Below are 994,276 nucleotides of genomic sequence, written 5' to 3'. Positions count from 1 at the left end.
CTTGAAACAGTCTGCAGGACTCTTGGGCAAGAGGCTAGACGGAAGCCTTGGGATTTTCAGATGTAAGCCCTCCTTGTATGGAGGAAATGGAAGGCCAGAGGGCAGGAAGCTTGGATGAGAAGTTGGGGTTCTGGAAAAGGAACTAAATGGACAGATGAAAGATGAGTTTGAATCTAGACCCAGGCCAAACAAGCAAGCAGACAAGGCTCCTCCTCACCAGCTTTAGTTCACTTTACCCACAACCCCCTGGCTATTCTAATAGCCAGGACTTGAGAGTGTATCAATTCAGACCATGTATAGACAAAAGGCAGCAGAGAGCAGCTCTCCCTCCTGGGGCAGGCCCTCCCTAGGAAAGGTGAAGAGAGGCTTCTGAACACAGGGCCCCTTCTTGACTGAGCCACTGAGGGAGAGCTGGCTCACATCCTTCCATCTGTCCTTGGAACCATTGCTTCTTGTGCCCATCAGGACCATGACCTCCATAGTACAAGTACCGTGCATCCTGAAGCACAATCTCCAAGTCATAACACCTTGGTTCCCTAGGACCCATCCAATGCCAGCCCATTGCCTTGTTGAACTTCAAAGCTACCCCTGACTCAGTTTCCCCATCCATTTAGTAAATTAAGAACAATGCACTCCTCCATGGGCTGCTGTGACAGCTGAAGGAGCTGGCACAAGTGAAGTGCTTGGGACAGAGGCTGGCACTGGGGAGATGTGCTCCATAGGCACTGGCTGTCATCACCCAAAGGTCAAGATCAGATCCATCACTTTAAGAGGGAAGATCACTTAAGAGAAAAAGAGACTAACCCTGGTTCCAGGACTCCCTCTGCTATTTAGTGGTACCCAGAAGCAGCCAGCTTTGATTTCTTCACATGGAAAACAGAGATGGTGTTCTCCTGAACAGACTGTTTGTGAGCAATGTGTTAGCTGTTAGGGTAAAAATTGTTTTAATATGTGATTTTTTTAAAAATCTCATGCAGATTTTTATTGCCAGTACCAAAAACAACAACAACAAAAAACCCAGCAGAAGAAGAAAGTGTGTAGCACTGAGTACTTTTCATTCAAAGGACAGAAAGTCAGTCGTGTCTAGACATAAACATATGGGGAGTCAGGCAATGCCATGCTGCTCAAGTTATGACACTTACTGGTTTGCTCAGAGTTCTGTTCTTCTGGGAATCCCCACCTTCCCCCCTCAACCCACTCATACCGACCAATGAAGCTGGCCTGCCTTGCAGCAACGCCTTGTCTCTAACTTCATTGACTGGCATAGGGTTGGATAGCTAGCTCAAATGGGGCCAATCAGATTCTGTCCTTGTTATGCTTTGAATGTTTGTGTGCCCCCAAAATTCACATGCTGAAGCCATAACCCCCATGTGGTTGTATTTGGAGATGGGGCCTTCAAGAGGTAACTGGGGATAAATTAGATCATGAGGATGGGGCTCTTCTGATAGGATTAGTGACTTACGAGAAGAGAAACAGGGGCCTCCTCTTACCTCCCACAGAGGAGCACAGCAGAAAGACCTGTGAGGACAAAATAAGAAGACAGCCACCTGCAAACCAAGAAGAGTTATTACTGAAGTCCAATCGTACTGGCTCCCTGATCTTAGATGTCCAGCCTTCAAAACTGTGAGAAATACTCACCAACTATTTAAGTTTGTGTTTCATTATGGCAGCCCAAACTGACTAAGACAATTTCAGAGAACTTTGATACTGAGTGCCAGTTCAGTGGCCTAGGGGTGGGCAATCCACATGAGGCCAGTCCAAGTCTATCCTGGACATCGTTGGCCCTACAACCACACAGGCGTGGGTGGCTGGTGCCATGATATGGGGCACTTTGCACACTTCTGGTGCAGACAGCAGCTGTCACAGAGAGGCTGAGGCTAGAGATAAGCATATCCAGGTTGTTCTGGAGCCCTGGCTCCTTCTGTCTGTGGGTTTGACAAGAGACTCCAGTATCTTTCTCCCTTAGATATGAGCTATTTGATTTGGGTTTCTGCTACTTGCAATGAGCAGAGTTTAATTAATCTTTGAAACTCCATTCATTTATTAAACAGATGCAAAAACAGTTCTGTGTCAGGCACTCTACCAGGTAGTAAAGGTGTAGGAGCAAAATGTGCACCCCATGCACATGGGAGTTCATGTTTAGCAGTTGCACCGAAGAGCTCTTGACACACAGTTACTCTTCCTACAATGAGGGCCTCCTAGGGTTGGTACCACAGAGATAAGATCTCAAAAGAACACTCACAAAAGAATGGGCATGGAATGGAGTCTAGAAGGATAACTGGCTTGTGACTGAATCCTACCATTAGCATTCCATGCACAAAAGCCAACTGTGGGACATTGCTCCTTACTCTGCCTCCTACAGAGAATTCACAGCATTGACGGAAGCCATACTTGTTGCTTGTTGTTCGTTTCTTAAAGCAAATGACTCAGTCAACTATAAAAGTTAGACCTCTGGCCTTGCTAATGTCCTGCAGAAGATCCTACTTAAGTTTCCTAAATTCGTCCCTGGGGTGACTAACTGAAACCATGACATTGTCAGTGATGGCTATCTCGGGACACCAAATCCACACCCATGAGCCTTGAATGCATTTATTATTGAGATATGTGGGAAATTGATCTCTTGCTCCCCCTTGCCCCGGATACAATGTGCAGGGCTGTAGGACATGCATTGAAGTATTTAAATAATGAATTATTCAAAAAGAAAAGGAACTGAGGGTACCTGATGCCAGAAATTCATGCCTGTGAATTCTTAATCTGTTCTCCGATGGGATTAGCATTTACGACTATGAAAGCTGTCCTAATTATGCAGTTTCAGTGTTGATTTTCTGCAGGGTCTGTGCAGATCTAAAAAGCATTAGGCAACAATAAAAACAGATGACTATGAATTTCTGAATTCATAATTTAGTTTCCCTTTCAGGGAGAAATGACATTTTTATTTATGGTCGCTTCACTCATCAGGTGGGTTCTGAAGTTTTCCTCCTTTCTCCCAGGCACAAGCTTACTGCCAGTGCATCTAATCATCCTTAAAAAACAAAACGCAAACAAAAAAAATAGACATGCAAGAGCCACAGGGCTGATGGGATATCCTTCTGCTCCTACTAGTACCTACCCAGTGGGGTACAAGAATAAGACAGAAGAACTGAGAATAACAAGGCCCTGGGCCTTAACCAAGTGAGGAAAAGAATGTGAGTTTGCTTGATGATTCCATCAGGTGCCAAATATTTCAGCCTTGATGTGAGGGAAAAGGGGGGACTCTTGCAGCCATCAAGTATAGGTGCTCCACAAATACTGGTTCAGTGGGTGAAGAAAAGTAAAAGGAATCTATTATAAGACATCCTTTTGTCTTCCATAAGCAGAAAACTTTTTCTACTTCCTTTACAATGTTTGGAAGTCATGATAATTTGATGCTTGGAAAGTGGCAAACACAGGAGGAAACTATAGCAGGACACGAGCAGGATCACATTCATCCATAATATTCACTTTCTTCCCCTTTTGCAAACAATAAATAATCATTTATTTAGGACCCACTGGGTGTTCAACTGTATGACAACTACTCTGATTAAATATTCACTGCCACTTCTAAAGCCACCAAAAACCAAAGTAATGCAAAGTTAGTGAAAAATCATGTATCTCTCTTTCAGACTCACTGGGAGTATTGAAATATTTGAAGACAAAAAATGGCATTTTCCTATTCCCCCTCCAATGTTTCCAATATATTTTGAATAAATAAAACCAATGACTTTGTTAGCAACTTGGTTTGATTTTAAAGAGTAGATCTTGATAAACAGGAGGTGAGGAGTAAGGATTAAAGTTGAACTTTTAGAGAAACATAAAACTTAATTTCCATCCTGGAGCAATTTAACCCGAAAGGGAAATCTGGAGTACCTGTTACCCACCTCTGCCCTCCAAGAAGGATGGCCGTGCCTTCTCCCATTGATGTACACAGGGGAGCTGTTTTGTTGCAGGCCAGGCTGTGAGAGTGAAGAACAGAGACCTATTTCTGTGACCTGAGAGTGGACTTGACACTTTTTCCATACTGACTTCACACAGACTCATTTACTGACATTCTTGGCCAGATTTTCTTCTGTGGGTGAATTAATTTTTCAATGATTTGTGCTAAACGAATTCCTGAAATGCAGTATTTGTCATCAAAAAACCCAGGAGAAACAGCAGGTCTAGCCCAGCAACTAGTACAGCCACTGCCAGCCTCCCGTACCCTCTCCCTCCATGGGACAGTAAGTGGGGACTGCTTGGGTGGTAGGCAGATCCTCACTTGCAGTGTAGGGTAGTAGGCACCTGGAAGATGAAGAAGACTCATTCCCAGGCTACTCTGGACATTCTCCTGGAGCCCACTGGAGGAAGGAGTTTTTCCCACCCCACCACTTCCCAGGCCAGGTGGTTCTGACTTTGCTGGGGGGTTGGGGGGCCAGTCCCTTGAGGTCCCAAAAGATCCAGTCTTTAGGCATCAAGGTGATAACCCCAAGATTTTCTTCAGCACATGTGGCTCATACACCATGGCCAACAATTGATATGAACAGAATCCTGATTTCCCAAACCTTGTTGTAAAAACTAGTTCCCTGTAGAAGACTTTGTATCCTTAAGTGAGAAAGTAGATTTTTTTTTAAAGGATACAAAAATCAGTAGCTTTCCTGTATACTAACAATGAATATGCTGAGAAAGAAATCAGGAAACCAATTACATTCACAATAGTGAAAAAAAGGAAGGAAGGGAGGAAGGCAGGGAAGGGAGGAAAGAAAGAATGAGGAAGAGAGAGGGAAAGAAAGAAACTAAAGAAGTAAAAGAGCTCTACAATGAAAACTATAAAACCTTAAAGAAAGAAATTGGACAAGACACTAGTCCATGGAAAAACCTCCCATGTTCATGGATTCTCAGAATTAATGCTATGAAAATTATGGCCCAGGAAGGTAGGTCATGGATTCTAGGAACTATGGCTCACAGAACAGTGGGAGAGTTCCTGTACGCCTTCATTAAGTAAGTAGTGCTAAGCACTGGGCACCACTTTAAGCAAAGCAATGGCCAACAATACAGCATGGACCCTGCCTTTGGAAGGGGTGAATTTTTATTTGCAATGGTGCAATTGGGACTTGCCACTCATTCCCCCACTGGCCTCTTCCCTGTCTATCTGCTTGGCTCTGGTTCCAGAGAAGACATATTTTCTCAAAAGGACTTTTCCTACTCAATCCCTCCTGATTCCCTTACCCTGCTTGGGCAACCTTCATGTTACTTCTTACCCTGTATTGATCACTGTTTTCTATAGCCTCTCCCTGTTCCCTAGAATGTGACTTCCAAGAGAACAGGGCATGGGCTTACTCATAGTGGTTTCCATACTTGTTCCTTCTCCCTCCTGCTCTTACTTCACTCCCACACCCCTCCTTTCCTTCTTTTCATTGCCTGAAACATGAATGAAGGACAGGGTTCTACTAGAGTGTCAAGAATATAGGTACTGAAAGAAGGAATTGCAGGGATGAGACACTGTCGGCAACATTTGGACATGAATGGGTTTGTGCCTCATGTACATTCCTCAGTTATTCAGGGAGCCCTTGGGTGCAATATGGGATGGCTCCTGTGTAACTGCCCAATCTCAACTTCATCTCTTGCTTATCTTGTGCGGAGCCACCTTGACCATTGGAAGATGGAGTTTGATGGCTCCCAGAAGAGTTCTGAGACATACTTCATAATGCTCCTTAGAAGGGCCTGTAGATGGAACACTAGTGATCCCTGGGGTGACCAGCCCACAGTGCTCCCTGCTTTGGCCTTTCTCTTGTTTGGCTTCAGACCCCTGGTTGCTGACCCCCTCCCACTACAGTACTTCTTCAAGGGCATTCTCAGACTCTGCTCTCAGAAGAACCAGATGAGCCCAATTCCAACTCATCCATTACATCCTGCCACTACCTTGCCCCACTGAATGGAATGTCCCACCCTTTACCTTGAACTCTCGTCCCCCAGCACTTTGGTGGTACCCTTCTGTTCTCCACCAGGTACGCCCAAATAGCTAGCAGTGGCCCATCCAAAACAGAGCCCCAATAAATGTTCCTAACATGACAGAACAGTGACACATATGAGTGTGGAACAGTTCCCATGAGCAAAGATGCTGCCAGCCCCCCATATCAGCTCTCATAACAGAACAATTAAGAGTGCCTGGTGTGACTCAGTGGCCTAGGAAGGCCCACAATGAGGCCTATTTCAGCATCTTCCCCCTCCAGAAGGCCTGCAGTGAGTGACCATCCAGCTTCTAGCACAGAGCAGCTCAGAGAGAAGCTGAGTACAGTTCTGTAGGTGTTTTTCTGATTGCTAAGGAAATATCACCAAGGTGTGATTCTTACATACCTGTCAAGAATGTCTGAAGCTATCTTTTGTGGTATTCAACAGGAAAAGTCACTGGATAAATGCAGACATCGCTGCTTCAACACAAACCAAAGGAGCTGGTGCTTCACATGGGCTCCTCTCCTGCTGCTTCTCTGAAGCTTGCAAGCTGTGCACATTGAGCCTTTGCCAGAGCCCTATCCTGCCATAAGGCAGGACATAGCAGTATTGCTGGAATGGCTAACCATTCCCCATTGGAGGATTGTGTTGGCCAGTTTCCATCACTGTGACAAAATACCAGAGAAGCAACTTAAAGGAGGAATGGTGGATTTGGCTCACAGTTTTGGAGGTTTCAGCCCAAGGCTGGCTGGCTGACTCCATTACTCTGGGCCTTATATGGCACTGAATCATGGCAGTAAGAGTGTGGGACAAAGTGAGATGTTCCCCTCATGACAGACGGGAAGCAAAAAAGGACAGACAGGAAGGGACTAGGGCCAAGATATGCCCTTCAAAGACCCACCCCTCGACTCACTTCCTCCAATTAGGTCCCACCATCCACAGTTCCACTACTTCCCAGTAGTCTACTCAAAGTTTTGGGTTAATCCATTCATGAAATCAAAGCGCTCATAAACCAATCACTTCCCCAAAGCCCCAGCTCTGCATACTGCTTGCATTGGGGACCAAACCTTGAATTAGTGAGCCTTTTAGGGTATAGTCCATACCTAAATCACAGTAAGGTTCCTCCCTTGTTATGGGGTCAGTAGGGTTCTGTTTTATAGGTTTGAATGTAACTCAACAAAGCACACAATTCTACCAAGCAAATTCCACGTTTGTGCTGCATTTGAGCTGATCTCATACCCACAAATGCACTGCAGCCCAATTGCTGAGCAGTGGGAAGGCAAAACCAGCTTGGATCTATGTCAAGTGCACACTATCTCTTTCCCACTTCCTGTGCCCAGGCACTCAGGCTTCGGCAAGTCCACCTCACTGTGTGGCTGGTTCTCTCCCCTCTCATGTGTCCTCTGGGGTCTCAGCCCTATAGCCCTTCATTCTCAGCTGCACTGTCTGGCCTATGTTCCCAGCCAACCCTGTCGCTGAGGGGAAGTGGGCCTCAGATTCAGTTTCTCCTCCCTGCCTGTTGATCACAAAACACTCCCTTCTTGGGTTTCCAGTGTGCTTTCTGCTGCACAGCTCTGGTTTCCCTGATCCGAGTCTGCGCTGGCTGCAGGTTTCTCTGTTCCTTGCCTTGCAATTAAAATTCAAATCGGATGACGGCCCTATTTTCAAGTGAAGAAAACAGCCCTCTACTGAGAACTAAAATGAATTGAGGAATCTAAGGCCAGGCAAGTGTCCGGTTCAAAAGGACAAAAACACAAGTCCAGGATTTTTTGTTTGTTTGTTTAATGGGGAGTCCATATTATCAGCCACCTGAAAGAGCTAAAATAGTTTTAGAAGTTAGAGTCAAGTCCTCCAAAGAAGGAGGTGCAGAGTTTGGGGTATCATAGCTAGAAAAAGCATTAGAGTCCTGTTGTCTGCACAGCCCTCGTGGAGCTTCCCACTAACCATCACCCCCAGGCTCCAACCCCTGCCTCATGCCAGGAATTTCAAACAAAATGTCAGTGAGCTTGAGTTTCCTCTTCATTCTCACACTCACACCAGGAACATTTTCTGACATCCTCCCCGACCATGCCAGAGACAGGGATGAGCACCAGGGATGCAAACTTAAATAACATTGTTTTCAGTGTGGAATGGGACGACACATTGCCTCCTATCCCCCTTCTCTTACAGAAGCCAATGCTTTCTGTCCTGAGTTGAATTTTTTGGTATCTCTTGCAAGTGGAGTTGTTTTCTTTCTTTTTGGTTGTTAGTGTGTAAGATAGTACAGATCCATGATACAGCAACTGCCTGGTGTGCAAGAGGCCCTGCTTTCTATTCCCAGCACTGTCTTTATCGTGCTACAATCTGTTCATTCTATACCTAATATATTGAGAATTCTCATCATGAAGTGCTGTTCAATTTTTTCAAGTGTTTTTTGCATCTATTCAGATGAGCATGTGGCCTTTGGGCTTCATTCTGCTGACGTGGTGTCTCGCATTGTCTGATTTGCATACATTGAACCGTCGTTGCACCCCAAGGGTGAATCCCACTTGATCATGGTGAATGTTCTTTTAAAGTGAACTCACGTTGCTAGTATTTTTTTGAGGATTTTTACAGTTATGTTCACCAGGGATATTGACCTGTAGTTTTCTTTTCTTGTAGCATCCTTGTCTGGCTTTGGTATCACAGTAATGCTAGCCTTGTGAAATGAATTGGGAATTACTCCCTCTTGTTCAACTTTCCTTGGAAGAGCTTGAGAACGATTGGTGTTAGTTGTTTAAATGTTTGGTATAATCCAGCAGTGAAGCCTTCAGGTCCTACACTTTCCTTTGATGGGTGACTTCTTGTTAATTAGTGAATTTCCTTTCTCACCATTGGTCTGTTCAGATTTTCTATTTCTTCATGATTCAATCTGGGTAGATTATGTTTCTGTGAATTTATCTGTTTCTTCCAGATAATTTAATTTTAGTATATTATTGTTCATTGTAGTCTCTTACAGTCCTCTGTAACCCTGGGGAATCAGGCATTCATTTTTGGCTTTAAGTCTTGTTTATTTTCTTGGTCTAGCTAAAGGTTTGTCAGTTTCATCTTTTGAAAAACTGAATTCAATTTGATTTTTTTTCTATTATTTTACTAGTCTCTATTTCATTTATCTCTACTCTGGTTTTTATTAGTTTGTTCCTTTTAGTAACTTGGCCTTAGTTTGTTTCATTTTTTTCTACTTCTGTTAACTTGTTTATTAGGGATCTTTCATCTTTTTTGACTTTATCTATTTATAGCATTTATTGCTGCAAACTCCTGTCTTAGAATTGCTTTTGCTGCACCTCATACATTGTGGCATACTGTGTTTTCACTTTTGTTTGTTTCAAGAGATTTTTTTAATTCCCCTTTAATTTCTTCTTTGACCAATTGGTTATTCACAAGTATGTCATTTAATATCCACATAGTTTCAAATTTTCCAAAATTCCTGTTATTGATTTGTAGTTTCATACTATTGGCTGGAAGAAATACTTGATATGGTTTCAGTCTTCTTAAGTTTGTTAAGAGCTGGTTTTGGACTAACATATGGTCCATTCTGGAAAGTGTTCTGTATGTTCTTAAGGAGAAGAAGTACACTGACGCTGTTGGATGGAAAATTCTGCATATGTCCATCAGGTTCTTTTGGCCCAATGTGTGGTTCAAATCCAGTATTCCCTTAGTGAAAACATTCTTTTTCTTTTTGTATGATCTGTTCCTTGTTGAAAGTGGGATGCTGAACTCCCTTATGTTACTGTGTTGCAGTCTCTCTCCCATCCCTTCTATTAAAATTTGCTTTCTATATTTAGGTGCTTTAATATACCGTCTTGGTATATTGACCCCTTTATCATTATGTAATTGCCTTTGTCTCTTTTTATAGCTTTTCACTGAAGTCTATTTTACCTAATATTCCTTGATCTATTTTAATTCCCATTTGCCTGGGATATCTTTTTCTTTCTCTTCACTATCAAGCATGTCTATCCTTAAGTTAAAGTGAGTCCCTTGTAGGCAGCATATAGTGGGATCTTGTTTTCTTTATCCACTTAGTCCCTCTGTGTCACTACTGGAAATTCAATCTGTTGCTATTCAAGGTAATTATTGGTAGTTAAAGATTGATTGCTGCAATTTCATGCATTGTTTTCTGGTTGTCTTATAGATCCTTTGCTCCTTTCCTCCTCTCATGATGTCCTTTGGGATTAAATGAGTGGCATGTTTTAAATCCTTTTTTTAAATCTTTTATGTATTTAGTATAAGTTTTTTCTCTGTGGTTGCCATAAGGACTACATAAAATATACTTAATACTCAAGTCAGTGTTCCTCCTCTGGTTCCAACACCACTTTTGTCTACATTAACACAAAACTAGCCACAAGAGACAGATAATAGGAAGAACAGAGAAAATTGTGCATATAGATAAATAGATAGATAGATAGATTTATATAACTGGAGCAACATAGAGAACCAAGCACCCTGAGTTCAAGCTTCTCTATGCTCTCACTCAGTTTCCAATAGTTGCCTCATTTTCTTCATATCTCTCCTGTCTCTTTATTAGTAGACACGTGGACATTTTTATGTTTTCTTGTATCCCAGCCATTGTGTTCACAGGATACTTCCTACACTATGATCTTTAATCTGATTAATAGGCTTAAGACCCATTTTTGCCCTCTTGTCTTGTCCTGATTTTGCCCTATCAATCAAGTCACTATGTACAAAGTAACAAAACTAACATGGGTTTATTCTTCACCAACTCATATATCCTGCTTCCATTGATCTTACTGTTGCTCTTGTACCTTATTTCTTTTAAGGATTACATGAACATTCACATGTGTTAAATTAGAAAAATATGCAACCTTGTAAGAGCTAGCTTACACTTTCTTAAACTACTACCACCTGACAGCCTTGTAAGACAGACAGGGCTTACATGTGAGGTCCAAGGCTGCCTTGCCACACACAGCAGATGTCTTACTGGAATATTCACTCTGTCTCAGGGATATTATCATTTGGGTCATATGTTAAACAAACAAAAGGACATTTTTTAAAATAAACTTAATGCTAAGTTATTTCCTACAGTCAAAAACTCTTAGGTAAATAGGAATTGCTTGTGCAGGTAGTTCCAAGTTGAAGTTATTGCTAGGTCTTCTAAAACAATTTCTAGTTGGTAGTTTCTCTCTTCATAATAGTGAACCTTAAATCACATGACCCTGATTACTACAAGGTGATTGGACAAGGCGTAGAGTTTTGATTCAAGCTTGCTCAAATTCTGTCAAAGAAACTTTGTAATGAAATACAAAGAGATGGAGTCAATTCATTCTGAGAGACCAATCAGCAAGGAGATGTAGACTGAGGTCTGTCATGTGGGGCCAAGGAAGACAAAACTATGCGCATAGAGGATAATAAGAGAAAAGAGATAGAGAGAGGGAAGAAGGAAGGAAGGGAGGGAGGGAGAGAGAGAGAGAGAGATGCCAGAGCATCTTAGCCGAAGTCCCCCATACTTACTATATTTAGGATCCAAGGACTACAATTATTCTAACAATAAGTTAGACACTACTTGCACTTGCGCAAGTCAACTGCTGTACCTTGTAGTCAGGCAGTTGCCCTAGCGAGGAGGCATTGGATGATGCTCTAGACATTTCAACATAAACATCCAGCAGCCTCTCATCTACCTACCTCTCTCAACACCACAGGCTTCTCCCAAGCAGTCAGCTTCAACTAGCTTTTCCTCCTTTTTGTCTTTCTTTCTCATTTACCAGCTGTTTCTTTTTTTTTTTTTTTGGCAGGACTCTTCTTTTTATTTTCTTTTTCCTTTTATTATCCATATGTGCATAAGAGGCTTGGGTCATATCTCCCCCCTGCCCCCACCCCCTCCCTTACCACCCACCCCACCCCCTCCCTCTCCCCCCCACCCCCTCAATACCCAGCAGAAACTATTTTGCCCTTATTTCTAATTTTGTTGAAGAGAGAGTATAAGCAATAATAGGAAGGAACAAGGGTTTTTGCTGGTTGAGATAAGGATAGCTATACAGGGCATTGACTCACATTGATTTCCTGTGTGTGGGTGTTACCTTCTAGGTTAATTCTTTTTGATCTAACCTTTTCTCTAGTTCCTGGTCCCCTTTTCCTATTGGCCTCAGTTGCTTTAAGGTATCTGCTTTAGTTTCTCTGCGTTAAGGGAAACAAATGCTAGCTAGTTTTTTAGGTGTCTTAGCTATCCTCACCCTTCCCTTGTGTGCTCTCGCTTTTATCATGTGCTCAAAGTCCAATCCCCTTGTTGTGTTTGCCCTTGATCTAATGTCCACATATGAGGGAGAACATACAATTTTTGGTCTTTTGGGCCAGGCTAACCTCACTCAGAATGATGTTCTCCAATTCCATCCATTTACCAGCAAATGATAACATTTCGTTCTTCTTCATGGCTGCATAAAATTCCATTGTGTATAGATACCACATTTTCTTAATCCATTCGTCAGTGGTGGGGCATCTTGGCTGTTTCCATAACTTGGCTATTGTGAATAGTGCTGCAATAAACATGGGTGTGCAGGTGCCTCTGGAGTAACCTGTGTCACAGTCTTTTGGGTATATCCCCAAGAGTGGTATTGCTGGATCAAATGGGAGATCAATGTTTAGCTTTTTAAGTAGCCTCCAAATTTTTTTCCAGAGTGGTTGTACTAGTCTACATTCCCACCAACAGTGTAAGAGGGCTCCTTTTTCCCCGCATCCTCGCCAACACCTGTTGTTGGTGGTGTTGCTGATGATGGCTATTCTAACAGGGGTGAGGTGGAATCTTAGTGTACCAGCTGTTTCTGAATGGCCTCTGGAGAAGGTTTCAGGGACACACTACCAATTATCTTCTGAGAAGAAGCCTGAGTCCTCATGGTGAGAATTTTCAAGGCTTAGTGCACTCATGCTTCAGTTATAACTAACAGAAATTACAAGTTCAAAGAAACTTTATACTGAAGAACCATATGGCCCAAGATAATTGTCATCAAATATTCCATTTAATTTGAAACAAATCTAATCTTATATTTGTTTCATAAAATATTCCCCTTCCTTCTGCTGGGAATCAGAGGATGAGTATAGACCCAAGAAATAATCTCAAAGAGTTTATAGTCTAGTAGAAAATTAAATAAGTACACATGTTAGTCAGAATGCTTGGGGTTATACATGACAGAAATCCACCTACACTAGACTGGACAAAGAAGGGAACCCACAGGCTCAAGGAATCCAAGAATGGATTAAAGAATCAGACTGCCAGAATGATCAGGATCCATGGGGAACCAAGACCAGCTGGATTCTCATCTAGGGATCTCCATCTCTCCATGCAACTGAAGTTTAATTATTGGCAATAAAGTAGGAGACTGATGTCCACTCTAGAGAGTTGGGATAAAGATCAAATTTTAAATAGTTCAGGAAAGTGTGGAGAATGGTGCAAGGTAGAAACTCAATAAATTGCTCTGTTACTCTTTGTCCTTGTAGAATTCTGAGGACCAAAATGCAAGAGAGCCCAAGAACATGCGATTTGTTACCTGACGTGCTTTTGGAGGGGTGAAATGGAAAATGCAAGACTGAGGGGAAAGGGGAAAAAGTAAAGGTAAAGAAAATTTCAATTGATTAGGAAGAATGTCCCAGGCATTTTTCAGTTTAACAAAGATACTCTTTCCTCATAAAACCAGAGAGGTATATTCAACCTCTCTCCCTCTCAGGACAAATACAGGGAATTATCTTAAGAAACAGTTGTCAGAAAGGAAACAATATCTCCTGAATTTCCAACAATTGCAGGATATGTAAAAAATTTTAAATGGAATGTCTAGAGCTTGAAAAACAGGAAAGTATTCATAATGCCCATAGATAGGAGGCAGAAATTTTCTGCAGATTCACAAATGACTTTGAAATTACTCAGAGACACTGACAACTCCCTGGAATTAGCATCTAAAATAAGTAAGCATTCTGAAGTCAAGTGACACAGAACTGAAGCTGATTAGTAGATTTATAAAATCCAAAGAGACAAAGAGGATACAAAAGTACACAGATCAAAACTGCCATCACCATCCCTAGCTAAGGAGTCACAAGCATCCTGATGAAGACAGAGCTGAAGGAAACAATCTGAAGTGAAGAAAAAGACTATTTTAATATCAAATGTATTGTGTATAATTTAAACAACAGCTGAAGTGTCTATGAAAAAGAAGGAAATTATAAATTATGTGGCATAAATGAATATACACTCAGAAAGCTACACGAAGAAAAATGTTAAAGTATTAATGATGGTTCATTGCATGGGGCACTAAGCCATCTTGCTTTTACTGGTTTTCTTTTTTTGCAATGAATATGCATTACTATTCATTAAAAAGAATTTTAGGATTTTTTTTAAATGGCTCCTGTCATTGCTCAGAGAGTGCCTGGAAGGTCAGCCTGGAGCTCAGATGGGATGGCACAATGTTGGGGCATGGCTGACACTTTCTGGGCATTCTGGGGCACTGAGCACTTAGCAGAGAGCTTTATATAGAATAATTGCTGTGTGATCTTCATAGCAACCCCAGGGTGCCCCTTATTCTATTCAAGGGTGAAGTGAAACATAGAAAATGAGCGATATGCTCAGTGTCACTCACCCTGATAAAGGCACAGTCGGGAGGTGGACTCCAGTCTGTCTGACTCTGAGCCCACCCTCTAAATCTTCAGGGGAGCAGCTCCATACGTCCAAGCCCATCCATTCAAATAGGCCCACTAAAACTGTCACGAAAATTACTCCCTCAGTTCTCAGACAGTTCTTGAGCTAGGTGCAGAAACCAAGTGTCAAAGAACTCAGGTAGCTAGACCACTGTCACAGAGCAGATAAAGCAGAGCACAAAGACACTATGGTCACACCCCTCATCACCAGGAGGGCTGGAAACCTAATTTAGTTCTTACCATCTCCAGCCAAAGGTTTTTCCAGGAAAGTCAATAGCACATTCAACATCTGTTCATGAAGCATCACCCAGATGCTAAACACCAGGGAACTAAAGACAGAGACAATGGTAGTGATGTCAGGGAATGCAGTTCTGCTGGGCTATGCATGCTTACCATCATAAGGGAATATGACAGTGGAGAATGACTATAGGGTTTGTCTTTTTTTAATTTTTATTTTATTCACATGTGCATACAATGTTTGGGTCATTTCTCCCCCCTTCTCCCTGCCCCCTCCCTTTCTCCCCATCTTCTTCCCTCTCCCCCCACCCCCTTGCTACCCAGCAGAAACTATTTTGCCCTTATCTCTAATTTTGTTGAAGAGAGAGTATAAGCAATAGTAGGAAGGACCAAGGGTTTTTGCTAGTTGAGATAACTATAGGATTTGAAAGTCTTTCATGGAAGACCCAGGAGGATACGCAAGGGTTTGGCAATGAGAAAAGAAGTCTGTAAAGAACAAGCAAATGAAAATCTATTTGCCTATTGAACCAATGCATCAAGTCTGTGACCAGAGCACAGGCAAAAGACTCAGTTTCACATGGAGTCCAGGGGTACATCCTGCCTTGTTTTACCTTCTGTCCTCTCCGGCAACTGGTTAGCATCTGTTTGAATTTCTCACCTCAGTAAGTGTGACATGGTCTCCGTGTCATGTATAATACTAAGCAGTGGCACAGGCATGAGAACCAAGGTTCCTCCTGGATCCAGACGCTTGGTCCTTGACACACATCCTAGAAGGACCTACTGGGGGTGTCACTCCGTGGCATTAGTTCAGCATTATTGACAGCCCATGGTGACCTGATACAGATGGACAGAGAGGAATGAGGGACAGTGAGAATGTAAAGTGAGTCCTTGACTTCCATCATCAGTAACAGGGTTTTATCTCCACTTTCATTTAACTTCTTTTCAAAAGTCAGGGAGTGGTCTTGACGATTAGACTCACTGAATGTTATAACTGGAATTCACCTTTGAGCTTGCTGCCTCCTATTCTGAACACAAAGGAAACCCAAAGCATAACAGAGTCAAACACATTGAGAGGCCATGCAGCCCCTCAATGCCCCTTCTGTTTATGCTAAGTAGACATTGGTTGGGGATTACTCCCAGGCACAGAATCAGAAATGGTCAGAAGGGGAGCCAGGCTCTACCAGAAGCTTGGGAATGTCTCGGAGGGTCACAGAGACCACCAAGCACCCTTCTGCTCTTCTGCCCTCCTCTCTCGTCTCCTCTCATGATTGATCCCTCTGCCCTATACATAGATATCTCCAGTGGATTTTCCTGGCCACTAGAGTAAATCCAAGTAAGGAAATGCAAATGTCTGTCTTGAAAGGATAGGGTAGAATGGACAGTCTGCAAGGCCATAAGGGACCCTGCCAACCAGAAGGCAGGGCTCTGGGGCTCTTGTTCCAGCATTGTGGTTTGCTCTGTAGAGCTGAACCATGGGAGTGTCCATTTCTTTCTCTGTAAATGGGGGCAATATTTGTCTTATACACCTAAGAGAATAGCCTGTTAAAGTAAAAGGCAATCTGACATTCGATAAACCCATAAGGAAGACTTTATTCAAGATTCCAGCAATAGGGTTGACACAGGGGAGACAATGAGCTCAGCTTCAAACACAACAAGGTCAAGGGGAATTAATGGCCGTGAGGGAGGGTGAGAAGAATCAGTGCCTGGGAAATCACTAGAACAAGCACCAAAGGTCAGGGCCTCTTGTTAAATAAACCCAACGGGATCCACGTTAAAGGCAGAACAAGGACTCCAACATTAAAGGTGGGAGCCAAAGAACTTGACCAGGTATCAAAGGTAGAGAGATGCTTGCTAAGACTTCACTGAACAGGTCACAGATAGGACAGAGGCTACGCTCAAGGCAGGTCAGAAAGCAGGCTGAGAGGAGCGTGACTAAAGTTGGGCTGAGAAGAGTGTCAAGCCCCAAGAATCAAACAAAACACTCTAAAGCGTATGTTAGAAAACTGTGGAAGCCATCTATCTCCTGTAATCATTTGCTATGAGGATTACTGATGGTTTGTGTTTAATAGCTGGCAAAAATTACAGTTTACGTTTCAAGTCCAATCAATCCGAACATACAATCTTTAGGCCCTGAGAAGCAGAGGGTTCCACAGACAATAATGCTATGAACATCTGGTTAATCGATTTTACCCGTGGTCACAGCTAACTGCCAAGTAGTCAGTACACCAGCAGGGGCTGGTCTTATCCAGGCATCTGAGCGATGGCCTGGCCAGTTGCCTGTGGAACTCTTGGATGGTTCCCACGTCCCAGTCAAGTAAGAGGCTCAGACTTCCACCCACGGAGGGCTGAGCCAACCAATCCTGTGCCTCCATCCTGAGGGAGATCAAAAGTAAAAATAGAACTTTCTCACTGTACATCAAGGGTTCCTGATCACTTTAAAGACTGCTGTTTAAAGACTGCTAGGCTGGCTCTGCAATGCTACATTTCCATGTGGTTATCCAACAGGAAGCTTGGGTGTGTTCCCAGAAATGCAGCATCTGATGAACTTACAAGATACAGAACTCAGGACCAGAGGCACCCGTTCAATCTCAGTAAGGGCAGGCTTTGGCCAGGGGTAGGAACTAAGTACGCCCAAGGGTCCTCAATTCAATGCAAGATGACACAGAACCTGAGGACATGAGGCAACTGAGTCCTTTTCACCTGGTACTGGGTGGGAGGGGGGGTCAAGATATGCCCAATATACCAAGTGCAAACTTCCCTTGATGGCTTCTAGCTTCCGATTTCTCAAATGTTATAAAAACATGAACTGGTACAGACAGAGCTGTCTGCTGCTAAATTATCAAGTAATTCAAAATCATTGCAGACTTTGGATGTGCTAACACCCTTCACAGACCACCCTTACAAAAATAGGAGGGGTCTTCTGAATGAAGCCTCCCATGATTCTTCAAATTCAACACATACTTGCTCCCAACTCAAGCCTCCAACATTCTGTAAGTCATCTTATGAGCACTTTTTATTGGTTTCATCTGCTGACTATTTTCTGTGTTGGTCTCACCCATCCTACTCCATCACTTTCCTTTGAGAACCCATTGTGGGTCAATCATGGCATAGGTTCAACTGACTGTGGATGCTGCCCCACCATCTTCAATTATTTTCCCAGGAAGTCAGTCCCCATGGGCTATAACTAGCATCAGAAAAAAAAACTGACTCTTACATCCATAGGAATAGTAGCAAAGCCAGTTTCTTACCTTGGTTTTTATCCCTGGTGCCAGAGGAGGTGGTTCTAATCCTATCAATTTGTCTGCTTCTGCCAGAGGTTCTCACCTACATTCAAACAAAATAAGAAGCCAAATCCTCTTACCAAAAGCAAATGGAACCTGGAAATGCCCTAATTTGAGTCCTAATCTTTCTGAGAAGAGAGAATATAAACAGATATTGAGGAGAAACCCAGCTTCTTCCCCCTTGTCATATGTGCTCCCTGCATGACAAGAGGGGCTGCTCTCTGCAAAGGGAGGGGACGTGGTGTCAGCCAGTCACTCCAATATGCCAGATTCTTTGGAGACCTCTGTTTCTGCACAGATCCAGATGCAGGCTGTGGGGATGTTTCTCGTTCTTAGGGACAAAGCCTCCACAGCACTTGATGCTCAGCCCAACTTACTGCCATGAGGACAAAGGGCTGGGGGGACATCCTGGACCATATCATGGCTGGGAATGCCCACTAGGAAATGGCTTTTTCCTTCTGAGTATGAAACAGCTAAAAGAGAAAAAGTGATCCTCCCTTAATGGGCATCAATGAAATACTATACACAGGCCACTGAAGGACACCTGCTCAGTGCTGAATTTAGTGGTGAGGCCAGCAGCCATTCATCTAATGGAATCACAGTAGCCTGGAGGGTAAAGACCTGGACAAAGGAGGATATGCTTTTGGAGTACTTAGATTTGATTCCATTAACCCGCTGAGCCTAATAAAGGGAAACTCTCTTCAAAGAGGCGACACGAATATTTATATGAAGGGGGAAATGCATCCCTCAGGAACCAGACAGAAAACACGTGTAAAAATGTGATAAGGGGACATAAAAATTGCTGCCCTGCACTCTGCTAGTTTCCATGACTTTAGTACAATAGACACAAGAATAAATCCCCAGATCTGAGGGCATTTTCCCCATGCCCCCACTCACAGGGTGCTTGTGTCCCCTAAGTTCTCAGTAGCTGTGTTGGGGGTTGGGGGGGCAGGAACCAGAGAGTCAAGTTCACCTCTAGACTGTGGACACCATCAGGCTGCCCTTCTCTTGAGATGGCCTGGCTCCAGTGGTTTCCCCAAGGCAAAATGCCCGGGAGTTGATGACCCTGAGGCCAGCAATGAAGTGGCACAGGAAGGGGTGCCCAGTGTGGAGTGAGAGCACGCTGGGAGAGCAGAACCTGGGGCCACTACAGGGCAGAGCCAGTATGGAGAGTGTGGCACAGGCCAGAAAAGCAGGGCTACTGTCCCTGCTGGGGTGGGATTTGGTTATGGTGGGATCTTTCCAGAAGGCTTTCTCTATTCCCCACCTCACCCTCAGATCTACCTCTTCTGATCTTAAAGACACCAGAATCCTGCAGGGCCCCACACAAGGGAGGACACTTCTTCTCCACACTGAGCAGGCATAGGGTGACCCCACAGCCAACCCAGACTCCTAAAGACCCAAGTCCTCTCATGTAGGCTAAGAGGATAACATTGGTACAACTGCAACTTCTGTCACCTAAGTCCAATGACTAACACTGGGGATGATTTTTCACCCATTCTCCCTGCCTCCCAGGAACATTTGACAATGGGGTTATCACAAGTGGGGTCAGAAGCCAAGGATACAACTAAACATCCTAATTCATGGGACAGCTCCCACCACAAAGAACACCCACCCCAAATGTCTCCAGTGCTGAGGTTGAGAGGGTCTAAGACAACTTGTCCCTGCAAGTTTAAATGGAAAATGGTGCTACACTTGCCCATGAATGGCTTATTCTGGAAGCCTCCACCTTCAAGAATTCTTAGAAACCCAGACCTAGTCCTTACTACTCAGGAGACTGAGGCAGGAAGCATCACCTGAGCTCAATACCCACCTATGAAGCATAGAAAAACCATCTCAGAAAAAAGAAAGGAAAGAATTCCAGATCTATGTTAAGCTGTGCAAATACCCCAATTCACAATTGCACCAGGAACGAAGTAACCTGAAGTTCAGACAGCTGCCTCATCTTACCCACCAGTCTGTTTCCGTGGAAATTTCCTATGTAGAGGGAAGATACCCTGAAGAAAACCAATTTAGGACAGATGAATTGCTCCCTTCCCCTTGCAATGAAACGAGAAAGCTACCACTTGACTAAACAGGGGTCATTACCCTTTGAAAGATGTCTTCCCTTTTGTCTGATTCAAACTAGCCATTTTTCATGTAAAATACAAGCTAACTGGGAAATTACATTTCTACTCTTTTATAATACAGACTAGAGAGATGAAGAAAAATCTGCCATAAACAATAGAAAAAGCCATTATTCAGATGAAGAGCAGCCAGCCTGCAGGAGGCCAGTTTGCTTGAGATACAAACTCTAAAAGCTACCTGTGGCTCCAGAGCCAAAATTCTCAGTCTTTGCTGTACAGGAGAATCACCTAGGACTCATAAAAACCTCCCAGTGCTCTGGTCACACCCCATATGGGCACCTCTAAGATAGTGCGTGGTCCCCAAGAACTGCATCAGAGTCCCCTGGAAAACTGGTCAAAATTGGCCGGTGGCCCCACCCAAACAGTGTCCAAACTGTAGTGGGGATGGAACCTACCAGTTTGTATTTCTCTAAGCTCCCTCCTGCCGCTGAGAACTATACTTGAGTTTCATTGCTGTCAGGCAGGAACCAGGCCTCCCCCAGCATGCAGGGCATCCAATGTGGAGAACCGTGGTTCTGCAGAGGGAGAAGTAAATGAGGTGTGGTCCTAAGCCTCTCTGTTTTATATGTAATCAATACAATCCTAAAAATGAGATTCTTTAACAAATTGCATATGAAAAGGAAAAAATGGTAATTGTCGAATAGAAAATCCTGGGAGATCCCACAGCCACCTAGTATCAAGGCTGACATCAGCAGTAACCAATCATTGTCTGATTGTGTGTTCCCTTGTATGACATGAAAAAGGGCACAGGGTCTCTGCAGTATTCTTCTTCCAAATCTCCATCTCCAGTCTAATAATGAGAAGAAATCAGGGAAACTCAAAACGAGACATTCTACAACATGACTGCTCATATACTTCAAGTATTAAGGTCACAAATGACAAGGGAAGACAAAGGAGTGCCAAAGATTGGAGGAGACCAGGGGCCTGGGGGACTATTTGCCATGGGATCCTGGATTTAATCCTGGAATCAAAAAAGAGCATCATTAGAAAATCTAGAGGCAGCCAAATTAGTTGACTGCTTCATCAGTAGCATTGTGTCAATGCTAGTTTCATACTTTTGATAAATACACCATGATTACCCAAGATGTACACACTAGTAGAAACCAGGCATACAGGAAGTCTACTGTCTTCACAACTGGTCTGTAAATAACATTTATAATCATTTTTAAATAGAAAAGATAAAATATAAGAATCTTGACACTAAGATTTTTCTAAACTCATTCCATAATTTGGAAGTAATAAAGAAGTCAGATATTTACAGAAACCTTATCCATCTCAGGAATGTCTCATTGGTTTACGGGCTATGAGAAAAGTAGTATCAGATACAAGTAAGGATGAGGAGGATTGAAAGCAGTATGAGCAAATGCTTTAATTTCAGTAGCAAGGTGCTTGTTTATTAAGAACAATGATGACAGATATATGGCTATGAATATATTGAGAAGTTATAAAATGGCACAATTTGTGAAGCAGATATAATGCAAAGAATTATGGACTCCTTGCTGGGTGCCAGTGGCTCATGTCTACAAGCCTAGCTACTTAGGAGGCTGAGATTAGGAAAATCAGTTTGAGTCCAGCTCAGGCAAAAAATTAATGAGACCCCCATCTCAACCAATAGTTGGGAGAGTGGTGAGCAACTGTCAGACAAGCTATGTAGGAAGCTCACATTGGGAGGATCATAGTTTCAGGCCAGCCTGGGGGGAAAAAATTTGGGTGACTATCTTAATGGGGAAAGGCTGGGTGTGGTGGTATACACCTGTCATTCTGGCTATGTAGGAAGTATAAATAGGAGGCTCTCAGTCCAGGCCAGCCTGGGCAAAAAGCAAGACCCTATATCCAAAATAACCAGAGTAGAAAAGGGCTGGAAGCATGGTTCAAGTGGTAGAGCACCTGCCTAGCAGGCATGAAGCCCTGAGTTCAAGTCCCAGTACCACCAAAAACAAAGAAAAGAATTATGCATTCCTGAATAGATGCACATGGCAATCCTCCATTTCCCCAACCTCATAATTTGGGACTGAGACAAAATACCCTCAAAATCCTTGTTCAACTCTCATGTTCAACAATTCATGTTTATTCTGAAGTTTTTTAATAATTGGCTCCTTTTTTTTAGAACAAGTTATACTTGTCATAAACACACAGAAATTTTAAGATATATTAGTATTAATATTTAAATATTACTAATGATTTAAGGTTCTGCTTTAGACTTTCACATTATTTTAACAAATTTTGCAACAAGTTCCATGTATTGGTCTCTATTTTATAAATCAGAAAAAATTGAAACAAACATACAAACACATCAGTATTCAAAATACACAGAAAAGAAATCACATGAGAAGGCCACAGATGATCTGGAGTGTTAATGAAGCTCTCTGAATGATATCTCAAATTGATAAAATGTGTAAATATGATGCCTGAAGCCTAAACAAGAAACCAAGAGAAATCTGTTATCTGTTTTCTACAACACAGAACTGGTTGTCTCTTCCCTTGAAGTCTCAAATTATGATGCTTCAAATGCATTCAACCAACACGTTTGCCAGGCTGTGCATGTGACTGAGTTAAAACACACTACATTTTGAATACTGTCTCAGGTATTAAATAAAAACTACCTGGAGTCTTCCATGTCAGCCATGATAGAGCAACTAGTGTCAGATTTAGTTTCTCACCATAAACAGGTACTATGGACTGAATGTTTGAACCCACCTCTAAGTTCCTATGTTGAAGCCCTAAAGTTCAATGTGATAATATTTGGAGTTGGGAATCTTTGGAAGGTACTTGGGTTGAGATGAAGTCATGAGGGTGGTACCCTACAGTGGGATTAGTGCCCTTATAAGAATAATCATCAGACAGCTTCCTCGCCCACTCACCAAAACAGGTCACATGAGCAATATGGCGCCCACCTACAAGCCAGAAGAACAAGCTGCAGAATGAACTCTACCTTCCTGGCACTTTGATCTTAGACTTCCCAGTTTCCAAAGTTGGAAGTCATAAGTTTCTGTTGCTTAAGCCATGTAGTCTACACTTTGTTAAGGGAGTATGGGCAGACTAAAACAACAGCTGTATATGAAATGAAACTAAATGCACATGACAACTGTCTTGAGGCACTGGGCCACAGTGCAGAAGAGTAACTCCTGAGAGAAGGAACACCCACCAGGTAGGCTGGACATTGGCTGGGAGCAATTTCCAGAGCCCAGTGTGAGAGTTAAAGAGGTGAGGAGTTGGGAACTGACAAGGTACTGAAATTTGTGAGGGAATGTGCAGGCTTGTGTCTCCTGCCAGAGCCAAAAGGAGGAGACACGAGAGCTTTAATCACCTTGCCCTGATGGGGGGAGTGAGGGAAGGAGGGGTAAGGTTCAGAAGCTATCAGAAGTCAGATACCAGAGTGTTTTTGGGTTTTAGCGGCACTGGGGTTTGAACTCAGGACCTCGCACTTGCTTGGCAGGTGCTATACCTCTTGAGCCAATCCACCAGCGCTAGAAGTCAGATATCAAAGAATGGAGACAGACTCACCATTTGAATTGCACATAAGTGTCTTTTGGTCAGCTTTAACTGAGGACCAAACAGGATCAGAGAAAGAACGTAACTCGAGCTTAGCCAAGTTGTGGCCCCCTGAACTGAAATCAATTACTGGAGGACAGAAAAAATAGAATGAGGGGAACTGTTCTTCTGCCTAGCTCTTGAAACACACAGCATTTCCTCCAGTCTGCAATAAACATGACACGTGCCCTGCCCACAAAGCCAGCTTTGACATCTCTCTTCTCGAATCTTTATAAGAACACCGTCCTCAGCAGGTGATGTTTATGAGAACTGCTGGAAAGAGACACGGTTGGAATATCGAAAAGGGTGCGCGTCCATTCCTCGAGTTTTTCCAATCTTATCCCTGGACTAAGCCGGCATATAGGGGTTGGCACCCTGGCTGGTTTGGACTAAAGATGGCCACCTATTCTTCACTGATTCTCCCTTCAAGAGGTGGACTCACTTTCCCATTCCCTGGATGCTGGGGTAGCCTGTGATCTGTTTTGACCAACAGAATGACGTGGAAGTGATGTATAATTCTGAGGCTGGGCCTTAAGATATATATCTCCACTGTCCATTCACTCTTGGCAGGGTTCCCTGGAAGCCCAGCTGCTGTGTTATTAGAATGCAGGCAGTTTACATCCCTGACACCACACCCCCAAGTCATTTGAGGGATCAGGTTGAATGCCTTGGACCTAGCAGAGCCCACAGGTGACCCTAGTCCCAGTGGACCTGACAGAGCCCAATCAATCCACAGAGTTTTGAAAGATAGTACATTGGGGTGGTTGTGTTGAGTCACTAAATTTGAGGGGTCTCAACACAACCCTAGATAGCCAAGTACCCTCTCCTGCTCTCCACCCTGGAGTGGGATCATCTGCTTGCCTTGAGGAACACTGTAAAAAGCTGGCTTTTTACGCAAAGGTCATGACTGTCTCCACTGTGGCCACTTCCAGTACCAGAGTTTGCTCTCTATGCTTTGTGAGGCTCCTTAGCAGAAATTCTTCTCAGGGTTTGGTCATAGAAAAGACTGGGTGTCTCCCAGACTCATGTGCATCATACAGCCACTAGTATGAACTCTGCAGCACTAGGGCTTGAACTCAGGGCCTCACGCTTGCTAGGCAGGTGCTCTCCCACTTGAGCCACTCTGCCAGCCCAACAGGTGTGAATTCTGTAACTAGTCCTGTTTCCTCCTACCTTGGGAGCTGGAAACTGGGCATAACTCCATAGACCTCTCACTTCTCAGTGAACTAACTGCTGAGCCTCACTTTCTTCCTACTTAAGACTGTTTTTCTCATCTCCCTCCACTATCTGTTCCAGCATCTTACATTACAAGGCATTTTTGGAAGTTACATCAAATTTTTTATGGACAGAAGCAAGACAAAATAAAATGTGGAGAAAGCATCACAATGCAAACCGCTAAATTTTCCATTCTACTGTTTTCTGTCAATGTCATAAAGTAAGACTAAAACAAAAATATGAATTATGTCTTATCCACAATGAGGGGAAGAAAAAGAATTCCATGATCCTCTTGGTGAACCTGCTGCCCTGGTGATCTTTCTCAAACTCTGGTCTAACTGTGTTACTTCACAGCTTAAAAACCTACCATGCATCAGGAATGTTTTGGGCAGAAAAAATCCCAAAGTTGCTCACATCCTCATCCCCTAAACCTACAAAGATTCTGTGTTGCATGACAAAGGGGAATTAAGGTTGCAGACAGAGTGAATGTTCCTAACCAATGGATCATAAAATAGGGAATTTATCCTGGATTACTTGGTGGGCATGATGGAATCTCAAGAGTCCTGAAAAGTGGAAGAGAGAGCCAGAGACATGCAGCATGACAAGGACCCAGTGGCTCTGCTGGAGGGTGAAGAATGGCCATTAGCGAAGGCATGCAGCAGCCTCCGAAGCTGGAAAGGGCAAGAAAACAATTCCACTATGGAGTCCACAGAAGGAACACTGCCCTGCAGGCACCTCACATTCAGTCCCATGAAACACATTCCAGACTTCAGACATTCTGAGCTGTAAGCTCATAAAAATGTGTCACTAAGCCACTAAGTGGTGGGACTCTGCCACAGCAATGATAGAAAACTAACATATAGGCTAATAAACATCACATAGGAATGCAGGACCTGTATCACCTGGCCTAACCTTGTCGTCTCATCTCTAGCCAGTCCTCCATCTCTGACCCATCCCCCCATTTCTCTTCTTCCTATTCTGGTTCAATGCCTATTGCACCACTTGGCCTGTCTACTCTGTCCTTCCTCCACTCCTCTCCAATGTGGGCATTGGTGATCTCCTACCCACCCATCAAGCCCCAGCTCAATGGTCTCCTCTACCCTGGAGGCCTCCCTGATTTCATTCCTATCCTTCCCACTGTTCCAGGCTAAGAGTACTCACATGTTACATTTTTCCAACAGCATTATGGGCTGTTTTCTACAACCCTCCCTGGAACTAACACTATAAAGTCAAATTCAGTGTCATGGTCATCATCAATTCCCCAGTGCCTGGCTCTTTGATATCTTATAAATGCTGTCCTAACAGAGCACAGTGGCACAAAACCAAAACCTGAACACAATCACATTACCCATGCTGGCAGACTTCCCACCATCTGTAAATATCATGTGTCAACAAATTGGAGGTGGCATGGGGTCAAGAGGCTAGCTCTGCCTCCAAGTTGCCTGGATGCCTTCCCAGTTCTACTCCTATCAGCTGTGTGCCCATAGGCAAATTCTGGATGTCTCTGTGCCTCTGTTTGTGATTTACAATACTGAGCTCCCAGGATAAAATGCAAGGATTGAGTGCTCAATAAATACTATATATTATTATTTGCTACCTGTTAAAAGAGGCCCCCATTTTTTACCAAAGCCCAAAACTGACATCAGTTTCAGCTTTTACCAATGGAAGGAAATGTTCTCATGGCCCTGGAGGCCTGCCCTACTGCTTACAGAAGTACCTCCACCCTTTTTAGTCTCTCTTCTTCCATCACGCCCTCCAGTCTTGCACATGCCTGTCTCTGGATGCAATTTGTTTATGTGTGGAGATTCCTGGAATGCAATATCCAGGGAGCCAGGGAGCAGTCAGTGCATTGATCTTGAATTTGAGAAGCTTGAAGGGCAAGCGGGGGCCAACGCTATGTTTACAGGCAGGCCACTGAGGGGATGAGCTAAAATCCAGGTTTTGAGCCCTGGATTCTGTGGGGTGGGAGTCAGAGATCTGCACTTCCGAGCTCTTCCATGAGATTCTGAGGCTCCATCCCCAGAGCACAAGGGGAGACACACTGGCTCTGTCCCTCTCATGGCTTCATGGCTCTGAACTCTCGTGAGTTCTACCTAGAACTCATCCAGGAAGCCAATCCATCGAGGGATTCCTGAGTCCACCTAGAGCCTCCCAAGGACAGCCACTGAATTGCCAGCCCTCCTCCACATCCCCTCCTGCAGCAGCAGCCACACTTGGCCTTCAGGACTTACCCCTCCAACAGGGGACACTAGGGAAGGGTAGGGTTGTGAGTCATGGTTCCATTTTGCCTAGCCACCTGGCGTGGCTCCATCTTGAAGAGGCTTCTGGCAGAGGCCACCCCTTCACTCCTGCCTCCAGTTCAGCAGAGCAGCTCCTGAAGGCTTCACCCTCCAGCTTTCCTTCCCTCTGTGAGCTGACCCCCACATTCCAGGTGCGTTAGCTGATGTCACCTCTGTTGCTTGCAAACGAACAACTAAGCTGACCTGGCATGACTCAGTTTCTGTGGCCTGGCCCCAGCCGAGCCACACAGGCAGGACGCCTCCCACATAGGAATGAATATCACACACCCAAAAAGCTATGTTGTGTTTTAGGTTTCTACAATAACAGCTATCAATATTCAAGCTGCTTTCAGATGACTTCACACAAAAGAGCAGCCCTCGAGGCAGTGACCTGCCTCTTGTGCACAACATTTGAAGAGGATGAAAAGCACCCAGAATACCAGAGTGACAACAAGCGGCAACACGGGGAGTGTGGGGAGAACAGAAGGCAGGAAGCAGCCTCTGTGCCACTGTGGATGAGCTTTTTCTGGGGCTGCACACATCCTAGAGACCAGGGAGACTCTCCAGCTGGGTTTAGATTTCATGTGGAGCAGTTGGACACAAGATGGAGGGGATGCCTAGGATGTACACCCCAAAAGAGCTGTCCCTGCTCTTTTGTGGGCACTGGGGTGGGCTTCAACAACCTGGGGGTGGGGAGAGGAAGAAGGATAGAAGAGAATGACGCCCCCCACCTCAAAGCCTCCTACAGAAACTCAGCCAGTGTGATGGAGCAGACAGTGGCCTTTCTTGGAGCAAGGGAGGGGAACAGTGACTCAGTCCACAGCACCTCCTTCCTGAGCTCCACTGCCTGTCAGACACTTTCCTGGGACCTGGGAATACAAGTGTGAAGGAAATGTATCCCACCTGCCAGCTCACACCCACTAGTGTGGCTACAATGGAAAAAAAAAACAGAAGGAACGTACAAGTGTTTGGAGAGCTTGGGGTCTTCCAACAGTGCTGGTAAGAATGGAGAATGTTGCAGCTGTTGGAAAAGCAGCATAAAGTCTGTAAACCCCACAGAATTGAAAAGCAGCATGACTCACAATAGCCAGAAGATAGAAACTACCAGATCCTTGTCTACAAGAGCCTGAAAAAATGTGCTTTACCCCCACCATGGGTATTATCCAGCCATAAACAAAGGATGAAGGACTGGTACATACTGCAACATAGATGACCTTGATAGTGTGCCAAGTGTAAGAAGCCAGACACAAAGAGCTATGTATCGTATGATTCCATTTATATAGGATTGCCAGAAAAAAATCCATTAAAAACAAGAAGTAGATTAGTGGTTGTCTGGGGCTGCAGAGAAGGAGCTAGGGAATGCTAACGGGATGAAGCCAGTGTTCTACAATGAGACAGATGTGGTGGTTGTGCAACACCATCAAGGTTTAAATGCTACAGAATTGTTAAAGTGGTAAAGATTAGGTTAATGTACTTTACCACAATTTTTTTAAAAAAACAATCCAACCAGCCAGAGCTTAGAGTTTAAAGGAAGAAACAAAAAAGAAGCTTAATGGTGGGGAAGACCGGACACCATGGGCCATGAAAAGGGGCCCAGAACTTGGATGTGGTAAGGATGTCAACAAGGAAGATGTCTGGAAGTGGCAGCATCTCAGCTGGAAAGGAAATGGTGGAGTTGGCTGGGCCCAAACATAGGGACTCAGGAGGAGGTTGAAGAAGGCTGTGGCGGGGAGGTTGGGGAGACCCAACAGATGCAGAGGCCTGGAACCTGTGAGCTGCAACATGCACATCTCCCAAGTTGATTAGGAGGTGCAAAGTGTGAGGCATCAAGGAGCGAGGGAGCTCTGGGCACCCCTTCTCACTACATAGGAGGTCTACTCATTCCCACTGTCCGAGCAGACCTTGGAGCAGAGGAGACCAAAGTATCTCCAGCCATGACCTTGGGAAAAACCTCCCGGGAGGACTGTGGAAGGCAGGAGAAGTGCCAATCTTCCCAGCATCTCTATGGCTCCCAGGGACCCTTTTTTCAGGGGACAGAGCAAAAACAGGAGGCAGGGAGCCCTCTAAAGAAACAAATGATACTGGGACCCAAACTCTGATGGGTCCCAGTCTGGCTGACGTTCACGCCAGACACTGAGCCCATTCTGTAGATGGGGACACTGAGGTTCATGTTTTTAAATGCTTTCTCAGTAGTGGAGCAGGGACTAAATCCCAGATAGCCTGAGCCTGGTTTCCTGCGCCAATGTACTGGGCCAACTGGGAGAATGAGTGCAAGAGGGAACAGCGGCATAGACCCTTCCCTTTGGCTCTACCCTCCAGAAGGCAGTCCTGACCCCTAACAGCCCTTGAATCTCAAGTGCCCAATAATGCTTTGCCTTCTCCTCCTCCACCTCCACTGCTCTGGCTCCCTCTCCCAGACAACTTTCACCTGCCATTTAGAGCTCAACCCTGGGCCTGTCGCTTGCCCTTAGGGACACCCCTTCTCTGCCAGTCCCAGCCCCTGAACCAGTTGGCGGGTGACTTCCTCAAGGTGGTACACATACCCATTAGGACTCCAGAGAGCCCAAATCAAGACACCTTTCTCAAAGACTGGGAGGTAATTTCACAGGGTCTCCTGGGCTTCTTGCTGCCCTGGCCACCATCCAGCTGATCAAACAGAATTACCAGCTTTGGAAGCAGCCCTCGGGAGCTCTGAAACAGGACAAGGTAAGCAGTGCTCCCAGGCACTCGGGGCCAGTGGTCTCAAAGTGTCCATAGGGCTTTCTAAGGTCACAGGCCTCAACTTCAGAATTATTCCTGTGTTTCCTCACAAAGAGATGTTCTCTGTAAAGGGCAGAAAAATCATCTTTATTAAAGATGAAGTTGTTATGAATCTGTAAAGTCTTGAACTGTGTTAAAATAATGAAACAGCAATAAGGCTGTCATTTATTAGGGGAAGAAATGAAAGATAAGATGCTTTATCTAAGATTGCAGAACACAAGTGAGAAATGCATCCTGAATATTAGGTACCTTGTAGCTCATGCTCAAGCCAGGGGCTCAAGCTACCCTTCTCACTGCTCCTGTAACAAAGCAAGTTTCTGTGCCCTGTGCACTGTCCCCTCCTGCTAATTCTCCATGTTCCACCCATCCCCACATCCACATCCAGCCAGGAAAATTCTCAACTATGGAGGCCCAGTCAAACAGCCTTCCTCTGGGAAGCCTGCCTTGGCTCTCTCTGACTGAACTGTTGACTCCCTCAGGACCACGAACGGGCCCTGTTGCAGTGTATACTAAGCCATCTTATGAGCTCCTTGTGAGAGGAAGCCCTTTGAGATAGAGACTGGCTCATCTTTTTTTTTTTTTCATTTTTCTTTTATTATTCATATGTGCATACAAGGCTTGGTTCATTTCTCCCCACTGCCCCCACCCCCTCCCTTACCACCCACTCCGCCCCCTCCCTCTCTCCCCCCCAATACCCAGCAGAAACTATTTTGCCCTTATCTCTAATTTTGTTGTAGAGAGAGTATAAGCAATAATAGGAAGGAACAAGGGGTTTTGCTGGTTGAGATAAGGATAGCTATACAGGGCATTGACTCACATTGATTTCCTGTGCGTGGGTGTTACCTTCTAGGTTAATTCTTTTTGATCTAACCTTTTCTCTAGTTCCTGGTCCCCTTTTCCCATTGGCCTCAGTTGCTTTAAGGTATCTGCTTTAGTTTCTCTGTGTTAAGGGCAGCAAATGCTAGCTAATTTTTTAGGTGTCTTACCTATCCTCACCCCTCCCTGTGTGCTCTCGCGTTTATCATGTGCTCAAAGTCCAATCCCCTTGTTGTGTTTGCCCTTGATCTAATGTCCACATATGAGGGAGAACATACGATTTTTGGTTTTTTGAGCCAGGCTAACCTCACTCAGAATGATGTTCTCCAATTCCATCCATTTACCAGCGAATGATAACATTTCGTTCTTCTTCATGGCTGCATAAAATTCCATTGTGTATAGATACCACATTTTCTTAATCCATTCGTCAGTGCTGGGGCATCTTGGCTGTTTCCATAACTTGGCTATTGTGAATAGTGCCGCAATAAACATGGATGTGCAGGTGCCTCTGGAGTCACAGTCTTTTGGGTATATCCCCAAGAGTGGTATTGCTGGATCAAATGGTGGATCGATATCCAGCTTTTTAAGTAGCCTCCAAATTTTTTTCCAGAGTGGTTGTACTAGTCTACATTCCCACCAACAGTGTAAGAGGGTTCCTTTTTCCCCGCATCCTCGCCAACACCTGTTGTTGGTGGTGTTGCTGATGATGGCTATTCTAACAGGGGTGAGGTGGAATCTTAGCGTGGTTTTAATTTGCATTTCCTTTATTGCTAGAGATGGTGAGCATTTTTTCATGTGTTTTCTGGCCATTTGAATTTCTTCTTTCGAGAAAGTTCTGTTTAGTTCACTTGCCCATTTCTTTATTGGTTCATTAGTTTTGGGAGAATTTAGTTTTTTAAGCTCCCTGTATATTCTGGTTATCAGTCCTTTGTCTGATGTATAGTTGGCAAATATTTTCTCCCACTCTGTGGGTGTTCTCTTCAGTTTAGAGACCATTTCTTTTGATGAACAGAAGCTTTTTAGTTTTATGAGGTCCCATTTATCTATGCTATCTCTTAGTTGCTGGGCTGCTGGGGTTTCATTGAGAAAGTTCTTACCTATACCTACTAACTCCAGAGTATTTCCTACTCTTTCTTGTATCAACTTAAGAGTTTGGGGTCTGATATTAAGATCCTTGATCCATTTTGAGTTAATGTTGGTATAGGGTGATATACATGGATCTAGTTTCAGTTTTTTGCAGACTGCTAACCAGTTTTCCCCACAGTTTTTGTTGAAGAGGCTGCTATTTCTCCATCGTATATTTTTAGCTCCTTTGTCAAAGATAAGTTGCTTATAGTTGTGTGGCTTCATATCTGGATCCTCTATTCTGTTCCACTGGTCTTCATGTCTGTTTTTTTGCCATTACCATGCTGTTTTTATCGTTATTGCTTTGTAATATAGTTTGAAGTCAGGTATTGTGATACCTCCTGCATAGTTCTTTTGACTGAGTATTGCCTTGGCTATTCGTGGCCTCTTGTGTTTCCATATAAATTTAACAGTAGATTTTTCAATCTCTTTAATGAATGTCATTGGAATTTTGATGGGAATTGCATTAAACATGTAGATTACTTTTGGGAGTATCGACATTTTTACTATGTTGATTCTACCAATCCATGAGCATGGGAGATCTCTCCACTTTCTATAGTCTTCCTCAATCTCTTTCTTCAGAAGTTTATAGTTTTCCTTGTAGAGGTCGTTCACATCTTTTGTTAGGTTTACACCTAGGTATTTGATTTTTTTTGAGGCTATTGTAAATGGAATTGTTTTCATATATTCTTTTTCAGTTTGTTCATTATTAGTGTATAGAAATGCTAATGATTTTTCTATGTTGATTTTATATCCTGCTATCTTGCTATAGCTATTGATGATGTCTAGAAGCTTCTGGGTAGAGTTTTTTGGGAGACTGGCTCATCTTAAGCCTGGTGAAGAGCAGGCACTTGGGAAGCGGAAGCAGGAGGATCACAAGTTCTAGGCCAGTCTGAGCTGCATAGCAAGACCCCGTCTCAAAAATAAATAAATACATATACAAACATACATACATACGCACGTAGTGACTCATCTTAGTTTACCAATCTGCTCAGGGAAGGAAAGGGACACTCAACAAGGCCCTTGTCAAAGTCCCACCAGGGTCTAATTCTGAGGTTCTCCCTCTGAATTTCCCCAGCCAAAGAGCAAGGAAGGTTTTTTATCCAAGAGCAAGAAAAATAGGCTTTTTAGGTCTTCTTCTAAATCTTATTTATCTTGTTTCAACTTTGAAATTAAAGGTGAAATTTGACACTCTTCATTTCTTTTGCATTTTGGTTAAACTAACTTTACTAACAATACTTTGAAAGCAACAAGTTTAAGAAAAGTACAAAAATACTGGGAAAAGAAAATAGATTAACCATTCAAAATATTATTGAGATACTGGCTTCCAAATGGGCTGAGGTAACAGGTGGCTAGCCAGTTCTTCCATTAGAACAGGTGCTCTAGCTGATAAAATTCAGAAATAATCTATGTTAATCGAGGTCCTCCAAGAAGTGAACAGGATGAGATTGTACTTGTAATGACCCTATTGGGGAAAATGACACATGAGCGAAAGCCAAGAGGAAGCCTAGAAAAGGGGACCATCATCAGACCATGATGCAAAAAACGGGAACAGTGAGGGAGAAGTCCCAGCTGTTGTGCAGTCTAAGAAAGTTCAGACAAAGCCATCAGGCAGCCCTTGAGCCAAAATCAGCTGGTAGAGGAGTCCTGCGTCTCCCAGGAATGGGCCTGCCTTATATCCTTGAGATTCTCAGGCATTGTCTGGCAGCAGGCCATGCAAGGAGTAGCCTCAGAATAAGGACAGTTGCAGATTTCAGAGCTCAGTAACTAGAGATCTTGGTCAATTTTGCTCCCAGCGATTGAAAGTGTATGATGTTTGTTCTCAGGCCCATCATGGTACACATTCTGTGTGGAAGCAGTAGAGAGCTGGCAAGGCAATGAGAAGTAGCAGTGTTAAGAGTCTGGAAAAGAAAGAATTTGAAGAGAAAGACTGGCTGCCTCTGGATGCTGTTACTCTGAGGGCATTTTCAAATTCCAATTTGGAAAGGAGGTTGAAAATCTTGCGCAAAGCTTAGTGCAAAGCTATGCAGACTGCCACTGCAGAAGGACCAAAACAGCACAGTTCAGGAGGACATTTTAGAGTCCTCAAGAACATGGACCTGTTTCTTCTCATTATTAACTGAATCCTGGGGCTTCACAGAACATAAGCTAAAAATAGTGGTGGAAACTTCTGAAAAGCACAGTCTCATGAGGGAAAGAATACAGTCATTGATTTCCAAGTAAACACACCTTGCAGAATACACTTGGAGCTCAGTTTTTTTAAAAAATCCTGGCATGTCCAAGATTAGTCAGAGTAGATCGAGGCTTACTGAGGCTGCAACCCATCAACCCATCACAGACCTTGATTGCATTGAAGTAATCAGCCACTGCTCTGTTTCTATCAGGGAAGAGGATTAAATCCTGTCTAAAAAATAACAAAACTATCTGGAGCCTCTAAGTTTAAAAATTACTAGGCATACTAAAGGAAAGAACAAAGAGAAAAAAGTGAAACAATAAAAATGTACCTACACAACTATGACATATTGTAAGAACTTTTGTAAATGTCACAATGTACCCCCAGTAAAACAATAAAAAAATCAATTAATTAAAAACTCAAAAAATGTGCCTATAGAATCCAGATATTAAAATTAACTAACAAACTCTATAAAGTAAATATGTTTAACAAGTTTATGATGTTACAAAAATGGGTAATATATATAATAATATGGATGATTTTAACATAAAATCATAATCTATGAAAAATTAAATGGATGTTCTCCAATTAAAAAGATAATGTTTGAAATTAGAAACCCATTAGTTGAAGTTTTCTTGTAGAGAATAAGATTATTGACCTTCACTGGAAGGTATTTCTATAGAAAATATCCAAAGGGAAGTATGGAAAGGAAAAACAATGAGACAAATTAAGGAACATTTAAGTATGTTAAGACAGGGGTTGGGGATTTTGTTTGGTGTTAGAGCACTTGGCTAGCAAGCATGAGGCCCTGGGTTCAATCCTCAGCACCAAAATTAATTAAATAAATAAATAATCTGAGTGTATGGGACATAGTAAAAAAAGTCTCTAATACTTGTATAATTCATGGTTTATAAAGAGAGGAGGAAAAAGAACAGGACAGAGCAAATTTTAATACATAATGGCAGAGAACTTTCTGAAATGGATGAAAGGCATCAATACACATATTCAAGACTGTATATGTGTGTATGTATACCTATCTTCACATATACATGAAGAAAACCATTAAAAAAATCATAGTAACACTAATGAAAATCAAAGATATAGAGAAAATCTTACAACCAGTGAAGGAGAGTGCCATAGCTTGGATCTAGACTGTCCCCAAAGGCTCATGTGTGGAAATCTTGATCACCCATGGGTGCTACTATTAGGAGGTGGTAGAAACTTAGGAGATGAAGCCTAGTTGGAGGAAGTAGGTCATTGTAGGTGTACCTTTGAAGGATATATTGTGATCCCCCTCTCCTAGCCATCATGAGGTGAACAACTTTCCTCCACCATGCCTTTCTACCATGATGCACTGTCTCACCACAGACCAGTACAACAATGGAGGCAGTGAACGTGACTGAAACCATGTAAATTCTTTCCTCTGTTAAGTTGATTTTCTCAAGTATTTCGTCATGGTGCTGAAAAGCTAACTAACACACAGGGGAAACAAAGTTTCTTCAAAAGGCCAACAGAAAAACCAACAGCTGACTTGTCTGCAGAAACCATGATTGCTAGAGCCAATGGGAAAAATAATTTTCTGCAAGAAAACACTGCCAATCTGAAATTTCACAGGCAGGGAAAAAGTTCTTCAAAGATAAAGGTGAACTAAAAACTGCTTCAGGGAAATAAAACCTAGGAAAATTAGTTGCAAAACTTCACTTAAAGAAAAGGTACAAAGGTATTTTATTAGCCCCAAATAAGATAAGAAAAGTAAGAAGAGGAACATTAAAAAGGTGGGCTATATTTATGATATCATAAATACAAGATAATATACATCCAAATATATCCATAATTAAATTCAATATAAATGAATAAAGTATTTCAGGTAAAAGACCAAAATCATCAGATTCAGTTTTTAAAAAAATAACTGCTTACATGAGTCACACCCATGGAGTTTGAACTCAGGGTTTACACCTCAAGCCACTCCACCAGCCCTTTTTTGTGTTGGGTGTTTTCAGGATAGGGTCTCACAGACTGTTTGCCCATCCTGGCTTCAAACCACGATCCTCCTGATCTCTGCCTCCTGAATAGCTAGGATTACAGGTGTGAGCCACTGGCACCCAGCCAGACATTATATTTAATGGTGAATTATTAAACTTTTTCCCTTGAGATTGGAGACAGTATATCTACTCATGCTGCTTAATTAACTTTGTACTAGGGTCTCTGGCAGGTGGAATAAGGCAAGAAAAGGAGACAAAATGCATAAAGGCTAGAAATTAAGAAATATATATATGGAGAATAAACAAATGAATCTACAGGCAAACTATTAGGATTGATGAGTGTTTTTAGTAAGGTTATTAGATATAAGGTAAATATACAAAAATCAATTTATTTCTATATGTGACAAATGTAATAATAGAAATATTTTAAATATAATTTGTAATAGCATCACAAAACTTCAAATGATGTATTTTTAGTTGTGGAAAAACCTCTGAAAATTTTAAAACCATACTGAGCTAGATTACTAAGTGTATCTTAAAAGTTGAAAGATTCAATCACATAGATGGCAGTGATCTCAAATTGATTTACATATTTAATGTAGTCTCAGTTGAAATCTAGCAAGATTATTGTGAATGCTGACAAACTGAATGTAAAATGTATTTGGAAATACAAAAGGCAAAGAATCCTAAAGGCAAACACAAAGGTGGTGGAATTCACACTCCCAGATACTAAGTTGTTATATAGTGATAGTAATTAAGAGAGTCATGAAAACAGACAATTAAGATCTCTACAAGGAGAATTACAAACCCCTGAAGAAAGAGATCGAGGAAGACTACAGAAGATGGAAAGATCTCCCATGCTCATGGATTAGAAGAATCAACATAGTAAAAATGGCTATACTACCAAAAACAATCTACATGTTCAATGCAATTCCCATCAAAATCCCAATGACTTTCATCACAGAGATTGAAAAATCTACCCTAATGTTCATTTGGAAACACAAGAGACCACAAAGAGCCAAGACAATACTCAGCAAAAAGAACAATGCTGGCGGTATCACAACACCTGACTTCAAACTATATTACAAAGCAATAACAATAAAAACAACATGGTACTGGCACAAAAACAGACATGAAGACCAGTGAAACAGAATAGAGGACCCAGATATAAATCCACACAACTATACCCACCTTGTTTTTGACAAAGGTGCCAAAAATATATGGTGGAGAAAAGACAGCCTCTTCAATAAATGCTGCTGGGAAAAGTGGTTATCCATCTGCAAGAAACTAAAACTAGACCCATGTCTATCACCCCATGCTAGTATCAACTCAAAATGGATCAAGGACCTTAATATCAGACCCGAAACTCTGAAGTTAGTACAGGAAGGAGCAGGAAACCCTCTGGAATTAATAGGTATAGGCAAGGACTTCCTCAATAGAACCCCAGCAGCCCAGCAACTAAGAGAAAGAAAGGACAAATGGGACTTCGTAAAATTAAAAAGCTTCTGCAACAAAAAAGAAATGGCCTTTAAACCAAAGAGACCACCCACAGAGTGGAAGAAAATATTTGCTAGCTATACATCAGACAAAGGACTGATGAACAGAATATACAGTGAACTTAAGAAACTAAACTCTCCTAAAATCAATGAACCAATTAAGAAACGGGCAGCTGAACTAAACAGAACTTTCTCTAAAGAAGAAATTCAAATGGCCAAAAAACACATGAAAAAATGCTCACCATCTCTAGTCATAAAGGAAATTCAGATCAAAATCACACTAAGATTCCACCTCACCCCTGTTAGAACAGCCATCATCAAAAACACCACCAACAGGTGTTGGCGAGGATGTGGGGAAAAAGGAACCCTCTTACACTGCTGGTGGGAATGTAAACTAGTACAACCACTCTGGAAAAAAATTTGGAGGCTTCTTAAAAATCTAAACATAGATCTGCCATATGATCCAGCAATCCCACTCTTGGGGATATATCCAAAAGACTGTGACACAGGTTACTCCAGAGGCACCTGCACACCCATGTTTATTGCGGCACTATTCACAATAGCCAAGTTATGGAAACAGCCAAGATGCCCCACTACTGACAAATGGATCAAGAAAATGTGGTATCTATACACAATGGAATTTTATGCAGCCATGAAGAAGAATGAAATGTTATCATTCGCTGGTAAATGGATGGGATTGGAGAACATCATTCTGAGAAAGGTTAGCCTGGCCCAAAAGACCAAAACTCATATGTTCTCCCTCATATGCGGTCTTTAGATCTAGGGCAAATACAGCAAAGTTGTAGGACTTGGGTTACATGACAAGGGGAGAACATATATGGGAGATATGGGGTTAGACAGAAAACCTAAAACATGAAAACGTTTGCTGTCCCCACTCCAGATGAATTAATACAGAAACCTTAAAGCAACAGAGATCAACATGAGAAGGGGATCAGGAACAAGTGTAAAGATCAGTTAGAGATTAATCAACTTGGGTTGTAACACATTTGTACATGAAAGCAATGCTAGGAATCTCTCTGTATTGCTATCCCTAACTCAACTAGCAAAAATGCTGTATCTTTCTTATTATTGCTTATTTCTACTATTCAATGGAACTGGAGAAAAGCGCAGAACAGGTTCTGCCTGGAAGTAGGGGGGGAAGGGAGAGGAGGCAGGGGCAGGAGGAAAAAATGACCCAAACAATGTAAATAAATGAATAATAATTTTTAAAAAGACAGACAATTAAGACTGAGAGTGTGGCTCAAGTGGTAGAATGCTTGCCTGGCAAGTGTAAGGCCCTGAGTTCAACTCCCCACTACTGTCCTCCAAAAAAATGTTAACAAATATATCAATAGAATAGAACAGAATTTAAAACAAGATCCACATGTATAGAGACACCTCATTTCTGACACTGTTTTGCAATGGGTAAAGAATGTCTTTTCAAAAACTGGTACAGGGTTAATTAGATATCTATATGAATTAAAATTTAAAGCTTCTGTTAATTCAATAGATGATACAAATGGACCTGAGTCAAAAAAACAGATGAAAAGACAGCTAGAGTAGAAGAAGATATATGTTTCATGCAATATCCATATCTGTCCAAAGACTCATTTCCAAAATACATCAAGAATGCATACAAAACAATAAGAAAAGGATAATCTAGCCAGGCACTGGTGGCTCATGCCTGTAATCCCAGGTAATTAGGAGGCAGAGATCAGGAGAAACTCAGTTCAAAGCCAGCTCAGATAAATAGTTCACAAGACTCTATCTCGAAAAACCCATCACAAAAAAAAAAATAGGGCTGATGGAGTGGCTCAAGGTATAGGAACAGTTCAAAGCCCAGTACCACAAAAGATTAAAAAAAAAAAAAAGGACAATATAATTGAAAAATAGGCAAATTGCTTGAACAGGCACTTCACAAAAAATGAATATCCAAATAATAAAGAAGCTATTCAAAGGTCCTTGATTTCACCAGTCATCTGGAAACAGCAAATTAACACAAGAGTCTAGCAACACACATCCACTAAAATGATTAAAATGCAAGTCAACCTGACAGAGTTGAGGTGGTTTGCTATGCACCAGCAGAGAGCTAAGTCGGGGCTCCGTTTGGCTCACAGGGTTCTGGTTATCTTCCTCTTCTTAATCTGGGTGTATTTGTTTCATGAAAATACACAGAGCTATGCACTTATGCACTTTTAACTTTCATATATCAGTTTAAAAAATTACCCCCCAAAGCTATCTAGCAACCTACTTAACTATTTGCCCATTCATTCACTTATTTATTAATTTAGAATCCTTGCAAACAAGTGTTCAAAATCCTATAAGTCTCACTACTCTGAGAACAGAGCAATGGGTTAAAAGAGGACAGGAAAGAAGTGAGATTTATACTGGAGGCCAGAGGTCAAGCAGGACTTTGTTGGATGAAGGGAAAAATGGGACGTTCCATGTGGGGTGAACACCATATAGATGGAAGAGATGAAATTCTATTTGAGGCACCCGAAAAGGCCTGCATGTATAGAAAGGGCAGGAAGGTGACTTGTGGTGTAGGTGACTTCCCAGTTTGCCCAGGGCTGCTCCAGTTTTAGCAATGAAAGTCCCATGTCCTGGGAACACACTCGTCTTTATCAGCAGAGCCCCTGGTCTCTGCGGAGGCTGGAGGTACAGACAGAGGCTCCGAACATGCTGGGTGTGCCAGGCCTTGGGAAGGACGTTGTTCTTTTTCTACCTGCTATGGATTTAAGCAGACAGTGGGATAATGATATAATTTCTGCCTTCAAAAATTATGGCTGCTTAGTCAATTGGATTAATTAAATGCAGACTTGATACTCTTCCACTCACCTCTGTGCTAATTGGTGACAAACACAGAATCACACTCAGCAGTGTCTGTAGTCACAATTGCATAATAGGGATAGAATGATACCTACTGCCCACTCCTCGCGCTCACCTGCTCCAGACAACTACACCTGCTCTCCTTTAGCTCTCCCACCTACCTTTCTAACTAAGAGATTCCCTTAGTTGCTACCAGTGCCAGTGACAAGCCTCGGGGCCCATTCCAACCGCTCCTCACTGATGGAAAGTAAAGTCTTGTTTTAGAACATCATCTTATAAGTATGAATCTTTCTAAAAATCTCTTTTTTCAAGAAACTCAAGCAAAACCAAGCAAGCCAAGAATGAACTGAGACCAACATGGTGTTAGAAAAGCCATGCATTTTGAGTTCTATAGCACAATGTTCTATGGAGTGCAGGGTATGTACCCTTGAAATCTGTATAGCCTTGACTTCGTGACTTCGTCAATAAAATGGAGAGACTATTCATGACAGCTGCCCCACTGCCACCACACAGAGATACTGGCAAGAAGGAAAAAGACAGGCTCTATGACGTAACTGCCTGACTGAAAATCACAAGAACACTTGTGCTCTGGCCGGCCATAAAATAGGAAAAGCAGTATTTCTGACATTAGCTTACTACCTGGTTTCTCCCATACTTTATGGTGAGTGCTGCTGGGGAACACAGGGTGTGTGGGTTAGCACAAGCTCCTGTCCTCATGGAGCTTACATTCTAGCGGGGAAGGACACTTCATTCCAAGCAGGACAAAGAGATAATTAGTCATGGGTAAAGAACACAGTGGGCTGTACATAGGGATGGTAAATGCAAGGTCCCTATGGCAGGAATAGAAGGAAGGCAAACAGGACTAGGGTGTGTGCTCAAGGCCCAGGAGCTCCTGCCAGACCCTGCAGGTCCTCCTAAACCATCCTGAGGGGTTCACGTACAATTCTGAGTTATGTTGTGAATGTGCCAGGGCAGGGAGGAGGTGAACAGGGTGAACGCAATTAGACCTCTGTATTTGAAGAAGGAGTTTGGCTGCTGTGGGATGAATTAGCGTGAACAAGAGAGGGGCGGTAAGGAAAGCAGATCGGGTCATGGCAGAAGTCTCAGCAAAAGATGAAGACAGCAGTGGTAGGGCCATGCGAAGGGACCCGAAGGGGAAGGTGCTGTGAAGGTGGAGCTGATGGGACATGCTGGTGGATTGGGTGAGGACCTTGGGGTAAGAGGGAAGTCACACAGAGTCTCTCCATATGCTGATATTTATATAGAATAATGCTCAAGAAGCACTCACCCAGTGGCTGGCATGGGCATCCTTAATGTGCTGTTACTGTGGCCGCTGTAATTATTATTTCTTTTTATCATGATCAGGCTGTGGACTAATTATGCATTCCTGGAGGACCTCAATCCCAGCTTCTTAGCAAACCCCATTTCCTGCCCCAGCAGGAGCCCCCAGACTCTCAGCCTGCAGGAAGATGGGCTCTGCAGGAGATGGAGACTCAAGAAGTGGTACATCTGGAGGGTGCCGTCCTTGTTACCTGTGACAACTGCCACTGCTCTTCATATGTGGTCAGGCTTCCTGACCTCGAGATGCAAAGCCCAGCCTTTCCCCTGCTTCAGAGTCTGCCCCGGCCACCTCTGCTTGCACCTAGGAGAGACTCTGTGGCCCACCTGTGCCAGAGCAAGGTATGGGGCTGTCACAGCTCAGTGCTTTCCATCCCAGCTCCACTGAGAACACACAAAGCCCCTGCCAGGGTCATTTCTGGGGGGTGGAGTCTCGATATCCATGTTTTAGATGAAAGCTTTTGCAGGTGTTTCTGAAGAACAACTGGACACCTGCACATGGCTTTGTTTCTAAGATGCTGAGGCTCTCTGAAAAATTCCTGCCAGAGGACGTGTTCATGAGGGTCTTGAAGTAGAGATCCTCATTCAACATGGCATCTAGCAATGGCGGTTTGAGTGATGGGGACAAAAGGTAAAGAATTGGATTTCTATGGAACACTTAGTAGATTCAGCTAAACTACAAAGATGATGAAGGCAGCACAAAAATGGGAGGTTATCAAATTGTCATTGAGGACATCCAGACTGGAATTCTCAGTGCATAATAGGTACTCAAGAAGCAAGTGAGACTGAAGGCATTTCACATTCCCTCCCAGGCACATAAATCTTCTATGAAAGCTTTAGAAGTTTGGTCACGCATGGTGGCACTTGCCTATAATCCCAGCACTCAGGAAGCTGAGGCAGGAAGATTGTGAGTTTAAGGGCAGTTTGGGCTACATAGCAAATTCCAGGCCAGCTTAGACCACTTAGCAACATCTTGTCACAAAAAAAGACGAAAAAAAGTTTTAGAATTTCTGTGACCTTTGAAGTCAAGATCTCCAGGCTTATGGGTCCCAGGCAGAAAACTGTGGCTTCTAGAAGGTAGGAGCCTATTCTTCAAAACCCACAAAACAGGAACAGGTACATGCTAGGCTTAATGGATGCTGGGAATTCCAAAAGAGCCACTCACGTGACCCCTTGGCAAGCGATTCCAACATCCACAGTTGCCACGCCAACTCTGCTGGAGTCTGGCTGTTTTTCCAAGGGAACTGGGCAGAAATAAGCCGTATTCTAGATGAGCTGGTCAGGTGGGGAATGTGGTCCATTGAGCTCACTCTGTGCTCTCACAGACCTAACAGCTTCTGCACTGGTGAGCCGGTTCACATCTGGGAAACATCTGTACTCCGATTTCCCAGTTGGGGAATGGAGGGCCTCCTTCCTCTCCGTGGGTAATGCAGCCAGAGCCTTCTCCACAGTTCAAGAAAGGAACAAGGAAAGCTGGCTTCTTGGCACAATAAACTCTTCATGGAAAGTTTCTTATGTTTTCTGACAAGCCATCACTTGACCACCCTTTAATCTATAAGTCTCAGTGGCAGTGGTGACCATGGAGTGAGCAGTGAGGTCCTGATAGAATGCTTCTCTCTGAAGGTGCTGGAGATGGAAGTCCAGGCTCCCTCAGTACTGTCTAATGTTCTGTTGGGTGTATCTTTTTTTTCTTTTTTTGGTAGTACTGAGGTTTGAACTCAGGGCCTCACACTTGCTGGGCAGGTGCCCTACCGCTTGAGCCACACCATCAGCCCTATTTTTGCATTTTTTTTTTTTTTGAAATAGGGCCTCACAGACTATTTCCCAGGGCTGGCTTCGAACCACAATCCTCTTGATCTCTGCCTCCTGAGTAGATAGGATTATAGGCGTGAGTCACTGCACCCTGCCAGGACATATCTTTTAATGCTTTATAAAAAGCCTTGAGGATGTCTGAAACCAGGTATGTACTTTAAAAAAGTCACTCTGGAAGCATGAGTGATGGTTAGAGTAGCAAAAAGTAGAGCTGTTATAAATTCTTTGTATACATGTTGCAACACTCCCTCCATCCAAGAACCAGGGGTTCCTCAGTGCTGCCACCATTCCTAGAAACAGCAATAATACAGAGGGAATTTCCCTGAAACCCCTCCTCCTGTTTTCCTTCCCAGATGCGATCACTGCTGACTTGTGCTGCACGTCTTTTCCTTAAGCATTTACAGACATCTGCCTCTACACACAGAAATGCGTGAGGCTTCCTAATTGCACACTTGCTTTTCTTTTTTTCTATTTTCTGGAACACCTTCCCACATTAGCCTGCATAGGGTAAGTGCTAAGAACTACAGTTGCATGGTCAAAGGTTACACACATTTTGGTTCTAAAAGACAGTGTCAAATTGACCTCCAGAAAGTCCCAGAGGGCTGAAGTAACAGCTTGGTAGAATAGTACACGGCCCTGAGAAGCCATGTAGTCACTCTGTGCCTCAGTTTCCTGACTTGTAACTTGATGATTAGTAACCCACCTCCTGCCTACGTCCCAGGGTGGTTGTGCAAAGCAGCTCCATCCCAGCATGTAGCCACACCATGAAATGTGCAACATGCAGTACAAATGCTGGGGATTACTCAACAAGAGACTTCAAAGGCAGCTGGCGGCCTCACAGATGGGCTGGGAAGGCCTGAGCTGCCCACTCCTGTCACTGGCGTTTAGACATTACACTGCTTCTTTGTCCCCAGCATTATCTAACAAGCACCAATCCTCCTCAATTGTGGGGAACAAGCAGGGGCTCAGCCAGGCATACAGATCACCGGGCTTCCTTAATCTATTCAGAGCATGTGCTCCTGGCATTAATTTAAAATCATTCATTGCTCTTCTTATCAGGGTAAAGGACATTGGTGCATTTTACAGCTATCTTGAAGTTAATTTAAGGCTTTAAATATTTAGTGTTTGATAACTTGTAGTCTGCAAGCATGAAACATTGAGCACATTGCATATTGTATTTATTTATCTCCAGATTAGATACAGGAAGCTCTTCCCCTTTCCCCAACCAAAACTGACTTTTAAAGAAGTCCTTTGAAAATTCATTTTCAGGGTATTGATTTTTCAAAATGAAGATGCTCAATCTAAGAGGCAAAGAAATTTCTTCTGAATAGCTTCCAATACTGTGGAGTATGTGTGGAGGCATGGACACTGCTCCACACAAGCTGCGAGGATGTTGGTTGTGACACGAGCTATTAGCATCTTAGAACCAGCTCTGTGGCCTCTGCAATACACTTTGGCAGAGCCCTCACCCCACCACAGCAGCAAAGTGAGCCAGGGAGCAGCTGCTTCTGCTAAAAGGCACGTGCTTTGTGCTGCTTCCTAGGAAGAGTGATGGCTTTTGTGAAACACTGCTCATTTTCCAGCCAGGTACCCCTTGTACAACATTCATTCATTCAGGAGGTCTGTCACTGGCAGTTGACAGTAACATCTAGTGAAATAAAGTTTGCCCATTCATGCTCCACCCCAGCTCTCCCCTCTGCAGCTCATCAAATGTTTGACCTTGGTCAAGGAGCTCCTCTACTTAAAGCGAAATAGGGATTTTTTAGAACCACCTAATTCAGACACCAGTTGAGGACTGATTGCATAACACACAAGAGCACAGAGCACAGCACCAGGCACAGGGAAGTGTGCAGTGATGCTATGCCCTGACATATTCAGTTGTGTGCAGGTTGTGTGCCAGGCCCCAGGGGTACAAATCTATGCCTACAGCTTGGGGCCCAGATGACATGTGCAATACAATAAGGCCACAGTGCATGCAGAGAAAGTTTCAGAATGTAGAGTTGAGATGCGACCTTTGGAGACTCCAGTGCTCAAGGAGTGTGGAAAGAAACATCAAAAATGGAGATCCTGAAGACACATCTGATCTGAGAGCCTTCACAGGAACAGAAAAACCTCAGGGCAGCTGGAGTTTTGGGTGTGGGTCAGAGATTTGTGGAAGGAAATTCATGTTTTTGAAATATGAACAGGCAATGTTGGGGCACTTTCACAAACACTGCCCCATTCCATGGAAAAGATAGACTAGCACCAGATAGAGTGGCACCACAAATGTTGACCAAGGTTTCAGACTTGGTTTTGTTGGAAGTGAGGTCACCAATTACCTTCAAAAGCAAAACAGAGCAGTGATACAATCTGAGCTGGGCTCTAGAAAGGGTCATAGGAAAGCAGTATGGAGAACAGCTAAGAAGAAAATTCTAGAAGCAGGAGAACAGATGGAATCTCGTAGGGATGCTCACTGATGCCTCATTAGAATGGGGTTGGTTAAATAAATAATGATGTGTTGCTTCTCTGTCTACAGTATTACTCCCAGAAGCCTTCAAACATGCTGTAATTTTCAGTCTTGAAGTGGAGTGGGAGTAAGGCCTCTGGGCTCGCAGGAAAAAACTCTACAAAGATCAATTAGACAACAAGCAAATGAAAAATGCAGAAATGTGCCTTTCTACTGGGACAACTAACATCGACGATTCCATTTCAGAAAAACAACCTCATCTGCTATAATGCTGCTGTGGTTTGAATTTTATTGCTACTGTAATCTTGTTTGTATTGAATTAATCACCTGATTTGGTTTTAGAGTTGTGTAAGAGCTGGCAACATAAGAATGCTAACTTCTTTGTACATATGGAACATTCATCAATGCCGAGGATGCTCACATTTATAGCTCTAGTCAAGACATTGGCCCAGTTGGGATTTCCAACTGCCTGTTCATCCTCTGAACCTGCATGTACATTGGACATCCAAACTCAATATATCCAAACCTGAACTCCTGATTTTCTCCCCCTAATCTGTTCCTATTGCAAAGTTCACAACCCTATGAAATGGCAATGCATCCTTCCCATTGCTGGAGCAGACAGCTTGGAGTCACCCCTGCTCTTCTCTTTGTCTCCCAACCCATGCCGTCAATGAGCAGATTCTCCCCCTCCACAGCTCATTCATGATCCACTCACTGCTCACCATCTCCATCACTGACACCCACATGTCTCTCCCAGGCTGTTATAATAGCTGCCTACTAGCTTCCTTGCCTCTGTCCTTCCCCTATTGTGGTTTGAATATGGTTTAAATGTGTCTCCTAAGGGTTCAAGTTCTGGGAACTTGGTCCTCAGTGTGACTATGCTGAGAGATGGGACCTTTAGGAGGTGGAGCCTAGTGAGAGGTCTTTAGGTCATTGGGGGTATGCTCTCAGAGGGGATTTATGTGGTTCTCAAGGGACTCCAGTTAGTCCCTGGTGTCCCAATTAGCTTCCTGTCTACCATGTGATCTCTCCCTCTCATACACACTACTGTCCAATACCATTTACCATGGGGTCCTCACCAGAACTGAACTGATACCAATGTGATATCCTTGAGCCTCCAGAGCTATAAGCTTAAAAAACCTTTTTATAAGGTGCCTATTCTCTGGCATTTTATTTTAGTATGAAAAATAGCTTGATCTACCTCCAATAGTCTCATCTCAATACTTGCAAATGTGAATCAGATCAAGAGATCAAGTCACTGTCACCTAAAGCCTTCCAAAGTCTTTCCATTTTACATGAAGGAAAAACCAAAGTTCTTCCATGGGCCTATAAGGTTCTACATGACCTGGCCCTGGGTTGCATTTCCTTTTTGTTTTAATTGCATTTCTAACAATGCATAACATAAAGTTTACCATCTTAACGTTTTAAGAGCACAGTTCAGTAGGGTTGAGGATATTCATGCTATGAAACAGATCTCCAAAAAGTTTTCAACTTACAAATCTGAAACTCTGTTCAGCCCCTGGCAACCATCATTTTACTACTGTCTCTGTGAAGTTCACTACCTTATGAACCCCATATATGTGGAATCATATACTTGTCCTTTTGAGACTGGCTTGTTTCACTTAGCCCCAGGCTGCCTTTATAAAGTCACGTATTTCTGTCCAGCTTGCTTAGTTGGCTCCAGCCACATGGCCTTTCTGGCTATTGCTGAACCACATCACACATACCCCCTGTCCTGGTGGTGTGCTGGAGTTATCTTGCACCCCTCCATCTGGCTCACAGAAGACTTCAAACATCATTCCCGGCTGCGCATTCCATGATCTTGCAGTGGGTGGTTGGAAATCAGCCATGGTAAGTGTATTAACACTATGGGAATCAGCAAATGTTGCAAATAAGGGTTTTTCCTTTTATCCTCAGAGTGCTGAATATTAAATCAAAGGCCAGCACACTACTGCTTTTCCTGGGACAGTCTTCCCTGATTTGTCCACTTACTTCTCTGATCAAATGGACCTTCACCAGTAGGGTCCTCCCTACCATACTATATGAGGTAGTAACCTTGCAGCCTCCCCTATCCCCTTCCCCTACACTCGTTCTCTCCTTGACCTACTGTGTATTTAACAGTGTCTCTTCTGTTACTCTCCCTTCTAGAATGTCAACTCCATAAAGCCATGAATTTGTTTTGTGCTAGTGCTTGGTATGTTGAAGTCACTCAATAAATATTTGTTGAATTTGTGATAAATGTATTTCAGTGTACCATTCTGTACATGTATTGATTGTTTTCAGTAATTACATAATACACTGAAATGTTGCCTAGCAAAAGAAAGAGTCAAATAGGCAGGTCTATATGTACTGACATGAAAAGATATCTAAGATTTAAAGAGCAAGTTGCTAAGCATCATAAAATAATATAAAATATGCATACATATACATGTATTTACAAAAGTGTCTAAAAGACTCTAGAAGGCCTTTCACATTTTAATTTTATATTCTTTAGCACATGATTATTACAGCAATGAATATACATCACTTTGGTTTCAAAGCATTCAAGTCTATAAAGCCAAAAATAAAAACTTAGCAGCATGTGAGCTCCATGAAGAGAAATCACTCATATTGAGCTGGACTTCTTTAGGGTCTAGAAACTTCCTGCTAAAACAGTAGGTGTTCAAAGATGCAACGGAGTGGATGAGTTCAAGTGAGAGCCAACAGAAGCTTGAACTCAGCAGGAATGGAGAACAATGGAGCAGGATCTAAGGTGGGGCATGGAATGGCCTGCACCCCAAGTAAGTGAGGGAACACAGGGCTTGAGGACAAGGAAAAAGCAACGGCAGAGACTCAACCATTTATGAGCAGAGATTGGACACTGCCTGAGTAATGACCTCATACCTGGCGCCATGCTGGTTTCTGGGAACAAAGAGCTAAACAGGCAGCAGTGCCATGAGCTGAAGAGCAAGACAAAAAAGGAGTTGTGGACTTGGGGAAAAAAGCAAGCTGCTTCCTTTGAGAAGGGTCATGCTGACAGAGTAGACTCAAGCTACATCCTGGGAGGTGACCAGCACTCAACAGGGAGCCTGTGTGCTTGACTCAGGCATCCTCCTCACCATTGAACTCCCTCACATGACTCACTGCTTATTCTTAACATTGACAAAATAACTGCCATATTGAATCCCAATTCAGGGTACAAGACCATTAGCTTTGAAATGCCTAGGTAAGTTTACAGCATGAGAAATGGGCAAAATTATATAACAACAATGATGCTCTTCTTCTTGGAGAATCAAACTGTTTATTCTTGTCCTGGGTCCTTGACGGTACCCTATTACACACACCATTATCTATACATTCCACTAGGAGAAATTTGTCTTCTATTTTAGGGATTCATAGCAACTAATTATGGAAAAGAAAAAAAAATTGGCACAATTCATTAGATGTTTTCCCTCAATTAGGTAGAGACCTCAGAGGATTAATGTTTAAGAAGAGAGAAGTCTTTCTTCTGACCTGGATTCACATTGATTTTTCTCAATATTAGGCAGCAGATATTGAGATAAAAATCAATCACACATGGTGAAAAAACAAGTATGCATCACTACTTTTCCAAGTTTCCCAAGTCAATTGCTTAAGTCATAATAACTTGATGAAAATAAAAAACTTTCTTTCTACTGTTTTCAATGATTTTCTGCCTAGAAATGTTATGGATATGACAGTAAAAGCCTTAAAATTAGTGTAACAAGGCTGATTCTGCAACAGACTAATGGAGCGACTTAAAGCAAGTCATGTGACCTCTCTACTTCTCATTTCTTCATCTGTAAAAATAGAATAATAATTACCTTACAGGCTATCATGAAAGTTAATAGTGTTCTTATAAAATCATTATGACAAATTCCAACCACAGCAATTATAGCTTGTGTTATTTGTTAAATAAGAGTTTTAGTTGTATCAATATCGTATTTAAAATAATTGTGTCTTAAGCTTTTTGTAACTACCATTACCTACATTTTCATGCAACTTATGCTAAAAATCTTTTTTTTAAAAAAAAGCTAACATGTGAATCATATTTACTTTCCCAAATGGCCTCAGTCAACCATTACCTCATCTGCTTCTCATGTTTGCTTTGTAAGTTCGCACTTCCATGGTAGGAAGATTTTTTACATGACCCTAGTATTTACCACATGCATGGTCAATTTTCAGGTATTTGATTTTCTTCAGGGAAAAGAATACATAACTAAAATGGAAAGGCAAGAATCTATCAAGCGAAAGCACAGAAGTCTATTTATAAGCCTGAAGTCCCTGGGTTATTTGGTGGCTAATTGAATGTGTAAAAGCTGGCTTATGAGGTTAGATTTTCTCTCCCATCCTGAGCAAAGGATTTCCATTCATCCAATTCTGTTCTAAAGCAGAGTAGCCCAGCACTGGCAATGTCAACAGAAAAGTGGAATGAAGACACTATAGGAGGAATCTTGTCACCAGGAGACAGGAGAGTGAAAGACTTTGGTCATTTTGTCAACATGTTTTGGAGGAATGAGAACTGTATCTCACACAAGCACTGACCTCTTTTTCTCCCCCGTGAACCTCTCTTATTTTCTTTCTTTGCATCTCTTATCTTCCCCTTCCAAAGATTTACCTTCCAAAACCCCAGGGGTTCCGAGGACAGGGAGAGAGACATGGGAGAAACGGCACAAGAACAAATATTGTAGAATCTCCAACTGTTCCCACCACCCTGACATCCTTACTTTATTATCTCAGTTAGCTTCGGATTTGATCTATTTTCCCACTTAGGTCTCAGCAGGCACTTGAGTTTCTCTTCTGAAAGTTTGCAGTGTGTTTGTGTATGAAGATATTTGAATTATCTACACTTTAGCTAAATGTTCATCTTTAAAAGTGACCCTCTTTGTCCTTGTCCTTCACACTAAATGAAGATGAGGATTAAAATTCAACTATTTCCACCAGTGCTTTCTTAATGAGAAAAACAAAATTGGGCTTGAAGTAGATTAAATAACTCATTTGATGTCACTTGAGGTGAAATCAAAAAGAGGCATTCACTAGAAGCAAATACAAGTGTTTAGTCATCTAAATGGCCTGAAGGTTCAAGTCTTTTAGCAGTTAGTGACATGATGACCCCTGGGGCTCTCAATCAGACTGGAAGCATCTGAATGCCTCAGACTTGCTGTTGCTTCTTGAATCTTTCTCACAATATACAGGATCGCAGAATTCAAGACCTTAGGAAATATCCACATATTCCCAAACCTTAACATGCATGAGAATCACCTAGGGGTTGCTCTGAATAGATTCCCAGACTTCTCCTCCAGAGAGCTTCCTTGTTAGGTCCAGGCTAGGCAGGGAACATCAATTCTATATGGTGATCAGGTCTTGCACCTGGCCCATGGAAAACACTGGAAGACAGGGTTTTCCTATTAGGGATGCTCTTCATCCAAGTTGCAGCCTCTGATGGCACTGGGTCTTAGAAACATTCCACACTTCTGTTCAATTTACAAAGAAAACAAACCCAACAGGAAAAAGAATTCCACAATACAAGTTCTTCCCAAATTTTCTATGTCCTTGTCATTTCTTTTACCACTTACACCATTATACATGACTTGACATATTAGGTTAATATCATACCCATGTATTCATCTCAAATCCATGCTTCAGAGCAGAACTACAATAATTTTAATAAATCGACATAACTTCACTCAGTTTTGCTTCCAAGTCTGGCATCCCTCTGTTGATCTGGGATGTTTGAGTAGGTCTGAGAGAGGGCAACTCCCAAACACATTCCAGGTAGGGCTGAACTTTGGAAGGAACCACTGTTACAACCCTCCAGGGTCATACACAAAAGTAGGGAACCCTCTTTCTTAGGGCCAAAAAACTTTCCCACGTGGATATGATCAGTAATTACCACAAACATTGAACCAATGACACAAGTTATAATTGCAGAAAAGTTCTCTTGAAATATATTGAGTTTAACAAACTCTTTGACTGGCTTTGTTTACCATTTGGTTGAATTTCGTGAGCTTCCACTGTGCCAGGAAAGGACCACAAATGCATGATGTTGATGGATGCATTTCCATCAGGGACCCTGAGGGACTGGCATGCCAATCTTTGCTTGTCACAGGCTCACTGTTGGGACAGCCTTGGCTGTGGATTCCAGTCATCAGAATATAGATTTCTTTCCCACTGTGGCGCCTGGATTTGACACTTCCTAAAATGAAAAGTGCCCATGTGGGATGGTTGGTTACAATACCATTATTAAAGGAAGAGCATACAATTTTGAAAAGTCCATTAGCTTCCCCTTGTCTGTAATTTTCCTGGTGTTCTTGACAAAACAGCTGAAAGGCAGAGAAGTTAGCACGCTGGCTCCTACCTTGCTAACATCTCAAGATGGAGAATCGCAGACACCAAACCAGCTTCCTGACAGCTGCTCTTTTATGCATACTATACTGGCTCTCAACAAGAAGGAATCCCTACTGTTCTTTTTGAATGTAGGACCACCTTGATTTAGGGCTTCATGAGTCCTTATTTCTCTGAAGGGAATAACAATCATCCCTTAAACAACATACCAATAGATCACAGATCTGTGCCAGACTTCACTGAAATCAGAGTATGACTCCTGGGGCATGAAATATACTTTTCATAATTCCTACTGACAATGCTCTAACTATATGACACCGTCCTTGCCACTTTGCTGGATTTGCTATAGGAGAAGCTCCTGGAAGCAGAATAGAGGGGCCATATGCAATCTGCTCAGTGGAGACAACCCTATTAACGGTATCAGGTTTGAAAGCATTTGCCTGCAAATCGAGCCTCACAAAGTGGGATTTTACAAAATCAATGTTAATCCCATTTACGTAATCCACTACTTGGGGCTTTCTAAAGACCATATGATTTACCAAGAAGCTGCTCTGGGGTGTTAAAAGGGACTTCCATAAAGGTAACAGTTGGCACCTAAGAGCCTGTTCCCACAGCTAATGAATCTGCCATAGGACAGCTCTTAGACATGTTGACAGATGAGAAGGAGTCAGAGGTGCTTCATTCAGCTGCAGGCCACACATTCATATGCCGGTATGGAACAGAGGTGAAGGAAATGAGTGAGCTGGCCTGTTTGGGACACTGGCAAACTTGGTAGTGTGCTCCATCCAGAAGGATCAGCAGCTATGGCAATACCTAATGCTACTAATGCAAGATGGCAGCCTGGGACAATTTTCTAGTTTTTTTTTTTTTTTTAAAGCAAAAGCAGAAATTTTGTTTTTAGGTGAAAGCCACTATATTTTTCTTAATCAATTTAATGTAAGCATGTAGTTTAAAAATCAAGGTTTATAATAACAATAGTCCTCATCTCATTCTTCTCCAAACACCATCCCCATTCTTGGTAACTTACACTTTCAACTCTTTTGTTTTACTTCTTTTGGTATTTTTAGCTAGATTACTAAAAATCATACTTATATCTTAGCTTAGTTATTCTAACCATTGTCGATCCATTCCCTGCATTCATAGAGGTGGTTTTGCAGTTGGGGGATTGAGTGTGGGCTTTTAGCTTTCATCATACCTAACCTTCCCAGCACAGTCACATCCCCAACCTGGGTGAGATCATAGCCGCTCATGCTCTCCAGCCCTGCTGTTGCCAGCTGTCACCTCAGGGCTTCCCTATACCTTTATCCTGACCAGGTGCCCTGTTTTCTGGATTCTGTTTTTGTCTGTTGTCATTTTGTTGGAATCTATCTTTGGTAACTTTTTTTTAAAAAAAGCTGTTTCGGAGGTAAATTTTTGAGGCCTTATATATCTGACATGTCTTTATTCTACTCTCTCACTTGATTGGGATTGGGCTGGTACAGATTTCTACATTGTAAATCATGGTCCTACAGAATTTCAAAGGCATCTTTCAGTTTCTGATACTGTCTGACTTGTGCTCCTTTCTATGTGCCCTGTTTTGTCTCCACAAACTTTAGAATAGTCTTCTTTTCTCCTTCTTCTCCCTCTTCTTCCTCTTCTTCCCCTCCCCCTCCTCCTTCCTTTTTCTATCTCTTCACTCTTCTGCTTCCTTTTCATTCTTCTTCTTCTTCTTCTTCTCTTCTTACTTACCCTTCTCTTCCTCTTCTTCCCCTTTGCTTCTTCTTTCCTCTTCCCCTTCTCCTTCCCCATCTCCTGTCCCTTCCCCTCCCTCTCCCCCTCCCCCTCCTCCTCTCTTCTTTTGAGTTTTGAACCCAAGGTCTTGAACTTTGTAAGAAGGTGACCTGCCACTTGAGATACATCCTCAGCCCTTTTTGATTTTAGTTTATTTTTAGGTAGGGTGTCAGGCTTTATCCCCAAGCTGGCCTCAGACTGTGATCCTCCTAATTCTGCCTAGGATTACAGGCATGCTCCACAAGGCCCAGTTCTTGTTTTGGTAATATTTTGGTTTGAACTCAGGTCTTTGCTCTTGCTAGGCAAGTGCTCTACTGCTTGAGTCATTCGTAGCCCTAGGGTAGTCTGGTATTCCATGGTGACATAGAGAAATGTCAGTCAGACTAACTGAGTCTAAAGCCTGGCAATGCCACTTCTGGCCATGTGGTCTCAAACATATAACCTGACCTCCCTGTGCTTCTATAAATGGGGATGAGGGAGCCCTCCTGCAGAAGAGGAGACAACACAGCACAGCCCTGGAACAGCAGTTGGCATATAGTCAATCATCAAGAAACAAACATTGGGCTTATGACCACAGAAAATACCATCATCATTCTTTGTTGTAGCTGGGCCTTTTATTAAACTGGTTTATGTCTTTCAGTTCTGCCTCTCTCTTTATATCTTTGATAACTTCCTCCCTCCATTTTCTCCCTTCTTTTCTCTTAGAATTCCTCTTAGACAGGTACCGGACTTCTTGTTCCCATGCTTTCATATTTTTAATTTCTCTTTATTATTTTTCTTTTCTTGATATTTTTCCTGGATCTTTATTTTCTTCTTCTTTGAGACAGAACCCAGAGTGTGGTGGGGTAGTGACTGCCAGCCCAGCGCCCAGCACAAGTAGAGTAGGAAGCAAGTTGGAAACGGTGCGGCATCAGTGATGTTGGTCACGTGGGTCAGTGGAGAGTGACCTTTGAGTTGCCTGGGGCCTAGGTAACATGGAAGTCATCACAGGTAGAGTGGAGAGTGGAGCTGGAGTCCACACCAGTAAAGGTGAGAGCCTACAGCAAACTGGGAGGTCAGGGGTCATAGTCCCAAGAGCCAGGAGGGGCACTTGCAAACAACAACATCTTCTGTTTACCTGCTGTGCTAGAGCCCTGGCTCAAATTTTCACATGCTGGGGGAATAGTTTGCCACTACGCTAAATCCCAAACCAGAAAACTCCCTCTGACCAAACCTGTTCAGACGTAAAATAAAAAACAGCTGCTGGTGGCTCATGCCTGTAATACTACCTATTTAGGATGCTGAGATGAAGAATATCACAGTTAGAGGCCAGCCTGGGCAAATACTTTGTGAGATTCCCACTTCCAAAATAACCAGAACAAAATGGACTGGAGTCATGGCTTAAATGATAGAGTGCCTGCTTTGCAAAAGTAAAGTTCTGAATTCAAAAAACAGAAAAACAAAAACTGTGGAGTGGAGCCACTCTCCTCCTCAACAATGAAGACATGTTGACATTGTCTCTTTCTTGCTTTCTTCTCTTTTTTCTTTTTGCAGTCTTTATTATTGTTGTGTCATTGTGATTGCTTTGTCTTTCTTTGTATGTATTTTACTGTATTCTCTTCCACAATTATTTCTAACACCTTCACGACATATACTTTTCCCCTCATCCACATCTTGCTTCTTTTCTTTCATTTACTCACTCAACCTTCTTTTTATTATTTAGTTCTGCTGTGTTCTGCTTTGTTTGGCTTAGTTGTCAATGCCTATACACTAAACACCTGGATTATCCTATAAGCACTCTAGTTCCTTTCCTTTCTAACCTCATTGGGGGAGTGGTTGATGTTTACAATTGTTTTTCACCACATTTAAATATCTGGTTTGGTTTTGAATTGTAGATTTTGTTATTACTATCTGCTTCCTCTCCTCCGAGTGGTAGTAAATTAGATATCCAACTTAACAGATGTATAAATCATAACATATAAGTAATATGAAAAGGCAAAGCAATATGCCTTCTCCCAGAGTTCATAACACCTCAATAAATAAATCCAAAGGTACTGAAATACCAAAGAACTTAAATGTTTACTTTTAAAAATGATCAATGACAAAAAGAAGATTCAAATAAACAGATAAACGAAGTAAGAAAACCAATTCAAGATCTAGACAGGAAAATCAGCAATATGGATGAGAAATTCAGCAAGAAAATTAAGATTCTGAAAAAACGGAAATGTTACAAATGAAAAGTTCAATAAATAGAATGAAATACAGCAAAAGGAATCATTATACAAGGTCAACCAGGAGAAAAATATCAGGGCTTTAAGATAAACATCAGGATAGATTACACTCAGACAGCTATAAAGAAAAAAGAATACAACCTTCAAAAACTCCAGAACACAATTAAGGAACCAAACCTAAGAACCCATGGGGTAGAATAAGGAGCTGTGGTACAAACAAAAGGTTTACAAATCATATTTAATTAAATTATAGCAGAAATCCTCCCAAATACTGGAAAAGGTATGGATACTCAAGTACAAAAGGCACTTAGAACAGCAAATAGACCAGAAAAGAACCTCTTATATCACATTATAGTTAAAATTTCAAGACTAAAGAACAAAGAAAGGATACTGAAAATTGCAAGAGAAAAACACCAACTTACTAACAAAGGCAAACACATCAGAATTACCTCAGACCTCTCAAAAGAGACCCTAAAAGCCAGGAAAGCATAGAATGACATATTTTAACCTCTGAAAGTAAATAACTGCCAACCAAGATTACTATCCAACAAAGTTATCATTCAAAATTGATGGAGAAATGAAGGCCTTCCAAAATCAGCATCAGCTAAAGTAATTCATGACTACTAAGCCAAATTTGCAGAAGATAATTAAAGGAATACTTCACACAGAGGAAGAGAAAGAGAGTTACAAAAAAATGAATAAACTTTAAGAATAGATGAACACATGAGAATTAGCAAAGAATCACAACTCACAAACCAGCAATAAGAGGGGAAAAATATTCAAATCAATCAATAAAATGACTGACAACATCACAGGAATCAGTAGGTACCTCTCAGTAATAACCCTGAGTGTAAATTGTCTTAACTCTAATCAAAAAGCAAAGACTGGCTGATTGGATTAAAAACAAGACCCAACATTTTGTTGCCTACAAGAAACATGCCTTATGGGCTAAGACACACAGAGACCAAAAATGAAAGGGTGGAAAATGATTTACCAAGAAGTTCGAGTCAAAAACATAGAAGAGTAGTAATGCTCATATCTGACAAAGCAGACCTCAAGCCAAACTAGTCAGAAGAGATAAAGACGGCCACTGCACATTAATAAAAGAACAATCCATCAAGAAGATACAATGATTCTGAATATTTATGCACTAAAAGTCAGTGTACCCAATTTCACAAAACAAACACTACTGGACATAAAGGGACAGATAGAGCAAGATACAATAATAATGAATGACTTCAACACCTCTCTCTCTCTCTCTCTCTCTCTCACACACACACACACACACACACACACACACACACACACACATCCCAACAAGGATGCCTCATAGTTAAACATCTACAAAGTATTCCATTCACCAGCTGTGCAATACACATTCTTAGCAGCCCATGTAGTTTTCTCCAAAACAAATCACATCTTTTTAAGACATACAGAAAGTCTTTACAAATACAAACAAGTCAAAATAATTTCCAATATTTTAACAGGTCATAATGGAAAAAAATTATAAATTAATACCAAGAGAAACTATACAAACCCCTGGATAATGAAAAAAATACTTTTGAGTAACCAGTGGGTCATTGAAAAAAACCAGAAGGAAAATTTTAAATTCCTAGAATCAAATGAAAATGAAAACACAACTTATCAGAATTTTTGTGGCACAGGAAAAACAATGGTAAGGAGAAATTTTATAGCTGTGGGTAGCTGCATTAAAAAATCACAGTGATCCCAAATAAATAATTTAGTGATGCACCTCAAGCTCTTAGAAAAATGAGAACAAGCCTAATCCAAAATCAGTATATATAAAGAAATTATTTAAAAGAGTAAAATTAATGAAATAAAGACTAAAACAGCAATACAAAGAATCAATGAAACAGAGTTAGTTCTTTGAAAACATAAACAAGATTGATTGACAAACTCTAATCAAACGACCAAAAGAGAGAGAAGAACCAAGTCAATAAAATTAGAGATGAAAACAGAGTTATTACAAGACATACCAATGAAAATTCAGAGAATAATCAGGTAATATTTTGAAAACTTCTATTTCAATAAACTGGAAAATCTAAAAGCAATGGATAACTTTATAGATTCACACAACTTACCAAAATTGGACCGAGACCTATAATGATGAGAAAGAACCAATAATAAAAAGTCTCCCAACAAAGAAAAGTCCTGGACCAGACAGATTCACAGGTGAATTCTACCAGACATTTAAATCACTAATCCCAATGCTCCTCAAGCTATTCAATAAAATTAAAAGGGAAGGAATATTACCAAACTCATTTTATAAAGCCAGTAGTACCCTGACACCAAAACCAGTTAAGAGTACAACAATAAAAAAATTTATACCTTGATTAACATAGATGCAAAATTTCTCAATAAAATACTTGCAGACAAAATTCAACACCACATTGACAAGACCATATGCCATGATTAAATTGGTTTCATTCCATGAGTACAAGGATAGTTCAGTGTACACAAATTGATAAACAAATTGATAATGCAGCACATAAACAGAATAAGTGGAAAAATCACATGATCATCTCAATAGATAAAGTAAAAGCCTTTGACAAAATTCAACATCCCTTCATAATAAAAGCTCTGAACAAAGTAGGAGTAAAAGGATGTACTTCAACATAATAAAGGCTACATATGACAAATGCATAACTAACATTGTACTAAACAGGAAAAACTGAAAGCATTTCCTATGAAGTCAGGAATGAGATGTGAGTATTCACTCTTAACTCTTATTCAATATCATATTTGAATTCTTAGCCAGAGGAATAAGGCAAGAGAAATAAATAAAAAGGATACAAACAGGAAAAAGTCAAATTATCCCTATTTGCAGATGATATGATCCTATACTTAAAAGACTCTAAAGACTCCACCAAAAAATCTTCGCTCTGATAAGTGTTTTCACCAAAATAGCAGGATACAAAATAGACATGAAAATCAGTAATTTTTCTATCTACCAATAATGAAAATGCTAGGAAATAAATCAGGAAAACAATCCCATTCATAACTGCCTCAAAAAAAAACAAAAACAAACAAACTAGGAATAAGCTTAACTAAGGAGATGGAAAACCTCTATAATGAAAACTATAAAATGCTGAAGAAAGAAGACACTAGAAGATGGAAAGACCTCCCATATGCATAGATATCCAGAATTAATATAGTGAAAATGACTGTCCTATTGATGCAATTCCCTTCAAAAATCCAATGACATATTCACAGAAACAGGAAAATCAATCCTAAAATTCATATGGATGCACAAAAATAGCGTAGTATTGAAAAATAAACAGGTGTGTAGTCCAACATAATAGAAGGCCCAGAAATAAGTCCACACCACTACAGCCCCAAAGCCGTGTGCTGGAGAAAAGACAGCCTCTTCAACAAACAGCACTGAGTAAACTGGATTTCCACATGTAGAAGACTGAAACTAGACCCATATCTCTCACCCTGCACAAAAATCCATTCAGAAGGGACCAAAGACCTTAATGTAAGACCTGAAATTTTGAAATTACTACTGGAAAACATAAGGGAAAAACTTCAAGATATAGGAATAAGCAACAGCTTTCTGAAGAAGACTCTAAAAGCTCAGGAAGTAAGACCAAGAGTTTTATCCAGTCTTAGGATTGGATAAAATTAAATGGCTTCTGCACAGCAAGGGAAACAATTACCAGAGTGAAAAGACAGCCAAGAAAATATAGGACAATCTTTGCCAGCTCTTCATCTGATAAAGGCTTAATAGCTAGAATATATAAAGGGCTCAAAAAATCAAACACAAAGGGAACAATCTAATTAATAAGTGAGCAAATAAATTGAGCAGAATTCTCAAAAGAAGTACAAATGACCAACAAATACATGAAGAAATGTTCGACATCCTGATCCACAAAGGAAATAAAAATCAAAACTACAGGGAGATTTTATCATCCAGTCAGAATGGCTATCATAAAGAAAACAATAATAAATGCTGGTGAGGTTACCATGGAATAGGTTACTGTTGGTGGGAATGTAAATTAATGCAGTCACTACAGAAATAAGTATAGAGGGTCATCAAAAAACTAAAAATAGACCTGCCATATGATCCTGCTATACCACTCCTGTGCTTGTATTCAAATGAGTATATGTCAGCATACAATAGAGACACCTGCACACCCATGTTCATATCAGCACTATTCACAATAGACAAGTCATGGAATCAACCTTCCATCAATTGATGGATGGATAAGGAAAATGGGTATATAAACACAACAGTGTATTATTCAGCCATGAAGAATGAAATTATGTTTTTTTGGAGGGAAATGGTTAGAACTGGAGGTCATCACTTTAAGCAAAATAAGCCAGACTCAGAAAGACAACTATTGCATGTTTTCTCTCACATACTGAATCTAGACACATAGAAATAAATATAAATATTATATATATTAGGTCTAGATACATATGATATATATTATGAATAAATATTTATAATATGTATTAGTTCTATACACATATATAGTTTTAAATGGGTGTAAAATGGGGATTGCTTAGGGGAGGGAACAAGGGAGGGGTAACTGGAGATGAACATGGTCAAAGTACATTCTATTAATTATGAAGATCGCATAACAAAACCCATTTTTTTAATGGGGAGGTAGGAGGAGGGATAAGAGAACAACAGAGGGCATGAATATGACCGAAGGGCATTGCATGCATGCAGGCTATACCAGAACGAAACCCCCTTGTGCAATTAATATGTGCTAGTAAGAAAAAGAGAAAAAGAAGTGTCATGGCTAATTTGAAATATTAGAACGTGTGTGCGTGTGTGTGTGTGTGTGTGTGTGTGTGTGTGTGTGTGTGTGGTGTCCACCTAAGCAACTGCATCAAGGAAGGAGACAGAAATAACATCCACCTAGATGAACTAAGTTCTCTTCTCCAATGTGGGGAGGGAGTCTTACTCCCTCTGCTGTCACTTCCTTGTCTAAAATCTGAGATCTGTCCACAGTTAGGGATGCTGTTGAATCTTTCAATCCATGACTAGCACTATGAGTCTCTGGGTATATAAGGTTTTCTTCATAAATAAAAGGAACATATCTCTTATTCCCCTACACACACACAGTTGGACCAGACACCCTCCCTCTAGGACTGCCAGGCTGAGGGCAGCTGCACGCCTCCCGTGCATGGCCCAGGTGCTCTGTGACCCCAATCTTTTCATACCACAGTCATTTTTCTCCACATTAAGTCCTTTACTTCTTTGAAATTTCCCTACTAAAACTAAACTGGGACCCTTTTGTTAATAGCAGATAATGGTTAAATGCACACACCCTTCCATCCAGGAACTTCATGTACACAAGGGTATTTGTGAGAAGATTTCCACCATAGTCTTGTGGGCAATGGCAAGTTTCTTACCAACAAAAATTTCTCAGTGAGTTATGATTCTGTCACGTTGTTGAACTTTGTGCAGTTGTCAAAGTAAGCCAGGTAAAGATCTGTTTTCCCATGGAAAGATATCCAGGCAGTATTGTTGGGGAAAACCACTATAGATAGCATATGAACAACTCTTTAAAAAGTTAAAAGAAACTGGGTATGTGGCTCATGCCTGTAATCTTAGCTACTCAGGAGGCTGAAATTCAGAGGATTATAGTTCAATGCCAGCCCAGGCAAAAAGTTTATAAGACCCCATCTCAACCAATACCTGGGCACAGTACTGTGCACCTGTCATCTCAGCTACATCAAGGAGGATTGTGGTCCCAAGCCAGTCCCAGCAACATCTCAATGGAAAAAACTAGGTGTGTGATTCACACCTACCATCCCAGCTATGGCAGAAAGTATAAAATAGGAGGGTCACAGTTCAGGATAGCCCAGGCAAAAAGCAAGACCCAGTCTCCAGAATAACCAAAGCAAAAAAGGCTAGAATTGTGGCTCAACTGGTAAATTGCCTGCCTAGTAAGCAAGGGCCCTGAGTTCAATCCACAATACCACCAAAAAAAAAAATTTAAAAGAGCATGGTGCTGGAAGTATGGTTCAAGTGGTGGGTCACCTGCCTAGCAAGCATGAGGCCTTGAGTTCAAACCCCAGTACCATAAAAAAAAATTTTAAAGAGCATGCATTAATAAATATTAGATGTATGTCAGTTTCTAGGCATGGAAAAAGTCATAAAAGGATGCAGAGAAAATAAAGGAAATGCAAATTAAAACCACGCTAAGATTCCACCTCACCCCTGTTAGAATAGCCATCATCAGCAACACCACCACCAACAGGTGTTGGTGAGGATGTGGGGAAAAAGGAACCCTCTTATACTGTTGGTGGGAATGTAAACCAATACAACCACTCTGGAAAAAAATTTGGAGGCTACTTAAAAAGCTAAACATCGATCTACCATTTGATCCAGCAATCCCACTCTTGGGGATATACCCAAAAGACTGTGACACAGGTTACTCCAGAGGCACCTGCACACCCATGTTTATTGCGGCACTATTCACAATAGCCAAGTTATGGAAACAGCCAAGATGCCCCACCACTGACGAATGGATTAAGAAAATGTGGTATCTATACACAATGGAATTTTATGCAGCCATGAAGAAGAATGAAATGTTATCATTCTCTGGTAAATGGATGGAATTGGAGAACATCATTCTGAGTGAGGTTAGCCTGGCCCAAAAGACCAAAAACCGTATGTTCTCCCTCATATGCGGACATTAGATCAAGGGCAAACACAACAAGGGGATTGGACTATGAGCACATGATAAAAGCAAGAGCACACAAGGGAAGGGTGAGGATAGGTAAGACACCTAAAAAATTAGCTAGCATTTGTTGCCCTTAACGCAGAGAAACTAAAGCAGATACCTTAAAAGCAACTGAGGCCAATAGGAAAAGGGGACCAGGAACTAGAGAAAAGGTTAGATCAAAAAGAATTAACCTAGAAGGTAACACCCACGCACAGGAAATTAATGTGAGTCAATGCCCTGTATAGCTATCCTTATCTCAACCAGCAAAAACCCTTGTCCCTTCCTGTTATTGCTTATACTCTCTCTACAACAAAATTAGAAATAAGGGCAAAATAGTTTCTGCTGGGTATTGAGGGGGTGGGGGGGAGAGGGAGGGGGCGGAGTGGGTGGTAAGGAAGGGGGTGGGGGCAGGGGGGAGAAATGACCCAAGCCTTGAATGCACATATGAATAATAAAAGAAAAAGGAAAAAAAAAAAAAAAAGGATGCAGAGAGATTAACCCAGACAGTGTCTTTGACAGAAAGAGAGATGACTGAAAAGGAGACCTTCATTTTTTATTAGAATGGGCTAATATGATTTTATAAAAATCCTCAATCCTCTATGAGAGTTGGAGCACTATAGAAGGGGTCATTCCACAGTGCGTGCAGTAGCCTGGCTGAAGCCTGGGGGAGCCATGAAAGGGAGCATTTATTATCTGCCCTTCTAAGAACTGGCCCCAGGACTGAGAACAGCCTGCAGAGGAAGGCCCAGACTGCAAGGGCTCAGCTCCAGCCTTTCAGAGGAGGAAACTGTGGCCAGAAAGGACTAGCACAGGAAAGGGATGGCAGAATCCACATAGTAAGGATGCATTGCCCAGGAACATCCCCTCTTTTGCTTCCAGAGCACAGAATACCTCAAACAACACCATTTGAGGAGTGCTGCCTGGCACCCTTGCCTCCTGGCTTGGATGGACCATGATACCCCCCTGACTAGCTTCAGTCATTCACACCTTACCTCTGCCCTAGGCTTATTTCCCAAAAGATGCTGTCCATCCGAAGTATGAAAGCCTATGAACTAAACTGCAAACAAACTGGCCCATGCTCAGCTTGTGTTCTCCATTCCATGATGCTCAAATCACTTTCTATTTTTCAACATCAGTCTCTACTTGGTCAGAAGAATTTCAAGTCAGTTACATTCAGGCAGCTTGATACTAGAGACAAAAGTAGTTTCCTTTACCTAATGAAGTCTTCTATTTTCCCCATCCTGAGCCATAGCTCCCCTTCTATTGATCGAGCTACTGACTGGCACATGAACACTGCATTTAACTAAAATGAACAGGAGCCAGGAGGCATAGGATTATTCTTACAATTCCAAGCAATCCACTGACCCTTCTCTGACATCACTTATTATATTTTAGTGTCAGAATCAATTGAGTGGTGGGTTCTAAAGCGGACAAGTGAATATATTTGTGCTTTGGGAAAAAGCAGCCTCAGCCATCCTCATCCATCACTGTTAGGTAGAAGGGGGAAATGCCTTAAAGTGGTTCATTTTCTTTCAACTGCAATGTGCCAGCAGAGCACATAAGGATTCCATAACACGCAGCAACCACTGTGATTTATCCTTATAAGCCAGTGTCTGAGCCAAAAGAGAATGTACATCTCAGCAAAAACACCTTTCTCTGTTGGGAAGTGGACGGGGCCATTTGTCTCCAGGTACCAACCACATAAGGGTTACAGTGCCCCCTAGTGGTGGATGCTTTTTTCTACACGACACAATGGCTGGCTTCCAGTTGCCCTATGGAAGACCAAGGCAATCCCCTTCAAGTCACCCCACAGCCTGGGTGAACAGGAAGATCCACAAAACTATCTGAGAAGAAAGGCTGAAACTGAAAATGAAGCAATCAACATTTTAAAAGAATGGCAGAACTGACTAACAGGTGCAGGTCTACCCTTGTGTGTCATACTGAGAACTAGAACTTGGCAGATGAGGCAAGAGGCTGTACAAAGTTCTGGTGGCCTCTTCTGCAGATCTTCTGAGAAAACATGGTGAAATGGCCAGCCAAGAAAAGCCCCACTGTTAGTGGAAGAAAAAGTATTGGGGGTAAAAGATGGACATGGGACCTGACTCAGCCACTTGCTGGTTGAGTGACATAGGACAAGTCACTTAGATTGTACTGACTGCAATCAATCTGCTCATCTGGGTAATGGGGTTGGGGAAATCCTTCTTCATGAGGTCAATATCCAAGCGAACATGACCAGTTGCATAATGGGCTCATGGCAGGGTCTGGCGGCAACAAGCAGTCACTAAGCCGAAACTGGTTTTTATTAACAGTGGGCTGCAATCCTGTGCACTGTTTTAGATTCTTTGTCTCTTGATGAGATGGGAAATAATGAACATTTTAAAATCACAGATGTGTATTAAAAAGCCATGCCCTCTTTGTTCTAAAGATGAGATATAAAAATATGAAGAATCTGATATGAGCAATCTTATACATTCTTTATTTTTCCTTTCCCAAATTCCTCACTGTTTCTTTCAGCTCGTTGTAAAGTTAACAGACTTCTACAGCTGTTTTAGAAATCCCTCACAAAGAATTCCCAGGCAGAGAATTCCTGTTTTAGACAATTCTACTTACTCAAGATGATACAAAGTACCAAGGAATCAAGATCATCAACCATGTGCCCACCAATCTTATTTTAAAGTGCAAACAGTCAGTGTTTTATATGACCCATCTATTTGAACACTGAGCTTCTGTACATAAAATTTATTGTACTGTCACATAAAACACACCAGTGGTCTGTATCTTCATTGGATTGGTAGTCACACCAATCTACCCATTCATCAGTGGTACAGACACACACACACACACATGTAAAACTGAGTAAGTTCTGGAGATTGCATCAACAGCAACTCCCTAGTTTTAATATTTCACTGAAGTTATACAAGATGTTACCTTTGGGGAAAACGAGGACTTCCCTGTACATTTTTTTTTTTTTTGCAATTAACAATGAACCCAACCCGGGTTTGGTGGCTCAAACCTATAATCCCCGCTACATGGGAGGCTGAGACGGGGAGATGGTGGTCCTAGGCCATTCTGGCAAAAGAGTTTGCAAGATTCCATCTCAACAGAAAAACTGGGCATGGTGGTACTTGCTTGTTACTTAAGCTACACAGAAAGCATAAATATAAAGATGGTAGTCCAGGCCAGCCTGAACAAAAAGGGAGACCCTATCTCAAAAATAACTGGAGCAAAAAGGGCTGGGGGTATGGCTCAAGCAGTGGAGTGCCTGCCTAGTAAGCACAAAGCTCTGAGTTCAAACCCCAGTACTGCCAAAAAAATAAAAATAAAGAACCTTTAATTTTATTGAAATAAAAAGTTCAAATAATAACATACCAATAAGACTGCTCAAAGCCACAACTACTGATAGGTATAATTACTATGTTTTGAAGTAATAAAACATTAAGAGCAAGCTGTGAACATAAATTACAATAATTTACATTACTTTCTACAATCAAATACAATGCTTTCTTTCATCGTCTTTAATGTCAAGCTTCAGCATTTTTTAGTTTAATCTCCTTGATATCAAGATGAGTCAGACGATGGATAGCAGGTCATGTTTAATTAGCTGCATTTTTTTTTTCCTTTCTTATTGGTAGTGACTGAAATTCTCTCCTTGACCAAGCTCTGGCCAGGCTCCTCTGAGCCCTCTCCTCAACTTGGCCCCTTTCTTGGTCCAGTCTTTACGACTAAACTAACTTAATAGTTTCTAAACTGCTCAGGACACCCCTAAAATGGCCCTGGCCGCCTTCAAGTGCCTTCCTGAGAAAGTTCTGCAGAAAGAATTAACTATTAATTCAACTAGCACGTGTGGCTTGGTTTGTGGAGGGCAGAATACTAACTGAGATGGCCAGCCATCAGACACAGTGGGGCTGAGGCATGCCCACTGACTGTCCTTCATAATCTTTGCTTCCTGGGCTTTCCTAAGCTCCCACTCGCCCTCCCCCATTCCCTCCTTCTCTCCTTAAAATGTGCAATCCTCTCTACACAAATTGAGGGTTGATCTCACTTCATACCGTACTCTCCACACTGCAGTAGTTCTTACTAACATCTGTCTTTACCACCTTGGTGTATTGGTTTACCATTAATGGTGCACAACACGATGATGCATCATCAACACAACTGATGGCATCCTCAATCGGTGACTTAATGAATGTGACTGTCTTTAGCAATGTTTACTCTGTTTTGACTGCTCTCCTCTGGGACTCAGGCAGAGTTGTACATAGCTTTCCATTTGGAGGCTCAGGGTGGATATGGGAATGACTTTGTCCAACAAAATACCAGCAGAAATTATGCCCCTTGCAGAAGAACCCTGCTAATTGCCCATGAGCTACATGACCTTCTGCTGCCACTACAGGCATCGATGCTCCAGGCACTGGAGCCCATGTCTCAGAGAGAAGAAAACGTACAGAAGAATCTCGAGTACCCTTGATGAACGTGAAGCATGAGACACTAAGTGTAATGGCATGTCATTACTGCCGCTCAACTTGGCCTCTCCTACCTCATGCAGGGATGGTCAGTATGAGTGGCTCTTCCTTAGACAGTTCACACTCATTACTCATGGCTGTGAACACTGAATTAGTGAACACTGAATCGATGTTCCTAAAGAAAATACAAAGTTCATTTCCTGCAAGCCTCTGATGACATTTTCATCAACTGATCAACACATTATTTGCCTTATATGTGTTTTTGTTTAAAGACATTTTATTTGATAAACATTGGTGATCTGTTAACATGAACCTCAGCCATTAACACTACAAGTCAGGCTTGAATCAAGCTTATCTAACAAGCGTATCTCTCTATAAGACACACCAGAGGCTTCTTGTGCTTAGGAATATAGACAGCACTTCAATGCTAGGCGTGGGGCCACACAGCAGAATCACCAACAAAAAGCACAGAAAAGTGAAAACCCTGGCCCTGAATAAACCATAAAGTGCACTTGTTTACATGATGAGAGCTGGAACAAGAAGGATGAGCCCTGCCTGTTCAACCTCAGCTGGCACATTGGATAACCCAGTGCTAAGGCACGTGCGCCTCTGTGAATGCCCATAGGAGCACAGAAGTATCGACGTGAGGGTTACAGATAAATACTAGTAAGGAGGTGAATTTGCAAACAGTGAACCTGTGAGGAATGAGGCTACCAAGCAGATCTGTGGACCCCGTGGATGCTGAGACTCCCAGGGACTCTGTAAAATCAAAATAATTTTCTTGGGCTGGGGCATAGCTTAGTGGCAGAGCACACACCTAGCATGGGCAAGGCCCCAGGTTCCATCCCAGCACCTCAAAGGAAAAAAATGTTTTCGTAGTCCCATCATCAGTGTTTTTCTCAGTGTTGACATTTGCATTGAGAGTGAAAAACAGCAGTGAGTCAAATTCGTGGTTCCTAGTGGCCAATGAAGGCCCAGTGTCCCCTGTACTGGTCATTCTGTGCTCCTCACCACATGTGCTTGTACAAACACAAATAAGCCAGTTTCACTCAAGAATGTTCTTCATTCCAGCAATACCACTCTTGGGGATCTACCCAAAAGACTGTGACACAGGTTACTCCAGAGGCACCTGCACACCCATGTTTATTACGGCACTATTCACAATAGCCAAGTATGGAAACAGCCAAGATGCCCCAGCACTGATGAATGGATTAAGAAAATGTGGTATCTATACACAATGGAATTTTATGCAGCCATGAAGAAGAATGAAATGTTATCATTCGCTGGTAAATGAATGGAATTGGAGAACATCATTCTGAGTGAGGTTAGCCTGGCCCAAAAGACCAAAAATCGTATGTTCTCCCTCATATGTGGACATTAGATCAAGGGCAAACACAACAAGGGGATTGGACTTTGAGCACATGATAAAGCGGGAACACACAAGGGAGGGGTGAAGATAGGTAAGACACCTAAAAAACTAGCTAGCATTTGTTGCCCTTAACACAGAGAAACTAAAGCAGATACCTTAAAAGCAACTGAGGCCAATAGGAAAAGGGGACCAGGAACTAGAGAAAAGTTTAGATCAAAAAGAATTAACCTAGAAGGTAACACACGCACAGGAAATTAATGTGAGTCAACTCCCTGTATAGCTATCCTTATCTCAACCAGCAAAACCCCTTGTTCCTTCCTATTATTGCTTATACTCTCTCTACAACAAAATTAGAGATAAGGGCAAAATAGTTTCTGCCGGGTAGAGAGGGGCAAAGGAGAGTAAGGGGGAGGTAAAAGAGGGGGTGGGGGGAAGGGGGAAGAAATGACCCAAACATTGTATGCACAAGTGAATAAAATAAAAATTTTAAAAAAATTTTTTTTAAATAAAATAAAATAGGGAAAAAAAAGAATGTTCATGAAACAGTCAAAATTAATGCTATTTTATCTCTACCAAGAGAACACATATTTTAATATCCTTCATGACAATGTTGAGAACTGCTGTGTACTATAACATGATAGTTGTCATGAATAAAAGATGTTGTGCAATTATTTGAGTTGTACCCTGAACTCGCCATTTTTCTGTGGAGCATTGTTTCCACTTGAAAGAAGCTCTGACAAACTATAGTTATTCAGACTTCAGTAATTGGCAGGCATTTTCTCAGGAGTGAACGAGGTGAGCCTGTCACTTCAAGAAAAACAATTGATATTATTTGTTGCCAAAGATAGAATTCAAGCTTTCAAGTGAAAATTAGATTTTGGAAAACATGTATAAACCACCATGAGCTGGACAGCCTTCCGATACTTAAATATTTTCTGATGTGATTGGTGCTGATATTAACAAATATTTTTGGTAGTGTCTAATGAAATGTGTCAACATTTATAAGAGCTGTTTAGCTTAGAAAGCAAATATTTTCCAAGTGACTAGTGCGGTGTGTTACCAAAATCACGCATGGGTAAAATAGAAGACAGAAAAATGGATTTTTGTACATAACAAAGATGGAAAATTCATTGACATCATTTCATATTTCACATTGTAACTAACTTTTGGGAGATTACAACTGCCCAGTTTTGATAGTTTAAAAGAATTATTAGAATAGTTACCCCTTTTCTGCTACCTACCGGAGGCACCCATTGCATGAAGAAGCACTGTTTTCTGTTAAACCAGAAATGTAAATCAATGAGGCTCTTCTCACTACCTTTGTCTTTGAACGTGGAGCTCAATTAATGTTTTGTGTTAATATTAATGGCTTTGTTGTTACTTTTAATTACTAAGTGCTTTTAATGTCTCATGAGCTCTAACATGGTGCATCTCAACAGGTGTAGTTAACATTAACAAAAGTTCTTTGGGGTTCTCATTAATTTTTAAGTGTTTGAGAATTGCCAGTCATGCCATAGCCTGCTTAATCAACACTACTGTCACCCCCTCTACACACACACACACACACACACACACACACACACACACACACACACACACTGTCCTTAGATAGGTTACAGAGGAAGTTTCTGGATCTCACTACCCAGAAAGGTGGAGAAAAGAGGGCAGGAAGAAGCTGTGGCTGGCAGAACTGGAAGGCTTTAAGACACAGTCTCAGTCCTGCATGTCTCATGATTAATGAGACTCCCTTATCTGAGTCAGTGCTGAACACTAGAGTTACGCCCTGAAGTGCTTTGAGCACTCTGTGGAGAGAACTAAGGTCTTCTCAAAGCTACAGCCTCTGAAAAGCCCTTGACATTGGTCCTCGAAGTCAAGGGATAGAGGACTCCGCTGCCATACCCACACCCTGAGCTGCCACCTCACCTCATGGACCTCCAAGCAGAATAGTCTCCAGCAGAATTTTGCTAACACAGAACTGTGGCCTGTCAAATCTCCAGCCTGTTATCCAAAGAAAGATGCAGCAGAAAGCAAGGCCAACATCAATGCAAAACCCACGGAGGTCGTTAGTGAAGACTCCCAAGTAGCACGGCACTGCCCACAAAGCCAAGTTCCTTCACAGTCCCACTCTTCAGGGCAGCCTCACCATCCCTAATCTTTCCCTCTTCTAGGACTTTTCCTGGGCATCCCCCTCCCTCCCTCCTGCAGAAACTTCCATCTATCTTGACTTTATTGAGCCACCTTTTCTCCACAAGCTCTTCTGCATTTCCTTAAAAGACTCAGGCCAGCTCTCTTCCCTGTTCTTCTTCACTCATTACACAACTCAGCACATCACAAGCTCCAAACAAAAGACCAGAATCCCAAACCCCGCCCCCCAGAAGAAGAATAAGAGGCTGAAAAACTTAAATGCAAATAATTTTTATGCAAATCACTTCCTTTCCTAACAGACAAATGGCAAGCATTGCCAGCATCTTTTATTTTTATAAGACTAAGAGTTACCTACAAATGTGTTTCTAAATTTGGAGTATTCTTAAACAGAAACCAAGCCAGTATTAGAATTTACTGAGGGCTTGACAGGATCTCTCCTACTTCCTGTGTAAATCAACATTGGAATTTTTAGGGACAATGCTTTGTCATCACAGCACCCTCAGCGTGGCCTTGAGCGGCTGTGGTTTGAGCTTGCTGCTATTATTCCATTTTAATTGGAAGTCTTTATTAGTTTGACTTCATCATTATCACTTTAATTTCTTGCAAGCTGTTTGGTTTGTTATATAATGAGATGTCTATTAACATCCATAGCATTTTTTGGCCCATAATTTTCCAGTGCCTAGATTTAGCACAATGTGTGATGGTACAAATAGGAACCCTTCAGAATCCTACTGCTAAGATTTGTGAGGCATTCTTACAGTGATATAATAAGCACGTCATACATATTATTTTGTTGTTATATAAATAACCTCTCAGAATGTCTTTGGACAGTGCAGTTCTGTGGTTGTTAAAAGTACATCTTCAACTGAGAAGCTGATGCACCTCTGCAATCCTGGCACTCAGAAGGCTGAGGTCGGAAGATGGCAAGTTCAAGGTCATCTAATCTGCAGTGAGTCTCTGTCTCAAAAATAAAATAAAACTGAGAAGATGGGCAGTTTAGAGCCACAAATAACTAATACCAAAAGCACTTAAGATAGAGTGTAGCATATGCTACAAATGAATGTACCTTAAGCAATTGTATCTTAAAGTAAATTGACATCCCTAGCCCATATTTTTCCTAAGCTCTGGTCCTATGTGCCCAGCCATGTCCACAAACTAACTCCATTTCCAAAATGGAAACCATCCTCCCTCTTCCATGCCATACTGGCTCCTGGTAGCTCTTTCCGTCCCAGGAAATGGCATCTCCCATCTACAAGCCCATATCCTGCCTCTTCACCAGTCTAGTTTCTCAGTCCCACCCATTCTTCCTCCTAGACATCCCATTAGCCATCCTTTGTACTCATCCCCATGCTACCAACCCAACTCATGTATCACTGCTCTTTTCTCAGTCTCCAGCCTCCATCCTGGCACACAGCAGGTGCTCATGCAGGATCTGTCTCAGTTGTCCCTCCAGACCCACCCTCATCCTGTGCTCCAGGCCCAGGAGGCCTGGACCATATCAGCAGAGTGTCTTGCCTTTGGCTTTTCAGAAGAGCTGCTCAATAGAAACAAAATGCAACCCTTATTTGCATATGTGTAATTAAAAAGTTCTCGTAGTCACATTTTTAAAAAGTAAAAAGAAATAGGTGAAGTTAATTTTAACAACCTATTTTATTTAACCCAATATATCTAAAATATTACATATCAACTTGTAATCAATATTTTAAAAGTACTTAATTAGTGAAATATTTTATTGTCTTTTTGCACATAAATCTAGCTAATCCAGCATGTCGTTTGCACTTTACAGCACATCTCTGTTTGGATTAGCTACATGTCAAATGCACTGTGGCTACATGAGACAGGTGGCCATGGTGCTGAGCAGCTCAGATCAGGACCTCAGAAGAAGAGACGTAGTAAAATCAGAGAATTCACATCTCTGAACCCCAGCCCACAGGGTCATCACAGGCTGCCAAGATCACAGCACTTCTCCAGCAGTCTTTCACCTCCTTGTCCAGTGCCCTGGTCCCCCAGAGCTGCCATAAAAAAAGCATCAAGCTGGCTTAAAATGACAGCTATGCATTCTTTCACCGTTCTGGATGCTGGCAAGCTGAAATCAACCAGCAATGCTGGGCCATGCTTGCTCTGAAGTTTTTAGGAGAGAATCTGGTCTAGAGGCATGACTCAAGCAGTAGAGCACCTGCCCAGCAAGTGCAGGAAGCCCTCAGTTCAAACACCAGTACCACCAAAAAATAAATTTAGAAGGTTCTAGAAGAGAAACTGTGCCATGCCCTCTCCAGCTACTGGTGTTGCCAGCAGTCCTTAGCACTCCTTGGCTCGTTAACACATCACTCCCATCTCTGCCTCCATCACCATGTGGCCTTCTCACTGTGTGCCTCTGTGTCTTTACTTCCTACTAGAACACCAATCATGTTAGGTGAAGGGGCCTTCCTAGCCCTAGTCCCACCTCATCCAATCTAATTACATCTGCTACAACCTTACTTCCAAATAAGATTGTGTTATGTTCCAAGGATCCAAGAAGATCAGGAATTTGGGGTAACACTGTCCAACCCAGTGTACCCAGTAACAGCTATGTCCTCTGTCCAAAGGATGAGCAAGTCCCTGATGTTTCCATACTAGTTTGAGATCTAGTCCTAAGCAAGTCTATACTAAATTTCTATATGCAGTTGGGTCTCTTCCCAAACTTTTCTATTTTGTTGCATTGGTCAGCCTGTCCACACATGCACAAATTTCACACTATTTTACAGATGGGAGATTAATGGTATGCATTAATGTTTTAATTTTGGAGATTTATAGTGTATTTAACCTCTGCTCTCCACACTTATGGCTCACGTTCTCCTACTAGTCTTTCTCAGTTGTTCTAAATAAATTTCATATGCTAATTGTCTAGCTCCAGATAAAACAATAATTAATGGTATTTTTCTCTGAGTTAATGGGGACAGAGAATTCTATCTGTGTTATTTATGTTCCTTGAAATTCATTGAGATCTCCTTTGGGGATAAGATTTGGTCTACTTCTTTAATATCACATGTGTACTCTTTAAAAAGGTATCTTGTATTATTTACATCTCAGTATATATAGCTAAGATTTACCTTACTTAGTTATATTGTTCAGGTCTTATGTATTCCCACTAACCCGTCCACATGGTACTCCTTCAATTGAAGGAGGTGGATTAAGATTAATGTTATTAAATTTGATGGCTTCTGCTTGAATCTTTTATTGATTCTACTGTATGAAAATTGATGCGTGCTGCTGGATGACTAAATGTTAATCACTATGATTTGCTCCATTGTGAATTGTAGACCTTGACATTATAAATTGTCTTCTTTGTCTCCTACAATGCTTTCTCATCTGAATTCTCTTGCCATATACCAAGCTTTCTTCATGTTTTTTCTTTTTATTTTTAGTTTATTCACATATGATTCTGCATACAGTAAGTTCATCTATTCTTTAATTGCTAACCTCTCTTAATCTCTTTATAAGAAAATGTTTCTACTGTTCTGGGTCTAATCCACCTGTTTAGGTAAAAAGGAGATTTTCCATCAATTGGAAAAACTTCGCTTCCTCACTGTGTCTCAGGATAATTGAAGATTATATGGGGTATAGTATATATAAAAACCTTTTCTTCACATTTATTATAACTGATCTGTTTTATCTTATTTATGGCATTTGTGTATATATATCCCTATGCACATATACAAATGTATTGAAGCATATATAATAGATAGCTTTTCAGTATTTGGTCTTTTGGTTAATTATGGAATTTAAGACATATTTGGGGTTTTTATTTTTTGTTGTTATTGTTTTGTGATAGGACTGGGACCTCACACTTGCTCAGCAAGCTCTACCATTTAAGCCATGCCCCTAGTCTTAGAAGGTTTGCATTTCCTTGTTTCTAAACACATTTATACTTATGCCACTTTATAATACTCCACTCTGTCCTCATGGACTTCTATCTCTTGATTTACTACCATAAAAATGTTAAAAATCAGCTAGCATCTCTTCTTTGCACCCCCGTTCTTCTCCCTAGCTCCTGATTTGGAAAAGGAATGTCATACTCTCAGGCAGAGCCAATGAGGCAGTCAGTATCGTGTTGCTCCGTCACAAACTCTCCCCATGTTTGAGAGCTGTGCAGTATCAGCTTGGTGATGGCAGTTGGGCCCTGTGTTTCCCATCACAACCATCACTTATCTACTTACACTCACCAGCAGTCCTTCTGCCCATGTCTCTCCTGCTATTTTTGTGGCCTGGAACTCCTTCACCATCAGCTCAAGGTCTCAGAGTAACTATAGTCAAGGTCCTGCGTATTTGTGACAGTTTACCTGTGGTTTCATCCTCAAAGACATGCTTGACTGGTAACAGCAGTGTTATTAATGATACGCTTCCCATTGGGGCTGATTTTAAATGGCCCTAAATGTGTCCATGCTCTCAGACAAGGTAGCTGGGCCCCTTGTAAAGTGGGCAAAAGTACCCAGGACTCTTATCTTGGTTTCTGGCACATAATAGGTACTCTGTGGATATTTCTGAATGAGTGAATGAGCAGAGAGAGATTCTACACACAGCCATCTAGCTTTCTGGTTGTATATGAAAGTCCACAGGACATTTCCCTCTGTTTTATGAGCTATAAGAAAAGGTTCCTACTGTTCTGGGTCTAATCCCCCTGTTTAGGTAGGTAAAAAGGATTTTCCATAAATTGGAAAAACTTTGCTTCCTCAATGCGTCTCAGGATAATTGAAGATTCATGCACGACTAATGGATTCTTTGTAAAAGGAACGGATGCATGAAGGGAGCCTGATGTCACTGCACAGTGACTAGAGCAGCAGTTATTTATCAGAAAAATAAATTTGATCTGCTGGGCTCTTGACACTGCCCCTATTAGGATGCTAAGTACACACTGGAACCACATATCTCCTTCTCCCGGCCTCCCTGGCTTTGTCCATCCTCCTGTGCTGGGTCTTCCTACATCAAGTGGCCAAATTGCATGGACCCACGTGTAAGTACAATGATGGGCTTGGTTCTCATACGACCACCTGACACCTCGAGGATGTAATGCCTCAGAAAGCAAAACTCCCACTCTTTAGGAAGGAACACACTCAATTGGCTGCTACAGGCCTGACCAAGTTCAATTCCATATAGGAGGCCTTGCCTCTGACTGCTCTCCCAAGAAGGTGCTGTCAGGGTGACAAGGGGAAACCTTGCCTCATGTTGTGGAAAGACAACTACATCCAGAGTTCAAAGAGCCCATTTCTGCTCCCAAAGCAGGCCCTGACTGGCTCTGGTAGATCATTCAGAATCCCAGGGTCGGGGAATTAGATACAAATATTAAGCACCCTAACATCTTCAGGTAGCAATCACGAGTTGAAGATCAAATGTGTGTGAAAAGACTTAAAAGTAAAACAGTTTCCAATACTCCAAAATTATCAATAGATGCTAAGGCTGTCAATATAAGTACACAAGGTGGCAGAGCAAAAAGAAGGTAGCATGGATCAAGGAAATTCAGTGCAATCTCCAGGCAGAATGGAATGTCTGGTCTCCCCACTGGTGTTGGCCCCCCCCACTGAGCCCCTTGCTGAAGCATTACTGGGAAGAAGTCTGGCTATCAGATTTGGCTAGCAAGTATGCAGTCTTACCATTTCAGCAGACATCAATTCAACCACATCTCCAAGAGATAACATCCCTGGAATCTGTTGATGTTTGGAACAGCAGAGAGAGGGGCATCTGTTGAAATGGTCTTGTGGTAGCTTCATTTCTCTCGCCATCTAGGACGATGTGGCCATTGTGTGCTGGGTTCCACAAATGAGACAGCCAGTCCTAATCTGTGGCCTTTGATGTCACAAGAACAAAAGCCAAAGTAACATGACACCAGTGATCCATCAGTGAGCTGCCACATGTCTAACGGCACTTGATTGTCATGGAGAGTGACTCGCTCTACTGGAAAAAGTCACATACTTGCCAGGAAAAATGATTCAAGTGACTACTTTTCTCTTTCACAGGCAGCCTCTGAAGACATTTTAGGGTACTTTTTCTCGTCTGGCAGAGGGAAGAGGAGCATTTCCCTTTGACTAAAGGTTTCCACGTGGAGTCACTAGACCAATTAAAAATTATAATATGCAAATGTCTCTGGCATTTATGCTCATAAATATGTTTACAAATACTCTAGGGTGGCATGTCTTGACTGCAAATTAGGCAGCTGCTAGTCTTCTGAAGTATTTCTCAGAATCCTCTTAGAAAATGACATTACATGACCATAAATAGTTCACATGCAATAGTTTACATGATTTGCAAGTTTTCCTAAGTGGAATATCTTGGTGGGGAATCCCGTTTCTCTCACACCTGAGAAAGCCTTCCTCTGCTAATTAGAAGAACTAAAAAACCTATATTTTGTAGGCGAGTGCTACACTGGAGGAGCTAGAGAGTTGAACTACAATATTTGTCTTGTGACTCATTTTGGCTTTGACAGTTTGACTATAATAATTACCACTTCCTTAGGAAATGCTTAATGAAGATAATAAGATAATCCAGTGCACGACTGCACTTTCTTATTGAATCTTTTTAATCCATTATATTAATAAGAGGAAAAAGTGAAGCTGTTCTTAAACTAACTTGAGGCTGACTCTTCACATCTGTTGCACGCAGTGTAGCTCCTGATATACCATTTTTTAAAGTGCAGGTGTGCTGTACCGACTTGTGTAGTGGGAATGCCTCCATGAGCTGCCTGTGGGTGTAAGGAAAGAACCTCCCACACAGGCTGACTCAGGACAAGTTAACAAAAGCTGAGATTGAGCTGCTCTGGGTTTAAGGGTGAAGGAGGGAGAAGGAGCTAGAAGCAGACGGCCCCTGAAGCACAGAAGAGCTAACGTTCCTCTTTAAGTTGCAATCATTTCCACCTCCCCCTTCCTTTGGGCCTACTGCTCCACAGAGGCCCCACATGTGGAAATCAAGGGAAGGGACAGAGTTGTCACTCAGGTCAGCCTGTAGCACAGAGACCAGGGTCCTGCAGAAGCAGAAACCTAAGGCAGCTGGTGGAGAGGGGAGGCTGGGCCACAGGGCTGCCCTGTCTTTTCTCTTTCAACATGACCACCACCTTTCTAAAAGAAAATACTTCTTACTAGAAAACCTGCCCCTGTGGTATTTTTCTTGTGATTTGTGAGGTCTACTAAGACTTCACCTCAGTGCTTCCAAAAAAATACCTCCCCATGAGCAAGGCACTAAGGATTAAAGAGGAAATGGGACCCCTCTCAATGAGTGCTCTCTCTCTTATATTAGGACTACAAGCTGATCAGATGTCCTGTACTCCCAAATCCAATGGAAAACCGTGCCCAAGCCTAGGATGACAACAGCAGCCACCATCTTCATCCCTCAGGCTCAAGTCCTCCGGGTTCTGTCTCCCTTTTCCCTTCTTCCCTAACAACATCTAGAACTCATACATGTGCTTACTTAGGGGCCTCCTCCTCAGTTTCCCTATCAACCATTATCTATTTAAAATGTGTTTTCTGGGTGAAACCCCATAAGAAGGGGACTAAAGTAGAAAAGAGAAAAATAGACGATATGAACTTATTTGATGGAAATGTCACAAGGAAACTCCATGTATAGCTATCTTAAACAAAAAATCATTTTTTTTCTTTTACAAAATTGGAGAACAGAGGGCAGAACAGGTTCTATCTAGGGGGTTGGTACTAGTTGGGGAAGGGGGTGGAGGATGTGAAGGGGTTGTAGGAGAGTAATATGGTACACATACCGTGTACACCATGTGTGCAAATGGAAAAATAGAAGCTGTTGAAACTATTCCAGGAATGGGGGAAGTGGAGAAAAAGGAGAATGGTGGAGGGGTGAATTCAAGTATGATACATTTGATATATTGTAAGAATTTTTGTAAATTCCACAATGTACCCCCAGCACAACAATAAAGAAGAAAAAATAAATAAAAATAAAATGTCTGAGGCTAAGGCTTATGACTCCTTGCCTACTTATAATTCCAAATCTAGGGTTCTAGATGGTTCCTCACTCTAGTGCCTAGGAGAAAACCAAGTGTATTTCACTCCAGAGCACATAGCAGGGTGGCCTAGTGAGATGGGTTGCTACAGCATTTCTGAACCTAGATGAAGAGAAATTCTTCTCCAGGTGAGAACAGTTTTCTTGCTGAGCAGGAGGTACTTCCTTTGCTTTTCAGTGGAACATCCTAGTTCTGGAGAAACCAGCCCAAGGTTCTTAGAGATCTTCAAAGCAAAATGCTACTGGAAAGAAGGGGGTTGAGAAAACGTGTTTTGGGGACACCAAGCATCTTGGCATGGTCATCCCAGACATTGTGATTCTTGTGGGTGGAGATGCCAACTTTGCTAGTGACTAACTGGGTGACAGGAAAGTGGTCATCTGCTGAGTGAGGAGTGAGCCTGCCCTTTGTGCATTCAGTTGTCCCTTGGTATCATGGGGGAGTTTTAATTCATCTCTAGATTACTTATAATACCTATAAGTAATACCTATTGTGTTACTTATAATACAATGACATGTGAATAGCTGTTTTACTATACTGTTTAAAGAATGATGAGACAGGCACAATTTCTTAAAATTATTTTCTGAGGTTGGTTGAATACATGCATACAGAACCTGTGATACAGAGGACAGACTGTATTTATTGTGTGTTCTACAGAACTGTGTGTGTTCTCAGAGCAGTTGCTGGGCAATGAGATTGGAATGTCAAGTCTACAGGGAGGACACACAGGCCGTTTGTTACCTGTGCTCAGCTTGGACAAATGTCCTCATGTCTGATGGACAGTGGCAGGCAAACCAATGATCCTATGGAGATGAAACCAGGATGGACTTTTTACTAGGACACAGGAGGAGGAAGAATGTCCTTCTAAGCTTGGGGTCTGGGACCAGTTTTTCTTGGGAGTGGACCCAGGTCAGAGGGGCCTAAGAGAAGACCTTGAGCAGTGGTCATGTGTGATTGTGCCCATCACTCATGGTCATGCATCACTCACCAATGTTTTCAAATGAGCTGGAATCTGACTTTTGCTATGCAATAGTGTTATCAGACCAATTCTCTTCACTTGCTGCTTGAAGAGGGGCACAAATTGTTGAAGCAAGGAAACTTATATTCAGTTAGCCAGCAAACTGAGAAGAGGGTGGACTAGCATCCTAAAAAAAATCTTCACTCAGGACAACTTTTAAGCTCCTTTTATCTTTAGGTGAGGGGAAAAACAGGCTCAGGTTATCAAAGGATGAATGGCAAAGACAAGTAGATGCTCTTCTAGTGGTCTGAAATGGAATGTTGCAAAACCAGGGGGTTGGTGATGTGTGCACCATGGTGTCCTACAAACCCTGAAAATAATCTAGTTATGTTCACATTGGTGTCATCAGCCTTGAAGGGGAGGAGAGGGATCAGGAAGCTTCAGATGAATGGTGTGCTGCTAGATTTGGACAGACATTCCTAAATAACCAATATATCTAGTGCAGAGTTGACCAGAAACAATGGGCCCCAAAGACTGAGGTAGCAAACGGGACAGATGAAGGCGGAAATATTGAGCTTTTCCATCCTGTTTTAGTCACTCATTGAACTCCCACACAAGCCAAGTGAGGAGTCAGTGCTTTCAATAAAAATGGTCTTCAAGTCCTTGAAAGGTAACCTAGGCAACCATGGTCATCATTACCCACACACCAAAGGTGTCATCCATGGCAAAGCTAGGGGAGACTAATAATATATTGTTCAGCAGTGTGGCCTCCAGTATTACTGATTTTTAAAGTCAACGTCAAGCAAATAACTAAAGTCAAGTGAAGTTTTTATTTATATTTGGGCTTTTCCTCAAGGGGAACCAAAGTATGTTCCTGCCGCTCCTATAACAAATCACCATGGACTTTGTGGCTTCAAAGTCCATGGAGATTTTGATTTTATTTCTAACATTCTGTATTTCAGAAGTCCAAAATGGGATTTAGGAGGCCAAAGTCGGAGCTTTAATTTCTTCCTGACGTATCAGGAAAGGATTTTCCATCTCCTAGAGCCCTCCTGCATTCCTCAGCTGGCTGGAGGCTGCATTGCTCCAACCTCCACTTCTTTCTCCACACCTCTGACCCTAGCCTGCAGGCCTTCCTCTAATACATTGAACCCACTCAGATAATCCAGGAGAACCTTCCAGAGGCAAGATTCTTAATTTCCATTTGCCATGTACAATAACTGTTTCAAATGAACAATCAGTGATATCAGCAGAAGACAACACAAATATTGCATGGGGCATACTATGCTAAAAGTATTTCTTATTTATCTGATATTCTAATTTAACTGGGTGTCCTTTATATTTCTTTGCAAAACCTGGAAACCTGAGGAGCTAGCAGAAATAGTTTGGAAGCATCTGGGACAGAAGCTACTCTGAGGGAGTCCATGTCCTTCAATTAAGCCACTAGAGGGTTTTGCTATTACAATTTACATTCCGTCTAGGATTCATCAGTTTTATAAATTACAGTCATAGTGTCCTTAACACTTTATTATTTCCACATTAATTGTCTTCTGATCCTAATTTTAATTGCCTTCTCTAACTTAGGCTTTTCCACATTTTTTTGGAACTTGTCCAATTTCACCCAGACACTAAATATGTATTTTAGAAATATGACTCCAACCGGCATATCTGAGTTTTTTATTTTCATAAAGCAAAGACACTACCTGTTGCCTTCAATAACCAGATGTGTGGCTCATACAAACTCATGAGTGCCTCACTTGGTATTAGAGTCCTTCCTAGACATCAAGAGGACAGAACTCCTGCTAATACCCAGTTATATTCCTTGTACATCAGAAAATTCTCAGAGGTCTTTTATAAGATGCTGTAACTCTTCAAGTTGCATTATAGGTAGGAATACTGAAAAACACTTTCCAGTAAATTGGTATATCATGTAGCCTTTGCTAGGCAACGGATAAACAGAAGTATGCACAAGACCAGAGGTGATTTGGCTTTTTTATTTTTTTGAAGAAATGTGTATTCACAATAACCTGAACTGTCTAGACCAACCCTGCCCAACAGAAGTTAAAAAGTTTGAAAGTTAGAAAGACTGACTCAGGTGACATTAACTTTAAGACATTTTATTTTACTCAATATATCCAAAGTATTCTTATCCTTATAACAGGTAATCAACATCGATAATATTAATGAAATTGTTTACATTTTCTTTTTTTCTACAGTCTTTGACCTGCAAGCTGTATTTCGTACATACAGTGCATTTGCAGTGCTCAGTAGCCACATGTAGCTGCTGGACTCTGAACTGTTTAGGCAGCCCTAAACTGTACCAAACACCACCCAACACAGCAACCTCTCCTAATCTAGAACCCCAAAAAGTCAGAGACTGTCTGGTACTGATGGGCACCACTAGAGTATTTCTGAAACTTCCCAATCACCTGGGAGTATTTTTTAAATCCAAAATAGTCACCCCATTTGTTTCATTGTCATTCCTTCAAACATAAAAGATGAGTGCTCAGACACACAAAGGCAATTAAGTGGAATCAAGCAATTAGGAGATAACTGTATGTCACATTTATTTCTTCATACCTATAGAAGAGAAAAGCAATAAATTTAACAACCAAAAGCTCAGGACCAAAAAAGTCAGCCGTTATAAAAAAGAGTGTTTCCAGTCTCCCTTCTATGTGAAATGACTCTTGATCCTATGAAGAAGAGCTGTGGCAGTTTAAGACTTTGGGACAAAATGATGTCAAGGGTCCCAGGAACCATGATCTCCAGAGAAGGGCTTAGATGAACCCTTGACCTTTCCGGACACTGTATCTGGAAATAACAGTGTCCAGGCGATGGGGGAGCAAAAGTAGCTTAGAGACACTGGGGCTGGTCCTCCCAGGAATGAGGCCCTCACCACAGACAAGTGGGAGTCTCAGGGATGCAGCTGGAAGGGGGAGGATGACAGCAAATCATTCTGGAGACCTATGGAAACTCCTTTATCACAGAAAAACAGTTGTGCTGGTCGGCCTCACACCTGGAACTACCATAGACTCTGTGTCTGGCCCCTACCAGACAGGATGCTGGTACCAAGCTGAAATAAATGTTTACTTTTGCTTCTGTGTGTGAGTTTATGTAAGAACTTACTGAAGTGTCAAGAGAATGCCCTCATGTGTACACTTCACATAGTCTACTTTTTGAGGTTAATAAAACATACCTTAGGAGGTGTAATTGTTTGCTTTGAGCCCAAGCTCTTAAGGCACGAAGGTTTTCACCATTTACAAGATCACTGTGAACAGACAACATTGTAGCTGTCAAAATGTGCCTACAATGACAACAGGGGCAAAACTCCCATGGTACGTGTTGGAGGGAACAGCCATGCTCTGTAGGACAGAAATGGGTCCAATGTTCCCCCTTGCAGTTTAAATGACAATGACTTGTGCCCCCGAGCTGAGTTCCTATTACCAGTGCACATGACATTTGGCCTTGTTTTCCTTGTTTCTAACCAAAAATCAATTAAAACTGACTGAGCCACCAACAATATTCTGAATATTGTTTTCATAGCAGCAATTGTGGGAGGGGAGCACAGATCTCCAGTACTGTCGCTACTGGTCAGCATTCTGCTCTGCAAGCGGTAAAGGTGGCAAATCCTAATGGTAGGAGCTCTGTTACACCTAAATTATAACACAAATACGAACATCTCAGACAGAGGGTTCTTCAGGACACGATATCATCTCTGCCTGTCCCAGGTAAAGGGGCTGATAGCAAACCATGAAGTTAATAAGTTGAGGTGTACATACTCATTTCGGAAGATTTCTCTTGAGGAAAATTTTTGGCAAAGGAAGTAGAGACTCATATACTACTTCCAGTCCTCCTTTCATAGCAATACAGCCTCTGATGTTGGAGGAGCCATGAATGTCCCTGTGCTGCTTTGAGAGCCTAGAAAGAATAACAGTCTCACACATGTCCTCCCTGCCCTTACACCACCCTAATCCTGGGGAGACATGTGGTCAACTGGGAGACTGTGGTCAACTAGTTGTGAATTGATTCAGTCCCCATTCAGGGGCTAATAGCCACTGACACTTGTGGTTGTAGCAGCTCCCCAGAAGCTGGGAGAAAAATTAATGGCCCTGCCTGCTGCCACTGTGACCAGAGTGCCATGGAAGAGTCTGGTGGCCTTCGCACGGAACTGCTGCTTTTCCCAGAAAGCCATCCAACTCTAATAGGACCAAGTCCAAGTCAGAGAATGAGCTATTTTTGGTGAGATCAGGACCTGTAGCATCAGTATCGGCCACAGGGCCTCAGCTTCCAACTAGACCAGAGGGTCCCTACCCTGATGCTCACTGTGTCTGCAAAGTGATGTGCTAGGGACATATGACAGACTGCCACCTCTGTTTACATCTGCCCAATATCTCCTATTCATTAAAGTCATTCATCCAAATATAATCAGCTACCCCTCCCCAAGAAAATAAAACAGATGTTTCATCATATATACTGATTCAAACCTTAGTGGCAAGCCCTACACATCAGGCTATGCCAAGCAGAGCCCACCCTGCTCATTCCCAGCGATGACAGCACACAGCATTGTGAATGTTTTAGTGACACTGAAGGATGACTTAAAAACTGCTAAAATAGAAACAATTATAAGGAAAACAGAACACAGTCCAGTCTACAGAGAAAAAGAATCAGAATCAGACTTAGATAGAACACAGATTTGGATGATCAGACAGGAAATGTAAACTTCCTATAATTTGTGGCAGATTCTAATGGAAAAGACAGAGAACATGCAGGCAGAGAAACAGAAAGGCTAAGGGAAAAAATCAAAAGGAAATGTAAGAAATGAAAAAGAAAACACTAACAGAAATGAAGGTTGTTTTGGATGAGTCCATCAGAAGATAGGGTATGGTCAAGGTGAGCTTAAAAATAAGTCAATAGAGATTTCCAAACTGATATAAGGAATGAAAAAATCCAAAACAGAATATCTTGCAATGATGGGAAATTTTCAAAAGATATAACAAACACTCAACTTAAATGCCAGAAGGAAGAGACAGAGAATAGAGTAGAAGAAATGTCTGAAGTAACAGTGGCCAAGAACATTCTAAAATTAATGACAGACACACAGCCACAAATACAAATTTTCATAGCACGTCAATCAGAATAAACAGCAAAAAAACCGTATCCAGACATATCATATCATCCAGACTGCACAAACCCAAAGACAAAGAAAAAATCTTGAAAGAAACCACGGGGAGGGAAGAAGTTCCCTTACCTATAGAGGAACAAGAATAATAATTATAAATAGTATACACTTATCAGAGACCATGCAAGCAAAAGAAAATGGAATGAAAACTTTTCTGTTCAAAGGGGGGGAAAAAAAAGCCAGGCATGATGGCATACATCTGTAATCCCAGCTACTCAGGAGGAGTGCAGCTCAAGGCCAGCCTGGACAAAGATGCAAGACCCTAGCTGAGAAAAACAAACTAAAACAAAAAGGCCTAGAGGCATGGCTCAAGTTTATAGAGCACTCTCCTAGGAAGCACAAGGCCCTGAGTTCAATCCCTGGTAACCTCCCCAAAAGTGGGGAGGGGACGAATAATTTAAAATTGTATATCCAGAGATATTATCCTGAAAGAGGAATATTTTTCACACAAATATAGACAGTAAAATTATCACTAGCAAACCTATCCTGAAAGAAATGTGAAAGGATTATTTTCAGTAGAAGAAAAGGTTATAAATCAAAAACGTGAATCTATAACGAGAAAAGAAGAAATGGAGGTAAGGTGAAATCTCTTCTCTTCCTTAATCTTAATTGATCTGCAAGATCTATTTTATGTGAATAGTAACAGTGTACTGGGTGGTTCTAGCAGGTGAATGAATGAAAGCAATGTCACAGGATGGGAGAGAAACATCAGGGATCCTTTGCAGTGAGACATCCTCATAGGACATAAAGCAAAGTGTTTTATTTGAGGCTAGATTAGACTGTAACTCTTACAGAATTCACGACTTGTTTTACAAAGAAGTATAACTGATACCCTAAGAGAGTAGATTAATGGAAGCATTTAAATTCTTACATAAAATCAGAGAAGGTCAAGCAGAGTCCCTACGATGAGCAGAAAACAGCTACAAATATGGCAGATGTGACTGCCAACTCATATATAACAATAACACTAGTTAGAATTATCTAAATATTATACTTCAAAAACAGAGGTGGTCAAAGGAAAGTCAAAGACCCAAATATATATTGTCCTCATGAAACTACATGACTTTAAAATAAAGTTCAATATAAAAGATAGATCGTGCTAATACTACTCTAAAAAGAAGCTGGCTACACCAATTCCAGACAAAGAAGATTTTAAAACAAGGACAGTTAGCAGGGACACACCATAATGGTAACAGACTGATTCTCTAAGAAGACATTACAGTTCTAAATGTGTATATAACTTAGCAACACAGCACCAAAGTACCTGAGGCAAAAGTCAGTAAAATGAAAGAGTATCAATCAAATGGTGCCATAGATGAACTTTTCTGAACACTTGAAGAAGAAATACCAGTTCTCCATGATATCTTCCAGAAAATAAAAGCAGTAAGATCATTTTGTAATTCATTCTGAGGCCATTATGACCTTAGTAATAAAATCACAGAGAGACATTCCAAGAAAGGAAAATTATAGAATCTCTCCTGGACATAGACTCAAAGATTCTCTAAAAATATTAGCAAATCCAACAACTTGTAGGAGAATTCTATCCTACCACAAAGTGTGACTGATTGTAGGTATGCAAGACTTGTTCAATATTTCAGAATCAATCACTATAATCCATCACATCCACAGACTAAAGAAAATAACCATATAATCATGTCAACTCACACAGAAAAAAAATTGGCAAAATCCAATATCCGTTCATGGAAGAAAAAAAAAATCTCAGCAAGCCAGCAATAGAAAGGCATCTCTTCGATTCATCAGAGTATATCTACAAAATCCTGCAGAAAACAGCACACTTAATGGTGACAAAGTGAACACTTCCTCTCTAACCAAGAACAGCATAATACAGATACAGATATTCAGGAATAAAATATCTTCAGCTATAGATACACGCATTGGTCCACATGTACATATATATTTACTGCTTTTCAGCTGAGAGGGCCTAAAAGAAATGACGTCCTGGTGGTCACACACACAGCTAGTGACCTATTTTGGCTTCTACTACCTTTCTCCAGTGAAAGGAATTGGGAGCTCCTTAAGAATGGATGAAGGATAGAAAACAGAAAATGCAAGAAACAAAGGAAGTTAAAGGGGTGGGGACATGGCTCAAGTAGTAGATCACCTGCCTCACAAGCACAGAGGCCCTGAGTTGAAACCCCAGCACTGCCAAAAAAAGAAACCAAGCAAGAGCTGAAAGCAAACCACCACCACCAATGATGGATTTATCAAAGGGGCACAGGAGCCAACTGAAAGACTACCTAGGGGCCACACTGCAAAAAATTTGAACCAAAAGTAAATAACATCAGGTAGTATTGAATTAGAAACCAACGTGTAAAATTAATATTAGAACACACTAATGTAAAAAAAGTGGTTAAATGAGTTGGAAAAATAGACAAATCTTCCCTTCAGAAGAACTGCAAGTAATGTATGCATATACCCTGCCCTTTAAGAGGGGGAAAATGAGAACTTTCTCCTTCAGTGTGGACTGCATATGGAGACTTCCTTCCAAAGAGTAAGGTAGGGGAAGGCAGGGACACCTCCAGCATGGTGCCAGAGCAAAGTCAGCAGTGTGAGGTTACCTTGACAGTGTGTGTACTTGACACTACAAGAATCTTAAGAGGTTAATAGCTGGGGGACCTAAAGGCAGGGTACAAAAACTCTCTGTGCCATCTTTGTAATAATTCTGCAAATCTAAATAGTTCTTTTAAAAATCTTACTTAAAAAAATAAAAAATACTGAAAGAACAGAAGTCAAAGTTGAAAGAACTCACAGAATGCTGAAATTCAGGCAATGCATATGCAAAAATCAAAAAAAAATAAAAGTCTATCATCTTAACAGAGCGTGACAGAGGTCTAACACCATGTACCCTCCTAACGATACCACCGCTTAACTTGAATCTGAGCTGGGCGGAGTCATTACATCCAGTCAGAGACAAGGCAGAGATACCCATCCTGCTATTCAAGAACTGGGTGGAGTAGAGGATAATATGTTAATAAAACGAGTAGTTTGTTCTTTAAAATGCCAGTCAGAACATGAAAACCCAGATGCATCATGGTCAAACACACACAGAGCTGGGCAAGTAGAATCGCAAACATTTTGCTGCTAATTTGTAGCAATCTTATAATGAAATTGAGCAGTTTGATGAACATCAGGAAAGAAAGATAATAAAAATGAACCTAAGAATAAAGATTACAGACAGAGCCAGAAAATAACAAAATGAGATTCCAGCTGGATAAATGCTGACTAAAGCATCGGGGCGGGGGTGGGGGAGTGGGGTGGGGGGACAACCCAAATGCAGATAAAGTCTGGGAAACAAAATATTTAAAGCACCAAATGAACTCAAGCAGGAGAGTACACTAGACAGGCACTCAGAGAGCAATACAGTGGGGATGAGTCACAGTGTGGTGGGCAGAAGGGTCAACCAAGGCAAGAATGCAGCCCACTAGCCTCTTGCTGGGGCAGGCCAAATCTCTGTCCTCCAGGAAGCTGGGGACAGTGAGTGTGGCACCAGCTTGTCCCAGAGAACAGGCACTTAGTATTCTCACTGAACACGAGGCCACTCTTGTCCCCTGTGAGTCTTCAGAACTGAGCTGAGTCAAAACAAGCCAGAAAATGTGAGAGTCGGAGAGGACAGCTGAAACCCACAGTCTACAAATTGCATGACTCACACAAACGCTGGCAAGTGATCTCTGCTCTCTAAGAAGTAGGTCATGTAAGTCAGCTCCAGTCCTGTGTGTGGGCAGGAGGCTGGGGACATCCAGGCTACAGGGAAAGGTGCCCTGTATAGCTACACACCTGGGCCTGCCTCTTACCTGCCTTTTATCATCAGGAACACTAGTGAGCCAGTTTCCACTTGCCCAACTCTTCCTACCCCTCTCTCCCTTTCTCTCAGTCAGATTACGGGGTTGGTCCTTAGGAGCCTCTGCAACCTCTACACTTGACATTGCTCACCCAAGTGACATTACAGCCCTCCCCATTAGCTGCTTTCTGCTCCAGAATAGTGCTAAGACCTATGGATTGTCACCCTTCAGAGGACATTTCAAATATGTGGCAGTAAATATATGGTACCAACCAGACTCCAGCCCAACTCATCTTTCTTGGGCATCAGTCCCTGCTCTCAGAATCCCTGGGACCTTCACTGGAGAATGTTCACCTGAAGTGAGAAGCTTCCATGTCACTCTGGAAACATAGACTAAACACCTACTCTAGGCCAGGTGCTGATCTGACTCAGGTGCTGTGCAGAAAGTGATATATCATGCTTACCTTAAGAAAGCCATCAGGCAGAGGCCACGGTCATGTCAACACATGACTGCTGGAGGCTGCCTTGGGAGCAGGGGGCCGCCTCACTGAGTATTTCATGTCTGTGTGCTATGGGGATTAACACAAAGCCAAAGCTCCACTAAGAATAAGAGAAAACGGGAGGCAAGGACACAGGTGAACAAGAGAAAAGGAAGGAAAGGAAAAACAAGAGGCCATGTGAGCTTGATCGAAATGCGAAGGGCTCCTTTGGGCTTTGACAGCACCTGAGATTTAAGTAATAAGCGGCCTGATGGTGTCCCAAAGGGCAATGTGGGAGAGGGCAGGTCAGCCCAACCCAGCTCACAGTACATGAGGAGAGCTGAGAGAAATAGGGCCGAGCCTTACATTTCTGCTCTAGGGACCTTCACCAGGTGTGTGAGGAGCCAAGATGAAGCAGAACTCTCAGGTCACTCCTAGAAACGCTAATACGTTCCTCCCCAGGCCTCCAGAAATCCAATTCAAAGGTCAGAACAAACCAATTCCAGAAGAGACATATACTTTAGAGATCATTCTTCCAAATCCTGAATCCAGCTGGAGGGGGCTAAAAGCCATCTGAGCATTCCTCTATTGTTGCAGAAGGGACAAATGTTCATGAGGGAGTCGTGCAATGTGACAAAGAGCCCAGTCTCAAGTCTGGCTCCTCTGCCCTTAGGCCTGTTGCCTACAGTGCCTGGTATTTGCAGGGATGCTGGGTATGTAATAGGGAACAAAGCCAACAAAAATCCACCCCCAACCCTTGCTTATACTTCAGAGAGATTGCTAAACTACAGGTGCCACTCATGCAGAATGATGATAAAGTTAAAATCATGGAAATTTCACAATGTTCCATGGTGAAAGAAAAAGATCAATACTGAGCCTGATCCCTGCAGCTGGGACCCAATATATGCAGGACTGGGGGTTAGACCCCAGTGCATATCACAACCACCAGCCACCATCTCCCAGATCTTCTCCACAGCCCTCTGAAATGTTCTAAGGGCCCAACATCCACCTTCTCAGCCTGCTTGTATCAAAGGAACCCCAGAAATAGTCCTTTATCTACTGCAAGAAAGGAGCCTGGGGTTTTGCCCCTTACTTGTGAATTTTTTTAGTAGCCTTCCTTTACAGATGCTTCCATTTGTATCCTGTAGATTTTAAAAAAAGACAATTAAATGACTCTTTCCAGGCAAAGACCTACTGGTGTGATAGAAATTATAGTTAGCACAAGCTTCTAATTGAAATATGCAACTTACCAAATAGACCAGGCACTTGCTGCCAGCACCAATCCCACCAATGCCAGGAGCTGCCAGTTCAACTTTCCCCATTAAATGTGGTAGCTAAATAGTTGAAGGGCCCTGAGGGAGCCCAGAAGATGGCCTCATTGAACAGCACGTCCAGGACTCCTCAGTTCCAAGTGTCTGTCACCTCAATGCAATGTAGCCTCCTTGTCTGGGCAAATCGCCATCCCAAAGGCCCAGCCAGGAGTTTGTTTGTGAAGGTGACCCCTTAGGCAGTCACATGATTCTCCAGCTTCACCTTCCTGCTTTGTTCTTCCACAATGCCCAGCTTCTCTTGCAGAGAAGAGCTTCTGCAAGTGAAGCCCAGACATCAAAAGCTGTATGTGCAAGTGAGCATGACAAGGACACTGACAAGGCCACAACACCTGAGCTTCCTTCTTGTCTGTTAACATCGGCAGCCCAAGCCTAACCTACAGCTCAACCTCCCTCCTGAGCTCCACTGTTGTCTGCTGCCATTCCCTAACTGTTCCCACCTGCTCCTGATGACCTTGGTGCACTTTACCTGAGCCCACAGCCAGGGCAACCCATCATGCCCCGCCTGCCCGATAGGTTCTGAGAAGCAGCTCACAGCAGGACTTCCATAAGACTCACAGTGCCCCCTTGTTTACCTATGACAAAGCATGGCTCAGACCCCCAAATTCTCACTCTGCATTTCATCAATAACTAGCTCACCTGTGTGTCACCACTGGCCAATCTGGACAAAATGCCAACCACTTAGTCCAAACTCCTGTCCAGCTGCTCTTCCAGGGGCCTGAAGTGTGGTTCATCTGTGAGCACAGGAACCATGATAGACTCTACTGCACAGCCCCTGATGAGAATCAGCTGCTCACAGAGAAAAGCATTTTTGGGTTGACTGTCATCAGTTGTCCTGCTCCCCCACACCCAATGCAATGGAGCCCTGCCTACTTGTCCCCATAAAGGAAAACCATTCAGTGGCCTGGCCTTGGGAGCTTGCTGATCTCATGGAAAGAGTAAAAGCCCCACTCCATGTTGCAGGGATCCCTGTCCAGTCTGTTTGCACTGCTGTAACAAAAAACCACAAACTGGGTGGCTTATAAACAGCAGAGATGTATTTCTCTCAGTTCTGGAAGCTGGAAGTACAGATCAAGGTACAGGCAGATTCACTGTGGAAAGGGCTATTTCCCAATTCACAGCTGTGTCCTCACGTGGCAGGAGTAAGGTTGCTCTGAGGGCTCTCTTTTATCAGGGCAATAATTTCATTCTTGAAAGCCTAAGGACATCCCACCTCCTAATACCATCACTGGGAGGGGAGGATTTCAACATATGAGTTTAGGGAGACACAAACATTCTGGCCAGAGCAGTCCCTTTTCTGTTGTTGGAATAATCACTTTAGGTAGAGCCCCTCCTGACTAAGTTGGGATTCACCTTTTATCTGGTGCTGCCAACTCCAATCTTTCAGATGCACTTTCAGTTGCCCCCTTTCTCCCTGATGACCTAGAAAAATCCAGTACGCCTTTCCTGACTTTGCCCCACTCCTCCCTACAGCCCTTCTTACCCCCATCCATACTTACTCCGGTGGAGAGTAGATGATTCATACCTAGCTTAGGAGTCTGACCAGCCAGGGTTCAGACTTGAATTTTTATAACTACCACACAATCCACATGAGTAGCTCTTCCCGGAAACGCTGTGGAATGTTTTTACCCAGGGCGGACCAGTAAGCCAAGACCACAGCCTAAATGCCACAGCCTCCTCTGCAGTACCCAGGACAAGAATGGCCAGGGGCCCATGTGCCCGTTCTGCTGTGGAAAGGCCAGAACAAAGCCATTTTCAAGAGCCCGGCCACTGCCAAAGGAAAAGAAATCTAGTCAGCTCTGAGAAGCTGAGCTTCAAAATCCTGGCTAGTGGATCCCCACATAGTCTAAAAGGTAATAATAGGGTCTCTTGTCTGTTTCCTGTGCACTTACCAGAGCGAAGTCTGCATACGCTCATCAAAACATTCACTGTTAGAATTGTTTGTTTGGCCCCTGACAACCCAATATGGTAGCACTGACTATTCATTGCTGCTTAATAAGTGCACTGTGGATACAAAGTCTTTCCCAGCATGAGAACCAAGGGGAGGAAAGATGTCCAAAATGGACAAAGGTGACCCCTCATCTTATGCTGAAGCCCAGAGAAGTGGGGAGGGGGGAGTGGACCTTGCCAAATTTGCATTATAATAACCAGGGTCACAGATTCACTTCAAGCCAAGTGTTATTTGGCCGGCACATGAATCTTGTTTTTGTGTGTTTTCTTATAAATTTGGATTTGAATAATCCACCACAGTGGACACACAATTCTTCCTTGTCCCACAGGAAAACCAATATCCGCCCACCCCCCAACACCGTGGTGGGCACCTGTGGAAGTCAGGTCTCTTGCCTCCTCAACCAGTGACCCGTCCTTGAGGTGCAGTGTCCCTGGCCGCTGGGAATCCCTCCTCCATGTCTCAGGGAAACTCTGCTCCAATTCTATGTCCCAAGCACAGAGAATCCCATCAAGTGCTCAGAAAGTCAGCCCAAGACACAAAACCTCACTTATTTAACTTTAAAAGCACAATTTTCCTCTCTGACCTAGCTTTCTACTTCTAGAAACATAACCTAAGGAAATACAGTCCAAAAATGCATATATAATGGTGCTCATCAGAGAACTGATGGAAACCAAAGAATTGCAAACAATTTAAATGTGTAGCACTGTAGCACTGACACATAAGTCATCATAATGATATGCTACATAGCCATCAAACACATTTACATATGACATCATCAGATGTATGTGTAATAACATACTAACGCATATAGTTAAGTGGGGAAAATATTGTGTGGGTCCAATTTGTATGGCTCCCCCACCTTGGGGCCTTGGCTGCTCACTTAGCAAGAGTCACAGCTACAACCCTAGTTTCCTCCTGCCACCTGCTGCCTGAGCTTCCCCAGGCAAGGACTAAGCTTGGGCTGGGGTCCCATTGCACCTGCAGCCAGGTAAACAACAATCCACACAGGTCATGGCACCTCCCAACACCTGGGAACCCAGAGGAAGACTGAGCCTCAGAATGGGAGCTGGCTTCTCCAGTGGACATCCACAGTTACTGAAACAAAGCATAGGACTTCCAGGAGCTGATGTCCTATCAGGCAGAATTAGATCAATAAGAGACAAGAGACCAGAAACGTCTTCAGCTAAGAGTCTCTCCTACCTTCTTACCAACTATTCTTGGACATGGTGGTCCCACACAGCCTACTGGATCTTATGAATTTCTCTCTAGTTCAGTAAGGCACCACCTCATATTTGGGTTCTGACCTCGCCTGCCTCCTGCCTCCTTCCCTTCTCCCTCACTGTTGCTGCCCTGGGAGTGTACTTTCCAGGAAAGCCTTGGCAAATAAACTAGGTACCCAGGCTCAAAGAAAAAAATCTAGCCAGACCTGGTGGTACACATCTGTAATCCAAGCACCAGGGAAGTAGAGGCATCAGGATTGCAAGTTCTAAGTTAGCCTAGGCTACATAGAGGGGCCTGTCTCAAAAACATTTTTTCTTAATTTTAATACTATCCAACTCCAAAGCTATAGAGAGCAGACTACAAGACTGCACTGTGTCCAGTGCCAAGTGTACATGCGGGAGATCCCAAAATCCCACAGAAGAACTCACAGAACCTCACTGTTATGCTCAGGATTGCCATTTATTTCAGAGGAAGGAGACACACTAAAGCCAGCCTAGGACAGAGGCTCCAGGGTGGAGACCAGGAAAAGGACCCAATGTGGACTTCCATTGTCTTCTTTCCATGGAGTGTCAGACAGGGTAACTCTCCCAGCATCAATGTGTGACAGTGTGCACCAGGGCTGCCCACCCAAGTCTCCACCTCCAGAGGGTTTTTTTTTTCTGGTGGGGAGCAATAGTCCTGGGGTTTTGAACTCAGGGCTCCACCACTAAGTCATGCCCCAGGTCCTTGTGCTTTAGTTATTTTTAGATAAGGTCTCATGCTTTTTGCCCAGGCTAACTTTGGATCAAGATCCTCCTACCTCTGCCTCCTACATAGCTGAACCATCATGCCTGACCCTCCACCTCTGGAGTTTTTATACTGGAGCTCCATCACATAGAAATGACTGATTGTTCACAAAGCTGATCTTGGTCTCCAGCCCCTCAAAGGTCGACACCAAACAACAGACACTGTGTGCAGGCAAGGGCATCCCAAATGTTTAGAGTTGACTGTCAGGAGGCAAAACCCAGATCTGTCCTGGACAAGGTTAAATTCCACACTTCAGAACTCCTGTAGATTCATCCATGGTCCCATTGCCTGCCTCCCTTTCAAATCTTCACCATCTTCTCTAAGAGTTGGCTGGTGGGAAAGAAGAGAATCCTGTTGTTTGCAGCAAAATGGACTTAATTTCTCTTGAGTGAAATAAGCCAGACACAGAAAGACAATTACCACATGATCTCTCTCACATATGGAAGCCAACCAATGTGGAACTGCAGGCAGAATAGTGAGCACTGCAGACTGGGAGGGATGTGGGAGGGACGTGGGAGGGATGAAAATGGGAGAAGGGATTTGGTCAGAGCACACGATATGCATGTGTGGAAATACCAGACTGGACCTTTAATATGTATGATTAATAATTGTTACTAAAAAAGTTTTTAAAAGAAAAGGACCTGACTGCTGCTTGTCCCTCCAGTTGCTCCTTCCCTCAGATGGTCCCATCTCTGCTCCGGTCACAGTGGGCAGTGAGTTCCTGTCGTCTCCAGTCTGCATTCTGTGCCTGGCTACTCCCAACTCCTGCTTTGCCTCCTCCCACCCCCACCAGGGGCTGCAGGCCAGTCGGGAGCCTTGTGTGTATAGCTCTCTCTCTCGCAGGCTCTCTCGAGCAGCAGCAGCCTTCATGAAGTGATGATTTTTTAATATTATTTCTATGGGGAAAATAATACAAGAAATAACATCAGTAGTGCTTGTGGAAGTAACGCATCTAAAAAAATGACTGCTTTTGGCCAAAAAAATGGAACTTTGGGGTGGATTAAAAGTGAAGTAATAAAATTGTCAGTGCTTCAGATCTGTGCATGTTGTGATCTTATTTCTCCCCTAGAAAAACAATTCCTGAGTTGACTCAACAAGATTTCCTACTGCTGCAAAATTACACAGTGAGTTAGAGATAAAACTTTAGTGCTATTTGAAAAAACAGTTCACTTGTGAAATGCAGTATGTACAGAAAACATATCTCTTAGCCAACTTATTTACTTAAAAAGCCTTCTTTTTGCTTCATTTATACATTTTACTTATTTATGTTCTTGACTGACACAATCTTGTACATGTCAGTAAGTTACAATGTGACGTTTTGACTCATGTATATATTGGGTAATGATAAAGTCAGGGTGATCATTCCATCTGTCACCTTAAACTGTTTTCATTCCTTTGTAGTGAATACATTCAAAATTCTTCCTCCTATTTTCCTGTGTGCAATGCATTATTAACTACCTTCACCCTACTTTGCACTCCATCTAGCTGTAGCATTGTACCTGATGGCCAGTTTGCCCTCCCCTCCTCCGTCCTCTCCGCAGCCTGGGGTAACCACTACTCCTCTCTTACCTTTCGTACGATTAGCAGTCTCACTTCTACACGTGAGACCGAGAGGTGTTTGTCTTTCTGCAACTGCCTTATTTCTTTAACATCATATTGTCACAAATGACAGGATTTCATGCTTTTTTATGGCTGAATAATCGTGTATATCCACCACATTTTCTTTGTTCACCTGTTGGTGAGCATCGGGTTGAACCCCTATCCTGGCTATCGTGAACACTGCTGTAACGAGCATGGGGCAGGTGTCTCTTCGACATGCTGTTTCCTTAGGATATATACCCATACAGTAGTTCTATTTTTAGTTGTTTTGAGGAAACTCCATACTGTTTTCCATAATGGCTATATGAATTTACATTCACAGATTCATTAGGTTACATTTAATCTTCTAATAGCCGATTAAAGTTCCCCTTTCTCTGCATCTCAACAGTACTTAATCCTTTTTGTCTTTTTGATAATAGCCATTCTAACCACGATGAGTTACTATTTCATTGTAATTTTGATTTGCATTTCACTGTGGCTAGTGCTATACTTTGGATCTGGAGTGTCCTCAAAGGCCCACGTGTTAAAGGTTTGGTGGCCAGCCTGGGGCACCCTTCCGAAAGAATGAAACCTCTTAGAAGGTGGGGCCTAATGGAAGGAAGTTAGGTCACTGGGAGATGTGGCCTTAAAGAGGATATTGGGGACCCAGCCCCACCCTCTTCCACTCTTTGCTTCCCAGGCCTCATCAAGATGAACAGGCCTCCTCTGACCCACGCACCCACTGTGATGAACAATCCGTCACAGACCCAAAGCAACAGGGCAAGCCACCATGGACCAAAGTCTCTGAAACTGTAAGTCAGTTTCCTCCTTATATGTTGTTTATCTCAGGTATTTTGTCACAGCAACAGAGAGGTGACTAACACAGATAGTGACGTTGAGCATTTTTTCATTTATCTGTTGGCCATTTGTATATCTTCTTCAGGTCCTTAGCCCATTTTAGCTAGATTATTTGGTTGCTTACTAACTTAAAAATCCACTGTGTATTAAGTACTTCCCCAAGCCCTTTCCAAAACACTTCCCAAATAACTTATTTATTTCTCCTAAGGATCTTTGAGGTTAGCTTCATAGATGTCTTCCATTTACATATGTGGAAACTGACACCCAGAAAGGCTCAGCAGCTTGCCCAGGGTCACACAGCTGTGAGAGGCGAAGCAGGGTGGCATCCAAGTTCTGCTTCTTCAGCGGTGTGATACACTGAAGTGGAAATACAAGACACCAGGAGGGGAAGTTAATTCGTTCACTGCTGTATTCCGTTATTAGCACAATACCTGATAGCTAATAGATATTCAACAAAGGTTGATCGTTAATAAGTTAAGCAGATTCAATAGTTTTGAATGCCCATCAATTGATAATTAATCACACAGAGGGTCTAATGTGTGAAACAGTTAATAGACATTGAAAGAGAGTAAATTGTTTGCCCAGGCAAAAGTGTTCTATAACTCAGAAAAAGTTTTGTGGGACGCATTGAGTTAAGAGACACAGGGAAAGAAAAGTTTGAGAGCCCTCACTTCCAGCAAATAAGAGATGGCAGATGACTTTCTGTGGGGGCATATAGTTAAGGTACAATTAAATAAATTTCTTGTTGAATTCTTGAGTGCACTGTCAGGTTTGTTAATCAGTGCCCGTAAGACTTAAGTTGAGAGAATCAGAGAATTTCAAAGATGGAAGTGACCTTGGAGGTCATTAGGTTTAACTTCCTCATTTTGCCCATGATTTTCATAAAAAGAAACCAAGACCTAGAGAGTCTAAGAGCTGGCTTGTGGCTACTGCCCTGCTTTGCCTCCTTCACCTCCTCAGGATGTCCTGGTCTAATATATCCCACAAGACACACCAGCAGGCTTTCTGGAAGCCCTGAAGCTATCAGAAGTATTTTTACCTCCTTCTGACTCCAAAACACATAGTTTATAATACTCCTTACTAATTTGTCTTTTTTTTTTCAGCAGCTGAGTATTATTCCTTTTTCCCAGATGACCTCAACAATTATTTTCTGAGCGACTGGCTCCCCTCTCCATGCTTGGGATACTGTAGTGTTCAGGTAGCTTCAGGACCCATGACCCACCAGCTCATGGACTTGCCAGGGCTGGGGCTCAGAATGGCTGTGTGCTCACTTTCTCTTGTCCTGTGGGAACAGGCAGGAAATGGTGGCGAAGATCATAACTTCTCCAGTGCCCAGTCTGGGCTCACAGCCTTCCCCAACTCCAACTAGCTGCCATGTAGGCAGTTACTTCACTTCATTGCCTCTCTTGTCTGCAAAGAGGGCCTAATAACAGTACCTGTCTCGTGAGATTTTCATGAGGATTAAATTGATCATGTTATATAAACAACCTAGAACCACTTGCACATAGCAGGTGCTTAGTAAATGCTAGCAAATACAATTATTGATTTATCATTAATTGTATCATAATACAATCATTAATTGTATTATCATTGTGTCTAGAAGAAAGCCTGGTGGATCATGAGGGCACAACAAAGTAACTTCTATTAGTTCCCTGAAATGTTGTCACTGCACTTCAGGATAAAGAGCTTCCAATTTTCAGAAGGATGAAGAATTCAGAATAGGCTGTTGAAACTGCTCCTCAGACAATCGTCAAGATAGCCGGGGAAGTTGGGAAAAGGCTATCTGTGAGGGAAGAAATGTAGATAACTACTAGACTCTTAAAAATTCCATAAAGTTGCATGAGCAATTAAAACACATTAGGGACCAATTCCATATTTGCTCCCAGAACTAAAGAGTATAATTGTGTCGCTGTACTAATGTCATCATTTCCATTTAGCGGAAAGAGTTCTCGGGTCATAAACACAATGACTTTTCATTCTAGCACAGCCAACTGTGATGAGCATTATAGAGCCCTAATGGCCTAGCCAGCTTAATCAAAGCAAGGAATCTTTTTTCCAGAAGCTTCTGTCATGTAAATTGTATGATCCAAACTTGAACTTATGCCACAGCCAAACACAAAGCAATGTTCATTCACATTTGCAAAGCTCTTGGCTCTAAAGATTTAAAATCTACTGAGCCAACTACTTTGAACTCAGGAAAACAAGTTTCCTCAGAGTGAGCCATGGGGCGATGTCATTATAACTGTCCTGCCCTGTAACCACATTTCACAGATGATGAAGAACGATTTTGCTTTTCCACCTCATTATCAGTGTCTTTCCTCTAATTTTAAATATTAGTCTCAGGCTCATGTGACCTTTGGTAAAATGACAAGTTCCCAAATTTTATCAGGTTGTTTCTTAATCATTTTTATATTTTTCCACATGTTGGAAAACAGTCTAAATACCCAGCCTTGTCAACAGCAGTCAGGGGCCTATGAGATCTAACAGGTTGCATCTCCTCCCTTTGCTTTGATAAAACAGCTAAATTTGTGGCATTATCTTAAACAAACAAAAATGTCAATTTTTTTCTTTCTTTTACAAAATGGGAGAACAGGAGGGTGGAACAGTCTTGGCTGGGGGGTTGGTGCCAGTGGTGGGGGGAGATGTGGGGAAAGGCGGTTGGAAGGTGAATATGGTGCAAGTACTGTGTGCACATGCATGAATATGGAAAAATGAGACCTGTTGAAACTATTCCAGGAATGAGGGAGCCAGGATAAAGAAGGATGGAGGGGTGAATTCAACCACAATATATTTGATATACTGTAAGAACTTTTGTAAATTTCACAATGTGCCCCCAGCACAACAATAAAAAAATTAAAAATTAAAAATAAATAAGGAGGTCCCTGTGTCCAAGTTTGCTGGTCTGTTGACAGGTGAGCTGCACTTGCAGCCAGAAGATAGAAACAGAAGTCCTTGTCAGAAGGAGCTTCTTCCCCAGGACGATTTTCTGGGACTGTTTAATTCTATTACTAAGCTATACCATAAGAGGCACTGCCTTCTGACTTGGGGGAAGGAAGTTCACTACAAGCGGTGTTCTGGGTGTATTTCTGTCTGAGTGTTATTTCGTGGTCATTCTCTTGCACTTTGTCAGCCTTCTTTCTCTGCCTCAAAGGAAAAAGTAGCCGTGCATATGATGCTGTTCTTGCTAAAGAGGAGGGATGTCGTGTCTGCTTTGGAGTACCCCAGGGACCTGAGCTATCTGTTCGTTAAGATAATTAATTGCCAGAGGGACACCAGAAGAGCACATGCACTGAGAGGTCCTAAGGGTGCATCGGCCTCAGGTGGTTAAGTCAAATGTGGCATTCACACAACGAAATACCACAAAGTCACGTAAAAGGAGGTGGTCCTTGCACTGGTATGCACTGTTTCCCAGTCCACATGACTAAGTGAAAGAAGCGAGGACACAAACAGTGAGCATAGTGCACTGAAATTTTGAATGTGTTTTGCAAAGGAGCTCTAAATTGTTATTCTTATATAAGCATAGAACTTCACTGAGAGAACCCACTAGAAACTGATAGTAATGACTGGCTTTGGGGAGGAACCAGGGATCTAGTGCACTGTAGTAGAAGGGACCCTTGCTCTCTTTTACTGTATACTCTGTATACATTTGTGCATACATATATATCTATATCTATAGATATATATATATCTATATATATATATAATATATATATAGATATATATATATTAGTGGTTCTAGGGATAGAACCCAGGGCCTTGCACAGGCTAGCTGAGTTCTCCACTACTGAGCTACATCTCTGTATATTTTTACTGAGCCATAATATTTTATTAAAAGAAAGAGTTACAGTTTTTAAAATGAAAGATAATTCTACAAATGAACAATTGTAATTCACATGTAAGAAATATATTGAATCTTGAGGTATATAAAGATTGACTCAAGCCAGGTCCCAGTGGCTCACTCCTATAATCCTAGCTACTTGGGAGGCTAAGATCAGAAGTATAGTGGTTCGAGGCCAGCCTGAGCAGAAATTTCGTGAGACTCCTTCATCTCAGTCAACATGCCTGTCATCCCAAGCTAGGCAGGACGCTGAAGGGAGGAAGGCAGTTCCAGGGCAGCCTAGGCAAAAAAAGTTTGCAAGACTGAATCTCAACTGAGAAAAAGCTGGACATGGTGGTACACACCTGTCTTTCCAACAATGGCAGAAGCTTTAAAGAAATAATAATAATAGGCCAATTGTGGTCTGGCAAAAAGCAAGATCCTGTCTGCAAATAACCAGAGCCAAAAGGGCTGGCTTCCCATTTAAAGAGGTAAAGCACCTGCCTCACAAGCACAAAGCTCTGAGTTCAAACCCCAGTACTACCAAAAAAAAAAAAAGACTAATTCAAAATTAATCAAATATCTAAATGTAAAATGTAAAACTAAAAATCACATAGGAAAGATTTAGAGGAAAACCATCAAGACCTGGGGTAGAGCCAGGTGTGATCGCACACGCCTTACTTGGGAGGTAGGAGGAGATCCATGAGAATTCAAGCACAAAGCCACCCTAGGCAAAAAGTCAGCAAAACCCTATCTAAACCAGTAAGCTGGGTGAGGTGGCAAACACCTGTTGTCCTAGACACAGGTAGGAGGCTGGCCCCAGGCAAAAATGTGAGACCCGACTTGAAAAATAACTAAAGCAAAGAATGACTGGGGGTGTGGCTCAAATGGGAGAGCATCTGCCTAGCAAGCATGAGGCCCTGAGTTCAAACCCCAATATTGCCAAAAAATAAAATAACAAATTTTGTTGAGAATATAGAGAAACAGGAACTCTTTTGGTTCCTATACACTGTTGGTGGTTCTTGTGCACTGTAAATTAATACAGTTTCTGTGGAAAACAGTATAGAGATAACTCAAAAAACTAAAAATAGAATTCCTGCACAATCCAACTGTGCCACTCCTGGTTATATTTCCAAAGTTGATGAATCAGTACTCAAAAGAGATACCTGAACAACAATGTTTATTGTGGCACTACTCACAATAGCTAAGATACAGAATAAGCCCAGATGCCTGTCAGCAGATAAATGGATAAAGAGAATATGATATAATATACACACACACACACACACACACACACACATACGATGGAGTATTATCCAGCCATAAAGAAGAATGAAATCCTATCGTTTGTGAAAAAAAAAAAATGAATGGAACCAGAGGACATTACATTAAGTGAAATAAGCCAAACACAGAAAGACAAGTATTGAAGATTCTCTGTCATATGTGGAAACTAAACAACAAAAAATGACCTGAAAGTAGAAGGATTGTGAGGGATAGACAGGAGTGTGGGGAAGGGAGGAGCAAGGATAGAAGACTTGTGTGGATGGATGTGATCAACACACACCATAGCATGTATGGAAACATAGTGGAGGTCATTAATTTGTTCAATTAATATGTGTTAACAATTATACTAAAAATAATAACTTTAAAACACACTGCTTTTATTTTTTAATTCTTTAAACTCAACAGTAACAAAATAAACTACCCAACTTTTTTAAAACAATGGGAAAAAGATACTTTACTAAAGTCTAAAGAAGGATGGTAAATAAATACACAAAAATGTGAAACATTAGGGAAATTAAATGAAAAGTCTTGATGACTTATTACTCATGCCTATCTTAATAATTAAAAAATACATATAAAATACCAAGGGCATGAAATACTGGGAAGGATGGTGCACTGATGGTAGATGTACAGAATATACCACAGCTGGGCAGTTTCTTATAACACTTAACACACAGCTGCCAAATGATGCAATAATCCCATTCCCAGACATTTGCCCAAGAAAAAAATGAAAACATACATCCATGTAAAAACTCACACACAAACACTCACTGTAATATTGTAATGGTCACAAACAGGAAAACAGTCTAAATGTCCCTTCCTAGACAGAATGATAAAAGTGTGACACATCCATAAAACCTACTGTTGCTCTTCAGTCACAACAAATTACTGATCTGTAAATAGCTTCAATGAATTGCAGTCATTCTGCTTAGAGAGAAGTAGGTCCCAAAATGTCACATATTGTGTGAGTCAATTTTCTTGAAATTCTCAGACAGACAGTTATGGAAATCAGAGCAGTGGTTGCTGGAAATGAAGAGTGAAGGGAAGCATAAAATGGAGGAAAAGGACAGGGATATACTGACAATGGAGCCTTTCTGTATCTTGTTTGTTTTTGTGGTACTGGGGTTTGAGCTCAGGGCCTTGTGTTAAGGCAAGCACCCTACCACTTAAGCCACGCTTCTAGCCATATTCTGTATTTTGATTATGAACTGGCTACATAAAGATACATGTGTTAAAATTCATAGAACTGCACACCAATATAAATATAGTACATTTTACTATGTGATAATTTTTTAATTAAATTAAATTGAAGAAAAAGAAGGATGAGTTCCACCTTCCAGACGTGGTGGGCTAGGTTAATAGAACTAAGTTACTATTGTAATGTTCCCATATTACTTTTAAAATAGTAAAACTTTAAGTCTAAATTGATTGTGATAAGATAAAGACACATAATATAATCCCTATAGGAACCACTATATTAAAATAAACATAGCAACAACCAGAAGAAACATAGTAATCCAAGAGCAGGAAAGAAGGGAGAAACAGAGGAATGAAAGGCTAACAAGATGGATAGAAAATAGTAAAATTGTGTACCTAATCCATCTGTATTAACCATTACATTAAATGTAAATGGACTAAAAACTAAAAATAAATGCTATAGCTTTTCAGACTGGATAAAAGCTAAGACCCAGGTATATACTGTCTACAAAGGACACACTTTCTTTAATACAAAGACATAAATAGGATGAAGGCAAAAGATGAAAATTAAGTACAATTGGCAAACACTGATCATAACAAAACTGGAGTGAATGCATTATCCAACAAAATAGATTTCAAAACCAGGTGGGAGTTCTGGGGAAGGGAAAGGGGTGTGAAGGGGTAGATGAAAGCTTTAATTTAGAAAGAAAAATTCAAGTAAAGGAAATTATTTTGATTAAATATTATATTTTATTTGATCTGGGTATTTTTGGAGCACATTATTAATTAATTGCTAAGCTGCAGTTGAGTTGTTCAGGTGAGAGTGTTGATAAGCCATGTGTGAGCGCGTCGTGAGTCACTTGCCAGTTGTACTTTATGGAGCTTGTTTTATGATTTAAAATACTGTACTGTACATAGGAGGCATGTTACCTTCTCCTTATTTGTGTGTTTACCATATACTTTGATATTTGAAATGTTATGTACTGGAAAGGCCACTTATATTTCTAGAACAGATTGGATTTTATGCAACCTTTTTCCTTGAATTAACAGCAATAAAAAAAATGAAAAACAACAACAACAAAAAAAAAAAAAACCAGAAGCATCACCAAAGATAAAAATGAGCACTTAGAATGGCTTTTTGAAGACAACATTTCAGGAAAGAGGAAAATACTACTATTGTGTGTCTAATAATAGAACTTCTCAGTACTGGAGGAAAGTTGATAGAAATAAGGACAGAAATAGACAAAGCCACCACCATAAGTTTGGAGCTACTAACACTTGTCTTTAAGTAATTTATGGAGGACTGAAGATGTGACTCAAGCAGTAGAGTTCCTGCTTGGCAAGTGTGAAAACCTGAGTTCAAACCCCAGTCCCACAAAAAAACTTTATGGAATGATTAGGAAAAAATTTTACCAATATAGAAGATTTGACCTAACCTAACCTAAGCTAATTGACATCACCAAACACTATGGTTAATAGCTATAAAATGTGCACATTTTCTCAAATCCACATGGGATATTCATGAATTCTAAAAAAATGGACCCTTTAGCTCACATAGCTCATGGATTAACCTCAGCTTGCACTTAGCTTTTGGAAACAACAAAAATATACCAAGAGTAAGAAACACTTTTAATGTGCTTCTTTTGATCCTTAAAGAAACATTTAAAAAGTCTAGACACAGTGGCTGAGACCTGTAATCCTAGATATTCAGGAGGCAGAGATTGGGAGAATCGTGTTTTGAGGCCAGTCCAGGTGAAAAGTTAGTGAGATCCCATCTCAACAAGTAGCTGGACATAATGGCACATGCCTGTCATCCCCTGCTATGTGTGGAAGCACAAATAGGAGGATCATGGTCCAGGCTTACCTGAGCTAAAAGCAAGATCCTATCCCAAAATGACTAGAGCAAAAAGGACTGGGGGTGTGTCTTAAGTGGCAAAGTGCTTGCCTAGTAAGCACAATGCCCTGAGTACAAATCCCAGAATGAAAGAGAAAGAATAAAATGCATCACCATTTTCATTTTTAAAAATTTCTGGATTGTTTTGAGTAGACAGTCCTCATTTTGTATGATACTATGTAATTGGAATTTGTGCATTTTAGGACCACACAAAAACAAAGACTCCCTTACCCTTATTTCATAATTTGTGACCACTTAAAACTGGGAGCAAGAAGAATGGTTAATTAAAGAAGGAAGAGTAAAGCTACTTCTCTCACCCTTCAAAGCACCCCTACACAGCCCAAAAAATAAAAATGGAGGGAAGGTATCATCTTAAAAGGAAGGGGGAAAGAGCCACAACTCCAAAGCACAACATAGTGCATACCTGAAAAGTACCTTAAGATACAGTCTAAAAGAGGAAGACCCATGAGATGTAATCCACATCGTAAAGCTTACCATAAATGTACACAAAAGCTAGTGCTATGATCACAGAGGCTGCACAACTCATCAACCTTTGATGAACCCAGAATGAATGCATCAGACCTGCAAGTAGGGTAGGGCAAAAGAGAAAAAAATCATGATCCATGGTCAGAAGAAATCAATGGAAAGGAGATACCACCTTAACTAGAGTTGATACATGCATCTCAACTGTGGGAGATTGCCAGGGAACAGAGGAAGGGGAGGCAGCCATTATTAGATTATAGAAGAGAGAGGTGAAGACCAAGGGCTTTAGAAAAGCACCGCATACTTTTTTTGTTGCTGAAAACTGGAAGATTATTTCTTCATCTCAAAGATACTACCGGCAACCAGATACTCTAATAAAGAGATCAAAGAAAAGGTAGAAAGATTCAAAATAATGTTAGGCATGAGAAGAAGATAAGTTGAAAGATCTAGGGAAAAAACATGGAAGAGAAAGATAAAATATTTAATAATTCAAAGCCATATTGGAAGCAACCAAACTTGCATTCAGAAATAGAGCAGGGACAAAACAAAATGCAAGGAATAAAGCTATGAATGGATTCAACTGCTGTTGTCTGGTTATCCAGAGAGTTGCTCGTGTCACATTGACTTTCAGGTTTGTTACAGTAATTGTAAATGCTAGATAAAATCTTTTTTTTTAATATTTGGAAGCACTGGAAAATAACCAACATTAGGCAGGAAATGAAGGAAACCCAAGCCTTGGAAGAAAGGACTCACTGGGTGTAATCGTGTTTACACGGCTTTTCCTTCCAGATCACTTGCACTCTCTGTGGTGAGTGTCAGGTAAATCTTAGGCAGAAGCCACAAGCCTGTTGGATACAAGAGCCACAGGAGAAATTTGCAGTTGCCAGAGTGATTAAAAACTAAGGAGGAAATTGAATGAAGGTGGCACAAAAAGAGAACCCCAGTGTCCAGAAATAATCTTCCCTCCAAGTCACTGGCTGGCCCTGCAATGCACTGACAGAATTGAGACTCTGGGAAGCAGAGGGGACCAGAGAAGGCCAAGGATCTGGGCAGGGGTTTCAGCATTGCCTGTCCAGGGAAAGAGTCTGGAATACGGGTTTTCACCAAGTTAGGACTTCTCAGAGTCTATACTGAAGCCTTAGAAAGGTCACACATTAAAAGTCAAGCTCCTATACCAGATTAAGAGTGTTTTCTAAGACTAAAGACCAGAAATGAAATGAGCCACTCTAAAAAAGGGGGTGGTGTAGAGTGGCCAAAATAAGTCTGTGGGATAAGTTCAAACTGACTGGTCAGTAGTGATCTAATTGCTTGCAGTAAGAACAGCCAGCACTCTTCAGAGAAAGATAGCAGAATCCAGACTCTACGAAACCACAATGACTAATATGAACAAAAATTTAGTACACATATGAAGAAATGAGAAATGTGACTCATAATCAAAAGGAAAAGTCAGTAAAGAGAAACAGACACACACAAAAAAGCAGAAAAAGACTTAAAATAACTATGATAGATATGTTAAAGAATCTAGCAGGACTTCTCAATCTTGCACTGTTGAAATTTGGGGCTGAATAACTCTTAATTGGCCTGTGCCTTCAAAAGTGTTCATCAACATCCCTGGCCTCTACCCCTGGAAAACATCCTCTCATTTGTGCCAACTGAAGAAGTCCGTAGACATCGCTAAGTGTTCCTTAGGGGGAAATTGTCCCTGAACAAATGCCACCATATATTAGAGAAAAATGAACATCATGGATGACGAGACAGGGGATTTCAGCAATGATATGGAATCTCTACAAAAAGAAATTCTGGAACCGGAAAACATAATATAAAATTTTTACATTTGTCTTCACAGTACAAGTATTGAACCCATGGCTTTGCACATGCTAGTCAAGTGCTCTACCACTGAGCTATACCCCTAACCCAAATATCTACATTTTTAAACAGTTAATATTACCAAGTATAAGTATATTGGCTTCAATACAAAAAAAATTATCAATGAACTTAAAGTGGTCCAATAAAATTCATTTAACCTGAAGCTTAAAGAGGGAACAAAATTGTAGGCCATAACCAGAGGCAGCAATGGGTTCAGTACCATGTCATCTAACATATCTGACCAAGAGGAAGCAGAGCAATGGCAGAAGACTACTTTCAGAGAAATATTTACTGAAACTTTTCCAGATTTGATTTTTTAAAAATTGTAATTTACCAATCCTGGAAGTTGTGAACTCCAAATAGGATGAAAACAGAGAAAACTATACTTGGTCAAGTTGCTGAAAATTATAAGCATTTTTTTTAATCTTAAAAGAAGCCAAATGAAGGGGGGAGCAGGGAAGGTGGCCCAAACAATATATACAAATGTAAAAATGATAAATTTTTTTTTAATTTAAAAAGAAGCCAAATGAAAAAAGACTAATTACACACAGAGAAGCAATAAGAATGACAGCTGAGTTTTTATCAGCAATAATAGAGACCAGAACACATTGGAATGACATCTTCAAAGTGCTAAGGAGAAAATAAAATTCTCAAACTAGAATTCTATCTGATGGAAATAGTGTTCTAAAATGAAGGTGAAATGAAGACTTTTTCAGAGGAATGAAAAATTAGAAAACTTGTCAATTGCATATATCCAAAGCAAAAAATACTAACGGAAGTATCTCAGGCTGAAGGGAAATGAAATGAGGTAGAAGTTCAGGAGGCATGCAGTCTACAGAGAGTGACCCCTGTGTGGACAAATATGCAAGACTCTGGGGCTGGGATGGAGTTCGGTGGTAGAGCCCATACTTAGCATGTGCAAAGCCCCGGGTTCAATGCCAAGCACTTGAAAAAAAAAATAACACTCTTTCTTATTTTTCTTAAATTACTTGAAATTCAGTTTATTGTTTATAAAAATTTAAATATGGTGGGATAAAACAGAGGTAAAGGAGTCAGGTAAGCTGGAGAAAAACATAGAAAATTGTAAAATATATGACCTTACTATTACAAAATATATGGAATCACATCATTTTAAGTTTCTTGGATTCTGTTGCATATGGTATCCAGAGATATTTCTAGATAGAACTCACCAAAAAATCAGTAGAGAGGATAGAATGGAATGCTAAAAAAAAAAAAACTCAAAACAAAAAAAATAGGAAAAAGAAAGTACAGAGAACAGTCAACAATCATGAAGTAAAGGTGGAAGAATTAAACTCAACCATATCATTGAATACACTAAACATAAATGAACTAAATAGCCTAATAAAAAGGCAGGGATTGTCACACTGGATTGCAAAGCAAGACTCAACAATATGCTATTCATAAGTGGCCAACTTTAAATATAAAGACATGTACTTATTGAAAGTCAAATATAGGGAAAAATGTCAGACTAAGTAGACTTCAAAACAAGAAGGATAAGTTGAGACAACCTTACCAAAAATGGTAAAGGTTGTCAGTTAATAGAGAAGACAAAGCAATCCTAAAAAAACTGGACATACAGGGAGAGAGACATTCTCCTTTTCCAGCCTGCCATCTTCATAACCCACATCCTACAATAAGCAATGCAGAATTGCATGAAGAGCTTTCCTTGCTCTCTGTGTACCCTCTTCCTTACTGAAGGGCTCTGGGGCAGTAGTCCTGTCCTACCATCTAACAATTTTTACAATACTGCTCAGTTCTGTTAACATGTTAATTTGCTTACAGATTTATTGGCTAAACACCATGAGGTTATCCAACAATGATGTTCACCTATGTGGATATCTTAACTCCCCTTTTAGTATAGGAGTCAAGATTTGTGAGAACAAATACCTGTTTCCCCCAAATTATTCATCTTTTTGGGGATGGTGCTGGGCTTTTGAACTCAGGGCCTTGCACTTGCTAAGTAGGCACTCTATTACTTGAAGTAAGCTCCCAGCACTGTTTTGCTTTAGCTATTTTCTGGATGGAATGTCACACTTTTTCCTGGAGGCTGACCTCAAACTGCAATCCTCCTACCCTACGTGTCCTGAGTAGCTGAGGTTGCAGATGTGTACCACAGCACATAATTTGTATGTTGAGATAAGGTCTTTCTAACTTTTTACTCAGGCTGACCTCAAACCAATCTCTACCTCCAGAGTAGCTAGGATTACAGACATGCACCACCATGCCTAGTCAATTATTTGTTCAGCTTTTATCCATTGCAGAGTTCAATGAACCATCTGGAACATACTGGGCCATCCAGGATGTCTGATTCACTATTGAGCCTTCTACCAGTCTCCAGGAAATAATCTAATTACAGGGGCCTCATTAGCTTTGGGGTAATAAATTATCACTCACTCACCTGGGCCTGGCCACAGGAATGGATACTGTACATGGCAGTGGATGACAGGGTATCTTTGGTGATACAGGATGGGAAAGGAGTGGGAAGGGTGTGTGTACACCAGACTGGGCTGGGCAGGAGACAAAGAAGGGGCATAAATGGATGGAGAGGACGTTCTTGACGTGGACTTCCACCATCCCTCCCCTCCCTCTCATTGCAGTGTGTGTATGTTTATGTGTGTGCTGGGTATCGAGACCAGAGCCTCCCACATCCTAGACACGTGCTCTGCCACTGAGCTACACCCTCAGCCTCATTGCCCAGCTTTTATGGAGCTCTACTAAGAAATAAGCAGTGGATGACCTTTGAGTTACTACAACAAAAATCTGAGGCAGCTAGATTACAAAGAGTAAAGGTGTATGTAACTGACCTTTTCAGAGGCTCAAAGTCCAAGACCAGGAGGCCTGTTTTCCCTCTGGTGGGGGTGGTGGATGGTAACACGTGGTGAAAGGGGTGTGTAGAAACAAATGGTTCCATCTCCAGAACAGAGAGAAAGAGGATTGGCAGGGCCAGCTTGCTCCTTCTCTAGCAGTTCCTTCATGAGAACTCAAGGAGCCACTCCCACACTAGCTCCTGCCCTCAGTGACCCGAAGACCTTCCACTAGGCTCCACCTCCCAGAGGTTCCACCAGCTCCAGCAACTCCTTGGCAGGGAAGGGTAGGGGGACAAAACCTTACAGTCACAATGAACCCTTGGAGGGGTTTGTACCAAACCCAAACCATAGTAAAAGGGTACATGGAGCACAGGTCAAGCCCCCAGGGGATATCAGTGAGGACAGACAGTCTGAGTGCCATCAACTCCATCACCCCTTAACCCTCCCTGCTGAAATGCCAACAGTTAAAAAAGTGACTGAGAACATTCACTGAAGCACTGAGTAATCATGACAAAGCTAAAAGCAACTTCAATTCCTAGCAATAGAAGAATAATTCAATAAACTGACTACTATACACCCATGAATAGAATAAATGTCTGAAATGAAAAAATCCCCAAAAGATACCAGTAACTGAAAAAAGCAAAATAAAGGTCAGTTTTAAAATTTGGTCATCTTTAAAGAGAATTAAAGGGTATACATGTATAAAATTAAAATATAAATTTCAAAATCTATAAAAAGCCATAATTTAAAAACATTCTGGGATGTATATATGTGCATATATATTATAAAGACATACATACATAAATACATAAATATCATGTATTCCAGAAGGACATACAGTTAAGCATATACATTACAAAAGGGCAGGCCCAGGGATGTAGCTCAGTGGTAGAACACATACCTACCATGCACAAGGCTCTTGGTTCAATCCCCAATACTGAAAAATTTAAAAATAAATTTTAAAAATCCACACAAAATGGTTGCTTTGACATTGAAGAATGGGACTGGGGTCAAGGGTAAAATGAAGATTCACTTCTCACAAGGTCCTTTTCATTGTTTAATTTTTGACTTAATTTATGTGCTATTTTAATTTTTTTTTTAATTCAGCAACTTCTCTTCCAAGAAGTATAGCTGGAAGTCCTTCTAGAAAATTCCAGCACAAATCTACTGATTTAAGGTAAAAGTCTGGCACAGCTGGAAGATTCAGATTCAACTCAGGGAGTAACATTTGTCCTGGGGGCAGTTGGAGCTGAGTCAGGTGAGGAGCGCATGTTTCTTGCTTCACTACCCCACATTTCAACCTTTAAATAGCCATATAACCTGCCAGCCTACTGCTCCGGAGGTCAACATTTATTAACTGTATACACAGTCTGTGGAGATTTCTTTTAAAAAAAATTTTTGGTTTCCTGTAAAATGGAAAATGTCTGGCAGCTTAAACAGCCATCCAGGATCTAGCACAAGGTCCAGGAATTCCAACTGTAGTATACACCAAAGAGAAATGAAAACATGTCTTCTGCACAAAAATGTATAAAAGAATAACAATAACAGCCCAAAATAAAAACAACCCAGCTTTCCATCGTATCTGGCAATAAAAAGGAAATGCAGCTCTGATGCATGGCTCCGTGTGGATGGACCCTGAAATCATCCTGCTGGTGAAAGAATGAGACACAGGGGCACCTGCTCTGTGACTCTGTTTATATGAAATGCCCGGGATAGTCAGGAGGCCTAGAGCTTGGGGAAGGAGGGAGATAGTAGGGTGTTGAGTTTCTTTTTGAAGTGATAGAAATACCCTACAATTGATGGTGGTGATGGTCACACGACTCACAAATACACTTGGGTAGAATTGTGTGATTAGGAATTCCACTTCCACTGGCTGTTAAAAATCTTGGTTCTCAGTGGAAGTGGGGGGAGAGAAAAGAGCAGTGACAGACAGGTTAATATGATCATAGTATGTTACACGCATGTTTGAAAAGATCATAATGAAACTAACTTAAAGAATTGTAAAAAATAGAGATAAGGGCAAAATAGTTTCTGCTGGGTATTGAGGGGGGGAGCGGGAGGGGGTGGAGTGGGTGGTAAGGGAGGGGGTGGGGGCAGGGGGGAGAAATGAACCAAGCCTTGTATGCACATATGAATAATAAAAGAAAAATGAAAAAAAAAAAAAAAGAATTGTAAAAAAAATGGAGAGGGTTAAGAAAAAGTAATGGAGGAGGTTCTCAGAGTACATTATAAGCAAGTATGGAACTATCACAATGTGACCCCTTTGTACAATTAATTATGCTCAAGTTAAAGTTTTAAAAACTTAGTTCTACAACTTCTGTAGGCCTGGGAGAAGGGCTAGAAAGGGAGCTCTTCCAGGAAAGAGAGACTGGCTCCCCAAGAACAGGATGAGCAGCCCGTACCACCCTTCTTGTCCTAGGAGATGGGAAAGGGAGAGCCAGAGAGGAGTGGTGGGAAATGGCCCTGAGAAGACCAGGTGACCGCACAGGGAAGCTGGAGAGTGGGGGCTCCAGATGCAGCTACAAGTGTCAAAGGGCAAGACCATGAGTAGGCCAGAAGATAGGCACGCAGCCTGGATCCCTGAGAGACTCCCTGGCCTGGGCCTGTGTCACAGGAGGGTCTGTAGGGACCTGTGAATCTCCACATCACTAGGACCTTCCTTCTCCCCATATGTGGTCTTCATATCTCTCCTCTTCCAATGAGACCCCATCTCCTGCCTCACCCCCCCCCACCCAGTGACAAGTCCTCAAATGCAGTCTGAACCCTTGACAAGGCAGAGCATCTTTATAATATGTGGGCAAGTGCAAAGGGCAACATTTGACTGTGACATGTGCAAGTCCAAGAAGTGACAAATGGAGGTACATACTGGGTCATCTCTCCATTTTCTTTCCCATTAGATCCCCACCAATCAAGGATCTTCCCATGGATTCATGGATTTCATACTCTGTTGAAAGCATTCCTTTCTGCCTTGAGTGCAAGAACACAAAGACATTTTGGAGCTTCCTAAAATCCAACACATCTAAAGACTTTATAATATAGCTATGTGGTTTCTCTTTTAAGAGTCAGAAAATTACATTTTTTAGATACTCTTCACTCATTAATTCGAAAGTCTGTGCTCTATTTATAAGCAGTTGGTTCAAAATGCATACAAGACAAATACCTCCTGGACACAGCTGTGTGATCTTGACTTGCTCTGCGCCCCACTTCTTCTTTAAAACAGGAATGATATGCTTGTTCATGTGTTTGACACACAGAATAGATGGGGCATTTAGCCCGCACTATCTATCAACAATAGATAGCTGTCATCTCAGTTTGCCTTCAGAGAGGGCCAGTAGGGAAAGAGCAAGGACTTGAACCCAGGGCAGCCTGACTCTGGCCTTCTTCCCCTGACCTTTGTTGCACTTGCTGTGGAAAACACAGAGCCTTAGAACAATGGTTAACAGTTGGGAAACTCTTAGTAAACCACAGCAACTGGGGTCCTGGATGTGACGCTACTCTAGGCAGGGATTTACAGCTGTGCAAAAATAAAGGTGCTGGTGTATAAAGGTCCCAAAACAACAAAATTTGCTTAAGAATGATGAATCATGACCCTCTTCTTCCCGTTTTCCCCTAATTTTATGACATTAAACTCTTGAGAGGAAAAAAAACCAGTCACAGTGTTTGCTGGTCATCATTGTGTAAGGACATTCCAGGGGACGTGACAGTTCTTAAAGACAGGAACAGAACTGTGAAATCTACAGCCATCATGACTAACATGACAGTCCTCTTTAGATAAAATATGCAGAGAAATTAAATAAAATAAACTCAGCAGTTTCTGTGTGCTCTGTTTGAAAGGTTTCTGCCTTCTGATTTAATGATAGCAATAATTATAACAAGTGACGTCATTGATCATTTTTTCTCAAAGGCCATGAACACAAATGAAACCTTGTAAGAAAAAGAATGAGCTAATAATTTTTTAAAGAGAAATTTAGCTCTTGAGTGTATTAGTGCAGTGCCACTGCCCCTACCCACTCTGGGTTCCCTCAGCCCAGCTGCATCCAGCCCTGTTCCCTGGAGGATGTTCATATACAAAGTTCATTTGAGAAGCTCTGCTCTGAGGGCAAGAAGAATCCAAAAGGAATACGCAGACCAGTCTCCATGATTAAAAAAAAAAAAAAAAAAACACCCAAAGCTCAGAGTTGAGGCCTGGACAAAAAAGAAATACCAGAAACAAATTCATTTCCAAACTGAGGATGTCTTACCTTTGTCAGTGTCATTCCACCCATGAGGGCCACTATGGGTTGGCTATACCAGGGCCACCACGAAGAAGATTGCTTTTACACATTGCCTTCTGGGATGAAAGTGTGAATGCTCTGTAAATCTCCTGCCCCTGAGGTGGGGATTCCCACATTACAGAGAGAGAGAGAGAAATGGAGCCCCTTTCTTGATCTCTACCTTCTTCATGCAAACCATCTCCCTTTAGGATCTGCACTTCATTTCCATGCTTTCTCTCCAGACCCTCTTAGCAGGAAGGGTCTGCTAAGTGGACATGATCTCTTATGCCTCTCCTCTCCTTTCTTCCCCTTTCTTTACCCTCCTATCCTACTCTGCTTTACACTTCTTAGTGGTCAATCTCTGTCACATCCAGCCCTTGTTTGGTTTCTGTGTCCTTTCTAACGGCCCAAGGGGCTCAGAACCCCAACAATCCTTTCCTTTCTCTGCCTTCCTTTCTGGCAGTAGGTGGGAGGGAGTGAAATTGTGAGGGGAAGGTAGGAGGCACAACAATAAAGAGGAAACCACCAATCTAAACTGAAAAAAAAAAATTAGTTCTCTCAGGGGTCGAAACTCAGTGGTTCCAGAGACCTAAGAACTCAGTAATAACGTCCTTTCCTGTCTCCAAACCCCTAAATGTCCCTCTGACTTGACAAGGGTCTGGACCACATGGCTATTGTTTGCTGAGCACCTATAGTGCCCACCCCACACACACATATCAGAGGGCTCCCTTTCCAGCTTTCAGTAACCTGCAGTCAGCTGCAGCCCGAAAATGAGTGCAGGACAAAAAGATATCTTGAGAGAGAGAACATTTATAAAACATTTATTGTAGTATATTCTTATAATTGTTCATTATTATGATTAATCTCTTACATGCCTAAAAAATTAGAAATTAAACTCTATCATAGGCTTGTATGTCTAGGAAAAACACAGCATGGATAGAATGTGGTACTACTCAAGGTTTCAGACACCAGCAGGACATCCTGGAACACGTCCCTCTGGATAAGAGGGACAGTACGCTGTGTTCTAAGTGCTCTCCTGACATGGCCCAGCCACAGCACCAACTAAAGTCAGAGCAGGACTCAGACTCACACTGGCCAGATTTCCACTCAGGTGTCATCAAACCCACCCCACCCACACACACCTTTCTGTTGTGCCTCAGCTCCTGCTGTAAGCACTGGAGCACTTCTTGGCAGAAACTTTTCGTTTCTGTTGTTCTCTCTGTAAAAATGCCACCTGACACTGAGTCTGCTCTAAGCCAATCTTCTCCAACAGCATCTCCAGAGCCACAGGTCCCTCCATAGAGACATCCCAGTCTCCTGTGTCCACACCTGCTTTTCTACAGCCACTAACACCCTTCAGGAAACCAGAGGGTGTGTGGAGGCTGCTGGTGTCCTGGGGAAGCCCCAGGTCCTTCTTACTGGAGTTTGCATTCTGGTTCCTTTGTGCTGACTCCATGAACCCACTGTTCCTGAGGCTTTCATCTGTAGGCAGAGGCAGCTGTTCCTATATGGGCGGACTCCCACAGGGCTTAGCAGAATTTCAGATGATGCATTCCATCTTCCTCCCCCCCATCTGCCTCTCCTACAGGAGGTGGGGTTTCCCTTGGGGCTGACTTTGGTTGCCTGAGATGCACAGGTGAACCCAATTACTGGTCATTGTATGCAACCCAATGCATAGTAGGGCTCCATCCATTATCACCCAAACCAGAACAGGGAACAAACATTCCTATGTACACTGTCTCTTCAGTCTGGCTCTCCCAATACATTTGAATACAATAAAAATTATTCAGACTTATTAACTTTTAGAAACAGACTTTGCAAAGAACTGCCAAATCTTTAACTGTGTTTACACAGATATTAATTGAGTTTAAGGCTTTCAGCGCACATCGTAAACAACACTTCCAGGCATAGCTCCTGCCGTTGATCAAAGAAAACTATTTCATTTTTCATATTCTGTTCTTAGTTAACAAGAACATATCACCCTGCCCTGATAGCCCTGAGCTACCAGCATAGGGAAGCCAAGTGGAGAAAGACCAGGTATAGTGGTGGATCCCTGTTGGCTCAGTTACCCAGAAAGCTGAGAGAAGAGGATCACTTGAGCCCAGGAGTTCAAGGCCAGCCTGGGCAACATAGACCTGTCTCAAAAAAAAAAAAAAAAAGAAGGAAGGGAAGGAGGGAGTAAGGAAGGATATCTAAGCTGGGTGTGGTGTTGTACCCTTGTAATCCCAGCACCCCAGAGGCTGAGGTTTGAGAATTGTAAATTAGAAACCAGCCTGGGCTACATAGTGAGACTTGTTTCAAATAAGCAGAAACCCAAGAGAAAAATGATGAGAGGAGGATGCTCAGATCCTTGGTCAGTCATCACTCATCAGCAGTGGAATCACTTCAACGGATTCATCAAAGCCTTCATTTCCTACCTGTGAAACAGGAATAATAACAGTGTTGCCCTGCTGTCAGCAATGCTGTAAGAATTCCAGCTGGCATGGTGGCTTCCCCCTGTAATCCTAGCTACTTGGGAGGTAGAGATCAGAAGGACTGAGGTAGATCACAGTTCAGATCATGGTGTGAGGTCAGCCTGGGCAAACAGCCAGACCCCATGTCCACCAATAAAAAAGCTAGGCATGGCAGTATACACCTGTCACCCCAGTTTGTGTGGGGTGACATAAACCAGGCCGGCCTGGGCATAAAAACAACACCATATTTGAAAAAATAGCTAAAGCAAAAGGGGCTGGGGGCATGCCTCAAGTAGTAGAGTGCCTGCCTAGCAAGTGCAAAAATACCTTGACTTCAAACCTCAGTACCACAACAAAATATTTTTTTTTAAAAAAGCATTCAATTAGAAACTGAACACAAGTGTTCGTTGACATGTAGAAAATAATTCCTGGCACTGCAGTATGATAGCTGTTTACCAAGCGTAGCTCTGAGCTTCCTGGGCACCTCCTCATGAGGGAAAAAGGGAGCGCCACAGTTCTTCAGGAAAGGAATGTTAACACCACATGCTCGGAGGAATTTGCCCTGTGGATACACACGGGAGACAAGGCAATTTCCACTAAACGGTGTGCTTGGGGCCATTCTGCAGGTACAAAGTCGTCCTTCCTCGGAAGGCTCCTCACTCTGCACCTGATCAAAGGTGAAGGTGTCGAGCTGGTCTGCCATTCCACGAAGAGGTTCCTGGCAGCGGACTCTGCTCCTTACAAGGCCCTTCTTCAGTCTTCAGAGTCTCCATCTCTGAGACTGGCTTTATTAGATGTGTATACAACCTCCAAATGGAGAAAGAAAGAGAGAGAGAGAGAGAGAGAGAGAGAGAGAGGTTAAACATCCTTCTCCAGCTGTCAGAGAATCAAGGATCCACAATTTCCCACAACTGTCATATTTGACAAGCTAGAAAGAAATTAAATTCTTTGCTAGAATATATACAGAAAAAAATCCCTAACCAAAGATTTTTCACCAAGAGAAAAATCTCAAACTAAAATATGTCCTTGCTCCAAAGTAAACTGTTATGCATGATTTACATCAGTGAGTACAATTCTCATTTGCCTAATAGTCAAATGCAACAAATATCCATAAACATCTACTGTAGGCCTAAGCAATATTATTTTTTATAAAAAGCGTATAATAAAAATAATAGCAAGCATGCATGGAGTGCTTTTTATGAGCCAATGAACAATTCTGGATACTTATGAGCTTAAAAACATACGGGCAAAGGAGCTGGGGGTGTAGCTCAGTGGTAGAGCTCTTGCCTAGCATGCTCAAGAACATGAATTCAATTCCTCAGCACCATTAAAAACCCTCTGGCAAGATGCACATGTGGGTGTATATGTTGAAGGCTTTCTAAGCTGAGGAACCCATACAGGACCAGGAACAGCCTCTTCTCTGAGCACACTGCAAGCAGAGGCTTTCTCTGGGATTGCAAGTGACTGGTCCTTTCTCCTTGCCACCATCTCTGCCATGTTTTGAGGCAGCACCAAAGTAGACTCAGTATCCCTTCCTCCCAGAATGGAAAAACTTTTCCATCACCCAAACACAGTGACTTTAGACCAAGAATCCAAATCAGGAAGCAGCTTCCCAAGAGGTCCTGGTGCCATGCTAAGCTCAGCCACCAGTAGGCCCTCAGAGGATTTTACTCATCTGGACACTCACACAAGTCCAGATCTCTCCAAGGCCTGGAGGAAGGATAGGCCAACTGGTGGGGCCACCACCCTGGACAAGCAGAGGACTTTCCTCTCCTTCCATCAGGCCTTGGAGGGCAGAGTCAGGGAGTCCGCCCTTAGAGAGGGAGCATGGACAGCCCTGAGACTGGCAAGACAACCTTGGGAGGATGGAAGTATGTCTTGCAGCTCAAAGGAGGTATGTCCAGTCTGCACCATCCTAATCATCACAGGACCGGACACATTCAGGGGGAAAAGCAGAAGATTTGCGTGTGTTGGGAAAGTAGGGGTTCCAGTTTCGGTCCCACATTGCTGGGAAGACAAGACTGCACTGGAGTATCTCGTTCCAGTTAAATATTGCAAACACGGCATACATACCTGGAATCTGAGTCTCTCTGAACTGCCTCCTGCTCCCATCCCCATTGAACCCCTCGCCCTCTCTCTTCTGGACAGTGGTGTAAACACTGTTTCCTAATCCAGCCCTGCCCCATCCATCCACAGCAGCAGGAAGGAAAATTCTAGATTGCAAGCCTGGTTTCATTCCTTCCCCACTTGAAGTAAACCTGCAGATATTCCCAGGTGTCCTGAGGTAGAGGCAGACTCTCAAAGGACTGAAAAGCGCCTGATCTGTTCCCACCCACCTCCCCAGGCTCTGCTTCCAGGGTTCTGCCTGCCATCCACAGCCCCACTCAACCCTTGTGATTCTCTTCTGGACTCTCACTTCCCATCCTGGCAGAGCCTCATCCACTGCCTCCCCCTTTGCCCAGCTTATGCTTCTTCTTTCCTGTGAGTTCCCACCTACAGAGAATCTCCCCCTCCCCTTGGGACCCACGGGGCACCATAAACCCAACACAAGGACTGTCCCTGTCCACAGATGCCTATGGCTGCCTGATGATGGTCCTGTGTGAACTCTTAGAGGATGCTCAGGAATGTCGTGGAATGAACATCCAAAAGAAGGCAGCTCCTGACTGAATCTCAACCCACACAAGAGGCAGTAGAAGGGCTATCCATCGAGCAAGTGGCCATCCAGATCAACCAGTTCCTCACGTCTGCTTGGGGCCAAGTCAACCAAAGGCTCAGCTTCTGAGAGTGCAGGGTGGGAGGGGTGCCCAGTCTTCCCCGTGCCTCTGTGACCGCGGCTAGCACCGGCCTCACCCTGCTCCTCCCTTGCAACTGTATTAACAGACAGGGGCAGTGTCCGCTCCTGGCTGTCATTCCTGTGATGTTAGAGATAGCCATCTGCAGAACGATATAGAATATTCTAGTCCCCTCAGGGTTTGGGGCTTGGGAATCGGGACCCACTTTTCTGAACTAGAATCATTTTTCCTCCATTGACATAGAGCTCAGGACAATCCTTCATTGAGGTCTCAAAATATTGATGTCTCAGTATTTGAATGTTGAGGATGCACTGTAGTAAAAACAGTCGAGAGACCCCAGATTTGGCTGCATCCATTGGACCCCCTTCCCCACACGAGCCACTCATTCCATCTGACACCTCCACAACAGCACCCAATGCTGAGCTTGGCCAGTCTGGTGATGCTCACTGAGAAGCCCAAGGAAATGGACCTGCTCCCACTCTGAAAAGGACCAAAAGAACCTCAGTAGAAAAGACCAACAAAGCTTTGTTTCCACACAAAGCTCAGCCCCTTGGGAAATTACACTTCGATGATTTATGGAATGTGGGTCTTTAGTCGTATTACACTTTGTGGTGCCGACAAAGACAACAATAATGTATAATTGATTCCACTTGGATCTCAGTGAGTCAATAACGAACTTTGTTTATACATAATTTTGTTGGGCAAATCTCCCAGATGGTACTGAAATGTTGCATTTTTAAGATGCTGAGTTTGGTCCAGGAGGATCATAAATTAGAAAGATAATGTGTCTTTTGTATCGTTACAGTCATCTAATTGTAATCACAATTATAGTCACTGTGAAATCTTACTACATTCTATTTCGGTATTACTCTCAACATTTTTAAAGCTCCATTTATTTAAGAGCCAAAAGTCAAAATAAGGGCTTCAGAATCCCAACACTCCACCTGCTATGCAAGGGCAATTTTACAAATTAAAACCTATCATGAAAATAAAAATTTAATATTCTTCTAATAGGAATCAGCAGTACAAATATAAACTCTTCAATAGGTTTTGCGTTAACTTCTCACTCTGCAGCAAGCATCTTTGTCTAAGTCCCTAGGAAACTAACACTTTATCTCTGCAATAATTTTCTACTATGTAAAACATGTAATTTATGCTTCTGTTAAAGATAAAATTATGTTTTTCTTATTGTTACATCACAAAAAAATGCTTGCATAGATTAGCACAAAATTGGAAGGGTAGGTTTGGGACAGCATGACTTAAAATATAACCCCATGCTTACAAAATGTCTCTGTGGGCCCCTGATGGGCGACCTCCCAGGCAGAGAGAAGCCTGCATCCTAGTGCAGCTGAGACCATATCTTGGCATGGCCCACGTGACTCCCTCCCAAGGGAGTGACAGGGCCTGCATACTAAGACACTGAGGACAGAAGAAGCAAACAGCAGTTTCCAAAAATGAGCCCCAATGGAAAATCACCCAGACCAGGGCTCCAGATTGCAGGCTTGCACTTGAAATTGAGCTGCTTCTCCCTAGGGTAACCCCCTTCACCTGCCCCAGGTGAGTGCCCTCAGAGATTTAAGTTTCAAGGAATGGCGAGAAGCCCATGTGGTTTGGGAACAGACTGGGGGAGGTTGGGGCAGGGGAAAAAGCTGTGAAAGAATGAAGGCAGGGGTTGTCAAACTTGACCTTGTGTCCACCCACTTGCAGGGCTGCACCCACAGGTCTGTGGTAGGGCCTGAGTATCTGCATTTCTAATAAGTCCCCAGAGACTGCTAGCCTAGAAGCCACACATAGAGAAATCCACAGCAGGAGAGCCTCCTTACTCCGTGGGTGATCCTTGGACCAAAGACATCAGCATCCCCTGGGGCTTTTTGGGAACAGCCCAATCTCAGGCCTACTACAGATCTACAGACACATAATCCATGTGAACAAGTCTATTCAAGAAGTCTGTGTGTGCATGCACAGCAAAGTTTGAGGAGCACCATGCTACATGACATATGCATTCAGCCTCCGGACTCAACTAATTGCAGGGCCAGATGGCTCCTGATGTGTGTGTGTGTGCACTAACATAAAGTTGCATGTTTTGCAAACACAAAGTGTGCAGATGAGCATTGGGCTGGCTCACCAGCCAACAGTTGCTGCCTGAGCCTGTGCCTGAAAGCCAGGTGGCCTCTGTCTTGACACCTTGGTCTTGCTACAGTATGGTCTAGTCCAAGACCCAATGAATGCTTATGAGTTGATTGAAGAGCTGCTGGCTGAGGATACATGGTGAGATATGCCATCTGTGCTCATGCTGTCATACACCAGGCTCTCCAGCCCTACTTGCAGTGTCTTCACTGCAACTCCCCTCACCCCAGCGCCTACTCTGAGCACAGCTCAGAGCACCCAGGCTCAGCCAGCTCCAAGCTCCTTCCAGAAAGGCCTCTGGTGCTATTAAGCCTTGGGAACCTGGGTGTTGGGTGCCTCAACTGTCTAGAGCACGGATGGGCAGCTTTTACCACAAAGAGCCAAATGGTCGCTATCTCAGCCTTGGCATGCCACAGAATCTCAGTGGCACAAGTTCTCAACTCAGCCAATGTGGCTCAGAATTATCCAACAACGAGATGAAAGCAAATAGGTGTGGCTATGTCCCAATAAAACTTTGTGGTCACTGTCTTTTACTCTCACATAATTTTCATGTGTTATGAAATATTACCTTTTTTTCAACCATAGAAAAATATAAAAGGACCAGGCGCCGGTGACTCATGCCTGTAATCCTAGCTACTCAGGAGGCAGAAATCGGGAGGATCGTGGTTCAAAGCCAGCCCAGACAAAATAGTTCACAAGACCCTATCTCAAAAAAACCCTTCACAAAAAAGGGCTAGTGGAGTGGCTCAAGATGTAGGCCCTGAGTTCAAAACTCCAGTACCACACAAAAAAAATACCCATCACAAAAAAGAACTGGCAGAGTGGCTCAAACAGTAAGAGTGCCTGCCCAGCAGCATAAGGTCTTGAGTTCAAACCCCAGTACTGCCTATGTGTGTGTGTGTGTGTGTGTGTGTGTGTGTGTGCACAAAATATGGCTTTCTTTTGGTACCACCTAAAAGATATATGCTTTTTTTTTACAGCATATACCTTTTAGGTGGTACCAAAAAAAAGCCAGATTTGGCCTTTGGGTTAAGTAATCCGTCCTCATCCAGAGGCCAAGTGCAAGGTAAAGGTCGGCTCTTGGCTCGGTCTCTGACTAACCTGCATCACAGCTGCTTACCATCTTCCTGGTGCTGCTGTCAAGGTCACATGAGAGGATACTTAAAAGGTGTGTGGCCTGAAGCAAGTGCCCAGTAAATAGTGATGGTGCTGACCGTGGTAGAATGAGCCAATAGAAACAGATTAGGAAAAGACTAAGACGTTCCAGTGAGGACTCAGGTACCCTGTCGATGAACACCAATGGCAATATGGACTCTTCGGGAAGGGCAGATGGAAGCAGCTTTGTGGACGGCAAGTGCTTACCTGAACAGTGATCAGCAGCAAACTGCCAAGAAAATGTTTAGCAGCTAAACAGAAAAACCAGCACAGCAACCAGTCTGCGGGTAGGAGGAGCCACAGCAAACTCACCCCAACCTTGACCTGGAAGCGAGAGCATCAAGAAGACCTAAGGAGGGATGTGCTTTCCTACTTAAAAACCATCTCTCTCTCTCTCTCACACACACACACACACAAACACACAATGTTGTAAAATCCCTTCTATCTGCTAGGTACATACTGTTTTAGGTATCATAAGCACAAATTAACAGGTATTTTTATTTCTTTTGGCAGTACTGGGGTTTGAACCAGGGCCTTTCACTTACTAGGCAGGTGCTTTACTACTTGAGCCATACCCCAGTCGTATAACACAGTTGTTTTTTTTTAAAGATAGATTATCTAGAAGGAGCAGATAAATAAGATAGATAATAGATAAAATGGATAGATGATAGGTAGACAGATATAAAGATAGATAGATAGATATAAGGAAGGACAGATGATGGATAGATAAATAGTAATTAGTGATGGATTGACAAATGTATAGATGATAGACAGACAGACAGACAGACACTGGCAGTGGTCATAACCTTCTGTCTTTGCTCAGGAGAACACTCATATTAGTCTACTGGACTGTGTGAGCTGAGGCCTGAATACCACAGGGCTAGCATGCAGAAGGAATTCTCCAGCTGTCAGGTGGCAGGGTGGCAGAACCCTGGCGGAGTGGACGGAAGGACACATGCAGGAAGGAACCCTATGTTGCCAACTTACCCAAGTTTCAAAAGAAACTAGAATTCCAGATTTTCATGTGCAGAGCACATAATGTTAAATATTGCCTTCTATTTCAAAAATGCTTAAATGCTACAGGCCAAACAAAGACTACCTGTGAGCTGCACCTACCTTGCCCGTAGGCCATCAGTTTGTGTGATCACTTATTAGAGACTGTAACACAAAAAAATTGCTAACCCATGCTGCACAAGAAAAAATGGAAGAAAGAGCAGAAGAGGGCAGACGGCAGAGGCAGGAGAGCCAGGAGAAGAGCCGGGCTGGTGGCTAGTGGGGTGCATCTAGGTCACCATAACCAGTGGGCCCTGAAAGACAAAGATGGCTTCTGTCCACACCGCATCATTACTGCTGAGATATCAGCTCCCTCATCCCTGGCCAGACCTTGGGTAGATCTGCCTTGTGTGAGTCCCAGAAACCAAGCTCAGTACAAACCCTGAAGCAGGGGTGTCGTGGAAAAGGGAAGGAGGAGGCCACGGGCAGGTACGAAGTCTGACCCAATTCTCAAGGAGTCTGTGGAGAGAGACAGACAACAAAAATGTCACTGACCTTGCAAGATCCAACATGCTGACTTATAAATAAGTAAACATGCTACCAAGGAGCTGTTACTTGCCAGCCATCGTACTTCAGGACCATCATCCCTTGGGCACCACAACTAGAGGGTACTACTCTGCTTATCTATGAAGACAGTGAGGGGCAGATGCCAGGACAGTGTGACTAGCAAAGAGCAGACTCAGGAATGCTAGCAGGTCTCTGTGATACTGAAGTCTACATTGCGATTTGCATGAGAAGGATTGTCGTTGTGTTGTGTTACTGCCCCCATTCAACTTTATGTAACTCTCTCCAGCCCTGTCCAACCCTGTCTAACCCTGTCACGGGCAAAGCGCACCTACACATTGAAAGAGACAGTGCATACCTGCTTCCTGAGAGAGCACCTCCCAAGGTCTTCAGTCCCTTTCCCGTTGTCTGTTGGCTGGATGAACCCTGGTGGAGGCTGAGACCAATACTGCTGGAGTCTGAGGTTGTGAGGGTGAGGCCCAGTATTCTACTTTCACCCACTGGGTGACCTCAAACATGCCTTTTAACCTCCCTGCACCTCAGTCTATGACATAGAAATGATGTTAACAGTCCCTGTCTTGAAAGGTTATTTTGTGGAAAAATAGCATATAAAAGAGAACATGAGACCAGGAGTGGTGGGTTGCACTTGTAATCCCAGCCACTCAGGAGGCAGAGATCAGGATTGCAATTCAAGGCCGAAGCATAGGTAGGAGGCTCGTAGTCTGAGACTGGCCCCTAGGCAAAAACATAAGACCCTACTTGAAAAATAACTAAAGTAAAAAAGGGATGTGTCTCAAGTGGTAGAGCACTTGCTTTCTAGCAAGTGCAAGGCTCTGAGTTCAAAATCCAGTACTGGAATGAGAGAGAGAGAGAAAAAGAGAGAGAGATGCCTGTGTTGGGATTTGTCATAGCTGTTTGTGGTGAGGTGTGTGTGGTCCCCATGCATCTCCGGCATCTGAGAAGCTCTGAGTTGTCTGTGGTCACAAACCAATCCTGAGACTAAGGTATCACCTGTCATCACACCACAAGTCTCCTCGCTAGCCCTTGGAGAGAATTGCCACTGGCTTTTCAGATCCACCCACAAAGAGTCTGGGACGATGGCCCACCAAGGGCTGAGGGTTCTTGGGGTCCAAGAGAGCTGGAGCAACTTCAGGACCTGGCAGCCTCCTCTGATGTTTGGCAGATGCAGTGTTCCTACTTCTGCTGGCCTCTGCCTCTTTTCCCACCTGACTCCAGGGTGGCCCCACTCTCTGGGGCCCCTGTACATTTAGACTTTCTCTATGACACTCACCTGTCCCCCATTCCAGTCTGCCAGACCTGTTGCAGCACAAGTGTGGCTCCTGTCGTATGTCTCCAGCAGGCACATCTAGTTCACCTGGGTAGGACTCAGATGTCTTCATTCAAACAATATCCAATGCTGGCCCAGAAGACCAAAACTGGAGGGAGGGGGGACTCATTCTTTGTGTGGGCTTTAATTTGGAGCAGGTGGGCCGCATCCAACTCCAGGTAGACCACCCACCCATAGATACTGTCTCACCATGGCAATTTCGCCTGCACGGATGCACACCGTCTGATTCTTCGTTTGTTTTGCATAGGTGCATTCCTGGCCTGTACTTCATGGTGCATATGGCTGCGTCCTGGAATGGAGGGTGTTCTGCACAGCAGCACACCATGGCCAACACAGCACCTGTCTTGCTGGGAATTTCTACCAAGCTCCAAAACTGAGCATCCAGGCATCCAGAGGCTGCAGAAAACACGGACACCTGGGCCACATCGGGCCATCCAGCCACCCGCATACAGGTGCTATGACCGTTAATCCAAAAATAAAAGGCACTTATCCTCACAATCCCTTACTGTATATGCAACACACTTGGGAGGTACCTGCCTACGCTAAAGAATATATAATTCACCAGTTGTACTTCTTCTTTCACTAATTCTGTAATTTAATTTTTTAAAATAATCAACTATGCTTGATACAATCCATCCTTTATATACCTAAGGGATAGGCATTACTGCCTTAAAATAAGTATAATTTTGAGATGAACCACCTGGATACCACCATCCCCTAGGCTCTTTAAACTATATTCTCTGGGAATGACATTTTAGCTGAACACAAGTTTTTTGGGTTTTTTTTTTAACTGTAAATGAGCATTTTATGCCTTCCAAAAATCAAAATGCTATTTTTACTGTTATGATTTTATTATGCTTCTTTATAGGGCTGTTTGCTTTTGTGAAGTTAAAGAGGGCAGTGGAGTGGAAACTCATAACAAATAGGGCATTTGAATTGGCTGCGCAGTTTCAATTTTCCATTCATTTAATTGGGGAGAAAAGTGTGTGTTTGTTTGGATATCTAATTATTGGGGAAAGAGAGGTTCATTTGTCTAAGTTAATATCCCTTAACCAAGTTAAAAATTAGCATACATTTCTTTAATTACACCTTCGAGTGACAGCAGCATGCATCAGCCCCTCCATGGATCCATTTACCACGGCCCCCATCCCCCGACTGCTGGAACCAGGATGGAAGGCAGGCCCTGGCCACCTGCTGCCCACACACTATCCTCTTGTTGGAGGGGCATTGGGGGCCCAAGGAACTTCTGGCCTGCCCTGCCCTCTCCACATCCTTGTGGCCCTGTGTGGCCAGTAACCCTCAATGAACTCAGCCTCTTTGGTTTCTAGTGACCTCAGGAAGCCCAGCTCCCCAGGCAGGGCCTGCACCTCTGTTCCACCTCATCCCCAGCCTGAATCCTCACCCTCACCTCACGTTAATGACACAATGAATGACGACTAGGTCATCGACTCCCTGAAGGTAAGGGCCTTGCCTTTCTTATCCCACTAATTCACACTGCATCCTCATTACAAATATTTCTCATAGGACATTGATGTGCTCAGTAATTGTGTACTGAGTGAAAGAAGGAACAAACAGACGAATGAATGAATGGCAACTTAAGAATGCATGTGAGCTCTCCCATGTGGCCTCCCAGGACACTTGGACTAGCATTTGATCTCAGAACCAAGCTATAATTGGCCACAGGGAAACCATGGTGATCCTGTATGTGACCACCTGGAGGCCAGGGAGGGAACAGGTCTAGGGTCTTTCCTGGTTAATTTCTAAGCATGTCATTGGGAGGTCCCATTCATTCACTTGGTTCTTATTTTTGCCCCAAATGACCTGTAGCTTAAATTCCAACATTGGAGAAGTAATTGAGGGACTAATAGAGTTGCAATGCACTACATTGCTGTTTAAAATGATGTTTATACAGAACTTAAAATAACAGGAGAAATTGCTTATAATATTAACAGGAAACAAAATGGTCTGTGCTATTCAAGGTGATGTGAAAAACATGATGGCAAATGCATTTTTTTTTTTAAAGGGACAGAGAACCTGATACAATGCCAGAAGAAAACAGCAAGAATGCTGATTGTCACTGGGTGGTGACCTCAGGATGTTTGTTGTCTGCTGCACCCTCCACAGTTAGCATATCTGTGGTGAGCATTTATTACTTTTGCAATATAAAGAAATCATCATCTTGGGGTCTACCTCCATGGCGGAGTGCTTATGAAGCATGCTGCAGGCCCTGGGTTTGATTCCCTGAGAGGAACTACAGTCATCTCTACTACCACAGCTGGCTTACAATTGCTATTGCCTTTGTCATGACTAGGGAGCTTGGTGCATTGCAACCTGGAGGTGATCCCATTCCTGGGGGCTGTGGGTCTGAGCTACAGAGGAGGCCCAGCCAGTACCGCAGGCTGGCTGAGGCCTGTGCCCCACGGAGGCCACCACTTTCCAACCTGTGCAAATGTCTAAGTGTGGGGATTGTCAGTCCCAGATAACCAGGGGCAGTGGAGAATGCTGGAGATATCTACCTACCCCCAACCTTCCTGTTAATTATTCAGACCCCCCCACAGTGCTATGGTCCAGGTTACACTTCCAAGTTTGGAAATCAATAACTAATTTATACACAGCCCTCTTAGAAATGAGTGTTATTTTCCATCTCATTAAAATGCAACTTGAACTTCAGCCATGAATGACTCTGAGATTCAACTGTGGTAAGGGCCCCTGGCCTGGAATGTCCAACAGAAGACAGTGGGGTGGGAAGAGGAAGCTGTTGGCAGAAAGTCTTCCATGCTCCTCCTTCCAGAGATAGCAAAGCCAACACTCTGAGCCCAGCACGGTGGCTCTCGACTGGAAATTCTTCAGTGTCTCACAGTATGGATCTCTCTCAGGAATTCTAGTAACCTGTAGTGATTGTATTTGTGAGTCAGTATGCTGGAAGGGTCCTGTACAATCTTTTTGGTGGCCATTCCATAGCAGAAACACCCAACGATATGTAATTATTATCACTAATACAGGCATAGACTGGAAGCCCAAAGAATTCCTATATTTTTATATTTTCTTCAGTGTTTCATTTTTTTAAAAAAATCTTTAAGGTTTGCTGGGTTTTATTTAACAGCACATGAAACATTGCTGTCAGGAGGACAAACCTCCTTTTTAAATTGTTTATTGAAACATTAGTCAACTGACTTCACACAGATAGGATAAAAATTTTATCGAAATACGGTCTCATTTGCAAAGCACTGGAACACATATCTCCCAAAACTCCAGGCACACATTCCCTTTGATTTGTTGGTGTTTCTGAATTCCAACAACTAAACTCTGTTCGACAAGTAGCCAGGCAAACAGTGCTGTGACCTAGTCCCAGCCTATCTCTGGGCCCCTCACGGCCAGCACACTGGCTGCAGCGTGTCCCCTCCACGTGACACGGGGAGTCAGGGGCTTTCTTTTCAAACCTCTTTGTTCCCACCTTTGTCTCTAGCCCTCTGCTTCTCCCGAGGGACACTATGTGGGCCACACCATCACTTCTTGTGCTAGTATTGCAGGATCAGGAATTGCTTATCCTCAGAGGCCACACTTCTGGAAAGAGAAAAAGGGAGGAGGAATCAATGCTCAAGAAATAAAGAAACCATCAGATCGGGTCATACCAGGAAAGAAGGAGTGTGAGGTCGCTCCAGGACGTCATTGCAGAACTGCAAGTTCACTTTTGAGGGCCCTTGAATGCAATGCAAAGGCATCGTACATTTGTGGTGATAGGGAGCTATTGATGGTCTCCAAGCAGAACAGTGAGGTGATAACCACTTTGACCTTGGAAGATCCTGCAATAGATTAGACCCTCAAAACACCACCCCACCCCTCCAGCCGGAAGTCAGGACCCCTCTTCCTCTTTTCCACTCTCTTTCTGCTTATGAAGCCCTCTTCTCCCTAGTGGCATGTTTTCTCTGTCCTAATAAATCTCACATTCCCACCAGTCCGGCAGCCCCTTGCAGCGGAGTTTGTGCTGGAAGCCTTATTTTAAACCTGCCTCACTCATTTCGAAAACGATTGAGGCACGTGCTAGTGGCGGAGAAATTAGATGGCTACGTGGATAAATGGACAAATGAAGGAATGAAGGAGCACTTGTCCCAGAGGCCTCTGCATCTCCAGTAGCCCAGAGGGTCGAGCTGGCTGGGCCCCTAGAAGCCTCCAGGGAGAGAAAGGGCGTCGGCGGGTAGTAAAGAAGTCTGCTGGGACGGAGGGTTCCATTCGCCACTGGATGCCAGTAAGCTTGCCTCATACCCTACATGGCGGCGTTCTTATTATTCCCTGAAGACCTTCTTCCTCCCCCATCCCCCTCTTTCCTTAAGGATAGAGACGCTTCTCTAATACCAGCGTGCGCAAAGGTCATCAGAGCCAAACAAATACACCCTCCATGACAGCACTCTGAGATCCACGCCCCTACAAAAACGTGGAGCTCCAGCTCAGGGGGGCTCAGCCAGGGCCTTGTGCACTGCACTGGCTCCTCCCAGCCTCCCCTTCCCAGCTGGCCCCTCCCAGCCACGCCCCCCAGGGCTGGTACCTCCTAGCCACGCCCCTCAGCGCAGGCTCCTCCCAGCCTCCCCTTCCCAGCTGGCCCCTCCCAGCCACGCCCCCCAGGGCTGGTACCTCCTAGCCACGCCCCTCAGCGCACAACTCCCGCATCCACTACTGACCTCTGCTCATTGTGCGTGTTGCAGATGAACTGAACCTTGGGTGAAAGAACATTTTTAAAACTTCCACCTCCATACAAATACTTGTGAAGAAGCTGGACTGAGAAGAAATATGAGGCGTATTAGAAAGATAAGTAGGGACTGGTTCTCCAAGTTACATATATTCTTACAAATAGCCTGTATCCGAGGATCTTTATTTATGCTACTGAAAAGCCAACTGTTTGGAGAGCTGCAATAACCATAACTACAGCATAAATGGAAGGTGATGGGCACCGGGATTCGTCTGGCATTATGTTATTTGTACTGTAGAGATTCAAAATTTCAGAATCAGATGTTTTATAGTAAATCACAATTCTGAAAATGTGACTGAACTTTTCCTAACTATATCAAAAATGGAACAGCTTAGGAGCATACATAATTGAAAACAAACTTTATGAGGTAGTAATAGATGTCTCCCAACAGCAAGAGAAATTTAACAGAACTGTGTCAACATTTGGATTTTGTATATTACATTCAGGAAGAAACTCCACAGCACATATCTGCTGATCTACAGTGGTTGGCGCTGAGCCAGATGAGTCCACAGGAGGATCTCTGGGGCTAGAGGCTGATGGGGCATAGGTGCAGCCTTCTCAGGTTGTGCACTGAACTGCAAGGGGCTCCTTTTTCATACAGAATAATGTGGAAAGGGGCCTGCTAGAGTTACATGGTGTGCAAACTACACAGCCTTAGAGGTCATGAGCTATCATCATGGGTTCCCCTGTGTGACCCCAAAGAACAGCCAAGAAGTAAACAAATGTCAACAGTTGCAGAGAATCACTAAGGCTGGGGTGCAGCTCAGTAGTAAAGCACTTACCTGTCATGCCCCAAGGCCCTGGGTTCAGTCCCCAACATAATAACCAAAACCACCACCAATTTCTTCCTTTGCTCCTTTGTTCTTTGTTTACCTCTTAAAGTAGTTGGTTCTCCCACAGAACCTCCCAGGTACTGCCAAAGGGTCCCTGTACCCATGCAAGAACATGGCTCTTGGTCTGCTGTTGCTAGAATCTCACCAGCCAGGCATAGTTCTCATCCCACATTCTTGCTCTTGGGCACATCTTTCTTTGACTCTAGGGCTTGTGGGTTGAAACCCATGCTACCCCCAACAGCCAGGATGGTAGGGGTTTTTTGTTTTGTTTTGTTTTGGGGTTGTTTTTGTTTTGGGGAGGGGGTTGTCAGTTTGGGATTTGAGGCTGTGAAGAGCTCTAGCTCTTCCTCCCATGTCAGAAGCAATGGGTTCCTCATGCCAACTGGCACAACTAGAAATGGTTTCTTAAGAGCTGCCTGTGTTCATAGCATCTTAACAATTGCTTGAAATGTGCTCCTATTTTCAGCTAAGCAAAAACAATTCAACTCCAACAAATGATTTGGAACTGATTTTTAAAAGTGTTGCAAATAGAATAGAAATGAATAGGCAATGACTTGACACCTGTTATTGCTTTTTTTTAATTCTTGGCAAAATTTATTTTTCTTTTTGATTTACACTTAATAATTGTACATATTTTTGGGGTGCAGCACAATGATTCTATACGTGCACGCAATGTTCAACAATCAAATCAGGTGGATAGCGCTTATATCTCATCATTTTGTGTTCAGAGCCTATGAACTCCTGTTACTGCTTTTGAGGATGTCAGTTGAGAAGGGGAAAACCCTGTGCTACCAACTTCCTTCATAGGGCAAAGAGTGTCTCCATGGAGTCCCATGGAGCCAGGTTCACAGAGTAACGGAAATTTCTTTACCCATTCCTGTCTTTCTAAGTAGTATTTAAGTACTGCCACACACATCAATGTATATTGAACAACTGCAAGACCTTACGTCTCTTCCACAGAAAAGAATTCAGGCAATTTAGGAATTAAAAGGCAAGACCTAAGAGAAAAAAAAATCAGCCAACTTAGGACTATCTAACCCAGAGAAGAAAAAGACTGCCTGACAGCCCACTAATTCCAGAAAGTTCATTAACAGCTACTTTACAAAGGATGCTGACCATCTGGTCTCCCTTTCCTGAGTGCAGAGAGGAAATGATTTTCAATTGCATCAGGAAGGATTTTGGTTGGAGAATAGGGAAGACTTTCCAGATGCTGAAGGTTGTAAGAGGCTGACTGCTCAGAAAGGTTACTTTCTGGAAATGACTCAGGACTGGAACTATGCATCTGTCCTTCTGTTTTGGGAATAGTCTGAGTGGGAAGAAGGATGAAGGACACTGTCTGAAATGCAGCCCAGCTCTGTTTGCTGTACCACAGAGCCTCTTGTGGGACGCATTGCCTCTAGCTCTCCAGACATCCGTACTGTCTCTCTGTTAAGGGTTGGATATGAAATATCCCCCACAGGTTCATGTATTGAACCTTTGGTTCCCAGCTGGTGCTGCTATTTTAGAATGGTTTGGAAACTTTAAGTGAGGCCCAGTTGGAGAAGGTAGATCACTGGGGGCAGCTCCTTGGGAATATCTTGTCCCTGGCCCCTTCCTATCCCTATATCTGCTTCCCACCTGCCAAGAGGTAAACAGCCTCCTCTCTCACATTCTCCTGCACTATAATGCTCTCTCCAAACACAAGGAGCCAAGTGACCATGGACTACACCCTCTGAGACTATGAGCCAAAATAAATCCATCCTCCTTTAAGCTGTCTCTCAGGTATTTTTGGTCACAGTGAGGTAACTAATACACAACACAGAAGTAATTAATACTAAAAAGAGAAGTGGAAAAGATTCAAACTTCCATACAGAGGTCTGGCTTTGTTTGGCCTTACTTCCCTCTAGGGACACTCATGGTACCCACCACCTGTCATCTCTGAGCCCCTGTTTCATGTCTGGAGCCAGTGGTATAAGGAGGCAAACAGTGCTAAGCTGCTTGTTGTGTACACACCGACTTTCACTTCTCCAGTCCCCCCAACCCCTTCACATGGATGTGGAATCTGCTTCCCTAATTATAGGGGAAGCTCTGGGCCCAGGTTAGACAAGTCTGATACCCTGGTCTGCCACTATTGTTCCAGGGGTGGGTGTGCACTTCAAAGCCAGCCAATCAGAGGCCTTTCCAAACAGTTTGACACCTGAAGTCCTTGGGGAAAGATCTTTGTTTCCTCTCTGGGGGCAAGTTGGCCAGGCTGGGAATGTATGGCTGCCTGAAGCCATGTCTGTCCCTGGAGAAAACAGTGTACACAGAAATCCAAGAACCCTTGTGGGGTCAATTGCCTAAACACATTGAAGAGCTCTGAAGCCCTGAGTGAACCCTCAGGCGGGAACTGTCCCTGCTATCGCATATCCTTAGGTTTTATGAGAACAGTCCTTTCCCCCTTAATCTGAGTTGGGGTTTTATCCTTTGCAATCAAAAGATAGGAATGAGGTCCCAAGGATGCAGCTGCTAGCAAGAAGCAAGGCCTAGAAGCACTGGGCTGAGCTGTGAAGCAATGGCTATTTAGCTATGAGAAAGGAGAGAGAGAGAGAGAAGAGAGGAGAAAGGAGAGAAGAGAGAAAGAAGCTGGGAAGATGGAGGAAGGCAAGGAATTGCCTAACAAAGGGTCCAAGAGGCCTCCTAGATCAGAAACACACAAGGTGGATTTTTAGAGTGCTCCCTGCAGTGTGCAGTGATATTTCTGGGACCTGCAAATGTGCAGAAAAGCTCTGCTCAATAGAAACAGCTTATATCCCTGGAAGATGGAAGTTGGGGGATGAATCTAGAAGGGGCAGAGGAGACTTGGTTGGGCTTTCTGCAGAGTAGAGATTAGGAACCACCATGAGAAGCAGACTATTTTGAGAAGAGGATTCTGGCCCAACTTCCTCATGAGAAGGGAAACCACACACCATTTGCTGAACTCTCCTTTAACAGTACCTAACAGGCCTGGGATGAGAATCGAGGTACTATTAGCTAGATATCCTGAGACCTGAAGATCTCTGAAGATAACTGGGTTACAAAGGAATAGTCTCAAATGAGACATTAAAATGAACCAGATAACCTCTCTGGTGTTATGATTCATTCTGTGCTAAGAAAGGTCTTCGTAGGCAAGTCACTAAAATATTTTCCTCTGATGAAAGAATATTGCACAGTGACATAGGATCTGAACAGGAGTAGCTATTCACAGTAGTGATGCCAGGTCTTTCCCATTTTGCATGGGGCATTCTATAACCTGGGCACATGTAGGATGAGGGGGAGGCATTTACTCACATCTGTTGGGAGGCAGGCAGGAGCCAGCATGAACAGGAATCATGGACAGGAGAGCATCAGTAAAGCAAACACAATTATTGCACCTGAACTGTGGAACAGAAGGAAGCCACTTCAGGGTGAAATTGACCTGGAGTAGAATTATTTAAGGAACAAGCTACCCTTTTAACATACCAAGCTTTTTTTGAAAATACTTCACCATTACATTTTAACAAAGAAGATTTAATGTGACAGAAGTTAAACGTTCATCAAATCTTTCAAATGCCTGCAATTCATATTTACTAATAACGATGATTTCCAAAGACTCATTCTTGCCAATAAGAGCAGGTAGCTCAATGGGCAGAATGTTGTACACAGAGCAGTCCCCAGGAATAACTGCCTGTCATCTGGCCCCTTGAAGTGACACAGCAAGCTACAAGACGATGCTTCAGTCAACTGTCCAACTTGAAGACGGAAGGCAGAACACGAGGTTTGAGGAAAGTGCTTGCAGACTTTGACCATTACAGCAAATTTAGGTATCTCAAACCCTATAGAGAAGCTGAGATGGATCGATGGATGCCCTGAAAATTGCACCAAATTTTTTTATACATCTGTATTAAGTGCCTTTTTTTCTGGGAAGAGGACCCATACAGGGCATAACATCCCCAAACATCTAAGAACCATGGAATAAATGTGCTTTCACTAGCACTGTTCCACAGAATTTATGCAAAGATGCAAATATTCCATAGTTGCATGAACCAAAACGGTAGCCATTGGCTTCATTTGAATATTGAGCATGTGAAATGTGACTAGGGCAACTGTTGAAGTGACTTATTTTATTTATTAGTTAAAATTAAATTTACGAAAGGCAAAATATGAGGAATAAAGAACAGCTCAGTAGCTTCCAGGGTTTAAGGAATTGAAAAAAAAGTTGATGACAAAGGAAGAGCCCAGGGGAATATTTTGGGTTGGTGGCACTTCTGTGTATCTTAATTGTGGAGGCCATTACTGCACTCTATACATTTTCAAAGCTCCTGGAAACATACACAAAAAGAGTGAACCTTGTCATACACACATTGAAAACTAAATTTGAAAAGATGTAATGGACTACATGTGGCTAGTGGGTGCCATATTGGATATGTAGCTGTACACTGTTGTTTAAAACACCTCCGTGTACAGTGATTCAACTGCACTTTCCTGACCATCAGATTCCGAAACTCAGACATTGTTCCCCAACCATCAACAGAATCAAGAGCATCCCTGCCTCACTGATAACGGTGTCAGTCTAAGTGCATGCTGAGTCCCTTTCCTATTCTTTTCATTCCCACTGAGAAAGGCTAGCCCTCCTTGGCAGGCAGAGAATTCTTCTAATGTCAGTCTTGAGACTGAGCTCCTGCCTTTGCTCTGTCCAAAGATCCCTCCAGGCTGTGGAACAAGCAAGGTGACCTAAATGTGCACCCCCAACATTAGCAGTCTTGCCCAGAAGCAATCCCAAGCTGCCAGGCTCCCATGAACTCTTCCAAATACAAGTCCAACCCTCTCTTTTTGGACACTTTACCAGTTTCCTAGGGTTCCCCCCCTACCACAGTTCTGCAAACTGGGTGGCTTAACACAGCAGGGATGTGTACTCTGTGGTTCTGGAGGTCTGAAGTTTGAAATCCAGGAGGCAAAAGGGTTGATACCTTTTTGGAGACTCAGAGGGAAAAATCAGCTCCATATCTCCCTTCTGCCTTCTGGTGCTCCCTTGGCATTCCTTGACTTGTGGCAGCCTCACTCCAACGTCTGCCTCCATCTCTACAGGCATTCTTCTCTGTCTGTCTGTCTGTCTGTCTGAGTCTCTATATCCAAATCTTAGAAGGACTCCATCAATCCATTAGGATCTACCTTAACCCAAGATGACCCCATCTTCACTTTGATTATATCTCCAAGGATCCTATTTCAAAATAAGGTTATGTTCCCAGGTACCAGGGGTTGGGACTTGAACATATCTTTTGGAGGGACACAATTCAACCCATAAGAGATCACAACAATTACTGGAACAGAATACCTTCTCCCCAGGATGGAACATATCAGACCAGGTGCAGCTTCACCTCTGACAACTTTTAATTTCGTGTGTGTGTGTGTGTGTGTGTGTGTGCTTGTGTTTTCCATTGCAGTGTTTTTACCATGAGTGTCCTATTCTTGGCAAAGTGAATGCCACCTGACCAGTGTCCACTGTCGCTGAGCCCTTAACATCCATGACAGTCTTTCCATCATGCACCACAAGCCAGGCTCTCAAGGTAGGAGTGTGGTGTCTCCTATCTCTGTTGTCCCCGAGGTTTTCATGGTGCACACTGGACACACAGGAAGATGCAGTAGTGTAGACTGTGATAGAGGGGATTTGATTCCAAACGTGTCTCTGATTTCAGGTAACATCGAACAAGTTCGTGGTTTTTTTTTTGTGGGGGGAGGATCTTAATTTCCTCATTAATAACTTATGAATGAAATGTTTCCTTCAAAGAGTCATTTTGATCATTAAATAAACCACAAGTGGAGCACTTAGCATCTAACTGGTAAATGTTACTTTCCAAATCCTTACCTTTTTGACTATTTTTCCTTTCATATTTCCACACACAATGGCCTTATGATGTAATAACTTGTACTAATATAAAAATACAAGCAAGTAAGAAGCGTAAATTAAAATATCTATAACTCTCACTCAAAGATAATTATTTAAATTTCAGTGTATTTCCGTAGTCTTTTTAAATGCATATATTTACACACAGCATTTCTACAAAATTGGTTTCATCCTGCACATGTTTTGTAACCTCTTTCACTTAACAAGATAGTACATTTTCATATTTAATTAAATGGTCTTCTAAAATAGCTGCAGAGTAATCCATCATGGATACAACATAATTTCTTTAGTTAGTATTTTCTTGTCTGCCTTTTGGGCTGTTTCCAATTTTTCACTATTTTAAACAATACTGTGGGAAACATTTTACAAACTAAACTTTGTGCACATTGGTGTTTATTCCTTTGGGAAAGGTTATAGAAAATAGAATTACCTAAATCCTCCCTCTAATTCCTTCTTCTTCTCTGCTTCCTTCTCCCTCTTCATCGCAGCTGATAACCCTTCCTCTTTATTTCATGGAGAGAACAGATGCTATGAGAAAATCTTGTCATCTTCATCTTCCTGTGACTGACTAGCTCTTCATCCTCTCCACCATTATGTTTTCTTCTTTACTAGATCTGGGTCATCCCCAACCCCGTGCAAACGTGTGATGTGACCTCCTGTGTTAGTTTCCTATCACTGCTATGACAAACAACCACAAACCTAGAGGCTAAAAACAAACAACATTTATTGTCATACAGTTCTGGAAGTCATACAATTCTGGAGGAGAAATCAGTGTGTCAGCAGGGGTGTGTCCTTTCTGGAGCCTCTAGGGAAAAACCCACTTCCTGGCCATTTCTGAGTCTTGCACACTGCCCACATTCCAATAGCTTCTGTGTGTCTCTTGGCTCCATCCAAAGCCAGCAATGGATTATCCTCCAGTCTGGCTTTGACAGCTTCCTGCTTCATCTACTGTTATAGTTGGGCATAACTGGGCCTGCCTGGATAGCATCCCATCACGAGATCCTGAACTTAATCTCATCTGCAGTTGTCCCCTTCTACTATGTTAGGTGACATGTTCACAGGCTCTGGGGATTCAGATCTGGACAACTTAGGGGTAGCAGGTATTATCCTGCTGATCACCCTCTTCTTTCTCTCTGAACCCACTCCAGCTGGGCCTTTACCCACCTTTGTCTTGTTGCTGTCATGTTCACCATTGATGTCCACTATGAACATCCAACAGTCAGTTCTCAGACCTGCTGTTAGATCTGCTTTAGTGGGTCAGCTGATCATTATTTCCTTCATGAAACTCTTCCTCCAGATTTTGGGATGCCAGAAGTCCCTTGTTTCCCCCTTACTTCAGTTTTATTGATTATTCCTTCTCTATCTCTCTTACTACATCCCTCCCCATGTTCTTGACCATTGACTGTGGCCCTCAGGATTCACCTTATCTGCATGACTCCCTGGGTGACCCCATTTGGCCCTGGAGCATTAAATACTTACCAAAGACATCCAAGTTTTCATTTCCAGCCCCAACCTCTCCACTGAGCTGCCAGGCTTATTGGTTAAATTGCCCACTTGCCACCTTCACTTGGATTCCAGTAGGTTTTCCAATTTGACATATCTAAAGGGCAATCAGGGTTTCCTCCTCCTCTGCCACCTGTGCAATGTGCTACCCTCATTGCTAAAGAGCACAGTGCGCCCAGATGCACCCATATGCCTGAGCTGACTTTTCCACTCTATACTCCTCCTCACCCCGTTCTCCCTTTCCTGGACTACTGCAGGTCCTCTTAGATACCTGCACTGCTTGCCGGCCTGCTTCTTGTCATGCTCCACAGTCCACTTCCCATGCAGAAACTGGGAAGACCTTGATCATCTGAAATCACATCATGTCATTCCTATGCTCAAACCTCTCCAACACAAGTACACGCAAGGCTGGGACAGTGGCCCATGGGTCTCAGGCAACCCATAGTATGAAAAGACCTTGTCGATGAACAATAAACACAAAGAAGACTCTGCACCATCAGTCCTGCTGGGGTGTTGTAAGGAGTAAGAAAACAGGTGATGCCAGATGAAGAATGAGATCTAGAAACTCAGCAGTGGGCCCAGGCAGCACCCAAGCCCTGGCTATGCCTTAGCAGCAGCTCCAGGGAGTTCTGACAACTCCAATGCCTGTGTCCACCCTAGATTGTGCAAACCAGAATCTCTGGGCATCAGGCCATTTTAAAGGCTCTCAGATGATTCAACGGCAAGAACATGGAGGTTTTGTGGATGAAACAAGAAGGAAAAGGCAGCTAGACATGAGAAGATGAAGCAGCTGAGAGGGCAAGACCTCAGACAGTTGTTCATGTAGCACTACAGAGCAGGAAATCCAGCTCTAACTACAGATGCTTTCTTGGACTCATTGCTGATGCGTTGGTGGGTGGCACCTGGGAGTGTGGTCCTACAAGGGCATGGGGGTCTCCAGGGTCTCCCTCAAGTCCTTCTGTGGATAGTGCTGTGGCCAGGAGTGGGGCAATCTAGCTAGAACCTCTCTGGGCTCTGAGGCCTTCTATATCTCTATAGGAAGAATAATGTTCCCTCCTTGTCTGAGGCTGTCTACATCCTAATCCCCAGATCCCTGAATATGTTAAGTTGTATGACTGGGGGAGAAGGTCATAGATCAGCTGACATTAAAAATAGATTTTTAGGTGTGGCGGTGCATGTCTGTAAGTCACAGCTACTCAGGAGATAGAGATAGGAAAGATTGTGGTTCAAGGCCACCTGGGCAAAAAGTTAGTGAGACTGTGTCTCAAAGAACAAGCTGGGTGTGGTGGTGCAGGCCCACACTCCTGCAATGCGGGGGCAGAGGGAGGAGACTCACAGTCCCAGGCCTGCCCCAGGCAAAAGCCTGAAATCCTATCTGAAAAATTACTAAATCAAATTAGGGCAAGGAGTGTGGCTTAAATGGTAGAGCACCTACAACTTGAGGCCCTGAGTTCAAACCACAATACTGCCAAAAAAAAAAAAGGGGAGAGAGATTACTTCAGACTATCAAAGTCGGCCCAATGTAATCACAACTGTGCTGAGTTGAATAGTGTCCCCAAAGTGCATGTCCATACAACCTAGGAATGTGACCTTTATGTGAAAATAGGGTCTTTGCCGATGTCATTAATTAAATTAAGAGCATGTGAAATAGGGTGGGTCCTAATTCAATGACTACTGTCCTGATGAAACAAGAAACAGAAGGGAACACTAGGTAACAATAGACAGAGTATGGGTTGTGTTGCCATAGGCCAAGGGCTTCTGGGGATTTTTGGCAGCCATCAGAAGCCAGGAGAGGGGCAGGCAACACACAGCCTCCCTCACAGCCAACCCTGCCAACATCTAAATTTTACAATTCTAGCATCTAAAACCATGAGGGAATGGATTTATTTTGAGTCATTTGTTATGGCTGCCCAAGGGACCTTGTATCTGGAAGAGTCACTGTCACAAGGATATGATGTGAGCTCTCAGCTGGCTATTACTGGCCCCAAAGTTGAAGGGAGGAGTCATAATCCAAGAAAGCAGGCAGCCACCAGAGCCAGAAACCTGGAGAAGGCAGAAAAGCACATTCTCTCCTGAAGCTTCAAGAAGGAATATGTTCTTCTGACACCTGATTTTAGCCTACCAAGAACCATTTTGAACTTCCATCTTCCAAATTATAAGGAAGTAAATCTGTGTTATTTTAAGGTACTGTATTTGTGGTATTTTGTTACAGCAGCAACAGGAAACTAATACAATACAAAAAAAGAACATGCACCTTTTCTATCAGTCCTTAAGATTACTTTGTCTGTGTTATAATACACAGTAATTAGTTTTTCACAAAGACAACTCTCTTACAATTCCTGTATGTTTATATTCTTAGCCTATGGTGCTCACAGATCCTTTCTATGGAAATTAGATAAACACTCCCTGTATGTTCCTATTTTTTTAATTGATTTTTAGTTTTACATTAGATTTTACAATCCAGTGGTTCTTAACATTCATTTCTGGTTGCAGAGACTTTGAGAATCTAATAAAAGCTGCACATACGTCACCTAAAGAACATAGACACACACATGTAATAATTTACCTATTGATTTTTTTTGGGGGGGGGAGGTAATGCAAATCTTGAGTGGATCTCACTCAATGGAGGGAGTAAATGTTCTTCCTGGGTGATTAGGCATGACCTTGTTCAGCTGGGTGAGGGTAGGGCATTTGGTGGTGTGTTGGCGTTTTGCCACTGTGGTCAAAATATATAAGAAAACAGAGAGGAAAGACTTATTTTTAGCTCACAATTTCAGAGGTTACAGACCATGGTCAGCAGGATGCATTGCTCTGGGCCTATGGTAAGTCAGAATATCGTGACAGAAGAGCATGGTGAGGCAAGGATGTTCTCCTCAAAAAAGCCAGGAAGCAGAGAAGCCGAATGCCTGCGCTAGAGGGCTTCCTCCTTCTTCCCATGGATAAAAGGCTTCCTCCGTTTATCCATCTGGGACCCCAGCCTATAGGATGGTACACCCACATTCGGAGTGGGTTTCCCCCCTTAGTTATTAGTCTCTGGAAATGCTCTCGTGGTCACCGAGAGGTGTGCTTTGCTAATCTCCTGGGTGTCTCTCAATCCATTCAAGCTGACAATCAAGATTAACTATCACAGGTGGGAACCTTGAAGAAGAGAAGGACTTCTGGCAGCTACACACAGGAAGGCATTTCCCTAAAAGGAAAAGAGCTAAGATGAAAAGGCAGAAAGGGTGTGCTATGTCCCAAAGATGGCCAGGGTGTGTGAAAGGAAGTTGCAGAGGCAAAGGACCAAGTTACCCACCTGTCTCTGATCTGACTTTGGTGCAGGCTGACAATTGGATGAGTCAGGAAGGCATTACTTTACACATCAGTCAAAGAAGACATTAGGGCCTGAGGAAGGTAGGGAACTCTAGAAACAAGTGCTTGGGGAGATTCTGTGCATCAGGCGTAAACGTCTGAGAGCTAGAGAGAGGTGGTTTTGAGAGAGAGAGACTGGAAGGAACAGGAACGACTTGCTCTGAATGCTTTCTTGTACAAGTCCCACATAGATAGTGTGGTAACCTGCTGGGGAAACTTAATGCTATTATTCTAACCATCTTTGCAAAAATGATGACTCAGACTGAGGCACCAAGAGAGGTTAAGCAATTTGTCCAAGGCCATTGATCTGTAGAATTATATTTCCACAGGGCAAAAGGGGAGAACAGCATATTTAACACAAATTTTGATAGAATTTGTGAGAGCATAGACTTTGGGGAGTCTAAGGATTCTTTAAAGTGACCCATATCATTTTCATTTAACAGATAAAGCCTGTGAGATTCAGGGGTCTTAAGTAACTCCACAATCACTGAGTTATTAGAACTCAACTCAGTCCTAAGAATCCTCAGTACTGTGAAAGACACAATGCCCTGAGCAGTGACAGCAAAGCTTTGCCAGCCTCACAATAGGATTCAGTGCTGAATCCTGCTTTGGGTTCACACCATCCTTTATAAGCAGCCCAGCAGAAAATATACCTGGCTTGGGGACAGGTGACAGGTGTGCTCAATTGAAATCCAGGAGAATTTCAATGTGTTTTACTCCAGAGAAACCCAGCATCTAATCATAACCTCTTCATATGCTACCTTGTGGCTTGTGGTCTTTCTGTGACACTTGTGTTCCTGACTCAGTCTGCTGTGCAGCCTTGCCTCCCTTTCTTTGCATCATGAGAGTCTGAGACCCAAGACCAGAGAATCCTATGCCATCCCCAAGCTCACTGTGTCACCATGGTCCAGGGCCTTAGTTCATGCTCTTCAAATATTCCTAGGCCCTGCTTTCCCCTGGCTCTGCCAGGAAATTTCTGCTTTATCAGGACTCATCTTTTAAATGCCCATCTTCTGTACTTACGTTTGTAGCAACATCATACACAATACCAAAGAGGTAGAAACAACCTAACGTCTGTCCGTGAATGAATGGTTAAGTAAAATGTGCTCAACCCATACAGAGGAATACTATTTAGCTTTAAAAAGGAAGGAAATGTTAATACATGTTATAACAAGAACAAGCCTTGAGGACCTTATGCTAGGTGAAGTAAGCCAGTCACAACGAGGCAAGATAGATTAGAGAAAATGAAGCACTGGAAACAGGAGCCAGGAATTAAGAGATCAACATTGTACTGATTAAAAACACAGAGGCACTAATATTTTTTCTTTTTTTACTTTAAGCTTCACACTCAGTCACTAAGCTGCAACATTTAGTACAAAAAGAAGAAAAAAGGAAGGAATGAGGGAAGGAAAGAGAAAGGAAGGAAGCAGCTCTTTCCCTCCAACATTGCCCAAATGACTACTGCACTCTGGGAAATGAGCAAGAATATCTTAGAGTACTCACTTCGGCAGCACATATACTAAAACTGGAACAATACAGAGAAGATTGGCATGGCCCCTGTGCAAGGATGACATGAAAATTTGTGAAGCGTTCCATATTTTTAATACAGTAATGTTGTTGGACTTGGGTCACATGACAAGGGGAGAGCACATATGGGAGATATGGGGATAGGTAGAAAACCCAAAACATGAAAGCATTTGATGTCCCCACTCCAGAGGAACTAATACAGAAACCTTAAGGCGATAGAGGTCAACACGAGAAGGGGATCAGGAACCAGTGTAAAGGTCAGGTAGAGATGAATCAGCTTGGGTTGTAACACATTTGTACATGAAAGCAATGCTAGGAATCTCTCTGTATAGCTGTCTTTATCTCAACTAGCAAAAACGCTTTGTCTTTCTTATTATACTTATGTTTTTCTCTTCAACAAAATTAGAGATAAAGGCAGAACAGGCTGTACCTGGAAGCTAGGGGAGGTGGGGGGGACAGGGTGGGGGCAGTGGGCTGGGGGAGAAATGACCCAAACAATGTATGCACATGTGAATAAATGAATAAAAAAAGAATATCGTTAAGAAAAACACTTATCCTAGGAAAAAAAAATTGGTAAAATAACTCCTCTGGGCACAGAGGTATTTGCAAGGAAGGAAAAAGTATGTTAAGGTAGGACACCTGTCTTGAAGAGAGCATCTGGAAAAACCATCCTTTGTTTAAAGGGATATTCAGATATCTGTGTCATAATGTCCTAATATGTAGTAAACTGACCAGACTTGATATCTCTGGGTCCAAGTGATAATGTCAAACAGTGTAACTACAAAAATGATTGAATATAGCAGATGTCCTATATCTCCATCCTAAGGCAACTTTAAGATAACTCCCAACCCACTTTTTTTTTACCATAAATATCCCTGACATCCGAGTACTCACTGTGCCTGTTATCATATGTGCCTGAACCCAGGTCTAGGTTGTACTATCCTTTCTTTGTTTTTCTTTACTCATAAACTTTCTTGTTCTCTACCTTGATGGATCCTAAAATTCTTTTTTTGTGCCAACATCATAAAGCTGTTACCCAAGGTCCAAGTAGAGGCCTCCTCCCTTTTGGAGACCTCCTCCCTGGAAACTACCAGTTCTAGTAACAATAAACACTATGTTACAAACTCTTATATGGACCCAGAACATCCGAATTCACAGGCAGAAAGTAGACTGGTGGTTGCCAGAGGCTGGGGAAGGAGAATGGTGTTTGGTGGACAGAGTTGGAGTCCTGTAATATGAAAGCTCTTGAGACCCCACAATAATGTGAATATAGTTAACACTGAGACCCATCAGAGGGACCCACCTCTCCTAAGGATATTTGGCTAGGAGTTAAGCATTGCTAAATAATGTGAAGAATGAAGTTATTAATGAGAGGTCTTTACTGTAAGCACTCTTCAAAAAGTTAAGCTGTTGGGGGCTGGCAATTTGATTTGTTGACTGACAGCTGCCAGACCCTTCAATTGTGCCCAGTTGCCTTGAGCGGGCAGCTGTCAACCAAGCAGCCTGTCTTTTGACAACTGGCAGACAGTCATCATGGCATCTAGGTTGCTTTGAACACTCCATGACAACTTGAAGAAACTCCTGTTTCAGGAGGCCTTGCGCTAGTCATGATGGCTCCAGGCAACTTGTGTGGCTTTGGAAGACTTCACTCTGGACAAGACAAGCTTTGATGAACTGTAGAGGCCTCTGCCATCTTCCAGCCACTTTCAGCACCACCCCATTGACTCAGCAAAAAAGCCTGTGACTGGTTCAATGAAAGGCTTGTGATTGGTCCTTAGGTAAATCTTGTGATTGGTGGAGTTACAATCCACACACAAGCCTGTCACGCCCCTTTGCCAGCCTTAAAAGCTGGCTGTTTTTCTGTCTTGTGAGGTTAGTCTAGAAGACATCTCCCATGTACCTGTATTAGGAGAGACATTAGCTCCTAATTAAGGCTTCTCTCAAATGATATTTTGCCTACTGGGTTCTTTATCATAGGTAGAGTGAGCTGGTTTCATGAAAAGCACAAAAAACCCTGGAGCTTCCCATCCTGGCAGTGGCAGCAGCAAAAGCAGCAGCAGTGAGGAGGTAGCAGAAGAGTTCCAGTGAGACACACTGAGAGCTAAGAGCCCCGATTACCCAAAGCTCTGAGCCGTAACAGTAGAAAGCAGCTTACAAGTTCCAGTAAGTGACCAAGGGCAGAAGCCACAAGCAACGATGAAGGATGGCAGAAGTATTAAAAAGGGAAGAGATGGAGGTGAACCTGGGGCTACGGAAGAAACGAGGCTGTGAAGAGTTGAAGGCAGGAGCTGCGAGCATGCAGACTGAAGCCCTGTTTTCTAGAAGAGTTAGAGCTGCCAATGATTAGAGCCAAGTGTCCCACCACCAGGAACTCCAGCTGCCAGGCGGTGGTACTGTAAGCTCGGAGCAATACGCAAGACACCTCTAGCTCTGAAAGCTTGGAGCCCTATGTCTCCAGCCTCAGGGCTTAGAGCAACAGCCTCTGGGTTATCAACACAAAGAAGCCAGCTGCCAATGGCCTATCTGTGGTTCATATCATGGAAAGCACCCCGCCAGCCATTTGTCACAACACTACTGAACATTTAAGAAGGGTTAAATGATAACTTCTATGTGTATTTTGCATAACTTTTAAACAAAACGTTTTAAGGAAACAAACCTATCCTCTGAAAGTCTTCCTTGAGTCCCCACAGCAAGTGACCCACAGTCCGCTCTGGTTCCCAACCACATCCCTCAGGACACACTGTCATGGTTGCACTGATCACCAGGTAATTATTTACCTAGGTCCTCCCTTCCAGCAAACAGGGTTTGGGGATAGGGTGGGGTGAGTGAGGGGAGCATAGTCTGTCTCTTACTGGTCTTTGCAGCCACATGCCCTGGCGCTGTCCCTGGGATGTAGCCAGCACTCAACACACCTTTGCCTATCAATTAGGCCTCTAAGGATGTTATGAAGTCTTCTCAAGCTCGTTGGTGTAGTCATAGGTCCATGGAGACACACCCGATGCTGTTACAACTCACACCTTGAAAAATGGAGATGAATACGAAAATATTGAGCATCCTGAAGCAATGGCATGATTTACGGAGATACTGACGAGAGCCGAACCTGCATTATTGGCGTCTGATTCCCCTCCTAGCCTTCCTCCCCTTATCAGGATCTGCAATCCACAAGCCTATAAATATTGCGGTAGCATGTGACCAGGGGTGTCAGGCATGTCAGCTGTGGTGATAAAAGTGTCTGTCTAAGGAGCTAGAGGGCATGTCACAGTGAGGGATGGACTGCAGATGGCACAGTGGGTGTTCATTACAGGGCTGGTTTGGGATGCAGAGGCAAGGATGGCCTTGAAAGGCGAGAGGAAGGATTAGCCTGGAGAGTTACTGAGGCCAGGGCATCCCGGGCCCTTCCTTCTCCTGAGCACTTGGTGGTGTTTTCTGTCCTGTTGCTTGGGCTTTGGGCCTGGTTTTGAGGATATCACTGAGGGCACCCCAAGTCCCAGCACATTTACATAGTTCCTCAGCTCTTCTGTCACCTCCCAATGCCACTGTCAGCCATCTGGACCTGGCCTGGGATGGCAAGTGTCCCAAAAAGAGATGGGTAGTGTGAAGAGAGGGGCAGTCAGTGGGGACCAGGGGAAGCACTTGGAGTTGATTGTGAGCTAAGGACACTCAGATGGCCCAGCAGGACTCACACAAAACCTCCAACAGGATGAGACTTTAAAAGCAGTCCAAAAGCAAGCAGCAACATAACTAAATGGTTCCACTGACAATGACAACAATCAGAACTTACATTGTTGAGCACTTGCGGTAACCCTGTGCTGAGCTTTTATTGTAAAGGACCATCTCATTTAATTCTCCAAAGACTCTATACAGTAGACTCCATTATCTTCATTAATGCAGTGAGAGGTCAGTTAACCTGCTCAAGGACCTGTGCACATCCTGATAAGGACAAGCTGGAGGAAACATCCAACAGGAGGTAACCATCAGAAATGGAGATAAAAAACTGCAACCCTGGCTCTGGGTCACGTGGAAACATGCCAGTCACCAGGAAGGGGTGACATTTGTCATCAGCGCCACTAGACAGATGGCCTGAAGCTGGAACCAAGGTGTTGTCTGCTATGAAGTATTTCTGGTACCTTGATAAACGGGTTAAGAGGAAGTGGGAGTCAAATGGGCAGGCTGCTCTTGCCCTACTTTGAGGTAGCAGGTTCCAGGCTACTGTATGCAAGATACCCATGTGACACTGACCTGCCACTAGGGAAGACTGACTTTTACTCAAGGGTGTAAGCCCACACCCAGCAGCAAAATGATGGCCAGGTGCTGGGAGCCTGTGTAGAACATACACTTCTGGGTTGCACTGTAGAGGGTGAGGGAGCTGGAGATTTGCACGCCAACTCTCAGGAGCTATCACAGAACTGCCTCCCAAAGAACTTTGACTCCCTGGCACTTCTCACCTGCCACACAGGTGACAGCAGGCTGACAGGCAGAGGTCCTCAGGAGAAAAAGAAAACATCCATACAGACACTGGGAGGCTGGCCAGTGTGCGCTGCCCAAGGTTCATGCGCCTCCCAGGAGGTATTTTTAAGGGGTTCATCTTGCCTCTCAATCTAGACATAAACCCGGCCAAGGACAAAGACCACTCCTGTACCTCTTAGCATCCTGTCACACACTATTGCCACATGATTTGGTCAAGTGTCACATCAGGAGGTTTACATGCATGAGATCATCAACTCTCTTCTATAGAGAAGGAAACAGATCCATTGAATCAGACCTCCTGTACATGACTCATGGGTGTTGCACACAGCACACCCATGGGAGGTGCTGTTTCTGTTCATGTAGACGTGTCTGAATGGAGCCTCGTAGGGTGTGCAGTGTAGTCTGAGCATCCTGTGTGAGGAAGGTTGTTGCGCTTGCCAAACATCCCCCCAATTAGGAAGCAGCAGAACAGAGCCCTCACCCATCTCCTCCAAAGCCTCTTGGCCTCCTTGCCACCATAGCCAGGGGGAGGCACTTCATAAACACTTTATAATACCAATGTGCTCTGAAAAAAAAAACACATCTTAACTCTTTCAGCCCCTGCAGAAGCTCTGAGTCACAGAGCTTCATGACTTAAAGGATTTGCGCATGTAACCCAGAAGAAATCAAGCCAGTCATAGGGCAGCATGAGTCATGACAGGCAAAAAGGAAAGCAACAAGAAAGAATCTGAGACAGGGAAGTGGGTGGAGAAATGAACACAGTTCTTTGAAGGACAGGAGGCAGGAAGCCCTTTGAAGGCAAATGGATGTAGAAAGTGAGGGAGACTTAGGAATCCTGCTGCATTCCCAAGGAGCATGGAGATCCTTGCTGACAAAGGGGCTCCTTTGACTCTGGCTCCCAGAATTCTAGGGTCATCCCTAGGAGTGAGGAACCTGCCACATTCCATGTTAATTGGTCTGGCAAGAACTTCAGGCAGAATCCAGCCTGAGGACTGTGGCTGGTGGGTCAGTGAGCACCAATGCCTACAGCTGTTGTCTACACAGGCACCATAACTAAGGACAGAGGATCTAGCTCTTGCCACTTCCGTACCCCCAGGGCTCCCCCAATTCAATGAGCTCCCCAGTGTCCAGACCCACTCATCTCAAAGTCTGGGATCCTACACTTTCCTCTCCCTTCTGTTTCATCAGTGTCTTCCCTAATGGCAGACAAACCTGCACTTTTGAGAAACAGCTCTGCTGTGGGACTCCATCCTGACCTCACTGCAATCAAGCCTCCAGCTGTCCCACTCTGAGGAGATCCCTCTTACCAAGGCATGCCTGAGCTCTCTGTGGCCAAGTTGGTGGTTCCCAGCCCCACCCTCAATGCTCATCTGATCTTCTCAGCATCCTTTACCACAGTGGTCACTCTGCCCTGCTAAAACCCCTTCTCAGCTTTCAGGACCCCAGGACCCCACCAATCCAGGCTTCTCCTGCCCAGCCCCTGTGCTGGCTCCTCCCCTTGTTCTGACACCAGCTCCACTGGCCCTCTCCTTCTCTCTGTGAAGGCCCAGGAATCCCATCCTGGTTCCAGGCTCCATCTATCATTTGGCTGGACTCTCCATCCCTCTCTTCTGTCCCCAACTCCTCCCAAAATTATAAACTCCTATAACCTATTGACAGGGCTCCTTAAATCATCTCAGACTTGCAGGGAATACAGAGTTTTTCCACTACCCTCCCTTACCCACATCTTGGGAACTCTTCAATCTCAATATCTCCCCCCATCACCATCAGCTTTTCATACCCAAACTCTCAAGGAGTCCCACTATGGCCAGCTCCTCCCTTTTGGCCCATTGGTGAATCCTGTCACATCTGTCTGTCAACATGGGCTACACCATTCTAATTCCCAGAGATCTCCAGCTTTCAGGATTCCTGCCTCAACTCCTAGGCCATCTTCAGTAGACTCAAATAGAGAAGTTCAAGGAGTTTTCTTTCTTTCCTTCTTTTTTTTTTTTAATGATTTAAGGCTGATTACTACATTTAGGACAAACCCATCCTTTATCAGAGCTCTTTGCACCCTCTGATTCTTGCCCATCTCCCAACTCTGATGTGTTCCTTGTCACATCTAGCTGTTTCTGTTCCTTCAAACACTGAGTGAGGGTACCAGTGGCTCACACCTATAATCCTAGCTACCCAAGAGGCAGAGATGAGGAGGGTCATGGTTCAAGGCCAGCCCAGGCAAAAAGTTCACCAGACTCTATCTCAAAAATACCCAAAACAAAAAAGGGCTGGCAGAGTGGCTCAAGTGGTAGAGCACCTGCCTAGCAAGTGTGAGGCCCTGAGTTCAAACCCCAGTGCCATCTCCCCCTGCCAAAAAAAAAACCACTTGAGTGTATACCTCATATTGGGTCTGGGCCCTCCCCAGTCTCTCTCCTCATAATTTACTCCCCCTACCTTATCTTAAATACCCTTTCCCACTCTATACCTTCTATTGACTTCCTATTTAATTCTCTGAAGAGCGCTTAATGCTATCTGTTTGGTTTTCCCTCATCTTTGCCCGTCTTCCCACTGTCCTTGAAGCAGTGGCTGAGCATGGTGGCTGCTAAGTGCCTGAGAATTAGGATGAAAGAATGTTTGAACTGACCCAAACATAAGAGAATTAGGTCTTGACATTTCTTTCAAAGACAGTCATCCCCAAGAGTCTTCTGAGACCTAAACTGCCTACAAGAACAAAGAGCTCAAAATCCTATCTCCACAGACCAGTGAGGAAATGAACGTCATGCCCAGAAGTCCAGTCAAGGGCCATTCCTTCTAATTCCCCCTTGAAGTTCAACTTGTCATTGCAATTTGAACATTTTACCACGCAGCATCGACCACCAGCACCAGGAATAGAACAGCAGAATAAACGGGCCCATTTTATCCTCACCGGACTCAAACTTCAAAGAAACATTCATCTCCACCTTCGCCTGTAGCTCTTGAAGCTGGCACCCAATGCCCTATAATGAGTAATAGCTTTATAATTGTGCCATTGATCACCTGCCTCGGGTTTCTTTCATCAGGATTTGGATTTTGATCAGTCATTTTTCCATAATTTTATGTCAGAATTATATTGCAGTAAGAAAACCAATTTGAAGCCCAAAGTGTAGGTCTTCAATTTAGACATATTTTAAAAATGCACCAACACAAGAAGGGTTTGTAGACCTCCATCAGGTAGTAATCCAGAGGTCAGAGTGGCCCAGAACTGAACAAAGTGAAATCTAGGGCTATTGTTTAAATGGACCGTCTCTTTGTGAGTGGTAAAAGCATGACATGATAAGGAAAATGTGCTGAGATTATCAAGTAGAAAAATGAAGGTTTTCCCCTCCCCCCAGAGAAAGTTTTGCCCCTTGCCATCCATTAGTACTCTCAGCTGTGTGTACACTGTTACTGTAGACAGTCTCAAAATTCTAACTTTAAAATCCGAAGTCAACTTAGATTTTGTCTTAAAGTCTGACGGACTGACTCTCGTGGCTAGCTCGTACTCATCAATACCTTCTTCCTACCGCTGTATTCCCGGTGAGGGTTCTGTGACTTAGGATGCAGGCTCTGATCCAGCCGCCCAATTTCTCCAGGCGCTGAAGAATAAGACAATCCCTTGTTGCCAATACCTAGAGTCCTGTTAGGAGGGCTCTGAGCTCGTCTGCCATCTGTATGGTGTCTCCCACCTGCTCTAGCATCTCCCATCCTTCCTTGCTGTCCTAGGTCAGGTCCTCATCATGTCCTCCAGGTGGAAATTGCCTGCTTTGCTGCCCAGACACCTCACCTTCCAGACCGATGTCTCCCAAGCAGCCTTGCCATGCAGCCAGCACCTCTATCCAATCACCTGTCCCTCACTCAGCCTGGATGGGCTCTCAAGGCCACCATGGCCTCCCCACCCTTCCTTCTCACTCCCCTGCTACTGAGTGCTCCAGACCACAGGCGCGTTCCGTCTTCTCACTTTACTCACGCTCATGTTCTCTCTTCCCGAAGGTGCCCAGTTCCCTTCCCCACAACCTCACAGCAGGCTTCACCTCCTCAGAGAGTCTTCCTGGACCTCAGGCTTTGCTCTAGGCTGCTCCCCACTGGTTCAAGTTTATCCCTCAAGGCACTTAGTCTCCAAGTCACTTCCAAATTGCACCCTTGTGCACCTGGACTTGCCTTAAGATGCCAAAGGAGGGCCTTAGACTGCAGGCTGAGGCGTCATCTGGGGTCTGGAGGTGTCAACAGGTGCAGAGGAATTCCCACCAGCTGCAGAATCAGCCCGAGCTGGGAACCCTCGGAGCACTCCACTCACTACCATTTACAGTCAGCTCCATTGCTCTAAAATAGCTGATATCTTTACTCCCATGAAGAGTAATCTCCCAACAAGCTCTGTTCAAGACCCAGGCTCAAAAGCCCATTGCAGTCTACCAAAGTTCTCAATTCCAAGAATAAAAATAATAGTCAACAAAAAGACTGTTCTTCTTTCCAGACTGTTTGTATTCACCGTGGAATATAAATGACTCACAGCCTGATTTTCCCCACCTGTCATAAATTTGAATTTTCAGTTCACTTTAACGATTAATTTTTAAATTTAAGTCAGTCCGTAGGTAGTAGAATATTTAAAATAATCTTTCAGTTCATGTCTATTTTAATACAGAGATTAACAGACCTAAATATCTTATAATTAATTATTTATTAATATTAATAAAACTAAAAATTATTAATTATACCTAAATTACAATCAAGTCAAAAATTTCCAAATTAATGTGTGATACTAAAACAGACATTTACCGCTACTTTCAGCTCAGAATATAATTACAGAGACAGGAAACCTGCTATTTATCTAGAATATTCATTCAAGCATATCATGAACACCAATTTTTAAGGGATGTTCAGTTGCCAGACACTGTTGGTTTCTGCATAAACAGCTAAGATATATACTTTGCCCTTTGATCCACTGTAATAGCAAATGACAGTGACAAAATTTCTGACGTATGCTGCCTTTGACTGGAGTGCAATTATGGAAGGGCTAGACCATCTCTTGAAGCAAGCAAAAAGCAAAAGTCTAGGGGAATTCTGAGGACAGCCAGTGCAGTTGGGAAGGTTTTGGCCTCTTTCAACAGCTGGGGACCACAGGGCCCATGGAAGGAGCACCCAGGGAACAGCCCAAGCCCTGTGATATCTCAAAACTGCCCTTCCAGAGCCTCTTCTCAGACAGGGCTTGCACAGAGGATCAAAATTGATAGGGCCTGGGATGGTAGAGACAAAGAGAAGAGATGACCCAGAACATGGTGAGGGTGGGTAAGGGAGCTGGGAGGCTCAGTAAACAAGCTGCCATATTTGTTAGCAGTATAGGAAACAACAGAGGAGGGAGCTCGGTGCTGGCAGAAAAGTTTTTCTGAAATCCTCTAATTGGAAATTTCAGGAAAATGAATTTCACTTACAAAATTTTATTTAAAAGTGACAACAGACAAATGTCAAGACCAAATCCCAGCCAAGCATGGTGGCACATACCTTTAATCCTAGCTACACGAGAGGCAGAGATGGGATGGATTGCAATTTGAGGCCAACACTGTGGAAAAGGCCCATGAGACCCCATCTCAACAAATGAGCCAGGTGTGGTGGCAAACGTCTGTAATTCTAGCTACATGGGAGGCCATACTAGGAGAATCACAGTCCCAGGCCAGCCTGAACAAGATGTGAGATCTTATCTCAGAAATACCTGAAAAGCAAAAAAAAGGCTGGGGGCTTGCCTCAATTGGTAGAACACCTGCCTAGCAAGCACAAGGCCCTGAATTCAAACCTTGATACTGCCCCCAAACAAAAAACCAGGACAAAACAACAAAACAACACAACAACAACAAACCCAAAACAAAATATCCCATGCAAAGATACAAAGGGATCACTTGTAAGAAAAAGGGAGTGTAAAGAAGAATAAACATCCCCACAGGCAAAGCATGAAGAATGATATGAGCACAAAACATAAAATTAACATACTATTTCAAAATGAGCTAAAAAACAGTTAGGAAAACTGAAAAATGAGACTGCAGAACTGGTGGACAAGAAATCAAAGAAAGGTTTGTATCAAAATCACAGACTAAATTAGAAGGAATGTGAGGGTGAATAAGCAAAAGAAGATGTCTGAAAAGAGACAGCAGATTTTTAAAAAAAGAAAATAATTTTAAATTTAAAAATACCAAAAAAGATTTCAGAAAAGCAACAAATATTGGAAATAGGCAAAGCTTAAACATGCAGATAAAAGGAGTCCCTTAAGAAGATAAAACAGAGAGAGAAAACAAATATTAAAAACATAATTCAAAGAAAATTCCCTGAAATTAACCAAAAGAAATGTGAAACTGCTTATTGAAAAAGCACACTGTACATCTGAGACTTCTGCCTCAGAATGACCCCCAGCATGACACAGTCTAGTCAAATTACTGAGTTTAAAAGTGAAAAACAAACACTTGGGACAAAAAAAAAATTTACAACTTCAGAGTTTTTACCTGCAGTACTTCCTGCCTGAAGAAGATGGAAAACATACACAAGAATCTTGGGGAAAGGAATGGTAAGCCATGGATTTTATATCCAGCAAAACTGGCTGTTGAATCACACACATAGTGAAGAGTGTTCCCCTGAGCTCTTCCTGGGGGAACAACTAGAGAGTGAGTCTCAGACCCTAAACTGCTCAGAGTCATCAGCACAAAGACTGGCTGTGAGTCATTCCATTACCTTTGGAAGCAAGATGAATGAGCACCAAGAGGAAGAGGTCTTGGGAAGCACTGGGGTGTGCTCTGCCAACTTAGGTAGAGGCTACTCTACTTTAAAATGGGGGGCATATGCCCCCAAACAGTTTCAAATACATTCATGGCAGTATTAGTGCTAGTTTTCTGAGACTGCTGTGTGTTCAACTTGTGTAATTAAAGGGTATATTAATTCTACCATCCCCTGTGTCCTGGAGAACCACTGGTCTGGGTATGGAAAAAGGAGGTACAAATATAACAAAAAAGGAACTGGAAAAGAGGTTATTTAAAACTTTGTAGTCTTGAATGTTAACTGGAAGATCAGTATGAATGTAGGAAAATTATTCTCCTCACTCTAATTACTGGAAAGGTCCAGAAACAACTAGCCCAAGACAGATGTAGCTCAGTGGAAGGGCGCTTGCCTAGTACATGAGGCTCTAAATTCAATCCTAGCACTGCAAAAATTAGTCCAATAACAAAAATGGTCATCTTGAGATAGTTTCTCACTGAAATAAACTTCTCCCTGAAAGGGCTTCTTGGAGAAACGATTGACTCCAGTTCTGGGCAGAAAACATGCAGATGCTGAAATAGCAAAGACTATCAATGACCATGGTGGCCATTGTGAAATACCTCTCACTGTCCAAAGATGGGATGATGGGCTAAAATAATCACCATCACTGCCAAGGACCAAAATCCACCCAGTATGTGCAAATCCACAGTGTCACAACATCACCACAGAAAAGGATCCCATCTGGAGCGTGACAGAAGAAATTCCTCATGTAGAGGACTAGAAGTTGGAGAGGAAGAATCACACCATCCCGCCTTTCTTAAATGCATTGTCCCACTGGGGAACCAAATAGATGAAGGGGGCATCGCCTTTAAAATGCATTCCTGTTACCACATGCAAAAGAAATGGTAGAACTAAAACATCACACTGATTTGACAGATGAAGGCATTAAGAGTCACATCCTGCCAGCCTCACAACATGGCCAAGCCAAAGAAAAGGGGCCGAGGTGGGAGATGGTCTCATGTTACAACAATGCTCTGTCACTTCACGGCCACTGATCCAGGTGCCCCATGATCTAGTCAACTCCCACTAGGTCTCACCTCCACGGACACATGGGGGACCCAGCTTCCAGAACATGAAACTTGGGGGAATAAGCCACATCCGAACCACAGCAGATGCACACTTGGGTGGCAAAATACATTTAAAAGCCCAAGAAACTTCTTATTAAGGTCAGGATAATAGTTCTTAATGGACCAAAGATGGGATTGTGACTGGGGCCAGCTCATGGGAAAGCCTTCTTCTGGGGTGGCTGGCAGAGGTGTATTTCTGAACTTGACAGTGTTTGCCTTGTAATAATTCACAAAAACAGCCATGTGATTTGTGACACTTTCTATATTTGTGATTTATTTTGTAGTAAAAAGATTTCAAACAAAACCAAAAAAGGACAATTTTCTTTTTGAAAGCCAAAGCCTGCTCTGTCTTACGTTTTTTTCCCCTATACTTTATAAAATAACTGTTCCTATAAAACAAGGAAGTAAACAAAACCTGTGGGAACTTGGATCGCATTTCAGAATGAACACAGATTTATCTTCTTGCTTAGTTTCACGAGCGCTGTGTGACTTTTCCAGTCTGCAGAATGAGAAGCACACACGTGGCTCCTGCCTGAGGACGTGGTTCAGCGTGTTTATTCAACAGAACACAAACTTCTCTATTATCTGCTCCACACAATTAGAAAGACCGGCTGGGCTCTCTGGCTCCCTCATAGTGGAAGAACCCAGGTTCCCCTCCAGCGCCCTGGCCTGCAGAGACCTTAGGTGTGATAAGACACACAGGAGATAACCGCGTCACCTATTGCAAGCGTACACTGTGTGCTTACGTAAGTAACTGACAATGTCAAAGTTTCTGTCCTGGGGTGGGAGTGGGTGTAGTTGGCTCACACACAGAGAACCGCTACAGTCTTTAAAGCCGAGCCGCCTTCTGTGTTTCCTGCCTACCTGCCATCTCCTGTCACTCTCAACACCCCAGTGCCCCTCTTTTTGACCCCAGAATCTGCCGGGCTCATCCTGCCTCCAAGTCTTTTACTTGCTGTGCCTTCAGTTCTGCCCCAAGGTGCATGCAAGTCTCTTTCCACCATTCAGGTCTCAGCTCAGATGTCACTTCCCAGAGGCTCTTCTGAACAACCCCATCTAAAGTGTGCACATAGGGCTGGGGTGTAATTCTGTGTAGTGTGCAAAACATAAGTGAAATATGCACTCACCTGCACACCGCTTACCACACACCTATGCACTCTCTGAGGCTGAATTTCTCCTTGCACTCCTTACCTGTCCTCCCTCTACAGCCTGTTTCCTGCCCCCCATGGAGGATAAATTATTGTCATATCCTGAGTCTCTGGACCCAAACTCTAAGAGGTGACCAGAAGTTGAGGGGTAGTCCCTGATTATCCCCTGTCACCCGCTTCCACCTCCTCATCTCCTGCAAGTTAAAGGGTCTCCACTCCAGTGGGTCCATTCTTACAACTCCGTGAAGATCAGAGGTGGGGTTCCTACTTGCCCAGGTCCTCTTCCCAGTCAGGGGTCCCCTTCTTTCCCAACCTCACAAACACCTTCACTTTCCACCTCCTCCCAGTACATGGGACTTTGTCTTTATAAGTGTCTTTGGCAGCTTCTCTAGTAGAGCGTGAGGTGAGAAATACTGCTTGGGGTACCTCTAGAGTCAGGCTGGGCTCAGGAAAGGTAGAGAGGCAGTGATAAGGAAAACAGGAAATAAAGTCGTGTCACTGAAGACCAGCTTCACCTGGTTCTGTCAGATCTCGGAGCAGGAATGTCTGCAGAGCTGTCTTACCTACAGGCAGGAGTCTTTGGTCTCCTTCTCTGCCTGGGGTGGAGTGCAGCACCCTAAGCTCCCACTCACCAGGACAAAATCTCCCAGGGGCCACTGACACTCACTGCAGCCAGGGGTGACTGCACTGGCAGGTAAGTTGCCTGTGCTGGGCAATACTGGTATCTACTTTGATGAGTTTAGGTGAGTACAAACGTCTACAGGGTTGTTGACATCCAGCATCCCCTGTGACTACCCTGTCTGTGGGGTCCCTGCTGGGAACAAAGACTGAGGGAATGGCCTGTGCCCAGCCCCACAGGAGAAGGAGAAACACACAGGGAACAACCCTGTTGTTGGTATCTCAGCTCTCATGCCGTGACAGCAAGTGCTGGGTAAATATTAGTTCTTAGCTGTGGGTGCTCTAGCTGTCTGTTGAATGGGAATATAGAGGCTGGCTTCCTTCCTGCTCACCCAAAGATCCCTCCCCAGCAGTCCAAGCCAGCAGTTTACCTGGCTCAGCTCAAAGGACAGGACTGAGGTTTCCCCTTCCTCAGCAATGCCCACCCGCTCAGCTCCTCAACCTCTGCCAGCACAGGAGAGCCCAGGGCTATAGCTTCCACAGCCCTAGGAAATTCCATTTAAGAGGAGCTGTTCTTGCAGCTTTCCTCCAGTTCTATTTTCACTTGTCAAAAGAAAAGCAGAAAATCAAGGATTCCTCAAATACACCAGGAACACCTGTTTCTTAAAGCTGCTTTATTCCCCTGATTAAAAAAAAAAAAAAGGAACTTCAGAAAATGAAGATCTCCTTAAAGCTATTCATCCAGAATAGGACTTCTATGCAGATCGCAATTATTGTACATTTGAAACAGGCTGAGATTTTAATTTTATAACAATATCAAAGTTGGGGGGGTCATAGGTCTGCCTTGGTAGACGTTCACTCATCCACCTGGAGAGGGGTGGTCTTTGCTTCTCAGAGTTCAAGTGAGTGTGGAACATGCAGAAAGAACTCCCAACCTCATTCTCCAGAAGGGAACCTGACCCTGGAGTGTGGGCGGAGGGGGGAGTGAGGCGGTAAGCGTGGTCTCTCACCTGCAGACCCAATAGAGAGGGAGACTTTCAAACTCACTTCTTACTAGGCATGCCACTTCCTTCTGGAAACTCTCTGCCTGTTCTTAACACAGAAATCAGGTGGCTTAGCTTGACTCCAGTGGTGCTTCAGAGAGCAAGCTTCTACCCCCACCCTGTGAATGGCCCCTGCTAGGGATGTGGGACTGCAGGGACCTGTAGTGAACACACACACCTGTGCACGCACGTATACATGCACGCACACATGTTGGTACACACAAAAGCATGCACACACAGCCTCCCAGTCTGTATCTTTCTTAGTCCATGGTCTGTGCTCCCACACAATGCCAGGAGCCAGCAGGGCGTCTCTTGAGGGCCTCCTGCTGCATCATAACATGGGAGAAGGCACTCCATGGTGAGAGAGTAAAGGACTAGTCAGACTTCGCTCCCTCTTCTGACCCCACCCTCGTGATCTCTTCCATCCTAACTGCCTCCTAAAGTCCCTACTTCTAAATCCCACTAACATATAGATTCAGGGATTGTTTATTTATTTATTTATTTATTGCAGTACTGGGGTTTGAACTCAGGGCTTACACCGTGAGCCACTCCACCGGCCCCCTTTTTTGTGATAGGGTTTTTCAAGATACGGTCCCATGAACTATTTGCCTGGGCTGGCTTCGAACCACAATCCTCCTGATCTCTGCTCCTGAGTAGCTAGGATTATAGGAGTAAGCCACCAGTGCCTGGCTGAGGGGACACATTTAAACCATCAGAGGCTGTGTATTCTTTGCTGGCAGAGCCTGTGCCTCCTCCTACAGGTGCCCTTCTCTCTCCACCTCACTCTTCATCCCCACCTCACTCATTCATCCTCACCTCATCCACTCATTCCCTATGTAGCCCAGTGCCATTACTGCTATTGGACCATGACCCTTTCCTCCAAACCTCTCTTTCCTCTGGAAATTCCCTCCCTGTCACCTCTCTGAGCCTCAGTCCTGAACATCTCTTGGCCATCACTGTGTCCCTAAGGTATGAACAATGCCCAGCACACAATACACCACAAACAGTGACCATCCTAATCTGGGACCCATGTGCTCGGGGCCTTCCCTCTGGCTTGGCCCCAAAGTGACTTCCTCCATTGCCTGTTGTCCTGATCCTTGAATGACGGCCAAACCAGAACAGCATCCCTTCCTGCCTGCATCTTGCTGCCTTCCCTGACCCCATAGGCTGAGTTTGGCTTCGCAGGTGGCTCTCAGACCCCATTTCAGGCCAAGGCAGAGAAATTGGGGAAGACAGCTCAGCAACAGGCTGAGGTATCTTATGGCCTCAGGCTGGTCCTCTTGTGGGAAAGGGTCCAGGAGTGGGCCTCCTATGATGCCTAGCCTCAGGTGGCTGGTGCAGCTTTAGAAAAGGTACCATTTGGGATTGGAACCCAACATCTGCTGTCACTCAGCTTCACCCTTTCATAGGCCAGATCACCGGGTCCACAGGGCAGGGGGCATGAGCCTGTACGATGCTGACTGTCTATGCTATGTACAGCTCCCATGACACCAGAAAGGAGGCTTAGCGGCTCAAATCACCTCTTGCATTCACTTGCTTGCTCATATATTCATTCAGCAAACACCTACGGAGCTCCTGCTCTGTCTATGGCAACAGGAGCTAACCTTTATTGCATACTCATTATCCTCCAGACAGAGCATGAAACACTTTCCTCCCAGTTACCTGCAAATGGGCATGGAGGCTGGAATTAAATGAGATAATAATAGCGCAATAAGGGTTGCCTAAATTGTCATTGCTCCCCTCTCACTCAGGCTGTGCAGGTAAAATGTAGGGACTCCCTCCTAGCCCCTGGGGCAGTTATGTAATTACAGGACACAGGTGAAGGACTAACTTCCTAGAGGAAGGAAAATTTCACCTGGCTGGCAAGGTGAGAAAGGCTGGCTGGAGGAGAAATGTGGATAGGCCCCAGTGGCCTAGGAAGGGCACCAGCAATTTTGCCTTTGCCCAATAGGACTGGAGTGTGCTGTTGGTGGGTGATGACCGGTGAAGTGCAGGAGGTAGATTCTGAGTCTGGTTCTGGGGATGGTTCCCAGCAAGGAGCAGGGCCCAGTGTACCCCTGCTTATCCTGCTGACCAGTTGGGGTTTTTTTTCTGTTATGTTTGTTTTTTGGTTTTTGGTAGGCCTGGGGTTTGAATTCAGGGCATTACACTTGCAAAACAGTGCTCTACTGCTTGAGCCACTCCTCCAGTCTATTTTGTTCTGGTTATTTTGGACATAGGGTTTCACAAACTATTTCTCCAACTCAGCTTCCCAAGTAGCTAGGCGCCTGGCTCTGTTGTGGATTTTGAACACTGACTATTCGAATTTTACTCTAAAGACACAAACTTCTGAGGACTACTGCCCCACTCCCCCAACAAGGAGGAGTATCCACACAGCTTAGGCTGAGGTGTGCTGTAACCCAGCCTTTTTTTTTTTTTTTGTGGTACTGGGTTCTGAGCACAAGGCTTTGCACTTGTTAGGCAGACACTCTACCACTTGAGCCACTCCATCAGCCCTCCAATGCAATCTTGATGACAAATTCCATGAGCCAGGCCCCAGGTGTGCCCTGGGCTGTGTGACCGGCTGTGTGACCCTGGGGGCAGTTGTGTATCTCTGAGGGCCGGAAGTCTGGAGGCCTGGGATGCAGCCCAGTCACCCTGCCACCTGCCTTCTCTGTAAGGTGGACACTTGAAAGCACTTGTCAAATCCACCCTTACTTTTTCTGTCATGGTGAAAAAGTCACTTCTGTCAAGGGCAAATTCTCATGGTAAAAAGCCTGCAGCCTGAGGTGAGAGTGACTAGGTGCTGTCTTGATTCTTCTACTTTCTGGCATGAACCCAGGGTGAGTTAACTGGTCTTTAGGGACATTGTTTTCCAACCCTGTCACATGCAGACAACGTTAGCTCCTAGCTCATGGACACTGTGAGGGAGAAGATAAATGGGGTGAAGCACCAAAGCACTCAGTGAGTGCATCAGTGAATATTTGAAGTCTTTGCAGGGAATTTGCTATTACCATGTGTGTCTCTTTTGTGAGTGTCAAAACTCTAAAGTATTTCCCAAACTCACCCCTCCTCTTTCCTCTTAACTCCTGTCCTATATTCATGTCTCTCCTCTGCAGTCCATTTTCCCCACTCCACCAGGAAGCTCCCTAAAGCACAGATTTGAATCACGCAGGCCTCCGTGGATATGGCATCTCAGCCTTCACTCTCTGGCCCCACATCCTGCTCTCCCTTTCCACCTAGCTCTTCTCCAGCTGGGGTGCTGAACACCTTGCCAGCCTGGACCATTTCTCATGCCTCCTCTCTGCCTGAAATGTCACCATCATACCCCACCTTCATCCTCAGCTGTCACCTCTTTATCCACTGTCTCTGGCTTCTCTGGCAGGGATAACTTCCTCTTTCTCCTGGAAAGTCTCGGGTCATGTTTAGAGTGGGTTTGTGACTTGGAGCCCCTTGGTTGTCATCCCTGAGCCTGTCCAAGTAGACTTTCCTGTTGATCTGTCCACAGTGGTCTTTCCTACCTGTTGGCTAGTCCACTGTGCAGCAAGAGCAGGTCTTATGCACAGCTGGGCTTCCTACAGAGTAACAGTTTTAAAAAGGAAGAGTGAAGTCACACCTGGCCAAGTAGCCTCCCCAAAGGATCTCATTAATGACTTTGAGGCTGTTTATAGAGGTGACTTCACCCCAGACAAGGTAGCTGCTGTGGCAGCAAGTTGAATGTCAAATGGGAAAAGCAAGGCCTTGGGGGCAGGGTCAGCCCCCAGTGCTGCCCTCCACATCCTGGCCTCCGCCTCTGGGGAGGCACTGGGTGAGGAGTGACAGGGAGGCCTATGCAGCTCCTGTGCAGGAGCCTGATGGAAGCTAGCAAAGCAAGGAGCAACACCAGCCCTGTAAGCTCAGCACACACTATGTGCCAGGAGCAATTTCTTGAATCTTTCTGACTAGTTTACAAAACCCCATGGTTCAAGATTAGAAATGGAGGTGGAGCCAGGCTCAGCCACTCATTCAAGGAGTCATGAGTAGGTGGTGGCTGAACCTGGAGCCCTGGCCACATCTGTTTGACCCAAGTCCTGCGATCTCACATAATCACTTTTTCTGTCTTCAGCACATAAACCCAGTTCAAACTGCTGTAAAAGAAAAGGTCATCTGTGGTTCATATGACTGAAAAGCATAGGAGAGAAGGTGTCTCTTTCAGATTCAATAAAAACTCTGAATTGAGGTTAGCAGAGGGATCTCTGAATTCTGTGCTGGGACTTCCACTGATTGGTTGGATCTGAGCCATGTGAGCATCCCTGAAGGTGGTGGATGGGGTCACCCCTTAGCTTTACAGACTAGGACTAGAGAGGCCATAAGAGAGTACCACAGACTGCAAGGATTGATCAACAGACATCAATTTTCTCAGCTCAGAACGCTGGTGTCCACAGAGGCACAGCTCTCATCTTGTTGTGTCCTTTCTTGGTCTTTTTCTGTGCCTGTGGCTCCAATGTCTCTTTGGGTGTCCAAATTTCCTTTTATAAGGACACCAATCAGACTGGATTAGGACTCACACTAAGGACTCATTTTTACCTTATTTACCTCTTTTAAGGCTCTATCTCCAAATAGTCACATTATGAGGTACAGGGGATTAGGACTTTAATCGATGAACTGGGGGAAGGGACACAATTTAACCCATAACAGTGGGCCCCCAAAGGACAATCAAGATGGTGTTGCCCAAAGAAAGAAGAGTATGGGACAAACAAAACCAATCCCCAATAGATATGCACTATAATTCCTGATCACCCTTTCCCATGGCTGAATGCAGTAACAGTGAGACAGGACAGATGTCTTCTGACTCAGTTTAAACAGAAGAAGCTGAGAAAACACCAGAGTATGCAGCCAGAATAAAGCCTTAGGATCGTCTACCACAATCCCATGGTAATTACAGCTTCCATTTATGAGCAGGAACTCTGACTTCTGTGGCTTCCATTTCTTTCCTCATTACGTTCCTGATCTGATTTCCTCTTTTTGGGCACATGAAGCAAATTCGTAACACTGTTTTAATGTCTTGTCTGCTGATCCCATGATCCATCTCTTTTTGCATCTGTTTCTGACTGATACCTCTGCCCAGCCCTCCGTTTGAGGGCCATATTTTCCTGCCTCTTTCCATGATGGGTAAATTTTTTATTGGATGCTGGACATTGTGCTGGATTTCACTGTGTTCTTTAAAATAGCCTTGGACTTTGTCCCAGCATACAGTTAAATTGCTCAAGCTCAGCTTCAGTTTCATGAGCTTGCTTTGAAGTTTCATTGTTCACCAGAGCTCCCTTGGTTTAGGACTGAGTTAACCTGTCTATGAAGATGTCGTCCTTCTGAGGACTGTGCCTGACATTGTTTCCACTGTGGAAAGTGCCTTTCCACATTGGCTACAGCAAGCACAGCCTCAAGAACCAGGCCTGGTCCTCTCTGGTTTTATTTATGCTGCCAGCCTCCCAAGTTTCCCTCCATACCCTCTAGGTCAGTACTCAGCCAGTCGCAGGGTGGCTCTTTTGCAGATCTCTGGTCTTCGTTCTCTTTCTGTGGGCAGCTCACTCCTCCTTGGGGTCTGACCTGCAAATCCTAACAGCCTTGGTTTCTCTGAATGATAAAATCTGTCTCCATTCAGTGAGACCTGGGGCTCAGCTGAGTTTCCTGTCATGGGCTGCAACCCAGAAACCACTTCCACCAAGTGAGGGGGCAGCTGCAGGTGTACCTCATGTATTTCCTCTTTCCAGGGACCATGGTTCTATACCTCCTGCTGTCCAATGTGGAAAAACCACTGTTTCAACTGTTGTTCTTCCTTTGTTGAGCTCTGCTACCATGATTTCATGAAATTTTCACAATATACTAGAAGTCAGATGTTTTTAAATAAGAGTGGCCAGGTAACTTTCTAAGAGTTGGACAGTTGGACAGCTACCAAGGTGTCGGTCACATGTCTGACTGATTCTGTGACACCCAGCACAGTCAAAGACCCTGAGGCCCAGAGAGAGTGGGGGCTGAGTGCATCACTCAGGCTCCAGGGGCGAGGACTTGCAACCTAGATCCAGGTTCCCTCAATTCCAGGCCGTGCCTCCACAGCCTCCAGCTCCAGAGCTCATTGCTTTGCACGCATAGCATGGAAGGACTGCTTGGTCTGCGTTTCTAGTTGTTGTCACATTTGCCCAGAGGGCACAGTGGCACAGCACAGAGCATCCTCTACTTAACAGCATATTTGCTTGACAGAGCTGGTTGAACTTTTATGCCCAGGGTCTGCCTTACTAATCTTGGAGAATGCTGAGCAGTGCACCTGTGGTGAGGAGGCTGAGCCAGGGCCAGAAGCGTGAGGCCACCTAAGGTGACTGTTTCTCACACTGGATTTGCAGTCTTGTGCCTGCCTTCTCCCATTTTGATCTTACTTTTTTGGAGGGTGCAGGGGGTGCAGTAACGGGGGTTGAACTCATGGCAGGTACTCTACCACTTGAGCCATGCTCTGGTTATTTTTGAGATAGGGTCTTGAGTTTTTGCCAAGGCTTGCTTAGACTGTGATCCTCTTATTTATGCTTTCCACAGTAGCTGGGATGATAGGTATGTACCACCACATCCAACTATTAGCGATAGCTTGAGGTGAGGTCTCCTGAACTTTTTTTGCTGGCTGGCTTCAGACAGCAATCCTCCCAAACTCCACCTCCTGAGTAGATAGGATTACAGGTGTGAGCCACCAGCACCCAGCTTGACCTTACTTTTATAAAGGTTTCGAACGTACAGAAAAAGCAGAGCTGGAGGTATGGTTCAGGCAGTAAGAACATCTGCCTAGCAAATGCAAAGTCTTGAGTTCAAATCACAGTACGGGCAAACAAAAAAAAAAAAGGAAAAAGAAAGAAAAAGCAGAGATGAAACACTTACAGACCTATCACCTAGTTAAACAATTTTGTCTCAGTTTTTATTTTAAAGTAAATGACAAACACAATGACAGTTCACTCTCAATATTCTGTCATGGACCTCTAAAATTTATGAATAGCATTTTCTTACCTAATCATAATAATACAATAATTACACCTAGCAAAATAAATCATAGTGTAATATCAAGTAAACTGGTGAAGTAAACTGTGGCAAGGTGTGGTTGGGCACACCTGTAATTCCAGTCCACTGGAGACTGAGGCAGAAGGATGGAGAGTTCAAGGCCAGCCTTGGATACACATTGAGACCCTGTCCCAAAAAAAACAAAAAACAAGAACAAATCCCTTCCTGTCCTCAGCATCTTTTAGAATTGGATTGTTAGAAGCAACATAGTCACTTTTTTTTTTTTTTTTTTTTTTTTAGTGCTGGGGACCCAATCCAGGAACTTGTGCATGCTAGGAAGTCCTGTACCACTGAGTTACATCCCACACCCAGAGCATCTGACTTGTCTTTTAAAGTCTTGAGCAGTTTTTCCCCATCCACCCTGCATTCAGTAATTCTGGCTTAAGGGTGAGAGCAGGCCAGTGTCCTGCCTGCTAGCTTAGTCTGACTGCATTTTTTGTGGCATCTTCTAACTTGTTTTTTTGGGTGATACTGGGGTTTGAATTCAGGGTCTCATGCATGCTAGGCAGACACTCCACCACTTAAGCCATTCCACCAGTCCCTAACTTATTTCTTAATCTCTTCTGCTTCTGTAGATGGGACGTTTGGTCTACAGTTAGAATGACTCATGTTGGTGATGTGTGACGGTGTGCATTGTCACACTTTCCTGCTCATCTGATGCCCAGTTCTGCCACTGAAATAAAGGGGTAGCAATCAGGTGTCCCATTGTAAGGACATGCGCCTCCCCTTTCAACTGGCAAGCAATCTGTGGCGAAGGCCCTTTGTGTCCACAGACTCTTCATACCCCTACCCCATTCTCATCTGCTCCCCTCCGAATATGGCCCCATACACTCACAGTACCTTCCAGGATCTCCTTCAGGCAAGATTTTGCTGAATTTACCTCTATTTTTTTGGCAGTAGTGGGATTGAACTCAGGGGCCTGATGCCTGAAGCACTCTGCCATTGGAGCCAACCTCCAGTCCTTTTGCTTTTCCTTCGCCTTTCAGATATGGTCTTGTGCTTTTGCCAAGCCTTGTTTCTGTCTCTTGAATACCTGGAATTACAAGTGTAATTTTGAATGGTGGATGTGTGCAAAATTTTCAAGTCAAAAGATTAAAATTGTCAAGGTTTAAAATTGTAATAATGATTATTAATTTTGTTATATGTAGGTGGGGCCATACATAGGCCTGTGGTCATAACTGGGGATACCGCAAGTCTGAACTCCATTGATGCCTGGGACTGGGCCATGGGAGCCCCAGTCTTCTTGGGTGGTCCACAGCTTTGGCTCATTGCCCTGTGGTGGCAGAAGGCCAGTACTGACTGGTTCCATCACTAACTCCAGAATCCCTGGGGGGGGTATAGACAGTTGGCATAGTGTGTGGCAGGTATAGATGAGACCTGTGGCCCAACCATGGAGACTCAGGAGTTCAAACTGCCAACTGCCACAACCCCCAGGACTCCTAGAATGGGAGAGGGGGCCAGTGCACAGTGTTGACCTTGTACAGCCACAGGGAAGGACCCAGCAGTACAGGCTCAATTTAGAACTGCAAGATGAGACCACTGCCTGACCCAGCTAAGGGACAGTGACCAACCTCCTCAGAGCTTCAAGGACTGTGGCCACACATATAACTTCTCGATTAAGCATGGTCCACATTGTAATAATGGGATCCAAACCACATTGCCTCAAACACACAGCCCATGCTCCACTTGGAGTTTTAAAATTCTGATTTATAAATTTATTTCTATGACAGTCTTACAAATTATACAAATCCGGTACCAGCCATTCGTGTACATTTCTGTATGAGTGAAAATGTGAACCATGAGGTTATTGAAGAATCTGGAAGGACATTCAGACAGCAGGGGGGGACAGACCAACCACAGGTGGTACACTGTCTTACATGCATATCTGTATCTTCCCCAGGGATCCATAGGACAACCTGTGAGTTGGTATTACTACCCCTAGTTTGTATGTCAAAATATAAGAACCTTAAGGTTTAGAACCAGGAGGATGGTCAGAAAGAGCAGAACAGTCATACAGCCCAGGACCAAGCGATCCTCAAGCCCCTGTTCCTTCTCTACAAGCCTTCTCCCATAATGTGTAACCTCATACAGAACTGAAATGGGGCATGAAAGAAAATGTTAAGGGTCATTGAAATCTGTTTCCCTGGTCTTTGTTTTTTTTTTTTTTTTTTGTAGAATTCCAAATTCCTCGCAAGGCTTGGAAGGCCCTTGTGCCCTGCAGCCTCACCGTGTGTTATTTCCCCGTTCCCCATGTTTTAGTCATTCTGGCCTTTGAGTTTCTTGAAGGATGAGTGTTCCTTACTCTGCACATGTGGTTCCTCCTTCAGTTCTCCTTGCTGGTTTCTGCTTATTCTCGAAGTCTGAGCTTATGATGATTTCTCAAGGAAGCCCGTTCTGACCTAGAGCAAGTCAGGTCACTATATCATTTCTCTTTTAGCACCCCACTTCTCCTGGTTGGCACCTTCACAGTTGCTTCTCCTTCAAGGAGTCTGAGTCACCAGACCAAGCGCACAGGGCCTGAGCCCTGACGTTTCTGATTTCCACAGATCTGCATGCGTGGTGAGTGTGTGGGAGGTGAGCCCAAGGTGCTTCCCTCTGCGGATTTAGGTTCCTTATCAGTAAAATGACACCTGTGACTTTCTATGAATCTGTGGTTGCATGATTAGAGCTTTCCTTACAAAATGTCCTCTTGAACGTAACAGGTTCCTTTTCACCTAAAAAGTGAACATCTCTAAAATGTTCATTTAAGTTGCATTGTAGATGGGATGCCAAGACTGCCCTGACTCAGGGTGGCCCCAGGGCCAGGTGACAGGCCTTCCGTACAGCAGAAGATGGCCTACCTGGTCTTTCCAGGCCCTCTTGCTGGCCCAGTCAACTCCCTATGATGGCCTCTCCCCTGCCCAGCCATCCAGAACCTAGCCCACTTTTTCAATCTTTCAGCCTGCCAGGATATGTAGTTGTTGTTGCTTGGGAGCATGAGAGAGAGGACAGACACCCAGTGAATTGTCATGAAACCACATTTACTTCATCTAAAAGGGCCGCTTTCATTTTGAGGTCACATCCCTCCTCCCTTGCTTTGTTTTAACCTCTTCTCCAGTTACAGTAAATGGGTGTGTGTGTTGTTAACTTTTTCCTTGAAGAAATAAATGTGAAGCCCTGCACTTTCACTGGCATGGGCGCCCTCTCTCAGAGTGGAGATGAAGTCCCTGCGGGCCCTGGGCCCGGCCTGGGCGTCTTTCCTGCCTGCACCTCTGCCCACTTCCTCTCTCGCCCACTTCAACAGGCTGCAGTCCACCATCTAGCAGAAGTTCCCGCACGCCAGGGGCCTGAGGTCTCCGGCTCGGCTGCCTCTTCCTCCTGGCCTCTCTCTGTAGCTCCGCTCGCTGGGCACTGAAGCCAGAGCTCGGCTATGGGGTCGGATCTCTTCCCAGCCCGGGAGGGCTTCGCCTCCAGAACAGAGAGCCAGCCTTGGGGATGGGGGCGCGCTGCTGCGTTGTGTAATGGCCCGCGCGGTGGGCGCTCTGCACATCACCTCTGCCAGTACCACTTTCCCCGTCCCCAGGTGGCCCGCCGGGCGCGCCTAGCACACTGGCACTGGGAAAGTAGGCTCTCCCTTCAGGTTGGTCGAATGAATGAACGAACCACGTGCTTGGGAAGGCCTCTCCCACCGGGCAGAAACCTGACTTGGGGTCATGACATCAAACCGCACGCGGCATAAATCTCACAGAACCCCTCCCCACTACTCCCGAGGACGCACCCCTCTGGTGGTCTGAGATCCCGTCCTGGAGGGCTGCGAACTCGGGGAGAGCCGCGGATAAAGACGGGAGGACGCGCGGCGAGGTGGCCCGGGCGGCCGTCCCGCCTCCCGCCGGCGCTCCCGGCCTTTCCCATCCGGCCCGCGACGCTCCGCCCGCCCCGTCCCACATGACACCGCCTCCGCCGCAAACTTTTTCCTCCCCATCCTGTCGCGGCTCGAAAGGAATGGAAAATGGCGGCCTAGGCGCGGACTTCCCGGCCGGACCAGCGGCGGCGGCGGCTCTCGGCGGCGCCGGCCCCGCGCCGCACCATGACGCGCTGGGTGCCCACCAAGAGGGAGGAGAAGTACGGCGTGGGTGAGCAGCGCGCCCGCCCCTGTCCGCCACCGCCCGCCACTTGCACAACTTCCCCGGGCCGCGGCCGGCCGGGGCGCGGGGCGGCGCGGAGCCTGTTGCTGTCGCGCGCGGGGCGGGCGGGATGCGGGGTCCACGGCCGGCCAGAGGCATCGCCACCCGCGCGCCTCCTCCCCCGCACCTCCCCGGCCGCAGTGCCGCTCACCCCCGGCGCGCGGGAACTAGCAGGGCTGGGGGGCGGGCGTGCCACTCCGGAGGGTGTCCCCATGTCCCGGCACCTCGGTTGCGGAGCTCTCTGGCCCGCCATCAGCTTTGCTGGGCCCGCGCAGGGCAGCCCGCCGGCATTGTTTGAGTGCTTTTTTTTTTTTTTTTTTTTGCTTCTTGGGTGAACTTGAGTTGTGTGTCTGGGGCTCCGGATGGACACTTTCATGTTGCAATGATCAGAAGTACAAAGGTGGGAAGGGGCTTGCGCGACCCGGCTGGCGGATGGCCCTTTCCCGCTCTGTGGAGGTCCTGCCCTGTCTGGTGGGGGCATCGGCGCGCTCCGGTGGTCCCCAGGCCTGGAGATCAGCCCTGCGCCGCTCCTCTTTGTCGTTTCCTGGCAAGGGGTGGGGGGTGGCGGCGGCGGCGGTGGTGGTGCGGGGCATCGGATTTCAAGTTTACGTTTCTACCGGAGGATACGTTCTGGAGAGCGAGGTTTTCCTTAACGGCAGAACAAACGGACCCCTCATCATCCAGGCGGCATCTTGGCTTGCCAAGGCCTGCGGTTGCCTCCTCCCAACCTGTCTCCTGTTCAGTGTCTGGCTTCGCAGCTTTTTGGGATCTTCAGTCTTCTTAGTTGGTTTCCAGCCTCCACAATGGAAAGGAGTCCTTGACTGTCCCCTCACTCCAGGCTAGACGCTGCCTGACTGGTGAGGCCTTTTGTGAGCTTGTGACCCTCAGCCCCAGGTGTCACCTCCCGGGCACCTTCTCACCTGCCCCTCTTCTCCAGGGATGTAGCACCTACCCCTTTGCAGGTCTGCTTTCAGTCCCTTGACGTTTGCAGCATCCTGGTGACTGTCATCCTCAAACTGTCCTTTCTGTGAACCCCAGTTACTTATCTCTGCTTGGTGTCAGTGATGGTGGCCATGGAAACAGTCCTGGGAAGGCCCACACTCAGCTTATTCTGCATTTGGGGTTGAAGGGGGCATTGTGGGTGGGCTTTCCCCCACTTTGCAGATGAGGGAATGGAGGCACAGACATTCTGGAAGGTCCTCTGCAGAGGTGGGCTTTCTGACGGGAGGGAGTGTGTAGCTTGCATGCTGTGCATTTCTGACGGTCAGCACGTGCTAATCAAAGAGCCCTGGAAGTCTTCATCTAACCAAGGAGGTGTGGGGTGGAGATTCCAACTGAGAGGGATGCAATTGTGGCAGCATTCGGGGTCCCTGCTCTCTGTGTGTGTGTGTTTGCGCGCCTGCGCTCAGGAGAGCCGAGAGATGGATGGAGTAGCTGGAGCAAGCAGAGAGACAGGCTCCCCCAGAGGAGCACAGTCCCACCCTTGATCCTATAAGGAAGCAGCGAGCAACTCCAGCTCCCGCTGGCAAGAGCTTACTCACCCCCATCCTGTACAGTGGGGCTGGTGGGGGCCTGCTCACCTGAGCCTGTATTGTGGAGTTGGCCAGGACCTGCTCACCTGTAGGATGGCAGGGGAGATAAATTGCTTGTCTGTGCTTATGTCACTAGTAGTGGTTGTGGATGAGAGAGCTCTGACTGCTGAGGGTTCACACTCACTCCTGTGCTCTAGCTGCCCCCGGGTACTACGGTTATTGGTGGTGGTGGGGAGGGCTTCTCTTTGGGACCCCACATTTTGAAAGAGACCTTGGTATCCTCTGTGGGTTCCTGGAGTGAGCTGGATGGTGTTGGTGAGCACTGTGTAGTGTGGCTTGATGGTGTGGAGAAGATCAAAGGGAGTGTTCCCAGGTACAGCAAGCAGGGGAAAGGGCTTCCCTGCTGAGGAGGCAGGTCTGGGATCTGCCATGGGTCAGTATGGCTTAACTGTGACTTCCCAGGTAAGTCACACACCTTCCAAAAGCTTCGCCAACACTCTCTGTTGTAATTTCTACCAGCACATCTTTTGCTAATTCTAAAGTTTCCAAAGCAGAAATGGATATGGGATGGTTTTGCTGGTAAATTCTAGCAAAGATGTGAATGACTGGTGGAGGAGAGGATGGGCTTGTGTTTCCATCCACCAGGTGGAGATGAGACAGCTGAGCTGGGTGGAAGTAACAAGGAGGTACATTAGCATGGGGGAAGATGGGGTGCTGACCCATGGAGGTCATCCCAGGCTCCCTGGGTGTCTGGGAATTTGCCCTGTGAGGATGTTAGTGGCTCCCTGAATAGCTATTGATTGGGAAGATTGTAGGTGCTGTGATGCTGGGATCTATTCTCAGTAGGTGATGGGCTGTTTCCTACTTAGGGAAAATTACTGCAGGCCCCCCTTACCAACCTCAGTTTTTTTGGGGGAGCCTAACAACAGGGCTGTGTTTCTCCCCTAGGACTCTGGTGGGTGGGCCATGGATCTGGCCAACTGGCCCATGAATGAATCACGAGGGGAAAGAAAATGATAAAACTCCATCTCATTTGGAAACATGAATCACAGCTCATTGTTTGGGAATACTTGGGATCTGTTAGAAGCATTGTTTGTAAATGAGACACTTGAGTTATTTATTTTGTAAAATCAAGAAAAGAGTAAACAGCTGATTTGTAGATCCCTCTCCAAAGGCAGGAAGGGCGGGTTCCGGTGATTCATTCCACTGGGGGCTGCCTGTGACACTTGCCAGCTGCTTCTTTCAGCCCCCCCTCTCCCCCCCACCTTGGGCTTGGTTTGGTGGATCACGTTTAGACTTCTGGCTTATTCACACAGGCCTAAACTTGACTTAGCTGTCATATTGAGGGCCAGATGATTTTTTTCATTATTCCACAGCTGGAGAGGGTCATCAGTTTTAAAATCAGCGATGAAGTTGCTATGGATCTTGTTCCTAAAGATTAAGTTAAAAGATACAGCATGTTCTAGAGGCATACCTGGGTCAGGCTGCTTTCATTTCAGTGATGGTGTGGAAAGCAGAGTAAGGGGCCCCAGGGATGTCCACAGCTTAATCCCTAGGCTCTGGGAGTGTGGTATGTTATGCAGAAAAGGGACCTTGCAGATGTGTTAAGGTTATGAAGCCTGGGATGGGAGATGATCGTCCACGTGGGCCCTGGGGAACTGTGGCTGGTTTTGGAAGAAGGAAGGGGGAGAGAGATGCTGCAGAAGGAGAAATCAGGTACCAAGCCTGGGAAGGACTCGATGGGCAGTTGCTTGCCCTGAGATGTAGGGGCTTACTAGCGAGGACCGGAGTGAGGCTCCACGGAGCTGACACCAGTCAGGAAACAGGACCTCAGTCTTTCAGTCACACAGAATTGGATTCTGTCAACATCTTGAACAAACTTGGAGACAGATTTCTCTCAGCGCCTCCTCATAGGGACCCAAGGCCTACATGTTGGACCCTGAGCCACTGGGCATCAGACCTGCAAGAAATGTGAGGTACTGCATCTCTGTGTGCTTAAACTGCTGAGAGGGGTGGCCGTTATGGCAGCAGTAGAAAAACAGTGTGTACAGGGTGGAGGGGAGGGGGTGGGGGCGGGGGCGTAGGACCCGGCTATCACTCTTGAGCTCTTTCTAGGTTGATGGGTTATGAACTCAGTGTCCGTCACTGGGCCTCCAACAGGGGATGAGGCATTGGCACTACAGACATGTTTACTTCCTGGCTCCTATTATGGAATGACGACTACCCCTCACCCCCCCAGCAAATGTCTCCTGCTTTCTTAGCCTTGGTTTTCTTATTTGTAAAGTGGAGCTAAGCCTGCTTACTGCAGAGACTTGCAGGGATTCAGTGAGATGATAGTGGGAGAGCACATGTTTAGGATGCGCCAACCACTCAGATACTTTCATTAATTTTTTATTTATTTAACAAAGCACAGAGTTTAGAAATGATTGATAAGTGACTTTTTGTGTAGATTTAACAAACAGTTTCTGGGAAAATGATTTCCTTCAAAAGCTGATTTCTAGACTGGGGGTGTAGCTCAAGTGGTAGAGCACTTTCCAAGCATGTGTGAGGTCCTGGGTTCAATTCCCGGTGCAAAAAAAAGAAAATAGTGATTTTTGAAAAGTGTATTTGCCCCATGGTTGGAGAGGGAGGCGGGGAGTCTCATTTCCTCAGTGCGGAGAGCACGGGGAGCCTGTGTTCACATTGGCTGTGAGTGCTGATTTTCTTGCAATAGGGTAATATCCAAGCAAGTCTGGGAGTGGAGAAGTACAGGAGATCGTCTTTGTTATCTAGAGTAGCAAGCCAGCTGCCACTTTGGGGAAGAGAAATTAGATTTGATCATAAGTAAATAGTAATGTAGACATTTTCATTCACTAACATTGCAGAAAAACCAAATTAGGGCATATTATATTTTTACTTTGGAAACATAAACAATTTAAATTTGTTGTTGTACCAGTGCTTTCCTAGAACATCAGCCATCAGGTCAGGAGGTCTTGGGTGTGTATTCTTTCTCTGTTCACTTGGCCCACCTGTGGATGCAGGTAGTGAAAGCAGAAACTGGCAGTGCTGAGTCCTTTGCTGGGTGTGGTGGAGGCACCAAGATCCAGTGCCTGTGCCTGTGTCCTAGCAATGGAGTTCACCCTCCTTCCCTCCCTCCCTCTCTTCTTCCTTTTCTTTCAATAAAGTTTATATTTTCAGACAAGTACAGCCACATACATTTGTAAGAAGTAGTAGATACCCTGTGTACCCATTACCAGTTTCCTCAACTTTGTGTCCTGCAAAACTATAGGACTGTATCCTGAACCAGGATACCAACATCAATAGTCAAGAGACAACATTCTGGACCACAGGGACCCCTCATGCTGTCACTTCACAGCCACCCCCACCTCCCTACACCCGCTGACCCAAATCCTGGCCCCATCCCTCTGTTCTCTGTTTCTGTACCTCAGCCATTTCCAGGAATGCTACATAAATGGAATCACACAGTGTGTAACATTTTGGGAGTGGCTTTTCCCCGTGACTGAGTGATCTCTGGAGAGCTAGCAGTTGTGCAGGTTTTCCTTTTCATTGCTGGGTACTATGCTTTCATTGCTGGATAGTCACACAGAGCGTTTGACTATCGAAGACCATCTGGGTCTTGACTATTACAAATAAAGCTGCCTTGCCATTCAAGTACAGATTTTTGTATGAACTAAGTTCTCACTTTTTGGAATAAATGCCCAGGAATGCAATTGCTAAGTTGTGTGGTAGTTGGATATTTAACTTTTTAAGAAACTGCCAGACTTTTCCAGAGTGGATACACCAGCTAACATTCTCACAGCCACTAGTGCGTGTGATCCAGCTCTTTTGTGTTTGTCTGTTAGCCAGTCTGATAGGAGTAGTACTGTGCTTTGTGCTTGCCTCTCCCCAACTGCAGACCTACCTAGAAGGATGTCTGGGTTTTATTTGGAACTTGAGCCGACATGCAGGTGCTCCAGCTGTGTGCAGAGGCAGGCAGGAGGTAGGGCTTGAGGGGGGGACCAGGGAGAGGGGGACCAGGGAGCTGGGCTAGTGAGCTGTGAAATTGTCAAGTGCTCAGGGAAGGGCTCTGAGTCCAAGTTGAAGAGACATTGGGGGAGGGGGAGGGGGAGTAGCAGGGCTAGGGGTCTGAGGATCCTCAGCACCATACAGCGTGCTGAGGAGGTCCTAAGGGAGCGAGGCTGTGACAGGGAATCAGAGTTTAGGGGTCAGCCCTGACAGAGCCACTTTTCCTTCATGTGACCTGGCAAGTCTTTGAACCTTCCCCAACCTGGTTTCCATCTCTTACACAAGGGAGAGTAACGGTTGGCTTCTCCATGAATTTGAGCTGATGTACCTTAAGGCAGTGTGTAGACATTGTAATGCAAATGACAATGACATTGTTCTTTGCTTTTATTAATATGGTAGGAAGCCCTTCAGGTGGTGTCATTCTGTCACTGAAGTCCTTGTGCAAAGAAGGCATGTGAGTTTGCTGGGGCTGCTATAACAAAATGCCATGACTGGGATGGTTTCAACAGTGGAACTTAATTTTCTCCGAGGTTCTGGAGACTGGACTTCTTCGTTGGGGTTAATTTCTTCTGAGCCTTCTCTGCTTGGCTTACCGGTATTATCTTCACCCTGTCTTCTGTATCTGTGTCCTCATTTCCTCTCCTTAAAAGACACCAGTCTTATTGGTTAGAACCTGGATTTGGGGACACACAACCCCGTCCGTAACGGTATGATCATGATAGTATAAAACTTCATCTGTAATTTCCGTGATGGCCTTTGGGGTGTGTTTTTCCCAGTAAGGTTGTAGGTGTGGGTGCTGCAGGACCCATGAAAGCTGAGAGGTGGGGTTAAGCAGGCTAAACCTCTCCTTCTCTTGAACTCCGATTTGTTTTGTGTTCAGACCTGGAAATTCCTTGTAATCAAGCTAATGACAGAACAATATGGTCAGGTAGCTTGAGACCTGAACGGGAACCCGAGTGGCTCTTTAGTGTGGGTGCTTGTGGACACTGTGAGAACAATTCCTGCCTGGGTTTCAGCTGCATTGAGTTTGGGCAGTGACACACCCTGCTTGTACTTATTTCTGGTTTCTTGGCATGTGTGTCTAGTTCCAGACTCCGAGTTGGACACTTAAGGCAGGGATGGCCTTTGGTGCTGGCATGGCACATTTTCTGCTACACAGGGCTTGCAAAACACTCTGTAGTCCTGAAGGCTGACTTCTTTTGTCCCCAGTCACACCAGGCGCAACCCTCAGTGGCCTTTAATTTTCGGAGCCAGTGATTCAGGTGAGGGAGCCTGAATTGTGACAAGTGAGAAGTGATGCTGGCCACGTTTGATGGTTTAGATGTGGCCCTGGCTTGGCACTCATCAAGTAAGTCAATCAGTTACTTGCACGTAGGTGAGAAGCTGGGTACACACAAGCTCTCCCTGCATCTATAGGCAGATGCTGCATCCCAGACTGGTGTTTGTCAGCTTGCTAAATTTTCATTTGCGTGCCTTGGGGGACAAAACGGTGCTTTCTCTTAGTATAGGTGTATGCCATCAAAGGGCCTCAGGTTTGGGCTTATAGAGACTCATGTTTAAATTCCAGGTTCATCTCTTGGTAAGTTACTCACCTTCAGCCACAGTATCTCCTTCATAAATCGGTGACAATACCAACCGGATAAAGAGAGAACACGGCATAAACATGGTCCCCCGTCTCTGTACAATGAGTGCTCGTTTCTTTCAGTCTAACATTGATTATTTTAGAAGAAGTAGGAGCCTGTTGTCTCTTCAGCCCCTGCTTCTTGCAAGAAGAGGGCCAGAGGCCGAGCAGCAGTACTTGATGGCCTCCCTAGAGTTCTGAATGTTAGCTGGGAGGCCAGGTCTGGGAGGCAGTTCTCATTGATCCCCAAGGATCCCTGACCAGGTGAAGGCAGAGCTTTGCAGTCTCCCTGGATGAATCACTCCTCAGAAGTGTTACTCAGCCTCTGTCCTGGTACAGTTGCTATTTAGAGCTTGATTTGTTGCTGTTTCCTTAGGCATGTGGTGCAAAATTTATGTGCCACCTTGAATGACTTATTTAAGAGGGTCAATTAGGTAAACTTTTATATACAAATTTAGCTATCATGATTTCCTTTCTGAATTAGGGTTGCTAGCTGCTGTAACAAACAGTTCCACTATTTTGCTGGCTTCCTACAGTTGCTTTTCATGGTGTCACTGATGAAGAGGGGTGGGAAGGGTGGGTGAAGGGCTGGGCTCTGCTCTGCCAGGCAGTTCAGGGTCTGGCTCCTTCCATCCTCTGCACATAGAAGATTTTCTTCCTGAGTGGGGATGAGGTGGGGCTTGTTTCCTTCTGCTTGCCTTCCTGTGCCCTGGCTTCAGTCCCTGTCCAGACCTATAGCAGGTGGGGAGGTGGGAGATGAGGACATAGCCCAGCTTGTGCTGGGCAGGAAGAGGAAAATCTGGATGTGGGTGGTCTCCTCTACCTGTTCCTGTTGGTACTCTCTTTTCATCAGGAAGCATGTTGGGATGGGCCCTTTGGCATTATAGGCATTGAGCACAGAGTGGACGTCCTCCCACCTTTTCGTCTCCAAAAGTCACTTTCAAAACACATGTTCCCATGTCACATGTGTCTTGCAGGTTTCAAGATGTCTTTCAGGGTACTGAGCCCAGGATTCGAGCTCTTTTAAGTCTTTTTCCGTAATGTCCTGGCTGTTCCTGATCTCGCCACCCAAAAGTGTATACACATCCGAGTCCCCTTTCCTGCGGCCATTGAATTCTTTTGACCTAAGAAGACAGCCGTGCATGAGACTTGCATCTTTGTTTCTAAGTGTTTCGTCTCTTACAGAATAGGATCTTTATATTCTGAAATAACCCTTGTCTTTGTGACTAAGCAGGCATTCGAATAGGCGGTGGAGTTAATGAGTGAGAACTGAGATGGTGTGGAGGGTGGGGAGTCCCCATCCGGGAATCCTGGCTGGTACATGTCCCTGCCTTGTCTGCTCCTGGAGCCTCAGGCACCTCACCTGGAGACATCTGTGTCCATCTCGCCTGTGCCCATAAGCTGGCAAGCTATAACTTTAAAGAACTGCTTGATGTGTGTGGTTCCTGCTAAACTGTCGTGTTGTCAGTCTTCTCTTCTTCCAGAGAGCATAGTCCTGTGTGATGATTATTTTAAATCGGAAAGGGTGTTGGGAGTGTCACGTCCTCTAATGTTTTCTGATGTTCATTTTATTTACTGCCAGTCAAGGTGTCTAATAACTGATTACTGTTCTGAGTGGTGAGGATTCTGCATGTACAACTAACCTGTGCAGCTGAACCTAGTGCAGAAACAGTGGTGATGGACATAGGAAGTCTCATTCTCAGCTGTAACCTGGATAGCTCTAAGCCACAGAGAAATAAAAGAACTCTGTGTTTAAATGTCTCCCTCCATTCTTCCCTTCCTCCCCCCACCTTCCCTCACTTCCTGTTTGTGGCCAGTGCTGCTAGACACTGGCAGTCCAGCTGCCCTCATGGGGCTTGTATTCTGGGCGTAGTCCACAATCTTTTGTCTGAAATCCTTGATGCCAGTGTTGTTTCAGAATTCCAGGTCGTCACAGTGTTGGGGAGCAGGTGCTAGCCGTGCCTGTGGCTCATGTGCCAGCCTGCCCTGGTCAAAACGCAGATGCCATGGTGTGAGGTGTGAACTTGCACGCTGTGGTCCACCATTGGCCTGCTCTGTGCTCAGGCCATGGGGGATGTCGGGGTTTGGAGAATGAATTGTGGATCCATTGTGGTTTCATGGCTAAACCGACACAGGTTTTCATCTTAGCATCCATAGTCCACTCCTGGCTCTCGGTTCTCTGATCAGAGGTTCTCAGACCCTGGGTGACTGCTGCCAACCTGTCACTACCACGAAATGCCCTTTGTGGGCTTCCCAGCCTCCTCCCCACCCGTTTCTTTCCACCCAGTTGGGTGCTTGCTGGTCCTGGGTCACAACCTGCCACATCCCACTGTCCTGCCTGAGGCTGATGCCTCCCCATGTTGGCCTTTTGACCCTCCTAGAAGAGACTATGGGGACAGCTTGAGGGAGGGCTGAAAGCCCAGTGAGAATGGTCCTGAGTCCCCAGACCTGGAGTCCTGAGAAGAGGAAGGAGTGAAGAGGAGAGTGGGGAGAGTGTGGAGTGTCTGGAGGCCTTCCCTTAAGGGAGCTGTGGTTTTCCTTCATTTCCTTCACCAGAATCCCCTCAGGCAGATTCTGGGGAGATGGAGTTCTGTGGCCGGGGGATGCACCCTCCCCAGTAGGGCATAATTGGTAGGAGTGGGGAGCTGCCCTGGATGTGGATGGGAGGCACATCCAGCCTCATTCATCTGTGCCCAGCAGTAGCTATGCTGTCTGCAGAATGAGAAAGTGTCACCAGTACAAAGAGTGGACTTCCAGGTCATGCCACCAGGGCGCTATGGGGACTGCTGCTGACCCATGGCCTGGGCTCCTCTCCCCCTCCCTTTGCCTCTGGTGCACCACCTAATCCTCTCTGTGACCCAGTCGTGCTCATGTGGAGTGTGCATAACAGAACTTTTTACCTCACAGTTGCTCCAGGGTTCCGTGAGCTACTTCTTGTCAAGCAGCATTCTCAGCCTCGGCTCTGTTGGCATTCTGGCTAGAAGACTTTGTCCTGGCCTCACTGGATGCTCACCTGTACCCAGCCAACCAGTGCATCCCAGTAACAGTCTCGCCCTCCAGTTGGGACAACTCAAAATGTCTCAGACATTGCCAAATGCTCATGGGGAGCAAGGTGGCCTAACTCTTTGGTGACCACTCAGTTGTGGCTCACCAGCTTAGTGCTGTTATGGGCAGCAGAGTCTCAGTCGTGTACAGATTGGTGCTTGCCTCGTGAGGGGGAGACTCCTGATCAACCCATCATCAGTTGATTACACCACTAGGCCACAAGGCCTAACAATCCCAGCTCAGCAGCATAGCCCTCCATGGAATCTGTGGCTCCCCTTGACTGCAGGACTCACTGGAGTCTGGACTTTGCTGATGCCTGGCAAACTGGGAGGATCAGACCATATATTGTTAGCCCTAGGAAAAGATCCAAATTCAAAGTACAGTTTCTGTTGGATGTGTATTGCTTTAGCATCATTGTGAATTTAAAAAGTCCTGAGTAAAACCATCCTGAGTTAGGGACCATCTGTATTTTGGAAGAAAAGTTAGATGCTTGAATGACTTTGATCCTTGAAGGGTGTGTAGGGGGTAGAGGATTTAGAGGGGGAGGACGGGAAACCAAGAAATTTGGGGGCCCTTTGGCCCAGCTCCTTGGTTGTCTAAGGGCTTCCTGTGAGCTGGTGATGTATTTCCCTTCCTGAGAGGCAGCTGTGAGTTTTCTAGAGGTCAGGCAGGCCCTAGAACTTGACCTAGGTCATCATGTGTGGATGACCAAGGGAGTTTCTGACCATGCCAACACTTCCTGTCATAAGAAACACCATTCAGGCCTCCTGGAGACTTTCCTAAGAACTGGAAACGCCCACTCTCGTAGTTTTATTTGCAAGAACAAAGACACCGATCAAACCTCTTTTTTATTTTCCTAAAATATTAACTTATTTTTTTGAACATAATTGACTTTACCAGGGGCAAATAATGATTTAGCAGGATGGAAATGTGATTATTTTTCTTCCAAATTGCTGCACTTCTATTAACTTCACCAGATTTATTTCATGTCTTCTAACATCACGTGTTCAGCTGCCCATTTTTCAAAGGCAAGCTCATCTCAGCTCCTTCAGGCACCACAGCTGGCCTCCATGTTTATGATCCTTTTTGGGGGATGTTGCTTTGAGGCCCAGCCTGGTGAAGCCAAGGGAAGAGAGAGAGGAAGTGGGAGTCATGTCAGGGACCCCTGAGGAGATGACCCTGGTGATGTCCTCTGATATTTCCACACCTAGGCTCTGTGGCCACCAACCCACGTGGCTCTGAGGGGCCCAATGTCATGCATTCTGGTAGGCCACAGTGCATTTGCAAATGGTTTTCTGGCTGCTAGGAAATGCTCTTTATTTTCACCTATCTTGCTTTTCCAGGTTTAGGTCTGCTTTTCCCACCCAGGTGGGGACATGTTGCTCTTTGTACTTCTACAATGAGCGCTACTGCAGTCCCCTGGGAGCAGGTGGTAGCTCTGTTTCTGTGTCTCCAGGGCTGAGTGGTATCCTTTTCTACATTCCTGGACGTGGTGTGGTTCCTGCATACCTTGTGCAATGCAGGTGAAGAGATAGATTTCAACTCCGTGAAATGTACTAAGCAGCCCTGGGACCTGTGAGTCTCCTGTTGGTGAGGTTGCAGCCTGGGGTGGGTTGCCACTCTGACTGTGGTGGAGTCAGCTGAGGAGCAATTTGGGGGGGTGATTGGTCAGTGGCCTCAAAGCACCCCCACAGTGGCTCTGTCCAGTAGGCTTCCTCAGTTTCTTGGTGACCTTGCTGGGTAAATATTTGGTGACACTGGTGAGCCTGGTGGTTCAACACAACTCAGGTATTCTCCAGATAACTTGGGGCTGTCACAGCATTTTAATGACTTTATTGGCCCTAGGATTTCCCCCTAAGTTTTCTCCCCTCTTAGCATTGATTCAAGGCCACTTTCAATCCCCCTTTTCAGATGAAAACAGTTTTTTAGTCCAGCTGCTGGTCTCTTTGACTGCGGTGACTTCTCAGAAGTTGCACAGAAGGAAAACCAGGTTTGCAAAGGGAGGTGGTGGGTGAGGCATGGCTCTGGCTCTTAGCAGCCGTGAGACCCCAATGAGGCTCTGAAGAGCTTTGAGGGTCTGTCAAAGAAAGGTTTGCCACCAGCCTTTCCTGCCCCCAAAAATGTGATGAAAAGCTAAAGAAATCAAATAAGATAATATATACTAAAGCGCTTTGTAACTGCAAAGCATTCAACAGCTGAAAGGAACAATCAAGAATTTCTGTTCAGAACAGAGGTTGGCATATTGTTTCTGTAGAGGCCATAAATACTTTAGGCTTTCTGGGCCAAGAGGCAAATTGAGGATACTATATAGATGTCCACAGAACTATTTAAAGAATGATACCATTTAAAAATGTAAAAACCAGGGCTGGTGATGTAGCTCAGTGGTACAGCATCTGCCTAGAAAGCACAAGGCCCTGGATTCAATCCCCACCCTTGAAAAACAAAAAAGAAAAGAAAAGAAAAAGTAAAAACCAGAAAACAGTTTAGTAGATTATCAAAACTTAAACGTAAGACCCAATGATGCCTTTTGTAGGCACATCCTTGAAAGAGTTAACAATAGCTCAGATGCATAGCTGTACCCAAATGTTTGTAGCAGCACAGGTTCATAGTCTTACAAAGGTGGTGACAACCCAGATGTCCACCAGCTGATGAATGGATAAACAATATGGAATATTAATGGGATCGAATATTATTCAGCCTTAAAAAGGAATGAAGCACTGATTCATGCTGCAACATCAACGAACCCTGTACACATGCTGAGGGAAGGAAGCCAGTTACAAACACACACATATTCTATGATTCTGTTGTATGAAATGTCCAGAGCAGGCAAATCCATAGTCACAGGGAACATATTAGTGCTTGCCAGGGGGCGAGGATGGGGTGTGGCTGCTTAGTGAGTAGCGGGTTTCCTTCTGAGCTGAAGAAGATGTTTTAGAACTAGGTGGAGGTAACATTGTAAATATTCTAAATACTTTAAAATGACTGTGAAGGTGTGACCTCACTCAGGTGGATGCCATTCTTACCTTCCACCAGCATAGAGCCAAGCTCCAGGCCAGCTTTGGCCTGCAGGCCATGGCTTGATGACCTTTGGTTGAGAAGTCTTTTCATTTTAGAATAATGACTGTTAATTTTTGTGATAATATGTGCTAGCTGTTAAAAGAGGGCAAACAGTATGAAAAGTATAAAGATACAAAGAAGAAAACTCTCTCAAACGGATCCCAAACAGTCTAGCCTTACAGATAACCGCCACTGCACGTGCTCAGCAGTCTGTGTGCCATGTGTGGACGTCCTCCCAAATTCAGATGCTGACGCCTAGACATGACGATGGTGGAATCGGGAGCTGGTATGAGGGATTAGTGCCTTTGTGGAGAAGCCCTGAGCGTTGTTGTCTTTTTTGTTTGTTTTTGGTTTCTTCAGATAGGGTCTTGTTATAAATAGCCAGGCCCTACTGGCCTTGAATTTTTGGTCTTCCTGCCTCAGCCTCTCTGTTGCTGGGATTACGGGCATGCACCACCCTGCTTGGTTTAGAGAACTGTCTTATTTCTCCTACCACATGAGGAGGCAGCAAAAATGTGTGATGTATCAACCAGGAAGCATGTTTTCACCAGACACTGACTCTGCCAGAGCCTTGATCTTGGACTTCCAGCATCCACAAAAGTGAGAAGTGATTTCTGTTGCTTTTAAGGCATCAGTTTGTGATACACACAGCAGCCAATACCAACTACAACACCGAGTGTAGGAAGAAGTGGGTAGGGAAGCAGGAGGTGGACTTATACAGCTGAAGGGGGCTCACCCTAGGGTTGTGTAGGTGGAGCTCTGAGTGGTGCAGCTGAGCTGGGCGCCCCCCACCCGGGGATCCTATCCAGACCCCTAAGGAAGGCAAGAGGCCCTTGCAGAGCTGGAGTAGGGGTGGGTGGTAAAGGTTGAGTGAAAGGTTAAAAAAAAAAAAAGCGACTATACAGAAAAACATCCCTTTAGAATCTCCACCTCTTCAAACGTAGTCTCCAGATGAACAGGAAGGAAAAAAAATCTCCCTTTGGCAGTTTTGGCCTGAGAGGCAGTTACTGGTGTGGACCAGCCTGGTCAAGGGCTCGAAGACATTTGTTTGCAGCTCCCCCCTTTGATCTCTGTGATTTATGGGCCAGCACTTAAAGTGGGATTAACGTGGAATGAGCCTTCAGAGTGAAGAATAAAGTCCCTGAAATGAAGGATTGGAGGGAAGTGCTTCTTAAGGACGAAGTCAGAGTAATGGAGGCATGGGGTCTAGCTCAGCACCTCTGTTTGGGCGCAGGTCGGTTTGCTATTTATCTGCCAGTTTGCTGCTTACCTGTAATGTGGGCAGTGGCTTCACACATTCTCTTTAGATGTGTCAGCCTACATTTTTTTTTTTTTAACCAGCTTATAAAACGTTCACTGGGTTTCCTGCCTTTGATGGTGACTTAATAGTGATGCATCACTATGGCCGCAAATGTATCCCTAGCCCCGAGAAATGGAACAGAGGTGTTGAGTCTTGTTCCTCATTTTCATTGACATTTCTTGTTTGATATGCAACCTGTCTTACTGGGTAGTAGGCCTAATGTACCACAGGCTTGTTCTAAGGTACTTTTTTTTTGGTGGTACTGGGGTTTGAACTCAGGGCCTTATACTTGCTAGGTAAATGCTCTGTTTCCAGCCCTTTTTGATTTAGTTATTTTCAGATAGGGTCTTATATTTTTGTTCTAGGCCAGCCTCTAACTGTAATCTTCCTACCTATGCTTCCCATGTAACTGATTGTAGGTGTGCACCTACAATCATACATAGCTTGTTTGTTGAGATGGCAGGTCTTACTAACTTTTTGCCTGGCCTGACCTTGAGCTGTGATCTCTGCTTCCTGAACAGCTGGTATCATAGGCATGAGTCACTGTACCTGACCCTAAAATACTTTTATTCACACACACACACACACACACACACACACACACACACGCACGTGACAGAACTTTGGAATCCTGGCAGTTCCCAGTCCTTCCTCTTCCTTGTGTTGGTCAGATACCTTGATGCCCTGTGCAACCTGGGGTGTCAGTGGATATTTTTCCTCATCACATACACATTTGCAGAACAGTGTCTTCCCTTTACCAGGGTCTTGTCTTTTGTGGTTTTAGTTACCTGTGTCCACCTGAGGTCTGAAAATACTAAATGGGAAATTCCAGAAATAAATAATTCATAAGTTTTAAATAATGTATTATAGCCTGGTGCTATAATTGTTCTGCTATTATTAGTTATTGTTGTTGCTCTCTTACTGTGCCTCATCAGTAAGTTAAATTGTATCATAGAAACTTGTATGTAGAAGAAACATAGTCTGTGTAGGGACTGGTGCTATCTGTGGTTTTGCATCCATCCTGGGGCTCATGGCCCCCACAAATAAGTGCGGTCTCCTTTGTGCCCAAGAGGGTGGTGCCTCGTACAAATGAACCTTGAACCCCCAAGGTGCAGCTGAGATCTGGATGGAGTCACATTGTTAGGCCTTTCTGTGATACTTGTAAGGTTTGGAGCTCCTCATCTCCTTTCTTGTGAGGATGAGAGGGAGTACGGAAGGTGTCAACTGCTGATGACTCTTCACCAAGAGATGCAAGATTCCCTTAGCCACACTGGTGAGTGAGGTGAAACTCCTCCTCCTCACAGAAAGTGAATGAGAGCCAGGGAAATTTTCTGGGTGACCATGGACTGGTGGCTGACTCCTTCAGAGGAGGCTGTCTGCTGCATCCCAGGGGGCCTAGACTTGGGATGAAATGCCAGTGTTATGAAGTCATTGGTTCCAGCCAGCCTGCCGTGGGCTGTGAATGACTCCTGGGTAACTGAGGTCATTGCCACTCTGATTTGGGCCTAGAAGTGAGTGAGGCCAGGGCGGTGACATCTTGGGGAGGTGAGGGGTATAAGAGCCTGTTGTTGATGGGGCAGGGAAGGGAGGGAATATCTTTGGGGGGTGGCCATCTTAAGTGTGGTGTGACTTGCAGTGGTCCTACTGTGTGTGATGGGTGGGTCTGGGGGCTGGACCATGAAATAGGGAGAATCTTCCAGCCTTGATTCTGAAGCTGGGCCCGTGGAGGAGGCATTGGCTGGGTTCAGACCCCTGAGTTCAGCTTGACTTTGGGCTGATGAGCGAACTTCTCTGAACTTGATTTATGCATCTATCTCTCCTCCCTGTGTGGAGCAGACGAGCCATGGGACGTGGGTAAGATGGTCTACTTCATGCTTGGCCCTTGGTAACCACCTGGTACCTGGAGCACTTCAGTACGAGGGAAGCCAAAAAAATTGGTACCCCATAGCAGAGCCACCTATGTTTTCTATCTTTGTAAAAAATAAAAAAAAAAATATACTAGAGAGCTGTTAAGTAGAATCATCAGATTTTCATCCAAATTACTGAGTCTTTTCTCAGTTCAAAGCTACTTACACATTTCAATCTGAATTGAGATTTCCAGGAAAAGAGACAAAAGGAAAAAAAAGCATTAAACTTTAAAACCATTCTCCTATCAGTATTTGCATATATTTGCATATCAATTTTAGGGAGAACACAGTTACTTAGGCCTGCAATTGCATGACTGTATCATTAATAAACAGTCTGTGATGGAAGACAGCAGGTGTTGAGTTAAATTGTGTCCCCCCCCTCAAAAGAAAGAGATGGAAGTCTGAACTCTTGAGTGTCCCAGAAAGTGACCTTATTTGGCAGTAGGGTGGATGTAAGGGGCTAAGATGAGGACACACTGGAGTACAGTGGGTCCTTTTAGTGTGACTGTCCTTGTAAGAGGCGCAAATGCCTGAGAAGACAGCTGCGTGAGGATGATGCAGAAAGTGGGGTTCCACTGCCCACTGAGGAGGTCAAGGAGCAGCCCCTGGAGGTCTTCCCCTGGAGCCTTCGAGGAAGCATGGCGCACTGCCCCCTGGATTGGGGCCTCTAGCCTCCAAAGCTGTGAGAGAATGCATTTCTGTTGTTGTAAACCACCAAGTTTGTGGCACTTTGTGATGGTAGCACCAGGAGTTAAGTATGGAGGATTAGGGTGCAAGTGTAGTTGAGAAACAGGTAAGAAGGTGGCTGTCTTGGAAGGTTCCCTTCCTCCCATGTCTTGTCCCCTGTATCTGATTGATGAGGAAACTGAGGCACAGAAGCCTGTGTGCCATCTGTCTTGCGTCATGTTTTTCGAAGAGGTGTCTAGAGCGAGGTGTTCACTCTCAGGCCAAGTGTGTGATAATGTTAGCAGATTACATTTGGGGTTCTTTTTAGTGTAGGATAGAAGATGTGTTCCTCCCCTCAACAACATCTGCGAGCTACTTCATTTGCTCCTTCATGCATTCATTCAGCTGACACTGAGTCAGAGCTGCCCACGTGGTGACACTCTTGCCAGTGGCAAGCCACCTTACTGTCTAGTAGGAGTGACAAACGAGCAGGGAAAGCACCTGTCCTGGATGGGATGCAGCACAAGCGAATAGCTTATGGGAGGGGCAGACAGCTAGACCCTGGGGAAGGAGCTAAGTGGGGATGCCCAGCGCTTGTTGGAGAAGTTGAAGAAATAAAACATGAACAGAGTGAAGAAATCCTCAGATACAGAATAAAGCCTGAGCGAGAGGAAGGGATGGAGCCTCCCTGGGAGGATGGAAGGCTGGAGGGGAGTGTGAGCCGAGGGACCCATTTTCCCAGAGTTGTGCTGTGTGCCAGGCCGCCCCTGGGTTTCAGTGTGATTGATTGCTGAGAGCTGTGCCCGGGGCTGGTGGCTGGCTCTGCCCCCAGGGGCCTCATACAGTCCGACTTGTAAACTTGCTCAGCATTGTTAAGTCTTCAGCTCTCCATTTACCAGAAAAGAAGGAGAAACTTGCTTCTCTGCTTCCATTTCTAAGCATTATTTTGCACAACTGCTGCACTGCCTGTGTAGCCCTAGCCAGGGCCTGATCTATTGAGTCTGGATGGGTATTAGAGGTATACATTCAGTCAGGTCACCCCAGAGGCCTGGCCTTGGAGTTCTCATCTCCAGAGACATTCTCACTTGTCTTGGGTGAAGTAGGGCTGTCACGGTATTCAGGGAGCATGGGGAAGAACACGTGCTAAACCTCAGGCTGATCTTGTCTGGCGGAAGGAGCCAGGCTCCAGCCCTGTGCAGATGAAATTCCAGGAAGCTGATCTGCACTGGAATTGACTGAGTCCTGTTGTGGTCTGGGTGGTTACTGGAATGACCTGGAATTGCAGAGGACTCAGATTGTGTGCAGGTGGGCTGATGAATTCTGACTGCATTCCATGCTGGTTGTGTGGTTTCTGGAATTTACTGCACCCTCCACACTTCAGTCCCTCACCTGTTGCCTGGAATGACAGGGCTCTCCCTTTGTGTTGCCACGAGGATTAGATGCTCACAGCAGGAGACATGAGGATTTACTGAACTGTCCCTAGTACACAGCCTACTAGGGAAATGGACTATGTGGGAAATGGACTATTTGGGGACAAAAGGTATTTGCTCTTGGCCCACAAAAGGGGCCAAGGGTTCAGTATGGGTGGTGGGCCACGGGGAAGGCTTCCTGAGGAATCTGGTGAACCTTGCAGGACAATGAGGGAGCAGAGGTGGGTAAAGACAGCAAGGAGTGCATGGGGCCTGCTGCCTGGGGAGGATGGGCAGGGCTGAGAGCGCCAGGCCAGGGTAGCGGTGGGCAGGGGAGGCAGGCATGCTGTGTGGCAGCTGTACTTTTATGAATCAGTTGTATTTTCTTAATTATTGAGGTGAGATTCCTATAACTCTTACAGTTAACCACCATAAAGTCAACAGTGGCATTTACCATGCTTACGGTGTTGTGCAACGCCTGCCTGGATCCAGTTCCTGCACATTTCTGGCTCTTTAAAGTAAATCCTTTACCCATTAAGCAGTGGCTTCCTGTTCCTTCTTCCAGCTCCTGGCAGCCACCAAACTGTGTTCTGTTTCTGTGGATTGATCTATTCTGGATATTCCCTGCAGATGCAGATTACGCGTGTCTTTTGTCATCTGTCTGCTTTTGTGTGGCTTATTTTTGAGGTTCACCCACACTGCAGTATGTGGCAGTACTTCATTCCTTTTCAGGGCTGAATAACATTCCATTCTCTGGGTTGACCACATTTATCTATACATCTGTCATTTCGGGTTGTTTCTGTCTTTGGCTGCTGTGACTAGTTTTGCCTTGAACATTTGTGTGTTGGTACTGGTTTAAACAAGTTTTCAGTTCTTTTGGGGGTAGACCTGGGAGTTGCATTGTGTGAGTTCTTGTTTTTCTTTTCTTTTTTTGTTTTTGGTGGTGCTAGAGTCTTGAACTCAGTGCCTTATACTTGCTAAGCAGGCACTCTACTACTTGAGCCATGCCCCGTCCCTTTTCCTTCGGTTATTTTTGGGATAGGATCTTGTGTTTATGCCTGGGCTGGCCTGGATGGTTGACCTCCTATTTATGCTTCCCACAGGTGTGCACCACCACACCTAGCTTTTTTTGTCGTTGTTTTTAAATGGGCTAGGGCCTTCTAACCTTTTGCTGGGGCTGGCCTCGAACCATGATCCTCTCAATCTCTGCCTTCTGAGTAGCTGGGGTTGTAGGCATGAGCCACGGCACCCTGCCAGTTTTGGGCTTCTTGGAGTCAAACAGTGAACTCCCCTGCGCCCGCCCTCCCCCCCAGCTCGCAGTTCACCTTGTCCACACCGTGCTTCAGCCCTCTCCCTCCTGGTCTTCCGCAAGCCCTGGGACAGAGCAGGAGCTCTCTCTGACCCGTCTCCCCTGCCACTCCCTTTGTCCACTTTCCATAGTGGTCTTGGATATGGTGAAGAGCCATATCCAAGGGTCCGCAGGGCAGTGAGGACTGGCTTTGGGCAGGTAGAATAGCAGAACACCAGGGGTTCCCCCAGAGGAGACTCCCCAAAGCTGCCCAATGTGGCTGAACTCTTCCCGTGGGCAGTACCAAGCAGCAGAGATGGTCCTGTCTGTCATTAAGGATGTCACTCTTGCCATTGTCAGGGATAAGGAGGAGGGGGCCCTGCTCTGTGAACACCTTTGTGCTTCTTGGTCTGTATACATGGCATCTGCTCATGGCTTCCAGTCCTGGTGCTGGCCTGGGGGAGGAGAGGAGGTTGAAGTGATGGAGGAGGCGCAGCCTTGTGTTTGGGGTGCTGTATATCAGTGTTGGGGAGCAGGAGGACATAAATGCAGGGCAAGTGGATTTTATGCAACTATAAATGATGGATTTGCTTACTCGCCACCTTCCCTGTGAGGTATCAGTGGTAGGAGGCAGCAGACATTTCTGGAAATTGTGGTTCTTCAGCAACCTTGTCATTTGTGAATTTGAAGCTACTTTATTTACTCTTACAGTTATGGCGTTCCTTACCTGTAAGCCCAGATCTTACATAATGCATTTCCATTGTCTTTAATCTAAAATAGGATCTGGAATTTTTATTTCCAAAACAAGACAGGCCAGCCCGTCCCTGCCTTGTCATCAGTGCTTCTGGAAAAGAGGCACTGTGGAGGTTGCCTGTGAGAGCGGTGCACGTACACCTGACCAGTGCAGGTCTTAGGCATGGTCTTGAGTGTGACAGTCACATGCCATGGACCTGGTCCAGTCACACCATGGTGGCTCTGTTGCTGACTTCCACCTTTGGAGAGGGGCACCCACCATTTGATTCAGCTGAGTTTTCGTTTTATCCTAAAGAATCACTAACACCTGACGGGGAGCAGGAACTTGGGAGAGCACGGGGGGCACTGCTTTAAGTCTACCTTGCAGGATTTTGGTTTTTATGCTGTTGAAAAGATGAATGTCAACTTATCTCTGTTCCCACCTGCTGTGAGTCCAGCTTTGTACGTGGCTCGGTGGCACGGCATGTCACTTAGAGTGCTTATTTTTTTAGTTTTGTCTTCGCGATGGAGCCAGTATGATCACAGGGTGTCAATAAGGATTTTGAGAAATTTGAAGCTTCTTTTTGAAATGTAGGGGAATGCATCCTAACCACCTGACGAGCCTCATTGGGGCTGTTGTTGACTTTTCATCTAGAAGTTTCTATTAATGGAGGTTTCGAGAGCATTGTAAGTGTCACTGGTTTCTGGTTGGTGATTGTGGGTTTTATTGACGAAGTGTTCCCTGCTGCCTGGAGTAGGGCAGGATATGGGGGTCATAGTAGCTGACTCCCAAATCTGGACTGGTGCCCCAGAGAGGTTCTGGTTTGCATCCAGGTGCAGAGGCCTAAGGAACATAGGCTCTTTACAAGGCTCTCTGTGGTCTGTGGGCTGGGCCCAAGCCTGAGCTGTCACCTGAGGTGTCCAGGGCTCTCAACCCTGCACACACTTTCCTCCCTTCCTCTCTCTTTTCCTCCCACTCCTTTTTCTCCCTTCTACTCCTAACTTCTCCCTGACCCTGGCTCACCTTCGGCCGACTCAGGTGTCCCTGTGTCATCCCATGCCTCTGACTGCACTGTCTGCCTGCCACCAATCGTGAAACTCCACGAGGACGAGAATGGTATCTGCCCAGCCTGTGTTTGTGTCCCTGGCATCTTCTGATGTCTGGCCTGGGTCCGGTGCTTAGTAAATATTTGTTCAATGAAGGAGGCTGAAGTGTGAAAATTCTGGAAGCCTCCGAAGATTCAGGAGAGCAGTGTTGGAGAACGTTGGAAATTGAGGCTGTTGTAGAAAAGACTTGGCCAGCTCTTTCTGCTGACAGCCAGAAAGTAAGTATTGTAGGCATTGTGGACTGCGCGCCTCTCAGCTGTGCCCAGTAGTGCAAAAGCAGCCCCAGACAAAGCATCAGTGCGTGGCCTTGGCCGTGTCCCAATAAAACTTTTTTTAAAGACACTGAAATTTTAACTCTTGTAATTTTTCCACATCACGAGCTAGTCTTACCTTCCTCAACTGTTCAAAAGTGTAAAAACCATTCTCAGCTCACAGCAGTACAACACTATGTTTATTTTTATATTTAATTTAAGACAGGTTCCCATTAAGTCACTAACGTAATGAGACTGGCCTCAAACTCAGGGTCCTCCTGACTCAGTCTCGAGTGCCGGCATTATAGGTGTGTACCACCTCACGGCCTTGAGATTAGGACATGCTGAGTTCTTTAGCATTTGTCTTTCAATGATTGTTTGGCTTTTCAGGATCCTCTGAGGTTTCCTATCAATTTTGTGATAGATTTTTCAACTTTTGCACAAAACTAATTTTGTTGTATTTCCTGGCTGCTGATTGAAGGGTCACCAGTGTTTTTAATTTTTATCTTTTAATTTTTCTCTCATTGGCAATGACTTGAATACATGTAGTGATCATCCATCCTTAACTTACCAGACTAGACTAGTACTCTGGTACTTTTTTTTTTTTTTGTGGTACTGGGGTTTGAACTCAGGGACTACACCTGAGCCACTCCACCAGCCCTTTTTCTGTGAAGTGTTTTTTTTGAGATAAGGTCTCATGAACTATTTGCCCGGGCTGGCTTTGAACTACAGTCCTCCTGATTGCTGCCTCCTGAGTAGCTAGGATTACAGGACGAGCAACCAGTGCCCAGCCTGACTAGTATTCGTGTTACTGGAGTTAGGGCAAGAGCCCTGGCCAGAGAGTCCCTGTGGGCTAGCTTTGAACACCCATCTGGGAGAGACAATCAGACAGAGGAGCATGGTGAGGTAGGAAAAGAGCAATTGTCAGCGTGGCCACACTGGGAAGCGCAGAAGGCTGATGACCTGAGAGCTGTCTCAGTGTTGTGCAGAAAAGAGAAACAGAGGCAAGGGTTGGGGTTTCCCTGGTTGTGGTCTGGTTGATCATTACCTTGGAGCCTCACCTCACGGTCTCCCACATAGAGCTTTGTTGGTGCTAAGGAGGTACTGTGGTTTTCGGGGTGATTTCTGCCCTTTTTCTTAAGGTGCTCATCAATTAAGCCTGGTGTACCTGATCTAAGGTAAGTGCAGGGGAGACAGACACAGGGGAACTCAGAAGAAAGGAGATCAAACAAGATAGAGTCAGAAACAAAATGGAGTTAGTTATGCCACCAGTGACCTACCCTCCTTGATTGACTCTACTTGAGAGAACGGGGTTCAGTGGAGCTGCTTTCATTCTTCTTGGCCGCCTTGGTTTGTTGTTTGATCATGCCAGAAACCAGATCATCAGGCCTTTCTGTACTGGGATCCTTCTCCCAACTGCCATAAGTGTGATGTATATGGGTCCCCGTAGAGGAGGGCAGTGCCCAGAGGCTGGCCTAGTGATACACTTGCCACGAATTAGTGCTGAGGTTGGGTGTGGGACTAGGAAAGACAGATTTGGGGGAAAAGCGAGAAAGAAATGAAGGTATATACCTCATGTTGCTTCCCAGACACCTTTCTTGTCTTTGTCAGTTGTACCCAAATGATGGTTTTTTTCTCGACTGGTGTCGGTTTCTTTATATTAAGTTTACTATGTGAATTAAGCGTGATTCATAGGAATGATGGCAGACTGGGTATTTGGGATTACTCTCAGTGACTTACCTTACTTCAGAATTTTGGTTTAGTTTGATGAGAATTGGTTGTAATTTTGAGCAAAACAGTTCTAGGAGGAGGAGTGCCATGTAGCCAGTTTTCTTACTCTTTCAAACCAAGGTGGTTTCCCAAATTAGGTGACAAATGAAATCTGGGACATTTCATAGTCAATATTAATTATCAGGGTACTTATGTCAGTAAACAACTCTTTAGTCTAAATAAATTAGAGTGTCTGCTTCTGTAGTTTTCCAGGGTGTGAAATTAGTTTATTAGGTAAGTCTGACTTGTGTTGACGAGGACTGGAGTTGTGATGGTATGCAGTAAAGGCTAACTGTCTTATCAGAGAAATCAAAAGTGCCTACTAAGGTACAGTGACTCTGTTATGTTGCTATGACTTCACCAAGATAATTCTTTGGAGGGAGATTAGATGTAACCATGAATCCATATGTATGAGAAAGCCAACAGATGGATGAATGACCGAAGTCATTATCAGCTGTACATCTTCGTTTTCTCTTCACAGCATTTCAGAGATCTGCTCCAGGGTATCTGTTTGGCCATTGTCTGGGAGGGTGATGTTCTTCATAAACTTTGATGGGTCAGTTCCCTGGGCCTGGCACTCTTCCCAGGGGGCATCTCAGTTGTTTTCACTCCCAGAAACTCTGTAGAGCCTCCGGTTCTGTTGTTATCTGGTGGGCAGAGAGAATGAGAGTTTGGTGGTATGTGTTCTGCACTTTTGAAAAGGAGATACTTTCTTGTTCTGTCTTGCGTTACCGGAACAGAGTACAACAGGCTGGGTACCTTCTAAAGAAAAGTTACTTCTCACAGTTCTGGAGGTTGGGGAGTCCAAGATCGAGGTGCTACATGCAATAAAGGCCTTCTTGTTGCATCCTAACCAGGAAGAGGACATCGTATGGAGAGGGGAAGGAGTGCATGTGCTCAGGTCTCTCTTCTAAAGCCAATAATGCTGTCTAGGGGCCCCCTCCTCCCTCTCCCTCATGACTTCATGTAACCCAGTTGCCTCCCAAAAACCTCCCCTCCCAATGTCATCAGCAGAAGAATTTAGAGATTAGGTTCTTAACTCATGAGCTGGGAGCACACTTAAAGCAGACAGATGCTGGACTGCAGAAAGAAGCCCCCAAAAGAAACAGAAAAAGAGGTGCTGTTTTGTGGATGGAGGGCACCTACTAACTAAGCCCCAGTGAAACATTTCACTTCCTGGTACCTGTTTGACTGTAATCTCTTAAAAACACAAAAATAAAAGAAAATCAGCAGAGTAACCCAACCATAACAAAAAAGCATAAAAGCAAAGCCTCCATCAGAGGCATTTGTGGATTTTACCTTTCTGAGTGACGGACAATCGCTTTTCTGAAAGCTGGTCTCCTTTCCAAAGCCCTATGTAAAGGTGACTGCGGGTATTCTCGGCTTCAGTCTTTGAAGCTGCTTTTTGGCGAGGGTTCTGAGGAGGGGTCTGGGAGGTTCTGTGCTGTCACTCTGCTGATGGTCATTCTCCTGGCTCTAGATGGGCTCAGCCTTTCTCCTGTGTTTGGGTCCAGCTGGGAGAAGTTGACTTCTCATCCCAGGTTGCTGCTAGGCACTGGGTTCCCTGGGGAGTTGGTTATGTGATGACACAGCAGGGTCACTCTCAAAGTCCTATAAGCATTAGCACAGGCCAGGGCTGCTGCTTGTCTCTTCCACAGGAAGTTCTCCTAATGGAATGAGCTGGGCCCCAGGGATAGGCCGCCTGGGAACCCAGGGCTGTGTTGAAGCAGGGAAACCTGCTTTATTTTTACTGTAAATACATGCAGCATTACAAAAATTCATTAGGAGATAACTACGATCTCTCCTTTTGGGAAGCTTCTAATGGAAGATAAGGGGATTGCTGACAACCGCAGCGCCTGGACTTTCAGTCACGTGGTATTTCTTTCCAGAAAGCACTTAAATAGATTATGTGTTTCACAATCACTATATAGACTGTTTTAGTTTTCCTGAGCACTTGTAATTTTAATTACTATTGTAAAAAATACCTTTTTTTTTTTTATTCATCTAGAAATGATCGCGAAAAACCAACAAGTAAAAGGTCAAAGCCTTTCTTTGAACCTGGCTGCCTCAGTTTCTTTGGAGGGCTAATTTTTGAGTGGTCAAGAGCGTAGACACCTGAGCCAGAATGCCTGGGGTCAGATCCCAGCTCCACCAGGGGAACTTCTGCCTGCTTCAGTTTATTTCCCTATAAAGTGGAGCAATAATAGGGGCTGTGGCATAGGGTTGGGACAGTGATTACTGGGTTAGTGTAAGTAAGCATCTGCTAGGTATTATTTAGGGTTATAGTCATTTAATAGATTTTCACTAAATGCATCCATTCAGTAGATATTTACCAAGTGCCATCAAAGTGCCAGGAATGTGCCAGGGCCGCCAAGATAGATACTGGAGAACAGTGAGTGAGTGGGCAGATACCATATAGAGTGCTGAATGATACGGGGGAGATAGCACTCCCACAGAAGGCTTCCTGGATGAAGTGACATTTTGTGGGTGCTTTGGAGAATAGGTGTGAGTTTGTGAGATGAAGCATCATAGTGGGAGTGTCCTCTGTATATCTGAAGCCCTAAGGTAGAAGTGTGCAAAGGATCCCGTCGCACATTTGGGGTGAGTGGAGAGGGAGAGATTGCTGCTCCGAGTGAGGCTAGGGAGCTAGGCAGGTCTCTCACAGCTGTCCAAGGAATCTGGACTTAATCTCAGAGCAGTGGGTAGGTATAAGAGTTTGGAGGTGCAGAGTGAGTGGCTTGAGGAGTGGGAAGGGGAAAGGAGGGGCAGACTGGGATCTGGGGTAGCAACCAGGGTTTGCAGCAGGGCCTGGGTCAGGTGGGTACAGTGGGAACAGCTGGAGCGGCTGGTGCTGAGCGTGATCCATGGAGGATGAGCAACACCATCGGGACAGCCTGACTGGGGGAAGGCAGGAGGGGTCCAGGCCTAGGCTCGGGGCTGGTCTCTGGGAGGCCCTTCCTGGAGAGGGGCGGCCCCCATTCCCCAGCACAGGAACATGCCTTAGTACATTGTTAGTGTAAAACCTGGAGGGTCCCCGCGTCCTCTGCACGGACATGTGCTGTGAAGGTTTCTCTGGCAGGCAGGGATGCCCTGGTGTGCGCTGGGCTGTTTTTAACAGTGTATTACCATGTTAGTCACGTATCATGCAGTTCAAAGAATTTGGTATTTTGCGTTATTAATTTTAAAATTTGTGGCTAAATATACATAAAACCCAGAACGTCCCTCCTTCAGTGTTTCTGAGCGTGCAGGTCAGGGGTGTTACGTGTATCTGCGTCCATCACCACTCTGAGCTCAGGACTTTTTGCCACCTTAGACCAGAACTGTCCTCATTATAGGCTGACTCTTCCTTCCCCTGCCCCTCAGTCCCTGGCAACTCCAATCCACGTTCTGTTTCTGGGTTTCTCTACTGGGCTTGTGACAGACACTGGCTTATTTCACTCAGCGTGGAGCCCTCCAGGTTCACTCACGGTTCTGAATGATGTCCACTCTGTGGACACCCGCATTTTGTTTAGTTTATTCCTCTGCTGATGGCGAGAATGAGGGTCCAAGCCTGCTCCCCATCCCTGCCCATGCTGAGGACAGAGGTGGCCATCTCAGTTTGCTTACAGCTGAGACAAGAGGACTGGTACTCAGTGGAGCCTGTGGTACAGTGAGGCCAGGGGCATCACCCTGCAGAAGGTCCCCAGAGCTCCAAGTGGGAAGGAACAATCCCTGTGGGTAGACAGGTTGTTTTGTGCTGCTGCAATGGAATAGCATGGGTTGTGTAATTACGAGAGTAAAGCTGTGACATCCCAGCATGGAATGGTGGAAGGTGGGAGGACAGAAGAGCAGGGGAGTGAGCAGAGGAGAGAGAGAGAGAGGGAGGGAGGGAGGGAGAGAGAGAGAGAAAGAGAGAGAGAGAGAAGAGGAAGAGAGGAACTGAGAGCATCATTTTGTCAGGACCCATTCTCCTGATAAGTAACCCACTTCCTTAGTAACAGCATTAATCCATTCCTTATGACCTTATGACTCGATCACCTCTTTTTCTAAAATCGGCTTATATTCAATTGTGCATAGTGAGGGATTTCACCACGACCCCTGCATACATGCAGTAATGTACTTTGACGATGTTCACTCCCTCTATTGTCCTTTCTATGCTTCTCTTCCCTCCCTCTTTTCTGTTCCGTTTCCCTACCAGCCCCTATTACTTTTATGACCTTGGTTATTTCGTTTTGTTTCCTTGTAGCTTCCACAAGGGAGAGAAAACATGCAATAATTGTCTTTGTGGAATCAGCTTCTGACCACCTCTTACAGGTCCCAGGTCTCGATCCAATAGCACTGAGGATGAAGTTTCCAGTGTGTGAACTTTGGGGGACACACTCAGAGCGCAGTGGAGGGTCAGGTACCCTGAATCAGAGGCTCTTTTACCCACTGAATAAAGCACTGTCCGGGCATGTAGCTCTCAGGCTTCCTGTTCCTGGAGGCGCGTCTGAGCTCCTGTGACCCTTTGGGCTGCATCTTCTCCCCAAAGAAACCTGTCCTTGTCCCAAGTTGTGGGATATGTGTGGACACAGGTGACCCCACCTGGTCCTCTGTACCATCAGGGCAGTGTTGGAGCCTGTGTGTTTGGCCAGCAAGTCAGGCATTCAGTATGTCTTCTTGTGCCTGGACCTTCCTCTTGCCCTGGACCCTGTTCCCTGCTATAACTGAGCAATGACCTTGGCAGTAAGTTCTCTGGTTCTCCACTGAGTCCTGGCCCTTGCTTTCTGGCAAGGTCCTACTGAGGGAGGTGGACTTGGCTTCTGCTCCTTACCTGGCACTCGGGGTGTCTCTCTGCCCATGCTTGCTGACCTGTCTCAGCTGGGTCCTGATGTTCACTGCATGTACACTGTGGGCTGGGCCCTGGGGACCAGGGGACCAGCTTCTGCCTTGCAGCCTTCTCTCTGGACCACCTACAACCCATGGAGTGCCTTTGTGGATTGCAGGATGGCGTCATATGGGGTGGGCTTGCTGTCTGGAAGCACAGCTGGAACCAGGTTTCAGCTCCTACTTGCCCCTTCAGCTCTGAGCCTTTGTGCAGTGAACAACCTAGCAGCTGTGCTCAGCAGTCCTTAGTAGGTAGGTGGGGAAGCGGTGCTCCTATGATGGGATCTGACTCTGTAAACCCCTCCTTCCAGGGCATCGGTGGCTCCCTGGCTTTATTTCAGAGAGCAAGGGCAGAGCTTGGACACAATGGATCTCTGTGTGTCGAGAGCGTGGCGTGTTGAATGTCCTTCCTGCGCTATAACTATAAATTCTTGGTAGACAGGAACGTGCGGCAGGTTGACTGATGCTGGAGGGATCTGGAGGGGAAAGTATTACTGGAAAATATTTCACCTAAAAAGGACTTTGTGACAAGGTTTGCTTGTGACAGCCCTTGTGTGATGTTAGATGATATTTTGTGTGACTTTTGTTTTGACATCTCTGGCTGGTTTTATGAGAGCGGTTCGGGAAGCACCAGAGGAGAGTGGCTGATGAGGGAAAGTGTGTCCAGCTGCCAGTGGGAGCTACGGTTCTGTAGCGTGGGCCGGGTTCTGGGCAACCACACATGCAGCATGCTGGGGACACTTGGTGGCAGAGGAGTCAGGCTCCAACACTTGACTTTTCCCACCTTCTAGACCTGTGACTTTGAGCAACAGCTTTGTCTTCTCTTCCTCAGTTTTTCATCTGTGAAATGGGAGTGATAATTCTAACCCCTTCCTTGTGAATTTTAGTGATAGTGAACTTGGATACCTTGAGTTAGATGCCTCTTGAGGAGCCACCAATTGATGACTGTCCTGTGGTAAGGGTTTCATAGTTCTTAGTATGGTTTTTACTGAGTGTCTCACTGGAGACCTGGTTTCTAGTTAGTCTTCTCTGGATTGGCCTTGTCTCTTGTATTAGTTTGTCAGGTTGTGAGCTCCTTTGGGCATGGGAATCCTTGTGTTTAATTTCTTGTGCTGTGTAGGTCCCTGACATGGGACCTGGGGTCTGTTGGACTGAATTGATACAGCAGTTAGAGTTCTGTGATGTGCTTGGCCACAGGGTGAGCGTAGCATAGAGATGACATGAGGAAGGCATTCTGTCCTCTGGGCTGGCTTCTTCTCCTGGGATTAGTGGAACTGGCATTTCATCCTGTCCTAAGGTCTTTCTGAGTGAGACGTGGGGCCTTTAGCACTGTGCACTTTGACATTGTCACTGCCCCTTTGCAACAGAGGGAAGGTGGCTGCAGAGGGGCTCCTGACACCTGTGTTGTGAGGGCAGCTGGAGGGTCCCTCTTTGTCCCACCTGTGCAGGGAGGGCATTCCCAGAACACGAGGCCTCCAGGCTGGGTGGCAACACACTCTCCTGCCTTCTGTTCTTCGTCTTGGGATCTTTGTGTGCAGAAATGGAGATGCTACAGGACTCACTTTTAGGGTTGCCTGCATTAAATGAGCAATACCAAGTACAAAATGAAGCTTATGACTATTTCTATGATGCTGTTTGGTAACAGTGTTGGTGATGATGGAGGTAGTAGCGTTGTTTGTAGTAGCTGTGCTGTTGGTGTGTTAGCAATGGTGGTGATGGGGGTGATGGGGGTGATGGTGATGATGGTGATGGTGATGATGGTGATGGGGGTGATGGTGATGGGGGTGATGATAGTGGTGCTGGTGATGAGGTGCTGGTGGTGGTGGTGACGTTGTGGGTGCTGTGGTGTTGATGGGAATGATGGTGGTGGTGGTGATGGTGGTGATGGTGGTGGTGGTGATGGTGGTGATGGTGGTGATGGTGATGATGGTGATGGTGGTGATGGGGGTGATGGTGGTGATGGTGGTGGTGGTGATGAGGTGCTGGTGGTGGTGGTGATGATGATGGTGATGGTGGTGATGGGGGTGATGGGGGTGATGGTGGTGATGGTGATGGTGGTGATGGGGGTGATGGTGGTGATGGTGATGATGGTGATGATGGTGATGGTGGTGATGGTGATGAGGTGCTGGTGGTGATGGTGATGATGGTGATGGGGGTGATGGTGGTGATGGTGATGAGGTGCTGGTGGTGGTGGTGACGTTGTGGGTGCTGTGGTGTTGATGTTTGTGTTATGATGGTGATGGGAATGATGGTGGTGGTGGTGATGGTGGTGATGGTGATGGTGATGGTGGTGATGGGGGTGATGGTGGTGATGGTGGTGGTGGTGATGAGGTGCTGGTGGTGGTGGTGATGGTGATGATGGTGATGATGGTGATGGTGGTGATGGTGATGAGGTGCTGGTGGTGATGGTGGTGATGGTGATGAGGTGCTGGTGGTGGTGGTGATGGTGGTGATGGGGGTGATGGGGTGATGGTGATGATGATGATGGTGCTGGTGATGAGGTGCTGGTGGTGGTGGTGACGTTGTGGGTGCTGTGGTGTTGATGTTTGTGTTATGATGGTGATGGGAATGATGGTGGTGGTGGTGATGGTGGTGATGGTGGTGGTGGTGATACACCGCTGTTGGAGCCTTGTTGGGGTCTGGGCCTCAAGGGAGCTAGGATGCATGGTATAGTTCTCATTTGAGGTTGGGAATCTTCCTGGGACACTGTGTGGTGGAGAAGCTTTGTCTCTGAGTGTTGGGGTTGGAAGGTCTTGTGGCCCTTAGAAGTCAGAACTTGCTGTACATGGGTCAGATGGAGCAACAGGGAATTGCAGGGAAATGAGTGTTTCCTGGTGTCAGATCTGATGAAGCTTTAGAAGTTTAAATGAGTCAGAAAGAGTGGAGATGTTCATTTTTCTGCTCAATCCATTTTTAAAATCCCTGAGTGATCCTGTCTGTGTGGTAGGCACACTATTGTGTACATTCGGGCGGGGCTGGGTTCTCTCCTGCCCTCTCTTTATCCTGTCCTGCTTTTGTCCTGTTCAGCAGCAAGTCCATAAGCAAGCAAATAGGGTTTTATAGCTTCCTGCTAAGTATTTCTCATCTCTTGCTAAGTATTTCTACCATGGTGCAGAAGCAGTTTTATTATGTGGTGCTGTATTTTTATAGTCAATTGAAACGACTATTAAAATATAACATTGCTTCTCAGGCTCAGAGCGGCTCTGCTGGGGAGGTCCTGCCCTTGTACACTAGGCCTCTGAGTCCTTGAAAGAGAGGCCTCGGGAACTGGAGCTCACAGCCTGGGCTGGACGTGGGTCCCACTCCCAAAGACCCCGTGCCTATTTCAATGCTCTGCTGTCATATCTTGAACTCTTTCTCTTATTTTGTTTATTGTGATAAATTATACATAAGAGAAGATTTCCTCTTTTAACCATGCCTGTTTCCTGTGAGGTTTACAGTTCAGTGGAATTAAGTGCAATCAGGTTTAGCCCCCTGTCGCCACCACCCACTCAGGACTTTCTCATCTTACCCAAACAGAAACTCTGTGCCCAGGAAACAGTAACTCCTTTTTTCTTCCTCCCCAGTTTCTGGCAACCACCACTCCACTGTGTGACTACTCTAGGGACCTCATGTAAGTGAAGTTTGGGTCTGGCTTACTTGATGCCACACAGTGTCTTAAAGGTTTATTCATGTTGAATCACGTCTCAGAATTTCCTTCTTTTTAAAAGTTGAGTAATATTCCATTATATGGAGAAACCACATTTGCTGTTCATCTCTGTAGAGTGCAGACATCTGAGTTGTTTCCACTTCTTGCCTATGGTGAATAGTGTTGCAAATGTAAACACTGGCACACACACATCTGTACAAGTCCATGCTTTTAGTTCTTTTTGGGATATTTCCTAGAAGTGAGGGCTGGAGGAGGGGCTCAAGCAGTAGAGGATCTGCCTAGCAGGCGCGAAGCACTGAGTTCAAATCCCAGTCCCACCTGACCCCCCTCACAAATGGACATTCTCCACAAGTGGGATTGTTGGATCATGCGGTGTTTCTGTGCTTCCTTTTTGGAGAAAGTGTTTCCCACAGCTGCTGCAACATTAGACAGTCCTGTCATCAATGCCTAAACTGTTCGTGTCTTCAAATCCATACCAATGCTTGTTATTATTTTAAAATAACACATCCTAATAATGATTATAAATGTCTTGGCATGTATAATGATTTTTGAATGAGGGACTTTGCACTTTTCTTTTGCTTTGGTTCCTGAAAATTCAGTAGCTAGTCCTCCTGGGAGCAGACACTACTGTGGGCTGGTAGGCTGTTCTGTGGAGACCACTCCACATTCAAGAGCAGGCAGTTCGGCCCAGAATGGGCTTAACAGACGGATGAAGAAGACAGACACCTGTGCTGTCTGGATCTAAAGGCGTTTCCTGGCAGGTCTGAGTCTGGGTCCCAGTGGCTTTTTGTTTTGTTTTGTTTTTTGAGACAAGGTCCTTTTCTCTAGCCCAGGCTAGCCTCAAACTTGTGATCCTTCTGCTCTGCCTCCCTCGTGCTGGAGTTACAGTTTGTGCCACCACACCTGGCTCCCCAGGGGCTTTATGAGCAGTGAACTGCAAACAGGGCCCACTGAGTTATTTAATGCCTCTCTCTGAATCTGTCCTTATGCCTGGGAGTCCCTGTTACGTAAGACTTGTGGGCATTTCTTTGCCTTCTAGTGCCAGCTGCCCCCTGCAAACACTTCTCTCAATTACCACATTTTGTCTTTTCGTGTTTTGGGACAGTATCCAGGGAAGGCAAATTTATCAAGCGATTAACTAAGGAAAGATTTGTCTTGTGTCCTCCAGGAACTCTTGGGGCACACTAGCTAGCTGCGACAGCGGGGCTGGAGGCAGGTGTTGGATCTGCCTGGTAAAGTAGACAAGGAAGGCAGATGCCCAGGTCTGGACAAGTTGAGACCTCAGCTCCCTCCCCAGAGACTGGGCTCTCCCTGCCATTGCTGCCTTCCCCTGAAGTATGGATGGTCCTTTTTCTCCCCAGCAGTGCATCTGGCCTCTCTTCCAGTGCCCAGGGTTGATTCTCCTGCCTAGTAACAAGAGTTCAGTGTCTGGACTGCAGTTAGCACCCCAGTGTGCAAACACAGCCGGGCAGCTTTCTCTGCCCTGCAGCCCTCCTTTGGGATTTTGGGAATCCTCTGGTGGATGTGTGATGGCCCTGACCTTTAAGCTTTGAGAGTGACCTTGGACCTTCTCAGGCTGAGGCCCTGCAGCATACCAGCATCTTCTCTGCTCGCTCGGAATTGAATGTACCTGGTTCTGATCCAGCTGAGTGAGTGACAGGAAAGAAGTGCTGGGGTGAGGCAGGGAGCAGGAGGAGGGCCAGCTAAGATGCCCCAGGGGAGGATGGCAAGATGTCCAAAATGTTGCCACCCATGTGCATCAAGTCTGAATGAAAGCGGGTCTTCACCGCACCCTTTCTTCACCATCTTTAAATGTCAGCTGTGTTTATTGTGCACAGGCTCAGGTAGCCCGGGGCTGGGAGAGACCTCATATGCATTATCTCATCCCACAGAGAATTACTGCCTTCCCTCATCACCCATTTCACAGTGCTGGAAACTGAGCTGTTTTTACTAAGAGGCTAAGTGCTGGATTTCTAGGGAGTACCCTGTCTCAAGGACAGCCTGTCTTGCCGTTCTCCCGGTGTTCAGTGGGCCAGTGTGCAGAGAGGTCTTGCTCTCAGAGTGTCAGAGGAAGTTTAGGTCAACAGGCAGGGAGGAGGCAAGTGTTCTGTGACGATGGAGAGGAGGGCTGCAGGGAGGGCTTCCTCCAGGAGCCTGAGCCAGTTCCTTCATTAGCCTCTCACATGTGTGTGGCTTTATTGTTTTTCTCAAAGAGGGCTGGATTGTTTTTTAATCTTCATCTTTATTTTTTATCAAAGCTAAGAAATGTAACACCACAGAGGGGGAATTTCAACAAGCTACAAAGAAACCAAATGTTTCCTTGATAATAAGCAAGTCCTGCCCAGTGGCTGCCTATGGCTGCCTGGTCCTCTGACTTGCAGCTGGGGTGGGGGACTACCCTCTGACCTTGGGGGGCCTGCTGCTTAAAGATGCCTTCTCAATGGGTAGCTTTTCAAAACAGGTGCACACCCCGATCAAGGCTGAATTCCCACTGGTCAAAAATGTGATCACAAAAAGGTTCAAGGAGGAAGGTTCATTGCAGCCTTACTTATTTAATTTAATTAATTAATTTACTTTTGTGGCACTGGGGTTTAAACTCAGGGCCTTGTGCTTGCTAGGCACGCACTCTACCATTTGAGCCATGTCCACAGTCCTTGCAGCTGTATTTGTAAAAGTTCCAAACTGGAAATAAATACCCCAAATATTCATCAGCAGGGGAACGGGTAAACACATTGTGCTGTGTTGATACATTGGAATTGTACACCAGAATTAAAAAGAACACACGTGTGAATCTCAAAATGGCAAGACAAAGAAGGCAGACATAAGATACATGTAATTCCACGTATATGAATTCTAGGAGTTGACAAAACTCGTCTCTGAAAACAGAATAGAGAATGATGATGCTGTGGGACAAAGTTTCCCTGGCAGGGGTTGTGAGAGTGGAACTCATCTTTTCTAGGTGTATGTAGCATCTATAATTATTAGAATTATCCACAACCTATGGAGTTGCTCATTTAAGATAGTGCATTTGACTATATCCATTAAAAAGCCTGTGGGTGTACGTGTGCAGATGTAGGTGAGTACATTCCTATTTGTGTATGTTCTCGTTTGCTGTATGACTCACTGCATGTAGTTAGAATTATTGGATTGTCTGTTCACCTTCTCTCCGGAAACGTTGCTTCTTTTACTCAGTATTTTCTTTTTGCAGTACTGGGGATTGAATCCAGGGCCTCGCACTTGCTAGGCAAGCACTCTACCACTTGAGCTATGCCCCCAGCCCTAACCAGTTGTTTTTAACCCATGGCATTTGTTGGGGCTTCATTTGGGCAGGAAGAACCTGCTCCTGGGGACCACAGCATATTTAGGCATCGTGTGCCTGCCCATATCTGTACAGAAGCTGATCATGGATAATGAAGGTGTCTTGACATAGAAGACAGGCAGATGGGGAGTTCATAGCCAGTGGGGGAGATTCAAGGCCCTGCTGGATAAAGCTGCATGGTTTGCTTTAGAAGACTGTCTTTTTGGTACCAGAGTGTTAGTGTGCCGTAGTATTGTAGCACAGGGCTCCAACGGTCCTGATTCCAGGGGTTTGGGAGTTTTTTTTCAAGGTTGATACTGTTTATGTTTAGCCCTTGCTGTTTTTGTCTGCCAGAGGTTTTATCAGGGAAGGGCACAGGTGGGTGTTGATGATGTTAGAAATGAGACCCCTGAAGACCACTGGGGTCACAATTGAAGACACAGAAACAGGATTGTCTCAGCAAGTAAATTTTCTGCAAAATTTACTTCTGCAGAAGGGGCACAGCACGCACAAAGGGATGGACCATAGGTCTGCATTTTTATCCCTGACGCAGTGGGGCCCTGCACTCTACTCCAGTTGATCGAGTTTGGGTGCACGATCTGCCTGCGATTGGCTAATGTTACACTTGGAATTTGGGGTAGGGTAGGTAGTAATTTCAGCGTGAAAATGGAGCTCAGTGAACAAGAACCCGGAACTTCAAGAGGCCCCACTTTGTTAGAAAAGACTGCTTTCTTCCCAGTCCCCCCCCCTTTTTATTTTCCATTCTATTCTTCAAACTTATTTAACATTATCTGACTCTCAGCTGTACTCAACAGTAATCGGTATGATATGGGGTTTGTTTAGTTAGGGTGGTTTCTGTGAGTCTAAGAATTAGTCCCTGTATACAGGGCATAACACAAGCCATTGTCCCAGAGACAACAGGAAGGGATGTTAAGATTGAGGTCATCACTCCCTTCCATGTCCCAAACCACTGCTCTAGCCAGTTGGTAAGGGGGTTGTTTATCCCTGAGTTCTTAGCCAGTTCATTTGACAGGGCTGTCAGGCCTTGGAGAACCTTGGTTATGGTCCCATCTGGAGCTGTGTTGTTGGGGATGAATGTATAGCATTTGCCCTCAGTCAGGACACATTACTCCTCCCTCCCCTCTTTTCTGCCAGAATTATGTTTAGATTCTGGAGCCATCCGGAAAACCAGAGCCATCCAGTCTTCCCATGCCATCTTACTGGTGTGACGTAGTCCTGCAATTCCCCTCACTGAATCCCTAGTGTAATTGACAAATGTCTGCTGGTTATAATAAATACAGCTAATCCAGTCCACATTTTTATTAATAGTGGACCACTAGAATAGTGCTGACTCGAATTCTGCTGCTATCTGGTTCCTTGCTTTGAATTCATCAGGGAGCCCTCTTGGGACCCCAATGGCATCCATGTAGACGAGGGAGTCAAATGACATCCAGGGGAAACAAGATCTCGTTTCTGTCTTTCCTTGGTTAGGGAAGGTTTTGGTTTCTGGAATGCCAGGGTGAAAGGGATAGCCAGTTGGACTAGAGTGCACACCCCACTCCATTTGCCCGGAAGAGTCTCAAGTTAAGGGTCCACCGAAATACCACCAGACATCTACTCTGGTGACAGCGAGAGCAGACTTACTGCTCATCTCTTCAAAGGATTGGCCTTTGCTACACCCGGATGTGTTTCCCAGGAGCTCTAATTCCTCCCCTCACCCTGAGAGGCACGAAGTGTAGTTAGAGTCTAATCGACCGGGATGGCTTTTGCCCCCCAGAATCTTTCACCATGGGAAACAGTAGTGACAAGATCATACAAGACTTATTGCCCCAGGCTGTCCTTTTGTGGAAGAATGTTATTATATATTTCATTTTAGCAGAGTCTGAGGTCCATCCCAAAGGGAAAGGGACAACTTGAGGCTCTGGCCTTCCTGTCACACATGAGTAACTTCGCTTTTGTTTAAGGCGTGGACAGAGTATTTAATCCATTTCAATCAGGCATTAGTTTCCCCAAAATCAGTTTTAATAGTGATGGTCTGTTTTTAAATATCTTTAACTTCTACTACAGTTACCTGGGCTTGGTCACTATTTAGGTTTGATGGGTGGTGTCAGAGGTAGGGGCCTATCATTGGGAGTCGATGTAATTGTAGTGTTTTTAACTAATCTCAAAAGGAAGGTACCTATGGGGTCTCTTCTGGAGACATCGCCTCCCAGTTCTTACTGCCTCAAGATGGACGGCTCTGTGGTCATGGTATGTGGGTCGTCTATGACCAACAAAAGGGCGTCGCATTGGAAGAGTTGGTAATTGGGGAGAGAGAGCTTTACTAATTTGGATCTTACTTTGTAATTGTTTCCACTCTTCCTTCCCTTGGCTGATGAGGTCCAACCCTCATACTGAGTAGTCCACCCCACGTCTGACCAGCCCTCACATGGCCTAAGTTTTTATCAAAATGATCATGGAAGTCCTTAGTCCGGAGTTGATGTTATCCCTGGGGATCACCACAGGGAAGTACAAGGTATGCATCAAACTTAACAGTCAAAGGAGGAGAAGTTTGGGTGACATCAATGGTAAACACAGTTTCCCAAGTGCAAAAGGGAAAATAGTACCTCTATAGTCTTTTTAAAGTTACTTTGGTGTTGCCAGGCTCTGAAGACACAGCCCATTGTTCCTCTTTGGGAGCTCGTTTTATTCAGGTGTAGTGGGTCCCTCTCTGCTCAGTGGTCTGTACTGCTGTCTCAGTAGTAACACCTGATAAGGTCCCTCCACTCCAAGTCCTTATCAGGCTGCAGGAAGTAATCTCCCAGTACGGATGTACTGGAAATTTGAGTGGTGGAGTCTGGGCCAGCAGTGTCTGTTGCCTAAGGGGTGATAGAAGTGAAGAGAGACTGAGCTCATGATTTCAGAGAAACTGATCCATAAGCAAAGGTTATATTCCAAAAAGTTACAGTACTAGCCTCACAATCAAGTATAAAGAAACTTCCACCTTTATTGTAAGCAAATGGTGTTTCTTGAACCATGGCTCTGTTAAATACTTTTTCTCACAGCTGGGATAAACTTATGGGCCTTTAGAGGAAGAGGAATGCCTCCACAGTCCCAAGTGCCTTTTACCCTAAAATAAGTTACATTTGCTACCCCATAGTAAGCAATAGGCTGCATTAGTTTTTTTTAATCTTATTAGGGCTGTTAATTTAAATTTTTACCTTTAGAGTAGGATTTAGCAAAGCTTGTAGACCTCTTACAAGCTTAAGGAGACAGTGTCAGTATCCCCAAATAGAATTTGATTTTTTTTTTTAAATTATTGAGCAGGTGTTGGTCTCTTTAAATTTTTTATAACTTTAACCCCATAAACTTTTGCATAGCATTTAAATGAATTTTAGACATCCAGCCCACACATTTTTAGCAATAATAAATGTATTAAAATCACTGAAAAGACATGTAGTTAGGACTCTGTTTCCTAAAGAGTCAAAACCCTGATGAGTTTCCAAGCAATATTTTGACTTAGGAAATCCCTTAGATAACTCTTAAATTACAGTCAACTTAATTACACACATAAACTTTTATAAACTCCATGTATCATACACTTTTAAGACTTACTCAGGACCTTTATACGACATTCTGAACCTTCTGATGGCTTGCCCATATTCCTCTTTATTTGGAACAATCTTTAGGACAAACCTTTCTTTACAATATTCTTTCTTATCCAAAAGCACTGTTTCTCTCTTTAACTTTTTTTCAAACACGTACTGAGTGCCTTTTTATAACCTTTCTACTTGTTGACTTTGTAACTTGTATTTTAAAATAACTTTTATAAGAATTTTAAATTTAAATAAAATTGTCTTTTCAAGTAGCCCAATTTTTATAGACCATGAAGAAAGGGAATTTTAAACTGTTTGTCTATACAAGTAACTTAAAGACGCATTCAGTTATGAAAGAGTTGAGTATAAGACAGGATGAAACAGATCAAGATTACTGTCCATAAAATAATGCTGTATTTTAGTTAGACCTGGTTGAAATAAAAACTTGAAAACCTGTTTTTTCTAAAAAGTAGTAGCAGAAGAGGTGAGGGAGAAAACAGAATCAGCAATTTCTTTATATTGGCTTTATAATGAGAATCATTTCAAAGTTGCTTAGACACACACATATGCAAAAACAAGTTTTAAATTAGGCATGCCATAAATGTCAATTTAAGCGTGCATAGATGACCTGGGATGCCAGAACAATCATAAATGCAAGACTAATAGACATACACTCAGAAACACATAAAAACAACTAGAGTGTACTCAGAGAAAAACCTTTTAAACCACGTGTAAGTTAGAATTTTCCTGAGGGCAGCAACAAGTTAAACTCAGGGCCTTTAATTTTTATGCAAATCACAACAGATTTCTTTAACCCTCATGTTTTAATATGTACCATCCCTTCCCTGCTAAAGACCAAAATAGAATCTGAATTCCCCTGTTCGACAAACTGTAGAAACTCACAATCAGTTTAAAAGTAACACAAATGGCTCAAAATACCAAAGTTGCAATTGGAGTCTTTTAAGGGCCAATTCTGAGGTGTCTTAATGTTAGATTTGGTCATATATTATTATTTTTTTTAATTTTCTTTTTAAGATTTTACCTATTTAGTAGTACCCTTAGTGTAGTCAGCAACACTCATAAAATCCTAGGGGAGAATTGTCAGGACTGAGTTTTCTCCCGTCCTGTCTCAGTTTGTGCCTGGAGAAGAAAGACAGAAGGAAGAAAAGACAGAAATGGAGCCGTGCATACCTGCATCTGTTCCCTTCATTCAGAACAATTAATCTGTACCCTTAAGGACGATTGTCTCCTTACATTTAACGATCATGATTAATTAAACCTGCAATGGTTTTTATAGTATTGTCCCTTTTTCATCATTGCACCTCCCCAGTCCTTATTACTGGGACCCTGGATTTCCCCATCTTCTAGGAGGTCCTCTTACTAGGCATTTGAGACACACAGCTAGGATCCAAGAGCCAAAGAGCGGGATCTTAACTTAAAATGGTCTCTTTTAAGACTTCAGATTTACCCCTACAGGGTGCTTTTTAAACAACCTTTCACTACAGTAACTTTGTTATTAGTCAAACCTTTTAAAGAAAATTTAGGGAGCCTAGTTTTGGGTGGAAAGCTGGCATCCTATATCCTCTGGAAAAAGGATACAGGATGCACGAGTCCAGCCTCTTAATTTACATCAAGAATTAGTTTTGTTTTGTTTTTTTTTTTTCCCCTTTAAAATCAGAATCTCATGTCAGGCAAGGAAAAAAGGATCACATTTCCAATGAGACTGGTGATGTCTGGCCATCTGGTAAGCATGGAAAAGGTAGAATGAGAGCCTGTTAAGAGTTAATTTCAGAGAAGGAGTCCCTTATAATCATTAAAAAAAAAACCCAAAAAGCAAAAACCCAAATGTCTTATTGAATCCATAACAGAACCCAATAAGGGGGCTGTCTTGTTGCCTTTTAGCTGATGTAACAACCTGGAGTACTAAGGTCCCCATTTTAAACACATGGGCATTTGTAGGAGATAAAGAAAAGCTTAGTCAGGAAATTGAAATTCCTTGTCTGGTCCCTCCAGCCTGTGTGCACATGAGGTGGAGGGCGTGGGTCCATAGTCCCGACTGCGTGGTGTCATGGCCAGGAGAGTGAACGGGCCAGCCCATGGTTGCCACCTGCAGCAACCTGGACATTCCCTCTCTTGGTCCTGACATGTCTGTGATGGGAAAAGTGTCCCATCTTGAAAGCAAGACTTAAGGGGTTAGCCGTTAGTAGAGAGTTTGGACAGATTTAGAGACTTACAATTAGTGGAAAACAATCCAGGAGAGAAGCAGCTCCAAACCTCAGTCACATGTCATTTAGATTTGTGTCAACTTCCTTAGAGCTCTTTTTACTTGCGGTGTTCCCCATCCCGGTCTACCTGGTTGGTGAGAATGCCCCGTAGATGCTCAACCTCCCTAACTTCCTGGAGGTGTCTCACACACTACCCCACGCGCTTTGTCCCTGTCCCACCAATTCCCTCACAGACATAGCCAATTGGTATCTCTCCTTGGCAATAAGCAGGTGGCTCTCAGTCCCCCTACTAGGTCTGAATGGACTGCTGTTAAGCCATATGTCGTTGCCTGGGTATCACTGGGAATCGTGGATTGGAACTCCAATCCATGAGGACTCACCTCATGTCTCAGACATGTTTTATTTGCTCTCACACAACCTCCGAGATCCTCTCTGACCACCAAGGAATACGTTGCCAGTCACTGGCATTTCTTACCTTCCTTGGTCTGTGCACAGAATTTCTTGGTCGTCACGGTGCTTACCCAGGCCCTTTTACCCCGTGCTGCCAAGATAATTCAGGTGTGGAATGGATTTCCATTCCAAGAGCGCTGGTGGCCCAGTATCCCAAGGCCACCACAAGGAGGTGGAGGGACATCTATCTCTCTTGGGGGAAGGAACTTCTGAGCACCTCTTCCCAATGGAATTATCCTGGATGAGCACCCAAACTGTTAGAAATAAGATCCCCGAAGACCACTGGGGTCACAATTGAAGACCCAGAAACAGAATTGTCTCGGCAAGGCAAAATTTACTTCTGCAGAAGGGTGTGCGGGCACAGCGTGCACCAAGGGGTGGACCACAGGTCTGCACTTTTATCCCTGATGCCTTTAGGAAGCTTGATCAAGTGCAGGTGCACGATCTGCTCACGACTGGCTAATGCTACACTTGGAATTTGGGGGTGGGGTGGGGTAGGGAAAGGCATGAAAACGGAGCTCAGGGAACAAGAACCCGGAACGGCAAGCAGCTAAGATAGTGACACACTTCGCTAGAAAAGACTGTTCCCCTCACAATGGAGAGGGAGGCCACTGACTGGGTTGCTCAGGCCCAGAGGAGGCTGCCGGGCAACTTTTTCATCAGGCAGAACCTCCATCAGAACCAGCTGTGACCTGCTTGGTCTTTGTGGTCCCTTGTTGCTAATGAGTTGTGTGAGCTGTGTCCTGGGGCGGTCTGGGCACCACTTGTCCAAGTGAAAGAAAGTGTCAGGTATTTCCTTGTGTGGGGCTGGACTTGTAGGACATGCATGGCTGGTGAGACATTGGGAGTTGTCTCTGCTGCCCAGGCTTGGAATTTAGCTTTTAATATGAGGCAAAGGCAGACGAAACCAAAGTGTTTTCTAGTGGGTTTAGGATTCAGGTGATTGTTTTGCCATCTTAAATTTCCCCATTGACTTATTAATAAACTTGTGTTACTTTGGGTGCTGGCTATAAAGAAGGGATTTGGAGAAGGGGAGGGCACAGGGCAGCTGGACTGGCTTCACTGCCCTGACAGAAGCTGTTCCTGGAGTGGGGCATGGAGGAAGGCCCTTTTGCACTGGGTGCTCATTGGCACCTGTTCTATATGTGCCCAGCAGTAGTGAAGGGGCAACATCTGGCAGTGCTTCAGCAGGGTGTTCAGGGGTGCTTCTGAGAGCACATGTGCCTCACTGCAGCAGGGCAGTGTTGCTTCCGAGTGATGGGTGGCCCAGATGGCCAGGCACAAGTGAGCCCTGGAGGAGCACCTGAGGCAGGATGGTGTGTGGGTGCCTTCCTTGTTCAGGCTGTGGACCACCTCTTCACACAGTGACAAAGACTTCGCCCAGATTGATTGCTGGCTTTGTTTGTGAATTTGATACACTTTTTTTTGTGTGTGTGTGTGTGTGCTGTACATCGCCTTTACCATTAAGAAACACCAGTTAGTATTTTGGAGTGTTCCTTTGTCCTTCCATTTCTTGGTTGGTTGCCATTATCAGACTTGACCCTGACAGACGGGAGAGGAGAGTGGCCTCATGTTTTGCAGAACAAAGCATTTGAGAATTTTCTCAGAACCCCGAAAGAGAAGTTGTGGGTTGTGACAAAGTAACCGTATCGCCTAGTTTCTCAAATATATGAATCTAAACTCTGTTTTTCTATTCCTTCTTTCTGTTTTTTTCCTTGTGTCCCCCATGGTGGATCCCCAGTTTCCGTTGGCCAGGTGAGGTCCTCAGGTCTGTTTGTGTTTTCACTGTGCCCTTGACGTAGAACCTGTTTGACAGGTGGAAGAAAGTGCAGGTCTTGGCCAGGTTTATAGCAGAGTAAGTAGAGCAGCCCTTAAGCCTGCAGGAGCTCCTGGTTGCCCCTGGTGCCCAATGGGAACCTCACTGTGGTCCAGCCTAGGCAGTGGAGCCCACTGGTCCCCCTGCACTGCTGATTTGCAGGGAGCCCCAGTGGTCAGTTGGACTGGTGAGGTTACTATAAAGTTCTGATTTCACTAGTGTATATTTTCCTATGTTGCAATAACCTTTCTGTCTTGGAGAAGGATGAGTAAAGAGATTTAGATCTCCCCTTATCTTGTCCCTGCATCTCTTTGCCACCGAGCAAAAGTCAATGTAACAGTAGATAATTTTCTGGTCAGCCCAGTCTTTTCTGATTTGAGGATGGATTTGTGAAAACCCATCGATAAGAGGCCAGAAGCTTTCTATTCTAGAGCTGACTTTATGAAAGCTGAAAAATGTAGAAAAGTGGAATCTTACTTTTCCCGCATGGAAAAGCAATAAAGCCAACACTCTTCCTCATCAGTGTACCTCCTATAAACCTGTGTGTTTCGCACCATGACCTTTTGGACTAGATAGAAGTCAGATAGTTGCTGGCTGCTTGTGGATAAGGCATATGGTGATATTTTATTCTGAAGGAAGATATGAAAATGTCTTTGAATTGCGTCTATCAGTTCAATTAGAATTTAAGAAAAGGTTCTTTTATATTTTTCTTTTCAGTCTTATCTCCACCATCCCTCCCACCTGGTTCCAACCAAAGGCAAAAAGAAATATTGAATAAAAAATGACATTTCTTTATCCTGTCTTGCCCCTACTCCATTTCTTTAGTTATTTAGATGAGTTCCTTGATTCTAATATCCAAACAGTGCATGAAATAGGGCTGCAGGGGATTTTATTGGCAGGCACACAATCTCTGTATTCCTATGTTAAGGAAGAAAGATAGGAGCCTGAGTGCCTAAGTCTGAAAGTGGTAATGCACCCTGCAGAAGTAACATGCTGACTTTGAAAGTGCTTTCCTTTGTCATTGAATCTGGGGCATCCCATCAGCTCAGGGAAATGCAGGTAGGGACGTGCTTTGACCTGGAGTTTGTCTTCCCTGATTTCTTCTGGTGTGTCTTTCCTGTTTGAACCTGGGTAGGGGAGGCTGCTAAACCCCCTGGGGGGAGTTCTTTTTACCTTCACCTCAGCAGTCTTTACTTTTACTCATTGCCTCTTTTTCTCAAATTGTGACAAAATATACATTATACAAAATTTGCCATTTTGGTCATTTGAAAGCATACAGTTTAGTATCATTAAGCACATCTGTGTTGCTGGGACAACCCTCACCACCATCCAGCTCCAGAACTTTCTCATCTTCCCTGTGAGACTCTCCATTAAATGCTAACTCCCAACCCCTGGTAACTGCCATTCTACTTTCTCTTTCTGCATTTGATTATTTGAAGAACCTCATGTGACTGGGTTATTTCACTCCCTGTAATGTCCATGATATAAAATATGTCAAAATGTTTTTCCTTGTAAGACCAAATCATATCGCTTTGCATGCATCTGTCACATTGTGTTTATTCATTTGTCTGTGGATGGACAGGTTGCTAGGGTGGCTCCACCCTTTGGTTGTTGTGGATAGTGCAGACATGACAGGGGTGTGCAAACACCTGTTCAACTCCCTGCCTTTGCTTCTTCGGAGTGTAAATTAAGTGCAGAATTGCTGGATTACATAATTCACTGTATACCACAGCAGTTGCACCATTTTACAGTCCTGCTATACATAAAGGCTTGCAATTTCTTTATATCCTCATGAGACTATTTTGTAGGGGCGGAGAGGATACCCCTTCTAACAGGTGTGAAGTGATAACTCTTGTTGTTTTAATGACTGTTGATGTTGAGCATTGCTTCATAAGCTTGTTGGCTATTTTTATGTCTTCTTTGGAGAAATGTCTATTTAAATCTCCTGTCCATTTTAAAATCCGTGTTGTTGTTGTAGAAATTATTTATGCTTGGCGTCAGTGGCTCACACTTGCAATCCTAGCTTCTCAGGAGGCAGAGAGCAGGAGAATTGGGGTTTAAAGCCAGCCTGGACAAATACTTTTCCAGACCCTATCTCAAAAATACGCAACACGAAAAAGGACTGGTGGAGTGGCTGAAGATGTAGGCTCTGAGTTCACACCCAAGTACTGTAAAAAAAGAAAAAAAATTATTTATATATTCTGGGTACCAATCGGTTACCAAATATAAACTTGAATTATTTTCTCCCATTCTGTGGATTGCCTTTTCACTCTGAAATAGTGTCTTCCCGTGCACCAATGATCTGAATTCCGATGGAGTCCCACTTAGTTATTTTGTCTTTTGTTGCCTGGACTTTCAGTATTATGTTGAAGAAGTCACTGTCAAGTCCCTAGTCACGTTTTCCCTTAAGACTTTTATACTTTTCACTTTTAGGTTTAATTCTTTCATCTGTTATGAGTTACTTTTGTGAATGAAGCGAGGGTACATCTTTTATGTTTTTTTTTTTTTTTCCAAATGAATATCCAGTTGTTCCTAGCACCATGGCTTTGGCACCTTGTTGAAGTTATTTGACCTTAAATGTAAGGGTTTATTTCTGGGCTTTGTTCTGTTCCTCTGGTCTGTGTGCTGTCTCTAAGCCAGTACCATACTTTTCATCACTGTAGTTTTATGGTAAGCATTGGAATCAAAAAACAAGAGGCCTCTGACTTTGTTCTTGTATTGTTTAGGCTATTCTGGGATCCTTGAGATAGATTTTTCCATTTCTTTAATGAACAGTGTTATAATTTTGATAGGAATTATGTTGAATCTATGGATTGTTTTGGATGGTATTGACATTTGACGATATTGTCTTCTACTCCAAGAACGTGAAGTGAATGCCTTTCCATTTGTTTGTGTCTTTCAATTTCTTTCTGCATTGTCTTGTAGTTTTCAGTGCACAAGTCTTTTGCTTCCTTGTTGACTTTATGCCTAAGTATATTCATTATTTTTATTAATTTTATCTTTAAAACATTAGATACAACGCTAGAACCAGGCTCTCTAAGAAGCAACCCTCCTTCCTTCCTTCCTTCCTTCCTTCCTTCCTCCCTCCCTCCCGCTCTCCCTCACTCTCCTTTCTCTCTCCCTCCCTCTCTCTCTCTCCCTCTCCCCCAGCCTCCCCCTCTCCTCCCTCCACCCATCATGCAGTATTAGAAGACCTGCTGTGTACCTGGTGTTGTTAGAAGCTTGTAGAAAATAAGACTCAGTCGATGCTCTTGAGGAGCTCATGGTTAGGGAAGGAGATGCAAGTGAGGAAAAGGTTGTATGTGATGTTCTGGGTGCTCTGATTCAGCCTGACCATTGCTCTGGAGGCTATAGCCGCATCTAAAGCGTTTGCGCTGTAGGCTGCTGGTTCTGCCAGTCTGATGTGGAGCAAATGCCTGGCAGCAGTGTAGTTGCCAGTTCCCTTGTGAAGATACAGTTTAGGAAACCCAGCCTCTGGCTTCAAATGGGTAATGGGTGCTACTTTATGCGGCCTAATGCATTTGTCTTTTTTTTTTTTTTTTTTTTTTCACTAGCACCAAATTTCCAGGAGGCTGTTGGTAGTTTTGGCTGATGGACCATTCACAACAGTACAGTTGACTCTGTTCTTCAGTTTCACCAAGCCCTGTGGCTAGGGGTTTGGTCTCTTCCCTTAGTCAAATTCAAAAAACGTGTGTAATGCTCTGTTCTTAATGCTCAGTATTTCCTGAATGACCCAGTATGGAAAAAGGTTGGTCTTTAGAGACCAGGTGGTGGGGCCCCCTTTGCTCCCTGGGGCTATATCTAGCTCAGCTCTGCTCTGCAGCCCCAGCCTCAGTGTGAGCAACAGTAGGGCAGATGGAGGTTTGGGAAGTGCTGGGTGTATGTTTCTGGCACAGACTAGGTAAACACATAGGGTTTGTGAACCCAAGGACAGGCCTGGAAGAACATGTCCCTGCAGAGGCACAGAGAGCTTAAGGGTGTGGTCTGCATTTTCCCCAGCCTCTCATGAGTGGCCTTCAACATCCTTTCCAACTGATGACAAGACAAACAATGAGATCGCAAACCAAGCAACCAGTGTTCACAAATTGACTTTTCAAAAGAATTTAATTAAATATAAAAGTTTCTACTTGAAACCTCAAAGTCGTGTTTCAAGGGTGTGTGAGATCAGAGGAGCCATGCATGTGGCCACACCCAAGCTTTCACCTTGGATGCTTTGCACCTGATGCCCCTTATCTTGTCAGATTGAGAACACCCAAAACACAGCCAAGAAAGCTGATAGTGTGTCTGTTGTATTGATTGACTAAGTAGTTCCTGCATCTTTCTGCAGAGGGCAAGAACAAGAAATAAAAAGAGGTTTGCTATTGTAAACTTGGTGATCCGGTTAAATTCAGTGGGCTTTTGCTGAGTGCCTGCAAGGCTTGTGCTAGCTGCTGTGAGAAAGTCTGTGATTTAATAAGTGTTTACTTCCTTTAAGGAGTTGTGGTCGATAGGAGAGACCGTCGTATATAGACAGGCAACTCTGCAAGGTTGTACGTTGGCACAGAGTTCATAAGAGAGTTCAGGAGCAGGTGTGCACAGAAATTTTTGGTGGTGGGAGCAAGACAGAATTAGGTTAGGAGCTGGAGGAGGATGCAGAATTCAAGGTGTGACAAGTGGGACGGTCAGTGTGGAGGGAGGAAGGAGGTTTCCAGTGCCAGGAACAGATAGTGGTGTCTGCCAGGGAGGGATGGCAGGGCTTGAGGAGTGTGAGTCAGGTGCAGGGAGTCTGCAGGGTGGGTTGAAGTTAGATCGTACAGGGCATTGTGGATGCTGTACTGGAGAATGTTACTGTTTTCAGAACACCAAGGGCGGTGAGCAGTGCTGAAGAGCAAGGCTTCAGGAGCCTAACTGGGGGTGGCAGGAAGAGAAGGGGTTGTGTGTCTCACAGAGAGGTGGTGGTGGGTGGGTCAGCCAGGGTGTGTGTGGAGATGGTCTGGAAGGGAAGACACAGGTCCCTTGTGTTTTCAGTAGTTTGCTGTGCCATCCAGAACTCTGTGGATTCCATCTGTGAAGTGGGCTGGTGGACTGTAGTGGTTTTTCTCGTGAAAGGATAGTGAAGTAGGCTTTTTGCTTTTTCCTGAAAGGAAGTTAGATTGCATTGGATGCTTTTTCTGCAGTGTGATGGTCATACTTTTTTTTTTTTTTAACCTTTTATTCTGAATTTGATGAAATATGTGGATTGGTTTTGGATGGTAAGTCAGCCTTTTGTTTCTGGAATTTTTCCTATAAGAAGTGAGAAACCCGTCAGTAGGATGCTTTAGACGAGGGTGGTCCTTAGGAACGTGCGTTGGATACACTGCATATCTTCTTGACAGAGCTCCAAACTGGGTGTTGCGATTTTCAGGGGAGCTGTCAGGAGGGCTAGCTGAGGCCCTGAAACAGCTGTCCTGACCCTTTATCCAGTCTGGATTCTGGCCTGTACAACTTCTCCAGGGGGTACCTAGAGATGAGTGGACTGAGCTTCTGTAATCTGGGTTAAGGAATATGGGAAAAAGTCTATCTCCTTCATTGGACTGTTGTGATGGGCAAATTAATGTGAATATGGGAAGCTCCTTGCTCACTGCCTGATCCATGGAATATGCTTAGTACATGTCAGCCAGTACTGTTATGTAGTCATTGTCATTGATGCCACCATCGTCACTGTCATCATCACCATTTCATCATCCCCATCCCCATCATTGCTATCATCACCACCACCATCACCACAGTCACTTTCACCATCACCACCACCATCACCGCCATCACCACCATTACATTCACCATCAGCATCACTGTCTTTGCCATCATCACCACCACCATTGTCGTTGTCATCACCACCATCATAGCAGCAGCAGCTGTGGCACTGTCAGCATCAGCATGGTTGGCGTTATTGGTGCAGAGGAAGCTTTTCTGTCTCCTATATGGTCTTAGGTGTCACTGATCTTTTCTGACCTCACTAGCAGCTTTGGAAGGTGATCAGGAGATTGAGCAGAGGTGGGCTTTGCCTTTCCAAGTCTCTTATGCACATAAGGTATATGAGGCACAGATTAGAGTGTTCATTTTTTAGCTTGGGTAAAAGGCCCATGTGTTTACTCACTCTGGGCTTCTTCCAAGCTTTTATGGAAAAAAGTGAGAATTAAAAATGCCAGCAGCCAGGAAGCGAGATTTATGCGGTAGATCCCTGTACTTTTCCCATCTAACTTGCCCATCAGCAACATGCCAAGCTTCTGTTGGACTCTGCAGTCCAGCATGGAGAAGTCCATGTGGACATGCATTGGTACTGGGTGGCACCCATCTATACCTCGGCCATTGTGAAAAGCAAACGGGCTCAAGAAGGAGGAGTGTGTTAGGCATACGGGCACCGCCTAGAGGGAGGCTATGGCCACACTTTCCTGGATGTGAATGAGACACAATGACCATGCTCTCCAGTGCAGGGATCCCCAGGACTCAGCAGATGAGAAAAGTAAGGAGATGGTAGGAAGGTTGCCATCGCTGTGCGACAGCATCACGTGAAGACATTTAATGCCCAGATGGCATTTCCTACCACCATGCTTCTAAGAAGACTCTTCTACTCTTTCTCACCCCGCCCTTATCCTCACCCGCGCCTCTCACGAGAGGCAACTTTGAAAGGTTGAACATCAAAATATGGCATAGTCTTAAATTGAATACTTGGGTGTTTTGATTTGTTTTTTCAAATCCTTGCGTTGTCCTCATTTTCCTCACATCACCAACCTGTGTCCAGGTTCCTACAGTGGAGACCCTGTTCCAGCTGCCTAAAGGAGTGAATTAATTAACCACAGGGTCCACTTTTAAATACCTCCTACATACCTGTTGACATACCTCCTTGCACAAGTCTCCTGTTGTTGCTATAACACATTACCATACACGCTGACCTTAAAACAACTCACACCAGCATCGCCTGGTTCTGCAGATCCAAAGTCCTAAAATCCAGGTGTCCACAGGGCTGTGGAAAATGTGCCTCTGCCTTCTCCTGCATCTATAGGCTGCTGTCTTTCTGTGCTAGTGTTTTCTCCTTTCTTGAGACCCTGGGACCTCATCTCTGCTCTGCCTTCTGTCCCTCCTGCCTCCTTTCGGAAGAACCTTTGAGATTGCACTGGGCCCACTGAAGAGACCCAGGATTCACTTCTCCATCTCAACACCTGAATTCAGTCACACCTGCAGTGCCTCATGAGGGACACTTTTGTCCCTCATGGAAACATTTTGGAGAGCCCTTATTCTATCTGCCACCCTTGCCTTGTCAAACGCTGTTATATTGTCAAGTTCTTTAATCGATTTTTATGTCTGGGTTATTTACTTATTAATACCAGTTTGAAGACAGTGCCAGGGCTGGGTAGCCTATGTGGTGGTCCTAACTATGTGATTTGGGGATCATGTGCACACCCAAGTCATAGATGTTCAGGTTCATTTCCTGAGACGCTCACCCCGACTTTTCAGATATTATGTCAAGAACAGGGTGTAATGGGGTTCTGAGAGGTAAGGCACAGAGGAAAGAATTGCAAGTATGTGTGTTACAGATTCACACATGCCTGGATGTGTTTACATAAGATGGGCTCACTTTATTACATTTTTCTTATTTTTGTCATCTGCTTATGTTTTGTATCTTTTAAAATTAGCCTATAATAAATGGGGGTTATTGTACATTTCCACACGTGCTTATAATGCACTGTGATCCTGTTCTCTCCCTCTGTTGGTCTGTAATATATATATGCAAGCCTCATGAATTTGCTGAAGTGAGCACTGCGTGTGTACAATGAACGGACTGTTAATAGAGGTGATGAATTTGCTGAAATGAGCACCGTGTGTGTACAATGAACGGACTGTTAATAGAGGTGATGAATTTGCTGAAGTGAGCACCGCGTGTGTACAATGAACGGACTGTTAATAGAGGTGATGAATTTGCTGAAGTGAGCACCGCGTGTGTACAATGAACGGACTGTTAATAGAGGTGATGAATTTGCTGAAGTGAGCACCGCGTGTGTACAATGAACGGACTGTTAATAGAGGTGATGAATTTGCTGGAGTGAGCACTGCGTGTGTACAATGAACGGAGCACTGCGTGTGTACAATGAACGAACTGTTAATAGAGGTGATGAATTTGCTGGAGTGAGCACCGCGTGTGTACAATGAACGGACTGTTAATAGAGGTGATGAATTTGCTGGAGTGAGCACTGCGTGTGTACAATGAACGGACTGTTAATAGAGGCGTTGAGAAGAGAGAGAAGTGCTCCTGTGGCCCTGAAAGATTTAGGAATATGGTCGTGCCTGATGGGAAGTTCTGCAGATGCTCTGGGCTTCCTTTGCCTGTGCAGTTAAAGACTCACTGTAAAATGCTAAATAAACTTAACAGCTGCTACTCACCATCTTTGTCAGTTGAGGACACTCACGTTTTATGAGTTTGGGGAGAAATACCTGAGAAAATGGAACTTTTTTCACATGGTTTTTGACACTTTAGAATTTGTGTGGTTGTTTGAACATGCCTTCACTTTGAATTTTTAAGAAAGGATTCTAGAAGCTGTGTAGTCAGAGAAGAAAAAACAAAATACCTACCACCTTAAGAGCACTAGCTCAGTGCTCACTATGGGCCCCATTGTGCCAAATCCGTCAGCAGCTTTAAAATCTGTAAGACACAGCGTGCACACATGAGTCTATGTGCTGGTATCCTTAGGTGACAGATTGAGAAACTGAAGATGGGGAGTATGTCATGTGCTTGTGGCCACTTAGGTGTTCAGGAATAGAGGTATTCTTTTGCTCGCTTGTGTGTCTCTAGGGACCGAGGACATGGACCCATAGGGCTGCCTGGGCTGAAATTCTAGTCTGCCTTTGCATCCCAGGGCATCTTGGGGTCACTCCTTAAACCATCCTTGTAGTGGAGGCACACAGGTGAAAGGTATGTGACTTTTATTTAGTGGGGACATCTCAATACACAGTCTGCAATGGGCTTGGCTCACACAGAGTGAGATAGAAAAGGCATGAATTGTGGTGCAGAGCCAGAAGTGTCTGGAGGGTGGAGAGGAAATACTTTCTCACTTTGCGCATTCTAAAGGTGCACCAGCAGGGAGTCGACTGGGAAAGGGGTTCGGGTTGGTGCCCTATCTGTGAGACGATTGGCTTTTCCTTTTGGGAAGAAACTCAGGATAAGGGTTGGAGGAAGGTAAGGCAAGGTGTCCAGAGGTGGAGGGACTTATGGGAGGAGTCTGCACACATTGAGGTGAAGGAGAACTTTAGAGATACTGCCTGATGGCAGTGATGCTTCAGGATAGCCTGGTGTGGTTGGGATGTTTGGGATGGATGGGCGAGAAGTTTGATCAGGATTTTGAATTTTACATTGAATGGTACAATGATTTGTGTAGGAAGAACATCGTTCTAAGTGTGTGTGCACTAGCATGTGTGTGCATACATGTATGTTTTCTTTTACATAAATCAAGAGCAAACGATTTGAATACTTTCTGAGTCTAAGACACTTTGTAACGTCCTTTACATGTGTGAGAGTTGCCTTTCTCCCATGATACTTGAGGACAAGTGTGGTTAAATTTAATAATTCGATTGTTTAGGAGCTTAGGTAAGAGCAATACAACTTTCTTTTTGCAAAATAGGAGCAGCTGTATATTAGGACAAATATTTGGGATGTCAGGCATTTTGTGAATATCATTGTCATCTTGAAGGATTTGTTCTTTTTTTTTTTTTTTGTGGTGCTTGGTATCAAATCCAGGGCCTCGAGCATGCTAGGCAAATCTGCTACCAGTGAGCTCTACTCCCAGTTCTTAGGGATTTCTTATTAATGTTGGATGTATTTTTGTCTACTGTGATTGAAATGTGACCTGTTGGCTTAATATCAACATTGGTTATAGGACAATTGTGCCAGTTCAGTTTCCAAGAAATATTTAGTCTGAGTGCAACTGATTCATAGTTAGAAAAAAATTGAAAATTCTATTAATGGAAATAAAGATAGCATATGAAATGACAGTGAAAATGCTTCTAACCACGTCCTCGGTTTTCTTCCTGCTATAAACATTCGGTAATGTGGAATATTGTTCAGGTTGGTACATCGTGTAACACAGACCAAGTGAGGAGTGAGGAGTTGGTGCTTGGTGGGTACAGGGTTTCTGTTTGGAGTGATGGAAGCATTTTTGGAAATAGATAGGAGTGATGGTTGCAGAACACTGTGAGTTTAATTAATGGCACTGAGTTGTACATGTTCATGTGGCAGGATTGTCTGGGGTGCTGGGACCTGTGTATTTCTCTGACTTTGTGTCTGGAAGAAAAGGCTGCTTTTGATGACATGGCAAAGACTGAATGCATTTCAACATTAAAAACAAGCAAAAAACAGTTCAGCACAGTCATGTCTACCTCTGTTAATATATCTTCGCTCCTTTTTTTTTTTTTTTCTCAACAGCCTTTTATAACTATGATGCCAGGGGAGTGGATGAGCTTTCTTTACAAATCGGAGACACTGTGCACATCCTAGAGACATATGAAGGTACGTGTTATCACATGTCTCCTTTCCTGCTGTTTTGGGCGGGTGGGATACTCTTTTAGTGCCGGTTACACAAACACACGTCGTCATGTACAATTCTCACAATTCTTTTCTTACAGAGGGATCCCATTTTAGGTAATTTCTTCTATTTGTTATTTAAATGAGACTTCATTAAGATCAACTTACAACTAAAAATTCCTATTTTTAGTCTCTTAAAAAACCTTCATTGGCCCTTTTGTTTTTGCAAGAGTATGTAAATCTTGATGGCTAATAACCATTTGATGAAGAAATAGATTTAAGATGTTTTAGTTTTCATTAGTTGGTTTGCTGTGTTGATGCGAATTGTGACATATGTTTAAAATGCCCTTACTTTGACTTGTTAACAGCAAGTCACGATTGGCACTTAATTTTCCCTCTTCCGTTTGTTGTCTGTGACCCCGTTTTCTTAGGGGTGAGTAGATTGTCACAGTCATGTGGGATGCAGTCCAGTGAAGTAGTTGGAACTGTTATCTGGTAAACGTGGTGGTTACAATGGATTTCAGGTATCCTTGGTTTTTTCAGGCAGCTGGTTTTCATATTTTTTTATTCAGTGTTTTGTATATTATTTGAGTGACCACTTTTCACTTTATTCTGAGGTTATTATTGCACAGAAGGAAAGCAATAATTGAGTTTTTTTTTTTTTTTTTTTTTTTTTAGCATTGCTCCAAACTGGAGGTTTTGTTAAGATTTTTTTTCTAGTTTTTGGCTTGGGTGGGGGGGGTGGAGATCCCCAGCTAGGACGTGAATAAAAAGAACTGATTAATGAAAATTTAAATAACCAAATTGCTTTTAGACCAGGTTTAGCTAAGCCTTTCCAAATGGAGGAGGATATTGTAGATACCCCAGAGCAATCAACAATTCAAACTTTCAGAAAGGTCCATTTGCACAGGAACTAGCCACACTTAGCTTTTGTGGGCCAGTCTAGTTGTGGCTGACTCTGGTGTCCCTTGGAGACTGCTCTGAGAAGCACACACCTATTAAAGTACCCTTGGTTTTGGCTCTCGTTTCTCCACCCGATGGGTGCTGACTTAGAACTCCTCTGTTTTCACTTTTTACCCTAAAAATTCCTATCTGAAAAAAAATCCCCTTTGGTGGCATCTGCCTGGACACAGCTGTTGCTCTGTGAAACAGATCCAGTCCTCACTCCAGTGAGTAGCTGTGGTGGGCGTCTGCTGGTTTTTGATTTTGACAGCTGACAGTTGGATTTCCTAATCTACTCTCAAGTACATATTGCCAGTGGCTTGGAGGAAACAGAAATTAAGTAGAGGTTAAGGATCAAACTTCTCATCACAGATGCTTTTCTGATCTGAAGGGAAATGCTCTGGTATCATTTATATTTTTGCCACCGGTCAGCTGAACTTGGAGTCTTGGGTAGTAAACACTGGGTAGTGAGATCATTGCTGAATGGTTAATGATTTCCTGTGGTGCCTGGGTGTATGGAGACTACAGTGTCTTGTCCTTGCTCCATGAGGGGGATATACCCTTTAAACAGTGCCATCAGTGGTCCTCGTTACACATTAACTTCTAAAAACTCTGATGGCAGCATTTGACTTTCAGGCTGACATCGTGATAAGGAGTCTTGTGCACCTTCCTAGATTTTGTCAACTTTCCTAGCGTCTGATTAAAACATTTCAATCTTTGTAGCTCTTTAGTGGAAAATGAATTTCCTTTCTTTGACAGCTAACTTATTGGTTTTAATCAGATTCTGTTCAGAGAAAAGCATTTAGGGAACTCATTTCACCTTCAGGAAACTTGGTGACTTTATCATCATTGAATGAAAACAAAATAATATACTTGCATTTGTTTTCCTGCATCTTCCTCATCATCTCTGTGCATTTCATGGTTTATCTTTGAGTTTGACTTTTTCTCCTTTCTTTTCCCCTCCTCACTTTTCCTCTAAGAAAATAATTCCTGTTTGTCAGCCTTCATTTTCTTTTTTGCTGTGATCCTTTCAGGATATTACCCAGCTTGCTGCAAAGGGTGTCATTTCTAGATGATCATCCCCCTTCCCCACATAGCTTTTTTCCTCCCTCCCCACCCCCCCACCCCTGCTCCCCCTTTCTTTGTTAAATACATCAAAGACATGCCAATCCTACTGCCTGCTCATTTGCTTAAGGTCTCCCAGGGCTGGCTACTGGACCTAAAGGAAGCTGCCACCATTGCACAAAGGTCAGGAAGTTATCCTTTTGATGCAGCTGTGACATTTGAACATGATTAATTTAAATTTTTAAGAGTGATAATGATAGATTTTCTTCCAAAATGACCGCCATCTTCCTGTGCTGGTCTGTGGCCTCCCCGGGCTCAGGGCTATGTTTTGCCCATGTTTCCCAGTCTCTAAAGTGTTGGGTTGACTAGGTACAGGCCACTAGCCTGGGAGAAGTTAACCCACCTGTTATTTCCACTGACTGAGGCTCTCTCTACCCCCAGCCTTGTCTCCTCTTTGGAACCATATTTCAAACTGAGCCCTCTGTCTTGCAGTGTAGCTGGTCTTAACCCCACACCCCTGTGCCCCCAGTTACAAGCTCTTGGAGAGCAGACATTGGGTTCAATCTGGGTCTGTACTTATGTACCCAAAAAGGTTCTGGCCCATAGTATGTGGGCTCAGTTAGATGAAGACACAATGCATGCAGAATATCTGGGGAAGGCAACCATAGGTTTGCATTTTGCTTAGAAAGCATATTATAAAAGAAGTTTAAGTAAAAGGATGGATGCTCCTCTCCCACCATCCCCATAGCTCACTTCCTCTAAAAACAAAACATGAAACAAAACTTCTGCCCTATTTGAAGTGGACTTTTGTTTACCTATGTTCTTGCCCTGTTTTGGGTGCACATGTTTTTATTATAGATAAATATGGCTGTAGCTCTCTGTGTCTCACGGGGCTCTACTTTAGGAAGTGCCTTTGTTGTCTGTTTCAGTCCATAGGTCTAACTGCTTTGTGTGCACGTCCCAGGTTTTGCAGCCCCCCAGCCCCCAGTTACAGCAGTTCAGACTATCTCTGCTTCAGCCACCTGGACTATGCTGCTATACACATATTGTATATGACCCACGGTGTACAGGCACCGCTATGTTCCCAGGAAGGCTTGGTGGTTCCCAGTGTGGGGTTCACACTTTGGGTGAGCGGGACCTGTTACATTCTCCACAGCAGCTGTAGTCCACACACCCCTCTCAGTGCCTGGGGCAGCCTTCCAGTTTCAAGCACTCTAAATTACCGTTCAGCAGTTTTAAGTTTTCATTCCTCTGATTCTTTCATTAAGTTTGAGCATTCCTTCATACACGTGTAAGTCTTTTGTGTTTCTTTAATACATTGTTTATTCAGTTTGCTTCTATTTCTTACTTGGTTGTTGCCTTTTTCTTGTCTCTGATTTTTTTTTTTTTATATATTCTGGGACATTAATCCTTTGTCAGTTTCAGAGAAGAAAAGACATATTAGTGCCAAAAATGTGGGAAGGGCATAAGACAGGATAAAGGACAGTTCTTTAATTGAGTAAATGCACATTTCGAATAACTCATTAGATTTGCCCTCCCTGTTTCCATTTTACTGTCTGTGAGCACGTATGACAGGTGGCCACTGACTCAGGACTAACATCTCTGAAACCTCACACTTGACCATGTGGCTGTCAGAGATAGTCTTTTGGAAGCCTGTCACCTGACATTTAGAACCTGCAGTGCCCCCTTTTTATAGTCTGTGGGTTCAGCTGGTCCTAACTGGGTTTTAGCAAATCCTTTGCAAGTGTCCTGGGAATTCTGAGTGCTAAAAAGAGCAGTGATTAATAATCTCCTGAGGATTTTGTTTGCACTGGCACCATTGCTTCCTGGCTCATCGTCATCTTCTTTACCCTTGGTTGTTGATTACTACTTTTTGCTGGGCACTGGTGGCTCATGCCTGTAATCCTAGCTACTCATGGGACAGAGATCAAGAGGATCGAGGTTCGAAGCCAGCCCCAGGCAAATAGTTCATGAGCCCCTATCTGGAAAAAAACCCATCACAAAAAAGGGCTGACGGAGTGGCTCAAGTGGTAGAATGCCTGCCTGCCTAGCAAGCATGAGGCCCTGAATTCGAACCCTAGTACCACAAAAAAAAAAAAATTACTACTTTTTGAGAGGACCCAGGACATTGTCACCCATTTGCCCGTTTCTGTTTCCATCTGAGCTTGTTCTTTGATGTGTCTTTGGATTCTGGGGTTTGGCTTTTTGAGAACTCACCCAGCTTACATTTTCTAAGTGCTGTCTGCTACCCTGCAACAGGGTCCTTTTATTCCTGTGGGGTGGAGTTGGGATTTGTCCCTGAGCTTTTGATTTTCTTTCTGGAAGTGAAGCGGCCTGGAGTGACTTCAGAATGTTTGGGGTAAGAAAACAGCCATCTGACTTCATGCCATGATGGACTAGTGGGGAGACTGGTTCCGGACAAGTTTTTCCACTCAGCCTGTTGGGAGGTGCCAAGGGTGGGGTCAGATCTGGTGTGCTGTTGAGGTGGATAGTTCTTCAGAGACTCTCCCACTTTTCCTTCTCTCACCACATGGAGGGAATGGGAAATTGGATCCAAGCCAACTCTGAAGTGGATGGGGATTGGGGGGGTGCTGAGTCTGTCCCTGGCACTTCCTGCTGAGGGCTGAGTCTGCCATAGAAGTACTTTGTGAGATCATGGATGCCCCAGGGCAAAGCTCCTCTGCATTGAAGAAGGAGGAAGTGAGTACTCAATGGGTTTTCTGTCTGGTGCAGCTCGGGATGATCTGAGGATGCTGCTTTGTACACTTGAAGAAGCCCTGGTCTAAGTCAGGCAGAGGGAGAGATAGGAAAATGTAGACACATGGAGCCTAATCAGGGACACTGGTTAAAAGGACCAGCCCTTCTGTAGGGGTGAGGCTTCTTCAGATCGCTGCTTTGGGGCCAGGTGGGGCAGGCAGAGATGAAGGCATGAAGGTCAGAAGGATGGAGACACAAGATGCCCTTCCCAGGCCTTAGGGTTGTTGCCTTCACTGGCTCTGTGGAGCAGTGAGCTTGCACACCACGGAGGGATTGCTAAGACCTGCTTTGTCTTCTTGTACTAACTCTTTCAACTTTGTGTTTGTTTAGGGTGGTACAGAGGATACACCTTAAGGAAAAAGTCTAAGAAGGTAAGTCCTTTTCATTAAGCACAATGCATGTTCCTTCATAAATCAAACCGTGACAGGAAATCAATTCCATCTCATTTGTGTCTTAGAGTTTTACTTATGTATCTCTTTCTCTGAATTTAAGAAATGAATTGGTTAAAATGTGAATGACCTTGAACTGTTTGTTTCTGAATAATACCTGTACATAGAAATCTCAGCTACTTCCTGTGAGTGAATTGCTGGATTGTGATGTGGTGTTGGCCTGTGTTCATAAAGGGGGCATCCTTTTTGTCCTAATAGAATATTTCATCCTTCTGGGGCGCTGTGCGTCTAAGAGGGTGAGTTGAGCATAATGACTTCAAGATAATGCTGTGAACATCTTCCAATCTTATATTGTCCTTGTTGAATTAACAAATGTGCAGAACTCATGCATGCTCATTTCCCTCTTGCTTAAGACAATTTTCAGAGTGCTCAAGTCAAGTCCCAAAAAAACCCACTTTTTGCTATCCTTTGAATGTGTGCATGGTCCTTTGAGTATCTGTAACGAAAACATGTAATTACACTTCAGAGCACTGTGGTGGACACTCCCCCACAGTTCTGGGTGGCTTCGACATTCTTAGCTTTGCAGAACCTAATTACGGTTCTTCTTTTTTATTCTGTGATGTGATTTTGAAGTAACAGCCATTCTGAGCTGTGGTTAGGCTCTCCATGTTACCTTGTACATTTTAATGTCTGATTATGCTTGACAGATGATTCATTTTACTTCTTAAAGTTGGCCACTCTGTCTCCATATTGGGCTGGACTCTCCATTGTGGTCCTGAGTCTGTAGTGAGGTTATGGAAGTGCAGAGGCTCCAGTGCCAGGGCCTTCTTGCTCTGCTCTCCCCAGAGGCCTGAGCCAAGCTGTGCCAACCTGGTTGGAGCTCTGTGAGGGCTGTGAAGCTGCCCCGTCCTCTCATGGCAGTCACATGGGATGGTCCAGGCTGGTCCCCAGGGCAGCTGTCCTCTGCCTCATGGTTCAGGTTGGAGAATTGCCCTTATGATGGTGGTTAGCCAGACCCAAGGATTGGAGCAAGGACCTCCCACCTCAGCCTGGCTGAGTTCAGACTGAACTGCACATCTCTGACATTCAGTGACCTGCAGCTGTGGAGTTTGGATAGGATTGATTTCAACCAGGTGGAAGGTGACTCCTCCAAGGAAAGTTCTCATTTCACATTGATTTCTTCTTCTATAATCAAAGGTATATTTCTGCAGGGGAAACCCTGTTTCTTCTGGGAGAGCTACAGTTGAGGACTTTAATAATAAAGAGATTAGGGTTTTGAACTAACTCCCCCCTCCTTTCCTGTACTCCTACCCAGCACCACACAGGTAATTCATGCCTCAGGCGAGCTGTTTACTTTCCTTTGGTGCTTGTTTGGAATTTGGTCTCTGGTATTGCCTTCCTCAATCTGGGATCTCTCCTACTCCCCCAGGGCCTCCTGAACCGTACATAGTATTTCCTGCCCTGCACCAGGGTGCCTAGGCTTTGCATCTCACTGACACCACAGAGCTGGGAAGGAGTGTGGTTGTTTTCTACCTAGATCCTCATTGACAGATGAGTATAATAACTTAAGAAAACTAAAATACTGCTGACAGTTTCTAATCTTATATTGTTCTTGATAAATTAAATCAACTTTTGATGACATTCTTACCACTTTATAAGAGGGAAATGGTCAGGGACCATCATCAAAGAAAATGAAGCTTCCCAGGCAGTAGCAGAGGACACTCTTAAGTGCTCTCTGAGCATCCTCTGTATGAACATTTACAAATGTGCACATGATCTGGGCTGGTCCCTCGTGCCCTAGCTGAAGTTGTTCATTTCAGAACTCCAGGTGTGTTCAGTCTGTGCAGCCTCTTTCCCTCCTCTGCCTGATGACTCTGAGTGGGCTTGCTGCGGGGAGGGGATCTCTTCCTGTGGACCTGGAAGGGCTGGAAAGGCTTGATTGTTTTTCTAACCCCATCCATGCACATACCCACTGGCATCATGGAAAGATGTCCCCTGCTTGCCTGCAGGTCATCCTGCAATTTGGACTTGTCTGGGATACTTGGGACCTGAATGGAGTAACCGTGTGTTGAGTCTCTTGGGTCTTCTTTATTATTGCTCAGTCTCTGACTTCCTGCCAGACCCCTTTCCTCCCTGTGATCATATTTGTATACATGCAAAGCAGCCACTTCTTGGTAGGTAGGAGGAACAGGGATCTCTGGGGCCCACTAGCTCTTGAGTCTTCTCTGAGCCTCATGACCTTGCAGGCATGAGTAGCAGTCTGGTGTCTGGATCTCCTGTGCGGTTCCTTCAAGGCAGATACCTGGGGAACCCAGTCAGGAGCTTCTCTTCCCACAACCAGTGCTTCAGAACCACAGGGCTCTTACTGGATTTCTGCTGCATGCATTAGATCTCATGCATGACGTGGTTGGTGGTTTGTGCTGACCAAGACTCCAGCCAGGAGCTCACTCTGTGCTCACCTATGTTTCACTCCTGTGAGGACATCCCATTGCATGACTCAATAAAAGTCTTCCTGGCACTTCACAGACTATGTTTGATGTTGAGCATCCTGTTGAGGAACTTTGTCTTCCTTGGACATGGTTCATTTGGGACATGCGGGGCACTCTATATCCTTAAGGCAGTTCTTCGCCCTCCAGTATTACTGATTGAGTGAAATTCATCCCACCTTTCTGGATCTTACCATGGCCCCTGTGTGGAGCACAGTGCAGTCATCAGTGGACAAATGATTGTTAAACCAACTTTTGATGACAGTCCTACCATTTTGCAAGGGAGAAACCATCATCAAAATTCTGTTTTTGGCATCAGATATCCTTTGATGTGCCTGTGCCAAGGTCGACAGTGGAACCGAAGGTGGCCTATGGAGAAGATGAGGAGTTTCCTGTGTCTTTGTGGAATTGTTCTTTTCAAGCATGTCTCTGTTTTCTTCTAAGACATCTGCAGAGTCTGAAATACAAGCTGATTGTGTTGTCTTTAATACTTTGTGTTTTCTTTGCTGTGTTCATATGAGGCTTTAACATAAGCCTTATAAAAATTAGTGTTGTTCCAGCCACCCCTGTCCCCATCTTTGTGGGGTGATTGTTTGATTTTCCATTAGTATTCATATTGATAATAAAAATTATCTTTTTTTTCCCCCTAAGGGTATATTTCCTGCTTCATATATTCATCTTAAAGAAGCGATAGTTGAAGGCAAAGGGTGAGTCTGGTCTTGATGTTTACTTGAAGAATTGCAATGACTATACTTTCTGTGGCTTCCAAAGTAAGGTAGGGCAATATTGGGGGTTAAGATTATAGGTGTGATTGACCATGTGGTTCAGGACCTTTGGGAAAGGAAAAGGGAATTGTAATTCAGAGTTGTGTATGACATGGCTTTGATCCTTTAAAGAGTCTGAGGTCAGCACTATAATTGTAGTCATTCTCCTTGAACTTGAGGTCAGTTTTGGAAAGTGTTGGTCTTAGTGCTCTACTTGCTTTGTGAGCTACTCCATTTGGTAGATAACTCACAGACCACCCCCTCCCCCAGCTCCAAGTCCATTTTTTTGGAAGACTTGTCATGCTGTGATACAAATAGAGGTTGGGGGAAGTAACAGTTGTTAAATTGGGGCACATGTGAGTTTACATCTGATCTAATTGTGGTGTATACTTCCTTGAGGTCATCAGACTGATGTAGAAGATCATTAAAAGGACATTTGTAGAACTGGAACCCTTTAGGCAGAATGGCAGATGAATAGCCAGGTGTGAACTTGGGAGAAGGGACATTAAAGTGCTTTCTTTTTTGGTCTCTGCTCCATCTTCACACTCAGTTAAATATGTAAATTGTAAAATTACTAGTCGTATGATTACTGCATAATGACATCTCTTTGGCTGATTACAAAATTGCCTTTCCAAGCACTGTACTTTTAACCTATGAAAAGGACTGTTGGGTTCTGGAGTTCCATGATGCATAATTAAGATGAGGAAAATAATTTAGAGACATTGGTGGTGATGACCTGCGTGATGGTGATTTTTTTTCAGACAGATACAATGTTTTGTATGCACAGTTCTAAGTGGAAGAAAAAGAAAGGGAGGTTTTGAAAGTTTTGCCCCTTTACAGAAATAACTGAATAAAGTGTGCATTTGAGGTACTTAGTATGTCTGGGTCAGAATCCTTATTCAAGTCAGCTTGCCTATGACTATTATTTTTTCAAAAGCATTTATATATACATATATAATATATACGTATAGAATATATGTGTAATGTATTAATGAAGCCTAATAATAAAGTGAACACAAATTACCTTGATTCTTAGTAAGTAGAGCCACAGGCAGGTGGGAGGGGCACATTTGCTTCTTGCTCCTGGGTCTTTAGGTATAAGGTCCCTGGTGTAGGTGAGTGAGCAGATCCAGGGTGAAGGGAGCAGTGTAGGAACAGTTGCCATGCTGATGCTCTGGGCTCACAGCTATTGCTCCCCGTGTATCTGACCTAGCCCTGAGGACTGCTCCCACCCAACCTGGCTGCCCACAGCTTCTGCCTCTAAAGGGTCTCCTGCCCTTGGACCCGACAGGTGACCTCACCTTCCTTTTCTCCAGATGCTGTGGACGTCCACTTTCTTTCTTGGTCTTTCCTCCTGTCTAGTGCCTGCATGGCCACTCTTTTGCCCCACCCCCATTGCCTCAGTTCTCTAGGGTCATTATCCCGTCCCTCTTGCAGGCTCTCTCTCTCTCTTGCTTTCTCATGATCTTTATAGGTTCCATGTTCTCTTTCTTACATGAGCTTTCTCCTCTGTGTTCTTCCTCTTACATGATACCATCTCTGTCCTCCCTCAGGGCACTGCCATCTTGCAGAGATCCCCAGTGACTGTTGCATGTCGTTGAATACAGATTGTGTGCCTTTTCTCCCACACAACAGTACTTCCCATTTTGTCCTCTCTGCTGTCCTGACAGGTGACCCAAGCTTCCTCATGTCCAGGCGTAGCAGTGTTGCCTGCAGTATTGGACATTGCTCACCCCCTCTTCACATGAAGCCCCTTGTTAGCACTGGGGCTGTCACATCCTCTTGCTGCTGTTAGTGACCCACTGCCAGCTGCTTCACCCTCCTTTTTACCTGTTCAGTGCTGTCAGGTGCTGCCCTTTGCCTTCTCTGATTTCTCTGCTGCCTCTCCCTTGGGACTTGGCCTCTCTGCTCCCACAGCTTGTGCTTGTTCCCTTCCATGGGAAGCATACCAGTCAGGATCTTCAGCCTTGACCTATTTCTGGGTGTTTCCTACAATTGTGTAGGAACATGTGACTGTTAACAACCACTGTTATTGACTGAGCATCTGCTCTGCCCTCAAAGTCATTCCTTTTTTTTTTTTAAAGCTGTATTTTTTAAATTGGTAAATAAAAATTGTGTACACTTATGGTGTACAATGAGATGTTTTCAAAGATGTCTACCTTGTGGAATGGCTAAGTCAATCTAATTAACATAGTCACTACCTCATAGTCTTATTTATTTGTGGTGAGGACATTTAAAATCTACTTTTTTAACCATTTTCAAGTGTTCAGTACATTGTTACCAACTGTAGTTACCATGTTGTGCAAGAGAGCCCTTGAACTTATTCCTTCTGTCTAACAGAAAGTTTGTATCCTTTCACCGGCACCCTATCCCTACCATGTCCCATTCATTCCTACAGATGTTTTGTTTTGCCATGGCTGTCTTTCCTTTAGTGTTACCCATAGCCTATGAGGTAGACATTGTCAGGGTTATATATTACTGATCCCTGGCAGGTAAAGCAGAATTACATTGGTACCAATGTTTGTCCTAGGGGTCCCATCCTGCCAATGTTGCGGGGTGGGGGGGAGGTGAACAGGCATCAGAACTGAGATCAGGACAGGGCATAGGAATTGAAGCCCTGCTCACCTGGGTGAAGTGCATTCTAATTGAGCTCCATGCTTCCGTAGCCAGTGAGAAATGTCTTCCCCATTCAGCATGACCTTCGGGGTCATGGAGGGGTCTCCCTGGGAGGGGAGAGCATTCTCCCCAGCTGCTGATGAGTGGTCACGCTGCCTTGTAAGGTGACCAGACCCCAACGAACCACATCTGTGGCTACATACTTACCCAGAAACCTGGTAGCAGGGGACTTTTCAGCAGTCACCTTTCCCAGAGGGAGGTGTGTATCATAGTGGGGAAATGTAGCATAGTGGGGACTTGTAATAAACAGTTTTCCTTAGATGTTGAGTATTACCTTCATGACAGCATTCCTTCTCCATTGTCTCTTGTTTGGGGAACTCCCACCATCAGTAAGTCACCGCAAGCCTGAATCCCAACTATGAGCCCAAGTCGGGGGTTCCTCCCATAGGTAACCCAGGCCCCAGGTAGGGTGACCTATTGCAATGACTCTGGACCTACCACTCTGGCTGGGCTTCTGGTCTGTTCAGGACACACAGAGAGGACCCCTGAGGCCAGGTGGCCTAATGACACAAGCCAGAGATTCAGTCTCACAGATAGAGACTCAGTCTGATTGGAGCAGTGCCTGAGACGAGCATTGACCCCCACCAAACAATGACTGATTTGATTTATAAGCATGCATATATAGATAAAGAGTTCAAAACAATACAGGGGTTAAATCTTTTGGAGTTTATGGAAAGAAGAAGAGGGTGTTCAGTGTTGGGGCTGGCTAGAGGACCCATGGACACTATAAAGCTGTAACTTGTCTCCTGTTTCAGCAAGGATAACTCCTTCCTGCATTATCATAAAATGAGTTTTATGCATGATGGAAATACAAAAATAACCTTAACCCAAACCTGCATTTTAATGCCACGCAGACTGGGTGAAATTTATGGCATCTCTAAGATAGATGGGTGCACGCATTGTGAATATACTTCCTCCTTCCCATATCTTAATGTTCCCAAGTCTTTTAATGACTATTATCTGACATCATGTTACCTTGATGGATGGGGTGGATGACTTACATGCAGGATAATGTATGAACACTCTCAAGATGTGTACAAATGTCGCTTGTCATTCTTAGACATGTATGTTTATGCGTGTGAACACAGCTATGTTTGTATATTTTCTTTCCATTTACTTAACTGTTGGACTTGATGGCCTGGGTGGGGAATTTATCACGTGCAGCAAACAGTGGTTACAGAAGCCATGGAATCAACAGCTCTCTCTTGCTTTCTTCCCAGGCAACATGAAACTGTCATCCCCGGTGACCTCCCACTCATACAGGAAGTCACCACCACACTCCGAGAGTGGTCCACCATCTGGAGGCAGCTCTATGTGGTAAGAAAACGGGATGTTCAATCAAAGCTTAAAAATAGAGCCATGTTTCTGGACCTTGCTTTTCCTTCCCTGGGGAACTCTGACAGGAGAGCTTCAGGGATGGGGTCTGGCACAGAGAGCAACATGGCCCTCAGTCTGGCTACTGTTGGGGGCTGTCTGCCCTTTGACCAGCATTGTGCTGGAATGCAGCTTGCTCACTGTAAGAAAGTGAGCGTTAGAGGAGAGGGCCTGTGTTGGAAAGGGGCATATGGTTGCTTTCAGGCTCCTAGATGACAGGATCAAGCAAGAGGTGTTGATGTCACTTCAGAGTTTATATTTTGAGCGTGAAAAGTAAAATCTACTTTTAAACAGAAGTAGGTACTTATTTATGGATGTAGTAGAGTGGTCATTTTTTGCCATTAATTGACTGTAGATAATACCTCTTATGGTTTGAGAAGAACTTCTAGCTGTGCTAGCGGTAGTTCAGGGAGTATTTTACATTCTGACGTGGTGTGCAATTGTCCGGGGCTTTTGGTCTTGGAAGAAGTCTTATTAATGCTGAGATGTTGGAGCTCTGACATCTTCCATTTCAGATTCCCTCAGGGCATTTCTTTGCTCATAAATTCATATTTGCAGAAGATTACCTTTTGTTAAGCCTGTATTTCTATTCAGAGTGTTGTTTCTCATATGCTAATGTTACAATAACCAAGCAAGGGCTGTGGAAGGAAGTGAGTGCGTTAATTTCTCGGGAGCAGACAACTTCCTAAAGCCCCACAGCTGCTCGTTGGGCAGGCTTGTTACTTTTGATTTTACTGTGGTTTCCCATAAATGCACAGTAATAAGCAGTTGCAGTAATTGTTCATCAAACGTACTCAAAATCCTAAAAGCATAAAGTTAGCCATGAATGTTTTGTGTAAATCTGAGCAAATTCATAGTCGCTATTTCATGTTCAACTTAGCAATTTTTAAACAAAAATATGGCAACAAAACAAACAGGAGTTGGTACTGACTACTATGTGAGTGGACATAGTTTTAGTCCTCCTGTCCTTCGGTGGGAGTTCCTAGCTATACCTGTTTTCCTCCTACAAACCCTAAGTTTGCCTCTGACAGACTTACATTGCATAAAGCCAAGCCAGAGGTGGTTATAATGGCCTTACATGCATTCTTTGCTTGCTGTGTGGTTGTAGTCAAGTCAACAAAATACTAAGGGTTTCAGATATTTTACATGGCTTTCGGAAAATAAACACAGAAAATTAGTAAGAGGAAAAGGAACATGATTTTGCAATACATCATTAATTTTAACTGCTTAATTTTTATTTAAGAAATTGAAATTAGGGTACTCTTATAAATAGCCCTTGGCCTGTAAACTAACTCATCAGGGTGCTATGGGATGTGTTGAAGGAGCTCTTAGAAACTCCCAGACAGAGGCATCTCTAATAGTGGTTCAGATCTGTGGATCAGAAAGCATTTTAAAAAACAGCAATGGCTATCCTTAAATTTTTAAAAGGGTCTGTGGTGATTAAAGTATTACCAAATTAAGTTCCACTTAGATTTTTTTTTTTTTTTTTGGGCAGTGCTGGGGATTGAATTTAGAGTCTCGAGTGGTACCCTTTAAGCCACAACCCAGTCCTTTTAGTTTGTTTTTCAGATAGGGCCTTGAGCTGCCCTGGGCAACTGCTGACCTCTTACCCCGCCTTCCTGTAGGTGAGATTACAGGTGTGCACCATCCTGTCTGTCTGGCCCCCACCTAGATTTCTTTCTGTGGGAGGAACTGCAGGTAGCTAGTCTCTAATCTCTTTGATGAACCCTGCTCCTTCAGTTGCAAAACTGTTGCTTTTCTTTGTACCAGGAATCCTGTCAGAATATATAGAAGGTGGTAAGAAGTGAGAATTTTGTGTCTTTGTTGCATTTCTCTTTTGGCATAAAAGTGTAAGTTCCTGTAGACTGTGACTTGGTATCTTGCAAATTTCTGTGTGTGCTGTGGATGGCCTTCTGTATGGTCAGCCAGAGGGTACAGTCTCTCAGGGTGTTCTGAAGACTGTTGACAAGTGAGCAGGCAGGCAGGACTTTCAGTTGAGACTAATTCAAAGGGCGTTTTAAGCCTTGCATGCTAGAAACTCAAGGTCAGGCTTGAGGCTCAAAGTTTGCCTTCTGCTGTGCTCAACTTCTCAATTCAGTGCTTGGGAACAGTCACACACTTGGGAATGTTGGATGCATTCTTGGGTCTGTGCATTACTTCTTAGTCTTTTAGTGTCTCGTAGGAACGAAATTCTATGTAATGTGCTCTATTGTATGCTAAAATTAGGTTTTAATTTGACATTAACCAAATCCCATGGTATAGTGTGTACTCCACATGTGTATTAGAAGAAAAATCCATTCAATATGATCTCCACATGCTATTTCATTAGCAAAACTTTACAATCACCATTTCTTTCCTGTGTAGCAAGATAACAGGGATATGTTTCGAAGTGTACGACACATGATCTATGACCTTATTGAGTGGCGCTCACAGATTCTGTCTGGAACTCTGCCCCAGGATGAGCTCAAAGAACTGAAGAAGAAGGTCACAGCCAAAATTGATTATGGAAACAGGTTTGTTTATTTAAAAGATGATTTCATGCTTAAATTACCCAATATAATAACATAGCCGTAAGCCTGGAGAACATTGCAATTACATTTTATCATAAAATCAAATTTCTAACATCAAAACAATGGCACAGTTTTCATTTCCAAAAGGATGAGGTATTTTCTAGTGGATTCTGAAAATCAGGATCAGGGGTTTACTGAGTCATCCATGACACCTGTTCTCAGGGTGGTTGAGGTCAAGAGTGGAAGGCAAGACAGCCTGTCATTTTCACTGTTTCCAGTGGACCCACAGTGATCAAACCCTAAAGAACTTGTACCTTTTACTCACTGCGTTTGACTTTGAGTCCAGATGTGCAGTAACCAGCAGTAGGTTTCTTTCCATGACTCCCTCAGTTCTGAGAGCTAAATGCATGTCACAGGTCACCATAAAACTTGTTCCCTGGGTAGGTATGCCAGGCTTTACAAACAGAAACACAGCCCTAACTAAGTTTAAATTTACAGACTTGTAAGTAAGTCTCTTGCAAACGTTGTTCCTATCCTCAGCAGGCTTATCATCCCTTCCCCTCTCCTTCCCGCTCTGCTTGCACGCCTTTAGCTTGTTCTCTACTCGTCCTAGTATTAGCAAGCGCCTTTGGATGCTGCCAGGTAAAGAGTCGCTCAACCTTAATTCTGCCAGGTCTGTAACCAGAACAAGGTCCTTTCCCACCTGGTCGCTGGGTGTTCTTATGATTTCAGTATCAGAGCTGCAAGAAGGGTTAAAAACAGTCTGGTCACGTGGGTCCCAAAGGCTTTTCTACATCAGACTCACTTGGAGAGGTTTTAAAATACAGAATCCTGGGACCCGCTCCTTAAGACTGTAACAGAATTCTAATATAATTTTGTTTTATGGTAATCCCTATTTTCACACTTGAGTGTGAAAAGTTCCTTAAAGTCACATCATAAGCAGAATGTAGGCTTTGGGTTTAGAATGTGGTAGAAGGTTATTGTTGTTTTTCCCCAAAAGGCAGAGATTTTTGTGTGTAGGATACTAGATATTGTTGCAGTAAGACCCATTAGAAGACCATGTTTTAGAGCTCTGTTTTTCTTTTTTTTTTTTCTATTGGAGCATTGTATTTTTAACTTCTGTTCAGAGAGCGCCTGCTTAATTTGGCTGCTAGAAGCTACCTAAGTACATTATGTAATGGAACAATCTAGTTAAGAAAGAGTTTCCAAATTTTAGTTACTACTTTGATAGGAAATATAATCCTTAATAAGAAACTTTTTTTTTTATGCTTGAGGACCTCAAGGCTGCTGCTTTATTTCTCTAAAGCCCAATGCTCTGTGTATATCTTCCTAATTCCTCATTTAGAAAATGAAGTACAAAATAAAATCACAGTGTTGACCGTTTGATTTAAGATGGGTGAGTTTAATAAGGACTGGGTGCACTGTATCTTTTTCATTCATCATGTAGGTGTTTTTACCTTTATTTGTTGACCTGGTGGAGAGTTGGCTTGGGGAGTCATTTGAGAATGTGGTGAAGGTCAAAATGGTGTCTTTGAAAAGATGCTCCCATACAATACACACACAGCTGCAGGCACAGACACACATAGAAGTGCACATATGCATACAGATGCACCCAGAGCCACAGGTACGCAAGGGAACACACACAACACAGCATTTCAGGAGGGTTCCAGCCCCTTCCTCATAGACCTTTAGCCTTCCCTGGGATCAGATCACCTTGCTGTGTGAGATCCTTCCCACCAGAAACTCACTCCGGATTCAGAACCAGCGGTGCACTGATTACTGAGAGCAGGGTGTAGTATGGTTGGTGCAACAAGCCACCTTATGTGATGTGACAGCTTTTAGTTGGCATTCTGAGAAAAGCAAGGGTCTGACACCAAGTCCAGGCTCTGGCTTCTCTAAGTGTTTACTGCTGGACAAGGTAAATAATTTTACTGAACTAGGTTTCCCCTTGTGAAGTGGGTCTGAGCAGGTCTCCTGGCAGTATTGAGGTGATGATTCCCTGGCAGAATGTACATGCAGGCTGGCAGAGGGCCTCATATCTTTCTCGAGAGGGTCTGATTCTGTGTGACCTACAGGACCTTGTGATTGAGCCTCTAGGAGACAGATGCTTTGTGGCAGGATTCACACCAGAGCTGACGCCTTTGAAACAATACTGACCCTATCCACACAGCACTGACCCACCCACACCAATGCTGACCCCATCCACACAATACTGACTCTGCCCATATAGCACTGACCTGTCCATACCTGAAATGGCCCCACCCACACAGTACCTACCTGACCATATAACATTGACCACACTTATACACTACTGACCCCTCACACCAATGCTGACCCCACCCATACAGTACAGACTCTGCCTCTGTCCATATCAGAACTGGCCCCACCCACTCAGCACCTACCTGCCCACACAACAATGACCACACTCACATATTATATTACTGACCCACCAATACCAATGTTGACCCCAACCACACAGCACTGACTCACCCATACACTGACCAACGCCCACAACATTGACCCCTCACCTATATAGTTCTGGCTACAAGATGCAGAGTGAGGGCTGAGATGAGGGACAAGCTATGGCTTATTAATGAAACATGTAACAAAGACAACTAATGAGATTTCCAGGTATTTTTATAAAATGTCTCTGTTCCTCTGAGGCACCCCATAAACGTTGAAACTACTGAGGTTGATTTCATGCCATGCTAAAGCCTCTATTTGTTAAAATGCCTATTTACCCTCATGCTGATGGCAGGCCAGGTTGGTCCTGTCTCATCATCAGTAGACATAAAGAGAAAAATGAGGCTTTTGCAGTTGCATTCCAAATGGTGTCACGGCCTAGCCTAACACTAAAAAGCAAACACATCTGGCCTGTCTTGAGTCTCACCTCTAGCTTTAAGGCAGGTGACCTAAGAGAAACCTGTTAGCTTGTCTGATGGAGTATTTATTGGTGATTCAGCTTTCCGCTTAAACTGGTAACTGTTAAAAATGATCTTGGTCTGCAATTTAGTCTTTCTAAAGAGTTTCTTTTCTGTGTCATATGATTTTGAAAAAAGGGCTTGTTCCTATAGACTTGTTAATAGCAAGAATATAATCCCAGTGGCAGGGCAGGGTCTGAGGCAGCTAGGGTTAATTTCATGTCCTAAGACCTGTGTGTTACATTACAAAGACAACCAGAGCACACTGGCATACCACAACTCTTGATATCCTTCATTCTATTTAATTCCCTTTGTTTGTTGTTTAAAATAAGAAAATTCAGTAAAAATCACATAATGGTTTTATTGGATTCAGAGAATCAGAGCGAGTTTTGTCAAAGGATATTTCAAGAAGTAGAGTGGACAGATTTATTTGCCAGATGTTGTCTGTATTTTAGGTTGAGGTTGGCCACTACAGTTAGCCATCTGGCCAGGAAGTTGTTTAGTGTTATTGTGGATAGCATCCATATGTTCTGCGTTCAAACACAATAGAACATCTTCATTGCAAGTCTTTGGCGGTGGCTTAATGTAGGGATTAGTACTGACTCTAGGCAGAAGGGAAGTCATCCTGGGGATCCTGCCAGAGCCCAGAGAGTGAATAGGGTGGTAGGCATATCTCTGCTCCAGTTCTCTCTCCTCCTCTGCCTCTGCCATCCAATGATGCTCTCACAGCCGCCGTTTTTAATGTGTTTGGGCACGTGATATACATGTGATGGCAGGTGTAGATGGACATGTACATGCGCATGTCATACATATGTGCAATAGTGAGCTTTGGCTGTACTTTCCATAGCAATTAGCCATGTGCATTTCACTTGTAGACCTGTAAACTTTCTCATTGTAAGACAAAGTCATTATTGCAATGGAAGTAAAAATTGAGGAATTTGTTTTTTTAATTTCCCCAAGGTGACACATTTTGAGTTAAAGAAAGTGACCTCACAGGATTCTGTCTCTGGTATTTGTGGATGAGCCAATGTTCTGTGATGTTTTCTTCTGCTAAGTGGCGGGGCTGAAGTTGTGCTGGGGGAATTCAAATCCCTGGGTTTGTGTCCCTGAAGCTCTGAGTTCTCATTGTTCTAGAATTCTTGATTTGGACCTGGTGGTGAGAGATGAAGATGGGAACATTTTGGATCCAGAGCTAACTAGTACAATTAGTCTCTTCCGAGCTCATGAAATAGCTTCTAAACAAGTGGAAGAAAGATTACAAGAAGAAAAAGTAAGTCCCCTCTGTAATCGGCTTTCACATGTGGACTGCCTTTCTCAGTGACCACTTTCAACATTAGTAAAATATCAAGGGACTCCAGAATTTGCACTGAAGAAGAACCTGAGAAGTTACAAGCTCACAGTGTGTTTCGGACACTGATGGGTGGGCTGGAGTCTGGTGGCAAAGCCTGCTGCTGATGGCATGAGAGAATTTCATCCCCCAGGGGAGCATGCAGCACAGGTCTTCGTGGTAGAAGACACGATCTTGATGACCTTCCCTGTGTTCTCATCGGTCAAATGGGAGACAATGGTTGATTCTGCATTTCCTCTCCCAGTAGAAGGGGTGACATAGTCTAAGGTTGATGGGGCAGAAAATACAGGACTGATCTTTTCCTCTATGTCCTGCTAGCGGTATCGTGTATAGTAGACATTCAGAAGTCCACGATTTGATTGAGCCATCTTTTAATTCAGCAAGTATTAATTGGATATCTTCTATGAGTACTGAGGATATAATGAAGAATGAGACAAAGATGTCCTTGAAGGATTTATTCTAATGAGGGAACCAAAAATTAAAATAAGAAACTACCCCTACAATCATTGTTTCAATCTGTTGATGGGAAGCCTGCAAGTTCTGTGTCTCTGAAATACTCAGCCTAAGCTGATTCAGGATGGTGACTACTGCTTAGGGCACCGTGTTTTCAATGAGGTGGATGTGTGAGAATGTGTAGCGGGGCCAGGGGAATGACAGCAGAAATGGCATTGTTCAGTTAAGCCAACTAGTTGTGCATCTTCTTCTGTTCTCTTGGGGATAAAAACAGGCGAGGGTGATCAATGAGTATTGCTAATGTTGATTTTTTTGCTCTGCTCCATCCCCTCTTCCCCATTTAGTCTCAAAAGCAGAACATGGATATTAACAGGCAGGCTAAGTTTGCTGCCACCCCTTCTCTGGCCTTGTTTGTCAACCTCAAAAATGTGGTTTGCAAAATCGGAGAGGATGCTGAAGTGCTCATGTCTCTTTACGACCCTGCAGAGTCCAAGTTCATCAGGTAGGCTTCTTCCTTGGCTCCTTGGTTAGGCTTACGCAAATGGCGCCAGAACTACCCACATGTCCACCCTTCTGAGGGCCCTGGGGAAGGCTGGGCTGTCAGACACCAGCCGGAGTGGCACTGCCAGGTGCTGTCTGCACTGTGGGGGGCAGACCTTGGGCTCTAGGTGTGATGAATGAGTTTTCTTCCAAGCATATACTGTTTGCTTATAGATTTACAGTAGTTACAGGAACACCCAGATGAAGGTTGAAGAAATACATTGTTTCTAGACCCCCTCCAAATGTCACCTTTTCCCTTTTTAAACTTTTGGTTTTTGAGTGTCATTGCTATAACTTATTTCCTATTGTTGTTTCTCCAAGTTGATTGCTGGACTATAGTGTCTGCCACATACAGACTCATAATTAATATCCATTGAATGGAAATATTGTAAATCCATTGTCTGGGTTTAGCATTCAATGTAAATTATGACTTAACTGTATGTGAAGTATGTGTGTTTCTCCTGTGTGCTAAAACTTCAATCTCTTCACTGGTACTATTCAAAATTGAAAAACTTAGTGTATGACTGAAGCAGAATAAATGGGTGAATTTATTCTCACTTTGGATAAGGACTTTATTTCCTTTTGACCTAGGATCAGTTCATATTTGGCTTTATGCTCTGAATTAAACATACATTGTGTTGAATCTTACGCTGTTGTTTATCTAAATTGACGAGGCTTTTCAAATTATAAACTTTGAAATATCATTGGCAACTGTTCCATTACAATTATAGCCAAAGATGTCTCAAGTGAAAACCTGCTAAACTGTGTGTGTGTATGTATGTTTGTGAGTGTATGTGTATATATGTGTGCATGTATGTGCATGTGTGTGCATGTGTGTGCCTGTGTGTGAGAGTGGTGTGTATGTATGTATGTGTGTGTATGTGTGTGACTGTATTATGTATGTTATGTGTATGTGTGTATGTTTATGTGCACATGTGTGTATGTGTGTATGTGTATATGTGTGTGTGTGTGCATGTGTGTATATATGTGTATGTATATATATATGTGTGTGACCATGTATTATTTATGTTATGTGTATGTGTATGTGTGCATGTGTGTGTATGTGTGTGCATGTATATGTGTGACCATGTATTATGTATGTTATGTGTACGTGTGTATGTATATGTGTGTGAGTGTATGTGTGCATGTGTGTGTATGTGCATACAGCACACAGTCGTGGGTGAGGTACTGTAATTCATATTGTTGATATTTTTAGGCACGTAGTTTATAAACTTGTGGTAGTATACCCCATAGTATTAATTACCAGACCACGTGGATGCACATTTTGGCACCCTGTTGTATTTGGAAAATTAATTTGCTTTTATTTCTTTTTTTTTCAAGTGAAAACTACCTGGTTCGCTGGTCAAGTTCAGGATTACCTAAAGATATAGACAGATTACATAATCTGCGAGCTGTTTTTACTGTAAGTGCACCCACAGATGTTCAGTTGTGCTACTCACTTGCTCTAACAGCCTTTTTAGTGACTTTCCTTCCGCACCAGTTTATGGGGCCCTGGGATGTCTGCAATAAGTTATTGTAGGAAGCATGTAGTGCCTTCCAGAAATCTGAGTCTCTAGCTTCCTGTAAAACTCACTGTGACAAAGATTTACCCTTAAGCTTGTATCTTAAGTTCACGTAACTGACTGTTGTTATGCAGTTCCCTGTTGTCATGGGAATAACATTAAACGCTATAACCTTGTTTGAGGAAGAATCTCAATCCGTGTTTTTCACTGTCATTTTGTATTATACTTGCATTGAAAATTGGTTCTGTACAATAATTTATGGAAATTAATCTTTCTAGGACCTTGGAAGCAAAGACCTGAAAAGGGACAAAATCAGTTTTGTCTGTCAGATTGTCCGAGTAGGTCGCATGGAGCTGAGGGACAGCAACACAAGGAAACTGACCTCGGGCTTGCGGCGACCTTTTGGCGTGGCTGGTAATCCATTTCCTTCCTTTTCCTTGAGAGTTTCAGAGCATCACCTTGACTTTGAATAAGAGCTGCTGTTGAATATTGGACAGTGGGCAACTTTGATTTATAAGCTTTTCTGGTGGAGAGAAAAAAATGTATTAGTTCTTTTCTGTGTAGTTCCAAGTGAACCTGCTAAGCTGAGGATGCCTTGGTCCACAAGCTTCAGATGTAAATCATACATTAGGTTTGAAAGCATATCACATCTTTTCCCAGGAGAGACCTTGACCCATTTCTCAGCCTGGAGGAAGCCAGACATTGGAGGGTTTCAGGCTCACTGGATTTGGCTGTTGATTTAGGAGTGAATGGGCACAGAATGGTGAGGAAGAAGAGAGAGAGCAGAGGGAAGTAAAGAGGACATAGCTGATCATGGGCTTTTTTATCCTTCATATCTCTGCTTGGTTATTTTTGGTGACAGCACAAGAAAAGTGAGAGTCTAGTTATCTCTGTGCAAGAAAGAAAAGTGTCCACAGGAAGTTCGGATTAGTTGACCACTCTCACTGTCACTTTCTTTCTTAGTAATTTTGGCATAGGGTTTTCTGACCATTTGTGGTTGCTGTGAAATTTTGTCACTCAGTTCTCTAATTCTTGTCCTTTCTATGATTTTTGCAATTTTTTTTTTTTTTTTTTTTTGGCTGTTGTAGGGATTGAACTCAGGGCCTTGTGTTTGCTAGGCAGATGTCCTACCACTCTGCCTGTTGAGGAAAATTCTTGATTCTTCATACCTAACTGAATTTCTTGTATGAACAGTGGTGGAGGACCTTGGCTACCAGGAAGCTTAGAACTTAGGTTTTCCTCCCACTTTTAAATAGGCTTTATTTTTAGAGAAGTTTTAGATTCAGGCAGAACTTGGAAGTAAATACAATTGGTTTTCATACTCCTCTGTGCCCTAGACCTGGACATGTTAACTAGCAGTAGTTGTAGCTTATTGCTGTCTTCACTCATGCCTACCAGGTGTTTGCCTACAGGGCTCCTTAGCACTCCTGGACGGTGAAGTCCCTTTCAGCCCTGGGTCCCGGCACTGAGCCTACATGGTTATTATCCATGGCTCAGTTTTCCAAGACTTGCCTCGCTGAAGACTATGTAAGGATCTAAACATTTTGCTCATCTACTTTCCAGTTTCTGTCTGGAAATTGCCTTGAGACAGGAGGGGAATCACCTGAGGAAGGGGGATTTTGCTAAGTAGATTTTTCACATAGTGTGTGCTGCCACCAAACTACCCTGTCCCCCCCCTGTTTTGCCTAGGCATTCAGCACATTCAGGGGCACATTCTCCTTCTGTAGCACTGGCTTCTACCTGACATGGCACATCCTCCAGCACAGGTTCCCCTTCTTGTGAGGGACAGAACTTCACACTCTTGAGAAGGGTGATGAACATTTTAGTAATCGGATTCTGCCTATTTGTATGCAGCTCCAATTTCCACATGCAAATTTAATTTTGAAGCTTTCTTTGGAATGAGTCCTGCTCTTCTGGGTCAACAGAGTCCAGTTCCTTAAATGAGAAAAGTATTCATGGACCTTTAAGCCTATTGGTTTTAGTCTTTTATTAAAAATAATATGGCATATTCATTCCTTTCTTTTAAGCCTTTTGATAATGGAAAAAGTGAAAGACAGCTGTGAAAAATCATGGAGATTTTATGGAAAAGAAAGATAATTACACAAGTCATTCATAATTCTACAGACCCACAGTAGTACCTCCTGAGTACTGTGGAATACTGTTTTCTAATTATTTTTCCTGTGTTTGTGGTACATAATTTTAAAAAATGATATCAGATCATACCAGGACTGCATTGCTTTTGGCTTGATGTACAGTATCTCAAGAAACAAAGCAATAAAGGATCATACAGTGTACTTTTTGTGTGTTTCTTGATTTTTTTTAACATGTTTCTTTGGGTCTCTTTTTTTTTTACCAGCTTGAACATTGTTAGGTATACAGTTTAGTAGTGCTCAGTGTATTCACTTTTTCTAAAGACTTACTATCACGGGCATTTCATTTTACCAAGTATTATTAAGAAGTTAGGGTTTTGGGGGGCTGCTTTCTATAGCTGTGCCATCACTTCAGCAGTCCTTTACTTTGAGGCTCAGGGTGTTCTGCTTTGTGGTGTAGGAGGTATGTGATAAGGATGCTTGGACCCGAGTCATCCCCCTGCCTGCCTGCTGAGGAACTTCCCATGGTGGGATGGCTATGCCAGTGGGCATGTGGTCCTCTCCAGCTCCAGCTCCACACCCAGATGCCCTGAGCAAGGTGCATCCCATCATGGGATGAAGCTTTGCCCTATAGTGTGTTTCTCCCATCTCGCTTTTGCTTTTCCTTCCATTTCTGTTCCTGGTCCTCCTTCGCTGTTGTCCTGATACCACTGCCAGCTTTCCTTCCTCCCCTGTACATCTCTACCTCACACCATGCCATCTGTCCATTGCTCCTGCACAATCATGCTGACTGCAGGTAGACTTGACACTTTCCTAAGACTGACCCATTACCTGTCAGTTAGGAGATGGTTCCCTATGAGTTTTTCATGCCCTCTGGCAACAGAGAGGTCTTGTCCAGGCCACAGGCTTGGGAAGGGTGGGCTTGGAGTGTTGTCTTTAGTGAGCAGCAGGAAGAAAGCTGTTTGGTGTGTTAGTGCTGGGACTGAGGCTGTGTTTCTTGTTTGTTTGCTGCTTTTCTGCAAATGGTTACTGAGTCCAGGTGTGTTCCAGGGCTGCACACTGGGGATTTGGCAAGGAACCAGGATGATTGGGAACACCCACAATCAGCTGGTGAGATGAGTCCTGTGACAGAAGAGAGGGCACTACAGACACACAGAAAGGCCGTCCCTGTGGCCTTTGTTCTGTGGATGGTCTGCTTGGTTCAGACCAACTTTGCCCTGGCCATGGCCAGCTAGTTGAATGGGCTGGTGCTAAAGTGAACTCTATTTCATGGTTCCGAACTGGTGGTGAAAATGTAGGCTTGGGTACATGGGTAACTTAACAACATGTGAGTGTGGATTTGGTACTAGTCACCCCTATGGGTGCTCAAAGCTGGGAAAGTCTACCAGGTGACAACCGGAGTTGTGCCCACTCGTTTTCTGAGCAGCCATTACCTGACGTTCTAATTTCTTTGGGATTCTTTGATCTGGATCTCTGACCGTGTCTGTAGGCTCTTTGGTCAATATTCCCATTGGCTCAGTGTAGCATGTGTGTGTGTGTGTGTGAGAGAGAGAGAGAGAGAGAGACAGACAGAGAGAGAGAGAGACAGAGAGAGAGAAGACAGTGGACAGTTTTCCCTTGGGATAAACCATGTAGTCTCTTGGCCTTTACCACACCAAGCAGGGGATAGGTGTGTTGCTTTTCTTGCCCTATAGACTCTGTACCCTTTTGAGGGTCAAGATGTAGAAATGAAACTTGTTTACATTTTCAGTATATGATGCTCATCACTAGGGAAGAGCTCTTACCTTTAGCTAGGTGTGGTGTTCCAGGAAAGACAGAGGTGAAGAGACACTGGATATGTCCAGCACCCTCTAGGGTTATTTTTGGGTTTTCTTTCTCTGCTTGTTACGATCAAGGGCAAAAGGATTTTTTTGCTGGGAAGTTAGAAAATAAGTCTGGGTGAGCTCCTGAATACTACCAGGGGATATCTTTTCTTTATAGAGATGGTACAGAGTTTATTAGCCTTCCTGGGATGTTGTGAGCCTGGACCACTCAGGGAATGCACATGAGGCAGTTTAATGAAGCAGACAGAGCCTGGGCACTGGAGGCATTCCAGCTCGGTGACTTTGATGTGCTTTCATTCCTGTCTATGAACCTCAGTCTTCTCAGCTGCACAGCAAGTGACTGAGGCTTTGCTTTTGGTCTGTCAAACCAGCATCTACAGACACCAGCATGTTGGGGGGGCTTGGTAAATTGTAGGCATAATTGTTTATTATGTTATTATTGGGGTATTGTGTTATTTTGAGTAGGGTAGCCACTTGCTGTATGTGGCTATTTAAATTAAAATGAATGAAATCAGCAAAAAAATTCATTTCCTCTGTCACATGTGTCCCAGGTCAGGTGTCCACAGTTAGAGAATATTTCCTTTATCACAGGACAGAACTTACTGTTGGGTATTGCAGCTCCAGAGTGATAACTGGGTGATAGGTACAGGAAAAAAGTTTGGTGGGACTCTGCCATTTGAGCCCCAACTCCATGGGGCAGCATTTTCAGATGACTTCATTTGTCTTTCAAATGTGGAATAATTTAGACTTGAGAAAATTAAGAAAGTAAGAAAATTCTGCTTACCCTCCAACTCATGCTGGCATTCTGTAATTGCAACATTTAAGCAAAAACAATCTCTTTTCTTTTTCTTATCCCCAGTGATGGATGTAACAGATATAATAAATGGAAAAGTAGATGACGAAGATAAGCAGCATTTCATTCCCTTTCAGCCGTAAGTATTAAGCAATTCAAGTGCCATGGGAATGCTATATGTATAATAATTTCTTTAAAATTAAGTTTATGCATTAAGCCCAAGATTATTATTGTAAAATAATCTTTTTAGTCACTGCCATAGCACAAGGAATTTTTTGGTAGCTGTAGTAATCCTGGGTTAAAGTTTGTTTATGGTTCTGGGAGTCGATTTTACTGTGCTCACCTTATCAGGAGAAGAATTACAATTCTGCCCTGAGTGTGACTGTTTCTTTACATAATTGATTTATCCTGTAGCAATTCACATTTTCAAAACACAACACTTTTAAATTCATCTTAAGAAGTTGCTCCTTTTGAAACAGAAAGCCAACAAAATAATGATGAATGCTTTTGTGAAAGTGAGACATAATACTTTAAAGCATATAGTCACACTGCTGGTTTCTCTGTCTCCGTTTTACTCAGAGTAGACTACATACGTGCTTCTCATTTTTAGACCCTGTCTACCTCTGACCTGATATCTTTACAGAGGGACAGGAGACATGGGGAAGCAGTTGGGGGAAGATTTGTTAAATTGATTCTCTGATTTGAAGCTAGACCCCATGGAAACAGCTGGACAGAATTGCTGTTTATTTTCCTGGTCACTGAAGCAAGAGGGTGTCTAGATCATGGTCTTTGGCTACTTCAGGGACACTCTTCCCTCAAAAAGGAGGAATTAGAATTGCAATGCTTCAGGTTAGTTATAAGAGACAGCCTCCTTGCAGGGGTGTGAAATCTTAGAAGAATAAATGTATGAGTTAGAGTGACCTGTCACGGTGCTTTGCGTTTCCCTTCTGTCTTTGTTTTTTTATTTTTATTCTTATTTTTATTTGAGGGAGTTTGGCTTGAAATAAATTTTTATTTTATTAAGTTTACATTGTTTTTGACTGTGGCTGAGGAGGCTGGTGTCTGCAGCAGCCCTGTTCCTGTGGGTCAGGAGACATGACATCGTCTTCCCTTTGTGCCATGTGTCCTTCTTGATGAACCACCTCTTCTGTCCCCTCCCCCTCCAATATGTCAGTCACTCCTTTATGATGGGCGCAATGTAGCTTTCTTGCAGGGCAGGTGACCCAGTTAGGCAGCAGCCAAAGGCTTTTTGTGTGGCTTGGTAGAAGATTTTGTAATTTTCTTGACAAGAAGATAGCATAAAACCCTGCGTTATCTAGCTTGAAGTCAGGGTCAAGTTACATATATTTTATTTTACCATGCACAACTGGAAGCAGAGGTCTTTTGTGGCTTACATACTTTCAATTTGCTTTTTTTGTCTAGTATGGCAACCTCTAGCCTGTGTGGCCATTTAAATTGATTAAATTTAAATTAATTAAATTTAAGTAGGGCTGAAAAATTAGCTTCTCAATCCCATTAGTCCCATTTTAAGTGATCAGTACCACATGGGCTGGTGGCTACCATATTGGGCAGTACACAGCTAGCACAGTTTCATCACTGAAGAAAGTTATGGTGGGTAATACTGCCTTGGAATCCCGCCCAGTGAAGAAGTTGATAAAGGGAGTGCATTTCTACAGAATCCAGAAGCTTCTTCCTGACAAGGAGAACATGGTCTTGGAACATGGACAGACGATGAGTTGATAAGTAAAATATACTTTTGCAAAATTGCAATACTAAGTTGTTTCATGTCCACGAGAAATGATGTGGTCCCTACTATTCCTAGGGCTAGATTATATATTAAACATTGGGATTTCTGAATGCCTGAATGTACTACTAAGTTGAAATTACCTATTGCTTCTTAGAGTCCTCTGTGAAAAGTCAAGAGAAAAAAAACCAAAAAATGCTTTTTGGTTGGTTACCAATTTTAAATTCATGGTTTTCCCAGGATTTGTGATAAGTACATGGAATGTGTGCTTTGCCACCATCTTTTTGTATCTTGTAGTGAATGTCCACTTAAAAAATATATTAGTACACACTTATCTCTTATGTAATTTGTGACTCTTGTTCCATTAAAGGAAGACTAATATGCAGATTAATATTTGCAGGGTTAGCAACAAAAGAGCAGCACGATTTTAATAGCAAAATAAGCAATGAAACCAGTTCTTTGGGAAATGTCGCGCTAATGAAACTGTTTTTTGCTCCATTAAAACTGATTTATTATCTCGCAGGGTTTGTTTTAGGGAAGGAAGTTCAGTGTACATCTCTCTCTCTCTCAGTGAAGTAAATTAAAACAGCCCTCAGCTCCCTTGAGTTTGTGGCTCAATTGATGGGTACATTATCCTTTTTTCCACAACTGATTTTAAATGTTTTGTACACGATGTATATTTTCTTCCTCATCTTCCATTGTGCTCATGGTGTTGCCTGGTTGGATTCTTTCTCTTGTACAGCACAGCATCTGAGAAGGCTCCTGGTTTATGGGCCCTGAAAACCCTGGTGGTTTGCATTCCTAATGGTGTCTGGACATGGTGACCCTTAGTTCTGTTCTCCACATTTAGTCTTTCCCACATGTAGTCATCTGAGGTCCTGTTGAGCATACAGTGTGAAGGGGCAGAATGCAAAGCTTCCCCAAACCATTAGGTTGGAGGGATCTTTTCTGGGGGAGGGGGTTGGGTTCCTAATTTTGCTTTTCCCTTCATAAACTGCCTCTTGACCTAGGCTATTTCTGGGCTATTGAAATTGAAGAAGTGGTCATAAGCTTGCTTTCATATAAGAGGCCTTTCAGCCACCATACTTTCAGACCAGTCCCTTTCAGTTGTCCAGTAGAAGTGGAGTGGAGGCCGGGTGTACATGTTTCCTGGGGAGTGGGGGTGCCCTCATTTGCCTGACTTCTCTCTCGTGGTACAGCATTTTCCTGATCGATGCTTTTCCCTGTTTCTCTTGTCACCTATCCTGCCCTCTGTCGTGCGTTGACTCATGATGACTCTCTCGCACTTGGTGATGATGCTTTCTTGTGTTCCCCTGTTACCGTGACCCATGGGTCTTTGTGCCCCTTTGTCTCCTGTGGTCTTGGTCGTCCCGTGCCCTCCAGGCTCACGTTGGACGACGCCATTCGACACAAGCCGCTGAACATGTCATCCCGTTTTTCACCCAGGGTGGCAGGGGAGAATGACTTCCTTCAGACTGTTATTAACAAAGTCATCGCTGCCAAAGAAGTCAACCACAAGGGGCAGGGTATGTATTTATAGTTTTGTTTCTGTAAATGTGCAATGTGTGTTTATGTGAACTTGGGGTGGTGCTGTCTCAGTTTGCATTTCAGTTAGATGTGGATGGTGACAACAGGGTTGAGAATATTAACGCTTGTCCCCACTATGGACAGCATGCATGGGTTTTCTTGCTGATTGCCTTTGTAAGTGTTGCTGAGAGCTGACCTCCAGATGAGAGTGGAAGACTGAGTGAGACCCAGCTGGATGTCGGGGAAGAGCCCAGAGCTGATTAGCCTCAAAGTAGCTGTTGCCTTTGCCTGTTTGGCCTCTCCAGCCCTTTCCTCTTCTCACCTCACCTTTTAAAATGTACTCGAATACAGCCCCTGCCTACCAACTGTTTAGAGAAACAATGAGACATTCAAAAACGCCCCCTCCCTGAAACATGTGTTCTTGTTCCTGTTTGTCCTCACCCAGGGCCTGTGCCAGTCACTGTTATGTTGTCCTTTGGAGTTGCCCCTCTGTTCTTTTGGGAAAGTGGCTTCATTTGTGTGGCCTTGCTTCCCTGCCACTGTGTCATGGAAGTGACTTCTCCTTCCTCACTCCCATATTGTATGCATAAATTTTAATCCTATGCCTACATGTCAGAACAGCTGACCTGCTGGCAGAGCTAATGAATCAATCACCTTAGGCTAGTGACAGTTGGCACTAGGTTGGTTGCAAGTTGGCCAAAAGGGCAGCCAGAAAACAACTGTTTATGAAGGCCTGCTCCTGCCTGACCAAAGGGAGTCACCTTCAGAGCCTCAGTGCTCCAGCCCTGCTTTTAACATGTAGGCAAACTCTGAACCAGTCCTCAATCCGAGGAGATACACTGTGAGTTCAGTGGAGCTCAGATGGATAGCTGCCTTCAGTTACCAAGCTTTAAAAAAAAAAAAAAAAAAATCTCCATTCATTTTCCATTGTTCTCAGGAGAGTGTTAATGAGTCAGAAGAATATTCTGGAGAAAAAACTCTTCTAGGACTCTGCAGGGACCCTCAACTGGTATGAACCATCCTCCTCCTTGGCTAACGATAGCAGAACAAAACTGCATCCTCAAGGAACATGGCCTCTGCACAGGGAGCAAGTTTAAGCTGACCCAGGCCCTATCCCCTTGTAAATTAAAGTTCCCATTCAAACTTTAATTGACAGCTTTGGGGAGATGCAGTCCCAGCTGTTTAGACTAGAACCACCCCCAGGCTGGGAGCCAGTTGCTTCAGGCTCTGGCTGATCCTTCAGCCCTGGAGCAGGGCCCCCTTGGATTTCCAATTTCTTTTGCAGCTTTTTTGAGTCCGGTTGAGCATTTGTTTGCAGAGTCACAAGGAGAAGTGGGAATTGTGTCAGGCCAGCAGGAAACTACTCAAAAAGAGGCCCGGAAGCCTGCCTCTGCCAGGCTCAGGAATGTCAGAGCCAAAAATCTGTGAGCTAGAAAATGATGGCACTGATGCCTGGCTTCGTGCCGTGAGGTACTGGGATGGGGTGAGGGTGGTTTCAGGTCACAGTGAGAACTGAGAGCTAGGAAGAGTGATAGTATTATCAAGGGGACCACAAACATCACTAGACCTTTCTACTTGGCCTTGGACCTTTCTCCAGGGCTCACTCTGAAGCGAAATCCAGGTCATTCCAGGGAAAGTTGAGGGAGATTTATCCAGGGAGTTTGAGACAGAATTGCTGTGGGGCTTTTTTGGGCTTTGTCTGGGGACTCTGCTTTTTCGTCAGCAGTGGCCAGGCTCACACTGACTCCCGCTCTTCCATTGAGACATAGTCCAGGAACCCAGGATGGGGGAGAGAGAGGAAACACTGCACCCCTCCATGTGTTCCTCTGTTTTGTATGAGCTCACCCCTGACCTTGGCCTATACTAGGTTTCTTCCAACAAATTTCCTTGTCATAAGTCAAAGTCTTTACATATGTATTTTTGGTGCTGGGTGTTGAATCCAGGACCTCATGGAAAAGCTAGGAAAGCACTCCACCATCGAGCTACATTTTATATTTAGCTCAAATTATTCTGATCCTTGAGCCAGAGGTGCTGGGTGTTTATGGGAACAGTGAATCCTCAGCCCCACGGATAGCTGCTTCCATTATGGTGACATCATGAATGCCCAATCTTTCTGTTTTTAGTTCTTCTGGTTAAGCAGATGTCAACTGGAAACACACTTCTACTTTGGTGAAAATTGGCTTCATTTTCCCCTGTGAGGAAAGTGTTTTAAACTCATTGTAATCACGAAAATTTAATCTCCTTATTTAAATTGCATTGTAAGGAATTGAATCGTGTCACTAATATTCCAGGTTGTGAAAACAGATATTTGAACAAGGTGGTATTTCTAAGGAAGGAAATGTGTCTACAGGGCAAGAATTCTTCTGATGTTAATGCTGTTAAATTTTGTTTGCTCACTGCATGACAGAGCCAGGGTTGAGTGAGAAGTGCTCAGTCCATCAAGGGTCTGTTTGCTTTCCTCTTCGGCAGGTTCAGAGCTGCTGCTAGATTGGGGTACTTTGTATAAACTAGGTAAAGGGGCCCCAGTGTCTGGGCCATATGGCATGGTGAGAAAATGTAGGTTCTTATTCACTTTTCTTTGTCAGTACCTTGGTCCATCCTGAGCATGGAAAATGTACCCCTGTCTGGTGCCATCCCCTGATAATCTTAAGGGACTTTGTTGAATATGCTTCTCTCCTTCATACTGGAGATTCTGTATCTTGGAAAGAAAGGAAAGGGAAAAAAAAAAAAGGAAAGGAAAGGAAACACCCCAAAGTAATCCTGCCCCAAACACTGTGTGTCTCTGCATGCTGACTATGTGCCATCTTCTCATTTCAGCTCTCTGGAGTCCTCCTTTCCTCTTTGTTCTGCTCTCAGCTGTGTCTTTCTTCTCCACCTTCTATTAGGATGGTTCTTGCTGAGGTCCTCAGAGGTGTCCTGGCTGCTCAGTTCCTCACACACTCCCTTCCAATGGGTGGGTTTAGCACTTTGGTATTCCTAGTGTTTCCTGTTCTCTCTGGGTTCTTCCAGTGTGAGCTCTGAATGGGCCTGATCCCCCACACATACTTCAGCACACTCTTCTTCATCGCCCTGCTCTTGATCGCCTTAAGAACTTCCCCAGGAGCAGGCTTTCCTGCTCCAGAAGTGGCCATGCCTGAAGCAGACACTCTCGGAGAGCTGCCCTTTTTCCCACTCCAGTTACTACAATTCTGCCATTTTGACCTCCACACTGGTCTCTTTACCTGCACTCCCCATAGTTGAGTTCAAGTCCCACCAGCGTTCCCCTGGGCTCCTGCAGGGATCTTCCTGCTGGGTACTTTCCTATTAACTCTCACCTACCCATTCCCATACAGCCACCAGGGTATCATCAGTCACACCCTGGACTCACTTCAGAGAAACTCCTCTGGGCCTCCCCAATGTCCCTCAGATGGACTTAAGGCCGGCCTTCCTGATGCAGTCCGATGGGCTGGGCAGAGGCCTGCAATTCCTTCTCTGTTTGCAGATCTCAGCCCCAATTTTTCTTCCTTGGAGGAGCCACTGCAACCCCTGGAATATGGGTCAGGGATGTGCTTTGCCCAGTTCATCTCCTCCTACGTGCACTATGTGTCTCCGAGGAGCCCTGGAGTTAGTGGTGACCCTTGCAGTAAACTTCAGTCACTGGCAGGGCAATAGTTCCTGTGTGCCAGGGAGTGTCTAGCACATAGTAGATGCTCATTACATACTTGTGAATAAGTAGAAGATTCACTAGATAGCAGGACATGGGGAGTCACTGGCTAACAAAGGACAAAATGTTGTCAGTGACTTTTGGCTTTCTCAACCACAAGTGATGTCCATCTTTGTGAGTGGAAAGGATGTCTCCAGGGCAGCTGTTAAAGGGTAGGACAAGGGGTAGGAGGTGAAGCAAGCAGAGCTAGCTGAAAGTGGCACTCTTTGTGTGTACCAGTGGAACATCTTCCAGTGCTACATAGAATGCAACTTGCTTATGGACAAGGCCTGTGATTTTTTTCATTTTTCTTCTACTGAATGCAGGATCCTGAGATAGGCATTGATGGATGACTGGCTCCAGCTCTTTGGATGTGTCCAGAGAGGGAACAGCTGCACATATTTGCGCAGAGACACAAACACATCTATACACAGATGCAAAATACACACACAGAGATGCAGCTGGACATACAGATGCACATATGTTCATACCTAAAGACACACATGCAGAGACACACAGACACACAGACGTAGGCAGAGGCCAACACACTGATGGATACAAGGCTCCTCACAGAGCTGAGTGGCTGGGGAGCAGCAGGCCAGGTCCTATGGCTTCAGGGATGGAGTGCCCCATGTGGTAGCTGACAGTGATGCTCCCTTCCCACATGAGGATAGGTGCTGTCCTTGCAAACACCTGGTGGAGCCAGGGGCCTGCTTTGTCTCCTGCCTTTGATGTGTTGCATGTGTCTGCTTTCCCCTCTCATTCTGCTGCCTGCGTGTAAGTGGTGCTCAGGGACAGTGATCCATTCAGCAATCCATCAGCTCCATGGCGGGAGACTCAGGCCCCACAGGTCACCAAGCTTGTTCCAGGAAGTACTTTGCATCTGGGTTTAGTGGGCTGGGAAGTCTGCCTTTTCCTCGTGGGGAGGGGAGAACTGGATGGCAGCGGAGCATTAGCTCCTCTTGTGTTGTGAAAGTGTCACAGAGGACTGGCTCTGTGAGGTGTACTGTCCCAGGTTGTATGGGGCTGGCCACTCGCACCCCACAACCTCACTGCTCACACGGGCAGCATGAGAGTTTCCTGGATTCTCAAAGCTGTACATTCATTGTCTGAGTTCTCCCTGATGTTATCCTCCCAGGAGGCTGGAAAACGACAGCCTTTTCAGTTCACTCCCATATAAATGCCACCTTCTGAGTTATCCTGAATGTATATCAGTTCAAAAGGGCCATTGGTCCTAGGTGCATCTGCTGTTTGTGTGGATTCACCTGTCCTTTCTTTACTCCTAGAGAAGATCTGTATCCTGGCTTACTGGATGCAGCTTGCACCCCTTTGCCAATCACCTTTTGCCTGGACATCTGACTCTGTGTTTCTTCTAACATGTTGAACTGTGAATTAAAAGTTGCTCACTCACAGAAATTGCTTTTGTGAAAACTTCTAAAAATGTCTAAGATAAAAGGTGACTTAGGCATCTTTTGTTTTTCCAGGTTTGTGGGTAACACTGAAATTACTTCCTGGAGATATCCATCAGATTCGAAAAGAGTTTCCTCATTTGGTGGACAGGACCACAGCTGTGGCTCGAAAAACAGGGTTTCCGGAAATTATCATGCCTGGTAAGGATTGACTTGTTCAGAACTTCTGAGCACAATGTAGATATAGCCAGCCACAAAGAACAATGTGTGCAAGAACTGGCAAGGACAGAGCACGGAGTGGGAGGCTGGTGACGTTTAAGCCCCAGGATGATTAAGGATTAACCTGGTGGTGGGGGACTGCAACCAGACTGGTGGGGATGCACATTGGTCACTTGGACCCCTGTAGGATTTGCTTACCCCATAGTAGCAAGGGTCATGTGTGGGATGCATGAACACCCAACAAATGTCTGAGTAATCTGATCAAAAGAAGGAAGGAGGATCAGATAGGGAGTCGCCTATCTGATCAGCATGAAGCCACCATGGGACAATGGCAGGGTTAGGACTATGACAGTGCATAGACACACTTGGTCAGCGAGTGTCTGTTATCTTACTGGCCCAGGCATGTGTTTTAACTGCATGCATTGGTGTTGGTATTCTGTTAAAATGCATCTCTTACATTTAATGATACTGTCCAGTTTCCACATAACAGTCATGTTAGCAATTTGTTTTGATTGCCAGATCTTGAAAGCATGTTATTTATCCTTTGTACCCAAGTGTTACTTTTTGTTTTGTGAATAATGATTACATTAATAATCTAAGTTGATCCATGTAAGGTTTTTGGGAGTCTGCAAATTGGTGTTGAACTAATTCCTATCAAAATTAAAACAGAGCCTCATGTTGCATGGTCAGTGAATAGTGGATATGTGTTCAACAGTCACATGTGGCCTCCTTTTGTAGTCCTTTGCTGTACACTGGCAGAAAGAATGGCTATTCCGTGTGTGCTGGAAGTCATCGGTGTTCTTATTTTCTTGTAACCCATGGGGTGTGTGCTTTACTTTCAGGGCTCTTGTGGGTTATTGAATACCTTGTCAGGTAAATCTACATGACAACCATCTAAAATCTGTTAGACTGGATAACACTGAGGATCACCTCTGTAGGGAAAGTATGACAGTTAGCCCACTGTGACACTGTGGGGCATGTATTGCTTCTGTATGTTGGGTCTCTAATCATCAGATCAACTCAGATTTGTTAATGGAAGTAGACTAGTTCGTGTACTTGTTGTTTGCACTTGGACTTTGTGCTTGAATTTGATCTTGTACATTTATCTGGGTGCCTTAGGATGCTTTCATATTCAAAGGGAAACCCAGTAAACTTCGGTTCACGTTGGTGCGTTTCTCTTACAATTGATCTCTCTTCAGTTATACCATGAATAGTTCTTGGGGAACCCATACAGCTGACCAGTGTTGTGGAACGTTCAGTGTACTAATGGGTCTCCCAGAGAGGGATTCTAGCTGGAGCAAGTCATCCCTAGTCTCTGTTAGGTGAGTAGTCACTGGCCAGGCTGTGGGCACAAGAAACATGAGGAACACTTTTTAGTCAGAGCTCCTGCATTAGTCCAGCAGATCCTGTGCAATGCCTCTTTTGCCGTCTGTCTTGTGGAGACAGGCATTTTCTTTGCACAATGGAGGAGCTTGTCATGTCACCCCTGTGCTGGCTCTTCTACCTTCTCATGACCCACTGTCATTCTGGAGCCCTTCTGAAAGATCCAGGTAGAGGAAGCGAGGAAGCTGTGTTTTCTTTTGAGCTGAAAAGGTGGCTGGTGTCCACCTTCAGTCATTTCTAGTTCCTTCCTCCCAGAATGAGAGCCCTGTAACCAGAGGAGGCATTTGCTAAAGGCCTTCTGTGATATCCATCTGTAGGGGTTATGTACTGTAAATGTGCTCTTACTTCTGGGACAGACCCAGAAAGCCATTTGCTAGGTGAACATGGGAGTGAGGCCATGGGGTTTAATCCCCTCATTGCCCTGAGCCCCTATTATATCTCTGGCTGATGAGGTCTTTAGGAAGGTGCTGTAGCCCCTGAGTATAGGACCATGATTTTTGTGCTTTGTAAGAATTTTCAGGCTGAGAGATCATGTAGCCTCACCAATGAGGCTGGTTAGTGGTGGGTGGCCATGGGGGTCAAGGGATGTGTGTGTCCTAGGTCACACAGCTGATTGGTGGTGGGCTTGGACAAGTTGTCTTGCCTCCTGCCCCCTGTCCCTTGCTCCATTCTTCCTAGTTTCTCTTGTGGGCAGTATCTGCGATTGCAGCCAAGCTTTCTTTCCCTAGCAGCCACTGTGACTGTGGGAGCAACCCACTGGGACTATTATAATAATGACTTTTAAATGAAAGCTTAATTTTATAGTTGGATACATTAAAAGCCAAACTAGAACAGTTAAGAAAAAGTCAAAGAAAAAACCAAGCAAACAAGAGAAGGCATGTTTTCCTTAAGGAGTCTTATCCTTTAGCCAGAGTGGGCCCCTTGCTGGTCCTGACAGACGGTTGCTAATCTCCCAGGCAGATCCGGGTCTGGCATGGAAGGGGGCCAGGCAGGAGGCAGAGGAGCAGTCACCAGGCAGTGATGCTTCCTCTAAATCATGTTGCTAACGAAGCCTGTGAAGTTTTCCCAAACGCACCATTACCAGGGGCCTCCTATGTTCTCAGTAGGAAGAAGTGTTGAGTTCATTTGCTGTTAATTTTTTTTCCCCACAATTAAAGGTCCATCTTATTTTAAAATGTGCTGGTCTGCTTTGCTCTCCATCTTCTCTCAGTGGTCCCCATTCGGGATCCTAACAGCTGTTTGCTAGAGTTGAAGAGCTGTGCAGAAAGTTTCTCTTGTGGCTTATCCTTTGTCCCTGCTCCTAGGTGTGTAGTTCTAATTCTTAATCAGCTTTTAGTTCAATTGCTGGAATTGTGCCTGTAGGAGAATGCAGAGGAGGCTGATGCTGCCTATTCTTTTCTTGGCTTGTACCAGTTGACTTGTGATGTTCCTTGGCTGCTGAGGACTTAGGTGACTGCACCCGGCAGTGTGGGTCACCCACTGTGGATAGGGGCTGGGGCCTTCTAGCCTCATCAGCAGCACTGTGCCCACTGTGGGCACTGGCTAGTCACAGAGGTACAGAGAAGAGACTCCTCTGCCTGGGTGAGGAACCAGAAGGATGATTCCAGCCTTTGAAATGTTGCTTCTTTCCAGCAAGTGGTAGGATGATGATGCAAATTGCCTTTTGTCATGCCTTTAAATGCTGAGAGTGTTTCATAGCCAGTATTTCTAATTATCTAATACGGTATTTATAACATTCTGCCGACGTAGGTGGCGCCTTAGTTTTGCAAATTCATGGTTACATTGTGAATAATGGACTGATATTAAAGGTATTATTTTTCCCCCTAGGTGATGTTCGGAATGATATCTATGTAACATTAGTGCAAGGAGATTTTGATAAAGGCAGCAAAACAACGGCAAAGAACGTCGAGGTGACAGTGTCTGTCTATGACGAAGATGGGAAACGATTGGAGGTATTTCTTGTTGCCAAGTCTAATCTGGGAGGGTTCAAGTTTTACTTTGCAAGTGTCTCCCTTGGTTCTGCTGTAGAACCCAAGGTACCTTCGATGGACCGTGTCATTCTGTTTCCTAGATAAGCATTGGCTCTGCCCTCCCTTTCTCCAGTTGCCTTCCTGTCCTCTGGGTCCTGGCCACCAGCCTGTCCCAGGCAATCACAGTGTATTTCGACCATGTTTTGTGCCCAGCCTTATCAGGGAGTCTCATTTTCTGGCATAATAATTCCAAGGCCCAAAGTTCTAGCAGTGACTCCGGAAGTACAGACACCGTTATTATAATCATTTGAGATGAGGGAAAGGAGACTTTGAGGTCAGACTCAAAGGTGGACTTGGGGTTGGAATCTGAGCCTCTGACCACTGCAGCCTGAGCTGTGACCTTGTGTCTCCCTTTCCCCAGTGGTGACCATATTTCTGTGGCTGTGGCAGCCAGCAGGGTGCTCTGTGGCCTGTGATGATCACAGCAGGTACTTCTGCGGACTCAGGCTGGAGAGCAGTGGCCTGGGATCTGGCCTGGGACTTAGCTGTGTAGAGCAGGTGTACAGCACCATTTTTTCCTGGATGTCCTTGTCTAGTGTCAGTGTCCATCTGTCTCTCTTGAAGCATGAGGTGCTGCCCTTAACTCCAGGGCTTTACCAGTATGGCTTCAGCTAGAAGGATTGGAGGGAGGTTTGCCACCCCTGTTTGGTAGACAGCCCTTTATTCTAGGCCTACTGAATGAATTAAATCTGCAGATCCTAATGTTAAAGTGACTGGGTGAGAGGAGGAAGGGTGGAGCACAAGCGTCATTCCCATTCTCAAACTGTTAGGATCATCGTGTCTGAGACCAAGGTCTAGGCTTGTTGCTGACATTAGGTGGACCTGTCCCTCCTTTTCTGGGAACACCGTCCATGTGCGATGGTTCATTGACACTCTTGGGATTGTTTCTTCTCCTTCTGACAAGTGTAGCAGGGGTGTATACTGGGACATGGTGAATCTTCTGCAGTCTTATGCGAACTCTTTATGCATTCTTTTCAAGCACGTGATTTTCCCGGGTGCTGGTGACGAGGCAATCTCAGAGTACAAATCTGTGATTTACTACCAAGTGAAGCAGCCACGCTGGTTTGAGACTGTTAAGGTATTTCCATGGTTACTTTGTCACCAGGGGTTGATGATGAAATGTTCATCATATCCCATGGAAACCATACCTCCCACCTAGCCCCCAGGGTCTCTTGCTGATGCCTCAAGTGAGCTAGGTTGTCTCCAACAAAGTCATTCAGGGTTGCTAAGGAACTATGCTGGCATTTCTTGGAATATTTTACCCTCATCTTCTTTTTGGATGTAAAAATAAGACTTTCAGGAAGAAGAATGATGGAGTCTTTTAAAGATTGCTGTTGTCTTTCTCTCTCCTTGGGTCTGTTTTATGTGTGGCCTGCTGCCTTGACCCCAAATGGGAAGAAGCAAGGATGCCAGTCTGTGGAGGTGATTGCTGGTGATCTGGTACCTGTGTCATTCACACTGAGTGTTTTCCTCATGTAACACTCACAGCTCCACAGTAGTCCATGGTAGTAACCACCCCCTACCACCAAGTGCTTGCATCTTTGAAAACCAGGCCAAGGGTCAGCTCTGGAACACAGATGTTAGATATGCGAGTTAGGGAGTCCTTGCTTACAGGCAGCATGCATAAGGTCTTTTCCTTTCATCGTAATGTGTCAGCAAGAAAGCTTTCTTACAGTAGCCACAGAAAGAATATAGACATCTTCGTGTTGGGCTCACAACCAAGACAGTAACTTTCAAAAATGGGATCTTTACAGTAAGGATTCAAAGTTTAAAAAAAAAAAAAATCCAGGTGGGCACCAATTTGCTTGGCATCCTTTACAATATTATCTTGTTTTAAGTTTTCAAAAGACATTTTGCCTTTGAAAAAGTTATATCAGGGTTTAGATATTTGGTATTTTCACCACTGCAGTGTTAAAATGTTTGCAGTTGGACCCAGTTACCTCAGCTGAATAAAGCCGTTTGTGCTAGAAGATGTTGGGAGAGGAGCTCACACTTCCCTTTTTCATTCTTCAAGGTGGCTATCCCCATTGAGGATGTTAACCGGAGTCACCTTCGATTTACCTTCCGCCACAGATCGTCACAGGACTGTGAGTAAAAGACCATGGTTTTTCTGGCAGAAGCTCAGAGGGTTTTACCTGTTCTGGAATGCTCTAGGATTTGGTTGTCACACACTCTGAGGTCTCAACTCCTTCGCTCATTTCCACCTGAATCTGTTGCTGGGCAGTGTTAGCCAGCAGGTCTCAGGGGAGCTTCATTTTTTTCTTGCCCTCCCTTGGCTCTATGGGGCGGGTGGTTTCTCCTCACTCCTCATTTGGTTTCTTTTCTTCCTTTTGGACTTGTACTGTTGCATCACTCGAATAGTTAGTGAAGAGTTTTGGTTCAGACTCAGCCTTGTATTTCTCTTCTAGGGAGTGGCAAGGTCACTTCCTTTACCTGGGCTAAGTGTAACACCTCTTGTATACACAACAGGGAGGCAAGAGGTTAGTTTACAAGGAACAACTAGGGAAGGGCAGCCCAGGACATTGATGTTAGATAGCAGAGGTGTGCAGACTGACTTTGGTGAAAGGGGAGACTCTGGGCGTAAGTGTGTTCTTAGCCAAGAAGTGGAGGGCTGACTCTCAGGGGCCACGGAGGAATAGGGTGGGGACCGAGTTCTAGATTCCACACAGCACTATGTCAAAATCACACACTATCTTTCTAACAAGGTCACTTTCCATAATTAACAAATTATGCTGGGGCAGCATAGGATGTCTTCTCTAGCATTTTAATTTTCAAAATCCTTGTTTTTCTTGTTAGTTTTAAGTGCTCATTAAAGCCAAGATGCTATCACCCAACACAGGAACAGCATTTGTATAATTAATGAAGTCTCCAAGGTCACAGCCTGGGGGGGTTTCTGGAGACAGGTGAGCCTAGAAAGTGTTATGCTGATGAGATCCTGGGATATTAGCTGCAGAGGGTGACCTGAGGACCTCTCCTGGGTCAGAGGAAGGATTGAGGCCATGTTGGCCTCCATTGGCCCAAAACAAGCCACCTGTCACCCTAGAGCAGAAGCTAGCCAAGGGAAGAAGGGATGGGATTTCTCAACTGATCCCTCTGTGGCAGAGTCTTCTTGTGGGTGAATGAATGGGGTCCGTTTCTATCTTTTGATTGAACTTGACATCCATCCGTACAATTTTGTAATTGTTTTCATAAAGGTATCCCTTTGTAGCACTTTATAATATCATTTTGTCACAGCCATAGTTAGAGATGATTATTGTTTTTTATTGCAGCTAAGGATAAATCTGAGAAAATATTTGCACTAGCATTTGTGAAGCTGATGCGATACGATGGGACCACTCTCCGCGATGGGGAGCATGACCTTATCGTCTACAAGGTATGTCACGTCACTCTACGCTATCATGGGCCATTTCAGTCCTCTTTGGGCAGCCTGAGCTGAGCTGACACATCTACCTGCATTTCGTTATGTGCCTGAATATTTGTGATGACCAGCCCTTTTGCTGTTTGTAATGAGAGACGGTGGTGCTTTACAAAACGGTTGTGGACATGAATTAATCTACAGAAATAAGGGAAGTTATGCAACCCAGTATTAAAAAATACAGATATCATGATGGTGAAAAGGGTTAAGGATACCAATGCATAGAAAAAATGGCGTGTTGCTGTTTGACATCCTGCCTAACCAAACCCACAGGCTGAAGCCAAGAAGCTGGAAGACGCAGCGACGTACCTGAGTCTGCCTTCCACGAAAGCAGAGTTGGAGGAGAAGGGTCACTCAGCCACAGGCAAGAGCATGCAGAGTCTTGGGAGCTGCACCATCAGTAAAGATTCCTTCCAGATCTCCACACTGGTGTGCTCCACCAAACTGACCCAGAATGGTGAGCCTGGGAATAGGAACACACTCACCCTGGAAATCCTTTCCCTCAACCCCATCGTTTTTAGCTGCTTGTCCAGTGGATGAGTTTTGTGTTAGGATGTATAGTATGTATTGTTTGTTCTGTCCTTGGTAATGACCCGTGTGGATGTCCATGGGCTAGGAAAGAGGCACTGACGTCTATCATAATTTCAGTTCACACACGAATTTTGGTTGAAGGGTTAGGGACACAAAGCAATCAGCTTCCTCCCAAGGAAAGGAGCACAACATAAGGGAAAATGCATGATTTTTTAGCCAGACCAGATACCTGGGATTAAACTCTGGTCCTGTGTTAACCCTGGGAAAGACCTTGACCCCTGAACGTGTACATGTGAGCATAATGCCTGCCTTCAGGGCTTTTAAGGGTAGGATGAAAGGGACCCACCCTCTTTGTGTCTTCCCCTGTCTTAGCTACTCCTTGAGATAATTACCAGTTATCTTTCCTTTGAAAAGTTTGTGTGCCTGACATTTTCTTGTCCCCTTGTGGTGGGAGATAAGTGCCCTTGCTGATTCATGCACACAAAGCTCAGCCTAATGTGGCAGGTCACTCATCAGCTGGCGCCTAGTGTCCCTGGGCTGCATAAGTTCATTTGCTACTGCTTGTAGCCTCTCCAGGGACATTGCCATCCAGCTATGGTATTTCTTATTCAGAGCACATGGGCATTCTTGCTGTCACTTGTCTGGAGGAGGTAGAAGCTCTTCTGCACAAATCCTTCATTTAAACATTGCATCCCCCTAATGTGACCGCATCACAGCTGTGCAGAGTGACTTTATGCTCTCTTGAAACTGAGCTTGAAAATCCAATTTTTTCCTCTTAACTGGCCGATATGGATTGTGATTATTAATGTCTGTTGCTGTCAGGAATTGCATCTTAGAGAGTTGTCTGTCAATCATGGCAGGAGTTTTGGATTTGCCAAGGGCCACGCATCCTTTGGGCTTTAGTAGAATAAATGCAGGACAAAAGTAAACCCATCTTTTGGAAGCCTTGGCATTTTAGAGTAGGTGCTAGTGTTCCACGGGTTTGGGCATGCTGACTCTGGGCCAGATGCTTTTCAAACTTTTCCGCCTGACTTTCTCTGCTGTCTTGTTTTCAGATATACAAGGCAATGTGTCCTCCCACCCCTGGCTTATGAGTCAACTACTTAGTGTGTGGGTCAGTAAGTCACTGAAACACTTTAGGCCTATTTGTATATACCCTGACATGAACTCTTGGCCATTTGGATGCAGTTGGGTAGAAATGCTTTTAGGCCATTTGGCTGTGTTTCACTAATGTTCCTGCTTCATCATGTTTTGCCTGAATCTTCTCTAAAGTGTCCTAGTTTGTGGCCAGGCAGTAACGCCCACGACCACATGGAAAGCTTGCCTTGGGCTTTGGATGTGTATAAGCAGGAGGAGAAGGGTAGAGGATGCAAGGACCTGGTAAGCTTGGTGCCCATGGAATACATGATCAGCAGTGTGGGCCCCAGCTTGGGTCTGGGTTATCAAAAGGATGCTCTCAAATAACAAATGTTGCTTTCTGGATGTGACTCCGATAGTTCCCATAAGCTTGACCTCATGGCATCTTTTTAGCCAGGGCAAAAATGAGATGTCTGGGTAGATCGTCATCCCATAGGTGTGGCACTTGAGTTTTTCAGTAGGTGCTAGAGGAATGAGAGCTGTTACACTTTGCTATTTTTACTATGTAGGAGGTCACCATCTTACATGTGGGTCAGGCTCCAGAAGTAAATCTAGACATTGTTATTTAGAACTCAGAATATATTTTCCCCTTCAAAACACTGTTCTGAATAGCAGTTAGGTTCTCAGGTTCTCCAGACATTCAGAATCCTTGTGAACCCACGTATCCCTGGAAAGAGAACTGGAACCAGGAAGTCAGCCTAGGGCACAGTGTGGATCCCTCCTTTTTCCTTTAAGCTCCTTGAATCTCACCAGTTGCAGGGTGATTCCCTCACTGGTACCCAGGGAGAGAGCCCTGGTCTCAGCAGCAGCTGTTGCTGGGCAACAAGGAAATTCTGATATGATGCTGCTCACCCAAGCAGAGGGGGAAATCTGTGGCTTTCATTTCATACCAGCGATGATGCTCCTTTTTGGGATGGTAGCACGTCAGGCATGTACAAGATGAACCTGCCCCAGTTGGCATCTAAGCACTGAGATTCTTATTTGAAGGAGTTTTTTTTTTTCTGAGACTGTAATTTGTTGCTGTGAAGTTCCATCATTTAGGGAAAAATGGTAGCTGAATTATTCATTGAGGTTTGTATTAAACATTCCTGTCCTAGGCATTATGCTGGATGCCACGGGGGATATGAAGAAGCATAAGATGTGATTCCTGTCCTAAGCTTACTGTGTAATTAGAGGGAGATGAGTCATGAAACAAAGAGTGATTGTGGGCCCACCTGTGATGATTCCCCAAGAGTAAGAGCACGGGGAAAGGAGAGCTTTGTCAGACTGGGTTACCCTGAGGGAACTGGATAAAGCTCTGTTCTTTTCTAACACACCCCTTCCTCCAAGGTGATCTGTTATTCATTTGCTTAGTCGTACTGTCTCTCAAATTTTCAACAAGATGTAAATCTGAGCTCAGTGATATCCCATGTGCTATCAGCTTTGAAGGAATGGGGTTTAGCTATTAGTTGGTTGTCATTAAAGAAACACTAGTCACTTGTGAGATGGAAATCTCCCTTAACCCTAAGTCTGGGAGTATGTAGATGGAATATAGCCTTTCTCATTATTTCACTTTCAGTTAGAATTTAGCAACATAATAAATGGATAAAATTTCCAGTTGCAGAACGTCTCTTGGAATGTTGGAGCTGTATACCTTTTGTGTGGTTTGATCCTAAAAGTATAATGGATGTCCTCATGGAAATCCTACCTATCACTCAAATTGTATTTTTCCTTTCAATATTAACTAGGATCTTGTCATTTTTTTTTTTCTTTCTAATGGTTGTATTTTCTGTAGCTGAAGTTGGTTCCTGATGAGCATAAATGGTAAATTAGATACACTTTGGTAATTGGATTTTTCAAGTGATATGATATTAATGTAACTTCAAGTGAAAATGTGTAGGCACATGTACTTTTCTAGAGAGGGTTTGAATTCTGTTTTCCCACCTTAAAGAACATCTTTATACCTTAAGCAAAGTCCTTCAAATTTTATAATACCCTTTAACCCTCTAAAACCCAGTATATTCAATCCTTGATTTCTCCATTAAAGAGAAAACAAACCCAAACACAGCCTTCAGACCCACAAACAGGTCTGTCAGTCTAGCTGGAAGCTCAGTGGAGGAGCGGTCTCAGCTCTTCAGTGTTATTATAACTCTGAAGACTGTAACGTTGCAGCTTCAGTTTGAATTTGTATTCATTATTTTATGTTATTTTATCTAAAAAATCTAGACTTTTTTTCTCCAACAGGAAGAGCCACTTGGGAAAAGATGCCAGGCTGGAACTTTCTGGGTGGGCAGCTTCTTCTTGGCCTTGTGGCGTTCCACAGCTGCCTCTTCTAGGCTGGAGAAGCCGGTCCTCTTTTAGGTTTTTAAATGCATCTTTAAAGCTTTAACATGGAAATCATTCCATGGTAAATGTAGCTGAAAATAATGAATTCAATTGCACTAGGTGTTACGTGTGTTGCTACAAAGTAATGAAATATTTAGCAGGCAAACCTTTCGAAATAGGGTTGATTTTTCTTTTCAAAAAGCTTTGTAGAGAACCTCATGTAACACATGACTGAGAGAGGCAGGGTTCTTGTGGGGGATGCTGAGCTTTGCTTTCTGTTTGCAGTGGACCTCCTAGGGCTCCTCAAATGGCGCTCCAACACCAACCTGCTGCAGCAGAACCTCCGGCAGCTGATGAAAGTCGACGGCGGGGAAGTGGTGAAGGTAACGCAGCCCCACGCAGAGGGCTTTTCTTGTTTTCTGTATATTCATAGATGTTCGCATCAACTCCAAAGTTAGCTTAGGATTCTGGTTATAATCCCTTTAACCAATAGTGATGCACACCTCTATGTGGGCAGCTTGCTACTGGGGTCTGGTTGGGAGGGCTGTCTGGGTTAGTTGGCAAGGGGTTTTCTTTGGGATCCACCTCGTCTTGGGTTCTATCTCTTCTTCTGATGGATTGGCACTACAGCTTCTGTAAGCCTTGCTCCCACCTACCAGGAGTAAGAGATACCATCATGGCCTCCTTCACTTTGTTTTGAGGTACAGTGGGACACAGTAGCCTGTGTCTGGTAGGTGAGAGATGCACTGTGCCTGCTAGGCTGTTGCATTCTTATTGTGATATTGTTAGTTCCTTCATCATTATCATTAACCCTGGCTCATGACTCCCCAAACTGACTTGGAGAGTTTGTGGTGTGGTAGAAAGGTCACGGCACTGAGTGTTGTTGTGGTCATTTCTTTCCTGTGTGATCTTAGACTCATTTCTTAGTTTCACGTCTCAGCTCTGGAGAAGTGTTAGGTGCTGTATTTATTCAAGCCCTAATAGCTCAATAGGGCAGTCAGAGCAGGGCCGTCTGAAATCCCTTTGAACACTTAAATTCTGTAATTCTTCATCTTGTAATTGTTTCCTTCAGTGTTGGGCCCTTCTTTTCTCAAATGTCCCACCCAATGTGCTTGGTTGACCTTTCCTTGCATATGTGGAAGAGTATTATCGTTTTCAGTGTGTTCCTTTGAGCTAGGGGTTGCTAACCTGGTGACTGATATGTGTTGTTTCATAAGCAAGGTCTCTATTGCCTGGTCTGCACATCACTGCTTCAGTTCTTCACCCTCTGTGAGAGGAGCTTGTGGAAGGAGACCGCCTTATCGCTATAAAATTAATTACTTAAAATGGCCTTAATTAACCAGCAATGTGCTTAACTTCAGCATGAATTAATTTGGTTGCACAGCTTTTCTATATTCGTTGTGTAACCATTCAAACATATCCTCGCTAATCTTAAAATTTTAATCATCTTTTCAGTCCTGATTTTCTACCAATGGCTTGGACAATATTAATTGCATTTCAAACTTTCCTGGGTCTTATAAATCCCCAGTTTAGATGGAAGATGGAAACTGGGTGAATAAGGGAACATACTTTAGAAGACACACAGTTAATGTAATAAAATTTCATTAACTCTTTTATTTTTAAGTCCTTGCATTGCATCAGGAACTCATTGTACTTCCATTGACCTGTTGTCGTACTTACTAGGAGAATTCTAGATTCATCTTGCTATATTCTCCATTCCCCACATCTGTTATGTTATTACATCCTATGGTTCATCCCTGGAAATGGTTTTCCCATCTGTCCCTTGTTCCTGTGCACAGTGATACTCCCTGGGATGACCTTCTCCCCTGACCTTATGTGCTGGACTTCCCTATCATGGTCTGCCCATGCTTGTGCCTACAGAGGCAAACTGACTTGTCTAAGCTACATGACTCTTCATAACCAGCCAGGATTTGAGGACTCTCTAGGCTGTATGGGCTCCTTTTACTTTATTTAGGGACTTTGCTAAATTGTGCATTTCATTCCATTTTTTCTAGGCTTCTCTTCTGTGTATTCATCACTGGTAGTAGAGAGAGATAGCATTGCTTGAAAGGTTGAGGAAAGCATTTGCACATTTTGACAAAGAAATGTTTTCCTATTAAGATAGAGAATCAAGATGATGGTTTGGTCCTCCAGAGGGTAGAGAGAGGTTGGGGTGTCCAAGGAAGCTCTTTTACAGTTATTCTTGTGACTCTCTCCAGATGCTTCTTCCTGACCCCCAAGCTCTCTGGCTAGGTGAAGGAGGCGCTGACTCTCTCCAGTTTTGTTCTGGGCTGTTGATCATGTCATATGAGTGAGACTGGTAGGTAGACCTACTTCCAGGAATTTGCATGAACCATGAGGAACCTGGGTCTGGTTCCTCAGCCAGGAACACTAGGCTGTTAGCAGATGGCTCAAGTTTTTTTTTTGTGAGCATAGGTTTTCCTTTCTTAGGGATATATGCCTAAGAATGACTTTTTTTTTTCCTTTCTCTTTTCTGGTGGTATTGGGGGTTGAACTCAGGACCTCACACCTGCTAAGCAGGTGCTCTGCCACTTGAGCTACTTCAGCAGCCCTAGGAATGACAGTTTTATGTGGTAAATGTATGTTTAATGTTTTGTGGAATTGTCAGACTGTTTTCCAGATTCATTGCACCATTTTTTATTTCTACCTGCAGTGAATGCACAGGGCTGTGATTTCTTTACATCCTTTTCACTCTTGCTATTGTCCATCTTTTTTTTTTTTTTTCCTGTTTTTGCTTTTTAAAGTGTCTCCATTTTTGCTTTGGTTCTTGTTTTTGTGGTACTGGGGACGAACCCAGGACCTTGTGCATGCTAAGCAAACACTCAACCATTGAGCTACATCTCCAGCTTCTAGTCCATCTTTTTGAGTATGGCCATCATGTTGTGTGTGACCTGGCATTGGCTGTGGTTTCAGTTTGCACATCCCTAATGACGGATGGTGATATGCATGCTTCATTCCTTTCACAGCTGATATTCTATAGTACAGTGCTCTTCCTACACTTCGACTCCCATCAGGGATCTCATATCACTTGCGATATCGTCTTTTCCCATTCATCCTACTCTTCCTTTAGTGCTGTGGGGCTCCACAGCTTCTAGTGTGACATACCTTTGAAGTGTAGCTTTTTCTTTTCTCACTTAAATTCATGGTGCATTGTTGTTCTGTGTGGTCATCTTAGTAGATTTTAGTAGACTATAAAAAGTAATTTACCAATTATTATTTAATAAATAAGTACTTTCCCGCACACTGCTTCAGAATCATACCATCTTCCTTTCCTTGGTATCGGGAAAGGAAAAGGTGGTAGAAAATTCTTGAGAGTTCCCAGCTGGACGCTGTCTTCCTGTGGCTTCTGCCCATTCTCTGAAGTCCAGTGTATAGACAGGATCAGTCTTTCAAGAGTTGCTGTCCAGGACTTTGTCCCAGCCTGGTGATGAGGAGGAAGGGGTTGGGAAGGGCTTCTGGGAGAGGCAGTATGGCATCTCCCAGCTGTGGTCCTTCCCTGCTTGACTCGGGGTAGCCTAACATTTTTCAGAATTCACTTGCATTGGAAATGTTTGTCTCACGCATCTAATGACTGAACAAAATCTCAGAAGTTAGTAGCTTTATAGGCATCCTTGGGGAAAGGTGGGTATGTGGAGTCTTGCCAGAGACAATATTTATTCCAGTTTGGGGGAGAGGGGTGGTGTTGACTCTGTCATCTGATCTCTTATGTCTCTGCAGTTTCTACAGGACACCTTGGATGCCCTCTTCAACATCATGATGGAAAACTCAGAGAGCGAGACTTTTGATACACTGGTGTTTGATGCTCTGGTAAGGGGCCTCCCTTTCATCTGCTCAGACAGGGAGGAGCTCTTTCATGCTGTAGCCTTTGAGGAGGAGGGGACCCATCGCAGTCACCTTGAAAGCCTTTCAGTTGTAAATCCAATCAAAGAGGAGGCTAGGAGAAGTGGGAAAAGATTCTTTTCATGTGAGACTGTAGTTATGCAAATATCATTTCTAGGGAAAGAAGACAGAAAGCAGGGACCACCTTCTGCCTGGAATGTTATATTTCCTTTTCTCACACAGTGCTGCAAATGGGTCAGGTGAAGGTCCCAAAATTGTCTTCATTGTGTTTCTAATGAAAATATTGATTAATTTCACAGGTCTTTATCATTGGCCTAATTGCTGATAGAAAATTTCAGCATTTTAACCCTGTGTTGGAAACCTACATTAAGAAACACTTCAGTGCAACTTTAGCCTACACGTGAGTTCTTTTGTGTTGTTTTAAAACCAATACTTCTTTTTCTTGAATATTTGTTATTGAGAGCCTGTTTGTGTTTATAACTTCTGTCTGTGATTGTGCATTTCCACCCTCAAAATTCTGAACTTACTGGGATAATTTTTATTACTGTTTTCCTCTTAACAGACCTAAAAGTCTTGTTGAAAGAGATACGCGATAAATTATCGTAACATTCTGGAATAAATTCTTGTTCTCCTTCATACCTCCATTTATCTTTGAAAATTTCAGTTTATGTTTGATGAAACTGATCTGTGCCTGCCACACAGCGGCTTCCCAACAAGCATTTGATAAATGAAGAAATGGATGTGTTCTTGTTCTGAGGTTATTGGTTCTTTAGTGTGAATAAAAGGCAGTTTTGTATTCTTCATTGTACCCGCTTGCTCTTACGGGATACTGTCAATTTTCTTTCACAAGGGTCAGCTTTAATGGACTTGAATTCTTGCTGCCCACTCCTGGCCCTCTCCCTATCCCCATTGTACCCCAGAGAGATGGTAACACACACAGAGAATGGCTGGGAGCTAGACATAGAGGCAGCTCACTTCCTGTTTGACCAGACAGTCCTGGAGCCAGACTGCCTGGGTTTAAATTACATTTCTGTTCCTTTTAAGCTCTGTGATACTGGGAAATTACTTATCCTCTTGACCTTCAGCCTTCTTTTCTGTATAAAAGAACATGATTATAGATTTGTGTGAGAATGTTTTTTGGGAGGGGCGATACTGGAAATTGAACTCAGGGCCTCAGGCCTGCTTAGGCAAGCTCTGTACTGCTTGAGCCATACCCCCAGTCCTTTTGCTGTTGGTTTGTTTTTCAGAGAAGGTATTGTGCTTTTGCCATGGCTGGCCTGGTGCACCTCCTTCCTCCTACCTCTGTCCATAGTCACGTACCACCACACCCAAACTTGCTTGAGAATTGTAATGAGATTACATAGGGAATTCTTGGAAGAACCCCCAGTGCTTTGAAGGCACTGAGCGATTGTTCGGTTTCATTTATTAGGATTCATTACTTGCTCTCTCATGCTGGAATTTATTGGCATTTATTCAAATTTTATATGGCGAAGGTTGCAGTGAAAAATAAAACTTTACACCATTTCTTTAGGAAATGAATCTCTTTAGTAAGTGTCATTGAGTCAAAGCTTCCATCTGTGTTTTTCAACAGATTTAGGTGTAAGCCTGTTCTCCCTTCCTGCGTGCAGTGTGAGCTCAAGGTCAGGGGGTCTGGCTTCCAAAGTCAGTTGGCAGTACAACCCAGTCTTGAGCTGGGGGAGTCCCTCCTGTCTTGCCTTCAGTGCATGCTTGTTGCAAAGTGGTTAGTGGAGCTCCTAGGTTGGGGAGCAGGGAGCTGCAGAATGTTCTCAGAGCAGGTAGAACAAGCTGCTTTTATTAATTTTTTGCAAATGATTTTTTTAAAAGCATTTTGTTCACTCAGTGGAAGTGCCCAGTTGAACAATTCCTTTTAGACCATGGGGGAGGAGGATAAAGTGGCACCTTCTTGCCACTAGTGACCAAAACACGACTGTGTAGGGTGTGCGGACACGGCCTGGAGATCACTGTGAATGTGGCATGATCTCCGTATGTGACAACTTTCAAAGTCCTTGGAAACACGGACAAAGGGCTCTGGATTAGGCTTTGAACTTTAATTTCAGAAAATGAGAGCAGTGATTAACTGTGATAGGCCACACTTCTGGCCCTTTGTCTGCAGCAGCCTAGCTGACTTGCACTGTTGGGGAAGAGTGGGTGCACGTATCTTCACTGGTGGGAAGGTGAAAATGGGGTGTTTTGGGCAAGTTACTCAGTGGAAGAGACATATAATTTCTTCTCATTCAGTCTCTGTAGTCGACTGGAAAGGAGGTTTTTATTTTGGAAAATAAGTATTCTTATCATGTTTTGCTGGTTCCCCAGCAATTGGGATCTGACAATTTATACCTTGAAATATCCAAGTCAGTTTTGACTCGCAAGGTTCCTGCTAAATCAGTGAAGGCTGCCTCAGCATTGATGGTGTGATTTTGGTATTCTCTGGCCAGGTGGAATTAGGGTACTCAGAATTGTCCCAGAGTGTCTGTCACTACTGATCCCTAGAAAACATTGACTGGCATGGCCTTACGTTATACTGTCTCCTTGTCTCTTTTCTTTGATAAATGTTACATCTTTTTAGACTTTCTTCCCAAAGAACTGCAGGAGGAGAAAGAAAACTTTTGGCACATTGCTGCAACCCTGTTGTATATAGTTCATGGAGGCCAGGGCGCCAGGTGCGGAAACAGCACTGGTCCAAGTGAGATGGGGAGGGTTCTTCCATATACCCATCATGCCCGGGTTTCTGTCCCTTGGGGTCCAATGAACTGCTGCAGGCTCCTTGCTGACATAATTGATACTCCACTTGATCTGCACCTCTGTGGCTCATGCCAAAGAGTTTGGTCTTTGTGCAGTTATAAGATGGGCTGGAAGATTTATTTTCTGGTTCTGGGCTGTTCTCTTTGTGAATCATTATTTTTTATTTCTTTCTTTGATTAATTTGTTGGAAGAATTCCCAAAGCGTGTTTCTGTGAACTTTTTGAGGGGATATGTTAGTAAGAGTAGAAAGAAAGGGACTTGTGAAGCTTGGGGGGATAAATTAGACCCAGTGAGGCAGACTTTATGCAAGGACTTTTAGGGGTGTCCTGTGCATTGAGATATACCAGGGACAGCCATGCTAAACTGCTTCCCAATGGAGGGGCTCTGATTGTGGTCTGCAACAGGAGGACCTTGCAGCACCAGACCCCATAGGTTGGGCTCTGCACCTACTCAGATCACACTGCCCACCAACTCCTCTGGAGGGCCAGACTTCCTTATTGGAGCCTTGTAACCTGATCAATCAGTGTTGGAAATGTCTTCAAATGTGCTCAGCCACCCACGAAGCTTTTTTGTTGTGACTTCTTAGTAAAAGAATTAAAAAAGTGTCAACATTGCTCACATCACAATTGCAGTTGCTCTTGTGAGTATCTTATAAAAATAAAAGTGATGAACACTCTGGCCCTTACTGGCTCAAAACTTCACTGGAGTGCCGTCAGTTATCTGAGCAGGTTATTTTTATGAACATGATGCATATTGAAAAGCCACAGTGAATTCTTGATTTTTACATAAAAGGTTGGTAAATGGAGAAGTTCGGTTAATGTTTGTCCTTGGTCTTTCTCAAAAAGGTCCTTTGCATGCTGCTGGTTTTTGGAGAGTTGTAGCCCAGTGCACTAAAAACTAAACCTATATTAACATTAATTTAGTTCTTTTATGACTTGTTGCCTGAGAGTGATCTTTGTGAGCAAGGATTATTATTTTATGGGCTGGTAGCAGTAGGAAGTATAGAAGTTTAAGCAGAATTAAAAGTTACTCATTTCCACTATTGTGTTCCTTATTAAAACACAACGTGTACTCAAAATGAAAAAATTTAAATACTATATTGCAGAAAATGAAAGTTCCCTGAATGTCATACTGCATATCAGAGATAACCACTATCTCCTGGATTTATTGTCTATGCTGTATTAATACCATCATTGTTATTATGATGTCTGCTTGTTTTACAAAATGGTGTCATGTTATTTTTGCTTCTTTAAATTTAAAAGCTTTTTTTTCTTTCATTGTTACTGTGTAAGACTCATTTTCTAAAACTTATTTTGTGTGTTTGGACAATGTATTTTCCTCTTGTAACCACTGCCCAAAATAAGATATAAAACTCCCCAGAAATATCCCTCTTGCCCTCTGAGGCAGTCCCATCCCCAAGGAAGCAGCCACTTTGTGATTTCAGTTGTCATAAGTTTGTTTTTCCTGCTCTTGAACTTGTGATGGACACTTGTGTCTGGTTTCTGCTTTTGAGATTCATCCAAGTTGCTTCATGCATCATTGTTTGGTTTTGTTCCTTTTCATTGCTGAGTCATAGTCTATTGTACGAACACACCACCTTGATTTGTTTTCCCATTCTTCTGTTGAAGGATGAGTGGGTGTCTAATTTTTAGTTCTGAATAAGGTTGTTACGAATATTCTTGACCAGGCTGTTTTGTGGGCATTTCCCTTAGGTGAGCACTTAGGAGTGGAATGGTTAGATGAAAGGTACAAGTGTAGCTGACTTCATCTGAAATTGCCAAACAGTACCTTACAGTACTTGTGTTAAGGGCGCTGGTGCAGTCTGTGATCAGAAGACTTCCAAATTCTTTGTGTCCTGTGGAAGAATCCATCACAGGACACAAAGGGAAGGGAAATAGAAAGGGGAGTATGGAATCTGGAGGCTGAGAGTGTGCTTTGAAAACCTATGATAACCTATGGGGAGGGGAGAACAAGGAGATTCCCACCCAGTAATCAATGATTGCTGAGGGATCTGGGTGGTTCCCAGGCAGGTGAGGGTGGTTCCTGATCCAAAGCATGGTGAATCTAAGATGTAATATTTTTCTGAATTCTGAACTTTGCCTCATTTTATCCTATCTCACTTGTATCATTTTGTTTTTCCACCAGCAGTCTATGAACATAACTTTTGTAGTAGCCCATCAATATTTAATACTGTCTGACTTTTAAATTTCAGCTATTGTCATGGGGACAGATTGATATCTTTGGATTACCTGATGACTACCCATATTGGGCACCTGTTTATTTTTTATTTGTCATTTGCTCCAACATAAGGTTTGAACCTTTTCTTTGCTTATTCTTTCCCCTAAAAGTAGTTATGGATTTTGGTTTCATGGCTAAAAATGTCTTTACTTTACCAAAGCTCGTAACCACACCTGCACTGTCCAGTGTCACAGCACTAGGTTATGTGGCTATGTAAATAAAATAAAATGAGAAATTCACTTTCTTGTTGGCAGTAGGTCTGTTTCTGTGGAGAGGCTACCATGCTGCCCAGCTGAGTTCCAGAAGGCTCCCTTCACTGCAGAAAGTTCTTCTGGACAGCCTTGTTTCACTAGCTTCATGCTTTTAACTTTTGAGTCTCAGTCATACAGAAAATGCATTTAATGAAATTCAGTATCCATTTATGATAAAACCTTTTATAAAGCAAATTATGAATACAGGGGAACTTCCTGAATCTGATTTAAAAAAAAAAATGAAAGTAAAGTTACAGTTAAGCCTCATCCTTAGGGCCGCACTTTGAACACTTTTCCCAAGTTGAGGAACAAGGAAAGGCTGTCCTCATCATATCTGTTAATGATTGTCCTGGAAGAGTGCAGTGATTCAAGAAGAATAATTAAGGGTTTCAGAATGGGAAAAAAAAAAAAGACAAAACCACACCCAGTGTGGTTATGTTAGGTAAGTCATGAAACAAACAAACAAAACAACAAACAAACACAAAACCTAGTAATTCCATAATGTAAGCTCCGATCAAAATATCACATTGTACTGCATAAATACCTACCATTATTACTTGTCAGTTAGAAAAATAAACCATATATCCAACATAAAATACAAGAAAAAAAATCAATTTTATGTATACAAATAATTGGGAAAAGAATTAAAAGCATAGTATAATGTACTGCATTATCAAAAATGATCAAATGCCAAGGAAGGAATTTCATGGTATCTAACTGAGAGCTCTACACCGAAAACCAAAGACCATTACCAAGAGAAATTTATAAAAACACTAGTTAAGTAGAGCTATATACCATGTTCATAGATTGAAAAACAAAGTATCACCTGAATGTCACTTTTCCCCAAATTAATGTGTCATTTTAACCCAATCCCAATCAAACTCTAATACACTTTTGTGGAAAAAAAAAAGGGTGAGAGCATATTTAAAACTTTATATGTGGTCTGGGTGTGGTGGCTCCTGTCTGTAATCCTAGCTATGCAGGAAGCTGTAGGAGGATTGCTGTCCAAAGCTGGCTGCCTGGGGGTTTGGGGGCAGGCACTTAAGACTATCCAAAAAAAAAATAAATAACTGAAGTTAAAAGAAAAACAAACAATGGAGCTGAGGGTATAGCTTCAGAAGTGGTAGAGTACCTGCTCAGCAAGTGCAAGGTTTTGAGATCAAACCCCAGTACCACCAAAAACAAATTATATGAGAGCTGGAGGTATGCCACAAGAGGTAGAGCCCCTGCTTCACAAGCGTGAAGCACTGAGTTCAAATCCCAGTACTGCCAAATCTATCTGTCAGTCTACCTACCTGTCTGTCATCTACCTACCTACCTATCTGTGTGAAAATGCAAAATATCTAGAATACCTAAGTAAGTCTTCAGAAGGTGAACTTGATTTCAAGATTTACTATGAAAGTAGAGGAACCAAGAGAATGTGGCGTTAGCATAAGTATATACAACGATGTCATTGGGAGAGAATGCAGAACACAGAGTACAACCACAGTAGAGTTCGTGTTCTACTGTAACCTTTGTTTCCTGTTAACAGCATAGCAGCATAACTGGCCTCTTGTCCATGTCAGTGGAGATGGAGCGCTCTCAAGCCCCAACCTGTTGCACCCCATTGTAGGGATGCATGATAATTTTTTTAAGCAGTCTTCAAATAATGGGCACATGCATTGTTTGTGTGTTTTCACTACTGCAGACAAGGTTGCATAAACATTGTTTAATACGTTTGCATTTGCTTCTGTGGGACAGATTACTAGAAGTGCAGTGGCTGACGTCAGTGGGTTTGGATGTTTTAATTGTAGCAGTAATAAATGTTGCCCGTTTACCTTCTCAAAGGTGCTGACCCTTTGTACCCTATCAGCAGTGTTGTGGCTTCCTCACATCTTTTCTGTACTGGGCAAAAGTTTTATTCCTTTTCATTTTATTTTATTTCGTTTTGTTTTTGCCATGTTGGGGTTGAACCAAGAGCCTGGAGGCATTTTACCTCTGAGCTGCATCCCTAGCCCTGTCTATCTTACTATTTTAATTTACATGTATTTATTTATTAATAAACTTGAAAGTAAGCAAGTAATTTAATTTTTCAACTTTTGTTTATTTAACATTTTTACATACCCTAAAGTTTTTTAGTGAATCTCTTATCATTTGAACTTTGCCATTATTTGAAATACAGCAAAGTAAAAATTTTTTATTTGTTTTTTGAGACAAGGTCTTGAGATACAGCCCAGCTGGCCTTGAACTTGCAATCCTTCTGCCTCAGTCTCCTGAGTGCTGGAATTACAGGCATGAAATAGAAAAATTTTACTACCTTCCCATTTGTTTTTACCAGGAATTAAAAAAATGGTTATCTATCAACTAAATATTTAACATAACTTACAGGAAGCTATGAATTACAAGTTTCTACACTTGTAACTTATTTGTATCAACTGTCTATACTTACGTAGTTGTGGGATGAAAAATTTAAAAATAACTGATCCATTTTCCATAAATTTCTTAAATCTCTTTTTCATTGATGAAGTTTTTAATGTTCTCATGTTATTTGTTTTTGATTTTTTTTACAATTGTAATTAAAAAAAATCTTTTAAAAAATTATTGCTGTATTGGAAATACATTGTGACATTTACAAAAGTGCTTACAATGTATCATAATTAAATTCACCCCCTCCATCATTCTCCTTTATCCCCCTTCCCCATTCCTGGAATAGTTTCAACAGGTCTCATTTTTCTATTTTCATAAATGAGTACTAATATTTGCACCATATTCACCCTCCTACACCCTTTCCTTATATCCTCCTCCCTCCCACTGGTACCAACACACAGACAGGAACTGCTTTATCTTCCTGTTCTCCAGTTTTTGAAAAAAGACATTTTTGTTTGTTAAAAGATAAGATAGCTATACAGTGCGTTTCATTGTGACATTTCCATGTTTATATGTATTATAACCCGAATTGGTTCATCCCTTCTATTTTTCTCTTGCCTATCTTACTCCTCTTTTTATAGTGATTTCAACAGGTTTAGAAATTCTGTATTCATTCTTGTAGAGAAAGTACATCACCATATTCACCTTCTTAGCTTCCTTCTTTTACTCTCCCTCTCTTGTATGTGACCTCCTTTAGCATTACCTGTTTTCCATAGTATTGCTATATTTGTTTTGGGTCTATATTTCACATAGGAGAGAAAACATGTGGCCTTTGGCTTTCTGAACCTGGCTAACTTCACTTAATGGGATGTTCTCCAGTTCCATCCATTTACTGTGAACAACAAAATTTCATTTTTTATGGGTGAATAAAATTCCCTTATATATAAATAGCACATTTTAAAAAAATCCATTCATCAATTGTGGAGCATATCAGCTATTTCCATAGCTTAGCTATTTATTGTGAATAATTCAGCTCATGATTTGTAACTACATAGACCATGAGAAGTTTTGTCATTATACTTCTAAGACTGTTTAGGGAAAATTCTATTATCAGACATGTGAGATTTACTTAAAATCTTTTCATGTATCCACCTGTATTACTTTCATATTATTTTAGGATTCTTATAAAATTAGAAATTTAATAATGTTCCCTATTTGAATAATGACCTCTAAAATTTTTATTTTCAGTGTAAGAACTTGAGTGGCATAAAATCAACTAAAGTAAAGAGAGGTGCCTGAGATGATTTTCAAAAACAAATATTTATTGTGGTAAAATATCCACAACCTGAAATGTGCTTATCAATTTTAAAGTGTAAAACCCCCTGGCATTTTTTACTTTACAACATAGAGAAGCCAGCACCACTGTTGAGTCCCAGAACACTTTTGTATAATCATTTTGGAAAAAATTTTGTGACTTGTTGGGCTTTAATGAAAGTACTCTTATAAGTTTTTTTTCCTTTTGCTTTATTTTGGGCAAAGTTAATACACACTTAAAAAAATGAAGGACAGGAGGCTACAACAGGGCTTGTTCAGGTATAGGTGGGAGCAGGGAGCATATACACTTGTATGAAAGCAGAACAGTGGAACCTGTTGAATTTGCTTTGAGAAGGGGGGAGGAAGGTTGAGGGAGAATGATGGAGGAGGTGACTCTAATCAGTGTACATTGTACCCACATGTCACAGTGAAATCCCCCGGACAAGGAATACATGCTAATAAAAATGTAAAACAAACAAACAAACAAACAGAAACCTTGGGCAAGCTGGTTCGCCTATCACATCCTTGGTTTCCTCACCTGTGAAATGAGGCTAACACTGCCGTATCGTGTTGTTGTGAAGATTAACTTTGATAGTATATTTGGATATGCTTAGAATAACTGCTCTTTAAATGCTCAGATCTTGCACACCTGAGAGAAATTTAATCAGTCACTTTATTGGATTAGAAAACCTTTCATGAATATCAAAGACTGGTAAGTGGAAAGCAAGATTAACAGTAACTATCTCACAAATTTCTTTCTGAGTTAAGAATGTTGTGAATGTCTGAACTTAGCGTGAACATGTGTTTCCATTGTGAACAGGAAGCTCACTAAAGTGTTAAGGACCTATGTGGACAATGCGGAGAAGCCTGGAATCAATGACCAGCTGTACAAAGCCATGAAAGCTTTAGAGTACATCTTCAAGTTCATCGTGCGCTCACGGATACTGTTCAATCAGTAGGTACCCCCAGAGAACGTCAAGAACATCCTTCACTTCCTCTCTTTCCTTTTACCCTTCTCCATTTTTCTTTCTTCCTCCTTATCCTTTCCTCCCTCCCTCCCTTCCTTCTTTCCTACCTGAGTGAGTACTAATAGGTGATGGAATGGTGTGGGCTTGCCCATGGTGGCCTTTACTGCTTGCTGAGCAAAAATATGCAAGCTGTGACATGTTTTTGTGTATGTATGTGGGGGTGGGGATTCCCAAGGCTGAGCCCTGTGCCTTCCGGCCAGACATCATCCGCTGAGAGCCTTAGTGATGCTTCACACGCAGCACTGGGTGTCTGCCAAGGGCTCTTAGTACTTTTCAGTATATCTTCATATAGCAAAAGGCCCCAAAAGAACAAACAAAAATGAAACAAGCAATAGCAGCAAAAAACCAGAATCAAGTTAAATTGTCTCACTTGGGAAGACTCAGGGACTTCCTCTCTCTCTTTCCTTCAACCAGAATGTTTTATTTCCAGAGAGAGATTCCTACATAGGGTGGTTTTTGCTTAGTGGCCTTTTAAAATCTGTCTTGATTAACTTAGGGATTATTTTTGAGCTTTAAAATAAATTAGGGTACTTATGACTTCATTCATTAACAGAGAATAATAATATCTCATATATTTACATTTATAATGTTTACATCTGTGCTGCTAACATGACAGACCTTTCTGCTGGCCTGCAGTATTTCATTCTGATAGAAAAGATGTAGGAAGTGCATAGTTTGTTGTATGTTGGAGTGGACTAACTCTGTTTTTGGAGGATGGCTGTTTTATGGGTGTTGTACCTACCATGTATGCTGTGAGTGCATGTTGGTTATTCTAGACTGGTGTTCTTATTGTTGTAAGTTCTACATCCAGAGATGGGATTCATGAACCCCTGTCCCTCTGAATCAGCAAACTCACGTATCACCTTTGAAAATCACAGTACTCATGATACAGTATCAGCGAAACTGGGAATTGATCCTGGGTGGGCCCACATTTGTGTCTTCCTATTTCTGTTTCACTTAATTTTATCTGCCTGAAGAGGATGTGAGCAGACAGGCCGACAAGGAAAGAATATGAATCCAACCTTAGGTATCCCATCCCATGTTAGACATACAGCTACAGCAGCACATCGCTGACTGTGTGTAGGTAGACACAGGGTGGTGACCAGCAGTGACCTGGAGACCCAGCCCTCGTGCTGTTGGTCAGAGGACTGAGGATCCTTGTGTACGTGCTGGGGTTTCCATGGCTAAAACAGCAGTCTTGCTGGAGGAGTGACTCAAGTAGAGCATCGGCCTAGCAAGCCTAGCAAGCGTGAGGCCCTGAGTTTAAACCCCAGTACCTCCAAAAAAAATAATAAATAAAATAGTGGTCTTTACACTGCCATTTTTATGTATGAAGACCAAGGGCTGAGGGCATCAGACTTTTATCCTTAACAAATACTGCAAAGGCATGCTCAGTTATTTTGCATGTTTTCAGCAGGCGTGACCCTTCTCATGGATGAGGCTTGCTTTTTTGCTGAGTCTGGGCCATCAATGATTTTCCCACTGTTAGGTGTGAAAGAGGACAAGGCAAACTAGGCCATGTTCCCCATATCTTGTCTGATTTTATTTTGGTAAGGTTAGTTCTGTGAAAGTGGACTTCTTGGGTCCCTCTATATTGCTTTTGTATTTTCCTCATTAATTAAAAATCTAACTAAGGTGGGAGGCTGAGCTGGAAAGAAGGCAGTAGTCAGGTGATGTAGATTTTGTCTGTTTTGTTTGGAAATTTTAAATCTGTGTAATTTGTGATCCCTGTGATGTTGAGTCGGGGGTCTGATGGTGTGTTTCCTTTCCACATACACTGCGGGTTTTCCTCTTCATTAGAGATTTGTAATTAAAAGAAACAGACATTGACCAGTGTGTTTCTGAAGTTATAGTGAATATATCCTTCACACACCAGTGCTGTTTGAGGGAAGGCTGAGGTTCCCTCAGGTGACCAGAAATAAATCCTTTCTCTGACTCTTCTTTTAATCCTTTTCAATTTCAGAATACAAATGGCAGAGATCTTAGAACCATGGTGCATAGAACTTACTTAGTTTGATCAATGTAATAGTGTTAGGAATATGATTGACACCATGTAACAGAAAGGGCCAATTTATGTGAGATCACCAAACGAGGTTCAGTCCCAACTCACACACACACATTGGAGCCTGGAGGAAGAATTTGGACCTCATGTGCTTTTTCCATATTGTCCCCATGTCTTCAGATCTCCTTTATCCTTCTTCCCTACCATCCTTAGATCTGGCTATCTTTCTCATGGGGCCAAGGTAACTCTTGTGCCTCTTAGTGTCACATCTGCACTTTAGGTAGCCAGGAGGAGTAGGCAAAGGGGACTCAGTACTGCTTAGCCCTTCTTCTGGGAAATGACCTCCCCCATGCCTTTAAGTGCTGTGTGCTTTTGTCTCAATGGTAGAATTATGTCACACTACTACCCTTAGATGCTGGGGCTTTTAGAAGAAGGGGATTTTTAGAAGAATTTATTGATGACTTCAACAAAATCAGAGTTGCTGTGAGAAATATATGTTGGCTGGACAATTAATATTTTCTTTTTCATACTTACAACCCAGAAAGTGTCTGTTGCTTTGAACTTCCCTAACTCATTTCAGGTTACTAAATCCTTACGTAGGCTTGGCATACCCTTTATTTGTCATTAGTTTGAGGGTCTGTCTCTGTGACTCCTGTCGCTAGTAGCTCTGATTTACTCTTGATTTTAAATTGAATACCGAAGTGATGCACAGATTTTTGTTCCCATGAGATTACATAGGAATGGGGCGAAATATTCTGCTGATCTTGCCCATGACCCAGGGAGTTCTCTGTGTTTAACTGCTCTGGAGTGTCCTCTTCCCTCTGTTCAGTACAGACCAAGATCCCTTGGCCTGCCTTTGTCCCAGTCAAGTTGTAACAGGAATCTACCGATGCCAAGTGAGTTTTTTGGCTGGAATAACTTGGTTATTAAAAAAGCTGAGACAAAGCTGGGCACCAGTGGCTCATGCCTATAATCCTAGCTACTCTGGAGGCATAGGTCAGGAGGATGGAGGTTCAAAGCCAGCCCGGCCAAATAGTTTGTGAAATGCTGTCTCGAAAAAACCCATCACAAAAAACGGTTGGTGGAGTGGCTTGAAGTGTAGGCCCTGAGTTCAAGCCCCAGCACCTCAAAAAAAAGCTGAGATTACCTAGGACACAAATGAGTATCAGCCATCTCTAAGACACACTGAGGCATCTGTGCCTCCCAAGACCCCTGTGGGGCATCCTTAGCCTTTCTGACTAATCTCTGGAGCTGATGGCGCTTTGATGATCACCATCCTTCTCACCCTTTTTCTTTCCTTCTCTTTCCCTCTCTCCCTCGATCTTTCATTGTTTCATAAAGACATGATGGGCTTTTGAGACCTGTCTCTTCTGCCAGACTTTAATAGTTTCATGACTTTTTTTTTTCTCTAAATGTGTCCTAATTGTGGATTTTGCCTAGTAGGATTCTTGAGGGGAGGGAAGGAGACATGTTCCTTTTGAATGTAGAATGTAATTGTGTCCGCATCCCATCGCTCCTGCAGTTTAAATGTGTGGACTAAACTGTTGAAGGTGTTTTAGTATCTCACAGGCTGTAGGGGAGGAAAATCTTCCACCTTAAAATCCTGGGTAAAAGGACCAAAGTCTTTTAGCTCCTGACTGCCCTGTTCCCATTGTCCTGTGGTAACATTCACCTGTGAGGTCAAAGGCCTGATGTGGGTGCTGCCATATTCTTTTTCCAGATAGACTATTGGTGAAGCAGCAGTCTGGTATCCCACACAGATGTCTGCAGTGTTTAGCCATAATAAGCTCTAAGCAGGTCCGGTGTGGGGTGTTTTTAGAGGCAGGAAGAAAACAAACCAGGGCTCTCATTTTCTTACCTGCAGCACGTTTATTACCTTGGGAGAAGAACAATTGTGCTCCCAGCTGGAAGTGACAAGCGTGTTTTTCTTTTTTGCAGTTGGAATAAACTTTTGAAATCTATTATTTTTCTTCTTTCAAAATGGTCGGCTGTGTTTCCATATAATGCTGTCGCTTTGTTAAATTCTCGGATAATTGACAGTAATTATTCTTCTAAAGAACAAAGAGGTGCAACTTGGGTGATGAAGATGTTGAAATTTGTCCTAGTTATCTTACTGGCTTTCTTGCAATACAAATCCATACTTTTTGTTTTGTTTATAAAGTCCATTTTGTGGTGAAATGAGAACAGCAGTTTAAAAGCTCTGGCCTTAAGACATTTGGTCCATGAAGACCCCACTGAAAAACTTCTGGCAGTCAGGAGCATCTCTCTGCTGGACTGTGTCTGTGCTTTCTGTGTGGGAGGTTTGCGTTAACCAGAAAGCCAGAAAACAGGCACGTCCTGTATCAGACATGCCGAGTCCAGTGACTAGATCTGGTCATCGCTTGGCTCTCATGTGTCTGTCTTTGCTGTGCTTTGTAGAGTTTTGCCTGTCATGTGGTGTTAGCTTTGTGAATAATTAGTTATTGATCGTGAATAAGTTATGCTCATCTGTCTTTTTGCTTTCATTCTCTAGGTCACAAAATAGAATGTAGTTAACAGACAAACATTTTTGTCACTCATTGTTAATGAACACTTATTGAAAATAGAGCAAGGACTCAGAAGGTTTTATTCATCTATAAGTAAGTCTATGTTTTTTTTTTTTGGGATTGTGCTAGGGTTTGAACTCAAGGTCTTGAACTTGCGAGGCAGGTGCTCTCCCATTTGAGCCACACCTCCAGCCCTCTTTTGGTATGGTTATTTTCAGAATTGGGTCTTGTGTTTTTGCCTGGTTTGGCATGTGTTGTGATCTTCCTATTTACACTTCCCACATAGCTGGGATAATAGGCTTATGCCACCACACCAATCTTAATGCTTGAGATGGGGTTTTGCTAACTTTTTGCTTAGGCTGACCTTAAACCATCATCCTTCTGATCTCTACCTGTCTGGTAGCTTGGATTACAGGCATGAGCCACTATGCCCAGCACACTAGTTCTTTGCATTTGTCTTTTCCTCTCCCTCAAAGTAGGTCAAACAAATGACTCTTTCTGGCTTATTTGATAAAAATGAGATGTAAAATTCTAGACTGTTCCCCAGTGATCTTTCATTACAGAAAGAATCTTCAAAGTGGTCATGGTGAAATGTTAGCCATTTATGTCTCCTAAACATTGTAGGTCGACAGTACCTGATTATTGAATTTTCATCCTTGAGAGGTTTTTACTAGAATTTTGAATATACTAAAGACTCATTAATTATGCTTTATAAGTTTTGGAACAGTTATTATGGGCCTACAGATTTATAATTTTTATGTCATATGGATTTATTCTTTAATCAATATAAAAGTTTATCTTTTGGTTACTGTTTGCATGAAATTCCTTTTTTCATTCTTGGGCTTTCAACCTTTCTTAAGATAGGTCCTGTACAAGCAGCATGTATCTTTATTTAAATTTATCCAGTCTGACAGTTCTTATTGAACATTTTAAATTTACATAGAATGTATTTAAGTAATACTTTGGATTTTCCAACCTGAATGAAAAAAGAGAAATTGAAGAGAGATTCTGCAAAGAATTATGGGCCCAGCAGTGCAGTGACGGTGGCAGAATATTATAATGGAAACACAGTGTCATATCAAACTGTGGGTATATTTAGAAAGGATGAGGCAAGGGGAAGTCTGCAAGGACAAAAACGAGGAAGATTACATCAGATATTTTGAAACAATAATCTTTGGCCACAGTGAGTACAGAAGCATGACATCAGTCCCAGGTTAAATAGACAGTTACTGGCAGATGTCATGGTAGAAAAGTCTACGATTCTGGTGGCCTCTGTGCAAGCTTGTGGTTCTAACACAGTCTTTTGTGATGGTAACTATTAGACAGTTGTACTTATGAGCTCTTTTAATTACTTGCTCTTTTTTGTGTAGGGTTGGCATTGCAATTATATTTTCATTTTGATAACTTTCCCATTCTGCCTTTTTCATCAAGTATCCCTCTGATAACATTGTTGGTTGATAAATCATCCTGCAGTGAGGATTTGAATGTCTCTTTTTGCCTAGATGAACCAGGACATCTGGTTTCTCATCTGGTCCCCTGTCGGGGGAGAAAGAAGTGACTGGTGACTGGAGTCGGCATCAACCCCCTCTTAGTCACATTTGTGCAACAGGTCTTAGAGCTGGTCTCAGGTGAAGTCTACTTGGTTGTGAAGTTCAGTTATATATGTCTGTATGCAAGTGCTGAGCAGATTATTTCCTTAGGAGTTGTATATTTCCGCAGGATTTTGACAGACCACGGATACAAAGTTTGCAGGAAAATATAAAGCAAAATAACAGGAGCAAAACAAATCCAGTTTCTGTAATAGTTGGAATCAAGAAAGAATTATTTTCTTTACTTACTCAGTTTTTACCAAACATAATCAAAGAAAAGTCAAGATGTTTGTGGAATGAGCTTACTTTTATCAGAAAGAGTTCTCATTAGAGTCTTTCCTATGAAATTTCCTGCAAATGCTTTAGAAAAGAATCAGAAATATAATGGCAAAAGACTTAGAATAAATATGGTTACAATTCTGAGAGCTTAGCAATTGACGAGAAAATTTATTTTTATTGCATATTCCATTTTAAAATGACAGTCATCACAGCAAGGTGCATCAGAGTTTTATAAATTTTGCACAATCTTTAGAACATTTACATCAATAATATATATCAAACATCATTGTAAAATCATAGTTATTTATTTAACAACAGTGGCAAACGAGATTGAACCAGTTATAAAGTGATCACTTAAAAGACTTTAAAACAAATCGATGTCTAACAAAACAACCTTAACTCTTTTATAACTTTGTTTCTTAACTAAAAATACAATAGGCACAGCAGAAATCGGGAAATAGTCTTAATACAACACAAAATCTTTGTTCCCAGGCCAGTTTTTGTAAATTTTACTAAGAGCACATCAGTATTTTATGGAAATCTTGTTCTTTAAACATGGAGAATTAGATTCTCTTGATTTATATCAATGTATTGATGTTCAGATTTTAAAAAATCTTCTTAATAAATTTTTAAAGCTATCACTAACTTGGTCACATGCTAATTTCCTCCTCTAACTCTAGAGCACTCTGTCCTCTGTGACTGGGCTGACTCTTCAGTCTGTCCCCTATCAGTCCTTCTTTTCATTTTGGAATAATACATCCCTCTACTTTTGGACAAAATCTTTATCTTGTAATATACCTTCTTTTCCCAGCTGAAAAAAATCTCTCTTCTTTTTGCTCTTTCTTACCAAGACTCTGTCTTCATACTCATAACGTTCTTTGTATCTCACTCTCTTTCGCTCAATGGTTCTATTTTACTTTTTCCTTCCTTAAATTTACATTTGAAGCAAAACATCCTTTCAAAATCTCCAAATTTAGACAAATTACTCTTTTTACCAATGAAAATATGCTTTATGTTTTTCCTCATCAAAATACATTTAAGTGTCTTTCCTTTTTTTTTCTTTTTAATTCTTGTTTTGCATTACTAGGGCTTGAGCTCAGGGCCTACACCTGGAGCCACTCCACCAGCATTTTTTTGTGAAGGGTTTTTTCGAGATACTGTGGAACTATTTGCCTGGGCTGCCTTTGAACCGCGATCCTCCTAGTCTCTGCCTCCTGAGTAGCTAGGATTATAGGTGTGAGCCACCAGCACCCAGCTTACGTTTCTTTTTATGTTTTTTGCATATAGACTTATGTGTCAGTTAGAATTTTAAACTCCTTAAGTAACCTTACTTTCAGTGAAGACTGAAGAAGAAAGCAATCTTGAGATTTTTCCATCTGCTAAAATTTTATGAAAAATGTATTTGTTGATAAACCCAATTTCTTATTTTTTTAAAAAGATAATTTAAGAAGCCAAGAGAACTTGAATATATATTTAGCAATTGATGTTTGCTGTTTTAACTTACTTTGGAATGATTCAGGCGTTTTGAATCTCTAACATAATCTTAAGACTTTTAAATATCCCACATATATTCACCTAATTTATTTTCAAATATTTATTCCCTAATTACTTATGAAAATTGAGATAATTGAGAAAGCATAGTAATTATCTTAAATTATGTTCTGGCCCAAGAACATCCCTAAAAGTTGAAATGTTCTGCTTAAAATATACAGTAAGCAAGCCACATTGCATTGTCCTTTTATTTGCTCATTTCTTCTGAGGTCAGACTTGTGCTCCCATTTTAAACATCTAGTACAGATAAATATAACCCTGCCTGTCCATGTAATTCAGGCCAAATTGCAGGTTGACAATCTGGATGTAGCCAACTTGTTCACATACCTTTTTAAAAATGCTATCAACAAATTTGTGAGACAGTAATATAGTAATATAAATAGACTATTTTATTAAAAGACAATTGAATTTAGATTATATTTATGAGGAAATAGAAGAAGTCATGGTCACCTGTTTATATGACTAAGCTCTAATATTTTTAAGTGCAGTTTTCTGAAAAGTGAGGCCCAAAATTTTCAGGTAAAAGATTTTCCGTAGCAGTTTTGTCCCCGCTGTGGTACTGGGAGTTGAACTCAGGACTTGCTAGGCAGGCATTCTACCACTTGAGCCATGCCTTCGGCCCTTTTTGCATTGGTTATTTTTGAGATAGTGTTTTGGTTTAAGCCTGCGCTAACCTGGATTTATGTGTCCCTTGTAGCTGGGATGACAGGCGTGCACCCAGCCATTGGTTGAGCTATCTTAGCTATCTTCTGATCCCCTCCTTCTGAGCAGCTGGAATTACAGGCTTGATCCACCATACACAACCTTTTTTTTGGAGGCTACACTGGAGTTTGAACTCAGGGCTTTGTGCATGCTACCACTTGAGCTACACCTCCAGCCTGTGCAGTGTGGTTTTTTTAAGGAAGTGTTTTTACCTTTTATTTATTTTCTCTCCTTTTCCCCATCTCAAATGAGGTAAGGAGTTAACTCTTCGATGTTTACCTTTCAGCTAGATCTAGCTGAAATAACAAATTTCCAAACACCCTTGAATAACAAAATTATCTTCATATGGGTTGAAAAAGGTCAGCATATTCAAACTCTGAAGAGAAAACAAGGAAAATGTTAACCCCATAGTTGCAGGGTAGGGATGATCTCAACAATGTTCACAACAATGTTTTAAATTAGGCATGTAGATTGAAGAAAAGTATTCTTTGTGCAAAGAATCTATAGTGATTTGACTGGCAGCAGGTGATAAGGGGTTACCAGGAACTCAGTTACATTAAAGAACAGGGAAGAAATCCCTGCTAAACAAGAGCAGAGCTGCGGGAGGAGGGGAGCTCCTGTTAGAGCTATTCCTAGGAATTCTGGGGGGATCTTTCCTTACGAAGTTTGAATTAATTACATTCTGCTTAGGACCCAAGAAAAGCCAAAATTACTCTTACCCAAACTCTTTCCTGGGAAAACAAACAGCTCCTTCCAAGAGACCCCTAGTGGGTGTAGTCTCCAAATTGACCCAAAGGAAGTCTGCCTTGCTTCTTAATGAAAGAATTCTTCAAATAACATGACCAGGGATCCTCTACCAAGAAGAGGGGATCCTGGGCCTGAGAGAAGACCCATCAGCACAGAACAAAGTGCACCATGGAGCTGGGGTGCAAAGGATTCAACATGGGGACCACTGTCCAGTCCCATGTTTGCTCTCAAGGTGGCCTTGTTTCAGGTTGTTTCTAGTCACCACACATCAATGTAAATTAAAAAAAAATTGTCAGATGAGATTCTCCAAAGCATAACGATATTTATTTAGCAATCATTGCAGTGGGTATATGCATGCTGTCGTAAATTATGGGCATGTTCAAAGGTTGAGCAAGGCAATGTTTTTATTTTATTTTATTATTTATTTATTTATTTATTTATTTTCTTTTTTTCTTTTATTATTCATATGTGCATACAAGGCTTGGGTCATTTCCCCCCCCTGCCCCCACCCCCTCCCTTACCACCCACTCCAGCCCCCTCCCTCTCCCCCCCCCCAAACCCAGCAGAAACTATTTTGCCCTTATTTCTAATTTTGTTGTAGAGAGAGTATAAGCAATAATAGGAAGGAACAAGGGTTTTTGCTGGTTGAGATAAGGATAGCTATACAGGGCATTGACTCACATTAATTTCCTGTGCATGTGTGTTACCTTCTAGGATAATTCTTTTTAATCTAACCTTTTCTCTAGTTCCTGGTCCCCTTTTCCTATTGGCCTCAGTTGCTTTAAGGTATCTGCTTTAGTTTCTCTGCATTAAGGGCATCAAATCCTAGCTAGTTTTTTAGGTGTCTTCCCTATCCTCACCCCTCCCTTGTGCGCTCTCGCTTTTATCATGTAGGGCAATGTTTTTAAAGAGAAAAATACGATGATTACATTAGATATTTCAATGGCAACTCTTGCCCACAGTGACTAAAAACAAGCGTGTCACCACTCTGAGTCTGAGCAGATAGTTGATGGGTAGATATTTTGGGAGAGGTCCTTTTTAGGTTTTGTTTTTGGTGGTACTTGGGATTGAATGCAGGGCCTCGTGCTTGCCAGGCTAGTGCTCTTACCACCTGAGCCACACCTCCAGTCCTTTCGCTTTTAGTTTGTTTTCTTGATAGAGTCTCCCTAACTTTGCCCAGGTTGGCCTTCAGTGGTATTCCTCCTGTCTCTGCCTCCTGATTAGGTGGGACGGTAGGTGTGTAGCACCACACCTGTCCTAGAAGCACTTTCCAGGTAATGTTTTGGTGACTTCTGTGTGGGTTTGTGGTTCTGGCAGTCTTTGGAATAGTATCAGGCAGGTGTGGGTTAGCCTCCTGCCTTTATTTACTTGTTTTTGGTAAGGTTAACACAAGTGATTCCATTTTGATTCTGGCAACTTACATTTTTTCGCATGCTTCTGTCTATTATTTTTCTATTAACATTCTTTTTTTTAGCAATCCTTATTTTGTTCTCCTTTTCCTCCTTTTTTGCCATCTTTGATACCAACCCTTTCTGTTTATCATTGCATATTCTGTTCCTTTAATCTTTTCTAGTCTCTCGAGAGTTACCCCAGTTGAACACATGCGTGTTTGAGTGGAGTGTAATGCAGATCGTCACTGTTGTCACTTCCTTGATCATTCTAGATCTGGCTAGGTAAATAGAACACTTACTCTCTTCTCTCTTTTGTGTTAATATTACCATGCATTTAAATTCTATGTATATTTGAAAGTCTGTCAGACATTGCTGTTTGTATTGTCAGCATTCATTGGCTGTGTTTTATACTGGTAATGGCTTTTCATCTCTCCTTTACTTCCATGTTTTGCTCTGGGATCATTTTCCTCCTGTCAAAAGAACTTCCTGTAGAAATTCTTTTAGTAGAAGTCAGCTATAGGCTTTGTTTGTATGAAAATTATTTATTTCATTTTTGTGTTTGAAAGATATTTTCTCTTAATACAGCATTCTAGATTGCCAGTTATTTTCTTCCTCCAGGTGCTATTCTATTTTCTTTTGGTTTCTATCATTTCTGTGGAGAAGTCTACTTTAGCCTTTTTGTTGTGTCTTTGAAGGTAAATAATGTCATTTTTTTTCTTCCTCTAGCTGCCTTTATAGAGTCTCTCTGTGCTTATTTGCAGTCTCACTGTGGCTGCATATGAAGGCTTTCATGTTTTCAAAATCCTCTGTTGGATTTTTGAATTAGTCTTTCATCAGTTTTGGAAAATTCATGGTGGTGTCTGTCCTAATGCTTCTTCTGCTTCATAGTCTCTCCTTTTCTCCCCACACCTCGATTATATGTGCATGCTCTCTCTTTATGTTCCTTCATATTCCAAACTCTTTTCTGTGTTTTCTTCCTTTTTACTTCTGTGTTGTTATTTTTCTGTGATTTTTCTTCCATTTCACTATTTCTGTCTCTTGCTGTGTCTACTCTCTGGTTAACTTACATAATGAGTTCTTAATTTTAGATATTATATCCTTTAATTTTAGCATTTTCATTTATTTTTTACAGGTTCATTTCTCTGCTAAAATGTCCCACCTTACCTTCTGTTTTTCCATCTTTCTGTTTAATCTGTTTTAAAACATAATGTGGGTTACTTTGATGTTCTTTGTAGCTAGCTACTGTGTCTGGATTACCTGTGAGTCAGTTTGTATTGGCTTCTTTTCCTCTTTGATTTGGCCATGTGGCTTTTTTGTTTTTTGCTCAGTTTATTGAATTTTACTTGATGGTTTGAGTGTGTGTGTGTGTGTGTGTGTGTATGTGAGAAACTGTAAAAATTCCCAACAATTCTTTCAGAAGCATTGTCTTCTTCCGGAGAGGATCCATGTGTTCTCTATTGGCCTGAGAGAGTGGGCTGAGCACCTTGTTCTCATCAGAGACAGGTGGGTGATGCCCCTGTGAGCCTCTGTCTGCATTTGATCTTTCATTCTTTCCAGCGTTTTCACCCAAGAGTCTGCTGTGTTATCTGTGGCTCTTCTTGCTGCCATTTTCCAAGTTGAAGTCATTTCCTCTTCCATTCTTCTTTCTGGAGACTTTCATTTTGGTTTAGTCTGGCATGCCACGCAGCTCCAGGAACGGGTGAATTTCCCGGGGTGGGGGAGATTGCCCATTCTCTCCTCACCAAGGCTTTGTACCAACCTGCCATTGTTTCCCCGCCACTCCTAAGTACAAGTTCCGAACACCATATTTCAGTTGTTTTTTTACAAGGGGCCCTCTAGTTGGAAACCTTTATTTACACAACAGACACACTAGTTTGCAATTCCCCATTTTACACAGAACTCTTTGCTTTACAGTGAAACTCATTTAAATGTAAGATTACCTCTAGGGTAATTAATTATCACTTAGTTTATAAAATTTTCCATTTTACACAAGTTTTCAGGTAGACTATGCTTTTAATTAGGCAGAAAACTAGTCCATATTAATAAAACATCTGAGTTGCAGCATTTTAAGATGCAAATGCATTGCTTTTTAGTAACAGCAAGTTGAAGTAACTGCTAATAGATAATTTATAGATGCTTATTTACAATTAGCATACATATGCCAGTGTATAACTTCCTTATTATCCGTTTATTGAATATGTTGCAGCTCTTGAAAGATTTCCAGTTACCGTGGGCTCTGTATAGTACCTGACTGAAGTAATTTTGAATTTACCATTATAATGTCATTTTCAAATGGTTATAAGATCACGTTAAATTTACCCAATTAAGTTTCAGCATGATTGTTAATTATGTAGCATTATGAATTTCAGGATCCTGGCAGAAAACGCACCAGTTTATAGTGTATTTTCTGTGGAGTGCAGTTAAAGCTGAATTTCTCATCTTTCTTCCCTCCTCCTTTTCTTCCCTCCTCCCCATGTCCTTCCAGCATTCCCTTTGTATATGTTTTCTGTTTTTCAGACGTATGAAATGGGTCGTGTTACCAGGAACACAGCAATAAGTAGTGTCATTGCGCATTCTCTGTGTCATGTGGAGGCATGAATCCATAGCTGTGTGGTCTGGACTAGTCTCAAGGTTGAATCCTACCTTGCGTGGATGTTGGGATGTTGGGGAAGTCGCCCCATGCTCTGACTGGTCCCCAGGCACCCCTTAATGGCCGTAGATGCAGTGTCAGCAGTGTGTGCATTCTCCACAGGCCCCACCGTTTCCTGTTCTTGCCTTGCAGACTGTATGAGAACAAGGGGGAGGCCGACTTCGTGGAGTCCTTGCTGCAGCTCTTCCGCTCCATCAACGGCATGATGAGCAGCATGTCTGACCAGACGGTCCGCGTGAAGGTGGGTGTCCCCAGCAGTCAGTCGACTTTTGGAGGAAGGACTCCCTGTGTGGGTTGGCAGAGGCAGCAGCACACCCTGCTGAACCAGAGTGGAGGCTGAGGAGTCACTTTGGTAATGACCTTCACCATGCTGCATGTGCGTGTCTTCTGTTCTGCTTCTTCCCTAGGTGGGCTGGAATGTCTCTTTGCTTATCTCTTTGCTCCCTTGCCTGTGGGAAGTTCTGAATTACTTTATCTTATTCACAGGTGCAAATTGATGACAGCCATGTCTTATGCCTAGCTTGCCTAGGTGTCCTGGACTCTGGGACTCTGTTGCAGACTGAGGCAGACAGAGCCATGGATGCCAGGCTGACCACAAACTGCCCTAGCAGTGTGTTACATCTTGTGCTTTAGTCATTGTCATTGCCTGTGCAGAAGGGCGGGGGATCCAGCACGCCCATAGTCCTTCTCTTTCTCTCACTGGTGATCTCTTGCTCTCACCCTATTTTCCTTTGGAAGACCCCAGTGTCCTCAGTCCACTTACTGAGTCCAGGGCATAAGGAGCAGTACCAGGGTCCCACATTCCAGGGTGTTCCAGTTTTGTGACTTTTATGGGCTGACTTCTTACAGAAGAAGCTGTGCGATTTGCAGATAACCGCCTGTGATAATTCCTTCAAAGAACATGACCCTTCTAAGTGACTAACTTCTGGCTTTCTTTCCACATTGTGTCCACCTCTTCTGTTACTGTACTCTTTCAATGTCCTTTTATTGTGTGACTTCAGAAAACATTCTTATGACTGTTGTCTCAAAGATATTTCCCAGTTTGGAGTGTTGCCATGTGGTCTGAACAAAGGGGTGTGTGTGTGTTCAGAGTGTGTGAGTGTGTGACTGTGACTATATGTTTAAGTGTGTGTATGAATATGTGTGTGAGTGCCTGTGGGGTGTTTGTGTGTGTGTGTGTGTGTGTTTAGAATGTCTCCTGATTGCTGTGACACGAACCAGACTGACTAGATATGAATAAAGCCATAACTTCATTTTGCCTCTGGAATGGTACAGCTGGCTGGGAGAGCTGTTGGATTCTTCATCATAATTTATTGATAGCTACATGAATTTGGTCTAAAAATTGGTGATCTGTTGAGAAAGGCATGTGTTGCATATATCAAGTGTTAGGTTAGTTATTTTGGCGATTTGATATTGCCGAAAGCTGCCTTATTGTTCCAAGGTTAAAATTAGCAATGTGCTTGGAACATTTTACTACTGAATCCCGTGGCATTTTAGAAAAACAGACACATATTGTGTAAGAATAGATAAAAATTGTCGGAAGTGTTGTGCCCAGAAGTAATTTTAGATTGCTAAATATATTCTTACATTATTAAATTTGATCGGGCTTGACTTGTGTCTGCCTGCTTTCCTGAAAGTCAAATCACTTAGTGAGTAGAGACTGGGGTCTCCACTGTGGAGTGTTCATTGTAAGACATGAGCAAAGTTAGTGACATTGACGTTCATGCATTGATGCAAAGCTGCATCTGTGAGACAGGTGCATGGGTTTCCTTTGACTTGCTGCCTCCCTCGCTGCTGACTTGGTACTGTATTGTTTCACCATAGTTGCTTTTTCATGCTGGAGATTTCACGATAGGAGGTTCCTATCGTGGGACCCTGGTTATTGTGCTGTTTTAACTCTTTGTTTTACTATCTTTAAATGGAAATCCAACTGTGCATTGTCTTATATAAAGAATTTTCCACCCTGAGGAGTTTCCTGTGGCTGAGGGTGGTCCTGTTGACTGCTTTGATTTTGTGGATTGTCTGCACCCTCTCACTTGTGTCCTGGAAGTCAGCTTGCCCCCCATGGCTTGTGGAGTTATTCCGGATGACCTGGTTAGGGTTTTCTGATTGTGAGAGTTGTCATCTTGTAGTCCCCTCCTCAGAACCGACCCCCCACTCACATCCATGTCACAGGTTAGACTTGCCCATAGTGTTTTGTGCCTCTGGAAGGCAGAACCAGAGACATTTCAGACTATAAGTCACTGTAGGGTCAACATGGCCTCATAGGAGGGTTTTCAACATTGTGCCATTGTGTTAAAATCATTCCATCTGATTTAATGACAGACTTGAATAAGGTTATTTCATTGAAGTGGGAAGACTGACGCATGGGCGGCATTTCATGTTAGGCTGGAGAGGAAGCTACAGGAAGTGTGGGTGTTGCCTCCATTCCCTCCTCTCTGTCAGGCAACCACTGAATGTCATCTCCACTTCCCAGGTTCCTGCTCTGGGGCACCCAAACTCACCTCCTGCCTCTTCACTGTCCCTCATTGGATGTATCCTAAAAACAGGACTGTGGCCAAAAATTTTGATGAAATAACATGACATTTCCCATTTTAAGTGTACATTTCTGTGAAGAAATTCAGTGTCATGCCACAAATATTGGGGCAGTCTGAGAGGAGGGGAGAGAGGCAGATGGGACTGGTCATAGATGTTTCTTGAGGAGAACCCTCTGTGTTGGCCCTGTTCTGTGTCAGGAGTTTCCTGTTCTCAGCTCTCATGCATCAGTGTGCTAGACTGGGGCAATGGGGCTTTGCAATCAGTTACCACAGGCAGTGACATGTTAACTCAGTTCTGTTAATATTACTCCCTTCTCTCTGGGATGATTCTGGACAGACCATCCCACATATAACCTAGGCAGTCTGTTGTTCGGTTGGGGGCTGAGAATACCCGAATTTTCCCTAGAAGGAAATTTTGACTTCAGGTCACAGTAAGAAATGGATATTACTTATAGTGTTTGTGTCTGTGAGTATATATTTTTGTGAGTTATATGTATATGTGTATATGCCTATACCAATGTGTGTGAGTGTGCACACGTGTGGGGTCTGAACAGGCCAGCAGCATGTGTGATGTCTCTGTGTGTATGTGTGAATATATTGTGTGTACATTACGTGCACATACATGTGAATGTGTGCACATGCATGTAGGGTGTGTTTGAGCATTGTATATGTGCATGTGTCCATGTGTGTGTATGTCTGTGTATGTACACCCAAGTGTGTGTTGTGTTCATAAAGATGAAGAATGGTTCATGAAAAATGTGTACCCTTATTCCATGGTTTTCACAGTGGCATTTTCTATTCTAGTCTCCTTTAGTCTATGCTAGATTAATGTTTTTCACTAAATAATTGCTGGCTGACAGGTACTGTTTCAGATCTCAACCTGCATTTGCAAACCATTCTTTAGGGCTCTTCCTTGTCTTTTCCTGTGCAATATATTTTAAAAATATCATTCTTAGTTTTCTGCTGCCTTTCTTCCCCTGACTTGCTGAGCCCCAGGCCCCTGGCACTCAGGCATGAGGATGGGTAATTGAATTCGAGGCCCCTGGGCTGCAGATGGCACACAGATGCATGAAGGTTGGCCTTCCTTCTGGGGACTGTCCTGGGGCGCAGCCCTCCTTGTCTCTCCCCATTGAACCATTCCATGGTGCCATTTCCATCTGGCCTTTCTAGAAAGAAACTGTGTTAGAAATAAACTATTCTGGGGTGGGGGAAGGGGGGAGAAATGACCCAAACATTGTATGCATATATGAATAAAATAAAAATAAAAAAAAAAGAAAAAGAACAAAAGCAGAAGAGGGCGGAGGATGTGGTTCAAGTGGTACCACATCTTGAGCCCAGCAAGCTCAAGACCCTGAGCTCTAACTCCAGTACTGAAAAAAAAAATCAAATTGATTCAAAATGGATTATGGATTTAAATGTAAGCAAAGGAAAGTGGTGATCATCAAGGGAACCTAACTTGCCAAAGTTCTGTTACTCAGACCTTAGGCAGGACTTGCTTCAATGAATTATTAATCATCATTTGAACAACAACAAAAAAAGAAATAAACTGTTCTGGAGTCCTAGTAAATACAGTTGATGGGTGAGTTTTCCCTCCGAGAGACACAGTTTCAGTTTCCTTAAAAACAATACTCTGACTTGAACTGAACTTTCTTACCTCAGATTCTTGAGGGAAGTTTGTACTGCAGTTATTTCTAAGCTAGCATCTAGGTTCCACAGTGCTTCTCACAAATTTACAAGCTTGCAATTTTATTATCTTCAGGAAAAATAGTCTGGCTGTTCTAGGGGGATTACAAGTAAGGATCAGCTATGACAGGACCTCCTGCTCCATAGCTTGGACCTATGCTGGGCCTCACTTGTAGCGGTGCCCAGCCAGCCCCTCCTGCCAAGACCTTGATTTTCCTCTTCATGGGGAGGTTGATTAAGATGAAGAAGAATCATTTATCACTGACCTCTTGGAGTTGAACTTACCATTTCATCTTTATACTTTTTCTTCTCACTTATAGATATATGCATATGAGCACATATCTGTACCTGTATCTTTATCTAGTCATCCCTCACATATGTGCAGCATTGGTTCCAAGATCTGACAGATAGCAAAATCCACAGAAACTCAAGTCCCTTGTATCAAATGGGACAGTATTTGCATACAGCCTGTACACATCCTGCTGTATATGTCAAGTCATTTCTCCATTACTTCCATGACCTAATTTATAGTGCACATTGATACCGTGTGAATGCAGAATACATCGTTGTCATACTGTATTGTTTAGGGCATAGTGAAGAGAAAGAAAGCTGCATATGTTCTTGGTACAGACACTTTTGTCCCCCAGATATTTTCAGTGTACACTTGGTTAAATTTGAAGATGTGGAACCCAAAGATATGAGAGTGCTGACTATACGTGAGATACATAGTAGACATTCCTATGTACACACACACTTTTACAACTTTCCTTTTCTCTGTATACATTCAGTATTTTCAAGAACATGTTTATTAAGGTGATATATGTATATATATATATACACACATATACATATGTGCATATATGTCTACATCTATATATCTATATCACCTCAAGGTTGTATGCTAACTTATTTAACCAATTTTCTGTTTGCGAGCACTGAGATGGTTCTTGTTTTCATTTCCAGAAACAGTGCTGTGATAATCCTCCTTGGCTGACCCTCTATTCATGGCCAAGGCCCTGCTCCATCTGGTTTGCTCGGAGGCATTCAGACTTCCAAGTGCTCTAATATCCTGAGAAAGTCAGGCTCAGGCTCTCAGGCTCACCGTTTTTGAAATGCTGCCTTTTGTTTGGCCAAGGTGATTGTCAGGACTTGGTTTCCTACTGATGGTCTGCCTGTGTATCCACAGCTTTCCACGCTTTCACAAGTCCACATGGAACACTCAGCAACAGTGTTGTATGCTGAGGGAACCACTTCCTCGTTAAGCACCTGTTTTTGTCACCTTTCTTTCTCTTGGCACAATACTGGTGGCCATGTGGGGAGGAAGAGAGCTCTGGTGAGGGAACCAGCCATGGAGGTGGTGGACCTCCATAAAGCAGCAAACAGCTTAAGGAAATTGGGGAGCATTTTGAGCCTGAAAGTTTCACTTGGAGCAAGTGATGTGATCTTTATTTTCTTTCTTCTGAGGTTGGGAGAGATTGTGTTTCAGAGAACAGGAGAGAGTGATCATGGATGTCATTGGGACTCTACCTGCAGGTCTCTTGTTTTCATGGGCACAGGATGTGATGGCTTGGATAGTGACTTTCCAGGTCATATCCCATGCAAGAGATGGATGTCTGGAACAAGAATACCAAACAGCTGAGGCTGGCAGCTTGGAGCAGTCAGCCCTGACAGGACTGGCTATACTGATTGAGAATTGGCAACAGGCTGGATCTTCTGGAGAGTTTTCCTGCTAACAGAGAGAAAAGGGGGTCTCAGAGTCCAGGAGGTGAGGGTCCAGCCAACCTGGAAGATGTAGTAGTCCCCTGGGACTGTGAGAATAAATACACCAGACGTGATAGGCTAAAGCAGCAGCAATTTGGAGATTAGAATTGTAAAGTCGAGGTGTCAGCAGGTTGGTTCCTTTTGTGTTCTCTGAGGCAGAATCAGAATCTTCACAGTGGTAGGTGACAGCCCTCGGCTTGTGGATGCATCCACCCTGTCTTAGCCAGTGTCTTCATGTGTTGTTTTCCCTGCATAGCTGTGTCTTTTGTGTCTTTTTTTCCTCTTCTTATAAGGATACCAGACATATGGAACTCAGGGCTCATTTTACTCTAGTATAACCTCATGTTATTTGATTATATCTGAAAAAAGACTCTTTTTAAAGGTCACATTCACAGGTATCAGGGGATGGGACCTGACATACCCTTTTGAGAATCACAATTTATTCCACAGTAGAACTCAGTATGGGTGTTAGTGGCACCCAGATAAGTGTTGGGAAATGTGCTGGAGAGGACGTAGCCCTCAGCTTGGTGGCCTGACACACAAGGTGCGATAGACCAGAACTTTTTCAAACCGTAGTTTGCACACAGTTGCCTGAAATCCTGTGAAAGTGCAGATTCCAACTCTTAAGTCTGAGGAGGGTCTAAGCTGTCTGCTTTATAACCGGCTCCCATGGGATGTTTATGCCACCGGCTCCTGGCCATTCCTTGAATTGGAAGTGGCCCAGCCTAAGCTGGCATGGAGATCATTCCAACTGCTGTGATCACCAGGAAGGGGAACTGTGGGGTCGGAACTGCTGTGGCCAGACTTTGGTGCTGGCTTCAGCTGGACTGAGAAACCTCAGCTGCCTAGTGTTCTGGACTATTTTAGTGTAACAAAGTTGGCCTTACACACAGAAGGCAAGAGGCTTACAAGTGAAGTCATAGTTCATGTTAATAAAGAAGCAGCTTTTGAAGAAAGGAAGAAGGTAAGGACAATGTTTCATGGCTCAGAGTGCTCCCAGTTCCATTCCTGGACTTCCTGGTCTGTGACTTTGCAGAGTTCCAGGTGGTATACCACTCTACAGTCTTCTTAGTTGCTTCCTTAGGGTTCTTCTTGCCCTGTCTAAGGGGAATGAGACCATATAGTAGGAGCAAGATTAATGTGAAGCCACCTGGCCAGGGATACTTGTTCCTCTGACCACCTCTCAGCTCCTTTTGTGTTGCACACCGTGCATTGCAGCAGTCCAGCATCGCAGAAATGCAATAGGAGCAGCAGAGGAGACTCTTGGTGTCTCACCACTCTCTGGCATTGGTCTCCCACCAGCACTGGCGCATGTGCTGAGAGATTTTTTTCATAGTCACAGCATTGATATTTTGTAGTTTACTGCTTTTTTATTGTTAAATGCCAAGTACCTACTATATGAATGTCTTGTTATAATTATAATTTAATCACAGTGTGCCAGCTCAGGACATGTGCTTGAATTGATGTGCACTGTTTTGCTTAATCAGATGATTTCTCACCAAATTACTATTTCTGTTGTTGAATAGTAGGGTTTTTCTTTTAGCATTTCTTTATCTATTCTTTTAGTATTGCGATAGATACAATCTGTGTTGATCGCCCCTACATTCCTCCCTGTGTTAGAAGGAAATCCTTTAATTTAGCATTGTTGAACTTGGAATTGCAGGGTACATCGGGGGGACTGGAAATAGTTGAGGTGTTTTAGGAAGATTTAAAGGATGAGCCAAGTAAAGAAAGGATGGAATACTGTAGATGCATCAAGTAGGAAGATGTTTGCTGTCTTCAGGAAGTGAGAAGTTCAGCTGGGGTTGATTGATCATACCTGTAATTCAAGCTACTTGGGAGGCTGAGGCAGGAAATTGCAAGTTTGAGGCCAACCTGGGGAACATAGCAAGACCCTGTCTTACAATACAGTGAACAAGTGCTTAGGATGCAGCACAGTGTATATACTTGCCAGACATGTGTGAGGCCCTAGCTTCAATCCTTAGTACAACAAACAAAAGAAATGAGACATTCAAGCCAGGTATGTAATCCAGCACTTGGGAGGCTGAGGCAGGAGGAATGTGAGTTTGAGGCTAGCCTGGGCTACATAGTGAGATCCTATTATCAACAAACAAATGAAATAAAATTAAAGAAATAAGAAGTCTTGTGTTTGTGGCTGAGTAAAGTGAGCAATAAGAAGTAGGATCTGTGGAAGCCCCTAAGAAGGCTGGCTCAGGTCATCATAATCTTTTCCAAGATCATTTTGGCTGCTGGCTGCAGAATGGGTTTGGGAGGCTGAGAGAGGAGTCAGGGTATATAAAACGGTTCCTCTTACCTAGGGCATGGGGAAGAGCAGGGCTCCCCACCTTGGCTCTGTTGGGAGCTCATATTCCTGTCTTGCGCATTGCAGGGCCTCTGGTAGCATTTCTGGCCCGTCAGTTATGAAAACCGGAAATATCTCCAGATACTGGCGCATGGCACTTGGGTTGTGTCTGTGGATAAATTGGTCCTGGTTTTACGCCGTTGGTCTACAGGGTTGGTGGTAAAGTTTTGAGAAAGGATGGGCATGTTTGGTCCATCTAAGGGCTGTGGTGATACATTTGGTGTGGGAGGGAGAGGGAGAGGGAGAGGGAGAGGAATGTCATGGTCATTTCCCAGATTTGACTCAGGTACCTGTAGAGGCTGCTAAAAAAGCAGGCAGAGACTGTAGAATGCGTGGACATTAAGGCTGAGTGACTCCTGAGACTCTGCTTGGAAGTTACTCCTTCTGGGAACCACGGCATTGCCCTTCTCACCCCATTCTGTCACAGGACGCCTGCACCCGTGCGGCCCAGTGTGCTGGTCTGTGCTTCTGCATATCTCCATTTTGAGCACTTTCTTTGTGTGTTCACCTCCCCTTCTAACAGTGCTGCCTTTTAGGACTGGGTTCTCATTTTCTTTTACATTTTGGCCAGTGTCCTCTGTCTGCCCCTCCTCTGTTGTCTCCGTGGTGATTTTGGTGGCTGTCTGTCAGGGTTTGCGCAGCTATAGAACGCTTCACTGTTGGATACGGGGTCACATAATACAGCTGTGGAAGTACCAGACCCAGACTCCCATATGGTTTGGAGAACTGAGTCTGCTGCTTTGTCCTGATGGATTGTGCCGCGTGAAATAATTCTAATCCCTCTATCTGTGCAGCTTCTCAGTCGCCAAAGCCTTTTGATGCATGTTATCTCCCAGGACCCTCCCAGCACTGCCACCCTGCCTGATAGAGGTAACAACGAAAACGCTTTCTAAAGCGATGGCAGAGAACATAATCGTGTAAGGTCTGTGCGTTTTGAGAGCTCTGTTGTTGATGGAAACTTTCCATCCCACATCCACTGGCTCTTCCTCCTGCCTTTTGCAGCCCTTTATGGGGGCTTCATGCAGACTTATCTAACACAGCTGAAGTTTCCAGACCTACAGAGAGAGGCTGATGTGCCTCTCCCTTAGAGAAGGACGTTTATAAATGCACTTGACCTAGATGTTTGTTGATTCTTTTTAAATTTTAAGTTTTTATAGCATCAGGACTTACTTTGATTGCAAATTGCATACATCTCAAACGAGCTGTAAATAAAAGGAAAGAGGTTCCTTTTTTATGGATAAGATGACTGGATATTGCTAAGATGCCAATTCTTCCTGACATGACATGATCTAGAGTCAATGCATTTTCAATCAAAACCTTAGCAAGTTGTTTTGTGACTATTGATAATGTGAGTCTGAAGTTTAGATGGAAAGCGAAAAGACCCAGTAAAACCAACACAATGTTGAGGACTGATTTTGTTGAATTCAGATCTTGCTATAAAGCTACAGTAATCTAATTGCATACACTCAACCCCAATTTGCTTCAGAACGAAGGAAATTTGTTGATTCATGTCGCTGAGGTGCCCAAATCAAAACATGGTCGTATCTAGGGTTAAAAGCTGCCCTCCTAAGGGACCCAGTAGTTTCCTCTCTCCATTGGAGGGAAAAATGACTGCCAGTGGTCAGAAACTTGCATATTTCTTATTGTTTAATAGTCCTAGAGGACGCAGAATTGTCTCTCTTTTTGGGCATGTCAGTCCTTTTTACTAATCTCTTCCTGTGTAAGCAAGGGGCTGTCCCTGAGAAAGGAAACACTTCATGAGGATGAAGTACAAGTGAAGTCTTCATGTTGCTGGGCAGCAGGGGCTGGGGATGAGAGCAGCCAGCAGGAGATGGGCATGGGGACATTTGCAAATGCAGCTGAAGCCAGGGCAAATTTGTGACTTTGTGAAATGGTTTTGCGGCAGTTTGTTAGGCCTGTCCGCTGGGCTGATGGAAAGGGTTGTTAAAGCCTTCATTTAGGACTGGTGTTCAAGTGGCATGCCAAGCTGCCCAAGCCCAGGTCTGGAAAGAGACCCTTAAACATCCCCAGGAAGAATTTTGCTGAGAAACTTGTTGGCTATAGTGGTGTAGCATTCGGAAGTGTGAAAAAAGCATTAGGTCTGTTATAGTTAGATTGAATGTTTATAAAATTTCATTAGCGGTGTTTGTAGATCTTTCGGATAGAATAAGTTATGATTGTGCGTGTTCTGATGAAATGTACCCAAGTAGCTAACTGGAGAGTCAGGGAGTTGGGGAGTAGGAAGTCCCGTCCTGAGGCTTTTCAGGCATTTACCCAGGAACACAGGGCTACTAAGAGGTTGGATCAGATCCCAGTTTTCTGTTCTTCACCTCGGTTTTTCCATGACACCTCCCCCATCAGATTGCAATTTGTACATTACGCTGGTTTTATTTAGAATCCTGTGCCAGGCAGTATAGTTTTGATGACAAAGCTGAGCAGTATTATTCTCCATGAACTGTGAATGTGACACTTTTATAATTCAAGTAGAATTATTTTTCCCTTGGGAAATCCTATATATTCAATATGGTACATTGAATTAGGGAAGAGGTAAAGGAAAGAAAGAGCTGTAAAAGGTGTATCTTACTAAAACAAATCATACTTTGTTCTTGCCTGTGTAACCTTAAGTGTCAGAGACACTAATTTATTTTTTAGCATAAATTATCTTTTGTCTAGATAAGTGATTAAGAATGGACAATAGTCTTCATCATCTAATTCGGTAAAACATAACAGAAGTATAGTCAATATTTGAAAAGGAGATATTCATAGAATTTTAGGAATTGTACCTTCTGACATTAAATGTTTAGTATTTCACCACTGACTGAAGATTAAAAGCCAAAGTTCTGTGTGTTAGTCAGCTTTCTATCATTACAACAGTGTCTGAGAAAATCAGCTTACAGAGAGAAACAGGTTATGCTGGTTGATGGTTTCAGAGGCCCCCGTCCATCGTGGACTGTCCTCATTGCTTTGAGCCTGTGGTGAGGCAGCATATCATGGTAGGAGTGTGTGACATGGCAAAACCTCTCCTTTTATTATTTGGGAAGCAAAAGAGAGGAAGAAGACCTGGGGTCCCACAGTTCCCTTCCAGGGCATATCCCCAGTGACCTGAAGACCTCCTGGTAGGTCCCACCTCTTAAAGACTCTACTACCTTCCTGTAGCACCGCACTGGGGAACAAGCTTTTACCTCATGAACTTTGGTGGACACTTAAGATCCAAACTGTAGCATGCTGTGCCTGAGAAACTAGGTGAGCACCAAGTTCCCTCATTGTTTTTCTTTTTATATTAAAATTATATTATACTCCCTCCTTTCTCAGGCTGATCATTTGATAGTTCTTGGGTAGAAAGTGCTTCTGCTGAATTGTTCCCACCATTGCATCCTTTGGAAGATGGGCTTCATATGTCTATCCCTCTGGCAATCACCCTTCTGGGTTATGTGGTCTGCCAGGTGGCCTTCCTCCTTTTTGCCTCCATCTTGGCTATGTCTATCACTGTGGGAACAAGAAGGACCACTGGCTCACCACTATGGAAGTTAGCTCCATGTTATATGATTAACTCACTAAAATGTCCCCTTTGGGCATGTCCAGTATGTGAGTGGCAGCACCCACCTGTGCTATGGGTGAAGGTGGCAGGGGGGCAGCAGGTAGCTGTGGGTGAGCTAGGGTAGAGGATATTTCATTTTTACCACATGACCTGTCACTGAATCTGGATTTAACAAAAAGTGTAGGAGTGTTTATAGTAAAGTTTCCATTTCTTGATTATTTTTTAAAGACAGGAAAATAATAAAATATAAAGTGCCATAAAATAGCACATGAATGACCATTCATAGATGACTGTTGGCCCTTTGGTTATTTTCTTTTCTGAATATGGACTATATGTGTAATTTTAGATGCTTCCATGGGAAATACATGCTTAGTGTTCTTCTCTGCATTATCTCTTCACAAGGTATGCATGGTGGTCTTGCCATGTGGTAGGTATTGTACCTTCTTTTGGTCATAGAGAAACTGAGGTTGGGTCAAATTAGTAGCCAATGAGTTGCCGATAATTTGAGAACTATCTGACAGCAAGTGACACTGAAAAGCACAACCAAATTTAGAAAGTAGAAAGAACCAGAAAGCAGAGTGATGGTGTAGACCTCACAGGGAACCTCAGTCCTCCAGCTCTCAGGCAGTGTCTGTCCTGAGGCTGTGGCAGAGGGTCCCTGAAGGGTATGTACCTGTGTCTCCATGACTTCCCATCTTCTCCCACTGCACTCAACTACTCCAGGGTCCTTCCCACATCTCACTCCTCCCCTTTTCCTTCTTCCACTTCAGGGTGATCTGTTGGGCCTATTCCATCTGTGCCCTGAGTCATCTCAGGGCTGATTTATGCCTCATCTTTGCCCACTGCTGGTGACCAGGCTCCCTTCTTGGTGGCATTTCCACAGTGGCATCTCCCATGTGTTCCTCTTCAGACTCAGGGCTTGTACGATGTCTCCAGCACTTTCCTCCTGCTTTCCTGCCTGGAGTTTCACCATCATCTGCAGACCTCCATGGACAGAGGCAGGCAGGTGTTAGGAGCCTGTATGTCCACAGTGAGTAGGGGTGGTGCCCCATGGGAATAGCTATGAAGATGATTCTTTAAAGAACAAGTAATGGTTGCTTCAACATTTGCACAGTCAGTTTCCTTGCTGTCTGTTCCATTCTTACTGAGAAAGCAGCAGTAAATGCTTCTCTAGTTCTGCTCCAGACATTGAGCTGTCCTTGGATGTTCTCGTAAGGACTCGCATTTTAATATCTATGTACATTTAGCATGTAGTCAAAGATAATGGGCATTGGATTGCTTGACTTTATAGTATATTAAGTGCTCATTTGGTGCCAGGCATGGACTCATACTGGCCAGAGGCCATAAATAATAGACAGTAAAAGATGTAGCACTCTGTCTTTAGGAGATTCCTGGGAGCCAGGTATTTGACCCTGACGACAGATAATGGATGAGGTGGGACATCATCACATCACAGACTGCCCAGATGAGAATACAGACAAGTCTAGGACTCGAAGAGAGTGGCGAATGGACTGAAAGCACCAGAGAAAGCTTGGACAGATAGGACTGGCCTGAGCTTTCAGTGGTGGGTACAGGTTGGGATGGAAGGTATGGAGGGGTTAGGGAGGATGGGAGTGGGAGGGAGAAACAGAAATAAGATGGCAGGAGTAGCTTGTTTTGGGGAGTACAGGAACACAGGGGTTGGAGTGGAGAGCTGTGTTAAGAGTAAGGTGTGTGGAGGGGTAGCCCTGCCCCTCGCTGGGCTTGGATGCTGAGAGGATCATTGTTGGTGTATTCTGAAAGTCTGATGACAATTTCTGAGATTCTCCAGCTGACATACGGAGAATTCACATATAGGTTTATTCTTTAATTACATTTTTAGAAAAGGTTAAGATCTCCCAGGGAAGAGTATGGGATGGGGGGAGATGGGGGTCCCTCAGCATGAAAATTACATGAGCTCTTGCAAATTTTATCTTTTGAATTCTTTATGAGTTCTTTTATTTTTGTCATGGGATAACTTTTTTCATTTTTATTTTTAAATAAAATATGTTTTTAATTGAAAAAGCTTTCCTGGACCCTTGCCTGTCCCCTTTCAGAGTTTTGTGGCTCCCATTGGGAATGCCTTCTTGGGGTACATGGCCACATGTCCTTTCTAGGAGCTGCTTGGGGAACATGTGGGCAGGGTACGTCCTCTAGCAGGGGAGCAGATGAAACAATTACAACATCTTTTATGTATGAGATGTATTTGTAGAAAATGATGGCCATTTTCCAAGTATTCTGGTCATCTTGAGTAGAGGACATGCCATTTGCAGAGGCCATTTACAGGGCACAGAGATCATCCTGCCCTCAGGCTGGGCTTCATAGCTGTCCTTCACTCTGCAACTCAGGAGCCTGGTGCTATGGGCTTTTTACTCCCTATGTCACCAAACCCTTCCATGTTGCTGCATTCCTTCCTTAGCAGGGTGTGAAAAGTACTAGATGAGGAACACCATCTAGTACTTGGGGACCCTTCCTCCCCAAGACATCATGCATAAAATATGGGGCATGAGGGTTTTAAATTGTATTCTTTTCCCATGGCCAGACCCCTCAGACAAGCAATGGATCTTAGAGTCTGTGTCTGATGCTAAGAGGCTGCACCTGCTTTCTGTGGGTTATTGTTTGCATTGAATACCTTTTTTATCCTTTTAGTTTCAGTCTTTCTTTGTTCTTCTATATGCCAACATATTATGAATAGCATATTGATGTTGTTTTTGGATTCCCCAATCTGACAACCTTGGCTATGGATCTGGAGTATTTAATTTTTGACTTTTTCTTTTCATAATCCTTTTAATGAAAAAGTTGAAATTTGAGTCAAGGACAAATGCTGTGCCATGGACCCCACATGCCCCTCAAAATAAAGAACATTTCCATCACCTGTGTCCACGCACTTGCTGTGCTTGCTGGTGGTGTGTGGTGGGGGTATTTCTTCTGACTGTTCTGGAATCCGAGCCTCTCAGGCCCATTAGCCCCAGTTGCCCTGGTTCCTTCAGATGGATTTTCTTATTTCCACCTGTTAGACAAAGGAAAGAGTTGAAATTATGTTCTGTGTCCCCATCTGCCTTTGTACCCTGGGGTCCTCTGTTTAGAAACGAAATGATCCACTCTAAAGTAGACAGTGTTCATCACAGGACACCCTGCATAGGCTGAGAGGGACAAAGTGCCACCATTTGCTTGCATTGGGCAGAAATTTCTTTTAAGCGGGCATAAAGATAGAGTACAAGAAAACAAAAAAAAGCTGTGGAGTGCGTAATTCTGGAGCCAGTCTTTGGAAATGTGATGTCTTTGTATTTTAAACTAACCTTCTTTCCAGAATTAATATGCCAGTTTTGTGATACCTAAAACCTTTTCTCTTGGTCATTTTTTTGTTGTTGTTGTTGATACTCTGTTAAGTTCAGTGGAGCAGAGTCTCATTCATACCCCAGTTATTCATAATTTGGGATAATTAATGTAGTGCTGGACTGTCACTTGCCTCTTTCAGCTGGGAACCAGAGGCTCTGCCAGACGAATGGTTATTATAAGTAGGATTAAGTTGCTGATGGTGGGAGTGGGAGGAGCAAATTGTTTCAGCCACCATAGTGGATTTGTGTTCTTTTATGTGTGTGTGTGTGTGTGTGTGTGTGTGTGTGTGTGTGTGTGGTACTGGGGCTTGAACTCAGGGCCTACACTTTAAGCCACTCCACCAGCCCATTTTTGTGATAGGGTCTCCAGAACCATTTGCCCAGGCTGACTTTGAACCATGATCCTCCTGATCTCTGCCTCCTGAGTAGCTAGAATTACAGGTGTGAACCACTGGTGCCTGCCTGGATATGTGTTCTCGACTTTTATTCTGCCAGATGTCCACAAGGACTTTAGAGGTGGTGAGCTTAGTCTTCTCCAGCTCAGAAATTTTGCGATCTTGCCAATATCATGCTTAGTCGGGTTGTTAAATTTCCTTTGAAAATTTGAAAGTAATAGCATTTCTTCTTTTGGAAATCTATCTTTCTGCATACTTTTCACTAATGCTTTGAATTCAGTATTTGATTGGTATTTCTTTTATAACATAGTTACTATGTAATCACCACCCGTCTCAAGGTTTACTCGCTGTGGCTACATCATTTCTATTGGCTATGTACAATGTCCTGTGATCCAGAGCTGTTGGGGTAGTGTAGTGGTAGCTTGGGGAGACTCTTCCAGCTCCTCTCGCTCATCACATCGCTCACAGCTAAACTTGTAGTGTGAGAACAAAGGAAACCTAAGTGTGTACTTTAATTTCTGTGTCTCAGTTTACCATGTGGCTGTCTGTACCAGCCTGTCTTAAATGCTAGCAGTTCTAAATCAGTGGTATTTATTCCATGTTTGAATTTGTTCTCTTCCTATTCAATAATTTAAAATTTTCTAAACGACACCTTTGGCCTTTATTCGTCACAGGCGAGGGTAGACTTAGCCAGCCTACAATTTGCCTCTGTGCTCACTGTCCTCCCGTTGTCTGCTCATTAGTTCCGGATTGTTTCCGTAACCTCCCCCTCAGCCTGGTGTGGCCTCTCTCTCCACCCTTTGTGACCCTCCAAGGTAGTTAAATGAGGTTTCACTTTCTCTGTGAATTAAATATGTCATCTCTATTTGAAATGTTCCTGAGCCCCTGGTACTGTATATTGACAAAATAAATACTATGTTCAGAGAATTTCAAACCATCTATTAAAACCAATATTTCTTTTTATTAGGAGATGGGATGTTTTTTGTCAGGCATGTGACTATCAGCTGATGTTCGTTCACCTTCTTGAAGAAGCGACTGCTGGCACTTTTGCTGTCTGTCCATGTGACAGTTCTTACTGATTTATTTGTGCACCCTGAGTGCAGGGTTTAGGCAAAAACCTTTCACACTGTTCAGTGACTTTGTGACCCTCGGGTCTGAGGAAGTAGTGTGTTCCTCGGGTCCCCTCTGCACGTGATGTCTAACCCAAAGGTTGTCCAACCCACAGCCTTGTTGCTTGTGTCTTGTCTTCTCTGTCTACTTTCATTCCTTTTCTGGTGAGTCTTTGCACTGTGACTCAGAAATAGCTCTGGTTGCCACCTCCCCAGTGACAGTAGCGTCAGTACCCTTGGATTTCCTGGCCTTAATCCAAGATGGTATTGAGGGTGGGGGAGCTGTGTCCTGGCTCAAAATTCCAGCCAGTCTCCTCCCTTCTTATACCCTACCAAGGACAAATTGAAATATGGTCCCTTATGACTTCCTTTTAAAATCATCTTTATTGAGGGATAATTTACATTTAAAGCTGTAGCCATGTTAAGCACCCAAGTCCAAAGCATTTTGAAAGCATGTGTACGGTTTGCTCCTGTCTTCATCAGAGTGAAAAGCTGGGTGTTTCCGCAGTCCCAGGAGTCCTCTTGCCAGCCCAGTGGCACTTACTCACCTGCTACTGCCTCCCAGGAAAGCAGGCCAGCAAAGGCCACAGTGGTGACTTAAGGAGGTTTTCCCAGTGGGAACCAGTGTCTCCCCCAGGAGACTCAGGTTCCTCCCTCTGTGTCAGGAATCTCCTCTGTAAGTGGAGATGCCCAGTCATGCTCAGTCCTTCTAGGCTCTGGAAGTTGCTGTCTGCACAGGTCAGGGTTCCATGGAGTGGTCAAATCAAGGTTCTCAGGGAGAATGAGAAGTGACTATATAGCAGGAGTGGAAGGAGCCACTCCTTCCAGGAAGCCCCTGGGTTTCCACTAGCCATCGATGCTGGTCCTCTCCTCACAGGGGACATACCTGGCATGCCGTGAGCACCAGCACTTCACGGACAAACGTATAAATGAACTGGAAGTAAGAAAATTGCTCTGCAAATGCACCTGCCATGGCATCTGTGTGATGTGAAACACCTGGTGTATTGCATTCCAGGACACATCCCAGATGGCTCCTCACAGGGCCTCTTCTTGGGGGCCTTGGCAGTGTGCCCTGGTGCCTTGTCTCTCTGTGCCTCCTTTATTTCCTTCTCCTGACCTGACTGCCTTGATTTAAGAAACCCTTGGGCTATTAAATTGTGATTTAATCTTATAAGAAACTCACTAACTTCAAGTTCATAGTAAGGAAGTGTGCTTCCTGTTGATAGATAATAAAACTGAGTGCAGTAATTTGAATTCTTTATAATGGATGTGATTAGAAATGATTTCCCTATTTACTCATATAAAAGGCTAAATGGAAGATGATTAGTGAGTTCTGTTTTCTACTTTTCCTAAGGTGATTTCTTAATCTTCTAAACAAATTCCTGTGATACAGAAAAGAAAAAGAAAAACCCATTAAAAGTTACTTAAAACATTTGAGAAGCTGTTTAAGGTTTTAGAACAGAGTAATCTTTCTGTCCCTTTAGTATATTATGGCACAGGAGAGAAAACAAATTATAGCCAACAGCTGTGTTGTGCTTTCTTCACCCAGGGTCAGCACTGCAAGGAGTTCTGACCACACTATTGCGTGACTGTTGCTTATTATAAATATAATGAAAAGTTTTTACATTTGAAACAGTCGTAATTTTCTGTATTTTGCTATATTGTCCCTAACAATAAGCATTCTTAGTGTATCTAAATCCTTTCAAATCCCATTATTTAATATTCTGTAATTTGATGATTAAAGAAAGTTATTATTATTTTTTTTTACCTCTTTTATCCTTAAATCCTTCACCCAATAATCTCCTGCCCATAATTATGGGTATCTCATGACTTACAATTAATTAATCCTTTGTTGGTGAGTGAGTCTTACACATTGCAATTAGGAAGATCATATATAAAGCCATAGTTAAATATATGTATGTTTTCCACTGGGCTGGGGCTCCAGGGGCCTCTAGGTACCACATTTTAATTATCTCTGACCTCAGTTTTGTTAAGTACAGACATCTGGTTTAAAGACGCATTGCCATCAGCAAGCCAAGTTGTTGAACCTGGTTTTGGGTTGTGGAATGCCCTTTCCCTAGACGGGCCTCTGAGGAGTACTGGGGTTTGGGCATTCCTCAGGGTGTCTGAACCCTTCTTTTTGGTAACCTGCATGGGAAAACGCCAGTGTAGGTAATACCCTGAGGGAGCAGTAGTCTGTCCACAAGCAGGACTGCCTTCTCCTATTTGTGGTTTGCTATGTTTTGTCAATCCCTGGCCTCTGCAACAACAGGGAAGCCTTGACTTTGCTTTTTGGGGAGGGAGCTTCAGATTCCTTTTATTCTTCAGCCTTCTTTATTATGTGGCTTCCTGGATCTTTTTGCACACAGTTGGCAGCCTTTTATGAGAGAATAAATATTAAAAGAACAAGTCACCATCAACCACAAACATTGTGTTCACTAGAGTTATTTTAGCCTGTATGTACCAGGCAGCATTATAGGCATGAATTTCTACCAGTGGGCAGGTTTGGGGTTGGAGTAATACAGAGCCAGTTTTATATGTTCTAGTCAGAGCAAAGATACAGTAGAGAACTGTGCTGTCTGTCAAAATAAAGCAACCAAAATCAACTCTGTTTATGTAGCTATCATCATTTTATTTCAGAAAGTACCTTCTGACCTTGAAGGAGGAGGGCCCAGATCTCTTAATAGGGAACAGATCTGAATTTTAAAAGTTTTGGTCTGCTATAAGATTAATGTGTCCAGATTGCACATAGGCATTTGGGATGCTCAATAGCATTTTAGTTTTTTTTTTTTTTTAAAGCCTTTTGGTGATTTTATTCATACATGCATTCACTGAATAAATACCTCCCAGCATCAGTTAGAAGATATGGGAGGTGCTGGGGAGGCAGAAAGGTATTAGAGTGTCAGCTCCTGGGAGATGGTGTGAGCAAGTGCAATGAAAGGTCACAGCCCTGCCCTTCTCAGTCCTGGGCAGTGTTGCAGTTGAAGGAAGTGGTCCTGCAGATTGCATGAACCAGATCTGGAAAAGTCCCTCTGGTCTTGGAAGGGAACCCATCTTGGTCTTCATAATGTAACTGTTTACTATGAGGACTCCCCACATTTCCTCCAAACCATCTGTTAGAAGTTCAGCAGCCTTCCCTTGAGTCCTTCTAACATCTTTCTCATTGCTTTACTTAAAACACACACACACACACACACACACACACACCCCAAAGTACTAAAACTTTTTTGCCTGAAACCTCCATGTTGGTTTGGCATGATTTCAGAAGTTACCTGGAAGAATGAATAAAAAAAAGCAAAGAAATTTAGCATATATTTGGCATTTCCCTGCTGGAATGAATGCAATTGTTGGATGTCATTTTAAATAAACCTTTTAAAGGTCACATTAAAAATAGAATAATTGGCTATTTTGTAGAGCTCATGAAAGATTACGAATATGTACCCAGCTGATAAATTAAAAAAAAAAAAAGGGTACTTGTGGCTTTGGGAAAAAATTCCTGTGATTCATAAAATGTATCATATCTTACGTAATTAAGATTTTTAAGTATAAAATGATGACCACTGGGTGCTGTCCATGAGAAGGCTGGTGATGTCAAAGATTCACATGAAAGGTTAATATACACTAGTTTCACAAGACAGGAGAGTGTAAATGTATATATAGGTTAATATCTATATGTTATGAGTATGGATCAGTTGTGTTCTAGGGGTTCTCTTTGATATCCTGGGTGCTCAACCTTCTAGAAACTACTCAAGGGTTACCCTGGGGTGGGGATGAGGTGCTTCTCCAGTATAAGGACACCCAAGTTACTGCACAGAGCTCATTCCCAGCCGCATCCCCAATTGCTTCCTCTTGTTCAAGTGTTCTGCGGATTTGGGGTTGCAGCCATACCTTTGTGAGGTCACACCAATGACATGCAAGCAGTATCACAGAGCTAGGGATTGGCATTGGCTTAGGGCCACTTACATAGAGTATTAATCATTTCTGTATTAACCAGGCACTAAATACATGGTGATTTGGTTATCAACACAAATTTTGGAAATAACCCTGGAATCTCATGCTGAGCTTTCTTCTTCCTGGATTTATTTTTATACACTATTATGTTTGTCAAATTTTAGACCTTCCAAGATTCAGAGCTGAATTATTTAATTTTCTCTGATGGTCATGTCATTTCATTTTCCAATACATGTAATTATTTTCTTGCCATTGCTTTTGTCTTTAATTTCAGAGTTTTCTCTGATTCGCTCTAAATCATCCCTTACAAATGCAAAGCGAAAGCTAGCAGGTTTTCTCCTCCAATGTTGGCAGTTATCAGTGTAATTATAAAATTTATTACAGTTTTTATTTAACTTGATAACCAGTTCACTGCCATCAAGCATCCCCTATTTTTCATTATCATATGTTCAGGCTCATTGTGAAATCATCAAATACCAAATCTTTTAGAAATTGGATGCTGGGCTTTTGTCCCTTTCACTGACTATGTACTGTTCACCTTCCTGTCCTGTGACATTTTCTCTTTCCTTCAGTCAGTTTTGGAAGCAGACACAGTCCTCCTCTGTAGCAAAATACCCATTTTTTTGGGCCAGATTGCAAACAGCGATGCTGTTCACATGTCTATGTGAAATATACCTATCAGAAGTTATTAAATGCTGATTAACTGACTTGTGGTTATGTGCCCAGTAGAACCCCCCCCCATAGTCTTTTTGTTTGTCTTCATTTAGGTCTTTCTATGAAATCTGTTTATGGTTGAAATTAATCTGTCACTTCTGCATCTGAAAATAACAATGATTTTGGTACTTCCCAACTAACTTACAGCTTGTTTGGACTGGATGTAGGAAAGGCAACATGAAAGGTACATTTTATTTCATTTGGTTTTACCCAGAAAAATGAACTTGAAGCCAGGTTCTGGGAGAAGCCCATTTAAATTCATTCATGTTGACTTCTCTGTGATTCCACGTTTAATTATATTCACTTCAGAGAAGCCCAGCCTGAAAGAGAGTTAGAATATTGTGGTCATGAATGGTCTGTGACTGCACCTCCCTCAGAGGTCAGCGCTGCTATTACATAGAAAAAAGGGAAGCCCCCTGTATTTGGAAGTTTACTTCCAGCAGGATTCCCCAGCCTTGCTGGGTAGCCCTTTTTATGTTTTATATCCCCTGCTGCAGAGTGTTTGTTGAGATAAGGATTGGAGGATGGTCAAAAGTGACTACAGAAGTGTGAGCTTGTTTAGGGGAAGGGAGGCGAAGGTGTCGTCTTTGGACAGTGATAGGCATCTGGGTTATAGGGTTGACTCTCCCTTCTGGTTTCCTTAGATTCCTACCTGGGTGGGTCCCATTGAATCTCGACAATTAGAGTGCTGGCATTGCTGGTGGTTTGCTTAGAAGATGTAGGCCCTCCAGCTCACTAGGCAGTGGCATTAGCGCTCACTAATAAAAGCGAGCTCAGGTTCATTTTAAAGGTCACCTGAAGTATCCTGATGTTTCCCAGGTACATGTCTGTCGCTGTTGGAGACCATTGCATGGGTCAGCCACAGGCTGTGGCTAAGGGACACACAGTGGCTTGGAGTCAGTGAGTAAAGAGTCAAGAACTGGATGCTTTCATTATTTCCTCTATTTATCATTGTGCTAAGTACGTATCACATGAAGTTCACCACTGTGACCATCTTAGCACACACAGTCCCATGGCATTGGGTACACACTCACCATGTAGTTCCCAAACATTTCCAACACCCTGAAGGAAACCCTGTACACGTGACAGGCACCCCCTTTTCCCCATTTCCTGGAATACCCTAGTTTCTGCCCACCAGATGCACCTCTGGATGAAACTGAGAGAAGCTGGTGTCAATGAACCTGAGGACAGAGATGAAACAGTTCGGTTCCACTATGGTATGTCTTCTAGACTTGCAGCACTCCACTTGAATTTAAATCTATTCAAAGGAGATAAGCCCAATTACCATTCCTCAGCTGTCCCCCCGGCTGTAGTTCAGGCTCTTGGGCAGAAAGCTGTAGAACAATTGCATCACTGTAGGAAGGTACTGTTGGACAAGAGTGGCTGGACCATGGATACAGGAGGGACCGTGGGTACATGGGAGTCTGTAACAGCAATGCAGGAGAGCTGGGGAGCAGGGCATTGGATGAGGAGGGGGTGGTAGCATTTGATCCTGGAAATGTGGTTCAAAATCCTGGCCCTGTTCCAGTACCTCAGTGTCCCTGTGTGTCAGCCATGGTCCTCATGTCTGCTGCCCACTGTGTCATCTGTGCATGGCTGTGAGTCCTGTCTATGTGAGGATCTTGCTTAGCTCTCCATGGTGAGATGGGAATGGGCTTTGAGAGTAAAAACACTGAGATAGTTTTACAAAGTAGTGATCTGAAGCTGCTGTGCCATCCAAGTGGTACTTCAGGTTTCACAAAATTCCTTTTTATTGGATTTTACAAAGGTTTGGGTTAGAACCAGAATGAAGATAAAAACAAACACTGCTGTTTTTCTGCAAGTATTGAGAGAATCCTGGATGTAAGGTGCCCTTTCGGTCTTGGCCTGGGTGCTGTGTTGCTCTTCCTGCACATATGTGACGCGTGAACGTAGACCAGGCGGCTCGAAACAGCAGGAGTATGTTCCCCCACACTTCGGGAGGCCAGATGTCCAAGGTCAAGGAATCAGCAGGACTGTGGTCTCTCTGAAGACACCGGGGGAGAATCCTCTGCAGTCCCTCTGGCTTCTGGCTGTTGTGGAGCCCTTGGTGATCTTCTTTGGCAGCTGTGTCACTGCAGTCCTGTCTGAGCCTGGATATGGCATTCTTCTTGCATGTGTCTCTGTTTACATGTTCTTCTTGTTTCTCTGATAAAGATGAAACACTACTGGATTTACCTTTTACCCTCAGCCTAATTTGATTTTCTTTGCAAAGACTGTTTCTCAGTCAGTTGATAGTCCTAGGCACGGGGGTGTCTTGGTCTGTTTTGTGTGGCTATAACAGAGCTCCTGAGACTAGTGATTGATAATGAACAGAAATGTATTGCTTCCAGTTCCAGAACTGAGGTGCCAGCCTCTGGTAAGGACTTTCTTAACTGTGTGTGTCAATATGTGTTGGAAGCCTGTGGGTTGTGAGAGGGTGTAACCACTACAATGGTTAGTGAATTTGAACATGAACATTGAAGGGGCATTCAAGCCGTACCACAGGAGGTAGGGCTTGAGTGTATTCTGTGGGAGGCAGAATTGTAACCTCTCTCTATAGTAAGGGTTGGGCATGAGTGCAGGGCAGCAGGGTGCAGATGGACTGAGATGGGGGTGGGTGTGGCTGGAGTTTGCTGGAATGGGGCATCTGAGAGGACTGGTCATTTTGTCTCTACCTCAGGGGACTTTCTTCTGCTCAGCAGCTCTGCTACACACCCTGGTTGTCCTCTCAGACAGGCTGTCTGGGTTGGGACTGTGGACTGGAGCAGGGGGCAGTAAGGAGACTGGTGTGGTGGAGAATGGTGACAGAGCTGCATGGCTCTTCCTCTGTCTTGCTTATGTACTGCTTTCCTCCACTTCTGGCCTGAAAGGCTCCATTGTGCCAGATTATTCAGACCCTGTGTAAAACATCAGTGCCATTTTCTTCACTCCCTGTTTTCCAAACTGCTTCACTACAGTTTGAGCCCTTCAGATACTGTGGGGCTGGACCATTTTCTTGCCTGTGGACTTCTGAATGTCAAGCATGTTTTTAGAAAATCTCCATCATTTGGAAGCTTCCTGCTATCTAGACAGGTAACCAATTTTCACTAATCGTTGGAGGCGTTGGAACCCTTTTCACAGGATCCCTCTCCTCTTCCTGAGCTCTTTAGCTACACGACTGAGCTCCTGTAAAGTTAAAAAAATGAAGAAGAGAAAGAAAAGTTAAATAATTTAATTCAAATTTGTTCTTGCTTGGTTATGCTAATACCCCTATTTAGCTTGACTTAACTCCTGACAAATGGATTGTGGGAGGTTAAGGAGCTCACAGTGGCTCCAAAGATGAGGAAAGTATTCCCTTTGGTGTGGTTATCTTGTTTGCCCTCTCCTGAGCCTTTAGTTTGCAGGGTGCCTGTGCTTTACGGGTCACTGTTGCCCTGTGCTGACTACCTGACTCATGGTGGCTTATCTGACCCTGTGTTGTTACACTTTACTCCATCCTCAATCACATTCCCTGATGGTCTCTACTGTGTCTGGTGTTAGGGATCTACACGAGGTGCAGGCCTTGGCTGTGTGTGCCAGATGTGGTTCTGATGGAAGGTGTATGAGAGGAAGAACAGGGATTTACTTATCCCTGGGTTGGACACAGAAAATGGTCATTGTGATCAGAATGGACCAGCCTCTGGTATCTGCTGGTCCAGGGCTTGCCAGGCGGACCCCAGGACTGAGGACTTCTGTGCTGTGGGAACCCATTTGTAACAGAGTCATGTGGGCAAGGAGACTATTTTATGTGTGTGTGTGTGTGTGTGTGTGTGTGCACACACCTCACGATCCCGAGATGCTGAATGCAGACCTACACAATGAAGACCATGTCCCTCCACCTGTGACATCAGGAGACCCTCTCCCTGTTGTTGATATTCCCCAAGTCCATGGGCTTAATGAATGGTTTTTTAAGCATGGGAGCTTGGACTGTATTCACTGAGAAATGATAGTAAGTTGTCCTTTCTTTATTAATCTTATGGTTAACATATAGGTGTTCCTAGGAACAGGATCCCCCAGCAGCTCACTTGACACTGGGGATTGAATGAACCCAAGTGTTGGCAGGAGAGATGAGGAATGCTACTGTAAAGACCAGTATCTGCTTCAAGGAAGCTTGGTTACAAAAGAAAGAGCTCTTTTTAGATTTGAGAAACTTACGATGTAGGTTGTCTTTATTTAACCGGATCTAAGGAGCTGAAGCAATCGTCTTTGTCTTTCTTTGTTCTGAATTCCCATAACAGATATGCACCAACAGTACATCCTTGAGCTGCTGAAAGGGCTGTGTGCTTCTGTTTTTTAGCTGAGTCAAGTCATCATGTCTAGCCACCTGCCCTGACTCATCAAGACCCTAGCCCTGGTGGGTCCAGGAGTACCTGCTGGCAGAAGTGGTCTTGTTACACTTTTTTCTGTCAAGATTATCTGGTCTTTCTGAAGGTGTTTGGCTGTGCCCCCAATCTTCCAAAGATGGAGCAATTCAGTCTGAAAGAAGAATTTGTGGACCATATATATTTTAGCTCAAAACTTCTAAATGGCATCATTTTAATGTGCATTTTCTCCAGAAATATGTAAATTAATAATTGCTTCATACATTATTCAAGAAATACTTATTTTGTATCACCAATAGCTCTCCTAATCTTATATAAAGATATGCTAATGGATTTAATTAAAATAATTGTACTGAATAATGTAGCCTGAACTTTACCCTAAAATAGTATCTATTACTCATTATCATAGTATTTTTAGCTAGAGACACTTACAACATTGAGCTGATGCTGGCTGGAAAGTGCAGCTTTGTTTTGTTTTACAGTTTGTATTAAGTTGACATTCTCCTGAGATGCATGACAATTAAGTTTGCTTAGAGTATAAAATTGATTTAATTTCTCTAACCTGAACTATTTTGGCAATTAAAAAACTTTTAGCATCTTCTGCCCTTTCATAGTCCTTTTGTGAGTTTCCTGGTTTTCCCTCTAAAACTGTGGTCTCACTGTGTTCCTTGTCCATTTGATTCGGTTTCAACCTCACATTCCTCCCTAAGAGTTGTGATTGCTGAATCCTATGAGTTCCTTTTTGCCCGGATGGTATTAAGAGGTGAACCCAGTTTTAAGAGGGACGTTCGGCAGCCTGCCTGTCTTTTCACAGAAGTAGAAATTGCTCTCCCACCAGTCACGATTCCTTCTAATTCTGTTTCTGGTATCTTCCTGTGGCTTGTTGGCTTAGTGATCTGGACCCTGATACATTTCACACGACCAAGTGTGTGTGTGACTCAGGTGTGTGGCCGGGGTAGGGAGAGGGGTGTCAGTGCACATGTGTGATTGCTCCGGGCCCAAGGGAATTAAGAATTGGACTTGTCCTCTCTCAGGTGGACAGATGAAGTCTTCATCAGGTTCAAAGAAGAACTCAAGCCAGGTCTTAAACTGTTATTAAGTTAGCTGGGCTTAAAAATCAAATCCGAAGAAATTGCTACTTAAAAAGCAAGTGTCCATTTGTAAATTCACTTATGACTTAAGGAGTGGGAGATAAATAAACAAAACTAAAAATTGGTGAGTTCATCTAACTTCCAGTGTAGGGCTCATCCCGTTCTGGGGTATGACTGGTCACAGGTATGACTGGCTCTTGTTCCCCAGCCCTGTGCAGTGGAGTGTGAGGCCCCCATTCCACCCAGCTCTGTCTTTCGGTAACATCCTATAACCTTGTCCACCACACCAATCTCCCAATTCCACATCCCCTTGTGAATAGAAGAGTGGTTATCCCACTGTGTGAGGCGTGGGCTGCAGGGGCTGCAGGACACTGGTGTCCAGCTCCTCATTGGCAATTCAGAAGAGCCTTACGCATTCTGAGCAGCATTTCATTTAAATAAAGACATTCACTGATTTGACAGAAATAATAAAAATCCAACAACACCAGGAAAAACGTTAAGTACCCTTCATTGCTCTCATCCTGACCTCTGCGATCAGTTCTACTCAGTATTTGCCATGTTATGCAGCACTTCATAAGTGAAGGTTTCCACTCAGTGAAGGAAGACTCAGGTTTGTGAGCTCTGCGCGGTACAGAAGTTTTCCCAGTTAACATTTATTTGCGTGCATCTGCACTACTGAGGAGGTAGCACTGGGATCTGTTGCAATCCTGAGTTGAGTTTATCTTGTGCGACAGCCACAACAGACCCTGGAGGCATGTCTTACTAATTTCCACTATCTTCCCCAGGAGTGGCCCTGATGGGAGATTTCACATGGCAGATGTTGGATGCTTTGGATCCAGACATTCTGGCCTGGGAGCCCTGTCCTTAGCTACCCCACGGTACCCCTCCTGTCTGCCATGGTGGTGTCAGTGCTCCTGTGTGCATTCAGACTCTTATTTCTGGAGGAGTCTCTTTAGATAAGATTCTGCCCAGGGCTTTCCACCCACAGTGCAGTGCCCTTGCTTTATATATCAAGTGTATGGTGTCTTGGCACGTTGTTCAAGTGACAGGTAGCTGCTTGACCTAGACCTGAATCAGCACAGCAGTCCAAGTGCACAGAGGATCTGAAGTCTTGTTGCTAGTGCAAGCAGAGTCCACAGTGCTGGAAACTCCTGACAAACCACCTGTATTTGAAATGGCCAAGTAGAGCATGGTACTTAGAGCCAGATGACTGGTGATGGTACATGCCTACTGCAGAGTCATAGGGCACTGGGAGAGTGGCAACCAGAGCTCCCTGCTCTGGCTGGCTCTGTAAACTGGAAGGCATGTTTTTCTCTCTTTGCTAATGGTGGCAACAGATGTGGTTGAAGCAGAAGGGTGAGTGTTTCTTAAGAGTAAAGAGGTGACCATACAAGGATCACATCATTGTGATGGTTGGCTGTGTCCTATGGTCTCTGTGAAGACATAAAACAGAAGAGCTTATGTCTGTGGGGACATAGTGGCTGACCTCAGATTGTTGCCTATGATGGGAACGTCTCTAGCTGCCTCACCATCACCCCTGTGTCCTGGAGAAAGTGAGGTCTAAGCTGAGGACTGATGGTAAGTGGTTAGCTGAGGTGTAGGCTGTGGTAGTAGAGGAATGGTGGCCTAGGAAGGGAACAGCTTGTGCATAGCCTCTGAGGAAACTGGGAACAGGTATGACATTGGTTTGAGAGGGACCACAAGTGGGCAAGTCCCAGGTAGGTATGGCACAGCCCAGGGACCTCTGGGGATGCTGACCAGGTGACCCTCATGCCCAGAGCAGAGGCCCTCACACAAATACTCAAGATAGATTTGTGTACCAGGTGGGCTCCTCTGGCTGCCCAGTGAGTAATAAACTGCAGTGGAAGCAGTGGAGACCACAGGGGCCCAGCCAGGTGGTGTCTGCAGCAGGGAGAAGGTGGTAAAACCAGGTGGTGTCTGTGGCAGGGGAGGTTAATAGGATGGAATGAATTTTGTGGGCTATGAGGAAGAGAGATGTCTGCCTTGGTGTTCAGTCATGTGTGGTACAGCATGGTGGTGGCAATGCAGCTAGCTGGGGAGGAGAGGGCAGGCTGGGTTTCTGTTGGGGAAGTGGAGTCAGCCATGTCCATGTGGCAGCCAGTCAGATGTCCAGTGGCCATTGTGGGGTGGGTGTGGAGCTCAGAAGAAAGGGAGCTCTAGATTAGGGTTGTGAGTCAGTAGCTTGACATGATATGAGGTCCCTGTGGCAACAGGTGGAAAAACCCCAAGACAGCCACACGTGAGGGGCAGGAGGAGGAGGGCCCTGCATGGGACTCTGGGACCAGGGCCAGAGCATAATTTGGGCCCTGGAGGAGCCAGGGTCATGAATTCCATGAGGAGGGAGTTGGTGATGTCATGGAAAGGGTCACGTAAGATCAGGTGTCATGTCATTAGGGCCTTGTGTTTGCAGTCCATCTCTCTTCTCTCAGTCTTATTTCTGTAAGCTAGGATGTCTTCAGTCTTTGGTCTCATGAGCAGAATTCTGGGCTAATCAATGCTGTGGCTCACTGGCCTCCTGTGCCCCGTCTCAGCAGGCACAGGCCCCTCTGTGCATTTCACTGGGACACCCTTGGGGTGGAGGTGCCCAGGGAGACCCTGACACTGCCTGGTACTCCATCTGTCCTGGTTAACACAGCAGCGGGCAGCCCCAGGGGACCAGGAGCAATTGGGCCATAAAGGCCTGACTGGTTTGTCGCTGTCTGCTCTGTCCCTGTAAAGTGGTATTTATGAAGTGGCTGCAGGCCCATGATGTTCTGTTGGCTACAGCATAAAATGTATGAAGCCAATTTGTACCTTTCCCTCTAGACATCCACAAACCAAATGAGGTACTTTAAGAACCCGAGAAATCAGCCTGTGCAAACACTTACTATTAAATGTTATGATAAATATTTTCCAGACCAAGTCTGAGGGTCATTGAAGCAGAACGTTTGAAACCAGAATGAAATTATTTCTGTTTAACATTTTTTCAACTGCAGCTCACACCAGCTAATTGGAATCCCTTGATCCGTGTGGCATTGATTGAAGGATAGGGTTAACATTTGCCAAGAACAGCCTTCACCCCATAATCTGCAGTGGAGGTTTAAGGGTAAGAGTTGCCCACCTGTCTGTCTTCTTGGCTGCAGAATGTTGAGATTTGTGGTGACGACTGAACATGGAGGTTTCATAGAAGTGGCCAGACTTGACAGACTGCCACAAATCCTAGCAGTGCAAATCTGAGCAGATGCCTTCATGTTTTGTGCCTGCACATTCTCGTCTGTGAGCAGAGATGGTCACGAACCTCTCTCCAGAGACTGGCTTGAAGACATCGTGTGTGAGTGGAGTGGAGCACCTAGGAAGTGTGTCAGATGTGATAGAATGTTCGCGCTGGATAGTAGGGTACTGAAGTTCATCTGAAGTGACTTGAATCCGGCTACTTCAGTCTTCTGTGCCAGAGTTGAGACAGGTCCTCAGCACCGTTGCAGGCATTTTCCGTACCAGATAGCTATGGGCATATTTCCAGGTGATGAAGATTGATGTGCAGGTTCCCCCTTTCATTTTGGGTAGCTCTGTAGGTTTCCGCAAAGCCCTCCTAAGGGAGAGCTCCATTTACTTTGACATTCTTCTGTTCCTCCCTGCAGGCGACTCCTCCCTCATCTCCATCCCCTCCAGTATCCACTAGTATGTTCTGAATCCCTGTACTTTGGACTGTTCTAGAATATTGAAAATGGAATTATTTTCAACTATAACTGGGATTCATTTCTCTCTCTCCTCCCCTTCTTCCCCCATGGATGTGGTGTGTGTGCAATGGTAGTGTGTTATTTTTGGTGCTGAGTGTACTCTATTATGTGGACCCACCTCTTGAGGGACTTTTGCGTTGCTCTCGTTTTTATTGATTATAGATAGAGCTGAGGAAAACTTTCACATGCAGGGTTTTTTGTGAACATAGTTCACAGAAACGCAGAAGTCTCATTGTAAGGAGTTGCCAAGTTCTTTCCTGGAGTTGCCCCACTGAGTTTGCGGTCAGACCTGCAGCATATGCAAACAGCACATTTTTAAGAGTTTTTGGAAGTGTGATGGATGTATTGGTACTTCATAGTGTCTCATTGTGTTTTTAATTTGTAGTCACCCTGAGCAAGCATCTTTTCAGTGCCTTTTGCCATCCATATATCTTCCTCGGAAAAGTGTCTTTTCAAGTCTTCTGCTCATTCGTTTTTTCTTTTTTTAAAGCAGGAAAATTGTTTTCTTATTTTTGAGTTTTTGTGTTATTTGTAAGTCCTAGGTGCAGATCTTCATCAGACAGTGCTTTGCAACTTCTTCTTTGTTATCTCACAGTCTGAGCTCTTTGTTTTGGGTGTTTTCTTTCACAGACTGTGCAGTTAGGATCCTATCTAAGAACTCTGTGCTTAACCCAGAGTCACAAGTATTTTCTTCCAAAAGTTTCACTAGCTCTAAGTTTCTCATTTAAGATCTGTAATGCCTTTAAAGTTAACTTTTTACTGAGAAAGGGAGGGAGGAAGGGTGGGGGAGGCGGGCAGGGTGAAGAAATGACCCAAACAATGTATGCACATGTGAATAAATGAACAACAGCAACAAAAAAGTTAACTTTGCTGGTGCACGAGGTATGGGATGGAGTTTATTAGTCAGTGATGCTGGGGGACTGTGTAGTATTGTTACAAATCCATTGATCATAGACAGTCAGGGTAATACATATATATTTTTTTATTCATATGTGCATACAATGTTTGGGTCATTTCTTCCCCCTTCCCCCACCCCCTCCCTTACCCTCCCCCCCACCTCACTACCAGGCAGAAACTATTTTGCCCTTATCTCTGATTTTATTGAAGAGAGAGTATAAGCAATAATAGGAGGGACCAAGGGTTTTTGCTAGTTGAGATAAGGATAGGTATACAGGGAGTTGACTCACATTAATTTCCTGTGCATGTGTGTTACCTTCTAAATTAATTCTTCTCGAACCAACGTTTTCTCTAGTTCCTGGTCCCCTTCTCCTATTGGCCTCTGTCACTTTAAAGTATCTGCATTAGTTTCTGTGCATTGAGGGCAACAAATGCTATCTAGGTTTTTGGGTGTCTTACCTATCCTCATATCTTCCTTGTGTGCTCTCGCTTTATCATGTGATCAAAGTCCAATCCCCTTGTTGTGTTTGTGCTTGATCTAATGTCTGCATATGAGGGAGAGCATACGATTTTTGGTCTTTTGGGACAGGCTAACCTCACTCAGAATAATATTCTCCAGTTCCATCCATTTACCTGCGAATGATAACATTTCATTCTTCTTCATGGCTGCATAAAATTCCATTGTGTATAGATATCACATTTTCTTAATCCATTCGTCAGTGGTGGGGCATCTTGGCTGTTTCCATAACTTGGCTATTGTGAATAGTGCCGCAATAAACATGGGTGTGCAGGTGCCTCTGGAGTAACAGTCTTTTGGGTATATCCCCAAGAGTGGTATTGCTGGATCAAATGGTAGATCCATGTTTGGATTTTTAAGTAGCCTCCAAATTTTTTTCCAGAGTGGTTGTACTAGTTTACATTCCCACCAACAGTGTAAGAGGGTTCCTTTTTCCCCACATCCTGACCAACACCTATTGTTAGTGGTGTTGCTGATGTTGGCTATTCTAACAGGGGTGAGGTGGCATCTTAGTGTGGTTTTAATCTGCATTTCCTTTATTGCTAGGGATGGTGAGCATTTTTTCATGTGTTTTTTGGCCATTTGAGTTTCTTCTTTTGAGAAAGTTCTGTTTCAGGGTAATATTTTTAAAGGGGGTTTTTGCCACTTGCTTTTGCAGAAGAGTGCTGTCAATTATTTATGGAATAAGCATAGTATTTTCCAGTGTTCAAAGTGTCATTCTGTTCTCTCTTTAACTTGGTTTTGAGTTTTAGTGCAATCCTTGAAGTATCTAATATGAGCCAGATTTCCTTCAGGGAGGTGGAGCTCAGCCTGGCACAAGGGATTATTTAGAGTCACAGGTAAAAGGTGGCACAGCCAGGTCAGGACACTTAAAATCAGGAGTAGGAAATAGCAAACGAAAGAGAGTTTCTAGTTTTTCCCAAAATGAATTTTGTTTCTAGCTTAGTTCAGTCCTAGCTGTGTGAACGGAGTGAAGTAATTAATGTCTCCATCTTTAGTTTCTTCTTCCAACTAACAAACTCCAGTTGGAGGTCTGGTAGAATTAAAGATGAAACGTGCAGGGTCCTAGTGCAGGGCATGGCAGGCAATTGGGTCCATAACTACCATTAATCTATTTTTTGGACATGTGCGTTTTTGGGAAGATACAGAATATGAATGTAGGAGATAAGGTTACATAAGAGCAAAATGATTCATAGCTAAGGAAAAACAGATACAGGGGAAGATTTTTGGAATAGAACAAAGCCACCATGTCTTAATTGTTGAATGTGGAGTGCTCTAGATGATTTCACACAGGAGTCTTCTTGGGAACAGGTCTTCTTTGGTTTTGTGAGTAGTTACGATTAAAGGAGAAAAACCACATAAAGGTTCAGCTCAAAGTATAGTCCCTTGGCCTGCAGGTGATAAATGTTGGTTTCTGATGCTATTACTTTTATTATGTGGCAACACAACCATATAAGAAATGACCAATTTCTTGGATCAGAGAATTTTTTTCTTTGCTCTGTTTTCAGTGTGGTTAGCCTTCAGCTCCTTCTGGAAGCAATCCTTCTCTTCTTGACGTTCCTGTGTTCTTCACAGGAATTGTGAGTTTGTATTAACCACTACCATCCTGCATGTAGTTCAGCCTTCTATTTTCTGGTTTGCAGGGGTCAGCGCTGAAATACTTGCCCACGATTGTCAACGATGTGAAGTTGGTGTTTGATCCCAAGGAACTCAGGTAATTAGCACCGAGGGGAACATTTGCCATGCACAGATGCTTGTTAATATGCCTTGTTTGTGGGATGCTCTGGGTTTTGTCTCCTGTCTGCATCAGTTCGTGCTCTGACCATTCTGGCATGTATGCTGCTGGATGTCATGGTGACTTTCTTTGCGAACGGTATCACCTGGCAACAGCCACAATGATATCCTTAGAAGAAGATGGTTTATGGCCTGATGGGAACGTGGCAGACATTTGGCATTTTTCACAGTTCAATATTTATGTTTCAATATGTGGGCTTTGGTTTTGTTTTAATTTTCACTGCCTAAAAAACTTAGACGGAAGCTTCCCTAATTCCTGTGTCGGCCCCTTCTGTATAACACATACAGCTTCTCTCCCTGAGCTACTGAGTGAGGGGCTCAGAGCCACAGGCAGAAGGATCAGAAGTTGTCATATAAGAAAATATTTAAACACAAGAAAACAAAAACCAAATGTGAGAGAGGTGTCATTGGACTTTTAGACTTAGCAGTGAGACTGGGGATAAAATCCTTCTTTTTAGCCCCCACCTGTCCACCCCTCAGTGTCCACACCCAGTGTTTGCTGTGTAATGTGGGTGCTGCTTCTCTCTGGGAAGTGGTGTTGGGAGCACTGGGATGCAGATGCGTGGTCTCTGCAGCCACAGGTTAGTCTAATAGCACAGCGCTCATCTGCTTTTAGCTTTGGTTTTGGTTTAACGCAGTGAACTACCTGCCTGGGGTGGCACCGTTTGTACCAGCTCTAGAAGAACTCCTAAATAGTAGTCATAGGCCGTCTCTCCCGACTGCTTTAACTGGAGAAAGGGTGGTCATCTTTCCCGCACCTTATGTCCACCCTTGGTCACTCATGCCTGGAATCGAAGGCTGAGGCTCTGTCTCTGATATGTCTGCGACTCGATATACAGCAGGGACATATTTATTTTCTGTTTCTGGGGTGTGACAACATAGTTATGCTTAGCAGGCCCTAAACAATAAATGGAGGAACAGATGGGCCCTGGGCAGTGTGTCTGCCCACTCACGTCTCTGCAAAGTCTCTTCCTTGGAGCATAGTTTTTAGAGCAGCATGGGTGCCCTCAGAAATTGTTAGAAAAACTATATCCCAAATTTGAATTAGAAACCAAGCCCATGCATTTGGTCTTAGGGCCTTCCTAGGACATCCAGTGTATATATGAGACATTCAGGGTTGGAGATTGAGAGGAAATAGAGGACCTGTTTGGTGTGGACTGTGGCTATAGTCTGGGACTCTTTCTTCTCACTGGGCTCTGGGATCAGCCACTTGCCCACAGAGAGGCACCAACGATGCTCACAAATTGGCGCTTGTACCATGTGCTTGGAGTTCCAAGGAAGTTCTGCTTCTCCAGGGCTGTGTTCCCTGCTTCTTCCCTCTGTCCTTTGTGCATATATGACTGTCCTCAATGTCTTTTGTACTGATTTATGTATATGTCTTTTCCTACTGAGAAAATCAATTCATATTTTTAGAAAACAAGTGATCATAGAAGAAAATAACTCAAACTTTAGTCCATTATCCAAAAAATAATCTGAAAGATCTGGATCCTAACACGTGTGTGCACACACACACAAACCTGAGAAGGTCAGCATTCTTTTCTTCATGACCAGACCGTGCACTTAAGACATCTTGTTTTCTATGTCATGGGGTCCTCTTCTGCATCGTAATTATTACTAACTGTGATTGTGCACGGTTCTTTGCTGGCACATCATTTATTTAAGCTGTAGCAATAGACATGACATCTATTATGTGTTTCCCCATACAAAATGAGCTTTACGCAAACCACTTCCCATGTATTAGCCAGCTAATCGTTACTACAATGGTTTGACATTGGTTCTATTTTTAGGCAAAATTTGCTCATCCATGATAACTCAGCTGCTGAGTGTCTGGTTCAAGGCCACGTTGGGCTTTTTGATTACAAAGGACGGGCCTCTCACCATTAACCTACCTGAGGGATACTGGATTGTGTCCATTTTTTTTTAATCATTATATCATATGGGAGGGTAAAATATTCTGTAACTTAATTGCTGGAAATGCCTGTTTTTTATATTATTAGGATACTCAAAGAGGTGGAATACTCGGTCTTACATTTTTTTAAAAAGATTTTGAGTAAATATTATCTAGTTATCCTCTGAAAGAGCAAACCAGCATTCTATCAGTACATTTTGCTATCTGTTTTCCCAAACTTTGCCAACAGTAGGAATAAGCATTACATAGAACTTTACAAATATGACCGATGAAATAGTTTCTTATCATTACAATTTGTATTTCTTCAGTTACTAATAAAAGGTCTTTTTAATATTCCATCATGGGTCTGTCAAACAATTGTAAAAGTAAAATTTTAAAACAGCTTCATTTAGAAATTATTCCCAAACTACAAAGTCAGGTGTTTTTTAGAGTGTTCAGTTCGATGATTTTTAGTATATTTGTAAAATTGTGTAGCTATCACCAGAGTCCAGTTTTATAGCATTTTTATTATCTCCAGAAGATCCCTTGTGCCACTCATTTTCCATCCTCTGCCCTAGACCATCACTGAAGTATCACTAGATTTATCTTTTCTGTGCATTTCGTAGAAATGGGATCATACAATATGTGGCTTCATTTATCATTGTGTTTTCAATGCACCTGCCTGTTGTAGTAAGGGTCATTGTACTTCCTTTCTTTGTATGAATTGTGCGGAATACAGTATTTTGTTTTTCCATTTTTCAGTTGATGGATATTTGGGTTGTTTCTACTTTTTGAGTACTGTGAATCATGCTTCTTTGAGTCATGTACAAATTTTCATGTGAATATTTATTTTCTTATTCTTTTTGAGTATATACCTAAGAATTGAAATTGCTGGGTCATATAGTAACTGTGTTTAACATTCTGAGGCAATGTCAAACTGTTCCAAAGTGTCTGCACCAGTTTACATTCCGGCCAGCATGGTATGAAATTTCCAGTTTCTTTACACACTCCCCAACACTTTCTATTCTCTGTCATTTGAATTATAGCTATGTTAGTGGTTATGAAGTACAATAAATAATAATTTAAACCGTTTTTTTTTTTTGGGGGGGGGATAAAATTTTGGTCAATATTGTATAAGGGGTTTTACCCAATGTGCTGGTGGCATTTCATGACTATTAAATGGCTTTGGGTCTCAGAACTGCCTTAGGTCATTGGATTGTGAATTGCTGAATTGTGTCACTTATGTTTTTCCTCATAGCAAAATGTTTACTGATTTCATCCTTAATGTCCCCACGGGTTTGCTGACCATTCAGAAGCTCTATTGCTTGATCGAAATCGTTCACAGTGACCTCTTCACACAGCATGGTGAGTGCAACCCCTGAAAATTATTAAAGTGTCACACAACTCCTTGTCTACAGGTGTGGCCCTTCTCAATTCTCTCCTACTTGCCCCAAGGACTGGAGATGGCACCCAGTTCAAACAGGTCCATTGCAAGACAGGGAGAGAGAAGGAGTCTTGCAAGAGAACAGTAATGACAAACAGTGTTGGTAATAGATCATTGAAAAGCAAAGGCCAAAGCCTGTGATTTGTAATTTCGGTGTACACCTGAGCCCGAAGATAATCAGTGTACATTGTAGCTTTTAAAATGTATGATTGTCTGTTCTGGGGAGGCAATCACTTGCTACCATTGAGATGATTACAAAGAAAAAAAATATCAAGTTTTCTTTAAATTTAGAAGTAATGGTTCTGTCCTGTTCTGCACTTGGTATTCTTTCACAGGGTTGCTTCAAACTCTGCTCAGATTAGTACGGATTCTAATGACCCCACAAACTCATTTGTCCCAAGGAACACTGTATATTTCCTTACATTATCTCCCCACCCTTTTTATTAATAATTTTCTTTCTATTTGGATAGTTGAATTAATATTTTATACTTGTCATACAGTTTTATTAAAAGCCTGAAACCTTTGTATAATTCTTCAACCTTCCTCATTTTTTGGAGGCAAATGTGAAGTCTGTAAGTCGGCATCCTGACCGAGCAGTGCAGATCTGTCCTCTCCTACTGGTGTTCAGACATTGGGCATGTCATCATTTCCTTTTGTCCCCTGTACTGTTTCAGTGAGGTGCCCTGAGTGTGGGGCAGGAGTCCCTGTTGTTACTCCTGGCTGGACTGAGAACTCACCTGGTGTCCAACTTAATCCCTGTGCTGCAGGACTGTGTTGGCCTGCTGATTTTAATCCTACTTCTTGGTTTAGTTGTATAAAATGCACTGGAATGTACACTTGTTGCTATGGCTTATTTCAAGAGAAAACATTAAGACTTTGTCTGGGTGGGGGTGTACTTTTGAAGAGGAAACATCAAACCAAGAAGTGAGTGGTTTTCTGCAGGCCAACCACACAGACCTCCTGCTGGGTCAGAAGCCCACTTCTCACTTCTGTTAAAGAAAGCCCACTTTCAAATTGTCTGGGACTTGAACCATATGACTGTAAATGGACCAGTAATCCCCGACCATGAAATCCATATTTCAGGCTTTCACTAGAGAGTTTTTTTTTTTTTTTTTTTGTGGTACTGGGGCTTGAACTCAAGGCGTTCACCTTGAGCCACTCCCCAGCTGTATTTTTGTGAAGGATTTTTCAAGGTAGGGTCTCATGAACTCTTTGCCCTGGCTGGCTTCAAACCACAATCCTCCTGATCTCTGCCTCCTGAGTAGTTAGGATTAGAGGCGTGAGCCTTGGGTACCTGGCCAAGACTAGGTTTTTTTTTTTTTTTTTTTTTTCTTTTATTATTCATATGTGCATACAAGGCTTGGTTCATTTCTCCCCCCTGCCTCCACCCACTCCCTTACCACCCACTCCCCCCCTCCCCCCCCAATACATTTTGCCCTTATTTCTAATTTTGTTGTAGAGAGAGTATAAGCAATAACAGGAAGGGACAAGGGTTTTTGCTGGTTGAGATAAGGATAGCTATACAGGGTATTGACTCAAATTGATTTCCTGTGCATGGGTGTTACCTTCTAGGTTAATTCTTTTTGATCTAACCTTCTCTCTAGTACCTGGTCCCCTTTTCCTATTGGCCTCAGTTGCTTTTAAGGTATCTGCTTTAGTTTCTCTGCATTGAGGGCAACAAATGCTAGCTAATTTTTTAGGTGTCTTACCTATCCTCACCCCTCCCTTGTGTGCTCTCGCTTTTATCATGTGCTCATAGCAAGACTAGGTTTTGACTGATCCATTCCCCAGGTGCCTTCCAAGGCCTGGGGACATATGGGCTTAAGGAAAGGATGTTAAACAGGTGATATTAGGGACTCTGCTTCTACATCATTTTCATGGTGACCACCCAGAGCATATGAAGTCCTCGAGAGTTTTGTATCTAGGTTTTATAAGGTACATTATTACTGTTCCATCTCCCAGACATCCAGTGACAGTTTGACTACATGCATGCACACATACCCTCTCACTGCCACTGCCACCATCAGTATTTTCTCTGACTTAATAACTGTTGCCAAGTTAAAAAATTAGAGGTTCATGCCTCTGTTCCCAGCTGCTTGGGAGGTGGACATCTGGACAATTGTAGTTTGAGGCTCACTTGGGGTTGGGGGGTAGTTAGCAAGACCTCATCTCAACAAATAAGCTGCACTGTGTGTGTACCTGTAATCTCAGCTATGAGGGGGGCATAGGTAGGAAGACAACAGTTCAGGCTGGCTTGTACAAAAGTGCAAAACCCTATTAAAAAAATAACTGAAGCAAAAGGATCTTGGAATTCTGACTCACGTCTCAGAGCAACTGACTGGGAAGCAGAAGGCCCTGAGTTCAAACTCGGGTACTTCCAAAAACCCCCATACAAACAACAAAAGAGATTTTTCAAAGAACTAAGGCATTTTTTGGGACATAAGAGCATTCATCGCAAAGGGAATGTGCGGGCCATTGTGGAACTGTTGGTGTATTCAAAGGGTGGAGGGTTTACAGGGTGAGGGGATTGCATTAGATACTTGAAGCATTAATCTTTGGTCGTACAGTGGCTTCCGTCCAGGGTAGAGCAGAGACAGTTGCTAGGCAGATGTCCTTGTTGAATTAGTTTGTTTAAGGCTGTGGTAGCCTCTGTGCAGGCTTGTGGCTCTGCAAGAGTCTTTCTGATGGTTGCTGTCAGATAGTCATGCTCCAGCATCTCTCCCTCCTAACCTCACTGCTTGACTTACTGGTCTTTGATAGGGTTGACATGAGCAACTCCATTTTGATTTTGACAACTTTCATATTTCTTTCATGTTCTCCCCTTTTGATCAAGATTTTTCTCTGAAAACATAGTCATGCCATAGTTAGAATTTGTCTCTCATTGCTGGGATGGATGTTTCCTGGTTGTTGGTCGAGTCCCACATTGGAGTGGGGAATGATTGGTGACTGGGAATCAGTGTCAAATGTTTGTAGCCACATTTAGCAATGAAGAGGTTATAGAAGTAGTGGGTCTCAGGTGAAGATCACTGGAGTCCATTGTTCAGTTCAGTTCTCTCTGTTCTGCAGGAGGTGTGTGTCACCGCAAAGCACTGCACCAGGTTATTTTGTTAGGAGTTTTACTTCCGCAGAATTTTGACAGGCAGCAGGTACAAGGTTTATAAAATGAGCTTACTTTTACCAGAAAATTGTACTTTAGAGTACTTAACTCTTTTTAAAAAATAAATCTGATTCCAAATGTTTGAAGAGGAATTAATACTTTTGATGGCAAAAGACTCAGGATAACCATGGTTAAAATTTGGTGAGCATTTAGCAATTGACAAGAGATGTTAGGTATTTTTATTGCATACAACATTTTGAGATAGCAGTCATGACTGAGAGCATTACACTGGGACCATCAGACTTTTGTAAATTTTACATAATCTGTAGAATATCTATATTAATAGTAATATCAAACATCACTACTCAGTAGTAGTCATTTACTTAGTCAGTTATGAGCCAGATTTAACTAGAGGTGTAATCACTCGTGAGACTTAAAACAAATAGATGCTTAAGAAACCTTAACTCTGTTAAGATTCTGTTTTTTCTAAGCAAATAAGCTAATAAAGACAGCAGGAATTATCTTGATAAAACATTAAGTCTTTCTTCCCTAAGCCAGTTTTTATAACTCTTACCAAGAACAGATCAATATGTTAAGAAACTCTTGCTGCTTTAAAGATAGAGAAGTAGATTCTGGTTTTATGTCAGTGTGTTAATGTTTAATTCTTAAAACAGCCTATATTTTAAAAAAATTATACCTATCTTGAATGCACATAAATTTCCTTTATGAGATTTGGCCTTCGCAAATGTTCTGTGGCTTCCTTAGCACCATGGCAGTTGGTTAAAGTCTTTAGTTTTGCTCCATTATTCTTTTTTTCCCTTTTGGAACAATCCAGCCATTCTACTTTTGAACAAAAATTTTTATTTTGCCTAAAAATCATGTTTCATTCAAAAAACATCTTCTAAACCCTTCTCAATGGAAATACACTCTTGTTCTTTAGGACTTTTTTTTTCTTTTGTATTTCTATGCACTTCACTCTTTTCTGTCTTGTTTGCTTTCTCACATTTATACTTTAAAATATTCTTTAATAATCTTCAAATTTAGATAAAATCGATCCTCTTTTTATTAGAAAATATATTTGTCCTTTCATGTTTTTTTCTTACTAAATCAAAACAAATGTTAATATTTCCTGTATTTTTGTGGTGGTACTAGGATTTGAACTCAGGTTTAAGAAGCCAAGATCATTTTAATTTCTATTTAGAAACATTTATTTTATCTACATTTACCTCATTTACTTATTTTTAGTGATTATTCCTAGGTTAGTTATGAAAACTGAGATAGCATTTAAACATAGTCATTATTTAAAATTTTTTTGTTAAAGAAAAACTATAAGCAGTAAATTGCTGTACTTTACACACAGTTAGTAGTGGACCCTCCATTGTATTCTTTTTTGTGTATTTGTTCTTAGATAAAATTTATACTATTATGATCTTAAACATCTAACAGAGATAAATACAACTCTGTCTAACTATGAAATCCAGACAAAAATGTTGGCTAAAAATTCTGAAGACAACTTTATTTTACCAACAAATTCATGAGATACAGTAATGTAGCCAAATAAATTTTCCAGTTTATAGAATGACAGTTGAATCCAAATTACATTTATGAATAAATGGAGATAGTTAAGGCCACCCATTCATATAGCCAGACTTTTTAATTTTTATTTACAGTTTTATGAAGGGTGTGGATCAAATTTTCAGGTAAGGCTGTTTCCATAGTAGTGTGGTTTTTACAAGTCTCTTTTGATAGCCTGTTGTCCTTCGCTGCTTTTCATCCTCAAAATGAGTCAGGAGTTAAGTATTACATGTTTGGATTTTAGCTATGACTAACTGAAACAAGAGACTTCCAAGCAGTATCTAATAACAAAAGTATGTTGGTATACCACACAAGTCAACAGATTCAAAATTGGCAGAGGAAAGAAGGAGATAGACCTAAAAATCCGGCACATGCTAACCCTGTAATTATAGTTTAAGAATTACCAGAGGGGTCCTCACAAGAAAATTCTAGGCATGCAGATCAAACAAAAATATTAAGGTAGGTGTGAAGAATTGAAATAAACCATCAGAAACCTGTTCAAATGTTACCATGAGCTCTCTTAAATTAAAAGTGAATGAGAAATCCTTGCACAAGAGGGCAACTCTGGTGGAACCTTGTGCACAATTGTTGCTGGGACTTCTGGGGGCAGCTGACCTTGCTGGGTTTGAGTTAAACTCTGTCCAGTGCTGCTGCAGGAGCAAACTTCACTCAGAAAACAAAGGGTACCAGCCAAAAGACCCTTCTTTGGAGTATTTGCCCCAAAGTATTGCCTTTAGGAGGTCTGCCTTAATTCTTAATGAAAGATTCCTTCCAAAACACCAAAATAACATCATCAGAGAGCCTCTACCAAAACAGAGGAGTCTCCATCTGAGAGAAGACTGAACAAATCTGAAGAAGGCTGGAATGGAAAGGGGAGCACAAAAGCTGGCTCCAGGAGACAGTGATTCTCTCTGAAGGTGGTTTGGTTCTGGTCAGCCTAAAATAAAGACCAAATGAAAAACCAGTAACATTGAGAATCTTCAGAGAATATTTTTTGGGGCAGAGTAGAGTATTGTAATCAGAATGCTATGCAACAATAAACCATGGGCTTATGCACAGAGGTTGAAGCAAAGGGAGGTTTTTGTCATTGTTGTTAGTTTGTTTTGTTTTGTTCAAACAGGGTTGTAGTCCAGGCTGACTTGGAACTCACTGTGTAGCCCAAAATGGCCTTCAACTCACAGTCCTCCTGCCTCAGCCTCACCAGGGCTGGGAGTGCAAATATGTGCCAGCACACTTGGTGCAAGGTGAAGTTTGTAGAGGCAGAAATGAGGGTTACATCAGATACATGAGCAATAATCCTTGGCCACAGTGATCAATAACAAGGTTGCATCAGTCTGAGGTTGAATAGACAGATGATAGGGAGGGTGTCCTTGGAGAGCAATTTTTGAGTTTGTCGTGGCCACTGTTCAGGCTTGTGGTTTTGGCAGGTTTTGTGACAGTTCCTATCAGTAATCATGTGTAAGAACCCCTCCTCCCTAAGTTTTATTTACTTGTTTTTGATTTAAGTTGACAGCAGCGACTCCACTTTGTTTGAGGGTTTTCACTGCTATTATCAGTGGTCAATGAATAACAATTGCCAGTAAATTGTCAATGTATTGTCCTTAACTTCTATTGAATGTTGATATAAAGAAGACCTTTTTAGGACACATATTTGCATATTTTGAATTTTCTTTTGTGAACCTTCATTCTATATTTATTTAATTCTCTTTGAATAAGGAACTAAAACATGTTCAATTAAAAATACTTAATATACCAATTCTTTTAGGAATGTATTCAAGACCACTTTTCTCCCCCTGTGGAAACTTTCTTTCTTTAGCTAGTAGAAAGCTCGAAGGGGATCTCACTATTTCCTCTGGTAATGGTCTCAGCCTGCGGTTTGATGATCGGGTCTTCATCTTTACTATGCACCATTTGTTTTCACTCTTGGTCTATAGACTTTCTCAGGTCCTCTTTTGCAACTATCCAGCATGTAGGAGATGTTTAGCTTGGCTTCACAAGGACTTACCAGGTAATCGAATACTATGAAATGATCTTTTTTTTTTTTTTACATTTTTATTTATTTATTAAAAATTTTTGGTGGTACTGGGGATTGACCTTAGGGCTTCACCTTGCTAGATAAGGTACTCTACCACTTGAAGCCTGCCCACCACACTTTGCTTTGTTTAGTTTGTTTTTTCAGAGAGGGGCTCCTATTAACTTTACCCAGGTTGGCTTCACTCCACAACCGTTCTCCCACCATCTCCTGAGTAACCGGTACCACAGGCACGTGCCACCACACCGACCTTATTTTTGGGTCTTGGTTAACTTTTGCCTGGGCTGTCCAGGAAGTGCAGTGTTCCTGCTTCCACCTACCGATAGCTGGGATTGCATGCATGTCACCATTCTCGGGCTCATCTATCTTTTTTTTTTATCTTTATAATAGTTTTCTTTTTTTTCTTTTATTATTCATATGTGCATACAAGGCTTGGGTCATTTCTCCCCCCTGCCCCCACCCCCTCCCTTACCACCCACTCAGCCCCCTCCCTCCCCCCCCAATACCCAGCAGAAACTGTTTTGCCCTTATGTCTAATTTTGTTGAAGAGAGAGTATAAGCAATAATAGGAAGGGACAAGGGTTTTTGCTGGTTGAGATAAGGATAGCTATACAGGGCATTGACTCACATTGATTTCCTGTGCGTGGGTGTTACCTTCTAGGTTCATTCTTTTTGATCTAACCTTTTCTCTAGTTCCTGGTTCCCTTTTTCTATTGGCCTCAGTTGCTTTTAAGGTATCTGCTTTAGTTTCTCTGTGTTGAGGGCAACAAATGCTAGCTAGTTTTTTAGGTGTCTTCCCTATCCTCACCCCTCCCTTGTGTGCTCTCACTTTTATCATGTGCTCATAGTCCAATCCCATTGTTGTGTTTGCCCTTGATCTAATGTCCGCATATGAGGAAGAACATACGATTTTTGGTCTTTTGGGCCAGGCTAACCTCACTCAGAATGATGTTCTCCAATTCCATCCATTTACCAGCGAATGATAACATTTCGTTCTTCTTCATGGCTGCATAGAATTCCATTGTGTATAGATACCACATTTTCTTAATCCATTCGTCAGTGGTGGGGCATCCTCATCTATCTTTTTAAAAACGAAATTAGGATTTGATTTTTCATTAACATAAAATGCTGACATAAACGTTTTCATTACATTTCCCTAGTGATATGATACACTTCGACCAAATTCACTGTTTTTTACTCTATCTCCCCTCCCACATTTTCAGTGTTTAATGGGTTTCGTTTTATATATATGTATGTATAATATAAATATTTAACATAGCATATAGTACTCCAGTCAGGCTCACCCCAGTCCCTCTTCTTTCCTCCTTCTCCCTCCTTCTGATTCCCCTAACGGATAGGACCCCTTTTATTCTCAAGCCCTATTTATTGTTGTTATTATTATTATTATTATTATTTTAGGTTTAGATTCTACATATGAGCAAGAACGTGCTGTATTTGACTTTTTGAGCTTGACTTTTCTTGCTCAACATGGTGTTCTTCAGTTCCATCCACTTTTCTGAAAACAACAGAATTTCATTCTGTATAGCTGAATCATACATACTCTATTTTGTGTATAAACCTCTTTTTTTAATGCGTTTATCAGCGTGGGCGCTTGCCTGATTTCATAGCTTGATTGTTGTGAAGACTGCTGCCGTGAGCATGGCTTGTGTGGGTGTCTCTGTTGTAGGTTGACTTACACTCCTTTAGATGTATGTCCAGGAGTGGATTAGCAGGGTCATAAAGTAGTCCTATATGCAGCTTTTGAGGAAGTGCCATATCGATTTCATAGTGGTTGCAGTAATTTACATTCCCGCCAAAATGTATAAGGGTTCCTTTCCTTCCACATCCTTGCCTGCATTTATTCTTGCTTCTTTTTTTTTTATTGATAGCCATTCTGACTGGGTTGAGATAGAATCTCAGTTTCATTTTGATTTGCATTTCCTTTATGGCCAAAGATATTGAGCATTTCTTCATGTGTTTATTGGCCGTTTGTACTTCTGAGAACACTCTGTTCAGTTCATTTTTCCATTTATTGTCCTTCAGTGTTTAATTTTTTGAGCTCTTTGTATTTTCTGGATGTGAATCCTTATATCTGATGAATACCTGGCAAAGATTTTCTCCCATTCTGTGGGTTGTCTCTTCATTTTGGTAATTATTTCCTTTGATGTACAGAAACTTAAATTTGATGCATCCCCAATGTCAGTTCTCGCTCTTATTTCCTATGCAATTGGAGTCCTATTAATAAAAGTGTTGCCTGTGCCTATGTGTTCAAGTTTGTTCCCTATGTTTTTCTGCAGTACTTTCACAGTTTCAGATCTTTCCTTAAGGTGTCTGATCCATTTTAGTGAGCTCTGGAATCTAGGTGAGTGACTAGAATCTAGTTTTTGTGGTGTTCATGTGGATATTCAGTTTTCTCAGTACCATTTGTTGAAGACACATTGCATGTTGGATACATTTTATCCAATGCATATTTTTGGCTCCTTTGTCAAAAATCAGATGGGTTTGGCTGTATGGGTTTATTTCTGAGTCTCCTATTCCATTGGTCTACATGTCTATTTTTGTGCCTTTACCGTGATGTTTTTATTACTATGGCCCTATAGTATAAGTTGAAGTAAGATATTGTGATACCTACAGCATTGCTCTTTTTGCTCAGAATTTCTTTTGCTACTTGAGAAATTTAGCATTGATGTTTCTATTTTTGTGAAGACTAATACTGGGTTTTGATGGAGATTGCATAGAATCTATAGATTGCTTTTGGTCATAGAGCAATTTTCACCACATTACTTCTGCCAAACCATGAATATGGGAGGTCTTTTGTTCTTCTAGTGTCTTCTTCAGTTTCTTTAGTGTTTTATAGTTTTTATTGTAGAGGTTTTCCTTAGTTAAGTTTATTCCATGTTTTTTTAATTTAGTTGTTTTGTTTTGAGGATATTGTGAATGGGATTGTCTTCCTCATTTCTTTTTATTTTTTCTTCTTTATTCTGTATTTTTTTAAAATTTTCATATTGTTTTATCAGAGGTACTTTGTGACATATATATTTTGCAATATATCATAGTTGATTTCTCTCCCTCCATCATTTTATCCTCTCTGCCACCTTATTTCTTTTTCATCTCGTTCATTGTTGATCTTTAGAAAAGCTACTGAGTTTCGTATGTTGACTTTGTATCCTGCCACGTTGCTGAAAGTTTATTAGACATATGAGGTTTTGGTGGAGTTTTTAGTCTTCCAAATGTAAGATCATATTACCTGCAAATACAGGAAAGTTGATTTCTTCCTTTCCTCTTTGTATCCCTTTCATTTCTTTTTTTTTTTTTTGCCTTGCTACTCTGGCTAGGAATTCAAACACCATATTGAATAAGAGTGCAGAGAGTGGACACATTTTTCTCATTCCTGAATTTGTAGGGAATGGTTTTAGTTTTTCCCCATTTAGGATGATGTTGTCTATAGGGTTGTTACAAACAACCTTTAGTTTGCTGAGCTATGTTGCTCCTGTTCATACTTTCTTCAGAGCATTAATCAAGAAAGGATGTTGAATTTTGCCATAGGCATTTTCTGTGCCTATTGAGAAGATCATGGTTTTTTTTTTTTTTTTTGTCCTTAATTCTGTATTACATTTATTGACTTGCATATTGTAAACCATCCTTGCATCTCTGGAACGAAACCAACTTGTTTATCATTCTTAACATTGTTCTTTTGAGTTCATTGTTTAAGATTCATCCACTTCACTGTTGTTTAAGTTCTTTATTATGGAATTGTTTACTTTTGGAAGCAACTTTTGTTGCCTTGTTTTTTCATATTAGTTGTGTTTCTATGTTGGGATTTATACATCTGAGGACAAATTTTTGTTGGGGGTTTTATTCTCCTTTGTCCTTTCAGTTAAAATATTCGCAATATTTAGGCAGGACTGAGTAGTGACTGGGCTGTGGTATGTTGTCTCACCAATGGACTTGGGTGTGTGTGGCTCAGTAGTGAAGCATTTGCTCTCTGTGTTCAAGATGCTGGATCTGGATCTCCTACTCCACACAGGGAGAAGAAGATTATCTGTGGAACTAGTAACAGTTGATAGCTACACCCAGTATGAGAATACAGTAATTCCTAATTAAGAACAATCACCACCACTGCTCTACTGTCTTCATAAGAATAAAAGAACAAAGATAATACTGCAGTGACTAGGCAGACATTAGTTAACAAGGGTAGTATGGGATGAAGATAGTAGGGATAATCCTAGTGAATAGTACCAGATATATGGTATAATAAGGATGGAAAGCAGGTAGATAGTGTGTATGTGTGTGTGTGTGTTGGGGATATAATGAGAAAGAAAGAAATAGAAAATATCTTGCAAAAGGTATCGTGAGAAAGAATAGAGTAATGATAAGAACAGCAATCTAGACATGTAACGATGTGCCAAAAATAATGACAACACAGAAGGATTGTGGATGGGGGAATCAAGAATAAAAATGAGAGAGAACTACTCTAATTGTGGACAAAAAGAAATTGGGAGGATGATAGGAGAAGTAGTCAGAAGATGTAGATAAAAATTGAATGCTAATAGTGGGTGTTGTCACTCATGTATGACTACCAAAGAAAAGGAGGAAGCAATAAAAAAGAACAAAAAAAAGTAAGCAAGCAAGAAAACACACAAAAAAGTTCCCCAAACGAACAACCCAAAGAGACAAAAACAAATAGTCAATATTTTTTTCATCATTGAGGAGCAACATGGCCTCCCCAAAGTATTTTATTTTATTAATTTTTAAAAAAAATCTGAACCAGTTAATCCAAAAAGGGGGCTCTTTGGTTTGGAGAAGTGGCTCAGTGGAAGAGTATTCACTCAGTACCTTGAGCCAGGCAGGGCCCTGGAAAAGAAAAGTCAACTTAAAATTCTTGTTGCAAGTTCCTTTCCTGTCTCTGAGGGGCTGGGCTCCTAACTTCCCAAAACTTTCATACCCCACTTGACCTGTGGCATCCTCCATGTCTCCCAGGCCCCCACAGCTCACACACTGTTCCCTAGACCAGTGTGTCTCCCAGGCCAGGTTCTACAGTGCTGGGCTCTGGGTTTGCTGACAGTCTCCACAATCATGCCACTTTGGTCTATGTCAAGACTTCCAAAGTGTACATGCAGTTAGCGGCAGGGCTGTGCTGACTTCAGGACTCGGGATTACTTTGACAAGGTTGGTGTGGTCCCATCAGTTGGAAGTTCCCTACAGCAGAGTTTGGCCAGTGTGGCCTGGGGAACCTAGAGGCCACAACCATAGCCACACTTACCAGACTCTCCTGGCCTTCTCCAGACTCCACCTATTCCAGGCTCACTGTTGAGCACCCGCTGGCATCTGCTGGTGTGTTAGGTAGGTACTGGCCCAATCAAATCTACTGTGCTGACAATCTTGATTTCCTGAGCTCTTCTGGAGGATTTTTGGTGTGCAAATAGCCATTCACCTTGGTGTCTGTGTGAGGAGAGATGCCGGAGATGTTACTTAGCCTCCATCTTGCTCCAAAGCTAGGAATTTAATTTAATAGCAAATCATCCCCAACATAGTAAATGAGATTGTATGAAATACATGAATCCAAAATTACTATGTGCTTAGTGAACCATAATTAGCCTCAAGCTTTGTATCTTACATTCTGCTGTTCCAGAATTGTCCAGTCAGTAGTAGCTATCTAAGCCATAATCAGCAGTCCAAATGTGCTTCTGAAAACATAGTGGCTTTAGGAATCTTTCTGGGTAAGAATAGCAAAGACAGCCCCAATTGTTCTCATCTGCAAGCTCTCTGCTTCTTCAAAGCAGCTGATGCTATCTTACCTCCTTGTCAGAAAAGATTCATCAGCTGAAATCTTCTGGCTGGTCTGTTCTGACAAAGATGCCATTACTTTTACAAAGTATTTTGTGCCTCATTTGTATAAATATTTAAAGTCAAGCCATTTTCTGATGAGATATGATAGTTGTGATTTTCATGCTTTCTTCTATTTCTTGTTAAATTATAAAAAATATAGTTGTTTTTGTCCTGTTTCCTGATCTCAGTGGAATCTGTCAAATGAGCTCTCTGTGTGTCTAGATTCTTAGAACGTGGTGTAAGTAGAGTTAGCTGCCTGTGTTACTGAGTATGCTAGTCCATGGTGAGTGGCTCTAAAGTGTGTGGTCAGAGTGTCTAAGTCCTCAGCGTTCTGTGGGTGCTCCAAGATGGATGTGTAGGTCTCACATACCTTCCTCAGCATGTATGCTCCCTCTCACTAAATGAAACCTACTACCCTGACTCATTTCTTTCCAGTCTTGACCAAGAATGAAGTCAACCTACTTGAGAACAAAGAAAATGATGTGTTTTTAGTGTTAGGTAGAAAAACAGGTTCTAGCTGTCTTGGAAAATGGCTCTAGGTTTTGTACAATGATAAATATATTTATAGATTTATACCCCATAGGTGATTACAAATTACATGGCTTCATAGTCAGCAGTTGTGATTTTTGCTGGAAAAGCTAAGTTGTCTTGTAAGGAAGAGATGGGTGTGGTGGTCTTATTCTCTGGGTAGTTTGGGAGAAGGGGTTTGTTGTATAAAAGGTCAGCAGAGGTGAACGATGTTTCTGGAAACTGAGATTTGGCATAGTCTGAAGGTCAGCATGCACGTGAATAGGTGGGGTGTGATGGGTATTGTTTGTGTCCCCTTTCAAAGATTCAGCTGGGGACCTGTCTCACCCCAGATTTAACTGTGCTTCTGGTCACCATTGATGGGTCCTGAACCAATGCCACTCCATCTTGTCTTTTGCTGTTGTTGTTGTTATTGGGGTGGTGCTGGGGATCAAACCCAGGCAGGGCCTTGCACATTGCTAAGTTAGCTCTGTACCACTGAGGTACATCCTCAACCCTCAACCATTTTGATTTTCTTCTTGACTCAGCTCCCTAGATACTGCCTTGCAGTAGTCTCACTTGAATGGTGATGAGCCATGGATTCTGACACTGAAGTTTTTCCCCTGCAGAAAAGCCACTGGGGTTCCCATGAAGCTGGCAGTGCTCTGGTTGTTTACAATCTCATCTTTTTCTACTCTCCCTCTTTGAGATGTGAAAACAGAGATGCATCCAGTGGAGTTTGCTGGGCTAACAGTAGGCATGTCTTTTGGCACAGAGGGTTGCACTGGGTTCCAGCCTGTATGAAACCGACTTGACTGAGGACAGTGTCCCAGTGAGTGCTGTCACAGCCACCCTCTGCTGACAGAGGAGTCCAGCCTTCCTTTTCTTTTTATTGTATCCCAGCTCAAGGGTAGCATGATCCTCACCCACATGGGGGAGAGTGTGGATTTGCTTCACTCCATCAACCAGTTAAAATGCTCATCCCAGACATACCCAGAAATGTTTCATTGGGTATCTGTGTGTTCTGTGCCCATCACTGGACTCACAAAGTTAACCTATCACAGAGAGCTTTCGCTGAGAGGCACTCTGGGCCCCTAGAAGAGCACTCTGGTGCTCTTCATGGCAACCTCCCCCTGCTACTGCCATGTGAAATCATTGTGTTCTTCTTCTATTTTTTGCTTGTCTTCTATGTTCCCTCCCTATATTGAGAGCCACCCAAATAGATCCTTGTTCATCTTGGTTTGCTCTATTACTGGCAACTAGAGCCATGTCTACTTACCTTCCCCACACTCCTACAATACACATTTGTCCAATGATGGAGATGCACAAAGACATTCCAAGTCAGCACATGGCCAGCCCCACACATCTGTGGTTCACTTGTCCTCAGGGAGAGGGTTGGGTGCTCATATGGGAATGATGGCATTTCCTCCTGGTTTTGGTTCTGAATGGCATGATCATGGATGAGCAGGGGGATTTCTTTGAGGAGGGGTAACATGGGGAGTGCCCCATATCCAGATTAGGTTCACTTTGATTCTGACCTCCTAATTTCCCAGGTTTGTGGAAATATGAGAAGAGAGGATATAGTTCAAGTCTACCTCTGGATTCAACATGTCCTCTGGAGAAAAATATGGCAAATTTCCAACATATTGAAAAGTGGAGAAAAGGCTGTAAAGCACACTCATGTACCCATCACCCATCTTCAACAATTCTGAACCCATGGTCAAACTTTATCTGTGAGCCCCTTGTCTAGATATTGGGAAGCAATCATGGCATTGCCTTAGGGTGGTAATACTCAGTGAGTGGCATTGTTCCTTAGTGGGAGGGTGTGTGTTAGGGCTGTTCCCTGTGCTGACATCCCCCATCCACTTTGGATACCCTGTTTCTGCTCCTCTGCTGAGGTGAAGGGCCTTTTGCTCGTTAGCATGCTGTGCGTGAGAGCCAGTGAACGGGTGGTAATGGCTTCTGAGCCTGGTCTCTCGATGTGACTTGACTACTTGAAAGCTGGCTAAATAGGTTATGTGCTGCACAAAAAGATGACTCTTGCATATAATCTGTGGTGTGGAGCGAGCAAATTTTTAAAGCAAGATACAAAGAGAAGGAAAGGTCGGCGCTTCATGATTTGTGCATTTGTAGCTTTGTTCCCATGTGATTGTATTTTGCCCACGTAGTTGACAAAAGCTGTGAAAATTAAAGCTTAAATCCTATTATAGAAAGAAAAAGTTTCTGTGTAATTAAATTAAACACTAGAACACCGAGGATTTATGCCCACGAATATGTTTTACACTAATGGTATAGAAATTGGGAAAAAAATGAATCAAACCTGGCTCGCATTAACTTTGAAGTTAGTCAAGAGCATGGTCTATACTTTGAGTGAAGTTGAGTGTGCTGCTGGCACGTGTGTCTTTATTGACATGCACCCCTTTTCCCTACTGCTCTGAATCCCAGACCTTTGGGAATCTTCTTCCCGTTAACACTGAATAATTTCTTTCTTTTTCAAGATGTGATCTTTCCATATTCCCATGTTGACAGTGCAGGTGGATCTTCTTCCAAACTTTTCAAAAATGATGTCCTGTGTTTGTTTTTGGGGAGGAGCAGAAGAGTAGATGAGTCATGGTTGGAAGATTTAGAGAGCTTAGTGAAAGTCTCTCCCTTTTGGTCTTTTTTATTTTTTTTTTCATTTTTCTTTTATTATTCATATGTGCATACAAGGCTTGGTTCATTTCTCCCCCCTGCCCCCACCCCCTCCCTTACCACCCACTCCGCCCCCTCCCTCTCCCCCCCCTCAATACCCAGCAGAAACTATTTTGCCCTTATTTCTGATTTTGTTGTAGAGAGAGTATAAGCAATAATAGGAAGGAACAAGGGTTTTGCTGGTTGAGATAAGGATAGCTATACAGGGCATTGACTCACATTGATTTGGCAGTAGTTTAATATCCTTGGCAGCTCTTTGGTTTGCTTGCTTGTTTTTGTTGTTGCTATTGTTTTCCTGGTGGTTGGAATCCTCCCTGTGAGCAGGAGTGGGAAATGTGCCATTCCTTCAAGCTCTGGCATCTTTTGCCCTTTCTCTTTGATGTACCAAACAGGCTCCTTTTCAGCACTCCATCAGTCTTGCAAGACTTCACTCCTCTTCCATTTTTTGAGCAATATGGGGCTGTTTAAAAACATAGGCCGAAAGAGTTTAAATTATTTTTTTCGTCTTTCTCTTCAAGGCAAATGATTATTCTAGTAGTGGGTGAAGCAGAGCAAAAATCCTTGCTAATGGTGACAGCATTAGTCACAGCAGCCCTTTAAAGCCTGAAGGCAACACCCCGATACCTATGGGGACTTGCTATTAGGAAATATTGAAGTAAGGTTTCCCCTTTCACAGTGATTGTGTCCAAAATAGAAAATTCATATCTCTAAAAGTTGCCCTGTTAATCAATTTCTTTTGCTTTAAATCAAACACGAGAAAAGCTGCCTGTTTAATGCAGACCTGTAATAGAATATACCTTCTTAATGCTTATCCATAAACAAATCAAAATAATATCTCTTGAGCTTCTTCTGTGGCGGAAAATAGATCTTAAACCAGAGCTTCTCTTGAGCAGTTTTGTTAACTTGATGAATGTTGTACAGATAGAAAAATTGGGGTTGGGGCTAATTTTGCAAGAGTCACCTAATGTACCACTCATACAGCATTCTGGAATACTTTAATTAGATAGCTGTGCTGATGACTTCTAATGAATGTTGCCAGCTGTGAACCCTGAAGACTAACTCTTTTAAATAATGGTGGAATGTACACATCATTTTCTCTTCTATTCTTTTCATGCCTCTAGAAAATGCTTATCTTTATCTGTTATGTGGTACCTTCTCTTTCCCTTACTCTATCTCTCTGTATATCTTTCATTATATGTGTTTTTGAAAAGACCATTTGTTAAAACAGTAGAGGCTTTGGGGGGAATGGCTTATTGAATCTAGAAGGGTGAACTCAATCTCAGTTTCTTAATTATATCCATTTCACTCCCATCATAATTTATTGATCACCTACCATGTGCTCAGGACTGTGGTTTAGCGAATTTGGATTCCTCTGAGAGTCTTCAGAGACACTAGCTTAAATATGTAGACTTGAAAAAGAGTAATTATCTCAATTTATAGACAAGGACATCAGAGTTAAGTAAGAAACCCTGTCTGTAAGCAAAATCTTAGGCAGGGAGCTGTCTACCACCATGGTGCTGATTAAAGAACAGGCTTGTTACAAATCCATCATCCATTCTTTTCTTAAAGTATTTCATGCCCACCATGTGAGAAATGCATTCTAAGAACAGAATTTACTTCAAATGCTGTATGGAACAAGACAAAATACAAGTGGATGGATAAGTGAACACATGTAAGTTAAACATAACTAAGCTATATTATAGTTTCTAGTTGTGTTCATTTGTTCATGAGATTTAATTTTTTTCTCTTCTCTTTCTGGGTGGGAATGGTTAGCTGTGATCAAATTAACAATGCCAGAAGCTCTTCATGGTGGAGCTGGTTAGACCTTATCATCTTCTGTTGACTCTGTTCTGTGTCCTCCTTTGGGTGGGATCCTGTTCCTGTTGCTCAAGGTCAGCCTGCAGTCTCCTAGGTTTTACGCCATGATCTCATTCTTCTGCTGCTGCATAAACCCCTCCCTCAGGGCACTGAATTGAACCAGACTACTTTTTTTTTTTTTCCAGTATTGGGATTTGAACTTAGGGTCCAGTGCTCTATCCCTTGAGCCATGCAACTCATTTTTCAGAACAGATCTTATGCTTTCACCCAAGCCAGTCTTGGACTCTGATCCTCCTCTCTGCCAGCTGAGCAGCTGGGATTACAGGTTTGTACCCCCATGCTTATTGTTGTTTAATTTTGGATGTAATTAACTTTTTTGGCCTGGTGTGGCCTCAAACTATGATCCTCTCATTTCTACTTCCAAGAAGCTATCATTATAGTCAAGCCACCATGCCCATCCCCAGACCACTCTATTTTTGGTTTTTAAAACATGTACCTCTCCTTGTTAGGGCAGCCCGGAAGGCTGTGTATGCAGGACCACATCGGTAAACACCTGTGCTCTTGGCTACCTATATTCTCCTGGTTAAAAGAATGTGTACCATGGAATTCAGTGGCCCAGTTTATTCTGTTTTCTTATCTTCTCTGTGATGAGACTATGCTCTCAGCCTGACAGACTTGTAGAATGCCTCTTGAATTTACCACATCACCACTTAATCCACTTCAATCCACTTAGATGGTAGGTTCTCCGCCTAACCAGTTCTCCTCACACAATCATTCCTGACATTGTACTTTAGTCATCTAATTTTTTTCATCTCCTTGTAAATGGGACTCATTTACCATGTTTCTCCATTGGTTCTCCTTTCATTTCCTCTGACACATAATTTGCTGTTGCAATACTAGTGGAAACATGACCTCTTTTTCTGCAGTTCTCCAAAGTAAGAGAGAGAGAGTATTTGCTGTCCCACACTCTTCTCTTAAAGATGGCTTGCTTTCTTCTGGAATAGTTTCAACAGGTATCATTTTGCATTTGCATTTTCTTTCTTCTGAATGGGAGTATTCAGAAGACGCATCTTTTACCAATATCCCCCAGCGTTTGATAGTCTGTGTGCTACCATGTTCCTTTTGATTTCCCTCATGTTTTTACTTGATCTGTCACCCTCTTAATAGAAATCCCATGACATTGGGTGCCTCAAGGCTGAATTGCAGATGGCCACATTTCTGATCATTTTGACACACAGCCCAGTAACTCTGTTAGGACCAGAATGCTTTAAAGATGCTGTCCAGCTGGTAGCAGTAGAAACACCATGCAGGGCATCTGTGTTTACTCCATTTCACAGACTAGGAACCTAATGTTCAGAAGGGAAAAGTGGTGACTTGCACTGCTGACCTTCACACCTTGTATTAATGTGATTCTTGGGAAAATCATTCTGCATTTGACATGGAAGTGTGCCTTAATCATACATGTGTACACACATGTGCACATGAATGGGTCTTGTACCCTGAGGAACTCTCTTTGGGGATCAGAAGTTTAATTCTGGCTTATCTTCTGCTTAGCAATGCAATTGCTGAATGTGTCTGCCCTTGGGTTCCTGGGTCCATAGATGGCTCCTGTGACCCTCTCCAGTGCTGGCTCAGACTTCTGCATTTCTGCTGCTTTGAGGACTTGTATGGGCGGAGAAAATCACTTGAACATATTGAAACTTCAGTGCAGGATTCATAGATGGTTCAAAAATAAGATGATTGTCTGTAAAAGATAAATAGCAAGTATTCCCCATTTATATGGCTCTTACTGTTTAAGTCTCACTAAAAGTGTTAATCTAGCTCTCAGTTCTATGCAACACACACAAGGTTATTAAATGCACTTTATGGATCATTTGTTTAATGTGACCAAACTAAAAATTAAGAACCACATTACTCAGTGTTCATAAAAATGAATGTTTTAAATGGACAAATTCATTCTCATTGCTGTATCTTGCTCTAATGTAGAATTGTAATGGGGTTATAGACGGATATTCTGCTTGGACATTTATAAGCCGATGATGCCTGTTGAATACCTTTTATAAAGATTAATATTTTTTACTCTGTGCCCATTACTAGGGCATTAATCATGCTGGCTTCAGCCCTTGCAACTGTGGCTGAACAGATGTTGAATGATTGGAGTCTGTAATCATCGCGGATCACACTGAAGACTGGGGGGCGGGGAGTGGAAGGTGGCTAGTGTGATCTGCACAGCCCATTTGTGTGGAGTGTGGCCTCGACTGGGCCACCTGCCCCTTTCTTGGCTGCCTGTACTGTGCTGCCTTCCTTGCTCTCTGTGTATGGCAGAGCAAACCAGGACAACTGTGCTAATTCTAGCTTCTTGCTGCTATGCCTCAAGTTGGTGCTAACAGGCATTGAGAAGTCTTGCATTGACATATTTCTGGTGGAGATTGTGCTAGGAGAAAGCTGTGGCCTTGACTCACAGGACCATCAGTTCATTAACATGAGAAATGGCATGAGATTGTCAACGTCTGTTTCCTCACATACTCTTAAGACTGTTTTGGGCGCTGGTGGCTCACACCTGTAATCTTAGCTACTCAGGAGGCAGGGATCAGAAGGATTGCAGTTTGAAGCCAGCCCAGGTAAATGGTTCGTGAGACCTTATCTCAAATGTACTGAACACAGAAAGGGCTGGTGGAATGGTTCAAGGTATAGGCCCTGGTACTGCCGGAAAAAAAAAACAAAACTGTGTTGTCCAATGGAAACAGAATATGAACCACAGATGTCATGTTAAATTTCCTAGTCACCACACTAAAATTAATATGAAGCAACTGATGCAATTAATTACAACAATATACTTTATCTAAAATACACTGCAACATAAACTCCATCTAAAAATTACTAATTACTTCACAGTCTTGTTTTCATACTGTATATGAAATCCAGTGTGTCTTTTACCTTTATAGCACATCTGAATTTGAATGCTGAATTTTCATCAGAGACTTTATTTTTGTCATTTGATATGGTTCTCCATTAAAAACTCCATCCACATACTTAATTTGCCCCAAAGAGTTGTTCCTAATAACTAAATTAAATATCACCTTTTACTTTTGCATTTATCATCTACTAGTTCAAGTAAAATCAGATTGAAAATTCCATTCGTCAGTGACACCAGCTGAATTTCATGTTTCGATGACAACCACATTTGATAGGGCAGTTGTGAAGTACTTTTAATTGAAATGACTTTGTATCATACTATTATTTCTATTGTTTTTAACAATTACCACTTACCGTACACTCATTGTTTGCTGAGAACACACATTGTATCACTTAGTTTGCAGAGTAAATTTGAGAGGTAAACCAACTGCAGTTTCATTTTGCAGATGAGAAGGAAAATTATGACCTGGAGACTTTAAGTAACTTGCCCAAGATCTATAGCCAGGAATAGCCAGGGGATTTTATTATATCTGCATATGGAAAAAAAATCTCATTGTGTGAACCAGGCTACTTGACTTGTCGTCAAATATTTGTTCCAGAGTTTTTAAAAAGGTTTTGTGTGGGTAGTTTATTAAAAATATTTCCTTTTAAAATATAGGCCTTCCCACCCCCCCCCCCCACCCCGCTTTTTCTATTGGCCATCTGTTTGGGAGCTAATGGGAGGCTCATTGCTAATCACCATAGAGAAATGACATTCTGTCCATGGGGAAGGGCATTTAGGATGCTGGCTTGGGATATCCACAGTGTGACAGTAGATTCCTGTCCCTTGGCAGCTTCTCCTGCTCTAAAATGCATCACTGCAGATGTTTGCCTGTGCATCTGTCCATGTGATGTACCTGTCTCGGTACTCTTGATTTGCCATCTTGACTTAAGACAAAATTTTGAATGTCCTGTTATTTAAACCTTGTACCCCACCACTTCTTGAAAAAAAAACCTTAGTATTCTGTATAATGACATACAGAAGAGCAGCTCCTTAAAAATGAGGTTTTGAGATACTTTTGTTGGTTTGTCCCTTGGGGGAGGCAATTGAGTAGCTACTGTGTGGACTATAGCTGCCCTAAGGCATTAGTTTTCTTTGTGTAATTTCGGTTGGAAGTGTAACACCGTTGTTTGTATTACTGTTTTTAATAGCTATCAGTTTTTGAGTGCTAGGGACAGGTTTGGGCAATAGACCTGTTTTTAACTGCATGTGCTTTAATTTGGTACCATGTGCATCCAATTGAAAATTACATCAACACACACACACACACACACACACACACACACACACACACGTGTGTGTGTGCATTTGTACCTATTTGCTGTTGTCTAGATTGGCTTGGAACCTGTCCAGTAAGTGTAGATTCCCCCCAGTACACGGAGAGCTTTTGTTACAGTGTTTGTCCTTCAGATGTTCGCTAAGGATGGAGCTGTGCTGCTGCAGACCACAGGGCCCTTCTCATCATTTAGCATGTGTGATCACTGAGCTTTGCCGATAAAGTGAATGTGGGAGAAAGTGAATATTAACCAACTGTTCTCCAAGGAAGAGAAAGCTTTTCTCCACATTGAGCATATGAACACACACACACACACACACACACACTCGCTGTCCGGTGTTGGTTTGTGTGCTGAAATCATTTCTACTAAAGAGAATACAGAATCTGCTCTTGTAGATGTTATAGTTCAATAAAGACAGAAATAGAGGGGGTGAATATGGTCATATAATATTCATTTGTATACATATATGGGAACATTATAATGAAGCCTCTTATTTAGTATGATTAATGTATCTAATAAAAAAGTTAACTGTTAAAGCAGTCAGTATCTAACATCATCCATGAGCTGGACTTAGGGGTCCTGTCTATACCTAGGTCTGTGTGTGGGGACCTACAGAGTATTGTATTACTGAAAGGTGAATAGGTCATCTCAAGTGCCTCTGGCTTTGGTCCTCCCAACCTTTACAAAGGTTATTGGGGAGTTGCTTTTCTCCCTTTGGGGATCTGTGATGGTTTCTGAGGACCCAGTGTCAGACAATATTGAAATTGATGCTTTGTCTTTAGTAGTTTGATGCGGGCCGCGTGCCCTTTGGCCTTCAGGATTGCCTGGGCTGCTTACCTTTATGGGTGTAGTTCTGCCTGGGGTCAGAACTACACCCATAAAGGAACTCTGTCCAGTGGGAATTGTATGACAATGATGGTGGTAGGCATGAGGCTGTTTCTTACTGGTGGTGTCTGGGGAGTAATGACAAAAGTGACTCCATTTTGGATGAAAGAGGCACTTTAAAAGCAGACATCTAAAGAAGCGCGGGAAACAACGGGCTTCTCAGAGAAATAACAAGCCTCCCATCAGAACAACAAGATGCACAAGGTGGGTAGTGGGCCTCAAGGGCAGACACACTGACCAGACCCTCCTGGAATGTCCTGTCCAATAGGGATTGTGGGGGTGGGGGGGACAACCAGATTGTTGGGTCCGGCAAGAAGTTAATTAGACAGCCAATTATAGATACAGCTTCCAGGTAGAATAGTTGGACCTAAGCCAGTTAACACCCTGTATCATCTCCTAGACTTCAGGCTTTCTTTGCCTTAGCTCTTTCACTAAGTCTGACTCATCAGGGTGCTTTGCTGTCCTTTCAGTGACTTTTGTGCTTGCTTTTAACTGTTAACTCCTGGTCCTGTGTCTTCAATTGTTGACTACGTCAGGACACGAACTCGAGAAACAGCAATTCAGTATCAGTGGGAATTAGACATCTTCTCTTTCTGCATGCTTCCTTCTCAAGCATTATCTCACCTCCATAGTTAAAGTATACTTACTGCAATTTTCCTAATACAGTTGGATATTGTTCCATCAGAAGGGTTCTAACAAATGGCTTTTTTCTTCTCTGGGAGCTTAGTGAATGAAACATCTTTAAATGCGACAAAATGACAGTGAAGTTTATAAAAGTTTTTTTTGTTTCTTATCAAGAGAGGCTGGATAACAAATATGTGAAGCTAGGACAGAGCTGGGAGCTGGGTGGATGGTGGGTGTTCTTGTCTGGGAGCCAAAGATGGTGGATGGCACCCCCCTGCCAAAGGCAAGCAAGCTGGCCTCTCCTCCTCCACTCTGGAGTAATTCTGACAAATGAGACCAACACTCAATTAGCTCAGAGAAGAGTGCAGTCCACAACTGCCTGCCCAGCAGGACAGATAAATTGGGCCATAAGGGATGGATTTAGGCCAGGATCTGGGTACCAGTGTTTGAATTTTTTTTTAGAATCACTCATGGACATACCTTTCCTCCCATACTGTATTGACCAGTGCTCTAGACCCTCTACCCTTTTGGGTCCATCCTAAGCTGGCTTCAGAGAACACCCTCACTAAGCTTACCTATCATGCTCACAGGTAATAGGTATTGTCTTGTAGGATCCTCTCTTGTAGGATCTCAGGTCACCTGTGTCACAGGAAGGGTTAGATGAGCAGATAGTGGAATTGGTAGTAGGCCTCACTGACACAAGAAACCCATAAAGCAACCCATCACTATGTGCTGGGCCTTCCATCCCTGACCCTAGGATTCCAGACATCTCCAGACATCCTCACCAGCAAGGCTGGCCTGGCGTCTTCCCAAAAGATGTGTAGTTCTTAGCATCCCCAGCATTACTTGCGCCCGTGGATTGATGATTGCAGTTGTGAAGTCAACAGTGAATATGTGTATTCATATATTCGTTGGACAAAACTCCATCTGGATAAATGGAGTTGTGATTAGTCTTTTTCTAGGGAATATATCCAAATAGGATTTGCAAAGGCCTTGGTAGTAGCTGCCCATGTGTGGTCCACAGGGAGACTGTGGATCAGAAAGGTTTGTGTTATTTCTGAATCTTTCTCCCTGCCTGTACCCCTTTGTCTGCCTCCCCCAGTTTTTCATTACAGCATTGTCCTTGAGAAGATTCTACTTGTGTTTCTGAATGCTTAGTGGGAACCATTCCAATATTACATTTTTTTCCTTACATAAAACGTTTGGGAAATATTAATGCAAAACATGTTTTTTATGTATCATTAATGTTGTAAATCCTAAAATGTACAATCCTAAAAACCAACTGCAGCTATTTAATGTTGCAGAGCACTGCTGCCTCTCTCACACTTTGCATCTGAAAGGAAGCTGTAATGGCTGGGCTTGTGTTAAAATACAGGACTGGTGTTGTAAACAGATAGGCCATGTTGGAAAGTGGGTTTTGCCACTAGAAGAGCCAATTAGGAATTTCATTTCATCTTTAATCTTGTTTGCTCTGTTTCCTTATTGCTCCTTTATTTTCTGAAAGTCATTTCTGTATTCCTATCTAAAGAACAAATGAAAACCCACACCTTCTTTGACCTGATCTTTACCCACAGTGTTCCTTCATTTCACAGTCATGTTTCCCAGAGTGGCATCAGTGCCCCTGGCTTCTATTTTTCTCATCCCTCTTTAGTCTACTCCAGGAAGCTACCCTGGGAAGGGCTTTGTGCCTCTGTCATATCCTGGACCTGGCCTTTTCCATGTAGAAGAAGGAGATCATGCCTGGGTTCTTCTAGGAACAACTGGATAGTTTTTGTTATAAGAAGTTTGGCTTTCAACATTGCAGATCAATGAATTTATAGTAAGAGGAAATAAGTAAGAAACCCAACCTGTGTGCTTCTGTTTGAATTTATGTGCAAACTGTGGGGTATATGTGTATGAGTGTTTGTGTATATCCTTTAGGTTTGTGAATTATTTTGTATTTAAATGGCAGAGCACATAAAGATGGAAGTGTGCATGTATGTGTGTATAAATTACTGACAGCCATAGAAACAATATCGTCATGGTTAATTAATTGGCCCTGCATTTGCCAGTTTCCATGCTGCAGACTGTGAATGCAGAGTACTTGAAAGGGCATAGAAGCCTCTAGCAGATAGGAGTCACACCTTGCTGGCTCCCCACTGACTGGCAACCCTGTGTTCCATATAGACTGCAGAGAGATCCTGCTTCCCATGATGACTGACCAGCTCAAGTACCATCTGGAGAGACAGGAGGACCTGGAGGCCTGCTGCCAGCTGCTCAGCAATGTCCTGGAGGTTCTGTACAGGAAGGATGTGGTGAGTAATGGTGGCTGCCCCGCTGTCTCCAGGACTGTGCAGGCAGCCTCGCCTGCCGTATGCCTAAGCCTTGGCTGTGTGCTACAAACTTATACCTGATTTACTTAAAAAAGTAATGGCCTTAATTTTCAAGCTTAGCCTCTCCCTTTCTCTCTGTTGAGTTGTACCCTTAAATTATTTTTATTTATGTGTGTATCATGATTATTACATTGCAATGTTTATACTTCTGCAAGGAAATTAGTTCTTTATTTCCTGCATCTTCTCAGTGTGTGCCTCCCAAGGCCTAGATTTTAATCCTGAAGGTCAGATAAAAGGCTTTCATGCTAAAAATTTGGCTAATTGCCTGCATTCTTTCTTGCAACTTTAATTTTTATTAAAGTAATACATGCACACAGGTTTTTGTTTTGTTTTTTTAATATAAGCCACTGCTGCTTTTGAGAGTTCTCATGAAAGAGCAGCTCTTTCTCTGCATCTCACCCCACAGGTAACGCCTCCAACACTTTCTCAGCTCTGGAATTTCCTCTCGTATTTCTAAACCATATGCTTCCTCCACTGACCTTTTCTGCTTAAATCAGAAGTCAGCCAAGCACACATGGGAAAGTCTCACCGTATGGTTCCCATTCCCACCATACTATGTATATTTGTGCATATGTGTTCACCCATATGTGACACTGTTGATTCTCAGGGTGTGTTTGGAATGGTTTTAACAGAGCTATGCCTGTCTGTGCCCTAACCCTGCACAAGATTTTAACTTGGCAGGGCCATCCTGAGTGCTCTCCTGCATGAACTGGACATCTTCCTGGTACACACACACCTAGTCCCACCCCTACCAACCTTCCCCCCCAGCACTGGCCCAGCATCTCCAAGAGCACTCTCTGGTTAGTGCTCTTGACTGAAAAGCATCAGGTTCAATCCATGGGCACTGATGGGGTGGCTTCACCTCTGCAGGACATTTGGAAAAGTTTTGGAAGCTTCATCTGAGCCAGCTCCTTTGGTCCCACTCCAAGTCCTTTTCTTATTGGAGAAAAGGCTGTGCAAGGAGGTCCTGGGGCAAATGCCAGGGAGTAGGTAGTGACCTTGCCAGTAAGTGTCCCAGAGTATGTCCACTCAGGAGCATGTCCACTCATGGAGAAGAACCAACCATCCCATCGCACACTAAATAAAAGAGTGAGTTCTTACCAATAGAAAACGCCACCGTGGTATGAATTTTAGATAATTTACTAAACTGACTCTTAGACATTCAGTTCTGTGTGACTGTTATCAGGATCTGACACACAGAGCAGTCGAGGGTATTATCTTGCCTGTCTTCCACTTACAGATGGCTGAGTGTCTTTAGCAAACTAATTGGTGGCCTAATCAGGGATCATAAACATTATGTTGTTTAAATGGATTTGCTTTTAGTTTTAAGGTTTGCTTAAATTAAATTACTATGATTATATAACAAATTATCATTAATGGACTATAATTAATGAAATGCCTTGAGTTTTCTTTGTGAAGGCTTTGCCTTTGACAAGGACCATTTTTCATCTCGTTAAGGGTTGTAATTGATTTATTCTTTACAGGGTAAATGAATCCAGTGACAGCCACTGGGGCTTGCATGTCAATGATTGTCTTTGGTGTTGGTTTTTACTGGTGTCTCTTCCTCCAGGGGCCGACTCAGAGGCATGTCCAGATAATCATGGAGAAACTTCTGAGGACAGTGAACCGGACTGTCATTTCCATGGGGCGTGATTCTGAACTCATTGTAAGTGCTTGGTGACACACGCTTGGATGTTGAACTGTGGCAGAGAGCTTCTTTCCAGCAATGCTATCTCTTCTCCAAATTCCATCTACTCCTTTTCCAATGCCATTGAAAAGTGAGCTTACTTTCTTAAAATATAGTGAGCAGTTGAGACTCAATCTGGAAGGTAAAACTTTATCATTTTTCATGGTTCTAGAAGCAAGCCAGCATTTTAGAGACAGGAGACATTTGGTACTAGAGTTTTCATTACTTCTGTCAAATGATATGTATTTTTATCTAAGTCCTCATCCTTCTGGCAGTTTCTTTCTTCCTATTTACATTTAAGGTACTATTAATAAAATTTTATGAAGGTGCTAAAAAGTAATGGAGACACTGAAACACAGTTTTTTATTGTCTATTCTATTATTGGTGTTTCTCTTATACTTAGGAGTTACACATGGAAAACTATTTATTTCAGGATCATTTTAGCGATAACAGTTTTTGTGTTTTCCTATCATGGAGCCTTTTTTCCCCCAGAATTAATCACCTCCCATTAATCTTAAGTTTGGTTACTTAGGCAAAAGATCCACATGTAGGTGGGTTTTACCTTTTTTCATTTCTTGTATATTTTATCATTTAACTAACTTCGCTGATTCGCCTTTCAAAAAAAAATAACTTCTTTAGTTGTAGAATAAAGAGTCCATGAAGGGTTTTGATTGGCAGTCATACAAGGCACATTGGTCTTTGTTGGTATCTGACCATATATCTAGGGAGTGAGTAAGGAAGAGGAAATACATGTCTCCTTGGATGGTCTCTCTGGACTTAGCACTATGCTTGTTTTCCTGGCTGTGGCTGGCCTCGTGACAGTTGATGCTGTGGATGAATCTGTAGGTGGACAAAGACAGCCTGTGTATGTTACATGGGATATGTTCAGAATTTTCTGTTTAAGTATATCTCATTTAAGTTTGGACTATCACAGGTGTGAATTAGGAAATAAGATGTTTCCGTGTAAATTTGAAATAAGGTTTTCCGCTATTAGGTACATGTACATTTGTCTGAATCTTCCTATTCTCCACATCATGACTGTTCTTTTCCAGAATCTAGAGATGCTAGATTGTGTCTGTGTTTACTGTTGAGTGTAGACTGAATTCTGTGGAGGAGGATTGGCGTTCCCATTCCCTTGTGGTCTTTGTCCCCTCATACAGTGCACTTTGCTCATGCACATGTGGGAAACAGAAAAAGGGCTCAAGGTAGAATGAATGGTACGTGGCTTGAAACTGAACAAAGCATTGTGTCGTTCTTCTATGACCTACTTGGAATGAACTGGATTAGAAGCCGGCGATAAAATGATGGCACTCAGGGGGTTGCAGTGAATAAGGGATGGGTGTCTGGAAGTGGTCTGCCTGGGGGGCAGGACAGGCAGAAGGATGATGTGGATACAAGGGAACTGATGAGACAGTCTTGCATCTGGTTAGAGATACACAGTCCTGCCTCTGGCTAGAATCCAGGGCCTCATGTACACTAGGCAAGCCCTCTACCACTGAGCTACAGCCCTAGTCCTCTGGTCAGGGGCTTTATCCTGTGGCTATGTTCACTTAGTTCATAGCCCTCCTGCCAGCAGTTAAAGTGGAGGGCAAAGAGGAAGCCCATAAAAGCTGTGTACGTACTTTTGGAAATTGTGAGGGTGCAAGATGTTCTCAAGCTTGGTCGAAGGCAAGAATGGAGTGGGTAGAGCATGGTGTCTTCTCTTAGACATTTGCATCTGGGATGTATTTAAGAATTTTCTCATATCTCAGTCATAGCAATAGTAACAGCAGAGATAACGGCACCTCTTCACTGCGTACTCGTTTATATGCCAGGCACTGCATAGGTAGTGGAAAGATTCCCATTTTATTCTCACCCTCACCTGTCATATCCAACAACACAATATGCCCACAGGCAGAAGAGAAATAGTTCAGGATCTGCAGCCAGCAACGGCAGTGCTTGTGTAGAACTGTCTGGTGTCAGCTTGCCCCCAGTCTCTGCTGTGAGGCTGAGACACATGGGCGTGGTCTACTTCAGCTGTTCTCAAAGATGGGACCAGACTCCAGAACCTCATGGAGGTAAAGGAGCCAGACCATGAGTTGGGCACCCATTTCATAAAGGGCTTAGGGTGCCCCAGTGTTACAGGAATTCTTAGAAATTCCTTATATGAACCCTTGCATGGTTTGGAAAGTGGCTATGACAGTGAGGACCCACCCTTGCCCTCACCCATGTTCATATGGAGCAGTTGACAGGGGTCAAGACACTGTCAGGGATGGAGCAGGCCCAGCACACTGCCTTGTCCAGGCTGGTCCCCCACAGCCCTGACTTTCTCTGCGGTAGTCTGCAAAAGCCAGAAGGGGATTGAGTTCTTAAGCTGACTCTTTCTCATTCCATCATCCCTGAAATCTATAAAAGAATTACAAAATTTGAATGTCTTTTGTAAAACTAAGCCATCATAGGTGAAATCTCAAAAAGAAATATTCTGATCAAGCCATAATTATTTGATGAGCCATGAGAGCACTAAGATATTTCACCATTCAAGACCTGAGTTTCGGGAAGCATCTTCTTGTTGTTTTCCAAACCCGTGTCTCCTCTCTGGCATCAACAGAGTAGTTAGAATTTTGGCCTCCAGTTTGCATCAGGTGTGGATGTATGTATTAACTTCTTATGTCACTGTGGTTGCTCTGTGAACTTATAGTAATATGGTGACAAAAACATCCCCAACAAGGTAGACAAAAACTTAATTGGGCCTTCTAGAATGGAAAAGGAAAGAAAATAGTTCTAGGTCTATTTTGTGTGAGCTGAACCATTCCACTATATCTTGGAGATTTTAGTCTTCCTTTATTACTCACGTTTGCATAAATTTAGTGGAAATTGTGTAACTGAATCAGCTTAAAATTACTTCTGTGTAATCACTCAAAATGGAGTTTTTTAAAAAAAAAAAAACTGGTTATTAAAAAAACATTTGAAGAGAGATGATCACTAACTGATTTACTCCAGGATATTTCAGAGTAATACTAAGGGTCCCCTATTCCCACTGGGTCCTATAGGAACTGGAAATGCCTCCTTTGTCTGGTTGTGTAAGGGATGGAGGATAGTGTGAATTGGCACATCACTGGATAAGCTGTGACATACAGCCTATGGCTTCTTTTATCCTTGTCTGTGGTATTTTATAAAAGCTTTATTTTGCAATCATTTGTGTATCATTTGTTTTAGTTCATTTTATTTGAAATGGCTACTGGAATATATTTCATAGATAGGGTAACAATGTCCTGTGATCTTAAGTATGATGCCTAAAAAAATTAAAAATGCTCTCCATGCATTTGGAGGATTGTGGATCATGTGATTGCTGAAAATAGTCCCTGAAATAGAGGCTTTGCAGTAACCTTGACACAGAATTGAAAGGTCACTTAATCTCACTCCACTGTAATCTGATGCTGTGGCAGAGTTGCGTGACATACTTAGTTTTCTGTTAAGTCGGATTTCAGATTTTATTTTTTCATCCTTTTTGAAAGGCTGTCCAGGCTCTTGGTATTATGTGGCATTCCTTGCCAGCCTGTGTGGTTTGAACAGGGGTCATGGTTGGGTCAAGGTGCCCTTGTGTTGTGTACAGGCAGCCAGAACAGCTATTTGGTGCCTCATGCACATGTCTTTCCTGGAATAAATGTTTGTCCACAAAGCTGGGATGAGAGCTGATGAAACGATTGGTACACAGGGAGGTTCCTTCTCCTGTGATATTAGCTGGTGTTACTTCTTTCAGATGATCAGATTTACATGATGTTAATGAGTCCTTTAAAAATGTAATTGAGTAGGAAGGGCTGTTAAAGACTTCTTTGGCCTGGATACACTCCAGAAGACTGAAAATCACCAATTCACTAAAATGGAAACGTGGGGCTCTTTTAAGGATATGTTTCCCTTGGAAAATTCACAGAAGTAGGTTCAGAGAAGGGAAAAAGACGCCCGGATTTTCCACTTACTCTTGCAACCACTGGAACCTTCTAACTTGCTGGAATCAAGTGATGGACACTTTTTTCCCCCACTCTGGATACCTGCTGTAGGGACATGGAGGAGTTGGGGAGTATTTCATTGTGACAATGGCACCACTGGTGGAATGTTTGCTGATAATGAAAATCCAGTGTTTTTCTTTGAGTGTGGGTGATTTATAAGGACCTGACATGCTTCTTCATTTGGAAAATAGGGTACTAGAATTGGTTTTCCAGGGAATAGTCCCTTTCACTAAGACTTAGAACCAAATATTTTCACAAAGATTCTACACCCCCCCTGTATGACCATTTATTTTGAGCTGCTTTTAAAAATTGCTGTTTTTAAAATCTTCATTTATAATAGGAAAATACATTATAAAAGTTTCAAACGGACAACGTCTGGCTTTTGTATTCAAGTATCAAACAAATTATGTCTCATTACAGTGTTTGCCAATAAATCTACTTGACCAAACATGAGGCTTTCAGAAAATCACCCTAACACGTGTATCTCTGGGCAGTGATGACTTTATAAGTTACTTTTTATTTGGTGTTGTTAAAGCTGTTTCTCTTGTCTTTTTATAGTCCCGTGGTCCCAATATTTTTTCAAGTTGATCTCTGACTGTGGGTTTACAGCAGGAAATAAAAACCATGTCATTGTCTAGGTAAAATATGTTCTGTAATTCTTGCATATTCATACTAAAACTGCATAGGTACCTTGAATTAATTAGTGAGCTATTTAAATGGTAATATGCAGCTTTTATATGACCTGTCATCTAAATCATTATAGGATGATTATTTACGCTCATTCACCAAACAGGATGTTATTTCTGATGTTGTATCATGTAATTTACTTCTAGTAAATAAACTGGCTGCATACTGTGACCAGGCCAAATGTGCTAAGGTTGGAGATTTTTGAAGTAAAAGAAGGTATATTGGTGTGGGAAGCTGTGACTGTCATCTTTTGGCGACTGTACACCCATGAATCTGCCACCATTAGTAATCAAGTCAAATTCTACTTGCAGATGATAGTGCTCCAGAAGACTCAGCCACCACTGGTGGGTTTTATAAACGTGCCATGCTACTATAGGCAGAGTGAAACAGAAAAGCTCCCAACCCATTCTTGTTTCTACTTCTTGTTTTAGTTGATGGTGTGTCTTCTCAGTTTCAAGCCATGATTGTGTGTCTTGGTTATGACCTGTCCATAGAGTGGTGCCGCAAGGAAAATGGTATTGCTCCTGTCTGCAGGTGTGGATCTGACAGCTGATCCTGGACAAGGGGCTACAACATCCTTTGTACATTGTTGTCTGCCACACTCAGCTCTCCATGCAACAGGCAACTCAGCAGCCTTGCACGCTGTGTGGGACATGTGTCTGTCAGTTGCTTAAGCCCTTTCTAAGCAGCAAGAATTTCCCTCACCAAGACTTCTTCCCTACATATGTATACTCTGATGGACTTAGGGAGCCAGTGTCCGAGACCTCAAGAACCAATTCACTGTTCCTGGACTTCTAGCCCTCAGAGCTGAGTCACACAATTGTAGAGTAACAGTGCTCTCCTACATGGCAGAATGCCCTTCCTTGTATCTGTCTTTATAGGAGAGGAGCACTGAGGTGGTCCCAGGAGGGGCTCCTATCTGATTACAGATTGTGTTGGAAGACTGTGTTCCCCTTGTACCAGACTGGTGGACCAAGCCTTCCTTCCTTTTGCACACAGCCCTTAGCCATGACTGCAGTGCCCTGTACTTGTAGGCAGACTCTTGTTTCATAGACAGGAGAGGGGCAAGTCCTTCTGCAGACCGTGCAGGTGAGGCAGCTGGCAGTCCATCTGTGGACATTGGGCAGCATTAGGCTGGTCTCAGCTGATGAGGTGGGTGCTCAGACCCAGCTGGGACACTTGCCACTCACCGTGGGAGAGTGGGGAAGAAAGGAAAGAGCTGGCCGTTCTCCTGGGCTGGGGAACTGCTTTGTGGACTCTATAGAGATGCTGCCTGCATTGGACCATGAAGATCTGCTATCACAGCAAAATTGCATGAATTTAGTTGTCTCCTTTGAGACTCAATAGAAATTAGACCTCAGGTGCCTTTTGCCATGAGCCTCTCTGGTGCCCTGCAGACCTTAGACTTTGTCTTCCTGGTGGTCAAGCCTGTCAGGGTGCTGGTAAGCATGGCAGGACTCCCCCTGCGGGCCAGGACAAGCAGTGTCAAGGCTGCACAGTGGCTTTACCTCCCCAAGACCCAGTGGGGTGCCTTTTACCCCAGCAGCCTTTGTTCTCATGATTTTCTTAGATCACTTTTGTAAAATTTTCCCAAAGAATCGAGGCTATGAAATAAATCTGATAAACACGCAAATCATTACCTTCGATTTTTTTTATTTAAAAATTAATAAAGAACTTAACGACAAGTATAATAATTTAGTCTCTATACGTCATGGCATGTGTACATCTACATAGGAGGGAACACGGTACGTTTTACTTGGTTTTATATCAAAGTTGTTTACTTAAATCTTTCCAAGAGAAGGATCACCATCTGTCTGTGACATGTTGCAATTAAACTATGACATGATTTTGAAAATATAGTTTTCTATTTTGGAGATGGATCATTTTTTAAGGAAAAATTAGTTTGTCTTTAGAATTTTCTTTTTGACTCTGAAAATTTGATCATGTAAGTTTTTTTTTTTTTGGTCTAGACTGTTTGAAACGGTGACAAGTGGTGAACTAGGCTGTTCATTTAGGCAGATGTGTGCTAGTAATTAGAAAGCTGCTGACATCCTTACTCCAATTCACTCAGATTGTTGAAATTCTTCAAACATAAGGAAAGATAACTTGTTGCAAACATTTTTATAACTTTAGTTAAAAACAGTATAAAAACATGAAACACATTAAATTTTGAGTCTACATGAAACAATTGCACTTCCTTCATGGTGCAGGATCAACTTGCTCATTGTTCTTCTTGCACAAAAAAATATTTCTCAGTTCTATTTACTGGTACTCAGGGCTGTGAATCGTTATATATGTTTCCACAAAAGGTGTGTGTATGTGTTAAATTAAACATACCTCTGCAGTATTGTTTGTGTAAACTCTAGCCAATGTTTATGTAATATATTCTTTTAGTTTTTTTTCCCAGTCCAGATCTGATTGTTGATTACTAGGTCCTCGTAGAACCCAAATGTGTTGAACTAAAATGGAATTGTGTTTAAGTTAGGAGGAAGATGAATGGCAAGAAGTAGCTCCAATGTGTACAAAGCAGGTCCAGATCCTTTTTCCAAGGCCAGCCACTTTGTGTTTGGCATCTGATAAGTGAGGCAAGTATGTCAGCACGTGGTTAGATATGAAACTGCTGGACAGAAACTCGAAGACCAGGTTTTCTGATGTGTTCACAAACTATTCAAAATTTATGTCGTACAAAAAAAAAGGCAAGATAAGATCCCTACTTCCTATTGTGAAAAGCAAACTATTGATAGACAAGTCATTAACACACTAGGAGATTTTGGTTTCTATAAAAAGGTACTTGCAAAGGTGCAAAGAAACTAGTGAAAAAATAAAGGAATGAAGATTTATGTTGCAATGTGTAATCAAGAGAACTGAGTGTTAGTCAAGAGAGAACTCTGTTTCTGTGCATTTAAAAAATACCTAAAAACATTTGATTCACAGCTTTTCCTAAGTATGTCGTTTAGTACAACTTACTAATAGGTTAAATGTAGGTGATATTAAGTTTGTCTGTGGGTAGCAGCTAAGGGAAACACGCTGTTTCTCTGTGAGATGGTCAGATCTTGCACAGTTGTAACAAAACATAATGGATTGTATAAAACGTCTGGCTGCGTTCACAGGGCAAACAATGTCTCCAAAGATTGAGCCACACAAACACTTTCTGCTGTGACACAGGCGCCTGTGATTTATTGGTCTGTATTATCCATTGTGTATCTTTATGTATGTGTTCAAATTCTTGCCAGAATTTATCATTTGGCCTTTGGGTACCAAAAGATTAAAAACGAGATTTAAGAAAGCTTAGTGTCCAATAGCTCTGACCCTGTCATCTTGCAATGAATAAAGGCATGTCATGACTTTGGGGGATTCCTGGCTGCTGGCCATTTGGACAATGAGCAGTAAACATGTCGGAGGTCTGGAGATGAAGAGGATGCTAAATTTGAGGTGTCAATGTGACACTGAGATGTGTTCACTTGGCTTAGCGCTACAGCACATGAAGGCAAATATACACAGAGTCACATTTTAGAGATTATTCATGGTCTCCGACCACTTGAAAAAATTGTGCTTTCTCCAGAATTTGATGTGCTGAAAATTGCACTCGCCCCCTGCTTAATTTGCAAAACTGAAATGTAAAAATGAAGTCCTTTGCAAACATAAGGCTTGCGTTTTCTTCTCATTATTTAAAAAAAAATAATTATAAAGGCTTGAAAATAGTTATGAGTTTTAGCTGTGTATAGTGACAGCCCGCCCTTTTGCAGGTGGGTAACAATACTTGCAGATGAGGGGAGGGGAGTAAGATTTTTACTTATCATCCTTGATTACATAGGTTTCATTTCAGATTCTTACATCCTACAGCAGTGGACTGCAAAGAACAGCTGGCAAGGTGTGACATTCACTCCCTTGCTCTGTTAATTATCTGTTGGTACAAAGGCCTTTTTGGTACGCAGGGCGAGAAGCTGGGAGCGCGTGAGTCGGCACCACGGTTCCCTTGATCCTATTCGTTTTGGGATTCTCTTAACTCCAGTGGGTTTTAAAGACTGCCTTGAGACTCCAATCACCATGAGTCTTAAAGGAACCAGAGTTTCCATCTTCCGTGCTTTTTGGACTCAGTTTTGGATTTTTGCTTGGGCGTTGAGGAGGAAGTCTCCTGAGTGTAAGGCGAAGGTACGACCTGAGTTTCCTCGATAGGATGCAGTTTCTTCAGCACAGGCTGGAGTTTGTCTTCCTGCTGCTTAAAATCCAGCTCCACACTAGAAAGACAAAGGGAAGAATTTAGTTTGTGATCTTTCTCATTTTAAAAAAATCCTTTGGGACAGTAAAATTTGGTGACATCTTCTCTGGGTAATGATCATTTCCTATTGTGTTTATAATATAACTTTATGACTTAATTTAAAGCAATTTACAATATTATATCATGGCTGTAGATTGTTGTGAAATATTTCAAATAGGCTGATTTTCTTTGGAAAATAACTTACTTGCTTCCATGGGTAAAGCATTCAAGTTGGTGTCAAAGTATATAATGTATCTATTGAAATGAAAAATGTGAAATACAAAGAACCTCAGTGATAATCCTAGACTTGTCTACAGGTACATCATGGAATCAAATAGATCATTAATAGCAGGAGTAGGTAGGAGGTCTTACCCATATACACCAGATGCATGAAAGCTCTGTTCCTATGCAGCTTGTCACTGATCAGAGAATTCTGTTTTTCACCTGAAACCATCATGAAATGAAATGACCTTTTCCGGCATTCTCCTTGCAAAGTATTACTTGTCTGAAAAACTCCTAAGAGCCATAGTGTCCCAGTGACGCTAAGGAGAGTGGCGTGTTTATCAAGGCAACACCAATAAACAGTACTCAGTTGTTATCAAACAGTTTTTCAGGAGGCAGCATGGATAGTGTTTGGTGAAACAACACAAATTGCAATTACATCACTGGAGTCATCGTGTGCAAACATGTACCACAGGGAAGGACATTTGCCAGTGGTTATGTCTACGTTAATAGAAAGATGACATTAAAGATGATTTTTTAAATATATGTTGCTTCTTAGGACATTTCTCGGAAGAATGCTGTCAACTTGCACGGAGTCCTCACTTCTCACCATGTTCATGAAAAGATGCACTCTGGGTCCCCTCACTCTTATTCTTAATGGGTCCCTTTAGCCTTTGGGTTGGGGTCCCCTGGCTCATTTGTTTTTCTGTGGTGATTCCAGTGTTAGAAACTTCTTCTCTATTCAGTTTGTTATTGTGGCATTGGGGTTTGAACTCAGGGTTTCATGCTTCTTAGGCAGGTGCTCTTACTGCTTGAGCCACTCTGCCAGCCCATAGGAAGCTTTTCTTCCCTTCCTGCTCACCTCTTCCCCTCCCTGAAGCCCTGTGGTTTGGACCTGGGTACCAAAGAATTCTGCTGTGTCCTTTTCCCCTTGTCTGGTCTGGATGCTAGGCGAAATGTCACTAGAATTCAGTAAAGTCTTGGCAGTGATGATAATGCGTGAACTCATAACATTTTATAACCAGTGGAACCATAAACCATTTATAAACATGAAATCCTATTGATTTAGAGAACTATTAATCCTAGCCAAATTTTGACATTTTGGAAAGACAAAACAGTAAACCTGTATTATCTCGAGTTTTAAAAACAAGTCCAAAGCCCCATCTAATGAACCATTTTATGTTTTAAATATGGTGTCCTATTTTTCTTATTGTCAAAGACTAAAATTTTACTCAAAAATCACAAAAAGAAATTTGTCAGACACGTTTTTGGCTACTTATTCCCCTGCTTCCCAAGCAGAGCTGCTTCCCCCACCTCCCCAGAGAGTAAAAGCTCACGAACTCAAGTCTTGCTAATCCAGAATATGTGCTCATGGAGGGATAACTGTGAAAGAGCAGACCTAAGGCCCCTCCCTAAGAAAGACAAAATGTTCGTGAAAGAGTTTCCTGAACTATGCCATGATTTGAACATATATATGTACTACACACACACACACACACACACAGAAGAGCTAACTGTAACAGGAGGTTATTAGAGAATTCTCAATTTAGGCATTTAACTAGGCAAACGAGTCTCTCGGTGGAGTCTGTGAGAAGTGGTGTTGAGTGTAAAGGTGACACTTTTACCAGGGTGTTTGGATAATACTCAAAGCATGCCCTCCAGGCTAAAGGCCATTTCAACTGTCCTGGAGAGCCATTCTGAGTTATTAGAATGGAGGGTGGCGCTAGCATTTTCTAGACTAATGTCCAATCCCGGGCACCTGTAATTATTGAATTCCCATTAAGCAACTACATTGGGTACATTGGAAGTCCTGTTATTAACCAATTTATCACACCACAGAACCATGTAATCACAGAGTAATCTAATCTGAGTTCTTGTTAACAAAATGACTCGACTTTATCTGTTGAGCAGATTCTGGTTTGCACTCCTCCAGTAAGCCACCCTGGCATGTTGCAACTGGAGAGGGTGACTATGATCTGTGAGTGCCCTCCAGGAAATGCCTGCAGCGGGGACCACAAGCCTTGCCCCTCAATGCCACATCTCTAGAATCCAGGTTTCAGGCATCTGCTTGTGGGATGATGTGTGTGCATCAGCCATGCAGATTGCAGGGTGTGTGCTGGCTGCTAAGTTGAATAATGTGCTTTGTGGTTCATTGCTGTCTGCTTAGAATTTTCTAGTTGGTGAAAGGGGTATGCCAGGTCACCGGGGGGTTCGAAGCACACAGCTGGCTGGACAGGACAGTATCATAAAGTTAAATATGGTTAATTCTGGCCTATGTAGAACCAAGGTCTCTTTGGTCTTACCAGCCAAGTAGCCAAAAAGAGTAATACCTGCTCTCTTGGTGAAAGCAGAGGACTTGGACATCCCAGGGCACTGCAACTCCTACATTACAGTCTTCACTACCTGTGCAAAGCATGTTGTTCTTTCTAGGGACTGGGGGCCCTGCTAGTGGAGGGGCAATGGCCCAGGCATGCATTGGCCTTTACCTTGACGTTGGAATGTCCAGCTCCCTGCCTCTCCCTGCTGACTTCACACAAGTAGGGTGGGTGCTGGGTCACATCTTTGCCCCTTGCCTCCTCCTTCATTGTCACTGCTTTCTCCACCTGGAACACCTTTCCTGGCTCTTGCCATGGCTGGCCTACCTGCCTCTAGATATGCATATCTTCCACACTGTCTGACCCCACTCCCACCAGTCCCCCATCCTCCATCCTGTCGGCATTCCTTATGTACATTAACCACAAAGAGTTACTGTGTTTATTTTCATATTATTTTGTCTCCAGGCTCTCAAATGCATGTGCCATGGCCAGGAAAGAGCCTTATCCTATCTCTTCCCTGCACCTCCAGCAGGGCCTGACTCACGGCAACTGCCTAAGTAATGTATCCAGAATGATACTGTGCCTGTCATCCCAGTTGGCCTGACCTGCTGTGTTCTAGCCAATAACTTCGCTGTTGTTGTCTCCTTCCCCCCAGAAGGTTCTTCCTTCCCACAGATACACAGGGCTCCTTTGGAAGGTGCTGATATGTGAACCACCACTGGCAGAGTCTGCAGCCTGGCTTCAATATATCCGCATTAAATTGAAGATCATTCTGAAGCATGTTCTGCTGAACACACCCCAGGATCCTTTTGGAGCCTGGGCCAATGTCCTACTCCCTCTCCTTAGGTGTCTGCAGGGAGATTGGTGGCTTGGTGGCTTCAGCAGGGAGTGCCTGTGAGTGGTCAGTTCCTGGGGCTCTGCTAAGGGAGACCTGGGCATATCAGTTTGTTCCCTTTGCATTTTTCCTGTGCACTGAAGGACGGTCTGGGCCTGAGCTATTGTTTTTCCTGTACCATTAAAAGCAACCTGCTTGCACCATGTAGTTTGGACCTGTCTTCCCAGGGTGGTACCAGAACAGAAGCTTATCCTGCAACCATGCAGGCAGAGAGAAGTCTGAGCTTCAGATCCCTCCATGCTTTAGCACTCTCTGAGCCATCCAGGTCTCCCTGCCTGTTACACTTAAAGCAGGAGGCCACTGGTGTGCTGCCTGACTCGGGTCCAGTCCCGAATTTGTAATGCTCAGGCCATCAGCTGTGATGTCATCTTGGATGCTCACTCCTCAGCAGGATAAGCAGCCTGGACAAAGTCCTTGCTCTTGATTCCACAGCATTAGTCTGAGGGGCTGGGACCAGGTCAGCTTTCCCTGGACAAGGCATGCTCTCCTTAATGCCCAGGTCAAACCCAGCCTGCTGGTTGTACTGGGTGGGATGGAAATAGTCCTGGGCTGCTGGGTGTGTTTATAAGATGTAATTCCAGGACCTCTCTTTATGACCCTCAGTAGCTCTTCTTTCTCTTTTTATACCTCCATTCTCCTTCCTTACAGCAGAACCAGTGAATGAAATTCTTCATGTTAAGAACTCCCCATGAGCAGAAGCCCTTCCTCTGTGCATACCATTGCAAAGCCTGGACCACATGCTCCTTGAAGCATGGTGATGCATTTTTAAAACAAGTTGGGGGTAGATGTAATTTCTTTGGTTTGTTTTTTTCCTCCTAAAAAAATGAGCATTAAGTACAGGGACTGCCTTATAACATTATTATTCTGTATATTTCCCAAGAAGTGAAATTTGGCCTTCTATTTTAGGCTGCTCTCTCGGCTCACACCAAGCTTTGTTTCCACCCCAGAAGCTGCACCCCAGAAGCTGCTAGGTCTTCTAGTAACCCTTCTCCCAGCCACTCCATGGGCTGTTGCAGGACAGGATCCTTGTCGTCTCTCCTGGTTCTACTGTTTTCTGATTCTCCTGGAAGGACTCAGGCCCTGCCAGATAATTTTCAAGCTGTTACTGACTCCTCAGGTTAATTGAACGCATTAAAGGAAGTCTCTTTTCTATAGTCCTCTCTGTGTAGCAGGGAGGACTTAAAAGCAGGTGAGTTTGGCTCTCAAGCACTTGCTTGTTTTGTAGAGAGGAAGAAAACCTGAAATGTTTGATTTCTCCAGCCCACGAATGCCACGTGGCTCAGTGAGCCGTGGATCCCAAGCCTCTGGTTTTAATTCTCTCTGAATTAGATCACAGAGTCCCTGGTGCTACCTGTGACCCTGTACTGACTCACACTCTGCCATTGTGGATAAATCAGCTCACCTTGGGAACCTGAGCTCCCCTGGCGGTGAAATAATGGTGCAGTTGCACTCCCACTCACAGTGCAGTCCCGGGAACATCCATGTGGGGCCCAAGGGAGCCAGCACATTGGGTATTGGATGCCTTTTAGGGTGTGGTTTTGCATAGGGGAAATCATGTCCCCAAAGCACAACACTAAATGTCAAGTGAAGTCAGCTGCAGTCTGGCGAGTTTTGGGTGAGTACCATGGGTCACACTGGCATTGTTCCAGAGGAATCTGAAAGCTAGGTTCCAGGCCTGCCTCTCTCATGTGTGCTAAGGGAATGTGAGCAAGTCCTTTCCTTCTTGGCCTCTGTTCATATGTGTGACCCTGGTGACCATTCCAGGCAGCGGGAGAAGTAAGATTCAGAGTAGTCATCGATCCTTTCTGAACATACTCCACAGGAAAGTCTACAGGGCACTATCAATCCAGCATGTCCCAACCAGTTCTTTTCCTAGTCTGTCTCCATTTCCTACACATGGCTTGTGGACACCATTCCTCCAGCAGAGTAAGCCACAGACCTAATGGTCTCCCGCTCAGTTGTCCTTTCTGCCTTTCTTAACAGCTGAGCCCACTGAATTTGCCCCTCAAGAAAATCTCCTGTGTTCTTCCCTTTTGGGCATGCCTCACTAACTGTCCTAGGCTAGAAGGGCAGCATTTTCCCTTTGGCACTTGAAACAGCTGAGTCTCATTCTTTTACTATTTGATCAGTTCCACTTGGTTGCCAAAGTCACTGTAGGAAAACTGGCAAATGCCTTGACAAATTCCTACTCATTCCTCAAAACTGAAGCCACATGTCACCCCTTCGTCCAGTGGAGTTTCTAGAATAGCCATGTCTACACCCTGGTTACCATTCTCCTCTGGCCGGGTTCTCTCCATACTTCTACTACAGCGGGTCTCATATGGAATGGCAGCTGTTTTCTCTGTCTGTGAGCTCACTGAGGCATGGACCACGCTGAATCTGTCTTTTGTCTGCAGTACACTTAGGTTGTGCTGAGTTTAGAGCAAGCTCTCCTTGTGCACGGAATCAAAATAACTGATGAACTGAATCAAATCTCCTCACTCCTAATCTCAGCAGAATGGTGCCGCCCTATTTTCTGTTCTCCATTGAACATTTGTTCTGTTTATAGGATTATATTTATTCTACCTACATATTTATTATACACTATAGTATGTAATGTATAATTTATTACACATATAATACGTACATGGTATATGCCTGTAGTTCACATGTGTGCATATACGTATATGGATTCCATTCCAACATAGAATTAGTAGCTTTTTAATACTTTAAACATGGACTTGATTCACCACAGTTTTTCATCCTTCTCCAGCACTATTTCCATAGTAGGTGCATAATCCCATAAGAGGTTTAAAATACCGGAAATTGGTGACCGATCAGTAATATTAATACTGGAGCTATACAATCCATCTCCTTTTCCTGGTGTTCCATGATCAGGAAATTGTTATAGTTTTTTTAAAAAAAAAAGTATTAGCCAGATATCTGAGATATAAATTGTGCAGTGAAGTAGCTACCAGCAGAGTTAGACAGCGACCTTTCTGAGTACAACCTGGAGCTGTTACCAGCCTAAATACGCATCCTTGCTACCTTAGCCGCTGCACTCTGTTGTACAGGTCTCATCTAGTGCCCATCTCTGAGGGCAGGTCAGAGGCAGCAGGGCCATTGAGCCATGTTTTGGCCATAGAAAGGCAGGTGCAAACTCAAGTCATTTTCATTAACTCTGCCCATAATAATTTCCCTAGCAGAAAAGACACCAGATGCCTAACAAGACTGTCATGTGTTTATTAAGTATATCTTATGCCACCCTTCCAGAAGCCATGAAGATCATACATTATAATTAGAAGGATCAATAACTTATTAAATGTGTGAGTCAAATACTGCAGTTCCTGGCTTCAGTAAAGAGCACACAGCTTTTTTTCTTTGGGGTATAACTACAGTGAAATGAGGGAAACACAGGACTGTAATCCTGTCCAAAACTGGTTGCAGTGAACTGCCCAGGTGGTAGGACTTACTATAATCTTGGGATCCCTTCACTTGCCCTTCTCATTTGGAAGATGGTACCTCTTCTGTCTATGAAGCTGGTGATTTCTCAGTCTCAATGCTGGAACTAAGAGTGCAAAGGCACCTGACCTCCCTGAGCCTCCAGCCCAGAGCTGTGCTCCTAATTGTGCTAAGATGCTGCCTTCCGTCTTGAAGTTACCTAGAGAGCTGTCTCCACTGACATGGGACTGTCATTGTCCTTGTCCTATATTGGATCATAAGCTGCTTATGTATACTTGATCTCTGGGGCCATGAACTAAACCCCTGCTTCCCCATGTGCCTCCAGGATGTCACTGCCAGGAACAGGTTCTTCCAAGATGACTGGCACAGGGAAGAGGCTGCCGAGGACCAATGCATACTGTTGTCACTGGGAATTTCATGTGACCGAACTCTGGACTTTGTGGCAAGAGACTGAGCCCTGTATTTAGCCCCTAGAGAAATTTTCCCTGTTCATCTAAAAATGAACCACATTTATTTCCTCATGAAAATTTCCCTCTCATGCTGTTTTGGACATGGGCAAAAGGCCTCCTAACGTTTACCCTTGGGTACAACCAAAGGTCTGGGTACAGTTAACCTTTCTCTGTTGGATATTTTATAACACTTGCTTTATAATCCTATGTTGAGACAAGTAATCTGTTTTCCATTTTAGGGCTGTATTCAGGTTTAAGGTGTTACTAAAAGTTACTAATGTGCTTCAAACTTAAATCCTTAACATCTTGGGTGAAAAATAATATATTTTTAGAATTCTAATAGAATAGAGAAAGAGCTTGGATTATTAGCTTTGGGAATTTTCAAGGAGAATTTTGAGGCCTGTCACAATCATTCTGTTTTTCTGAGGCAATTTACTTTATTAAAAAAATATGTCCTTATGCCAGAATGACGTGTGTAAGGTATTATGCAGGGATTGCCTTCTGTCGTCTTCCTCCCACCCTATCAACTCACTGTGCATGCACAAAGAGTGGAACCCTAAATACTGGACAGAAGGCTCACTTCCCCCGCCTCTGCATGTGTGTTAAGGAACTTAATATGCACAAGTGGTAGTAATTGAAGCAGGACTGAAAAGGGCATTTCCACTAAGAGATAATCACTGAATAACAAAGGCTGTTAAGATAGCACTGCTCCAAGTGGACTCTGGACAGGCTAGAATCTGCACTGCTTCTGCATACAAATGCAATCACCTTTCTCCACAGTAAGACGTCATTAGTCATTTTGTTTTTGCCTCTGCTGCTGGCCTGGTAGGCACCACCCTGACCAGCTCTTTTGGCGAATTCCTGGAATCAGTGAAGAGTCATTGCAGGTGTTTATCTGGGTGTATTTGCAACCTTATATTTTTCCTTCTTATTGGTGGTGGAGTAAATTACCCAGGATAACTTGAGAACACCCAACCTTCACTTCTGTGCATTCCTAATCCAGTGTCTTAATGTTAGGATGTTTTCCTCCTCTACCCTGAAATTCTTGTCATTTTGGGAAGGAATTTGCATATTTGAGGAGCTTCCTACTGGAGAAACAAAGACTGCCCTGCCCTGGAGTGTCCTCAGCAGCTGTAGCAATGAGTGTGCTCATGTGTAGCTAGGCATCCCCTTTCCATCCATGGAGATGCCCCTTCTGTCTCCATCCAGGTCCTGCCTAACTCTCTAGTTGAGGGAGCTCCAGAGAGCACATGTATGTCTCCTCACATGACATCCTTCCACTGTGGCCCTGTCTCTTCAACATTTGCTTTTTGCCCCTAGAAGCTTGCCAGCTGCTGTTCCTTCTCCTCCTCAGCCTTCTGTGTCCAGGCTCTGTGGCATGTACCTTCATTTCTAACGGCTCCCTTTGTCCCAACACCACTGTTACTCTCACTGCAGGGCCTTCTGGTGAGGAGTCTGTGGTGTCATCAGTAAGATTCGCCTCCTCCTCATTTCCTAGTGCCTAGAGCACAGCTTCTCTCCTCAGGGTATCTTAGAAATGCTCACTCATTAATACAAGAGGTACAAATAAGCACCAACGGGAAAAGAATGAGGCATTTTATCAGAATGGTTGAAATTCCATCTACCCCTTGCCATCACAGACCATATCAAATGATGACAGCATGTTACACGCACAAGGACAGTTCACAAGTCTTCCTCCTTTTGTGGTTTGGAAAACAAAGCATGGGCAGGTGGTGGCATCCTGATCCATGCAGGTGCCAAGAGCTCTCTTACGGCTCTAGTGCATGGTTACTAGTGTCCCAGGTCACTTGTGTGGTGGCCTCTGATATAGAAATGAAGCCTGAGTGGACAGTGTCCTCCTGAATGATTCAATCATACCATTAGTCTGGCAATTAATGGTAGGAATTCCAACACTTCACTAGAGCCTTTAAATTCTGGAAATGATACTGTTTAATTAATCTGAGTCAGCATTATCATTTCCTTTTAAATCTTGCTTCCATCCCAAATCCTTTGAATTGAGGCTGTTATTTTCATAAAAACATAAAGATAGTTAGAATTCAGGCCATTTTCTTCCAGTGTTATTTTTTATCAATTAGCCATTTCATTAAAAGGGGGAAGGGATGGATTTGCCAGTGGGATCTTTCATTGTTCCTCTCTGAAACAATATGTGAACAGACGGTGAATCACTGGCAGCATGACTCATCCGATTAGTCTGACAAACAAGTTACTAAGATAGACTGGAGACAAAGGATTTCACCTGATTAGGAGCAAAGATTGTATTAGCAACTTAACCTTACAACATTTTCTGAACTAATTAAAACATATTTTGACAGGAAATAAGGATGATAAGCCAAAAAGTTTTACCTAAACAAAACTTTAGCTTGAATCTCTCTTAATCTTTCCTGCTGAGATCCTTAGTTTGAATATCTCAGTTGGTCCAGATCACAATCAAAGGAATGTCATCTTAGGGAAAAACTGCGATTATGTCAACCACCTCGAAATTCCTAGTTATCAGGAATAACTTTTGGTTCTTGTTGTTTCAGTAGGCTAATGAGCTCGGCAGTCAGTTCTGTGCTATGTGTGTACATCCACCAGGAACAGCGTTAGGAATGTTTTCTGGGGGAGAAACACCTTGTGGGTGTCCATACTTGTTTTCACCCCCTTCTACATGCCCCATTGGAGTGCCCAAATTAAATCCTTCCATAATGGTAAATAACCAGTTCATGGGATTTCAGAGCTGGGAGGAACCCCTTGGTGTGATCCTGCAGAACTTAAAGATGAATGGACACTGCCCAAAAGAGAGGGGACAAGTAGCCTTGCCTTTGAGCACCTGCATCTGAGCAGCAGGCTCTGACAGGCTGAGGCTTCCAACCTTTCACTTGTGCTCCTGGCATCCTTTTCTCTGAAATTGCTTCAAGACCTTTTGTCCTTTTGATGTTTTTTTCCAAATCCTATATATTCCCACAACAGAATCATTTTTTACGAAAAAATGTGCACTGCCTTCCATGGCAAAGCTACACATTTATTACAGGGTTGTGTTGATAAAAACCACAGACAGCCGGGTCTTTAACATAGCACCCTTCTCATTTCCCTGGGCCAAGCATTACTGGAAATACAGGGATTCTATGCTGCTTCAAAAGAGCAGTTAGGTTTCAAGTCAAAATCAGAGTTTAAATGCAAGACAGGTGGGGTCAAATTTATTGACCTCCCGGGCTGTCTGCCTGCCAGCAAACAGGTATGACAAATTGCAACAGGGAGACATTGGCAGCTGTCATGGCCCCTAGTGTGCTCTAGCCTCTGGGATAACCACAGCTGTGCAACATTTTAAAATTTCTTTATTTTGAAACTCCTTTAACCTACTCAATCTCAAATGGGGTTTGAGGCAGTTATGGGGAAGTGGCAATGGTGGGTTGGGATTCACAGCAAAGTTCATGAATTCTAGGATACAGGTCTTTGTACTCAGGAGCCTGGGTACCAAAGCCAGGCTTTGGACCAACCACAAGCACTCTGACCTTGAGCTAATCCTTCCCCTTTTGTTGGGATTGTCTCTCTAAATAAATAGTCCAGTGTCCTCTGTGTCCTATTGTATCAGTCGTTGTCATTTGAATGGAATTTTAGGAGCCCCTAACTGATGTGCTACAGTCACCATCTCACCTCTGTCCTTCAGTGACATTGCTGACACACAGGATGGATGCTCCTGAGTAATAGGCCTCTCCCTTGTTGATCACGACCCTCTGCTCTTGAGCTACATGCTTGCCAAGAATATGCTGTATTTACTCCTGGACTTGTTTATGCCATTTGCATTCATTACTGAAATGATTTAATTATTTGAATGTTGCAGAAACCAATGAGGTTCAAAAGAATTGTTAGTTGTATGAGTCTGTAGAAAAAGTGGTGTGCTACCAGACACTGGGTTTGAAAAGAATAAGGACAACTCAAGTATGTGCTCAGAAGAAGTCTGAAGTCAGATTTCATCACGAGACATCATTCCACTTTCTCAAAAGGAAATCAGTCATGATTCATGGAAGATAACTTGAGACTCTGGTAGGGTTTCCTCCCTTCAGAGAAGACATCTCATTCTTACAAGATTGGCAAACTTTAAACCACATAGATGCAAGATTTCAATTTCCATGACTTAATTAAAATACCAGGCACACATCAGTGTCTATGATTTCCCCATGGCCTGGGTTTTCAGTTGACTGACCAGAGTAAGTTTTTACTTCCTCGATTGATCATTCATTCCTATAGACCTCATGAAACTTTTGTCCAACATCTGTTAAGTTTTGATTATTTCCAGTACAAAATGACAGGAAAGTTGGGAAGTAGTTTGATGAGCTGTTCAACTTGGTAGAAATAGTGATGTCTTAATGAATCGTTGGGAGACTGAATGAAATAAGGAGTTGGGGAGGCAGTGGGAGTCCAGCTTAATCCATTCTATTCACAGTGTTCCAGAATCTGCTTGCTAAGCCTGAGTAACTTCCATTTGCAACAGAACTCTGGGAGGGTGGGTGGGAATATTTTCTTGCTATTACTACTCTGAATGGAGTGAATTTAAACTACTTTCCTGCAAGAGACATCCCAAACTTCACTTTAAATCTAGCACCACTACTCTAGATTGCTTCCACTTGTGAACGGAGCTGATGCAGGTTTTGTTTGGCTGCTGATGACCTCATCTCTATTCAGCTTCTGAAGATGCATACCACCAAATCAATAGTCCCTGCAAGCCTATCTTCAGTAAAAAGACCTCTGTGAGTAGACACGCATATTTTGGTTTTGAAGACCACCATGTGATCATGTTGCCTCTGTCCTTGTGCCTGGGGTGTCCTCCTGAGTTCTGGACAATTCCTGCGGTGCTTGCACACTCATGGGTCATTTAGACACAGGGCCAGGGACTTGTGCATTCAGATTCATGATAATTGTTAGTTCAGCCAACTCAAAATAGTAACCACTCCTGCCTCATTCCTGAAAAGACAAATTCCTGTCCTTCCCAGATTTGTTAAATCACTTTTAACATCACTTTTTATGTTAAGTCACTTCTGGATTTAAAGATAAATTTATTTAAGTGATTTCAGTTACATTGGACAGTGTCCTAATAAATTATTTTTTCAATCATCCACAAAATGTTAAATGGGTTTAGGCTGAAACACTCATCCTGTGAACCTTTTCTGGAAATCTCTGCTTCTGTCTTGTTCCATTAAAAGACTGGATGAGATTTAGCTCCTGAAATAGTAAAAGCTAAACTCTAAGGATATGCCTTAAGAGATATACCATCCCCTTTTCCTATTTTACTGATTATAGTGAAGGGTTAGTTTATTTCCAAGTTCATTCTTTCACTGGTGATTCAAAATGCATGTCTACCATATGAAAAGATCCCCTAGGCCAGCTTGACTGAAAGGTGGCTGTCTCTGTGCTTGGAATTTGGAGGAGTTCTTGAAGAAAAGTCTTATGTGGAGTCTGATTTTCACATCCACATTGGCCAGAGCCAAGAATGAGCAGCAGCTTTCCATGCTAGCCGGCACTACTGCAGGCATTATGGCTCCTGCCTGCTGACCAGAGCTCTGAGATGCGCTTATAAGATGGAAACATGGGGTTGCACCCAGGAATGTGGGGTTTTCAACTTCAGCACTATGGACATCTTAGAATTGAGGACTTTTATTGTGGGCCTGACCTCTGTAGTATAGAAGATCAGGAGTGTCCCCGGCTTAAACCTACTAGATGTGTGTCTACCCGCCCATCCACCTTCCCACTTGTGCCAACTAAAAGTGTCTCCCTTCATACTTTGCGAATTGTCCTCTGGGAGTCAAAATCACTACTCTTGGTTGAGAATCCCTGCAGTAAGGAATGGCTAATGTGCCAGTCAGTGCCCACCTCTGCCTATGGTTTCTTCTGTCTGCTCCCAGAAAAGGTCTCCAGGTGACCCTGCTCTGCTCTTGAGGAATCTGGGCCCTGGCTGGGATGTGCTGCTTTGATGGAGAGGAGCTCATTAAGGCTTGGATCATGTGGCCAGAGCTTTATTGCACTGCAAATGTCCAGATTTATTGTTTATTTAGGCAGAATTTCAATACTGCAGTCCAGCCTACCCTTGAACTGCTTTTCTTCCTAAACTACCCTTGAACTTGTGAACTTCCTGCCTCAGCCTCCCAACTAGTTGGATTACAGGCATGCTCCACTATGCCTGGCCCTCGTCTGACATCTTGATGCAGAGGACAGTAACTCCAAAGCTGTTTTAGAGGTTGGGTTTTTGTTTGTTTGTTGAGGGAGGGGACAGTGGAGCACCTTTATATATTTTTAGGTATGTAACTATTACAGCCATTCAATTATGCTTCTTTTTTTGATGATTTGGCATATCACTTAAATTATTTCTCTCTCTCTCTCTCTATATATATATATGCATATGGCTAATAGGTATAGAAAAAAATGCTCACCATCACCAACCACCAGGGAAATGCAAATCAAAAATCACAATGACATGTTACCTCACCCCTAGTTAGAATGACTTACCAAAAAGACAATAGAAAATGTCAGTAAGGATATGGGGAAAGGAGTGTACTGTTTGTGGGAATATAAATTAGTTCAGCCATTCTGGAAAATAGTGCGGAAGTTTCTCAAAAAATTAGAACTAGGTTGAGTGTGGTGTTGCATGCCAATAATCTCAGACGCAGGAGGATTGCAAGTTTGAGACCAGCCTGGGCAAAGAAAACATAAGAACCTGTCTCTAAAACAAACATAAAAGGGTGTGTGTAGCCTAGCTCAAATGGTAGGGTATTTTCCTAGCATGTACTAGATCTCAGGTTCAGTCTGCAGAACACCAAAGATAAATATGTAAACTAGAACTAGAACTAACATCTGATCTAGCAGCCCCATTGCTGGATATATATCCAAAGGAAATGAAGTCAGTATGTCAAAGAGACATCTGCACTTGCAGGTTTATTGCTGCACTATTCACAACAGCCAAGATAGGGGATCAACCTGAGCATCTTTGGTCTTCGTTTTTTAAGCTAAATCATAACATCTCTCACTGCTGTTGTATTCTGTGAAAATTATATTCATGAAAAGAAAAAAACGAATAAAACAGAAAAGATAGCAACCTTTCTGAAGATTATGACCATGACTTAAAATCCTAAATTATTGCCAAAAGCCTGTCATAGCTTTTGCCTGTTGAACATTTCTGCTGTTGATGTCAATTATATAAACAAGGTTTAAATAAAAAAAAAAAAAGAAAGAAACATGAAGAACAGCTGTAGGTAAAGAGGGGATTCTGCGGTGGGTGCCACAGTCCTTGGGAGTTCCTGTGAAATAATTGCAAGGGTGGTATGTGCAGCCCAGGTCCTTCCATGGCAATCCTAGCTCATACAGTGCTTTCAAGCCTTGATCTATGCCATCTGAAGGGCCTATATTTTACAGTGTGGCCAGAGCACACAGTTCAGTGCTCATGGCCATTGATTCTAGGGGAGAAAGCCATCAAAGTGAACCAGCTCTTGAAACCACAGAGGTGCACTGGCAAGATAAATCGGTTCACGTTCCTCCATCCCGTGATCATATACCTGAGGGCGTTCTATTTACAGGTAGCTTCGAATTATGTCCAAGGAAGGTCCTTTACTTTTTGTCTGATAGAATCATCCCAGCATGACCCCAGGCGGTTCTTGCATTTGTGCTTAAACATCATTCGTCACTCAGAGTAAAACAGTGGGAAGAGGAGAATGTTGACATACCTATAGATAATACATGCACTGTTCCTGCATGTGTCACAATTAGCTGTGTCTTGCCCCGTCCGATATGAAAGCCTACAAGATAAGAACAGGAGAGCATTACAAGCAGTGGCTGGGGGTTGCTGGCCTTACAGAGCGCACGCCTCAATCAGATGCTTTCCCGATGCCGAGCTCCTCGTGGTCATGGAGATGGAATACCATGTTTTCCACTTTGCTCCTGCCTCTGCCTTTCTTGTACTCAACCAAAGCAGCCTCCACTGCTACAATGATACTGAAATTGAATTGTGAACAAAAACTCCTGGGTGCAGTCAATACTCTGATTTTGTTACAAGCATAGGGAATTTGGGATGGTGCAGTGCAACTTCCTATTATGGTGTTTGAGAGGAACTTTGAGGAGAAACCATCCACAGATCAGCTTCTGATGCCTGGCTTGATTTTGGCACCCCACCTCTTGTCCTGCTAAAGCAGGGGTCAACAAACAGTGATCTGTGGACCAAGTCACTTCCACTCCCACTCCATGCCTGGTTTGTCCAAAATATTAAGAGGAGATTTAACATTTTTAAAGTCTAGAAAAAAAATTGAAAGAATAACATTTGGGGCACAGGCAGGTTGTCAGAAATTTAAATTTTAGTGTCCATAAGATTTTTTATTTTTAATTTTGACAGTAAAGAGTGTGGAAAATTTTTATAAAAATAACTATACAGCATCCTCAACTTTGCCTTTTGGTCTCAGAATTTCAGAATATTTACTCTGTAGCTCTGTAGATAAAACACTCACTGACCTCTGTAACAAGAGTGTCAGTCTGCCCAGATTTTTCTGACCATATTCTCTGCTGAGTTCTCTTGGTCTTGGGAGACCCAATGTTGGCACGTGCGTGCGTGCGTGCGTGCGTGCGTGTGTGTGTGTGTGTGTGTGTGTGTGTGTACGGAGTTGCTGACTTCCTCCTGCTAAAAGATACAGCATTGAAGTATTTTTGTCATAGAGTGGTGAAGGTAGTATAAACACGCTTTGATACAAAGGACTTTCTTGACTAGGTTGGGGTTGCCTAGAATCTATCTTGGACCAGTCAACCCCAAAAACCTAGTGTGGCACTGCTTTGTACTCTTCTGGTTTCTCCCAGCTATTTTATTTTGCCTGGCTTTCCCTCTTTGCTATTTTCAACACACAGGTGTATGTTTTCTGAATTTTTTCTGTACTCAGGGACAAACAGGTTAAGCCGAATCTGTTAAAATTGTGGCAGAACAAAAGCTTCCATCTGAATTGGCTTCTAATCACTTTGGGGACAAATTTACATGTACAGAGTGACTTAGTAAAGTAATAGTGTGCACAGAGGTTTTCTGTCAACATTGATAGTCAATATTTTTATCCCCTTCCCTGTGTACACTGGTTGTGTAGGCATCACGGGTTTTAATTTGAAAATAACTTTTGTTTCCTCATTATATTTTGATTTACATAAACACTTGACAAAAGCATTGCCTGCTCACAATGCTAAGATTGTCTCTACGGGCTTTGGTAAACTCAGACATGACCTTTGGGTTCAGTGCTGTTTGTTAATCAAGTCACCATATTCTGGCCCAAAGTGTTGCCAAGCATTCCTCTGATTCATTATATTCGAAACAATTAGAATCATACCTCACTGCATTTATATTGTCCTTTATCTGTTGTAACATCCCATATTGGCACCTTTGGATACTCACATTTAGGCCTTTCCATTCTCCTATTGGCTTTATGCAGAGCAAAGGAACAAGTAGCTTATGTTCTGCACCGTTCCCTTGTTCTTCACCAGACATGGCAATTTTTCATTCACAGCCCTTTCCTGTTGGCGACAAGTTGCAAGACTGCACACTCCTCAAGTTCCCTCCATGGCTCCAGAACTGTCCAAGTCATGGCAGGATTCTCCCAGGTCATCACATGCTCTCCTCAACCTCCCATACTTGGAGAGGCATAGTGCCTTTCTCCATCCAGCTCATTCTACCCGAGCTTGACCCTAGGCTCACTTCTCACCGAGGTCATTCTGCACAGGGAAATAAATGTATTACTTAAGCCCAAGTCCTGCCAATGACATGCTCCATGCCAAATGTATTGTGACACTTTTGGGTTGTCCTGCTGGTTACAAGCCAGGGGTTGAGAGAGAGCACATAATAGTTATCATGTCCAGACTTGAGGTGATTAAAGAAGGCACAATCAGGGATATTTCTTAACCATTAGTGGAAGGCACTCTGAGCTCTCAGAATCTTCCTGCCCTAGACCTCAGAACAGAATCTATCAAGCCTCTTCAGCATCAACACCCCTCCTTGCTTGGTAAACTCAGACTTTCCAAGTGTCTTGCTTGCATTAGAGCCTTGAGTGTTCAAGTAATTATGCTATCCTCATTTTACAGAGGAGGATGCAGTAACACTTCAGGTACAGGATCTCATTATTTTTAAGACCTCAGGCTTCTGATGCTCTGCATCGCCTTGCTTCTACTTTGGGATCTGTGTTCTGCACTACATGTAAATGGCAGCTTGGGACAGTCAGTGAATCTGGCAGTGAGAGGACAAGGGCTTCAGGCACCTGAGATTCACATGAGGACTCTCTTTCTGAATGGTGGAATGCTTCAGGAAGAAATTGCCTTTTTTTAGCTCTTCCTTGAAGACTAATCACCTTGTAAACTACACACATTTCTCCCCTGATGTAGTCAGTTAGCAAGTAGTTATTAACTGCCTACTAAGTGTCAGGCATAATTTGTGAGTAAAATAAGTTCTTGTCTTCATGAAGCTTACAGTAGAAGTGGAGAGACAGGTGATCAACACACATACATGGATGGATGAATGGGTGCTTAGATCATTTTGATAGTGCTCCAAGAATTAACAAAGTGTTGTGAAAGGATGGCTTTCTCTTGATCTCTAAGGAGGGGGCATTTGTAATTACATCAGAGTGTTAATAAAAAAGAGTCAATCATATGATGATCTGGGGTTGGGTGTTATAAGATGGACTACATGTTAACATCCTTCAGTGGGAATACAGTGCAGAAAAACAGGCAAATGTGGCTAGAATAGATGGAACAAGTGGTAGTGTAGAGGGATGAAGGCAGATCACATAAAATGGGAAGCCGCTGGGTATTGGATTTAGTGGGAGGCCACTATGGAGTTTTTCTTACTTGTGGCTGAAAGAATGACATGGAAATACAATGCTGCCCCTCATCTGTCTCCTTCTATAGTGTCACTGTCATTCTGCTTCTTGACTCTTATTTCTCATTCTTACAATAACCTAGTGTACTCATTTCTGGGAAATTGCTGGGCTTGACTGATGTCTGTTGATAAGAAGCAGGGGGATCATTTTGCCTACTGGGTATGGACTCATGCCTGTGGTCACTCTGTTTGTAGACAATTAAAAAGAAAACCTGATGGTCAGTTATATTTCTCCCATGTTAGAGAGGTATTTTCAAGATTTTATTACCATGAATTTTTTTTTTTGGAGGGACCCTTCAGTATATTTCTCAGGTTTTGTATAGTATGTTTTTGTTGTTGTTGTTGTCATTTAAAGGAGTTAAATGTTTGAAGCCCACAGAGTCAGAGATTAACCGATGGGTATAATTTAAAATACTGACCTGTGTCATGAGGTTAACTCAAAGGTGACTGCCAGTAGCTACTGTCAATCCCATTTGCCTGCGAGGATTTTATTAAGTATTAGAGTGTTCTCAATAGAGGGTTTGAAGCTATGTTATCCATTATGCTTATTGCTTTGATAATTCATCTAATTGTCCTTAGAGCCTCCAGGCTGTAGGGTTTGGCTTCGCTGATGATTTTATGGCCACATTAATAATTGGGTTGCAGCCTCTCAGTGAATATGTACTCCAAATGTAGACAAAACAGGTAAGTTCTTCTGTGGGACAGGGAACACAAAGTGCCATTCCAGAATTTTTTCTGCTCTTTTTCCTTTTCAACTTGGATACAAATCATAAAGCCAGAACCTGGTTTGCCTTTCTATGTTGCCTTTGCCGTGGAGAGGAAGGCTCCAAGCCCTTCAGCGTCCTAGAGCAGGTTCTAATCCATTGACAGTAAGGAAGAGAGCTTTTGTGAACTGAAGTTAGGTATGTAAGCACTCAAGTTGTTAGTCTAAACGCTGCAGACAAGGGACATTTTGATAAAAGATTATTTTATTATCTTGGAAATTAATTACTACCTTTGTAGTACTTAATTAAGCTTTCTTCCCTTTACCTTTACCTTATATGAGTTATATAAGTATATAAGTGTCATTCCAGGTATGATACTTGCTACTTCCTGGGTGTTCAGTTAATATTAATTTGTCCAAATCATATGACCAGTCTTTGTGTTCTCTAGAATAACCTGCTGATCTAATCAACCAGTTCCAACTGAGTGCAAAAAAAGAGTGACATGTTCTGTCCTCACTTTTGTCCCAATTTGAACCCTTTGGGTTCTGGTGGTAAGCGTATACCTTACAACTAGGGTGTTGTAGCAGTCCCAGTTGTCCCACTGTTGCTAGTGAACAGTATTCCAGTCCTAACAATAGGCGGTACTTGGGAAAATCGCATTCTGCACCAAGGATAGCACGAACAGTCCAAGTCTTTATGGTGGTCTTTGTTTTCTGTTCTGTCCCTCTACCCTCCTATCCCTCCAGAGCATAATTCTAACCCAAATCAAAGACTCTGAATTTCTCCTTGCTTGATTACCTTGCAACACTCCTTTGTCAGGATGGGCTTTCTTGAAAGCTAAAAGCAACTAGATGCTTCTAAAATTTAATAGATGTGTAAAGAACAAGTGTTCTGTGAAAACTTCTGGAGGAGAAAGACTTGATGCTTTCTTGAGACAGAAAGTGTTTGGACAAGTTCATTTCACAAGGTGCATTTGGTAAAGCCTAGGTGTAAGTCACTTCTACTTCCAAGGAAATCAGCTTGCTTCACAAGGCCTTGTCATACTTGAAAAAGTACAGTGATTTTACAGAACGCAGACTGGAACTTAGGGAATCGACTTTCAAAGAAAATTTCAGGGCCACCTCCCCACAGTGGACTGGGATCCTCGAGTTTAATCCCAGAATGCCATTAACTGAGTTTCTCTAGCGACCTCATGCCCTTACAGTAATCAGCTCACGTCTTTAGTTAACACTCCAAAATCCCTGAATATACAAATATAAGTACCTGGGTGTCTACAAGTACATAACAAATATATATTTTTGCCTACTTATTGGAAAAGCATTGGTGAGAATTTGTGTGTGAGGCTCCAGTTATTCCTTTTACAAATCATCAGCAAAAGAAGGAAACAGAATTTATGAAAGAAACAAAGAAGGGGAGCCACAGGGCAGAGCTGGTGCAGTGGGTTTGATAGTCTGCCAGAGTGATGATAAAGGAAGAATGAAGGCAGCCAACTTTAGCCTGAGCTGTATCACATCCTGGTCAGGGACACAGGGATCCCAAGAAGTAGGGGACAGGAGTGACAGCCTGTGTCTGCATTTTCATGAAGGCAGCAGAAAGAGCTAAGTTAGCATAGCCCTAGGTGGAAGGAAAGGGTGTGAGAAATATCTGAGAAAGATCACTGAGAGCTTTCTTTCAGCCACCTATCAAGCTGCTCAGTGTCTCTTAGACCTTGAAGAAGGGCCTGAGAATCAGGACTAACAGCTCTGAGACAAACAAGACAAAACAAAACAAAGCACCAACTGTTTGGTTAAAAGGTCAGGAAAGGGGAAAAAATTGTCTCTCACCATGCTATGATGAGAAACCAAGGCCAACAAAGTTACAAACATCTCAGAGGAAAATGGTTCAGAAGTGAAAGTTAAATTTCTCATATCTAATAGGAATTACCAGTATTGGATTATCAGTTTGACTTGAGTATTATGTTCCTGTAGCCCCAGTGCTGCCTACGTACAATACCTCTTTAATTATGTCTGTCTGTCTATCAATCTATCCATCCATTCATCCATCCATCCATCGTCTATCATCTTCATTGTGCTGAGGATTGAACCCAGGGCTTTGTGTATGACAGGCATCCTCAGTTCCCCCATAAGGTCTTAAATTCTCACCAGCCATCATGTTATGTGCCTATAGTCACAGCTACTTGGGAGGCTAAGGTGGGAGGATCACTTGAGCCCAAGAGTTTGAGATCAGACTAGACAATATAGTGAGATCCTGTCTCAAAAAGAAAAAAACCAACCTGAATTCTCAACTGAAAAGTCCCTTGTCACCCCTCTGGTTGATGGTCTGGGGCATTTGGATAAATCCAGCCTAGCTGTGGAATTCAGAAAGGTGTCCCCTTTCAGCATAGCCATGGTGTTGGCTCGCACTGTACTATTGGCCCCTCCCCTGAAGGTCAGCATGGTGTAGGGGACAGCAGATGGCTCTGTGGATTATTTGCTGTCCTTTACATGGCATCTTGATATTTAACAAGTCCACAATTTGTGCACATAAGCAAAAGAAATTTCAGATGTTAAATTCAGGGAGTGATCTTCTAAGTGTGGTCTTCAAAACACTATTACATGAGGTATTGGAATTGTCACATTGAATTAAGTCCAAGGCAGTGTCCTAGTCTGTGGGTATGGTCCTCAGTGAGGGATGGTGATCACTGAAAAAGTGGAAAAGACAGTCCCTGTTCTCAGTGATAATTTTATGAAGTTGTCTAATTTATTCTCTTAATTTTCTTCTCTCTTATTCTTTGGGCTTCCTCACTGGATGCCAAAAATGTTTTTTTCTTTCTGCATTCTTGCCCAGCTGTCCCTTCTTGATAACTAAGCCATCATTTATGTCAGTATCTCAGAAAGCTTTTTCACTTAATAGTCTCAAAGTGACATTAATTAGAGACATGTATCAACACTGCTACTATGGTTGGGGGAAATTAAATCTGAAGAGTAGCCCAAGTCAGCTCCTCTGTTCAAACGCTTTCCTCAGCAGTGGAACTGGCTTGCTCCTGAGCCTATGACCTCGTGAGGGAATTGCCACATTGTGTCCTGGAAGTATCCCCAATGCATGCATCCGCTCTTCAGTTGCTAAAGTGAACTTAGACTTTCCCCACGTACCCATGGAAACTCAAGTACATCTGTTGTAAACATTTGAGCAACTCAATGCCAGAATTTGGATTATCCAATATAAGCTTGTTAAAAAGATTGAGTGTCAGTTTTCCTGACCACCTCCATGATTACCCCTTTGTGACTCAAAGGCTGGTGGGTCTGCTCAGCTCCTTTTCCCCCGCTAGCTGTTACTTGTCATCTCTCAGCCAGAAGCAGACTTGAGAAGTCAAGGTGAACAGCTGTGTGGTCCTTGTTGGTCTAGATTCTCTAACCAGACAAAGTAGGTAGTTCAGTGTAAAAAATGATGCTATGTTTTCAGAAACACAAAGTCACCTGATTTCAGCAATGCTGTTTAAGGCACCCCCGTTTTCCTCTGCCTTGGGGATGAGATGTTTACGTGGAGTGAATGTTGAAGTAGATTCCGTTGCCCTGCTATTGCCTTCTTTTGAGCCTGCTAGAGCAGCCCTGTCACCTGCTCCTCACGTGCCCTCTGCCCAGCTCGCAGCTACCCTCGTCCCCTCGCTTTCTCCTGCCAGGGTGCCCAGCATTCACTACCCACATGGTGACTTCTGTCCTGTGTGCCCAATGATACCTGTCATACCAGTCACAGAAGAGGTGGCAGGTAAGGCTTATGGATCCATGCAATGAATGAGCAAATGAAAAGCAAATTTAACTGAGAAGTAACTTTGTCTTAGCAGACTGTTGAGAGTTAGTTTGATGTGTGAAATTTAGCTGGTCTTATCTGACAATTAAAGGAAACTCTAGAAAACAACGTGTTTTCTGCCCAGTACACCTTGGATATGGCATAGCAGTCTCTACTGAGTTATTTTATATAACTGGTGAATCATGAATGTTTAGAGAATGTTAACACAATTACTAAATATTCTGACTCTGGTTTCTCTGCCGTCCTGCTCCTTGGCTTCTACATGTAAAGTCAAGTGATAAGGCAGTCTCGTTAACTATTCGTTTCCTGCATTAATCTGGGTCATCTTTGGGGGAAAGAGATCTGAGATCAAACACTACTTTTTCAAAAACATTCACGTACTCCCCTGAATATGAAAATGCACTTTCCACACACTTCTTATATAGAATAAGGATCTGCCTTGACTGATTACACCAAGGTAGATATGTTTTTGGTGTCCCATTTCGGACTCAGCGGGAATGCTGCCTGAGAACATGCCAGTGGGTTTGGCAGCATTTTATGGCTGAAGGGCTCTGAGAACTCCTATGTTGGTCACATAGGCACAGTGCGTTAGAGCACATCCCAATCAGAGCTGAGGTAAGTCTTTCTTTGTCCCATTTGTGTAATCCTTAATTTTTTTCTACCATAGGGTAAATTTCTCAAAATCATAGATTTTTTCCATTCTCTCAGAGGCAAGAATTTGAAAGGGCTGGACCTATATACAAACTCCATGCAGACTTATTTACTGTCAGAATGATTTTCAACAATTCTGGTTATTTCTGCTCAGTCTTCTTATCAGAGACCTTGAAGGACTCGGCTAGAAACTAGCCATTAACAACCATATGCTTCCGTGCTCGCCTGCTCACAGTTCACCTGGCACTTGCTGTGCATTGGTGCTGTGCACGGCCTTTGATGCATGTCAGCTGCTTGGATGAATAAACACAGACCTTTCCCTCAAGACACTTAAAATCTAGAAGACCTATTTTTAAAGATGAAGGAATTGCTTAAATGTTAAGGAAATTAACCTTGAAAGGTAACTCCTTCCATGACACTCCTTCCAATGCTTGTGAAACCACCATCATCCCTAAGCAGGTCAGCACATCTTCTAGCACATTCCAGTGTTTTGTGAGCCTCTGCAGATCACACACCACAGTGGACTCTGGAACTGAGTCCCTTTTTCCTATGGCAAGGACCAAGAGCATTTTGCTGGAGGAAACATGTCTTTATTCATCGGTCCAGTCCCAGCCCGGTGCTTGAGGTCCTCCATTGACTAGGACATGAATTGTGCCTCTGTGGTGCCTGGTTCTTTCTTAACTGGAAGAAAGCTCATAGCCATCCCTCAGTCCCTTGACTACCCTGCTTTAAACTTCTCCACAATACTTATCCTTACATTCCAGTGGGTGATTTTGCTTTTCCTCTGTCTCCCTCCACTAGAATGTCAGCACAAAGAGGGCAGAGATGTTGGCTGTTCCCTCATGAACTTTCAGTGACCACATGCCTAATGACCAAGAAATATTCTTTGAGTAATGATGGGATGAACAAATGAGTGAGCAAATGAAGAATCTGAAAAAAGTATTTTTTTAAGTTAACAGAAACTGCCTTTTTGTTTGTGAAAAGAAAATAGATCTGTCAGTCTTGTGATGTTCCCAGCTGGGTAAGGAACATTGGTTTAAATAGTATTAGCACTGTTCCATTTAAATTTTTTCCCAAACAAGTGAGAAAAGGTCAGTCATCTTTTGCTTCCTATGCCCAGTTATGAAAATAAATGGCTCACCCTTGCACCTCAAGCAGCCCCTTTTCTCATGCCCAGAAAAGGTCATTTCTTCAGCCTGGGAGGCATCCTGGTGGATGTGTATTGCCAAGACACACCATTAATGAACTCACTTGCTTTCTTTAGATGGTGTTGACAAATTAACTTTTATTGGCCCAACAGCTTCCAAAATGTGGTGACACTATAATTCTGGGGAGGCTCTAGCTATTAGGGAAGGGTTTAATGCTTGTTTTCATTACAAAGAATTAAAGTGAAACAATAATGGCGGTTAGTGGAAGGGCATCTGAGCTACTGTGAGATTCCAACCTGTGTGGCAGCTCCTCCCCCAGTAGAGCAAGTGGGAGTCAGCTGGTCCCCCTGGCTTCCTTGCTCAGCCCTCTACGTCTCACCTCCACTATTCATCCTTATTTTCTTTGTCTCTCCCTATGGCCCTGACCTAGCTCCTTGCTTACTTCACTGTATAGAGTCATGCCCAGTGAAGAATTGTATTATCATTATTATATATACATTATTATAACTGTCAGAAATACGTGCAGATCTGGACAGAGACAAATAGAGAGATGCATACTGTTCTTCAGGTAGGGCTTCTTTTCCCCTTTAGTGTTTTATAATCATATTTTCATAATCTAAAATCATATATGTAAAAACCAAGACAGATAGTAATTCATTTGCGTGTGGACTTCCTGGTTATATATTATGCACATGATAAAGCCTGCAATTTCTTTCATGCATTCATGCACTTGGGGAGCTGCTTAGTTGCAAAATGATGATAATAATGATAACACTGACTTGCCCCAGGAGGCACCAGCAACAGCTATTTATAACAAAGACAACTTTTTAGGGCTGAGTCCAGGCAGAGCTGATTTACTTCTGTTCCTGGTGGAGAGTTAAAGCTTAAGCTTTAGTTCATTGAAAATTAATGGAAAGGAGTTTTGGTAGCACTAAGCTAGAGTGAAAATAAGGATGTCACAATACAGTATTAAAACAGATTTTCCTTCTGGGCTGTCCTTTTTCTCCAACTTGAGTGTGAGCACACGTGGTATAACTTACAGAGGTTTCACTTTGAAAGTATTAATTGTGTGTATTTGTCAGTCGTCCTGATGATAAATATCCACACAGGCTTTTATCTTTTATTTATAGTTCCTTTTGATGTATGTTTTTAGAACAGCTTAGTTAACAATTTTAAGTGAGAACTTATTTTTCTTGAAGCTTTTGTGCTTTATTTCAAGAACCTGACCTTGCATTTATTTTTCGAACAAAGGCTTTAGAGCACTCCTCTCTTGAGATTCAAATCTTTAATTTTGGTCTGATTATTTGTAAAATCCTTAATGTCCAATTATGAAACTTACCTGGAGAGAAAGTCTTGTGCTGTAACCAATGGGATACTGATAAAAATTTGTCTCCATTTTTAGTTGAATTATGCCCAAATTTAAATGATCTTTTCCCAGGATGAGAATTTTTTTTTCAAATCTTGTTAAAATACATGCAAAGTTTATTTTTCTATTACACTGAAAACTTTTCTTAAGTCTGTTCATGTGCTTTAATTTGTTGTTGTTTTTATATTGCACTGAAAACTTTCATTTGTTGTTCATGTGTCACTTTGTTTGGAATCAATTTGAGGAAATAGGAGCCCAGGTGGTTACTTGTTGGTCATTCAATGGGCCACTCATCTTACAAAGGCCTGCTGAAATATTTTTCTTGGGCAGCGTGCTCACGGATAAATTTTGTGTCCTGTTACCCACAGGACTGGAATATCAATGGTATTCATTATTTATTTATTTTTATTTTTTATTTCTTTTATTCATATGTGCTCACAATGGTATTTTTTTTTTCAACTAATGCATGAAGGGGGTTCCTCTGAATGCTGGTGAATTCTTGGAAATATACTTGATCCCCGGGATCCCTTGAAATGGAGGTCTCTGCTGCCCCTAGCTTTCCCCAAAGATGAATTAGCATGAACCCCAACAGGGCTGGTGGCAGGAGCCCTTTCAACTTAAAGAACCTGCAGTAGCCAGAAAAGTGCCTGCTTTTTCTGTATGTGTGGACATTTTCATGGACGTATGAGGGTAACTGTTCTCATTTCCTCAAGTTAGATGTGAATTCTGGCTCTGCCATTTCTTTTGACCTTGGGGAAGGTACTTAGCACACCCAAGCTTTGGTTTTTGATAGAGGTCATTTCTGTTTTGAATTATAATTTTTTTGGAAAGTTTTAGCAGGAATTTATTTTAGTATAACAGGATGAAGTACAGACAAACTGGGGGGTGGGGTGGGGAAGAGAGAGAGAAACATTTCCTGTTCCCCACACAGGAAATGGGAGCAAAGACTCTTCTGTCTTACATTGTTATTTTAAGGATTTAATATGACAGTATCGAGTGGTTGGCATATATGGGTGCTCTAAATAGGTGAACTCTGTCGGTGTTCTGCTGGGGATGCTCACTCCACTGGAATGCTCCCTCAGATCCACCAGGAATTAAAGCACAAACCTTTTTTGCATAGCTTAGCAGAAATTGCATAGGAACCTAAAAAATGTTTGAAAACTAGAACTTGCAGTTCATCTTTTTTCAAAATCCAAATTCTGGAACACAAATCTATAAATTCCATAAACGTTCATGTCATGCCTTGAATTGCTCATTTTATCTGCAAATGGGGTGTCTGAATTGCCTACTGGCTTGGTGGTGAGGTTTTTATTCACCTACTAACTTGAAAAGCTAGGGAGGTATTTGAAAGCTCTTTTGGCATTCTGCACAGGGAGATTATTTAAATTACATTTTCAAGTCTGTGTGATACATACATGAAGCCCAAAGCAAGACCGTGAAATGTATTGTATATACCTACAAATGTATTTTGCCTTATTTTACCTATTAGAGATGGAAAGGCATATTATTTTTCAAGAATTTAAGGACAATATTTACAAAGTTATCTAATTGTAAGCTAGCAAGAAGGCTCACCATGACCCTTTTAATTAAATAACAAAAACATCTTGAAAGGATATGATATGTATCTTTAGCTCAAAGCCACAAAAATAATAACTGTCCTTCGACATTAGGACGTGAATATTCTGTCACAAATCTGTGCAAGCTGTAAGTTGCAACAGAAAGAAAAAAAAATAGTTCCCTGAAAACTACTCAAGAGATGCAACCTTGAAGGACTGAGGCCAACTCCGGCATTTGTAGCTGTGGGAGAGATAAGGAATTGATGAAGTGTCAAGAGGAGAAAAGGAGACAGAACATCAGGACTGTTGTACACTTTGACAGAGATCTGTAGAAATTTTTTTTCCTCTGTAAGCCTTAAAGAGTTTTTTAAGGCAGGGGCAAAAATTGTGATAATTTTAGATATTTCTGTAGAATGTGTTCTTGGAGAAGAAAAGAGCCTATAGGGCCCCTTCTCATTTGAGCCCTCTTGCTTTCATGTCAGAAAATGCAGCTCAGAAAACTGAAAGTAAGGTGAACTGGAATTAAATCCAGGTTTCCTGACTTCTCAGCTCTCTTGCCCTTGATGCTGTATGTCCTGTACTTTTCTCTGAAGATGAGTACAAACCATGGTGTCTCCATTCTGTAATCCTCAGCCCTTTCCTATGGTCCATGATTTGCCAGCCTATGTAGTAAAGCCAGAGGTAGCGCCTCACATGTCCAAGCATGTGCCTTTTAAGATCTAGGCATCTTTGCCTGTGGAAAAAGGAATGATTAAGTGAAGACACCTTTTTTAACTGACATCTTTGCCTTCCATATAAATATATATGTAAATTTACATATACATATATATTTAAAGTTTCATTTATTTATCTTTGACACAGGGTCTCATTGTGTAGCCCAGGCTGGCCTCAGACTTGTGATTTTACTGCCTCGGACGTGTGCTACCACACCTGGCTTCCACATTTTATTTAATCTACAAGAGCTGCCCTTAAGCAGGCATGCCTAGGTCCCTGTTACAGAGGAAGAGGCTGAGGTTGGGAGGAGCTGCAACCTTTAACCCAGGGAAGTCAGCAGAGGGCCACCTGTGTGAAGTTCCCAGCTCAGGACTGACTGACCACAGAGTCCCATCCTTTCACTTTGCTCTGCTCCTGAATCTCATTCCCTGAAGATGGAAAAATCAAGTGCAGAGGAGGCTGACCTCAGTCAGCCAGCTGCAATGGTTGAAAACATTTTTGGTTACAATAACTGTGGCGAGAGACAAGGAAACAGACTTATCAAGAACATTAGAAAATGAAGTGCTGACATTTTCATCCCGTGCAAATTGAGAGTGTGAAGGGACAGGAGAGCATCTGGCAGAAATAAGAACATTTTTTGCGTCTGATCTCGCCTGGAGTGCTGCATTCCCTCAGCTGTTCACCATGCCCTCTTTTCTGTGGTACGTCCTACCACAGCCAGGGAAGCAGCTCTCAACATTCTAGATCCCCAAAGTGGGGTTTTAGGACCACAGAGGTGGGTGTGAGACTGTCTAATGTCACCCATCCACAACCCAAACATTGCTATTCCCAGCTAACCAGGTGGAAGACTTTGATCTCAATTAATTGGGTAGGTTTTGGCAGGAGGAGCCCAGTCATCCTTATAGACTATGTACAGCCAAGTGGAATGGGATTGCCTGACTGTGCCCAGCTTTCCCTGGGCTCTTGGAGCAGAGAATTGGAGAGTTGGTAAGTGAGAATGTGGTGGAAGATCTTTTGATTCCATAGTGTTTATGGTACCACTGCCACAGCAGTGCACAATTTTCCATGTTGGTTCTTTCTGTTCTGTGACTTAAACAAATTAAACTGTCCCCTATGCTTCCTGCATAATTGTGATGCAGCATTTATTCTGTTTGGGCATGGGTAATTAGAGCAAATTCAGAGAGATTTCTTATCCCCTGGCAGGTCCTTCTGACAAATGCCTGAATCTGAGTGAGTTGCCAATATAAGGGCATGAGCTAGAGTTGGTATATCATTGCTATCCATCTAGAATCAATATCTAGATTAAAGCAAGTTACAGCCTGGGAACATGTGCTGTGATGGCCTTTTATTCCTGTAGGGGGAAAGTGAGACCTTTTCTGTGGTTTCAAGAAATGCTGTTGTATAAAGAATACATATACATCTCACCTGTGTGTGCTGTATACATACTCATAATTCCAAAGCTGGACCCTGATAAACAATGAAGCATACACTCCGACATCCTGAATGTCCATAGCTGTGCACTGCTTAAAGACTACCTGAGTTCACATGGTGTTTTCTCACCTGTGCTGATTGCCTGGCACAGTGTCCAGTGTCTAACACATAGGAGACTCTTAGTAGAAACCCTCTGAATGTGTGAATGAAGGCTACACCTGTGTATTTCGCAGTCACAAACCCTCGATCACCTACATTTGTACTCTGGCCTGAGTTTCAATTGAGCAATGTAGCAACTACATTGATGAGACATGTAACCTGTGTCTACAAACTACTGCCCATGGCCCAAATCTGGCTACCACGTAATCTTGTGAGGAGAGTTTTATTGGAACACAACTATGCCCATTTGAACACAGATTGTCTTTGGTTGCTTTTAGGATACAATGGCAGAATAGATCATTGTAAATAAATTGTATGCCCTCCCCCAACCTAAAATATTTACTTTCTGACCTCCTGAGAAAATGTTTGCTGACTCTGTCACAAAAGAACTGACTGTTGACATCCCTTAGTTCCTCACCTGTGACATGCATGTCTGCACCTATCCCTTCCTTACTTTGTGTCTATTTTAACTTTTTAGGAGTTCCTAAAGGGAAAACGAAGTTGAGTGAACATTAATACAAGTCACCACACTGGGCATGTATGAACTCCATTCTTCATTCCTGTCTCCCTAGTCTTGAAAGCCTGTGAGTGCTGTCCTTATAATGCCACTGAACTTAGGGGGAGTTCTCCTGGCTTCTTTTTTTTTTTTTTTAAACCACTTCCTAAACTGGGAAGAATTGGGTCTTAGGCACCTGAGAAGTCACCTTTTTCTAGGGTGACTAGGACCCTCAGTAACAGAGAGCAGTCTCCATGACTAGATAGCAAGAGTTGCAGGAGACTTCGTAACTAGATATTACAACCCTTTCTGCAAGCTATTAGACACCTTAGGTTGGCTTGTCATTTACGATTTCTTATTTTAAGTCAAGGTCTCACATTTGTACTGATTCAGTTCCTCCACAAAGCCCTGAAGTTTCATGACTTCTTTTCTTCCTATTGATCATGTATAAGCACCCGGTGTGGCTACAGTCTCACTACTTCCCTGACCCCCAGCCCACAGATATACCTGACATGCCATAGGGAAGAACCTGCTTCTCTCTGGGCAGCAGCAGATCCCCACCTTGGCTTCATATTCTTGAATATGGCTTCTCACATGAGTTTCAGGTCTTCTCCAAAGTATCTGTAATGGGCAATCTTAGAAGCAATCGGAGCTGTCTCCATCTTGGGTACTGTTCTGGCTGCCACATACCATTGATGGACAAGTTTGCACAATGAGCCATGCTGACCTGCAGCTGGCTGCTCCGCAATTCTCCTGCCCAGGTCAGGAGCCCCATAGCTGCTATGGGGAATTGTCACTGTTCTCAGAATTGGTTGGGTTTTAAAATATGAACCCCATTTGCCCTGTTCTCAGCCTTCAATGACTACATTAGTCACGTAGGTAGCCTGAGCTTCCCGAGAAGAGACAAGAATAATACTGAGAGCTCTGAAATAAGCAGGATAATTCTTGGCATTCATGCAAGCTGAGTGATCAAATGCTGCCTGCATTGCAAAAAGCACGGCGATTTTAGTGAATTGCCCAAACGTTTTACAAGGGGCTAAAAGGCATGGTTTTGAATACTTTCTGTACATATATCTACTCAGAGTGCATCCTACTGAAAGGTTCTTAATAGACCCTGCCCTTTTTTTTCAGTGCCCACTGTGAGCTGGTTATATGTGGGGGCTTTGTAACTATTACATTTAAGCTAAAAACTGTTCCTACTTGATAGAAGACAAAACTGAAGCTTGCTGAGGTTAAACCACCTTACTAAGATGAAAACTTTCTGCTATGGCCTTTCAGAAATGCACACAGCAAATAAGATTAATGAAAAAGTCTCTTATGAAAAATTATTTGGAAACTACTGAAAGCAGTTCTGTGACAGACAGATTCCTCCAAAGAATAAGAACCACTGAGAAGAGCCTGCCTGACAAACTTGATAGTGAAAAGATGTCCCATTAAAGATTTTACCCATGGTGTGTGTTCCAAGAAACACCAGTGGCTAAGGGCTGTTGGTCAAACTCAAAGAGTGTTGGTTTCCTTACCTCTTTCCTCATGTCATACACAAGATCAGGCTAATGGCTCCCATAGGCCCAGGAGCAAAATGTGAAAATTTGGGGGGCAAAATTTGTCACTTAGATTCAGTCATTGTCTCCAAGGTACCTACCCTCACCAGTATTTTTTGTTTATAGTACTGGTGTTTGAACTCAAGACCTTTCATTTGTTAGGCAGGCGCTCTCCCACTTGAGTCATGCCCTCAGCTCTTCACAAGACTCTTCTTAATGCAGCTGAAATTGTATAGAAAGTTGCCCTGTGCTTTACTGGGGGTGACAGGTGGTGAAAGGAGTTGACTCTACCAAGCTATTGGTTGCTCTCCACAGTTACTGACCTATAGGCTCTAAGATATCTTCCATGGACAACTCTGTAGACATTTTAACTTGGTCTTTCAATTCTTTGTCATGTCACAGAATGACTAAATAATAGTCCATATAAAGTAGAGTGAGTTTTCCTGTTTTATTACCCTGGGATGCTACTAAAGTACCTGTTTCCAGCCTCAATCAAGTACATAAAGTAACCCCTGTGAATTCCTCTTTCTCAAGGATCCTCGGAAGTTTGCTCTTCAGGAATTAGCTGAGTGTTAAGAGGAGCAGAGTGATAAATTTTCAGATTTGGATTTTGCTGGAAATTGGCTGCTACTGCAGAATTTACACCAGGGAAAAGAGCAGATGCCACTCATTCCCCAGAGCCAGTTGTAGAGATGGTCTTGATCGGCACTGGCTGTGGCTGGTTCTCCCACTCCCTGGACTCTGTGGGATCCGAGCCTAGGAAAGGCTTCTTCTTTGCCCTTTTTGGAGGCTGCTGACCTCTCTGATATACTGACATGGACAACAAAGGTGTTAAGTTTGAGTTTTAGCCAACTTAATGCTGTTTGGCAGAACCAGAGAGGGCCTTGGAGTTTAAAAACTACCAGTTTTATTGTTATCTGTGGCCAGGGGCCTCCAAGAGGGAAGTGAAAGTGAAGGTTCTAGGACCAGTTTTGGGAGTCCATCTCCAGGTGGACCTGCCTTGCTATGGTGACCTTTTCCTATGTGAGTAGCCACTGGACTATGGATTGATTTTAAAATTAAACCATCTGTTGCCTTAAGATAAGGTTCTGTGTCCTCAGAATGCTGGGAACCAGGCCCTGTGCCATGTTTTGGCATATTGGAATGAAGGATTCTTCATGATGAGTGACATTTTCTATTTGCACTTTTATGAGTATCGCTGTCAAGCACTTGCACGTGGCCAGTATAAACAGAGCTGAATTTTCAACTGTAACTGATTGTGAGCTGAAGTTTCAATAGCCACATGTGCCAGCAGTCACCATACTGGACAGAGAAGCTCCAGGGCTTTTAGAGATAGTGTTGGGTGCCAGTCTGTGTGCTGAGATGGATAGTGTGTGAGTGCATTCATGTTGAATTCAGACATGAGGCATTAAGTGTTCTCAAGACCCCTTCTCCTATCCCAAACATTGCTGACTAGACCTGGTTCCATTGAGGTACATTTGTCACTAAGCTAAACATACTCCAAGGTTACCTGTGTAATTCTCACTCCCCATTGCAGAGCAGAGATCTCCAATTTACAGATGGAGTAATGAGGCACAGAGTAGTTCAGCATTTGCCTAAGTGGTCACAGCCAGAATTGTCATCCAGACCTGCCTTTACTAAGCTGGGCAAGGAACCCAGAGGACCTCATGGTAAACAAAGTTCCAGCCTTGTTCTCATAGTATAAGAAAGGCCAGCAGAGAAGCATGGTTTTTCTTTCAGTAATGTCTGTGGGTGTTCAGCATCACAGGTTTTGAATTAGGCACACACCCCTGTGAATATGCACATTAGCACACACGTTGGTTTTATAATATTTGGGAAATTTTATTTCTTATTTGGCAATATTGCTGTCTTTTTCTGCTGTCTGGCTCACGTCACTACCAGCTATATCAAAATTATCAAAATAATGCCAAATACTGATCAGGTTGTTGCTTTGGCATTTTTTTTTTAAATGCTGAGAGTTTGAACCCAGAATCTCATGCATGCTAGGCAAGTACTCTACTACTGAGTCATATTCCTGGCTTGAACTTTCAATTTCTTTTAATTTTTCACATGGGAATGTAACCTACTGATCAACAAATCCCTGATGTAACACTCCTCTCCAGTATGTTGCATTTGGATAATATGTACAGATTTGAGAATCAATGACTGAGATGGGGTGAATATGGAGATGGGATCCCAAGTTGGAACAAGGCTTTCTGAAAGTTCTATCTTCCTGTTAATTTCCTGTTAGTTGCTTTTGCATTTGGCTAGCAAGTCTTTTTGCTTAATAGCATCTACTGCAATTTTCCTGTTTAAATTGAAGGTGGGGTGGTATTGAAAATTAGCTCCTTTTGTAGATAGGCCACCTGCACTCGGCTGAGCGGCTAAAAGCCAGGGCAGGACGCATACCAGGTACCCTGTCATTGGAGCCAGTGCTGTAGCCTTTTCTCTTGCTCTGGAATGCAGAGTTTGTTTCTTCTCTGTTACCTACAAAAAGCTTACACTGTCTAATTCAACCACAGTGAGCCTTTTGAGGAGCTCTGTGCCCAGCGCGGTCTCCTACCCTGATAATGCATTGCCTGGTCTACCTTCTTCACGCTGCTGCCAGTCTACTTCACCTACCGAATGAAGGGTGCAGCAGAGCACTGCCTCCCATCAAACCTCCAGAACACAGGCTGGAGGAAGTCCAGCTTCCAGATGGAATGGGATGGAAAAGACTTGGCAGTGCAGATAAAGGCTGGTGAGCCATAAGAACTGTTTGGAGAAGCAAAGGACCACAGCAGCGTTGGCAATTTCTACCAGCCTCACCCTCAGCCTGGTCCATAGGGGGTCTTTTCAGCTAGCAAGTTCAATAACTGGCTTATCCTTAGCTCATTTGTTTCAAAAGTTGCTGCTGCACAGTTTCAACTTTGAAAGACACTTAAGTCCAGCAAGCTCTTATCACTGTTATATAGTGTGGGCTGTGAACTTCATAGCTGTCTTTCTCTAGCCCAGCTGGATACACAGAGGACAGAGGTCCGTCTTCTAATCATACACAAATAGGGCTCATCTAAGTTGGGGCACTTCTTCTTTGTGTTCCAGGAAAAGGATGAAAAATATATTGCCTATTATATAAACCATATATAGTCCTGAATATCAACGTCATTTCAATTAGCTATTTTAAGTTCATAGTCAATTGACTTTTTTTCCTAATGCCACCTGAATTTTTTTCTCTTCCATAATATGATCCCTAAGGGGCAAGTATCTTATTTAGACGTTTTCGACTGTCATATGTATTACATGTTATCACAATCCTAAATATCTAGTCATAGATTTAAAGGAAAGATCCATGAGTTCATTCAAAATACAGGTATGGTTTGAATCCAAGGCCAGACAGGTGAATGCTAGCCAACAAGTATACCTTGAAGGTGAGCATGGTGTGAGGCCTGGCCTTTTAACACATCTGTCACCTGTGCAGCTTGCATGTCTTTAGACGATAGCTGCTCGTGGAAATGCTGGCTTTAGTTTCCGCATGGATTTAGATTTGGGGAATATAGAGGGACCCTTGGGTGATGAGCCTACAAAGCACGCAAGACACAGCAAACATACATACCCTTCCCGGTGAGCCTCTCCTTTCTCCAGCTCCTGAATGACCCCCAAGAGCACTTTGATGGTCTCCTGACTTGAACTGATCAAGTTCTCCATCACCTGAAGCTGGGCCTTGAGGTCCACCACTTCCGTGTGAGGCACAATTTGTTGGCAATCTTTGCTTGCTGCCATGGCTGAGGGACTGGGCTGGGTCTCCAGGGGCTGTTCGCTACATTCAGGGGACAGGCACGGCACTGGGGGCGAACAGGCCACAGCAGAGCCCGGGGGCCTCTGCAGCCCGTTGAGATGGGCAGCTCTCCTCTGCTCTTCCTCCGCAGGGCAGAGGGACCACTGGCTGGCTGTGGCAGAGTTTGACAAGCCAGGCTCAGGGGCGCTGTCCCTGATGGCAGGCAGGTATACAGTGGCAACCTCTGTTTTAAACACCCTCCCATGGGCAGGTGGAGTGGGCTCCTCGGAGTCCAGAGTCCCCCTGTCGGGCTTCACTCTCCCCTGTAGCTGGTGAGCAGGCTCTTCGGAGGGTGGCCCAGAGTTCTGGAGCAGAGCTTCTGAGTGGCCGAGCATGTCGGGGGTTTTGCAGGGTTCTGCACAGTTGACCCCAGAAGGCTGCTCCACTGCATTCACATGCTCATCGGAATGGAAAACCAAGGCGGTGGTCTTGTGAACCCGCCCAGCGCCACAAGGTCGGGGGTCTTCCGTGGGTCCAGCCTCACCCTTCTCTTTCATATCTGTTAGAAACCCATTGTTTTGGCTTTTGTAGGGATCCACACCTGGGATGCTTTTGAGATTCCCTTTCTTGCGGTCCAGCGGGAATGTCTGGTAACACTTGCGAAGGTCCGGTGAGGTCTGCACCCCTGTGCTCTTGGTGACGTTGGGGATGGAGCGGCGCGCAGGCACTGTCATGTACTTGCGGTAGGCTGCCCTGCAGGACACAGGCTTGACCTCCCGCTTCTCACCCACTGGTCCTGAGGACAGCTGTGTGTCCCTCTGCTCATTCTGGGCCTCACAGATATCCTTAAAGCGCACCTGCAGGGCTTTGTTTCGCTTCTTAATCTGCCGGTTGGGATCCAGGGCGTATTTCATCTCCAGGGCCAGGCAGGCGGCTGGCTCCACTTCGCGCTCGGGGGTCGTGAGGCTGCATTTGCCGGAGTCCTTGCTGACCATGGTTCCTGAATGCAGAGACAACAAGAGGCGTCAGTGGTTCAGAAATACACGCAAACACAGCCACACGGACTTCCAACCAAATTAGGCTGCCGGCTTCCTAATTATTTTTAAACAGGTGAGGTCGGCCTTTGTGTTAAGGAAAATCAGACAGGCGGGGAGTTGCTGCCAGGCACAGCGTGAAATGCTTCTCAGATATTAAAGCCTGCTTTTTTTTCCATGTGGGGTACACTCGTTTTTCTTTTGATAGTAACGCATGTTTCCCCATTAGACAAACCTGGTTTACTGTATTCATCAGGAAGCCCTCAGTGATGCCGCCTGTCTGCTTTGCAAATTGTCTTTCACATGCATGTCTCCACGTCAGAGGCAGATGGTTTACCAAATGCAACTTACTTGGTTTAGGGTTTTTACTACTTTTTGAGGATGACGTGATTAATCTATTATTGGAATTCAGGAGAGCTGCTGTTTTAAAGATTTAGTGAAGATTCTAATCTCGAGCAGATAAGTGGCCGGCCCTGCAGTGAGGAACTGCTGGAATGAATGTTGAGGTTAGCCATCCTGAATTCTGTGGGGAGCTGACCACACTCATGGGAATGCCACCAAGAATAAATCATAGAGGAGCAGTTGGTATCTCATGGGTTAACACCAGTCATAAAAAACGACCTGGGTTTTCCTGCATCTACTCTTTTCTTTGATTCCCTAGAGAGTGGTAGTTGAAAATACTTTAAAAAAAATAGAAGAAATTATTCATTCTAGAATCAAGTTTTGTGTTTTGATCACAACCTCTGAAAATGAAAACAATGGTAGTTGTTTCAGTATTTAAATCCTGAAAGAAAATAAAATCATGAGGCTTTATGTTAATCATGCAAATTCATCCTGCACTGAATTATTAAATGCAGCTAGAGAGATGCAGGTGGCCCATGATTCCTCTTGGGGAATACCAGTGGGGTAAATGCCTTCACTTTATTAGGCAGATTCACAGCTGCCTAGTGCACATGGAAGAGCTCTCCTCCAGGCTAAACTTAAAGCAGAAATCACTTAAGCATGTTGCTTGTGAGCTGCCCTTTGCTGTACCCCTTGCCTTTGAGAAAAATAGTCATCTGGGAGGGATAGGGCTATGCAGCATCCTGGCATCTGGAGCCAAGTGTCCAGGAAGACAGTACAGCTGGGCAAGAGCTGTACTGTCTAGCCCAGAGTCCACAGACCTCATGCCCTATCCTTGGGGGCTGGGGGTGAGGGTGGCGGGGAGAGAGAGGGTAAGAGCCCAGCACAGAGACTTGGAACAGCAGCCATGACAACTGTGATGCTTGTGATGCTTATGGGGTCAGAGAATCTGTGGGCCAGATGTTCAGGTAGTCTATGCAAATGTCCACAAAGGTCAGTGCCCTATCCCCATTTCACAGATGAAACTGGGGTTCAAAGAGTTCATGCCACTTGTTCAACATTATTGCAAGTGAGAAACATAGGCAACACCCAGTTTCACCAGATCCCAAATCAACACTGTTTCTAATAGAACCAGATGTCCAACACAGAGGCCCAATGCCTCCAAAACATTCTCAGTCCCGGTACTGCAGGCCAGCAGGCAGGATAGGTCACTGAAGGGGAAGAAGAGAGAAAACTGCACAGCTCCTGCCTGAGAGCTTTTTACAGGACTGATCTACTCTGTAGCCGGCCTCTTCCATTAAATTGACCTGTGTATCCCAGGCCACGCAGTCCTGCCACCTCTCAGGCTGCCACCAGTGCCCACTGAATGTAAGGCTCAGAGGAAAATCAAGTTCTTTATACTTTATGCTGAGAACCTACTGGTGATTGTGTTTGGGGATAACAGAAAGTAATGTCTTCATCCTCTGATTCAGTTAAGAACAGTTTATCACTTACTGCACTACTGGTATTTTAGACTAGACTCCTCACTGTTGGAGGCACTCTCCAGTACAATGCTCTGTGGTGGTAAGCAGCCCTGGCTTCTAACCACAGAGAGAAGGAACATGCCCTTCTCCAGGTGCAACAGCTAGAAATGTCTCAGACATTGCCAGATAAGCCAAGGGGCATCACTGCTTTGGTTTGAGACCCCTGCATTAGCCTTCACCCCTGGATGCCCAAGGGTCCCACTTCATTGCTGCAGAGTGTGTCCTCAAAGGCAAGACTTGCAGAGAAAGCAAAGGGAGGTTTGTGGTTCTTTTCTAGGTCCTGGAAATATTTGCAGACCTCTGTAATCTGAAACTCCACCTACAGGGCAGTTTTAGAGAGGAGAGAACAGACCAGAGGTACAGTAATACCTTGGCTTATTCTGCAGAGGACAAGATTATATGTGGTGGGTGGAGCAAGGCAAGCCTACTAGCAGAGATAAAATATATCTTTCATAATCACTTATCCCAAAAGGTTAAAAAGATGCACACAAAAGAAGCTGGTGTGGGGGAAGAGTATGGGAAGCTGGGAGCATAATAAGAAAATTAAATCTTAACCCTCATTCTTATCTTGCATCCATTCTTTAGCTGTCCTGCTGTCCACGTATGTCAGAATGTATTGTGCCATCATTCTACAGAAGACCTTCATACTAGGGGAAATTTGAAAGAGAGAGCATTTTTGCAAAAAACCAATTTACTAGTAATTTTTCAGCTTTTTTGCTGCCACTACTGAAAAATGTGTGTCTGAATAAGTTTGTCCTGCCATCCTATCCATCATAACGATTTCCCAGGAACTGCACTGAAATAATGTTCTTACATCACTCTGCTGGTTTGGAAAGATATTCTGAGTGTTGGACCCAACCATCAAACGCATAGGACAAATCTGAAGAATTAATTGCTGGTGACAAAACAATAATAGTAAAATAGTTCTAAGCTCTTCTCTCCTTTATGGAGTTATTTAGTACATAAAACTCATTTCTTCATTAGAAAAATTGAAAGTTAATATTTAGGGCTGTTTATCAGTTTAGTTTGTGGAGAGTAGTAATCATTGAGTTGACATGATTTTCCTGATAGGGAAGACACCTAGAACTTGTGTTGTGGATTGATTTTGACTTCTATTTGAGGCTGGATGACATTTTCTAAAGCTTTTGAATGGAATTTTCCTGGATATTAGGAATTGCTTAGGTGAACACATCTTTGCAGGTCTTCATTGGCCTTCAGTTGTGGTGAAGAGGGGATCAGGCTTACAGAGATTATTACTAAGAAAATGATTTTGTTCAGAAAGCAAAAGGTAGAGTCTACAGAATAGTGTCCATGAGACGAGTGGAACCATGTCACACACTGGTTCATTCATCATTCCTTTATGTGTCCATTTAGCAAATGAAAGTACACGTTCCCATGTCACATTAACATTCTGCCACATGTGATACACTTCTGTGTCCTAACCAATCTCAGCCTTCCCCTGTGCACGTCACTTGCATTTTCTCATTTGGCCCCCATAACATCCTCATGGGGCAGGGGTCGGGGGACTGTCCTTATCAGCACACTGTAGACAGAGATTATGAAGCACATGTTTGTTTCTTGCTTGGAGTCATCCAGCTAATGCAATAGTCACCACATCCATGCAAGGAACTGTGTCACTTGAAGAGACCCTTGGCCATCTTCAAAAAGCATCTAACAGCTAAGACTCAATTTTCTTGGCCTGTTTCCATGATGTACCCGGAAGCTGTTCTGTTAGAATTCATACCTGGCCTGGGAGCACAGACTGTGGGAGGGTTGCCTTGAAGTCTAGATTGAGCATGAAACCCCAGTGGCATTATAACCATGGCTTCCCTGGCCAGGTCACCCCCTTGAGCTATGGACTGTAGTTCTTAGAGTTAGTTTCATGGCCCTAGACCAGCAGGAGTTAGTGCTGTTCATTTTCTCTAGGCAAACTGTCTATGGTCTGTGTAGTGTTGAGGTGAAAGTGGCAAGTCATGTTTGCACCCGTCTGATTTCAGGGAGAGCTAGATGTCAAGGAGCTATTTGGAATATTAATGTCTTAATTACTCTCAAACAAATTTCATAATCAAAGGTGAGTTGCAAATAAATAAAGCCTGTATTTTTAGATTAGTGAGAAAGAGTTATCTCTGCATACTGCTTTAAATTAATAGCTTATATAAAAGTGTTCATCCCAACTTAAAAAAAAGAAGTGAAAATTGAAGCAACTAAATGCCTAACAATAGATAAACAGCTAAGTAAATTATTGGGTACACTCACTCAGTGTGGCCATTAAAATTATAGTTATAAAGATTATTTAGTATCACAGGCAGACACTTATGAAATAAAGTAAACAAATGTAGTCTACCAAATTTTCCTGGAGAAAATGAACAAAAATGGTCATTGTTGTGGTATTAAGATACTATATGTGGGGACATTTGTTTGTCCTTATGTTTTTCAATTGGGGGGGTGGTAGAAAGAGGTACAGTGTTGTTACTTTATCTTTGTCAATTAAAAAAACAGGGGGCAAAGGTAATCCACACCTTGGGCAGGACTCTATAAAAGTGTGAACTCTTGTCAGAATGAGAAAAATCCAGAAAGGATTAGGTTTGGGTATAAGCAGGCCCCAAAGGCCAGCTTTTCTTGTTTTGAAGAAGGTGTGAATAAGAAAATGAATTTAAAGTACAAAGCTGTTGAAATCACATAAGAAGGGGACTAAGTTAGAAAGAAGAAAAATAGAGGAGATGAACCAATTCGGGTTATAATACATATATACATGGAAATGTCACAAGGAAACTCCCTCTGTAACTATCTTAAACAAACAAAAATGTCATTTTTTTCTTTTACAAAATTGGAGAACAGGAGGGTAGAACAGGTCCTGCTTGGGGGGTTGGCACCAGTGGGAGGAGGGAAGAGGTGGGGAAAGGGTGTGGGAGGGTGAATATGGTGCAAATACTGTGTACACGTGGATGTAAATGGAAAAATGAGACCTGTTGAAACTGTTCCAGGAATTGGAGGAGGGAGGATAAAGGAGAATGATGGAGAAAGTGAACTCAACTATGATGTATTTAATATATTGTAAGAACTTTTATAAATGCCACAATGTATCCCAGTACAATAAATTAACAGTACATGTATATGTGCGTGTATGCCTAGCTATACACATACAAATGTGGAGCTATGTATGTAGACAAGAATAGATGGATTGAGATAGTGTTTAGCAGAAGATATGTCAATAGTTCAGAAAACTTACTGCTAGGAAAAAAGGTGCCTTTGGTTTTATTTAGAAATAAATATTCTAAAATGAACAGAAATAGAAATAAATATTCTAAAATGAGTAGGAATAGAAATAAATATTCTAAAAATAGACATCCTAAAATGTGTATGCTGATTCCTAGGATTCTAGTTTGGTTCTTTGTGTCATTGACATAGTCCTCTGAGTGGCTGGATTTGGTGAGGGAAGGTGGGCTTGCCAACATTCCTTCACTGGATGGAGCCCAAAAGCTTAGGCAAGCAATCTGAGTGTGGAAAGGGACTGTATCAAATTATTGGTTTTTCTAGTGGCTCTCCCACTGTTGAGATACCTTGGAGTCAAACATGCTGGCTGGAATTCAAGATTAATTGGGTCAGCATTTTATTCCATATGCTGCGGGAATGCCTGAGCATTAGGCTCTCAGAGTAGCGATTGGTGACAATGGATATGCCATTCTTTGGCACACAGTGTCCCAGTGGGGACAGGAGTTAGACAGAATCCCACTCACTCAGTGAACTCCTGTGCACTATGAGAGAGTTAAGACCCAAGATATGTCTTATTATAGATACCAGTGAACTCTTCAGAACTAGAAGTCTTCTTTCCTTGGGGCAAAACTCCCTGCTGTAGATTCTGGACTGTGTTTTACTTAGATCCATTATCCAGTTTAATTTCCTTTAATACAGTGAAATGATAATTTTCCAGACATTTGTCCTCTTCAGAGGTCACTGATTAAGAGGACTGGAAGTAGGTAACTAAATGGATTCAGATGCCCTTCTGCAGTGGAGCAGAGAGGAGGGATCACTCCAGGTGCAGTGCTGAGGCCTAGCAGAGGACACTGGGAATGCGTGCCTGTTCTCTTGATGGGTGGATATTGCAGGCATACCTCCGTTATTAAGGGCTGATGACTGTCCAGTCTGAAGTCAGGAAACGAACTGGCACTCCTGAGGCTTAAAGGAAGGTTCTGAGGCAGGCAGAAGAAAAACCACCTTAGGTACTGCCGTTTCATTGTTATCTGTAGATTTAGAACACACATTTCACCAAGAAAAAGCCTAGGATTAGTTACGACAGCCACGTAACGTAAACCATTGTTGCCACGGAGGCGCTTGCTGGCTGTGCCTGAGTGGGAGGGAAGGGAGTGATTCATGGGTTTCATATGAGGGTGGATGCTTTGGGTTTGGTGTGGAGGTTTTAGAAGAGCCAGAAAATGGCCCTCTTCAAGGGCCCAGACTTTCGCCTTCATTTGTGTTTTACTATTTACTTAGTTATTTGAGTTCTAGCTCATATTGGCGTTAACCTTTGCTCATCTGCTGTCCAAACGGAATCTAAATGAGTAGAGATGAATTAGCAAACTTTTATGATCTTGGCAAAAATCAACTGGAAAATCTGCCCCTCCAAATGAGGCATTACAGAGATGTAAGAAATTACCCTTATTTGCAAGTCAGCTTTGCTAACTTAACAATGACCAAATAGAGTTCAGTAAATGAGGTTCCAAAAACTTCACCAAATGGTAAGATTAATAAAGGGTATTGATCTCCCTGCTCCTCCCTCCTCCCCCGTGATCATGATTGTTACAGAGAATTTGAGAAGGTTGTGGTTCTGTGTGCGGCTCATGGGTACATAAGATTATTGTAGCAAGGGTCCTCCTTACCCCGTTCCCTTGGTGGTTCCATGTAACTAAGCAATAATCAGCTGGATCGTGTGGGGCTGAAGTTGGTAAGAGTTGGTAGGACACATGAGCGAAAGAAATGTGGCCTCTGTTTCTTACACTTCATGTGCCCCTCACTCCCATGAGAATAGGCAGATACATTCTGGAATGGTCTTGGGGACTCCTTTGCCTTATTAGTTATGCTGAAGCCAACTGTACACTCACACACACACACTCATTTACTAAACGGCATGTTTCCACTCATGATATATCTGAAACTAAAATTAGGGCATTGAATTGTAGATACAATCTTCCTTGCAAGGCCATGCAAGTCTTGCCCATCTCTTATCCTCAAAAAGACTCTTCCACCCACATCCCCTGACCTCCCATTTTTCTCTTGGTCTGGAGAAGATTTTGTGTAGTTCTGGGTTCACTGCAGAGGCAGTTGAGCCAAGATGAAAGACAGCCAGGAGCACTTCTTAGAATCGGCTTCTATTTATATGTATACTTTGCCCTAGGAGCCTACGGGCTGTAGAGTTAGTGTTTATGCTTTTCCAGACCCTCAGACATTTTGTTGGCTGTGGTCTAGTGTGGAAAGACTGTCTTGCTTTGAAGTCTCAAAGCTTTCTTCTGTTTCAAGGTCTGCAAATGATGTACAGAGAGTTTAATCTGGAGTGGAATGAGAGGACATGAATTAAGATTGACCCACGGTGCACTGTAGCTGATGGACAATGAAGGGAACCTCAGAAATAGCTCATGACCTGAATGTAGGTGTTGTCAGTCTAGACAAGGCTTAGGCTCGGCCGAGGGAATGTAAACAATTGCTTGAGATATGGAAATGAAGGAGTATGTGGAGCAGAAGAGTTATTCATTGCAGGTTTGCATTTTTAATGTTAAGGATGAAAAACATTTTGGGAGTGGGGACGAGAAAAAAAAAATATATATAGTATACTTTTTAGATGGTGAACCCAAATTCATTCCTCATAGTAAATTACACCTGTCATTAGTCCTTGTGTTATTTTCTATTCCACCAGATCAGTTGGGTCCTTTTATTCTTTCCTTGACCAACAGCTATTGTCAATCTCCACCTTCTTGGTGCATAATAAAAATTAGCTGTTTTTAAAACCATAAAGCCACATTATTCTCTCACAAAGTTCCACTTTGATGTTATGAAGTTTTTGTCTTCTTGTACATGAAAACCTTAGCAGTGACTTGGGACATTGCTGAAATAGCCCGGAGGACTTCATGGAGCTTCCCTGGAGCTGGTCAGACACAAAGTAATGGCTGGAGGCCTGGCAGAGGTCCATAGCCAACCCAGAAGCATCACTACTGCACTTACTTCAGTTAAAGTTTGTGCAAAAGGCTGCCAGTGTTAAAGGCAGTGCTGAACCTGGCTTGCAGGTGGTTCAAGAGAGCTGTGTTAGAACAGTGTGGAGCCTTCCAACACTTCCAGCTGAAGGATGCTCCCATGGGTGCTACTAATACCTCAGCTAGATTTTTTTCCCCAGTTTAATGCACCATAACCAATCATCACCATCTCCCATTGATGTGTGTGTGTGTGTGTGTGTGTGTGTGTGTGTGTGTGAAAAATCAACCTCAAATTGATTTCTTCTGTTCATACCACTCCCATCCTGATCTTGGCCATCATACTTCTCCTTCCCTCCACCCTCCATTTCTTCATCCTGTCTGTCTGTCTGGGCTCCAAGAGCACATGCCTTTCCTCTCTGCAGATTCACATGGGAGGCCAGTTGGGAGCACTTCCAAAAAGGAAGATTTATTTCTCAACTTCTCATCACTATTCAAAAATCCCCCAACTGCTGAAGTTAAAACATTCCCTTTGCTGTCTCTAGAACACATTATGGTCACCCCTACTTTGTTCCTTTGGCTCCTTTTTTAGGCCTGTTTCCTAAAAATAGTCTCTATTTGATGGTTTAGATCTGGTCTTTCTCTACCTCTCCTGTCCTCTTGTGTTACCTTTGTGTACTCAATGAATATTACCTGCATATCTAGGGTGACCCAGGAACCCTATTGGATGCAGGGCACACAGAAGAAAGCAATACATAGTCCTCAGGAGTGTGTCAACCAGCAGGGGAGCAACAAGCTTGATGGATGACTCCAGTACACTGAGCTCAGGACATTCATGGAGTTATGAGGAAGGAGGTGCTGAGAGTGGTTCTGGGTAATGAGCACAGCTATACCTGGATGAACATATGAGCAGGACTACAGGAGATGTCATTTTGCTGTGTGTCACTTCTGTCTCCTAAATACAAATATGAGTATTTGTGGACAAGGTCCCTCTTAATTGTCCCTTCTGTCCTGTGCCCAGCCATCCTTCAATGCCTGGTGACTGACTTAAGAATATAATGTTATACATTGGCGCATCCTTACTGTTAAGACTGTAAGAAGGCTTAGTATTACTGGTTTCCACGGATCCTTTCTACATTACTTGAGAACATATCTGTATTCTGAAACTTGGGTAGGAAAAAGAAAAAAGGGACAGGGTTTCATTAGTTTTAAGTAAAACCATATCCAGAGATTTTTGAGCTTTTTAATCTAGGCACTATTATCTAGAGTTTAGTTGTTGTACAGATTTTTTGTGTGTGGATGGAAGCAAAAGCGATGACACACACATGCACAAAAATGAGTAGATTCTCCATGGTCCTGTTTTACATTTAATCATGAAGTATATTGGAGGCTTTACTATATATCTGTTGTAAAAACTGTGACTTGCTAGGATTTCTTCTTCTATTATCCAACTTTTTTCTAGAGAACCAGAGTGTGGTTGTGGCAAAATATATTAAGAATTTAAATCAATATCCCAACAGCCTGGAATAACATAAAAATTTTAGAGCATATCTTTTCTAGTCTCTGCCTTGTAAGAAGCTCTGGAAGAGGAATCATTGACCTTCAAGGTGGAGCACATTATAGGGTCCAGAGCACACCTGGGCACTGCAGAGGGGCTCAGAGGTTCTGATGAAATAACTTTCATTTTCTACACTGTGAATGTGAAGTTATACTGAGTTAAATCAGTACTTAGAAATACAGTTCCCCACAACTGTTGCCCATTGAGATGAAATATGGAGACGAAGGGAAAATGAGGAAACAGAGAGTACCAGTAGGGGACAGTTCATCTGGAGAAATGCACAGTTGGGCAGACAGGCACACAGAGAATCAGACAAGGGAAGGGGGACTGCACAAAATGACAGAGCAGATAACCATCGTGCATTCTGTGTGCCAAGCACTCGAGGGAGGCACAGAGAGAGAACGGCCTTGAGCCACCACTGTCAGCTTTTTGCTGCTTGATGAGCGTTGCTGCAACCCTTTCTCCTCCTGTCCAGAATGGACTTGACATTTTGTCCTGGGACAAAACACAACCAAGTCCTGTTCTGGGAGCTGAGGCTATGAGCTCAGGTATAAGTTTAGCAAAGAGTGTTGTGTTTACCTCTGCCTTTCAGTCTTCCCAGCATCTCGTTCCAGGTACCTTATTATTTCCCAAGGATTATGAAAATGAGTAAGAATAACAGAATAAGACTGTGTAGTTTGTGAACAGAAGTTAGCTTTGTATCAAGTAAGCAGTACTTATGATCTATGAAATAACCTTCTATAGACTTCAGAATCCTAAAAACACCTTTTAAAGGGAAACATAAATCTTTCCCCAGTCCTCAGTTGGCCCTTCTATGCTCTGGCCTTCTTGAAGCTTTGGAGAAAGGCACAGTGTTGAGGAAGTAGAACCCTGCACATTTGTATTTCTGTGTGTGTGTGTGTGTGTGTGTGTGTGTGTGTGTGTGTAAAATGCAAGAAGTGTCGGCCTTGTGCGAGAGGAAAGCCCTGAGAGCGACTGTCTTCCCCCAGGAGGAAAACATGCATTTTCTGCAAGGGCTCCATTGCAGCCTGGCTCTCTGTATGCCACTCTTGTGGATCAGGAAGGTAATCTGGGAAGGGGGGTGGGGAAGAAGGGGGGAGATAAGGAAGCTGCGTCCCTGAACCTTAAAGCAACATGGAGCACATAGAAGGTACCCTGAGTAGTTATTGAATGAAGGGATGAATGAATGAATGAATGAATGTCCTGGGAAAGCAGGGAGTGCTGGCTCCTCCATATTTTTCTAGAATGGAGCTAGTTCAGTGATTCCCATCATAGAGGAAACAAGTGAGCAGTCGTTAGCATGGTCACAGTGACTTGAGTATCAAACAGCAGAATCCAAGCAAACTCCAGGGCAGGCCACAGCAGGAATAAGGCACATTTCACAACTCTGTGGTATTTTTATTTTTTAATGTTTCTGGTTCGGGAATGTAAAACATGTAGAATTCTATACCTTTCTAGGAATTCAGCAGGCAGGGCCCGCTCCTCTTAACCATGGCTCCAGGTCTGAGATCGGTTTTAGTACTTTGTTAGTCTTTTTTAGTGAATGCCTTACTTTTGGATTTATCAACTGGTGAGGGGTGCTGAAGGTCATATTGTTATCATTCTCATATTCTAGGCACTTCCGTGACCTGGAAATTCCTGGCTGCAGTCCTTAAGAACTGTATTTGAGGGATCAACTGCTTGATTTGGAGTTCTGGCCCTTTCAGAATCTTTATCAAGTAGCCTGGCACAGGAAGAGTGGTAGTAAGAGGCAACATTTACAGTGCTCACTTCAGGTTAGGTACCATTCTGCACTTTGTATATGTTCAGATATTTCAATCTTCATGCACCCTCTAAATGAGAATTACCATTTTTAATACAGATGGGGAAACTAAGGCATGGATATTTAGGTCACATGTCCACATCTTGCAGAGAGTTACTGGCAGAGCTGGGAGTATATGCAAGGACAGTCTGGCTGGGAGCCCTGTACTCTTGGTGCTCCTCTCTGAGATGTACAGAGGACCCAGGAGTTCAGATACCATGAGCTCTTGGTATGAGGCCCTGTGGTGAAGTGGATATGACAAAGCTGATACACAGAAACATGTTATGCATGTGAATACTGGATACTTCACTTGAGAGAAGCCAGCTTGAGGACTTCCACCAGAAGGTTTCTATTTAAATGGCTGATTAAGAATTGTGTTATTGTCCTCAATTTTTCCTTTAAGGCTGGTCATGCCAGTGGTCACTTTCCTTGACTCAATATGGACTGCGAATTGATAGGAATTGAGGTTACTGAGCATTTGCTGTCACTCACTTAACATCTGAGCCCCATGAAGTAGGGGTGTCAACCCTGCTGAGTAAGACTAGGTCACAGTTTCATGAGTCCTGTGTTCTATCCATATGCTACATTCCATCACTCAGCCTCGCCATGGGTATCTTTGCCACGTTAGCAAATCTATTAAACACAGTAAATAAGTTAGAGATACACTTGGACAAGAGTTGATATTACATATGTAGACAAACATAAATAGCAAGAACAAAACAAATTAAATGAGGATGCAAACTATTTCAGTGACACCATCTAGCTAACAAGCACCATTAAAATAAACACAGAATAAATGATTGAGAGCAGTACTTATCATGGTGCTCTTAAATGGCTTGAGAAGTGAAATGAAAACCATGACTTGAAAGTGAGAAACTGTTTTCAGCACTGCTTTAGTTTCAAACTATGTAAGCACACACTGAGAAGTCTCTTTGGCAGGGAATCATGGCCACATGATCCATGCTAGAGGAGACTCAAGTTTATGATCAACTGTGAAGTCTATTCATTTGTGCTGTGCACTAACCAGGAAAAGGGGGGGTCATAAACATGTACACTCTTGCGTTGATTATTTTTAAAAGAAGTGGAAAATGAATGGGTCTGGCATCCATTGACATTGATAGTTCACTGGCAAATTGAGCTGTGAGGTCAAGGCTGAGAGGCCTCCAGTTAGGTATCTCCAGATGGCTTGATGAACTCTCCAAGTTTTTAGGCAGGCTCTATTGAAATTTTCTTTCAACTCAGAATGTCAGCACTTTGGTTATAAGAACGTTAATCCAACTTACTGCAGCACGTAAAGTTTTCTCATTTCTCCTGGTTTATTTCTTTTATTCAAATACTAGGTCACTAAACTCAAAGACATTCTTTCTTTAAAAAGTCAACTTCTATCCAAGTGAATTTTCACCAAAGGAAATCCCTGACCAGTGGCAACCCAACCCTTAGGTATTTCTGTCTTTTCTAAACACTACATGGCCAAGATATCAGGACTGACTGTTTCTCTCTGAAAGCAGTCTTCCCTTTTACCAGCTTCTCATGATATTTCTTTTTAGTTTCAACTACTACAAAAAAATTACAATTTGAAATGGCAGAGAACTGTTATTTCCCAGTCAGGATTCCCTGAATTTCTAGCAAAATTACTGGCTAGGTTTACTGTTAATAGCTTCATTAAATATTTATTAAGCACCTGTTACTAAGATAGTACTATGCTGTGTTCTTTAAGGAGTTCTTTGTGTTAAATCCCTTGGTCCATATTATTTTCTTTGAAAGCTTTCCTCACAGAAGTTCTTGAAAGTAAGAAATGATGAAAACCTTATTTTTTCCAAATAATATTTCCAGTTGAAAACTCATACTCAAATTTCTAATAATCACCGAGTCTTTCTCCCTGCCGACTCCCCACTTCACTTTCCATCGGAATCACTCACCCCCATATTGGCCTCGGCAATCCCTTCTTCACTAGTTGCCATGTTACGAGGATTTGCCAGCAGGACATTTCTCTCATAGTTGTCCCCTTGTACCCACCCCCAGTTACCTTTGGTACTAGTGAATTCTCAGCTGGGCTCCAATTCCTTTTCTCTGGTTTATCTCTGGGTAGCAACACTTAGCCTTCAGTTAATATCTGTACTTGTTCAAAACATTCAGTGGTCAGAGGCCTTCCTGTCCTGCTGGTTCCTGCTCAAACCAGCTTCAGACTGTGTCTACCCTCTGAGGTCTATGCCCAAACCTTTGACATAGGTCACTTCTCACTTGTACCATGCAGCGCTTCTGTTGTGAGCACTAAAACATTTGATAAGCCCCAAGATGGCTGTGTGCTGGGCACAGGAGCCCCCATCTCAACCTTCACGCTCAAAGCAGCCATCCTCACCTTTGAGGACCTCCTTTCCTGTCTCCCCCTCCTGTGAGTCTTCAGGTGCTTGTCACCTCCTCTCCCCCTCCTGAACCTTAGCTTCTTGAGGACTTCTTACTTAGTCTCGACACCTTGTACACTGCCTTAGTCTGGCTGCCTCTGCTCAGTGCAACTCTCATGAAACACAAGAGCAGAGTCAGTGTACATCTATTCACCTTCCCGATGTCTGCCCCAATTTAAAAAGCCCAGATTTTAGAGGTTCAAGGATGCTAATATTACTTATTACAGAAATAAGCAGACTGGATGAAGTCAAATGCAGATAATATGGGGTTCCTGGAATCTAATCACTAAGAATTTGTAGGAAATGTTTACGGATAGTTGAGCAGTATAGGATACATCTCAGAGAACAAGGGTATAGGGACCCACATCACCAGTAGAATGGCCTGGAAACACAGAAACTTCAATCTCATTAAGGTTGACAATGGATATTGTACCTCTGTGGGGTTTCTCATCAGAGCGCTGACAAGAGGCCCCATACCATCCACCTGCCGTGTTTCCCCTTCTCTCTGGGGAGAGAAAGCAACTTTTATTTGCAGAGCTGCTTGTAATACCTTCAGCATTCCATCACCTCTTCTCATGCCCCTATATGCTGAAGCACACTGCCTTTCATTTTATGCCCAAGGCTAGGTTATTAAGGAATGAAATGGAATTTTCTATATTAACTGCAGTATAAACTTCAACCAGCATTTTAACATGCTGTTAAGATCTTTGTAAAGTTTTTTTCCTTTTGCTCTATTGGCTAAAATAGTGTACCATATGTGAGTGTGCACATAAGTAAAAGGATGAGTCTCTTTGGCCTCTTGTGGATGAGGCGGCAAGCAGGGATGTCTATGGATGTACAGCACTTCGAATGATTGGTTCTGTACGCTAAAAAAGCAATATTCACAGACAATGGCTTTGAGCAGAGCTTTTTTCCAAATCTCTGTGAAATATGGTATTACTCCAAAAGGTTTATAGAGTAAAGACAATATCTTTTCCCCCTAATACTTGCTTTTCTATATTCAAGTTCATTTTTCCCTCAGTTCCAGTTAGAACTGAGGTATATACTCAGCAGAAAGACACAGAGCTATCGGGTCAGAATGTTTTATGTAGATAGGGGTTTTGTAACTTGATACTATCTTTGTACACCTCCAAATCCTTCAACGTACTCACGCCTTGCATAAAGTCTGAAGTAATTATGACTGAAGTTCACACTGAGTATCCTGATGACTTAGATTAGAGGTGTCTCTGAAGGACACTATCAGGATAGGAGATGTCTTAACCTGAGAAGATTCTTGGTGGCGTGGACATACCTTAGTGCTTTCAGGACTGAAACAAAGTCATTCTCATACTTAGTCCAAAGGGTCAAACCTGCACCTTGTTTTGCTTGGTGCTTAGCACAAGACATTGTCCAAACAACTTTTTTATGTGAAATCTGCCCAAGCCCTTGCAGCTCATACCAAATCTGTATCCTGTCCATGATGTCTATAATAAACGTGTGTTTAAATAAACTGATTTAAAGCCCTGGAGTTTCACTATATTTATGTAAAACCAATTCAAGTTTGGATAAAGATTTATCCTTATAATTGTATGGGAATTTAATGGAAATGCATGTACTTTCATGTAATATCCATCATATTAAATTTTGTTTTAAAATATTGAAGCCACTCCATAATGTGAAATATTAAATCAAATATGTGAGCAGACTAAACAGATCGGCTTCATAAATTGTGTCAGCTAATTTCGGGGTGGGGAATAGAGGTCTCAGTGAATTTGGGTGGGTAAGGAACACGGCCTTCACATTGATGAAGGAGCTTTTTAAAATAGTGACGTGAGTTTTATCCAGGGCGTCCTTAGGACTTCCACCCTTTGAATGACTGTGGTTCGCCTTGGTGATGTATAATTGGTGTGGTTAACCAAATGACCTGTTAAGCAGCCTCCCTGTCATGCATCTGCTCAGATGCCTGGGGGGCTGGTCCAGAGTTTTCAGAATAAACTTCTCCAGTGATTCTGTCACTGTGCTTCTGTACAGAGGCCTGTTCCCAAAACTGCTGCTTTGTGATGTGGCTGCAATCATGTCTGAACGTTACTCTCTCTGAAGTAGCCTGGCCCCAACATAAGTATTCTGCTTCTCATACAAGAGAGTTCAGTCGCCATTTCTCTAAGGGAGACAACCATGTGCTGGAGCAAACAAGAGAATACAAAATCGAGCTGTGGGAATGAGTGTGTCCAGCCACTCTGCTCAGATTGACTATTATATCTGACAATCATTTTTATTTTCTGCTTATTCTACTGTGCAGGAATCATCCTTACAGACAAATGCCTTTCATGTACAAATCTTTTATTTATTTATTTATTATATATTTAAATGGTTTTCCCTTTAGAGGAAAAAAAAAAGACTAAGAATTTACTCTCCTGCCATGGGGGAAAACCAATATGACCAAACAGAAACTCCCCCAATGTAAATTGAGTCACGGGTTATCCAGCTTTTTATCTAGCTTTTTGAAAGCTCTTTGAGCAAACATGAGCTTTCCAGCATTTGCCTCATTATCCTATTTCTTCACCAGTAGTTCTGTTTCTCAATAGGATAATGGGCCTGATTTACGTAAAAGCTCAGAATTAATCACAATAATAAAATAGAAAGTCATGCAACTGTAGTAAGTTTAAAGGCATACTTTGCTTTTCAAGGGCACCCTGTCTTTAAGTAGAGGTCTTTCCATTAGCTAAAGAAATCAAAGTGAATCATGTTATCTTTTTAAGGAAATGATGAATTTAGTGAACTGAAGAAAGCAAAACTCACTGTAGCTAACATAATTTATGCAAAATCATGCAATTAGTGATAACTGTGCTAGACTTCCCCTCCAAATGCGCTGCTGATAAAACCCATCGTGTGGAGCAGTGCTATCTAATGTAAGTAGTAAACATGGATGGTAAATTATTCATATCTGGAGAGGCACGCAGATGGCAGGACTTCCATATTTCCTTTGAGTTGCCTGTGCGCATTTCCTAATCATTCTTGCAAAAAAATTGCAAAGATAAACAGGAACTTTGAAAAGTAACATTCAACAGGATATGAATGTAAGAAATAGCACAGTGTGCAGAGTAAAATCCAACACTTTCTCCTGCTGCATAGTGAAATGGTTACTTTCTGCTCAATCTGTAGTATAAACTCAGTAAGGTTATGTCATTTCCATATATGCACTACTCATTTGGAATGACCCAGGTCTTGTGATTTGGGTGGCATTTAAAAATTAAGTCCCCAGTGCAGTAACCTTGACAGTCCTCCAGTGGGATATGGAAAGGTAACACCCCCGCCCCCCCACCCAGCAAATCCTTGTCCAGGAGAAAATCTCCAAGCCACTAACCTCGACTCTCTGCTAGCCTTTGCTGTAGTGTTCTGAAATGATCACTTTATCTAAGACAGGGCTTGCCCAAAGTTCCTTGCCACTCTTGCCAGTTTCACCTCGGGATGCTTCGGCAGAATTTCAGCGCCCAAACGGACAAGGTCAAATTAAACTGCTTCACTGCTGCATCTGGTTCAGGGGCCCAAGAGGGCGTCCAGACCCCCTGCACAGACCTGCAGCAGGAAAGAGGAAAGGACTAGAGCCTTGGTCTGCAGATGAGCAAAATGCACCCATTTTCTCCCTTATTTACTCCAGGGGCATCTCTCCTCCCCCACTCCTGGCATCCCTTTATCACTGGCTCCATCTCCCTGTGGCATATTTTTGGGTAGTAACTAGACTGTTGAGGTCACCAGGAGAGGCTTTTATCTGAGCACTAGAGACAACAGCCTGGAACCCTGAGCATGAACCAGCAAGACGCAGACTCTTGCTCTTGACTTTGGGCTCTAGAAGCTGCTTGGCCCAGGGTTGGCCCAGGGGCTCCCTCCTCCCTCCAGCCCTTGCTTGCTTGCTAGGTCTGCAGCATTGGTTGGTTTCCCAGGCTTGTGCGGGTCAGACGTGGGATGCTAGGTTCCAGAAGCCTGCGGGTACCGACCCCAGCCCGCAGCCCCAGGAAGATGCCAACCCTAGCAGGCGGAGGAGACAGGCATTTCACGTGGGCATCTGCCTTCACTCGCGTTTGCTCCGCGCCTTTCCTCATCAAGCATCAGGGCCCCTCCGCTCGGACTTATTCCCCCCTCCCCCCGCCCCGAAGTTAATCAGCCTTACTGTACTTGCCAGTTCGCCTTAGTTTGGAAAATACTTAAAAGCCTCAAAACGTTCTGGAGAGACGGCCGCCCACGGATCCCCCAGTTCTGCTTGGCTAGGGGCGTCGGGCGCTCACGAGGCTGTGGCGTTTGTCTAGAACAGACATCTCAACCCCGCTCCTCCCTGGCTGTCGCCAAAGTTGCCGGAAGCCCCTCAGCTACCCGGTCGCACCAGATGCAGTTGCATAACCTCGACCCCCGCCCCACCCCCGCCGGGTCTGTGCCTGGCTGCACAGGCGCGTCCCGGCCCCTGGCTAAGCCGGTTTGCGGGCGAGTGCGTGCGCCCGAGATGGGGTCGGCGCCCGTCCCGGCGATGCTCTGCCGGCGGCCAAGTGCAGCGGGCGCCGGGGCGCGGGAGGAGGGCACGCGGGGCTGCGCTTACCTTCCGCTGCTTACAGATAAGTCGAGGTCGGTGCAGCGCCTGGCTCGGGCATGTCTCGCCGCGGACCTTGGCAAGCCTGGCGCGACACGGAGCACTCCGGGCAGGGCATCCGTGGCAGGGCTCGTCGGGCTCGCGCGGAGGAAGGCGCAGCTCCGGGGAATTGGCCGGCTGCGCGCCCGCCGCCTGCCCCTCTCCACTACGGCCGGCCCAGCCCGGCCGGCCCCCTCGCCGCAGCTCGCGTCCCTCTGGCTCAGCTCAGCGACGCGCGCGGGGAGGCAGCGGGGAGGCCGGCACCGGGGACGCCCGCGCGCTCGCTTGCTCGCGGCGCGGCGGAGCCAGCCACAGCCACCCGGCTTCGTACTCCTCCGATGTCCTCATTTACTGCAATTGTCTTCGGCGAGATCTGGATGCTGGGGCCAGGCGGAGGGGGCGGAGAGTGGGAGGGAGCAGGAGGGAGCAGGAGGGAAGTCCTTGCAGCCGCTCCCGGGTCCCAGCTACTCCGCGGAGCCGGGCGGCTGGAGGAGAAGGCGCCGGGAGCCGCGCGCCTGCCTCCTGTGCGCTCGGCTGGCACCAAGGCGGGCGGAGCCCCGGCCCGCGGGCGGGGGTGGGGGCGGGGGCGGCGCGGGGCCGGGCTTGGCCGCGTGCGTGGGGTGGGGGATTTGGAGCGAATGGAGGAGCCCTCTCCCGCCGACGCGGGTGCTGGAGGAGGAGGAGAAGGAGGTGGAAGGAGCACCGCCGGCTGCCTCCTTGCGCGGGGCTCCACCGCGGCGCGTCCTCCGGGTTTCTGGGCTGCAGGCGGCGCTGCGAGGCCCAGGAACTTGTTGAGTCTACCCTGGAGCTGCCTCCTCACCAGCTGGAGATAGGGACCCCGTGTTTTCTCTCCGGCTGGGTCGCCAGGGACCCCGCTTGATGACCTCCTAACGTGCCAGCCAGCCCGCCTGTCCAGCCGGGTTTGTGAAAACCCAAGATGCATGGGGGCGTGGAGGGCAAGGTGTTGGCTCCCTCACCTGAGGATTGCTGCTTTGTAGAGGCTGGGGGGTCAGGGTTGCTTTTCTGTGCTGGGCCAGACTGAAGTTCACCTCCAAAGGCAGACTGGAAGGCTAAGCAGTTGTGAGTGGCCTGACGACAGTGGGAGTTCCTGGAGGTTCTGCTGCGGGCTGACATTTGGGTGCCCTCAGAGCAGACACACCTGCTGCTCTGAAACAGGACCTCCCTGATGCCTCGCAGCCCGGATGCTTGAGCCTGGGACTAAGCATCTCTGGCCCTTCAGTTTCCTCCTAGAACATACTTGAAAGTGACCACACTTAGTAGTCTGAATATTTCCAAAGAAAAGGCAGAGAAACGTTGGACCTGAGAGCAGTGACAGGCTGGGAGAGTGAACTGGGAGGACAAGTGGAAAGTGCTCTCACCCTCACCCCCTACCTCACCAGACACATGGTGGTGTTCACACTTGTGCCTGTACCTCCCTGAGTCCCAGCACCCAGCACTATCCCTGACACCCATGGCCAAGCCCTTGCCCCATTTGTTGATTGGGCTGAGCTGAGCCTAGCTCCGTGCTTTATGTGGTTTGATGTGGAATGTTTTGTGTATACGTGGATGCTTGGGGCAGTGTATACTGGACGAAAAATATTCTCAGATGTCCTCCTTCACTTCTTACTCCTCAGCTGCCTTTTGGGATATAACTGCAAGCTCCTTGGAATTTATATATACTCAGGAAGGGAGTGCTGAATGTGGGGATACAGAGTCCACGCATCTCACTCTTTTTTATGTCCTTCTGAAGCCCGATCCCATCTACCTCTCTCTAGCTGATAGTGAAGGCTGTTGAGAGCTGGCTGGAGAGATATGCCTGGTTAGGTGAGAGCAGCTTGAAATCTGCAGCCATTTTTGCTGCTCACAGGGAGCCAGAAGGGGGTGTCTAGGACTTGGGGACATATAGCACTAGATGGCAGGGGTTCCTGCCACTTGCCCCTCCAACCTGTTCCCCCTGAGGACGTGCTGTTGTCACTGTGTACTCCAGGAAAGCTCTCTGGGGTCTGGGAACTTTCTGTAAATCTTGTTTATTGCATGCAAATCCATAAAATCGAAATCTGACTTCTATCTTTTAAGCATGTCATTGTAATGCTGCCAGGAAACATGCAAATGGTGCTGGTGGTCATGAAAAGCTAGAGTTTTAGGGACCATAGGTGAAAATAGATAAACATGAACAGGAGGTCGGGCTCAGCCACAGGTTGCCTTGTGAGCTGGCAAGAAAACATCTCCAAGAACAATGTTATTTAAGATCCCCATGAAGCCTGCCTCTAGGAAGAAAAGGAAACACTGTAAGGGCAACTTAGAATTGTACTTATATGAGGAAGAGAGTTTAATTGAGCTTCAGAGCGTCATCAAAACTGCTGTGGGTTTTTCTGTTGCCTAATAGACTTCAGTTGATTCTCCAAGTCTGTTCAAATCCTTGGGAAGAAAAAATTTACCTGTTATATTAGTTCAGTGCCAGTTACCAGCATTACAAATTAAAATACTGATGAACGCTTGTCTCACTAGACATTTGGCTATGGGTGGAGCTGCCACACGGGTGAGGTTGGAGCCCTGTTGTCCTCTGATCTTCAGAGCGAGCACTATGGTGGGGCCAGCTGGGGAGAAAGGAGATTTGACCATCTTCCTGCATACACAGTTTCATTACATTATTACTTTTTATGGACAGAACATATGTATATTTTAAAGGACTATAATGAGTCCATATGTTTAGCTTTCTCAGAAAAAGTGAAATAATAGAAAGTAAGAAATTAATTAGGTATAAAGTGGTTTCTTATATTTCACTTCAGAATTGTGCTACAAAGGATAGACTTGCACAGGGGGAAATAGCTCTTTTTTCAAGTGGGATTTCCCAAAGGCAGAGACATCTAGAGACTAAAAATATAAGGAAGTACAAGACAGCTAAATACTCAAAATATCTGATTCTCTTTTTCCTTTCTCTTAAAATGTGTACGTTTATGGAGAATTGCTGGAATTCCACGTCTACAGTATCCTGAGCTTTGCGTTCTCAACTTCCACATTAAGAAAACTAAGAATATAAAAGATGTTCAAGAATGTTCATAACAGTTTTGTCTATATTAGTTCCAAACTGGAAATACCTATCAGCAGTAGAATAGATAGAAATTTCTTGGTTTGTTCATTCTGTAGAGTATTACCTGTCAACAAAAAGAAAGTCATTAGCTGCTGGTGCACACAGAAGGACTTTCACAAACATTATGCAGAATGGAAGAGACCAAACACAAGAGTACATGTCACAGGATTCACTTAAATGATTTCCAAGAAAGGCTTGTCAGTGATGCTAAGTGCCAAAGTGGTGGTTACCTCTGTGGCAGGCTAATGACACAAGGCCATGGTACCTTCACTGATGCTGGTTTGTTCGGTGTGGTTGCACAGTTGCATATCTATATAAGAAGCCGTCCAGATGTCATCTTGTCTTGGAATTACTCTGTTTGTCTGCATCGTGATAGTGTCTACACACGTCCTATTAATGCATTCCTTCAAATGAACCAGCTTGTGTGTCAGCGAGATGAACTTGTGTCTGCTGAAACCACTTCCTCTCCAAAACCTATGGTAAGGGAGAAAAGAGGTATCTGCAGACTAGCCCCTGCCACGGATAAGACTTATTTAGTGCTATGTTGGGGTGTTTGCTGCTGTACCCTGGCCCTGCTGACTTTCAGGCGCAACCGTGACAGAGTTCACTTAGGAATGGTGTTCCTACCCCTCCTTTAATTTCCAGAGTGACTCTAGGTGATCCTCAGTCTATGATTGGCAGGTAGCATCCTCCAGTTCAGCAGCCGCAGTGACTCAACCTGCACTCTACTCCTACAAAGGAGAGGTAGCTCACATCCACGTCCACTGCAGGGTGGAGATCAGTAACATCGGGAAGCTTTACTCTCTCTTTCAAGAATAAGACTGACAGAGTGCTCAAAGGGCACTCCAGCCAGGCCTCATTTTAGCCTGAGAGACCTGGAAGAAGCCCTGCTTTGTCATACTGTGCTCAAATATTCACTGTCTGCTTTTTGGACTTATTTCTGGTTTAAGAATCTCCCTGTGTAAAGCCCCCTGCCTGGGGCTCTTCCATTGTCTTGGTAACAAATTCTTGTCTCCTCTCTGAAGGAAACCAGCTGCATTTTTGAGTGCTGGTCCATTCTTTGGGTTGCTTCACACCCCTAGTCTTCTTTTCTTTCTGTGATTAGAGACTAGATATGGTCCCCAAATCCAGTTGGTTTGGGAAAAGCTGAACATCTTGAAGACTGGTTGAAATCCCTGGTGTTCTATACTGCAGCATTGTGAATCTAATTTTCTGTAGGAAATGGGATGTTTTTCTTTCCAAAGAGAATAGAAGTGGCTCTAGGTTCCCTTTCCACACAGTGCAGCAGCAGTGGTGCTGGATGAGAAGGGGTGGCTTGGGCACATACTGCTGACTCTCCCTCCCCCAAACTTTTTATGTGCAGGGCTCTGACCAAACCCCAAGTCTTCCCCTTCTGGAGTCAGCTGCCCTCCTTTCCTCTAGGAAGGCTTTCTGAGGAAGTAAGCATGCAGACGTTATTGTTGACCTTAATTTCGTCAGTCTGGGTGATGTTATCTATAGGGTTTTCTTATTATCCAAGTCTAATCTACTGAGGACCAAGCCTGTTGCAACAGAAGTAGATGGCTAATGGGCTTTTCTGATTCCTAGTCTCTCTCAGCCTGCTGCAGTCAGCTTCCCATAAAGCAGCTCATCTAAGACTCCAGGCCAAGGAGTGACACCTTTGACCAGCACTGTGTCAAGAAGGGATGAAAATTGCTTCCAGACTTTAGTGTGTGGCTCCTAATCCACTTTTCCTGTGTTAAGACTGCTCTCCTGGCCTGCCCTAGCAGGTCTATCCCATGCCCAGGAAGCCCAGAGGGCGCTGCCGGGAGGCCTAAGGTCTTCTCACAGTGGAGCGGGGGTACTGCACATTGGTCCTATGGTTTTTGACATAGGAGTTTCCTTGTTTACCCTCTTCCCTCCTTAGCTTTCATGGACATGGAGGGACGATGGGGAGAAGAAGGAGAGAAAAATGGGAGCCTCTTTGTGTGCTTGTCTTCTTCCCCAGAGTGTTTGAGTAAGAAACGTTTATGATGTCCACTTTTGCTGTGTGCCTGCAGCTTGCTAAGCTCCTGGTACATTCTGTGTCATCTACTTTTGTTCTCACAGGACAGCTGTGAAGTAGGCACTGTAAATCTCTTTTCCCATAGGTTGTTCAGAAAAGGTAAACAATTTCTCCAAGGTCACACAGCTAAGAAGTGATGTAACCTAGATTGAAATGCAGTTCTGTACATTGCAAAACTTCCCTGTTCAGGTTTAATATTTTTATCTAAACTTGAGATTGCTTAAGTACATATATAATAGTGCTGGAGTCAAGCATTACTTAGACATCAGGGTTCTAACTGCCCTGATTCCAGTGACATTAGAATTAGGCCACTGGAATCCCCTCCTGGTCCTTACCTGGCCCCAGATTGTACCAGGTACCTGTGTCTAGAATGGACCGCATCCTCCCTAAGTTCTGCATACCTTGTGGGACAGATTCTGACCTGATTCAAGTATTGTGGTCAAGCCACACTCTCACAGAGCAGTTAATGACCCTCGGGTGGTGAAGAGTCTTTGATCAGGTGTTCTTTTACCTTCATTAGCCTATCTCATCTTCTCACTGTATCAGTTGCACTTTGGATTAAAAGTAATCTCTGAAACAGCAATAGACAGTGATCATTTTGCATTTGGATAGCACCATGTGCTTCTCCTATGTAATTTCGAAGACATTAGCACACATTGTCTTTATTGAAAAACAGCTATTAAAATGATCCATCACAACATATATATTCCATAGATACCACAGAAGCCCTCCTTGGGATTTGTTGGTGCCAGATACAATGGAGCCATGGTACCATGTCCTGTTACTAATCTAAACAACCCTGGACTCTCATTCCTGAGCTCCAGTCAATGTGGAAGATGACGTTAATTCCTTTTTTCTTCTTCTTTTTTTTTAAGATGACTAACACACTGTGCATATAATTCTAATTACCTACCCTTGACATTTTTATACTCTTGGTGCGATAAATTATTTTGCTAATTTAGGTCTAAGAATTGATTACCTGACTTTCAGTGTTGTGTTTACTTAGTGTGGATCTTGGATGATGAAGGAAGTTTCTAAGTATTGGAAATCAAGTCTTTTGTTCCTAAGGTTCCAAATAGAAACAATTCTGATTTTTTTTTTTTTTAAGTCTCATGTTATGTTTGATAACCTTTAAAGTCACACACAGATTTCAGGCCCATGTTTTCAATGAAGTTCTTTTTCATATTCCTATCTATATTGAATCCTTGGGGAATTAAATGAACGTGTTGTTACTGTAATTCCGCTACACTTGGACCACAAATCTCCCTGTCTCCAGTTTGCCTACTTTGTGTCTTGGCACATTCTAGACCCATATTGTACTCTGGTGTGTGTGCGGGCTTAGAAACTCACCCCTAGGTGCTTATGAGCTAATGCTGGTGCACCTTTCACGAAGCTAACGTAGTAGTCAAAAACATAGTAATGTATTTTATATGCAAGTCGAATTTCTTTCAGGATTCAAAGAACAACGTGGAATTTTTGTTTTTAAATGTTACTTTCTTCTCTTTTTTTTTGAAAGCTGGTAGACATGTGCCATGTGTAGAGTGAGAATGTAGTGCACATGGTTCTAGCTGAATGTAGTCTCTCTGCTGTCACAGCCCCCTGGCAGCTTCTACTCCTGGCCTGCAGGAGACCTCTAAGGGGGTCCTCAGGTCTTTCTGGGTCTGGATGGGGGGAAAATCTTGAGATTCCTGACATTCGTTTCTTTCAAACGATAGAGGCAAATTCTACAGAACTTTTGCTCATTTGTGTTGATTGGTCAACTATTGCAGTAGATTAGAGGAACCTGAAAGTCAGTGTGTTTTTGAAAAGAAACAAATTTGTGGTGGGAATTAGGAAACTGAGTCATGGAAGTGTCATTGTCTGAGAAGTTGGTACTTACTATAGAGACAAAGGGAGATCTTAATTCATTTTCTGTGGGTTTCAGTATGAACCCTAAACATTCCTTTCAGAATTTATTGACTATTGAAACTGATCCCCCAGGGTTCAGCATTTTAGAAACAGTCAAAAGTCCAAAAGACTGTGATTGACTGGCCTAAATGGCCGCTCCAGCTCCTGTTCCACCAGTCGTCATTGCATGTAATTTGTCTCCTCACCACTGGTCTTGAGTTCAGATCTTTCTGCTCAATTGAATGTGGATCATCTGCTTACTATTGGTCAGCATGAATAAAGTTCCCCTTTTATTAGGATGTCTTGGGCAAAGTGTATTCTGTCCTGACTTACTAGGAAAAGATGAAATTTATTGATGATTTATTCTGTTCGCTGACTCCAAGTATGAAAATGAAGAAATTCATTTTAATGGTGCTTTTTCTCCCTTCCCAGTGGAGTAAACATTGTCACATGAAATTGGTGATGATAATTTCTAGTCTCTTGAAATAAAACCTGTGATTCATTCACACCATGAAAATAGTAAAGAGCCAGCATCTTCACCTGCAGATTCATAAACTACTGGTTGTTTCCCTTTTGGTCCCTGGGTGTGAATGAAGATTTTCACTTCTGGAGTCTTCTCTGCCATTGACTCCAATCTGGACAGAGGAATACAGCACTCACTGCCTGGTTCCTGCTCTGGGGCTCTGACCTGGGTTTCCATGTTTTCTAGCCTTTGCTATGAGCAAATCACTTGAGTGCAATTTGATATTCTACAGAATATCTAGTAAGAAAATTGGGTCAGCAGAGTGGGACTGAACTTTGTCACATCACCTGTTTGGTCACCACTCCTCCTAGATGACTAAGTGGCCAAAGGCAGAGACCCACAGCACAGAACATGTGGTTTTCAGAAGTGTTTTCCTCTTGCACCTTGGAGCTCCTTGTTGAAATTTTGCTTTTTCACTGGGAGTGTATACTTTGTTGGTCTTTTAAGAATTTTTTAAAACATTGCTGGAATGAACTCAGCTTCAGTTGTGATGCTTATGACAAGTGTTGAAACATGGATGATGTTTGCCATGAAATTTAAATAAGCTCCATAAAGCAGAAATATTATCTATATACCATGTAAAAATGCAAAGCTCTCCCTTAGATGTCCCTATTCATTATTTCCTGACAAGCATGCATAACTCTACATAATCTGAATAATCAGTATTTTAAGAGTTGTCTGTCCTCAGCTGTATGGCTTGCCATCACGTGGATGGACAGGGTTTGCTTTGAAGTAGCCACCATTTTCCGTGTATTTGGAGGGATTCAGCTGTTCAAAAGTTACTTAAAACATGAATTTTTACAAATGTATTTGTTGTGTTAAATATAGTCATATTCTTATATGTGTTTATGAATTCACTTAATATGCTAGTTCCAGAATTGTTTGAGGTGGATTTCTGCACATATTTCTTGAAAGTCTTGACATGACTTGGGCTGCCAGAGCAGAACACAGTGTGCTCCAAGTTCACTAAGTCCCCTCCACCTTCTGGATGTCATTCATTCAGGGGAAACCAGAGCTCAGTAAGTACAAATCTGCAGTAGTTCCCAAGGAGCCAGATACCTTGGGAAGGGCCCCACAAAGCTTTCTCCTTTTCATTCCTTGTGCAATGTCAAGAACAATGAACCATTCATGGAAGATGAAAACGAAGAGGAGATTGTACAACATTCTGGAGGAGTCCTTGTCTCTATCACTTTTTGAAGTTTTGCTGAATTGGAACTTTTTAATGCACAGCTTCTGGGTATGTCTAAAGGTCTTGTCCAGTTTGACTTGGTTTATTTCTGTTTTTAGCAACACCAATATTACATACAGATATTATATATCTTATAAAATGCATGTCAGTTTTTCTGAATAAATGACATCTTGGCATCTTAAGTCCTGTTCTTAGTGAAGTACAGGCAGGATTTGTGGGAGTAATGTCTCCTGTGTTAGCTGTTATTATAGTCTGGACCTTCCTTAGGAAGATGGAAAATACAGCCTTCTGTCATTCCACAATCTTCATTGAGCTAACTCAGTTTATGCCGACCTGTTCTTCTGCATGGGTCACATTCTGGAACTCTATGAGGATTAGCATTTCAGTCATCCTAAATAAATTGTGAAGAGAGGTAAAGTTATCAGCTGCATGCGTCAGATGGGGAAGCATGCACAGACTGTCACCACACACTTACATAGGAACTCTGACCTGGGAGTTGGCAGGGAATTAGGAATTACCTCCAGAAATATCAGATAAAGCAATTCAACTTTTAGTGAGGCACAACCTAGATGTGTGTTGACCTTGTTTGTCATTAAATTATACCTGAATGAACCAATAGCACTTTTGGAAGCCTTGGAAATACTGCATTCATTCCTGTACATGTTGAGGACATGGAAGATTCTCATATTTTGAAATAAATATGAGAATTACCTAAGTGTTGACTAAAAGATTCATTTGCAACAGGTATTGCAAACTTTTTCTTAAAGATTTAATTACAAATAGTTTAGACTTTGTGGGCCATACCAACTCTGTTATGAAAATCCATCCTGCTGTTGAAGCTTCAGAACAGCTATAGATAATATATATAAAGCAAATATGAGCAATGACTCAGGTCCAATAAAACTTTATTAACAAAACCAGGAGGTGGGCCAAATTTGCTCCAGAGACTAAAGTTTCCTGAACCCTGTCCCCATTTATAGCATAAATTTTTTGGCAGAATTTTGGGACTGCATGTGGAACCTAGTTTTAAGAATGAATTAAAACATTTGATTCATTACTGAAAAACAGCGTCTTTCCCATTTGCTTCTCATTCCATTGGATTCTAGGTTAAACATACTTGCAGTTTGGGCAGAATTAGAATACTATATCCTATCAAGGATTGTTTCTGGTGAGGATATGGCACAGGAGATGTTCATTTGTTAGTTTTTGGGTAACATGAGAATTGCATGCGTCAAGATTCATATTCTCAGGGAACACAAAACAAAACCCAACAATGACAATAAAAAAAAAAAACCACTGGGTTTAGCAAAGTCTTTGTTGTTATGAGCCAGAAGAATTTTGCTTGCTAATTATGAGAAAACTGTAGTTACTGGAACCAAAATTCATCCATTACTTTAAAGAGATTGTGGTGTATGTCTTGCTCCTTCACCCCTCCAGCATACTGGCAAAACTGTATTGTTAATATTGGATTTTCATCTCTGGCCGATTTATTTAAGTGTTTCATGCAACCAAATGGAATGTCTTTGCTGTAGGCTTTTAATATGGGAGCTATTAAAGTGACTGATATGATATATGCTTTTTGGTCTTGATGGTTTCCATGCAACTGAGATAAATAGTTAAGTTTGTCATTGTTCTTTGTAACCACATGAAAAATGATTAAGCATTAGCTTCATACGAATTTGTTCACTAGACTAAGAATCAATAATCAATCAAATATCCTTTTTAATGTTTTGTTTAATGCTATAGATTTGGGTATTCTGAGGGAGCCATGATTTCATGACTCTGTATCATCTTTTAAACATGTCAAAAATGTGATACAGGGATCAGTGAATTCACCAGACATTGTTGTATGTTTTCACCCCACTTTGAAATTTTTCATTACTCTGTCATCTGTTAGTGCTTTGCAGTATTCCCTAAGGGTATAATATAAACTTAATTTATATAGTGGTATTTTAGAGTTGCCTATCATTAAGACTGTGGAGTTCCTTTATTCATTAAATTCTGCTCACTGTGAGTAGTGCTGTAAGGTACCAAGTGATAGCTAATGCAGTCTCTCTTGGGTGGTGACATTTTGCTTATCTGGCCAGGAGAATCTTACCCTACAATGCATTGTTCTGGAGTGTGTCTCAGTGAAGGGAACAACTTTGAATTCATCTTCTCACTGCATAACCATTGAAAGATTTGAAATTCCTTTGGATACCCAGGGAGTTCTTTGGTTTTCTACTTTTCTTTAGCCGACAGGCAGCAGAGCACTAGCTTCATCTTTACAAGGAGATTTCACTGGATGACTCAGAATGTTTAACTCACAGAAGTTAGGAGCTTGAGCTTGCCTTTGGGGTTTCAGAGTGAAAATTCAAGTGTGTGTGTTGGGAGAGAGGCATGTTGTGGGGCCTAACTTGGATTCTCATGAAAGAAAACAAAATCTGCATGGGAAAATCTCACTTGTGATTGAAGCTTGAAGAGAACTACGGGCAGGAGGAGACTGTCCTAGAGCAGAGTAGGGAGTGGGTGGAGCCTGGTGTCTGTTGGGTTTCTTGTGGTTTCCATGAGGGACAAGCCATGAGGACTGGGGTGGATCTTATCCCCACTGTGAGGACTGAAAATGTGGTCCTTGCATGCCATCAGCCTTGCGCCCAAGGAGGTGGGTACATACAGAATGTCCTCAAATCCCTTCTTCCGTTTTCCTTGAATGGCACTGCCTTTCATTTTAAAATGATAGATTTGAAAATTGCGTAAGTAGTAAAAGTGCCAGAAACTGATTCTCTTCTATAAGTTCTCCATCAAATATGGTGTAAAAGTAAATACTTTCCAGAAGTGGGGCAGTTAAGTGTTACATGTAGGATTTATGGACAGGGCCTGCACGTTGCAGGGACTGTGAAGACAGTTACAAGTGTGCGTGCACCCCTCCTCTTCCTGACACCCACACCCGACTACACTGGCCCTCTGAGCAGAGAAATTCAGCTGAGAGACTGCTTCAGGAATCTCACTGTGGTTTTTTTTCACTTCAGCAGGGCAGCAAGGGTTTGCAATTCCCATATGTCAAATTTCCCAATGGAGACTTGGGATAGTCACAATTCTTTGTTTATAGTCACTTGGCTAAATTGTCATGCAGTACTACTCTTTTTGTCTTTTTTTTTTTCTCCTCCCCTCAGTCAGGATGAAAGAGAAAAAGATTTCTTCTCTCAGTTTCTTGGTTTCCTCGCTGAGAGAATGAAATTTTTTATGAAGTCTTAAATTTGGTGGTATTGCTCCATTACCTATGGAAACTACGGTAAAGACCTCATTCAGCTGCCATCAACACGAGCTGTGGGCATCACCAGTGCAACTTAAGGTGGCCCCGGAGCTCGTCCTGGGAAGAATGGCCCCTGCTTGTCTCTGAAAATGACTCCCGCTGAAGCCATGGCAAGCCAAGGAGGTGACAAGAGACATTAGAGGGCTGTAAAGGGACCGACTGATGCCTGAGAATTTCTTCTGAAGAATGTGGGACTGTGTGCATTTGGATGATAATACAGTCAGAAGGGGGCTTTCTGTGATTACTGGGAAATAACTCTCAGGCTGAGCCCAGGAAACCAAGAAATGCCTGTCAGCAGGGAGTCAACACACAGTTGTTTAGTCTCTCTTGTCCCCTGTCTTGATCCTTAGTTTTGCTGTCTGTCCCTGAGTCCTGCCACTCTATTGCTGTTACAGTTCATCAAGCCCTTTGCCCTGCCCCTCTTCACTGGTGCCTTGGCTGATGGAGGCCGGAGTAGGGTGACCTCTTTCTCTCTCTTCTCTCTCTCCATCTCTCTGCCTTCCCCAAGATTCCTCAGTCTCATGAAGTTTCAAACAAATTCTTTCCCTCTGTTGTATTGTTCTAGGTGTTACTAAATTTCTTTACAAGAATAAATTTAAAACTCAGAGTATTCTTGTGGCTCATTTTGAATGTGACAAGTGACTTAGTAACATATTATTTTATAGGATCTTTTTTGTTTTACTTTATTATGTGCTTTGACTTTATCATTTTATTTTATTTAGAACACTTTACGTACGTGTTGGTAATTATAACCATGATATCATGGGGCTGATTCTACGACTGATTCATTCTGAATAACTGAAACTTCCTGTCAGTATATAGGATTCCTTTAAAGCTCTAGCTGGGCTGTGGGGCCCCCACACCAATTGTGGGAAGGGTGGCTCAGGAATGCCAAGAGCAACTTGCTAGATGGGGTTTCCCCTGCCATCTACCAGGGAGGACATTTCTCTCAGTAAACTCTCAGGTGAGTAGGCCGGGGTTCCAGGCTGGTGCTCTGGAGAGAGACGCCATTCTTCACCATGCTCCTATGGTCCCTGAAGAGTGCTCCTGATAGTCATTTACTGACCTCAGCAAAACCACCAGCCGTCTGCCATTTTCTGTGTTTATAGACAGCACCACCCCCTGTTTGGTAACCCACGAGAATCAGACACTTCTTAGAGGAAGTATAGCTGTCTGTGTGCTGCTTTTTATTCTTGGCATATTTGCCTCTGACACTTAACAGTTTTTATTATTGCATTTTGAAGACACTGATTTTTCTATAGCAGAAATTATAGATTACATGATTGTTCAAATAAGAAAAAAGTCATATACCATAATTAACACACACACACACACACACACATACACACAGTCTAAAAGTAATGCGTGTGCTTGGGTGGAGATGGCAGAGCAGACCCAGTCCTGCTATCCAGGCCACCCCTTGCATGGGAACCCATTGTCCTTCCCAGAAAGCAGTGCCTGCAACACACACCCATCCTTTCCCAACCCTGTGGCCTGTGCCTTTTCATGTCTCAGTGACTTGTGTATATCCTTCCTCCACATGCCAGTCCACTCCATTGCCTAAAGCACCAGACAGTGTCTGTCATTCTAGTTTCCAAACAGTGTCACTTAAGTGATTCAGCCTGTAAACACAATTAAGTTTGCTTTTGAGAATACAATTAATTTTCCTCCTTAGAGGGAGTCATGCTTTGGAGAATACATGCATACAGACAGTCCCCCGACTTATGCTGGTTTGACTGCTAGATTTTGTACTTTTCAGTGGTGGGTGAGCCATGTACATTCAGTAGAAACCAGACCTTGAATTTTGACTTTTGGTCTTTTCCCAGGCTAGGGACGCACAGTGCAGTCCTCTCTTGCAGTGCTGATCCAACACAGTGAGCACAGCTCCCTGTCAGCCCCCCAGTCCCCAGTGGAACTATGGCCATCCACATCTTACCGTGTAGCTTAGCTGGGGTGTTTGGTAGGTCAAGGGTGTAGAACGCATTTTAGTGTATGATATTTTCAACTTATGATAGGTTTTTCAGGACTTAACTTCATTGTAAGTCAGGGAGTATCTGCATTACAAAATGCAAAACTAGTTTTTATCTTCACAGTTTTTTCTTTTTTAATCAATTTTAACTCACTTATGGTTTAAAAACTAGCTACCACTGTTGGGTGTATAATTTTGGTTGTGTTTGTTCCTTCAAAGACTGAGGATAATATCCTAAAGGAAGTAGAATTCTTTAATTCCAGTTCACTGATTTCTTAGAGCTGTCTGTGAAGTGAGTGTTCTTCAGTTACATGGCTGTTTGGGTAAATTACTGAATTGTTTCTAGAATCATTTTGGTCTTTGCTCTCACATTAACAAAACAAACCTGTTTTTGGGAGGCAACTTATGCTAAACCACCTCTAAATGCAGGCTATACTTCGAGAAAAGTGAGACTTCATTTTTACACATTATTTTGTTCATACATATGCTTGAAAGAATATGCATGTGTGTGATTTAATCCATACAGAATTTGAAAATCTGTTTCCATTAAAAAGTGACGATCGTTTAGCATGATAAGCCTTCCATCCTGTGGGCAGGTGCTGACTGGGGGACTATGCTTCTTGCTTCCAGTTGTCATGCCTCAGTTTCCTTCAGTACCACCTGTGACTGAAGCATCTCCTTGTAGCAGCTCCGCTATGCCCAGCAATTCACAAGTTCTCATTTCCTTCAGGACTGTTCTAGATATTTCTATAGGCTTTTCTCCAATGAGGGATGGATTTACCAAATCCGTAGTTATACCATTCCATGATGGAGTCTTCTCCATTAAGACTTTGGAAAGTACTTTGTTAGTTGGTTTACTGTTTTGTCAACATTGTTTTTTTTCCTACTCTCTACTGCCTTTCCCCCAAAAGGATGGAGAATATTACTTTTGTTTCCGTGCTGACTTCCTTCATCTCAGTGCTGTGAAAACTTCCTGCTTCTGCAATTTACCCGTGGAGAAGTCGTTTGCACCTGAACAAATGTCTTCCTGATTAAAATGTTTAATTCTATTACTTAGTTTTGTAATGAGTAAAAATAATACAGTAAACAGGTATATAAAGTCAAATAATTTATCTCCCCATCCCCTTCCTATCTCCTTCAGAAAACTAAGTCATGTGGACAGCTTGGTGTCTGTCTTTGCACACCTTTCTTCTGGCTGTGTGTATGCATGCAAACTTTTGTAAGCATGCATTTTTCATTCCCATGGAGTTCAAGAACCTCAGAATGTGGTTGGTAGGGAATGAGAGTGGTGTTTTCTTCTGTTTTACACAAAGTAGAATTGCATCCTTCACATATTACTCTGCAAGAACCCCTGTTTTGTTGACAGTGTACCGTGGGCATCCCTGCAGCTCTATGGATATAATCTCAGTGTTTGTTTTCTTCTGCCAGAATCTTCTTTAAGGATTTATCATCTTTTATCAAATGAAGGCTATGATTTCGCCTCTAGCTTTTGAGGACACATTTATTAGTAGTAATTAGCTACTAATAAGTGCAAATACCCTTACACCCACTACTTATACCCACTACTCCTGGTAGGATCTGATTGTAAGACATTCCTTGTCAGCAGCACATAGCATCCTAGGGGCAGAACTCCATGGATGCTATTGCTTTTTACTGCGAGTGATATGTTCTATTGCTGTGGAAAGATTTGTGCACTAGAATGTTCCCAGGAAAAGATCTTATTTATTTTTCATAGAATTCTCGTGTGTGTTTCTGATCAAGGATAGAATTTGTATGATTTAAAATCATATTTGGGGGTATTTTCAAGGCTTTTATTGTAATAGTGATAAATTTTACATGAAAGAGATTGGTCACATGAGATTGGATTACATCAAATGAAATACAATGAAAAATGTTTCCCTACAGCATTGTTTCCAGAAAGTTTAATAGGTGAATGTACACCACAAAAGGATGCTCAAGCTAGGGCCTCTTCTCCGGTGCCTTCCTGACTTTCCTCACCGGAGAGCTCACTGTTATCTACATTTACTGAGCACACTGTTATGGTTTGGACCCTGCGTGTACCACATAAACTCATGAAAGGCTTGGTCTCCCCACCCCCTCCTGCCCCCAACTGATGCCGCAATTGGGAGATAGTTAGAGGTGGGGCCTAGAGGAGAAACTAGATCGTTGGGGTGTGCCCTGGAAGGGCATGTGAGAGCTCTGGCCCCTTCTCTCTGCCCCTCTCTGCTTTCAACTTCCATGAGGTGAACAGCTCCATTCTACTATGTGATGTTTGGCTTTTCCACTGCCCCAAAGCAATGGGGCCAAGCGTCCATGGAATGAAACCTCTGTAATCGTGAGTCAAAGCAAACAGCCCCTCCTTCTAAGGTGTTTTCCTCAGCTGTTTAGTTACAGTAATGGAAAGCTGACTAGCACATGTACCAGGGCCAGTGTTCCAGGGAACAAAATTTGAGAAATTGTTGTGTATTGTATGTAGAACCATGGGATTTCTGGCTATAGAGTTTTGCCTTATTCGAACTGATCAATAGCATTCTTTCTTATTTTTATATCAAAATAGATGATACACAAGAAGTATCTACAGTTTGAATATCAGTGAAATGGGTCTGTGTGCTACTTCCAGCTCGAATCCGCAAGGGGCCCCCCTCCCTCACCATCCCTCTTCTTCTTTCTGACTTGGACTTCAGTATCTCCTTGCTTTTCTTTTGGTTTTGTCACACACTTTTGTCCCCCATAGCAATAACATACATTTTCCTGTGACATGTCTATGATATCACTATGACCTTGCCATTTGTCCATGTCAGTGGGCACAGCTGAAGATTATTACTCCTTTTTGTGGAATAAATTCCAGTTGTAGGTATACATCACCACAGATGGCGCCCCTCTTCATGGATGGATACCTGGTGTTGGTGTTTGCTATGGGATCAGTGCTGACACCATTGTCCATCCAGCCATCTCCAGGAGCACATGTGATTCTGGAGTGGAGCTGGTGTCAGTGTCTCCTTAAGGCAAATGCTGATCCCAGGCAAGGGCAGCTCCAGCCCTTCTCAGGCTGCAAAAGTCTGGTATGTGCAGGAATACTGAGGCTGAGATTTGACCACTCTGAATTCTTTTCAGATTACCGCCCTCCTCTTGTCCTAATACAGTATTACCTTTGTGTATTGCATTTTTAAATGTACATGTACAGTTTCTGTGTTATGAGAACGTTTTGGTGAAAATATATGCTCCAGTCTGAGAAGCCAGGGTGCCCAGATCAGAGCACACATACTTGTGGGAATCCAAGTGCCCTCGTTTTGTCATTGAGTGAATTTCCCTCAGGGCATGGCAAACCCTGCACAGTCCCCCAGGACTCCCCTTTATTTCCCATTTTGCTCTTTACCTCTCCTAGGACCTGATCCGCCATCTACTTTGCTATCAAATCTTCTTCATAAGAAGTACCCAGCCACATGGGGTGGGGGGGGAGGAGCTGCTGTTGTATTAATGTGTGGCCATTTCCCTGAGAATGCTAGGAGCCAGGAATGCCAGTGTGCAAAGCTCAGGGTGCTGTCTTTGCCAGTGGCCTTGTCTTCTGTTTCCTGCCCCACGGTTCACTGGCTGCTGGATTCCTTCAGGATCCAGGCAGAGCCAGGGGAGCCCCAGCAGTGCAGCTGTCGGTTACCCTTCCCTTTTCTACCCTAATGCTACTACAGAATAAAAGAACTGTGAGGTGTGGCCCTGACTACTCTAGCTTCCAGCTCCTAGGCAGACCCAGAGCATGTCACTAGGACAGTTTGCAGCAGAAGCCACAGCTAAGCTCCTGCCTCTGTGTAGCTTGAGTTTCTGCTAGCAGACACACATAATGAGGACTGTGAATACAGCTCTGCTTTATTTTTTTTAGACCTTGAAATAGATAAGATGGCTCTGACAAACTTTTTTTGTCATTAGATCCTACTTAAAGGATTAAGATATGTGTCCACAAGGTTGTTTTCAAGATACCTTATACTGAGCTAAAGAAAAGAAAGACCAGCCTACCTGCAAAGGGAATGATTTATGGACATTTGCAAAATTGTCACAACCCTACTTTACTGTACCAAAGCAAACAACCAGGCCAGGAAACAACAGTAGTGAAAACATCAAAGTAATATATTCAGTAAACGTAATATTTCCTTCTTACTGCCCTGTATCTTCAGCCAAAAGTCACTGCACCTCTTCTTTTCCAGTGTGGCCCTGAATATTCATTTGTGTTTCTCCTGCCGAATTGTCTAACTGCTCCTTCCATCTGAAATGTAAACTGATAGAGATGTTGCTCCCTTGTAAATATATCTTAGCTTTGACAGGTGGGTTTATTCACTGGATTGAGTGTAATAGAATCCCAGATCCTCGGGGGTTACAGAAGGGACTGTCTGTGGAATTCATGAATGAAATTGCTTTCTACATGGTATCCAGTCTATCACATCCTTGGGCTGCATGAAGAAAATAAAAAACCTAAAGCCCGTTTGAACTCCGTCACATGTGAGCCATTACAGGCCTGTTTGTGAAGGTAGACCCATAAATACTCTGGTAGGAAGTAGCTATGTGTGAGCTTTTGTGCTAGCCTTCATATAGCAGTGATAATTCGGTAGAAAGAGATCAAATAAGTCCCTGAAACCTGTCTGAGGATTCTTGCTCCAGACAATCACTGGGCAGAGAGATTCCTGAATATCTTACAAAGTATTGCCAGCCATGCCAAGGAAGACACTGCATTGTAGGGCAGGGTTAATTCTTTCAGAGTGAGCTCATCCTGAAAAGAACCCTGGGACGTGTTCTTGTTGTTTGTGTGCTGAGGCCTCTGGGTAGGCCATCTTACCTTTCCATCTATTGGGGAATGAAGATGAAATAATTGCTCTTCCCCCAATGCCAGCAAAAGGTTTCTGTTGAAAAACCCAGGATTCTTCCAGCGTGACAGTAAAATACACCATCCCACCTGCTCCAGAGCTCGGCTATGCAGGAAACACAGATATGTCTGCAAGTACCTTCTGCCCCAGGGTACAAACTCATTGTCTTTGCTCTTCACTTTTTATGGTGGGTGAAGTTTTGAAGCATCAAAATCTCAAACCTGCAAAGGAAGTTGTTTTACAACAGGTGTGACTTCCACCTTCATTTCAGAATGGCTACAGAGCCCACACCCTGCAGAGAACCTACCAGAACCAATGAACACCCTTGCCATTCGGTTGAAATCCTGGCTTCCTCATCTCTAAAAGGAGGGTGGGACCTTCGTGTTGTAGGATGTGTGCATATGTCGTTGGGAAAGGACAAGTCCCAGCAGTCACTAGACTCTACTAGGTGGCACTGCAGGAGGCAGATATTCCCAGGGTAGGACTTGTTTTCCTATTACAGTTCTTCACACCTGATCCTTTCTCCTAAAATGCTACCTTACACGAGACCCAACCATCCTGAGCTCTTTGAGTGCTTGCACTTTGGCTGTGCTTCATAAAGACACTGTTACTCCAAGCCTTTAGATGTGGGTGCCTACATTTCCCCACTCCTCCTATGACGTCTGGGTTTCCAGATGCTTTTTTACCATCTCTGCATTAGAGGCAGAAATATGCCCCGTCCTCTTCCAAGCCAGCTCTGCCTAGACCTTGGTTGCTTTCTCTCTTGGATTTCCATTTGCATTCTTTCCTTCCATGCTCTCTTGCATCTGCAGTCTCCACATTTCCTCTGCATTTGACAATCCTGGCCCTGAAACATGGTGCCGGTGCCTCACCTTCCTCTCTCTGCACTCTACTCTCTTCTTTCTTGTCCTATTCACCATTTGGCTCCTCCTGGACCTTGTCCAACTGTTGCCTCTTCTTCTCCTCTCCTTCCTTCTTACCTGTCACTGCCAGAGACTGCTATGTGCTGGTGTCCCTCACACCTGCTGTGGACCAGGTCCAGCACCTCATCCTCCCGGGGCCATCAGGTACCCTTTTCTTCTTAGTGATAGACAGACAGAGAAGATGTATTCGTCTTTGAAATCAACACTAGAGGATAGAAGTAATCACCCTGAATTTACACATGAATAAACGGATGCTCAGGATTAAGTCATTTCTTCAGTGTTGATTGTGACAGAACTGGAGTTCTGCTTCCAAACCCTCTGTAGGGATATCCCTTCCTCCTTCAAGTTGCCTTTCACACTGTGACCCCATGACCCATGACCTTAAGTGATTCTTTCCTTCCCTCTCTGAGCTCTTGTTTTTGTAACATTTCTTACTCATTGTTGTGACTGCCCTTATATTTTTCCTTTCAATTCTTATTTTCCCTTGCTCTGTTCTCCTTGGGCAAATTTTGACCTTCTGTGCAAACTTCTGTGTTTAGCACCTTCTGGTCATTGGCTGAACATCTTTCCCTGAAGTTTGCACTTAGGATTCATATCTAGTATTTTATGGGAGATACTTTTTTCCATGTTAGTGCATTATCTTCCTAACACCTGTTAGGAAATAGCAAATTTTTTCAGCCAAATGTGTGTTCCCTATTTTCTTAACTGTTTTTTTAAAAATATAATTATGTGCTAGTTAGGGTTTTTTTCAGGGATAAGTAAAGCTGAACTGAACATCTTTCTGCCTGACATGTTTCTCTATGTAGCCTTATTTCCCAAGGATCACCTCCTACAAGCAGTGCTGCTGTGTCAAAGACATTGCACTTAAACCTGTCTACTTGGGAGAGGGGAGGAAAAAAATGAATTTAAAGTACATGTTTAAAAACTAAAAAGGAAATGCCATTTGTAAATCAGAAAAGCATGCCTACTTTTATATAAAGTATTTTGGTTCTTTGTGTTTGCATTCAATGTGTTGGCTTGATTTTACGCCATTCACAGATCTCACCATTCAAGGTCTTGAGCTTGCATTATACAGGTGTGTGTGAATTCTACCAGTTTTTTCCTGATAATACTCCACGCTCCTTTCTTTTGGTTATTGAGGTTCCAGAGCACACATGTAAGTTGGCTCGTGGATTCTGAACCAGTGGTTTCTTGAATGTTCTTTCCTGCTGCAGGGAGGTTTTGGTCTTCAGACACATATGTTCCCAAGTGTCCTCAGACTGAGGCATTTGTAGATATCTGAAGTTGGCAGAAGGAAGAACTCCCCTAGCAATTGCTGGAGTCAGGGGATTTGAGCAGAGTGTTAAAGGAACACTGATGACTTGTACTCTTCAGAGAGAAAACCATGCCAGACAGGACAGTGTCCTCCAGTTGCTGTCTGTATCCACCACATTTCCATCTTTGTGTCTGTGTGAGCTGCAGGGTTTGGGTTCAGTTATCATTCATGCCATATTCCTAAAGAGAGATGCACACTGGCCATCATTTTTTTTCGCCCTTCCAGCTGTTGGCTTTTGGACAGAATAAGGGGCAGTTGAAGGAGATACCCACTCATTCGTCAACCATGGTTGTTTTCTGTTTTCTTCTGGTAGGACTGGGGTTTGAACTTAGAACTTCATGCTTGCAAAGCAGATGCTCTACTGCTTGAGCCACACCTCCAGTCTGTCTGCCCTGGTTTGTAAGTGCTTAGCATCGGCCCATATTCAGTGCTGAGCCCACTACTCTTCGTCCCTGTCCTCATGGAGTCTACATTGCAGCATAAAGGAAGTAGGAGAGGGAGTGAAAGTGCCAGCAGGAAAAAGCAGGAACATCCCAAAGTCATATGCTTCAGGACATTGTGCTAGGACCATTGTCTGTGCCAGTGGGACACCTGCCAACACCACTTTCTTCACTTCAGCCCAAGTGTGCCCTTGATTTCCTGTTTAGCAGATGAAAACCGGATTTTTAATTGGATTCTGCACATTACTTCCTTGAAACTGTTGAGCGTAAGCGGTTTAAGTAGTCTCAGGCAGGTTTTATTTCATTACTGATACTGTGTATAGATTGTAATTCTCATAAAACTGATAATGTGCTACTTTGCTGGTTCACAAAGCGATGAGAAACCTACTGTGTGTGGTGGCAGTCTCCAAGGGTACTGGACTCTGTCACAGAACTCCAAGAACCTAGGAACTTCTTATCCTGCTCTAAAATAAATAGCAAAGATACGGCTTTGAAAATATTTCCAGTTATGAAGGTTTGAGTTCACTTAACAGTTTCTTATCTGCTTAGAGAACATATGGAAATTATGGCAAAATAATGCTTTCTACATATACTGCCAACATGCACACAGTCTGAATATGCTCAAATATGCTCTCTCATATTGAAGGAAAAAAACCTTTCTTATATCCTGGTAACATTTATTTAAGGAAAAACTGCCATGGAAAATATTTTTATGAGATATAAAAAAGTCCAGAATTACTCCCATTAATCTAAAAGAATCCTCATTACCAGATTTGAATAGGGATCTCTTATAGAAATGTAGCCATAACTTAAGTAAATATGCACTAGTATACAAGAGATGCCACATTCAGAAATAGTATTGTGTCTAGATAGAGTCTGCTACCTTTCTTTTTAGCTCACTCATATTAAAGACAGAGAACTTTGCTTCAAAATGGAATCACCACAGCATAAAATTTTTAAGTAGCAGGTATCATTTTATTTATTCATTTTTATCTTGATTGAGGGTGGTAAATGGGGAATCTTCTTTAAGTGACAGGAATGGGCGACTTGTATAACTTGCTGGCCAGAGTCAAGAGGAGGACATAAGCGTTCTGACTTCAACCCCCATGGAATGTTCTGCCAGGAGAACCTATGATTACCAAGCTCTTCTTACTCTGCCAACCGAGTATATTGCCTTGGCATTTACCCCCTGTAGTCTGTGCTAAGTTAAAGCAGAGTTATATAAACGTCCACATGGCCGTATGTACTCACCACGTGAGTGCGTGGTGTCATGTTGAGTTCAGTGTCTTCCCCATCTACCCCAATTTCTGTTGTTTCTCAAAGTACGACCAACAAAGTGGTTTATCGTAGTCCTTTTTTTGCTGACATAACAAAATGCCCGAGAATGAGTAACTTATAAAGAACAGAACTTTTATTTCTCACAGCTTTGAAGTCTAGAATTCCAAGGTGTCTGCAGGTTTGGTGGTGTGATAAGCACCTCTGTCAACCTGTTGCTACACCCTCTTGAGAGAGGAATGTTGTGTCTTCACAAGCCAGAAGAGCAAGTAGAACAAATGCTTCCGGAAGCCTCTTTAAAAGGGTCTTGACCCATCCACAAAGGCAGAGCCCTTATGGCCTCATCGCCTCTTAAGGGACCCTTATCTGCATACGATCCCATTGGCAATACCGGAGTTCTGGAGCGGACACACTTGAACCTACCCAGCTCTAACTTACAGAACATTGTTTAATTCTGTACATCAAGTAGCTGACTCTCCTGATTTGTTCTGAGGCTGTCCTTTTACGTGGGACTAGGACAGAACGGTGAGGAAGCCGATGGTTATCTTAGCCGGCCTAAGACTGTGCCTGCGGTTCCCAGAATGTTAACTGCAGCTCCAGATGCCATCGGCATAGCACCACAGGTACGAAGGTTCTGGAAGGTACTGCAGGGTTGTTTACTTAGTGTTTTTTCTTTTAACCTCCTCATCTCCCACTTACCACTTGGCCATTTTGTCTGTGTGGACATGCTAGGTCATGTCTAGGATGAATTTTTCTTTTCTTTAATTTTAATTGTGGTAAAATATACACAACAAAATTTACCATCTTAATCATTTTTGTGTGTCCTGTGGAAAAGCTTTAAATATATTCACATCTTTGTACAACCATCTCCAGGACGGTTACCATCTTACAAGACTGAAACTCTGGACCTCTCAAGCAGCAGCTTCCCACTCCCTTTAGAACCACCTATCTACTTTCTGTCTCTGAGAATTTGAATTTCTTGGACACTAGGCTGATTTTAACCACATCTTGATGTGGCATCTCCCCAATCCATGCCTCCCCAGTGCCAAGTATGACGTCTCTATGAAGTCCTCTTTGCACCCCGTTCATCCCTGTCTCTAGCCCACACTGTTCCATGACCTCCTGCATGACCCCAGAATAGGCTTGGAGAAGGTGTAGAATGGCTCTCATTGACTTTCACCCATGTAGCACTGGTCGTCTGTTCCATGGTCACCTTCCTTATCGATTGAGAAGCTCAGTCTTGAAACTGCCTACACATCTCTGGATCCTCAGCTCTTCACAAATGTTATGGGTTCAAGATAAATGCTGAGAGCATCAAGGGAAAAATTCAGGAAGGAAATTCCTGAGTGATAGGCAGGATCTCTGTTGACATGGTACTTAAATGTATAGGAGTGTGAAGTTTGACAAGCTCACATGGAGAAGCCAAGTGGGGGACCTTGGGGAACACCAATACCAAGGACTCAGGAGGATTGGAAGGAGGTGAGGAGGAAAGAGCTGGGATGTCACAGCAACTAAAAGTGAGTGAGCGAAAACGGACCACAAGTGGCACCACTTTACTTATCAAATGAAAATATAGGGTGCCCAGTTGAATTTTATTTATAGATAAAAAGTAATTAATTTTCAACCTAAGTATGTCCCATGCAAGAATATTAGGACATATTTGTACTCAAGCAGTCATTACATATCTGAAATTCTAATTTAACTGGGTATTCTGCATTTTACCTGGAGAGCTCTGTGGGTAGAGCCAAGAGTTGGATGAAGGGAAGGATGGAAGAACCATAGGGACCAAGTCCAGGCAGGGAAGAGACAACAATAAAGAGGACATAGGGGAAAAGGGACAGTAAATTTCTATCTCTGACCTTTAAAGAATTTGTCTGCTTTTCTTTTTGTCTTTGCCTCTGCTTTCAGTTCTTCTCTTTGAATATTCATAAACTCAGTTCCCAACTAGGTGCTGTCACATGCCTTCCACGTGACAGACCTGGGAAGGACCATGGTTCACCATGCCTCCTCATGATGTCCTGATCACCCTCTCATGTGTTTGCTGGTCAACCTCATATCACCTGACAACACCTGTCCATGCTGCTAAAATTATGTAGTCTTGTTATATACACAAATCAAAGAAATGTAAGTGGAAGCTATGTTTGTTTTTGTTTTTCCTATTTGCTATGGAAAGACCAAGAAAATTGAGTCACCAACCAATTGCTGTTGCATTGGGTTTGGGCGAGACCGTTGCCTAACTTTGGAAGAAATCATAAGGATGGGGGGGAATTTTATGCTTGGCTTGCTTTCTATATGTCTTTAAGTTTTAAAAAAGAACCAAAACTCATATCTTGTGGGTACGAGTTAGGTGACAAAATAAGTTAGCATGCCATTCATCGAACCAACACTGAAACAAAACTTAAAAATGAAACTGGTTCTCTTATCAGATGATGTGTGCCCTTGAGATTTATGCATTGAAGTCTTAATTCCAGTACTTCACAATATGACCATATTTGGAGATAAGGTCTTTATAAGTTAAAGTGAAGCCATTATAGCGGTCTCTCGTCCAATCTTACTTGCGTGAGAAGAGGAAGAGACACCAGAGGGGGACGTACAGAGAGCCAGCCACGTGACCAGGTGAAGAGGTGGCTAAAGGGCAGCCATCCACCAGCCAAGAAGAGAGGACCCAAGAGAAACCTACGTTCCACCTCCTTGATCTTAGACTTCCAGCCTCCAGCTGTTGTTTCAGCCTCAGTGTGTGGTCCTGGCAGCCCAAGCAAGTTAGTATCAATGATGTTGGGAGCTGGAGATGTGGCCCATTGGTCCAGCACTCGTCAAACAGGCTCCATGCCCTGGGTTTTTGCATTGCAAAAAAATAAAAAATAAGACTTTGGTCCTCATATATATTAAGGTGAAATAAGAGGCATGTCTTTTGTGTTAAGTGCCTCTCCACTGTACATGATACTTAAGCATGTGGTCAGGTCAGATCAACTCCGAGTTCTGGGCACCACTGTGACCACCCATGTCCCTTTTGGTTTCTCTTCAGCACCAGCTATTCACATCTTTTGATGCTGCTCCAGAAATCACAGTAACTGACCGAAATGGTTGAAAATGCAGATATGTGAAAGGGTGTCCACATTCTAGGTCAAGTGTCCCTTATTGGCAGCACCACTGTGGGCAGTTTTCACCTGTACATCCTCGATCAAGTGCACTCATGGTGAGGACTTGGAGTCCAAATGTGCCCTGAGATGCTCCAGTGTGTGGAAGCTGCGATTTATGGCCTGTCTTTCCTGTAGTAGGTTTTCTTCACTTATTGTCTTAATTTAATATAGAGCCTAGTGCTATTTCAATTAAATAAAATTGATGCTAATCATTTGGGAGGATATTTGCCATCATTCGATGCTCAGGTTTGTTCTGGAAAGCAAGAGAGGCAGTAGCCTCTGCCAGAGGAGAATGAAGGGATGGATGCTCAGTCCGTGTACACACTTGCCTCATGAGGAAGTGCTACTGAGTGTGACCGACACTAACTTAAGGAACTCTGATCGGTGGGTGCAGTTTTTGTGGCGTTGCTCAATGTTTTTTGTCTCTGTATCTTGAACATGGGTACAGGGAGGTACCTGAGCTTCCAAGAACAGCCCACAAGGGTTATAGATGCTCCATTTTATACATGGTGAAATTTCCAGCATTTTCTTTTGCTTAGGACTTGTGCTTACTGATGGTTTTAGATAGTAATTGTGTAATTAACCTACTGAGTCGTCCTTTCCTCTGTTCTGTGTCTCTGAAAAACACCTCCTGCATCACCTTCTCTGGGGGGTGATCCCAGGGGAACTCCAGAAGTATGCAGCACACCAGGTTTGTGAGACTGAGTTCTCTATTGAAGCGTTCATTTCTTTTACTGTTTCAGGTTTTTAAAAAATGCTTAAATCAGTATTAAATTGTCATCCTCCCATCATACACAGATTTCCTTGGGAGATGCGTTTTGTGATCTCCCTACATAGAGATTGCTTTATATTCTTCTCAATATTTCCCTTCTCCCTGGTCTCACTGTGTAGCCTAGGCTGGCCTCAAACTTTTAAACCTACTGCCTTAGCCTCCCAACTGCTAGGATTACAGATGGGCACCACCACTCTGGATATGTTTCTCCTGTTTCTAAAATAACTAACTTTATAGTTTAGATTTGCAGGGAAGATTGCACCATGTGTTCCTGTGTTTCTCTCCCTCACTTTACCCTAATGTCATCTTCCTACATTACTGGAGTACCTTGATCACAGCTAAGAAGACAACACGTAAGCCTCTTTGAGCCTACAAAAATGTTTGACTATTTACTTGAATGATCTGTAAGAAAATTAAAAGCTATACAAATCAGCATCTTTCAGGGATACTTTGAAAGAAAGTAGCTTAGAGGTATACACAAGATCAAATGAACTATTCAGCTGTGTGGGCTTGTTGTTTAGAAAGTTAAAAATCAATTAGTCCTCTTAAAATTATCTTTTAACTTACTTGCATGGTAATTTTTAACTCAAGATTTCTTGAGCTTAATAGTTCCATTTTGGTTATGTACCTGTATTTTGTACTTATGAAGCAGAATATTTGTAGTATTATCATTATTTATTTTTACCAAGGAACCAATAAGAAGACACAGAACATTAGGTATGAGCTCTTAATAAGCACTGTCTCTTTTGGGAGTGATTTATATACTAAAGTGACATTGTTTTTTAAGAGGTAGCATTTTTAGTGGCAGAGGTCCGTTCTCCATCACCCTGTTTACCTTATCCCATAGCGCAGACCTGGCATCCTTCCCTGAAAATGAGAGTCAGGGAGGAGCCTCATTCCCTGTCCTATCCTAGCAGGTAAAGGGTGACATGAAGTGATGGCGAGCTGTGCTGGTGGATGAGCAGAAAGTTGGCATGGCCCATTCTTCTGTGTCAACTCCTGGGTGTTTGCTGCAGTTTAGTGGATCAAAATAACTTAAGAGACTCACAGCACAAGGAAAATATTGATATTTCTTAGGTTTGAGTTCATACATGATTTGTGCATACATAAATTTGTGCATACATGAATAAGTTCCTTAAAGTTTAATTTTTTACTTTTTGCCCAGTGATAATCACGTATTTTTCTCCCTTGAGTCATCAATTACTTATTAAGAAAAGATGGTATTTATATTATATCCGGAGATGACTTTGAACCATGTTACTTATGATGGAGAAAGACTACTTAGAAACACAGATGTTTTAGATACAAGTGTATTCGTCATGGCTTAAATTATTTGAGTGAAAATATGAGCTAGGAATTTGAGAGTAAGGAAAAGGAAGAATACATGTGGTAAAAATTCCTTTAGACTCCAAGTAGTAGAGTGTTCAAGTGTGCTTTAGTGAATCTGAGTGTGTTGCCTGGGTTCTCAGAATAGAAGGAAAAGATTATGCTTGCTCAATGAACCAGAAGTAGATTTCAGGAGAACCACCATTTATACTTTTGTAACCTACTTTTCAGTAAATTACTATATATATATATAATCTATTTTAAAAAAATATATCCTAAAATTCACAGTGCTTTTTTTTCTTTTTAAACCACTTAACTCTTTCTTTTTCTTGGTAGCGAATCTTAATTGGAGAAGTTTGTATGTCATTTGTTACTGCATGTCAAAAATATAGAAAATAACTTATGGAAAGCAGAACAAGAACAATGATTTGTTTTATTAGTAGAGTCAGAAATTGTAAATATTTCAGTTCCATTAAGCAAGGGATTCCCCTGCTTACCCATGAATGCTGTGGGCACAAGAGGGTGGCACAAGGACTTCCTCACAGGGGTGCAGGAAGAATGCAGTTAGCCCAAGGCAGGGCTTATGAGTAATGGCCTTTTCTCTGGCTAACCTCCCTCCCTGTAGAACCCAGAGAAGTGACATCCCATGGGCTGTAACAGAACCTCTTCTTTTCTTGGTTTACATTCTCTACTAAGTCTTGTTTGTTTGAGATTGCTGCAACCCAGTACAGGACTTCAATAGTGCTATCTGACAATCGGCACATCAGATTGAAGGGTTCTGCCCCAGGAACTAGAGGTTGCTTTGGAATAACTTGGAGAAGTCTGCTTTGTGAGTGCCAATAGTTGGATACGTAGCTTAGAAAATTACAAGTGTCCTTTTTACCTTTTACTCTGTAATTGCCAGGAATTTGTGTGCAGTACTATGAAAATAGAAAACCAAGTGAAAGCTGGTATTCCTAAGAATTAGTGTGTAGGATATGCTCATTTCTAAGTGACCACAGAAGTCATTGGAGTATCTCTAATAGTGTGAAACTCCAGGGTCTATCCCTGTCACACTGAGCTCTTGTGGGTGGGAGGAGAGTTGAATTTGCAAGTACAATGATTATGCATAAGACACAGAAAGCTTGAAGGCAAATAAAATTTTGACTAATGGTCTTCCCCTCTGGCAACCCTGCCTGCAGTGATTTCTTAGCATTTGATGGAGGGTCACACAGAAAACGATTGGCTCATGCTGCTAGCCAGGCCTGTAGGCTTTTGGCTGCTCAGAGCCAAGGGTCTTCCTTTTCTGCTTCTGTGCCACCTCCTGCCTATCTGCAAGGCTCTAGCCCAGCACAGTAGGCTACAGAGCTCAGGCTTTTATTGCCCTTGCCCTTGTGATCCAGCACTTCTGCAGGACTGGGCTTTCCCCCCTCCCACTCCCATCTCGACTTGGTTAGACACCCAGTCACATTCCACGACAGCACCTCATCCTGCCCCTGCTTCACTGCATACAGTTGTTCCTTTCAAGGTCATTTCTCAATATACATAGGCAGGGATCATGTGGGTGAATTTCCATTCTTATCCTGGCTGCCATTAAAGGCTCCTATGGGCAGCAGGAAGATGGCAAGGCCCTGCCAGGTTGGGCCACTCCTATCCACATGGTTTATGCTGGTGGTCCCAGTGACTCAACTCCACATCCTCTCTGTGTCCTGAGCACCTGTCTAGCCTGGAAGAAAGCAGCCTTGCTTCATTCTCCCTTGCAAAGGGGAGGTTGTACCTGGAAACAGGTAGAGCCACAGTGAGGGGCAGACCCATCCCACAGCTTAGGCTTCAGACAGTTAGGTTTCATGGCTTTCCATGAAGTGGTAATACTAATGAGGCTTCTTTGACTTATGGCCTTCCTACTGTGAGCCTCTTTGGGACTTAGGGGTTTTTGCATAGGCTTAGACACAGTCAAGGGCAGAAGTTAAATCTTGGAGTGGAACTGGGGCTGGGCTGAGGGTGGATTCTCAGTGGCCTTGGTCAGCCTCCTCACAGTGTTTTCTTGTAAGACAACCTGAACTTTCATCACCCTGATATGTTGGAGTTTCCTGAGCTTTGTCTGTTTCTCACCTGTCCCTTCTAAACCATAGCTTGAATTTCACCACCTGTCTAATAGCAACTATTTGTTAAAAATCAGAGTTTCCATTCTGGTAAAGGTGAAAATACTAGCAATTTGTGGGCAGTAATACAGTGATCTCTCAGTACTCATGAGGGATGGGATGGGTTTTTGGACCCTGGAGGATACCAAAATTTGTGGATGATCAAGTCCTTGATGTTAAATGCCATTGTATTTGTATAGAACCTACACACATTCTCCTACGTACTTTGGATCCAATACATAAAACAATCTCAATGCTAGAGAAACAGTCACCTTACTGTGCAATGGACATGGGAACATGGATATCTCTTCAACATACTGATTTTTACGTCTTTGGTGTATACCCAGTGGTCAGATCACAGAATCACATAGTAGTTCTATTTTTTATTTTTTTGAGAAATCTTTGTACTGTTTTCTATGGCTGTACTAATTTATGTTCCCAACAACAGTGTGCAGGGGCTCCCTTTTCTCCTCATCCGTTAGCAGCACTTGGTTTCTTTCCTTTTTTTATTGCTAGTAAACAGTCTAACGTGTGATGTTATATTATTGTGGTTTTAATTTTCATTTGCCTGATGATTAGTGATATGGAGCATTTTTTCATATACCCATTGTATATGTTCAGATCTTTTACCCATTTTTAATTGGGATGTTTGTTTTCTTGCTATTGAGTTGTTTGAGTTTCTTATAAATTTTGGGTATTAAACCTTTGCCAGACTCATGATTGAAATATTTCCCTTCATTGTTTAGGTAGTCTCTCTATTCTGTGCCAAGCTTTCTAGTTTGAAATTATCCTATTTGCTTATTTTTCCTTGAATTCATATCTAAAACCTCATCACTCAAACCAATGTAAAGAAACTTTTCTTCTAGTACACTTACATGTTCTGATTGTAAGTCTTTCATACATTTTTGAGTAGAATTTTGCGTATGATATAACATTAGGGTCTAATTTCATTTTTCTGCATGAGAACATCCAGTTTTTCCAATACATTTATTGAAGAGATTGTCCTTTTCCCTTTGTGTATTTGTGACATCTTTGTTGAAAGTCATTTTTTCATTTTATGTTTCTTGTCATTACCATGCTGGGGTTTTTTTGTTTGTTTGTTTGTTTGTTTTTGGCAGTACTTGGGTTTGCAGTCAGGGCCTCATGCTTGCAAGGCAGGTGCTCTACACTTGAAACCCCTCCACCCCACCAGCCCTCCACCATGCTGTTTTGATTATTGTAGTTTTGTTGTGGATTTTGAAATCTGTTAGTGTGACATCTCCAGGTTTGTTCATTTTGCCCAAGGTTGCTTTGGCTACTTTGGGCCTTTAGTGGGTCCTTACAAATTTTAGGCTTTTCAAACTCTTAAGTTGATACAAGAAAGAGTAGGAAATACTCTGGAGTTAGTAGGTATAGGTAAGAACTTTCTCAATGAAACCCCAGCAGCACAGCAACTAAGAGATAGCATAGATAAATGGGACCTCATAAAACTAAAAAGCTTCTGTTCATCAAAAGAAATGGTCTCTAAACTGAAGAGAACACCCACAGAGTGGGAGAAAATATTTGCCAACTATACATCAGACAAAGGACTGATAACCAGAATATACAGGGAACTTAAAAAACTAAATTCTCCCAAAACTAATGAACCAATAAAGAAATGGGCAGGTGAACTAAACAGAACTTTCTCAAAAGAAGAAATTCAGATGGCCAGAAAACACATGAAAAAATGCTCACCATCTCTAGCAATAAAGGAAATGCAAATTAAAACCACACTAAGATTCCACCTCACCCCTGTTAGAATAGCCATCATCAGCAACACCACCAACAACAGGTGTTGGCGAGGATGCGGGGAAAAAGGAACCCTCTTACACTGTTGGTGGGAATGTAGACTAGTACAACCACTCTGGAAAAAAATTTGGAGGCTACTTAAAAAGCTGGACATCGATCTACCATTTGATCCAGCAATACCACTCTTGGGGATATACCCAAAAGACTGTTACTCCAGAGGCACCTGCACACCCATGTTTATTGCGGCACTATTCACAATAGCCAAGTTATGGAAACAGCCAAGATGCCCCAGCACTGACGAATGGATTAAGAAAATGTGGTATCTATACACAATGGAATTTTATGCAGCCATGAAGAAGAACGAAATGTTATCATTCGCTGGTAAATGGATGGAATTGGAGAACATCATTCTGAGTGAGGTTAGCCTGGCTCAAAAGACCAAAAATCGTATGTTCTCCCTCATATGTGGACATTAGATCAAGGGCAAACACAACAAGGGGATTGGACTATGAGCACATGATAAAAGCGAGAGCACACAAGGGAGGGGTGAGGATAGGTAAGACACCTAAAAAACTAGCTAGCATTTGTTGCCCTTAATGCAGAGAAACTAAAGCAGATACCTTAAAGCAACTGAGGCCAATAGGAAAAGGAGACCAGGAACTAGAGAAAAGGTTAGATCAAAAAGAATTAACCTAGAAGGTAACACCCACACACAGGAAATCAATGTGAGTCAATGCCCTGTATAGCTATCCTTATCTCAACCAGCAAAACCCCTTGTTCCTTCCTATTATTGCTTATACTCTCTCTACAACAAAATTAGAGATAAGGGCAAAATAGTTTCTGCTGGGTATTGAGGGGGGGAGCGGGAGAGGGTGGAGTGGGTGGTAAGGGAGGGGGTGGGGGCAGGGGGGAGAAATAAACCAAGCCTTGTATGCACATATGAATAATAAAAGAAAAATGAAAAAAAAAAATTTTAGGCTTTTTTTTTTCCTGTTTATGTGAAAAATGTCACTGGATTGCATTGAATGTGTAGATTGATTTTGGGTTGTATGGACATTTTAATGATATTAATTTTTCTAATCTATAAACCCAGGATATTATTCCATGAATTTGGTTTATAACTTTCCCCTCCTTGGTTACATTTTTCTCTGGGTATTGTTTTTCGCCTATTTTCTAGAAGATTGAATTGACATTGTTAATGGGCTTTTTCATTAAACAAGTGGGAAGTTTTGTTTTAAGACTTATTAGGCAATCTTTTTTTTTTTTTCAGGGCAGGGTTAAAGTTTGCTTTGAAAATGACATGGAGAGAGAGTTGTCTTTATAGAAAGGACACACCGAATCTGTCATTTTTTGTAAACATTTAAATGCCCTTTGCATGATCCTACCACAGAGATATTTTGAAAATGTGTATTTATACTATTAGATTCAATAAAATTTTAGTATAGTGAATACCTGAGAACATATGTTTCAGATTTATCATAAAAACACTTCAGTGGTACACTTCTGTAATTCCAGCTCCTTGCGAGGTAGCGCTAGGTTCCATATGTACACAGGACAAAAGTTGTTCTGGTCCTTGCCAGACTGAATGCTTCCCTCTCCAGTTATTTATATCAAGCCTTCTTCCTTTCTGTATGTTTACAGTTCTTTGGCAGTGGAGGACAGGTCGCATTCACTCAGTCTGTGTCTGACAGATTTACTGAGCATCTCAGGATAGGATTGTCTTCCAGGCCTACGGGTCTATCAGCAAGCAGAAGGAAGAGTCCTGTCCTCTTATAGTTTGTATTCTAATGAGGAGAGGCAATTGATGAAGTGTCCCCTTGAATGTTTTTCTCCATTAGTGGACATTCAAGAGATTTTTTTTCTTCCCAGAAAATGTGATGTGAACACAATCCCCAGTGCATGGTATTAGATTACTTGAGGTAACAGATGGTCATCTTAAGTACTAGTTGACATCAACTCTGACAAGTGACGCTAATGTTTAAATGTACTCGCAGCCCACTCCAAGTAGAACGTGCAGTTCATGAGGGCTTCAAGACAGTGCCCAGTACGCAGTATGCCAAGGGAGAATTATGAACCGTGTTGATCTCCTATGCTCTGTGGCGTCACAGCTTGCCTGTACGTAATCATGCCTTTTGGGGTACTATTCATAAGCCCATTTGTGAAAACTTAGAAGCATGCACATAATCTGTTTTGTGATGCATGCTCTTATGGCTGATACACTTGCTCTCCCATAAAAAACACTTCTTTTGCAACAATATCTTAGACCATATTTGTTTAGCTTGATATATTTTGCCATAGCTGGTTCCTAGCTTAGGAGTACCTGCTTAACATGATAAATAGGTTGTATCTTAAACTGTCATTCAAAGCAGTAGTTAGAAGTTAGCCCCTAAAAACATACCCATTAAAATCACTAGCAAACAAAGGCTGTGGCATTGTTGTAAGTTGATGTCCTAATAGTGCTAGTCTTAGTAGTAAGTCTAAAAAGGACATAGGACTGATTGCAATAGGAAAAGACAACATAGCCAAGTGCAGTGGGCATGCATGTAATCCTAGCACTCCAGAGGCTGAGGCAGGAGGATCAAAAGTTCAAGGCTGGCCTGTAGTACACAGAAAAAAGAAAAAAAGAAAAAAAACCAAAACATGGAAAGACAACACAAAAGTATTCACAGATTTTAGTTTGTTTTATTTAGAAACCCTCTCCAAAGCAAAAACAAAAACAAACTTTGGAAATAATAAGAATTCTGTAAGCTCAATTAGAAAATACATCCACGAAATACCAGAAAAGAAAGAAAAAGATAGAACATTTAAATGCTTATTAAAATAACACTCCTCTCAATAGAAACCAAAATAACGGGAGTGGTTTAAGATCCATATTGATGAAAACCACAAAGCTTTCTGAATGGCATAAAAATAGACTTGAACAAATGGAGAAACAGTTTATGTGTCTAAACGGAAAGGCTGGTATTGTACGCCTCCTCAATTAATTTAAAAATTCAATGGAACTCCAATTTCAATTCCAATGGGACTTGTTTCAAACTCAAAAATGTGGTTCTAAAGTTCATTGACATGAAAAAATTGGCATGGCTACACAAGTAACTGGAAAACCAGAGTAATGAGGGAAGATTTGCAATACGGGGTAGCAAAACCATTTGCTAGCTCTAATATTTTAGGTATGAATTAAATCGAAACTAGTCTGGTGTGTGTGTGTGTAACAGTAAGAAGGAATCCTCTGAAATATCAACTCTTATTGCACATGGCTTATAGGTAATCGTGATTTTCAAATTACCTTCCTTATATATTTTTAAGGTTACACAGTAAAATGCACCCTTTTTAGTTCTGAACTTTGACCAATATGGATACTTTTGTAGCCACCACCAAATGCAAGATATACAGTGTTTACTTTCCCTAAGACATCCCTCCTGCCCTACATCTCAGCCCCCTCCCTTTGTTGTTTACTTTCCCTTTTGCAGGATCCATATGAATAATGAATTCTTACAGTATGTAGTCTTTTTGTGTTTGGCTTCTTTTACTTAGCACAATGTGTTTGAGATTTATCTGTATTTATTTATGAGTAGTTTGTTTTCATTGCTAAGCAGTGTTCTACCCTATGAATGAGCCACAATTTTTTGTCCATTTCCTAGGAAGTAGATATTTACCATATCTCTGGTGTTTGAAAAATAAGTATGCAACTGCTGCAAACATTTGTGTAGAGGTCTTTGTGTGGCTGGGTGTTTTTATTTCTCTTGTGTAGGTTTCAGCAAGTGGGGTGTCTGGGGCACATGGTGGGTAGATAGTAACTGTATATGAGACTGCCAAACTGTTTTCCAGATGGCCCTACTATTTTACCTTTAGATCAATAGGCCAAAAGACACATGTTTTCTCTCATGTGTGGAATATAAACCTAATACAAATATAGCATTATTATGAAGAACAGGTCTCACTAAGAGAGAGGGAGAGTAAAAGAAGGAAGTTAAGAAGGTGACTATGGTTGATGTCCTTCCTGTACAAGAATGAATATAGAATTTTTAAACCTGTTGAAATCACCATAAGAAGGGGACTAAGTTAGAAAGAAGAAAAATAGAGGAGATGAACAAATTTGGGTTATATTACATATATACATGGAAATATCACAAGGAAACTCCCTGTGTAGGAGTATCATTTTTTTTTTCTTTTACAAAATCAGAGAATAGGAGGGCAGAACAGGTCCTGCAATGCGGGGAGGGGTTAGTACCAGTAGGAGGGGGGAGGAGGTGGGGAAAGTGTGTGAGAAGGTGAATATGGTGCAAATATTGTGTACACATGTATGTAAATGGAAAAACTATTCCAGGAATTGGGGGCATAGGGGGATAAAGGAGAATGATGGAGAGATTGAATTCAATTATGATATTCTGTAAGAACTTTTGTAAATGCCACAATATACCTCCACTCAGGACAACAATAAAAAAAAATCTGCCTTTGAAAAAAAATAGCATAGCAGAGTTTCAATTGGTCCTCTTCTTGCCTTTTTGCATTTTGATCCATCCCAGTAGGCATTGGCTTTGATTTAATTTGTGCGTTCCTCTTGGCTCTTAACACTGAACATGTTTTTGTGGGTCTTGCCATTTGTGTCTCTGATTGGTGAAATGTCTCTTCAAATGTTTGTAAATTGATTTTTGAGAATTCTTTACATATTCTGAACACAAACCTTTTGTCACATATTTGTTTTGTTAATATTTTTCCAGCTCTGAAGATGATTTTTTTATTTTCCTCATAGTATTTCAAAGAATGTAAGTTTTAAATTTTGACAGAGTTCAATTTATCATTTTTCTTTTATGTTTAATTCTTTTGTTTCCTAAGAAATATATGCCTACGTTAAGGTTTTTCCTGTGTTTTCTTTAAGAAGTTTTGTTGTTTTAAGTTTTACACTAAGGCCTGAGATACATTTTTGAGTTAATGTTTTTGAATTTGGCATAAGGAATGCATTGATCCTCCTCTTCTACCCCCTCTCTTCCCTCCTTTCCATTTGGATTTCCAACTGTGTCTTCCCCTTTGTTGAAAAGACTACAATTTCACATTGATTTTCCTTGGCACCTTTGATGAAAATCAATTAACCATATGTATGTGGTCATTTTGTTTCATCTGCACATCTTTTCTTTCCAGTATGACATTTTCTTGACATCTGTGGTTTTATAATAACTCTTAAAATTAGGTAGTGCATATCCTTCCACTTGCCTTGGCTAATTTACCTTTCCTGCTTTGCTATATAAAGTTTGGAGTCAGCTTGTTAATTTCTACATAAATACTTGCTGACATTTTGAAACTCGAGATATATTGGGTCTTCCGGTCTACAAGCTTAGGTCTTATTTCATTCTCTCATCAATGTTGCTTGGGTTCCTGAAAATTTTGTGACCTTAAAATATTCTTGCCTGTATGGTTTTGTATTTTGTTCCTCATTTCTATCACTACGCCATCATGATTATAACCACCATTCATTTATGTATCCAGTTCCTGTGCTAATATCCACTAATACACACCTAATTATACCTCTCAAGAATTATTTATTTTAGAATCACTACCCCACTTTGACACAGGAGGAAACTGAGACTTGGGGAGTTTAGATAGCCTGTCTACCTCATGCAGCATTCTCACTTTTGATCAAGTGATTATTTCTATCTGTCCACCTCTGAAACCTTCAGTCCTCTCAGCTCATTTCCTATCATGCACCTGTGTAACCTTTACTGTAAGATAAAGGGCTTTACACCTGGAGGGAGAGTGACAGTCAATCCATACTTGATAGAGCAAAAAGGACATTTATGATCTTCTGGTGGGTTACAGTCATGGCACTGGGGTAGGCAGTGCTCTACTGCTGAGCCATGTCTCCAGCCCTTTTCTTCTGGTTATTTTGGAGATAGGTTCTCGCTTTTTGCCCAACCTAGACTGCCATCCTCCAATTTTAGGTTTCCTGTCATAGCTGGGATGACAGTTGTGCACTCCCACGCCTAGATTTTTCCATGTTGAGATGGGGTCTTACAAACTTTTTTTGCCCTACCTGGCCTCAAACCACATCCTCCTAATTTCAGCCTCCCACTGGTGCCTGGTTCATCCTCTTTCCTAGTATTTTCACTGTAGAGTATTTTGTTTAGGTCAGAATGCATCCCTACCGTGAATACTCCAAATCAATTAAGCATTCTTGTGTCGAAGAAATATGTCCCTCATTTGCCTGAGTGAATATTCCAGCTTAAATCTCTTCACTGCTCCCCACACAATTATGAATTAATATATACAGGTTGTCGCTGGTAGACTTACTATATTCAGTAGTAGTTCCTTTGATCGGAAAAGAAGTACTTCCTCCTTTGAATCCCCCTGACAGTCTGTAATAACTCCCCTTTAAAATATTTCAGCATTGTGTCTTAATTAATTGTTGTCATGTCTGTGTTCTCACTTGGCTGTGGGTAAACTGTTGTTTTCCTTCAGTTTTTTGTTTGGAAATTTTTCATGTGCACAGAAATGTTTAAGAAATTTTACAGTAATGTCTGCATAGCCACCAGCTAGAGTCACTGTATACTGACACTGTGTCATGTGAGCCTGTCCCTGACCTCTCTCTGTTAGGGGTTTGTATGCAGGTGTGAAGTTTACTTCACACCTACCATGTCATCTCTAATGACTTCTTGGGTCTCCTAAGATTAATTCTGCTACACCTATGAAAATTAACATTGGTTCCTTACGATAATGTGATTTCACTCTGTGTGAAATTATCCCATTGACTTTTGTTTTTGTTTTTTGGGGGTTTTTTTTTGGCTCAAGGCCAATGATCTTGTCACAGATGCCTGTTCCTTTCCTCATGACTGAGCATTTTTTGGCCAAAATACAACCCAAGTGATAATGGGTGCTTAGCATTGCAGCCCACCGAGAGGCCCAGGCTGTACTTAAGATGGGGTGATACTTTGAGTGGAGTGAATGTCTTGGTCCCTAAGACTGCTCACCTAATGGTTTCAGTGCTCCTTGAGGATCTTTAGGAGGTGAAATTGGTATATTTTTATTCCCTCCTTCCATCCATACTTCTTAATTTACAGATCCTGTAGGAAAGAACTTTAATTTACTCCTCATCCCCACCTTACCTGTGAATTTGTGTTTCTATAGGGACTCGGGGATCTTGTCTTCCTCACTCAGTGTGTTACATTCCTTTGCTTACATTGTCCATTTTGACACTCGTACTGTCCCAGCTGCCCCACATGTGCTCAGGGGAGCCTCCATAAACCTGCTTCTGTGCCCCCTTCACAAGGCCTCAGGAGTCTGAAAGACAGTCATGGCCAGGCTCCCTTTGTGGTCTCTTTGGATGGGACTCTTTTTACTCCTTTGCTGAAATCCCCAGCAACTCCGTGCTTCCAACACTGTGCACCCACTGAGTGTTTGTCGAGTATTGCACTTGACCAGACCTGCCATTCTGAAACTTACCTTTTAGCCTTTTCCCTCAGTTTTCATGACATGTCACAGGTGGAGCCCTGTCCTTAGCATCTCAGGAGGCTTGGGTTTTCTCAGGACTGTGGTGAGGGTCAGACAGAGGATATGAGTGGATCCTCTCCTTTTTTTATCTTGCTTTACACACCTGGTGGATGGGCACATTGCTCCTGCAGAGTTGTTCATGGGTCCTTGCAAACAGAGACACACTCTACCATAGTTGGTGATTTTCAAAATAAATTTTGAGGCATTTATTGCCAAAATTAGTTTGGTATATCACATAATTTTAAGCAGACAAGCTATTGGGTGATCTATCATGATGTTCAGTAATTGAGCCTATAACCACATACTCTGTGTGTATATATTATATATAATAAATGAGAGTTTTGTAAGAAACACTTTGTAACAGATTGCCTGTGTTCTAGTGTGCAATAATGCCATATTTTAAAGTATCTATCCTCCTTATGAGTTATTAATTTTTTAACACTTGGTATGTAACATTATTCCTCCTCACAACCTCATCCAACCACTTTGAATAAAATTGAGAACAGTATCCTTGTATGACCCATGAGTTCCATTGTACCTAACAAAGAGTTACAACATTAATCTGTAACTATGATCATAATAGTGTCCTTTATGTATTGAAGTTAATTATAAAAATGTGTGGCCTTATGGCTCCCCTCTTCCATAGCAGGAGTTTATTAAGACTGAACTGCTCTTGTTTCTATTACTTTGTGTTTACTTGATAGTGTATGTCACATGACAACACTTGGAAAATCCCATTCTCTAAGTCTCTACTATTGCCTGATTTATTGAGTTTATAAAAATAAAATATAAAACTGTCTGATTTACTGTCTTGTCTTGGGTAAGCATCAAATGAATTATATTAAAAATTGCATACAAAGTATATATTCTTTATTATACTGTAAAGTATAATTTGTACTCCATAACAAATGCGGATAGGTGTTTAAACTATTAAATTGAATAAGTAGCAAATAACTGTTATGAGTAAGTTAATATCCAAACGTTCCCTTTTGGTATGTGTCTGTTAAACATTTTCCTACAATTACTGCTGCTGTAAAATTGAAATTGATTTTGTTTTTAAAATTAGATTTCTTTCCTTATAGTGCCTGGAATGATAGGAGGTACTGGTACTGTATGAATTCAACCAAGCACTCAATTTAAGCTTACTATTTAATTTTGCTGCTAGTAGTTGAAAATAGCTAATAGATAACATTAATGTAGTTGACAACAATACTGTTTTTGCTTTTGTATAGTATCTTTTTACAAACATTCCTTACTTTATGATTCTTTGTAAAATAAGGAAACCACAACATTTTGGAAAATAAGTGAAAATTTACCATAAATTTGATAAAAGTATCATGGGGCTGAATATTTCTTTAGACGAATAAAGAAAACACAGCCCATATTTTGCCATGGTTTGTATACCTGGGAAAGGTCTTGTGAGATCATATGATGGTGTGAATACTAATTTTCCATGAATTTCAGTTGTAATAGTAGCACCCAAACCAGCTTTTTAATTATGTCTTATGCTTAATCAAGTATTTAGTTAACCACACATGAAGTACCTTTGCAAGTCATAGCAATGACCCTGCTGACTTAATGCATGTAGTGTGTCACACTATCTATCTTCTGTCTTCATCTTACAACATTGTTCTTTCTGTGTTTCTGATAATCCCCGTCTTCCACCAATCAATCCTAACAGGAGATTGAGGAAGAAAGTTCATATGAAATCACATAAGGAAATCAAAGCACAGGAGAAAGAGTATATTATTTTTATTTTAAAATTTATAAAGCAAAAGAACGATTTTATTAGGTTTAGAATTTGGAAGACTGTCCCCAAATACAGTATCATTATTATTATTATTATTATTATTTTAAATCTGAGTAATATATTATGTGGCTTATGAAGGTAAATAATTTGTCCTGTCCTGAAAACCGGCCATTCCCTGTGCCATCTTCTCCATTCTTGAGTCCCAGCACACAGTGGCAGAAATACTTCGACTTCTCGTTTTTCTGTCTAGACTGTTTTGGAATCATTGCTCTACCCCGGTCTTCTAAAGTCTCACAGCAATTCAACTTGGTAGTACTGACCATTCCATTGTGAATATGCATGTTCTCTTAATGAGATTATCTGATACCATTTATGAAAACCATTTTTAATTTTTTAATTATCATGCATTAGTAATGAGAGGGATTTCACTGTGGTAATTCCATCCATGGGCACAGTGTACCTTGGACAAGGTCTCCCCCTCCATTATATTTCCACTCCACTTCTACCTCCTCCTTCCCTTTCAAACAATGTTTGGTGGGTCTCACTGTGCTGCTTGCATGTGTATATATGTAGCCTACTTCCATCTTCACCCTCAGTCTCCTTTCCCCCTTACCTCCCCGACAGTCCCCTGTACACTCCCATGTCCCGTCATCATTATTGTTTTGAGGTATCACTCATTTAACATTGAGTTCATCTCTAAAGTGTGCAATTTAATGATGTTTGTACATTGACAAAGTTGTTTATTACCAGAATCAATGTTAGTACATTTTCATCACCCTTGATAGAAAATTCCCCCACATCTCCAGCCATAGCAATCAGTAACCTGCTTCCAACCTTACAGATTTGCCTGTTGTGGATAGTTTCGAAATGCTGACATTCAACTGCTGGTCATCTGTGTCTGGCTGGTCAGTGTCTTCAGGAAGTCAGTGGCATTTTGATAGGAATTGCATAGACTCTGTGGAGCAAGCTGGCGGTCCTGCTTCCTAACAGCATTGAGACATGTAATCCCTTGACATGGGATGTCTTTCCTTTTATTTAAGCCTGCTCTGATTTCTTTTAACAATACTGTCAATATTAACAATATGCCATGTGCAAGTCTGATGCTTCTTTGCGCAAATATTCCTATTCAACTCTTTTTTTGATGATTTATTAACTGGAATGACTTTCACAGATTCATTTTCACATTGTCCATTGCTAGTGTATAGAAAGACAATTGGTTTTCATATTTTGATGCTGTATCCTGTAATCTGCTGAACTTATTTACTAAATTTAATAGTTTTTTATAGTAGATCTGCATTTATTTTGTAAAAGTAGCTTTCATTTATCCATTTTCTGTGCTCTTCCTTTCTGAAATTCCAATTTATTAGATAGTGAATCTCTTGAATAGATTATCTGATTTTCTTACTCTCTCTTATGCCCTCCCCCTTGTGTTTGATTTTGTTCTACTTTCTGGAGGATTTCACCAATTTTATCTCTCCATACTTCTGTTCTAATATCTATTTCTGATGGCATATTTTAAGTCCTCTGAGATTTAAAATTGATTATTCTTTCTTGGTCTGTGTTCCTTTTTATTACGTGATGTTCTTGTTTCATTGATATACTGTCATTAGAGCTCTTCAAATTTTTGTCTGTTTCCTGAGTTTTCTCTCTCTCCTGGGTTTTACATGTTTGGCTATTAATGCTTGGTGAATTTATGCACGAGGCCTGAGATTCTCTGTCTCCAGTGTGGGCACCAAGAAAGGGGCAGCGGTCCCTGCAAGGTGTGCCTGGGCAGACTGAGCTCAGTATTAATGGATGTGTTCCCTGTGGCTGGTCAGTTTCCCCAAAGCTTAGTCTCCTGCTCTAGCTTCATGTGTGACCACGATCAGCAGAGAAGAGCTTGTTTTAACCTCCTTGCTGAAAAGCTGGGGGTAAGCACAGATGAGTGGGGATTTCCTATTGATTTGTTATCCTTAGGCGTTCTCCGGGCAGATCATCTCTGCTGCCTGTCAGGCTCTGCCCCTGTCCTCTGCCTTGAGTGGGTAGGTGAGTCCTCCTAGCAGTGTTAGCGAGGGTAACAACTATGTTAAAGCCAGTGGTGCTGTCGTTCTGACCCTACAAGAGCCTTACTTTCTGAGCTCCTGGCTCTTCCAATTTCTGTGCCTCCCTGGGATTCTGACCGGAATCAGAGGCTTCTTCATAGACCATCACCTCCTTCCTAACTAACCAACAAGCTCATCTGCTTCTCAGCTTCAAAATCCTCTTCTCTCATTGCATCTCCTCTTGGTTTCTTAGGCCTTGTGGGTTCCAGTATTTTAATCATGTTCTTACTGGCAATTTGAAGTGATAAGTTCATGTCTTTAATCATTTTTAGTTTATTATATGGCAAACTTCATCTCTGCATAGACTTTGGAACAGTCTTGGACTGGCTTCTGACATTTTGAGACTATGCTTTTTAGACTCTGTATTTTTCTCTTTCTGAAATTTCTTCATAGAAATTAGAGCATATGAACATTTTGCTGCTAGCTGTTTGTCTAGAAAACAGAAAGTTTTGTGCTCCATAGGTCTTTTAGTTTATCAGTACCATGAACTTATCTATATGGGTTTATTTCTAGCCACCTCTGACTTTCAAACTGAAGACTTCACTCAATTATATTACATTTTCCTTTATTCTTTTTTCAAATGCTGTTTTACCATATTGATTTCTTTGACTTCAGTGTTTCCCTAGAAAGAAAGTCATTCGAATCCACCAAGTTACACATCGTGCCACCTTTATGACCCTTTTTTCTCAGTGTTGCCTCGTTACATTCAACAAATATCACTGGACAATTACTGGTTTTTAATTTTTAATGATGATTAGGAAGTAGGTTCATTTTCATCAGTATATTTGACATTTAAGTATCTAAATGGGGGTCCTCCTCAAAGTGCTTTTCTTGATGTGAGCGTGGCTAAAATTCTTACCAAGATCCCACTGAAAATCATCAAATATCATCCCCGATTCATTCATTGGAATTAGCCTTTTATTCAAATCCAGCATCTGCCTTCCTAGGTGTGTTTGCCGCTGCCACAGCTCCTGTGGTTTGAAGTGACCCAAAAATCTCACCGGAATGCTTGGAATTTAGACAAGTGTTGGCATTTCTGCCATGGGTCTCAGAGAGCAGATACACACCAATTATGAAGGAGAAGCTCCAGGATGGAGTGAATCTGCTTATATCTAGTTGATAGAATTACCAGAGCAAGTTCATACCTTCCAGGCAGTGATGTGGCTAAGCCCATTTTTCTTTTGCCTTCATGACACTGCATGACCAAGAGTTAAAACCCTTGGTATTTTCCTTCTTATTCAGACACTTACACTTAGACCTTGAGCTCTGCACTGCTGACAAAGACCCTGTGTAAAAGCTGTGTCTCCACGCCTTTTCACTCCACAGTTAAGTCTTTTTTTTTTTTATTTTAACCTGTTGCTTCTATTCCTGAAGTAATATCTTGTATCAAACTTGCCTGATGCAAAATGCCTCTTGCACCACCATCAGGGCCCCATTCTATTTGTTGATGGTTTTAGTTGTCTTCCTTCTACTTGAGTACCTCAGTGTTCCCTGTCTTCTCTTTTACCTGTGCTGAGTCCTACCTGCCTTCCATCCTTCCTCTGGTCAGCTCTGCTTGTCTCCATTCTACCTGTGCTCAGTGTGATCTGTTCTCTACTCTAGCTGCCCTCCAGTCTACCTGCCTCTATTCTCCAGCAATCCCTTCCACCTCTGCACCTTCCTACTGCATGGGGGGCCTAAAGGGAACCTGGGCCTCTCAGGGTAGTTCTCAGGGTTCCTGGGGTGGGAGATGGGGAGTTCAGTCCAGAGCTCGAAAAGCAGCATAAGGCAGGAGAGAAGTGCACAGGGACATTCCCTAGAAGAGGGATTTTGAGAATAAAAGACTAGGACATTAAAGACTCCTGGGCAGGCAGAGGTAGTCCCACCTTAAAGATGAGCTCTTTATGTTTCAGGACCACACTTGAAAGTATTAATATGTTTTATGCTCATAAAACTAATTTGGGCTCATTGTCCTTTCCCTGAAGATTCCCAAATCTTCTTTTTCTAGTGATGTTTTGATTTTTCCTGTGGTGTAGATTCTTTATGTTGCTGAAGTGTGTAAATATAATTGTCTCCTTTTTTGTTCTTCATATATTTTCTCATGTTATTAAAATGTTTGCATGGTTAATGTTTAAGGATCGTACAATGTTTCATTATAATACTATGGTACAATTGCTTGGTGTAACAAAAATATAGGACACTCAGTTCCATTTAAACTTGAGATAAACAATGATTTTTTTTTTCTACTGTCTGTATAACCCACACAATATTTCCAGTGCAGTGTTTGGGGCACTTTATTTTTTGTTGTTTATCTGAGATTCAAATTGAAGTGGGCATCCCATATTTTATCTGCATTCCTATAGAATATCATATTACATAGTTTCTCACTTTGAACATTTAGATATCTATTTTCAGTGGTGCAATGGACAACTTTGGGCATACAGTTTCTTATTTTGAATTTACTTTTTAGGTGAGTTGTTGAAAATAAAATTACAAAGGAGATGAGTATTTTTTCGGATACTTTTCAAACCTACCACCAAATCTCTTTTTAAAAGGTTACAGCAATTTCCACCAGCAGTGTATTAGAGTCCTCATTCCTTGTACCCTTGTTAACATTATCGTCACTTACACCCTTCTTTGCTATTTCGGCAGTGAACGATGATGTATCATTTTCATCTTGATTACTAATGAGGTTCACTTTTTTTTGTTTGTTTGTTTATTTGGCACTCAGTGTCCTGGTTTCAAAATGTTCTGCAAGTACCTAGTGACTTCTCTGCCCTTACTTTGCATTTCTTTGGAACCATAGTACTATGTCTTATTTTTATTTAGTTAATTATTTATTCTCATCGACTGGAGTTGGGAGGCTGAGATCCCCAGGCTGAAGTTCCAGGACCAGCTCTCCACCATGGTTACCACCAGCCTACCTGCCAACCAACCATTGTTTAAAAATAAAACCTTCACGTGACTCCTAAGTTCATATAAAATAAATCAATTAAAGCAAGGGTTATAGTAATTTTCTTCTGAGCCTGCAGAATTAAGTTTTCTTTTCACAGTTCTCCCCCATTTTTGTTCCCAATGTATAACTGGTTTCAAATACAGTTTTCATAAGTACCCCCTCATTTCACCCTTAGAAACTGTAATGCCCTATGCAGCATTCCACCATGTCTAGGTGGGCAATAAAACTTCATGGTATTGGCCGCCTAGAAAAATCCTGATATCCTAAGGATGAGACTCCATTCCTAAAGGCAGGAAGGGAAGAAGGAGCTTTTTGTGTGAATTTTATGCTACCCTCCCCCCCGCCCCCTTTCCTCCTGGCATCTCAAGTTCCAACTTAGAAAAGAGCTGAAGTAGCAAGACTTGATTCCTCTAAGAAAGGAAAGACTGAACAGCACAAATTGCTTTTGGCCCATTTCCTTAGGTTAAGTAAAGAGGGCCTGATGGCCTGTTCTTCTGCCCTTGCCAGGCCTTCTCTGATTAGTCCCCATCACTATTAAATAAGGGGCCATTTGACTGCCTTCTCGGTGACCTTCTTAGGCACAGAGAAGCCTCACAACTGGCCATTTACGTATTCCCAGGACAAGCTTTATGGATTTTGCTATGTCTTTTTAGTTTTTCATGTCAGCATTAGATCAGTTCCCCTATTCTTTGCCTTGTGTGCATTTTTCAACATTACAAGGCAATCTGCTTCCTAAATTGAGTATGTCCATGTCACCTGCTCAAGTCTCTGGCCTGACCTTAGATGCACTGGCTCTTCTCACTAATGTTACTATGAGCCCATGCCCTCAGCCTTCTGAGACCCCTCAGAGGTCTTTCTTTTCTTTCTACTTTCGACTTGATATTTTAAGTTAAGCATATTGATATATTGCTTCCCATTATAAATTCCTGGCTAGGTGATTTCAGTGATTCTAACATGTGGCTTTTCCATCGTTGAACTGTTTTGACCGGCAGAATTAATTAGAGCGCCTGGGTGGATTACAGCCCTCTTTCTGGAAAGCTCTTCATCTCACAGAGAGTAGACTGTGTTTCCTGCAGCTGTACCAGACTGGAATTTGGGGCGGAGGCTTATGAAGGCTTTTCTCTTCCTCATCCTCTTCCTACTTTCTGTGACTGCAGGAGAGGAAGAAAGTACATCTTTCCTCATGTTGGTTGTCAGCAATAGCCTCAGACTTCTCAGAGGAAAAATTAAAATTTGCGTGTGGATAAGAGGGAAAGAAATTAGGTCAGTCACTAAGTCCCTGTCTTATGGCCCTGGAGCGCTGATTTCATGCCCAGCTTTTCTCTTTGCTCCTCAGAGGGCAAGGCTCCAAGCCTCAGTTTCACTGCTTGCACAGTGGAACAGAAGCCAGTCTGTGCTGTGATTGGATAACATCATGGTTCTCACAACCTCGTCACAGGGCTTGGTCAGCAGGCCTCCTCATGAAGACGGTTGCCCCAAGGACACATTCTCGTAAGGAGAAGGCAAGGTGCAAAGGCAGCTGCTCTGGAGCCCAGTGGGATACCAGATTATTTATGTCTTTCAAAAGTTCATATTTGTAAGCAGACATTTTACCATTTTACTAATTACTCCTCCCGTGCACAAGAAGCATTATTTAGCACTTTCCCCAAACACCACCAACTTGGAATCTAAATCTCAGTAATTATCATCGTTCACAAATAATTTACATTTCTGGGCAAATGGAAGCTACCATACATATCATTATTATTGTACTTGTTCAATTTGTGTAATGCACCCTTCGAGGACTCATTTGGAAACCTATATGTGTATCCTACAGATGTAAAATGGATTGTAGAAAATATTAGACTTTAACATTTCACTGTGGAGTGCGTATTCCAAATTAATATAAAAGATATTTAGGCATTCAAATATGTTGTTGAAAAAGTACAGTTAGTAAAAGAATGCAATTTGGGAGCTCATTTACTGGGGAAAAAATAGGGACATGTCTCAAACTAAGTCTCATCCTATAATTCTTCTAGACTTTTACTGGTTTATTAGGAGAAAATATATGTCTTGTGTATCTTAAAATGTTATTAACTTAGGGGTACATATTTAAAAGGTATGAAGGCTGTATGATGTTGTTAGCTACCCACTCTAGGAGTGAGAAATTACAGCTAATGGCTACAAGACGGCTCATACCTGTCTCCTCTGACACACACACACACACACACACACACACACACACACACACACACACTTAAGCATCCTGTAGGGCACACAGAGGCACATGCATTCTCACAGCCACACACAGACCAGGCTCTGCCGTGTGCCACCTGCTTTGGTCCTTTGCTTTGGCTGTGTCTTGCTTTTGTTCACTGATTTCTTTTTACCCCCTCCTTCCAGCCAGTTGTCTGGTTTGAGGAATTCCCACCTCTCCCACTTGACACTCCCACGAGCTTGTCTTCCTCCCCCTTCTCTTCCTGAGTTGGAGAATTGGACCATAACTCACTGTGGAGTCAGTGGTGATTGCCTCTAAATTGGTCAAGGGGGACTCAGGAAGATTTGGAGAAATAAAAGACCTCTCTTTGCCATGGTGCAAGAGGAGGGGCTGTGCGCAGTTTGCCTGGTAATAAGAATAGCAAGTTTCCAAGAGGGCACAAAACATCAGTGACCAAGATTTCGTTCCTGTCTTTAATTTTTGTGTACTAAATACAAAAATATTTAAAGTTTGTTTTCCAAGTCTTGACAACCTCATCTCAGGAAACATTTAATGCAGTTAAGGAGAAAGAAATATCACACCCTTCTCCCCAGAAAATACCGTGAGGTCAGAAGTGACTAATGCCTACCTTAGCTGGTTGGCCTCGAGCAAGGTGTGGCAGGACTCACCCCCAGGGCTTCTCCCTTGGTTGACATCGACATTTTTCCCATAAGTGTTCTTCTCTCCATCTAATTCTACTTTTCCGTCCATTTGCAGGGGAACTTCGTTGCTTGCATGACAGCTATTTTACGGCAGATGGAAGATTACCATTATGCTCACTTGCTCAAGACTTTTGGAAAAATGAGGACTGATGTCGTGGTGAGTGTCCTTTCTACCATTTCATATAACCTGTGTGCTGTAGCCAGCATGTAAGCAAAAGATGATGTCAACATTTCCATTGTAAATAGATTTTCGCATGAGAACCTGCTCTGATTTCAGAAGCTACTCAATGTAACCAAAGCCTTGTTTCTGATAAGGCTTGCAGACTTTCATCTAGTGATGACCTGGAGAATGACTCAGGGTCTTGGCCCAGAGAAATCGTGTCTGTTCTGGTCTCTGTTCTCCAGTGCTTTGGGATCACTGACTATTTGGAGGTGTTACCCATGGATAGATGGTCAGTAAGTAACTCCTGTCATTTCTTGGTGGACTTTGCTCAGTACGGGCCTGAGAGGCTCTCCAGCCTTAAGCTGTACTCTAATCATGGATGCTTATCAGCACTTCTCCAAATAGTGCACTAGCCACTCTCAGTAAAACTATGATGCAACTTAATTAGGAAAAGTATAACAGAGGGAAATTTATTGCCTAGGAGCTACCTCCCTAGTGACCTGAAATTGCATAGCCATATGGCAGAATCCTCAGCAGAGCTGCAACCAAGCCTGCTGGCAGGGCTCCTGATGAGAAGTTGACTTGACTCTGGGATTCCTTTCCTAAGGAGCTCTTGGTTCCTATAAAATACCTCCAGATTCCTGCAGGATAGAGTAAGCGCTACTCATGTCTCCAGAACTTGTTTTGTACCACTTGACCTCTGTCTTATTAAAGCATGGGAAAAAGACAATGATTTTTATGATTTTTACCAAAAGGTTATTTGTAGGGCAGATTTTTCTTATCGTTGCCTTAGAGAGAAATAGATGATAAAGAGATAGATAGATTACAGACTTCTAAGAAGGACAAAAAATAAATGTATATCTCAAAATCACAGCAGTTTCTCTTAAATAAATGTCAGGGTACAAGAATGTGTACATGTTTGTGTGGCTGCATGTTTTAGTGTTCTTGGAATATTAATGAGTAGGTTATAGTCAAGACATACTCAAATATATCATACATTACATTATATCCTATGATTTGTTTGAAGTCATGCCGTAATGAAATCAGGTTTTATATATACAGTATTTAATGCCAAAAATGAGTCTTACATATGTCCTTATTCTTCATTGGTCAATGGAAAGAATACTTATAGATTGAAACTATGTGAAAAGTGTCATAGGTAACATTGCAGTCTGAATAATAAAACTTTGAGAATGAGACAAATCACCCGTCCTGAAAAGTGAGGGCTCCGTATCAGAGCAATCATGTGTTTAAAGCCCCATGTGCAAACTGTGAGCTCCTAGGCAATAAATTTCCCTCTGTTATACTTTTCCTAATTAAGTTGCATCATAGTTTTACTGAGAGTGGCTAGTGCACTATTTGGAGAAGTGCTGATAAGCATCCATGATTAGGGTACAGCTTAAGGCTGGAGAGCCTCTCAGGCTCGTAACTGAGCAAAGTCCACCAAGAAATGACAGGAGTTACTTACTGTGAACTCTTAAGTGGCTCTGTCGGTGAGAGCCTTCATTGCATTGTGGAAAGTGACCATACGACAAGGTGTTTAAAAATTACTGTAATTTGCTAAATGCCACGTGTGTACCTTTTCTCCTTGCCCAGAGCAAAGAATCAGATGTTTACCCATGGTGTGACCCTAATTTCCCAAGGGACTTCTTTTCCATAGACACAGCAGTTCAGAAAACCAATTATTTGCAGACAATTTGATTTCCATTGTGAAATGCCATTTCTGTTTTGGATATCTCAAATTCATACTGCAAGAATGGTAAAGAGTTTTTTTTTTTTATTGTTGTTAATCCATCAGAACCTTTGTAAAATGTGTTCCTATCCATTAACTATATGTAGAGAGTTTTTTAAAATTATTTTTCTACTCTGGCAGCTATCATAAAACAGAAGATCATTTTGTGTGTAATAATTGAAAGTTAATTAGTATTCCAATATGAAAACAACTTAAATAATTTTCTGAAGACTCACTTCCTTCTAACATGTGCTAGTTCAGGTTCTCAAATTTAACCCTTTATTGTTGATGAGTCCTTCCCACACAAAATCATGGTTATTGTCACACCAAAGTCACAGGCCACAGGGCTGTTGCTTTTACAGCCTCTCAAATTGACTGTGACCCTACACTAGTGAGAGAATAGTGCACAGAAAAGAAAAGGACTGGACGTGCACCATTCATACCAACCCAAGGCGGAGGCAAGCCTATCCTTGAAGATTTGAGCCACTGACATCTTCAGACTCCTCTGCAGTAGAAATGCTCGTCTGCCCCACAGCTGCTGCTGTCCTATGTCTAAATCTCAGTCTCAGGACTTTGCACAGAGTCCCCGTTGTCAGGTGGAGGGAATGATGAGAGCTCCAGACCTTCCAGATGGCTGTCCTCTCACTGTTTCTCACAAGTCCGCATCAGTGGCTCTGGAAAAACACACGTTTCTCTGTACTCACATCCAAAATTCTCTTGTGACCATATGCCCTGGGGTTTCTCTCATCCCAGCCAATTCTCTGACACAGCTGGGAGTCCTACAACTCAGTTCAATTCCAATACTGTCTACCTGGAGTTAAGCCTCAGATCCAGTAGGTGACAGAGCTCAGCCCAGTCCAGTTGCAGGGCCCGGCTCCCTTACTTCCAGACAAACAGCTATAAATCAGGGTTTCCCATGACCCTGGCTTTAGGGTTCACACTTTGCCTGAATGTCTCACAGAACTCAGCGACACACTTGTGGACACCTCTTCAGCCATGCCCCCAGTTTGTTATTGACGATACAGTGTTGGAACAGCCAAAGGGAAGAGCTGCACAGGACAACCTCGTAGTGTGTCAGAAGCATCCTCTCCCAGCCTCTGCTCCCAGCACCTCCACCTGCCCCACTGCCCAGAAGCAGAATAATCTCCATGCCCCAGTCACTGATGGGCAGTAGAAGATGAAAGTTCCAACACTCTAGTCTCTTAGTTTTTCTAGAGCCCAGCCACACCCTATCACCTCATTAGCGTAAGCTCAGGTGTGGACACATGGAGCTACTTGTGGACATATGACACTCCTGACACTCGTAAAACTATCAGGTAGGTAGTACTCAGTTCAGGGACACTGGGTACAAGACCCAAGTATGCGTCTTGCTTTTACACCCCAGTGGTCTTTAGAAAATGTGTTCAGTGAGGAATGAGGGACCTAGGGCCAATGCAGGTGGAGGCAGTAAATGAATGCTGAAGGTTAGTCAGATGTAGGGTAGAGGAGGGTGGAGAAGTGCAACCATCAGCCTGTCCCGGTCCAAGGCTGGGCATTGCATGTGGGAAGTGGTAAGGGAGGTGCTCAGGGCATTGTGGAAGCAGGCAGGCTAGGAAGGTGAGTGTTCTTGCCAATGAAACACTCTGCTCTTGAGCCATGCAAGGTCTTACAGGCACTGAGACCCTTGGAAAACAGCCACCAAAGGGTGACCTGCTAGTCCCCATGGAGCATGCATCTGGGCTGGAAGATGATCCAGGATCCATACCTGCTGCTTCACTCCTCTGACCATTTTCAGAACAGTGCTCATGGAGGCTGTCCACACTGCACCATGGATCTGCAGGCAGAGAGTACTTTGACAGTGACTTTGCCCATGACTAGATATGCACATTAGCCATGGAGCCTTGCAGACAGGCCAGCTCTAAGGTTTGATGGTCAACAGACAATGCCACAGCTAATCACAGTCTTTCCAGTCAACCAAAAGCACCTGTGTGTCCAGCAGGCAAGTGGTTATGTGGGTGGTCAGGTTCCTTCTCTGCAGTGAGGGGGCTATGGAGGAAAGAGGGCCGTGGGTGGGGGTGGGGAGTGCAGGGGCTGGCCTGTGGCAAGTGTGTTCCTGGTGACGGTGGGGAACCTGAGAGGACCTGAGGCTTCAGACCACACAAGATCTCCTCCTGCCAAAGCTTCATCGTCTTTGTTTGCATGTTAATTTTCATCAGTTTGCTGTTTTTCTACTCTAATTTTTTACCCCCTGGTGGTACTGAGGTTTGAACTCAGTGCCTTGGGCTTGCTAGGCAGGAGTTGTACCACTTCAGCCATGTCCCCAGTTTTGCTTTAGTTATTTTTTGGATAGGGTTTGATGGTTTTTGCCCAGAGCCAACCTCAGACTACAATCCTTTTATATGTACAGCTTCCCTTGTAGATGGGACGACAGGCACAGGCCTGTAATGCCTGGCTTATTTGTTGAGATGGGGTCTCACTAACTTTCCTGGGGTTACTTTGAACCATGTTTCCCCAATTCCTACCTCCTGAGTTCCTGAGACTCTTTAAAATTTATTTTTAAAACATTTGGTTTTTGAATGAACTTTTCACTTTTAGATCGTTGTTGAGCCATGTGCACCTGTAAGAAATAACAGTTCTGTGTGCCCTTTACCCAGTTTATCCTGACAGTAACATCTTGCAAAACTATAATGCAGCATCAAAACCAGGATTTTGACATTCGTATCACCCAGTGACTTATTCATATTCCCCCAGTATTACTTGTATTCTTTGCCCTAACTGTGCATCATGAAATGTTTCAAACATACAGAAACACTGGAAGAATTGTGCAGTGTGAACAGAGATTCCTGCTGTCAGTTGGGAGCCCTGAGCACTTCCGCCTGGGTGCTCCTTTCCAGTGTCTGTGTCTCTGTCTATATGGCAAATCCCTTAAGAAATTGAGAGCCACTTTTGAATGCTAATCCCTAAGTGTCTCCACAAGCACCTCTAAGAACCAGGATGCTGTCCAGTGGTCTCTGTACCACAGGACAGGATAGCCGTCCTCTTACCCTGGGGGCCTCAGGTGTCTTCATTCTGCTCACACTCACATGGTGGCCAACTCCGGTCCGAATCCAGACCAAATTTGTCTGTCAGGTTTGTTTGTGTCTCTTGGTGCTTTTCCTTTTCCTAGAATAAACTCATCATCTTGCTTTTTATCTTCTTTTCATGGCATCACTTTATTTATTTGTTTGTTTATTTATTTTGCAAAGACCAAACCAAGAGCTTGGTAGACTGTCCCCCTGTCTAGGTTTTGTGAATTCTTCCTTGAAATATCTTTAAACTAGTTTCTAAAGCTAGCCTCCCTCATCCCTCCCACATAATGTCCTGAAAGCTGGAAGCTTGCCCTACAATTCAAGACCTGCTTTTTGGCAAGAGTGTTTCAGAGGTGGTGTTGAGTACTTCCTGCTGAGTTCACTTGGGAGGCTGGGAGTGGCACACTGGCCCACACTGGGGATGCTGTTGGGCCACACAGTTGAAAGATAATAACTCCAGCTGTCTCCATTACAATATACATACCTCCCCTTGGCAATTATGAGGTGATCTTTAGGGTGAACCTGAGAGACCCATAAAGTGAACAGATACCCAGTTCCCTACAGCCCTTCATCAGATGGGTAGAAAATCTGTTAATTGTTTTCATTTATAACTGTTGCTTATTGGACACAGCAAGGATGGGGCTTTCCTGATCTGAGCATCAATATGCTTCATCTTTAGTCTAAAAGCATTGGGAAGCCATTACGGAAGGGGTTTAAGGGCAAGATGGGGAGAGCATTTTTTGATCAGATTCATAGTTGAAAAGATCACTTTGGGTGAAGCGTGGGGACAAAGAGGGAAAGAATGACATGGATGGATGAGTTACCCTGCGGCAGTCCAGGTGCAAGAGAATGACCATCTGTGCATGTTGGCAGGGGTCAGGGATGGAGACGAGCAGGTAACCTCTGGTAAGAGGACTTGACCTCTGGGGTGCGCTGATGGCTCTCATTAGAGCCGCCCACTTATTATGTAGAGATCCTTGTGAATTATCAAATTAACAAGAATAAACCAACATTAGCTGAAAGTCTCATAAAACACGCCCTTGTCAACGTAGAGACCTCTGTAGAACAGTCTTGCTAAGCTCATGAGCCATTCTGGGCTTGCGCATTTAAACGTCTGGACCACCATGACTAGTGAATTACGCAGACCGATAAGGAAGCCTTACGAAACCTCATTTCCCACTCTCTGCAGTGTTTTGTTTGATCAGCAGAGTCCCACAATTTAACAGCTGAGCCATGCTAATGAAGTACGAGACTGTGTCTCCTAGAAAAGAAAGAAAAGGAGCTGGGAAAAGATGTTCCTCTCCCAGAATAATGTAGCCCAGACACTGCATCTCAATTTTTAGGCTTCGATGAAGGGTGATCAAGGAAGCCAGCAATTCCATGCAGGTAGAAATGTGGCTAAATTACAGCACCCAGCTAACACCATATGTAACCTGGTCATCAAAATGGAAAACGTAACAAAATGGGAAACTAAGTACTAAAATATGACTGTCAATAATTAGTCTGGGGAAAGAAGCCAGTTAGGGGACACTAGAATGTTTGTGCTCCTGAGTTCTGGTGGTTGGTCACAGACTGCATGGGCAGAGTGTGGAGGACGCCTATGCTCACTTTCCCTTCCTGGCTTTGCCTAGGTCCCTACCTTGGCCTAGAGCCTTTGTCATCAAAGGGTAATCACATCACTCCCTGAGTTTTATTCATGGACAGGAGCAGCCAATCCCATCCAGCACAGACTGGACTTGTAGCAATGTACTGTGACTGTTAAGGTTACTGGAAAAGTGTGTGAAATTTGCCCCTCCCCTAATGGTTTCATCAGATTTCACGTGTGCTCCTTTGTACATGGTGCTGGTTAAGAACTTTGCACTGGAAATTGCTTTCTTGGCTGCTTAAATTCCATCCACCACCTTGGCCTTCATAGGCATTGCACCTACTTATGATTCAGTAGATTAAATAATGAGAAATATCCCCTCATTTGGCAATCTCTGGCCAGTGCCTCACTTTCCTAAATCAATTCTCTGCGGCCTTTCCCCTTCCCCCTCTATATCCTGAGCACACACAAGGCTACCGCACATGTGAACTCTTTGGAATACTCTTACTTTGTACAGGTTTTTAGCATAGAGCAAGTGTCTCGTCCTCACAAACAAGCCATTCTACTAAATCTGGATAGGGAAATGGTATCAGCCTGGAATCAGAATGGGGCAGTAGGGCACACCTTGAACCCTGCTGCTCTTTAGTCAACTCAGGACAGAGTATTGTCTGTGAGATACCAGGCACGTCAGTGGGCGGCTGGGAGGTGGAGCTGGTGTGTAGAAGACTTGGACAAAGTGACCACATGCCCACATGGTTTGTAGTATGCTGAGTGTGTACATATCCCTTTTATTGTTTCAGTTACATAAGAAAAAGGAGTGAGTAACAATACCCTACATTTAACCTATTCATAATGAAAAATGGATTTAGACAAAACAAGAAAAAGCTACAACCTGCCAATTAGGTTTGCAAAAGTCATGTTTCCTATAAAGTATGGATGTGTCTTAGTAACTCTTGGGTACCTACACGCCCAGGAACTGTGTCAGAATATATCCTTGAAAAATCCATTGCAGACAAGAGGTTCCCGGATAAATAAAGAACTAATGCACAGCTCTTGTGAAATACATCTTCATTAGTTTTTCGAATGTTTTTATTCAGCTAAAAATAATGGGGTCTTTTATGAGCTCATCATTCATGCCTTCTTACACAGGGTAGTTTTCACCTTTCTCCTGGTGGGTGTTTCAATGTGGTGTTTTTTATTTCAGGACTTTCTGATGGAAACATTCATCATGTTTAAGAACCTCATTGGGAAGAATGTCTACCCTTTTGACTGGGTGATAATGAATATGATGCAGAACAAGTAAGTTCTGGGGAGCTGTGCTCATCTGAGTCAGGTCTGGTGGGGCCAGTGGTATTGCCTGCATATGAAGGTTGCTTCCCTACAGAGCCTCACCCCCTTCTGTGATGGAGATAGCTATGAGGGACTTGGACATGGAGATCTTGTGATGTTCCAGTGCCAACACAGGGCTCTGGCACTAGGAGCTTGGTCTCTGTCCCTGGAAAGAAGCAGCCTGAGCCAGCAGCTCCCTTAGCCACTGTCACGGGCAGAGAGGAATTGCTCACCACCAATGTGCCATCTCATTTCAAACAGATGTCTTCATTAGCCAAAGTGATTCTCAGCCCTACTCCAGGCGTTTCAAAGGACTGGCATTTTGCATATTTCAGATTTAAAAAAAAAACATTGTGAGCATTTTCTCCATACTTATGAAATATTAAACTTGTGCCTTGCTGATCATCTCCCTGTGAAAGCTGTTGGTTAATATTCTAGCACTTTGGGTTTTATAATTTCTGTAAGCACCAACAATGATCAGAGAGTTCTTGATTGTGTGGGAGTTTTTTGGAGAAATTTTCTCTTGATCTTCTTTTTCTTATTACACTTTTATGAAGATAATTGTCAATTCACAAGCAGTTGTAAAAGATAACACAGAGAGGACTTGTGTATACATTACCCAGTTTTCTCGTTGATAGGGATAGCATTTTGCAGAACTACAGTACTCTGTTAAAAGCAGGGAATGTACCATGATCCAGTCACTCCCCTGTGTTCGTTAGTGTTTGTGTTTACTTCTATACAATTTTATCACATGTACACATGCTTGAATCTACCACCAGTCAGGCCACTGTACATTTCTGTTACCAAAAATGTCTCCCTTCTTGTCCGCTTTTAACCACATTAACCTCTCTCCTTCCACAACTCTAATCTGTGGCCACCACTAAATTGTCCTTTTCTAAAATTTTCAAAAATGTTAAATAAGTGCAGTTATGTAGTCTATAATGTTTGGAACTGACTTATTTTCCTCATACTAGTTAATTCCCTAGAGGCCAATTTTGGTGGTTTTTTTGTATACGTGATTTGTTCCTTTTCATTGCTGAAGAGTATTCCACGATATGTATGGACCATGGTTTCCTTCACCAAGTCCCTATTTTGAACGAAACTGGGGCTACTCGTAGTACAGGGTCCTATGAATAATGCTACTGTAAGCATTTGCGTGCAGGTTTCGGAGTGAGCACAGTTCTTCACTTCTGTGACATAAATCCTCAGGAGTATCCATGCTGGTTCCTATGGGAAACACACATTAGGGGTTCTAAGGAGCTGCCATACCATGTCTGTGCCACTCTACGTTCTTGTCAGCAATGTAAGCGAGGTCACGTCTGTTACAGCCAGCCTTTGGAATTGTCCCAGTTTTGTATTTTAGCCTGCCTGTTAGTTTTGCCCCTTGTGGTTGGTAGTAATTTACTTTTTCCCAATCACTCCACCTCTTTTTAATGCCTTTTATTCATCCCACAAACAAAGCCAAGGAGCAAGGCCTTTCCTGGGTCTTGCTCCTTTCTGTGATAGCAGAGACAAAGGTGGTCTCATGCTTGCAGGGTTCCTAGCAGGCCTGCGTAGGGTTTATCTGGGGGTCTGGCCCTGTCTCAAGTAGATGTTGCTGTGGTGAACTCTCCCCGCCAGGAAGACAGCATTTGAGGTGCTTGGTGAGGAAGGGCAGGCACTGCTAGGGATGCAGCCCAGGCCTGGGGAACAGGGCTGGTCCTGGCCTCAGCTTCTCCCCTTTCCACCTGCTGTGCAAGAGGTTATGCAAGAGGCTTTCTCTTGGCATTTGAATCTTCATCTACAAATGAAGGACTTAAAATAAAGCACTGGCATTCTCTCCCTTTTTCTCCTAACAGGATTTGGTTTTGTGATTGGCAATTTAGAATTACTGTGAAGAGCTGCGAAAGTGTTTTAATGGGCTTCTTTTTCACACAATAAAAACAAACAAATCAGCAACAATAACAGCTCCCCCAACTCCTAGTCCTGGAACCAGAGATCTCAGTGTATCAGGAACCAGGGCTGAGGACCACTGCTGCACAGGCCCTTCCTAGGGTCCTGACCTCGATGTGGGGGAGGCCGTGGGAAGTGGGCTCTATTCTCTGCCCTTGTGGACTTGGCCTCTGGGTCTCTCCAGCAGAGAGACCATGTCCTGGTACTTAGGTTGCAGATTTTATACCTTGGGCTTCATTGGCCCAGCAAAGCTAAGATGTGATTGGCTCCATAGTGCTGTATTTCCTGGTGCCCTGACTTTCAGGAATCCCAGCAAGCGAAACTGTCACACTGTTAAACACTACCTCTATTTTCATGAGGTTTTTATGATGATTGAGAACCTGTTTTCAGTTTTCAAGGCCATCTTTGTACCATTTCCTTTGCCTACCACTCCATGAAATGCCTTTCTCTTAACTCTGGGCTCTAGACAGCTACCCCAGAACTGTGTGTTCTTACATGGGTGGTCTATGACTCCAACCCTGGAGGACTGTAAATTGGGATTCCCTCTCCAGAGACCCTACTGTCTTCTCCTGGGCCACATGGTTGTTTCTGGGATGAGAAGACCTGGAATCCTGGACTCATTGCAGACAGAGCCAGCCTTCTGCTAACTGAGCAGCACAGCATGGCGAGATGTAGAGGTCACAGCCATAGTTTGGTGTGGTGCCCCATGGACCAAAACCACCAGCTCAGCCACAGAGCGGAAGGGCTTTTGTTTTGGGAAAGGAGAAGTCTGAGAGGGAGAGGTCACAGCATCACCGCGTCCTCTGTGTGGTCAGTAACACTGAAATTTCTGAGGATAGAGTCCTATGAAGGGACACAAAGTCTGGAGCAGTGATATCTATCCTGTCCTCTCATTCACTATACAGAGATGCCACAGTCCTGAAGGACATCTTGATAAGTTAGGGAGTGGGACTGTCAGGTCCCCACAGCCTGTGGTATGGCTTTCATAAAATGTTGCACTGGACTATCTAATCATACATTCAGCTACTCCGAGGCCAGGGGGCCATGGTCACACCATGGAAGCTTCCTGTGGAGAAGTGGGGTGTGTGAGTTTAGTGTGTGTGAGTTTGTGTGTGTACCTGTTTGCAGGGTGTTGGTTCCAAGTAAAGACACTTCTATTCTGACCCTGAGAGGCTCTAGCAAAGCCACATTTCCTCCTAGTTGACACATTCCACAGGGACATGTCCCAAGGTGAACTGGGAAGAGTAAGCCAGGAAGGAGGTGCTTTAGACGTTGAGTCAAGTGTGGGCAGTGGGCATTGTGGAGGTCATTCCCATGTCCTGCTGCCCTCAGAGGCCTCTGAGACAGCCACTGTTTCTGTGTCCATTTTAGATGTGGGGAAACTGAGGCTAAGAGGTTTATAACTTGCCAAAAGCACACAGCAGGGACAGTAGTTAAATCCAGGCCAGCCTCATAGAGCCAACCCCTAAGCCATCTGCTGTCTAGCCTTTCCATCTCAAGTGTGCTTCTGATTCCCCAAGAGAGTGCTGTGAGGTGTTTATTCTAGTGTCCTTAAAACATAGCTTTCCTACAAAGTTTGCTCTCTACCCAAGTGACTTTTGAGCACAGAAGCCGAACATGCTGCTTCTCTCTCTTCACCATTGGAAGCCTGTGCCCTTAGGACATTGTTCCTTACTGTGCCTTCCACCTGCCCTATGTGCACGTCTGGAAGGACAAAGTCTCACGAATTCTGTAAACTAATTTCCCAACAGAAACTCTGAAAATACTATAAAGCAGTGCTTCTATGCCATCACCTGTCTGCTTTTTAAAATGTATTTATTTATTATCTGTTTATTGGCCTGTGACTCCATAGACTCACCTGCATCCCTCCTCCCGGCATGTGTCAGAGACTTCCTTGCCTCCGAAGGATAAGCTGTGTTTCCCAGAAGCTTCTGGAGTCTGTATTTAAGTTTTAATGGCACAGCTGGACATGCAGTTTTACCACCCACAACTTAGAAAATGACAAAATCAGCCTCCATGGTCTCTTAAATATATGTGTGCTTGTTTAGCTTTTTTCTCTGTGAACATAGCACTCTTCAGCACACAGGGCTTGTAAAATGTAATTAAAGACAGCGTCCATTAGATTTGGTGAAGTGACTTGTAAATCAAGAATCAAAGCTATAGGATTGAAGGAGTATCCCAAAGGACAGTGGTTGCTTGGTTGCTGTGCTCAAGATAATGACTGACTGGCAGTGGCCTGGCACTGTAGCTGTGCACGAGCATAGGCTGCTGCCAGGTGGCAAGATGACATTTAAGACAAGCACGGTTCAGAAATAGTAGAAGTGTGCTTGTGCACTGGTGTCTCAAGGTACTTTGAAATCCTCCTGGAGGCAGGGGCGGGCGCTTTCTCCAGTGAAGAGCTCAGGTTGCATTGGAAGCACTGGCCTTTCCAGCAGTCCCTGAAGGCTGCACCTGGCCTGGGTCTTAGGATTACTGGCCTGTCCGGACTGATGCTTCGCGAGCGTGTGTGCGCGTGCGTGCGTGTAACATAGTCCACAGTCAGCCCTGGCTGTCTCAAGTTCTTCTTACCTGCCAAGGGGAATGTGACAATTCAGTTGAGGGTCTGTGTCTTTCAGTCTTTGGCCTTGGCTTCACCCCAATAGGGCATTGTGTTCATCCACCAGTAGAACTTTCCATGGTAGGTGTGACCCGGTAGGAAATGAGTCTGTCAGGTAGACAGAATTCCTTTTGCACCTCTGAGAAAGCATTTGTTATTAACAGCTTTAATTTCACTGCATCATCCAGTGGGTGAGAAACAGGACAACGCTGAGTACAGTTTTTCAGATTTTTAGAATTAGGCTTTCTTGTTCCTATAGATGGTGTAGCAGGGAACAAGCCATTGCCACATTTTTCCATTATTCAGACTTGTAACAGAGTTTCATAAAATTCAAATACCTCAGTCAGAATTCTCCACCAGCCTCCCTGTACACCATGTCCTCCTTTCTCAGGATGAGAGGCCAGTCAACGTTTTTCCTTGCTCAGAGTCATTACAGTTTGCAACTGTGATTTTTCAGTTCTCAAGTGTCCCTCTATGTCCAGGTACATTTTGTGTTTTAGACTAGTTGATCACGTACAGGTTGGGCTAGAGTCTAAAGGAGAATATATTTATAATTTGTGGTTTATATTCTATACACTTTAAAAGAAGACTTAGTTATTTTGCAAGTAAGCATTTGTAGATCATGAATATAAAACAGAACATGTAAAATCATAGCAAAACTTAGTTTTCTAGAAGTCAGAATTGCTGAAGCTGACTGGAAGATAAAGCCAAAAAGGAAATACAGCAGTTATGAAAATCTCACTGGATGATACGGAGGATCCTGGAGGCTTCTCAGGGTAGATTTGACAGATTGGGATGTAGACGTTTACATGTGAGACACTCAGCGGAGGAGAATATCATAGGGAAGTAGGTAGTTGAGAACTCATAATTGTGTCCTCAGCCAATGGAAGATGTAATTCTTTCAGTTTGACATGTATAAGGTGTTACCAGCTTGCGTGCTGCCCCTGCTGTGATTGACTGGAATGGGACCTGTCTGAAAGACTAGCTGATCGAATGTAGTGGATTTTGTTGACCTGTTCCATTGGTGCCTAGTGGCCACCAATATCTAGTGTCTGGGTTGTTATATCTGAAATCAACTAATCTTAATCATCCTTTCACACTCTGAAGTTTCATCCCCACTTAAAGTCTGTGAGCTCTTGTTACTACTTGTTCAATGTATCTGTTGTGTCTGATCTGTTTTGTTTTCATCAAGGCCACCTGGAGACCATCCTGGCACAGTCAGGGATAATGTTTATAGTCAGCTCAGAATGGCACACTTTACTCTCTTCACCACCTGTTAACCAGAGCCTGGCTCATTTCTAAGTGACCTTTCCTCCTCCTCCTCCATCTCCTCTCATTGCTGATTCAGACATCTTTTGACCAGGAAGTATTTGTCTTAATCCATTAAAGCTGTGTCTTATGTTTTCACCGACCTAACGAACATGCATGATAAACATTGACACATGACAATCACATTTCATGAGGTAAATTTTCCCTGCCTATTGTTGTCACTTAGCAATTTCTTTCATTTTAGATATAATGCATTTCCCTGCTCCTAAGTAATATCCATCAGATGTATCAGAGTTCAGGATGGCAAGCTCACTGATCTTTCTGCCAAAGTTAATTTGGCAGATAGTCAAGACAGGAAAGGGCTGTAAGCCTTCGAAAGGGATTCCACCTTGGAGATGCTAGGTTTCCTAGGAATAAATCATTTTAGTGCTCAGACAGCAAATTTGCAGGGCCGGCTCATTGCAGGTACATTGCTACTTGGTTATGTTGCTATGAAAGAACCTTAGTTAGTGACAGCACCATGACCAGGGCTTGGGATGGAAGAGGGGGAGGTGCATGCTGGAGACCTGTTCAAGGGTCCTGGCACTGGCCACAGCCTTGGGATGGCTATCTCTGAGGATCATGTGCTTTCTTTCTTGTTCAGCCTCCCATCGGAGAAATACCTCAGCCTGCCATGAAAGAGCACAAGGCTGACAAATCTTTTGTCACTTGAAAACATGGCTACAGTGCATTTAGGGCCCTAGAGAACCTCAGATTTGGACTTCACAACAGCTTTTCTCCTTTCTATGAAGCCTGGTGTTTAAGTTTGATATAGTTACATTTACTTTAATTTATGTTTTAAATTTATTGGTTTTCTATTGCGGTTTTGCATATGCAATGGTTTGCCAACTTTAAGCTCACTAGAGAATTATTTTTCCCTTTGAAACAACATATGGTAGCTGTTAGCATGAATACTGTCACAACACAACTAGCTCAGGACCAAAAGGAAAGATACCGGAAACTATACATTTATTGTTTATATTATCTCCTATTTATATATGGGGAATATATAAGGAACACACACAGTTTTTCAATGAAGGCATAGAATTCAACGTCAGTATAAAAACATTCTGGAATGAAAGTTTATCCAGAGTTCAGCATGCTTGCAGTTATTTTTGAGATGCGACCTTTAGTCTCTCTGTGGCACAAGCTGACCTCAAATTCGAGACCCTCCTACCTCAGTCCCTGTAGCACTGGGATAGCAGGCATGCACCCTGTACCCAGCTTAATATTGATCTTTGAACCTTCTCCCCCTCCAAGGAAACCTGCTCTACCTGAAATATCCCACGGCTCAGAGACCCCAGTTTGACCGCAGGGTCTGCCTCCTAGGTAGAGCCAGTGTGTACTGAACCTAAGCCCTTTCTGGCTCATGTCCCAGAAAACCTCACGTTTTGCTCCTTGCAGGTTGTGTTGTCTGACTTGATGCACCAGGATTTCAAGACAGGTGCTGGTTTGGGCCCAGAAATGGCTCAGATTACAAAGTAGAAAACCCACTGCCACCCCCACCCCCACCCTGCCCCAGCACTGTATTTTGCTTCTGTCATTGTTTTGCTTTTTTCCCCTGATGATCCTTGGTGGAGGGCAGGGACATTGGCAGGTCTTGCCAGCAACTTTTGGGCCTGGATGTGACTGCAGATGCTGTTGCCAGCCCAGTGTCCCCTAGTGGTAGAAAGTACCAGACAGCCACCTGCTACTTCTCAGAATTCTGTTTATCTTTATGGCATTTTCATAAGTTATTTTTAATTTTTAATATTTTCCCTAATAGTTATTCTATGTCATGTGTGCTTTTGCTCTTTGCTTAATTAAAACAAATGATTTCCTGATTTTGCCTGGCTGTTTATAACCAATTTATTGCACATAGCATAGATACTTTATACGGTATGGTTGATTCAAATTGCCTCTTTATTTAATTCCAAGATGAAAAATCAAACTGCTCTCAAAGGAATGGCAGTGATGAAGAGCTCTCAGCCAGGACTCTTATTTAGGGACGCTCACTTAGAGGAAAGTTTTAAAAGGGCAAAGTCTGTTTAAGAATTCTCAGACTGTACGCGTGTCCTTGTGAGCTCCTGGCTGCTGTTGGGGCTGCAGCCCCTCGTCCTCAGTGCTGGTGGACACACTTCACTTTATGAGGAACGAAGTCAAGTGGCCTCTCTATACCATTCAGAAAACATCCTTCGCCACCAAGCAAAGGGGAGGGGGTACATCTGCCTGCACTTGTCCTCCATATCTTCCCTGGCCTCCCATCCTAAATTCTTACCCCCAGCACTACTGGGACCTGGGAGAAAGCATGGGCAGCCAAGGGCCTCTGGTGCTGAGCTTCTGTTTAAGTCAAGACTATGGGGAGGAGGAGCCAAGGCAACTGAGGCTGCTGAGTTGCTAGGCAATGTCATGGGTATCTTTTCTGGTGATTCTCAACCAGAGACCATTTTGCCCCCTAGAGGACAAGTGGCAATATCCACACATTTTATTGCTATGTCTGGGGGACGAAGGGCTGCTGACATCTACTGGGTGGACCCCAGGGGTGCTGCTAGGTATCCGTGAGTGCACAGATCAGCCCCCCATAAAGAATCATTCAGCATCACTAACAGCTCCATTTTGTGGATGGAAATGCAGAGTCTAGGGGATGCTAAGAGAACAATGGAAATATATGTACTTCAATGCAGTGATTCTCTTTTCTCTGATTTCCTGTTTCTTAGCTATTCTTCTCTGCTGTGTCGTCCCCAGCAACACCAGTGCCCTTTATTTTATTTTTTTTGGTGGTACTGATGTTTTGAACTCTGGGCCAAGCTCTTGCTAAGCAGGTGCTCTACTACTTGAGTGATGACCTCAGTCCTTTTTTCCTTTAGTTATTTTTCAGCTACAGTATTGTGCTATTTTGCCTGGGCTGGCCTCTGACCACTGTCCTCCAACCTCAGCCTCTGATGTAGCCAGGGTCATAGCCATGAGCAACAAGTGTCATGTAGAATAAATAATCACAGCCATAGCTGATGGTAGGGCTGACTACCAGATATTAGGGTGGTTTCTGGGCATAGGGAAAGGTGTTCCCCTAGATCCTCCGCCACTGGCTCCAGCTTCACAGTAGATCTTTTTGGCCTGGCTCAAGGTTACTGAGTGACAGGTGCTGGCAATGACTATTGGAGTTACTGTAACATGAATTTAGATGCCAGGGCTGCCCCAACTAGTGCCCAGCATAGAGGATTGTGAAGTAGTATTAGCAAGTGGGTCTTCTGGCTGCTTGGGTTGAATCCTGTTTGCCCCCTTCTGCTGAGTCTGGGGCTGGGAGAAGCCATACACCTTTCCTCTTTACTTCTCCAGACAGAGGCCACCTGGAAACAGGTTGGAGCTCGGGCCTTACAGGCAGCTTGTCAGGCCAAATCCATGCTACCCTACTTGTTAGCTTTGTTGTGTTTAGTAAATTTACCCCCAAGTTGTAGAGTACTCACTATGAACCAGAGACAAAAATGAGAGCGTTGTGTGGAGTGAGTGATGAAATGCAGGTAGAGCATTTCACCCAGAGCCTGACCTGCAGTTACCATCTAACAAGCTGTGACTTTTGAAGACATTATGATGCCATTGTTTCTCCATATCTAAGACTTTGGTCACAGTTAGTGATGAGAAACACAGACATCTCCTTAGCAATTCAGAATTTATCATATGCATATTAGAAAAGTATACCATAAAGAAATACAGTTCTTTGTTTCCATAAATTCACTTACTTCTTATAGAATACTTGTATTTATTCAGGTTGCAGGTTTACTTGATTTATGGATAATTAAGTCAGCAAGTGTTGCTTACTGACTTCATAGAAACAGCATTTGGAATTGTCTTATGTGGCATGGCTAGAATTCAGGAAAGCACAGGGCTCCTGCAGCTGTGTTTGTTCAGAAGCATCAGTCCACAAAATTGTGGACCTGTCTCAGCATCACAGAACATCACAAAACACTGACCTGGAGATGATACAACTTGCTTACTTTTAGACAAAGTCCTGAGATTTAATGGGTTATCTGAGTTGCCCAGGTTTGTGAGTGGCACACCAAACTCTAGAAGCCAATGCTCTTGATCTGAGTCTGAGGCCAGCATGTGAGATATGTGCTGTGGTCCTTGGAAAAGCCAATGAAACGCCAAGAGTGAAAGGCTTGGTAATTGCTGGTTCCTGCTTTCATGGCGATGTTGACCTTGTTCACTTTTGGTGACCATGTCAGGTTATAGAGCCCTTTCCCTTCCTCTCTCTCCCTTTCTTTCCTTCCCTTCCTTCTTTCCTTCCTCTCTTTTCTCCCTGTCTCCATCCCTCCTGCCTCCCTTTCCCTGCCTTCTTTTTTCTCCTTCACTCCCTTCCATTCTAACAGGTGTGAAGTCTGAGGTCTATGCATCTTCACCTTCATAAATGCTGCCATGTTCCTTTCCAGTAAAGCTTCAGAGAAGGTTTGGCTGTTGTCCAGATCACGTGAGTTAATGCACACACACACACACACACACACACACACGCACGCACACCAGCATAGCTGTTGCTGCTTATCTTGCCATAATACTTACTATCATTTCTATTTTAACCTATTCAGGGGTACGTAGTGTAGCACTGAACTCATTTTTCCTTGAGATTTTCTTTTGGCTTGAGCACTTTCTCATTTATTTATGAGAAGTTATTATTATTATTTTATTGATTTCTGTTCAGTTTCTCGTGTATTTTTCTGTGCTGACAATTCTCTCTGTCTTTCTGCATCTATGTATTCTGGGCAAGAACCTTGGGCCAGGTGTGTGTGTGTGTTGCAGATTTTCAGATGTCATTCTTTTCTCAGCAACTTGAATTTCTTCTCTTTTAGTAGTGTTTTTGTTGTTTGACATTTAAAATTTCTTCTGAAGATTTGCAGAAAGAATCTGAATGGACTTCCCTGCTGGTGTCTGTCCAGGAGCAAGGTTTACCATTCTTTAATGTGGCATCTTCATGAGACACAGATCCAATTTTTTACAATGAGGTTGTCTTGAATATGAAACATGGAATTCCACCCTTATTTATCTGTACATTGCTATTTTCTAGACATAAGATTAAAAAGATAAAATAAAATTGAGTAATATATTGTCTCCATCTTCAGGAAAATCTGATAGTGGTGTACTTAAATTTCAAAAATTCATATAGTAATACATTTTCAGTCTACAAACAAATTATAGTAATTCTTAAAATCATTTCTTCATAGAATCTAGGTATTACCAGGATTGTGGCCTCTTCCCTCCATTTTTACTCAGATAAGACCCTTGAATGTGGCATTTGCTATGTTTTAAGTAGAATTCTGTGCATGTGTACATGTAGATCTTGGACCCTAGGTGGGGGAATATCTTCTGACTGTCGTAGAGTCTGCAAGGTGCACTGTAACCTCACCTGCACATAGTAGGGGCACAATAGACAGAGGTGGTGTAACTGCCTTGCTGAAAGGATGAATGTCAATAGGAAATGTTCAATATCAAAGTTACTGATAAAATAACACTTTTATAGCAGTTCCTTTTCAGGGATAAAATGCACTTGTCATTTTTATATTTGGGTTCACAAAGAAATACTTACAGATGTCCATATGCAGTGAGCAAAGCATACTTCTTATGCTCTTGAAAATCTAGTGGCCAGTGCCTTTCCCTAATTGAAAGTTTTCTAAATTTACCACCGAAACCTGTGAGGGAGAGCTATGTTTGAACGAGCAGGCCAGCATCAGAACTGCAGGTCCACAAGCTGCAGGGAGCCACTGTCTGCTGGAGCTTGCTGTTCGGTGGTTAACCTTTCCTATACGACTTCAGAGAAGGGTTTTTACTTAATATTGTACCTGTCAAATTCCCAGAGCTGCAAGTAAATTGAAGATACAAATTATGTTGTAAAGTGAAATATTTTGTGTTATTCTATGGTTTGGTTGATTTAGGAGGAAAATGAACTCTGACAGCTTGATCTTTTCAGTTCAGTGGGTTCTAACGGTCCAAAACAAAGGCCCATACTGCAAACCTCATCTTCCCTTGCTGCTCATCAGAGATGCTGTTGCAAGCTGTTTGTCATGCTACAGACCCGGGTCCACCAACTGTGTATCATAGACTCACAGACTCTCGGAAAGAACTGGACAGCGCTAACTGTTGAGACTTGTTCTTATAAATATTAACCATCCCTTGAGAGGAAAGTGCCCTTTCCCTATCTGCCTGCATGGGCAACTGCTTAGCACCTGCCATTTTTCTCAGTGCACAATCTGCTTTTCATAGGGAGAAAGGACCTTTCCTTCCAAGTTGATTTGTCCACTGCTTGGGATGCAGAGGTTTGGGGGAGAAGGATAGAGGTACCCATTTTCCTCTTCTTTTCCATTTTTGTGCTCTACAACCTTCCCCTTGCCACTGATTCTTTGCGCATCAGAGAAAACAGGGAGTGAAGTTTCCTGCAAGAACTGGACAATTCTCAGTTACCAACTTGAGTTCCACACCTGTGATGAAGTGGGGCAGGATGTGGATTTTGGAGAGGTGGGCAAATATTTTGTACTGCTGGGCTCCTTTGCTGGGGGCTGAGCCATAAATACTCCCCACATTGGGTTTTCCTTCCCAAAGTGGCCATTCATGCTGTGTTCAGATTCTTCCTATGTCCTAGCTAAGGAGGGTCAGGCAGCTGCATAGCTTTGGTAGGTGGCAACTTTGGCTTGTCCCCTGGAAACCCCTCTTCCCTCCCTGTCCTGCCAACCCAGAGCTGGCTCCTTGCCGCTCTGCCCTGTGTCCCTGGGACTGAAAGGTCAGGAATCTGATTTGCTTCTTCAAACTGAGTGTTATTGCTTGGCTAAAGTAAATGACCATTACATTCCCATCTGAAGCTTGAGGCTCTTGTGTGGAAGGTGTTTTTAATTAGCTACTGACCTGCAGATGATTTGGAAATGAAATATAAGAAGCAAGCTGAATAGTGGATGAGTTTCTTCATTTTTGATATTAAACCTAAGAATGAAGCTGGATTCAGAGAGAATAGAGTGTGAGACACACTTGGAGGTAAACATGATTTGCATGTGATTTGTGGGAGGCTGGCATTTCTGAGCAGTGTTCAAGTAGGTCGAGGTTTGTCCATGGATGTTAAGCTCCCCAGCAACTGGTGCATTGTGAAGTGAGTTTCTAATGCTGTCAAAAATGGTACAGAAAGGGAATTTCCTGATGATGTTGTACCTATAGAATGGGTTTAGGGTGGATTTCACCTTAAAGAAACTATCTGCAAAGATCCATAGACAGGTACAATGGGATGGGGACTTCTGGGCCAGTGTGGGGAGGAGCTGGAGGGAACCATAATAGACAGAAGGAAAGCTGGTCTCTGTAGTGTCGAGATTTATTATGAGATGAAAATTTGCTGGAAACTAAAACTGAGAAACAGCATCTCTGACTTTTGCTTCCTAAAAAGCTAAAAACTTTTGACCATTTGGGCTTCTGTGCAGAGCATGGAGTGTGGAAGTCCATGTGAATACTGGAAGGCTGGCCACAGCATTTGAGATAATCTAGATGAGAAATGGCTTTGTCTTGGGGTGAGGAGAACATAGGGGAAAGGAAAACAAATGGGATATTTGGGACCCATTTTGCAGATGGGGCCAAGTGGACCTGTTGCAACCTGGATGTAAGGAATAAAGGGATTTGGACAGACAAGAAATTTTCATATTTTCAGTTTGAGCAAAACAGTGATTGGTTGAACGTTCAGTGTAAAGCAGAGCAGGTTTTTGGGACTGGATATCATAAGCTCTGAGTTTTTCATTCTTTTCCCCCCATTCTCACCCTCCTAAGGAGAAGGATTACATTTAATTAAGAAGATAAATTAAATGCTGAGAAGTAAGGTTTTGTGGGGTATAGGGTTTGCTCTGTAGGGCCACAAGCAGTGTAATATCTAAAATGTTCTCACTGTCTCTCAAGAACCCTTCAGGGAGATGTTACCCCCTGGATAATACATGGTTTAGTTAATTATGGGATGCTGAGAGACAGCCAGAAGTTTAGCCAGCATCTGGAAATTCAGGATCAGTTCAGAAGGAAGGGAAGGTTGGAAGACACAATTCTGGGTGTCATTAGCATTTAGACGTGGTTTTGAGACACCTGGGGAGGGACTATAGCTAGAGGAGAGGAGCAGAGGCAGGTAAGAGCCCTGGGAGCTAAGGAACCAAGAACAGCACTAGTAATAGGAGGAAACCCAAGAGAGAAAAGGTGCTGAGGTCCTAAGAAGGTGTGCAAATTAACAGACAAATGGTCCAAGGTTTTGGCTGCATAGAGGTTCCCGGTTATGTCGGCTAGGGCTATCCAGGTGGGAAAGCCATTCTGTAGTGTGTCACAAGAAATGTGGAGTTGAGGAAGGAGGTACACTGATCATGGGCAACCCAACCAGGGTTTTATGGACTTGGGTTAAAAAAGATCTTTAGGAAACTGTAATGCCAGGAGGGTTTTTATGTATTTCTTGTTTATTTAGGGGATTACTGGAGGTAGAAGGAGAAATAAATGATGGGGAGTATGAAGGAAGTTAAAGAAAGCAGTGAGCTCCAGAGGGAGGGGATGGTTGGGGAGGACTGGCATGATGGGAACAAGGTCAATTCATGTGACAGTCAAGAAGACAGAGAGTAGGTACACATATCAACATGTGTATGAGATGTGCTGTTTGGAAGACGAGGAAGAATGCTCTGTGGTTTCTTTTCTCAGTCTGAAGTCAGGTCATTAGCAAGAAGTTCAGGTAGTTGCTACAGATTCCAGTATATCTGCATCCACACGGTGTCCACGTTAACATGACCTTCACCTTTTCCCCAGTAATGCACCATGGAGGGCTGAGACCCACACTGCTGTGTTGTGTAATGCCCCAGAGAGACCTCACAAGTAGAGGAGTCTAAAACCATATATTGCTTTAAATAACTCCTGCTAAGTCATCCTCCTATGAACATTTCTAGATGGATCTTGTCTTTTAAGCTTCAACAAACCTTATTCACCATCAAACCCCTCTGGTCTCTCAAAATAGCCCTCTCAGACATCCTCCCATGCAAGTGCATCATGGCAGCCTGGCCTGGGATCACTAGGATGTAGGTGCCAGAGCTCTCTGGAGAGATGACTTGTGTCTGAGCCCCACCACCTCTGAAATTTCTCTGATTCAGTTGAAGGACACTTGCTTTGAGGCCTGGGGAAGCCTTATATGTCCTGTTGTTGGTCCTCTAGCCTCTAATGCAAGTTCTGTGAGACTTGGGTGTCTTCCCTGACCACCTGCCCTGCTTCTTCTTCTCCATTGCTTCAATTTGAAATTCCTGGAGCCCCTGGCTCCTGTTCTTTTCTTGCTTGCCATGCTTCTTGTCTTCCTCACTCTCCAGTCCTCAATGATGACAAAGCAGGTTCCCAGGGTGTGCCATGACTTGTGGACATTCCAGGTCCCAGCTTTGGGCAATTGGTTCTAGATTCCTTTTCCACTTTGGTCACAGGTATGCAATGTACAACTCTACTCAAAGCTTCTTTAACAGGCGCGGGAAATCTTGGATGCAGCAAAAAATTTGGGAATCAAATTCTTCTTACATCATCCCACTTACTCTTCGGTCTCCATGAGGCCATCGCACTTCTAATTCCTCCATTGCAGAATACTTGAAGGGAATTTGGAAATCACATGGTAAGCGTTATGGGTCATTTCTTATTGCTGACTTTACCTTCGTAGTTCCTCAAAGACATAAGATGAATGTCCCTGGGGCCAGTGAGCAGCCGGTCAGTGAGCGCAGTGCTGGGAAAGCTAATAAACTAGAAGCATCTTACTGATTGCATTCATATAGCAAGGCCTCATCCCTCTGGTCCAGCTGGAAATATTAGTGCTGGCAGGTGCAGCCATGACTAAGGGGCTCCTGTCTCTGCTGCCTCTATGTGGACAGCCAAGCTCATCTGGCACATGCTTAATTTCCCTTTCAGGAAAGAATGCTAGTCTAGAAATATCTTTTCAGCACTAGCGATTCTAGTGCCCTTTGGACTTTAAAAAAACTCTGCATTTATAATACTGTAGCAACATTTCATCCAGCATAATTGTCAACACTATCAGTTGCTAATCAAAAAATTTGGTAAGGTGGTCAATCATTAAAAAATATAGTACCTATACCAGGCACACTTTATTTTGATTTATAATATATAAATGTACATACATCTCCCAAGGTCCATTGATGTGTCAAGTTAGCTGGAACTGGTGGCCCATGCCTGTAAATCTGTCTACTTGGGAGGCTGAGAAGAGCAGGATCATGGTTGGAGGACAGCCCCAACAAATAGTTTCCAAGGCCCCATCTCTAAAAGTAACCAAAGCAAAAGTGGAGAGGTGTGGTTCAAGTAGTAGAGCCTGCTTTGCAAACTCAAAGATCTGAGTTCAACCCCAGTCCCACCAAAAAAAATAGAAAAGAAGAAAAGAGAGATGAGCTGGTGAGCCTCTCATGTTGCATCTTTGGTATAAGACACCCTGGTGAGCTAGCTTTCACACCTTAAAATCCAGGAAGAACTGAAGTCAATTGGCAAAGCAATTTGAACCTTTTCAGATTTTTATAAATCTCCCAGTTGTCTCTCACCCATCTGAGTTGACAGCAGTTTTTAAAGTGAATCATCCTTTTAGTCTTTTCAAAGCTTTTGACTTTATTTTCATGTAAAAGTCAACTTTCTTTTCATAGTCACATCTTACATAATATTTCAGTAAATAATGAAATTATAATAACAGACTTAATTGGCATGAATTTGGTAGGGAACAGACACACTATGTGCACATACAAGGTGTGTCTGCAGGTATGCGTGAGTGTGTGTGTGTGTGTGTGTGTGTGTGTGTGGTGAGCTGCACATGACCCTTGATGTCATTGTTATGTAGATTTTTAAACTGTTCAGTATAACTTAGAGTCTCATTGGTCAGTGCCTAGTGTAAGCAATTTTGCAAACAGGTGTCCCTTCAACCAGTATACTTACCTTGTAGAAGAAGAAACCTAAACGCCAATGGGTTTAAATTAACATAAACGTGTTTAAATTAACATTAAGAAAAGTTAGGCAGTTCTGCAGCTGTTGGTGTTTGGTGTTTGTTGCTCATTAGTTATTTACTTACCTCTTCCAAAAAGGCAGGTTGGTGCACTTCCCAGGCCTCAGGAAATAAGACCAAGTTCTTTTAAGATCTGGGGAAAAAAATAAAGTTGAATTCATTAAACCAGAAGGTTTCGTCCTCCCTTTTCTACCTACTTTCTCTTTCACCCATTCTAAAAGAATTAGGCAAGGGTGAGGGAGTTCCAGATGACTAAATTCAGAAAGTTATAAAAGAAGGGCAACTTAACTTCAAAGGTTTCTGTTGTTCCTTAACCCCAGGGTACTGATCCAGAGAGCTTGAGGTCTTGGTAAAGTACCTCCCAGGCTAGCAGGTGTGGGGCTGGTCAGTGGAAGGGGAGAGGAGAGGAGAGAAATGCATTTTCTTTTCTATCAAAAAGGTTTGTTCCTTCTCCTCAAAATGTAATCACTGACGTTAGCAAACTCTGTGATTCTCTTAGCATTGTTTATCACAGTGAAGTTTCCTGAATGTCAAACAGGGACCAGAGCAACATTTAGATCAGTTGCTTATGAGATGTGGGGCAGAAATAAGTGTTTAACTGGACTCGAGGCATTGACTGACAGCAATCCCTACAAGACACCCCACAGCCTGGGGGAGCTGCTGTGCCTTGAACACTCTGGGTTCCCAGGAAATACTTGGTGAATTGAGGAATTCTGTATTCCTGCTTTAGATTTAATGAATAGTATCCAAAGTCATGTTTCCTATGAAAGGGTGTGAATTCCCCCACTTGGCCCTCTCACAATAAAAGAGTATTTGTGATGATGTTGGAAACAGACTTGCAATCTGTAGATTGTTAGACACACAGGTGGAGCTCACACAGATTATTATCAGATGTTAATATTGAGGCCTTAGTCTAGATTGCATACTTCACTTGCACCATTTTTTTTAAAAAAAATCCTCCCAGGAGCCTTGGAGGACCAGTCATATGGTCCTCATTTCACAAGTGAGGGAGCTGACCTGGGTACTGACTTAGTCCAGCAAGATCATAGCTCATCAGTCAGAGAAAATCATGTTTTCCCAGCTCTAAAACCCACGCCTTCTTTTTAAATCTCCAGCTATTGTTTTAACCTGTCTTGTACCCTCTTTACCCTTTTTCGACAATTGGGTGGGATGAAAAAAGCAAGATATCATTCAGCCATGTAATCGCACAGGCAAACATTGCCCTCCCTATTGTTCTGATGGAGAGCTTCTGCACCAGTCCCACCCTTCTGCCAGTTGAATTAGCGTTTGCAGCCAGAGCTACAGCAGGGAGTCAGATAAGTGTGGCAGCAGCTCACCTTCTTCAGTGTGCTTTGGAAACAGCACAGGATAGAAGCTGCAGCCTGGGGCACTCACTGCAAGCTTTTATCAGACTCAGCAGTTAGGGGGGGCTGCAGCTGTCCTGCTCATGTGCCCAGGAGTGTGGCAATTTTAAGAGATTAGCACACGCAAAGGCAATATTTGTTTTACGCCCCCATTTCTCTTTTGCCCATAGCAATCGCTTTGTCACAATATCCACACATAATAGAGTCGTAAGAAAGTGACCTTAAAATTGAATCACATGCCAGACTTTGAGAACACACTCATTTTTGAAGAGATTTTTGTGGTTTTAGAAATTTATTTCATATACTTTTATTTTTTAAAAAGGAGAGAAACCTTTGTTCTTTGAGTAAAATGCCCTGGGAGCGAACAGCCTTTTTTTTTTTTTTTTTTAAAGGATTTCTTTTCAACTTAGACAAAAATATCACACATTTCACACAGCCTCCTGCTCACCCGTCCTCATCACCTTGCATTCAGACAGCTCTCAGGCACTTAGAAAACTGAAGGCCAAAATGAAGGGGATTCACTCATCCTTGACAGCTGCTGGGGACAAAGTTGGCAATTTGTTCGTTGTTCTCACAGTCACTTAGTCTTTTGCCGAGCACTTTGACCAGAGAAGTCAGGGTATAGATCGGAAATGAGTGGTTGCAGAGGCGAGTTGTGCCCAGGTAAGTTAGGATGTGCAGGGCAAGTGCAGTCATTCTTCAGCAGTGCAGTGTCATCCTGCCAGCCACACCTGTGCTGCTTTAGAATCAAAGATGTCTCTGCGTCTTTTCTTCCCCCTTTCCTTTTCATTCCTTCACTTTGCACTGAGAGAAATCAAGAATATTCTCAGCTCCTCCTTTTATAAAAGAGTGCAAAGGAATGAAGTTCTGTTCAGTCCTGGTCCATATTTTAGTCTTTGAGTTAGCAGATCACCAACGCTGTTTAGTTTAGCAACTTGCTCCTTTGGAATTTACAGTAAAGCTGTATTTAATATATTTCCATTTAGCAAGCGTTTGTTTTCAATAACTACCTTGGCTCCTTGTTTGGTTTGGGGAGGGGGGACTTTGTGCATTTCCATGTGACTGGAGATGGAGGCTGCAGGGCCTTGCCCCCGATACAGTTTTATTTTCAAATTGAAAAGTGGATTTGTTTAACGTCCTCCAAGAAACAAATTCATAAAACTGCAGCCTTCCTAAAATGCATTGCCAAGGTTGTAATTGGTAGGAAGTTAGCAAGAACGAGGATTAGCTCATTGAGCCATAGCGTATCAAATTGCCACGGTCTCAAGTAGTTTTGTGGCTTGTTGGGAAAATGATCCTGAGTTCAGTATGCATAAGCACACGCATTGACACTGGAGAGGCCCCACACAGACGGTCTTTGCTGGGAGAATTTGTAATCCAGTGGTTCAGGATCCTCCTGGAGCAATGTAGGAGGATATAGGTTCCAGATAGATGGGAATTTGGATAGGACAGGGTTCACATAGAAGTGATGAGGACAGCCTTTCACTGCTGACTTGTTGTCCATCTATGGGCCACAGGTGCTGCCAAGCATTCAGTGTTCTGGCAAAGCCTCTTCATTCATCAGGTCCCAACTCCTCCCTTGACATGACACAGTTCCTGGCATTGCTAAAGAAGGGACCCCAAGAGCCTATGGTAGTCAGAGGCCAATGGAAGATACCTGAGCTAATTCTCCGCTCCTGGCTTGCATCTCCTCTGACTTGAACAGGATGTGTTGAAGACACAACAGAATAGGGCTCATGTTTATTCAGAAGAGCACATGCTGACTCAGATCCATGGCAGTATCTGCCTGCATCCATGAGGCCAGGGATACAGGGATGAGGAGGGCACTGGTCTCTCTGCAGGTCAGTGATGCAGTGTGACTTTGGAGATTGGTTTTAGAGAATACAGTGGGCCTTTTGGCTTGGTTGGTTGCTCATGTGTAAGTTCATTCATTCTCCTCTCCTCCCCTCTCCTCCCCTCTCCTCCCCTCCCCTCCTCTCCCCTTCTCTCTTCTCCTCTCCCTGCCATGTGGCACAACATCCACAGCTGCAGGGAGTTAGGCAGGGGCATCTTTGTCTACCTACTTACCCCCCAAGACAGCCAACATTTGCCTCATTTCTCCAATATGAAACTCTATAATGAGATCTGACACTTCATAGGTACTCAGGCATCCTCCTGGAGTGCATAGTAGGTATATCAGGAATGTTTGCTGTCCCCTCTTTTTCCTTCCTACTGCTGAAACTGCCTACAGAGATAATTCAAGGTTTATGGGGGCACTGACCATCATGTCTCCTTTCTGACAAAGTAAACACTGATCCAGTCCTTAGTGGCAATGGCCTCCCTTCCTATGAGTCTCCTGCCCTGGAAAACTTGAGACGTTTTCCTTGGCAAAACTAAGTTACAGCCTCTTATTAGCTAAATTCTTAATACTCAACTTTTCCATACCTATTAAACATCTCACCAAAGCATGACATTGGCCAAAATAAAATCAGGGGAGACTCAGTTGCTTTGACAGTTACAAGACTTTTACCTAGCAAAGACTGATAATATCCTTATCATTAGTTACAGTAAGTGAAGATGTATGTACATAAATAGATGTAACTAAATATAGTTTTTAAGCTTTTTTTTCCCTTTCCTTCTCTTTCTTTCACCCTCCCCCCCACCCCCACCCCACCCCCCCGTTTTAAAGGAGTTTGAACTCACCCTCTTAAATTCACTTTTTAATTTAATCAGCTTTATTGAGGCATAATGTACAATCACCCAAAATTTGCCCATTTGAAATATGGTGTGGGAATTACTTCCAAATCTTTGTTGATTTGTTGAGATTCTGTTGGGGTAACAAGTCTGGTTCACTGCTGCCCTTTGTGTGGCGTGGTGGAAAACTTTGGAGTTTATGATAGGAATCCAGGGGAGCATCATTACCAGCTAGGATTCTCATTCTTTGACTGGTGAAACTCCATAGCCCTGAGTGCATGGCTGTCCTGTCCTCTTCCAGTGATGTCCAGTTCTTCAGCATGCAAGGTCAAAGAATGCTCCTCGGTGTTTCTGGGTTTACTTTGCCCCCTATCTCCTTCTCCTTATGGAACAGACCAAAGGCACAGAGCTGTTGCCTTGCTGGGAGCTCTGTGGCCCCACCCTGTGATGAGGTGGTCCCTGCTAGCCTGAGGCAAGACTGAATTTCCTCATGTTGTGCCTTGAAAGTGATCAGGCATTGGTTTGTTTGCAGCAGAGTCATTCTCCAAAGCGTTGAGACTTCAGGCCACCAGATGGGGGTCTTCCCAGGGAGAAATAGGGGTCGGAATTCTGCTGCAAGCATTAATGTTGAAGGTGAATGTGCAGAAAGACATGGTTCCACCCCCTTTCCACCACATACCTTTCCGTCACTTTTTAGGCTCTGACGCACCGTGCCCTTCCCTTCCCTTCCCAGTTTCCTTCTTTGCTTTGCTTCTTCAGCAGACAACAGGCACTCAGAGGATTCTATATTCTCTTTTCTGCAGCTTCTGCCTGAGAGCCAGCTCGATTCTGGTGACATTTAACTGTCATTTCTTAGTGGCAGATTTTTTTTTTTTAAGAAAACAGGAAGGCAAGGTAGTCTTTACAGGGTGGTGGTAGGGAGCTGTCAGAGAGGCAACAAGGTATAACTCTTGGGCTTTTCCAATTACTTTTGCATTCTCTTGCCTCCCAGTACAGAAGAACAAATAACTGTGGAGCTCTCAGAGGAAGTCCTCCACAGAGGGGCTGTGTCATATGAGTTTAAAATGTGGCAAAAGTGCAGCACATTTATGGGGACCTGGTTGGCAAAGACAAGATGGTTGCTGGCTGGGGCCCTGTGCTTAGCTCCCGAAATTGGCCTCCACACTATTTGGCTGTTTTTATTGCAGCATAGCCTGGGTTTTGCTCAGCTGCCTTGCAGAAGGGAACCATCAGTGGTGTTCCCAAGCTGTGCTGCCATGCCCCTGCTTGACTCTTGGATGGGACTTTGGGGTTCCTTCTCATGCCTCAGGCAGTGACCATTGGAAGCAGCAGCTCCCCCAAAGTTGAGCAGTTGTGCACTGCACAGCTGAGCCAGCTGCTGGGACTGGTGCTGGGTGGTGCAGCCTGGGATTCCACTGAGCCCTGCTTTGCAGTCATGACCTGGTTTCTCACCCTGGAGGTTACAGAAGGTTCCAGAAGGCACCCTGCAAGGCAGAGGAGCACTGAATGCTATTTCTTATGTATTATATCGATTCGTTATAAAAAGAATAAAACCATCCTGTATGAATCTGAAGAATAAACAAGTCAAAAAAGCACCTGCAGTCTTATCACTATTACAGCTTTCCTATTCGGCTTCTGCAGACCCAGTTCCATGCTCCCTGTTTTGCTTCCTTTATAGTCGTGGTGTAGTGTCATCAGCTTCACTTCTTACTTAACAGTTTTCCTTGACACTACCAAATTTTCACTACCAACTTTCTTACAAGCTGCATAGGAGTTTGTTCAATGGTCGAACCATGCTTTGCCAGCCCCTTCCTTCATTTGTGTGCATTTGGTTGCTCTTAAGTTGTATCTGTTAGGGATAACATTGTAGCAAGTGTATTCATACATATGGTTTCTATATTTCGGACTATTTCCTAGGATTCATTCCCAGAAGTGGGATTACTGGGGCTTGGTACACATTGTCAAATTGCTTTCCAAAAGTATTTTCCCAGTGTTAGGGCACCTTTGCCAGAATCCAGTATTATCTCAAACAAGAAGAGGTTTGTTAATGTGCTAGTAAACAGTTGCTTTAATCTTGATTAAATTTGCATTTCTTCAGTTATTTGCAAAATAAAGCAGTTTCCATTTCTTTTCCTTTCTAACTCCTGTTTTGTAATCTATTCACATCCTTTTTCCACTTATTTATTGGGTTTTAATATTTTTCCTTAAGAATTTTGTCAGCATTTTATACAACGCTCATATTAACCCACCCCATATTTCTGCACATGTTTTTCTGTTGTTAACTGCTCTCTTATTTCGTTATTTTTTTAAGCTCATTTTTGGTATTTTACACACAAACATGTAACATGTATCTTTATCTTCTTCTTCATGATTTCTACCATGGTGGCATCTCCCTCCACAAATTTAATATTCACTTTTAGGTTTTACTGTTTTATTTTATTGTCTTTCATTTAAATTTTTAATTTACCTGGAATTTGATACTTGGTACTAATTGTATCAAAATTGACTTTTCAAATTTTAGCCTTTATGAAATAATCCTTCATAGTTTAAAAGTGATGCTTCCAATTAAACTTTTGGAATGATTGTTAATGGTCACTTATAGACAGTCTTTTGCTTCAACAATATAACCTTTTGTTCTTGGGTTAAGACCACAGAACTACTGCTTTATGGTATGTTTGAAATATCTGACAACCAACTGTACCTCATTATCCCTTTTCTGGTTTTCCGTTAATTATGTAACCTATGTTCTTCCAAATAAAATTGAAAATCACTTTGTGAAATCTATTGAAAGCAGTTGTTTTCCAATTCCGATTGGATTTGCATTACAGCTTAGTGTAAAACAGGAACATCTCATGATGCTGAATTTCATGCTCGGTATAGTTTGTTTGTTTTGCAAAGGCCATTCATGTTTATTATGGAAAATAGTCCAAGTTGCAAAGCAGAATGGTTCATCATCCCCAAATGACCACTGCTGACAGACAGATTCACTAGTACATTTCTGTCTATCCCCAGATTGTCCCTTTATGGCTTTGGTGGTGGCACTGTGACTTCACTACTTGTTCCCAGCCCTGCTTTACCACCACCTGTGGAGTCTGGAAAGAGTCTCCATGCTGAAGACCACAAGTGGCCCTGACCCCTTAGAAGGAGCTGGGTCTGGAAAAGTGAGCAGGCAAGGACGGGCCCCTTGGCAAAGGTGCATTAGCTTGCCCTGGTCATGCCATCCTCTGGGCACTGGTGGTTTCTATGAAGATACTGCCAGGGCAGGGTGGAAAGATGGGGGATTTGAGGAAGCTCTGGGATGATGTGCTTCAGCAGCCAACCCCAGTGCCATCTACATACACACTATGTTACCTGTGAGACTATAACTTTGCAGCAAGGGCCACCCAAAAGACCTCAACCTGGATTGGTGAACCTGCCTGAGCCAATCTGATACAATCATCTCTGGAGAGCCTAGGGAGGCTTCCTACTTCCACATCACCCTTCAGGAGCCAGGGCAACCATCTGGTTGGTGCACACATCCTGGCATGCCCTTCTCCAGAAGCCTCCAATGGACTTCCCATCTGCCTTCCTGAGCTCTCTCAGGTGACTGCCAGCACAGGCGTCCATCTCCTTCCCTGATGTGGAAATCAGATGAAGACCCTCCTTGTGTTAGTTACTTTCCAGCTGCAATCATTTATTTTTTCTGCTTGAGGAACATCTGGGGCTCCTGAATTCTCTTGTTCGTCTGAAACTGTCTTTGGTTTCACTTCATTTTTGACGATTTCAGATTTAGAATTCAAATCTGGCAATAAAGTTATTTTAGCAACTCAAAGATAATCATTTCACTATATTTTGGCTTTCTTTGTTTCTGCTGAAGGCAGTGGAGTTAATCCCCTCCAGTGGTGTTCAATCTGTGGGCTTTTTGGTTTTTGTTTTTAAACCTGGTATTATGGAAGCTTTCATACCTATACAAAAGTAAAACAGAGTAACGACTCCCTTTTCTAACCATCATTCAACCTCAACTACTCTCAACCATTCATGACTAAACTTCTATTGGTGATCCCAGCTTGACATCTGAGAAATTTCAGGTATTACATTATACCACTCATAAATATTTCAATTGTGTCTCACCTCTTAAAAATAAGCATCTTTAACCCCACTGAATACATTATTACCTACTGGAAAACATTGACACGCACACACGTGTATGTGTGTATATGTATGTGTATGTATTTTTCTGTAGTTAGCTCAGTTTGGTATCTAAATAAGACACAAACATCATATTTAGTATGTTTTACACAAGGTTTAGGTTGGCCCTCCCACTTTTTTTTGCTATTATGTTTGTCCTATAGGAATTTCCACATTCTGGATACTTTAGATAGGATCCCCAAGGTGTGCCCATGTAGTTAGAGCTACAGACTCCATGGGATTCCATTTTTTGGTGGTGATAGTTGTTGGGGAACAGTACCTTCTAGATGGTGAGGTGGTCCTCCCATCTCATCACACCAGCAAGCATATCATGTCTATCTGTCTCTCTTATACTACGAAGTTTGGTTAGTTGCTTCAGATAATGTCAGTATTCATCCATTTATCCAAATCTGTTAAATATATCTTACTCCAGATGGCGTCACCTTTTTTCCCTCATATCCTATGTTTTACATTGTGTATATTTATATAATATGATTAAAAAAAAACTTTTCTGTAACATTCAAAATGAAGGTGACAGCTCTTTTGAGTAGAAAGCATATTTTTATTGTATTTTTAGAGCTTTTTATCTTCAGATAATTGAAAGTGCCCAGGCAGTTATAAGAAATGCTACTGAGAGATCCAGTAGACCCTTTGCTCAGTTTCCTCCACTGCTCACATCTTGTATAACCATAGCATATCTGAGTTACTCTTTTGTTTGTTTGTTTGTTTGCCCAACACTGGGGTCTGGACTGAGGGCCTTGAGTTTGATAGGCAGGTGCTGTACCACTTGAGCCACATCCCCAGTCATTGAATTACTCTTTTAAATCTATAGCCCCATCCTCCTCTTCACCCTGCCTGGTTCCTGGCAACCACTAATCTCCTCTCTGTCTCTCTAATTTTTTCATTACAAGACCATTGTGTAGATGGGATTATGAAATTGGTTACCTTTTGAAACTGGCTTTTTTCCCCACGCAGTGTTATTTCCCATGACATTCATCTAAGTTGTATATAGCAATAGCTTGTTCCTTTTTGTGTTGCTGAGAAGTATTCCGTAGTGTGGATGTAGCTTTTGTTTTAACCATTAAAGGTCATTTGGGTTGTAACCATTTGGAGGGCTGTTGCCAATAAAGCTACTGTGGCCATTCGTGTTCAGTGTTTATGTGTGAACATATCTAGGAGTACAGTTGCTAGTACAAATGCCTAGGTGTACAATTACTGGGTGTAGCGAGCTTTCTCACGCTCCTGGTAATGTTGCAGGAAGTTAAGAGCTGAGATACGAGACACTGAGGCAGATTAGCAGAAAGCAACGTTTATTGTGCTGGCACAGACCCAGAGAATTCATGTCCAAAGGCTGAGCCCCGAGGACAAAGGGGTTGCACCTTATATACCCTTGCAAGCAGGTTACAGAAGCAAAAAGCAAAGCTCAACCCACTTATGGCTGCATGTGACTTTATTGGCTATTTTATTTCCCCAGTGCTATGTGACCTTCATGTTTCAATTCTTTGTTTATCTCTCTGCTTTGCCATACCCTCCCTCTGTCTTGTAGTTAGAACACAGTCTGTTTCTTTTTTGCCCCCACCCCTTTCCTGCTACATTACTACTGAACCTAACTGGGGGCGACTGCAGATGCAGAAAGGACAAACGATAGAAGACAGACATGCAGAAAGTTGGGGTCAGGTGTGCTGGGCACTAGGATGGAGACACACAACAGCCTCGTCGCTTCTTTTCTCTATTAACTCTCCTCTTACTTCTCTTCTTTTCTCTATTCTTTAAAAGCTTGCTTCTAAAGTCTTTCTTCTTTGCTGTTCTTTGAAACCTTACTGCTAAAGTCTTCTTTTTCTATTCTTTAAAGTCTCTTTCCTTAGACTCGCCCATCCCATGTTCTCTCTTTGCTTTTCTTTAGCATAATCTCTTGTAAGGTCTTTGCCCTCAGAGTTGCACTGTCCCATGTTCTTTTTAGATTTCTTAAAGTCTCGGTGCTCAGACTTGCACTTTCCCATGTTTCCTCCAATCTCTAGCATAACTCAGCAGCAGCAGCAGCAACCAGCTGCATCACTCAGTGGCAGTCTCACAAGCAGCCCACAGGCAGCCAATCAAAAATCCCCCACCAAAAAATACCTTGTGGCCTTCTTCAGCAAGTCTTTTATATCCCGTGGTAAACAAGGAGGTGGAGCAACATTTCTTGGGGAGGGGCGTTACATTGTAACAAGAGAAACCTGCTTTCCTTCTTCTGTGAACATAAACAACTTAGGAAAAGCAGCTGTGCTGCATTTTGCCTCTCGCTCATGGCAAACTCAGCCTGTAGATCATTGAGCACAACTGTGCTTGGGTCAAGTTCTCATAGGCTTCTCATAATCCACTCCCCCCAGCTGGGTCCAAGGCAACTGTACACTTCCATTTGTAAGGAATTGGGAGCCAGGATTTCACAGTTGCTGGGGCCCACGAGATGCTCATTGTTACTGGGACTTTGTGCACTCAGTACTTCTACCATAGTCATGTGATCCTGGCTTAGAGGGAGATGGAGAAGACATCACTTGCCCTCTCTCTGAAACACATAACTCAAAGCAGCTCAGGTATGGCATGGATTTGCTTAAAGGATCGCACGTAGATGGCCATGTGGAATCAGTCATAACTAGGGACTTGGATGCTGTCTCTTGTTGCCTAATCCCTTGAACCAGGTTTTCCTTCCTGCCCTTGATCACCTTCACCCTCCTGACAGGCAGAGAATGTGGCTCAGCCAGAGACCCCCACAGCTCCCAGCCCAGACACATTTATACTTGTTTCTTAGTTTGAGTTCCAGAAATGCCAGAGTGCAAGTCTGGTACCTGTGGGCCAGGTACCTCTGTCTGTCATTGTGGCCAGAACTAGGGGCACATAGAACAGCAAGTACAAGAGATGGGGACTTTGCCATGAGCCTGCAGTGCCTCCTGCTGGGTCCATCCTCCATGAGAACTCCAGAGGCAGGCACAGGTTAGATCAAAAAGAATTAACCTAGAAAGTAACACCCACACACAGGAAATCAATGTGAGTCAATGCCCTGTATAGCGATCCTTATCTCAACCAGCAAAAACCCTTGTTCCTTCCTATTATTGCTTATACTCTCTCTACAACAAAATTAGAAATAAGGGCAAAATAGTTTCTGCTGGGTATTGAGGGGGTGGGGGGGAGGGGAAGGGGGTGGAGTGGGTGGTAAGGGAGGGGGTGGGGGCAGGGGGGAGAAATGACCCAAGCTTTGTATGCACATATGAATAATAAAAGAAAAAAAAAAAAGGACAGGCAGGTACAGCGCCAATCCAGTCTCCCCAAGTATTTGCCCTTACCCCATAAGTCTGATTCTCGTCCATGTTAGGGAAGCAGAGCTCTACCTCTCTGCTCCACTTTCCCGGTGGTGGTGTGTGTGTACTGTTTGTTTTAAATCTGGATACAAGAACACACATATAGACAGCACTTCTGGTGACAAGCCCGGTGAGTGAAAAGCAGCCCATATTGATGATGCTCAATAATCAGTTAGGCAGGGTTGTTGTGCAGGACCTCAGGGGGAGGACATAGGCCCTGTATGGCTTCATAGAGTGCTCACTCACTTGGGGATGTGCGCCAGGTACCAGTCGGAACAGAAATCTGTGACTTGACAAGGATACCAGAAGTCGCAGATCCCTGGAAAGTCTGCACGTCCAAAGCCCCTCGGGATGTATTTCATCCACTTGTCTCAGCTGAATCACAGTTGGTCTCTGACAGCATTTCTAATGGACCAGTCTGATTTTGTTTCCATTATGTACATGACCACCCCAGCTTTCTGCTTTTTTTTTTAAACCCCCATTTAAATCCTCTGTAAAATGCTTGCTGGAGCTTCCATGCCTATGCATAAGTACCCATCGAGGCACTGGCTTCTGTTGACCATTCCACCAGCCCTGGGGAAGGAAGCTTGGTAATCTGCCCATCCTGGGCTCACCACATTGGCGACTCAGGCAATACTTCTGCTGGTTGGAACCACTGTTGACCGACCACTACTGCTGCAAAGCTCGGGTCTGCTTCACAGGATGCAGTGCTGGGGAATGGTGCTGTAGGGGGCTTTGCCTGTCTTTAAGAGAGACATGGGCCACCAGAGTTTGTCACAGGGCCTGCAGGGTAACATGCATGGGATAAGAGCAAATGGGGCCTTAGAGCAATGGGAGTCAGGTGAGAAGGAAAGGAAATTCACAATTGACAAGCGATGGGTGTGGCATCACTCTGTGACGCGCTTGTTCTCAGGTGTGCTGTTACCTGCATCTTTGTATCTTTTGCATTCCTGTTGATTGACTAAAGATACAACACGCCTGCTTGTCAGGTGCGCTATTGATCACATTTATTTAAGAAGAAATAAAGTCGTTCATGCAGCTCACCCTCAGCGATGGCTTTATATTTTGTGCTTCCTGGGGAAGAGCTGCCGATGATGTGAACTGACATTCGACCCTCTGAGAGTTGATATTGGCAGACAAATTTCATGCCCTGTCTCCTGGTCACCAGTTTGCTGCTTGGGAGTTGTTAGGGATATTAAAAACAGAGATGGGAAGACCTCTCTTGACAGGCTCAATTTGTAATGCGAAGGCTCAGAGAAAAAAAGCAAGGGCCCAGGCAGCTTCCTGCCAGACCCGCTGGCTAAACCTCTGCAAGACACAGAAATGGAGTTCTGTTTATGGCAAGAGTGTTGGAGAGGGCCTTGTGGAGTGTCAGAGGCCTCAAGCACCTGACGCTGAGAAGAAGACTGGTGGCAGCTATGTCCTGATGCTTTGGTGACATGGGAGCTCCCTTTGGAGTCTTTGCTACCTTGAATCTCCCATGAAGCCCAGGACAGGCAGGAGTGGCCTGCTCATGGCTAGCAGGACCCTGAAGCAAAGTCTGATCTATTATATGGAAAGAGACCAAGTGGGAACAAAACATGCCTACTTCCACAGAGAGAAACCCCATGGTCTAAAGGTGGTTCGGTCTCTTCCTAACCTGTGGCTTGGGACCCAAGAAGGGACACTGTTGTTATTGTTTGGACACTGAATGGCCAAGCTCAGGTTTCACATGTTACATGCATCTTCCCTTTGTGCACCCAGCCCAGACCGAATTCTTGGTCATGTTCTATGAAAACAGTGATTATGACTTTGCATTGAAGTAGATGTGTGTCCTTCACCAAAATAAGCTTCTCCTCCTTCTCATCCCCAGAGTGGCAGGACTTCCTCTTCAACCTGCTGTCAGAGGGACATGTTGGGGGCATGGGACAAGTATAGAGGAGGGGTAGTTACCTACCCAATGAGCAGGTGAGCAGCCCCTCCAACACGAGGCAACAGACTTACAACCACATTGCTTTTAGATGTAGCGTGGTGGTGTTCAACACATATTTGTTGAATGATTTTGCAAACAAAAAGTAGAGGCCCTTCATTTCTAACAGCATAGTGAAACAGACAGGTTGTCCCTCTGACAGAGCGCCCACCTGCCCTCCCCTCCCCCTTCCCTCCCCCTTACCTCCAATAGGCTAGATGACCTTCCTGGTCATCTGGTCTACCTCCAGCACCCTGTAAAACAGAGCCCCATTACTCACTGAGGGCTACACCAGGGATACACAGAATGAAATGACCAGGGCATGGTCACATTACCCTACAGCATTGGGGTGGGGACCACCTCTTAGCTCAGCAGACCTCCATCTCAATTTATATCATTACCATCTGACTGCCTTTTGTCCTCGTATTCTTGGGGTGGTCACTGCCTGCTCACTTTAAGTCCTGATAGACTTGTTATAGAGAGAATGGTTTTAATTTTCCATGTCAGTTTCCCAAGAGACCACAATATGCACCTAGTGTTGTATTTTATGTGAATTGTCCTTTGCATTAATGGTGTCATACACAGAACCATGATGAGAAGGGCTTGGGGCCAGGGACAGGGGCCTCTTGAACAAAAACATCCCAAATTAGCACAAATTAGCTTGTGTGCTAATTTGGGTTCAAGATTCCAGCCTCATTCCTAGAACACCAAACTAGATATGCACAGTTCCTTTTGTTCTTAAAAAAAAAAAAACTGTTAGAAGTATAGCTATGGTGTTGACAACATGAAAAACCTAAAATCATCATTGTGATAAATATTTACATCTCTTCCCTTGGATACTGATAATTGTACTTTTAAATATAGCTAAATGTAACTGGAGCTTGTTTTGGGTAACCAGGCTCAAGGTTTCTTACAACATGCTGTGTGGTTTGTGGCAAGTTTCTTCACCTTTCTGGGAGAATTCATCCATGAAAGGAGTGGATGCTCTACTTGCTGTATAATTTCCAGTTCCTCTTCATTTAAAAATTCTGATTCTGTTCTTGAAAGATGATGTCATTACCTCTCTATACCTGACTGAATATATGCCGTGTGGCAGCAGATTTTGTTATAGAAACAGGTTGGCCAATAATTTTCCATACAGACCCTTGGAAACCAATGAAGTATCACCATTTCTCACCGAAGAAGGCAAAAGAGGAGGGGACTGTGGTGCCTGAAGCCAGCACTGCTACCCCTGCCCTTCTCCCCAAAAGTTCTCCAAGTGCAGACCCGTTCTTTGTACACCATTGCCCAGTGAACTGATCGCCATGAGGTGTGGTCTAATTTGTAAAACTGAAGCTTATTCAGCAGTTGTGTTTGCTGTTGTCTTGTTACATGGCTGTCAAATCCAACCAGAAGGCTACCAGTTGCAGGGAAGGTCAGGAAGCTTGGAAAGGTGAGGACTCTTCTCAAATCTGAGCTGTCCCAATTCAGCAGGTCCAGGAGAAGGGAAATGGCTCAGGTGTCCTGGTCTGCATGCTGTGGCCTCATGTGAGCATGTCTGGGGTTATCAAGAGACCAGCACAGAGTACAGGACAGTAAGTCCCAATTCACGGTCATCAGCAGCTAGCAGGGAGAGTGCAAAAGAGGGATGGGAGTGAGCTGCTTTGCTGGTTGGCTTTTGTAGAAGGCAAACAGCTTAGCTGCGATGTAGCTGGATGTGATTAGCTGGTAGGGAGTTTGAAGGGAAGAAGATAGCCAGGAATTTGGTTTCAGGTGTATATCATGTGTGATGCGTCCAGGACGGTAGGACATACTGGGCAGCAGGAACCTGGGGGTACATCCACATCCAGAAGCAAGAGGCACTCACAGGACCTGATTGTCTTGGTGGTTGAGGGAGAGGGAACAGGACACCAGAATCATGAGGCCTAGGTCCAGAGACAAGGTGTGCGATAAGAGAAGTGGGAACACACCATTGTAAGGATCTGCAACCACAGAGAGAGGGAGGAGGAGAGGAGAGGAGAATCAGGCAAGAACTCTGCAAGTGACAGCAAGGACTCTGAGTGTTAGGAGTGGTGAGTTCTCATGAAGTTTTCAGAATCAACTAGCAACCAATATTCCTCAGCAACGTGGGGCACCCTCCCTCACACTCTTTGTCCCTCCCTCACTTTACAGTAATACATTTTTGTGACTCTCGACAGTTTTATTTTAGCATCTCAGAATATTGAAAACATAAACCAAGCCCTCCCGGCATTAGTTTGGGAAGCCCCTGCAGTGGAAATCAGTTCCGTGAGAGAGGAAATGAGGGAAAAATGTCTTTGGAAGAAAGCTAGGAGTCTCCTGCAGCTATGCATTATTCAGACAGGTTGGAGCCAGAGGGGCGATCCCCACCACCCAGTACCTTTTGGGATGCCTTCTCTGCTTCCTCATCTGAATAGCATTCATTTCAAGGTTTTGCTTATATTACCTTGAGAGGAAACAAACACTACTTAATTAATCCCACGAAACATTATATTAGAAAAGCAATTATTCCCACCATGTGTAATAACCCATCTGAAGGGAAAATAATCCATTAAGTGTGAATCAATGTGAATTTAAAAACTATTATTAAGATGAGATTGGATCCCAGTTATGAGCACCATAATTTTAGTATTTTATCATGCATACTTTGTTCCACCATGCTCTGTAACCTTGGAGACCTCAATTCCCAAACAAGTAATGTCTATATGGTAATACATGTCAAAAATCTCAGGTTATTCAATCAAATGTTTGTTTTTTGGGGGTGGGGGGCAGTTAGTTTGAATCTGTGATTAATTAGATGGTGAGTCTCCTAGTTTGAAATTCTAGTGGTAATTGTAGCAAAGGATTGCATTTGTTTGCATTTTCAATAAATCATTCATTAACTGAAATGAAATCTTTTCGTTAGACTTCCTCTCACAGTTCAGTTAAAGGGAGCTTTCCTTTCTTTGTAGATTTACTGGACTATCTTCCAGTTCTCCTTGAGTGAACCAAGCAATTGCTTTGACCATTGTCAACCACAAAACATTTCTCCTCAGCATTTCCTACTTCCCATCTGTGCCATAAATTCTCCCTTGCTTGAGGTTGCTGTCTGCTCCCAGGGAGCCCAGAGGCTGATAACCTCAGTGCCAGGCCTTGTTGAACCTTACGAAGACACATAAAAACTGATAGCGGTTGATTTTCAAAGAAACACCTAGCAAACTTGTCTTCCTTTTTATCACAAGGCCCAGGGCCTGCAGTTATTAAACCATAGTTACTGAAAATCAATCGGGCACATTTGCCGGAACTCTTCTGTATTGGGCAATGGAAGGTACATGAAGGCCCTTCACGTGAGGCTGAGGAGAAAGCCTGCCCAAGGGTAACAAAAAGGTATGCGATTGTTTCATTCATAAGTAACTCAGAAGATATCCTATCAGGGTGGCCAGTGAGCACCCCAAAGCAAGCTAGGTAGCATGTGGACCAAATATGTCCCCTCACTGTGATCCTAGTACAGCTGCCAGCTTTCCTGGCCATTCAGACCCTGTTTGGAAGAGGTCACATTCATAGCTCTCCTGGACAGAAGAATCACCATTTCTGTCTTCCCAGAGACAACACCTATATGTGCATTTGGGTCTGGAGGCTTCAGCCAGTTTCAGTGACAGGCTGAAACCTGTGCTGCTTCAGGCAGGGGCCAAGGTACAGTTTGCATCTGGATCTGAGTTAATGACTAGCTCATTCCACTGTGCTTTAAACACCAGTGCAGTTCAGTAGGAGCTCTGAGAAATAAACTCTGCTTCCTTTGTTTGAGCTGTCAGCCATGTGTATTGATCCTAGCAGAATGACCCCAAATATCCAGTTGATGTAACACATGAGCATAAAACAAACTTGAAAGAGTACTGTGCTCACAACTTTTTTGGTGGAGGGAAGAATGAAGGCTATTTGCAAACCAGGTTCACTCTGCTATTTTCGTCAGTGTGGAATATAAATTGTTTGAGACTCTGTGGTCACCTGTGAATACATTGATACGATTAGGTGCGTGTCCTTCAAAGGTTCATATGTTAAGACTTGGCCCCCAGGGTGGCAATACTGGAGGTGCTGTAGACACTTAAGAGATGGGCCACGGGGGGTGTGCCCTCGTAAGAGGTTGTGGGACCCCAGTGTCTCAGTCTCTCCTTGCTTCTTGGTTCATGATATGAGCCTTCCAACACCTGCTGCAACACATTTCCACTGTGGTGTGCCACCCTCATCAGAGACCCAAACCAGTGGCTATACCCAATCCTAGATATGAACCTCGTCAGTGATGAGCCAAAATAAACCCCTCTTTATTTCATAAGCAAAATGCCTGTGTCAGGTATTTTGTAATACTGGAGCAAGGCTGACTCATACATAAATGAATCTTGGTTTTTATATTTGTAAAAAATATTTATGCTTTATTTTGGTTTTAGTATTTGTAAAATTAAAAAAAAAAACCACACATGTATTGTAGACAAGGGTTTACAGTGAGTCACCTACTTAAAGAGCCTTGGATATAAGGTAAGGTGCGACATTTTAACCAAGCCTCTGAGCCCACTGACATACATGCTGCTCTTGGAGGCCTGTTTTCTGCTGGAGCCCTATGGGTTTGCATGACAGGTGCTCATTGGCAGGCCTCAGCATGAGGTCCCCTCTTCATGCTAGAGGCTGATACTCATCTCTTTCTGCTCCGGCTCTGTTGCAGCCTGTGCCTTCGGCTCCTGGTCTGTCCAGATGGAATTTGAGTTTTTCTTGACCACGCTCTGCCAACCTGAGGCCCAGGGGTGCCTGCTCCCTCCATAGCCATTGCAAGGTGGTAGGAAGGCAGGCCTGGGAGGGAGAAGCTGAGGAGACCACACTGAATGGCAGGATGGGTGCAGAGGGGACTGAAGGGAAAGCTCCAAGCTTGTGGGAGGCTCTCAGTTAGCTCTGAGACTGGGTTGTAATTCTCTGTTACTCTCCTAGCCTCCTGGTTAACACTGGGGCTAGTTTCCATAGTTAAAGGCAACACAAGGACTGAAAAGATATTTTCCTCCCACAGAGTCCATGGTTGTGTGGTGATATGTTGGCCGTCTGGGCCATAGCTTGGAAATTATGTACAGGAAATGGGGTGCCGAAAGGAACCATTGAAAGAATTTTGTTTTCTGAATTTATTACTTCAATAGAAGTCTTTGTGGGTAATGTTGACAGTTTATAGACACACTAGTCTGTATGTAGGTGTAACTGCTCCTAGCCTGAAGGAAGCGTGTGTGTGTGTGTGTGTGTGTGTGTGTGTGTGTGTGTGTGTGTGTTTAAAACTGATGGAAAAGAGTCATTTCCAAATTGGTCTTGTCAGAACAGCATGCAATATGGACGGCTCTCCATGCAACAAAATGCAGGCATGAGATCACGAGAAAAGCTGCATTCTCCTTGAAATACCAGTGTGGTATTAAAATTTTCACCACAATGTAACATAACTAAATCCTGTGCTTAAATTTGCATTACAAAACAAAACCAAGCCCTGTTGAGGAAAATACTATTCTGACACTTGCTAAATTGGGAGGGAAGACTTAGTTCGTGCTATTACCATAGGTATCAAGTTTCAATAGGGGAGAGCACTGTCTCCACTCCCAATGCCACAAGAACAGTGGAGACTTATTGCCCAGATGTAGGCTGGTGGAGTGGGGGAGTGATGGATGGAAAATTGCTAAGAGGAGACCTAAAGGGTGGGGGAGTCTTGCCAAACTAATCTCACAGAAGTCTTGCTGAGACTTAGACATCAAAGATGGGGATGAGGTATTTGATTAAGAACGAAGGATTCTCTTACTTGGCAAGGTGGGGCCAAGGTGAAGGCCAAGTTGAGAAAAGGACTCTGTAGCCTGGTCAAGAAGAGAGTCTTTGTCAGAACTTGATTTAGTTTTCTTACTCAGCAGGTGTGGGCATCTTTGGTGCTAGGCACATTTTTTAAAAAGTCTAGCGGAGGATGAGAGAGAGAGAATCATATGATCACAACGTGTTAAGAAGTTGAGGATGGTGTTAAGTGCAGCACATGGTGTCAGCTCATCCACAGGAGAAGGCCAATGAAGAAGGTACTTGGGAGTTGTTTGCATTTTTTTTTTTAACAATTTGCTAGGATCCCAGGACAGTAGCCCTTTATTGATGGCTTCCTTTTCTATGCTTTCAGTTACCTGTGGTCAACTGCTGTCCAAAAATATCAAAATGAGAAATTCCAGAAATGAACTATTCATAAGTCTTAAGTAACTTTTATTACAGCGTATTGTTAAAATTGCTCTGTTTTACTATAAGCTATTGGTAATTTCTTAGTATGCCTAATTTATGAATTGAACATTACCACATGTGTATACAGGAAAAGATATCATGCTATCTATCCAGGGTTCCACGTACCCACTGAGAGTCTTGGCACACATTGCCCAAGGATATAGGCACAGCTGCACTTGAGGGTGGAAGGGATGTGAGAGGGAGCGGCAGGTGTGAAGCTGTGGGGAACATGGGAGCCCCATCCAGGCCTGCAGGACACTGAGGTGTGAGGGGCTGAGACTGCATACTGGGCAGAAGAACCTCTACTGGCACTGACAGGTACATCAGAGCTCTGCTCTTCTTGGAGTTGTTACCCTAGACACTCTGTTCAGACCTCTGTCACTTGGAACGAGTTTAGTGTCTTTTCATTCACTTCAAGAATAAATCCCCTTTTTATTGTGAGTAAATTCTAGTGTATTTTTGCATTTTCACTAAGTATATCAGCCCTTTTCCTAAAGTTTCTGATGTTCACTTATGACTTCCAAATAAATTTTAAAGCCTCCCAGAGTAGAACGAATCTTCTGCAGCAGGTGGTAAGGACTGGCAGTTAGCTAAGTAACTGAACAAGGAGAACTATTTTCATGACTATAACAAACCTTAGCCATTTGGTTTTATTTCTAACACATTAAGTGCACTTTTTGTTTGTTTGCTTGTTGCTGTTATTGGATTTTTTGCTGAGTCTTTATGCATTTTCTTTTTGGCAGTCCTGGGGTTTGGACTCAGGACTTCATGCTTACCACCTGAATCATGCCCTCAACCCTTTTGCTGACTTTTTAATGCAGATTTACTGCTTGTGTTTGAACATGGTTCCACTGATTGACTTTGTATAATGCATAGTCCATCAGTCCAATCTAAGCATTTTTTAGTAGAGTTAGAAGATGGTCACATGTCCTAGTTGCCCAGCTGAGCCTAATTTTGCATACTCTTTAAGCTACTTACCTTTACAGCCTTTTGGAAGCATTCATTTTGTTTTTCAAAAATGGGTCTCCTTTTCCCAATAATCCATTGTTTCATGTTGTATTCAGTTGGATACATAATTTTAGTAGCAAAGAGAATTGACGGAAATAGATTTTGGATAAAACCCAGTGGCCTTGGGATTGTGCCCCGACAAGCAGGGTCAGAAATACCTAGTGTCTTCATAGGAGACCAGGGCTGCAAGTAGTGAGTGTGTCATGGACACTGGGCAGTGCCTGCTACTGAGGTGCTGCACAGCTTTGGTTAACTTGGATCCATTCTCCTGGAGCTCATTGAAGAAGATTCCTGCTGCATTTTGCTGAGAGCTAAGGAGAACACCAAATATCTACCTCTGTAAGGGCACATAGGAGGGCATTCTGGTAACAGTGAGAGAAATGAGATCTGCACCACCAAATGGGGCAGCAGTAAACGTGAGCAGGCCTCCAAAATTGATCCACAAAATCAAAATTGTATGTTCGATTCACTGTCTGTTCATAATCAGAAATGAGTGCCGAGCAACCAACCACATGTAAGATGCAGAATTGACGTGTCAGTTCACTGTGGCATCTCTGTACTGATGTAGAAGTTTATTGATTTGTTTCCTTTGATTGATTTCAGAGTGGTTTTGTTCAGAGTGAAGTTCATTTACTCATATTGTAGACCAGGCCTCTGATTTTACAGGGTAGACCTAATAGCTCAACCCCAGGGTTGTGGAATCTGTATATTTAAATACATTAATTGAAGGCTGAATGTTTTATGCAGTTAGCTCAAGTTTATTTACATATATATTTGACTTTAAGTTGGCGTATGAATTTGGAAACTTTGAAAGTAGGTTGTCAGAAAGAGTACTTAGGGACACGTGTCCAGGCACAGTGACAACCACTGAGTGGGCCTTTAGTGTTGGCGCTGTGTGCTGTTCATTGCCCCTGCACTCAAGAGCTATGGAAGGGGTGTTAACCTTAAAATGGGGTTCACGGTCACCCCCTGGAAGCCTGGCCTTTTTGAGAGGGGCTCTCAGAAGCACCAGGAGAGTGACTACTGCAAAGCATCTTTGCGTTCATAACAATGAAATCTTTACTCTTTCACTCAGAAGTTAGTCTCCAGGCCAGCATTCAATCGACTTTCTCTGGTTTTGGTATGGTGTTAGGAATTTATCAGGAATATGTGTTTTGTTTATACTGATTGCATTATGGGAAATTTGGATATCTGGGGGGCTTTTAAATTTCTCTCTCTGTGATAGATTTTCAGCTATTATGAAACTAAACCAAAAATAAAGCAATATGGGCATTAAAGTGGAAATGTTAGAATCTGAAAGTCTTGATTTCTTAAAGGGAATTTTACTATAATCTCTCTCTGGATAAGAATTAAGAAAATATTTACATATATTATGTGCCAAGTGTAACCATTAGATTCCCAAATTTGAAAAGATGGAATACATGGACAATAGTTTGGGAATTAAACTAAAAGGAAGATTCATTTATAAGAAAATGTTTTAATTTTAGTAGTGTTAATTTGATAGCTTGTATATATTACTTTGAAAGTAGGTGCAAAGAATTTTTGAAAACCCTCTGGAACTGTGCTAATCAGCTTTATGGTACGTTGTATTTTACTGCTTTTCACCAATTTGAATATTTAAGTCTTCTGTGTTGACAGCTTTGTCATTTTATGAAAGATAGGTGAAAATACCTCCTGCTCCTGCTCTTACACACATTTGGGCAGGTTTGTTCCTTATGCAGAGGGGCATTGTAAAGCAAAGTGCTCTGCTGTCACATTGTGTCATTGTCCCTCTTCTGGTTCTGAACTTTCTCTGAGGGGCTGCCCTCTCTTCGCGACATGTTGTTGTTGTTTTAAAACTAATCTCTAAAGCAGGACACCCTGCTCCCAAAGGAAATCCTTGTGTTCGGTTCCCCTCATATTACGCAGTGCCCCGATGAGAAACATCTGCTCCCTGCAGGCTGCACTCCCTACCTAGACCCAAGAAGGGCAGCCCGCCATGACCCCCTTGGCCTGCACAGAAGCAGCTCAGGAGCAGATCTGCAGTTCCTGGGTCTGAGTCCTGTCCTTACCTGATTCCTCCATGGATCCCCCTTTCAGGAGAAATCCTGGTCACCTTCTTGGTCTCCCAGGTCACATTTGGGATGTACCTTCCCCATCCTCACTCTGAGTGAATGCATCTAGGGTAGGACACCCTGCTGTGGCCCTGACTTTTGTCCCTTGGCCCCTGCAGCCTTTTCTCCAGGGAGGCCTCCTCTTAGCAGTGATCCTGTCTCTCCTGTAATCTCCTCTGGAGTTGTCCCAACATGGAAGGGAGGCTCTGTGTGAGTGAGGGTGGGGCATGGAGGCCCCTGGCTATTTCAGTAAGTATGCTCACTTTCTGGGGATGAGGTGGTTCTGTGTTCAACCTAGGGACCCACTCCTGTTGATCCCCTGCTTTGTAGACTCCTTCTGGAGTGACTCCCACCCTCCGCTGTGATCCTCACGAGTATCATAGATCTGGAGGGGCTCATGCTCTGTGTATTGGGCTTCTAGCAACTGACTTCTTGTCCCTCATCCTTGGTGGGGGTGACCTGGGATGCTTGGAACACTCTTTGTTTGGACCTCTTTTCTCCATTTACACAGCTATGACCAAGCTTCTCTATTTCCAAGGACTTTCTTAATCAATGAAAATGTTTTTAATCAAAGAGATAACACAGCATTAAAAAATTCCCTATATGTCTTATATTTTAGGTTATAGAAATACCATGTCTTACATTTTTATTACGATACTGCTGATAATTGTAATTAGAACAGAACTTGGGATTTTCCATGAATGGGAGCCAGTTGTGTCCCACCCTACACACCTTCTCCACCTTCCTAATTTGAGCAGATGAAGCTGCCCATCCAGTATTGAGCAAATTACCCCATGGAATGGAGGAAATGGGTGTAAAACCCTCCCTCAAGAGCTGAGCCTGAATTAGCTGAATGACAGATGCCAATTAAATAGTTGGGATTTGTTACTGCCTCATTATGGAGTTGTTGGTAGGAAACAACTTTTTTGACTGTTTACATCATGGAAATTTGATAACCCATTTGTATTACTTAAACTGCACGTTTCGTAACTGTCATCAAAGCAAGGGAGTAATTTGTAACAGAGGCAGTGCACGTAGAAACTGGTCTCGTAAAAGTGTTCCCTAAATTGCTTCGCTTGCAGCTATGGAGGGTGCCGTAAAGAATAATTTCTCATATTGGATTTTCAAAGCAGGGAAGGGACAGCCCAGTGATTTAAGGCTATTTAATGCCCCAGTTTGTTGTGAAATACTTGGAAATAAACTCCAGTGGGCTTCTAGAACACATTACTACAATCTCTTAATGCCCCAAACTAGGAGGCTGATTGATCTCCTATTACATCTTATTAGATGGCCTTCAGAAGAACAAAGGAGAAATGGACAACTCTAGACCATGGCAGGAAAATTATCCTGCAGTGAGTGTGGTGCTGGCAGGCCTGGCAGGCCCGAGTTCAAGTCCAACTTGGACCCAGCCCTCTGCGGGTAGGTTTTCTTCCTTTTGGAACACAGATATTTGGATGCAATGTAAGTAAGAATAGGTGCTGGACTGCCTTCCTTGGGGATGCCTAAACTTTATCCCGCACCCCAGCCCCCTATGGTCTTGCTTCATGTGCAGGGTCCTGTCCAGAGGTGTGGAAATGAGACTGGATCTCTGCATTTCTAGCAGGCTTCTGATGCTTGCAGTGCTACTGTCCAGAAATGACTTTAAGAGCAAGGTTACAGCCATCCCACTTGCTAGCAGGCAGATCTGTCCACCATTGAGTCACTTGAGTCATATATATGCTTCAACCATTTAAATTCCCTTTCTACAAGTCCCAGTCATCCTTGTCCCCTCCTTTAGGGCTTTTGGGCTTTGTGTGGATCATTCTGTGAGTGAGTGGTCTCCGGTCTCACACTGAATCCTCAGGGTCAGTCTGGGCATTTGGACACACCCCAGTACTGCAAGCTGTGTAGGTCAGCTAGGTTTATTTCATCTTTGCCCCGTTTCCTGGCATTCACAGCAAAAACAAGGCCATTTCACCTGCTTCTTCGTCACCCACGAAAGGAGCCATGGTGGTCATCAAGATGGAATTTGTTGGTGTACAACCCAAACCCATGTGTGCTGATCAAAAAACCATAGGAACCGTTTATTGAGCAATTCCTGCATTACAGACAGGTTGACTGTTTTCTTCTTTCCATGATTAAAATTTTCACAATTTTTAAAACTTGTCTTAATAAAATATATACAAAACATAAATTTATCATCTTAGTAATTCTTAAGTGTGCACTTCAGCCATATGAAACAATTCATATCATCGTGCTGGAACCTTTCCACCTTGTAAAGCTGGGATTCTGCACTCACTAAGCACTATCCCTTCTCCCCTCCCTCCCTTCTGCTCTCTTTTGGGCCGCTCTGGGGACCTCATATACATAGAATCGCAGTGTTTGTCCTTTGAGGTTGGCTTATTTCACTTACCATAATGTTGTCATTATGCATCCATGTTGTAGCGTGTGTCTGAATGTCCTGCCTGGTTAAGGGCGAACAGTATCCCACTGTATGCGTGTACCATACTGTGGAATCCACTCAGCTGTTGATGGACCCTGGCATTGCTTTCTCTGTTTGGTTGTTGTGAGTAGTGCTGCCATGAACATGGCTGTGCAAAGGTCTCTTTGAGACTCTACTTTCAGTTCTTTTGGACGTATACCAGAAACAGGGTCGCTGGATCATACGTAATTCTATTTCAGTACTGAGACATTTTCCACAGCAACTGCACCATTTTATATCCCACCAGCAGTGCACAGGGGTTCCAGTTTCTCTATATCCTCACCCACAGTGATTAGTTCCAGTTTTGTTTCTTTCTTTTGTGCTTTTTCAGTATTTGGATTTGAACTCAGGGCCTTGCACTTGCCAGGCAGGAACTTTGCCACCTGATCCACATCCCCAGCCCATTTTTACTTTCGATATTTTTCAGATAGGGTCTCACAGCTTGTACTGTCATCTCCGTATCTGTGATGGCCTCCCATACAGCTGGGACGACAGGCACGCACCACCACATCCAGCTTTTTTGTTGAGATGTGTTGATAACTTTTTTCCCTGGGCTCATCTTGAACTGTGATCCTCCAAATTTTTGCCTCCTGAGTAGTTGGGATTACAGGAATGAGCAACCATTGATCGTCTTCCAGTTTTTTGTTTTTATAGTAGCCACCTTAATGGGTATGAGGTGTATTTTGTTCTTATTAAAGTACCCATCCCCTCTTGCAATCCTCACAGAACTCTTCACCACATAGCTGTTTTGCAAATAAAGAATCTCGGCAACTTAAGGAACTTGTCCAAGATTCAGAGCAGTGATGGGCAAAGTTGGAACTTAGTCACGCTTCTCTTTGGCTTTCTCTTCTCTCTGCGTCACACGAGAGCTGGAGCTCCCACATGGCCAAAAGACGTGAACGTAGAGAGACTCCAAAAGGGCTGGAAAGACAGTGATCTGTTGACTGCTCAAGTTAAAGCTTTTGAAGCCATTCTTTGTAGGGGCCAAGGGCCATTTCATCCATTGCTATGGCCTCTGTCCTTAGCAGAGGGAAGAGCTGCCATGAAGAACTGCTCCTCCCAGGCGGCAAAGGCAGCACAGTGCCCTGGTGGGGAGGCCAGGGCAAGCTGGAAGTCACTCACCTCTTCTCCCAGTGTAATTCTGTCACATCCCTTCTCAGTTTCAAAAGGGTCCAAGTTGGGTGATTAGTTAGGTGTTCAAGCACCACTGGCCTCCTTCCCTGCACCCAAAAGCCCTTGCTACATCATACACCACCTAAGACATAGCTGATTCTAAGCTTTCTTTTGTTCTGCAAAAAACAGCTTGAAAATCATTAGGTTGAATTGAACTGATTCATTAGTCCACATGAGAGAGAGGAACAACTGATGAAGAAAATGCTTAACCAAGGCCCAACTTAAGCAAAGAATTTGTACATTAAGTGAAGAATTCGCTATTGGAAATGGGACTTTATTTATGGTTCTCCATAGTAATTTTGATTAACTCTCTCCCTTTTTTTCCCTGCTTTTTCCATTGATTCACTGTAGAAAATGAATTTAGGTCACAGATATGTGGGAAAACTTAACCACCACCTAATCCCATGCTCATATATTCATACAGTCAACAAACTTCATTTGTCTCTAGTGTACCTGATGCTCACTTGGAGATACTGCAGTGACAGACCAGAGAGGATCAAACATTAATATCTCACAGCAGAATAGCTGGTCGAGGGTAGTCCATATGACAGGGGAGGGTGTGCCTCTCATGGTTGTCATGGCAGTCAAGTTCATGGTCATCTCTTCTAACTCTCTGCTTTACCAGTGGGGAAACTGAGCCCAGAGATATGCAGTCACCTTCAGAGACCTACAAGGAGTTAGGGACAGTGCTGAGATTAGAACACTTAGGCAGTCCTGGTGCTCCAGGTCCCATCCCTGCCCAAGTTCCTGAAGGACTTCAGACTGAACAACAAATTCTGCCCACAACTTCTTAATTTGGCTCCTAGATACTCAACAGGTACCCTGATAGTGGTTGGTTGTTGGTTGTTTTAATGATGTTCAGTCTTATCTAGCCACCCTGGGACAATCACTGTCTAGGAAGAAGTAAATTAAGGCTGTTCAACTTGCAGGTCTCCCTGGTTTACAAGCATCCTAACCAGCACTCCTGGGAGCCAACATCCATAGAAGCACTGAGGCTAATTACCAAGCCCTCCCAGGTAGATTCCTGCTACATAGGAGCAGGGCAGCTCGTTGCCTTGTGCACTGGTCGGCAGCAGGAGCTGTCATTTTCTTGCCATTGCTTAAATACCTGCCCTTCTGGGACTGCTAACATCAGCTCTGTGGAGGGCAGGCTGTGTCTCATATCCTTCAGTCCCCTCTAGTAGGAAAGCACAGCAGGATGGACTCCATGTCAGATTCACCTGTCCTTCACTCATGCAGCCTTTTAGCTAGGAGACTGGTATGCACTGGTCACAAGGGTCCACTCTATCTCCATCCTCATTCCAAATCCCTGGAGTTTAAAGATTGATCCCCACCAAATTTCTTCAGGGCTCAGCTTGGTGGACTGGCTCAATGGGCTTGCTGAAGCTGGATTGTCTGCCCTGCTCCCCTGATCAAAACCCAAGTTTGCTTTCTGACCCCACCATCTGGGTTCCCCTTTGTCCCTGTGCCTGCACTGCCATTCTCCTAGTAACCAGGTGCCCACATACAATTTAACTACTATGGCCACTTCTGCTTTGGTGGAAGCCTTTCAAGGATTCTTGTGTCCACTCCCTCGGCTGGGCACTCAAGACCTTGGCCCCTTGGCCTCACTGGTCCTGTGCTGCAAACAGCTAGGCTGTTTTGACCTTTAGCCTTTGCCCATGTCATCCTTTCTGCTAGACATCATGTGTCAGCCACACTGGAATTCTGTGACCCATTCCAAATGTAAGCCCCTATGTGGAAACTTCCCGACTGCCTGCCCCCCAGTCCTCTAGATTCTCAGACACTCTTCTTTCCCATATGACACCCTTCCCTGCCTCTCAAGTACAGCCCCTCCATAATGCTGTCATTTTCCCAAAACCCTCACACAGACCAACAGGGACAGTATCCCGAGGACACTCAAAGAGTATCTCAAAGAGCTTTGTATCCCAAAAACAAGCTCCTGTGCAGGTACTCAGTGAGACAATGGGGAAGGTGGGGGAATGAGCAATGCACGTTCCTGCTTGTTGCCTTCAGCTGCTTCAAGGACTGGACTTGAGGGAACAGTATTTAAGCAATGAAAGAAAGCGACTAATAATTCCAAAATTCACATCCGTTATTACCAGGGACTTTGTCAACTGAAGTATTTGTTCCTTGAGTTAAGAAGCTAGTTGTAGGCTGGCTTGGGACCTGACTACAGCTTCTCAGGTTTGCCAAAGGTCAGTGTCATTGAAGGATGGAGTCTTAAGAGAAGGTCACTCATTCTGTATCCTCACACCCATCCTCTCTTTTCATCTTCAATCCTGCCCACACTTTCCTCCCTTTCCTTCCTCCCTTTCTTCCCTGGTTTCCCTTTGGAGATAGGCACTTCCTGTGCCACAGATTCACCTAAGGGCAAAGGACTTAATCCAAAAGTAAAGGCCCCTCGGTGTGATTGCAGGAACCCTTGGCTCTCATGGGCTCCCATTTTTGTATGGCTTTGACTTTGAACATATATATGTTTGGTATGGTCCTATGTGTGTGGGTTTTTTTTATAACCCCTCCTCCAATGTACATATTGATTTCTTCTGTTCTGAGGTTTTGTGAGGAACAGATTTTGTGTGGTGGTATTTGGAGCTCTGTACCCTTCAGAGAAAATGACTTTTCATGCCCAGGAATATTGAAGTGAAATATTTCTCTTAACTGAGAGGCATCCTGCATGCACCTGTTTTCACACTTTGCCTGATGAGCTTGCTCATGACATGACATTCCTCCAGAGACCTGAGTTACCCTAATGATGTCTATTTTTAGTGCATCCTGAAAACGAGAAAGGGCAGGCCATGGAAATTCTTGCCTTTGGAGTTGGGCTATTTAGTGTTGGGCAAGGTGTGTGTGTGTGTGTGTGTGTGTGTGTGTGTGTGTGTGTGTGTGTGTGTGTGTGATTTGAAAGACCATTTTTCTCAACAACAAACTGAAGAGGGGAAAAGAAAGAAGAAAGGGTTAAAGCCCTTAGCCACTAGGAAATGAGTGATGGCTCCCTGAGGTGGGTTCTGGGCGAGCTACAGATAAGCTGCACCTGCTGATCTGAGCTGACCATCACATCAGCTGAAGCAGCTCCAACAACTCTCATTGTAAATAGATTTGGGTCAGTGCTGAGTTGCTCTGATTGCTCACTAGCTCTCAGTTCTGGCGCCTTTATCGGCACTTGCAAATGGAAACGTATGTGGGTGGATATAGTGCAGCAGTCCATCCTCTGTTGCTGTCACTGAATACCGCAGACTGCGTAATTTACAAAGAAAGAGGTTTATTTGGCTCACAGTTCTGAAACTCAAAAGTTCAAAATCAGGCCACTGCCTCTGTTGAGATCCTTCTTGCTGGTGGGAGCTCTGCAGAGACCCCAGGCGGAAGGTATCATATAACGAGACTTAGAATGTTGCTAGTTCAGGTCTCCTCTCCTTCCATAAAAAGCTACCATACCATTGGGTTAGGGCCCACACCCTCTAGCCTCACTGAACCTTAGTCATATCCCAGAGGACCTCCATAGTTGGATTCAGTTTCTACCCTATTTTTCCCTCCCAATGGGGACTAAATTTCAATGTGGTATTTTGGTGAGGACATTTCCAGCATTTAGTTTTTGTCACAATGTGACAAAATCCCATGCCCTCAAATCAAGAGTCACCAGACTGGGAAGCACATGCAAAGGAGGCCTGTATCTAGTCTCCCCAGGTCCCCAAAAAATGGCTGTGGGGAAGAAACTTGTCTGTCAGCTTCTGGAAGCTCTCTGACCTGACTGCCCTTCCAGGGCTGGCAAGGAGCTGGGCACTTGTGATTTGAAATGATCAGAGTTCACCAAAATGATGAGTAAACACAAAGTGGAAGATGCATGTGTTCAGAAAATGTGCCTGAGTCTTCACTTGGTGCGTTTGGGGATTTAGAGATGACAGTGTTGGCTCTGCTCTTGAGGTACTTATCATTTAGGTGGGCAGATAGAGATATGTAAACAGTAGTAATAACGATAATTAATAACCAGAGCAGAGGCAGTGCACAATGAGGAAAGAGAAGCCCCTGAGAGAAGCAAGTCCCCTGTTTTAGCCTGTTAGTCCTGAGCCTCGGTGGCTTCCTGGTCTTAGATGTGGGCATAGCTGGCTCTTTCTTCTTTGTGCCATTGGGGTTATCCATTGGCCACAGTGAAGAGCTGGCCCCTTCTCCTTGAGAGAGAATTCTGGAGTTGGGGTGGGATGCTGGCCAGGAAACACAATGTTTATGCCAAAGGTATACATAGATACATCTGTAGAAACCTGTTATGAGGACTATTAGAAGTAAAAGGTGGAGTCCAAGGGAGCTAACCTGTAATGGGTTCAATTTCATGTGTGTGTGTGTGTGTGAGAGAGAGAGAGAGAGAGACCAAATTCGGCAGGCAGAGGGAAGACCATGTGAAGACACAGGTTGAAGGTGGCCACCCATGAACCAGGGGAAAGGCCTCAGGATAAACAGCCTGCTGACACCTTGATCTTGCATTCAAAATATACTTTTCAAATACCTGGGGGACAGGCTTTTGAGTGCTTTCTCTCTATCGTATGCCTTTACGTTCTACACATGAGGCTTTGATATACATATATGGTGAAGTAATTATTGCAGTTAAATAAAGTAGCATATTTATCTCAGGTAGTTACATTTGTTTGTTTGTTTTTTTTAATGGCAAATGTATCTAAAATCCCTCTTCTAGAGAATTTCCAACACACAATGAGATATTATTAACTATAGGACCCAAGCCCTGAGTGCATTAGCTCTCTTATTCATCCCACGTAACCACACCCTTGCACTCTGACTAGATCTTTCCATTTCCCTCTCCCCCACACTCTTAAATTTTGAAGAAGGTTTATCAAATGATGAAACTACATAATAGTAGTTAGAAGGCAGAAATCATACTGAAAGGAAGGAAAAGTCTGATATGTTGTTGGACTTTGCATATGGATTTGTTTTGAATAGAGTATTAAAAACAAAGGGCTTTGCTTGTTCCTTTCATTTTCATATTTCAAAACACTGGATTTGAGTTCTTATTTTTGTGACATCTTAGGTCTTTTTTTTTTTTTGGAATTCTGAGTGATTTGGACAAATACCTATGATCTTACTTAGTTCCAAGGGATGGAATTGACAAGAGGTTTGACTGCAGGTCTATGAAACAGTCTCATCTACCAGGAAAAATGAAATGCACCGAGGAGTCCACAGAGTGGGCGCTCACACCTCGGCCTCCCAGGCCTCAGGGTACATGGCGTTCCTCCGTGGGCAAGCATAGGTAAATAGCCACTCTTCATCAAGAACAGCGACTTCCCTGAGGCCAAGAAAAATGTCAGCACAGAGCCCAGAAATGCCTCCCCCAAAGTAGGCAAGTATTTCACCCCAAATCCTGTTCCCTGGGCTGTCATTAGCTAAAATGAGCTGACTCATCTGTGTACACTCTTGTATCATTTTCCTGGATTATTTCCCAAAACTTGACAGACCTTAGTAAAGCTATTTTGAGACTTTGCTGACAGTTTTTCTGGGCCCACACTGTGTATTTTAGGCGTTTCAGTATTAACTCTGGGACCTCATTAAATGCATATTTTTGTTTAAGCCTGTGGGTATGGGCTCAGGGACATGCATTGTGTTCTTTAATTCAAAAGACTCAAGTTCAAAACAACCCCGCTCTTGAGGGTAATGTCCATGCATTGGAGTTTGGGCCAAGAGAGAAAGGCCTGGTCCACTATGACCTTTCACACAAAAGCATCGAAACAATGGTTGTTCCACAGTTTGATATAATACAAAATTGATTTGTTAAAATACAGATTTTTTTAACTTCATTTATTTGTGGTATCCGTACAGGTAATTTGTTATACGTCCAACCTGGAGTCCAAGTGTCCTGCTCCTGCTGCAGAGCACTTCTCCTGAGCTTACCCAAAGCAGTTTATGTACACTGAACTCACAGGGAGTTCAGGAACACCTAGTGTCCAGAGTTAAGCACTGTGGGTCCAAGTTTACATTCATTCACTGGTCACACAGAGCAGGTAATTCACTAGAGTCACCTTGAGCTGCAGCTTCATGAACAGCTTTTAACACATGGGTTAGAATCATCACAGAGTTTGATTAGTTGAGATAATAAATTTCACCAACTTTGAAAATCCTGAGATACTAAGTCTTTGTCTTTTTTGTAAGGTTTGGCAAGGATTTACTTTAGTATAACAGGATAAAGTACAGACGAGAGAGTGGGTGGAGAGAAAGAGAGAGGGAGACATTTCCTGCCCTCATGTAGGAAATGGGAACAAAGACCCCTTAAGTCTTTCAACTTGTGGCATATACCTGCATGTGGCGTATACCATGCTGAATGCCCCCACATGCTGTTATCAGTGCCTTGTGCTTCTGAGGAACACCTGAGTCCTTACTGCATCCTCAAAGGTGTTTACACAACAATGGCCACCAAGCTGCTAGTGAACAGGGGTAGAGTTGACACCAGTGGGATTTGTACTTGGGGGCTCTTGACTTTTTTCTGTTGAAGAACAAGCAAGAGAGCAGCTTTGGGGTCATAACCAAATCATTATAGTGAAGAGAGGCCAAGACTTTAGTGCCCTGGCAACCTGTCTGAGAGCAGTCCTGGCTCATGAGTTTCCCTTCTCCTTTCCCACTTTACAGTAGACAAGTACATGAGGTCACGGTTGCATCCTCACTTGCTAGGGTTAGCAGTGTTCAAACTGGAAGTGATGAATGTGCTTCTGGATCACACACACTGCAACATCTGTACAGTCTTTCTCAACTCAAGTGTGTTTTGAGCACCTTCTGGGGGCCAGGCAGTGTGCTAGATGCTGGGTAAGTGTGAGCCAAAGTGGATACGGAGTCTGCTTTCAGGGAGCTGAGACTCTGCGGGGCATCATGGACATTGCTCAGACGACCAGATGAGTGACTATATAACAGATAACATGATCAAGCCACCTGCAGGAGAGGCTCGTGATTCTGCAGGAGCATGGGAGAAGGAAATCACGGACTTAGAATAGGGGAGCTGAAAAATCGAGACGTACTTACCATGTGCAGGAAGCAGGAGCCTTCCCTGGAAAGGAAGCAGCATGTTCAAGAGCCCAGAGCGTGATAGAAGTTCAGTGGGGCCTATCACCAGGTTCGCCCTATGAGTCCCTGTTTCTGGCCAAGTCCTCCTCTAATGAACACTTTCCCTCCCAAGGCCTCTCTCCTCCAACTAGAACAAAGCTTTGGCTGCAGTACAGTGGCACCAGCTCACATTATAAGGCATTCACTGTGCATGGACATTTGTGCCAGGCCCTGTTTTAAATGGTCAGAACAAGACTGACCAAGCCTTTCTACCTTCATAGAATTTGCCTTCCACATGTGCGGGAGTTCAGACAATAGTCCAAAAAGGTACAATTAGGTTATATAATGTCAGTGTTATGCAAATAGATAACAAAGCAGGATGGCAGAAGGGTAGAGTGCACCCACAGGGTGCTGTTACTCTAGCAGGGAGGCCTGAGAAAGCGCCGCAGAGGGTTTGGAACAGGATCACCCCTGAACCAGGCACTGTACTCACAAAGCCAGCCTTGCCAAGCTTTCCCTCAGAGGCTGGCATTGGTACCTTGATTGGCGGGTAAATGTCTACCTGTTTCCTCCACCATCCAGAACTAATGCCCTCTCCTCAATGACAGCACAGCAGAAGAAAAGACAACTACAAAACCAACAAAGATAAAACCAACTCAGATCGCCAAAGGCATGTGAAGCAAATACTGATCACATCAGTAAGAAAATTGTTTCCATCCCTGATTTGCTTTCCTTTAAATAGGACATTCAGTCATAGCTTCACTATAAAATTGATTTACTGTGTTGAAATAATTTCCATAGCAGGGGAACTAATTTGATTGTGTAGCATAAAGAAAATGTATGTGGGACAATGGGGAAGAATAGAGCCAAAATGAATCCAATATATTTTAATCTCTGCAATACAGATTATATTTTCAATTAAGAAGCTTAACTTGCATGTGTTCGGCTAGCGGGAGCTTCCCAGAGCACTTTTGCACGTGTTTATGGGTAATAAGTCACTTAGCATTAAGAAGGTAGACAGTCATTAGCCCATGATTACCCAATTGCCTCCCCTTAACGGCAAAGTCAATGCACACAGTCCTTGTGGCTTTATTTTAGTTATAAAGTACATTACATTGTGGAAAATGGAACTATCATATTGGTGCATACGATACATTTGTCAAAACAAGAAAATCCCAGCTGGTTACCCAGAGTCATGGTCCAGTAAGAAGGTAGCTTTTGGATTTTCTCTTCCCTCCACAAGCAGAGCAGAGCAGAAAAATGTGTCCAAGCAGCTTTGCTTTGTTAATTGTATCTAACAGGTTTGCAACACACAGCTGGGCTTTGCTCCATGCCTGCTTCTGGCTGACCTTGGAGTTGCTCACTTACTCACAGCCTCATGGACTCCTAGATTCTGGCCTGTGTCCACTTATTCTAGATCTCATTGAATCTAAATCAACCCATGAGGTGGCGCCATATGCATCATAATTTACAGCCAATGACATCTACCATTGGCTTATTATAACACAGGAGTAAGTGAGACAGAACCAGTGCCCTTGTGCGCTAGGCTGTGCTCCGGAATCCTCACTCAGTCCCTTCCCTTTCTTCCTCCCAGTAGCCATCTAAGGAGCAGAAGATTCTGGGGCATGGCTTTGTAGACACTGACACTGTGACTTATCCCCTCCATTCTTTACAATAGATATATGATTAAGATTGGAGAATAAAAGAAATAAATTAAGGGAAGCGGGGGAGAGAGAGAGAGAATCTGGCAGGAAGAGCAGAGGCAGATGTGGAGTTGGTTTAAAAATCTATTTCAAGCCTTTCCAGAGGTGGACTGGGAAGCACAGACTGGCCAACACACAGGAGCTGGTGCAGCCAAAGGGCAGTTGCATAAGTAGAACAAGACGCCCAGGGCTCGGTCACACGCAGCCACGTGGCAGGGAACATGTCAGGTCTGATAGCATCAAATTGGACAGTGTGGACCAGGATGGGGAAATGGGAATGAGGTCAGAGCGGGGAAAGGGAGGTGGGGGCTATAAAGCAGAGAGGCAGTTGGGAATAGTACCAAGGTGTGCCAGGGAACAGCCATGAGCCCAAAGACTGGACATGAGGAGAGAAGAGCAATGGAGATGATAAGGTGGCAATCTTAAGTTTGAAATCTGCTGGGAACATTTGAACACTCATTCATTCTAGGAAAAATTATTAAGCACTGAACCAGGTCAGTCTTAGGACCAGCCTGTGGGAATCCCCATTTGGGGGCTCTAAATAGATCTCCATGGGGTCCTGCTTTCCCTCAATTTCATTAGCATTTACACAAGCTCATCTTTCAACTGTACATTTGACCCGCACCACCATCCCAGCATCTTCATTTTGTGCTCTTCACAGCTGGACCACTCTGAGCTACTTCACTCCTGGTCACTGCCCTCCTTCTCTCTGTATTCCCCTCCTTACCTTCCCCATTGTGCTTCCAACATGTGTTCCCCTGAAGTTATCAATGGCATCCCTTGTCAGTAAGCCCCGGTAGTCATGCTCACCATCCTGGACAGCTGATGACATCCTCTTCCTCAAACGCACTTGTCCCCTAGTCAACACAATCCCACATTTGCCCTGGTTCTCTTCTTCCTTCCCCCTCCCTTCCTCTCCTCTCTTCTCCCTGCTCCTCTCTCTCTTTGCTGCCTCTCTCATCTCCCTGCAGACACCCTTTCCTCTGCCCAGAAGAGTACTGGAGTTCTCCAAGGCTGTATGCATGGTCTTCTTTTAAAATCCCTCTTTGCTTGTCTTGTAACCATTCCCAAGGATTTATTTATGCGAGGACTTAAAGTTTCAAATGTGTCTCCCACCCTTGACCTGTCACCTGATCCCAGATCTCCTTGACACTGTGAGTCCCTGAAGCTGAACACAGAACTTTACCCCCAGAGTCAGCACTCTGTGACTCCACACCCACAGCTGTGAGTGGCTTCATTGCATTCTGTTGCCTTGACTTCTTTGCAACCTCCTTCCCCACACCCCTTCCCAAATTTCATTTCATCACTCCTTCCTAACCAGCACAGTTCCTGGCACATATTGCTTACCCAGTCTCCTAAAAGAATGAACAGGAGAGACTGAGAAGCCAAGGGAGATTGGCACATTCACAGTAAGATGGTTAACTGTGGGCTAAATCTAACCCTTCACTTGTGTGTATTTTTGTGTCCCATAACCTACGAGTTTTAAAGGGTGGGGGAAAAGTCAAAAGAAGAACATTTCATAAGACATGAAAATTACATGAAATTCCAATTTCAGTGTTCATGAATAATGTTATAGTGACACATAGTCACTCCCTCCCAGTTACTTATTGTCTGTGACTACTTTCACACTACAAAAAAGACCATATGGTCTACAAAGCCATATTTCCTATCTGGCTCTTTACAGGAAAAGTCTGCTGATCTATGAACTAAACCTTTCAGTACAGAAAAGGCAGTGTTAATAATGGGTACATTATTTACATGTTGTGATCAATAATAGTCAATAGCCAGTCACTCTGATATTAATTAAGAACCTCCATGAGCAATACCTGGTATGGAGGTTGCAGAAATGGTCATATGTGGACCATGTCTTCCAGGAGACAGCACTACAACCCCAAAAGGCTAATGAGGTTATACAAGTGTGGCTGGAGCTGGGGGTAAGATGTCATTTTGGTACTTTGGATTCATATAGATGTTATGGTCACCAGATGACTTTCATTCTTTGGCAGAATAAGAGTGTGCCAAAGATGTCCACATCCTAATCCCAGCTCTTATAAACATGTGATGCTGTGTGGCCAGGGGTGCTAAGGTTGCAGATAGAATGTGGGAAGCCTCTAGGTAAAGATGAGAAAGTGGGACTCTCCCAAGAGCTACTAGAAGAAGCACAGTCTTTGGCACTTGAGCTTAGCCCAGGGAGGCTGGTTTTGGATGTTTGACCTATAGAACTGCAAATGCATGCTGTAAAAATTTATTGTAGCAGCACAGGATTCTAGCGTACTCAGGAGGATCACTAGGTCCCTTTTGAATTTCCTACTTATAAAACAAATGCCAGCTGTCCCACTGGTCCTTCTCTGCCTTCAGACATCTCTCTTTCCCTAAATGGGACCCAATACTCCCTAGTGTCAGCCTATGGTCCTCAGAATGAATTGGCCTAGAGCAGTACCACTATGCCAGCCTCTGATTTAATTTGACAATTTTGGATTTTGTTCTAAATAGCAGTTTCACTGGTATTTCCTTTATCTCAATATAAAAACATCATTAGATTCCTTGTGACTGTAAATGTTTGATACTGCTCAGGAATTAGTAGGCAAAGGATAGTTCATCCTAGAGAACAGAGAATGGGTGTTTCTTCTCCTTCTACCTTCAGCTCTTCAAAAGAATCTGTCCAAACTCGCTCAGAGGTCCCTACTTCCCTTTGACCCTCTATCCCCTTTTAGGGTGTCCTGTTTTCTCCCTGGGGTAGGGGAATGGAAATCAGAAAACACCATCACCCTCTGAGCCTTGACAAGGGCTGGACCTTATACCTGGCCCGCACTAACATCACCAATTCTCAGTGCTGCAGATGCTATCCAGTCAGCCATGTTTGAGCCCAGGGATCCTCATAAATAACCTGATCAAACACAGTCACTTCCCATTAGCACAAAGTCAGCTCTCTTCCACCCAAGCCTTCTCTCTCCAAGCCCATTCTCTTTCCATCTTTGGACATAGTGCATGAAAGAAGACTATCCAATTATCTCCTGGAGTCTTGTGATCCCACTCATGCTAATCCAGTGCCTGTTAAGTATGGCACACTCCAGATGGTAGCAGCTGCCTGGACTTGTCTGCTATGTGAAATTCCACTGCCTGGGGAAGCTGGTATCTCAGCCCATTTGGTCTGCTATAACAAAATCCCATAGACTGGGAGGCTTATAATGACCGAAATGTGTTTCTCACAGTTCTAGAAGCTGGGAAGTCCAAGATCAAGGCATGAAAGAGTCAGTATCTGATGAGGGCCCATGTTCTGACTCATGGACACCTTGTCACTGTGTTTTTATATGGTGGAAGGGGAGAGTGAGCTATCTCAGGCCATTTCCCGTTCATGGGAGCTCCACCCCTGTGAATTAATGACCTACCAAAGGCCACACCTCCTAACGCCATCTGTTTGGGGGTGGGAATTTCAACATGAATTTGGGAGCCAGGGAACACAAACATCAGACTAGAGTAGCTGGGGACCTTTATCTTCCTAGTAGCATGTTTACCAAAGTGGATTTAAATGACGTCATTGTCTCTCTGTCTAGCTCCATGCCCTCCTTCCATCAGCTCAGGAATGTGTGAGCTTCCCCTCCCACGGGTACTTCCTATATGTGAGCAAAATGCTTGTAGTTTCTTTCAGACAATGCTGCTAAAGCATAGGCAAGCCATTTAAATCCTGCTTTCCCAATGTAGCTTCCAAAAGCCAGTTATCCACAAAGGCACTGTGTGTGACAACACCAGTAGTAGCTGGTTAAATCTTTTAGGGTGCTGGGGGTGGGGGTGGACTGTACCCTTTTCTTCACAGCATGTGGCCAGTCACCAATTGATTACAGAGAAGGAAGGTCTTAGGCCTGGCTTATTTCTTTCTGCTGCCTACTAGCTGGGTAACACAGACAGGTGGTAAACCTCACTGAATATATTCAAGAGAAGATATAGCCACCTACCTCTAAGCCCAAGAAGAGCTGCCAGAATTTACTGTCTGTAAACTCACTAGTCCTTCCCTATTTTCAAGTTAACACCTGCTACCTTTTCCTGTTTATATTATTTCATCTTTCTTCATCTTTTCTGAACATACAGTCAGCATCTCCACATTCTGGAACACAGCAACCAAGCAACTTGTGCTTTCTACTCAACAAAAGCCTTGGCATGAGATGTGAAAGACTGGCAGTCAAGCCTCACTTGGTGTTGAGAGGCACGTTAGCATAATGGCTTGAGCAGGAGCTCCTGGGGTGAACAGCCTGAGATGTAATCCAGTCTCTCTACTGACCAGCAAGCTGTGTGTACCTTGACAGAGTCCAGCTTCATCTTTAGAATAGGTATTAGGCAACAATTAATAAGCTAAAATGGTGTGCAGTGCCTACAGTGTACACAAAGAACAAAGTGTGTTTGGAAGTCTGCAAATTGCTCTGAAGCGTGCCAAGAGAGTGTGCTACGCAGAGACATGCTGTAAATAGTCAGTTGGTCATTGACCTTTAATCAGAAGAACACATTCCAAAATGAGTGCTAGAATAATAGCTGCTAGAAATCATTTTCTTCTATGAGTTTTGAGCCTTCTTCGTATAAGGGATAAAAGAAATAGCTGTCCTGGTTGAAATCAATGCTATACAAGGAAATGTGGCTGAGCTACAATATTTCAGGAACTCTCCCCGCTTGTGGGGAATAGGACACATGGATCTGAAGAGTTTGGGGTGCAGGGATAGTGCCCAAAGCCTCATCTTATGGTCTAGCATGAAGCCATTGGTCTGGAGGGCTCTGGTTAAATGAATCTTAGGTCTAGAACACTCTTCCGCCGGCCCGGAATGTAATCGTTCATCAAGGCATCAGCAGACACCTCACAGGAGGGAGAAGGGCCTTCACAAAGCCCAATGGCACACTGTGTATACTGATTGTCTCTTGTTCACTTGTACCCATTGTACCCACTCTAATGATGGGCAGCTTGCAGTAACTTTGAAAAAAAAAAACCATCTGGAGATGGCTGTGTTAGTTAACGTTTCCTCACTGTGACAAAACAGCTGAGAGAAACAATTTAAAAGGTAGAAAGATTGATTTATTTTGGCTCGCGATTTCAGAGTTTCAGTCCATGTCAGGTTGGTTCCTTTTAGACCCGTGGCAAGGTAGAAACATGGCGGAAGGATATGGTAGAATAAAGCCCGCTCACCCCATGGTGTCCAGGAAGCAGAGACACAGAAAGAGGAAGGGTCCACGGGCAAGATATACCCTTCAAAGTCATGCCTAGGACCTACTTCCTCCAACTGGGTCCACCTCCCATTCAGCTGTGAACGCATCGAATGTTGATGCAGTTAGACCCTCATGTTCCAGCCACCTCTCAATGATGCTGTCACTTGCAGCCAAGCTTTCAACACGTAAGTCTTTTTTTTCTGGGGCCGGGGGAGGGGGACTCTTCATACACAAACAATAACAAAGGCCTTTTGTCAGATTCAACAATGGGGCTCACTCCCCAAATCCATCCCATGGGACTGAATGGGATCTCAGCTTCCATCTCATAGTGGGCTGAGATAACATGGTCTGCCTTGGAGTCTTGGTGGGGCCACAAAGAAGCTGCCTGCTCCATCTGCCCCTCTGGGAAATCTCCTTTCCAGGTTTCTCTCTAGTGTTGTCAGGATGCTTTAATGAGTGTCTGATTAATGGCAACTGTGAGATGAAAGGCAGTTGACAGTGAAGGCATCTTCATGCTTCCCAGGAGACATGGCTGTTGTTAGTTGTCAACTGAATTTGTGGTAGGGCATTTCTGCTCAGCCTTCTCTCTGTCATTTGAGATGCAGGAGTTGAAGGTACCACACCAGTTTTCTCTACATGGCTTTGAGAATGTTGTCATTGATCTGCTGTTTCTTGACCCCTTTGGGACAACTGAGAACTCCCAGCTATGTTGGGGAGAGGCTGGCTCCCACTGCCTAGGGTCAAGAAGAGTCTGTGTGAGCAACCTCCTGCAGGTTCTTGCCTCCACTCAACACCTTACTCTAGAGCGAGGAAGCCTGACTTGAAAGTGCAGTGGCTTAGATCACAGCTGGCTTTGACACCACCTGCCACCTAGGAGCAAGAGGATGCTGGACACCTGCTCAGATGTAGGGATACACCTGGAAGAGGAAGGAGAGACTCATTCTTCTGGAGCTGGAGGAGTAGCATTTAGCACGCAACCCTCCCATGTTACCTGTTGTGCTTGGAGCTCACACACGCTGTCACTCATTGTTCCCAATTTACAGTGGAAATTGTTAAAATGATAGGCCATATTGTAAACTCTGTGGGTCGTAGAGTCTCTGTTCAACTACTTCACTTTGCTGTTACACCAAGAAAGCAACCATAGGTGATATGTAAATAAGTAAGCATAGCTGTGTGCCAATAAAACTTTATAGAACAGGCAGATGGCTGGGTTTGTCCATGGGCTGTACTTCACACCCCCACCCTCCAATCACCACCCTGGTACTGGCGATCGAACCCAGGGCCTCACACTTGGCAAACACTCAATCACTGAACTACATCCCCAGCCCATGGGCTAACTTTGCCAACCTCATTAATTCTCTGTTTAGGGTTATGACATGGCATGGGAAGTTCCGGTTCCATTTCTTAACATGCAGGATCACAGTACACTCAGTAGAAAGTATGCCTCATCTCTTTAGTGTGGATCAGAGGAATTACATAAATATGAGTGACTCTTTTAAGGTTTTTTTGGACAGCATAGCCTAGAAAATCATTATTCAGTTCTTCAGCTCTTGTGATCTAGGTACTCCACTGAATCCAGCCAGCAAATGAGCCTGGAATCACACAGCCTCACAGGCATAGGATAAAGTTATGCTTGCTAATAGGAAGTGTTGCTCAGGTGGATTGTGAAGCAGCAGTTCCTGGAAGAGCCAGTCCCTTCTCTCAAGCCCTGTGCACGTTAGTATCTCTCGCTTTATCTTTAACCTGAGTCTTTCATGTTGTCCCCAATGCTCGGAACAGCACTGGAACCAACAAAGGGAAGACCACATGTAGACTACCTCTCTTTGCGACTTGTCATGATCTGTGGGAGAATGGGACCACAACCTAGAAAGCAGTGTGACCTTGAGTTTGTGACTGGGAATAATCAGTGAGGAAATGAGCAAGCCTACAGTGGTCAGCAGATTTCAAAATGATGCCATGGTCTCTCTCTGTTCATTGTCTCCTCCCCTGTTTGTGGGCAGAGCTCTAAATGTGATAGTGTCATATGGTAGGTTGATGTCAGCTTGCACTGGAAAGGGGTCTTGCAGATACAATGAAAGCTACTGACTATTTGACTTCATGAGAGGAAGATTATCTGGGTAGGTCTAATGTACTCACACCATCTCTTGGAAAGGAGAGTTTCCTCTGAAGGGAGTGGGAGATTGGTTAGAAGCTGTTGCTAGTGTGATGATGGAGAAGGCCTTAACAATAGCTGAGCTTTCATGGACATTAACCCGAATTCTCCTTTGTCCATCATGATCCCTCAGAGACCTCTTTCGATACTCATGGCAAAGAAGGTGACAGAAGCCTTCATCCTTTGTATCTTTATCATATTCCCCCAACAGTAGCTGCTAACCACTGAAAGCTGGTTCTGCCCAGTCTCTTTACAAACTCTGCATCCTCTGATACCCATCCCCCTGTCTCTGAGACCTCAGCAAGGAAAACTGGAGTTAAGGTATGTTAATAAACTTGATCAAGGCTGCCCAGCCTGTAAGTGACAGCACATGACTCAAGCTCATGAGCAGGCCTCAAGCTTCCTGCTCTTTCTGCTTCTCCTTTGTGTGTATTTCCTCCCAGATCTTCTCATGTAGAGACACCTGCCAGGCCCAAGGATAGGGAAGCTAAATGGGTAGTGAGTGGAAATTGTCAGACATCAGTGAGGACAGGGAAATATGGAAAATGCCAGCAGTCTCAGACACCTAGGTCCCTAAGCGGGCAAAGAACCTGTCCCAGTTTTTAGCCTGTGGCAAGTGAGCCTCCAGCAAATTACATTAGTCTGCTAAGTGATTAAAGTGCCCTTAAGCAAGTCTTGAAAATGCACCAGGATTAAGTCTAAGCATAGCTAGTCTATTCTGGGCATGAAATGACTTGAAAGAAGCATTCCCTTTTGTGCTGCTGGTTTCTCTTAAGAATTTCCGTCTTGAACTGTACAGCTCACTCAGGATTCTGGCTCACTAGGTGGATTCATTTACACTAGACTTTATTCTGTAGGAGATTCGTTGATTCGGGACAGAGAGTGTAGAGCACATCAGGACATGTACTGTGTGGCTGACCACTGTCCTATGCCTTGACACCCAGGGCCATAAGGGCTCTGAGATGTGGCTGTTGTGTCCTTGTTAGCTTTCTGTTGGTATCTTTGTTTATTCTTGTTTATTAATGACCCCCTAGTACTCAAACAGATCTGAACAGCCTGAGTTTTGGGAGTAAAGGTCGCACATCCCTGTTCACAGGTCATTTAGTTTGTTATGATTTTTTAAATCACAGAATGGAGTTACATGGATGGTAGAATCAGACAAAAAAAAAATGACTCCCTCTGTTGCAGTTTCTGGAAAATGCTATTTCCTTTCCTTCCCATATTTTTATTTTTTATTACCATAAAATTTGCCATTTAACCATTTACAAGAGTACAGCTCAGTGGCATTTTTACATCCCCTGTGTTGTGTGGTCATCACCAGTGTTTATTTCCAAAATGTTTCATTGCCTGGAACAGAAACAGTTTAGCCCTCTGTTCCCACCATTACCCCATTCATGCCATATCTGGAACTTGAGAAATACTCCAATGTCAGAGGATAGCACACTTACGCCCTGATAAGCAGTTCTTCTAGGGAATGTGCCTGGGCCCAAGGAGCAGTCAGCCCCTCCCTGCCATCTTGGTCTCCAGCCATCCCATGTGGTATCTGTTCATGGTGGTCAAATCTTCTGATTAGAGATCAGGGGAATAGCAGAAGGAGCCTGGGCAGGGAACCCTGATTGGTGGGCTCTGGGGTGCTGGTAGAGGGATCGCTGTGTGAGCCAGGACACTTCTTTGTTTGCCATGGTTGATTCTTAGAGGCAGGGTACACACCCCTCCTCCTACTAACATAGAGATGGCGCCCTTCTTTGGGTTTGCTTGGGGGCCTTATGGATATGTTTGTCTTGGAAACTGTTATCCCTGCTACTCAAGTTGCTGCTAAATCCATGAACTTGCAATAGGCAAAGCAGGGTTGGTGAGCCCTGCTTTGTAGGATGAGAAACACTGTTACTGCCAGTATTTGAGGCAAAGTTCCACCAGGAGAGCTTTGGCCTTGTGACTTAAACTATGAGACGTTCCAGAAAAGGTGGAACATGTGAAGACAATGACAAGAGTTGTGGTTGCCAGGGGCTAGGAGGAGGATGAACAGGTGCACCACTGAGGATATTTTAGGGCAGAAAATACTTTTTATGATACTATAATATAATAGGGAATAACTGTCATTATACATTTGTCAAAAACATAGAATGTACACCACCAAGAGTGAACCCTAATGTTAACTTGCATCTGGGTATCAAGGTAGGTTCGTCAGTTGTCCAAAATGTACACTCTTATGGGTGATGTTGAAGGGGAAGGTTGAACGTGCAAGGGTCAGAGAGTACAGGGAAATTCTGTACTTCTCACTCAGTTTTGTTGGAAACCTAAAAGGACTCTAAGAACTCAAAAAATACCAATATGGGAGGGGCAAGAGCTGAGGGTACTTATGAAAAATTATGGACAGCGTGCACTAATTGTTGAGTGAAGGTTTTCTTATCATGCTCTCTGCTTTGATTTATGTCGGAAATTATCCTTTACACCCATGAAAGCAAAACTATTTTGCAGGGATTTACTTGGCTGGCCATCCGAGGAAGGCAGTGAGATGCATGATGGCTTCCCTTGGTCTAGGCCTGCAATCAGGACATGTGAGGGATGGTGAGGCACCCCTCTGAGCCTCAGCATCCTCTTGTGTAAAGTCTCAGCTGATTCATGCGTCATGAGACCTGCAAGCATTAAATAACACTGTTTGTAAGAAGTCAAGAATGGCGCCTGGCAATGGGGAGATGCCTCTGCATGCTGAATAGCAAAGCAGCAGGAGGCAGGGGTGGCCTTGTGGAAGAGCAGAGATCTGTGGTGGGATATGGCCACTCTCAAAATGGCCACTTTCAGCCCATGCTGATTCCTTACCTGGGAGTGCTGCGTCTGCGGGGACTGGGACAATGTGTGAACCCTGCATGCCACCTTATTTAGCAGGAGCCAGACAAGTAGGCGAAGGCCCAGAGATCTGATCCTGGACCCCGATGGAGGCCATACGATCGGAGTCTGGAGAAGGCCCTCCTGGGACTTCTGTGTTTTCTTGTGGGCATCACAACCCAGCTTGCCTCCTCCAGGGCCAGCAGGGAGAAGGCTCAGGGCAAGTTGGGTTCCAGTGAAAAACTTGATGGATTGACTTGAAAAAGAAATTAAGAAATAGTGGAAAAAAGAAACGTGAGCTCGTGCAGACAGGAAATAGTGAGGATTGGGACTTTGGCTTCAAAGCGTCTGCCCACAGGTGTCTCTCCCCTATTGTCTGCTCACAAGTATGTCCAGACTTGACCCTGCATTCCTGGGCACTTACAATCTGGTCCCAGCTGACCTATCTAGTCTCATCCCCAGGAAGTTCTAGTGACATCGGTCTAGAGACGTGAAGCAGGTCCCCTAGGTTCTGTGCGTCACTTTACCCCTCCCACCCTGGGGTGCTTTCTTAGAAGGCACTCCTCCTGCCCAGGACCATTTCTCTGTTCAGGTCACATGACAGGACACTGCTGATCATATGCAGTTATTGACTTGAGCAAAGAGCCACCAAGTGTGGTCTGTGCAGGAACAGTGATCAGCTGAAATAAAACATTCATTATCTCTGCCTCCTGTTCAATTGAGATGAGTGCTCTGTATCGCTCCTGTCGCTTCACCTGAAGTTGCCTCTTCTCCCCAGCATTCCCAAAGTATGTGGTAATCACTTTAAGGCAAATATCCAGCTATTATTCCTTGACTTACTGTCCTACAGGAATGGAATCTGTCACTTTTAATTTGTCTCCTTTGTTCCATCCATTTTAGGCAAAACGTTTTGTTAAAGGATGCAATTTTTCCTCTAAGCAGCTTGTTTTAATGCCAGAAGTATTTAAATGCTCTCATATTGAACTGTACAATCTAATTATGTAACTTAAAGTAAGTTTAGAGAAGGAATTTTAAAAGAAAACAAAACCCCACAGCATCACAATTTGAGACGTGCAGCTTTGTATTTTGCTGGAAGTTCACTGCCTTACTCCATATTTTTCCCTCTTTAGTAATAAGGCACCTCATCTTGAATTTTATTGGCAGTGAACACTGGGTAACAAAGATGTTAGAAACGCCTGAGGCTCTGTCAGAATAAAGTCATTTTAGAGCCTGTGATTGTGCCAGGAGCTTGTAATAGTTAAATTGGTTTCTGATTACTTTCCACTTGCTAAGTTCCCTTCTTCTCAATTAACAAGTAATTACTTAGGCCTATGCGGCTTGAATTGCTCCACACATCACATCCCAATAGGTGGCCTTGCAGGATGCTCTCTTGTTGGAGCCCAAGCATCCACTGACCCTTTTGTGCAAGGACAAAGTGGGCACCTGGGCCAAAAGGCCAGACTTTTTTGACATCCTTTTTTGACATGATGTTTGGAACTTTCAGGTGCTTCCTGCAGGCATGGCACTGCCAGGTCATCTAAGGGCCACACCCAGCCCATGTGCCTATGTGTTCTGTAGACGTAATCATGGGGCATGTCTTCTATTTTCCCCAAATGTGACTTAAGATTTTATAAAGTGTCAGTGGCAGTCATGGTGTTTGATGACTTGGTATCATGTAGTCATATCTTTCTCACCTTCAATCTCAAACCTAAGAACAGAATAAAACCCAAAGGTTCCAAGTTCCATGGATCTCAGAGGGGCCACAGCTTTCTGTTTTCACCCATTGGTGGAAAGGATGCAAATCTCAAAGACTTGAGCAACTTTTTCTTTCTGCTGTAGCATTTTGTAGCATTTTTAACTTCATTTTAAATTAACAAATAATAATCATATATCTTTACAGGGTACAATATGATGTTACAATATATGTACATATTGTGGAATGGTGACACTTAGCTAATTAACAAATCTTTCACCTGACAGTCTCATTATTTCTTTGTGGTATTGAGCAACTTTCTGAAATTTGCATAGCTAAATATTTACATGGATGTAAAGTTGTAGATACAACTGGATTAAGACTTCAACCATACTAATGTATAAATGTGACAATTACAGTTAAACTCATTTGGCACTGACAGTATGCAACAGAATGCTGTTCTAGTGGGTGTTCACCAGGGTTGAATTCCAGGATGGAAGAGAAAAAGTTAGGAGAGCTTGAGGTTTGGTTGTTTTCTTCGATTCTATGGACTTGGGGATGAGCTGTCTCCATTTCCATTAACCCCAATATTTTTTTTTTTAAAGGTGGTATTCTGACAGGTTTGATGAAGAATTGGCTTCTTTCTCCCTGAAGATAGGAATAGGTTCCCAAGAACAGGGAGGATTGTTACTTTCCATTAGATCATTAGAAATAAAACTTACAGGCTTCTTGACCAGATGGCATATGGAATCTTTTTAGGGTGACATGATTTGCCTCTGACTCTGTCTGCATTATTTATCTGTGTGTATGGTTTTATCTTCTGAATTTTCAGATTATAAGTAAATTCTTCCATAGATTAAAAATGATGGAAAAGAACTCTATTAAATGCAGGCTTACCCTTTTCTTTAATCATTCTGACCATTTGGAACAGCATCCATGAATGCGTCTACTTCTCACACCATTAGCTTTGGTTTTCAGATGTCACCTAATTGTCCTGGCTCAGAGTAAGACCTAACTTGTTTGGTTCAGAGGATGATTGATGTCTTCCCCTAAAGTCCCTGACTTTTCTGGAAGAGTAGAAGTAGTGCCTGCCTGGTCTGCTCCTCTTTCCATGTTCCCTTCTCTTGCACGCATCTTTCTCACATTCCTTGAGTTGCTCCTGGCCTCTACACATGCATTCTGAACCTCAGACACTGCAGTGCTGAATGGGAGGGGTGGAGAAAAACTTAGACTTCCAGAGGAGAACCCCTCCTCGCCGCTGGATCAAGCTGCTGGTGATGATGGGGGTGGTGTTCTTATTTTGTTCAGCTGTAAGAAAGTCCTGGACCTTGGCTCAGAGAGATCTGTTAGTATAGTTACAAACTTTTGGTTTCCTTACAGTCCAGCATTTCAGAATATGCACAGTGGCAAGGGATGCATTTAAGAGGTCAAATGCATGGAGGGTAAGAACACTGATACCAAAAAGACAAGATTCTTGCCATCGGGGGACAGCACCAGGGAGGAGAAGTAAAATGAAGGAATGAGTTCTGGAGGTTGAGGAGAGAGGGGAACAACACCTACCCATAGATGCCAAGTCCTCAGTGAGAAATTTGGGGTAACAGGAACCTAAAAAGAGCTAAGCCTCGCCATGGAAAATCTACTTAGAATGCAAGAACTCCGGGGTCAACCAAAGGCTATAAACTATTCTAGCTTCCCTGAGCCCTCCTCCAGTGTGAGCCAGAGCCTGACCTGGGGCAGCTCATCCCTCCCCTCACTCATCCATGCGTTCATTACTATGATAATCATATAGGAAGCACATAATTTGTGCCAGGTGCTGAATGGGTATTGAAAGTACTTGGCTGAATGAGCAGACAGTCCCTGCTGTCTGGGGGACCTTTCTGATTCTCAGGCCAGCTCTGACCGTGTCCTACACAGATAGGACCACCAGGGGAGCAGAGACAAGCCCATTTGCACCCTAACTGCCCTGTGATCACTTCCCCCAAAACCAACTGTGATCTTGTCATGTGCAGCCCAGCAGAAGGGAACCTTTTGTTTTAGTCCAGTAAGACATCCATGTGTCTGTCCAAACATGTGGATTGGCTTGTGGTACTTTTCACACTCCTGTGACTGAAAGCAAATCATTCTGCAAAAGCTCCTAATATGATTTTCTTTTTTATATCCCGGTTTGACATTTATTAGAAATAATTTATGAATTACAGTGGCTAACAGATATTCTTATCTAAAATAGTGTCTGTTTGTATTTCTGTTTACCTAGTTAGCTAATTAATTTCTCTTCAAATGAACCCAGGGTCACAAGTAAGTTTTTATTCCCGTCCATTGTGAACTGTGGAATATTATTTATGCATGGACTGGGTGGGTCTGTGCAAATGATACCACCCTTATGCATTGAACCTGAGCTCTATCTGATCTTTGTTTACTGGGTTGATTATGATTCTTATTTGATCTTTCCTTTAGCTTTCCTCATACAACTCGCATTCTATGTTATTTGGTTTTTGTTCTGGCTTTTTAAAAAATTTATAGAGTCTAAATTATAGAATCTATCCTTCAGCACTGCTTTCTCAGTTGACAGTTCATTAAAAAGTTTTTGTTCAGTCTTCATTTTATTTCAGCCTGACATGTTTTGTTTTTTTAAAAAAAACAAAAAGTCATTTTGAGAAATATCTTTATTTAACCAGCTGAAATCATTTAAGAGTTTAATTAAAAACAGCATATTACAACTGTTTTTAGGTGCTATCTGGAGGCAAAATAGTTACCCTGTAATAATAATGTATGTTTTATCACCATAGAGGGCTGGAGGTGGTGCCTTCTTAAAGCTCACATAAGGTCCCTAGGGTACTCTAGGGAGCATCCAAGTTCTAAAGATAAAGGAAAACACTGGTTATGGTCATAAGTTCAGTGTTCTTGTGCTTTATGTGGAGCCACCCTACAGTGACAGGAAGCTGCGTTTCAGTGCCACTTGGGTTAATGCAGTACTATTTGCATATGGTGGACAAGGCTCCAACGGGTAAAGGAGTAATCATCTTCTCTTTGGCCTCATGACCTGTGCTTCTGAGGACTGAACATGCCATGGTCAACTCTAGCCCGACTAGAGGGCTGACCTGAGTGGCCAGGCCTCCCGTACTTTCAAGGCATGTCCCAAGTTTTGTGATTTGTCCCAAGTCCTACATTAGTTTATAAAGAAGCCCAGATGCTCTATATTCAGCTTTTTAAAAAAATCAATTACAGAATTTAGCAACAAGAGCTATTTTTCAAGTTTAACTGGGCATCCTATATTTGCAAAATCTGGCAGTCCTGTGGTTGACCGATGTTGCTGCCCAGTCTTGGCTTTTGGTTAATGGACAAGGCCGTGATCTCCACAGCCTCTCATTAACAGTCACTTAAAACACTTATTTCTTCATTCTGGTTATGCTTTAATGTCCCCAGGGAAAGATGCAAATAGCTCTGTCTGCAGTTCTCTTAGGTGGCTGAGATAGCAAAGTCCAGCACTGGCCATGAGGCACACCTGTGTGGGTCCTGTGTCCCACTGATAAAATGAAATGCTGCCTGCAGGAGTGTGAAACTGCAGTGACAATAGGTGATGGTGGGAGGTGGTGGTAGCAGGTGCTGCTAGAGACCTCTGAAAGTCTCAGGTGGAGAAACTTCCTCCTTCCTCCCAGGCTTACTGGCCTTCATAGGTTGGGATGGCAGGACATGAGAAGTTCTCCAGGAGCGCTTAGCTAAAGGGACAATGCTGTCAGAGAACAGGAGTTACCAGTAGGTAACCTAGATTTCCCTTACACTCTGGCTGCTTCCTGCTGTCTAAATAGAGAGAGGGTAATTAAGTTTATTATCTGTGACCCAGTGCTAATTCCTCTTGCATCCTTGTCTTGTGCAAAGGCAGAGGGCCATTTACAAAGGAACTGGACTACACTTTACTATGGTCAATATTTTCAAGGGTTATAAAACAAATCTACTGAATGAACAAGCTTGAGAAAGATAGTACTTGTAGCAGCCCAAATGGCAAATTTTATCAAAGAAAAATAAATTCAAGGTATTTAGAATTGTGCTTAAAATAGTATGTCATCAATGAATCAAGGAATTAAAATCCTTGCTAAGATTCTTGTGAAAACACTCTGCTATCTACTAAAGCCTTTAAATTATCTTTTAACGAGTGAACAGCGATGAAAATTAGTGTGTGGGGTGGAAAACACATGCTGCTACAGTTAGCCGTGCTTCCACACTTGGTAATGTTGCACCAAAACCATCCTAATCCTGATGGCTCATGTACAAAGAATGCTTTCAAATTCGTAGCTTTAAAAAGCCAGCTGAGCAAAGATAATTTAAGGGTATGACATTAAGACACTACAACTTTAAAAGATTTTATTTGCACGTTTTCTTTTTTTTAAAATTAGATTATTTTTGGTGATACTTTCCAAATGTTACTTGCAGAAGCTGTTATTTTGGTCTGTTTCCTTCATTTTGCAATTGCTAATTTCCTTGATTAATTTGGAGAACATCTGCATATAATTCTGTGAGCTTTGCGTTGGCAAAAAGCACCCAACTTTGCACAGGACTTGGAGATTTCACATTCCAGACAGTCTGGGTTCCTATCTAATTGAAATGCCAAACCCACAAAGGTGCCAGAGCCTAAGTGTGTAATTATGTAATTTTCTCTTGATCTTTCAGAGTCTTCCTGCGAGCGATTAATCAGTATGCAGATATGCTGAACAAGAAGTTTCTGGATCAAGCGAACTTTGAGCTGCAGGTAAGGGAAGAGGTAGGACCTTTGTGGAATCATCACGTTAAAACAAATGGCTAGTCGGAGCCACTAGTTGGTATTTCAATGCTCGATCTTAATTGGTGTCCCATCTGAGCTGTGGAAATGGAATTTGTAATATATGCTATTGGAACCCAAGGAGTGAAAATTATGCCTCCAGGGTGTTTGCTCAATTTAGCAAGTTAGGAGATGGAATTGTTTCCAAGAGAAGCTACTGGATCTGAGTGACAAGGCGGGACTCTCCCTCTGAGAAGAAAACAGGAAGGCTGCAGCATCTCAGCCTGTTTGGCTACCTAGATAGTATCACATCATCGGAAGGTGGGGAAGAAGGGGTCAGTGGAGGAGAAGCAGGTTGGCTTCACAGAGCTCAACTTGCTATAAAAACTGTTTCCACCTGCAGTGGCACAAACCCAAACCCAAGGTTGTCATCAGCCAGCCATCAGTTTCAGGAACACCTCTTCAGTGCATGGTGTGTGTGTCTGTGGAATATGGTGTGTGGTGTGTGCGTGTGGTGTGTGTGTGTGGTGTGTGTGGCATGATTTCTTACTTTGCGTCTGGAATTTGTGGCTCTCAGTCCTTGTACTCTAGATGTGTTTCTAATAATAACTCATTGGTCATCATTGTTGCTTACAATAGTTTACTAAAATTTGCAAATGAAAAAGAAGCATCTACCCGCAAATGCTATGTTTGTTTTCCTGGGTGGGGTTATTCATTGAGAAGGAACATGTTCCACTCAGTAGATGATCCAGAAATGTCTACCAGATCACAAAAACTAGATACTGTGTCTTTTTCCATTTGCATTGCCTTCAGAAAATTTAGAGCAGCTGTGATACTTGGTTTGCTAGGTAAGTTCTGAGGCATCTGCGACCTTGTTTCTTTTACGTTTTTTTAATTTAAAATTTTAAAATTTACTTGGAATCAAGTAACATATGAGATCCTCCCACACACATCCTTTTACAACTCTCATTCCCTCTCTGCCGGGGCACTTACAACTGTGGCTCTGCTCTCCTCCCAACACCGCGAGCACGCGTGTGGACTTAGGTGCTTGCTCTTTGATGTTCACATGAATTGGCTCGTTCCCTGTGTTTTACAGTCCTGTCACATTTCACAGCACGAGGGTACCAGCACCTCCTTAGCCACCCCTGCTCTGATGGCCTGCAGGTTTCTAGTTCGTCACTGTCCTGAGCCCTGATACCATGGACTGATATGAGCCCCTCGGTGCATGCACTGTGGAGAGTAGGTTGATGCCAGGGAAAACTGCAAGAAACTTGAAGCTTGATGGACAGTGACACACACCCACCTGAAATGCTTAAGGAGTCACACCAGCCTCTTATGAGGGCAGCCACTTATTAGAGCCTTCTCTACTACTTTCTTGAAAATTGTGGATTCTTGTTTTCATTAGAATTTTTCTGATGACTAGTTAAGCTGAAAATACATGCCAGCTATGAGGATGTCTACTATTGACTGTCTGACCATTTCCTCTGCTCATTTTTCTATTGGGCTATTTGTCTTTAAAAAAAAAAAGTTGGAATCCTTGCTATACCCTAGTCATGGGTTTAAGCTTATCGTGTAGAAATATTTAACTTTTTTGTTGTCAACTCTGTCATTCATTTTATGACTATTTGGTTTTGTGTTTTATGTTTTGCTAGAGAGGGCTATTTTAGGTTTTATGTTTATAAATGTCTTCTTACCCCAGTATTATAAATTAAACTCTTTTTATGCTTTCTTTCTCAACTTTCAGGTGTTTAATCCATCTGGGATTGGGAGCTAGTATGAGGGGTACAGGTCTAACTTCACTTTCCCCCCACATCATTCTTGAGTAGGTTCTCTCACCAGCGATCTGAAATGCCACCATTAGCATAACTGCAAATGTACTTCTGCACCAGTTCTGTTTACTGTGTTGTAACTATAGTAGCTTCCTTGTTACAGCTTTATTCTCAGCTATTAGTAGGGTCAATACCTCCCTGTTAGTTTTCTGTTATAAGATTATCATAGCTGTTTTTGAGCATTTCCTCTTTCCTATGAAGTTTAAAATCAGCTAGTTGGGTTTCATTTAAAAAGAAACCATTTTGCTTAGATATTAACTGGAATTCTGTTGAACTTGTAAGCCTAGGAATTTTACAGTATTTGAGAGAAATACTTTGCAGTGTTATTTTTCTCATATCGGTCTTCTTTTTTGTGTCCCTGAGAAGTTTTCTGGTTTGATCCATATTGGTCTCGTGACTGACTTGGTGGGAAGATTCCTGGATGCTATGATTGTGGCTACTGTTGGGGACGGACCCTTCTTACCAGAAAGTCAGTGATCCCTGTGCTTTTTGCTGTTTCATGAGTACAGATCCCTGGGTTCTCAGACTGGACCTGAGCACCTTGAAAGCCATGTGCTTTTAGGTTCTGAGCTCTGCCCTGTGGCAGGTGTGATGGGCATGTTTCTTCTTGTTTGCAAAGGCTGTGGCAAGAGTCACGGGCCACCTAGGAGTGCATCTGGCTGCACAGTAGTCCTCGTCCTATAAATGAAAAGAAGAAATAAAGAATCAGTGATGATGTCATTTAAAAGGAAGCATCCATGTGTTGTTGCCATTGATACTTGTAAAGATATTGGAATAAGTTAAATCGTGTTCTGGGTCCATGCATACCTGGGTCCCTTGCTAGCCGTAGTGCTGACTGTGATTCTCAGAGTGCAATTGACAGGGGCTGCTGGTTTTTGTCAGTGGTAAGAGGGACATAGGAGGGAGGTGTTGGGCCACCTTTATATATATATATATATATTATAATTTATGTATATATATACTATAATTATATATGTATAATTACAAAACAGGCCAAAAATAAAGCACTTTGTGGGAATATGAACTGTGCCATAGGGTTGCTCAGCTTCTAATGTCACCTGTACCCTTGGGCAAGTCTCCATCTCCCTCTGTGAGATGGGGTAACATCACCTCCTTATTTAGTTCTGAGGCGGTCAGAGTCCTTGGTGCATTACTACAAAAAGGGCAGTTCCTAAGAAGGGCTGGATAAAGGGAGCACCACACACTCTCAGATCCGGTGAATGCTCTTAAACTTCCACGTCCTTCCCAGGTAATTAAAAACAGATAATGTGGACACTATACTTTTTCATAACTCTTCAGAGCTATTTCATTTGCTTATTATCCCTGGTTTGTAAATGAGTAAACAACATCCACTGATTTCTCCTATAGACCATTGCCTGTCAAAACACATATAGTCCATAAGCCCTTGAACTAAGTGTTTGATCTGTTTCTATTTCCCATAATTGTCTAGTGGATGCATAATTTTGGAACAATAGAGACCATAAATTATGGAAGTCTATACTGTCCTTCAGTAAGGGGCTCCATAGCATGATAACAGCAACAGCTAACATTTATTAAGTGTTAAGTGCTTACCACATGGCTCAACACCACCCTGCCTACAACTCTACATATATTTAGTCCTTTGATCCTCCCAGCAAGCAGGTGAGGTAGATACTGTTGAAATCTCTATTTTACCAGTGAGGAAACTGAAGCTCAGAGAGAGGTTAGATTAGGTACGCTAGTGAATTGTAGAGCTGGGATTTAAGCTCCATGCTGAGCCGTGAACCATACCTCCAGGACTGCATAGCTGTTCTCTGGTTTTTTAAACATTTCATAAGTTATACATACATACATACATATATATATATAGAGAGAGAGAGAGAGAGAGAGAGAGAGAGAGAGAGAGAGGAGATACATGTCCCAGAGTGTTTTTGAGATCCTGTGTAAGCTGTTCAACAACTCAGCATCTCCCCTCTTCTGGTTTTCAGTTGTGGAACAACTACTTTCACCTGGCTGTCGCTTTCCTCACTCAAGAGTCCTTGCAACTGGAGAATTTTTCAAGCGCTAAGAGAGCCAAAATCCTTAACAAGTAAGTCCTCGTCCAGCTCTGACATTGTGGGCAGGAGCCTCCAGCTCTATTAGTGTAATTTTCTTGTCGTCTCTAAGCCAACTGGGTACAAATTGAGATGTAATCACAGTGTAATGAAAGGGTGGTTTTAAATCATGAATCCAGTGCTGCCTTTTCTAACCTGTGAATCAAGATCTGAATTTGCAGGATTCTTCTTGGTAGGTTCAAAGTCAGTACAATTCGAGATGGTTAGCACAACACAAAATTTGAATTTCTGGAGATAATGACATTTGCTGTGCACTACAGTGGTGTCCTTACACATGTGGTTTACTTTATTGCTTAATTCTCCAACCTTGATTCTAAAAAGAGAGAATTGTGGAAGCTGTGGGCACTGTTTGGATTATCCTGCAACTCATAGTGGAGTTTGAGCTACTGATGGCTTCCTTCTTGGTAGCAGATTACCCATCTTCTTCTGGGTAAATTTGAATGGACTGGACTCACACTTGAATCCTTGTAAGCCAACCTTGACAAAGCTCCATGAGGGTCAAGGTCCTTGCCAGGCACCTTCAGCTCTGTCACCCCAGTCTGCATCCTGCACTGCTGTGCTCCAGCATCAAGAAAGAAAATCACTTTTGGGTTTCCTCACAATGTCTGGATGCTCTGAGCACTGCCTCCTCTTTTTCTGTTCAGTCGCACTAATTTCTCTCTGCTCCCTGTTCCTCTTTCAGATGACTCTTGAGAAGATTCTGGAATGGCCTCCATATTGCCAGGTCATCGTGTTTCTATTACTTGTGCAATATCTGACTGTCCCTAGACTGCTCTTTCAGTCAGAGATTCCAAAAGGAATCTCAGAAGGTAGCAGCCACTCAGCCTTTCTCTATGCCCTGAGTGTTTCTCTTCCTTACAGGGCAAATGGAAAACAGATTATCTCTAAAGAGTAAGATGTGCTTCAGCAAATAATTTACTGAGTTGTACTATGAGCACTTGGTTTGCATTTTCACATATAATCATTAAAAAGCAAGACCAGTCGTAAGTCCTCTCATCATCCATGCTTTCCAGATGATCAGGTAAAGCACAGACTGCTCGAGTCACTAGCTGTCACACCTAGAAAAATGCAAAGTATGTTCCAGCACACGGTTTTAATCTGTGTTGCTTTGGGGACCTTCAAGACTTCGATCTGCATCCTTGCAACTAAAAGTCAGCTTGCCCCTGGCCAGCTGTTCTCTGGGCTCCCTTGTCTGGTTGAGTGCTGTCAAAGAACTGTGGAGGTAGACAGTGATCAGTGTTGAGAAGTAGAAATGTATCTGCCAAGCCAGGCACGGTGCGGGGCAGAATGGGTGCTCACCCAGGGCTACTCGTGCAGTGCATCTCCTCAGAGCCTGCGTAGTTCTTAATCACTCACATTAGTCCACAGACTCTTCCAGGCTGGACCTTTTAGAGGCTGCCCTGCCCTGTGACTGTCACAGGGCCAGTAGGAAGTGAGCCTGATGCCTAGACTTATTGCTGTCCTGTTCACGTGCTAAGTAGTGGAAACCACTGTTGTATTAACAGAAATCCCCTGCATACCCTTACCACCGCAGGTACAGCTCGCTGAGGGCCTACCCAACTCCCTGGAACACGGGTCCCCTTTATCCATCCCACAGAAGGAGGACTTAGCCTTCCGGGGAGATCCTTAGCCGTGCAGGCTGTGCTCACTGAGGGGTGGTGCTGGGATGCAAACCCACAGTGTCTGACTTCAGAGCCCGCTTCCTGCACTTCCCATGCTTGGAGGTGTCCTCAGAAGAGAGGTCCGTTGAAAATGGAACCTGCCTCTGAAGACTTTGATGCAGAGGCCCCAGGGGCCAGGGTGGCGGCTCTGCACTGGGCCCATTCTCAGGCTGGTGTGCTAAAGCAATGTTAGCAAATGCCTTAACCACACAGGACTTTGGTTGCCAGAGAAAATGTTTGCTTCCCACCTAACAAAAGGCTTCAAAGACAAAGAAAATTTAAACACAGCCAGTTGGTGTCTCTCCTTCCAGAGCCAACAGGGCCTCTGGATCAGGCATTGGCATTTCTCTTATCACTGCAGCAGCAACAGACTGTGGAGTTACCCTTCTAAATGTTCTCATGGATTTCCCAAGGGAAAGACCCAAGCATCTTAGAAGTTGTCTCTGCATGACTCTGTAGGGTGGCTTGGGTTCTCTGTGAGTCTGAGAGTCCTCTCCAGGGTCATGGGCTCCTTGTGTCGCAATGACAGGCAATGGAGGAGGCTAGCCAAAATATGCTCATGTCTCAGATAAGTCTGACCTGATTTGTGAGACTATGCAGTATAAACCACACAGAGGGCCACCAGAGCTTGTCACATTCTTCAGGCCTCTTGTCAGACTTTAAACACTTCATAGTCCACTTGCAATTTATTTCTAAATATCAAAACCTGCATAAGAAATATTTTGAGGGTTCCTACCCAAATGCTTAAACTGTCTAGGCACTGTATGTTTTCGTTCATCTAAAATTATCCAGTGAAAAGGGATTGAGCCTACTCTTTGTGCAGTCCCAGTGCTCGGAACAGAGAGGAGAAGCAGATGCCATAATGACAGCATTAAGAGGTTAGTGGGGGAAGCAGAGAGGCAAAAATGCAAAGCTAACAAGTAGAGTGTGGCAGAAGTGGGGTGGTAACTAGGGTCCTAATGGCTGGGAGATGGGCCTGCAAGGCCCAGCCTGAGAAGCCCAAAGGTCTCCTGGCATCATGGATTTCAGGCTGGGAGGGGAAGGAAGTTGAGTGGTCTATCACCTTCACTGACCAGAGCCAACAGTTAAACAGCAGTCATCCCAGAAAGAGACACGGAACCTCAAAGGGCTTGGCCTGATCTAGAAGCAAAGGGCTGTTTCATGTTGTACAAACATCAGGGAATAGCAGGGCCTGGAGGGTTGGGGCTGGGCATAAGGGGCTTGTGACATGAAGATTGACCGTGGGCCTGAGCCAGTGGCTGGATGGTAATGATGGGTAATGATTCACTTGCTTTTCTGTGTCTACGGGGAAGCCTTTATCGAGCCTCAGGACTGTGCCCATGTGGGCCAATCTGCTATTCTAGGACTCCTCTGAGCAGGTGGCCTCTGCTCTTCTCAGCCTATCTTTCTTTACTCACTGCCAAGCCGTCCAGCTCCTCACCTCTGCCTGGTTCATGCCAGTGTGGCTCTAAACAGTGAAATATTCTAGTATCAGAAGACCTGCCTGTCCATTCCCTATTGTTTAGTACTCTGTCCTTCCGGTGACAGAAGTTGGGGATAATTAGGATAGCCATTCCAAAGACATTCCCCAAAGTGCATGGGAATAGCGTAAAAGAATGGTCCATAACGCAGAGAGAACTGATTATGTCAAACCCAAATTGAGAGCAAGTTTTGTCAGTGAGCCACAAAATAATAACTCCTAAGACTCAAAGCCCATAATAAGAAAATTAGCAGGCTCACCCTTCAGACATCCTTGATGCTCGGGACTCAGAAAGAAGGACAGAGACATCCTCTGAATGCTAAGTCTGACTGTCACTCCCTCCTCCTATCCCCGTCCTCATTATTGGGGCTCAGAAAATAAGAATAATACGTTAAAAAGTTGACTTTTGATTGGCAGCCAGCTTGACAACTTTAGTATGCAAGCCACAAAGTGTCCCCCCTTGGAATGATGTGTCTGTCACATGATTGCAAAGGATCTCTGTGTTCTGGAAGAACAAGGGGCTCAAGAATGAATTGGGCCTCTACATGCCTGAGCATCAAACACCCATTTAAAGTCTTCAGCATGAGAATATAAAGTTTGATGGCAAAGCCCAGCTCTGTTATCTTTTCACTTTTTTTTCCTCTTGAAGTCTACAACCTTCTAGGAAGACAGGTTTCACAACTAGACCAGAATACCAGAGAAACAAAAATATCTCCATCTGACCAAACACTGGGTTCTGAAATGCCTACATGTTAAGTCAAACTACAGAGGCAACTTTTGGGGAAACTGAAAGGAAGTAAATATGCTGTGATAAGCCCCATTTGGCAATGTGACCTCATCAGAAGCTATAATTCTGTGTTACAGATGATAACAGGCTATGTGATCGATGTAATTTATATTTATGTTAATTACTTTTAGGACACTCAAAGTATTCAAAACAAAATCGCCTTATGAATTAGAAGGGGACTAGGGAGACAGACTTCATAAGCAGTAATACTGTGCCAACTTCTTGTTGGCAAAGTTAGATGTCCCACACACATTGGTGACACTGCCCTGGGAAATATGATAGCGCTCAATGTAAGTAGGACCCCTATATCAGCCCTATGTCAAACAAGGTTGATTCCCATTGGTCCCGTCTGGGGTCCTGTCCCCCCTCGCCTATCTAGAAACCTACTATCTCCCACTAAGTAAAATAAAAGTGCCCATCCTTTCTCTCCTCTCTCTCTCTCTCTCTCTCTCTCTCTCTCTCTCTCTCTCCCTCCCTCCCTGCCCCCCGTCCCTGACCCTTTAGTCTGTTCCCTTATCAAGTTTGGACTGTATGTCCAAACTACCTGTCATGAAGTGGTAGAGTTCCTCCAGTCTGATTCCATTCTCTCTCCTTAAGAAAGCAATTTTCAAACTGTGGTCACCAGGATGTTAGCTGAATGGGCCATTGTATTAATTTCCTAGGTCCATCTGCCATAATAATGAACACAAGCTGGGGGTCATTCAGCAAAGTGTGTCACAGTTGTGGAGTCCAGATGTCTGAAATGCAGGTGCTAGCAGGGTCGGGTCTTCTGATGGCTCACCGGGAGAATCTGTTGCAGGCATCTCCTCCAGTCTCTGCTCTGTCTTCAGATTAGATTCTTCTTCATGTCTTGTGTCTCTAAATCTTTCCCTCCTTAGAGGGACACCAGTTGTTCCATGTAGGGCCCACTCCACTTCAGTGTGCCCTCTTCTCAATTAGGTTATATCTGCATAGACCCTGTTTCCATATAATGCCACACTCACAGGTATCATGTATACAAGATAGGTAGATATCTTGTGTGATTATCAGATTACTGTCTGTCTGTCTGTCTTGTCATGCTAATAGTCTCCTTTGGTCTGTGGGTCTTGTTAGAATTACTCAGTAATTCTAAATGAATTGATCTAATGACCAGTTCAACCTTGAAGGGGATACTCTGAGGTGGTCCACCTGAAGTTTCAAAGGAAGGGTCTAACCTGGCTTGAGTATCAGCTGGGATAGACAGAGGTGTCATTTCTTTTGCATCCTTCACAAAAGCCTAGGAGATGGGCATCATAAGCCATTTTCCCCATACTACAAATAAGGAGACTGAAGGTGAGGGCACTTAAATGACTGACCCAATTGTGCTTAGTTTTGGGCTGAGGTTGCCTCACTCTGAGCCTGGGCTGGCTCTGGTGGACATGATTTTTCTGGTCTCAGGCTGAAGAAGCAGAGTGCCAAGAGCTAACATAGGCCTGGTTTTAGGATTCTAGGTCTCCCTGGGTCTAGGAACGGCTTCCTCTGGAGCATACATTCCTATGCTCACTTTGTGGGTGGGCACAGGGATGCTAGATGTGGAGAACCAACAGACAGAACGAGGTGACTCCAGCTCCATGTGCTTGTAATCCTGGTGGCGCCAGGCGTGGGTTTGGCACCATGATGGTCAGCCCCCTCATTGGAAGAATTCCAGTGCTGTCTGCGTCTCACCTCATAGTCTTCTAGTAAGGAAAAAATGGAACAAAAGCACTATGAAAGGTGTACAGTGTTTGTTGGGACCAGACGTGTACTGTGCAGGGAAGAATGGATTTGAGGTCTGGGAACTTGGACTGTCCTTGCCCTGTGATGGCAGCCAAGTCATTCTGCTTCTCCCTTCAGGACTGGTCCAGCTCTCTCAACTATAAATTGTTAGAGAGGAACTTAATTGTGATCTCTGGGGTTGCCAGCGGCTCCAAGTTCTCTTCCAGGTAATGAGCTTCAGCTGAGACACTCTCAATTGTCATTTTTCTCTTCCATGGGAGGAAGGTAGAAATGTTTCAGGAAGCCCTCTTGAGGTCTGGTGACAGCTGTGACTCTGTTTGGGGATTACTCTGAGGCATGTATAGATTCATCAGAGCTGCCTTCTTATTAAAACTAAAGAAAAGATCAATTTCACTGCCAGGGAAATCCAATCTTGCCCTTCACCATTCAGCTCCCTACTCTTCTTTGTCATAGTTTCCGGGCTTGGGCGCCTTGTCTTATTTGACTATTAAACAGTGTTTTGGGAGCCATGTACAATAGGCTCATCCCCAGTTCTCAAATACTGCCAATGCAAGTCTTTTTCCACTTAAGGACAGGAAAATAGAACTGAGGGTGGAAATCCCCAGCCCTCACCCTCCTTCGTCCCCTGCAGGAGAGGCAACGAGGACAGCCTTCCCTGGCTCCCTTCCCAAGCATGCCTCCCAGCATCTATATCTCCATACCAGCACTGGAGAAATGGCAGATCACCACCCTGGGTTACTCCTGAGCCATAAAGACCACCAGTGTTGGGCCCATTGTGGCCATGGGTCTCCTCTACTTAAATTCCCAGCTTTAGGATTTCCTTTGAATCCCTAAAGGACCTGCAAGAAGTTGAGTCAGAGGCCAGAAAGGCAGAGACACTGATTAAGATCAGCCTAAACATTGGGCATCCTTATGTTTCAGATGTATCTCAGGATGACAAGTAATTCATGTAGCTTCAATGTGAGGATGGCCAAAGCTTCAGTTAGTAACGGATAGGTCAACATCACTGCTCTTGGTTTTCACCTCCTCTGGGGCCTCTGACCTCCTTGGTGTGTTGAGGATTTAACAGGTAGCTGCAAAGGCCAGAGTGCTAGAGGCGTTTGTGTTCTTAGGCCTCCTCCCGCTGATGCCATGCCCCAGGCTTGTTGGATGCCTACTTTGCTGAAAGACAGTTCTTCCACTAGACAGCAAAATTCTCACTAACCTTGGAGGAAAAGTCAGAGCTAGGTCTGGGCATGGTTTACTTTCTGAGTTCCTCTCCCCCGGTAAATGCTGGAGGATAATAAGCTGCCAAGGTACCACGCTGTCAACTTCATCATCCCCAGGTCAGGTCTGCAGTGGCTGTTGGGAGACCTTGGATGTTCATGCAGAGGCAGAAATTGGAACTGGGAAACCTGGAAAGGATATGCGCAGGTCGCCTAGCCCTTAGGCTATTTAGGGTGCGAGTTAGACATAAAAGGGGTCACCCAGAAGCTCAGGCTCAGTGGCTTTGCTGCTGTGCTTTTCAATACCTCTCTTGGCTTCTCCTCACTGTGGCCTTGGTGATAGGCTTGTCACTCATCAAGATCCCCCTGGATTCACTGACTCATCACTTGCTGGGCTGGGCTTGTAGGTTCCACTTTGTCCTGGGTAGAAGTGATTTAAGATGCATCTGCACAAGAGCCTCCCACACCAGGGAGAGCTCTCTTCCAGGTGAGATAGGCACACTGTGACAGCCCTCCTGCTATGAGTGACAGACAGGTGCTTGGGGCACTAGAGACTCTAATAAGGTGGCAGCAGACTGAGGTTGTTGGTTTCCCAGCCAAGGTCTTTGCTTCCAGAACTGTGACACCATCATCTGCGATCAGCTTTCCTCTGCCCATCAACTGCCATAAGGATGTACAGAGCAAGTTCAAGCCACAGCTGCTAAGCAGCAATGCTGTATGATAATTTTGCAAATTATTATTTTTAATATAATCAGCTTTTTCCTTCGGCAATAAAGGAAAAAGTTAAATTGCTCACAAACTAATAAAGGTTTATCTTCTGAAGCATCAAATTCTGTTTACTCATGAAACACACACCTCCTCTCTTCGCCCACCGGGAGGAAAATTAGCATTTATTTTCCTGATAAACAAAAAACTGTGGAGCGTTTGTTGACATATTTTGATGTTAAGCAATTCCTTACATTTAAAATGATATTGAAGAATGCAGGGACATTTGGAAGTGACCTTCCCTGAGTCCAAGGTTTAATTTTAACATGGAAAAGCTGCTTACTGTGTGCAGAAGAATGTTATTCTGTGCCCAGACGTTAGATCACCATGCATGGCAAACAAACTCCCCTTAGGCCCAGGAGCCAGGAGACTGAAGAAAGCAAAATGCTTTTGCTTGTCACAGCTTCTCCACGCTCCCACGGGATGCTCTGTCATCCGGGGGATGAGAGAGAGATTCCTGGCTGGATCTCTCATCCATGGAGTCTTGCTGGTAGCAAATGAAGTTGGAACTCCAACACCATGTTTATTTGTCTCCATGGTGGGAGGCCTTACCTGCACTTGAAAATGTTGTGAGTCTGATTTCTAGAAGCTTCGTGGAGTGACTCAGTGTTTTTCTTTCCCTGCTTTCCAGGTATGGAGATATGAGGAGACAGATTGGCTTTGAAATCAGAGACATGTGGTACAACCTTGGTGAGTAGCCTCAATTTCATCTTGAATCCCTGCTGGTCATGACAGGGATTATGTTGTTTACAGGAAAACAGGAAGAAATCATCATGTTAAGCTCATGTTGGGACATCTTAAGAATCTGAGTTGCTTCTGTTCTTGGGACAGAAATTGCTACTCTTTGTAATAATGGTTTTCAGTAATCCGGAGACAGACCAAAGGGAAAGCGAGAACTTTGACTGTGGGGCAAGTGAAGAAATCAAGAAAGCGCCCTCCTGTGTCCAGGGAACGCTCCTTCACTCCTAGGCATCACCAGCATTCCTTATTTTTTACTTTCTTTTTTCATTATTTATATTTTTGGTGGTACTGGAGTTTGAGCTGAGAACCTTCTGCTTGCTAGGCCAGGTGCTCTACCACTTGAACCATGCCCCCAGCAACTTTCTTTTTGTTTTAAACATTATTTATTAGCATATACGAGTAGTATAAAGGAGTTTCATTGTGATATTTCCATACACACATACAATGTTCCCTGATCAGATTCACCCCATCTCTCCTCATGTCTCCCTTAACCCTGCTTAAAACAATTTGAGCAGGTTTCTCTGTTCTATTTCCATACATGTACATAAATTACTTCAACCATATCCTCCTCTCCCCTTTCGTTTCACCTCCCCACGCCTCCCAGTGGTACCCTCCCCCAAGCAAAACCTGTTTTCCATTCCTGGCACTTATTTTTAAGGACTAGATTCTGCATATGAGAGGGAACACGTGAAATTTGTCTTTATCATTCTGGCTTATTTCACTTAACATGATGATTTCTTCCTGTTTTCCTGTAAACAACATAATTTCATTTTTTATGGCCAAATAATACTCCATTGTGAATATGCACCCTGTTTTCTTTATCCATTCACTGTGGTATAGGCCAGCGTCAAACTCACAGTCCTCCTACCTCTATCTCCTGGGTGCTGGGATTATAGGTATGCATCACTATGCCTGGCATATCCATCAGTTTCTGATGTGTTAAACCATGTTTGTTGGCACGTGACATTGGCCATCACTTATTAATTTGTTTTGCAGAATCTAACATCCAAAAGGTTCATTCTCCTGCTCAAAACTAGATCCTGTATTTAGGTACCCTACCACCAGGTGGTGGCAGCATAAAAGGGATATGCATGATTATGATATGAAGCTAACACAATTTTATCCATAAATTAATTAATTCATGCAATTTTCCAATCAGCTTTCATCATTAACAATAATAACAGATTTTTCTGTTAATCAATATGACATGTAATTCTTTTAGATATGCTCCTTAAAGAAATTAATGTCTGATGATAATTTGGTACTTTCTGTGTCTTTAAGGCACCATCTGGGACCCAGGCCTCCCTCCTAGGTGACATTAAACTCTTTCTGGCCCAGCCATCTGTCCCCAAACTTGCTTTGTGCCATGAGTCTCTGGCCATGGAGGGGTGAATGGCCTTGCCCAGGTGGCTTCAGTTCCATTTCTTGCCTCTACATTGTCTGGGTTGGGCTTCCTCCTCTCAAAATTGGCACCAGAAGCCTGATGATCTCTGCAACATGGAACCTATAAGGCCTGTCCTTAGCCTTCCTACCATGCCCTGGGGCAGAGTGGGAGCCCTGAGATGGAGTGAAGAAACTTGATAAGTCCTACATTATCCATATGACCTCAGACAGGTGACACAGTCCTTCTCTGCTTCCCTCCATCGGCCCTCTAAGATATAAGATGAAGAGGTTGACTGAATTTTTCAAGAGCCTTTCAATCCTAAGGCTCAATAATTCTATGACACATATATACGATGATCCAGTGACAGCAAGACTTTTAGAACAAAGAGGACCATTCGTGATTCATTCTAATTGATCTTTCCATGTTCTTTCTTAAAATCATGCTCTGACAGATGCATTTGTCATTTGCCCTGGCAGACCAGATGGCAAGACTCACACCAAGCAGGGATGGTATGCAGCTCCGTGGGAGAGAAGGAGAGGCAAGAGAGGTGGAAGGGACTGCAGAAAAGTGGCTTCCAGGGACACTTTCTGCTGGATGACAGGAGCCAGAGCTTTTCTAGGCCCAGTGTCCATGAAGGAGAGGTCATGGGCTCCACCTTTCATCTGTGCTCCTAACATGGACCTTTGGCACTTCTAGACACAGGCTGACCACACTTTAGCCTGGCCCTTCCTAAATGAGTGGCACCACCTCCAAGAGGACATTGTCACTGCTGCTTTCAGATGATAGTGTTTTGTGTTACAAGGGAGCCTCCAAAGCCCAGCTCAAGCCCTACAGGCCAGAGGTCACCCTGACAGATGGCCATTCTTGCCTTCACAGTTTCTGTGTCTTAGGGTTTTTTTTTAGTAAGTATTTTTAGTGGTATCTCTGGAATCCCTAGGATTGACCACCATTGAAACTGCCCCCATTTCATTCCATGCCATTTGCCAACATAGCAATGAGGGAAGGAAAGAGAGGCTTAGGGAAGGGCAAGTTTCTCTGGGCTCTCAAATGAAGGCTGTCCAGGCCCTTGGAAAACACTGGCCTTCTGAGGAGGTACTCTTAGGTCTGGCTTCAGTTTCTAAAGCCATTTCAGAGCAGTTGATTCTCTTGACTTCATCTGTCATTATGCTGCAAATAAGCCCAGCATTTGATTTGCCGTATGGAAGACACAGTTAAGAGCAAATCTCCCCCATTTCATCCTGTTGCTTGCTGATTTGAATACAGTGATTAATGCATAAGATGCATGCTTTGTAGCTCTTTAGCTAGAAGCATTGACTTCAGCATGAAAAGCACACAAGAGGGTCAAAAGGAAACCATGACCTTGGCCAATTAAGGGCAAGGACTTGGAATTAGCAAGAACTTACAATCAATCACCAGGATTGGGTTATTAAGTTATTTTTAAAAATTAAAGAAATAACAAAGCACCTGCTGGCATGGGGTCACCACCCCCCCAGCAGCCCCTCAAAATGACTCAGAATAGCTCTGTAGGGTCACCTTGGGCAACCCAGCCCCTTCCTGGTGAGATCTCAGGTGTTTGAATCTGGCTGTAAGTGTCATTGTGCAGGCTGCCACTCTCAGAATTCATGACAACACATCTCAATTTCCCAGGATATACACAGCCTATTTTCTACACAGCTTTTAGTTTTACTTTTTCTAATGGGTTCAGGTTTGGGAATATGTTGGCACCCACATCAAGCCAGCTCTGCCAAAAAAATGAAAATAGAAGTCAGATCAGGTGTACTTATCGCCTTAGAATGATCACTGGATCAGGCCTCATACCAAATGTTCTACACCATGCTTTCCTTGAGTCATCACAGTACCATGTGTGGTCTGTGGCAACGAGGGTCTCAGACTGTACCTTCACGAGCCCCAGGGCAGTGATCTGGGGTCTCTTTGTTCAGTTTGCATGGCGCTGCCCTTTGGGACAGAGCAGTGGGTTGTTTTCCCTACCAAACCTACCATATTTTGAGTGTGAATGGGGAAATTCAAAGCAAGTTCTCTTTCAAAAGAAAAGAGGAGAGTTGTACTTAGTTACCAGCTCTTCAGTGATTATCAAACTCACCGTGTGGCAGCCCATAAGACCACCTCATCTCCATCTGGGTTGGTCACCTCCACTTACATTTTTTGTTATTTTGTTTTTGTTTTTCTGGTACTGGGGTTTGAACTCGGGGCCTTGCACTTGCTAGGCAGGTGCTCTGCCACTTGAGCCACACCTCCAGCCCTACATTTTTTGTTTATGACATCCAGCTGTGGAGCCAGCTGAACAAATGTGCTCACAGCAAAATCTTTTGGGGCCCTGTTCAGCTTGGGATATTTTCTTGCAGGAATTCCCTTCAAGGCTATTTTGGGGAATGGGTAAATTGTTTGCTTTCATGAAAACCATTATACTGCACAATGTGCCATGACAGGTTTGGCTGGGTAGCAGAAGTTTTGCCCTACCTGCCTTGTGCATGCAGAGATTTTCCCAGGGATAAGACTATATTGAATGGCCAGGATTTCTGATCAATAATAATTTTAAAGTGATTGTCCAGACACCCAGCGTAAGGTGCTGAAGGAAGTCCAACTTGCAAAGTGAGCACTGGGGAGGAGGGAGATGGTTCTGTAAGTAAAATAAACTTCAGGTAGATCTTATGGTACTTGGTGGTGTAACTGGAAGACTGACAAGGAGCCAGAAGGTGAAATGTTTCTCTGTACCCTGATGGTTGGCTCAGTCTTCCCTCTTCTCCAAAAGAAAAGTATAACCTCTTTTCTTGGTTTTCTGTACTTCAGTAGTCTCTTTGACTTTCATTGATCCACACACAAGTTCATTGTTAAATTTGAGCTAGATGTGCTCCAGGAGAAGCCCATAATGCAAATGCCAAATAACATAACATGAGAGCGTTGGAGACCCTCACTCACCCTCCTCACCCACCTTGGGGACTGTTGGTTTAGGGCCGTCCAGTCCTTAGGGTTTCACTCTACAAAGATCTCAGGCTGCTACAAATCAGTGCATTACCTGTCTCATGGGAAGGGTGATGACCAGTAGTTAGGAAACCCTCTCTTTTTGAACCTTAGTTCTCTGATCCCCACCTCTACAGCCACTTGTTTCTGCCTCATATGTTCCTCCCAGCTCGGAACAATAAACACTGCTGGTGAGAGGAAACTTTATGACATTGAGATTGTGGTTGATGAACAACTCTGTGTCATGAGCATCTGTCTTCTGAAGCATTGGCTCTGACATTTTTTAGGCATAATACAACAAAAGTGTCACCTGAGACACTGAATAGAATGGCATTTTCAAGAGAGTGCTTTGCAGCAGTTATGTGCCTTTCAAAAACATTAAACATTTGGGGAAGTGATGAGAATCATGCTATTATAGCCTTAGTCAAAATATTAGTTATTTAGTAAAAGTTGAAAATATGCTTTTAATTAAATTTAGGTTCCTTATTGAAGGTTACATTTTGCACGTGTACACCCAATAAAAATTCATTTAAGCTAACTGAGAATATCTTCTTAAATGTAGTTACTTTATGATACCCAAATTTGTTTAATGACTGTCTTTACAGAAATCTGTATTGCTTGAGTTGTAAAGAAAAGTAAATTCTTTGGTGTATCCATTCTGTTTTCTGATTGAATAAAAGTATTAGATTGATTAACTCTGGATAAATTGCTGATGTTAATAAGATAATTTCATAAATAATTCACTCAAGCATATAATTTTTTGTGCAGACTTCTGTTACACGTTGGAAATGAGATGATGTTAGATATAGTGGGGTGACATGAAGATAAAATATTTATGAAGATAAAGATGAGAGGATAGGATTTTAAAAGACCACACTTGGTAGGACTTGCCTCTGTATTTTCTCGTGTCACTTTTAGCAAGGCAGACACCCTTTGTATAGAAACAGTTTCCAGCAGTTTCCTTCTAGAGGCTCAGAGTCCTGTCAGGGAAGTGACCTTGGGCATTGCTGCTGCTTTCTCCCTCTGCCTTCCATGGCTTCAAAATCTGTATAAGATCACCTATATTGTGCCCCAGGCCTCGCGAATTAAGGAGTCACACAGCCAGAAATCATGGGAGCCACTGCTGTGGCAGGGCACAGTGGCAGCAAAACCCACAACTAGCAGCAGGGAGTTATTGACCACTCCGTGGGGCCACTTGCTGGTGTCTCTGCTGAACTGTGGGACTTTCCGATTGTGTTTCTGAGCCTGTGTCTGAGTCAAAGACAGAGGTCCACAAAAAAACACTACCAAGGTTTGCCACAAAAACGATTAAAATAGAACAGAAAACAAGTTCTGGTGCTTGCAAAAAAATCAGTCTACTTTTGGGAGGACTTAGTGACAGGTTACTTACCTCTGTCCTATGATGGCAACAGACACAACAGGGGGTGGTATGGATGTTCACAGTTCCTGTTGTGGAGATGTGTGCCTATGACCAGCAGGCAGGGAAGGGATCAGTAAAGCATGGTTACAGATAAGGCTTTGAAATCTTAGATCTGGTCCTAAGCCCTGACTTTTGCCAGAAGAAGCACCTCATTTGTTCATTGGTAAAATAGGGTTGAGGAGATGACCCAATCACGAGGTTATCATGAGGATGCAATGAGACAAGGCTTTCACTAGGCCTGTCTCGTATACGTGCATTGTAGCGTTAGGTAGTATATAACCTTATTCACAGCTGTATTATTTGTTTTGATGTCGGTGGGAAGTTGTTGGGTTGTTCATTTATTTTGAGACAGGGCCTTGCTAAGCTGCCCTGGGAAGTTGGTCCCAACATCCTGCTGGGCCTTTACCACCACACCTGGCTTATGTTATTTTTTTTAAGAAAAAAAACTTTTAGAAACATTTTCCTGAATTCTTCAAAAATTATATCTGGAAAAGTAGATGGGATAAGATTAATAAGGCCTTTCCTATTAACCAGTAGTCAAAGAAGGTAGACTCGTTCCCGTTTCTACAGTTCCATACTCTTTGAGGTGTCCTTTGATTTGCTTTGATGATTGTCATTTGAAATGTGATAGAAATAATTCTGTGTCATTTGTGGAGGTGCCACACAGGAAATCTTCATGAGATGTTGGAGAAAGTACCCAACAGACTGCTTTCTCCCTATATCAGCTCCCATACTTGTCATTGCCATTGTACTGACTCTTCTAATCCCAGCCCCTGCTCTATCCAAAACTGGGTACCAGGTGACTTCGCATGTCCCCAGTCTATGTGACACAGTTGTTTATATATGAAACGGAAGTTTATCTTCTATAACAGACAAGTCATGACTATAGGCCTTATATTGGATGGGTTTTTGAGTGGCTTCCTTTGTAACATTTGGAATACAGTCCACTTCTACACCCACAGCTAGAAATGTTCACAATCATGGCAGATGAGAAATGGATGCCCGTTCCCAAGTTCTCCTGTTCAAAGTGACATGATCTGTATTGCTCTGTTTTGTGTATGTAACCCCAAGTTAGAAATACTTTTTAAAAAATTTCTCAACGATGTATTTCTTTATTCCAAGGTCAACACAAGATAAAGTTCATTCCAGAAATGGTGGGCCCAATATTAGAAATGACACTAATTCCTGAGACAGAATTACGCAAAGCCACCATCCCCATCTTCTTCGATATGATGCAGTGTGAATTCCATTCAACCCGAAGCTTCCAAATGGTAAGGCACAGATGTGCAAAGGGGTGTGGGGACATGGGGGGCACAAACTAAAAATCCTTGAAAGAGATGCACAGATGATTCTAGAAATAAAGACTTTAAATATGAAAACATAATTCCCTACAACTCAAGAAAGGAGAAGCCTGTGATTTTCCTTATTGAAGAAGTTACCATCTTTTGTCTTCCTCTCTAGAGAAAATTGTTCTCAGTTTTTAACTATTACTTATTTTTAATCTGTACTCATACGTTAAGTCCTGGATAAAAGTCTTTTTCTTTCCCCTCCCTACATGGTATGTGCACATGAAGAATGTTTAATCAAAGTTATATGGTATTTTCCAAGACTGCCTGCTTCTTGCAGTGTTTATTTTAAATCCTACATTCTTTGCTTGTATTCTTTTAAGCACATGCTGGGTTTTTATTTCTGCAATGGAACTAATGACAATCTCTCAAAGGAAGAGTATATAAAGTGCTCAGTACATAATGTGACAGTAGAAAGGCCAAGATCTGAGTAACTTAGCCTGAGATCCTGGATCCCATGAAAATAAGAATACTGTTTGTATATTCTTGGGTCAGTATAGACACACACACATGTGTACCCGTAAATACTCCCTTGTATACACACACACACACATATGTAATTTCTTTCTCCTTAAAGAGCTCGAAGTTTGACCATGATGCTTTGCAGAAGGCACAAGAGGAACCTAGGCTGTGGGGGAGATGGGAGGGTCCTCTAAATTAAAAGTGACCTTCTTAAAAATAGAGCAATTCAAGTAAGTAAAAAATACACACTGAGCATTTGATTTTTGAGAACAATCACTATAGTGAAAGATCAAAATTGCTTCAGTTAAGGTAGTATGACTTTAGTAAGATCTAATCTTCAAAAGGTAAATTTTCCTTACTCATCTTTGTAATTGGTTGTTTAAGGGAGCGTTGAACAATTTATTTTCATTGGTCAGGTCTTCACCATTATTGCACAAAGGCAAAGTCAGCGAGGAACCATGCTGCTCTTAGAGAGACAAAAGCAATCAAAAAAATCTCTACACTGTGAGCAAGAGTTGAGTTTGAACACCCACATCAGGTATTGTGGGATTCCCAGGCTTAGCAAGGTTCTCCCTGGGTCATAAACATGTCTGATTCAGGGTGGTAACATTGACATAAAATAGCATACCAGAAAGGGATGTATGCTGGGTGCCGGTGGCTCACGCCTGTAACCCTAGCTACTCAGGAGGCAGCGATCAGGAGAATCTCAGTTCAAAGCCAGCCCGGGCAAATAGTTCGTGTGACCCTATCTCATCAAAACCAGTCACAAAAACAACAAAAAAAAACTGGTAGAGTGGCTCAAGGTCTGAAGGCCCTGAGTCCAAACCCCCAGTACTGTATTAAACAAAAAAGAGAGAGAAAGAAAAAGAAAGGGATGTTATGAGAATGAAATAAAATCCAACATCTAAAGCCCTTAAAATAGTTTCTGGCACCATGAACTCTGTCATTTGCTGCTGCTCTGTTGCAAGGCTGGAGCCCCAGCCTTGATCTGGGGTTCCGAGCTGTGCAGCCCCCATTGTCTGCAGGTTGGCACTGTGCAGCCTACGCAAGGCTATTTTTCTCTGGGGCTGGCTGCTGAAGATCGGGGGCAGTGTCAAGAAATCAACAGAGTCCTATAGTTGGAAGAATAATTTACCTCCACACCCCCACAGTAGACTCCCAAAACCCACTGCAAAGGTTCCTAACACCTTGCTAGGATATCACTGTTTGTTTTTGCACTTGATGCCCTAGGCAGGTTCTATAAGGTGACTGGCAGTTGTCATTTTCTTATGATTCCAACAGAGACAGAACAGAAAGCTTTATTTTATTTTCCCTGGTGTTGTGTCAATTGAGCAAGGATGAGTGATATTAGTGCCTCTCTTCTCCTTCGTTCCTCTCTCCCTCCCTTTATCTCTTTCTTTATTTGGGGGAGGAAGGTCTCCTTACATTTTTTCTTATAAAATTAAAGAGAATACATTTTGAAAAGAACTGTATTTGTCTGGTTCATGGTCAGCCTTTGTACACATGTAATATAAATACTGTACCTGTACATTTCTGTTACATTTGTTCTATTTGACAAGATATGAAAGGCATTTTCCTCGATTGCAATATTTTAACCATGATTTTAACAAGAGCATAATATTTCATATAATAGATTATCTTTTACCTATCCATTCCCTCTAGCTGGACATTTAGGTTGTTTGTAGGCTTTCACTACTATGTATAACTATTGAATACACTCATGCATATTGCTTGACTTCATTTTGAAAGTTTTCCCTGTGGGCATTCTCAAAAATGAATCTGCTGATGCAAAATATTTTTTAACTTTGACATTATTGTGATATTGTTTGATATTATTGCTAATAAGATTTGACCCATCTCTATTCCTTTTTCCTCTAAGTCATGGTCCCAGTGTCACTCTTTCCTACACAGAAAATTTATTTGATCTTTGAATTTTATGTAAATCAACCACAAAGAAAGATGTTGTGAAAACTGCTGTTAAATTAAAAATTCAGACAAAGAAGGAAAATATATTGATGTAGATAAATGTCACTAGGCCAGAAAACTAAAATCCAAAGCTTTAAAGCTGTTTATACCACTTGTCATTTTTTTAAAGTGGTCCTTGAGTCAAAATAAAGGTCAAGAGCAGTTGGAATAAAGATAAATGAGAAGTTGGCTTCTGAATTGTTTTTCTTCTTCCTCACATTCTTTTTGTCTCATTGCTGTCTTGCTGGAGCTTTAAAATGTCTTACAATAGTTACAATAGTTAAGCTATGGAAACAGCCAAGATGCCCCACTACCAGCAAATGGATTAAGAAAATGTTGTATTCATACACAATGGAATTTTACTCAGCCACAAAGAAGAATGAAATTCTGTCATTCGCAAGTAAATGGATGGAACTGGAGAACATCATCTTAAGTGAAGTTAGCTAGGCTCAGAAGGCCAAAAATCTCATGTTCTCCCTCATATGCGGATTATAGACCTTAAACAAATGCAGTAATACTGTTGGACCTGGCTCACACAGTAAGGAGAGAATATGCACGGGAGGAATAGGGAGAGGGAAGGAAACCTAAAACTTGAATGTGGTTGATGTACTTACTGTAGAGGAGCAAATACAGTAATCTTAAACTGGCAGAGGCCACTATGGGAAGATGACCAGGAAGTAATGAAGAGGTCGGCAGAAATGAATCAACATGGGTTGCAATACACAAGTGCATGGAAGCAACGCTAGGATTCTCTCTGTATAGCTAGCTTTACATCAAACTAGCAAAAACATGATATCTTTCTTATTATCTCCTATGTTTTCTCTTCACCAAAATCGGAGAACAAGAGGGTGGAACAGGTTCTGCCCAGAAGGGGTGAGGGGAGGTGGCCCAAACAATGTATACACATGTGAGTAAACGTAAAAATGATAAAAGAAAGGAAAAATATATCCTACAATAATCTTCTGAGGAAATTTATCTGTGGACTTGCTCTAGCTTTTCTAGCTCCATTCTGCTCTCACTGTGACTTGCCCTCTAGCCACTAGTTCTCCTGAAGCGGGAGGTGTGGCCCCTTTTTCTTATAGGCAATATCTGTGAGTATATCCTGGCTGGGCACGTGCACAGCTCCAATGCACAGCTGGCCCGACCTGCCTCTCCATCCGAGAGCTGCTGGGGCAGGAAAGGTTGGCTGCTGTTTAACTAATCCACCACAAATCCAATTATCTAACCTGATTAGTCACATCAACAAGGGCTTAAATTGCCTCCACTCTTGTAGCAGATGTGCAAACCTAATGGAGTGAGGGGAAGACATTAGGGTTTTTTGTTTTTATATAATTCTACCGTTTTAATCACGTGATGGAACTTATTCTTCTAAGGTTGCTCTGTCTTCCATAGTCAAGCAGTTACTATGCTATTACTCAAAAATTAAGCATCCTATCCAGTTGTATTACACCCTTACAGTTGGAGTGACAAGGGCATCTACTGGATTCAGGGGAAAACCTAGCATTTCGCTTAAGATTAAACTGCATCTAACCATTACCAGGATTTCAAAAGCACGTGTTACAGACTCCTGCTCTTTCTCCTGGATCAGAGTGCCTTGCCCTTGTTCTGCCTCTGCAAGGTCTGTGACTTAATCAGCTCTCTTGGTGTTGAGGTGGGGTAGCAGAGAGTTCTCCACTCAGGAGCCATGGCCTCTTTCTGGTCTGGGACACCTTTCCTAGGTTGCAGTCAGTACTTTGAGTCAGCTTGACTTCCTCTATTCTGGGCAGGTCCTCATGGGGGTGAGGTTGGAAGGTCCAGTTCTGTAATCGTCTGTGGACTAAGGGTTTCTGATGCTAATGGAAGTCACCTATGTAGGGCCATGTTGTGTAGGACTTGACAGCAAGGGGTAGAGTTGATTAGATCCAACTTGGAAGAACTTGGACCAGGCAGAAGTAGATGAAATAGGAGGCTCCATGGGTACAAAGTAGCCTGGCATTCTTTCAGAAATCCCTTCCTCTACAACAGGACCTGCTTCCTTGTGGCTGATGTTCACAGGTGGTGTTCATTGCAGATCTGTGGTCCCCTGGAAGGAAGACATCATGATCAAGGGGATGGAGGCAGCATAACTTTTTTGTGATAGAGTGGCTCTCTTCCATCCACCACCCCTTCCCCCCGTACTGATTCCTCCCCATCCCCACTTGTGTGATAATGAGGGTACTGCCACCTTTGGAGGACATTCTTTTCCTTCTTAGTGCTGGTGTGTGGATACTCCCCTCATCAGGAGGCAGAATACACTGGGAACCTCAGCTTGCTGCCCTCTCTTGCTGGGCCCCTCCACACTCTGACAGATGCCATCCACCAAGGGACTCTGGACAGGCTCCTGCATCACTTGGGACTCCCATGTCATTTTTCTGTCCTGTCCATGTGACTCTCTGCTCAACAAAAGCCCATTTCTCCCAAGCATGAGACCCTGAGTTTAAACTCCAGTACCACAAAAAAAAAAAAAAAATGCACTTCTCATCTTCTCTGCCTATTTCATGGCTGAGAGCTTCGAGCACTGCAGCTGCCATCCTGGTTCTTCCAGCCCTTTCATCGTCTGAATGCCCACCCATTTTCCTATGTTGTTCCATTCGGCTTTTATCTGTCTGTAAGTCCCTCCAGGACACAATCTCTGCTTCCTTTCCTTGTTGCTTCCTCATGTCACCCCTACAGGTGTGTTCATTGTGCCCTGTCCATCCTGCTCCCACACCAGTCCCTCAGACAAACTAGCCTGGCCCTAGTAACCCGATGAGCCCTCACCTGGCCGTAAGCTGACCTTTCCTCCATTTCACTAAGAACTCTGCTTTCCAGATGGATAACGCCTGGAACCTCAGTCTCACACTTGATTTTACTTCACCAAAAACGAAACCATGCTTTTTAAATTCTCTCCCGGCATCTTTTTAAAGAATTCCATTTGTTATGCCCTTGGAAAATGCAGAACTAACAGCTGAGAATTGCAGCAAATGGCCAGATGGGCCACAGACCATTAATAAAAATGGAATGGAAAAGGCTCTACAGCAAAATAATATTTTCAATCATGGAGCTATTTTATGTCATCTTTGTGAGGCTCAGTAAATTGCTCCACAACTTCCAGAAATTCTCATTTAGTTGTAACAATATTAGAACATGAGTAATCTTTGTGTCGTCAGTGCGTCTGAGTTCCTGTGTGAATAATCTCTTCCCACTGCCCATGCCAGTAACCCTAAACAAATAATTGAATAACCCAAGTGAATGTTGGCAGCTTCAGCCACTTGGTGGAAAAGCCAATATATTTTGCCCTGTAGTAAGAATGTGAATAAGTTTGGTGGCAATTTTATCTTACTTATTCACCAATTCATTGGAATTTTTATTCATCGGTTTATATGTGCTTTGCATTTCAAAATAATACTTGATTTTATTGCCGCGGATGCTTCAAGAGCAAACATGACGTAAGAGTCAGGCTTTTCTTCCCTTGACTTCAGACCATGGGTGGTCTGAGAGATCATGGAAACCCAACTCCTTTGACTCCAAGAGTTCCTATTACATTGAATTCTAGTCTTTAAAACCTTCCAGCAGAGATTCTCACACTTCCATAATCTTCTTCAACTAAGTTAACTAGACCTCACAATGAGGCTGTGTTGCCAGCATCCTCTATAACTGTGTGCAGCCAAAAGTCACCCCTCAATCTGTCATGCAGAGACAGGGAGCTGCTGTACCTGCCACAGGTGTGTTGAAGGTGTCTTGGCTGCTCCAGGTATATACTTTGGGGTCTCTAAGCTCATGAGTATTTCACAGAAACTTCAAGGTCAAGGAGCTGCCTGCTTGATAGACAGAGGATGATATGAAGGTTTTAGAATGTGGGATAGAGAGCCAGAGATTAAGTGTGTAATTAAGTTTACAGAGTGGTTAGGCAAAAGGAATCCAGTATACATAAAAAATATGAGTGTGTCAAGCACTGGGATTAAAGGCTGAATGATAGATTGGTGGATCGGTAACTTAGAATGGCAGCATGGGAGCCGGAGCCCCAGGGTTTTAAAGTGGCCTTTTTGGCCATATTTCCACCCATTTGCAGCCTGGCATCTTTCTCCCCACAACTCTCTCCTATAAATAGCATGAGAATGGGTATGGCTGTGTGGCTCCATCAGGCTCCCCAGCCGCATCTCAAGATGGAGGAGCAAAGGGTGTCTGATCCCTTGGCACTTTTCTCTGAAATCTGGAGGTGGCCAAGCACAAGTATCTTCTGAGCATTTTTCCTTAAAAACCAGGAAGAAGTAGAGCACTTTGGGCAAAGGAAAACGCAGTAAACTTACCATGGTTCATGTTTAAAGGGCCCAAGAAAACCTTTTGCTACTGTACCTAGCAGACCACAGACATAGGTTCCTGACTATCAGCCAGCCACTGATAACCTCAGAGCCCTTTGTCCATGTGCTGAAATATTTGTACCCAGCTTCCTGCCTTGATTTGGCCTAAGCCCAGGTCTGTTTTGGGGCCAGGTGTGATGAGAGGTGGAGGTATCAGGGTCATGGTCCAAGGCCAGCCCCAGGCAAAAAAAGCAGGAGACCCAATCTGAAAAATAAACTAAGGCATAAAGGGCTGGAGGTGTGTCCCAAGTGGTGGAAAGCCCTGAGTTCACACCCCAGTACTGCCAGAAAAATTAAAAAAAAAAAAATGTTTGGAAATGCAGGCCTGATCTGAAACATTTATACATGTATTATAATGGTAAATCTAATCCAAATCACAAATTATGCATTCCAAACAAAACATAATTGGCTTTTGGATTATCCACTGCTATGATCCTTTTCATACTCTCTGAAATAATATTCCATAACCCCTGGTTAACTCAGGCGATGAGTAGAGGAAACAGTGGTTCCTTTCTAAGTTAATTGAATTAACAACGTCAGTGCTGCTGTGAGTACAGCCCACGCTCGGTTTAAAAGCATCCTCCAAATGCCTTCTATTGATGTCCTTTTATGTTTCGTGCTGTCTGGGGGCCTCTGGTATCACAGACTCAGGGATGTTCTGTTCAATATTGTAAGTTGGATACCCTGTGGATATTTTTGTAGCAATATTGGTGATTCAGGAAAGAGAGAAAAATATAATGATTTTGCTTATTACTTGAGTGAGCCTCTACCACCTTTTAAGCAGCACAATAAACCTGTACTAATTTTATCCTAGCCATAGAGAACCTGCTGCAAATTATCAGACAGTATGTACTTACGAGTAACATAATAAACATGGCTTTTATGAAACCAACTCTGCTCTATCACAAATGTACTATCTCCAGTTTATTTGAACAAGATCGTTTAATTTTGATTATGATAACAGTTCACAGCACACTAACAAATTGATTCCAATATGTTCTGCAAAAATTAATGAAGACCTTGAAATTAGAAGCTGCATACAGATCTATGGCATTCAATCCTTGCTGATAAACAGACCAGAATTGCCAGGTGTTTGTGCAAATTACTTAGTTTAGACTAGAGGTTAGTAAAATTAGAATCAGCTGTGTTCTGATGTACTTCTCATTCATCCACTCTTTTTAGAAAACATTAAATTCATCAGTCAAAATTTGATAAGCAGCCTGCTTATGGAGCTATTGCTTCCTCGTTGCCTGTGTTTGTGACAGCTAGGTTTACCTGGAAGCAGAGGAAGTCTGCCATTTTCATAAAGTAGACTCCAAGTTCAAATATCTTCTGATTGACGAGTGATGAACAATTTTAAATACCCATGTGTGTTTTCCCGGTGTTTAAATAAGGCATGTTTTTCTGCATTCTCTATATCTTTCCAGTTGTAACTTCTTATTAAACATGTGTAATTTTATGTCTCAGTTATTTGTTCTGAAGCATCAGCTCTTGTCAGACATTTAGTCTTTGGTGTCTCTGTCATGGTATCATCTAGACTATAGGACTGCCCCAAAAGTCCATCTTGGAGCTAGCTGCAAGAGATCTCCTTGGTATCAGATTCTTAAATGAATGATCTCTTGCTGAAGTCTTTTCTGTGAAGAGCAGAGTTGCTGTTTTACAGTAAAAGTCAGTATCAGTCAATATCCTTCAATGGAACCGTGTATGTGCCTAAAGCCCTGAACTTATTAAGCTAAACCATCAAAACATGGTGTTTATCGGGGGGAGAGAGCATGAGATGATCAGGAGGAGGGCGGAGGAGATCAGGAAGGCCATGACTGCTGCAAGGTTACCAAGTCCTTGGTATCAGCACTCCTCTCCAGCCCTGTCTGAAGCTTGTGCTTCATCTGCAGCCAGATAAAATTATGGTTTCAGGCAGTGTGTCCCAAATCAGGACAGGTGGGTCTGTGCCAACTTGGAAGTCCCTCCTGGGTTTTGCTCTCTGTTTGTTGGGGGCCAAAATCAGCTTCTACTTCAGTAGCACCCTGCATCCCCCATGCAATAGATGGAGCCCATAATGTCTGTCGCTCTGGAACATCATGCTCACACTTTGACTCACTGGGGCCCAAAGAGCAGCTTGTGGTTCTGCAATCCGTTGGCCAACTGCTTTGATGACACGTTAAGCTCTCTCCCTAGCTCTGATCAGTTTAAGGCCCACTCCATGCAATAATTTATGTGCAACAGAGCAGCACATTCATTCTGTTGGAGCCTCCACCTCAGCCACATTCTAGGCCCGCAGGAGATAGCAGTGACCAAGGAAAAAGAAAATGCTTGCTCTCCCACAGACAACATTCTTATGGAATCCTAATCATACATACTGGGGGACTTGAGGATTACTCCCAAGAGTCAGGTGATTGAACATGTCTTTTAAAGGTAGATCCTTGTTTTCATGCCATCTTGTGCTTGCTTTCTGAACCCTGAATTCAAGTCATCATTTTCTTCAATTCTTTTCTCACCTACCTCTGTCAGTTCGGAATTTGGGTCCCCATCTTTATGGAAAGCAACATTCCCACAACCCCTCCTTCCTTCCAGTACATCAGGAAGAGTAATCCTAAGTTTCTCTGTGACTTGGGTGATCACTTGTCTGGAATCCCAATACAACTAGGGAAAGAGATGGGAAAGATATGCTCTTCATTATCCAGGTACTCATTTCCAGCCCAGTCATCCCTAGAAGATATTCTGCAAGTTGCAACTCCCCAGAATTTAGAGTTTTTTCACAGCATGGATCTGAGAGACATTCAGTCAGTTCTGAGGACCCTTTCCCACCCAAAGCTCAGGAAATCCAATTAGAAGAGGACAGGCTGGAAAAGGACCTTCTTGATGTAGCTACTGATTTGTCTTTAGGGACATTTTCCCCTTTGCCTTTAATTACATTTTTTCAACTAGAATGAGACTGGGATCCATCAAGGAATGGCAGCAAAGTGGCCCTATGGATGTTTTCAGATTGCCAGGAACTCTTTGCTGCTAAGTGAGATGCCATCTGTTCCAGTCCAGGAGCGAATGTGTTGTTTCTGATGTTACTTGTTCATCAAGATGAAGTTTGAGACTTTTTTTTCCCTTTGATTCTGTTCCCTACGGTTTCCTTGTCTGTCTTTCTCTGGTTCTTACTTCTGCTACTGGAATATGCATGTTCAGGCTGCACTAATCAGGAAAAGGTTTGAAGGATCCCCCTGTGGCCAGGGATCATCAGAAATCTCCAGGGGCTCAGAGATGGCATCTCTTAAATGAAATCATATTTCAAAGGCAGAGGTTAACTGACGATGAACCTGCCAATCTCTGTGCTATTGACGCTCTTCATGAAATATCCGCCATACTGATTATTTATGCTTCCTCTGTTTAATTATAGTTTGAAAATGAAATCATCACCAAGCTGGATCATGAAGTGGAAGGAGGCAGAGGAGATGAGCAGTACAAAGTGTTATTTGATAAAATGTAAGTGTTGATTAGCAATGGGATTTATGTCAGAATAGAGACTGAGAGACTGTAATTAGACTACAATGAACTTTGTAGCCCAGAAATAATTAAAATGTGTTAATAATGGAAAATATTTAAAATTGCACCTCAGTCGAGTTTCTTTTTCTGAGTGTGATTAACAAGGTGTGTGTAATTATTTTTCAGCCTCCTGGAGCACTGCAGGAAGCATAAATACCTTGCCAAGACTGGAGAAACTTTTGTGAAGCTCGTTGTGCGCCTGATGGAAAGACTGCTGGACTACAGAACCATCATGCATGACGAGAACAAAGAGAATCGCATGAGTTGTACCGTCAACGTGCTGGTGAGTGAAAAGTTAATTAAACCTTCAATCTTCACAGCACGTCAGAAACTGAGCCAAGGTGCTCCAGAGCCCCTGTGACAGTTGGCCACAGAGCATTCAGTGGAATAACACAGCGTGCTTTGCCTATTTCCTTTCTGCTATGGGAAAGGAATGATGGAAAATTATTTGCAGATACAATTGGAATAAGTCTATGAACCTCTAGATGTTTTCACATATTTTCTGCTGTTGTTGGGGATGATGAAACAGCTCCTTGTGGAACCAAAGAAGCAATCTGTGGAGTGCCTGGAGCCACCAGAAGCTAGACAAAGTCAGGGAGGATTCTCCCCTTGAGCCTTCATGGAATGTTGCCATGATGACACTTTGATTTTGGACTTCTGGCAAAACTGTGAGAAAGTACACATCTATTGTTTTAAGCTACCCAGTTTGTGGTCATTTATTATAGCAGTCTCAAGAAACCAGTGCAGGGCCATATGGGTAGCAGATGGCTGGGGGTACTTGGCTATCTCCATCCATTGGGCCTTGTGTATTCCTGCTGTTGCTGCATAATGGTCACATCTGTGAACATGCACTTCCTAAGGTACTTCCTTCATGAGGCATATTCAGGTAATGCAATAGGGCCAATGAGCTTTTAGGAAGCTTGATGATGCACAAGCTCAAGTCCCAAGAGTGTCTTAGAAACCTCAGGGATCCCAGCAGCCATGAGATTCCTACACCTGGTTTCAGAACTCTCTGCTCTTCTTCTATTTCTGTTCCTTGACATGACAGGGCTTTCCTCAGCTTCCTTCACCTGTCCAAAGGCAGGAATGTAAGAAAACACTACTCCTACCTTGCTTGATTTTCCTCACTGACCTCTGGAATTCAAGATATCATCTAGTCATTGGATAACTTCAATATCTATCATTTGTGTGGACTTGCAGTACTTTAAGTTCAACAAAATGGACTTTTGTGCCAGGAGGAATGTGATATCTCATTCATTCTTCTTTCCATCCACTATAGTATCAATAATTTTTATGTTTTGCCATGAGAAATCTCTTAGCTGAAAGCTTATGAGCAGCCTTGACCCCTACATCCTATAACTGAACAATCTGTTTAGGTTAATAATAAACAGTTTTGGTAGCAAGTCTTCTTTTCCACAAAAATCTAACATGGGGCTCTTGGTGTCTGGTCCATCATATAAAGGGTCTAAGAATTGTCACTCCCATCCTTACAACAAGAAAAAAATTGAAAAAACTGGAAAATCAACAGCTCTTGGTAGATCCATCTTCTTAGGTAAACAGCTGCCCCCACAATTGTAGAGTTAGGAAGCTACACAGAATCACAGCTTACTGGAGCAGAAGCCCAGGATGATGCCATAAACAGCACATCATGTTCAATCCCATCATAAAATTATGCACATTCTAATAGCAAAGAATACATGAAGAGACATAGAAGCCATCAGGATGAGACTCAGATATGGCAGAGGGTTTGGAATTATCAGGCCAGGCATTTAAAACAACTGTGATAAATATCCTTAGTACTCTAATGTATAAAGGGGGCAGTATGCAAGAACAGATGGATAATATTTGTACAAACCTGAAGTATCAAAAAGAAATTGTAGAAATCAAATTTAAATACCATGAAGAATCCCTTGGATGGTCTCATCAATCAACTGGACATTTCAAAGCAAAGAAATAGTGAGCTTAAAAGTCTAAAAATGTTTGCATGTGTATCAGAAAAGGCTGAGATCTGTCCCACTGGCTCTGTCTTTATGTTCACCTGTAGATTAACTAAGAAGCATGGCGGCTAGCTCTGCCCAGGTAAGCTGGCCTTGGCCTTAGGCACAGGAAAGGATGTTTTTCTCACTTTAGATGTTCTTGCATTCTTGTCCCTGTCCAAAGTAATTGGCCTTCATGATGTCAACATGGAATGGTTGACATGAAATAGAAAACAGCATTTTTGTGGGGGAAATAAATGGGGGCCTTTTCAAAGTTATTCCTCACTGTGAACATAAGTTTACAGTGCTCTACCTGAGCCTTGGGAGTATCTACGGGGCCAATTCTTATCTATAAGATAGAATTAACAAGTTTATTAGGTTAATAACTTGGTGATTAAGATTTCTTCTTGTTTTAAGTAAGATCTCTTGTGCTCACCAGGCCATGAAACCTGGTGGAGAAATGGTGTCATGCCTTGAATGTGGCTTCTTGTCACCAGAATTCACAGTCAGGAAACAGAATCTTAAATGGCATTGCAGCCACATTTTCTGATGTTGACAGGTGTTCCTTCTTTAAACAGAGAGCCTGACTCAGTGCCCACCTTCTGTTATGTGGTCAGACCAGCTCGGTTTTAACTAAGAAACACCAATGGATCCCGAGATTATCTCACCTTATTAAGTCCCTTCGACTTGAAATGTCCTGAGTCATTTCAGGAAGAGTGAAGTATTCTATCTTTAACCATGTCCTGGGGATCATAGAATGGATCCCAACCCGTTACAATGCTTTCACACAAAAAACAAATGTAGGGGATAAAGAGAAACAAGAAACTAGAGATTTCCAGATCGCTATCCTATCTATAAATATTCACTGCCAAGCTCACATTTTTATACTTATTAAATTAAACTTATTATATATATATTTAATATTTTTTTACCTTTTTTCCTGATTCTTTCATTGTAGAAACAAGTGATGGTTCATGGAAATGAATATGTATGTCCATCGCTGAATTCTGAATGCATATAGACATAGAAGTATACATTGAAGACGTATAAAGACTACTTGGTTTATCACTGAGCAGAAAATCCCCTGAAATCCTAAAGATAAAAATGTGGACAGAGGATGGTAATGGGTATAGGGTACAGTAGAATAAGAGGAGGAATAACTTCTAGTATTCTGCATAGCACAGTAGATTGACAACAATTAATTGACTATTTCAAAATAGCTAGTAGAAAGGAGTTTCAACATTCCAGCAGAAAGCAATGTGTGTAAGGTGGTAGACATACCAGATACCTTGATCCTGTGTCACATTATATTCATGCACTGAAGTATCACACTGTACCCCATACACTGTCCACTAAGAATAAAAATATAGTCATAAATAAAATATCAATGCCCTTTAAGCTCATTGTCAAATTCCCTATAGAGCCAGTGCTGTGATTTTTTTTTTTTAAGACAGAGTTTGTAGAACACGCTAACTCATGTAGGCTCATTACTGTCCTACGCTTTTCTTGCTCTTCAAGAAAGCAAAAACAAGACATAAGCAGCCACTCTGCCCAGTCTTCTAAGTGCCTGGGCATCCCCTATGCCAGCATGTATACTGGACCACAGCTCCCATGTAACAAAATATGCATTTGTATTTCTTTAGCTAGCATTTCATTATCAACTTGTAAGCAAGCAGTCTGTAATCACTCCTGATAATTTGGTTGTATGTCCCCTAGTTGTGTGCAGTCACCAGTACATTCCATCCCTCGGGCTGGTGGAATCATCCGTATCAGACAAGGTCCCAGTTTCTCTTGGCGTGACCCCTTTACGAGGCTGGTTCCTGCAGGACTAAGCCAGAATTCTAAAAATCTCAGTGTCTGTTTGAGTCATGAAGGAGTCCAAAACTGAATATAATACAAAGGTCTAAGTTCTGAAAGGTCAATACTTTGAGGTGCATTGGAGTTGGGGCCCAGTTCTCATGAAGTTCCTATGGGATCCAGCTTGGAGCCTGGCACAAGTCAGCGACAGTGTGGAAGGAACTTGAGGGACAAGCTGGTAGAGGGACAAGAACGCAGCCTGCAGGCCCAGAAGTGGAGCACCAGGGCAGCGTGAACTTTGACGTAAGAAACACAAAGGTTTTATATAGAAATTGGGGTTTGAGATGAGTGTGCTCCAGCTGTAGAAAGGTTTTGAAGTCCTGGGAAGAGAACAGACCTCAGCACAGGCAGAAAATAGAAGATATTCCATATTTCTCAAAGGGGAATGAAGGTCGCATGATTTCGCTGTTGCAAAATGGTAACGGAGAATGAATGATCAAAACCTTAGTAAAGGATTAAAAATAAAGAGCACAAAAGGGGACAGTGTGACATCGGAGCTTGTAAGTACCGGCAAGTGGAGTTGCCAATGAAGGGCTCATTCTTGGCCTTTGATGCCGAGTCTCTTTGTTACGTCGCGCTGAGTTGTCAGCTGAAAATATCCTCTTTACCCAGCCGTGTCACAGGAACTAGAGCACTTTAAAATGTCAGATGCGGCACCGTTTGATAATCTTCGTGCATTTTTCTGAACTTGTCCCCTGCTTATTTTCCATACTTATTTATCATTTCTTTTCAGAAAGATCAGCCCTAGAAGCAGTACTCTTTTTTTGCTAATGAAATGAAAGCTCTTATGCCATCTTCCCGGGTGTGTCTTTATAATGTTGATATTTGCTATTTCCCTCAGACACTGACTCTATAATTCTTGTGGCTGTTTTCATTTAATAGGCCTTGTTAGCATCTTTTCTGGCACCCCTTGTTTCATTAAGATTTTAAAGTTTTTACGTGAAGAAATGTAATTTTGGTACAAATGTTTACGCCAACTAGAAGATATTTTGCAGTAATAGGTAGGAATAGCACACTGCTTGTAATCTGCCAACCGACCTTTCTCTATTAGTGTTTGTATACAAGGGGCTTTTTTAGGTGACCCTGTTTTTCTTACTGTGGTTTGGAAGGTCTATCTCTGCCTAGAACAGTGAGTGCTTTCCAGTGGACATTTCTGAGATGATGGGTGTTCTGTATCTACACTGCTCAGTACAGTAACAATGGCCCCATATGGCTGTTGAGCAATCAGAGTGTGCCAAGTGCAACTGACAAGGTGAATTCTTAACTTTATGTAATGTTAATTTAAGTTTCTTTACCCTGAGTATATGTGGCTAGTGGCTATTGTTTTGAATACCTGAGGCCTGCCATATTGTGGTGCCTTCCATGGCTTTTGCTGAAGGCTGGTCCCAGCATGCTTGAAACCATGTTGATGATGTTTCTTTGTTTTGTCTTATTTAAATGAAGTTATAATGGTTAAGAAATCAAGTCTTTGGGCAATACATTATTTTTACTGAAGATAGGTGACTTTCAAATTACAGAAGTAGGTTTTAGACATCAGGTGTCCAAATTATAGGAAATACAGTCACTAGAAAAGCAAAAACCATGAAGTTTTGCCATTTATCTGAGTTTGTGGTTCTAATCCAAATGTGCCTATGTCCATTTGGCTGTGTTTGGTACAAGTTGAAGAACCTTGGATTTTTAATGTACATTTTCAATGAATGTGGAATAGGTTTCTTAAAACAGTGTTGTGGCTTAATTTTTCAGAATTTCTACAAAGAAATTGAAAGAGAAGAAATGTATATAAGGTATGTGTACATTGTGTTTGCCTCACCCTCTGCATGTTTACTGTAATTGCTGTTTGTCAAATCCATGTTAAGAAATGCTTTGTAACCTCAGGGGGTTATTTTGTAGAAATCATAATGCCTCTGAGATTATGTTTGGTGGAGTGCCCAGATGTCTTCTCAGCCCTCACACAGCTTGTCCATAACATTGACTTTTTAGTGGGTCACAATTAGCCAACTCAAAAGCAAAACTATCTGTGATTATTTCACAAGGCTTTTGTACTTCCCAAAGAAAGACAGCAGCACAGATGTCCATGTTTCACAGTAAGTCACATGGTCAAATGAGAAATCCAGTTATAAATTTGTCAGAAATAGACAACATACATTTTCAGTCTGCTCTTTAATTGACATCCTATTTCCATGTTTTCTGTCTTTCCCATTAAGGAAGAAAACTTTTTCCCATGAGAGAAGAAAAATGCTGGATCTCGCTCTCTCATTTGCCATAGCCCCTTTTTTTAGGTGGTATAGGCTTTGAACTCAGGGCCTCACACTCACTAGGCAGGAGCTTTACCACTTGAGCTACTCTTCCAACCCTGTGTTGTGTTGGGTATTTTTAAGATAGAGTCTGGCAAACTATTTGCCCTGGCTGACCTTGAACTGTGATCCTCCTGATCTCTGCCTCCTGGGTAGCTAGGATTATAGGCATGAGCCACTGGTGCCCAACTCTCATTTGCCTTTTAACCTACAATGATGTGGGGAATAGCTCAGTGGTAGAGCACATGTCTGGTATGCAGAGGCCTGGGTTTGATCCCCAATATCATAAGAAAAAAAAATACTTGCCACAGTGATGTACTTTGATTAAACCTCTCCTTTTCATAGTCGCTTTTAGGCTCCAGTGTCAAATAATTAGCAAGATTGCTACTTTAAATAATAGGGTGAGCATGTAACCCATACAGGGCATTAGTGTTTAATGGTGCGTTTACCACATTGTATGAGATTATATAATTTTTTCTTATTTTTATTCTTCTTTAAAAGAATGCCATATGTATAAAAATAAATGTAGGGAAATAATCAGTTGCTTCTTTCATCCAAAATGTGGCCTGCTTTATAACAAAAAGCAACTGTTATTTCTTTATAACAAAGAAATTCTTTTGATCACATTCCCTGTGATTGTTGGAGCTCTTTATTCTTGTGACTTTCAGTTTCTGTGGATTTTTGTGCATTTGGATTCAATATAAATGTAAGAAATCATTCAGATTGTGTAATCTCATCTCAAGTGTTTGAGGAAAAATGTGGAACAGTTGAAAGATATAAGAAACCGTCAAGCAAAAGTCTACCTTTGCATATCATCTTCATTATTGTGCTGAAAAGAGAGGACTTAAAATTAAAATATACTATATATGGGTAATTTTATTTACATATATATAAGTGTAAGTATATATTAGCGCAGTTACTCTGGGTTTTATTTAGTGATTTCTTCACCTAAAGCTTTCAAGGCATTGTGAATTATGAACATTGTAAAAAGAAGGAATAGATATGACATTTTAAGAATGTACCTCTACTTCATCAACTCAGGTACTTGTACAAGCTCTGTGACTTGCACAAGGAGTGTGATAACTACACTGAAGCAGCATATACTTTGCTTCTCCATGCAAAGCTTCTGAAGGTAATAAAAGTTTTCATTCATGTCTATGAATCTCTTGTTATCAGTTCTAAGATCATTCAAAATTTTATTTTTCCATGACAAATTTTAGTAGACCTCTATAACATAAGATTTTGTGGCTATTGACTACAGGTAATGACATAAACAAAAATATTTAGTAAGTGCTTTGATTATAGATTTGGCCTTATTGAGTGCAGATTTAACAAAATGTCAGGTATTACAAACTCCTGTCATTAGGCTTTGAAGTGGCAACACGTTAGAGATTGTACAATTCCTGTTCATGCAGACAGAACTCAATAAGGCTGGAGGACATCCATAGAAAGGAGCCACCCTAGTGGAGCAGCTTAGGCATAGGGCGAGACCCCTAATTATCCTCTCAAAGAATGTGGAGGCCAGACTGTGATATTTCTGTCAAGCAGTTCCCTATGAGACTTCCTTTTAGCGTTTTCTCCTGGATTTTCTAGAGTATTACTCATGAGTACCAGTCTGACAGGACAACTTCCAACTCTTAAGTGGTTCTTTTATTATGCAGACATCTTTAGACATGGAATTTTTTGTTTGTCGTAATGTGTTCATGTTCTCTCCCATGTCCAGACCAGGCAGAGTTAGTAACACAGAGTCGATCCCCAATAAATAACTAGAATAGGTTGGTGGATGGATGGATAATGGATGGATGGATGGATCGATGGGTGTAGGGATGGGTGGATGGTAAATGGATGGGGATGGGGATGGGGGCGTATATTACTAATCAACTTCTAGTTTCAGAATTTCACCAAGTCATTACATTGTCTTTCTCATGATACCTTTTTAAAATTTAGAAAAAAATAAACTGGATAAACAAAAACAATTATGCGAATTAGAATTTAGTTGAGTGATCCTATGTAGGCACTGCTTATTCAAAGAATCTTGTTTCCAAATCTAGGCCAGCCTCCCAAACACCAAAAGTGGAATGAAAGAAAGTGAAAGAAAATTCCAGTCGAATGGGCATTACGCAATGTCTGTTGGGTAAAGGGAATTAAGGAGGTCAGCATTAGGGAGCAGAACTCCAGGAATTCTGCTTCAGCCTTTGTCCTGATCCTGAAATCTACCCCAGCTGCTCAGCACCAGTCTTCACAGGCTGCTTGGGAGCACTGAAGTGAGGAAGTGTATCTGACAAAAAACAAGAGTGCCCAGCACGGACAAAGCACACACGCTGGCTGTCTCTGGGGATGTCGTGTGTCGGCCCCAAGGCTGGCTGCCTGAGGACCTTGAAGCCATCTAAAGCTCTCCTGAGCAGCACCCTTTCTGAAGATAGAGATTTCAGCCAGTGCATCTGGCAGCAGCGATCCCAGTATGAATTCCAATGACCTTCATTATTCGGAACCCAAATTTCAGTAACCAGGTCTTCTTATAAATGTAATAGTGTTATTTTCACACCATGGAAATTAAATGGGTTGACGAACTGCTTACTCACTCTTTCTTGCCCATAGAACATAAACTTTTATGTGTGCGTGAGGATGTAAAACATGTATGTGCAGAAACATATCATGTGTTTAATTTTTGGATTTACTGAATACAGATGGCATGTCACAGACTATGATGACTTGTTTCTCAGCCCAAATCAATAGGCTCAATTCCACTATCTTTTCCACTGGGTTCTGAATTTTCCAGTTAAATGGTGAATGCTGCATAATATCTCTTCATATCTTTTACAATGTTACATTTGCAGTTTTTTTTAAATAAGTTTTGATATTGCTATAAATGTGAATTCATGCTGGTTAATCAATTCACCAAACAAAATGATGTCTATTGTTCTGAAAATTATTCTTCAGTATGACAAATATATTCTCATTTGTTAACTGAAATTCCTTAGCAGAATCTTCTTTTTTCACTAAGAATATTTTTTGGTCAAAAACAAGAGCAATACAAGCATTACTTTCTAGCTTAGCAATCAAGTTATTTATCTCCATATGTAAGTAGAAGGTATAGAGATTTTTGCTTTCCTATTAAGTATATTATTCTTTACAAAATGATCTTAAAATCCATAGAAGTCTAAACCTTCTTTTTCTTCTTTATTTTCTTGTAGCTACATTTGAGGATCATCTAAAGTTTTACCTTGACTCTCCCATTCCCACCCCCCAAAACACCAGCTATATTATGTTATGTTACCAACTCTGAGCTTGACGAGTTTGATGCTTCCGGTTGTGGGTGGGATGTGCAAGTCCACCTTTAATGTGAGAATCTTTCAGACCATATAAAGGCTTCTTACTACAATCCTGGGGATGGGGAGCCCTCTAGAGCAACACTCCACCTCCTTTCTTTGAAACCCTGGGCTCCTGTATGAGATGCTTCAGGGTCTCTGGCTTTGAGAAAGGAGGCAGGGCATGTCCTTAAAGAGTAAGCATCTCATGGAGTTCCACTGTGTGCCCTGGATCCCCACTATGGCATCCAGTCCATTTGGCCCTTTCCCCCGTACCACAGTTGTTCCCAGATTTCCAACGCTTGTCCCACTCCCCTAACATGTTGTTACTTAGATGTAGCCTAACCAGCACTGAGTCCACTGGGACATCCTGCCACCCTTCTTAGGCTGAGGACTCTTGTGGTCAAGGCAGTCTGGGAGTCATTTGCCTTCTTTGGAGCACTCTCACTTGTCCTGTCTTAAAACAAAACCACATTCCACCTCACAGGTGCAACTGAAAAGCAAGGCCATTCCTATTATGCCCGCTTGTGAGCGCCCCAGACTACCCAGTGTGAGATCACACCCACAGAATCACCTGCAGGATTTTTGGACAGCATGATGCTCTCATGTACAATCACACCAGCTCTGGGTGGCTTAGAGTTCCAACAGGTCAAGCTCCTTCTGACTCATTTTTGACCAAGAACCTGGCACATAGTAGGTCCTCACCAAATATTTGCTGAATTATAATGGATCTAGACCTAATGCCATTGGCTTGTTGAGTCAAAAAGCTCAAAGATTTATCTGTCAAATGGCCTTGCCTTCACTCTGGTTTCTTCAGTTCACACGAAAACTGGCCAGTACCTCTACCAACTCTGACAGAGCCTGGGCTGTGCCAGGCATCAGGCCTACAGCTGAAGGTACAAAAATATCTCCCGGTTCTTCAGGAGTTGGATGGCCTGGCAAGTCTCTTTCCTTGTGACCTGTGATCCATGCACCTTCTTTGTGCTGAGTAAGATGACCAGGATGAATGAAAGCCTCAGCTTGCCCACTCATGGCAGCCACAGATCATCTGGTTCATCATGTACATTGGGCTGTTCCAAGGCTCAGTTTGCAGGATAATGGCATTATATATTTCAGAATCTGCAGGGTTTTTCTTTGTATTATTCTATCCACAGCTCTTTCTTCCTTTGTCTTGCATTCATCTTAAGCCCTCCAGACAGTGTTCCTGCCCTGGCATTCCCAACCTTGGCAGTCTGATGACAGCAGCCCCACTTTTTCCCTGGAATCCAGGCCCACACACGTGCACCAGTGCAGAGCTCACATTGATTGTGACTTGTGAAGTGCACAGTAATATCGTTACCTATACACTGCCTGGTCCTCACTCATGCTTTGCTTTTGCCTCAGTGGTCAGAGGATGTGTGTGCAGCCCACCTCACTCAGCGGGACGGGTACCAGGCGACAACACAGGGACAGCTGAAAGAGCAGCTCTACCAAGAAATCATCCACTACTTTGATAAAGGCAAGGTAAAAAAATGCAATTTTTCTTGTTTTCCTTTTTATGCACACCTCCTGCAGGACTGTAAACACGTTTTTTAACACCTCATGTTTTACAGAACCAGAAATTTGTTTCAAATTGCATGCTGAAATGTTTTATGCATGTTCCTCTAGCTTGTACTTATAAGTAGGAATCTTTTTTCTTAATCAATAGCCTTTTTTAGATGCTCTGTAGATGGTAATGACTGAAGAAGTGAGGAGTGTAGCTCCTACCAGGGGAACTGGGTCTGGGACAGTGGTTTGGATGTGTTTCTGTGTACTTTGAGTGAGTTTTCTTTTGACATCTTGCTTTTTTTTTTACTGTCACTGAAAAATTAATCTTACTCTGGGATAAGTATTGCTCCACCTTGGCAGCTTCTAGATTAATTCACTTAAATAAAATTATATATTCGGTTGACTTGCTCAAAGGAAACCTGCCATCCTTTTAATGGGCTGTCTTAGACCTTGTGGTTGTCATTCTTGTGGTTCAGATGTGCGGTCTCTATAAACGAGGTGCTCTGGCTGTGGGAGTTCCTAAAATCTGTCATCAAAGTGACCTCAGAGCTCCTTCTGGGGCTTCACCAGATTCTTCACTCGTCTCAGGCCTGTTTCTTGGCACTTTGAGAAAAGTGACTGGGGAACTCCAGGAAGGAACCTATTTTGGCTTCCTCAGGCTGCTATAACAAAAGGCCACAAAACAGGTGACTGTGACTTTAAACAACAGAAATGCACTCTATCATAGTGCTGGGAGTTCCAAGCCTGAAATCACCATGTCAGCAGGACTGTGCTCCCTCCAGAGGCTCTGGGGGAGAGCACTTTTTATGCCTTTGCTTATGGCTACCATGGCTGGCAGTTCTTGGCACTGTTGTCTTACAGACCCATCACCCAGTCTCTGCCTCAGTCCTCACAAGGCATTCTCCCAGGTGACACATTTCTATCCACAGTGTCACCTGTTCAGGGAAGAATGATGACTGCCCCTTTTTGCAGCCACCTTTCACATAAACCAGGCCCTATTAGAAACTACTTCTGTTAGCAGAGTCCCTGTGGGCACAAGCTTATCTGAAGTGATAGGTAGAATCTGTTCTTTGTTTTCTACTGTTCTTAACACAGGAAAAAGGCCAAAATCCTCACAGTAGCCTGTGGCCTGGCTAAAGGCCACTTAGGAAGGAGGATCAGAAATCCTGTGTGGATTCTGCCCTGCTGTAGAGGAGCAGAATATACTTCTTCATAGAAATGGAAACTTTCACATTAGGGCTGGTTACTAGCATTTTATTGGCTTAGCCAGGGGAGTCCTATTTCTCAGCAAACTGGAGTAGAGTAAAAAATGGAGTAGATTCAGCCATCCCATCCCCTGATGGCCTCCTTGCTCCGTGGTGTTCAGGTGCTACCAACAGGGCAGAGTAGAAAGTGGAGACTCTGGGAGGCCTGCAAAGCCCAAGACCAGAGGCCATCAGGACTGAGGAGCGCGAGCCATTGGGGATGGCCATGTCTGGGGTCTCTGTGGACAACATAGCCTCCAACAGACATTGACCCCTGAAGTCTCTCTTGACTTCATCTCCCCTCTTACTGCCCGTTGAACTGTGTTCCAGCCACACTGCTGCTTCTGTTGTCTCCTGAAATGTGCCAGCCTTCCCGCGTGGCCAGTGAGCATCCGCTGTTCACCCCTTGGCTGATCCCTCCCCATCTCAGCCTGAATGTCCCTTCCTCTCCAACCCATGAGCCATGCGTTGCCTTCCTTTAGAGTACTTACTATAATTTGTCACAAGAGGTTTGCATGTGTGTTTCTTTAGTAACTCCCCAAAGAGGCTGTGAGTGCTACAAAGACAGAGGCTGCATGTGTTTATTACGCCCCCCACCAATGTATCTGATACTCAGAACAGTACCTGGCACACAGCTCATGCTCACTGGACATTTGTTGAATGACTGAACAAACAAATGAATACTCAAAAACTGGAGAACCAGTACCCCTGGAATCATGTAGGTGAAACCAAAAGCTAAGTATCCCATAATACACAGGGCGCTCTGAACAGAGAACATCCAGTCCAATGTCAGTATGCTTAGGTTGAAAAAACCAATCCAAGTGACAAAATAGTATAGACAAAAAAAGAAAGCCTGCTGAAGGACTGTCCTCAGATGTCCCAGTATTTTGTTGGAGACAGAAAACAACCATGGTAATGTGATCCATGGGCTGACCTTGAGCGGGAGTGAGTTTTGAAGGGTTGTCCTCCTAGCAGCTGTTTGTATTGTATTGATAAACAGCATGATTGAAAAACCATTTCTGAGTATCTGTGACATTTCCACCAGAATGTTAAAAAAGGAACTAAGCCCCCTTATCCATTTAAAACTACAGTGAACCAGAGTACAGGTGCCAGAGAGAATTTGATAAAATGGAATATGAAATACTTAGGTGATTAGCTGTGAGGCAGAAAGTTCATTTAAACATCAACATGCATTAAATTTTGGGAGGGGCAAAATAGCGGGAGGAAGTAATTATCTTCTGTGCCAGCTGGGATGGGCTGGAATATGCTGAAGTTTTTGACCTGGAAATCTCCAGGGCTCCAAGCAACACAGGTGTGCTCCTCCCTCATGCCCTATGCCCATCCTTCTTTCCCGGAGTCCAGGTGAGCAGAGCCCAGGTGCCAATATGCTTCTGCCCTGAAATGACCTCATGTTTTTGCTCATGTCATTGCTGAAGCAAATCGCCTGGCCACACTGAACTCAAAGGGTGGGAAATGCCCAGGTCAGGTGGACTTAAGCAGTACCTATGTGTACTATAGCATTTGACCAGACAGGCGAGGTGGGCTTCTAGTCAGGAGTGCTCATGGTACCTGGAAAAGTGAGTGTGGAATTTACTGCAGTATGTCTATACCCCAAGAAGATAATGTCCACTCCAGTCACCCAAGTAGTGTGGCTTCCCACAATTGCAGCTGTGAGAATAGAGTTATCTTGTAAAACTTGGTTCTGGGCCTTGATCCTGGCTTCTCTGAGTTGTGGGGATCTTTCTCCCACTTGAGGGGACTTGGCAGACGTTGGTTCAGGAGAAGCTCCAGAGAGAATGGGCCCCTGCGCCCTGTGACTAAGATGCTGAGATCCACCAGAGAGGGAGGGAGGTGAGAGTCACAGTAGATGAACATCTGACACTTTGTGCCAGATGTGGACTTACTTCCATTCAGGAAATAAGGCTGAGGAAATAAGCAGGCATCCCTGCTGATGCAGTCGTTTAAAAATACCACCCTTCCAGCCTGTCCTGAAAGTAAATGACAAACAGCCACAGCCATTGCTGACAGTTAGGAAGCTTGACACAGTTTTCACATTCTATCCCCAGACTGCAATTATATTGGAAGGGGGACAGTATTCCAAAATGGCTCTCAGTTGGTAGTTGGCTGGTGATCCGTCCAGTGGACACTTGAAGGAGGGCCTTGGTTATCTTGGTGCCCTTGGAGCCAGGTGGGCACCACAAGGGCCAGCTTTCAAGCAGTTGTTAGGGCAGGGCTCTGCCTGTGCTGTGCAGTACTGAGTGGCCATGGTGGGCCGTTGGGCACAGTGAAATGTGCCATCAGTGTACAATACACACTGTATTTTGAAGACAGTATGAAAAATGCATGTTCTTAAGGCAGGCTTGTGTCCTATACTGAAGTCCTAACCCCCAGGACATCAAAATGTGTCCTTATTTGGAGACAGGCTCTTTTAAGAGAAAATTAAGGTAAAATTAGTTCATTAGGATCGGTCCTAATCCAATCATGACTGGTGTCCTTATCATAGAAGAGAATAGGATACAAACATGTAGAGGAACAACCATGTGAAGACACAGGGAGAAGGAAGAACCAGCCCTGCTAATGTCTTGATCTGGAACTTCTAGCCTCCTAGACTACGAGGAAACTTCTGTTCAAGTCAGGACTATGTTACCACAGGCCTTGCAAAGTAATTCAAGAATTATATCTCATTAACTGTTTTTATTGATCACATGTTGAAATGATAATATTTTAGATATATTAAATATTACTAAAGTAATTTCACATTTTAATGTAGCAACTAGAACATTTAAAGTTACATATATATGGCCTGCATTGTGCTTCTGTTGACCAGTGCTGCTCTGAGCCAAGACTCTGTTCTTATTAAGCACCAGGAGTGATCTGACTAGCACAGCCATCCACACGTTGGCAGGAAATGGAAGCTCACCGTGTGTCCTTTGGGGCCATTGCAGATGGCCAAAATTGCTTGTGTACCTGTTGGTATATGTTCCTTACAGTACAGAATACTTGAAAAAGCTGATGTAGATCTCAAAGAATCAGAAAATGAAGACGAAAGCCAGAAGATTGTGGAATTTATGTCAGAAGAACAAGGAAAAGCCTAACAAGCACCAAAATAAAACAGTTTTTTGCCATAATGTCATTTCTGTAAATGTGAAAGAACTGTCAGGAGTAGGGTAGTTACTAGATTTAGGGAGTTTGGGGTATTCCCTCTGGCCCTTCAGGAAACACAGACAAGACAAAAGGTAGAGAGAAAAGGAAAGGCTGAAACAGGCAGCTGTGAAGGTAAATGGTAAGAATAAAAAAAAAAAAGGAACATCATTTTGTTGAAGCAAGTTGAAGTTTTTCTGGTACTTACTGGTTTTATTATTAAAATTTAGAATTATGCCCCTCAGCGATGCATTCATTTGTGATTTGACCCGAGCTCATTATAATCTCATTTTTCATTTCCTGGGCTTATAAGGATGAGCTGCGTTGTCTCCTGGAGATTTGTATATCCACCTGCCTTTGGGAAGGAGAGGCTCCCATCACCCATCACCCTCAGACTCACTCTAAAATACACACATATTCCGTGCAATTCTGTCTTGGTTGTTGCTAAATAATTTAGGTTTCTAAGCATAATCCTGCTGCTAGATCCAGCTCATCCTGCATCCACTTGTGAGCTCTGGGTCTGAGAAGCCCTATTCACTCCCTCTCCAGCGGCCCTAGCCTTTTCCTGCTATTCTGCTCCCTGGGATACCAGTCTGGTTTCTAACAAACATTGTCTTGGAATCACAGCTGGTATGGCTTCAAAGACACCCAAACCTCAAGAGCCTCAAGGGCCTTTACAGGCACAACCAGGCGTCTTACCTCGCAGGTGAGGCCCCATATAAAACCTCACTCTCTAACCTGTCACTCAGCACATCCTAACTCTTTCCAAGTGCACGCTCATATCCAGCCCCCTGGACCATCTCATGGTCTTCTTTTGGCACTCCATGCTTGCTTCTCAGGGTGGTGGAATCCATCATACCTCTGGACATATTTCCATTGTACTGATCTAAGCACTTGAGCAAACACTGCACAGTTGCAAAGTCCAGCAGAAAGCTCCTTGTACATTGGGCACATTTGCTTGTGTGTATCTTGCCTTCTGATCCAGACTCTGAGTTTCTGAGAGGGCTAAAGAGCATAACCCCTTCTTCCTCACTGCCAGGTGCCTCACTCTGTGCACAGATACCCTATCACTACCATCACACACTGCTTCTTAGGAGTGTGTGCTGTAAGCGTTCTTTGTCCTCGAGTTAGTGCCACGTTCACTGCAAAGGTTATAGATAGGACAAAGACAGATTCTTACAAGAACAGGGGTAGCCTTTCCTGTATAGAATCCTGTGTTTCTGTTAAAAATAGCCATCTTCAGTCCGAGTGATTGCAGCAACTGAGTAAGTGAGTGAGCGAGCAAGTGAGTGAGCAGACAGGCAGGCATGCAGGGGAGCTCCAGCATGATAGGAGCAAGATTTACCAGCGTAACTGATGGCTCAAGCTCTGCCAGGCTTATGTCTGAACACGTGCCCACAAAACCTAGAGCGTTCAGACCTCGAGCATTTCCTTGATTTAATTTCTACTTAGAAATTTTAAGGAAACAAATTGCAGTTCTGCTTTTTAAAAATGTATGAGGGCGGGGGACCTTAATACCTCAGCTGAAGACTAATGAATACTGGGGTCCACAAGATTATAAAATGGAAAGTAAATGTAACCTCAGTGTGACAAGACCATGACGTGGGCACAGCTTGACGCCTTGCAGGCCGTTTCTTCATGTAATCATGGGAGTCCTCACCATATACTTATCTGTGTGGAAACACTATATGTTCTTGAGCTAAGTCACTGTTTGAAAGTTGCACAGCTACCTAGGGGAAGTCAGGGCCTGCACAATCCAAAGCAAGTGTGACTCCTGACAACGCCGAGCAGGCTGGGCCAGGAGCAGGGTCCCGATGGCCAGGCCCACGCTGCATCTCTGTACGTGCAGAGATGCCCAGGGGCTAAGAAAGGACAGAGGCAGGACTGTGTTAAAGGTTCTCTACCTTTGTGTCTTGAAACCAGCAAAGCTGAATAAATATCCTCCTTCTTTATATTGGACGCTCGCCATGGAATTGTATTCTGTTATCTTTCTGTATTTCTTTGAGTTTTGCTTTTCCACCATTTTTAAAAAGTTTTGAATGTCTTTCAGTCTAGCTCTTGGTCTCCTAATCTTTTTCTTTCTCTCCATAAAATGTCATTTGCGTCTGCTCCCCTTTTCATACTTTAACATTTCTTCTTTCAACATTTCTTCCTTCCTGGGCTAATAGTTACCACTTGCTCCTTTCCCATTCCGTTCCTACCACCCGTTGGAGCATCCCTCCCGAAAGCCTTCTGTTCAGATTTAGCAGGTCGGTGGGTGTTCTTTTCTGAAGGTGCTCTCAATTGTCTGTGGTACTGTGTTTGGTTGAGGCCTAGTAATTTTCAATAAAGCCCTTAATCCAAGTACTTCACTGAAAATTACCAGGCTTCTCTATGGAGGACAAGAGACAAAAATAGAAGCCTCACTATAAGGAGAATTTAGTCAGAGTGCAACAGCCAGTCATAGCCAAGGCTGCACCACCTCTGAAACCAAAAACCAGTCTGGCGGTGTTAACAAAGACTGTACATAAGTTACAGCCCGAGTGATGTATGAAGCCCTGCTACCGTTTTCAACTGAAGCTCTGTTTTCTTTTCCCTTAAAATAACCTCCCTTTGACAAAGTTCACACTTTGCCTTGCACCAAAGTCGAAGAAGTGATGCATCTTTCATCATCTTGGGAACTAAAAATAGGGTTTGGGAACAAGTTTCTGTTTTTGGTGAGATGGTTGAGTTCCTTTTCTAAGTATTGGGATGAAATTTTCTCATCCTCTGTGTTTCCCTTTAAAAACCTAGTTATTAAGAGGAATTGCAGGTCATCATCAGGGAACACTCTTCTCAGTTAATTCTAGGCATTTCTAAAAAGGTTTTCAAACTCCTGGTGTCAGCCAGAATCTGTTGCATTAGCCAGAATTTGACCTGAATATTCACAGATCATATGCTCATTATGATTGTCTCCTATTAAAAAAGAATTATGTTTTATCAACACATGGGAAAATCAATTTTTAGAGTCAGGAAGGAGGCTGCTCCCTGACTGACACTCTGTAGGATCAACGATGCATTCCTTCACTGACAAGCCTACTCTGTGCCAAGTACCATCCTGTACCCTGAAGTACAAGATGAGCACAGGCCCCTCCTGGAGACATCCAAGACTAGTCACAGGGCCCTTACGTGAGCAGATAAATAGCAAAACCCGCCTCGGGCCTGTCACAGTGGGTGCTGATCTCTATGAGTCGTCCCTTCTGGGAAGTTGGTCACACTTCACACAGATGGTTAGTGAGAAGGAGATCATATTTGCCAGTGTATGGATGGGAGGGGTGGGAATTCTAAAGCTTGGAATAGCAAAGTAAAGACAAGGACTCCTGAGGCGTCCTCTTTTTCTGGGGATGCCAGAGTGTCCTGAAAGATACAGACATAAAGGATAGTCAGTCCTTCCAGGCTACCATCGTTAAGGATCAGAAGTACCACACACTAGGCAGCTTAAAAACAACCGACATTCATTTCTCTTATTTCTGGAGGCAAGGAAGTCCAAGATAAGGTTCTAGGACATCTGATGTTTGATAAGAACTTACTTCCTGCTCCTATGTGTGCTCACATGGTGGAAGAGTTAAGGGGCCTCTTTTATAAGGGCACTAATCCCATTCATGAGGCCTCCTCCCTCATGGCCTAATCACCTCTCCAAAATTATTCTTCCTAATACCACAGCCTGGAGGTAACAATGTCAACATGAACTTTGAGGGGCCACAAACATTCACATCATAGCAAGGACTTTGAAGCCGGTCTGCCAATGGTCTTATATGTCTCCTGGAGATTTGATGCACTCCAAAGGGTTCACTTACAAGTAACCAATGGAGATTTTATCAAAACAGGGAATAATGAGTTCAGTTTCCTCTTTTCAAGGACTAATTCTGGCAACATGATGGCAGATGTCCAGGGTGTGGGGGAAATAGACCCCAGGCAGGGGGCTTGAGCAGGTGTCTGGGCCTGAGATCTGGAAATTGAGGCAAAGTTGGTGGGGACGGGAGGGGATATGGTGGTCACCAATGTTTCTTAACCAGGGTCCATATCAGAACAGAGGTGCCAGGAAGGGCCAGGCAGCTGGCATGCCTGAAAGAAGAGTGTGCAGGGACGGAATGCTCAACTTACTGCAAAGAACAGATTGGTGCTTTAATCATTTTACCACAGAGCAAGGCAGCAGGTGTGTTGGCCTAACAGCCCCATGCAGGATACTTAAAGGAGAAGACTATGGAGAGAGAAATCAACAAGGTCCCAAATACAGCAGTGCTGGGTTGTGGTAATGAATATTGGTCCAGGTCTTTGGTGTGGACAGCAGAGACACCAAAACAAATGTCCCTGAACACATTATAGTGGGTTGAATGGTAGACCCCCTACCCTCTCAAAGATATGTCCATGTCCTAACTCTGAGACAGATGAATGTGACAGTATTTGGAGAAATGGTCTTCACAGATGTAATTAGGTCAGGATCTTGATGAGATCATTCTGAATTACCTGGGCGGCAGGAGTCCCACAGCAGGTGCCCTTACAAGAAACAGAAGGAGGAAAGATCTAGACACAGAGGAGACAACCAGGTGAAGACAGGGGCAGAGATTAGAATGATGCTGCTGTAAGCCTAGACAGTTGGGAGGCAGGAAGGTTCCTCTTCGAGAGCCATCAGAGGGAAAGTGGATCTGCCAACACCTTGATCTCAGGACTGTGAGAGCATAATTTCTATTTTTTTAGCTATTCAGTCTTTGCAAAGTAACACACATCCACAAATTCTTGGTGACTGAGGAGGAAGCTGGAGGCTGCCAGAGATTTAAGAATTGGACGAGCAGCAGGCAGAGGTGGTCAGTGAGGACATTATGGTCACCCAGAACAGAGCCAAGTGAGGGAACGAGACATCTAGAGATGGCACCTCCTCCTCAGTGGAGTGAAAAGTGCACCCAACACATGGGTGAACCCCAAGCCCATAAGTGGCTCGAGCATGAAGAAGATGAATCCCTGTTACGACTAGAGGAATAGTTGTTAAGTTGAACATCTTTGCTCATTCTTTTTAAAAGTAAATGATTCTCCGACCAGTTGCAACTTAGGCTTTGTGACCCAGCTTTCCTGGCCACAAGCCACCACACACCCTCATCCCACAGCTCCACTTCTACCTCTCATATTCTTCCCTCTGTCCTAGGGTTGGACTGTCCTGCACCCATCCTGGCTGGCTTCTCCCCTAGACACCTGCTGCGCCCCCCCACACCATGCCAGGACATCACACCCAAATCTCTGCCCACTCTGCTCTTATGACATCCCAGTTTGCTTTCCGTTGGTGAACACCCTTCTCACCTGCAACCATGCCATTATCTCTACCATCTCTCTTGGGAACCCACTCCCCTCACAGCTGCCCAGTAATTACCTGTGGGACACAGGAGTGAGTGACACTGAGTCCCTTCTCCTTCTAGTCCAAGCAAGAAGCAAACGTTTTTCTTGCTGCCTGGTTTAGAATTTTCAGTATCTTTCTTTGCAGAACTGCAGATGTCCTGACCTGAAATAAAAATGCAAAATCTCTGTTTTTGCTTTTGTTTTTGTTTTTTTTTTTTTAATCCTTCCTCACTTCCCTTCCAGTGCATTAAAAGCCAAGCAAATCATTTTCTTTTCTGGCCAATAAAGAATCGGGTGGGGAAAGATGGGGTGTAGATGAACAAGACTTAGGTGGACAGTATTTTCTGCAGGCTGTAGAGTTTCTTGAGGGCTTCCCTGGGTCAGAAGGAAGGATTTGTCTTGAGGTCAAATAAGTTTGTTAACTCCAGTCCATCTTTCATTCCTGTTAACCGTCTTACTTGGTGCTAGCTTTGTCTTGTGCATGTCTGGTGACAGGGTGGCCTCATTACTGCAAGATCAGGTAGTGTTGAGCGACAGCCCATAGAGAAAAATGCATCATTGCTGGGCTGGGAGAGCCAAGCTTGACTCTGTCTCAGAAGTGTCTGGAAGTCAGCCCTCTGCTCAGATCAGTCGAAGCTAGTTGAGAACCCCAAGAGGACCAAGATAGCACTGGGCTCAAGGGAAATGTGATAGGCCTGGTGCAAGGAATCTCCATTCTGCAAGAAAAGACTGTAGCCAACACAAAGAACAACCAGGCCCCCTCTGGGCTGGTCACAGCTCGAAGTCACCAGTGCCCTTCTCACAACATGCATCAGAGCCGGGGACTAAAAGGTACCCATTCTCGGCACTTGTTCAGTATGACACTAACTGAACAAGGCCTCCCACTGGTCCTGGGTCACCTTGGCCTCTCAGATGCTTGGGGACTTCAGTTGGAGCTCTGAATTCCTCCATACCATCGACTCTAATCCACTTAAGCAGCAGAGAGCTGCTGGGACTTTGGAAATTCAAAAGTTGATTCTCTTTTTCCCATTAACTGCCAGGAAAAACAGGTGAATTGCAGAAAAATGGTGGGAAATCGAGCTTCCCTTAAAATGACCTCCCTGGTGAGCTGCTCATAAGTAAACAAATTAAACTAGGGTCCTAGTGAGCCAGCCAGTTTGCATTATTAGTGAGGGATCCACCTAGTCCCCTGTGGCATCTGTCCGTTCATCTGCTGCTGCTCCCTAATCCTGAGATCAAGGACATCATCTTACCAGTCTGGTCAGCCATCAACCCTGCGCTCTCTATGAGAAATACTACCTGTTATGTTCTCTGCAACCACTGTCTTAGAGCTGAGGAAGGAGTCTCATCGGAAAAGAACGTTTTCTAGTCATGGAACTTGAAGAAATGGAAGTTCCTGAAACCGGAGGTTCAGAAAGATGGGAAAGATTGTCATCCCAAGAAAATGGAACCAATCATGCCCCTGTGAATAGCAGTGGGGTGAGAACATGCTCCATGCTAACAATTTCCAGAATGCCATAAACTGGATTAAGGACTTTGGATCAGAAAATAATGTTGTCTGCTGATACGGGCTTTTTCACTTGGGGCTGCGTAAACCTGCTAAGCCTATAGCTCTTCTAAGAATGGAGCCCAGCTGGGTGTTGAATCATGAAGGTTAAAAGGATTCTTTCACCGAGATAATCTAAATCTAGATCATATTCAATCTATTTTCTCCCTGGCACTGAGATATTTTCCAAGGTGCTCACGTAGGAAATATGAATTACCCACACTCTTTAGAGCCCTGTCCAATTAAAAGTAGATGAAATCTCCTCAGTGTGGAATCATTTCACACATGTGGACGGGAAGGGAAAGAGAATATATATTTCCAGAAAATCTGATAGAAAACACAACCACATAACCTCAGGGCAAGCCAGATGAGGTATTTACTCAAGACTTATATTTCTTTTTAAAAACAATTACTTTTGATGTGTATCTAAAGCACCTCATCTGTCATTTAGGATAAGATAGATTAAGCTTTTACTCAGGAATGAATTAGAAGCCCTAGCATTCCAGGCAGCTAGGAGTAATATGTATTAGCTTGCAGAAAACTAAAGAAAGACACAGTGAGGGAGACCTACAAGGAAAGGTAATGTTGTCTTTGAATTGGAAATAAGATAAAGGAGGTATGGGTCACTGGAGCTTAAAAGAAACATTAGAGCTTAGAGGAGTTCTCCCATCGTGGGAATGTGAGCTTCAGCTCCAGCAAAGGACAGATGAAGGTGTTCAAAGAATCTGAGCAACGTTCAACCAAAGGGAACCAGGTACAGAGTGTCCCCAGTACACTGGCCCCATCTGAAATCTACCCTGCACTTATTGCAATCTTGCTTTTGAAAGTATTAAAACACAACTCTTTCTCCAGAATTAGTTTTTTTTTCCTCATCAAAAATAACAGTTTCCTTAAGTAGTAACTATGAAAAAAGTATTTTTGGAGGGTTTTAATAAAATAGTGCTCTTTAGTTAACAGAAAGGTTCAGTAATAAGTAGGACCCATTCTAATAAAAAGACAAGCAAGTGTGCCAAGGGTGTGCTAGGTGAAGGCCCCGGAGAGCAGTTGGAAATGCTGGTTGGTACGTGATCTTAAGAGCAAGAACACTGGAAAAATACCAAGTTGGGCAAGTCCATCACTTACCCACTGTGTGCCCTTGGACAAATTACTTACCTGTCTGGTACACCTTCCTTATCTGCAACGTGGGTATAAAAAGACACTCACCTGATAAGGTGGTTGAAGGGCTTCAACCAGGGATGCAGGTGGGCAGACAGCACACACGGCATGTCAGCTGAAAGAAGGTAAAAGCCAACAACGTCTTGCTCCCATGGCAGTCAATCCTTGCTGTACTGGTGCACCCAGGGGGTGCTGAGCAGCCCAGCCAGGATCAAAGCTTGGGTGGAATGAGTAGCTCACATACGGATTGATGCTGTGGTCTCCTGGTGTTGATGGCATGGAGAATCGAGGGAGGGCACTCACGGCTGGGAGGGGAGCACAGGATGAGGGAGGGTGGAAAGCTTTCCTGGTGAGGTCATCAGCCTTCAGTTACATTTGCTGAGCCTTGTTGAATAGATTTTCCACAGGAGCTTGCAGTCTGAGGAGAAAAGACAAGGGCACGTTCCAGTTTCAATACAGGACAGCAGGGTTTGAAGCCCTAAGTCACTGTGGAAGCTCAAAGGAGGAGAGTGGGAATCAAACGGAAAGGCTTCCTTCCTAGAGGAGGTGTTTCCTTCAAATGTCTATGTTCTTCTCAAGTGATCCACCTTATCTTTCCAAAGGGAAATCCAGGCATACTGACTATCGAATTATTACACTGTGCCATAGTTTATCCACATTTCAAAAACAGAAGTTACTTGGAAAGTCACTTTCAAATTGTTCACCATACAAAGTTTCCCCTTCTGAAAATGATGGCAGGATTTACATCTGCACAGTATTTGCACACATGAAGCAAGCTTTCTGCCGGCTGTAATTTGGAGTAGAAATACACCCTGGTCTTTCTGGCAGTTGGTGCTCTGGGATGTGGTGTTTATTGAGTGGAGCCATTTGGGAAAGTAGCTAGCTCAAGTCCCTAGTTACTACATAAATGCCTCTCACTGGCTCCTTCACCCTGCAGTGTCTTTTCCCTGGCTCCAAAGCCACCCTGACAGATGGGCCTTGGTGGCCATGACTAGCAGCAGGAGAAGGGGGACTGGGCAGTGAGGACAAGCCAGCAGACTGCTGTGCCGTAAGCAGAGCTGGTGTGATGGATGAGTGGGGTTTGACCAGTTTAGTAAGCAGATGCTGGGTCCTGAGCCAAAGGGCAGGAGCCTGGAGAAAATACTTGTATTTTTCCAACATTATTCTCCCAGTGTTTCCATTAATCCAGTGTATTTCTAAATTGCCTTATTGTGAGTGATGGTGTCCCTTTTACTCTGACTGCACGATTAAGGGTTTTTGTTTTTCTTCCTTGTAACTTACAGATGTGGGAGGAGGCCATCGTCTTGGGCAAGGAGCTTGCAGAACAGTATGAAACCGAAATGTTTGATTATGAACAGCTCAGTGAACTGCTGGTGGGTCTTTGCTTATTCTCTGCTTAAATGAAGAGAGGCAGTTTAAGCTTGCTTCTCTGGAATCTCCCCTGTTTTCCTGTTGGGGTGTCCCTGCTACCCATGTGTTCTCTTTCCTGGTCCTACCTGGCACCCCAAGACCCTACCTAAAGGAGGGTTCCTCCTTTATCCGTGGCCTATGAGAGTTCACTTTTTATTCCTAAGACAGTTCTTACGGCCCAACACTAAGCCTTCTGTAAATTACGCATAACCACAGCTAACCTCCTGGGTCGTGTGGTCTGGGAGCCCATGCGTATCAGAGTTTCCACACTAGTTTAAAACCATCACCCTTTTCACAATATGGGGAGGACATAGCAGTCAGACCTTTCTTCCACCACAGAAGCTCTGTAAGTCTCTGATACTGCTTTCTCAGCCGTATCACTTGTGTATTCAGTAGATCACATTTAAAGATTCTGTAATGGTGGCCATTGATTTTAGAGCTATTCTGTCCTTTTAAATCCCTTACACCTGAACCATACCACTTAAAAAAGCACTCAGGGTTGAAGACACCCTAAAATCATTACCAATTTCTTGATGTGACTTGTCTGTTCAGAATTTCTTGCTGAATGATGGAGAATGAGTGAAAACTCATGCCTGAAAACTCATGCCAACACTATCAGTCCAGGTGCAGGCCTCAGGACCCCTCCTCCCACCAAAGCTTACAAGCCCACGGGAAGAATCCAGAAGAATGGGTGCTTAAATAGTATGCTCAATCCTGAAATGCATTTTCTTTCTTCCTTCCAGAAAAAACAGGCTCAATTCTATGAAAACATCGTCAAAGTGATAAGACCCAAGCCTGACTATTTTGCTGTTGGCTACTACGGACAAGGATTCCCCACATTCCTTCGGGTAAATTTTGATTCTGCTTTCTCAGAGCCATGGTTGCTCCTCCATCCTGAGGCCCCTTCCATCCTGAGCAAGGATTAGGATTTTGCATGGCAAAGTCTGACTCTACTAGCTGTGTGGTTAGCTGGGCTGCCAGAGTGGAATCTGCTCCATCCCCGAAAGAGGGGGATGCAGTGAGGCATGTGACCAGAGCAACACCTGTGATCACCCACTAGACATTCGTTTCCCAATATTCACAGGAGGCTAGAGGAGAGGTATATAAATAAATGTGACCTGACCCACTGGTAAAATTGTTTCAGTTTTCTCAGAAGCACATTCTTAGATATCATTAGTCATGACTTCTTGTCATTTCCTGTGACATGTTTTTATGACACATGGGAGGTCATGTGTGATTCCTCTGGCTTAGGGAAGCAGAGGTTCTGTGCCTATCTGGGCTGCTGGAGCCAGCAAGGAAATCTTTCTGGTCCCAGAAGTGTGCTATCTGGTCCTGTGTTTTCTAATCCCAGGGCCACTGATACATAAGACATGTCTTTATACTAGAACCCATAGAACTCAAATGTTCCCTTGCTGAGGACATGCCACTCTCTATCGTAGAGACCCACGAAGTTCTGGCCTGCTTCAGAAAGTGAGGTTGGCCAATCCTATCTCTCAGTGTCCTCCATCAGTGACTCCACCTGGCCCTGTCCAGTCACTTCTGACCAGCCTCTCCTGCTGTCTTCTTTGTTCAGTAAAGACAGCCATTTATCAGCAGTCCCAAGTCAACATCTTCCCATCCAAAGAACAAGTAAAGGGTGTCAGCTATAAGTGCTACACAGAGAGGAATTTGAAATTAACATTAAATAAAAAGAACACTGAAGGATAGAAGAGCTGAGAGAAGTCACTTAATGGTGCTGAAGGCTTTAATGTGTGTGTGTGTGTGTGTGTGTGTGTGTGTACATGTGCCCCGGAGTGTGTCTAAAACGAACACAGCACTGTGCTGCACTGCGACGTTAGAGTCTGGGCCCGTAGGCAATGATTTACCTTTGATATGGTGGGCACCAACTACAGATCTGTACAAAATGATTGTCTGGCATCCGTAGCAAGACAACAGGCTGCCTGAACATGTGAGTGAAATGCCTGGGGAGAGACATGCTGCAAGAGAGCCAGGAAGGCCAGGGTGTGCTGAGAGCTCACAGGCAACTGTGGACTCCAGGGACAGTTCTGGGTCGTCTCCACCACCAAAGGACAAAATGGGGAAGTAAGAAGAAAGAGTTTAACAGGCTTAATTAATATTGAACTGACTTTCCCGCCACACCTGAATAATTTTTGTGGGGCTCTAGCAATGTATTTATTACGCTTCACAGATCACCTGGCAGGGGTCAGCCTGACAATGACATTAGCAGATACCAAAAAGTAGGTGGATGTTTAGGGATCTAATGCTACTAGGAGAGGAGCCTCTGCACAGATTCACTGTCCCTTTGGCTCTGTTGCTCTCCAAAGCCTGATCTCATTGGTTTATGTGTTGATATTAATATTTATAGTTCTCACAAGGAGTACACATTTTCCCCGTTTTCATGTTTGAAGGGACTATTTCAGAATGCAAAGTAGTTGACATTTCTGGAAAATGATACTAGTGTTTTCATCTATAACTCGCTAGTGTTTTTCTACTAAAACCTTTATACACATTTAAAGTATAATAAATGCATGCTAGTTTCATCATAGCCTGTTATGTATTAAATCTTACTGAATTCCTGAAATGTTTGGCTTTATATAGCCTTCTAAGCTGTCCATATTGTATATTTCTAATTAAGACTACCTATTACTTTGCTTTCTGCTTGACATTATTTTTTCAGAGAAATAGAACGTTTTTCTTCCATAATGGTACTTTGAGACATACCTAAGTACAAAGTGAAAAACAAATTCTTAAACTGTTTCTTCTTTAGTAATTTGTAAAAACTCAGGATAAATTGTATCTTGAAAAGAAGGTTGTCTTAATCTGTTATGGCTGCTGTAACAAAATATCTTAGACTGGGTACTTTATAAAAAAAAAAAAAGAAACTGGCCATAGTTTTAGAGGCTAGGAAGTCCAGGATCAAGGTGCCAGTAGATTAGGTGTCTGGTCCAGGCCTGTTCCCCACAGGGAAGAAGGGAAGAAAGCTCTCTGAGACACCTTGAGAACTAATGACCACTCAAAAAATATGTTTCAATATATGAATTTGGGGGAAACATAAACACCCATACCATAGTAAGGAAAAATTAAATGAATGTTCTAGGATCTCTCTTTATCTCTTTGAAAATCCATTAATTAGGCAAATTTCAATTTGACTTCAGACTGAGTCTCTGTTGTTCTCTATGTCTGTCTGCCACTCAGCCTTTGTTCTCCTGTCTGGTGTCTGTCCAGGGATTGCCATAGATAAAGCATGGCTGCACCTGGCTCATGACCAGTGATCTGGAGACCTTCCCCAGTGTCTCCTGCTTGGACCAGCAGACATACCGATGCAGATAAATTCCACCACAAAGAGCAGAACCTCCAGAGCCCCACTTCCTGAAGCTCAGGTGCTTCTGCTTACTGTCCCTCTTTGCCATGGTTTCCTGTTTGGCAGAAACAGTCTTAGAATGGGGAGGGATGGGAGCAAGGAGGGCTCTTCAAAAGACAGTGATAGCCTTATGTATCTACCCAGTGACGCCTGTTTGTGATTTGTTTGACATTCAGAACACATTTGTTGATTCCTTCAAGGAACAGAGACCTTTTATATCTCAAAAGAACCTTCCTTACAGATGTATCTACAGAGCAACTGTGTCACACCCATACAGAGATGGCCTCCACAAGAGGCCTACATAAGAAAGAATGCTTACCTAAGCCCCCCCACCAAGGTCACCAAGTCTGGCCATCTGTAACAACCTCAATGGGCTCTCCATTTTGGAGTGTCATTTGAGAGGGACAAAATTCAGCCCTTAGAAGAAGAGCTGCACATTATCTTGTCACCCATTGAAGAATAAGGACCTGCACAGCAACTCTGACTACCAGGCAGTCCTGCTGTCCACTCATCTTCAGCTACTCACCCCCAGGGAAGCCAAAAGCCCAGGGCCTTTCTGCTTTTGTTCAAACCCCTTTCTTCTGGTTCTGATCTCTTGATGTGACTCCCAGGAGTCAATTCATGATGACTGTGCTCAGGCTCTGAGCCACTACAAAGCTTAAATTCCTTTTGGCAGAACAAAAACTACTTAATTAGGGCTATCGGGGAGAGTCAGATGCCCTTTACCCACTAAGTTCTTATGTGGGCTCTTTGGCTGGATCTAGGAACCTAATTAACACAGGAGGTGATTAACAAGAAAAAGCATGGTAATGTTATAAATTTTACATATACACAGGGATCTTCACAAGAGAGTGAAGTCCAGCAACTAAAGCATGATGCTTTAATACTTTATTAGACAAAGAACAATAGATTTATAAAGGAATAATGGGACAAATGGATACCTGGACCAGTGTAGTAACTTGTAGGGATGCTATGAGGGGAGATCAGGGTTGCTTTACAGTTTGTTTTTTTGAGTTCATTGCTATCCTTGTGCCAGTGATTTAAGCAATATCTCAGCCTTGGGAAACAGACCAGGTGGCCATTTCTGAAGTTACAGTTTCTCAGGTGACTTCAGCTTTGAATGATCGATAACCCAATTCCGGGTTTTTTGAGATGGCATGACCTTACTTCAGACCCTACCTGAGAAGAGATGTCTGCCTGACTTAACCCTTTCGTCACTCGTGGGGCTCCAGTCGCACACTTGGTTCTTCGTAATCTTTTAGTTGGTAGTTACTGCCGAGACTGAAGCTTATCGCAGGAGTTCAGGAATGTGAGGTTCATTGCTTCCTGAGCGGTATTCATGTCATACCGCTTCTGTACTACCGTGTTCTTGATTAGTAAGAGCAATGCAATTACAGGTTGCTCTTAAATGCAGTGACATTTGTAAAAACATTGTCAAGTAGATCTTGAAGACCTGCTCTTTTGCTTTTGCCTATGAACTTTTCCTGGACCTTCCCCTATGGTGTTATTTAAAGAATGTCATTGTTTCCAGGGAAAAGTTTTCATTTACCGGGGAAAAGAGTATGAACGCCGGGAGGACTTTGAAGCTCGGCTGTTAACTCAGTTTCCAAATGCTGAGAAAATGAATACAACATCTCCACCAGGCGACGATATTAAAAACTCTCCCGGCCAGTGTATCCTTTAAGACACCACCAGGACCACACAGCCATCAGGACATGGTTGGATGTGCTGGGTGGAGGGGGCAGAGGGTGGCTTCTCGTTTGATTGTCATCCGTGCTGCAAATTGGTCCTTAACCCCTGTTCCCTCAGATATCCAGTGCTTCACAGTCAAGCCCAAGCTTGATTTGCCCCCTAAATTTCACCGGCCAGTGTCTGAGCAGATTGTAAGGTGATTACCTCAGTTTTTCACTAACCACTGGGTGGCGAGAGGCTATGGATAGGTCTCTTGTGTATAACTCCACCTTATTTTTTTTTTAGTAGCATACGTTAATAGTACAAAGGACTTAATTGTGATAATTCCATAGATGTGTACAGAGTACTTTGAACAAGTTCACCCCCTCTATTGTACTCCCTTAGTCTCCCTTCCTCCTCCCCCCTTTTTCAGTGTACTGTCTTTATAAACACACACACACACACACACACACACACACACGTAATGTATTTTGATCCTCTTCAACCCCCAACAGCCTCTCCTTCCCCCTATACCTCTGCCTTTTGAAGGATGCACTTAGCCTTTGGTGTGCATTCCAAGAGCAAGGGAAGGTAATCTCCAGCACCCGCAGAAGGGAAGGAAGAAAGCAATCATGTGTCTGGAGGGTGCAGAGGGTCTGAAGGTGGTGAACACTCATTCACAAGGGTTAGAACCTCCTACTTTTCAGCAGTAACTAAGCCCTGGTTCCGCACTGCCAATCTGACTGGGAACTCTGGGGTGTGGCAGGAAAAGAGATTCAAGCATTTGTTCCTTATGGGGACAAGGTAAAAGCCCTTTGCCCCCCAGCATGACAATGACATGATATGCAATCACGCAGTGGTTTTTAAACCTCGCAGGTCACCTGTGTGAATCCGAGCAAGGGTATGCACCTGCAGCTGAATCACACCTGATGGAGCAGTGGCATAGAATCATCTGCCTTAGCAGATGGTTCTTTGATGTGAAGAGTTTTCTTTTCTATTTGATCTGTGTCCTGGCGAAAAAATTAACCTCTTTGATGGCCTAGTATTCCCCAGGCCCTGCTTGTGTTGCATCTGAAGTTTGGTGGCTTCTTTTAGCCTTTCATCATTTCTGACCTTCTGTCGGCAGTCATGGAAACAAATTCAGTGTGCTTGCAGATGAGTGCTTTACACAACCATGCTTTTGAAAGTTTGCCATGCTTTTTCTCAGAGAGAGGTACTAAGCAAACAGAGAACCACAGAGGTCCTCAGATAGTCCCTCTTGCTGCCCTTTCAGGGCAGGGGAGATGTAAGTCTCCCCACCCACACCCTGCTTAAATGCAAAGCCCACCCCGCACCCAACAGTGAGAGCAAGCTAGTTGTGTAAGCCGTATGTCACTCTTGGGGTGTTTGCAAAGTATGCACCCTATAGATCAGAAACTAAAGTATACAACACCTTTTTATAAAGTAAATGTATCAATTTTTAATCTAAAAATAACAAATGACCCAGTTGTCTAAATTACTGAATTACTGGGCACATGCAATGAATCATTCATTAATTTTTTTAAAAGGCGAACGTGTCTATTGAATATGTAGCCCCTTCTCCTCTCCTTTGCTTCACCTTCCACTCCCAGTTAGCATCTCTTCTCCCTTGAGGCCTGGCAGGGACAGAGAGGATGAAAATCTCCAATTCATTTTTCCAGCTGCCAGTATCTCCCTCCAGAGGCCGCTGGAGAGGGAGCCAAGGCCAGAGCTGCAGATCAAGGTTGGGGATGTTTTCTGGGATTCGGTACAGTGTTGTGAGCCCAGACTCCATGTCTAGAAGCAAACTGGCTGGTTTTCAGGTTAAATGTCTAATGATTTGTCTGTCTCTACAGTTTTTACAGGGTGAACGAGGTTCAGCGATTTGAATATTCTCGGCCAATCCGGAAAGGAGAGAAAAACCCAGATAATGAATTTGCGGTAAAAAAAACAAAACAATCTCATTCCACCACCAACAAAAGTGCCTATTGAGAAGTGTGGCCTCAGGGCTACTATGGGCAGTGTTAACCGTCTATGTTTATTATATGCAGAAATTCTAATCCATTAACCCTCCAAATTTAGTAAAGCAACTGACATTTCACAAACACTGGGATCTATAATAAGGTGATTAATGCCCTAGGGTGCCGTGTTTCTGAGTTGGCCCTCCCACTTAGCCCCTGGTGCCCATATCTCTGGTTAAAAGTTGGTACGTGGAGGCTTATGTGGCCTTCTGCAGGTGACAACAGCTGTCAGATGAGCTGGATCTAGGCCACACACGTGTGCCCCGTCCAGCCCAGCATGTAGTTCCACACATGGCAGCAGGTTCTCCCCCTGAGCTCTGCTGACATGAGCTGGGCCACCCTGGTTATCCTAGACTGTTTACCAACATGCCTGACCTCCACCCACAAGATGTCCCCAGTTGTGGCAACCAATCAAAACGGTCTCCAGACACTGCCACATAGTTGTCCCTTGTTACCAAGCCATTGCATTAGCGTCATGGAAATTATGACACATACCCATACAGCCTTTTAGAAATGATGACAGCATTGCCAGGCACGAGGACTCACCTGTAATCCCAGCTACTTGGGAGGCATAAAATAGGTAGGAGAATTGTAGTCTAGGCTGGCCTGGGCAAAAAACACAAGACCCTACCTGAAAAATAACTAAACACAAAAGTGATGGTGGAGTGGCTCAAGTGGAAAAGCCCCTGCCTAGCAAGTGAGAGGCCCTGAGTTCAAACCCTCCAAAAAAAAAAAAAGGAGAAAAAAGAAATTATGCATACAAACTAACTTAATGGATTCCATTATAAAAACAGAGTCTTAGAAAATGTTGACACTTCTCCCTCGTGCCTGAAAAACTTCCCCCAGAAATCCCTCTGTTAGACCCATATTACCTCCTAGTAATATAGGAAGACCAGCACTGCTGAAAATGGGTTCTTCTGTCTGCAGTCTGGAAGCTTCTGGGGAGCAGGAGAGCAGGGTAAAATTAGCACCCTGCTCCTGACCCAGAGCAGAGCCCAGAACACCTCCGGGCTGCCTAAAATAGAGAGACCTCCACTCTCTGTCCCTGTAAGCCCTAACTTCTTCCACTCACCCCATCTGCAGGGCAAAACCTATGAGTCTCCTTTGGCAGCTCTTGAGAGTCACTCTGGGGAATTCCCCTCCGGTCCTGGGGCAGTGCTCTCAGGAGCTTGGAACTTCTTGAATTCTAAAATCTACAGCTCTAATACACTGCTTATCTCAAGAACAGCCCCTGTTTCTTGGCTCATGACTTCCTCCTTGGCTGGTCCCTGCAGTCGGGGACACAGTCTAGGCACATCCAACCCAGACACCTGTGCTAAGAGTGGTGGCTTTCTGAGTCTTCTGTATCAAAGAATTGCAATTATTTCATTATTTCTGTGGTGTCTGTCAACCAAGGGATTTATTGAACTTCCCTCACACCTCTCCTGTCTGAAAATACATATATTCTTACACTGTAAAGAACTAGACACAAGGAGGTCAAGCGACTTGCCAATCGGTACGCGGTGAGTCTGAAGCGGAGCTAAGAATAACTGAGACTCCTGACATTTTGAGCTATGCTAAGCCTCAGAGGTTGGGCTTCAAGATGGCCCTGAAATCCCCTCCTGGCCTGTTTAGCTCCTCACACATGGATGGAGCATGTAGGAACCACAGAATTTAGCCCTTTGCATGCTTGCCAAAGCCTGAGGCTTCCAGATAAGCATGGGCCTATTTGCAGTAGTGGGAAGCCCTGCTCTGGCTTCTTTTGCTTCTGCCAGGAGCTTGTCCCTTCTGACCCAAGGTCAGAAATCTGAGAAGCTACCCCACCAGGCCAAGAGATAAGTGAGGGATGATTCTCCCAGAAGCAAGGGCTGGTGTTGAAAGAGACTGAGAAGAGACTGAGTTAGGAGTAGCTGGCCAATAAAGCCCAAGATGGAACCAGGACCCTCTCAGGGTGGGTGGACATGAGGGGAGTCACCAGAGGTGTGTTCCAGACAGGCTCTGAAAGGCTTTCAGGCACGTGTCCAAGGAGACCATTCATAAGGGCAAAATGGTCCGGCTGGGAGACAGGAGGCCTGCCTGTGTCCCCCAGGCCTCGGGCAGGTGCTTTCCTTTCCAAGCCAGCTTTCTGGAACTGTCATTCCATGACCCCATTGACTTATGTCTACATTACTGTTCACAGACTCAGCTGTGTAGAGGGAGGGTCAGAACAGCAGTGGATGGTTGAAAGCTAGACATTCTGAGCCAGGGGTGGCACAAAGCATTCTGGTTTGCCGCTGCAAACTGTGCACCTATTAAAGAGGCATGGAATTATTCTCATTGGCTTGAAATATGTAACGTTCTATTTCACAAAGAATACCTTTGGTAAAATAGTTTTTTTTTTTTAAATATACACAATGGGCCTGACACCTGTGGCTCACATCTGTAATTCTAGCTACTTGGAAACAGAGATCAGAAGGATCAAGGTTCAGAGCCAGCCCAGGCAAATAGTTTGTGAGCCCTTATCTAGAAAATATCCAACACAAAAAAGGGGTTGATAGTGTGACTCAAGTGGTAGAGTGCCTACCTAGCACATGTGAGACCCTGAGTTCACACCTCGGAACCACCAAAAATAAATAAATAAATGATAAAATATACACAGTGCTTTGCAAGGAGTCTTGAACAATGACTATTAAAATGTTTAGCTTACCTTTCCTCATAGTGGTTAACTTTTCTCCCTTCTATCTCCTTATCTTTATATTCACATGTAAATACATATTATAGAAAAATAAGCTTAATACACTGATTTTATTAAAATATGAGAATTGGCTTTTATTAAACCAGTTTTCCTTAATACATCTGCATCTGTGAGTTTCTTTTGAAACTACGTAAGGCTAATGTAAAACTCACATGCAGCCTTCCCAAAAATACACTTACTTGAGAGGAACCTCCTCTTCTTTGAGCTATTTACATCTCCCCCGTCATCCACTACATTTTCTTTGCCAAATACCAAAGAGGTGAGCAATGCTGGCCAGGAAATGGGAGCACGTTGATGTGTACTGGGCTGTAAAGTCGAACTTGACTCCAGAGGTGCCCTCAGCACAGACCTTCCTGGCCCCAGACACAGGCCAACCCTGTGTCCTGTTAGAGGCCTCCATGCAGAGAGAGGGGTTGTACATCCCCACAACCTGCCACCTCCCACTCCTAACCATGTCATGTGTGTTTCTTTTGTAGAATATGTGGATTGAGAGAACCATATACACTACAGCATATAAACTGCCGGGAATTTTAAGGTGGTTTGAGGTCAAATCTGTTTTCATGGTAAGGACACCCTTAAGAAGGAACTGCCCATTCCCCACCCTGATAGGGTGTGACACACTGTCCTCGCCCATGGGAGCCATGTGGTCTCTGGCCAGTCTGCATGCTGCAGACCCCACCATGCACGTGACACCCAGCGTGCTCCTGGAGCATCAGTGTCTGCCCACCAACTCCAGCACTTAGTAGAAAACCTCTATAATCACTCCCATGCCAGCTGATAGGGAAACCAGAGCTAAGACTCTATTTCTTCCCACACAATATTTAATTTCAGTCATAGCTCTGCTGTTTTAACTGTGCTTTCTCTTAACTAATGAAAAGTTTAAAACAAATTCCAATTTACATAAACTACAAAATCCTTCTTCCTGATGGGTTTATTGCCATTTACATGACAAACAGCTTAATTAATAGTCCTTGCTCATTTCAAGTAAAAATAGCCTGCAAATATACCCCTCCCTGGGTATTTTTTAAAAGAAGGATGACTCCCTTCTCATTAGCTAAACTTTGCCTTGCTATGGGACAGTTTCAGTTACATGAATCTCACATTTACAGTGAGCTATAGGATGGCTTCATTTACATGAAGCAGAGTTGGGCAGCAGGTTTATTGACTATACCAAAATGTCATGACTGTGGCAGTTGCCCACGTTAAAAGTTATGATAGAAATTTATTTTTGTTCATGTGTTCCCACCCATGAGGATAGCATTTGCTATTTAGCTTACATTGAAACTCCTAATAATTTTGACTCTACAGCTTGGCCAGAACCTCTGTTTCCATCCATGCCCGCCCTTCTCTGCCCATGCCAGCATGAGCCCTGGGCCCTTCCTTGAGCATGTTCCTGCCCTGCCAGGAACCCCACAGGCTGCAGCACAGAACCCCCCTTCCTCCTGCTCAAGTACCCAGGACTTTGCCTATCCCTTCTGGGCACTTTTCACCTTCTGCTCTGGGATCTCTCATTCTCTGCCCCAGAGCCCCTAGGCGGGTAGAGTTTTGCCAGAAGTTACGTGTTAGGTGATGAAAATGCAGTCCCTTTGCAGGGGCTGTTTGGAGCTGGTGAGGTACCTGGGAGACACAGGAGAGCAGGTGCTTCACATAAATAGGCACTGATTCTCATAATGAGCCTTCTGTCATCGGGGATTCTGGGAGCCAGCGGCTGCCTGATGCTGAAGCTTACTAACTAGATGGTGGGAAGACCTGACCTTTTGTGAAGATGCCATTTATCCTCCAGCTACACTGGCCATTTGCAACAGACTAGGAGGGCTTTCTGGAAGCCAAATGATCCCAGAATGGTTGGAATGGCAGAAATCCTGATGTTAGACCCTGGCCCCACTGTGCCTCCTGGTTTAGATCCCATATCTTGGGACAACTGTAAGCACTGTGTGTTTGATGAAAACAATAAGCTCTTCTTTCTTGAGACAAATGAGATCAACCACAGGTAGTAAGTAGCCAGCCAGTTAAATGGAATCCTGCTCTGGAGTGTCCCATGATGTTCTGTGCCTCAGCTGGTATATTCCAGGGTCTGACAAAATGAGTATAGGTGAGGACAGCATCCGTGGGTGCATTTACAACAAGAGGACACCCTCAGCAGCATGCACCTGATCAGCCGCATATCTCTGTGGCTGTCCCTCCATCAGGTCCAGATGGGCACAGGGGTAAGCCTCTGTAACTACTTCCTCCATAGCTATAAGGAGTGTCATACTAGGAGTTGGCAATTCACAGTGCTTTCCACTCCCCAGTAACTTCCTCACTTCTCAGATAATCCGCAGAGGCTGCAGCAAGAAGAAAGCGGGAGACTCGGCTTTTCAATTTCTGGGGACTCCCAGGGTCCCTGGGTATTGTCACACCTTCTTTAGGAGGATCAGTATTGCCAAGGGGCTTCCAGGACATGGTGTCTCAGGAGGTGGTTGGGTCTGCTAAACAGAGGCCTGCAGGAGGTGTGTTCCCTGCTCTAGACCTCGTATCACTCTCATAGCACCTTAGCTTGAGCCAGACAGAACCTGCAGAGCTCCCAGGGTAGGACAGAGGTACAAGTCTTGGACACGGCTTCTTCACTGATGGTCCACTGGACAGTGCAGTTTTGCAAATGAGGCTGTGACATCAGGTTGGAGGTCACAAGAGCTCTCCCTTCACACAAGGGTGAATAGAGACTGAAGGACCCTCCCTCACCTTTCTGAACCAAACAGGATAGCATGCTCCCAAATTCCTAAGAATCACAACCCTCAATAAAGCAAGCAGAGAACAAGAGCATGGTTGAAAGGTCTCCTTTGGGAAACTGATAGATTATGTTCAGACCCTACTCAGGGATGTGTTTTCCTGAGATGGCCATGCATGTGCACACACACACACTCACACACTGCTTGGTTTGCTCTTCTGAATTGCTCACATGCGGGCTCTGTCTGTAGAAATAAGCAAGGGTAATATGATGCCCAGCTGTTCTAAGTTGGGCCACAGGTGGTCATACTGAAAAGATCTGTTGGAAGAAAAGTGGGGGAGAGAGTGGAAAGCCTGCCCAGCCTGGACACATTGCTCCTCTGTCTCTTCTCCCTTGCAGGTGGAGATCAGCCCCCTGGAGAATGCCATCGAAACCATGCAGCTGACCAATGACAAGATCAGCAGCATGGTACAACAGCACCTGGATGACCCAGGCCTGCCCATCAACCCATTGTCCATGCTCCTGAATGGCATCGTGGACCCTGCTGTCATGGGTGGCTTTGTGAACTATGAGAAGGCATGTGACATGTCTACACTTTCTTTGGAGCCCTGCCCTGGGACAGGGCACTGTTTCCAGAGCCCAGAATTTAGCCAGCTCAGCAGAGGCAAGGCCCAGTCAAGCCTGTGTGGGCCCAAGACCTGGGTATCCTCTGATAGCTAGGTAGCCCCATTGGCCCACCTACACTGGGCTAGTAGAGTCTGCAGAGTGACCTTCAAGTGGCTATTTTAGAGGCCTGGGATCAATAAAGCCTAAAGATCCCATTTTAGAAACCGAGAAAAGAGGTGAGATGGTACAGAGAGGGAGCTTGGCCAACTGGTCTCCCTGGATGGTAGCTTAGTAGGAATGTGTACCAGTTGAAGGATGTGTAGTATGGGCTTGGTCAGAGGTCTGCCTACCATGGCCCACTGTCTGTTTTTAGCCAATGAAATTTTATTGGAATGTGGCCATGTCCATTTCTTTACTTCTTGCCTATGGTTGTTTTCCTGATACAATAATGACAGAGTTGAGCAGTTGGACAGAGGCCCATTTGCTCCACAAGACCTAAAATATTTGTCATCTGGCCCTTCATAGAAAAGTCTTGTTGACCTCTGATCTAGACAGAGTAGAAACAGACAGAAAGCTGTTCTTTCAGTGCTCGTAGACTTCAGGTGGAGGTCAGGCCCCAGGAAGGTACAGAGTGGGGCTCAGGCACGGGCAGAGCTAGGGAGGGTTATATTCCCTGCCACGTAACAGGATCAAGCAATCCAAATCAGCTGTGGCTGAACTTGTCCTGCTGTGAGTGCCCACCATGACTGTCCATGTGCTCTGTTGTGTTTGACCTTCCTAGACATTTTGCCTTGGGTCTGGAGAGGGTCCAACACTGAGTTAGAGCAGCTGTGTAGGGCTACTTTATACACAGCTTCTCTCCCCAGGGCCTAGTGTGGAAAATTCTATGTGGAATGGGCAAGTACACTGAGTGACTCTCTGTCTCCCCAGGCCTTCTTTACAGATCGGTACCTGCAGGAGCACCCTGAGGCCCACGGACAGATCGAGAAGCTCAAAGACCTCATAGCCTGGCAGGTAGAGTGTCTCATGGCAGCCTGGCATGGGTGAGGGATGGGAAGTCGGAAGGTCTAGGCCTCGTCTACCTGAGCCCCCTCCTGCCACCATGGAGGCCTCTAGACCTGGCCTCTGGGCAAACACAACCCTGTTGCCATGGTGACTTCAACTCCTGAGCTTCCACCATGAACTTGAGCTCTCACAAAATTCTCTTGCAAATGAACAAGACCTTTTTCCTCCCCTTGGTCAGTTATGAATGTCTGGAGTTAACAAAAGAAAAGAACATGAAGGCGATCTCAGAGCCAAGAAGCCCTTGGCCACAGCCCACCTCAGGAAAGGCACCTGATGGCCAACAGCCACAAGTCTTTGAGAAACACATCAGTCAGAAGCTGCAGTGCTTCCCTGCCTCTGCTCTTCAGCAGCACTGGGGAGGATTTGGGTTCTCACTTGTTTTCTCAGCTGCAATTTTGCATATTATTTTGCTTCCACTTGTGTTCCTGGGATTTCTTGAGCCCTTCTTGGAGGCCATCGTCTTAAAGGATGGGTAGTTCTGGAAGGGCTCATGTGTTCTCCTGATATGTCTATGCTTCTCAGACTCTACTGGGTTCAGTGTGTGGGGACATCCTGACTGGTTCTCATGGGAGCTCCACCTTGCTCTGATACTTGGGCAACTCACTTCTTTAGACTTTATTTTCTCATGCAGGAGGCAAGGAGGTTGCTGTCCCTGTGACCTTTGCCAGGTCTAAACGCCACAGCCCTGGCTGTGTGCAGGAGGTGGGAGTGGGCAGCCTGGGCTAGGGTTCAGTGTGTACCCCAGGATGCATTGCTAATTGGATCCAGGCCCCCCATTGGAGCCTCAGTATTCTGTGCACTTTGTCTTTGCCCAGTCAGGCTCAGCTCAGGGCTGCTCCTCCAAGGAGTCATCCCTGGGCCTCCCTGTCCATCCAGTGGAGCCTCATCCTCACGGCCTCTTGACCATCAGCACCGTGGCTGATGAGACCCCATTGGGGCTGAGCTTTGCTTTGAGGTCAAATTGGAACTCTTCCTGATTTATGTTTAGGCATACAGAATGGACTGGGTCATTATAACTCTAGGTACTTATATTTATAAATTGTGAAATTAAATATATAATTGTGATAAAATAGATAAAAGATAAAATTAACTGTTGGCCACTTTAAGTGTATAGTTCAGTGACATTAAGTATATTCACATTATTGTACAACCATCCCCACATTCCATCTCTAGAACTTTTTCAGCTTGCACAATGGAAACTGTATCCATCAAACAACCACCCATTCACCTCTTTCTGCAGCCCTGGCAAGCACCATTCTACTTTCTGTCTCTAGATCGCCAGTTCTAGGTACCTCTTTGAAGGGGACTCATCCAGTGTTTGTTCTTCTGTGTTTATTTCACTCAGCATGATGACTGCAAGGGTGACAAAGCATGTTGTGGCATGTCAGAATCTCCTTCCTTTCTAAGGCAGAGCAGTATCCCCTTCTATGCTTAGATTCCATTTTGTCCATTCATTCATCTGTTGCTGAACATCCCAGGTGTCAGGAAACCAGTATTCTTGGATCACGGAAAAGTCTATGTTTGATTTTCTGAGCCAATTTCCCACAATGTCTACTCCATTTTATATTCCTGCCATCTCAGTTTCTCCAAATCCTCACCAATGCTTGATATTTTCTCTTCTTAGTTTTTATAATAGTTGAGTGTGCAACTTTATATAGGTAGATATGTGTATACATATGTGTATATACCTATTAATTTTTATTAGTATGCATTAGTTGCACAGGATGTTTCATTGTGACATTTCATATACACTTACGATGTACCTCGGTTAGATTCACTCCTCCATCATCTCTCTCATGCCTCGCCCCATACTCAGTACAATTTCAACAGGTTTCATCACTCCATTTTCATACAAGTATATAAAATACATCCATCATACTCACCCTCTTTTACCCTCCCACCAGTATTCACCGCTAACAAGACCTGTTTTCCATTCCTCTAAGTGGTCTATCCATTCTTCACAGGGGTTTTCACCCTGGTATTTCACCCCCAGCACTCTCCCTCACCCTTTCCCCTACCCCTGTTAGCCTTCTATTCTTTTAAAGAATTATATTATAAAAGAAACATTTCAACTCTGCCATAGATCTTTATGTGCTTGAAGTCTGTTTGCCCTGGAATTGAGATAAAATTCCTCTGGGCTGCCGAACAACAAGGGGCAGTGCTGGCGGACAGCAGTGTCTTTGCCTGGAATGGACGCCTCCTGTTGGCAGCCTCCCTCTTACTAGAGAAGTGAGACTTTAAATTGTGAATGATTCCATTTGGGCTGCTATAGAAACTACAGGGTACAAAATCCAAAACTCCTCTGAATGCTATAACACAAAAACTAGTTTGGTCTGCAGAAGTTCTATTGATTTTTTTTTTCCCCCTGTAAGCTTTTACAGCAAATTGGATTTTAAGAGTTTCAAGTCCTACAGAGGAAAATAATTTGTTCCCCAGAGAACAACTTTGTGTCGGCACTAGGTCATCACCCCTAATAACTATATTAAAGGATGAATTTTAAAGCAGCTCATAGCAAAGTTGAAAGAATTAAGTTTTCTAGCAACTTCATTAAATCAAAGAGTGAGAAAAAATACATATTCAAAACATTACCTGTGATTTTGCTTTCATTTGCAGATGTTTTGAAAACTGTTAATCTTCATATCAGTAATTGAGTTGTGTGTTCATTAAAAATGAGAACTTTGGGGTTATCAGGATACTTTCTTCTTGTTTGTTTGTGAGTTGGTTTGGTTTGGGTTTTTTCTGAAACTCTATCGGGCAGAACAGGATTTCTCCTGGGAGCCCCAGGACTGTTCGCAGTTTCTGTCAGCTCAGCCTGCTAGCTCTGAAGTAGAGGGCAGTGCTGACCTGCCCCTTGCCAGGTGAGGGGCTGGGTTGGGGGCAAGCTGCCCAGTCTTCCAGGTTTGCAGCTGGTACCTAGTTAGGACCAATTCCTCTGAGACACAATTTTCTCTTCCCCTAACACACCTGTCATTGTAAAGTATCCCTGTAGAGTGTCCAGCGATGAACCCAGACAGTCCCCTATTAAACTGCTGGGATGTGTCTATATTATATATTTCTCCATTGAAATGTACAAAGATGAAAGACCATACTCGCGCATCATCCCCAGCTGATGCCAGGTGGCATTCTTTTGGCCAGGACCAGTGCTCCTGTAGCACAGAGCAGGGTTTTCAAATGTTCCGTGCTGCTGGCAAGGCTTGGATCTGGGCAGGCACAGGCAGGAGCAAACTTCAAATGCAGCATTGCCCAGGAGGAGGGCATCTTCTGAGAACAGGCTTCAGGCTCACTTTGAACTGCTGGAGGTGTGACTCCCGGACTGTGAGAAACTTTGAAAATGCAGATTCTAGGGTCCACCTTCGGCAGATCAGGGCTCTGGGGTGCAAGTCTTGGGTCGTATGGTAATTCTGAATGGGATTTAGAATTTTGATGCTTAGCCAGGTTGGAGCCTACTGAAGTAAAGGCTCTCCAAAGTCTATGGTTTCTCTTTGCATATTAAGCCCCTCATACCTTGGAGTGTGTTCACACAGAACATCTTTCTACTCTCTTTCGTTTAGAATCACAGCTGCAGTTCAGTCCGAAATAGACATAGAACTAGGGGCTAGATCCTATTCTATAAGAAGGTTTTATCCAGTCAGTGTCAGAGGCTTGAGAGTGATGAATTCTTGTACCTTGTACGATTCACCTGCCAAATTGCAGTTCAAGCAGTACCATTCCTCAAATGGTCTCAACTCTAATCCAGCAAGTAGCTTTTTGATGTAAAGAATCTTAAGTTTCATCAAGCTAACAAAAAAAGCCACTGAACTTATTAGATTGCATTTTGCACATTTGAGAAAGGCCATGCATTAACAGCTACTATGACTGCTTTGCTTTCACATCAGGCAGTGTTCCACGCTTACTTGCCTTTGTACCCCAATAGATACATTTACTATGCCCCCAGAAGTCGTCTCTGTCATCCCCCAGGGCAGAATTCAGGAAGCAAAAGGATTACAGTGGGCATTTCTACTGCTGGTCCTAGATACACTGTGGCTAGCCCCAGGGAAGCTGCCTGAGAAATTCATATAGAATATTAAAAGACCCCATCCATTGTGAAATCTCACCCTCACACTGTCTTTCAGTCATAACTGGCCAAAAAGGGACAATGGTGTGTGCCTTGGGTTTAGGCCCAACTGTCAGCAAAATAGACTTTTGTGCCTGTGCCACCTGAGAGCAGACTGGGGATTGTGTAAACATGGGGGTGCTTGCATATCACCCCCTTTCCTGGAGTACCAAGAGAGGCAGCAGCTGCATGCTACGAATGGCAACCAAATACATTTCATGTGTTGATTCATCTTGATAAGATTTCTTCAATTTGTTCACATGAAATTCAATTGTGTACTTATTATCCCTCTTCCTAATAAATCTGCTCCTTCAGATTGGTATTCTGTACTATTCAGAAAACCTGTTTTTAATCAGTATTTTTATTTAATTATAAATTAAGAAGAAGAAATCTCTGAGCCTGATGGCACTGAAGAATGTCTTAACTCCCAGTCTGGGCAGCAGAGGGCAGGACACACAAAAGCAACCTGTTCCTACCCCTGCTTCTGCCACCATCAGCTCTGAGGGTCTGTGCAGCTGGGAGAATGAAAATGTCTCCTGTGATGACTGCAAAGGTCAACGTCATCTCCACTCTCGGGAAGCAAAGTGTTGGCATGGATAGCTTGTGACAGCAGTGTCGACAGAGAAGTGATTATTTTTAGTTTTAAGGAAGAATAAATTTAGTTTTCCTTTCCAGATCAGAATATCCTTCAGGACTATAGATCACATATAATTACATTGTTATGTTTTGGCGGAGGGTTCTCAATTGCCTATAAAGGCAATATTCTTAGCGTCAAAAAAAATGTTTACACTCCAATGTGACCCTTTTCTAACAGATTCAAAATGCCGCTCTTCTCAAACTCCAGTGTAAAGCCCAGGTAAATCTGCTGACCAACGTGAGCCCAGCGGAGTAACAGTGCCCGTAATGTGGAACATGGGATGAGCCACCCTGAACGTGGCCAGTTTAAAACACAAATGATTTGCATTTAAACATTTCGGTCTTTGCGGGTGATGTGCTTGCTGATGAGTTTAATCAGGCAGTTCGATTTAGAAACAAAAGCAGGTGCTTCTTATGGTGCCGCTTCCCTTCCCCCCCACCCTCCGCGTGTGTTACTCTCTCTGGACCATTAACCAAGAAACAAACCTTTGTGTTTTTCAGATTCCATTTTTGGCCGAAGGGATCAGGATTCATGGAGACAAAGTCACAGAGGCACTGAGGCCCTTTCATGAGAGAATGGAAGCCTGTTTCAAGCAGCTGAAGGAAAAAGTGGAAAAGCAGTATGGTGTCCGAACCATGGTAAGTGGATGGGTTGCAGAAGAAGGGGTGTCCTGTGCCAAGTGCAAGGAGCAGAGGAGCTAAGGTGTGCAGATCCTCTGTCCTTACACCAGTCTATTAGTTGACCATCCAGCAACCTCCTTTCGATAATTGCGAATGTTGGTGTTTGCTTGATAGCCAAATGCCCCACTCCTCTGCTCTGAACAGTCTATTCTTGTTGTGAAGCCATGGAGAAGTTTTACAGCGCCACATGACTCAGCTGGTTGGCAGAACCCATGCTATAGGTATTCGAACCACTCAGAAGGCTAAGTAACCCTCAGGGCAACATCACTCACGATGTCCCAAACCCGAGATGGAATCTGTGCTCCCTCCAAGGTCAAAGCCTATAAACTGTGGTGGGAGTGGGGGAGGGGAGAGAAGTGAGGTTTGAAACTATTGCCAAAGACTCACTGTTGGAGGAAATGGTTCAGGTCAAGAGGGAGGCAGGGATTTAAGTGACAGGTCAGAGGCCAGGGTGGACACAGGTATGCCTTGGGCAGAAGAGAAACCAAGGATAGCATTTAGAAAGGCACCCAGCCTCCAAGAGCCAGGAAAGCCAGTCAAGGCAGGAGGCTATGCTTATGACGAGGAGCAGAACTGGGCTTTTGTGATGAGTTCCTGAAAGGTTTCTGAGCCTGTGATTTTTAATAATGCAAAAAGCCTTACAGTTAAACTTGTATAGATGAGCCCCTGCTGGGCATGGCTGAGCCCCGTGTCTCCAAGCTCATTGCTGGTGTTCATCAGAAAAAGGCCCAGCAGGGCATTCGCCTAACAGAGCCAACAATGACACAACCACTGGGCTCCTGTCTGCAAACCCAGCAGGTGGGAGCCTGGGACTGACAGCCCAGCAGGAGCCCCTGCAGGTAAATAGGTTTGGGAACAGGGTGCGCTCCCTCTTGCCGTGCTGGAGGACCCTCGTGCGAGTCAGAAGCCTTGAGTAGCGTTTGATAGCCTCAGAGCTTGCAGCTCATTACAATCAGGGCTGAGTGGCAAGAAGAGTTTGTGAGTGCGTCAGAAGGCAGCTCTTTCAAAGTTCCACGCCACTTTTAATTCCTTCTAAGAAATAAACACTTGTGCAGTCTCACAGTTTCTAAGTGAAAAGCTTCCTGTTTTATCAATTGTTTAATACATATTTCAGAATTACAGAAAAGCGTCAGGCTTGCCAGGCATCTTTCGTATCTCTTCTCTGCTGTGAAGCGTTGCCTGTGAGCGAGGATGCTGTGGGGCACAGGTGGCGGGGAATGGCTGGGGAGGGGGACAGGTGTTATGAAGGCGATGGTTATCTCTACTCAAGGAAGGCTTCCTGTGTTCCTAAGCAGCCTCATGGCTGGAAATGAGCAATTTCCATGACCACCTGAGGCAAGGTCATCCTCACCAAACCTCCCACCCTCTCTGTGGGGGCAGCAAGGCTCTGGGAGGGCAATTCAGAGACAGATTCCAGGGTGCATTTCCCACCCTTGGGTGCTTTGTCCCCAGGAGCTGCCTTCCTGAGTTCTCCCCCATCCAGAGACCCCAGTGGGAGGCTCTGCAGCCAACCTTCTTTGAGCAGGCAGAGGACAGGCTATGGTCTATTGTTGTCTGAGAAATGTGGTAATAAAAGCAGCTGGCGGTGGGGGGGGGGGTCTTTCCTGTCTTACCTACTTGGAAACTTGCAAGTATCTCAAAATACTTTGAAAAGCAATATAGTATTACTGTTTCCAAAAGGATGGATTTTAAAATAAAAAAAACCCATAGAAAGAACATAAACCATTTTGTCAATTTTTCTGAACCAGCCTAAGCCTCAGAAAGAAAAGATTTGGACATCCTCTGACTTCATAATACACAATCCCTTTCCCCCCAGCTTGCTTCTCTTCAGCCTTTACCAGGCCAGTCCTGGAGCTGCAACGAGCTCCTGTTCGCAGGATGGTGGCTCAGCAGACCCCAGGGAAGCTAGGGCAGAGGCTATGAGCTCCAGAGACATCCATCTGCTTCACTGGCCTGCCACAAGCAGGGCTGTTTGTGTTTGCCTTTATGCTGGTTACAAGCACATCTGTGTTTCTCTCCTATTCCCATCAACCTCTTCCTTCAAGTCTGGTGAGGGATGGGGAGAAACAGTGCCTGGCTTCACCCTGCTCCTCTCCACCTCCTCACCTGAACTACCGTGGGGGTCAGGTCCTAATCATACCTCCAGACCCGCCTCTCCGGCTGCCTCCTGCTAACTTCTGGGGTGCCCTCCAGCTCACAGCCCAGTACACAGTGTTCTACCCTGAGTAGCCTTTGGAGAAATCGGGGTCACTTTACATCCCTCACATGGGTTCTGGTGGCATATCTGGGATGGTGTTGGGTTCCACCTGCCACCTTTGTCTCTCAACAGACCTTAACCTGGCTCCAGGGCTTCTGCTCTTGGCTCCAGACCCTGCTCCCCTCCCAGGAGCAGCATTTTACCCCCTGTTATCCAGTCACAGCTGGTACTTGAGTAACATGAAAAGGCACATCTTCCAAAAGCTATGAAATATACCTGTTTCTCTCCCTTCCTTGTAAAGCACTGGTCACCTTGATTACATTCAGCTAATCCCACCCCTACCCTGTCCATGACTTAGTGGGTGGTTAACATTCATGGCCAAGTTGGTGCCCAGAGGCACCAGGCTGGGCCAATGGGTCACTCTAGCTAAGAGAGCTGAAGGAAGTTTTTGCTTCTCACTATAAAGGAACCAGTGCAAAGGCCAGGAGAGCTGCTGCTCACATGCACCAAGCCCTGTGGCCTCACTGGCATCAATGAATTAATCCTCCCCCAAAGCCCAGTGTGGGAGCTGGTTCCCTGCACGCTCACAAGGAAGTGTAGGCTCAGAGTGGTTCCTTGTTTCATACAAGGTCACACCATATGGCCAGTGATCTAGCCTTTTCTAGCATTGCCACTCCCAACCTGCTGGCTGAACAAGCAGGCAGCAGTGTACCCCAGGTATTCTGGCCCTGGAGCCACACCTGTCGGGACTGGGCAAGACTAATTACTTCAGATGAAACAAATGAAAGTCTTATTTCTCAGTTTATAGGGGCTCTGCTCAATCAAGAAGGGATTGTGAGGCAAATGGCCTTACAGAGCCTATGGCTGTCCCCAGCGAATTCTCTGAAAATGTAGGACTCCAACAGGGGCTCCTGTCCCTCCTCAGTCAGAGCCAGCCTCTGCCATCCTCATTCTTTTACGAGTCCCAGTAAATGGGACTCGTAAATGTCAAGGGACATTACCAGCCCTCCATGGTTGACAGTAGGAGGCTCAGGGGCTCCTGAGAGCTGGTATGAGGTTGGCCTCTCCTAGTGTCTCCACTTCTTGGTCCCTGATTGCCTCTCTCCTGCATATCCTGCTCATTTAGTGAGCCCATGCCCTCCAGACCGCTGGAAAGGCCATTTTATTAAGGACAACATGCTTGATGCTCTTGAAAACAGGGCTCACAGGACCAGGGCCCCACCTACATGTCCAGCAGGTCATGTTTCTTCTCAACCATAGGCTGAGCTTTGTCTCCTTGGCTGCTCCTTCTCCATATGTCCAGGTGGTTATAGAACACAGAGGCAGAGTTTTCCATGCCATAGAAATCAGTCGAACCTGAGCTTGCTGACTCTTCCCTTCTTCCCCTGCCTGCATCCAAAAGTGATTGTGTTGGAGTCAAGTCAAAGGTGATTCTAGGGGAAGTAGGAAGGTAGCCCCTCCCCAGATATGTGGGTGTTCAGAAACACAATCACCTTTCCTAGCTGAGCCTCTCATTCTGTGGAAGAAATGTCCAGGCATAGTGGGGATTTGGAAAGACCAAAGCTGCCCCCAGATCTCTTCAAAATATGTCTGAGTCCCTCAGAGATGCCAGAGACACGATGCAATGTCCAGATGGGTGGGATGGTGCTGGGTGACCGATGAGGCAGTCAGAGTGGACATAGAGTAGCTGATATTGGAAATAGCAAGGGCACAAAACAGGGTTGCTGGGACCAGCCAGGGGCTGAAGGAGAAACTCTTCAGAGAGAGAAAGAGATTGAGGGCTACCTCTGGTTGTGTTGCAGACAGGCTGAGAAGAGGATGTGTTACAGACACTGAATCTGAAGTTGCACAAGGAAAGTTTTCACACTTGGGGATAATCTACCAGTGACCTTTTCCATTCTGTTTCCTCAAAAAGACTGATCAATTACAATGGACATGTCCACAGAGGTGTCCACAGCCCCATCTTTGGTGCAAAGTCTCAAACTCTGGACTACCCAATCCCAGCTGCATCATGGCTGGTGGTCAGCAAACTAGGGCCCGTGGCCTATTTCTGATAATAAAGTTTTATTGGCATGCAGCCACCTTCATTTCTGTACTGTCTGTCTTTATGCCATCATGACACAGTGGGGTAGTACTTTCCACCCAGGCCATGACCTGTGAGCCTAAAATGCTTACCATCTGGTCCTTTACAGAAAAAGTTTGCCATCTTCTGCCCTTTTGCATTCTTAGACTTTTTCCTATTAAGGATATAGGTTACAAATCAAACCAGGTTTTATTACACATTTGAGAAGCCAATCCACTTTTCAGGTGTAAGAGTGACAGTAACTAGTCTGTAATCAACCACTTCTCATCTCCGAGGGCTGAAACTGTGGTCCAGAGCACATCTCCTTATAGACGACTGGCTGGCTGAGATGCTGGAGTGGAGTGGGGAGGGTGAAGGGGCACAGAGGATGTGCCCTAGAGTAACGTGGTTACAACATCCTTAAGGTTCAGGAAACTGCTTATGCAGCAGCTGTGGTCCCAGATATTCCAACATCTGACTCCAGGAGCAGGTAACTCAGCAGTTCCTGGCTAATTAGGTGTTCACACAGGCTGCACTTTAGTGATGCTTGTTTTGGTAATGTACAAGATGCCAACGAGAAAATGGAAACCACCTAGACACTGCTTTCCCCAGAATGTTGGTCACAGGATCACTCAGGGAAGGGAGCCACCTTCTGTCATCAGAGATCAGGCATGACTGCTCCATGCGTTTTAGAGATCTGCATCGTGTACCCTCATGAAAGGGGGATGAATTCATCTAAGGATCCCGCATGTTCTTTCACATTCTAGAAGCTATTCTATACATTAAGCTTCCTGGTCGGCATGTTCTACTGCGGAGCGCTGTACATTATAGTCTCAGAAAAGTGCATTTAAAATAAGCAGGTTTTTTTCTTGTATTTTCTACGTCGAGTCATGTTTCAGTGATGCTGATATAGTCATCATTTTTTCTTCAGAACAAAAAAGGGCGCAGTTTATAGCAGTGTGAACCCATGTGGGCTAGATTCCATACTGCTGAGACAGTGTTGTCACAGGAGTTTGGCCATGGTGGGCACAGGTATCAAACATGTCTTTCTCTCCCCTTTTCTTTTTTCTTTTTCAGCCCTCAAATCTGGACGACAGAAGAGGTAGCCGCCCCCGCTCCATGGTGCGGTCCTTCACCATGCCATCATCGTCCCGGCCTCTGTCTGTGGCTTCTGTCTCTTCCCTCTCATCCGACAGCACCCCTTCCAGGCCAGGCTCTGATGGGTGAGTGAGCTCAGCAGCGGGGTGCTTAGTTCAGGGAAGGGCCCAGGGGTCCTCGTGAGGAGCACTAGCTTGGGACTGCTTGTCACAATTGAGGATTTTTCTTATTTGATATTATCTTTGAAATGGAGACCCTCCCAATGCTTTATGGCTGTAGTGCCCAGTATGACATTCAAGTTCTTGGGACTGCTGCAAAAAAGTGCTCACGTTGGTACCACTTCCAGAAAGGCATCCATCAAATTGTGAAATCTCCAGCAAGAGTTCAGTCCTGGTCAACACACACATCTTAGCAGAAGGGCACTGCAGTCCCTGTGGCCGTGTGCTCTGCGCTCTTCAACTCACACTCACTGCAGGGTGGCAGGCCAGGGTGGGGACTGGTGTGGTCTGAGTGTGATGCAGCCACCATTGCCCCCACTAGCTGACTGTCACAGTCCGGCTCACGTAGGGACTGTATGGGCCACTTCTCTTCTTTTGTTGTTGTTTGTTGGAGAACAAAAGTATTTTCTTTTCTGATGAGGTTTGTTATCTTTTAAAGGAAATGTTATTTAAGTTGAATACTTCTGAGAACAACCATTTGTCCCAAACTTTCTATGACCACCTGCAAAACTGGGTACCTATTATCCTTTCTTTCTAGTTTTTGATTGTGTTAAAATGCACATACCATGAAATTTACTCATCAAAACCATTTTGAAGTACATAAATCCTCCTTATTTACTCACATGGTTTTGACCAGGCTTGATCAAAAAAATGATGACTTGTAAAAATCCAAAGAAATTTCAAAGCCAAAAAAATTTAATTCCCACTTGTGCATTACACAGCTCAGTTGATGAAGAGAATCTTTGGTCAACACCCCCCCACCCCGGGGTGTTATTGTCAGCTAGGCTAAATCATTATGGAATCTGCTCAAGTTTTCCCTGCCCTTAATTTTGTGAAAAATTTTGCCTCCCAAAAAGCAAACGGTGCCCTAAAAGCAGGTAAAAGCTATGGTGATAACCCACTTAATTTCGGTGATAAAATAAAAGTTTGAGATTTGTTGAAAGATGACGTCTTTAGCGGAAGTTTGGTGACATTATGGGAAATGAACCAAGCATCCACGTTATTCAAGATAAAGAGCATGAATGACCCATGGGTTTGGTGAGCAGTGTTGGTGTGGACAGCAGTAATTGTGTGACTGTAACGTAGCCTTCTCCACGTGGTTTCAAGTCATGGACGCTCAGACCTACTGAATGTGCGGTACAGGTGAATTTGACTCATTTTGGAGAGCTGAGCTCTGTGTTTCCTGAGCACTCACTGCTTTTCCTCAGTGGCTATCCCCTTGGAACCCTTGACCTGCAGATTTCAAGGGTCTTCAGTACACAGTTCACTGCATTAAGTACAATCTCATTGTTGCACAAACATCACCACCATCAATGCTAGAACTCTTTTTCATCTTCTAAAACTGAAACTCTGCTGGCAGAATGGCTCAAGGGGGAGCCAGTTTGCTAGTGCCTGCCTAGCAAACGTAAGGCCTGGAGTTCAGACCCAAGTACCACCATCAAAAAAAAAACTATGAAGTTCTGTTCCTATTGAACAGCACCTGCAGTTCTTCCACATCCCCCACCCAGCAACTACCACTCCTTTCCTCCTCTGACTTTGAAGCATCTAACACACATGAGTGGGTCATGGATCCCCTGCCTGCAAGACCACTTGGCAACCCATAAAAGGGATAGTTGGATTCATTAAGTAACATTCATTGAGCACTCACTGTGGCTTTGCGTTAGCTCAGACTATTGCAAAGATAACCACAATATTGGTGTTTTTGAGTTTCCGAGTGCCAACCTTGTAACATGTATTCTTTATTTATTAGATTGCATGGAAAAATGCTTCATGCATCTAAACATCAGAGGAGAACTTTTCATTGTTTCACTGTTGAGTTTTGCACACGTATGTGTTTGTCCAAGCTGATTTAAACCCATACGTTCCTGGCTCCTTTGGCATACAGACACAGATTTCCAGAGAGCCCCAAGGGAAAGATCAAGTCTAAGTGCCTTTGGTTGCCCATGATCAATGTGGCCAATGGAGAATTGTAAACTATACCCACATTTTTTCTTAACAGTAATTTCGATCAGTGCCTGATATTTAGAAGGCCAAACTCATATAGAAGTTCTCCGTTTAGAGGTATTTAAATCATGTGTGCCTGTCACGATTGCTAGAGAAATTTAATGCCACTTCCCTTCAAGAGAATCCCCAGGCTAGTTAGGAAAACATTTTTATGTTCCTGAGAACACGGGGATTAGATGGAAGTTGATGGAGAAATTTTAGATGGAGAGAGGTGTACTATAGTTGGCTCCTCCCAGGAGGCATTTGTTTAACCTATAACTGAAAGCCATCTTCATTAGAGTCCAGATTTTTGTTCATTCTTGGGGTTGCCATCCTTTGCTCTCTATCTAATGTGGAGAAAATGAGGCTTGGTCTCAAAATGGCACAGGTCACATGCAGAATGAAATTCCTCCTGCCAACAGATGCTTCTCATAATGTGAGAAACTGAAAGCCACCAGTCTTTCTCTGGTTCTTGGGATACTCATTAGGATTGGATGGCAAAGTTCTCCTCCAGGAAAAGGTGTCCACTAATCCTTTTTTTTTTTCTTTTTTTTTTTTGCCTACATTAATTGTCTCCAATTTTGCAAGACCAAGAATAAAATGACAAAGATTTTTGGTTGTTGCTTATAATGTGCTAGGTATTATATTTCATACCTAATGGATGTTGATTTATTGGTTAATTTATATCAGTTGGAAAGTCCAAGTGTTACAAAATGCCTTCATCCTCAAAGTCAATTTTGGTGTATTTCATCAATCATCTTCAAGTTTTTGATTTTTCTTATAGGAAATTTTCAGATAGATAAAACATAGAGAGACTATTTTAATGGGGCCCAATGTTCTGTCACCCAACCTCAACAATATCAATATAGCCAATCTTCTTTTCATCGGATGCAACCCACTCCCTATCCCGTACTTGATTTTGCAGAAAATCTCAAACATTATGTAATCTTATCCATAGATATGCATATCTAAAAGATAACTATTTTGTAGAAAATAACAGCATTGCTTTATTATCACACCTAAAATAACAGAAATTCCATATCATCAAGACATATTAGTGTTATTTTCTCATTATCATAAACATTTTTTTGTTTGTTTGAAACAATACTAGAAAAGGTCCCCACCTTACACTTAATTGAGTCTCTTTCAATCCAATTTAAAAATGTTTTATTCTCCTTATAATTTATTTATTGAACAGTCCTGATTGCTCTCCTGTTATGTCTGCCATCTGAATTGTACTGACTATATACCCTCCTGTGTTGTTTGATGTGTGTGTCTATCCACCATATTTCCTCCACATTGTGACTTGAAGCTAGAGGTTTGATCAGATTCAGTTTCAATTGGGGTCAGAGGACTTCATGTGTAGCTGTATGTCCTTCTTTTCAGAGGTACATCAAAACTGGTTTTCTCTCTTCTGGAGATCTGAACAGCTGTTGGTAATCAAATGCTTTGGTTCAACACCATTACTGTTGAAATAGATCTGTACCTTGTCAGCAGATCCCACCCTACAGCCCTGTTACTGTGGGAGAAGTGAAACGGAGCTGTGATTCTTGCTCTCAGCAGTCTGTATCTCCAATAGACTTTCCATCCCACTTTGTGGCTGGTCTTTCCATCCCTGGTCCATCAAAGGGTTGATTTCCATGCTACGCATCCCATATTGGAGAATAAGTTTGCTGCAGTGGCCTCTTCTTAATTGGAGCAGTGGTTTTATTCCAAATGTCCCATTCAGAAATCAGTGTGAGAAGAACCATAGCTATGATGAGAATGTGACTGTCTTTCTCAGTTTTCTTCTCTCTAAATCAATCTCTCTTTAAAGTCAGGCTTGGAAGCTGCTAAGGGCTGGAAGCTCCCAAAAGCTGGCTTAGGGCCAGCTCCATGTGCATTACAGGGGGCTAGAGTTTGCCCTGCCACCTGGCTCAGGGACTGCCTGGACATTTGGCAGGTGGAGAGCAAGGAGCTTCTCTGATGTCCTTTTCTTGACCATATGGAACCAATGTGGCCACACGCTTAGAAGACACAGTCATCAGAAATCACAACGCTGTTAGACTATGTGACTGTATGAGTATAGCAGCTTTTAAGAGACCATATCTCTTTTCACATCATATATTTTGGAAATGCAGCATGCTAATTCCAGCAATATCTTTCATGGTCCATTTGGATACCACTAATTTAAAGAACCATTTTCCTTCCATTTCCTGATGTGGAGGTTGTACGGTAAGATTTTTAAGGTGTGTTCACACCTTGAAAACATTTGGGTCACTGTCTGCACTCCTCCTTACAGCTGTAGGGATTAATGAAATTCCAACCTGAGCACTGGATCCATTTCTTCCCCCCCCCCCAGTATGACTTACTAGGCTGAGAATCGATACACATGCAGATCTAATGCTGAAATAGCAAAGTACAGTTGTGTTTACATGTGTGTGCACACTGACCTTCTGACACATGCCTACAAATAAGTCCAAGATCCATTCACTCAGCAACCTAACCATTACACCAACTGTTCAGTGTCAGAAGACAGAACAGTGAAGGTGTCCTTGGTCCCCTTTGGGAATGAGAACATGAAGCTTCCAGGGCTAGAGGACAGAAGGCTCACAAGCAGGTGACAAAGCTTAAACCCAAGGGCATCTCCAACAAAGTTGCTTACTTCTGGCCAAACCATCCAAAGGGCTTTCACTAGGAAACAACCAATATATCTATAATCAGAGAAACTCCGTCAGAATCAAAGTAATCAGAAGTTCTTTCACATTGACATCTGCATGTTTTCCCCATTGCATTTGTGAATGTGTCCATAAATTTCTAAGTGTGCCTAAAGTACTATCCTTCCATCATATAGCATAAAAAATTCCTAATGTCAACAAACATACAGCCAGACTTCCCCTCTCCCTTGTTGTTCTGTAAGTGTCCTTTTTCCAGCTTGTTTTTATTTGGATCCAAACACATTCCTTACGATTGGCCGCTGTGTCTGAAGTCCCCCACTGCCTCTCTTTTTTGAATCACTCCCTTCCTTATAAGAGTCTGTGGCTCCCAGTCAGCACTGAGATGCATCATGCATGGTGAGAAGCAATTGCTCTTCTATGAAGACATCACTGATTTAAAGAACTGGTTTGTTTATATTATTATTTTAGGTTTGCTTTGGAACCCCTACTGCCAAAGAAAATGCACTCCAGGTCCCAGGACAAGCTGGACAAGGACGATCCAGAGAAGGAGAAGAAAGACAAAAAGAAGGAGAAAAGGAACAGCAAGCACCAGGAGATATTTGATAAAGAATTGAAGCCGGCCGACAGCTCCCTGCAGCAGTCTGAGGCTGTGATCCTCTCAGAAACGGTAATTTATTTGGGGATCTGCCTCACTCTATGGAAGCCTAGCAGCCCACCACAGCTCCACATCTAGCCAAGAGCACTGTCAGATGGTTTTTATTAAATTTTCACAAAAATAGTAACTTGAAAACATGGGGTCTCCCTCAACCCTAACCTCAAATAGCCTGATGCTGCAGGGCAATCAGAGATGCAGAGTCCAGCCATCTTTTCTCTGGAGAATGCTGGCTTAACCTTCATCCTTCCTTCCAGAGGTTCAGTGGATTAGTCTCTACCAGGGCCCTTCTGTTTCTAGGCTCTAAGATCTATTGGACTTGGTGTCCACATATGTCCTAACATCTGGGAAGATGAGCAGGCATCTTTGATTGTCAGAAAGCAGGGCTCTGTGTCAGTTAATGCATCTTCCTTGCCCCTTCCTGACCAGAAATCTTTAAGCCACAGCCCTGCCCAAGTGTTATAATCCACTCAGCCAGCATCTAAAAGTCTCTTTCCTATGGGTTCCACCAGCTGGACTCCGTGCCCTATTATCCTCCCACCTCATCTGCTGCACATCCAAATCACTTGGCCATCTTTCAGAAGGATTTACAGGGACCTAACATGACAGGTGCTAGCAAGTCGACATTAAAGACAGAGCCCAGTAAGTTGCTTTCACCCTAGAGTCCTGAGCGTGCTCTTATCATGAGCTAAGCCCCCCAGGCTTCTAGGATGGGCCTTCCAGAAGCACAGAGAAGTATTTGGGGTCTAAGTGCAGAAATGAGTCCCAGAGTGCCCCAGGAAGTGCTGTAGGGAGACTGCAGTGAAGACAGACAGAGTTCTACAGACTGTCAAATTTAGGATGAAGTCAAGCTTGGAGTCCCCCAGCTCCAGACATAGATGGGTGCTTACCTGGTCAGTGGCATCTCCCTGGGCAATCACACATGACCTGGCAGTTCTGTCTTGGCTGTGATTAAAGTGTTTCATCAAAGGTCTCAGACAGGATCACTTCTTAATAAAACATACCTCACTGCTTTTTATATCTTAAAAAACAGAGGCTATGCCACAGCTCCACCAGCGGTCACATGTTGGTTGGTTGCTCATTTAGATGTGGAAGGAAGAGACCAGAACCATGCCATAGATCAAGAAAGTGTACGTCCCTCTGGCCTGTGGACATGTGCTCTGACTGCAGCTGGGCTTCCTTGTCTTAGTATAGCATGTAGGTGACCATGAGTATTGAGCCCAGGGCACACTGGACAGAGGCTGGCAATAAGTGCCCAGTCACTGGACTCAAGCAGTGCATTGAGTGGACATCCTCTGTCCACTATTCTGGAAAACTGGGGTGCCAGTGGCCCTAGTGACCCAGTGTCTGAGATCTCATCTTAAGCCCAGGTGACTTCTGAAAATATTGAAACAGGGCTTTAGGGAAGTGGCAGAGATGACCACAGTTGAGTTGTGTAGAAGAAGTCCTAGGTCATAGTTCTGCCCCTCCCAGTGGTGGCCCAGTCTCCCTGTGAGAATACCTGCAAATGACAGGGCCTGGTACCCATGGGCCGACGGCTTCAGCAGATCCAGGGGAACTCTGCAAGGTCAGAGCACAGAACCTTGACTTCACTGTCAAAATCTGCTGAGGCTCAGAATCACCAGAGCTGTAGCACCAGGAGGCCAGGGATCCTGACATCCAGCTGGGTGCAGGGTAGGCATCCCCTCCAGGGTACAGGTAACTGACAAGGTTTGTGTGGACAGAGCCAGGCTCCTGGAGTTTCCTAGGCTGGCCTCTAAGAGGACCGGGAGCAGGGAGGGCAGAGAAGAAGGCCATGGCCCCTGATCAGGGAGGGGGAGCTACGCTGGAAGGAAGCAGTAGCAATGCATTCCCTGGACAGCTCCAGTGCCCCCTAGTGTTCTCTGGGTACCTGGCATTGGCATTGTCTCATTGGCCTCAGCGTCTACTAAGGCTTCTCTCCTCACCATTGACAGTGGGCTCAGCTTCTTGCTTCATTTGCATCGTCTACAATTTCAAGACATTTAACTGAACCTCTCTGTACCTCCAGCAGAGAGAAGTCCCAGCCTCTCCGAGCTGGGCCTCCAAGCCACCAATGCATCTTCCCAGTAAACAGCTTTATGCTGTCTGACTCTCCTGAAGGTCCGTGAATCCCTGTCACAGTTCCTGTTCATATCAGCCTGAAAGCCCAGCCCATAGCTGGACCTCCCCAGACATCCCCCAGAAGTGAGGCTGCTGGAACTCATGATTTCTGTAGAGGTGCAGCGCCTGGGTCTGTAGTAGGCCTGTTGGCTGAGGCCCTAGATCCCTCATTTACCAGAGGGCCTACCCCTCCTGCTTGCTGGGCCCCAGACCCTACTTCCGGCCTCAGTAGCCCTGGACTCAGCTGGCTTTGTGGACCTCTTCTGGGATGGACATTACAGCCCACCTGCTCTTACTCACTCAAACCTGCTGGGCAAGCCTGCCAGGCCTCCAATTAGACAGCAGCACCAAGCCCAGAGCCATTGGCTGTTCCCCCTCCTAGGGAGACAGTGTCCTCTCCTGCTTTTTGACTGTGCTAATAACTTTTCTGATTACTGCTACCTCAGAGTATTTTGTAATTGCTGATATTCCCCTAAGGCCTAATGATGTGAGACCAAGTTATAAGAAATACATAAATAAAATTTACTGTTGTAACAAAGACAGACAAAGGACTCAGGTGGGAAAAAGTCAAGTGCATCCAGAAGTCAGAGTCCAGCAGGAACAATAAAGAAAAAGAATTCCTACCCAATAACAATGCAGCATAAGAAAAGAAATGGAAGAAAGGGAAACAAAAGTCCTGCCAAAGTTTCCAGACCTTCATTCCATTCTTGACCCTTTGGGGGCTTCCCTGGGTCTTTGCTGTGAGCATCTGAGTGGCTTATCACCGTGTTCTGCCATTTGTATAATATGTTGAAAGACCTGAGAAGAGCTGGCCACCCAAGCTCAGTCAGAGGATTAGTGTGAGACCCTTTACTGGGGGGTTGGGCTGCTGTAACTAAGTACCCTGTACTCGGTGGATGGCTCAAACAACAGAAATTTACTCTCTCCCAATTCTGGAGGCAGAAGTCCAAGATCAAGGCATCCGCAGAGTTGGTTCCTTCTGGGGCTGGGAGGGAGACTCTCCCGGCCTCTCCCCGCTGTTGTTCAGCTTGTAGAAGCAGTACGAATCTCTGCTGTCATCTTTGTATAACGTACCCCTGTGTGCATGTCTGTGCTCAAATTTTCTTTTCTTATAAGGAACCCAGTCCTAGAGGATTGAGGTCCACCCTAATGATGTCATCTTAGCTGGGTCATCTGCAAAGTCTCTACTTTCAAATACACATTGTGAAGTATGGGGGTGTGGAGGACTAGGGCTTCAGTTTAGGAATTTGGGAGAAGCACAGCTCAGTCCATATAGTCCTTAAGTATGCCGTTTCTGTCCCTCCAATGTAGATAAGTCCGCTGCGGCCCCAGAGACCGAAGAGCCAGGTGATCAGCGTCATCGGAAGCGAAAGGCGTTTCTCAGTGTCCCCGACATCACCAACTCAGCAGACACCCCCTCCAGTCACACCAAGGGCCAAGCTCAGCTTCAGCGTACAGTCCAGTGAGTGAGAGAGCATTTCCCATGTCAGAGATTGTGGTGGTGTTCCATGACTGCCCCCTTGATCATGACTCCACAGAGGACCCCTTCCCCCAGCAGCAGGTTGAGAGTTTATATAAACACCTGGAATTCAGGGAAGTCCCTCCACAAGGGCTGGAGACACTGGACTCCAGCAAATCAGACCAAAACCTCTCCTTAGCTTCAGAACTTGGTGGGTGTTGAGTACAGGGTCTTCCCCAGTCTCTGACTTTGTGCCTTGCGAGGGTACCTGAGAGGCCCTGGGGTGGCCCCCTTTTGTCATCATGGGATCTCACAGCATCTTGGGGCCTTGTCCATCTGTACTTCTGCGTGAGGTAGAAGAGTACAGAGACAAAACTTATTTTTTTGGTTTTTGCCTAGTTTCTAGAGCTGCCATAGCAAATCACCACAAGTTTCATGGTTGACACAAAAATGTATTCTCTCCTGGGTCTGAAGGTCAGCAGTCTGAAATCAAAGTATTGGCCAGTTGGTTCCTCTGAAAACTGGGAGGGAGGGTCTTTCAGGCCTCTCTCCCAGCTTCTGGAGGCTTCCAGCTTATAGCCCATCACTCAAGTCTCTCCCTCTGTCTTCACCTGGCCTCCTGTTTCTTTTCCTTGTAGGACATCAGTCATTAAATACACAGTCCACCATAAATTCTGGGTGATCATGCATCTACAAAGTCTGTATTTCTAAATAAGGTTACATCCAGAGGCTCTGGATGGACCACAAAAGTCTACATTTGGAGGGACACTGCCCAACCCACTCTAAGTGGTACATTCAGACCATGAGAAAGGAGTGGAGAAAGTGAGGGCCACTCCTTCCTGTGGCCAGAGAGAGGGGACCAAGACAGAAGGGGATGTGCAGCTGTCAACAAGGGTCCTGGGCACCTGGTTTCTTCTTGCTGAAAGGGGAGCAGTGGTGATTCAGAGACCATCAGGTAGTGTATGTCTTGGCTGCAAGAGTGGCTAAAGAGGCCCACTTCAGTAAGAAAAGAGTGCTTTGGGTGCTGGCACCCCTCCACATCCTTCACTCTATTATCACATGATCCTCTTCTAAGCTTATTTTTTACACTTAAAAAAATGTTTAAAACATAGAATTACCATGATCTAGAGCAGTTCCTCTCCTAGGCCTATACTCCAAAGGATCCAAAACAGGAACTCAAATGGGTATATGTGCATGAATGTGGGCAGCGACATTGTTCACAAAAAGCCAAATGTCCTTCAACCGATGCAGAAATTTTTAAAAATATGCATCCAAAGAAATATCCATATGATAAAATATGCAGCTATAAAAAAGTAATGAAGTTCTGACACCTGCTGCAAAATAGACAGACCTAGAAAACACTAAGCTAAGTGAGATGAACCAATCACCAAAGGAAAGGAATATGTTATACAAGTCTACTTGGAATAAATATCTAGAATAGGCAAATTCATGGGGACAGAAATAGAGGTACTGGGGCTGCAGGAGGTAAGGGTAGGAGCTGTTGCTTAATGGGTTCAGACTTCCTGTCTGGAGTGATGATCGCACAGCATCTTCAATGTCATCGCTATTGGATTGTACACTAAAAAAGAGTACAATGGCGGATTTTTGGTCGTTTCTGGTTTTGCCACACGAAACAAACAGGCAACACTGCCTGCTTCAGCCAGAAGCCTCCTTCCTGGACTCCACAGCCCCATGACCAAGAACCCACATCCTCTGACAGGACTCACTTCCTTATGAAGGATTTGTCCTCAGATGAATTGTTGGGGAAAACTCTAAAGGACACTCATCAGTAAACATATCAGTTTTTCTGTTTGACTTAGAAAAAAACAAACTATTTCCAAGAGTCTCAACAAGTGGTGAGAAAACAGCCTGCCTCAGTGATCATTCCTACATCTGAAAACCGCCATTTTCTGGTTTGCTTTAATAGTCAGTTATACTTCCCTTGGCTTACAAAAGCCACGGCCTCAGTGATGGTGTCAGCTGATATCTTCCTTTCCTACAATTGTGGGTTTTCCTGGTGAGGGAGAGGTGAGACGTGAGGGTCTAACTGTGTGCCCCATCATCAGACTTCACCTGGTAAAACTCTCCAGGTAGTGCCTGGCAGGCAAACTACAAGCCTGGCAGGGCCTCGCTAGCAGCTATGAACAATCCTTGTCCCAACAACTGGGTGGCTGCCACTGAGGCAGAGGGGGGTTGACATTAGTGTTTTCATGGAGAACTGATGCCTGATTTTAGGTGTCTTATGGTATTTGCTATTCCCTTTCTAAAACCTTCCATTAGAAGGGAATTCCACCCTTTGTATTCTTTACCTCCTTCTTGCTCTCTTCTCTGCTCCACTGGCAGATGTTTCTGTGGGACAGAGTGTTTCTTGAGTGAAGAATAAGGAGCAGCCCATGGGCCATCAGTCTTGGTGGCCATGTTGACCTGATTTTAAATAGATCTCGATTTTCCAGGTCTGGAACTGAATGGCATGACCGGGATGGACGTGACTGATGTCCCTCCCCCTCTGCCTCTCAAAGGCAGCATGGCAGATTATGGGAACCTGATGGAAAACCAGGATTTGATGGGCTCGCCAACACCTCTACCCCCTCCTCCACACCAGAGAGTAAGTGGGGATCTATAACATGGGGCTTTGATTTCCTCTGCTGTGCCACACAGGAATCCCTCCTCCCAGAGAGCAGGTGTACCTTGGGCCAATGAGGAAAAACACAGGATGTGTCTAGATGTTAGAGTGATGGGGACACAGATAGTGTGTACCATCTGTGGTTCTGTATATCATTCCCAATAACTGCAGTAAAGCACACGTTGTGACACCTTGCCTCGGAACCAGGAAGAGAGGACTACAAGTTCCAGTGGCTCTCATGGCCCAGAGGTCATTTGCTGGAGGTGCCATTCTTGTGAAATTTTGATTTTGAGGCAGCTTTCCTGCCACAATGTCTGACTGTTGTCTGTGTGTTGACTGTAGAGGAGGCACACTCTGCTGAACAACATGGCCCTGAAGGAGGGCATGTCATGTTCCAGTGATTCCTCCAGGCAGCCTCACCCTCATGCTGGGAGCCCCTGGGCAGGGACAGGCACTGGTCACTAGGACCTGCAGAGTGGCAACAGTTTGCCTCCAGACTGGGCACAGCTGCCCCTCACTGCACTGCCAAGCCTGGGACTCCCCAACTTTTGTCTATGTCCCAACCTGGCTTCCTCTATCAGTACTAACCTGCATGAGTGTGAGCAGCCACACTGAACCCTCTTCCACACTGTTTCCCAGGCTTGTCCCCCTTGGACACTCTGATTTAGTCATTAATCCACTTTGGGGGGCTCCCTGTTAAGTGGCCTGAGGGCCTGCCCACTAATACAAATAATTAGCAAAAAAATCTTTAAAAGCCATTTAAATCAGGGCCTCTGGTACCAGTTGCAGAATCACTCCTTTTAGGTTTACTGTGTTGTACTCCTGGTCCTCATGGCCACCATCCTGCATGGCTCAGCCCTTAGGCCTGTCCAGTGCTGGGCCTGTGGAGGTCAGTTGGGGAGGAGCATGTGGGACTTATGCAGTTGCTGAACAACCACTTCCAGGCCCACCCCCCACACCTACCCACCCACCCAGGACACATTCACAGCCTTGGAAAACTATATCAGCTCAGTCTAAAGAGTGAATATCCCTGGTCACATTTGTGCAGCTGGTCATATTTTTTTTCTGTTCAGCCCCCATAAAGTAATTATATGACCCCAGGACTTCCATAGAACAGTGAAGACATGAAGTTGATAGGTGGCTGGCAAGGTGTGGTTTTTTTATGTCTTCATAAACAATATAAATTCTGCTTGCCATTTATTTTTCCTTTTTTTTTTTTTGGTGGCACTGGGGTTTGAAGTCAGGGCTTCATGCTTCCTAGATAGGCACTGTACCACTCCACCAGCCTTTTTCTTTCTTATTGTAAAAAAAAATGATCTTTTCTATCAAAGTATTCGTCACCCTCTTAGATTACTTAAAAATTCCTCAGGCCACCACCTTAGGTGACTTGCATGTTTAAAGGGTCCTTGCTTCTTCTTCCGGATTCCTGAACAACTCCAGTGCCTGCCAAACTGCATGCCCTAACCCATCCCCCAAGCCTTTTAGCCAATCAGGAAAGACTGTGAACCTTTGACCTGGACAAATCCCAGGTGAGGGGCAGGTACGACTGCATCAGGGATATAAGGAGGAGCCACTGTCAGCCATTTTGTGCTTGCGTGTTTGCTTAGCAGGAGTGAGCACATGCGTGCACCCTCTTGATCAAGAGAAATTACCTTGTCAAGATTTTCTATCTCTTGTGTGTCTGTTTTTGGCACCAGAGGGTTATCAATTCAAACATTATGGAGACTTTTTCTCTGAATGCTCTGTAGTTTCTCTCTCTCTCTCTCTCTCTCTCTCTCTCTCTCTGTGAGAGGAGTGGAAGAGATAGTATGTTTATTTTTTGTCAAAGGAAAAGCAAGCAGGGAGACTTCAGATATTGAAAGGACAGGTGGCTCTTCTGAGGCCACAGCTCCACTAACATAGTTGCAGGCTCCCTAGAGATGTCACAGTAGGAAGATGGCCCTGAAGAAGGGACCAGGTTCCCTTGCAAAGGGGAATTTCCAGGAAACCCAAGCACTCAAGCACAGGAATGTAAAACTTGACCTTCCTGGACACTTGTAACTACATATTAACACAGAAGGAGACTCAGGGAGTCACACGGGGACCTTGGCTTTGAATGCTAATGGTTTAGTTGCTTACATATCTATTTTGTTAGATAAGCAGAACTGCCCCCCACGTCTCCCTATACTAGGAAACTTAAAATTCTGAGCTTGAAATTACTACCAAGTCCATTTTTGTTACAAATCAACTCAGGGGTAGCATTTGCTTGTGTCACTTTCTGGGATGCATCATTCCCAGTTACTGGTGCCACTTGTGGCTGGTTAGGTCTAGAACTAATATGCACCATCTTCAGCTCCATTTATAAAGGGGGTGAGTTCAGTTAAATTAACTACCCAGCTCTCTTTGCTTCTTGTTTCTTGTTTACCTCGCCTGAAGCAGAGAGGTGACAGGCTGGTGGTTATCACGTCATTCTTACCAATGTATTTCCTAGGGTGCCTCACTTTGTGCAGGCCCTGGGAGCCACTTTAGGATAATGACTGTTCGTCTGCCTTGGGAGATGATCAATATCCCCCTGTCACTCTCATTGATCGGTGCAGGCTTGGAGGCAGGTCTATCTCTAGTTGCTGCTATTTTCAGCCGTCACTTATTTGGGAATGGCTCTTATGACCAGTAATCTGAGCTATCATTCTGCTTAATGGTGACAAACCTGACATTCTCATATTTGGCACAAGGGCCATCTTCAGCATCAGTTTGTATCAGGCTGTGTTGGTTTGGCCCAAGATTATTTGCTCCTGGCCTGTCAGTGCGGCCTTCTCATGTAAATACACGCAAGGTTATCAGATCTTGAACTGGGTCTGTCTTTTAACTGTTCTTCCCACCTTAGAAAGACTTTATTTTTCACTTTCTTTTTTTATAGTGCCTAAATATTCTTTTGTCAGTTGTAGGTCATTCTTGTGTTGTCTGTGAGTCAGGAGGAAACTTGGGCAGCGAGTGAGGGACCATCTGCGTCACTGATCTGTCCTTAAAAACTTCCTTTTTCACATTTACCTGCATGCCAACTTCCACTGAAAGGCTGCAAAAAAATCCTCTCTTACCGTTTTAAGTTACATGATGGTGTGCTGAGATTTCATCCCAACTGTTCTGTCTGTGGTGTGCACCCCGCCCCTCCCTGGCTCTGCTCATTTCTCCCTTCACTGACTCAGGGCCTTGCTCACTCATTTACCCTTGTGATCAACTCACATCTACGGAGCATCACCTCTCTCTGTGCCTGTGATGGGCACGAGGGTCGCAAGAGCAATAGGGCAGCCACTGCTCGAGTCATTCACACCTCAGCAAGCAGGTCCATTAGGCAGGGCTTTTTCTTTCTTGGGAATCTTTTTTTCATTTTTTTTCTTGGGACTCCAAGGCATTCTGTGGGGCAAATCCAGCCAGCCATCTGTTTTTGTAGAGTTTTCGTGGAACACAGCTATAGCCACTTCTTTGTGTAGTATCTCTAGCTGCTTCCCAGGTTCAACTAGGGGCCACAAAGCTGAAAATAGTGACTTTCTAGCCCAATCCAAGAAAGCTTGCTGACCTTGGCTTTCAGCTCAGAAAGGAAGGATGTCTCTTCTCACCCCTGGAGAACATTTCAAAGGACATGCCTGTCCCCCTGCTAGACCCATAGCACTGTATCTAACAGCCAAGAATAGTAGTTGAGCTTCTCAAAGGCTGGGCAGACTGAGAGAAGGTACTAAGAGACACTGGACAGGACTGTGGCTGCAAGGCAGCCCAGTGTTGGGTGTAGCAGACCTGCCAGCCCTAAACAGCCCACAGTGAGAAGCCCAAGTCACATGGAGGGGCAGCTCCAGTCCAGCTAAGTGGATTAACTTCCCACCACAACCATTGTGCTAGGTAAGGCCCCACCTGGAAACAGGTGCTTTCTTGTGGGGGCGTAAGTAGTGTGATGTCTTCCTCATATTCCTGTCCTCTAGCATCTGCCACCTCCACTGCCCAGCAAAACTCCACCTCCTCCCCCTCCAAAGACGACCCGCAAACAGACGTCGGTGGACTCCGGGATCGTGCAGTGAATGCAGAGAGCCTGCCTCAGAGGAGCGAGCTGTCCTCCTAACTCCCTCGGCTTTCGTGTCTGGTGCTTACCTCATTGGGCCTGTGATGTCTGACCTGTAGTGCAATGGTTTTGCCTTAAAAGGAGTTGTTTCTACCCATGAAAGTGAGTGGCCCTTGATCACTATCATGGAGCCTGGTGGGCATGGGGCCAGGACGTACCTTGTGCTTATCAAAGTTGGGGGCCCCCGAGCGTTCGGTCTTTGAGAGCCTGCCTCAGTCTTGCCCTAACAACCTTTCTTTTTGTGCCAAATGACGTGTGTTAAAAAGAGCTCAGCTGATCTGAGTCAGCCAAGTGGGAGAGGTGAGGACGTCACCCGTGAGAACCCCCGTGTTCTCACTGCTGCCCACCCTCGCTCACTCTCTCGAGATGTTTGGCCCACCCCCTGCTTGCTGCATCCGTGGTGTGACTCTGCGTCGGTTGGGTCTATCTGCAGCCTATGTCAGGCAACTTAGTTCCACTTTCAGGGAACTTCCTGCTTTATCTTGGTATCATTTAAAATAGGGTATTTCTCAGCTACTGAACAGTTACTAATTTATGGAGTGAGAACAGCATTAAACATACTGGATCAAATGGAAAAATAAATATGAGTTTAGGAAGGTAAGTTTCATTCTTTTTTGAAAAGAGACTATGTGTACCACAAGAGATGGTTCTAATTGGGTGAATTCTTTGTGTTCTCATGCTGTACAGAAGTTTGTATATATTACGGTTCTTAGAACTTGTTTTAATTTTTGTGGTCCTTCTGTTTATTGTAATAGGCATCCACAAATGGATTCTTAATATGTGTTCTTAATTTTTAACTGATGGAAATGTAAAAAGCAAACAAATAGACAACAAAAAACGCCCACAAGTTAAATCTGTTTTTCAGAGCTCTAAGGGCTGGAAATGTTGGTGGGCAATGATTTAAAAACAAAACTAACTTTGTATAACCTAATATTTTTATTCTACCACCTATATTTTTTATTCACCTGATTGATACTCTTCCTAGTAAGCCTCAAAGTTAATCATTGACAATGAAAAATAAAATGTTATTTAAAAAAGACTTCCAGTGTCTAGCCTATTTTGTTTTTATCCTTTATCTAAAACACAAATGTGTTTTCCTAAAAACACATTTATATGTGCACACTTCTTCAAACGTAACTTTTAGTCATCTCAGTCCGGTAGCCTCTGGGTTGGGGCCCAGATTAAAGTACCACATCCCTGCATAGGTGCAGATGTCCTCCGATCCCGGATGGAAATGGGTGCTCCCTGAAGCTTTCTTCCGGATGGTGGATCCCGGGGACTGTGGCTGCATATCGTTGATACCTCCTTCCCTCTTGCTCATGCCTCCTTCTTGTCCAGCCTTTGCAGCTGCTAATTTGAGAGAGGGCTTTGTTTAGTGGGGTGTGTGATTTGACTTGAGAGGCTCTGGCACTTGAGAGCTTTCTCCAGGGCCTGCCAGGCTGGATGTTAGGATACAAGAAATAAAAAAGTCTGTGCCCTCCACTCCGTGTGAAGGGCTCTCACCTCCCTTCTTCCAAAACGCGTTCAATCTGTAAGAATGTACTCCTCTGCCCCAGCCAACCAGCCTGGAGGAGACCACTGCAGAACCCACAAACCCCAAGGCATCCTTCATGTTGCTCACCAGCTATCCTGTTCTAGTTTGCTGTACTTAAAAACTGAAACGCAAGCCTCTTCTCATACTTGTAAATACCCAGTCCCCCCAGGGAACTGAACGACTGTGAAGATAGCATTTTTTCTTTTGGGTACACACGCAGGCACAAAACCTGTAGGAATTTTTCCCAACCCCACTGAAATGGGAGTTTGTTGTGGGGTGTCATCTGGTGGGATTCTTCCTGATCTCACAGGATTGCCCTCAAGTAATACAACCCCAGCTAGAGCCACCCCTGACCACACACTGGTCTTGAGAGCTGGGAAATCCACAGTGAATGCAGAACAGAGTTCAGGAAGACAAAAAAGAAGACAGCCTACATGTCACAGAAATTTCCTAAAATAAATTATAAATATGCTGATACAGGCACAAACCAGGTTGCTTCTCAAACTCTATGCATACACAAGATGTACTTCGTTGTGTTAATCAGCTTTCCATTACTATAACAAATACCTGAGTTAAATCAGTTTAAAAAGAAGAAAGGTTTATTTGGGTACATGGCTGTGGATGTTTTAGTCTGTGACTGACTGACCGTGTTGCTTCAGGCCTTTGCAGCACAGTCCATTGTGACAGAGGGCACAGGAAGGGTATGTCCCCATGGTCCCACCATATCCCACCAAGCCCTCAACACATGGACCCTTAGGGGACATTCCACATCCGATCTATAGTTCTCACCTTGTAGATCAAAGCCCCAGTCCGGAAGAACCTGCCCTCTACCCGGTGTCCCCTTGTCCGTGCTTGCTAAACCGGCTTACAGGAAGCCTTGCTCCTCGGAGACAGTGCTTCTCAATCTTTCTTCAGGTACCTTCCAAGGAATTTTACCCATTAATTTTTCCCTAATCACTCCCCACAGTTAAAAACTAATTGCAAATACACTGTATATCTATTTATGTACTGTATGCATATCTATGCTTTTATAAGACTAGTTTGTCCCCTGTGATGGTTTATCTTGACTGTCAAGCTCGATTAGGGTAGGAAATGCCTAGATTAGCAAACATGGGGGTGTTTGCAGGTGTTTCCAGAGATGACTGGCCCCTGAGGCGCTGACCTAATGAGTGGATTAATCCCTTGATGGACTCATAATATAACAATATTATTGGGAAATGGTGAAAGGAAGTAGGCAGGTCCTCCTTGGGGCTGTATCTTGCTCTGGCCCTTTCCTGTGTTCCTTTTCTCTGCTTCCTGGTCACTGTGCCCTGGTCCACCACCACTCTTTCCCCCAATGACCGACCATGATGGACAGTGAAGTGATGAATCCTTTGAAATCGTGAGCAAAATAAATATTCCCTTACATTGTTTATGTCGGATATTTTGGCCACAGCCACACAAGTCTGATAACATGCACTTCACTCCTGGGGGTGATAATACCTCATTGCAAATGCACGTTTAGACCACCAAGGTGAGTTTCTTGTATTCTCCTTTTTACTTTGACTACCAGGAAGCTCAAAGCCAAGGTTAACTCTCACACAGTGAAATTTTGGTTTGGCGTAGGTTTTTTGTTTGTTTGGGTGGTTGGTTGGTTTGGGTTTTTTTTACCTTCCAAACACTCTGGTGTATTAAAATTCTACCTTTTCCTACCCAATTTAATATCTGCTCTCCTCACATCTTTGTTCAAAGAGGATCGTACATGACCAATATTTTATAAATGGAAAAAGTCTTTATCTACATAAAAACTTCCCTTGATGCTCAAAGATTGCTTCCTAGTATTTAAAGAAATTATTTTAATCAATTTAAAGATTGTTCTTTTATGTAAAGATTCAATCTTTTTAATTCCTAACAAATTTTATTATCTTCTGCTCTGGATTCTTTCATGGTGTTGGACTTCATGAGTCATGGTCTTTGTTAGTTTAATGGATTTCAGCTTTTGCTTTTTAGCTCTACCTCTAATTACTTTTTAATATTTTACTTACTCTTTAAAGTCTGTTTGGGAACTTTTACCACTGGCAATATTTCAGAATTATTTAAGCATCTACTTACTTGATGACTAAAAACCAAGAATCTGTAGTGGACCGAAATATATGCTGAAATTGGGGTGCCCTCTTTGTCTCTCACCCACAGGACTGCTGCTCCTCCCAGGCTCTATGATGGCATAAATCTGGGTCCGAAGCCTGATAGCAGAGTGGGGACCTCCTGCCTGTTGGACCCAGGGCAGAGCAGACTTTGGTCATTCTGAAGAGTTACTTTCACTCCCGGACAAAAGAGTTGTGACACAGTCTTTTGTGTCACTTTGGCCGGGCTAAAGTGCCCAGTTAACAACACTAACGCAGGTGTTTCTGTGAAGGTTTTGGTAGATGGGGCTAAGATCTGCAATCAATTGACTTTAAGATTAATTAAGCTTTAAAGCAAAACAGTTCCCTGGAGAAGAAAATTCTGTCTCAAGACCACTGCAACTATTTCCGCCTGACCTTCCAGCCTGCTGCCCCACCCTACAAATTTTACACTTGGCAATTGCATAAGCAAGTTTCTCTCCCTCTCTCTGCCCCTCCCTTTCTCTCTCTCTTCCTCTGTGCACACACACAAGGGGAGAGCACAGAAAACCTCTTCTAGTAAGGTGGCATTTTACAGGAAGAGGTCCCTTCCCAGTAGAGGTATGTAGAATAGAATTCCAAATCTAGACACCACAGATTAGCCTCTCTAAGCCTCTTAGCCTCTACAATCCATGAATCATCTTCATTGGACAATAGTGATACCCACATTATCATTTCTTCTACTGGCTGGAATGTCCAAGATGGATGGCTTCCTTCCTTTGTCTAACACAGCAGCTGACTGGCCTCTCTCTCTCTCTCTCTCTTTCTCTCTCTCTCTCTCTCTCTTCCCCCCATCCCCAGCTGTCTATCATCATCCAGGGCTGTTTTGTTTTGTTTCATCCGTAGGAAGCTACTTTTCATACTCAAGTTTTCCATTTAAATTCTGAACTGAATTTATTTTCTTTCCCAACCCTTTGTGAGGTTGTGGCCGGGACCTTCCCACATGACCTAGAGGTGGAGCAGGGCAACTTCATCTCAGTCCACCCAACCATATCCAGCTTCCCTCTGTGTGGCCACCTCTCACACTGAGCTCATGGGCCTGCAGTTCTTCCTGCTCCTTCAGATCTGCTCGGGGGCTGCTGGCTCTGGTCTTCCTCCTGCAGCCTGCATTGTTCTCTCAGTCTTTTCTGGAGCACAGTTTGTTAGTCAGTCCTCCAACATTCTCACTGCCCTCCCCACAAAAAAGGGAGCATTATTTCCTCCTTTCCTCTAATTTGGTTCACCTGCTAGCACCTGGGTTTAACCTATTGCTACTAATTAGCAATGATTTTCAATAGTGGGAAGTGCTAAATTCCATCTGTTCTTTGGCTTCTAAATACCTTTTTCCAATAAAACCAACCTGGCTTCTTAAATGGTTGATTCCAGGGCTAGGAACACAACTAACTTAGAATATTTTGTGTCAAAATGAAACGCTCAAGACCTGATGGGGATGGTGGAAAAGACATCGAAGCCAGTACAACACAACATCTATGGGATGAACTACATCTGCAAAAATGTAAACATAAAATAAGTAATGATGGTAACAGGTGTTTAACCCACCGAGTAAAGTAATAATCGTCCACGAGTCCACATTGATATGAATCAATAAATGAATAAGTTGAAAGTTTGGTGAGGAACAGGATATTTGCAGTTTCATAGAGCCTTCTCACAAAGTAACTTAATTACAATAGGTAAAACAGTAAATTCAGTGCAAAAGGCTGGCGGACACCACCTTAATCGAGAAATAAAACAGAATATGATCAGTAATGACACAATTAAAATGTGTGCTCCCTGATACAATGCACCCAGGGAACACCTGTCCCTTCTGTGATATTCCTGCAAAGACAGAGATTCTGAGTGGAATCTTGAGAATATCACCAGCCAAACTCAAGGTAAGGGACCTTCTGTGACACAACTGGCCTGGAGCACTGACTCCATTAAGCTGAACTGTCTAGAACAGGCAAAGCCCTAGAGACAGAAAGTGGATTAGTGGTGGCTAGGGACTGAGAGGAGAAGCTGGTAATGGTACAAGTGTCTTTTGAGAATGATGAATGTTCTAAAATTAGAGAGTGGTGGTAGTTGTCTGATTCAGTGATAATACTAAACACCACTGAACAGTACACATAAAGAGTAAATGTTGTGGTTGTTATGTTATATCTCGATAGTTATTTTAATAAGTCACCCATGATCTTCAGCAGTATTAAGTAAGCTATGAATGACCTATTCCAGAGACACAGCAAGCAAAAGGAAAGAAAATCCTGAGTCAGAGACTTTGCTACATGGAATTTATTGAGATAATTGGTAAAACCTGGACAGAGTCTGGGAATTGGTACTAGTGATGAACCAGTAGTAATTTCTTGGCTCTGATGTTTGCATTGAGGCTATGTAGAAATGTCACTGGATTTGGGTCACCAGGTTCAGGGGCCAGAAGGTTCTTGGTCTCATCAGAGAAAGAATTCAAGGAGGAACATGGAGGAGACATAAGCAGAAGCAGGATTATTAATGCAAAACAAAGTGAAAGCAGAGCAAAAAGTGTGCTCTCCAGATGAGTGGGTGAGGAGGCTCAACAGGGAGTGCTGTGCTGGGGGTCTGAAGACCTCAAGCTTTTACTGGGGTCTGTGGACAAGGGTAGTCAGTCTCAGGAAACTGGGTTATATGTCATCAACTCCCAGAGGATGAGCTGTGTGTCATTGATGCCTCCCACTTGTCAGTGGGGGAACTTTGGCCTTGGGTGGTTGGACAGACACTGTCATTTTCTGCTGGCTGTGGAGGCTGCAAGTCAGCAAGACCCCACTGTGTGTCACGAGTCATTCTGTTAACATCGGTCAGCCAGGATGTGATTTTTTGAAAAAATCAACATCAAAGCCATCTTTCTCAGACATCAGGTTTCCTAACTCTCTGCATAACTTACGTTAGGAATATGTCCTCATTTGAAGGGAAAAACACACTAAACCAAGAGAGATAATGGAGTAGCCAGTAGACAACTTACTTTAAGTGATTTCGGGGGGAGGGATGATGTGTACTGTACCGTCTCAGAATGTCACTCACACAGGCTAGAAATGCCTTTCTCCCAGGGAAGACTGATGTGATTTTTAACAGTTTCTCTGAGAAAGTCTGTTGGCCACACCCACAAACAGGGTTTCCTTAGAATAATCTTTACATCCCTGGCACTTCTCCACCAGTGTAGTCTCCACTCAGAACCCAAAAGATGTAAAAGCAAGTCCCAGTTCCTATAGTCCCTATTTCCAGAGCTTTGGAAGGCCATAGTTGGGATGAGTGGGGCAGGTCCTTTCTTGTCTGTATGAAATGTTTACAGACTTCCTGCCAGGCCAGGTCCTCTTCAAACTTGTGTCCTACTATGTACAGGATAGACATTACCTATGAAGTCCTTCTGGGAAAAGACAGGCAGTGTTCAAATAAAACCACCCCAGGTGGCATCAGAGTGATCACTGATGAGTGAGGATAAATGATAGGATCATTTCTCCTATCAATAGAATCTCCCTGAGGCCACCATGTTTGAATGGAACCCTGAGCTTCCATAGAAGGAAGCTGACTGAGCAAGAATCCCAGGAAGTGTGGCTGAAAAAACAGCAAACACAAGGCCTGTGGCTGATCATTAGCAACACCACTAACAACAGATGTTGGCGAGGATGTGGGGAAAAAGGAACCCTTTTACACTGCTAGTGGGAATGCAAACTAGTACAACCACTCTGGAAAAAAATGTGGAGGCTTCTTAAAAATCTAAACATAGATCTACCATTTGATCCAGCAATACCACTCTTGGGGATATTCCCAAAAGACTGTGACACAGGTTACTCCAGAGGCACCTGCACACCCATGTTTATTGCGGCACTATTCACAATAGCCAAGTTATGGAAACAGCCAATGGATTAAGAAAATGTATTTATACACAATGGAATTTTACTCAGCCATGAAGAAGAATGAAATCTTCTCATTCTCAAGTAAATGGATGGAACTGGAGAACATTATCCTGAGTGAGGTTAGCCCAGCCCAAAAGACCAAAAATCGTATGTTCTCCCTCATATTCGGACATTAGATCAAGGGCAAACACAACAAGGGGATTGGACTTTGATCACATGATAAAGCGAGTGCACACAAGGGAGGTATGAGGATAGCATTTGTTGCCCTCAATGCAGAGAAACTAAAGCAGATACTTTAAAGTGACAGAGGCCAATAGGAGAAGGGGACCAGGAACTAGAGAAAAGGTTAGTTCAAGAAGAATTAATTTAGAAGCTAACACACATGCACAGGAAATCAATGTGAGTCAACTCCCTGTATAGCCATTCTTATCTCAACTAGCAAAAACCCTTGGTCCTTCCTATTATGGCTTATACTCTCTCTTCAACAAAATTAGAGATAAGGGCAAAATAGTTTCTGCCTGGTATCCAGGGGGTAGGGGAGAGAGGGTGATAAGGGAAGGGGTGGGGGAAAGGGGGGAGAAATGACCCAAACATTGTATGCACATATGAATAAAAGAAAAAAGAAATAAATTTAAAAAAAATAAGGCCTGTGGCTGAAATAACCTGGGAATATGTAAGAAGCAGAGGCAGCAGGTGAGGGAACCTGCTTGAGGCTGGAGCCTCAAAGGGAAAAGGAAGGAAAATAACCAGTTTCCTCGTGGGTGAAGTGCACGAGCGAGGAACTCTCCCCCTGCCAAAAATGAGGAAAGTGGAATGACTGGCCGCAAGGTCTCCTACAGCCCCCTGAGGTGAAGCAAGTGCTGTTACACCTCAGGAGAACCAAACGCAGACAGAATTGGCATCTGCCTTTGGGTTTTTGTCCCTGTCATCTGAATCTGTAATGTTTTTATGGAGGGAGGGTGATCAGGAGACAGGAGTATGCTCAGGAGTGGCCAACAAGTACTCCTGGGGTGGCCTGACCCTTGCAAGATGCAAATGTCCACACCCTCAGTGCAGTAGCTTCTGCCACAGTGGTGGTATCCCTTCATCCTCCCAAGAGTGACAGTCACGACAGACCATGTCCATGGTGCACAGCTAAGCATACCTGTCATCACCACATGGCTCTTGAAGCAAGCTGTGCAGCTTCACCTGTTCAAAGAAAGCACCCATGGAAATGGCCAAGAACCCAGAAGACACCCAGAAAGTGGCTTGATCACAGCACCCTGACTCCTCAGCCACTAATGGAAAAGTGCCTTGATTTGGGAGGTAAAAACAGTCAGTTTGGGAATGGGAATATTTTTGAATTAGCATAAATTAGGCTATTTAAAAATACTTGTTAACAGTTAATTTAGCATTATGAGCACTTGCATTGGAGAGGAGGACACCTAATATCGACTAAGGAGCTACCTGCAAAATGCAGTGTTATTTTTAAGTGCTTACATATTTTTGGTTTCTCCACAGGGTACACAGACAACATCTGTGGGTTTTCAGTAGCTTGCTAAAGCCTTTCCACATGAAAAGAAAACTTTGTTTTAAAAAATCAAAGCAATTATAATGGAGAAGCAACATCAGAATCATCCCTCCATTTCTCAGAAGCATTAATGGAATGAGTGCTTTTTGATCAGAACACGGTATTATTTTAGCTTTGGAGTAAAGACTGTGGCTTCTCTTGGATTGATGGCTTGGCAGCTGTCAGTGGAGACTCAGCTAGCAGTCTGGAATCACAGTGGGCTGAAGAAGGGCCTGGGGAGTCACAGCTTTTATGTCCCTTGGATAATGTCCCTGGGAGGGAGAAGTGCCCAGAATGGAATGCAAAGGCTGGTGGCTGGAACTGCTCAGTCCCCAGGTGCCTTGGACCTCTGGGCTGAAACAAAAGATCTGCACAGGGGTGGGGAGGGTGTTCAATGATTTGGGAGTCACTCCAGGTCCAGCTTTCAGCAGCTCAGAGTCAGGGATGTGCTAGCAGAGACCAAAAGGAACCTCCAGAATCTTGCCTCAGCTGGAGGCAATCTGGAGCTTTCAGAACCAGTGATGTGGGCAAAGACATCTCTCAGATACATTTGCACCTCATCCCTTTCACTAACTTTGCCATTGGAAGAGTTTCCTGTTTTGGAAAAGTAAAAAAATGAATCCCAGAGTTTTGTCTAAGGAAAGACTCTTGTATCCATGCGTCCCAATGCCCTTGTTTTTATATACCTCATTAATCACGATACTCTTATCAGTCTAGTAGGTGCAAGGCTTAGAGTAGTCATGCAATTTACCAAGGTCACACAGCTGGGTTCTATTTGATGTCATTTTTAGAACTCACTTTGGATTAGAAATGGTCTTTTATTTTTCTTATGTCTCCCAGCCTTCTAAAACGTGATCAGTATGACTCAGTCTTAACCAGCAGCAGATTAGATGCAAGGGTGCCATCTTCCTTTTCTCTCTACATGGACGACAAAGCAAACAAGGTATGGTGACATGCTGGTGCACATCTGTAATCCCAGCACTCAGGAGGCTGAAACGGGAGGGTCACCTGTTTGAAAATCTAGACCCTATCTCAAAAAAAAAACACAAAACAATAAACAACAAACAAGAAAGTGAATGGCAAAGCCCCACACCAGACTGCAGTTTTTTCTAGCCATGTGGTTAGTATAAGCTGAAACTGTGGTTTCTGAAGCCGTTTGTGGGTTCATGCGACAGTATGTTTCTACATTGCATATCTACTAATTACTCTGAGTTCCCAACCCTGTTTAAGGGACCGCTACTGGTGGAGCCTGCTGGAATGATATCCACTCCCACGTAGAACTCATGGCAGGTGCTGGTGGTCATGGTTATGGTAGTGGGCAGGTTCTTTGCTCTTGTTGCCCACATCCCTCCAAGGGGACAGAAGGAGGGTTGGGGGGATGGTCAAGAAGTGGTAGCTATGAATAAAGAGGACAAGCACTTGTCCATCCCATTGTCACCACCACCACACCATTATCATCAATCACTATCATGAGCATTATCACCACTACCACTGTCATCACCTCCACCACCACCATCATCACCATCACCATCACCATCATCACCACCACCACCACCACCACCACTTCTGGCCCTGAGGTAAATGGGTCTGCGAGGAAACCGATTCCATGAAGAAGGTTGCAGGCAATCAGCATCACAGAAGATGGCCTGCAATGTAATGCGGGCTCCAGTTAAGGCAGGTGTAGAAGTGGTGGAAGGGCAGGTGCGTGTGCTGACGAGCTCGCCAGGCTTCCAAAATCAGCATATCTAATTGTATATCTTTGAGAACTCTTGTTCACAAACCAGTGAAACCAGAAGAGAAAGGAGGATTGTGAGAAGAGAGAAAGAGAAGGGGGAGGGAGGTAGAAAGGGAAGGACGGGGGCAGGGAGAGAGGGAGAGAGAGAGAAGTCAGAAGAGGTAGAGAGAAAGAACAAGCAAACTGCATAACTTGCCCAACTGTATGCAGCAACCCTACCTAATTCACACACCCTGGGGAACCTGCCATTGATTTCACAGACTTGCAGAATGAGCAGCCAACGAAAGCAGAAGAAAGTCCCAGTCAGTGCTCACCAATGCCCAGGCTTGCCTCTCTCTGGCAAGGCTAATTCTCACCTTTTCCAGCACTTGTTCCCTCTCTGACAGATATCTTTGGTGGGACAGGAAATGCCATTTTGAATGTGAGAAAATGAAAAGTAGAAAAATCTTTAGAAAACTTAAAGTATTGCCTGTGGCTTCCTGGAGCCATTTAGCAGTGAGCCAAGGAAAGCTGGTAAATTATTGTGTAAAAATAAAACAGTACTTATTTTTATTAAGAATCCTTCTAGTTTCCAAAATACTTTCATATTTATTATCTCATTAGATTTCATAAGTAGATAAGAAGTAACTCATTTCCTTTCCCATTTGATGGAGGAGGAACTAAGTCCTGAAATGTACAAGTGACATGTGGCCATGATTTTCCATGAGCCCAAGCAGGTGTGTCATGGTCCTCAGAGGACATCTGTGTCACTGCATCTGCGCAGCATCTATCACAGGGCAAGTGCTTGACTTGTTTGTTTGTTTAGTACACGTCTATTTTCCTGGGTGCTGGGGATTCAGCAGTGAGGAAACAGACAGCATCTTTCCCCTTGGGGCTTCTACAGTGGCTGTGGTTGGGAGTCTAGTTCCAATTCTAGCTCTGCTGCTTACCATGTGTGCAGAGACCTTGATCATGTTAGTCAACCCAATTTCTTCTTCTTCATCACCACCTTCACCAACCCTGACACATTTGATATGAATAATAGTATGAATCTACTTTCTGGAGACTGGGGTTTATACTACAGATGATTCCACCATGGCCAACTGTGGCAACTGCTCTTGGCACAGAGGTAGCATAAAGTCTACGTTGACCCAATAAGTCAGTCCAAAGGGAGGCGTTACCCTTGGGAAAGTGTATCTCTCCCTCCTGATGGATACGAGAAAGAAAATTTTGTTCCCATTTATAGCTACACATGGACACTGTTGTAATGGACCCAATAGTATGAAGATGGCACTATGAGCTGTCATCACACAGAGTAATAAGGAACACTGCGCCATAAGTGGCTTAAAACAACACACATCATCTTCACACATGTGGCAGGATTGGCTGAATCAGTCCACAGCACCCATCGAGAAGGGTGTCTGAAGGAGCTAAAAATATACGATGGAGAAATAGCAGCCTCTTCAACAAAAACTGCTGGGAAAACTGGTTAGCAGTCTGCAAAAAACTGAAACTAGATCCATGTATATCACCCTATACCAAGATTAACTCAAAATGGATCAAGGATCTTAATATCAGACCCCAAACTCTTAAGTTGATACAGGAAAGAGTAGGAAATACTCTGGAGTTAGTAGGTATAGGTAAGAACTTTCTCAATGAAACCCCAGCAGCACAGCAACTAAGAGATAGCATAGATAAATGGGACCTCATAAAACTAAAAAGCTTCTGTTCATCAAAAGAAATGGTCTCTAAACTGAAGAGAACACCCACAGAGTGGGAGAAAATATTTGCCAATTATACATCAGACAAAGGACTGATAACCAGAATATACAGGGAACTTAAAAAACTAAATTCTCCCAAAACTAATGAACCAATAAAGAAATGGGCATGTGAACTAAACAGAACTTTCTCAAAAGAAGAAATTCAAATGGCCAGAAAACACATGAAAAAATGCTCACCATCTCTAGCAATAAAGGAAATGCAAATTAAAACCACACTAAGATTCCACCTCACCCCTGTTAGAATAGCCATCATCAGCAACACCACCAACAACAGGTGTTGGCGAGGATGTGGGGAAAAAGGAACCCTCTTACACTGTTGGTGGGAATGTAAACTAGTACAACCACTCTGGAAAAAAATTTGGAGGCTACTTAAAAAGCTGGACATCGATCTACCATTTGATCCAGCAATACCACTCTTGGGGATATACCCAAAAGACTGTTACTCCAGAGGCACCTGCACACCCATGTTTATTGCGGCACTATTCACAATAGCCAAGTTATGGAAACAGCCAAGATGCCCCACCACTGACGAATGGATTAAGAAAATGTGGTATCTATACACAATGGAGTTTTATGCAGCCATGAAGAAGAACGAAATGTTATCATTCGCTGGTAAATGGATGGAATTGGAGAACATCATTCTGAGTGAGGTTAGCCTGGCTCAAAAGACCAAAAATCGTATGTTCTCCCTCATATGTGGACATTAGATCAAGGGCAAACACAACAAGGGGATTGGACTATGAGCACAGGATAAAAGCGAGAGCACACAAGGGAGGGGTGAGGATAGGTAAGACACCTAAAAAACTAGCTAGCATTTGTTGCCCTTAATGCAGAGAAACTAAAGCAGATACCTTAAAGCAACTGAGGCCAATAGGAAAAGGGGACCAGGAACTAGAGAAAAGGTTAGATCAAAAAGAATTAACCTAGAAGGTAACACCCACGCACAGGAAATCAAAGTGAGTCAATGCCCTGTATAGCTATCCTTATCTCAACCAGCAAAACCCCTTGTTCCTTCCTATTATTGCTTATACTCTCTCTACAACAAAATTAGAGATAAGAGCAAAATAGTTTCTGCGGGGTATTGAAGGGGGGAGCAGGAGGGGGTGGAGTGGGTGGTAAGGGAGGGGGTGGGGGCAGGGGGGAGAAATGAACCAAGCCTTGTATGCACATATGAATAATAAAAGAAAAAAAAAAAAAAGAGAAGGGTGTCTGTTCACTGAGGTCACTCGGGCCTCAGAAAACGGGGCTTCCACTTAGACAAGGGGCCTCCACAATTACTACAGAGCTCATACTGTAAACAGACCCTGGCTTGGGACACTGCCTCCTGGAAATCACCTGGTCAATCTGTTCATGTCTCATTGGCAAACACAAGTCACAAAGAGGTGGGCCCTGCCCTCCTATCGGGTGCCAGGAGGGCAGAGGTTGCAAACACATTGGGCGAGCACAGAGTTGAGAAACAGAGAGCTTCCTGGTTCCTGGAGGCACTGCTGACTGTCCTTCTGTGCCCTCCCCACCTCTGGCTGTCATGTGAGTGATTTTGCTTACCCTTTGAGAATGTTTCTGTAAGGCTGGTGTGGCAGTGCCCCTCTTTCCTGCCTGACTTTTTGAGTCCTCTCTATTTAATTCTTGTTCTGTCTAGCTAAAGGTTTATCAATTTTCTTGGTTTTCTTCAAAGAACCAAATTTTGTTCTGTTGATTCTCTCTATTGACTTTTTTACTTATTATTTCATTTATTTCTGCACTTACCTTCATTATTTCCATCCTTTTGCTTGCTCTGGGCTTACTTTTCTTTTCTCTCAGGTGTTTCTTACATCTGTGATGTTCTCATAGTCACCCAGTTCACGATGGCAGAGGACAAAGTGATATTTCATGCACAGAGCACTCACCTCTTGTTGGGCATATCAAATGAGGCAGTCATAACCATCACCCCACTCTTCCTCTCAACAACTACAGAGGTGGGTACATATCACACAGTGCAGGCATCTGTGTCCAAGAAGGCCGTTAACTATAGTTGCAGAGCTCTCTGGAGAAAAGCTCGGGCTCAAACTGGATCAAAGCCCTAAGCTAGAGTCCAGGCCCATGGCTTTGCACAACACTGTGTCCCTGAGCAGGATGACAGCTTTTCCTGCAGCTTGGAGCTGACAAGAGGCTGACAGGAGGCAGCCTCCATAGCATGCAGTGCCCACCATGGCCGAGTTCCACAGCGCTTGCTAACCCATCATTGCCTGCCATGGCCAAGCTTCACGGTGCCTGCTAACCCATCATTATGAGGCTTCCTGAGAATGGCTGCGTGTTGCCCAGGTCACAGCTGCACTAAAGGAACAATTTTCCTCTTAGACCTGCCTTTCCTCCACTGCCTGACTCCTCTTTCTGCCTGACAAAGAGTATTAAGTAACAGGACAGCATAATTGGAAGTGACCAGTCACCACGCCATTGTGTGTGGGTGGCTGTGCTTTCTTGAAGAAGATGCTCAGATGCAAGGAATGCTTTTGGCTTTGCAGGATGGGGAGGGTGTTTAGGTTGGTGCTAAGATGGGACAAGGGCCTTCTAGGACCACTGTAATCCTGGCACCAGACTCAGCTGGTAAGTAAAGGATTCTTGGCAGTCTGACAGAGCCCAGCCCCACTCATTTGGAAGGCTCTGGGCATGTCATTGAATTTCCCAATTTATCAGGACAACTGGACGTCTACATCATTAGCACCACAGCCTTCCCAGCCCTCACTCAGTCACAGTTTTCACTGAGGACATGACCCAGGCTGCCCACTGGAACAAGGTTCCCAGATACAGCCATGAGCTAGATGATGTTTTACACACCACACATGTCCCCCTGGTACCTGGGGAAGATCACAAACAGCCTGGTAGGAGTTAGTGTTGCTGTACTTCACAGTGGCCCTTGCCTGCCTGCTCCTGGGCTGGCAGACACTCCAGGGAGCTACACAGAGCACCAGAGAGTGGCTTTGCAATATACACACATCTGTTCTTCTCCCAAGTGGATAAATGCCACAGAAGAGAGGCAAGAACTCTGAGCAGTAGCAGGACATTCAATCAGCTGATCCATGACCTTGGCGTTGTGAGTGTGAGTGAGTGTGTGTGTGTGTGTGTGTGTGTGTGTATGATCTATCTGTGTGTGTGTGCCTGTACTTATCTATGTGTATACTTCTGTGTGTTTGTGTGTTTGCATGTGTCAGGTGTACACAGGTTGCCCTAGAAATAACTGTTAACAGAAAGGCCATTTGTTGATGCCTGCCTCGTGTTTCTTAGTGCACGAGGTATCATCTCTTCATTATTAGACATGATCACATACACTTGACCAGAGAGGAAGCTGAGCAGAGATCCAGCACTTCAATGCAGATCTGACTGGCTTCAAGTTGGAACCTCTCCCATCTACCCTCGAGTTATTTCCAGGAGGGGATACAGTAGGTGCCAAACCCTGCTGGGATGCAGTAATGATATCGTCGTTCCTCTCCCTCCTCCAGGGCTTGGACCTCACACACGGGATCTCAGAGCAGGGCTAGTACTATAAGCGGCACAGTGTGTGGGAGATCTGCCTCTGTCTGGTATGTGATAGGCCCAGGAATGGCACTCAGTGGTTGTCAGTCTTCGAGATATGTGAGGTTGGCCTGGCTTACAGATGCTTGTCTAGGAGACCAGCAGGTGAGGGGTGGTCCATGTTTTCCTCCCAAGAGTACATAGGTTGTTTCCCAAACAAGCCACCTGCTTCAAGCTCTGTTTTATGGGGAAGCTTGGGCTAAAACCAAGGCTGCAGGCCCAAGGAATCAAGACAAATGTGGAAGGAGGCTGCAGGGCAGGGGCCCTGACCCACTAGGAGGTCAGTCCTGTGAGTGGCTTTGGTAGGTGGTGCCAAGGCTAGCCAAGCCATTTAGGCACAGGTGGGATTAGACAGCAGGACAGCAGTGTGCCAACTGGCAGCCTGCAGCCTCGCTTCAGCGCCGCTCCACCTGTGTGATCAGCATGCAGGACGGGCCTTTTGCTTTATCCAAGACAAACCAGCCAGCTCTGGAAGCCAGCAGGGGTTTCACAATGTAACCTCTGTGGGTGATTTTCAAGACACATGTGAGCAACAGACAGCCCTGAAAACCAGGCTGCCATATTCAGCACAGGAAACAGGATAGGCCCAAAGGCCCATCATGGGCTCCATGTCCCTTCAAGCTGGTCTGCCTGTCTATAGAACCCCATTCCCTGTCTCTGCACCCTAACTCTTCTGCCTCCCTTCCCCACATGCCTTCCTACCTGTGTCATTAGTGCCATGCCTATCACCTCCTACACACTCAGTTCCAAACCAGGATGGTCCCTGGTACAACCCTTGATGGCTTATTCACCCCAACTCCATTCCCACATAGAGTTTGTTCAGCATACCTCAGACTTGAGTTTCAATTACTTTTAACTTTTTGGAGTTCCCCTTAGCTCCTCATTACTACCTTTCTATATGTTAAGCACTCACAAATAATTGTGGAATGAATAAATCAAACCATCCCTCTGAATTATGAGAAATTTAAAAAAGTAAGCAGAAGTCAATGTCATCTATCAATGTCATCTACCAATGTCATCTACACCAATAATAATAAGACCCCAGATGGGCTTGGCATATATGTAATCCTAGCTACACTGGATGCATAACTAGAAGGAGTGTGGTCCAAGGCTGACCCAGGCAAAAAAGATATGAGGCCCTACCTGAAAAATAAACTAAAGCAAAAATGGATGGGGGTGTGGCTCAAGCGGTAGAGCACCTGTCTAGTAACCACAAGGCCTTGCACCATAAAACAAACAAATGAAAAGATCCTGGAAAACATGTAATCTGTAATATGGAGCTCTTATAGAGCATACCAACTTTGGTAACACCCAAGTGCCTATCTAACTGAGCATCTTACAATAAAACATTAAGCTTCTCAGCAATGAGTTCTACAATCTAAACATGTCTGTGTTGGTCTCCGCCCTGCCTTGACAGGTAAAGTGAGTCTATGTTGGACAAAGGTCTTTTCGTCTGTTTTGTGCAACTCCATGGTCAAGTCCATGCACCCAGGGAAGCACTCTGGATTTCATGGTCTAGGGCCTTTCATCTTATAAAGCCAGTCAGGGTCTAGCCTCCAGCTCCTCCCCTCTGTCTAGCCTAGAGTTTGTTTGCTGAGCGAGTCTTGTTTCAAGACTGAGCTTGCTATCCAAGAGAGACTGGATAGAGCCATGAACAAGCCCATCCCTGGCTTTGAGGAAAACAGCTGTTCTAGTAAGTGCCAGCCAGGATTCTGCACATCACCATCATTAGAGCTGTGCCCTCTGATTTCTTTGAAGGTCTTCCTCAGGACCTCAGCATGTCCATCTTTCTCTAGTCATGGGGCAGGTCTTGTCCGGTCAGGGCCTCTGAGTCAGGAGGCTCCTTGGGACGTTAACAAGCCTGCAGGGAAAGCCACTCCACATGGGCTCAGCACAAAGAAGGAACTCACCTGACAGTCCAGACATCTGCCGTTGATTCACCCCTGAGCCACACGAGGGGCAGGGAGGCTTCCCTGGAGTTCCTGATCTCTGATCTCAAGTTCAGTTTCTTCCCTCACAGCCTCCTGAGACTCACCTGGATCATTAAGGGAACTCTCTGCCCAGCATGAAAGTAGTGCCCTTGGGAAGACAGCAAGCTGTGTCCTCAGACAGTATTAACAAAACTAATCTCCAGAGAAGCATACTAAGGTCTGAGTAGCATTTGTCAGTGAGAAAAGGTTGGTTGCCTTAGAGTGTGTGTGTCACTCCAGTTCTTAGAGGATCCAGTGCATGGAGTTGCTTGACTTTAGTCTGGGGGCAGGGGGCCCATACCATGCGGGGCAGGCAATGTGGGTCTAATAGCTACTGGACTCCTGGGTCTATGCCCTGACAGGTACTTGGCCACATTGACAAGGGATGGATGCATGAGTCTTTCAACAGCATCTTCCAAAACAGAATGTGTTGTAGAGGGAAGGAATTCTTCTGTGAGAAGCAGAAATAATGAGCAGAGTGGAAATGCAAGTTTGATCCAAAGGACTCCATGGCAAGCCACTTTGAAAGAGCTTACTCTGCTCTTTGTTCTAGAACTTAATTCAAGTAGAAGGAAAACTCTCCCCTGCAGGCCTCTGTAGGAAATGCCCCAGGTAGCTACTTGCTCAAGGGATCCCATTCCTGAGGTCATGGCACCATTACATATACAAAAGTGATCCTTGAGTCTCACCTGCCCCAAGGAGAAGAGATCACCAAAGCATGGAAAATTTGATTTGGGGATAGTTTTACTGAATAATCATCTCTAAATAAAAGCAACTTTTGACTGCAAATGCATTTCTGGAAATTCACATGTACGAAAGACCTGGGTGAATCAAACCAAATTTTGTCATGAAAACTAATAGTGAGTGAAGCATTATAGGGTTATTATAGGGCCATCTCTCAGAACCGCAGGCATGACTTCATTTATTTTCCTAGCTTGGTTTAAGGCAATGACTCATTCTTCGAAAAATAAACCAAAAATTAGAATCTTTAGAAAAATGTAGACTTCTGTAAAATAAGGAATGAAGACCCACATGTACACTGTTCCTCATATGGACGAGTTTGTGGATCTGGATCAATGTAGTTGTGAAGGAGACTACAGGAGAGAGAAGGTTATGGAAAAGGAGGAGGGATGGTGTGGGAGGGGGATGGATGTAGGAGACAGACAGTGTGGGTGGAGGGGAAAGCAAGCGAGGGAAAGGTAGGCTCGCTAAACAAGTGGTGTGGTAGTCAGATTTCCATTGCTGAAACAAAATACCTGAGAAAATCAACTTAAAAGGAGGGGAGATTTATTTAGTCTTATGGTTTCAGAGGTTTCAGTCCATGACAACTTGGTCTTGTTGCTCTGGGGCCTTTGGTGAGGCAGAACATCACAATGGAGAGCAGGTGGATAAAAGCTATTCACATCGTGTTGGCCCTGGAAGCAAAAGAGAAAGAGAGGTGGAGTCAGGGTCCCAATACTTCCTTCGAGTAACCTAACTTCCTTCTACTAGGCCCCAGACCCTAAAGGTCCCCCCCAGCCCCCAAAAGTGCCACAGACTGGTGACCAAGCATTCACCAGGAGTTTTTGGGAACATTCCAGATCCACAATGAATCCAGGTAGGGATGGAAGAAGGACATGAAGTTAAATGGGTCAAAATAGTGGTGGAACTTGAAGAATTTATTTTGAAAATATTGTGACTTTGGCTTCTGCCCCATGGAATAAATATCCAATAAGATTTGTAGGAGACCCACAAACTTTTAAAACAAGTGTATTGGCTTAAATAGCACTTGCTTAGACTGAAAGGGGCAGGAACATGGAAAATGAAAAGAGATATTCAGACTCTCAGAGTTCCACTGACAAGAAGCACATAAGAACATTTTGCAGGTGTAAACATGATTACCTGTTAGAAAAAGGAAGTATGATTCTGAAAACAGAATCCAGAGGATAGCACTGAGTTCTAACGAAAAGAAGTCTCCCATTTTCCCTTTCCAAACAAGAACACCATGGTGATTATTTTATGCCTGCTCCATCCACTATATTTTGGAAATGTGAGAGTCAGACAATCTTTCTCTTTAGCTCACAAGTCTTCCATCAAGAGGAAGAGTATTTGAGGAGCTGTATTTGAGCAGTCTTCTTCAATATGGACCTCATTTACATGAAAACATCCTTGACTTATAGCTAGTGCTGTAAGGAATGGTTTGGGATGAGTGGGAAGATAGAACCGTGTTTTGCATGTGGGAGAAATAGAAATAATTTGTGGTCAACAGGCAGACTATGCTGGATTTTACAATATATTCATAAATTCTTTGATAAATCTTCTTCCAAGACGTGAAGTTAACGTATCTCTTCTTGAATATGGACTGGACTCAGTGCTTGTCTTTTAATGAATATAACAAGGCAGAAACGGCATTCTGTGATTGCTAAGCCGAGGTCACAAAAACCTTGACAATTATCCCCTTGTTCTCTCTTTCTGATTATTCATCCTGGAGAAGTCAGACGCCATGAGGGGATCCAAGCAGCCCCAGAGAACACCGCATGGGGAGGACCTGAGGCCACCTGCCAGCAGCCAGGACAGGATGGCGGCCTCTGCCAATGGCCCTGAGAATAAACACCCTGGGGGACTGTGTGCTGCAGCCTGAGGCAGGATAGCCACCTAACTCGCTTCTGAGGTGCTGACCCACAAACACTGTGTGATAATGAGCGTCAGCTGTTTAAAATCACTGAGTTTTAGAGTAATTCATTATGCAGTGATGAATAACTAAGAAGGCTCTGTTATCTTAGAAAAATAAACTGGGACATTTCCTATATTTTTCTATGAAATCATTGGAGTGGGCTAGAGCTTAGAAATCCATTTGGAACAAGAGGGTTTGTTTGTTTAATTTTGGAGGTAGACCCTTGGCAGATTTAAGTTTCTTTGGCTTATTTGAGTGTTCAGCTTCTGATAGATTTAATAATTATTTTTGTTTATTTGAACTGAACTTTCTGCTTCTTTTTGAGTTAGTTTTAGTTTGCACGTTTCCCATAAAACTCATTTATTTCATTCAAGCTTTAAAATTTCCGATTATAACATTCTTTGTATCACAACCTTAAACCTGTTAAACACAAGCAGACAGAACTATTAACATTGCGTGCGAACACACATAACCACCTGTCTCTCCTTCCTCTAATATCCCCCGTCCCGGCTTTGGTGGTTCTATTCCTAGTCTTCCTTTGGAGACAAGATCAAACCTTGTGTCCTGTACAATGCCTCTGCTGACCCCAGGGAAAGAAGTGATTTCCCTCAAGTCATCTCTGCACACTGGCAGCACTTGGTCCACTACTGGGATTGGAGAGACCCCATCCCATTTGAGTCCCATCTTCTCCTGCACAGGTGGGCTACGTCTCTTCTAAGTTCCCAGGGTGAGTACTGTGCTCAGAATGGAGGAGTCACAGGTGAACTGGGACACTCTAATTCCAGGGTAGATTCTAGTGCCATTTGGGTATTTTCATTGTGAAGTGTTGTATATTATAGAAAAATACCCAAATTAGCTAACTTTGCAACCGAAGCACAATATTACCACTTACTTAGAATTCAGACCTATCACAGATCCTTTATGTGAATGCTTTTCAACTTCATTTTTGTCAGGGTACATAGTTCCAGTCTGACAATCCAGTCTGATACTTGGAGGTGAGGAAAACACACCCACTGCCTTCTCTGGCTTACCTGGCTCCTTCAAGGAACTAAACAGGTGAATTGCTGCTGACCACTAAGGTCCTGTGTCACTTTGGTCACCAATTCTTTGAATGTTCATTTTTAAACTATTTACACATTGCTTACATAGTAATGTTAAATACTGTTCAATTTAATATATGCAACGTATTTTGGAGTGGAACATATTTGGAGTTTTTTAGAGTGGCTTTAGGGACATAGCAAAATTAAGCAGGCAGTACAGTTTTCATACATCCCTCATAAGCAAATGCAAGACATTTTCTAAGAAAGAATATGTACTATTTTCTTGAATGTGGTATGAGAACAGTTCTTTTTTTATATACTAACATTCCAGGTCCTGGGCTGTAACTTTTTCATCTTTATACTACTCAATCATTTTCAAGGATTTTTTTTTTTAAATGAAGAATTTTCTCTGGGGGTTGTTTTCATTCACAAAGGGTTTATAGGTCAAATGCAGGAAGGGTGTTGTCATCCTGTTGACACATTAGGCCAACTCTGCCACTGAAAGAGGCACTATACAGAAAGAGGCACTATATACAGAAAGTATCTAATCATTGCTTGAAAACTCGACACCTTTTGTTCTGCAAAAGAGAAAGGAAGAATTCCTTGATTAAATTATTGTGTTGCAATTTCTGCTACCAAAGCTCATATGTGAAATGATGACATTCACACATGAAAGAAAACACTTCAGTTTACCTCCTTGCACAATAAAAGCACTCGTGGGGGATGCAACCCTTTTCTCTCTGACAAAGATTACTGCCCACAGACTACAATAGAATGGGTGGGGAGGGGGCACTCATTTTTTCTTCTTTTAAAGTTTTTATTATTCATTTATTCACATGTGCGTACATTGTTTGGGTCATCTCCTCCCCCCTCCCCCCCTCCCGCCCCGTCCTGTTCTCCCTCCCTCCCCCTCCCCCCTCCCTTGTCTCTAATTTTGTTGAAGAGAGGATATAAGCATAATAAGAAAGACAAAGTGTTTTTGCTAGTTAAGGATAGCTATATAGAAAGATTCCAGCATTGCTTTCATGTACAAATGTGTTACAACCCAAGCTGATTCATCTCTAACTGATCTTTACACTGGTTCCTGAGCCCCTTCTCATGTTGACCTCTGTTGCTTTAAGGTTTCTGCATTAGTTCCTCTGGAGTGGGGACATCAATGCTTTCATGTTTTTGATTTTCTACCTATTCCCATACCTCCCGTATGTGCTCTCCCCTTGTCATGTGACCAAGTCCAACTACATTGCTGCATTTGCCCTAGATCTAAAGTCCACATATGAGGGAGAACATACGAGTTTTGGTCTTTTGGGCCAGGCTAACCTCACTCAGAATGATGTTCTCCAATTCCATCCATTTACCAGCGAATGATAACATTTCGTTCTTCTCCATGGCTGCATAAAGTTCCATTGTGTATAGATACCACATTTTCTTAATCCATTCGTCAGTGGTGGGGCATCTTGGCTGTTTCCATAACTTGGCTATTGTGAATAGTGCTGCAATAAATATGGGTGTGCAGGTGCCTCTGGAGTAACCTGTGTCACAGTCTTTTGGGTATATCCCCAAGAGTGGGATTGCTGGATCATATGGCAGGTCTGTGTTCAGATTTTTTAAAAGCCTCCAAATTTTTTTCCAGAGTGGTTGCACCAGCTTGCATTCCCACCAGCAGTGAATTAGGGTTCCTTTTTCTCCACATCCTCACCAATACATGTTGTTGGCACTTATTTTTTCTTCGAAGAGTTTGTAACCAATGCAGCTTTACCCTCTACAGAAGGTTAGAGGAGAATTTTGGTTAAGAAAAGCACATCAACTAATAAGAATTTGGGGATGTTTTGACCAGTGCTAGAGTGTAAGGTGTTTTAAAAAATGTTTTCATTAAGGAAACTTTCCCTTCCTTTCCTTTTTTAATGTGGCCACATCATTTGTTGCATTTTCCTAGGTCGGTAGGCATGAATAATCTCACAGCACTTCATTCTATTTATTGCATTTTGAAGATGACCTCAAACGCCCTAAATATTATGCTCCCCTCCACAAACACAGCGGCAGTGGATGTGAAGTTGGGTGGGGTGCCGTTCCTCTTAACAACTCTACAGGGGCATGGAGGGAATGGCCACGCAGGAATCTGCTTTGCACAGTTTTGTCAAACTCCACCAGAAAATGTTCTCAGTGCAGCAGAAAGAGGTTAAAATGGTTCATAAATTTGTAACAAATCTGTTGACAATAAAATAGTTCCTGTCAAACTAGAACAGTTAAGAGAGTCTGAAAAAAAAGTCTCAATCTTTTTTCAATCTTCAATTGTTAATAGCCCAACATTTTTTTAAAGCAAGCTTTGTTTAATTTTTTTCCCCTGATAATTAGGTAGCTAGAGCTTGAACTAATTAAAACAAACATTGAAGTGAGGATTGGAAAAGCTGACAAAAGGTTTATTCCATTTGTATTTTAAATACCAGGTGAAACCCTATCTCCTAAAGCATTTTCCTTTTCTGTTGTTGTTCCACACACCATTAAAGATTTCCATTGTCAGAATGACTGCAGACTAAAATTTCCCTCCAGAAGAGACACGTGGTTCTGTTATTATCTTAGAAGATGGGCAAACTATTCTCTACCTCAGTCCTCTTATCGTGGTGCTCAGCGATTTATTTATAGGCTTAAAGTCTCCTTTGTTGATGGAAGAGGCAAAAGAAGCATATCCAGGAACACACGTGGAGGTGGTGTGAGACAACGAACATGCACTGTGCACTTTCATATGCAGTCCTTTCCTGGCCTTGACAGTCACCACCCCACCTAATTGTCACCATGACACTATGGATGCAATATTATGACCTTGAGTTAATGGATAAAGCAGATGAGGGAGGGACCCAAAAGGGTGAGGAATTTTCTCAAGGTCATACCACTTCTTAATGACTTGTGTCACTTGGTATTTGCCTGGCCTGGAAAATCTTGTGTTCACATGGTCAGTGTTCCCTCCCTTTCTTTGAGGATGTACTGTGATATCCTTCTTCATTTCCATTCTCTGTGTGCCCCATGAAGGGACCCTGAGGCCTCCCAGCATAAGACAAATAAGATGCTCAGCTGTGTGTCTTCGGTCAGACTTTTGTCCTGAGCAGCAGGTGGATGCATTAAACTACCCAAGTCCAGCTCCACTGACACACCACCATCCCAGGACCTTAGAGACACCGTGTCTGTGCTGGCCATTCTCCACTGCCCTTCCACCTGTCCCCTCAGCTGCCCAGCCTCTGATTTGGATCCTGGACACTGACCAGTGTGCCCTATGACTGCTGCTCCCTCCCACTTTGGCTGTGGATCAGTAGGAGGCTGAGGCTGGGTTCCCCCCCCTCGCCCCGGTCCCATTCCCTCCCATGGGACTTGGACGTTAATATTGTGTCCCCTTCCTTATGACTGGTCTCTGTGTCTCATTTAGCAGATACTCCCTTCACCTTCAGGCACTGAGGTGCTGCAGGTCTCTCAACCCCATTTCCAGAAATTGTACCATTTTTTGTTGCTCTTGATTTGCCCACACCTTCATCATCAAGTTATTCTCTGTCCTGGCCTCTGCCACCCTGGAGGGTGTGCCTTCTTCTATCTGCTGCTGCTTGTGGAGGTCCCCACCCACTACCCCTTCTCTTGCTTGCCTGGCCTTCACCAAGGCTTGTTCATCCCTGTCCTTCATTTTAGTTAATGGCACATTGCCATCCAGTTGCCCCAGCCAGGAAACAGGGACTCAACCTCAATGCCGCCCTCCCGCTCAGCTCCCATCTCCATCCCATTCAGGCTCCTCTGACCCTGCATCCTCAGCACCGTCATGGTCACTGACTACACCACCTAGCCCTCTAATGGCCATACACCTGCACAACCTACCTTCACTCCTGCTCAGATCCGTTCTTAACAGCACTTAGAACAATTCTTCTGAGATGCAAGCGGTTGTACTAACCTGAATCCCTGTTGGACTCAGGACAGACCCCATGTGTCTTGGCTCCCCAGCTCTGAACCCAAAGCATCATCTCCTCACTTCTGGCTCTTACATGGCATTTCTACTCATGGAGCTAATTCACCTGGCTAACATCAAGTTATCCTTCAACTGTCCTCTAAGCACTCAACATGAATTATCCTTTAACTTTACAAAGTCTCTCAGAAGTGGGTGGCACCTACTCACTGCACACTGTATTATAAGAGAGAGAGAGAGAGAGAGAGAGAAAGAGAGAGAGAGAGAGAGAGAGAGAGAGAGAGAGAGAGTAGCTTCTCAGTACAAAAGCTGAAAACCATAGAACAAGAGGGACTGAAGGAGCAGTCACAGACCAAGGCTGAAGGTCTGGAAACTCCCTGGAGAGTCTCTGGTGGAGTCTGCGCTGAGAGACTGGAAAAGTTGAACTGTGATGTCCACAGGTTATAGCTGCAGCAATGGATGCACTCCCTCAAGAAGAATGGAACTTGCAGGTGCCAGTTGGCTTTCTCTTCTCCACCTTTATTCCACTGGGTCTCCAGGCTCTTGGATGGTGCTGCCCACATTCGGGCAAGTCTTTCCCCTCACAGACACAGCCGAGATGTGCTTTACTAATCCAAGGTCCCTCTCAATCCAATCAAGTTGACAATAAAGATTAATCATCACAAGCATGAAGGGGTGAGCTTGTCCAGAATGTAAATATTGTATACCCTTGGAATCCATGGGTCTGTGGTTCCAAGGAAACCACAGTGTGCTCAGGATGCATAGAGTTCAGCATGCCAAAATTACTCCTATTTACCTACACTGCACAATAGTAGGTCTGAGCATCTGTAACTTGAAACCTCACAAGTAGGCTACATTACTGTCACAAAAATTACTGCTGTACAAATTAATACTGCTCACCAAAACCTAAATCTCATTTCGTGCCCTCTGTCTTGAATACTGTGGATGCTCGATTCATGGGGAAAATACTGTTAAGCACATGCCACATTTCAACAAATCCACTTTGTCACCTAAACTAAGACATTATGTGCCCCTTTTGGCATGAAAGGACGACTACTATAGCTTTTACCTTGCTTTTTGGGCATCGTATGCTTTTGGGGAGGCAAATTTTCACAAAATTAAGGTCAGGGAAACAATCAGCAGCTCACACAATTATTTAAATGCAACTGACAATAACACAGGACCGACTAAAAGCTTCTCTGAATCAACCGAGCTGTGTAATGCACACGTGGGAATTTAAAATGCTTTTGAAAGATCTTTTGATTTTTTTTTTACTTATTATTTTTGACGATGCTTGGTCAAAATCCTGTATTATAAATCCACAAATAGGGCAGACTTACTGTACATTATGTGTGTGAGCCACATGGTCTCTGTTGCATTTACTCAGCAATTCCAGTGTGGCTTCAAAGCAGCCGCAGACCACAGGTAAATAAATTAGCAGGAGTGCACCAATGGAACTTCTTACAAAGACAGGTGGCAGGCAGAATGGGCCTGAGGGCTATGATTAGCTGTACTCTGCCCTAGACAGACCATAAGACCAGGAGGACAGGGACACCTTGTCTGTTGGCTACCTGGGTTGACAGCACAGGGACCAGGACATAACGTCTTCCCACTGCTCTTCCTCTAGGAGGAGGCTTGGGGGTGGGATGAATATGAGGGAGATGAACAAGCTGATTTCTCAGCTCAGCTGGCCATTGTCTACCAGAGCAAGTCCCCCTTTCATTGAGACCAAGTCTACTCTGTGACACTCTTACCTTCTGGTCCTCCCTCTGTTCTTGGGAGCTACAAATGAAAGGTGCACCACCCTCCCTCATGAGGAGTCCTCCTCTGGGGTTCTAGATCCTTCAGGTCCCTCTTAGGCAAATTCTGTCCCACCCATCCTTACCCCTCCTTACCTTCTCCATTGGCCCTTTAGATCCACTCTCTCCCGAGGGTCTCAGAAACCTTAGACTTATCAGATACTGTGGTCTAGACACTGTCCAACCCTGTATGTCATCAGTCACTGTCACTCCAAGAGGTCACTGTCTGGGCTCCATGGGGGTCAGCATCTTGACAGTCCTCACTCTGTCTCTGCAGAGTTGCTGTTTCCAAAGCAGTGCTCCCCCACATTTTTCTGAGATGGTTTCTCAGGCCCATTGATTTTTAAAAGAACTCTAAATGCAGAGTCATGGCAGGCTTTTGATCTGGGGGTGACATGCGAAACACTGTTTAGGAACAGTCACTAGGCCTGGATTTCCAAATGGATTGTTTAGGGGAGAAAAGGAGGCACTGGAGATATCTAAATGCATGATCACACTTTCTTAGGGAGTGTTTTAAGATGATTTCATGCTCAATAACAGAGAAAGCTGTCTCATACTTCAGACCCTTGCACTGCCACCTCCCCGTTCACCCAGGGCTCAGGTGAAATCAAGGCCTTCATGAAGCCGCATCACCTCCTGGCTCCATTGTCCTCCTCTGTCACCCCTAATACAGTCCCGTCATAAGCCTGCCAGCAGCTGAGCTGGGCTAAGTGTGCTGTGTAGATGTGCAGGTATCAGACACATGCGTTGGTCTGACTTCAAGATCAGGAATTGTTCTCATTAGTCCTGGCCCAGGCTAGGGGCCTTGCGCACAGCTGTAGACTAAGCATGGTGTTCAGAAGTGACCAGATGCTTCCCTGAGTGGAGGATTTGTAGTTGGCAGAGCAAAGCCTACCCCAGAGTTGGCTGTGTTCTCTTCCTTGGAGCAGCTCAGCATGGCCTCTCTCCCAGCCCCCCCCAACCCCCCCCTCGCTCTCCCCCACTAAGAATGGGGCCTGTGGGTCCACCCCACCTGCTTGTTGGTGCCACGGTGGCTGACCTAGGAGTTGGGCCACAGCGCATACATCACTGAGTCAGTGGCCTCAGTGAGGCTCCATCACACACTTCCTGCTTGTTCACTCTGCATCGTAAGATGTAGGTCTTGTACTTCCTGGCATGAAAGTCTTGATGAAACAGTTTTGCAAAGGTGACTTCTCTGTGTTCTGAGATGAAGTAGCACAGTATTACAGCTTCTCCATGTGCATCAACGAGCTTTGGGATGCCACTTGAATTTTCTCAAGTCACCTCTTTGGGATGTTTAGGTATGTCTGAAATGTGATGTTTAATCAAATTTTTGTATGCAATATATACCTGCCTGGCACAGGGTAGGCCTCAGTCAATACAAGTTGAGTGAAGGAGCAAATTCATTGGGAGTGGAATGAATCCCTCCTAATGAGGAATGTTTATGTAATAGCTCTGAATGGACACATTTGAACAGCACTAAAAGAATGTCACCCTTCAATGTCACTTAAGCAGCTTCAAGGAAAGAGAGGACTGTAAAATAGGTCCTGTGGTGGGGGGGGAGGAGAGTAACATGTGGGAGCAGGGAGGGTGAATGGAGAAGATGATGGGGGGTGAATATGGTCGATGTGATTTTTATACATGTATGAAATAGAACAACAAAACCTTTTGCGATTGTCTTAGGTGGGGGCACGGAAGGGAATGAAGGGTGAACCTAGCCAATGTACATACAATGTAGGGCTATTCAGAAATGTCACTACAACTCCCCCCTGTACAATTAATGTATGTTAATAAAAATGAAAAACAAAAAAAGATTCTTCCATCCTAAGAGCTCTCCTCTTTTTCTCAAAACCCATTAACTAATTTTTCCATTTATTTCCCGTACTGATATTTTTGTTACTTTTATCTCTCCCTAAACAATTGAGCTGCAGTTAAATATTCCTGGGATGGAATTTCCAAATCAGAATTATCTGATTGTTCTCTCAGAAACTTCCAGTGATCCTCTGCCTTGCCATTGGTCCTGTCCCCTGGGACAGGTCTTACAGGCTGTAGTTTTGTCCAGGCTGCTTCTCCAGCCCTGCTTCACACGGCTCCATCCTCACCTCTGCAGCTAAGTGCCTGGACTTCTTGCTCCCTGAGCCTTCCTCCCACCTCGACCTGAGCCCTTCCCGCTGTTTAGGGAGCTCTGGCTGTTGTCTCCCACAGTCCTCACACCTCAGCCCTCTTCTGCTCCTGCTGTTTCTCTCTGTCTCTTTCTCTCTCTCTCGGCACACCTCAGCTCTTTGCTTGCACCAGTTCGGGGAGTCAAAGAGGGAATGGGGAGTACAGGATGCCAGATCCAGGGGACACAGGTGCCTTTTGCATAACATGGACAAGTCCTTTCGTCTCTTGGTGGGTTCCATTGCACGGGAAGAGTTGGGTTTGGACACTGACCTGAGACAGTCCATCTAGGAGCATCCCATTGTGACTGGAGCAGTACTTCTTCCATTGTGGCTGTTTTTTGAAACAGAAAATATTTTTATGGCTATACAAGTGGTGTATACTAGTTGCTAAAGAACTTAGAAGAATCCAGAGGTTTTTAAAGAGTATGTGCTTGGGCATGGTGTTACATGCCTGTAATTCCAGCTATTCAACAGGTGAAGGTAGGAGAACTGAGGACTGAAGGCCAGGACTGGTGTGGTCAAAGTTAGTATAAGACCTTATCTGTAAAACAAACAAGAAGCAAAAGATGGGAGTGTGGTTCAAAGGGTAGCTTGCCTACTGAGCTCAAGGCCCTGAGTTCAATCCCCAGGACTGAAAAAAATAATAAACTAATTAATTAAATGAAATAAAGATGACATTCCTCTTGAATGCTACCATCAGAGACCTTTACTGTGGTGGTGGTTGTGTATCTTTCAAAGCCTTTCTACAAAAACTTTCATTTTATTTTTTTGTTACAGTAAAAGTGGAAACTTTTGCTTTGCTTCCACACATCCTTTTGTATTAAACCTCATGGATGCTTCATCTCTTTTGAGAGCTTGTGGTGGATGCTGTAGTGTGCTTCCCAGAGTCCCCCTTAGCAGGGAGGTGCTCTTGCCCTGGCAGCTTCTGGTCCTTGGCTCACAGCTGAGCCCAGCTCAGGCACCAACTTGGGGTCCCAGAATGTCCCACCCAGGCACAGGCCCTGAGATAACTGGCCTATGTGGAGGCATGGATACCTTGCCCCTGGGCCTTTGGCTCCCTCTGAGAGGCCACACGTTTGTGTGGCGAGCCAAGACCTCTGTTGCAACAGCATCTGCTCAGTTCTGTGTCTGTCCTTTGCATCCTCAGGGTGCCATACCTGAGTATATTCCCCAGAACATGTCGGGGTGCAAACATATGCCTTGGTCAGATTCCCCAGCCAGACCAGCTTTATGGTCCTCCACTGTGTGGGCACACAACTCTTAAAGTGTCCTCCTTAGTCACAGTCAGGATCTTTCAAGATCCACTGTATTAAACAATGTTGAAATTAACATCTTTACCAAAACTTTTTTGAAGTACTTTCTGATTACTTCCTTAAGACAGCACAGCATGGTGCCTCTGAAAGTATGGACCCTGAAAGACTATTTTGTGAGGGCTCTAAGGTAAAAACTCATAATTCTGCTAAGATGTCCCTGTCCTCTTTCTCTCTGTTGACATTTATGCTCTTAACACTTTAAGCCAGTTTTGTTAAAAATGCTCTTGATGAAGCAGCCTGGTGCCAGTGGGTCACATCTTTAATCCTAGCTACTTGGGAGGCCAAGATTCAAAGAATCATAGTTCAAAGCCAGTATGAGCAAAAACAAAACAAAACAAAACTTCTCAAGACCCCATCTCAATGGAAAAAAGTTGGACATGGGAGCCTGCGTTGTCATCCCAGCTATAGGCAGCATAAATAGGAGGACTGTGGTCCAACCTGGCCTGGTCAAAAAGCAAGACCCTGTCTCCAAAATGACCAGGACAAAAAGGGCTGGAGATATGGCTCAAGTGGCAGAGCACCTACCTGGCAAATGTGAAGCTGTGAGTTCAAACCCCAGTCTCTGACTCTCTACCCCTCAAAAGATGCTGTTGATGTAGTGGTAAATGGTGCTCCTTTTATTAAGACCTGGCCCTTGTTCTTGCACATGTTCTTTTAATATTCTGCCTGGTTACACAGGAAGTGCGCATAAAGCTTTTCTCTGCCCATGGCCACATGAACTGTGTCAGAAAGTGCTTGGGTGTGATTGCTTCTGGTTTGAGCTGAATGAACCTCTCTTTGCTCCGAGAGGAATTTTTACATCAAAGAATGACTGACAGATAAGCGAAGGCTCTTCAGTTTTGAGTATTTGCTAGACATTTTCTCAAAAATGAATGAAGCAAGCCTGTCACTTCAAGGAAAGCAACTGGCAGTATTTTTTTTTTGCCAGTAATATAATTCAAATTTTCAAGTGAACATCAGAATTTTGGAACACTTGTAGCAGCTACCGTGAGCCTGACAGCTCCTGGTATGTAAAGACCTTTCTTGTGAGATTGGTGGTGATTTTAAGAAAGATAATTTTTTAAGTATTGTATAATGAAATGTGTTAACATTTGAGAGATCTGCATAACTTAGGGACCTAGCACTTTCCAGATGACCCATGTGTGATTCTCTGTGAGTAAAATATCCCCTCGTAGCATAAGATGGACCAAGAGTGTTCAAGGTAGCAGAGGAGACGTTCACTGGTGGAGTTTCTCATTCCATGAGGAATAAACTTCAAGAACCTACAACTTACTGAGATTTGTATAGTGTGTAAGAACATTATCTGTGATTATTTGACAAGGCTTTTCCAATGACTTGTTTGTGTCAGGCTGATTTTCTTTACATGTTTAAACCAGAACAACCCATTAAGAGATTAGATCTGAAAATCAAGCTTTCTACTAAGCCAGTTGTTAAAGGGATATACAGAAAGTCCACTCTTCTCATTTCATTTTTTTGGGTTGTCTTGGAAAATAGTACTGCTTGAACCACACTTCCAGTCCATTTTGCTCTGGTTATTTTGGAGATGGGGGTCTCATGAACTATTTGGTTGAGCTGGATTGAACCACAGTCCTCCTGATCTCAGCCTCCCAAGTAGCTAGGATTACAGAGGTGAGCCACTGGACTCAGCTTGTAGCTACTTTTGAATAAAATGATTTACCTATGTCAACACATCATGGCTTTATTATTGTCATTTGAAAATGCATTCATAAGTCTTTTGATGTAGTCTCAGTTGTAATTTCTAATATAGCAAGCCTGGATGGCTGTAGCACATAGACGACAGCACTTTGGCATCCTCCATGGTTATTCAAAGTGCAAAGGTCTTCTAAGACTCAAAGGTCTGAGGACTGTGGACACAGTTCAACCTCCTTCCCATCTCCCCTTCTTTCCTCCCTCCCTCCCTTCCTTCCTTCCTTCCTTCTTTCTTTCTTTCCTTCCTTCCTTCCTTCTCTCCCTCCCTCTGTCCCCCCCTTCCTTTTTGTAGCACTAAGGATGGAACTGACACCACTCAAGCATGCTAAGTGAGAGCTCTACTGCTAAGCTACATGCACCCCCAGCCCTCATTGCTTGTTTCTAAGCTTTGTTGATGATGCCCTTTAATATATAACCATTGAAAGTATTTTATATAATGTAAAACTTTAATATTTTAATTTATGGTTTTTGTTTTGCTCTGTCATGTTGATTAAATTATTTTGCCTGTAAGGTTACATAAATATTCTCCAAATTTTCTTGGGGCATTTTAATGTCTTCTTTTTAAAAAAAAAGATTTATCCTTTTAATAAAATTGGAATTAAAAAAAGTTATTACTTGAAGTGGAATTTATGTATAATAAAATGAATGCACCCATAGCAATAGTAGGTTTGAGGAGCTTTATGTTCCTGGTGAATGTGTTTTTGTAGAAAAATGTATATATCAACACTGCATGCATGATCTGATGTAACCAATAGCGCACAGGTTAGACATTCAACTGGTGATCAATATTTGTGTTTTTTTCTGTTTTGGGGTAGAAATTATATTTTATTGTGTTATTAACAAGCCAATATAAACACTCATATCAGTCTTTTGTGAATGTAGTTCTTAGTATTATATATTCAAAATGGTTATTTCTGATTGAAGGGAAAGCTGCTTTGTATGCAAAAATCTCAAGGAATTCTCTTCTTAAGAAGCTGCAAAAATGTTTCAGTTACAGCTCCTAGATTTTCCATGTGGACAATAAGGTAACCTTCCAGTAATGATAATCTGGTTTTGTCTTTCCAATGCTTAAACATTTTGCTTCTTGTTCTTGCCTTATTGTATTAGTTAGAGCTTTCAGAACCAAAGTGAATAATAACAATTATTCCTGCTCCCAACTGTGGGGGTCATGAGTCATCTATCAAGGACATGCTTGAATTGTGTCCCCTCAAACTCATATGTTGATGTCCCACCTCTCAGCACCTCTAACATGGCCTTATTTGGAGGTAGGGACTGTACAGAGGTCATCAAATTAAAATGGGGTCATTAAAATTAGGCTTTAATGCAATATGACCAGTACCTTTATATAAGGGGGAAATTTGGGAGACATTCCAAGATGGTGGCTAGAGGGAGGAAGCAGAAAGCGAGCCTCCTATAGTGAAATCTTGGAGAGACACTGGAGACACACTTTGCAGGCATAATCACTGAGAGGAGGCATAACTTTGACCCCTCCACACCACCAGCCGGCGCAGAGAATCTCCACTTCATGTTAAATGGAGAAACCAGGAGGGCCCCTGGGCTGCCAGTCACCCGCGCCCAGATGGCTTGGGAAGACACGGACCAGGTGAGCTTAGTGGTACCGTGGTACTCCCACAGACAAGCCTGGGCCAGAGCAGCATAGCCCCCTGGACAGACCGACCTCCACCCGGGGAAAAAAGAGAAACTGAGTAATAAGCAATAAGAATAATAAAGACACATGGGAAAGAGGGTGGGGCACCCTGAGCGCTGAAGACTGGGGGAAGGGAACCCTTCACGGGGCTGGAAATAAACAAGCTGGGTGGGCTAGAGAAGCTCTGCAACCAGGAGCGGGAAAGCCTGTGAGAGTGGCGGAGGGAGGAAAACTCCACAGGAGAGGAGGGAAGACCCACTTCCCACATGAACTGTAAACAAACACGGTGGCTGGCAGGAGCAGCAGCACCGCCCAGTAATCAGGAGCAGGAAAGCTTGTAAAAGTGGCAGTGGAAGGAAAACTCCACAGGAGAGGGGGGAAAACCCACCTCCCAAATGAACTGTAAATAAACACGTAGGCCTGACAACGCGGGTGCAGTGTCACCTTTCCCAGTGCTTGGAAAGGGGAAAGCTTGTAGCAGAGGCTCACGCACAGGAGAACTCTGAGCAAACAAAGCCTGTGGGACCAGGTGAGTGCTAAGCTCACCCCAGAGATCTGCATAAACAATGCCTCCAGCAACAGCAGGCTGACAGCAGCGGGCAGGCAAGCCACAGCTGCAGAAACCATTCTCAGAACTGTCTCCAGACTCTTTTTTTTCTTTTTCTCCCTACCTTTGATGAGAGAACAACCGAATTACACCTCAAGCTGAAAAACTTACTGAAACTGTATTGCATTTGAACTTGGGACACTTGGTGGGGTTTTTTTTGTACGTGTGTGTGTAGTTTTGTTTTACTTTATGCGTCCCCTTTGATGAGACAACTACAGAACAACATCTGAGGCACCATCTCCAGGACTGGAGACTGAGACGGACACCCAAATTATTAAGACTGAAACTTCATTGCATTTGAACTTGGAGGTTTTTTTAAATTTTCTATTTTTTCATTTTATTTTAATTCATTTTTATATATAGATTTTTCTTTCATTTAACTTATTTTTTATTTTATTCTTATCTTTATTTTTGATTTTCAATCCTCTCTCTGTCTCTCTAATGTCTGTTCAACTTACTGTCAATTAGTACACTAAAGCTCCCTGTTTATACCTTTGAAACCTTCTTGTCTAATACCCTGTTCTGTTTTCTCCTTCCAGTCTGTGTATTTGTTTTTCCCATTTCTTTAACTTCTTGCTTTCCATCTCAGCTCACCCTTCCATTCTAAATATTACCATTGTCATTATTACAAGCTAGAAAATACTTAATTGCACACAGTACAGGGACAGTAACAACACCAAAGACAATGATGGGAAGACAGAAAAAACAGGGAAACCAGTTTCCCCACAGCAAAAAATTAGTACAGGAACCAGAGGGGAATGAAGAAAACAGGTACTCAGATCCAGACTCCAACAAAATGAACATAAACTATGCCAAAGGACCCAATGAAGCCCACAAGAATAATTTAAAAGAAGACATACTACAAGTACTCAATGAGAATTTTACAGAGATGATACTGGATAGGGTCAGCCAAAATGTACAGGAGACACTCAAGAAATTCCAAGACAACAAAAATAGAGAATTTGAAAAAGCACAAGAAGAAATAAAGGAAACCATAGAAGCACTGTATAAACACCAAAGTGAAAGAGAGAACACGATGAATAAATGGATAAATGAACTCAGGACAAAAATAGACAACATTAAATAGGAAAACAGCCAGGATATGGAAAACCTCAGAAAAAAGAACGAAACAGAACTGCAAAACAAAACAGAAGGCCAATCCAGCAGAATAGAACAAACAGAAGACAGAATCTCAGAACTTGAAGATGAAATGGTAATTAAAGGAAAAACTGAAGAACTATTAATTAAACAACTCAAGACCTGTGAAAAGAAAATGCAAGTACTCACTGACTCCATCAAAAGATCAAACTTGAGAATCATGGGCATTGAAGAAGGAGAAGAGGTGCAAGTGAAGGGAATGTGTAGTATATTCAACAAAATAATAACGGAAAATTTCCCAAATCTAGAGAAAGATATTCCCATACAGATGCAAGAGGCCTCCAGGACACCAAACAGACCAGATCAAAATAGAACTACTCCACGACATATCATCATTAAAACAACAAGTTCAGAAACTAAGGAAAGAATATTGAAGGCTGTAAGAGAGAAAAAACAAGTAACATATGAAGGTAAACCCATCAAAATCACAGCAGACTTCTCAACAGAAACATTAAAAGCAAGAAGAGCGTGGGGTGAGATCTTCCGGGCACTGAATGAAAATAACTTCAACCCCAGGATACTCTACCCAGCAAAATTATCATTCAAAATAGATGGAGCAATAAAAGTCTTCCATGACAAGCAGAAACTAAAACAATACGTGACCACAAAGCCACCACTACAAAAGAATCTTCAAGGGATTCTGCACACAGAAAGTGAAACCCAACTTCCATGAAAAGACAGGCAGCACCAAACCACAGGAAAAGAAAAAGCAAGACAGTAGAGAGTAACTTCAACTTAGGTACACACAATCAAACCTTCAAACAACTAAGACAACTAAATGACAGGAATCACCACACACCTATCAGTACTAACGCTTAATGTTAACGGACTTAATTCACCCATCAAAAGGCACCGCTTGATAAAATGGATTAAAAAGGAAGATCCAACAATTTGTTGCTTACAGGAGACCCATCTCACCTACAGAAATAAGCATAGGCTTAGGATGAAAGGCTGGAAGAAGATTTACCAAGCCAATGGCCCCTGAAAACAGGCAGGAGTAGCAATACTTATCTCTGACAAAGTAGACTTCAAACCTACATTGATCAAACGAGATAAAGAAGGACATTCCATACTAATAAAAGGGGAAATAGACCAAAAGGAAATAATAATTATCAACCTGTATACACCCAATGTTAGCGCACCCAATTTCATCAAACATGCCCTGAAAGACCTAAAAGCATATATAAATGCCAACACAGTGGTTGTGGGAGACTTTAACACCCCAATATCATCAATAGATAGGTCATCCAAACAAAAAAATCAATAAAGAAATCCAAGATCTAAAATATACAATAGATCAAATGGACCTAGTTGATGTCTATAGAACATTTCATCCAACCTCTATACAATATACATTCTTCTCAGCAGCCCATGGAACCTTCTCCAAAATAGATCATATCCTAGGGCACAAAGCAAGTCTCAGCAAATATAAGAAAATAGAAATTATACCGTGTATACTCTCTGATCACAATGCAGTAAAAGTAGAACTCAACAACAAAAGTAAAAACAAAAAACATGCAAACAGCTGGAAACTAAATAACTCATTACTTAATGAAGAATGGATCATCGATGAAATAAAAGAGGAAATTAAAAAGTTCCTGGAAGTCAATGAAAATGAAAACACAACCTATCGGAACCTATGGGACACAGCTAAGGCAGTCCTGAGAGGAAAGTTTATAGCCATGAGTGCATATATTAAAAAGATTGAAAGATCCCAAATCAATGACCTAATGATACATCTCAAACTCCTAGAAAAACAAGAACAAGCAAATCCCAAAACAAATAGGAGAGAAATAATAAAAATAAGAGCTGAAATCAACAAAATAGAAACCAAGAAAACCATACAAAGAATTAATGAAACAAAAAGTTGGTTCTTTGAAAAAATAAACAAGATCGATAGACCCCTGGCAAACCTGACTAAAATGAGGAGAGAAAAAACTCAAATTAGTAGAATCAGTAATACAAAAGGGGAGATAACAACAAACACCATGGAAGTCCAGGAAATCATCAGAGACTACTTTGAGAACCTATATTCAAACAAATTTGAAAATCTTAAAGAAATGGACAGATTTCTAGACACATAGGACCATCCAAAACTGAACCAACAGGAAATTAATCACCTGAATAGATCCATACCACAAAGTGAAATTGAAGCAGCAATCAAGACTCTCCCCAAAAAGAAAAGTCCAGGACCTGATGGTTTCTCTACTGAATTCTAACAGACCTTTAAAGAAGAACTGATACCAATCCTCCTTAAACTGTTCCACAAAATAGAAAGGGAAGGAAAACTGCCAAACACATTTTATGAAGCCAGTATTATACTTATCCCAAAACCAGGCAAAGACACCTCCAAAAGGGAGAACTGTAGGCCAATCTCCATAATGAACATTGACTCAAAAATCCTCAACAAAATAATGGCAAACCAAATTCAACAACACATCAAAAAGATTATTCACCATGACCAAGTAGGCTTCATCCCAGGGATGCAGGGCTGGTTCAACATACGAAAATCTATAAACGTAATAAACACATTAAGAGAAGCAAAGACAAAAACCACTTGATCATCTCAATACATGCAGAAAAAGCCTTTGATAAGATCCAACACCATCTCATGATAAAAACTCTAAGAAAACTAGGAATAGAAGGAAAGTATCTCAACATTTTAAAAGCTATATATGACAAACCTACAGCCAGCATTATACTTAACGGAGAAAAACTGAAACCATTCCCTCTAAAATCAGGAACCAATCAAGGATGCCCACTATCTCCACTCCTATTCAACATAGTACTGGAATTCCTAGCCAGAGCAATTAGGCAAGAAGAAGGAATAAAAGGAATACAAATAGGTAAAGAAACTGTCAAAATATCCCTATTTGCAGACGACATGATCCTATACCTTAAAGACCCAAAAAACTACTCAGAAGCTTCTAGACAACATCAATAGCTATAGCAAGGTAGCAGGATACAAAATCAACATAGAAAAATCATTAGCATTTCTATACACTAACAATGAGCAAACTGAAAAAGAATGTATGAAAACAATTCCACTTACAATAGCCTCAAAAAAAATCAAATACCTAAGTGTAAACCTAACAAAAGATGTGAAAGACCTCTACAAGGAAAACTATACACTTCTGAAGAAAGAGATTGAGGAAGACTATAGAAAGCGGAGAGATCTCCCATGCTCATGGATTGGTAGAATCAACATAGTAAAAATGTCTATACTCCCAAAAGTAATCTACATGTTTAATGCAATTCCCATCAAAATCCCAATGACATTCATTAAAGAGATCGAAAAATCTACCCTGAAATTTATATGGAAACACAGGAAGCCACGAACAGCCAAGGCAATACTCAGTCAAAAGAACAATGCTGGAGGTATCACAATACCCGACTTCAAACTATATTACAAAGCAATAACAATAAAAACAGCATGGTACTGGCACAAAAACAGACATGAAGACCAGTGGAACAGAACAGAAGACCCAGATATGAAGCCACACAACTATAACCAACTTGTCTTTGACAAAGGAGCTAAAAATATATGATGGAGAAATAGCAGCCTCTTCAACAAAAACTGCTGGGAAAACTGGTTAGCAGTCTGCAAAAAACGGAAACTAGATCCATGTATATCACCCTATACCAAGATTAACTCAGAATGGATCAAGGATCTTAATATCAGACCCCAAACTCTTAAGTTGGTACAGGAAAGAGTAGGAAATACTCTGGAGTTAGTAGGTATAGGTAAGAACTTTCTCAATGAAACCCCAGCAGCACAGCAACTAAGAGATAGCATAGATAAATGGGATCTCATAAAACTAAAAAGCCTCTGTTCATCAAAAGAAATGGTCTCTAAACTGAAGAGAACACACACAGAGTGGGAGAAAATATTTGCCAACTATACATCAGACAAAGGACTGATAACCAGAATATACAGGGAACTTAAAAAACTAAATTCTCCCAAAATTAATGAACCAATAAAGAAATGGGCACATGAACTAAACAGAACTTTCTCAAAAGAAGAAATTCAAATGGCCAGAAAACACATGAAAAAATGCTCACCATCTCTAGCAATAAAGGAAATGCAAATTAAAACCACGCTAAGATTCCACCTCACCCCTGTTAGAATAGCCATCATCAGCAACACCACCAACAACAGGTGTTGGCGAGGATGCAGGGAAAAAGGAACCCTCTTACACTGTTGGTGGGAATGTAAACTAGTACAACCACTCTGGAAAAAAATTTGGAAGCTACTTAAAAAGCTGGACATCGATCCACCATTTGATCCAGCAATACCACTCTTGGGGATATACCCAAAAGACTGTTACTCCAGAGGCACCTGCACATCCATGTTTATTGCGGCACTATTCACAATAGCCAAGTTATGGAAACAGCCAAGATGCCCCACTACTGATGAATGCATCAAGAAAATGTGGTATCTATACACAATGGAATTTTATGCAGCCATGAAGAAGAATGAAATGTTATCATTCACTGGTAAATGGATGGAATTGGAGTACATCATTATGAGTGAGGTTAGCCTGGCCATAAAGACCAAAAATTGTATGTTCTCCCTCATATGTGGACATTAGATCAAGGGCAAACACAACAATGGGATTGGACTTTGAGCACATGATAAAAGCTTTAGCACACAGGGGAGGGGTGAGGATAGGTAAGACACCTAAAAAACTAGCTAGCATTTGTTGCCCTTAATGCAGAGAAACTAAAGCAGATACCTTAAAAGCAACTGAGGCCAATAGGAAAAGGGGAACAGGTACTAGAGAAAAGGTTAGATCAAAAAGAATTAACCTAGAAGGTAACACCCACGCACAGGAAATCAATGTGAGTCAATGCCCTGTATAGCTATCCTTATCTCAACCAGCAAAAACCCTTGTCCCTTCCTATTATTGCTTATACTCTCTCTACAACAAAATTAGAAATAAGGGCAAAATAGTTTCTGCTGGGTATTGGGGGGGGGGAGCTCTAGAAGGCAAGGCAGCAATTTCCCTCTGGGAAGGAAGACAGTACTGTGAGGCCTTGATTTTAGCCAATGAAGATCCATTATCGAACTTTTATAGAACTGGAAAAGAATGAATTTTTGTTGCTTTAAGCCACAATGTTGGTTGTAATTTGTTACAGCAGCAATGGAAAACCAATACACGTGGGGTGGGTGCTACTTACTTAGTACATATCCTAGGGTACTCACTGTCTAGCAGGACCTCAGGGGTGGTGTTTGTAGATAGAAAGAGGGAAGGAGTTTGTAGCTCACAGACCATCCTTGGGGCCCTGACTCTTCTGGGCCCAGTGAGAAGACCAGTGGAGGATGTCTTATTCTGCTTTGTGTCACTAACACACAGTATCACAGTTGGGGTAATTTACTTAAAATATCGATTCCTTACAGTTCTGGAGGCTGGGAAGTGCAGTAAATGGTGCCAGCAAGTGGGTCTCGTGTTGCATCATCACATACAGGAGGTATCACATGGTAAGACTCTTCTTACAAAGCACCATGCCATCATAGGGGCCCCACCTTCATGGCCTCTTCTAACCCTGATCACCTCCCAAAGTCCCAGCTCCCAACACCATCAGTACATTCAAGTCATAGCGGAAGGGCAGAAGACAAGCTTGCAGGACATGTCTAGAATTCCTCACCCTGGACGTCCTGAGCCCTGGCCCCAGTTCCCAGGGCTTGGTTCACTGAATGCTTCCTCCTTTGCTGTCTGGCTCTCAGAGACCCAGGGACTCACAGCAGGTCCTCCTAAAAATCTTCACTTGCTCTCTCCCTCTCCCTCTGGCTCACCAGATGCCCCTGTGTTAAGTTCAGCAGCGTGAAATTGTAAGAGCTGCATGCTGGAGTTCCAGTCATCACTCTCCTTTTGTGACCACAATCTCTGTACCTTCCTGGGCCTTCCCCATAGTCTTGGGTCAAGGGTCAAAGGTCAAGGATGTGTGAAATCCCATGCCTGGGTCCTCCAGAAGATCTGCCCAGCTCTCATAGTGATGCATGGGGAAGGAGTAATACTTCCTGTTTTCTTCTTTAAAGAGAGTTTGAAATTGCATTATTTTTGTTCCCAACTTTTCTCCTATGAGATTTTGAAAACTGAAATCATAAGAGAAATATCGAAACTAAAATTCCCATTATAATCTACCTAGAGGTCCTTCTTTGTGAATTTTGTATCACCCTAGAACTAGCAGAAGAAAAGCAAATTCATCTCCAGGTGAGAAAGAGGGACAATTTGAAATATAAATAATGCATGTTTCCCTTGGGTTTTTGAACCATACCACCTATTACTGGAAAAAGAGTAGACACAGTTCTGTGTTTATAGAATAGGAAGGTAAAACCATCTATGGAGGACAAGCATGTGGGGGAAGGGGAGAAGGAAGAATTGCACCAAGCAATTCTGTGAGATGCACAGGTGGGATACTCATGAGATGTCTAGAAATAGTTGTGCTGAAGACAGAAAAAGTAATGTCACCTCCAACACTGTCTGATTTAACTGAGAGGAGGTGGCCTTGAATTTAAATGACAATATGGACACATTTCAACAGACATTAATTGTGAGTCTGCTGTGTACTAGCTCCTTCAGCAGGTACAGAGGATTCAATATGGTCACACCCACAAGGAGCTCATGCATGACAGGTAGAACCAGAACACCACGGAACACATCACTGCCAGTTATTATGTTCAGAGTTTACCAATATGGGTGCCAGAAAACATTTACTAAATTACATGTATTCCTGATGCAAAGTTTAAGTAACCAGAGAGTGGAAATATATTTTCTAAAATTGAGACTATCCATTGGAAACTTCTAGCAAGCATCATGTTTTGTAAAACATGGTTGCCATTTCTATTAAAGCCAGAGTAGCAAATTGCCAAACACACACTGAAATCTGCACCGTGTCTATGTGTACACCCCTCCAGAAGGAGGTGAAATCTTGTCTCCGCCTCCTCAACATGAGTTGGCCTTGTGACATGCCTTGACATTGGACTGAAGTGAAGTAATGTTGTGAGAGTGCAAGCTGGTGACCCTAGAGGTTTTCTAATTTTTGTTCTTGACCCCTGGGGGCACGATGTGAGGAAGCCCGAACCAGGCCACAGCAGGAACAGAGGCTGCTGCAAATGAGAGCTAGTACCACCCGTTAGATATGTGCACCATACACCACCCTGCCTCAGTGGAACTGCAGATGACAGGACATCGATCTACCATTTGATCCAGCAACACCACTCTTGGGGATATACCCAAAAGACTGTTACTCCAGAGGCACCTGCACATCCATGTTTATTGCGGCACTATTCACAATAGCCAAGTTATGGAAACAGCCAAGATGCCCCACTACTGATGAATGGATCAAGAAAATGTGGTATCTATACACAATGGAATTTTATGCAGCCATGAAGAAGAATGAAATGTTATCATTCACTGGTAAATGGATGGAATTGGAGTACATCATTCTGAGTGAGGTTAGCCTGGCCATAAAGACCAAAAATCGTATGTTCTCCCTCATATGTGGACATTAGATCAAGGGCAAACACAACAATGGGATTGGACTTTGAGCACATGATAAAAGCTTTAGCACACAGGGGAGGGGTGAGGATAGGTAAGACACCTAAAAAATTAATTAGCGTATGTTGCCCTTATCGCAGAGAAACTAAAGCAGATACCTTAAATCAACTGAGGCCAATAGGAGAAGGGGACCAGGAACTAGAGAAAAGGTTAGATCAAAAAGAATTAACCTAGAAGGTAACACCCACGCACAGGAAATCAATGTGAGTCAATGCCCTGTATAGCTATCCTTATCTCAACCAGCAAAACCCCTTGTTCCTTCCTATTATTGCTTATACTCTCTCTACAACAAAATTAGAGGTAAGGGCAAAATAGTTTCTGCTGGGTATTGAGGGGGTGAGGGGGAGAGGGAGGGTGTGTAGTGGGTGGTAAGGGAGGAGGTGGGGGCAGGGGGGAGAAATGACCCAAGCCTTGTATGCACATATGAATAATAAAAATAAACAAATAAATAAATAAATAAGGGGGAAATTTGGACACAGACACATACAATTCACACCATGTAAACAAGATCTACACGCCTATGAGCAAGGTCAGACATGGGTCCTCCTTCACACCCAGTGAAGGGACCTGAGCGAGGTCAGACATGGGTCCTCCTTCACACCCAGTGAAGGGACCAGCCCTGCCAGCCCTTGGATTTCACACTTCTGGCTTCTAGAAACATGGCCAATTATAATCACTGTTGTTGACGTGACCCAGTTTGTTCTGCAATTGAGATGCCAGCCCTAACAAATCAACACAGAACAAATCACCGGAAGGCAATGGCTTCAAACAGCAGTGGTTTCCTGTTTGTTTACCATTCTGTGGGGCAGCAGCTAGGGCTGAACTTCAGCCGGGCTGTTCTTTGCTGCTCTCTCTCAGGATCCCTCAGGTGGCCCCAGCCATCTGCAGTTCCACTGAGGCAGGGTGGTGTATGGTGCACATATCTAACGGGTGGTACTAGCTCTCATTTGCAGCAGCCTCTGTTCCTGCTGTGGCCTGGTTCGGGCTTCCTCACATCGTGCCCCCAGGGGTCAAGAACAAAAATTAGAAAACCTCTAGGGTCACCAGCTTGCACTCTCACAACATTACTTCACTTCAGTCCAATGTCAAGGCATGTCACAAGGCCAACTCATGTTGAGGAGGCGGAGACAAGATTTCACCTCCTTCTGGAGGGGTGTACACATAGACACGGTGCAGATTTCAGTGTGTGTTTGGCAATTTGCTACTCTGGCTTTAATAGAAATGGCAACCATGTTTTACAAAACATGATGCTTGCTAGAAGTTTCCAATGGATAGTCTCAATTTTAGAAAATATATTTCCACTCTCTGGTTACTTAAACTTTGCATCAGGAATACATGTAATTTAGTAAATGTTTTCTGGCACCCATATTGGTAAACTCTGAACATAATAACTGGCAGTGATGTGTTCCGTGGTGTTCTGGTTCTACCTGTCATGCATGAGCTCCTTGTGGGTGTGACCATATTGAATCCTCTGTACCTGCTGAAGGAGCTAGTACACAGCAGACTCACAATTAATGTCTGTTGAAATGTGTCCATATTGTCATTTAAATTCAAGGCCACCTCCTCTCAGTTAAATCAGACAGTGTTGGAGGTGACATTACTTTTTCTGTCTTCAGCACAACTATTTCTAGACATCTCATGAGTATCCCACCTGTGCATCTCACAGAATTGCTTGGTGCAATTCTTCCTTCTCCCCTTCCCCCACATGCTTGTCCTCCATAGATGGTTTTACCTTCCTATTCTATAAACACAGAACTGTGTCTACTCTTTTTCCAGTAATAGGTGGTATGGTTCAAAAACCCAAGGGAAACATGCATTATTTATATTTCAAATTGTCCCTCTTTCTCACCTGGAGATGAATTTGCTTTTCTTCTGCTAGTTCTAGGGTGATACAAAATTCACAAAGAAGGACCTCTAGGTAGATTATAATGGGAATTTTAGTTTCGATATTTCTCTTATGATTTCAGTTTTCAAAATCTCATAGGAGAAAAGTTGGGAACAAAAATAATGCAATTTCAAACTCTCTTTAAAGAAGAAAACAGGAAGTATTACTCCTTCCCCATGCATCACTATGAGAGCTGGGCAGATCTTCTGGAGGACCCAGGCATGGGATTTCACACATCCTTGACCTTTGACCCTTGACCCAAGACTATGGGGAAGGCCCAGGAAGGTACAGAGATTGTGGTCACAAAAGGAGAGTGATGACTGGAACTCCAGCATGCAGCTCTTACAATTTCACGCTGCTGAACTTAACACAGGGGCATCTGGTGAGCCAGAGGGAGAGGGAGAGAGCAAGTGAAGATTTTTAGGAGGACCTGCTGTGAGTCCCTGGGTCTCTGAGAGCCAGACAGCAAAGGAGGAAGCATTCAGTGAACCAAGCCCTGGGAACTGGGGCCAGGGCTCAGGACGTCCAGGGTGAGGAATTCTAGACATGTCCTGCAAGCTTGTCTTCTGCCCTTCCGCTATGACTTGAATGTACTGATGGTGTTGGGAGCTGGGACTTTGGGAGGTGATCAGGGTTAGAAGAGGCCATGAAGGTGGGGCCCCTATGATGGCATGGTGCTTTGTAAGAAGAGTCTTACCATGTGATACCTCCTGTATGTGATGATGCAACACGAGACCCACTTGCTGGCACCATTTACTGCACTTCCCAGCCTCCAGAACTGTAAGGAATCGATATTTTAAGTAAATTACCCCAACTGTGATACTGTGTGTTAGTGACACAAAGCAGAATAAGACATCCTCCACTGGTCTTCTCACTGGGCCCAGAAGAGTCAGGGCCCCAAGGATGGTCTGTGAGCTACAAACTCCTTCCCTCTTTCTATCTACAAACACCACCCCTGAGGTCCTGCTAGACAGTGAGTACCCTAGGATATGTACTAAGTAAGTAGCACCCACCCCACGTGTATTGGTTTTCCATTGCTGCTGTAACAAATTACAACCAACATTGTGGCTTAAAGCAACAAAAATTCATTCTTTTCCAGTTCTATAAAAGTTCGATAATGGATCTTCATTGGCTAAAATCAAGGCCTCACAGTACTGTCTTCCTTCCCAGAGGGAAATTGCTGCCTTGCCTTCTAGAGCTCCCCCCCCCCAATACCCAGCAGAAACTATTTTGCCCTTATTTCTAATTTTGTTGTAGAGAGAGTATAAGCAATAATAGGAAGGGACAAGGGTTTTTGCTGGTTGAGATAAGGATAGCTATACAGGGCATTGACTCACATTGATTTCCTGTGCGTGGGTGTTACCTTCTAGGTTAATTCTTTTTGATCTAACCTTTTCTCTAGTACCTGTTCCCCTTTTCCTATTGGCCTCAGTTGCTTTTAAGGTATCTGCTTTAGTTTCTCTGCATTAAGGGCAACAAATGCTAGCTAGTTTTTTAGGTGTCTTACCTATCCTCACCCCTCCCTTGTGTGCTCTCGCTTTTATCATGTGCTCATAGTCCAATCCCCTTGTTGTGTTTGCCCTTGATCTAATGTCCACATATGAGGGAGAACATATGCTTTTTGGTCTTTTGGGCCAGGCTAACCTCACTCAGAATGATGTTCTCCAATTCCATCCATTTACCAGTGAATGATAACATTTCATTCTTCTTCATGGCTGCATAAAATTCCATTGTGTATAGATACCACATTTTCTTAATCCATTCGTCAGTGCTGGGGCATGTTGGCTGTTTCCATAACTTGGCTATTGTGAATAGTGCCGCAATAAACATGGATGTGCAGGTGCCTCTGGAGTAACAGTCTTTTGGGTATATCCCCAAGAGTGGTATTGCTGGATCAAATGGTAGATCGATGTCCAGCTTTTTAAGTAGCTTCCAAATTTTTTTCCAGAGTGGTTGTACTAGTCTACATTCCCACCAACAGTGTAAGAGGGTTCCTTTTTCCCTGCATCCTCGCCAACACCTGTTGTTGGTGGTGTTGCTGATGATGGCTATTCTAACAGGGGTGTAGTGGAATCTTAGCGTGATTTTAATTTGCATTTCCTTTATTGCTAGAGATGGTGAGCATTTTTTTCATGTGTTTTCTGGCCATTTGAATTTCTTCTTTTGAGAAAGTTCTGTTTAGTTCACGTGCCCATTTCTTTATTGGTTCATTAGTTTTGGGAGAATTTAGTTTTTTAAGTTCCCTGTATATTCTGGTTATCAGTCCTTTGTCTGATGTGTAGCTGGCAAATATTTTCTCCCACTCTGTGTGTGTTCTCTTCAGTTTAGAGACCATTTCTTTTGATGAACAGAAGCATTTAGTTTTATGAGGTCCCATTTATCTATGCTATCTCTTAGTTGCTGTGCTGCTGGGGTTTCATTGAGAAAGTTCTTACCTATACCTACTAAGGGAGTTAGGGTTTTAACATACGAATTTGGAGCAGGAACACAACCTTCAGACCATATACCATATTCTTATTTCCAATCTCAGAGTGTGTGCTAATGATTGGTTCTGTGCTTTTGGCAGATCACTCAACCAGTGAGCAACTCCAGGGAGACTTTGAAGACCATGCATGACCACCACCACCATCTGTTGGTAGGTAAGAGGCAAGTCCATGCAGACCAGCTTCTGGAACCCAAGAGCTTCGATGCTGGGTGTCCCAGTAAGTGGATGGTTTTATGCGCCTCAGGGACCCCAGTGTCTCCAGATTTCCTGCACCTCCCTGAAGGGCTTCCTCTTGTCACATCATTTGAGGTGTGAGGGGGTCTCACTGCTAAACTGAAGGTGTTCCTTTGTCACAGAGTTGCCCCACTGGCACTCTAATCCCTGATGAGTCTGCTCAGGAGCAGAGAAATAAAACCAGGAATTTGCACATAAACATGGATCATCAAAGATAGGACCACTTTGAGATATTCACTGGAATAAAAGTGTAAGTGACATGTGATAAGATTTTTGTTTGTTTTCAGCAAATGAGAACTTTGCTAGGTTGTCTGTGTGTGTATTTGTGAGTTTACTATAAAATTGACTTGGAGAATTTTAGAAATTTCACTAAATTCAGATTTAGTCTTGCTTGTGATTCTAAATGATATGCTCAATGACAGGGTATAGTTTTGGCAAGATATTTGGTAGAAAGAATTCCATGAGTGTGGAGAAGACTTTCATATTCTGGCAAATGAAAAATGGTGCCATTATTTTGTGAAGCCTCCCTTCCGTGTGTCCAACAATAAGATATCTATGTTGGGAAAATAAGTCCTTTTCAAGAAGGGGATACAAATGTGAAATCTTTATGCAAGGATTCTGGAGTCTTAAGAAAAGGAAAATGAAATGAAATACATGAATTCAAATATGGGAAAGTTATCCTAATAAGACTGAGGTAACTACGTTTATCTTAGGGCTACTGGGTGACTGGTTCCTAGGTTAAGAAGACCTGAGTTGGGTTCCCACATGGCCTCATCAGGCTTAAGAGCTTTATGCAATAGATTGGTTGGGTTCCCTGGATTATTTTAAGGCTGCCTTTTTTTCCTTTTTTTAATTTTTTTTTTATTTTTTATGTTAGACCTTATTTCCGAGAACAGCTTTCAGTTTACAGGAAAATTGAGCAGCTCATACTGGGTTCCCACATAGCTTCTTCTTGACTTTCCCTATGTGATGCACATTTTGCATTGGTGACATACATTTGTTACAACTGGTGAACCAGTGCTGACATACTATCATTAAGAAAAGTCTCTGTATTAGGGTCACTTGGTGTTGCATAATTCTGTGATTTTTGACCAACTACCCAGGAAAGTCAACATGGGGTGCCCTTTGGAAGAGATCAGTGACTGATAAGTCTTAGTCTTGAAATTCTTCAGGTCTCTGCTTTCTCTTTTAAAAATATTTTTATTAGGGTATATTCATTGTACAAGGGGGATTCATTGTGAAAACTCCAAATAGGCTTATAGTGTACACTGGTTAGATCACCCCCACAAAAGAAGGCATTGTTTTTGTAAGTTATAGTTTGACAAATTTGATGTGAACATTTACACAAAGTGTCATTTAGTGTATTTTAGTATTCATGGCATTATCAATGATTTTGAGTAACAAAAATATTTCTTACATTTGCTATTAATTCACAAGCAAAGCACTGAAAAAATGTGTGCAGTATGAACCTTTTCTCTATATTATATGGTCTACATCCATTTAGCAAATATTAGGTCACTGAATGACCAGCTTGCATGTCACTCTATGCTGTCCTGCTCCAAAGTCACTGAGAGGCTGGCTCACCTTTGGGACACCTCAGCTGCTTTTGATTCCTGCCCACACCTCCAGCTCCTCATGAGTTACCTTGAGTCCTTCTCTCTGAATATTGCATCCTTAAGCCTATTGGGTTTAGTCTGATTCCTATTTTGTGCCTTGCCATTCTCCATCCGAGCCCTGGCGAAGCTTCAGCTCGACTCCTCCATGGATAAGTAGCATCAGTTTCTTGCAGTGATCGGCACTTGCTCCATTCTCACAGTCCCTCCTTTCCTAAGCAGGAACCTGCCATGAGGAATGGTCTATCAGTGTCTCGCCTGAAGAATCAAAATAGCTGATTTCATATGCGTGGTCACTGGCTGCACTCAGCTCACTTAAGACTCAAGGATGTGGGTCAGCTCCCTGTGCAGACCTGCTCTGCTAGGCAGACCCTCTCCTGCTCTTTCCAGTGGCTGGCCTTTAATTGTTTTTCATGATGTCAGGAAGTAGCTGGGCCTGGATTTATTCTTGGAACACACATTCAGGCAATGTCTCAGACATGGCTCCCCAAAATTCCCAGCAGGTAGACTTGAAATTCATCTGCCTCTAGCTGCAGACCTGAAGGCCAGAGCACAGCTTTGGGACCCCAAGGGTGGTCCCAGTACTTGTAAGGAATAAAATTAATCTTAACTGATTTAAGAGGCTTGTTAGCATCTAGACCTCAGCAGCCACCTCAGATTGTAAGGTCATGAGCACATAGTTTCTCGGTGTAACCTGAGTTAATCACAATTGCTCAACAAACACTCCCTGCATCTCCTATAGGCCTGGGTTGGTGCACCCCATGCAGCTGGGCACAGGTAGGGAGACAACTCTGACCAAAATCAGGAAGTCACCCCTCTAATCTCCCAGAGTCTGGCATACTGTGAAGGTCTCCAGATAGGAGACCATCTGTCTGCTCACTAATCCATGTGACCCCTTCCAGTGGCATCTTCATATGATCCCATCTCAACACCCAAGGGGCTGGAGCAGCCACTGACAGGCATTTGGCAGCTGGCACGGCAGGCAAGGGCACAGTAGACACAATGAAGACCCCTGACCTGGCTGCTGTTTGCATCCCTGGAGCAAGTAGACACAGCTACAGCAGTGGAAAGGTGAATTCAGAGGGGAGGAGACTGGTCATCTCATTCCTCCTGGGGTGAAATTTTGCACCAAGACCAGGATAGCAAGAGATTGTCAGAAAGAGCCAGGAGCCCTGAGAGAAGAGCTCTGCAGGTGAGGGGGTGAAGACAGACATTAGGGTAGAGCTGGAAGATATTCTGAGCTCTTCCTGTTTTTACAACAGAAAATACCAACATGGGGCAGTGAATTGGGTTTGTGCGTGGTACTCTCTCTACAGTGGTAAGTTAAAGTGAGGACTTTAACTTCCATTCCAGTTCTTCCATTGCCTGGCTAAAGGCTGACAAGGCAAAGAAGAGTAACAGAGCCAGGCCACTGGCAGCTCAGGGTCTGCCTGAGAGGAAGGAATGAGGTTTGCTAGGTAGATCTGAAGAGGGATGAGGCCGAGTTCCCGCAGGACAGGATGCATTGGAGGCAGCAGAGTAGATGGCAAAGACAGCAGGAGCAGGGAGCAAAGGGCAGCTTGAGTCTTTCACCCTGTACAAATATCAATCCAAAGTAGATCAAAGACCTGAATACAAGGCCCAACACTTTGAAACAACTGCAGGAAAGAATAGGGAATACACTGGAATATATATGTATAAGCAATAACGTCCTAAATAAAACTCCAGTGGCTCATCAATTAAGAGAAAGGATTGGCAAATAGGACTACAAGAAACTAAAAAGAAATGGTCACCAGATTGAAGATGCAGCCCACAGAATGAGAGAAAATCTTTGGCAGCTATACACCTGACAAGGGATTAATAACCAGAATACACAGGGAGCTCAAAAAACTAACCTCCCAAAGAATCAATGACCTAGTGAAGAAATGGGCAAGTGAACTGAACAGAAATTTTTCAAAAGAGGAAGTACAAATGACCAAAAAACACATGAAGAAATGCTCAACATCCCTGGCCATAAAGGAAATGCAAATCAAAACCACATTAAGATTCCACCTCACCCCTGTTGGAATGACTATCACAAACCAACAACATATGCTGGTGAGGATTTGAGGGAAAAGGAACCCTTATTTATACACTGTTAACAGGAATGTAAGTTAGTACAACCACTATGGAAAGAAGTATGGAGGCTCCTCAATAAACTAAAATTACAACTACCATATGATCCAGCAATACCACTTCTAGGCATATATCCAAAGAAATGTAAGTCAGGTTGCAATACAGACACCTGCACACCCATGTTTATTGCAGCATTATTCACATAGCCACACTATGGAGACATCCTTGATGTCCTACAACTGATAAATGGATTAAGAAAATGTGGTATTTATTTATAATGGAATTTTATTCAGTCATAAAGAAGAATAAAATTTTTTCATTCGCAGGTGAATGAATGGAGCTGGAGAACTTCATGTTAAGTGAAGTAAGCCAGGTTCAGAAAGACAAAGTTCTCATGTTTTCTCTCATATGTAGAGGGTAGATCCAAATATAAATGCTAGCATTATCATATATACATAGTTTCGTTTCCATGTTTCCGATAGTAGGACTCTAGGGAAGGAAGGAAAGAAGAGAATGATAGCGAGTGAATAACATTGAAATACATCACGTCTGTGTAGGACAAGACAAAATGAAACACATTGGAAACTGTTGAGCAATACAGGATGGGGAAAAGGGTAAGAAAGAGTAATAGAGGGAGTTAGACAGGTTAAAGCACAATATATTTAAGGGAAAATACCAAGGCAAAACCCCACTGAACAATGAACAAACAAACAATGAAGGACTGGAATGTAAACCATTCCACTAGTGGGAGGGGGAGGGCAAAGAACGGTGAATATGGTTGATGTGCTTTCTATGCAGGTATGAATATGGAATATTGAAACCTGTCAGTGTCATGTTAAAGAAGGAGAGAGGGAGAAAGAGGGAGAATAATGGAGGGGATGAACCAACCTGGGAAACAACATATATGTATTCAGAAATGTCATAATAAATCCCCCTGTACAACTATCAGGTACTAATAAAAAATGTTCAAAAAAAAAAAAGGAATGGGCAGCTTGAGAGTCCCATGGGAGAGGCTCATGTCTAGTAAACTGCCAGCTATATGGAAATCGGGGTCAGTGACCTCTAAGATCGACAAGGAAAACGGCAAGGTCATTACCAAAACTATGCAAGTCAGGATGAGTGGAAGGGATGAGACACTGACACAGATGAGGGTGAAGGCCTCTCCATGTGGGTGAGACCACATGTCCATGGTCAGTGGACAAAGTGGTCCTGGAGCAGATGTAAGAGCCAGCAAAGAAGTAACCAGGTGAAACTGGGGGTGGGCTGTAGGCTAGCAGGAAGGGTGGATGGAGGACATAAGGTGGGGAAGGCTTGTGTAAAGGGGTAGGGCCCACCATGAGGAGCAATGACCAGAGAGGTATGACAAGGCCAGGGAAAAAGCACTGCACAGAGAGTGCCAGCCATGTCCTGTGCTTCTGGAGGTCAGGAATACAAGCTGGCAGTGGCTGTGGGGCACTGCTGCAGCTCAGATGGGCAGTGTCCAGATGCAGCAGACTGAAGGCTGAGGGAACCTGGGGACTTGGAGCTGACGCATTGCATCCCAAAAGTCCTCCAGTAAGTGTCAGTGAAGCACTTTGGGATTATGCAAATCACTGCAGATACAAAGAGAGGATAAAGAAGTCCTGGCCCTGCCTCCCAAGGGCTTACAGCTACAAGAGAGACACATCTGAGCAAGATGGAAGAACGCATAGCAAACGCCAGGCCATGGGAGCCCAGGGTGGGGGCTCCCTGCTTGGAGGGTCAGTAGGCTCGGCAGGAAATGTCTCTTGAACTGAACTTTTAAAGCTTTAGAGAAAAACTGACGTAAACAAAGCTGTGCACCAAAAGAATAGAGCTCTGCTGTGCAATGTGAGCTTGTGCAAATTCTCATTGTGTCTGAAGACAGCTTCCCAAGCCTGGCCTGAGTTCTTCAAAAACATTTTCCCCTCCCAAAGTCGATAGCTTTAAAAATTTGTCAAACGTGATGGTTTTTCCCCCCAAAATTAAAAAGAATCACCATATGATCCAGTGATTCCAAAAGAATTAAAAGCAGGCTCTTGAACAGATATTTCTTCATTTGTGTTCATAGCATCATTATTCAAGAAGGGTGGGAATGGCCTGGTGTCCATTGACGGATAGATAAACAACAAACGTGGTGCATCCAGACATCCATTCTTCAGCCTTAAAAAGGGAAGTCGATTCGGACACAAGATACAACACGAATGAGCCTTGAAGACATTATGTTAACTGAACGAAGTTGGCCACAAAAAACAAATGCTGTACAATTCCACTTACATGAGGTCCCTACCGTAGTCAGATTCATGGAGACAGGCGGTAGAACGGTGTTTATCGGTACCTGGGGGAGGAGAGGATGAGGTTTTTGTTTAATAGGGACAGACTCAGTTTTGCAAGGTTAAAAATGTTGGGACGATGGATAGTGGAAATATTTGCACAACAATGTGGATGTACTTAGTGCTACTGGATTGTGTAAAAGGATTAAGATGGGGAATTATATGTTATTTGTATTTTATCACAATTTTAAAGTGCTACGAATACAGATAGAACTCATTAAAAATTTTAAACTTTTGGAAAATTAGGACTGAATTTTTAAGAAAAGTAAAATCAGTGCAAAAGGAAAAGCATGTTAGACTCGGTACTGGAGACTTGGTTTAGTTTTATTTTAAAAAGTTCTTTGAGCTAAACAATGGGCTGAATGCATGAATCTGGGTGGGGCTGGGATGGGACTCTCCATCACAGCGAGCTGGCCATGGCTCCTGGCTGCAGAGTAGTTCTGTTCTTCTTCACCCGTGGCTCATTGCTCCCCAGCTACCCAGTGGCAGCGAGGTGACCAAAGCCAGCTATGCTAGCACACATAAAGCCTCTGCTCGTGTCCACTAACATGCTGAACACCACACGGTCCCATGGCCGAGGCTGGCGTCATGGAGAGGGGAAGGAACTCCACCCACAGCAGGGGAGGACTGCAAAGTCACAGGACAATGACTTTGATGTCAAAATCCTGTGACCAACAGTGAGGAGCAGGATCAATAAGCCTACTGGTTCAACCACAATTCAAAGCCACAATGCTTTTCTGACTTCAGGTGCCCAATACATTTCATAGTGAAGGTGGCCATGTCTTCATGTAACTCATATTTGATTTCTTCAGTCTTCTCTATAAATCAGCCCTTAATTCTCATAAGATTGTCGTTGTTTTGCATTTGAGAAAGCAACTCATGGCCCCTCAGAGCAGTTGTCGTTTGTCTGTTCTATTTCTGTCTGTGGAAGTGGTTTGTAGGCACTGAACTCCTCTGATTTGATGTGGCCTCGCCAGCATCCTTCCTGCCTGCCGGAGTCACACTTCTTAATTCTTGCCAATGATTTCCACACTACATCAATTTCATCACAGTGTGGTAGCCTGACCCGAGTCTCGCTCTTGCTAATTTCCTAACACCATCTTGAACATTAGTTGGAAACAGATCTAGACATTAAGCATTCCTGATAATACCTCTGACATGTCATCATTTAACACACCCATCATTTCCACCGTCATTATGCTGTGTGTCAGGAAAGTTCCCCAATTAACATCGGGGAGGTTGAAAGCAGATAGATTGTCACCACAGCTGAGTGTTCTCATCAGGGCTCTGCCCTTTCAGTGTAACTGTATGGGAAGATGTGCAGATGGTGGATTCTTTATTAGATGGTAGGGCCCGATTTCCCTGGTTCACAGAAAGTAAAAGAAGTGGAAACTCTCAGAAAGAACATGAAATGTTACTACTGCTTCTCAATCTTTCATCTTCAACAAACATGGGCAAACATCCAGATGCCGTTTTATGTTTCTGCCCTTGGAGCCTCACCTGCTAATTCTGGGCTTCAAAGCCATGCTTTTGGACAGGTTGTCTTGGTTTATTGTGGAATGAGTGGATTTCTGGAGAGAGGGCTTTCCTTTTGCCAGCATGCAAGCATTGCGTAGGGAGGATGTGCACCTGTGCGCTTGCAGTTTAGCAGCGGGAGAAGGCAGTGTGGATGCCAAGAAAGGGCGTGGACTCTGCAGATGCTGGGCAGGAGCTGAATTCTGCAACATCAAGTGGCCAAACCGGAAATTCCTGCTGTGGAATGATGAGCACTAGTGGAATATCCTTGAGTGAGCTGTGATGTTGCTGAATTTCAGTTGAGGCAGGGGTGAAGAAAGGCCCAGCTGGACTCAGTGTCTTTGCAACAAGCTTATTGGTGAAAGCTGGTCCTGGTGAGGACCAGCTCTCCAAGCCCTGGTCTCAGTCAGCAGACAAGATATGAACATCAAGTTAACACCAGAGGACCGTTACATGCTTGGCCTCTCTATGAGCCAGGCCAACCTCCTGCTTGCCCAAAGCAGAGCCTTATCTCCAGGGAAGATTGCCTAGCAATCAGACCTTCTTCAGTTGCTATCCCAACCCACTCTGCTTTCCCACTCTCCAAGCTGAATTTGAGCAAATGCCTGCTCTTGAAAGGACTCATTCAAAGATAAGATGCAGGATTAAAAAATGAAAAACTAAATGATAAAAGAAACATCCTAAATCAATTGTGGAACAAAAAATACACAACTGAAGAAGAATTGTTTCCGGAAATGACAAATATTTGTGGACAAGCACTTCTCTTTGATAGCAAACAAAGGAAAGGCAGTGTGCTCATGCCAAAAAGAGCAACACATAAATGAGCTATAAAAGCTCAAAAGCAGATGTTAAGACAACAGGTGATGAAGAGCAATCCAAAAGAGAAGAGGAAAGAAATGGAAGAGAAAAATCTAGCCAATGCAGAGATAAATGTCAAGTTAGAGTTAGTAAAAAGATTTGCATTGCTAAAATTGCAATCAGGGACACAAAGGAGAAACTTGAGATAAAACAGAAAAAAGAGGAGTTTAAAGGATTATAGACAAAATATCATGCATGTGCAATAGACAAAGGAGACACAAACTATAAAGATGGTGTCCTTTGAGAAAAGACCAAATAGAACTGAAAGCATATTAAAAAATATGGTAGAAGAAAACTTTTTTGTGAGAAGGCATTGACTGAACACAGACTTGGGAAAAACAGCAAGAAGAACTTTACAGAAGGAGAACTTGAGAATCTGAAACTTAATGAATAAATTATGTGGGTACCAGAACAAAAGAGAATAAAAGTCCAGTCACTTATTTGGCAAATCAAGAACACTGATGCTATTTGAACTCTATTTAAAATATTACATAACAATGTGGCAAAATGAAAAATCCAGGCTGAACGGATTGACAGTGAGCATTGACTCTACTTAAAGATGATATTATGGGTAATCATGTAAATATTGCAAACTTTGCCATGTAGAACAACAAACATAAAATAAGCATAGAATAATCTATCTATAGGAGGTAGAGGAGATGGGAGAGGCGTAAGTGCATTGATTCTTTATCTTTCTATAGATGCCTCAAAGATGACAAATCAAGATAATAAATGAAGTAATGGCTTAAAGATGTTAAGGTCTGAGAATATAGGAAAAGAAATTCTCCAAGCACTGCCACCCTCCAGGAACCTCAGTGCATCCAGCTCTCTAAATTCTGTCCTTTTGAGTTTTTATGGAAGCTTCATATATAGGAGTGACTGGTTATGCCATTAGGATAGGTGATCACCTCAACCTTCTATCCTTCCCAGAGGTTGAGGGGAGAGTTGGGAAGATTCTGCTGAGGTCTTTCCTGTAACCAGCCCCAGTTTGAAACTTTTTAGAGACTGCCAGCCACCAGTCAACTCATTAGCATACTAAGAGATTTAGCACTGTGGAGATGGCAGGAATTTTAGGAGACGTATGCCAGGAAATGGGGATGATACCAAATATAGATTTCACAACACCTGTCAAGGTTATAGGTGGCTCCTAAGAGAATTAAAAAGCAGTGTAACTCATTGAAATTCCAAAAATGTAGAAATTATACAGAATACACTCTGACTTAAATGAAACAACAGTGTGTATTTCCTATCACCTGGAAATCCTCCCTCAAACAGCTTAAAAGGGATAACACAACCAAAATTATCTGGAAAATTATAAGTAAATAACCATGTTTTAAAACACACAAGTGGCCAAGGGATAAAGAAAAACTTTGTAGCATTAAATGCCAAATAAGAAAGACTGAAAACAAATGAATTATACCACTTAAATAATACAGTGTAAAAACAAGCTGTAGGAAAGACAAATGAAGCCACAATGAAATCATGAAGCTAAAAATAGAAAATCATGTATCAGAAATATAAAGCCAGTAGAACCAATCAATTACTTGAAGAGATAGTTCTTTATAGTGAAAGATATGAACTGCAGATAACACAGTTAAGAAAAAGGAACAGAAAGCATAAATATAAAAGAATGAGAAATGAGAGTAAAAAGTTAGAAGAAAGCACAAAAGCAATTTAAAATTAATTGTTATAAAAAGAATAGACCCCATCAACATTTTGAAACAATCTCAAATATTTGCACAGCACAGGTGATTTATTGGGAAATGTAAATTATTGACATTGGTACTAAAAAGTTGTGGTAGAATGTCTAAAATGGTCCCTCGAAGACATTTCACCCTGATCTCTGGAATCTGTGAACACAATGAATGTGTTGTTATATAGCCCAGCTGACTTTCAGATGGGGTAGTTATTGGGTAGTCTAAACACATGGCCTTAAAAGTAGAGAACTTTCTCCAGCTGGTGGTAGAGAAAGAGTCAAAGTACACGAGGGCTCAATGCACCATTGCTGACTGAAGATGGAAGAGGCCACATGACAAGGAATACAGGTGGCTTCTAGGAGCAGTGAATGAAATAGGAGTAAGGAATTGGGGTCATCAGTCTTATAACTTCCAGGGATTGAATTCTGCCAAAACTTGAATGAAGTTGACAACAAACTCTTTCCTGGAGTTGCCAGGTAAGAACCAGCCAGCTGACACCTTGATTCCATCTTTGAGTGACACAATTCAACCTATAACATACATATTCCTACCACTAACATTGCTCTGGTAAGTAGTAAATGGTAAGTTGGCAGTATTTACCAAAATTCAGCATGCATGTAACCTTTGAGTTTACCACTCAATATGAGATTATTTACAAAATAAACTAGCATGTGTATATAGACTCCCATGCTAATTGTAGCTTTCTTTGAAAGGTAATTGTCTGAGTGAGATATTCATTATCTGAAGAGTGGACAGACAAAACTCAGGGTACCTACACAATGAAATATTAATCAACCATATCAAGGAATGAGGTACTGATTCATGCCACAACATGGATGAGACTACGACCATTATGATAAGGGAAAAAAGTCAGTCACAAAAGACGATGAGAATGGGATTTCTTTTGTGGGGGACAAAAGTGTCCTAAAATTATATTGTGGATGCATTTGTATAATCCCATGAATATACTAAATGATTTTGAATTATCACTTTTAATGGATGAATGTATGATGTATAATTTATAGCTCAATAAAGTTGTTTTTTTAGAAAAAGTAGAGAATGACAGGAAAAACATAAATGCTTCAAAATGTGAGCCCTTTAAGAAATAGATTGATCTACATTTCCTGATATGACATATTTATAATATAATTCATGGAGTGGAAAAAAGTAAAAAAATTATTTGCAACTCATAAAACTGGCAGAGGTAATATTTACTGTATTTTTATATTTCTATAAATTAATAATAAAAGACAAGCTGGCAGACAACAGATAAGAAATGTGAATAGGCAATTCACAAGAAATGAAAGTAGAATGACCAATGACACATAAAATCTTTTGAATCATGGAGATGCAAACTAAAACCACTAATCCTCAGAAGGATAGCAAAATGTTGGGAGAACACAAGGCAATGGGGCCTCTCATGTGTGGCCATTTGGTACATCCACTTTGGAACTATCTGGGCGTCATCTGTTGCCAGTGAACCACAGTCCATTCCTGGGCACATGCCTGGCAGGAATGCATACACAGGGATGGAGAGGATGAATAAGAATATTTATGGTAACATTGTTCACAACAACCAAGACCTGGAGACAATCCAAGGATCATCATGATAGAAGGGGTAAATAATTTTATATGACCAAGCAATGAGATATATCTATGCAACAATGTAAATGAAGAAATTGCAACTATAGACAATAACATGAATGAAACTTACTGATGTTATGTGGGAAAATGAAGCCAACATACAAAAGGTTAGATAGTGTATTTGTCCATGTATAGTAAAAACTAAACCATAGTGTTAGAGATGTGTTCCTATGTATAATATTATAAGAAAACAAGGCAATGACTATAATAAAATGTTATCATAGAAATGGTTCTCTTTCTTGGGCTGGGGACTTCTGTGTTGCTGGTCTTGTACTTTTTCTTAATATGGATGGTGGTCATATGGATGTTTGTTTTATTCTAATTCTTTAGGCTGTATGTTTTATCTTCTCTGTGTTATATTTCCTAGTAGAAAGTATTTTTTAAGCCAGGTCAATGATTCTAAGATTTGTGACATGCTACCATTTGTGTGAAAAGTACATAAGTATGTTTGTATATATTTTTTGTATCTATGTAGGCAATGTCTGAAAGCAAATAAAGGAACTGCTAATGATGCCTTCCTCCAGAACTGGGAATCCAGACTGAAAGAAGACTTATGTTTTATTGAGTAATTTTTGTATGGCTTGAAATTTTAAACATGTGTTTAAAATGCATAACTTTGATCCTTTATAATGTTCTGCCATAATGGACATGAACAATCCATTAAGAGATAAATATTTAAACTTTGGTCACAGAGCAGCCTGGCATGGGTGGTGGGAGGAGGTACTCAGTATTCACAGTACCTATGCTTCTCCTATGCCCTCCACTTATGGGTTTCAGTGAAGTGTGACTCCAGAGAGAACCACAGGCGAATCTCAGAAGGCTAAATTCCATCACCTACATGCTGCCTTCACTCCTTCAGATACCAAAGAATCTGCCCATGAGCGATGGGTGGAGCAGAATTCGTTACTGCCTCCTGGTTCCTGTGCTAACATGGCGTGAGAAGTCATCATTCACCTCAGACCCAGGAAATCCAACATAAGAAAACAGATTCAATTTCAATCCCTTATTAACTTTAGCAAGCCAGCACATACAAACGGAAAATTGCAATAAGGAAGAAAAAGAAGTCACATCCTTCCTCAGATACCTGAATTTCCAGCGGTTGCCATATGTTTCTGTCTCAAATCTACTTTGAAAATCAGGAACTCTGTAGACATTATAAAGAACAACCTTTTGGTCCATGAGACTCAGTTTGAAGCAAGTCCTTTTCTGAGAGATCAAGTGTCCATATCAACGCAATATTTTAAAAAAATACTCCCTGCATAATACTCCTGGAATCTTTCCAATCAATTGGAGTTGGCAGGTGTGACAGAACTTATTTGTCACCTCAGTTGGGATCATCTAAGGCTACTGATCATTCTCCTTAAACTCCATGGCTTTCAAGTTTTTATATGGAAAACGAAATTCAATGAACATTGACCTGACACTGTGCTGTGTGTATTGCATGCGTTATCTCACGGAATCCTCACAACAATGTACAAGGAAGACATCTTGACAAAATCAACCCCATCTATTACTCTCTCTTTCCCCCATCCCCTCTCCCACTGTTTGCCAACATCTTTCAGTGGGTTTCCTTATGCCCCTTCATACATAGGCACTATATATTTTGATGACATTCACCCCCTCTCTCATTCTTTCCCTCTTTAACCTTCCCCTTTCCCCATAAACTGTTGCACAATCACAGCCATGTTATATGTGTGTGTGTGTGTGTATATACAGCTATGTGTACATATGTCTATGCATGTATATTTTAGGTCTATATATGAGAGAAAACATGCAATAGGACTGGAGACATAGTTCAGTGGGAGAACGCTTGCCTGCATGAATAAGGATTTTTAACCCTTTTCTATTTCTACAACCCAAACACACCTTCACCTTTGAGGGTGAAGTCATATCTTCATCTCTCTAGACCCCCAATATAGCATATAGTGCTTCTGCCTCAGTTTAGACTTGGAAACATGAAGACTGAGTGAGCTTCTAACTCCTAGAATGTTCTGGATTTGTGGGAAGATTTCTTATGATATTGTCAAATAAGTTCTCCCATTCTCTCAGTTTGCTGTAAGCTGGCTCTGAGGTCTAAAGACTTAGATTTTGTCTAAACACTTTGGGCAACAGTGCCTCATAGTGATATTGTATAGGTCATACTGCATCCTGTCAGGAGACCCAAGGCATTGTCCCCAGTCCCTATAACTGGATCGCTCCTTGTAAGGCATGTTCCCCTGTGTGAGTGGTCAGCAATCCAAGGGGACACACTTTGGTGCCATGCAAATATTTTGTTGCCCAGAATTTCAGAGTGTTTTAGCATCTTTCAATACTCCTTGCCTATATTAGTTTTTTCCCTAAGGACTACAGAAAGGTGATTTTCGAATTTTATCATGATTTCTACATTTAGTAGCTGGCATTTCTGAAAGAAATGCCTGTCAGTATAAACTAGAAATGACTATAGTTTCTCAAAAAAAAATATGCATCATTCATGCTTTTCCCCTATAATTACCAATTTTCAGAGTGAGGAGTTTTGGTAAAACTGTTTCCAACACTGATAGATTATTCCCTTCCCCCATTCCTCTCTTAGTCACTGCAGACTCCTGGGTTTTTAGTTATCCTATGAAAAAATCTATCGCTGAAGTTCAGATTGCCCCTCCCCCATTCAACCAAGGGGCCTTCAGTATGTCTTCTGGGTCATTTTGACAAATTCCTGTTAGTCTTTGAGTGTTTCCATGCTTTCTGGCTCCAAGTGAAGTCCCAGGTTTACCATCTGTTTTTATTATCTGTAATAGTGCTTCCTGCCCAAGGTACTGTATTAACTTTTGGGGGGAAATGGTATTTAGGAACCAAGATCTTGGCACTAAATATGTTCATTGCTACTGAAGTCTCATTGCCTTGTGGCCCTTTCTGTAAGCAAACCTAGCATGTTTTTAAACCATGACTTAATATTGATATTCTAGTTCAAGTAACATTACAGGGTGGTAGGGATCCAGCTTGACTTGACTACAGCCATCTTGGTCATAACCGTTGTTTCGCCCACCAGGTGACCCCAGCATGAATTCCAACCCTATAGGACAAATAAAGTCATTAAGACAGTCAGCTAGGTGTATTGTGACAGTTTGTGACCCTCAGACACTTCATGTTAAACATGTTTGCATATTCTTTGAGAAAGACCAGGCACACTCCAGTTGGCCATAGCCCATTTTTGCCTGCCTTAGCATAGCAACCCTGTCCTCCTGCCTGGGGTTACAAGGGTGCTAAATACATGCTTCTTTCCTTAAGTCTCTAACAAATTGCACAACTCTGAGTTGCCTGCCTCTTTCTTCATCTCACAGAACCTCCCACTTTTGATGGCTGGTTCTCATACACCAGGACCAGGTTTCTCTGAACCTTTTTTAGACTTTACAGATATATCTCCTTTTTTAAACAATGATATATTAGTTTTTAACAACATTAATGCATTTCCTATTTGTTTTGTTCAACAATATAAATTAAATTGTTTCAAAACTACAATATCAATATAACTTCTATCCATGAACTCCCTAAGTGAAGTTTAAATTTCTTTGATGCCTTTTAGTTAAGGCAATAGATCTCTCTGTATATACACTATCTGAGTACGGTGTTCAAATGCCACCAGAGATAACTTGTTTTTTTCCAAGTTGAAATGAAATTTGTTTCACTGATGCCATTTCATTTTTATTTTCCTTTTGATTTAATTTTAATTTTTGGTTATATAAAATATTTTCAGGATTCAAAAGTCATAACTACATAAAAAGGTTTTGTCTTAGTCACATATCTGCCTTCATTTATTCTCATCACTCTTGCAGGTTTTATTTTCTTTCAAAAATAGGCAAAAATGCATATTCTTTTTATTCTTCCTTCCTGCTTGCCCTTGAGGTAGCAGTCTACAGATACTGGTCTGAACTTGATCTTTTCCATCTAACAACAAATGCTTAAGGATCACTTAGATCAGCACACAAAGGTCTTCCCCCTATTTTTCTCATGGCTACTGAGAGCTCCATCCCATGGATGACCTTAATCTATTTAGCTAGCCTTGTTAATACCATTTGAATTGATTCCAATAGTTTGCTATTGCAAAAGATGGCACAATTAATAAAGTTGACAAATATGTGGTTTTATTTTTGCAGAGATTTATCTTCAAGGTTGCTTTTTAGAAAGAAAGTAATTGAATCAAGGGCAAAGAGAGCTTTTGTTAGTGCTGTGTATCCTTGAATAAACTTTAGAGAATTGTATGTTGCTACCAGAAATATCCAAGAATCTGTCTACAGGTTGTCTAAAGAGTGGGTTGTTCAATATCTGAATTTTTTCAAAAATGATAGGAAATAAATGATATTCAGTGTAGTTTTCATTTGCCCTTCTTTTATCAAGACTGAAGTGGGTCATGCTTTCGTACATCAAGTGACTAGTCACCTTTTTTTTAGTCTGTGTTTTGTGTCTGTTTTTGAGACTAGGTTTATGGCTCTTTGATTTTTGTGATTTGTAAAGAACTTTTTACGTGTTAGCATATCAACTATATTGTCTTAGACTTAGGATGCAAATATTGCCTCCCAGAAAACACGAAAGTAGAATGTAAAATTCATAAGAATTTTGAACATAAAATATGAGAGTTACTAGGTCTCTCTTAGGCTTAGTGCTCAGGGACACAGCTTTCTTTGCAATACTCTGAAGGATGTTGGAGAGGCAGGGCAGATCATGGCCTTCCATTTTGGACCACATTGCAATAAAAACAACAAAAATAGCTACTTTAACTCTGCATTTACTATGGGCCCAGTGCTGTGCTAAGCTCGCCATGTTTAATCCTCCCATCAACTGTATGAGCTGGTCAGTTCATTCCTTTTCCACTAATGAGGGAAGCAAGGCATGCAAAAATTTAGGGAACGTGCCTGAAGCTATCAACAAACCAAGGGGTTGAGATAGGATGGGACTCACAGCTAATTTGACCCTGAAATCTAAACCTGTAACCTCTGGGCTATTTGTCACTCATTTTCTGTTTGTTTGTCTTTTTGGTTTAGAGACAGTCTCACTATATAGCCTAAGCTGGCCTCAAACTCAGGATCCTCCTGAGAAGTAGGAATACAGGTGTGTGTCTCCACACCCAGCTTGTCTCCTACTTTAAAGGGAAATAGTCAGGTGTCAGTTTTCCAGTAACAAGGGATTTGAAGATTCACCTGCATTCACACAGCAGCAGGCAAAGGCTTATGGTACAAGGTACCAGTGAAGAAGAAGACAGAGAGACCCAGCCACCGGGGTCCCTGCCTCTCCATTGCCAGGAGGGTTCAAGGGCAGCAAGCCTTTCTGGGTACTGAAGTAAGGCCAAGACCCCAAGGTGAGCTGGTGCCATAGACAGTGATCTAGAGCTGTGTCCTCTCCTGTGCTCAGAGCTGGGACTCTGGGCCACCAAGGGAGGGGCAGGCACATCATGTTGAGTGTTCCTTTTGCATCTCCAATCTTTTCCTAGGGTCCCTTAGGATTAAGATCTGGATCGTGTTGTCAGGAAGCCTGGAACTGAATCCCTCTGTAGCTCTTTTTTGTGAGCTTGTGACTTTTTCTTTTGTGTGAGACTTTCTCCATTCATATCCATGCACAGAAATTACCTTGCAATTCTACCCAAATTATCAGCAATCACCTGATAAAGGTTCCCCATTGTGTTTTGAGTTTTGTTTTTAACACACCAATTTTGAAATTGTGTGGACTGGAGTGGCCACTGGGACACCATGAATCTTCCCATGCGACATTAGGCAGGTCACCTATTCTGGGTGCTGGAGGGAGATGACCACAGCTCACCCTCTGTAGAGGAATGGACAGTTCACCATGTGTCCTCTCCTTCAGTTGTCACCATCACCCAGAACAGCAGGTATAATTTTTATTCCTGTTCTAAAGATCATCACTAAGGGTGCCATAGGCAGACCCAGACCTCCTGTTCCAAAGAAAGCAATGGATCCACATTTGTATTCCAAGACCATCCCCCAAGGTCTCTTCCTGTGGTAGTCAGCAAAGCTCAGTGAAACTCACTTACGTTATCACATTTATTCCATCTTGACAAAAATATGGAGATAAGAAGCATTTTTTACCATGACACTGCAAGTTGGACTCCATTCTGACTATGGGAAAAATGAAGTCTCAGCAGAGCTAAGTGACTTGCCTAAGTGAGACAACTAATCAGGGTGGAGGTGTGACTTTGATCCTAGCAGTTTGAGTCTAAATCCGGAGTTCTTTCTTCATTTTCACCATTTACTCATTTATTTATTTAGTGAGCAGCTTAGTGGTTTTTATTTTAAGTCAAATAATCTTGCAGCCATCACCTCAGTCAAAAAATCAGACTTTGCCAGTCACCTTATAAATACATGTAACCCATTCCAGTCATGGAAGTGGTCACCATCTGAATTTTATAGTACGTACACCTTGGGGATCTTAGTGAGTGTTTTGTTGTTGTTTTTACCCAAGTTTCTTTACAAAGTACAGTTTAATCTTGCCCATACTTTAAATTTCATGTAGTTGAAATTCTTTTCCTTTCCTTACGATCTGTGTGAAGAACACAGGCCATTTGACTTACAGTTACTCATACATTGACCTTTGCCAATGACACAGTCATGGTGGCCCAACGTGCTCTTGGTACTTTTTATTTCCTGGGATTTGGCATCTGGATCCCAAAGCTGAACCTGACTCAGTTGGGACCCCGTGGCCAAGACTTCAGGTTGTTTCCTGTCATCAGGGGAAGCAGAGGATATGATTTATGCTCTTTCAAAATCTTAGCTGCCATGATGCTCCAGGCCCAGATCCATTAATTAAGTAGGGGTTGCAAAAAGGTGATGTTCTGAGTCTATCATTTCCTTTGCATGTAGTCACTGGCATAATTTTATAAGGAGATATGTTCTTCACCTGCTATTTTCTTATCTAGTGCCCCAGCTCTCACAAGAAAGACAGAATAAATGCTTGATTATTTTCTCTTTTTTAACTCCCTTCCAAGATAATGAATTACTTTCTGTCATTCTCCTAAAGAACAAATGACTGTTTAAAAGTTATAATGAATTCATGGATTTATACATGCTTTGGAGTTCAATCCATTATAATTCTTATTTTTATTGAGGCTCACTTTCATTATCCTGTGCTGTTCTAGATTCATCTCATACATCTGCTCTACACCTGCAATCAATTCTTTGCCTGAGAGTCTTCTTTTATTGGGACGTGCTATTTCGAGACCACAGTCTGGGTTCTTGGAATTGTTGTTGCTGCTGGATGGTCATAGACATGGTGGACACAGTTAGGAGATGTATTTTCCCCACTCCTCCGAACACTATTGGTATTTCCAAATAATGCTCAAAGCTACAGGGTTTTAACTTGACCTCTACCATCTTACATCGAAATATCCTTTCTTTTACACTAACAACCGTGGTTCAGGAGATGATAAAATGACAATACAATTACTCACTTGTTCCATTCCCCTTATACATATAGAAAGTCTGTATAATAATCCTGACACCATTACCAGTGATGAAAACATTCTGACTTTTTATGATGTCTCTATTGTAGCTATGTTCACTGTGTGTTATGATATTTCTGTTAGCCCTTATCTATTTTCACTTTACAAGGAAATATATCTTTCATGCCCACTGCTAGTCCTCATACTGAACACTCTGGTCCTTTGGTTGTCTGGAGTTTGCTTCCTTCCTGATTCCTTTGGAAGATCTTACATGAGTAATATTTATCAGTTCTATTATCTTAGTAACTATTTGTAATTGCTCTTTACACTTGAAGACCAGCTTTGCTGAGTTACCAAATCCTGACTCCCATTTTCTTTCTTTAAATATCTTAAATATGTTACTTCATTTTCTTCTGGTATAAAATAATGCTACAAAAATATCTCTAATTTTATTTTCATTTTAAATTACATTTTTTTGCCTAAACATCCAAACAATTTTTCCCTTTTTCAAAATAATTCTAGAATTTTTACTGGAGCAAATCTTCTTATTGGTTGTTCTGTGTCAATAACTCCCAAGCAAACAAGGTGCTGCTTCAATAATTCATTTCACACCTTTTCTTTATTTCAAGGAAGTTTCCTATAAATTATAATATAATGTAAACTAGAGTTTATGTTATTTATTCTATCTGCTTCCACATACTACTGTTATCTGCATGTTGCATCTTCTTTAACTCACTTCAATATTGTCATGCTGTCTTGAATTCCTCTTAAAAATTCTTTCCTAATTTCCTCTTTATAGTTCTTTCACCTACTATTTTTATTAGGACAGTATCTGTTTGCTTATTTACTCTTTTATCCTCTCGATTTTAATTATATTTAAATTTTTTATTTATTGCTTGTTGAGTTCTATTGCTTCATTGGAATTTTGAAATTCTGGTTTATGTTGTTATTTCCTGTCTTAGGTTGTCTTCCCAATGTCTTTTACATATTTTCACATAGCTTTTTTTCTTTGTCTGGCTTTTTGGATGCTTTTGTTGTCTGTAGGGATGCTATTCTGCCCTATGACATATATTTAACATGAAAGTAATGTTCATTAACCTTAAAGGAGTCTTGACTCCAATACAGCTTTTTTAGAATGCCTAGCACCTCTCCTTCTGTTAGCTTCATACCGCAAAACATGACTGCTTGATTTCTAATATTTTCTGGCTGTTTCCTTCGCTCCTACAATTTTGTCTCACCTCTTACTTCTTTTATCTCGGGGACTCCCTTCTGCTCAGTTTTGATTGCAATTCTAACAGCATCTTCTCAACCTGGAGCTGGGCTGTCCACAGGCATCCCGAGGTCAGGTTCAAGAGCTCACCAAAGCCAGGCAGCCTCAGACCCTTCCAACCTTCTTCACACAGGTGCTTTGCCATCACTCCTCATTGGAAGTGACTGGAAATCTCCCCAAGTTCCCACAGTTTTTCTTAGATTAGTATGTGGTGCTCACCCATGAAGACCTGCTGACTATCTTGGGTTCCTCCTGCTCTTAAGTCTTTCTTTTGCCTTCTCCCATACTGACACCAAAAGTCTCATGTCTGTTGGAGACTTTTCTCCACCTGCTCGCATTTTTGAGATTGCAAGAAAACCTCGTTTTCTAGTTTTACTGCCAATTTTGTCCATGGGTTTTGGACTTATTGTGTAGCCACTCTGTTTTTATGTGGAGATTCTGGAAAATTAAAAAAAAATACTCCCCCTCTCATCTTTTCTGAATTGTAGTATTTTTTTCTTGGAAGAGAAAAAGAAATTTTAGATTATTTCAGATAATAAAAATACAGAGAATAAAATAATAAATCCTGTACAGTCACAATCCAGCTTAAGTAAAGCATCAGAAATGCAACAGAAGTCTCTAGAAGGTCTTTCCCTTCAATCACAGTCACCTCAGTTCCACACCAACCCCGCCACCACTAACTGATAAACAGATTGCAGTGTGATCTTGGAAGAGAATATAGAGCAATGAAAACAAATGACTAAAACCACAGTTATCAACCTGGGTAGACTTCAAGCAGTCTGCTGGTCTTGCCACTCTAATATGTACCTTTCTATCTCTATTGGCACATCGATAGCTGTTTTTAAATCTCATTCACTGAAGTTCTCATTGTCCATATGGGAAACTGGGATGGCTTTACCAGTGACCGGAAGTTTCCACCGAGGAGGCCTCAGAGTGCCAAATAATCCACTTAGATTGGAATTTTCAGTAGGCCAAATTTGGCATTTTACCATTAAAAACACAGACTTTTCTTACACTTCATGGTTTGTAATTTCCACAGGTTAATATGCTTTGCACCAAGAGAAAACATAATTACTTTGCACCAAGCTGTAAGGAGCTGTACTGACTCAAGAACATAATTATTGCTGTGATGTGAGCACAGCGGAGTTGATTCTTATTTGTGATCCTGAGTTATTATACTGCTAGTCTGCAAAATTATTTAGACAGAAATAATTATACCCAATGTAGCCAGATTCAGAGAATCACAGATTGCAGTAAATTAGAAAGTCTGATCCTAAATATATATATTATGTTATCTTGTTTTTGCTCTCTCTCCGAGTCATTTATCCCTTTCCTTGCAAACTTTTGATTCGGTTAACTGCTTGTCTTTGAGTTTTTTTTCTTTTGACATCATATTTTCATAAGATGTAAATTATGAGCATCCCAAGCAAAACAGTCCATCTTGGCTGTCTTTCTTCCATGAGCGTCCCCACGCTAGACACCCACCCACCACTCAAAGTTAAGCTGAGACTCGTGTGGGTCTTAAAAAGCAATGATTGAATAACCTCTCAGTTGAGCGAGATCAAACTCAGCAGCTTGATCTCTGAGTCCACGGGTCACGTGGCACAGCAGTAACACCACTGCCTGGACACTTTCTCTCAACCTCATGCTGGTGCCTCACTCACAGCTGTCCACAGCTGGTGCAATTCTTTTACCCGCCAGAACATCGCTTGCTTTGTCTGTAAGGGGTTGGTAAGACCAGCTTACTGTTCAGAAGGGTGCACACTGCGTGGTTTCTAAGGAATAGGGAATTATCAAAGTCATTAACCAGAGTGGGACTCTCCCCTCCCCGCGGTGACCTCAAAAGTCAGCAAAAGGTGACTGAACTGGTTGATGTGCTTTTGAACAGGATTTTCTCTAACGTAATCACTCTCAACTTCTGCCACTCTGGGGTCTTCTGATGAGACTAAAAAATTGATGATGCCCTGGCTTCACTGAGGGGATTCTGACTTCAGGCTGAGGAAGGAGGCAAGGCAGCTTGTTCAAAAGCTCCCTGGCAATTCTAACACAAACAGAGAAGCTTTGCACGGCTCAGAGCAAAGGTCCTCTGATGTTTCACCTGGAGGTGAATTAATCCTCTCTCAAAGGATGCTGACCCTGCTACTGGCTTGGAATAATTATAAATTTGTGATTCCCAAACAAGGCTCTGCTCAGAATCATCCTAAAGGGTATTTAAAAGATAAGACTTCTGAGCAAAATCCCAGGTCTGCTGAATCAGAGGCTCTAGGAGCAAAGACCAGAAATCTGAGTCTTTCTGAAGTACCACATGGCTCAGTGATTATCAGAATGACAACAGAACACGTTGAGCCACTCACAGAGAGATTGTTTGCCAGGAAAAAAGAATAAACATGGGTCTAGATTGCTCCTTGAAATAAAAAAAAAAAGTACATGAAATTGATTGCCTGTCTGAGTTCATGTTAAGTCCTTTTATATCTCATTTTTCTCCAAAGAACCTTCACTTATTCAACATGTTATCGAGCACCCAAGTACCTCTCCTTGGCAGACACCTTGCTGGTCTCTGCTGGAAAATGCCAATGACTCAGGCATTAAGACCTTTTCCTTACAGAAGCCTGCTGGAGAAAGAGTGATCAAAGAATGCTGGAGTATTCTTGCATTCTTTTCTCTTTTGATATTCTCAGGGGAAAACAAACACATCAATCTTCTTAAATGTTCTGAAAGTGCACGGTTTGAAGCATGTGTATACTTCTAATTCTGAGCAATGTGGAGTCACCGTGAGCTGACAGCATCCATTCTGCTGGGTCCCCAAACCCATTTCCTGTCTTCCGGTGTGCAAGGGAGAGCTCACAGTTACTGTGTGGTTGCTGTTACCTCCGCTCTCCTGCTAAGGCCCCGGATGCATGAAGGGTTGGCTTGTGCATATTTTTTCAAGTCTCTTCTGAAGAGCCAAGGCTATAGGGACGGTGAGAGAAAAATGTTACTTCAGAGAAGATATTTTGGAAAAAGGAAATCTGTAACAAGGTTTTAAGCATCCTCTCTGATATTGTCTTGCAACTTACTGTTTAAAAGACTTGTGATGTTTGCAAAAGGGTTACAAGATTATAGTGAGGTGACTGTTGTCATTTATGAGATACACCAGTCCACTTTGGGGACAGCCCCACACAAACAGGTGTTTGAACCAGTCCTGTTCCTCTCTGTCTCCCTAGTATTGTATTTTAGTGAACCTCGAATCTCTAGGACTAAGTTAATGGCCCACAGATGGTTATTCGTGTATTCAACAATCCTAAGTGCTGATCCTCACTGCAGCTGAGTCTGAGGGTTCTGTTCACTCAGTATGCAGGTTGCAGAGGCCTCGCGTGGCCCAGATTGGGAACTCAGAGAGAGTAAGATGTGACTTCACCCTCAAGAGCCCGTGTTCTGGTAGAGGACCCTCAGATGAGACTTAAAGTATGCTTGGACTGTGGAGATAGAGAAGGGTTCAAATCTCGGTTTAGCTGGGTGGTGGTGGCTTGCGCCTGTAATCCTAGCTACTCAGGAGGCAGAGATCAGGAGGATCTTGGTCCAAAACAAGCCCAGGCTAATAGTTCAGGAGACCCCATCTCAAAAAAAAACCATCACAAAAAGGGCTTATGGAATGGTTCAAGGTGTAGGCCCTGAGTTTAAACCCCAGTACTGCCAAAAAAAATTTAAAAACTGGCCCAACCATTTCCTCTATAGTCTTGCGAAACTGACTGAACAAAGACCAGGGTTCTCATTTCTAAAATATTCAGGTGGCTTCTTCTTAAGTTGCTGTGCAGGCCCCATAAGGTAGGGCCCATAAAAATTAGTGCCCTTCTTGTTATCGTTACATATAAGTTGTGAAAATTCTAATATATACACTTTAAAAACGTGATTTATAAAAGCTTGGAAGTCAGTGGATAAAGGAAAAACTAACCAACATGTTGAGGAGACTGAGACAAGTCTAGAATGTGGGACATTGTTCAAGACAATTGGACTTGTCAAAGGGCCAGTGTCATTAGGAGCAAGTGAGCTATCGTAAGGGAATTCCCTGGCTCCATTTTCCCTAAGTCCTGGTAATGAGAACTCCTTTGCTCCCTGCTATAAATGTGGTCCAAACAGGGTTGCTCTGAAGCACTCTTCTTGTCCCTCTCCTGCTTCTTTGAGTTGCAGTATAGACTCCATGCTGTGGTAGAAGGATGACCTCTGTGTCACCTGGCACCAGGGTTGGGGCCTGGGCTACCTTGGCCCTTGCTGGCATCCTTGGACGTGACACATCCATCAATCCTGCCCTTGTGCAGCATCTGAAGCCTAACTTCTCACTTCTCTCCAAACTTTAGGCCCTCTGGTTCTTTTTCTGGACATTCTGTTCCATCCTGCAAGAAGCATGACCACCCTAGGTGCTTTTCTGCCCACCGTGTGAGGCATGGAAATCCAGAGACCAGAGAAAGCGAGGAGTCTGGAGAGACCACAGATTGGCCGCCCTGATGAGGGTTTGCCAAGGGCAGCTTCCTGGCTCCCTGTTGAACTCTTCTCCTTCCTCCCCCATCTCTGCTCACTTTGCTTTGGAGTTCTGATCTCAGCAAGAGGGCCTGGCTGCAGGCACCTTAGAGGGTGTGATTCCTTGAGTCACACCAGTCCCATCTGGTCTTTGTCTTGTGACCTGCTGGCAATGATTTATCCCCTTCTGGACAGACACAATCAAGTTCTCTTTTTAATCTATTATATAAGGATTAACTTTATGCCCTCATCCTTCAGACTTTAGCTTTTGATTTTCCAAACGATGGTTTTTGGAATTCAAATCAGCCTCTTCTCTCTCGAGAGCCTGGTGCTGGCCAGTTGAATGCCATGGCTTTCAAGATCAGTGCTGAGACAACCTCTCCTCTCTTCATGGCCACTCTGGGGGGAATGAGGGCTCAGCAGAGCAAGAGAGCCCTTCATGCCACCTGCCTGGTGGAGGCGAGGGAAGAGGTAAAACCAGCTAGTCATTTTCATAAGCTGAATAAAGGCTCCCAAAATGACTTCATCTCAATCTCCAGAGCCTGTGAATTTACCTTACCTGGCAAAAGGGTGTCTGCAGATGTGTTAAGTATCCTGAGATGGGCAGAGCATCCTGGATGCTCAAGGTCACGGGAACCTTGTAAGAATCAGGGGCTGGAGAGTAAGAATTTGAGAAAAGAGATGTGACCACTAAAGCAATGGTTGAAGATGGGTAAAGGGCCACAGCCAAGGAATACAGCAGCTCCAGCAGCTGGAAAGAGCAAGGCTTTTTGTTTGTTTGTTTGTTTTTTCCCCTAATTCATTTATTCATATTTGCATACATTGCCCCCTCCCTCTCCTCTTCCACCCCCCTCGCTTCCAGGCAGAACCTGTTCTGCACTTTTTTCCAATTTTGTTGAAGAGAAGACATAAGCATAATAAGAAAGACAAAGTGTTTTTTCTAGTTGAGATAAGGATAGCTACACAGAGAGATTCCTAGCATTGCTTCCATGCACTAGTGTATTACAACCTGAGTTGATTCATCTCTACCTGACCTCTTCACTACTTTCCAGTCACCTTCCCATATTGACCTCTGTCGCTTTAAGGTTACTGTATTAGCTCCTCTGCAGTGGGGACATCAAACACTTTCAAGTTTTGGGTTTCCTACCTATCCCCATTCCTCCCGTATGTGCTCTCCCCTTAGCGTGTGACCCAAGTCCAACAACATTGCTGCATTTGCCCTAGAACTAAAGTCCACATATGAGGGAGATCATATGATTGTTGGTCTTTTGGGCCAGGCTAACCTCACTCAGAATGAAGTTCTCCAATTCCATCCATTTACCAGCGAATGATAACATTTCGTTCTTCTTCATGGCTGCATAAAATTCCATTGTGTATAGATACCACATTTTCTTAATCCATTCGTCAGTGCTGGGGCATCTTGGCTGTTTCCATAACTTGGCTATTGTGAATAGTGCCACAGTAAACATGGGTGTGCAGGTGCCTCTGGAGTAACCTGTGTCACAGTCTTTTGGGTAGATCCCCAAGAGTGGGATTGCTGGATCATATGGTAGACCTATGTGCAAGGCTCTCTTTGAGCCTCCTGAGGGAATGCATCCCAGTTACCCCTGGAGGGTAAAAACGTAAGACTCAGTTTGACTCCTCACTTCCGCAGTTGTAAGGCAAGAAACTTGAGTTGTTTTAAGCCTCTAGGACTGTGGGAATTTGTTACAGCAGCAACAGGAGACTAGTACAGGAATAGGTCAAGTTTATTACAATAAGTGGAACATTGTTATGACCAGGCTAGTAAGACTGAGTGAGGAACACTCTTTCCCTCAGGGGACTGTAGATGTAGAACACGGCTCTATTCTGCTTGTTATTGCAGTCCACCAGCAGCAGGCACCAGAAGATGTTTGTTGAGTGAATGAGTGATCTGTTCCCTTTCCCAAAGTCAGAATTGCTCAGGAGAGGGTTATCTGTTCAGCTCAAGGGCTTATTACCTTTTCACTCTGGTCGTGTCTGGTCTCTTGTCTCTGCAAGATATGAGTGTCTTACTTCTGGCAACCTATCTGCTTTCTAACCTCAAAACACCCCATCTCCCGTGGCCCCATTTCTGTCCTGAGGAAGACAGGTAATTCCGCAATGACAGGCCTAGGTGCAGGAGGAACATAGGTTATCACACAATGGCCTTCCCAGGTGAGGTCATGGTCTGCACATCTTCAGATTTACTCATGAGGACTCAGGCAAGGCTGTCTCATGGTACCTACCTTAAGTGGCCAGGTCTAGGTGACCTTGCCTCTCACCAGGATGGAGCCACACCCAGCTTTCATCAGCATGACGTCAGGAAATCTGAGTTTGCCCAGAGCAGTCATGATGACACTTCACACCCTAGCATTCTGTTTCCAAGAATTCAACTCATCTCTGTCACTTCTGACCTCACTCGGATCCACAGCAGTGCCTACCCCTCCTTCCCAGCACTGACGGTCTACCCCAGGGATGGCACATAGGTGACCTTGAACATGACAGCTGTATCTCACCTGAAATGGCTGCCTGGAGGACCATGCTGGGGATAGTTTTTGAAGCTGCAACTCAGTTCAGAAAAAAGAACACCTTGATCTGTTAGTGATGCCACCATGGGCGTGAGGGGTGGGAGACAGAACTTCTCATTTCTACATCAACCTGCTGTCATGTTTTGCTACATGGAACGACCCATGTTCCCCATGCAAGCCTCTACTATAAACCAGAAACCAGAACAAAGTCAGAAACCAGAACATAGACATCTTTGTGTCTCCAGCACTCAGCACGGCACTTGTCTCGTAGTAAGGTTTTATAGGTATGGCTGGTTTTACTGATCTCAGAGTCTTTACAAACTGACTTAGACAGCAGCAGAGCATCTTGCTTGGTACTAGGCCCCTCGGAGAGCAGCCTCACCTGGGTTCTGTGTTTCTGCCCACCCTTTGCTGCAGAGGACACCAGCACAAAGAAACCTGCTAGGACCACTGTGGCTAATGTCTTTTTGCTGAGTTTCCCAGCTCCACTCCAGCTCCTTAGATTCTGCCCTCTGTGGGCCACGAGCCTCTCCTATTAGGGGTCAAGACGAGTGCAAATAGCACAGATCTGATTCTGGTATGCAAGTAGCTATGTACAGGTTAATTTTCTAAGGTAATATCTCTAAACTGGATGGAGACTTTGATAGTTAGCAATTTGGGGAAGCAACCACTGAAAATTTATGTGTGCACTAATAGAGTTTTTTATTGCATACTTTTTGAATAGAGCATGTGAGTCAGTTGTGAATCTGGAATTACTAGAAATAACAACTCCCAGTTCTTAGCCATGTTACAGTTAAGAGTGAATCAAGTACTGGACAAATGTCAAGGAAGAAGCTCCCGTACTTAACTGTCATTTGCAGGTGACTAGGCTAAATGAATAGACGGAGTTTACATCTCCCCAAACCATCCTTTGGCATGACTACTACCAGCTGTCTCACCTCACAGAGTTCTTCCTGTTTCTAGCATACACCAGATGGTTTAGACCCTGTTTACCCCCATATAAGTTGAAGGTGGGGGAGGCCTGTGTGAACTCTGGGGCTGAACCCTACTTACAGCTTTCAGCATTGCTTGGGATGCCAGAAAGTGACAGTTATTGCTCAAAAGGGTTAATCGGACTCAGAGGATTGCCAGTCAAGTTTTATTAAATGTCAGGGGTTCCCGACATGCTGCACGTTGGCAAAATGAGTATTATCATTGAGAGGAAAATTTATAGAATATGTCTGTGCTGATCCTAAGACACAAAGGGAGCTGTTTCCCAGGCAACAGAAATGTCTTCATATTCATGGGGGTCAGGGTCTTTCCCAGCCTCTGTTTTTCCTGGACTTGTGGATTTTGTTGGGCACAAGACACATCCTCTGTGGGAGGAAGGTGCAGCTGTCTGACCCAGCTGCTTGGGCTCCCAGCCTCCTACCCAGAGCTTTTCTTGCAGATGGGATGAGGAGGATGGCGGCTGGTCAAAGTGAGGGTGAACTGAATCCAGGCCAGAAAGGTTAATTACCCTCTTGCTCGACTGCAGATAAGTGGATTTTGGAAGCAGATGGCACTGTCTGCAACCCAAATTACAGGAGGCAGATACAATGGAGAGGTAAAGAGTACTACCTTCTTTGCCAACAGATGGACAGGCTCTTCACTTATTACCCAGCTACAAGACCCAGTTTCAATTACCCGTATTTAAAATTCCAACCGGGAATGGTTATATGGGTATAAAATAAAGGGAGGCAGTGTCAAGTTAAAGCTTAAATATTTAGAAAAGAAGAACTCTATGCCTTAACAGTTTCAATCATGGATTTTTAAAATGGGCCTTCCAGAGAGAAGGATTTCATAATGACAGATTTAAAAGGCTTGCTTTAAAGAAGTTACTGCTCCAAACCCATAAAGACAGTCTCTAGTACAACAGACATAGCCTCATCAGAAAGCTCTCACTTGACTGATATCCATAGGCCTTCGAGGTTAAGTGCTCTGGGTCTTTCAGATGTGCTGTGACCAAGCTGACCTTCCCTTCCGGTCCTTTCTACTAGCCCAGAGAGTCTCGTGGTTCATACTGTGATAGATATTGTCCATCAAAACTCACTTCCTTCCCAGGCTTCCTCCCCAGTTTACACACATTGGGTGTCATTTTGGAACCACAAAGTGAATGATTCCCTCTGTGTTTTCTCCTTCTTCTACCAGCTGAATATAAACAAATGGAAGGCCCTAGATGATTTTGGAGTCCTGGGATGAAAGAAACTTTGGCTAGTCACACACTAGCCAAGAATCACCTCCTAACAAGGAGCACCCAGTGAGTGATTGCATGAGTAAGATCTCTTGTGCATATTGGGATCTATTTGTTACTTCAGCCCAGTCTACAGTGGTGAACACCTATAAAATTTTTGGATACAAATGGTATCCACATGTGTTCATTCTGATTGGCTCTGGGGATACCAGGGCATGTAAGAAAGGTATAATTCCTGCCATTGTAGATGTCAGAATTATGTAGGGGCAGTCAGATTAAAATCATGTCAATGAAGAAAATATAAAATAATTACAAACTTGTAACAGCTATGGAGGAATGAGAGGGGTGGTCTAAACAGTATAGGGGTTTGGACTCCAGTTTCCAACAGAATGGACTGTGAGCTATGTCCTGGAGTTAAATGACAGGATTTGTTGACTCATTGGATTGGGGGAAGGAGGCAACTCTCAGGTTTTCAGCATGAACCACTGGGTTGCTTACTGACTGTACAAGAGAAGGGCAGTAGAGTAGACTGAAAGCAAAGTTCAGTTTTGAACATGTTAATTTAAATCTTTGCCATATTCTTGTGGATATGGCAAAGTTTTTGAGAAATGATTCTGGAACTCAAAGCGGGAGCCTGGGCTTTGCTGTCACCAGGCAGATGGTGTCAGTGGAAGGCCAGGCTCGCTCTGAGGACACGCAGGAGGGAAGAGCCAACGAAGGAGATGGAGAAATAGAAAGAAGGCAATTTGGACAACATGGTCTTTTGGGAACCATAAGAAACCTCCAGTTTCAGTAGAGAGCAGTTTGTACTTTTAGAAATGGAAGGTATGGGTACAGTTTCAGTTGGGAAATAGGTAACAGAGAAAGAAAAGGGAGTGGTGCAGGGGCCGTGGAGATGAGGTTGGCAAGGTGACTGTGCCACAGAAGGAGGTGATGTTGGCCACCGTGAAGAGTTTTCACATGACTCCAAGCTGGTGAGGAGCCCACATCGTCTTAAAATATCAAAATGGTCGTATGAAGCCAGGGATTTGAAAGGTCACCTGGCAGTTGTATGGAAGTCAGACAGAGGCAGACAGACATGGTACCAGTGAGGAGGCTGCTGCTCTCATTCATGATGGGGACAAAGGGCATTTGAAGTGACACAGTGTGGAGGAAGACAATGAGGCCAGGAAAGTACAATGACTCAGAAGATGTGGGGACAGATGGAGATCTGGAATTAAGAGTGAGGGAGGCAAAGATGCCTGAGCTTTCTATTGAAGTCGAAACACCCAAAACCCAGTCTCAGAAGGTCCTAATAACTCAGCCACAGAGAAACCGTGTGCAAAGAACCTGACTTCATTTACGTCCTTCAAACATCACTCCTCTTCTGTCTGCTTTTCTCACATGCTCACTCCCAGCATCTCCTCCCTCCACATCCTTCCCACATCCTCTACTTTGTCCCATTTCCTTGCAACTCCTCTATACAATGCAAAGACCTAAAACAGCTAGTTGGCAATTCCACAAGGAAAGAAATGGAACTTCCAGAACCCCTTAGGATTGAGAAAAACTGTCTCATCAAATGATTAATTGAACTTCAGTGCCAAAGTTTCCTCTGAGAAGGAAACTCTCTGAGGCAGTGAAGCAACTGACTTCCTTATCTAGCTCACTGAGGTGACAAGCCCACCCTAAAATGTTCTCCTTGTCCACATGCATTCAATGAAAGGGTTGTCAGAGAAGCAGCACCAGCAGCAGAAAGCCAAATAAAGTCCATGAGAAGGCATCGAAAGATTGAAAAATCTTTGTGGTACGTTGGCAAGCTGCATCCTGGTTTAACCCATCATTGGTTTCCTAGAGGAGGAAGCCGCATGGGGCGGGGGTGCTGGAGCCAGCGGAGCTCTGTGGAGAGGGATCCAACAGTGGATGGAGCTGCCAGGCTGGAAACACTGCAAGAAGCCAAAGTGCACTGCAACCCAATGAGATCCTTTGGAACGTGGTCCTGACTGTGAGCTGTGAAGTGTTTCTAAAAGGAGAAAATAATACAGCAGCTCTCTGAAATAACAAATTAGTTCTCCAACGTGAAAATAAGACTTGAGAATGTCAAACAGTTGCAATAGAGGAAAGATGGAAAATTCATGGTTGGATTTATTTGCCAAATTGGAATGAAGATTTATCCTTACTGGGCCAAAAATGGCCTGCACACCATGTCCACAGAAGCATTTGCCAGGATTTGATGCTATGCTAGATGATGAAGCAGCACACAGTGTGTGTGTGTGTGTGTGTGTGTGTGTGTGTGACTGGTCTCCACTTTATTATGGAAATAAGGAGTTAGATTGGTAATAGGTCCCTATTAGAGATTGTCAGTGTGTTTGGATAACCCCAAACCTTGTTAGTTTAGTTAACTTTGAAAAGTTCATCACACTCTTAAAGAACACACACCCCAGGATAGATTAGTGGGCTCTAATTACAAAAGGAAGAGAAAGTGACTTTTAGTACAACCTCCAATTGGTGCCATTTTGAAAGCTCCAATCCCCTTCAAAACCTCCCTTTTGAGTTTCCTCATGTTTTCCCTGGGCTCCTGTGATTGCTCAGCAGCTGTTTGATCTGGGGTTCAAAGCTATACTATTCAAAACTCCAGAAAATCTCTCTGGTGACTCCCAGCCATGCCTCATTTTTTACCTTAATAGTATTTTGTGCTTTGGTCCCCACTGAGTGCACAGCCCTGGTGACTTTTTCCACTTTCTGAAAGTCAACACCATTCAAAGCTAAATGGGTAAGAGCAGCAAGGAAATTCAAAGAAGCAGTTTCCTGACTTTCTCAAATAAGGAAATATTTTTTCAGGTAATTGATTTTGGTTAAATAGGTATCTACAGACTTGAATTTATCATGCAGGATTGTTCATGAATGAATGAAGAGTTTAACAAGCCTTTGTTGGGTGTTTTCTGTGCATCCTTTATCATGGGTCCATCACAGTCTTGGCACTTAGAGTTGGACAAGGTGTGGTCCTTGGTGTCGCAGAGCTTGAGGTTAGGCGGGCAGACTCACACACAGATCCCCACTGTGGGGAAAGGTGTGGGGTCTGAGGTCTGCAAACCCAGCTGGTGGGGTAGAGATGGGCCGAACTCCCGAAAGAGACCAGCAGTGGGGAGGAAGTAGCTGAAGGGGGAGGAGAAGGTCTAGCAAGGAGCCAGCTTCTCAAGGGGGCAGAGTGGGGCCAGTGCTCGGGGCCATGAATGTGTTTTTAACTTCTTTTAAAATCAGAAGTATACTTGCTAGGCTGGATTATATTTGTCTTTATAAGAATGCAGCCATAAAATACACTTTTTAATACTTCTTTTAAAGGACTTTTATATTTCTTGTTGGAGGAAGGTGCCTAGGAAGGCAGAAGTACCTGAAAGTGAGAAGGAGAGCACAGGTGCTGGCCATGTGCCCAAGGCCTTGTGTGACATTCTTGGCCAGAGTTCGCTCCTGAGAGGAATTGGAGCCAAGTGCTGCCGGCCGGAGTGGCTATCGCCAGGGCCAGGACTCTGCAGTGCTGATGCTGGCTGCCTTCTCTGAGAGGGACCTTTTACAGACAATGATAGGCATTGACACCTGGTGTCCTGCTGACATTTACAGTCATGTGGCTCTTTGTCCTGCCACTCGCTTCTTAATAAAACATGTCACCTGGAAATGGCAAGGGGTTGAACAGCCCTGGACCTGTCTTCTCTCCACCTGGCCTTCTTCCTATCACTTGGTACCTGTCCTGTACCCATGACGGTTTTCCCAGACTCCCATGCCCATGTGGTCTTGCTGAGCATACTCACTGAGCCAAACCACAGTGATCTGGGCAGGTGCTCATCCCCTCCCAAACAAAAGACAGTGCAATCTGCCTTTCCATGTTTGCTGGTTCTTGAGCTCCTCAGAGAAGCCTGCTTGTTCCCATAGGTATTCCTTAGATTCCTTAGAATTAGAAGGCAACTTTACTGTGTGGTGACAGTGGTGTGTGTGTTGGGGGGGGGAGTCCAGTGTTTGGATCCAGCCTGGCCTCCTGGCTCCTTGTTGTACATATACCCTGAGTCATCCCACAGGACCTGGTGCTTTTTCTCTCTGGAAACAGTAATTATTGAATAAGGAGCCTCCACATTTTTATGCCACACTGAGCTCTGCAAATCCTGTGGCCAGTTCTGGATTTGGGGCGAGATAATGACAAAAATAGTGGTTCATGTGGAACCACACCAGGTGCCGTTCATTCATGCACCTTGCTGCAAGGTCAGAATCGGTATTTATTATCAGCACTATTTTACAGATGAAGAAATGAAGGCACAGAGAGGTCAAGCCTCTTGCCTGTCTAAGGTCGTCAAGCTAGGAGTTAGAGTACAAGGCTGCAGGGTCTCTTCCCACAGGCCCATAGTCTGCTGCTTCTCAGGCAGGTACTGACCTCCCAACTGTCTGTGCCATCCCTGTCCAGTACCTGGGTTCCCTGTAGCAGCAGAGCTTTGCTGGAACCTTTCCAGATGGTTCCAGTGCTCTGCCCTCAACCCACCAGAGTGAGGTTTCATGACCCAGCTAAGACAATCCATCTGTCTCTCCTGGGAATTTTCCTCAGGTCAACTTGCTACTTCCAGGAGTTCTGCTCCCAAAAGCCCCAGGTCTGCCTGGGTCTCCTGCCCCAGTATGGTCTTCAGCTACTTCTTTGTGAGCCACCCACAGTCTTTCTCTGGACAGTGTGAATCAGCCTGGCTCTGCCTTTTACACCCAAGAGCTCTACCCTGGGGGGAGCCTCAGGTGTTTGTCTGCAGAGCATGGGTGACAATACCTGCTGCACTGGGGGTAGTGACGGGAGAATTCTTGGTAAATGCCCAGCCCAGACTCCCCACACACAAAGATGTTCACAAAAAGATACTGTTGCCATTGGAGTTCGGGCTTGAGGCCTGTGTTCTTCATGGTTCTGAAACCCTGTTTTTTCTCAGTGTTACTGGCGGTTGCTTGTTTGGTTGCAGAGAAATTTCACGTGTGTCATGTGCTCAGCTGAGAAGCCAAAGGAGCTCTTTATTCTAAAGTGAAATGAAGAGTCATCTTTGGCAGGTGTCTTTCTGCAACGCTGATGTCTTTCTTAAGTGGAGATTTCCCGTAGAACCTCTCTGAGCAGCCTGTAGAATCGTCATTGGTGCCTGCAGATAGTAACAGCCCGCGGGGTTCTCGGATCACTACCAGGTGGAGGTGGTACAGCCTAGGCTTCCGATGTGACATTTAAAGCAGTGTAAGAATGGCCTATTTTTTGTCTGTCAGCCCCCACTTCCTCCCAGAGCATCATCTGTGAACGTAAAGAGAATAAATGATCTGCCTGTGGGGGTGTTGATTCTTCAGACTGATTGGGTGAGTCTTTAACAAGGCTTTTATGAAACATAAGTAAGATAATTCTAAAAGGAATAAAATTCAGAAGTCCCCAAACATCTCTCCAGACCAGAGTATTTGTGTTATTCAAATATAAGTTTGGAGTCTACTCTGGAAGGTCCTCCTGATTCATGGCTATCCAGTCTGACTGCCTGACCGGCAGCTTGGAACAGTGTGGCCTAGGAACTGAGAAGAGAGATCTGGTGTTCTACTCACTCCCTGGAGCAGCCGCAAAACCACCTGTCTTTGCTTCCCTCCCCTAGGAATTGCCTCATTCTCATAGCTGGAGATCCCAAAATAGAGGACGTTCTTTCCCTGCCCTGCCTGTTCTTAGGGCTTCTCCTTCAAATCTGCATTCCCAAGAAGGAAGCTTAGGCAACTATGAACAGTAACTTAGGACCAAAAAGCCTGGGACTTAGATGCTACAGGAAGGGAAGGACAAAGCCTCGTGGCAGCAAATGAATGACATCCCAATGTGTCCCTTCCCATGGGCATGGGACTCAGTCACCTCATTCATTGGCAAAGCCCACCATGGCTGCTTTCTCCACCTGTGTCTTGAGCCAGCAGTGCCCGGATGTAGGCTGGCAGAGGCTTCCCTGTGGAAGAAACAAGGCCCTCAGCAGGTCATGGTGGGGATCTGTCCTATCCATCAGGGTGGGTGTCCCACCCCAGGACTATAGGCACCTAGGAGGCTGCAGTGCCTGACACAGAGGCTGGGGGCGGGGGGAGGGGTCGGAGAGCTGTTCTGGAAGTTTCAAAGCAAATGGAGGCTCCAGTTTGACCTAAAGGCAAATCCCACCAGAGCCTGCTGGGATGTGAGAAATGTTGACAGAGCATCTGGGACGAGCCTGGAGCTGGTGGATTTTTAAACCTGTGCCAGGAATTCTCAGCAAATCTTCTGTAAGCATGAGTAGCCACCTCCATCTCCCCATTTTTTAAGCCAACTTGATCATGGCGAAGATCCAGAACTTATCATTTCCAGCAGTAAAGGACCCAAGTACATACTGTTTTCCTCCACCTGAACTATGCATCCCACCCATGGAAGCAAGTTTTAAACTCTTTGCCATTTTCCTCTGATGTCAACCTCTACCATTGTCCCTGTCCCTTCCTTCTGTACACAGGACTCTGAAATTAGATGAGGTTAGGAGGCCTTTCTGAGTCTTCTAGTGCAGTAGAGCTGGGATGCACTCTGAGTGTCAAGTGAGGGAGCCCAGCTCATCTGTCAGTCATGGCTCTTTTGCCATTCCATAGAGGGGTGTGAATGCTCCCTAAAGAGGCTGGGGCTATCATTTAGGATGTTCTTGCAACTCAGATGATGAAGGTAAAAGAGCCTCTCTGGTTCCTTGAAGAAGGAAAGAATTCAGATGAGAATCATTGTCCTTTCTTTTCTCCCCACTCTCTGTCCACAGTGAGAACCTGGTAATAAAGAAGACTCTCAGATGAGTAGGAAGGGCACAAGAGAAGAGGGTCTCCCTCCTTTCTCAGTCTTTAGAGAGAGAGGAATTGAAAAGTTCCTGATGCTACCAGGGGAAACATGGACCTCAGTAGAGAAGTCTCATCCTAGTGTGGGGAGTCCATAGAAAGGAAGGACAGGCCCCTTCATGAGGCTGCAGGGTGAGCAAGCCAGGGCTGATACAGTAGTCAGGACAGACCAGTCTCAGAAGTCCACAGGACACCTGCACTCCAGGAAGGACCAGCACTTAAGCAGGAATTCTACTACCATAAAGCAGTTCCTATCTCTGCTGTCCCATTTATATAGTAAAAATCAGCATTTCCTAACATACAAAGTTGTTTTAAAGATCAAACGCCTGAAACTGCTTTCAAGAAATTGAGTGTGAGAGCCACAAGCAAGATAAACACGCTGTCAGGTCAGACACACTCTCCATGTGGCCTCTTCTGGTCTTGAGGCATAAGTAAGTAGGCAGGTGGCAGCCATTACCAAGTCCTTCCACTTCCTCTCAGGGAAGGGGTGTGTGGAACGTATAGATTCTGACGTGCAATGACAGACCCTCAGCTTGCAGAAAAAAGGGTTGGGAACAAGTTGCCCCAGTTCCCATGCTCATAAATCTGTGCCCCGCTGTGCACTGGTCACTCTTCCAGTCTGGGTGGGGCTGAGCCCCTGCTGTGGCTTTGGTCCCAGTCTGATGAGATTTTCTGTTGAAAAAAACCACACCCTGAAAACTTCCTCTCTTCTCTTTGCCTCCGCACATCCATGCTTGTCAGGTTTTTGACTTTTCCTCCTGGCCAGCATCTGACCTGTATTTCAAATTTGCCTTGGTGAAACATTTGACAAGATATGAAGAAATGGCACATATATTTAGAACAAACGAAACTGTTTCACTGGGCTCAGCAACCTTCCATTTTATTCAGGAGAGAATTATAGTATCTCTTACTAATTGCACGGTTAAAATATTAGTTAGATGCCCTTGCAATATTCATAGGCAACTAGCTGCCATTAAATCATGTAAATGTACAAGATGGCTACATTAAGACCCAAAACAGTTCAGCCCAGGCCCAAACTACATCTAGTGTACATTTCATATTTGTAATTGGGCTGAAATATTCATTTTTACAGGAAAATTAAATATATTTAGCTTTCATTGATAGGTTCAGTGTTCTAAGTAAATGCATTCAAAAATGGGGAAAATTCCACAGAATAATGAGAGTTTGAGTTAGAAATTTATCTTCACCCTGTTTAGGAGTCTAAAATTCAGGAAGCCCTGTCTTTCAGAGACAATGATGTGAAATTATTTCAGCTGGGAGATCAGAATCATTTTGTAGGCAAAGCAGAAGCTTCCAGTAGATAAAGTTTTGAGTGCCCGGTATTTATTTATCCATGGATACAGCCCTAATGAAAGATCATAAAGTTTAAATGGGTACATAGTTGGAAAATAACTATAGTCCTCATAAAAACCAAATAGCAGCATCTATGGATGAGATGTGTGAAGCCAAGGGGACAAAGTCGAAGCAAGAGGTTAAAAGCAAGGGCAAGGACTCATCCCAAGGGATGGAATTTATAGATGCTGCTGAGAGTCCCTGGGGAAGGGTCGGGGAGGAGCTGCCTCCAGAGAAGAGATGACCTCACAGCCCTGCTTCTCCTCTCTCTCCTCAGCCATGAGGATCTGCGAGGATTGTTTTCCTCTGAGCTTTTGGTTGGGGATCCCTGACAATATTCTGTCATGAATGTGAGGCAATGGGAACTGGCTGGACCTCACTGCCCAAGTAGGGACTGTTCCCTTCTCTGTCACCTGCCCTCTATGTTACTATGCTCAGAGGATCCTGGAAGTCAGGTGAGGAGCAGTGAAAGGCAGGGCTGGGTTCCTAGAGCTGGAAGTCACCTGTACAGGCTCTGTGCCTTTCCTGAGCATAGCTGGGTGGGGTCATGTCCTGACTAGGTATGGTAAGAGTGACCTTGGATGTTGATGCTGGAGCCTAACTGTACCTGTGGGTTCACATCCATGAGCACAAGGCCAGAAAGGATGCAATGGGGTGGCATATGTAAAAGGGCCAACACAAGGCCTGGTACAGGTTGTTCTCTCTCCCTGTCAGCCGAGGCCAATCTCTGAGGGTCACAGAAAGAGGAACATTCCGTTCCTTCCAACAGAATCTTGTACCTGATTCAACTCTGCCCCTCGGCAGACCTCAGATGTCTGGAGACAGCTGTCTGTGTTGTGAGCTTTGCCTTCCTCACCTCCTCCCAGGCCAGGGGCTTTACTTCCTCATTGGGCTATGCCCCCTGGGCTCCCTTGTTCTCCATCCTCCCACTCCTCCCACATCACATGCTTCCTCCCCTCAAGTTCGTTGCCTCTCCTGGCTCCTCTTGGCTGTGACAGGCTGCCCTGACATCTGGTCAAGCATCCCAGGATGCCCTTCTGGTACCTCTATCACCTGTCAAGACTCTTGGACACCCCCAGTGAATCCCTGGAGGCCAGAACCAGAGAACCTCCATGTTCTCACTGCAGCTTCCAGCACTTGCCCTTTGTTGGAGAACAATCTGTAATGGGCCAGTGGGCTCTGTCTTGGGCTCCTGAATACCAGTCTCCCCCACGCTGATTGGCTTCCCATCCCTCCTAAGCCTGACCCCCATCATGGCCTGAAGAGAGTGTGCGGGCAGGTGACAGGAGGCATGTTGGCTAAAGGGAAAGGTGGAAAGAAAACAACCCTGACTCCTCAGGATGTCGTTTTCCCCACAGCCCACTCTGTGGTTGAAGAGAAATAGGCACAGTCCCGAGAGAGTCTTTGCTGAATGACTGCACACATTCTTCCTCTAAAAGAACAGGGAGCAGGTTATTTTCCTCCTAAAGGAAAACTTTTACTGTGTAGACAGCCCTCACTCTCTTCTCTTTACTTCCTCATTCACTCATTCCACAAATAACTAGTGGGTCCTTTCTGTTCTTGTGTGGAGAATAACGCAGTGAATAGACAGTAAACTACCTGCTCCTGGCCGGACTCGGGTAAGGGATCAGAAATAAATAAACAACAGAGACAGGTCTCGGATGGAGATGGGGATGTGGTGGAAGGTTCCTTGTGGTTCAATGGGTGCCCAAGGAAGGCCTCATGGAGGAAATGACATTCAGACCAAGATCAGGTACAAGTGGTGGTAAGCCCGCAGACTCAGGGATTTCATCCCAGCCGAGAACTGCATTCTCTGTTTAAAGAAAAGACCAAAGGTCTGCAGGGCTAGGGAAGGAGGCTGAGGGAGAGGGGGAAGCAGGTTAAGAGAGGGGTCAAGTACACATCTTATGCATTGCTTTGCCATGGTAGAGACACACGGTTGGTGTTTTGTTTGGGATAATTGTGTGGGACTGTCTCTAGGCTTTGAGAACCAAATGTAAAGAGTACTTACAAGCAATTGTGCTAACCAAAAGTGCCCACTCCAGTGCCCTTCGGGATTAGCAAGGCTTTGTGGAGTAAGGTCAAGTTCCTGAACTCTATTCTAAGTGTAACAGAAAGACACTGGGGGGTTAGAGTCCAATTTACATGATTGAAATTGATACAGACTGCTTGGCTGCTGTGTATCGAAGACCCTAGGGAGTAAAGAGATGAAAGGGCAAGGCCAAGTAAGAGGCTCCCAGTAAAGCAATGATGGCGGCAGGAGGGAAGAAGTGGATGGGTTCACACGCTGTACTAGAGGAAGAGTTTGTAAGACTTCCTGATGTGAGGGCTAAGGAGAAGAAAAGAAACAAAAGTGATATCAAGATGATTCACAGAAGCCGTGGAGAGATCAAAGTTTTACTTAGACATGGGAGAAGACTGGAAAGGACTCTTAAATGACTCTGTAGAGGCCATATCAAGAACACAGCTGAAAAGCTGGTTGTGGTATTGCAGATGCAGGAGAATCATGGTTGCAGTTTAAGGCCAGCCTGGGCAAAACTAGCAAGAGAGACAATAAGCAGGGAGAGAGGGTAGTTAACTGCAGCAAGAAAATCCTTCACAAATTGAGGGGCTTCACTCCCAGATGACGGAGGGACAATTACTGACATCAACAAGGCAGAGACTAGTACTTGGGCATAGGCATGAGTAGGTTGATGGTCCTGATGGAGAAAATATAAGAGAGATCCTGATTGGTTACTTCTGCTTTCTCAGCAATCTCGGAGGCAAAGTCACCCACATGGACTGGTTTGTACAGGGGAGGATAATGCACACCATGACGTAAGTTCTAAACTTACAAAGGCCACTTGCTTATCCAGAAAGATTTAGCTGCTATTCAAAGGGTGCCTAAATAATCGGGTGCAGATACCCCATCACATATCAATGGAATTTCCTGAGAAGAATGCCATCCTCGATACAGTGAGACCATGTCAGATATGACATCTGCCTTCTTTGAAACAAATTCAGAGCATCAGTAAAATAAACCCAAAGTGTAAGAAAAATAGGACCATATGCAGAAGTTTATAACTAAGAACATATGTCAGTGAAAAGATAATAGCATATTTTATTATTAATTATTTAAATCAACACATAATCCATTTGCCCCAAATGCTACCACCTCTCCTAGTATCTAAAAATAAGTACCATATTTTATTGAATCTAAGACCTTCAGTTATAGATGAACCATTATTTCATGCACTGTCAAGAAAGAATCATATGCTTCCAATTAACTGTGAGTGTACCATGGTGAAACGCAAGCCCCACCTGACTGTCCTCCAGGCTTATGTCTAGAAGGGTGGTTCTCACCTGGTGATGCTTTGGGGCCCACTTCCCCCAGGGGACATTGGGTGGTACCTGGAGATATTTTCAGTCATCACAGCTGGGGCAGCAGTATCTAGTGAACAGAGGCCAGGGATGCTGTTACATGTGCTGAATGGCAACCACAACCAAGAATCACCAGCCCCAAATGTCAGCAGTCTAGAATAAACACAGAGTGTTGCCGTACCTTTTCCATTCTGCCTCAATGAGCACCATCACCTTCTGGATTTTCCTTGGCTTTTATTGCCCAAGAACATTGATCTTAAGCACCAGGCTCATCAGAATGCATGTATGAAAACTATAACAAAGCATTCTAGGAGCAATGAATTAGTGCAATGATTTATTTCAATAAATTAGCCTAAGCTCTGCACAAGCCTTTCTTTCTCCTACTCTAGTATAAAACCAAGAAAATGTACTTGGCCACATTCTGCATTTTAATTATACTATTCAGAGCATATAACGGTTATATGAATTAAGAAGCAGTAAAATTAAATCGATTTTTCCATATATGCGGAGAGATGTGGGCTTTAATATGTATTATAATTACAGCCAATGAAATCCATTGCAGAATGCTTTTTAGACACAAATACCCTAAACTGCACTGAGCTGCTAACTTTTTTCTAGCTTGTCATTTGTTTTTTTGCAAAAATCATTTAAGCATCTTTCTTAGTTCTGGTTAAGGCAAGTTACCAAACCCAATAGCAATAAAGTTGTTCCTTAAAGGAAGTATCTCAATGTTATAACACCAAGCTCTAAGCATTAGAAAAGAAAAGGTCCCATTTTGTCCTTTCATTCCAAAAGATGTCTGATTTGATGTCCTTAACTTCTGAGGGTGATGCAGAAGCATCTCTGAACATTTCAGTGTTGACCAATGAGAAGCAAAAGCCAAAAAGAATTTGCCCTTTGCTTTCACTCTGATGTCAGGAGGAAATATGTGAAAAGGGCTGTGGTGACTCTAAGACAGTTTCATCACGACAAGAGAGTAAACTTTCAACGAGAAGGCCAGTAAATTCCAGCACTGAGCTGGCGCTAACCTTCCCTGTAGGTGTTGGCAGTGGGTCTTTGCGTTGGCTGGTTGCACCCTCACTGTCTGCCCTGGACATCACTGCAGGATCAGTCACCCAAAAAGACAGTCAGTACCAGCATCCTAGGGAGCCTGCACTAGCAGAGTTCTTCTGAGACCCTACTCTCTCCTCCCACTCTGTTCTTCCTGGTGGGTACGCAGCCACCACCAGCATTTCTAAACACTAAGCACTCAATGTTCTCTTTCTCCCCCTACTCCACTACAAAATCTGGTTGAAAGAAAAATCTTGCCTAAGACATTTGCAGGCTAAGGGCCATGTGCTGCTGACTTGGGATGTTCTGACGTTGATTCAGGAATGAAAAGCTTGGCTTCTTGTCTGCAGGAAGTCAAGCGTCATGAAGAGGCTGAGGCGCTAGCCCAGAAAACAGAACTTGGTGATGACCTGAGCTCTAGCTCAGTCCTCTCCCAGCAGCTTCCCAGATAAATTCAAGATCAGAAAAAGAATCCTTCTACTTAAATGTAGCTGCAAATCCCATGAGCACAAATGTCCTCAGACAATGGGTCCTCCAGTGACCAAATGGTACACTAAATACCTCTTAAACCAGCTTTCTTTGTTGTGGTTGAGTTTTATAGCAGAGTCATTTTAATTTACCTCTTCAGGCCTTGAAGAGGTAAATTAAAATGCTCACCACTCCATAATGTCTATGACCTTACATGTTGTAAGGTCACTCTTTTGTCAGTTGCCAGTGCAGGAGGAGAGGTCTCTAACCCTCAGTCATTGTTCCAGGTGGTCTTTTGAGATTGGAGAGGTAAGTCCAGAATTCCAGGAGGAATTACAGTACCGAATTTGAGAAGGAACAGCATTCAAGGTTTCTTGTGATTTCCTTTGTCAATTGAATCTCTACTGAACACCCATTCTTCCAGTTTGCTGCTTACCAAGACAACCCAAAGCCCAGCCAGTGTGCAGATGAGGAGGCCAGTCTCAGCTGGTCTGAGTGGGAGGTCTCTGTTCTGTGAGTGTCTCATCTTGCTCCTGGGAGCCACAGGCCCACGTGGGCAAGTTCTTCCCAGAACAGAGGATGTGCAAGACAGCAGGTGCCTGTTACTGCATAATATCTAAAATCTACTGACTAAGGCAGGTTACATAATTCCAGTGTTGAAGAGTGGGGAAGTGTTCTCTGTCCCCCATGATGGCAGACAGGAAGCAGCAAATATGGCTGACCAAGGATCTAATCCAACCAGACCAACTAAGAACGGAACTCTCTCATCAGCTTCCCTTGTTGGAAGTGTCTATACTGGCCAAATGGATGAAGGGCTAGAGCAGTTGGGTTAGGCCTGAATAATTACAAAGTACATTCTGGAGAACAAGGTGATCTCACAGTCCCTTGGGAGTCAGGTTTAACTGACAGACCTCAAGCATCACTGGATTTCAATTTTTAACCAGATTTAACCATGGATTGTACATGCCAAATTACTTCCAAATGCCTTATTTAAACAAATAAAGGGGACATCAATATACCCAATGATCTCCTTAGAAAGTATAGGAGGTCCAAAGAAGAACAAGTCCTTGGGATAAAGTAGACACTTGAAAGGAGAAAAAAACATTTTAAAGCCATGGAGGTGTGTGGCTCAAGTGTTAAAGTGCCTGCCTAACAAGCTCAAGGCCCTGAGTTCAAACTCCAGTACTGCCCAAAAAATTTCAAGGTAATATGTGGTTAAGAATCTAAATGATGCATTGAGGTGAGAGGCAAGAGTCATCATCAATAGTTGTCTTGCAGGATCTCTGAGGGCAGAGAGACTCTAGAATTGCTTAACTGGCCTGAACTGAACATTTAGGAAAGAAATAATATTTGTCCCTCCCCAAAAGGCCCAGCTTGTGGGGATAACATCTGAGAATTTTCAAGTGGTGATGTGGGGAAAGGATGCCAAGCGATTCAAAGGCATCCAATATCAGAGACAGGGAATTAGACTTCACAAGTTGAGTGTGTGTGTCTGTGTGTGCTTGTGTGTGTCTGTGCATGTCTCTGTGTGTGTGTGTGTGTGTGTGTGTGTGTGTGCATGTGTGTGTATGATGGTTTGGTTGGGAAGAGAGAGCTTGAATTTCATAAGTGTCATCTCTTCCTGTCCTGAGTGGGTGAACCATGTTCAAGGTTCATGCATGGAGGAGTGGTCTCTGAAGTCACACAGAACTGGGGTCACAACCTGCTGTCCCCTTCACAAGCTATGTGACTTGAAAAACTGTTTAACCTTTTTGGGACTCAGTCTCAACTGAGAATGGAATTAGTAACAGCACTCTCTTAGATCTGTAGTGAAGAGTTAGTGACCTGACCCACAGAAGTCAGCTGCAGCAAGCATTCAATAATGCCAGTAAGTGTGGACTGATATTATTTTGTATTTAGCCTAGTGTGTGTTAGTCAAATATTTTTAGTTAAAGAGACTAGTTTATATGGGGGGTTGTTTTATGAAAATGGAGTATCAAAGAAGAGAAATGCATTTTAAGCATGGCTGGATCCAAATGTTTAACAATATCATTCTCTCTCCCTGACTCCTTCCCTCTCCCAATTGTTCACTCTCCATTTCTCTGTCCACCTTCTTCTTCTTTCTCCATCTCTTTCCTCTCTCTCTTCCTCCCATTTCTCTCCCCATTTCTCCATCTTTCTCTGTCTTGCAATCTCTCTTTCCATATAGCTCTTCATCTCTCTCCCCACTTGTTTAATATAATTTTGTCTCTCATCTCTCTGACCACATCTTTTTATCTCTCTCTACACCTCAGTGTCTCTCTATCTTTACATCGATCTTCTTTTTCTTTTTTCTTTTTGCTTCTTTTTTTTCTCCTTCCCTCCCCATCACTTCCATCCTCCTCTGTCTTCATTTTAGGTTCTCATTTCTGGTGTGTGTCTTTTCATCAGGCAAGCTTTCTCTGTGAAGTAGCAAAGATGACCTCTGGCACCTTCATACATACCTAGTCCATAATGATATAATTTTCCAAAGATTTACTTTTTATCACAACTAACAGTGCACTCTATTTAAAGCATCAAATCATTTTAAGAAGCACTTTATGGAAACAGTAGTCTCTGTTCCCTGCTCAATTTCCACCCCCAGAGCCATCACTTTCAACCTTTTAGAGCTGATTAACTTTGTATTTACCTCTAAATAACAGTGCATTTTGCTTTCTCATTTTTCAACATTATATCTTGTGTTCCCTCTATAGAAGTTGGGCAATTTGCTTCACCACAGAAATATACTCATCTCAGTAATTATGTTGTTATAACTATTTAAATGCTTCCCCCAGCTGAGCCAACTAGTTTATTTTATTACTTTTCCTTCATATTTAATTGTTTTTACTGGACTGAGTATAGGTCCCTCTTTTTCTTTTGCTAAGTTTTCTATGGATTCATCAGTAATTCAATCCCCAATTCTCCAGTTGTCTCAAAGCATTCAGATATTCTCTGGCTTTCACCCTCTTGCAGAAGTCACCCCCAGAGACTTCTAAGTTATCCCAATCTTCTTGTGTCCCTCCAGGTCTGGTGTATAGATCTCACTGGGCACCTCTCTTACTTGCCATCCTGGGAATTTCCTTACTTTGTCTCCTGTGTTCATCCCTTGGATGTGCAGCTCCCACTTTCTGCTCTATAGGTTTATATACTTTGGTGGAGCACATCCTGAAGCAGCTTTCTGAGAAAAGGTTTATGGCAAGTATAATTTTGAGTTCTTACATATCTGAAAATGTTCACCATAGTCTTACACTTAATGAAGAAGAATAAATTCTGGTTATTCAAGACTTGTTGGGAATAAATTCTAGATGGAAAGTATTTTTTAGAATTTGGAAAGTATCGTATTATCCTATTTTTGAGAAGTTAAAAATATTTGTGAGTTGAATCTTTGTACATAATTTGGAAGCTGATAAAATCCAATTTGGTGAAACAGAATGATGTATATTGGTATGGGTTGAATTTTACCCATTTTCTGGGTATTTGACAGGTATTTTCTACCTGAAATTCACAGTCTTCTGTTATGGGAAATGTTCTTAAATTTTTTTTAATTGGTGATTCCCTGCCCCCTCATTCCTTCTATTCTCTTTTTTAGAATGTCTACCATTTCTGTGTTGGATCTATTAAACGAGTCTTATTCTTATTGTTCTTATTTTTCTCCTTTGTCTGTTTTTTCTAATGTCTGAGAGATTCATTTAATCTTATCTTTCAATCCTATTGAGTTTTCTTTAAATTTTCATTCAATTTTTGTTTTCCAAATTTTTTCTTTTATTTATCTTTCTTTTCTTGTTTTATGGATAGATATGACATCTTCTCTTTTCTCTTCAAGAATATTAAGTTGTTCTTTTTAAAGCTTTTTTTTTCTCTTTCCTTTTCTTATTCCTTTCAAGTTTCCTTTTACAATTTGTCTTGGTCTCCATCTTTCATGGCTAATTACTGTTGCTAGAGAGGTCCTTTACCATCTTCTTTGTCCTTACTGGGTTTTGACTTTTAAATGTCCCTTATCATTGTAGTTGTGTCTGGGTGATCTGATTATATTTAGTAGTAGGGACCAAAACTCCATAGAGAGATTCTGTGTGTTACTAGGATTCTCAGCTGAGGATTTCGGTGCCCTGCAGTTGGCTGAGATGCTTTTATTTGGAAACCCTCCTGTCTTTTGATCTCTAGATTTTTCCTTTTGGGCTGGACAGACAGATGACTCAGAGAATGGTTTCCCATTCACTTTTCTTGAGGGTAGAGACTTTTCTGGAAGTGTGCTGGGAGCTGTGCCAGGGAAGAGATACGTGGGTCTGATACTTGCCTGAACTTTGTTTTTAGAAGGGTTCCTGCTCACTCCACTATGTTTAATTCCCTCAGTCAGGAGACGTTCTGTTTATTCCCTCCTTAGAGAAATTCTCTAGTTTTCTGCAAATCCAGGTGTCTGAAATCAGGCAGTTGGGAGGAAATGTGGTATTCAAGTAATTCTTAAACAAACTTCTACCTAATTCTTCTTTCTGGTGCCATCTTTACCACATGCAGAAATAGCTAGTTCCAAGCCTCCTTGAGTCTGTTAAGGGTCTGTCGTAAGCACTTCTCAGATCTACCCACTGAATTGCTCATCACTTAACAGAGTGATATTCTTCACCATTGTTTTGATTTTTCTGTATTTATTTTAGCTAGGTTTAAGAAAAAATCAAAAGAAAACCTATTTATACGATCCCTTGGTGCTGTGAAAGTCCTTTGTCTCCAACCGTCCATATGATGCCTCCAAAAGAACCCTGAACAAAGGTGTTTGGATCCCTTGCCCCAATCCCCTACCTGGCCCTGTTCCTGTGATCTGGGTTCTCTCTAGAGCTCAGGTCACCTGCTTTTCCTTGTGATAATCAAACTGGAACGATATGATTGACAGTTGCATGAGAATCATGTAGAGTAGAAGTTACCAAAAGAAAAGAGTGCAGCACTGACAAATAGGCAGCAAAATGTGCCAGACACAGAGCAGCTTTGTCCTCCAAAAGGCGCTGATCTTGAGTTGCAGGGATTTTCCTCGGATGCTTTGTATTCAAAAAATGTTGGCACCATCTCAGAAACACTGGTTATCCAGGCAGAAAGCACTTCCCTTGGTGTTTTCCTCCATTGTAAGTCTCAACAACATCTGTTCACGCTTAGTGCTCTCGAATCAATTGATTACTGCAAATGCCCATTGGCGTGCAAGGGCAGCCAAGGCCTCAGAGAAGCCCTTCCCTGGGGAGAAATGGAGGTCACATGGACAGGTGTTCACAGAACTCTGGACCTGGGAGTTGGAGGGTGCCCATGGATGAGGATGGACAGTGTCCCTACTTGTCTTCAAAGATGACTGCAAAGGGGTGTGCCATTTATTTTCCCATTTTAACTGAAGTCCTAAGGGAAGGGGCTGTAGGGTAGGACACTTAATCTGCATGCATTGTTTGAGTGGACATTGCCCTTTAGTCCTGCAGTGATTTCTTTTGTACCAGTCTCTGAAACAAGAGATGTTCAAGGAAATAATGTCATCCTTCTCAAGTCTTTAAACTCTAAGCTAAAATAATACTTTTGGCTCTTTTCAAGACCTCTGGCCATCCATGTCACAATGATGCAGTGTAGAGGAGTGAGCTTTTGAAGGGCATTCTTAATGGCAAACTTTAAAGGAAGTCAATTGCTGGTTGCTCAGTGACAATGCCTGTATGTTATTGTCCTTTTCCTACTTAACAAGAACAAAAGGCCACAGCCAGACCAACTAATCACACGAAATGGGACACAATGACATTTTTACTTGTGAACTTTTTTTTTCTGGTATAAAAGGGCCACCCAAGGAGGATCTGATGGTAAGTGGGAGGAATTTGGTGACAAGACCAACCATCTGCACGGATTTTGGAAAGTCCAAAATGATTAGGTAAAAATACTGCATTTTTTGCAAAGAGAAATGTTGACTTTTTATATGTTTGCTAACTTATACTTGCCTCTATGAGACTAAATCTAGGGGTTTTTTTTCCCTCTACTCTGCAGCTCACTGAAACTCAGTCTTCTCTTGCTTCTGTCACTCTCCACAATGCCTGTGTTTTGGTGTCATCCAGTTCTGTCTTCTAAGGTAAGGATTTCACCAATATTTTTAATGTTTGAATAGATGACTGGAATTGTGGAGTGTCTGAGTTCAAAATAATCTCAAGGAATATGTTACAGAGAAGTGATTTCCTTTATTGCTAGAGCTTTCAATGAAGAAAGGTATAAACAGATTAATGAAATCAGTAAAAGGAAAGATTTATAAGAAATAAGTAATATTGGCCTGTATTAAATTTGTTGTGAAATATTTAGGGTTGATCTCTTGAATCATAGGGAAATATTCATTTTGATGTAAAACGTTAAAGTTTTTTCCATGACAATTTATTTGTTCTACATTCATCAACTCATAATCACAGTGAATATTTAGCCATTAACATTATATAAAAAACATAAGGGTCATTTTTTGGAAATAGTGAATTTCCTTAATTTTATAAAATATAAGGGCTTTTTCCAGATGCAGAATATAGACAACATGTTAAATCCCAATGAAATACTACATAAAATATTAATTCATATATTTATTCAAGAGTATTGCTACACTTGCTAACTATATTCCTTGAACTGTTCATGACATTCAGAAAATGAATGACTTTTTTTAGGATATCTGATACTAGTTCTATATGATATTTCATTTGTTTTATGTCAACATTTTGCTTGACAATTTAAAATATCTTTGGTTGTTGATGGCATTGCAAACTTTTGCTTTTTTTGCTAAAAATTAACTTGTCACATTGTAATTACTGAGATCAATGCAACTTATGTAACCACTTTTAGGATAAAGAGATGTCACATAAATTGTAAATGATAAATCTGTATCCAACATAATGATTCAGTTATTTATATTATTTGTCCTCTCACTAATCCTTGCATCTGTCATTTTTCTATTTCCTGTTTACTTAATATAGCTTTTCTTTTGCCTGTTTTACTCCTCTGAGCATTCAACACTAATTTAGTCATTGATTCGATAAGATACCACATTGATCAAGTTGATGAGTCACAGTCCATAAATTGGTATATTTTCTCAGGTGGCCTCCTAATTACTTTCTCTTCTGTCCTCCAAAGGTTTTCTCATGACATTTTTGTTGAACAAGAGGCACTTGTCTGCAGCTCTTTCAAAATTAAGGCTGTTCTTTCTTCTAACGTACTTAGGAGACCTCCTTGCCCGTAACTGAAAGGCTTCTTCTTTCACTACATTTCCCACATTTCTGGTTTTGCACATGATGATTTTGTTCTCATTATAACGCACCATGTAGCAACAGTGAGGATGATACTTATGTCAAGTTGATTGTTTAGGATGAGTGATTAGGCAATTGAGTGACATAGGATTTTATAATTTTGTTTGCAATTTCATAAAGTCCGTTAGCCAGGCAAGAACACAATAGTATCCTATGAGTGGGTCTTCCCCGGTACAAAATGCCTTCAGATCAGCAAAGTGCATCAGAATCTTCTTCAGGGAGGGTTTGGAGATCTCAGAATCAGGACCCCATCTTTCTTTTGTAGTGTAATGGTGGCATCATGAGCATTTCTGAGAAGACCTGGATTGCTTCCCTTTAGGCAAGGACAAAAGACCCCTCCTGCTGGGGATTTAAAATAGATGGCATTTATCTATCATGTTTAGGAAAAAACACATGGTGGTGACTAATGAAGAGGATTTTTAAATTGGTTTTCCTATTTTCATAAACCAGTGTTTATGAAAGTGTCTTTGATTACTTCCAGATCAAAATAGGATAAACAATTCCTATTGACCCATGAGCCAATAGGAATTGTTTATGTGGGTACTCTGCCTGGTGGAGACAGACCTCCAAAGAGCACCCCACCACCAGAGCAAAGAATTCCCCAGAGGAAGCACTTTATGCATTCCAGCCCTATTTAATGACCCCCACATATAGTAACCTAGGGCCAAATTTATCTTCCTGCACCAAGACAGTAAAACGTGTAATTTTTACTTTGCAGTGTACCTCTTTATTTTTAATAAAATCATTCAACTCTTGCTCTATACAGTTGAGAAACTGGGCTTGGAGTCAGACTTGAATGACTTTACCCACAAGTCATGTCACTCGCTCATCTTAAACTGAACAATTAGTAGTGCCTGCTGCGTACAGCTGTTTTGCCAAACAATAAAAAGGTGGTACAAAGAGCATGTCACACAAGACATCAGTCATTGCTTTTACTGTTGATGAGGTTTGTATTAGCACTATGGCAGATTGTTGTGATTCTTCTGAAACTACACATCAGAGAAAACATGACAAGCGTTGATAATTCTGAGTCCCCTCCTCTCCTGTCAGCACTGTCTCTTGGATTTGCCAGCTGTGACAAAGGACCTGACTGTTGCCCTAGTGCTTGGTTTCTTCATCTATAAAACATGGAGCTGAACTGCAAGGGTCCTGAAACCTAGCTTGAGCTCCAAGGTTCCAGTCCTCTGTCTTCCACTACTCAACACCCTGACACTATCATACAGCATCCAGGCCTCAAGTCACAATGAGGACTCAAACTCCAGCCCTAGGTAACGATGTCAGGTTTCAGGTAGTAGGACTTCTTTCCAAAGAACCTCAGCTAGTAGCCTAGAACAGCACAATGAAAGCCCTGTGCTCCTGGGCGGGTTTTCTAAGTCAATTTTACAAAGCATTCCCAGGACTGATTACTGCCACCTGAAATATTCCTTATAAAATAACAGCAACAAGATTCCTGAGTGCAGTGCATGATTTAAGTGCTGAATAGCAGCAATTTCATAAGTAGTAGAAAAATTAGGCAAGTGAATATCACTCCAAATAATATTTTGTATCTAGGTAAATAAAGTATACGTTATGTTTTAGCAAAGTTTCTGCCCTTAAGAAGATTAGATATATTGGATTTATTGCCATAAGATTTTGAAAATTATGACTGTTGAAATAAACTTTTAACCTTAAAGCTGTGTTCTCTCCCTCTTCCCCCCTCTGAATCACCAGGTGTCTGGAAAATCTGATTACATTCTCATCCTACTGAACAGCTGTCCCTCCAGGCTGGATGGGAGCGAGGGACTCCAGTTTCTAACAGCACTTTTGGAGAAGTCGTCAGTGAAAAGATCCTTTCGTAATGGAGTTGGCACAGGGATGAAAAAAACTTCCTTTCGAAGAGCAAAATGATGAATAAGTGTGCAAAGGACTCTGGGAGTTAATCTCAAACTATGTAGGGTGTGACTGATGTGCTCAAAGTCCATTGTACCTTTACCACTAAGTGCTGGTTTCCTCTCAATCCTCAAATATCTCTCCTCTCCCAACTGGTTCAGAGTAAATTGAGTTTTAAAAAGTCTAAGCCTGTCTCAAACTTCCATTTGTATGAGAAAAAAACTATTGTGTGCTCAGTTAGTAACTTCCCCAGATAGGGATGGACACATTTGCTTTGATGTTTTGATCTTAAATTGGCCAGAACATCTGAGCGTTTTTGGTCATGACATTGGTGTGTTTTTTTTCCTGCCTATAATATTGTGATATCATGATATTGACTACCAAAATGTAGGTGGATATTACTTTTTCTTTTAAATACAATATTTCAAATGACTTAGCTGGGACAATTCTTTTGAGCTGTACTGTTTCCAGCTGTAAGAGAGTCTTGTGAAATTCACCAAAAGTTAATATGAATGATATAACTCTATCACTCTATCAATTGATACCTGCAACGAACATGAGCAGAACTCTTGAAAATAATCCTTGCTTCCCTTTTCTAATTCCAAACATACTTAAATATGGATCGATGTTATGTCTTGGAAATTTGTTACCTTTTTAAATCTTAAAACATGAGACACTGCCAGTGACAACAAGGATACCAGAGAGCTGTTGGTTGCTGGTGGGATGGTGGGTGGGGGGTCCTTTGGGAGCCCCATTCCTCAAAACTCTGTTGGTTGACAACCCACTGCTCCTCCCAGGGGCGGTCCTCCAGCCCTCCATGGAAATGCTGGACATTGTTGTTTTCAAAAGGATAATGCACATTGCTGGACGTGTTATTTGCAAAGCGTAATTGTGATAAGTGTGTTCATACACATTGGATTTTGAAACACGCAGAGGACGATCCCTGAAAGCTACATGGACTTCCCAGACCGGGCACTTCGGCAGCTGCAGGACACTGTCCTCTGTCATTGGCTTAGGATAGAGACACAGAGTCCTCAGAATGCGGTGCTCGTGGTGAGCAGGTCTCACGGTAGCCAGGCAGGTCTGCTTAATCAAATATATTCTACAAGCAAGGGTCTTCAGATATTATGTTGGGAGGTTGCCAAGAATTCACCCAGAAGTATAAGGCCTCTAAGGTCTGGGGTTTGTCCTTGTTGTTTGTGAAAGCAGATGGTTTCGTGGTTTTGGTGTGTGCCTATTTTAATTTTTCCAGCCAGATTAGCATGAAATGGGAAGGGGTGAAGTAACATAATCTAGTAAAGGATCATTAGAAGAAGGGGTATTGGTTTGAAGGACCAAGGAACCTTGGGCTGTGCTCTCTGCCCACAGGTGTGCGCTGTCTCTTGTCCCCACAATGACATTCTCCTCCCTGCAGACCTCCTGGTCTCTGAGACCTGTGTGTCTGTCCTCCCACGATGATCCCTCTGGGCTTTGTGATGTGCTACACGACCTCGCGACTCCAGCACCTGACACCCAGACCCACAACTCTGACTCCTGTTTGGGACAGAGTTTCCCTGCTGGTCTTCTCCACAGAGCCACAGGTTCAGAGTCCTGTGTCTAAGGCTGCCTCAGTGGGCTGTGGCAGGCAGGCCCTATGAAGGACTGTGGGAGAGAAGGAAGAGGAGGACAGCACACATACAGCTGTGTTCACTGCCTCACTCTCCCTCTGCTCCCTGGATTCAAAGGGGTACCTGTCATCTTCAGGTCTCTTGTTTATTTCACCACATAGTCCAAGTATAAGGGAGACAGATAGGCCTGAAATAATTTTTGAACATTCTTCTAAAGTAAATTCACATTTTCTTTCTAAGATCACCTCCCTCTCTTTATTCTTCTCTCTCTAAACACAGACAGACAGACACATAGACACAGACACAGACACAGACACACACACACACACACACACACACACACACACACTCACATATACATATGTGTGTGTGGTGGGGGAATCACATGACTGATTTTCTAGATCCAAAGGCACAGCTTTGGGTCTTGATACAAACATGGTCTGTGGTCTTTCCCCAGGACAACTAAGAAGGAGGTCACATTGCAATGTTGTCAGGGGAGGGCAGAACTGGCAAAGCCAAGATTGGTCCTCCAGCTGCCCCCACCTCCATCATGGGCCTGTCCCTCCTTTGGTCACAGTCATGACAGCAGTGTCCTCAGGGTCTCTCCCAGCACTTTTTCCCACAGAAGCTGTGTGACGGTGGCATCAGCTCACTTCTGGCTCTCCTGAATCCGGGGTCACCACCTCGGATCTCAGGACCATGGTGTGGGACAAGCAGAGGCTACCCCGCAGGTGTTAGGGGTTGGTGTATGACCTTGGGAGCACTGCCTCTTTCCACCGTTTGCATCACATCCCTCCCTGTGTGGTGGCCACAAAGTGGGCTGGAGTCAGTGAGAGTTTTTAAAAACATCAGAAATAATAAATAAGAACCTGAATAGTGGGTGTACCTTTTTTGTTTTTTTTAGTAAAGAAAATCTTTGCTCCCTAGTTCATTGTGTGGACACAGATGAAGGGAAGAAGACCTAGTACAGTTTGTATACTAACAGCTCATCTCTTTTGTTTTATGTCGCCATGGTCCCTGCCTTTGGTCCTAAGGGACAGCTTTAGAAATCTAAACACTTGGGCAGTGGCAGCTCCACTTGCCTCACCTTGGCTCCAAGACCAGACTTTGCACTTGGAGCATCTGGGCTCACAGCATGGGGTTCACACCTTGGTGGTTACTCACAGGTTCTGTGGCACCCTGAATCCTGTGGGCACCATGTCAAGTGCTTCCTTGTTAAGGAAATTGGTGTTTCTTATCTGCCCAGCACTATTGGTGGAGAAACTAATTAGATAACCTGATAGGTGTTATTTATGCCTCAACACAGAAAGCGAGTTGCTGCAGGACAAGTGTGGTGATGACAGGGAATGATTGCTATTTCAGGGACTCTTCCTAATATTCTACTATTTGCATTTATATGAATTGCTCAGGATAATAAAACACCAAAATATAATTGGAAAAATTCTCTTCCCATTTCTGAACCTAAAACATTTTTAACCTCAGGGGAAAAGGGACTCTGAAAGAGTGTTTGCACTCTGAAAATCATAGCAGATTGCAAGTAGGAAGAGGGACAATTTTCTTTCTAAGGAAAAGTTATACCTCTTGCTTAGGTTTTAGGACTGCCATGCTTAAGACAAAAAAATGTTTCTGAGGCATGTTTAGATAGTCACTAGAGAGGTGACCAAGGATGGCCACTATACCTTCAGGCAAGTAGCAGCATGGTGAGTCATAGTTTCTTGTGCCATTTCCATAGGCTGTAGAGCAAGGCTGCCTTTCTTGAGGTCATACAGGCAAGGGTGAAACCAGGGGCCCGATGTACAGGTCCCAGGGACCCCTGCACCCCTTCAGCAGGGGGTGTTGGTAGAGGCCAAAACTTTTAGAGCCTTTACAGCTGAATGAGTGAGGAAAAGCTTTGAAAGCCCTCAAAACACAAGCCTCCCAAGGGATGAGTAAGCTGTTAGTAAATTTCCCTCAGTACTATCTAAGTGTGATTGAGTTCCATTCCTATCTGGAGAGATTTTTTTGGAGGAGAAGGAAATGAGCAGGTGAGAGCTACCGGCCTCTAAGAAGAGAGAATGCTGGTATGGAGGAGGTAAGCATGGGGCCGAAGGGAAGCAGGAGAGGCCAGATGCCCGGGCCCCAGACTGTGCCCACAGCCCACTGCCAAGATTTGCTCAGTCTTGCTCAGTTGTTCTAACTTGGCCAAGATTCTAGAATCTTTCTGAGCCCAAATTTCACCATTATAAGATGGGGTTATTTCTACTTACCTCACAGAGTTGTGTGTTTGTGCATTTATCAATTCACTTGTTGACAAATACTTTTGAGCACTTACTAAGTTCCAGGAGTAGAGTTCTAGAGACTGGAGTAGAGTTCTAGAGTGTCCTAGAGACTGCAGCACTGAAGAGAATGTGACAAAATTATTGGCATGGAGTTAGAGAAATATTTAATACACCTGAACACAGTACATATAAGGAGCTCCCAATAAAATGTGGATGCCTGGCATGAGTTCGTGAGGGATACTGACATTTCTGATCTGCCTAGAAGTATTGGTGCTAAGTTGATAGACTGATAGGTATTATTTAACATGTACATATACATATGATATAGATGACACATACAAATAGCAGGACATATATTCAGGTAGTACAAATGTACTATCACGTGCAATTTTGTATAAATATATGTGTGTATGTAATATTTCAGATGACGATAAGGAGATACAGCAAGGAAAAGAGAAAGGGGTATTGTGGGGAGAAGTGACAATGTAATTTCTGGTAGTTGATAGGGAAGGTATTGATGGAAAGGATTAGAAGGAATTCCAAAATTCTTGGAACACAGTGAGCATGTATTAATAATTTTTTTTCAATGCTGGGGATCAAACCTAGGGCCTGTGCATGCTAGTCAAGCACTCTAGCTCCGAGCTACATGCTCAACAACGAGTGAGCAGGTAGAGGATGGAAAACACTGGGACCAGATAAGTAGGTGGGTTTCTGACGGGTTCCCTATGAAATTGGCTTTTCCTCTGAGTGACCCAGGAAAACACTGGAAGGTTTTCAGCAAAGAAATACCATTGCCAAGTGTATCTTTTAGCTTTTATGAGTTTTTAAGAATGAGAAATAAACATAGTAAGTTTCAATACAAGTATGAAAAACACCAGGGACAGAGATTCCATTCTTTCCTTGCCTGCTTCACAGCTGTGCCCTGCGGTCAGCCTTTTGGACGTGGGCAAGGAGAAGGTGCTCTCCAAGGTGCTGAGGGCCCGTGGGCTGATAGAGTGGATTCCTGGCCCATTCCAGAAGACTTACCTCAAAGATTCAATGCTATCCTACAGGATTCTTTTTCATGTCAGAGTAAGGAGCACTTTGTTCTTTTGTTCTTACACGTTTCCTGAAGTTTTTACAGAAATACCCCATTTTTTTGGAGAAGATGTGTGTGTGTGGATGGAAAGCCCTGGCAAAGAAGCATGAGAATTAAAATTTTTAATTTTACACTTGGATTTTTTGGGACCCTCATCTCGTTTTCTTGCTGATGCCTATTTTTGACAGCAGCTATCATTTATTGACCACTTACCTGTACATAATAAGTGGTAACCCACCACATCACAAGGTACTTTAGATCTCCATGAAGTCTGACGCCTATTTATTTGTAATGTGGAAATTTCAAAACACAAATAGGGATGTGTGACACAAAATTTTGACTCCAAACTCTGTGTCTCATTCATCTTTGGCAGTTGAAGTAAAGAATCAACATTTCAGGGAAGGAAATTCTGAATAAAAGTGGATTGCATTTCCCACAGATAGTGGTACTGAAAATTTGGCAATTTGATGCTAAAGTCCCATTCCTGTACTCAATTATCTCATCTGTCTTACTGGCAAACCAAGCCATAACAGCAAAAAAGAGAAGCATCTGGGGCTCTGTCTTCTACCCCTCAGTTTCTGGACATATTTCTCTCCGTGAATATTCATAGATATGTAAATTTCAGGTGAAGAGGCAGGCTTCTCTGTTGATGGGAAACTGCTGCTCTATTGCTCTTCTGTAGAGTGAAGCTTGTTGTCTAAGTTACCTGCCAGGTCTTTCTGGCCCCAGGCCTTTTCTGGGCAGAAAAGGACATTGGGAGAAGTAGAAAGAGGATACCACGCTGGTGACAGGTATGAAACTTCCTTGAGCAGCTGAGAGCCCAGTACTGGGTGTGTGTTCTTGACTTGAGAGACCATTCTCATGTGGCCCTTACTCAAAGGGCAGGCAGGACTCCTTTCCTGGATCACAAATCACAAGAGATCCATAGATAGGCCATGCAGTGCATACATGCTGCTCTGTGGAAGAACAGAGACCATAGCCAAATTCTCTGGGGATGGTCCAGCCACTGAGCCTTCCACCTACGAGTTCCACCTTGGACCAAGCAGTGCTGGCAGTGTGCCTGGGACTCTAGGGGCTTCTGCCTATCAGAGGCTAAGTTCAGCTAACATCTTTTATGGAGAAAACTTGTCAAAAATTGAAACTAAAGAGATCTTTGCTGAGTGGGATTCAATATGTGTTTAGAAAAAGGCTCCTTCTTGGTAATAGTCTGAATCATCTAACAGACTTGAGGTTTTCAACCAAGCATTTTCTATACATTGTCTCCTTTATTGCTGGGCAACCCTGTGAAGGACACAGGGATGCTGACATTGCCACATGCAGACAAGGAGACTTGAAGCCCAGACAGATGCAGTGATTGTCTCAAGGTCACTTGCCCAGTAAGAGACAGGTCTGCCTCACTTCAAGGCAGGTGTCCTACAGTCTGTGACATCCAACTGTCTACAGTAAAATGGCACTGAATAAGAGAGAGAATGAGAAATTGGATGTCCCTGACACAGACGTAGGCTCATCTTAACACTCGGGGAAAGATCTCTTTCCAAGCTCATGTGATTGTTGGCAGAATCCATCTCTCTGTGGCCTCAGTTTCTTGCTGGTCAGGAGACCACCATTAGTTCATGAAGACCACCGTTGGTTTTTTCCATGTGGGCACCACCATGGCTGCCTGGTTTACCAAAACCAGCAAGGGGAGAATCTTCCTGTAAGGTGGGTGTCCTGATCTTGTGTAACATAACTATGAAAGTGACATTTCATTACCTTTGTCATATTCTAGTGGCTATAAGCAAGTCATAGGTCCTTCCATGCTCAAAAGGAGGGGCTGACACACAAATGTGAATATAAGAGGTGGGGACCATGGGATACAGTGAGAATCTGTTGGCTTCAGAAGTTATTGGGGTCTACCTCAGCTCTGGAGATGACCATCCCAATGTAGCCTGGAGCCACAGAAGTAGAATCCATATCAAATGTGACTAATGGTTTAGGGACACCTCCTGAAAAGTTGAGTCTGTGAGGTGCCCTACCCCAGTTTATGCCTGCCAAGCAAATCTCTTCTCTCCTTACAGGGCCAACCCACAACATATGTCCTGGGGACAACTTTGAGTCTAAGATTTAAATTCCGATTAGGGCTAAGCATATAGGAATAACTGAGTTATTGGAGTTCTGCTATGTTTCAGGCACTGCCTGCAGAGTTTACTATGAGCTCATTCAATCCCCATAATAACCTTAAAAATACAAGACACCTCTCAGGTAGGTACTCTTCTTAGCCCCATTCCACAGAGAAGGCATTAGGTACAGAGAGGTTGTTACCTGCCCAAGGTCACAGAGCTTGTGAACAACAGTCAGAGATTGACATGTGCCCTCCTCAGCATCTGAAATCTTGAGGCTCAAGAAAGCCGCCATCTCACTGCAATGGTCAGCATTTTTGAAGGTCACAGGCTGAGGGGGAAAGTTGGCTGCAGGGACAGGGAAGACAAAAAGAAAACAGAAAAAGCAGCAAGTACACAGAGATGAAATGAAGATACACTGGAAATTCTAAGATATATAAATAATGCCCATGCAAAATGTATTCCTAGACAGGAACAAAGGAGCAATCAGAAAACGACTGGCTCTGGCTCAAATAGCATGTATGCACTCCGTAAATACTGACATGATGCTGTAGAGTAGATAGAGCAATTCTGTCTACAACACAGAATATGCTCAAAGTTTTGCTGGAGAACACAGCCTACAGGGACTCTGCAGCCTTCATTTTCCTCTCCACAATGGAACTTCGTGCAACCTTGGACAAGCAGGTTAGTAATTATAAAGTGAATTATGGCCACTGCCATAAGATGACATTAGCTGGACTCCAGCTTCCTGCCACCATGATGGAAACCCTCCAGGTGCATAAAGGAATTATGGGTTAAGACTTTTTTTTAAACAGTCTTTAAGAAGCAAGATCTGCAGCTTAGAATTGGTGCAATGGGTTCTCTCTAAGTCTTTTGTGGGCTTTTGGCCAAATCATCTCAGAGAAATCTCACATTTCTTGGGATTTGTAAGCACAGGCTTTGCAGTCAGACACACCTAAACTCAAATGGCATTTCACTTAAAGTGTGGACAGGTTCTTGGACCTCTCCAAGCCTCTGTTTCCTCATCTGTGAAATGGAACCTGTAGTGGTATCGAATAAGGTTGTAGTGAGAAGTGAAACAATATGTTTTGTGTACTTATCACAGGGCTGGTCTCATGTGAGGTCCATAAAGGAATATTGACAAACATCCCAGTTCAATAAAAAATAAAAACTTGGGTGTGCAACTCACACTTATAAATTAAATTGGTAAAAAATTAGAGGCAAGTAATGTTTATTGATGATGAAAATATAAACTGGATATAATTCCAAGTGTTTATCCCAGGATATCTCACTTAATACAAATGCTCATATGGCTGAGTCCTCAGGGAAATTTCTGTATTCTTTAAAAGGTGTGTCCTGTCATGTACATTAATTTCAGTCCATTGAGAGACTGAAGATGGCCGTGGGCAGTGGACAGCCATTCCTCACCATGCAGACCTACACCTTGCAGCCCCCACCGTGGGAAGCCAGTCTCTGCAGCACTGGCTCAGAACAGTCAGGTCATGATTGATGACTGCCAGTTTCTCTTCTCTTCTCTTCTCTTCTCCTCTCCTCTCCTCTTCTCCTTTCCTCTCCTCTTCCCTCCCTTCCCCTCCCCCTCCTGTTCTTTTCTTTTCTTTCTTTCCTCCTCACTTCAAACTCAGAACCAGCAGAGAAAATCAAATGTGCTCTCCAACAGTCACACATTCTGAAGTTTTACCTTGGATTATTCCACCTCTGGCTTCTCTACACCAATGATCTCCAATTAGGGTATACGTGAGCCCCCTGCCCCTTTCCTCCACTCTTCAGATCTTCCATTCCCCTGCCTGTCTTTGAGTCTCTGTCAAGTGCAAAAGATGGTGCTGACCCTTTTGACACAGCCAGTTCTGAATGAATAGCCCCTGTTCTAGTTGGTTGGTCTCTGATAATTTGAACAACATTCATAGAGTCAGGGTGGCTCACATCAAGAAAAAATTCACAAGTACCTTACATTGTTGGTTGAAAATAAAAATCTGTTGACATAAGCAATTTAGTGTATTGTTCTTAAAGACAGTACAGAGTATACCACTCTGTTAACAGGTGCATAGTATTTAATTGAATGGACATACCATAATTAGTTAAAGCACTCTTTATCGGTGGACAATTAGGCCATTCACAGTACTGTGTTAACGGGAAAATTGCAACTACTATACATCTGTTCAATTGTTTTGAAACAATAAGTTGCTTAAAGTGGAAAGCCGTTCAACAGTATAAACCTCAACACATAGCACATTGCTCTTCAGAATAGTGACATCACCATAGGAGCATTGGACACTGTTTATCATCTTCTACTTTACTGATATGGTAGGTAAAAAACAATATCACATTCTTACTTAAACCTGTACTCTTTCATTACTAGCAAGGATATGCATTTATTCACACACACACACACACATGCACACACTTGGAATTCATGCATGAATTGCTTTTTTGTGTACTTGGCCCATTGTTCAATTGGACATCTTTTCTTACTGACTAGATTTCTTTATGTAATAGGATATTAAGCATTTTTCATGTTGTATTATGGTACTTTTGTGTTGTTTGTCTTTTTCTTGCAATTATCTTTGACTCTTTATTGTTTGGAGCTATTGGAAATGGGAAAGAAAATATGTTCTGATTTCAAGATAGTAAAAGGTTTTAACATTTTATTTGCATCTTTGATCCCGGACCTCATCTCCTATTGGGTTAGGATCCGTTTTCAAGTGTATTTTTATAATGGTATATCTGTCTTCTTTGTATATTTAGAATGCCCTCCTGCTGGCTGCTCATGTACCTAACAATCTGTTGAGTATATCATTTTGAGGTCAGCTTTTTTTTTTAACTGTCAACATTTTGCAGACATTTGATTGCTCCATTTTTCCCGAAGTTCTATTATAACCAATCTTTAAAATTTTTCTACAATAATCCTGTCCATCTGTTTCTTTATAATGAATAGGACTCTCTTAGTGTTTTTAAAATTGAATAATCTTACCAGGATAAACATCTCTTAATCAATCTCTATTAAATATCCAACTCATGGTAAATTTCTCAAAGGTTCTCTCCCTTTACATATCTATTTTTGTTTAATTTCATCAGCCCATTCTCTAATTTATGGCCCAATATCCATGCCAGCTATTGCATTTTGTCTAGTGCATTTTGATCGCTACCATAGTCGAAATGCTTTCTACGACCACAACCACCAAACAAGAAATGAGCATACCCTTCATGGCAACCCTTCATTTGGAATACATCCCAGGCCAGCAAGGATGAAAAAGAAAAATGGGGGTGAGTCAAAGAAAGAGGGAAAGCAGATACAGTGCTACACGTTACTGAGCCGGTCCAGCAGTCATCAGAAAGCAGAGGTGCTGTTCTGTGTTCCATGAACGGCTGCGGAGAGCAGTTCACCGGGAGTAGTGAAGTAACACTCTTTTGTCTACCAGATCTTTGGTCAAAGTTATCTCCCTCCTGCACTGCCCAGGACCTCCAGAGAGTTGCCAGGAAACTGTATTCCTTGTTCCGTCCTGCGACGCTTCACCTGGCACTGGAAGAGTGGGAGAAGGAGCTTTGGCCATGCTGGGCTGGACGCAGATGCAGTCCTAAGCCAGTGGTGTTAGGAGCACTGACAGAGGCTGTGGCCAGGCATTGGCTGCACAGTGTGTGTGGCTCTGACCCCTAATAGGAGCATGGGGTAGGGCATTGTTCCTGGTCCAGGCTCCCTAAAGGGACCCAGGTGGGTGAGGCCCAGTGAACCTGGAAAGCTTAGATGTTGAGCTCAATAGAATAATTTTCTCTGTCATCTGTGAGTTTCCCGTCCTGTCTCGAATGCTGCTGAACCAGTACTGCAGGTTGATTTGTAGAATTGCAGTTTCTGAAACATTTTTAATTTCTGCAATGCACTGTATTTCTCTTTACTATCTTGATTTAGGCCAACTCTATCTTTATCTCATTTGTTACCTTTAGTTTTTAGCTTTTGGGTTTTTTTCTATGTTAGACTCTCTGATTGATTTGAGTTCCAAAAATGATCATTTCGATTCTTCCTTCCCTTCCCCTTGCTTCTTCCCTCCTTCCATTCCTCCCTCTGTCCCTCCCTTGTTTTCTTTTTAAAAATAAATTTCCAGAGGACTGCAGGTATAAACTGGTAGAGCATGGGCTTAGCATGCAGGAGACCCTGGACTTAATCATCAGCATCCTCCAAAAAATAATCATAAACTTCAGAATAACCATGGATTCTTGAGTGCTTATCATGGCGCATATTTTGTTAAGCATTTAACATAATTTACCTTATTTCATCCTTAGGACAAAAGTCTGACTTGGTTAGTGTTAGAGACATCCATTAAACACCAAGGCTACACCCCTAACAGGTAGAGGAGCCCCACTTCCAGCTGTGCCAGGCTCACATATAGGCACTTCATGCACCTTCCAGAACAGCCCACAGACTGCCTTGTAAGCTGCTTTCATCTCATCAGCTGTAGAACCTTCACTAAGTCATGGCACAACTGAAGGTCACCTTCCTCAGTTGTGAAAAAGAGAGTTTAAATTAATTTCCTTCTGTCTCTGTACTCCTTGGCTCTACTTTCTCCCTACCCCACACTGCAGTGGTTGGGGAGGGCTAGCTAGATTTTAGTTTGGGCTTCTACTTGTCCAGAATCAAAACAGCAAGACTGTTCTCTGAGCTTCTCCTCTGTTAGAATAAAGTTTTAAAAAACAGACATGGATGCTAAGTTCCCCACAACCAACAGTTTCTTGATTGTGCAGCAGGGTGTAATTAACCAGTAATTCCAAGAAGTAGGGCAGAAAAAACCTATTGGAATTTTACCTACCAGAGCTCAACAGTAGGAAGACATCTTTAGTATGGATTCATTCTTTGCTCTCAGGAGGCCACTGGAAGAAGTCCTCTTGACCCCCCCAGGGGCAGGCCAAGGGCTCACTGTGTTCTCAGCATTGCTCTCCACTTGAGTGGATTCAAATCCACACACAGGCACCTTAGACCGGGAAAATGAGTGCTCTTAACAAAGTAAAATGCTTCCCTATGAGCGAGGGCACAGCTTGGCTGACTTAAAAACATTGCATATTCTTTTAATTCACAGTTCCTCTGATTTTTGAGAGCAACACTGGAGGATGCTAGGGCTGTGTGAGAGATCAGAGGCAGTAAGATGCATTCTACACCAAGGATGGGGGCAGTGTACAAGTTATTTAACCCCGAAGTCCAGGATTGGGATTTCATTTCCAGAAATCATGGGGGAATCTCGTGAAGTGACTTGATCATGATGTCATTTTGCTTTCTCCAGGTTTGTATAGTGGACCTGGTCCTTTGTCACCACTCAGTATCCATTCCCCCTTCTGGAAACAGTAAAAGAGTGTTGCTTTTTGGGAACTCTGTGCTCTGGGGGTTCCTATGGTGCTCATCCCCAGTTCTTGGGGGTGACCATTCAGCTCACTAAGTCTCCCTCTCTTGAAATTGGTATAGGAGTGAGAGCACGTGGAGCCAGACTTAAGCTGAACCGCCTGAAGTCAGGCTTTTGGAACTACGGAGACAGGAGCTGCTGGCAGCCATGTTTCTGGGGAGAGGTTTTTTTTTTTTTTTTTTTTTTTTTGTCTTTTCTTTTTTGGTGCTGGGATCGAACCCAGGGCCTCAGGCATGCTAGGCAAGCGCTGTACCACCGAGCTACATCCCAGCCCGGCAGCCATGTTTCTGTAAGGGAAATCTTGGGAAAGTGGGAGTGATACAGGAATCCAGGGAGACACCAGTCTAGAAGACAGGGGCTGGGGCCCCGGAGTCTATAATGTCTGAGGCCACATCTGCCCTGACCCATCACTGGATGTGCACCAATGCATTTTCTTAATTTGAACGGCTTTGAGCTGAGTGCTCTGCAGCCTGTAAACAAGCATATCTCCAGCACACTGTGCCCTCTGCTACCCAGACGCTGCCTGAGCAAGAGCCTGATTGCTCCTTATTTCCACGGAAGTCAGAAGTCAGCCCTTCCTACAATGGCTTGGTTTCTGCCAAACAATTTTGATGTTCTTTAATAATTCGGCCACAGCATTTCATCTGGCAGGGAACCTGCCTCAGAGTGTTGTTTCCCTAGAAGTATTACATAAAGCCTTCAACAAGCAGCATTAGGACAAAGTTGCCCTCTTCTCAGGTGGGAGGCTTCCTTCTCTCCTTGTAGAGTGAATGCTAATTTGTCCCCAGGGTGAGCATGGCTGGTGAAGGCTCTGGATCACATTCCATCTCCAGTGTGCACCGAGGACCAGCCTCACATAAATCAGAGCAGAGAGGAATGCTAAAGACGGTGGCATCTTCAGTTGTAAACTCCTGCCAATAAGCAGGAAGGAAGAGATCACAGAAGAGATCAGAAAGGAGGGGGATAAGGTTTTCCAGATTCTTTTATTTGTGGGCATAACCATAAAAAATAATCTCTGCCATTTGGATAAGACTTTTTTTTCTTTTTGTATCACAAGGAGCTTTCATATCCATAGTTGAACTTGTCCTTATAATTCTGTAACATAGGTAGAAAAAATGTTATGATTTCAGTTTTGCAGTTGATGAAACTGAGCTCCATAGAAATCAGCAAAGGACAAATAAATAATTATTAATCTGTTCTCTATGTGCTTTCGGGTAAACACTTCTCTGTTTTCTGATTCACAGATGATATTGTCATGCTCTACTTCAAAAGGATTATGCATGAACTTGCCACTGAGAATAGGGTCTCTCATCCGGGCTTCCAGAAGTTTCAAACTATATATAAGGACTTTGCAGGAGACCAATAGGATTATCGATCTTATGCCACAATTCCTGAGACTAATTAATTAATGGTAAAGGCTACATTCAATTTTTTGTAAGGACTTCTGAGAAATTTCAATCAGTATCCATTATCTCTTTAAGGTTTCCATTTCTTAAGGGCAAATTACCAGGTGAGAGGAACAGGGCATTTGCAAGATCCCAGTTAAAGCTCAAGTGTAACTTCAGTTATGAAACAGATGCAGCTACATTGTTGCAAAGCAAGTGGCAGTGGCAGTCTCCCTGGGCTCCTGGCCTCAGATCAAGGTGGAATGCCCTGGGTTCCATCCACTTGTGTGAGGACTGTGGACACCAGTAGTCAGACCCCAGTAATCCCAGCTCACCACTTGGTAGCTGTCAGCCTTGGGAAAGTTACTTATTTTTCTAGGATGTAGTCCCTTATTCTGTAAAATATAGCAACAGCTATTTAAGACAATTATTATTTTACAGGGTTTTATTAAGATTAAGTGAAATAATACACACAAAATTTTCAGAATAGGGTCTGATAATTAATATTTGACAAAAATGATTGCTACGTCTAGCATCAATCTTAACATAATAGAAGCACCACTGCTACACCATCATCGTCACAGTCATCAAAACTATGTTAGGCTTCCCTTTGGGGAAATCTAGTTATGTATCTCCATGTGATCTACCACAATACAATGGGTTGAAGCCAATGGTCCGTGACCTTGCCTTTTTCCCGTGATGTAGAGACATGCTTTGCATTTCATGCTACTAGCATCACACATAGGAGTCAAAACAAAATATGACAGAGAGAATTTTGTATGCTAACACTGGGTCTTCTATAATTCAAGCTAGACGACTCAGTCACTCTATATACATTCCACAACCAAATGAGAGGGTCATGCGGGGGCTGCCTGTTTTATAGCAATATCCTGAGTGACTTGAACTTGGCTTTACTTGTTGGCTGTGGCCACCACTCTGTTTTTCTCCTATTCTGCTTCTCACAGGCTTCTGATACTGCCTCGTTCAAGAGGAAGTTCAGGCATTTTTGTGTTAGGACCTTCGACATTTAAAGAATTCATTTTATTTGAAGCTACTTCTAGATCTAAATCTGATGGCTTATTTGTTGATGTCTTGTTAATTAATATTCCCTCTAATTGTTATATATGTGTAAATACAGGTATAGCTATAATTACATATCTGTATCTATATTTTTATATTTGCAGTATTGGGATTTGAACTCAGCCTTGCCCTCACTAGACAAGCACTGTACCACTTGAGCCACATCCACAGATAGGGTCTCACACTAACTATGCCCAGACTGGCCTCAAGCCTTGATCCTTCTATCTCTGCCTCTTGAGTAGCTGGGATTACAGCTGTGCACCTGACAAGTGCTGCTAAAAGCTTTTGAAATTTCAAAATGTAATTTGGCTTAATGAAAGAAAAGAAAGTTTTCCTTCTTGGTGAAATGGTCTCACACAGATGGTGGAAGAAGTATGCCAAAAAGTTTAAAAAGATTTTTAAGATCCATTGCATTCTCCTTTCCTCTCTCTCTTCTATAATAAGATATTTAGTTGTTAGAAAGGGGAAAAAAAGACAATTAAAAGATTAAGGTACATTTTTTAAAAAATCATAAGAATTCTAGAATTCTTACAGTAGAGTAGTTGTGTGGGATGTCTACTTTTGGCTAAATATTCTTTGCTTAAGTTACACGCACAAGTTTCTTTTTCCACATTTAATTTTAGGATGGCACTCAAGTTTGCAAAAAAAAAAATTTATACATAAAAAACTAAGAATCTATTGCACTATTAACCCCTGACCCTGTTGACACTCACAGCACTTCTTTGTAAATACAAAATCTTCAATCCTGGCCCTTGTGAGGTTGGAGCTGTGTGTTGGTTTTGGTTTGGTTGTAATATAATGGGCTTGCAGATATGCTCCAAGAGAAAACCATCACAGTGTATAAAACATCACAGCATAACAATTCTGGTTCCTGGGCGTGGCGTGTAGGCACAAGCATGACATACATTTGTCTCATGGGTGGGCTATAGGACAAGCAGTAGCTTTTTAGATGGCAATAGATCCTTGGTGAAAGAAGACACTTGGTCACCTATTACTGTATCAGGCTCTGTTGTATGTCTCTTCTACTATGTGTCACAGGATTTAAAGATGAAGGAGGAAGATATGGTGGAGGAGGAGAAGAAAATGTACCCCCATCCCCAAGCAGCTGTCATTGAGTGGGAGGCACATTGAAATAGCACAGGAGCTAAGTATGTGAGTGAACCAGTGAAGAAAGAAATGCGACATATCACCCTCCATGGCTCCATGCTCCAAAACAACCAGAGAAGGAAGCTCCCAGGGTAGCTGGAGCCCTGGTGGCAGCTGGATGCTTGGCCACACTGGTTCCAACATTCTCCATGTTTTTCAAACAACCTTAATCCCAGCAGAATCTCTCTTCCTTTTTTCCTCCATTTCCTCACTCTAATTTGAAACACTGTTTGACATGAGCTCTGGGAAATAAGCAACTCTCAGAGGATTTTGGCTTTCTGTGTTAGAGGAGAAACCACAGGAAACCAGTGACATGTGGTTCTAAGGAGAACCCAACAGCATTTGCTGGGGAGGGTAGAAGTTTTGGTTAAGACTCATTTGATGGTGGAGAACACAAACCAAATCAAAGGAGTTTGGGGATAAAGGTGTCATCACAGGATATGAAGTAAGGGATTTGGCTGTTCCTCAGCAGCCCCTGGACTCAGCCTCAGCCTCAGACAGGCCATCTGTGTGGATGGCTCTGCCATTTTCTCTATGTCCACTCTTGAAGTGTGTCCTGCACATAGTTAGGCACAGGACCACTGTGAGCTCATCTAACAGCTTCAGGTCTTCAGGGAGAAGGGAACTTGCTCTCCGAGCCCTTCCTTCTCTCTGGGGATCCTGATGCAAGGATTCTGGTTGGCCTGGCTCCAGGCCCACACCCTTCCTGGATCCACTGGCTGTAGCCAAGAATCAGCCCTTCTTGAAAGAAAGATACTGACTAATAGTGAAATACATCACATCTGTGTAAGAACCAAACACAATGAAACAAATTAAAAGCTGTAAAATAACACAGGATGGGAGAAAGGATGAGGAAGCACAGTGGAGGGGGGTTATATTGACTTAAGCATCATGCATGTACAGGTATAATACCAAGGCAAAAATCTCACTGAACAATGAACACACACCTAAACAATGAAGGACAAGAGTGAAAAACAGGCCACGCTAAGGGGAGGGCACTAATGGGAGGAGGAGGGTAAAAGAAGGAAGCAAAGAAGATGAATATGGTTGATGTATTTTCTATACAAGAATAAATATAGAATTTTTAAACCTATTGAAATCACTATGAGAAGGTAGAAGGAGAAAATAGAGTGAATGAGCCAATTCAGGATATGCTACATATATACATAGAAATGTAATGATGAAAATCCTTGTCTAGCTATCTTAAACAAACAAAAATGAAGGACAGGAAGGTAAAACAGGTCCTGTGTGGGGATTGGTATCAGTGGGAGGGAAGAGGACATAAGGAAACAGTAAAGGAAAATGGTGGAAATATTGTGTACTTGTGTATGAAAATGGAAAAATGAGACCTGTTGAAACTGCTCTAAGAAGAGGGGAAGAGGGGATAAAGGAGAGTGATGGATGAGGTGTATTTAACTAAGATATATTGTAAACACTTTTATAAATAACACAATGTACCCTCAATATAACAATAATATGCTAATTAAAAATTTTAAAAAATAAAATTAAAAAACGATCTTCTCTCCTCTATGAACTTAAAGCATGATGTGTTGACCCTCACATATAAACTACATAGTATGTATGTCTGAGCCTCACTTGTGAATGACAGCCATGGAACCATGAAGTAGAGGGCCATCCTTAGGAGGGAGCCATGCAAGGCAGACAGTCCCATGGAGTCCTCTAGAAAGTGGACTGTCCATTGATCTTTCCTTCAGAGACTCCTCTAGAATCTGTAAAGCACTCAACTCTTAGGAACAATTAGTAGGAAAAAATTAAAGTGAGGCAATTGCTTTGGTGATACATAGACTGAACTTGGTCTTCAGGATTCATCACTCAATTTCTAGTCACCTTCCCTTAGCTATTTGGACACATGACTGAGATATGAGATGACAGTGATATTTTCACAATGCCCCTTGGGTTAGCTTTCTTGAGCATGGGTGTTCTACCCTTCATTGGGAAAAGCATGTTTTTAGGGAGACAGGAAGCCCTGGCATTCATTGCTCTCATTGGGAAATATGGCTTTAGTGGATTCCAGGCATGTACAACAGTGGGCTCATTTGGCATAGGTCATCACTTCCACAGGTGATCAGGAAATTAATGGACAATTTTATAGATAAATATATCCACAGAACCCTTGCAGGCTCACCCTAATTTCTAAGTTTCAACATGATCCTCTTATTCTTTGCTAGGTGCAGGTTTTATGACAGTTTTCCAGCCTGATAAAAATATACAACTTACAGTTGTTGATAACATAGCTTTTAAAGACAATCACCTCTTTTACATAAGATGATTAAGTTTAAAAACTATGATCAAATATCTGAAAAGAATTATATGTTTCTTTCTTGCATTATATAAAAATTAGAACTTGGAAAATAAGGCAAGATTGTGAGTTGGAATTCCCACGTCATATGTAAAGTATAACTGATGTTCTGGGAGACCAGTGATGTCCCATTGTAACTGGATAGGAAGTAAAATGTACTCCCCACAAAAAAAATAACAGCCACATACAAAACAATTATTCTTCTGTGTGTGTGTGTGAATTTTTGGACTTAATGAGATTGTGACACGGCAGAAGATAACTTCAGAAGAAAGTTTAAAGTGTCTAAAAACATCTTTAAGAATTAATCAGTTAGAAGTGCACAGGTCATGCTAAAATTTAAGGGTACACTTAGAAAATTGCTAGTAGAATTTTAGCTCCATTAAAACAGGACTTTTGATTGATGTACTTTTTATACAAGAATGAATATAGAATTTTTGAACTTGTTGAAATCACTATAAGGAGGAGACTAAAGTAGAAAGGAGAAAAATAGAGGGGCTGTAACAATTCGGGTTATATACATATATATATACATACATATATATATATACATACATACATGGATATATCACTATGGAACACCCTGTATAGCTATCTTAAACAAACAAAATGTCTTTTTTTCTTAAAAACAGAGAACAGGAAGGCAAAACAGGTCTTGTCTGGGGGTTTGGTACCAATGGGAGGGAGGAGGATATAAGGAAAGGGTGTAGGACAGTGAATGTGGTGGAAATATTTGTACTCGTGTATGAAAACAGAAAAATGAGACTTGTTGAAACTATTCCAGGAATGGGGAAAGGGGGATAAAGAAGGATGGAGGGGAGTGAGTTCAACTATGATATGTTGTAAGAACTTTCATAAATGCCACAATGTACCCCCCAGTATAACAATAATGTCATAATAAAAAAAAATTTTTATAAAAAAAATTTAAAAACACAGGACTTAAAGTCCCTGTGCACAGAGAATTTTTCTCTAATTCCATTCTAATTTTTGTACTTGATATGCTGACTGGAAAATAATAAACACTTACTGACTAAATGAATAAATTATTCACATATATTTTATTTTAAGAAATGATTAGGAAAAAAGGAAAGCTAAATTGGCTAAGAAATCACAATGGATCAGACGTTGTACCTAAGCACAAGTTAAAAGTTAAGATGATTCCTAATGGAAGAAAGGAGGCCCTTCCTTTCATGTTTAATGGTGGTTTAACAGAGAACTTGAAAGTATGCACAAGAATGACATTGATTTACCGTCTTTCATCTTCAGAGAAAATAAGTTTAAATGCTAATCTGTGATCTTAGAGGTAGATACAAGAAAGTGATTTCTAATGACATTGATAATAAGAAAATTATCAGGAAACTGTTGATTGGACTTCCAATTAAAAGTGTCCTTGTGTGATAAGGGATTTGTTCTCTGTGGATGGTGGAAAAACAGCTTCGGACTGAAGAACAAGGCTATGAGTGAATGAGGAGAAGAACCAGCGTGAGTAAATACAGAAGAAGAACCAGGCATGAGCAAATGGAGATGTCTCTACTGAGAACTTGGGGTCAGGTGAATGTGCACGTCTGAGGCTAAGAACCTCTTTCATTCTTTTGCTGTCATGAGATGGGCACTCTACCCACCAGACAGGTCATTAGGAGAATTTTCCCTTGGTTATCTGGCAGGAAATACCCAATATACAAACACAGAAGTCTCCCTAATTAAGCAGTTAGCCCTGTCAGTGGTGAGGCTTACAAGAGATGACCTTCACCTATGTGTTTAGAGCTTCTGGTGATCTCTGCCTTGACTTACGCTTAACAGGAACAGACCATCAAATATTAAGAGTCATCTGCATGGAACTTCTAGCATGGGAGATAAACACAACACTTACAAATAAGAAAAATCTACTTGGAGGAAATAGAACTTGCAGAAAGAGGAAAGCATCAAAAAAACCAAAACGACAGAAAAATACCAGTATATCCTCACAGAGATAAGCAAGTATAATGAAACCATGAAACAAGAACTGGACACTATAGAGAAAGAACATTTCAGGAAAAACAACAAGCATTTACTATTTTTGGACTGTGGATGACTGTGGGTAACTGAAACCATGGAAATTAAACTGAAGATAACAATGAAAAGTGAGAATAGATAGGAAGAAACCATCATGAAACAATGCAACAATGGTGAAGTTGGATGTGGAAATGCATGCCTGTCATCCCAACTACTCTGGAGGTAGAGGAAAGAGGATTGTGAGTTCAAGACCAGCCCAGGGAAAGTTAGTGAGGCCCCCGTCTTACAAGCAAAATACAAACAAAGGGCTATGGGCTTGGCTCAAGTGGTAGAACTCTTGCCTAGCATGCTCTAGATCCTGGGTTCAATCTCCAGTACTGCAAAATAACAAAGCAGAACAGAACGGATAAGAAAAAGAACACATGTAACCAGGAGAGGGTATGCATTTCTAGTTGAAAAGGACACATCAAACATGCAGCATGAGAGCTGAAAATAGACCTCACCAAGTGTACTCAAACATCATGAAATTCAGAAAAACTCAGGACAAAAAATATCCTGTAGACTTCTAAAATGATGGGGAAAAAAAGGTCACATGCAAAAGATCCAGAAATAGGTGTCAGTCTTCTCAATAATACTAATGATTAGCTGAAAGTTGACAGAGTACGATCTTTATAATTCTGAAATAAGGGTTTTGCATAGGGCATTCTATACCCAGCCAATCTATCAATAGAAGATGACAGTGAAATGTAATATTTTCAGGCATGCACAGTCTCAGATCTGTACTTCTTACACTCTCTGTCTTGGGATACTGTAGAAAAATGCACATCACACCTAAACAGAGTCCAGATCAGGAAAAAGTAACACAGGATGTAGGAACAGGTGATGAACAGAAGTGGTACGAGAAGAGGATCTGGAAAGGTGGTGAAGGGAGATTTCAGGGCATAATTGTGCCTCAGACATTGAGAGTGATGGTCCAGGCTTAGCAGGGCAGAGGCTCTGGGACAAGCTTCTTCAGGAAATCCAAATGGTAAAACATCCTGACGTGTGTGAAAGTCTTGACAGCAGATTATATCACTAATGGAGTTTTTGTGGTTGGATTAATGACACACACATAGAAAATCAGAAAAACCAAAGAGATAAAATGGTTAACTCCAAGGGAAACAAAGGCTATGCAAGCAAAGAAAAACAATCATGGCTCACTGTAGTGCTGACTCGTGAACGAAGTCACAATATATAAACAACAAGTACAGATCTCACTAAACTTATGACTTAACTTCACAATGCCCAAATTGAAAAGAAAGAATACGAGGGTATTTTTGGAGTATGGAGGTGAACCCCAGAATGATTGCCCCTGGGAAGGAAGAAATGGAAGGGTATTGTCATAAGAAAATGCGGGTGATTAACAGACCCTTTAAACCCTGTGTCACAGTAAGATAATTTTCATAAAACTTGATGCTAACTGACCAGGAAGGAATGGAGGGAGGGAAGAAAGAAGGGCAGAAGGGGGAGAGAGAACAAAGGATAAGAGAGGAAATGATACGGCCCAGATTCTTTCTCATGGGTACACTGCCCTTGCTGGATGAACACAGTCGTACACAGGATTCTGGATTTGAGGCTACAGAGTTTTCAGAGGGTACAATTTGATCTGCCATGCGTGCACAGGAGTATTTCCCCTCTGTTTTCACAGAACTAATCTCAGCCTGCTTGTAAACATTCATTAAAAAGTCAGAAGAATACCCCAGGAAAATTCTTCCAGTTCAGGCTGGGCTAAGACAGACATGTCTGAACCAAGTCAATTAGCACCACTGTTGCGTTTGCCCAGCTGTTCACACATTCCTGGTACACTTGGGAGATCACAGTTGTATTTGTAGAATTTACAATTCAGATTAAAGGAGAATTTTACAGCTATTTAGAACATATTTTAGAAGACAACCCTTTGATCTTCTCAAGCCTTAGACACTTGTAGGTTTGGCTGGTACAGCAGCGAGGAGCTTCCCAGGCTGCTCTGTGAAATAGTTGGAAGCAAATGACCTTTAAACTGCTGCTGATCTTCTGTGTGTCATTGACCTTCAGCGGGTGGAGACTCATAACAAGATATGCACCGTTCTCTACCATCCTCCTTTTCTGCATTGCAAGTGGCCCAGTTGGAATCACTGGGTAGTAACTTTTTGCTTGACTAACAGGAAGAGAACTGATATGAGTCCCCCAGGATGCCTGTTCAAATTTCAGTGCTGCCACTCATTTGGACAATGTATCTCCTGATCTAAACCGACTAAAAGATGAAAATTGCAACATTCTTTCAAGGGTTCTTGAAAAGATTATGTGAAGTCATGTAAGTGAGCAGTTTGGTGCTACTGAATTAGGTATTGATGAGTTAAACAATTATTACTCAGAAATAGGCATGTCTGTAACAGCCACTGGCTCTCTTCCTCTTAAGATGATGACCACCAGAAGTAGTGATACTTACAGTTCAATTTGGGATCTATCCCATGTATTGTAATTTGACCAGCCTAACAACTTTAAGAGGTAGAAAGAGGTAATATCAGAGGAGGTAAGTAAACTTCTCAAGGTTATTCAGTGGGTACCCATTAGAGTAAAGAGTTGAACCCAAATCATTCTAAGGCCATGTTCAGGAATGTTCTTGCTTATGTGATATCAGGAACAGTTTGAATTGCTGGAAAGCTCTGAGCTGGAATTGACCACTCTTTGAAGTCCCCTCCCTTCTTTGACAAGACAGCCCTTCCAGCATTTGGAAATAGCTACTCTGCTCATCCCAAACCTTGCCCTCCACTGACCTGCCACCTAATGGTTTGAAGCTAAGACTTACTTACCCTTTGCATGTCAAATGCTGAATGTCTCCCAGACACCTCCACCCATGCTCATCCTGGACCTTGACCAAGGTCCATTCAGGGGAATTGGCAACTTTCTTCCCTGAGTGGTCACTGCATGAATCCTATAGGACCTGAATCCTCTGATCCCTCAAATGACCTTGCCACAAAGCCCTGTGACAGCTAAGCATTAGGGCTTAGATTGTAGTCTTTACAAGCTCATATGAGGTTGGCTAGTGTGAAGATTGGAGTAACCACCCAGTAGAAAAGTGTTCAAGGCCCATTGCTCTTGGCCACGTCTCCTGTCCTTTGGGAAGATTTTGCATTCCCACTCGACTAAATCAACAAAGTGCATTTCACTCACTTACAACAGCTTTCATGGTCTGAAAACTGCAGGTCCCAGGCTGCCAGTTTCATCTTCCTGTAATTTGCAGTGCAGCCCTTAGCTGGTGACTCTAGTCTCCATCTGTGTGGGTACAGACAGGTTTGCATCCTGGGGGCATGAGGAGCTAGGGAACTTTGCAGTACTGATTAGTAAGGTTCATCCTAAATGCAATGCCCATGAGATAACACACTCTTAGAAACAAAAGGGCCAATTCTTTCCCCAGGGATGGTAAGAAGAAACAGGTTCCAGAGCAGGAGGGGAAATAGAGATTGGCTATTGCTCCCTGCTGGGTTAGAGGTCAGAAGGTCTGCTGGGCACCGCACTGGCTTTGAGCATGTCTGTGCGGGCTTTGGATCCAGTTCCCAGATGGAGATGGTGCAGATGGTGCCAGCAGTGCGTAGGGTGGGGAGTTTGCTCCCTTGGAGAGGGAGTAAATCATATTCCCATATGGAGAGGTCAAGGCTGTGGGTATTTTGGGTATTCTTCAGTAGGAGGACGACGTTATTCCCACACCTGATTGGCAATTCTTTTTGGCATAATGAAGTTGGCAAGGATGTTGTCATGTGACTGTGTTACAGAAATAAAACTCAGGGCGCTCCACTGGTCTGATGTAGGACTCCCATCTTTGCAGGCAGACTTCCTTCTCTGCAGGGAGTGAGTGAGAAAAGAACTCACTGATAATTTTAGAGAAGAAAGCTGAATTTCACTCTCTTCTCTAATCTGTCAACATGCATCTTACCCATATAGCTCAAGTCAACCTGTAAACCCATTAATGGAAGCATCACCTAATCAGGCAGCCATGTATCCCAGTCCTAAAACCTTAACAAAGGGGTTAGTAACAGAAAAAAAAGACAGTTACATTTTGTTCCATCTAATTCATGTAATTTCCTTCTGGTAGAAAGTTATTCAAGAACAATCAAAAATTCTGTTTCCTTTTGGAACTCCAAGTTCTGTTGGAAATTCCAAATACTGTTGGAATTTTAATCATGTTAGTGAAAAGGACCAAAATCCATCATTTTAAAAGCTTGATAAAAATGGATCAGAGGTAGTGTGCGTAATATCACTTTATCTTTTCTTAATGAAAACACTGCCACCAGCTGGTTAATAAATGATTTCGGCTACTTTTTTCATTGACTGAAATAAGCAAGTCATTTTCCTTTCGTTTAAAAAAGGATTACAATTTCTAGTAAAGGTAATTTTTTCTCTTTTCATACAGACTAATAGCCCCTCATAATGCCTGCCATCCTACAGTCACTTGCTGAGTAAAAATTAACTGAAAATGGCCTTTGCTTGTCATTCCCCAATCCACAGTGAGCAGCTGTAAAGGGTACAGGTGGTTTCCACCAGGAACGGGGACTCTCACAATTTCAGTATTGTGCATCACACAGGCCAGTTCATTGAGTTAATGGGACAAATGCCTTCACTTCCATAAAAGTATGGAGAGCCAGGCTTACAGGTGATCATGGCAAATATCCTATTAGCTTCAAGACACTCCAGTGCTGGCAAGATGACCCACAGTCATCCAGCCTTACCTCCACATCTGTAGGCGATATACTCCCAAGGACTTGCTTTGACTTTGAGTCACTTATCGAAGTGACTTAAGATTTCTTGAGTGGTTAAATCACAGAGTGCAACAGAAAAAGAACCCCCGCTCCACAATCAAAACAACTACATCTGCTAAGCATGGAATAGACTTCACCTGATCAGACTTTGAAAAACCAAAGCATCAGTTTTACAGCACTCACCTGCCTCTATTCAGGTCACACACATGTTAGCCAGAGCAGAAACACTGTGTGTAGCACTTTGCCGGGAACCTTCAGGGGGAACTGGGAGGCTCTAGGGAGCTCAGGTTCACAGGTTCAAGCTCTCTGTGACAGAGACGTCCCAGGCCCTTGGAGAGAGGTCTGAGTTGGACCTTCAAGGTCAGTGAGTGTGATCTTTGGATGTGCTCCAGGTGAGGGCATGGAGATGTCTGGGGGGTGGGGGGAGCCAGGAATGCCAGGTACAAATAAAACACCCAGAAGATAGCTGAGGGCTTGGGATCACCCATTGGCTGGGACTGGGACCGTGTGAACAGGAGGCAGCAGACTGAGCTCAGCTGGGGTCAGAAGAGGAGGAAAGGTGACCTAAGGTACGTGCTAGCCAGGAACCTCAGCCGCAGAGTAGTTTCTGCTTTGGTTTTGTGAAGTTTGGCTTGATTTCGAGTCCCTGTGGCTGGAGGAACAATGCAGGGAAGAGTTCCTGAGTGGACTCGTTCAGCAGGGTGCTGGCAGGGTAGGATCTGCTAAAATCCGCAACACTGAATGATCCCATTCTGAATTCCCTTTTCACAGAGCAAGGGCGGGACATGTGCTAAGAAACCGGCATTGGGAACCTCTCACCCACAAGTCCCCTCCACCTCAGCGACCTCAGCCTCACGGGGCCTAAAGTCAGACCTAGTGATTTCTAAAATCTACTTTGAATGAGGTGCATCAGGAGCTTTGCCAGACACATCACCTCTCCACCACTTTGGAGTCCAGTTGCTATTCAAACTTGGGTGTCCTGTTTCTTGTACACCATGTGGTCCAACAGAGGACAAAGGTCAGGGCCGTGCAGCAAGGCCTGCTGGTGACCTTGAAAACCATGCTTGCCCTCTCTGAACATGTAAAGCGATAGAGTTGGGCTGGAGTGGCCTCTTGGGAACTTAGCTTTTCCCGTGTTGTACGACTTCCCTTACCACTGCTGTGCTGTGCACGTGTGTAGACACTCACTCCCACACATGGGTGCCCACTGCAGTGACAGCTCAGTGTGGGAATGTGTGTCAATACCCCACTCTTACACCATGGTCACATCAACTGAATTTTCCCACTAAAATTCAATTCTACTTAGTGTGAGCAAAAGCAGAGAGAAAGCAAGAAAGAGAGAGGGAGAGAGAGAGAGACAGAGAGAGAGAGAGAGAGAGAGAGAAGGACAGAGAAAGACAAAGAGAGAGCTGACATTCAGTAGAGTCCATTTCCTTCCAAATAATGAGCAAAATGTTAAAGGTTTCCTAAGAAAAAGATTCATTTCTCTAAATAGCTTTAATAAGAAAGGGGGAGATGTCATTAAGAATTTAAAATATGAAGATGAAAGCTCTCAGAGGTTCCTAAGCACCACATTAAGCTGTAACATCATTTATTAACCACACAGTTTTGTAGAACCCTACACTTCATGTTTAACCCAGTCGGTTCATAGGCATGAAAGTATTTATGCAACACAATTGCATAATTTAGGGCCCGTGCCCATGGCTGGAGGTTGAAAATGACTGGTAACATGTGCAATATTGAAATGGAGTTCAAGTTGAAATAAGATGACGGGTAAGAATTTCTCATGGCGCTCCATGGTGATCCCTAGAAATAAAGGGTAGAAAAAAAAGTCTTTACTGAAAAATGTCCACTCAAAATGTTTAATTCAAAAACCAAAATAAGGCTTTGTAATTTTTAAAAATTGCTTAAAAAATTCTTTCTAGACTACTAGGCTTTCTGTCTACCTTTTAACCCCACATCAGACTGTTCCCTTAATAATTTCAAGCCATAAGAGAACTCATGCTAAGTGGCACCAGCTCACGTGTTCACATCCCAGGTCCTCTCCACAGGGCCTCGGGCTCTCCTATGGGTGATCCCACACAACACACAGAGCTGAGCCTGACCTCCAGCTCCATTCAACATGAGCTGGGCTTTGTGGCTTTTCCTCCACTCCAGCAAACAAACCCTTTATCCAGAGGAATCTCCCAGAGCAAACACACCCAACACATCCATGAAGAGCAATTTCCCTACATTGGACGTGTGGCCTCTGCTCTATTATCCTCAGACCTCAGCTTCCCAGCTAGAAGCCTGAGAAAAGCCAAAGCAGCATCTTCAGGTGTATTGTACCCTGAGCATTGACCTGGGCTCTGCACAGCCTCATTAGCAGTGCTCACTCAGCCTTGCTCTCACAGACCAGGATTCAGGAGCTCAGGGCTGTTTGGGGCGGGAAGATTGTGATAAACAGCTCCACATTTTCACACCTTTTCTACTTGGCCTTTTCAGTCTTCCTTCCTGTTTTGTGCTCATTCCCTCCAGCCATATGATCTCAAGAAAAGAACACTGCCTGTAATTTGGATGTCATCCAGCCGTTCAGAAACGCTCCTGGGGTGGAAGCACATCAGAATGGGGGCTCTCCATTGCCCCCCACCACCATGTCCACATAGCCTACTTGGCTGGAGGCAAGGTGGACTGACAAGAAAACTCTGGAAAACAGAGCAACTGGATATCTGTCTTATCTAAGTTTAAGGTTTAATTTTGTTCTGTGTTTAAATTCTAAGAGTAATGCACAATCGGAAAATGCTATTGTTTTATTATGGCATATTTGAAGTTTTTTTTTTGTTTTTTTGGTTTTTTTTTAGCAAAGAGGAGAGAACAACTCAGTTTAAATCCAGGGGTTTTGCCATAGTAAGTCACATAATTGTAAATCAATTAATCCCATCCAGCATTTGTTAAGTTAATGTTTTAGGGTCTCAACCCTGATGTCACCTCTCCTGAGCAGACCTGCTGTGAGGGATTCCTCTAGATACTTTTGCTTCCTTTCCAAATGCACTGTGTTGCTAAACTTGAGCAGTTTTAAATGTCAGAAAAATAAAATAAAAAGAATAAACTCAGTATCAAAAATTGGAAAATAGGCCAAAGCATAAACAAAATATAAATCCTACCACTGGAGACAGCCTCCTTTGCTTTTTAGTTTATTTTCTTCTATGTTTTCTCTCTGTGAATTAAAAAATGTTTTGAGAAAACAGCTTCATATATACAGGTTTTACATTCTGAATTTTTAACATAGAATTTCCAATGTCATTAAATATTTAGGAAAGCATATTTAAAGTCAGCATAATATTCCATTATATTTATATACTATAATTTATTTATTGATGATCCTTTAATGCAAACACCCATTTGTTCAATCGAAATGTACTGAGCTCCACTCTGTGTCAGGTACCATATGTCGCTGGACATTTTGGTCTTTTCTAAATTTTTAACTTTAGGAACTTCATAGCATTGAGCATATTTGCTTTACAGTTTTCATTATTTTATTAAGTTCTGCAAAGGCCATTGTTGAATAAAAAAGGGTTAATTTTTCTGCCAAATTTTTATTTATAAAATTTAAAAACTACAGAGAAAATAGTATAATGAACATTTCACTTGGATTTACCAAGTGGAAACATTTTTCTAATTCTCATTCTTCACTTCTCTCTCTCTGTTTCTCTCTCTCCACTCTCTGTACACACACACACACACACACACACACACACACACAATCTTGGGAAAGTAACTTGCAGATGACATGATATTTCTTTGCTGTGAAACACTTTGGCCTGTATCTCCAAAGAAAGGCCTGTGCTACCTTTATCATGACCAAGAAATCAACACTTATGCAGTAATGTTAACTACTCTCTATACAGTTCGTGTTGAATTTCCCCACCTGTTTCAACAATATCATTCACTTACAGCTGTTGGTAATGAGGGTCCAACTTCGATCACACTTTGCACTAGGTTATCATGCCTCATTCTCTCCTCCCCCATAAATTTATTGAGAGAGAATTTTCATTAAGCAAAATCCCTCATTTTTGGAAGGTAGTTCTATGAACTTACATAGGACTGTAATTACCTTGGAGATAGTTTCAAGATGTGGGATATTTTCCATCATACCAAAAAGTTCCCTCTAGCCCTTTTATAATCTATAGCCTGACTTCTTCCCCCTTCTCATCCTTGAGAACCATTGGTCTGGTTTTTATTCCTGAAGTTTTGCCTTTTCCAGAATGTTCTATAAATGGAATCACACCGTTTGGGCCTGTCGAGTTGGATTTGTTCCGTTTGCATCCTGCTTTTGAGAGTTGCCCATGCTGCTGCTAGTATGGGCCAGTTGTTCGTTTTTATTATTGAACATTTCTTCCTATACATGTGACATCATTGTCCCTTTACCAGTTGAGGGACATTTGAGTTGTGTCTAAATTTTGGTGATAATAAATAAGCCACTAGCAACATTTCTGTGTGCCTTATTTCTTTTATGTAAATGTGTAAAATGGAAATTTCTGGATGTTAATACTAAGTGTAGGTTTGGTTTTATGAAAGGCAACTAAACTGGTTTTCAAAGTGGTCATATTGGTTTGCATTCCCTCTACCAAGCCAGTTGCTCTGTTTCCTAGCAGCATTTAAAAGTGTCTTTTTTTAAGCCTTTCTAAGAGGATATGTCATGGATCTTACTGTCACTTTAATCGACTTTTCCCTAATGACTGACAATGTTGCCATGCTTTTAACTTCTCATTCACCATCCATGTATTTCTTTGGCAAAGCATTTGGATATTGGTCCCCAACCCTTGTCCAGGGCAAGCAGAATGTTTGTTCCTTACTTTCAAGTTGTGACAGTTCCTATCTCATTAGCACTGTCCTTCAGCACTTTTGTGTTTTGTAAATATGTCTTCCCAGTCTGTGATTTGTCTCTTCATTTGCTTAATGGTGTCTTTCAATGAGCAGCAGTTTTTACTTTTGATGCATTCCACTTCTAAGTCTTTCTTATCTGTATGGATCATAGTTTAAAATTGTATCCAGAAAATCTTTGCTTAACCCAAAGATAGCTCTGCCATTTTCGCAAAGCTATTCTTCTATGTTATCTTCTGACAAATTTTTAATTTTAGGTTTGGCACATAAGACTCTCCACTTTGAGTTAATTCTCATGAATGGCATGAGGGACGAGCCAGTGTTTATTGCTTTGCATATTGATTCCAATTTCTCTAGCATTGTTCTTTGAAAAGAGCATTCTTTCTGCATTGGATCTTTCTGCTTTATAAACAAAGGGGTACAAAAAACACAGACTATGTAACAGATGATGTAAATTCAGAGCTATTAAATCTCTTCATACCTACCTGTGATTCAAGCAAAGACTTGCAGTTCTAACTGATGAAGGGTGGAGGTACAAGGATGAAGCTAGGTGACACATTCCTTCATGCTGTCCATTTGTTTGGTGAGAGTTTGGACTAAGAGGGCATTTAATTGCCAGTCCTTAGGTACCTAGAGTTTAATGTTGTACAACAAAAATTAATAAGGCTTTATATAATTTTTATACCTCCAAAAATATTTATGCTAAATTCTGGTTTCTGTAGATTAAAAGAAGCTTAGTATATAGAATGCGCTCAGTTTTGACCTCCCAGAAGGTTTTGCATCCACTGGACCCCTTGCATGTCATCACACAGCCCTGGGGACACCAATTCCCTTTTCCTACCTCAAGGAGTAATTGGATGCAAAATGCAAAACTTCTCGGTTGCTTTTTTAGGGTGTTTGTTTGTCTGTTTTCCCTCAAAAAAATTTTTGTTGCCCCTCAATAGCATTGAAGGTTTTAATTGTAATTCAGTGTTTAGCTGTCTTCAACATGAAAAATAGTGGTTTAAATGTATACTATGAAGAAAAATAGGAACCAAAGGTTTGCTTCCTGCATCACTGGTTAGCAGGTGAAAAGCTCAGGCATCCAGTCTGTCAATTTCTAGAAAGCCATATATCGGATTCTATAGCCAGGTCCTTTTCCTTCCCTGATTTTTTAGCATAGTATCGAAGTACTCTGGACTGGCACAAGCGGACTAATGCCAAGGATGGCACTGTTTTTCAGTGTCTGTCTCCACTGTGGGAGGACTTGATGGTGAATGAGGACACAAAGCCACTCGAGGAGTGGTCTAGCACCTGGGTGGGGCCTTCTACCATGGGGGCCTCAATGAGTGCACCTTGTGAGTGAGGCTACAGGTGTGCAGAGGCTGCAGACTGAAAGAAGACTGCAGAGGTTTCTTGCTTCATTGTTCCTTATGTAGAAGCCAATGATGTGACCAAAGAAAGGGCCAAGACAGGAAACAAGGGAGGTGAGCCTACTCTACTGGAGCTCGGGTCTGGTGGGGAGGGCTAGCACTACACGTGATGATGTGGGGCTCTGGGGATTCTAACCCACATCAGGCAGCAGCCCTCTTATCAAGACGGTTTCTCAGTGAGGAAAGACAATGAATGATGTACTTTATTTTGTTTCAAATGAGGTAAATCTCATCCCATGTAAATGAGCCAAGTCTCCAGTGATTAATCGTCCCCATGATCAATTGTCTTCATCTGATTCCCAAGCTCATCTTCATTTCAACAGTCTTGTCATCTGCAATAAACATATTCCATTTTGCCTTGCAATTGTTGATTAAGCATGTTTAACATCTGTTAAAATAAACCAAATCTGTGAGCCATTCTTTATCATTTGGATGAACAATGAATTCATTCCCCTTAGCCAAGTTTGTCTATTATTTTTCCTCCTTGAAGAAAAACAACAATCCAGCCATGATTTGGAAAACCCAGACCAAAACCTTTTGTTATCCAGGTAGGTATCTATGGAGCCGAACAAACATTCAAGGTCACTTCTCATTGTATCAACACTTGACCAAAAATAAGCCAAGAACACATCTCTTTCTACCATGCTTATCGTTTTTACCACTTCCATTTAATGCAGCATTGGTTATGAGTACTTTCATCTGCAGATAAAAGAAACTCTAACAATAGTTTTCACTAGGATTATTTCACAAGGATTAGGGGTTATCATCTAGGGCTGACACAGAAACCCTAAGAACCACAATGTCTCCACCTTTCAATGCTTTCACTCCACTACCCTGTTGCAGACCTCATTGTCTTGCTTTCTGGCTCCTTTCAGCACTCAACTTCTATGCCAAGCACAAAAAAGACAAGAAAAGGAAGTAGGAGGCAGAGAAGAGCATCACCCAGGCCTGTTTAGCTGCAAGCGAGCCTGGAAATGCAGTCACTTTTAGCTGGACTCCTTGTGCCTAACATGCAATCAGGGTTCCATTAAACCTCGTGAGAAACTGGGCTGAAAAGATGTTGCCTGTGCAAATAGAAGATGCTGCCATAAACACAGAAGTCAAAGGGCAGGTCTTGGAGGTGAAGCTCGCTTGATACAGAGTGTGCAATGGGTTGCAGCAGGTGAATCCTCACTGCTCGTGTCCCTGGTCCTTTACCACCTTAATGCACACTTACATGTAGGGAGAGTTGGAAAGTGCCATTTACATAACCACGTCAGCCTGTAACCATCAGTATAAATGCTTCCTTTCTCTTTACACCTGAGTAACTCTGAGATATGAGCTACATGTCTCCACAACATCTCAGTGCATTAAGCCAAAGTCACAAGGTACTGTTTGAACCGCTTCGTGGTGCCCACATTTTCTGACCTTCTTGCTAGATTCCACTTCCCTATTCCTCTACCAGTTTTTCCTAATAAACACCTTCCCCAAACATCATTTCAAGAGTTGCTTCTCAGGAATTCAAACTAAAACATCAACTGTCAGGATTTTAGCTCCCTTGGAGCATCTGATGTACGTGTTCCCCAGTCAGCCCTGCAATTACTAAAACACATGCACATTGTTGGAATTTTTGTGTCATTATCTAACCATCAGGCACTTTGCAGTATAATTAGTGTTTATAGCCATCATCATCATAAACATTGTAAACACATATTGATAGAATGTTTATATCATTAACATCTTTGAGACCAACAAACTGCAAGGTAAAAGACTGAGTCAGTCTCTTAGCCATTTATTTGAACAAAAGGCAACTTTTAATCAGAATACAATGCATTGTTATCAAGTCATTTGATAAGGACATGCTTTTCAGTGAGGCTACTGGTATTTGTTCCAAACCAGAATCAATCATACTGACAGGGTAGGATGTCACCAGCTTCTCTCTTGATATGAATTCCATTGTTCAAGTCATTTCTGAAATCAAGCTGGATGGAAGGGTCAAGCAACTTACTAAGTTTCATTTACAGTACGTGTACTTTTCTCATTATTTCTAAAGGAAAGACCACCTTTTATATTGTCAGTCTTTGGTACATAGCACTGTCTCATTTTGGCTTTGATACACATTTTCTTATGATGTGTGAACATCTTTTGTCTACTTATATATCTTTGCTTAATAGTCAGTTGAAATATTTTACTTGTTTCTTTACTGTGTTTATGCCTCCATAATATTGAGTTGTAAGAGTTCTTTCTACATGGTTGGTCTTAATGCTCAAGGGGTGCAGATAGCTCCAAATGGCTTCATTACCTGAGATATTTTCACTTATTTCAGGCAAAGTTTTCTAACTTCCCTTTCAGAAGTATGTTTCAAGTTCCCAGTTCATCATAATTTTAAAATTATAATGTTTTAACAGAGCAAATGAAGAATGGCATTAACTTAGCAAGAGCTGAATTTCTATCCTTTTTGTCAGGAGAATTCATTGCAGCTGGAACCAGACAAAGTTGCATTTTGAAAAACAAAATGTTTGGGCCAACACAACAATGGCAGGAGGCTAAACTGACTGTCTGGGTCAACTCTTTTTTTATAGGTAAATATTGGCTCAAGTGACAAATTCACTTTAAAAATGGATTCTAGCTCAGGATTTTGTACTGAGGATACATTTTGATTTCCTTAAAATAAAAAAGCATAAAAGAGAACAAATTCATAACAAAGGACACATTAAAATGTCAAAGGAAGAATGATGGGAACTCACGAAATTAATCACTGTCAGTTCTTTAGGTTTATCTGGGGACTCCCCATGGCTGACCCTGGATTACATCATGTAGTTTGTAAACAAAGCATTTCTGGAGACAATTCCTTCTAGGATGTGAACTGATTGCAGAAGCAGGTGATATTTTCTGAATTCAACACCAGCGCATCAGGTAACAATCTCATTGCTCCCAGACCTTAGTTTTTAGTTCAGTGTGGGACCTGAGTCCCAGGTTTCCCTCCCTCCAATAAGAAATGAGCTGAGTTGATAGGAAAAGATTACCCTTTTGAGGAGTACTCAGTGACACAAAGACTCTGATGGGCTTCAGGTGACCAAAGGCAAAGGGCTCCCAGCTCTGAACACACACTCAGGGCAGCGTGCTATTCACAGCAGATGGCACCAAGGCTGGCAGAAGGAGGAGCTGGTGGCACAAGTGGGGTGTGAATGCGTGGGACTTGGTGAAAGACCAAGTGCGTGGGGTGCCCCCTACTTCCCCAGAAGCCCTGCTGCAATGTCCCTTGCCACCACAAAATGGAATTACCCACAGGGAAGGAGCCTGGTTTCACACTGTCACTGAGCTCCCACGGGCATCAGGTACATGCCCAGCCCTGGGACAGAGAAGGTGGCCCTGATCTCCCTGCCACCCTATGCAGCACTGATGAGCCCTCAGTGACCTAAGGCACTATGTCTGCCCCTCCAGATCTTCTAGCAGGCAAAGTAAATTTAGCAACCAGAGCCACCTTCCCATTTCAGGATGGGAAGCTGCTGAGGCACAGTGACAACTTCTCCACATGTTGTCTGTTCCAAGTGTGCACTGAGCCATCTGCTGTGTACCTTGTAACCACTGTCCATGTGCCAGGAGCCCTTTCCAAATCTATATGCGACAAAGGGTTTCTGGGCCGTGCCAATCAGCCCATAGCTCAGCAAACCCAACTTGCTTTAGAAAACCAAAGCACTCATCAGAGACGTTTGTCCTCTGCCCATTTGTTTCAGGAGAACTTAAAATACCCCACAGCAAGCATAATGACTAACCAGGAATTATAACTAATATTCCATTAGGATGGAGCTTGGTGTTTGGAATTCATCACACACCAGTACACTGGGCTGATCCACACTCTCCCGTGAGCTCTGGCTCCTCACAGCCACTCAGTGTGGAGAAGTCATCATTTCCCACCCATGGAGACTCAGTCCCACTCCACTGGTCCTCAGAGTGCCCAAGAGACAGTTGTGTGCTTCATGGAGAATCTAGGCAAATAGAATTTGGCCTTACAAGCAGCATTTTAAAAACTGACACATAATATTTGTACATATTTATGGGGTGCAGTATTGTAATTCAATACATTTATTGAATTCTGAAAATTGATCACACAACAAGTAATGATCAAATCAAAGCAATTAGCATTTCCATTTCCTCAAACATTGATCTATGCATTTGGGAACCTTGGACTCTTCTGATTATTTTAAAATACATCATAAATTATTACAGATGATAATTACCCTGCCAGGCTACAAAACACTGAACTAATTTCTGCTGTGTAGTAGTATTTCCATTCCCAGTCTCTAACCTCATTCACTCCACTTCCTGCCTTACTTAACGTCCAGTGACTACAGTTCTACTTTCTTTTTCTCAGAGATCAACTTTTTAGTTTTCAGGAAGAGTAAAACATGCCAGATATATCTCTCTGTTTAGTGGTACTGTGGTTTGAACTCAGGGCTTTGCACTCAGGTAGGCAGGCGCTCTACTGCTTGAGCCACACCCCCAGCCACTTTTGGTTTGATTATTTTGAAGATACGGTCTTGTCTTGCTTTTGGTCCAGGGACCATGATCTTCCTATTTTTTGCATCCCACTGTCACTGAGTTCACAGGTGATCACCATCACGCCTAGCTTTTTTTCTATTGAGATGTGGGCTGGCCTAGGGCTATGATTCTCTGGATCACAGCCTCTCATGTAGCTTGGGATGATAGGTGTTGCCATTGGGACCAATAATTGGTTAAGATAGGGTTTTGTGAAATTTTTGCCCAGACTGGCCTCAAATTCTCATCCTCCTAATCTCAGCCTCCCCAGTAGGTAGAATTATAGGCATGAGCCACTGGTGACCAATACTTTCTATGCTCTGTTTGTTTTACTTAACATCATGTCCCCCAGTTACATCTGTGTTACTGAAAATGTCAGGATATCATGCTTTTTGTTGCTGAATAATATTCCATTTCTTTGTAGATGAAGACAACCTGAAATTCCTCTTGCTGAATCTATAATAAATAAAGAAACTTTGTTGTACATATCCCTCAGGGCACAGTTCCCAAAAAAATTTCCTGGGCCTTACCCTCTTTTCTGAAGATGGTTTCAAGGTAGCCTGTGGCTTGGCCTGCCTTTTATCTTCTGTAGTGTTTAGTGTTAGGTATCAGTTTGACATCACTTACACCATCTTAAACTCTACTTGATCCTAGAGTTGTTTGGCTCCATTAGAGATGGGATCCCCAAGAGAAACTCTTATTTCCAAGCACCTGTGCCAGGACACAAGGCCCAGTTCCTTGACTACCCCTAGCAATGGACAATGGACAAGTCACAATGGAAATATTACCAGGTCCTTCCTCTCCTATAGAACCCCCAGTCTGTTAGTGGCAGTGGGCTCTAGCTCCTTTGCTGGAGACCACCTCTGCAGGTTTCTTCTCCTGAATAAACCTTTGCTGGTGGTAAGCCATCTCTTTGTCTACCTCTCTGTACTTTTCAGTCTAACACTTAGCATCCTCTAGCCCAGCTGTGCTCTAAATAGCCCAAGAGATGCACTGAGGATACTGGGAAGGAAAGGGTTTTGTTGGCTCACTTTGTGGTGTTTGTTTGTGCTTAGTGAGAACAAGTAGAGTGTGCTTGGTGTTTGTGTATTTATGGGATGATTCAGTCAAGTGGGGACATCTGATGATTGGAAGAGAGGGGATAAGGCTGGCTCACCTTCCTGAGTGGGAGAGGATGAACTGCAGAGGACCAGTGGATGGCTGGCTTCAGATAAAGAGCAGATGGTGCCTCTGTGGTCACAAAAAGGAAGGACAAGGAATGGCTCTCCAGGCCCAGTGTGTGCAGCTGGGGAAAGTGCCACCATCACAACAGTTGTGTCTTGTGTGGTCTCAGAGAGCGCCACATTTCTTCCTGCCCTCAAACCACCAGTGCTTCAATGTGGGTCTAAGTTCCACCTTGTGTCTTCTGACATGTGTTGTCTAACTCCTCTATAATGGATTTGGTAAGGCCAAACGGGCAGTGGAATTGTGACAGGAACACAGCTCTGTGGGGCTTTTTGTCTGTTTGTTTTTATTGGTAATAAATAAAAGCTTTCTTCAGGGTACATTTACAAAAGTCACTAGGCACTTTAGCGGTGACTGAAAGTATATGTTTTCCAAAAAACAGTTGGGAGGAAGGAGATGCCATCTCCACAGTGGGAAGACCATGGATAGAGCAAGCTTGGGATTTTGTCAGAACAATTTAGAAAAAGGTGAGCTGAACAGGAACAGGCTAAAGCTGCATGATTCTAACTATGTGACATTCCAGAGACACACAACTACGGGGACAGTGAATAGATCAGTGGTTGCCATGGGCTGGCAGGAAAAGGGATGAATAATAGGTGGAGCCAAGGGGATTTTAAGGCAGTGAGGCTAGACTGTTCTATGTGATACTGTAATGGTGGAAGCAAATCATATATATATATATATATATATATATATATATATATATATATATATATATATGTCAAAACCAATGGGCTGTACAACACCAAGAGTAGTATTCTAAACCATTAGAACACTCTTGTAATCCAGGGCCTTCGGGTACTAATGATGCATCAGTGTAGCTTGCCATCTGAAACCAATGTCTCACTCTTAACCCATCTCAGAAGCTTCAAGAGTTCATCTCTTCAGGATTATAAGGGACAGCATTATTTTCAACCACAGGACTCTTCTTACTACTGAATTTCTCTGTATCCCAGTGGCTGAATCCATGGACTTGAATTTGGCAAAGGAGAGGAAGGATTGGTATTTCTTTTCAGGATTCAGTTTTACTTTAGATCTAGCAGTAGCCTCGAATTGACTATCAGAACAACCAACAGAAAGCCCTCCTGTGGAAAAGCTTGCTCACCAGAGTTCAGTAAACCCTGAATCAATATGGAGACAATCTATCCCATGCAATTTAGGAACAGTGAAGAGCTTCCCAAGCATTGGATCTCCAATGCTTGGGGGACATTGATAGTGGGGGACGTTGATAGGGGGGTGCCTGGTGGGGGAGGGGATATGTGAGAACATCCTGTGCATTGAATCTAAAACTGCTCTCATAAAGCCCACAAAGATATAGATAGATAAGAAAGATGTAATCAATTATTTACTTAATTAGATTTTAAGAATTTAGAAAATATACTTATAAAATTCTCCAGGAGCTGGGGACATGGCTTAAATGGTAGAGTGTTTGACAAGCAAGTGTGAGAACTTGAGTTCAAAACCCATTACCACACACAAAATGCCCCTCCAAATTATAAACTAAAAGGCCAGGCATCTTGATATAAAAATAGGTAAAAAGTTCTAACAATTAATTGATAAAGAAATGTAAGTGAACAATAAACCAATGAAAAATCCACTGTCATAATGAGGACATTGTATATAAAATATTAATGGCAGCATTTCTTTACTCATCTGATTGGCAAGATAAACAAGTGATAATATCAAGGACTGGTGAGGAAAATTCCACAGACTGTCTAAGGAAATTTCCACTGGTGGAGATCCAATGCTTGGGAAGCTCTTCACTGTTCCTAAATTGCATGGGATAGATTGTCTCCATATTGATTCAGGGTTTACTAAACTCTGGTGAGCAAACTTTTCCACAGGAGGGCTTTCTGTTGGTTGTTCTGATAGTCAATTCGAGGCTACTGCTAGATCTAACGTAACACTGAATCCTGAAAAGAAATACCAATCCTTCCTCTCCTTTGCCAAATTCAAGTCCATGGATTCAGCCATTGGGATACAGAGAAACTCAGTAGTAAGAAGAGTCCTGTGGTTGAAAATAATGCTGTCCCTTATAATCCTGAAGAGATGAACTCTTGAAGCTTCTGAGATGGGTTAAGAGGGCTGGGCAAGGGGTCTGCAGCCAGGGAGTCTGAGGGCCAAGTCCAGAGGAGACCGCTTCCTGCTGCCAATAGGTCCAGAAGATGGGGTGTTTCTGGTTACTGGTAAGTTAGGCCAGGTCTTCCTTCTAGTGGAGGCATGACCTTAGCGGACTTCAGAAGCCCACTGCACAAACATTGTGCTCTACTGGGACTCCAAGCTCTGTGATAGGGACTAGATCTATCTCACCTCCGAATCTCTAGATCCATCACAGTGCCTGGCACAGAAATCACACATGGTGGGAAGAAGCCACTCAACAAGTTTCTGGTCAATAAATGGATGGGTGGGCTAGGTGCTGGAGGCTCAAGCCTGTAATCTTAGCTACTCAGGAGGCAGAGACAGATCCAGAGGATTGCAGTTTGAAGCCAGCCCCAGGCAAATAGTTCTTGAGACTCTATCTCAAAAAAAAAAAAAATCACAAAAAAGGGCTGGTGTAGGCCCTGAGTTCAAACCTCAGAACTGCAAAAAAAAAAAAAAAGATGAGTGAGTTGGTAGATGGATATAAGGATGGATGGACAGCTGATACAAATAAGAAACAAAATGGATTTTTCATTGTGCTGCAAAGTTTTGATTCTAAGTAACATAAGCAAAAACCTGGCTCAAAGATACCTTGGAAAATTTGTGCTGGACGTACCGGGGGGGTCTCATAAGAAACCAACATTTCTAGAGCCAGTCACTCATTGAGAGAGCTCATGCTGAAAAGTGTTCTCACCCACGTTTCTATAAACCAGTTCCTCCCCAGTTCTGCAGATTTAATTAAGAAAGTGGTTCTTATTTTTATATAACTGGATAAAACAAAAGATTTTGTTTTGACTTTATAGACTTCTACCTTGTTTTCAGAGAAATGCCTGGAAAAGCTTAATTTTAATTTAATTCTTATGAGTCTACAGAGGAAGGCGAGCTGAATTTGGAGTTATCTTGAAGCAAGTGCCATTTCTTTTTGGGTTTTTAGTTCAGTGATGCCTCCAGAGTCTTATCGGTATAAGGGCTGTGTGCAAGGTTACTCCAGAGGCACCTGCACACCCATGTTTATTGCGGCACTATTCACAATAGCCAAGTTATGGAAACAGCCAAGATGCCCCACCACTGACGAATGGATCAAGAAAATGTGGTATCTATATACAATGGAATTTTATGCAGCCATGAAGAAGAACGAAATGTTATCATTTGCTGGTAAATGGATGAAATTGGAGAACATCATTCTGAGTGAGGTTAGCCTGCCCAAAAGACCAAAAATCGTATGTTCTCCCTCATATGTGGACATTAGATCAAGGGCAAACACAACAAGGGGATTGGACTTTGAGCACATGATAAAAGCGAGAGCACACAAGGGAGGGGTGAGGATAGGTAAGACACCTAAAAAACTAGCCAGCATTTGTTGCCCTTACGCAGAGAAACTAAAGCAGATACCTTAAAAGCAACTGAGGCCAATAGGAAAAGGGGACCAGGAACTAGAGAAAAGGTTAGATCAAAAAGAATTAACCTAGAAGGTAACACCCACGCACAGGAAATCAATGTGAGTCAATGCCCTGTATAGCTATCCTTATCTCAACCAGCAAAACCCCTTGTTCCTTCCTATTATGGCTTATACTCTCTCTTCAACAAAATTAGAGATAAGGGCAAAATAGTTTCTGCTGGGTATTGAGGGGGTGGGGGGGAGGGGGAGGGGGCAGAGTGGGTGGTAAGGGAGGGGGTGGGGGCAGGGGGAGCAATGACCCAAGCCTTGTATGCACATATGAATAATAAAAAAAAAGGGCTGTGTGCAAATGCTCAGGACATTGGTAGTCACCCGCCCTGTCCCCACCGCCTCTGGTGAGGCTCACAGGGCACAGATGAAGAATGTGCGAGCAATTCCCAGATATGCTGCACTTCTCTGAGATTTATAACTCCACACCTTCAGTGGAAACTTCTGGAGCAAAGCCTTGCCAAACTTTGCAAAATCAAATTTTTATAATGATGTGTGAGGAGAAAGAAACTGGATTAAAAACAAAAAGGCTGCTTCTGTTCCCTCCCTCCTCTAATGGCTGTGCAAGGAAAACTCAAAGTATTAAAGACAAAATGAAGTCCTCTTCCCAGAGCCTGCCTCTGGCTCTTGGAAATGATTTGTTTGGTAGAAGAACCTGGAAGGAACTTGAGGAGCCCTGCCTGGAGAGAAATGGACCAGCTCAACGCTTTGCAAGAGGTGGGTGTTGGGTAAGTATCTCTCCATTGGATTTGACAATATCTTTGGAACTTTTTTAAAAACAGAAGTTTTAAAATGAAATTTTAGCATCTTTGAACTTGAATAAATTCTGGAAGTAAAATTTTCTCTCCCGGCATTGGGAATGTCAGTGGGTCACAACTAGTAGGTTGACTGGAGAGCAGGTGTAGCTGGTGATATAAAGCAGTGGCTGTCATCAACCAGGGGCAATTTTGCCCCCATGGGGCATTTGGCAATGCCTGGAGACATTTGTGGTTGTCATAACCTGTGCATGGGAGTGCTACTGGCATCTACCCTGCAAATCACAGGGTGGCCCCATCCGACACAGAGGTATCTGGGCCAACATCTAGGTAGTGTGTGGTTGGGAATGTCTGATACAAAGGTTTGCAGTGGGTTTGAAAGCCAGGGCTGCAGGCCATCACTGGAAGCACTGGAGCTGTCAAAGGTGAAGAGCGGGGTGAGGGGTGGATGGGAAGGGGGGAGGAATGTCCTAATCTCCACATTCCAGGTAGGAAGGTCAGAGGGCTGGGCCTCTCAAAGAAATATGGCCATAACAAAAATTTAACAATCTGTTCATGTTTCTGTGCATATTTTGGGGTCTCGATCCAAACACAACATTGTAAGTAATTTTAAAATTTATCTTTGACAAATCATGCCTTTTTACAAAAATTAATTGAAAGTAGACTAAACCATATGCACCTCTTATTAAATGGAAAGAAGCCAGGAATACTGTAAATAATACTTAAGATTTATTAAAATTGACTTGGCAGTTAATTTCATTATAAATTAATAATATACTGATCAAAGCCAAAATGTTCTACAATTTAAAAACATTTTCAATTAATATACTTACAAAAAAGCTAAAGGATTTTATGCCTAAAGGAATTTCATGAGGCTGTTTTTGAGAATGAGGTCAGTGGGTGAAGACTGTTAGGGTATCTTATTCCAGGAGTCAGGAAAGACAGAGTCCCTGTCGGGCTGCACCTCCCCTTTACTTCCCTCTTTTCTCCTTTCTCCACTCCCCATCTCTACCCAGCCTGTCTTGAGAAATTTTAGAAGGAAGGAATGGGATTGGCTTATCAAAAAATAGTTGCACCATTTATTTATCAAACATATGAAATGCAGTGTAACCAAGAGCAAGTCCTGTGTAGATGCACTTTTAAAACATAGCCTTTGGAAAAATAAAATGTTTGTCATTCAATGTAAGCCAAAAAATGCACAGGACTCATCAGTCTTTTGAGTTATGTAGGGAGCAAAGTCATTTCCTATACCTTGGAATAAACTCTCTTGTACATGGAGTTTTCTCTTTCTTATACCAGAGGTAAAATGGGAGCAGACGGCTTAGAACACTGTTCACAAGGCAGCCATCAGTGTTGTGTGAGGAGATGCTGTGAGATGAATAAACAGTTAAAACGTCAGACCCCTGTAATGTGGACGAAGAGAACCAGTATTGGCTCACTTCTTTCCCGCCATCTTGGAGTAAATAAAGTGGTGTTTATATAGCACTTGTGAATCCCCTTCCTCTGTGGGAGGCTATCATGCATCATCAACAATTTTTACATTATCAAAGGTTTTCCTTTGTCCCACTGTCATACTGAAAAGAAATTTTATAAATGTGTGTGTGAGAGAGAGAGAGAGAGAGAGAGAGAGAGAGATTCTGATGACAGAAACTTGTTCAGCTTGAACCAGAGTCAGCAAATGGCTCTGAGTTAATGTGTGTCATTGAAGAAATCATGCTATAGATACTGTTTTGAAATCCCTTGGGCTCTAAATGAGTTAGAGAGAGAGAGAGACAGAGGGAGAGAGAGAGGGGGAGAGAGAGAGAGAGAGAGAGAGAGAGAGAGAGAGAGAGAGAGAGAGAGAGAGAGAACATTTCTTTAAGAAACATAGCTGGTAACACTGGGTCTCAGCTAAACTATACAGGCAGAAGTGCTGTGTGGCTCTCACCACGGAAGGTATCGACCCACGACCCAGTGTCTTCCATTTGGAAGGCCTGGCTGGGATCATTCCAGGACTTTCTTTGGTTAGGCTCCCTTGTTGTCTCTTCATCAGTTTCTGTGCTTGAACTGAAAAGAAGGAAAGTTCTGAGACCTGAGGTCTTTGGAAGTTTCAGAGACAACACCCTTACCGTATACAGAAGCAACTCTGACTGGATATGGATACCAGGAAGGGCCATTCTAAAATCTGATTGGCTGAGTTCACAGATAGGCTTTCTGTACCTAATGTGTGCTAGAAGTCATTGAAGGTTTTCTCATACGCAGGTCAGAATGGGAAAAACCAAAGTTTTGTTAAATGATAAAAGGTGAGATCCTGAGAAGATCAGAAGGCGTTGAATAGACATATCAAATCCCCATAGTTCTTAATGTTATTTTGTATGGCCTCTGGGCTGTAACTAGCAGACACATAGAACCAGTCACATGTCTAGATACAGAGGGACGTATCTTGTTTTATATGCTTGATACAGATTGTGCTCCTCTGCCTGATGACCATGCTGACTGCTCCTCACCCCTCAACCTAATTATTCTCTGCCTCATCCCAGGGGTGCTTGTGAGGCTCAGGCCTGGCCAATTCCAGTTTTGAAGTGCCCAACAAGTGGTACTGCAGGGATGACTCTTGGCCACAGCAAGCTACTCTGGTCTCCCATGGGAGTCACATATAGGTACTGGCATATAGATCCTGGTGACTGACAAAGATGTGACCACAGCTGCCAGAGTCTGTGTCCTCAACACCTGGAGGAGCCTGTGAGATGAGGACAACAGAGGTAAGATGCCACAGGAGAGAGGCAGAGAGTGCAAATTCTGTCTGCTCAATTTGAGCCCCTGGACCAGAGTTGTCTGAGCCCTCCTCTGACCTGTCTTTCCCAAGGATGCTGCCAAAATGTCCTGATTTTTGTTATTTGAGTTGGGAATACTCTTTACTGTGAACAATAACTTCAATAGTTACCTTTGGAAAGGTGCAGCTTATTTCTGCGTCTTTCAGGTGTTCACTTCTAAGATAGGTCCATCCACTGGTCCTATGAACCAAGAACTTCATCCACCCATGGGAGCAGCCAGGGAAGTGTTGGCTGGAGACAATGTCCCCGAAGGACTGACTTTAAATGCCAAAATGGACTGTATCCATGGTGTCATAAATCTCATAGGAATTTCTACTTCTGAAAACATAAAAAATGGGAAAAAAAACTAAGCAATGTAATATATCGGATTGAATTCCTTTTGTATTGTTTAGAGCATATCCCCATCAATGTCTGTAAAGAAATCCAAAAAAAGGCAAAGAAAGGAGACACTGAGGTCTCCTCCATCAGGTTTCACTGGAAGCTGTGAGGACCACCACATGACTCCAACATGAATGGCTCCAAAAGCAAGAGCCAAGAGAAGGACAAAGGCAAGGGCTGGCCCAGGCCCAGGGACTGGTGACTGACTGAAGGACCTAGATCTGGTGCCTGAGGAACTGATGGACTGTGGACCAGAAGGGGCAGAAGCATGGTAGAGGCGGATTTGGTGAGCAGGGGGAAAAGGACTTGGACTCAAAGGAGCAGGCAATGTCCTCATTGCAGCCAGGAATGAGCACTGGCTGCAATGGACTGTTGTGTCAGGGAAATCGGGAGTTAAGTCTGTAGAGAACCCAAGCAAGAGAGGGCGAGAATTTGCACATCACATTGCACAGAGGAAACCTGAAGTTCCCGATTGTCCCTAACCAGCAGAGAAGCAGTAACCATGATGATTACTCATCCCAGTGCCTGCCTACCTCACTGCTGCTGGAGCAAAGGGCTGTCCAGGGCAGGTGAGAAAATGGGACACCTGCAAAGCTCCTCACAGAGGAACCCATTCTGTGTAAAGAAGGCTTGAATATGATAAACACCACAACTGTAAGGCCACATTCGCAGGAGTGGTGGTGTCCCCAGGAGAACAGAGGCTGTTCTCTACTCTGTCCCCAGCACCTTGAAGTAGGTCTGGGTGGAGAAAAGATGAGGTCTGGAGGTAAAAAACGGAACAGGGCTGCTTCCTAAACTCTGTACCACATCACACCCAAGTAGCCTTAGCAAGGGCTCCCATGCTACCTGGGGGGAAATGATTGAACCAGGAAGAGCAGCCTGGTTGCTCTGTATCTGAGATCACAAACTGCCTTGCAGCCTGCAGATGGCACTTTACACAGTGTACTAAATAAAGCTCACCGCAGACACTGTGGAGCCAGCCCTGGGCACTGTCCAGGGTGCTGTCCAGAGCTGTGGAAAGAGAGAAGTGGCAGAGAAAGGACAGTTAGAGTGGACGGCCGATTGAATGGAGATGAAGGAGAGGGAAGAGTCAGGTGGAACCTAGACTGGAACCACGACATACAGCGTGTCAGAAGTCATTGCCAGGGCAGGCACGGTGATCACATTTGAGATGGTTGAGTGTGTGCCACCGAGCTATTTCATTTGACTCAACAGCATCACCAAGTTCGTGATCATGCTTTTCTGAGCCCTCTCACCCACTAATTGGGGAAGTTATCTGCCACCATTTATCTCTCCTTTCCTTTAGTCTTTTAAAAGCATACTACAAACAGCACTATACACATCTACTGCACTGTAAACATGCTATACACTCACTACAGGCACTTCCATATGCCAGCACTGTGCACTGACCTCTACACGTGTGCAGTTCCCTATACATTTAACACTGCACTGCATACAGATGCACTGTGCTAGAAACATGGTATACACTGCTGTATACTTACCGTATGCATTACCCCACACATACAGGCTGCTCATTGTGAGTGATGTATATACTGTCCATATTGTATATGAGGTGCTGACATATAAACTGTGTAGTATATATGTACTGTGCTGTACACATATGCTACACACTATATACACACCTGTGCTACTCACTGTACCATGTAATATACTAGGCATTGTGCTATAACATATAATCTGCAGGATGCCATGTACACATTAAACACTGTGCTCTGCATATATATATGCCCTGTTCTATATGTATGTAGTGCACAGTGCTGTGTACATATATAGCCTGTGCACTATACTATATAAATTTGTTGCTCTTCACATATAGCATGTACTGTGCTACATACATGGTTTAGACTGTGATTAGCTAATATACTGGGAATACCATTTCTCCTTCATTGCTATTTTCCTACTTCCTACTTCTGATGTAGACAAAGGGCAGCTCCAGTGCCAGGGTGTTCACACATCAGTCTAAGGACTTCTCTGATTCAGTGTCCCCTGGCTCTCTTTTAATTCCTACTTTCTGTGTTGCCCTTAAATTCAGTTACTGGGAATTCAGTTACACAGGAATTGTCCTCCTGTGATATGAATGCAGACTCCTGAATGAGCCAGGTCTGACTTTCCTCATTTCAGCCTTGCTGCAAACTTGCTCAGTCTCTAGTGCAAACAGCATTCTTCTTTCAAGAGGGCTCTGCTCTTCCCTCATTTGCATGGACTGAAATTCATTTGCCCATTCTCTCCTGTTCCTGGACATCAGTGCTGTGGGAGAGGGAAGGAAGAGGTCCACAGAATACCCAGCAAGCATTTTTCTCGCAATGCTCTGACATCCCTGTCTCCTCTTCTCCTCCCTCCTCCAGCCTCCTCCTCCAGCCCTGCCCCTCTCTTTTTTCCTCTCCTCTTATTCTACAGTCCCTTGGCAAACTGGAAACAGTTCCATAAAAGATTTCTTCCTCCATCCCAAGGAATCCACCCCCTGGACTGTGGGGTGCTCTCCAGGCCCTCCATAGAGTTTGGCAGGCACCTGGTACCTTGGAGGATCCCAGTTTCATGGGGCAGAAAGCTCATACAATATGGTAATTTTCTCTGCCTTTATTCTTAGTGTGTGTCTGTGCAGCAGGAGGCAAGACCTGAGGGCTGAGGGCTGCCTGCAAGCCCAGGGCAGTGTCTCCACCATCAGCTCGGGGCTCTCACCCCATGTCCTCTCAGTCATTGCTGGTCCTGCCTGTCTTTTATTGTACTTAATTTTTATTAGCATTTAACAACTGTACATATTGATGATGTACAATGTGACACTGCATTGCATTTATACAGCCCATACTGATCAAATCAGATAATGGGCACCTCCCTCTCCTTGTCATTTCTTAATCTTTGGAGCCCCTCCAGGTGCTCTCTTCCAGATCTTTGAAAACTTGTGATGGATTGTAATGTGGAATTACAATCATGTAAACAGCTCTGAGAGCAAATGTTTACTTAAAATGATAAATTCCAAATTTTTAAAAGTTGAAAACTTATGCAAGCATTACAAAATCCAAAAAAAGTAACTTCTTCCTATACATTTTGTCTTCATATTCTGATCATCTTTTTACAGTGAAACAATTTTGAAGTATCGTTTTCTTTTTAATTGAGTTGAAATGATTTCTTTTGCAATGGAGTCTCGCTATGTTGCCCAGGCTGTTCTCAAACTTCTAGGATCAAGAGATCCCCAGCCTCCCACCTCAGCCTCTCTAATAGCTGGGACTACAGGAATGCTGATTGATAAAAGTATACAACCCTCAACTGGGAGCCTCATTTATCATTTTAAAAAGCAAAACAAATCTGCAAAGGTAATTTTAATAATATATTTTATTTAACCCACAAGGAATTAATAGGATGTATCAATGAGGTACTTTATAGTAATTTTTTCTCAGTAGGTCATCCAAATCTGGAGTGTGTTTTACATTTATGTCACATCTCAATTTGTACTGGTCACATTTCAAGCACTGTTACCACCATGGCAAGTAGCTACTATGTTGGGCTGAGCAGTTTTCTGTAGACTAGAAAGATAATCGATTTTCTTCAACCATGATAGACAAACTCTATTCTTTATTATCAACAATTTAGGAAAGCTTCTTTTAGTTTTCCAAGCTTATTAACAGGTAACATTATAAAATATGTAAGATTATTATCATTCTTGGAAAAACTTCTGTCAACTCATTCATACATGATTTTTGAAGTGTCAGGGAATTTCAGGTTGTTTTCTGAGGGATTTAATCTTAAAAGCTCTTTGAATCAAGGACCTTCTTTAACCAGGTTGTCAATATTTATTTTTTTGGCAGTACTGGGTTTTGAACTCTGGGCCTCATGTTTGCTAGGTAGGCACTCTACCACGTGAGCCACTCCACCAGCCCTTTTTTGTGTTAGATATTTTTGAGAAGGGTCTCATGAACTATCTTCCTGGGACTGGCTTTGAACCATGATCTTCCTGACTTCTGCCTCCTGAGTAGCCAATGGGAACAGGTATCTGTGTTGGTAAGCAGAACCCCACCTCCACCCTGTGCATCTGTGCATGAACGTCTCTGGGACCAGTCCTCATGGATGGCTTGACAAATATCTGTACACTTCCTTGTCAGTGAATTACTGGGGTTTTCTTCCTAGATTATCTTTCCAAGAATGTTTGCACAGCAAATAGCTTTGAAAAACAGAGATAGTTTCCCTCCAGGTCAGAAGTCAGATTTGTTTCCTAACCAGGATAACAAGGAACACCTCCCCTCCCAGGTAGGAGCTGGAAAAATCTGTTAGTAGCTTTTTGCAGAATGTGGGTTGCTTGAACTTGAGATTTCTCAGTTGTGACCTAGAACCACTGTTTGTACAGTATCCATTAGAGCCACTCCTCACCACCTATGGGATTTGGGGAGTAAAGGGAGCAAATGCGACATGAGTGTCACAAGTCTGCTGCCTGCTCAGCATCAGTACTGAAGCCTTTTGTCTTCTGCTGCAACTATGAAAGTGGCGGCCACTTGCAATGGGGTAAAATCTTTGACTCACAATTCCTGGCATACCAGTTGCACGTGCCTGGGTGTAGACCCAACTGTGTCAGAAACTGATAGCAATAACTTTATTATGCATGAACATCACAGCAAATCACAAACCCCACCAAACCCAAACTAAATGGACCCCCAAGTCAGCATCTTTGAGCAAAGCCAAAAAATGCTGTAGCATAGACAGCAGTCTAAGCTGATTGGACATGGAGTATTTCACTTGGGTAAGTTATAATCACAAAGACACATTTGTAGGCCCCTTCCTGGCCTGAGAGAGGCCCTTGCAGGTAACCTCCTGAACACATCTCATAAACACACCATGCAAGAAAGGCTCCAAGAGCTTCCCTGCTCCCCCAGATGAGCCACCTGCTCCCCAAAAGTCAGTTGTCTCTTCTCAAATCTACCTGTGCCAATTGTCCTCAAAATGTTTATCACTACCTTGCAAATCCTTGAAATATAAATGCAGAAATAGTTATCGTTTTTTATGAAAACCAAGTTGAAAACTCTGGGAAAGACTTGCTTTGGGAAAGATACATCATTTTAAAACTTGCTGTCAAAAAAGAAATATGAGGAAGAACATTGTGAAGTTTAGAAAAAAACTCATAGAAATACAGTATTTTAGTTGCAAAGTTTCGACCGGCTTCTATTCCTCTCAGCATCAAAGTCTCAGAAGTCAATATTCCAAACCCAAAATGCCTACAAGACAACCACCCCAATAATGATTTTCTCCCCCTCTCCTCTATTCCTTCTCTTTCAAATAGAAATGCCTGCTCAGTTCAAATTGACTGCACTGGATGGAGCAACTTCCTACAAATGATCATTTGAGACTCTGGCAAGGTTGATCTGCTTTGCAGGAATGACTGTGGCTTATGATGTCACAGCCTTTGGAAAACCCTAGAACTGTGAGCTCTGGGAGGTCTGGGTGTTATTTATTCTGCTCAGTCCTCCCACATGCTCACCACAATGCCTACATTCATCTGCAGACTCATTTACCATTGCTATTGTAACAAGTTTGGGTACTTAGTGGCTTAAACAGCACAGATTTATTCTCTTACAGTTCTGTAGGGTAAAGGTTCCACAGTAGGGAACACTGGTATTGTGACAACTTAGATGAATCTGGAGGGCATTATGCTAAGTGAAACAGGCCAATGAGGCCAGACAGAAACTGATACTACATGGTATCACTTACAAAAAAAAAAGAATAGTGATTCCCAGAGGTCAGGAATAGGAATGGGGTGCACTGGGGATACTTTGGTCAAAGGATGCCAACTTTCATCCACAGAGTTTACAAGTTTTGGAGGTCTAACATTTCAGCCTGGGGGCTACAGTTAACAATATTATATTGTTTCAAACATACGCTTGAAATTCTCTATGAGAGTAGACCTTAACCATTCTCTTCAAAATCAAATTTAAAAAGGTAACCTTGAGGTGATGTCGTACCATGCCTTCCCAGGGCACACTCCATATGATCTACAGACGTCCCACTGGGCTCCACAGTGCCTCCACACTGAGGACCAAGCTCCCAACACATGAACCTTTTCTGGGCAAGCAACATTACCATATCTGTTATTTCCTGTTTATTGTTTTTAAGTTGCTGCTGAAGTGTCCCCTAGACTGACAGTACAGTTTCCTATTCCTCTTGGCAATGGACGAGCCTCCCACATTGCTGGTTTCATCAGCTTCAAGTCCAGGATGTATGAGGCAAAAAAAACCCCAATGAACTCTGTTCATTGAGCTTTTCCTTGATCTCAAGCTCCCAGGCCTTCTTTCCTTCCCATTTTTATGGCTGTTCTATATGCATGATGCCCGTGGCATTTGATTGTACTTCAAGAGTGGAACAGGACAAAACCCATTTACTACTGAGTCATGGAGGGGGTGAATTTGATGAAAGCACAGTTTAATACATGCATGCATAGAAATATCACAATGAAACCCCTTTGTACAACTAATATATGGTAATGAAAATTGTCTCATAAGAAAAGAAGTCACATCTACTTCATCCTTTCAGAAGAAGAAATCCTCACTTAATTCTTTTTAATAGGACTTAATAACATTGAGGTAAGAAGAATCCGCACATGTGTGTGTACTGGTTACACACCTGCTGACACCACCACCCAGCTCTCCATCTTAGGCATCTCCACACCATCACTCTACAAAGCTCCATGCACTGTTCTAACTAGTAGACACCACTTTCCCCATCTTCATGTCACCACAATCCTGACTTTACTCCCAGACATTGGTTTCATCCATTTTTGAAATTCATATCCATGGAATCATACGGTAAATATCATTTTGTGCCTCACTTCTTTTCTGCAACATAATATTTTTAGGGATTCGCCATGTCACATTCCATGCTTTAAAAGTTCATTACTTTTCCCTATAGAGGAGCCTTTCATTATATAAATACACCACAAATAATTTGTCCTCTTCAAATTTTGAATCTTAAGGAGGCCATTTGAGAAGTTGGAGATGAAATTTGGGCTGGGAAGGGGAAGGAAGAAGAGAAGTCATGGCTACTTCTTATGGTCCAAAACAGGTTAATATGAACTGTACAGTCAACCTTCTTCAAACATGGTAATTGAAATAAAATTCTATGAGGCTCCCATCTCATGGATTTCTGTACCTTTTGAAATTCTGATTAGCTGGCAGTGAGAGGTCTCAGTGAGACTTTCTTGAGTTCTTGCTTTTGGAATCCTCCACATAGTGATGACAGTCTTAGCAATAACATGCTGATACCAACGGATAAATAAAGTCAATGGGGTGCAGTCACTGTCCAAAAGAACTTTCCCTCTATATTTTGCTTTCAAAGATCCCAAAACCCAGTTCATGTTGCTTTGCATGTAAAGTGAAACTAAAGAAAAATGAAATGTTAACTCCATTACAGAGACGAATTTTGTTTGTGGGGATTCCCATCTGTAATGTGAAATGACAAATCCTGCTGGTGAAGATGGCCAGGGTTAGTGTACGGTGTTCTCAGCCTACTCGCCACAGAAGCATCGATGTGATCAGAAAAGCATTCATTATGTGCTTAGCACATGTGTGTTACTGAACTCACTCCTCACATACAAAGAAGGCTTCTGCAGAGACCCTGCCCAGAAGGAACTTACAGATTCAGTGAGAGAACAAGTGTATGAAAAGTAAATAATACAAGGCTTCTTAATACCCACACTCTACACAAACGCAGCTGTTTATGAATTCTTCACGAAAGATCTTGACCTGAAATAATGACACAGAGGGGATGTTCCTCCCATTTTTGAAGGGAAACAAGCAGAGGTTTGCCCGAGGTCACAGGAGATCTGTGTGTGCCAGAACAGGGAGGCTGAACTCCTCCTCTCAGGCTGATTCACATGGAGAAGACAAGAGGAAGGTCTGTCCGGGCTTGGAGTTGAGCTGAAGCTGCAACTCCAAGCATGGGGAGGCTGTGGAACACTGGTAGAGAGGGAATCCCAGGAGGAAGGCAGAGCAAAATGGCAGCACATGAGAAAGTCCATTGGGAAAGTGTGGAAGGTAAAGTCATGCCTGGATTTCCCAACCTCCAGGGCCAGGGTAGGAAAGAAGAGGCAAGTTTGCAGAGGAAACTTGAAACTAGAATTGGGAGATGACCAAGCTAAGAGAGATGATGGTGGCTGACACCAGTGTAGGAGCAATGGACACATTAAGAGATGAGGTCCTAATTTGCATGTGCAGATATGTTTTTTAAGGTATTTCTTTTTGCTTTTGCTTATTTGATTTTCCTTCTTTCCCTGATTCTAAGCCAATATTAACAATACTATATACATATGTATATTCATATATAATATAGAGTGCTGTTAATATGGAGGCAGTATAATGTACGGTGCATGTCCATATGTATGTATGAATGTGTGTAAAAATGTGTAGACATGCATGCACATATGTTCATGTGACAGAAATTTGGTCCTTATTTTACAATACTGAAGCTAGGTTGCACACATCTTAGCTTTCTCACACAACTAGTAGATACCTTCATGTCAGTCTCTGGATGTCTGTCAATCTTTTTAAGAATGTACACTATTCCAAAACACCCATGTGCCAGAATACATGTGTCAGTAACCACTGGGATAACATTGCTCTTCCCTTGGTCCTTAACTACAGGTGACGTCATTTTCAAAGCTTACTGACTGTAAGCACAAGTGGTACATTTTTAATGTTGCTACTGAAATATAATTTAGATACAATAACTTCACATATTTAAACAATTTGCTATGTCTTGCAATATGTACACATCTGTGAAACCATCTACACAATCAAGGTTACGTATCTGATTTCTTTTGAGTGAGTTTAGGTGTTGTCGAAGTTGCTGAATTTCCTGGCATAAAAGTTAACTCATAGTATTCCCTTTTCTTTTGAAATACTACATGGTCTGTTATGGTGTCAACTCTTGGAATTCTGGTATTGATCATTTGTGTCTGTTCTCCTTTTCTTGATCAGCCTAGCTGGAGGCTGATCAATTTAATTGATTTTTCCCAAAGAACTGGCTTTTGGTTCATCAATTTTTCTGTTTAGATTTTCTGTTTTATATTTCACTGGTTTCTGCTGTGATCTTTCTTATGTATTTCTTTCTGCTTAGGTTGGGTTTGAGTTATTCTGCTTTAATTTTTTTCTGTCTTAAAGAAGCTGAGGTTGTAGATTTAAAATGTTTCTTCATTTCTCAGTAGGAATTTGGTGTTATGAACTCCTCTCTAAGTTTTGCAATTGTTACATGCTACAAATTTAGTTTGTTGTATTTTCAAACACATTAGCTTGGTTTCATTCTATTAAAGATACATCATTATTTCTCTTGATTTCTTCTTTAACCCATGGCTTATTTGAATTATTTATTTCTAAATATTTGGGGGACTTACCTGGTGTCTATCTGTGACAGATTTCTAATTTAATTCCATTATGGTCAGACAATGCACTTGTATAAACTGAATCCCTTAAAACGTATTAAGACATATTTTATATCTCAGAATTTGGTTAATCTTGGTAATTATTCTGGGTTTACTTAAAAAGAATGTGGATTCTGGATGGATTTTTCAAAAAGTCTACAGGAATCCACTTTAAATATAAAGACACAGTAGGCTAAAGTAATAGGGTAGTAAGAGATATATCTACACTGATGGAAACAAAGCCTAATTGGTTACATTATATCAAAATAAATTTCAGATTCCCTGCCTATTTGTTTTGGCAATGATTGAAAAGCAGTGCTGAGGTTTCCAACAACTGTGAATTTGTCTATTTTCCCTGTCAGTTCTATCAGCTTTTGCTTCATACATTTTGAGGCTCTCTTAGTAGAGGCATAAATGCTTAGGATTGTTATGTATCCTATTATGGGGTGACTTTTTAAAATTCCTGGTGGTATTCTTTGCTTTGGAACCTACATTGTCTGGAGATATGGAAGGTGTGCACCAATATTTCTTCAAATACCATTTCTGTGCCCCCCACCCCCTGCCAACCCACACTATGCTTTCTCAAGATTCTTGTTGTACGTGCATTTGGCCACTTGAAACGCTCATATAATGCTCTCTGTTAATTATTTCCAGGGTTTTTCTCTTTCTTTTATTTTGCAGACTTTTGGTTTCCATCTCTTTGACCACTCTTTTCTTCTGCTGCATCTCATTTGCCACCCAAGCCATCCTGAGGCAAGAAATTCAGAGAAAGTACTCAAACCAGGTCAAAGGGAACAGGTGGCCTCCTCTCAGATCATCTTACAGGGAACAGGTGATCTACCTCTACTCAGAACCACCCCAAAATGCCCCTTTTGAAATAGTACTTTTGTCTGGACCCAAACTGGGGCATGAGCCCAAGGGCGGCTAATTATGGTCTTACGAATATTCATGAGTACTGCATCTTATTATAATGGAGGAGTTCACATGTGCAGTCAATCAATCTGTCAATCACCAAAAGCTACTCCTCAGTACCACACACATCTCCTCCCCTTTCTCACCCCTTAGAGTGTGTAAGTACCCATCCAAATCAAGGCAACTGTGCTCTGCAGCCACAGGTGCGCTCTTAAGCCACCTAGACAGAACCCACTCCCCAACTTCCCTGGGGAGTGGACTTTCCTACTTTCTCAATCTTCTCAGTAAAACTTTGCTGCTGCTGCTGCTTTGCAATCTGTGTCTCAGCTCAATTATTTTTTCAGGCACCCAGGGTCTCCTGAGACTCCCCACTGGGGACAATTCCATGGTCTTTCCAGGCCAGGCAGCACAGCCTGGTTCATAGAGTAGGCAGCAGTCCAAGTTGAGGAAGGCAAACTAAGTTAGACCAAGCAGCCTGATGGACCTGGAGGGGCTGGCCATGGTCAGACAAGTGAGGTGAGCCAGTTATAAGTTGCCAAGAGAGGCAGCAAGCACACAGTGTCACATGGGAGGCAGTCAGGTTATTGTCATAGAAATGAGAGTGTGTAAGGGGAATGAATAAATGATGACTTCATTTTGGATGAGGGAAACACTTTAAAAGCAGTCATCTGAAGGTGTATGAGAAACAACAGGCTTCTCAGAAAAATACCAGGCCTTTTATCAAGATAACAAAATGTTATCTTGCAAAATGTGGGTGGTGGGCCCCAAGGCCAGGACAAGCTGACCAGACCTTCTCTGAATGTTCTGTTCAATAAGGAGGGGGACAGTCGGTGGCCAGGTTCAGTGGGGGATGACTAGACACCAACCAATCACAAATGTAGCTTCAAGACAGAATAGTCAGACCTAAGCCAGGCAGAGCCCTGTATCACTCCTAGACTCCAGCTATTCCATGGTTTAGCTTTCCCTAAGGCCCCTCCCGTGCTGGGAGCTTTTGCTATCTTTTCAATAAACCTTGCAATTGCTTTATTCTTAAATCCTGATCGGGCATCTACAATCATCATCTTTGTCCAGACACAAACTTGGGATCAGTGATCCAGTATCAAGAGGACACCACTATTATTTGGACCTTAAGTGTCCCCCAAAGTCCCATGCATTAAAGGCTTAGTCCCCAGCTTGTTACTATTGGGAGATGGAGGAAACTATAAAGGCAGAACCTTGTGGGAGGTCTTTCAGTCAGTAGGGGATATTGGGACCCTAGCACCTCCTCTTGCTCTTTTTGCTCTGCCATGTGCTCCCTCCTACCCATATGTGCTTTCTTGTTACAAACCGCAAAATAATTAACACAAATGGCCATGGGCTAAAACTGTGAGCCACAACTTCCAGCCATGCAAAGAGGTTGGGGGCTAGGGATTTGTGAAGGAGACAAACAGATACAGTGCCACCCCATCAGCAGTTCCTTCTAAGAATTTTCCCTCCAACTCTCCTTTTCTGGCAATTGTATTTTTATAGGGTGAGGAGGACACGAATACAGGGTAGTTGTAACTATGCCCATAATGCATAATAGCTACCAGTCTGATCCAGTGTAAATGGATTATGTTTATAATTGTAGTAAACTGTAATTTTAAGTAAAATGAAAATCGGGGTTATATTATGCATTTCAAAATATCTAATTATCAGAAAGCAATCTTGTACAAAATGCCCTAATCTATTTTTCATCACAAGCACCATTTGTAAAGTATAACTCCTAGTCAGTGGCAAGGGCAGCCAAAGAATCTTAGCAGTACTAGGGCCTCTGCTTTCTTGAGGAGAAGGCGTTAGAAGAGGGAATGCTAGCAAATTAGGCTGATAAGATGCAGAGACCTTGCAACTGTCAAGGTCTTCAAGCATAAGGAAGTCTGAGGCATCCAGAGAGACACGCAGAGTAAATGTAACATGGGACTGTCAATGGGCTCTTGAACTGTAAAGAACATGAAGCAGAAAGGAAAGCAATCTGAATAAAATGCTCCTTCCAGTAGTAACAAAGTATCAATGTTGACTTAGCCACTGCAAGAAATTATCACAAGGTGGGATGTGAATAATGGCAGAAACTGGAGGTGAGGCATGAGGGAATCCTTTGTCCTAGTCTCCAGACCGTTAAACAAATGTTAGCGATTGTTACAAAAATAAAGTCTATTTTAAAGAAGAGATAATTAGAAAAATAACTCATAGAGGCCTGAAACCACGTGTAACTGGCTGAAGTAGTTTTAATTCATTACTTTTATGCTGTGATTACCTTCATAGCTTGAATTTTACTTTTCTGGAGCTTTGCAGTGACACAGTAGGCACACATGTACCAAATCACCCTCGTTTTATTCTGCTTAGAGCTGAGGTCCGTGAAAATGTGTGCATGCTCACACTCACAAATGCAAAATACAGGTACACATGACCTCAAGGCAGAACCTTTGAGCTTATTTTTGGTTAGTTGAGCCAGCATTCTTAAATGTCGTATTTGACATGCATAGGACCTCTTGGCTCAATGTCACTCCATTTTATAGGGACAAGTGGGATGAGGAGAAGACCAGGATGCTTCAGGGAAAAGATGGTTTTTGAGACTCTCTGCCTGTCTTTAACTCAGTCATGCCACATTTGTGATGATTTATTGTCACACTGAAAAAAGAAGTTTCATTTGTTTAGCAACAATAAATTGTTAACACAGATAGTGCCACTACCAACTCAGTTGGAAGAACAGGACCATCTTCACACAGGGTTTGCATATTTTTTAAAATTTTGATCAAATGATTACACCACTGAAGCTGTTGACATCCGATGTAAATATTCACAACATGCTGGCCACTGTGATCTGAGAGGTCCTTCTGATCCATTAGCCAGGCAGGTGGACAGCATTTTCGTGTGGGATGCAGGAAGTCATAACTCAGCCCTTGCTGGAGGATGTAGCAGCAGCAGAGCCATAGGGAGGTTGCTTTGCGTTTCAAACACTGAAGATGGATGCTGGGCAGAAAGTGGGAGAAAGGACTCAGCAACACAGGAGCATAAAGCTTAGTCGTGGTAGTTGAGCTTGTAATAATGATCAGTGCTATTTCCTGAGCCCTCATCTGTGCTTTCAAAGTGCATGCTCTCATTTCACCTTCCCAACAGCCCCTGAGGCTAGCAGGTCACTCTGTGGCATCAGTTGGAGAGGTGCAGAGGTAGATGAAGTGTTTAGCCTGACCCCCACAGCTCAGATGCGATGGCCTGTGGTTCTTACTTGGAACAGATGGCTCCCCAGTAGAGTATATCTCCTCACATACTGACCACAGACACCGGCTTGTCTATGCTTTTTGGTACAACAGGGCACTCTTTTTGTTCACTATCTTTATTAGGAGAACTTACAAGCTGTCAAAAAGCAAAATTAGCACATGTTAATCAAAAAATAAAATAAAGTAAAAGAATAAACAAAAACTTGAATAAGTTTTGAAAATAGATGTTGACAAAGAGGAATGCCTGGGCCTGTTAAATCTCAAAGTTGCAAAGCTACTTTACTCCTGAAGTTCACATTCAGATTTTACAATGGGAAGTCAATATGTCAATATTTTTGCCCTGAGAGATTTTCTTCCTTAGCTCTCCTAAGTCTCATAATTTCTATCATGAAAAACTGAGTCCAGTAGATGGATCAGTAAAACCATTACTTTCATATCATTAGAAAAATAGATGTTAGGTGGAAAGGGGAATAGAGGACAATGATGGAGGGGGTGGTTTTAACTATGATATATTGTAAAGAACTTTTGTAAAAATCACAATATATCCCAGTACAACAATAATATGATAATGAAAAATGATTTTAAAAGTAATAAATTAAATTTAAAATGCCCCCCAAAATAGATGCATTATTACTGTTGGGAACAAGCATTTGCTTATTATACTTCTCTTTGTAACTTTTTGTATATTTGAAATTTTCCTTATAATAAAATTGGAATAGAAGCAAATATCTTCTACTTTTTTTTTGGAGACAGGGTCTCCCTGTGTAGCCCAGGCTAGCCTCAAACTCTCAAACTCTCAGTCCTTCTGCCTTCAGAGTGGTGGGATTATAAACATTTTAATATAGTATAAATTAGTTAGCAAAATCAATAGCAGACAACAGCCACCCTAAATTCATTATTAAAATCAAGAACAATAAAAATAAACACAATGAGTGCCTGTACATCCTTCCCCATATTCAACATTTCTTAATGCTTTGCTTGTTTGTGTGTGTGATTTTGTTTTTTGGATTTTTTTTTTTTTGCCAGATTATTTGGGAGTAAGTTGCAGATACCATGAGACTGCACTTATAAACTAGGATGTACTTCTGAAGAACGAGCACATTAAGTGGAGGGAACCACTTTTTTTTCTTTTTGGTGGTGCTGGGATTTGAACTCATAGTCTTGTACTTGCTAGACTGCCAGGAGTGAGAAGTACTTGGATTCAGATTTTTCTGAAGAGGAGATAAGCCTGAGATGGGCATGAAGAACCTTACTGTTTTTGGAAACATGGGCCCAAGCTTCAGCTTTTCCCAAGGTCTGGTCACAGTAATGACGTCTCTTCCCTACTATTTGCTGCACCCTGAACACACCAGCAGCTTGGTGTTAAGTCTTTGCTTTCTTACTCCATCTCTGGACCATCAAAATCCTGCTCACCTTCAGGCTTTGTTGGTGCTGCCTTCCACCAGGCCTCCCCAATGTCCATCCCAATGGGGGCGCCTTTGTCCTCCTGCTCTATACCCATCAGAAGGTCTGCTTTCCCTCAGGGGAGCTGTGTTCCTGTCTGACTCTCAATGGGTAGCATGCTCCTTAAAGCAGGGAGAGAACCGTTCATCCTGGAGTGCTTTCTGGCATGCCACACAGAGGCTCCCACATGATGGGTGCTTAATAAACACTCACTGGATGAGGTGGGTCTTGCTGAAGATAAGTGAACATATCACAGTCACTCCAGATTTCAGGTACTAAAAGCATTCTTTTGTCATTATTACAAACAAACAAAAAGAATCATTCAAATTAATTCACAGGTATAAGCACAGAAAATCCCCAGCCCTGGGAATGGTATCAGTACATCAGACAGCAGTACTTAAAGACAGAAGAACTTTTATTTCTCATAAACACTGTCATAATGAAGAGAGTTGGCCTTGGTACAAAGTCATGGGGGCCTTTTAGTATCAGCAGGTACAGTAGTTCCATTCCATTTGTAGTAGGGATTTCAAACCTTAGGAGGAAAAATGAAAGGCTATTAAAAAGAAAGTCATGATTGACAAAACTACGGAAGGGGGCACCATTTCTTTCTTCAGAAGAGCCTGCGACATGAAAAGAACACCAGGGAAAGGAGGTTGTTATCAAGCGGCTAGTTCAACAGTTAGCTATTCTACCCAACTGTCAAAGTTGTAGGAAAAGGAAGTAAATGAAGCAGTAGAGACGCACGAGCCCATTTAGAAGGGGGAAAGATACATTGTTGTTTCTGAATGCAACAGCTGCATGGAAGTGTAACGAGATCCTGGCTCAAATTACAGCTTTGAATTCTGCCCCCCTTCTGCGGCGTCTAATCTGCTCTCAGCCCTGGCCCAGGCGCTGAGCGGATGCATCAAGGACATTTTTCCCAGCATGGCGATGTGGCAGCTGTTTGTCTAGCAGCTGCATCGTCAAGATTTTGGGTCAGCGTGCATGGGAACATGGCCTTTTCTGGGGCTAACTGCGGGGGAAGTGAATGTCAGGCTTTGCCAGCCTGCTGGCTCTCCCTGGCAAAACCCTGTTGAGGTGACCCATTCTGTATAGCTGGGAGGCCACCTCTTGTTTATTTGTTTGTTTTTTAGAAGATATAAACAATCTGTTCCTTCTTTAAAGGGGCTTAGGAAGGCAGGGCTTTCACTCCACAACATATGCAACCTGAAAGAGCTGTCATGGTATTGCAATGTGCCTCTTGGTTCACTCTCTGATCCTGGGTGAAATCGCCTGAGTCCTGTCCCTCCTCTAAATGGGATGCTTTCAAGATAGTAAGAGAAGACTTCTCACCCTGTAGACTTTGACACGGCCCAAAGCAATGATAAAACCTCTGTGGACAGTTAGAGCCCATTGCCTCATCCCTGCTTTCCTCTCTTGGCCAGATAAGGGAGGACACACCAGTCTGGAGAGTCAGGATTAAGATGTAGACAAGTGTTGTGGAAGAATAACCAGGTGGTAGACAGGCTCCTCTGATCAGCACCCCTCCCTGGGAAGCCCAGCACCCGGCCATTGTAATTTCATTCAATTCCATTGCCTCACCCTCTTTGTCCCAAGGAATGGGCACATGATACACGTTGGCAAACCTATGTGAACCACAGTGATTGGTTGGGAGGTGAGCACATGGTCAGACCAAGCCAATGAGAGCTCTGCATTACAGTGATTGGTGAGGAGGACATTTAAACCAGGCCAATGAGAGCCATCCTGGAGATGTTTCTGGGACCCACTAGAAATGCCCTTTTTCTTGCTCTGAGAGAGAAACTGGAGGGGTGAGTTAGTGGGGCCAGATGCTATCTTGCTGCTGGTATGGAGGGAGAATTTGAAATGAGTCAAGTAGGGCAGGCGAGTTGAAGAGGAAAAGTTGAAGGCCCCCCAGTTATTGTTTGCCCTGAAGCCTAAAGCTGATTTTGTGCGTGGACTTCCCATCACTTGATCTGGTAAGTACTTTTTGTTATTTTGGTCAGATTGAATTAGGCTCCTGTTCATGCCTCTGAGATGGTCTTGTTCAAATATTTGGTTCTTGTTTTGTTCCACTACAAAGAGATGAGCTCCATGAAATCAGAGACTTTGTCTGCCTTACTCCCTGTTTTTCTCAGCTCCTAGGACATTTCTTATATAATGCTTATATGCTAGTTTTGGCATGTGGGTGGGGGACAAGCCATAATGTGTGAGCTAGAGCGAGGGGGACAAGCCATAATGTGTGAGCTAGAGGGAGATGGATGTGTCACGTTTACATTAGAGTTGTTGTTGTTGTTGTTGTTACTGATGGTGGTGGTACTGGGGTTTAAACTCAGAACCTCATACTTGGTAGGCAGGCACTTTGCCACTCGAGCTATGCCTCCAGCCCCTACATTAAGGTTTTTGAACCTCAGGTAGGAGGTAAGATTCCTGCAAAGGCAGAGACTATCTCTCCCATGCCACTGTCACTAGCCTTGCATGTGTATGACAAGAGTTGGACTGCCTATCCATGCAGGCACAGACTTTTTAGGAATGATCAGGACTACTAAGACGATCCCACAAGAACATCCAGGAAGTCTTGTGTCCCTTGATTGTGGCAATCATGAATGTCTAAGGAGGCCCAAAAGCAGGCACTGAAGTGGCTCCAAGTGCATAAAAGCTTGAGTTCCGTAGGAAGGTATGATGACCAGCAAAACTCATCAGGCTCTGATCTGAATTAGTTTCCTGGGGCTGTGTGACAAATTTATTACATGCTGAACAACTAAAAATGATAGAAATTAATTCACTGCTTTGGAAGCCAGAAGTCCAGAATCAAGATGACAGTTGGGCACTCCCCCAGGAAAATCTAAGGAGAACCTAGAGCCTGGTCTAACCACCTCCCAACCAATCACTGTGATATAGAGCTCTCATTGGCCTGCTCTGGCCATGTGATCACCTCCCAACCAATCTCTGTTGTTCAGCAGACTTAGTTTTGCCCAAGTATATCCATTTCCAGATGCTGGTACTACAGGTGTCCTTCAGGTTCTGACTGCATCCTTTCTTCTGGGCCTCCTCTGTGTGTGTGTTTCACACCTCATCCCCACCCTGTGCCTCTCTTATGAGAATACATGTGGTGACATCTTGGGCCCACTGGGATAAATCCAGGGGAAGCTCCTCTTCTCAAGATCCTTAACTTAGTCACATCTTTTGCCATATAATGCAATTGTCCCTTTATGCACATTAGGGGGTAATGTACACAGGCTGTCAACATTGAACGTGGATATCTTATGGCATGGCATTTCTCTTAGCCTCCCATGGGCCCTTTCTAGGAATAGAAGGAGAAGGTCTATGAAGAGCCAGGTGGGATTTCTAGGCCTCCACACAGGGAAACTTCAAAAAGTGGCTGAGACATCTTGGGACCCTGATAGGATGAAGAATGCCAGGGACTTTCCTTTATCTTTCCTGTGTTTTCCATGACAGCTTCCTGCTCTCAAGCCCACCCTATGGCTAGTGGAGTTGAGGAGACCCAACAACATTCTGCCTTGCCAGGACAGGGGCTAGCAGGAGTCACTTGTGGGTAGCAGGGAACAAAGGGCAGAGGGAGGCCAGGCTGCTGGGAAGCTGTATAATGAGAGGCCTGCAGTTCAGGTCCAAACAAGGAGCACTGTACAGCTGCCAACTTACTCAGATCACCTGCAGTGTCGTGATGGCTATCTGCCCTGCCCTCCTCTGAGTCACAGAAGCACACGCTCAGAGGCAGAGGGAGGGTGAAAAGGTGATCTGTGTAATTGTGGGTGATGGCACACCCTGTTCCCTGAAACCCAACAGGGATGCATGCACATCCTCACATTCTCCCTTTCTTGCTCTCCCTAGGATGGTGGACAACTTCTCATTCAGCTCTGCAGGGTAAATGATAGCATCTGCTTCACTGCTGAGTGAGACACTCAAATGAAATAACAAGCACTGCACAAAGCACAATGATTGGCAAACACCAAGAACTCAACCGAAGTTCACTACTATTGCTGATGGGAGTTCAGAGACCCAGTTGAAAGATTCTAAGCTCCCGCCCAGGGCAAAGTCCCAGAAGGATGTCAAAGAAGACCATGTAGTAGCTGCTCTCAAATCATTCACAAACCTTGTGGGGGGCCAAGACATGACTACGTAAAAATGTCAATGAAGAATCGATGCAGCAAATCCACTGTGCTGTATCTTTAGGACATACTAAATCTCCCACTTCTTCTTGCTTCCCCTGACTACCATAGTCTCAGGCTCTTCACCTCTACCCTGTACCATTGCAACAGCCTTTGGACAGGTCTCCCTGCTTATTTCTACCCCTACCATAGTCCTTCTTCTTCACAGCAGTCTTTTGGCCCTTTTAAAATGCAAGTTATATAGTAACTTCCCCCTCATAGTCTCCGGAAGATTCTCACTCTTGTTCGCAATAAAATGAAGTGTTCTTACCCTCATCCATGGGAGCCTACATAATCTCCCACCTCCTTCTCTCCCTTGTTTTCTCCCAACTTCATCGTGTTCAGCATCCTTCACCTTCAGCCACCCCGTCCTTTTCACTGTTCCCCATCTCAGGACCCTTGCAGTAACCGTGATCACTCCCTGTATTCCTTGCCCTCTTAGCAGTAAGGACCTGGCCACCTTATTTAAAAAGCACAAACACATACCCTTCCTTTATTTCAATTTCCACCATCTAATATATTTAAGTTTTTAAATTTTTCTCCCCTAAAATAAAATGCAAACTCCATGAAACCCAGGACTTGTGTTTCATTGCTTATCCTGTTAACTCAACAGAAAGTTGTTGGGTGAATATGTCAATCAGTAGCTACAATTTTCACTCATTTAGGTGACCATTGAACTTCATTGAGATGAGACCCTGCCCTCAAGAGGCCTCTAGTAGGTGGATAAATTGTAAAGTGAATGAAGACAGAATTATGGAGATCAGAAATAAGAATCTCCCAGGAAGGAGAAAGAGGTTCCCAGGAGTTACTGGACACAGGGTTGGTTACAGGTTAGCACTTCAGGCCCAGGAGGTTCTGTGGTCTTAAACTGTTGGAATTAATAAACTCTCAGATGCCAAAAACAGACACACAAGAAATAGAAAATCTTGACAAGGCAATTTCTCTTGATCAAGAGGGTTCAAGCATGTGCTCACTCCAGCTAAGCAACACGCAAACACAAAATGGCTGACAGTGGCTCCTCCTTATATTCCTGATGCAGTTGTACCTGCCCCTCACCTGGGATTTGTCCAGGTCAAAGGTTCACAGTCTTTTCCGATTGGATAAAAGGCTTGGGGAATGGGTTAGGGCATGCAGTTTGGCGGGCACTGGAGTTGTGCAGGAATCCGGAAGAAGAAGCAAGGACCCTTTAAACATGAAAGTCACTTAAGATGGTGACCTGAGGAATTTTTAAGTAATCTAAGAGGGTAACAAACACTTTGCTAGAAAAGATCATTTTTCTTACAATTTCCCCCTCTTATAATTTAAATTATTTTCTTCAAACTCATTTAGGAGCTGTTGGCTCTCGTGTTCCTGAGTTTCTAATAGAAACAAGTTACTTTGGTAAGGAGAGGGTGAGTGTTTGGTGAGGGCTGTCTCAATTAACCACAGTCCTCGGACACAAGGAATTATGCAGCATCCTGCTAAAATTAAAACTCCAGCCACTATGATCAAGGAGGTTAAGATTGAGGTCACCCAGCCCTTCCATCTTCCAAACCAATTTCCATTAAGTCAGTGAAGGGATCATTTAAATCTGAGTTTTCAGCTAGCTTGTTAGATAGGGAAGTTAATCCCTGCAGGGTCTTAGTAATAGTTCCATCAGAGGCTGTATTATTTGGTATAAATGTGCAACATGAAACTCCAGTCGTTACGCAAACTCCTCCCTTTTCAGTCAACATCATGTCTAATGCTGGCCTGTTCTCCCAAGCCATTTGGCTAGTTGGTCCCAATTGCTCTGCTATTCCTTTGATGGCATCCCTGGTATAGTTAACATACCTTTGTTGGTTATAATAAATATAATTAATCCAATGGACATTTTTATTTATAGTGGACCACCAGAAGAGTACTGATTCAAATCCTGCTTCAATTTGATTTCTGGCTTTAAATTTGTTTGGCACCCTCTAGGAACCCTAATGGTATCAATGTAAACACGGGGATCAAAGGAGCCTCTGTGGTTGGCTGCAGTGTCTATGTCTATGTCTCTCCTTTTCCTAGATGTTGTGGCACAGGTTGGGGATCTAAGTGCTAGGTGAAAAGGATTGCCAACTGCACCAAAGCACAGGTGCCTGCCCAGTCACCTGGGAGAGTCTCAAGTAAAGGTCCTCCACAGTACTACCAGACATTGGCTCTGCCCACCGAGAGTGTGGACAGGTTTGTGAAGCTGTTGAATGACTGGCTTTCACTGCATCCCATCAGGTTTCCCACATTTGTCAATTGTCCCCCCGACTGGTGAGACATGGGGTATAATTGACGTCTAGGGCAGGTGGCCTAATAGTCCTCGGGGGCTGACCTGTTCTCTGACCACTGAGAACAGTAGTGATAGCATCCAGCAGGATTCGTTGCCCCAAGCCTTGGCATCCTGAAACAGAGCCAACATGCAATAAATTCCATCTGGATCCGAGGACCATCCTAATGAAAATGGGACCACCTGAGACTCTGGTCTCCTAGTAGTACAAACATTTAACGTGCAGACAGCAATTTGTCCATTCCATCCAAGCATTTGTATCCCTGTACCCAATTTCAGTAGCCACAATTTGTCTTAGGTCCTTGACTTCTACTACAGTTACCTGAGTTCGATTGTTGTACAAATGTGCAGGTAACATTGAGGTGGAGGTAGAACTGAGTGTCTCCTAGGAGGTGTTGGGAGCTAGATGGAGCTTAAAGGCACCTAACAGGTCTGTCCCTGAGACATCTGCCCCAACCCATATATACAAAATATGGATGATTCTTGTGTCGTACTCCAAGGGCTTTCTATGACGAATCTAAGTGGGTTACATTGTTTGTCTTTACAAGTAGGAGATGGGTGTGTCTGAAACAGTTGTAATTTTGACTGTAGTCTGTTGAAAGACTGTCAATTGTTCTGGATGGTAGAAATTGGAGTCTTTCCAGTGCCCTGGGGTCTGGTCCAGCCCTTAGGATTGTCATAAGAGGGAGAAGTGTATCCTTTATACCCAGTGTTTCACCCCACACCCATCCACTCCGGACAGATACCAGCTTCCCAGTGGGTTCTCGGATGGGGCACATATAAAAGGAATATCCTTGGAGCTGGAGTTGGGACATAAGGTCTCCACAAGGAAGGATCTGGCATGCATCAAATTCAACAATTAAGGGAAAAGTACTCTGAGTTACATTAATAATAAGCTTACCATTTCCCAAATGAAAGGGAAAGAATATTTTAAAGTCACTTTGGTGTTGCCTGGATGTGAGAGCATAGCCCATTGTTCCTTCTGGTCAGGTCGGGGCACGTTCTTTACCCGGGTGTGATGAGTCCATCTCCACTCTGCGGTCTGAACGACTGTCTCCGCAGTCAGCAGGACCAGGAAGGGTCCTTCCCGAGCTGGCTCAAGTTCATTTTCTTTCCAGGTCTTGATTAGCACATAATCGCCAGGCTGGTGTGGGTGAACAGGAAAGTCAAGTGGAGGAAGCTGTGCTAACAATCCTTTTTTCCTAAGACAAAGTAAAGTAGAGGACAATCCAAGCATACAATTTTTAAGAAAATGGTCTTTGGTTTCAAAGGAAGGTGCATCAGTAACAGAGCTAAGGTAAAGGAAGCCCATAAAGCATTTCATAGGAGGAGAGCTCAATGTCCTTCCAAGGGGCCGTCCTAATTCTGAATAGTGCTATGGGAAGCCATTTAGTTCAAGGTAGTCTGGTCTCTAAGACTAATTTAGTGAGTTGGTTTTTAAGAGTCTGATTCATTCTTTCAACTCTCCCTGAAGAAGGTGGATGCCAGGGAGTATGATATTCCCATTTGATCTCTAGAGACTTTGTAAGTCCCTTAAGGATGCCGGCAGTGAAATGACTCCCATTGTCTGAATCTATATTTTCTATAACCCCAAACCTTGGGATTATGTTTTCTAGTAATAACCTAATTACATTTGTAGCAGTGGCCCCTGGGAGAAGGCTGGCCTTGACCCAGTGAGTGAGATGGTCTACAATAACCAAGTAATAATAATAACCTTTAATAACCAAGAGGTATTTAAGATGACCTAGTTTAGGCATCTTAGTGTAATCTATCAGAATGTTTTGGAAAGATCGCAACCCAGGGTTTCTACCCCCAGCTGGTCTCTGCCTCAGAGCTTGCTTGTTAATCTTTCAACCAGTAAGACATCCTTCTGATACTTGCTTGGCTAGTGTATAGATCCCTATACACCCATAGGCTCGCAAAACTGCATCACACATGGCTTGGGGTCCCCAGTGGCTCCCATGATGGACAAAGGTAAGGAGTTCTTTTATTAGGGGCTTTGAGTTCATTTCCCTCCCATCAGGGAGAACCCATTTTCCCTGTTCAGTCCTGACTGCCCCAAGTTTTTTTAGCTGTTCTTCCTCAGAGGGGGTAAAGATAGGGGTGATGTGAGGAGCAGGGAGGAATGGAATGAGACAAAAGACTGGGGCCTCAGAGGTCAGAGCAGCCTGTTTTGCTGTCTCATCTGCAAAAGAATTTCCCTGAGTCTCAATGTTTATCCCCCTTTGGTGACCTGGCACATGGACTATGGCTATTTCTTCAGGTAGTTTTAGGCTCTTTAATATTTGTTGAATTAATTCTCTATGTACCAAGTCTTGGCCTTTGCCATTGATTAAGCCCTGTTCCACCCAGATTTTTCCAAAGGTGTGGACCACACCAAATGCATATTTTGAATCAATGTATATGGTCCCTTCTTTGTCCTTTAGGTGTTTTAAGGCCTGATTTAGGGCAAACAATTCGCAAGTCTGTGCTGACCAATTGTTAGGGAGTCGGCCTGATTCTATTATAGTCATGGCCTCCCCATTTACTATAGAATATCCATTATGCCTTTTTTCCCTTGATTACCCAAGAGGACCCATCCACAAAGAAATGGAACCTGGTCTGGAAAGGAGTTTCCCCAAGATCTGGCCTCACTTTTTTGATATTCAATAATATCTAAACATTTATGTTCAGGGGCTCCTCCCTCCTGCCTTCCTGTCAAGAAAGTGGCTGGATTTAGGGCCTCATCAGTAGTTAAAGTTAGGTCATCTATTCTAGCAAGATAGCCTCATATGTTAGGATCCTGGAATCCATCAGCCAGCTACTCACCTTCTGATTTAAGATTGTCCTAACTTGATGGGGAGTGTTAACAATTAGGTTTCCTGCAAAGGTGATTTTCTACTTTCTTCAGTTAGAAGGGCTGTAGCTGCTTCTGCCTGAATACACTCAGGCCAACCTCGAGTGACAGGATCTAGGAACTTAGATAAGAATGCCACAGGTTTTCTGAGCCTGGCTGACTTCGCTCAGAATGATGTTCTCTAGTTCCATCCATTTACTTGCAAATGATAAGATTTCATTCTTCTTCGTGGCTGAGTAAATTTCCATTGTGTATAAATACACATTTTCTTGATCCATTCATCAGTAGTGGGGCATCTTGGTTGTTTTCATAACTTGGCTATTGTGAATAGTGCTGCAATAAACATGGGTGTGCAGGTGCCTCTGGGGTAACCTGTGTTGCATTCCTTTGGATATATCCCCAAGAGTGGTATTGCTGGATCATATGGCAGGTCTGTGTTTAGATTTTTAAGAAGTCTCCAAATTTTTTTCCAGAGTGGTTGCACCAGCTTGCATTCCCACCAGCAGTGGATTAGGGTTCCTTTTTTCCCACATCCTCGCCAGCACTTGTTGGTGGTGTTTTTGATGATGGCTGTTCTAACAGGGGTGAGGTGGAATCTTAGTGTGGTTTTGATTTGCATTTCCTTTATGGCCAGAGATGGTGAGCATTTTTTCATGTGTTTTTTTGCCATTTGAATTTCTTCTTTTGAGAAAGTTCTGTTTAGTTCAGTTGCCCATTTCTTAATTGGTTCATTGATTTTAGGAGAGTTTAGTTTCTTAAGTTCCCTATATATTCTGGCTATCAGTCCCTGATGTATAGCTGGCAAATATTTTCTCCCACTCTGTGGGTGGTCTCTTCAGTTTAGAGACCATTTCTTTTGCTGTGCAGAAACTTTTTAATTTTATGAAGTCCCATTTGTCCATCCTTTCTCTTAGTTGCTGGGCTGCTGGGTTCTATTGAGGAAGTCTTTGCCTTTACCTATTTGTTAGAGGTTATCATGAGAAGGGGATCAGGAACCAGTGTAAAGATCAGTTAGAGTTGAATCAACATGGGTCATAACACATGGGTACGCAAAAGCAATGTTAAGAATCTCTCTGTATAGCTTTCCTTAACTCAACTAGCAAAAATGCTTTGTCTTCCTTATTATGCTTATGTCTTTTCTTCAACAAAATTACTGATAAGGGCAAAATAGTTTCTGCTGGGTAGCAAGGGGTAAGGGGAGGTAAGGAAGGGAGTGGGGGGTAAGGAAGGGGGAGGGGGAAAAGGGGGAGAAATGACCCAAACATTGTATGCACATATGACTAAAACAAAAAATTAAAAAAAAAAAAAGAAGAACAGGACCTGCCTGGAACTGAGGGGGGGGGGTGGAGAAATGACCCAAACAATGTATGCACATGTGAATAAATGAATAAAAAAAAAAAAAGAAGGCCACAGGTTGACGTTGGCCTCCATGTTTCTGTGTTAGCACCCAGAGGGCAATTCCCTTATTTACATCCACAAAGAGGTGAAAAGGCTGTTCATGAGAGGGCAAGGCTAGCACCAGAGCTGTGATAAAGGCTTGCTTGTATTTTATCCCATTTTTACATGTAAACAGATTCCTAATCCAGTCATTAGATCTCTTCCAAATAGGTTGGTACCTGCCTCAGGGACTAGGAGAAATTGTATCTTAGTGGTCCTGTCTTGGAAATAAACATCTGTTTCTTGTAATATTTTAACTGAAAAGCTTTCTCCCTTTACCCCAGAAATTAGTACCCTCTCTGGGGAATAGATTAAGCCCCTGGGCAGAAGACAGAGGGAGGATCTGGAAGCTCCTGAGTCAATCAGGAAGGTGACAGTTTCACATTGTGGTCCCATTTCTAAATTTATCAAGAGCTTTGAGTGGGACCTTCAAGGTAAAAGAGTCCCTGGTCCCCTATTCTTCATCAAAGATCATTAAGGGAACAGTTTCCTAACTCTTTTTCTTTCTGGACATTCTCTCTTAAACTGTCCAGTCTCCCCACATTTAAAGCACTTATTTTCCCCTTTTCTTTGTTTTATCTGTCAGTCTGGTCTCTTATACCCCATGAGGGAGGCCAGGCCGGTTGAGGTCCAATAGGATATTGCTTTGGCCTTTCCTTATTAACCTACTCAATCGTGGATAACATAATCTTTGCTTTCTGTTTTTGTTTTTCTTCCTCTCTCCTTACATGTATCTTTTGTGCCTCTCCTAATAATCCTCTATGGATCTACTTTTCCAATTTTCTAGTTTTTGTAATTTCAAGCAGAAGCCTGAGGAGCTGGGAGTTGAAAGGGGGTGGAGGTCGAGGGGTGGAAGCCTGGAGGGCAGGGCTGGGGCCAGCTCTGCTGCCTGAGAGGGAGGAAGAGCAAGCAAAAGGGGGAGGGAAGGGAGGAGAGTAAATCCCAGTTAGAAACTGTTTTTTTTTAGTGGAAACAAGACTACAGGACTCAGTCTCCAACAGAGGGCATATTCCATCTCCTTTTGAGTGACTGAGCTCTTGTCATTAACATGCTCCATTAATAGTTGACAGACCAGTCCTCATCAGACCCAAATCTTGGCCAAAAAACAAATAAACAAGTAAACAAAATACCAAAAAACAAAGGCTTTAAGATCAGTTCTTTGGTCCAAACAACAGTATTTAACTATTCATTGTTTCTTTCTCCTTTAGTATGGGGGGCTATCATCCCAATATTTTAACATCTTCCCTAGGAGGCTCCCAGAGGGCATTTTATCCTGGGCCTTTGTTTCCTGGCCCCCCTCTTTGCTGCCTTTATTTCCCATTTCTCCCTTCTGGTGGACTATCAAAAGCTCAACAACCCCCCCCCCCCGCCCCCCTTTGCCTTGGAGGTTTCTTGCACTCTGATTCTCTTTCACTTTGTCCATCTCCACCTATGTCCTTTGTGGAAGTTTGAGGCACCTCTTGGCAGCCTGCGGGTCAGTATAAACTACTGACCTGGATTAGATTCAAGAATCTAATTCTGCCTTAAACAGTATGAGGATCAGGACTGCAGAGCAGGACTACACTTTCCCTTTGTGTCACCCAACACATTTGTGTGTCACCTGACATGTGTCATTCACCATCACACAGCCTCCAATATCCCAACCACCAAGACATTACTTGGTCACCCCCATGACATTTCTTGTCTTGGTTTGTGCACAAAACTTACATGGTTGCTACAGTCCCTGTCTTCAGAACTCTTTTACCCTCATCATCAAGAAATTCTGCAGTCCAAGTTCATTCGCACATCCGGAAAGTTGTCACCCTTGGCCAAACCTTGGGACCACCACAATCAGGCAGCAGGGCCTGTCTCCCCAGGGAAGGGCTGGTACCTCCTTCCCAGATAAAATGTAAAATCCCAGATGAGTCCCCAAATTGTTGGAATTAATAACCCTCCAGTGCCAAAAACAGACACACAAGAGATAGAAAATCTTGACAAGGCAATTTCTCTTGATCAAGAGGGTGCACGCATGTGCTCACTCCAGCTAAGCAAACACGCAAGCACAAAATGGCTGACAGTGGCTCCTCCTTATATCCCTGATGCAGTGTACCTGCCCCTCACCTGGGATTTGTCCAGGTCAAAGGTTCACAGTCTTTTCCGATTGGATAAAAGGCTTGGGGGATGGGTTAGGGCATGCAGTTTGGCGGGCACTGGAGTTGTTCAGGAATCCGGAAGAAGAAGCAAGGACCCTTTAAACATGCAAGTCACCTAAGGTGGTGGCCTGAGGAATTTTTAAGTAATCTAAGAGAGTAGCAAATACTTTGATAGAAAAGATCATTTTTCTTACAAAACCAGTGAAGTAGCTTTCTTATGATGTGAGAAGAGTTGAGGGGGACCCAGAGCTGTTGGGAAAAAAATCCAGGATTACTGGAAAGATGGGAAAGGATACTTTTGAGGCAAGTCAACATTTTATTGAAATTAATAAATATTGAATCACAGTGTAATCCAAATGAACTTTATTTGGAAAATGTTAATGGTTGAGGACCTCACACAAATATTTTTATGGTTTTATTTATTCTTCATAACGTAATTTTAGCTGTAAAGGGAAAAGAGTCAAATCAATGTTTTCTGCCAATGAAACAGTTGGCACCAACCTGGCAAAGGCAGATACACAGAGTGGAGCGTGAAGCCTAGGAACTGCCAGGCACCCAGGGAATTTGGAATCAAGCTCTTTCCTTCAAGAAGCCATAAAGTACATAATCTAAGAGGGAGATATGGGGAAACCTCATTAATTCAGATATTTCTGTTCTCAATTTGTGGCCACTTGAATTTTATCTTGGTAATGAAAAATTTGCAAAGCAAATTAAGAATGTAAATAAGATTAGAGAGGGAAGGCTTAAGCTGCTCAAGAGAACAAAGCATTTCCATGCATTCATTTACAAACAGAACTGATAGGCTAATTAATATATCTCCTCATTATTAAAGTCACCTATTGCACTTTAACCTGATAAAGCAAGTTTACTAGTTTACTTGAAAGTAAGTAAATTTCTTTCTTTCTTTTTTGTGAAATGGTGACTTTTGAGATTGAGGTTGTCCTGATCAGTACTGAGTACTAATTCAGTACTTGGGATCAACTTTCAAATCATTGAAATATTTCCTCTTTGCAGTTTTCATTATGATCTTTGAACCATTTTGTATGAAGGGTTTGTTTTGTTTTCAGGTCAGCTTTATTGGCCAGTTGATGGATATTTGGATTCGTCAGATTTGGGATATGACCAGTAAATTGGGTCTGAATATTCCATTAAAGGCCTTGGAGTGGTCTCATCTTTTCATTTCTCTTGGGTAGATACATACCTAAGAGTGGGATGGGACCATACTGTCTCAATTACTTTGTAACAAGCCTTTATATTGTCTTTTTAAAATAAAAATTGTTTTGGATATTCTTGGAACCCACTTGTAAATTTCTTAGAAAAAAAAAAACCTGCTTGAATTTTAATTAGATCAACTTGAGGTCATTTGACATCTTCACAGTATTGATTCTCCTAGTTCATGACCATCTCCACAATTACATAGGTCTGTTTTAATTTAATTTCTCTCAGTAGTGGTTTACAGATTTCAGGGAATTAGCTCTTCACATACTTTGTTATATTTATCCCAAAGTACTTCATATGCTTATACTACTGCAAATGGTGTTTTATTTTAAATTTAAAATTTAAATTATTCAATGTTAGCATAAATAAATACAGTTGATTTTATATGTTGACCTGCAACCTGCTAATCTGATCAGATCTAGTAGTTTGTTTTGTAGATTCTTTAGGATGTTCTACAAAGAAAAATCATGTTTTCTGTGGACAGCTTTATTTCTTCCTTAGCAATTTGTAAGACAGTTGCTGCTTCTTGTCTGTACTGTACTTTGTCTTATTGAACTGGCTAATGCAACAGTGAATAGACAAGATGAAAGCAGACATCTTAGTGCAGAAAGTGCAGAACTTAGTGCAGAAAAACAAATTCATGTTCTTTGTTGTTATTTTGGGGGAGATGTTGAATGTGTTGTTTATGTGAAGTTTTTTTATGGGTAATGGGGAGGAAAGGAGACTTACTTTTCACTGAACCAATTTTATGTATTTGGAATTTTATATCACAAAAATTAAGTTAAAATGAGTTTTTCATGGATGGCCTTTACCACATTGAAAAATTTTGCCTTTCACTTCTAGTTTGGTAAAGTCTTTTTTTTTAAACCCTAAATTGATGGTAATTTTTTTCAGTTACATTTTCTGCTTCTATTTAGATTATTATCATATGATTTTCATTTTAGTCTGTTAATGTAACTTTCATTAATATTTGAATATTAAACCAATTTTGCAATTTTAAGATAAACCCAGCTTGGTCATGATGTATTATTCTTTTAGTATGTTGCTGCATTCAATTTAACAACATTTTGTTAAGTGTGTGTGTGTGTTTGTGTATGTGTCTATTTTTATGAGAAAAAAAGTGGTTAAAAGGTTTTTTTTTTTTATCCTGGCAACATTAGTTTTGTTTGGAATTATGGTGATTCTGGCCTCATAAAATTAGTTTAAGTTCCCTTTTTACTTCTTCTTTAAATGCTTGATAGAATTTGCCAGCGATGCCATCTTGGTCTGGAGATGTGTGAGGTAAAGCTGTCTAGTAATCTAATTTTTCTTGAGAAGTTTTAGTAGTTTGTGTTTTTTTTTTTTTTTTTTTGGTGGGACTGGGGTTTGAACTCAGGGCTTCACACTTGCAAAAGTAGTTTGTTTTTAAAGAAAATAGTTTCCAATTCCATCTAACTTAAGTTCATTGATGTAAAGTTGTTCAGAATGTTCCCATATTGTGCTTTTAATGTCTGTTTTAAGAACTATAAAAATTTCCTGTCTTTCATTCCTGATACTGGTAATTTATCACTTCTGGGGTTTTTTTTATTCTAAATATGGCTAGGTTTTATTGATCTTTTCAAACAGTCTGCTTATTTATCTTTTTTCTTTTTTTTCTAGGCCATTGATTTCTGCTCTTACATTTATTAATTCCTTCCTGCTGATTATTTGTGTTAATTTTCTTTACTTCTAGTATTTTAAGCTGGAAGACTGGGTAACTGCTTTGAAGTCATTCCTCTTTTCTAATATTTTGGGTGCAGCATTCTATAACTGTCAGTTAAATCAAGTTGGTTGGAAGTGTTTTTAAAATTTTTTCCATATTATATTGAGCTTAAAATTAACTCATTCTATTAATTAATGTGCATTTTTCTATTTCTTCTTTTGGTTCTCCTAGTTTTTATTTCTAGTATTCTCAGTCCTTGTTTACAAATTCATGCACTATTAGGGTTACTATGCTCTACTGAGAATTGACCCCTCCATCGTAATGAAATGCTTCCATTTAAAGCAAGCCTCAAACAGGTGAAAGTGATTTCAGGTGACTTAACTGCACCACAAAATACAGCCTAAAAATATTTAAAAGCAATACAACAAAAGTCAGCAGTGAGCAGTAAGACACAGAAAAGACAGGGATGGAAGAAGTAGAGGAGATGTGAAAGCACTTATTATAAATACTCTCTATTTCTTCAAAAAGGTAGAGAACATGGTGAGAAGAACAGAAAATATTTTCAGGAAGCATCCTTGCCCCCAGAGCACCCGCCCCCACACACAGGCTTCCTCTGGCAGGGATGCATATTTTCCAGCTATTGGCACAGCACAGATGACTCCTCATCCTTCACATTTCCCTTGTTCACCAGATCTAAAAAGGCATCCTTCCAGCTATTTTTGATATTAGGCTTATCATGAATTTTAATTATATGTATGTATGCATTTATATGTACATGTATATACATATATGCATTTTTTCTCTTTGCCCTCCCCACCCACTATCTTGTGAGAGCTATCAAGGCAAGGATGGGTGAATATTATTTGCAGTCGAACCCTAGCATCTAGAAAGTGTCATGGACCTTTATGGGTGCTCAAGAATATGGGGTAAATAGATGGATAGGTGACTTGTGGTAGAAGAAGAAAAAATGGGGGCTAATCCATATGAGTCCTTGTGTCTTAGAGTAAATTCTGTAACCTTCACAAATATTTACAGCTTCTTAATGTATTAAGTTAATATTGTCTATCTGGCAAACCCAGGGAAGGATGGAAGTGACAGATCTCATACAGATTCCTGGCTACGTTGTAGGGATTTGATAGGTGCTAGCTTAGGACATCTTTCTAGTAATTTATCTTCAGATGACAAATGATGATGTGAACTATAGTTTTTACTTTTGATAGCTTATTGAATTCTCCATTTATTCATTGTTGTCATATATTTTATGCTCCTAACTTTTGTAAATGTTTCATAATTTCTGGATAAAAAGAATGTTGGAGAGAGGGAGAGAAAGGGGTTATGGACTCTCATAAATACCTCTCAATATTTTATTTAATACATTTTTGTTTGCATTAACATGATTCAATACACTTTCCTTATGAATAACACCTTTTATCAGCATTAATTTACACTTTGTAAATTAGTTAGAATTAGTTCCACCACAAATTCTTGTGGTCACTTTTGTAGATCCTTCTTCAACATAGCAACATGGGGTCTAAGACATTGCATAACCACTGTGAAATCAGTCTTGTGAAACAGCTAAGGACCCACAGAAAACTGATAGTACTCATTACTTAAAAGTTTCATTTTTTTAGTGGGCTTTTTTGTTCTTTGTTTTTTGTTTTTTTGAGACAGGGTCTTGCTATGCTGCCTCAAACTCACTTCTCCTGCTTCAGCCTCTAAAATGTAGGAATAACAAGCTTGCACCATGATGGCAGGAAAAGTTCTATTTTTGATGGGAATGTAGCTCAGTATCACGGTGCTCACAGGTGAGGATCTGGATTCAATCCCAGCACGGAGAAAAAAAGGGTGGAGGGAGGGGCAGATATGGTAGCACACTTCTTTAATCTCAGCTACTCGAGAGGTGGAGACAGGGGTATCAAGGTTCAAGCCCAGCCTGGGAAAAGCTATCACCAGACCTTTTCTGAAAAACAAAATGAAAGCAAAAGGACTGGGGGTGCACTTCAAGTGGTAGATAGCTGCCTTGCAAATGCAAGGCCCTGAGTTCAATAACCAGTACTGCCTTTGCCAAAACCGGAACAACTGGCAACCCCTGCTTCCTTCCTCTCAGCCTGCCTCACACATGGCTCTGCTTTATGCTTGCTCACTTTGCTTTCTTCTCCCATGCAGGCTGACTTTACATTTGATTAGTCTTTCTCCGCTGACTTCTTTAGTACTGCTGGAGTGCATTTTTAAGCCCCTGTTTCTCTAGTGGGTTTGTCTCTTCTCTGTCCTGATTTTCTCAGGTAAGAAGGAAGAATTGAGACTATTAATATTACCGTGACTGTCCTTTTATCATGTAGTTCTCTGATTTCTAGAATACCTGCCAGTATTTACAGTCTGTCTCCAGCTATGGACACAAGTGTAACCAGTGAGCTGTTCAGTTGGCTTATCCTCCTAGGCAGTCCATTAATCACTTCCCCACTCCCAATCTGGGACATTTAATGAAATTACATCTCTCTGTTAACTGGAGAGTATGTGTCAAGGTGAGTTTGTAGACCTTTTCTCAGACCTGGCACAGGTGAGGACATTTTTGCATCATTGATCAAAATTTGGTTGGGTTTAAAATTTGGCCTTACCACACACATCTTCCCTGAGAATCTGTGAGTTCTGACCTTCAGTTTCCTGGATTGTGGTTTTCAAAGAAGTCTGAGGTCAACTGAGTTTTCCGTCCTTATGAGCAATATGACTTACAGATGTAGATGCTTTTAGAATTTTCCCTTAATTATCTTATTCAAAACCGTGATCATTTTTTCCCGTTATTTTGTTTGGGAGATTGTAGGCAATTCCAATTTTCAAATAATCAGAATATTTTTTAGCTAAAGACCTATTTCATAATTATACTTGCCTTTAACCATAACCCTCTTCCAAGCATTGTGAGTTCTTCATTAAATATAGTTCTAATTCTCGGGGATGCTCCCTCCTGCTCACATCATGTGCATGGAAACAGCCAACTTACACAACTGCTGGTTAGGTGTTTGAGCTCCCAACACTGCATACTGTAGGAGGACCTGCCTCACATCACCTCCCAGTCCTTCTGTCATCCTCAGTATCAAAGGACAAGGAGGGACTCCAGGAGCAGAAGGTCAGCATCATGACAGATGAATCTGAAAATAAACAGAAAATCCCCTGCAGAGGAGACTAAAATAATGCAATGTTAGACAAAATGAAAAGCCTCTAATGACTAAAATAGGGAAATTTGGGAGAAAAGCAATACATTTTATAAATATTACTGTGCAAGGAAAAAGATCAATCCTAAAGCAATGATTGTAGGAACGTGGTATGACTTAACCTGCCCAGAGGACTCGGCAACAGTGGCTCAAAGCAGTAAGAACACCTAAAATGATTTGTAAAACTATCTACTCTCTTTGTACATTTTCAGTTACTTTCTGAATTTTTAATTCTGTTTAAATACTTGAAGAGAAAATAACTTCCTGCATATTACAAACATTAGCATTAAAAGTGTCCACATTTAAATGTCTCCAAAAGAATCAAAATACCATACCAACTGAATACCTACCATCATTCACTGAGAAAATACATGAATTAGCTCTACTCAAAAATAAGAAATCTTCTCACTCTTTTTCTTGAGTTACTATCCCTCTCCACTTTCATCCAAGCATACTTAATACTTTTATGAATAAAAGACTTTATTGTTCAACTCATCATTATTCTTTACAATAAAAGAGTGTATTTAAATCAAAATGCTTAAATCTTTTAAAATTTCTGAAATTCTTGGGTCTAAAATTCTCTTCTAGCTTGAGGTAGAAGAGAACAGCAGTACATACATACATACATACATACATACTACAAACATACACTAGAGTATATGTTACCAAAACAAGAACACATTACAAATTAATTTTGAATGTAATTCAAAAAATCATTAAATATGAAGACACCATTCTATTGGAAATGCATATCCTAATGAAATAAAGATAGCTTTATCAAATTACTTCATATGACTCTGGATGAATGTGTGGTATTACTAGAAAGAGAAGGAAATCATGTCATCTGTTTTATTTTCATGTTCACAGGCACTGAAGGAGGTTCACAAAGATGAGTAGATACTAATAATGAATAGATACTAATAAGCGAGCAAAACTATTTAGTTACATACCACAAACCACAGTGGATTTTCATACAATATAATTTTAATGATAAATCAGTTATCAGCTACGCTGGATCTTCTGTTAGTTTTGTTGCAAGCAAAAGTCATTGGTGCTTATCTGATTCGGAAAAAGATTTGCTATTTTCTCAAGATTTCAGAAAGACACAAAAAACTATGCAACTCTGATTTGGAAAAAGACTTGCTATTTTCTCAAGATTTCAGAAAGACACAAAGAACTATGCAACTCTGATTTGGAAAAAGACTTGCTATTTTCTCAAGATTTCAGAAAGACACAAAAACTATGCAACTCTATATTGAAATCATGATTACACATACTTCTTACTCTTTCACTCAGAGGCAATTGGTTTGATAAGACACATTCAAAACAGATGGGAAAATTAAAACTTATTAATATGCCTTTGCCAAGATAACATTTCTGAGAAAACGTTTTTACTGCATGCTTTAAATATCCTTAATCAGGAACCTAGCTGCTGATTGAGCTCATTAAAGTTTATGGACACAGACCTCCATGCAACCTAACTAGCAAAGTCAATCCTTGCTATCAAATGAATCAGCCAAATCAGATTTACTTTCTACCAGAAATACCTAACATCACTTTTTAAAGTTTTTAAATAGTTATTGCATATATGCAGTATCTTTCTTGGAGTGCCAGGACAAAGAACCCCAGCTGGGTGGCTTAAAGCAACAGAAATCTATCTTATCACAGTGTTAAGGGCTGAAAGTCCCTGATCCAGGTGTCAGGGGGGTCAAGCTTCCTCTGCACTCTGTAGAGGTCCCTTGCTTCTTCCTAGCAGCTGGTGGTTTGCTGGAGGTCCTTGGAGCTCCACAGTTTGCAGCTGCATGACTTTAAGCTCTGTCTTCTTCATCACATAGTGTTTTGTGGGCATCTGTCTTTGTGTGGCATTTTCCCAAAACGATGTGAGTCACACCGAATCAGGGCCACACCCTACTCCAGGACAAACTCATCTGAACTAGTAACCCTGCAAGGATCCTGGTTCCAAACATCATTTTCTAAAATGCTGAGAATTAAGACTTCAATATAAGAGATAAGGGCAGAACAGGTTCTGCCTGGAAGTGAAGGGGAGTGAGGGGAAAGGGAGAGGGGAGGAGCAGGGTGGGGAAGAATGGCTCAAATAATGTATGCACATGTGAATAAATGAATAAAAAAATTTTTTAAAAAGACTTCATTATAGCCTTTTTGTGTTGGGGGAGAGGATCAAAATTCAACCGAAAGTAACCTAGTATGGATACTTTTAAATCACCAATAAATTACAAAATATGTTATATGAGGCAGATAACTAAAATCTGTTATGATTAAATTAATTCACTCCTAAAGGAACTAACTTCTTTACTGATTTAAAAAAAAAGTGAATATGCCATGGCCCATCACTTAATTTGTAGCTAAAATTGTAAGTAATTATTCATAGTAGTTAATGTGTAACAGTAATTACAAGTCAGTTGCCCATGTGAAGGGGAGAGGCATCCTTTAGTAAAAGTATTCGCTGCTCACCTGGTAAATGTAGTACTTGGCTTTGACGTAAGTAAGTCAAAATGGATCTAAATCAGTGATGATGTCATTCATTTCAATACACTTCATGATTGAAGTTTTCCTACATAGAGTGAAAATGAAATATTGCCCAAGCCTAATCTTCCCAGCTAGCTACTAATTTAATTTTTGTTGCCAAAAGGTTGAAAACATAAGACATTTCTGAGTTGCAGTGAGAATTTTGAGAAAATAACACATTTTCAGATTTCAGTGGGACAGGACTTACCCACCTGCTTATGGATGGATGACAGTGGTCCCTCCAAAATTCATGTTGAAACCCAATCCTCAATGCAGCAGTAGTAAGAGATGCAATCTTTGGGATGTGATCAAGCCTCATGAATGGAGACTGACACCCTTATAAAAGAACATAAACTTAACTGTTAATAATGAAAATCAGGACTGAAAAATAGGCACACTGTGTGCAGGGGGGGTGGTATTGGGAGGGAGGGTGAAGGAAGGAGATTAAGGTGACGATATATGGTTGATGGACTTCAAATACCTATATGAACAGAACTAAATGACCTCTGCAATTGGTTTAAGTGGGGTGGGGAGGGAGCTGAGGGGGAGAGACAATGGGGGCAATGCAAATAATGTACAGTATAATTCTAATCAGAATTGTCAGTATGAATTCCTCCTATATAACGAATATATCTTAATAAAAATTTATAGGGGCTCAAGGTTAAAGGGAGCCCTCACCTGTCCTTCTGTCCCCTCTGCCATAGGAGGACAGCGTTTCTTGCCTGTGAAAGATGCAGGAAGACACCATCCTGGAGGCAGAGCACAGTCCTCTCATGACACCAACATTGCTGGTGCCTTGATCTTGGGTGCCCAGGCTCTAGAGCTAGGAAAAAGAAATTTGTTAGTGATGAACCACACAGTCTAGGTGATTTGCTACAGTGAGAGCAATGGACCCAGACACTACCTGAGTGAATAATATCCACTAATCTCTTAATATCACTAGTTTTATCTGTTGACTTTACCCCCAAGCATCTTGAAAAATGTGGTAGTCTCAAAAAGTATTCTAGGTATATTGAAAGGATTCACTGGTTTTGCTGGCACAGTTATGGGGAAACAGCATTCTCACCTATTCCTGGGGCTGCAAAATCGTAGAAAGTCTATTAAGGACATTAGGTGATATCTAACAAAATTACATATGCATTTACATTTATGGCAGCAATCCCTCTTTTAGGAATCTATCTTGAGGAGGCATGTCCAAAAGTAGAAAGGAATATATATATATATATATATATATACATATATACATATACCTAATTTTTTAATCATGACATTACTTGTAATAACTGCAGATGTGAGTGAGACAACACCTCATGGTGCTCCACCCTAAGAGGAATTATAGAGCCATATAAGTGCGTGAGAAAGCCACCTGCACACTTACACAGAGTAGGCTTCAGGATATATTGTTAAGTGATAAAAGTGAGATGCAGAGCAATGTATGCATCATTCATAAAGGAAAGGAGGGGAAATAGGAATCCACGGTGGCAAAAAGAATAGCCCTCACAAGGATATTAGCTAATAAAGCTAACAAAAATGATCACTAAATAGGAAACAATAGGGGTGATGGGAAAGTAAGACCCCTTGAGTTCACACAGCTTGGACTTTTAAGCCCAGCTAATAGTCTACAACATATTCAAACACTGAAGTTAAATCAAGAGAGAAAAGCAAATCCTATATTGGAAATAAATTGGATCAAAAAAACCCAACAGTGTATTAAATGAGTAAAATGACTATGTATTATTTCAACTGACCTTTGAATTCAGTACAGTGTAGAATTAGTAGGATATGTTGAATATGTTCCAAAGACAAAGTGCTATTCTCCACTAATGAGAAACCAGAATGACAGGGGGCTGGGAAGTTTCATATCAGGTCTGGGTGGGAAAAATGCAACCTGGCAGAAAGCTTGCTAGTGCTCAAATAGGAATGGTAAGGGAGCGTCTCAAAAATGCATAAAAGACCTAAGAAGAAGATTTAAAACATAATCCCTGTTATGGTTTGTATATGATGTGTCCCCTAAACAGGTTCATGTGTTGAGGGCTTGGTCCCTAAAGCGGTATATGTCAGAGACAGAGCTTCTGGGAAATGACTGGACCGTGAGTGTGCTGACCTCATCAATGGGCTAATCTACTGATGGATTTAAATTTGAGCCACTCTTGGGATGTGGTAGAAACTTTTGGAGCTGGAGCCTGGTAGGAGGAAGTACGTCACTGGGTGCATGCCCTTGGGGTACGTCTTGACCCCAACCTTTTCCTCTCTCATCTCTTTCTGCTTCCTGGATGCCATAAAGGTGGGCAGCCTCTTCTGGCACACGCTCCCACCTCCATGATGTTCTGCCTCCCCACAGGTCTAAAGTGATGGAGCCAGCTGACCTTGGACTGAGCTCTGAATCTGTGAACCAAAATAAAGCATTGCTACTTTAAGTTAGTCATCCTTAAGTCGTTGTCACAACAATGGGAAACTGACCAACATAACCTCTTTTATGATATAAAAACCATAATATACTAAGAAGTCAATTCAACAAAAGACATTGAAGACTACAAAACCTTGAGAGAAATGAAAGAAGACATAAATAAAGTGACAAATTGGTGAACTGAATATTAAGATGTGTCTTCCGCAGGACATGACTTCAAATTCAGTGTAATCCCTCTCAAAATTTCAGCTTTTTTTTGTTAAGAAATTGAAAAACTGTTTATGAAGTTTACATAAAAGTGCAAATGAACTAGAATTGATAAAGCAATTTTTAAAAGAATAAAAAAGTTGGAAAAATTACATGATTGAATACTTACTATAAAACTATAGTAATACGGACAATAAGATATTGATAAAAGGATAGAAATAAATATCAACAGAACAAAACAGAGTCCACAAATAAAAGCATTTTGTTTCTATGCTGTTTTTGATACAGGGTCTCACTAACTTTACCCAGGCTGTCCTTGAATTTACAATCCTCCTGGTTCCACCTCCAAAGTAGCCAGGATTACAGGTATGTGCCACAAAGCATGATTGGTGAGTAGATTTTTGACAAAGTTGCCAACACAATTCTAGGGGGAGAGAAAAATCTTTTCCAACAAATGGTGTTGGAATAACTGGGTATTCATAAATTAAACAAAATGGGTATTGACTGTTTGTTCAGATCACTCATAAAACTGAGTTAATAGACTTAAAGATAAAATTTGAAACTGAGAAACATCTAGAAGAAAACATAAGGGAATTTTTTGAGCCTTGGTTTGAGAAAACACTTTTAGACAGCATGCAAAAAAAATGAATTATAAAGGAAAAGATGATAAATTGACCTTTGTCAAAATTTAAAATTTCTAACATTTGAAAGAAATGTGGAGGTGACTCATACAATTGAAGACAATTACATAATAGAAACTATATAGAGACAGAGATGGAAAAAGAATATGTCATTGACATACATCCATTTTATATTATTTGCATTATATGTATACATATATCTTTCAAAAATATTTAAAATATATGAAAAATTCTGAAGTTCAGTAGTAAAAGACAAGCCAGCCAGAAGAAAATGAGCAAAAGCTTTGAGCAGCTGCTTCACCAGACATCAGCCCTTGAAGAGACACTGGGTATCAATCACCACCAGGAAAATGAGATGCCTGTTCACACCCATGGGATGGTGACAAGTAGTTGACTGATGGCCATGTGCCATGTGCCTGCCAGGTGCTGTAGCAACCAGGATCACTGGTCGCTGGTGGGAACAGAAAATGGTGCAGCCACTTTGGAAAATTGTTGGGCAGTTTCTTTAAAAGCTGAACATATACCTACTTAAGCCTGCCTTATTCCTGGATTTATTGCATGAGGTCTCAATCAAGCATGTTCAATAATTACAATAATTTAAATAAATAAAAAGGAAAGTTCAAAAACAAATTATTTAAATTTCCACATGAGCATCACACACCTCAGTTGATGCCAGAAGCTCTCAGTCAGTCCCATGTTTTCATCAGATATCTAAATCATTGTGTGATCTGAGTTTTTCCTTGCTTTTAAGTTTGTGAAAATCTGCTTCCCAAAAAAGCAAAAGGTGCCCCAAAAGCAAGGTAAAAGTGAATGTGCTTAGCTGAAGTGATACAGTGAAAATGTGAGATCTGTTGAAAGGCAGCCTGTCTTTAGCGGAAGTCGGGCAGCGTTGTGGAAAAAAATGAATCAACATCCAAAGTACAGTGCTGAGCTCTGCATGCTGAGCACTCAGTTTTTCCCTCTGTGACCGGCTCCTTTGAACCAATACTCAGGGAAGCCACAGGTCTACTGCACATAGCACAGCCATTTGAAAAGTAGGCGTTTACCCCAGAGAAGTGAAAACATACATCCATGCCAAAGTGTGTGCACAAATATTCCTAACCTCTTTATTCACGGAATAAAAAGCAGAAACAGCCAATGTCCACCAGCAGGTCAGATAAACAAAATGTACTCTGTCCACAGGAGACCCAGGGGAATAAGAAGGAATGAATATTGGTACATGGAAGAGTATTACACTGAAGGAAAGAAGACAGGTACAAAAGAGCATGTACTGTGGAATTTGATTTATGTGAAATTCAAGAAAAATCAAGCAAATCCATCACCACAGGAACCAGATTAGTGATTACTTAGGGACAGAGGAGGGGGTGGGGATGAATTTCAAAGGGATACATGGCTATGTACACATGTCAAATGTCATCACCTTGTACACTTAAGACGGATGCAGCTTACTGTACATACATTCTACCCCAATAAACAGTGACATGGCCGTCAATTCAATGTGATGTATAGTGTCCAAATTTAGGATATAAGCATAAAAATGGTGGTAAAATACTGACTATATTTTTAAAAACCCAGATTGAGGGAACTCTATAGAACAAATGATTTGTTCTGTTTCTTCAACAAATAGAGAGGGAGGGATGGAGGGAAGGCGAGAGAGAGAGAGGAGAGATCAATTAATTGCTATGTGCTGAACTTATACGAACCTTGATTCAAACAAAAATTTTGAAACAATTATAACAATGCAGAAATTCAATCCTGGATGTTTGATATTAAGAAATTGTGGCTAATTTTTAAAGTATGATTATGATGATACTGTGATTGTGTTTTTACAAATATTCTAGTTTTAGTGATGTACACTGAAGTTTTATGGACAAAGAGATAGGTATAGGATTTGTTTCAAAATATTCTATGATGAGTACAGATGGAGGTACAGTTGTAACGATGCTGAACTAAAACTTATGCGTATCTTATCTCATTTGTTCCCACAACACACCTATGAGGTAGTCACAATTGCTGTACCCGTCTTACAGACATGAAGCCTGGGGCACAGAGAAGTTAAGGAATTTGCCCAAGTTCACCCAAAGCCCATTCTGGATGTGTCTACTCCTATTATGAATTCCTGAATGGGTGAGATAACCATGGGGGTTTGAAGACCCACTGGGTCTCCTATGAGACGGACCTGAGCTAAAACTCCATTGATCACCTGACTTCCATAGCCCTACTCTAGTGAACTGCAGGGCTGTTATACAGTCCCTGGAAGAATCCCACCAGTTCAGAGCCAGTTTCTAGCACCCCCAAGTAATCTATTTCCTTCTACTTCCCCAGGGCACAGTGTTGATCCCTTGGGGAAACCTGGGACAACAGAATCAGTACTTGGTAGTTGTACCAGGTCCCACTTCCTAGGGACCCAGTCCCTTCATTTAAGGAGTCCTGGGTCTGTAAACTGGTTCAAGTCTGTGAAGTCATTGAGGGGCTATGACTGTTTTTATGATTCAGCTTAGACTTTTGTTCACTTGACCTAGAAGCTTTCTGTTTTTTCAGGGCAAGTTGGAATTTAGTGGGCATCTGCTTCACTTCTAGAGCAGCCACAACCAACACCAAAGCTCTGTGTAGGTCAGAGGAGTCAGACAGCGGCTGTAACTTTGGTTTCCTTTCCAGTCACTACACCCAAATGCCTTTGGAAGTCAGTTGTTACCATTTGGCTCCTGCCACCCCAACCCACCCGTTTCCCATTAGGTTTCCCAAAGAGCTACACAGAACTCTTTGAGGAACCAGGGCTCCTTCACAAATTTATTTCTCACAGCTGTGGTGAATGCTGTGTATCCTGGACGCTCCCAGCAGGCGTGACTAGGTCTTACAGGACAAATCCATGTAACATTATATTCTCGCCATGCCTTTGAATCCTGTCTCTCTACAACAGACCCAGCCAGGACTGGCATTTCCGACATGAAATGTGAGCCAGCTCTTGATCCAGCTTCAGGTGACCAATCAAATAAACCAAATGTGTCCCTCCTAACTCCCCCAACTGCAGAATTAAATGTGGAATCTCTGCTTAGTGGAACTGGATTGAATTCAGGTCAGTAATTTCAGCCTGATGCAATATCCCACACCTTCCACATTTGTGCAACTCTGTGCCTTGCCTTCTCTGATCAGAGAGACCGTTGGAGAATCCAGAAAGAAGCCAGCGCCACTCTAGAACAATGAGACCACTGACAGGAAGCAGGCTCCTCCTATTTACGTCTACCCTGGGTGACTCAAGAATGAATGACTAACTTGGAGTGGGTTGCCCCTGCTCACAGGAGGGCCTCATGACAGGACTTTTGTGCCTGGGAAGATGTCCCTGTCCTGTCTGACCAATGTCCCTGTCCTGTCTGACCACAGGGTTTCATGCTCCTTACTTCTTCTTCCTTCTCAATGGATGAACTCCACAAACCAGGGACCACCTTGGGAAGGAGACAAGCCATTGCCCTAGGGTTAGAAAGGCCAGACTAGGAGGGGAGAAGAAAGCCCATGTATGAATTTCCACGTGACACACTGTATACTTCCTGAAACTGCCTGTTTCAACCACTAGATGGTAGATAAAATTTAACTTATGATCATTTGTCAAATTTAAAGTTTGATAAACTACTATTCATCTGACTTTTAAAAAAATTGTTAGATTATGAAGTCCATCGAAGACGGGAACTGAGGGTCTTTTGTCACTATCACAGCGGGTAATGAGTGCAAGTGCACTGAATGGGTCCCATTAAAATAAGAGGACATTTTCATTTTCCTCTGTGGCAAGGGTGAGGTGCCATGGGCGGATCACATACTGTTGGTGACAGTATAAAATGACACAGTGCCTTTGGAAGCAATTCAGCAAGATGTATTAAGACTCTAACATGTTCATACTCTTTGATTCAATAATTCCACTTGAAATTCAGCTCAAGGAAACAATTTTAAATATGGGGATGAGGCATGACAGAGAAGGAGAATCAGAATCCATTGGATATACAGTGTGGAATTACTTATAATTTAGAAAGACTGAAACTAATTTAAATGTTGAGCGGTGTAGGTTGAATGAACTCTTCTGCAATCTTGAGGACTTGTAATTAATATGTGTGTGTGTGTTTTAATCTAGGCAAAAAGGAAAAGAAAGAAGAAAGAAGTATTCTAAAAGAGGTTAGGATTTTCTGCTGGTGTCACGTGACTTTGGGTGGTTCCCTATTTTTGACTTGTAACTCTATTGCATTTATTTAAAATGCATACAATACATTCAGGAAAGGTGGGAGAGGAAGGTAGAGAGGGAGGAAGGAAGGAAGGAAGGAAGGAAGGGAGGGAGGGAGAGAGACAGAGAGAAAGAGAGAGAGAGAGAGATAGGGAGAGCGCTGACCTATTACAAGCCCAAATCCATCATTTTCTCTGATATTTCAGAAGTTTATAGGACACAATGTCAAATAAGAGAACGTGGGCTCAGGTGAACTGCCTGCAGTCCACACTTTTAGAAGCGTTTGTCTTCTATAACCTTTCCTTGGGGCACAGAAAAGCTCACCCTGTCAGAAAACGCGCCACTTCTCATCCAGGCCATTCCATTTATTGCACACTAAACAGCTTCCTGTGTTAAGCACTTAAGAGACTGTATTTTGGGATCATTTAGAGAGTTTTAAACATTCTCTGTGTTTCTTTCTTTTCATTTGGGGGTATTTTCTTAAACGTGTTTGAAATATGAGGCTGGAAACTTGAAGCATGAGAAATAGTTTCAACAGCCTTAGAAGCTTCCATTGTGCCTTTGTTCAGCACCTGTCAGCAACTCCTTGGGATTGTGAGCCCTGGACACCTGCACACAAGGGGCAGGGTAGGGGGGCTCAGCAATGCTCAGCCCATTTGAGGTTCTGAGACCTGGGGGATGTGCTTTCTTACGTCAGCGTCCATGTGTGTGACTGTCTAACAGTCAAGTCAAATGTGCTTCTCTGTGTTATTGGTGCACTCATTTTGTCAAAAACAATTGCTCTTACTGCACTCTCTATCATCTACAAATACCCAAAATAAGCAGGTTTGAAATTTACTAAACAAAACAAATTTAACTTATGGCCAGCTGTCAGATTTAAAATTTGATAAACTACTATTCATTTAAATTTTTAAAATACTTAGATTATGAAGCTTAAATATGAATTCAAAAATGACAGAGAGAGAATGAAAATTTGAAAGGTTATTTTTGGTTTCATTGTTTTTAAGCTTTTACCAAAGATCAGTCTCCCACCCCCCCAACTCTTATTCTGTCATATATATGTCATAGTCCTGTTAAGTAAACCATGTGAAAAGATATTTTGCTTCTGTAAATATAAATCTACCTTAAAATGCATAGACAAGTGATCAAATAAGATCCAATAAATGAATGAAGATGACAGACAGAATCCTTATAAACATTTACATGAAATACATATGAGGGAATATCTGCTTTATGCCAGCTGTATAGAGTGACTGCTGGTTCTGCTTTGATCACCTAAAAATGCAGCTATTGCTTAAGGCTGTAGCTTTGAATTTGAATCTTTTTTAGGGGCAAGTATACAGAACATGTCAAAATAATATTATGGCATACACTCTGTGCAAGTCATAAACTAGAACATCTTGTCTGAAGCTAACTCTGTCTTTTATACCTTTTTGGGTTGTTGTTTACATAGTGTTTTAGAGAAATTTTCAAGATGGCTAAAACCATCTGTTTTACTGCTGCAGATACCTACAAAATACCAGGAAGGTACTGTACTGGATCCCGGGATGAGGGAGGAGTACAGTGTGAGGCCTGGATACAGCTTCAGCTCTTTGGACTTGGGGCCTTTCATCTTCTGTCAGTACAATTTGTTCTGTACTTAGCAAATGTTTTCCAGGCTCTGCCCACAGACTGCACACTGTGGTGCAGTGATGCTGGAAGACTGAGTAGGACAGCATGCCTTCCTCCACTCCTCAGCTTTCACTAGTCAGTCTACCTGCGGTGGCTTGCAAACATCTGGACAGAAAACAGCTGGGCTTTCAGTTGGTCAAGATGAAAATCTCCCAGAGAGTCACTGCACAGCAATGTGAATGCACTGAACACCCCTGAACTATACCTTTTTATATAACTAAGATGGGAAATTTTACGTGGTGTGAGATTTTAGCACACTTTTTAAAAATCCTGGAGAAATATTAAGTTTATAAAACAACAGGGGTACCAGTGTTTTGACCTTTCTCTCTTTAAACGCAGGTCCTCTCCCCTTGAATGTGAGCCAGGCTCAGTGACTATGACTCACGAGTAAAATGATGAGCGTGATGCTAATGGTGTGTCACTTCCAAGGACAGGTGACTGAGTGTGCCTGCCTGCGTCTCCTGCTCTGGGGCACTTGTTCTGAGGGAAGCAGGAGTCTGACTATGAGGCATTCATCAACCTTGTGAAGGAGCCCATGGGGACAGGAACAAACGCCTCCCACCAACGAGCAGTGCGCCCTCTGGGAAGCAGAGCCCTGGCCCCAGTCAGCTTTCAGATGACTGTAGTCCTCCCCAGCCTCCAACCAAACCACACAAGAGACCCTATGCCAGACAACCCACTACCATTCCTGAGTCCCTCACCTGTGGAAAATGATAAGCCATTGGGTTTTGAGGCGACCTTTTACATTGCAGCAGATAACCTGTGTGGGCAGGGCAAAATGCGAGCTACCGGCAGGAGGAAAAGCAGGACTTCATCATTGACCAGACCTATTTCAAGTTCTATTTCTGACACTTAGAACCTGCAATCCTCCCAGCTCCCTTTTGAAAAAGGGCAAATCACCATCTATTTGGCAAAGCTGTGTTGACAGTAAGTGGGATGGTGAAGGTCAGAGTGCACAGTAGGCTCTCAGTAAATGGTGGGTAAGATCACTCAAGTTCACAGGACACATTAAAGATGGCACTCATCAAAGGGAGGGATGTCAAAAATTGCAGACACGATTTCCAAAGGTAGGAAATCATATTTACCTCATCTGTGCCCACAGTGAATATGGTCCATTTCACAGTAATTGTTACAGTAAAAGCCAACAGTCTCATCAATTTCTGCAGCTCTGGATGTGAGGAGCAGAGGAACCCTGGAGCACAAGTCCTCTGGTGCCTTCATAAGTAGATGTGCAAACTAAGATCGGGTGCATAAACACTGGGTCTGAAATCCGCACTGACCCAGGCCAGACAGCTGCATCATGGTTTAGCACAGCACACACTGCGTATTGATGGTTCAAGGCCCTCATCTGGGGTGAGACCACTCTGCACCCACAGCTTCTCTGAACCAAGTGCTTTGTCAGCTCACAGAGAGCCCATCCTGCATGAGGCACTGGAATTCTACCCTCACATAACCTCCAGTAGATGACACCATGGCCAGAAATGAAACGAGCCCAAGAGGCAGCATGGCCTGTGGATCCCTATGTTGTCACCATGCCATTGCACTGCTATGCAGGCAATTCAAACCCTGGCCAGTCTTTCATTCTTCCCTGTACCTCATGCCTCTTCGCCACCTGCAGGGGTACGTGAAGAGAGAAGTTGCCACACTGATGCAACAGAAAACCTCAATATTCACGACCAACTTCCCAAAGACTCTCCCAGAAAGTTCTGGTTAAAAAGTTAAACTTGGATTGAGGGCAAATGGTGACTGCGTTCTGTGGATGCTTTTGAAGAAATCAGACAATTTAATTTAATTTATCATTTCTAAAATCAAAAATTAATTCAATGAATGTGTATTTGAAATTTTTATTTCTGGTTTTTTGTTAGCATGTAGCAATTGTACAGGAGGATATATTGTAACATTTGCATACGCATTTACAATGTTCGTTAATTAGATTCAACCCTCCGTCATTCTGCCTCGTCACCCCCCTCCTTCTTAGAACAATTTCAATGGGTTTCATTGTTCTATTTTCATTCTGAATACAAAATTCATCCATCATATTGATCTTCTTTCACCCTTTCCTTATGCCTTCCCCTCTCCCACTGGTACCCACTGCCAGAAAGGACCTGTTTTACCTTCCTGTCCTGCATTTTTAAGTGTACATGTCACCTTGGTATTTCAGGCCTATATGTACAGAGCTTCAATCAGATTAACTCTCCCCATTACCTACTCTTTCACCATGCTCCCGTTACTCAACAGCTTATAGATCATGATGTTATACTATTTGCATACACAGATGCATTGCTTCAGTATTTTTTACTCTCTCTTCTCTCCTCTTTCTCGCTCTGTATATGTATGCATACTCCATATATGTATTTATATCTTTGACTATAACTTCTTTCCTTTGTCTCTCTCTTCCTCCTCCCTTTTCCTCTCTTCTTTCCTTTGTTCTTGGGTTTTGGACCCCAGTAATTTTTATGTAGTGATTTATTTTACCTGATTATTAATTCACCTTTTCTTCCCATGACGTTCGTGATGTGCCCCTGAGAGTTCTTGCTGGAGTACATCCTCCAACGGTGTGTTGAAAGCTGTGAGCATAGGCTTTATGGAGCTTCTAAGCCTGTGGAAAAATTCACCAGGCCCTCACGTTGATGTTGTAACCTCGATGATTGCCTAGCATTTTACTCCCAGGTCTGATCTTGGGAAAGAAACTGAAATCAATCTTACTGCCTTGTGAGGGATCCGCTCTTTCTATCAGAAGCCCTTGGCATTTCTTCTTGGTCTTTGATGGACTTACATTATGTGTTGTGGAATGTTTTTTCTTACTCATGCAATTTGGTTTCTATAAGACTGTAATCTGAAATTCAACATCTTGGAATTTTTACTCTTTGTAAAATATGTTTTCCCTTTTTTTTTTTGGGACACATACGCTATCCTTTACATATATATCCTTTCACACACACACACACGCATATGCATTCCTCCTCATATCTCAGCTTTCCTGTTACATTTGTCATCTTTTCATCCCTTCCTGGTGCCTTCCAGGCAATTATCTCAATCTGAATTTCTGCATCACTGTTACACATTTGGCTGTACTCTCCTCTTTATTCCCCTGTTTTGTTATTTATTTGAGCTCTTAGATGTTTGTGCAGAATGTTTCCATTCGATTCTGCTTGCTCCTGCCTCATGTTACCAATGCCTTCTCTGAATCTTCCTGCATTTGTTTCAGGGTCTGCATCATTTGGCTTTCTTTGCTCTGGTTTGTCCTGTACATGCTGTTCTGCTTTTCCTTTCTGGTCTCTCTTCTTGCCTATTCCACTTGATATTCTCCTTGGACAACTGGCTAACTTTACCTCTGGGGACATTTTTCCCTGGGAATGTCATGCAGTTTGGGGCCAAGGTCACAGCTCATTCTGCTTCAGGTGGGCTTCAGAAGGGAGGGAACTCAAAGAGGAGCTCATGCAGACCCAACCTGGATGTGCCATCCTGTTTGCTACTCCTTTTAGAAGCCCCAAACACTCACAGCCCCTTTAGCTTCCATAGCTGTTCACTTGCTTTTGAGAGACATTTCACTTTCATTTTAATCACCCAGCCCTAGAGAGGTGCAAAGCCTACAGAATGGCTCTACCTGTCACAGAAGGACTCTTGCTATTCCAGTATTCCTCTTTTACCCTTGTCCCCATGGTGCTGGGACTGCTGTTTTTCTGTCCACCAAAGGTGATGGGAAAGGTAGTAACCAGCCTAAGGCAATGCAGCAAAGAGGAAATAGCACAATGAACAGCCCCTGCCAGCCTACAGCTCCCACCCCAGCCCTCTACCTCTCCTCTTCTGCTCACTACTATTTTCTCCCTGCGACAGGTCACACCACCATCTGGGTCCCTGGGGATCAGCGTGGGCTTTATTTGCTTTCTCCAACACCACACAGTTTCCTCTTCCTTGTACAACATCTTCAATTTTAGACTCAGAAGGGAACCAGCAGCCCATGCTAGTTCTCTGTCTCTCCCTGATGGGGAACAGTCATAAAATAATATTAGCAGCATGTCTCTTTAAATTTTATTCTCAAGACAAGTTATTAATTCAAGCAAAGCCTCCTGCATTGATTGAACTTCAATGCATAGAAAATTCCAACATGCTTGTTCAAAGTCAAATCCTGCTTTTATTCACTAAGGAATGTGCTTGAACTATTCACAGTTCGTTCATCCAATCAACAAATATTTATTGAGCACTAGAAAGTGTCAGATACTGTTTAATGGTTTGAGACACGTGAGTGAACCCAAAAGTCAAAATCCCTTGACCTTGGGGGGACTTTGTGTATAATACATAAGTCAATGGAAGCATGGTAAGGTGCTAACTGCTATTTTTTTAAAAAATATGGATGAGAAGGTGGTGACTCAGGAGTGGTAGGAAGTGGGGTTGCAGTTTTAATTGGGGTGGCCAGGGTTGCTCTCAATAAGAAGGTGGCTCTTGAACTGCGAATAGGAGTTTTTTGTTGTTTTTTCCCGAGGAGTTGAGGGTGTGTGTGGCTCAGTGGCAGCATGCTTGCCCAGCCTGCTTGAGGGCACAGGTTCTATTCCCCAGCACTGCAGGAGAGAATGGAAGGAAATGCTGTACCCAATGTAGTGCTGAGATCAGCTGAGAGCTCCTGAGAAATTCAGTCATCTCTCCATATCCGTGGAGGGCTGGGTCCAGGACTTGAAAAATCCATGGATTCTCAAGTCCTGAAGTAAAATGGTATTGCATTGCAAACACCCTATAATACCAAATAATACCAAATGTCTAATGCAACGCAAATAGCGGTTATGCTGGTTTCCTTAGGGAACGATGACAATGAAAAAGTCTACACACACTCAATACAAATGAGGCCATCAGAGTCCTGGATTTTTTTTTTTCCAAATATTTCCCATCTGCATTTGGTGGAATCCACAGATGCAGAGCAGGTGTGCTTTCTTTACAAAGAAAACAAAAAATATAAGCAGGAGCTAGATAGCCAGCCACTCAGTGTGATACACTGTGATGGTGGCTATGTGGATCCTACATTGCTCCTTCTTTGTAAGGGGCAGGTCTCCAGATTGAAGAGTGGAATGAAAAATTTTTTAAATTATTCTATTTACTTATTAATTTTCCAGTGCTGGGGGATGGGACCCAGGGCCTCACACATGCTAAGCAAATGCTCTATCACTGAGCTATATCCCCAGCCTGGGAATAGACTTTTAAGAAGCAAACACTGGTGTGCTCTAGGGACTAGGTCTTGGGTGAAGGAGCTCTCATTATACCTTCATTTCCCCCATCTCCAGAATGCCATTGCTGCTCTAACTTGCCTGGTGCTCTGGCCTGTGGGGAAGTAACATTCATTGGGGACCATGGGACAGACCCTTCCACATTTTTATCTCAGGTGGATGCTTGTGAACCATTCTTCATAAGGCTAAAGTGTCAGAAAGCCTGCCTAACAAGAGTGATGCATTGAGTTTCACCCCCAGTACCTCATAGGGCCCCTCAGAAAGTCCCTGATGAATAGAATGGTGGATACTCACACCCGTGGCCAGCTCAGTGAAGCATCCTCACTCCATTGTCTCTTACTCCTGCTTCTTGGGATCACTTCCCAAGTAAGCTACCCACATAAGCCTTTGTCCCAGACTCTGTCATTGGAAGAACCCAGACTGGGGCAAGAACCAGATAGCCAAGGAGGAGAGCTGAGATGGCACAAGTAGCCCAGCATCGTGGCCTGTGCTCTTCCCCACACTGATTGTGTTTCTTCATCTTCGAGTAAGCATGACAGTGTCTGCCAGATTTTCAGAAGATGGAAGGAACATGACCGTAACACTATTCTTGGGTGAGATGCTAGAGCGTGTTCTAAAAGGGACATTTGGAACTCATGCAGGGAGGTCAGAACACTGTCACTTAGGATATGGCAAGCCATAGGTTCTTATGGTAGGAGCTCATGGCATGCAATGGGGTGGGGACTCACCAAAAGTTTGCTGGAGACTGTTGAAACATTCTCTCTCTCTCTCTCTCTCTCTCTGTCTGTCTACTAGTGTTTGAACCACTTGCTAGACACGCACTCTACCACTTAAGCCACATTCCCCTGGCCTTTTGCTTTAGCTGATTTTTCAGATCAGGTCTCCCACTTTTGTCCCAGACTAACCTCAGACCATGATCCCCTACCTATGTCTGCTGAGTAGCCAGGATTACAGGCAAGTACCACTGTGCCCAGAGCACTTACTAGTTCTTAAGACTGGAAAGTTAAGAACCCAGGAGATGTAGTATACCTTTGTATTCTGGTATCCATGGGGACAAGGTGGAGAAATGCAGTCTTCACATTTATTTTGTTTGTAAATTGCTTAAGCAACCAGACTTGGATAACATTGATCCCTTTGTATTGATTGGAAGAACTCTTGTCAATGTAGAGGGAAGTGTCTAAACTGATATTGGCTCTGTTTTGTATATCATTTCAGTACCTTTTTATCAACTTTCATCTGGAAATTCCTATGAAGTTACTGAATGCTAAGAACTAGAGTTTTGTGTCTAACTAGCATGTTGTCAGTCCCAGATACAGTAAGAGGGGAGATTGGAGGAGTTGGAAAGAAAAGCAGAAATACAGTTAATATATATGAAGAATTTACTAGGCACCCAGGCACTGCACCAGGCTGAATGCTCACAGTCATTAATAGATGAAGACACTAAGTCTTAGAGAGGCTTGGCTGTTGTCCCAAGATCTACACAGTCAGAGAAGGGAAGGGTCACCACCCTGGATGGAAGTCCAGGTGGCTTCAAAACCCATCTTTTATTGTGGTTCAGCTTCTTGAAAACAATCTGGGAGTTTGGTGCACCTGCTGAAGGTTATGACCACAGCACTCCACCTCAGTGCCTGAGCACAGTGATCCTAGGATGGACACTCAGATCCCTGCGCTTTCCAAGGGCTGCACAATGAGCAAGGGTTTTGAGGTTTCTCAATGCCATATTTACTCTTTCTAAAATTGGCCCCAGAATGCAGGTTCCTCTTGCCTTCCTCCTCTACAACAATGATCTCCCTTTTACTGAAATAAGGCACATTTCTTAGTTTGCCAAATTGCTCTGCAGTGTGAAACCAGTCCCCCAGGAAGGGATAAGGGGATTATCCTTGTCACCCTTGAGAATGTGGACATTTCAATGAAAGAGTACCAATTCATTTTTAAAATTAGGTGTCACAATAATCTTTATCTCTAACAGAACCAAAAGAGGAACTAATAGAGTTGTTACATAATAATTATTATATTTTAAAATTTTAGATCACTATGATTTTTGACATATCACTCAGAATTTTGAAGAATTACTATCATGAGACTCCTGTTGTGCTCTTTTTTAGGTCAACAAGTTCTCTTAGCACAGATGTATCTTAGAATGTAAGATGAATTGTGTCTCATTTCAGCAACACCATTTTCATCTATATTCATCCATGCATATGGCAACCCATCCGTTTTGCCAAAATATGTATTTCCAATGAAGTTTATATGCTTAATAATTATCTGTTAAAATTATGTTATGTTTGTCTGTGTTGATTAAACATAAAATATTAATAGCTTCAGCCAGAATAAATTTTTATTCAAAGCTGTATGATCACAACAAATTTCTAAAATTATTAAATGTACCTCTTATTTTGGCAGAGGTATTAAAAGCTTATCCATAGACCTTCCATCATAAAAATATTTTATATTTAGAGAAAATTCTAAGCAGAAATGGAGTGAAAATGCAAGTTCAAATAGAAAAAAGCATAGTATTTCTAACTATTAAAGGATAGTTTGTGAATTTCTCAAATGGATGATGATAGATACCAAATTATCATGGTATCAGATGATATTAGATACATTTAAAAGAATGACAGAATTATTTTATTCTAAAAGGTAAATACACATGATATTCTAAAAGTCATAACTGTTTGCATCTTTCATACATCTGATGAAAACATCTGGATATAGATTTTAAAATATTTTAGAGGGTAGACTGTTTTTCAAAGTTCTTTTCTTTTTTGTAAGATAAATGAGCCAAACCAGTTGGAGACCACAGCCCTGGAGTATTGAACGTTCACAGCCTGTGGAACTCAAATTGCTGAAATAACAGTGCACAAGAAGGGATGGTGTGCCAGAGACCTGAAGCTGGAGATTTAAAATGAACTCAAGAGACCTAAGGCAGTTTTTTGAGACCTGATTAGATGGGTTTACACTTGGCATCCAGGTCCCTAAATTCAGTGGGATGATGAATGTAGGAAAGATGAAAAAATGATCTTAGAAAAAGGAAAGTCTGAAGTTCTTAACATAGAAGGCAGAGATATAAATTGAGTTATATATCAAATATAAAATTTTTAAGTTAGAAATATTCCAACAGAAGTGTAATAGTGTTTAAAGGATGCTCAAGAAAAGAATGTATGTACACCTTACATTTAAGAAAGAAACTTAAAATGATGCAGTATTATATTCTATCCAAATTAAGCATGTATGCAGTTTTTAGCAAGTTGTAGAAAAAGACATCATGAAATGTCTAACCTCTCCAACCTGCTAGAACACAAGGGTATATTCCTAACCACTTTTCCCCAACATTTTCAGCTTATCATATATATCAGAATGCCAAGGTCCAACTCCCAGGAAGTGATTTTTTTTTATTAGAAGAATTTCAGCCACAATTCCAAACTTTCTATGATTCAGTTTCAACCTGATACCTGAATAACTACTGAGAATACAGGAGCAGTATTTTATGACCTATGTACAAATGGAAAGCTGTACTATTTCAGAAACGTAAACAATGCATATCAAAAAGCATAGATACCTTCTGTGAGATGTGTGGCTACATACAGAAGGAAGCCGTGTCTCTGCACCTGAATTATCTCCCCCCACCCCTTAGACCAGCAGAGAAAACAAAATTTTTATACTTGCAAAGTTAGATCAAAATGTTATTCCAGAACATCCTGGAGAAACTCATTTAAAAATATTAATTATAGCTGCCATGATAATGCAGCCAGTGATAATGTGACTTATCCAACATATTTGGCCCTGAATTTTCAAATCCTAAATTGCTAGCTTCAAAAAATGCATAAAAGTGGATTCTAATGAATCAAGAGTTATAATATGTGTCAAATATCTGTCTGAAATATATTCCAATCGGTAAGCTATGAATCTAGAAATTGGGTCCTAACTTCCAGTGCACAGCTCCTAGGACAGCATAAAAGGAATAATACCTAATAACTTTCCCTCTCTGATTATTATCTCTGAAATATTGATGTTAGAGCCCAAATTATAGCGCATAAAGCCGTTACTAGAGCGCTGAGTTTTTCTCATACTGCGGGTGCAGGTGTCGGTGTGCGCACTGGGCACTGGGCTTCAGAACAAAACTGTAAGCACTAACCTTGCTTGAAGACATCTGACTAGGGATTTGAAACTCATAAAGTTCTTATTACTGAACCTTCCTTGGCAGGAATCAAATCTGACTCTTCCTTGGGTGAAAATAATAAGTGTCTGTTACGCATGACAAAAAAAAATATGACTTTCTGTGTGCACTGTTTTGACTTGGGAAAATATACTTTGCCCCTGTTTTAAAGATAGATTTTCCATAGCAGAAAAAATAAAAATGATTTAGATGAAGGTGTCAGAAAGTGTGAGCCATGGGTTCATATTGATCTGATCAAGACTTATGAGCAGAGGTGAAATTTGGTCCAGAAAAGTAGTTTGGAAGGAAACACACTCAATGATTTCAGCCTTCGTCAGAAATTGTTGTCTGTCTATTGACTGAAAAATGGTTAGGCATGGTCTCAGAGGCTCAAAATTTCAAGGACTTTTGCTTCTTTGATGAGGCGTTCAGATCTGAGCTTCATTGGAAAATGGGGGGAACTCCCTCCTGCTCTTCTGGGTTTGTGTGAAGATTACACGTCTTGCCTATAGTTAGGGGATCAATAGCTATCTCCATCCCTTTACTCCCTGACTTCCTCTCTTCATTCATTTCCCAGGCTTCTCTATGAGATATAGACAATTTAGACTCTGAGTCAATAAAGATGTCTTGGTTGTGAGTAAGACTTTAGTTCTTCCTCCCTAGAGACAGTCTAAGTAAAGCATGCTGCCTAGTTCAGAAGCATTAATGTCACAGGGTGTTATTGAGAGGAGACTGGGGGAGGAAACAGAAGCACGTTAGACCTTGGCACTGGGACAAATACTAGAGAAGCAGTTTAAGAGGAGGAAGAATTTATTTTGACTCTTGCTTTCAGAGGTTTCAGCCCATGGTCAGCTGGTTCCATTACTGTGGGTCTGAGGGGAGGCAGAACATCACAGCAGGGAGCAGGGGCTAGAACAAAGCAGTTCTCCCCGTGGTGGGCAGTAAGCAGAAAAAGAGACAGGAAGGGGCCAGGAACAAGATGCCCATCAAAGTCACACTCCCAATGACTTCCTCCAGATAGGCCCTGCCTTCTGAAGTTCCCATTACCTCCCCAGATAGCACCACCAGCTAGGAACCAGGCCTTAAACAAAGAACCTGTGGGGGACATTTAAGATTAAAGCCAAATCAGAATGCTACTTCCCAACCCCTGTTACCTCAGGCTGGTCAGGAGATCTTAACAAGTCACTTTAGCTGTAGGTCTCAACCTATGAAGTGGAGGATAATACCTATGCTATCTAGGTGACAGGTTTCAGGTGGCTCATTGGAGAGTGTGCAGAAAGGACCCTTCAAATACTGAAAGCATCACAAAGTGGCTTGCCATTCAACATTCCTTTCTATCCCTTTTGTTTAAGCATTTCCATTTTAGGAAATGGTATGATTTAATATCAGGTGAATTCCTCCTGCAAGGAGCATCCAATTATTTATGGCTACAGAATGGATGCCACATACAGATTCTGCCTTATGGTCAATAAGGTCGACCTTCTTCCATGGGTGCATTAAACTAATTGTAATCAGGCCTCTCCTGAGGAATTATGGAGGCTCATAAGGAAGATGCATGTAATTTTGACTTCTCTTTGGCTAGAAAGAAACAGCTCACTAACCTGTGGGCTGCCAGATGTTTAAAATCATTTGAATTCCTTCCAAGCCCAAAGACTCAAACAAAAAATATCACTCCTACTTCTAGTCATGTACAAGGACTTCTTCCAAGTTTGATTTTCCTAATTCGTAGTTTTAGGATAAATTTGGAAAATAGTCCATTGCCTGTTAGAAGTGTGTCTATTTCAATTTCACTCCTGTGTTCTGTCAGTGCTCTAGCTCTTCCTGTGAGGTGCCTGTTGGTGTGTGTGCGTGTGTGTCTAATATTAATGCTATGCTGAGGGAAGAAGTCAAGGGAGATTAATAGGGTATAAAATTTCTAATAACGATAGGATATTAGAAGAAAATAGGAGAATAATTACTTGAGTACATAAATAACATGCTTTACACTTATTATTTTGCATTTGTTGAATCCATAATTTATATCTTTAATAAACTTCAGCATTTTCTCCAAAGTACATCCCAGTTGTCTTTATTATCTGCATAACGGGAATACTCATTGTGAAATATAATTTTATTGCATAAACAAATTTCTAAGCACTGTTAAGAAATTATTTATGAGCATGTAAAGTGGAAGAAAATCTCAACAAGGTCAAGTCCTGCAGACTAGAGTCAACCCTATTCAATCCTTGTCCTCTGCTCTTGCATATCTCTAAAAAGTGTGATGAATACTATATTTTTGAATCTTTTGTTGAAACCTTCATAAACCACTTCAGAGAGGATTTACATCTAGTTCAGAACTACAAATGTCTTAAAACACAAAAAGTTTAACTAAGCACTAGATTACAATGTTGACTGTAATACTAATTTTAGCAAGAGTTGAATGCATTTTTGTTAACAAAGGTTTATTAAGCAAGTTTTGTGTCTTATTCTCAGGTGTTTTTTTCTGTTTTTAATAAATCAAATTTTGAAGCAATGAATTTCTATTTATTCTATATGTATAGCCTTTTTCTCTTTTACAGTGGACTTACATGAACAGAAAAAAAGTTAAAGAAGGAATGTACATGAATTGAGGATTCCTGGCAGCCAAGATAATGAAACAACTTAAATATGAATCTCTCCACATGGCCAAACAGCAGAAGATAAAAACAATAAAAAGCAAACAAACAAAAAATCTCTCCCCTTCTTTCTGCTCCTGAACAACCATTAGCTGAAAAAAATGTAAAAAAAAAAAAATTCTAGACTGAATGAAATGTCACTAAACAAGCACTTGGGGAAAACCCAAGAAACAGAAAATTAAAAAAAAAAAAGGAACCAATAAAACAAGGGTTGATTGAACTTAGAAAAATTTCAAGGACAAATATCATATATCAAAGCAGGAATAACTAAGACTTATAGTGCCCAAGAAGAACATATTTGAATGAAAATTTAATATGAGGCATATGGAAAAAGAAAAATAGAAAAACCAAAGAGGAGAAATGAGATTAAAGGAGAAGAATGGGAGGAGGAGGAGAAATGCATATAGGGAAAGTGGTTGAAGAAGAAGACAGGCAAAGAAGATCCAACATATTCATAATTGGAGCCTTGCACTTGGAAACCAGATAATGAAAGAAAACTAATACTTAAAACCATAATCCAGTTAAAATTTCTGAAAAAAGGACCTGACTCTACCTAATAGAAGAGCTTCCTGATTATATGAGATAACTGATCCAGAATAATGAATTCTGAGACACAGTGAAGTAAAACAACTAGATTATGAAGGTAAAGAAAAACATTCAAAGACTATCCAAATAAAAAGGTCAAAAATGCTTAATAAGGACAAAAAAATTCAACCATAACAAGGCTGGTTATTTCTAGAGAGTAAAGTACAAAGCATACACAGAAAAACTGAAAAGTATTGTCAATAACTCAAGGAAAGAAATGAGGGGTTGAAGACATGATTACCAGACATGCTGTCCATTAAGTAGTAAGCCACAGAGAAGCATTCAGAAACATGCAAGAATGAAAAGAATTTTGTTCCCATTAGTCTTTCTTGAGAAATTTACTAGAAAATGAATTTCATCTTACCAAGGCAATATTGGAGAGCCAATAGCCAAAGAGTTGACTATGAGCATTAAATTATAGATGTAAAGTGATGGTAAAATATCTTATGATGAAATAGAAATACTTCAACTGAAAGTAAGACATAGAGAATAGGAAAGAGAAAATAGAATTTGCTCATTTTAATTATACCAGCACTGAATAGGAGTCAAGGATACCAAACAAAATAATCAGATAGTAAACAAAAAAGCAGGGAACTAAGTATATTAATACAAGTGCTCAAATAAGAAGACAGCTCCTAAATACCAAAGGAAAAGAGCAACTAACAAACATTCTGTGCAGAGGGAAACAGTAAATAGCAGATGACATGTATAGAAAATGTATATAGATGGCAAAGTGGAGGCCAAACACACTAGCCATGTTGGTAAATGTGAGTGGATTTTACTCATCTATGAAAAGATTTTTAATTTTGCTCACAAAGCAAGATCTAACCTGACAATGTTCATAAAGACATACCTATAAGCATACCCAGAACCCTGAAATTTAGGAAGGCTGAAATGAGGGAACAGGCAAAAAAAAAAAAAAACCCACTAAGCAAATGGAAGAAATGAGAAATCATGGCTTGCATTCCTTATTTTTTTAAAGTAGAATATGAGCAAAAAAAAATTAAATGTTATAAATAAGGATAACTTTGAGTTTTATTTAAAACCAAAATTAGTAATAAAGACATAAAATATATGAATGCTTGTACATGAAAAAAATGCAACAACTATTTCCACTTATATAAAACATGTTCTATATGAGGTTTTAAGAGATACAGAAGGAAACACACCAATAACAAGAGACGTCAAACTATTAGTTGCAGTGCAAGTTGGATCAAGGAGCCAAAATAAAAGAGGATAAAAAACACCTAAGTATCATAGGGTGACATGTATCCTCTAGGCACGTGTGTGTGTGTGTGTGTGTGTGCATGCATTTAACTATAGATGTAAGTTGATGAAAAAATAACATCCAGAAGTGTGTGTTATGATGAAATAGAAACAATTCAACTCAGGCACACATACACACACACACACACGTGTATAATACATATATTATACATATTTTAGAGAATACTTCTTTTCTAGTGCATAGAGAATATTTGTAATGTAGACTGACTGTGCTTCCCCCATACACACCTACCCACCCCAGTTCATATATTTAAATTCTAATCTACACTAGGACTGTCTTTGCAGATATGACTCTCATGGAAGTAACAGGAAATGAGGTCACCAGATGAAGCTCTGACTCATATGGTTAGTGTTCTTACAGGAAGTGTCATCAGCCTGCACTGCACACACAGAGGAAAGACCATGCAAGGACCCAGCCAGAGATCTAAACAACCAAACTCAACAGCTTGACCTATTGACCTTTATAGAACACAACTATAAAATCCATGTGAATATTCACCAAGATGGACCATATGCTAGGAAATACTGCAACTTTTCATAAACCTCAATGGACTAAAATCACACAAAATGTGTTCTGTGACCACAACAGAATTAACCAAAAACTGATCATGGAAACAGAACTATACAAACATCTGGGGTTAGAAATTAAGTAAGAAGAAGTTGAGATAGAAATTAGAAAACATTTTGAATTGAATTATAATCAAGATTCAACATATCGAGATTTGTAGAATGTAGCTAAAAGAGTTGAGTGAAAACGTCAGAGCTGTAAATTCACATAGTAGAAAAGAAAAAGATTATAACTCAGTTACGTAAACTTTCTTTTTAAGAAGCTAGAAGTACTGAAAATTAAGCCCAAAGAAAGTAGAAGAAAGGAAATAATAAAGATTAGGAAAAAAACAATACAATAGAAATCAAATACACAAGAGAACGTCACAAAGCCAAAAGTCAATTCTTTAAAAAGAGTAACAAAACGTGTAAACTTCTAAGAAGTTCAATCAAGTTTAAAAAAGAGAAAACCTAATTTTTCAATATCAGAAATGAAAAACATGCCACTATCAAGTAAATGTATGCCAAGGAACTTGGCAACTTATGTAACATACACTAATTTTCTTGAAAAGTAAGACTTACTAAAATTGAAAAGAAAAAGAAAATTCAAACAACCCTATATCTAATACAGAGATTGGAGTCAAAATTCAAAGGCTTCCCCAAAAGAAAACTTTTGAGATAGATGACTTTATAGCAAACTCATTCAAATACTTATGATGAAAAAACTCAATGCAGTACAGATTCAGAGCTCACAAAACATTACAAGAGTAGCATCAGACAAATAGAACAATGGACTGGAACCGAGTCCAGGAACAGTTCTACACACCTGTGCTATACATCTATCATGACAAAAGTCCCTCAGAAATCCAGCAGGGAAAGGGGCATTCTCAACAAATGATGTCCTGTCACCTGGATAACCATTTCCTTAGTTCATTTATGTTGCTGTAATTCATAAAAACCAGAAATTTATTCCCTCACAGTTCTGGAGACTGGGGAGCCTGTGATCCAGGTGTCGGTGCTAGTGTCTGGTGAGAAGCATTCTCTACTGTGTCCTGTCATGGCAGAAGCTGAAAGCAACAGAGCCAAATGCTGGGTGAAACCTCTTCTCAAGGCCTTAATCTCATCCTAAAGACCCAACCTCTTAATGTCATCTCAATGACAATCCAGTCTCCACACATAGATTTCGGGGGGGAACGTAAGCATTAAGACCATAGCACCCACGTTGAAAAATGAGCCACACCTCATTCTACATGAAAAGTGAATCCAAGATGGATCCCACTGCTAGGGATGTAGCTCAGCGGTAGAGCTATTTATCACACAGGAGGGCCTGGATTAGCCCCCTAACACCCCCCGCCAAAAAAAAAGTGAAAAGAAATCACACACTTTGTTTCCTTTTAAAATATAGTTTAGATATATTTTATATAACTAAGTATGTTATAAATTGTATATGTTATTTTATTTGTTGGTGCAAAGTGTATGTATTTTTTTCAATTGATATATTTGACATGGGGTTTTTGTCATGAATATACAAAGAGCTCCTACAAATTGCAAAGAAAACAATATCCAAATAAAAAATTGAGAGGAAGATTCTACAAGCACCTCATAGAGGACACATTCCAATTCAACCCAAAAGCTACTCATCAGTCATCAAGTAAACAAAGACTCATGTCATCATGAATGACCCCTGCACCCCTCCAAAAACAGCCAAATCTAAAAGGACTGGTGGCACTAAACATGGGTAGAACCTATATCAGCTGGGACTCACAGTCATAGTGGGAACGTGAAATGATACAACCATGTTCCAAAATTCTATGACAATACCTACCGATAGCCAATGACCCACAGATTCTGCAAACCAGCAGCTGTGTGGCTAGAGAATTGAGTGGAGATGCCTAACAAATGACATGTGTACAAACACTTACAGTAGCATCGTTCATATGATCTTAAAGCTGGAAACAGCCTAACTGTCCATCAGGAGTAAAATAGATATGAAAATTGTAGTGTATCCACACAATGGAATGTCACACAGCAATGAGAAGAGATGATCTGTGGCTCAGGGAACAGTAGGAAGGATCTCACAGATAGATAAATATGGAGGAGAAGAAATCAGACAGAAAATAGTGTGTATCATAGGATCCCTTCTCTTTGAGTTTCAAAGCCAGATCAAACCAATCTAGGGTAGTATCTGAATGGTAATTTCCATCTGGAAAGAAGCTATGGGGATGGCGCATGAAGGCATTTGGGGGCACTACCCATGTTCTAGATTTCATTCTGTGTCTTAATTACATATGGAACATATGGAACATCTACTAAGCTATATACTTGATAGGCTTCATCCCAGGAATGCAGGGTGGTTCAACATATGAAAATCAATAAATGTAATAAACCACATTAAGAGAAGCAAAGACAAAAACCACTTGATCATCTCAATAGATGCAGAAAAAGCCTTTGATAAGATCCAACACCATTTCATGATAAAAGCTCTAAGAAAACTAGGAATAGAAGGAAAGTACCTCAACATTATAAAAGCTATATATGACAAACCTACAGCCAGCATTATACTTAATGGAGAAAAACTGAAACCATTCCCTCTAAAATCAGGAACGAGACAAGGATGCCCACTATCTCCACTCCTATTCAACATAGTACTGGAATTCCTAGCCAGAGCAATTAGGCAAGAAGAAGGAATAAAAGGAATACAAATAGGTAAAGAAACTGTCAAAATATCCCTATTTGCAGACAATATGATCCTATACCTTAAAGACCCAAAAAACTCTACTCAGAAGCTTCTAGACATCATCAATAGCTACAGCAAGGTAGCAGGATATAAAATCAACATAGAAAAATCATTAGCAATTCTATACACTAATAATGAACAAACTGAAAAATAATGTATGAAAACAATTCCATTTACAATAGCCTCAAAAACAATCAAATACCTAGGTATAAACCTAACAAAAGATGTGAAAGACCTCTACAAGGAAAACTATACACTTCTGAAGAAAGAGATTGAGGAAGACTATAGAAAGTGGAGAGATCTCCCATGCTCATGGATTGGTAGAATCAACATAGTAAAAATGCATATATTCCCAAAAGTAATCTACATGTTTAATGCAATTCCCATCAAAATTCCAATGACATTCATTAAAGAGATCAAAAAATCTACTGTTAAATTTATATGGAAACACAAGAGGCCACGAATAGCCAAGGCAATACTCAGTCAAAAGAACAATGCAGGAGGTATCACAATACCTGACTTCAAACTATATTACAAAGCAATAATGATAAAAACAGCATGGTAATGGCAAAAAAACAGACATGAAGACCAGTGGAACAGAATAGAGGACCCAGATATGAATCCACACAACTATAACCAACTTGTCTTTGACAAAGGAGCTAAAAATATACGATGGAGAAATAGCAGCCTCTCCAACAAAAACTGCTGGGAAAACTGGTTAGCAGTCTGCAAAAAACTGAAACTAGATCCATGTATATCACCCTATACCAATATTAACTCAAAATGGATCAAGGATCTTAATATCAGACCCCAAACTCTAAGGTTGATACAGGAAAGAGTAGGAAATACTCTGGAGTTAGTAGGTATAGGTAAGAACTTTCTCAACGAAACTCCAGCAGCGCAGCAACTAAGAGATAGCATAGATAAATGGGACCTCATAAAACTAAAAAGCTTCTGTTCATCAAAAGAAATGGTCTCTAAATTGAAGAGAACACCCACAGAGTGGGAGAAAATATTTGCCAGCTACACATCAGACAAAGGACTGATAACCAGAATATATAGGGAACTTAAAAAACTAAATTCTCCCAAAACTAATGAACCAATAAAGAAATGGGCATGTGAACTAAACAGAACTTTCTCAAAAGAAGAAATTAAAATGGCCAAAAAACACATGAAAAAGTGCTCACCATCTCTAGCAATAAAGGAAATGCAAATTAAAACCACACTAAGATTCCACCTCACCCCTGTTAGAATAGCCATCATCAGCAACACCACCAACAACAGGTGTTGGCGAGGATGCAGGGAAAAAGGAACCCTCTTACACTGTTGGTGGGAATGTAGACTAGTACAACCACTCTGGAAAAAAATTTGGAAGCTACTTAAAAAGCTGGACATCGATCTACCATTTGATCCAGCAATACCACTCTTGGGGATATACCCAAAAGACTGTTACTCCAGAGGCACCTGCACATCCATGTTTATTGCGGCACTATTCACAATAGCCAAGTTATGGAAACAGCCAAGATGCCCCAGCACTGATGAATGGATCAAGAAAATGTGGTATCTATACACAATGGAATTTTATGCAGCCATGAAGAAGAATAAAATGTTAATATTTGTTGGTAAATGGATGGAATTGGAGAACATCATTCTGAGTGAGGTTAGCCTGGCCCCAAAGACCAAAAATCGTATGTTCTCCCTCATATGTGGACATTAGATCAAGGGCAAACACAACAAGGGGATTGGACTTTGAGCACATGATAAAATCGAGAGCACACAAGGGAGGGGTGAGGATAGGTAAGACACCTAAAAAACTAGCTAGCATTTGTTGCCCTTAAGGCAGAGAAACTAAAGCAGATACCTTAAAAGCAACTGAGGCCAATAGGAAAAGGGGACCAGGAACTAGAGAAAAGGTTAGATCAAAAAGAATTAACCTAGAAGGTAACACCCACGCACAGGAAATCAATGTGAGTCAATGCTCTGCATAGCTATCCTTATCTCAACCAGCAAAAACCCTGTTCCTTCCTATTATTGCTTATACTCTCTCTTCAACAAAATTAGAGATAAGAGCAAAATACTTCTGCTGGGTATTGAGGGGGTGGGGGGGGAGAGGGAGGGGGTGGAGTGGGTGGTAAGGGAGGGGGTGGGGGCAGGGGGGAGAAATGACCCAAGCCTTGTATGCACATATGAATAATAAAACAATAAAAAAAACCCAAAAACAAGGCAGTCAGTACTTAACTGGAGGATACCACATTTGTCAGATGCTCTCCAAAGAATATGAAATTGCTTGTCATCTTTGTCAAAATTACATGTGAATGGGATATTTGCTATCTGTGTTGTAATTAAAAACTCAATTAAAAGAAGTTTTGAAATCATTTTAAAAAAAAGAAAAATCAAAAATTAAAAAGTTAAAAAAAAAAGCTATACACTTGAGATTTGTGCAATTCTCTTCACCCCTCCGTATCCTTTCCTTTCCCCTCCCCGTCCCCTTGGTCCCCCTCTTAGACAGTTCCCCTTTCACAGCCATGTTCCATCACTATTATCATAAGCGTCATTTTAGGTCTAGGTTCCACAAATGAGTGAGAATGCACTATTTGACCTTTTGAGCTTAGCTTATCATGATCCCCAATTCCATCCATTTTCCTGCCAATGACATTTCATTTTCTTTATGACTGAGAAACACTCCGTGGAGTGCATACCATGTTTTCCAATCCATTCATCAGCTTGTGTGCAGCTCTGTTTCGGCACACATGGTGTAGGTATTTCTATGCTGATTTACACTCCCTCAGATGTATGCCCAAGAATGTTATGGTAAGGTCATAAAGAAGGTCTATTTTTAGTTTTTGGAGGAAACCCCATACTGATTTCCATAGTGATTTACTCGTTTACATTCCCCTAGCAGTTCCTTTCCCCCAGCATCCTCACCAGCATTTGTTCCTTGTTTGTCTTCTTGATGATGGCCAATCTGACTGGGGTGCGATAGAATCCTAATGTAACGTTGATTTGCATTTTCTTTATGACTAAGGAGCTTGAACACTTCTTCATTGATTTATTAGTTATTTGTATATCATCTTCTGAGAACTATCTGCTCAATTTGTTTGCCCATTTATTAATTGAACTATTTCTTCTTGGCTGTTCAGTTTTTGAGCTCTTTGTATATTCTGGATATTAATCCTTTCTCTGTTGAATAGCTGGCAAAGATTTTTTCCATCCTGTGGGTTGTCTATTGATTTTGATAATTGTGTCTTTTGATGGGCAGAAGCTTTCTAATTTGATGTAGTCCCACTTGTCTATTTGCGTCCTTATTTCCTGGGCAATTGGTGTCCTACTTAGAAAATCATCTTCCAGAGTTTTCCCACATTTTTTTCAAAGTTTTGGGTCTTTTTTTTTTTTTTTTTTTTTTTTTGGTGGGGCTGGGGTTTGAACTCAGGACTTCACGTTTGTTAGGCAGGAGCTCTACCACTTGAGCCATTCCACCAGCCCCAAAGTTTTGGGTCTTATATTAAGATCTTTAATGTGTTTGGAGTTAGTTTTTGTACAGGGTGAGAGATCAGGGTCTAGTTTCAGTCTTTTGCATGCAGATAACCAGTTTTGCCAGCACCATTTGATAAGATAATCTTTTCTCTAGCATATGTTTTTGGCTTCATTGTCAAAGATCAGATTCTTGTAGCTGTGTGGTTTTATTTCTGGGTCTTCTACTCTGTTTCATTGATCTTCATGTATTCTACATATATACATATAAAGACAGCATAGTTAAATACCAAACACTGTTTGAAAAAGGGAGGAAGAAAGAGAAGGGAGAATGTGAATGTAATGGAGGCGGGTGAACTTGTTCCAAGTGCACTGTACACATGGATGAAATTATCATAATGAAATCCCCTCATATTATTAATGTATGCCAATTCAAAAATAAAATAAGCTGAGCACCAGAGGCTCATGCCTGTAATCCTAGCTACTCAGAACAGAGATCAGGAGGCTCACAGTTTGAAGGCAGCCTAGGCAAAATAGTTCTCAAGACCCTATCTTGAAAATACCCAACACAAAAAAGGTCTGGTGGAGTGGCTCAAGTGGTAAAGCACTTGTTTAGCAAGCTTGAGGCCCTGAGTTCAAACCCTTGTTCCACAAAATAAAATAAACATTTTAAAAGGTTTGTGCATAATTGTTTCAGAATAATTCTCAATTTTAAAAACCTTTGCAGATTAAAGAAAAAAAATGAAAGCAAAATAAGGACATTTTTAGACAAATAAAAACAGAGATTTGATTGCCAAAAGAACTACACTAATAAAAACTACTAAAGGGATCTCTCCAGACTGAAGGAAAATGATGGTAGATGGAAATGCAGAACTGCAGAGAGGAAGGAAAAGCTTTGGAAGGGGTGAGCAGGTGGGCACTGTAAACTGGTATTGCCTGCCCAAAACAACACACAGAACCTGTCTTGTGGCATTGATAGCATCTGTGGAAGGAATGGAAGTTACAGACAGGGAGAATGGGCAGAGGAAACAGAGCTCAGAGTGTGAAAAGGACTGGACTAGGGGATTGTGATGATGCTGAATGTTCTGACCTCTGGTGTACCATTAGAAACTAACAAGATTTATAACTGAAAATCTCATTGTGCAGAAAATATCTCAAGTTGATGCTTCAAGAAATGAAAGTACTCATGCATCACCCAGGGTTATGCAGGCAACTAGAAAGAATCTAGACAGAAATGGACATAAGAGCTTCCTGCTGGGAAACAAGAACTGTGGAGGAGACAGGGTCTGTCATTTTGTAGGTTCCCTGCTGCTCTACTGAAGAAAAAGGATAACATTAATTTTGCTTAAAGGAATCAGGTTGAGTTGATTAAATAACTGACCAAGCCAAAATTTGGATTCCATAAACATTCCTGAGTCCAGGATTGCTGGACTCGCCTGTGCCACCATGATCAGTGAATCATCCTGTTGTAAGGGAAGATGCCCATACACACCACTTGGGTATCAGACCTACCTTGGGCAGAAGCAGGTGCCAGCAGTGTTCTCTGCTCTTCTCCTTCCTGTCTCAAGGCAGGACATAAATTTGCAAAGGTGTCTCCTCCCCTTTACCAAGGAGGGTAAATTTGGTCACTCAGGCTGAGCCTCACCAGCCTGGGGTCAGCACCAGAGGAATTGACACAACTTCACTAGCTGGTCTGTGCCTGCCATGAATTTCCCATACTGCCCCTTCTTGCTTTGGTGGAAGGTGCTGTCTGAGCAGGAGCTCTGAGCCACCCTTTGAAACTTGTTTTACCCTGGCTGCTCCCCATGTGCAAATAAGGTATACATGTTAATAACTGGGGTATTTTTCTTCCATTAATGTGACTATTTCCACAGGGTCCCAGCTACAAACTAGGAGGGCTAGAAGGAAAATGACTTTTAACTCCTTGACATAAGCAACCACTGCCTGAGGGCAGAGAGAAAGGAGGGGCAAGCAGGCACTGAGCCTATCTTCTTCCATCAAAGTAGAAACCAGGCAGGTAGCTAGAGGGACATTAAAGAGTCAGGTTTTGGATGAGGTAGTAATTCCCTTGAGTGCCAGGAGGAGCCAGCATGAGTTACATCCTTGGGCAGAGATGCCAAGGAAGGCAGCCAAAGGGAAGACCAGCCAGCCCTCAACATGCCCCGAACTAAGGAGAAGCACAGCCTGTCTCTGTGTAGGGCATTATTTACCCATCAGGGGCAGTGAATAGGTCCGTGTCAGCCTGCTGAGTTTCAAGAATATTTCCAAGTGAAAAAGAATGTTTTTCTAGCTGGATACGACTTAGACTTTCAATGGGCACGCACTTTACTCCTGTTTTGGTCTCTGCAGCAGCTGCATGGTCCTCCCGTGCTTTAAGTTCCCTGGTGACTTCTCTTTAGAAACTTTAGTTTTTAGCTAAAATAACGCCAATAACTCCAGCAAAGTACCTGTGCACATGACTAAATTTCACAATACTGCGTTGGTTTTCCCAGGGACCTGGCTTTGAAGGATTGCTCAGGGTTTCAGGGATGCTGAAATGATTCCTCAGGAGGAGGCAGCAGGCATGCAGTATATTGGAAAAAAAGGTGACTTGTCATCCATACAAGCATGATCCAAAGGAGCTCGGTGGCCTTAGGCAAGGCCCTTAGGCCCTCCTGAATCAGTGTCCTTTTCTGTACGGGAAGTCATAGTCCTTGTCCAATCTATATGATTGGTTGATGTGAGAGAACTATCAAAATGAGATAATGAAGTAGCAATGCTTTTTAGAATTTAAAACTCTCTAGTAATATGACATTAATTACTTTAGTGGTGATGTTGTCATTAATCACTTTAGTGGTGATTCAAAATGTCCAAGCCAATTCATCAATATATTTCATTCTATCTACCCTCAGAAATGGTCTTAAAGTTATATAGCAACATGCAAAGCTGGTGTCAAGGAATAAAATTACAATGATTTAGTTTAACAATCTTAATTGGCTTTCTTTTCTAGAATCAGGCACCGCTTCATTCTGTAAAACAGAGGAAGGGTTGTGATGAGCTGAGTGGGCTGGTTTACAGACACAGAAGAGTTGAGGAAGCAGAAAGAGCAGGGGCTCAGTCATTTCAAAGTTACTTTCTTTGGGAGGCAGGGAAAGAGGCAGAGCAACAGAAAAATAACCAGTAGTCATCATCAGGTTATCTTTTTGTGAAGGTTAACGCAAGGGGAACTTCATTTTGATGTCAACTGATTCTGGCCTGCATCAGATAACAGTTTAGTTTTAGTTGGTGACATGGAGGTTTATAATGAGTGACTCTTTAATTTTTGCCTGGTCTGTTGGGGCCCGGTGCAGAAGCTTAATTCAAAACAATGGCCTCCTGTAATGTTTTAGCTAACACCAATTAAAAGATGCCAATGTTTTGCCTTGCACAATCTGCCTCTTTGAAAGGAATCCTCTGGAAATTTGGGAGAATTGCATTGGCTTGTCTGTTCATTGACAAGCCTGAGGATTAGTGTCAGGAAAAGACTTGGTGGCATGTGAACAGTGGTGCCATGTTCTTGTGTATTTCAGAACTCTAGTGAGTCTTGTGGAACCCAACAAGAGGAAAGTTCTGAGGTGTCAGAAAGTTAATTACAAGGGTGAGAAGACAGAGAAGAAGAGACATACTCAAAACCTACCATGACCCCATTCTGTCCCATTTCCAAGAGACAACAACTACTTTTCCTTATGGAGTGTCCAATCTCAACCCTTGCTCAGTTCCACCTCTCTTATCTTTAGCCAAGATAGGGTCACTGAAAACAGTGGACTCCTCCCTTCACCAAATTTTCATTAGTAATAAAATAGTGAAACCTCTTGCAATTGCTTTAATTGGGTTAAGGAAGGGGTTAAGGGGGAGAGATGGTGAGAGTGATCTAACCAATGTATAGTATAAGCCTATTTGAAATTGTCAGAATGAATCCCCCCTGTACAATGAATATATTCTAATTAAAAAATAAATAGAATGTTCTTAGCACAAGTCCTGTGCACATAGTTCCAACTGCTGCTGGTGGTTGTGGGAATATGTCTCCGTACTTGGTCCTTTTTCTGGTTTGCACCTGTAATGTCTTGATAAACTTTTTTATTTCAAAGATCTCAGTCTCAGGACTTTCATTTTAACATTGCAGCTAAGTAAAACAGAAACTCAAGCTCTGCTTGTCACTAATAAATTGTGACTTTTAAGGATTTCCTGAAATGAGGAAGAAGGAGGAGGAGAAGAATACAATGCTTACCAAAGAGTGTTATTTGTTTGTTAGAAAATAGAGCTGCTCTAGACCCATTTTGAAAATGGATGTGAAGTGTGACGTGGTCATGAAAGATCAAGGAAAATTGGACATTGCCCCAGTAGCTGAGACATGAATCTCCTAAAGAGGTCACTTCTTTGAAACACTCAATATGGCTTGCCCAAGATCCTGGCTTATTTTATTTTATTTTTTGATTTTATTATCAAGACAGAGTCTCTCTACGTAGCCCAGGCTGGCCTTGAATTTGCCTCATCCTTCTCAGTGCTAGGATTACAGGCTTCTGTCACCATATCCAGCCTGATATTGGCTCTTTAGAATCTTGCTGAATGCAGAATTTAAATGATTTTTATTCTTTTATCACCTAACAGTCAGAATACAAATCATATTCTGGGACGATCTACAAGAAACCTTGACAGTGAAGAGCTTCCTTTGTGTTTCTTTAAACAAAGAGTCTGCAGGCTCTCCCTTCTTCTTCTCTCAGGACCCATGGGGCAGTATTGTGAGCATGCAGCAGAGCCAGGGGGCAGTCCATCACAGAGTGAATGGCATCCACCAAGCTCTATTATGCCATCCATCACCAAAGCAAGTTGTTGCTCTAATGATATATTAGTATAATAATCTGAGCAGGACAGGCCGATGATGTATTGCTCAAAAGATGGCCCCACTCCTGGAAGTGCAGCTCCAGGAAGCGCCTGGGTACCTTTGGAAGCAGTTGGAAGGTGTCCATGGAAGCTGAAGTCAGCCAACAATCACCACACTACGGAATGCATTTTCTTAGCAGCAAAGAGGAATTCTGGCTTTAAATTAAATCTCCTGTCATCTCTGTAATAAATCTGCAGCCCTGTTTGACCTTGGTGTCTTGGCTAATTCTAATTTGTAGCACCATCTTGGTTGGCAGAGAGGAACATGGAGTTTTGCTCTGGGACACTTGTGGGTCAGAAGACAGGCAACCTCTCTTCTGCATGTCTGTTTCTTAGGGGATTGCAATGCAGAATACCTGAGAGATTTTCAATTAGTCTGGAATAACTGAAATCACCTATAATGATAATCTCATTGAACACATACTTGATTTTCTCATATGGAATTTCATTGCTTCTCCTGCTCTATAAAATATATTTATTTCCCTCCCTATTTCTCTTCCCTCACAATGTTTCATGTTATTAGAAACAGAAGATTGCTTGTCAAATGTTTTATTTGCCACATGTGTGGGACCATCCATCAGCTCACTCCCTCGGTGTGCGCATGTGCACTTCGTTAGCCGAGCTCCACTCATCATGCACATGTAAAAGTACTCTAATTGGATGAACACACACATAAAAACTAATTAAAATGTGGCACTTACATCATAATTACTGCACTTGGTAAAGAATAATAGAAGCATCATGGCAAGTACAAAAGTCCACCTACAAATTGTTCTCTATCGACATAACTGCTCTACAGCAGAGGTGAGTTCATCAGTCGACATTCAGGATGGTGGAGGCATTCGTCTCAGTTTGACAATGACTTAGACATGTATGTGCTGTGAAGGAAAGCAGAACACACAAGATCAAGTAGTAAAAAAGGGCAGGTCAGCAGTCCAGCAGTGTCCACAGTGCTTCTGTGAATGAGGCTGGTGAGTGCTGTCTCTCTCCACCCAAACCTCAGCTTCTTCCCACAAAGGGAACATGGAACCAACTCCTGGACCACGCTTGGGTCCAGAGGATCCTTGGGCTGTGTGCTGTGTCTCAAGAAAACAGTCTAGGACTGCTGACCTACTGGATAGCCTAGGGCCTGAAACTGGTGCTACTGTTTGCATGTATGCATTCCCCTAAATTTCATATGTTGGAACCTAAGATCCAGAGTGACAGTATTAAGAGGTAGGGCCTTTGGTAGGTAATTAAGTCATGAGGAATTCACTCTCATGAATGGACCTTCTAAAAGAGCTCATTCGAATTACCTAAGCCCTTTTTGCCTTTCTATTTCCTCTGCCATACAAGGACTCAGCAAGGCATCATCTTGGAAGCAGACACTGAGTCCTCCCTAGATACCCAATTTCCTAACACATTGATCTTGGACTGCTGTTGACTTCCAGAACTATGAGAAATAAATTTCCAATCTTTCCAGATCACCCAGTCTCAGGCATTTTCTTATAGTAGCACAAACAGAGTAAGACCAGCTGTTCATCACAGGTAATGTTCCAAATGAGTGTGAAACCATGGTGTGATCCATTGGTGCTTTGGTTCATTGGAGGGGTACTGACATGAACAGAATATCAGAGAAGCTGTGCCCCCTGGACTGTTGGCGCAGCCGGGCCCATCCTGCCAGGTCTCCTTTTCCTTGGCTGCCTCAGATTCTACTCCCTTGTCTCTCAGATCTAAAATGACCTCGCTTCACTTCCTTGCATGGCCAGCACACTCCAGGCTCCTTGTCACATTGAGCCACTAAATAAGAGACTGGGAAGAGACACAAGAAATTCCGTCCCCTTTGCCTCTGGGAGTCCTCTGACCCTGCCTGAGAACACCAGATGGGCCAACCTTTCCAGGGAGCATGACAATGGGTGTTGGTGGATGATAGTGGTGAGCACGGCCTAAGTAACAACAAAGGAAGTACACCTGAGAAAGGACATTGAGTCATGTGTTCAAAGACTAATTCGTCTTGATGAAGCAAGATTTAGCTCAGGAAATTAAGAATGGCTCAAAGTAGAAAACACAAATAGATTCAAAACCCTAATAGAAAAAGACCTACTTACACAAGGCTACTTTTTGGCGTAATAAATTGGCACATTCCTTGGGGAAAGTAACTTGGCAATACATATTAAGAAGCATAAAAATACTCATGGGATTTACCCACTGATCTTGCTTCCGAGAATTTCCCTAAGGGACACACTCTAAGACAGACACTGTGCTCCTTCCTTGCCATGTTCCCTTATATAGTGCTCTTGTCCACAGGAGTGGCTTCAGTTTCACCCAACAGCTGCTGATTCTGGAATAGATACCTCCAGCTTTAACGTGAAAACCTGTTTCAAACTTATAACCAGCAGAAATTTCCATAGGGATATTATATATAATACATATTATATATTACTTATATATAATAATTATTATTATTACTTTTTTGCAAAATCAACATTGTCAAAACTAAGTCACTATAATCTCTCCTGATTACAGGCCCAGTTAGGACCTCTGAGTCTCACTCAGAGTCTCCCCTCTGGCATCCTCAAGTCTGTCAGAAACAAGGCTCCTGTTCCACTGTCCTGCCCCTGCCAAGCCCTTTCTGCCCAGACCTCAGGATAGCTCCCAGGGCTCCCAGCTTCCCATCTTGCCATGCCAGTGGCTCTCCTGTGCCATTCTCCTGAAGCTCAGGTTTCTACGTCCCTTTTCTATATCCAAACAACCAGTCTTCTGTCTTGATGTCATTTTTATATGAAATATTCAAATTCCTTGATATGGCCCCAAATTGCCTTTTATTATTATGACTCTCCTCCTATATTCATTTGCCAGCCTATCTCAGTCTGGGTAGCTTAATGACCAGAGCTCATCATCCCATCATTCTGGAGGACTGAAAGCCAAGATTGGTCCCTTTAGAGGGAAGGATCTGTGGGGCCTCTCTCCTTGGTTTATAAATGGCTGGCCTCCTGTTCATATTCACAGAACACCAGTTATATTGAATTAGGAACCCATTCTACTCCAGTATGAACTCATCCTAACTAAAGACATCTGCAATATTTCCAAATATGGTCACATTCTTCCCTTCTGGGGAGGAGAGACCGATTCAATTTAAACATCTTCTCAAACCATTTATTCTAAAACCCTATTGAAATTCACACAGCTAAGAGCACACTGAACCTCTTCCCTTAAGATATTTTCTCATCTTGCTACAGTGCTAAAATCTCCTCGGTGTGTCAAGTGCATATGCAAATGTCACTTCCTCTGTTGAAGACTACTAGGGTAACACACAAGACGATTTCACTGGAAGAATATCAGCTAATTGACCATGTGATATCACACGTGTACAAGTGATATCTTGGCTACGTTTCTCCTAAAGACCATGTAAAGCAAGTGTTCACAAAGATTCCATTCGGTAGAATGCTAAAAAGTGTCCCCAGCTTCCTTCAAATTCACTGCTGTCCTCTCCTGCACTTTCAAGTCCTCCTTATAACAAAAGGAATTTTCCAATATGAGATTATTTTGTGGTGTCATCTCAGTTTTTGAGTTCAGTGTGTGTAACAACAACACTAAATTCTACAGAATGCTTTGATGACCCCAAGTCACCTAAATTGTATACACATTTGGCACTGATTCTTATCAGAGGTAATTGGTACATATGTGGAATTCCAAAAAACATTATTGGGGACAAGAAGGAGAGCAAAAATTCATCAACAAAAAGTTGACATTCTGATAGTCTTGTGTCCTAAAAGGAAAGGGGCTACAGAGATAAACCAAACATTTGTCTGCATTCCCCTTAGTGTTTGATATATATGTGATTAACAGTAGTTCTCAGTAAAGTCCTGTCTTCCTAATCAGAGAATCACCACTTCCAGTGTTGTGCCTGGAGAAATTATTTCATTACCTTTGCTGCATCTCAGACTGCTTCACACCTCTTTCCAAAAGAGTCTCCACACATGTTCAAAGCAGAGACCCAGGTAGAAAGATATTAATCTTTCATGTGCCTAGCATGGTTCTTGGTGCTGGCGATGTGACAGTTGACTCATGCAGTAAGTGGGCTTTCTGCATCCATGCCAACCTCCTTCCGTTGCCCTCCTTTACTGTGAGACAACAAAGCTAAGAACTCACATGGTCAAGGGTCTCTGGCAGCTGGGAATCTGGGAGCAAATCATGTCTTAACAGTGGAAGACATTGCCCTGAGACTAGGAAAACAAAAGGTGGGTGGAGCTAGCCTTTGCTCTATGTTTAGCTTCATCCCAGCCTCCGGGGCATTCTTAAACATTCTGACGTGGCCTTTACAACAGCTGTGAAACCACACAAATTTCCTACATTAAACCCCTTTCTGCTTAAAATACCTAGTGTGCTTTTGGTTTGCATCTGATCTTGACAGTTACAGATGTTAAATGAGACAATATTTTGCCTTCTTGGAGTTAGTTCTAGCAGATTAAAATATGAGAAATGCCTAAATACCAACAGGAAGTGCTTTAGGATTATTGTGAATGAACCCCAAGGAGACAGTTTAAGAGATGTTTTGCTGACACCAAAATTTGTAAAAGTGAAGAGAAAGCAGAAAAGATATTTGTTTGCTAAAATTTCGATCCAATAAACAAAAACACCAGTGTGTATCATGATCAAACCTCGCTACAATGTAATACACATGGATAAATGTTATAATCCAGGAAAACCAAGATAACTATTTTTGAAGAGTGGGAACATAAGTGAAATCTTAGCCCTTTGAAGTTTCATTTACAGATAATATGAAATTGGGTAAAAAATAATGGGAGAAATATGGAGAATTTGTAGCAGGCTTCATAGCATCATTAATACTTGGAAAGAAGAACCAGGCCAGAAGAACCAAAACTAGAAGAACCAGACTTAAAAAATTATAATTTAACTTGAAAGTTATGTTAAATATTAAACATTAAAAATATTTAACATAATGTCCTGCCTTCCATGTATGACATTGTGCTTCTGGACCTATTTCATTCATTTTGTAGCTGTCAAACGTCATTTCTAACTTGTTCATAGCAAATGTGCAAGTGCAAACACTATTCCTGCTGAGGCATGTTCTTTGCCTTCATGCTGTCTTCATCTGCCCACATTCTCCTATCAACGCACAGTGTCCCTCCCTGTTTCACACAGAGACAATGGAGCCTGGGAGGTCAAGGGAATTCCTGGTCACACAGTTGGGTGCTGGCACTGGGGGAGGGGGGGGCTGGGGGTGGGGGACGGGGGTTAAAGCCTGGGGCTCTCAGTACATTCTTGGTCTCTCTGAAAAAGTAAACAAAGGCTTAACCCCTTTCAGAAGTCTGAGGTAAAAGTTGGAAATACTTCCCACAGGCAAGGGCTTTGGGACATCCTTTCAACTTATGAAAGGTAGAATTGCCAAAATAGAAATAGCAAACGAAAGGGGGGAAATATAGGAAAAAGAAAATGAAAATACAAGAGAAGAGTCAAGAATGGAAAAAAACTGAGGTTCATGCATTGATAAAAACTGGATGTGACTAATTTAACATGGATTGTTTTGTTTATTTTTGTCTGAAGGATAGAAACATAATTGCAAATCTGTACAATGTGCAATATTTTATAATTAAAAAAAACCCTATGGCATTTTCCTACTTGAAGAGCCTTGAGGAAAGGACAGAACATTCCTTGAAAGCAGGCAAGCATGCTAGGCATTTCTCAATACCCATAAACGTTTTTATCTAGAAGCTGATGGACTCCAGGGACAGAGGGAGCATCTAGTCAAGCTCTCCATAGCTCCTCTTGCACCCCTGATCCATGGCCACCATTGGGGGTCTACGTCAGCTCCTGCCCATCAGTGCTAAAGAACAGAGCCCTCTCTGAACTCAGCAGGACCATTACCCTGGGGTGTTTTCCCAAGGGCCTGTGACATTGCTCAGATTGTCTTGATTTAAGAGAACACTGGCGCTGAGCCTCCTCTTGGTGCCAAGAGGCTAAGCCTCCTCTCAAGGCTCCATCACCCCCAGCAGCCAGCCAGGAAGAACAGGAAGACCTCCCATGCCTCAGTGCTTGGGCTGGGGAGTGGCTTGGTGTAGAGAGCTTGCCTAGCATGGACAAGGCCCTAGTGTACATCTAGTTCACCCTCCAGGCCAGCAGTCGCTACTGGTCACATGCTAACAGCCTGCAGATGTGTTTTATTTGACTTAAGAAATAGGACTCCAATTTTATATTCAAAATAGTTATTTCTATCTTAAAAATGAACAAGTTTCATGCAGACATGGTTTTCTGGCTTCTTATGACCTGCACTCCTATGGGGCAGAGATTCCCTAGGGCTGGGTTGTGGATGTCTCCTTCGAATACAGCAGTTTTGCTCCACTTGGTCAAACTCTCAGGATTCCTCCTTGCTTGCCCAACATAGAGATTAAGAGCTGCCCAATTCCCTTCTCTGTGTTGCATGCCAGATTCCATTCAGCATGTTAATCTGCAGCCCCATCCTCACACCTCCAGAATTCCTTGCTACATACAGCCAGTCTCCATAGGTTGTGAGAGGTTTAAGCCATTGTACTCACTGTTGGACAATGGTTTAAAAGACTAACTTGCTATGTAACCATCAGTTTTCTTCCCCACACCGGAGCTCAATGGCCTCACCCATGAAAAGGGGTAGACACAGACCTAATAGTCCCAGAAGTCCTTCTGGCTCTGACATTTTATGGTTAATCCACCTTAACATTCCCCTTGCTTCCATCTACCAACCCAGCTAAATTTACAGTCCCTTAAAATTTAATTTTCCCCTCTTTCTCCTTGGCATTTGTTAAAATCTTTTAATTAGTGAAATCTGGCCCAAGCTATCAATTACAGAACACTGCCATTGAGACAACTAGAAGCCATAGCTTCACCTCACCACCGGCCACTAAAGGGCAGGCTTCATATGCAGAGAAAACTCCCCCAGCCTGTCTGGAAATGCGTGTACAGGCTGGCAGCTCTTATAAAGAGGTCTAAGAGTCAGTAAGCCTAAAAATTAAGCTTCTCTCAGCTCCAAGACAACTTGATGTAAGGGAAATGGAATCCCTGCATATGAGTTCTTGCACCCAACATATTAGTCCTTCACTAAGGTGGCAGGTCCCCCTAGAACTATTAAATGTCACCCTGGCACTCACTGGGGAACTAGGGAAGGCAAGGAGAAGGGAGAAGTTGCAGCTCTTTCAAAAGTGATTGGGGGGGGGTGGATTGCTAGTGGGAAGGAAGTTTCCATGGAACATCACAAATATATTCTTCCTCATGTAAAAACATTTTTCTGGCAAGTAATGTCCTTGACTTTTTCCCTTCAAAAAATACCCAAGAGTACAATATATCTTGCGGCTTGTTTCTAGTTATGCAGAGTGTGGTAAAATATGAGCTAAAAAGTATAATTCCAAAGTGCACAGCAGAATAGATCTTCATTCTTCAAGATGAATTTATTTGGTCATTGTCCAGCTTGAGTCTGTTTTAAATGGCTCTGTAATCCACACTTCTGACAAGGAATTGAAAGTGAAGCGGGGGAATGTATCACATTAAATGTGGTACTAAATGAAAAGCATGTTTGTCTCCTATACCTCAAAAAAGTCTAATGAGAAGTGAATATTCAGTTTGGGAGTTTTTATATATGTACTTTTGGATTCATAGTGCTAATCACCATAATATACAGTAGAAACCAACCAAGCAACTATTTAATTTACTTATCTGTACCCAAGAATCACTCTGAGTAATGGTAGGGGAGACAACTGTTTTTAAGCACAGAAAATAGAAAGTTTTTAAATATTGGCTTCAGCTCACGCAATATATTAGATCAACCTTTTTCTGAAGACTTTTTTTCCTTGAAAAAAAATGTATAAGCTGTGTTGTGGCTTCCTTGCAAATAAAAATGCTCATAGTATAAATTTTATCTTCTGAAGTTATCAGTAACATTTGGGCTAAAAATGATTTATTTTCCTCTTGCCTCTTCAGATCTGCTTTCTCTGGCTTCTCTGTTATATATCTGCCTTCAGCAAATTGCTGCTTCTTGAGGATAAGAAGAGTGTGCTTCCAAAAACTGTGCAAAAATCTATCCTGACACCTCAGTCATATCATAAAAGAACAACCATCCCAGGACCCTTCCCTGTAAGGGAAAGTGAATTGAACACAGGCCGTGGGCTAAGTGGAATTGAATCCAAGATGTTCTAGCCTGTTCTGCCATCTTTAATCCACTGTTACTTGTAAATTAGAATCACCTCAAGGCAGAAGAGCTCTGTGGTAAAGAGAAAATAGGTGCGTAGGTGGGAAGTGAAAATGAGTATTGGCTAGACTATCCCTGTCACCCCAGCTCTGAGATTCCTTGACTTTCAGGCTGTCTTCCTAATATCCTCACAGTCTGAAAAGAATACGTCTACCTTCCCTGACACTGGAATGAGTTTCTTGAGAATTTCTTTAATTGTACATCATCAATCTTCATACTTCCTTAAATAAAGGAATTTTACTTTTTAGGAGGAATTTATGATAAGCTTGCTTTTCACATTTTAAATAATGACCTATTTTAATTGAGGCTTCCTGGTCTCTTATAAGAGTAGATTATAAAATGCAAGGCCTAAAAGGAGAATTATATTTTTCATATTATGAAATCGAACCACTTCGGTAGCATAAAACAAGTGAAAATGAAGGCCTTTCCTCTTGGGTCAAAGTGAGGGCCTTGTTTGAAGACTCTTGCAGAAAAGCAAGGAGACATTGGCCTCAGGAATTCAGGTGTGGTCTGGCCCATGGGCAGCCCATGTGGTGAATCATGATTAAGCAGAGGACAGGGCCATGGTCCTAAGATTACGCTTGGATTTTTAAAATGGGTTTCCACAGTGTTAGGGAGTAGAAAACTTTACCTCAATTTCAACAACAAAAATGCTTCTGGATGGGTGGGTTCTGAGCTGTGGTTTCCCTGCTGGCCCTGCCTCTTGTCCTGAGAATGCTCCAAAGCCAGTGTCTCATTGCATCACTCACATGTCCTTTGGTTATTATCAAGATCAAAGGAGGTGGCACGTGGAAAATGCTTGGCACCTTCCTCAGCCCGTGGTGAGCACTCAGGTATTTTTGGTATTAGAGTTTATCATGTTAACGGAGAAAGATCTCAGAAACCCCTTCAAGGGCCCTCTCCTCAATCTGACCCTGAAAGAAAGTCCACGGAGACTTCTGGCCTTGTCACGCTAAGGTCAACACCACCTTGAGGATCTTTCTATATGATACCAACGGACTTTTTAAGGGGCTGTTTATTTGTCATATTTAGATCTAATAATGACATTAATAATTATTCATGGTGGATAAAGGTAATCAGGATGCAAACTGTTTGCTAGCAATATCAGGAAGGACTTGCCAAGGCCATGGCATGAATCAGCTGTCTTGCTCAAGGAAATCAACACCAGAAACCACTCCTCAACTGGCAAGAGCTAAGCGCACAGAGTCAATGAGGACGTCAAGAACTGAAGATGCTTTTCTGTGCACACTCAAAACCACGCTGCCAGTGAGTCTGGAGCAGGTCTTAAAGCCTGGAGTCATGAGCAGATGAACCTGTTATATTTTTCTGAGGGGTCTATACCTGTTCATTCATTCATTCACTCAATACTTACACACCTTTGTAACACAATTGAGAGCCTGAACTGTGTGCGTTGGGAACAAGGTATAAAACAGAATAAAACTGGTGTCTGTCCTGGGGGAGTCACACAAGGTCTGCTGAAGCAGGCTGATCATATTACATAAATAATAACAGACAAATGCATAGTTACAGATTGCAAGAAAGGACAGGACAAGAGTTGGGAAATAGCAGGACTGTGTTCTGAGTGGGGTCAGGTAGGTCTGTTCTGAGGACTGACTTTTTTTGGCAGTACTGAGAATTGAACTCAGTGCCTGTGCTTACTAAGCAGGTGCTCTACCACTCTACCACTTGAGGCCTCAGACTGTGATCCTCCAGCTGGAGGTGTCATGGTGATCCCTGCCTGGAGAGTCTCAGAAGGAATTCTACCTGGCTCAGAACAGTTCTCTGTCCCTCTTGGGCTAGGAGGTTTCTCACAGCCAGAATCCTGGGGAAGTCAGCAACATCTGCAGCATCCTCTAGGATAAACATCGGCTCTTGTCTCTCAGCAACACATCTTTAGATTGCTTTTCCAATTGTTGACTAAACCAAGGGAAGGAGGAAGATACCTGGTCTCCTTGAAGTCTAAAGTATGGCAAGTAGATAAAGAATTGAGATGAAAACAGAAGCCAACTTATTCTCCAGATGACCCACCACTCAGAAAGTCACTCCAGTTATTTTAACAGGAGAATTTAATAGAAAGAATTAACAACCAGGCACTACAGGACTGAAAAGGCAAAGAGTAAACACTAAGGTACAGAGCTTGGGGACCAAAAGGAAGTAATCAGACTTATCTAAACTTAGATCTTGGAGGAAGGTCTCTATTATAGGGCTGGTGGGGAAGGGGCAGGTGACCCTGAGAGGTCTGGATGAGGCTGATTCATTAGGAAGAACTGAAAATGGACAACAACTGCTTTTTCTGTAACAAACCTATGGAAAGAGAAAACAGTATCCAGTCTCCATGGCCCAGCCTCCTGGCTCCCCTGGAGCTCTCCATTAGCAGGTCCCCTCCATGGGGAGCAGCCTGCCAAAGGGATCTGGAGGTTTTTAGAGTTTCAGCCTCAGCAGAAAAAGAAGGGTAGGTGTGGCTGAGAAGCAAGGGGTTAGTTACTGGCAGACTCCCAAATGATCATTGGCAATTGTAACTTCTAAGTTCATAATTTAAAACTTCCCCATTGCTTTGCAGAGATAGATGTATGCTATGGTACGTGTACTTTCAGACATATAATATTCGTAAAATATTACTTTCCCTCATTACCCAGTTGACATATCTGCCTCCAGGAGAACATTAAGTATGCAGAGAACTCTTACAACTCAATAAAAAGGCAAATAACCCAATTTAAAAATTGGGTGAATATCAGAACAGACATTTCTCCAAAGAAGACACACAAATGGCCAACCAGCCAATGAAAAGCGACTCACCATCATTAGTCCTTAGAGAAATGTAAATCAAACCATTCACAATCCAGTATGCAACTAAGATGCTAAAAAGATGGATAATAAATGTTGATGAGGATGTGAAAAGAACAGGACCCTTGTACACTGATGGCAGCAATGTAAAATGGGATCTTGGAACAGTCTGGAAGTTCTTCAAATTGATACATAATTAGCATATGCCTCAGCAATTCTATCTTAGAAAATTAGAACATATGTCCACAAAGAAACTTGCACATGGGAGTTTTCTACAATATTATTTAGCTCCAGTGTTATCAATTCCATTTGGTTTTTTGGTTTGTTTCTTCTTGTTCTGGTGATTCTTGAACACAGGGCCTTGTACATGCAAGACAAGTGCTTTGCCACTGAGCTACATCCCCACTCCTCCCCATTTTAAAGACATAACCTCCCATGTTATATTTCCCTTCATCCTGAAAAACGTCTTTTATTATCTTTTACATTGCAGTTTTCATGTGTTTGAAAATGTCTACTTTGTTTCCTTATTTGAATAATATTTTCACTTGGCATAGAATTGTGGGCAGACAGTTTTTCTTTCAATGCTTTAAAATATCGGGTTACCTTTCACCCCTGCAGATCCTGATGAAAAGTCAGCTGTCATTTGTGTAATGGTTTTCCTGCACAGAAAGTATCTTACTTTTTCTTTGACCGTTTTCAAGGTTTTCTCCTTATCTTGGGTCTTCTGAAACTCAACTGAGAATAGTTAGATAATTTTTTGTGTGAATTCTGCTGGAAATTTGCTGATTTTCTGGAATCTGTTTAACATTTTACTTCTGGGCATGGTGGTGAATGCTTGTAATTCCAATCCTGGGAGATTTGAGGCAGGAGGACTGCAAGTTCAAGGCAGCCTGGCCCACACAGTGAGGCTCTATCTCAAAAAAACATTTTTTTAATCAATGTTAGAAATTTTCAACTCTTATTTTTTAAACTATTCTCCCTCTATTCTCTCTTCATTGTCTGGGACTGCATTATGGAGCTATTAGATCCTTTGATATTATTCCAAAGATCACAGAGTGTGAGTTCCTTTTTTTCTAAAATCTTTTCTTTAGATTGGATAATTTATCTTCAAGTTTATTGGCTGTAATAACAATAAAAACAGCATGGTACTGGCACAAAAACAGACATGAAGACCAGTGGAACAGAATAGAGCACCCAGATATGAAGCCACATAACTATAACCAACTTGTCTTTGACAAAGGAGCTAAAAATATACCATGGAGAAAAAGCAGCCTCTTCAACAAAAACTGCTGGGAAAACTGGTTAGCAGTCTGCAAAACACTGAAACTAGATCCATGTATATCACCCTATGCCAATATTAACTCAAAATGGATCAAGGATCTTAATATCAGACTACAAACTCTAAAGTTGATACAGGAAAGAGTAGGAAATACTCTGGAGTTAGTAGGTATAGGTAAGAACTTTCTCAACGAAACTCCAGCAGCACAGCAACTAAGAGATAGCATAGATAAATGGGACCTCATAAAGCTAAAAAGCTTCTGTTCATCAAAAGAAATGGTCTCCAAACTGAAGAGAACACCCACAGAGTGGGAGAAAATGTTTGCCAGCTACACATCAGACAAAGGACTGATAACCAGAATATATAGGGAACTTAAAAAACTAAATTCTCCCAAAACTAATGAACCAATAAAGAAATGGGCAAGTGAACTAAACAGAACTTTCTCTAAAGAAGAAATTAAAATGGCCAAAAACACATGAAAAAATGCTCACCATCTCTAGCAATAAAGGAAATGCAAATTAAAACCACACTAAGATTCCACCTCACCCCTGTTAGAATAGCCATCATCAGCAACACCACCAACAACAGATGTTGGCGAGGATGCCAGGGAAAAAGGAACCCTCTTATACTGTTGGTGGGAATGTAAACTAGTACAACCACTCTGGGAAAAAATTTGGAGGCTACTTAAAAAGCTAGACATTGATCTACCATTTGATCCAGTAATACCACTCTTGGGGATATACCCAAAAGACTGTAACGCAGGTTTCTCCAGAGGCACCTGCACACCCATGTTTATTGCGGCACTATTCACAATAGCCAAGTTATGGAAACAGCCAAGATGCCCCACCACTGATGAATGGATCAAGAAAATGTGGTATCTATACACAATGGAATTTTATGCAGCCATGAAGAAGAACGAAATGTTAACATTTGCTGGTAAATGGATGGAATTGGAGAACATCATTCTGAGTGAGGTTAGCCTGGACCAAAAGACCAAAAATCGTATGTTCTCCCTCATATGTGGACATTAGATCAAGGGCAAACACAACAAGGGGATTGGACTATGAGCACATGATAAAAGCGAGAGCACACAAGGGAGGGGTGAGGATAGGTAAGACACCTAAAAAACTAGCTAGCATTTGTTGCCCTTAACACAGAGAAACTAAAGCAGATACCTTAAAGCAACTGAGGCCAATAGGAAAAGGGGACCAGGAACTAGAGAAAAGGTTAGATCAAAAAGAATTAACCTAGAAGGTAACACCCAAGCACAGGAAATCAATGTGAGTCAATGCCCTGTATAGCTATCCTTATCTCAACCAGCAAAACCCCTTGTTCCTTCCTATTATTGCTTATACTCTCTCTACAACAAAATTAGAAATAAGGGCAAAATAGTTTCTGCTGGGTATTGAGGGGGTGTGGGGGAGAGGGAGGGGGCGGAGTGGGTGGTAAGGGAGGGGGTGTGGGCAGGGGGGAGAAATGACCCAAGCCTTGTATGCACATATGAATAATAAAAGAAAAAAAAGTTTATTGGCTGTTTAATTCCATTTTGTATTTTAGATATTGTTTTCCATTCTAGAATAGACATTTTTGTCCTTTTTTCTTTTTTAGTCCCCACTTCTCCCCCAAGATTCCTATCAGTTTATTCACATTCTCTTAAATCCTAGAACATATTTATATTAACTGTTTTTAATTCTTATATGTTACTTCTAACATCGGGTCACTTGGGAGAGTTGGTTTCTAGTTCCTTTCCTTCCTTTTGACTCCAGCTTGGGTCTGTTTACTGTTTCTTCTTATGTCTAGCAATTGTTCATTGTTTGCTGAACTCTGTCATTGTAGACACTCTGGATTCTGTGTGGTTTCTTTGAAGATTGGCTATTTCTCCATGCAACAAACTTGGCCGAATTAAACAGCAGACTCTGACTTCCCTGGAATGGGGAGAAGCTAAAATCTCCTAGCCTTCCCTCTGTTGCTTTCTTCCAGGTCTTCCACAACTTTCCCTTGCATGTGAACTTCAGGTGGTAGCCAAGAATGAGTGGAACTCATGTAATCAAATTTTGGGTGGTGTCCACTGTTTCAGGATATCCTCCTTTCCTTACTTTCTAGCCATACCGGCAAGCCTGAATTCTGTCATTTGGCTGTTCATGGCAGTAAGTCTGTGGATTTTTGCTTTATTTCTCCCTACCCCACACCATGAAACTTCTAGCAAAAGGCTGCATAAATGTAATTCTCACTCATGCATTTCCTTTATTTCAAGGATCAACCTTCTCCACTTTCTAGTATATTCAAATAATATTTAAGCAATATTTTTTTGCCAGGTGCCGGTGGCTCACATCTGTAATCCTCGCTGCTCAGAAGGCAGAGATAGGAGGATCACAGTTCGAAGCCAGCCCGGGCAAACAATTCCATGATACCCTATCTTGAAAAAAACCACTCACAAAAATAGGGCTGGTGGAGTGGCTCAAGGTGAAGGCACTGAGTTTAAGCCCCAGTACGGCAAAAAAAAAAAAAAAAAAAGAGAGAGAGAGAGAAAGAAATATTTTTTTGCTGGCGGCATTGCTCAAGCAGTAGGGCACTTGCTTAGCAAATGTGAGACCCTGAGTTCAAACTCCAGTACGGCCAAAAAAAAAAGTAAATAAATAAATAATTTAAAAATAAAAGGGAAAGAGAAGAAAAAAAATATTTTGTAGGACTGGAGGTATAGTTCAGTTATGCAGTACTTGTACAAGGTCCTGGGTTCAGTGACCAGCACCACAAAGAAAAGAAGGGTAAAGGAAGAAGAGATAAAGGAAAGAACAGGGAAGGGAAGAGAAAGGAAGGAGGAAAAGTACATATTTTATATCTGCTGTGGATGGATGAATTAGTCTGAAACAAGCTGTATTATAATTATTTAAAACAGATTTGGCTCATAATTTTTTAAATCTTAAAATATTAGAACATAGCCCTCTAAAAATTGTTGTCCTGGCTTATATTTTGGTCAACAGTGATTGGGGTTGCACTTAGGCTTCCCACTTAGGCTGGCACTGGGTACTGTTTAATTTTTAACAATCAGGTAGATGGAGAAATGTTTATTTGCATTTCTTTAATTATGTATAAGCTTTTCTTAGGTTAATTAGTCAGTAGGCTTTCTGGGCAATGAAATTCATGGCTGTTCAGTCTGCTTGATTTCCTGTTGGGCTATTTGTCTTTCTTTCATTTATTTTATGAGGTTTGTAGAGTAAGGACATTAGCCCTTTATTTGCCATATGGCTCGCAAATATTTCTTCCAGGCTAGCCTGTTGCCTTTGACTTTACCTTAGATACTTTTTGTCCTTGTTGAAATTTTCATTTTTTAACTAATAAAACTTTCCGATTGTCTTTTATGAGTTAACACTGTGCTTAAAAGTGTTTCTACATTACAAGATTATAAATAAGTTCACGTACAAATTTTTTTGTTCTTTTTGAGGGGCTCATTTTGTCCATTTTTATTTTATTTTGCTTTATTCCTCGGTATGCCTAGAATAGTGATGTAAGTAGACCTCTCTCTCTTTCTACCTCTCTCTCTTTCTCTCTCTTTCCCTCTCTCTCTCTCTTCCTCTCTCCCTCTCCTTTTCTCTTTCTGTTTTTCTAAAGGCCGTTCTATGATCTTGTTACATGTTTTAACACATAATCCTCCCTTTCCTCATGTGTTTGCGTGTATTAGAAATTACCTTTGAGATCAATACTTTCTACTAACCTGTGCTCTGCTTCTCTCTCAGCACCAAACTGTGTTCACTTAACATGTATTAGAACAGAATCTGAGGAGTGGCTTCCTTAAATGTGTGGCATTAACAGTCCCCTTTTGTGAGCTTTCTCCATTTTTGTGTTGATCACAGACTCAGAGGTGGGGTGGCTGTGTGTGCCAGTCACAGCTGACCCTCTTCACACAGCAGCCCACATGGTCCCCATCCTCCTTCATGTCATGGTCTGCAGGTGTTCCTCAGAGTCACCTGCCTTATAAGAGCTGGAGCCACATCTAACTACAGTGACAATTGCCACCCTCTCTATATAGTATCAATGACATTTTCCCAAGTCCATATTTTAAGTAGAACAAAAATAATTCTAACACAAAAGAAAGAGGTCTGTGGCACATACTCGGGCCATAATCAGAGATCATTATGAATATGTAATAAAAAATACAATGATACAATAGTGTTTATTCACTATGTAAGTGAATGTGACAAATGATCTGCCAACCTATGTATTAAACAGAAGCGTGCTGGAAATTGGTATCAGAGTAAGAATTGTTTTTTAAAAGATTACAGACACACAAGCAATACTGAGCTTCGCTTGCCATGTGGAGCAGTCAACGCTGTCTGTTTGCTGACATTTGCATTCATACCTGAAAGCATAACTGATGCTAAAACGACTCTGAACAGTTAGTTCTAACATTCACAGAGATTTTATTTTTAAATGAAACTACCTCTTGGCAGTATGTGTTAAACCAGGAAAGTTAAAGGAGTTAGAGATCAGACAAAATCAATACAATTTAAATCTCTGGGGGATAAAAAAACACTTTTCCTGTTGATATCTAATATTTTTAATTTACCTTCAAACCTAGTCTCAAGAGAAAATAAAACAGGGCTTCTCTACCAGCAAATTGTAGAAACCAATCTATTCGTGCCAAATGATAGATGATTGAAATCCTACAAAATAAACAAATGAAATGCCAAGGAAAAAACATCATTTTAAGAACTATATGTGTGCATATACTTTTATGCACATGGAAATATTTGTTTATGTGTGTACATGTGCTTACCATACATAGACTCATTTGTTGATAAGTGTGTACAAATTTTAAGTTTTACCAAAAAAGACATTTTAAAATTGAACTTCATATGTAATTTTATTCACTAAACAGTGCATTAATTGCCATTTTAAAATGCCATTTGTTGCAATTTTCTCAACATGCTAATGTGTTTCAGGCACAGAGTGTGTTTGATAGTGGTAGATAATGACTACTTATACATTTCTTTGTCTTCTTAAAAACCTAGCTGAAGAATGGAACTAAGATGATCAGCTCATCAACTTTTAAATCCTAATATCTGGAGTCTACTTTTAGCCATTTTTTTAAAATACTGATTTAGGAAACTCTGAACAAGTGTTTGTCCATGTGCTCATTCTTCATGGAAAGAACCCAAAATTTCTGGAAAGTGTCAGGTAATGGGACAGCCTATATAACTATAGAAAATGCAAACTGTACCAATTACAGGTTGAGTGAACCCTAGATGAAGCCATCGGATGCTATAATGGAAAGAACATGTGGCCCAGAGGACCCCGTCATAAGTATGGCTGTATGTTCAGGATTCTTCAGAAAGGAGAGAAGAGAGAAAAAGAAATGACAAAATGAGTGCTGGATGACAGTGAAAAAAATGACTTGCAGCCTCCTGGCTGTCAAAATGACCCATTGTGAGATTAGAACAACTCTGGGAAATGGGAGTAGAGAGTGCTGGTTGTCACAGGAGCTCACCCAGCACAGCCTCCCCCACTGCCCTGCCAAGGCAGCAGGATTCCCAACCCAGGGCTCAGTAACAACACCCGGGGGAGATGGGGAGAAATACTGAAATAGGCAGCATCTGCCATATGCTGGGGATGTTCGGGTCGTGCAAGGCTTCCTCCTCCTGCATTTCCTTGATGTTGGAGTGCTTTGCTGCCTACTGTTGTTCTCATCCTTTCCTGTAATACAGTTATTCATAAAATGTGAAGAAAAACTGGTCCCAAACATGTGACATTTGTGTCACCTTGTAGAGCTATATAATAGTGAGGCACACAAATGCCACTACTTGGTCTTGGAACTTGGAACAGACACATAGATCTTTCATGTGGCAGGTGCTGTCTCTGAGACACCTGGTGTTGGTGCTACTCTGGCCCTTAGGTGGGGACATGAGTAAAGTCAAGGATGATTGCCAGAGCGTTCCAACAGAAACGTTGGTGCTGCTGTGAAGCTTTCATGGGATGAGGGCCGGGTGGGTGGAGTGCAGAGTGGGGAGAGGATGCCTCCAGTGAAGCTTGAAGTCACTTCCTAGAAGTCACATGATGAAAGTGACCAAGACCATTAGCAACCTGACTGGACCTGCTCCCAGTCTGCTGGGCACGAGTGATGACGATGGGCCCCCTACATACCATACCCAGGCTGTATATTTTAATTCTTGTCTTTGATTAAACATTGACCATAACGCATCACTTCATGATGCTTCACAAAATGAGAATTCTGCAGTTACTGCTGAAAAGTTTTATGACCATCCTTTGCAGAGGAATTGATCATACGGTGGTTTACCAGCCAGGAAGACAGACAGACAGTGGTGCCCCAGACTCAGCAGCAAGAGCTCAGGGAGGCTGTAATTTAATGCAATGCTGCTGGACTTCATCCAGCTACCCTGTGTCCTGATTTATCTAGAAAATCAGATCTATGACTCACTGGCTAAACACTGTCGTTTTTACTTTAATGTTATACTTGACTGTAGAACACTGAGTTTCGTCTGGTTCCCACAAGGTATGCATTTTGCACTCAGCATGTCCTCCATTTGGGTAAGGTCAAACGTTATTACTCAAGTTGCACAAAGAACTTGGCCAACGTGTCCTGAGAGTGAGAGGAATGATGGACATTTACATTTCTAAAACTCTGCTAAGGAGTTTTTTAAAGGCTCATCTCGTCCAGCAAAGAATTGTGGAGGAGAATGCTAAAGGGCTCCATTTATTTATCCAGCACCAAAGGCAGATGAATGCTCCATTCAGAGGCAAGGCCAGGGATTTCTGTGTCGGAGACATCTGTGGCTTCTCAGATTTGACACTTACACATAAGCACACCATTCATTTGGATCTGCACAGTACTGATGATTTCTGTTTTCCATTTTAATAAAATCATAGATTTCTGGAATCAGAGCATAATGAACGAATTATAAATCTATGCACCTCTCAAGCAATTTTGGCACTGATGTGACTTCCAAATCGCGAGTTCTTTACTTCTAATTCCTGTATTTGCATATCTGTTTAAATCCAAGTGATTAAGAAGGAGCTGTCAAGGTTGATGGGCCTAAAATTAGACCTGACTGTTCATTTTGAATGTACACATTAATGTAGATGCTTCTACTTCTGCTTTTCTTCTCTGAACCTTCAGAGGAGAGTGAAATGCATCGACAGAGTGGGATATTGTATTTGTTAGAAAAAAATCTGAAGGAAACATTAACCATATGTGAACCAATCAACAATGAAAGCCAGTTCACTCATAACTGTGGACAAGACTTTTTTTTAAATACAATTTTAAAGAAAAGTAAATTTCTACCAACTCAAATTGCCCTCCAATTACTTCAGTACAGGAGGAAATAGCAACAATCCTTTACACTAAGAAGTGTTGTAGATGGGTTTTTAATCATTTCATTCAACATGACTAATCTAGGGAAAAATTCTAATCTGTGTCTTTAAACCCATAAAATGCCTTCTGAGGCACAAAACCGTCACATTTATTCATCAGAAAATTTACTATAAAACATGTTTTTAGAGATCTTTCTTTCTGTTTGAAAAAAGTAATTCTGTATTTACAGGAATTGTACAATATTTATGGACCCCTCTTCATGCTGTGAAATGCAGAAATGACACTCCACAAATAAGGAGCTTTTTTAAAAACTGCCTTGTTTTTGCACAGTTCCTACAATGCTGGGGGGACAGAGGAGGGCCAGCTAGAGGTAGGAACAGCCCAGGCTGCAGAGTTGTTCTGCGCTGTTGGATGGGACAATACTCCTAGCGATTTGGGTACTTCTCAGTTCTGCCTCAGATAAAATCAGAACCGTAAAGATTCCGTCTGGGTTTTGACAGCTATTTAATCAGTCATTGTACAGGAAACATGATATAGCTGTTGACTCTTCCCAAAAAGTAGCAGTTGTGCAAAGAGTGGAGTAAGGCATATCCAACTTGCCTTGAGCAAAGGTTAAGCCTGTGACCTTCCCTTTGAGAAAGAATGCTGTAACTGACTCAAGAATCCTTGATGCTGGTTTGGGAGGCTGTAGATTCAGCCATGGTAGCTACTGCCAACATAAGAGAGGAGCACAATTTGGGAAAATCACACTGTCAGGGTTCAAAAGGATTTGGGTTGTTAATTCTAAGCTGCTCAAATTTCCTTTGAAATTAGTAACTTGATCACCTTTGGTTTTAAAGGAATGTGTTTGGAAAGTAAAGCCATGACTCCAGGGCAGATTCTGGACCCCAGGTAACTTCTTGAAAGAATCTTGACCATCTTGTTTGATGAGTGTCTTTACCTTTCCCCTTTTGAGTGATGAATTGTTCAGCACAGGAGTCCTGCCATGGGAGACACCAGTACATCCTGAAAGTGTGATTCTTGATTCTGGGTGTCAGCAACTGAACTACTTCTGTGTTCAGGACTTGGGTATCATCAATTAAGGAGTCTTGACAATTAAGCTGTCTGTAGTTTTCTCAGAAAGCTACCCAGTAAGGACTTCTCAAAGTCTCCAACTGGCCAGCCTTCCTGGAGGCAAGATAACCACTCACCTACACCATGCTGGGCCTGCAGCAGAACCAGATAGAAGGCCTTTCTAGAACAGAGAGACCCTTTGTTTACTTTGTCCTCTGTGCTGCTCTGTGTCTGGGAACTCTACTGCCTCTAACAGAAGGCTGACACTCACTCAACCCAGTACACTTGGGTTCCCACACAGAATTATTTTCCTCTTATATGGTAAGACTATCTTTGCATCTCAACTTAAGGAGGTTAATGCTTAGACTCACTGCAGCGCAGGACCAGGTCAGAAGGGCTGATTTCAGTGGTGGTTTTAAAATATTGTAACTTCTCAAAGGGTTAGAAGCTTAGATGCTCAGGCATAAAGGTGTTGATGACCAAGGTGAGGGTAGAGATGCAGAAATGCTGAGAATAAGGTTCTGAGGTACTTGGAGGTTTTTAATGTTGCCATTAGTAAACATGGTTGATCCTTAGAAAACTGTAATCACAACATGTCATTAATAGCAAGCTAATACATTTGAGAATTGAAAGTACCAGTTACAAGCTGAGGCTGGTGGCTCACACCTGTAATCCTAACTACTCAAGAGGCAGAGATCAGGAGGATGTTGGTTTGAAGCCCACCCCAGCAAAATAGTTTGGAAAACCCTATATCAAAAACCCCATCACAAAAAAGGGCTGGTGGAGGGGCTCAAGGTGTAGGCCCTGAGTTCAAGCCACAGTACCACAAAAATAAGAAAGAAAGTACCAGTTACAGAGAAAAGTGGCAACCAGAAAGGAGTCTAAAATCAGAGATGGTTTGAAAATCCACACAAAGAGCAGTCGGACTTCCATAGCTACATTCTTAATTAATGTTTTCAAATCAGCACCCACAGACATAAAATAAACATTTGATTACTAGATCAACTAAACAGATGGCCTGGGGCTCCAGAGCAGGCACAGAGAAAAGGGGGAGTAGTGACTGCTCAAACCAGGGCATCAACTGAACTCTGCAAACTGAGCAAGCTGAGCAGTGAGGACATCCCTCCTAGTCCTCAAGAGGACAAGCAGTTTCTGCCTTCAGACACAAAATGAGTCTTTGGAATTTGCATGAATATATTTTTCTGAGTTGATATTCAGGGTCAACTCAAAAGATACCCTGCTTTCTGCAACTGTACACATGCCTACTAACACACACACACATACACACATACACACACACACACACACACACATACACACATACACACACACACACAGAGAGAAAGAGAGACAGAAAGAGCTTCCCACCAACCTTTTTATTGCCTCCTTCCTAAATATGAGTGGTCAACCCAGGGTCACTAGCCAAGGATTATTTATTTATTTATTTTGTGTGGCAGCACTGGGGTGGGGTTTGAACTCTGGGCCTCATGCTTGAGAGGCAGGTGCTCTACCACTTGAGCCATTCAGCCAGCCCTGCCTGAGATCATTTTAAATGACAGATTTCTCCATGAAAGGTAAAGATCAAAATAATTAAGCCTTTAAAAAAATAAAAAAGGAACTCGAAACAAGCAGCACAGGACACAAGAGATAATTTCAGAGGAGATCTGGCTCATTCAGGAGGGTATGGCAAGAGATGGCCAAGAAATTGCATAAAAATCATAGTTAATATGATTTAAAAAAAAAAAAGGTAAGAGAATTTTGCCCCCACTGAGCAAGAGCAGGAAGCTATAAAAAGGAGCTATCAGAAAATAACAAAATAATCTGGTTTTAAAAAATGTCGAAAGTATCCATGAAAACTAAAAAGAAAAAAATGGAAAGATTGGAACATAAAACCAAGGAATTCTTCCAGAAAAGAGAGCAGTAAAAGAAAGATCAGATAAGACAGAAAGATAAGGTACAGTGACTCAATCTAGGATGTCCAATGTCTAATAGGAACTAACAGAGACAGCTGGCAAGAAGAAAGGCTTAAAATGTTTAAGACAGATGGCAGTGTGATTATTTCCCAAGGTCAAAGGATGTGTGTCTCGGGAGGGGAAAAGCCCACTGCATGCTCTAAATAATGAAATACAGGTTCCCAGATCAGAAGTCTTTGGAAACCAACAACAAAGGGAAGACCTCAAACACTTCCAAGGGGAAAAAAACACACCAAACCCAAGATTCAAAAATTTAAAATAAGTATGAACTTCCTGGCAACTTTTGAAACTGGAGTGCAATAAACAAAACTTTCAAAATCCTAGGTAAAACTTATTTACAACCTAGACAGTTAGACCTAGCTGGGCCAAAATCAGAGTCAAATTTTCAATTTGTGAAATTCTCAAAGTTGTGTACTTCCTCTCCACCCCTTCTTGGAAAATGAAAAGAAATGCTGTAACTTAAAGGAAGCGAATAATCTAAGAAAGATAGGAGCCCCAGGAAGTAAGAGATTCAACAAGAAAAGAAGAGGAAGAAATTGCAACGTGATGGCCTGGAGAGCAGCCACCTGGTTCAGAGGAAGGGACAGAGAGGACCCAGAAAGCTACTTCCTCAGATGCACACAAAACTAGTTAACTCATTATCCAACAAGTTCTCAGATACATACAAAAAACTAGTCAACTGATTATCCTATAAGTTAGTATATGAAGAAAGGTTCTGACAAGCCTTCCAGAGAGAGATGAAGGAAGACTTAGACAGTTGTCAAGAGAAACTATGTAAATTTTAAAACTCGGGAATTTGGTAACTCTTGGAAAAATAAAAGTTTACATTTAAAAAAAATGTAATCATACCATTCTGGTCAGTAGTGAATGATATTTATACAATTAAAACAGCTAAATTGCTGAAAATTAATTTAAATAATAATTAAGAAACCATATTGTGAAAGGATGATAGGGTGGTTAGTATAAGTGAACCAAAATTTCATCTCTTTTTAAATTATTTTTAGTTTTATTTTTTGGTGCTACTGGGGCTTGAACTCAGGTAGAGCCTCGCACTTGCTAGGTAGGCGCTCTGCCACTTGAGCCACGCACACCCCAACCCTAATCTCATCTCTCTTAAAATGAGCCAGTTGACAAAACTAAAAACTGATAGATCAATCAATAATAATATCTGTTTGTTGTTTAAGATGCTTTAAAACCCAGGTAAAAGAGTTTAAAACTGGTTACTTCCATGCATCAGTATTGGGTAAAGGGATGAGAAAGCAAACAAGTTCTTAATATGGTAAAAGTTAATCAAAACATAAAAGGAGCATCAGCATGTAATTTAGAGCTGGAGAGGAAACTTCAGAAGCTGTAAAACAGAAGCGCTAAAGGTGGTAACCCCCAGAGAATAGGGTTCATCACAGGGGAGAGATTTTCACATTTCACTACAAACTGCTTGCCTCATGCACATATTACTTCAACAACAAAAACAAAATAACTATGGAATTGAAAGTTAACATATTTCAGGCTGGCGGAGTGGCTCAAGTGGTAGAGCACCTGCCCAGCAAGTGTGAGGCCCTGAGTTCAAACCCCAGAACATCCAAAAAAAAAAAAAAAGAAGAAGAAAAACTGAAAATTAACATATTTAAGTTCATTATAACCACTTAAAAAAAGATATCTAAATAAGTCACCAAAAGAAAAAATACTCGCACAAACAAATATTGACCTAAACACTTATATGTGAGGATCTATTGGTTAAGTAGTAGTTTCCACCAACCTGTCCCCAGTGAACCCATAGTAAGCCGAAGCTTAGTAAGGTTAAGGAGCTTGAGTGACAAGCAGTGCAGGAGTCAAGTCTAGGTAATCCCAATCCTGTCCTGTTGGAAGTTCTACTGTTACCCCACTGCAGGGTGCCATCTGCAAAATGTGCAGTCTGACTTTTCTTTGGGTCAAATGACAGCAGTGACTAATGTCCTGAAGACACTGGGAACTAAATTTCCAAGTCTCACATTTCACTCTGGCTAAACTTCTTGCTCACATCACTCATTTATGTAGAAAAATTTCCTCCAGATCACGAACCTGGAGTCTGCATTAGAGTGCAAGGCTGGAGGGAGTTCCAGTTTTCAGAAATATGAGCCCTTGATTTAACACATCAGTGACATGATCCAGAAATCAAAGCTCACCACTAACCTGACCTCTAGGGTTGAGGGCCAGGTACTTCATTTATGGACCACTGACCCAAAAAGCCAATAAGATGAAAATCAGACTGGTGAGGACCAGCACAGTTAGGACTCTTATATGTGGTTTGTATGTAGACTATTAGAACTATTTTGGAAAACTGTAAAAACCTAGTGAATCTGAACATGAACATACTAGGTGATTCCACTCTTAGGAAGTCATGCACATCTCACCCAAAGATGTGTATTTACTACAGTTACCCACCAGGACATGGATAAATGAATTTTGGCAGTCACACAATGGAATATACTACAGAAAAAAAAAAGAATGAACTATAGGTACGCAACAATATGGAAGAATTCAAAAAAATCTAGACCCAAACTAGAACACACTATGACTGCATTTACATAAAGCTCCAAACTAGGTTTACTTCCTGTATGCTAGAAGTCAGCATGGTGGTCCCCATTCAAGACTGGGGAAGGGTGGGAGAGCCTTCAGGGCTTCTGGAATGTGCTAGAACATAGTTAAGTCTTGGATGCATGGATCAATCCACTTTGTGAAAATTTTCCAAGCTATACATTTTGACTTGTAGACTTCTCTGCATGTTTTAGTCTGTTATCCTAGGACAGAATATCTGAGTCTGGGTAATTGACAAAAGAAAGTTTATTTAGCTCATGGTTCTAGAAGCTGGGTAGTCCAAGACTGAGTGGCTATATCTGGAGGCCTCTTGCTGCTTTATAATATGGTGGCTGTCAGAAGGGCAAGATAACACATGCATAAGAGAGAAAAAGCAAGAGACATGCTCTTGATTTATAACAACCTGCTCTTAAGAGAACAAACTCACGCTGGTAAGAAAGGCATTAATTCCTCTTACTGACCTGACACCTCTTAAAGGTCCTGCCACTTCTCAAATACTGTTGCATTGGGAATTATGGTTCCAGCAATTCTAGCACATGAACTTTTGGGGAGCACATTCAAACTACAGTACTGCAAAATACCAATAAAGATTATGAAAGAAAAAGGTGAATCAGGGAAGAATCCCAGCACCAAAAAAAAAAACCAAAACCAAAACCAAAACATGGGGCACTATCTTATTCCTGTTCACCCTGGGCACATTATAGAGCTCCTGGCTTGCAGGTGAACGCAGTGCATACACTTGTGATTATATAAGCTCACCCTCTCCACACATGTCCTCATGCCTTTCCCCTTCTGTGGCCTGTTCCTTGCACTTCCTTCCTCCCCTCCCTAGCCCTGTGACATGGTATCTCCACCATGTATGCCAGTACATGTGTGCCAGTATGGACCCTCACCTCACCTCACCTGCTTCATTTTCCACCCTGCAATGCTATTAGATGCTTGCTCATACCTTCTTCACTGGCTTGCTAGCTTCCAAACAGCTTTCTGCCTTCTAGGACTTAACACAGAAGCTGGCATACACTAGTCAGAAGTACATTCCTATTGACTGAGGATAACACAGGTCAATATGGTAACTGGTAAGAACTATGAAGTATGGTCAAGAAAACACAAGATCTAGCCAAACCTTGCTGCACACTTTGATGCGGATGGGACCTTGTTAAGTGGTGACCATGGACAGGCCTGAAGAAAGAGAAATGATCCTGAGGGTGTGGTGTGTCAAGGGTGAAGGAGGGCTGTCAAGTCAAGATGGAGTAGCCACTTTCTCCTTCTGGGGAGCCGGAGGTGGAGTTGGATATCAAGGTACTGGGAGAACGAACCTGAACCTGAACCTGAAACTGGACCTGGACCTGAACCTGAACCTGGACCTGGACCTGAACCTGAACCTGAACCTGGACCTGGACCTGGACCTGGACCTGAAACTGAACCTGGACCTGGAGCCCCACTGGTCTCCAGTCAAAGGCAACAATAAGCATCTACTTTTCCTACCTCGTGAACTATTGGAGAACCACCTTGAAGGGTGTTTTTTGTATTCCAAAATGCCATGCAGATGTGGTGTTACGCTTTTTTGCTGGTAGTGCTAATTCAGAATCTGAAGACGACAGCAAAGCAACCTAATGGGCTCTTAGACCATCAGTCATTTGCATTAGGGAAGCAGAGACTGCTCCAAGTGTTACAAAGAGAGGACTTCACACAGAAAATTACAGGAATAGCTGGAGGAACAAACAGGTAGCATTCCAATGACATCAAGAGTTGCATAGGGGAAAAAAAAGAGTTGCAGGGAAGCCTAGTGCATTGGCTCAACCCTGTGATTCTCTACTCAGGAGACAGAGATCAGGAGGCTTGCAGTTAGAGACAAACCTGGACAAAAAGTTGGCAGGACCCCTTCTTAATCAATGGCTGGGCTGATAGTGCACACCTGTCATCCCAACTACATAGGAAGCATAAATAGAAGGATCTTAGTCCAGGCCAGCCAAGGCATAAATGCGAGATTCTATTTAAAAAATACCTAAAGCAAAAAAAAGAGCTGGCTCAAGTGGTGGAGTGCTGACCTGGCAAGAACAAGGTCCTGAGTTCAAACTCCAGCGTCGCTTAAAAAATTAAAAAGTTGCAGGAACCTGCAGCATGTCTGCTGGAGCGGCACTCTTGGGAGCCCACTGCCCCTGCTCTTCCGAGGGTGGCCGCCCCTGTGAGAAGGGCTCCACTGCTGTCACTCTGCAGGGCTCCCATGCAGCGTGCAGCTCCCATGTCCCACTGCTGCTTCTGAGCAGGAATCCAGCCAGTGCCCTGCCTGGCTGAGAGTCCACCAGAACAGAATGGTTCCCACCTCTCCTGCCTGGAAAGAATACCAATTGATAGAAGCACTTAATGGGACCCCAGCTGCTTCTGGAAGTTTCCACCGCAGCAGAACAAAGGAGCATGTAGAAAAGCTTGGAAGGACAGGAGTAGAAATGAATGCTGCAGAGCAAGTAGGGCATGGCACTTATTATTTATTACTTTACAGTATCCAGCTCTGCTCATCAAAACCATTGGTACACAAGGAGAAAGCCAGGCCAAGCAGACTAGAGGCAGTTTTAAGGCTACTTTGGTTTACCTTTTAAGTGGTAATTCTTCAGTCTTTACAAAAGCTTAATTGAACATATTACTCAACAAAGTGACTTCCGTGGAGGAAAAAATCTCACAACCCCGTTAGAAGTACACGTTACAAGTACTTCCTCCCGTAACACCTGTTTTCATTCTTCCTACAGACATGACATGAGGTAATCATGTGTAACAGACAGAGGAAACCTGAGGCTCAAGAGAGTTTCAGTGACATGCTCAAAGGTCCACAGATGGCAGGCGGCAGAGTGAGGACCTGAAGGCATCCCCTGCTCTTTCCCTCCTTCAGAGTGCCTCCAAGGTGAGAAAGCTGTCAGCAGGTGAATGCAGCTGTGGTGTGGCGGGCACAGGGGAGGACCTGTGGCTACCAGCCCCACTCCTCACGTGCTAAGAAGGGCAAGTGGGGCTCGAGGCCCAGCATGGCTCCCAGTGAACTGACCAACCATGAACCCAGTGCCCCACTCAGCTCACTATGTGCTGGAGACCCCAGCATGTTATCACACTGTGACTGGATTGGCTTCATTTCCTTATTGCAATTCTCTGCCGATGGGCAGACAAACTGGGCAGATCTGGAGCACTTGGCTTTTTGTCTGCAGAGCTGCCAGTCTGTTAGTAGTTACCTCAAGGTAATTAATGACATTTGTAACATGTTAAGGAAAATGACTTCTTTCCCACCGTACTCCATGAGACTGATGAAAACACAGAGAACAGGCTAAGCCTCTGGCAGGGAAGAAAGCAGAGTGGCCTGAGGTAGAGCTGGGAACGGAGTCCTGTGAACATGTGCATTCTATTCCAATCCTGTGTCATTATAGGTAGAGCTTGAGCTGATGTGACAGAGGCTCTTCAGCTGAAATCCAGGGAGGCCAGAGGGCTTGACAAGTCCATTCCAGAGCTATCTCCGCATTTTACATCCAAAATTGAGAAGGCCACAGAAACTCACACTTTAAAAACATGTGCTGAGGAAGCACAGTGCAGGCTGTGGACTCTGCAGATCCCCCCGATTCTGGAAAGTCCAACAGCAGAGAAAGAACCAGACCCATTTCGCTGGCATGGACAACTGGCGAAAACTGAGGACCAAATTATAAGCGGTGATGTGGAAACAGATGCCAGTTCCTTCAGACACAAATCCCAGAAAGCCAACCAACATCAATCTTAACATGTAAGCCTTACACTATAATATATTTAATGTGATATCATACCTTAATGTAATCTATTATTAAATAATGCATAACATGCTACATTATATAACATGCATTAGTGACATAATATCTAAGTATTATGGTAAAAATACACACCTGATTAGTATAATAATATATTTTGGCAGTTCTGGGGTTCAAACTCAGGACCTCATACTTGCCAGGAAGGTGCTCTGCCATGCACCAGCCTTTGTATTATTAATTTTATATATGTAGCAATTACCCTCTAATAACGTGTTAAGATCTAACCAGATGGCCAGGAAAATGCTGACATAATATAAAAAATCCTTCTCTCCACCCCCCATGACCGGATGAAGTAGGTACTCTTAATTGATACACGTGATAATGAGGCCAGAACTTAGGCAAGGGCACTGGGCAAGGGAATGACTTCAAAGCCAGGGCCAGCTAACCATCCAGAGCCCACGGGCACACAGCAATTTCACTGCCATCTGGATGATCTCTGAGCTCTGTCTTTGGACCCCTGCTCCAGCATCCTCAGCCCATCGCTGCTCTGGGAAAGGGGAATGGGTACTATCAGAGCTTCCTCAAGAGCTGGAAGACTGCTTGGGCTTTTCTCTTTTCTGGAGAGTGGCAAGCTTCAGAATAAAAGCTGCATTTGCTCTTTGTGTGACCTGAGCAGCTTAAGCACCAAGGCTGGCAAAATGGTGCCCTCTTTGCGGTGTCCTGTGCATCTCCATCTCAGCGCTGGGAAGAAGCATGGACCACCCTTCTTCACACTAAGCCCAAAGCGGGGGAGGAGGGGTGAATCAAGAAACGTTGATTAAACTTCTGCAGTAAGATAATAAGAAACAGAAAATAAAAACAATTTTCCAAAGTCTAGCCAGTGCCAGATGTGGCCAGAGTTATGTCTGGAAGCAGCAAGGCAGGGCTGAAATGCCCAGCACTGCTGAGCATCCAGCCTTGGTTCATCCATTTCCCACACATCTCGGGGGAAAACAGGGCTCTCACTCCTGCCCTGGGTGAGGGACACTTGTAGAGGGCAGGTCTCACTTTTGCAAACTGGAAGCTGGGGATGGAAAGAAGCCACCTTCTCACCCATTCTGATCAGTGCATGGGAACTTATGTTCGCTGGCCTTGTTCACTGCCTGCTATTGCCATAGACTGTATGGGCTTAGCTTCAAAACCAATGAGATTTCATATTTGTTCCACACACATTACTCTTTAAAAAGAAAACCAAGGAAAACAGGTGTTGCTTAACTGCAACAGGTTATTCTCTTACATAGAAGATAAACTCCTGTGATAAACTCCTGGGTGTTATTGTGGATTGTTTGTTTGTTTTAAATCCAATGTAGAGCTGGAGATGCAGCTCAAATGGTAATTCACCTATCTAACAAAATCAAGGCTCTGAGTTCAAACTCCAGTACCCAAAACCCCAACATGGATCATGAAAACTGCCATGAAAAGTTTAACACAAATACAGACTCACAAAAGCAGACTTTATAGTGAAAGAAACCTACTCTCTTTGTAGGAAATTCGTCACTTGTAAATAAGTTCCAGAGAAGAAATACTTAAAATACACTTCACTAAAAAATCTTTCTTGATGGCTATGACTGTGACTATTTCTTTAATAAGGAAGGAATGGAGCTTAAGCTCTAAATACGGGGTTTTTCTTTATCAAATGAACTACTTGGAGACAGGCTCTGTCTTTCGCCACTAGGTGGCACTAAAGCCACATAGTTACAGACGGGACCCTCACAGGGGAGGGATCCTCTCCTCTGCCCCTCAGGGCAAGCTTGCTGAACAAAGCACGCCCATTGCAATTTTTAAAAAAGACTAGTGAAGAGAAAAACTGCATACTTATTTGCCACCCTGATAAGCAATGTCCCAGTGCCAGGACTTTACAAGCAGTTTCATTTAACCAGGGAGGAAGGGGAGAGCCTGAGAGTGAGTTAACTCATCCTGGATCCCACAGACAGTAATTGTCAGGACCAGGGTTTAAACCTGAATCATCTGTCTTTGCTGGTCGACCTCCCAACCACCATTTCCTAGCCCAAAGCCAGCTCCTGCAGTGCCCCCCCACTCAGCAAATGTCTGCAGACATTCCAGACAACACTGGCTACCTCAGACCTTCAGATGACTTTGGATAGTGCCAATGGTTGCCAGAGCTCTTAACATTCAAGTACATTCCATCACACTTAATTATTAAATATGTACAGGAAAGAAAATATTTTATAGGAAAATTACTAACCATGTCTTCAACTGTTTTTTTTTGGCAGTACTAGGCTTGAACTCAGGGTCTCGTACTTGCTAGGCGGGTACTCTGCCACTTGACCTTTTCTCTTCAGGTTGTTCTGTTGATAGGATCCCACTTTTTGCCAGGGTGAGCATGGGACCTCAATCCTCTTACCTTTGCCTCTCAAGTAGCTGGGACCACAGATGTGCACACTATGCCGAGGATATTTGTTGAGATGGGAGTCATGCTAACTTTTGGCCTGGCTGGCTTCAAACTATGATCCTCTTTATCTCCTGCCACCTGAATAACTAGGATTACAGGCATGAGACACTGTGCCCAGCAGCCCAACTTCTCATTTCTCAGCAAATTCAAGATTTAAATGTCAACAGTATGAAACAAAATGAACCAAACTAATGTGCATCAGAGCAGCAGACCATAGGAAGAAAGATTCAGAACTATAAAACCATTTCTTTGCTTGCCATCAAGGAACTGGGGTATAGTTTAAGGAAAAAAACTAACTGCAAATGACCCTTCAGCTTAATTTAAGGAGCTGTCAATATCAAGACTGGTCTGGTTGCTTGATAAAGCAATAAGTAGCTACAGCGATATTATTAGGAACTGATGTTTCCAGTTTAAGAAAAATGAGACATATGTAGAGTACGTTTGCTTTCAAAAAAGAAAGAAAGAAACCTTCAGGGTTTAATCTAAATAAGAAGCATATTCACCTAAGACTTTAAAAAATGTATTTCTAGCTCTATCTACTCAAAGGTCCAAGAGATTGTCTCCTCGTTCTAGAAAAGTGAGTCTCTCAGTCTCCACATTTTCATTTCTTATTACTGCTGCCTTTGAAAAGAAGACAGGGCCACTAGGAAGATGGCTGGTTCATGGTCTGCTTAGAAAATGGACAGTGAGTCTGGACAGGCCAAAAAGTTGTATGTCCACAGACTGACCGTCCAGAAGACTGGCACAGACTGAACCATGCCAGAAGGCCAGCCAGCTCTGAAGGACTCCTGGTGACCCAGTTTTGAGCAATACAAGCATCACAAAATAATTATAATTTTTAAAACATTAAATAGTTGTGCGGAGCTCGTAATGGATAGAGAGAGAAAGAGAGGGATACAACAAAGCAAAATAACTTGTGATAGACTAAAATTACTGTTTCACTAATACGTTGTTCTTAAAATAGCTCAATAAAGGAAAAGATATTTTGCCCCTCCCCCGCGTTTTTTTTTTTTTACAGACAATGTCAGCTAATGGATGTTGAAGGATTAACATGAAAATATTTCCATTTTGCAACTCCCAGTAGAATAATTGATCCAGGCAGAGACCATCACGGGAAAATAAAATCGGGAGCAATTCTTCTCTGGGGACTCCTTAGCCTGGGCACTGGATTGCTGCATTGTATGCAAGCATCACCCTGGGATTGGTGAGTGATGGGCCTCCAGTGCAGGGAGCTAGCTTTAACCCATGATTGAACTCCATGTCAGGACAGTGGACTGGCCTGATGGCCTCATGTGCCTCCTGACACAGTGAGATAAAGCTATTTAACCTAAATCTCAACAAAGCTTAGATCTGCTCAAGAAAAATAAAAACAGAGACCACAGGTAGGATATACCCCTGGGCCACCTGCCCATAATCACATAGCAAACTCAAGTCGCTGATTTCTCCAAAACACTAGTTCTGATCATAAACGAAAGACACAACGCAAGCTTTATGTCTTTGTTAGCAGGAGTTGGTGAAATTAAACGGTAGACAAATAGCCCTCAATACCTATTTGCCTTAGGGCAAAAAAAAAAAAAGGTGTATACAAGACAGCTAAGCCCAAACACAGAGAAAAAATTTTCTCCTTTGTAAACTGTGCTGCAGTTGTTCAAAGGGGAGCCTCCTTCCACTGGCTTGCAACCTCTTGGGCTGTGATCTATACTTTCTTTATGACGATAAACTATAAGATATTTCTTTCCTATTAGATCTGGAGTATTTTTGGATAGACCTAACCTGCAGTATATGGGAAATCTGGGAGATAGAAAAACAAGTTAAATATCATTGGAAGAAGTTCTGCTTGTGGGGCTTTCCTCCTGCCCAGTGCGTGAAACTTCCCAAGGAATTAATGCATTTCAGTAAAAAGTTTGGGGTAGAGGCAGAGGCTGCTCTAGAGTGAAAGAAACTTAAGAAATAAGAGAAAAACTCAAGAGGCCTCATGGGGACACTGGATTCTGATCCGAAAAGAAAAAGACTAAAAATACTTAGGGAATTTTGGAGAAGCTTAAACATTTAAGGTGAGTTATACAACATTAAAGAACTGCTGCTAGCTTGTTGGTTGTGATTATAATGTTGAGGTTATGTAGGAGAATTCTGGGACTTTTTGGATGGATTCTGAAGTATTTAAGGGTAAAGAATCAAAAATTATAAAGTATATTTAAAGGCTTCAAGAACAAAATACATACATATAATGAGATAAGCAAATACAAAAATTATTTACAAATATATAATGTTTGGACTTTTTTAGAATAAAAGTTAAAATACACAAAATTTGAAACATTTTAAAAATCAGTTGGATGAGTGATACTCAAAGACTGTATTTCAGTACAGCCAGATTTTCTGTAGTAAAATTGCAATAGAGTTTATCTGGACAAAAAAATCTAATGAAGTCTTTCTTTGGTTTCATATCAATAAATCTGAGGATTTATTTAACATGTGGGAAAAACCAAAATTTCACCTGGGGATTTTTTTCCTAGTCAGTAGATAATTGATTGAGACAGAATGCCAACAAACAACATACTTAATACTCATGCTTAAGAGTTTTGCATGCCTTACCTCATTGCCTCACTCAGTGTTCACAGTAACCTGTGGGTATCGCCTTTATTCTGAAGAAATCAAGACTTGGAGGTATCCAGCTGCTTGGGCTAGAGCCAAGGTTTGGATACAGGTCTATCTGTAGCTACAACTGAGAATCCCCGGCTGAGAAAATTCCTGGAGGTCGTCATGGTGGTAATGTTGCCTTTTACTCAGTATTTCTCGGTGAGAAGTATTTGGGGCAAATTTTAGTTATGAATTACCATGGAAAGTTGAGGAGACAGGATCTGTATTAATTAAGAAACCTAATATGTCAAAGCAATTCACCAGTGGGGGAAAGAATGAGACTCTGAAATCTGGAATGGTGACTGAGAGCCTTAAGAGGAAGGCCAGCTTGAAGCCCCATCCTGAACTCTTCCCATAGTGGCTCCTGCCCTGATCCCTTTCAAGGTGAGAAAACTGGAAATCCACATGTAATTCTGAGCCTGGAACACAATTTGGAAGACAAAAACCACAAAGCTCAAAGAGTATTTTGTGGGTGTGGCAAATGACCCATTTTGACACAGAAAAGCCCCTGAACTCTCTGGACTCTGAAAGTTTAACAAAGTTAGACTCCACCAGTCAAGTTCATTCCTGCAAGTCAGCTATAGCAGTGGAGAGCGAGCCTTGCTTGGAGTCCCATACAGGGGATGATGACAAGCCAAGCACCGTCACAGGACAACAAGCAGACAGGCTCAGTCACACTGAGAAGTGGCAATCTTGATACAAAGGGGGTTTCTCCCTTGGAGGGATATGACCCTATTTGGTTTTATTCTTCTTTGCTATGTTACAAGTGACCATGAACTTAAGACACTACCCACTTGTGAGCTGACAGTTCTGTAGTCAGCTGGTTCTCTGCTCAGACCGAAATCAAAGTGGCAGCCAGAGCGTCCTCACCTGGGGCTTAGGATCCCCTGCCAAGGTCACTCATGTTACTGACTGAAGCAGGTTCCTGTGGTTGTTAGGTCAAAGACTGTGTTTCCTTGCTGGCTGTCAGCTGAGGGCGACTCAGCTTCAGGGGCTGCGTGTGGTCCTCAGGTGGTACCTCCGTCTCCAAGCCAGCAGTGATGCACAGACTCCTTTGATTTCAGCTTCTCCTGCAGCCAGAGGAAACGCTGCTTAAAGGACTGGGGCAGGCCTGATGAGATAAATTCCATCCCTTAAGGTCAACTGACTTGGGCTTCAGTCACATCTGCAGCTGTAGTTTGTAGGGCCAACCACAAGAGGATTGGGTTAGAGAAGTGGTTGAGGTTGGGATACAACCCAAGAAGTCTTGATGGGCAGTGATTGGAATGAGGGAAGGGAGAATCAGATACTTCCTTAACAACTGGGAGGGTGCTGTTGTTATGTCTGCGTGTGTGTGTGAAGTGTGTGTGTGTGTGTTCTGTCTTTGAAATGTTTATATAGTCTCTCTCTCTCTAAAACGTCTCATCAGAGTTCAATTCAAGATAGACCCAAATGTTAAAAACCTGAAAGTAAGTCATTTTGAGTCCAGTCTACTGAAAGATAAGGAAACTGTTACAGTGAAGACAGACACTGGGCTCAGAAAGTAAAGATACAAATGGGGACCCTGACACATGGTGTAAAAAGTAACTTTGAGGGAAAGGACATGAACTGTTTTACTTGATTTTCTTGGAGGTCCTGAAACCCACAAATGTTAAAGAGTTTCAGCATTGACAGAAAAAAGGTTATGAAAATTAAAGAGAATTTAGAACAAACTATCATCCTTTTTTTAAACCTTACCATTGCAAGAGATGGCCCGATCTGTTCTGAAAATTCAGGATTTGACTTGACTTTCTTTTTCTGGTGAACATTTTTAAATGAAATTTATTTTTAACTGGTACATAAAAACACAAAATTGTACCTATTAGTAGGGTGTCATGTGGCATTTTAATACCTGTGCACATTGTGTAATCAGGTTAAACTACACCTCCTCAAGCATTTATAGTTTTCCACGGTGAAATGTTTGAACTCCTTCCTTCTAGCTTTTTGAGACCTACAGTGCACACTGCTCTCGGTAGTCACTTTACTGTGTGATAGACTCTGGAACTTCTTTCTAACAACACCTTCGTTCCCATTGGTCAGCTCTCCCCATCCCACCCCCCTACTACCCTTCGACTTCTGTGAGGTAACTTCTTCATGTTCCACAAACAACCAAGATCATGTGGCTGGCACTTGTCTTTCTGTCCTCGACTGAATTCACTTAACTTAATGATCTCCATTTCCACCCAGGTTGTCACAAATGGTGGGAATTTGTTCTTTTTGTGACTGAATAATATTCCATTCTATGTGTACTATGTTTTATTTATCTATACATCAGTTGAACTCTTGGGTTGTTTCTATTTCTTGGCTATAGTGAATACTGCTACAATAAATGTGAGTGTGTCTTCATTTCTTTGGATGCATACCCAAGAATGAGGTTCTGCCTCACCTAGAAGCTGTTTTAATTTCTTGAGAAACCACCACAAGGTTTTCCATAATGACTGCACTAATTTACACTTCCGCCAACAATGTGCAAGGGTTAACATTTCTCCACACCCTGGGCACACTTGTTATCGTTTGCCTTTTTGATAATATCCCTTTTTACTGGAGTGAGGTAATATTTCATTATGGTTTTGCTTTGCATTTCTCTGATACTTAGTGATGTTCAATTTTTTTTTCATATACCCACTGGCTATTTGAATATCTTCTTTTGAGAAATGTCTATTTATGTCTATTTTTTTTAATTTGGGAGAATCCTAATATATTCTGGACAGTAACCCCTTGTCAGATATGTAGTTTGCAAATATTTTCTCCCATTTTGTAGGTAGTCTCTTCACTCTGTTGATTGCTTCCTCTGCTGTACAGAACCTTTTTTAAATTTTTCTTTTATTCATATGTGCATACAATGTTTGGGTCATTTCTCCCCCCTTCCCTCACCCCCTCCCTTACCTGCACCCACCCCCGCCCTCTCCTTCTCCCCCCCTTCCTCCTCGCTACCTGGCAGAAACTATTTTGCCCTTATCTCTAAGTTTGTTGAAGAGAGAGAATAAGCAATAATAGGAAGGAACAAGGGGTTTTGCTGGTTGAGATAAGGATAGCTATACAGGGCATTGACTCACATTGATTTCCTGTGCATGGGTGTTACCTTCTAGGTTAATTCTTCTTGATCTAACCTTTTCTCTAGTTCCTGGTCCCCTTCTCCTATTGGCCTCAGTTGCCCCAAAATATCTGCTTTAGTTTCTCTGCATTAAGGGCAACAAATGCTAGCTAGTTTTTTAGGTGTCTTACCTATCCTCACCCCTTCCTTGTGTGCTCTCGCTTTTATCATGTGCTCAAAGTCCAATCCCCTTGTTGTGTTTGCCCTTGATCTAATGTCCACATATGAGGGAGAACATATGATTTTTGGTCTTTGGGGCCAGGCTAACCTCACTCAAAATGATGTTCTCCAATTCCATCCATTTACCAGCGAATGATAACATTTCGTTCTTCTTCATGGCTGCATAAAATTCCATTGTGTATAGATACCACATTTTCTTAATCCATTCGTCAGTGGTGGGGCATCTTGGCTGTTTCCATAACTTGGCTATTGTGAATAGTGCCGCAATAAACACGGGTGTGCAGGTGCCTCTGGAGTAACCTGTGTCACAGTCTTTTGGGTATATCCCCAAGAGTGGTATTGCTGGATCAAATGGTAGATCAATGTCTAGCTTTTTAAGTAGCCTCCAAATTTTTTTCCAGAGTGGTTGTACTAGTCTACATTCCCACCAACAGCGTAAGAGGGTTCCTTTTTCCCCCGCATCCTCGCCAACACCTGTTGTTGGTGGTGTTGCTGATGATGGCTATTCTAACAGGGGTGAGGTGGAATCTTAGTGTGGTTTTAATTTGCATTTCCTTTATTGCTAGAGATGGTGAGCATTTTTTCATGTGTCTTGGCCATTTGAATTTCTTCTTTAGAGAAAGTTCTGTTTAGTTCACTTACCCATTTCTTTATTGGTTCATTAATTTTGGGAGAATTTAGTTTTTTAAGTTCCCTATATATTCTGGTTATCAGTCATTTGTCTGATGTGTAGCTGGCAAATATTTTCTCCCACTCTGTGGGTGTTCTCTTCAGTTTAGAGACCATTTCTTTTGATGAACAGAAGCTTTTTAGTTTTATGAGGTCCCATTTATCTATGCTATCTCTTAGTTGCTGTGCTGCTGGGGTTCCATTGAGAAAGTTCTTACCTATACCTACTAACTCCAGAGTATTTCCTACTCTTTCCTGTATCAACTTTAGAGTTTGTGGTCTGATATTAAGATCCTTGATCGATTTTGAGTTAATCTTGGTATAGGGTGATATACATGGATCTACTTTCAGTTTTTTGCAGACTGCTAACCAGTTTTCCCAGCAGTTTTTGTTGAAGAGGCTGCTATTTCTCCATCGTATATTTTTAGCGCCTTTGTCAAAGACGAGTTGGTTGTAGTTGTGTGGCTTCATATCTGGGTCCTCTATTCTGTTTCACTGGTCTTCATGTCTGTTTTTGTGCCAGTACCATGCTGTTTTTATTGTTATTGCTTTGTAATATAGTTTGAAGTCAGGTATTGTGATGCCTCCAGCATTGTTCTTTTGACTGAGTATTGCCTTGGCTATTCGTGGCCTCTTGTGTTTCCATATAAATTTAACAGTAGATTTTTCAGTCTCTTTAATGAATGTCATTGGGATTTTGATGGGAATTGCATTAAACATGTAGATTACTTTTGGAAGTATAGACATTTTTACTATGTTGATTCTACCAATCCATGAGCATGGGAGATCTCTCCACTTTCTATAGTCTTCCTCAATCTCTTTCTTCAGAAGTGTATAGTTTTCCTTGTAGAGGTCTTTCACATCTTTAGTTAGGTTTACACCTAGGTATTTGATTTTTTTGAGGCTATTGTAAATGGAATTGTTTTCATAACTTCTTTCTCAGTTTGCTTATTGTTAGTGTATAGAAATGCTAATGATTTTTCTATGTTGATTTTATATCCTGCTACCTTGCTGTAGCTATTGATGATGTCTAGGAGCTTTTAAGTAGAGTTTTTTGGGTTTTTAAGGTATAGGATCATGTCGTCTGCAAATAGGGATATTTTGACAGTTTCTTTACCTATTTGTATTCCTTTTATTCCTTCTTCTTGCCTAATTGCTCTGGCTAGGAATTCCAGTACTATGTTGAATAGGAGTGGAGATAGTGGGCATCCTTGTCTGCTTCCTGATTTTAGAGGGAATGGTTTCAGTTTTTCTCCATTAAGTATAATGCTGGCTGTAGGTTTGTCATATATAGCTTTTATAATGTTGAGGTACTTTCCTTCTATTCCTAGTTTTCTTAGAGCTTTTATCATGAAATGGTGTTGGATCTTATCAAAGGCTTTTTCTGCATCTATTGAGATGATCAAGTGGTTTTTGTCTTTGCTTCTGTTAATGTGGTTTATTACATTTATTGATTTTCATATGTTGAACCACTCCTGCATCCCTGGGATGAAGCCTACTTGGTCGTGGTGAATAATCTTTTTGATGTGTTGTTGAATTCGGTTTGCCATTATTTTGTTGAGGATTTTTGCGTCAATGTTCATTAAGGAGATTGGCCTATAGTTCTCCTTTTTGGAGGTGTCTTTGCCTGGTTTTGGGATAAGTGTAATTCTGGCTTTATAAAATGTGTTTGACAGTTTTCCTTCCCTTTCTATTTCGTGAAACAGTTTAAGGAGGGTTGGTATCAGTTCTTCTTTACAGGTCTGATAGAATTCAGCAGAGAATCCATCAGGTCCTGGACTTTTCTTTTTGGGGAGACTCTTGATTGCTGTTTCAATTTCATTTTGTGTTACAGACTTATTCAAGTGATTAATTTCCTGTTGGTTCAGTTTTGGATGATCATATGTATCCAGAAATCTGTCCATTTCTTTAAGATTTTCAAATTTATTTAAATATAGATTCTCGAAGTAGTCTCTGATGATTTCCTGGATTTCCATTGTGTTTGTTGTTATCTCCCCTTTTGCATTCCTGATTCTACTAATTTGGGTTTTTTTCTCTCCTCATTTTAGTCATGTTTGCCAGGGGTCTGTCGATCTTGTTTATTTTTTCAACTAACCAACTTTTTGTTTCATTAATTCTTTGTATTTTTTTTGGTTTCTATTTCATTGATTTCAGCTCTTATTTTTATTATTTCTGTCCTACTTATTTTGGGATTTGCTTGTTCTTGTTTTTCTAGGAGTTTGAGATGTATCATTAGGTCATTGATTTGGGATCTTTCAGTCTTTTTAATATATGCATTCATGGCTATAAACTTTCCTCTCAGGACTGCCTTTGCTGTGTCCCATAGGTTCCAGTAGTTTGTGTTTTCATTTTCATTGTCTTCCAGGAACTTTTTAATTTCCTCTTTTATTTCATCAATGACCCATTGTTCATTAAGCAATGAGTTATTCAGTTTCCAGCCTTTTTTGTTTAATGCAATCCCATTTGCTTTAGGTTTGCTTTTGTTTCCTATACTTTTGGGATATTGTCAAAAAAAAAAAAAACCCTCCCCCTTTCCAATGTCCTGAAACATTTTCCCTTATATTTTCTTCTAGTAGTTTCATTGTTTTAGCTCTTACATTTCAGTCTTCAATCCATTTTGAGTTGACTTTTTTGTAACTGATGAGTGATGGGGGGGTCTAGTTTCATTGTTTTGCATGTGAATATGCAATTTTTCTAACACCATTTGTTGAAAATGGTGCTCTTAGCACTTTTGTCAAAAAGCAGCTGGTTGTGGTGTGGGTTGTGTTACGGCTAGTCATTATGGGCTCTGGTCATTGTGTCTGTTTATATGTCAATACCTTCTCTTGATGACCTCAGATTTTTAATAACATTGCAGTTAACTGTGGATAAATTAAATTATTGTGTTACCCCAGCAAGACAAATGTCATCTACATTCAAAGCCCCCTGGAGTAGCAGCAGTGTCTGTCAGGCACTTTGCATCAGCTGCTGGAAGGAAGGAAAGGCTGGGAAGTTCTTGGGGATTCATGGGTCCCCCTACACCTGGCTGCAGTTCCCATCTTCCCCTCTTTCAGGGACTGTTTGGGTCAGGGCAGAGCTACACAGCTCTGTGCTGTTGCATCCCTGTGAAGCACAATCTCCTGGGAAGTGCCTCTTATTCCACAGGTGTTCAAAATTCCAACAGGTGGGGAAAGCAACCAGCTCAGAGAGGACTATCATTGTGGGAGAAGGACAGGCATTTATACATGCTGACACCTTGTTGACACTGTAAGAAATGTCTCTGAGTTATCTGCTGATGGGAAGATGCTTTCTTCGAAAGGTAGTTACTAAAAGCTCGACACATCTACAGAGAACAGTATGTGTTTACAGTTGTGAAAACATCTCAGAAATCATTCGACTGAGGGACAGATGGCACATGCTGCTGTTTGACAGCAAACTGCTCTCACCTGAGAAGCCAGGACAGCAGCCAGAAGGAAATACTTCCTACTCCCCTACCTGTCCCTGCAATGATGAGGTGGGGGTCTGAAAGGTATCTGGGGTCCCCACGCTGGCCCTTCTTTGACAATTAGAAGTCTCTGCTGATGGAAGTGGCTACCATCTGACTGAGAAGCCCATTGGAACCAGTTCCAGACATGGCTTTGCTGCCATTGGCTGGGAACCGTTGTCAGTTATCCTACCACTTCCTATGGGCCTGTCCTAAGGGGACAGGACAACACTGCAGCCCAGGAACTCTTGCTTCCTTCTGTCATCTGTTAAGTTGTTTCACAAACTGGCTGTTGCACATGGTATTTGGGGAAGCTACCTGTGAAGGCCTGCCAGGCTCTTTTCTCAGTCCAACCACGGACCCAGCCCACCAACTGCCTCCTCTGCCAAAATTCAGGGAGGATTGGACCTTTTGGTTTTTAAATTGAAATTAATTTGCTGTGGTGATCATGAGGCAAGCCCAGAGTCAGCCTAGTTTCAACAAGTTGGTCTCCAAGAAGTGGGCAATGAATTTTTTGGGGGAAGGAACTCATCATTTTAGCTCTGATCTCCAGGCCAGAATTTTTGCCTCTCTGTTCAAATGGCCCAAACTCAGAGCCTGGAAGAGAGCTCTACCCATATACCCCAGCCCCTGCACACATCAGGGGCACCCTCTGTCCTGGGATGCCTCCTGGCTGCCTACAGCTCAGGTGAGCCAAGACACAGGGGAGCTGGTTAGCAGGGGCCCTGAGGAAGTTAGAGAAGCCAAGAGCCTAGCAACATAGGGAGCCAGGCCAACCGTGGCTGCAGCCACCCAGGCCGCTGAAGGACCAGGCATATGGAGCCAGGGGTCAGTCTCAGACCAGAGACGCCCTTGTTTTAGGCTCATCCCCTGTATCTAACAGAAAGCTTCATCACATCCCCCCCCCCCCCCCCCCCCCGCTCCCCGCCCCTGCACTTCGTGACTAGGGCAAGATGAACCTAGCTGGACCCCAGATTCCCAGGGCTTGGGGAAAGTGAAGACTAAGATGTATGGGATTTCTAGCATTGTATCCTTACGCCACCAGCGTCTGGGTGGCTTCGGCACTCATGCCTGCCTGCTGCCTTCACCCGTTTAGTGGAGGACTCCAGCACCACTGCCCATATCCCGCCAGGCGTCCCACAAAGCCCACAGACTTCGTAGCGATTTTCTGCACAGTGTGGCTACCCTCCATTCCAGGGCTCTGGAGAGGCAGATGTAGTGCAGACAGGGTGAGAGGAGGAGGACATGAAAGCAAGGGGCAGGCGGTGCATTAGACCGAGCTCCCAAGCCAAACCATGGGGACCTTCGGGAGATGTCATACCTGTCCAAGGACAGCGGGGCTACCGAGGCCTGAGGCTAGAGGAACCTGGGATCTGTGTGATCCCTGAGGACTCAGGACTCCTGCAGCTAAGGCCTTGAATGACTCCTGACCCAGCCCTGGCTGCGCGGGGAGGAAGAATGAGAGGGGCGGCCTGTTAGGGCGCATCAGGACCAGGGCGGGGAGGAAAGCTGACCCGGGGCGGGATGTGGACTTTGCTTCTCCAAGGCTGGCAGAGGTGGGGGAGGATGCTCGCCACGGACACTCACCCAGGACTCGGGCCCCCGAAAGCATTTAAAGGACCAAGGATGGGGCGGGGCTGGCCGCACCTGTCTGCAGCTGGCGGCCTCGCTGGATGGAGCGCCCATGAGCTTCGGTGCGGAGCCTCCTGCACCGGCTCCGGCCCGGGAGCTGCTGGACATGACAGCTTACTGCGACGGCCTGGGCACCTGCTCCGCCCCGCACGGCCAGCCCCGGGCCTGCGCGCACCCCCAGGGCTACGCGCGCGGAGATCTGGGCGCAGGAGGCGGTGGCCCGCGCCTGTGGGTGAACGCGCCCGCGCTCAGCCCTGCGCCCTATGCGTCTGGTCCCGGGGCCGCACCACCCTACGGCTCCCCGGGTTACGCGGCCCCTGGCCCGCTCCTCGGCGCCGCGGGCGGCCTGGCGGGCGCTGACCTCGCGTGGCTGAGCCTCCCAGGCCAGCAGGAGCTGCTGAGGCTGGTGAGGCCACCCTACTCCTACTCGGCGCTCATCGCCATGGCCATACAGAGCGCGCCGCTGCGGAAGCTGACGCTCAGCCAGATCTACCAGTACGTGACCGGCAACTTCCCCTTCTACAAGCGCAGCAAGGCGGGCTGGCAGAACTCCATCCGCCACAACCTGTCGCTTAACGACTGCTTCAAGAAGGTGCCCCGCGACGAGAACGACCCAGGTAACCGCGGCGCGCGCGCTCGCTGTCCAGAACTCCGCGGCCTCTTGGGGCTGGCAGCGAGCACTCTGGCGGTGGGAGCGACCCTGTTCTTCCCTGCACAGTTGGGGAGCTCAGAGGGGAAGAAGGGGTTGAGAGACGTCCTGGCGGTGAACAAACCCTTGGGTGGCAGCAGAACGAGCGGACCCTGGCTTACAGCTTTTGGGGGCTCTAAATTTCTGTACCTTTCTTTGGAGGAAGCTAGTCAGTTGGGAGATGCTGGGACTTTTTTAACCACTCTGAGCCTCAATCACTTGCCTGTAAGATGGGCAAGACCTTGCCCAGCCTCAAAATCGGTAAAAACAAACAAACAAACAAAAAACAAAAAATGAGATGCCCCTTGGGAACGCGCTGGAGCCGACGTAAAGGCCAGGTGTGGTTCCCCCCAACCCCCCCCCCCCACCACCACCACCACACACACACTGGTAAAGTCCAGACAGTTCAGCATCTCTCTGGTCTTGAACTTGGCGGGGCCTGGCATTTCCTCATAGGTCCCTGCCTTGATCTAAATCCGTCCAGTGTGGTTGTGGAGATTCATCCCAGAGTGCAAAGCACGCGATTTGGGATGGGGACGAGGGCTTTTGACACTTGGAGGGGCCAATGGAAGAAGTCACCTCCACGCTGCACTAGGCTTTCTGAACTTGGCCTGTCCTTGCTTCCTCTGCAGGTAAAGGCAATTACTGGACCCTGGACCCAAACTGCGAAAAGATGTTCGATAACGGGAACTTCCGAAGGAAGAGGAAACGGAGAGGGGAGGCGAGCGCGTCCCCGGGAGCCCCGAGTCCAGGGGAAGCCGAAGCACACGCGCAGGAGCCCCGGGCCGCGGCTTCCCTGGACCCGCAGGCCTCGCCTTCCCCGCCGGGGCCCGAGGCTGCCGCTTGCTTCTCTGGCTTCTCCTCTGCCATGGGCGCCTTGACCAGCGGCCTGGGCACCTTCCCCGGGGGCCTGGCGCGGGACTTTTCTTTCGGGAGGCCGACAACGGTGGCCGCTCATGGTCCCCAGATCCCTGACCCCACGCCAGTGTTCGCCCCTGGCCATCAGACGGCAGCCACCGGTTTTCGAGTCAGTCACCTTGTCTACAGCCGGGAAGGGACTGAAGTTTGAAGGGAGGCTGGAGACCTGCTCGGGTGTCCAGAGATCCCAGCTAGGTGACAGCTCTCGTGCTGGCGCTGCGGCCATCAGAGCTGTGCGCACAAGAGCACAGAGCAGGGAGCCCCCCCGCAGGGAGCTGAGCTGAGCTGAGCTGCGCCTGCTGCGGGTGCGGCCCGCGGTGCACCCCTCACCTCTGCAACCATTGATCAGCCTGGACTCCTGCTCTCCCTTCAGATTCGCTGCGGGTCTGGGCTCTGCAACCTGCGCTTTCCAGGGAACCGCCCCAAAGTGGCCAAGGGCTGGCGCTCAACTCCAGCCTTTCCAAGGGTGGTCCCCAAAGAGCCTTCTTCCAGCCGGCTGGAGGAGGTGGGGCTGCAGGGAACCCACCCTACACACACCAGAGGGCCCAACCATAGCCTATTTCCACCTGTTGCCCAGCCCAGCTCACCTGGCTCAGGGCATTCCCTCCCTGCCAGGCCAGGCGGCTTCCTCCACTCTCGCAAGGAGTGCTCACTGAATGAGATTTGGGACTGTTGGTGTTGGGTCACACGTAATGAGGGACTTTCCAATGTCTAGAACTGCCTGTGCTGGCAGGGCAGGGTCCCTGGACACCCTTCCCACTCACTCTGTTTCTGGCATTATTAGCAAACCTATCATAGAACCAGGCATCTCCTCAGGACCTCACTGTCCCCACACCATAGAAACCATACCTGGCACCTGGGATTCTCTGGGTGGGTCTTGGTTTGCCCCACACCACACCCACACTCACACCTGAGTCAGGTTGTCACACCTGTTTTGTCCTTTGTCCCCTCCTGCACTCTGTCCTTGCTAGAGCTTCCCCTGCCTAGAGCTCCAGAGAGCTACCTCCTGTACGAATTTAAACTGCGCCTTCCATCCCCATCTGTATTTACTGTGCTGGGAAAGGGGCCCACAGTCATTGGGAAGAGGAATTTGGGCCTCTGTACATCCCTGAGATGGCAGGCCCAGTCCACTGTCCTGTGCCTTTGTGGCACCTGGCACTCTGAAGACATGATACTGGGGGATGCACTCACCTCCCAGCTGTACTCCTGGGCTGGCAGGGCTTCCTTTTCCTGGAAGACAGCAGAGAGAAGATACTGTTCACTTGGAGTGGGTTTACCCTGTAGGCAGCCTAACCCTAGCCCACTTCTACCCAGTGGTGTGGACTTTTCTTCGTTACCTGCAAACCTGCCTACTCCTGCTGGAAATGAGAGAGAGGCCCTGAATTCAACCCCAGTACCACAAGAAAAGGGAAGCATGCCACAGCCAGGCCTGGTGGCACACACCTGTAATCCCAACTCCTGGGAGGCTGAGGCAGGAGGACCTCAAGTCTGAAGTCAGGCAGAGGCACATAGCAGGACCCTAACTCAAAAAATCTGCACTGTCACCAAAATCATCATTTGCAAGAAAGTTGGAAATAATTTTTTTAAAGTTAAATTGGTGTGAAGCTGCTTTTCTCTTTTTTATTCCATCAATAAATTTTCTGTTAAAATTGATGGGGCAAAAACTTTTTTAAAAAGACTTTTCAATTTTTGATTTGCCTTGAAATCAGTTTTTGCCAGAAATCAATTTTTGGTGCTTAAAGCTAGTTCAGCTAATCAAAGCTTTACAGCACTAATATTTAATGGTATTTCAATTAGATGAACTTTTTTTCTTTTTTAGTATGACTGAGATTTGAACTCAGGGCTTCAAGCTTGCAAAGCAGGTGCTCTACCATTAAACCATGCCTCCAGTCCATTTTGTTCTGGTTGTTTTGGAAATGCGGTCTTACAAACTATTTGCTTAAACTGCAGTCCTCCTGATCTCAGCTCCCCAAGTAGTTAGGATTATAGGCATGAGCCACTGGCACCTGGCAAATAGATGAACTCTTCATGAGAAAAAAATTATAGCAGAGCAAGATATTTGGAAATTGGTGGGGTCAGATTCCAGAGAGAATTCACCCGTCCTCCATGACCGTCCATGCATCTGGATATACATTCAGGAGGAGGGGAACATGCCAAAATGCAGTACATGGGTACAGTCAGCTTCATACTCATATCCATTTTCCCAGAGGGTGGAAACTGCTGAAATCAAAACAAGGAAAACAGAGCAAAGCAGTTCATGATGACTGTACTCTTGTGCTTTCTCTGGCCACCGCTCAATGAGTTCGGCCTCGACCCTACGCAGGGTGCATGTGGAAGCCGCAGGACCCACTTGGCAAGGCTGAGACACTGCTGGGTTAAGCCAGCTGTCACCTGAGGGATCCAGACCCTGTTGTGGCACTCAAGGCCCATCTTCTCCCCTATTCTCTCCCTTTGTTGCCTGTAGAAACCTATAGAAAATCCCAAATTATTTTAAGGTAATTGTGAGATTGCAACCCAAGAGCACCTCTGCATGTTCGTGTGCCCTTGCACTCATCTCTAAGTCTGAGTAAACAACTCAGTGAGGTCACATCATTTCCAGTACAGAGGCAAGTTCCAAAATTCAGAGGGAAAAGGTAATCGAAATGCCGAGCTATTGGGTTATACAGGATTCTGTCCATGCCAAACCAGTGGTAACATTTTCCAGGTGATTGAAAACCGACAAGCATAATAATAAATTGTCATCTCTCCTGGTCACTGAGAGAAGAAGAATCCCTAAGCAAAGAGAGACCTTCCCAGTGAAGACTCAAAATTCCTTAGAAGTGCAGTGGTATTTAAAAGTCAACCTGGGATTTCAAGATACGAGTTTGCATTTCACACATTAATTAAACATGGAGGGTACTTGTTTACGGTGAACATAAAGTTTTGCATTTTAGTAATCCTGCCTCACAGAGTACGAGTCAACTTGCAGTCTTGAATTTCCTAGGGTGTACAATCAGGTGGCATCTGTCACTCAGGGGCACAGCGTGACAGTAATCACTTCTTCAGTGACACAGGGAATGGAAGTTCACCCCCATTTTGCAGGTAGAAAGCCTGAATCAAAATGGCAGAGGCTCATCTGTCACGAGCTACAAGCAGTACAAAAGCTCTGACATTTGCATGGCCCGTGCCTAGTTTTAGAAATGAACCTGTACGTATGTGTAGACACACACACACAGGCACGCACACACACACACACACACACACACACTACTAAGCTCTGTCCTGCTTCTACCCTTGGTTCCCAAAGGCACAGTATTTTCAAGTAAACCCAGACTATCACACTGTCATCTGGAGTTGGAACCGGGGGAGAGGAACATGTGGAAATACCACAGACGCAACACAGGCTGAGTCCCATGTATCCTAATAAAATGTGATGGATTCAATAAATCTTTCTGGAGTGCCAGCTATGAACCCGGCTTTGTAAGTCCTGTGGTGAGTGGTATGTACCCATTGCTGCTCTCACAGAGCCTTCTTCTGATGGTTGGGACAAAGGCCAAGGACAGTCATAGCCTGAATTGTGGCTGTTTGGTCCCAAAACAATCAAGTTGATAAAGCATCTCATTCTAAGTACCGTATTGTCTGTTCAGTGCACCTGGCTGTGTTCTCCACACTCTGCTAGCTAAGGTAGTGCTCGATTTCTCAGTTGTGTAACTTCAGTGTGGCCTGGGTGGGGACCTCAGCACTACACCTAGCGAGGGCAGGTGTGGTCCACTCACTCCTCCAGAAAGATATTTAGGGAGCTTCACCCAAAGCCTGTCCTCTTATCAGAAGATCTGTTGTGTAGGGGTGATGAGTGCTGGCCCATTCCTGGGCTACTGGTGTGATTCCTCCCTGTGCCCGTTGGTGGAAGTTTGAGAAACTCAATCTAATTCAGATCTGCTAAGCAACATCATTCCAGGCTAACTGCCTAACACTCCCAGTGAGCTGCTTTCTTAATTCAAACAACTTAAACCTCTGGATCTTAAAGGCTTTCCCTGCCCCAAGAGTCATGAGTCACCCATTCTCCCAGACCCCCTGACCACAAAGGTCAAGAACTCTGTTAGCTGTGCAATGTACATTGATTCATGTAGTCTTCATGTCCCAGTGAGGCAAGTATTGCTATCCCATTTTACTGATGCAGCACCTGAGGTTCAGACCAGTGAAGTGACTTGTTTCCCAGAGGTCATGGCTAGTATTGAACTAAGTCGGCAGGAGCTTATCTCCCCTTCTGACTTCCCTGCCTCCCACTTCATCCCTCACTCTTCAGAGTCTTTTTCTGATGGTCCAACTCCAAGTGAAGTGCAGAAGGTGTGCTCCTGCAGCCACTGGAGAGTCCTGTCATCCCCAGAAGACAGAGTGGTCAGTGTGAGGTCACCTGCCTTGCTTACTTCTCGGTAGCATCCCCAGTGCCAGTAATTGAATGAATGCATGCATGGGTAGGTGAGTGAGCCAGCTGCTCCCCAGACTCTCCATACACATAGTCAGTCCGTCCCCTGTTTTGTGACAGTCTGCATCTTCTTCACAGGAGCCGGGCCTTCTGCTGGACCTGGAGGCACAGCAGTGAGTGAGACACAGCCCTGGAAGCACTTGCTGCTGAGTGCCCACCCTGGGCTGGGGGCCTGGGTGGCTGGCAGAGGGGGCATGGAGCTGGGGGAGAGGGATCACAGCTGAAAGTGAGCAGGCTGATACAGTTTGGGCAGTCCGTGGACATTTCACTTCAAACATGGAAGCACTCATAATGATGTAGCCCATGCGTTAGAGAACCAAGGCTGACACCTAGGGCCCACCTTCATGAGCGGATAGATATAGGTAGCTTTCTTTGAGGCACTTTCCAAACCATCCCTCACTCCTGTACTCTTGATCTGTGTCCCCCTGAGCCTAGGAGGGCAGGCCAGGATTCAGCTCCCAAGCTGGAGATGAAGACATCATGAGTCAGGCGCCTGTGCTCCTTCCACTGGGCCTGGGCTCAACCCCAATACAAGGTGGGAGATCTGTCAAATGCATGTACAGCAGGTAATTTTTACTGCCCCCTGGAAGTGCAGAGAAACCTGCGGGGCTCCAGGCCCCTAATCGATCCTCCATCCATCACCTGGGCACAGGCCCTCACTTCTGCACGCACCAGTGGCTGGGATCTGCCTGCGGGCACATTAACCTCAGCACCTGAGCCAAACAACCCTTTGACTGAACCTTGCTTTGCTGGGCCGACACCACTTTAGTTCCAGAAGCCTAAGGGCAGGTCAGGCTAGGGGAAGATGTCCTTCTGGAGTGAGCAGAAGTAATACTTTAATGAAAGGTTTCTGTGTCAGGCTTCCTGAAAATTGTGTAGGTTACTTCTGTATGATCCCTTTGTAACCCTGGATGGAATAGGGCTACCTCACTGCTTTATGAACATCTGTTCTGTGATTTCCTACTTTTGAGTTTTTTGCAAAACCGATAGGTCAGAGCATATGCTTTAATTGGGGGAAATTAAAGCAATCTGGCATGCTTTTTAATACATAAGAAAGAAATCACAGTGAAAGAGGGGCAAAAAAACTTTGAAAGAGTCACTTGTCGTACAAGTCTTAAAAACTTTATTGCCCTGTCTTTTTTTTGACATTTACTATTGCTTTAATTTTTTCTGCACTGCCCAACAGGGCAAAATGTAAGAAACATGAGAAATAGGAGATACTCCAACAATGATACTTTTTTACTAGCAAGATACTCTTGTTCATTATTGCAGACACAGTTTCATCTGCAAGCCTTGAGCGTGTAAGTCTGTTAGCACGTGACTGTATCTGTACATTCATTGCAGGAGCAAGACGGAAATGAGATTTATAGCCAGGAAGAGCCATGCATTTCCAGATAACTTAGTAAGATGGATGCTTCCACATTCTGACCTGCTGGGAGGGATCCCTCACCGGAGCTCAGATTTCACAGAGGCTCCTTTACACCACACTCTCAAAGTTCCCTTGTCATCTAATGGGCGTCTATAATGAAAAAGACTTTGGGCACAACTGAGAGTGGGATGACAACATGTTGCTGAGTTGTCACGTTCCATTTCTGTCCCCCACAGAACCAGACACCTGCTGTGGCCTTTTAAAAAGAGATGTCGCACGCTCTTGTAAAACAAGCTGAGTGACTCTCCTCAGTTCATCCTGCCTCCTTGGGAGCAAGTTCAAAGCTGGGGTTTTGCACACAGCCTGCAGACCCTTCTGGGTGAGATGAACCCATCTGTGATGGCCAGCCTGGCTTGGGTAAAGTCAGGGTGATGATAAACCTTATGTCGTACCTACTGAGAGTAGGGGGCTTTATATCTGTGATGGCTGCTAACCACTAATGTGTTGTGGTGACGAATGTAGGCACCATTAGCTTAGCTTCACAAGTGACAAAACCACAGCTCAAAGAGCTTAGGTGACTTGCCCAGGGGCAGGAGTACTGAAATCTAAAGCCACCCTTGTCTGACTCCAAAGCTCACATCTCTCGCACTGTCTGTGCCACCTTTCTATGCAACAAATGGGATGGTCATGAGATGCTGGGTGCCAACATAAGCCATAATTTCTATAAAGGAAGCAGGTATGAGATGGAAACATGGTGGACTTTGGACTTGATCATAACCAAAAATAATTTTGTTGGTATGACTTAAAAATATAAACATATAACTTTATTCTTTATTATAAATTATGATTTAGTAGGAAGGGCTTCACAAGTTAAGACAGGCCACTAAATGAATATAACCTGTATCTTCTAGACAGGAGAGGTGGAACAATAAAATTGCAGCAGGAAATAACTTAAGATGATTTACCTGTTTTTATACGGCCCATGGGCCAAGAGTGTTTGTTACATTGATTAATGATTGGAAAATCATCTCAAAAGAAGACTATTTCATGGCGTGTGACAATTACATGAACTTAAAATTTCAGTATCTGACACATAGTTTTACTGAGCACAGCTTGGGCCTTTGATGACATACTGCGTTAGGGCTCCGTGGAGAGCGGAGGACCTGCATGAGACCAGTGTGGCTCTCTCGTGGCCGCACACAGGGAATCATGAAGGGAACAGGACTGGTCATTGTAACACCTACAGCACAGCATCTTGAGGGCTAAGTGCACAGACATCATGTGACTTATTTTTTCCCCTCTACCAGGGTGCACCCATCATATCAAAACAAAAGAAAAAACTGGATTTGAAAAGTTCCAGTTTTAAGGCAGGGGAGTGTATGGATTGTTCTTCACAGTGTTTGTGATGCAATGACATCACACACCGCACATCAGCACCAGCAGGCTCCTTCCTCATGGGAGCCATGTGAGGAAAAGGAGGAAATTTAAAACAGCCTATCTCACTACAGCAGAGTGTCCTCACAAGAACAGAAAATGAAAATGAGGCTGCCACCAAAGTCAGTTTCCAGGTGTCTCATTTGTTAGCCAAATCATTTACCCAGGCTGAGCTAATTAAATCAAGTTCAGTTACAGTAGTAAAAAAAAAAAAAAATGCCCAGAAACTGTCCAGAGAAAAACAAATTTGTTTTAGATATTAGCTTTTTGACCTCCATTTTGTTCATATAACTATACATTGCAATTTTAACATCACCAACAAAAATTTTTTGGAAATTAGTTTCCTGTGTTGTTAGATAAGCATCATAAAATATCCTTCCTATTATTCTTTCGTCCATGAAGCCTAAAATACTTACCATCTGCTTTTTTATAGGAAAAAGACTGACCCCTGACCTATCAGGTGACAGGAGAGCAGGAAGAGAATTTAACAGTAAACACAAAATAAGGTGGCGGAAATAAGTCTAAATTAATAACTGATCATAACAAACATAAGTGGTTAAGCTCCTGAAAAAGACAGAGGATTAGATTTGGTATTTATCATCTAGTTATAAGGTACCAGGAAGAAATAGACTAAAACTCAAGGACAATTGAGAGTAAAGAGCCAGAAAAAGACAGAGCAAGGCAAATCCTAGCTAAAAGGAAGCCCTAGCAATGTTAATTTAAAAAATAGAATTTAAGTCAGAAATGTTAGTGTGGATAAAGAGGAAGCCAGCACAAGAATAAAAACAACAGATTCTCAGGAAAACAGCAATATATACAAACAACCAGGTAGGCCCCAAGGAATAAAAAAAGCTGAAAGAAATAACCACAGCTAACAAATCAAAAGACTACAAATTAGTCTTTTCACCCAGTACATCAAGTAGATAAAAAGGAGAAAGACTAGTGAGCCACAGATTCGAACACCAGAATTATCCAGCTTGGTATTACAGACAGGGCTAGTCATGCACCAGGTATGACAGTAAAGTGAATTCTTTTCTTTTCTTTTTTCTGTTGGCACTGGGGTTTGAACTCAGGGCCTCACACTTGCTAGGCAGGTGCTTTACCTCTTGAGCCAATCCACAGCAGTTAGATGAATTCTTGATAAGTAAAATGGACTGCTTTCTTTCATAAATTAAAGACACCAGGTGGTAAAGGACAATCTTTCAATGACTAAACCTTTGTGACTTAGATAATTTTTTCTCATCACAGTACAATTAAATTAGAAACCAACAAAAAGATTGTTAGAGATATCCAGATAGCAACATAAATTCTTCTCTTCTTTGGGGTGATATTAGGGCTTGAACTCAGGGCTTCACACTTGCCAGGCAGACACTCTACCACTCAAGTCATCCTACCACCCCTTTTTTGTGTTGGGTATTTTCAAGATGGGGTTTCAGGAACTATTTCTCTAGGCTGGCCTCAAATTGAGATCCTCCTGATTTCTACCTCCAGAGTACCTAGGATTGCAGATGTGAGCCACTGGTGCCTGGCCCTAGAAATTCTTAAAATTCTTAAGCTCTTTAAAATTTCGTGGATTAAAGATGGGATTGAAATGAACAATTAGTAAAATGCTCGTGAGATGATTGTTAGAAGTAAGTGCTTAGCATGACACTCATTTAGTGAATTCATTTTTAAAAAGGGGCTATCAGAATAATTGAATTTTGTGTTCAATAAAAGAAAACAGGAGATGAGTATGGTGATACATGCCTATAATTCCAGCACTCTGGAGGCAGAGGCAGGAACATGGCGCGTTTGAGGCCAACCTGGACTACCCAGCAAGACCCTGCATCAAAAAAAAAAAAAACACACAAGGAAGAAGTTGGATGTGATGTCACATATCTCTAATCTCAGCATTTGGGAGGTTGAGGAGAATCATAAGTTCAAGGACAGCCTGGGCTACATAGCAAAATACCAATGAAAATGGAAAAAGGAAGGAAGGAAAGAAAAAAGGGAGGAAGAGAGGGAGGAAGGAAGGGAGGGAAGGAAGGAGGTAGGAAGAAAGGAAGGAAGGAGGGAAAGTAGGAAAGAAAACATGATTTCATTTTTTAAAATTTTAATGCGTTTCACTAGAAAAATGATGGTAATGAAGTAAGAGGGAAGGGAATCCTAGCAGTGAGAATAGACTAATGAAACAGAAATCAGTAGAGTTGACCAACAGAGCTAGGATTGGTTCTTTGAAAAATGAAGAAAGCTGACCAATGTCAACAAGATATGACAAGATAGGTGAAAAGATGAAAGAAATCCACAAATGTCATTAGGAATGATGGCCCCCTCATCACTTCCTGTACTCTGCCTCTGGAAGGACAGAGGCCTGAGCTCTCATGCTTGCACTTGCTCCTTCACCATCTCCTGGATCCACACTGTCTGCTACTGCTTCCATTTTCCTCCTGACATGGCAGATGGTGCCTGAGTCTGAGTCTTCAAACCTGATTCCACTGCTGAGCTCCACACGTGCATATCCAGCTACACTGTGGATGGGTCCATGCTGATGTCCTCCAAGGACTTACAACTCCAGTGTCTGAAGCAGAATGCATCAGCTTAGAGACAAGAGTTTCAAGACAGAAGTGGCAGTTTTAAGGGACCAGGAAGTAAGGCATGGTGTGGGGTCAGAGGATGACCAACTACTGCAAGGACTGATCCCAAAGAAGGGAGAGTAAGAGGTTCACAGTCGGTTCTAACTTTGCTTGGTGTTTATCGTGGGAGCATTTGGAACATAACAGGTACTTAGGAACTGCTTTTGTTGAAAAGCACTGGCCCCTTACATGGTCCCACAAGGCGCTAAAGGCAGGATAAAAGCCTAGCATCTCCACCTGCATTTGGTTTCTGTCTCTTTTACTTGGAGTTAGAGACTTCTTAACTCTGTCCACCAGCATGTTAACCACTCAAGGAGTGTCTTTCTAAAACTTGGTGACACCTAACTTATCTCACTCCCCTTCAAGCCTGAAAGCACAAAGACAGTGGTAACTGAGGCATCAGCTTTTACAGTGCCCTGTTGCAGACACCACCATCACCCCGCAAAAAGGCACCTATAAGTCTCTGGTCATTGTCCTAAACCTCCAGTTACCTTGGAATCCAAGAACAGCAGAGCCTTGCAGATAGGTCACTCCTAGATGAGATCACCCCAAGCAGGAGCAATCACCTCATAGGAACTGGATTTTCCCCTAAAGATTTCTTCGGGCCACCTATGGAACCAGAGCTGAGTTAATATCAACCAGACCACAGTTTCACCAAGACTGCCTAATTGTGTGTCCCTGCTCCAATTCTTCCTCTGTTTACGCCTGAAGCTCACACAAGTGTCCTGAAGATGGGTGGAGATGCTTACTTACCATCCTCACAACACAGATCTGCTGATTAAAATCCTTTCCTGACTTTTCACCATTACTTCCTCTTGCTTCCTTTGGGAATAAGTGGTTGAATCTGGCCCATTGGAACCTCCCAGGGTTGGGTCTCTGGCCTAGGACTCCCATGACAGAAAACCAGGGGACAAAGGGCTAATAGGAAGGAGAAAGTGAAAAGTAGAGACAGGCGAGGGGATGATAGAGGGAGAAAGCCCCAACCTGGCATAGGCATTGACCTGGAAGAGAAGGCCACAGCTTCCTTTCCAACTAAAGGGAAGCAGGCGAGAATGGGTACTGCGGCCGCCTGGAGAGACAGCAGAGGGCCTCCCATTCGAGGCTCTGTTTTCTCTGCGAAGCAAAAGGTAACATTATTTGTCAAGAGGTCGAAGTTAAGTTCAGAAGGAGTTAAGGGAGAATGAAGTATAAGTTTTAAGCAGGGAACATGTAAAAGAATAGAGTATTGAATAACCAAATGTACCCCAAAGTCTTGGGAGATGTTGTCAAGAGTCCAGATGAAGGTGGGGACAGGTCCATTATTGGGGTTTGAATTCTGCTGTTAAGCAGAGGAACAGAAGTACTGAGCTCCCACCTAAAACCCACGTCAGTTATATTCACATAACTTTCTCACTAACAACTGTGGTTGAAGTTGTATTGACTTAAAGCAATTTTAAAATTCAAGCATATTACAGCTAGAAAAACCCTTTGAGATCACTACTCCAGGCGGGCAAAACATCACTCTTCGTTCTTCATTCTTTACTCCAGTCATTGATAGTCAAGTTACCTGCTCTATCATGACTCATTTTCTGAGACTTTCCCCTCATCACCCTTCGAAGGCCTTGCCTGTTTATCAGATGCCACCCGTGGAATTACATCTATTTCCAGTCATGATACTATGAATGAAAACTTACAAAGGTCAAGTAAGTTGTTCAAAGCAATGCTGCTAGTTAGTGCCAGAGCCATGCCAAGATTCTAGGTCTCCTGACTCAGTCCACCATTTTGTCATGCTGGTGTACTGTTGGAAAAGGTAGCAGAAGCCTACATTTCAAAAACTGTGTAACTAGTCATAGATCCACGGTTCCTTGAATATTGTAGCACCTTGAGCAAACTGGGCAGATATCTTTGAACAAAACCAAGAAACATTAAAACATCTTCCAAAACAGAAGTGCTATTTGGCTGGGGCAAGATTGATTTTAGATGGTTGTCTAGGCATGTCTCTTGTGTTGGCGATCTCAGCCACTGCATCCCACAAGTGTGTCTAGACTTTACACACTGTATTGCTTTTCTTTCAAGTGCAATTGCCAGTAGCTGAAATTTACCTGTTTATACTTGCATCTTTAAAATGAGCCGCACTCTGGATAGTGTGTGGTGGCCCACCTGCAATTCTAGCCACTCAGGAGGTGGAGGTAGGAGGACCTTGGTCTTAGGCCTGTGGAGTCAAAAGTGGGAGACCTATCTGACAATGGAGTAAAACAAAAAGGGCTGGAGGCATGGCTCAAGTGGTAGAAAGCTTGCCTGGTAAGTGCAGGGCCCTAAGTTCAAACTCTAGTACCATAAAAACATAACAATACAGGGTTAGAAGTTAATGATTTAAAAAAAAATCAAAACAAAAAGACAAATTTCAGAACAGCGAGTCTGCTGTATGTATTTTGGTCATATTGACCTTCAAGAACTGTTTATTTTTAGATACAGTTGGTAGGAACTACATGCTTTGTAACAAGTAGTTCCCTCAGAAGTCTCTGACCTGTGACCACCTGGTATCAATGTCACTGAACAGTCTTATGATGAAATGACACTACCTGCCAGGCTTCAGATGCGTGGCTGTTCACAGGGAAAAGGGAGGCTGCTCTCTGTCACGTTTACTTCTGACAGAGCCTGTGGGAGAAGAGCTGTCCCTCACTGACTGTGATTGTGCCTGTTCTACACTGTTGGTTCTGTCTGCCAACTTCTAGTTTTTCAATTCACGTGCATAGAATCTCTCTCCATTTATTTAGCTCTTCCTTGATTTCTTTCATTAGAGATTTGTTGTTTCCTGCATACAGATCCTGTATAGATCGGCATTGTGCATCTGTTTATATACATATGTAAATATATGTGTATATATGCACATATATGTACGTACTGTGCTGCCTGTTCCATGTTTTTAGACTTTCCATATAAACCACATATATATATATATATATATATATAGAGAGAGAGAGAGAGAGAGAGAGAGAGAGGAAGAGAGAGAGAGAGAGAGAGAGTTAGGTTCATACATAAATATTTTATTTATTTATATTTTATTTTTGAGATAGGGTCTCACTAACTCTGCCTGGGCTGACCTTGAACTTGCAATCCTCCTGCCTCTGCTCCTGAGCAGCTGGGATTACAGCATGTCTCACCACACCTAGCTATAAATATTCATTTTTTGCATGGCATTACAGTGGCATTTTTTTATTTCAAATCCAATGTCCGTTGCTGGTCTGAGGAAAGTAATCAACTTTTGTATATTAAACTTTGCAATTTCAGGTTTTTTTGTTTGTCTTTGTAGATTCTTCAGGCCTTTTCCTTTTTTACATAGATATTTGCAGACAAAGGTAGCTTCCTCCCGATCAGTATTGCTTTTTCTTTCCTTAGCTCCTTGCACTAGCCAGTGCTTCCGAGACAACGTCAAATAGGAGTGACAAAAGACCATAGCCTTGTCTTGTTCCTACTCACAGAAACCAGTAGTAAAATCACGTGAACACAGTGCTCCTCTTGGAAGGTTTTTGGAGACTGGTTTATTTTATTTAATAGACATACTTATTCTAATTTTTTATTTCACCAGGTGAGTTTTGGTATTCATGTCTTTCAAGAAATTCACCTTTTAATCCCAGTTATCAAGTCTGTGGGTGGGGTTGGGCACGTAGCTCAGTGGTAGATTGCTTGCCTCGTGCACACAAGGCTCTGGGTTTGATCCCCAGTATCAAAAAAGAAAAAAATGTAGGTAGATAGTTGCTCATAACTTTTAAAATGTTTATAGTGTCCATGAGATCAGTAATGGCGACCTCTCCCTCCTTTACTTCTGATACGTAATTTAACTCTTCTGCCTGCTTTCTTATTTCGCATGGCTATCAATTTTATTAAGCATTCAGAGAGCCAGGTTTTGGACTTGTTTACTATTTTCCTGTTTTCTTTTTTTCCCCATTTTCATCAGAATATATTCATTGTGCATGGAGTACATTGTATATTGGCGATTGTCCTCACCATCCCTGCTAAATCCCGAAACGCCACTTAAAGCAATTGCAGGAGGGTTCATTGTTCTGTTTCATATATGTATATTTCATTGATTTGTGTTCTAATTTTCAATACTCTATTCTTCTGTTTGCTTTAGGATTGAATTGTTTATTTTCCATCATTTCCTAAAGTGGAAATTTAAATTATTGGCTTTAGATCTTTTTTCTTTTCTAATGTGTGTATTCAATGCTACAAATTTCCCTCAAAGCACTGCTTCAGCTGCATCTCCAGATTTTAATAAGTTGTGTCTCTTTTTGTTTGTTTTTTCTTTAGGTGATACGGGGGTTTGAACTCAGGGCCTCATACTTGCTAGGCAAGTGCTCTACCACTTGAGCCACTCCACCATCCCAAGTAAATTGTGTTTTTAATTTCATTTAGTTTAAAATACCTCACAATTTCCCTTCAGACCCCTTACTTGAATGAATGTGACTTAATAGTTAGAATCATGTGACTTAATCTCCAAATATTTTAGTATTCTCCAGCTAGCTTTCTCCCGTTGACTTGTGTCCTGAGAACAGTCTTTGTCTGATTTCTACTCTTTTAGATGTGGAAGGTGAGTTTTATGGCCCATAAAATGGTCCATACTGACAATTTTTTCCCTTTTGGCATATTTCCATATTTTCTTTGTATCTTTGGTTTCCTTTAGCATTTGAAGATGATATGCTTAGGTTTTAGGGGTTTTTTTCCTTTCATTTTTAGTAATTATACTGCATGGTGTTCTCTGACCATCCCATCTGTAGTTTGGTATCTGTCATTAATATTGGAAACATTTCAACCATCATCACCTTGGGTGTTTCCCCTGCTCCTGTCTCTCTTTTTCTCTGTCAGTGTCATTACTTGTATGTCATTACTCGTGTCTAACCACTTGTGTAGGAAATGCCTTCCTTAATTGCACCACAGTTCTTAGGTGTCCTGTTTGATTTATTTGCTTTTATTCTTTTTTTCTGTGTATTTCAGTTTGGGAACTATCTAGTGATCTATCTTTAAGTGGGGAGCCCTACCCCCAGCCTAGTCTTCTGATGGAATTCTTCATTTCTCTTCCAGTGATTCATTTGATTCTTTCTTACAGCTTCCTTCTTGCTGCTTAAATTACTCAGCTGTTCTTGCATCTTGTCTATTTTCCCTTGAAGTTTTTAACACATTGGTCAGTTACTCTCTCTTTTTTTTTTGGTTGTACTAGGGTTGAACTTTTTAACCATGCCCTCAGTCCTGTTTTGCTTTAGTTATTTTTTGGAAAGCATCTCACATTTTTGCCTGGGGCTGACTCCACAATCCTACCTATCCCGTGTAGCTGGGACCACAGGCACATGGCATCATGCCTGGCTTGTTGGTTGAGATGGGGGTCTTGCTAACTTTTTGTCTGGGCTGGCCTCGAACTGTGATCCTCCTATCTCTGACTCCTCTCTAACTGGGGTTATAGGTATGCACCACCATTCCCAGCTTTGATCATCGTTACTTTAAACACTCTGTCTGGCACTGCCATCATCTGTGTCATATCTGAGTCTTATTCTGCTGCTGATTTTATGTTCACAGACTGTGTTTTTTTTCTTGCCTTGTAGCTACTTTATAGAAAGTCAAGCATGATGTTTTAGATAATAGGGATTAGATCAAATAGGTCTTCAGTGTGAGACTGTATGTTAACCTGGCTGGGGATTGACAGTTAATATTTGCTTTAACTGTAGGTTTCAGAGACTTCAAATTGCTCCAGTGCCCTTGTTTTTGTCTTCCCTGTTGACTTTTGTCTTAACTAAATCCTTCTCTCCAAAGACAGTCTGTATCTTGCAGCCATTTCAGTTGGAATCTGTGTTATTATAAGGAAGCCCTGTGGGTGTGGTGGTGGTAAGTTGCTCAGGAAAGGAAGAATTCTGTGTCTTATGAGTACATTCCAGTGTCTTATTGGGGTGTAGTCACCTGTCATGACCGTCACACGTGCTTCTTAGTACTCCTCAAGAAATGCTGTTCCTCTAGTATGATAAGACTCTGGAAAACAGGCTTTTGTTGTGGAGAAAACTGTGTATTTCGCAGTGGCTACACTGCCTCTTCCCCTGCCAGAACCACACAGGGATCCTTTTCAGCTTCTCACTGTAGTGCTCTGTGGGCTTCCTACAGGTCACACCCAGGAAAGTCTGAAGACTACCCCCCACACCCAGGCTTGCCATTCTCACACTATTCCACACTCAGCTTCAAGCAGTTGGCACAATGTTCGTGCCCTTTACAGCCCCAGAAACTTCTGCTTCAGGCAAGCAGATCATATCATGGCTGGGACTCTAGATTTGCCCGCGCATCTAAACTTTGGAATGGTGATTGGTCCTGTGACTTCAGTTCTTGGTGAGTCCACGAAAAGTCACTCATCTTTAGTTTGTTGTGATTTTTCTTGTTGTGAGGGTAAAAGCAATGATTTCTAAGCTCTTCACATGTCAGAAGGGAAACCAAAAGTCCCATCCGCTCCTTTCCCAATATTTAGGGGATGCCAACTCTACATCGGGTCATGTGGTGGTGCCCAAGATACAAAAATCTCTGCCTTGATTGATCTGACACCGGAGGCAGGAGACCACCAACTTCATTTCCAGCCTTGCCTCCTCTACTAAGTCACAGGCAGTCTTCTGCTGCTAGAAGGGCATCCCATGGGCTCCTCAAGTCTACCTTTCCCACCTGAATCTTAGTGTCATCCCTCCCAGACTAACGGCTAGTCCTTATTCACCACGGTCCTGCTAAACACTAGTTCACAACCTCACCCAAATCCCTGTTTTCTCTTGCTTCTTCTCAATACTTTACTGACAGCCTTTCTCTCCACCCCCATTGCCATAACAACCCCATCTCTGTCTGGGATTTTCCAGTGGTTTCCTGACTTCAGTTCCCTCTAACCCTTTGCCTGCATTACTATCATACTTGCATTTCAAAACCTTCCCCTTAAAATATCATGAATTTAAGAGAAAGTCCAAATTCCTCACCATACTTACCCGATCCTTTGCCATCTGGTCCCAAATTGATTACCCATCTCTCCATTCTCATCTTCAGTAACTCCTCCCTCTCCCCACCAACTGTGCCAGACCCAGGCCCTTGACCTATGGGGTCCTTTCCCACGCCCCATCTTCTAGCAAATGCTAGTAATATTTGGGAATCGTTCCTCGATTCCCAAGAAGAATGAGTTCATTCTTTGTCCGTGTTCACACAGACACACACACCACACACACACTTTCTGCAGTGCTTCACAATCTAAGGTGCTTGTTCATTTTTTAAATCTTTCACTGAAAAACGATTTTTGGTTTTGAAGGCATGTACCCCTCATTCACTTCTTGCTGTCTGACAAACCAGCAGTACACAACAAACAATAAAGATTATTAGTTCCTCCACCAGGAATCCACATGAAGATTGAAATACTTGATTAAATGTGGGATTTTATTGCAAGCAAACAACATGTGCTATTTTGAAATTGAAGGCTCTGGGCTTTCACTGACTTTTGTCTTCATCCTAGCCTGGAGGTTCCCTGACTGCTTCCTAAACTTGCCCAACACTTATCATATCCTTATAGAACTACAGAGTAAATGGCCAAATATTTTATTAACTAGAAATATAATTCAGGGCAAAATAAACATGAATTGTTAAAACATTTTTCTTCTTTTGGATGTGAATGATATAGTTTAAATGTGAAAGACCCAGTGTGAAAGAAACCTGAGTGTTCACTGAGAAGACAATAGAAGGATAAACAAACACTCCATTAATGTGCTTTAAAATGGAATCGGACATGCTTCATATCACCACAGACAGCAGCTGATGGCTAATTAAGCTGGAGTTACATTATTTTTTAAAGAATTGATGGGGGAGAAAACAGAAAGATTAATTACTTTTTGACGAAACTGATGTTATATTTGAAGAGCTTGAATAAGTAGAACAAAATTATGAGCAGGTCTATGAATTTATTCTCAGCAAACATTGATAAATGCCTACTTTATTCTTTGGGACTCTAAAAAGCAGTTTTCAAGCAAGTTGGGAAATTCCAGTAATTAAATTGATGAGGGTAGTATGATTACAGAAGGAGGGGGGGTATGTCTGTCTCCATGGCAGCACGTGACCCAAAAAGGCTTCCTTAGGAGGTAACTTCAACAGGTGAACCCTGGAAGGCTGAGTAGATGTTGCCAAGTGGGCTGAGTCGGGGGCATTTCTGGTAGCTGGAATTGGGTGTGCCAGGCTTGGTGGATTAAAACGGGAAGCACCTGGATGTGGTGGACTTGAGAGAGAGTGAGCTGGCCTGCATTACTGAGACTATCAACTGAGTAGAGTAGTGTAGCATTGGATATGAGTTTTGATACCAAAAAGAATAGGAAATCAGGTCAAATGATACCAGTTCTGGGAGAAGAGTGCAGATTAACCACTCAGGAATCCTCCCTGGGATGAGGACTACTGGCTTGGCTGGGCCTCAGGATTATCCAGATATTTGGTTTAACATTTTCCTGGGCATTTATGATAGGCTGAATGAAGCTGGTTTCCTTCTCTTATGTGGGTGGGCCGCATCTAACTGAAGGACAGAAAAGCTGACCCACCCTTAAGTAAGGGGGAACTCCTCTTATTTGACCCCCTCCAGCTGGAACATCAGTTTCTTCCTGTCTTTGGACTTAAACTGAAACGTTGGCTCTTTCAACATGTCAAGGCTGCAAGGATTCAGCTTAGAACCATACCATCAACTCACCTCATTTGAGGCCGTTAGACCTGGACTGAAACTAATTCATGGCTCTCCTGTCTCCAGCTTGCTCTCTCACCCTGCAGATCTTGGGATTGGTGAGCTTCCACATTGGTGTGAACAAATTCTTTATAATAAACCCCTTTATCTCAGGTGGTGCATGCTTGTAACTCCAGCACTTGGGAGGCAAAGGCAAGAGGATCTTGAGTTTCAGGTCAGTCTGGGCTACATAGAGAGTCCCCAGTCAAAAAAATAAAGCCAAAGACAAAATCTCTTTCTCTCCACATGTACATCCTATTGGTTCTGTTTTTCTGAATACCCCTGACTTACAGAATTAGAATGTTCCTCTGTGGGAAATTTGGCTCATGAGTTCCCACTGTGACCTGACAAAAGGTATTCCAACATTCTCTTCTTTCTTTGGAAATATTTGCTGCCTGTCTTTCAGCTGAGATTACAAGGTCCTGGGCATTCTTCCAGCTCTATTGGTGGAGTGCTCACTCAGGGTTCAGCTATTTGATGCTTTGTTCTAGAACAAACTCTTCCTTTGGCTTCCAAAATAATATCCCATTAAAATAGCCACCTCCTAGAAAACTTGATGTATATGACATGGCATCTGCCGGGAGAACCTCAAGTGTCCAGGTGAAAAGCGCACCTGTGACATGAGAGAGGAACAAGAGACAGTGGCAATTCCCAGGGCTCTAAGGAGGCAATGGTCTCAGATTTTGTTCTCATCTCTAAAACACCATCATTGTGACTGGTCACCTCTCTGGGTCCCCTGTGGGTAAACCCTTTCCTTACCAATGAGACACAACTGTGTCCCTGTGACGTCCTTTGCACCAAGAGTACCTGACTGTAGAGTGCCATCCACTACATTGGGACTTAGTTGCTCATTGTCTGCCTCCTCAACAGGCCACCGCTTCCTGTGGGAAAAGCTCTGCAGCCCAGCCTGCAGCAGCATCCTGGGTCCAGAAGACCCAGCTTATTTTGTACTCAGCTTACTTACCACCTCCATCTGACTCATTGCTGTCTCTCTCTGCCCCTGCAATACCTTTCCTGCCCCACTACTGAGCATCAGCTGTGTGCCAGGCCAGGGCCAGATGCAAAAGCATCCTCCAGTTGGGGACGCAAAAGCCCCCTGGAGAAGAGAGTCTCCAACACTGTCCGTGACATTTCCATTTCTCTCTAGTTTCAGGTGGGCGTAGGAGACTCTTACACATGTGGTTACAGGTCCATGGACTTGGCCACTCACCTTGTATGGGAACATGAGCTGATAGACACTAGGCAAATCCCATTCTGCTTCCTTTCGCAGGTGATGCATCTCACTGATGGATTGGGGGTGGTGTCGTGCATGAACCCAGCCCCGACCAACGTTAAGCACTGAGCATTGGCAGAAGTGCTCAGAACCGGCGCGTGCTTTGCAGCTGGCATTGACAGGCAGATTCCGCCTCCAAGTGCACCCTGCTGACTTCAGATGTTTTACTGCAAATAACCACCATATTGGACTTGTGACTTCTACAAGTTTACTGTGAAAAATTTGACCAGATTACCTATTTGATCAAGTTTTATTTTTTCTCTTAAAATTGGAAGGGCAAAAAATGAAAATATTCTAAAAAAAAGAAAAAGCTTTCTTTTCCAAAGGATATCCTCAGCTTTTACTTATAGGTTGGTTGATAAATGGTGGAACTAAAAGGTCTACAGCTCCCAGAAATCTCTTTTAAACTGAATTTATGTGACTTAGGATTATGCTCTTCAGCCATGCCAAAAACCAATGTCCTAACCATTTTTTGTCTAAAAAGTAGCCATTTGTCCCCAGATAGCCAACCTTGTGATGATAATGTGTGCTGTGGATGGAGCAGAACTGTTGCAGGGGGAGGGGGCAGAAGCGCTCAGGTGGAAGCCTGCTTCTCTCTTCTCTCCAACCCCACTGTCTGCCATCAAAAAAGCTCTTCCTCCACCCCCCAACAAAGCTCATTTACAGTGTTCCTCTTTCACTTCTGTCCCCAGCTTAAGACTCAGTGGCCAGGGGCTCAGTGTTCCCAACTAGTTGTGGTTTGGCCAATGGAAGTATTTCATCTTGTATTAGCATTCCATCTCTGTAATGAAATGCCTCAGGCAATGAGCTTATAAAGACAAAGACTGATTTGGACTCCTGGTTCTGGAACTTCCAGGTCAAGAGTGGGTAGTCCTGTGACTTCAAACCTCTGGGAAGAACAGCACATCATGGCAAGAGTGTGTGGCAGAGCAGCACTGCCCACCTCATGAACCAGGAAGCAAAAAAGGAAGAGGAAGAGACCAGTCTCCTTTGGTCCTCAGTGACCTAAGGACTTCCCAGAGGCCCCACCTCTTAAAGGTCCACAGTTCCTCCCAGAAATGCCACTCTGGAGATCAGGCCTGTAACACATGGACCTTTGAGGAACACTCAACATCCAAACTGTAGTACATCTTGACAGTACATCTGAAAACCAAGTTTCCTGCAGGGGTCTAGACCCATCCTCCTGGCCTCATGAGGCCACGGAGTAAAATCACAACAGTTCCCACTTTATTGGTGGTCCTCATAAACCAGAGAATTTGCCTGTTGATTTGGGGTCTTTGTTTTCCCAGTAAAGAAACAAAAAATGGGATTCTACCCTGAGTATGAATGTAGAGTGGGAACACCATTGACCTTGTCCTTCTCCTATGCCCATTCGCCACCACACAGCCACCCTGGGACGCTGGAGGGAACATTTTGAGCAGCTTAGCTAGGGAAGGTCCAGGTGAATCATCCACACATTTCTGAGCATTTCTTCCACAAAGGATTACAGGTTTTTATTCACTATAAATCCAACTGATTCTTTAAAAGTTTTATGTACAAGAAACACATAGTTGGAAGATGTTTTTAATGACCTCTGACTATCTTTCAAGCATCATCAACAACTAGTTTGCCACCAAGTTCCCTGTTTGAGGGAAAAAATTTTGTCATTAGCTTCACTTGAGTCACTGCCATCACTCAATAATGAATGTGAGTCATTATCAGCAGATAGCTCTCGTCTGTCTAGCCGGGCTCGGTTAATGACTTGCTCCAGCTTTGAGGGTGGAGGCTGGGCTGACATGGATCAGGACAAGACAGGGGACTCATCCACACTGTGGCCCGACACAGCTTGTTTGAGGCAACAGACGGGCCACAGGGTCCATCTGGAGCAGCCATATCCAACTGGATTTAGTGGGTTCTCTGCCCCATGTTTACTCCTCTCCTAGTACTGTTGCTAGGTTGGTTATCCCAAGACAGAAGTGAATTCCTTCATCTCTGGAAATATTCAGGGCACACGTAGCTGTGACTCTTTGCCAAGACCCCAGACCTTTTACAAGGGGCGTGATCAGATTTTCCAGCTCTGATCACAGCAGCCTCTGGAAGCTGCCTCCCATCCACCCTCGGTCCATCTTCTCCCACGGTAATTCTTCCCAATGCTAACTGTTAGGCTTTTATTTTCTTGTGTTTTTACTACACTGCATATCTGTCTCCCCAACAGGATCGTCTTCTCTCTGCAGACAAAGCAAAGTGATTAGTCTTCTTATTCCCAAGACCTGTGCCTAGGGAGCAGTAGGACAAAGGCACGGGTGGTGTCACACTGTGCAGTGTTCAAGGTAAGAGCTGTTGGACACCTGAGCAGACCTGTACCCCTCCTTGTCTGGGTTATAAAACCTGGCTTCCCACCTTTAAGTTGGAATGGAAGGTGGGTGCTCCATCTGCCTTTGGAAGGTCCCAAGAGCTGTAGGGGGTGGAGCAGCTAGGCTGATCTGGAGTCCCACCCCCTCCCCTATAAGGGGCAAGCTTGACACCACACCCAAATGAACTTCCAAGTCCTTGGAGAAGTCCAAGCCCTCCTGTCTCCCTTGCATCCCTCCCTGCCTACCTCAAGACAAGCTCTGCTCATTACTCCCTCCCACCCACCCTCTTCAGTCCTGGATGTAGACCTTGGTGCTTGCTTAGCCTTCCTCAGAAGCTCCCTACTGCTTTTCAACTACATCACAGGCACCTCCCATGAGCCTCTGGGCTCCAGGCTCTGCCTCCCCATAGGCCACACTCACAACCTCCACCTCTAGAGTGAAGCCACACAGGGCTAACTTTATTCACTTCCCTCCTGCCTCATCCACTCTGCACAGATAGTTTTGTCCTTCCAAGCTCTCATTCATGGCAACTCTCAGAGCCCACCTCTCCCAGAAAGCCCTCTCTGGGACCCTACTTCCCTCCCCCAAGGAGGATGCTTAGCACACTTCTTTGTTACTGTGTGACGTGGGGACCAGTCATGTTGGGAGTTTTCATTGACATAGCAAGCTAAAACCAGTGCGTGCCTGCATTGATATTGCCCTGGGCTAAGAATGGCTTTTATTTTCTAACAGGTTTTAAAGGAAATGAAACAAACACAAAACAGAATATTTGAGAGACAAATGGCTTGAAAAACCTCACATATTTACTCCTGACCCTTTACAGAAACTGACCCCTGACCTACAGCCTGGCAATGGCAGGTGCTCAGCAAACACTCATTTAACAATGACCTTCAGAGCTGATTTAGCGAGGAGGCTGTGCCTCTGGCAAGAAGTGCTCTTGAATTCTCCATTCTGGGAGTGACAGACTCAGCCTCTGAAAATTGTCCCTGACGTGGTTGGGAGTATCAGGAGGAAAGGGGCAGGGCAGAGAACAGTCTCATTTGGGTGTGATTGCTTCAGAAATCACCAAGAACTTTTTTTTAAGTCCTTGCAGTTGGGGGAGGGGTGCATTTTCTCTTCACTAGGGAGTTTCCAGAATGAAGGAATCTTTTCAGAGGTTCAAAGAAAAAAGAGAGGGGATGCCCTAATGAATTTACATATAATTTAATCCAATGACAGGCATCTTTGATGAATTACACTATATATCCCATTATCCTGTAATAAACTTCTATGAACTCACACTGTTCCCCCCCAAAAAAAAATGTACTGCCAAGTTCAGAGCTAACATAATCCTTTTGTTGAAAGGTTATATTCCTGAGAAATTAAAATGGGCTCCATAGTAAAATAATTTGGCATTTCAGAAGCCATCTCTTGCACACACTGAATGTCAAGGAAAGCGGAAGAGGGTCTCTAATTAATTATGAAGAACAGGGAACAGAGCAAGCCATCCTCACACAAGTCCATTGCTTCCTACTGATTAGTCAGATAAACAGGTCCACTGAGTAATAAATATTCCGTCTCCTTGATGTTTTCTCATCCAGAGAAAGGCAATTTCCAACAGTGCCCACTAACAAACAAAATACATCTAGGTGCTTGAGGTTGTTTTCCAAGCCTCTTCTGTTTGTGACCTATTATTTTGCTCAAACAAAAAGCAAACCAAGAATGTAAGTATTCCATGCAGTGGGGGGACACAGCGGCATGGAGACAAGAGAGAAGGGGCAATTTTTAAAGAAGCAAATGGCAGGAGAAGACCTGTCAGCCCAAGGGTGGTTAGAACTTGACCCTCAGGGCAAGTCAGCAAAGGAGTAGAGCTTCTGGTGTCTAGAGGGCTGGCCTCTATGTGAGGGGGAATTACTTGGAAATGGTTGTGGCCACTCTGCAAACAATCCTGGGGAAATTGCTTCCTTCATGAGCCTCCTAGGTTTCCTTTCATCCATGGCAAGGGGCACACAGGCTCACGTGGGTTCTGTGAGCATTGAACAATGCGGGAAGTATCTGGAAAGTGACACTTGCCAGGGGACACAGTCCTTGCTAAAGGATTTATCCTACAGCACCTGTTTCTAAGCATCTTTTTTGTGTGTGTAAGGGTGGCTAATGCACCATGTGCTGCCTTTGTTTAACTGGATTACATGGATTATTTTATGGCACCCCTGTTCCCATGAAGGAGGACTTCTCTTTAGCTTTACTTTATAGATGGGGCGGCTGAGATGTGGAGAGGGTGGAATACCCTGCTCCAATTGATGCAGCCCCTTAGTGGAGAGCTGGGATGCCAACCAGACAGTCTTCTGAGTTCTCATAAGTTTAAGATCATTTGCTTATTACTCATGAGTTGTCCTCCTGTGTCCCACAAATAACTGCACAGGAACACATATAATTTTCATCATGATTTTTATATAGGAACAAGTTGGGACTGAGAATCTGAGGGCCATGTCTCTGGCCAGTTAGCCATGAAAACTCCAAGACTTCAACTTATGGGTTCTCTCTGTCCTACTGGTGGGAGGTGATCTGAGCTACAGGTTCACTGCAAAGTGCGTGCCTATCTGCAGGTCTGCTGAAGCATTGTGACATCAAGGATATTCCGAGAACAGGCTTGGTGCCTATAACCTACTAAACTATTGGAATGAGGGCCCTCGGTTGTAATATCCTGACATATGCCAACATTTTAAACACAGGAGTTATACATTTATATATAAAATATATGTATTTTATTTATACAGATGTCATTTATACACATATTCATGCCGAATATATTTATATAAGCTTACAAATATATTAAAAAACATAATACACTTATATCTAATATTTATACATATTATTTGACAATAACTATGGATAACCAAATTGATTTGGTTTAAAAACAAAAACAATGTAGTGGTGAATCTTAAGATTACCAGAAAAGAGAGATGATAGATTAAATGTGTGCTCTGATCCTGGCAAGTTTACTCTCAGACGAGAAAAATATTAGCTGCTCTAGTTTCTATAAAATGCGAAACTTAGCCAGGATCTCACTAATGCTACTAATAAGTTATAGTTATGAAAAGCCAGATGTGGAAGCCCCTTGGAGCCCAGTGTGTGGAGATTCCTGCCCCCTCCCCCGGGTGTCTGTCTGTCTTCTGGTGTCTATATAACCTTTCCTGGCTTCGTGTTTAGCACAGGCTCAGCTGCATAGAGCCACATGCCGCCCTGGCTGGGCACTTTGAGACTCTCTGGGAGTCCCTAATAACCAAGAGGAAAATGATGAACTTAGTCATGCTGAGGAACCAAAATCCCAGCTGGTTTTTCTTTTATTTTCCAGAAATGATCCCTCCTCAAACCCAGTCCCAGCAGCGTCCTGCTGACTTTAAAGCAACCCAGGAGAAAGCTGAGCAGGCTGGAACCGCTTCATACTTGCACAAGTTCCCACCGCTCTGATTCTTTGATCATGAAAAGAGCAAGTACTTGGAGAGTTTTGCTTTCATATCCAAAAGTTTCCTGCTGACCATTTGCCAATTAAATGTACGAGAAAATGTGCGTGAAAACCAAGCGTTCTTAAATATCCAATGTCAGCTCCCTTCAGTTATGCCGAATGAAGACCTCCCACATAGTTTAAGGCAAAATTTTCTGATAACTATTCTATTTTTTAAAATGGACCAGTGATGTAAAGGTTAAAAAAAAAAATGAAACCTTACAGGTACAAGAAGAAAACGTTAGTGAACTTGTCTATAACAAAGGTTGAAGAAAACTTGAAACACAAAAGCAGTAAGGGAAAAGACTGATGAATTTGATCTCACATACAAAAATATTTCACGCTGCAAATGAAAAGTAAAGCTCTGTCATCTCAATGTTCAAATGTTCCTTTTTGTATTAATGTCCTTGTCTTCAGGTCTGTTTTGTGTGATATTAGCATAACTCCTCCTGGTCAAGGTTTTTACAGCATATCTTTAGTCTGTAACTTTCAGTCATTTGTTTTTACGCTTAAAGTAAATATCGTATACTATGACATAGCCGGGGGTTTTTTGGCCTTTTATACTGCCTTTGATAAGATGTTCAGTTCATTTGTCTTTAATTACTTTGTTGTTATATTTAATATCTCTATTTTTTAAATTTGTCTTATCTTTTTTCATCTCTAATCTCTGCCATGTGTGGATGGCTGTGTGTGGATATCTTAATAATTTCATTTTGCTTCCTCTAGTGGCTTTGAAGCCACCTCTTTGCCTTGCTTAGTGATTGATTGCAGGATTACATCTTAAACTTAACTCCAACTAGAGTTAATGTTGAATCACTTCTTGTAAAACATAGGAAACTCAAAACAATGTACTTCCTTTTATCCCCACACATCCTCTGTGACACTGTTTCCATACAGATTTCATCTCTAGATGTCATAGTGCTATCATATTTACTTTACAAAGTCACATATAACTTGAGAAAATTAAGAGATATCTAACATCTCTGAAATTCCTCATTCTTCTGATAAATCTGGGTTATTTGTGCTGTTTCTTCTCAGCCTGAAGAATGTGCCTCCTGTTGTACACATCCCTCATTTTTTCATTTTCATCCCTCATGTTTTCATTTACAGCACATGTTTTAATCTTGCCTTCATTTTTTTTTTTTTGGTAGTACTGGAGTTTGAACTCAGTGTTTCACACTTGCTAGACTTCTTGAGCAACACCTCAATCTCTTGCTTTCATTTTTGAAGGAGTTCTACACTGTATATCAAACAATAAATTCATAAGAGTTTTTTTTTGTTTTTTTTTTTTTTGGTTATTGGTGTTTTTTTTTGGTCCTTTGAATATGGCGTCCATTGTCTTCCAGTTACTATGGTTTGGGAAAAAGCCAGCCATTAATCTGCCATTGACCCTTTGTATGTCAGGTGTTTTTGTTTTGTGATTTCAAGATGACGTCCTTATCTTTTGGCTTGCAGCAGTTTCTCTTGTATTTAGGAGAAGTTTTCTTTCTGTTACACCACTTGGAAATTGCTGAGTATGTAAATGCAATGTTTTTCCCCCAGATCAAGGTCATTATTTCTTCAAATAGGTGTTTTCTTGTGCCTTTCTTGCCTCCTCTGGGGTTCAAAGTATGTAAACATTGAGCCTCCTCATATTGTCTGGAGGGCTCTGAAATTTTGTGCAGTTTTCTTCAGTGTTTTCCCTTTTGCCAGGATATATCTTTTTTTTTTTTTTTTGATCCATTGTTAAGTCCGCTGACTCTTCTGCTATTGCCAAAGTGCTGTTGTACCCAGCTAGGAAATTTTTATTTCAGTATTGAACTGTTTGCTCCAAGACTTTTAAAAATATTTTTCACTTCTCTATTGAGTTTATCTCTCTATTCATTGTTAGTATACTTTTCCAATTCTTTACATGTATTTTCTTATAATTCTTTAAACACATGTGTCATAGCTACTTTGAAGTATTTGCTTGCTAAGTCCAACAAGTGGTCTTACTTGATGTCAATTCTATTACCTTCTTTTCTTCCTGAATATGGGCCACAACTTCCTGTTTCTTTGCGTGTCTAGTGATTATTGGTTAAACCTGGAAAATGTACATTGGGTGTGGAAATGGTTCTAGATCCTATCATGTTTTTTGAGGGTTGTTGGGCTTTTTTCTAGAGTTAAACAGCAAATTCCATCTTCTTAGTAGACAGCGCTGAGACCTGTTCCAGTGCCTTCTCTGCTCCTTGTGAAGGTTGGCTCCATGGGCCTCCCCTGTGCTGGTGCAATTTAGTGATCAGCCAAGAATGGAGTGGGGTGAGGTTCCAGCTCTGGACTTTTCTTCCCATGGAGGGAAGAAATTCTAACTTCCAGTGCTCTGCTGACTGGGGGCTCCATGCTCTGACAACTTTGTGCTTTCCACCTCAGTTACCCAGTCTTCTTCTGGTGGGGAATGCATGCAGATAAACAAGCATCAGCACAGCTCCTAATCACACACTCATCCTTCAAGAACCTTTTCCTCTCCACCCTCCCCCTTTCTTCTCACTGGTCCTTTTGGGGTCTTCCTGGAATCTATTTAGCAGTCGGCCAGAGTTTATTCTATGAATTTGGGTCTTTGCCCTCCTGAAGCTCTTGTTCTGTCATCATTTCCACTTTCGAGTCAGCTGCTTCCCAGCTCTGCCCTCCAATCTCTGGCAGGAAGGCAATGGTTTGCCGACCTCCATTTCTAACAGCCGTGGCCTTGTGGCCTCGGTGTTGTTCTGCATCTTGTGCTGATGGGCCACAAGCCCATAATTTTACCATTTCCATTTGCAGTGTTTAGAAATTAAACTCCTCGAGCTTCTATTTATTTGGGGGCTGCTTTTTTTTCATGTTTAAAGAGCTGGTTATTTTATTTTATCCAGTTTTTAAAATTGTTGTCTGGATGACTTCACATGGTCACTTTATTTCTCTGCTTGCTGTGCACTGAGTGTTTGAAATCCTTGGGGAGGTAGTTAGGTGGTGAGGGTGGAGCTCTCACAAATTGGATTAGTGTCTGTGTTAGTCAGACTTTCCATTGCTGTAATAAAGTCCCTGACATAGACAACTTAAGGGAGGAAGAATTTATTTTGCTCATGGTTTCAAAGGTTTCAATCCACCTTGGCAAGGAGAACATGGTGGAGCAGAGCAGCTCACATTATTGTAGCCAGGAAGAAGAGAAGGAGGGAGGGAAAAAGAGGGAGGGAAGAAGGGAGAGAGAGAAAGAAAGAGAGAATGCCTGTGGTAGCAGTTTTTCCTCCTTTCCCTAAGGCATGGCTAGAACTGAACATTGAGAATTTTTTTCTGAAATTGTAATTACTTATTCCTATGTTTTAGAGGTTTTATATTTGTTAAAAATTGCAAGTATATTGCATGATGTCAGAGGGTCTGCCATCTGCTTCACATTTTGGAAAGAATTGATCGAGGTGTTAATCACAGCATGAGATACAGCCAGTGTTTGTTAGTACTGTACCACTGGCACTGAAAAGGCAGACATATTTGCAGTTGGTGGAATGGGACCAAGTTTGCTGTGTGTACTAGGTCATTTGATCAGTAATGTTTTTCAGAATATCCATGTTGCTTCGTTTTGGTTTTGCTAGGTCAATTAGAGGTCCTTAAAGACTCCTGCTGCTTTTGTGCTTCGGTGCACTTTTTTCTTGCATTTCTTGGATTTATACTTTATGCATATTGAAATTATTATATATTTTATGCATGCTGCACTAAATATTATTTTATATTATTTGGTACATAAACACTCGTGACAGTTATAGCCTTATTTTTACTATGTACCTTCATTGTTGTGAGAGACTTCTTAGTCATTCTTTCTGAAGATAAATTTTTTATTCTATTTTTTGACCATTTAACCTGATTTTAGTTTTTTAAAACTAATTCATGTGTCCCTTCTCTGATAGAAAAATATTAAGTACCATAGGAGCCTGTGACTAGATGGGAACTATTCTTATGTCCTCAGTGGCTACTTAGTCCTTCAAAGTCTTCTCTCCGCCAAGGTCGCGATGGGTGTCGCACTCAGCACAGACCCAGTCAAGAAGAGCTCGGTGTCATTGTGTGCCACTTGGCACCATGTGACCCACCGTTATTTGCTCCAGGACCTTCACATTTAAGGCACAATGCCCTTTACCCTGCTCTTTCCTTGAGCCAGTAGCTATGATGCACACTGTCATAGGGTACCGCCAAAGCCTCCAACAGTTCTGTGAGCAAAGTGTTATCAGTACTAGTTGTACAGATGAAGAAGCTGGGATTTAGGAATTCATTCACACAATGGTATAGGTTCTTTCAAGGTGGTTGTATAAATGCTGCATGACCATGCATTGACAAATACCAGTGAGACCATGTACTGGGCCACCCCAGGTCAGAGCCACAAGCAGATCATGACTTCTAACTTCAGTCTTCTTCTTCTACCTACCTGCATCTTAGCCACAGCAACCCGCCTCTGTCTCCCACCACTTCCCAAAGTGAGGCTTGGATTGCTGCAAAGTCCTGGCAGGAGTCTCCGTCCATGATTGCTTCCTGTACATATACCAGCCCTGGTTCCATCAGCTTGGACTCACACATGAGCAGCAGGAACCACTTGGCATCCTGTGAACTCGTGGAATCCTTCTGGAGGTTTCTGGAACTGCTGTGCAGAGCATTTCTGAGTTTCCTGCTCCTTGTCTTCATAGCCCCTCAGTCCAGTGCTTGATGGCTTTCCTTGTGGCTAGTCCCTCCAGGACAGGGTCCCCGTTTTCTCACGTTGCACCCCCAGAGCCTACCACAAGCGTCTGGCCCAGACTGGGCACTTGATGAAGGCTTGTTCAGTCCTTAAATAGAGTGCATAAACAGAATGGGTTCTCTGTGCCAGAAAACATCGAATTTCCTGAAGTAAAAGCAATTAGGAATTCTTAAAACTTGCTGTGAAAGTCTTTTATGGTATCTTGTCAATTTTAAATCTGAACAATAGCTGATGGCTAATGGGACAATATGTCTCAGATGTTTCTAAAATGATTCATAAAGACATGTCAGCGAGCATAATTTTAAAAATAAGAACGGTGCTGTTGACAGGCTTAAATATGATACTCTCTCCTCTTCAAAGAAGCATATTCACTTCCTCATCTCCACATCACTCCATCCTCAGGCTGAAGCTCTGAATTGATCATGTGTAGTCACCATTTTAACCAATAATTTTATTACTTTAGATTTTTTTCTTCAATAATTCAACAAAATATCATCTGGAATGTATCCAATCTTAGACACTAAGGACAGACATCACACATTCTAAGAACTTTTAAAATTCCAACTATTTTTTTTGGTACTGGGGTTTGAACTCAGGGCCTCTCACTTGCTATGAGGGCACTCTACCACTTGAGCCACTCCATCAGCTCTTTTTTTGTCTTGGATAGTTTTGAGATAGGGTCTAGCAAACTATTTGCCTGGGTTGGCCCAAACCAGAATCCATTCTTTTAATCTCTGCCTCCTGAATAGCTAGGATTACAGGAGTGAGCCACTAGTGTCCTTTGTTTTTTAAAGCAATATCTCCTTTTCAAAATATCCAGCTACATTATCTGATCAGTTCAAACCATTTCATCTTTTTCCAGCTGATTTCTTCTCATTTCATTCTGATGTTGTGACTGCTCTTTACAATGAAGTGGGTTACAGATACGTCTGTGGTCTCCTTATGCAGTCCCTGTCACTCTGTCACAAAATAGACCAATCTTCTATGGTATAAAGATTTATTTGGATGCATGCCAGGCAGCCTAAAAGGTCACTTGAGGCTTCTGTGCTGAGGTTAAAGGAAGGAGGACTCTAAGGAGAGGTCTGAACCCAAGCCTTCCGCCATGGTCAATAGCCGTGTGTGGTTCTCCATGGTCCTAAAAGAGTCTTCATTTGTAATGGGAGACTTGGGCAATGCTGGACCTTCACTTGACCTTCCCTGCTCTCATGATCAACCCTGAGCCCAGTGCCCCAGCAACCCCACAGGAGAGGAAACAACAGGGCTCCTGGTTACTAATGAGATGGGCTTAGGCCTGCACCCCCAGGGCTGCAGGCTCAGATTCTGCCTGAGCTCAGAGGGTGAAGAAAGTCTTAGCCTGGACAGTGGAGTTATTCTCATCAGGTTTGAGGCTCTTAATCTATAAAATAAAATAGGGCCTTCCTCCTTGGAGGATTGAAGCCAAGTAACTGTAGCTCCCTATGCAGGTCACTATGGTTTCAATGTGCTCCCCAAAAGCTCTTGTGCTGGAACATGAGCTCATGTATGGTTTCAATGTGCTCCCCAAAAGCTCTTGTGCTGGAACATGAGCTCATGTATGGTTTCAATGTGCTCCCCAAAAGCTTTTGTGCTGGAACATGAGCTCATGTATGGTTTCAATGTGCTCCCCAAAAGCTCTTGTGCTGGAACATGAGCTCATGTATGGTTTCAATGTGCTCCCCAAAAGCTCTTGTGCTGGAACATGAGCTCATGTTCTTTGTTTTTGTAAATTACCCAGTCTTGGGTATTCAATCATAGCAACAGAAAACACACAGAGACACAAAGCAAACACCTAGCACAGGTGCTGGCCATTGCTGGAAGTAGTCAGAAGCTTAAGGGCAGAGGAAGAGGCTTCAAGTACACAGCCTTTCCTATTACTGGGGACTTTTATGGAGACATAATCTAATCTTAGTATGAGAAATTTCCAAAAAGCCCTGAAATAGAGGTTGGTACATGCCTTGTTGACCAGAACTGGTGTTGTGTTTACTCCTAGCTACAAAGGAAACTAGAGTTCCATAGTGTCTCTCCTCCAACTTCTACAGTTAGAGGTGGTCCATTGTGGGAACTATTTTGTTTGTTCCCATCAAGCAAGAGGCATGAAAGTGCCAAATTATAACCATCCTCTCTGTAATCTATCAGAGAAGAGAGCTTTGCCCCACTATCGAAATCCCAATGGAATTAGCTAGGGAACCAGGCACTGTCCTGTTCAGTGGTTTTTTCAGATTCAACACCACACGATCCGTGTGGTGGGAGGTAGGCTGTATCTCCAGTGGGCAGCTCTCTCCTCATCTACAAATGGTCCTGGAAAAATCCCCAAGGTTTCACTTTCATGTTTTAAGGAATTTAGTGGGTTATATATTTTATGTATGTTGGTAATAGATCTTCATTCTCAATGTTCATTAATTAAATGACTCTACTGAAAATAGGGACAGTTAATTGCCTTAATAATAGCTACATTTCTCCCCTCACTCCCTCTTTTTTCTTTTGGTTTTGAACTCAGTGCTTTGCACTTGCTGGGCAGGCGCTCTACTGTGTGAGCCTTGCCTCCAGCCTATTTTGCTCTGGTTATTTTGAAGATAGAGTCTCACTTTTTGCCCAGACTGGCCTGGACTGCAATCTTTCTATTTTACACTTCCTGCAGCAGCTCAGATGACAGCCACCATGCCCAGCTTTGTTGTTGTTGTTGTTGAGCCAGGGTCTTACAAACTGCTTTTGCTGGGGCTGACCTGGAACCATGATCCTCCTGATGTCAGCCTCCCACATAGCTAGGATTATAGGCATGAACCATGAGTGACTGGCTTCCCCTTTTTCTTTCTCTGTGAGATCACTATATTATTGTGGAGTGGCAATGTGCCTGGCTTTTCAAAGAAACCTACGTTTCTCGTCATCCTGTACAAATAAGATAACGCTGTAAGTTCTGGCCAATGAAATGTGATCAGAAGTTGTCTAGTGAAGATCTGGCAAACTTTAAAAGTGGGGGAATGGAGGGGCATGTTCAGGCTGTATGTTGCCCTTTGTCCTTGTCTTCTTCCTGACTGAAAAACAAATGTGATGGCTGGAGTTCTTGAAGCCCTTTTGAAAGCGTGAGTGTTACCCATGAATGGTCTCAGAAGACCCTAGTTGAGAAGATCTCGGGCCCTTGTGCCTCCAAGAATTGGACAAAGACACAGATTGCAAAGCAGCAGCAAAGTTTTATTGAAAATGAAAGGAAAATACAGGCAGGATACATTACAAGAGTACAGTGGGCTCTGACCAGATGGCTCCAGAGCACTGATCTTTATTCACTTGGGCAGTTTATAAGTTGTAAGGGCAAATGGTGGGGAAAATCTGGGTGATTTTTTCAGGAGTGACCAGGATAATTGTCATTCTTAACACAGGGCATTCTGTGCATATACTTATGCTGGATTCCCAGGTTTTTAAACATATGCATGAGAGGTGACCAATATTCATAAGGTCTTCAGTTCAGGGCTTTCCCTAAGAGGTCAGATTGAAGACAGATTTCCTTTTGTGGGGCATGCATCATTTTCTGGTCTGAACTGACCAGGAGACCTTCTCACATTTAGGGAGAATTTACAATTATAAATCTGATCATAAAAATAACCACAAGGGACCGTACTGGGATGGTTGAGTCCCATGGCTTTTGTTTTGTTTTAGTTTTTCCCTGTCACTAGCCTGCATCACAAGCATGGAAAAGATCCCTGAGAATGGTGAAATGGAAAGGTGGAAAGAATCTGGGACCCTGATGATTTTGTGAAACTTCCATTTCAGGCCCAGTGGCCTCTTGCAGATGGCTTTTACATCAGAGAAAAATGAACGCCAATTTAGTCTACCAGAGTATGCAAGCTCTCAGTCACCTTCAACATGACTATTGAAGGGAAGTCAGCCCAAATTCAAAATGAATGTGTGAAATAGAAAATAAATTCCTGGAGCTCAGGAAATTGAGAGTCAGAGAGTGAGGAAGGGGTGGCGAAAGCCTCCTGTGCAACAGCACACATGCCCTGCCTCGCTGACTTAGTGGCAGTGCTGGGTCAAGGAGCAAGAGACGTTTGTACATTGTGATCATCAGGGCGGCTCACAATCCCTCAGCAGATATCGGCAATGTCTCACACATGCAGCTGTGCTTGGCGTCTGGAGTGTCACTGAGGATCAGGGACATGTGAGCCTGCTGGTATGACATCAAGCATTCATTCCAACTTGTGATGGCAGAGACAGGGTGCTAAGCCTGTTTCATGCCCACCTGGCCTGGAGAGATGCTCCATAGGTGTTGGAGGAAGGAATGAGAAAATGCAGAAAGAAGAGGCACAGGCAGGAGGTGGAGAAAGACCCTCCTCGTCAACCAGGTGAACTCTGACTTACTGAATTTTTACATGACACAACACACACACACACACACACACACACACACACACACACACACACACACATACTCATCCTCCCTCCCTATATTGTCCACAGGATTTGACCACTTGTCCAGTTGGCTTGCACTTCGACAAGTAATTTGCATACAACAAGAATGAACTAGCCCTTGGTCCCCAGGTTCCTAACCTAGTATTTATCTACAAAGCAAAGATTATTTACTGATACTTTCCAACTGAAACCTGATGCCCACTGGCACTTATGCCAAGAGTGGGGCATCGCTCTTTGATGGAGTCTTTGAAGGACTCCAGCTTCTGATTTCTGGAGACCACTTACTGACTTTTGTTTGTAGCCCAGCCTTTTTCAGGGGATCTGGGAGAGGAAGAACAGGTCTCCTCGTCAGGCAGGAACTCTTTCACTGTCTCTGTAAGGCACAGATATTTGACATCCTTGTCCTCTAGAGCGTTCAATACTTAGTGGCACACATTTGCTTTTCCTCAAGATTTCATGCCAAATCAATAGTGTGAAGAGACAAGAGAAGACAAAAGAACACTCATCATTTGCATTCTTGTTCTAGAAAATATCTGTGAGGCACAAATAACATGTATGTTCGATTAGAATAAAAATGATTGAGGAAATGACATTTCATTCATTTTCTCAAATACCTCAAGGCCAAATGCTCACTTTGTGGTCCAACATTCGCCAGTACTAGTGACCGTAAGCGTCAGTATGTCGAGAGGAGAAGCATGCAGGCACAAAGTCGGTGAGACCATGCATGTCAGTTGCGTCACCTAAGCCCTCCTTTAGTGGTAATTGGTGAAAATGTTCCACACTGCACCTGGCCTGAAAGTAACACAGACCTGGCCAGGACACATTCCTCATCACCACAGCTTCGCTCAGAGGGAAAAAGGTCAGAGCATACAAGTGGGTCTAAACTGCTTCTCGCATCTGGAGTGGACATTACTCCACTTGATCAAAGTCATGTGTCTTTCTGCTCTCCAACTCTCCCCATTAACGTGTAACACAGACAGTGGGGCTTGGTGGAGCACGCTTGGGACGGGGTCAGGACCTGGGGCTTCAGTTCCAGTTGTATCATTCATTTGCTTTGTGACTTTGTTCACAGATGACCTCTCTGGGTTTTTATTTTTAAAACTGAAAGAATTGGGCAATATTATATATAAATGTTCTTTACCTAGGATGTATGTCCCCTGATAGAAATCATCAATGTTTAAGATGTGCCTTGGGCAAGAAATGTGTCTCAGTGGACTTGCCTTACCTATATGAGTCCTGGGTTCAATTCCCAGCAGTACCAAAAATTAAAATAAAAGATAAAAAGAAGCGGACTGTGCTAAAAGCAGAGCTGTGGAGAAGTGGAAGGGTAGGAAGGGAGTGGGGGCTCCACAGGGATAGGAGATCATACCTTTCAGGAATGGAGAAGAGCCCCCCCGCCATGGCAGGCCATGGCCTCAGCCATCCTTTACTTCCCAACCCCGAATAGACTGGGACTGGGCTGCTCAGGATCCTGTAATGCCCTGGATTGTGGACTTGAAGAAGCTAAAAGTTTGGGCGGGCCTTTGCTGCTCCAAGACAATAGTTGGGAGGTTTCATTGCTATTGTTTTATTTTTCCCAAAGTTGATTTTTGCAGAGAAAATGATTGAGTTCCTCGGAGGGAAAAGGTGACCTCAGGAAAATTTTCACACTGGGGGTTTTGTCCAGAGGCCAGAATCACACAATTGCTGAGAGAGGTCGTTTGTACTGTAGGACTTAGTAGCTGTCACAGAAACACAGGAAAGTATATGAACACAATATTAAACCAAATTCAAAAAACAAAACTTGCAAAGTGCTGTGGCTATGGATGCAATCGCACCTGGGCTATCTGGGCCACCTGGGCTACCTAGGCCACCTGGGCAGAGTATCAATCTACTACAGCACACCATCACCTCTGGATACACTCGCTACCCCTGCGTCCACGCTCTGGTCTCTGCTCCTGCACGACACAGGCACTTGGATCTTGAAGGCACTGTGGAGGAATTGACCTTCTTGTCCAGGTAAAGTGGCTCCTGCAGGGGACATTAGGGCCTGAAGTATTTCCTTACGACTTGGGACAGAAACCACACCAGGACCAGGCAGGGAACCAATCACTTCGTACAAATGTTCTTCCCACCCACACAATGAAGATTCTTCCCATTTTCAAATCCTACCTACCAATCAGCAGCAAAATTATTTCACAGGCTGGTTGCATCATCTCCGGAAGAGGTAGTGCCCTGAACCAACTGACACCATGGGCCCCAGCATTCACCTCTTGCCAATGTGTGATTTCATCCAGTACTTCAAAATCAGTGATTTATTATTCTGGGGCCAATGCAAAGACTTCTCTAGATGAATTGCTGTGGAAACATTACCAAAGCGGAGACCAGAGTCAGAGGATCCAGAACAGGCGCCTCCTCCAAGGCCATGTCTCCCCTGCAGGAGGGATGGAAAGTGACTATGGAGGTCGATGCACCAGCTCTGCACACCACCAACTACTGAACTGCACACTTTGAATGTGTGAATTGTGTATCATGTGAATTTATGTCTCAATGAAACACTTGTTTTAAAAAATCAAGTGGTTCATCTATGTTGATTTTTGTTTTGACAAGTTGAACGCGCAGTGTTAAGATGGTCTGGTTCCTAAGCAGCCCCTCCGAGATCCCACCCACTCAATACTCAGGGAACTGTCCAAGAAACACCAGCGCTGAAGTGTGTTGGATGACTGACTACTGGACTAGAGTATCCACAGCCTGTCCCAAACACATGAATCTCTTCTGTGCCCAGGAGCCCACCCTCCATGCAGGTTCCATTCTGGTAAACTCTGGAACTTCTTGCAAGGCCTGTTTTGGGGTCCACCTCTTCTGCACCCTTGCCCAATTTTTCCTGTAGGGTGAGGCCTGATAGATTCCTCTCCTCTCAGGTTGATCATGTTACTTTACCACTAAATAACATCTATTTGTTTTCCTATTTGACTTTCAGCTCCTCGAAGGTAGGAATTGAGACATGTCCACAATGAACAAGAAAGCCACTGAGCACTCATCGTGTGTCACCTGCAATGATGTCATCTCATGCTCATGTGTAATAATCCTGGCAAAAGGCTACAGCAGTTAAAATTAGGAACCATACTTTTGCAATATGTAAACTGAGGCAGAGAAAGGCCAAAGACCTTCTCCAAGTCACAGAAGCAGTGCTTGGCAGAACCTATATTATATGAGTCTAGGCTATACCAGGCTAAAGACCACAGCCTAAAGACTATAGTTTCTTTAGAAACTATAAATAATTTATATTTACCTAAAACCTTTTGCTACTTTTTTCCTAGCTGGCTGTTGTTCCTGCTTTTCCTCTGGGGTTCCTGCATCCTCTAACAGAGGTTCTGGGAACTTGCACCAAGGCCTGGCTTTTCTTAAGGTCATCTTCACCTAGGATGTGTGAAAAGTGGCTCCCTGTTTTCTTGGACCAAATTCCTGCCTGTTCAGGTCCTGACTTGCGACCCTTCCTGACTGCCAAGCCAACCTTTGTACCGACCATTGCATTTGGTGGATGGGGGTGAGGGGAGCAAAATTCCCAGGCTGAGCACTCCTGAGTCTAAGGACATCAGGTCAAGATGTCCATTGGGAAATAACTCTCCAGACCCTAGGGAAAACAGTTCCAGCAAAGCAAAGGTGGCATCATGAGAGATGCAGAGCATCTTGTTGCCGTGGTAACAGCAGCTGCATTGACACAGCCTGTAGCCCTGGTAAACACCAATATGTTGCCTCATTTCCACTGAAAAACAGAGCAGCATTGCTAAATCATTCCCCTTGCCTATGTGGAAAGCTTGGACATGTCAACAAAGCAGGTCAACAGGGCTCCGTTTCTTCAGCAGTTTCTCTGCAAATAGTATTATTAAGCTAGGCCAAATTTGAGATTCCATTGATTGACACTGAAATTGGAGTTTCTATAAAATTCCCTTCTTCCAACTCCCATTCCAAGAGCTCTTGGTATGGAGGTGAACTTGGTCCGCACAGTCACTTATCAGGGACTCAATTCTTGTCATCAGATGGAGACCCAGTTTCCTTTTTGTATATTTAAGAGATATAAAGTGGCCCAGGAGGATTTACAGTAAATATTGCCTTTACACAGGTAAGGCCAACACCAGGACACCTGCCTCCTCTGACATCCTCAACAGCTGGGACAACTCCTGTCACTGTTGACTGTCAATAAAGGGGACAAAAGCACCTGAGTGCTTCCCAAGGTCACTTGGGTGGGCATCACTAGGACCTCAGATTCCATAGGTTGCATTCAGACCAGTAGGTTAGTTGAAAAAAAAACCTGAAAAGTTTTTTTTTTTTTTTAAATTCCACTTGGGCACTTACAGACCAAACCCAGAAAGGGACTGAGGTAGTAGGGGAAGAAGGTGTCTTAGTTTGCTTTGTGCTGCTGTAACAGAATACTTGAGGCTGAATGCTATATAAATAACAGAGATTTCTTTCTTACAGTTCAAAGGACTAGATTCTGGAGAGGCCTGAGTGCTATGTCATGTCATGCAGAAGGCAGAGAGCAGGCAGAAGAGTGAGAAAGGAGGTAAGGAGGAGGAGGCTGAGCTCTTCCTTTATTAGCCACCCATATCCTTGGTAACTAACACTGCCTCCATAGTGGCACTAATCATTCCTGAGGGCAGACCCCTAGTGACTTGACCACCTCTTAAAGGTCCCACCTTTCAAGACTGCTGCAGTGGAAATTAGGTTCCAAATGCGTGTGCTTTATGGGTCACATCCAAGCCACAGCAGAGGCAAAGGAATGCAGTTAAGGAAATGGTATCATAATTGATTGCTGTCCTGTGGCTTTGAATGTCAGGGCTTTCCAAGAGAGAAGGGAGCCTAGAAATCTATGCATTCTAGATTGCAGCAGATCAGAAAAACATGCAGCAACAAACAGCCTCATCAGAGCCCTGGCTCAGTGTGGGGCCTGCAGAGGCCCCATTTAGAGGCTCTGGGTAGACTACCTGCCATCTCTCTCTATGATTGGCCCAATAGCTTCCCCTTGGCTGGACTCTACCTTTCCTCTGCAAACTCCTAAACCGAACCTTGGAGCCTCACGCTTCAGCCTGTGCCCCTTTGTCACCTCCCATCTCTACTTGTCTCCTGGCAACCGCAGATGCTGACTGTCCATCGCTGACCTGCCCACCCCATTGCCCCACCTTGCACTGCAGTATTTGGACAGTGTTTACTATTTAAGCTTGTTGCAAATGCTGCTCTATAAAAAGCTTATTCTCGTTGTGGACAGGGCTGCTATCTTTTCCTTCTATTTTAATCTGAGCAATAATACCATATTCTGCCCCTGGTAGATTTCTTGGGGTTGATTGACTGATTTGGGACACTTCTAATGCTGTTCCCATTTGGTCTCCATCTGTGCCTCTCTCGTTAACACACACTTTGTGCTAAGCAGTCCTCTCTTCTTGAGCCTGAGTTTGTGGCTTTGTTCGTCCTGGGCACACTTTTTGACAGGACCCTAGGTTTTCTTCTGATCTTTGTTTTCTGACACTCCAAGGACACGTGAAGGACATACTATACACATAAGGCTTGCACTAGGCATACTTGAAGGACTTTTAAATGTTCCTTTGGGTCCCTTAAAAAGGGACTAGAGATGAGAACTTTTCTACTGTGCTTTAATTGACCTGCTCATCACACAAAGAGGGAAATCACAAGGGAAGAAAGGAGGAGAAAACACACTTCCATCTTTAACTGTCCCCAACCCAGGCACCATGAAGGATTCCATATCAAATTTTATCTGTCACATATTATTGGAGCTTGGCCTACTGTCTACTCCTACTTTCAAGATAAGACAAACAACTCTGTTGTTTTACAGACAAAGATGAAAAGTACCCCAAGCTGCCCTTCTGTCTCCAAGTGAAATTATTGCAGTGACCAGGTACTGTCAGGCCAGCAAAGCTGAGGCAGTGGCTCAAGCTCCCAATTAGCTGTCTGCAATGACACATCCATGGAGGTGGGAGACCTGGCATGCTGAGTGAGCCAACTTCTCCAGCTGCCTAACTGAATCTGACTCTCAGATGGAACCCATCCCTTTATAATCTTGGCAATTAGAAATGCACAAGATTGCTTGGCTGGCACTTGGAAGAGCTGGTGTGCAAAGATAGTGTGAAAAGATAGTCAGTGTGCAAAAATAGTCATCGGAATAGGGCTCAAAATCTCCCACTACAGACCAGCTGTCAATCTGCTGTGCTGATGTGGGGAGAGGAATAAGCACAACTGCAAGAGGGTGTGGGTGTCTGGCCAGCTCTGTGAGGCCAGGGCCAAGTTCTAGGTTCGTGCTTATAACTGCATTGCGGGCTAAGACAGCCTCACCTTGTGGGTGGGAAATTGTGTTCCTCCCCAAAGACTAGCAGTGCACACAAGGTCCTCCTGAGGGTCCCAGCAGCTGCGGCCTCGTGTACTATGCTCCAGCCACATGGAACAGCTGTGGCTCTTGCAGAATGCCACACCTTTGTGCTTGCTGTTCTCCTTCTGCATCGATGAATTCCTACCCATCCCTCAGCACCCTGGCTAAATAAGCCTCCTCTACAAAACTGTCCCTGACCCCAAGCCCAGCTGGGTTGACATCTCTGTCCTGTGTACCTGTACAGTAGTCTGTCTCTTATCACAGTCATGCCACTTACCTCATGTTGCTAGGACCATATATCCAGAAGTCTGGTTCCCTCCACTGGACTGCAAGCCCCACAGAGGCAAGGGCCATGTTCTGCCTTGTTCCTCTTTGAGGCATGTATGGTGGCGTAAAGATGTGTGTTTAATTAATGGGTGATTGGAATAACGTGATATGCTAAGGAGCCATTGTGGTTAGTACTGTCATCTTGTGAGCTCACAGTATCAGGGAGGGACATTCTTTTGACCCCCAAGTCTTCTGGATGCTTAGACAGAAAACACATTGCTGCACAGGTCAAATCCACATCTCTTTTCAGAGCCAAAGGCAAGAAGGTATGGATTTGTGACACACATTATGGCGCTACAAAAAGCAGAACTGGCCCACCCAGCATCAGAGCTTGTGCTGCTCTTGACTCTTCTGCCTTTTTGCAGAGAGGATTGAACTGGGCAGAGTCCTCAGTTTGTAAGCCACCCTCACTCAAAGGTCCACGCCAGCTGACTTCATGCTACACGTGCAAGAGGAAGAGCCATTATACCTTCTCTGAAAAGTAAATCAGGTGGTCTAGTGGCTCCTAGACATTGCCTCCACAGGGAGATAACTTGGTGTTCTAAGTCTGGATCCAGCCCACTTCCTGGACAATGGACAATTTTGCCAGCTTGCTGTGTTTTTGTTCCTGGTGATGAGTAAAGGTTGTTCCATAAAGCAACCAAGATAACTGTGGGGCAGGAGCCAGGTTGACTTTATTAGTTCTCAGAGAGCGGTCTTTAGATACATGTGTCCCTGTGAGAGCTACCGTGTGCCATCCCCTGGTTGAGCTGACACTGCAGCAGGTCAGGTAAGACTTCAGATCTCAGTGTCTCCCCAAGTACAATGAATGGGGCTGGACAGTATTTGTGGGCCATTCCCAGTTCTAAATCTTGTATTGATTTTGTACCCACTCCCACATCTGGCTCCCTATGAAGTGTGAGTGCCCCAGGCTGTACCAAGAGGAACTTAGGCACACAGATGGGGACATTTGTCACTGAATACATGCCACCTTCTCAAGGGGGCTCCCAGCTCTCCTGAACCCCTCCCTGGCTTAGATTTTGTCCTGGTATTTAATTATACTGTGCGATTTTCTCATGTGTGTTGCTTGCTGCTTAGACACAATGCTAAGCCATAAAGATTTGTCCTGCGCACCTAGACCGGTCCCTGGTACATAGCAGGTTTTTCTAAACATGTCTTGTCTCAGGATGGAAATATTCTTTTTATCTTAACTAGTAAGCTGGATATGGTGGTGCACACCTGTCTGTAATCCTAGCTATTTGGGAGACAAAGGCAGGAGAATCACAAGTTCAAAGCCAGCCTGGGCTACACAGTACAACCCTGTCTCAAAATGAAAGTTCCCAAAAGGCTAGGGTACAGTGCTTACCTGGTGTGAACATTCCCCAGGCTCAATCCCCATAGTATGTTACTAGAACACAGCTTCAAAAGTTCAACAACGGGGTGAATGGTGCTATATGGCAACTATTTCCCAAATAGTGTGAAAAGAGAAAAAAGACTATGGAGTGAGTGATTGAATTATTATAAATAATTGCAAAATGACTCATTTCTGCTTTGGTCCATTTCTGGAAGACTTAACAGGTAAAGCCAATACAGACCTTTCATGTGGTTTTCACCTTCCTGGGGCTCACTTGAACTCCTGCCCTCTAATCTCAGTCTGCATGGCAAGAGAGAGATAAGAAAGTAGATAAAAGCCAAGTTCTTGGTTCTCCAAGCCCCATGCCGGGACTCTGTAAGTCCACAGATAATTGTGTTAATGTTTTCTAACATGATATGCATCCCCCTGGGGACCAGAGATCCCTGGAAGATGCCCTGTGACTTCCTGCTAGCAGCATGACCTAAACCTCAGGCTTCTCTTGCTCCAGGCTTTTGCTGGCTCTCACATGTCTTAGCAGGGTCTTGCATGAGCTCTGAGCCTGGAAGGCCAAGGTGATTTAACAGAAGCTGGGTTTCTGCTTAAAAACATGATGGAGTCTCAGCTGTTCTTAGACTGTAGAAAACTGAGAAAGGGAGGTCAGGAGATCAACAAGTTTTTATTCAGCAAGCTAATGTTAGCTCATTTATTGCAGTAAAGTGGAGAAGACTGGCAGAAGTGACAGGTCACCCCATCAGCATACAGCTGCATTGGAAGAGAAGAGCCAGGGTTGCTCTGTACAGTGTCTCCTGAGAATTCACACACTTGGTCAACCACCCCAGGGCAAGCAGTTCCTCTCTGCAAAGTGACCTGCGTCCCAAGGAAGGGGGTGCTCAGAGCTCCAGAAGATTGACTGTCAACCTCACCAAGACTTAGAAGAAGGAGTCCCTGGGTGTCGGAGACAAGGCTCCCTTTGTGAGCCATTCTGTCTTGACCTTGCCCTGGAACATTTTGCGGTTGTTTGTCCCAACTTCTCCATCTCCAGCACAAGATGGCGCAGTCCCTGCTTCTCTTCCGGGAGTTTACGTTGCCGCCGGTGCGAACGGGCACCCTATCAGAAGTCCTATAGCAGAACCAGCCAACCAGCCTGCACCTCGTCGTACCCCTCACTCCCTCAGCACATAAATACCCCTGTGTGAACAATAAAATTTTGCAGCTTGATCAGATTTCCTGTCTTGCTGTCATCCTTCGTGTCTCTTGTCCCTTCATTCTTCCCCTTCTAGGTTCGCTACCCACGCTGATGTGTCCTGCAGGACGGGACACCTGGGTTCTGAGGACTTTGCTGGGCTGTGCATCTCACGAGAGGCTGTCCACACAAAGAGGATGGTTGGGAGTCTGTGCCTAGGCCCTTTGATGTTCTGGACTTTCTCTCCAGCCAGCACTTCAGACTTGCTGTGGATTTCTGTACTAACTCCGATAAGCAAGGCTCTGCAGGGGCAGGATTAAATGGTCATTTTTGTTCATTCAGTCATTTGGCAAACATTGAGTACCCAATTGGATCTGAACTTCGGGAAGGGTTGGGACACTTGCATCAGTTCATCACTCTCTGATCTTGACTGCCAAGACCCTAGATATCCAACCATTGCTACTCACACACCCTCTTCAATGGCTTTACCCATCTGTGTCCCTTTCCCTAAGTCAAACCATAAGTTAGGCCATAAATCCTGTGCCAGGCATGAAAACCCAGATTAGAAAAATCAGCCCAGCTGTGCACTTGGATTCTATGGTGCGTGGCCCCATAGAACAAACTCACACTTGGAAATGCCCTTCCTGCTTTGCTCACTCTGGATAACAGAATTTTTACTTGAATGGTTATGTAGGACTCTCATATAAAAATATAAATTAAAAGTGCTTGAAAGTGTTCTTATAAGAGGCCAGTTAGCTCAACTGGTTGAGCTGGTGCAGGTTCTTACTTAAGAATTCCATGACAATGACAAAAGCATTTGTAGCCAATGACTAGCTCTAGGCAGTTCTTAAGGAGAATTGTGTGTTTCTCTGGGTGCATCTCAGTACTGGATGGCAGAGTGGACTCGGGATGAAGGGTGGATGTCTGCGGCCTTCTCACGGAGGGGCGTGAACCCCTGTGGCCTATGCCCCATCCATCGCTTCATCCTTTGATTCCACATGGCTAGCTCAGTCTGCAAGCATGTGCCTTCATTTGTCACTTCTTGTGACGAACTTTGCTTCTGTTCATGTGCTCTCTGCCATGAACCTTGTCTTAGATCTTCTGTCCTGGCCAGTGTTCCATAGGCTCTGGGAATGAGAGAGATTGTGAAATCTCCTTAGAAGTCTGTTTGTGGGGAGTGGCCCCTCTAGCATGCATGTTATTGGTGTGTAACGCCATTAAACTCACCCACCCACCCAAAAAAGGCAGCAACTCAGGAACACTCCACTTCATTGCCCCATGTGCCCTCCAGACATGGGCTTAAAAGCCTGACAGGAGTTGCCTCCAGCTTGTAAGAAATGAAGTCTCTAGGGAAAAACACCAGAGCATGGTCACTGTCTTTGGGCCATGGGACCTTCACTTTTTAGGTGCGTGACATAAAAGAAAAACTAAGTTCCACGATTACAGGTATATGCCACTACACCTGGCTCTCAAATCTTTAGTAAGCAACTACTGAGAACCTAACTCCATTTTGCTCTTTAACTTTTCTTTCTTTTAGTGTGGGTGTGTATTTTAACTGAGTATAAAGATGTTGAATGGAACTGGATGGAAGTGGGGAGGTGACCATGTCTTCAGACTGTCACATTTTAAACATATTGGCACCAGCTCCTCAGCCACCCTTCCCAGCCCAAGTGAAACAAAGTGGGCATGTTCTGAGTTGAGTTGCACCATGAGAAGCTTAGAGTAAAGTACACACCTGGGGTGGGCCTGTAGGTTCCTTCACTTGGAAGCTACTTAATTGAGGACATACTCCCTGATCTTGACTTTCCCAACTCTAGAACCAAAATGAGGTAATGTATGCAAAGCACTTAGCTCACAGAGGGGTTTAGGAAGTGCAAAATAATGCCTAGCTCGTATTTAGTACTAGAGGCAAATGGACTCTCACCCAGAGAAATGTGCCCTGTGACTCCAAAACCAGCTGCTCAGACCCTTCCTGAGCCGTGACTCTATCCTTTCTCCCTGCCAGGCCCCTTTCTGCACCTGGCCTAAGCCCAACCCAACTTGCACCCTTCCTCCCCGAGGCCCTCTCTCACCTGAGTGCAGGGCTAGCAACCCAGCAAACTGGAAGCCCCCTGGCAAAAAGCCTGGCAGTCACAAAACCCTGTCGTCTATTCACAAGATCTTGCTAAGGAACACCCAGTGCGATGTGAACCCCAAGGAGAGGTAAAGGTCTAGCGTGGCCCCACCACTTAGCCCAGCTCGCCAGAGAGCAGTAAGTGCAACGGAGAAGCAGCACTGCAGGTTGATGTTGTTATCTGCACCATGGCCTGGGAGGCACCGCTGACTGGCAGCTTGATATCTCTGAAACTGCCTCCCACACCCTCATCACTGCAATCTCTCCAAATACTATGGAAATTTACAGCCCAACCATAGGTTGTGCTAGTCTCTCAAATTAAAAAATACCTGCATCATCACAAGGGAAAGTGTGACCTCTGCTGGAAGATCCTTAGGACTGACTATTACCAGAGAAGGAAGAGAGGGAAAGAGGGAGGCAGGAGGGAGGGAGGGAGGGAGGGAAGTGACTGGAAGATGGAAGAAAGGGAAGAAGGAAGAGAGGGAGAGAGGGAGGGATGGGGGAGTAACTAGAAGATCAGATACCCCCCCACCGCACTTCCAAATTTCAGAACAGCTCTAACTAGAGAGGTTGCACTCACACTGCTGAAAATGGGGTTTCTCACTCCGCAGGTGGGTGAGAAACTGGCAGCATTGGTTTGAGTGGAAGTTGCTTACCCTCAAACCCAGCTTCCTGAGCCAGAGATTGCCCTAAGACTCCTCAGACCAGATCTGTGTTCTTTCTTGTCCTGTCCTGAACATACAGGTGCTAGAGACTCTGCTCCTTTCTCCTCCAGCCTCCTCCTCTGCCCCACAGTCTTGGAGAATCTGTTCTCCAAAACATGTTCCCTTTGTAGCAATGAGCAGACTTTTCCTCCCCTATGTCCACAGCCAACTCCAGGTAAAGGCAGTCACAGCCGGCCTGAGATGGTCCAGTTTGTTCACTCTGGGAACCTGAAGATACACCACCTCTATTATAAAGAGCTGCAACTGGAAGGTAAACTGGAAGAGCCAGGGCAAGAATGCTTGTCACCACGTGAGACAAGGAAAAGCAGCAGGGACCCAGAAAGAAAAGATGAAAACTGTGCACTGCCTGAAAGACAGAAGAAATAACCTCAGTACTGATTTCTCGTGCCCCAGGTCTGTCTTCTTGAAAAACTGGACCCTCCTTTCTGCCATTGTCCCATCATCCCAAGGCCACTGTCACCTGCCCCATTATCATCACCCTCACCACCTTGTCATCATCATTATCACCAGCATCATCTCCACCCACTGTCAGCACCTCCAGCATTGCCTTCACCACCCCACCCACCGTCACCACCACCATCCTCACCACAACTCAGTGACCATGATCACCACGCCCTTGCCTTTGCCACCAACAACCACTTCATGGCAGCCACCATCACCACCATCACAACGTAGGACATCTTCAACTGAACCAGACTGTCAATGAGGGGGGCCTTAGGTTAGCATTGATAGAGAGTTAAAACAGGCCAGGCCAGGTGTAGTGGTTCATGTCTGTAATCCCAGCACTCAGGAGGCAGAGGCAGGAAGATAATGAGATCCAGCCTGGACTACACACCAAGACACTGTCTCAAAAAAAAAAAAAAATCAAACAAACATACAAAATTGCCTGTGACAAAAATATTGAAGGCAACCCTGAATACATATGGGAAGCGACATGCAAAGACTGAGTTTGGTAGATTTTTATGGGGGAAGTTAATAACATTCCGTGTGACTGATTTTGTGATGGAGGAAGCTCCATGAATAAAATTCAAAACATATTTCACATTTTTTCTTTACATATCCTCACATGCGCTGGCATAGCACAAACTTCACTTGGAATCAGGGGAACAGGCTGGACTTTGGGCATGAGAGGCTCATCCCTCTCAGCCCTGGTCTCCTTTTCTGTGAATGGGGACATATCTACTTCATAGGTCTTTTGTATTAATGAAATGATAATATTTACTACTGTATTGTTAAATATTTATTATTTGCCAGGCCCAGTTCCAGACATGAAATAAGTATGAGAAGTTTTGCTTTAGTTTTATCAACTTTTTGTGTTCTTTTACAGAGTCTAGCCCACAGTTGTTCATTTATTGTTAAAATAATAATAAGAAGACACTTAGGTTTGTTCAGGGTAAAACACAGGAGACGGGAAGTAAGGTCTGTTGAGTATACAGTGCTTCTCTGTACAGAGAGGAATCAAACACAGTAATCATTCAAGAATCAAAAGTTCCTGGTAGACTTTGTCTTTTGAGTTTGTTAGGTCTTAGAGAAATTCCTCTTAGAAACAGATCTGCTAGAATTCCTAAATTTCTAAATGCCTTGGAGTTTCTAGCCCTTCATAGTCCTACAAAGAAGCAAAATGATGATCTTATGTAAGTGACAACAATGTATTATTCATGGAAGATTTAAGGCTATTAGTTTATAGAAAAGAACACATTCAACAACGAAAACGTGCGTGACTTCCCCATTCCTACACAAGATTACAAAGAAATTGTAACTTTAGCCTCATGATAAAAGTAGTTGTTAGAGAAAGTCAGAAGCAGAAGTCACAAGAAACTAGAACCATCTTCTTAGCATTAAAACAAAATTTAAAACTTTGTCTTACCCTCTTAAGAAACGTGAGAAAGAAGAGGCAGAAGACAAAACTGACTTTTGAACTGGGGGCCACAGGAGCAAGTGGGGAATAAACAGAACAGGGATGGCTGTTCCTCAATACATCTTAGTGTCTCTCACTTCTTCATTCCTGCTGTCTGAGATACTCATGAGACTTTTGAAGCTTGGACAGCTATTTTGGACCATGAAGCGATCTTGATTGATACGATGTGCTGAGTAAGGATGATGAGGCACAAAAACAGAAGATCCCTACATTCTTGTGGCCTTGGTTTTGTCTTCACAGACAAGGGCCACCTAATTCTGAACTTCTTTTAACAAGAGACTAAACCCTAATATTTTGAAGCTCCTGTTATTTTGTGTTTACTGTGATTTACAGCTGAAGCAAAGGCTCTGACTGTCTCTTCCTCATCCTTTAGTACAAATGACATGGTTAGGGCAGAGCCCACCAAGTCAAGCTCGAAAATGACATGCTCAATTCAGGCATCTGGGATGGTCACTTACAGTTTAAGACTCAGCTCAGCGTCTACCCCCTCAACTCTTCTCTCGTTCCTCCATCCCAAGCTGGGTCGGACGGCCTCCTTTGCGTTCCTGTGCGAGCCTGTATCTTCATAATCATGAGTTTGACATGTCTGCTTTCCCTGATCCTTGGGGTGGACACTCATTTGGCTTAGTCTTCATGGCACTTCACACAGGACCAGGGATACAGTAGGCACTCAGTAAAGGTTTACAAAACTGACTGATGCTTGTCTGCTGCTGCTTTTCAGTGAGGTTTTGGGCCTTTTTGACTCCGTTTAGAATCAAAGATAAAATGGCCCTTAAATAAAAGCCTGCAGGCATGAGGGTTTGTTATACAGAGTGAACCATGAAATGAAGAGGCTGGTATCAGAGGGCTGCCCCTCGGCAGGTGGGGCCATGTTTTGCCCACCATTGGTGCTGGTTCCATGCAGGGTGCTATAGATCAGACAAGAAATTAAACCCAGCTCCCAGTGAGTACACAATTGATCACTGAAATAGCTTCATCTCTCTATGGCATGCATCAAAAATGTTTGTTTACAGTCAGCCAATGGGCTGCTAATTACCTCCTGACACCCAGGGATGACACTCATTCATTTCCCATGCCAGTCCTGACAGCCGTGAAATGTGCACCCATCACCCAGAAGCACAAGGAGCAACTTGCCCTGGTTGGGACCTCCGACCCCGCTCCCCTTTGAGTGACAGGGATCACTGTCCTCACTCTGGCCGTCTGACCCTTGCACAACCTGATCCGTTTGTGTGGTAATCCCTTCAGCTAATGACCACGTACTCACTGGGCTGTGGGCTCCAAATAATTGCTGTGCGGCTCTGTGTCACAGGCCTCGGCAGCTCGTTAGGAGAGGAAGACGGTCAGGATCCAGGTGAGTCAGGCTGGATTCAATTGACACATTGAGAACTCCTGACTCACAGACCCTTTTTTTCTCACGTCAGGATTATAATTCTCACCCAGCCAATTTCTACCCTCACTGATTTCAACATCCTGCCTCCTGTCTCATTGAGGACCAAACAACCAGTCATTGAAACCCCACCAGTTTCCCAGGTAAGTGAAAGTAGGACCTATTAGTGTTACACACCTGCCTGAGCCAGGCTGGGGGCTGGCGTGTAAGCCCCAGGTCTCAGCAGTGTCCGCTGCATGATATGGTAAGGCGTATCTAGTTCATCTGAGTCCGAGCATTCATTTAACAAGTTTTTATGGAGTGACCACTACAGGGACAGGCACTGTCCTGGAGCTCCAGGACAGAACCAGTCCTACCCTCAGGAAGCTCACAATCAGGGGGCAGAAGACAGAGGACGGGTAACCAGGTTCTGTTATGAAGGAGAAGGTCAGAGTTGTGAAGAGGATGAAGGAGATAGGCAGGATGAGAAGGTGCACGAAGAGGGAGTGTTCTCTTAAGCACTCCTGGTATCACACACCAGGAGTGTCGGTCAGGGTTCTGGAAAGGGCAGGCAGAATTTGAATTGGGCTAAGGGACAACTAAGGATGCCCAGTCTCTAGGGAGAAGTCACAGTGGAAAGCCATTACTGCCTGGACCTGAAGGGACCAGGAAGAGAGAGGAATGAGGACTGGGTGATGGCCTGCTCAGTAGAAGAGAGACACTGAACCAGAGCAGAGCATAATCAAAGATCTACCCAGCCAAGTCTGAATGTTTTTGAGTGATAAGCCAGGCTAATATTATTAAATAAAGTGTGCTCTACCTTCTACCCTGATGAGTATGTCTTCATAATGACGAAAGAGTAGAATATATATAGAACAGTTGCGTTATGTCTTATGAAAGCTGTCGGAATCAAAATGGAGTCACTTTTGTCAAGCCTTAACCAAAAAAATAATAATAATAAAAAAATCAAACCAGAAGGTTCTGAAGGAGAGGATCTTGTGCATGCAAGCCTGGTGACAAGAACTGTCCCAAAGAGAGCTACAGCCTGACACAAAGAGTCCTTCTGCCAGGCCATGATCCACCAGGAACTGTCAGTTCATTTCTGAACTCTTCTCATTTAGCCCTTAAAACTTCTCTGTGCTTCAGCCTCTTTGAATGCACTCTTACTTTTCTGTGACACACACCTTCCTGCTCCACTGTTGCTCCTGAGTAAATGGCTTTATCTTGGAGAGTCTTTCTGTTCCTTAGGTTGACAACCTGAAAGTTAACAAAATGCTCGTGGCAACTGAGTTAATTATTGTCACATGTCTCTGCATCATCTGTTGTTAGACCTGCAATATTTGGATGAGTAATGAAGCATCTACAGAATCCATAAATTTCTACATATTTAGACCATATAACATTTTCATACCTTAATTTTAACAAAATTGTAGCAGGTACTTAAACTGCTTTTAAGAACTAATTTGTTGCTGGGCCCACAAATTAACTAAAATCAGGAGAAAACGTTGGCATCCCTGGCTCCATTTTGGATGTCTTTGTCTAAATCATTTACTTTGCAGTCATCCTGGGTTCCAGAAAGGACAGAACTGATGGATAACATCTTTATGACAAGAGACTGAGACTATTCTCAAGCAACAGTGAGCCTCCAAGGGCAGATCACTCCCAAATGAGGACAACCACCCTGAGCAAGAGCAATCATCTCATGGCAGCCAGATTGCTCCCCTCAAGTGATGACAGAGTAAACAACCTCTCCCTCAGGACCCCTGGAGAACAAGGACTGAGATAATGGTCAACCAGGCCCCTGCCAACCAATCCTGAGACTATGAGCTGCCAGACCACCTGCCACCACCTCTCACCACTAGGACACACTAGTGTCCACCTCTCACCACTAGGACACTGGACTGTTTCATAATTACAAATACCTTTTGCCCCCCGCCCCAATTCTTTCTCTCTAACTAAAGCTCACCTCTATACCCCAAGGATGGCGGAAGATAAACTGAAGTGCTGTCTTCCCATGGCTGTATGTGCACATAACAAACTTCCCTTCTCGGCCCTTCACCCACCATGTCTCTTTGTTTGGCGTATAAGGGTGAGTGCCCAGACTTGACATGCGGAATCCTAGGAGTTTGGGCCTAGGCCCTAAAACTCCAGTTTCCAAATCACAAATTATGTTTCAAAGGAAGCTTTTCTTTCCTATTGACGACCATGCCAGGTTAGACATTTCTTGAGTTACTATAATCCTTGGGTTCTTAGTTCAGTTGTAGCTCTGAAGATTCACCTGGAGGAAGCAGCCCTGAGGCACAGCAATAAGAGTTGGTAAGAGAACTCTCAAGCAAAACTCAGATTTACAAATGAATCATAAAAATGACATATCGTGTTCAAAAATTGAAATGGGTTCTCACATTATCCTTTTAAAATTTCAGAATATTTTGAGTTTAGCATATGAATCACTCTGTTATTAAGCAATTTCACTCTGGTAAAGCCGTATCTACAGCTACTCCACAATTGCTTTTCTTTTATCTTTTAAAGATTTTCAATGCTGGAATTTTATCAAGAAAACTGAAAACAGTAGTAAGGTATTCAATCTTGTCTTTAATTGAGACAATAGTTTCACTTGCAAAAGCTAATTTCAGGGTTCGTTTATGGATTCTTCTTCATAATCACACACATGATTTGTTCTAATTTTCTGATATACTTTTTGGAACGCGACTTTAGCTACATATTACAGATGGAGTTTCAGTGTAGTTTTTTTCTCTAGAATATTCAAAAATATTTTTAATCTTTTAAAAAGTAAAAATAGCCCAACTATGATTCCTTTGACTTTTTTTATTTGATTTTGTTGACATTAGTTTTGCAAGAAACCATTTGTAACAAATAACTACAGGTTTCATAAATTCAAAACTATTTATTTTTCACATACGATGACTTTGTGTTTATTGAAGGACTTTTTGGTGTTGCTGCTTGGCCCTTGGTGAGTTTCCCTGTGTCTGCTGGCTTTCAATTGTCTTCAACTCAGAATAATCCACATGACAAAGAGACAGATTTGGGTAGCACATTCTGGTAGCCTGCACAATGACAGAGGTGCCATGTGTTGCTTACTATTTATGTGTACACATGCTTGCCACCTAGGGGATCAGAGTGGGGGTCCCCAGGAATACATCCTCTCTCCCATGGGCCAGCCACTGGAACCAGAGGAAGGAACATCTTGGGGAGGTTGCTCCTGGGCACAGTAAGGCAGAGAAAGTTGAAGTGGATTGGGTGGGGTGAAAACACTGAACAGTGGCCACCTGTACCCATTCAGGTCCCGGGTAAGGCCTCATGACCTTCCCCTATCCAAGTTTGTATTTTCCCAATTTAGGAAAGCCCAAAGTTGATTTTTATTCACAGTGTTAAGTACATATTACAAGAAACAAGTCATTGGTTTACGGACTCAAGATGGAGTCACTCACACTAAAGCTCCAGGGTCATCAAACCAAAACTGAGTTGTTATCTGACCTTCCAAGGACTCAGGAGGGAGAGATGAAAGGCAAATTTTCCTCACAGGCCAGTTTCAGTTGCATCAAAATGAGGTTCCCCTTGCCTTAACCTTCCACAAAAAGGTGACCTGATGGTGACCAACTAGTTATTTTTCAGTAGCTCTGCCTCTTTCCCTAGCCTCCCAAGCAACTCTGAAATGACTGAGCCTCTGCTTTGTCTTTCTGCTTTCTCCAGCCCTTCTTTGCCTACAACACTAACTTCTGTTCAACTCATCAAAACGCTTTTTCTATTTTATGAAATTGTTAGTGCAGGCAGTTAGTTATACATGAGTAGGGAAAGGAAATGTCTTGGGCTATAAAACTCCATTCTAAAACCACAGATGGATGCACCTGGGCCAACAATTCAGATGTCCTTATGGAGCCCAGTCCCCATATCAAGGTGAACCTGCACAGGGTAAAGAGGATCAAGCAGGAAGGACAAGAGAGCATATTCACAGGGCGTGTGCCTTCCCACAGCTGGGCAGCCACTGCAGTCATTGAATTCACTTGGGAAAGAGCCACAAGGGTAGGCCACTGGGATAAAACTCCAAGCCCGATAGCTTCCACACAATCAACCCTTACCTGAATTGCCTACCTCACCTCTTGAGCTGCTGTACCCAAGATCTGGGGAATGCTGGAACCACCCCCATGTACACCAGTAACAGAATGAAGAATTGCCTAATTCCAGAACAGAAAAAAAAGCCAGTTCTTTAAAATTCTTTTTTAAAACCAAGATCTTTAAACTAAACAGTAAGTTTTGTCCTTTGACAAAGGAAGTTAAAGCAAATTTCCCCCAGATCTGGGACAGATGTCATATCTGAGAGAGAGCAATCCTGTCTCTGAAGAAAGTGTGAAAAGCTGGGGCAGATCGACAGGAATCACCAGCCATGCAGATTCATGACTTTACCCGTTTAGGGTGTCCTGGGCAAAACTACTCAGTCCTGAACAAGAGAAAAAAGACATAACACCTCACCGAAACGACATGTGAGGGAAGTGATCTTCCCACAGAATGTGCCTGGATGGGAAAGAAATTGAAGTCCTATATTTTTTGCATAACTTTATAAATTAGACACATGTTGCCAGCCCAAACTGATCCTTTCCTCATACTGATTCTTTTTTCACTTAAAAATTATAATGCCAGCTGGGCATGGTGGCCCACACCTGTAATTCCAGTACTAGCGAGGCAGAGGCAGAAAGATTGTGAGTTTAGGGCCAGCCTGGGCTACATAGTGACACTCAGTCTGAAAAAGCCAAGGGCTAGGAATGTCGCTCAGTGGTGGACCATGTACCTACGTGCTCAAGCCCTGAATTCCACCCCCAGCACTTCCTGATAATAAGAACGCTAATATTAGAATAATGTCTCATGCGGTTCTGGGTTCGCAGACTGTCTGGGAAAGTAGAGCTGACCCTGCCGTCTAAACCTCTCTCTTGTCATTTGTCCCACAGACCACTGTGCAGTCAGAGAGCACTGCCTATGTGCTTCTGAGAAAAAATAACATCTCCCGCACACTGCTGTAGGGGGTCACTATATTGTGTGCTCATTCAGGGTGTCTGAGCCAGGTCAGGTGGCAAGAAATGTTGTCACAGTGCCTCAAGTCCCAGCAGGAGGTCTGGACCTGGAAAGTTGGCTGCATTGGTGGCTCCTGCCACCAGGTCACGGAATTTAACCTCCCTCTGCCTTTCTAAGGCCAGAGGTCCTGATTCTGTTTTCTCCCTCAGCACTGAGAGCCACCCAAACAAGCGGGTTCCTTGGAACGAACCTTGCTATGACTCAGTGCTGTCAGCAAGTTGTCCTGTAGTGGAAGACGCACAGCAGCCAGACAGAGGAAGTCAATTTTCACGGAGCCTCCAGAGACCATAGGAAGCAACTGTGCCACAGTTTCAGTGGGTATGAGTCCATGGGAAGTGAAACTTTCCCTCTGAAGTTTGCTAGGTGAGTCTGCTGAAATAAACAGACAATGGCCAGACCAGCGGGTGGAAAGCATGCAGATTTATGTGACCACAGCTTAAGGTTGTCACACACAGGGGAACCTTCAGATGGATGCTCCAAAGACCCAGGTTCCAGGAAGCAAGCATAGCCACGTAATGTCTGTGTGACTAAACACCAAAGGTATACGTTAATGACTGAGAGGGGAGACCCAGCAAGGCCTGTCTGCTCTTGCTCTTCTCAGCCTGTCCTGGAAGCAGTCCTTCCTTCTGGGTGTGGTGCAGAAACTTTCTGGAATGGGGTCTCATGACCTACAATCAAACACAGTAGTCCGAGAATCTCCTCACATTTATGCTGACACTGAAAGGCAGGGGGAAGTTAGAGGAATATTTTTGGGTTCATGGCTGGCTCTGAGGAAAGGAGGTTTCTATGACCTGTTTGTGAAAGAAGAATTCTTTTTTCTATGGCTTCACCCAGTGCGGGGAGGAGGGGACAGGGCAGGGCCACAGGAGAAGGTCAGAGAGAATCTGGTTCTGAGGCTGCAGTTTGGGCTGTGTTTTCGAAGATCCAACAATACAAAGGGAAAGGACCACGAGGCCTTCAGCGTACATGATGGGAGCACAGCAGCATGGAGCTATTTAGATTTGCTAAAATTAAATACAGTGAAATTCTATTCCTAGTCACCCTAGCCACTTTTTAGTAGCCTTGTGTGGCTGGGACCACTGTAGTGGCCAGTGGGGATGACACGGTCTCTCCTTCACCGTGGACCAGGCAAGGGCCTGCTCTGTCTCACTCCTGGTTTGGGGGAAACACCAGTAAATATTTGCTTTGTCACTCTAGCGTGTTCTTGGAGACTCTTTGGGACACTTTCCAGGAACAAAAACCCTCAAGTAAACTGGAAGAGGATATCTCCTTGGGCCAGAGAGTTTTAGCTTGTTATGGGAAACTAAGGCCCAAAGATGCTGCAGCCTATGACAGTGAGAGTAGCAGAAGGGGGGAACCCAAGCAGACCCAGGGAGAGTGGTACTCCCCAGACTGAGGACCATTCTGAGAGGTGATGTTTGAAGCCCACAGGCCATCAGTTGCAAATGTTGCTGACCTGTGAGAATCCACCCCATGCTCTAAATGGACCTTCCCAGTCTCTGTCAGCATAGCAGACATTCCAGGTGCCAGCCAGAGGCCCAGGTCCCTCCCTGGGCCATCAGGTGGCCATTGCTGGAAGAGCAGCCAGGCCAACTCAGCCATGGAGCTATCCCAGGTGAAGCTGAGCACACACTGAGACACACAGCTATGCTGGGACAACTGCGGCCCATCCTTGGGTTGTCCTGCCTCAGCAGTAGCTAGGTGATTGCCACACATCAGAGAAGGATGCCAAAATGTGCTTGTCTGGCCTGTTCCTACCTTGAATTGTGTGCCAGGTGTTTGAGGTGAAAGTCTGGCTGAGTGGGTGAGGCTTCCTAGTTTCCAGTCTGTGAGATGGGAATGGTATTAACCACACTGAGCCTGCTTACAGGGCAACTCCTGGCAGCCTCCCCTAAAACACAGGAGGTAGAATTGCAGGGTCCCAGGAAAGAGTGCTGGTCTGGACCCCACTGCCCTTCTTAAGGTCTTTTAAAACACTTTTTCCAGCCTCTGCTTCAGCAAGACCCCAGTACCTGTCTCCAGGGACCCACCTCCCCCTAAACTCCTCCATGATAAGCTTGAGCTGGCTTCCACCCCAACTTCTTCTACCACATGGCTCCATGACTCGGCCTTAGGCCTTCCTGTTTGCTGGAATTTCTTTTCTCTCCTTTCAAGCTCTGGCTGACCTCAGGATGTCCTTTCCCACACTGGATCAAAGCCAGGGTACCCCTAATAATTACCTCTCAGTGGCTGGAAGGGTCAGGATCCTAGGGCTTAGGTGGCCCTGCCCCATTAGTGTCTCTGACCTCAGCTATTTTGGTCAGCCAGTGAGTCCCCTAGACTGAGAATTCCATTTACATTCCAGGACCCTGAATCACAAATAAAGGACTACTAATGGCTCAGGGTTTCCAGAGATGCCTCTGCAGCTCCTTTGCAGACCCTATGCAGACTCCCCAACAGCCACCTTCTCTCAAGCTCCCGGGCAAAGGCCCCTTCACATAGAGGAGCACTCTGCTCTATGAGTGCCGGCCTCCTAGGAGCATCCTGAATCCTGTTTCCATCCACATCCCTCTTGCTGGCTGACTGATATTGTGGTTTAAAGATGTCCCCCAAAACACATGATAGAAGTGTACCCCCCAAAGCAACACCGTTGGAAGGCAGACTGTAATGAGACACGAGTGAGTCAATGCTGTTATCCCCAGAGTGGGTTCCTGATGAAAGGAGGAGCTACCTTACCTTTTGCACCCCTACTTCTCTCTCTGTCTCTCTCTTCTCTCCCTTCCTCTCCCCTCCACCTTTGACTGTGAGTTGACATAGAAAGAAGGCCCTTGCCATATGACAGTCTCTTGATCTTGGACTTCCCAGCTTCTAGAACTGAGGCATGAACAGGTCACCTGGGGTGTCTACCTCCAGAGGCTCCTTAGAGAAAAGAAGCTGGGCCATCTGCCTTCCCAGAAGTAGGTAGCAGGCTTCAGAGCTGCTGATGGCCTCTCTGCCTGCCTCCACCCAATAGGCCTTGACCTTGAGCCCCTGGAGAGAAGAAACCATCTCTTTTGCGTTCCAGAGCCTGGCTTAATGCTAGCAGGGAAAGTTGTCTGTGATTTGTGTCATATGGGTGGACAGATCAATGAGAGCTGGAGTTATATCGGAGCCTGCTTGCTTATGTCCTCCTCATATCCCACTCCCAGCTGTACATCATCAATTTGATTCCCCACTGAGTCCCCAGGATCAGGTTTCATCTTGGTGACAGAAAGTCACTTGCAACTGCTCGGGGACACCTTTCTTTACCTGTAGGTAGCGCAAGTTTCAGGCCATTATGGAAGCCATGGGCCAGTCCCTGGGGAGATAGATGGCAAGATTTCTTTCCTCTAAGGAGCTCTACTGAAGATGGACATCCTAGGCAAGCCTGCTCATGTCAAGGGACATATGCATGAGGACATCAGAGACTACTGGACATCAGGGAATGAATGACAGCAGGAAAGATAATCCAGGCATTACAGCCATGATCCTAAGACACAAACTGGGTTCCCTGCCTCTCCCAGAGCAGGCTCCGGAGCGCATTTCATCCTAACCATCTCTGGCTCTATAATGCGCATCTATGAGACTCCGAGACTCCCACAGCCCGGAGACCCTCCTGTCTCCATCTCTGACGCCGAGGACAACCACTCCAGGCCTCTTTAGTTGAGTCTGCAGGTGGGACAAGCCCACCACTTCTCTGAGGAATGTGGAGAGAATGTACAGGAAGAAGCCTGTCTCCCCAGGGCAGCAGATTCCCCCTCACTGATCAGAAAAGTGAGGTTTCACAAAACTGGCCAGATGGGTTGGGAATACGGCCTGGAGCACAGATACAGGGTCATGGGAAAGGCATTCTGTGACGAACTCATGCATCTTTGCCCATCAACACCCCATCACATTGTCCCAGAGAACCCCAAGAACAGTGCAGGTGGAGGAGAGGGGCTGAGGGGGCAGAATGCAGGCAAGGGGCGCACCACGTCAGCAAGAGGCAAGTGATGAATTGTCCTAAAGACGCCAGCAGCCACTTACTGCAGACAGTAAACAGGAAAAGGACCACCGTCCTTAGGAGAGTATCAGGTAGCTTAGAGTCAACCCCACAGGTGAGTCTCTGAGATTTGTGTGGCTGTGTGACCCCAGCCTCCCATCCACCATGTCTGGCTGGCTGTTGTTTTTCTGTTTTAAATGATGTAGCAGGAAGAAATCTAAAAACTGTCTTATTTTTCTTTGCCTACTTTCCAAATTCTCAAAACAGCAGGGAAAAAGAACGATTAAGTTACCATGCTGCAATTATACAGCAGAGAGGTCCTTGGACACCTGCCAAAAGTCTCACTTCTCAGGAAGAGGTTACCTCCTTCTCTGGACATTTTTCTTCTTGGAAGATGATCGCTACAAAGTGGGCATCCAAGGAAATTCTTTTCGTACCATATGTGACAGCTGAGGACAAAGGGACCATCAGACTAGGGCAGGTGGTGGGGATAGGGTGGGGTGAGGGGTCCAGGTGGAGGGTGACATGACTTTGCTTCAAAGCAAAATTAGACTGGAGTTCCCAAAGGTGACATCCCCCAGCAAGTGACCTGTGGGAGAATGCAGCGCTCAGGGACTACACTGGGTCTGCCTAGTTCACATTTACTAAAAGCCATGACCAGACAACCCAGGGACACAGCCAGCAGGTTTGTATCACAGCAGCCCCTCCTCTGAGACCCCTGCATACTGCCCCTCCCTCTCCACCAACCTCAGCAGCGGCTCTGAGAACCGCTTCCATGTGCAGGACATGACCTTATGGTTCCTTTCCAAGCATCGCTCAGTCCTCAAGTTCTTAGCTCTGGGGTGTTTGCAGCAGTTTCATAATTAATCTTGTTCTGCAAAAATCAGGTGTTTCTGTGCCCTACTTTCTACCTGCGATATAGTTTTATTAGCAAAATGTCTCCATGTAATAATGATCTTCATGTGTAAAGCATGCAGTTTTAAATGTTTGCTTTGTGTATCTTTTTCTTATAATATATTAGCTGTGATAGTCTGAAATATAAGTTAAAATGTTTAAAATTTGTAATGGGAATCACAGTTTATTTCTTAAAGATTAAAGAAGCGACAGGAACAAAATGGATTCTTTTGATTTCACTGAGGCAATGCCCCACGGAGCACAGACACACCTGTTTCTAGTTAACAGGAGAATGAAGACCAGAAAGCTCATGAAGAGTTTCCATCACAAACTTTTGTTCGGGGGCTTCTGAGAATGACGTGTAAGGGCTGAAGGCCATGCTGGCCAGGCACTGCCCCTGTGCTTGTGAAAGACAAATGAAGATGGATGAGGAAGGCTGGCAGGTGCCTGCTGTCATGCTGAGTTAAGGTCTGACAATGTGGCCTTTCACCAGGCATCCAAGTAAATCAGAAAGCACAGGTCGATAAGGATGTAGGAGGGATCGTCTGGTCCTCCCTCCAGAAGCTATTCATCTTGTAACTGCAGCCATCCATCAGGGCCAGGTAGGAGCCATCTGTTAGCACAGCTCTAAGTTGAGTTGATTTTATAAACCTTATTGCACAAATAAAATTTCACTCCTGGAGGACTGGCTGGGGACGGTGGTACCATCCACCCTTTGAGGGCTGAGAGAGGTGCTGCGTGCAGGTGGCTTTTTGACAGGTGGCTTTGGTTGACAGCATGTGTGGTGCTGAGCAAATGTCTTTAAACAGTTAGGGAGCCAGCCTCGCACCACGCCCAGCACCCAGGCCATCAGAGTGAGGCTTATTCAACTGAGCAAAGTGACCAAGGGAAGGAAGGAAGACTCAGAACACAAAGCCACAGCAGGACCCCCCCCCCAGGCTTTGATAGTTTCCATCGCTCAGTATTTGTCGTCCATGTCATGCAGTGAAACACAGAATTCTAAGAAGCAGGTGGTAAAGGGGCATCAGAAAAGCATGTGAGAGCCACGGAGAATGACAAATCTTCAAGGTCCAGAGCCCAGGGTGCTGGCCGAGCCCTTGGGAGCAGGTGGGCTTCCTGGTCAGGACCCTTTGCTGTCCCTCGTGAGCAATGTTGACTTGTAAGGAGGAGAGCAGAGAAAGTGCTAGACTTGCTCAGGTGTGTTTTGCCAAAGGTCAAGTTCAACCAGATCCTGAATGGATGATGCACACTTAAGTCAGTGACTTTGAATCCTAGAGGCGGTCATTTGGAGGTGGGGTACAGTCCGTGGGACTCTGTGCTGTGGGCACACACTGAATATGGGCCCCTAAGGAAGTGAGGGGTACAAAGAGACAAACGGGATGCAGATTCAAAAATGACCTGTAGGATTCCTCTTCAGGTTCACCCTATTGGCATCTCCCTCCGCCTCCCCGCCCACATATGCCTGGCTGTCCTGGCTCTTACAGACCTCTTCACAAATTCCACTAGCCAGCTGTGTGACCTTATATAAGTCTCTTCACCTCCACAGAACTCAGTTTACCCATCCATGGAATGGGGATAAGTATGGTACTTACTATCTGCAGTGATTGTGTGGATGGATACAAAGTGTTTAGAGCAACACTGGCACCAAGTATGTGCTTATCTTAGTCCATATTCTGTTGCTTTAGCAAAATATTGAGATTGGAGAATCTATAAAGGAGAGAATTTGATTTTGGCTCATGGTTCTAGAAGATGGAAAGTCTAAGGTCAGGTGGCTACATTTGGTTGGCTTCTGGTGGGAATCTCTTTCCACTTCAACTCATGGCAGAAAAAGGAAGTGGGCATGTGTGAAAGGTCACATGTTGAGAGCAGAGGTGAGAGAAAACCCAGAAAGCTACACATGCCTTTATGACACCCACTCTCCCAATAACTGACCCCCCTCCCACAAGGATTAGCCCCTCCCATGAGAAGTGCATTAATCTCATTAGGGCTCTAGCTCTGTGACCCAAAGTCCTCCCACTAGGCCCCACCCCAACATGGCCACAATGGCAAACTGTTCCCATACCAGTTTCAGAGGGATGCCCATATTCCAACCACAACACGCTGTCTAATTATCATTGATAATCATTTTTATACTGGCTTAATCAAATGAGAAAATGTCATTGTGAGAACTGATGCTTAACTATATACATGGAGAAACAGACACAGGCCACAGAGTTGACTTGTCCACAGTTGCAGGGCTGGAAAGTGGTAGACCCAAGCCCAGGCTCAGATCTCACACACAGCCTGGGCCCCTTATCAGCATGGCCTTCCTGCTTTGTGCCAAGCACCTCTGTCTCACTGTCCTGTCCATAGGAAGGTCCATAAAGAGCTGGTGACGTCCTTGGGCAAATGGCTCAGTGGTCTCAGACTGTGCTTTCCCTACAGACACAGTAAGTCTCAATTTGTAAACTGGATTTCCAGGCAGAATTCAAAGTTCTTCACTGCATTTGAACCAAAAGAAGATGGTGGGCACACAGCTTCCTGGCATACAAACTGACTGACCTGCTTCCAGCCAACATGGCGGCTTTGGACTCTAGTCAACTTGTAAAGTTGCCTCTCATTATGGTGCTCCCTTGAGACAAAGATAAACTTACTTTAAGGAGAGGGTGAACTCGCAATGTCAAGAGTCGGCAATCCACCATGGGGTAGTAATTGATTCGGGGACCCCCCATCCTTGTAGTGAGACAGGACTGTGATCCCATATGCTGTTGGGGAGTTCAGTGTGTACCTAACAGCTTGGCACAGCAGTACTCTGCACAACAGAGCAGGTCACCCTCCAACAACTGTGCCTTTTTGGGGGGTTCAGACCCCACTGGGAGACACGCTGAGTCTTCCTACCCTGAGATTTGCAGCATGGATTTGATTCCAGGACATCACCTGCTTCGATTCTGGTCCACTAACATGGAGATGACAGGAATCATCTCCATGTTATGAATGCATGTTCTGGAAGGAAGAGAAAAGCCATAGACAGTTATCCCAAGGTTAAAATAGCTATAGCACTTGAGAGCTTGTGTGGAGGATCTAGCAGAAGAGTGCAGCTCTTGACCAAGGAACAGTCCTCCTCTATCAGGGAAGGTCATCCTCTTAGACCAAGCACATAGCTTTGGGAGGAACACACATGGAGTGGTGAGGGAGAAAGGCGACACCCACCTAGTCAGCCAGAAGAGCCAAATATACCCTGTGACAGATGTCACAGCTAGATCGCCCTCACATCCATAACTATAACACTTGGAAGTCTTGTATCACATAGGTGCAGCCTTTACGATCAAGTTTTCGGGGGGGCCTCAAAAAACAAAATGTGCATGCTGAATTTTAAAAGCTCTTATTCCTATCAGCAAAAGGCTCTCCACATAACTGCTCTCCATAGCCTGAAAGGCAAGGGAGTGTGTGGAGACTGAAAGTCGACTGTGTGATTTCATTGAGGTCCCTTGGCGCAGAGGACTTTTCTCCCCACTTGGGTATCTTCCAAAGTACTAAGCACCTGGGAGACATCTGTGTTAGTCAACCTTCCTGTCATTGTGACAAAATATCTGAGAAAAACAACATCAAGAAGGAAAGATTTCTTTCAGCTCATGGCTTCAGTCTGACTCTGTTGTTTTTAGGTCTGTGGTGACGCAGAACATCATGGAGCTTTCTGTAGAGGCCAGCTGCTCACCTCATGGAGACCAAGAAGATCCAGGGCGCGCCCCCAGGTCTGCTTCCTTGGGCTAGGCCCCACCTCCTAATAGTGTATTCGGTGATGAAGTCAGAGCCCTCAGGACCCTTTTACCTCTCAAGACCCCACCTCTGAGCACTGCTGAGTTGAGGACTAAGGCTCCAATTCATGAAACTTCTGGGGATAGTTCCTATGCAACCACACCACCACTCATCAATGGTGAGTGAAGGAATGAATGATTGAACGAATGAATGAATGATATATGTAACGAGTGCCTGAAGTGGTCACAATGTGCTCTCAAAGTTCCTCACAGCCTCTGTCCAGTCCTGATGACCCAAGAACATGAGACCAGAGTCCACTGTGTGTACAGCTGAGGGCCACCCAGCTGCTTTCTCCACCCTCCATTCTGCTCCTGACTTGACTTCTTCTTACCTCTGCAATCATGGGTGGGTCAGTTACCTTCTCTGAGTCTTTTCCTCTTCTGAAGGAAAAAACAATGATCTTGAATTCCCCACTGCCCTGTCATTCTGGCCCTCCAGACGGCTGATCAAGGACGAGGGAGAATCTCTCATTGTTGGTGATCCGGGTCAATCAGGGAGATGGCCCCTCTATCCACAGATACACAGCTCTCATTGCTGTCTTGGGCCTGGGGTGATGCCCAGCTGGGGGACAAGCATTCAAAACATGAAGGGGGCATATTTCATATTCTAACCACATTAAAGAAGACCTTGGATCCCAAGCCATCCTACTGTCCCAGGAGACAGGGAACAATCTAGAGCACTTAGAGACCCCACCCACTCCCTTAAGAAGGTTGTCGAGGCATTTTACCCACTTCCACACCACCACCTTCTCCTTCCTGATTTTCCCTCAGTTCTTCCTCCATGTTCATTTCTCTATGGACTGTCTGACCATTGCTCATGCACAAAGAGAATCCTGTAATGCTCAGTCCCCAGGCCATGTCCCATTGAAGATCACTACAGGAGGTTCTATGATTGTTTCCTTGGTTCATAGCAAGAGCTCAGCATTGGCCCTGGGCTGGCCACACAGATGGGTGGATGAAGGAAGAGGAATTGTTTCCAGGCACCCCAATCTATCAGCAGAGGTCACAGCCCCAAGCTTCTTGCCTCTCTTGGGGTCTTTTAATCCCTTTAAATGAAGGAAGGGGCAGCAGAGGAAAAGATTGGTGGCCTTGTGTCCCTGGGGCTCCGTTTACAGGGTAAACAAGGAGAGATCTCCATCTTTCCTGTAATTCCTGCATGCTGTGCTCAGTTTCCCAGGCACTGAACCTGATACTGGAGATTTCCAGGCTTTTGCTTTTCCCACGGTTTATTGGGATGAGAGGAGGAGCAGCCCTGGGACGTTTCCTGAGGCTATGAGTGGCTGTGAGAACTCCAGGGGGCTGGGGTTGGGCTCAGCCTGCTGATGCCTTTCAACCTCTCTGCATCAGGCCTGGGGTCTCACTGGGGACACTGCTGGCTTCGACCCAGTAGCAGGCATTCATGTGCCGCCTGTCTCTGTCTTCATCTTTGCAAAATCATATCTTCTCTGTGTCCCCTCCAGGAGCTCGGCCCTGCCTTCTCCCTCGGCCCCTTCATGTCAGCCACTCTCACTCTGCTGGGATCCTTTGCCAGAGCAGCCATAGGTGGCCTTTCTAAGCCACATCTCACAGCCGGCCATGACACTTTTTGCCTTCAGGACAGAGTAGGAAGGAATCTCTACTTCCACACTTTTCTTTCTTGCTACTTTTGTCCTCCATGCCTTTTCATTCAGAGTCCCCAGAGCCTAGCACAAACTTTCATCTCAGCTGCTTCTCCCTGCTGTTCCTGAGCCCAGATGCCCTGCCTTCCTGTAACTGTCTGACCAATTCCTCCTGGCCATCCCACCACCTCCTCCAAAAAGCCCTCCATGACATGCAACTCCATCCTACCTTGCCACACTTCCCCCAGCCACACAGCACTTTTCTCTTTTGTCTCCTGAAGGATAGAAGACAAATTTTACCCAGCACTGCAGTAGGGACCCACACACAGACTGCAGATCTGTTGGTTCTGAGATTCCTGGCACAGGGTGACCCTGGTGTGCTGCATGCACATACAGAACTGGACATTTACAGCCTGTCTTTATATATAGCCATTTATGTGGAGTGTACAATTTTGTATTTGTATAAAGTGGAAGTGCAATGCACGGATGAATCAAGGTGAGCTGGCAGCAGCTCCAACTTTGGAAACCCAGCTCTGTAGCTGTGTCCCTTGACCTAAAGGTTAGGTTCTTCTGCAGGTGTCTCCACAATCGGGAAGGACGAGGTGCTGCATCTTTTCACTGCTTTCCAGATACTGTTCTCAAACCCCATTCATGCTGCTTTTCCAATGCAAATCTGCTTCCCACGCTCAATATCCAGCAGCCTTTGTTCGGCGGTCAGAGGCTCACAGCTCACACAGATACTTTGCCTGTCTGTCTGCGCTCTATCCTGTCCATTTACTGTCTGTCTGCGGCAGGAAACTGGGGTGCTCTGTCCCAGATGCACCAGGTGTCCTCCAGGGCACATGCACCAGGAGGCACCTGTGGCGGGGAGGCTGGTCTCCATGGACTCCAGATGTGAAAAGGAAAAGAAGTGCCTGAAGTCCTCACCCCCTAGCTCCAGCCATTTTCTTGCCCCACCCCACACAGCCATGGGCACAGGAAGGTACATGTTGCCCTGTTCTCCATACTCAATCAGGTACTGAAGTAGCATAAATTGGATGGGTCTTCCTGGGGGCCACCCACTCTGCTAGACTCTGGCGACACAGGGACAAAGCTTGCAGGCCAGGGTAGGGGATGGAAGACTGCATTCAATGATGACAGTGCTATGGGATAAGGGACCCAGAGTGTGCCAGTGCCCGCAGGCCTGTGGTGACACCTTCCCTGGAGAGAGTGTTTCAGCTTGGTCTTGAAGAGTGAATGAGGTGTCTGCATAGAGGCTCTTCAAGATACCTCACTGACACTGTTAACGGCACTGGTGCAGCCTGTACTCAGAAGATCCTGGTTTTTGTGCTCCAAATGGAAAAAATACAAGCAGAGCATGTGGATGGGGTGAGGTAGGATAGCTTTATGGAGAAAAGGGGAGTCACCTGTTCTGCCAGGTGAGGAAAAGGAAGAAGAAGAAGGGGGCATGATGGGCACAGGTAGAGTCCACTGACAGAGAGAGAGAGCTTTTCTTTTTCAGGTGCCTTTAAAACCTACACTACCCCATGGGAGGGCCGCCCCAGCAGGTTCCCACCAATAATGAATGAGTGGGGAGAGGCGTGGGCAGTTTCCAGCCAGATGAGGGTGGTCTGGTCCATTCCCAGGCAACCTATGCAAGCCCCAAACTTTTCCTCAACAGGACACTGGGGACCATCATCTCTCCTGCAAGGCCAGTTCTGCTGTACCCTCCTCTGTGAGCTCCCTTCAAATCCCTGCATGGCCTGCTTCTCTCCTTCAGTGTGCATCTCCTTGCCTCCAATTGCACACACAGCTGGTGGGCCTGGAACTACCACCAGAACAAGGGCCTGGGAGAAGGATCGTTTTCTTTTTTTTTTCCCCTGCAATGGGTGTGGCCTTGGAATGTTGCCCTAGAGCCACCCCCAGCCCAGAAGCACAGAGGAGGCCTTAGAGAGGCCAAAGACCTGAGGTTAGAGACAGCAGATCCACATGGAATGCATGGCCCACCCAGACCCAACTGGAGCCTTCTCTGCCCCCCACTCACTCACTCAGCAGACTCACTCACTCAGCAGACACTGGAGGCCAAGGAGGAGCCAGGGTCTGGGTGGGGCGTGTTCTGCTGTGAGCCTCCCTTGTGAAACAGACTTAGCAGGAGCAGGTAGATATGAAGGCCCAGTCACCAGAACAAAGAATGCAAGGAATGCTGTCTTCTAGACAGCAGCTGGCAGGGCCAGCAGGGCTCTGTGAGGAGGGGCTGTCACAGTCTGTTTTCTGTTGCTACTTTTTCTGAAAAACACCAGCTCGTCACTTGGGCTTGAAAATGTCCAAAGAGTAACTGAAGCAGAAGCATTCTATCTCCATTTTACCTGTCTCCTTTACTTTGAGTCTCCTACAGTCACCTTGGGTTCCAGGAATGACAGGATTGATCAATAACATCTTGTGATTAAAGTCAAAAGTACTTCTAAGGAAAGGAACAGCAGAGTCTCTAGGGCCAGACCTGTCCCCCACATACACACCACCAATGGAGGACAATTACCTGGAATGATGAGCTGCACCCTGGAGCAGGAGTAATCACTTCATGGAGTCAGACTGCCCCCCTCAAGTGACAACAGCAACAACCCTAGAATCCCTCACAGAACCAGACCTGAGATAATCACCAGCCAGGCCACACTTTGTTCAAGACTGTTTAACTGTGCAGCCCTCTGTCCCCTTGCCCCATTTTTCCTGTTTGTACCCTAAAGATGTGCTGAAGTGCTTACTTAGCCTGCTCTCAAGCTGTGTCATGGCAAATAAAACTCTTCTTGCTTTACCTTTCACCACTACTCGTCTCTATTCTAGGCCTCTGACCTAGCATTCCTGGTCACAATAGTACCATAGACTGGGTGATTGATCAAGACCAAAGGTTTATTTTGGTTCACAGTTCTGATCCAAGGTCAAGGGTCTGCATCTGGCAATGGCCTTCTTGAGCTGGCAGAGTCCCGAGGTTGCTTATGGCATCACATGGCAGACACTGCAGGGGAGACTTAGTCACAGGGGACCTGCTCTTGAGATAACTCAGTAACCCTTAATCCATTAAAGACAGATTAATCCATTCGCTAGGGCAGATTCCCGATCACCTCCGAAAGGTCCCACCTCTGAATTCTCACAGTGGGGACTACATTTCAACAGGAGTTTCAGAGAGGACAGCACACCCCAACCACAGCAGGGAGCTGGTGCAGAGGCCTGGCAGGTGGGAAGGGAGGAGCCTGCGAGAGTGGGGAGAGGCACAGAGAGCAAAGCTGGTGGCCTCTGCTCTGAGGAGCCGACTCCAGTAGCGCCTGGACCCAGGAGATCACGAGAAACACAAGTTGTCCCTATTTCCATGGCCAAATGGACTACAAGGTTCTGCTGTGTTGCAACTATACTGACTCCTTGTGGGTGGATGGTACAGAATTAACTCACCCATGTAGCTCACATTGCTCCAGGATGTACATTTAACACCTAAAAGGAAGGGCAGCCAAAAAGAAAAATCAGCAGATCTACCTTCCTTCCTAGAGTCTTGTTTGGGATGAAATCTCTCTGCAAACTGGAAATTTATGGGTCTTCTCTATTGAAAAAGAACTGAAATGGAGCCCGTGAGAAATAATTCTGAAAGAAATGTGAGTCTGACCCTTGAGCAATGGGACATTTCTGAAGGGGTGGAAGACCATCGGTCAGTAGCAATTAGGTGAAATGAATCCTTCCCAAACTGCCTACTCTGGTCACAGGGGAAGCAGGCGAGAAAGGAGCCCCATGGAAGGAAGCTGCAAATGCAGTCTCCACTCCGGAAGGGCTGTGCAAGACCCCCTCCGACTCCCACCACCCGCAGCCCCCATTTCCTTAGCAGAAAGACCTGCCTGGCCTCCAAGGACATTTTGTTCAGGGAAATCCCCAGTCACAAGCTTCCTCCTGAGGACACTGCCTCCACTCCCACAGCCACCAGGGGAGGCCCAGAGGCCCCCAGAGTCTGCGACAATGGATTCCAAAGTAAAACTCGTTATGAAAAGAAATTAGAAAAACAGCAGCTCCCACATACTTCCTGTTGCTCTTCTCTTCTAAGTCCAATAAAACAATTAACTTTTACATCTCAATTTAGAAGTCACCTGCCTGCTGGGGAGCCCAGTTCTCAGTGCAAAGGGCTGCGTGGAAACTCGCTGTGTGCAGAGGAAAATGAGCCTAGTCCACCTAGACTGCAGAAGCAGTCAAAGCAGGGCCCTGCCACCCTGCCTGGGGCTCTGCATCTGTGCAGAGTGGCTTTGATGGCTCTGAATGCTGAGACAGATCTAAGGGGACTGGCTGAGGCTTCCTCCGCCACTGTTCTGAAGGGCATGGAAGGAGTTTTTTTAAATAAATGTCACCATCTGAGATGGACCAAAGGAACATCCCAAACAGAATTGTCCTAAGTCAAGTTCAAGCAAGTGTGAGGCCAAGTATTCAGAGCATGCAGTGTCTTGCAAATTAATTGTAAGTGCGATCTGTAAAACTCCCACCCTGCTTTGGGGACTAAGTCCTGCCACTGTCTCTCCAGATTCTCCAGATGGCACAGATGAAGCCTTGGCCAGGCAGGGGGCCAGACACCAGACTCCCCGGGGCTGCACGGAGAGGGATGAAGGTGATTCTCCTGCACAGCTGGAGTTTGATGGACTGGCCAGTGGAAGACAGGGGGAATGGCCTGGCTCTCTGAGTGGCCCCCTTAGAGTGCCCAAGAGTGCATTCTTGAAGGTCTGGAAGAGGGAGAGAGAGGCAGGAAGACAGGAAGGCCATTCTGAGCACAGAATTGGTGGCTGGGGCCAGAGGGAACCAAGAATGCAGGGAAGAAGCAAAGATCTCCCATTCACAGACCCACTCTCAAGGAGCTGTTTCACTTCTGCAGACTTGCCATCACAACATGGGATTGGGGTCTCCTCCCTCCCCTCTTGGCTGACCCTCCCTTGGATGGTTCCTCTTTCCTAGGGGCTGCAGACCCTTCCTCATAATGGCAGACAGTTGGTGCTTTTCTGTACACATTGTGTCCTGCCCCTTCCCTTTTGGACATCCTCAACCACTCCTGGAAAGACCCCCAACTCTAAGTGGGAAGTGTACAAAGCTGTTTAGAAGGTCTTTTCAGAAAAGTCTTGGAAGGACATAAGCCACACTCCAGGTGGACCCCGGTGTCTCCAACCTCCCTCTGCTTTCCTAAAACCACAACCTTCCCCTCCACTGGTTCCTCAGCCATCTTAGCAAACTCCAGGCTCCCATCAGGCAAATGTCTGAATCCCCTCCTGCACTGTCTCCACTTTGGGCGCCACTGCCTGAAATCCTGGCAGTTTTGCGCCCAGCCTGTCCTCCCTGCTGACCCTGCTCGTCTACAGACCCCAGAATATCTTCACCATTACGCCTCTTAGGACAGAGTCTGCTCTGCTCACCTGCAGCTTCGGTTCTCTGGTCCCAGGCTGCAGCAACGCACACGCGGGCTTCTGCTGCCCTCTAGTGGTGCACTCTTAAAACAGCCTCCTTTGCCTCTTGTCTGCTGTTAAGAAAGGGAGAACTGGTCCTCTGAGATTGTCCTAACCTATCAGAATCAACATCCTGAGTTACAAAACTCTCCAAAATGCCCCAAATGAAATCTATACAAAATATCAACCACCTGTGCTGCAAATCTCAAAAAAGATAAAATGTCTTGACTCTAATATAAAACAAACTAGAAAAACAAAAAGGACAGTAGTGTCTGTAATTTGACCCAGTACAGTAGTCCTCCCTTATACGTGGTTTTGCTTTCTTTGGTTTCAGTTACCTTCAATCAATCAAAGTTTGGAAATGTTCAATGGAGAATCCCAGGAATAAACCAGTTGTAAGCTTTAGATGGCACCCTGCTCTAAGAAACATAGTGAAATCTTGTCCCACTTGAATGTGAATCTTCCTTTTGTCCAGCGTATCCACACAGTATGCACTGCCTACCTGTTAGTCAGCAGCAGCACCTGGCTCAGGTGTCAGATGGACTGCCGTGGCAGTGCAGTGCTTGTGTTCCGGTAAGGCTCCTTAGTAATGGCTCCAAAGCTTAAGAGAGGAATACAAAGGAGGCCCTGGGACATGGGGGTGGAAGGGCAGATTGGCGCTGGTGCTATGTGGCAATGCTATATGGCATGGAGGAAGAATCATGTTTTTTCCAGGGTTCAGCATTACCGAGGTGCCGGGCATCCACTGACTGTGTTCAGTCTCCAAAATGCCCACTGAGAAGTGGTGCTGCTGACGTAGGGAAGGCTTGTCTCTAGTAGGGACCAGGAACTTTTCTGTGAAGGGCAGACGACACGTGCATTGCTCTATGGTTGTCACACACCTCAGTGACTAAGCAGCCATGGGCAGCGAACACACAACCTAGCCAGGCTGTTTCAGTACAAAGCTGTTCGCAAAGGTTGCTGGCTGGGTTTGGTCTGAGGAGACAGTGTGTTGACACCTGGTGTAGAGCAGCACCTACAGCTTACAGACAAAGAAACTGAGTCCCGAGGGGGAGGGGAAGTGGTTAAAGCTAGTGACCAAGAGTGAGCAGAGTCAAGTGCCCAGATACCAGTCCATCTATCTGACTCTATTGCCCAAGCCCCAAGGCTGTCACTTGGATGGTCTCTCTCCAGTGCTTGGGGTCAGGGCTTGTTGACACCAGGACACCACAGGGTAGGGAAGGTCTGCATTGAGCAATGACAGTCTCCTCCATCCTGCCAGGATGGAGTCTTTATCATTCAGAGCCCCCAGAAGCACCAAGCCCACTTGCCACCCTAGCCGGACTCCTGACCCACAACTGTGCCTCTCCTGGGTCTTTCTTACTTGTCCTTTGGTCTCCTCAGCACAGCACAGCACAGCTCAGCTCAGGCTCAAACACAGCAAGAGCTGCATAAGTGTGCAGAGTTGAAAGAAGCAGAAAGAGGGGCTGGTGTATTCCCAGGACCAGCCTCTCTCTTGGGCCTAGAGGGAGAAGAGGGAAAGGCTTGGCCTTTGGAATCAGAGAGCCTGAAACCAAGAGCTGTGTGAACTTGGGCGAGTTACTTAACCTCTGAAAGCCTCAGTTTTCTCACCTAAAAATCGGCCTCTTGGGGTTTCGTGGGACCCATACGAGGTAGATAATGTGTGATTACATGTCCTAAGATGCAGTCAGCAGTTAAGGATTGTGTGGCCTTCACCACCATGGTCTTTAGCCCCTCCCACTTTCCTGTTTAAGTCCTTGGGATGGGTCCATCAGCAAGGGGGATCAGAGAACAGTGCAGTGGAACCAGGTCCCTCCAGTCATCCCACCAGGGCCTGGGGGAGCTGCCTGCTGCTGGGTCAGACACCACACCAGCTTCTCTGGACTCTGTGGCTAAGGGCCAGTCCCATTCAGCATAGACAGGTGCTTGTGTAAAAGATAATAAATGTGAAAGCTAGAAAATGCAAATAAAAAGGCATGTAATTGCATTGTCCTGTTCATCAGATGAGAGCACCCTGTCAGTGGCTTCTGAACTTCCAGGCTCTCTTCTAGCCTCACCCTGGGCACATAGTGACTTCCCTTGGGCCCAGCTTCCTGGCACCATCTTTTTTCAGATAAACTCTGGAGTTGATTCCTGGAAAGAGGGTGGCTGCAAGGGACCTAAGAGACATGGAGAGAGGGCTGCAGGGACTGGGGATGGTTGAAGCCAAAGATTCTGCAGGATTCCTTAGGGGCCCAAGACTGGACACCTTCCACATCCAGCCTCCTGGATCTCAACCCTGCACTAAGCCAAGGAGGCTCAGGCCACCTTGGAGTTGGGGTCCCACAGTCCCTAGGGTGACTGGTGGAGCACAGCACCTGGAGACACACCACGTGATTTGCAAGACTCTTCCTGGACAAGACTATAAAAGCTAGTGTCCACTAGAGTGGGCAGCCTTCGAGGAAGAAGCTGGTCAACACCAGTGTGTAAGTAACACTGCAGTGGAGGCCAGGGACGTATCTTGCTCGTGTTTGTGTAACCCTCCTTGACTGAGAGATACTGGAGGCTCAAGAGAAGTGGGGGACACAGTGGCTCATCTTCAGGGTTCAGCGGTGGTTTTCTTAGGATGAGCAGAGGAGGGGTCTGGGATGGGGTCCTCCTAGGCCTGGCCTTTGAGAAAAATTGATCTGTTTCACTTATCTTTGTTTTGGTAGCAAAGGTTTCAACCCCCAGAGAGGGGCTTCTTTTCTACCACGATGGAGTGTGAGAAGTGCAAAATCACTCAGTCCCTCCCCTGTTTGTCCTCTGTTGACAAGAGCGGCAGGGTTTTCAAAGCTTGCTAGAAGAGTGAAGGCATTTGCAGGTCTGGGAGGTGGGAATTAGAAATACGAGTTTTCTGTTCAGAAAGTTAATTCTCCACCTTTTAGAAAAGGATTTATAATGTTACTGTAGGACTGTAAAAATTCCTGCAGAATACGAGACATGCTTTTAGATTTCTCTGTGTGGCAGCATCACTGCCAATGTTATTTACAATGCTCTTCTCCTCGAACAGATTAATAAGATTATTTGTGAGATTTAGCTAAATAAGCTTGCTGGAAAAATAGGGAATGAAAATGTGGGTTTATAACACAAAGACGCAACAATAGCATCCAGCCAGAGGTAGTCTGCCTTTGTGACCTTGTAGGGGCTCAATTTTGACCTTTCTGGACATAGTTGGCTTATCCATCAAATAGATGAAGAAGAGTCTCATGTGGAAAGTAAATAAGAATTGCAAGAAATATGCTGAAAAGCAGTGGGAACCATAACCTAGCCACAGGCTGTAGGATGGGCCAAGATCATTGCTATCTTGCTGAGGGAGGAAGGGATGGAACCAGGGATAAGTGGAAACAGGGCGTCCACATGTCCAGTAATGTTTATTTCTTTTATGTGAAAAATACTAGAAGAGATACTGGTCAAAAGATTAAAATTTGGAGCTGGGGTGTAATTTAGTGGCAGAGGGCTTGTGTAGTGCATGAGACCCTGGGCTCCATCTTCAGCACCACAGAGTAAGTTCAAGACATCCATGCTGGATGATTAGATTTCAAATGTTCTTACCACAAAAGTGATAAACATGGGAGGTAATACCTACATTAATTAGCTTGATCTGTCCACTCTTAATGTATACAAACATCAAAAAAGTAATATATCACTATTATATAATTTTTTGCTTGTCAATTAAAACACTAGAAGAGCCAGGCATGGTGGATTAAAATCCTAGTATCAAGAGTTCAAAACCAGCCTGAGCTGCATAATGAGACACTGTCTCAAATACAAAAAACTAGAAGAGAATACAACATACTTTTAGAACTAGCGTTGCAGAATGATAATTTGTGCACTTAGCACTCACCTATTTAAAGTGCATGGCTCAAGGGTTTTTAGTATATTTGCAGATATGCATGTCTTTTACCACTAATTTAGCACATTTTCATCATTTCAAAAAGAGCCCGAGCACCCTTTAGCTATCACTGCCTGTCTTATTCTTAATCTGCGTCTGTTTTTCCCGATTCCCTGTTCTGGACATTCCAAGTGAGTGGAATCCTGCAATGTGTGGTCTCCACGGCGGTCTCCCTTTGCCCTGCAGAGTGCTGTCAAGGTTGCTCTGCACGGTAGCCTGAGCCAGAGCTGAGTTCCTTCCCGTGGCTGCATCCAAGTTGCTTACTCTGTTCAGCTACTATTAACAATGCTGATTTTTGAGAACAAGATTTTGGGTGGACATCATATGTTTTCATTTCTCTGTGTATATAACTAGAAGGAGAATTGCTAGGTCCCATAGTATCTGTTCTCTGAGGACTTCTCCACACCCTTAATACTTACTATCCTCCTGCTCAGCCCCCCAAGTAGCTGGGATGGAGGTGCCACCACACTGGGCTTATCTGACTTTTTTTTTTCTTTTTGAGATGGGGTCTCTTCCAGGCTGGTTTTAAGTGATTCTCCTGCTTCAGCCACCTGAGTGCTGGACTACGGTGTGTGACTTTTTAATTCTAGCCAGACTAGTAGGTATGAAGTAGTCTCTCACTGTGACTACAGTGATTTGCAGGTCCCTAATTAATGACATAGAACATAGACTTTTGACATTTTTAAATTTCAAGTGGGGGGGCATGGGTGTTTTGCATATGATTGTCTTTGTTTCTGTATGTTCATACACTGTTTTAAAATGCTTTGCTTACTATTTGCTGATAAGGTATTTATTGAGCCCTTAAAAAAATGGTAGTGGTGCCTGGCACCTTACCGGGGTGGAGGGAGAGTTGGGGTGTGGGCAGCCTCTCCAGCTTGCACCCAATAGCTCAGCCTGCCTCTTGGCTCCCTGCTGGGAAGGCCAGGCAATTCTCAGCTCGGCCTCCAGTCCTGACCTCAGCTGAGCAGCTTCTTTCCAAGGTAGAAAGTCATTCACACTGGGTCCTTGCAGCAATGCCTCACAGGTCCACTAGGGCGCTCTCGAACACAGCAGTGATGAGAGAGGACTTCAGATTGCAGAGTGTATGTGTGCGGCAGCACTGATGCCCTGTCCCTGGTGGCCCCCACAGCTGGCTCTGTGCCACATGCATTACTGGTCAGTGTCAGGGGACGGTGGGGTGGGGAGGGATACAGCTCTATGGTCTCAGTGACTCGCCTTCCTTACATTCCCAACAATGCCATGCTCTCCCAGCCCCTCAGAGCCTGGTTCTAGCCTGACCTTGGGCCTGGCCCTCTTTGTGCTTCTCTCCTTCCTGACAGGCTTTTCTGGAACTGAGTCTTTGAGGGACTTCCACGGTCAGTCATAATTGTAAGAATTCCTTGTGCTGTATACTGAATGTTTACATCACCTCAGATTCATGGCTTTAGGTGTTTGGGCAGCAATTATGTGGTGAGGGGGATCCCCTCAAAAGAAGGACCACAAAGAGCTCCTGCACTGCTTCCAGCATGTCAGAAGGCATCAGCAAGGATCAGAAAATGGGACCTCCCTCACCAGACACTGAATTTACCAATGCCTTGACCTTGGGCTTTCTAGCCTCTGGAAATTTGAAAAATTCATTTCTACTGTTTAAGATGCGTCTGTGGTGTTTTGTTACAGTGCCCAAGCTGACTGAGATACCTTCTGTGTCCTGTGTGTCCTGTGTGTCCCATGGGCCAGGTCCTCCCTGAGGATCTATCTGTGCAACCTCTCAACAGTGCTCCCCCTTGACTATCTTCTTCTACTGACAAGCAGATTGAGCTGGCCAGAGGAGAAACCAAGAGCACCTGCTATATCCTCTGGGTTTTCTAGGATGTGGTAAAGGCCAACCTCACAGGAATAAAGAAGACAGACCTCTATTTTGGGGACAGAGTCAGGGTGATACTTGAGGCTGTGATCCTAAATCCAAGCAGTTAAATCCACCCTCCTGCTTCCTGTACAGCAGTATCAAGGCCTGATAACATGCTTTATAGAATGATTCTTGTTCCTCTCTATTATATGTGTCTATTTCAAAGACTATAAGGTACACCTTCAAACCATCACCCAACTCCAGCATGGGAACCTTGACCCTGACACCCACCTGAGGTTTCAGACAGGGAGGGCAGCATGAAGTGGCAGGAGCACTGAGGGCCCCTCCTTTTCCATCTCCCTCCAGGCCTCACAGGAAGACATCTGGACCTGCACTCGGTCTGTGGACTTCCGGGAAGCAGAGCGAAAGCTTCCTCCCTGAGTTTGTCAATTAAGTACACTTGATGTTTTACTCTCGTGGCAGAGTACGCATTAATCATGTCCACAGAGGGGGTATTCTCCATTATCTCCGCCTTCTCCAGAGTCACCTACACAGGCAGGACAAGTGGGGGCTGCTGACCACGACTCCCTCCTGACCCAGGTCAGACCCTGGGCTGTCACAGCCATAGACAGTAATGGTAAATCCTAATCCTGAATGCAGGCCCTTTTTTCTTTGGATAGAGGGCATCAAATATGGCTGTGTTTGGGCAGCTTGTGAGCACTCTGGAGAGTAGCTGGTAACTTTCCACCCAGCTGAAGGTCCAATTGAGGAAGCAGGCCATCCCTGGGAGCAGGCATCCCTGGCAATAAGGAATGTATTTTCCATCTCTGGTCTGCAAGTGCTTCTGGCAATTGCAGGAGCCATGGCGAGTGGCCCAAATCATATCTGTGGTACTGACAACTCTTCCACAGATCTTCCTCCCTCTGCTGTCACCCATGGCACTTTAGTCCCTTAAAACTACAGACTGTCTTTACCTGTATTTTATTGTTTAAAGTGGCTCTCAGATTTTCTTTCTGCATAGGTTGAATTCCAGGCAGGGACAGGGTCCATACACTGCCAGCATACAGCGCCAATGACTCAAAGAAGCAGGTGCAGGAGAGTCTTATTAGTCTTCCTCCCAAAGAGGGCAGGCTGCCTGTCTGCCCCTGTTGAATATCAGTGGTGGACAGACCACTGTGCCTTCCCAGAGGCCCCGATAAGCAGTGCCCAGCTGTGATTGCAGACCAAGGACCTAATGGCTGAGCAGTTCATGCAGAGGCTGTCCTCTTCCTGGTGAGACCATCCTCACCTGGAGGATCCATGCTCCCGCGTGTGCTGTGCTCATTTTCAGGTGCTCAGCCAAATTAACCCAATTCTTTTCACTCCCAAAGGCAGTGCACCGTACCTGTTAGCAATAGGAAAATCCACCAGAAATGCCTTTTCCAGACCTTCGTAAAAGATCTAGTTTGACCCAATCATAGATACTAAGGTCTGAAGTGAGCCCTGGCAGTCATAGGGTGTCTCCCATCAGACAAAGAAGGAAACAGCCCCAGAGAGGAAAGTCACAGTTCCACATCACGTGGCAAGTCAGTTGGAGTTCTAGAATGGAGCCGAGATCCCTTGCAGGCTCCTCCACACCTGTGCAGTGACCTCCAGGAGCCAGGGTGCGACTCAGCTCCCTGCCGTTCTCTCCTGCCCCACCCAGAACCACCAGCCAATTCATAGCTTTCCAGCAAACTTACTTTCCACACCATCCACACAGCTTCCTCTGGGGCCTCCATCTTACCAAGTTCCCTGGGCTCTCCTTAGGAGACTAGGTCCAAAGAGTCTTGCCCACAAACATTTGGAAAACTTCCAGGGTCACCTCAGAAGGCACACTTGACTCTGGGGAGTGTAGTAAATTGACATGGGCGAAGCTGCCCTGTATCTGTGACAGCTGCAGTCACATCTGCCTAACAGCAGTGATTGCATGGTCTCATTTTCCCTAGTGACACTTTCTATGGCAAGAGGTTCTCTCAGTGAACCCAGCAAGCTTTTCAAGTTGAATTCTATTTTCTGTGATTCTGACTATTGCATTAAAACCTGAAGACCCCTTGATAAATATTCTCTTTGTTTTCAAAAAGAATAAGGTTGATTGCTATCACTAAATAGCAAAGTAATACATGGCAAGTATAGGACATTGTGACATAGTAAGAAATATAAATTTGATCTTTGTCTCTGGCTCCTGACACAGAGCTCCTAAACTTCTTTGTGCTATCTTCAGCAATGAGGTGACTGGTGATTGTTCCTTGTAATATTTGGTCTTGGTTACCAGTTCATGACACAAGAGCTGCTAAGATCCTCAGAGTCCCCCAGACTGATGTGTCCTTTGTATCATAATGGGATGATGGGTACTGTGTCCCTGACTGGCTTTAGGTTGGGGGCTGGTCACCATAGAAACCTAGCATGGCTAGAGGGCTGGAACTTTAAGAAACTCTACCACCCTCTCTAGGGAGAGGAGAAGAGCTGGAGATTGACTTAATTTATCACCAGTGGCCCACGGTTTAATGAATCATGCCTACATCATGAAGCCTGAAGTGTCCACAAAACCACTAAAGGATGGGGTTCAGGGGTGTCCAAGTTGGTGGGAGGGTTAGGAGGGCAGTGCACCTGGAGACAGCCTTAAGTGCTTCTTCTACTTGGCTGTTTCTGAGTTGAATCCTTTGTAGTAAATGGTTGAGCACCCCCAATCCAGTGAAATGCTCCAATATCCAAAGCTTTTTGGGTGCCGACGTGATGCCACAAGTGGAAAATTCCACACTACAAAACTTCATTTCTTGCACAAAATTATGAAGACTATTGCATAACACGAACTTCAGACTGTATGTGTAAGGTATATATGAAACATAAATAAATTTTTTGTTTAAACATAAATTTTTTTGTTTAGGCTCAGATCCCATCCCAAGATATTTCATCATGCATAGGCAAATATCCCAAAATCTGAAAAATATGAAAGCTGCAACACCTCTGATCAACACTTCAGATAAAGAATATTCAATCTGTTATAGTAAGTAAGGTGTTTCCCTGAGTTCTGTGAGTCATTATAGCAAATTATCACACCTGAGAAGGGGCTTGTGGGAACCTCTGGCTTATAGCCAATTTGGGGAGAGGTATGGGCATCCTGCAAGCCCACTATTTGTGACTGAGCTCTTTCACTTGTGGGGTGGCCCCATCTCTAGGAAGACAGAATTCTGTTGAGTTGGAGGACACCCAGTGAATGTCCGCACAGAACTGGTGTGGAAAACTTACCGTGTGGTGCTGGAAGCGTTGGGTAAGTACAGGGGATTTTTTTTCATTAGCAATACTGGGAGGGTAAGGAAAACCTAAGTGCAGCTCACCACCCAGAAACACCCGAGATCACAGCCTTGCTCCTGCCTCCTCACCTCACACCATACTGGCTTCATTTCCAGTTGCCTTGTCACATCTGTTACCTGGAAGATGGCACATCCTCTAGGCTCTATTCTCCATGGAAACAGAGTAAGGCATGGTGGTTGGCCCCAGGCACTTAGTAACACAGATTTCGGTTGCGAAGTGGGAACCATAAGGACCCTTTTGGTTCTCCTATCACAGGGTTCTGATTCAGTCCCTTGTCCCAGCATAGCCTTGGAAACCCAGGGGGCATCCTCAGTGGAGGGAGCCCTTCTTCCCAGATCAGTTCATTTAGCCTTTGGAATCAGTCAGTTCAGAACTGAGAGTAGTGACCAAAAACAGTAGCTGTGGGATGCTGTTTTGGGGACAAGGTTCTCAAGTAAAAGGGTGTTGCTTTGCGGAGTCCATGGACAAGTGGCTCTCAAGGGAGGTGTGGGGCAGGAGCAGAGCCATCCTTCCAGGCTCCCTAAACACATTCCTGGCTCACTCAGATGTTACTCCTCCTTAGGTCCTGCAGTCTGTTGTTCTTACTCTGCAGTGTCCTCGTCATCTCTTCACCTGTCTCTCTAGTGCTCAGCACAGTGGCCAGGCCAAGAGGGAAGGTCCATTTGTGATAAACGAAGGCGTAAGGCAAGGAAGCTTTATGTTCAGGCACCTTTATGTTCATGGTGGAACTAAAATCTGAAAATTAGAAGTGGAAATGTAGCCTCCTAAGGATGAGTGTCTGAACAGCACTGAGATATAAAACTGAAAGAAAAACGAAAGCAAGGGAAGAGAGCATTTGCCTAGCAAGGAAAACCCAGAAACTAAAAACACCAAAAAAAGCACAGATCAGAGACAGTTTTGTGTAGAGGTAATTAGTCTAACTGACACAAACATTGCTCAGGGTGCTACTGCCTTTGGCACAGCTAGACCAGAATGCTATGGATGTCAAAGATAAATGATCACCCTGAATCAAGCTGATCGATTTTTTTTTTAAAGAAATCTTTTGCAATTTGGGGAATTCTTTTTTTTTTTAATCTGCTTTTCCTGCATTTAAAAATAGCAGCAAAAACTTTTTGGTTACCTCAGCCTGAAACACAGCTCTTAGGAGACAGCTCCACTGGAGCAAGCCACAAGTGGGTGCTGCAGTTTTGCGGTGGCCCTGCCATCGAGCCTCTGCTATGGTAGAACATGAGAAACGGCCAGCCATTGCTGACCCATCAGTATCTGCCATCCAGCTTGCTTCTGCACTTTCAGGTGGCTTCCCACTACTTGCAGGCTTTCCTGATGAAATTGATGGTGATATTAGCAAGTGCAAATTTTGATGTTTATGAAGAAGGTGTTTGGAGGATATGGAAAAGTTGCTGAGCCAGTGTTTTCCAAGTGGCCAATACTGAATGTTACAAAAATCATGTACAGATAAAAGAGTGATTTGCAATGCAGGAGAGCAACAGATTTTAATGTAATGGAGGAGGGAAAGTTCTTCCAGATTCCACACTGTAACTGACTTTTAAGTAACTACCACTCACCAGGTTCTGGTGCAGTGTCAAGACAGTCTCTGTAATCCAAAGAGGTCATTAAAATACTGGTGCCTGTTCTAACTACAAGGTTGGCTTGTCTTCAACCAAAATAACTGATCATGACAGATTGAAGAAGGCAAAGGCAGGTGTAAGAATCCAGCTATCTTCTGTTAAGCCAGATGTTAAAGAGATTTGCAAAACTTCGAAAGCAATGCCACTCTTCTCCATAAATTACTTTCATTTCAAAGATACATGTATTTTTTCATTAAAAAAGGTTATTTATGGTAGTGTGTATTGAGTTTACTATTATTTTCAAATAAATGAAGCATAATAATTGTGAATAATGATCAGTTTTAATCTTTACTGTGACAAATGTCTATAGTTACGGTCTACATAAACAAGTTTTTCAGGGTCTTCAGTCATTTCTAAGAGTGCCAAGTGGCACTGAAACTGGAAGGATGGAGACTCAACCTGTAACCACAGGGAGCTTAAAAGCAACCAGTCTCTTTAACTGTCTTCTTTAAAGCAATCATCTCTTTAAGGCTATCTGTAAAAGTGATACATCAACCCTAGTGGGAACTATGGACTTGGTGACTATGGTTTTTACATCAATGTAGCTCTATCAATTGTCACAAATGAACTTCTGAAGGGGTTGCTGGTAGTGGGGACAGCTGTATACACATGGGACAGGGAGTGAATGGGAATCTTTGGACCTTCCTCTCAAGTTTCTTCGAACCTAAAACTGATCATAAAAAAAAAAGTCTTTTTAAAAAGTAGTATCTCATCTACCTTGCTATTGAAATTCTCTACAGGTTTTTATTTGGTTGAACCTGTCTATGACTGCAGGATTTTCATGGTGGCCCTAAGCTAGACACTTTTGTACTAGAGGAGCAGCACTTTAACCATGGCATTGGACTGGACTGGACATTACTTGGCTTGGGTCAGAGTACAGCTATAAAACCTTCCAAGAGGACCTGCATAAACAGCACGTGTGACGTCAGTGTGTTGGGATGTTCCTTATGAAGCCATATCTGGGAGTGGCTCCCATAGTGCTCCACGGGCTCTTTGGCACTTATGTGTAAGTATCAGAGTCTACTAGAGCTACCACGGGACAAAATACCATGGAATGAAAGCTTTAAATGATGGGGAGGTATTTATTTTCTCCAAGATCAAGGTGTTGGCAGAGTTAGTTTCTCTGAAGCACTCTATCCTTGGTTTGTTGGTGGTCCTCTTCTCATGGTGTCCTCCCATGGCCTTTTCTTTGGGCACACACACCCCAGGTGTCTCTCCTTCTTCTTATAAAGACACTAATCAAATTGTATTAAGGCTCATCCTTATGACTTCATTTAAGCTTAATTATCTTCTTATATGCTCTCTCTCCAAATACTCAATCTCCAGATTGGGCTCCAATGCATGATTTTAGGGTAGGACACAATTCAGATCATAACCGTAGTGAAAGGTGGAGGAGAGCCATAGAAAGTAAAAGTATTTGTTAAAGGGCTTTTCAAACACAAAATGAATTTCTCACATCTTTCTGAATACACCCTATTATCATCACCATTCATTTCACTGATTTTTGTTAGGCATACACAGAAGAGAATGTGTCAGCACCACTGTACCCCGCCTTAAAACCTGTTATATCAATCATGGAGTAACAGCACTCACAAAAGTCAGAGTTTTAGAGCAAATTCTGGGGATCATTCTTTGAGCCTTGACATCGTAACATCTGATGTTTGTGTTTTTAAATAAGTTCAATGAACTTAAAAAAGGAAAAACTGAGGTTCTTAAATCTTCTTCTACCCTTTTAGTTATTTTGTTTTTAAATGAAGAAGCAGATACAAGAAAGCCGTGGGTCTCCTTTCCGTCTCCATATGACGAGTGGTTAGAGTATTTCTAAGGTTGTTTTCAGCCCCTGCTCAAGGTCACAGATCTTGTGGTAGAACTAAGTCCACTTCTGTCTGGGAATGTCACCCCCATTAGTGTAGGATGCCCTTGGAGAGCGCCGCAGCCCCCAGTAGTTCTGCTTCACACCTCATCACATGGACTCAACACCATCTATCCAGCTGCCCTAGCCAATCATGCAGCTTGCTGACCAGCGCCTGCCTCTGTGCCCTACAGAGGCAATGCTCTCGATGAACACTTGCAGTCATGGGGCTGTCTCTGAACACAGTGTGCTCTCTCAATTCTACCAACCCCCACCAGCACAATATCTGCTACTTATGATTGTGATGGTGTCATCAAGAGAGATTAGTCTGTGTTACATCCATAAACCATTTAGGAAGCCAGGGAAGAGAAAGTGCAGCTTGTGGTGTCTAGTGCAACTGGTGATATTTTTAATCAAAAGGTGAATATTCACCTTTTTAAACACAGTACTAATCCAGCACATATAGTTACTCAAAATGACACGTGCCTGGGAGTGGCCAGTGGAGTCCAAGGTCTAGTACTTGGTTGTGTACTTCAGACTTTTACAACCCTCTCATACACACCCAGGGCCACTGTCAGGTTATGTCAGTCACGTGTCTCTTGGGAGATCTTGGAGGGTACATGCGCTGGGCCTCTCCCTTGCTGTGGGATGACGGATACAATATTTAACTAAGCCTCAGTGTCTCATCTATATAATGAGGCTAATTATAAAGCAGTATGAACTTTTGCTGGAAGGATTTGGCAGAATCTTGCATGCACAGCACCTGGAAGACAGGAACACTGGTGGCCATGGGTACCCTGCTGGTGGAGCCTGAGAAGCAATACCCATGCGCCCTCCTAGGAGACTAGAGCACTTCACCCTATCTCCACTCTGAATGAAAGGTGGAGACAGAGCGATGCACTCTGGGCAGAAGAGTGATTTACATGAGCCCAAGGCTTTGTTAAAATCAACCTTCTTGGCAGGAAGGGATCAGAAAGTAGGAAAGAGATTCTTCCTTTCTTTCTTTTTTCTTTCTTTAAAGTAAGTTGTTTAAAGGAAATAACTATAAAATCTAATGAATTTCTGCCAGCATTTTTTCTTTCCTACTAAACGTGTTTAGGGAGGTGGTTGAACTCAGGGCCTCACACTTGTGGGCAGGCACTCTCACTCGAGCCACTCTGCTAACCCTTGTGCTTTGTTACTTTTCAGACAAGGTCTTGAGATTTTACTCCCACCCAAATGGACTGCAATCCTCCTTCCTACACCTCCCAAATGGCTGGGGTGACAGGTGCAAGCCACCATGCCCAGCTTATTGGTTGAGATGTGGTCTCACTAACTTTTTACCCAGGTTGGCTTTGAACATTGATTCTCCTGATCTCTGCCTCCCATCAGTAGTTGGGATTACAGGTGTAAACCACGGAGTCTAGCCATTAATAAACATTTAAACATTTTAAAAATGAAACTTTCAGAGTCTGAAGGCTACCATGGACACAAATTCTTTTTTTTTAATTAGTACTTGTCTGAAATTTTAACTGATGCTATAATCATTGTTCAGAGTCATTGGGCAGCTGAGCACATACAACAGGAGGACATAAGGAACAAAGGTAGCAGCTCTCACACAAGACCACTTGCATGCATTTAGTCCACAGCGCCTTCCACAGCCACCCTGCACAGGGTCATTCACTTACCATGAATAAGCCTGATGCACACACATGGAACTGGGACACACATACAGGTGGAAAAGACCTGGAGACTTGTGCGTAGTTCTGCTTTGCTACTTGTTAGCTTTGGCCACTGGGCAAGCCTACTGATGCCCCTGGGCTGAAGTTTTCTGTGTATTAGTTGTTTGGTGGCAGAACAAAGTAATTAATGTGGTCTGCAGCAGCGGAAGGCAGTGACATTGGACTCACCTCCACCGTTGCCACCATGTGCCACAGACTCAGGGTTCTGTAAGGGGAGCCCGGCCATCAGCTCATCAGCTATCAGGGCATGCACTCCTTGCTCATTCTCAACATGGCAAAACCTGCTACTGTTCTCCCATCTCATAGATGATTCATGGAGGCCTCCCCGAGTCAGCAGAAACCTCAGGAGGCCAGACTCCAGGACTTCCTGCTTAATCCAGGGAGTGTACATTGTTCATTTTATAGTCATAAGTGAGAGAGGCCCAGGAGAAGCACTGACTTTGCCGTTTCTTGTAGCTGGCTATTAGATGGCACAAGTGTCCACAAATGGAATCCCCAACTGGGTGCCTAAATTCTGAGAGGTGGGGTACCTGGAGGGTGGAGCAGGGAATGAAGACTAGGCCTCGGGGGCCACTGTACTTTCAGCTGTCACAGGGGTCAGCTTCCACACCCTGGCTGATGACCTTGTCTGCCTGGACCCCTGGAGTTTTGGGTGCTGGGTTGGAAGTGGCCAAAGGGGCTCAGGCACCAGAGATGCCCAACTTCTCCCCAAACTGAAATGTCTGGGTCAGGGAGACTTTGGATTCCGAGCCAGCACTGTCCCACATACACTGTGCCCAGGTCCCCAGTTAGACCATAGAAAGATTGCATTAGGCAACAAAGAACTGGCCTTTGAATCCACACTGAGCAGCTGATTCTGGTGTAAGAGAAAGAGGGTGGTTGGGCAGGTAGGGGACCCACCTTGGAACTCTACTTGAGCCTGACTGTCCTTTGGAGGTCTGAGGTTGTGTAGGCCTCTCCGGGACTGAGTGGCTTCTGAAGGCAGGGGGTAGTTATGTGTACCTGCAACTCCACTGTGACATCCAAGGGTACGCAGATTATAACAGCCACAGAGGCTGGTCACAGGATCAAGATTTGGACCCTGAGAAGTGTCATATCAAGAGAACAGGCTGCCCACCCACCTAACTCCTGGGTTGGTTGAGATAATAAAATAAAATCCTAATGAACCCAGAGGCTACCTCTTGCTCCCACAGTGCCTTGCAAACACCAGATCTTTGGGGGAACCTAATCCTTTTGTCTTGAATATAAAGTATTGATTTCTCTAAAGCCTATCATGATACACCATGTTTTTATAGAGTTGATGAACATGATATTTCATATTATTTATTTTGCAAATATAGATGAAGCTTGCAACCTGGTTTATTATAACAAAACCATGCAGGTTATTTAGGGGTTCTATCATGACCCCTGAAACAATCTAACTATAGAATAGTTCAGATCTCGTAAAAATATGCTTTGAATGGCTCCATTCCAGAAATGTAAGAGAATGTACACTTATTAAGTAGTTTTAGAATAGCAAATTGCTATTCACCAGCATTAGGTCCACTTCACTGGGCCAGGGATGTCCTCTAAAAGACCCACCTTGCAGTTGGGACAAGGAGTCT

The 994,276-nt window shown here is 43.2% G+C and overlaps 4 protein-coding genes, 2 long non-coding RNA genes and 1 other non-coding gene across 11 annotated transcripts; 4 read left to right on the top strand and 3 right to left on the bottom strand.

The window, feature by feature from the left end:
- Nucleotides 1–15,335: 15,335 nt before the first annotated feature.
- On the bottom strand, nucleotides 15,336–27,425 carry LOC141424599 (uncharacterized). Its single transcript, XR_012449472.1, has 3 exons — nucleotides 27,217–27,425; nucleotides 18,081–18,156; nucleotides 15,336–15,666 (listed from the first exon to the last, which is right to left on the bottom strand). It is a non-coding gene; the product is annotated as an uncharacterized lncRNA (long non-coding RNA).
- Nucleotides 27,426–144,029: 116,604 nt separating this feature from the next.
- Nucleotides 144,030–144,136, top strand: LOC141425147 (U6 spliceosomal RNA). Its single transcript, XR_012450239.1, has one exon. It is a non-coding gene; the product is annotated as a U6 spliceosomal RNA (small nuclear RNA).
- A 26,060-nt stretch (nucleotides 144,137–170,196) lies between these two features.
- Nucleotides 170,197–647,742, top strand: Dock1 (dedicator of cytokinesis 1). Of its 2 annotated transcripts, none has more exons than XM_074078054.1 (52): nucleotides 170,197–170,355; nucleotides 224,387–224,470; nucleotides 229,580–229,620; nucleotides 232,776–232,831; nucleotides 236,785–236,881; nucleotides 239,303–239,451; nucleotides 243,504–243,639; nucleotides 244,515–244,672; nucleotides 246,052–246,133; nucleotides 246,512–246,647; nucleotides 251,006–251,078; nucleotides 254,130–254,209; nucleotides 259,377–259,502; nucleotides 262,731–262,855; nucleotides 263,913–264,011; nucleotides 264,948–265,020; nucleotides 266,203–266,306; nucleotides 266,622–266,805; nucleotides 270,606–270,703; nucleotides 274,059–274,148; nucleotides 274,481–274,581; nucleotides 283,914–284,048; nucleotides 297,690–297,798; nucleotides 331,189–331,259; nucleotides 334,486–334,592; nucleotides 360,129–360,256; nucleotides 361,905–362,000; nucleotides 475,020–475,121; nucleotides 482,696–482,790; nucleotides 551,364–551,442; nucleotides 555,248–555,348; nucleotides 563,637–563,695; nucleotides 570,652–570,800; nucleotides 581,046–581,131; nucleotides 581,318–581,474; nucleotides 586,768–586,808; nucleotides 588,360–588,450; nucleotides 592,010–592,129; nucleotides 605,869–605,958; nucleotides 606,739–606,843; nucleotides 610,888–611,029; nucleotides 611,166–611,244; nucleotides 612,881–612,965; nucleotides 616,235–616,321; nucleotides 618,865–619,041; nucleotides 620,002–620,085; nucleotides 625,367–625,504; nucleotides 630,883–631,028; nucleotides 636,230–636,428; nucleotides 639,846–639,996; nucleotides 642,447–642,598; nucleotides 646,567–647,742. In XM_074078054.1, the coding sequence occupies exons 1-52, from the start codon at nucleotides 170,310–170,312 to the stop codon at nucleotides 646,660–646,662; spliced, it is 5,595 nt and encodes a 1,864-aa protein (XP_073934155.1). In that variant the 5' UTR covers nucleotides 170,197–170,309; the 3' UTR covers nucleotides 646,663–647,742. The 2 variants fall into 2 exon arrangements, with proteins under 2 accessions (XP_073934155.1, XP_020022927.2); XM_020167338.2 differs by having other exon boundaries at nucleotides 254,067–254,209.
- On the bottom strand, nucleotides 368,131–425,993 carry Insyn2a (inhibitory synaptic factor 2A). Of its 4 annotated transcripts, none has more exons than XM_074078056.1 (4): nucleotides 425,866–425,993; nucleotides 406,298–407,459; nucleotides 385,987–386,058; nucleotides 368,335–370,932 (listed from the first exon to the last, which is right to left on the bottom strand). In XM_074078056.1, the coding sequence occupies exons 2-4, from the start codon at nucleotides 407,452–407,454 to the stop codon at nucleotides 370,749–370,751; spliced, it is 1,413 nt and encodes a 470-aa protein (XP_073934157.1). In that variant the 5' UTR covers nucleotides 407,455–407,459; nucleotides 425,866–425,993; the 3' UTR covers nucleotides 368,335–370,748. The 4 variants fall into 4 exon arrangements, with proteins under 4 accessions (XP_020022928.2, XP_073934157.1, XP_073934158.1 ...); XM_074078057.1 differs by lacking the exon at nucleotides 425,866–425,993 and adding an exon at nucleotides 424,642–424,822; XM_020167339.2 differs by lacking the exon at nucleotides 425,866–425,993 and having other exon boundaries at nucleotides 368,131–370,932; nucleotides 406,298–407,478.
- LOC141424731 (uncharacterized) lies at nucleotides 593,963–614,005 on the bottom strand. The gene is made up of 4 exons (XR_012449591.1): nucleotides 613,918–614,005; nucleotides 604,634–605,003; nucleotides 601,919–602,047; nucleotides 593,963–601,053 (listed from the first exon to the last, which is right to left on the bottom strand). It is a non-coding gene; the product is annotated as an uncharacterized lncRNA (long non-coding RNA).
- Nucleotides 647,743–743,553: 95,811 nt separating the features above from the next.
- Nucleotides 743,554–747,226, top strand: Nps (neuropeptide S). The gene is made up of 3 exons (XM_074077906.1): nucleotides 743,554–743,615; nucleotides 743,729–743,810; nucleotides 746,728–747,226. Exons 1-3 carry the CDS (start codon nucleotides 743,608–743,610, stop codon nucleotides 746,902–746,904), a joined length of 267 nt encoding a protein of 88 aa, XP_073934007.1. The 5' UTR covers nucleotides 743,554–743,607; the 3' UTR covers nucleotides 746,905–747,226.
- A 158,681-nt stretch (nucleotides 747,227–905,907) lies between these two features.
- Nucleotides 905,908–907,612, top strand: Foxi2 (forkhead box I2). The gene is made up of 2 exons (XM_020167310.2): nucleotides 905,908–906,472; nucleotides 907,176–907,612. The coding sequence occupies exons 1-2, from the start codon at nucleotides 905,908–905,910 to the stop codon at nucleotides 907,610–907,612; spliced, it is 1,002 nt and encodes a 333-aa protein (XP_020022899.1).
- Nucleotides 907,613–994,276: the final 86,664 nt, after the last annotated feature.

The sequence above is a fragment of the Castor canadensis genome, chromosome 7, assembly GCF_047511655.1.
Source record: "Castor canadensis chromosome 7, mCasCan1.hap1v2, whole genome shotgun sequence".
Taxonomy (NCBI): domain Eukaryota; kingdom Metazoa; phylum Chordata; class Mammalia; order Rodentia; family Castoridae; genus Castor; species Castor canadensis.
This window is presented reverse-complemented; position numbering and strand designations above follow the sequence as displayed.

Coding starts and splice junctions, on each gene's coding strand:
- Dock1 (XM_020167338.2), top strand. CDS start 170,310: ATGACGCGCTGGGTGCCCACCAAGAGGGAGGAGAAGTACGGCGTGG. Junction 239,452..243,503: donor AAAATTGATTATGGAAACAG/GTTTGTTTATTT, acceptor TCATTGTTCTAG/AATTCTTGATTTGGACCTGG. Junction 254,210..259,376: donor AGTCAACCACAAGGGGCAGG/GTATGTATTTAT, acceptor TTGTTTTTCCAG/GTTTGTGGGTAACACTGAAA.
- Insyn2a (XM_074078056.1), bottom strand. CDS start 407,454: ATGGTCAGCAAGGACTCCGGCAAATGCAGCCTCACGACCCCCGAGCGC. Junction 386,059..406,297: donor GGAGAGGCTCACCGGGAAGG/GTATGTATGTTT, acceptor CTTATCTTGTAG/GCTTTCATATCGGACGGGGC. Junction 370,933..385,986: donor AGTGCATGTATTATCTATAG/GTATGTCAACAT, acceptor TTGTCTTTCTAG/TGTGGAGCTGGATTTTAAGC.
- Nps (XM_074077906.1), top strand. Junction 743,811..746,727: donor ATCCAGTTCTGTCTTCTAAG/GTAAGGATTTCA, acceptor CTGAATCACCAG/GTGTCTGGAAAATCTGATTA.
- Foxi2 (XM_020167310.2), top strand. CDS start 905,908: ATGAGCTTCGGTGCGGAGCCTCCTGCACCGGCTCCGGCCCGGGAGCTG. Junction 906,473..907,175: donor CCGCGACGAGAACGACCCAG/GTAACCGCGGCG, acceptor CTTCCTCTGCAG/GTAAAGGCAATTACTGGACC.